At 39.7% G+C, this 1,153,433-nt stretch overlaps 16 protein-coding genes and 5 long non-coding RNA genes across 54 annotated transcripts; 8 read left to right on the top strand and 13 right to left on the bottom strand.

The window, feature by feature from the left end:
• The first annotated feature begins 76,457 nt into the window (after positions 1-76,457).
• Positions 76,458-101,773, top strand: LOC148183872 (uncharacterized). Its single transcript, XR_015773142.1, has 3 exons — positions 76,458-76,526; positions 99,759-99,880; positions 100,530-101,773. It is a non-coding gene; the product is annotated as an uncharacterized LOC148183872 (long non-coding RNA).
• Positions 101,774-314,340: 212,567 nt separating this feature from the next.
• On the bottom strand, positions 314,341-365,258 carry LOC106628050 (uncharacterized). Its single transcript, XR_001331269.2, has 4 exons — positions 365,165-365,258; positions 341,209-341,455; positions 336,411-336,457; positions 314,341-315,701 (listed from the first exon to the last, which is right to left on the bottom strand). It is a non-coding gene; the product is annotated as an uncharacterized LOC106628050 (long non-coding RNA).
• Positions 346,864-397,721, top strand: SLC39A10 (solute carrier family 39 member 10). Of its 10 annotated transcripts, XM_088058786.1 has the most exons (12): positions 365,891-365,998; positions 366,853-367,007; positions 378,265-379,338; positions 380,342-380,543; positions 384,575-384,744; positions 385,703-385,921; positions 387,258-387,378; positions 388,677-389,045; positions 390,863-390,943; positions 392,530-392,720; positions 394,497-394,665; positions 395,574-397,721. In XM_088058786.1, the coding sequence occupies exons 2-11, from the start codon at positions 366,996-366,998 to the stop codon at positions 394,653-394,655; spliced, it is 2,598 nt and encodes an 865-aa protein (XP_087914912.1). In that variant the 5' UTR covers positions 365,891-365,998; positions 366,853-366,995; the 3' UTR covers positions 394,656-394,665; positions 395,574-397,721. The 10 variants fall into 10 exon arrangements, with proteins under 10 accessions (XP_087914915.1, XP_014104987.2, XP_087914909.1 ...); XM_088058783.1 differs by lacking the exon at positions 365,891-365,998 and adding an exon at positions 365,513-365,618 and having other exon boundaries at positions 394,497-397,721; XM_088058788.1 differs by lacking the exons at positions 365,891-365,998; positions 366,853-367,007 and adding exons at positions 365,588-365,618; positions 366,725-366,817 and having other exon boundaries at positions 394,497-397,721.
• Positions 397,722-403,460: 5,739 nt separating this feature from the next.
• On the top strand, positions 403,461-406,489 carry LOC102111696 (baculoviral IAP repeat-containing protein 5.1-like). Its single transcript, XM_005520031.2, has 4 exons — positions 403,461-403,607; positions 404,247-404,356; positions 404,667-404,781; positions 405,875-406,489. Exons 1-4 carry the CDS (start codon positions 403,470-403,472, stop codon positions 406,061-406,063), a joined length of 552 nt encoding a protein of 183 aa, XP_005520088.1. The 5' UTR covers positions 403,461-403,469; the 3' UTR covers positions 406,064-406,489.
• Positions 406,490-411,392: 4,903 nt separating this feature from the next.
• Positions 411,393-425,210, bottom strand: LOC148183871 (uncharacterized). Its single transcript, XR_015773053.1, has 3 exons — positions 425,092-425,210; positions 413,964-414,175; positions 411,393-411,580 (listed from the first exon to the last, which is right to left on the bottom strand). It is a non-coding gene; the product is annotated as an uncharacterized LOC148183871 (long non-coding RNA).
• Positions 425,211-428,911: 3,701 nt separating this feature from the next.
• Positions 428,912-444,347, bottom strand: STK17B (serine/threonine kinase 17b). Of its 3 annotated transcripts, none has more exons than XM_005519935.3 (8): positions 444,268-444,347; positions 442,094-442,243; positions 438,231-438,443; positions 436,445-436,589; positions 436,050-436,176; positions 435,119-435,167; positions 433,601-433,780; positions 428,912-431,799 (listed from the first exon to the last, which is right to left on the bottom strand). In XM_005519935.3, the coding sequence occupies exons 2-8, from the start codon at positions 442,213-442,215 to the stop codon at positions 431,517-431,519; spliced, it is 1,119 nt and encodes a 372-aa protein (XP_005519992.2). In that variant the 5' UTR covers positions 442,216-442,243; positions 444,268-444,347; the 3' UTR covers positions 428,912-431,516. The 3 variants fall into 3 exon arrangements, with proteins under 3 accessions (XP_005519992.2, XP_087915169.1, XP_014105097.2); XM_088059043.1 differs by having other exon boundaries at positions 442,094-442,240; positions 444,268-444,328; XM_014249622.2 differs by lacking the exon at positions 444,268-444,347 and adding an exon at positions 441,152-441,213 and having other exon boundaries at positions 442,094-442,224.
• Positions 444,348-447,855: 3,508 nt separating this feature from the next.
• On the bottom strand, positions 447,856-596,192 carry HECW2 (HECT, C2 and WW domain containing E3 ubiquitin protein ligase 2). Of its 3 annotated transcripts, XM_088058631.1 has the most exons (29): positions 596,077-596,192; positions 549,873-550,213; positions 524,333-524,440; positions 512,716-512,810; positions 508,719-508,794; positions 506,744-506,913; positions 504,156-504,298; positions 501,219-501,319; positions 499,310-500,647; positions 499,048-499,143; positions 496,514-496,664; positions 496,037-496,140; positions 492,788-492,912; positions 491,991-492,176; positions 487,943-488,077; positions 485,071-485,173; positions 483,986-484,082; positions 480,588-480,671; positions 478,789-478,898; positions 475,198-475,318; positions 473,080-473,193; positions 469,289-469,441; positions 467,146-467,244; positions 465,824-465,953; positions 465,088-465,234; positions 464,577-464,691; positions 463,719-463,804; positions 462,283-462,395; positions 447,856-456,774 (listed from the first exon to the last, which is right to left on the bottom strand). In XM_088058631.1, exons 2-29 carry the CDS (start codon positions 550,162-550,164, stop codon positions 456,663-456,665), a joined length of 4,704 nt encoding a protein of 1,567 aa, XP_087914757.1. In that variant the 5' UTR covers positions 550,165-550,213; positions 596,077-596,192; the 3' UTR covers positions 447,856-456,662. The 3 variants fall into 3 exon arrangements, with proteins under 3 accessions (XP_087914757.1, XP_014104962.1, XP_087914758.1); XM_014249487.2 differs by lacking the exons at positions 549,873-550,213; positions 596,077-596,192 and adding an exon at positions 529,966-530,301; XM_088058632.1 differs by lacking the exons at positions 447,856-456,774; positions 462,283-462,395; positions 463,719-463,804; ... (2 more) ...; positions 465,824-465,953; positions 467,146-467,244 and adding an exon at positions 468,105-468,270.
• A 21,098-nt stretch (positions 596,193-617,290) lies between these two features.
• Positions 617,291-624,569, top strand: LOC148183870 (uncharacterized). Its single transcript, XR_015773154.1, has 3 exons — positions 617,291-617,398; positions 618,249-618,368; positions 624,316-624,569. It is a non-coding gene; the product is annotated as an uncharacterized LOC148183870 (long non-coding RNA).
• On the bottom strand, positions 622,086-637,939 carry GTF3C3 (general transcription factor IIIC subunit 3). Its single transcript, XM_014249191.2, has 19 exons — positions 637,803-637,939; positions 636,760-636,862; positions 635,491-635,684; positions 634,978-635,101; positions 634,281-634,472; positions 633,860-634,025; positions 633,205-633,352; positions 632,093-632,165; positions 631,000-631,086; positions 630,396-630,499; positions 629,625-629,796; positions 628,985-629,187; positions 628,339-628,440; positions 627,306-627,441; positions 626,401-626,638; positions 625,851-626,041; positions 625,063-625,187; positions 623,680-623,832; positions 622,086-622,766 (listed from the first exon to the last, which is right to left on the bottom strand). The coding sequence occupies exons 1-19, from the start codon at positions 637,899-637,901 to the stop codon at positions 622,644-622,646; spliced, it is 2,733 nt and encodes a 910-aa protein (XP_014104666.2). The 5' UTR covers positions 637,902-637,939; the 3' UTR covers positions 622,086-622,643.
• Positions 637,940-638,303: 364 nt separating this feature from the next.
• C8H2orf66 (chromosome 8 C2orf66 homolog) lies at positions 638,304-643,377 on the bottom strand. Its single transcript, XM_005519932.3, has 4 exons — positions 641,295-643,377; positions 640,634-640,776; positions 639,546-639,746; positions 638,304-638,573 (listed from the first exon to the last, which is right to left on the bottom strand). Exons 1-3 carry the CDS (start codon positions 641,341-641,343, stop codon positions 639,564-639,566), a joined length of 375 nt encoding a protein of 124 aa, XP_005519989.2. The 5' UTR covers positions 641,344-643,377; the 3' UTR covers positions 638,304-638,573; positions 639,546-639,563.
• Positions 643,378-643,504: 127 nt separating this feature from the next.
• On the bottom strand, positions 643,505-676,897 carry PGAP1 (post-GPI attachment to proteins inositol deacylase 1). Its single transcript, XM_005520030.3, has 27 exons — positions 676,745-676,897; positions 672,500-672,653; positions 669,693-669,868; positions 668,894-669,065; positions 667,629-667,789; positions 666,009-666,061; positions 665,760-665,826; positions 664,645-664,750; positions 664,129-664,184; positions 663,932-664,015; positions 662,537-662,586; positions 660,947-660,998; positions 660,645-660,722; positions 659,630-659,705; positions 659,275-659,348; positions 659,136-659,187; positions 658,469-658,535; positions 657,486-657,594; positions 657,094-657,132; positions 655,944-656,037; positions 655,201-655,291; positions 654,788-654,985; positions 654,427-654,559; positions 653,987-654,037; positions 652,602-652,825; positions 652,184-652,288; positions 643,505-651,361 (listed from the first exon to the last, which is right to left on the bottom strand). Exons 1-27 carry the CDS (start codon positions 676,895-676,897, stop codon positions 651,223-651,225), a joined length of 2,814 nt encoding a protein of 937 aa, XP_005520087.2. The 3' UTR covers positions 643,505-651,222.
• An 870-nt stretch (positions 676,898-677,767) lies between these two features.
• Positions 677,768-808,772, bottom strand: ANKRD44 (ankyrin repeat domain 44). Of its 7 annotated transcripts, XM_088058727.1 has the most exons (29): positions 808,690-808,772; positions 747,900-747,983; positions 739,531-739,609; positions 733,211-733,281; positions 729,465-729,665; positions 728,474-728,561; positions 726,557-726,699; positions 725,020-725,232; positions 723,992-724,070; positions 720,710-720,824; positions 717,657-717,739; positions 716,270-716,333; positions 713,837-713,905; positions 713,013-713,153; positions 710,883-710,966; positions 709,783-709,894; positions 698,626-698,697; positions 696,986-697,187; positions 693,079-693,157; positions 691,913-692,030; positions 691,012-691,228; positions 690,250-690,337; positions 689,293-689,376; positions 687,906-688,051; positions 686,973-687,055; positions 685,735-685,817; positions 684,561-684,652; positions 684,185-684,256; positions 682,341-682,405 (listed from the first exon to the last, which is right to left on the bottom strand). In XM_088058727.1, the coding sequence occupies exons 1-28, from the start codon at positions 808,714-808,716 to the stop codon at positions 684,219-684,221; spliced, it is 2,955 nt and encodes a 984-aa protein (XP_087914853.1). In that variant the 5' UTR covers positions 808,717-808,772; the 3' UTR covers positions 682,341-682,405; positions 684,185-684,218. The 7 variants fall into 7 exon arrangements, with proteins under 7 accessions (XP_014104925.2, XP_014104927.2, XP_014104926.2 ...); XM_014249450.2 differs by lacking the exon at positions 684,185-684,256 and having other exon boundaries at positions 677,768-682,405; XM_014249452.2 differs by lacking the exons at positions 682,341-682,405; positions 684,185-684,256 and adding an exon at positions 677,768-680,972.
• A 20,159-nt stretch (positions 808,773-828,931) lies between these two features.
• SF3B1 (splicing factor 3b subunit 1) lies at positions 828,932-851,936 on the bottom strand. Of its 3 annotated transcripts, XM_005519929.3 has the most exons (25): positions 851,841-851,936; positions 845,923-846,089; positions 843,888-843,989; positions 843,084-843,198; positions 841,171-841,250; positions 839,832-839,999; positions 839,450-839,684; positions 838,485-838,697; positions 837,965-838,086; positions 837,136-837,333; positions 836,943-837,044; positions 835,437-835,616; positions 834,939-835,025; positions 834,541-834,811; positions 834,101-834,246; positions 833,866-834,012; positions 833,591-833,716; positions 832,968-833,189; positions 832,515-832,697; positions 832,311-832,422; positions 832,097-832,217; positions 831,687-831,818; positions 831,052-831,324; positions 830,354-830,570; positions 828,932-829,408 (listed from the first exon to the last, which is right to left on the bottom strand). In XM_005519929.3, exons 1-25 carry the CDS (start codon positions 851,866-851,868, stop codon positions 829,250-829,252), a joined length of 3,906 nt encoding a protein of 1,301 aa, XP_005519986.1. In that variant the 5' UTR covers positions 851,869-851,936; the 3' UTR covers positions 828,932-829,249. The 3 variants fall into 3 exon arrangements, 2 of the variants coding, with proteins under 2 accessions (XP_005519986.1, XP_087914967.1); XM_088058841.1 differs by lacking the exons at positions 843,888-843,989; positions 845,923-846,089; positions 851,841-851,936 and adding an exon at positions 841,564-841,619 and having other exon boundaries at positions 843,084-843,098; XR_015773084.1 differs by lacking the exons at positions 828,932-829,408; positions 830,354-830,570; positions 831,052-831,324; ... (14 more) ...; positions 838,485-838,697; positions 839,450-839,684 and adding an exon at positions 841,564-841,619 and having other exon boundaries at positions 839,938-839,999.
• A 2,029-nt stretch (positions 851,937-853,965) lies between these two features.
• COQ10B (coenzyme Q10B) lies at positions 853,966-871,608 on the top strand. 2 transcript variants are annotated; one of them, XM_014249316.2, is made up of 6 exons: positions 853,966-854,017; positions 857,682-857,942; positions 862,678-862,824; positions 864,287-864,479; positions 866,590-866,691; positions 869,227-871,608. In XM_014249316.2, the coding sequence occupies exons 2-6, from the start codon at positions 857,938-857,940 to the stop codon at positions 869,392-869,394; spliced, it is 615 nt and encodes a 204-aa protein (XP_014104791.1). In that variant the 5' UTR covers positions 853,966-854,017; positions 857,682-857,937; the 3' UTR covers positions 869,395-871,608. The 2 variants fall into 2 exon arrangements, with proteins under 2 accessions (XP_014104791.1, XP_014104790.1); XM_014249315.2 differs by lacking the exons at positions 853,966-854,017; positions 857,682-857,942 and adding an exon at positions 859,136-859,243.
• HSPD1 (heat shock protein family D (Hsp60) member 1) lies at positions 871,097-880,914 on the bottom strand. Its single transcript, XM_005519928.2, has 12 exons — positions 880,803-880,914; positions 879,843-880,018; positions 876,863-877,115; positions 876,268-876,350; positions 875,586-875,681; positions 875,193-875,286; positions 874,640-874,808; positions 874,291-874,390; positions 873,184-873,429; positions 872,811-872,985; positions 872,034-872,212; positions 871,097-871,944 (listed from the first exon to the last, which is right to left on the bottom strand). The coding sequence occupies exons 2-12, from the start codon at positions 880,014-880,016 to the stop codon at positions 871,792-871,794; spliced, it is 1,722 nt and encodes a 573-aa protein (XP_005519985.1). The 5' UTR covers positions 880,017-880,018; positions 880,803-880,914; the 3' UTR covers positions 871,097-871,791.
• A 293-nt stretch (positions 880,915-881,207) lies between these two features.
• Positions 881,208-885,539, top strand: HSPE1 (heat shock protein family E (Hsp10) member 1). Its single transcript, XM_005519927.3, has 4 exons — positions 881,208-881,403; positions 883,179-883,343; positions 884,546-884,635; positions 885,182-885,539. The coding sequence occupies exons 1-4, from the start codon at positions 881,401-881,403 to the stop codon at positions 885,230-885,232; spliced, it is 309 nt and encodes a 102-aa protein (XP_005519984.1). The 5' UTR covers positions 881,208-881,400; the 3' UTR covers positions 885,233-885,539.
• Positions 885,540-887,184: 1,645 nt separating this feature from the next.
• Positions 887,185-890,273, bottom strand: LOC106628045 (uncharacterized). The gene is made up of 3 exons (XR_001331254.2): positions 889,761-890,273; positions 889,094-889,279; positions 887,185-887,891 (listed from the first exon to the last, which is right to left on the bottom strand). It is a non-coding gene; the product is annotated as an uncharacterized LOC106628045 (long non-coding RNA).
• Positions 890,274-890,339: 66 nt separating this feature from the next.
• Positions 890,340-900,420, top strand: MOB4 (MOB family member 4, phocein). Of its 2 annotated transcripts, none has more exons than XM_005519924.3 (8): positions 890,340-890,448; positions 892,487-892,549; positions 892,996-893,096; positions 894,412-894,454; positions 894,680-894,766; positions 896,300-896,379; positions 897,119-897,230; positions 898,075-900,420. In XM_005519924.3, exons 1-8 carry the CDS (start codon positions 890,389-890,391, stop codon positions 898,204-898,206), a joined length of 678 nt encoding a protein of 225 aa, XP_005519981.1. In that variant the 5' UTR covers positions 890,340-890,388; the 3' UTR covers positions 898,207-900,420. The 2 variants fall into 2 exon arrangements, with proteins under 2 accessions (XP_005519981.1, XP_087914979.1); XM_088058853.1 differs by lacking the exon at positions 890,340-890,448 and adding an exon at positions 892,017-892,274.
• A 415-nt stretch (positions 900,421-900,835) lies between these two features.
• Positions 900,836-931,478, bottom strand: RFTN2 (raftlin family member 2). 4 transcript variants are annotated; one of them, XM_014249643.2, is made up of 10 exons: positions 931,390-931,478; positions 930,796-930,942; positions 925,782-925,965; positions 923,757-923,868; positions 921,487-921,796; positions 918,362-918,562; positions 915,973-916,094; positions 914,752-914,855; positions 909,391-909,469; positions 900,836-905,161 (listed from the first exon to the last, which is right to left on the bottom strand). In XM_014249643.2, the coding sequence occupies exons 2-10, from the start codon at positions 930,932-930,934 to the stop codon at positions 904,892-904,894; spliced, it is 1,521 nt and encodes a 506-aa protein (XP_014105118.1). In that variant the 5' UTR covers positions 930,935-930,942; positions 931,390-931,478; the 3' UTR covers positions 900,836-904,891. The 4 variants fall into 4 exon arrangements, with proteins under 4 accessions (XP_014105118.1, XP_005519979.1, XP_087915365.1 ...); XM_005519922.3 differs by having other exon boundaries at positions 930,796-931,000; positions 931,390-931,474; XM_088059239.1 differs by lacking the exon at positions 931,390-931,478 and adding an exon at positions 931,164-931,246 and having other exon boundaries at positions 930,796-931,000.
• Positions 931,479-939,245: 7,767 nt separating this feature from the next.
• BOLL (boule RNA binding protein) lies at positions 939,246-967,174 on the bottom strand. 7 transcript variants are annotated; one of them, XM_088058927.1, is made up of 12 exons: positions 967,125-967,174; positions 963,534-963,625; positions 958,454-958,597; positions 955,452-955,543; positions 953,236-953,290; positions 951,777-951,855; positions 949,119-949,285; positions 948,536-948,607; positions 947,808-947,855; positions 946,681-946,806; positions 945,178-945,252; positions 939,246-939,978 (listed from the first exon to the last, which is right to left on the bottom strand). In XM_088058927.1, exons 3-12 carry the CDS (start codon positions 958,580-958,582, stop codon positions 939,904-939,906), a joined length of 918 nt encoding a protein of 305 aa, XP_087915053.1. In that variant the 5' UTR covers positions 958,583-958,597; positions 963,534-963,625; positions 967,125-967,174; the 3' UTR covers positions 939,246-939,903. The 7 variants fall into 7 exon arrangements, with proteins under 7 accessions (XP_087915053.1, XP_005519978.3, XP_087915050.1 ...); XM_005519921.3 differs by lacking the exons at positions 963,534-963,625; positions 967,125-967,174 and adding exons at positions 941,809-941,874; positions 960,326-960,462 and having other exon boundaries at positions 958,454-958,594; XM_088058924.1 differs by lacking the exons at positions 963,534-963,625; positions 967,125-967,174 and adding an exon at positions 960,617-961,269.
• A 4,148-nt stretch (positions 967,175-971,322) lies between these two features.
• Positions 971,323-1,150,868, top strand: PLCL1 (phospholipase C like 1 (inactive)). Of its 2 annotated transcripts, none has more exons than XM_005519920.3 (6): positions 971,323-971,845; positions 1,110,813-1,113,284; positions 1,115,455-1,115,658; positions 1,125,271-1,125,346; positions 1,128,453-1,128,562; positions 1,148,941-1,150,868. In XM_005519920.3, exons 1-6 carry the CDS (start codon positions 971,573-971,575, stop codon positions 1,149,121-1,149,123), a joined length of 3,318 nt encoding a protein of 1,105 aa, XP_005519977.2. In that variant the 5' UTR covers positions 971,323-971,572; the 3' UTR covers positions 1,149,124-1,150,868. The 2 variants fall into 2 exon arrangements, with proteins under 2 accessions (XP_005519977.2, XP_087915243.1); XM_088059117.1 differs by lacking the exon at positions 971,323-971,845 and adding an exon at positions 1,055,305-1,055,404.
• Positions 1,150,869-1,153,433: the final 2,565 nt, after the last annotated feature.

Here is a 1,153,433-nt window from a genome sequence, read left to right as displayed (position 1 = left end):
CAAGGCTTCCTGCATGTTTAGAGTAGAATAAAACGGCTTTGTTTTCTTATTTCAGTAAGTGCTCTGGTTCTGGGATGCTCTGGTATGTTCATGCAACCCAGCCTAGGTGGGAAGGGGTTGGTTGGAGGAGCTCTCCAGTGCAAAACCTTGCCTGGCTATCTCCAGGCAGAAAGGTTTGAAGCTGAGCACAATGACCAGAGTAAGATAAATTAAGTGGCCGGGTTCTTCTTAAATATTAAAAGAAGGACAACAGAAAGCAGTTTATTTTTCGTGCTACATGCAGCTCAAAACTTATCACTTAAAGATCTAATGAGGAGAGTGGGGTGAGGAAGGTTTCACCTCTCTGCAGGCAGGTGGAAGATGATTTGATGTGTGGCACGCCAGTCTCCAGACCCCCTGCAGCAAACTGATTGTCTCCTGGCTGCTTGCTGGTTTTCCACCTTGGCACCTTCCTTAGGTTTTCATCTGCTGTGTTGTCAGTGGCAGCCTCCTTCCATGACCTACTGGCAGCAGGGAGGGTAATAACTTTCACAGCCAATAGATCTTTGATCTCATACTGAGAATCCCTTGCACCTCACTTGTTGGTAATGGAAGCCACCAGTTGTCTTCTGAAATGCTCAAACCTTCTTGTACACGCCTGCTATTTCTTGATAAACAGCCAAGTTGTAAATAACACTTTAAGCATTGTTTGCCTTCACTTTTATTGCTTCTGGTGACTTGTATACCCTTCAGCAGATGTGCTAGTCCTGAGTGGGAGTGGAGAGTAATTAAATTTTTGGCTAATGGAAAACCAAAATAAATAAAACACTAGTAAAATTCATTGTATTTTTCACATAATCCAAAGGAATCCAGCAATATAACTGTCTAGGACCTGCCTTAATGTCTAGCTGAAACTGTTTGTGCTGGGTTTTGCATGGAGTTATTATGGCTTAACTACACTCCATAGTCTTTGACATTGCTTGAGAGACAGGAAATAAAAGGGCTCATTAACAATGAAGGCCTTCAGGAAAGCTAAAACTTTGCATGAAATCTATAATACTTCCTTCTGATCCTAAACTAGATGGCAGTTTTTCAGGTTGAGAAATAAACATGAAAAGGTTTATAAGGAAATAGCCTGAAAAGGTAAAGGGTGGGTGGGGAGTGTGAAACTTTGAAACTATACTAAGATTCAGGCGGCACTTTGTTTAGCTTTAGAGATGCAAATGTAGTGAAATCGGGAGTTTAGGAGTAGCTGTTGTTTCTGAACTGGTGTTTTACTTGAGCATTGTTAAATGGATGTTGAGACCTCTTTCTCTCTCGGGGTTTAATGTCTTACCTTGCCTTGCTGATGGAAGGCAGTTAAAAAACCTCATACCTCGAAGGTATAGAGAGCACTGCAAGCAGAAACACCCGCAGAATATCACTTCCAGCCTCATGATTCAGTGGTTTCTCAGTAATGTTTATTCACCCTGTATGTCCTGCACTGCAAGCAGAAGTGCTGTGCTTGGCTCCCAAAGCTGTGCATTCAGCGTAGTCCAGCCAAGACATAGAGCCACTGGGTGTTTTGTTTACCTCTTCTTAATCTCTTCCCTCTTTTCCCTTTAAGGGAAAGCAAGTTAGCTTCTCTCACCCTTATTCACATCTGAATGTTCATACTCACACCTTGTATGAAATCCATTGCTGTTGCAGCTGCAGGGTATCTCTCATTGCTCCCTTTTCCCTCTGTGCAAGCCACCTTTGCTGCTCTCAGATCTTCCCACGTGCATTCCTGTCCTTTATTGTCTATACTTTTACATCACTGCTGGAAGTACTCTCCATAGGAGGAAGCTATTTGTGTGCTTTGGGTCTGGTTTGGAGGTCCCTGCAGCCTGAACTTCAGGTCTGAGCTCAGAGAGGGCTGGGAGGAAAAGTGATGCTCTGGTACAAAAGGCCTGGTAAGTGCAGGAAAGCAAAAGCTAAATGTGTCCTAGGGTGAGCCTGGCATGTACACATCCAACTGGACTTCAGTGAATTCCCAGGGGCTCCAGGAGCACCTGTGGGAGAAATAAATGCCAGCTGACTCCAGGATGAAAGCTGGGAAATACCTATGTGGTGGTACTGGCTATGGTATGTGTTTGAGGGCTGTCCAAAGAACCCTTGAGCCTTTGGTGGTTCTCTAGCACCTGAGCCCTCTGTGACTGTGTGCTACTGTCTGGCACAGAGAGGAGAAGCACACTGGACATCTTGCTACCACTGGAAACACCCAGTAAACCATTCACCAGGGAGATGCAAACCCTGAACCTCCCCTGGAAGCAGCTTTCACTTGGTGCTGTTGCCAGCATTAGAAATGCAAAGGGTCTTTTCTGTGTATTTTATTCAAAGCAGATAGAAATTAACATCACACTTCATTTGGCTCCCAGCAGTTGACAAGAGAAAACACATAGAAATATCAACATATTTATTTTGGAGTATTTTTCAACAGCGAAAATCAAGCACCTGAGGAAAGCAGTGGGTTTGGGCACTGGACACCTTTAGGATGAAAAAGTTACTACATATTCCAAGCTGCAATTTTTGCAGATTTTCAATAAGCATTACACAGGTGAAAAATCTTCAATACCTGTGGGGCTGAAAAAGGCACAATGCAGTTTACTCTTAACTCATAAAGGGGCTACCCTTTTTGGGTGTTGTCACCCAAATTTCTACACTTTAAATTCCCTAATTCTCTTCACAGACAGAAAGGAGGGTTTTCTATCATGTGCTCAGCAATAAAGTACTTGCAGGAATTTCACCAGTCTGTGCTAGTGAAAACCTCACTGGCAATGTATTTGAAGGTGTTTGCTAATGACTTCTGTTAATTGCTACAATAGCTTCAAGTACTAAAAATGGGCACTCATGATTTGCAGCCTGTGAAACTCCATTTCATAAGAAAATGGCATTTCCCTTGTAATGAAGTGAGAGCTCCCTCTCTGAGTATTTTTGCTAGATACAAATAGTACAGTTTGTGGGGTACTCACCATTGTTGAATAAGGGTGTGATACCCTAAAAGATCTGTGCTGCTGCCTGCAGAGACAAAGCTGAGCAGTCTTCTGCTCATCCACTGCTACCAGTTTCCCAGTCTTGCTCATCAGGGAGGAATTCTTCCTTTGATCTTCCTTTTCTGGCTGAGATACATGTTGTTCTTTGCACCCCTTGTCGGGTTCAGCTCCAGCTGTGCCTTGGCCTTCCTCACCTTTACTGACTTTACTCAGTAAAGCCACAAGAGCCTCCTTCCTTCTGAAAAACTTCTGTCACGGAGCTTTGTCCTTTTCATTTTCTCTGCTCCCCCCTGGCAGGTTCTGTTTTCTGAGTGAAATGTATATTACTTCTGATAGCCTCTGTAATAATGGTGATTTCATATGTCCTATGATGTCTTCCAGAGACAAATGGCATTGGCTCTGTGCAAGTCCTTTCACCTCTTTCCTTACTGCATTAGTGTGAATATTGAGGGTGCTGTTTGTGCAGAGTGCACTGTGAATTGATGTGTGTTGTTCCTACCCCCAAGTGCAGAACAAATACTGATTGCAGGTGGCAGGCTGCTGTTGTCTAATTTCACAGTCCCATTTTTCCCTTGCATGACAAATTTCATCTTTGGGTTTTTATAGCTGTTAAGAGGCTTAGGTAATCAAAAGCAATTGTTGAACAAAACTTGTTTGATTCTGATAGAAGATGCTTGGGAAAGTCATCCGTCATCTGTATTTGTATGAAGAGTAATGGCTGTCCTCTGCTGGCTCCGTTCTCCGTGCCACTTTCCTCTAGCCTGAGAAAGTGTTGCCACATCTCGGTTTTCTGAGATACAGCCAACCTCTACCAAACCACATCCTTGGCTAAACCTCCCATCTGCAGGGCAAAAATCACTCAGCTGAGAGAGAACACCTCTGCTTTAAACCTCAGAGTAGATGCTGTCCATTCTGTCAAGTACAGCTTTAGCCATAAAGGTGTGTTTATTGTAGGACAACCAGCAGTAGCCACCAGCAGTGCTTGCTTAAAACCACAGGGATGTTTAAAGTCTTATTTCTCTGTTTTGCTGCCCTCAGTGCTCTGTTACAACATCTCACCACCACCCTCTCGCACATCTGGCAGATAATAGTAACAACCTTAATGCCAAATTGAAATCATGATGCTTCCTTCCTCTCTTGACTGCTTCAACTAAGCTACCATCTCTTAGGCTAAGTAACTTCCTACCTCCAGCCTCTCAGCACACAATGGTGCCTTACCAGCCAATCATTTTAGCACAAAACAATCCTTGCAAATGGGACCCGTAGATTATTTTCGCAGTGAAAATCATTAGCAAGGATAATTAACTAAGACTGTGGTGATGAATAGTGCTGCACTACTGATCAGTGTAATAAAGAACAGAAGCCACTAATTACAGATAGCAAGCCTTGAAGCCAGTGAGAAATTTAATTTAACGTTGCTACACAGACTCCACACAGTCTAATGTAACTTTGCAATTATCATAATACAGTCTTGCCACAGATGATGCTTCTGGGAGCATTCCAGGAACAGGGATGTGTGTCCATCAGAATAAGAGGGTTTGTGATCTGTTGATTACAAAATCTTGAGAGAATGGGTTAAAACTCCTATATCTGAGCAGGTGCTTGGCTTCTGTGGCCCCCAAATGGGTGCAGAGCTTGGATCCATTTCCACGAGCTCCAAAGGTCTCAGTGTCTCTGTGCTGCTTTTGAAACAGCACCCCGATGTTGTCAGAGATGTGAGATGCACACTTTCTATTTAAAGGCATCTAAAAACCTCTGGTTCACTGTGTCAAGCACTCTTTTCACTTGGCATGTGCCACAGTCCAGCACATAGAAATGATAGATCCTGGGCAGTACAAAGTGATGGGGAACCAAGCTCATTGTCCCCAGGTGCAAATAGCAGCAAACTGTGTTTGACACTGGCTGTGAAACTGCCTTCAGCTGCACCCAGGTGCTGTATTTCAGGCCCTGGAAAAGGCTGCACAAATTAAATGTGTGTGTTAGTCACCAAAGCAATGGGCTGCTTCCACAAATGAAGGCAAACCACATCTCCTGTCAGCTCTCCAGCCTTCCTCTCATATGCACTTGAGTAACATACATGGGGAAGGAGGAAACAATGGGGGTTGCTAATTTTGCATCTGTTTGATCATTGGTTTTGAACTCTTTTTTAAGGCCCCTGCACATTATCTTTGATTACAGAATGCAGTGATTATGAATGATTCCCTGAATATGTTCTGTCTTGTGTACAGATTAGCTTTGCTTTAGGAACTGCAGGATTTTGGAGCTACATTAGCTGAGTGGAGGTGGAATAAGCAGGATTTTCAATAGCATAGGTAGTTTTTGACAGGACTATTGATTGCTCTGCTGTAAGGTCCTCTGGTAAGGTAAAAATATCTAAAAGGAGATGGGAAGAATGAGATACAATAATCCTCAAAACACTTGAAGTCTGGGTAAAAAGAGGAGGGTAACAGTGTTCTCCATGTCCAATCTGTAATGGATGAGCATTAATATATTTGTTCCACAGACTGGAGGAAAGCTGTATGTCTGAAAGGCGGTGGGAGAGTTATTTGAATAGCCAAGAGTTCACAAGGCTTTTTGAGGAGCCTTTTAAAATAAGGTAGACAAATGTCTGTCAGCAGTTGTGTGGATTAAAATGCTACTGCCTTGAGGTTAAGGGGGGGACTGTGTGGATTTGAGGCCCCTTGTAGGTCTATAATTATTATATATACAAACCCTGTAGGTCTGTAATTATTGCTCAGATGAGCAATAATCCTTTTAGCACCTGTTATGTAAAGCTCCAGCATGTTTCAGGATTTCTATTTCAATTTCTGCATTCTCTAAGCTTGCTAGAAATAACTATAACCCCGAAGCAGGGTGAAGTTTCTGGAAGCACAGGCTGAAGCAAAACTGGGGTAAATTAGATTAAAAGAAAAACCTGTGAAAGCTTACCCAGCCAAATGGACGTGGGGAGTTGAGCTGAATTCTCGCCAGGTGCTGTGTGACCCTTGTGCTTCTTCTGAGTGCCTCTGTTTGCACTGAACATTTTGATTTTATGCACTCCAATGCAGAGACTTGCAGTTGGGGCTCAGGAGCTGTCTATTACTATGTGGGTTCCTTTCAGAGCTGTGTACAGAGGAGCCAAACCTGTGATAGCCCCTATCTGAGCCTGAGGATCAGATATAAATCCAGGGTCAAGGCAGTGCCTCACCACTTGTGTTTGCTTCCTTATTTAATCCATGTAACAAGTCAACAATCCTGATCAAATGGGTATGGTGAAGGAAACAATGCAGAGTTTGCATAACTTATCCCAGTTCTATGCTTTCAGTAGGATCTCCTTGGGCTGGGAGTGAACACAGCAAAATTCCCACAGTCTTCACCTTTTTGTTAATCTGAAAAACAGCCTGTAGCTGTTTCTACAGGTTCCTGCTCGCACTGACAACTTTTGAAAGGCAGTTTTGGGAGTGAGTCTCTAGGAGAAATAAAAATAAAAGGCTAATAATGATCTCCATCTAAAAACTGATAATTCAGTTAACTCCCAGGGTTCATTTGAATGGGAAAGAATTAGTGTGGCTAGTCAAGAAAAGGTACAGACTGATTAAATATTACCATTGACATCATGTGGTATTAAGGTAATAATACAAATGAGTTTAGCCCTCATTAGAGCCCAAAGAGAGCAAAAGGTTGTGGTTGACTTCTGTAGAGATGTATCATGATCAAAGAGAGAGCTACAATGCAAAAGTAGGTTAGTCCCTCTACTGAATCTCAGAAGTCAGTGTAGGACTTGTACTTTAAACTATCTCTTAGGAGTATTTGCTACTTGTACAGTAAGAGAGCTACAGGTGAAGCTTTGAGAAGTAACATTGCCATAATGATAATAGAGAAGGGATCATGACTCCTATATATAATAATTATAAATATTTATATATATAATATATGTATTATATAAATATTATATAATAATGGTATAAAAATAATAATTGCAGCCTAAAATGCCTCTTTTGTCAATAAAAATTTGTATGAGTTCTACTTTTTCCATATCTGTAGCTATGTGAAGGAGGGAACTGAGATCTCTTTAAATACTCAATTTATCTAGAACAGGTAATTAGGCTCACTCAGCTAAAAATAATCCTCCTTTCAGAAACTTGTTTTGAGATATTTAACATTGCTGGAATGAGCTGGATTAATTGTAGCAAGTTGTCAATCAAGTTGTTTCACTGAAGCAAAAATAACCCATAGACTTCAGTCACTTCTGTTCTTTTTCAATGGAGATTTTAACACCTGTCTTCAAAACCTGAATGATAGTGAAATATGCGGTTTTGGATGAAGAAAACTAGATATTTCTGCCTGTAGAGGAAAAGGGGAGAGAAAGTGTTTGGTGTGGATGATGGCGAAGGCATTGGCCTGGGAACTTCTGAACTCACAGGCAGAAAAGCATCAGAAGTTCTAAATCTGATTGTAGTGGCAGACTTGTGCTATGTAGAAAGGAATGAAAGGTGAGACTTTAAACTGACATCTTCCCTTATGCTTAATAGTATCCATTACCAAATAAAATGCATATCCCAACATAATCCTAGCAGAAGAGCGCAGTTTGTAAGAGAGCTGAGCAGAGATGAAGTTCACCAAAGGTGCATGTTGCAATGACTTTTCTTCTGTATTTATGAAAGAAGAAAATGCCTAAATTTACCTCAAAGCAAAATAGGCTCTGGCTAAATCTTACTTTTCATTATGTCTTAGAGCAATATTTTTAGTAAGGACTGTGTAGGAGACAAAAGTGAGAAAATAAAACATTCAGGTGAATTCTGAGCAATGTCTTATGTGTGGTGTTGTTTTCTTGAACATTTCAATATTTAAGAACTTTTAAAAACAGTGTCTAGAACCTGTTTTTAGCAGGTTCTTCTAATAGCCAAGAGGTTAAATTCCCAAATTATCTCCTTTTTGAAGGAGACAGGACTCTTTCTTTATTAGGAAGAGATGGTTTCTATTCTAGGGCCATATACCTCCATGGTTTGGGAAGGGTGGAAAGGCAACAGATTTCATGGTAACTGATTGGTTATGGCTTTATGGTTATTTCATGGTCCTCTTCCTGGGTATTGATCAAGGTGCATAGCTAAGGAATCATAAGAAATCCTGACAGAGGTGGCAGGAAAAAAAATAAATATGAGACTGCATAGATACATTTTTATGGGGTAAGTCATGACATTTCAACTCGTGTTAGGTTGAAAATTAAAAAATGGGCACAGGAAAAGTGATGTGGTCCACAAAGAGCTCCCAAACCCTGAGACTTCTGCCACCATCAGTAGCTCATACTTTGTGTATGATTTGGCAGATTTGGACGGGAAAACCGAACTTATTTTTGTCTTGCATGAGTGTTTGTCCCCAGCACATGATCAGGAAGCAGAAACATGCAGTCCTTCCTCAACAAACACCCAACAGAGCCACAAGGAAGTACAAGGTAGATGTTACCTTGCTAATACAGATGGATGCAAATAACATAGCCTGGTTTAAAGATAAGTAGGAAAATACATTAATGCAAGACATGGATACTGTGTTTGAATGGACCAATCTGTGTTCACAATACTTTTAGCAGCACCCTTCAACCCCTGAGAGTGGAATGTAGGCAGGCAGCAAGTACAAATAGAATTGTGTGAATCATCTTTATCATCAGAATGTGATTTGAGATAATTCACAGAGAGAGATGTGGAAGAATTCCTGAAGTTCAAATATGAAATAGTTTCAAATAACAGATATCTGTGAAAATGTGTGTTAGATTTTCAGCTATACCTAGCATCTGCTGTTGACTTGAAAAAGCCCCCACAGAGCATAATGAAAAGTATATGAAATAAAGTATTATTTTTCCTTGGTACCTTGTTATTTAACAAAAAGTGTTTCACTAAATTCAGCTGAATAGATAATTGAATTGCTGTATCTCTGGAGAATCCACGTTGAATCAAAGAAAATCTAGATTATGATTTTCTATCTAATTTTCTCTGTTTCCTTGAAAGAACTTTTAGAAGTGGGAAATATTGTGGGGTTTGTGCTCTGGGTTTAAATTGCAATTAGATTCCAGCTGGAGACTGCAAAACACAGCAGAACCCTTACAGGGAGAGTAGTTGCCTTGGCTTCTATTTTGAGACTCCTTAGCAATATCACCTTGTCACAACAGCTGTTCTGAGAGCTGGGATTGGTGTGAATTTCTCCTCCACTGCCTGGCAAGCTTTAAAGTTGTAATACATTTTTTGGTTCATTTTAGGTTCAGGTATCGCTAGGAGCAATCTTCATGTTCGTCAAAAGAACGAGATGCAAAGATTGCAAAGCAGGAATTCAGGAACTTATGCAAACTGCTCTCAGTTGGAAGCCTCAACTGGGACTTTAATGCAAAAGCACCAGGTAAAGAGAAGATCAGTTGCTAAATTTGCCAGAATAAATGTTAAGAGGGACAAAACTGCTGCCAAGTCACTGCTTTTGCAGACTGGGTAAGCTGGCAGAAGGCCTGAGGAAAGGTCTGAGTAAACAAGAAGCAATCCAGTACGTGTATCTTTTCTGTGATTTGTTAATCTGTGATCTCACTTGGCAGCAAAGCCTCCTGAAGCTACCAGGCCTTTAGCTGTGCTCTTGGAAAAATGATATCCTCAGTTACAGAACGGAAAGCCACAGTAAATGGCTGGGCTAAGTAGGTAGAAAAGGTTTCTTTTGAAGCTGAAGTGTCTGGTGTGGTGGATAACAGGGGCATTTGAGATGACTTTTCTAACAATGTTGGCTAAAAAACTCTGCCTCTGCCAGCTGGTCTTTGCTCTCATTTTGTCATTTGGTTGACTTAAGCAGGGAATATTTTGACACAGGGATGGTCCCCAGGCTGCCCTTTCAGGTGGTAATTTTAACCATAACCTTTAGAGGCTTTCCTAATTCCACAGAGGAAAGCTTAAAATCCAACAAAAAATATTTTTAGTGTCCTTTTTGGGAGTAGTCTGCTCAATCACAGAGATCCTTGAGGAGAATGAGTCAAGTGTTGGTGCCATTTTGGGAAACTCTCCTGCCCTCTGCCCCTCAGTGCTGGCTCAGGGTGCAAGAGGTGACAGCAGCTGCCAAGTGCCAAGGATGGCTGTGAACTGCTCAGCTCCTGGGTGAAAGCCATGAGTGAGAGCTCGGGGTGGAGACTTTCCAGGAAAAAAGAAGGTGGTTTGAAAAGACAGCAATCCTAGCTAAAAAAAATGATGATAGAAAACCCACATTTCACTTAGAGATTCCCTTGCTTCTGAAGATGCCTGAATTTCAGGGAGATCTTTCTGAAAACGTAGACAAACATTTCCCTGCTCAGAGTGTAGATGTCTATTGCGAATCCAAGTTTCCTGCCCTGAGCATCCTCCCTAAGGCCTATCACCAGCATCATAACAGGCAGCAGGGCACCTTGGGACTTGTGTGCCATGATTAATTCACTGCAGCCTGCTTGGTTCAGACGAACTCAGTGTGAGTCTAAGAGGAAAGGGAAGATGTTTTCATCCTGGTTGCCAGCCTTGGCATCAATTGCTTTATCCCTGTAAATATTTGCAGATTTGACAGGACAAATCCCCTATGTCCTGGTACCCACATGTCTTTTGTGGCGTTCTCTGAAAGCCATGTCTGAGTATTCCACAAAAACCCTGCTTGGGAAGGAGAGAATGTCATTGCATTACTGATACAGTAAATCCCAGAGTCACCAACTTTATAAGGTAGTTAGGATTTCATTTATTGCTGCCTGACACAGGGGCAAACAGAGAATCAGAAATAGATCTGAGGTGCAGTCTGCATTTGTTTTCACTTTAGACTTTGTAACACCAGCCAAGTCAGTGTAGCCTGTGATTTAAAACAGAAGTTGTGACTGTGCATGTGCTCAAGCCTGGTTCTGGACAACAGCTCAGTAGCATTATTAAGAGAATGTAAATATCCACCATTCATAATGAGCAGAAACTGTTAGGTTTGTTATCATTCACATTTCTGTTGGTATTGCTATAAGAGTAAAGTAGTTTGAACAGGACAACCTGTTTCTGAAAAGTGGGACTGAATAATTGTGGGCAGAGTAAAACCAGATTTGCATCTTTGCTGTTTTGCAAGTTATTTATTTTCAAAGACTTTTTTCCCCCCACAAAGCTATTATTAGGGAGCTAAACTTTTCTAAAGATCTTAGCAGGGATAGCATTGAAAATAATTCTAGTGGGAAACCCTTTGGGGGCTGAAAGAGACCCAGTCAAATAACACTATGGACTGCAAAAAAGCAGGTTCATCATCTCTTTCTGCAGATCTACGAGGATCTCTGGGACTCCTGCATCACTGCACAGGAACAGCTGGTTGTGGTGCAATTTTCCAAGCTGAAATGTGGTTTTCTCCCTGGGGTCAGGCCTGGAGGCAGGTGCCAGAGAGCTCCCCTGGTCACCGGGCTGCTCTGACCGTGGCACCTGCAGCTGCTCTGGTCCTCAGTGCTGGCAGGGATGCAGGCTGGAAAAGGAACGTGCTGCCACAGGTCCCCTCCAGTCCTTCCCTCGATTTTTTCTGCTAAAACCTGGTAATCTGGAAGGTTGGAAGGCAAATGCTTTGAAAAGGCACATCTATGGGCTGTGGTCCCTGCTAGAGCAGCAGGGCCTACGCTGGAAGCACAGGGCAACCGGAAAATGGGGACAAAGAAAATTAAAGCCAGTGCTGGGATCATCTTTCAGTCTGTGGAGCTCACACCTACAGTAAAGAGCTTTGGTACCGAGGGAAGCTGCTCATTTCAAAGCATGAACATAAAGCAGAAAGGAACTTGCATCTCCTGTATTAATATTAGTTAATGTTAGTGCTGGATCTCTGTAGCTTAGTTTGGCAAATCATTTATCTTTTCTCATTAGTGATTAAGTGTATCTGTGCAAATATCTTTCTCTGTAGCTTTTGTGGGATTTTTCTTCCCCTCTGCACCAAAATACTTCAGGTTTTTCTCCCTAGAGAACAAAGAAAATAGATTTTCTGACCATATGGCTGTTGCAAAATGGTTTCCCTGGCAACTGTAACCTACAGAACTTCTTAAAACTTTTTCCCTCTGTGGATATCTTTTTTTTTTTTCCCTTTTTTTACTGGTTTGATTTCAGAATCTTCTCATCTTCTCCAAAATCATTACAGCAGGTGGAACAGAGGTTAACAGTGAAGACCCTGGAGTGTCTTAAAGAGTTGGGATTCATTCGCTCAGATTTGTTCAAGTCCTTTTAGCCCTGCAGATGTTTGGCTCAATTTGTAGGGCATTTAATAAATCCCTCTTGGAGTTAGTGTGGTATTCTTTACATAAACACTACTGAAAGGTGTCCAGTATGGCTTAGGGAAAAAAAAAAATATATCAAAGATAACTTGAAAGATGAAAAGGGAAGCCAATGGGGCTTCATGTAGCCACAAGCATCCTCTGTTTTGCAAGAGGTTGGCCGGGTCCTGCTCTGTTGTGGTACCAGACCTGGGACCATTCTGTGCTCCCCTCCCCACCTGCCCCGAGTGCTCTGTGCTCTCTGCACCTTTGTGGGGGAAAAAAGGCAAGGAAAACAAAAGCAACCCTTTCTCCTCTCCTTGTTAGGCATGGCTCTGCCTCTGCAGCAAACACAGAGCAGCTGCCCTTCCCCTCATCCTGAAGGGCAAAAATATGCAAAGTGTCATTTTCTGTGCACTTGGCCTTTCTTTTGGTTTCAGTGACAAATCAAATATCTGCTCCTAACCCACGTGTAAGAGACCATTTCTCACAATAAATACAACCTAAATTGTCCTAAATACCCGTGTGCACAACGAGCAGCCTCCCTGCTTCCAAACGCTTCCTGTGAACTACAGTTTCCACCTATTTCCCCTGCAGATTTAGAATTCACCATATTTTTTTTCTTTAGGAAGAAGAGGAAAGATGCTTCAGGACTCCTGTCCTAAAGAAGTCAAATTACAAAATCAGATTCTAGATACCTTGGAGAAACAAAAGTAAAGGAGGGTAGTTTGGAAACCACCTGAATTAATCAGTAAGTTGTCAAAAACCCATAAGTAGGTTCATTAAAATATTAATAATGTTTTTCAATTTCCTATTGTCTTTGAGTAAAAAAACAAAGGAAAACAAACAAAAAAATAAATCCAGAAAGCCCTGCTATAAACAAATCCCCCAGGTTCTCATCATTAGCCAGTAAAACACACAGGACAACAGATGCTGGATTTGAATTTTTCCAGGGTAATATATGCATTCAATGTCCCCAAGAAGAAGATTTTAAAGCACATTTTCTGCAGCCAGCTAAATAATTCATCCTCAAACCCTCTGTTTTACATACAGTGTTAGAAGGGAAAACACAAAAGAACGCTGAAATAAATAGTCATGATACGCTACTAAGGTAGGCACAACATTTTAGGAATAACCAAACTCAGTGTTTAAAGGAATTATACAGGGATAGGAATCACTGCTTCAGTGTTTAACCCTTTATATCTTCTGATCAGAGTGCTGCTGGGAACAGCAGAAGATTTACTCTGGGAAACCTCACAAGCTGTCATACGAAGGCATTTAGGGATGGACTTTGTTATATTGTTTGGATATCTGCTCAAGAATTTGGGGAGCCTTTCTCTTTCAGTAAAAGGCTGTTCCTTCTGGAGCCTGGACCAGCTGTGACACTTGTTCTATCCTCTTGGGATGCTATCCATTCACCTCTTCCTTAGATCTCAGCCATCCAGTCTTTTCTGATCCATCTGTGGATCACAATTTTCATCTTTATCCCCATGGACAAGGATACAGAGGTCAGAACCAACTCTGCCTGCTTTACCCTGCTGCTCCCTTGTATAATGTCCCTTCAGGTGCCAGATGCAGTTGTCATCCCACCCTTGAAGGAATCAGCTCACCTGAGCTGATGTAGATTGCTGCTATTCAGTAGGAAGAAACTAACTGGAATATCCCAAGAGCTATAAAGGAGCAGCCACTTGATTTAACTTGAATTATTTACCATGGAAAAATCTAATCTAGGGGTATAGTTTAATATTGGATTGACTTTCAGCCAACACAAGACACCACCTACAGAGACACAAAGAAAAGGATCCTGGCAGCCCATATGTTTTTACAAGATGCACCTCACTGTGCGCTCAAGGAGTTAATTAATTATTCAGGCATCTTCAAACGCAACACCAGGCAACTCTACAGAGCTCACAAGGAGTGAAACTTCTGGGCAAGACTTTGGCAATAATCTGTTGATGACCACTGGGTCAGAGCAGAGCCTTGCTGGAATCCTTGGTGGCCTGAAAATACCCAGTACTGTGGGGACAAGTGAGCAGCTGGCCACCGGAGATGAGCTGAGCGTGGGAAGGGCACTGGCTGTGCTCAGCTCTTCTGCAATTTCTCTCCAGAGAAAGGCAAGAGGAGAGTGACTGACTATCAAGGAGAAAATAGCATTTTGTTCAGAGCATTTTTGTGTTTATAATGTATGTGGCCATGATCTATTGCATTCTTGTGAGATTAGGGTGTTTTTTTAAATCAGGATAACTTGAGAGTAATTACTTGTTTGTCTGTTAATGGGTCCTAGATGAGATTCACAAATAGTAAAATATTTTATGTCAAATAATTTAGGAAGGAAAAAGTAAAATCTAAGCTATTTTCAGGAGCTGTCAGGATTGTTGAATGATGTACTCGACAGAAGTGTTCTAGGAAAATGGGCTGAGGTATTAGTCTGGAAACTTTGCTTGTTTATGGCAAGTTACAAAGGGATTTTTGGAGAAGAGTGTTTATCACCTGTGAAGGTGTTCCTATGAAGAAAGGTCACAAACATGTTGCAACTTAAACCATTTCAAGGGTCTACTTAGACTTGGTTGCTTAGTGCTGGCTGTATAGCACATATTTCTATTATTAATTCAAAATATTTTTTGGAGCAAATACATTTTCAGGTTCTATCAGCAGATTCTCATCTCAGGTACCTGATTGCTGTACAAAACATTTAGGTTTGCTTGTTTTCTTGTATTTGATAAACAATGTCATATTTCCACTTTTTCCATTATTTGTGGGGTCTGACCTGGGTCAGCATTTTGATACCTTGAGAGGCTACCTACAACAGAGGCTAGACAATGTTAAAGGAATTAAGTAGGTATTTGTTAAAAAGGCCTTCAAAGGATACACCTTGGGCAGTACAAGAGCCTGGCCAAGGCTACACCAAAGATGGATGACAGATCACACGTTTCACACTTTTATAAGTTTTGGATAATTTCCATATTGGGGCCAACTGTCCAATTACAGCTTCAGGTTATAAAGTCCCATCCTCCCAGATTGCTCTCCTCAATTTGCTGTTGTTTATACTTTTGGGGCCTGAAGTAACGATGTCCTTGGTTCTTGGGCTGGAAAAGGATTGTTTAACTAAAGTGTGAAGAGAACTTGTGAGCACTTTATATGAAATTCAGAGTTATATAGTTATGCAGTACAGAATCTGGAAAATATGAAAGCTAAAACTTGAGGCATCAGTTTGGCCATGCACAGTTGCTGGTGCCTGTGATATTTGTGTTCTCTGTGAGCCACTGCTTGCCAGGGACTGCCAGTGCAGTGTCCTACACCTGCCTGTGGCATCCCTTGATGAGGCCACTGTGGTTTGCATCCTGAGCACACTCTGAGCCAAAGAACCCAGTGAAGCTTCTTCTTACCACGTGGGCACTGGCAAAAAGCACATCCAGAATTAGTATTGAAATACCCAGCACCAAGGGGCTGAGGGGGTTTGGATGTGTCAGTGCCACATGGCTGAAGCAGCTGCCCTGACTGAATTGAGAGGTCCTTGCAGGTGGTGGCAGGTGTGTAGAGAGGTCCCTGTCCTGCTGACACGAGCCAGGAGACAGATGCAGGACTCATGACAGTGATGCTGCTCACCAGAGTTAGCTGCTGTTACAGAGGTGTGGTTCAGTTTCCACAGACAAAAGTTTTGTCTTGTTCATAACCTGCAAGACAAGACAGGGAAGTCATGAAAGGTGTGGCAGATGTAGGGCAAGATCCTCACATGGCAGCAGCTCTAGTCTCTCTCCTTTTTTTTCATTACCCTGTAAGAACTATTCCTGACATCTCTAACCAGCAGAATTTGTGAGACACCTCAAAAATTGTCACTGAAAGGATTTCAGGTGCTCTTGACACCCCTCTCCATGCAAATTTACTTGCTGCTTTCACAAAAATTCGTATTTTATTATAATGCAAATAACAAACTCCTTCAGATATTCATCTCTTCCCGCTCACACGCTTTCTTTTCAACTCTGTCAATGATTTCTTTTTTTGTCTGTTTTTTTCAATAGAATTTTGATGCTCTGATAAAGAGAATCAAAGGTCTAGTAATGTGTCAGTGCCTGATTATTATGTCAAATTATGATTTTTAAAATCTGTAGTAATGGAACTTTTCTGAAACCCTTAACATATTCTACAGCTGTAAAGACACTGAAGTTACCCAAGTGCTTTTAGCATTTTCTATTTGAAAATAAACATTTTATTGGAAAGATTTGTATACAAGCAAAATACAAGCATGAAAATGTTCCTGTGATAAAGTAGCTGAATATTTAAGAATTCCATTAAGTCTTTAATGGAATTACCTCAAGGAAATATGTCTGAACCTTGACAGGAGCACTGTCAAGGTTTGGATGGCTTGGCAAGGGTAGCACAGAGTTCTGTTGTAGGTCCTACTGGAGGAAAACCCTTTTTATTGTCCTTCCTCTCTATCCATTACAGATTGTATCAAAAAAATCTCACATTTACCACTGTGTTTGGTAAAGGCTTGTATAACATGGGACCTGGGTAATGTGGAAAGAAGTCTTTGCCTGTTAAGGGGTGATTATCTGGGAGCAAATAAAGTGCTCAGATTCAGGCTGAATTAACTGTATCTCCAGGGAGAAGTCATCTTTGAGTTAAGTCACATGCTGGACCTTTTTCAGTTACATCCTTTGTTCTACTTGAAGTACTTTTATTATGGACATTAATCAGGAAATTATGAACACAAGCTTCAGCTTGGAAGAAGAAACAAAACCATCCCAGATAATCTGAGATCTAAAACTTCTGGAGGTAGGTTAAGATGGCATTTCAGCAGACTTGGTCTTCAGGATTGAATAATTTAAAACACAGAATTAAAAAAATAAAAGGTATTTTCTAATGAGTTTCTTCCACCATCATTTTTGTGGAATCAGTCTTCAGCAATATCCATTCCTTTAAGCTTTGTGCTCAGGGATTAAGTCAATATTAAGAATATGGTGACTCTATCAGAGATAAGCTGTTGCATTTAACAGTGATGGTGCAATCAAGCTTTTCCAAAAAATTGTAAGTGGCCCTTGACTAAATGAGGCTTATTCAACTGGATGAAATTTAATTTTTGTGTCAGTTGGCAGGATATTAACAAGCTTGAAGCCTTTTCTAATTCAGCAACTTTTGGCAGAGGAGTGCTGCTGAAAAGAAGGATTAAGGGCTCCAGCCTCTGCATATGGTGCTGAAGGAAAGAGTTTTACCTTGGAGCAGTTCAGCAGCTTGTAAAACTCTCCTTGTAGGAGAGGTCTGCAAGAGAAGCAGGGGGATACTGACCCTCTCTCTGTTGGTCAGCACTGCATTATTTGGGGCAAGCATCCCTACTGCAGAAGAGTTAAAAATGTCCCATAATACTTTAGTTAGTGAAGGAATTTCCCTGGCTGGAGTAACAGAGTGGGGATGTTTGTTCCCTGGGTACATTGCAGGGATCCCACTCCCCACAGGGATTCCCACAGGCTGTCCTGTAACTCTCAGTGACACAAAGTCACCTGTGCAGGGAAAACCTGGGGTCCTGTGGCACATTTAAGTCATTGATTTACTCAAATTGAGATGGAAGCCTCTTACACCAATATCAACCATCTTTTTTTTTTCTACAGGTATTGGTTAAAATAAGTAACACCAGGCTGTGGCAAGTTGTACCACAGCACCAGGTAACTCTCTAATCTTCCATTTTTTATTCATTTTTTATTTTTTTTTTTTGTTACATTAAACACCTGGATTCTAGTATAATTAATATAACAATTCTATTTCTACACTATCCTTTACTTCTACAGAGGTTTGTCATCATAACAATCTAAAACATAATCTGTATATTGAGATTTTGTTCTGTGGTAAGTTTAAAATGTGATTTGAAAACAGGATGAAAAGATGAGAGGTAATACAAGGTGTAATTAAGGAAAGATAAATAATAAGAAAAGGAATGATTTCCCATCTTACCATCCATTTTATTAGCTGCCTGCCTCTTTGTCATTTTGCCACCACAGATGATGTTTTCTCCTTTTCCACTCACTCTCATATTTAAATTGATCAATATTTGTGTTGTGCTTGCTGGCATCATCTTATCATTTGTACATTTGTGTCATTCCCATTTCTGTATATTGATCCTTGCCCTGCTCCAAGAGGCAGCTAGAAGTCGTGGTGCCTGCCAAGGCTGACCTTTAGTGTAATTTAAATATCATTTCTGAGCACTGAAAGCGGGAGGTGTTTTAGTGTTTGCACATTTTGGAGCAGTGCCAGTGTCCCACTGTGGCAGAGGCAGCACGGTGCGGGAGGGATGGAAAAGCTCCTGTGCAGGAAATCAGAGCCACCCCTGCACACCAGCCTTTGCTTTCAGCCTGCAGAAGGTTTTCATTCTGATTGAAAGCTTCCCATGAGAAAGAAACCCAAGGAGCCTGACGAGTCCTGTCAATCCTCCTTGCTGTTTCCTTCTCCACCCTGTGTTCTGCTTTAGACCATTCACTGCTGTGTGGTGGGGTGTTTTTCAATGTGCAATGCAATGCATTAGAAGCTGTGCACAGACTGTGATATTCAGTTTGTGCTATTCTTTTTCCTTCATATTATATGGAAGCCTTCTTCTGATTGTAAAGTTTGTCACACAGTCCTGCTATGTTGGGTCAATTAAATGTTTGTGGTTGCCTTTGTGTTTGGAATACAATTTATCTAAAAATGTAGGTTACACTTAGTTTAATTTCGAACCATTGAGGAAATCATAATCTGTTCTGTGTGATGCATTTTTTTACTCAAAGATTTCTTTGATTCCAGTGTCCCCTGTGTTTTCTCTACTGACAGCATCCAGAAATACCTCCGAAAAATGAAAATAAGTGGGATACGTTCTCTCCCTGTTTTGCTTTTCCAGCAAACATTCACTTAGCCGAGTTAACGGAGAGCTCAGCAGCCACACAAGGCTTGTTTATGTTGTTATGGGCTGTCTGTGTAATCACTTCCAGAGCCAACAGAAACCTAAAGGAAAAAATTGCCAAGCTGCAGCTGGAGGACTGCAAACAATCCGTGGCATTTGGTGAAAGTTTAAATTAACATATGTTATAGCAGACAACAAGCAAACAGCTGGGGAATACGACAGCTGTTATCCATAAATAATGTTACGTTATCAGCACCTATATTTATATGAAATTTTACTGGGTAAAGATGCAAATCAGTATTTCATTACTTAACAACGTGACTGCACTGTGGGAAGAGCTCTGGCTGTCTCCAGTGTCTGCCACGTGCTGCACAATCAGCCTCAGGTCCTCCCAAGCTGCCACCTGAAACCCAAGGTCTGGGCTCTTAAGCAGTGAAGAGTTTCCAGATTTTCAGAAAGGTTTTCTCTCTACTGATGAAAAAGGGCTGAAATTATGTTTTTGTTCTTCAGCGTTTGTGTTGCTGGGCTCCAGGTTGATGTGTGGTTGGTGTTTGTTGTTTTTGGTGTTTGTATTGCCTTCTAAAATTGGGAAGGGGACATCTTTTACTCCTTAGACAGAATATTTTCTAGTTATCAAATCTTTAAAGTTTTGTCCTTCTTTCTCCCTCATACAGAAAGATACAAACTTGGCAACTGTGTTCTAAATATCTGTTAAATATATAACAGGAAACTCACTCCTGACATAATTCTTCTAACCAAGTGGGAAAAGGGGCTTCTCTGTACTTCAGAATTGAATCTCTCTGGTTCACAGTTCATGTTAAAATAATCACAAGCTAGAAGATTTAGGATATGATTATTCAGCTCCTTACAGACCTGTAATAAATGAACTTAACTGTTGATTATGGATGGTTACTGAATATTATCTGGTTTTATAGCCAACATTAATACAAAGGTTTCATATTAATTTCTTCCAAGTTTTCTAGCTAACATCTGTTCACTTAGAAATTCTCCTGGGCAACTATATGAATTATAATTGATATTTTCCAAAAGTGATCAGACCTGTACAAGTAGTTCAGAGAAAACTTCTGTCACATCAGCTGCCCAGCTGGGTATTTTTCAGCAGAGGCGGGAGAAATGTGGCTTATTTACTATCTAAGGAGAATTGACAATCTTGCTTGGGAAAATAATAGTTTCTTTGTAAAACTAGATAGTAATTTATGTATTTTATGTACAAAGGCTCTTATTGGCAGCTGCTTATGCTAAGGAAAATATTCACAGGGAATATGTGGAGTTTAAAAACAAACAGATGAATGAAAAATGGTCTTTTTATCATCAGCACACTTGGCATATTGCTTTTAAATAGCTCTAATACAGATAGAAGATACATTAAGAAAGCTATTTAATTCAGGCACTTTGCCAAGTATAGGCAATGATGTTGTTTACAGTTTATTAATACTGAATAGAGTGAAATTATATTCAATTTTAGTATCTGGAGAAAACATGGCTTACTGAAAGGTCAGACAATTGAAAGGCTGCCCAGATTCTACAAAATGCAGGAGCTGAGGGTGTGATCTGGAGAAGCACAGTAAAAGTATCAGAAGAGAATCAAACCAAAAGGAACCTGATCTGAAAGGTCCATCCTCTCTAATTGCTCTATCGCATTCCTTGCAATGCAAATTATTATATATGCTGACTCTCCCTAAGCTGAGCAGAGGCTATGTGAGAGTAAGTGGAAACTGGAAAAAATAATTGCAACTCCAGGCTGAAAATTGGTGTACCTGACCCAAAACTACTTACAGGCAATTTGCCATGCCTGGCTTTAAGAAAAGTGAGGATCCATTTAAAGCAACCAATTCGCAGCAGCAGCAATGACAGAGATTTGCAAAGCTCTACCAAGTTGCCACAGTTACTGGGGAGGAACAAATTGGGTCATTTGTCATTGAAGAGAGTTGGTTTTTTTTCCTCCTTGTGATATTTCTTTTACCTGCACCCTGTGCTGTGCAAACCTGCTACCGCCCATCCTCACAGTCTTCAAATGTGCCCTGGAAGAGCTGGCAGGTTCAGTGGGTCTGTCTGGGATACAAAACATTCCAAATAAGCCATCACTTCTCCCTTGGTTTTGGTATTAAGTTGTCCTTTGGTGTCCTGGTAGCTAAGAGTGATAAACTCTAGTTAAACAACATCATGTAGTGGCAGAGAAGGCTCCCCAGGCTGCTTTGTCCTAGAGAATGAAAAACAAACAGAAAATCTTTCAACTGGAGGGTTTCTGAGGGAATTGGGAAGTACAAGAAGGTGACACACAACCCACTGTGTTCCTAGCAATCTCCATCTGGGAAAAAAAAAAGGAATTATGTGTGAAGAATGTGAAATTGCAATCAACGCTAACATTTATAAATACACACAGTATTAGTAATGCTAATTTAACCTGTGCCAATACTGTCCATCAAAATATTCTGGATGAAAGATTGAAACTTCCCTGCTCTTATCAGGGAAGGAATCTTTGTAGCCAAAAGATATTCTCATATTAGATATAATTTCTTGAATCAAAGATCACAGATTTAAATTCTTGAGATATCTCTTAGCTTCAACCCACACTGATGCCAAACTCTTCTTGCCTCAGTTATTTTCATGCACACTTTGCAGTAGGAACCTGATGGGAAAATGTCTTTGCTTTCCTCACTCTCAGGACTCATTAATGGCTGCAAAGAGTCTGTTCTGGGGAAAAATGGTATGAAAAATTGCTGTAGGATCACAGGAGCACCCACCAGTAGGCTGGGGAGGTAGTGTTATTTTTTGACTGTGCATCCCAAAAAAAACCCCTAAAATCTTAACAGCCTGACAGTCTCAGTATCACACAAACATTCATAATCCCACGTGTCCTGTGGATACCTGTATAGCCTGAAAACATGAAGAGTCCTTTCCACACACACATCTCTGTGTTTCTGTCCTTCCTTTGATTTCCCTCAGTCTCTGTCCTTCCATGTTCTGATTTTCTGTCTGAGATAATAATTTAAGTGAATTAAAGCCCACATAAAAGGCTCTGTATTTATTTTCAAATGAGAAAAAATGGTGTGCTTGTTTCTGATTTCTACAGCAACAGAAAGGAGGTGTCTTGATGATAATTAACCTGGCTGAGAATGCAAAGTAGCACTTAAATTGTTCCTTCAGCTGTTATGTATAACATATGTGGTCTTCTAGACAGACAAAAAATTGAAGGCACAGTTATAAAAACTGGTCAGCAGCACTGGTTAATAGGAAATAGCCACCAAAAGTGAGGGCTCCTGCCCTGCACCAGAGGGAAAAGAAAGGGTGAAAGAGCAGTAACTGCATATCCAGGACAAATCCTCAGGACAAGATTAGGAATGCAGTCTGGGAAGGTACAAGTTAGTAGGGAATGTGGTTCTGCTGCTCACAGCTTTTGTCTCCCACAGGCAGCAGAATGAGGAGCGTGAAGATTTAGGTAGAATACACTGATGTCTGCTAAGGAAAGCCAGCAATGGGCTGGGAAATTAGAGGCCATCTACAACCATTTAACTTTATTAATCAGAGATGTCAAGCACTGAGGAAAAAATTGTGTACTACAATAATGAGGTTGATGGTGGCTACTGTAACGATTATAAAACTCTTGGAATAATGATAAATATGAACAAATGCTATAACAATTTCCTTCTCTCAAAGTGAGTAACTGTGTGATCAGTGGAATTGTGTTTTAAAGTTTAAGCAAAATAAATAACTGTAAGCCAATATAGCAAATAGGGAACAAAAATTCTTCTTTTACAACGAAAATTTGAGCAGGCCACTGAAAATGACTAATCATGTGAGCTATGGAGTCAAGAGCAAGGTTTTTCTTCCTCTGCTGTGGCCTGTAGATAGTGAAATCCCTGCTCTGAACATTGTTACTTATCACACTAATTCACAGTGTTCAATCCTGCTGCTGTTTTATTCTTTGGTCGGGCCTGTAGATTGTTACAGCATCTAAAAACAGTGTGTGGTTTTTCCACAGCCTTTGAATAAACACTGACAGACACAAGAATCTAAGCAAATTAAGTCTTGATTTCCTTTACCACTCTTTCACAAATCAGAACCTCATGTGGCCTTGGACAGACACTTGGCAAATGTACCCTTGAATTTTGGCTCTCCAGTTTAAGTATTTGTAAACAAGAAGTGCTGCTGTTCACTCACACATGTATTCCAGGGGCAGCATACATCTTGCATTTAATGTGTTATTGAATACATGCGTTCTCATAATTGCTTTTCCACGGGTCTATATCCTGCAAGTAGATATTTAAAAAGAGAAATAATATGATGGCAGATCTCTATCCATAATTAATTTTTTAATGCGTCTATTACCACACACAGTTGGTCTAATGGCACTGATTAAGTAAACAGCTAATTAGAACAATATAGATTTCCAAGAAAACCCCAAACCTGCCAGTCCTTATGCCCCATGGAGAAATGGAAGGAGGTGGCAGCTGCCCACCTGGTACATCACTGAGGATTCCTCACTTACAGCTCTGATACATTTATATTGCCTGAGGATCTTACCCTCAAGATCTGTGCTTTTCCCTTCAGCAAGCTGACAAATTTCCTCATCTTCCATAAATTTTAAGTCAGAAGGGAATGAACTTGGGGAGTAATGAGGAGAAAAGGAGGCCCAAAGACAAGAAAAGATAAGGAGGATTTCCAACAACAAAAACCAAAATATTCTCTATTACCCTGAGAGTGTGCAAAAAATAACCCTGGCAAGATTGATATCTCAGTGGAAAGATGAAGTTTTCCCCATCATCACATTCTCTAGGTTTTTTACTTTTCCAGGGGAGTACTACCACGTTTTCATAGAGGGGATAATTTTGTTCATGTTTTTGCACAGGTAGTGCTTAATGTTTTGACAAGGATAATACCCCATTTTTTCTCATAATTAGGCCTTTCCAGAGATATTAACACATCTTCTCTTTTCCTAGCTTGGCTAATGTTGCTGATGTGACTTTAGATTTGAGAATTCTCTTTGGTTTCTGGTATTCCTTTTCTTAGAGCATGAGGACCATTTAGAGTGTTAATAGAGAAGCAGCAGTAGCACAAGCTGCCATTTTGTGCAGTGGTACAGATTCCAGATCAAGGATTCAGTGTGTAAAGCAAGCTTGCTGCTGGCCTTTGGGATGAATGGCATTAAAGACAAGGTAAAGATATGCCCTGAGTATTATTGCTGCCATCCTGTCTCCCTGTACTCACCTACTGCTCAGTCTGCACACATAAACTTTACACCTCTGTGTTGGTTACTGTAGTAGAGCAGTCTGTCGTACCCACACTCTGTAATACTTCTTTCATAAACTCTGCAAGTGAAACTTTTCATGAAATTCCAGATTTCTGTGAGCTCTTCACCTAGCTGGACAACATTCTCTGAGTTGCTTGTGGTGAGGATCCTCTCACAAGGATTCACAACCACTCTTCCAGTGTGGCTGAAAAACAAAATGCTGTGTGCATGCCATGGAGACTGATGAGTTCTCAGGTTTAGATCCATCTCATCCACTTTCAATTCAAGTCAAAACTTCATCCCTTCTCAAAGTAAATTTGTTTGCAAATTTGTTTGCAGCCCAGGATGACATAGGAGGTTGTGCGAGACTGTGATTTTGCTGATGTAGTTTTCCAAGGCTATTTAGTAGTTTGCCTTTTTGAAAATCAACAGTTGTACCATGGATTTTGGCTTATTTCTATTTTTTTACATAATCCTAAATCTACTCTTTGGTTTGGTAGCAATTTGTTTGTTTAATAACAATTTGTATTGATTATTGAGATTCTCAACTGTGGCGAAAAACAGACCAAAAGAAAAAAAATAACTGGTATTTCCTTCAACAGTAATCATTCACCTCAATGGTCTATTCAGTTTTTCTCATTTCCTCCTCCTCTTTAAGGATGTAATTCCTAGAAGTCAGGCTTTGATACTGGATCTGGTCTTTAAGATTTTGTTCTATACAGTGATTGCTGGACGATTTCCAATGTGTAAGAATTATGTTATTGAAAGATAGAACCAAATGAGTAGAAAATATTATGAAACCTGTGTGGAGTAAATATAAAAAATGTGTAATATGGGTCTGTTTTTTTTATTTGAAGCATGTATGACTATAACACTCTATTTGTTCACAACATAACAAGGTATTATTTTGTTACATTTGATTAGTTATATTCTGGTTGAGTTACAGTTGTGATTTTCTCCTCTGCATATAAAATAATTTTCCTTTAAGCAAAGCCGGTATCAGCATGGAAGAACAGGAATTATTCAAATCATTTTGAAGCACCGAAGCTGACGAGTGTCTCACAGAATGAAAGAAGGTGCAGGTAGAACATGTTTCTCAAGTCTGTTTAATGCCAGCACACACAGATCTGAAATGAGAGGGTGAACTGATTGCCCAGGCAGCTCTGCTGAGCTCCTTTTTCATGGTTATTTTGTGTCCAAGGGCTGCTGCATCTCCGAGCGTGCCATTCTTCCTCAGCATACTTGCATTAACGTGAGGTTTGTTCCCTGGGACAGAAAGGGACCCTGCTTGTGAGGAGAGGCAAAGGAAACACATTGAAGGAGCCTCTGTCCAAGTGTGTCAAGCACTCAGCATATTCTGCTAATAAAACTGAGTTTATCCCACTGTAGGCTGCAGGGCTAATGGGTCATAAACACATGCCAGTGAAATCCCTTTTCGACTGAGCAATCCCTTCAGTGACTCTCCAAATCACAATGTCAGCTAGTCAGATTGTTTGCAGGTGGCACAGAAGTTTTTTCAGCTAGAAATGAAACCTCTGCTCTGTCTTTTTATGTTTGGAATCCTGAATTAAGGTTCTGCTTTCTTAAAAAAAAAAATGTTAGAAATAATCTCACTCATAGCTAAAGGGAAGAAAGATGAAGCCCAGTTTCTTATTGTGGCATTAAATAAATCTTAACTGCTATCCATTCCCCCCAGGTGATTAAATGAGAAGTGGACTGACTGAAATTGCAGGTAATCATAATTTGAACTTCGTTTCCTTTTCTTTGTATTTAAGCATTAACTTTCTCTTTAGCTTTCCTCATCTCTGCTTTCTCTAATTACTGCACCATTAGTATCCATTCTTCTCGGTTTCAAACCCTCTCTTACTAAATTTTTAATGGTATTTCTTTATGAGCACAATTTCCTATGTCTTTCAGAATTATCACCTGAAACTGTTGTCAGTAATTAAGAGATCAAAAGAGCAGTGACCTGCCATGCTGCATGCGATATTGCATGTGCTATGGCAACTGCTGCTGATATTCAGGATGTTTATTAATTTCCAGGATTACTTGTTCTTTCCCAGCCCCTACATTTCCTTATGAAGTCTTAGTCACAAAAGAAAAGTACATAATGTGAGAGACGTGGACCCTAAACTGCTTTGGGTTTTCCTGAAAGATTCTTCTTCCCAAGTGCCTTTTTTTCCTGTGCTATTCTGGAGGGCTTCTCCCTTTCTCCCCAAGTGGGATCTATTCCAGGAGAAGGAATAGATCCCACAAAAAAACCACTAAGGTTTTTTTGCATTTTACTTATGAATAAAAGAGGTTAAAGTGCTTCGATTTGTCCTCTACCATAATAAGAATTACACCAGAAAAATGTTGGCTGCTGGAAGCCAAGATTTGTCTTCTCCAATGGATGTTCTGGAGAGAAGCAAAAATGGAAAAATGAAATGAGCAATATCTGTCTGCATCCAACAGGAGCTACTCACTGACCTGATTTTCAACCAAGACCTCCCCCTGTCCTCTGCATGGTCTGGGAGCACCTGTCCTTGATGAAGAGCAGGTTATGAGTTAGGCTTGGGTACACTTTGATCCAGGTAACAGTTTTACCCCAAAGATGAGAACGGGGGGTTTACATAACTTTGACACTGGCTATTTATTTTTCATAGGAAAGGAACTCAAGAAAGGATTCTGGGCCTATGTTTTAGGTTCAAGCCAAAATGAAAATAAGCTTTGGAATAGACAAATTTTGAACTGAGGCAAATAAGATCAGTTTTAGAAGAGTGACATTCTAGAAAAGGCTCCTGCTAACAAAGGCAGCTCCAGCTGCAGAGAGGTAGCAGGTAAATAATGGGGCAATGTGCCTTCAGGTACTGCATGTGCAGGGGCCTTTATCACTGAAATCACCTTGGTGCTCGTGACTTGGACAGGTGGCATGAGAAATGTGTAGGATAACATTGCCCCTGACCACATCTACTGTGATGAGAGGACGAGGTTCCTGATCAGATTAACAGAAAATGAAAATGCAAGAGGTGGCAGCACATTACATAGAGCCCAACACCAACTGAGGCACCTTGTGACTGCAGCTGTGACAAAGGAGAAATGGCATTTCACTGGTTCATCCTCTGAATGTAATGGACGGGAGATAATGCATGTTTAAATCATTGTTCCTTCCTCTTCCAAAGTGTTCCAAGTAGTTCTCTTCAGCTGTCCTGCCCAGCTGCCAGTGTCAGTCCTCTCCTGTGCTGGGAGGGACCCTGGAAGTGTCCACACTTTCCCATGGAAGAGTTCACATTTAGTGCTTCACTAACACAGCATAACTGGCAAATTTATTAGCAGACAATCTTTCTGCTATCAGGCAGAACCATGGGTTACCTTAATTCCCTGAATGTGTCAAGAATCCAAATTGAGAGCTCTTTCCCCTGACATATTCTGACTACCGGGCTCCCAGAAGTGGATTCCTACATCCTGCACATCACAGTATGGTGCAGAGGCAGGCATTCTTGTGTTTCTTTTAAACACTGACTCACAGGTTTAATTTTAAAGTATTTTAAAATAGAGCTCATAAAGAGATGAACTAATGTACTTTAGTCTGATTATTATTTTAAAGAAAAATTGTTTTGTGAGCAGAACCCATTTTAGAAATCGTTCTTTCCAGGATTTCTACCTTATATTCCCTAATATCTTACTGCCAGTTACAACCAGTTTCCTCTGGTTCTCTCATTATTCCTTGACAATCTCCCTCTTGCAGGAAGCCTATCTCCCTGCAGCATCCCCAGTTCATTTGGCTGGGCAAATTGCTGTGGCTCACTCAGAGCACATGTGTGCTGATTTGCTAGCTCTTATCTCTAAGAATGGGAAAAGATCTTTCCCTCAGCTGAGGCAATAATTTGGATCCCTTTTCAACAGTCAACTGTTTTCATTATATTTGCAGTGGTTTCACACCTCTGAAAGCTATGCCTTTTTAAAAGTGGCCAGGAAGTTCAAGGGTTATTAAGGAAGACAGCCATATGGAGAGACTGCACAGATTTCCCCTTGTCAGGAAACTGGACAAAATAACATGACTATAAATGAATTTTGGGGCAGGGGAGAATTGGTAATGCTAATCTAAAAAAGTTTGTTGTTGTTGTTGTTTGAAGACCAAAACTTTCAGAATTGTGTGTGGATTTATAACTCCTGTAGTGATTCATTATGAGTATAAATGTAGAGTCTTTGAAAGAACTGTCAAAACTAATTTGAGTGAATAACAAGACTTTTTTCACTTTGTATTTCTGAACATTAAGTAATGGCTCTTTGATATCCACAGGAGCATGCATATTGTACTTGCCACTGGTATAGGGGAACATATTTTTAAAAAACTCCTAAAAAATGAGGATTGCTTTTGGAGAAAGGGGTTTTGGCAATATAAATGTATTGATGTAGTACAATGTCTTAAAAACCTGTACCAATGGGTTTTTTATTCCCAATTGTATATCTGGAGTAGAAATATTAATATCAGGGGAAGATATAATATTTCAGTGCTGAGAAATAGGAAACCTTAACCTTTATGACTTTCTGAAAAACAAAGCAGAGTGATTCACAGTTCCAGAGATTAAGGCAGGAAACTGACACTGCTGCTATTTAACCTTCTTCCAGAGCACTTGCTGGATGTAATTTCCAATAGGGAGTGATGGGTGAACCCATACAAGAAGAGCATGACTCAAAATAAATGTTTCCAACCAGATAAAACAACTGGCAGTGCCCCACAATCCCATTAGCTCCAGAGACAGCACTCAAAATCCTTTCAAGAAAAAATGTCTATTGCCACAAAATATTATCAAATGGAATGGATCCCCTTTATTACGTGGAAAAGATGAAGTAACCTTCTGAATATACTGTATTAAACAAAAAAAAGGTTGAAATTTATAGAGTGAAAAATTATGAGCTCGGGTTTTTATAGGATTTGAAAGGTCAGGAGGGTAAGCAGATGGCTAGCTGTAGAATTTATTATGCTTTTAGCAATTGTTTTGATGTTCCAGGTGAAACCTTGCAAGCTTATGAGGCTGTAAAATTCTATGACCCTGCATTAAAGTGAGGATTATGCTCATAATATGCATGTGATTTTAGAGATCAATCTATCACACATTTATTGTCTGCCAAAAACTTACGGGATTCAATGTGATTAATATCTTGAACTACATTTTTTACTATTCTGCATTACTGCATCTTTTTTTTTGTCCATTTTGTATTTTGTTTTTCTTTATGAAAGTAATACAACCAAGCTCATGATAACAAAGTGATACTCTGGCAGTGCTGGCGGCCTCACTTCGAGTGCTGGGGACAGTTTTGGCTGCCACAGTGTAAGAAAGGTATTAAACTACTAGAGAGCATCCAAAGGAGCAGCTTTTCGACAAGGATGAAGAGCCTTGAGGAGAAGCCGTGTGAGGAGCAGCTGAGGTCACTTGGTCTGTTCAGCCTGAAGGAAGCCGAGGGGACACCCCACTGCTGTCACAACTTCCTCGTGAGGGGAAGAGCAGGGGCAGTCACTGATCTCTGCTCTGTAGTGACCAACGACAAGGCCAAGGGGATGGCCTGGAGCTGTGTCAGGGGAGGTTTAGGCTGGATAGCAGGTTCTTCACCCACAGGGTGGCTGGGCACTGGAACAGGCTCCCCAGGGAAGTGGTCCCAGCACCAGGCCTGACAGAACTCAAGAAGCATTTGGGCAAGGCCCTCAGGCACAGGGTGCGACTCCTGGGCATCCTGTGCATGGCCAGGAGCTGGATGCTGAAGATCCTTGTTGATCCCTTCCAACTCGGTGTGTTCTGTTATTCTATTCTTTGGCAGTGATTCAAAGCTTGTTACCTAAGGTGAGTTATCAATAATAACTAGATTTCTGCTCAAATTTTGTTGCTTTTATCTGTATGGTTTCAAATCAGACAGAATCAGTGCCTAAGCACTGCATCTAAAGGGTTGCTATTTAAATAACTCCACCCTGCCAGAATCTTCCACAGGCAGAATCTCCCTGTCCTCAGTTCAGCACCTTTGTGTTGACCAGAGTTGGTGCATAGTTCCTGCACAAAAATGAGCAGTTAACTAATGCTAATTAAAAGCAGCATGTCAGTTTATTGTGCTCAGTAGGAGCAGTCACAAAAGAACGTGAACCTGAATTAATTTTTTATACCTTTTTTTTTTTCGTTTAGACCCCAGGAGGCTTGAGGGGAAAAGCCTATTAAGATAACCCAAATGAAAATTTGAGATGGGCCTAAGAAGCTTCCAGCCCTGTGAAATACTTCCCTAGAGCCTCCCCAGACCTACACAGTAGCTCCTCTGCCTGTCAGATCAGTATGCCACAACTTCTGAAACCCAAAAGCTGTCTCAGGCTCCCGTCAGTCCTGGTGCCAGCAGCCAGCTCTGGGCATGGTCCTGAGAGGTTTGTTGATGCTACTGAGCCCTGAAGGCACTCAGCAGCTCACAGGAGGGATCCATTTCCATGCTGGTTAATCCCTACAGGCCTCATCCAAAGTCTGTTGTGTTCAATGAGGATTTACATTTTGGTTTGATAAGTTTTAGGTTATCAGCTTTAAGTTTAGGTTTGAAAAGCTTTAGCTTGAGCTTTAAGATATGGGACAGAAGCAGATAACGAGGGCAGGATGAAAGGTAGATGAGGTAGAGGAGTGTGAAAATACCTAAAATGTGAGAAGTTCATCTCACACACAGACCAAATTCAGTTGGTTTGTCATGGGCTGCCTTGTAATGCCTTGGGTGCCAAGCTCCACAATTAAAGCAAAGAAAGCTCTGGTTATTGCTGACAGCATTCAAAAATGAATCCATGAACCACAGATAGACCTTCAACAGCTCATTGGAGCTACCCATTTGCTGCAGCAGAAAATGGGAGTTCACACAATCATTGATGCATTTTTTAGTGCTTCCAGTAGCAGAGAAGAAGAAGGATTTTTCTGTGGTTTAAGTATAAAAGAGATAGTTCTTTTAAATGTTTACCAAATGTCAAATGTTTGCTGCCTCTTCTGTTTCAGTGAAACATTTTAAATCCAAATGCATTCTTGAGGCAAAGTTTGTTTTTTTGTTTTTTTGTTTTTTGTTTGATTTGTGCCCTTCCTTGGTCGTTGAGGTGGTGTGGCTATATTAAGATCTGATGACCAGCTTCCAAATTAGCAGAAAATTCACTTTATGCTGGGATCCAGCATACTGTCTGTGAGAAACATTTTCATCAGCCTTCTCCTAACTCCTTTACCCCCTACTGTCACTGTGGCATCAGGATGATGTGGCCAAAGAACAATTACTTGAAAGGAGAAACTGGAGCACATACTGAAAACACCAGTTACCTGGAGGATACAGTAATACTTCTTATAAGCAGTAATGACTTTACTAAAAGTTCTTTAAGCAACCAAATATTGTTAAGAGACATATTTACTATAGGGGTCAATCTCATTACATTTTATTGTAGCTGTGTGGTTTTTTTCTCTGTCCCTCTGGCCCTCCAAAGAGTATAAGGCAGAAAGCAAAAGCTTAAAACTCAGTTTTGGCTCGAGCCAGACTCCTAACATGCCAGATTGGCAACATCTCTAAGAGGGCTTTAAGCTGAGGTAGTCCAGAAGGCTGGAAAGCTCAGTTTCACCACAACACAAGGGGATTCCAAGCATTTTCCACATCTTTGTAGTAAAATTACAAATGGGGTGCTAGGACATGTGTCAGTGTACAAGAGGAAGGCTGACAAGACTGGAAATCAGCAGAAAATAGGCAAGCATAATGCATTGCCACACATCCTTTACCACTCCACCACTACAACGTGCTGTACCAGTCTTTTCTCAGATCATTTGGCTCTCTCCATTGTTCTTTCTTCCAGCTCTTCATTTCATCTGACTGAGAAGAAAAAAAAAAAAATCACACTATCTTTGGCTTTACCAGCTTCAAGAAAAAATGTAGTTTTTCGATAATCTAACTGTGTAAAGCTAACAGATTTTAATTGACCCAGTTATTTCCTTATAAAGCCCAAGAAAAGTTACCAGGTTTTCACGCTACTCAAAGTTCATAAGAAGCATAAAGCTCCCCATCACCATCAGCTAATGGAGTTACTCCTTCAGCTCCAAATTCATCCTTCCAGCTTCAGTGATTCTGTGAATGGGATTATCTTCTAAAAGCTTCTGAGCCAGTTTCCTTCTCCAGCATTCGGAATACCCTCACTTTGCTGGTGCAAGTGAAATGAAGGCTCCCATGACACTCCCATGTCCTTTTCATCCTTACTTATAAGGATAACTTATACCTGATCCCCTCCCCAGCAAAGTACTTTAATATACTAAGAATGCAATGGTTACACTCAATTAAGCCACTGGCTTGGTTCATCCCTCAGTATCTTAGGCTGTGTGTAAGCTGTTACTGAATGCATAAAATATTATTCATTGAATTATTACTGGTCATCTGTTTTAATGTTTTAATGCATTAAAGGGTCTCTTCAGCTTCCAGAGCAGTTGTAGCAGGTTGAAAAAAATCAATGGGCTCTTTCCCATCAGATAGCACAAATCCCTTCCTGATAAATGCAGTTTCTCACAGAATGCCAACAATCTGTAAAGATTCAGGACCACATGAGAAGAAATGAGCTTAGCCACAAGTCTGTGACAGAGATTTGAAAAGACATGTCACAAACTTTTGCTCTGAAATTGTAAATCTCTGAACTGTAGGAGATTCCCCATCACCTATCACTTCTTATTTATTTTTTGTTAGATGGTCCTGACAAGTAGAGAAGCACAAGCATGACTTCATTGTATGACCATGCCAAGCCCTCTGTGAGGTCCCATTATTGAGGGAGTTCATTTCCTACCTACATTAAAAAACCTTTCTAATTGTTCCCTTTAAAATACATGCTAGACAGTCACCAATATAGCTCTCCAAGAGGTCAGCACATACAAATGAGTTTTAGGAAATAAACTCAAAAAAAGGTATCTGTCTGGCCTGTATAACATCTGTATATTCACTGTGCACACCAGACCACACTCGTGTTGCCGGCCGAGTCTCTTCTACTGGTGTGTACTAGGCCCCTCTTTTCCACCCAACTGCTTTTATCTCCAGAACTCTCCAGGCATCTCAGTTCTCATTCCAGATCCCCAGTGGGACAGGAACTGACAGCTGGAAATGTCTGGAGTGGGTTTCAGCTCGGTGGAAATGAAGTGTGAAAGCATGAAACAAGCCCGTGTTGTTGTTCGCGCGAATTGATTCTCTGCATTTGATATGAGGAATATTAGCGACTCGCCCGTTGTTTTTGCAGTGTGTTTTCTATTACAGAGCATTAAGCAGCTGGAAGTTACAAACGCTGTTAACTGGTGAAATCATCTCATGAAACCTAAAATATTGTTAATTCATAATAAGATTTTTAATTCCTAGTAGGAGCACATATAGTCACATTACTATCTCATGCTGTGGCACTTGTTAACAGTTCGTTTTCACTGCCCATTCGGAGTGTATGTAGCTTGTTTATTAGACAAAATCTGGAACATTCCTGATTCCTCTAGAATTAGGTTTTAGTGGGCCCAATTGTGGGATGGCCAAGTACAGATTAGATAAGTTATCTCAGCTTTAACTCCTTGACACCTTTGGCAGTATTACTCAAATCTGAGTAGCAGAAGTGTGTTAGGATCACACCTAAACGGAACTAATAACTCTCCAAGTCATTATGGTTTCTCACTATGCACAGTTTTAGCAGCACATACAAATTTTAAGCTGTCCTGTTTTAGAAGTAACTGAAGAGAAATTTATCTGCTTGCGCACTTATACAGTTCCATCATAAAACCTGATCTGTGTCCCTTAAACTTTGTTATATAATCTTTATGTTGTAAATTAATACCTTGAGCAGGCAGAAGCTCATACTTGCTTTTCAAGAAGGTCTGTTTAGCTCTGTCAGGTCATCATAAACAGACACAAGGCTTTCATTTGTGTTGTTAAGTTTGACTTCATTGAGGGCTCTCTGATTGATAAAAAAACAAACCAGAATTTTTTGGTTTCTCAAGGAATAAACAAAAAGACTGCTTTTTAAAAAAATTGACTGGAATCAGTTTAGTTTCTTAAAATTTGAATTCTTATTTTAATGCTTTATCAAATGTTGTAATAAACAGCTCAAATATTAACATTAATATAGAGTTAATTCTTCTGAAACATTCTTGGAACTTATTTGACACAAGGTACAATACCTGTACTAGACTTTAACCCCACAGACTTTTACCTTGAGTCAGCCCTTGAGCACTGTGTGTGTGCTTTTGTATAGCAATCTGGTTAGAGATATATTGTCAACATTTATATAAAAGTGTTAGTGGAGATAAGGGACATTATTGATGATAAAGTGTTTTTTTTATATTGTTTAGTAAAATTACTTGAGGCTGCCCTTGAAAAGATGCACCTTAGAGCCTTTCTGTGATTCTCTCCTGACAAAAAGGGCCATGATGACAAAACAGGAAAAAAGTTCAAAATATCATTCAAGATTAGAAGATCTATATTAAAATTAGCAACAGTTCTCCTCAAGTAAAGCATGTAATGGCACATCTGGAGAGTGCAAAGGGGTTTCAGAGACTGTCTAATCATATCTTGAACGGTCTGATTGATGCTACTTGCAGACACGATGTCGAGGGCTATGAAAGAAGTAATTGCAGAGTTTCTATTTGTCACAATATTCCTTGATGGGAATTCTGATGTTAGTAATTTGTCACAGTGGTTCATTGTCTTGCCGGATGTCAAACAAAATGGAGATGCCAGGGAGCTGATGATTTGCTTTCAGAATGTCAGTGTGAGGACTGTGGGAGCAGAGCTGTGATGAATACTGGGGTGACTGGGGAAGGGCAGCGTGTGACAGGGCTCTGGCTGTACGGAGTACAAATGGGTGGTTCAGGACATAACTGAGGGGTGCTGGCTGGTTTTTTTTTTTTGTGACTACAACACCCCTATTCAGACTCCTATTATCCCCTGAGATCTCACCTCAAAAGTACTTGAGGATGATGCTCTTTCCAGCTGAACCACACATATTATGAATCTGCTCAATATTAGTTAAGTGGCATCTCTGTCTGGGAGTGTGATTTACAGTCTTGTCATGGTGTTTTCCCCTCAGCTTACAAACTGTGGGGAATGGTGTCTAAGACACTTCACCACAACACTGTATCACTCAAAAAAAAAAAGGTTTTTTTCAGACTGGTGCCTTCCTATGATGGAGTAAAAGTAACATAATCTCTGGTGGCTGTAGAGGGGGCTGACCTTAGTGGTGGGGACCTTCAGGGTGCCCAGGACAAGTCTTCTGTGCCACCAAACCCCCTTACAATTTGTCTCATGCTACCTGGTCTTTCCCTCTGCATTGCCCAGTGAGGGATATACTGGGGATAATGACATTTTTTTTCCTCTCTTTGTCTTTGTATTCCCTATTTTTGTTAAAAACTCTTTAAGCCATGGACAAATTGTTACTGCACAAATATGTATTGCCTATTATAGGCAGAGCTTAACCTTGATGGGAGGGATTTTAATCTTCATGGAGGTAAAGATTAATTTATAAAAATAATAATAAATCATATCTCTTTCTTTGGGTGATGTTCTGTATGGACTTAACACAATGTAATAATATAGAGGTGAATCTATGAACAGACATGGAAGCAAAATCCTGGCATTTCTCAGAAACTGTTCTGTTAGGTTTATTTTATTGTTATTCTTGAACAGATCAAGCATAAATAAATGATAGGAAGAGTCAGTGATCTGCTCTAGAGAAAGACAACTCTGCCTCCTGTCGTATCAGGGCACGGAAAAACAACCTGGGGATTAGACATGTCATTGATGGCAAGTTCCAGGCATAAGCTGCTATAATCACTCCAGGAAAAAAACAAACCAACACAAGTGGACATAAGAGAGAAAGCTGACTGTCAAGACACATCTCAGTGAAGTGCCTATGCAGGCTCAGGGAGTGTAAATAAATAGGCAGAAAGGAAAATAATGCCACGGTAAAAATACACACAGCACAAAAAGTTCTCGCTATAAGTTGAACAGCATTTTGGCCTCTGGCTGGAATAGTTGGAGGCTGCCAAAATTTGGCCAGTGAGTGAGCTAATTGTCAAATAGAAAGGACCACATGAGCAAAGGTGTGATTAAATCACTATTTTGAGCTGATTCAGTTGTTTCTGACCATAAAAATGTAACTAGAGGAAGACTGAGGATCAGGCCTGACATAAATGCTGTTGCTCTCTGGATAAGTTTGGTACAGCATATATAACATAGATCCTTTTGCTCTTAGTGATACCTATTTTTACTCTCAGCAGGTTGCACACGAGTCTGTCACTCCACAGCCCTGGTGCTGTGTCCTGCTGGCTGAGGAGTGGTAGCTGGTGTGCCTTCAGAGCAGCTCTGCCGCAGAGGGGCCGGGGCAGGCGTTCAGAGGGGGCTCCCAGCTCAGTCCCGGGGTGCATCTGCAGGGGGTTTCTCTCAGGAGCACGGCCCTGAGGCAGGTGAAACAGAGTATGTGCCTGCAGCACACGGGCAAGAAGAGAGCACTTGTGGGGAGGTGTGGTACAAAACAAATAGCCAAACCGATTTCCCAGGAGGGCTGAGACCCCTCTGGATCCCAGCCAGGGCCTCCACTCCGCCTCCTCCTCCTCAGGGATGCTCTGCCCGCTGCCTTTCTGAAGCTCACGTGTGAATGTTTCATAAAAATACCAGGGGGCGTGTGGAGGTAGACAGACCTGGAGAGGAGAAAGTGAAGGGAAGATTGATATGTTGTGAAAAAGACAACAAGGATTTTGAGAGAAGCTTCTTCTGAAATAAGAAATGAGATGAAAAAGGAGAGCAGAGAAAGCTAAACAACACTGCAGAGACAAAATAAAAAGATTGAGGTAAAGCCAGAGAAAAACAAGAGAGGCACAGACAGGAGGAAATTTGTGACTCAGGAGTGAGCCATGGTCTGTTACAGGCACATAAAGGCAAGAGCAAATGCTTGAGGGGAAAATACCAAGAGGACAAGAGTGAAAAGGGCATTCTGAGCAAGGGTGTTCTAACTACATAGCAACTATGTTGTTTCATTGCTAAATGGGTCTTATCAGGGTAAATGCTTTCTGTCAAATCCATTTTTGGCCAAATTTGATTAGCTCTTAGAATGTACAGAAATATAAATGGCTGAATGCACCAGAAGAGTGAGGGTGACAGTTTAAAAACATTACGGACTATTTCTTCCTGTTGTTCGTACAGCTTAAAGTACTAACTTCTGAAAAAGACATTAGAAAGCTGAATACTGATATTATGCACTCATTCTACTGTTTTCTATTTCAGGATGTATGGCCAGACTTTTCCATTGGGTAGAAGTATATCTGAGGTCAATGGTTTTTTTGTAAGAGCTCTCTGTAGAACCTTCTCTAGAGACTTTCTTCTTAGAAGAAAGGCACAGGCCCTGCAGGGCTGTGAATGTTCCCCATGGACCTTTGACACTCACTGGGGCTGTGTTCATGCTTAATTGAAAACAAACTTAAATGTCTTAAAAAGAATTTCACTAAGCCAGTGCTTAAAAGGTTTTTTTTTCCTATTTATTTATTAATTTATTTTGAAATCTGAGTCTTCAAGGAGATATGAAATACTTTCATACAACAACAAATACCAATTCTGAGCTTGCCTCCTCCCTCAGAGATAATTAACTCAGAAAGAAAGGTGAAATCTTTTGTGTGTGTGTGTTCATGGTGCAGCTCCTCATTATTCCAGCCTCTCCACATGCCCTGAATTATGTCAGACATCTTTGTCCAAATGCATTTTTGAGTTTCATAATAGGCAGATAGAAGTAGTTAAAGATGTCACTATAATGGATCATTATTTTTTAGTGCTAAGCTCCCAGTAATTTTACATTTTCTGTCTTTCCCACCTGTAATAAGAGGAAAAAAAAGGGGTTGGACTTACCTAGAGGGTGAGGGAAAATTTCATGCCAGGCTGTCACGTACTGCAGCGCCATCTAACCAGACAGTGATAAAACTGAATAGAATTATCTATAAATCACAATAAAGCTTGACACAGTTCACCTCTGCCTTCAAAGCCTTAAGAGCGGTTAGATTTTCCTATTAGAAGCAAACCCAAAATATATTTACCAGAAACATCTGAGGTCTGGGAGATATAGGAATGTGTCATCAGAGGGCTTTCTGTTGGAATCCAAGAAAATCATCTATCTCTGATTCTTACCGTACAACAGCAGAAACAAAAGGAAAACTGGGAGGGGGGTGGTTTTGTGGAGGCTTGGATTTCTAAAGGAGCAGGTTCCCATTCTGGTGGCTGTACAGGACACCATCCCCAGTGGCTCCTGCCCAGAGCAGCCAAGGTGGGGAGCACGGTCTGGGGGTGGAGCTGCTTCCCTTTCTGGAGGTCCTGGGAGGTTCCTCAAGAACTGGGTTGAGAATGGTCACATGGCCAGAAATTGCCCATGGATTTGTGTTTCCAGCAATGAAAGCTAGAGGTTTTAACACCAGGATATGCCTCAGAAACCTGTGCAACTCTTTATCTCTGAGAACATTATCGTTTTTTGGAAGAATTTCCACCTAGTGCATCCTTGGATCGCTGTCTTCCGTGCTCCTCTCCTTTATGCTGGCTTCCTGCTCTCCTCCTGGATGCATCCCTGCTCAAGTACATGGCAAGCAGCCTCTGCTTCTCCCCTGGCCATCTCCTGATGTTGTCCCAGGCCTGGCTGAGGACTGACAGCAGCACTGACCATAAAAAGGGAGAGATCATTGTAGAAGAAGGGGTGGATAATTTTGAAGATCGTTCTGCTGAGCTGCAGTGCAGGAGCTTTTTGCTGTGAAAGCTTTCTTGCCATGAGCAGGGCACAGAAACTGATGGCAGGACAAGCTGATCAGAGCAGGATCTTATGGGATGAAAGCCTGAAAAGAGACAAGTTAAATGTGGGGTAGACTGAGGGAGATTTTTATCAATAGAGGCACCTCTCAGTACCCTGGGGGGTTCATCTGCAGCACTTCTTCTGGAAGTGGAAGGATTTCTTATCAGCAAAGGGCTTCAGCCTGGCAGTGAAAGGTCTAATAGGGAACATAATTTAATTTTTTTGAGTTAAAAATATCAAGCACTTGCCAATTCTTCTCATGGGCAGACAACACAGGAGACCAGTCACAGACTGAATTAGACAGACTGGATTAAAGCATCCCCACAATTAAGAAAAGGTCTGAACAGCCTCCTGTTTGGACCAATGTGGCAAACAATATAGTTGGTGTGAACCATGGTGCATTTTTACATTTTACATACTTTCAGGAGGAGAATAAGAATTTCTGAATAAGCAGAAATACAGTTCAGAAATACAAATATTCAGAATACAAATATCTGAATTTCTGAATATACAGATATTCAGAAATGCAGCTCAGAAATATAGAAATACCATGTTGAATAAAGGAGACTCTTCTTTGTCTGGAGTCCTACAAGCAGAAGGCTGTTGGGTCAAATATCTCAGCAATATACTGAGCATCACAGGGTTTGTACCTCAGGCCAAGACCTTTCTCAGTTTTTATTATCTCTAAATGCTGACATTTCCTTCTTGCCTGATGATGTGCTTCTGTTTGCTAATATATGCTGACTGGTAGTTTGGCCTGTTTGTTAATTATTTTTTCAAAGGTTAAACGTTCTCTAGCCTTAGCATATGATATCCTTGCAAGATTATTTCTCTATTTTCCTTAAGCACAATACCCTATGTTCAAAGAAAGTGTCTCTGTTTGTTTGGTAATTGACCGTATTTCATCTTGAACAGTGATATATTGATTTTCATGTGAAGTGAGCTTTCAGGTTGCCATTTAGAAAGATGAGTTTTGGCAAGGCTCCATTAGACTTCTTTGTATTATTGCTTATCCCTCAGCTGGGAGAGCAGTCAGCCTTATTCCCAAGCACAAGCATCATCTGAATCATCTCATAGAACCCCAATGCCTTTATTCCATTTGCTTTCGGTGCAGCCCAAAGCGTTGTTATTTTGCTGGCCCAGTTAGGTGCTGACTCATGGCAGGTAGTTCACCCAGCATTCCCCATCTCTTTCTTTGGGTTGTTTTTTCCCCCAGAAACCATATCTACAAGCTTTACCATCTGCATTGCAGGCTGCAGAAATATTGCATGTATTGCATTGGGGTCTGTGAGGGACACTGCATCTTTAGAGTCCCTGCTTGCATGGGGAGAACACATTAACTGGCAAACTGTAGCCAGAATAAAAAAAATAAGATAATATATCAGGACAAGATCCCTGCAATGTTTGTGTCAGTTCTGTTCTTACCAGTTCATTAATGAGAAGAATATTTTCTGAAGCTGGTATGGGACAGCAACCAGCAAATAAATTATCATGCAAATGTTCATTTTAAATGACCCTTCCAAATCATAAAGATTCTTCTGATTTCTCTTTAGCATCCATGAAACATATATTGATTTTAGACAGTAACAATGACAATAGATAGTCTATGTCTTACATTAGATTGTGCTCCTACCCTTTAAAAAAAAACCAAAATATTGTGTACAGTTAAAATTTATTGTCCTGGATGAACAGTGGGAGTTTAGGGTGAGTGAGTACTCCTACTAGTGCTTTTTAATATTGCTCTGGAAAAAGTGCATGATTGCTCTCCAGCACACACATAAATTTAGACAGTTTATACTGTCTTACCAGATAAACAAGCAGCTTGACTGTCAAATGACACAGACAATACAAGCAAGACACAGTCTCTTGGAGAAAGTGGTGGGAAAAAGGAAAGCCAAAATTACAGACAATGATCAGGTCACAGACAAGTGTCTGTTCATGGTATGGATTAGTAATTTCACTTAAATGTGGCAGACTGAAAGAGGGGAAAAAAGGGAAAGTTAAGATATGCTGAGTCAATCTTTTGTTTATCCCAATAAAACAATTTCAGCTCCTAATTACTGATGGTATTCAGGCTCCAGATAAATGTCAGATTTAGAAAAGTTCTATAACATGCACTGATTTTTAGATGGAAATGCAATAAAAGGCATTACCAAGAAGAAACAAAAAATAAGTGCTTGTGAAAATAAAGCACTGAAGTAAATTTAGAATTTGTATTAGGAAATGTTTAACAGAGAAAAATATCTAATTCAGAATGGAAGACTCTCCAGAGAGTCAAAGAAAGTATCTCTCAAGTGCAGTGATTTATGCAGGCAAGGGATGTGGCTGGGATGACAGAAACACTGGTTAAAAAAAAAAAAAATCACTCTTCTTAGGCTTGTTCCCTTGGCCAGTGAAGGAGACAGAAAATAAACAGAATATTAAGCAAGACTTCAAGCTCATGTGGGAAAACAAAAGTAACAAGAAAAATCTCTTTACAGAAGGGATGGGCCAAGAAATTTTCCTAGGCAGAAACTGAACAGTTCACCCTTGGCTGAGAGCAAGAATGTCTGTCAGCATGAAGCATTAGCTGGACACTGCCAGCAGTGGGACTCTTTAGTAACAGCAGCGGGAGTCCATAGAAAACGTTTCGGTGAATTCCCAAATATCCTCAGGACTGCGGCCAGCTGAACATGTGATTAAGGCTGACTCATCAATGACTTTGCAAGACACTTGTTCACCAGACACAAATGATCCCTGACACAAACACAGGACTGGAGCAAAATGCTCAGCGTCCCTCACTGTGCCCAAAATGCGTTCCCAGGTTTTGGCATCTTTCCCCCCGCTGAGTGTTAGAAGCCACCGCTTGTTATCGAATGTAGCATTGAATGTGCCATGTATTAAATTGTGCAAATGGTTTTCACATATTTTTTTCTGCCAGTCTCAGACCAGACTGTGCCCAACAAATTCACAGGCTGTCAGAGACACCAGTGAATGGCTGATACACTACTAAGATTACATGAATCTGCTTAAAAAACATGCATGAAGACCGCCTGCAGAAGATGTGAAGGGAAAGAATGTCCTCTCTTAGAAAGGTAACAAAAGTGATGAAAGGTTGTTCCAGAAAAGAAATAGTCAGGAGTGTGAAGATCTAGTGTCAAAAGGAAAATTAAAGGGTGGCAATAGGGGTGGTGGTTTAATAAATAAAAGATTGTGTGGCTTAAAAAGATAAAATAGTCTCATCAGAAGCACACAACAAACTGGTATGAGCTTTAGGAAAATGTTGAACAGTTCAAGTCCAAGACTTTATTCCTGTACATTTTCCAGGGCTTCATGCTGTGAATGGGTAGGATTTGAGGGAGGACTGCCTTTCCTTGTGGCTCAAGGGGTATTTTGAGAAGTATTTTAACAGTACTTTAAGAGTCCAGTGTGCTCCCCATGTAGGCCTGATTTGTGTCACCTACTAAATGCATTTTGCTTTAATAGCACAGTAATTGCTCAATGCTTGGGGCAAGGACTGTCATGGTACTCATAGGTACTGTTACAGAGCAAATAAATCACAGAAATTATGTCTTTGCTCCTTATTCTGTACATTCTAAATATATTTCGCCTCCAGTCCCCAATTTTGGCAGATACTTTCATTATTATTTTAAATTGATCACTTTGGGGATTTGGCAGTGACTTGAAATGGTCAATAACTGTGAATACCTTTTTCATGAAAAATTACATTTTGGAACTTAATTAGCATCATGGTGTGGTACATGTTTAAATTAGCACCTACATTCTCAACAGCTGTGTCTTTTGGAGGTGTTTCTGAAATTGCAAAGAATAACTACAAGGACAGCTAAACTCATTGCTAGGTTTTCAAGCAGGGAAATATATATTGACATGTATGTGAGCTGTATCCTAAACAGAAGATTGCAGTGTAATTTGAAAGGATGCAGAAACTGTAAAAGACCTGTACTTTGCTTGGTTTTTGTCTTTACTTTTCTTAAAATCAGGAGATTAATATTTTGGCTATACCTGCTTGAAAAATGATGGGTAAGGGCAAATACCTGTGGCAGAGCTGCCTGTGCTGTGGTAGCAATTAGGTAATTCCTACCTGGGTTAAAAAAATATTCAACCAAGCAGCTAATTATAGACTAGTTGGTAAATTCTTTTCATTTTGTGTAGTAAAATGTTTAGGCCAGAAAGTGTCTCTGTTCTTTAGCCACCTGGCACAAATCACAACCCTATTTATTGATTAAGTCATACTGGATTCCAGAGCATGATGATAATATAAATATCTATCGGTTTAATTTATACCAACATTGATTTAGACCATGGTAGTAACTTGAATACTGTACAAATTCATTTATGAAGTCAGTAGTGATTTACAGCAATGTGGCAATCTCCACAACCATTAAATGTCCAATTATTTAATATTTATATCCATAACCTAAAATGAAGTCAGTTTTGCATCTTCCAAACTTGTGAAAAAAGGATTTCTCTCACACACAGGCTGTATGAATCAAATATAACCCTGAAAAAAAAACTTTTTGCTGTTGTGGTAATAAAACTCTTCCAAATCCTGGTTCTGCAAGGTAAGTGCTTATACAAGCCTTGCTGCAGAGATAAAAATGGCAATGCTGGAATAATCATTCTTGCTCATTTCCCACCCAATGGATGCAGCAGGATGCTGAAGTGCTGGTTGGAATGCTGCCTCCCCAGTAAGACAAGCTCCTTTTGAAACCTGTGAATCACCTATTAAGATAATTTTGTAAGCTGGTGTCTTGTATAGGTTTCACATTTTTAGGATCATGTTTATATTCTGAGCCCTCTGCAGGATGCAACACTTAGAGTTGGACTAAAGCAGCTTCCAGTCTTTATCTTCCCTATGAAATTGTCTTCCCAAGACAGGTAGAGCTCTGCTCTCTGCCCTTTTCAGTAGGTTTACCAGCTCAAGTCTTTCATTCAAAACATTTTATTCCAGACAGTTTAAGATTCCTCTTAGGGGTGATAGTATTTCCTCCACCTTTTTTTCCTTCTTCAAAGCAAGATTATACATTCTTCAATGGGTTTATATTTATTTCAAGCTCATTCCTTCAAAGACTGAGCTGAGAGCAATCCTTTCTTAGAAATTATAGGCTATCAGCTGCATGGAACAGTAACTTACATGATGCTTCTGTAATCTCTTTTCCTAATCAGTTTTGGAGATGATGGCAGACGGAGCTATTACTGCTATAACTGACTTGGAGGAATAAAGGAAAATGCAGATGTTGTCTTGTTGACAATTTCATGAGCAAGCTGAGTGCAGGCACTGTGAGAGAATGGAAGTGTTACAAACAAAACATTTTTAGAGTTTTGTAATTAAAACATTTCTATGTCCTACTTTTTTGGCCTCTTCTTGAAGGATCTCTTCCCAGTGTTAGAGGATGTCTGGAGCCAGAGGACCCATTCCCTCTGAGCCCTGCAGTCATCAGCAGTGAGGATGGGACTTGACCATGGCCAGCCTTTGCAGACATGAACAAATGCACTAACAAGTGAAGGAGAAACATTTACAGGAACATATGGGGAATAAGATGGGACAGGCTGGCTGCTATCTCCTTCCTCGCAAGTGTTATCATTTGCAGCTGATTTTCTCGTTACAAAGGACCCCAAACCGTGGCAGCAATACCCTCTCTGCTGGGATATTAATATTCTTTCTGCCAGTCACTAGAGAGTGGTATTTAATACATGCCCCTCCAGTTCTACATTAAGGGAAGACAGCAAGATGGAAGGAAATATTTTTTTTTTCATTTTCCTGCGAGCAGATTGTATGGCTGAGGTCACTTTCAGCTACTCATAGTTACATTCAGTAACACTGCCAGCTGATAGCACTTTGCTTGTGAAAAAGAGGTCTAGGAAAACAAGTCTGTTCCTACAAAGTATATTTTAATTTTTGTTGCTGCTGTTATTTTCGGTTTTTCGGTATTTTTGAAGAACTGTATTAATTCCTTGCGAGGAAAAAAAAAATCCTTGAGGAAAAACTGTTTATTCTTTGTAGTTAATTCTTCCCCAGAACTATTGGGTTAGATAATCCATCAACTACAAAAAATTTGCCATCTGCATTCCTGTATCTCTAGATTCTGAGCCCCGTTTTGAATAGACTCATTTGGGGTTTTAGAAAATAATCAACTTCTCAGCAGTTCTTAGAAAAAGTTAATATTTCTTTCTCTTTTTAGTGAATCTGCATTAGATAAGAAATGAGTGATACAAGTCAATAAAGTATCTGCCTCTTCATGTTTGTATGAGGGATATTTGTTTTCAGAATTTTTGCAGAGCAGAGCAAACTGAATGCAAAGTGAAAACGTGGTCTGTCTCATGCTCTGAGCACAAGAAAAGCAATATCCCCTTGCCTTCAAGGAGAAACAAATACACCTCACAACCTGCCTGGTCAAACATGTTCTGACCAGCAAACAAAGAGATTTCCTGCAGTCTGGATTAGCAGAATGTGATTTCAGAAATAATTGGACTCCAGTTCCTTAATTTTTTTAAAATTAAATCTGTATAGTACTTATCCTAAGAATTAATATGTGTAAGTCTCTGATTGGAATACTTTGTGTATTTAAATGTTCTGTTATTAATACTGATCATCATAACAGCATCACTTTCTCACTCTGACTTCTGGAAACCATGAAAAAGCATTTTTAATGCTGAAATGTGTAGAGCGTGTGCCCAATATATTACCTTAAGATACACTAACCATCAGAAGGAGAGAGCAGAATTGTTTATGTGTTTTGAGTTATCTTATAGGCTAAATGAGGATGAATACATATGGTACAATAGGATTGGTTGGGTATTTTATATAAGGTGTGTGCTAATATGTTCGATTGAAGCATTCCTAGGACAGAAAGGAAATGGTGAGAGGAGAGCATTAGACCTTGTCCAGCAGTGCTTTCATTTCCCAGGGTTTTGAGGTAAAATATCTCTTAAGATGAACTTGGCTAATGTAGTTTGGGACAGAAGAGGCACCTAAATCTATCCCTGGGACTGGAAGTGATGTGGAACTCCAAATCCTGAGTGCTCTCTTGTATGCCAAGGATTTGTATTTAACTACTGCTTTACAAAAGGGTGAAATTAAGATTAAGCCATCCAGCCTGAATTCCATGGCAGCTCCCTTTCAGTCTGCTATTACTGTTTGTTTATAAAAGATAATACCCAAGCACTGATATTAATTTCACACACACACACACACACAAAAAAAAATTAAAAAAAATCAATCAATAAATGAATTGCCCATATTATTGAATACATTTTGTTATAGAAAATGAAAAAAAAGCTGTAGTTACAGCACACATCTCTAAGGCACTGGGATGCTGTATACTCATGTGAATATGATTGAATTTACCATCCTTGTTCAATAACAGCCCATTTCTGATGTTCACAAGCTGACTCCGTTTGTCGTGCTTTGGATGGCTACAGTGAAGTGCAAATCCTGCACCCTTCTGAGTTGTCAGGGATCTTCCCTGGTTGATGTGATTTCATGACACAGATGAAGCAGAAAGTATGGCTTCAGGATATCTGAGATTTCAAGTCAGAGGCTGGTCATTTAATTCCCTTACTTTATGAAATACTCAGAAAAATATTATCTAATAGAAAGACACTACCTTTAAAGTTACTCAAAATAAAATTTATTTTAACATGGTTGTTAAGGACCTAATTATTAAAATTGTTTTTTGTGGTATTAAAAATGTTTAAAAGACTATTTTGGTCAAAGAAATTGATAAGTAAAAAGTAAGTTGCTAGATAAAAGTTTGCAAAAGAAGCAAGAATTAACAAAATATTTGCTATTGACCCAACAATTGTCTGCAAGGATAAGATCCCAAATATGCGTAGGATTTCTGGTGAAATAAATGCTTTCTGCCACTAGAACTGCACAAAGTAAATTTCAACAAACCTTAACAATTTTCTTCTAAATTTAATGAGATCACACTGTTAATACCTATCACTAAAGTAATCCTCACCAAGAAAAGGCTTTGTATCAAAGAGAATGCTCTCCCTGACCTGATTATTTTTTTGTTAATTCTTTTTTTCTTGGCCTATTTAACAATTCCAAACTCAGAGTTTAACAAAGTAAACGTATTTTAAAGGAAAATATTTACAGACACTTTTCAGATTTAGCAATTTTAACCTAAACTAATATGCCTAACTTGACAAGTGCCTGCACTTTATCTGCACCCTCAAACAGATGAGTTCTGCTGTAACTGCTCCCCTTGTCTTTTGTGAAGAAATGAAGAACCTTAAGATCTCTCTTCTGTGGGAATTTAAATTCCTGGAGGAAAACTGACTTTGCTCCACAGTCTTTCTGCTAGCTGCCACACACAAAAAAGACTAATGACTTCTCTTGCTCCATGAAAATCTAACTGTGATACGTTAATGGCCTTCATTAGATGTGTCACCCACCATCCCCTCACGAGCTTATTGTCCTCCCCTCCCACGGAGATGTTTTATCACTCCTCCAAGGATGTGAAGGGAGGCACCATCCTTCAGCAGCAGCAGGGGGATGATGAAATGTCCTGTCATCGCTGGGTCCTGTGCGAGCACCTTAACCGCTGTTCTTCCCAGTTCCCCCAGATCGCTCTGTGTTTTGTGGTAGCTCACAAGAAATGCGTGTCCAAGAGCTTGCTTTCCTTGCTTGAACTATGCTGCATGTTTAAAATTGTAGAATTATTTACATTAGAAGAAACCTGTAAGAGCACTGAGTCCAAGCATTAATCCACCACTAAATCATGTCCCCAAGTGCCACATCCTCTGTCTTTTAAATACCTCCAGGGATGGTGGCTCCACCAGCGGCCTGGGCAGCCCCCTCCCATGTGTGACAGCCCTAGTCCTGCTGGACACACTATTTTTGATAAGCCAGGATGCCACTGGCCTCCTTGGGCCACCAGAGGATAGGCTGGCTCATGTTTAGCCAGCTTTCTCCAGCACCACAGGGTCTTTTTCCACTGGAATGTTTTCCAGCCACTCTGTCCCCGGCCTGTAGCGCTGTGTGGGGTTGTTGTAACCCAGCACTTTGCCTTCTTGAAGCTCATACCATTGTCCTCAGACCATCAATCCAGCCAGTCCAGGTTTCTCAGCAGAGCTTTCTGCCCTGCAGCAGGTCAGTGCTTCCACCCAGCTGGGTGCCTACTGCAAACTGACCGTGCACTCCATTTAGTGCATTACTGGTAAACACAAAGGTACCATTAAGTACCTCAGTCCTTTCCCCTCATCCTTTGTTACTGCTTCCCCCCAGATCCCATAAAGGCTGGAAATCCTCCTTAGACCTCTTTTGTTGCTGGTGTGCTCATAGAGGCATTTCTTTTCCTTTACAGCACCCTGGCCCCTGGCTGGCAGTGTGTTTTGGCCTGGGCAGCTGTGCAGAGCTTGGAGAGTCCATGGCTTTCTGCTGGGCAGATCCCATTGCTCCCTGGTGGAGCTGCCAGGGCTTCAGCACCCACCCTGCTGTGCCATGCCCTGGTTTTACTCCCCAAGGGGCTGCTTCTATTCATGTTGGGGGTTTGGCTGCTATCGCTCCTGGCCCCATCAGCTGCAGGATCCTGCTGGCTCTCTTCTCCTAAGCTTCCCCTAGTTTGGGAATACCCCCCTGTGGGAGCTCTGCCACAGATCATGCTGGCACCAGAGCCGCTCGCCTTAGCAATTAATGCCTAATGAGTTCATTATCCTATTTAACATTTCATAGATAATTTGCAATTACTTAAAAATAAACATGTATATTCAAGGTCTGGCTTCATGGGGAGAAAAAAAAAGTAAGTGTTGAAATATATACATATTGATAGGGTAGGTAATTGCTTAGAACAGGAAAAATCCCTTCCTCTGCTCCCACACATAACCTAAATATATAAATAGGTAGGTAGATACATGCACATATATACAGACACATATATGTACGTATTTTAAATCACTTGACGCCTTTCTTTAAAGGGCAGTACCAAGATAGCTTTTCCTGCTGCAAGGAAATGGTGTATTCAAAAGAGGTCACTCTCACCTGTTTACAGAAACAGTGAGAGCTAACTAGCTGGTTAAGCTGTAGGTGTTTTCACTTGAGTATTTTTGTCATTTTCCCTCACAGGTACATAGGGAAATGCAGAATATAAAAAGTAAAACTGGGATTTATTTGCTCATGTTTTGTTTGAAGAGTCCATTGGAAAGGATGGATCCTGCTTACGGGGAGGGCTGCATTAGAAATGAATTCAAGTATTTCTGAAGTATCTCTAGATCACTTACAAGGCATTGCCTGTGCTTCTCTCCTCGTCCACTGCTGCTTTCATTCCTGGTGTGTTGGTGTTTCTTTTGCTGGCCTCCTCTGCCTCGCGAGCCACAATCTCCACAGCACACGGGACACCCCTGATAACAATGTCTCCTGGTAGATGTCACATGCCAAGCAAAGGGATTTCTATTTAGCATACAGCACCTGAAATGAATATATGTTCTGCCTGCACTTGACAATATCCTTTAGATTACAGTTTCCTGGCTTCTTTAATGTGGTATATTGCTAGACGAGACTTGTGAATCAGAAACTGTTATAAGATATTTGTGTCCAAATCAAAAACAATATTCACCTTAGATGAAATTCCAGTCCCTTACAGAAGCCAAGGAAATTCTGCCTTCGACTTTGCTGTGACCAGAATTTCAATCAGAGTCATTACACAGAAAAACAATTGAATAGCTTTGGTGGTTATCATTTCAGTCAGAATCTCCTGCATTTTTATTAAATTAGTACCCAATAACAATAGCTTCTGAGAGTGTTAGAGGACAAGAGAAGAACAAAGAAGGAAAGGAAAGCTTGAGAGGTAAATACTCTTCTTTGAGAGGCACACGCTTGTCTTTAACAATGGATGGGTACACCCTGTCTGTGGGGACCTCAAGAGGAACAATTAATTAGTCTGCTATAATCTGTATAAAAGCAAAAATTAATGGCAGCCTTGGGGGTTACATATGTCTGGGTAATTTTTGATAGTGAGAATTTATTGGAAATACACTCTGGAACCTGCCCAGGAATAGATTAGCCCATTATAGAGACAGACAAAAGCATCCTTATCCTTCTGGTCTAGCAGTGGATCACAGCTTACAGTCTGTGGAATTCTATTTTTGTGCAGCTGGAATGAAAAAGACCACATGTCTATGGTGAATGGTCATGGCAACACAGAGCAGTAAACCCAGAGAAAGGAATCATATTTGAAAAGCAGTTTTGAATGCTTTGTTCTCAAGGGAGAACAGTATCAAAATTACAGCTTTGTCCTATCGCTTGAGACAGTTCTGCTGGGCTAATGCAGGAAGTGGAGCAAAGTTCACACATCATGAAAAGATATTTAAGGTGTGAGTTTTGAGTATTTGTGGGAGCCAGGAAAAAAAGTATATATTGAACTTGCATGTTGAGTTTGCAATTATAGGCTCAAACACTTAGCAACAGCATAAATCTCTATTTTTACTAAATGAACTCAATAAAGCCACAAAAGAAGGGCATGAGATCAGTCTAGTTTCAGATACAGTACTTCTGGTTTTTTTCATTATTACTTTAACTATTATAAGCTAGGTTAACCTTTATTTATTGTATTTTCTATTTGTATTCATGTTTTTTAAGAAGAAGATGACAAACCCTGCTCTCTGTCATCAGTGTGTTACTAAAAGGAGTTTTGCAGCAGGAAGTAGAACCCAAAGAGCTTTGGTTGAGAGCATCTTGCAAGGCAAAACTCACAAAGCAGGTAAGAACTGGGCTATCCTCATTTTTATCCTTCAACCTTCCCCATAATTCTGTGGAGAGAAGGAAGGGAATTCAGCCCTTGCTTCAGCCCAAGGAAACTCTGAAAGTTTCCTGTCCAAAAAAAACCAGTGAACATTTATCTATCCAAAAAAAGTCATAAGAAAAATAAAAATGCAGAATATCAATCCTTCTAGTAAGTAAGGGAACTTGGGGAGACAATTAGCATTAAGAAGTATTTAAAAACCCCACCACCTTTGTACTTTTCTAAATTACTCAGCTCTCACACTTGTGGCTAATGGTAAGAGAACTGAACAACATCAGAAATTGTGTTTTTCTTCCTAGTTCTGGTTACATTTACAATTGAAATATAGACTTATTTGACAAGACTGAGCTAAAACCTTTCAGGTTTTTGTAATGTATTTGAGTTAGAAATGCAGGCATGTTGTATCATCTTACAGTTAGAGAATAAAATCATGGGAAGAAGAGAACATTTAAACGAGATTTATCCCCTGTGGAGGGCTTTGTATGGAAATTAGAAGATGATCAAATCTCTGAATGGCAATTTAATAGCTAATTTAAAAGCCTCTCTCGCTGAAATTATCAAGAAACCACAAGATACACAGTTATATATTGCACAATGCATATTATGGCATAGGCATACACTAGTGAAAAAAGGACTCAGAAAAAACAGTTTGAGTTTCATATTAATTTAAATATATAAGATTACATAAAATGTCAGGTGCATTTAATCATTTTTAACACAGAAATTAACACAAAAGCAACCCATTGTTCTGGCTTTAGGCAGATTCCACCTAACTCAATACACCACTCTGGGAAGTAATTCCTCATTCAGCACCCTGTCTGCTAAATTCACCTGCGAACAAATGAGTGTTGCACTGCAGACAGAGGCTTGGCAAATTTATCCAATTTGGAACTGAAATTTCTCAACCTTCACCTCCATCTCTTTAATATTGAGGGCTGTGGCTTTAATACCTCTAGTAATCTCAAATGCAGCATGAGCTGAGCCCTAATCACTTAAAAAAGTGTCAGGCCACCTGTAGACCGGCACGAACACTGGTGCCTCACATTCAGGCTCACACTGCCTCTTACCTTTCTTTTGTCTCTACTATTACCTTTAGAAGTTGTTTGGGTTTTTTTTGGTTTTTTTTTTTTTACTTCCTTTAATAATAATGTTCCTTGTGCAGAGAGGTCAAGAAAAATCAGAACTATTACACCGATTGCACCAAGCACAATAGAATTAAGTAGCACCCCATTAAAATCTTGTAGGAAGAGTACATTTCCAGGAGCTCTCTGCTACATTAAAAAAGTAATTTCCTATTATTTATTAAATAATCGCTGGCCATTTCTACACCACTTCCTCTTGGTTTAAAGGTGTGATCATGAAAATGGGGAGGTGTTTTTGATAGCACAGCTTCCAGGGAGAATGGATTTTTTTTTTATGGGTGATGATGCACAGTTTCTCTTTATCTTCTGGTCAGATGGATGAGCCATGAAGGGATTTATCCCTTCACTGAAATTCTCAGAGGGAACCTTAAATTCCTGTGTCATTCTCTCTCCCAACAACTGTCCCTTTCATTTAGGAAGCTATGAAAGATATATTTTCTTTCCCTGCTTAGAGAAAAAAAAAAAAAAAAAAAAAAAAAAAAGGAGGGAAAAACAAACCAAAAAACTACTAAAGACTCAGCTTTATTTCTTTTCCAACTATTTAGTCTAAAACAGACATAGGTTTCCCCACAGGGAAAGCTTCTGACTGATATGTTGAGTCAAGACAGCATCAAACTCTTCCAGCTGTCACAGCATTGCAGAAGTGCAGGTCCATCTGCCAAAAGCCAGGAGGTTACTGTGGCTGCTTCCAAAAAGCGTAGGAGCGACATTTGCTGATTAATTCAGTCCAGAGGCTTCTGAGATGACTTCCTTGAAAATGACTGGCTTACATTTGTGCACTGACCCTCTGCTGTTGGGGGCTGGCAGTGAATGTTCCAGAAATGCCTCGGAGCAGCTGCTGGGTCAGGGACGCGTGGACATCGGCAAGAGCGGCTGGGATTTCTCCCCAGCGGGCAGGAGAGACAGGGATGAGTCTCATTCAGGACAAAAAAAAGCACATTCCACATGAGGCACTGCAGGTCCTAGCCAGCCAGGACCAGAGATGTTTCTTTCAGGATGGCCTGGAAACAATAATCTGTTTAAAACACCTCAGGGCAGCTGTATGACCATTCACAGGAATCTCTTATCCCCTTCAGCAGGAGTCTCAAAAAAAAAACCCAGTACATCAAACCAATCTCTTCTGTATCTTCATACTCTAAGCTAAAATTACTTGGGATCAGAACAATACTCAGAACCAGATTCATCTCCTAGGCTGAACTGGCAAACAGTTAATCACCAATCCTGCCAGGTTTGGATGGAAATTCAGGAATTTACTTAAACAAGAAAAAGGTGTGGAAGTTGTATTTGCTTCCAGAAAAAGGAAATGAATTTTTAATTAAAAAAAAAAAAAAAAGGAAATCGGAATTTTAGTGGCTACAAAAGTAAAAATTCGAAAGAATAGAAGGACTAAAAATAATTTCCCTCTAAATTTCACAAAGCTTTTAAAATTAAAAACAGCATTCAAGCAGCATGCAGTAACTACCTAATTGTGGTGGCCTGTCATTTAGAAACACAGAAGAATAATAAATGTCTGTATTTTCCTCTTAAAAAAACATATATCTCACTGGTTTAGGGGGCAATTTCTCAATTGCAGTTAAAATCTAAAATTATCAGTTTGATCAATGGTCTAGGTAGATGAAAAATCTGGTCGACCCATTAAATAAGAAAGTTAATAAGAAGGGAGAACCATCTCACAGTTCATGAAATAGTACAGCAAAGTACAATTTTTCAAGTCCTAGTAATTATGTTGGCTATCGCACCATTACTGATATAATGTGAAGCTAATAAGCCAAGTAATTAGAATGCACTAGGTCAGAGTTTTCACCTTAATATGTGAAGGGTAAATGAGAACGAGGCATTCTAATATTTAGCATATGGCTAAAACGGTATAAAAGTAATAGAAGTGAAATGTTAACTTTTTAGCTGGAAAATGTTCATCAAGTCGAAAGTTGCTTGTATTGACTTCCACGCTGGGCCTAATGAAGGTCGTTATGGAGATTTAATTGTGTTACAGATGCACCAGAGAGGTCTGACTGAGTTTCTCCTCTCTGAATGGCTTTGCTGCATCCTGCTGCTACTGCCCAGGTTCTCAGTGGCTGGATTGCCTTTCTCACTCACAAGTCACTTACACACTGAACACAGCGCTACAGAAGACTGCCTAACACAAAAAACACAAATTAGGCCACACCTCAGAAAACAGAAACGTGGTACTCCTGAAAAGCATGAGGAACATACTTCCTCTCCTGATGTTTCAGTTCACAACATTGCCAGACCCAATACTTTTATTTTATGTTCAGGTGACTCAGGTGTTTTTGAAAGAAAGCTGAGTACAGACCCCTCAGAGTCCACACAGAAAACAGTGGGATGCTCTTCTGAGCACCAAGGTCATTCGCTCCCAGTAGTTTACAAGCACAAAATGCGTGAGTACCTTTCTCCTCAGCCACAAATACAGGAAACAGTGGGCATGCAGTTTCAAAATATGCTTTGCTTTCAGTTCTCCAGGAAACAGTGTCAAATTCCAAACAAATATGTAAAATGTAGAGATTAAAAAGCACAGGTTAAGAAGGTGGGAAGTGGTCTCGATTTTGTAGTGGTAATTATGCAAGACAACCTATCCTACACCACCACATTTTACGTCGACAGTGCTAAAGGACAAAATTAAGCCATTTATTGCATGTGCTATAGGGCATGATGTTGAGTCATGTTTGACTGTGACACCTTGAGCTGCCAAATGTGATGAAAGAGAAAGTGCCATGTGACGGAGAGTTGAAACCTTTGCTTGACTCTGCTTTGCAGGGAAGCCTCTCTTTTTGATCCCCTTTTGTTGGTATCAAAGGAAAATGTAGATCAGGAAATCAGTCTGCAGCAAATATATGGAAAGGTTCAAGGAGTGAATGAAAGAAGTCAGTGGGAGAAGTCATTTGATGTCTTACGGCAAAGCTGCACAAAAATAATACTGCCAGACAGAAGATTCTGAATTAAGAAAGTTTCTCTTAAGCCTGCACATTGTTTTAGTACAGCCTGTTGTTGTAAGCAATATACAATGCTGGGAATATTAAGGAATGAACATTCCCCTTGAGGGGTAGGTGTGTAAAGTCCTGAAAAATCACTTCAGAAACTGAAAAACAAAATTAAACTGATGGGACAGTGCTTACAGCACACTTGAAAGAGCACACTGAAAATGTAGGTGCTGCCACAGATACAATAAGGGTCTCTGTCTGAGGACTTGGCCCTGATGAGAATGGGAGTGAAAGTTTGTCTTCACCCCATGCCCTTCTTACCAACAACGGGGCATGAAGAGCCAATATAACAATGGGCTTATCCTTGGCAAGGAAACAACTTTAACAAAAGTCCTTCTGGTCTAGTCATAAGAGAAATTATACTCTGGATGGCAATTGGGACGTTTACAGCAAACTAATAATAATAGAAGATTCAAATTGACTGCTTCATCTTGTCCAAGGTACTGGTACAAAATAACTACATCAGTAACTGCAAGGCAAATATTTATACTGAGTATCAAACAATGACAACACTATTCTAACCTTGACAAGTTTCATAGACTGAAATTCTCTTATTCAGATTTTAGGTAAATAAACTACATCAGGCAGAATCTCATGGAAAAGGAATAGGTCCTTGACATCAATCTTTCTCATACTGCTTTTTTACGGCTAATACACAGCGTGCATTTAGGGAATAAAGCCTGACTTCCACAGCCTTTATTACATGGAATTTCTGGAAGCAGGAGTGGCTGCTAGAGGATTTGAGAATACACTGTTTTCCAAACCCCAGAGGAAGACACCTTAAAGAAAAGGTGCAGTGTTATGGCAGCAGCACCAGCATCCTCCCCACTGTTCTGCTCACAGTCTGCCCAAGGGAAGTTTGCTGAGCAGCACTGGCAGCAGACAGGAGGACAGAATAGTGGACACACAGAGATTTGGAGGTTGGGCAATAGTGGTGGAGCCCTGGGTCTTCCACACCAGTGGTCTGCAAGGGGAATGTGCCATGTCCCCCAAAAAAATCCTTGGTGACCTTGTTCAGGAGCCACTTGATCCTTCTTTGCTTCTACTTGTTTAGATCCTGCTAAATAAAATGTCAATGAAGTGCATATAAATGAGCATAAAAGTGACTTATCATTGCCAGACTATGCTCTCAAATTATACTTCCTCGATAATTGCTTGACTGACACAGTTCAGCATATATCTTTCATATCCGTACTAATTAATGAATTGGCACCTCAAGAGATTCAAAAATATGCCTTTTCCTTCCCTGGAAATGATGTGTAAGACTCCAGAGTATTTCCATGTAACATTCCATCTAATATTTATATTTCATTAAAATACACTTTTTACTCTGGTAGCCATCCTTTAACTCCCACAGGTCTTGACAGCGTTCACAAAAGGGCCTGAATAATTCACAGCTCATTTAGGCAGCAATGTCACCGTTGTTGTTTCTCTTGCATGCCCTGTTCACCAGAGCCTGGACTTCTCAGGTCCACTCCTTCCCAGGCACAAGCTTTGCAACTCTTCAGTGAGCAGCGCTTAGCCTGGAAGAAAGAGGTTGTGGGAAACTCAGGGAGGAATTTTCTTTTTTGCTAATTGTTTCAGGAGGTAGCAGAGGGACTTGAGTTTTTGAATGATGGAGATCAACGAGTTTCTCTCTTCCTATTGCTTCTCTAAAGAATTTTGTGATAAGATGCTCAGGCATCCATTTTCTACTCTTTTTTTTTTTTTTTTTCCAATCAGTGAGATGCTTCAAGCTGATAAAGGACTGAAAAGCGTTCAGATTTCATCTATTCATCCCCTCCTTTTCCTCCTGCTAGCCCATGACGCATGTAAGGGAGAAAAGTGATGCAGAATATGATACTGAAGCTAGTTAAAAACTTGCCCTTCTAGCCCAGAGTAAAGTTAATTTTCATCAAATTACAAGTCTCTGTCACAGATGCAGGTGTGAATGTCACCAGAAGACATGCATTGTCAGTTTTTATTTCATCATGCACTGAAATCAGAAGGCAATTATTCATGTTTAATATCTGCACTTTAAATAGCTTTAAAGATGTTGAAGTAAGTGTCCATTTAAATAAAAAAGGGGAAATAAAGTTTAAAATTCCAGCAGGTTTCAGGGGATGAGGGGAAATATCACTTCAATAAAGACCTGCCATAAAATGGAAAAGTAATTTTTTGTTTTAAATCTCTTCAGGTTTTCAGCAGAGCTCACCTCTGCTTGGTTCTTTCACAGAATTATGATCAGTGCCTAAACCACAGTGAAGATTGCTGCCTAAATCAAAGAGATGTGTGTTGTTTTAAAACAGTAAATGATCACCAGTGCCCAGTTTTAATTTCCAAGAAGGAGATGGGCAATTTTTAATTCCACAAAGCAAAAGGACTAAGTAGATCTCCTTTATTTTGTGCTGTGTGAGGAAATGTAATGTTTTTAAAAATTAGAACATTTCAGGTCTCTAATGAAACAAAAATCAGACCTATTAAAATTGTTTTGGGGGTACTTTTATTTTTGGGGGGGATGATGTGTTGGGGGGGTTTTAAGTGAGTCTGACAGGTTTCTTTTCTGAGAGAATGTAGCAGGAATGGAGCTCTAGAGGAGCATGAGCTCACTGCCCTGTGGTTGAAGTCACACTTTTTTGATGCTTCTCTGAACCCCTCAAGACTCCCAAATCAGACCACAAATCTCCTAGGGCAAGCTTTCCTGCAGGAAGTTCATTTTTCAAGTCCTAAGGGAAACTGAGAACAGAAGCTGCAGTAAAGAGTTGTCTGAGGCATTACCAATATTGTTTCTGGGATGTCGTGGTCTCCAGCTCCAGCCAGGGTGTTCTTGCTGTTGGGAGCAGGGACTTGGCCACCCTTTGCAGAGCTGCCACTTTGCTCTGGGACCTGGATCAATGGTCATGGCACTAAACAGGTCAGGATGGAGCTGGCTCCTGCCCTCTTCTGGAAATCACTAAATGTTCCTGCACTAAGAAATGTCAAAACCTTCTACAGTTAATTGAGAAAAGTCCCATTCCTACCACTAATTTTTATTTAAAATGTTATTGCCACAGCTCAGATGAAAGATAGAAGCTTGACATACGCAGGCCGTAAACCCCTGACAGCGGATCGTCAGCCGAGCTTAAACCACGGCTGTCAAAACGACAGGTGAGGAGAGGCTTGAAAAACTTGACCTGTCTTAAGCACATCAGCAAGTGCCACCAGATGCAGATTAATAAATACCCTTTGCTGTAAGCAGATGCAGAGGGGCTGTTCAAGTCGAAGAAGTTGCCATATGGCATAGCCAGTGCACCTGTGGTGCTGCAAGGAATGATGGATCGTGTGCTCTAGCAGTTAAATGGTGTCATCTGTTATGTGCATGGCAGTGAGAGAGACCAGCGTGTAAGCTTGGGAACACATCTCCTCCAGAGGTTTTAAATAATACAGCCAGGTTTGGAAAATCCTGCCAAGGAGCCGAGTCCTGGCTGGCAATGATGCAGAGCTGAGTGGTGGGCTCAGGGCAGTGAGGAGGGGGATCAACGTGGAGCTCCGACGTGTCCCTCCCAGGCTGGGGTGGGACTGGCAGGAGCAGATGGTGCCAATGTCTGTGGTGTGGGTGAAGGACTGCCCATTTCCATCCTGGTGAAATACTCTCTGGAATATTTCAGGGCTGGGGTCAGTTTTGGCCATGCCATATTATTATAAGGGGCCCCAAATTCCATCAGAGAGCTGAAGGACAGAGAAGACTGTCATATCAATTTAGATTCAGCAGGAGAGGGGGGACCTTGCCTCTGCCCGGGCTGATCTCCAGCCCAGAGTGTCAGGTGGGTACCTCAGCTGGAAGATGTGTCTTGGAGTGTGTGTGCTAAATAATCCCACTGCTGAGATTGCTGAGAGGCCTTGATCTATTCCTGCTGGAGAGCTGTTCTTTGGTGCAGGAGTTTCTGGGAGCAGTCCTCACTACCTAACTGGGAAGCTGATCACCAAAAATGAAATTACTGGTTTTAGCTGTGAGATGTCAAAATGCACAAGTCAATTGCTGTGGATCAACAGATAAATGGACACTACTTTAAAAAAAACCCAAAACAAGACACAAACCTGCACTAATGACTGCATTTTAATAGCTCACTACTGTATTTTTGGCTTAGACCACACAAGATATGTGAAACACCCCAGTACCATGTATTCAAATTATGTTTCCTGATAAAAGCACAGATTTTCAGTGATTTTATGCATGCAGAATGCTCTTTCCTGAATAAGCTGTTTTGTAGCATGAGTAAGAGCAAGTAGCAGAATTTGTCTCTGTTTGATTTTCCTTGGCCAGAATACACAAGAGAAACAAATGAAAAACAACACAGAGCAAAAGACCTTTAAAATAGATCCTACTTGGTATGGAGAACATTCACGTGAAATTACAGAGAGGTAGAAACTGAATGAGCAGTGTTGTCAGGTAGAATGATTCCATAATTGAAGAAAAATGTGAGTGAAATCAGTACAAAGTAAAGGTTCAGCAAACAGAGAAAACAGGCAAGAGCATCATAGATGGGTGACAGCAAGCTGAGCCTCAGGGCTTCAGGTGATCTGAGCAGAGGAGAGGGCATGTCCTGAGTGTCAGGAGACATTTCCTGCTCTGGGGTCTGTGCTGCTGAGGGTGTTTATTGAAAGCTGCCAAAGTACAGCACAAAATAAACCCGTGTGAGGAAAGGTTCCTGGGTGACTTTGTACCTCTAAACTCCCAAGAAACAAAACCCAGCCACACTCAGGGAAGCAAACACACGTTTCTGGGGCAGCAAGGCCCTGCCCACTCACAAATGCACTAAGCAGCAGCAGGGAATCATCATGAATCACAAAAAAAGGTACAGCAGACACAAAAAAAAAAAGGTACAGAAGACCCAGTTTCCCACTTATGGGAAGCAGCAACTTCTTTGGAAATGGCTAAGGATATACAAACAAAAAACCCCTAGAGATATGGCTGATCCCACTGGGATGCATTAATCAACAGGGTAGGAAGCCAGGAAAGTTTTGAGAGGGAAAATGGATTTTCCAGCTTCTCTTTGATACATGGGCAGAGGAATAAGTGAACAGGGGCTTTTTGGCAGGTTGTTTCCATGCCTCTGCTCCCCTGCCTGACCTCTGTGGAGGCTGGGGAGTGGGAAGGTTTGTGGATGTGGTTGGAATGATATCAGAGAGGTCAGAGGCCATCCAGGTGTGCACAGCATGTGTGCATATGGAAACACACTGGCATTCCCAGGCCCCAGAGCTCAGCCAGAGGTTGTGTCTTTAGCAGGAATAAATGGGTGACAACAGTGAGCAATTAAAGACTTCACCCTCATTCTCTGTCTCCACAGTTCTGACTTGACAATTGTCTCCATTTTTACATGGTCTGAAGGCTGCTTCTCCGTGGAGATTGCAGACTTTGGACTCTTAGTCACAGCCATTAGAAGATGGATTTGTCTTCCAGTCACTGATAAGAGCAAATACTTCCTTTTAATTGAAAAACACATTGTCAACCGATCATTTTCTAGGCAAACATCAAGAAAAGGGTTGGTACAAGTCACCCTGAGGGCTGTAATTGCCTGAGGCATTTCGTTTGTGTTCTCCTCCCCCTTCTCCAGATTTTCTTCTCTCCTTTTGTGTTGTGGAAGACCCAAAAACACAACAGGGGAAACTGAGCAACCCTTGGTTTTCATGGCAAAGCTACTCAACAGAGGTGCTGTCAAATCACAAAAGGAAAAGTAGGGCATATTCCCCTTCATCTTTTATAGTTATAAGCTGAATTATGAATAAGAATGATCAGTAAAACAATTGTGATTTTTGAATCAGCCCTAACGGTAATAGGATTTATTTTTCTCCTTTCATGTGGGTGAATTTTTATTCTGATAACCTTATAAGCATGAGACTTTAAGCTTGCTCCTGTTTCTTGCTCACTTTGCTGAGGGAGGAGGGGTGCAGAGAGGAGTGGACTGGAGCAGGGGCTTGTGCCAGTCTTCAAAAACACCTTCTCATTTCACAGCAGCTCTTTGAGGCATCCAAAAGATGTCCTGCACAAAGTCAGGATGCAATTAAAACCATGTGAAGCTCTTTTTGTGAGATCTCACCCATCTCAGATTAGACAATAGCTAAAATGTTCACCTGGGAGATTCACACTGAAGTTTCCTTTTAGAAGCAAAATGGGGACTTGAACAGAGTGGGGATGATTCCCAGGAGCCCTGAAAACACCTGAACCATCAATTATCCTTTCTCTTTTCTGATCAGAAACTTTGTTTCATATCCAAGAAAAGCCATCCTTCAAAACTGATGTGTGTGTTCCCAGATGAATTTCTGGTGGTAAAGAATTAATATTTTTGGAAAAACACCCAGTCACTTGTACACATTCTGAATGATGTGGCTGTTTTCTGATCAGGGCAAGCATTTGTCACAAGGGTTTGTGTTTGTGGTGCACAGGCCAACATTCTCTCTTTTTTATCCATTCTCTTACCGATTTTACCTTATTCTGTTTTAGAGTGGAGAAAAAAAAACAACAGAAGAAAGTGGAGATGTGCTAAATTTCTGAATTTTAGATTACTCCAAGTAATGTTTGATCTAAACAGCTATTTTATTTATAATTTATTTATTTTATTTATTTTATTAGTAATAATAATTTACTATTATTACTATTTTGAGTATGCCAGGTAAAGGGGTAATATTTCCAGAATTTTTTTAAACCTTAAGAGATTTTTTCATGGATTATTTCATTCAGAATATTCTGTTTAATTATCAGAAAATTTGAGATGCCTTGAATAGTTACTTCTTTAGCAAATATTAGTTCTTCTCTTCAGCATGGAGATTTAGCCAGTATTCATCCAGACTGTTCTCATCCCTAAGAGTAAGAAATGCACTGTTCATTATTTTATTGGTGCCTAAAAAGCAGTGCTACCTGCATTTAAGAATTAAATACAGATCATTTATTGTTAACTAATAAAAGATAAGTTATTTTAGAAACGGAACTTTAGCGATACATGCCAAATGTCAAAGGATTTGTCTAATATAAGTGTTGAAACTACGCAAGTTAAAATAGTTGGCTTTTTAACAAAATAAGATTTTAGCTACAGGAATCTTAATTTCTTAATACTGACAACTTTGAAACTTTTCCTTGTGGAAACCTTGTGGGAAGATTTTCAGGGAGTGCTGTGTAGTAAAAACAGCAGTGTTTTCAATATCACCCTAAAAGTTCTTTCTCTCTTGGAGAGACCAAACCTCAGTAATCTTTCGTTTTCTCCTCAACTTTCCAAGCTTTACATTGGCAGCCTTTAAAAACTAGTGAGAACCTTCTCCACGTTGCCATTCAGAGATCTGCAGCTCCAGTGCCACCACTCACAGATCGATGTATTCACCAGCGGCACCGGGTTCTTGCAAACCAAAGCAGGAGCAAATACACCCCAAGGGGGAAATATTTTCCAATGGGCATTGCAAACCAGTTGGGAAGGATCCCGTGGCAGTAGCTTTGGTGGCCCATTGCCTACCTCTGGGACACAACTTCACACACACAGTCCCTCCCTGGGTCCCCATTTGGCCTCAGCTGTCACACGCTTGCACATTTTTGCTGGAAGGACAGTAACCAAATGGAATATTTTCTCTACAAACACTGGTAACTGCCAGCTGCCTTTCAGATTTCAACTCTGCAAACTTGCAGGTGCTTACTTGGTGTAGGTGCTGAAACAAAGGGCTGGAAAGAGCACCAGGAGGAAGCAGAAGCACCTCCAAGTGTGCGAGCTTCGGGCAGGCTCTGTTGACAAGCCTCCGGAAAGTCTCACACCTGAGAGGAGCTGCCAAACTCGAGCTGCACCAGCTACTCAAGCTGCTGACACATGTATGTCCTCAAAGTCCTATAATCCCAACCTTGATGAGTCCAGCTTTGGATGAAGATTGTTATGAGGAATTGTAGTAATCAGGTATATAAAATAAGATGTATTGAACAGCAGAGGGGCAGTAGCATGAACATTTGTAAGTGTACACAGAAAGTTGGGGCTTTTAGTGTGACTCAAATAGTTAGGCACCAGGGTCAAGAAACAAATAAGAGCTGAGAACACCAAAACCCACCTAATGGCTTCAGTATTCAAGGCTGAGATTTTTAAGCCACTCTTCTAAGGATCATTAAAGAACAAAAGTGAATTTATTCATGCCATTCTATCTTGCATAGTCTATCACTTTCATATTTAAACAGTGACTTCCATATATGCGTTTGTGTTTACTAGGAAGAGAGGTGACTAGCAAAAACCTGATAGTATTTTTTTATTATTAGGGCTTCTTGAAGTTTAAGATTCTAAATCATATGCAAAAAATATTCAAATAATACTATCAAAGGCTCCGTCTTTCAGAGATTCACTTCATAAATATGCACTTTGATGGAGGAAATGCAGACCCTTTTATGCAGTATGAATGTCATCAAGGAGATATTCTCATGCTAATTATTACAGACAATTCATGGCTGAACAGCTCTCAGATAATGTAAGAAATGGCAGGGGCTTATTTCCACACTCTTCCATTCTTCTCCTAACGTTCCCGTTAACCACTTTTTCACTAGAGATAGTGAAAAAGCACTATCTATATAGCAGAGATGCTATTTCATTTGCAACATGCCATCCCTGGGAAGAGAGAGTTTGTAGTCTGGAAAAAGTTGTTGGGAATGGTGCCAGTGGCCCAGAGCAGGGCCAGAGCAGGGAGGACCTGCCCAGACCCACCCTGGGCTAAAGCCCCACTTCAGCCCAGCCCAGGCTGCTCTGCCCCTCCCCAGCTGCCCTGGGGGAGCTCAGGGCTCCCTGCCAGAGCCCCGTGTGTGCTGCTGCCTTGCGAGGAACAGCTGTGTCCTGTGCCTGCCCTGCACTCAGCCCAGGTGACAACAGAGCCATCCATCTCACCCTGTGATGATCCCACTGTAAGCAGCAGCTGCTGCTGGTAAGAGCACGAAATATCCCTCAGGTTTTGGTATGAGATGGACACAAGGAATGCGTGATGAAATTGGAGCATTTGGTTGTGATGACCCAGCTTATTTTCATGACCTTTCCTACTGGCATCTCTACGCCATTAATGAGATAACATCCCAGCAGCTTGCAGAGAACCTGGGAAAACCATCAGGCCCTTGCTGAAAGCTGAATTTTAAGCTTGTAGCAGTAGTTGTGAGCATATCGGCCTGGAAGAGATGGAGGAAATAAACAAGTGAGGGAAAAACAGCTTAAGGCAGAACAAGTTTAATATGTTTTTTCCTTTTACACTGGAGTGAAGGGGGAGAAGTGTGTGCCAAATTTGAAGCTGACTGCCCACGGCCATTACTTATGTAAGTAAGTTTGGCTTGCCAGCCCAGTGCACAAGGCTGACTGACCTCGGCAGCCATATGTCAGAATTATTCTCCTGCAAATCCAGTGCTCTCTGGCAGTTTCTGCAGTGCTCTGAATGCAGGCAGGCTGGTCAGCTTGCAGAGAACCTACCTACTATTTTTCTCCCTTTCTTTCAAGAAGCAAGGGGAAACTTATTCTGGAGTCTAGGGTTTTTTTAAGACACACAGTATTCCTCCCTTGTTAAAGCAGAGAGGAATCTTTTGGTTTGCTGTCCTGGGCAGTAGTGGAGCTGGGTAGCCTATAGAAAATGATGTGGGAGCCTGTAGAAAATAGGAAAGCAAGTGTTTGAAGTGAAGTGTTTGAAGGTTGTAAAGGGGAAATAACTGAGGCTGACCATCCTGACAAGGCTGTGTTGTTTGCATTTCCTCTAGGTAGGTGCAGACTCTACTGTCTGTGCCATTTTCCTGTCAGTACAGAATCCAGAGAGGACTCAAGGGCGAGAGCTAAAATGTGCATAAGTGTGAACCAGATAATGTCAGGTTTCCAGGTCAGGGAACTTGCACAAAATTAAAAGAGGGGCGAGGGTGGGGAGGAAGTCCCCTTTTATCTGCAGAAGAGCATCTGCAGTAACTGGCAGCTGAAACAGGGATTAATTATAGCAGCACCACATGGAATGATGCTGAGATCTGTCAAGATTTTACCACCGGGTGTGAAGCACAACCAAGCTGGTAGAATCACACTTTTTGGATCAGATCACAGTTGGGTTTCATTTGGGAAACCTGCATCCTAGGACACAGGTGTCTCCCATAGCCCATAAAAATGATCTGTTTTGCTGCACGTGTGCAGAGATAGGAGCCACACAGATGTGCTCCAGATTTTTTTTTTAAGGGGATGAATCACAAATCAGAAAATAAGCAGGGTAACCTAAAAAGCTCAGGTGGAGATTTGTCAGATTGATTTCCAGAGATTCTTACAAGCGACCTTGGAAAGGAGCATGAGACAGCGTTGGGGTGGCTGTGTCCCAGCATGTAGCACGGCAATGCCATGTGAATATTTCCCTCCCAACACCCCGAGGCAGCTGGCTGCCACCTCACCCTGGGCCAGCAGCCTCCTTGGTCAGGGCTTTCAGCTCTTCCTGCAAACAAACCTCATTTTCCCACTCATCCCCTTTAGCCTGAGTGCAGATCACTTTCAGCTAAGTCAGTAGTTGAGTCTGGGTCTAAGGCACTGATACTCAGTAGTACTCTGTTACTGTTTGGGTCTGGGTTATGTTTTGTGCATCCAAATAAAAAGTGAAGTTCATGTGAGTTTTCCCAATCTTGCTCTTTCCATCTGCTGCCAGGGTCCTTGAGGATGGTGTGGCCAAGTCACACAATAGAAAGGCAGGGTAAAAGGGGATTGGGGGTGTGTATATAAAATTTTAAATAGCCTCCCTGTTTAAAGGGAAGGAAAACTTATTGATGTTCAGATTTATGTGATTGCGGGTCTACTCCAGGCATGAACAAGATTTTTTTATTTAAAACAGGTCAATTTAATTTAAATGTGGATAAAATTCTTTCTTTTCAGAAAAGATGTATTTCAACCACCCATCTTTCTACGTCCAGTAGTGGCTCAAGCATCTAATTCTGTAGGGATAAATTTTTAATTTGAAGTGTGATCCTGCTATCATTGCAAGTTCATCTATTCCTTAGGCATCTTGGATGTACTCCTGAGAAGGATCAGACCTGCCTTTTGTAAACTAATCTGGCAGGCTGTTAGTCTGACATACCACTGTTGTGGGTATAGCCAGGATTTTCCAAACACAAGCACCCTATAACCAAAGTGGTACCATCAGTCCTCGCGTCACTTTTAAGCCTTTCAGAAGAAGAAGACCTTTCAGTCTTCTCTGTCATAAGAAAACCTTTCAAACAGACCACTCCTGAGACACAAATTAGACTTACCTGGTTTGCTACTCATACAAATATTCAGGGTTAGGGTTTGATTTCATTTTTTGCTTTCTTCTGCTGGTGGGCTCTGATTTTGCTTTTTCACCCAGCTGTAGTGTAATTTCTAGGAGAAGAAGGCAACACAGGACAGTAAAGGAGAATTTTAGGTCTGTGCCCTTCCATACTCTGATCCTTGTCAACAGGTCCCCAGGGAGAGATTTTCCAGCAGCTCCCTGGAGAAGAAGGAGCTTGCTGAGACCTCCCAGCAGAATTAGGGCTGCAGGGCTTGACCTCGCTATCACAGCAGAAGCAGTTAAGGGAGAGCAAATGTACTTGCTCAAAATCAGAAATAATTCTCTGCATTTGTGTGACAGTCGTAAGGGGGTGCCACATGAGAGGGTGATACAACCTTCTTTTTAAACTAAAACTTTTTAATTTTCCTTTAAAAAAAAAGAACTGTGCTTTTCATTCAGCATTCTATAAGCTTCTACCTCTTTTGTATCTTAATAAAGAAAGCAAAGCTGAGCTGAAGTTTTTAATATATTAAATCAGAAACCTAGACTGGAATGAAAGATAAGAATCCAATAACACCAAAAAGACACACAGAATAGAATCGGTTATAAAAGATTTATGCACCAGGATTAGGAGGTTAAAAAGGCAAAAACTTTAATGTTCACTCATGCAAGAATGTCAAGTCACTGGTCTAAATAAGGAATTTGACAGTAGTAAGATTTTAAAAGTGGGTATTTTCAGGTAGTGCTATCTGCTGTAATAAATAGAGGTCATAAAACTTTGATCTAAGTATATTCCTCGGACATTCGTGGCTAAGGTGGTCACTATCTGAACTTTGAAAATGTGTTTTATAACCTGTTTCAATAAACAGCTATTAATATAAGGCATATTTATATGCCTTGGTAAGGCTTCCTAGGCTTGCTTTTCCTTATCTGTATCTCTGCAGTTCCTCGTGTAATGGCAGACGGTGCCAGTCTTCTGAAGGATTTGCTGCAGGGATAAACCTCATTTACTTTCCACCTAGGGTGAAAAGCATGCAATTGCCCTGAAAATCCGACGAGGGAGGAATTTCTGAGTGCTGATGAAGCACACCTGTCCCTGAGTTACTTGGGATGGAACTTTTCATTCAAGGTAGCACATGGGATACGTCAGGAAAGCAGTTATTTAACTCGCCAGAAAATGAAGTCTTCTCTCTGCTGGCATACTTTTACCTTTATTTTGAACACTGAAGAGCTGAGAAACATCCAGCCTAGCTTTAGATAGGTCAAAAATAGTACCGAGGCTCCTGCCCTTCCAACTAAATCTAGTTGCTGAATCAGAAGGTTGCAGATGAGACTAAAAACCACCCTAGTGCAAGCAGTGCATGACAGGTACATTAGACCACTGCTTAAAATCCCTCGTTACCGTTTCTAAAAATCTAGGGTCAGGCTATAAATCTAAAGGGAACGACTATATAATTTTCACTCAAGCCTCTCGGACAAATGTCTGAAGCTTGGTGGTCTCTTTTCAGAAGAAGGTGGTAGGAAGCAGCCGGAGTTCCGGAGCTGCAGCGGTGCCTTGCATCCTTCCTGACTGCAGCAGTGCACCCTCAGCGGCATCGGGCGCTGCTCAGCCCTGCCCGCTGGCACCGCCTGCCACAGGGACAGCGCAGTGACAGCCACGGGAAAGGGACCAGGGCGACAGCCAAGCACTTCTGGGAGGGAAGCGGCCACGTCTCAACCTTTCTGGTCCGTCTGACAAATTAGCCCTGCGCCTCTTTTGCGTGGGGCCGCAGTGACATCTCACGGCTGCGGGCCAGCACTGCACCGGCCCGGGCCAGCGGGGTCGCCTCCGCCGCGCCCGCCCTCCACATCCTTCCCTTACTCACACCACGGTAATCTTTTGGAAGAGCCTCCCTCAGTCCCAAGAGCTCCCTTCTGAGAGGGGTGACACGGTGCTTGTCACCCCGGGAGCGGTGCAGCATCCCACCCGCATCCCACCCGCATCCCACCCGCATCCCACCCGCATCCCACCCGCATCCCACCCGCATCCCAGCCGCAGCATCCCCGGGTGCCAGGCGCACCCCCCGCCCTGGTCTTTAGCATTTCTCCAGCCCCAAGAGCTGTTTACTGCTCGAACTGCACAGGAGCAGCATTTCTCCTCGCCAGCAGCAGGAGGGAGGCAGGAGGGTGTACAGGAGCCCTGTACTACGGCACTGACAGGGCTCTAACTAAAATGCTCCTCACCGGCACGTACGGAGAGTTAAGAGAAAGAGAGGCAAAAATAGTGATTTCTGTTTGAAAAATGTTCAAAGCTCAAGGTTTTTTACAAAAGCTCGGGAAACTCTTCCGAGAGTACAAGCTGGTTAGTCATTAAATTGGTAGTTTATTTCTTTCTGAGAGAGAAAGAAGAGAGGGGGGAGCGCCCGGGGAACACGTAGGAGTTGAAAGAGCACTCGTGTTATTCACCATGCAGCCAGGAGCAGAAAATAGAGAGGCAATTAGAAGGTCAGAACCAATAATAACCCACTGGAAACCTGCAGAATCTGTAGAGGCTGTGTTTGTTCTCCTGGTATTTTTACTGCAAACCATCATTAAAGCTGTGTGACACCACCACAATTCTCACACCACAATTATTTGCATGCAAATTCGATGTCTTCAATAGGAAGACAGATTATATTTTCGTTAATTTGGCCCACAGTAAATTGTCACAATTTCCTTAAGAAAACACTGCTTTTCATGAGGAAATTATTGAGTGCCAACTGAGGGGTTTTTTTTCAAGAATTTACAGACAAGCAGACAGAATCATGCTTTTATTATTTACTTCCACGGTATAATCAGCTTTTCATTGAAGATGACAGCTTTCAGCCAAGAAAGTCCAATGTATTTTTTTTTTTCCCCTCAGGGAAACAAGGAGGCAAAAAATGTTGAGCCTTTTGGGGGCTGAAGAAAAGCTGTTGGTTTTGCTCTTCCCCCTGTGCATGTGCATGAATGTAGTGAGATGTATGCACCCCAAGCATGCACACAGGGAGCTGTGGCCTCACTGAGGGTGAAACCCTGAGCACTGTTACAAAGCAGGCCTGAAGCAATGACCAGAAAAGACCCTTCAGGATTTGAAATGGAAACACAGAATGGATGGAAGCAGAAGTCTGGGAAGTCTGTGCTTTGCTTTGGTTTGGAGCTGAGGTTTACAGCTCAGGATCATGGTTAAACACATAATTGTGATGAATTGTTCAAGGACAGGTTCCTAAACCAGCCTTTCCTTAAAAATATTGCCCTGCAACAAAATGTGTCACTTTCCAAGAGCTGAAATGATAAAGCTTTTTCTTTCTCTTCCTTTCATGACTTTTCCCATGTGCTCATTATAAAGTGACTTTTCTTGATGCACCTGGGAAGTGAGTGCCCCTTTCACAATGCTTACACCTCACAGCTCTTCTCTACCTGCTCAAAAACCAGAAACCTCTGTTTCTCATGCCTGGACCTTCCATAGGACACCCAAATTTTAAGCCCCTCTGGACTGGGTCCCAAGTTGGAAGCCTCTGGCTTTTTGTCTGAGGCCATGGGAAGTGTTGGTGTCAGTGAGAATCAGCTGCTGGGAGCCTCTGCTTGTTATCTCCCACCTCTCTCCAGATCCTTTGTGTTCTTTTTTATCAAACCAGACAGGAAGGCATCGATCTCACATGTACACTTTAAGTGGAAGATGGAAAAATGTTAATATTTCTTTGTCTTCATGTTTGAAAATGGAACCTTTTAAAGAAATGAGTCTTCACCAAGAAGAGAAATATTTTTCTTAACTGCATAGCAACAAGCTATATCTGCAATTATTTATATCGAGTATGAAATTCCCTCAGTGCTTCATTTATTCAAAGCTATATTTTTACTTGGTTTTGTTTTCACAGATGGCTAAGCTAAGATGCTGTCTTGGGCTTAAATATCTACACAAACTTTGGCAGTCCCCACCAACAAACAAAAATAAATGAAAAAAAAAAAAAAAAGAAAAGCAAAGCAGAAAAATTGCGGTTCAACATGCAAAGCCCTCCAAAGAGCACAGCAATATTTTTAACTAATTTAAAACTGTGATTATCTACTGAGGAATTTAATGTAATTGTGTCATTGCAACATGGTATTAAAACAGCCTCTATGGGAACCACTGGTTGTCAAATGAAAATTATGAGTGGAATTCTTTTATTTCCTTTTTATAACTCCTTCACAAAAGGCACAGGTTTCTAATTTGATTCCAGCACTTGTTCTGAGTATTTTGCTCAAGGAAAGTTTACTAATATTCAGGAAAAGCAAGTTGAGTACTTGCAAACAAAATGTAGATGCTCAACCAACAGTGAGATTCAATTCCAATGTTTCTCTCATCCTCTTCCAGGGTGCAAAGGTGTGGTTTGCTTTTGGTTTTGGTTTTGTTTCTTTTGCTTTCTTTTGCCTAGCTCCAAAAAGGAGTGCCTGTGGGGATGTGCTGCCCTCACACGGGAGTGCTGAGTGTGGGCACATGTTCCCACCTCCATCTTCACCAGGATACGACTGCCTTCATCTGGCCCAAGTTAGAGCCCACTCATTTCTCACTGCATTTGCTCTTTACTATGTTTAAAAGTAACTGCTATTGCCAGGCATTTCCAAATAGTGATTTTGGTTTTGATGTCCCTCTGCATTTGAAGACCATAATTTATTCAACCTTCTTCCTTCCAGAACAAGTATCACCCTCCTGTGTCAACAGCCCTCCCTTGCTTCAGCTGCAATGTTTTCCCCTTCTGCTTTTTTACCCTGTGTGGGGTATTTGGATGTTGGGCACTGCTTCAGCTGCCTACAGACACCCTTTTTCTCAGGCAAACCCAGCTGCCTACCAATGCACAGTGTTGTTTAGGAGCAGTGAATAAATGGGACAGGTTTGCCCCACTCCAGGGACCCACAGAGATTTCAGAGCAGTAGTACAGGGTCATTTACTGTCTCTATAGGGCACCTAGATATGGAGGAGGTGTGTTCCATCACATGAGAGGCTCCTTCTTCATCTGGTCCTGTCACCAGCCTTCATTTTCAATGCAACATATTTGAGCCCTGGAAAATATTCATCTCACTTGACATGAACAAGCAGAGTCTCCTGATGTACCAAGCATGTGACAGACACTTCCTGTGGGGTGTGGGTCACTTTGACTTGTCTGCCTAAAAATGCTGAGAAACCTGCTATTCCCCTCTCTGTCTCAGTTTCCTGGGCAATAATATTGGATTGGAGCTCCTTAGAAATCTGCCAAAGGTGTGAAGATGACTTCTGTGGACCAGGCAGTAGAAAATTACCAATTCAAAGCCATGTTCACCATTTAAAGTAAAAGATTGGGGATGCTTTAACTTCCATGAAGGTCTCACAAATGAGTTTCCATCCTGTCTAACACAACCTCTGTGCCAGTGCTGTAGCACTCATCAGTCAGCACAAGAGTGGCTGCCACAATCAGAAACAATTACTCACTCTATTGCAGCTCCAAACACAGAGAATAATGAATACTTTTCACCAGCTTTCTGCCACTTTATGTTTTCATATCAACCAGTCAATCAGACTGTATAAAACAGCATGTGTCTGTTCATTAGGAGGAGAAAAAGTTGATTGGTACCAGAAGATGACTGCAGAGTGATTTAATTGTAGCCCTTTGGCACATCTGTGTTAGATATATTAGGCACTTAGACACTCCACTCTGACAGCAACAATGGGAATTATATTGGAATAATATGATTTTTTTGAGCTGAACTTACACACACACACACGAACCAAACCCAAACCAACCCTTTTGATCTCTGTGATTAAGTATTCCAGGTAATTTCACATCATCAGTTAGTCTTTCTTCTAAATCAGACTGAAAGTTGTTGACTCCCCTCTGCAGCTCAAGCTAGCTGATCTACAAATAAGGAATACATTCTTACAAAGAGAGTGTTCTATTGATTGGCGAGATGTATTGTCACCATTTCATTACACTTGATCATTATACACTCCTCTCCTGCCAGAATTTGTTATTCATTGCCAAGTTAGAGACCTGCAAAGTTTGCAAAGACATCCCTGCCCAGTCTGTGGCTGGAGGGATGTTGTCTCCTGCCAGAAGCAAGGTACAGATGAGGAAAATTAATGGCAATGAGCCCTTGTTTTACTGCTAAAGCCTTCCATCTGAGAGACACCCTGGAATTTCTGAACTCTTTCTCAGAGCATTTTCACCATACCTGTCTTCTGGGAAGTGTGAAAGGATAGCCATGAGAGGAAAGTTTTCTAGCAAGATAAATCATGGACTGCTGTTTATTAAGGAATTATAGTCAACAGTCACCTATTCAAACAGAAAAGAAAGGCAAATACTGCTGGGCAAGAATGATTCATGATCTTCTTGGTGGCATTTTAGCTATTCAAGTCCCAGAGACAGCCCACCTGGGAAGCAGCTGCAGAGTGGCTGATCTGCAAAGGGCAGAAGCTCAGGGCTCTGCTCTGGAGGTGCCTCAGCCCTGAGCAGTGCAGCTGTGGTACCCCGCAGCTCAGCCTTCAGCCAGCATTGCTTCTTGCCAGGAAGCTTCAGCATGGCCCCTAAATTTGGCTGCTTCCATGCTGCTCCTTTCACCATCCTCTGCACCTTACAGAAGGCTTCTGAATCCCTATGGTCTCTGCTGAAATGCAGCTCTCCTGACAGATGGGGGCATCTCAGTTGTCATTTTAAGGAGAAATCGCACATTCCTCTAACGCCAAAAGTCAAACAAAGATAATATGGCACTTGCTGTATTTTAAAAATATAAATTTATATTCCAGTTTCAGGATTACTGAAACTTCCTGATGAGCATCCACATTTTCCCTTATTAGAAAAGTTCAAAGCCAGACCAAACTGGGGAGCTGGAAACACTCAGCAAAGCGCAGGAGGTTTGTCCAGCCACTCTCTCCCTAAGAACCAGGGGCAGGCCTCGTCCCAGAGCAGAGGGCAGCTCATTCCACCTGCCCAGGTGCTGCATGGAGAGCCCTGCCCCATCCTTGCTGTGGGTCAGGTGCTCACATACTGCAGCATTCTCCTCTGTGAGCAGAGGGCTCAGGGAGCATAAACCCTGGGGGAATATGAAGTGCTACAAGCCTTAGAGCAAGAGAACAGGTATAACGTGACCAAGGCTGCCCTGGGAAGCCAAGTGGCTGCCTGCCACCCCCAGAACAGGCTGTCTGTGAGCATTGAGCCATCCCTGTTAAGGAGCCAGCAAGCTTTCAAATCCTGTCCTAACAATCCCAAAAGTATCATTATGGGAAAAGCATCGCTGAGCCTCTTTTATTGTTTCCGTTTCAAATGTATTCCGCACTAAAATATTTTTGTGGGGCTGGAAATTCTTTTCAGAATCCGCTAATTATTTTTACAATCCACAGTCTGCTCTTACGTTCCTAATTGTGACTATTAATCCTCACTCATCTCCATGTCCTAGATGTGTGCAAGGCAATAAGGCATATTATGCTCAGCAGCACCCTGCCTCTTGACTCATTTGTCAAAAGGATTATTGTACACTCGGTGCTGAATGTGAGGAATTAGCTGCATAAACCTGGCCATTAAAAAGAATGTCTGTGTATTACCTGTGCTGGGCACTGGTATGTAGACAGTAATTCCCTCCTCAAATATGCAAAGGTGTCTCGCTAGTTTCAGTCCGATTCATACATGCTGCAAACAATTTGGAAGTGATTTGAATGCAATTTCTCCTTTGTGTCAAGTCAAATGGTGTTATGATTATAATTAATAAGGACTGGATTTGACTTCAGTCTCTTGACTTGTATTTGATTTCCCAAGGAAATTTTCTAATCCATTTTAAAACATAGTAAGTATAGAACACACTCTGTTGTTTCCAAAATGTGATCAGGTGGCTACCTGCAAACATTAACACCAAAGATCTGACAGATATTTATAAATACCACTTGTCAACACAGCCAGGACGAGACAGCAGCCCTGCTGCTGTGTTCAAAAGCAGGGAAGAGAAGTCAGGCCAGAGTAGGATCTGTTTTCCTTCAGCTGTGCAGGAATTATATGCTTTCCAGTTCATCCTTCTAGAAAAGAAATTCCTCATTTTTGTCTAATGAATGTTGTCCATCCAGGCATCTTTGGACAGCTTTCAGTGAGGGTTGTTTGATGGTGAAATCCATTATTCTCTGCCTTATCTGAATGGCAGCTGGCACTCCCTTACTGCCAGAGACAGCAGCCAAATATTTTCTGCTAGCAAAGTATGAAGAAGTCTACTTGAGCATTCATCTATACCGAAATTTGGCCCATTATTTTCATGGACAGCCTTCAAGCTGCACAAAGGTCTGTTCAGTTCTTGGCTTATGGTTATTCATATTCATCAAACACACTCTACAAGGCGACCACTGGGAGAAAAATGAGAGAGACACTTTCCTGGTTATGTCCTGTTAGTCCCAGCTGTATCACAGCCAGACACAGCCAGGGCCTGTGTGCCTCATCCTTGGTGTGTGGTTGGGGTTCAGAGATTCATCTTTTCCAGTCTCACCACTCCTCTGCTCCACGCTCTTGCACAAATCCAGCATCACCTCCCAGTGCTGGCATTTAACCCCGAGGCTCACTGAGCCGAGCAGGTCAGACTTCCCACCCATTCCTTCACCAGTAGCCTGGTTTCCCCCGGGTTTTCCCTTGGACAGTGTGGCCTTTCATTTCTCCTGCCAAGTTACAGCCTCCTCTGGCAGACAGCAAGGATTCACCTACCCCTGTGCCCTGAGCATGTAGCCTGCTGCTAATCCCACGTTCAGGGCAAACCCAGTCCTTGTTTCAGATCAGGGTGCTTCAGAGGTCACTCTGTTCAACTCATTCCTCTCCCAGTGCTCCTCTCTGGCTGTGTGGGTTCAGGGAACAGTCCCAGCAGGTGAGGACTCCTGCAGGAGGATGTGCAGGATACATCAGTTCTCTTGAAATGCTGTCGTATTTGTAGCACTTGAAGTGATTTGTGTTAGCGTGGCATGTCACGATTCAACTCAGTGGCACCAGTGCAAAACCTCTTCCCAGACTTTGTAGCTGCTTTAATTGCAGAAGGACAAAATCCTTCCCTTCTCCTTTTTCTGGGACCAGCTTTCATAGATGATTACACTTATTCTGCTAGAGCCTGAAGATCCATCAGTCTGAAGATTAGGATATGTCTACAGGCAATTGGGGTGACATGTTCTAAAGAGAAATGCTTAATTAGAAGATTTCTGCAGGAGAGCAGAAAACAACCACTTCCTGCAGTAAATCAAGAGGAGCATGTGTTTTCCCCATCACCTGCTGACACACGGGAGGCCACCCAGACAGGGGCTGTCGTTGTTCTGGCTGACAAAGATGGAATCTGGAATCCAGGCTGGCTTTGCAGAACTGCTTCTCTGCTCTACATCTGCTTTCCTGTCTCACCCAAGCCATTTAGCTGCTTGCTTTCTCTTTCAAAAGGTGGCATTTATTCTAATTCTTTGTTCGCATTCACTCCATTAAGCTTCCACTTTCAATCATCAGCTGCTGAAGCACTTGGCTGTGCCGCTAAGCAAGCCTCTGCATCTGCCTCCTGCTGGAACAGCCTGTGCCCTTATTTATCACTTTGCTGACGCTGGACTGATAAAACTTATCTTCTCTGGAGGCTGCTGCAGGGGAGGGGTCTGTAAAACAAAATGAAATTTTCAGTGTGTAAAGATAGTGCTGTTCCAGGGAAGAGGAAGCGAGGTGGCTCTTGCCTGGCGTGGTGTGTGGCCTTAGCCTGGGGCCAGCACACAAGGGCTGCTGGGGAAAAGCTGCTCAAGTGTGTCAGAAACAGTGCGTTCTGCTCTCTCATATTCATTTATTTTTCATTCCAAAGTTTTCAGCAAGCGTGCCAAGAATGCTGGAGCAGAAGAGCACTTATCTGTGTGGGAAATGGGAAATGCGTTTCTGGAGTGAGGGAAAAGTGCCTTCTGCAAGAAATTGTAACAAGCTAAATACGAAACACACAAAATCCTGTAAAAATTAGATAAAAAAATATTGTTTACTGCTTGTCCCACCCACCAAAAGAAAAAAAAAGGAGAAAAGAGGGAAAAAGTGCTTAACACAGGTGAGCCGGATGTAGACTCTCTTGTGATTTTACTCCCCAAGGTGATGCTTCCTTAGAAAACAGGCAAAGCCCAAACAAGAAATACATGCACCTGTGGGCAAGTCAGTGCTGCTGGTGTGCAGGGAGGAGGGAAACCAGGTGCAAAAGACATATGTGAACAATGAGGACTATAAAAGAGCATCCCACAGCCCACTGAGTGCTGAGAGAAGGAAAGATGGAGATTGTTGGCAGTGTAGGCTGGAATGGAGCTCCCTGACTGAAGAGCTCTTCCTTTTCCTGTGAGTTTTGTATTTATAGCTTAGTAGTGGCCTAAAGATTAAGTGTTTAGAAGTTTAAGTTTTCTTTGTCTGGTTTTTTTTTTTTTCCTGGGTTTGGATAGTCTCATGTCCATGAACCCACTAAATACTGTGTTAATCTTGCTGCCTTTAGAAAAGAATTAAAACCCCACAAAATGCTTTTAAGTGCTGTTTATTAAAGGGCAGCAGTGCTTTCTATCTTCATTTAAGATTTTCTGGGTTAAAGGCTTTAGGAATTCTCTGAATCCAAAGAGTAAATGGTTTTCTAATGTGGGAAGGTACAAAAGTTTTAATTCTCTTGAAATATTTTATGTAGCTTGATGTCCTACAAAATTATTGTGTAGCTTGTCTCAATTATTGTCTTAGAGAGGTTGTAAAACTTAAGGTTAGTGTCATCTCTTCCTTCATTGAAGGAAAAAGTTCTTGGTGTGGACAGTAATTCAGAAATCCTTCTGGAAGCAGGACTTCAGCAAGAGTCCTGGTGTAAAACTGGAGTGCAGAGAGACTTCTCTGTCTTCCCTAACTTTTAATAGCTGAATTCAGTGAAATCTGAAAGTTGAAGATTTACAGACAGATAATTAGGACATACAAAATGAAACAGTTTGAGCTTGTCAAGGGTTTCACAGCTTTTTGTTTAACATACAGCTGCATGGGCTGTTAGAAGCGCAAACATATGGAATCATAATTGAAGAAAAATCCTTTTTCCAGTGCCGATTTGAAGATTTTTGGTCTCGGCTTAAAATGTAAAAGTGGTACACCTGTTCAGAAGGAAAAACAAAAGGCTGCAGACAGAAGACAGGTTATGGCTGATTTTCTCATTATTATTTTTATAAGTGTCACACTCAAATCAAAACAGGAGCAGCATTACAACTTGTTTGTTTTTTTTCCTGTTCACTTTTCACTGTTTGTACTGAAGCAAGCGGATGCTCAGGAAGCAGACGTTAAATTTTTATATAGCCTCTAGGAGAGCTAGGAATTGGTTCCCTCCCTTGTCATGGAGGAGGAAATGTTGTAACTTTGCAACTGATTAAATTGATCAGATTGTATATTAAGCATGAGCAGTGTCAGTTTTTCAAACCCTTCTTGACTGGCCAGTGGTTATCTCAGGTTCTTCACTGTAGGCTAAGTATTAAAGAGGAATAAATACTATTTCATTGAGACCAGCAATTTCTGAAACAAAGCTGAGATTTCTTCATCCTAGTCTTGGCAAGACACAGACTGTCAGACAGATCACAGCTCCCTATTTACGTGACAGAAATAAGTTGCAGAGGGAAGTTTTAGAGTCATTATGCAAATTAGAAGAAACCCAGCGTGTTCCTTCCTGCAACTGCACTTGTTTGTCCCCTTTTCAGGGGTGGGGGAAAGGCTTTAACAATACCAACATGTTCAAGAAACTGCCTATTTATATATTTTTCAAATGTAGCGCAGCAATGTCCCCTTTAGGAGAGAGGATTATGCTTCTTAAAGTCAACATTTTTGTCTTTGCTTTATTTTTAATTTTTATGTAGCTTATGTCTCAATTGTATTTTGAAATATTCCACACCAAGATCTTTTTTCTGAGCTTTTTTCTTTTTTCTGGCTTCCGCTGCAGAAGTGTAAAAATAAATCAAAAGCCAGGATTTGCGGTACTTAGACTGTAATAAGCTTCACTCCTTTCCTCTGTCTCTGTCTTACACTTGCTGTGAAAGTGTTGCTGAGGGATCTAAGTTGTAGGACACTTTCTGTAAGATAAGAGCAAGAGAAGAATTGAAATTGTGAGATAAGAGCTGGATGTTTTGCCAAGTGCATTTTCCCTGTGGAATGGAATAAGTTGGCAAATGAGGACCTTTGGGATGGCCATGCAGAGTTCAGAGAAGCACCGTGGCATCCCAGTGTGCAGTGCCTGCAGTGGGGATGGGGTTTGTGTTGAGTTTCAGATTATTCTACTGGGTATATTTCTTTTGTCTCTCAAAAGTAATGTGACATTTGTGAAATATCTTTTTGTGTCTCTTAAAAGCTTTCGTGGATGTCTTGAGAAATTTGTGTTTAAATGCAATAAGTTTGAGTGTATATGGGTAGCTGAAGATGAAGCAAATAGGAAGCAATTTAATTTGCAATTTCAATTCATGCTGTGGGAAAGCTGGATGTTTATTCCAGCTGATCTGAAAGTGAGAAGCAGCAGTGAAGCCAACAGAACAAAAAAACCATTTTCCACTCTTTGAAGCCTGTTGCTACACCAGGTTTGAATATCCATCTTGTAGTGATGCTTCATGCTTCAAAATATGACAAAGTCCATCACCATTGATTTCGATTTTTTTAGTGAAAAGCTAAAAAATTGACATTTGGTAGGTGGTGGGCCTTTGTAAGCCAAAAAATTCAAGCCAAAAATCACTGCCTGGCTGAAGTATCCTTGGAAAAGCTAGCAATGCTTTCAGCAACAGCACTGGAAAAGTGGATTTGACAACTCTTTTACAATTAGTGAAAAACTAAGAAGATCACAAGAGAAGTCCCTGTGCTTTTTGGAACAGTTATGGGAGGCTTGTATGTAGTTTTGCCATATGGTTTCTTTTGCCTTTCCAAAAAGAGGGAAAAAAAAATAGTACCTTGTTCTGGGAATGAGTCTATTGCAAAGATTTCAAGTGACTGGTCTAAAAATGTAGAACATGCAACTTATAGCTTGAAAAATCAGCAATCTCACAGGTACATCTAAACTCCATTATACTGAAATGGAGTTGGGAATGAAAGTGAATCACAGTAACACCTTTGAGTCAGAAAAATATAAATTACTCTTGCAGGATTAACTTTTTTTTGTAAGGTAAATTAAGTTAACAATAGTTTATTCTTCTCTTCTCTTAATGCTGTTAAGCCTCTTAGACTCTTTTTCTTCTGAAGAAACCAAATGTTTAGTTTTATTAAAGGGGACTTCAAATTCTGTATTCTATCAGTAGGGATATTAGGTTTTGTTATGTTTTGCCAGTTGTTTCATTATGCATTTATACAAGTCACATATTTTAATTTCTGAATATCCTTTATCTGTTCCTGCATGGGAGAGTTTATCTGAAGCTGGGAGGATACAAAGATTTAGCTTTTTGTCGTGAAGAAAAAAAGATGTGTAATTCATTTCAAAGAAAATAAAGCAGTATGAGGAGGATTTTTTTTTTTTTTGCAGGGCATCAGCATGTGGAAGTAATGTTTTTTGCCTTCCTTTTTGTCCTGCAAATAGAGCATTTATGTGACTTGATGCAAAGCGAGTCCATAGTGCTGTGATTATGTGCAGCCAAAGGGGTTTTTGCCTGACACCAGGTTGATGCTCTTAATCCAGTGGGGTCTGAGAGCCATCAAAATTCCTGACTCCCTTCAGTCTGAGTCAGATTGGTGAAATAATGCTAATTAGATGATCTAATGGGTGTCAGCATGAGTGGCAGGGACTGTCACTGCTCAGGTCTGGAGAAGGTGGGCACTGCTGTAGGGAAGCAGGGGATCAGGCACATAATTATCCATTATACCACACACAAGCAGGGAAGACATAAGAACACAAACATCCTGAATATTTTTTCCCTGGCTCTTTATTCCTTTCTACACTGAACATGCCCTGCTGCTTCACCACTTTCCAAGCAAAAAGTGCCGCAGCTGATATTTCAGTGCGGCTGCACAGAGGTACTGGACAGGGTACCCTTTTCTGCTGCGTGATGCTTGTTTATGACTATTCAGACTTGCATTCCTCCAAGCATTCAGCAGTACCTGGGCAAGGGCTGCTCTGAATGCCAGGAAGCTCGTGTGTCTAGCAGATTAGAAAGTAATGTACTGTCTGGCTATGATATATTGACCTGCATTAGAGAAATCCGCAATCTCATGGACAGAGCTTTCATCTCCAGTGTGCAGTCAGCGTGGCATCAGTTCAGGTGCCCTGTAGAAGATGTTATGCCATTAATTCAAAGTGCTTGATGGTGCAGAGATAAGTAGCTGTGCTCTCAGTTGCTTGTGGTGTAAAATCGAAGCAGAGGGTTGGTTTTGTAATGTGGAAGAACATTTGGTGGGTGTGGGGTCTCAGCCACCTGCAGGTGTGCTTTGGACAGTCCTGCACTGGCACTTCCACCTTGTGCTGTGTTCACAGGGATGCTTCCCCTCTGGAATTTACATCCCATTTCAAACCTGACTTGGCACAGATGTGGGACTGATGTTCCTGGAAGTGGCAGAGTGGGGCAGGGAGTGTAAGAAGCTTCCCAGCTCCCATCAGCACTTTCCTTGCAGTGATTCTTCCCCAGAAACACTGTCAGTATTGGAAGTTCCTCAGTGCAGTTCAGGTTTTAATAACATCCCTTGCTAGGCTGTGCTTGCCTTCGCCAAAGTTTTCTCTTCTCTACTAGAGAACTTAAAGGCAATTATGTTATATAGAAACAACAAAGATCATATTTCATAGAGCAGAGGCAGAAAACTCCTACCAAAAAATCAGGCATTTAAAATCACATTAGAAAGACTCCACCAGTCCTTGCTTAGCATCGCTTCTGTCAGTGTGTCTGTCACTGAACCACGCACAGAATGGGCATCCTTCATCTTTTATGTCTTTCAGTGATGGCATTAGCATTTTAATGATTTGCCGTGTTCTCTGTTCAGTCTTAATTTGGTCATTACTGTGCAGTTGGGAGCAAAGCTTTGGAATAAACCCTTTCCCATCTTTTAGGTTTTTTACTGTGCTTGCATTCAGCAGAGAGTTGGGAACAGAAGGCAGCTCTGTTTCTCTTGCTGCCACTCAGGTACCCACTGTTGCCCTTGACATGAGAAACTTGCTCGTGCTCTGACTTGAAGATGGGATGTCAGTGTGTTCAGAGGGACTCAAGGACGAGGGCGTTTGCTCCCCTGGCACGGGGAATGACCACTGTCCTTGCTGCAGAGTTTAGCAGGTACATGTCTGAGCAGGGAGGGCAGAGAGGAAAGACCCTGCTGCACACCAGCTGCTAGGATGCTTTGGGATGCAGCACGGAACCCAGCTCTGTTTTCTGCTCTGCCTTTTAAATCCAAACTTCCCAAAGGTACAGGGATCATTTAACCTGGGAAAAGAATGGAGCGTTCCTGTAAAAGCAATGGTGCGTGTGGCTACCCCAGTAACTCCTCAGGGTGGCTGTAGGATCAAGATTTCTGCTTGGCCAGCCAGGATCATCTCTGCTAGTTCAAGCTGTTATGCAGAACACATGCCTGTCACCTGGCAAGGGACAGAGAATCACCAGCCTTGTTAACAGCAGCTGCAGAGGGAAAACCACAGCGGCTCAGTCTCCACAAATCGTGTGGGACCTTTTTGCAGTTACTGCAACAAACATTGCCAACATCTGCCTCACTTGCACAGCAGATGGGTTCTCCTTTGAGAAAACAATAAGTGGTTTCCAGCTTGATGGAATTCCAGTAGCTAGGAAGGGCACAAGTGCCCCAAAGTGCAGCAGAGATTGATGGACTGAGAGGATGAGTCCTCTGGTCTTAAGAGTTACCCAAAAATTATTACTACACTGAAACAGTTGATGAAAGCAAGATGCCAGGTGAGAGCCCTGAAAGTAATATGCAGCCAGGTAAAAATGGGTGCCTGATGTTGACACTCAGGAGACCTGGAGGAAGGATGTCAAGGAAATGGTTTCAAGTTGTGTGATGTAGATCATAGAAGAGGTACAGGTGATTGTTGGAGAGGGGTGCAAAGTAACACACAGAAATTAGTGATTGCTTTTATGTGTCAGCCAATGCATGCCTTTTATTTTAATTAAAGTAGATTGAAAGCTAATCTATGGAAAATTATCTGCATTGAGAAAGTGAATAAGGGAAATAATATCTTCATGAATCTGAGAGAAATGGGGAAGCCCATCAGCTTGTCTCTATGACATTGTTAAGCCTTTTTCTATTACATTCTTTTGGGTAATAGCTGTTCTTTTTTAGCACAATGGCATTTTCCATCTAATCTGATGATGCTTCAAAGCATTTTTGCATCCCACTTATAATATGAACCACTGCTCTTTCAGCACAGGGTTCACATTTAAGATTAGACTGCTGTGATTTTCACTGCTGCTCTGGTTGAAGGTCATTTACTTTGGGAAATGGAGAGGGTAGTTGCCAAAAGATAATCTTCTTTCATTTTACCTGGCAGTTGGCTGTTGAGTTCAAATTATGGCATTCAAAAACCACTATTACATCCTGTCTATAGTCTACCTTAAAAAAAGGAAAAATAGGTAGCTGAGATGCAATGCAGTGGTTTCTCAGTAAATTTGAATCTCAGCTTTTCTAAAATTTTTGCTCTGCTAATATGATCTTGCAGGGCAGGTCTGATTGAATGCTTGCTTCAAATGCAGTGTCCAATTTGTAACCCCATGTCATGATTATGCAATTTATGATAAGCTGGGTCACATTAAGTCATAGCAATTATGCTTTCTGTTGCTTTTTCTCCCTCAAACCCACAAATTCTCAACATAATTTCAGAATGAAACTATTTTTTTTCCGAGTTCATCTTACTCTGACAAGTGGAATTGTGATTAAAAAACTCAAATCATGAGCCTATCAAGTTAGGCATTGTATAAATTCACCAGAGCTTAGATCCTCTAGTTCAGAGAAGAACAATGTGTTAGGTCATCCTAATTATTTTCATACATTATATTCAAGCACACGTGAACATTCTGTTTATCTTTTAGCAAAATGAAGTCAAGCTCATCATCAGTGGCTACAAACTGTAGCTGAAAATCTTACAAGTGAAAATTTGTTTGAAGATCAGATCACTTTTTGAACAGCCCCATGCTCAGTGCCTCAACCTGATTTCTGTGCAGCAGCATCCAGACCACAGGCAGTGCTGTTACATTTCAGGGTCTGTGTATGTCATGTGTATTTGTTTTACAAGATCACCGCTGCCAGGGGAAGGAAAATGCAACCTCTCCTCCAAAGAAACCTGTCCTTGAAAGAAGTCTGCAATACAGAGTGACATCAGTATCACACACACACACACGCAGTGTGAAGCTGGAAAGGATCGAACACTCCCACTTTGCCATCAGGCATTTCCAAGTGTCCTCTACGCTATCTCTGTTAGTGTATTTTAAGAAAAGCCTGGGAGCATTAAACTGAGCTTAGTGAAAAAGGGCCAACATATGGCCCTCTCTGCGTGGTGCCTGCTCGGAGAGCGACACAAAAGCGGCGCAGAGAGGCGGCGTTCCCCGATTTCCCTGCGTGGATGTGGGGAGCACAGCAGGTGATTTAATTGGAAGGGACAAAAGGCACCCAGGGGCCTCTCTGCCTTGAGGGCAATAAATTCTGGAGGTGCTGAACCTCCCTTTGGGAAGCTGAATAGCAAGTTCCAAAGTGGGTAGAAATTTCCATCCACTGACGAGCGTTTGAGCTTAAGCAGAGGGTAACTGGAAGCTTGGTTCTGTGTTGTTTCATATTAATTTTAGCTGCAAAAGGATATGATGCTCTATCCCAAGGCTTTGTGTTTCCCTAGGCTGCAGGACTAAGGACAGTTGGCTTTTGGCTTGCAAACAGAAAATTCCCTCCTGCTGCTTAGCAGTTAAAAGCCAACAGCAAAAATCCATAGCTTATGATTTGACAGATTTTCTTGTTGCTTTCTAAAGAATCTTTCCTATTGCTTTTTGCTCTGTGAAGGTTTAGGAATAATGTGTGATATACCAATGTGGTAAACAAATCCACATACCCAAGAAAAGGTATTGAAAGGTGGTCTTTAATGAATATGAAGAGCTACTAAATTGCTTTTGCATGTGTGAACCTTGGGGGATGTCATACCTTGTGTTCAGGGTCTCTGCTTAAAAAGTGAAACATTTTGCCTGCTAAGGACATTTGTAGTAAAACTGATTTACCTCCAAGAAGTGGGACATGAAAGACCCTTTCACTTTACCAAATGTGTGCTTACCTTTCCGGGTGGTTGTGGAGACTTTAAGAAACACAACTCTTACCCTATTTTGCACGGTAACAAACATTTATAAACACCCTCTTTTCCTGCTTTTTCCTGAAGAAGCTGAGTTTAGGCTCTTTTGCAAATCTGAAAGAGAAGCTAAAACTACCCACTGGCCTTCTGTCAACCCTCTTCTCTCATGTGTTTCAACTTTGAGAGTGCAGGGTGACTGTAGATGAATTGTTTTCACAAGAGTATTTCCTAAAGCCTTTGCATTCATCTGATTTAAGGACAATGAGTATAGTTCAAAAATGTGGCTTCTAGCCCCGCATTTTCACTTAGGGAATAAACAAAGCAGAGACCTTTGAGATGCATTATGGTTTCGTTTCTTTTTTCCCTCTGCTGGGAAGCCTCTAGCATGGCCTTGCTGGTGCTCCTCCCATGGGACTAGTAATGATTGTTTCAGGAAAAAATGCAGAATAAAACAACCTTGATATACCTGGGTAGAAATAAAAGAAGCTGTCTGAATGTAAAATATTTATATTCATCAGGAAACTGTTTATATGAGTTATTTACCAAATGTGGATAGTTAGAAACAGACTCTGGAGGTTTGGGGAAGAACAAAGAAAATTCCTGACAAGTTGTTGAAGTAAAATTTTGATAACCACTATTTTAATTTAAGTCTAAAAGTAGAAACACAAAGACCCCTCTGAAACAGGATTTCAGCTTTGATTTTTAGCCCTGACAAAAATCAAAGAAATTTTTGAATAAATAAATTCAAGCTCCAGCTGATTTTATTAATCATTTCTCTCAATCTTTCAAAACAAAAAATCATCAATTTGATACACAGCTTGACAAAGTCACCGAAAGGTGATTAGCAGAATTTTATTTATTTAGTCAAGTTGCTCTTAATTGACAATTCACTGCAAGTGTTGCACGATTATTTTGGCAATCCACTGAGCATTCCTCTTCACTGTCTTTGCCGATTATGCAAATTAAATTATTTAAAACTCTAAAGAAACTATGGGGAATTTTTTGTTTGGTTTTATTTGAGTTGAACAGTTGACTGGTGCAAGCTGGAGCTGAGTACTGGAGGGGCTGGGAAACCCTGACGTCCCAAGCCTTGAGCAGATATATTTTGAAGGAGCGTTTTCCAGTAAATGTTGCACATCCTCCAAGGGTGGTACTTGCAGTGTGGTGTCACCTTCAGAGGAAGCAGGAGGATCCTGGAGCTTTCCATGCCTTTCCCTTCTTCCTTTCCATACTGTATGCTCGATAGTATACTTAAAGTAGTATTTCCTGTGAGCTGAAACTTGAAAGCAGTCACCACCAGTAAATGAAATATTTTCTTTTTATCAATATCCATTTTGGAACCAAAATTTATGCCTGAAGAAAAAGCAATTTATCCTGTTTTTTGCATTCTGTATTTCTTCAGGGTCTGAAATGGAAGTCAATATATTATTTTTATTGCAGTGGAAACACAGTAACAGAAATTAAGACCAGAAAAACAACCTGCAAAGTTGTATGCGTACCTTTAGTGGATGGTCTCCAGCAACTGGAGATGAAATTTTTAATGAAATGTTGGTTTGGCTGGAGGAGAGATGCTTCCAGTCTGGTGGTCACAGTGGGGGCAATAGGAGCTTAGTGCCAGCCTGGTAAGTCACCCACTGGGAGCCCCTAAAATGGTCCCAAAAATGTTCAGGGTGGCATGTGGGGCTGTGTGTGAGACCAAGAAGAGGGGAATGTGCTGGAGGTGTGTGAGAGCCTCCACCCCTGCCTGTGTCTGGAAGGAGCAATCAAGGAAGGAAAGTCCTGTAGAGTCCTGGGGGATTTTTCCCCCTCCAGGATGGGCTGGGCACAATTGTGGTGCTGCTGACACCAGGTGACCTGGCTGTCACACCTGGGCACTACAGGGCTGGCTTTGTCAGCAGGAGAACTTTCCTTCACATCTGCTTTTGGATCAAGACCATGCTTGTGAAGGAAATTGTGGGATCGCTCCCTCTTGCCTCAGCCAGGGCTGCACCCCCAGGTGCCTTTTGCGGGGAGCTGGCCCGGGAGCCCTCCTGCAGGAGGGTCCTGAGGCCCTCCCATCCCTGGAGAGCATTCATCCACATCCAAGGTCCAGATAAGCCCCAGAGAAAGGCACAACCACAACATAAATCCCATGTCCACGAGTTGTTTGCCTCCATAAAGCCTTTGCTCCTGCACTACAGCACTTGCAGGGGTAGATATGCCTGTATCTCTTAAGGACAGGAAAAATGGTCATTGCCAGCATATTGTTTGTTGCCTGGCAATTATCTGCATAGTTCTGTGATGAAAGACTACGTTTCCAGCATTGATTCCTTTTATGACCTTGCCAGAAAGCATTTATCCCACTTTAAATTCTGGCTATCAGCTGTACATTGTAATAGTCTTGTAGAACATTGTGTTATTTTTTGTAAGCCACTGGTAAACAGACCTGAGTTCATTACTCTGTGTATCTAAGCAGGTGTTCTACCCTGTTTAAATGCCCATTGAAATTGCCTCTTTACATCTGAATATTTGCATAGGTGTTGCTGGCAATTGTTGCAAATTCAAAGACACTTTTTCCTAAAAGTGCAATCAGCAAGCAAAATTAGAAAAACTTGACACCATAATAAATCAGAGCAACAACAAAATTGTCAAAATCATTTGCAATGACATATTTTGTTGCTGTTCTTGTTTGTTAGATTAGATTTCTGTTAAAGGTAATTGAAGAAAAAAAAATGTTCTGGTTAGAGGGGTAAAATACATTAAAATTAAATTAGCTTCTTGAACTCTGCTTAGGCTTTAAGGTATCATATCAAGGAATGGAAATGCATTGAAGAAGCATGATAGTTATTTTGTGTGGCTGACCATGAAACAGCTGTGGTCCAGCCTCTGTGTCACACCCCAGGCAGAGTTCCTTGGGTGAGGGCTGTGGCTTTTGGGCAAATTGAGAGCATGGGATCCCTTTGCTGCTTTCCACCTCAATTCCAGACCTTCCAGTGTGTCTCTCTCAATCACTTGGTCCCTGAGGAGCAGGAAGAAGCTGCAGGGTGCAGATGGGAACATCCTGGATCTGCCCTAGGCTGCTGGCACCTGCTGTGGGATTCTGCTGGCACTTGAAGTTCAGGCTTTCATTTCATAGGTTTTTCTTTAAAGGAACATAAAACCCAACAGCCTTTCTTCATTTTCATGCCTCTTTCAAACTCTAACTAAATACAAATAGGTGGAAAAATAATTGATCAGAAAACAATTATTGAACAACTACAACAACAGTGATTTTTCAAATGGGAATCTCTGAGCCTACAAAACTCAATTTCTCCACTGGTTTCAAAACATAGTTTCTTTAAAAATATGATTAATAGCTTTTCCTGGCTGAATTTGGAAGTGAAATATACTTTGTTTTATTATTTTTTTACTTAGTTCATATTCTGCTATTAAATATGCCCAACCACCCCTGTTTTTAGGGAATTTTTTAAGTTCTTTTCACTTCTGTCTGTCCTTCCTCACTCCCTTCCTTTTCTCCCTAGAAAAGCTCAGTCATCAAAGCTGAAAGTCTTGTGGAGCTTTTGGGAGTTTTTTTAAGAAAAATAAAAATAAAAAAAAAAACAACAATCAAAACCCAGTCATGGATGGCAGTTCCCTCTGCAACTGGTATGGGGGGAAAAGCAATAACATATTTTTTTAAAGCATCTTTACACATCTATAGAAAAGCACTTAGGATTTTTTCTTTTTTATTGTTTACTAAATCAAAGCAAATGCATCTGAGGCTTATAGTGATGATAGCAAAAATTACAAAGACCTTTCATATGCAAAAAGACATTTTTGTATGACTGAAGACTCAAAATGCATTATGCCAATCTTGTATTCAAAGACCAGCTTTGCAGGGTTTAAGTTCTATTATGTGTTTTTCTGGAGGCTTTTTTGTTTCTTGGGTATTTTCTCTTTTTTCCTTCATCTTCATGAGGTTTGTGTTATTAGTACTTTGTAACATTTTCACTGGGTCTTTCCTTTGAACCCTGCACATGAAATGAATGAAGAATCTGGGTTTTGCTTTATGAATCAGCTTCTCTAATATGTCTTCTGGCTCTGGAAATATCCCCAGAATTCAGAAGGCTATCAAACAAATCTTCATCAGCACTTTAGTGCAGGCTGCATGCTGCAGCACACAGCTTTGATATTTGAAAGATCTTTGTATTTCATTCTTATGCATCTTGAAGGGACATGTTATCTCAGTGCCAGGGGACTTGGAAGAGGAGGGTGAAACACTCACAAGAACTAAAACCACAAAATATTTTTATGATTGAGTACCATGTTTTTATTGACAATTGTTAGCCTCTCCTAGTTCAAGGTTGCTCTGTTTTGCTATTGCTGTGAGGGATATTATCAGTCTGTAGTGATCCATCAGCTGCTCAAGATCAGCTCTGAAATTTTGCTGAAATCTCTCAGTTTCAGGGAGATAACTGCTGTCAGGTTTCCTGGACTCATATCCGTTAACATCCCAAAAAGTCTGACTTTTCTTTGCCCCATCTCCTGGCTGTGCTGTGGGTATGTGCCTGACTATTAGTTACACCAGGTGGTTTCTACAGTCTGGGGTGCAGTCTTGGGCCCCACAACTTCCGTGTCATCACTGTTTCCAGTTTTATTACTCATTTTTCTCCCTTGGTGCCCCATTTTCATTTTTATTGAGTTCAATGGCATTTATTGCGTCCTTGCAACTATGAAACTCCCCTCTCCTGCTTCCTTGCATCTGTGAAAATCCCTTCTCCTACCACCATGGCAATAACACCTGGAGTTAGGTGGGAACTGAGAGGAAAGTATTTATGAAGTCGGCATCAATGTGTGTAGAAATTCTTGCAGAATAATAAGCAAAATATTTAGATTTAATCATGCCCTAAGTGTCAAAAAAAGTGTCTGTTCAAGACCCCAGCTCTCTCTCCTCATGCCTTCACCTGCAGTAGCACATGTGAGCTGGGTGGATCTGCATCCCTGGCAAGTCCAGGGGTTCTGCTCCCTGCTGTGAAACCTGGGCAGGAATGGATGGGCCCTGTGGTACCAAAGCAGACCCTGAAGAGAGTCATTGTTACCAGCAGCCAGCTCTGCCCAAAGGTGAGCAGCACTGCTGAGCAGGACCGTCAGCAGAGGCTCCTGGAGTGCTCCTGAGCTGCTCCTGCACCAAGCCTGGCAGCTGCAGCTCACCTCCTCAGCAGTCAGGTCTGCCCCAGCTCAGCCACATCTCGGGTGTGTGTCCCGTTCTGAGACAGCCTCTGGGCCCAGCACAACAGGCAAACCACAGGAAATTAATGGTTTAGTGTGTCTCAGACCCTTGCAGACTCCCTTTGGCCTAAGGCAGCCAAGAGCTTCTCAGCTACTTCAAATTACCTCGAGCAGAACAGGTTGGCTGGCTCAGAAATAAAAATGTGGTGGGTATAAGTAGCTGGGGGAAGAAACGACTGCAGCCACTACCCTGGGCACGTGTTAGCAAGCATGAGAGCAGCAAATAGCCAGCATGGGGTAAAAGTCACTGATTTTGAAATGAAGCTGATTCAGAAGGTTAAGGCCAGATATCCTCTTGGCACTGCCAAAAACAGGAGCTACCAAAATGGAAATTGAGAAAGATGTGTCCTGGGAACTCTCGAGTTTATAAGTTACAGTTATATTTTAAATTGAGGGCAACAGGGATCAGTCACCTATTTAGAAGTGTTTGTGACTTTTAACTACCAGCAGTTCCTGTGCTAAATGAGAGAGATACAATTACAAGAGCTCATGAAGCAATTTTTTTTTTCTCTGGATGGCATATTTGGATACATACAAATGAGTGGTAGCCTACGGCAGTCAAGCACCTCAGAGTCCTTTTCATAAACAATCCCAAAACTGCCCTGCAAAGCAGTATCTATCTACCTTACTGACAGATTCAGAACAAATTGTGCTGTATGAGATTTAATTTTTTTAATAGGCAAAAAAAAATTAAAATTGCACAGCCATGCAGATGTGCCAGCCACTTGGATTACTGTAATCAAACATGGTGAAGGAGCTCTAAGTGCATTTCAAGTCTATAGCACGTCAGTTCTGTAGCAAGTCTGTTGGAAAATGCATTCAGGAGAGCAAAATGGTGCTGCTGCTAATATTAATAATAATACTTAGCACTTCAATTGCTTCTCATATTTTCAAAGTGCTGTACAAATGCTAATTAATTAGGCTGTGATGCTGAATGCCAAATAGAGAAAAAGTCTTGTGTCGCTGCTTGTAGAACAAGTTATCTTGATTATTGCACTTTTAGTATTTTCCTTGGGAAAGCATAAGCAATGCAAGGAACAAATTGCACAGAGCACAGCAGGCACTGGGTGGGGGACAACTGCTACAAAAATCCAAGGACGTGCTGATCCCAAAGCTGAAACAACCTCTTGTGGCTTTAGTGCTTAAGGAAGGTGTCTTTATGCCAGTATTAGTTTCACTTAAGTGGCAGAAATGGAGCAATATATTTCCCATTCTGCATGAAATCTGAATTTGTTTGGGTTTTATTTCCCCTGATTTCCCCTTAAGTTACCCCTTTTAGAAGCTCTTCATCCTGCCTCAAATGTAAAATATATTTTCAATACCTCACTACTAGAAAGCCCAGAGAACTTTAGCACTGCTTTGAGAGACATCTACACAGCCACCTTACAGTCTGGCCAGTAAACCGAGGCCTTTTGAAACAAGAGTGAGTGGCCAAGACCATTGTCAGGCCAGAGGGACAGGGAGGCTCAGCAGAGGAAGCTGAATCTGCCAAATTCCCTTCTTGGGAGACCTCATGCAGGCTGGAGCAGGATGGTTGTACCCAGAGAGCTGGGCCACAGATTAAAAGATACAGAGGCTTCATTTCCAGCCCTTTGGCAGGGGTTGGTGGTGCTGTTTGCAGTTGGTGTAAAACTATTTCCTGTGCACAAGCTGGTACTTACTGAATGTAACGTGGGTGCTGTGTTTTGTGGCTACAGAAAGCCCAAGGCGACCCTTCTGTCCTTCAGAAGTGTGTCCCACTCTGGCTGCTTGAAGTCTGAAAGGGATGCTGGCAGTGAAGCTGCTTCCCTGAGAGCTGATCTGCTGAAGGCAGAGCTAGCGAGTTTGCCTTTTCCTGAAAGCAATCACTCTGTTTCAGAGAAAATCAAATGGGAATTACGGTACAGTCAGACCCTGCTCTGTGCACTGGTGGCATTAATTTTCTGCCAAGTGGCACGGAGACATGAGTCATCCCCCAGTGAAGGGTGCCCTGCCCTGGCTCAGGGCCCTCTCCTCAGAGAGGCACCCACTGGTGCTGCTGCAGCTTCTCAGACAGTGCTCACCTGTACCTGCCCGTGTCCTCCCTTGGGGACAGTCCTGTGCTGCCAGCCCCTGCCAGAGATGTGCCTCTTAGGAGGGGAGGCAGTGTGGTGTCACTCCTCCTCAGGAGCCAAGGCATGGGAGAGTCAGTCTTTCTTATTTGTTACTTGTTTTATAAATCTCTTCCATGCTTGACAGACTTTGTCAAAAGCTGGTTTGCACATATTTTCCTCAGAAATTGTTTTATTCTGAAGAATGTGAGAGAATTTGTACAAGTGAGCTCCGAGGTAGCGGGGAGAAAAGCAAATCAGGTCCAGCATCTCCTGGGTATCAGCAAGTGCTGAAGCATTCCCTGGAGCCCAAACTGCAGTTCTGTGTGCTTCCTTTGCCAGAACTGCCTTCCCAGGCAAACAGGCTGTGAGATCACCAATAAGGGACATCAGAGGGAAAATTACCCTGGCTTAAGTTAGGCAGCTGCTTCTAAAGATGCTCCACTGACAATTTGTGTGTGTGGAAGAGCATCCTGAGATGGTTGCACAGAATGTGCTTTCCCAGTCTCCCGTACTATATGATCCTTTTTCACCTCCACACCATGGGGAGACTGTGCAAAGGAATCAGGCTCTTTAGGAAAATTCTTTCACATTTGAAAGGGACTTTAAAAACTCTCATAATCAATACAGAGATAGAAATAAAGATAAAATACTAATCCTCCCTTTTCCTCCTCCCCCAAAGTTAATGAAATATTTGTAATTGCTTATGAAAGAAACAGGCTTTTATCCTGAAAATGTCTTGAAACTGCTATACCATGTTGCTGTTTGAAAAAGACAGAAATAGGCTACTGCTTTGGAATCAGCAAGTCAGGAATTTTCTTTGCCTGTGCTGATTTTTATCAGTATATATATTTTTCAAATTTTCACTCTAATTACTGTGATGAAACAGTGGCTAATTTTTGGTCTGCCCATCAGGCCTTGGTTAAACAATTCATCTTTGGTTTGATGAAAGCAGTGTGCCTGGCATCCTATTTTCCAGTTGCCTCTTGAAATTGTCTTGTTTTCTCTATAATACACAGAAATCACTGTTATAATTTTTTGTGTAATTTGCATATGACCATCTCCTTTTCTCTGTTGAAATACAAGTTTAAGGTGCTTTTATGAATTTGTTGATGGTATGTTATGTTGATTATTTCTCACATAATACTTCTCAAAAAATGTATACATTGATGCACTGAGTTTTCCAGACTCCTTTTGAGAGGCAAGAGATTAAGCGGTAAAATTGGTGGAATTAACTTTTTTGTGAACAAATTAGCCAGCCAGTTTATTTCATTTTGTGGCTGCCAAATCATTTTGACTGTGGTTTCTGCCTTGGAATACTTTGCTCATGTGTAATTCCCTAAAATTACTGCCCCCACAGCTCAGACTGCCAGGAATTTGGATGTCTCCTGGTTTATACAGACTAATGTACAGAATGGGATTGCCCAAAGAAGTCTCAGGAATTGTTCTTAGCAGATCATTCAACTGTAGCCAGGGAAATAGGAGAGCAGTGATGCTTGCAATCACTGAATTATCTCAGCAGGAATGTCTCCCCAAGCACTAGAATGTTGAGGAACCCATGCACCAAATGTTCAAAACTAAAAACCAAGGGACACATGTAATGGCACACATTTGGTAGCACTGTTTAATTCCCTTTTTATTTTGAAAATACCATGCTAGCAGATTTTAAACCCGTGGAGTTGAGCACCACAGCCTGCCACAGCCCCCCAGACAGCAGTGGGCTGGGAGGAGTCACAGTTGCTTTCTGCTCCTCACTGCACTCTGCCAGAAAATTCCCTCCATGGCAGGAGGTAAAAATGCTCCCAAATCAAAATCTAATTGAAAAGTTATGAAAGGTATTACAGAACTCCCCAGCTCTATGCAGGGATGGGTGGTTGAGTACTAATCAATTCAGAATTTATTTCTTTTAGGACCAGCACTTACTGGCAAGCAATTATTCTTTATGAGATAGACATCATAATGGATTGTGCTTCCCAAGAACAAAGGCTCAAATTATATCTCCAAGAACAGCAGAGACCAGAACAGGCATCACATTTTCCCAGTGAAGATGGGAATACTTTGATTGTATTGGTGCTGCTGGACCAATTAGGTGAAGCTGCTCATTTGCAATTAGGATTTCTGTTAATGCTCCCAGGCAGTGGCTCCTGTGCCAGAACCATTTATTTACATGCTTGTAATGGACAGCCACGAGATGCCCCTGCCCTCCCAGGAGCATCTCTCATGCTGGTGTTAGGATCTCTTGGTATCACACTTACCAAGTAGATTAGTAGATAAAAAGTAATCCAATTTTTTATTGCTCAGTGCAGAGTGCAGGAGTCTTCTTGTAAATAGGGCTCAGAGTCAACTGTGTTTATTTACTTACTAGCAAAGAGCTGGTCTGGCTTTAATGAATGGTATGGCATCTATATTTTCATGCTGAATTTGCTACAGAATTTGCTTTTCTGTAGCATTTAGGAAAAGGCAAATTAGTGAATGTTGTAGCACAGCATATCCTGTTGCTAAAAATATATGCCTTGATTTACATATTCTTCTATGTATGTATACATAAATACAGATCTACCCAGCAGATACACACACACAGAGTTGGCATTTGATATTCTGATTGGAGCTCAATAGATAAGGGACTACCTTGGGGTCCTCTCTTCTCATCCACCCTCCTCTCATGCCTCTCTGCTTCTCTCTGCCCAGTTACAAGCTGGGTTAACTCCTATTTTAGCTGAATTAAAAGTGTGTTCCTTACTCAACATTTTTAACTCTAACTAACCTAAAAATATTTTCAAATCTTTTGCACCGGAGTTAATATATAAAAATCTTTTTTCTTCCTGGATTCAGTTTTGCACTCACTTACTTGAGGATATAGCCAGTGCATCTGCACTGAAAATGTACAGTGGGAAAAGCAAAACCAAAATCTCCCTCATAAAATATAAATGACTTTTATATCTGAAGAGTAATTATGTAGTGTCATAAGAAGAGCAATAATAATTTCCTGACACTTCTTCCAAGTGACATGGGAAGCATCAGACAGTCTGAATCTGTTCTGAAAAATGCAGGAGGTGTTAATGAAGATTAAAATTGAATTAGTGGACATAGCAATGCAATCATGTCAAACAAAAGCAACAGATATGCTGGATTATAATTGCAAACCCCGGCTTGTTCTCTTGTGTGGAAGCAAAAATAACCTTATTCTCCAGTCCCTTTTCAGTCATTTTTATGAATGTTGCATTTTGTTCCTTTTCCCCACTGTACAAGCCAGGTGTTCCTTTTTTCTGCAAAACAACAATACATCATTTAAGTGAAGTTCATTTTTTGAAGCTCAGCGAGTTGAGGCTTTCTCCATTTCCCTGGCCGTATCCAATCAGCTCCTGGAGGCACTGGCATGTGTCATAAATTTTGCTGCGAATATGGGCCAGCTGAAACATATACCAATTCAGAGATCACATCTCCTCAGCATCCCACTAGGCAGGAAAGGAAATGAAATGTGTTTGCTGTGTTCTGCTGAAGCAAGAGAACGGAGCAGGAGCTGAAAAAAAAAAATCTGACTTCTTAGCAGGAAAGAAAACCTCTTCCAAAAGAAAACCTTGAGAAACATTAACCCCCAGATCACTGCCTGAATTTTTCTCCAAGAGTCTTGAGCAGTGTCTGAGACAGCCCTGCCTCCTGTTTGCAGTGGTTGACCAAGGCTTTCCTTCCTGTTTTACCAGCAGTGTCTGGAAAGCAGGTTGAGAATGAAAGAAAGGCACGAGTAATTGAGTGTTGTGATGAGTAAGAAAGTTTGCTCTCCTCTCCACACAGCAGCACAGACTCGTGTGTATCCCAGACTCGCTCCTCCTCTTGTCTGTTCTCTGTGGTTTCTAGAGCTGCTTGTCATGATCATGGAATGATTTTCTCCCCTTTTTAAGTCTGAACCATTAGTAATTTTCTCAGCAGTCATGCAGGCTGTCAAAGTCACAGGACTTTATCCATGTACTAGCTGCTATGGCAGGATGAATGTCACATTCCTGAATTAAAAAAAAAAAGTAATCCACAGAGGATAACAAAGTGCTTTATCTCACAGGAGGTGTGGCTTTGGTGATCAGTCCTTTGCCTGCTCTAGGATGGCTACATGGCATGCTCAGCCTTGGGGGTGGAATTTCACTCCTGGGAAGTAGGATATGTATCAAATTTGGGTTTTTGGTCATTCAGTGGAAGTCGTTCCTGACCTGTTTGACCTGGGACTATGGGCTGTGGGGTCAACCTGGTGATTGCTGATTTCTGTATTATTCTGTTTTCTCCTGGCATCATTCACTCCTTTTTGAGAAGCAGAGGTCAGGGCAAAGACACTTGTCTGAACGACAGTTTTCTCTTATTCTTGGGGATTAAATGTTCTCCTAAGACTACTCTCTGGTCTGTACTATGGGGGAGCGAGCAGTCTGAACCCTGAATGGTCTGAGCAAATAAAGGCACTACTAAATCCCTTAAAATAACTGTGGGATACAGGGAGTCTGCTCCTTATGTATTTATGTCAAGGAAATTCCATGACTGCAATGAACTTTGTGCAAACAATTGCATGCTCTCATGTAGTATGTAGCAAAAGGGCAGGGAAGCCGGGGGGAGCAGAGCTTAAAAGGATTTAGCTATGCTTGGTCACTCTCTGAATTACTTACTTTTGTTTGCTTCAGGCTTTTTCTCCTAGCTGTGCATCGAGGCTATGTATTGACTTTGCTGAATTATTGAAGGGAGTTGCAAATGATGCATGAAATGAAAAATCCTTCTTCACCCTCTGCACAAACTGCCAACAGACAATTCTGTGCAATCACTGCTGAGCTGCCCCATCATATCTGGTGTACCTAGATATCCACAAGAATTGTTGGAATTAATGATAATGGGAGTTTCTGCTCTTAATGTTTCCCTTACTCCTTTCAAGTCTCAGAGGAAATGTAGCATTCTGCCATGGCAGTTGTCATCACTGAAAGCCCTTGCACCTGCTATAACCTTCTGTTTGTATAACTGGGGCTAGCATTTGCGACCAAGTCAAAGAAAATAGTCATCCTTCTGGTGTACTTGTAGCAATCGGTCCCTTCATCTTCTCTCAGATTTATGGGCTGTGCCTGTTAAGGGAATCTCAGTTTTGAAAAGCTACATTTCCACATAGCTCCAAAAAGTCACAGCAGATGTTGAATTGAGCAGTACACTCAGATGGCAACCAAATCTGGAATTACAAGAGCTTGTCAGCAACTATGTGCTTCTTGTTTAAATGGTGTTAATTTTAGCAAAATGTCCCTTACTCAGAGGCCCCCAACCCAAAATGTTATATTTGCTTGATATAATTTGAAAATCTTCTGAAAATATATGTTATAAGAGTAAGTGATAATGGTAGGGTTTGGAGTTTCATCCTGATTGTGCTGCACAGCTGCTGACACCAGCCTCTTTAGAATTTATGTGCTCATCTAGGTTTTTCAGGAAAATTTAATTTGAGGAAGTTGTGTTTATCAACTTCCTGGCTTACTGTCAACAACATGCTGCTTTCTTTTTAATATGAGGTGCTAATTATGTTTTTCTCAGGCTTCAATATAAATGAAATGTATTTGGCAGTTGTCAACAGCTTTGCAGAGTATGATAACGCCATCACACAAACTTTGAGGTTCTCTGAGTATGGGATTATGCTTCTAAGTTGTGCATCCTGGAATTATATTTCACACAGTGGGACAAGGTCACCTGATCTGCTTTGCAGATGTTTTGGAGAACACAGAAACTGCCAGGAAGTGTCATAGTACTGAACACTAGAAATGCATGTTCTTTGTGAAGGAGCAGCACAACAGAGCTGGTCTTCAGTGAAAATCACACAGCATTAACAGAGCTTGAGTCAAATTAAGCAGGAGTGTAGCTGTTAAACTCCTTCTGCATCCTGACACTGAGATCTAGGAATTCCTAAGAGAAAGCCATTCAGAACTGGCGGGGGGGGGGGCTTCCTCTTTATTTCAAGAACATACAAAGATCTGTGTGCTGCCAATCCCCACACCACAAAAGTTAACCCTTGGTCTGCAGTGGACACAGAAAACTTTCTAGAAGGAGTCTGAGCTCCAGACCCTCTTCTCCCCTGAACCTCCTCTGGGTGCAATGGAGGAGGAGCATGATCCCAGGATCCCTCTTCCCTTTGCCACAGCTCTTGCAGCTGAATGGATCCCACCAGGAGATCCCCTCAGACATGAGCTGCTGAAGTAACTGTTGGAGGCCTTCAGTTAGGGATTATTAAAGAAATATTTAGCCTCTTCAGTTCCCACAACAGAAGAAAGCAATTATAGGACAGAAAGGGAGGAATTGACGAAGGCTTGATGCAGTTTGGATATCAGAAGGATGGGGGCAACCTTTTTTCACAAGCCATCACATTAAGGCCAGAATCTCATTAGCACAGGACAGTCCTGCCACTTCCTTTGATACTGACAGTCTCAATAGTTGTGTTTAGAAGCTAAATAACCTGTGCACTGCTGTGCATGAGAAAGGATGATGAGGTATTGATTGCATTTTAGTCAGAGAGAGGAGAATGAAAAGGATCAGTCTATTTATATTGTCTGTTTACCACCACGGATGGAGCAAGACAGGGGAAAAGGTAGGAAACCTTTGTTTTGATCAGAGGAGGTAATTTCACTGAAGCCTCCATAGCCTTTGCAAACATGCCACTGATATCAAAACTGGAGGATGGCCCAGAAAAGTGATGTCTGAGGATATATTTGGAAATTATTAAATCTATCTGGGGATAAAAGATTGTTAGGGTTTCTTTAATTTTTGCTATCTTTTATATTCTTATAAATCAAATCTTCTTTCAATTATATTGCACTTAAGCTCTTTAACAATAATTCCTCTTGGCTTGTTTTCAGAAAATTCTGAAATGGGAGAGGCTTTTTAACATTTTTGTACATGAAGTTAGATTATTTTTTTTGCAGAATAGGTTTTACACCTTCCATGCTGATATAGCTATAATCTTTTTTTAATCATAATTAAAATGCACTTCCTTGAGGTTTCTGCCTCTTCTTTTTCCTTTAAATATCGCTTTAGAAGAAGTAGTGAAAGCTGCACTTTTCCTCCTGCTGTGCCACCACCCGTATTGCAGGGCTGGTGTGTTTGTCTTCAGCACGGCTGCTTCGTGACTATTCCCTTCCAAAAGTCATGCTGCTTGCATCTCGCTGGCAGAAGCAGCTCTAGGTCCTGTGTGTGATGATGAGAGATCATTTGCAAAGTTCCCCTCCCTTTGGACAGTTTCTTTCACTGATCCACTCTGGCTCATGTGCGCCAGCTGCCCTCCTGGGGATGCACAGGAGTGCAATGCCCCTGGGGACTCCTAAAATGCTAGCCAGGCAACAAGGAGAACATCTTTTTCCTTCCCCCAGGAGCCACTAACCACGCACAGGCATAGGAAATGAACACATATTTCTTCGGACTGCAAGGAAGGAAAGATAATTCAGATCCCTAAAGAGATCTGGGATATGAAAACGTGTCCTTTCTCCCTACCCAAATGAAAGCAAATTGACTTCTCTAGTCAATTTGATTTAGGTCAGCATGCCAAGCACTACAAGGGCTGTTGAGCCCTTAAGGACAGATTCCTCAGAAATGAAGAAAAGTCCACTGTAAATGTTCTTGCTGGTATCCCACAGGCTTGTCTTTCATGATTACATTAGACCATTACATTGACTACTGTAATTTCCATTGCTTCTCCTGTGAGCCCAGTAGCTGATACTTTTCTTCATGCTTTCTCTAAGAGTATATTTATTGTTTATTCAGGTGAATAATATTTTCTATGTTTGAATCAGGGAAAGTCTCTCTCAACCTTTCCTCCCTCACACTGGCTGCACTTGTGTGCAGCTCTTGGTTGTCTTGGTGTCCCAAAACCAGCCCTGAGTCCCAGGCACAGTCCAGGCATGTGGGGTTTGGCTGGTGCCAGCTCTGCAGCTGTGTGGGTGGATGAAAGGAGGTCTCTGGCTGCTCTGGGTACAGCTGCAGTAACCTTCCTGCTGGCACTTTTGTGTCCTTGCTGGTACCTTGCAGGGCAGAAATGGGAAAGCTGCTCTTGAGAGCCCAGTACGAGTCAAAAGGCCATGGGAAACCACTTGCTCAGTGTGTATTTGAAGTCACAGAATACCTGGAACGCCTCTATTCTGCAGGAAAAGGTATTTTGTTAATGAAAACACATGCCTTCATCTATGAAGCCTTGAAAAGAGTATGCTGTGGGTACTTTGCTGCTAGTGATACATTTAAAAAACTTAAACCAGCTCTGAAAGGTAGGAAAGTCTCCAGGGTGCCAAGAGGAAGGAAATTTGGGTTCAGCCAGGGAAGTTTGGGGAATGATCTACAAATACATCAGAATTCACTGACAGTTATTCCAGGTTTTCTCATTGCTAAACTCTGAGCACAGAAATAACAGAGCAAAACAAGGAAAGGGGCCAGCCTGACCCTCAAACCCAAAGTGAAGGCAAAACCAAGTTGGTGGTGACCCTTGCAGACCTTGGGCAGGGCACAGGGGTTCCAGCTCTGACCTTTCCATTTGCTCTGCCCTCTGCCAGGCCGGGCAGTGGCTGCACCACACACCCCAACAGCCTACTCTGAGAGTTTTTCTCTGTTTGAAATTTGCTTGTATGATCTCTATGTGCAGAAAAAAATTGGCACAGCTACATTCAGCCCCTGCAAAAATGTGTGCCTTGTTCATCTCTTTGGTTTTTTTCAATATAATCACTGTAATTTAATTTTATACAATTAAAAAACAAAAAAAAAAAACTAAAAAAACACTCAGACTTTAAATACTGATTTTTTTTTTTCCAGTGAATCAACATCCTGGAGTAGAACACCAATACTTCACTTTTACCACTGTATTTATACGCTTGAAATCACTTGCCAATTCTTTCTGTAAAAATTAATTTAATCTAATTACTTGGAAAATTGTTTATTCATTTTAGTTAATTCAGCCCTTCTTACAGTTTAATTTTTCCCCTTTATTTATGTGTTTCTTAATGTTTCTGCATCCAATTTCATGATTGCTTCAAAGCTATGACTCACATTTATGTCATAAGATATAGAATGGAGAAAAACTTGTAAGCTTCATTTACTTTGACTCAAGATGTTTCTGATTCTCAGTGTCAAAAGTGCAGCAGAACCTGTCGTTTCTGTTTGAGAGATGAGAAGTATTAATAATCCAAATAAAGGAGACCACACTGGAAAATGTGAATTTCAAAACAAAATCAAAATGAAAAGCTGAAACTCAGTCCATGAAAATGAAAGGAAAGAATCCTGAATTTTTTATCAGAACTGTGTTTGGTCTGCATATTTGAATGTATTTGTCATGCCTTATCTACACAAAGAACAAACATAAATCAGGTGATTTTTATTATTTTTTTTCAGATTAAGGCAAGAAACAAGCAAAAAAAAAAGACATAAATGGCTCATTTTTTTCTTTATTACTGTGTAGTTTTTGACTTTTATGGAGTGTCTTCAAAGACTTTACATTTTTTCCAGCATGAGAGAAACATCAGACTCAAATTTTTCACATACAGAAGAACTCTGGTTGAGTCAGAAAAACATTTTCCATCTCTAGCCTTTTTCTTTGTAAAAGAAAACCTCGAATCTCTTCTCCTAAAACTCATCATGAATTTCAATATTTTTTAAGTTACAATAAGGAAAAATCCACGTGCAGTCTAATAGAGGTCAAAGGATGGAAGTTCTGTAGGAATGTTAAAGTGAGAAAACCAATCAGAAAATCGTAGAAAATCCTCTTACAAATGAAAAATTAAGATTTCTATCTCAGATTTGAGGTGGTTTGTGGTTTTTTCAAAAGAATCTCTGTGTGGAAAAAAAAAACCTTCTTCAGTCCCAGTAGTTGGGCTCTGGACTGAGCATTACCCAGCTGTTCCCAAAAGTCCTCACTGCATAAATTTTACTTTGGAGACAAATCTGTCACACAATTTGCTACTGTTCAGATTAAAATGGTTCTACTGAGACGCCCATCTTCTTTTCTGAGAAGTCACTTGGTTTCCTTTCATAAGCATGGTGCTGGGGTTTTGAAGTGGTGATTGTCACTGGATTTTCTGCGAGGTTTTTTGATGAGGAAAGACAAACTACATCAGTTTTGACTTAAGTCTGCTCACTGCTTAAAATAACTTCCTATGCAAACCTTAACTTGTATTAAAAATAGACAAAAGTGGTATGACATCATAATTTTAACCAGAGTTTCTATGACCTGTGTATTTAAAGAGTGATAAATGCTCTTAAATGCAATTGCCTATTTTGCAGAGAATGCTTGCTACAAATTTGTTTTTATTCAGTCAGTAATAAGAGCAAAAGAGGTGGTTTCAGCATTGAGTTAGTTTATTAACTACCCATTTAATTCTGTGTTTTGAAGGCTAAGTGATATTCCAAAAAGCATAAATTGTGATTTTGTATCTGGGCTTTGAAGGAGAGGGGGGAGGGAGAGTAAGTTTTGGCTAATTCTGTTAGTATAACTCTATAAAATAGTTACTCAAATGAAATATTTTCATCAAGAATGGGCCACCTTAGTATTCAGGCTCCAAATTCATATTTGATGCTCTTTGAAGTAAATAATAAAAATTTCCTTTTGGACTAAGTATTTTGTTTTTGCTTGGGAGGGAGGAGGCAGGCTCTGAACAAGTAGAATAAGGAGGAAAACATATATCGAGCACCTGATAAATGTCTCTTGTGTGCACAAATTTCTAGAAAGAGGCTGACTTGCAAGCAAGGAGGTGGTAAATTATTTATGGCACTATGTTTCTGCAGATGCAAAACAGAGATGAATTCTTGTATGAAGGGTGAATGTGGATTATGGGACAGCAGACAGATAGAAAAATCAGTCCATGGGACATATTGACCCTGCCAGAAAGAGATTCCAATCTGATCCATCCAGTTTTGACTTCAAAATGTTCTTATTCTAGCCTGAATTGTCCAGACCTAGTGCAGAATCTGAAGTTTCAGAAGGATGTATTCCACCATTGAGCAGCACTTGTTCACTGAGGAAGATTGGCACTTGAATGTGGTGACAGCTCTTTATAAATTGCAGTGGTGGGTGGCAGAGCACTCCACAGGAAAATTAAGAGTTTTTATTTTTAGGAAGGTGGAATAGCAGTGTGCTAAGAGACAAATCACGAAGCAAACAGAAGTGGGCTGGAAGAATACAGAAGATAAACAAGCTGTGCAGGACAAGTGGATAAAATTAGAAAACTAGAGCAACATTTCTGACTCAGGTGTGAACCCGAAAGTGTGTGATTCCAACTGCTGTTTGTCTATCCAGAACAACTAAGAAAGACTAAATAGATTTGCTAAAGAAAAGAAAAATCAAACTTCTGTCACTGGAAACCCTTTAACTCTCATATGTTTGTGTTTCTGAAGCTTTCTGGCAGTCAGAGCATGACTGGGACTTATGGCTGCCTACTCCACATCTGAACTTTATCAGCATTTCCTTATTAGAGTCTGAGAAATGGCTAGGCACAAGGGGGTGATGGGAGAGGCTGGGTCTCAGGGCACCAAGGCAGCTTTGTGTAGGAAGCCCCACCTCAAAGCAGCAGCTTTCTGTAGGAAAAACCTGCCCCCACAACAAGGTGGTATGCTTAGATGCAGCCAGCCATGCCCCAGAGTGGTTATTTTCCTGTCTCCTTGTCTTTCTATTTTGCAATGGGGGATGGCAAGGTACAAAGATGCCAAAATAGTGTACAGGTGAGTCAGAAATAAAGAACAAAAAAAGGCCTAAAATACCTTCCAGACAACAAGAAGTGTCTGTTTGTCATAAGCATGGCACCAACCAGGCCTCCCTCTCACCCCAGAAGAGTGGCTGTCCTACATTTCTCCCTGATACTGCTCTCTTGTGTCACCTTGGCTTGTCAGGAGCACTCGCCCCGTGGGAGGTTGTGCTCAGGGTAGGAGCTGCAGTCCTCAGTCTTGTGTAAAGATTACTATAATTGTGGTGTCTTTGGGCTGTAAGAGGATCTTTAGCTACCCAGAGTTCTTAAATGTTTATCGTTCTTATTTCAATTGATTTTCTAAGCACCGCCTGCCCTGGAACTGGAGCCTATTGTGCCTCTGAGGAGCTGGATACACAGATTTTCCTCCTGTCACCAGACAAGAGGAAATGTTTGGTCAATGAGAACTGCTGGAGGAAAAGTGACTATGATGTTTTCTTGTTTTGTGAAAGTACTCCTTTTTAATTCTGTCAAAACAGCTTGAATAAGAATGAAGGGATTTTTTTTCCTGCATTTCTCACAGATTCAAAATATCCTCTTCACTGCTGATTCCTCATACCTCTGTAGCTTTGTCATTGCTTCTTACCAGAGCTCTTGCAAGATGTGTAAATCAAAAGTGTATCAGACAGCTTATAAATGCTCTGGGACTTTCTGCATTTTTCCTGGTTTTTTTCCTTTTCCTCTTTCTTTCATTTCACCTTTCAAAATACAGTTCACTGATATGTGCCCATCAATGGCTTCTGTCTTTTATGGAAGACATTATGATTCCAAGGGAAAAAAATTAAAGGATGGTTTTAAAATTTTTCAAAGACAGGGAAAAACACAAGAAACATATAAAAGCATAAAAGTTAGCAGCTTGGGAATGGAAGCTCCAGTCTGAGTTCTTTTGGCTTTGGGGAAAGGTCATTTGGAAAGGATTCCTTAATTGAAAAACCAGTTAAGCAGAGATATGTGTGTTTTCCAGTTCAGGTATTTATATGAGATTTTACTCAAAAAACCTGATGTGCATCTGCTCTCCTCTCCACCCTTACGCTTTCTGATCTGCCTGTGGAAACTGCTGAACTTCACTTGCCATATGAAGAGGAATCTTTGCCTTCCCTAACAAACTAATATCAGTTTGTGAAGAGACTAATTTTTGGCTTCTGTTAGATGACAATATTAAACCTCACTGGAAACTGTTGGCCAGCCAACCTCCTTCTTTCCTTGGATTCATATTGGTCTTGTCTAAAAAGTCAGGAAGATGTCTTCAGAAGACATCACCTTGCCTAATATGTCAGGGAAAATGGAAATTTGGATAAACCTTCCCAGCTTGTCATGGCATCAGAAAAGACAAGCTGAATTGGTCCATAGTAGGTTTTACATTCTAAATAAAGCAGATGAATATATAGAAAGGTTAGAGGTTTGGAGGTATAACCTTGTATAATAATACTACAATTTATTCCCTGAAATAGTTGGTATGGATTTCATTTAAGGGTATTTACTAATTTAAAGACTCCTGAAAAGGGGAAATACCTTTGAAATCAGTGTTTTAATTTTCTGTGTTTTTTTTCTGAGTGCTTTTTATTTAATAAACTACATTTGTAATAACATTAGTGAGTTTAACTTGTAAGCCCAAGTACTTACTTTAGTCAGACAAATAAACTAACCTCCAACCAGAAATAGCCTATTATGTCTGAGAGGATTTTCTCCTGTTAATTGAAAATGAACTGGAACTAAGCTAAATTGCTTGAATGTTTAATATTTCCTTGCTACACTAGGGTTACTAGTGGGTGCAAGAACAGACACATTTCTAAGCAGAAATGACAAGCTATTTAGTTTTTCAGCTCTGGTAAGTGCTGAGAAGGGCAGTGACCTGTAGTACCAGTAAGAGTGTGGGCATTTCCAAGTCTCAGGCATTCCTGCTAAAAGACAGCTTCTCAAAGCTTACATTTGTTTGTAGCCGAGGGAAATGTTGAAGAAACATCTTGCAAGAAAGCTGATTTCCTTCATCACTAATGTAGAGAGAATTTAATCTTCAGAAAATTGAACTGGTTTGCAGGCAGGAAAATATAGAGGTTATTTTAAGGCTCAAGCAGCAGGATAGACTGGATCCCCTGTCCTGAGGGGAAATTGCAGTGCTTGCTGCTCCCTGTGGCATGAAGCCCTTGCTAATCCTCTAGGCATTTGCTCCCCTATCGTCAGGGACATGCAGTATGGTCCTGCAGATAACTTATGTGGGGGCAATTCCTGTAGGAGATTGAAAGGGGGAAATTGCCCTGCATCTCTAGGGATCCTCTCAGCACCGAGAAGGCAGGAGAGGTCTTTCGGAGGAGAAGAGCTGTGTCTGGCAGACGGATGGTGATTAGGCCCTGCTCTCAGGAGCAGAGAGACTGGGAGCTGTGTCCAGCAGGAGCTGCTGGCCAGCTGGAGGAGAGCTGGGGAGAAGCAGATATCTCCATCTCAGTGAGGAAGGACATATACATCCACTGCACACACTGACTAAAATCAACACCCCACTTACACAGAGAAGAGACTGCAGCTCTTTAAACATTCTCTAAAACACACACCAAACACGCCTCCTGGTCTCCTCACTCTTTTCACTGACAGGCAGTTCCTCCTGTCTTGTGGCACTTCTCAGCCCCTTTTTAATATTCCCTTTTCTATCCTTTAGGTACAGGTGCTGTTTTTCTCCACTGCCACAATTAAAATTACCTAGATGGAGGCAGTACAAAGGTGCTCTTTGCTCTCTTGCCCCTCAAAGCACATCAAGAACTGCATCCCCAGCCACTGACATCAATGGGAGCCCTTCCATTCACCTCATGAAGCCTGTGCCAGGCCAAGGAGGAACAGAGATGAGAGAATGCAATTTGGCTGTCACGTTTTCCTTTCATCAAGAGCTTTACACAGACAAGCTCTTTTTAATGTAACTTCTGCTGCTGAGTTGGAGATTTTTGTTCTTGTGAAGTGAATTTCCACTAATAACTACAGAGGTTTTCATGCAGTTCCAGGATGGGTCTGAGAATGGAGCAAAGAACTAGAGTTATGTGGGACATCTGAGGTAATGGATGTTTTTATTACTTTTTTCTTCATTTGGCAGCTGAACTGGAGGGAGAGAAGTAAGAGAGCAGTTTGGAGAACAGCAAATGGCGAAGGAAGGCAATGTTAGCATGGTGATTTAGCTCCAAGCAGCATCTCTGGGCCCTGGCACACAACAATGGGGCTGGAGTGGTGGCAGAGGGCTGAGGGATGGCATTCAGGTGGCAGCTAAAGCACCAGTGTCACTGTGGAGACACAGAAAGCCACAGCACAGGGAAATGGACATCATTTTGGTGATGTGGGTGGGCAGGAGAGAGGATCCAGCTTTCAGTCCCCAGTCTAGGATGGAATGTGTAGAAATGGCTGCGCTCATCACGACCACCTCATTCCAGGCCTTCCTGAGGTGTCAGGAAGGAGGGGATCCTCCTGGCAGAGAGAACTTAGCAGAGCCAGAAACTTTGGGTAAGGCCATAAGTATGGTCTTCTCAAGTGGCCATAGAGTTTTCACTTAGACAATGTAATATTTAAAAAAACATGAATTTCTCTTTAAATATCAAACAATCTTTCAAAATAATGGATTGGTGCCTTTTTCATTGGAAAACCAAACCAAAATGTCATTCAAAGGACATGGCTCTTGAGCCTATCAGCTTTCTAAGGAGGAAATGTACTGAGTGACAGGTAAGATAAAAAATAATTGTCTTCTTCCTTTAACCAGATGTCAGCATGGCAATGGTTGGAAATTCAGGTGAAAAACTCACATTAAGTAAACTTTCTGCCTTCTTCCAGCAGCACCTCAGATATCTTAATATTTGGAGTGTCATCCAGCAGTCAGCTTTATTTGCACAAGGCCACGTCCCTGGGATGCTTGGGATCATGGTCAGCCTGTAACAGCTTAATGCACTGTCAGAGAGGTGTGTGAGTGAGGCTTGTGTGATGGTCAGAGAGCCATCTGCTCCCTAGGATGACCTCCAGAGTCAGTGGGATGGAGAAAGAAGGCAGTGCCCACTTCCCACACACCAGCCAGGCCAAAAGCCAGTGATGAAAGTGGAGGGTTTTTTTTCTTTTTTATGGATGTACAGTCAGGATATTAATCACAAGATAAATGTGGGGGATTTTTACTGAGTATGCCTGACAAAAAACAATATGTAACTCCTTCAGGTTATTGTCTCATTGGAGGTAAGAGTTAATTTACACCATTGAGACATCCACTGATTCTATCAAAGTTCAGGAAATTTCTTTGAAAAATTCTAGAGTCTAAGAGAAAAACAAAAATAAAAAAAATAAGTTAATTTAGACAGAAATTAATAAATTGTATTTAGCCCTTTTTATCTTAACTTGCAAAAATTGCACCTTGCTGTAGGTCTACTCTAAGTTGCATGTTCTGCCTATCAAAAATCCTTGGAAACTGATTGCCTAAATATTGGATGCTGCCCACTGGACAGCAGAGAGTGGTACCAGCCCAGAGACTGTGGAACAGGGCACAGACTGGGGCTGCAGGTTCTTCTGTGCTCTATTGCCCCCACATCGCATGACATTCTGAATGCTTCCACATGGCTATTCAAGTACACCAGAAGCTAATGGAAACACATTTTTATGTTCTTTCTCACATTTTCCATGCCAATAATGGTTGCTTCTCGGTTAAGTTATTGTTGCCAGAGCACCATTTTTTTTTACCTTTAGATTGGAAAACAATAGCAGTATCTGATGGCACCTAAAATTTTAGAACTAATCTTTTTTTCTGGAAGTCAGCGTGGTTTTAAATCTAGTATTTGCAAAGGCTTTTTTTTTTTTTTTTTGTTCTAATACCTGGGTTATTTTAGCTCATAGCCCCAGTTCATAATTGCATCAGTTTCCATTGCTGATAGGCTGAAGATAACGAACCCTCACTTTGGCATACAGGTTGTCACTAAACAAAATATCTGTTTAGCAAACCACCAGAATCTGTGGATGAGAGGAAGCAGATGTATCATTAAGCACTAAATGGGAATAACATTTACAGTAGATGTCATGTTTCATTTTGATAAACTGCAAAAAAACCCATGTGAAAGATGCAGCCCTGTGTATCCACTGCTGAAAGCAGTATTCTGAAAGGTAACATTAAGATACTCTGCTGGGCTGGCAAAGCTAAGATTTATTGGAGAATATGATATATGACCCAAGCATTACCATAAAAGATAATGAAATGTGATCTGATATATGAGCTGGTATCTCATATAAAATGTGCAGAGAAAAGAAACTATAACAAATACAATCTTCACTTTGTGGAAAAGGCACACATGGAGTGCAGGGGCTTGACCAAGACCATCCAAATATCATCAGCTATTTGTGGACTTTGGGAGGCTGTAACCCAACCTTCCTTCATAGACACTGACTGTCCTTGTAGCTGAAGAACATTGTTACTGTCATTTTTCATTGTCTGTAATGATCAAATACATATTAATGTAAATAAGAAGAGACAGTGAAACGTTCTTGAAATGGTTCTGTTGTTGAGGAAAAAATCCTTCTATTTACCTGTCATAGTCCTGTCACCATCTCTTGAGTGACAATTTACTGCTTTTAATGCATCCATCTCTTTCCCTCATTTTGAACATTTTCCCTCCTTTCTCCTTTCCCTCCTTCCAATTTAATCTCATTTCTAATGCCAGTCTGCATAGGATGCTCATCTTCTAAATCACAAGTTAGTTGAAAGGAATACTTGTAAATGACATGCTTCTTGGGGCTGTTCTAATTCCTCTTTCTGCAGTTAGTTTTGTTAAGACTTTTTGCTTCAGATTTCTCCACAATATTTCTCCACAACTATATTTTTCTTTCTTTTTCTGGAGTCCCTTTTCTTCATGGATCCTTCCCCCACCACTTCCTATTATACATTTTCTTCAGGTATTTACACTGTCTCCCTTATTATCCATCTGAAATATGTAATATGTATGAAGCAAGTGCAAATCATACTACATTACCATCATAATTAACAGTAAAGCTCCTTCTGCAGTGGCTGATGATTTGCTGCTGGAAAGGCACAGAAAGACACCACTGAAGTGTGATACAGGGATGGGTTATGGTTTTCCAGTGTCATTTTTTGTGGATTGTCTATCCCATTTGCTACTCCATTGAAATAAGGTGAATACAGGCAAGAGCACTGAGGCTCTTCTGAAACGTTAGAATGATGCTCATTATTAAGACCAGAGCAAATATTTATGATTTGTCATTGCAACTCTGGAAAAAACAAGGATTTATATCAGACGCGCCAAGTACCAGCAAGTTGTTGCTTTACAGATGAGGCCATACTCTCCATCTGCTGAATTGTAGCAGTGCAATGTCAGAAAGCAAAGTGACAGGCATGGAAGCAGGAGACCATATCTTCTCATGTATATCATGTGAGCAAAGGGGACTCCAGGAGGAAAACAAGGGCATTGAAAACTATTGGGAGTGTGAGGGGAAGTGGCAACACAGCCATGTAGTGTGGCAGGTTTCCAGATGGGTCACAACATCTTCCCAACAGGGAGTCAACCTTGAGGAGAACAGGCAGAGGTCAGTGAAACAAGCGTACCACCAACAATTTCCTGGGGTGGTGAGTGTTAGCTGAAGCTGCTGGGATTCACCAACAACCTGCCTGTGGAGCTGAGAGAGATGGACTTGCTGTGCTGATGCTCCTCCCATGCAGCAGAGGCTGAGCAGAGAAGTGGGTGCTGGCTCATTGCTGCCCTGAACTACACCTGCAAGGCAGCCACATCCCCTGACTGCCAACACCTCTATAGGAAAACAGAAAACACTGATTCTTTCCAATGCCTAATGGTCCTAGCTGATAAAAACTGCAGCCAGAGTGACACAGAAGACAGTAGTGAGGACAGGCACGATTGCTATGAATGGTTCATACTTGCAGAATGAGAGATGCTCACTTTTATTCATTATGCCAAAAAATGCTGGGTCCAGTCTGTGAGCCAACCTCCTTCATGCTCTCAATCCCCTCTGAAGCTCACAGCACAATTAATGATAAATGAACAGCCATCAATTTAATTTCAAGAAAGCAATTGGGGCTCAATAGCAGTACAGTGCAAGTGTTAAACAGTTAACTGCACGTGACTAATTATACTCAAAAAATTGGGTGGTTTTGTTCTGCTGACATTTATAAATGGTTAAGCCTTCATTTTCATAGTTTATGATGTCAGATGAATCCCTTGGGAAACTATTTCCTTCTGAATGATGTCTATAATTCTGTGCTGAGTGCAATTTACCAACAATTGTAGAGCTTTAAAGCATACAGTAGGCTCCCTTATTTCTGTATCAAACAACTTGACTTTTAAGATAATTTGTTAACTGCAGGAAAAATATATAAACAATGTAATTTTCTTGTAAACAGTTGCTATGTATGACACGCAGTATAATTGGTAACCTCTGCTGAAAGCATGAACAATGAGAGACACTTGTGAATGTGGGTATACAAAATGAAAAGCACTACCTTAGGCTGCATCTGTACCGGGTCTGCTCAGCTGGAAAAGTAAAACAAGCTAAAAGCCTGCTGCTGAAAAAGGTGTTTTTTGGAAAGGGGGGAAAAAAAAACCCCACATCTTTCCTAAGGCTTGTTCATATTCCTTCTGCAAGGATGTGGCAGAAGCTGGTGAGCTTGTTTGGCACATGTCCCCATCAGGTGGTGATGGCAGCAGTGCTGGGGCTCTACAGTACAGCTATTTGGGACTCTGACCTCTGCTTCCATGGGAAATACGGGTGCAAAACAGCCATTTCTGAATATCAAAATTACTCACTGTGCACTAGAGCTAGTCAGCGCCAGAGCCCTGCCAGTTTCACAGTGACGGAGGGCAACAGAGCTTGGGTCTTTCTTCTCAGGATATCAGCATGGAGAACCCTTAGCTGAGTTCTCAGCAGCTCAGTCTGCTTTTTGTAAACAGAAAGACCTCTCTTGTCTCTGGTGACCAAATGGATAAGGATACAGCCCTATGCATCTTGGTGAAGCTGTTCTCACATTCACGGTGAGGCCTGTACTGCACTGTACGGCAACTCACAAAAGCTTTGGTCAATAAAGAGAAAATATACAATTCACTGAAAGCAACACATTCAAAGAATTTGCTTAGAGATGTGTAGTGATAGAATTCTTCCTTAGCAGGAGTTTGGAAGATAAATCATAGTTTTTAAAAATTGCTGGGTGCCTCATAAGCTGCACCACTACAGCACATTCATTAACTCACTGCAATCATTAGTACTCTGAGGGCTCTGGTTCCTGAATAAGCTGCTGGGAGAGGAGAAAGAGGATTTACTCCTGGAAGCACGTTGTTCTGAGCACATCCTTCCTCTGGCCAGTGAAAAGATTTGTTTTCCTCTCCTATTCACTTTGCTTTCTTGCAGGACTGCCTTTTGTGGAACACCTCCCTGTGCAGGCCCAGAGAGGCCTCTCCTGGGCAATAACCTGGCTGCCAAAAGCCTTCCCCAGCCACATGCCCTCCCTCATTACAGCAGATCCCCTTTGTGGATGTCCTCTTTACTTCTGTTTCTCTGGACTCCAAACCAAATGCTCGGTTTCTCTTGATTCCCAATGGTGGGAACACGCCTTTCACAGAAAAGATCTGTTATCTCTGGTTCCGCCAGCTCTCTGCTTCCGTGCTGCGGTCATCATTCCGAGAGTAAATTATGAATCCTGCCCCTATTCAAATTGTGCTTACAGTATATTTACAGGTGCATGGAACATCTGCAAGCACCTTATCTTTATTTTAAAAGAAAATAAAATTTGATTCCCTCCTCAAACACGGTCTTTTAGGGGAATAAGGTTTTATGTACTCCTTGTGCATAGTAACAGTGTTGCTAGGGGGCCAGTGTTTCTGCAGAATCTCCTTCAGCTGAGGTTTCATCTTAACATTTGTCAGTGTGTTCAGTGAGAATAAAGCACGGCATTGAAAAAGAAAACCAACACACCCCCCCCACACACACATATATTATTCACATCACTTTAAATTTTCTCCAGATTCAAGGGTAATGGTAGCAAGGCCTTTGCTCTCCTCTCAGACATGGTGCACACCAGCTTTGTGGTGAAGTGATGAAATCAGACCACTCTTTTGTCTTAAAAATATGTGCAAATGATGTTTTTGTCTTCATGATCAAGCTTAATTACCAAGTGGAAAATGCTTGTTTAGCATAGAGAGTGGTAATGAAAACGTGATTTTGAATGATAGAATTTGGATTTATTTTCCTTCTGTCAGAGCGGAGATTTTGTAGAAATTGGGGAGCTTTCCTCACAAGTGACCAAGATACACCATGTGGGGTCCCATCTCACCAATCACCACTCCTTGACTATGTGCTCACCTTCAAATGCCCAGGGATCTGTGTAAAAACAAACTTTTATGTATTCAACATACCCAGTCACTACCATCAGGGAGAAACAAGTGATTGCACTGAGTAGTTTAATTTACAAAGTTAAACTAAATCAGAGTTAGTTTCTCTTTTAACCCCTGCAGAAATATTATGACTACTCTTTAAAACTATGAAGGTCTGATCCTCAGGCATGCAAAATGAGCATGGGAATTGGACACTGGTCAGGGCCTGCTATTTACAGCAAGGAAAGGCAAGGGTGGGAAACCTGCATCCTCTCATTGCTTCTTGAAGGCCATGTGATGTTCCTATAGCAGGAGCTTTACCTGTTTAAGCTGAAAAACATCTGTATTATTTTCAGCAAAACCCTGACTGCGTCTCAACAGAGATACGATCTAGTTCAACTAAGGTAATTTTCAAACTACAGTCACAACATTGGATTTACTCTTTTATTTAATTGGTTTAGTAGAAGATAATATGCTGTTGCTCATAAACACATTGTTGTTTTGTTTTTCTTTAAAAATCCATTAACTTCCATGCAGGTCTTTAAATATTTATAAGATTTAAACAATCTTTTAAAACATCCTCAGAGAAGACATTGACTCTTTAGTTAAATAGTTCTTATTTCTCTGGTAGGGGAATTGTTTAAGTATTCAGCCAACTAATTCCCCAATTTAATCACAATATTTTTATACTCACATGTCTATTTTGTGTAAGCAAAGAGAAATACAAGAGAAAAAGTTGTTATATTTATGTGTAAACTACTTCCATGATGGGGATATTATGCAGTGATTCTGGAGCTGACTGTAAATTGAAGATGCTTTTAAATGAACACCTCAGGAACTCATGCCCCTCTAAATATTTATATTGTAAGGAAAGTTTTACCACAAAATATTTCTTATCTTCACCTTTCTTCCTTAGAGCCCTCTGAAGTGTTCAGGCTGTTTGCAGTACGTGTGCTGAAGAATAAGCAAAATCACCCACGAAAGGAACCATGAAGTTTGTAGTGAAAGCCAGAATTAGAGCCAATTCCAGAGATGAGCAATATTCCCACCTTTGTTCACAGCTCATGTGCTGCGAGCATGGTCTACAAAAGCAAAGGTATGCATTGCCAATAATTCACATTTTGTGGAGACTACCTTACACCTGACTTCTTGCAGCTGCAGGAGACACTTCTCCACAGAATATATGTTCTTATCAGAGGTTCCTTGCAAAGCAAAAGTCTGGGAGGGGACTGAGGGAATGGAGGAATGTAGAGGATGTCCAGCTGTCTGTCTCAGATGCTTTTTGTCCCTATGCCTGTATAGCATGGGTGAGTGAACTGAGGCTCGTGGGCTACATTTGTCCTTTAGTTGGCTCCTGGTTGGCTTTATTTGGTTTGTTCTTTTGCAAAATGGTTTTGGTTTCTTTGCCTGTTTGTGCCAACAGCAGAAGTGCTATGTCTCTGAAGACTTAAATTAAATGCCAGGCTTAGGATGTATCCTCAGAACAATTGTTCTTTAGAGCTACGGCAAAGGCAGTCTCCAGGATCCTGCAAGCTCAACAGAGTTTTCCTGCGTGTTTGGCTTGTGTGGAGCTCCTCAGCTGAAACCAATATTTCTTGGGCATATCTTGCTGTGAAGCAAATCTGCCTTTTGCAGTTGAGCCTTGTTTTGCCTGCCCACTGTATTGCCCCTGGCAGCCACGGCAATCAGGCACCAGCAGAAATCTCCTCTCTGGAGGGAAAATAATTAACGAGAAGAAGCAGAACCATCCATGCACATGGCTGCACCCTAAGAAGATGTTCACAAAAGTGATTCATGATAATGTTCTTAAAACAACACAGGCACTCTCTAACAGTAGCCAAAAAAGAGTGTAAGCACAGGATATTTTCCAGCATTAGCCTAACCCTGTGGTGATAGCAATAAACGATGCTCTGTTTTTTTAATCAAGAGACAATATTCTTGCTGGCTGATTGAAGTGTTTTTATTGGAAATAGCTTCCAAAAATGACCTGTCTTGTTAGTACTGTAAATTCTGCAGGCTAAAATCCTTTGATTCTCATTAAATTAACTAATTACTGTCTCACTGGATCGATGGATTTAGGAGCACTGACATAATCTTGCTAGGAAAGGAAAGCTGCCAAATTCCATGACTTTGCTTAAACCTATTACCCTGCTATCTGTGCACTGAAGGAAATTTATCACCATGTAATTAATGGTCTTAGTTGGTTGATTGTCAGATCAGAGGGAGGCAAAGATTTAAGGTTTAAGCTAAGCAAACAAAAAAAGGCACCAGAATAACTGCATATGTAGTTTGCTTATTTAAGGTGTTTTTTTACAAATATTAAAAAATATTTATGGGGACAAAACCAACCAACCCACATAAGGTTCTGCCCAGCACTGGAAGGCAGATGCTGTTCAGGGTGCTCAGCAGCAGCGTTGAGCTGGTGGTAGGCAGCAAAGGCTCCAGGTGGGCTCCAGGAGCTGCTGGGGTGCTTGTGCTGTCTGACTCCCACCAGCTCTGGACAGCAGGGATTTGCACTCTTGGCACCTGTCCCAGGGATGCCTCTGCTTGGCACAGCCAGGCTAATGTCAGGGTGAGGACCCTGTGCACCAGGAGAGGGCCCAGCCAACACTTGGGACCTTCAGCCCCGCAGTTATTGCTTGTGGCACTGTTAAAATTCCACTTACGCATTTTTTTCCCTAGCTTTGCAATGGACTATTTAGGCTCCTGTCCTACATGAGAAGTAAAAAACCAGGATTTTATGGTATTAGCGAGCCAATTAATCTCTAAAACAGTTGATCCATAAGGTAGGAGGACTAAATTTTAGAAAGTTAATGGTGCAAATAGGCAAAGCCCTTTCTCAGCTGCAAGCACTGCATTCTGTCCTACTCCTAGCTTAGCTGTCCAAGTGGGTTTATTATGTTTGCTCAGCTTTAATCTATACATGTTTTAACATACTCTAAGCTGTTTTTAATTTTAAACCAAGAAACCCTGGCAAATCTCTTTCAATATAATTAGAATTTTTCCTTTAGTTTGCTGTTTAGCCATTATTTTCTTATTTCTGCTTTATTTTCTGGTAGATAAATCCTCTTATTCATTTGTTTCAATGAAGCTTGAGTAAAGGTCATTTAAATTGATTCACCTTTCTTATCTCCCTTGCTTTTATTCCATAATCCTGCTTTCCATTGTGTGGAGGAGAATAGCTTTCTTTTCTCTGATTGTTTCTGCTAGAAGAAAAATGGTAAACCTTTATTAAATAAATCTTTGAAAGCTGTGCTCCAAATCCATATTATCACTAGCTTGGGGAAACAAATTATTTCACAAACTAAAGAAAACATACAGCACTTTTAGCAGGTTGCTGTTAGATGGCCTGAGCCTACTGCCTCAAGCCTCCTAAGTGAATGAGGGTAATACTTTGGTATAATTTGCAAAAGCAAAAAGAAAATCTCAGGCAGCCAAATTCAATTGTGGAGCCCCGTGGAGGTGCAGAGCAGCAGGGACCTCAGTGGGGCTGGGTGCTGGGGCACAGAGCCACCCAACCTTTTCCCATTAGTCCCAGACATTTCCATGTCTAGCAGCACTGTCCAGACTCACCAGCTTGTCTCTCAGCTCACAGCTCATCTTCTGGAGCTACACGAGGCTTCAGCTTTGAAGGGAATGTTCCTGTTTTGATTCTTACCCTGAAATGCATACCTCTTCAGGGGATAGAGCAAGTTTAGAGACACGCCGAAAGATATGAAAATAATAATGAGTGAGTATTCAGTATGCCTTGAAAAAACACCTGAGTGCATACTGTTATTTTCTGTTTATAGTCAGTTGACAAAAATGTCTGCAGTCTCCTGCACCATTTTCTGACTCTGTTTCAGAGAGATGTGTTTGGTTTTTTTTCCTGATCAGGTGATGTTCTGTAATGTAGGACAAATCTTATATGAATAAAATGTGGTATTTTCTAATACTGGAATGTTTAAGGAAGCCATACAATTAGGAAAATAAGAACAACCTAAACCAATCTGTTAGCAATATGTTCACATATGTAAGGGTGTATTTTCCCCATTTTAAACAACTAAATCAGAATTGCTTTATATTTTGTTGCCAAGGTTACTGAATTTTGAATAGTCTCTAGAGGGTGGTAGTTTTAACTCCTTGAATGGCATCATTGTTGAATATTAAGAATATTCTGATAAAAGCTATCTGAGCTATGGAAAAATCACTTCTTCCTTCAAAAACACATAAAATTAAGTTGACACAAGGCTGGTAGGTATGCTCCAGATGCAGTTCAGGTAACCCTGCAGTGAGCTGGGCAATGCCCAGGCTGGGTTGGGAGGCCAAGGGCAGGTGTATCAGACACAGTCATTTGGCACAGTCAAGAGCAGGGAAAGTGATTTGGAGAAGAAACAATCTTTCAGATCAGTATCACAGGCAGAATACAGGTAAATGAGGGAAGGAACAGAAACTGTCTCCAGGATAGGTGATAGGGATAGGGAATCTTCAGTGATTTCAAGGTAAAATCTTACCTTGAAATCACTGAAATAGAAGGTGAGGAACCCTGACTGCAGTGCAGAGGCAGCCAACCTCACAGAGCAGATAAAAGCTGACAATAAAGAGAGGAAAAAACATTCAGGACACAGACTTGATCCTCCATTCCAAAATGAGAGATAGATACCAACATGGGGCAGGATTCCTCCAGAAAGCTGCCAGGTCCTAGAAAGGCAGTGAGAACGAGATCTCTACTCACACCCTAGCAGTCCCAGACTGCATATAAGGGACTCACTGCCATTTTGGTTTTTTCCTTTTTTCCAGCCACCTGCAGGAAATGTATTGCAGCATTACATGTTCCCCCTGTTGAGGTACAAATGGGTGAGAATGGGAGGAAATGGCCTCCACCCTCTGTGCTGGGGGATAGAAATGCCCTCCTGTGTCTCTCCTTGTTCTTTGACTCTCACACATTCACTTGAATCTAATGAGTCAAACTAACGCTTTGGCAAAAGAGTTGATAAGGAATTAATATTCAGTTTTGGGTATTGAAATACACTGGTTATACTGTGGTTTACTGCCACCCACTCATCCAAACTACAGCTATATACATTGAAATGTGTTGACATCGATATAAGTAATTTGTAGTAATTTGAATTAAAAGTAATTTGAATTAAATGCTTAAGTGAAATATTAAAAAGTATCCCTGTTTGAAGCATAGAATGCTAGAAACATTTTATCTAGCACATATTAATCTTTAAGTAATCTGCACACGGTTTTACTATCATGAAACTATAAATCACTTGAAAAAATGTTTTGCACTGCACTGAGAGTGCAAATAGAGTGATGTGAGGCAGGCAACTGGAAGGTCGCTGGAGTTTTTGGGTATTTGAGAAGTGTCATTTACAGGAGGGATGCTGTAATTTTGCATTGGTATGCGTTTGCTTTTGGGACCAGTGGACAGGATTGGGGTAACCCCAGTACATGTAGAGTTCCTTCAAGCTCAGGTGGCCTGAGGGAGTCTCCAGGAACTTCCTCTAAAATCTCAGCTCTGCATCTAATTTTTACTCCAAGATCATTTAGCTGCTAGTTTGTCTTACACCAAAAGATTTTTGGTATCATCAAGTTTGTCACCAACATCTGGAGTAGTCGCAGACCACACCTGTAGAAGAACAAACCTGATCCTTGCACTGTTTTTCAGCCCACTCTTCTCTGAAATTTGGTGACCAGGCTCTTTGAATCCATGTCATTCATCCCACTGTCCCCACCTGCCCTGTGCAGCACTCCTCTGGCGATTGAAAAATACAGGTATGCAGCACCTGCCATCGGACTCTCGAGGCAAAATGCCTTTTTAAAATCTCTAAGAAGACAGACACAAATAAGTTTAAAAATTCTTTTCCCCCTGGTAGCACAATAATGTAGGTGAAAACTTTTTTGGTTTCATTAGGTTTCAGAATATTGCTTTCTCCTGACTGCTGAGCTTCTGCGAGTTTGGCTGTTGAGCACTGAGTGCCGCTGCTCTAAACTGGAGCCACACTACTGGGTGCTGCTATAATGACCTTCCTCATGAATATGTATGGCCAGATAAGTGAAGCAGAATAAAAGATTAGAAACTTTTAACACTCAAAACTCTCCAGAGCTTCAGCCCTGGAGATTGGAAAGGTATTCTGCTTCTTCAGGAGCAAGGCACTAAGCAAGCTTGGGGGGAATCTTTGTGGTGCATTGTTGTGGTTTCTTGGCCTCTAACAAAAAAGGTAGAATAGAGGACCCATTTGTAGCTCTGTTAAATATTTTCCATACAAAAAGCAGTAATGTAAAATGCAATAAGAGTTATGTACAAAATTTAAAAAATTAACCATCAAGGAGTCATGGGCTAATTACCAAGAAAAATCTGATGCCAGGATGCATCTGGGTATTAGGAGTTTGAATTCATTTCAAAATAGATCAAATTTAATTCTGCACAAAATGGATAGTATTTGATATAATCATAATGAGCATTATTATATACTGTGCAGTGAGGGAACTCAGCTGAGCTTGCCAAAATTCACTCCTGAAATCACCGCCAACACACAAAAAATAGCTTCCCCCCACAGGCACAATATTGAGGAGTTTTAAAAATACTTCAGGGTGATTTTAGAGTTATGCTTCAAAAGTACCTATTTAAGCTTAGGAAACTATGCCGTGTTACTCATTGCCTGGACCAGGACCATTGACTTTCCAGGATCTCTGATGTTATGACTTTGTGTGGTCATTCAGTGACCATCTGTCACTCATCTTGTTTGGCTCCAAATGCCCTCTGCTCTGTCCATCATTGATTTGATTTAATTTTATTTTTTCCAACAAGAGAGTCATAAAATAAATGTAGCAATTACTGCATTCAGGTCAGGGGGGAAAAAAACCACCTTTTGTCGCTGTAAATTGTTTATGTTGTTCTAAACTGTTGGTTAGAAGCAGCCAACAAAAGGAGAAATAATTTTATAGGTGCCCTTTCACACTGGGATCATTAAATTCAAGTCCACGGTTTCATTATCAGCTTCTATTTTCAGAGAGGTAAAAGTCATCTGCAAAAATTTCCATGTTAAGTTTTAGTACCACAGAGAAGGCTTGACTTTGCTGCCTCAAGTTCCTCGACCTTTCTGAGCTCCATTTGACTGTTTTGTGGTTCTCACAAAACCTACAAATTTCCCCTGAAAACCACATTGTCAGCAAGTCAGCTGCTCTTCTCTCCCTTTCAAGGCTGACTTAATCCCCTGGCATGGCTCACATCCCAGGATTTGGGCTCCCAGACCCATCCAGGGCTCTCTGGTGCAAACCCAGGGAGTGCACCCCAACCCCTGCCCCAGGGTCTGTGGATGGCCCCACACCAGGCTGATCACTAAACAGCCTGTTTGTCATGCTGCTTCTTTCCTGTATTCCAGCCAAATGTGTTAAAAATGGCAGCCCTGAATTTTCATCTACTCTTTTGACTAAAAAATATCTTCAAACACCTTGCAAAACCACCTTGAGCATATGCTTCACTTTTTACATTATCCTGTAAATTTCAGGCATAGTAATGTTTCTGTTCATTAACAGCATAGCTACCTCTTGAATAAATTACATTTAGCATGGGTATTAGCATTTCATCAGTAATCAATAATTCCCTTCATCAAGCTAGTTCTAAATCTGGGAGGAAATTTACCTTTATGCAGTTGCCTTCATCTTAAAGCAATCATACTAAATCCTACCCTGAGGCAAAAAGTCTCAATAAATACCTTAGGTGCAGTGTGTCCTCACCTTGGGGAAATCAGGAACTGACATCTGTCTCAGTGGGATTTTTGAGATGTTGCCCTCAATATTGTGACACCTGAGATCCACAAAACTGAGATTTGTACCTTGCTCTCCTCGCATGTTGAAGAGGGAGGAACCTGTTAATACACAAAGAGATTTGTTCAAGGCCAGGTTGGATGGGGCCCTGAATAACCTGCCCAATTTAAATGTCCTTTAAGATCCCTTCCAACACAGGCAATTCTGGGATTCTATTTTGCAACACTCAGAACCATGTACAGACAACTGGGTTTGGAAAACAACATCTAGGGCACCTATGCAATGCTAACAGCTATCTAATACACAAAATATTTTATTATACCACCTGCTATTATTTTTTTTGGCTTTAGTGTGCTAATGGAAGTAGTAGCTCCAAGCACTTCTAAGCTGCTGTGAAAAAATCCTGACTTCATTTTGGTTTTTTGCAAAGACATTTTCCTAAGATAGAAGGTCTCAGGATAATGCATGCAAAATTTACACTCATCTACAAAAATCCAGCTATTTTTTCCCCTTTAAAGTCCCTTTAAAGAACCATTAGTATTGTTGTGATCCTACTATTTTTTAGAGGAAGCCTGTATTTTCTGGTGATTTTAGATTATCACTTTAAAGATTCCAAAACATCCAATTAGCACCCAAGCTGAACTAGTTCTTCTGAATCCATCACTTCTCTAAGAAAACAGAAGAATGAATTCTTGGCTGATGGGGTTTCAACTTATGTGATGCCATTTTAACATGTATGAAGTCTTACTGTGAGGGTAGTTAGAAGAATCTAAACATGTATCTTGTGTGAAGTATGCTGCTTTTCCTCTACTATTCTTGAACATCATGGTGCTTAACTGTGAAAGTAAGTCTTGGAGGAGATAACCCTATCAGCTGTGGGAATATATGAAAAATAAATGCTCTCTGGCAATGCTTTTTGCAATATCTATGATTTCCCAAACTAGTAGCTTCTGAGTTGATGACTGATCTCTTTGTAAGATTTTGCCATTGCACAGGACCACACAGCATTTGAGGACAAAATGGGACCTGGCCATTTTTTTCCCCAAAAGTCAGTGTGTCTGCCCTAATTAAAGGATTTTCCTCCACCCACCTTGCAGACTGCTCTTTAGACTTGCTCTCTCATATTTTCAGGTACCATCTTCTCACTCCCTTTGGCCAGAGGTACACGTATTTTGCTGGACATTCTTCCTTTCACCAACGGCTTAAAACCCGAGAGATAGTTAACTGTGTTCTACCGGCTGTCACACTGAGAAACAGAACACATCTCACTGCATTTCTCTGACTTTTCCTCATTTTGTTGGAGACAGGACCTTGCTCAGATTATCTGCAATTACCTTTGTGTGCAGTGAGTCAGCAGCTGCAGGATTTCCTTTACTTGTCACCGAAACTCTTGGGCTCCCAGACAGCTCCTACTGAGGCTGCTTGGGTGGTGACTCCCCAGGGGAGGCTGAGAGTTTTTTAAGAAAAATTATACGCACAGGTTTACAACTGTGAAGTAATGTGCTAATGGAGGTCTTTATTGGTTTTCTATTGCACTTTGAAATGTTTTGCTTGAAACCTACTTTCAAAGTGTTTTCTTTTCATTTCTCTCTGCTCTGCCAGCTTTAAAATGTTCTCTCTCAAACTTCTGGGAATTATAGCTTAATGTGGTGTGTTTCTTTTTTTCCCTCGAGTAAAGGTTTGCACTAACAATGCTATTTGCTTTCCAATATTTGAATGTGATGAATCCCTAATTACAGAAATCAGACTAGCACCTTGTCACCAGAGCAAAAGATAAAAACAGCTTTGTGTGAGGCTGCCCTGGTATCTATGCAGTCAAAACCTCATTTTAAGAGAAATGTTGTTCTGTCTACAGTCTTGCACAAGCAGTTCTGGACAGGGAAAGTGGTGGGAAACATTTTAATGTGTCAAATTAATTTGAGCTGCAGCTTTTCACATGAAAAATCTCCACAGCTCCTAAACTACATGGATTTCAAACCACATGTACATTTCCTTGATTGTTTCCTATTAAGATTAATTTCTTGGAAACATAAAGTACAGGCACATATTCTAAGCAAGAATCCTTAATTTGGAAACAGCTTCTGATTGAAAAACAGCAAAATATGTTGATGCTTCCAATCACCACAGAAAAACAATTAATTGCATGGCTAGCAGTTTGAGGCTAGAGTTCTTCCAAGAATTGTTGGAGTTTGCGGGAATAAGAAGCTATTTATAAATGTGAATTTTGTGTGTCAGCTATGTCCTAATAGAAATTTATATTCAAGCAAGCAAGCAATAATCAAGAACACTCCTACACACTGAGACTAAGACAAAATCTAAGAGTATAAACTACTGTGCAGTTGGTTTTTACATCAAAATTATTTTAAGAGTTATTGTTTTTGAAGGTAATTTAGCAAAAAAATAGTTTGGTTGTGGATTTACAGTGTTACATAGAGAATATCATTTCTGCATGCACATTGCTGTAACAACACTTACTTGGAGTCTCAGTACTTGTTGCTTTCACATACTTTGCTTAATGTAGGGTCTTCTAGCTATTTTGCATATTTTGCTACCATTTTCTTTAGTAATCCTATAATATTTTTTTTTCCTTTATTTAAATACCTTGCTAATTCCAGTCCTAGCAGTGAAAGCAAGTTCTAACCCATGGCTTACACAGATGAAGTGTACTCAGGTTCATAATTTGGTATTTATATTTAAAGTATATTCAGTGTACTTGATGCCAATAAGAGTAGTTTGGGGAACACAAAACTAAGTAAATGACAGGTAAAACACTTCACTATCCCATCTTCAATATATGAAATAATCTCTGGGCCTGATTCTGACCTCATTTGTGTTAATTTAATATTAGATAAGCTTAACTGACAGGAGGGGAGTTATTTTCCATTTACTAGAAATTACATGACACCAGAGATTAATTTTTATATATCATGTCTTTACATTTCCTAATACAGGATAATGAAGCTAAGCACCTGCTCACAAAGTGATTGCTCGTTGTGATGACTCCCATGATGTCAAAATGTCACCTGGGAAAAAAAAGTCATTGTTTCCTTTTAATAAGCAAGTTTAGAAAGCAAATGTCTGTTGAAATGTGCCTTTAATCTTTATTATATAAACAGGCATGTGGCATCATGAAAACCAAGCTAGTATCTGCCAGGAGGTGCAGAGCTTACCAGGAATAGCTGCAACGTGGCTGCAGTGACCAGCCCTTTTCCTCTCTCCTTTCCTTCAGGCCTCCCTCGTTCTCATGCAATGAGACAGAATGGAAATGGAGAATGTCAATGCATTCACCACCTTAGGTTGGATAATAAACCCCATGTTCAAGTTTTTTAAAAGCTACCCCCACCAGAGAAGAAGCAGAAGTGAAAATGCAGGCTCCACCTGCTCATCACACCAAGTCTCTAATGGATGCTCTTGGTTTCAAGATCTGTGGATCTTGAAAACCTGATCCTGCTCTTGCTCTGTAAGACTGAAAGGACAAGATAAAAAATCCGGTCTATTCGCAGTATATACTGGTAGTCATATTTTTCCTAACCTTTATGAGCTTTGTAGAGAAAATAACATTTTTAAAATGGAAAACAAGAGAGTTATGTGGGAAATAAGGGAATCAAGAAAAATGGAGTAATAATCTCAGGTTTGGCACGCTACTCAACAGTTCAATATGGGCATGACTTGCCTCATTGTGTAGTTTATATATAGCTTCATTATAAGCAAAAGTACAATTTACTGTAGAATTATTTTCTGGAAAGCCTGTTTTATGCATCATGTACTTTCCTGGCACCTTACAACCATGCTTAACTTGTATAAAATTAACTATATTTATGGGTGGTATCTGAACAAGCCAAACTTGGTTTTTTTTGTTTTGTTTTGTTTTGTTTTGTTTTGTTTTTCTCCAGCTTATTTCCTAAATCAGACACAGTAGCTTAACTCAGAATAAAAGAAACCTGATGAATTTCAGCTTTGGTGAGACATCTGCAGCCAGCCCAGTTTCTCTCTTGTAATAAGATGGATGACCCACAGAAATTTCCTTTGGACTTGAAAGTGAGCCCTATGGCTCAGCTGGGATGTGGCCTATGTCTCAGACTGAAAGGATTTTGTATGAGAGCAGAGGACAAGGACAAATAGCTTTTACTTATAAAAAAGAAAGAGTGGATAATTTCAAAGGTATTTTACCTCCCCTGGAACTACTTTTCTGTATAATGCAAAAGATGAATGATAATAATCAAACAAGTAATGTTATTGTAAGTGGTTAAGGTGGGGAGAGTTTTCTGCTGTGTAGGAAATCAGAAATCTTATCTGTTGTCAAAATCCATGTGCACTTGTCTTGCAGAATTATGCCTTCAGGTGGTAGCTAACCATCCCAGTGCTCAGTAATTACTCTTTGGCTTACTTATCAGAATGATTGTGTTACTGCCAGCATTTGAAGAGTTCTGTGTAAAAGAAGTTCACATGTAGTTCACCTTAGGTCTTCTATGCCATCTACTAGCTGGCACTTCTTCACACCACAGACTCTCTTCTTCAGGACACATATTGCCCTGAAGAATAAATAAATAGGTAATTTTATTTCTTTTTCAGGATAAGTATTTATCCTGAAATAGGAGCTATTTTATCTAAATCAAATAATGAAAAATGTCAATCAATATACAATACAGGGTCCTGGCTCACTAAGATTCACCTGCATTTTCATTTCAGTTCAAGTTAGACATCTTATTCACTAAGTATCCATTTATACTTAAAAAGGAAGACGTGGGTTACACAAAGTTTTCAATTAGAGGCCATTATATACATCTTAGAACAACCATATTTGATTGTTCCTTATGATTGTTATATAATATAATCTTTTAGGGGGTAAAAAGCAACAAAACAAAACTCTGTTTCTCTATTGTGTGATAAAGACATGGCATGGCTGATGAAGGGAAGGCTCCCTGGCTGCCCATGCTCACAGATCACAGCCCCTCACCTGAGATGCTCCCCCCAGCCTCTCCCTGGTGATGGTACCTGCACTCTGAGAGAGCTGCTGGGCTTCAGTTCAGAATAAGAAAAACTGGTAATTCATTACCATGTAATGACCTTCCAGAGTGGGAGCTCATCTCAATAGCATATTAAAGCAACCCATTCAGGTATAACAGAATGGATAGGCCAAACTAGATCAAAAATCCCTGAGCCATACACTATTTACTGCCAATTGAAAGATAAGCTTCACAGGAGAAGCTACTGTATATTTGCCTTCTGGTATAAAACTATTTTTAAATCTCCAAAGATATATTTAAAAATTCATTCAAAGCCACCTGTCACTCTAAGGTCTGTGGGAAGAATGGACTTCTAGCTCAAATCTTCAAACCCTGTGGATAGCGTTAGTTCTCAGTGTAACATTTCAGGATTTCATATATTGAATTTATATACATGTATAGATATATACATATATAAGATATACATATGAGTGTATATATAAAAGAGATTAGATAGATCAATAGATAGATATAGACATTGTCATGGCAAGAGGACTCATTGATAATAAACTTAAGAAAACTGGGGAATATTTCTCAAAGCAATAAGTAAACAATTCTCTAATTATTAGTATGGTTTGCTCATAAATAGACATTAGACATTTTTTGGATATATACCCTGTTCCTATTAGCACCTTTGTAAGGCAGTAGTTAAATTTAGGACCTGCAGCTACAGTCAGAGGTGAGCAATTAGTCAGGGACAAATAGGCATGAATTAATATAACCCAAATATTTGTTAAAAAAGAAAAGCAAAGCATTTGTGCTGTTTCCTGGAACAAGAGAAAGAGCAAATGGCATAATAGTAGTAGTGGCTGTGCTTATTCACTTGCACCCAGCTCTATGCAAACCAACCTTCACCTTAGCTCAGAAAAATGATGTATCTGCAAAACATTGTATAGAACTCTCCTGTGTTCCTTCAGCTGAGCCTGCTGCTGGAGATGAGTAACAGAATTTAAAACCAGCTTTTGCATATCCAATCATTATAAGGAGAACTAGAGAGCATTATTTGAATTTGTTTTTGCCTGAAACAAAACAGAGCTTTCTCTCTCATTATATTTTAAAAAATAATTCCACTGGTCTTGTAAAATGTCTTTAGAATTTAGGCACTAAATGACTGGGTGGCATAAAGAAGAACAGGTTGATTAAATGCAGAAATGTGTAGGAATGAATGTCAAAATCCATATTTGTTACAGCTTATATTTTGGGAGACATCCTGCAATTTGCCCATATTGTGTTTGAATGAATAGTCTTAAGGTATAGCATAAATTTTTGGAATATATAGTAGAAAGCTTTGTTCATACAAATTCCCAGCACTTTTAGGCAACACTGCTATCTACTGGGACACTTGTTCAGACCATACTGAAGCCCTTAGAAATGGCAGGGAATAAAACTGTCCTGGCAGCAAACTTGGCAACAAGTCCAAGACAATGCCTGACCCCACAGAGGGCTGTGTACCAGAACCCCCCCTGGTAAGCTGTGTGAAAAACCAAACCTCACACTTGTAGCCAGCCAACAGCTAAAAAACTGCCTGAAGGCAATGGGAACAAGTACCTGGAAGGAAGGGGATTTCTCCATGTTCTCCCAACAGTGGTGGCACAAGGGTGCAATCAGTGATAAAAGTTGTAAAACTTGTCTGAACTGAGAAACCAATATGCTCATGGTTTTCAAGTGAAATAATTTCAACAGCAGAGCCAGATTCAGTATATCTAGGAGGTAATTCAGTCTTTCTAGGAGGTAATTTTTTCTGCAAGCCCAAGCTTGCTCAAGATACCTGTGGTGTGATTATTTAGTAAAAATCATAGTTACCTGCAGAAGCGAATCCACTGTTATGGAAAGCTGGACATCTTGTCAACATGCCACCAAACAAGTGCTTTCAGAATAATTGTATTCACTTTATAGACAATCATAAAAGTTGGGAGTCTTAAAAGTAGGACCTCTTAAAAAGAATATTGATTAAAATGAAAGCTACAAATTCTGTAAATTAAAAGTATGCTTTAAAGCTCTTTAAACTGCAAACTTAATCTAATTTACAGAGAGGGAGACCTTGTTCCCTTTCATTTGGGACTGGGAAGCAGAGTGGGCTTGAGCTGCAGAACTTGCCCATGCATTTTCAATTACTCTAGTGAGTAAACACTAGTACTAGACTGCCTGTATCAAATCAGCTGCAAAACAGTGGATATAAGAGCTGCATTCTCTTGCCTAGATGATTATACCTGTTAACACAAAAACTTATTTGATGCATATGTGAAGAATTCCAGCAGATGTCTTTTTGATGTCGAGTATGAAAGGGAATACACCTCATTAAATGGCACATCAAAAGGATGAAAATGCAATCATTAATCTATGTTTTATGACATTCTCCTAACAATGTATTGTAGAAATCTATATTGCATCAAATAGCAGAAGGATCCTGAAAAATTCCTTGAGTGGTAGAAGGACTCTTCATACTCTTCATTTTTTCTGTCTTTTAAATTTCCTAGGACCTCCATTTTATACCTGAAGATAGCCACATTCATCCTCTTCTCACTGGTGCAATTTTGAAGTCTGCACAACAGAGGCAAGGTTAGAGGTGTAAAACATAAACACATGTGCTTAAATCCTTCATCTTGGCAATAAATTGCTGCATTTAATCTGTTTGACTCTCTGAGCATACTGAGCTGTTGGTGCAGTGTGCATACCCAGCCAGCCCTAAATTAAAGCAGCCTAATTTCTTCCCTGACTCACCCAACTCCTCCTTCTAATGTACTGAGGAATGTTGCTATGTCTGGTGGCACCACCCCAATGTCAGATTTAAATTGCATTAGATACTCTTTCTAATCAGCAGGGAAATCCATAGCTGGCAAGTAGGGAAGATCTCCATCCTCGCTAGCAAGATGAGAAATGAGCTGCAGCTTTGAGTCAGGGTCTCCAGCCCTGACTTCAGCAAGCAGTGGTGTAGTTGTGGGCAATTTACCTGTAGCACTCAGCTGATCATCTCTGCTTCTTGTGGAAAGAAAAAGGAGTTATCTGAAGCTTGAAGGTTTTTGGAAAAAAACTGGCAAAACAGGAAGAAATTCCCCCCAGGTAAAACCGACTCAGGCACTTAAAACTCTGAGTTAATAGAATGCTGGACCCCTCACCTGCTTTCCTTGCTCCATCTTTGTGCCAGGTCCAGATGACACACTGGAGGACCTCACTCCTCTGTGCCAACCTGCTGTATCTGCCCACAGATATCCAACCTCCTTCGCAACATCTGGGCATTGCCTGGAGAACATCAGCTTATGTGGGGTTTGTTTTTGAAGAAAGCAGGTTCATTCATTGAGGGGTTGCTCTTAAAAGTACGAAAATAGGATATCAACTTCCTGTGGTTCAATACACTAGAGCAAATAAAACTTCCCTCAATGTTTTGTTGACAAGTTTTCTGGCGAGGATTTTCACTTAAACAGAAGTTGGAAACAAATATTGCAGGAAGTTCACAGAAGATTCCTCCTTCTTTAACCTGTAAATGAGAATATTAAGACTGGAAGTATGCTTCCACAGAATAATATTTATCCAATAACAGTAATGTTACCTATTTATGCTATTAAAACCAATCAATATAGTCGTAAGTAAACATGTAGATGTTCATTAGACTAGAGAAGATACTCTTCTGAAAATATTTTCTTTCTAGCTACTGAAAGCAAATACAAAAGCTGGAAAACCAATCTTAAATATGTGCTGACATAGGAGAATTAAGAGAATTTAAGGTTTCAACCTGCAGGATTTGTCAAAGCAAATTTTGTCATTTAGAAATGCTCCTGTATTACCTACTTACAGGGACATACATCATTCAGTCATGAAACAAAAGTGATGTCATATGATTTAACAGGATAATTAGCTATCCATATATCCATTATCAGATGCCAAGAAAAATCATGCAATATTTCTGAGATACCTGTCATAGTTGAAAACTTTCAAAGAAAAATGTTAGTAATTCTGAATGAAGGATAAATTCAACATTTCTCTAGTCTTTACATGAGCTTTTGAAGAAGCAAAACACAGTTTTCTATGTAATATATGCTTTTGATAGCAATCATTTACATACACTTACTACAGACTCAAAAAGTATTCGGCAAAGAGGGATTGTGATGTTTGAAACATCTGCTCTATGTTTGTAGAGGGAAACCAAATGACCAGAGAGCATCAAGGTCTTTCCAGCCCCATGTGGGCTCCTCCTGGTAAGCCTGGGGTTGCTTGACACTGAACTGTCCCCAAGACACAGAGATTCCTTTCCCTCACGCTTTCAAGGATTTACTACCCAGCAGGTAACTATAATCCTGCCTTCTGTATTGAATTTGACACCAACTTGAGCCCTGAGCTGTGTTTAAACCTGCAGCTGGCTGCAGACACCCACAGAGCAGTGAGGTGTCTGGAGATGAGAGGAAAGACAGCACTGCCAAGGATCCAGAGGCTTTTGTGATTAAAAAAGGCAAAATAAAGATAAGGGAGATCCTTAAATTGATGGACTTTTGTGGGAAATGAAATCCCATGGCAACAACTTGAGAATACACGTCAAGATCTATCAGGGGTTGATCTCCTGGTCAAACGTTTTGGTCCGGGACAAACTATTTTTGGAACCTCAAAGTATTAATTGTATTAATTGTCTGTGGCATAAATAACACAAGTGGGTTTTGTTTCCTTGCTAGGCTGGCAATGAGAGGTGACTTCCTGCCTGCTGTTTTTAATCTGACAGGGCACAGGCAGAGGTGTCTGTCCCAGCACTGTCCTCAGGTGTGCTTCACACACAAGCATCCCAGGAAGCTTTCTCTAGCAGTCAAGTCAGAAGAGCACCAGCACCTTGGTTTCTGTCAGGGCAATGGACATGGGCTCAGGTCTTAGCAGTTTCCCAAACAAGCCTCAGTTGGACATGGGCTCAGGTCTTAGCAGTTTCCCACACAAGTCTCAGTGCTCTGTGAAACAGACCCTCACTCCTCATGCAGAAAAATGAGGAATTAAACCCTGGTGCATGTACATGTAATGGCAATTTTGCTTATTAAACTCAAGCTGAATTCATCCTACACTGCCTTAGTAGAGCAGCTGATGTTAAATCATGTGTGCAGAGTTGCAGTAGCACCTGTATGAACCCACTGCAGTGTCTGTGAGCCACTGCTCCCTTCACTATCACGGCAAATGTGAGCTACCAATTGCCAGGTGCCTTGAGCCATGTCCAGCCCTTGCAGCTTGCTCAGCTGCAAACCCCCCTACTACTGTTTATTTGCATTCAAAAGCCATGCACATCCAATTAGGCATTAAAACATGATTTGACTCAACTAAGACCTGTTTGAAAGCCTAAGAGGAGTGAGAAGGAGGTTCTTTCCAGTAGCACTTCACAGGCAGGGAAGGATAAGCTTCAATATCCTCTGCCTAGGCTTCACAAAGGTGAGATTTTGTCTGCCTTCACCACAAACTGCTCCCAACCTTTATCTCTCCCCCTAGCAGCAAATAGCACAAACAGTAATAGAGCTGTCAACAAACCAGCTGAATTGAAACAGAATTTTTCTGAGTCACTTCTTAAACAATGGTAATTAAAGAGAAAAGAGTACTTCAAAGTTTGTACTCAGACTTTTCAGCTTTCAGCTACGAAAACATCTCTGAACATCCCCCTTTTCTCTCGGGTTTTTCTCCCTTTACTCTGAAGGTCAAAGGTTTAATTTGTATGCTCGTCGCTCTCTTTCACTTTCCAACATATCCCTAATTGAAATTTGACACATATACCCATTAGCAGAATTTATTCTTTTTCCATGCTTCATTAACAATGCTCTTTGCTATATTACAACGCTAATGCTCATCATAAAATGCTCTCCTATGCAATGTGGCTTACAATGGATGGTGATTGACGGTATCACAGGTAGCATGGAATCTAGAAGGTATAACTTTAGGTGCTGAAATTGCAAGCTGTGGCAGAAATCTCAACAGCTACGGATGGATCCTGACTTTCCAAGGTCTGTTAGAGGGTGTAAAATGTCAATAACTTCTCTGATGCTGCAGCATAAGCCCAGCTAAAGCAGAATCCATCCACACCTATGTTCTCTGAACCCGAGTCTGCCACGATGAACTTCTGGCTGAACTAGATCATAATCTACATTATTCACCTGAAATGCTGAATATAATTTTCACTACTAAATTGTCTACAATTGGGTCTTGTAACTAGAGAAGGAAACCCAAAACTATAAATGTAAATGAGCTTTTCATTTAAAACTGCAATTTCCTTCCTGATGTACTGTACCTCTTGTCCATGAAGTTCTGTCTTTTTTGGAAAATGACATTTTCCTATGGTGTATAAGTTTCATTGGGTTGTCATGGAAACTGGCTCTCTTTTTCTTTCTTTCTTACTCTCTGTCTCCAAGCCTTTCACCTTGAGAGCAAAATGGTTGTCATTTAGAGCGCATAATTTTGCAGGTTAAACTTTCTATGATCACTCAGATAGTGATGAAATACCATCCCAGAGCTCAGGGAGAGGGGAAGGGGGAAGATGCTCATGTATTTCTAAAGAGGATAGTCAAATTCTTCAGTGTCTTTTACCTCTATCTTCGCAGCAGGGACAAAGGGTGTGGGTGCAACACGCGGAGTGCGAGCCAGGTTCCGTGCTTTGGGCTTTACACAGTGTGGCAAACAGGCGCTGGCTTCTCCTGCCCAGCTCCAATGGGCTGGGCTACAGCTGCTCCAGGGCTTGCTGGCCCTCAGCAAACCCACACATCCTGCCAGGAGCCAGCCTGGCCCTGGACACATGGGAACTTGTCCTGCCACAGTGACTCTGAGGGCTGAGTACAACACGAGAGCAGGGAGCGCACAAAGAGCCTCAGAGAGCAGAGAAATGCCTTTGTAGCGCAGGAAACCAGGTTCAGTTTCATTTAATGGTGGCTGAGGTGAAAGCAAACTCTTGTAAGGCAAGGAGAGAGCATCGCCTCAGGAAACAAAACATTGTTTGGAATGCTTGTCTGCGTATTTAGTGCAGCCAAAGGAGCACACCAGAAAAAATGGTGGCTGGAGAGGCACAGGGCTTGTTCTTTTGTTCAGATCTTTAGAGCTTTCCTCCTTGCCTGAGACTGCAGGGCTCATGTGTCACAAGCTGTATCCTGCAAGGAAAATATCCATAAGCCAAAACACCAGCACTGAGTGGAAGCTCTTTCAGTGGCTGCACTCAAGGGATGAGGAGCTTGTGACAGTGTGCACACCCATGGGTGCCTTGCCGTGGCCACGTGACATAGCTGCATCAGCAAGTCCAGAATATGATGCCCTAAACTCAGGACCCAAAGCCATTCTCAGTCTGCCATCCATTTAGGTAGATTCTTCACCCATATAATCTGAAATGTATGAAAGAAACATTAGTCTATATAGGAAGTGTCTTAAGAGAAACTGGAAAGCAGCAGCACAAACAAAAGACCTGCTGCTTTTTATGGCCAACCTGAAAAGATAAAAAATGGCAATCCTCACTGAGCTTTTAGCCAGAGGAGGCTGAGATGATCTTGGGTAAATTTTGGATAATCATCTGAATCTCTGAAATGTTGCCAGCATTATCTGAGGTTTACCAACCACTTGCTTTGACCCCTGCAAACCACTTAGCTAATGTGTTTAAATGCTTGAGGAATGATTAGTCAGGTGGAGTCATTTTAGTAGTACATATTTAGCAGGGAGAAAAATGGATGCTAAAAAGGAGGTTATTTAGCAGATGAGTGCTTGAAAGCTAAAAGTAGTAGAAAAAAAAAGGTTCACTGGATGTTTTCTGTTTTCTTTTTTGCACTACCAATTTCACCTATGGGCACCTTATATTCTGTGTTAGAATATTCAGGCCAATAGAAGAGTTTTTTCAGCTTTTAATAAATAACACTGCTGTTGATGTATGATGTGAAAAGAAGGGGTTTGAAAAAAGCTTTGCAGGAGCACAATGCAGTTTTACCTGAAGCAGCACTTGATAGGTTTTCCAGCTGTTTCCTACAGATGTTATACATATGCTTAAAGGTCAGTGTTCTTTTGAGAGCATCCATAGCCCCACTTAAATTTAGATAACAAACATCTCATGCCAAGAAAAAGTGCTTTAAATAAATAACATTACAAAAAAAAAATGTCTAATCGGCAGATGAGGAATAAAATCATACCTCTGAAGGAAAGCCTGACTAATATTTTGACTGCTCTCTCAGATTTAGAATGCTGGGACAGGTTCCATGGGAAAAGACCTTGGAGATGGCACATTAGGAGCAGGAGAAGCTGCACTGCCACATGGCTCTTGCTTCTCCAGCCAACCTGACAAAGGTTTTAACTGATAAAATTACCTAAGTGTGTTACCCTGCCAAGGCTGAATGCCTGGCCCCATGCAGCCTGCTCCAAGAAAACAATCAGCCTTGTAGGCTACCATGAAATGGGAAAATAGTCACACTCCCAGAAGAATAATGAGACTTTGAGACATCAAATTTTAAGATTGCTATGATGTTTGGGGGAGGTGGGGAGGGAAGGGAGTGGAGAGGAGAGGAAGAAAACAAATCAGATTGGGTTGATTGTTGAATTTCTGAGAAACCTAGAATGCAAAAGGTGCTCAATTCAGTGCTGGTTCTTTTAAGAGCCAGGGAGGAGAGATACAGCATAGTCTGGCTCTAACATGCTGTCTGCTCTGAGAATTGCTACAGATGATTACAAATAGAGTTATAGGTTTCACTGAGGGATTTTTCTTGAATTATGAAATTTGTCCTCTAATTGATAGTGGTATCTTTTAAAACACAACAAATAGTTCTTTAGGTTGGCCTCCAAATGACCCCCAAGAAAATTGGTGAGGAAGGTTATAATTTTAGTAGTCCCAGACTAATCACTGAAAACTAAATTGTAACTCAGAGGAATTTACCTTGGTGTGTTTGGTCTTCACATTCTGGTGCAGCCTATGTGAATCTCCATTGTTAAACTAAATGCAATTTTCCACAAACCTCTGTGTCTGCCTGTGATCTCTGATCCAGTCACCTACAGACCTGCTCAGGAACAGCTTGTACAATGACACAACTGAGCAAGTTATGGTACTTTCATAATAGCCCCTTACCCACCTGGCAGTTTATGTGAGGTTTCATCAACGTATTTACTTCAGGTATTTATTCAAATACTAGGAGTACATTAGCAAGCTGTTGCAGTACTTAAAGGTATCTATCAGCTGCATATAATGAACTGCACATAATTGCCATTTCTTTCTTTATGGTGTTTTATTACAAGAAAGTAGCACAAATTGTCCTGAGTTCTGTTGCAGAATACAAATTCTTCTCAATATCCTGGTGAGTTAGTCAGAAATGTTTTACAATTCCAGTCTCTTGGTGCGCCCATTAAACATTTTTGGGAATGTTTTTCTTCCCTAACGAAGATATCTAGTTCTCTTTAATGGCTTCTGCTCTTTAGATTAAGTACATTCATTTTTCTGCCCAAATTTGTCCACATATGCACAGACTTGTCTAACCATCATATCTAGGTTATGCTTATAGCCAGCTTTCTACAGCCTCAGGGTGACTTTGGGTTTGTCCTTTCATCTTTCCCTCCCTCACTCAGAGACTCAGGTTGTCCAGGCTTCTTGTCACTCATGAGGTGTCACTCTACTGTATTTACAATACAGCTTTCCTTCCTGGGTGTGTTGGTACAGAAAAATGAGACCATCCTCTTTGTTAAGATTCCTCAAAACTAGAAGTTTATCAATGAAGTAACACTGCTGCATATTGCTCCAAGGGGGGCTAATTGACAAGAATTCCACATTTGAATTCTGGTGCTCCCTCAAACGAGGCTGTGTTGCTTTGTTCTGCCTTTCAAAATAACAACAGGAAGCCACAAGCAAGCTCTCCAAATGAACAAGCTGCATCTGTGTACTGGTGGAGTTTTCTGCAGTTTCTCTGTCTGAGGCAGCCATGCAAGATGTAACCAAGAGTATGTATTCTATCATCATCTAAAACCAGGTAGGGCAATGTTCTTTATCTCTTCCATGACCCATCCCTCATAATTCCAGGGGGATCTCTTCTGTTAATGGGTCATTGAGTCTCAATGCATGGCTGATAAAATTATAGCATCCCATTGTGAGATGCTCCACCCAGGGGGAGGAGCCAAGCATTCCCACCTGGATATAATCTGAGATTTGGAACACCACAGTCAGCCTTTGTCCACTGGATTTCCAGAGGAAGACTGAACCCAACTACACCACCACTAAATCTTCTGAAGAAAATTACACCCTGCTACAAAATCACTACTTCAACAGAACCACATCTATCACTCCAGGACTGCAGCCACCATTTAATCTGTCTGCTACCAGCGCCCTGACCAACAGGGTGTCATGTTGTATTCTGACTCTGTCAGTGGTTTTTGTACTACATTTTTATTTTAATTTTCCTATTAAGTTATAGGTTTGTTTTATTAATTTATTTGTACATACTAGTAAAGAACTGTTATTCCTACTCCCCTATCTTTGCCTGAGAGCCCCTTAATTTCAAAATTATAGTAATTCAGAAGAAGGGAGTTTACATTTCCCATTTCAAAGGAAGCTCCTGCCTTCCTTAGCAAACACCTATCTTTTCAAACCAAAACACCCCCTTTCACTGAGTTGAAGGATGAGGACATGAGGAGTGGTGGGTGTATCCTACCAGCCCAGAGAGATCACTCATGTTCCTGATCTGTTGCTGCCCCAGCAGGGCTCCAACTTTTGATAAAAGTGAATGGAAAGCCGTTTCACACAATTACTATGAGCTGAAAAAAAAGGGATCTTAGACTGGGAGTGAAGTGATAAAATGTCTGAACCTTCTAGCAGTCATAAAGAAAAGCAGCTAAATGCAGTCAGCCAAGAGAAGATAGGAAAAAGGACACTGAATGTCATGCAAGTGTCTGTAGTTTTGCAATGTATCTCACATGGAGAAGCATTCTTTCAGGTTTTAAGACAAGATAATTTAGGGAAATGCTGTAAAGTTTCATATTAACTTTTGACTTTAAAATACGTATTCAAGGAACAGGGAATATTCACTGGACAGAGGAAATTTTCATAGCTATTTCTGGCTCATCATTTCTCAGAGAAATCCAGCAAAAAAGGAACCTTGACTGAGTTTGTGGACACTGGTGTTCTAGTGCAGTACCTGCTACCAGCTCTTTGGTACCCTGAAGCAAACTGGAGCATCAGTCTGCCTGAAGAATGAACATGGGGTGCTGGGGTAGTAGAGCTCCCTTTGTTTTCTGCATCGATCCTGAACTTGCATCAGGTGAAAGGCAATTGAGTAGGCCATTCCTTCAGGCTGCCTGCAGACCATATCAATCAGCCTCGTTCACATGAAGCACAGTAAATATTGTGATAACTGCCAAAGTCACTGCACTGATTTCTGCTGTTCTTCCATACCGAGCCGCAGCACCGCAAGATGAAAGGATAAATGAATGGAGACATTAGCTCTGCTTGAGCTATCAACCCCATGTACATGGTGATTAAATTTTCAATGAGAAAGCACTGTCCATTTGCAAAATTACCTAGACTTGTATTTTAAAAATGCACTCTAGTCACACAGCTGTAATTCTTGGTGGCTTTCCCTTCAAAAGCACCTCTCTGTGGGCATGGTGAGCTAATAAACCATAAAACAAAGGTTTAATTACAAGGGGAAAAAAAAAGTTGGCTATGATTGTGAGGCTTATATAACCAATGTGTTCATTTTGGTGTTGTCCACATGCTATTGATCCTACTACTCTCTCCACCTTAATTCAGTTGTGTTTGTAGAGTTAGGCAGTGGTGCCCAGGCCATTGAGTTTATCTTCACTCCAAATCAAACTGAAATATGTTCCCAGTTTTGGTCACTGTAAATTGATGCTGGAGGCTCCCCTCCTCCTGTGAATACACAAATATTTGACCCATACTGTGATTATGACTCCCTGCATTTGTAGAGAATCTGTAGAGAAAATGGAACATACCCGTTGCAATTCCATAAACAGTAAATGTTCGTTTTTAAAATGCTTTTGGAAGAGTTTTTAGAATGTTTTTGGAAGTGTTCTGTTTACTGCATTCAAAAACATTTTGAATATGGCAAGAAGTGAGTATCTTGGCAAGAGTATTTCCAAGCCTCAAAGTTCTTGCTAAATATTCAGTGCAAGGATAAAACAATGACTGAAATTGTCATTATTTGATTACCTCTAGCTCCATTTTTAGGGTTACACAGCAGTTTAGCAGAAGTGCTCCCCTTCTCCTAACAAACAGTTAAGACATTTGCTTGGGGTATAGGCAAGGCAACTTTGGGACTTGTCTGAGGATGAGGCAAGGCACAAAAGCTAAGCCACAGCAGCAGGGAGCTGACAAGCCGGGACTGTACATGCTTAAAGTTAGACTTATTAAAACAAAAAGGTAAGCTCCTTTCCCATGGCTTGTACTGCACAGACAGAGCCCTGTGTGTGCCAGTGTACCCTAATCTCCTCCAGCAGAAGGAAGCAGGTCAGCAGAACAAGTGGCCCCAGAGCAGTGTGCAGCCTCCACAGCTGGAATTCCTCACGTGACGCCTGCAGACTGCTTGAGCTTTAGGCACAGGGAAGACAGGCTCTCACCACAGTGTAAAGAAAGCTGGATCTGAGATACTCCCCAACAAAATTCCAAGCAACTATGACTACTGCTCACAAAACAACTTGTTCTATCTTTTTTCACCACCCATAGTCCATAGCTGTGGGTATTGAAATGTATGGGCATAGTTATGGAAATATTTATTTGGTCTTCATCTCCAGTGAAGTAACAAATATCTGAATTTCATTACACTCCTGCTTTTAATACTCAAATAAAATCACATACATAGCTTAGAATAGACAAGGAGAAAGCCAGTGGATATTCTTGTATTGAAGATATCACAGCTGAGAAACACAGGCAGGCACAGGAGTGAAAATTTGGAGTGATGACATGAAAACAGGAAATAATATGGAAGTGCAAACTAGTAGACAGAGGAAAAACAGATTGTTCAATGGCTAAAAGCCAGCTAAGGCGTGATAATTTGAGTGGGAAAGGAGACTTTGATGATCTCATAATTAAAAAGAGAAATAATTTTTTATATGGCAAAAACTGATAAGAAAAGGGGAAAAGGAATTTTCAGCATTCTATTTAGACTTTTGTTGCAACTTTATATATATATATAAAATCCTCCTCTTCTAACTTCTTGTAGGGTAATTATGGTAACTAAAGATCCCTATCTCTGATAGCCTTGAGATAAGGAAAACAATCATATTTAGTTGGGTCTATCTTCTATTAAGCAAATAGCCCAGAAGAAATGTTGGTGCTTTCCAGATGGCCCCTCCCACTGAAGGCAGAATATTAAATATATTAGTGACTTTCATTATGCTGAAAGAGTTCATGGTTGCTGTCAAACATAAGTCTTCACATGGAACCAGAGTTCCCTGAGGCTGATGAGCACACTGGTTGCCTGTCAGTCATGCTAAAATAAAAAAGGCAACTCTGCTCCTAGAACTGCTATGACATGTATCTCCTTAAACTAGAGGAGATACTCGCCAAGGTATGAGACCTTTGCAGACATTGACTCAGGTTTCAGAATGTTGGGTGCACCCAATCACACGAGGAGAGCAGGGTCCATTTTTCTTCTCTGAGCTAGTTTCTGATGCAGGGGGCTGACAATCACACTTGTGAAAGGTGCAGCTGGGAGGTTCTCCCTGTGTGCAGTACTGGGAAGTGGCACACACCCCTTTAGGCTGGTGATGAGTGGGCTGCAGTAAAGCACCAGCCAGGCCCTGAAGGCTGCATGGAAGAGGGAGACATGGTTACAACTGCACTATTGATGTACTCCTGACAGAGACGATCTAAAATGCTTTGAAAACAGGGAGACATAAAGGAAGGATATGTCTAAAATAATAATGAGAAGAAATATAAAATGTGGGAATAGCAGAAGTGTGTGAGCAGAGAAAACAAGTGGAATCATCAGAGTAAAAGGAGACCAACCAGAACTTTTCTTTGGAAGCTGTCCAATCTGGATATCTTTGTACCATGCAATAATAAAGTGGAGTCCAGTTGCTTAATTATCTCTTATGATCTGGATGTAAACCATTCCTAATCCTTTCCTATTTGACCTGGCACTTTTATTTCTTATGTTTAAGCAGGAAATACACCAGATTTTCACTATTATATTATTATTATTATTATTATTATTATTATTACTACCAAGACTTCAAACTCCTTGGCAATGAAAGACAAATATTTGCCACCACCCAGAAAGGCTTCCATACCTTGCAGAATTAGTCCCTCTGTTAATTGTTAAGAGGCAGAAGGTTGCAGAAGTTAACTACTAATGCTTTCTCAGTCTGTTTAATCAGGAAAGGGTCATACTACAGCTGAAATAAGATGTCTTTCTCATTAAGGCAATAAAGTTCAGACCCAGATTAAACTATTGATCCAGGCACAGATTTGTCACAGAGGGCAAATCAATTAAAATTTCTGTTACCCACCAGTAAATGAGATAATTATTTGTTCTCCAGACCTTTTTGTATTTGCCAATTAACCCATGTTTATTTAGCCTACAAGTTCTTGAGGAGAATGCCTGCACTTAGCCTGAGCACATCTATGATGTTGGGGCCTTCGTGCCATTCAAGATTGAACCATAGTTAATGCTTTTAGAATGTGCCAGACAGCAGCACAATATTCAAGCAAAATTAATGTTCTCAGCTATTCCTCATTATATTTATAAGAGCCAAAGAACAGAAATCAGGCTAATTATGGGGCAAAGCAAATCAGAAATAAAGGTAATATTTTACTGATGACTCATGTCAGTGCTCTAGATTATAACTGTAACTATAATGGGCACATGAAAAGAACAGAAACCAATTAATTTTTAATCTGTTTCCTGTTAAATTGTTAAACTATTTCATAAAACCAGATTTCACTATTGAATTAGACCAGGAAAAGGATAATGACAAGATAAAACAAATACACAGTCTCTAATTTGAGTTCAATAATCTGACATCATCTCAGTAGTGAAAACATGGAAGAGTTTTTAAAAAGGATGTCACAAAACTACTGAGTTTAATACAGAGGGCAAAATCTTTCACTGCAGATCCGGGTTCTGTGTCAAAGCTACAAGAAGGTAAATTCTCCTAATCAAAGGTATAAAAAATTGACCTAATTAATTTTATAATTAACCTTGATAATTGAAAGGAAAAAGGGTCACCTTCACTGAGTTTGTTCAGTGTTTAGTTTCAGACTATAAGCAAACTCATTCCTGGTAATAAGGGTACTACTCCCAAATGTTGATGTAATAAAGTAGAAATTAATTAGCACATGCAAATGAAGACTAATTTTATTATAATGTATCATAGTTCCAAATGCATTATTCCAAAACATACAGCTATTTCAATATCAATTTTGGAAAATTCTGTGTCTTAGTCACGTACAAGAAGTAGACTTGTATAAGAAAGCCTAAATAAAGAAATTTCTAATAAGATTAGTATTTACTTGGAAAGTGTTTCATACAAAATTAGGGGTGTCCTATTTTTATTTGCCAAAGCTGGGAATCATTGTAACTCAAAACACAATATATAGTATGCTTTGGCTTTCCTGAAAGGTGGGGAGCAGCTTCTGCTTTCGTGTTAAAACCAGCTGGAATAGGAGAAGCTGGCACTTTACCTGTTTAAATCCTTCTTAAGCCACAAAGGCGGTAGCTTATTTACTTTATCAGCAAAATTGCTCACAACATTCCCTCTGTGTCACTCACCTGGGTAAAGTTCTCTCAGTTAGTGACACCCTGGGAGTTGGAAGTTCAGTTTTATTCTTAAGATTGCATAATACTATTTTGACTTCCCACAATAACGAGTTTCACACAAAGACCTCAAAGTCTCTGAGCAACCTTTAATGTAGATAAATACAATTGCATATATAGAGTGGAAGCTCAGAGGGATTTGCTCAACACACTGGGAAAACTTGCCTGTGATCACTTAAAATTTATTTTATCATTACGCTGGCCAGCTGCAGTAGTGCACCTTTACAGGCTCTATAAACCAGGGAGGTTTTACTATTTCCTGAGTCTGTAACTGAACATATTCTATGTATTTTTTTTCCTTCACACCCTGCATACCAATTACAATACCCACACAGAATTCATTACATTTTCTTTAATTCTCCAGTACAAGGGATCACAGAGAAAAGCTGTATCAAATCTGGTAGTATTGTGTCAAGGACCTGTGCAATTTTCTTGGTTAGACTGCTCAGGGAATTATCTTGGCTTGTGCTATAGAAATTTAGAATTATCCTCTAGCTTTTTCAAAAATACTTTAAAATTATCTAGCTACAGCCAACAGCTGGTTCCCAATGTGACTGTCAGTTTCAATGAAGAATCTCTTGAACACCCTGCAGAACCCATTTCTGGTATCACTACATCCAGCTTTACTGAAGCAAGTGCAATAGTTTTAAGATATATGTCTGTTCATCACTGAAGGCTCATGGAACAAGAAAAAAGAAAGTGCAGTGCATTTCACCTCGTGCACAACAGCAATACCTATCCTATCTATGAAGAACCTGGAGACCTGCTCCTTATATCAATTTATAGTCTATTTTAGCTCTTCCTCTGTTACCTTTGAAAGAAAAGAAACTAAAACTCATGATTATCTGTAACAGTGAGAGACTTCACAAGTCACAAACCCCATCCTTTGAAAACTGAATGTCCCGTTCCTTCCAATGACTCCTTCCCAAAACACTTGGCAAATTCATTCCCTCCAGGCACCATCTGATGGGCAGCCCAGGATCCGGGAGCAGAGCACAGGCTCCTGGTCCTGCCAGCTGTCCAGCAGCTGTCTGCAGCCTGTGTCTGCTCCAGGACTGGCACAATGACCCTGACTTACCTTGCTGCCAGAGGAATAAGTCGCAGGGAGTAAAATTCCCATTAGCAAGACCCAAAAGAAGCAGAAGCATAGAAGGGTTTAATGCTGTTTTACTTCATTTCTGCCAGAGTTTCACTCCTTTTGCATGATCCTGATTTTACTCTCTAGTTTAGCAAGGAGCTGGTGTGGCCAGCTGTGCTCTGTTGTCTTTAACAGGGACTTGTGATGGCAAGAGGGATTACCTGTGAGGGATCCAATCTCTTCAGCACTCATCTGACAGGTTGCTGCAGAACTGGTATGACTTCTGAGTTCAAAATCACGCTGAGCAATGGATTAAGATAAAGTAACAGAAATTATTTGACTGCGCTCATTAATTAACAGCTGGAAATTACTGAGGAAGCAGAATAATGAAAATAGGAAGCTGGTTCTTTTATTTATCATACAGGAGTGAGAAGTAAATGTTTTAACTCTATACAGAAGCATAATATGGTGATCTATAAAAAGACAAGGGAAACAGAAAGGCAGAATGCAGCCTGTTCAAAAAACAGCTTTGTATGAAAGACTAAAATTTGAATATTTCCAAAGATTTATTTTTTTTATTTTCTGGGATAGCATGTAGGCTTCTCATCAACTTCCCCAAGATTAATTTTCAAATAAATTAAAACATTCCTGATGGAAAACCCAATTTTGATGAACAAAAATTTTCCAAAGTGACTTGAAAACACCAGCAAAAGAGGGTGTACAGCATCCAGACTCTTGTACTCAAAACATGTAAGGTTTTTTAACCTCTCTGTTTATGTTATGCATTCATTTCAGAAAATTACTATGAGCTTGAGAAATCCTTAGAAATTTATTATTCTTTGGTCCAAGTCAGCATTTGTTTTTCTGAGTTTGAATTATATATGTACCTCATTTTAAAGAATTCAGAAAGTCAAGAAAATGCAAGAACGTGCTTGAAGAATGGCCAAAAATAAATACCAAGGATGGGAACCACTGATCAACTTACTCTTATATTTAGCAGTTCAGTTGAATACAGTGGTCTTTAGATTTAAGGCATTAAAAATATATTTACCAACTCCTGCCAGATTTTTATAAAATATTTTTTCATCCGGGACCGGCTGTGTATCTCACTAAAGAGGAACAGCAGATTTGCTTTCAATAGCACAGATGTATGGAAATGGAAAGCTGGAATAGGTGCACTGTGTTATGAATGGGGTTGCTCTTCTTTACCACAAATCCCACCCATGAAGGAAAGGGTAAAAGCTCTTCAATAAATCTGCTATCTGGGACTTGCTGTATTCCAGAAGACAGTGCCACTGTATGTGACTGGGACTGGCTTGTACAACCCATTTACAAGTTAAAATCTTCTGCCAGACTTGTTGCTTCCTTTAGAACTCGGTCTGCAGGATTGCAGTGTCAATTGTGATTGCAATTGTGTCAACACAATTTATGAGCTGGCATTGAAATGATATAAATATACATTCATTTATTACTATCTCTTAATTACTTAACAAAAATCTCCAGGACATTTGAAAACATTTTCTTTTAATAAAAATAACTTTTTAAGAGTAGGAAAAAGGAAAACTGGAGGATGCAATGGGAGATGAATGGGGGAACATGACAACTTTTAGAAAATGTTTACATCAAGAATACATTTTTAATTGAAGAAACATGACTCATCTGTAGCAGATATATCTGCACAAATATTGATACATTTTTATCTATATATCACAGGAATTGCCGTGAGTCAAAATCATATAAATCATCATTTATAGAAAACCCTAGAAGGAATTACTTCCTGTTATTTAAAATTCATCTCAAGAGCAAAGAAATGCCATAAGAAATTTGCCCAAGATTTTCTCTTCAGTACATATGCAAATATCCATACACTCATTTTTCTCCCTTTGCTTGACATTTGCTTTGCTCACATCCATGATATGGCCCTTTCTTCTCTGTTGGAGAGGGAGGACATGAAGCCAAACAAGTTAACAGTTTATGTTCCTAGTCTGTAGTTCTTGCACATTTTTCCATTTATGATCAGTGTTTATATTTACATGGGAAGGAAATGGCCTGTCCAGTTCAGCACAGTACTAATAATCCTAAATCTTTCAAAATTATTGTTTTGGCTACTCTCTTCCTTTTGGACAAGCAGAGGGAACACAAGCTCTGGGTATGAGTCTCCTTATGCAGAGTTTGGGCTTCTACTGCTAAACAATCATGTCCCTAGCTGAGAACCAACCAGAAAAGTCCTGGGAAATTAAAATTCTCATCATTAGAAGGCAGCCTTACACCCAAGAGTCTAAAGAGAGCTCTAGCTTGTTATTGTCTCCCCCAACATCAGCTTTCACTCCAGAGAGTTACTCAGTGCAAGAAGGCAGCCAACAGAATAGCAAAGTGTTATTAAAGGGTCCAGGCAGTAAAGAGGAAATTCTTCCCCAGATCTATCTCATATAATTTTGCACACACTCAGAAGCACCACACTCTCCCCACAAATCCCTTCAAGTGGCTCGCAGTCCTCATAACATGCTGGTTAGGAGAGGCAGACTTTCCAATACTTGATGAATTGGTATTTAAAACACCAATTTTAACACCTGCAAAGGTGTTTAGAGCAAAATTTGGATTTCTATTTTAAGATAAATGCAATTTTATGACACAATAAAAGGCAGCAGTAATGTCTTCAGAAGCAGTACACGTGGATAAGTATTCAGGATTTAAATGAGATTGCATGCTTATGCAACTTAACTACAAAACTGCTATGGAAGTACAGTCTACATAGATCATGTGGTTTTGCCCTTCTTCTATCTGCACCTTGTATAAAATTAATCTGATGGCAGTGCCATTGGCAGTGGCTGGATTCCTTACTAAGGGAAGGGGGAGCATCTTTCTTTGCATGCAGCCACACACACCCATCCAACCCAGCACACCACCTCAGCACTGGGCACACTATCCCTCCAAAGCAGCACATTCATGGAGGGCTTCAAAAGGGGGACAAAATTCCCACCATGCTCCCCTGTCCCCTCTTTCACAGCACATTCAGGCAGAAGTCCCTGGTTAAAAGCATGCTCTTGGCATACGTGTAAAAGTCCTCCCGAGAATTGTGATTATTGGTTCACAGTTCAAGAGGAAAGGGAGAGCAGCTGAAGGGAAATAGGAGATATATTGTGGATCGAAGCTGCATCAGACACAGCTCACTGCAGGAGGCTGGAGGCTATGCCAAAGCACCAGCAACAGAACAGAGAATTTTCTAGTGTGAGCTGTAGCAAAATACTCTTAAAAAAAAAAAAAATCAGACCTGAAAGTGAATGGGCAGGAAACTGATGTAAAAACCTGATTCACTAAGGACATGGGCTCAGAAGCAGCCCTTTGGTTTATATTTTCACCACTTACTGCGCACAAAGAGCGGGGAACATACCAACATAATAACTGATAACAGAGCTCATAAAAAGGAATCCAGGAGCTGTATGTTTTGAAGGAATTGCTTTAGAAAAATGGAGGTGCTGACCAAAAAGCTTACAGCTGCCAATGTGCCTTTTTCACTTGCAGGTTGGTCTCTCCAATGCCAGCAGATGAAAGGATATTCAGTTCATGCTCTGAGCAGCATTTTCATTTCCCTTGGGTCTTGTGGAGCTCCTGCTATTGACTGACTCATTCTGCAGCCATGCCCCCACATCTTTTGGCATCCCAGACACCTACAGGTCAGTGGATTATGGAATATTCTTTGATGCAAGTTGTTTGTTTTCTATCATACACCAGCCTTTTTTCTAAATGGTGGGGATTGCAGCATTCCTTACATCCCCTTTAGGGTCTGTGAAATGGAGTACCACAAAGAGTGGTACTATAGGCAAGGACTAAAATGTGACTCAGTAGCAGCTACTGCAGCCATCCCATAGTATTCTGCATCAGCACTTTACCAAAATTCCCTGGTATCTTTGGTGTGATAGAGCAGTGAACTCCATGGTGTTTCAGAGACATTTTAGGACATTTGGCCAGGCAAGGTAGACCTTCACTGTGTCAGTATTGTATGGCCTGGTTCTTAGTACTGGGGAGAGCCATAGAGGTGCTATTTTCCCCTTTGGTAACACTTTTCTTTCTGAGACCCTGTCAGAGTTACCTGGAAATACAGTTGTACATTACCAAAAAACATGCCATCACTCCTTTTTTTCCCCTTTGATACAGAAAAGGAAACTCATTAACATTTCACAAAGAAGTTACATGGCTCTGAGTTTCAGTGTTTAGTTGTCACATTACAAAAGCTAGGATTTGTGAATCAAGAGCTCAAAGACTGATAAATGGTCAACTGGAAATTAGCTTTTTTTGATAGAAGAAGCTGGTGCCAAACTTTTGAGCTTCCTTATCCTTAGAATGAGTGCTACCTCAGTTGCTAACTTATTTGCAACCTTTATCATCATACTAGGCAGATCAAGATAGCCTGAACTCTGTAGAACTTAAAATCCAAATATCACACTTCTGCCTGTCTCTGTTTCCTTTGAGTCTGAAGCCATCGGCGTTTGAGATAATTTTTCATGGCAGAGCCAAAGTGAAGCATCAGAGCTGGCCTTTGCAGGAGAACAGAACAGATCTGACTACAGCCAGTGGAGGCTGGCAGAAGTGCTAAGGAGGGACCATCACAGCTCACAGCGTCTGCTGGGATGGATAAAGCAAACCCACTTGCATGAAAACCTGGAGAGCGAGGAAGGGAGGGAGGGAGACATAAGAAAAGGATTAAAAACTAAGCAGAAGTATATTTATACATATAAGAATAAGCTGGCATGTGCAATGCACATATGAAAGCTAACAATACTGAATTTAAACATTTTGTTAAAAGCTTTGGGGAGGTCAGCTCAGGTCACAGAGCAGAGATATTGTGAGCACAGAATAGAGTAGAAAAGCTCGTAGGAAAGGGAAATGAGACAGCCAAGTAAAAAGAGGGCATTTAACTTTTTGGGGTAGGAATTCTTAAAAGAGATGGATAAGATAAGAAAACTAATGCAACCTGACTTCTTCATTTCTTATTAATGTGGAGCAAAAAGTGTAATGAGAATATGTGAGAGATTACAACATATTGCAGGGGCACCTAGGAGAGAGAGAAAATCCCTGAATCACTCGCCAAGTAGATAAGGAAGCTTTGATATAAAAATAGCAATGACTATCAGCTACAGATGCTTAGTACCTTTGTTCCTCTACCAAAGAAAAGCCCGTCAAGTGAGAGCTGATATTTCCAGTTTCATGTCTGATAACAGATCTACCTCAAAAGGAGACCTCAGGCACTGGGGCACAGCTCACTGTTCAGGATTTTTCCAGCGCTCCCAGCCTTCATTTTAATGCCCTACACTTTAATAGCTGCAGAATCAAATAAAAGCCTATCAAATGGGAAGTTAAAAAAAGAAACTCAGGACAAAAATTCTGGTTTTGGCAATGCTCTTCAGCAGTGGCCATATGCCAAAAGGAGTAATCCCTAGGATGCCGTGCTGGGGTGGCAGTGCTTGGCAGGAGCAGAGGGCAGAGCAGGACTGCTCTGTTTCTGACAGCCTGGGACACCCAGGGCTCCATCCCAGCTCACAGAGAAACCCAGGAAAGACCAAGAGAGAAACTGCCAGCAGACAGAAGAGAAAAGCTCTTGGAGGTTTTTGCAGTAACAGCAATCTCCTCTGGACTGTCCCAGGGGCGCTGATCTGACCTCCAACTTCCCACATCTTTAGTGGTGCCAGCCTGGCCCCTCCAGGAATCTCCATGGCTGGCCAAGAGGAGGAGGGAGCACAGGGTGCTCCAGCAGCCGTGGGATGCCTCTGACCTCTCTGGCAGCCCACGCTGCAGAATCCAACTGTCCCCATGGTGCTGTCATGTCAAAACGAGAGGGAATCGTCTGGAACTGCTCCTGCAGCCGTGTTACCCTGGAAAAAGCCAACAACAAGCTTCTGCTGGGTTCAACACAACGGTGCTGAGCCTTGAGATCATGAGTGAAATGGCATTAGCATTTCCATGAGGCGTTTTCAGAACTTTCACTTTAATAAAACAACATCATCCCCAGAGCACAAGACAACAATTTTCAAGCCAAAGAGAATTAATGAGGCTGAGTAATGTTTGCATCTTGCAATATCCTAAATCCTGTGAGCAGATATGTTTATGTTCAGCAACCTGAATACTACAGAAAACATTAATTTTTACCATATCACATCAGCTGAGCTTGAGTTAAAGACTAAAAGTTGCTTTATTATAACTAATATTACAGCTGGAAAAGAACTTTAGTTTCATGTTCCCAATTTCTTCATTTTTGTGCACTTTTAAACACATATGCATGTGCCAGCATATTTCACAGGCCTTTTGATGTTTTATTATCTCTGTATGTGGGCGGTTTGTTTCCAGCTATAGCTTGAAGTGCAAATTTCCCTCTCAGTTTTCCTATGTGAAGGTTAAAAATACAATCATGAAATATCTGCCACATGTTTTCTTTCCTGGGTTTCCAAAGCAGAAATCTGAAACAAGGTACTTCTCTTCAAATATTTGCATTATTTAAAAATGCAATATAAATATAAATATTTTTAAAATACTCCAACAAATAAATAAATAACAATCAGCTGTTAAATAAACCTAAAGAGATCCAAGGCTCACTGTCCCTATTTATTTCTCCATATCCCTGAAGAATTAACTGTAATGCCTGCCCTGATAAAAATCCCCTGGGAGCAACAAGCATAGCAGCAAAAGGAATCACAACGGGTTGGAGATTAACTCAGCATCTGCTGTTTGCAGCCCACTGTGTGCTTCTGGGGCTTTGCATCTTATTGTAACTCATGTGGAAATGAGGAGATGGATCCCAAACAGAGCTTTGCTTTCAAAATCAGACTTAAAATCATCTATTTCTTAAATGAGCACTTCCCTCTGACAAACTGAAAATGAATATGGAAGTGTTAGCTGTGAGTTATTTTTCATTTTTTATCCAGTGTTCTTGCAAAGCAGGACAGCATCTTCCCAAATCTGTTGGTCCATTGGTCAATGGCACCAGCAAAACACTATGAACTGGCTCCTGGGAATCTTGCTGTCTAGAGGAGCAGGCAGCAGGTTAAGTATTTTGCTCTCTATGTCTGAAAGCAGGAGTGTTTTCTATGGAAATTGATGTTTAAAAGTAATTGCAGCACCCTCAAGCTTTAAGTGCTGCCACAGATTAGAAAGGGCCAAAGGGTGCTGGCTGACTTTTGAGATTAACACTTTTTTCAAAAGACAAAAAGTTGCATAAGGGTCTTCCCAGCAAGCAGGTCTGAGCAGGGCGGCGCTGCCCCTGGGCCAGCTGGGCTGAGCCAGCCTGCAGCAGCCTGGCAAAAACACTGCAGAGCAGCAGGGAGCGGTCACTTCTGCCTGGCAAAGGGCAGCAGGGACAAAAGTGGGGTTTGCTCAGACTGATTTTCTTCCTTTAGCAACCTTGAGGTGCTTTGTGCCCTTTATTACTGCAGTAGCCTTGTGAAGGACTTGTGCCTCTCATTGAAACAGTCAGACATTGAGAGAAAATAACTAAAAGGTCGATTTTTAATTCTCAATTTCTTTGACTTCAAGACTATCAAAGTGATCCTTTTTAAGTTTCATGAGAACAGATGGAAATGTGATTTTCAGGTTGTGGATGCTTCTTTTAATGATGCCAGCAGAAGAGAGCTGAAGCAGCAGCTGCAAAGGTGTGGTTCTGAGTGACCCAGCACTACTGACAAGCTGTTTCTTTTCCAGGAGGTGGCTGCTCTGCTGCTGCCAAGCATAAGCAAAATAGGTGCAGTACTGGTGATGAGGTGGGGTTTCTTAAATCCATGCTGGTCAATGATAATAGGATTCTTAATCCACCAAATGCTATGGCGACAGAAGTGAATTCAGTCTGAAGATTGGTCTTTCCTCTACACTTCTGGATTCATTTTGCTTTGTTAATATTCTTAACACTTTCCCCACAGACAGATTTTATTTTCCAGTTTTGTGGCTGCCTTTCCTTTCCTTTCCTGTGACTTTCAGTACCCTTTAGCCACGGGTCTGGAGCTAATTTATTGACACCTTCTTCCTCTCTCCCTTCTCTACCCTCTCTTTCAGCATGGTGTGAACTGTGCATTTTCCAACTAGGCCTAGAACTGTAAGAGTGTGTCTTTTCATTTGTGGGAGAGATGAAATATTAAAACAAACATTTCCCTGCTTCACTCTCAGTAAGAGCTTAAAGGAGCTATTACAGGGATTATTTTTCCTCTCCTTACTGGAAAACAAAGATAAAAATGTAGCTTTCAAGTAGGTCATTTAATCTTGGAACATTTAATTGTGAGGTTGCCAGCCATGATTTGATTTCTCATCTTCTATTATTCCAAGGTTACAAACCTTCCAATTCATTTATATTTATAAACAATGTTCCCACTATATTACATGCATGGATTATTAGGAACACCTCCCAGTAGAGTACTGTCAACTTTTTGTACATAATTAATTAGAAGCCTCAAAGCTGCCTTTTATCAAACTTTCACAGAGGTTTAGCATATCAGAAATCTCAAAATGAAAGAACTCTGTTTAGACCAAAGGACTATCCAGCTTACCCAAGTAAGGAAATACTTCGTATTTCATGGGATTTAAAAAAATTAAAAATAATTAAAACCAAAGTGTAAGTCACCTAGGGAAGAATGTGGTTGCAGTGATAACAGAATTATATTTCACAGAAAAGGGAACCAAACCCTGGCTCCAATTAACTGTCCAGTTCAGATAAAATGAGTCAAAGGAGAAAACAGCCTGACCAAAACGATGATCCTACCTTCGAATGAATTGAGATGGGAGTAAAAATTGACCCTTAACAGTTAAACTGCTTATAAATCATCCACAAGGTGGGAAAAGACAACAAATGAAGCACTCTGCCTGTTTGCATGGCTCCTAATTTTTACAGTAGTTCCTCAGAAGCAAATTGAGCCTTTCAGCTTCAAATTAACTTGCAAAACTTTGGCTGGGAGGCCAGGTCAATCTCACACAGGCCCCGTGCACATGGGAGCCCACACATTATCATCCTAATTTCATACTTGCCACATGCAGCATGTGTGAGTAGGTCTGGGATAGCTCTGCAGCACCAGGGGTGAGCTGGCTGAAAGGAGAAATCTCCTTTTTCTTTGCATGCCCAGTTCCTTGCCATCCTAGCACATTCTGGATCACTAACTGCGAGCTCCCTGCCAGGGGAAGTGCCATGGTGAACATGATTTATAGGCAGCAAACATCCCTTTGATTCGGACCATCACCGACATGTAAAAATGAAACACAAATTTCTCAAATTTCTCAAGAGCATATTCTAATGTTTGGCATTTTACTGGGAGTTTTGGGGCTGGACTTGTCGCCTGTAAGAGCAATTACTTTGCATAAATTTTGCTATGAAAGTTAAAATGTTTGTGGAACTTGACAACTTATTCCTCTTCTTTCCCTTACCACATATTACCCTGGGAACCAAGGTGGCAGTGCAACAGGGGGTTACTGCTCATGATTTCACAAGCTGGGTCCTTTCACAGAGCTGGATTATCTGGAATACAACCAATGGTTACATTCCTGCCATTCACTCTGATGGCCAGGAGATAACACAAGCTCTGTGTGTGAGACAAGCAAATCCTTGAGCCACACTGCCACCCCTTATAATTTTTAACAGCAGACTGGAACCGTTTCCCAGGATCAACAACTTTCTGCTTTTCAAATGTTATTTAAAGCAGCTTGGCAGCAAGGCTAGGAGCTGTATTTTCCTTCTTCTGTTAGGTCACTGCTGGTGCAGCAGCACTTTAACTGAACAGACAGCTTTTCCCCAGAGAAAGTCGTATATTTAGTGTCCCAAATGGTAGGTTAGATGTCAGATTTAATTTGAAACCTGAGATGTTGTAATTCCAGAGAAACTGTTGGCAAAATGTTTGTGTTTAAACAAGACATTGGTTAAACTGAGTTCTCTCATTCTTCTTGGTATTATTTAATGAGTAGTGATTGACATTAACCTAAAAAAAAAAAAATAAATTAAAAAGTCAAAGACTAGCAGGCTGCAGAGAAAGTTCCCTGTGGTACTAAAAGACAGTAAAATTCAAAGATCCTGTCGATAGAATCTTTATTCTTATCTGTCCTCTTAACACTGCCCACGGTACCATTACACTGCCTACAACAAAGAAAATTTCCTCTTCCCAGGGACTGAAACTGGAATTTTGACTTAATAAGATAGGAATGCAAATAACACACCTTGCAGTGTTCTGAATGAGTAATTTACTAGGTGAACTTTGAACACAGTGATGCATCTCTTAGCGCACTTATCCAAAAATGTCTCTGCATCTCTTCTACACGCAAAAGCCTAAATCCACATGACTGTTCTAACAGGAATATCTTGGCCAGCTCAGGCTCTTATCCTTGTTTTACTTCAGTGCACCAGCTCGCCATATTTTACACATTCCCATTATACACTTCCATAACTAGGGTCCTCATCCTAGGCCTCACCTATATTCAGTGGAGATCAGTAATTGAGTCTAGAACACAGGCTAAAATCCTTTATCTGTAGTCTTCCATCAAAGCAGTGAAAATTTTCTATCTGTGTAAGTAGCAGAAGTAACTAGAAAAGGCTTGGACCTTGCCAACTTTCTTAGTAATTTTTATAAAACATTGAGATTGTCTGAACTGCAGTAAAAAAATAAAGCACTGATTGCTATTTCAAGGCTTGTAGTTTAAAGCAGAGGACATTTGCTGTCCGTCTTTGTCCTCTGTAATGACTTGCAGAAATTCTGTAAACCCACTTTCTTAAAGAAAAAAAAAAAAAAATCATTGCCATTAGTGTCTTTTGGGACACCTCCTATAAATAGTTAAAATTGCCCTGCTTTACTCAGTTTAATTATTTATTTGGAGAATAATTACTTTAGATGTCAGTTCCATTATCATGGAAGTTGTAAATGATCCTGAAACCGAAACAAATACTCTCTTTTTGAGATCAGTAATCTTAGCATTATAGACACTATTTTAATTATTGTTTCATTGCAGAACCTATATAGAATATGAATGAATGTGACTCTCAGACTGTCCTAAGATTTATTTTAGAAGAGTTAACAAAACCTGCAGATAACAAGAGATAAAGCATTTCCCGTTGCAGATGCTTGTCTGTGTCTGTCAAAGTCTTGTATAAAATAATATATCCCTCAGCACCAGTGGAATAGGTAAAAGAAATAGCATTAATGAGCAGTCAGCATAAAATGTGAATATATTATGATAAAATATTTTTATTGAGGCTAGAGTCAATGAGTTTGAATTACTTTTTTTCCATCAAAACCTAATCCTTTCCTATATATGTGTGCAAAGTACATGCCTACCAAAACCAATAATGAAAATGCTTCTATTAATTAAAGGTAAACTTATTTATTAAATTTATTATATACTCAATTGATTTCCTAAGAGTTTGCACACATCTACCCAGTTCTGTGAAACATCAACCTTGCCCACCTCCCAGAAGGACACCAAAGTTTTCACTGAACATGTCATTGCTGTTAAAGACTTTGACAACATTCATCTCCTGTCAGGGAACAGGAGAAAATGTGGACTGGGTCAGCCCCAGGATCTCTCCAAGCCAGCAGCCAGTCTCCAGCGGCAGCTGAAGGCAGATGGCCAGGGGAGAAAATTAAGACCATGGCACAAAGTCTGACACTTGCCCTCGCAGTCCCTCAGCTGCCAATCACCCACAGCCCAGGGACTGCTGGAGCTGGGTGGGCTGTCCTTGCTCTTAATCACAAACCCTGCACATCCCACAATGTGCTGTCTTCCCCTCCCAGCAAGCCGAGGAAACATTTCAGGTCTTTCAGCCCAAGACATTCCATGTAGACCCATCTTCTCCAGCCTCTCCGCAGAGGAGTTGGCAGTAATTGTATTCTGTCCAGGCAGATTTTCCAGTTGTGACTATTTAACCACTGCAGTCTTCATTTCCAATTCTGTGCCACCCTTCCTTGTCACATCCCCCTCCATACACAGCATATTTGCACTCATGAATTTATGCTTTGTTATTGTGTTGTCTGGTTTTGTATTTTGGTGCTCATGAACTCGGAGTGGCTCTTTATTCCTGGAATACTAACTCAGAACTGCTGAATTGAAAGTGTCCAGGCATAAAACTGGTTTGTTCCATAGGCTTAAAGCAGGTGTATATACATATGGTATATAAATACCATAATGCAGGTATTTACCTTTACCCAGAAAATCAACATTGTCACTGTCTCAATATTATTCCTCAAAAGATGCTTCCATAACACAGAGAGTAAGAAGGATACTTTTAGGTACAAACTAAGGAGTTTATTTTGTTACTCAGCAAAGAGCCTACTATCTGCCCTCACTTATGTAAGGTTCACTTCCACACCTACCCTGAGTATCTTTAGCTCAGTTTGGCAGATTAAAACATTTAAGGCCAGGTTTTGTGATATTTCTGTCAGATGCCAACTTTCTAATTTCTGAACATATAAAGTGTTGTTTTTTCAACCATCTTTCAAGACTTACTATATTGGATTTGAAATCTTGTCTACTAATTTACTATATGCCATTTTTCTTTGATTGCAACCACAATACCATCTGTGCTGAGATTTGTTACATGAGGTTTTAGCTTTGGATATCAACTATTTCTATAAAATATCACTTAAATTACATTAGTCACTTTGGACAAAAAGATAAACTAAACAAACAGTTACATCTAATTTTCTGTGCCTTTTTTCCCCTTTAGCTTTATGGTATTTTGAGAAGCACCAGATTTACTTGATGAACAGTTGCCTGCTTAATGATAAAAGATAAAAATTCTGGGAAAATAAATACAGGGGAAAAATAAATCTCTCTGCTCACCATCATAATCCCAAATGAAGGGAAATATCCTGAAGCTTGGACTAGTGACTAACACTCAGCTCTCCATCTGTCTGTGAGGGTGGTGTGAGCCACAGGACAACGACTGATGAGGGTCCCATCCCATTCTGCAAGCTGCTCTGGGGGGCAGGCCCAGATCCCAGCCAGGAGAAACTCCTGGTGCAGGGATGAGAACAAAGTTACGCACACAGCTGAGCCGAGGGGGAGAATTGGGGAGGTAGCTCAGGGTCTTTTCAGGCAGGAATACAAATTACAGAGGCCAAATACAAGCCTTTTCCTTAAATCAAGTTAGAGATTGTCTTTTCTCTCTGCTGCCAACCTAAATGTTCAAAAATCATAAATCAGGACACCAAGCATGACAAGTCTGACTTCAAAAATCAGGAACTTAAAAGTACTGACCATCTTTGACCCTGAACACTATCACAATAAGGTTTCTGAAGCCCTCAGGAGCATCAGCACTACATGTCTGAACTCCTATGGCTGCAACAGCTACAGATTTCATTGGAATTCATCTGGGGCTTTTTCCACACATATTATTGGACATATCCACAAAGAGAGCCTTTAATATCACACAATGCCTTGCCACCAGACTCCCAGGGACCCCAGTGACATTAGACAGCCATTCTAGGGTCTGTGGGCTTCTTCGACCTTCACTGGCTATGAAATTAGCCAAGGAACACTTCCCCCTCTCCTCCTCCCAAAAGCATCTCCATGAACTCCCTGTTAAGATTTACTCAGGGTTGGATATTGCCTGTATGTAAAATGAGAGTTCCATGTGCGTACTCACAATCTGATTAATCTCATTTAAGCATGGATAGCTACTAGGAAGGGAGCTCCAACCTGCCAAGTCCTGGCCCATGTGCAGAGCAGACATTGTGACTGCAGAGGAAGCTGGGCCGGGGAAGTGGTCTGGTTGAAAAAGTGACCTGACGAAAAATTACCAGATCATTTACAGCACTGGCTCCGTGAGGTGGATCCCTGTACCATCCTTCAGCTATTAAAGCCAGCACAAAGGAGAGCTCAGGGACACAGGGACATCCCTTTAGTCTGCACTTAGACGCAGTTAAATTGCAGTTGTGGAGACAAACATAAATTCCCTGAGGTCATTTGACAGTCCTGCAAGTTTTGCTGCTGTGGTTAGAGCTCAAGCTGTTTTTAAAGAGACCACAAACATGGGATGGGGAAATATGGATATTATACCTTTTTCTTTCATGTTTTTTTCAGTTAGATCTTCAGATTACCAAACCTTCAGGGCAGGGCAGGGGCAGGGCCCACCCATCTTCCTGCCTCTTCAGAAAGAGCCTTACGTGGCTTTTCAAACAAACACTCTGGGTAATATGAAAAACAGAAGGAGAGGATGGTGTTGCTGTCATCTCTCGCAGAGGTCCAAATAAATTTGCTCCTCTTATCATAGTGAATAACTGCATTTTTCACAAATGGGGGCTAGAAATGGCCCTTTTTAACTCATGGACAATTATACACAATGAATCTAAAACCACACCTATTAGCAGTCGTAAAGGATCCTTCCTGACTAAATCAGCTTAATCTCACTGTCCCCTGACAGAAAGTTTGTGTAGCCTGCAGGTCACCCTGCATGCTGGTTCTTCTTTCTCCCTGAGTACATGCACTTTAGACCACTGATATGAACTTTACAGGATTCCAGATTTTAGGGCATACCACTAAAAGTATAGAGTAAAGTAAAAGTAAGGATTTGGGAAGTAAAAGAACAAGCCTTGCTGTTAAGCAGTTGAAATTCACCTGTTAATTCTCAAAAATCACAAACAGTTGCCTTGAAAAGGTAGAGTCCCAAACAAAGCACACTCTGTGGACCAGCTTTTACTAAATGCCAGGAAAACAATGATGTAATTTTAAGCAACATGGTGCACATAGTGAAACAAAACCTAACTTTAAAGTGTTTTGGGGTTGTTTTTTCTTGAAATCTAACAGAAGATATCTTGACAGAGTTTTAGTGAGAAGGCCTCAGTCTTGGGTTTTCTCAGCACGTTGTTTTAAGCCACTAAGTATGAATGAAAGGAAATTGCAGCCTCAGCTGGGTCCCCCTTGGTCATCCCAAAGTGCCCCAGGCAGAGCCAGAGCAAGGTGTCCTCACAGCCATTGTGCACCATGGCCTGTCCACAAGTGCATCACCTTTCCTTTAGGCAAATACCTGGATCTGTACTTCATGACCAAAGCAAATCAGCAGAGGTCTCAGTCACCAAGCCTGTGTTAGTTACTTTTTGCTACACACCTTACATAAATGAAGATTAAAACTTCTTATGGAGCCTCGAAGCTTAGGCCTTCATATCAGAGCAACACAAGGTCATACTTTGAAAAATAATTCAATAATTTAAGATTAATTCAATGGTTAGAATTATCTTAGTAAACGTTTTTCTTGAGAAATCTCTCCAAGTGGCATCTACTCACGAAAGCAGCACAATGTAACCACATCTTTATTACTGCTACTACTGAGCAGCTTGGCTTGCCCCGTGCTTTTATTTTATAGTAGCTTTGATTACACTTTTCTCGATAAAGTCTGCATCTGACAGCATGGAACACATTTATCTCAAATATGGAAAGAAGTAACAGTAATAGGATCTCCTGCTTGTATGTGAGAGAGTGAATGAGAGCATAACAAATTCACCTACGCCATTATCTCTCTGAACAAAGCCAGAATTTCAGCTGCAGTGACCTTGTGGTCACAAAGATCACAAATCTCAACACAGAAGATGTGGAAAGAAAAAGGCTTTAGTTAGACAGGTGTACATTGTTACAATACATCCTGCAGTTGTTATATATCCAAAACTAGCTCTCTTAAGACAGAAATCAGGCTTCCCCTTATGTTGGTCAATAGTTTACAAAATACAGCTGACAATAATTTACATTTTTGTTCAATAGCAGTAAGGGAAATATCTCTCCATTTGAAGACCTAGAAGCCAGGAAGAAAATAAAGTGCTAAAAATACAGACATTACAAACTTGCCCAGATGAAGTTGGCACAGCCCTGCACAACATACAAGAGAAGTCTTTTTTTAAGGGAGTGGCAGCTGAAGTCCAACAGAATTTAGTAATATTAACAGTAATGTTGTGGCAAACTTGATTGTAAGAAAAATCAAGATTCTAACACATTTAGAAAAATATGCTTTGTGAACTAAACTAATAGAAAAGTTTCTATATAACAAATTAGTAATACATCCAATTTTATTTGCTTTTGTCATTATAAACCAAGTTATACTCTGTCTGGACTGAGCTGTGTGAGACCTAAAAGAGATCCCTGTGTTGCAGGGATTCCAAAGCTCCAAAAGAGATCACAACCACATTTAGGTTCTTTCCAGTCTGTAAAGGCACAGATACATCCCCATAGTTTTGAACCTCACAGCTCAGACCTCCAGCTCATGGAATACCATGTAGTCATCAACACTACCAGAACTAAAAGTATATAGCTCTGCTCTGAGCACCAGTGTAGACCTGTGCTGCTCTTCACATCCAACTTTTTATGCCACCTTGTTAAGGACTATGTGAGTACATAATGTAATTTAGAAGAGCTTTCCTGTTCATAAAGCTATGGCATCTCTTGAGGAGATAATATTCGTTCTGGGGATCAACAGGCACTATAACTGAAATTAAAGATGACTTTTTCATCTAAAAAATCCTTCTTAAGCCTCATTGACTTAGTGTCCTATACAAAATCTAGAGTTTGGAGCAGAAACAGAGAACACAGAGCCATGGTGCTGCTGACAGGAAAGACAGTTATTGGAGGGTTTTATCCAATTTGATCCTACTCACAGTATATATATCTCAATTTCACACCATGTTTTAATAAAAGTAAGCTTTTATGAATATCCACTACTACTTACTGTAATAGATCCTAGGACTGAGAAACCTTCATGCTAAGAAGTAGGACCTAGGTGTTAAAATAATTCTCATTAAGCAACATAAAATTCAGGGAAACATATTTCAAGGCCCACTGAGTGAAAAGAACTAGAACACAGTATCAGCAGCTAGGAATTTATTAATTTCCCTTAGGTAACAATAGCCACTTTCATGAACAGGTTACAAAGAACATAATTCCGCAGATCAGGCAGATGTGTAGCCTCCATGTCATTTGGCCACTTAAGCATCAGAAGTGCCATGAACAGTGTAAAAACTGATACCAAAGTGGGAAGGCATCAGTCATCTTCATGCTGTGCCCTGCCCCTCCCAGGAATTTTGATGTTGGCTATTTTGAATGGTAAGTTTTTCGAGAGCCTCCACATCCCACTGCTGTGTTTCATTTCCCTGAGGACATTAGGAAAGACCAAAACACAGGACTTCTTACTAAACTTGCCTTTATGCAACCTCATATTTCAAAGAAATAATAAACAATGACAAAAGCTCTATTATAAGAATAAGAAAAGTATCTCAGGAAGTCTTTTTCCTTTGCAAGGGTAATAAATAAAATATTTTAGGTATGCTATCCAGACCACGATCCCATACTATGCTGAAAGGAAGGAAAGAAGCATGAAAGGTAGAATAGTGTTTTTATTACATTTTAACTCTTTCAAATAGTTTAACTGTTTAACTTTTTTGGGTTTGTTTTTTTTTTGTTTTGTTTTGGGTTTGGGGGTTTTTTTTGTGATATGGTCTACAGTCCAAATCTCATAAATCAGAATATAATTATATAGTACAGGAATCATCACTACAAACCTAGCCAAGAAGACAGGTTTTTTTCAGGGATTATTTCTCAGCAAAGGATCAAAATCCCAAACCCATTAAATTAGGGGGAAATTCATTGTGTGAAAGTGAGGAGGACTGGATTTTTCTGGCCCATACAATACTGCAAACATGACCACAACCACTGAGTGCCTGCCTTGGGATGAAAAAAGATATTGAGTTTACAAAAGCTACCTATCTCCTTGCAAAAGCAAATACCACAAAGGCTGCTCCACTCCACTATTCACTGTTGAATGTTTTAATTCATGTGGGCTCTGGCTCTCTGTTGTCACTCCTTCACACATGTGCTTAATTTGACATACAGAGCCAAAGATTAGTTCCACTGAAGTCCTGTGATTTGCTTAGCAGTAGGATGAGAAAACTCCCTCTGGCTTCAAGTGTGAAAGATCAGACACTGAAGGATCAAACTTTATAGCAAGTAGGGTCAAGCAGCAAGCTCCCAGTCCACAATATGAGCACTGGTTTTTATTATCTATCGCTGCTCTGCTCTGAAGGACTCTTTCCAGCGTGACAGTTCCTCGTTTTTTCTGAATGGCTGTTATCAGATCACAGCTTTACACTGAAGCTGTTTATAAATGTTCCTTATGACATTGCCTTTTTCTTTTTTTTTTTTTTTTTTTTTTTTATCAAGCCATTTTTCCACCATGAAACAGGACATTTATTGTTCATATATAAGAGGCAATGAACCTGCAAAAGCAGGGTTCATAAAACCTGGAAACGTCCTCAACAAGCAGAATGAATAACTGTGATGGACACTCATAAATCACTCCATATCATTCTTCATAATTCCTGAAGTTTCATTAATTCCTAGAGGAAGACATAAATCTTATGTGCATCTTAAGGAGCCAGCAGGCTGGCTTGCTCTCCAGGCATAAAATAAATATGATGCTCTCCTCCTTACCGAGGAGATGCAGATTTTGCATGTGTGCACAGCAGGAAATCGATGTCACTCAAAATGTGGGGAAATCCTGGGCAGCCCTACAGGCATCGCTTTGTTTTCAGAATGTGCAAATGTTCCATCCTAATCCTGCCCCCACTGAACTCAGTGAACCCTTTTTCCTATAAGGCTCTGGCAGAACTATGTGTATAAAGCCTTTAATCCACCTCTGCTTTTGAACAATCAGGGTAAGGGTGCAGATTTGATTTCCAGAACTGAGAGGCCACCAGTGCCTGGGCCAGTGCTGCAGATATCCTCTTGGAGAGGTCCTGAGCAGCTACACAGGATCTGGCTAACATCTAACAGCTTGAAGGATCACAGAGATCACATAACAGCTAGCAGAATCCATCAAAAAAGGACAGCAAAAAAATCTTTACTTTTAAAGCAGGCAAGCTGATATAAACAGAAAAAGGAACCTTTGCAGACAAGCCTGGTGCTATGCAAATTCCTCCCTGAAAATGCTAAAGCAAGTTTGACATCCTGTGGCCAGAGTCAGCATGGGAACAACTCACCTTTTCAAACCCTGGGCTTGATCACTCAGGAGATTATCCTGCTCCTGAGGGCATATATTTTTGTCTGAGGTGGGTATGACAGTCTTGTGAGTGAGTGTGCTGGAGGAAAGAATACAAATGTGTGCACTAAATATTTCTGTCGGGGATGACTAGGGGCTGAAAGAGAGCAATATCACTTGAAAGCCCACAGGACATCAGAGGGTAAACACAGGATGGGTCCCAGAAAGTCTGGGTGACTCCTCTGCTTGAGGTTATCCCCTGCCCTCAAAGAGGTATACAGATATAAATGGGGGACCAGAGACTGGGGAAAGAAAACCAAAAGAAAGAAGATAAGATAGAATGAGTATTTATATACTCTTGTTTTCCAGAGCAAACAAAATTCATAAAAGATATCCAAAGTATAGTATATGCTCAACCATGACAAGCTTTTCAGGTTACACAAACAGCCTTTGAATCAGGCTAAAAAGTGGTTATGTAGGTAAAATAACCCATTTCCTTGTAATCTTCAAAATATTCACCCACTGTGAGCTGCTTTCTAGTGCCTATGCTGGGGGCAGATATAAATCTCCTACCATTTTTGCATGGCAGTGAGTTTGATTTTACAAAGCATTTTTATTTTTCAGCAACCATAATTTTAACATTTTAAAAGCACTGTATTCTATTCTCCCCTAGAATATGCAGAAGGCAGCTAAAAATGAGAGATAAATTCCAATAGTGAGGACACAAGGCAATGAAGCCCTTTGAGGACTGGACTACTTCATCATGTAAGTGGGTCTTGTGGGGTTTTTTATTTGTTTGTTTGTTTGTTTGTTTGCCTGTTGTGTTTTTTTCCAGTTGATTTCAGAATATCATGGGTCTGTTCACCTTGTCCTTATCACTCTCTATGACTTCCTGAAAGGTGGGTCTCAGTCTCCTCTCTCAGGACTAGCAACAGGACAAGAGGAAATGACCTCAAGCTCTGTTAGAGGAGGTTCAGGCTGGACATCAGGAAGAATTCCTTCACTGAAAGGGTGGTCAGGGATTAAAATGGGCTGACAGGGAGCTGGTGGAATCATCCCTGGAAGTGTTCAAGGAACACTTGGTGCTTTGTGGCACTTGGTGCTGTGGTTTAGTTGACAAGCTGGTGTTTGGTCAAGGGTTGGACAGGACAAACTTGGAGGTCTTTTCTCTAACCCTAATGATTCCATACTGATGTTCAGCCCAAAGCAAATTCCTAACTGGAAGTTTTAACTGTCAGAATAAAAAGTCATTAAGGATAGGAAAGAACCTGGTCAACTCTATTCCAGGTCAGCATAAAATAGGCTTTAACTCTTCACAAGGAAGACAGAAGAACAGCACAACTCTTTGTGTTTAGTTTACTCATTGAAAAATACATTCAATAAGGCATTAATCTACACAAAAACATCTAATATATGCTAACTAAAGACAGAGAGATACTCCAGATGTAACAACACTCTTGTGAAAACGTCTGCTTCTTCGTAAGGTTTTTCACTTATTTAATTTTTTTAATAATTTTTAATAATTTCATATTAGAAAATTATTATGTGCACATCCTTACCATTGTCCCTACAGTTGAAAATATAGACTAGGGTAATCAGTGGAGACAGGTGAGTCTTGTTCTACCCAGCAATGCTCAGTCACTGCTACTCCAGCTTGTGCAATGATGAATTATTTTTGACCCTCTGTAGTTAAAGTAGAGTTTCAGCTGTGCAGTTGGAAATCAGACCACTGTCAGAGCCTGGGTTTCTTTATCAGGTGTGCAAACACACAGGCACACTCTTTACTTTGCAAAGGTAGTTGGTGGCAATTACAATCAGAGAGGGGTTTGCTGTGCCCCTCCAAATTTGTGAGCTGTTATTCATCAATACTTGCACCAGGAAACATTAGATTATTCTGCAAGATGCTGAAAGTTCCTGTTGATTGAAATTATTTAAGGGTGCCAAATCAAGGCTTTTCTCTCTGCTGTACCACACCTGTTCAATTTCTCTTTCATTGTTATCATAACTGCAACAAAATAAGCACATCATGTACAAAAGGCCCCATTAACACTTTCAAAGATGAGAATTTGGTTTGCAAACTACCTTGATTTGTGGAGTAAAAATCTCAAGGGTACTTATATGTAACTTTCAAACAGAACCTTAGAACCACCTTAGACAGCTGAAGGGCAGCTTAGAACCAAAATTTTGTGCAGGAATGCAGGCAAAATTTTAGGTAAACCAAGATCTTTAAGAAGCAGCCTTGCATCAAATACACGTTGTTCAAATATGCAACCATAAAAGCCACATTTTCTAAAAGGTCACAGTCCTATTGCATGCCATTGTCATTCCTTCTCTCATGACATTCACATTCCCTCTGAAGTCTTGCCCCTCCAGCCTTCCATGCTGAGCATGTCTCTGCCAGACATTGGCGCTACCTTTGCCACCGAGCACACGCACTGGCTGGTGCCTTTCTCATCCGACGCCTTTCCCCACGACAAAAAATCCATGGGCAGCAGCTGCTGGACAAGCCAGCTAGCAAAACTGGATGTGAGGGAAGTGGGGTGGACTGAGGGGTCTGTTTTGGAGGGCAGTACTCTTGTAGCTCTAGTGGTTATGGTTTAAGTATCTTCTGCAGGAGTACAAAGACCTTTTACGGCATAATCCAGCCTGTGTCCATTTTGAGAGGCTTGGCTTTATCTATGCATGGAGCTATGCTTGTTTATGGATGTTTAGCTTGTGAGAGACTGCTTCTGCTCCCTGGCTGGGTGACTGAAGTTTTATAATGAGACTGGTGATCACATGCAGCATAAATAACAAAGACTTCTCCAGATGCATACTGAGGCCTGCATGCATTTATGCAATCAAAGCAAAGCATTGAGGGGGAAAAAAATCAATAAAAGCTTAAGAACAGTGAAAAACCTGGGCTCCAAATAAACAGAACCATTGCAGTACTAATAGATATTTTCCAGGAGGTCGAATCTTGCTATTATATCATACCCAAAATAGGAATTGTTCCAGGAATTGTTCCATGTGCTGACATCTGGTTGTAACAGCATGACCTCTGATACCATGCAGTACATAACCTCAGTGCAGGCTCGGAAGAAATTAGGAACATGACTCCACAGAAAACAGGACTAATATTCATTGGCTTATAGAATGGGAGTGAAGGGTGATTTAAATGCAAAATATCAGCAGTGAAATCTTGGTGTATTTAGAGCTGGCCTATTTAGCTATTTAACTGACAGCTGGTGATTAATGTAGATATAAAACTTTGAAATGTCTTTCTCTTGGAATACAAAGTTGATAGTGGTTTATGTTTCAGTTTTTTTGGTTGCTTTCTCAAATGAATTTCTAGAAGCTGAAGACCATGAATGGGAATGCTGAAATACAGCAGTTTTAAAAGCTTTCAGAATAGTCATGATAAGTAGTTTTAGACTTTAATTGAATCAATAGTAATAGTGAGGAACAATTGTTTTGATTTGTTATTCACCATATTTTGGACAACTTCTGTAACTGAATGATGGATTTGAGTGCATTTTTAAAAGTTAATTACCTGTTATCTCCATGATGCCACATGTTATACATTTTATTTTATTTTATTTTATTTTATTTTATTTTATTTTATTTTATTTTATTTTATTTTATTTTATTTTATTTTATTTTATTTTATTTTATTTTATTTTATTTTATTTTATTTATTTTTTTATTTTATTTTTATTTTTCCAGCATCTACTACAGTTTTCTAATTGAACCACTGGGTCTCTTATTCAAATCACTATTTTTAATTATTGAAACATAGAAAATCAAGTATGATGCTTCAGCAATAAATTAGCATCACATTAGAGGGAAATAATCTGAACATGTTCACTGAGATGTTGTTAGCTGATGATTTACTAACATGACTTCAATCTGAACAATTATGGCTGTTGAAATAACCAGTCCAGGTTTTCCAGCAGTTTGCAGGCAAGTTCAACAATAAACAAAGAAAGGTGACCAAACAGTCTAAGATGAGAATTGGTCTCCTTTCAGGATCCAGCCCAATGCTCATTTAGGCAAGAGGGCACTTCATTTGTACTTCCACAGGCAATGGATCAGGGCCTTACTGAGAGATTTAAAGGAGGGAGAAGCCATCCTTTTCTTGGTCATTGAAAGAACTTCCAGTGGAGAACAATGAGGATGATGGCATTGTTTAAATCTGTGACAAGTTATAGGATACACTGAAAATAAAGCAAAAATACTCAACTTGCGTGCATGCTTCTGAACCTTGCCCAAAAAAGCCAGCATCAGGGCTAATCTCCCCACTGATAAACAGGCAGAACCAGGTTGCTGACTGGCACACAACTTTTAGGGCAGGCTACCTGCACAGCTTTCAAAATACTGACCATTCTTTTCTAGAAAGATTAAGGGGATATAAAAGAATTAGGAGATGGGCAGACAGGCTTTGACCTCAGCAGAGCAGACACCAGCTCAGCTGGAATAAAAGGGGGAAACGGGCCAGGGTCTTTCAGTGTTGCAGGTACTAACAAGCACAAGCTCCTGCTGCTGCTGGGTACCAGCAATGAGGGCTTACACACAACACTGCACAGAGTCAAGACCTTTATCTACTTGCTAAGATAAAACCCTTGAAAAGCATTTGCTGTGTGTGATAACACAATTCAAGTTCATGTGCTCTCTCATATGACAGCCAAACTCTCAGAAAGATGATACATCAGAGCATAATATACAGGGACATCCACTGAAAATGAGGCCTCATGAAATATGCAGGTCTTTGCTGTGTGCTCTGTTCTCCATGCCATCTATTCCCTCTCCTAAGAAACTGCTCTGCTTCTGTTTGTGGGGATGTGAAATGCAGATATCCTGTTTAGCACAGAGCCACTCCACCTTAGCAGGATATCATGGGTGGCAGCTGAGAGCTGTGCCAGGACAATCCCCTGATCTGCCAGGACCCTGATGCAGCTGCAGGCTTGGTAGGTCAACACTTTTGCAGCCACTGTGAGATGGAAGTTTTAACCTGTTCCAACTCAAATGCTGATGTTTTCTCCCCACTCTTTTCAATCATAAACAATTATCTATGAAAAAACAAATTAGGTATGAGATTTCTCTCACCCTTCTGCAGTGCTTTGAAATTCCTTCTGCATTGTCTTTTGGTTTTCTGCTCCATCTTCTGCTCTTCCAACTGCTGCTTGGCAACACAGATTGCTGTGCAAAATATGAGCTCCTGAAGATTGCTCACTTCAATAAAATTTTAACCAGAGGCAAGAATGCAAAGTAATTGAAATGCAGTGTTTCAATAGCATAATTGTGGGTTTGGTTTGATTTTTCCATTGTGAGTGAAGGATTCTGTCTCATTAAAACAACACGGCTTCTGCCCAAGTGGACCAAGCCATGCATGTGCAAGAACATGCAAGATGAAAGCCTTGCTATTCTGGGGACTGCTGTGACATCTCCATTGCAAAAGGACACAATTCAGTGTTTGCCTTGCACACTGGCTCCTAAATCCCATCCAGTGCCCTGCATGATGTTAACTCACACTGTTTAATGCTAAGCATAGGGGTGTAGAGGACTTTAGTTACGAGCTAAAAGTCAGGATACATGAACTGTCCCCTGCAATACTCCTGGCAATTTAATTTGGCCTAGGGAAATTTTTGTCACCATTAGAGAAAACAAAATGTGTTGGTTTCAAAGAGTCTTCACTACTCCTTCTGTGATGCAAGGTTTTTCCCTTTGCATGATCAGCTTCTTTTTTTCCCCTAAGAAATCAGTTTTTCATTCCATCTAATGAATTACTTTCCAGAAAAAAAGCTGGTTTTCCACTTCTTTTCATTATATAATTTGCCTTTCAGATAGAGCTGGCATTAAAAAATAACCAGGCTTCATATGGGATAAAATAGCCGAGATGTTTTTTTCTTAGATTTTTACATTTTTTCTCCACATATTCTTGTATATTCAACACATTCCTCATTTTGTTTTTTTACAGACTTTATTTTCCACATTCTCAAATTATCTTATGTCTTCCTTCTGATGTTTTTATATTGTTGCCCTGAGCTCTACAATACAGTGTATGCTAACAGGACCCCAAGAAGGTGAACTGTACTTTCCAGGTTGGAGTTATGAGAGGGTTTCTAGCAGTCTCTCTCCCTCTCTTGCCTCTCTCTCTCTTTTTATTAATCTTTGATAACCCTCTTTTTGATCTGCCCACTACACCCTTCTAATTTACGGATGCTTTTAAACCTCAGGAATGGTATTACTTCATTTGATTCATGGAAGACCATGAGCAGTTCAAATTAACCTTTTGCTTCCTTGGGGAAAAAAAAAAATTTACTTTGGGGATTTGGTTCACCTGTTGAGAAAGAAGCTGTCTCTTCTTATTTACTGAGATTGCCTCAGCACCACGAGGATGACTCATGCATACCCTGAAGGGTTTAGGTGGCACCATAAATTCACTGCTGGGCACCATGGACCCTGTCCAGAGCAAACTGAGGTCAAAAAAATCATTCCCGTTGACTCCAGTGCCAAACCTACAGTACACTGAGTGCACTTTGTTCCCATGGGAATTAATCGAAGATGGTGTTTGGTGTATCAAAGAACCATCAAAAGGTGGCACCTTATTGGTTTGGCTACAGAAAAACAACAGCATAAAGTGACATCATCGAAGATGATGACAATTGTATCCCCTGACTTTTCCGTATCTGTTTACCATCATTTTTTTCAAAAAGCTGCCCAGAAAGAGATGAGATCCGTGTCTAAAATATGTGTTAGCCCTGCTTTTCTACCAGCCCAGTGAGCAGGAACAAAATTTACTGCAGTAAAATGAGTAAAAGGATAACTCCCTAAAGGAAAAAGGCACAGAGACCTCTTGAAAGGAAAAGTTACCCAGGATGGCAGGTAAAGGTCTACAGATTGATCTGTTTGTCACTCACTTCTAAGAGTGCAATGGACTACTTTGTTGAGGTCTGCAGAAAAGAGCTAAGGAGAGAATTCACACAAATATCACTGAAAAGCTGAAAGAGTTTGACCATGAGCAAAACCAATATGGTGATTTCATTTCCTGATACATATATCAAAATTGGTATCAGCCTGTGAGCTCTCAAGCACTGGATGTGCTTGCTGTGTTTGAGAAACAGCTAAATCAGAGGTTTTTCATCCCTGTCTCTGTCTGTCTTACCATAGTGCTGACAAAATAAAACAAGGCAAGGGGTGAAAGAGCAAACACTGAATTTTGTTTCTGCTTTTCTAAGCATTTTACAACAGGAACATGGCAATTAGAAAATGAACCCAGAAACTGGGTTAGTATTAGCTTAACACTATTTCTTTCTTCATGAGTTTCTCCTCTGCTCCCTTTAGCATTCAGAGACAAATCTGATTCTTTAAATCTGGTCCAGAGCGCTGGCCTAATTGCTTGACTGCAAACTATTTTACATAGCTTGATTGTATTGTTCAAAAACTATCTCTGTGCATACCATTTCACAAGCCTGCAAAAAAAAGCCACAGACCTATGAGGGCAACAGCACTTTGTAAGGGTTTAATACAATGCCACATTGTGTGCACCCAGCAGGGCAGATCAGGGCCGTAGCAGAAGCTCTTTCTTTTACAGCTTTTCCACTCAGACCATCCATTTTCTGCTTCCCATAGCATAGGTTGCCACTACATTAAAAAAAATATGAAAGCATGAGAAGTATCAGGATGAATGTTGTCTTTTCATCTTCACAGAAGCTGCTTCCTGGCATTAAATTTGAGTGCTATCCCCTGCATGGCTTACCCTACTGGATTGCTGTAGCCTACCTGCCTCTGCCTCTTAATGAATCAGGACTCAATAAATCCTGGCTCTGTCCATTGTACTTCTTCACTTGTAGCTAATGATAATACACAGGGAACACCTTCACCTGGGGCTTGTTGTGCCAAGGCACAGTGCAGATGAGTAGTTCATCCAAGACTATATAAGATATTTGGGTTATCTCTATTTTCTTGCTCCTGATCCCCCAGGGTGTGGGTGTTTTGCAGCAGGGGGTGTTAAGGTTGAAGCAATGAAGCCTCTGAGGCTTTGTGGAGGACAACTCAATGCTATTTATTAGAGCTGGAGCAATTAACATAGAAAATCTTGTGTCCTTCTAGACAGTAGGAGCCACGAGCAGTTAAACACCCATGGGGCCTCTGCTGTGTGTGCAGCACACCTTGTCCCTAAAAGAGATTCTACCCTTTGTCATTCAACTTCTTGTGTGACTTCCCTCCACAAAAACGACTCTATTCATCCCTTCCAGTGTCAAACAGCAAGGGTGCTCTCATGACAGCTCCTTGCTGCACTCCTGGCTAAAGGCAAGGCCATGGAGGTGAGGCAGGGTGGAACAGAGCAGGACCTGCCACAGACTCCTCTGCTCTCTGAGTTGGGAGTGTTCATCCTGTGGCTGAGAGGTTTGTGCAGCACAGACCTGAGGGTCACACTGGGTGTGCAGCACAGCAGAGCACAGCAATACTGGCAATCCACAGACTGGAACTGCATTGGCTCTTTCACGTTCAGAGCTGTCTGGGACACAGATCCAGGCCTCTTCCTCCCTTGCTTCCTTCTGCTTTGCTTATCTGCAGAAGCCACATGCCCTCATAAATCAGTCTGCACGAGTTCTTCAGGAAATGACTCAAGTTGCCAAAGGAACTGAAGATACAGCAGCAACCAGTGACACCAAAAGCCACACCTGGACCTGCACTAGCAGCAAAACGTGCAAGATTTATAGACATGACTGAGCCAATGCAGAAAACACAGCTGAAGTCATCAGCCCAGAGTGAAGCAAACTTACTGTGCTGTGACACTGGTGGAAGATTTTTCTTCAAGGTCAAATGATCCCAGAGGTTCCAGAGTTTTTAAAAGAAGATGTCTGTAACATAAATGTACAGTCCTAGTTTTATGCTGCTCTTTATCTCCCTACCAGCCCAGTGAGAATAACTAGTGTGTTGAGACATATGAATGGATTATACACAGCCTTAAACTGCCAAACACTCGACTGCAATGAAAAGCATAAAATTTCAGCATGGTGTAGAATGGATGTAAGAAGAAAAAGGAAAAGGAGGGGAAAGAACAAGGTGTAAGGATGGCTCATTCTCTTCTGCAAAATTTGAGTGACTATGGAAGAAGTGTGTTCTACTGTCACCTTTGCTACTTACATTACCTCTTTAGGTTTAATGTGTATCCCAGCCAGCAAAATCAAGCTCAAGGCCAGTGCAGTTAAAGAAGTGGAGCAGAGTTGAGATGGCCTCCATATTCACAGTCAGATACATTAAAGAAGATGTACAGGTGTTCATTTATTCCTAGCAAAAGTGGAACGCACCAGATGTCTGGTATAAAAGTATTTAGTTGTGGCTGACCTCCCTTACAAAATGCTACACAGCTATGGTTTATGGGGTAGCTGTGGTTCAGCCTTGTGAGTCATGACTTTGTTCATTTTTGATGAACTGCTGTCTTTTCAAAAATTATTTCAGGAAATGGAAGAACACTGTCTCTCTTACAATCCGAAAGCAGACAATAGTGGCAGTCACATGTAGTCTTATTTTACAGTAAATAGACCAGAAAATAGGAAATAATAATATGAATACTGCCATGTGCACGCATAGAAAATTTCTCTTTCTCAAAATTGTGCAACATTACTAGAGGAATCAAGGCCAGAATCATACAAATCCTCAAAATGTCCAGTAATTTAATATTACCACTTTCCTAGAACAGTGTGACATTATATACAGGTGTCCCAGCAGGAGAGAGAAAGCGGCGAGACAAGTAAGCTGCTGGTGAGCAGAACTGCCTTTATCATCCACTTAAATGACATTTAGCAATGAACAAGTCAAATTGCCTCTGTTTGACTTCACTGGCAGTGTGCAAACACAAGCACAAGCTGAACAAGAAATGGACTCTGTTGCAGTATTTACGGCACTTAGCACAAGCTGCTTTGCATGAGCACTTATTAATTGCCTGCAAAATCAGGGGAATATGTTCTGTGTGTGTCAGCTCAGCATATATTGTACATAATTGCACATTTGAGCCACACAGTTGTTTATGTCACTTTGTAATCACACTAATAATTACCAAACAACCAAGTAATTCAATGAACAGTAAATGTAACATTTAATTACTTTATTAATTTCCACATAACGCGGAAGAAGGAAAATGACCGGCTCAATCTATAACTTCATTGTGCTCACAAACCTTATCTTTATGCAGATATATGGGAGAAATTATCAAAACACAACACAGGAGATGCACAAACATAACTCAGCATTTCTTGATGTTTTTCATGTTGGCATCCCTCCTGCATGGAGCTTTGAAAATTTATCCTATAATGTCAGGCAACTTCAAGGCATCCTAAACTTCGAAAATTAAAAGAAAAAAAAAAAATCTGTACTGAGATACAAATCCCACCTTCTGTCAGGAACTTACTGATTAAAAAACTCTTTATAGGTTAAGCCAACCATTACATTTTTATGTTGCTATATATTTCACAACATAAAAAATAAAATATTTTCTCCATAAAACCTTTCAAAACCGTAAATACTAGCACACTCCACAGCTCCAGACGAAGTTGCAATTTATTATTTATCTGTTTTTATATTCTGCTACGGTATCTTTTCCTTTTATAAGCCTGGCAAGTTTCCCACAGAAGTTTCTTCGTCAGCAGTTATTTTAAACTATGGCCCTTCATACTCCATGCTGCTCTTATGCTGAACCAGTCCTCAAGAGCTAAGTAGTTTTCAGCAGCAGCATGTCTTGGTTTGGGGAGACACAACAAACTCACTGCAGTTAATGAGCATTAAGCTCTTTAAAATTCAGGTGCATCATTCTGAACCACACCTGAATTCGTGCTGAGCGTGACGTTTTCACAAGCTTTTCCTCATTCACACTGCATTTGGTAAATATGCACAGGACCAAGCTCCAGCTTTCAGGGGCAGATTTTGCCAGACAGTTGCACCCACTCTCAGAGGAGAGCATCTCTACCTGGAGTCTCTCTCATCTAGAACAGGAGCCAAGGAATGGACTATGACTTTTCAAATGCAGAAGTACATTTGAAATCTCTGTAGCATGGAAACACAGAAGCAGCCCCTAATGTCCTTAAGGCTGTTCCTGCAAGGAAGTTCCCCTGGAGGTACCTGAGCCCTGCCAGAACACACAGTTTTTTCTGGTGAGTGACAGCTGCCCATCTCCAATCACCACATCATGTGTTTGACTGTCAGTGACAATGGCAAAAGGCCCATCCAGCTCGCACAGACAATGGGCTGGGATGGTCAAAGGAGTCAACCAAACTCTCCTTTGTCCTGGCCTGCAAGGATCAGGAAAGAACTGATTTCTTGTGCTTTCTGGAAATTGCACAAATGTAATCTTTTACTGGGGTTGCTATTTAATAAGAGGGCAAACAGGAAGGAGTTAACACCTCCTAAACTACAGCCTAGACCTACTGTGAGAATGACACACCCCAGATCAGAGCTGAGGCCCAACTCTGCCCACACCAGAAAAGTTACCACAGATAAGCCTAGAAGCTATCTCCTCTCAAAATAGAATTAATATAAATAGAATTAATATAAAAAAGGCTTTAGAGTAAAATGCTTTGATTTGTCCTTGATGCTTAATACTCATATCTTTTAGCTCATCTACTTTATTTATTATACTTTCACCTTATCCTTCACATTTACTCTGGCACTCAGAAATTCTTAGTTCAGAGGATATAGTGCAATGCAAAGGGGTATGAACATAAAAAGTGCATTACAGAAAAATGTAAATGCTCAGCTTTTTCTTGATATTTAATACTCATGCCTCTCAATTCATCCAGTGTATTTGTTAGACCTCCATCTTATCCCTCACCATTGCTTTGACAGTGAAAACTTCTTGTTCATCAAGAGGTATAATCTTGTGCTGAGTATTGAATACCATTCATGCTGGAATTGCTTAACTTACCATGGGGCTTGGAGCTGGAGAAACTGCTTCTGAGGGAAGAATCAGGATTTTGTGCTGTTACCAGCAACCATTCAGCTGACTTTAGGTTTTAAGAGCTAATTTTCAAGGTTCTTTGGTAACGTATGTAAAGATACTTTATTACTGATCTAAAACCAAAGCTGAAACAAAAATCCCACTAATTTCCTGAAAGAGAGAACAAGAAGGGTCCCTAGGACTGAGACAGTTAATAATAAGTACTGCTACTCCTATGAAAAAGAAAAAGTAATGAAAAGATAATAACTTGAGTAAGACAGGGTGTTGAAATGTTGATAGAAATCTAACTTACATAATACAAAGACAAATGCAAAGGATTAAAATACCATATAATTTTGAAACCATTACAATATGCCTGAGTGATTCGTTATTAGGGAGCCTCAAAAAAGCATGTAATTTCATCTCCCACAAAAGCTGTAATCTCTCTGCTGGGTGTGTTAAAAATGGCATTTCAACCTCCCCTGTGAAAGTCTTTGATTTTGTGAGTTTCTGTCAGGCTGGTCTCATTACTTTAATGCATTTTGTGTATATCGTAATAACATAAATGTTTTAATGCATTTCTTCTCAGATCAATCTGGACAGTTATCTTTAAATCAGTCTTGTGTAACGTTAGGTAAAGAAGTTATAATTGGATCAAGGGGAACTATTGGTAATGAAGAAGCATTAAACTTTATTTTGTTCATTTCCCTGCAGAAGAACTTGTAGTAATAGACTTCTGAAAACTACTCCTAGTTATATTTTTTAGTTCTTGACTTTTAGAAAACACTTATGTGAGATAAATGAATTTGGAAATGAACATGAAGTGCAAGCTATAATGCATATCTCACTCACAAATCACTTGCAAACCATTTTTATAAAATGCAATTAGCCATGTACAATGATGGCAAGAGACATACTTTTGAACAACTGGAAGCCATTATACTCAACCTGTCAAGAAATAGCCTCCAGAGAGCATGGAACTGCAGAAGAGAAACCTCACTGCTCTTTAAAAACTGAGGCTGATTTCCTAGAATTATTAGAATGAGGAATTTTGTTTGACAGGTGGCATTACCACCCTTTGTACAAAATTTCTAACTCAATATGAAGGGCTTGAATCTAGGTAGAAAGGTAAAACTCCGTGAGGTCTTGGGAAGCCTCAAACCTGCAAATTTTTGTCATCAAAGCCTGGTCCCCTCCACTGAGGTAGTAAAAATATGCCACTGAGTACCAGAGCACAGTGTTGCAAGCATGACTTGGGTCCTGAAAACAACTCATCCAGCACAGTGGCCATGTCACCAGCAAGCCATTAGCGCTGTTTGGGAGCAAATATCACCCTTCCAAGGGTCTCTCCAATTCATATATACTCTTATATATAAAGGTGATGATGACCTAGCAATATTTAACCTTCTATTTTGAGCATATAATTGAAGGTATAATAATAAATTACTGAATATAAGAAGGATATCTGGAAGCACCATTATAACCACTCACATGCCATTATACTGCCATGTGAAAACTCTACTTCTGTAAGCCTACCATCATTCTAATGAAATAAATAGCTTATTCATTAGAGAAGAATAAAAGCTTGGAGCTTTTAGACTTCAGCTGGGCATAATTTACTGATAGCAGCAAAAAAAAAACCAGAAAAGGTCAAATTTTCTACTTAAGCAGAACCATCAGGCAATTAGTGGTGCATCAAACAATAGCACCACCATTGTCTCCAGAAACAGAAGGGTTTACAAGTTTATATGTATTAGCTAACACCCTTAAATTGGGTTGAAGATGTGTGAAAACAGAGTTAGGGGTTTGACCCTTGGTCATTTCAGAAGCTCCTTATTCCAATGGCCACCACCTGCAGGGCTGTAATGAACTACTATCCAAGCTGAATATTCAAATCCGAATTTAGACCCCTGAATGCTCGATGCTCACCCACACCAAGTTCCTTTTTGTGTTTTTTTGCCAATCATTTATGTAACCCCTTGAGTGCACCCTGAAAGGTTCTTGGATAAATGCTGATCAATGACCATGAAAGGACTTTAAAAGAGATAACATTATCACTGTCTCAGAGCTGGCAGAGAAAGCCAACACACACCAAGGCCAGTGTTCAACCTGATCTAACCACAGTAATTAGATACTTCAGCTGTGAGCTGAATGCCTGTAACCTCCTGCCCAGTAAGGACAAGTTTAGCCTTTGGCTTAACCTCTGGCTAAAATCCATCTGAAAACTGTCATTTAATTCCATAGATTCATATTTCCTATCCTTAGGGATATGCCGTCTAATTTACAGGAAGTATCACTTGCTGAATCTCTGTAGTTCTGACTTTAGGAGTTTTCTCATGTTGCCAAAGAAGTCTTTCTTTGCCTGGGGGCTGGCAATAGGTTATCAAACAAGAGTCCTTTTGGATCCACTATTTGGCTCTGATGACTTGGCTGTCTACACCATTTATCAGAACAAGGAACTGGGTTTACCTTCACTTGAAAATTGGTTTATCCAAGAGAAAATTCATACCATGGGTGCAAATGGACTCCTGCCCAGTTCTGTTGCATTAAATGTACCAATCCTAATTGGGAAAAATCATTATGTGATACCTGTGAAGCCAAAGAAGAAGAAAACTACCAGAAACCATAATTCAATATCAATGAGAAAAAATCAAGAAAAAAATTTTAGTCTGTTTGGGGCATTTATTGTGGTTGTAAAATAAAAGATATCAGGCTTGCAATGGCAGCCTTCAGACTCAGCTGAAGGAGCCCAATGTTTAAAATGCCAGGATAGTCTAGGAGATGCACAAGTACAGGCAGATGCACAGGGAATCAAGTACCTTTAATGCACAACTTAAGCAACTGAGCTGGTCAGCAGAAAATTGTTTTAAAGACTAGATAAAAGATTTTTTAAAATGTTAAAAAGAGGGGGAAAAAGAAGGGGGCTGGAATACACAGTCTGCTTCTTATCTCTTTCTTTAAGACAAGAGTGTCAGGTAAAAACTAGAAATTGTCTGGGTCAGATGTGCAAAGGTGTCTGGTCAGCTGGGATGGAGGGAGCAGCTGTGTGTGTGGTGCTCAGAGCTGGGTAGGAGAGACTGACCCACCCAAATCTGCTGGAGTCAGCACCTGATCTGCTGGGGGCCTTTCAAAGCACCTTTCCCAAATTACCACATATTGATGCATCTGGCCACTTCTTGACTCGGAACTGCCTAAAACTTTCGAAAATGGATGCCAGCTCCTAAAACATTAACGTCCTTGAGTGAGCAAAGTTTTACTTTCCTTTGTGTTGCTGAACACAAAAACTGGATTTGCCTTTGTAGTGTGGCTACTACATCCATAGGTTCTCTTCCCAAAATCAAGCTAAAATTACTTCTGGACAGAAATCTTTTTCTTCTTGTTGTATCTTATACTTAGCCAAGATTATGACTCCTTTATATATGTGCTTTTATTTGTACAGCTGCTGGCATAGCAGGGAATCTGTAGCCACTGCTGGTTTGTTGGTACATTTTCATGTACATTGTACCAATTTCATGTTCATGTAACAATCCACAGGGGAGAAGATAATGGTTTTGGAGTTACATCACTTCTCTCTTCCATTTCTAATATGAATTGAAGTGAATTCATTGGAGAGAAACTGGGCTCAGAGCAATAAGTTATGGATCAGCAGAGCCAAGGGCCTAAAAGAAGCAGATCAAACTGGGGAGAGTAGCCCATACAGAAGTTTTTATTTTCTTTTCTAAGCTAGAGCATTTCCTGGATGTCCCTAGATCGTAGAGATGCTGGAGGTGAAGAGGAAGAGAAGGAAGAATTTTGCAGAACCCTTAAACCATCCATGAAACTATGGTCTTAATTTTGCTGAGTGTTTAAAAGGAAAAGATGTGATTGAACATGGAAGGAGGAAACATCACAGATTCTTTGTGTGCACTTCCACAAGAAAGTGGATACATGTATAGGTGAGATAATTTATTTTTAATGTTTACATCAATTAATAAAAAGAGCACTCTGGATCCTACCAGCTTGCTAGGCAAAACATTTTTCCTTTTGCCATGGATTAAACTGTAGCTTTACACACCTAGGGAATTTTTTCATTTTGCTGTATTTCACAAATAGTTTAAGAGTAAGCACGCATTACTATCCTTGTAGAATAAAGATTGTAATTACAAGAAATTTAAAGAGTCCTACTTGACCTTTAAAAAGTGCATGCTTAACAGACATAATTATGACTGCAGACACATCAAAAATTCTACACCTTGCAGGTATTTATGAAAACTGTGATGACACCAAAAACCTTTTATTTCTTCCTGTTCTAAATTGGGACAATGCCTAAGAGTGTGTGTGGGCATCGCAAGATAGGAACACTTTGCCTGGTTTCTTTTGAGCTGTCAATGTATCCTGCTACTAAAACATAAGCAACTAAGATTATCAGTATGTAAGGCAGCTGTTAGTGCTAGTTAAAAGAGAAAGGTGAGAGCTTGGACAGATTTTTCTAACTTTCTTAGCCAACAAACCTTCCTGCAGGGAAAGTGGGGGGAAAAACCCCTGTGTCAATTCCCTGAGCATAAGTTCATTCAGTCCATGCTATTCCTTTTCCATATGAGCAAATCACCAACACTGACTCCTGGGACAGTCGTGGGCCTTGGCAAAGTCCAATCCCTGTCCAACTGCAATGTTCAAACTTTGGGACACAGAACTGCACCAAGCAGTGGGTGTGTATTTTCAGTCTTCTCAGCAATACAGAAGACTCTTTCTTCATACATTAAAATGCTGACGTTGGCATAAATCCAGGATGAAAATTGAAGCACAAAAAGGAGATGTTTCATAAAGCTATAAGTGATTGAAAACAGGGAATTACAATGCTAACTACTTTTCGATGTTAATTATAGAAGCTGCTACCAGGCACATTCTATATATACCCACCCTCTTTTCTAGAAGTAACAAGAGCACTTTCTGTGATCCTGTTATCACACTGAAACAGGAATTTGCCTCATTTTGCATTGTTAACTGTATTTTGATACAGAAATTTTTCTCACATAGGGAGCATTTACAATTCAACAGACCAGAAGAGGCTTTTTCTCTTCATGACTGCATAACATATCTGTATTGTAAATATATCAGTGTTTTATTTTTTTGACCACCTCTTGACAGCCAAAACTGGAACTAGTTATCTTTTTTGTACCACTTACACAAAATACACCAAAACTTGGGAAGCTGCACACATTTAAACTAATATTTTTTCTGACTTTGGGGACATTGCTTGAGAGCAATTTTCTATTTTGATATAAAGAGGAAACTGCATTCTACATAAGCACAAGGACCCAGCAGCAGAGCAAGAATACCAGCACACAGAGGTGGTACCTGTGTTGGTGTCAGACCAAAGGCAGGACTCTGAACTATCTAGATTGAGTTTTCCTCTTTTTCTTTGCAGCCTTGGGCAGCTGGTTCAAGCAGAATCAGAACATTCAACTCAGGATGAGTGAATCCCTGCTAGGATCACATCCAGGTGTGCTGTGGTATCAAGGGTGTGAGGGCAGCCCATGGCCTTCACAATACAACATTTTTCATAATTCTAGGAGCCCAAATGGCCAGTTCATTCCATGAATTTCAAAATCAGGAAAATAATAATTTCTACGCTCTTGTTTTGTATTTCCAAACAGTTGGAGTATTAACATGGAAGAGTAATTTAGGAAAATGAAATTTTGATGGTATGCTGGTAAGTTCAATTTAAAAAGTATGAAAAAGAAATATTAAGCTTACAGCAGGACTACACTCTCTAATCTTTAGCAAGACAGTCTGAGGTAAGTTATTTAACAGCTATCTTATTTAGACTCTTAATGAAAGCTCTATAGTCTGCTTGTTGAGTATATTCTCATTTTTCCACCTTCCTTCATATAATCCATTCAGTGTGATATATGTTGGCTGTAAATATCTTAATGTCTTGCTACCAATGGTAAAACTTACATAAGGGTGATTGATCAAAAACTGATAACCATTTCAGCCTGATGACATGTTCTTTTCCATCCCCCTATCATAAAAATCTTATATTTACTTTCCTTAAAACAGTAAGTGTGGTGGCTCCCATTGAGTTGGAGAACCCTATTTGAAGAAGTCATGATTAAATATGTGAACCCTTCTCATATTGCACTCTAAAAATGTCAAGAGATATTTCTGATCAGACATAATTGGTCTTTCACATATTTCCTATGTCAAACATTTATAACTAGCATAAAGCTCTTTTGGAGACTATTTCTGCCAGAATTAATATCACACTTTTGAAGCACCATAGCATAAAAACAAGATCTGTTTTTTACTGTATATTCTAATCTTACATAGCACAGAGGGGGAAAAAAATCACTTTAAATTGCTGTGATTTAATGAAAAGGTATTGACACATACACAAAAAGTAAAAGTCAGCATGAATTATGTTCTTAAGCCTCTTTATAGCTTTTTAAAGTTTTATTCTCAACATGTAACTGTTTTACTGGAAAAATGTTAATAGCAACATGCTCTGAGAAACCTGCAGCTCTGGGATGTTGGACATAATCTCCCTGATGGGTATCAAAAATCTGGCTAGAGATCAAAGCGTGCATATACTTTAAGTTTAAATATCAGTTAAAAACAAGGTTAATTGTTGTATCAGGCTTCTCATGAGGTGGGAGGTTAACCAGAATTGAACTAATTTTATTTCATGAAGGGTTCAATTTTAAGGGATTTATTAGAATGTGGTTCTCAGGATACATATGAGAACAGTTTTCTGGTTCGACTTCCATTGCAGGTGATGGTTTCTCAGCTTCAAAATTCACTGCTTTGAACAAAGCAATGACTTTTTTCTTCACAGGAATGATTAAATGTGACCTAAAATTATTAGAACCCCCAAACTGTGGCATTTTTGAAATGTCAGTGAAAGAATACACACACTGTATCATTGAGAACTTCCATGTTGTTTCCTTCTCCCCTTTCTAACTACTATGCTTTTACATAAAGAATTTTGTGGTTTCCATTTCCAAAGGCAGATAGTAGGGATGCACCTGTTCGTGTTTCCAAAATTTTACTTTTTGAGCATTTCCATATACTCATAAAACTGAGAAGATGATAGAGTTAAAGTTACTGTGTACTACTAGAATAATCCCCAAAACCTATTTTAAATCAATGTCTGTTCTGATTTCTCCCTAATCAGATATTTTTTTTTTCCTTTAACTTTAGGCTGTAGATCCATGAAGAAAAACATTAGCAATTGCTCCCTGGGGTTAATACAATGCTTCAAAGATGGAGCATTTAATTCCCATAAGTAGAGAGATGATTTAAAGAAATCCTGTAAATGATGAGCTGAAAAGAAAGAAGCATTTAACAGTGCAGAAATAACAGGTTTCATTGTTCTAGCACCAAGAAATTGTGCTGTGCAGTCTGGAGCTCCATCTCCTGGTGCTTGTCAAAGAATTAAAATAATTTCCAAACGTCCCTAAACCAAACAGCGGCACCTCAGTGCACCTCAGGAAAATTGTGAGGTCCCTCACCTCACAGCAAACCCAGATTTAGGTTTGTAAACCCTGTGGCCACAGAAACACAGATTTGAAAATGCTTTTCCAGGCAACTCCCGACCCACAGGAGCGGTTCACCAGCTCCTTCACTGTGGGCTGTGATTAAATAGAGTTATCCTGCATTCAGTGAAAATCAGGGAGTTTGTGCACATCACCTCATTCACAAGTTTTGGGGTGTGGAGACTGCAACTGTGCTGAGCACTGTGCAAAACAATAAAATTTAAGCAGTCTGAGGTATTTCTTTAGTTCTTCATTTGTGAGATGCTGAAGGAACTGTCATTTGAGGATCAGAGTTTTCTCTAGTGAATTAATATCTGAATTTCTCAGTTAAACTTCTTACTTAACATCCATTTTAAAATATATATAGATAGATATATAAATATGTATCATTGTATAATTCTACATACCAGTTTTACCAAAGTTGTCAAAATATGATTGCTACTTTATAAAATATCATGTGGCATAGAGAAACACCATACAGGTGAGCCAAATATACAATAAACAAGTGAATGTTGTACAGGAGGGAACAGATGGGTCAAGGTTAGGATGTCAGTTGGAACAATGTCACAAGTGGAGGTTAAGTTAATTAATTTTTTCTTTGCATCACCCACAAAAGCATCCTTAATAGGAAAAACACTTCTAACAATTCATTTCAGGAATATTTCTGAATAGGAAAATTGACATTATTATGAGTATTGCTTATTTTATTGGACCCTTCCTCTGTCATCTAGCTGGTAAATGTACCCATTCTTGTTATAGTTGTATTAATTTTTCCTCATGAATAGATTCAGAAGTGAATATCTCATCATTTCATAAGAAGGATCATTATGTAAGTCACTTAGGATGTTTTCATTTCTATTTAAGTATTTACAAGTAAATAAGCTATTTTATTCAGCCATCAAAAAATACGGTAACTAAAATACGTTGCTGCTGCTGTATGGTAGCTGGATCATTAATTTAATATAATGGCTTCATTTTAGAGACAGGCTTTTTATCAGCAAGCTTAGTCAATCCAATAGTAAAGGTCACAACTCATCTGTTTTTGTTTTATTGCTTCACCATTTGCCAGCTTACAGGACTACATGGAAAGCTAAATCTGTTCAAGAGAAGACTCTCATGAGAGAAAAAGAACCTACCATGTGGGGTGGAGGTTTCCTTGGGAATTAGTGGTAGCTGTGAGCTGTCTTTAGCTCGAGTACCTGTCACGTGCACTGCTGACCACGCGCACATTGCCCTCCACATTTCATTTGCTGTGACAAATTATTGAATTCCAGTAATTCTGCTTTGTTGTCCCAGTGCAGAAAAGATATTAACATTACCAATTTGTGCCAGTTTACTCTAGATTTATCCCACTGTAAGAACAGACATTAACCTGTAATTTGGTGTAGCTGAACCCAGCTGCTCAGTACAGTAAGGTGCATCCATTTCTCTTTCAGAAACTACTCTTAAATTTCATTGACTTAATAACACATATGTTAAACATAGAGAGTAAAGAATAAACATGAAGGGGAATATGAGGGGGAAATAATAAAACCATGAACAAATATTATTAAAAAGCTTTTGAAATATTTCTTTAGAGTGGGAGTAGCATGCACTTGTATCTGCTCAAGTTTAATCAGATGTAGTCTTGATCCTAAAAAGACAGAAAAGAAGTGGTTTGGGATTATGAATTGCCTTTCTTGTGCATCATTATACAGCAAATTCCCTAATACACGTCCATCCTCCCACATGGAGCAGAAAATACTAGAAATCACTGACACCATGTATGTGTCAATTCTCTAAGAAACCATCATTGTTACCCAAATTATTGCAGATTCTTGTAACAAGGCACATGCTGATGCCTTAAGTTTTAGATTTCATATTTTCATATACTGCCTTAGTGTGTAACTCTGAACTTCATATAAAGTGAAAGCAAGCTCTCTTCACAGGGTAATTAGACAAAATAATTCCTTTTCCAGACTGAGAACCAAGGACACTGTTACAGCTTCAGGCCCAAAAAGTATAAACAGCAAATTGAGGAGAGCAATCTGGGAGGATGGGACTTTATAACCTGAAGCTGTATTTGGACAATTGACCCCAATATGGAAATGGACCAAAACTTATAGAAGTGTGAAAACTCATGACCCATTGTCCATCTTGTATCTGTCTTGGATCCGTCTTGGGCAGAGCCCCAGCCAGGCTCCTGTACTGCCCAGGGTGTATCCTTGGAAAGCCTTTTAATAAACACCTGCTTTAGTCCTCTAACTCTGTCCAGCCTCTGTTCCAGGTCACCTCTTTAGGCATCAATGCCTGATCAATAGCAAGCTTTTATTAGTTCCCTTACCAACCTTTCAACATATTAGACATGACTGATAGTGTAACTTAAAACTTCTCAGGAGCAATGCAGAAATCATTCAAAGCATGTGTTTGAGTGGGAAAATCCACGTAGCTGTGCTTTTCTGTTCTTTTCTTGCAGCAGTCTGACAATACTTTAATGAACTCTGGCCTTAAGCTCAGACTCCCAAGGCACACCAAAACATAATACTTCTTGAGGCTGAGCTTGCAATTCCACCCTAATATTTCTGGAGGCTTTTGTCTCTGTGACTTTGCATGCATCAAATTTAGCCCAAGTACTCACAGATGCAGGTGACAGAGCAGGATGGTTGATCTCTATCAGGTTAGTTACACAACCTGCAATGATTTTCTCATGTGAGGGTATAATTACAATTTAAGATTATTTTTGTAAATTAATTATTGCACAGCCTGTATTATTTTGCCTGTTGGTGCAGCTATGAGAGAAATACAAAAGGTTTCAGATTTCCACCTGAGATTTCCTACAGGAATGCAATGAGCTGGACCTGAAGGTAATTAGGCCTGCATCCTAAAAATGAGAGGAGAGGGCTGGCTCTCTGTTCTTATTGAAGGAGGGTCTGCTGGTGCAGCTAGGGCTGTGTGTGCCTGGCTCCCATCAAGGGTGTGCTGATTCCTACAGTGGTAGCTCGTGCTTATTTTAAAATAACCTTGTGCTTCAGAATACTAGAGCCAAAGCCCTTCTAGGTGTTTTTGGTCCTGGAACCTTTCTGCAGTGAAAACACCAAACTGAGCAGTCCTGAATGACACAATCATTTTGCTAAACTTTCTCTAGGATGGACAAAAAAGCTTTTCATAATACAGGATCTCCTAAGTGTGTTCCTTATCCTCTTCATGTTTACTTCCCATATCAATGAAGATTTCCAGCTATACATCATGAGCAGTTTCAATAGCCTGTTCTCATTTTCTGTCACATAATTGATGTGAAATACACAAAATATTGACTGATATCTAATGCCAGGTCAATGTTTTCACTAATAAGTGACTTATCATTACCTTCCCAGTAGCCAGAATCTTACCTTCCTTACTATCCTTGTGATGTTCTTCAGCTTAAACCACACAATCTCATGAGATGGATCAGTTTCATTAGTAAGACACAGAGAAATTAGGTCTGTCATTTGCCCTAAGTCCACAGAACAGTTGTTCTGCCCAAAGAAAGGCAGTGACATGTTTTGCTACTACTGCCCTTGGTGAATCAATTGTGTACTCCATTAATTATATTTCAATGCTTTTAATTAATCATTCATTGAAACTGCTTTAAATCTATATGGTATTGAGTAAGACTCAATTCATATATCAGTACATTCACTGATGCTAAAAACCCTCCAACCTTTCTTTCTTTTAGGTTCAAACTTCCAATGTCAGACTTGGGGAGAACCTAGAATTTCTACTAAGTATGCAGTTCACCTGCAGACAACAAAACAAGTTTGTGTTGTGGATTTTCTTCTAGTTCCTGTTAAATTGGCCTTTTGAAGACTAAGAGCTTGTGAGCTTTGCATGTTAAAGGCCAAATTCCTGTTATAGTGAAACTGATTTTTTAAAGGCTTGAGGGAGTTTGAAGGTAAATTGAAAAGGAGCGCCATGGAGTCCTTGTGCAAGTCATTCACCTTGTAGAGCTCTAGGCTGAGGGAGCTCAAATGCCACTCTACTTAACAAGCTCAAAACCAACTCATTTGAATAACAAGCACAAACTCCACTTGGGATCCACACCGAGGCATTTGTGCATTGTGCAGCCTGAACTCCCAAACAACATTATTTAAAAAAAAAAAAAAGAGTAATTCCTTTTTTATAGTGGTAATTCAGGGATCAAGTCTCAAAAGCATTTGAACATTTCAAGGACTATTGCTATACTAAATTGTTCTTAACTACAAGTATTAAACTTTAAAAGGAACAGAATACTGTTTTCAAATTCAAATTATTAGCTTCATGTCTCACAAGGATAATAAATCTATGCATATTCTTGTCACTTTAGCAGAAAGTACAATATTTGTGCTTTAAACCTGGAAAGTTAATTCTTGCTAACGAGTGATGGAGAAGATGTCTTGTTGGCTCAGAAAAGATACACAAGAACAAAACCTAAAACTCCTATATCAAATACTGACCTAGTAAAAATATTTTGCAGAGTTAATACTCAAATTTCATGGACAAAAGATACAACATGAATTGTTAACAAAAAGATATCACATCTTGCCAGTGAAGTCCTTTGGTTCAGATCTTTGCTAACTGGAATGCCCCTCCAAGTGCTGCTATATATTTGTTCTATTATTATAATTTTCTCAAGTCCTTTAAAATGTTGTAGTTAAATTTCAGTGGAAATGTTTGCAGCTGGTTTGGACATCTCTTCATATTTCAAAAGTTTATCATTACTAAAAACCAAGGTATTTTCAACAATGTGAAAGAATATATGCCAATGTTCACAGAATTTTGCACTTTGGACAAAAAAAAAATTTTTCATAAGACCATTTTACCTCCTGTTAGAAATTCAGGTATTTCACCTGATCACCATCAATTTTGAATATTTTTAGTTCACAGAAAAAAGCAAGATGCTAATTTTTTCTTCTTTAAAATGAAGAAAAATACATACTTTAGAATGTATCCTGTGGCCTCTAAGATGACAAATTTTACAAATGTCTCTCTTTTAAGTCGAGTTCATAATTTTGTTTGTTTTAGCAGAGTTTTTGTTGATTCAAAAATGATTTTAAAATCTGTTTTTAGATCTGAATGGTATTCTTACTCAAAAATTAGATCATATTCAAGAAACAAAAACTGAGCAAGATCCCCAGGGATATCTTAGTTCCTATGATGACTTTTAGAGCAGTTATGTCAAATTGAAATTTCATTAAGTTAGAACTAGGCACCTCCTTTTTAGCTGTTATACAATGATGAATGGTGCAAGAAATAAATGCAGATGTAGTGCAGATGACTTAAGGCAGAAGCAATAGGTAAGAACTGAAATGTCTGTTTTCAAACTCAGCTTCAGCACAGTGTAATTTTTTCTTATTAGTTTTTCAAACTAGTTTTGAGACAAGTCCTACAATTCATATACTGTTAAAGCTCCCAATCAGGCAATGGGAACTCTGCCCACTTCCAGGAGCACAAGCTGCAGCACTTGGCCCTAAGAATTTAATATAGCTGTAATGACTCATTATTGAATGTTTAGTTTAATAACAACTGCTTATTAAGTGTATTAATCTCAGCTGATGAAAGCAAAATTATTTAGTGAAAAGCTGTTTTTCTTTACATTAGTGTGCAATTATTTAACTGAAAGTTTCAAAGAGATACATCTAATTGCAGTGCTGCTTTAAAAGTATTTAAGCATCAGTTATTAAAATATCATTTGAAATACGCTTATAGACCTCCTGTAGGGTTGTTAAAAAGCAAAATTCTGGTTTCAGATTATTTATTAATATACTTACCAATTTCTTACAAAATCTGCTTAATGTACAGGATTGAACTGTTTTCTGTAAAACAGAACAAGATGCAATAATTTTTGTATGTGCAGAATGTATATGTCTATGCTCAGGCTGAGATTACTGACTGAAAATCAAAATTAGTGATGCACATTTTCAAATTAAGACTCTCTTTGCTGAATTAGCATTTATGCAGAAAGCATCTATTAATACTAGAAGAAGTCAGCCAGTCAGTTCTCTGTAATTAAATAAAGACATTTATATGTAGAAAAATTACTTCTGCTTGCCATTTAGCATCTTCAAATATTTGTCCTCAAACTACACCTACTTGCCTATAAGAAAGTATCAAAATTATCTTGAGTGTTTACTTGTGTTTTAGTCACTGGGTTTTTTTTAGGGATACTTGTTCCTCCACCACGTGTTTCCAGCAGTTTATGGATGACATATAAGCAGTGCTCAGGAATCCCTGCCAAGCTCTGTACACCTGGCAAGTATGAAAAGAGCCCAGAAGGTATCTTTGGTGAGTAATGTAGCATGTCAAAAGCCTACTAAAACTCTGGTTGGTCAAAGACACATTAAGATATTTGGATAAAAGGAGGCAGAGCCCTGAACAGGCATATGGATGAGAAGAGGCAGGTACTTTTCCAGCAGCTTTATCCTGCAAAGAAAGGGTGATGTGATAGAGGTGCTCCTTTGCTGAAGCTGTGCAGGGACTGTAGGAGACTGACAGTTCCCAGCCTCTGAAAAAATTCTCAGCCCTATGCCTTAGACACATAATGACTGTCCTTGCTGAACTGTTGAAGTACAGCTTTTCAGTCTTTCACGCATCAAGACATTGACTGTGCCATTCTGTGCCATGCAGGTTCAGCCAGGCCTTCCCTAGGCTGGAAAGTTCTGACCCCAGGGATTCTCCGTGCTCCGGCCATGGCTGTGCCTTGTGCAGGTGTCTGCAGGGCTACTGTGCTGGAGCTGCTGTGGTGGGAGGGCATCCTGAGCTTGACATCTTTTATACCTTCAGGAAGAGGAATTTACCTGCTCTGATGCCCCTTCCTGCAAACCCACTCTTCAACTCCTCCACACCCACCCAGAGGATTCATGGTCACGTGGTCAAATGGGCCTTCCTTCCTTCCTTCCTTCCTTCCTTCCTTCCTTCCTTCCTTCCTTCCTTCCTTCCTTCCTTCCTTCCTTCCTTCCTTCCTTCCTTCCTTCCTTCCGCCACTTCCGCCACTTCCGCCACTTCCTTCCGCCACTTCCTTCCGCCACTTCCTTCCGCCACTTCCTTCCTTCCGCCACTTCCTTCCTTCCGCCACTTCCTTCCTTCCTTCCTTCCGCCACTTCCTTCCTTCCGCCACTTCCTTCCTTCCTTCCTTCCGCCACTTCCTTCCTTCCTTCCTTCCTTCCTTCCTTCCTTCCGCCACTTCCTTCCTTCCGCCACTTCCTTCCTTCCGCCACTTCCTTCCTTCCGCCACTTCCTTCCACCACTTCCTTCCGCCACTTCCTTCCTTCCGCCAATTCCTTCCTTCCTTCCGCCAATTCCTTCCTCCGCCACTTCCTTCCTTCCTTCCCGCCTTCCCGCCTTCCCTCCTGCCTTCCTGCCTTTCTCTCCCCGCCCCCCCCCCCCACATTGGTACTAATGTTATCATTCTTTCTGACTCACACAGTAATCCTGTCACTTTTTATCCTTCTCCACCTTCAGCTCCTTATTTCTCCTGGGGAGATCCCTGTCCTCCTTGCTCAGGGCTCAGGTTGTGTACCTGTGTGCCTCCAAGGTCAGTTGATACCCTGCTTGCTCCAAATGCCGACAGGAAAGTTGCAGACAAGGAGGGAGTGCAGGATGGCTGCAGGATGGTTGGAGTACTTTGAGTTAATTAGCAATAAAGCTTCCTGGACTGCTCAGCCTGGGGACAGGCCATCGGCTTGATTTTTAAGATCTCTTGTCATGCTGTCAGCTTTGTGTAAGTAATGACTAAACTGCAGAAGCTCTGAGATTGTTCACAAACTGTCTCCTTGATTCACTTTGCTCCATCCTCCATTTTTGCAGCCATTTGTTTTTCCCTGCTGTAAGGAGGAATGTAGATTGCATTTTGTCCTGTGTTTGTATTGCTCCACCAGAATCTGGGCATCAGGCTCTGACAAGTATCAGAGTTTATTAGTTGGGCTGTGGGCTGCTCCTTCTGAAGAGAAAAGCAATGATGTGTCACAGCATTCATCTTTTACTTTACCTGGATCAGCATCTCTGGAGCAAGACCCCCTCCAGTGACAGGTGAAATTCTCAACTACACACACATGACATTTTGGACTTAGTTTCCCCAAGTAGAATAGTCACAATACAAACACACAAAGTATTAAATAACACATGTGAAAATTTCAGTGTTAATTTTCCAGTCAAATAATAGCGGAGCAGAAATGCCGATCCTTTTCTGTGCAGGAGAACTAATACAAAAGTGGTGACCAGTGCAGGAGGCTCTAAAATTCATTGTGGCCCAAAGGCTTTCATGGCTTTAGCACAGGCATTCTGGATTCCAAGACATTATCATATCAATTTAAAAGTAAACCTCCTTAGCTTGTGATATAATTGTAGATTTATTGGATTTCCAAACCTACAGCTGTATCACTAGGCCTGGAGAAGGTTTCTTTGAATAAAAAAGCACAGAATACACAAAACAAAGCAAAACAAAAAAAAAAAAAAAAAAACAAACAACCAAAAACAAACCACAGAATGAAGTTTTTAGTAAAATCATTATAACACTTGCTTTCCCAGTAAATAATTGCTAGCCTTCTGCTCAAGGTTGTCAGGGGAAGAGCAGTTGATGTTAAGGCAGCTCCGTGGCAGGTGTGCTTGGGAGCCAGCTGTCAGATTAGAACCACAGTTGCATTCTATTTTCTTCCTCCCAAAAGTATCTAGATACACGAATGCTGTACTTCAAAAGTTACCAGATGCTGGTTTGCAAGAGATGTGTCAAACATAGCCCGTAGCAGAGCGCAAATTCAGAATTACGGGGGTGTGAATTCCACACTTGCTTTGCCAAAGAGGCCTTTCTGATTCCTCTCCTTTTGTCTCCTGGTTCTGCCTTCGGCACAAAAGGACTCAGAGGGTCCTTTCTTCTCTCTCAGAGACAGAGAGATCCTTCCTCACCTGGGAATGGTGAGAGTCTTCCAGTCCCCTATAAAAATCCTAGCCTAAGCCGAGCGCTGGTGCCTCCCAGGACCCCTGCAGCAGGATGGAAGGGGCTCTCAGAGGTGATGATGGGCAGCCCCTCCACGGGAGGAGCAGGGCAGCAGCAGGAGCCCTGGTCCCTGCTGTGAGACCTAAGCAGGCCTAGTACAGCTATCAGAGTCTCTGCATGGCAACCCAGCAGGGGAATGGCAACAGCTCTTCAACCCTCCACAGGACATTAGAGATGAGTACTAAAAAATACTAGGAAATCACGCAGGAGTACTTAAATATGACTTGATCATTAACATAGTAATTACATCAGTGCTGCTCCTGCCTGATGCCATAATTTAAGAGGTCTCAGCATTTTCATTATAATCAGTAGCAGTTATTTCCTGTGGTTCATTGCCCATAAAATGTTAACCATAGGGGAAAAAAAAGGAGACAGAGACTTTGCCATGATGGCAATTAACATCCACTGTGGTGCTTGTACCTCCCTGAGCTACAAATCACTCTGGTGGGTGCTTCATCAGGCTTCAGGGAGCCACACAAGGCACTTCTTTTCCTAAAAGTTTTAATGGAGGCTTTTAACTAAGATTTTTAATGCAACCTGTTCTAAGGAAGTAGGATGCCTTTCAAGTAGGCCTATGTCTATTTTTCTTTTTCTCTACGTTTCACCAGTATTTTAAAGACAAAGTTCTGTATTTAGTGGGCTATGTGGGATATGCAGTAATGCTTCTACAATAACGTAGACTCAGCTACTGTGCAGAATGCATTTCTTAAGAGGCTATAATTTCTGACCTAAGCATATAGAAAGTGAACTATCAAGCTCTAGTGCCATCAAAATGAAACTTCAAAAAAAGTTATCACATATGAATTTATCTAACAAGCTCTCACACATTTTGCAAATGGGAATGTAAATGATGGTTCCTATATACCAACCAGATTGCCTGATTAATTAATGCATTACAAGGGAAAAAAGTTTTATGTTTAAAGCAAGACTGGGTGACTACCTCAGTGCATTAGTTTTTATGGTTTTGATCTGATCTGGGCAAAGAATTACATTCAATCAACTTGAACTGTTTGTATTGATCTTCATAGAAGATTGGGGGGAAAAGATATATTGTCTCACTATAAACTTTTTCCTGGTTTTATTTGCTTTACAAGAGAGCAATATTTTTCCGTGCACAGATTGAGTGCAATGGCTCCATAAAACTGCCCAGGAGGCTTCTACAGCACCATTAGAAGTGCCTTGTCTCTGCTCAGAAGCTGCTGAGAAATACTGTTGTGGAAATGGGGTCCCCTGGAATATTATTCCTAGAGCTGCCATGATGAACAAGCACTTTAAATTCACTTGAAATAATTCTGGGATGTGGTGACTAACATAGGAGTGTAGTGAATTCTCCCCTAAAACATGCCTTGCTACATGTATGACTGCTTTAGAAATTAAATGTCTTGGAAAATCACTTGAGATGAGAGAATTAACATTAGGATTATAATTCTTTGGTTTCAATTTCGTTACATACTGGGGGTATTTTTTCCCCTTTTTTTCCCTTTTTTTTCTGTCTTTCTTTCTTTCTGGGCTCCGGTTTTCCACAACCATATTGTGGTTGCCTTGAATTCATCTGTTAAGTGAAATTACCCTCCAATCACTGAAAGGAGCTGTTGGACTCAACACAGATACGTGCTGTGGCACACAAGGAGATCATTTGGGAGGAAACTGTGACTTAGGCTACAGTTCCTCCTGCTCTCCCTGCACTCACACAAGCTCAGAAAGAGGTGGGATGCAAAGTGTATTCTCTCACCCAATCTCAGGATGAAGCTGGCCCAGACTACCTTAGCAGATTGGGTTCCTTTGCCCTGCTTTGAAGAGGGTTTCAGTGGCTAGAGAAGACCATGTTAGTGAGAGATAGGCCAAGCATCTATAGCATGGAGCTAAATCTGTCACACTCTCCACAGAAAGCCCAAGCAGTGAGAATTCACAGACCATTTATGCAACGCTCCTTGCATAAGAGCAGAGGTGAACCTTCCCGAGAGTGAAGGAATCTCCCCTCAAATTAATCCATGCCATCGAACTGCTGTAACTGAGAAGGCTGTTTGTTCCCAGCTGTTTAACTTTGCCACATTTTGTACCACCTGCAATGACATTTCATTACTGTGGAGTGACAGCAGCAGAACCGCCATGCAGCTATCAGCAGGAAAGGAAATTAGTGATGTTATGATTAACAAAATAGCTTTGACTTAGCCAATGCTGAGAGGACAGGCTCCAAAGGAATCAAATACTGCAAGTATCAGGAATGAACTATCAGCACCACCCTGTGGTTCCCTTTCTCTCTTTCCTCCTGGTATAGGTCAAAAGGGAAAGGATGAGGCCAGGCAAACTCAAAAGGAAGAACTTCTGGATTTTGGCCTCTCCTGTTTCATGTGGCTGATACTAAAAACTTACCCTTCTGCCCTTATGACATGAAAGAAGACCAAAAAGATATTCAGAAAAGACGGGTGGTTTTGTGGGATTGGAGGGGATGATAAATGTGTTCATAATGCCAAGGCTGTGGGTTTGATCACGGAATGGGCCATTCACTTAAGACTTGGACTCCATGGTCTCTGTGGGTCCATTCCAGCTCAGAATATTCTGGTATTCTATAACATCCTCATCTGCAGCCAACATTCTTCCCAGAGTTCTTCATGTCTGCAGCTCTTTAAATTGTTCCCACAGGGCACTGCAGTCTGATGGAAAGCTTACGGAAACAACTGAAATTTAATCATGGTTCTGTCATAGCTTTTACAGGTTTCCGTGTTCTTATAATCTCTGATTCAGATAATTAACTGAAAAATGGATGTAAGTGTGGAAGAAAACCTCTCCTGTGAAATTCAACATATGCACCAAGTCCTGTCAAAATTAGAGTGGTTTGGTTGTGCAAAGCAATACACAAATTCTCTCCTTATTTTAGCAGAGTCTTCATTAAGGTATCAAATTAAGAAAAGAATTATACTAGTTGAATATCCTTATAGTGTAATTTTCACTGCTGATGGAATTTCACCTAAATTAATGGACTCATATGAAAACAATAAATGCCATTCAAGATGATATTTATGAGGCATCAACAGATGTAAGGCTATCTGTGCCTCCCCCTATACAGTTGATTAGTTAAAACAATCAACAAAATACAGACTGAGCTTCCATACTGGACATTTTTGTTTATAAAGAGGAAAAGTCCCTGTATATATTGGCCACTAAAGTAAATTCAAATGTTCTTTCATTAACAAGTCTTTCAAGGATTTGACTTATTTCTGTATGACATTCTGTTGATTTTGGAAAACATCAAGATGAAATTTATCACCGAAGTGTGTGTTACCACTTTACTAGTTTAATATGAGAGTACTGAAGGGATTCAGGACACCATGTGGAAATGCAACTACCACTTTCCCTTGATTACAAGATGCTGACTGATATTTGAGTCTTGTTTTTACAGCAAACCGGTTATGTATATCAAAACCAGTAATGTCCTTCTTATTTTATTTACACATTCTAAGCTCTATATTGCTTCCTTCAAACTACTGCAGATCTTGAAAAGGTTTATTTTAGAGTTGCTTATGCCCAAATCCCAGTAAGGAGGATGGTGCCCTTTGATGAGCTACACACTGGATGGGAGCCCCAGGTTCAGTTTCGGGGTTTGTTCTGAAAGCTCCCACTCCCTTACCAGATTTGAAGGACTCAGGTATTGCCACACTCCAGGGACAGAATGAAATCTGAATCTTTTGAATCTTCTCCTGCCACTGGACCAAACGTATTAGTGGAGTACTTTGACTCCAGCAGCTGCAGGTGCTTGCACTTTCAGAGAGAGATTATTTCCTTCACAGAAAGCAAGAGTTTATTGAGCACTCCTGAATTAAGCTGGAAGTCCAGCCCAAGCTTGGTGCTGCTGAGGGGTGCTAAGGAAACACCAGGCTCTGTAAAGTGGCTGGGCTCTCCTTCCAGCTGGCTGGCACCGGTGCCAGGGAATGCTCAGCAGGCAGGAAAGCAGCACAATTCCATTCAGCCTGTACTCAGGGCCACCCTGTACCCCCAAGAGGCAAAGAGCACTGACAGTGCCTGTCCATGTGTGGTTCAGAATCACTTCATTCCTTTAGATAAACAGAGATTTAAAGGAATTACCTATTCCTCAACATAACTAAGCGAAGCCTACCATACTCTCTGCTTTCCAGAGACATGACAGCAGGTTTCCCTAAATCAGAAACACAGAAGTATGTGCAGTGTCATAATGGTAACTTCCTCTGTTATCCATCCGTCTGAGACTCAGAGACCTATTTCCCATTTAGTGAGAAAAAGCAAAGAACCAATGCTTCACTTTGTTCTCCCCTTCTCACCTAATTTTCTTTTAAATTTCATTTTCAAGCCTTTCTGCATTGCCGAGAAGTGTGTGTCAACAGACCAGAATTAAAAAGGTGACAAACTGTGAAGAATTAAAACTTCTAATTTAACAGATGAGCAACTGCAAATAACAAAATCTCAGACAAACACAATTTTAATGAAAGGTGACATGCTGGAGACAGAAGTTTTTCCCCTCTCTCTTCATCATGTAACAGCAAATTAGTTTAGGAACCCATACAATAATGCTGTGAATGCAATAACAAATTCATATCCTGTGCTGTTAGTTTTGTTTGCTTGTTTGCTTTCTGAAACCATATATGACACTTCTTTCGTAATAGTATATTTTCTTCATACTAAATGTGTCAACATTTGTTCATGTCTGGACTCGCTCTCATTCTTATTACAATCAGGTACAGCTCGTATTCTTCACCTCCTCAGTGGAGCTTTACATTTCAGCTGCTGAGGGATGAGGGGAAGGCTGGCACTGCAGCATCCTTTCTGGAGTTTTCTAGCACCTTGTGATGTAGAAAAGTGATGGAATACATGTTTCCCACTTGTTTCTAATGAAATTTTCCACTGTGATAAACACCAGAAGGAAAAGTAAACATGGATATAGAGGAACATACTGAACAACACTCCTTTACTGCTTTTAGGAGGGCTATATCCAGCCCAATCATTAACATGAGTGAGTTCCCTGAAATCAAGCCAAATCCATAACCAATGTAAAGTAACAAACTTTTGTAGAACTTATCGAGTACCGCACTGATTTATGTCAATTTGGGATTTTGGCCCAGTCAAATGCATTCTACCTATCTAACAGATGAATGCAGTACTCTGAGTACACCCAGCAGTGGTTTGAAAAGCCAGCAGAGTGTTAAAAACTCCTTTTAACTAAATATCACTGCTTCCTTTACTCCAAGGGTGTAATTAGATCAAGGGGTTTTATAGGCAGTTCACCTAGTGTTGGTGAGCATCACTCAGCTGCCTCCCTGAGGATCACACTGGAGTAAGTTTTCAGATGTATGCAATTAACCTCAAGTAAGCACAAAGAGAGGCTGAATAACTTCAAATGACTTCTTAACAAAGTAGTGTTTGCTCCACAGCAGGTGGTCACCACGTGTAGTCTTAGGAAGGGCCTAACTTAGAATGCATTCTCATATTCAAGGTCACTGAAACAGCTCTTTTTACTGTGCTTGAAAGAATAAAGAATATCAAGGATTTTCTCAAATTATTATTATTATGTGAACCAAATAACAAAATTTTTTATCCAGATTCCATGAATGAGTTTTCCAGCCCAGTGCCTGGGAGTCTTCCCCCAAGAGTTCAAAACATGTGTGGTATAAATTCCCCTAGATAGCAGAGTACTCTAATTATTGCCTTTCCTCTACTCATGTACTTAAAAATAACTCTCTCCTTTATTTCCATACCCGTGGCAGGTGCCACAGTAAATCAACCAGTGGGAATCTCTCCTATGCACCTCTGCCTTACTGGGTATTAATGAGGTTTTCCATTTGACTTCCATTAGGGAATGATTTCAAGAATTCAGCATATGGGACTTGCTGTTTAAACTGTTTACAAGTGACACTTTGGCTCTGGAAATGTAAAGTATATATGACAATGGGGGCTGTTTCCCCATGTAACCCGTCTGTGATTAATTGTGTATTTTATGCAATCATCCGAATTTAAAGCAAAATCTACAACTTACATTTTTCTTTCTTGAGGCATAAAATATGTTACAGAATAAACCAGCTGCATCTTTTTTGACTGCAGCAAAATTTCATCATGTTAGTCTGTTTTATGCATGTTTGGGGAAAAAGGACCTTAGCAGTTAACAACATCATAGAATAAATAATGGAACTGGGGGGTCATTTTGCTTATATTATACCTGACAATTGAAATTCCAGAAAGCATTAGTGAGCAAATATTGGAAATTATCAGAAGTAAAAGCTTAGAGGGGTCCAATGTAAAAAAAGGAAAATTATCCCTTACAGCTTCACATTAAGTCAAATGGCAGCCATTCTTTTTATATCACAGTTGAACTAAGCACGAATATTTCTCACAGCAGCGGGAGCCAGTGGTCTGGACTGTTACCTCATTGTGCTGACTTGGTACAAACACAAATCAGAGAGAGAAACACTTTCTCTAATAATTACATAAAAGAGAATTAATGATTTGGAGGAGAACATGAGAACTCCACAGTCCTATTTTAATCAGCAAGATAGGCAGCTGTCTTTGCACCCAGGGAAAATTAATGTCAGGACCTTTCTTTAAGAAATTAACTATGACACTGGCTTTGTCAGAAAGAAGAAAAGGATAGATATCCCACTTGTTGCAGCTTCTTTCTGTTGCACAATATATTAAATAAACCTGAGTATTAATTCAACTAGGACAAAATGTAATGAAGAAATTATGTATAAATTAATACATTCATTTAAATTTAAATTTAGCAAAAAAGATACTATGATGCAGAACCATCTGTACTGTGCCATATGTCAGGTAGAAGGACAAATAAAAATCAAGTAAGATCATTAATAATCTTTCTGGGAATAGTTAAATATTTTCAGCATATTAGATTAGAGAGATCATTACATTTTTTAAACAGGTACATACTGTTGCCATTATTTATGTGTGAGACACAGACTTAATGGGGAATATGTCACATTATTAACTTAAATAATATTTCAGTATTTTATTAAACCTTCCCTATTATTTAGAAAATTTATAAGCCTGAGGACAAGCTATCCAATTTCCTAGCTCTCTTAACTTTGACCTAAAGGAGAGTTAGGAGCTCAAGTGCAATTTAGGATATGGAATTCTTGTAGATGATGTTTCTCAACTCAAAAATTCGAAAGGTAAAGGGAGAAGGAAGGTTGTGAGTCATATAAGCCATGAGGATTTCTCTGTGTTGGTTCTGTGGACTCACAGAAAGCTTGGAAGCAAGCAAGATCTTGCTGTACAAAACCTTCCTTAAAATCAGGTCTGTTCACTATAACTAAAAATAGAAAGTGCCCTCATTTTGATAAAGAAATCCTCAGAGAACCTGAACAAGGCAGTCAGGCTGCACAAGTTCCCAAAAAGTGTTTTGGGAAGAAACCGTGAAAAATGGTTTACAAGCACCTGCAGAAGGTAAGATAGAATCACCAATGAGACCTTTTCCAGCCCAGGCCCTTGCCTGCCTCAACAAGGCTCTAAAAAGCAGTGTAAAATACCCAGTGAGGAAAAACTTTGTTTTAAATTTTCTGCATTGTCGTTAATATGAGGTTTCCATTGATTACTTTACTTCCTAACTGATACATCTTAATGTACTGGAGACTTTCCCAACAATTTACTCTTAATCACAATTATTCTTTTATAAAAGAACTGTTCCTGTTTTGTTCATGCACATTCAGCATTACTAGTTTCTTGCCTCTCAATTAAACCATGTTTCTATATTTTAGTTTTCATCTTAAGTAAATCCCTCCAACTATAATAATGACTCTATGGCTCATCTTTGATCTTCATTTAATTTGCCCAGACATTTATCTCCAATGAAGATATCCCTACATCTAAAAAGCCACAGAATAGAACCTTATTTTTTTTGGCTCCATGACATAATGACTCTGCATGCCTCCCTAACTTTGCACTGCTAAGCTGCAATATCATGTCTAATTTCTGATCTGTTATCTCCCTGAACATTGGTAGTGCTGTGCTGTCCTAGATCTCTCCCTCCTACTGAATTTCTTTTCTGTTAATTTCCTCTAGATATATTTTAATTTTCAATAGCTCTAAGGCTTCTAAGGCTTGCCTGTTATTTTTGGTCTATACTTTAAGCTCTTTTTAATTTGGTTTGGTTCTCTGATATTTGCAACTCGTCAAAAGTTAATGTCATCTATGGATTTCATTAATTTTATCCTTTTGTCATTAAGTTTATTTTCCTGCTCTTTTTAAAAGTATAAAAAAATGACACAAGTGTCCTCTAAGATGAAATTAAATACAAGAAGCATTCCTGTGGCAGCCTGTACACCGCTGCTTTATCATTCAGGGATTCATCCTTCTTCAGGATTCTAATGTAAATTGCATGTCTGCACACAAAGCAATTGCTGTGGGGACACATTTTCAGATCCATGAAGAATTAATGTAATTCATATTATACCCATCACACTCTCCCCAGTGCCTAATGCTGTTATATGTTTGCAAGGACAGCACTGGAGTTGGAGCAGCAATCCTCTGTGAACCCAAATCACTTCTTGTTTATGTCTCTAGATCATCAAGGGCTTCCATCACTATCCTATAGAAATTCACTGTGGAATGGCTAATTCATGGTGACATTCAGAGCTGGCTGTGAGATCAGAACCAGAGTCAGATGCTCTGAAGACAAAGACAGCAGCAAGTTTAGCCACAGAAAAATGGGTATTGGCTGTTGAGCACATCACAGGATCAATCCTGCAAACATCTGCACCTGGGACATAGAGAGACAGCAAAACTCTGAAAGCTGAGTGGGGCATTTGGAATATCCCCACCTGATGAAATTGTCAAAAGAGCAAATTGCTTTCTAGTAGATTTTCAGAGCAGTCCTAGAACCTACTTCCCCTGTCTTTTTAGCCAGGTTGATAAGGCCACAAAAATTAGTGGTTAAAACCAGCTGACAAAACATAAGCCCAGAAGGGAGTTTTCAGCTCTGGAACATCAGATGTTGGACTAGCATCCATTTCCCATCTCCTCCAGGTATAAGAGACGAGGGGAGTTACAAATACAGAAGTTGCCCAGGAACTGGTAAGTACTGATCAGCACGGTGAGCTCAGCACCCCAGCCTGAGGCTCCAGCTCTCAGCCTTGCAGCAGCGTCCCAGTTCCCATGTGCAGTCACACTTTGGGGGCTCTTGGTTCTTCCCACCCACCTGGATCCTGCTGGGAGAGAGGAGCTGCTGTCCTTGGCAAGAGCTGTGGGACAAGGTCTCAGTTTCTGAAACAAGAATCAGGATAGAGCTGTGGAAGTGAAGACATCCTGCTTATTACATTCCTGGATATTTCATGCAGTCCTGCGAATAGAGATATTTTAGAATTTAAAGTGTGAGTCTCAAAGATTCACTCCATCTATGTAGTTTCTCCCTAGTGTTTACTTTATCTAGCTTGGAAAAGCAATTTTGTGTTTTCCCTCTGAATGTGTATACCTGTGTATGTGTGTGTATATATAAAAAATGCACATATTTATAAAATACATATATACTACTTCCCTTAGTTTCAAAATGTCATTCCCTGTGGCCTTACCTCTATTACACACATCATTCATTAGATTATGAAAACCATTAATGTCAGGCAGCAGAACCAAAGGAATTCACTAAGGGAGCACCATTAGCATATCAAGTAGCTATTTCTCAGCTAAATATTCCTGACAGCCCTCATTACATATGATGGATGGGCTTTATAAGAGGTAGTATTTCCAGAAGAAAATAAAATCTCAGCATTCTACCACATGTGGCCCAATAACTAGATATCATTTTGTGACTGTCTGTTTGCATTTCTTTCCTTTTTCTTTTTTCTTTCAGAATGAAAGAGTTGCAAAACTCACAAATGGATTAACCACATAATTCAAAATTCATTAAAAATTGTGAGCCTAATTTAGCCTGGTTTCTGAATTCTGCACGTGCTTTAGTCATGGGATCAAACACCGTGTGTCATCCTAGCTGGATTGCCAGCAGCGTGTCAGAAATAAAAATATACATAACTGAAAAAGCAAGTAAGGCTGGCTTTTAAAAGACCTTGTAACGCCAAAACTTTTTATGAGTTGAAAGCCAACGTTTCCTGAGGTAAGAAATGCAATTTCAAAAGAAAAAAATTACTGTAGCCATGTCTTCAGGTGACAAAGAATTGTTCTTTCAGCTCCTCATGAGGGATGGGCACAAGGAGCCACAAAGAGGAGCAGCGGGCACACACGTGGCACCTGACAACGCCCTGGTGGGGAAATGCAGACCCAGAACTTCTTTAACAGGGCACAGGAAATAGTTTCAAATTTTCTGCTGTGCACTTTTCTGTAAGTGTCACTAGTGGAGTGTACCTGTACCAACAACAGATTTACCCCCTGCACCTCTTGTGGTTCTCTCACACGCTGATTTAAGTTTGGGGTTTTTTTTTCTAAATACGGCAATACAATTTGTCTAGCATGATTTATTATCAATACTGCTAAAATTTCATGGTTCTCTGACCCTCTAAATCTGAAGTGATTTGGCTTCAATGAGGCAGAGCACTCCTTTGCAAACTAAATTATAAAACAGCAGGGTATTAATTTTATTATTATTCAGAAATGAGCTTTATTGCACAATCAGGAAATTGACTGGACACCTACTGCACAATGATCTCCAACACCACATGCTGATGAGGCAGGAGGATATTTTCAGCCAGTTTCTTTTCCCAAATTTCCCTTCTTCCTGTTCAGTTGTTAGCTCCCACTTGTTAACCTGTTGCAGGTTTTTTTCCCCACTTTTATTTAGAGGAAGAGTTTCACCAGTAAGGGAAAGAGGTTCATTACACAAGTAATTTAAAAACAGACAGAGAAGCCATTCCTTAGGAAATTGCTAAAATCACTCAAATAACATTTTTTTAACTCCCCAAGAAGCTTTCTTCCTACCAGGTCCCTTCCAATTCAGCATATTCTGAGACTCTGTGATCCTGTATAATTCTTTAGCATTTGAATGCATGAGTTCTGAGGTGTTAATAACACTCTTGTGGTACTTCCAACCAATCCAGAAAGAGACAGGAGGTTTTATAAATGTCTCAGCATTTTAAGAACTACTTTCGTGGGGTTTTTTGGTGTTCAAACTCTATGAAGTGTGCTTTTTTTCTTAATGTGTGATACTTCAGAAATGCAGAGTGCTCATCTCTTGAAAATGAGTTCTCTAAAACAAATTAAATTTGCCACAAAGATATTAAAGGGCCCAAAATAAATTCTCACCTTTGCCAACTCTGTCTGATGCAATTATAACCAATTATAAAACCATTGGAAACCAGTTAGTTAGCATTTTCAACACTGTAGGAGGACTCCTGGCCAAGATGTGTTTTGAGATATCTTAGATTTTAATGGAGTTGTAATGAAATATAATGACAGTAATACTTCCTGCCTATGAAAGCCTTGAAATGCTTACCATTACCTTTCTCACACAATTAATTTCTACATGATATTAACACAATGCTGGTATTTATTATACAAAAATAAAACTGTAAGGGCATATTCTCAAGACATAGTCCTCAATAGTCCTCAGACTATTTCACATTTATTCTAGTATCAACAGTTACATTTAAATGAAAATGAGCAATTACTCATAGAATGTCAATGCAAGAAAATCAGCCCTGCCATGTGTACTTTCTCAAATGTTAGTTTAAATATTCAGTTCTCATCAACAGTGTGAACAATAAATCACAGCACACTTCATGGATGATGCAAACTGTCAAGAGTAAATGTATTCATTGTTTCAGCTTCAATAAATATCTCTATGTCTTATTAATATATAATAATATATTAATTCTCATAACTCTCACTGCCCAGACAATTTTTTAAGCAGGAGTTTATATACAAAGATATGATCTATCCTGAGAATTTCGAGTTGAGAATTCATTCAATAAAGCTAAAACCTTAGTGTTCCCTAGCTAGGTGTTACTTCAGAAGACATTCCACTGAACTTTAGGAGTCAATAGATCTGGGACAGAAGGTGCATAAGATACACCAGAACAGCCATTGGCCTAGTTCCTCCACTGGAAGGACTTTCAAGCGCTCTTCTTTGTGGTATTTCATTTATCACTTCATTTCCCTATCTGCAAAAGAGGGACCCTAATGCTGTCTTCTTTTGAAAAATGTTGTCAGGATTACATGCAAGAAAAATATTAAAGTCAAATCCAGAAATAGTTATAGATTAGTAGATAGATTCACTTCTGCAAATCTTGAAGAGCAGAAGAATAGCAGTTGTTCTGTATTATTAGAAAGAAAAAAAAAGAGAGATCTGACTTGTTTCTTCTCCTTATAAGTTTCTGTATATCTTTCCACAAGGAGTGGCTGATGATTCAGCCATCACCATGCTTCTGGACCTCAGTCTTGACAAATGTCATTCACCCTGCATTTCATTCACAAGAATGTCAGAAAATATTTGGACATTTTTAATATATAGGCATTTCTGCAGCACATCTCCAGATTGTAGACAGAGAAATGTACAATACCATTGAGTTAGGCCTGGGAGTATAAAATGGCTTACAGAATATTTTCAGTGTGGTTTACAAATATTCTCAGGTTGTAGTGTATTGTTTTAAAATTAACACATTAATAAGATGCAATAACTGCAGGGTCCTTGATTTCACAGGGTGTAAGTCAGCAGGCAGAACACTTTACTTCCATCTTGGGCTGCTTCCTCTCCCAGACCTCTGCACACACACAGGAGCAGTGGATGTCAGCAGGAGCCTCAGTGGGGCACTCCCTTTTGCCTTTATTGAAGACAGGCTGGAAGCAGGGCAGTGCTTGCAGGTCCCCTGGGCCCCTCCATCTCCCCACTGCACCGACAGCCAGTGGGCTCTGCAGACACACAGCAGCATCCTAGAAAATGTTTGATGGCAGTGCTGCCGGTGGTACTTTACATGGATTTACACCTGCACAATGAATAAAAACAAGAGCAGTTCAGGTATAAGTGGCACGTTTGCACATTAAAGCAGCAGGAGCCTGTTGATGAGCAGACTACCTTCAAGCCAGCCCTGATCATTGTGGTGCTTGCAGTGAAGATCTTCAGGAGATGCTGTTGCCTACTCTCTCTGACTTTTACCGCCCCCCTGCCATTTAATCCCAACTGAATCCTTCCCCACCCGTAGGACTGACTGCTTCGTGCTCCCAGAGACACACAGCTGGAGCAGAGCTCAGGTCAACAGACCAACCCAATCAGCATTTCACTGAAATTTCACTAGCGTGTAGTGCAGGAAAAAGGAAAAGAAGCAGATATCAAATGCCTTATTCTTAACTTCATCTGCATTTGGGAAAACATGCAGTGCAGCTCCAGAACACGTAATTTTCTTCAAAAATAGTGTAGGTCATTGTCTGGGTCAGAATTGTTCTCAGCTTATTCCAATGTCTCTTTTACAGGTGAGAGTGTACCTGGCAATGTCAGGCTGTGACATCTTGGCATGGTATCTGCTTTGTGGGTGGATATGTAAAACAGGAGTCTCTGCTGTGAGTTCTCCACTGTTGAGAAAATGGCTAACAATTTTCTGTACAACATTTCTGTGTTGCTTTCTCTCTCTCAAGTTTTTAAAAAGCAGGCATGTATTAGGGCCCTCCGAAGCCTTGAGTTTTAGGAGATTCCTATTTCTTGGTGAAGTTTTTCACAATGGCAGTTAGGAGGAAAAGTAAAGAGCAGCATAAGGGTACTTCTAAGAAGAAAGTAAAGGAGGTAAGAGATAAATGCAAAGGAGGGAATGGGGGAATGATAAAAAACCTGGAAAACAGAGAAAGAGTGCCAAATCCTGGTAGGGATTCATAAGGAAAAGTTGGAAACTTATATGGAGGAGAAGAATGTAAAGGAAAATACTATAAACCATGGCAGGGGGTGGAGGTGGGCAGGGAGAAAAACAAAAAATGGAAAAAGTATATGAGAAGGGATAAGCAAAATAGTAGTAAAGGTTTCTTCAAGGCTGGCTTCTGTAAATGAGGAAAGGGAACAAGATACTGAGAGAGTGATTGTGCACAGATTGAAGAAGGGTCTGGGAAGCAGGGATATGGTGCTGCCTTCAGCAAATGCACAGCACTCTAATCCTAAGCAGACACTGCCCAGAGCCTTTACACTTGTCTGAAGTAAAGCTTCAGGCCAGATGATGGAGAGAAACCAGTGCAGGTACCAATTATGTACGATCTTCTTTTAACTGTAAATGACAATGCACAGAGTTGATCCCCTGTACAGCACCTGAGACTGCAGATGTAGAAATCTGGTAGCCTGCCTCACCAATTGAACACTGAGATTATTTCATCATTTCTTTACCAGTGATTTTTAGGCAATTATCCTTCTATTTCTAAACCCTTCATTTGCCTGATTACCGTAAATTTCCCACAGCACCTTCCATAATAATCTAGGATAAACAGAAGCACCAGCAAGTGTAAATTATGGAAGAGAAACAGAACTGGAATTATATAATAACATCCTTTCCCCCTACAGAAAGCCAAAAGGAAAATTAATCTTTTGTTGTGTGCATCTGGGAACTTTAATAATATGGTAAAAATAAAAAAATATTTTTACATAAGTCCAACTTTTAATTCATTAAGTAATACAGCAATACCATATTGCATAGGGAACACTGTGTTTAAAAACAAAAGCCAAAGCTAACAACATTTAAACCAGAAATTTTAAAATAGTACCAAAATCCTCTAATTCTCTGCGATGTTTCTCTAGCTATAAAGGGGCTTTTTCCACTAAATATAGTAGGTCTTTTCCAGTTCCTCCTCCCTTTCTCTAACCCTCTCCTCTCCCAAATGGGAGTGGAGAGATATGAAAACTGAGCATAAAAAAAATAAATGTCTGTATGCAGAGATGTGCTCTTATCAGAGCTGACATAAGGAAATGAACTGTCATTTTCATCCTAAAAAGAAGTAGGAAGTATAGGAGGCTCCTACCTCAAGTTTACAAAAAAGTATTCAGCTGACCATATCATAACATTGAGAATGGCTGAATTTAATTGTTAGGAAAATTTGCCTTTTTTCTTCCCCCTTTACTCCTTCCTTCCTAGTAACCGTGAATCCACCATTATCATGACTTGCACGTAAGTCTGAAGATGAATTAAAAAGCATGGCATGATTACCAAGCACATCCATTCCACCAAAACACATATTTCAAATTTAGGATTCTGCCTGGGAGAGAAATAGGTATCTATCAATGGCTGTGAATTTGAGCAAGAGTAGCTGACTAAAGACTCAGGTGAAGAAGTGCAGAGAAATATCTTGTGGATCACAATGATTAATTGCTCTGTGTTTATAGACTTCCAATACATTAAAATTATTTGCTTCCCTGTATGTGCAAGTAAAGACTGTTCACTATTTGCCTTTGAGAGAAAGGGCTGGAATAAAAAAAAAAAAGGAAGACAGACTGGTACTAATTTAGAAATACTGGACAAGTAAATGGGCCTCCTTTTTTTTCCCAAATAATACTTCCATGCAGGGATATATGTTGGTGCAGTTTGCCCTTTGCAAATGCTATATTTTTCTCTACATGCAATTACCCTCTTCCATACACACTTCAGTGAGTAATGGCAAGCATAAAGCCAGCAGGTTGCATGACACACCATGCTTCTACTGCTCTGAAACTGCAACAAACCCACAAGGCCACTTTTAAAATCCTGTAAACTCCTTGAAGTCAACTTATATCGATTTCTTTGCTATGCACCAAAGATGCCTTATACGACAAACAGAATATCCAAGTTTTTCTCACTGTACCAGCCAAAGTCACATGAAATTTAAAGAGTAAAAATTCAAAAATCAACTTCTTTTTTAGCAGTCCAGGGCAGTTATGATTTGGATAAATTAACAAGAAATCTTGTCTTCTCTCATTCTATAAAACCATTCAAGCAAAAATGAGCTATTTACCAGTCAGATGGGTCAAATTCTATATCCGCTCCAGTGAAAAGATATTACTCTAAATCATCTTTTGGTTCTATAGAAAACATAAAATACATTTAAAAATACAAATTTATAAAATTTCTGTTATTGATGTACAAGTGGTAAACATGCCATTTATATTGCCTTATTGTAAATTTTTCATTATTCAACACATTGAATAGCAAAATAAACTGCAGGTTGATTTTCTACATGGTTCATGACTGTTTGCTGCCATGGTTTTCCTTTTGAAAGGCATTCATCTCTAGAGACATGCTCCATTCAATTACACATCACAGTTTTCTCAAGGCATGAGATACTTCCTTATTGTACAAAATGTGAGAGCTGAACTGTTCCCCTTTCTTTGAAGCTGATTCAGAATATATTTCCCAACATCTAATGTTGGAAGTAGTATCCAAAATTACAATTTAGCTATTTAAATGACAGAATGAATGCCAAATTCCCAAGGCTCAGCCTAAATCAACTTGTTCATTTTATTTTTTTTTGGTCCTCAGAACTGGGGAGCAAATAACACAACTTAATCTATTATTTTTTATGAAATATTGTGCCTGAGGAAACTTTTGAAAACATGGGGTATTCAAATGTTTGCTGCATGGAAATGTGGTAGATACCATAGAGGCACTTGCCACAAGAGATGAATCTAATTTGTCCCTCAGTGGCTGGATTTTCTCTGGAAGAGGTACAGAGAAAATATCCAAGCTAATTAAGCAGACATCCAATATTATTAAGCTTTGTCTTACAAGGCACAGAGAAGAGCAGCCTGATTTTAGCACTGCACAGCAACTGGGAAAGAGAGGAGCTCTGCCTCAATCCCTTCCCTGCTCAGCCGTGTCTGACGGGCTCTGGGGCTGGCTGCTCATGGCAACTCTCATTAAACGGGTCAGTTGGGCACCCTTTAGAGAATTACCCATCTCACATAAATACTCTGGAGGGATAGGAATCTCACAGTGTGCTCTGGTGTTTTCTGTCTGGGTTGAGTCTGGTCCATACTACAAAATCACTTTCATAACTACATTTGTTTTGACAGCCTGAGGAAAGACAAGGGACTGAAAAAAATGAGGTGGAATTGTCTTATGGTGATTCCTGTAGGTCAAGATAGAGAGGCAGGGGAAAATGTTCTTTCCTCCTAACCTGCTCACATGCATATATATCAATTCATTTTCCACAGCCAATGCATTTAATTAAGGAAGAAGTTATGTGTGGGGAAAAAAAAACCCAAAAAACCAACTCAAACTGGAAATAGAGAAAGGAAGCAAGACCTTTTCTCCAGTGTGGAAAAAGGACAAAATTTACCTACACACAGGTCCTCATAGTTGCACAGAATCACAAGTATGAAAAATGACAAGGGAAAGTCATTGGGTGGTGGAATGGGCCACTACCATTCATTGTTTTTTTAGGGCCTGGTTTCAATTTGTATAAAATTTCCTTTCATAGGACTGTTTTATTAAGATAACACAGTAAAAGTCAAACATATTAAGTTAATGGAAATAATTTTATTACATTTTGTTAGATTTTTCCATTAACAGTATTGACTTTTAGTGGCTTTGTTAATTAGATATTAATGGGAACATAAAAAAATTAGTGACAGAGTGACAAGTTTAAGGTCAGGAGGCTTAGGGACCTGACAGCTAAGAGTAAAACCAGTTCTCAGACTGGGTTGGGAAAACACTTCATTGTGTCTGTGGAGAGAAAGTTAAAAAATGCTCTTGTGGGTTCCATTCCCATCTTCATTTAAACTTCGATATTCAAATGCATTTCTTTCATGTTGGATTTGCTACTGAAAACACAGGCTTGAGACATAACCCCATCTTGTGTGTTTTTTTTTTTTAAATTGAATTCTGATGAAAACTGAAAATCACAACTAGTTTCTTAACTGTTCCCTGTCAGCATCAAAGACTTTTTCAGTTTCAGCAGAAGTCGCTGTGCTTTCCTTCAGCAATACTGCCAGTGATGTTGAGCTTCCCTCAGAAAAACTCTTGGAAGTTCATATAACAATGTGAGAACTGTTTTAGATAAAGAGCAGCAACACACCTGCCCACCTTTCTTGCTGGTCTCTTCCAGGTTCTACATATCTTTCCCAATGCAATATTGAAAATAAATGAAATTTTCCTGCTGTTGCTGCAGCTGCAGTTTCTTGCAAGGAACCTTGTCTTCGGCACCCAACCAACAAATCCAGTTTGGCAAAGTCTATTAAAAAAACTTACAGCCTCCCTAGATAGGCATGAACATTATCAGAAACACAGCTTTTAGGACATAGGGCACTATGAGATTTCTGCACCAATATGTTTAGTGCTTTTCCTTTTAATATTAGCATACAGATATTTGAAGTTCACTTATGCATAAGCATAAATCTGAAGTAGCAGGCAGGATTATTCCTCACCTTAATGTGCAAATGAAGCCTGACAGACTCCTCTTTAATTACTGATGTTCTTCAAGTCAAGAAGTGCCTAAAGCACTGTATCTGAATTTGGCCTGCAGGAATTCAGGTAGGTGTCTCATGGTTTGATCTTTTTTGGACACAACTATTTCTAAATGCATTAACAATTTCTTTATTCCATACACGTTCTGCCAAGTCTTACTTTTAAAGTTATGAGAATTATGTACTTCTTACTATGAAGCCTAACTCTTTTGAGTTACGTTGTGAAATTGTCCAGAATATTGTTTTTGAACTTGATCAAGTAGTTGTTCATTGTTTTCATCAACTCACTTCAGCAATCTTTTTTGTTTGGCATCATAAAGCATTTTTCATAGCTTTCAGGGCCATTTTTGTACTTCTTTTTCACTCTTTCTCCTATTTTTTAAAAATATATGAGCCTGAAGTTTTGATCACAACCAAGGGGCTGACTCACCAGTGCCATATGAGACCAATCTTTCCAAATTATTGGCATGTTTTGCTTTACATTTCCATGTAGCATAAACCAGAATGCCACTCAGAGGGGTATGCTGAGTTCTTCTGTAGACCAAGTCATCCTGACTGCTCCTTTTTGATACCTGGACGAGCAGATCACGTGTCCTGCTGTTCCTATGAATATCCAGGCTGATAAGGTTTCACAATAAAGGGAGAAGAACCTGTTCTTTAATTTATGTTCATGTAGTTTCAGTGAAAGTACCATGGATGAAATACATCTCATTAATAAGGATATAACTAATTTTTTTTTAGATAAAAGATGATGAGGGAAGGAGAGAGAAAAATTTAGTCACCATCCATGACTTTACTGTCTTAAGTGCTGAGGAAAAAAAAGACACATTCCATTGTTGTTTTCTGCCTCCTGATTTGTTAACTTGAATTAATTTTATTTGCTCTTGAGAAGATTTTCCACAGCTGTCTCTTTTTGCACTTGATCTTCCTGCTTGATAGAGTCCCATCACAGGCAGACCCAGCACACATGCTGCTCAGCTGCTGTGTGTGTCCTTCAGTCCTCTTTAATTGGTACACAGTTTGCACTCTTTACAGGGATTCCACAAGGACAAAATTTGTGCAGGCAAAATGCCAGGGCAATCTTCACTGGAAAGCCAGATGTTCCATTTCATCAGTCGGAGGGCTGGTGTGGTCCTGCCGGGGGAGAGCAGGAGGGATCTGTGCCTCTTTCTCAAATCAGACACAGAGTTAGTTCACCACTAAGTTAACTGCCTCAGATTTTTGAAGTGAATTCTTTTTTTCACCATTCATTCAGAAATAATTTGAAAGCAAAACAAGCAAAGCACATCAAAATAATTGCAATCCTGAGTAAAAAAAAACAACTCCACTGAGGCTTTGAACACTTTATAAATTGCTTCTCAGTTAAGACATTCTTGAAAGACACATGCAGCAAAATGCTGTCATCTGAATTTAAAAAAAAAAGTATGATGATTGTGCTTGTTAATTGTGTTTGTTTTCTTATGACTAATTTATTAAGGACAATTGAGAAAGCTAAAGCGTTTGAACTGATTTTCCATTTGTTTGGCTATTAAAGTTCCTCTGTGAAATGTATGTTTACTTAAAGTATCTCCAGCTACCCATTTACAATGCATTTGTTAAATTAGTTAAGAGACTTTGATTGGGCATGGGGGATTTGTTGTGCTATTCCCCTTTCTGTTTACTAAAAATACATGAGAACAGTGAGCAATTTATTTATAACCTTGTTATATTAGGCCATTACCAACATCAGATTTTTTTCCATAACGTATTTTTCATTTGCATTGACAGAATTCAAGTCATGTTTGCTTTTTTTCTGTTTTCATTAGAGCAGCCTGAAAACTGTTTCAAGTTAAATATGGTGGAACCACATATTTTATTTGGAACAGCATTCATAATAATTGGAACAGCAATCATAGATGTGGACCCCCAAAAAAGCAACAATATTGAATCAGCATAAGACAATGCTTTCTTTTGCATCCCATTAAGGTAAATGGTTTAAGCAGTTAACTATATTTGAGATTAAAAATGCACTGTACTTTATTGGTATTATCATGAAATAGGCATGTCCTTATTTTGATCCGATCCTAGCCATTGCACACCAATTAAAACACAGCAAACCAATAAAACTCCAGTGGCAACGCTTTGGTTCCAGTGCTCCTCTGAGACGAGGGTGTCTGCACACCTCTTCAGACAGGCCATTCAGAGCCAGGATCAAATCTCTTCTAAAGCTGTCTCACTGCTAGAACCATGTCCAGGCAGACCTCTGTGCTCACCCACTGGGGAAACTCACTGGCCTGCCACGCCAAGGAAAGTGGTTCATTCCCAGGAACAAGCACGTAATTAAATGTTTCAGCTTTCCAGAACTAATTTTTTCTGTCTTGTTAAATGCAGTTGCTTTAACAGAATTTTCACTCCAGCTGACACAGATCTGTTGTTGATGGGATGAGTAAGTTAACAGCTGTAAATGTTAACAAGTTATTTAAGCTGTTTTAGAAGTAAGACTGCTTTTATGGTAGGGGAAATCAACACCATACTCTGTATGCCAAATGTTTTTACTGAACATAATGTTCTTTGAACTTGATTTGTTTTCCATAGCCCGAAGAACAGTGTTCTGTTGTTATAAAAAAAAATTGCAGTAATTTTTCAAAGGACTGTGTAGTCCTGGAACACGAGGCTAGTCCTGAACTGGTGTGAATTAGCATAAATGTCCATTTCAATTGAGCTATTCCACTTTACACTAGCGGACTTCCCAGACAAATATGTATTGTTTAATGGAAAAGAAAACCCTTAAGAAAAACAAAATACTTCAGAGGGGAACATAAAAGGGAGTATGATCATCATAGACACACTCCTGTCATCCTCCAAAATGCATACAACGTAAAGTTTCTTCCTCTTTTCCTGCAAATTATTCTAATCTGCAGTAATTATTATATGTCACAAAACTTCAGATTGTGCATCACTTCATCTAATTTAAATGTGGGGGTTAATCTACCTTTTTAGCCACCTTAACATCAGAAACTTCTCTTTGAACCTTCCCTTAGTTCTACTTTTTGATTAGAGCTATCCTTGGTTGGTTGTGGAATGCCAAACCCTACCTCTTATTCTAAGAGCCTAAAATTAATGACAGTTTGTGTGAAGAACCCAGGACTTCTTGTAAGACCACAAATCCTTTGTGCTGCACTAGGAGCTGGTTTGATTTTTAAAACACATTCAGAATAGTTTTACTTAGGTTAACACTTTTATTTTTTAAGAGTGCTCCAAGAACATGGAAATAAAAGTGAAAAAACTTAATGAGTCCTTTTGGGGTTTATGACTGCAATCAAAAGCTTAGAAAGAATAGAGGCAATAAACCAATTGATGGTACTGTACATCCTGGCATAAGCAGCACAGGGGAGGGTATTTGCCTGACTTTGATGGAAAATTACTGCTAAATCTTATGTTCAAGAACTAGAAATAAAAGTTAATACACTTATATGATTTTTCTTAATAGACTATATATATATTCAAAAATGTATAATAGCAGTAGGAAAACATGGAGACAGTTTTAGTGAAGATGTTGTTTGAATCGCTGAGTTGATTTTTATGTTGTTTACTTACATGTTATTTCACATAGCTTAAAGCAAATGTAGTTTTAAATCCTGGGCAAGATAAACACTGGTTAGAAATTTGGGGGGAAAAAAAAACAAGTAAAAATGACAAATATTTCACAGAGCTTATCAGGAAGTGTCAAGAGCAACATTCTTGGTGAACAAAGAGTTTAGCAGCCAGCAGCTAATATTCTCACAATGCCATCTTGACAAATTTAGCACTCCAAATCCTGAGAGCCCAGATTTATACCCATCTGGCGATACTGAGAGACAAACACTCATCTATCAGATGTGCTGCAGAGCTCACGTTCCCATGCAGAGAGCAACAGCCATCCTGTTTTCATCTCGAGCTATCTCCAAGCATTGCGCGTTTCCTGATTTCCTTGTCCTGAGCATTGTGCTCTGCCTCAACAGGGGAGACACATCCAGCCACCTGAAGCTGCTGGAGAGCACTCACAGAAATCCCATAGGAAATGTGGGGAAGAGAGCTCATGCCAACAATATTGAAAGATGCCTACAAAGGACATGAGAGTGCATTTGCTTTTGTGGCACGAGTGAACAAATGCAGCTTATAAGCAGAGAGCAAGCAGAGATGACAGACACCTGTAGGCTGGCTAGCACAACTTCAAGGGATGAATCTAGGATTACATTTGAGTTACAGGATGTTTCTTGCACAGGAAATGTATTTGCAGTTATGGAGATAAATGCTTCTTTTCTAATGTAACCAGTGTTGGTTCCAGTCTTTCCCAGGTTCATAATTTCTGTACTAAATGCAATGGCAGAAGGTCAAAAAACAGATAGGATCTGAGCTGCTCATTTTCTTCCTGTAGTGGAAAAGCAGGGCAGCAGAACACTCCCCGAGCAGGTGACTTCTTCTTGACTAAAACTGATCTTAGCAGAAATTAGTAGTGTATCAGAATTCCCACTTTATTTATCCAAGAAATGGGAATAATGCCCTCCACATAGATTTGGGTGTTTACTGATCAGATCCTTGACAAGAAGTTGTCTTTCTTTAACGCTTCCAAAGTGCCTAAAATGAATGGCCTATTTTCATATAAGAATTACTCCTTATATTTCTCATGTTGTTCACAGGAGATCTGTGCCATTTAAGAGCCATTTTTATCATAACAAGAAAGCCCTGTACTGAAAAGAAAAAATATCATTTGCCATTGTATTAATTTCTTCAAATAAAAATGCTCCTTTTTCAGTGTAACTAGAACTCAGGCTCATCTCAGGCTCTCAGGAAGTTTTCCTGAAAAGGACACAGAGCTACAAACAATTCATCCACCAGACTACACAAAGAGCCACCAAGCCCAGTTAAATGAAGTCCGGTTACTTTCTGCAAAGGTTGATCTAAACTTTTGGTCCCTGGAATGGCAGGAATGAGGAAGAAAATAAGAAAAAAGTAAAGAAGGAAGAAAAGAAAAGATTGAGGCACACAGAGAATATACATGAGAGGTACTACTGTACAGATGTCTAACTTAACAAAAATGCTCTATGTATTACGAAGGGAAGAAGTGAACAGAACAGCCAGTAATAATTACCCAGAAAGAATATTAATAAAATAACAATAACAGCAACAAGAATGTTATAGTCTCAGTGTTGATTTTGGCAGCCTTCACAATATAAATTGCATTGTTTCAAGCGGCATCCTTTCCCAAAATTCAATATCACCCTAGAACAGGCCTTGTGTAATACTGCCATGTTATGAAGTGGAAACATGCATTCCTTTATACATTCATTTGACTTCTATTATACACATATACCTGCATTTAGAGGAGCAGTTCAGTCATGTATAAGAATATGTAGTTAAAGAACTCAAGCCATACTTATCTAAGCATGAGTAGCTAGGTTTTCAGAGGAACTCAGGCTATAATCTCCTTTTTATTTCAACATGAGCTAAACAGAAATGTCATATTTAAGTTTTTTGTTTTACATACAGGACTTCAGTCATTAACTTCCTCCCTCAAACAAAACAACATATACCATGCATATACAATATATATGCCTTCATATCTCTCTATCAGTCTCTATTTCACAGACTCACACTTTCAAATAATGAGGTCTTATGAGCCCTTTTGGACACACAAATGATTGAAAATATGGAACACCAAATTCTCATGTTAATGACACCTCTAAAGGGAACAGCAGGAATTGGAAAATAAAACTAGACCAAATGCTCAACCTAACAACTCCCTGGTGAGGTATGGCTGTCTAGGAGAGTATAATAATGAGATCAAATACAAATTGCAATATGAAAAGTGAAGATTCAATATGCAATATGAATAATACAAAATTACATTAGCAAAGTGACATTTTCTATTAGTAGAATATCCTACAGTATATGAATCCACCTACTTTATGCAACATACCCAGGCTCTTTTATATTTCCTGGATTTATCTTATGGTAGTAATTTTCATGTGAACCAGAGCACTTCAGAGGCAGTAAAAAGCCATATTAGCAGAATACCAAACATCCACCTTCATTCCTTCTCTTCAGAGCTGGCTGCAGAGTGTGGCTGCACAGACACTCTCCATGCAGAGCCCACACAGGCCCAGACCTCCCTTGAGCAACACCACATTTAAGTAACCAATACAGGGGAGAAGCAGCAGTTGAGAAGGAAATTCAACCATCATCTTATTGCAGCTGACAGCAACTCTTTCTTGGCAAAGCAAACATGCACAGGCTACAGCTGCTGATGAATAACATAATGATGATTCACTTAAATAAATTTAATCCCTGTGGTATGCAGATACCTTTTTTATTTGATATGCCATCCTCCAAAGTCCCCTAAAACCATATTGTAAGGAAGAAATATAATTCTATTTTCTTCTGATACATCAGGAAGTAAAACTAAGGATTCATCATGTGTTTTTTGCTTCTGAAATGAAGGCCAAAGAACATGGCTGTAGCAAACCTTAAATCAGCAACAACACTTGACAGGATGGGGTGTCTCTGGCCTTTATGGGTACCAAGTCTCCTCCTGCTTCTGTCTAGAGACATTCTGTGCAGCACAGCGCTGGCAGGCTTTGGCTGCACTATTTGCTCTCATTTGTATTTCTGTATTGGATTTGGCACAGTAGGGAACAGTCCTGAGCAATTTATTTTCTCCAGCCATGCTATTCAGCTCCTCTCACCCCTGGGGACTGAGAGGAAATCTTTGACATGTAGACAGCTCCCTGTGTATAAAAAAATAATACCCAATGTCAGCTAGAAATCAGTAGTTGGCCAGCTGCAATAAACACAGTGAAGTAAGAGAGGAGGCAAAAGAAAGATATTTGAGATGAATTTGCATCCAGGGAGAGTAGATGAGACAAGTGGCTGCCGACCAACACACCTGAGCATGCAATAGGGACTGAGAGTTTGCCACGTTGGTATTTATATCTTAGGTGGGATTTCCTGCTGAGATGACCAAAGCTGTACTTTAATTGCCATTAGATGGAGTAAATTATTCTAGTCAAATAAAAATGTCACTGATGAAAGTTGCTGTTGCTGACATGCTGATTGTTTTCAGCACTGACACGTGCCAACACCAGCTTTAATGAAGTCATTTGGTTGTTTCTCAAAGAAATGTTGCTCGAAATGATACATCATTCCAAAGCTACCAAGCACCACAAACAAGAATCCTTTCTGGAAGAAAAATATTCACCCTTGTAAAGAAGGCAGAAAAAGACCAAGACATTTCATTTCCAAATATTTACTTTGGCCAAATGATTACACTCAAACAGCAACAGAAGACATCATAATCATCATTCAAAACTTTGCATCTATTCCATAATGCTGTGCTCAAGCACTAAATTCCCCATGGACATGAAAATAAAAAATATATAGCTGGGCATAAAATTGTGGATTTTCTCTCCACCATAAATGATATTCACCATCTTTTTAATAACAAGGGCTTTTAGGGAAAAAAAAAAAAAAAAAAAAAAGAGAAATTATTATATTAAGCTATATAGTTCAGTACAGGAATAGCTAACAGGTAAAATTTCCTACATAAGAATTTATTATAAGGAACTGAACAGTAAATCTGGAGGGCTTGAACCTGCAGGCATCCCAGTAATTTCAAGTTTTGCATTTGAGAAACAACACTGCCTTCATTATTTTCTACTTCAGTGATTCTGAGCAGGAAGAATTTTAGGTCAGCAGTGAGTCTGAGTTACTGCTGATAACTCAACAAATAAAATTCTGCCCTATACTTCATTCTAGGGAAAATAAGGGAGCACAGGGCAAGGAAATTACCTATCTTTTTAGACAGGTAGGAGACAAGAATCTGTTAGCCATTGAATTTGAATTTTGAAATTACTTTTGAAAACACAGTAATGGACTTTCCACATTGAGCTTGAGACATGCAAGACAGCATCAGAGACCTGGCCATTTTTGCCTCTGTTGGTCCGTGGCATGTGAACCTCATATTCAGATAAATTAACAGGTATATTTGGGAGATCTGGTATAAGAATTAACTAAATGGTGATAAGAAATTGCTTTAACTCTGCTAAATATGGCAGTGACTTAGAAGAGGAAGAATTTATTTTCCTGTGGTGGTGAGAAGAAAAAATTTAACTATTTGTTGCTTTTGTCCCATAAGTTCAGTACATTCATATATGTGACTGGTTTTACAATATATTAAAAATAAACATCTATAATAAAACATTCCTGAATTTAAATTATACTGCTCTAATTGTGCAGTCTCAGAACAACTGTAGGTGGAGTTAAAAGTCTCCTCTTACTGCTCAGTCCTCTAGTCTGAGAAAATAGTTTGTTGTTCTCTGGGGAATACTAATATATGTGAATTAACACATGCTCAAAAACATTATTTTAATCCATCCTTAGCCCTGGTGGCACCTGTCAGCTTTTCAATTGTCCACATCCCAGTGAAATCACAAGGATTTAGGCACACTCATCTCTGCATGTCATTCAGCATGGATAAGCATAAAAACTAGGGACCCAACCATGAAGAAATCAGGACTCACACTGTAGTAAATTGCCTTGTAAGTTTTATTGGCATTTATACTTCCATTTCTTTCTTTTACTGTCTCTCACCACATTTTTTTTTTCTTATATATAAAGTACAGAGATTTATCTTTTTTGACTGAGTTTACCTAAGTGCTGTTGTTTGACTGTACAGGAGATAAACAAAACTGTAAGGAAAAGCCATTACTTTTCAAGTGCTTCTTCCTTTAAAAACATCCAAGGTGTTCAATATGTTAATTAAATTTTAATTAGCCATTTCCTTTGTGCTAAGAAAATGCCTATTTTATTGCTAGAACAAGCAACTTAGGACTGCATGGCATTATCTTTAGAAAGCAGGCTATTAGTTCTTCTTTACAGGAGAAAATTTCTGTGAAAGGCACTTTCACATTAGGAGAGGAAAGTTATGCTGAAGTGTTTAGAACTGCAGAATGTACCTCGAACTGGAACAGGCCAAATAAAGGCTTTGATGTTTTAATGTGTGTTCCTGCTACTCGGTGTTCTGTGTTGCCAGACAAAACAAACACTTAAGAGGAGAATCTCTGCACTTTTAGTCAGGGTGAAATTCCAGCCCCATCAAATCAGCAGGTAGAACTGAGTTTTCTGCGGTCAGGATTACACCCAAGGTATTTGTCCAGCCTTTCTTCTTAACTCTTCATGTTGCAGTCTTTTTAAATCAGACTCAGAAGAGACCTCAACAGAAATCAAGTTTTGGCTGCCACAGTCAGAAAGTCTGAAATTGAACAGAGGTAATCCTCATCTCCTTCCCTAAGCCTATCATGTCCAGCCATTAAAGATGGTTAAAGAGATCTGTTCCTCAGTTTCTCCTGGACATGAATTAGAGTTCACACTTCACCTTTTAGAACACATTCCTCAATCAGCTTGGGTGTACATCAGTCCTTGTGCTAATATCCACTCAGTGATGCTGAAGGTCTCTTCCAGCCTAGTCATTCTGTGTGATTCTGCAATCTGCCATAGGAATCATTCCCCTCCCCTCTGACCACATCACTTGACCTGCTGTGCTTCTTTCCACTACATCTGGAAAGAACATGGCTGTGCAGAGCTTTCCCAAACCTGTATGAAGTTAGCATGCTACAACCCTACCTGCATCTTGTCCCATTTTCTAGTCCTCTCCATGCTTTTAGACACAATTTGCTTTAAAATGTGTCTGAATTTGCCATCATGCTAAATTTACATTAAAACACCCGCTGCTGGTGAAATCACTTTTAATTCAGACATGATAATGTTTGTTGCCATATTTGCAGTGAATAATGGGGTTTATAAACCCAGCTGAGGCTGAGGTAAAGCCTCCATTCAGCACAAAGGTTATTCCTACTTCACTTATGATCTCTGCCCATCTGCACAGCAGAAAGATGTCAGTTCCCTCAATTTTCTTCTAGGTGAAGCCACATCGCCAGTCATATATTAAACATTTGAGGTGATTAACTGTATTTGATTGTATTTGATTTGATTTAAAATTAAGTGTTTTGAAAGGTTTACTTTTGAATTCCCATCCACCAAAAGCAGAAGATTGCATAATTCTGTATTTATAGTGCATAAGAAAAGAATTACTTCAACAGAAGCAAGGTTCCTGTCTCAAACCTTGCATCCTTATCACATTAAATAAAAATAAATTTGTGCTTTATGGTAGTATTGCAAGAAAACCAGACAGAAAACCAGACTCCACAGCTCTCTAACAGCTAAAATACAGTATTACAATGAGATTAATTTTACCAAAAAAAAAAAGTGAGATCATTTGATTATTGAAATAAGATGGTAGAAATTTTCAAAGTTGGGATAATTGAACGTACTTTATTAGAATGTCTTAAAAGGACATGGCCAAGTGAAAAGGCATATTTCTAGTTTTGTAAAGTGAAATAATTCCATGAACCACTGGAAAAAATTGATTTTTGTGTCTTTTGCTACAGAAGTGTAGTAAAAGCTAAAAGACTAAAAAGGCCTATTATTTCATCCAACACATAGCAATATTTTCACAAAAGCTTTGTTGAAGAAAATTTTAATCAGCTCATGGGATAACATTTTCAATGTTTCTCATATCAAATATTTTGCAGTCTGCTAAATTTTAGTGTAAGGAATTTTTCTTTTCCTAAGTCTATCTACCCTCTTTCATCCAACCATTTTGAATCTTTTAAAAATGAAATCCTGAGAATTTTGTTACTGACTTCAAAGTATCTGTGTATCTGTGTTTTCCCATTTAAGTTTTGGGGACTTTTTAGTTTTTTCATTTATAGCTGTTTATAGCTATTGTGCAACCCCATTAAAAAGCATTACAGAGCTTCCCAGGTTTGAGACTATTTATACAGACAAAGAACTTCTCTGTCAATACCTTCTTCCCATTGCTGTCTGCAGGGCTATAAAGTCAAAATGTACATATTCATTCCCATTTTCAGCCCATTCTCCCCCTTACTTGCTGACATATAAAAAGTCAATCTCTCTCTTACCAACATCAGGATTCATCTCTCCCCTGTGGTTATAAAACCCATGACATCTCTCAGACACACAGAACCACGCAGAAGGTGCTTTGGTGCACACGTAGACACATCTGCTGGAAATATGCCAGGAATTAGCAACTTTAAATGGTGTTTTGAGGTCCTTGTCTGAAAAGTTTGACTGAAGTACAAAGTGCCATTATTTTTCCATGAACACAATTCAAAGCAATAGTACAAGAACAGGCACAACAAATTATCTGAAGAGAAGGCAGAGGAGGAACAGGAATTCTTCTTCCTAAAATACTGTTATGCTTTCTGGCTCACACTGAACACCTGACCAAATAATGTCAAATCTGTTCTCCATTCATCATCTGTTTGAGAAAGGAGTGAATGGCTGAAAAAATCCTAACCTGGTCTCTAAACCTCTGATCTATGGACAGAGGTAGAACATTTTTTTTCTGATTGTTTCCAATATCATCTGCATTTCCCATATTTCTGGCACCATTACTCACTTCTGGCTTCCATTCTATACATCACTGAAGAAGTATCTTTAAAAAAGAGAAGAAACAGCAGCAAGCTGGGAAAGCAGAAGCAATCAGTCAAATCTGTTTGGGGTCTCCTACAATGTAAAAACAATTATTGTTCAACTTACCACAGCCAAAACCTGATGCATGTTTATCTAGATTCTGCCTCTCTGATGCCTTGCTTGAGTGTTGTTTTAATGCATTTTCATGGTTGGCTGATCATTTTCATAATTTCCTTCAAATGTGCGCTGATGTGTCATTAATTAATATTAATGACAAGTTGTCATATAAGTGCAAAGACTATGGGAGCCTATACATGCTTCATTAAGCTAATATAGCTTAAGAAATTAACTGGACTTCCAAACATGTTGGCTATTGACTCCAGCAAGAGTGAGTACTTAACACTCAACTAACTTAGTGTCAAGTATACCTTAAAGATGGAGTAAAATGAATTTTGAAAAATCTTTCACATTCCTAATGAGAATTTTTAATGTATCTGTTAGCGCTGAATCTTCTGTAAGTGTTCAAATTTCTAGATATAGGAATACACATAGAGCTGTTCCTCCCAAGAATCTACCCTATATGTATTAAACTCAAAGGCTGCTATGTCTCTATTGCGGAAACACTGAGATTACAGTCCCAAAATACATGCCTTTGGTATCTCCAATTTAATTGCAAGATGTTTTGGAGATATCTTTGAACAGGGTATAGAGCTCATGTTGGCCATTGTGTAAGATAGAAGTTGTCTGGTGCCATGAAGGCCTAGAATTAGCCTTGTTTTCTGTTGCTAGAGTAGATAGTTAATTGTGAGTAGAGACATATGGTTTGAATCTGCACATTTGAGTTTGCAAAGGAGAACAGCATGTAGTTAAAAAGTTAGATTTTATATGTGATTTCCAATGTAATTTTTTGCTTGGAAATTACATTTTGTCAGGGACCTCAGCATATGGAGATGGCAATAGAGGATTCCATTCTGGAAGGAGCCCCCTAAAATATCAAGTCAGTCTCAGCTATTATATTTAACCATGATCATAAACCAATCAAGCTTAATACCTTAGGTTTATTACAAAGCTTTATTAGAAAGCTATTCTCACATCTGATCCCTCTGAAGATTAGAATCATGCTTTTAATATATTCATATTATTAATATATTCCAATTCATGGCCATTTGCTCCTGTATAGTCAGTCTTTGGCTAATGCACCAATTCCATTTACCTGGTGTTTATCCACCGCTGTAGTTAGAAACAATTCTCCAGTCAGTTCTCACTTGACTGTATTTTTAAAATGTGTGTATTTTAGTCTTCTTTATCCTGATCATAGGAAAGTGTGAACATTTAAAATAGATGGAAAATAGATGAAATAAAAGGAGAATTTCAGTGGGTTTGCTTTTTCTTTTAATTTAAACCACTCAGTTATCAGTTAATGCTAAACTTCCTGTTTGCTCAGACTAAATCAGCCCTTCTGAGCAAACTGTGTTTCCCGTTGTGCTGACCTTTTCAGATGAGAGGACTGACTGAAAAACTGATAAAGCCACTTCATCGTCTTTAGGTGTGTAGGCAAAGCAAAATAAAAGCTATAGGAAGGACCTGATGATATTGATGGAGAAGTCACACTTCTGCCCAAACTGGATATCCTATGTAGCTGTGAATTCTACTATTCAAACTAGAGTCTTGGATTAGCATCACATAACTATAACTATAGCATCACATAACACAATATATAATGACACTGGATTTTTCCTTCTACAGTGGACAACTAGCAGCACTAAAATTATAGCATGGTGGCACCTCAGAGGGAAGTAGCTGAACTAAAAGCTTCTGAAAACTGTGCTGCTAATGGCATCAGAAGAACCTAGGTCAAGTGATACTATGAAGGCATCATTTTTCCAGGAACTGACAAGATTTTCTGGCTGGGTATATCAAACCATGTTCCACAATGGCAGATGGAAAGGAAATTACTCTTGCATAGGCTTGAGAAACTTTCTTTAGCCAGCTTTATCTCTTGCCAACGTCTGGCAAGTTCAGCTGGATGGCAGCTGCAGGCTGACTGCCCAGGCCCTGTTTAGCAAGGCAACAGAGGCCTTTTCTTGATTTAATCAGCACTTGAATGTCACTCGGCTTCAGAATGCAGAATATTCATAAGAACTCAGTCCTGCTGTGTTAATCAGAGACTCTCGTTGTTGAATTAACATGCATTGTCTGAATAAGTACTTTCTCCCAGTGACTTTGACTTTTCCAGGATAAGCAGTTCAGTAAACTGTAACGGAAGTGCTGCAGATATCTGTAAGATAATATATGCAGGATGGTGTGATAATAGAGATGAAATAAACAGTCACTACAGTCGATCTCCCAGAAGGATGCAGCACCACAGACACCTTCAGCAGGAACATCAAAAGTCAGTCAGCCAAGCTGAAAATTAACTACAAGCAAGTACAGACTTCAGTGTCATGGAAAACACAGACAGCATGCTACAGAGTGATGCTTTAAAACACAGGATTAAAATGTCCTTGAAAGCTATGAATTGCTTTGGTTCTTTCCATAAATTTAGGCTAATAAAATGATGGCACCTAATAAAAATATTTGGAATATAAGAATGCACTTTGTTTTCTGTTATTCTACACATTTCTAGGAGTAAAGATGCTTTGGGGGAAAGGAGGAGAAGGATTTTTCCACAAACATAATCAGGATTCTTCTGGCACATATTAACTCTCTTCACATTTTCTCAAGATGTGGTCAACAAAGAGGGCAGTAAATGGCATTTTAGTTTTGCTAGCTTTGCCAGCTTCAACTTAGAGATTTTAGCTCTGATCTAATGACACTTAGGAAGATAAGAACTAACCTTTATGAGACTTCTATCATTCCAGAGAATTTCTTGGTGCAAGAGGAACCTCATGGAGCTCAAATGGTCAGTGAACATGTGAAATACCAAGTTTTAAAGTGGAGTTTGCAGAGCTGTCATGCTGGTTTGACTTCAGCCATAACTCTGAATAACAGGAAAACAGAACTTTGCATGGAAGCTGCTTTTCTGACCTTTGGCAGAATACACTAGTAAGGCACTTTCCCTTAACTTTGGCTCTCCCTCCTGGTCATTCTATTTTTTTTCTGTTCTCTCATTATTCCTATGCTTTGTATATTTATTTTTTTTAACAATAATTATTTAAATTGCTTAGCATTTTTAAAAACATTAAAGTAAGAGTTAATATCTTAGGTGTAGGGAAAGGATTCCAGCTCCAACATTAAGCTGAATTGGTTATCTTGTCATTTGATTCATGATATAGGAAGAGCTGTAAAACACTTGCACCAAAATCAGGGTTTATTTGGATTTTTGTCACTGATTATAGATGCAGATCAAGCAGGTAAAAGTTTTGTAAGAAATATAAAACACTGAAGATTATAAATATTAACAGCACCCAAACTATTTCCAAGATGCTATTACATAAGTCAGAGGATATTGTTGATAATTTATGTAATGAGACTCTAAATATAAGATCTCTGTTTTGTGCCTTAAGCAATACAATACTTTTCATATTTCTTTTGCTGTATTTTGGACACCGCTTCCTTTGTTGTTAGCATTGTTTTGGAGCAAAAATACACCTAAAAAGCAAAAGGAGTCCTGGTACCATGATTAAGATTCTGAGACATATCAGTGTGAACTTCTTCTTGAAAAGGAGATTTAAGGTATGGGATCCCACAGAAGGTGCCAGCAATGCTTTCCCTAAAAATCTATTGCACAAGGCATAATGGTGTCTCATGCTACATTTATGTCTCAGGTTAGGCACAAATCTTGTTACTTTCTTAGCCTGACTAATATATTTTACTTTGTTGAGGCTCTGTGATACTCTGAATCTCTGAAAATTAATCCAAAATAGTGTTACGTTCTGCTTGTATACTGGACAAGAAGACTTTGCCTGAGATTTGCAACTACACGAACAAAATTTGCAATGTGAAGTGTAAAAATATGTGAGAAGAATACAATATAAATTCACAAGGAGATAGGAAGTGAAAGGTTTTTGCTACTGGTGACAAGAAAAGAAACAACATGTTGGACATGAATGTAAGCAAATGTTTTAAGGTAAGCACGTTTCTAGGGAGAGCCTAGTGTTCCCATCAGGCTTTACAGATTGATTCATTTCAATCCAGTTGAACAACAATCCCTCATACTTTGGTTTGAATTCACACATTTACCTCATATTTACTCATTTGAAAATGCTGATTCTAACACAAAGCCCTGGAATTGTATTTCTAAGAGATTCAAAGCAGACAAGAAAAAGAAAAAAAATCAGATTTTAGATATATTTTAATGTGTTCAGGATTTCCTTAAAGGATTATTGTCAGCTTTATTCCTCATTATGCCTGTTTGTTTGGCAACCATGAGCAAAGACATTGTGTAGTCAATCCTGCTTTTTTTCCATTTGGACTTATTCATACTCTTATCAAATGGACTGGTTGCCTTTATAGCAAAATAAGACTATATAAAATAGTCTCTAATGTTTTACTTCAGAGATCTAATATGTAAATAGGGTGTGAAATTAAGCTCCTTTGATTATAAGAAATATAGCAAGTCTTGGCTTTCTTGCATATCCTTAACTGAAATGAAGCTGAGACAATCAAAGGAAGAAATTTCAGCTTTAGCAGGATATGTTGATGAGATCAGATTTTTTAGTGTTTTTGGACCACAACTATTTAGTGTTTTATCAACTGTGATGAACATCAGAATTAATGTCTTGTCATTCATGGTGATATCTGAATTTTTATTTCAAGTGATGTTGACAATTCACAGAAATGTAGAGCTTTAGCACACAGATCATCTCATTAACTTAAAGGTGGATGTTCACTTGCTTAAGCTGTCACACACTGAGTCCTTGGGTGGAAAAAATAAGATAATATTTTACTTTAAGAAAGATCAGGAAAAAAAACACTTCTCAAAACCTCAAAATCAAGAAGTACAAAAGATTCTTAAAGTAATATTAAAAATATTTGTTATAGGAGCTTAAACCAAAATTTACTGATGCTATTCAGATATATTTAAATTTACTTCAGAGTGATATTGAATCAAGCCCATATTGCTAAGCTATGTAAAAAATTTCCTTACCTATTAACTGATTCATAACTTAATTGCAACTTTGTTAATTCCTTTGCTGTTAGATAGTTTTTCCTGAGTTATACCAGTTGATCAACATCCCATAGCATTACTGTTTTGTTCTGTGTGTTCTAGTTAGGTGTAAGTACATGAAAAATCATCCATAGCTTAAAACCACAGACATTACAAAGGTTATCATAACTTTTATGAGCAGTAGAATCCACAGATCGTGCTTTGCCTTCTCTTAAAGAAAAACTGGGTTTAAGCTCTTCTGATGAAATTGTTTAGCACTCTTGAATCACCTTTTCTCACCATCCTTTGCTACAGTACCACCACTTGTGCAGCTGGTGCTATTGAATTTGAGTTATTCTTCAGTCATACTAGCAACTGGATAAGTTAAATGAAATCAATATTCTTCTCCTTACAGATGAAATTAATTTAGTAATTCATAACAGTTGTAGACATTCTTTTCTTTGTCCAGTTCTATACTACAATCCATCAAAGTATTCTGCTTGGCATTTGAATTAATGTAACTTAATTTGGAAGCAACAACTCCTTCTGTTATAATGAAATCTTTCAGTCTTTGATTTCAAGTCTATTCCATAGTCTGAGCATTTTTACCCACTACCAGTGAACTTTGCTTTAGATATCAAAATAGAGCATAAAAACCATACATCCTAACAGTGTGCCTCTTGTAGTTCTAAAGTCTAAATGAGTTCTTTTGATTACTTTTTAAGAAAAACTGTCTTCAGTTAATTAGAATTCAAGTTTATGCAAAATATTTTCATACCATTTTGTTTGTACTGAATGAAAACACAAGGGCTTTTTTCTGGCTGAAAAGATGACAGCAGGAGCAAATTAATGAGCCCCAAAAAGAGAACATTTGTACAGCTGGAGTCTGAATGTTAGCAAGCTGCTTGTTTTTGATTGACACTGCAACAGTCATGGTGGTGGAAGGTGATCAATAATACTCCCTCTGTGACAATGTAAATAATATCATCCAAGAGTGATTGCCAAGCAAAAATATTCAGACTCAGCTCAATTTGTGTAAGCATCCAAGACCCCAGATCTTTCTTCTAAGTGCCTTACCCTTTGGTGTCTCCAAATTTCATTCAAAAATAGGTTGATCAGTGCCTTGTTTTGAGCTTTCAGGATTGCTCTGGTATATGGTAAGCAGGAAGCACAATAATAAATAACAGTTTTTAGAATCAACAGCTATTAAGCTTTTAAAATATAAACTTTGGAAAAGGAGTTTTTCTCCCTCTGTTTACTTTGAGTTAGATCATTCTTCACATCAGTTTCAACCTGTTGTGTATTTAATACACAGAGCAGCCACTGTTGTTTTTCATGCTGATATATGCAGCAATGTACATAAACCAGATTATTCAAAAATTTTACAGGCTGTGTCTACATGATCTTAATTCAACTCCAATGGAGACAGACTTCCTTAGAAATAAGGAAAATAGAGCCCCATCCTAATACAGGGGGCAAAGGTTTGCCAAAACTGTGTTTTTTCTAACCCATGCAGGAGTACTCCTGGAGTGAGAGGCTTCAAAAAGCAAAGGAAAAAATATGAGCACATGTAAGGTAACTTGAAGATAAGACAGGCATACTTAGAAAGATGGATGTATCAAAAGGGCAGAAGATAAGTAAGATTATGAAGGTATGAAGACTACAGATATAGACTATGTAAGCAATGTTTTTTCGTGTTTTTCCCAGGTAGTAGGAGTGCTTTGCCCACAGCTGAAGCAGTAAGATTCAATAGTTTGGAGAAGTAGAGGTTTTTTTTCATTTTTATTGTGCTTTTGGAGTATTTAATGCCTCACTAGACCTAAAAAACCCTAGGGTCCCATGCTCATTTCAATTCAATTAAGATATACAGGCCGTGCAAAATATATATCGATAGGGAGCCACATTTTCAGAAATAACTGCTTATCTGTGCACTTTTTAGCTCATTATAACAGGCGCATGCAATCCAACTTTAAATAAAGGCTGTTGGTGGACTAAATTACAACACAGTATCAAGAGACTTCATGAACTAGATATATTCCATTTTATTAAGCTTTCATTATATATACTATGAGTCAGCAAAATATTCAGGCCCTGCTAACCAGAGTCCTGGTGCTTTAAATCTTGAAGGCAAATCTTTTTTGCCAAGAGCATCCTGTAAATGAATGGTAGGTTTAGGCCCACTCCCTGTTAAAAAAGACTTGACAGAGTGTCTGTCTCATTGACATTTTGAATCTCCTTGCAGAAAGCTGCCAAACGCCCAGGGAGACAGCAGCATCCTTGCTGCCATGCTGTAGGCATCGTCTTTCCGTGACAGTACCTTTGCATGCAAATACACCAACTCCCTAAAGCTTTATTTTCAAGATGAAAAAGTGCTTTTTTAAAGTTCTGAAAGAGTGAACAAGTTATTTCTCCTGTTAGATTACTAACTCAAGTTTGAGGTGAAAAAGTGTTTTTTTCCCAAAGACCTTCCACAGTGAAGTAATGATGCTGTGCCTCTTTCCCTGCATATGGCCTCACTGTCTAAGGGACTGTCGCTCAACATGCAGTGGCTGGTTTATGTTATAAACATGCTGGTGTAGCCAAAAAGTGAAAAAAATCCTCCAACTCTGTTTATACCTGTGGGAACTCAGTACTTTTTTAGATTTCTACCTCTGTCGAGATGCTTGAAATTAGCCCAGATTGGCGAGGTGCAGGGAGGCCTGCCAGGGAATGACAGCACATCTCCTCAGGCAAACACACACCAGTAGTGTCTGATGTGGGTTTTAGTCTTTTTCCCCACTGGATCTTCTCCAGCCATGAGCCGGCCAGTCATCAACATTCCAAACAGCCCTCAGCACGCGAGGTCAGGGAGATCTGACACCCTCGTGCCAAAATGGAGTAAACCCCCCCAGGCCCTCAGCCGGGCGGTCAGAGTGAGCAGGGTGGCATTTTGGGGGGCAGCATTAAACCCTCAGCAGGCAGGGGGTGGGTAAGCCTTGTCTGGGGTTTTTGGGGAGCCCCTGGAGCAGCAGGGAGAGTGGGGCCTGCCCAGAGGAGCAGCCATGCGAGCCCCCTCACGTGAGGGGGAGGGCGTGAGGGGCCTGCAGGGAAAGGGGCGCAGAGGTTTAGGTGGGAAAAAAAGCCTTGATAAAAAGGGTGAAAAAGGTAGACTGAGGGGAAACAACATTTTCAGAGGGTGCTGCGAGGCTGGCTTGTGTCACTGTCCAGCTGGTGGAAGCATCTACACCTCCAATGACAGGAGCCCAGCACGAAAAAGGGAGAGCGCTGGAGGCACTGGCAGGGACCTGCTGCCACTGGTGAGTTCCCTGTTTTGTTGTTTTTTTCCCCCAGAATGCATAACATAATAAACATGACAAAAATATAGCTCCAGAGGCTCTTCAGACATTTCCAAGACTCAGTTTACTTGTTGCAAATGCATCAAAAATGCTGAAGGTGAAATGCAATTTCTTTAGAGGAAAGCAAAAAAGGAGGGAATGATTCAAGGTTGGTGTAATCCCTACAAAGCCTGAGCAAGGGACTGCCTGATGTTGTTGCTTTTTTAAAGGCTTTTTTTGGAAACACAATGGCAGAGATGACAGTGGAGACCATACTTGGCTCCAATTCCTAAAATGGCTCAATTTTTGCTAATATTTCTGTTTCTACTTGTACGTGTTAATATCCCAGTAATGAAGGATTCAAGATACCCCCATTATAAATAATTATAGGATTTGGTTCACCTTTGAAGTCAATAGGAAAACTGCAGTCAATTCCTCACAGTACTTGATTGTATTGCAAAGTGTATGGAAAAAATTACTTTTCAAATGGCACTTGTCTGCAAGGTGTAGTGAAAGGTGACCTGAAACCTTCATTCTCAAGATATAGTAATTTATTTAATTTAACTATAAGAGAAAATAATTAAGAAGCTTACCCTGTTTTTCTGGTTTGCTTTCTGGAATTTTCAGCATCTCTTTTATAACATGAGTTGGTACAAGCATTTAAATATTACAATTAACTCTGGCCTTAGAGTGATATGTGACAACATCAGAAAAATAACACTCAGGGTATCGACTGCTGTTGTAATATGTAAGCAAAGTATTGAACATACGTACATACAACACTAACAAATCTATATTAATTACCAGCAAAGTATTAAGATCTTTGCCACAAAAAATCTTTTGGTATACTGTGGTCAGTGATAAGGCATTGTAATCACTTTCTTCCTCACTAAGAGTTTTGTATATTAATGAAATAGCAATTGCTTAAATAGAAGAAAAAATGCATGCAGAACAGGCACTTCTTGCTTCTAAATGCACTCACCTGGTGTTTCTTAGCTTTATTAAGAAGTTGGCTGTAGTCACAGTTCACATATTTCTCAAAGAAATAATCATATCATCTGTTTCTTATGTAATATATAAAAATCAATTGAATACATAATCTAGTAAAAATGTTCTGTGGGTTAATTGATTAATTGATTTATTATAATTCTGAATTGTTAAAATGAAATATAACTCCTGGAACAAAGGTTAAGTGTTATTTTTAACCACTTAATGTCATTCAGATGACTTTTGAAAAGGACATTGATGCTGAAGAATGTACAATTCCAGAAACCTGCAAATATGGATTGTAAGTAGACAGGCTAAAATTTATAACAATCGCTGAGTTTTCTGATAACTGTGGTCAGATACAGACGTAGTAGGATGTGATATATGAATAAAGTAAGGGTGCCTTCTGTCCTGCTGGACTTGGAAGAGTTCCCTCTACTCCTACTCTCTGCTGAGAGTACTGCAACCTTTGAGTTTGTCTATCAGAGCCAGGTTTGAAGGCTGTGATGCCAATAAGTGGTTGGCCCACAGATGTGCAAAATGCAATCCATTGTCTCCAGCAACCAGAGGTTTTGAGATGGTCTTTGTTCATTCTTACTTCTTCCAGACAGAGCTGGAAGAAATCTCAGTCACTGCAGTTCAGAACCCTTGTTTCTCTGACACCTAATTGGTATCTGTCCACCTGAATACAGCAAGCCCTGAATTTCAGTACCTGAGAGCCTAAGGTGTATAATCCTGCTCTTGGACAGGATTGCTAAGAGCAATCACCTCGTTATGTCAGTGTGAGGTGTCCCTGGCCTCACCTAGAGATACCTACACTGAGGAAAATAGTGGGCAATTTTTCTCAGTGGTGGTTAGTTCTTGTTTTAGCCCTAAAATGCAAAGAGGGGGAGAGGATGAGGATCTGATTGGGTTTGTGTCTCCTGTTTGCATACATATCCTTAATTGTGCCTGGGAATCTGACTTAGTTGCTGCAACTTTCTGCACCATTTTAATGCAAGTGAATTTGGCATAGAAAGTTGGGAAAAAAACATACGGGAGTTATATGGGAAAATTAGGGAAGATAAAGTTAGTGGGTATTAAATTTAACAGGCAAAATTACCAAATGCTAAAAAAGAAAACCAAATATTAACCAGAATATCCAACTCAGAATCTCTGATTTTTGTCTTCAGCTTTTAATCAGTAACAGAAGGGAATAAGTCCATATGTTGTTTTTGCAGGCCACCTTTAAAGGTGATTTATAGTTTATGATGCTACAGTAATTTCTTGAGAGATATGGAGCAAAGAGAGAGCCACTGAGCCTGTCAAGACAGTTGAAAGCTTGATGATGGTGGCATCAAATTAAAGACAAGCACCTTTTATCTCAGGCAGTCCTAGGGGAAAAAGAAAGGAGCGGTTTTTTATCTAAAGCAGTAAAAAGTGTGGAAGTGGGTGTCATATAACTTTTTCATTATCCTGTCACACTTGGAAATTCTGTATTGCAGGACCTCAAAGTTAAAACAAATTTATTGCAGTGTACCAGTCCTTTAAAGTATCTGAGGTTTTTTTTTATTTTTTGCCAATTTTCCTATCCAGACTTCAGATTTCGTATTAATCATTTCCCATCTCACTCTTGAGATGAAATTTAATTTTGCAAGGGGTTGCTAAGCTGAATTCAGATCAATGGAAGAGACAGCTTTCCTTCTTGGTTGCAAATCCAAAATGAGAAGATCAAAAGCTGTTTATTCTCTGCTAATTTCAGTGTCACTTTTCATGAGAGGATATTCTCTATTCCCAAAACTAGTTTTTTGTGTGATAAATAGTTTCTGTGGCATTTTTTTATCATGACAAAAATACTTTTGTTAATTTTTGGTGCTCTACCAAAAGTGAAAAAGCGGTTTCTGCTTAGGCCTAGAAGACAATGTCTCTCTTACATGCATCCACACATTTGTGCGTGTTTTTAAAATCAGAGCAGTAAGATCTTCCTACCTTCTTTACATAGCTAAATATTTGTGATTGCATGAAATTGATTCCCTAATGTATAAATCCATGCTCATTTAATGATTGCAATGTGTAAGTTACTGCATGCATGCAGAGTAAATTAAAAAAAAAACAAACAAAAACAAGCAAGCAAAAAAAAACTTAACAAAATACCCATCCAAAGAAAAACCCACAACTCAAATAAAGAGACCCACTACACACACAACAAATGCCACAAAACCCAAGAAAAACAAACCACTTAAAAAGGCATCATGAAGGGCATTCAGACTCATGGTAATGATTTGTGACGGGCAGCTAAAAGTAATGCATATAGATGATTATTTCTGTAGGGTGTTTGGAATTTGAAGGATTTTCATTAAAACAAAAAGGATTGTATTTCTTTTCTACTTATACATTCAGTATTCAAGCAAGAAAAACAGATTCCTAATGCCCAAGGGGAACTAATACCTGTCCAAGAAGTAATTAGATTTCTAATTAATTTATAGTTATATTAATTATTAAGTCACTTAAGTCATAAAGTTTTTGGGATCTGGACAGAACTGAAGTTTACCTTTGTTTACACATCAGAAGAAAATGACCTTTTCCTATATGGGAAGAAGAGTTAGATTTGAACAGCCTTGGCAGTCAAAGACCAGAAATTCTATCTATTTGTCCTTGTTATTCTAAATCTGCTGTTGTAGTTCCACTTATGTGAATGGGAATGATTTATTGAATTACCCATTTGTGATCAAAAGCAAGATTCTGTCATTCAGATGATCATAGCAGAAGAAATATAGGAGAGGATGGAATCTTTGAAGATAGAATAGTTCTGTTCCTAGCTAGTGGATAACTCTTTCAAACAGGGTCACAGCAAACACAAAAGGTTTTGTGTAGCTGTGTTAAGGAATACACCATGTCTTTCACAACCTGCTCCCTTTTGCTGCCTTTATCTGTGATCAAAATGGAGACTCATTAGGGATTTGAAAGTGCATGACTAGAATAGAAGTAGGTTAGAAAATACAAAAATACTTCTGCACTTCAGAAGCATGCAATGCTGCAGAAGGAAAACAGAGTGCCCCAGCTGTAACTATTAATGCTGATACAAACACTTTATTCCCTTCCCACTTCTGCTGTGTACACGTGCATAGCAATTACTCTGGCTCTAGGAACCCATTTTGCAAGGATCTCTTGTCACAGCAGGTGCCATCCTAATGCCAAAGCAGAAACCCTGAACTCTATTCCAAACCACTAATTTCTTCTATGGACTTATTGTTTGGTTTTACATTACCTTAAGAGCTTTTGTGTACATCAGAGGCTGGTACCTCACAGGCAGTTCAACAACCTCAGCTTGTTATGTTGAGAATTGGATAAGGGTTTATGAACCTGACGTGTAAATGCCAACAAGTTGGGTTTGTGGTCTCACTTCTTTTTTTCCTGCGAGATTCCAGTGTCATGGACAAGTGCAGCTGTGAGCCTTGAAACCTATGTTCCCACCAAAAAAAAAGCGAGTACCTTGTTTCTCACTTCACTAGTTTCTCAGCCACGCATAGCACTCTATACATCAGTCTCTTTCTAGTGTCTGCTTGCTTATTACTGGTGGTGTTCACTGTTTCTCTGCTGGGTTTCTCCTTCTTGAACCATTTGATCAGTCACGTCACTGTCCCTGTGACAGTCTGGTCTAGTCTGTATGTGTATGTAACCATGATTGAACAGAAGTGAATAGCTTTGGTATTTTTTCTCTTTTTTCTCCTGCTCCAGGTAAGAGAACATATAAAGGCTACCTTCCATTCTTTTGTCTGCAATGTTACATACAATATGAAATATAGAGCAGGTAATCTACATGGTTTAGTTTACCCCTTCTTCAACAGCAGTAGTGTCTCCTTACTTCAGGAAAAAGAGAATGCCAAAAGGCCTGTGATAATAGGCAAGATAGGTGGAGAAGAAAATAAAAAGTCAATCATATAGCAATGATGGTGAGCCAAGGCAGAACAGCAACTCATTCCAACAGATGCAAAGAATTTAAGATGGCAAATCGTCAAGCCCTGGGGTTTGGGTGTACAGACCAATATTTCTTGTAAGACTATTATACTTTCTAGTATGAGTACCCTGTCTGTTTAAGGTTTTCCTGCCTGTAAAATATCTGTTTCCTTAAAAAACAGCAGGTATAGCCTTCCCACAAAGTAGCAGTAGAAAGAGTCATTCCTGAGTTATTTGGGAAGGAGCAAGAGAACCACAATTACTTAGGAAAAATACTTGCTGGGACCTTACAAGCCATACTTCAATCCACAGTGGACTTGAAAGGGTACTGCAGAATAAACATCCAGGAATGGATTTATAATGGAAGCTTTGACAGGCTTAAAAGCAAAGCAGTACACAGGTGCCATATAATTAAGACTGGTGACCTTTCAAAGAAAAGGTTTGCCAACATGTAAATAAACTGCCATTGTGCAGCTCACCTCATTAAACAGGAAAGTTTGGAAAGTGACTGGAAAACTGGCATCAATCGATGCCACCTTAGACATCAGTTAGAAGAGACAGCTGCCTGCTGAGGATGAACAGAGTGTATGCACTATTAAAAACAGGGGCTTTGTTCTCAGATTCATGCCAGAGGTAATTGAACCCTTCAATTTATAGCCTGTTCACAGTTGTCAGGTTCTTTAATATATTTCTTAGTCATATCCCACCTGCCCCAGCTTGGGTGTGCATAATGCAGTAGGTCATGTGGATAGAAATATTCCAGTGAGTGAGTTGAGCTTCAGACAGTCTGGCTTCATGTGCCAGCATGAATCTGTACACATGTTCCCTCTCTTTTTTTTTTTCTCCTAACTTTACATTTCAGTTTGTCAGTGTAGTTGTGCCCTCTTTTGACTCATTCATGGTCTACTGCAGCCAGTTAAAGCTGGGGGATTTTGGTGTGTTTTCTGGTGGTTGGTTTTTGGGGTTTTTTTGTTTGGTTTTGGGTTTTTTTATTACAGCATGAATGTTATTTCAGGCACTTTCACAGAAGCTGGGTAAAATTGCTAAATGGCCTCGGCTGCTTGGACTGTCAGGGACATTGTCACAGCTGAATTCTTGCATCATCACAGGCTGAAACAGCAATGCTGTTTTCAGAGTGGTGAAAAAAACAGCATGGAGTTCGGAGTATCTCATTCTAGAGGTTTATTTTGCATGTTTTCCCTGCATGCAAGCTCTTCTGTGGGCCAGTATGATCCTGGGCTTTCTGCAGGGAAGGTGGCCAGGTTGTTTCAGGCTTCACCTCATGTTACTGGGGGTTTGGGAATTTTTTTTTTATGAGGTGGATTTTTTTCCAAACCATCTATGATGTGTCTGTCTTGAGAGGGAATATTTTTCTTTTTTAATCAGGGATAATGATTTGGACTTGCCAGACTCTGGTTTTAAGGCAGATTTAAAATTTAAATAAGCTTAAAAAGCAACTGAGTTAAAGTGGTAAAAAATCTTATATAATTGCTCTCAATTTTTTTAACTTATCTTGTTCTGCCTTAACTTCAGATTCTAAACCTTAACTGTTTCTATGCTGGAAAATAGAGAAGTAAAATTTTGTCACTTAAACAGTGGCATCTAGAAAAAAAGTAGATTTTTTCCCCAGTAATCTGATATTACTATCTCTTAATCTTGAACTATTTCCAGAAAAACATGATGCAAATCAGTTGGAACTGCAAACTAAGGACTGCAGGTTTTGAAGCAGCAGGATTTTTTGGTATTTTTTTCCCTCTGGCAGTATGTATTTCTCAGTGTGGCACAGCTTGCTAGTGTTTGCAGACTGGTGCTGGGTTTCTTTAGCAAAACTGAACATGCAGGTGCAGTCCTAATGAAAATGAATCTATAAATCGAGCTGTATTTTTTGAAATGACTGTTTAATACCTGGTGGGTGGGTATGTGTATTCATAGTGATTTGAGAGAAGCTTGAAGCTGCAAAGCTTATGGCAGTTGTAATTTTGACCACTAAAGAAGCAAGGCATGGGTTCTGAAATTTTCACCCACTTAATCCCTTTTTTAACACCTCACAGATTGCTTGTTTATCAAACTGGCTGCTTTGATAAACCCTCTTATCTCAGATCAAGAGCACAGTATCTATCAACTTCAATTTATTCAATTCTAAGAATAAGAGTCTATCAGTTTCATTCTCCAGATCCTCACAATACTTTAATTTTGGAATACTGGGCCACATTTAGTAGCTACTTTCTTCTTAAACATGATATCCTGGAGCTGTGGGTTGACAGCTGGCTGACTATGAGCCAGCAGTGTGCCCAGGTAGCCAAGAAAGCCAACAGCATCCTGGCTTGTACCACAGAGAGTGTGGCCAGCAGTACTACAGCAGTAATCATGAGGCCACACTTGGAAATTACTGCGTATTTTTGGGCTCCTCACTAAAAGAAAGATACTGAGATACTGGAGCGTGTCCAAAGGCGGGGAATTAAGCTGGTGAAAACGTTGGAGCACTTCTCCTCTTAGAAGAAGTGGCTGAGGGAGTTTATCCTGGAAAAAAAATGAGACTGAGGGAAGACCTTATTACTCTCTGCAAAACAGGAGGCTGTAGGTGTGGGTCTCTTCTCCAGAGCAACAAGAGACAGGATGGCAAGAAATTGCCTCAGGCTGTCCCAGGGGAGAACACGTTGCCCAGGCAAGTGGTGGAGTCACCACCCCTGGAGGTCTGTTGAAGGCATGTTGATGTGACCCTAAGGGCTTTTGATCTTAGCTTTGTTTCTCAGCTTTTGATTGGTGGTTGAGGCTTTGGGGGGTTTTGGTCTGTTGCAGATGCCTAATATGTCTTTTCTACACAATCCCAGGAAAATGCTGTCACTCAAATTAAAGGAGGAGAAAGGTCCTACCAGCCCAGATTCAGACTTAATGTTGCAAGAACTCATTTAATACAGAAAATGGATTGTCTTCCAGCTGTAAAACAAAACTACAGGGATGTGTAGGTGTTGAAGAGAAGATAAAATCAAGGTGAGGTTTAATTTCTGGTTAGAAACTTTGGAGTTAGCTGGAATAATGACAACTTTATTAACGCATTCTGGGAATTTGTTGTGATGGCACTGTAGAAGAAACTTGCACTTACCTTGTTTTCCTGTCTTGAAAGTTCTGTGAACCTCTAATGCTTCAGCTGAAATATTAAGTTTCTGGAGCTCTCTGGTTTAACTAGTTCTAATGCTTTCAAATAAGCTTGTGGGGAGACTACTGAAATAAATGTAGTTGCTTCTCTTTCTCATAAGCTTTTTCCTTTGGTAATTTTGCTTGCCTCTTTCACATGAAATCTGAATATCTTAGAGACTATTCATTAATCCATATTTTGGAAATATATAGTGACCTTGTACATATAGGTGTGGGTAGGTAAGGGATGAGTGTAATCATCCATCATCATACCTAATACTGGACAAAGTAGAAAGAGCTAAATACAGAATTGGCAAAGAGGTTAAGCAGTGATCATGATGTCATACCTCCCAGAGCTGCTTTTCAAGCAGAAGGATGGTATGGAATATTGCTATTGCTGTATATTGGAATATGTGTATTGGAATATGCTATTTCAAGCAGTATATTCTCTGTGAAAAGAATTAAAGGTATAAACGTTAACCTCTTCCTGACCCTGAGGGGCCCATTCATCATTCATCCATGAAAATCTGACAGTTTTTTATTCAACCTTTGGAGTCCACTGTTTCTGCTTGGAGCCTGGATGAAGATGTGCTCTTCTTCCAAGAACTTCTCACGAGCAGTGGAATCCACAGGTGTGCTCTCTTGCCTGCTGCTTATCTCTGGGAGTATTGCTCCAGTATTTCTTCCATTGAAATCTGGGGACCTTTGAGTTCACTGTTAATGTTTGAAATTGAGCATTACTTACCCTTCTAGTTCTTACTGCAAACAACACCAGGTATGTCCTACTAGATTATAACAATGATCCTCCGATCTCCAGTGCTGGCAGTACATCTTTAATTAGGGAAAGCACAGAAATATCAGTTGTCTATTCTATTGTCTATTCTACCTGTCCAGCATCCTGAATGGCTGTATTCAGGATTTTCCTCTTTTCTGTTTCTGGGCATGTGTAACAAATTTAGAAAAAACCCAGTTTTAATATGAGTGGTGGGAACAAACCTTTTGTCTGTTCAGGCTTCAATATGCAATTTCTGAGGTGCTCCTAATGCCACAGTGGTCTCTCTCCCTGAACCAAGTTACTAAGATGGCACTCTTCTGACTACAGTATTCTTTAGAAATTTTTTTCTCTTTACAATACTTTAACCCTTTCATTCATTTCAAGGAATTAAGATTTGAATTTATGTCACAAAGGGTTAATCCATTCTCCACAGTGAAGTGCAAAAATTTCAGAAATAATGTAATCTGTTCTGCTGCCATCCATATAAAATACTGTTTACACTCCAGGCCTATTGCTTCAGGAAATTATTGATAGGAACATCTGCTCCTTTACAAGTAATGTAGAAAAGTCCTTCCTCTCTGACCAGGAGCACTTTTCAGCCACCTTTACTTTATCACCATGATACAGAAACATGCAAGGTTGGATTTCAGACTTTAAATAATAATAAAAAATGTGTAGCAAAGAAACTCTCTAAAACTTCACTCAGGAACTTTTGTAAAGCTCTGAGCCATCTTCTTGTGCTCCAAAGGATTTGTTCAAAACAAAACGAAATTTGGAGCATAAGATATACAGTACAATCAGAATCCAACTTCAAATGTACCTCATTGCTACTAAGTTAAACACTATAATTACAATTATAACTCTGCAGTGCTTTATGCATAAATTATTTAAATTAAACTACATAGATTATTCAAATTTTATCTCCAAGAAACACTTCCAAAAGCCTGCTAACACGCACATTGCAACTCACTGCTAACATGAAAAACTCTTAAAGGCTTGATTCTTTTTTTAAATATTTTTGGAACTAGACTCTGTGCAGCGCCTTGACTTATTTCAAGCTGAATGAGTCTTGGGGTAAATGGATTTGGTGCCGGGTAGTGCATTTTCAGATCCACCTTCAAGCTCAGTTGAGCAAAAGACTAAGCTGGTGCCATTCAGTCTTTCCTTTCCTGATAACAAACTAGTATTCTGTGAGGGGTTTAATGCAAAGCAAAAGCCTTTGCAGCAAAAGGAAGGAACTCACACGTTTTACCTTATAGGAGCAGCTCTGGCTGGGGTAGTTACTTGACATGATATTGACAAGAATTCACTTGGGACAATCCTAACATAAGAATATCTTTTCACATGAAAATATTAATGAGAAAAGGTTCTACCAGGGTAAACCTGGAGGATATCCCTTGTTTTGAGCATTTCTCATGGGTGGCTAGGAAAAGAAACTTCATCAGTTCATTCCTCTTATAACAGTGTCTTCAGAGTCCTGCAGACAAACAGGCCAAAATACCTGTAGAAAACCATAACATTTTTGTCTTTTCAGTGCTACTAAAATAAAATTTGGTTCTGGGAGCAAATTCAGTAAAGGTTTTTACCCTTCTTTCCGTCAGTGCCTTTTTCCACTGAAATCGCCTAAATAATGCTTAATATTATGAATATTCTCAAGCCTGTCACTGGCTGCAGACCATACTAAAATGAATCACTGAGTTGTAGTATACAAGCAACTGATTTGAAATTTACAGAAGACTGTTTTAATCCTCTTATTCTTGGACATCATAATTTTGTATTCCTCAATCTCACTGAAGATTTTCATTTAGTAGAGTTCTGTTTCCTGAAAAATCAGTGGAAAGTGGAGTTAAGCCAACACAGAATGTCTGAAAATCTCCTGCTTGAAGTTTTTTTATTCATATTAGAGTGTCAATTTACTGCTGCAGAAATGGTAATGAAGAAGGGTATGCTTTTTTGTGTCATCATTTCTGAACAAATAACTAACAGGATTTTGCAGATGGTTATTTGGAGGAGAAATTAGTATTTCTATGACACTTAGATACCTAATGAGAAAGAAAAATCGACCAGTTCCACATTGCTGGAATTGTGGAGGATGACAACTGAAAATCTAAAATTCCTCCTGGGCTTTGTATTTCTTAAATTAAAAATGAAAGGAAAAGCTTTCAACTTTGTATGCTTCATCAAAAACAGAGTATTAATTCAGTTATGCACATATAGTAACTCACTGAAAATGACACATGGTTTGAGGGTCTATATAAAGTTAAAGAAATTTTCCTGATTTTTTTTGTGTAGGTTAAGCAAATGTTTAGTCTTTGCATGATCAAGTAAGCAGGACTTTAAGGGGCAATCTTTCTGAAAGCAAGGGGACAGAGAGTCGTTAACCTTATGAAACAGCTGCTGAAGATCAACAGCAAGATACTCCTTTATTCCTGCAATCATGGAAGTCAAGATTCTTCCATATGATATTTCCTGCTGCTAAGGTGTTAATACCTCTTTCAGATACAGTGTTTGTAGCAACATGTGATTTAGATCTTCACTTGTACTTTCATCTTTTCAATTCTGGAAAGCACCACAACAGTAGCGTGGGTTTTTTAATGGTTTGGGGTGAATTTTTTTAATCACCCCACCCAGATCTGTGTGTTTGGCACTCATAGGAAAAGTTTAACCTCAATACCCATTTTAGCTCTGTTTTTGGGATGAGGAGTCTCTCTGAAATGCAAAGGTAATTTGTATATCAAATCAGTGGATGTTTGTATACCTAATTTAGTGGATAAACAGAAATGTTCAGTTATTTCCTAATATGAGTTCTAAGAAAAACAATAAGCATATTTTCTCTCCCCCCTCTTAGTTTCTTAAATGTATACATTTCTCTATTTACTTCTTTAACACTGTTTTGCAGTTAAAAATACTTAAATCAGAAATAAGCTTTAATGTTGCATGCAAATTCTAAACTCATCAGCTTAAGTTGTATAATGAAATCATGTGCAGGCACAGTGTGACATGCTAAGGATGGTGTTATTTCAAACCCCTGTGGTTTATAGCCCACAATTCTGTGATAATTTTTTCAAAAATCCTTTAAAGATTCCCTGTGTTATCACTGAAATTACTTCCATGTTATCTTTAATTATTCTGACAGAAATGTGGATTGTAAGTTTAATGAATTGTTAAACTGGCTTCAATAAACTGTGTGCTTCAAAGGCCTGATTCTGTACTCTTTATACAGAACTGAAGACAAGTATATCCTGTTCAGTAGCATAGCTCTCACCACGCAGTGGTAGCAGGACATCAGCCTCTTGTTGCAGAGCTGAGAAAAGGCTGCTTTAATTTAATGCTGCTTTTTTGTATGCATAGCAGTGCAGAGTTTTTGTCTAGTACTGTAGCTGTACAGTTGTTAAAAATAATCTTGTGGTGAAACTTGTGCTTAAATAGAATACGTTCACAGCAGAGGTTGCTTACTGTCCTAACATAAACCAAATCTTCATGCACAACAAAAATAACATTTACTTAATAAGAAAAACTAGGGCAATTTTCAAAACTATTTAAAGTTGATCAAATCCAGATTAACTTTAAATCTTATTGATTTCTTCTCTCAATAAATGTGCATTTATTCATGCTCATTTGTAGCATGAATTGTTTGTAAATGCAGATATTTATAAATACTTCTTTCAGAAAAGAAGCCATTTGCCTGAACAGTCACTTCTGTTTACCATTATTGTTGGTTACTGTTACCTGCCTGATAAAGTCCCACACATGCACCATGAAAGGCTTTTGGAGAGGTTTTCAGCTGCTTTAATATGTTTCTTTACTATCAGAGAGTCAATCAGCCAAAATGTAAAATACAAGAGCTTACAGATATCCCAACAGCCTTTTCTACACTGATAGTGGTTGTAAAAAGCATCTTTCAAGGAACTCGGAACTGCTTTGTCTGAACAAGTTGTTTTCTCTATCATTCCTCCTATTTTGCAGAAGCAGCCAGGCTTTTAACTATTTTTTCTGAATGTGCTTTTTTGCTAAAAGCATTTCCCATCTGCTGACTTTTATTTTATCACCATATTCTACTTTCCCATTTAATATTATGATTGGTCGTGAAGGATGGAACGCTTCCTTAAAGTGTCTTTTGAAGGATTTTAGGTTTTATACTGATGAAGTAAATATTTAAAAGATAAAAAACAGAGTTTATTGGAAAGAATTATTATACACAAGCATTTCATTCTAGGAGAACAAGGATATTATGGGTCAAATATCACTGAAGAGCCCAAAAGCCTGTTCAAAGGAGAGAGATGCCTACTTCCAATAAATAAGCCTTTTTTTTTTTTTTTTTCACTAGGTCATTCTCCTGTATTAGGAGGAGAATATATAGGGGAAAAAATACTAATAAGTTGCATGTAGAAGTGCATATTTTAGTGAGAGTTTTAACTTGTTATGGCCATATACTGTTAATTTTACTTCCAGCCACATTAGTAAACCATAATTTACTCCAATTTATGAATGCATGTCTCCTTTTTTATTTTCAGTCATCAAGCTTCAGGGAAGCTGTTGTTAAAGGAAGCCTGAATTTCAGTTTCACTGTATGACTTGGTTTCTGAATGATAGGTTTTATTACTGGCTTATGCTAATGCCCTGCAGGTTGAAATCTTTATGGCTGCAATTACATCAGCAGCCTGGGAGCTGTCAGGGAGTAGATGTTCATCTGATAAAACTGTAGAGCCTGGTAGCTTCTCTGGACACAAGTTTCCTGGAATTTACCCAAAGATAAAAGAAGGAATAAAGTTATTACAAAGTAATGACAGTAGGAAGTACATGAGTCAGGAGAGGCGGGTGGAGGAGGACTGTTAAGATCTTAGATATGTCCCAGAATAAGCATGAAAGAAAAAGCATGATGCCATCTCCACCACCCCCTTGTGTTTGCTATCTGAAGTAAAATAATTAGAGGTCTTGAGATCTTGGGTAAAGTTGATGTGTTGGTTTGCTTTCCAGTACTGCTAAGTCACTGTAACACAGAACTCATGAAGCTGCATCTCTAAAAGGAGTATATTATGAGTTCATTGATATATTTTAGGAATCTGTTGCTTCTGAAGTACTGAAGCTATTAGGCTGAACTTTCTCACTCAGTACCAGAGAAAAGCAAAAGGATTGAGAAATGGTGATTGCAGCCTCCAAAGACAGCAAAGCTGAAATTTTACTGTATTATATACAACAGTAGGATTTCAGCCTAATGTTCCCATTTCTTCTTTTAAAAGCAATTATAGACACTTGAGCCTGAGTCTCTGTTGCCCTGTGTATTCGCGCAGTCCTCAGTGCTGAAAATTGGGGTGCTTATGCATTAGACTGCACTGTCCATAACAGGATAAGATGCATGTCAAAGGCAAGTGTGACTCAGTACATACTGCTCATCTTAAATAATTCATATTGCAGAATTGCAGACTATCCCAAGTTGGAAGGGACCCATGAGGATCAAATAGTTCAACACTGTTCCTCACTGGGCTAAGTAATGTTATTGGATGGAATTCTGTAATTATTCCTGGTCATGTCTCAGAGGTTTCACTATTATATGTCCTTTAAGACTATTTTTTCTGTTCTATTTCCCCCAAAGATTTCCTCTTAAGTGTGCCCAAAATAATGATAAAAATCAAAGGCTTTTTCTTCCTTCAAACTCTCTCTCCAAGGCTGTGATGCAGCTGCTCCTGTTTAATGTCAGTGATCTGGATAAGGGAATCAAGCACTCACTCTATCAGTTTGCAGATGACATCAAGTTGGGCAGCAGTGTTGATCTGCTGGAGTCCAAAAGGCTCTGCAGAGGGATCTGGACAATCTGGATCAGCAGCTGAGGCCAACAGCATTCAAGGTAAAGGGGCAGGCCCTGCCCTTGGATCACAACAACCCCATGCAGCACTACAGGCTTGGTGAGAGCAGCTGGAAAGCTGTCCAGAGGAAAGAGACCTGGGGCTGCTGTTCAGCAATCAGCTGGACATGAGCCAGCATGTAACCAGGTGGCCAGGAGGCCAATGGCAGCTGGCCTGTATCAGGAACAGTGAGGCCAGCAGGACCAGGACAGTGACTGTGCCCCTGTGCTGGGCACTGGTGAGGCCACACCTCGAGTGCTGTGTCCAGTTCGAGCCCCCTCACTATAAAAAAGACATTGAGGTGCTGGAGCTTGTCCAGAGAAGGGCACGGAGCTGGTGAAGGGCCTGGAGAAGCCTGAACTGCTCCCATGAGGAGCAGCTGAGGGAGCTGGGGGCCTTTGGCCCAAAGAAAAGGAGGCTCAAAGTATTGCTCAAAGGAGGTTCAAAATATTGCTGCACTTATTCAACTGCCTTAAAAAGGAGGTTGTAGTGAGGAGGGTGTCAGTCTTTTCTCCCAGTTAACAAGTGATAGGATGAGAAGAAATGGCCTCAAGTTGCCTCTGGGGAGGCTTTGATCCATCTTAGGAAGAGTTTATCTAAATTTTGGTCATGGTTGCCCAAGGAATTGATTGAGTCACCGTTCCTGGAGACATTTTGAAGAATGTAGCTGTGGCACTTGGTTTAGTGGTGGACTTGATGTTCTTTTAGGTCTATCACAACTTTAATGATTCTATGATTCTAAGAACTATCAATGTTCTGAAGGGATAAGCTGTTTTTTGTGCATTCATCACTGATTTTTGTCCAATCTTAACATATAAGAAAATATAGTTTACATCTGTGATCTCATTATGTTTAGATGAGGAGGTGGAAAGAGCACTGAAATTAACCTATGGTTTGAAAATATAACAAATATATTCTGTTTGTACTCATTTACATCATGGTGAGAATCAGACTCTTGAAACTGTCTTAAACTCTATAGTACAATTTCTTTCAGAATTTTTTCACAATTTAAATCTAGCATGGCTTATAAATTAAGAAATGGATTAACTGTGACTGATTAAGGAGATAAATAGCATTCAGATTTGGTAGTTAATTCAGAGATTGTCATCACCTGTCCCAGCTTGTGTTCATCAGTAAGTCTCAAAAGCTTATCTGGTCTGTAATGTACATTCACCTTGCAGAAATCTTCCTTCTGATTTTATATTCAAATAAATCTTCTAGTTCACAACTAATTATTAAAACAACACATTTCAATTTTTTTAATGTTGTTTCAAGTTTCCTTGTTGCTGTTTTCACAGCAGAGACACCAGCAGCCCTCCTACCTGCACAGCATTCTATTAACTATGAACTGTGCAGGTTGTAAGAGTTTTCCAGATCATTCCACCAATTAAAGCAAACAAGCTATAACATTTAAAACTTGTGAGAAAACGAGTGTGTTTTGATTATTTTATTATGAACATCTTTTTTTATTGCTATGAAGTAAGCGAGTTTATCTGAGACTAGGAGTCTGTTAATTCAGACATGTGAGGTGTCCTATTTGTCTAAGTCAGATTGCTTTGGAAAGGTACCAGGAACATCTGCAGCTATTTCAAGTTCTAGTTTTTCCCTTTCAGCATCACTGGATCAGTCCTGCAAAAAGGACATATATATTCCAGCCATAGCCCATGGAACCGAAGAAGGGTTCCTCAAAGCTGAGAGGATCTCCTCCACCTGTGGGAGGAGCAATTCTGAAAGAGACTGGAAGAAAATTTGTGCCTTGAGCACAAAATAGTGAAAAAATTCATTCAATCCCTTTGGTAGTCATTTTTTTTCAGTCCAAAATAGGCTGTTACATGGAAGGATGGGAGAAAGCTGCAGGGCACCTAGGCTTTGACTGAGAAAGAGTCTATTTCAAGTCTCAGTATTCCAACTGGACTTCAGAGGACTCTTGTCTATACTTGCATTTTTAAGAGCATATGTAGAAGTTTAATGTCCAATATGCTAGAGAATGAGTAGTGTCAGTCCCATTTCCTGACATCCGTTCATGTAACATTAGCATCGTTTTTTTCTCTTTGTGCTTCTAATATTCTGACTAACCTATAATATTCTAATATTTATTTGTGTCTACACCACCTGCATTAAATTAAATTTGTAAATTAGAAATAGCACACTTGTTACAGCTTCAACTTTCTTATCCTCAGTAGCAATTGGTAACTGTGTTATGTTCAGGCAAAAGAGTAAAATTGAAAAAGGACTTGTAAGCATTTTTCAAATTACTTCAGGTAAATAGTAAGCAACTTTCCCCTACTGCTGTTATACAGTGATAGCTCTCTTTAATTTTCCAGTGCTAAATTAATTTACAGTTGCTTCAGACCTCAGTAATTTGTTCACGGTAAATGCACATCTGGGAGAGTTCTGGGGATCTGGAATGAAGAAATAAAAAATGCAGTGCTCATTTATTATAAAATTGGATTTCTTAGCTTAACTCTGTCCTTATGGCTGCACATAGATGGAAATACACAGAAACATGAAAAATATAATGAGAGAAGACTGGCTAGTTTTGGTCAGGATTTTCAGAAACCTCTGGGAGTGGAATGCCTACTTCCTATTAAATTTCCATTAAGTTATTGGGAATACATCCCTTTTAGGAGGATCTTAGTCATCCTTAGTAATCCTTGTGTTAATAGTCTCCCTAAAATTACACCGATGTTTGGAGGTTTTTTTATGGGAAAAAAAATGTGATACGAAGTTTATATTTGTACCATAAGACAGACGAAATCATAGTGATCCTCATTGGCTTTACTGGGCTTTGGAACAGACCTTTTCAAATAAGATTGAGGATTTTTATATGGAAGTAGAATATGATGCACTAGAGGAATATCAGCAACACATTTCTGATTTTTGTCTAGCTAAAATAAAATATCTTAAAAGATATGTGCTATAGCCTTCCTTGGATCCAAAGCTTTTGTTGCCTTTCCTCTCTCTTACTGGATTTGTAACTCAAGGGTTTGAAGTTAATGCCTAGATTATAATGAATGTAGTCCTGAATATGATGGTAATATGACCGAGAAAGAAATGTACCTGTGCAATTTAAAGATCATAACCTCTCATATCATTTCTGTGGCAGGAAAAAGGGTGTTTTGCCTGGAGTGGTTTCTTGTTTGCCCTTCCAGTATACTTTCTTGATATTATGGTTTCCTATATCCCTATTTTCTTGCAGAATCCTATTTCATATTAATAAAAAACAACAAAGAGTTCCTTAAAACTCTACTGAAGAGAGTGTATTTCACCCTAAGATGAATCTGGAAAGCTTGGTAGCATGTGTTTCCTCAAAGGCAAAAATGCAAATATAGCCATCAAGGTGTTACTCTTGTTTCTCTCCCTTCCACATTGACTTTCCTAGAGCCAGCACTTATTCCTGTTCCATCAGTACTGCAAACCAGAGATAAGACTTCCTCCTTCTAGTGCACAGTGGAGAGTTTTTAATTAGGTTTTTTTTTCCAGGTTGCTGTGCCTGACAGATCCAGCATGCTTCTGTTACTGGGATTGGGTAGAGCATGATCTTTTAAAGCTTCCCAGTGAATAGAATTCCTTGGGCAAGCTGGAATCATCATCCTGATTTCCAACTATTTTTTTTCCCCAGTGATACCTCAATGACACAATAGCTTCATGCTATCCTTAAAATCTCTTGATTTTCAGGTTGAAACACTAAAAAGCCTTTCACCATATAATTTAAAGCAGCCCTAGGTCTAAGTGTGCCCTATGAAGGATTCCTTGCAGGATGCCTGTAGTTGTGTGCTTTTGTCAGTAAAAACATGTGGACTCTAACTTGTACATAATTTAGTATGTTTTGGAAATTTCTTCAGGTTCTTACTATATATGTATTATTTCAGTTGCAGGTAATTCTGGGAACTGGCTGCAACTGAAGGTGCTTAAAAAATTTCTTGAGAGGTTTTATAGCTGCTTGAGAAGGAGGGTTTCCCTCTTATTATTTATTTCTGATTATCTGTGTTTAAAATTAGTTTCTGTTACTGGATTTTTTTTATTTTTTGGGTTTGGCATGTTTGTTGGCTCATTTGTTGCTGTGTGATACCATTGTGCTTTTCCACTAACCAGGCATGTAAGTCTGCATCTTGCCTGTGTCTGACATTGATTCCTTAATTGATGAGGAAATAAGCCATTTACATATCTCTCCCTGCAAGTCAGTGAGGAAGAGTCTTCCAACAGGAGAGAATTACTTCAGCTGGAGCTGGTAGGGTGCAGACCTTTAAACCTGAGAACATGGATGAAAGCTGAGGAAGTGGATAAATAATTATTGTAGAGAAAAAGTAAATTCCTTCCTATTCCCTCCTGTGGAAGACATATTTTTAAGATTCTCATATGAACTCATAGATAAAGCTTCTTGTTCCATTTTTTATTAATCAGGATTTTGCATAGATCTCATGTGATTCCAGGGACTGATTGTGAGGTGGTAACCCTTAGCAACCTGTCTTTTGCCTTGGATCACCAAATAATTACCCCAGTGGATGTAGCAGGTGCTCTCCATAATAGCTGCAGAGGAGCAGAGAATACTACAGTAATATGCATTTATCTAAACTGGAAACTCACTTAAGGAGAAGACTTCTAGTTTTTGCTGTACAACCTGGTGTTTTTATGCTCTGCAGCTCAGAAAGTGTATTTTAGAGTAAGTAGTGTAGAAAAAAGAATCCCAAGAAATCAATTAGAGGAGAAGACAGGAATCACAATAAAACTCAGAACTTTGTGGTTAAGATATCAGTGAGGGAAATGCTTATGTGTAAAATATTTGGGTTTTAATAACTAAATATAAATGCTCATTTGTGGTTCAGAGAGAACTTGGTTTGGAGGGTTGTTTTTTTCCAGAAGACAGTTGTTCTGTTTCAGAGTTTCAGATTGACCTGACAGTGGAAGGAAGGGAAAGCAAACAGTCTTGGATTCTGAGTAAGGGATTTTGAAGTCTCTCCATGCTTAATAATGAATCTGGTCTTTTTCACTGGCAGTCATAGAGAACTCCACAAAATAGGTGTGGGAGTAGAGTAACTTCTGTCTGAATATCAAGCCCTCACGAGGCTGAAGAAAATAATGAGGAAAGAGCTGAAGGATGTACATGAACTTCATGGTTATTCTAAAGCAGAATGACTAATGACTCGTTCTTTTCCTTCTCTGACTCTTTCCTGCTTCAAAGCAGACACATGAAACATCACTTGAGACACTCCTTTGCAGGATGCAGGCTAAAAGGAACATCCTTTATTGTACAGTCTCATTGGAGCCTGAAGGCAAAGAAATTTCATCCTACCCACTCTTCTGCAGGAAAACGGGGCTCTAGGGCAATCCTGAGATAGGTTTTGGGTGTCTTTTGTTCTTTTGGAGTGTCATTTTTCATCTTCAGTTGAAAAAACCCTTAGCAATTGAAATGGACAACAGCAAAACAAAGCGTAGGCCCAGAGATGTGAAGATCATGGATCTATTTATCATCTAGGTTTCTAGGCAGGATTATTTAATTTACCATTTCTGGTTTCAAAGCCTTCTTCCATAAAGAGGCTTCTGCACAATTAATGGGTTACCAACCCTAAAAAGCCTAATGTGGAAAGAGCTTGTCCCTTAATCTAATTAATGACAGTCACTTGGACTCAGCAGTAGCCTTGGAATCCTCCCATTGTGTTCACATGCATGTCTGCCCTTCAAGTTGGTCAGATTTGAGAAATGTCACTCTATAGGACAAGATAAACATCTAAAATAATAAGATGGGTGAAGAAAGCTTAGATTTTTTTCAGCCTAAATATTGGATAAACAGTTTTCCTCTAAATTCAAGCATTTCATTAAAGACAGAATTAACTTGTATGCCTAGTCCAGCTCTGTTAAACCTATATTTCTGTACTGGCTTTATGCTGTGGGCTTAGAGTCAGAATGTTTGCACTTTACAGGTCAACCCCTTGAAAAAAATTCTCTTTTGCAATTCTCAGTGGGTACCTGCTACTGATTCCTTTACTGTAGGGAAAAAAGTTTACTTCTGTGAGAACTGAGTGTTCAGCATCTCTGTGGAGAAGGCCTGTAATCTACTTTTAGCAAATTAAAATCTAATACAGTTTGTCTGTATTTCATTTATGCCTCAGGACAAATTAATGGTAAAAAAAGCCTTTGAAATGAAAATGGTGAGCCCTCAAATTAACCTAGTTGTAGTGTTTTTATTTCAAGTTTCATTTGGGAATTGAAGGTGACTGTTAAATTGCTGGTAGGTAAAACATCACTGACAATTTGCTTGCATTTTTCTGCAAATAGATTTTCAGTTAGAAAAGTACAGTGGGATTTGGAAAAAGAAATTATGAAAATAACTAGCTGGTCTTTTCCTTAAAGTTTTGTTTTTCTCTTCAAAACTTTAACTTCTGTTAACAAAGTTATTACAGTCGTAAAAATTGATATTGAGAATAGTCATTAATTACTTTATTTATAGCCATATAGATGGGAGTCAGGCCATGTTAAGCTTCCTGTGCAGTTTGCTGTTCAGAGGTGTCAGTCTTTGTACTGCAAGATGGCTACAACTTGAAATGAAATTAATTTTCATGTGCAAAACACAAGCAGCAAGGTCCAACAGAAGGAGGGACAGCAAGTGTGTTTGTAGCTTGATCAGCCTCTGAGGGTGAGGACATCCTCCAGGACACTTAAAAAGTTTTGTCAGCCTAGAAGAATCTGATGGAGGGCAAAAGTTCCAGCAGATTGTGTTGGAAATAGATCATTTCTCTCTGCAGAATGCCCTCTCACAATAAAGTCCTCTTGCCTTCAGGATCGTTACCTGACAGGCTATGCAGGACACCAGAGCCCACCAGGAGCATTTCCAGCCTCTCAGCCACAAGGACATCATTTCCAGATATGTGCAGAGTGGGGATCTCAGCAGATGTGACCACCTGTATTCCTCCTGATAAGAAATAGCTAGCAGTAATAAAAAAAAAAATAAAAAATAAAGGTTTTCCTTCTAGACTCATCATCACATTTTCAGGGTTAACAGAGAAATGTTCTTTTCAGCAGTAGCCAGTATTTATTCTTTGTGTCACTGCAGTTGGGAAATGGGGGCGTGTCCAGGTTGTATTTTATCTTCCACATGTTGGCCAGACTTCTGTAGGCTAAGCAAGGCATTGCTGTATGTGATGTCTGATAGCAGAAGTGCTGAATGCAGAGGGGTGGTATTTAAATACTTTATAATCAACTTTTGAAGGAGCTAAACAAAACAGATTTTTAATACAGAAAAATTATCAAGAAAACATTCCCATTTTTTGTCAGAACTTATTACAGTTTATATCCTTGAAAATTTCTCAGCTAGGAAGCAGAAAAGTGCCTCTGCCACAACTCATTCCCATCTAAAAATATATATTTATATATATGTACACATATTGTAGTTTATTTAAAATACATGTGTTGCTCTACTCTCCACACAAAGCTTTCCTGCAGGTTTTGGAGTTAAGGTTAACTTTTCTTTTTTTAATACAACATTTAATCTAACTCTTCTACAGCTTCTGAGGTCACTGTCATTTCTTTTCACCAATTAAATCTGACTGCTTCAGTGTATAAGGAACAAATGTGAAAACTTACTGACAGCCACAGTAGCAATTTCATTCATGGCATATAAGCCCAGAGGGTGAGTGTCAGGAAGCCAGCAATCTGTTAAATGCTTTATCCATGTTATGCACAATATATTTCTTATTAGTTATGTTTTTCATGTTCAGATTTAAGAGAGTCCATTATTTTGTGAAGTCTAATTTGACTTTCTACATAGAAATGTGCTGGTTGAATAGACACTTTTCTGTCTTGTCTTGGATTGTTACGAGGGTTGTTAGTCCATTTGCTTCAGGGCAAAAAAATCACCTCAGAGATCAGAAAGCAGTTGCTTTCTATGGTGAAGCAATACTCAGGGTAATAGTTGGTGTAATAAAAGGGATTAATTTTCCAGTGCTTTGTACTGGGATTAGCCATGGGTAGGTTTCTGCAGTCTGCATCAATCTTGCTTGTGGCAGAAGAGAAAGGAGTGACTTTTATGTAAGAGCTTTCCTCCAAAGCCTGTGGTATTAACCACCACCAGGATTAAGAAGTGGACTATTGGGCAAATCCAGTCCAACATTCCTGATTCTGCAACAAATAGCTGCAGTTAAAGGAATCCTATAGGCCTGATCTAGTCTTGCATATTACACAGACTTCTACCTGCTCAAGGTGTTGCAGGGTGATGCCTCTGTACACTGGCGTGAGTCACTTTGGGTGGTGGAAGGTACTGCAAATGAAAGTGCCATGTCTTTTGGTAAGGACTACCCTGGAGAAGCAGACTGCAAGGCATGGGTATCTATTGGATCCACTGAATGGATCATTTCTGACCTTCAGAATATGAATGAGTGAAAAATGGGTAGGAAGTGTTATCAGGTCCCCCATGCATAAAACATCTTGGCCCTTTCTCTGCACCGATGAATGACAAAATCGTGTACGGAGCCAAAAAAAGCATGTTTACTGCTTTGTCTTTTAATATATTACAGTTACACTATTTTGGTTGTACCTTTAGCCACTTTTCATGGGAGGGGGTTTATTTGTAATTTTATCCCAACACTTTTTTACTCACTCTTGAAGGTTTAACAGCTTATATGCAAGTACACATTAAAGAAAGATGTCTTTCAAGTTTTACATACTTGGGTCTGGATGGAAGATTTTTACTAGTTTGGTCTTATATATGGGTGTGAATAGTGAGTGTTTGTCACCTACATAATGAACTATAATTGACAGAGCTGGAAGATCAAATCTCTTGACCAGAGTAGGAAAAAATCCTCATTTTCAGAGTGGATAATAGTCCCCCACAGGAGAAGTTGGCTATGACAGTTCATAAGGCTTTTTCACCTAAAATTTACTTGGTATACAACAGTAAGGCTCTGTCTTCCTGCTTCCTGTGCTGAGCTGGAGAAACTTTCCTTTTTTTATAGCTTTACCATTATTGGGGCAGGGGCAGGTTTTTTTCTTTGTATGGTAATTAACACAAGAAAATTTTGGGATGTTCATAAATAAACTTACAGAATTTTTGAATGGTTATAAATAAAGACCATCTACTGGCCCTTGTGGAGGGGGCCCATGAAACAGGACAGCCAAGCTCAATGTCTTGTAGACACAGCCTAGACAACACAGGCTTGCCTTGCTTTTACTCCCCCAGCTTGGAAAGCTCCTTGCACACAATCTAATGCACCCTGCTTTGAGACACAAGCTGCTGTTTAGAGCTCATTCATTAGCACGCAAGCAGAAAGGAATGAAATGACCTTTCTGTGGCCTAATTCTCCAGCTTCAGCTCAACAAGAGCCAGTGAAGTACCATGCAATTAATAAGAGTGCAGAAAGAAGGAAAGGTCTCATTTTATGGTCAGAGAGATCAATTTTACAGAAAGGGACTCAGTGTAATTTTAGGAGCAGTCAGTATGCATTCTATAGCACAGGTACTTAATTGAGCTATTCCTTATGTTTTTCCAGTATGCTAAGAGAAGAATACATTTAATAATCTTTTCTTTCGCATTATATTTCTGTGTGGTTAGTCATCAAATCTGAAGCTACATCTAGGCCTAATTGGACTTTCACAGGTCCTTTAGGCAGCCATTCCTTGAATGGTCCATGTTGGGTTTTTAATTTTTGTTGAACAATAGTTTAAATGAAGCATGTGGTTTGGTGGAAAGGCAGGTTCAAAGTAGAAAACAGCTGTAGTGTCCTTATGTTTACTGCCCAATAGTGTGCTGAGCTGGTATTGCTCTATACCTATAATATACAAATATTTAGTACTTCCATATTATATACCTATATGAGAACATGAAAATGTTTTCATTTCAGGGTTTTGTCTTCATATTAATGCTCTCTCTGCTCCCACTCACAAGGAAAGAAAATAAAATGGGCCATTAACATTGAGTTGACAGATAGAATCTGTTTAGCTCAGTTTCCTTTTATGAACAAGAATATGCCAAAAGAAGTAAACATCCAAGGACATGTTGATGGGATTGGGCCATGCAGCATCAATGTGTGTCCTTAATTTCCTCTTTTCATTTTAATGGAGTTTTAGGCAACGAGCATGCAGGAGGGAGCCCTGAAGCCTTGGCTGCTCTCATTAGTAGCTGGAGAGAAAGGCAAAGGAAGAAGCAGAACAGCAGGGTTGCACCTGCAAGCAATGAGAAAACAATTATTTGAGATAGCTCCTTTTTATTCTGACCAGCATAATGGGACAGCAGTTCTGGTATCAGAAGGTGTAGTTATTTTTGTGAGCACTTTCAATCCTAAATATTTTGTGGTCCACCAGGAGGAGCTACCATGAAAATCATGCATAGGCTTTTAAACTTGTGCCAGCAAAATTTCATTGTTACAAATGTTCACTGAAGTAAATTCAAAGGGGTGAAAGCATGGTTGGAGTAAAACCACTTAAAAGTTAAAATATATTTATTGGTAATATATTGGATGACTCATCTGTCTCTGTTGGCAGTACCTCAGCCTCATAATACCTATGGAAACCTACAATATAAGAAACAAATCCCTCCAGCATCACCATTTTCATTTGCAGTTCTGTAATTATAAAATCTGTTCTAGCAAAGCAGAGAGGATTTGCAAATGCAGTCAGCCCTGACCCAGCCCAGCCTTTATCTGCACATGTGGGTCTCTGAGCAGTTCTGGAGTTCTACTGCCACCAGCTACAGAGAACTGAACCTCCAATAATGCAGCTTTGTAGGCCCATAAGACAGCTCCAGAGACAGCCTTTCACTTCAGTAGCATAATAAATACTTTTAAAACAGTTTTTTATGTTTATATATACCAATAGCATGTAACAGAAAATACGGCAGACTGATGTCTTCACAGAATTTCAATTAATTCTGAGTTTTTTTAAATTAAACTCTTCATAAACTTGGTGTTTAGTCCAGAGGCTCCCCAGAATAACTTTCAGATGGAGGCTGGTCAAAGCAGTGACAAACTGGAGTCAGGGGTCAGTAGCCTGTGTGAATGCTTTACGTCAAAAGAGACAGGGGCAGGGGAATGGATGTATTTTTGTGTCTGTAATGAATGCATATGCATGCACACACTGTTAGTGCGGGTCAGGGTTTAATCAAGAGTGTTACTTTACTGAAATAATTTATAGCTATCTGGACACAGACTGTTTGGGAGATCAGCCACAACCACAACCAAAATGCTGGTGGCATTTGCAGCTCATCCTGTGCTATTAAGGTATCTCTGAATGTGCCCACATCTTGGGTGCTCACATGCTCAGCATTAAACTGTTGCCACATCTGGAGAAGGGAATATGACTCTTGAAAGCAACTAAGAGGTGTTTAGGAAATGCACATTATTTCCCTTCTGCTGCAGGAACTGAAGGTGTCAGCAGGGTAGCTGATGCTGCCTCCTTTTTCTCTCTAGAGCATGATAGTCTTGTAGTATTTGTGCTCTGTATTAAAATTTTTATTAATATAGACTGATGGGAAGTAACTTCTAATTTATATACTATAAGAGGTTTTGGTTTTCTAAACTACTTTTCATTCATTTACTGCCTGAATTTTATGTCCTCTGATCTGTTTAAAGTTACTGTTGCAATTAGGAGGAGTAAGATGAAAACTAATAATAATCATTTTTTCACTTTATGGTTTCCATTATATTTACATTCCAGCAATTATCTGTCATCATTCTAAACATGCTTGCTGTGTAACCAGGCACTTTATCACATTATTATTCCTCTTCCACCTGTACAGATCTGCACACACAGAGCAATCAGCAGGCTCCATTAACCTGCAACACAATCTCTGATATATTTTTTGGATGCACATACTTTGTCTTCCCTCTGCTCCCAACCACTACGTTTTGACTTCTTGCATAGTCACAAACGCAATTCTCCCTGTGCTTGTTTTGTTGTGCTGCACTGAGGAAGGACAGTTCAGTGTTAACAGTCCTGATGCAGCAGATGAAGCAGATGAAGCACGTAAGTGTTCTGAGGAAAAAAAAAAAAGAAAAAAAGGAAAAAACAAACCACTTAAAATTATTTTAAAAGGAACATGAGTCTGTCACCCGCTTTCATATGTTTTACAAAAAGCAATTCAATAATCTGCCCAAAATCATCTAGATTTCATTCATTCTGGTTTAGCAGCTATATTATTGCTGATAGCAATTGGAAATTCATATGTCTGAAAAGCAAGTATCTAAGCTTTTACTTAGAGACGTAATATGCGATAATATTTTGAAAAATGAACGAGGCATGCCTGAATGGTTAAAAAGTGTGCATTTACGTAAAAGTGTTCAGCAAGCTGAGTATTATGTGGGAAATGCCAGCATTCTAAACTTGCTAATGTCATGAGACATTTTGATATAGCAATGTATCATGGAATAATGTTTCATTAAAAGACACATTTGGAAACATTAGACAAAGTACAATTATGCAAAATTAAATATTTTACAATGTAGTTCCAACACAAATATTAATCTCAGTACTTAAAGGCATAAATGGAAATCACAGGTGAAGACAAAGCTGCCTATACCACAATCCACAGCTGGTTCCTCTTATGTTTCCATATTGCACATTATGTCAAGAAAACAATAGAGAGAGATTTTTTGAAATGCAGTGCTGTTTAAAGTGTCCTGTCTTGAATTTACTTTAATTCCATGAAAATGTATGGCACCTCGTTATTGAAACACAGTATTCTTTCCTCTTTATACTATTAGTACTTCTCTTTTTTGCATTTTCTGTGCTCTGGAGAAAATATTGCTGTCATACTGGCATTTGCCTTTCATCTCATTGCTTTTCAATGGCTTTCAGGTCTCTAAGTGGTGTCCAATTTATTTGTATTCCAGTGCCACTTCTGTGAAGCATACCTTTCTGTCAGCTCAGTGCAAGCTTCAGGTGGCTTGTATTTGGAAGCTGAGGTATAAACAAATTGACAATATCAAGTGCAGCCTATCCTCTCACAGGCAATTTCCACCCGTTTACTCTAGAGCATTCTTCCTCCAATTCATTCAGCAGAACCATTTACTTTCATCTGAGTAGGACTGGGATCTGTATGCCAAAGATACTGAATGCAATGACTCCCTTCACTGTATTTTTTAATCTCTTTTCTTCCAATATTTAAGTTTTCTTTGGCATTTAAAATGGTTCTTCTGCAGCATCTTGCTGATGAGTTTTTAACTGCCATACCAGGGTCTAAATTTGCCTTCAAGTGAGCTCTTAAAGATGCTAAATTTGAGCTAGCACATAAAAGAGTTTATTTTCATACTTGCTTTCCTTTTTTCTACCTATCTCAGCTTCTACTGCCTTTATAAATTACTCTTGATCAAAATAGTCAGCAGTAATTTGTCATTTTTAGTGCCTTCACCACTTTTGTGATGTCAACAGCTTTTGATGTGCATGGCTTTGTATGTCTGTCACAGCAGAGCCACATGTGTGTTTGCAGAATCCAAATATTCTGCATATTCTCATCAAGAAGCCTATTTTTTGTTTTTAACATACACATAGGAATAGGAGTGGTTTAGAGGTAACATTAATTACAACCAAAAAAAACAAGACAGGAGAAGTTCATGGTCTTCTGTCTTACAGGGATTTATTTCTCTGTGGGGTGTGTTTTGAAATATTTGAGGCTTTAATGGCAGCCACAATGGAGCACCATACCACTATTACTGCTTTTCAAAAAGTATATAGTTAATTATTAATGTAATGTTTAAACAATAGTCAAATGGCCCTCTTGGCTCTAAAGTCTACTGCTGTTTACACTGTAAATTTGCAAATATGCAAGCTTTCTACTTTCATAGTAATTCATTGCCAAAAATAACAGAATCTGGATCATTTGGTCAAGATCTTAAGTCATAATTTAAAAAAATATATTTCAGATTTAGAAGAATTAAAAAATAAGAAAGAATATTAAAATATGTTCTATATATTGGGATTTATGTCTGATTTGCTTTAATATCTACAGATTTTTTTAGAGGGGTGCAACTAAGTCCCATACATCTAATCTTTCCTGGATATTTGAAGACCTGTTAAGCCACAATGTGAACCAATTTTATCTCATTATTGTTTTAGTAAATCCTCCAAAATTCCTGACACTGAAGAACCTGACACAGTACAAACAAGCATTGCCTATTATCACTTCTGGATTGTAATAAAGGATTTTTGTTTTGAAGGGTTAGTTTTGTTTGAATGTAAATTTTAATTGATACGTTTTCTTTTGTGCTATTTTTCCCCAAAAGCTGCTAGTCTTAAGTATCACTCAAGGAAAAAAACCTCACCTATAATCTTCTCTGAAAGTGAGCCTTTGCTCCATAAGTGGTTATGCAAAGCCAGTCAATGAACATCTGAGAAAACAAAATGTTTATTAATCAGGGAAACCATAACTTGGACATATATATGGGGAAGACAGAGACATTATGCAGGTGCCAACGTACCAAACATACCATTAGTCTGCCTAACTCAACAAAGAATAAAAAAAAAAATAGATGCCAGAGCACTGCAGTCTTCAGTGAGGCTGCATTTGCCTTGGGAATTCTTTTTGGGATGCCTGGGACCCCTGGTATCTTGGCCAGATTGTACTTCACTTTATCCCTGTATCTTCTGCAACTGGACCTCTGAAGTATTCCAAGTCTTTGTATGTCTTGCTGCATAAAGAAAATCCTACTTTTCAACAAAACAATACATGGGAGTGACTTCTCTTGGGAGATACAGTCTTGTTTTGATTGGATGCCAAGCTCGTGCAGCTCAGGGGTTGCCCAGATTTTGTTCATCACTTAGTCTTATCCAAAACTACTGAAGGAGAGAAAATATAATGAAATGGATCCCCGCATTGTAGCACAATCTCAATCTGGCTTGGAAAGCACAAAGCTATGAAGTCAGGCAGTAGATAAAGTGTTGACAAAGTTCATAACATTCTCCAAGGCATGGTGACATCAGCTGTCTTTCAGCTTTTGGTGACTTTCAGCAGATACTGATGATCTTTGTTTTGATACAAACAAAAGTAAACAAAGATGCTGGCTGACAGAAAGAGAAGAGAGAGTGGAATAAAAAACACCAATGGAATAAGAGCTTTGTCAGTAACTTAGAGGAAGCCAAACCAAGCAATATCATCTTCATTAATAATCATGAGAGATTTCCAGGCTATTTATCTTCCTCAGCTTTACTGATAATACCATAAAATGACTCCTGAGGATTTTTTTTTACGAAAATAACATAAAATTCATTCTTCTTCCCTATTTCGTAATGCCTTTTTTTTTTTTTTTTTTAATTGCACTCATGGTAATGGTTAGGAGCACAAAGATATCAAGAGAGCATGTCATGCCTCTAGCAGGCACTTGAGCAGATTTATGATGGCAGCAAGCTTCCACTTTCCCTGGTCACCTTTCATAGATTTACATGATGGCTTAACAAGAATGAACAATGAGCTGTTTGTCAGCTGGGAGAGATAACCTCTGAATGCTTAGTTTTTGCTTTAAAGTATATGCAGAACAGTTTACTGTATATATGTAGAGTGAAGGACAGGCAGTCTGAAAAGACTAAAGATCAGAAAAACTAGGAAATTTGAAGAAGTTGTAACTGCAACTCACCTCAGAAATCTGTAAATGTTTGGTGAGGGGTGGAATGATCGTGGGGTGGTTGCATTAATGCAACTTTGGCTCCACTGACATTGAAGTGAGTACAAAAAGAGAAGATACTTTTGTTAAGAGCTAGCTCCTGATTACTTTTATATCCAACTGGCATGAGGCAAAATTACAGCATTCTGGTCTAGAACACTGCTCTTATATTTCTGAAAGGACAGAGGTCCAGGCTGGCTGCACACTTTTCAGTGAGCTACAGGACTTTAAGCTTGTGAAGCTTGTGAAGGTCCACTTGAGTTCAGTAGCAAGTTAGGTTGTCTGTACAGACATACACAAATGTAAAAATTAAGGCATTATTCTTTCATAATAATCAATTTCATGAAAAAAGTGACAGTTCTTGAACTTGTCAGAAGGCTTTTGTAGAAATTGGAATATATGTTCTATTGCAGTTCAAAGAACCTGAAATTCTTACTTACTACTACTTCTTGACTTAGATACTAGATGAAATTAATAAGATGTGAAAGATACATGGACTGAAGGGAATTTAAAGTGAAGGAAGGGAAACCTTTTAAGTAAGCACATGAATAGATGGGGTTGTATTAATATGACTGAAAATTTTTGGATGCTCTTTTTTGGTACCCTGCAGATGGGGTTAGACTCAAATTCCCCTCGTATTATCTGATCTTCTATACCACTGCACAACCTATTTCTCACTTGAGTAAGGCTTTACCCTCCCAAAAGACTTGAGTTGTATAACATCCTGAAAATTGGAGGGGTCTAGAGATTGAAAAGTTTTGCATTTGTTCAAGTCTCCCTTAGGCACTCTATCTATTGCATGTTCAGAATAAGCAATACATAAAATACAGAAACTTAGCTGATGCTTTTCTTCATGAGCTACTGGGCAATTACTCTTCATGCACAGTAGGTACACTATGGCCACAGTTAAACAAGATTTTGGTGGGCAACCAGTGCTCGCACAAGTAGGTTCTGTGCTTTGGCTCCTGTCAATGAGCCAGACAAGAAATCCAGAACTCACAATTCCTTACCCAGAATCTGTAAATGACTGACAGTATTCTCCAAGATTATAACTGTTACCTCTACAGAAACTGAGGTTTATTCTTTACTCCTTGCATAAATCTTGCAAGTTTTCAAACAAAAATTAAGACATAAACAAGACCCAGATCTGCATCACTCGGCACATACTAACAAAGTCAGTCAGAACCAGTTTTTTTCTGTGAAAAAGGATTCATTTGATGTCTCTTTGTGCATTTTTACTGTGAGTGCAGTGTTTAATATGTTATGACCAAATGCTGAAGAACCTTGCTTATTTTTTCCCTGAGCAGACTTCTCACTGATTTTAACAATAGTAGTTTCTCAGAACTTGGCCCTAAGTCTAGACACATACCTATTATTAGAACAGATTGCCTATAGTCTGTCTGGCTCTAAATGTACTCCCTCTGTTGTTCTGTCTCAGCCTCATCACAGCTTACAGGATTGGGGGGAATTTGTTTTGTTTTTACATCCAGATCTGACCACTGCATAATGGCTTTAAGCCCTGAAGCTTTAGGAAAATTTTAATTGGGAGATTTTTCTTCTTATTGCTAATTTATCCCCTAGAGTCTTATTAGGGTGGCTTTGTTGCTTCTGCTTGTAAACAACATCCTTGGAGCTGAGCTGGGCTGAGTCTGTTCCATTTAACCTCCAACCCTTCAAGTGTGGCACTGGGCTGTTACTGCAATAAACGAGGCTGCCATTCAAAAACCCCGGGTTTGGTTGAACTTAAAAGATCATTTTGCCACATTTAATGCAGAGGCTTTTTCAGATATAAATTGTTACCTACTGGGAAAATACATCGTGCAAGAGTCTCGAGGCTCCTTATTATCTTTTCCTCTCAGACGCATTTAGCAGTACCAGTCTTTGGTCATAAAGAGATGGCATTGCAAGAAGCATGTTGCCTATTAAAATTCCATTATGCAGGTATGAAACCAAATTCTCTTAAAGTGTAGAGGTTGTGCTGTCTCCTACATTGCCCAGAATCCAGACTTTGAATCTGAAGGAGTTTGAATCTTGGGGAGATCATAACCTCCACCCCACCTCTCTTCTGCAAAGAACCCTCCAGTTCCCATAACTTCCCTTGTTCTTCTGACAGGAATAAATTTCATGTTCAGAAAAGAAAGGTTAGATTTGTTTTCCATTAGAAGTCTGCAAAGAGGAGACATTCATGCCAGGCCCTGTGCTGGCATGTGTGAGGCATCCAACAGAGCAGAGAAGCATCAGTGTTGCCTTATCAGATGCCTGGTCACTTGCATTGATTCAATGACATTACTTCACAATTGAGCTTAACTGGGTTTAGGGGACATGACCCTGGGGAGCTGAACTTGAGCTCCATCTTGACAGATGAAGTGTTTCACAGAGACATCAGCAGGTCTGCCCTGTGTTAGTTTGTAAATGTGCCCAAAGTGAGTGGGAAGTTGTGCTGCTGTCCAGACCACTTATTAGGATGAGTGTACCAAAGCAGCAGGTCAGCTGTTCCTACTCTGCCAGGAAAAACAAGGATTTATTCCTTTCTTGACCAAAGAATATTTTCCTCTGTGAAAGGCACATTCAGCTAAGGAGTATATAAGAAAAAAAAGATCCTCTGTCTTCAATCCTGTATCCTCTTCTAAAATACAGGTGGCATGCTGATAGTTTTGTAAAGAGTGAGGAAAAATGTTATTGTTTTCCTTATTCATTTCTGTGAAGTTCTGTTATATAACCCAGCAGCAAATGCAATCATTTGCATTGGTTTTTTTTGAAGAAAGTTCCACTGGGCAGAAGTGAGGCTGCATGAGAAATGCAGCCATTGGTATGCAGAGCATGCTGCTGTGTTAGTGCCTTATTATGGCATCACAGTTGCTTAAAAACGTGTGAAGCTGAAGAGAACGCATATCTCACTGAAAATATATTTTCCCTTGCCTAGATGAAAATTTACCAAAAAAATTTAAGAAAAAAACATGTCCTAAGAAGGAATATCATGTTGTAACTTGTTCAAAAAGACAAGCTCATAATTAAGTGCTCACTGTATCCAAGATGTTTACATGCATACGCCTTTGCCACATTTCTCCCCAAAGAACGTTCACTTGTTTTCTCTCTAAAGCTGGGGTAGAACAGAACTGCATGGATTCACAAATTGCACCTGACCTACTAAAACTCACACACAACCTTAGTACTGTGCTGTGATTAATGTTGTAGGGCTGTGCTTGTAGCCTCCTTTATGGAACTTTGTATGCTGCCCTGTGCCAAACACTACATCTTTAAAATAGCATTGTATGCATCCCACTTTAGCTTGTGACAAGTCTGTTTCTCATGACAACAAATTTATTTTCAGGCTGAGGTGACTTGCATTGGATCCTGGTGGCCTGTTGTGGCATTATTACTTATTACTTTGTTTAGACACAAGAAAACATTTGCAAAGCTGGATAAAACAAAAATAAGTAAAATAATGTGGCAGTTAAGGTCAGACTTTCTGGAGACCCCATGTAATTGTAGAAATGCTTTCAGCTTTTGACTAAAGCAAAAGATAACAAAACAATATGTTCTAAATTATTCTCAGAATTCCTAAAACCTTTTGCCAAAATAAATTTTAAAAAAAAGTCCCAAAACATCTTTTGTAGTTGAAGGAATCTTCCTGCTTTGTCAAAGGAAGTGGAAATAACACCACAGAGAGTGCAAATAACACAGAGAAAGTTCAGAGATGTACAAATAACTGTAACATGAATGTGATAGAATCCTGTTTTGAAGAAAGAAGGTGAGCTGGTGCTGTAATACTTTTTGCTCTTACAGCATCTTCGAAGACTTTCAGTGAATTTTACAAATTACACCTTTGATTATACACAGAGAAACATTTTCTTTCATCCTTGGGGATGACTAGCAGATGCTAACCTCTCCCAGGATCTGACATAGTAACCTTATTATCAGTAACTTTGAGAATACTTTTCTCATCTGAACTTCTATCAGTAGCTAACAGACTGGCACTTCACACTAAGACACAAGAGTCTCACCCTTATTTTTGCCATCCCAAGCTCATCTTCATGTTCCCTCTACTATTATATACTATATATACTATTATATACTCACATAAAAACAGATTGCAGGCATGGAGACTCAGAAAAGTTTCTGAAAGTTTTAAATGTTTGTTTCTTGAGTCCATACAGCCCAAGAAGGTCTCTTATGATCTCTTAGAGATCATGAGCTGGTTTGCAGGTGGAGTCTCAGAGTAGTGTTTATAGAAGGGGGATATTTATCCATCTATTCAAAAGGAAAATTGGTTGAGCAGCTGTAAAACTTGCAGCACTTTGCAGAGGTGGTCTCAGTATGCACCATGCCCATACACCTACTACTAAGAGTTCATGAAAACTCTGACCCTGCAAATGTGTCATCTGAGAAATAAGAAAATAGCCAAGACTAGCCACGCATTTTCTACCTAAAGTGATTGGTCAATTCTTTTGGTGCTAGAGTCTGCTTTTGTAAATGTATAAGAGTACAGTTCAAAGTTTCATATCTATCTGGCTTTGGACTCCTGCTGGAAATTGTTCAGAGAGCATACAGAGCACTGTGCTGATAATAATGGTAAATTTAGGAAGCATTATAGAAAATGAAAGCCTCGTGATTTTGCATATCCCATAAAACTTTTAATTTTGCTGTAGAATTATTTTTTTCTTTAAAATTATTTAGAAATTAAAATCCTTCACAGGGCTTTGAAAGCAGTAAACTTAATGAATTAACTTCAACACATACATGAAATATTGTCATCCACTTTTAAAAACTAGAAATCAGTAGTCGTCTTCATCTAGCAGATCTTGCAGCAATAATTAATTAATGGAAAAGCAAACATTTAAGACTAATCTTAATATTTTTTCAATCTGATTAATTTCTTATGGGTGTTAAAAACTTCCCATTGACATTAACATGTAAATGTTTCTTTCATTCCTGCAAAGACTGTTGCTAATATATAAGTGGAAAAGTAAGAGAACAGTAAGTTCATACAGTAAGTATGAACAGCAAAAACCAAGAGAAGAAAATCCCATTCACAAATAGCTCAGACACTTTGTTTGGGACATTTGTTGTGCAGTTACAAGTGGCTGTTTGTAAATATTTCTTGATAGCTCCCTTTAAAAAAAAAAGAAAAAGAAAATGTCTAATGGGGTGAGTAAAATTGAAAACTTAAATGAAAAATGCATGGAAGAATAGAGCACATGTATCAATTTGTATAGATCATAGCTGATTCTGGCCTCAGTAGAAGCAAGAATTTAACTGGGAGGCAAAACTCCAAACATTTACTACCCAAATTCAGTAGGAATTGCCCTGATGGGAGAAAATTTTACCTACTGTACAGTGTGAATGTCAATTCAATCCAAAATTAATAATTTACATGTTTTACTGATCACCTAATATTTCATTTCACCTCTGCAGACTAGGAGCTATTTTAGGGAAGTGCTGAGATTTCATATCCTCAGTGGGGCCTTTCCATTTTCTCATTCATAGACCATGAGTGAACAGACAGCTTTTATCTATTGTGACATCTTCTGGTTACCTGAGCACTGGTTTCCTGTTGAACACTTTAACATTTCACTGGCAGGGTGGGAGGGTAAGAGCATGGCAAAGAGCAGCGTCTTCTTTGTTCTAGTATTGGAGAGCACATTTATTTCATAGTATTTGGACTGTCTTGGGTTTCTATGTGTCTCAGTTCTTTTGAGACGCGAATTTCCTTTGGCCACACCACTGAACTGATGTTTCAATCAAAGCCAAGGAGCTACAGAAATGTGGTAAATCCCCTGCCTCTGCTCTTTGCACCAGCAGTGTTCTCCTGGGGGTATTATCACTCATTAGCAGTTTTGGGTTGCAGGTGTAGCACTGTGTTGTTTCCTGCAAGTCATTTTATTCCTGTCAGGGAAGATCAGAAAGGTGGACTCATGATTCCTCATGGCTTCTGAACAAGAAGGAGAAAAGGCACATTTGGGTTTTTGCCATGAACAGCTGGTACATTTTTGACATTCAGAATTCTTTGTAACCAAGAGAGTTCTAAAAAAATCTAACAAGAGTTTGATCTAAGATAGCCTAAAAGTAATCACTGGCACATGTTGCCAACATATCAAGTACCTGAAATCACAGCCTAAGATTTCTTTCACGTGGAGGTTTGATTAATACTTTGGGCTTCTGGTTCTTCTACAAAATATTACAAATGTTCCTATTAGGCTAATTAATTTTAAAATGACAGAGAAGACAAATTAATCATCTGTTCTCAGATTTTATGTAAATACAAATTGGACTTTCATAATTGATTCCCTTAGAAACTACAGTATATATTTTGAGGGTTTTCCCGTCCAATTTTACATTATTTGCAGTTGGGGTATTTTTTCCTTTGAATTGGAAATGGATCTGTTGTTAAAATGATACATTTTAACATTTACAGTTTTTATACACTTTTATTTCATGGAAAATATTTAAATTTTGCCGTTCGACAAATAAATTTACATTCCCTTTATTTTTTATTTCTATTATCCACTTTTAGTTGTAGGTCAAAGTTACTGCTAGAACTGTTTTGTTAAAAAATGTGGTTTATATTCACTGATTCAGCTACCTGTAGGCTTCTTTCCAGGTGTTATTTTTTTTTTCTTTACTGCTTTTCTGAGATTTGTAACCTTGATTTATAATGATTACCATCAGCTCTCATTCATATGTGATTTGATTCCGGTAGGAAAGGACTGACTGAAAATAGTTTTACTCTTTTCCTTCTAAATTCTATTTTCTTGTGTTTAAAGGTCAATCAATTCCCTGTGGATTGAGAGCTGTATTTTTTTGAGTATTATACTATAGTGTCGGTGTATACACTGTCTTAATGTTCTCATTGCTTCAAGTGCATTTATGACACTGGATATCAACACCTGTTAGACCCCCAAGAGAACCTTCGTAATATTCACAATTTCACAGGCTCATTTTCTCTCCAGGCTGGAGACTGCTCCTTCCTGATGAACCTTTGTTATTTAAAATACCCTGTAGAGTGCTGGAATGGAGATTTCATCATTTGTTCTATGTGATTTCTCTACTTTTTTGGACTCTGCTTCACTACAAGAAAGACAAAGTCATTCAAAGTCAGGGCAACCACCTAATATTTGATTTTCCCTTCATTTGATTTACCAGTAATTAGAAATTATTAGTCCTGAAGAAGGATATCTCAGCATCCCGATTCTGGGTATTGTGACTGATGATGCCTTTCCTTCTAATGAGCAGATTACAATGTCTTGCATCTACTGAATAATTACAGTGTATTTTCTTTATCTATTAAGTTGGTTTTGTCCTTCTTTTCACTTTTTAATATAATCGTCCATGTTTTTCCCCTGCTCCTGTGTTCATTTTGATATTTAACTCCAAGAGCCAGCAAAGTCCTCAATGCCCTTTCTGATTAGGTGATATTTAAAGACACTGGATATGTTTTCCTGGGACAAAACTGTAAAAAAGCTTATTTCATAGAATTTTCAAAACTGTCATAAATACATGGTTCTCTTAATTACAAAACAGGTAATGTAGGGAGTACATTAACACAAAATATTCTCTAATCGCTAAAACTGAAAAATATTATTTCTGGAAATTTGTTGATTGGCTTTTCCATAATTTGAGCAAAACCACAAAAGAACTAGAATTCCATTTATGCACTGAGATGAAGCAAATGAAAAAAAATTCCAGTCTCCCTTTGTTGATATGTTGCATTGTATTTTGCAGGATCTAAGAAAGATTCCAGATATTATCACTTACCATGCCTTTGATTTCAGTTCTGATAGATATGTAATCTTCAGTGCCCTAGGAAATGTATCTTCTTCTGAGAATCGTAGGTACCTTGATCTTCAGACTGGAGCATCAGGAGTTGTCAGTTTCACAGAGTCTGAACTAAAATGCAATCAAATTTCTTCAGGGACAACATTATAACAAAAAAGACAAAAATATGGCCCTGTAACCCAGAGTTTTGAAACCAATTAATGTGAGGAAAAGTCTCAGAAAACAAAAAACTCATTCACTGAAATTGCAATGAGTCAGGGTCTCAAGAGGCAAAGGATTAGAATTCCAATATTTGAAAGTGAAACAATATTCTGTTGTAAAACACAGAATGGAGTTAAAGTAAGGACACATACAAGAACTTTCTTAAAATATTTCTTGAGGAGCACTTTAAAAAACAGTAATACTCAGATTGTTATCAACCCAGTTGTGTATATTTGTTGCAATTTCTAGTTGAGGTGAATGTACATCTGGGATTAAACATGCAGAGTTGAAATAGACTTGAGGCCACTGTACACTTGATTTCCAAAACTTATTTTGTGTATATAGAGATATACATGTATTTATTATAAGTAGTCATGACCTTCATGAATAATTAAAAACATGCTTTCAACATTTTATACCTTACAATAAAAACCTAGTTCTATAAGCCTTTCTTTCTAAGGAACAGTTCTTCATACAAGTAACTGCCTAATTAGTAGGATATTAAGGGTTTAAGACTGGACTCAAGCTGATTTCTCAGTTGCATATCAGGAAATTGCTTCACATCACAGAATGGATTACGAGGACAACTCAGTACAGCATCAGCTATGTAGTAATATAAGTTGCTTTAGAGTAATAAAAGCAATACTGTTTTGGCCCTGGACAATGAATTGCAGGATCCCCAAGGCTGTACCAATTAATGACAATATTCCACTTTCAGAAATGGGGAAAATGAGGTACAGATAGGGGAGTCACTTTTCCAAGATCCAGCAGCAGCAAAGTGGCAGGGATGATAATAAAATTACTCTAGAAAAAGGCAGTTGTGCATCTTTCAGAAGTTGCATACCCACCAAATCCAGGTGACTGTCCTGTATAAAGCCTGGCTGTCGTTCAGGCCCTGGGATCAGAGAGCAGATATGTGGCACAACAGTGCAACTTTAATACAGCTTCTTTGAAAACATGGAATCAAGTGATTCCACTTCAGAGGACCTTGTTTGCATGGACCAATACTTACAAGATAGTAATCCTTACCAACTTGATTTAACTTTGTTAAATAGTGTTATATCAGCAACAATTAAAACTAGAACTTGAAACCTAGCAGAGAGTGTGGGGCAAGCATGGGTTTTAACACAAGTGTTCCAATGGTTTGACACTCTGTAGACATGATGAATTTAACTTCATTGCCCTTTCAGGTCAGAAGGACATGTGCATAAAATAAGGATCTCAGTTATGAAAAGTAGTGCTGTAAGTGGCTTTAAAGGAAAAAAGTGTTCAATTATTTTCTTTCTTTTTTCTTTTAATCTTACCTTTGGCTGGAAACTATGGGCTGTATAAGAGTAGAGAACATGTTTCACTTCAAACAACTGTCTGCTCCAAGTAGACTGGAGGCATGTTAATAGCTTGGTAATTTCAGTATTTTCAATTTCTGAGCAATATGAAAATCAGGTGAAGTGGATCTTAAACCTCTCTTTATCAGTTTTCTCCTTTTTATCCTACACATGACACACTCAAGCATAACAACATATGTAGAACTGCACTTACAATGTCCAATGAGTTCTGGCAATGTATTGAATATGGGAAGATTTTTGGGCTGTAGCTTCACCTGCTTAGTTACAGTCAACTAACCAGTCTGAACCCTGAGCTGTGATTATTATAAGTTTTCCGATTTTTGTAGATTATGGAAAAAAATAACTTTGCAATGTGCTTTTAATGCTGTACTGATAAATTAAAGGAGGAATAATCTCATGCTTCTATTGAACATAATTAATGGGTACACCAGTCTGAATTTTAAAATGCATTAGTGCAGAGTTGTTCATGATGTACCTTATGTAGCATAGAATCCAGGTTAGAGTCAATTTATTTTTTTCTGATGGCTCATCCATGGTCCATTAAAACTGCTCTCAAAGGTAAAAATGACATGATGTCTGCTAAAAATAACAGCCTCGATATCAAACATGCAAGATGGAACCTGAGTCTCAAAGGGGAAAGAACACATTTTCATGGGCATATGCTTGAGTCAGCAGCTAATGTATCAAAAGATTCCCCCATGTCTAACCTAAAATGTTGCTGTTACTGATTAGGTCAGCGTTTTGACCTGGTGACAAGAAAGCAAGTTTTTAAGTCTCAGACAAACTGACATTTACCGTTGGGAAGGAGGCAAAATGACCCATGAAGTTTCCATCTGCTGATAGAATAAACATCTGTAGTACTCCTGACTGGCATGAGCTCAGTAGCAGTGGAGTGATCTCTGGCCTCCTCACTTATATGGCCATTGAATAGCAATGGTTTCAGATGGAAATTACCTCTGAGACTCCTCAAAAGACTGGATTCTGCCCATTGAAAGTACCAGAAAAAATACAGCTCAAGCATGCACAAAGTTTAAAGTCTTACATGAAGGGTGAATATGCAAAATGAAATATTCACAAAAATACGTGCTGGATAGCCACAGGTAACCAAACCATGAAGGCTCTTTGGCAGATAAATCTCTGTGATGGTTCAGAGGCCAGAGAGGCTTCAAACAGGAAATCACAAGTCCTGTGTGCATTCATGCTTGTGAATATATTTTTATATCTCTATTATAATAGCTCTTTTAATATATTAAAGAAATATACAAATAAACTTCTATCAAATATCTGAGCTCTTTATTGTCCAAGGATAAGTTTCGTTATACTGTAAATAATAGACATTGCTCCACTCTACTGAAACTTGTGATTTTTTCCCAGAACAGCTTGGAAGAGAAATTATTTAACATTCCAAAATAAGGAAGCAAATGTTCAAAGAGGTGGAAAGCTCTTGTGATTTAAAAGGAAAGTTGTCTACCTCAGAAACAGCTAAACTGTTTTGTTTAGAAAAACTGCTTTTTGTATAAATGAAAGAAACTATGCCTGATTCATAAGCCACAGTATTTAGACTACCTACCCACTGATTTTATGTCCAGAAAAAGAGCAGGAGACTTGCACTCAACAATGACAGGAATCTTCTGAAATGGTTGAATCATTTGAAAGCTACATTCTTTTCTGGTCTACATGTAAAAAGCAAAGTTAATGACAATCAATTCAACTAGGCAATTCCTGATTACTATATTCATTCTTTAATTTTTAATGTCACTTCTGCACATTCACCTTGCTATTCAAACTGCAACATACACTTCTAGAATTACAGTCTGCTAGGAACATTAATAAGACAGTATCTGAATAAGTCTTATAGTCTGATTTCTAAAATACTTCTATGCAAATTTCATAATTGATGTGGTTCCAGTTCTTAGTCCTAAAAAATGTCATTAAGTTAGCTGCCAATGTCTAACCCTCAAATGATATGTAAATTTTAAGTTGAGTACTGAAATAATTTAAAAAAAAAAAATTGGGTTTCCAAGGTTATTCAAGTCTAAAGACTAATAAAAATATAAAGTAATTGCATACCACATATGCTTTATTTTATAATTATTATAATTTTAAAAGGATGGAAACTATTGAAGTAATTCCATTTCAATATTGGTTTATCTTCCTGCTTTTAATCTTTAAAAAAACATTCCTGATTTCCCATGCTAATCTATTAGAATCTATTTATTAGTCACAATTGCAAACCCAAAAGTTAACATTCCAAAGGCTAATGGCACCAAACATGTTTATGAGTGTAATATCTACAGAAGACTTTGTCTAGAATTCTTACTGTATTCATTTGGAAGTGGACCTTTATTTTCCCCCAGTAATATGCAATTTAGGAGATTCAGTTATAGAAGATTAGAAAATTAATTGTGAAACAATTTTTTAGGAAAGCTGACATCTTCGAGTGATGTCTGAAATGCTTGTAAAGCTTCTTTGTAGCACTTGAAAGGTTACCAAGTTACTGTTGAATTTCTAAACCGAATTCATGGCTCTAAACTGGTCTTGCACTCAGTGAAGGTGCAAGCCTGGTACTACTCCTCCAGGATCCCTTGATACACCTTGACCCAAAACCAAGGTAGATTCCTGTACTGTTCACAGTGGTGCAGAATCTGTGTAATGAATTAATTCCTAGTTGAGGCTCTACAGAGCTTTATCTGTATCAAAAACATTTCCTTTTTTTTTTTTTTTCCTGCATTTTACAACACTGAAAAATCTTTCCCAATTCCTCCTGCTCTGTGTAAACCAAACTATCTAATAGTGCTGTCCACCATCAGAGGAGAATGGTTGTCTTAAAAACTGCTGCTATTTTTCTGGTGAAAATTTTTTTATCATCATTACACCACATGAGAACCCAAGGGAAATAAAAAAACCTGTACTCATCATCTTCCATAGGAAGCTCATTTACATAACCAGCTTGATGATCTAAACAAGTTGAATGCACATTCAAATCAATTAGACAGACAATCCCAGCTGCTCCCAGTCCCACTGTTCCCAGTTGTAAATTGAAAGGATAACATGGATTCCCTTCCATGGCCACGTCTCTTGTGTTTTATTTTCGCAGGCTCTGTATCACATAACAAATACTGTATGAACACCTCAGTACATTTGCTAAGTTGATGCATGGTTGTCCTATAAAATATTGTATATGCTGATTTAAAACCTTTGCAGTATGGCATCCTCTGTCAAAGTTTGTTCAAATAGTTCATTAGACTGAACTTTTGATTGTACCATTAGTAGCAGAAAATGCCATAGTTCAGATAATAGAATGGTTTTGAACTTGTAGTTCACTGCAGGATCTGAGCTATAAAATGCCCTTTCCATCAATCCCCAGCTTTTTTTAGCACATTTTCTAGGCGAAGCTAATCTTTTTATGTACAGATCTCTGTTGTCACTCCTCTATAACTATTTGAGTGCCAGGAGTCTCATTACAGCAAACTCATGAAATAAACACAGTTAATGATAATGTCAAAATTTTCAACAAGCAGACTTTTCAATCACTAAAATTTATTTGATTTGCATTCATGATGAAAATGGAGATTTATTTGGGATTATTCTGCTTTATTGGGTGGACTTCTATGGTTCACAAAATAATTGAATAAAAAATTAAGTTATTTAATCTTAAATTATATAATTAAATTTTATAATTAAATTATATCTAACCCAAAGAATTTAGAGATTGAGACTGAGTGCACACAGGGAAGATTGATGAGATGGATTATCAGGTTAGTGGACACTAAGCTTTAAGGCTTCTTTTTCCTCAAGTAATGTTGGATGTTCAATGCTGTGGTCAACTACAGCTTTGTAGAAGCAGCTGTGTGCATCTTTCTTCCCTGCCTCGTTCTTCAGTCCAGTGAAGGCAAAGGTCATTTTGTCATTCAGTGCAGGACTAAGCAGAACAGCTTAATATTAAATTGCTGATGGGCTATGAAATGTATGCATTTGGCCAAGGACTAACTATTTGTTTCCCTGCAAAGTTATGAAATTAATAAATTTCACTTGAAGCAAGTTAGAACTTCATAAAGGATGTACTTTGACTTCATACTTGTGATATACCGTGTTGTTAGACCCTAGTAATTGCTAAAGCCAAGAAATTGAAACCTAGTGAGAAGAGGTATATGATTTTCTGATGTGGACTGTACTTCCCTATGAATCAGAGATGATTTTATTTTGCTTTAAAAGCATTTCCTTCTATAAAATTAGGAATTGTGAACCACCCTTCTGACCATCTATGCCTTGGCTCAATGAGGTTTTAAAGTATGGTGATGGATGAATGTATGTGACCATCTTAATCTTAAGGAATTCTTCTCCTTCTGTGAAGTAGGAAGGCTTTCCAGTTACTGTGCTCCTAGTAAATTAGAGTCAACAAAGAAAGCATTTTCAATCACCAATTGACTTATTAAAATGTTTATTCCTAGAGTTTATGCAAGAAGCACTTGCTTTCTGTACTTCAGGATATATTTGCCATGCTAATCTCTTCTAAAAAGTCAATTTGGTATGAAAATAAGAAACAAAATATAAATTGAACTTTTAATTAGAGCATCTTAGAGAGCAATATGTCACTTTCATTCCAGGCTCTGAGTGGATTGTATGAAGAAACCAACAGAAAAATAATTTTAACTCAGATCTAGTGTTAGTGTTTGCTTAGCTTGCAGGCAGTTGGGTGTTACTTATATCAGAGCAAGCATTATTTGCATATGATGTAAAGTGCATATGTATTACAACTTTTATTTATCTTCTACCATGCTGTATTTTCAGGTGTTAGGCATCTATACTTAGCAGTCACTGAAAGTGTGTTGAAAGTGTGACCTAACTCTTGTGTTCTCAGCTCTTCAAATTTTAGTATACATTAATACAGGCTTTGTCCTTACAAGTGTCTTGCAAATAAATATTACTAAGGATGTGCTTGTGGTTTGTTAATCTGCAGGCAGAGCAGATAGTTTCTGGTTCTTGGTTGACTTTGACCATCACTGTGATTGTAGCTTTTGTGAGCATGTCTATAGAGATCTCAGACTGTCATCTTTGACTTCTTGAGACTCAAAATTTGGTGAGGCCATAGTGCCTCATGCATCCCTCGCAGAAGAAGCACCAGCAAACCCTGCTCCACACTAATGACTTAGTTCCACACTCCTGTCTTTCTACTGCCCCTTCCCAAAGCTGTTCATGTCACTGAGCACCAAACAAGAGCAGGACTCTTGTCTGGTTGAAAGACAGCTGGAAAGGAAAGGGCATTTTTCTTCAGGAACATTAATTTCCAGTTTAAGTCATTGTTTTGCTGACAGCAAAATTCAGGGGTTAACTATGCAGGCCAGTTTGAGCAGCACTAGGGCTGAATATGAAAGCACAACCCACCACTGTAGAGTCACCTCCAACTCAAGATAAAGGAAAGATAAAGGAAAATAACTGAAACTATCCCTGGCATAACTGCAGGTATTGCAGCTCAAACTCAAACATGAAATACCATGTCACAAGTCAATGCAGTTGGAAGGTACCTCAACACATGATACTTCAGGTCTTATCCCAAACAGAAAAGAGCTGCCCTAAAAGATCATAAGCAACAGCCTCGTGATGCATCCCTGGAGGATATTATTTCAATCCTGCAGAGGACTTTGCATGCTGTTAGTAATGCAGGAAACTACGGAAGGGAAAATACATTGCAGTTGCATGTTTTCCTAGTACAGTACTATTCCCCAGCAAGTGTGTTGTCCTGGAGGCACAGCCCACTCTCATAACTTCCCAAACATCATGCCCACCAGGGTGATAAGTTAATGACCAGACTCTCTCTGTCTCGACTGAGATGCATTCATTAATTTTAACATTATACTTCGCAGGTCATGGAGCGGCACATTTTGCTGAGCTGAGCAGAATAATGACTGAGATATTATTTATACTCTTCTTTGTATGTACTGTTAGTGAAGATGAATACATTCCTAATTTAGTTGAATTTGTCATAGATCCGGGCACCTGTCTCTCTAGATGAGCTCCTCCACATCTCAGCTGTGGATATTTTGAAGTACTTTGGCAACTGAGCTACAACTTCACTTGTTGAACAACACACTTCAGCTGCGAAGTTATTTACAAACTTTACTGATCAAGCTGCATATTCTTGGGCTGAATTTCTTACAGGCAGCACTTTGCAGATGGAATTGAATTCTTTACTAATCATAAGCAATGAATTAAGTTATTTGATTAGCAGTAATTTGCATTATTTGCTGATTATGTTCTCAAATTCCCACCGTTAAGAGCCGTGTTGTGCTGCTAGAGCTGGTTAATCACTTACTACACTGTACTTCAGAGAGAAGGGCATTTTGGTTGTAGATAAAGAGATCTTTGTCTTCAAATACTTCTAAAATCACTTCTCCCATGTCAGGGAAGATACAATTTTTTTAAAAAAAGGTTACAGGTGAGAGCACGTTTTCCTATGAAGGCAGGTTTTTGTTAGTTCCTTATTCCACCATTTTTTAAATTTCTCATTATTTGTTATGGTTTTGGAGGTACTGCTTCCATGGCCATTGCATGGGATGGTGCAGAGCTTTATTCACCAGTGGTGAGTTAGGAGGGGACCACAGTGTACTCTGCACACCTCACTGGGCCAAACTGCCTTTTTTATCTTCTTCTGTGTATATCTAAGCATATCATGGAGTAATTCCTCTGTAGATAAGTAAAATCCATGCAGGAAACAGTGTACAACCTGGTCATCATAAAAATCTACCTGTACTCTCTGCTATCTATCTCTTCTCGACAGCTTTTGCAAGTACTTTTTACAAAACATCTCCAAAATACCTGGCAGTCTCTGTTCTAGGCAATTAAGTCTGACAGAGCTGTGCATTATTATTTCATTAACAGAAGGAAAAATTAGTTCACTGGTAAATAATCTGAAGAGTTAAACCACTCCTGGCCCCTGAATTACATCCAGATAAGGAAATTAATTTTGCATATTTGGTTTTTACAGCACACAGTATAAAAAGACTGAGGTTAAGGACCGCAAAGGATGAAAATAAGCCTTTTACTTCATCAAAGATATAAAATACAACTGGACTCTGGATTACAAGGGATATGACTTAGTCGATTGCATAAAGATCCAGTGGTTAATTTTTTTCTTATTTGGCTAGAATTTATTGGAATTTTAATAAGGATAGAAATTGAATTATTATTTTCAATTCCATGTTGGACAGTTTATCTCTAAATTTAGTTTTGGTTCCAAATTTGGGGTTTATGCAACACATATCAGGGACTGCTAAAACCTACGGTTTAATTTCTCAGTTTCAAAAACTGTGGTTAGCATCAGAAATAGAATGAGAGCTTTCTGAAATCTTCACCAAAAGTAGGCATGAAAAATGTAATGCAAATTCAAAGGCCTAACTCTGTCTAAAGTTGCAATTGTTTTCCAATTTATATCACTTTAGATTTTTGTACTTTAAATTTTATGTGGCCTTTTAGAACATTATCTTTTGGTGCCTTGAGATCATTCTGAAAGTCCTTGTAGCTGGTTTACTAGTCTGTAGTTCTCCAAATCCCCTAAAAACTGTCTTGAAATCTTGGTATTACATCAGCCACCTCTATTTTTCTGGCACCAAGGTACTTATAAGCAAAAGATTACATATCACCACATGATAGTAATTTCATACCTGACTGCCTCTAGAACATCTTACTGAATATCATTTGGTCTTGGGGATTTGCTGATTATTCATTTTACCAATCTGTTTTTAATTCTATTCTACTGATACTTGGATTTGAGATGGTCTTTCTGACATGTCCATCATAAAGAACATTTGTGGTATAGCTTAACTGAATTCATTTTCAAGAAGTGTAGGAGAAAAAATTTGGACATCTTTTTTACTGTAAACATGTATTGGCCCTACAGACTCTCTGGCATGTTTGAAAGAAGACAGTTTTAGAATTTATGCTGTTAGCAAGTTCATCACGGATGTTGGTCTTCCAGTTTTATATCTATCTTCCCCGTATTTGTGTAGAAATAGAATTTTGTTTCTTTAAATCTAAACATCATCTTCCAAATTATAGCATTGATTTCACTTTTCAACTATACCAACCTAGTTTTCTTTCTAAAACCATTTGGTAATTAACGTGCACTTTCTCCTAGTCTGTAAACTTTTAATCATTGTAACCAATTTCATCCACCTACAGACAGACTACACCTTTTAAGTTTACATAATAAAAAGAAAGTTTCTTTCTTATGATAAACTGATAAATGTAAAGATTTTTATGTAGCTCTCACTTGGAAACAGAAAACAGATAGATCAAGTCTCTTTGCTCTCTTTGGTGTGATCTGCCAAATATATTGAATGCAGATACATTATACTTCTCTTTTTGTGCATCACTTAAATTAAATTTTCTTTACAACATTCCTCCTCAATTTTTTTTCTTCAGTTTTGTTTCTTTCACTCAGTCCTTGATTTTCCAACAAGAGGCCTCTGGGGCTGGCTTGGGCTTTCTGCCCTTCAGGATCCCTTGACTCTCCCATACTGTTTCTGGTTACTTGTCAGTACAGATTCTACTTTCAAACACAGAACACAGGGGATCCCAAGGCTCAGAAATATGGGAACAGGCTTTAGTTCTGTGAATTTGAGTGATTTTTATGTAAAGTTACATTTTTCAGATAGTACAACTCTTCCATTTAGCTTCAGTAGGTTTTGTGTCTGATTCTTTCAAATTCACTCAATCAAATCATAGTAACTAATCCAGTTATTCCCTCAGTCTTGATAATACTTTGTCTGAGAGTTTTAAATGCCTCCTGAAATCTGCCATAATGGTAAAAACTTAATGAAAACAAAAAAGTATGTCCTATAAAAATATATTCTTTTCTTTGTATGGTGTAAAAACATCGAATTTGAATGTGAAGGTGTCTCTGCAGTTTTGCATCTGAAGCATAGCTGCTATAGATGGTTACTTCATTCTGGTAACATAATTGGTCTGCTGGCATTACACTCACATTACTTCAAGGGATGGAAATGAATTTATAAAATGCTGTGTAAAGCCTGAAATGGCCACCTTTAAGTTTAATCTTCCCCTTAATGCTGTAGAGTCTATAAAATATGCATCAATTCAAGTTTTTAATAGCTTTTATTAATCCATCTTTCCTTTGTAAAGGAGGCAGTATCTAATATATATGGTCCCTCTCTTTATGCTTTCAACCTCATGATAAATCTAATTATCTCACCTTGTTTTAGAGTTACTTTTAGCAATGTTTGGTTGTCTGGAGCATGCAAAGCTATAAATATCTCCTGCTCTGCTGATATCCTTAGACCCAGGCAGTCAATACACAAGGTATATGGTATAGGTGTACCCTAGATCAACTGACTGATTATTAATGCCTTTCCACAGAAGCAGAAGGAAAATGGCTCATAAAACTTTAACATATTGGTGAAGGAATCATTTGTGTGATGTACACCAATGAATATGTTTGTATTGACTATGTACTTTTCCTTTAAGTATGGGCTTTCAGTAATATCCTTCAATTTGCTGCTTTCTTAATGAACCTTCTATTTTATATGGGAAAATAATGCAATAAAAGAAATTACAAGTAGAACAAGGTTATCGCTGACTTCAAGTATTCAATTAAAAAATAATATTAAAAACTAATCATGGGATATTGCTTCAACACCTAGAAGTATAATAACTGCAGTCATGCTCAATAATTGTCATAAAATACATTAAAAACCCAGAGTATGGCTGGGACCAAAGAGAAGAAATAAAAATTTCTCCTCTTTGTACTACATGGATGTTTGTAGGCTTTCAGTAGCCAGGAGGGAAGGCTCCTACTTGTTTTTGTAGGTCTTGTGGATTTGTGGATTTTTATCTGGACCAAAGTATTTTCACTCAGCCCCTCTATCCTGGGTTTTCATAGTGATAGCTGGGCAGAAGAGTTGCAAGACTTTGCTTTCACTCACATTTTTAAATACTCTTGAAGTGTATCAAATTCTTACATTTGTCCTGTAATTTCATCATTATAAATTATTATAAAAACCTCTCTTGAGAATAACTGATTAATATTTTTAACTGAATATGTAATATTACTACAAACTGATTGCCATTCACCAAATACTTGTCTAGATTCCATAAAAGGCAAAATATTTAGACTTTGATGGGATTCTGTACCTTTTGATTCACCAAAATCCAGCTGAATCAACAATGTTGATTCTCTTTGTTTTCTAGGAAGAAAGGAATAGGCAACCCACAGAAAAAAATGAGGGGAGGGCGACAGAAAGCTCAGTGATTACAGGCATCTATAGATGAAAGCAGAATTTGTACCAATGAGATTAAAAACTGATTGGAGATAAGGGAAATGGAGGACAACAGAGGAGGTTATCCTAAACTTGCCCACTCCTGTGCCCGTGGCCCTTTTTCACCCCAGCCTGGGTGCCAGTGCAAGCTGCCCTCTGCAGAGACAGTGTCAGAGCTGAAATGCAGTCCCTGCATGAGCACCTGGAGCTCCACTTTGCCATGTGGGCATGAGCAGCGCCGCTATCTTTGCCCAGGACCTGTGCATCATTAGCTGAGCCACATTTGCAGAGAGCAAAGTAACAGCAGGCACTGCTGCAGGGGCTTCTGAGGGATGATGGCCTTACTCATGAATTCCAGTACTAAACCAGAAAACTTTGCGGCTCTGTGGAACTGATGAAGGGCTGAAAGAACTCTGTGATGGGAAGACCAGTAGATGGTGGTATTTCATCAGGCTCAGCTGGTGGGTTATGGGCTGTGTCACGAATCTTGGGAACAATACCAGGTTTGTAACAGAGTAGCCAGAAATGGGCAATCAAGAGATGACTCTACCTCTTAGTAGCCTTCATAAGGTTCCCTGTCTTGCTGCACCTGATTTAACCCGTTTAGATATGTTTACTGGTGTTCTCTTCATTCAGATACATTCTGAGTGAATTAAAACATTGGCTTGATGCATCAATATGGTGATGGGCTTGTCAATGAGCTGAAAAGACTAATGCTTTGTGTTAGCAAGTTCTGGTAGTTGTTACCTTTGCTGTGAAACACCGTTTCCCATCATTTACCTTTTCTGGCAGAGCCCTGAGTCGCTGTTTGGCAGTTCTGAAACTAATGTCATTATGCTTCAGGCCAGCTTTCTGTAACATTACATTGCAGTACATCCAGAAGTAAGGTGAGAACATGAAACTAGGCAGTGTTAAGGCATCTTAACTAGGAAGAAGTTAAGATAGAAACTAGGCATCTTAAGATCAGTACAGTCCAGCAGCTCCATGCTTTGTAGGTACCAGGGAGCAACTTTTATCCTTGAGTCCAGAAATGTGAGTTCTTTATTGCAGCTCTCAATCGATTTTACCCCAGTTCATTGTCAGAATAAGAAATATGAAATCTGAAATGTGAAAATCCAAACAGCAGTCTAAGGTACTCAATGAAGAGAGGAAGGATGTGTTATTGTAGCCTGCTATTCAGTGGGCTTCAATTAATTTCTTTGCTAATCCAAAGAATGCTTCTGTAACACTGAACAAATCAATTTTGCCTGCAAACCCCCTTTGCTAAATTAGCATGAAACTTTAAGCTCACCCGAGAAAATCTGAAGTAGGTTAACTTAGATATTATTCAGAAGGACTGGTAGCAAGAAAGGAGAATTCACAAGCTATTGCAGGAAATTGAGAGTAGAGGTACTACTGAGGGAGGTAGTGCCTACTAAGCAGGGGATGGGGATGGCAGGTCCTTTCCTGCACCACGTCTCACTGAGTGAGGTACCAGCCATGCAGGTCTGAGTCACTGGAATCATATTTGCCTTTCTGCTGCTAGTACCAGGGAAAATGACAACCTGTGGTGCCAGAATCACCCTATGGAAGGAAGATGGAATTGAGCATTAAACAAGATGTGGGATGGAAACAGAAGAGAGGAGAGGTAAGCTGCTTTCATGTAATACCTTCTGCAGTAGAAAACAAGAATGAGTAGGAAGATCTTACATTAAAAAAAAAAAAATTGATACAATTTCCAAATATCCAACACAGGAGTATTGCCAGGAAACAGGAAGCCAGCAGAGAAGACCTTTACTGATTTATTATTACCGTTTTTTCTTGTTACCACTCAAGTATTTGAAATCCCAGAGCATGCTGTTCCTAAATTCTCATTAATAAGCTTATAAATATGAGTATGTTGTTTCATAAATACTTTTTCTAAATTCTCTTTGGACAATAAATATGAAAGTCAACTAAGTGGAAACTAGCAGAATTAAGAAGCTGTAATGTAATAGCATTGTCTGTCTCCTGAGGTACCATTTTTCAGGCTTTCCTCCATTATTCTCTCTCCATCCCACTGGCAAAGCCAAGTATGTACTGTCAGCGACACTTCTGCTAAGAAATAAAGTTGTCTCGCTCCCAGTAACTGCCAGTGGTGCTAATGGCAGCCAAATGTTATTGCTTACATAAAGCTGGGAAAAACGTATTCATCGTGGGTCTGAATGCGCTGTAAGGCAACACCCTGTGCAAGGGCTGGATGTGATGACTGGGGGGCTGGCATTATTTTCTGTGATGCCTGTTTCCATGAAATAGAGTGATGTTTGCACTTGCCAGCATTAGTATGATCTATTCAGTTTACTTTAGTAGTGAGGCCTACAGGAGAGAAGTCAAATACCAGTTTAGCTTCTAAGGCATCTATTTTAAAAAGTTTTAAATTGATGGTTTGCAGGTTGATCATGTAAGAAGTCCAGCCCTGCAACTGAGGCAGGATATTCACTCACCATAGTTATTCATAGTTACTCACTAACCATAGCTACCAAAACAAGGGTTTGGTGACATTTTTCAAAGTTCATTTCCATTGACAACAGTGCACAAAGATAGCAACTGTGGGACACTTCTATTTGCAATCCATGTTAAGAACTAGAGAGGAGCTGATAGCAAATCAAACAGTTGGATTTAACAGATGAAGCTTTTGCAGATGACAGGGACTATGGATAGTCTAATTCAGACAACAAGTTGTGAAACATGTCTCCACCATGCAACCTCTACTGAATAGTTAGGTCAGTCTGTTTGAATCTCTGGACACCTGAATTTTCTTTCCAAAATACAGCTAGAGAAATCGTGCCCAGTCTGTCACTTTTCTTTATTACAGCTGTGTTTCCTGCTGGCATAGGCGGTGCAGAGCTGACTCGAGCACGAGTTAAGAGTGACACCAAGTGGTTAAGCATTGTATTTCGAGGCGATTTTTTCGAAGTATCCTTCTGGTTTATCTTTGATTCTGAACACCACTCTTGGGCTTTTTCTTCTAAACAGTCCTGATTATATCATCGAATTTTTTTTTCTTTAAATAAACAGACACAGGCTCTCACTTGTTTTATAAGCAAACATCATCCTCAAATTTATGCTCCAATTCTTTCTGTCCATATAATACAATTTGCATAAAACTTCTTTCCTCCAGAATAAGGCAATTTCTGGGTTTTAATGAGATATGTGTTGAGAAACATGTGGAACTGAATAGGAAAGCAGCAACTGCACTATAATTATTTGACTGTAGAACAGTAAAAAAAATGAGCAGCAAAATGTGCTCCTGGGTAAGGAATCTTCAGGGCAGTCATGCTAGAATAATGCACATTTCTTTTTCCTACACTTCCTTTTAAATGGTAGATACCTAGTGGCAAGCTGTTCCCCTGTTTTCTTCCTCAGCAGAGCTCTGTGAAGGACAGGTGTGAGGTAGCCTACTTACAACCCCACTGAGAAAACCAAAATTGACAGAACTCTTGAATTAGAGCCTACTGCCAGAAAGCTCTTTAAATGACAGCCTCGTTCATATAATCAGCAAAATAACAGCTCTTATGAGAGTGGTCCCCTTCCTTATCAATCAAACAGTGATTCTTGGTAGCTTTGTGAGCAGACATTTTTCTGGAATTACGTAATCATTGTTCTTCCAGAAAGAGACCATCTGCTAGCCTGAGGTATTCCTTTTAGTGGCAAGTAGGCAGACTAAGTCAAAGCAGATTTTCTTACCAAATAACCTGATTATTCTAGCCAAAGCTTACAGTGCCCAGAAGTCCAGTACTTTCATTTCTGTGGGCAAAAACACAAAGGAAAGGGAATCAGTGTTAAAGAGTATTTGGGCAAATGGCAGACAGAAAAAAGCCTGTAGCCTGTAGCCTGGAAGAGAAGCCCAACAAAACGAGCACAGTGATATTGCAGAATGAACATTCCTTTGAATAGGACTCTTTGGAAAGTCTCTAAGTTAATGGCCAGTCCTGCTACCCATGTGGAAAATGTAGTTTTGGAGTTGCTTGCGTTAAAAATTATGGCAAAGACAATTAAGAGGTCTGTGGATAAAAAATAATTACTTAGGTCAATCTGCCATGCTTTCAAAAAATGTAATAATTAAATAGCAGGCATTTAAAAAATTAAAAAAAGAAAAAAAGAACAAAAAAACCCCACAACTGCAGACATAAAATTGTTCCCATAAGTGAATTTTGGCATCAATAGTAAGCTCTCTGCTGTTCATGTAAGACAAGTGTTTTTGTGCCACTGAGTTGGAAGGTGACAATGTTTTTAGATGGTGCCCTTGTGATCTCAGTAATTATCACATCCCTTGCCGGGGTAACAAACTAGCAGAGTAAAATACAGTTTGCTGGTAGAGTTGTGAGAATTCAAGTAATCCAACTGCTGCTTGACGTGTCAGGATGGAGTGAGAAAGAACCACAAGGGATCCCACTGTGTTTTGTGGAAATGTAAGAGCAGGATCACCATACAGGGACTATAGCCACTTTACACTGTCTCCTGCTGATGTTGTAGCTTATTTCAAAATTTTTACACAATTTTTGAGTTTCAGTAAATTCTGTGTTTGGGTCATGCTATAATATTTTTGTTTCTTACCAATCAGAATCTGCTAATAGTGAGCTCTTAAATTTTGCAGTTAAAAAAATAACATTTCTCATTCCATGTATGTGTTTTATACAGAAATTGTGAAGCTCTTCATTAATTCCTTTGTGTGCCTATTAATTGGCCTTGCTTTGGCAACCTCTTCTTCATGTGTTCCATTTTTCCACTTAATGGCTCAAAAACTGTTATCTTTGTGTGATATCACTAGCAGTCAAATTTTGTAAGACACAAAATTAAGTTTGTTGGTAACAGTTGCTTTCATGATTTTTTTTCCCCAGTTATAAATGTAACTGGGTTTGTACATGGGAGTTTTAAACACTTTTGAGTTTCAAATGACAAGTAAAAATTCTGGGTGCAAGGTATTTGCCTCACGGGACTGGTTTAGGTGTGAAGTGCCACTAAAAGCCAATACCCAGCCTTTTCTGGCCATGCCTCTCAGTGCTCACCAGTCAGGGATGTGGCAGCTGTTTTAGTGCCAGAATTGGCAATTTCCCTAGAAATCTCTCATTATGAATTGAAAGTTACCTAATAAGAAAAACCGCAAAAAGAACTGCTTATGCCATAAAAGGAATTCCATATGGCTTCACATTTCCCACATTAAAAATCATTTTGCTACTCTTCATTCATGCTTTAGCAAGTTGAGAGTCATGTTACCATCTTCTTTTGCAAAAGGGCATCAGTGATAACATAGAGAATAAACAAAATGAAAAAAAAGAAAAAAAATATTGCTATCGATCAGTGACAAACTAGGATGGTGCCACATGTTTCATTTGAAACCTGTATCTCACACCAGAGGCAAAAATGGGAGATTCTATCAGCACTGTTCGGAGAGGATGCTGTTTGTGTCCATTTGCAATAGCTTTGGATAAATTTTATTATTAATCAGCCAAGTTATTCACTGGTTCATGCCTGCAAATATCAAGAAAGTTCCAAGACCCCAAGTAGTAGTCATTGGAAGATAAATACTCAATTTATCTTGGGGTGATGTAAGCATAGAGCAGTATAAAAATAGCATTTTTCCAAGATGAAGATCCAGGAGAGACAGTGTACTTGTGTTTGGCTTGTTCTAACATAGATTGAAGTCCTACAGGGAAAAAAAAATCACCTTCACTCTCAAGATCCAGGCAGGTTTTGTGACATATGAGGCACCATATGGGATATTGCTGAATCGTGGGACTCAGTTTAGCTCTTGCTAAAGCTGTTTTATCTAAGAGATATTTTGAATTGTTTTCATACAGTTTGCAGGAGTTAATAAAATATCATATGAAACAGTCTCTGAATCCATCAAAAGCATTTTTAATCTCTACTGACAGAAAAAAAAAGGCTGAGAGCTGTTTAATATTTACTGGCCTCCCTTGAGGTGCCAATCAAATTAGCTATAACAAAGTGACCATGAAATGTTGCAATATTATCAGGAACACTTTAGAATTGTCACTTTTTTTTTTTTTTTTTTAATGAAATTCAAATATGTATTTTTGGTGAGCTCTCTGTTGACCCCAGCAAAATGGATAATGATGCATGACAATTCTAGAAATTTTTCTGCCTGGTACTAGAGTAGTAAAGCACCAGACTTTCAAGGAACACTCAGAAAATATTTTATACCATTTGTGCTTTCAAAAGACATGGGTAGGACCAATTTTTATAACAAGAATTAAGAGTTGATATGGTCAATATTAGCTGAAGGTAAGTAAGGTGAATTCTTGGCTTTTCTACTTTCAAGGACCCTCTCTAGGTGCTATTTATATAGTATTGATACAGCTTTTTTCTGAGTCTGAGTATATCCTCGTATTCTTTGTTCTCTTTATTTTAAATCATTTGTTGAGGTTTTCAAAGTCTTCTACAGGTTTTTCTGTTAACAACTCATGACCATAATCCTAAGAGATTTTTGTCACAGTACAAAAGATAAACAATCCATCATTTCTGTACCAATACAATACACTCACCCCTGTCCCAGGATAAGTAAACTCTTACAGTTTCCATAGAAATTCTGCCTCTACTATTTAGAAGAACTTCAAGGGAAATGTCTTAAGAAACCCAAAAGCAGCAGAGCACAGAGTAATCTGCTGGCAAATGCATATCATCATTACATAAAATAAAATCTAAATTTGTATCTCTTAATAATGTGGATATATGATAGGAGATTAAATTCTCTGTTAGGAATTCTCATCTAGTAAAGGTGCAGCTGCCAAAGTGTTTTCTTTAAGAATGCCCTGGGTACTTCAGCTGCTTTTCCCATGTTGCATTCACCTCCTCAGGTGTGGGTTTAAGCTTCTATCAGCCCTTATTATTGCGCATTATTAAATGACAAGTCATAAATGATTATTCATTATATTTCAATGAGGTAATGATGCATGAGGTCTTAGGAAATCATTCAATAAAATCATCATGCTGTGTATGTTAACTTTAGAGTAATACCCTATTCACACAGGGAAGAAAGGAAAAGGAACAGTCATTAATGAAGGACTGAAAATTAAAAATATGAACTCCTTTTTCTGTCAGAATTATCTTGCCTTGTATAACACACCAGAAGAACCTAAGCCTTTCCTCTTCTAGGTATTCTACTTCTTTACCACACTAAAAAGTACAACTAATCAACAATCTTGCCCTTTTTATAAGTGGCTTCTGTGTGTTTTCTCCTGCTTCTTAGGTTCTTACACTTTTCAAGACTTGAAAATCAGTGGTACCACAGTGGACTACATTTACTCAAATTTCTTGGAGGAAAGATTAAATTGTTTCTGCAGATTATAACTTTTAAAGAAAATGAGTTTGCCAAATTTTATTTCACCATTTTCCCATCTACCAATTAAGTTATTTTACTCTTTTTTACTTCTGCTTCTATCTTCCAGGACACCCAACAAAGATTTCATTTGCATTTTTTAATAAAAAGAGATCACTTTGGTGATTGGTATAAAGAGAAAATTGAAAGAACAGGCATTTTGATAATTCTGCTATCTCAGAATAGAAGAACCAGTCTTGTACTTTTCTCATGGTTATGCCCCATTAAGGAAAATCATTGTTCAGTGTACTCTGAACCCTTGTGTAAATTTTAGTGGAAATGTAAATGGAAATATTCTGGAAAACCTTGAATCTAGTGAATAATATTCTCAGCATTGAAACTGTTCTATATATTCATAAATTAATTAAATTATAATTTATATTAATTTTACCAAACTTGCTCAAATATGGACTATCAATTCTCCTATTTGATTTTTGATATTTTAGACAATAAATCCCTTATACTTCTTTCAAATGGTGTAGATTGGACTAAAATAGCATCAAGTTTATTGCTTTATGTTAAATGTTATATGACTATTTCAACTGAAAATGCATAATAAAATTTGCAGTAATAGTGTTGTCTTTGTGGTTGAAAAATATTCTGCATTCTGATACATTTTAATGAATATTTTGAAAACCTCAGAGACTAATTTAGATTTTTCTCTGACATTTTGTAAGTACTTCATTAGAGTTATATTTCCTTCAGCATTGGCAGGCATTCTTAAAACTGAGTTAATGAATAAACATTGCAACAGTCCCTGTAAACATCCATACATTCAGTAACAACCAGAAGACAAGGCTAGTTCAGGAAAGCTGCTCTGAGGAGAGATTAGGGGCAAACAATGCTGATTTCAGATCTCAGAACTAAGAACAAAATCAGTGAGTGTTTACTGCACAACAATAACAACAACACAAAGATCAGCAGGATCCTTTCAGCGAGCAGGAGAGACAACAGGACACCAAACTTGAGGACTTCTAAGCCATGATATTCAAGACAATATCAACCTTCTTTTTTTTCCCGCCCCAATATTTATACTAAAGCAGTGATCAGAAAAATCTAAATTTGTATTGCTGTCAGACTCTCTGCTGCAGCTTCCTTTTGGAATCATGGACACAGAGCATGTCCTGTGGCACACAAAAACAGCAAGAAGTTTTCCTCAGCAGTTGCAGAGGTCACTAGGCCTGCTAATGTTGTGATTTTGGAAGTGCATGCTTCTAAAGGATGAATTGGAAGATCACAGACTGTCAGGCACTGCACACTGGATAAAATTAGACAGTAAGGTGCTCAAGCAGTAGTAGAAAAGCAAATCAAAGATGTGATGCAATAAGGAAATATTAATATGAGTTGCAGATGACTTTTTTTTGGAGGCAGAGACAGAAACAGCAGTGAAGAAGGATGGCTTTTAGGCAACTTTATTTCAAATCTTAAAAAGCAGCTGTGGGATTTTACTCTTCACAAGACTAGTGCTTCCATCCCTCTTTTTGCTTCCTCTTCCATCTTGCTGGGGTTAAGAAAGGCAAAAAGTTAAAAATTTAAGATGGTTTTGATTTTTGAAAGTGTACCTGTTATTACAATCGCACTTAAGTAGATAACACTTCTGGGTTTTTATTTGTATTTAGTCAGTATTTTGTATTCAGTGAAGTAAAGCATTTTCAGGATCTTCATAGCAGTGTCTTGGGTTTAATATTGAGGAGAGAGATAATTTTATGTAATGTCAGAGATTACTTTAGGGTCAAGGTAGTAGCCTTGCACTTCGTTTTTACCAATTTCACTTTGGTTTATTGAATTTTTCTTGAGATCTATGCATTTTTGTGTTTTGTTGCAACTTTATGTGCAAGAGAAACACCAAGATTATATAGTGAGGGTTCCCTTGGCATTGACCCACCTAGTTCCTAGCACAGCTTCTGTAGTCTGCACATGGGGTCTTGCTGAAAAGACTTAACTGCTTTTTCCCAGTTTCCAGTAGCGGTGGATGATCACCTTCTTACTCAAGCTCATAGGAAGAGTTAGGATTTCAACTCTAAGCTGGAATTTTTCTACACTGTCACTAATTTGTGTAAAAACATATTTTATATTGAAGATGAAATAGGTATTTAAGATTAATCATTTTGATGGTTCTTACAAAAGAACAGTAGTGATTTTTAATCCAGTTCAGAGTCTGAGGTGAGAATAAAGCATTTTAAGTTCTAGAATAAGAGTTAACAAGGGTTATGTCCTCAAATGCTGTTCCCTCCTGAGGATTATCTCCTTAGATTCCTTGCCTGCTTAGTTCTTCAGTGACAGGCTACTGTTACTGTTTTTCTGTTTCAAATTGCTTCCAATCCAGCCAAAATCCCCATTGCCATTGCAGGGAGTATGTAAACATTTACTGTCATTTATTGTCTATGCAAGTTTTGTGTTCAAAATAAACCTTTTCCTAAACTTCCCATAATCACGGGCCCCAATGACTAATCAGGCATTTTTAACCTCATTTATTGTTATTTTTTACAGTAGCTACTATATTATATTCATTCCTTCCAGAGGAAGTAAATCCATCTCTTATATACAGAATCTGCTTTCAGCAACTGCAGTTTGTTGCTTTTCTGACCGATGTTAGTACCACGTCAGAGAAGCTTGACACTGCTTTCTAAAAACAGCTCAAAAAAGCCAGCAGTGCTATTTAAAATGGGGGTGGTTCCTAGTTTACAAGGGTTTTGGCTAGAAACTGAAGAAAACCTGTCATGGAAGGTGTTCTGAACAAGATTGTGTTTGAATGTCTTCATGGTTTGGGACTGCCCACATTAGGTCTGGGAATTTAATATGCCAGTGGCTGTTGTGTCAGGAATGAACCATGATGGACTCCAGGGCACTGTGGTGTAATGGGATATGAATTTTCTATCCTATGTGAAACGTGCTGATGGAGAAAAGGATTTTTGATTTCATAGATACAAAATATTTCATGATCTTTGCCAGAACACAAAATGTTATTTTGTCAACCAAAATAAGTGTTACATTTCAAAAAGTTTGTTCTAAAAATTTTGGTTTTTAATGACCTCCTGTAAAAAGAAAATGCTATTTTGAACAAATCTGTATTCAAAATGGAAACATTTATTGTAAAATTCCCTCCTTTAACTGAAATTATTTGCCAAATTTTTAAATACTTTCAGCTTCCTGAAACGATAATGAATGACAAATTTCCTGCTCAACAAATAAAAGATTTTGCCCATCTCTTTGCCAAATACTTTGAAGCTCAGCAGAAAATACAGATAATTGCACTTCCTGCAAGTTCATCTTTAGAATTAATTAGGTAGTAAAGATTGGCATAAGTCCCAAACCTGAATTAAGGCAGCTTGGGGTTTTTAGCATATTTCAGTACCATGACAGAGAGACCTCCAGGCTTTCCGTATTTTTTCTGTTGTCCATAACTAAGGTCTAGAGATACCATCTACTTTTTCTGTTAACATGAGATCCTCATGTAATCACGTCACTGGCTTTGAAAGCTTGGGTATGTTGTGCTTTCCTCCTGATACGGCTCTGACAATTGCCAAGATAAGTTATCCAAATGAATTTTTGTGCAACTGTCTGGTATGGTTACTTACATTCTACACAGGAGCAGCCACATGAAACGTGAGTGCAATCAGATCAGCTTCTTTCACTCCCCATCTGTGTGAGATATGGAAGGTTTATGGTGATTGGGTGCTCTACAGAAAGCTGATCTTCCTATTTGAGCATACTCATGCAGAGAAATTGGAAGTGGAAATCAAACTGAAAGGATGGGCCTTGACCAGGGGGAGGTTTTTAAAAGTAGAGTTCAGAACTCTTCAAAAGATAGTTTTTCATTCCCTTGGGTTGGTGGTTGACAGAAGAGAGCACAGGGAATAATTCCTGTCTCTGGGCTTTAGCACTTGGTTAGCCAGCTGCAGCAGCACGGTTGGGTTTTCCGTAACAAAGGGCAAGCACATATTTTTGATCTGGCTTTTGTTAACACTGTGAAAAATCCAAAAGCTGAGGTTCCCATGGGGAAATGCCACAAGTGGGAGTCCTGTGAACCACAGTCAGAACAAAATAGTTCTTGCCTTCATGTAAGAATGGCTGCTCTTAGAAACTTCAGATTCAAGTTTAGGGAATATGGAGAAATTTCAATTCATAACTACTGCATGTCACAGTAATTATATTTAAAAGAAAGCTTTTTCAACACATCCATCCCACTGGATATCCCTTTCAGTGTTCCATTTCCAATAAAGGAGGAAGTATTGACATGATAAAAAAGACCTTCCTTTATTACAGGGACACTCAGAAATATGAACTAGTCTGAAAGTTCCAAAGGCAGTGGCTGAAAGCACATGTGGATCTAATGTGTGCTTTAAACCAGACACATCCATCCAACCACGCTTATGTACACAGAATGTACACTTCTCCTTTTGCCTGCATCGATGAGAAACACCAACTCCAGCCTTTGTTTCAGTGGCTGCTCTCCAGCTGAAGCAGAAATCCTGTGGGAAGGGCTCTGTGCAGATTTCAACCCTGTAAGGTGGCAAACTGTAGTTTCCAAACAGTTTTGAAAGTTTACCGCTACAGGTTTTAACGAGACCTTACAGAAGCCAGAGCCACGAGTGCATTTGGTTCACTCATTCTTTGGACTGTGCCTGTTACACCACTAATCTTCCCCTTCCCATGTGCCCTTGATGAGAGAGAGAAATGCTCATGTTGCATCCTGCTGCCTTTCAAAAATGAGAGGGAGCTGTTTAGAAAAGTGGGATCACAGCAAGGGAGGACTTGTTTTAATTTAAAAATGAGGTGCAGGTCAAATATTAATTTCTAAAGCACAGCCATTAACTACTGTACTAAATGGACATTAGGAAAAAGGACAAGTGTTTACTCTGTAAAAGACTGCTAATTTATAAGATACAATTAATTGCTTTTAACTTTCTGGCAAGCTGAAGAAAATAGCTCTCTCCAAAACTGGTGATGTTTCTTCCTTTTCCATGAAGATATGCAAGAGAATTGTAACCTGCAGGCAGTGTTACCATGCGAGATGTGTTATCTCTGTAGCAGGATGCAATATTGCTGATAAAGTGAAATTTCCCCAAGACAGTTCTGATCTGTAAAGAGATTTAAAAAATGGTCAGGACATGAATAAGTAGCTAGGTGTATCAAAGCTGGAGTAATGGAAAAGCCTAGAGTGTTCTAAATGTACAAAGAGCATTTCTTTTTTCTCTTGTTGAAAAGTAAACTATAGAACTGAGTAATTACATCAGTGTACTAGATATTGTTCATAAAAGCTCCTGAAAAATTAAACATATCGTACTAGTTAAGTATTCTTCCATTAGACAAATTTATCAGGAGAGTAGTGGAAGTATTTTTTTTCTCAACAGCACATTAGATTTTATTTATTAAGACACATCTATACTAAAGACCAAGTCTGTTTTAAGCATTTCAGATGAGCTTTAGTAATGGACTTGCTGACTTTTTTTCCCAAGCCATTTCAGGAGGCCTGTCTTTCTCCCAGGAAAAGTCATTACTTCCTTCTAAAATCCACAGAAATTATGCTGTCGGTACAAAAACCAGGTGGCCTGAACAATCCTGGATGCATGTAAGGTTCCCCAAGACCTCTCATATCTTTCCACAGTTAATCATCAGAGGGAGTTTGTTAATACGCCCTTGGGCATCTATAGGTGCTGATTTTATTCCCTAAATAAATGGGATCAAAGCAATATTTTTTAAGAAAAACACACCCAAAAAATTAAAATCACTACCGATATATTTAGCCACTTTACATGCATCCTTGCTTCATGAATAATCTCTGTTATCCAATATCACCAGTGCTATTCTGTCCCCAGAGCTGTGCTCTTTTGAGGAGGCTGCTGTGAATTTCTAAAATGCTATTTGGCACATATCGACTTCATTGATGTCTGGCTGATGCCTTCCCATGCAAAGAAATATACCATGAATGGGATTTGTTCTGCTCTAGTGTTAAGAAAAGCAGACAGAGCTTAGATGATTCATGGTTCATTCTCTTTCTTCATTTGACTGCACTAGTAAACCACCAGTATAAAATATATATAAACTGTAACCATAATGTTCTCTGCAAATCTTTAAGCTCTCCTCTAAGGACATACTTCTGTGTATCCTAAATTGTGGTTTTAAGTAGCTAAATCAGCCTGTCAGCCAGACACAAAACAACTATCCCAAATTTCAACACTGAGTTTGATACCTTAGAGACAAGACCACCGCCTGAGACTTTACAAAAGGTTAGTGAGAAATAAAGGCCAGTATTCCACTGAGAAAGGTTACAAGATGGGCAGAAACAACAGGGAAGCATTTTACTTACGTGAGAGGCAACACAGAGATGATGATTTTAAAGAGAACTCACAGCTAAGGTACTAAGAGGGGTGAACCTTTCTTTATTTGTGAATTTACCCTCTTAGAAGAAGCTGGGTATTTTAAAACATATTTCCCAGTAGTCTAGATGTGAAAAAATATAATCAGGAAAAGAGTGGAATATTAGAAGCCAGACTAAATAAATCTGAAGTGATTTTATAACAAAGGATTCTGAATTAGTCTCTAAAATATCTAAGTTGCAGAAGAATCATAAAATAAAATTTTAAAACAGTTCAATGTAAATGCTTCTGATAGCATTCTTAATCACACAGCTGCACTATTTAAAAACAGTTCTTAAGAAACTGGGGTGTTTTTTACATGATTGGAATATTCATAAATAGAGTGAGTAGCACAACTAAATCTTTTCTAAATGAGATCCTTATAGATTTACAATGGATGTCTCTCTCAATGGAAGTTGCCATGGTTACAGCACAATTCTTCACGGAGCACACTTTCATCACAAATTGTTACACATTTATATAGTTTGGCACATTTTTCCAACTTCTTTTTAAATGAGAGCTACAAGGATGGCCTTGAAGGAAAATTCTATATTTGTGCCTGGGCACAGTGATGGTTGCTGTACTCAGAATCATCAGATAATTCAGACTGGGGTGGGCCTCAGGAGGTCTCTAATCACACCTGCTGTTCAAAGCAGAGTCAGCTTTCAGATAGGACCAGGTTACCTGGGGAAAACTTCAAGGCTAGAAACAGCACAGCTTTTCCTGGGCCACAGACTTGCGTGCAAGAGATGCTCCTTGGAAAACCCTTCCTCCTTCCTTCCTGTGGCTGGAGTAGAAAGCACTTTTGTACAATCTGTCTTACAAGAAAGACCTCATTGACTTATCCTCAGTCAGCTTTGTACTCCAGGCCTGCAATGAACCTCCCTTCTCATGTTCCTGCTCAGTGTGAGGTATAAACAGCTTGCAATGGTCCCCTTGCCTGGAGTGGTGCTCAAAGGTAATTTCAAAAGTATCCTTGTGTAAAGACAAATGTTTGCTGAGTGCTCAGTTGTCCTGCTGAGGAACTGTTATCAAAACAAGTTTTTTCTTTATTACTCTGCTGCATTTTATTGCTCTGGCTGCATCAGAGTGTGCCATAGTTACTGAACAGTGATAGCTCCTGTACAGTCTCATGTCACAGAGTGCCTGGAGGTCAGAGGTCATCTTGCTTTTCAACATGGGTACTGAATGATTTGTCAATGTTTGAAGTAAAATTCCACTTCTGAACACCCATCTATCTGGTGTTATTAAACAGCCTACACAGTTGTCAGTGTTTGGACAAGCCATTTTTAATAGGTTCATGTTAAAGTCCTGAGGATTAGTTTGGATGAAGGCTTCATGCTATAATTTGAGGTTTAAATAGTAAATTTTCCATAATTCTACTTTATGATTCCAAGGAGAAATTAAAAACAAGGTAGAAAAAAAGGAAAAGGTTTTTTCCTATCTTTGTTTAGGAATCATTAAGCTGACAACTCTTACATGGTATTTTCATTAACTGATTGCAAAACTGTGGGAAGATATTTTGTTTGACTTTGTCAATTCCACCACCACCTAGCCACAAGCAATGGAGCTGCTCAATAAGTTTTCATGATGCCTAACTGCAATGAAGGTAGCCAGAGAACAGGCTGTTGGGTTGTTTTTTTGAAACATGGAAAGTGTAATCCATTAATGGCCTGGCAGATCAGCTGGACCATTCTATTATATGGGCCAGTGCCCACCAAATGAACCAAATCTAGTAGGTGATGACCTATTTTCATTCAATAATCTAAAAATGTCTACAAGAAAAGTATGAGAAAAGTATTTGCAAAGGAAAAATGAAGTCACTAGCCACTCTTTTTCCTCCAGAACTAGCACTCTGGCGCTGTAGAGGGTAGAGAGTGGCAAGATTTATTGGAGTGGAAGAGTATTCTTATCAAAGAGTAATATAAGGTTATTGCATTTACAAATTATCTGATGATCTGCCAGTTGTTCAGTGCCATCTTGCTGGAAGCAAGCCACTAATGCTCTTCTTCATTCACCCTCCCATGATATCTTTAATTCCTGTAATGGATTTCTCCATTTGTATAGGCTCAGACATAGTTGAATTGAATATATCTTCTGAAACAACTCTGCAACTCTGAGAAAGAGGAAGGACAATTTTTTTTCACCAGTTTGATACATTTTTAAATAAACCAGCCTTTTTAATGACTCTGCCTGTGATTCTCATGTGACTAATTTGGCTCAAGGCTTCTTGGCATAGTTTAGGAGACAAGGCACAATCTTTTTTTCTTTTCTTTCCCTTACTGGTCCCTGGTGAGTAACACAAGTTAGAAAAACCTGCACAAAGTGTGGACTCTCCTCTGAATCTCAAGTAAGTTCTCAGCATACGATTATTGATGGTTTAATTGCAAGTACATCTCAGAGGCAAGGCAATATAAGTTTCCAAACATACTGACATGTAATAGGAATCAGGCCCAAGTGCTATGTCTACTACTAAATATCCCTACTGAAATTTCTGTCTATTTATAAATATGTCTACATCCAAACACTTGAGCATTTAATGCAAACTTATCTCATATAACTGCTATGAGTAACTCTGATCTTAGGAAAGCCCTTAGAATCCATCTTGTCTCAGTTTGTCTTTTGTTCCTCTTTAGGGTTTATTTAAATAATTTTTGAAACATCACAAACTAAGGCTTCTTATCACTAACCCCAACTCCAGCAAAACTCTTCACTGTATGAAGCCCTTTACTGTGTTGTTATCTGTGTGTCTGCACAGCATGCACAGCTCTTTCCTCATGTGCATCCAAAAAGAAACATTGACTTTGTTGTTTGCTATGAGGGGTTTTCAAAATATGCTCTGGTCAGCTGTGCAAATGATCATTTCAAAATAAAACTCTAAGCTTATTTAATGATCTCTTTGTTAAAACTACTGTTAATTTGCTCTGGTTCCTCTACATTAAGGTCTTTCAGAATCTTCTAGTAGGGCAGAGGTATTTTACTGGAGTTATTTTCTTTATCATTCAGCAATTGAAAAATCTAATCACTACTAAAAATCTTCTGGGCTTTTATTAAGTTAGGTCTGATTTATGTAATTTGCCATAAAGTTCATTAAAGACTTCATTAATTTTTCACCAATCTATAACAGTATTATCACTGCTGTTTTTATTAGCTGAGATAAAATTAACTAGGTTTGACTTTTTAAATTTGGGGGCAAGTCATTTACCTGCCCTATCACCACTTTCATAATAATTACATTTTGCTTTGTCAGATGTGAAATGATTCTCTTCTTATCCATCAGTTCCAGTGATTAGGATCCCATATTTCAGACCAATTGCTTGTACCGACACTTTGATCTCAGCAGTTTATGTTCTCGTTACCTGACTGAATCTTTGGTCTTTCCCTTTTCCAAAAGAATCATTGGGTTTGAGATTTCTAATGCTAAAAAGATGTGGAAAATTCCTATCGCTCTGCAGCTTAACCATGAACCCTGAAGGGATTGATGTCAACCTGGATTTCACTTGTATTTGTCCATCTGCCTTTCCTAAACCTCAGTGGTCCTTCTTTGGAACAAGAAAATATGAAAAACCTGCAGAGGTATGTTTCATGTCAGCCACGTCCCAGGGTGTTTTGTGAAACAGGACTTTTTGACTATCTTCTGCCCTCTGATAAAATTTTTCCACTCCCCCATGCACCCTCACCTGTGTTTTACCAACACCCATTTGCACTTGACTTCAACTGTTAGCCAGTGATTTCCATGAAGACTGTCATTCCAGCACTTGTTGGAATGCTGGACCCATTAATGGCCTGGCAGACCGTTCTGTTATACGGGCCAGTACCTACCAAATGAACCAAATCTAGTAGGTGATGGCCTATTTTCATTCAATAATCTAAAAATATCTACAAAAAAAGTATGAGAAAAGTATTTTCAAAGGAAAAATTAAGCAACTAGCCACTATTTTGCCTCTAGAACTAGCACTGAATAGTAATTTCCTCTAAAATATATGAATACCAATTGGAGAAGAACCATGATCTTGCAAGAGAAACCCTGCTTTATTCAGAATTACTGCTATATATTTCAGATTCCCTTCCTTGGCCACTTTCCCTTTATACTTTTACTTGATAGAGTAAAATAACTGTGTGAAAGGTATCAGCGGCACTTGCATGATTACCCTGAGCCTTGTGCCACCACAATATTTGGAGTCCTTTGTGCCAAAGGAATGTTTCAATGGACAGAGCAGAGCAAAGCGCTCAGTAGGCACAGGGAATGTTTGAGACATTCAAGTGAACTGTCACAGACACAGCGACCTGACAAATATGTGTGTTCCCTCTAACACCTCAGGTTCAGTGGCCTTAATCCCTACCGTTGTGAGGATTTTGAAGGACTCCTCCATTTGAAGGACTTCTGGGATGCCCAGGTGACTGGTTCACATAGTGATTTTTAAGCTGTGTCACTTGTATGTTTTTACTAAAGAGCAGGCACACAGAGAGGCTATGAAGGAGCCTCTGCACGCATTTTAAACTCTGCTTTGAAGCAGGAATGTGTTCTGACATTTATCTGAGGGTTTATTCAGAGATATATCCCTTAAAATTTATTTATTAGCAAAAGAGTGAAAGCATCTCAATTACCCATACTTCTGACTTTTCCCTCTCAAAAGTTGAGAAAAACCATGAACAGTTTATTTGTAACTCTCATGATTGTTACAAATAGTGCTCTCCTGCACATTTTGGATCCAAGGACTTGGAAAAGTCTGTGTCAGAATGGGAAAGAGAATCACCATCTTCTAATCCCAGTCTCTGGAGATCCTATGCTCCAAAATGCAAACTCTTCTAGTAGCTATTCATAATTCCCCACAGATGAAAGTTAAATTAGACTTCATTTAACATCTAAATTAAAATATCTTGTTCTATTTAGGGTTCTTTGTTAATCTTTTTAAAGCTATTGTTCCAATTTTCAGGTTTTCTGTAAATTAGCAGTATTTCCTCATCAGATTTCTCCTAAGAGGAAAACCCTGTGTCTGCACCAAGCAACATTAACTCCAAAAGGAACAGGAGCTTGATCACATAGAATTCACAGCTTTGATGACAAAGATTTAACCTTCTGATAGTGTTCATGTCAGATGAATTAACCAGCCTGCAAGGAAATTGCAGAACTGGGATTTTTTATTGTATAATTGAAAGTTTGAATTCATAAAGACCAAAAGAAAATATACAGAAAGAAAACTAAACAAATTACTTCTGTTTTCTTGGAAGTGGTATTTTATTTTCTGTTGTTTCATGACTTTTTATAACTCAAAGGTAAAACAATAACATTATTGAGATGAATTCTTAATGTCAAAGAATGAAAGGATCTGTCACTCTGCAATAAAAAATAAGCAATTTTAGCTTTGCAATGGAAAGGTAATTAAATTCTTCTCACAAAAATACAGTTTTAAGAATAGTTTTTTGCAATGCCCTTTGAGCCTGCTGGAAGTTCAAGGACTGAACACCTCTAAAATAAGAAATTAAAAGCTTTGTAATATCCACCATCTTTTGGGGCAGGGAATCTCAAGAGCATGAAGAGCTAGAGAGAGCTGCTTGTGCTTTGTGTTAGTTTGCAAAGACATTCCCAAAGCTCAGGACATACCAGAAATCCAAGGTGGGGAGGAAACACTCCCAGCAATTGAGCTGTGGCAGTGCTGCTTTCTGTGTTCTTTCTGATTTCTTGCAGCTCTGCATCCTTTCAGCCACTGTGCATCTGCAGCTGATCTTTTCTGATGGCCCTAACAGGGCATGCTGCTGACCAGATGCAGGTGATGCTCCTTAAACCATCCAGCCCTTTCTGATGCCCTTAACTGTATGCCTGTGACTCCTACTGCTGCTTCTCCAAACGCCTCTCAACCTCCAAGGTAGCCGCAACCCAGAATTCTCCTCACAGATTCTTCTGTCACTGGGCTCCTGCCATCCGGACCAGAGAGATCTGTTGCTCTTTGCTACTCCCAACCACCCCATCAGTGCTATCTTAATCCACTTCTTCCATCTGTTATTCTCTACTTGAAAAGTCCTCAGCCCACTCTTTGCCTTCAAAGAGACACTCCTCAGTATCACTGCTGTGGAAAATAGAGGCATGCACAGGCTCAATCTGCACTTGTCAGCAAACTCCAGCTTGGTTATCTCTCTTCTTAGTTTCCTTTTCTTCAAGTGGATATTATGCAGGTGGAGATTTGGGAGTGACCTGAGAAAGTCTGTTGGAGACTTTTCTATGTCCTCTGTTAATCTCTTTTTCCAACCTTACACTCGTCTTCCACACACAATGACAATCCACAAAATTGCTTGCTCATTTCAGTCAGGAACACCCACATACAGACAAGAAGTCCTTTAGGGAATATCAAAGATGTACAGATTATTTTGAGACACAATATATGAAGTGTGGTCTGTATTGGGAGCAGCTGTATGTCATTCACTCCAGCTGCTGGCTTAAGAGTAAGGTTCTTTTTCCAGTAAACACTTCATCCTCATGAAATTTTTGCTTGGTGTTCTTCAGTAGCCTTATGAATATTTTAAAGTGTCTTCTACCAGCAGTACTCTGCTTCCATATAATCTCCCCTATGATAAATTCTCTATTTGGTAACTATCTTGCTCCGAACAACCATGCACTCTGTAATTTAGATAAAAACAGCAAGAGAGAACAGATCTGGCCTGTGCACGTGTAGGTATTCCTCTATGCTTTCTATATTGCCTATGTTCTGAACATGTTTTGTGCTGGGTTGTAAGAGCAGGATAGCACAGGACTTCCTGTGGTGTGAATTTTGTAAGAGTTAGCTACTCCCTGGTGAATGTCAATGCGTGACAATATTATAGATATTCCATTAAGCAAAGGAGTTGTATGATGGCTTTTTACTTTCCACCAGAACTCTGTCTCACTCAGCTACAGTCAATTCTCATTGTCTATTAACAGTAGTTGTCTCTAACATGTCTTATCAGACCTTCTTTCATTGGGGAATCTTATAAGCTGGTTACACTATACAGCAACCAAAAGAGTAGATTCTCACAGGAATCTTCTCAACCATCAAAGAGAAATATTTTCTCTAGGAGATACTTACCAAATACACAAATCAAGGCACAGCAGTATGTATAATGCTTTTCCAACAACATGAAAAGCAAAAATTATATGGTATTGAAGCTGTTACTCTTAAACTAATTTTTTCCAGATGAATCTCTGAGAATTTTTATGCATTACTTTAAAGGTAATAAATTACATCATGTTGTCATTAGACTAATTTTTAACATAGAAACAAGATATTTGAGAATTAAAATCATTAAAAAATTGGTGAAGCCTCCATTTGAATTGAATTTCAACACAGTCACACATTCATTGTCTGACCCATAGAGGTGGTTATTTTATTATTGTTTGTGTTCTATGTATTTCTGCTATTCGATGCACTTTGTGTACATTTAGACCCATTTTTTAGCTGTGAAAGCACACAATTTCATTTAACCTGTAGGTAGGAAAGAAACACCTTTTTTTCCAGTTCTATGTAGAAACAGCAGCATTAAAATCTTTTTTTTAAATAGGGTGAAAGATAGAGGGAGCCTTCAGGCTGGCAGTAGAGGTGGTTTTGTATTTAATGTTAATTTTAATTAAAACATCTGTCAGCTGTAGCTTGCAAGTGAAACACCTGTAACTTGTCACTAATCCTGGACTGGTCATTAATTCTCTTAGGTTTTGATTAACCTGCTCCCTATTTACCATACATATATATGGATATACATATTCATTGCTTATAATTCAGAAATAAATAATTAGGAATCCTTAGTCATTAAAACAAACATTTTGTTAGTGTTTTCTTACTCATTATTTCAGTCCACGATATAAAAATGTGGTTAAAATGCTAGAACTAGCATTTTAAAACAGTTTCATGTTTTGATTTTTTTTTCCAGTGGGGGATTTTTAGTCTTTCTGTAAAATGTTAAATCTGGGAGGCAGGCAGAAGGTTTTGTTGCTCTGACTTAGTGTCTGGAGAGGCAGTTAGTGATGCCAGCTCAATGCATCCCTTTCCACTGTGAGTGGCAGAAACAAAATGTTCCAATTTCTGCACTGTGTTCATTCGGCAGTCAGATAAGGGCTCTGATAGAGAGGGGCTGCTCCCCAGGCCCTGGTCAGTCAGTAAAACCCTCAGGCTCTGATGATTTCAGGTTACTAATTCATGACACAGATACTGAGGGAATGCAGCTGGGAAAGATCAGAGGTGGGAAAAACATCCCTGCCACGCTTTGGAGGACAAACAGGATATGGAGCCCTGATCTTTGTTTGGAAGGAACAGCAAAACTTATTTCCATAGATGGGATAATAATGGAGGAGTGGCCAGCTGGCCTTAAGGAAGTCTAATGAGGAACTGGCAAAGCACTGGGACTACAGACTGGGAGATAACTGGGAGTAGGGGATAAGTGGGAATCAAGCCTTCTTTCTCTGAGTTCATTTAAATACAGGGTAAAAATAGGATAGAGTCATTTAAATGCATCTTGTGACAGACATTTTAATCCCAAGCATTATTTGTTGAACAGCAAGTAGAAGAGTATCTGAGATTTCTGAATGTGTGACAGAAATAAAAAACCTCGAGAAAATATAAAAATAAGTGATATTTTGTAATTCTGATTCACTAATATTTTGAACTTGGTGCTGTGATCCCTAAGTGGATCCTTAACATTTCCTGAGTAAACCAATGATAAATTCTATGGACAGAACTCAAGATTACAAGTTTCTTTTTAAGCTAGTGAACCGATGCAACTTTCAAATATTTTGGGAAGTATGTTTCATATAGACATAGATCTAAGTTTATGCACATCCTTTAGTCCTAAAATATTTATGCCATGAAGAAACTCATCTGAGAAAAAAGTCATCAAAATCTGATACATTCAAATTACAGCTTCTCAACCGAGTGTTATTTCTGTAAAGAACTACACCAAAACTCAGGCCTAAACATATCTAGTCTTAGTTTAGACCCAGATCCAAATTTCACATTCCTATTCATAGTATATTCTATCCTTAGTGGATGGATGATATATTAAAGTAAATATTAATCACATACAGTACCCAGTGCTGTTGATTTTGAGAGCCTTTCTTTAGATTTGAATTAAGAAGCTCAATTTTGAAATTCTGTCCTGTGGTCAAACTGCTTCTCTGAGCAATTGTGCTGAAATAATCAATCCATATTCCATTTTTTGAGTTATAAATAATGGCTTTCAAAAGTAATTTTTCCTCAAAAATTATGTAAATCCTTGTACGGTAAATCCAAATCAACTGGAATTTGGTTATATTTGCTTCTCAAATATCTCTTCTTTGTTCTTTGCAGCTAAAATATGAAATACTTATATTTTCTAGTCTGACAGAATAATCTGGATTTTGTGTCCCATAAGAAGGAACCTGTTTCCAGCACAGGAACCTGTCTCTGACCATGCAAACAGGAAGATGTGCAATGCTCACCTCAAGTTACCAGTTCAGCTCGAGGCAGTGGGAGCTGGAATGTCACAGTAGCTGCAAACTCATCTGCTCCCATTTCCAGCCTGCCTCTCCTGCCAGCCTGGCTTCTCTGTCCCTGGTCCTTGTTCGGATCTCATCCAAGCTCATGACCAGTTCCATGCTCCTGCAGGACCCTGAGACCAGAGCACTTCTGCTCCCTTCCGCATTGGCTTTGTTGTTTGTCTCTTGGCTCATTGTAGCCCTGGACATCGCACACTGAAGCAGGATCACATCATTTATTTAGAGATGATGTGGCCCTGCAGGTCGCTGCCCCTCAGCACCAGTGCAAGACTCGCTCACAGAAAATAGAGCCAAGCTGCTCCAGCCCTTTGCTGAAGGTCAAACCAGCACTTATCCTGGAAATATCCTGGAAAAGTCCTTGGTTCAGTCATAGGAAGTACAGCTCAGGATTGGAAATACGGTTCCTTGACATTCAGCTGTTGGAAAGCACTGTGGAATTATGCCAGAAAGCTATGAAAAGAAATAGTAGGTTTCTCTTGTTAAAGCAGGTTATAAAATGTAGAGATTATTCCAGCTATACAGCAGTGCCTGGATTTAAATTAAACGACAAGCTGCATATATTTCTTAAACTCATTACAATTATTTAACAACATTTGTGCTCTGGTTGGATAAATCATGGAAAGCAATGCTCTGTCACAAAGGTACTCCATTATTAACATTGAATAACTGCTTTACTAAGCACCTCTTGCTACTCCCGATAACAGAAGTAGCTGCTTACTCTCCATTATAAAATTATCAGGCTCTAATCCTTTTATAGACTATAATCTAGCTTTCGGCCTTTCCCCATTCATAGCTATGACTTCAATTGAGTTTACTTAGGAAGTGAATTATGCAGTTGTCAGTAACAAAACTGACAGCCTCATTTTTCTACTTCTCAAACAGCTAGCCATGCAAATAGACATAGTATCTGGCAGGATCTTGCTATTTGTCAGCTCCACATTTTATCTTCATTGTTTGTCTAAAATACCTTCTCTCTCTAAAATAATTTACAGGTTCCTTGACTTCCTGAAAGCTGTGAGACTAAAAATGCTGTCAATGTGGTGTCCAACCACAGTAACTGATCAGATTGTTGTATTAGTCTATTTTTTTTTTAAAAAAAAGGAAATTTATTACCTAAAGTAATTTATCCAGAGTCTAATAGAGCTGCTGTTCCACCCAGGAAAGTGGCGTACACCAATGAGAAGACAAGTACTCCTCCCTTTGAAGCAATGCTGGACCTGAAAATGGCAATAGAAAACATGATTTTGTCACTGCCTCAGGTTGAAATAATGCAGAGCTAAAAGGTAGTTCCTGGTCTCAAAGAAGTTTCAAAAGAAATAGTAAGAGGGAACTTTTGTTGTTCTACAAAGAGGAGAACTGGGAAAATTCAACCTACAGTCCAGCACAGGCTAGCAGAGATTGCTGTGTTTTGTCTGTTCTGGATGGACAGAGAGCTGCACCACAGAGGGATGTGTTCAAAAAGCAGCCATTACAAGAAATTAGGGGGATATTTAAAAAAAATTAAGATCAGACATGGCATAAGTCACCTTTCAGATGCAGATACCCCAGTGCATCATCAATGGCATTCTCCAGAACTAAGCATGATCCCACAGTGAAGAAAATCTTTAACAATTCAGAAGGTGACAGACAGGCACAATGTGACACACAGAATGAGAGGAAGTAGAGGTGATCAGTTTTCCATGTTCTCTCTGAACAAGGTTGCACTCCTGCAGATATGTTTGTCACTATGAAAGGCATTGCTCTTCTTCAGAGTGGAAAGATGTTTTAATTTTCCAGCATTACCATTTTGGCTTGGTACTACCCAGGTTAAATCACTTGTGTGCCCCAGATGAAAGTTTACAAATAAAGCCCAATGAAAGCAGGAGTAGGCCCACATTTCCTAGAAAATGCATATATAATAGACAGGAAATCAGTCTCTGATGTCTTCAAATCCTGAAGTGCTCTCTGTTGCTCCCTGTGTTGCAGTAAAGCTGAGGAGGGAGGATGAGAAGTGCTCAAAGTGGCTGTGTATCACTGGTGCTGGGATGGGAACGTTGTTCCTGAACAGGGGAGCAGCCAAGGTTTCAGTACCAGCCCTCAGAGCACTTCATGCACTAAGACCAAATAGAGAGTTTGACCCTCATGCTCATGAAAGACAAAAACTTCCTGTCAGTGAAAACTTACTTATTGCACTACAGGCTCTGCTCAGCAAAATCATGTTTCAGCTTGCATCAGCTTCCAGCAGATGTTTATATTTTTTTTACTTGTATGTTTTGCAAAAAAACAAAGACAATATTAGTTCTGGTACTTACTTTCCTGAACAGCACTACAATGCCATTAAATAAACCTGTTTTCACCAGCCCTTTATCTTCTCTGAAATTAGTTTCACAATGTTTGATAACTGAGTTTAAAAGCACTTCCAGAAATACAGTATAACAGAAAACCTTCATATAATCTCCTGATTTTTTTGTGTGACACTCACATTCTTAACACTCACCAGAATAGCAATAACCTCTGTTTTTCAGGGCACTTCTAGTCTAAAACGAGAAATCTCAGCTGCTGAAGAGTTTTAGAAACATTTTATTTTCTTAAAACTATTAGAAACAACACATTTAAAAGAGCTAGTATTTTCTTATATTTTGTGTGTGTGTATGTCTGAGTGCTAGTGGCAGTTTATCTGGCTAGCCATGAATGGTAATTAATCACACCAGTATGCTCATCACCATGTCACCTGCTTTCCCCTCTAATTCCAAGCAGCTTTCCCAAGCAAGGAAAATTTACAAATATAAAAATCCCAGAAATTTCAAAGCATAATTGCTCCAGACACTGATTTTTCCAAATCGACTTATTCCTATGACTGTAAATAATAGTAATAGATATAGTGCCATTGAAGTATATTATTTCCTAAATAAAGGTCAGTATATTCTGAAATATTATTTCTGAAATATTATTTCAGAATCAGTACATGAACTGCTGATTTAATGAGTCAGAGAGTAGAAAAATATTGTGGTTCATTTTACTCAAACAATGCCTCAGCTCATAATTAACATGCATTTGATTTAGACAGCTAAATAGGATTGCCTTCATTATGGCTAAAAACAGAATGCAGGCACATACAAAACCAGAAAAAAAGTAAAAGTTTGTTACTTAGGGTATCCCTTGTTTTTTCTTCATGCCACTGAACTATGCAGGCATCCAATATCACTCAAGTGTGACTATTTAATAGCATTGAATATCAGTAACTTAGGAGAATCAGAAAAATATGACCTTTAGGGATATAGAAAATTTGCATAAACCAATAGTTTGTACAAGATTTTTTTGTGTTACAGAACACCACCAAGCAGCAAATCTGGGTATGTTTTTATTATGTAACGATCAACATTAAAAAATTCCATTATCAGAGCTAATAGTTTTGTGGTGGCTAAGTCATGATCAGAATATGCTGTCTTTGTTGTCTGTATTAATGTCATCTTTTCATTTGCTGATAAGACTAAAACCTTCTTTTATTATGAGATTAGACAGATTTGACTTGGAAGATAAACACACACAGATACATATGACATTGTTGAAGGTGCTTTTTCCTCCTCCAGTTTAAAATGTGTTTTTCCCCAGTAAATTGCCTGTGGTATATATGTTTTTGTTTAAAGCATGTCCCTGCTTTTCTTCTCAGAGGCAAAATTGCTGGGCTTTTTATTTTAATTTCCTTTTGGATAAAACTTTAATCTATATCTCCTAGAGGCACAAGAAGCTCTGAAGTGGGATTACTGGTAAAAACTCTTTTGGAATTACCTTCTTTCCAGAATAAAATTAAAGTTTGAGGATTTTATATGAGAGGAGGCACCCTGCTGCAGCATATCTTCCTCTTGCTGCTTTACACCAGCATGTCAAAATAATATTCCTTTAAATTTGTTTACTATATATATAGACTTTCAAGACACACAAAAAGTCAACATAATTTTAAACTCAGTTTTTCAGTGAGAACAAATACTGCATCATTTTTATTTTGATGTGTCTTGTATCCAACACTATTCACCAGCAGATGAACCACAGACCTTTGTAAGCCAGAGGAAAAAATAAATAGCTCAAATCTTTCATCTTTGATCAGAAACCACTGAGAAATCCAGGTGTTGCCCCCAGCCCTTCACAAAGGAGGTCCAGAGAGATTCAGTTCTTTTCCTTTCTCTAAATCACTTGCATGAAGCTGTTTGTTGGAAATGATGCTCTGTAAATGGCAACAGTGCAGGGGCAACAAAGCACAAGGATAGAGTATAATTTCAAAATGCTACTGGCAAATTGAAATTTATTAGAACCCCTTTGAAGAATATGACTGAATGTGAAAAGAAAAAGAAAGCTGGTGGTAGAAAATTAACATAAACTCAGTTAAGTCACTATACCAGAGGCAGTGGCCTCTGTTCACATAAGAAATATGCTCTCTGGAGGTTTTTGCTACATCTTAATATCCTTAGTGGTGGCTGCTAAAATGTCACCTTCTCCCTGCAGCACCAGAAAACTGTCCGTTCTTATCAGACTCTAATTTGGCACCAGCAATGAACACACACGACTTTTAGGCTTGATTATTGCAATCCATTAGAGCCAGGAATGAAGCCATCTGCCTTGAGACAGATCCAGTTGTATCCACTCACTGGCTCAGCAGACAGAGCTGCCAGTTCCCTGCATCAACTTTGCCCCTATTCCCTGCCCTGGATCCCTGCAGAATCCACAGTCCAATTCCAGGCTCTCATCTTCCCAGTGTGAGTGGGCTCCCTAATCAGAGCTATCCCTGAGGCTGGCACTGACTGGCGCCCGTGCTGGCACCAGCTGCTGGGCACTGGGAAGGAGCTGACCACTCCCTCACAGATGGGCTCTCTCCAGCAGTTTTCCAAGCCAGCTCCTGGACTCTTTGTCTACTCAAATCACCCACTGAAATGAGGGTGATTTGCATGCACTCAGGATGATCAGATTCCCAACATCTCTCTTCTGGAGAATAATATTTAGTTAATTAAGATGCTGAAATAGAATTGAGGCCTTCATAGTTATTATCTAAATTATTATTATATGTCAATACTTTTATCTGAAAAGAGTGTCTTATGATATTTGGGTTCTTAAAAGACTGTGAAAGTGTAGCTTGCCACTGTTACTATACAAACACAGATGCTGTGATCAGAGACTCCTTAGATTGAACTCCTGACAATGGACTAAAAGTCTGATAATAGCTAAAGGCAGATGTCCAGGCAAGAACATTGAAACCAGGTAGGAATACAGGGACTATTTCTGTGATATTTTTTCCCAGTTTGCTTTTCCTTAGGAACTTCCTGAAGGGATTGTCCCTACTTTTGCACTTAGTAGGCTTTTCTTATATACAATTATTTTAGACTAAATGGTTGTGAACAAGTAGCCATTCTCCTTGCCCAGCAAACACAGGAGGAGAATAGGTGTAAGCATGGGCCTACATTAGTATTGTAAAACTAACACTGAAGGGTCTCCTGGTCTGCAGCAAGCCAAACAGATCAAAACTGCAATTTATTTTCTTCATGCTGTAGTCTCAGACAGGTTAGCTTTCTTAAGGAGTGGGAGCTCTCTGACAATTCTCTAATTCCTTCTTAGGAAAGGACAGCAGCGAACTTCTTGATCCTGGTTACACACACAGTTCAGCCAGGCTGATGCCAGAGCAAGAGTCAGGTAAGCATTGGGTACAGACACTCCAAACCCCAATTTTTTAGTAACTAAGCAAGCATTTCCATCATAGTTCTATTACTGTTTTTTATATTACCCATACACAAATATCATCACTCAATGTGTTGCTTAAAGCAGGAATGCAGCACAGCTGCACTGGATCACGCCAAAGGTACTTTGCCTTCCACCTGTGATGCCAAGGGAAGAATGTAGGAATAGGCAGTTTATGTATACGTACAACTACTATTTCCCAGCATGCAGTCATCTGCACTCCTGGGGCATTTTGAGATTTTTGTTTTGGCAAACATTTCCCACTTTTAGAGTTCTCTGTTTTGAGATGAAGGCACAAGAAGGTTGCTTCATTCCATTTGCCTTTCTGACTGTCACCGAGCAACAAGCTGTCTTTTTCACACAACTGTCACAACACCAAGATTTCTGAGTCATGATGTTCAGCTTGGAACTCATCATTCCATGCATGATTGCTGTGCATCGTTTATTTAATTAATTTCTATTCAATTTCACCTGCCATTTTATTCTCCCAGTTGCTCCATCTTGTAAGTTTTCTGCAATTCTGGTTGTGGTTTTGCAAACTACGCATCTCAGGACAGATAGGAAGTATGTATGGAAAGAGAAAATAGGGGGAGAAAGCCACAGTAGAAATGCAATACAATGAAAACATGTGTTTAATTTCATTAAATAAATGGAGATCATGCAAAAACACCAAAAAAACAAAAACAAAACCAAAAAAAACCCAAAAAAAACCCCCACAAAACCAACAACAGATTCTGATTTATTGATGAACACAGAAGACAATTTATGTAGCATTACAAGAGGAGTAAGTGCAAATCCCTGTTTGGCTCAACTTCTTTTGTAAGAAATAGCACTAATAGTTAAGCAAGAATCTGGTAAGAAACACCATATTCTGATCAAATTATATAAAGAAACACTGGAAATTTGGTGAATGTCCTGTCCCATTTTACCCACTCCACAGCTACTGAGCTTTAGATTGTTTATCCCCAAGCCTTTGGAAATTCTTCTATTTCTAATTTTTATACCGGTTGTAGAAGAAATAAGCTTTAATATTTTAAACTCAGCCTTTTTATTATTGCAAACAATTGTAGAAAACAAGCAAAGTGTATAAAATGGGATCTTTAGAAAAGATATTACTGAATTTTTACAGGTAGAAGCACACTGTAAATAACTCCTTGGAACTGCAGCCATTAAAGGGAACTCCCTATCACAAAGCTTGAACAGAGTTCCAGGAATATTGCCTGCTTTTCACTGTACAATTGGCATTTCTTGGAGCAAAGATTTTGAATCAGTAATCAAGTAGAAATACTACTGTGACCCAAACCTCCTCAGCTACTTAAATGTAAGTACAGATGCTCAAGTGAAACATGAGCTATCTCTCTTCTTCAGCAGGACAGGAATTATCATACACAAGTAGGTTAAAAGCCTCTTTGGTGTTTGGCCCAATTCTAGGAATTGCTGGGCCAGATCTAGTGCAGCATCCTGGCAAAGTCTTGTGCAGTTTATTCCCAAACCATCCTGTACTGAGGCAGTAATAACACAAGGCTAGGTTAGGCTTCAGCTTGAAGGATAAGACTGCAGCTGTGGAACAACAGCTGTTTCATCAATATCTTCCTCAGTGGCTGATACTAAAGGGAAAAGGGTGTGTGATGCTGAATGCAGAGACATCACTTGAAAAGAAAGCTGAAAAGGTACCAAGTGTTACCTTGAGCCACTAGAGAAAATCAAAATGCATTTTAAAACATGCACACTTACCTGGTCAGCAGGATTTCCTGCTGAATGCTCTCTAGAGATGCCTGGCCACACAAATCCCTGCTTCATTGTAATACCTGAGGTAATTCATTAGGATTGCCACCTATGTTGTTAATCTGAAAGCAGTGTTTCTTTAAATCCATAAAATAAATCAATAACCAGAAGGCTTTTCAAGGCTAGAATATGATGTAGTTGTAAAGCAAACAGAGCAGCAGCATGAATGACAGCTTTACTAAAACATTAGGCTTCACCTAAGGCCAAAATCATGTGTAAGTGAAATAAAATTGCCACTAATGATCTTGGTCATTAATATTTAATTATGCATTTCATTATGTAAAGTTATTATTGTAAAGGATTTTATTAGTAACAATTAGAGTGCCTCACTTCTAATTTATATGCACCTGTTCTTAATTACTATGGTATTGAAATCAATACTGAAAAATGCTTAGATACTTCTTATTCAAGTATCTGTGCTGTATATAACTAGGATTACAATGCCTTCCATGTTATTAGCTGACAATCAAGTTAACATCTGCTAAAATATGTTCTTTTTCTTCTAAAATTAGGTCAAATCATACTGTCTGTAAAATCCAAGTTCCTTAGCAAAGGCAAAGTTATCAGAATGTGTATGTAATTGATATTTGTAAGCCATTTAAAAATAATCTTTTTTAGTTTCTGTTGTTTTTAACTTCTTCATTCAAGAGTGTGTGTCACTATTATATACCACAGCTACACATAGTATACATAACGTAACTGCTAAGTCAGCTTTCTCAGCATGCGTTACCATGAGCTATCCTGACAGAAAGAGCTGCTGAGGATAATAACTCTGTGCCAACAGGAGGATTGCAAACCCCAGATGTTTCATCTGAGGTGACACTCTAGAAGCCCATCATCAATTCACTTCTCACACATACTGGTTCAGCTTCCAAATCAATTCTTGCAATTTTTCATACATAGCTAGACATTCCAAATGGAAAGCCCAGTTTCTAAAATATTGAAATGTGTAATGGTGTTTTCTCATGCAATTAATGAAAGTGTTTCTTGATATGTATCAGTAAATATACTTAACAAGCAATCCTTCAACAAGTAAACAATACCTCAGCAAAGTTATCACTGAGGTTTTAGAGCTGAGACCTAAAATTCTCAGACACAGCAAGAAGCACAGGAGTAGAAGGAGCACTCTCCCAGTTTCTCTCTTTCCTCTGGCATTTTGGTTTTGAAACCCTACAGCCCACTGAGATTTCAAACACATTGTTATTTAAAGCCATTAAAGCTAAAAACAGTTTGTGGTAAATGGAACCCCAAGCACACTGGACACCTGTAGGAGGCCTGGTGTGGCTTTTTAGATTGTATCTGGTTCCTCAGCTGCCTGGCATGCTCCAGGCAAAACCTGGACTAATGTGTCCTCCCAGGTACCAGACTTTCATTCAACCTTAGGTGTACTTGAGTCAGATCAACCACAGCGCCTTTCTTTTCCTCTCTTGGAAATCCTGGCCATCCTCCCACTTATTCGAGCTGCAGCAGTATCAGAACAGCTCTAAGTGATGAATGGTCTTTAAACCACCTAAATCTGATCAGATTCATGTGGTCACTTGTGCTCTAAGCCAAAGCATTTTGACATATGCTCTCTTGCACCTGTCCTATAATTCACAGTATGCTCTACCACTCTAAAAGGAAAAACAGGGAAAGTGAGGAAATATCATTGCACCAATGTGGCTGCAGGAAATAGTTTACACAGCCTTTTTAGCACTTACAGGACCCATGATACAGTAATACACAGAATTAACAGAATCAACCTATTTTTCACAGGAACAAAAACAATAGTCTATTACCTGTTATGACTTACAGGTATGGCATGTCTATAATAAACCATAGTATCTTTTTTACATGAGAATGGACATCTCCAGCACATTCTCTTACCCAAAGATTTTCTTCCATGCCTTAAACAATTGCTGGCATTTCAAGACCATGCTAAAAATTTTGCCTGTGAGATTCACAGGGTGATAGAGGGCAAAACTGTCTTCACAGGATGAGTTTAGCAGGAGGAAACTTCAAAGAAAAGCTGACTGATGTGGCAAATACATGAAAAGCACAAGAACAAAGCAATACTCGCAATTGTGGGGAAGTTAGGATTTTGATCTGAATACTTCAGACTTAAGTAAACACCAACAAACCAAATTAGCACACAGACAAACAACAGCTAAGGCTTGCTTCTAGTGCAAATTAAAGGCTCTTTAGCTTTTTTTTTCGAAATATGACTTATAGATGCTCCATTTGCAAGCCATATCTTAATTGCATTACTCTGATGTTCTGGCTTTAATGCATATTTTTAAACATGAAGCTGACAACCCAATGGCATTCCTGTAAAATGTGTATTTAAATTATTGTTTTGCATTCATTTCTTTAATTATTTTATTTAAAATAGACATTCAAATGAACAGTCCTGAAAGATCACTTTGTTCAGAGGGACAATATCAACACTGCAGAAATATCTGCAATATAATTACATTATCAATGTATTTTAAATTTTGCAGGCAATTGCAATTTATCTTCACAGAAAAATAGTCTAGATAAAAATAATTGTCAGATATTATCAGAGAATCTACTTAAGTATCTTGCTCAAATGTGGTAAATGTTTGTTTAGGGCTTGGTTTAGTGCTTGTGAAAGACTAAGGAAGCGAAGCAAGTAAGATCCTTGCACTGGATAAGCACTCCAGCTTCACCAGAGACTGGTTGTTTCTATTTCTGGAACTTTTCTGCATAAACTGCAACTTATATTGGATGTGTAGCTCTTTTGTGACATACACAAATTACGTATCCTTCTCCCTTTCCCTTTGTACAGAATCCCAGCTTTGTGATGCAGGTCAAGGCTTTTGTCTGGTTTGGGATCAATCACTGAGACTCTTTTGCTATAAAGTGATTGGAATTATTCATTAATCTTCCAAACCAATAATCTTATCTTTCATGAAGTAAAATTGATTTCCTTATATGAGCTTGAGAAGAAGTGGGATGTGCACCTTTCTTGATTTATAGCTCAGGATGGACAGTAATGGAGAAGCCTTGAAAGCAGTAGCTTTTGGGACCCCAGAAATGACAGCCTGGTGCAACAGCCTGATATTTACTCGTGGGTGGGCTGCATAATGCACTAGATAGCACTGTGAAAAGAGGATATTTAAATTTGAAGAGAATAAATCCTTCTGGGGCACTAGCTTTTCTACAGATATGCTTTATTCATTCTCTTTTGGAGAGCTTCATGACAGTTTATAGTGCACAACAAATCTCTTTGGTTGCAAGAGGGGTAGATTTATTCTACCATGTTTGAATCGCCTGGGAGAAATAGAAGCAACTTTGACTTGAATTACTGAGTAATCTATAGCTTCTTTTTCAAGGACCAGCAGACCCAGGAATACCTATTTTCTGGCCAGATGGTAGCAACGAGCATTGGAAATCTGATTAATATCCTGTGGTGGTTTTTACCAGCTCCCTGGTTACTGGCCTTTCAAACATTCCAGACCTTTTAAGAGTCTTCTGTTCATAATATTAATACAGTTGTCCTTCATATCCCTTTGAGCACCTACAAAAAGGGGTCAAATCATGGTTCTCCTCTTTGATTTCACTGAACATCTGTGACATGTTCCTATCTAGAAGCTAACATTCCAGGGGCTATATTGTTTCCCATTCCTTTTCAATGTAGTCTGGGAATGACTATGCAGTCCTACACAGCTACAAACACAGATTCTTGAATCAAAGCCTGAAAAAGAGGGTCTGTATTACTTTGGATTTAGTCTAGACTTTAGCCTTTTATCCACAATCTACACAATCTACTTTGCAGTAAAAATGCAAATCATTTAAGCCTAGAGTATAATTAGAGTTCCAGACCTAGATACCAGTTCCCTGTGGCTGCTCTTTGACTAATTTCTTATTTTGTCCATTTTTCTTTACACTGAGAAGATACTAAAAGTACTGCATTAATGTGCTGCAGACAGAAAAGAAACAGAGATAAAGCAGCTTCTTATACCACAGTTATTCCATGGTCTGCAAAATAATTGCCTTGAAAGCCATTTTTCTTACTGTTTACTAGTACATTCAGAACTGTCTGCATTAATAACAAGGCTTTGCACCTCAATATTACTATAGTAGGGCATAATCTCTGCTACAGTAAAGTTTACCAGTCACTGTTTGTGCAAAGATCCTTTTTGCAGCTTCAACCCACGTGGTTAGTTAGAAGAAGCCTTAGGGAGTGTAAATGTATGTCTATTGCACCAATAAATAGAGCAGGGAGTATGTGCCACTAATGAAAAGTATCAAACCCTCAAAAGACCAAAAACTTAACACAGACTTTTGATGGCTCTAAATTCTATTTCTCATTTAAATTACGTTGTCCTTTATCCCTTAAAAACACTTGTGATTACAGTGAGATAAACATTTCACAGAGGTCTTACCCAGCAGGTGGTGTCACAGGCTATACCCAGCAGGTGGTGTCACAGGCTATGAGTGTTTCCAGCAGCTGGAATAAATGCCTGAAATACAAGTCAGACGCTGGAAAACGAAAAGCTTCAGAAGTGGGTTCTAACACCACTTGGAATCACAGCTCTGGGATCTCTGACCCACAGACATTGCAATTTAGGATCTCCTGACACATGGTTCTTCTGTAATTTCTGGTAGCATCAGCAGGACTTGGCTAAGCATGCAAGGAAGGAGTCTGAAATAAACACCCTTCGTGCTCAGCACAGCTGGAATATGAAGTTCACCTCAAGTAAAGGGAAATCAATGTATGCAAAGAACAAAGGGCATACAACACACAATATAAGATAGTATTATCCCAACCCACAAAGCTGTACACAGCTTACTGTCAACAAATGCTCAGAGAAACAAGAGCAATGGAGTAAAATCCCTCTTATCACAGCTGTTTGGAAAGAAAAGCAACTGGAGACAACTGCACTGCACCAGGGAGAAATCTCAATCTCCTACAAAATGGCTGACAACTGAGTTGTCTTAGACTAGGGCACAGGAGGAGAACCATAAATGGATTAAACTTTTTACAGTCCGTATTTACCTATTTCTTTGATAATTGTTATTTATCTTAATCTTCTTATTATCATGAAATCTTCTATGTTTAGTTTTAAAAGTTATAAGCTGGTGGCGTGCTAGATGGAGTTGGAAGGATTTGTTAAAACCCCAGTAAATGAAGAAGACCTGAACAGCATGAGGTTATAATCAGTAGTGCCTTTTTCTGGATTATGTTTTATTTTCATTTATCACATTCTTAACTGACTTCTAAATCGTGGTAGGACTGGCTGCAGACTTGGTCCCTGCAGGACACACAGGGTACACAGTGCATGAGGCATGAACTCATTCAGCTCTGCAGATAGAAGAAGGCTGAAACAACTGTGCCATCCAAAAGGCATTGCCCAAATTCCTCTTGGGGGAGAACTGCATGGCTAATGAACCACACTAAGATTCAGAGTGCTAACTGTTTACTTTGCTTAAAAGCTTCAAAAAATCATGACTTGGTGATCAGTTCTGCAGGATGAGTGAGAAGGGTGCTTTTGGCAGTATTTCTGAACAAAAGAACAGATCAGTTGAGAAAATACAACTTTGGTACCTCTCAATTGCTTTGTCAGCCTAATGAAATCAAGATAAAATGAAGTAATAAGTATCATTTCTATGGAGCTAAAGTGGAAGGCCTTTGTTGTCCAAATGCCAGCCTTGAAAGTGAAGGGAAATCCAACTAAGAATGCAAGGTAAATTTCTGCACAGAAAAAAATCAATGAGCTATGGCAGTTGTCTGAAAACTTTATTAGTTCAATGAATCACATTTATATAGACACTAATAATTATAATGTAAATAAGGCAGTCAGAGTAAAGTAAAATAGCCCATCATATAATACTCAGTATGTTAATGTTATTACCACAGTGTTACAATTACTGAAGTTTAATAGAGAAATATAAGACGCACACAGAAAGTAATTGAGATAAAAGAGCACAGTAAATTGGTATAGTACTGCAGAGAGTGATGAGCCACACTTATTAATTTCAGCAATTACAAACCTACAGAGCAAGTTCTACTTCTCTTATATCAATGAAAGATTGTGTTAAGGTAAATAGTCCACACTCCTAATGGAATTCCCCTACTTCATAAAACTGGAAGGTTTGTTAAACATCCCACCTGATTTTCTGCAATGCTGTGCTGCTTGTACTTGAGTGTTTCTTCTGCAGCATTATTTGCAGAGCAGGAAATTCCTTGAAGTGCTGTAGAATGTCTCTGCACTTTGAAGTGTCTGTCATGAGTGTGGCAGACATGCCATCAGCCTGCCTCAAAGCTAAGGACCTCCACAGTTTTTTACAATAAATAAACCAGTTCTTTTTTTGTGTTCCCCTTATTCTAAAAATACCTCTCCTTTTTCATCCCTGAAGTTAGCTCATGTGCTCCTGCCCTTTTGAGTAGCTTCTTCAAAGGGAGGTAAAAAAATTGACTGGCTGTCAAAACAGCATTAAAAAAAGAAGAAAAGAGAAAGAAACAAAAAGGAGAAAATAATCCAGTAAGATACAATAGTGTTCAAACTTCTACATGGCAAGGAGAAAAGGTAGGGCAGAGGTTTTGCATAACCAAAATAATTTTTATTATAAAGAATAAGTCAAATCCAGAGAAATACTAAAATTCTAATAAGAAATTCAGACTGGTGGCACCTTGGCATGCTTTACATCAAACATTTCCTGCAGAATTTCCATTGGAGAGGGACAGGGAAAGGCTCTGTGTCTATGGAACAGAGGATTACCTGATCCAGTTGGCTATGGAAGTCAGCTGGATGAGATTTTATGATTAATCAGAAAATGCACAAAATTAAGTGTTATATGGTAGGATATCAAGCAAAAACCTTGCTGAGCTCCTCCTTGCTGAGCTCACACATCCTGGGAGCTCTCCTATTTGTACAGGTGTCTACGACTTGTCTAACAGCCCCATAAAAACTCTCTGACCCTATTACACTACTGGTTTGTGATTAGTTACCTGGTCCTAAAATAGTATGAAAAACTAGGGTGACCTAATTTTCCACACAGTCACAACATCCAGCAATTAATTCTTCTTTTCCCAAAACAATATTTCCTCCTGATAGTTGCACAGGTGTTCCTTCTGCAGCTTCTTTTTCACGCCATCTTCCTTAACCCCAGAAGACTGCAGAGAATTCTCAACCTGACTGTTCCACAGAGCAGCAAAAACTCTGAAAATAAAGCATAAGATTTAGTGTCTCAGCTGGAGGCCAAGGGAAAAAATAAATATGCAGATGATTTAAACTGAGATGCTTCAGTGCTTTTGATGAATGAAATTGTGCTGTGAATGAAATGCTTTCAAAGAGAGAAGGAAACCATTTTTTAAATGTTTGCAAGTTCAATTTAGTAATTAATACTTTGCATAGATATTACTAAGGGAACAGTTAAAGCTGGGTAAGGCCAAAAATACCTGTTCTGAATTTGAATTTTCACAAGCAATTGGAAGGACAATTAAAAAGGATTATGTGCAAGTGATAACAGCCTGAAAATTCATTAAAGTAGAACCTCAAAATCTTTTGATTCTCAGAAACTCTTCAGTATTGCATTTAATGACTTTTGCAGCATTCTTAGGATTTACAGTTTGAAACCTTTAGATTCTGAGAAAGATCAAAGTCTTGTGCCTGTTTAACAGTATCACCTATGAGTCTGAATAGGAGGAAAAAATATGTAAAGCTGGGAGAGGGAATTACTGCTGGGACATATGCATGCATTTTCCTGCCGCTGTAGGAATGTACGGATTATCAGTCTGGGTCACTTTGTCTCTGGAAGAAATTCAAGAATTCACCTAGACACCTTGTTTTTCCAGCTGCTTTTCTTCAAAGGTATCCAAGTGAGCTCTGCCAGCATAAATCTTTCCATGAAAGAGCAGCATCTGCATCCTGGCCCATAATACTCACAGACTTTTACAGGCTGCTTTCTGGGAGATGAGGCACCCTGTCTGACGAGGTGAAGGAGCAGTGTCGGATGTTGTATGGCTCCTCTAAAAATTGTATACAGGATGAGATATTTCAGGAGCACCAGAAGAACTTCTTGCTCTTATGAGAGGTGTCTTTATGTTTCTCTGTGTCAGCTTAACTAGAATGTGATAGCACAAGCTGCTACTGAGAAAGCCAGATCTGTCACATGAAAAACTATAAAGCACTACTTCAAATGTATGCTTATATCTCTTTTGATATAGACCAGTTCCTAGGATTTAATAGAGTAAAATAAAAAGTTGAAATATACTTCATACTAAAGCAGAGTCAAAATAAAAAAAGGCATTCAAGTTTCTTAAATGAGCTATTTCAAGCTTGAGAGCATTTTCCGAATTGCATTTCACATACTGAAAATCCAAATTTTTTCACACTGGTTCATATCTAAAAGGGATGCAGAAACCTTGAAATGTTTCATATAATGGAAATCCCATTCCCCCACTAGTAATACTTTTCTCTTTTATTCTTCCCCTTGCCCCACCCCACCCCAAAAGAACCAAAAACAATAAAAGGAATCCATTACGTTGGTCATTGAGGTATTCATATAAAAAATTAAAAGGAATCTCAGCTTTTTATAATATAATTATGTATTAATTCCCTTTAAAGTCTGATCCAGTATCTGCTGACTTCAAAGAACAGACCTTTTTGGATGAGACTAGTCACTGAAGAGCTTGGATGATATTAGTCACTGAAATGCAGATTCTGTGTTACCAGACTCTCTGCCTATATTATGAATCTTAGGTGAAGATACGATTATTAGCTCGAGCCCACAACAAGCTTTACAAATTACCACATTATAATGAAGTAACAGTGGTACATTAAGTGTTCAAATCTCTTCAAAATTCTCTCTCTGCTATTATGAATTATATATAAAAATACTGCTAGTTCATAATCAGGCTGCAAAATTTCTACAAAAAAGAGCATTTCTCTTTTGAGGAACCTTACCCTAAGTTAAAAAAAAAAAAAAAAACACAACAAAAATCTGTCTACCCATAAAATTAACTCATCAAACCTTCAGATTTAAAAGAAAATTTCATAAATGCAGAAACTTATAATGTTTGCATAGCTCTGACAAGAAATTTCCTGTAATGTATTGCCAGTTTTATCAGTATTATGTTAAATGATTCCTTCCTGCATTTGCTTCATTGAGTCCTAATAACATTTGTCTTTCTTTCTGAATTGAAATTATGTTAGCATGACAAACACTAGAAGAGAAATCTGCTAGGAATTATTTATGAGGAACTTGGCAGAGCAGCTTTTAACAATATCTAACCCTGGAACTTTAGCCATGATCTTCATTAACCAGAGAAACATTCCCAATTACTAAAAAAGATGAACTTCAAGTGTCAAATTTTACCTAAAAGCATGAAAAACAGAAGAAAACAAACACCAAAACTAAAGAAAAGCCGAGCAGAAAAGGAGAGAGGAAATCTATAGGGGAGAAAAACACAAGTTTCGAAACCCAAATAATTCTTGAAGGCCAAATTCAGGACAAAACCCCCAGATGTGACGTGACAGGCTGTTCCCCAGAGGTCACAGCAGGGACAGTGCTGCTGGTCAGCTGGGTGCCAGCTCAGGAGGCACTCAGTGCCCAGGGATTCTGTCCTGATGGGCAGCTCCAGCGCCCTGTGGAGCACAGGCTCCGAACTCCCTGATGATGCCTGATGATCCCCTACTGGCCTGTGCTTCCCTGAGGATGTTGGACAGGATGTGCATGGCTGCAATTCCCAAGCGGGCCCTCTCCCTCTCCTTTTGGAGGAGGCTCAGAACAGATGAGGCCAGGGCTGTGTTTCCTTGCCTGTGACAGATTTGCACAGTATCATAAGCTTGCTGTGCTTGGTTGTTTTCCTTCTATCAAAAGAAAGATGTTGCAAAACTGTTTAGAGTACAAATGAATCCATACCCCATATGTTGCTATTTATATTTATATCCACTTAGGACACCCAGCAGACCTGGTTATGGAGCAGGTCCTTGTTTCCAGTTCCTCCTCTGCTCATAAACATTTAAGTGCGAACAACTGGATATCGCCACATCGGCACTTAAATTGCTCATTGTAATTTCACATCAGCTTCTATTCCATATCAATTTTCTAGGCAGCATGTTATAGTATCTGCTCATGTTTTTTGTGCAGACTGTGTAGGAAGAAGCTTAATCTAAAACATCTGCGGCAAGATGAGATGATCACATAAACATTATTTCTTGCAGAGGTTTCTGTCCATAAACTGCAATGAAGTATGTTTCCACAGCATCAGCACAATCCCACCTTTGCATTTACCTTTTATCATCAAAATGGAGAACAAAGGAAAATAAAACACAAGAGAAAAGTCAAATTCCCAGGCACATAAGCACTATATTCAGACAGAAAGTGACAAAGCTCTGAAAATTATGTGCCTAATCTGAAACCTGTTCAATAAACTACATTAATTATCACTGCTGAGTATCTGTTTATGTGCCTAAATTCCCAGTAAGCCATATGGAAAATTACTTTCTAACGTGGAATCGCCAGAGCTTTTTGATAGTGAAAGCTCCACACACAAACTAAACTGTTGCAGAGTAAGTCAATAATCAGTGAGCTGCAATTTTCAGAGCCTAATGGATTCAATAGACACCTAAGGGATATTTCAGCTTCAGCAGCAGCATTGTGCTCCATCACATTACCCTGCAATAGAAATGACCCACAACACAGTCTCTTAAAAGAGGGTATAAATTATCCTCGTACTTGAGATTTACCCTTGAAGGTCTTTATCCATACCCAAGCAATTTCTCTCAATCCTGCCCTTCAGGCACTTTACCAAAAGATAGGAAAGGTGCTTGGTATCAGGCATGTTCCAGCTCTGAAGGTACCTACATGCAGTTTCATCTGCACATAAAATACAGTTCGGAAGCAGCTTGCCATCAGCACACAAATAGCTTTTGTCAGCAAACATGTTAATTACCAAAATTTGTGTTCCAAGACTTTTCATGCTAGTTCCTTAAAAAAAAAAACTAAGTACATTAGCTGTTTTCTCATTACATCATTTTGAATATGAGAATGAATGCAAGTTCCAACAGCAGTTTCAGGCACTAGAGAAGGGCATATTATAGATTCACCTAATAGCTGAAAAATTTCACAAACAAAAGAATCCTTTTTACACAAGAAAGTGCTCTGAATGGAATATCTGCTTAACACTTAATGCATGTCCCTGGAAGTCAGTGGAGCGTTTGGATCCCCTCTTAGCTTGTAAGATTTTATAAATAAAAATCTAGTAAGTTCCTGGGTTTTGTAGCCTCCTATTTGATCCTTTCAGTCCTTAGTGTTCTTCACCATCCTCATTGTAACATAAGCAGAAGAGTTATATATTTGTATTTCTAAATGCAGATGATTGTTTTTCCCTTTATTATGATCCACCAAGCTGAAGTAATATTCAATAAATAAATTACTCTTAACTCCAACTGAAGTATGATATTGTAAGTCAGAATACCAGAGTCTGGTATAAATTCAAATGTGGCAAAAGTTGAATGCCTAGTGACAAACAATCCATTGGCTTCTATAATTTTAAGAAATATAAATTAGTTTTTGGGGGGAAATATCGTAATTCCAAGAAGACAATAGGAAGTAAACTACTCTGGCTTCTGCAGCTGAAGTAGCAAAAGGAATAAGAGCAACAGGAAGTAAACTTGGGAGAAGAAGGCTCATTTTCAAACCTCAAAACCTAGTTCTATGTCTCAAAGTAAACTGAGGACACAGTGCTGTCACCCTCTCATGAATTCCCTTCTTCCAACTTCAGGAAGCCTGGGGGTTAAATAATGATAAAAATCCATGGATGATGGGAATGCCTTTGTTCCAGGTGGTTATGCAGGAGGAGGAACACCACCCTGTGATATTGGGCTCAGTCTCAGCTCAGTGTGATCAACACTCCTGTGCTGGGTGCCCAGGCAGAGCCTCCCTGGCAAGGAGAGGTTCCTGCACACACAGGCACCAACACGTCAGATCAGCACAGGCATAATCACTGCCTCTGCACTGGGGGGAGAAGAAACTGTGAGAACAAAACTTGAGGCCAAAAACTGCCTAGAGCCTAAACACTGGCAATGATTTCACTTTTCTATTTAGGATAGAAAGGAAGGTAGGAAGTCCTAATATGTTCAGGGAAGGAACAAAGTCCTTAAGGCTCATTGGTGAAGTCTCTGTATTGAATAGTACTAATTTAACACAAGGGTAGTAAGTGGAATGATGGCATCTCTTCAAATGAATTCATTAATTAAAAGGTATTTTACATTTTTAAGGGAACATTTTTGTTGGTTATAAAGAAATTAAGAAAACCAAAAACCTCTGAGTAAGACATTGTAATTGGATTCACAGGTTATCACTGAATGCTTGTGTTAAATGAGGAGAATAACAGCTACTACAAAGGTTGTGAGCCTAAACCAAAAACTGTAGCAAGTCAGTCTTAGTTTAGCTCTTGGCAACTCTTCTGAGGACATGTTGACTGATCTCTGCCCACATGAAAGAAGAACCTATACTTAGTGCCTTCAATAAATTGAAGCTTTGGATATTCCAAGAAGGTACAGAGAATATGGGAGAAATGTAGATTCTTAAAAAATGCCAGGTATTTCCTTTTGCACTGGTATTTTCCTTTTACACTGTGCTCCACAGAGTGAATGCTGGATGAGATGCATACTGTATATGGAAGACAGACTACAAGAGCTCTTCTGACCTTAAAATGGAGATATAACTTAACTACATTTTACAGGACTAGGAGTACAGGCATCTGGACAAAACAAGTTTTGTGAGAGTATTCTTTTGCATTATAGTTGTGTGTTTAATAAGACTTCATGCTTACTCTTACTCTAAATTACTATCTATATCAAAGTACCAGGCTCTTTCTCATCTGCTTCTTGTTCCTTTTTACTTCATAGTTCTCTTCCTCCATATTCTTTTCTCCAATTGCTTGTCCTTTCCCACTGTAGTATCTCCAGTGACGTTCTTGCAGTCTTTACTTGCATATCACAGTTCATTTTGTTTCCTGTTTCTTTTCACCATCGCCATAAAATAGATACCAGTAATGTGGCATTTTGCTGCTCTGCCTGCACTACTAAACTTATTTTATAGCTGAGAGAATGGCACAGGTAATAAATAATTTGCTGGTTTACTTGTGCACCTTTAAAGTTTGTCATTAAACCAGAAAAGAGATCTCCTGCCTTACTGAATAAAGCCCTAATTTGAATGATTTTTTTTCTCTTTTACAAAATTGAAAGGGTATTACAATTGTAAATATAGCATACTCTTGCAGAAATAAACATACCACTTCCTCAGTGAGAGATCTGAGGAACAGTTTTGGGAGGCATTTCTCTCATTCCCCATCACCAGGTAGAGCTGTCAGATTCTATGCCATGGTTCAAGTTAGTCAGTGAGCACGCTGGCACCGCTGCCCCTAAATGGAAGTTCTTTTACAAAACTACACTCCTAAATACACCCCAACCTTTTTCATACAACAGTTGAGTTTAATTTCTGTGGTTTTCTTGTCTGCATTAATTTTTCATGCCATGCCCCAAATTAGACATCGACCTGGCTTCCAGTGCACTCTCTACAGAGGATGCAGAAGACACAGAAGTGTCTCACAGAACTCACAGATCACGCTGTGATTTATTAAGAAATAATGAAGAAACTGATTTGCATTAGTTTCAAAGCTTTGAATTGAGCCCTTTGAGAATGGATGTAATTGGATTGCATGATATTATAAGCTAGAAGATTTAAAGAAGAATTCTTTAACTCTGGGTTATATTACAAAATATGCTGAAGATATTTATTAAAAAAAAAATAAATCAAGCAGCCATTCCTCCATTTGTGAAGGCAAGAAGAGCAAGTTAACCACTTTACAAAGCTGAACTATGACACCCCTAGGCAGCTTCATCATTTATTTTGTGAATTAAACAATTGTTTATATATGTGACATATCACTACAAGTTTAAAATCATGTTTATTAATTGTACAGCAATTCAAAGTAGAACCACTGACTGAAAATATGGAGGCCCTAATCAAACCAAATTGGTGCTAAAGTAACTTTATCAAGAAATCATCAGTGGGAAAAGGAAATTATCTGAATTATTTATACCACCACATTTTACCAGTTAATCAAATAATAATTAATTTTTTTTATCTGAAACTTTTATTGGTGAGAATTTAAGTGTGTGGGTATTGTTTCACAGCAGTCACAGGTTTTATAGTGCACAAGGAATTGTCATGACTTTAAGCTTTCATGGAATCTAACTTTTCACTTGAGCCAGAACAGGGTCTATTTTTTTTTTTAATACCTCTATGAAATCACAAAAAGAAAGTAATTTTATTTTGTAAATGAGCATTTATTCCTCTTAAAGCAAATGGTTGAGGCTACACCTTGTTCATTACCACAATTACTGACCTAGCCAGAATTAAATGAACTCTGCATTTCAACTAATATTCTGTAAACAGCAATGAATAAGGGCACCTAAACAGCAACTTAAATGCATCCATTTTGGTGGAATGAGTATTATAAAAGGAAGACTTCATATTAGAAATAATTTCCTGTCCAACTCAGCATCTTTGTATTATCTCCTGCACTTATTTACTTTTCATATCATTACCACCGTGGCTTTGCCAGATCTTTTTTTTAAATGATAACATCAGTTTCTCTCAGCCAAGAATCTTACTTGACATAATTGCTTCTCATATCAGAACTTTTTGGAAATTAACGTCGATTTGGCACATTCCTGAGGTGATGCTGAGGACGTTCTAGACATCCAGAACTAAAAATACACTTCAAGAAGAGGCACTGGTAAGCAGTTCCACCACCAAATGAAGGTTCCTAATTCAGCTGGTGACACTGGCCAACACTAAGTCAGCAAATCCATCCAGGGGACTTCTGAATTCAATAGAGATAGTCAGGTTCTGTTAAACTGGAGGCTGGGAATGCTAAGGGTTTCTGCAATAAAAGATGGGGAAGGTTCAGCAAGCATTTAGAAGCCCTCAGAAACAACACCTACTGAATAAAAATATTATTATATTACAGTATTGATATTATGGGACACCAGGGGGACGTGCACAGATTCATTTTCATGTTCCCTGAACCCACATAGTTCCTCTATAATCGTGGCCAAATGCATCCTGTAGGCAAGCCTGAGTATCTGTTGCTGAAACCTACTTGTTTCAGCACAGTTTGAGGGACACACTGCTTATTGTATAGCCCATATATTCTGTTTTATAACATCCACTGGCCAGAATCAGGAAATCAAAACATCCCTTCCTGCATTTGCCGCAGGGCAGCTGCAGTTCAGGCTGCTGTTGTACCAATGTGTAGTTAAGGTCGTGAAAAACAGCTGCTCTGCATTAGTATCAAGGCAGGCTCCTGTTTGGGCACTGTAATCAATGAAAATGCATCCTGGGTAGTTCTGAAAATAGCCATGGATGTGTGGGAGTACAGAGACATTAAAACCACCCTTCTTAAATTGATGTGCAAATTAGCTAAGATAAATTCAATCAAAACCTGACCTAGAGATTCTCTCTGGGAAGACTTTGCCTATGAATACATTTCATGTTTAGGTCTGCTGAATCCACTACAGAAATTGCAAAACTTGATTTTGGGAATTTATCATGTGGTCCAAACTTCCTTACAGCTCAGTTGTTGATTCTATAAAGTTATTCAAATACTTTAGGAAGCCCAGAGGTAAAAGTTAATGTTCTTAGGCTTTCTATAAACATTAACAGAGACTGGGGACAGTTACAGGACATGGTTCAGTTGTGATTCTCAAAATTTTATTTAGATGGCACAGTTCAATACTTAGGAAAGACAGAGGCCTTATGTTATCCCTGAACTTTCAGAGATACCACTCAAAATACAGTAGCACAGGCCTAGAGCCTTTTATAACCAACTGGCTTATGTTGCTTTTGCACAGGTAGAATCCTGACCTGGCCCCATCAATCCTGGCATCTTCCTGAAATTCTTCTGGAGTTGGTGATCTGAAGAGTCCTGAAACATTGCAACATCTTGAGAGTGGTTTGCAGCAGGAACCCCCAGGAACACAGTCTCACAGAGAACCTGGTAGGGAATTTCCAGAGGCCACAAATGATCCTTACTCCCTCAACTAACAAAAATTAAGATCTAACCAACTTAGCCACAGAGCAGGTCTGCTGTTCATAATTCAAGGAGCAGGAAAATGCTCCACTGACAGCACTTATGACCTTTGGAAAGACAAATGTCTATTGGTCCCAGACCTTCTCTGGTTTATTATATAACAGATTCATTGACAGATTGCTCTGGAAATTTGGTGCTTGGAAAACCAGGGCTCTTGTTTTGGAGAAACCTTTGGGGTATGACAGTGACAATGCTTTTGTAAGCCTCTCATCTCATTTTATCCAGCATTAAGAAAGGGTCTAATATATTTCATGGCACTGTGTGGCATAATTGCCTGTGCCTTTTTTTTTCCTCTGATTCTTTCAAAATGAAAAATGTTTCTCCCATACATCCTCACAGGCTGTGTGCATCATTAATGACCATCCAGGCCACAGCTGCATATTTATTTCCATGCATGGTTTCACCCTGTCTCTCTGAAGTCTTTGCTTTCTAAAGTCATTCAGTCTTCTCTTGAAAATGTGAACAAGGGACCAGGTGATTTGTTCCCAAAAATAATCACATTCTGCAAGAAGTCTCCATGCTGGTTTTTTTATACATGACTCTTACCTCTAAGGACAGAAGTACTTTTTAAATCCAAGTGTTAAAGCAAGTCAAAGACAGGAAGGTGAATCAACCACGTACTCACATTAGGATGAGATAACTCAATGCTTTCATACTGCAGGATAGCTATTTCATTATCTTTTGCTTGCAAAGGGAAGCAGCAGTTCTGATTAAACACTATTTTATCTGTGCTCTTTGTAAGCATAACTCAGTGAAGATGATGGTATGATACGGCTGAGTTTTGAAGGCTTGTGTTTAAAAGCCATATATCTTTAAGGCTTGTACCTTACGTCGATTCTCTCCTAATTAAGAACACCTGTAGAGGCCTGACCAGACCCTGTGGTTTGCAGCAAAACTGCCGAAGGGCTCTGAAAAGGCAGAAACTTTGTGTTGTCTTTTAACCTAAATTATAACAGGGTTCAAGCCTGTGCCAAGCAGAGTAAAATTATATAATTTATGAGCTATGAGGGCAGCTCTGGGCCCCTCTGAGGTGATTTTTATCAGTGCAGTAGCATAAACAGTTCTCCTTTACTTGAACATTGGGAACAGGGAGCAGTGGAAGGCCTGCTGTATAAAGGGGATCCAGGCTGTGCCAGGACCTCTGTAGCCCAGGACAGCCAGGTAAGTGTGTTTGCACTGCTCTGCTCTTGGAGCAAAGGCTGAGGAAAAGGTGTGCAGTGTGCTGAGACTGAGCATGGGCTGTGTTCTGTGGAGCTGCAGGAGCTGCACTCCATGGCCAATGATTTGCTTTTTGCTTGTAGAATTTTAAGCTTGTTACAGAGAATCTACTTTAATTCATTGTGTTTAGTTCATTGCTCAGTTGTGCCAAACCTCACCAGCGGTGTAATAGAACTACCCACAGCATTACAAACTGCGCTGGGCTGTAATGATGGGTTTGGGCCCTTGCTCTCTCTGGGTTTTGAAGTCGTATTCCTATGAACAAGCAGATGTTACTTAAGGACTGGTCCTTGAGTCAAGTGGAAAACTATTAGATATAAGCAGAACATGTAAAGAATTTCTTTTTTTGTTATGTATTAATAATGTAATTATGTATAAAACATAAAAGTTAGTTTGTAACTCAAAATGACAGTATAGAATGGAAGTCAATCTATTAATTTTTTTCTGTCAGGGTTTGAGGGGCTATAGCAAACTTAGATAATGAGATATCACTGCAGTTTCATGTTCTTTTCAGCAAATAGTACACACTAAGCTAAAAATTACAGTTCACTGGAAACAGAACTAAGGCAATGTCCAGCTGACCCACCTTCAGAAACAACACACATGCTCTAGGGACTTCTGGCTTCTGGCTTTTGTTTGTGTCTCAGAACATTTGGGTTTTGTGGTGTGGAGGGGGGTGGGGTGTGTTGTTTGGTTTAAACTGACATTTTGAGTCTAATCTTTAGAGGAAAAGGGACACCTTGAAAGTCTTAGTGCTATGTTTCCTTATTGCATCTCCAGCAAGAATAAAGCCTTTGTTGGTATTGGTTCCTGATGATTAAAACAGCTACAATTGTTGGTGACTTAATTTTTTTTTAAAAAAAAAAAAACCCTCTTTGAAGTTGCTCTAATTTTTATTTTCTCTGTAATGTTACATGCAGAGTGCTGCAGAAGGAGAGCTGGGGAAGCAAGTTTCAGTCTCAGCTTGCCAGCTGCAGCAGAAGGGGACTTGTTATTGAAAAGTTTTTTCTTGATGAAAAGCTAGAGCTCTGCCCTCATTAAACGTTGTCAGCTGGCACAGCTCTCCTGTGCTGCCCAGTTATGCCCCATAACGCTGGGATAAGAAGCACTTCTTGCTAAAAGATTAAGAGGGACACTTTTAGAAATGTTTTACAACGTTATGTAAGAACTGATTCTGGCTGAGTAGGTTGTCCTTGGACTTGAAAGAACCAGGGTCACAGTTCCAGCCTGAACATGAGCTCAGTGCTCTCATCTTGAAGTTGTTCTAAATTTTAAGCCATTACGGTCTATGACTAACTCTGTGGTTTAGATTGGCACAGTCTCAAAGGAAGGTATTTCCCTGCATCTGAAAAAAAAGTGGACACAGCCAATGGCCTTTTAAAGCATACTGCAAGAAAACTGCAACAGCTTGAGGCATCATGTGTAGGTTGTTTAATTTCTTCAGCATAATTATCCTTTTAATAGGTACGTGCTAGTATCATAATCCTCCTTACAGGATTCCACTAGAAGACTAAATGCTTGGCTAGTTCAGGCCAATGATTTCTATGGATTCGTACTGTTCTTTTTGCAAATTTAATGTCATGGGTTTTTTCTGTAAACAGAAGATCAAGGTCAGATTTCACTTGTATGACTGAGCAGCAAAAAAAAGTTAGTAATTTCTGATTAAAAAATCTGCATTATATGAAGTATTTTATGTGATGCTGATAGCATTGCTCATAGTGTGATTGAATAATACTATATATTTATACAAACAATGTCTTCAAAATCTACATTATAGACAGAGCCCAGAAGTTTGTGTGTAGGGATTTTGTATAGGTTCTTTGTATAGGTTGCTTTGTATAGGTCTTCATTAACCAGGCAAATCTGCTGGTCAGTTCCCAAGGTTGGTGTGGCTCAGGAATATTTCCTACTCATCCAGTTGTCTATTGTCTGCCTAGACACTGCCTATTTCAGGATTACTGGTATTTTATTCACATCATTTTTGCCCAATGGTTGTGGTGGTCCTAGTGTTGAGAAATCTATAAAGGTCTCTAAATAACTTCTACCCAGCTTATTTTCTGTATTATTTGCATTTAAGACTCAGTGGTGCTCAGAGAATTGAGTTGGAGCTGATCCTAACTCAGATCACTATCTACTGATCTCTACCAAGCTGTTCTGAGGATTTTACACTTCAACAAAGCCTCTTTAAAAGGCTCTTTGTGCCTAAAGTCAGATCACTGTGTGGAGCAGTTCTTGTCGTGGGACTGGACACTGGAAGCCAGCTAAAATCGTTCACTTCCTTCAAAAGCTTCTGTTGGGTGTCCTCTGTCTTGACTTGGTGCTGGGGACACTGTGTGTATCTTATTGTTGTGATGACTCTCCAGATCAAACAGAATTAGCAGCTCATCAAACTGAGCAAACAAGCTCTGAAAGCCTATAGGAGACCCGCCCCCCCACCAGGATATGTGCTATGGAGAAACATGCATTCCGTAATGTGAACAGGCTGCACTCAAATGAGAAGATAATGTCTGTCTCAGGTAAGTGCCGTGTGCTGCTGAGGACAGAGATAAGCCCACTCTGGAGCAAAGCAGTGCACGGTGAGGCAGCTGCTGAAAGGCTGCTGGGAGCAGACATCAGGCATGTATCTTCACACAAGCAAGATCCATGCAAGCAAAAGTAGTGCCATGACCTAAAAGGCCAAGAAGTTGTGCTGAAAATAGATGGTCTGTGAATCATCAGTCTGAACCAGCCTACACTCTGAGGCAGGAAGGGCAGCGGGAAACCTGAGAGCTGGGTGCTTTGCACTTTGTCTATAAGGCCTTCAGGAGAGGGGATAACTTTCTGTGATGATGGAAGATCACTCAGTAATAATCACACAGGAAGATTAACAATCCGTTTGAACGCTTCCAGTTGTTGTCCAGCCACATTCCGGTGGGTTCTAGTGGCGTAACAGGTGGGAACAGTACAGCAGGGAGTTTGGGGAGATCCATGATGAAAGGTCTGTTTTACTAAAAGAGAAGCACAGCAAAAATTGTAATCCTTATCTTCACTAACATCACCACCAGCTGCACTCTAGAAAACACCTGGAAAAGGAAAATTACTCACCCTATAACTTCTGGTGGACTTGGCAGCATTAGGTTTGTGGCTGAATTCAATCTTAAATGTCTTTTCCAACCTAAGTGATTCTAGAAGATGATCTGGATACTTCTATAAAGATGTTATTCTTATCTAGCCATGCAACTGTCCACAATCACAGTAGCTAAGAGTCTGGAACATCAGGAAATGGCAGCATGGTTACCAGAGAAGGCTCAGTGCATCTTCTGTTGGATTTTTGTACCCTGTTTAATCCTTAAAAAATAAGATTAATTACAGCAGTGGTTTCTAGCTAAGAGAATTTCTTGGATGGCAGAAGGAAAAGCAGCATTAGGAAGGTGCATGAAATCAGGACAGGCTGCTAGAACAGAGCAATGTCTGCTGCTGATGCTGCTGCTCACTGAGCCTCTGTAAGGCAAAATAAAATCTGTAAAATATCAGTGGATGAGTGGGATTACATATGTTCCTAGCCTCAAAAGCTGAGGAAAGAAGGCAGAAAATATTTGGGGTTATGGAGGGAGGCAACCCTGTTTTGTACAGGAATGTCATGTTTGAAAAACAAGCCAAAAATGGGTGTTATTAGGTGTGGAATACACAGCACCAGGAGGCATAGTTTCATATAGCTTTGCACAGCTTTGGGTTTTCTTCAAAAGAAAACAATAGATAGCTGTCTCCTGGGTAACAGGAGAAGGGAGAATGGTGCCACAAGGGCTAAAAATAATCGAATCTAAAGTATGAATTCTGGCTGGGCCCCTTAAATTCTCAGTAAGTCAGAAATAAAGTACAGCTTAGGTGACGATCTTGTTTAGGGAACCGGGTTTGCTCTCAGAACTGACTTCAAATGCAGCTGGGTGATCGCACTGAAAGGCCTAGGAAAACTGAGAAAAGATAATTGTATTCTCTGTAATACTTTTCTGTATTATTTTCTTACTCTTTCTGTCATACTCAAGACAAACATTTAAATTTTGAAAAAATTCTACAGATTTTTTTTCCCCTCCTTTACTTGGGCACTTCTTATATAAAGCTGCTAGAACCCTTTCTCTTTATCAAAGTAGAAGTTTAACCCTGCAAACTTTCTTTACTCACTTTCCCTTTCAGCATAAAATTCCATATGTATGATGTAGCTAGTGTGTTTTATGGGCTCAGAGCCCCACCATGCTAATAACTTTAATCTCTCAAACTCTTTGGAACTGCCTTTGGAACACTGGTCTGTGTTCCTTGGATGTTTCCATTGGTGAACGTTGCTTTTTCACACTCAGCTTCAGCACAGTTCAGCTGGAGCTGCTGTAGATTTTTACCCATTTTGCAGCAGAAATACCAGTATGCTTCACTAAATGTTAGTATGGTTTATTATTTCTTTTTAATCTGTGCTTCTTTGGGGGCTACTTGGCATTAATATATCGCTTGAAAAAGAGTATTAGTGACTCAAATATTGTTGCCAGGTTTCTGTGGTTTACTTTTACCCATACCAAGCATTATGCAATTAATCTCAAGGTCTTATGTATGGCAAAACAAAACAACCTCTCAGATGTGGCTTACATTTGTTTGAGAAAAACTTTCATTGGAAATGAGGAATTTGAAAGAAAGAACACAACAGTTATAAACAGTAACTATAGTGTAAGAAGAGGCTAAACTTAGCATTTGTAAGACTTCTACCTGTGTTCTGAGTATTCTCAAGCACAGGTAAAGCATTTGAGAAGTGAAACACAAGATCTCATACAACTTGTCTACTGTCCTTACATGTGTGTTTTTATAACATCTTTCTGAGAACTTTTTTTTTTTCCATTAAGATACTTTTCTCCATTTGAGAACATTTGATAGACATGCCTCAGGTGAAGAGTTGTCTTTGAAACTGGTGCCAGGTATTGTACAGATGAACTGCCTCCAGTGAATGCTAACAGGGGCTCTGCAGCCTATGGCCATCCACACTAAAAGTGTCCCTTCAGTGGATATAGAAAGCCACAGAGCATCTGCAGAGCTGGGAACATTTGATGGGCCATAGCAGTGTGCAGAGCTAAAGCACTGGAATGCTGGGGGTTTTTGTCATGCTGCAAAATGGAACAAACTCACTGGAAAACAATAGAGAAAGAAAACAAGATCATTTGTTGTTGTCATGAGGTTTTTTTTTTTAGCTCTGCGCCATCTAAATATGTTGTGTATTTATAATTATGTAAGCCAGAATAAACCAGCTACAGAAAAATGTCCAAAATTTTGGATTACTGATTTGCATACCTGGGCCAGGTATCATACCTTACCATGTCTTGGGCTTCCTCCCTTTCTTTGGTGAAATCCCCAAACTTTGCCTGAGACCATGCTGACAGATGAAGTGTGAGTTCTGCAGATCTTCCTGAACCAAATCACATCAACCTCAAGTGGGTTTTTCTAATAGGTCAAGATGACCAAGTGCCCTGTCGAAATGCAGATAGATTGGTCAATGACCAGTGCAAAAAGCCAAGGCTGGGTGGCCACACTGGCAGCTCTGGAAAAGTTTTCCTCTCTGCTTGATGCCATTCCTTACTGAAAACCAGGATGAACTCTGTGTAACAACACACAGAACAACAGATCACCAAATTACTTGAAGCAAACAAAGGTTTTGGTGGTACAGGTTGCTTTAAAAATATACTTGTGCCTTCAATGCAAGTACAGTTCTCACATACCCTCTTTCCATCTGTCTAGGGACATATTCTAAACTCATAAGAGATTGAATCATTACTCTTTTAGGGGATCAGGTTTCTCTCTGAGAAATTTGTGGGAATTAAGACAGAAAATGCTTGAACAATACCCTTGTTATTACTGGAACATTTCTTAACTGTGATAGTTCAGAGAAATCTTAGCAGAGTGTTATCAGAAGTGTAAAATGAGTCCAGGTAAAACAGCTTTTGCAGAGAAGGTACCAAATGTTTTTGGATTTCCTGTCATGGCGCATGCTTTCAAATTTTGTAGGGGAAATCAAAGAGACTGGGAGGAAAGAACCACCAGCCAAATACTTCTGGTGTTTATAACAGGTGTACAGAAGGTATATAATTTGCTGCAGCCTTTGCAAGCTTCATTAGTATACAAAGACAATGACCTAAAATAAGCAATGTTTTTAGAATTATATTGCCTCATTTTTCAAAGCTTTGGTGAGGTTGAGCACTTTTAACCAATTTGGCAGGAGAGCTTTTAAATTTAGTAAGTTCCCTGAAGTTTTATGAGCCATTGTATGGGCAGGGAAGAGAGTTCCTAGAGTGAGTGCTGGAGAAGTCGCCTGTGGATATGTTTGATGTTGCCCAGGCTGATCCTGATGAGGTTTGAGAAAAGCTGCAGGGGCTTCTCCCAAGAAGCACACTGTGCCACAAGAAACATGGGAAAGTAGAGTAGGAGTAGCTAAGGATGTGAGTCTGAGGGCAAGAATATGACTTCTCTCCTTCCAACAAGATTGTTCTATGCTGCTAATGAAGCAATCTTTAAACCAGCTTTTTGCAACAGCTCACTAAAGAGCTGTTCTCCTCTCCTAACTACTATTTAACAAAGTGGAAATCTCAATTTTCTTCTTCTGTATGAAGCAATGGACCTGTCTTTCTGTCTGCACCACAGCTTTCTTCTTTAATACACATCACCCAAAGCTCATCTGTGTGCTTCCTTAAAACCCCTTGCCTACCTTCATGTTACCTATTATCATAATCTCACTTATTTGAAATGGTTGGTCTCTGTAGTTAAATCTTATCTTTATCCCCTTAGGGATCTTATCTGTCCTACACTTGTGGCCCCACTTCCTCTTCTGTGAGCCCCTGGAGTGCTTTATGTCTTTCCATGGAACTGTTTACAAGCTGCTTTTGAGGGCACAGCTGTCACTATAAGACTAAAATTGAATCCAAAATCAACTAAATATAGCTGTTCCACAGGGAACCATCTTTACTGATAAGGCCAATAAATTACAGGAAAAAATAGAGATCTAGAACATAAGTCCTGTACAGCCAAAACCTGAACAATGGCTAAAAAAAAAGAAAAGGTTCAATACAGCCAGGGAAAAAATCCAACAGTGTGGCAAACAAAGCAGTGCTGTTCAGGCAGATTTGCCTTTCCTCATATCTAGGTGAGATGCAGCCTTGGCTTTTCCCTGCAGGAAGGCAGGGTTACTGCTGTGTGCACACTGAGGGTCACAAGGAAGTCAAGGCTAGAGTGAATAATATGCCACACCAAATTCACCACTAGCTGTGCCAATAATGGGCATACAACAAAGGAATCGCACAACTCCTCTCCTTAATTCTTGATTTAACACTGAGATCCTGTGATGAAGTAAACTCTACAGTTTCCCCCTTGTTTAATGGAATTTGATAGGGGGCATGAGAACAGTAAATGAAGAGCCAGCTTTATTTCTATAGCTGCCATTTTCAAACAGTATGGAAATTACAGCGCTGCAATGATTTCGGTGAGTTGTGGAAAGCCAAAGATCAGAAAAGGGATCGTAATAAAGGTTCCAGATAAGCACAACAAGATACAACTTAGCATGAAGCCAACAATTCAAATACTGACTTGGGATAAGAAAAATTGAATTACTATGTTTAACTTTAAAAGTAGGCACTTATTTGCATATTGTTAATATTAGTGTGAGATTTAGAAGATGAAAACCCATTGTGCTGTCCTCTCTTTGTTAACCTGCAGAGTGAGAAGGATGCTGGGGTTGAAAGGTAGATATTATTTTGCATTCATCTTGATGATGTAGAGGTCACACACATATCTTTAAGTCATTAACATCAGGGAAATAAGATTTTACACCAAAAAAAGAGAAAAAAATCAAAATACTAGCAGGGGAGCTTACAGACTCATTTCATACACAGTTTTGCATGGGACCTAGCAAGTACAAATGTTGTTCCCAAAATTAGAAGTCAAGTACCTTGACTTTCATCTCACTTGATTCCTCTTCAAAATACTTTCTGACCTTCTGTTTTAAAAATCTTTTTCCTCCTCTTCCTGAATGACAGAATGTTATATAATCATTAGGGTTGGAAAGAACCTTTAAGATCATCAAGTCCAACTATCATAGAAAAATAATATTCCAGAATTTAGGGAAAATGACAGGCTGCTCCCACATTCAGTGCCTGCCCTGATCCAAAATTAGATCCACTGGGAATGTCCATCTTTTCCACTTTCTAATTTGAAGACCTGTCAATAGAGTCAATAAGTGCAAGGAGCTCTAAGGAAGCTAGGCACAATCAGGAAGTGTAAACCTATACCACAGTCAGATACTTAGATGCTGGGGCTGGAGGTCCAAATAGCATTTATGAGCTTCTATCAAAAGCTTTTAACTTGGCCAAACTTGGATGGATTTTATTTTTTCTCTTGAAATAGCACAGGATTCCTCCTTGACATGTGCTCCTCCCATTCTCTCATTTTGTTTTATACATAAGGTCTGCTCTGTGAGACACAGAAAATTGTTACCATAATTCTTGGTAAATAGCTAGAATTAGCAGAGCTTTAAACACATACTCACACTCATAAAAAAAAATCCAAACTCAGCCATGCACTGGGCATGGAATATTTAAGCCCAAATGATAAACAATTATGTGCCTTATGAGAAAGGAGTGATGAACAAGCAGATTAATACATTTTAATATTGCAAGCTTTGGCATTAACCATTTCAGATTATGCTTTATCTCTTGTGTTCACTTATCTGTTATGAGACTGGTTAAGTGGGAAAGGCAAATGACATTTTATTCTAGGAGGGTTTACACCTTAATATCTGAAATGCAGGATGCTTTTGAAGAGTGTTTAGTACATACTGGCAAACAGTATAAAACACCATCTGTTTCTCTGTAACTTCATATCAAATATTATTAATATTGTGAAATAGTAATAATAAGGGTTTTTTCCTTCATTTTGGTTCATCATCATTAATAAAATGTATGTAGGTCAAACTAGATTTTCATTGACAATTGCATAACCTTACAGACTTGCTAGTGGCTAAAAATAAGTAATTATTCTCCCACACTTTGTTGGGTTTTTTTGGTTTTTTTTTTTTTAATGAAGACCTAGGAAAAAGCAAGTTTTCAGCATATTCTTGGCTGGACTTTTAGAGATGAAAAGATAAAACCAGCAAGAACTCCTGTATTAGTAAAGGAAGCTATTAATCTACTAAGCCACAGAATTTATCAAATGAATGAGCTGAATATGAAGGTGAAAGAAAGATGGGTATTTCAGATAGTCTGAAATGTGGTATTGCTATTGATTGGTGCTGCTGGAAACGGCTGCACCAAATGGTGCAAAGGCAGTGGAGATGGTGAATAATTAGACATTGCTAAGGTATAATTTCTTTGTTTTAGAAGCGATAGCACAGAGGCAAAGGGTAGGAATGAGCTGAAAGTACTTTACTGGGTATATATTTCTGTGTAGGTTAATCAAGAATTGTTCTTCCTAATAAAGTCTCTGGAGGTAATCTTGCTGATCTGCACAACACTCTGTGCATAGTAACAGTGAGACTCAAGAGGGCCAATGCACCCTGTGCCGCTTTCAAGCCTCCAGGTTTTTGTGTTACTCAGAGAACATGGCTTCTTATATAGCCTGGCCAATCAAGAGATTACAGAAACTCTCCCCATTACTGTTTAGGAAGTGAATTTTCTGCAGAAATGAAAACAGGATGTAAACTAGCACATGTTCTGCAGCACAAAATGTGCTTCCCCTGAAGATCCCCGGTGGGAGTGTACACAGCTTTGGGCCAGAGGGAAGCCTGATAGATGGAGTAGTTAGTTCCCCTTTCTCTTCCCAGTTTCTCTGTAGGAGGGCAAAGCTTTGAGGAGTTATCTGTCATGGTAGATGCAGTGGGGAGGAAAGGAGATGTGGAAAAGGTGTTTATTGTAAGAACTGAGTGAACATACATATTATCTCTAGCAGTACAGCATCCCATTTCCTCTATTCAAATATTTATTAACATTACAACAGAGCCACAGATGTTCAGTTTAATGTTTGTGTAAGGAAATTAGAAGGCTGGAGTCAATAATCTTCCAATTCACAAGTTTTAGGGAAACAAGGATAGTGGAGAATGAAGACAACATTAGGCTAGTACAAAAGAGAGTATGAAAGTGCACACAAGCAACATTCCAGGAATCTCATGCAGAGCAAGAAATTACCTTGAAGTTCTTGGGGCTCTTTCTATTCCACTGAAGTAATTGAAACAGACATGGAGAAGTATCTGACCTCCTTGACCTACAGGTGGCTTGAACCTTGCTATTACTTCAGCTAGTGGGGATCTACTGACATGAAGTTCATGAGAGGTGCGGTAACATGGTCATGGTTCAGAAAGAAAAGAGATTTCTGCAACAAGGAAGGGAATTGAGATCTTCAGGGGTGGCACTGATGGTCAAGGGAAGGACAAAGAGCAAAACCCAACAGAAAAAGTAGAGAGCACATGTGTAAGTGACCTGATGAAGGTAAAAGCAGGATTCTAGGTTCACATTAGTCTACATAAGTAAACAAGCAGTGAAAGAAAACTTACCAGTGCTCCACTGAAGAAGCAAAAGTCTTAAACAGAGCCTGAAACAACTACAAAAAATGGAACAGTTAAAAGTGATGGGTTGGTGTGTGTGAAATCTTGAATTGTTCCTTCATTTTCCACCCTCATCAGTCAGATTCCATTCCTTCTGGTTTTGCTTGGACTCTCTCCCCTTCCCAATAGAATTCCTCTGTGGTCACAAATGATTAGTAAAGTTTCCTTAGTATCAATTCTCTCATGATATGGTCTTCTTTAGATATTGCAGCTGAGAAATGATAACGTGGTAGGATATCATATGTGTTTCTTGTCATTGTTTGGGGTTTTTTATGGGCTTGGGTTTTTAGGGTTTTCTTTTTAATACAAGGCACATGCAGATTATAATATCTCACATTAGTTCTGCTTGTTCCAAACCAAAATATTCAGTACTAGATAGTGGCCTGAACACTGATGCATACAACTGCTTTTGATTCAGTGTCAGTGTAACCGAGAAGAACAAACTCCTCTTCAGAGATGTATATTTACATCATTAGCATCTAGACAAGCCAGCTGAGATCAGCTCACTCTTTCTCTAAATATATGCTCTATACACAGCAAGACCATAAAACGTTTGCAATATGAAGATTAAAGACAATCAGCCCTTAATTAACAGTGTGTTAGGGAGCAGGCTGCAAGTTGAAAATCTGAAATACAAGAAAGTCTTTATTCACAGAGACTGAACTGTGGTTTCAGCACACAGTAAAATTACAGTCTTTTACAAATAGCTGTCTGCCAAATGAGTCACAGTAATACCTACATTGACACTCTTTATCTGGCTGTGTAGTCAGGTAATGCAGCTTAGACAGAATCTGTGTGAAAAAAACAACATAATGTGTCCTGGAAGAAATCTGCTTCCATGTAGAAACACTGATAGCATCAAGGAAACTGAATTGACAAATCATTTTATTGACTCTTCAATGTAAAACTCAAATGAGAACAGAAAGTCTTAGAGCATTAGGGAAACAAATTCTGGTGTTTTCTCTACTGAAACATGGGACTTATTTTGGCAGCACCTCAAGCACAGGCTCTGAAGCTTCCTGAGATACAATATGAATTTTGGGATCAGAAGATGTGTACAGGGAGAACTGAAAGTCATCTTCTAAGCTGAAAACTCCTAAGTAGGTGAAGTTCATTTCACTGGCCAGTGAACAAGGCACACACCATTTTACACTCCACGTTACAAATTTCAGGCCTTTAGAGAAGTGGAGCGTGCAAGGGACTGGGTGGTGAAAATCCAATATGTTTAGCTGGGGAACAGGTGGGCAGAAGCTTGAGTCCAGTCTTTGAAGACTGCCATGCCTGCTTATTTTATGCAGATAAATAATCTTGTTTACTTCACTGAGTACCTGATATGTTAAACTCTGTAAATCTGTGTGTGCAAGTAAAATGCCTTCTGCTGATCCTGCAGGGACTGTCTGCCCCGGTTGTAGAGCAAAGCTGCCTGCAAGCTTGTGTCACTGCCTTTAATCCTCTGTGTGTATATGCATTGCTATGTGACAGCATTGCATCCCTGTGAGCATTCCAAAGCATTTATCCACTTCTGAGTTATTGCTGACCTAATGGTAAGCACAGAGAAATGTGGGGAAATGAGCTGCTGATCTACAGGTTATAGGATTTAACAAATGGGAATTTTCACAGTCAAGTTGCAATAAATATTGTGGGTCTTCAGCAACTGCAGATTGATCTCACTCTGGTGTGAAACCTAGCTGTAATGTATTTTAAAATATCATGAGGTACTATCAGCAGTAATTCTTGCTAAAGTTGCACTGGAAGAGGTGAATAAAGTTTAGTAATTGGGCCTTTACTCAAAATATAAACATATGATTTAACAGATTGCTGGAACAGATTATATACATAAATAAACCTGGATTGTGTTACTTCTTTAGAATGTTAGCTGAGGTTAACAAATGCTGCATGAAGGAAAAGAAATTGCCTGGGATTTCACTGTCAGCAGTTTAAAATGCATTCACTGCTAATCTCGTGACAAGCCTACAACCAAGCCCAGCTGGACCTGGGGTTCTCGATTGTGCTGGCATTGTGATTGTTTGAAACTGAATTCCAGACCCATCTCCCTGCTGCTGCCATGCCATAAAAGGACAATTTTTATATCAAACTTATAAAGCATTTGTCATCCTCTAGATTTTAAAGAATTTTAGCAAGTGACATGTGAGTTTAGAATGTCAGGAAAGAAATAAACTTTAAAAATGCCTTCTAGCTTTTTGACTCCAAAGGACTTGAAGCAAGGAAACAACAACAATCACATCCTGTTTTGTCACTTATTCATGTGCCAGTGACCACTACCATTCCTTCAGCCTTTCTGTCCATAATCCCAGCTGTTCTCATCATTAATTAACCCAAATATGCTGGCTCTATTTAGAACCTCTGTAGCTATAATTCAGCTCTTAATACCGATAATTAATCATACCTTCTTGAAATTCATCTCTCCACTGGAAATCGCACTGGTAACCAGACCTTGCTTTTCCCTTTTGCTTTTGTCTTTTTCTGTATCTATTATATTTAAATTGTTTTAACTTTTTTTACAAGTATAAATACTCTATGGATATAGGCTGAAAAGTAAAAGTAAGAGGCAGGCAGAAAAATTTAATTCAAGGAACTGAATTTTCAAACTAACTGAGTGGGGATTGGAAAGGTTTTGTGGGGTTTTTGTTGTTCTAAGTACTAAAATGCTCCATAATATTTGGTTCATTTCTCTGTTTCACAGATAATGTTTTATCAAGAAAAGTTAAGAGATCAAATAGTTTACAAAAGTTTAATGACCAACTGTGTTTAGAATTGCTCATTATCTGTACAGCAAAGTGGGAAACTCAGAAGGGCTAGTTTTTAAATTAACTACCTGAACCATGTGATCTAGCAAAGCCTCCAAAAAATGAAAAGTATGTTTAATCTGGTAATGACTTTTTTGATCTTTTACTACCAAAGCAACATAATTAGTTGGGTTTTCTGAAAAGTTTCTCTCTGAAATCCACTTAACTTTACTCTCAATAACATGCAAAAATTCTCCCTTAGACCTCTACAGCAAAAATTTAAGGCTGAGATTTTTAAGTTCAGTAAAGCCCAGGTGCCCAATGCCTACTAGTTGCAACAAATGGACTTTCCCAAAAGGCCAAGCCCAACGTGTTGTTTTCCAGTACTTTGAATTAAAGACACATTTTGAATTTACTGTGGTTGTAACTGCAATGACAGGAAGCTGTGATGTTTACAACAGAACTCAATAATTTATTTTCAGCATTGAATTTTCCTGACACCTTGATATTCCTCTTCTCCCCCACCCCTCATCTGCTTTAGCTCTTGAAAAGAGCCAGAAGGATCAATGCAGAGAGTGGCACCTTCAGCCTTTGGCCCATCTCCCTGCAACTGAGGTTATTTTATATATATATATATATATATATAAAATATGGCAGGGGGCAGCTTTCCATATGCAACATCAGAATATCTCCTGTTGTACCACACTTCTATCCAGGCCTGCCAAGGGCTGGGGTTTTTGGGTTGGGATGTGGTTTTTGTACTTAGCTTGGGGGCCAGGGCGTGTTATTGGTACTGCAGAGAATGGATAACCATGGTTAGTCAGTGTTTGAACACCTCAGTCATATCATTAACTCACATCATTAACTTACTTTCCTAGATGGTGTGGGGCAAAGGTTTCCTTTGTACTCTTAATCCAGTGCCTGTTTTGGAGTTACTGTGTGATGCTGGTGCTGTGATATTGATGTCTTTTACACCATAACTTATTCTGCCATTCCTAGTTATTCTATGGTGGAGTTTTTTGGGGTTGGTTTCCTTGGTTTTTTTTATCTTAGTGGAGCTGGCTTGCTCTCAGCTTCATTTATGGCCTGTAATTAGCTGTAGGTTTTCAGTAGCTTTATATGGACCTATAGTTAGCTTGGAGTCTTAGCATCATAATTCAAAGTATTCTATCCTTAGCTCTCCTAATAGCTTCTCATAAATGAGTTCATATATGTGTCACTTAATAATTATACATAATATATATTGAGAAAACCTGGCAATATAGCCACTCAGCTTCTCCTAGACTCTCCATTGAAAATAGTTTTATTCTTTGCAATTTTGGGGGAGTGGTCTGGAGGTTTTGAGTTGGGTTTTTGGTTTCGGTTGTGTTTCAGTTTTGCTTATTTGGATTTTTTTAATGATCCTGCTAATCTGTTGTTGTTAAATCCAGATGATGCTGGTACATGTGACAACCACTGAATGTTAGTGAAGTTATATCTGTGCTCTTACTTTACTTCAGTTCAGCATCACTATGAGCTGGTAATTTTCCCACTTGCAATCACTGCTGCAGAGAGTTAATGCAATATTTCCATATTTTCAATACTCCACTTGGATCCAACTCACAGGTACTTTCAACACTGGTGGAAATTGCTGCCCAGTTCTAATCTGAATGCTTACCTTCAGCACATCATTTGGGGCAACTGTTTTGAATGGTAAAGCTTCCTGCATCAAAAGAAATCATGTGCATGTTTGTGTGTGGCCCTCACTTCTTTGCTGTCTAGAAAACACATCCATGTGCCATATTACATCAGTTTTTATGTTTAAACAGTCCCCATAAAACTCTCACCTAACAATGGTCATGAGCTGCAGAGCTCCAATCCATAGCTAAGATCAGCATATCTCATAGCTGAAGAGTTATTCAGACTTTGTTTGGTCCCATCTCAGAAAAGTCCATGCTAAGGGAAATTTTCCACCTTTTTTCTGCTGCCACTCTCCCAGAGCATTTACAATGTTTGCTTACCTTGGGAGTCAGGAGGGAAGCAGTCTTTCCAGCCAAGCTGCTGTCTTAGCCTTTAATCAGTTGTTGGGAGGAGCCATAGTTAAAACTCTAACTTTTTTCCTAGATTGATGACTTCCTGGCTTTCCTTCATTCTTTGTTTCTTGCTTACAATCCAAAACACGTGCTTTTGGATCCACTGAAAAGTAGAGGGCTTTGGCGGCCTATGCAGCAAAGACTAAGGACACTTCAGCAGACTTCAACTTAGGAGCTAAAGAGAACAGCAAAGGCTAATCAGAAGACTGCTTTTATCAAAATTTTTCTAGTCTGTAGTGGTGAAAGACTAAAACATATAATCTGATCAACAACTTTAAAAGCCTAATGGATTATCTTTCTTTGAAGCTTTTTCCAAAACAGTCCTTTCCAAAGGCACAGGATAACTTTAGAAACTGCAGACAAACTTCCTAGAGCTCCATCTAATCTGCAGCAGTGCTAGTACTTACTCTATCTTCTTTCTGTTTTGGGCTAGAAGCGGCATTTCTGCAGAACACTCAGCATAATTTTCTATGCTCCACCAAGGCACTTTTACTGCCTCTGAAACTACCCTCTGGGACCAGGTCACTGCTTTAGCATGACAGGCAAGACCTTCTTATTGGCAGATATTTGGCTTAACATAAGAAAATACATATTCCATCAGATAACGGTGATAATCATAAACTTGGGGAAATAGCTGAGGGGGGATAATAAAAGGTTTCTAAGTAAGTGGAAGAAAATGTCTTTTCCACTGAAAGATATATACTTTTTACCAGAAATTACCTAACTCTTCCCAGTCTTTAACCAGAGTAGCCACAACCCAAATCCATTGCCTGCACCATTGTCTCCGTCCCTAAATCCAGGCACAACCAAAGGCAATGAGGAACAGCTACTATGATCAGTCCTACAGAGCCACATTTTCTCAGCTGCTCTGCCTTCTGCTCCAGTACTGCCCTCAGGATCTCTGCACTATGTTCCAGTACATAACGTAGATAGGTAGAAAATCATCACACTGCCTCAACCTAAAGGGGAGGCTTTTCCAATTTAGGATCATTGACTGGTTTTTGTCCCAAATGTTTGTTTCCCTTGTCCCTTTTTCCCCAACTCAAAAGTTGGAAACATTGTCAGGAATACATTCCTTCAGAAAAGGACAAGATAAGGCCCTTATCTGTAAATCTGTAATCTGTAAATATACAGTGCCACTAAATCTAGTGACCTCCATAAACTCATGAACACATGCAGCTCACAAGGATGCTTTTTAATTCAGCTGATTAAAGGGCACGTAAACAGACACATAATGCTTAAACTGTGTGTACACATGGGTGTAGATTTTAAGGATGGAAGAGAACCTAAAAAATTCTTAAATTATACAAGTATTTTAACCAGGTTTTACAAACTACTTTCACTTTGGACTTGGGCCCAGTGTAACCATATTATGATTTCTTGGCATGAAACTACAGCTCTGATGGTCTAATTCTTCTGTAAATGACTAACACTTTACCAAAAACTTTTGTTTAAGCACAGAAGAATGGGTGACCTTCAAACAAATCATTTTTCAGTACCTGAGAACCTGGCTAGGAACAGCATAGGAAGCACATGGAACTGGGCATTGTACCACGAACACCATCCCTTCCTTTTATCCTGCTCCTCATTCCATCCTCAGCCCCTCTCTGATTGGTGTCACTGCAGGGAAGTATCTCCACCTTATTCTTTGTGAGAACAAAGGGCTTCGCTACGTGTTTGCAAGCCAGTTTACTTCTTTCAGCTTTTCAAAGTGGTTCACCAGGTGGTGCTTTTCTTGCCAAAAGGGACTCTAAACTCGGCTCTTGGGTTCCTGTTGACTTCCAGACTCACTGGGAACTGGATGATGCTGGATGCCCTCAGAGTTCTGAGTAACGCAAAAAGATGCATCCTTGGTTACTAAATATTTGTTATCTACTATCACCCTTTAGCTGCTCATTGGTAGAATAGATAAGTAATAGGCAAATGCTTAGGGGAATGCCAAACAGGAAAACAAACATTTCCACATTTATGTGAGTTGTTTCCTTGCTCACAAAAGCCTAGGTTTCAAATACTCTGTTAGCATGGAGTTTTGCTATTAATGCTGGTGCTTTCTGAATATGAGTCAAATAGGCTTTGCACTATAGTGGGAAAGTGTGTCGGTCTGGAGAGGGAGGCAAATATATTGGAATTAACACCTACACAATTCAGAAAACATATTTCCTCCAAACCATCAATAGCCTTGCACATTGGCAGCTTCTCTGTCAAAAAGTTGACTGTTACAGGGACAGCTACTGACTGCCAGTCAGCTCAAATCTATCATGAGCTGCTGGATGAGACGAGGTGGCATTCTCCACTCCCTGAGAATCTGCTGAAGCTCCAGATTTCAGTGTAGTGCTGCTTCTGCTGGGCATCAGCACTCTGCTTTGACTCCTCCATATGCAATGAGTTCCTCAGTTACCTTCCTTCAATGCTAATTAGCCAAATTCATATGCAGTGCTGCTGAATGAAGCAGCTCCAGGTACAGGCTCTGTGGAGATGACTTCGCCCTCAGAAAATAGTCCAGATTTCAATCAGACTGTGTGAGTTAGAGCAACTGTGTGGCTTAGGTGGCCATTGATAGTGACCTTGGTGGGAGACTGTCCTAACAGCTTGGGATCTTGCTCAATGTTACTTCACCTGTTGGGCATCCACATGAAAAAAACAGGGAATACTTACACAATTGTGTGATCCTTCAACACCAGGCTACCTGGCTGTGAAATGCAGAGGATAGCAAAAGCTGCACTTAGATAATAAGTATATTAACTATTAAATGCATCCCCTGCAGCATGATGTTCTTTCCAATAAAACAGGCAGCAACAAAACCAGATTGCTCTGGATAGGGAGTGTTCAACATCCCAAACTGGATTTTGGCAGGATGAACATCACAAATAGCAACAGGCCCCCTCTTGTAAAAAAAAAAAAAAAAAAAGAAAAGAAAAGGCATTAAATTGTTAATGCCACTATATAATCAGAGCTTTGATCTTGATTCCAAGAAAAGAAACCTCAAGCCAGTAGTTGAAATCACTACAGCCAACACAGGCGTTGGTTTAATAAATGCACTGAATAAGCCTCATGGTGCTGTCTGGTGCTAGCTCTCCCACTCTTCTTGGCCTAAGCCTACCTACTCTAATTGACAAGATCTAAAAGCCTTGGACTTCATTGATCATCAAAGACCCTCAGGGTTTTTAAATGCATTCTAAAAACAGATGAGAACCTTCCATTCTCCAAGAAAGGATGTCCCATGGCAGACCCTAGCCATCACTCCCCTTGCTTCCCAAGCAAATCTGAAATGATTACAACAAAATTTGCTTTGGTATCAATTTCCCAAATGGATGGCTCTGTTTGGAGCTCTCATTCTTTCACTGACATGTTACATGTCAAATCCTAAATGTTCCAAATCTTACTTTTATGAAAACAAATTAATTTTCTTGCTATTTCTTGTGTGAGAGCATGTAGAAACTTGTCTAAGCATCCTTCAGACAGTTAAGAAATGGCTTCCAGGACTATACTTTTAGGGTATGTGGGGTTCTGTTAAACAGCCTTTACACCACTCAGCGGCAAGGGCAACTGAGTGACAACAATGAAGGGAAAGACTCAACAAGTCGAGGAATTGAAATGACTGGGATTACAGCAAAAGTTAAGTACTGCATGTCTTCAGTATTCAGGCCTTAAGTAACAGCTTTGCTTTTGCTGTAAATGATTCCTTGCATAGGTTCTGCTCTTCTTTTTGAGCTTCTGGTTTGTGGTGTATTTCAGAAAAAGGGTTCTATCAAAGGAGACCTAAAAAAGTATAAAATCAGGCCACTGCTTATGTTTATTATGTGAGAGGCAATTTGGGCATTTCTTTGCTGTAATCCACCCTCATTACATAGTGATATTTTCCCAAATTACTTTGGCTGCTTTAGGTGTCTATTTTTATGTTCCCTGCACTCACATCTGTTTCTTTCTTATCAGCAAATATCTATTCATTGGTCCTATCTAACTATTTTACATCTATCTGAGTTAAAATGTGTGTCACTCATTAACTCAGGGTTTGTACATAAATTAGTCTCCTGTATCTCCTGTAGCAGTCTTATTATTTCTGCTTATTGAATCACCTAAAAATAAAATTATTTTTCATTTATAGCAGATATCTGAATTTGTATCCCTTAACTATTTCTCAGCTCAATCAGTCAATTTTTGCAATTAGACTGTGTTTGAAGTCCTGTGAGTTTGACAGAGTGCTTGTAGTCAGAACATTCTGTTTCCAAACTTGATGGGTCTGGGGAGTTTCCTGTCTGGAGTTTGTTTGTTTGTTTGTTTGTTTGTTTGTTCTTTGTGCAAGAAGGTTTCTGACTATTTTGTCAGAACTTTGAGAATTATTTAGATAGAAAACTCACAGGTCTACAAGCCTGGATTGTATTACCCTTAACTCTGTAATGAAAATCCAGCATCTAGAAGACAGTTTGTATTTAAATATGATTTTTTAGTATGCTACTTGTTGTTGTTTCCTGTTCTAGAAATGTAGTTGAGAGATAATCTTTAAGCAGTTTTGCTAGCTGCTCTGTAATGATGATTTCTCAGAGTACTAAAATATTCCCTATGTATGTATATTCACACTGTTTTTTCACACAATTTAAAAATCTTTCCACACATAATAAAATTTTCTGTAATAAAATAAGATGTTCATGGCAAAGCATTATATTATACAGAGAATGCACAATTGCAAAAATGAAAGGTAACCTTGATCATCTAAATTAGGTCTTGAAAATTAATGCTGATCTGCAGTCTTTGCCCAGGAGAAATGTAATAAGTCTTCACAAATGGTTGCATCAGATTTCTAGCATTTTATCTAAGTAAGTATGTAACTCTACCCCAATTGAATTATTAAATACTTAGCACTCAAATATGGGCTTGCAATGGGGAGCATTTAATTTGTTTCAGTTACCTGTACAAATAATTCTAATCTACAGATCAGTTGCCCTGGTTTGAATAATGTACATATTTAACACAGCAAAATGCATGTGTCTAAACTTGGCTTGCAGTGTTGAAGCAGCTTATTTAGACAGACAGATATTTGATGGATATTTAGTATCTCAGGTGTGTTTATTACACTAATTCTATTACATTTATAATACTAATTCTATTTAGTTAAATGTGCAGTTTTTTCCAGCAGATACACAAAGAATATTAGTATCATGTCTGAGAAAACTACCTGTAATTAGTTCCTGTGAAAACTGACGTAAAAGTAACAGGAAAGAAATTAACTCTCATAATTCTTTGATAGTTGATGTTCTATTGTCTGATGCAAGAAAAAAAAAAGGAAATAATTTAGTACTACCATAATCTTATTTCTGTAGCGTAGAAATTGCCTCACAATTACATAACCATGTCCTTTGCACATTTTGGTGCCCTTTGTTTGTATATCATCTCAGGGGAATCCACTAAGCCACTACTGGCAGCCAGAGGCAGGAATTTTACGTAGTTTTCATTATAAGCTTTTTCCCAAAAGTGCCCTGTTTCATGGTCAGTTCCTGGTAGCAGTATCATGTAAACATCCTCCACATGTTTTAGACCTCCTTCTCCATAAAATGTTGTCCCAGTAGTCTTCTGTGGCACTGTTGTGGATGGAGAGGCTTAGGGAACGCTTTACATTTATTAGAGTAAAATCTCTAGTCTCTTTTCCCTCCCTGTGAAGACAGAGTCCAGTCATCTCCAAGACAGGCAGTAAGTATAGTGGGATATCTTATTTCTTTCTGTTACCCTTGCTGAGCAGACAGAATGTTACCAGACAATGACATGGTGAAACATAATAAACTACTACAGAATTCTTAAGGAAGCTGCAGATGCAGAATGAGTATTTGAGTTTGCTCCAAAATCCTTAACTGTAACGATGTAGGTGTAAACCCAAGGATTAAAAACTGGCTTACTTTATAAATCAGCTTGTTCTGTCCCACAGAATGTGAACTATCAGGGACAGCAAAGAGAGAGAAGTAATCTTTCAGTTGTAATCCTTCAGTTTGTAAAGAGAAGCAATAAATATAGAAATATAGGCTCATACTTTTAGATTAAAATTTGTTGTGGGCATAAAATACTCTTCCAGGAAATTGGTTCATGAGTGGGAAACATGCTATCAGATCTAATAATGATATATGGGACCATCTGTTGTATTAATTCAAAAGTGCTGTAAGTTTTGCAACATCTTCACTTGGGAGGATTGGGTGTTAAAGCTCTAAGCAGAGCTTTATGAAGTGAAAGCATGTCGAACACTAAATGCACTTAGCAGCTGGATGAACAGCACAAGGCTGGCTCCCAATATGTGCCATTTACTTTGCAAATAGGGAGCTTGATAAGTAAAGGCCTGCTGGATGGTTGCAAAAACAAAAAAAAGAAAAGAGTAGGCATGTATGGAGTAAGAGAAGAATATAGCTGGATCAGCTGGATTGTGTTTGAGCAGTAATGAATGAGAGAAATACGCTGTGTGTGTTCATCACCAGCCTTTAATGACACACAATGACTGTTTTCCCATCATTCATGTATAGAGCATTAATGGCATGTGCTTAGAAGCAGCTCCAAGAGAAACAAACAAATTACATCACTTCCTCTTGAACTGTTCTCTAGAATTGGTTTAGAAATTAAACAGGTTAGCAGTAATGTGAAAGTGGTAGAGCAGAAGGTTTACATAGTTGTCCAAAGGGATTAATCAAACACCTGCATTTAAAAAGGATTATTATAAATTGGTTACATTCTAATGAGGCAATGGATGTTTTAAGTGTGGATTTTTAAGTGTGCATAAAAGTAATATTTTTTTCTTCTTTTTTTTTTTTTTTTTGTTAGATTAAGAAATGTGTTATATAATTAAAAATTTAATTTGCCAGTGATGCATCATCTGTAGCTAAAATCAAGCAAAAGTAAGGGCTGCCACCTCAACTCAGATACCAAATCTAGGGCTGGCAATATCATAGTGTCCCACAAAAGCAATTTTTGGAGGGAAAGGGTTCAGGGAGAAGAATTGACAGTCTTCACAAATGCACTTCTACAAAATGCAGTGCTTGATTTCTTGTAAGGTCTGATCTTGGATAAACTGCAGGTAAGCTGAGTTACACAATTAAATCAGACTGGCAGGTTGCATACGCACATTAAGTATCAGCTTGCATGACAAGCTGTGTGAAAACAGCATCAGACTGGGTCTTGAATTGCTTGAAAAGAAAGGGTGTTTTACCTCACAGCAGGTTTAAATTTTAGTTGGGCCTCTGGAGCACCATTAGCATAATCTGATTACTGTCTAGGCAGGTGAGGTTGCTCCTGGATAGGCCTAAAGGGAATGAACGTTTTGAAAGCATAAAGGAGTGCTCAGTGGAAGGGGAGAATTCTTGAATATTACAAAATAATCAATGCTGATAAATCTTAAGGAGTGTCTTGCCTGTTCAGATTTCTTAAGTTTTTAAGTACTGCTTAACTTTTCACTCTATCAAACTTGTTCTTATATCCTATCTATATTCTAATATATATCATATTGCCCTTATGATTTCTTACTTGGTCCAAGAGACATATTTGAGGAAGGTGTGGGGATGTGGTATTGGTGGGGGGGAGAGGGGTGCTATGTAGGGTTGGTTGGTTTGGTGTTTTTTTAGTATTTCTGATTATTATCTTCTCTCATATCATCTGGGGTATTCTCATTATTCCCTCTAGCTAATTCTATTGAGATTCCATTTTGACACTAATATCTCATTCTAGATTAAAGAAGTACTGGCTATTAAATTCTTTCAAAGTAAAGCCATGAGTTGTACTCCTTCCTTCTAAAGGAAATTATGACTTACTGGCAAAGAGCCAGGGTGAAACTGACTGTCAAAAACTCTATATTGTGTTTCCAGTCGTGCATCCCTCCTGCTGTTAACTTACTGGGATTTTCTTGTGTTTCTAATTTCAAGCTCCAAGCTTAGGAATTGCAATGTTTGTCTTAATTCTTGCAAGCATAGATTAATTATTTGCATTCATTTACAAGCCTTGTTCCTCAGACCAGTAGAAATTATATTGCTAATTAATTATGTCTAACTGAAACACTAAGTGGGCTTTTAAGCCCATATGGAAAAAACTACTAAAAAACCAAAGACAGTATATTTTTTGAATACCAGATCTATTAAATGGCTTCTAGATTTTACATTTCTCATCATTGGTTTTAAGTCACTTTTAGTTCCTCTGCATAGGGTTTGAGTAGCATCAGGAATGACAGTGTGCCATTCTTTTTTTTATGTCACAATTTATAATACAGTTAATGTTAAATTGAAATGTCAAGTTAATGCTCAGAACATGATCCTTTAGACATCACTGAAAGAGAGCTCTATAAGAATATTTTTCCTTTATGTTCCTATCAGTTAAGGCTCAGTTTTCCATTCTGATTAAGGTGAAAAGACAACATCTCTGAGGTTTTATGCAGGTTGAAGGGCCTGTCTGCTCAAACCTATGACTTTGCAAGGGGACCCCTTTCCATGTACATCATAAATGTGACACATATAGAACTTCCTGCATGTAAGCGGCAGGAAAATATCACAGATTCCCAGATAAAAGCCAATCCTGCAAGAAAACCCTCGTACAACTACATGAATCCGCAATAACTGCACGTGAGGAGTCTGAAGGCTTTCACTGAGAATCGGACCAATATCCCAAAGCATTCATTCTCTCAAAAAAACCTTCTTTCTAGGACCTGAAGACTCCTGGGGAGCATAAAAGTATCACTGGCCAGATCATCTCACACCTGTAGATATTCATGGGGATCTCCATGTATGTCACACTTGAATTTTAAGACTGTTAGAGAGTTTGTGACTGCTGAGGTAATTCTCCATTGCTAAAGGAAGGTCTTAGACTTTTCCCCAGACATGTACCAGTGAGACAAATCTAGATCTGGAATCTTAATCTACTCAAAGTGGGAAGTGGGGCTTATGAATGACAAATAGTTAGAACTCCTTTCCAAGAGCTTCAGGGACAGTATTATACAGCCTGGAAATTGCTGAAACTGAAGTTAAAAAAATCTCTCATAACCTGTGTCCCTTGGAAAATTGGTTAAGTATGTCAGAAGAGATACTTTAATGTTCTCAAACACTTCCTTTCAGGCATTCTTCCAGGCCAGCAATGGCTTTTGAATTTTCCCTAAAATATTACTTCAGTGCATCAGCCATCCACCTTTGCAAAGGCAAAGTGGGAGCAGAAAGCTTTTTGACACTGCCAATTCCTTTGGGCACCTGACTCAAGTGGCACTTATATATTGCAGATTAGTTTCCATTTTCCATTTCAGGTCAAACCTTTTATTTTCTTCTATTAAAGCACTGAACATATAATTACGAGCATTTTCTACCTCTCTAATTTTGTCTGAAACTGATTCTGACCCTTTGATTTTTAATTACCCTGAGATGATCTTGAGCTACATTTTAGAACCCTTTGTGAAGCAGACCCATGCTTCTTAATACATCTAATAGTATTGATACATCTTAATAGTATTTTTCAATTTGAGGACTCCTGCTGTCCAGTCTTCAGCTATATTTGAACTGCATCCCCAAACTGAGGTTTGCAGTCAACACACATTCACACCTCCCACCCCCACTAAGCCTTTGTCTAGAGCAGTACCCCCAATTAATCAGAATTCTAGTTCAGATGTGGAGTAGCTGGTAGAGTTATCCCTTTGATCCTCTCAGGAGAGAATTAAGGGCAAGGTAGTGGCATCTGGTTAGGTACATTAGTTGTTCACTTTGTGCCTTTCTTTTATTCTGACTTTTAAAACTGCACCCATCAGTATAAACAGATGGGGCTCAAAAGAGCAATTAGATTAGCCGAATTTCAAAACTCATAGCTATTTATAACTGTATCTGTCTTGCTTTGGCCAAGAAAAATCATTATTATAATTCCATCTGCATAAAAGATGCTTACCACCTCCTCAACAATTTGTTCACTGTTATCTCTATTGGTATGCACCCCCATACCCTTCTGCAATTTCTTATCACTGGTTGCTGACTCTGAGGAAAATAGCAAAAGGCAGGACTGACAGGACTAATGGGGGAGTTAAATTAGCCCACTTTCACACTTCACCTCCAGTACCTCTGCACTGAATAAAAGCCTTCAGTAACCAGAAGGGACAATAGAAGAAAAACTATAGCTCAAGAGAAGCAAATCTCTGGCTGACTCCTCAGATGAAGGACTTTGCAGGTGCTCCCTGCAATGCTGTTCTAAGTCCATTTTCTCTCACCGTAGATCTAATACTACTCAATCCATATAGCTTTGGCATAATTATTGGCTTAACCTTAAACTGTCCTCTCTCACAGAAAAAAGAAAGCACCTAGCCTCTGCACAGATGAGGTGTCAACTCTCCACATCGAAGCACAACTCCTGTTACTGCAAGGAGAAACCTCATGCAGATAGTGGAATTAAGCTGGTCTAAAAATACATCCAGCATCTTCTCTTTAACAGAGAATGACAGATCACTGCTGGGATTAAAAATGCAGCTTTACTGCCTGAAAGGGTTTTTCTTGTTCCTGTATTTCATTCTGTGTCCAAAAATTTGCCCGGAAACCTCTTAAGCTTAGAGTTGATTGTACGAATAAATGTTCTGAATAAGGAAATAGAAGAAAATATCATCATTAATTTTATCTAACATGAGGAATCCTAAAACAAACCAGTTACTCCCACAACAGATATCACACTCTGGAAAGAACATGGTAATTTATGCTTGACAATTTAAAGCACAATGTGTGTATTTTTCAGATTTATACCAGGTAAATCATGAGCCTGACATTTATTTTCAATTTATCCTTAAAATCATCTGGTAGAGCCCCAACCTTCTAATAAAAAACAATCTGATCATAAGAGAAGTATCAATCAGTGGAGACAGAGTCTATGAACAGGCTGAGTGCTGTGTACCTAATTAGGTTTAGCTATCTGCACTCTGAACATATCCTCCCCTGCTTCAGCTACAAACCCATCCTCAGGGCACAGCTAGTTTTCTATTCCCACTGTGCTGCTTTAATCTAGTAAACTTCCACCTCTGACCTCAATAAATATTTTATTTTCTTAATAGCAAGATGCTTGCTTCATTCCTCTGCAAGACCCCTGATTCCATCTTTGCATTGAACGGTTTTAGATTTGGGTGGATCTGTGAAAATAGATACACAGATAGATAGAGAGAGAGAGATACATGTGAACATATGATATATGTAGGATTATATCATCTGGACATAAGCAAAAGAAGGTAAAGCAAAGCGGCAATGCAGCAAGGCAGACAGTATGTAATTTCTGGAATAGTAATGCTGCAGACTTTTCTGCAACAGCTTCTGGCAGTTGGAAGCAATCAAACACAAACACCTCGCTGCTTACAACAAAATCAGACATTTTCTGTGATGGCTTCAAGAAACTAAAAACCAAAACAATTTTCATGAAGGAATGAGAGGGAAGGGAAGCTTTCCTCCTCTGCAAAGATTTCTATGTGAAAGCAAGCAAGCCATGACTTAATGATAGCTGAGTATTGCTGCTTCATTGTAGATGATAGGTTATCTTTCATATTTTTCTCCGCTATTTTCACCCCAAAAAAAATCTCTATTGAAACTGAACCTTGAGAACTAAAACTAAAGTTGAAGTTTATTTCAGAGCTGACTGAAGTGAGCATATTTATTTTCATAGATTTTGTATCAGCTTCTTGGTATACTACATTTCTCATCCACCCATGTAGTATTTGAGATAATATTTCTCTGCATACCAGAGGCTCCTAAATGTTCCTGTCAATTAGAACACCGTCATCTTGGTCCATACTGAATTGAATGTGTATGAAACCTTTCTTTAAAAGAAGCAGATTTGTTATGTTGTTATAGCGGTTGTTATGGTGTCGCATACCTGGCAGAAATCAAAGTGTTGTTTTGGTTTGGTTTTTTTTTAATGTGTATGCAGTGTACCTAAAGAAATAACATGGCTTTCAAATGCTCAGATTCTAGCATCTAGGATTTTTCTGGAAATGGCAGAATTTGCTAAATATCTAAATGCTTAGCAGTCTCACAGCCAAAAACATTCATCATCCCCCTTCTCCTACCCCACCACTCACACACACCAGTCTGATGTCACGGCATGTTCTACCTTCCAAAACAAATTTGGTGTATGGTCACAACCACATTTTTCAGTAATGACTGCGACATGCAAAGGACATGATTCAGCAGGAGTAAAGCACGTGCCTTGCTACTAGCACATTTACATTCCTATTGATTTGAAAGGAGCTACTAAGCAACTGACTGAAGTAAATACTTGCCTGTGTAAAGCCAGCAAAATGCTTTAAACTCTAGAATCAGAGCCTGATAAAGGGTAAGTAGCATATTCCTTTATAAACTTGATCGTTTTCAGGGAAAAAAATTAAACCAAGTGGACTTCCTTTGTGCTCATTAGGTGACTAAGGAAAATGGTTGTTTCAGGCTAATAGAAACCTTTAGAAATCTTTTTTCCACGTTCTCTTGGAACTTCACCAGCCATAAGCACAATGGGAGGCGGAGGGAGGAAAGTCTTACATCCCATTGTCTCCACAGGACTCCCTGTTCCCTACTGAATACCAGTGTCAATTTTTTCCGAGAAGCTTTGTCTTTCTGCCAAAGATAATGTGCATGTCTGGAGTGTGTGGGTAAAGATTAAAACCTTGTCACTCACATATGGCTCGCTTGCTTTTTAGGTATTTCAGTAATCATTCTAAATCTTGACCTCAAACATCTCAACAAAGTAGTAGAGCTATTTGATGTATACCATCAAAATGGTGTACATCACTTTTTATATATACTTTTTTTAAAAATCAGTGTGGAAATAAATTCTCTAAAAAAGCTCTGTTACTTTTTTATTTTTTTTATGAGACGCTTCTGGTGTGGTTTTGCTCCTCCTAGAACGTGGCAAAGTGATACTAAAGGAAAAAAATTTCTGCCTCCTTTCTGAACTTAACAACATGATTTTTTCCGAAAACAGAAGAGAGTTCAAGACCATAAAAATATTATTGCTAAATTTTAATCCCCTGAAAATAAGGTCAGGCTAAAGCAAACAAAGTCCATGGAGGAGAAGTTGTTTTTATTAAGGCATTAACTTCAGTGGTGCTGTGAAAGTCTGCTCCAGATAAGGTTCACTATGCAAAAGTCAAATGGGAAAGTGTTCTCAAGCTGTCTCTTCCTGCACAGTTATTGAAGGATAAAATTTAATTCTGGGAAGATTACTCCTCAGCAGTATCACAGCACCAAATGCACATATATAGCATTTCTTCTGTGTCACCAGGGCTTGGCTGCCTGAGAAAGACACTGTGAGACAGCAGTCAGTGGTGAGGGACTTCAAGGGCCTGCAGTGAGAAGAGTAACTGGGCAGTGAGGAGTAATAGTTACCTGAAGCCTCATATTTGAGCCCTTATCAGCAACAGATTTTTCTTATTCATCCCTCTGTACTGTTAGTGTCCAGTTATGATTCCACCTTGGCTAGTGCTGCCACAGAGGAACCATCAGCACTAGTTTAGGAACTGTGTTTCCTGTCCTTCAAAAAACCTTCAAGCAACCTTGGCCTTGTTGAACCTCATGAGGTTCACATGGGCCAAGCTCTCCAGCCTGTCCAGGTCCCTCTGGATGGCATTCCTTCCCTCCAACGTGTCAAGCACACCACACAGTCGGTGTTGTTGGCAAATTTGCTGAGGGTACACCCAATCTCACTGTCTGTGTCACTGATGTTAAAAAGTGCCGATCCCAACATCAGCCCCTGAGGAACATCACTCATCTCTGGTCTCCACCTGGACGTTGAGCTGTTGACACTGAGTGTGAGCATCTAACCAATCCATTACCCACCAAGTATCCATCTGCCAAATCCACGTCTTCCCACTTTGGAGACAAGGATGTCATGAGGGACACCGTCAAGCACTTTGCACGGCTCCGGGCAGATGATGCCGGTTGCTCTACCCTTACCCATCACCAACTGCAACCCTATCTCAGCCACCACACTCATCAGGCATGACTTGCCCTTAGTAATGCCCTCAGGCTGTCATTGCTCTTCTCCTTATTTTCCATATGCTTTAGCATAGTTCCCAGGAGAATCTGCTCCATGATCTTGCCAGGCACTCAGGTGAGACTGACTGACCAGTAGATTCTGTTCTTTTGAGGAACGCACTGTCAGAAAAGTGCCTGGAAATACTGCCTCCAGAAGAAACAGAACTGCTGGCTTCATTTCCTACACCTGGAAGCCAGAATGTCCCTCTGGGGCCTCTGCCCAGGTGAGACTGTACACTTACATCATGTTAGGAAAAAGAGGGTCCGTTGCTTTTGCAGATTCTTGAAAATACAAACTGCCTTATAAAGACTGAATCATCTCATGGTTAGTGGTAGTACAAGGCTGATGGTTGGACTGGATGATCTCAATGGCCTCTTCCAGCCTTGACAATTCTATGATTCTATCATCTCTGAAAAGCTTTCTGTGGCAATTTTCACTGTATCTGTCACACTTCAGGAAAGCAGATGTTCTGAGGACATGAGAGCAGAGCTGTGTGTTGTCTTTAGAGGACATTATAACCTATAATCCAAGATAGCTGGGTGACTTCACTGGGGGTTCCAGCCAAAGGGCTAAACACGAGCCCTAAAAGTTCTGGGATATGTCAGGAAGTCCACAACAGTTATGGTGCAATGAATCAACAGAGATATCTGGGGGGAAATCCCATCTGCCTCTGCCAAACTACTGAAGTCCCGTTCTCTCCTCCTCACTCAGCTTTCTCAATGATTGCTGACCAGCTTATATTAAAATGAAGAGTGACTCTGTTCTTTGGCCTCAAGAGATCACCAATTCTTGAAACGAATGTGGTTTCTGTGCTGTTTTGCAGTACAACACAAGTGGCATTAAAAAACTGAAAGCTTTGCAATATTGATCCATCCCACCCTCCACTAAAAAAATCCCTTTTTTCAATGTTTCAGGTTACAATTAAACTAGCAGCAATAACATCTGAAAAACTGTCTATTGCTGCTTGGCTGTTCACAATTTGGGGTTTGTACACTGCAAACCTCTCAGTGCTCAACAGTCACAGGTTTTGTGCAGCAATTTGAAGTGTCCTCTTGGGAAAACAGCAGCTCCGGTTTTATAACTAGAGCACTACCATAATATTGTTTTTACTAGCTCAAGGTTCAATTTCAATACAATAATAAATAACAAAACCTTCTTCAAACAGCTCCTTAAAAATACAGTAGTTTAAAAAAGAAACTGCATAGACAGCAACTCTTCCTGTTTAGGGAAATGACTAAAGGCCATGCAGTCTCTCCCTCCTGTAAATGAGGAAGAGGAGAAAGAGAGAAATGACAAGAATCAGACACTGCTGTCCTGAATGATGGAGCTGGCACTCAACATCGTGTAAGTGGCCTGATCTGATCTGTAATGTGTGCATGCTGCTCTCAAGAAGGGGATACCTGCAGGACTTTCAGGCATTGGCAGCTCGTTTTCTGGTTCAGTTTTTAGAAGATGCATAGCCAGTCTTTTTTTTGTCTAATTAGTGATAGCTGTGATGCTGTTAATATCTTCTGAGATAATGGGGACAAAATTTGGATACTTCTCTGAGGGTAAGAAGAGCACATTACCTTAAAACCAACGTCCCTTGGAAAAACAGAAACAAATTCTTGTCATTCTTATGCTATTAATTTGACACATCCCATAGTATAAATGTTATCCCAGAATCACACTGTCCAAACTCAGTATTTTTCTGTCATCTGAGATAAACTCAAGTAAAACTCTGTGAGCTGGTTTTGGGTTGAGAATTCCACAGAATCTGGCAGTGAGCCAGCCCAATTCAGGTACATGTGAGCTGAAGACCCCAAAAGCAGTCTCTTTTCAAGTACCTGGCTTAACTAAAATATTCTCATTTCAAGCTTCCTTGCAAATCATTTGTAAGTATTGATTTAGTTTTAGCTTCTTTTTATCTTGAAGAAACAATGCCTTGAAGCTCCAGTGTAGCAATTCTTTCTTTCCATTATGTGTATTGATTTGCCAAAGGATACTATGTTGTGCTTTGGAGACTTATTCTCAGAATTTTAGTAAACTGGAAATCAGTTTATATCAAACAGGTTATAGGCTTTCAAATTTCAGATTGCACTTGCAATTAATCCAGTGGATTTCTCTCATACATTGAACCATTAATAAAAAAAATTTGAAAATGTAAATGAAATTATGTTTGCCCAGCTGCAAAGATTTGTACTAAACTACCTGCAAAAAACAGAGAAAGGTGATTTTCTGAAGTAAATACTGGTTCAAAGAAAGGTTCTGATTTTATGAAGTCTTTTTAGGTACTGGGTGTAGGTACTGGTGTAAGTGGCCTGACAGCCAAAAGCTGCTGTGAGTTCAGTGAGAGCCACCACTCACTCACTTTAATGGATGAACAGGGTGAAGCACCTTCATTGGTAATTTTTTTTCTTCTGAGAAATAACTAACAAACCTCAGCAGGAGAGCAAAACTCTTTGGAAATCATACAGATACACTCTTCCTTCTTGTTTAAAGGAAGCCACCGGTTGGAAACATTTCCATGAACAGACACAGTTGCTGAGAGATGGCACCACAATTAAATGAAAAAATAAATATTAAGTTCTCTCACGAGTCCTTTATTTTGCTTCTATCTGTCCAAAAGGCAGTAGAATTTGGGGATTTTTTTTCAATTAATTTTTAGCCTTGAATTACATCACTACATGCTTGTGGTACATTTTGGTATACATTCAATAATGTAAATCTGTTATAATAGATAACAATACAATATAAATATATAGTATAATACAATATCATATTATAGAACAAACTGCATTTTCTGTTCAACATTTTATTTTGAACGTTCTTGGGATGCTCTCCTTAACCATGAAAAGGCATGTACTCACATTTTTCTTGGAGGAATGCACAATCATTTAATTGGAACTACTACAGATGATCATTAAGAGTTTACTCTTTGTGTATATGGCAATGATTTTTTTATTTGTATTTATGTAGAGAGGGATAAGAAATATAAGGCAGGGTTATATGAGAGGAGTGGGAAGTCACTAACAGTGTGAATGGAATCAAGCATTTTCAAATGCAACTTTTTCTTTCTTTTTTCCTTTTCAATTTCAGTGTTGACAATACAACACTGGCACTGAGTTTTGTCTCAGAGGGATTTTCTTTCCATGAACTTGTGAGTTTATTTTCTTGGATAACATCCATGTATGGACAGACTGGATGTCGCTCAGCATAGTCCAGCCCAATCATTGCATAAATGCTTTATTTTCTCTCTGCTTGCTTATTGGCATTGTCACCCTGGAGTCTTCCTCAGGGCTCTCAATCCTCTAACACATGGCAAATCCATCACCTGATGGCTCAGCAAAGACATCTGTCACAAGCAGTCTCCTTAGTCCCATGCTTGAGAAAATGCTTCAAAACTTCTCTTCCTTTCAAAGCAGTAACAGGAAGTATTCATCACTGTGACAGTCTATCCTGCTGTTGCTGTGCTTGCTCTCAGAGGAGTTACTACTGGTTTACAGAAGGAGGTATCAAGTGAGGTTGCTAAGCCATGCAGATCAGAAATAGTTATGTAACAGGCCTCTCCATTTCTCTGTTCTCTTCCCAGTTCTACTGTGCAATATCCCCATGGTCTGTCTCTCCCAGTAATTCCACAGATACTCATCTCTGGTTTTTACACTTCTTGTAATTTAGACCATATTTAGGTGTCCCCGTGATTCATCTTGTTGTGTATCAGATAACTACTCACTTTTTCACAGCTCTTCATGCTTAAATTCACACTCCTTCCTGAGTCATTAAAACAAAAAATTATCATCAACTCTGCAAAGGATCTTGGGGGAGCGAGATGGAAAATAAAGCTACAACACCTAAATGTACTGCCAAATAGTTGTACTTAAAGGTTTGGAAACTGGGGTGTTTCCTAATGTCATTCACACTCTTCCTGCTGGCTCCTTATTTAGTTTCTCTAGAAATCATGAAATACAGGTGTAAAAATTACAAATGTAGATATTGGGGGAAAACAGTCTAACTTTAGGTGCCTACCAGCATTTCAAATCAAAGGTCATGTAGTTTTAATAGTGCCCTAAAGGCCAACATCCTACTGCTCCCTTCAGTTCCCAGTTATGAATTAGCAGGCATGGAAGGATAAACACAGCTGACTGTAAGTTATTTCTTTCCCTAAACTATGGGCCAGTCTTTAATAATTTTGATTTTGAGAGCCTTTCTCTTGATTTTAGATTTTGTTACCAGTACAGTTTATTTAAAAAAAAGCAAATAAAACACCCATTTCATAATTTGCTTTATTTCTGCAAACAGTATCTTTATTTTCCCTGCTAGTGCATGTTCTTGTCCCACATGTTCTCTGTAGATGTCTCTGAGGTTTTGGATCTACGCTAAAGATGAGATGAGGCTGTACGGCTTCCCTGTCCACTGCCAAAATTTCACAGATGAGCAATATCCCTGAGGTACCCCAAACAGGCAGCCAGCAGCTTAAGGATGCTTGGCTTCCTGATTCTTCCTGCTAATGGCAGAATTGCGTGAGTTCAAAATTTGTCATTTCCACTTCCAATTGTAACAGAGGTGAAAGAAATGGGGAACTTCACCCCAGCTGCCTACTAAAATCCAGCTTTAGAAGAGCTATGCTTCCATTACTCAGCTAAGTCTAGGTCATATATAAAAAAATGCCAATTCACCAAATCAGTTGTTAAAATTTGACAGGGACTGATAATAAAAAGATGCTGACCTTTGTTATTTTAATCTCCTCATTGATTTCTTCAAATAATGTCAGGGCCAGTCTCATTATTATTTTTCCACTGTGTTTGAGAAGAGGGTGTAAAACAAATTCCTCAGCTTGTAAAGAGATTACATTAAAGCCAATATTTTCTCTTTGGTCAGGTGGGTCAGTTTGGGAATCAGTTGCTTGCTTTTGTAAGTGAAAGCCTTTAGAGGAATTTCTACCCCACCCAGCCAGCTAGCACAGCTTTGTTTAATGTTTCAAACCCTGCCTGGTTCCAACAGATAATATCCATATTTATTGATACAGAGGTCTTGTGTGAACATGACCAGAAGTTCTTTGTGCTCTGCAATCTCACCCCACTCATGCTGCAGGAAGCAGCTGACTGGCCTTTCCCGCCCACCACATCCTTTGGAAGGAAGATGCTATCTCCCTGCAACCACTGCCTACAGACAAGGTGCCACAAGCAAACAGGTGCTTTCTGCAGGCAGGCAGGAAGGGAGAAAAATAAATAAACCTGAGTCTGCACGGCAGGAAGAAGGCTGTGACACACTTTCTAATAGCTTCCACGTTGAATTTTATCCCAGACCTGTAACCAGCAAATCCTGCCTGTTTCAGATCCAATGAAAGGGCTTTTGACTGCTTTAGAGAGCAGGACTAGACAGTTATGTTTAAAGCAAATAATAGGAAAACAAAGGGAGAGTCATTTAATAAAGTCAAGTTTGCCGGCAAGTCTTCCTGTGGATAAGTATACCAGTGTTTGCTAGCTTTGCAAAATTAGCCAAAGGTCATATTGTTTCCCAAATTGCAGAGAAACCTTTGAGTGCACCAAAGACTTCAGCTGCTGCTGCAGCATAACACCCTTCTGCTTATGTCCTTTAGTGTTTATGCAACCTTATGTCTACAGCCAATGAAGAAGGATTTATATTTTTTCTAAAAATGTCAGCCCATGTTTAAAAACAAAACATAAAAGCCCAGCCCTTCCCCACAAAGAGACCAATTCAAAATCTTTTAAAACAAAGACCTTTAAAACCTGTATCTTGTTTTGGCATGTTAAAAATAATAAATAAAAAAATTCCTAGATTTCTGTTTGAACTGACTTCCCATCGGTACTTACACTGATACCATATTTAAAATTATGCAGATGGTATCATTGATTTTGATACTTTTGCTTCAAAACCTACACAAATGTTTGGATACTGTCTGAACAGAAAGGTATCTACATGTTGTAAGAGAAAAAGGGTAAGAATGGTTTCTAGAAACAAAACAAAAAAGCTCAGATGGATTTCCCTTTTCTTCCCCATCTTACAACTAAAGTAACTTTCAAATTGTACTTACTAGTTCATGCAAAACTAGCCAGATCTACTTTGATTTACCACTGGAATTCACAGAGTTGAAACCAACCAGAGCTAATTAAAGAAACCTGCCAAGCAAGGCTTAAGGGAGAGCACCCAGTTTGGCAGGAAGGAGAATAAAAAGCATATATAGTCTCTACTAAAAGTACCATTTTTATACATATACGGCTGTGGAATTAAATAAACTTGGGCTTTAAATTCACTGCAAACAAACCAAGTAGTCCTGAGGAAGTGAAACCCCCCAGAGGACATCACTTCCTACTTCCAAGCACAAGCTTTAATCACAGAATCACTACCTGCTTGTTTAAGTTCCCCCTGATGCTTCCACACTTCCCTTCTGTCCTTGCCATAAGCAAAGTCTCTGCTGCTTCAGCACCAATCTCAGTGCCTGGGGACGAGCACAGCTCGAATTGCCAAGCTGTGAAAGTACAAGTCAATCTATAAAACACAACTAACCAGAGATGGTTAGACAGAAAATACATCAGTAAATTCAGAGCAGAAGGGACAGCTGTCAGTAGGTCATATTTAAGACACAGAGTAGGAAATTATGATTTCTGTATGATTCCCTGGTATTCCACTTCAGAGCTCTTGTCAGTGGACTTGTGAGCAAGCTTCCTGTAGCAAAGCTCTTCCACTCCTGAGGAACTGGGCAAAATCCTGCTTGGCAAGTCTGCATTGACAACAGCTGTGCCCTGTTAGCCATTCTCAAGGTTAATTCTAATACTGAACTTCTCAAGCAAACTGAGCCATACTTGTTGGTCATTGTCATAGAAGAAACGGCATTTCTGACTTTGTTTCAGGCTCCCAGAATGAATGAAAGGCAGGGACAGAAACAGAGCAGCAAAGAAAGTATGTGTGTAACATGTGCCACAAACCATGCTATGTTAGCATTCAGAGTGCCTTAAATTCTGATTAAATCTTGGACAAGACGATTTAAAAGAAAAGGAGGAAGCTGATGTTTCAAGCCATTACCTTGGCTTTTTCATGAGACATCAATATTTCAAAAGCAACAAAATAAAGTTGGGCTCTTCAACCAAAAAAAGCTGAATTTTCCAGAGGGGTACAAAACTTCATTTTGACACCAAGTAGTGACGTTTTTCTCCCACTTATATAACAAGATTTGTGTACACCTTCAACTACCAGCTTTCTAAATTAATGTCTCCCAGTCAAAATATTTTTCAGTACTACTGTTCCAATTATCCAAGGAATACTCACAAGACTTACTTCTGTTTACAGTCAGAGGCACTATCAGGATGTAAGAGTTAAATCTGTGCGCCGAATTACTGAGAAGCTTTGGGTTTTGTTGGGGTTTTTGTTTTTTGGGGTTTTTTTTAATAATTTGCCTAAAAAAATTACTTATTTTTTTATACACATACATGTCAACCTTCTACCCCCTCATCTGCAACTGGGTTGTTGCAAGGGGGGGGACAGGAAATCAGCGTGTGAGATCTGTATATATATTCCCTTATTCCACCCAAAATATGAGCGTGTGCTCTGCAGTGCTACTTAGCAAGGAAGTGCCCTGTGAGAGAAGTGGGGAAAAAAAAGCAAACCAGTTCTGTTCTAGAAGTATGGTAACATATTCTTGTTGAAGCTTGAAAAGTCAGTCTGGGGTTGTTGCATACATTTGTGTTTTCTCAAGCTCTCAGCACTCTTGCAGTGCTGGCTGCCCTGCTCTGCTGTTCCACCTTCCCTGCAGCACAGAAAGTTGGGAAACACACTCCTGAGCTTTTCTTCATGGTAAATGCCTGATCTAATAATTTTTGGTTTGGGTTTCTGAACCTATGTTATAGAAAGTCCAACTTTCTTTTCCTCAAATACCGATGTGCAGTTCTTGCACTAAAATGTGTGGTTAAAACTGGTGAGAAGAAGCCTAAATGCAAGATACAGAGTAAAACTACGGGGGAAATATTCTAGATATTCTACAAGCAGGCTTTTCAATGCATCAGGAGAAAGCCATGAGCATGCTGACGGGGAACGTTCTAACTCAAACTACAAATGCGACTCATTTGTTAGCAGGAAATGTTAGCAGAGTGCTGGCAGGCCTGCTAATGGCCCCTTCTGGATTTAAAATGAACAGATACATATTAGAGTGGGTAACAGCTGAAAGGGAGGAGAACCCACTAACAGAGATCTATTTATTGGTACACCTTGGCTGGGTGAGTTTCTGGAAAGTCAATGTGTAGCATCAGTATTTTGCTTTATTAGAGTTCTTGATTTCTTTTAAGGAGATTTTGCATTACTTGAATTTTACTCCAAAAAGCTAACAAACCCCATATGCTCTATTTATTGCTGAGTACAACTCCCTCTGAATAAACTCTCATGGAAACAGAAAATTAAAGGGTTTTTTTTTTCCACTCAATAGATCTATTTCTAGAGCAAACAGCAATACAAATCAGTCACGTCTAGTGATCAACAGTGGCATTGTTATAAATGCCTAATAACCAACATCATAATCAGATCTGTGCTTTATTTGCTGTGCTAAAATTCTGAGAGGTAGGAGACCTGCTTCAAGGTAAAAGTCATTCAAATCAATATACAAAATGATCTGAAGCAACAGTTTGGTATACTACCTCATAACCACTGTTTAACAGTCCCTAAAACTTGATGTGAGATACTGACTTTGGACTAGCATGGTTTATATTCTAGTGATGGATTTGGTCAGACATACAGCAAAAAAAATAAGAGAGATTGTGTTATTTTTTCCCCCAAAAATAAATACTGAAGAGAGAAAAAGACATTGGAGGAGATATGAAATTATAAATTCTGTCACTGAGATGTGAACCTCATGGGTAAACAACAGAATAATCAGAAAAGTTCTGAAAAGATTTAGCATCACATACCAAAAAATTGGTGTACTGTAATGCACACAGCTGATGTGATCTTAGGTCATTTGAGAGGTCTGTGTGTCTTTGTCTGTTACAGTACCTGCATTAGAATGAACATTTACTGTATCTAGAAAAGTTTACTCTGGTTTTCTCTTGCACCATGACTTCAGTTTAATGCTTATGTGGTTTTTGGACTCTTACAGGTAACAACTGTCTTTTGGTTGCTAAACAGAAGTAATCCTTTACACATCACCAAGCAAAAAAAAAAAAAATCATGTAACTTTGGGAGGCTTTTGGGGTGGATAACCATGCGATATGCCCTGGACTTCAAACAGGACTAGAACAGGGTAAGATAGGACTCTGTCTCTGCCAGGCCAGACTTAAGGAAGGCAGTGCTGGTGTGAATCATCTGGTTTAACAAAGGAACGTTTCTAGAAATAATTACATTAGTTCCAATTCAGTAATATAAAAAAAACAAACGTGTGCATCCTTAACAAATACAGGGAAGGTCGGTTTACTTCTAGATACATAGACTTCTAGATTGAAGCCTGCAATGGAAACACTTGTTGTTTTTGGAAGAAAATGTGGAAATTGTATGCAAATTTCTCCAAGAGAAAAATGAAACAGCCTAAAACTGAACTGAAACGTTCCTGTAGCTGCGCTTCAGCCTTTGAACGTTGCTTTCTATAAATAACTATTCCAAAACACGCAGGTCTATTTTAAAATATGGTTTGTTGTGAAAGACTCCACTATGTTGTATGTCTTACGTTATAAACCAAAATGCCCCCTGATCCCCGGTGTTGAGCTAGCGAGGGTTTTGATTTACCGAAGGTTTGCTTCGGTTTGGTTTGGGGGCTTTATTTAGCTCTGTAGTTGTTGTCTAGGAATGAAATGTGTGGTGTGGTGACGAGGGGCTCCACCTCGGCATGGGGAGACGTTCATTGCCTGAGCAGGCTTTGGCGGCATGAGCAAGCCTGGCAGGAGTTTCTGGAGTTAAATAAGCGGGGGTTAGTGCCCACCTCGGCCTCGAAGGTACCTCGACAGGAAGGTACGAAACGCCCCGTTGTTGCTGACGGACCCTCTCCCCAGGCGGCTGCAGAGGCGACAGCTCGGCCCCGGCTCCCCCCGAGCCGCCCAGGCCGGGCTCCCTGGACCGGGGCCGGGCCGGCGGCCCCGCCCCCCGGGCCCCGCGGGCCCCCCCCCGGCGCTGCCCGGGCCCCGCGGCCACTGCCGGGCCGTGCGCGGAGCCGCCGCAGCGAGGGGCGGGCGGGCAGGGCCGCTACGCCACTTTCGTAGCGCTGGAGGAAATGGCTGCGCATTGGGCAGCGCGGGCTGCGGGGCCGCGTGTGCAGGGCGAGCGCGGCGTAGCCGGGTCTGTGAATAGCGCCGGCGGAGCGGCAGGAGGAGGAGGAGGAGGCGCCGCGGCGGTTTGGTACCGAGCGGAGAGGGAGATGCACACGGCACTCGAGTGAGGTAGCTATAAAACCCCATTTGTTTACATGCCCTCCCCCACAGCCGCCCGGCGCCGCGGAGCGGGTGGCGGCCGGCCCGGGCCGGGCCGGGGCGGGGGGGCGGCGGTGCGGCGGGGGGGGCGAGGAGGCGCGGCGGGGACCGAGGGGCGGCAGCCGGCAGCGGCCCGCCCGCGATGCGGGGCGGCGAGAGGGGCGCGCGGCGGCGCGGCCGCCTCATCACGTGGCGGCGGGGCGCGGGGCCGCGGGGTGGGCGCGGGGCCGGGGGGCGGGGGGGCCGCGCCCGCGCTGTCCCCGAGGCGGCGGAACACGAGGCGCCGCCGCGGCCCTGGCGCATCCCCCCACCCCCTTTCTTCCTCTGCTCGGGAGGCGACCATGCGGCAGGTAAATCCTCCCCGCCCCCGCGCCCGGAACGGGGGCCCGGGACGTGGCGGCGGGGCCGCGGCTGCCTGGGCTGCTCGGGCGGAGAGAGAAAGGGGGGCGGCAGGGCGCGGCGGGGTCGGGGGGCGGCGGGCCCCCTTGGCCGGGCGGGTTCGAGCCGCGCGGAGCTGCCCAGTGCTCGCTCTCCCGCTTCCCTCTGGCAGCCTTCCTGCTGGGAGTGCGGCTCGGGGCGCGCCCCGGCCCTGCCGAGCTCTCTCGCTCGCTCTCCGTGCGGCCACGTGGAGGCCGCGGGTGCGGGGGAAGGTGCCGGCCATGCCCGCCCGGCATGGGCGCTGCGGGGCGGGAGCGGCCTGCGGGATCCGCCAAGGACCCCCGCAGGACTTGGCGGTATTTGGGGGACAGTACCGGGGCGGTGGATGATGAACAAGCCACGCGATTAAATCTTGCAGGGTTTACGGTTGGGACTTAGCGTTAACAGCTGCGGAAAAATCAGCCGGGCTGTAACCTGAACGTAACCTTAAATAAGGGTAAGGGCGGAAGGGTCAGGAGGCTTTATGGCTGTGCTGTACAGACAGAGAAATGATGAGCGAAGAACGTTGATTTTCTGTTCTCAACCATCTCCGCTGTTCATGCTGCATCCTTTGGAAATATACTTAACGTTGAAACTGCGGAATAAAATTGCTCTTTAAAATCTCTGTTTATCTTTGTCGTTTTTGGGCCTCTCTGTAGAAGTGTTCATGCCGGCTAGCTGTTAAACCTCTGAGCAAGAGTTGACCGAGTAGAAATACCTGGGGTTTCTAGCACTCCTAACACCGTGTGTCTGTAAGTAGCAATCATGATGTGTTTTTTTTATTAAGGTAGGATCTTGTACCGTAACACCAAGGGAACCTGTGATAACCTCGAGCCTGACACAGAACTGAGAAATGCACACTGGAAGACCTGGTTAGTTTTCAGACGAGCGGAAGGAGTTGTCATCTAGTTAACAAAAGTAATTCCTGGCATGTTCCAGCGGGTATGTCCTTATATCGCTTTGAGTAGTAGTAACTGACACAGTGACATAAAAATAGAAAACTTCCTATATTAAAAAGGTATATGATTTTTTTTAAAATTTGACATGAACAGAGAATGCACTCTGATTTCCTTTGCTGAATAACACACTTTGCTTCAGATGTGCAGGGAAATAGGAATTTGGTCTGAGGCACGCTTTGCAACTCCAAAGTGAGAGACTAATGGTTACTCTATAGGTTAGTAGTCTGGCATGGTAATGTAAGACAGTAACTGCAAAAACCTCTGTGGTCCCCAAGAACATTGAGCAGTGTCACTATACTTGACCAGCTAAATTCTTGTGCTAGATTAATGGTTAAAGTTGGGTTAGTGGTTGTGTGTAACTGCAGCATTTTTATTTTAAACTGCCTCATAAGTCGTACTTCAGAGAAAAGTATGCAGCCATGCAGTCTATTTCTAAAGGAGAAGAGAGCCTAGATAGATAGACAGACTGAATTAATTGTGTGTATTAGATGAGATTAATGGTGGCAGTTCCATATGGGCATGACATTAGTGTCCATGGGTGGGTGTAGAGAGGTTAGACACTGTTACCTATCTGGAATTGGCAATATGACTGGAGATTCTGGCTACTTAAAAAAAGTTCTCCAAAACTATGGGCTTTGTTTCGATTAATATTTGTATAGGTCTTTGTGCTTGCCAGGTTGGCTTTCATAAAACCCAGGTATTAAGTTTGCAGCATATATCCACATAAAACATGCAATTACAGCAGAGTTATGGTTTAAAGTTACTCAGATGTGCTCATAGGCTTTGTCTTAATAGATGTTTTTCCCATTGTAAGAAAACAATTTAATTAAATTGGATCATCCAGGTAATTCAGACACGTCCTAGAAAGTGTACTTGTTGTGAAAAAGCACATGCTGACCATCATTACTTTGACTTGCACAAGTGAGATAAATATGTACATATGGCAAAATTAATACATCCAACATGGCATAGGTTTTCTTCCTGTTCTTCTCTAAGTAAGTCAAGCAACTGTAATTTACTCTTTCTATTCATAATGCATTTTCTGCAAAGCAATGGCTGATTCAAGTCTGAAAAGACTTTTTAAGTAGTGCCCAGATCACATGGACTTCAAGCTTGTATATAGTCCAAAAGGAAGTATGTTTAGACTTGTTTGCCTTGGCTGTCCAATTTCAATGTTGTTTGATCATGATTGTGCCTATTGTAAAGACTTATTCCTGTCTCTGTCACAGTTTTTACAGAAGTGGAAGTTTGTTTTGAATGTGTGATGGGCACTTGATAAATCAGTGATAAAGTAAATCAATTTGAGAACATTCACAAGAACATTTACGTGTTTTCATCAGATGGAATTGCTGATTAAAATTACATGAGCTACTTAAAAGCCAAACTACGTGAAAGTTTTTCTCTAAGTTACTATTTGGTCCTTTACTGTGGTGAAACTTGGTGGAAGGATGGTGGCATCTGTACAAACTGTTGGACAGTAGGAGGGATGGACAGACACAACTACATGTGTCAGCAAGGAAAATGATACCAGAATGGGAAAATCTCACTGTTTTCTTCTCAGTTCAATGAGCAATGATCTTGGAACACTTGGTATTTCATAGCATTTTTTAGGATGTTTTCAGAATTGTCAAATGTATCTTGACTTTTTGTAACACATTTTAAAATGCCAGTAGACGTTTCAGAGAAGGAAGGTTTAATGGCAGTTTTGTTCCTTGGGCAGGCATGCTTTTCACAGGTTTGAGCTTTAGGTGCAGGGTGAGTTCTGTGAATACTGAGAATTTATGCCTTTTGGGAGGCAATTTCTATTCTAATGTGAAGAAAATCTATATAACTTCCTGGTTTACTGTGGGAGTCCAACTTAATTTAGATAGCAATTATTTAAAACAATTTTATCATCTGCAAAGTATTATCTTTGGGGGAAGTTATCTTAAATGAAACGAGTAATTTTATCTTGCTGATAAAGGCCTGAAGTAACACTTAATGCAGAAAGAATTAAGACTTCTCTTACATCATACTTTAATTACAGCTGAGATATTACTTGAAATACGCCTAATAAGGTCTGGTAAGGAAATGTGTACCAATTAGGCAAAGCTAATAAAACCATTTTTTTTCTAATTTTCAAAAACTGATTGAAATGCTGGAAACCATGTCCTGCCACGGTGTAACCTCCTAAAGGAGAGAAAGGTATGTGCTGCGTCAGTACCCCTATTCATAGTATTTTAGTGCTATTGAATCAGTGCCATTGCTCCAGGCTTTATGGATGTAATAAAAATCTGAGGAGTAAAGAAGTTAAAAAATACTTGTTTGAAGTCACTTTCGTTATCTGTTGTGATAGTGCAAAGTCTATACAGGTTTTAATATCCAGAAAGCTGGAAAGCAGCATGAAATACTTGGAAGATGATGGTTTGCTGGTGTCAGTCTCAAAAGCTACTGAGAAGGGGATGTTGGAATTACTTGTAGGGTGTTGTTCCCATGCTGGGGGACATGATTCATTAGACTGGAAATGTTCTCCTATCACATTGTGCTGCCTCATCTCTCTTTCCATTTCCTGGCTGCTTTTCCCATTGCTGCAGAGAAGGAGTGACTCAGCTGTTGTCCTTTCTCTCTCAGTGACCCAGGAGCTTCATTCTCATCTGGCTGTCACCTTCTCTGTAGCCTCATGAAGTTTGTCAGAGAAACATCTCCTCTTTTTGTTCTGTGTTGACATCACAAGTCAGTATCAAACAAAGTAACCTGTCTGTACAAAATATGGAATATTAACAGAGGACTTAAAACTCTAGAGAGTTTCTCTGGACTGTTAGGAGATACAGAAAATTGCATCAGTGTTCAATTTGGTGCTTAAGTGATAAGCACAGTTCTGAATGAGTGTGAATAGGTCTGAATAATACCTTAAGTGGTAAAGGCACAGTTCTGAAGTCACTGAGGTAGCTAAACCAATCTAGATTTGGGAGAAAGTCTTTGTAATATTGGAAGTTGATATATAACTGATTATGTCTGAAAGTCATCAGTCTGCATCATGGTTGGTTAGGTAAGATAAAATGCATATGTGAAATAAAATGCTCTTCACATTAAGAATGTACAAAAGAAATATTACGCAGAATTTGCATGAAATTGTAAATACAGTAAACAGAGACTTTGTGCAATGTTTCTGCACGTAGGTTATAAATGCTTTAGAAATGGTTACCAGTCACAGGTCCTAGTAAGGACCACTATAATCCAACAGGAATTCCAGGCAGGTGTTGTCATACAATTTATATAAAGATGCAGATCACTAGATTACCTGACTTGCACCACATGCATAAAGAGCTCTTTAGGGTGTTGTTTATTAATGATTTTATAAGTTTTGGTCCATCTGCATATTTGGGTTAATTTTCCAGTTGCATCTTAGATTATGAAGTCTGTTCCTTTTTTTTCTCTCTTCAGTCCACCGTTGTTTATGCTTTTGGGCCTGAAACTTGTAATGATTTTTCTTGCTATCAAACTAGAAGAGGAATTGTTTTGTCTACCTACTCTGTGAAGAGAGCTCACTAACACTTAGTATGAAGCTCAAAACTACACCTAGACAACACAGAATCCAAAAAATATGAAAGCTAAAACTTAAAGCGTCAATATTAACAGGGTCCACTTGCTCCCAGACCATACATTCAGTAAATAAATACACAGTAGCTGCAGCAGGATGTATATACAAAATTTTGCTTTTCATTGTAGTATGCCCATAACTAGTTATTTTTTTGTTGAGTTGCTGTCTTTGTAGTCCAAATAAGAGACTGAGTTTTTAAAAGTGTGTAGTCTAAATTTGTGCATCTGTGTCTTACAGAGCGTGATACACACAGAAGTTCATTTTTGGTGGCTTTAGGCAAAAATTCTTATGCTGGCTTTTGCTAGCTATGTATGTTCAGTAGTAGGGAGAGGCATGTGAGGGGTTAATGCTGACTCATAAAAGAACAGGTGAAAATGAGATGTTTTAATAACAATGCAGCAAGTATAGCAAATTACTATTGTTTCCCTTGTATCAAGCTTTGTGATTCAAATTAATTGCAGTAAACAGTTACTGAGTTACTGAGTGATGTAAAATGCTTTCCCAGTCTTTGAAGATGATACTTTGCCTTGTATTTCTTGAGTTCTTAAAACAGGAATAAAGTTGATAAAGGCAAATTGCCACTTATTTGTGGAAAATCCTGAGAGTTTCTATAAATAAAGTAATTTACTGAAATTTTCTCCATTACTGTAGCTTAATTGTTAACAGTAAATCAGCAAAGGATTAATTATATCTGATAAACAAAATATTCTCAGTGTGAAACACCTGGAGGAGTACATTGTTCTACACATAAAAGGAATGTATATCAACAATGGGAAAACCCCACATTTTTTGCTGAATTCTGCCCATATCCTATGAAAAATGTCGTACAGGAGTTCCTTGTATTCAATCAAGCAGTGATTGAATAATAGTGAAATACCAAAATGATGCCTCACTTGCTTTGCAGTTTTTTATTCTGGACATGCACTTGTGGTTTGCTTCACCTTTACTTCCCTTGACACTAAGCAATGCCAGACCCTTAACATTTCTGCCTCACATGGTACCAGTAATACGGTGCTTCCTTGCCCCTCTTCTGTCTCTGATCTTGCACCGAGTAATACTGGGTATTAAATAACTACGTTCTCATTATCACATTAAACTTGTGTCTCTTCCAAGTTAATGCCTTGCTCAGAAAGGTTTATAGTTCGTGGTGAGTGATGTTTGAAGCCATTTGTATGAGTTTGAATGGTTGCCTCTATCATCACACAAAGCTGTAATGAGTAGCCAGGTAGATCTTTCAGAATTATCTTGGTTAAAATAAGTGATGGCTGGAAAATGGTGTGGATTCTGATGAGGTCTCACCTGGAATGTGGTGAAAATGACACTAATTCTTTCAGCTGGACATTTTCTTGGTGGATTTGCCTGTTGAAATATGTACAACTATTTTATGTCCTGTCAGACTGGTTAAATGTTACTTCTGAATCTGCCAAGACATCTTCACAAACTCCTTTGTCCCCCACAATTACTGAACAGAGACAAGTTTGGGAGCTCACTAATTCAGGATGTCACTGGTTCCAGTAGCTGCGTGCTGTCTAAGAGTAGAAGTTCTGGTTTGTTCTTGACTAAGTTTGCTAAGAAGAATTTGAGCACCTTATAAAAATCTGTGATGTTGGTTCATGAACTCAATCTCTTATTTAAAAATGCAGATTTGATTCAGTGGTGTATCATTTGAAACCTCTTCATTCTAGGAATGGCCTTCACAATCAGGCAGTAATTTGGCATAGCACATGTGAGAGAAGTATGCTTTAGTTTCATGTTTAAGTGGACTTCCGTAATTGACAGCTTTTCTAAATTTATTTTCCTGTTTTTTCAAGTGAGAGAAGTCATTGGCTTAGCAGTAGGCATGCATAATTCCTTTTTGGATTGTAGCAGTGATGGAGAGAGGTTTATTATAATGGTGTAGGTATTAAACACTTGTCAAAGAAATGCCTTTAATGCCTTCTGACATACCATAAATACTACAGTGTGTAGTGCAAGGATGAATAGTGGTGTAAGTTGTAAGAACAATAAAAGTACTGCAGCTGGTTTTAACACATTATTAGAAATACTGTTATATTCTGTTTTGAGGAGAAAGTTGGAGAAATTATTCTCAAATGGCTTTCAGTCGGAAATAAGCTTTAATGTTATTTGAGTGCATTGTGAGGTGGCCAGTTGTTTTATTTGTGCTCTGTCAAAATATTCTGTTAGACAGCAGATCAACCAGATCAGTTCCTGGTGTTCCCACCTAAAGCTGGGTGGCTCTTTTTTTGTGTGGACTGTGGTGTTTGTGCAGCTGCACAGTGAGCCAGATAGGAAAAGTAACCTGTCATGAAAATAATATTTTTTTTTTTTTTTCCTTTTTCTGGGCTGATTCTGATTTTTCAGCACAATCTAGTTGTACAGCTGCTGTGAACAGATCAGCAAACAAATGTGCTGGCATCCAAAAACGATTCTGTGGGAATGGGAATGAGAGTGAAGCAGTGGGGGAGGGCAGCACTGCTGCTTTAAGTGCAACACCATCTGAAAATATTTGTTGAACTTCAGCCTTGATGCTAACCAAAACAATTTGCTTGCTTTCAGAAGAAAAATGAAATATTAAAATGCAGCTGTAACTGGTCCATCTTTTCAAATATTTCAATATTACAAGCACTGGTTGGTATCTTAATAGGATCTAATTGAATAGTATATTCAATACACAATATTGGCACAAAAGCTAAAACACTTTTATAAATTCTGTGCATTGATAGGTGTTTCATGGACTACATCCAATTTATATATGAAAGACTGCAAATTAATTACTAGTGAGCAGAACTAGTACTTACTGAACTTCCAGGTATTCTGAAGTTTTTATATTCTTTTGAGCTCTGAGAAGGATCCTGTGTTCAGCAATTTCTTACAAATAACTGACCCTTTGAAGAAGGCTGTCCAGATTTTTATGTTCAGAATAAATGTTCTTTGTGGATACCTGAGCCAGTAGATTACTACTGTATTAGTTCAAGATCATTTTGTTATGCTTGGGACTTGGCTTTTCAAATACTTCACAGTTCAGATTTTAAGTATTCATGGTGTGTTCAGTTATGCATAAATGCTTTCTGTACTCTTTAAGTCTTATCTGGTATTAACTTAGCAAATAGGGTTTGGATCAATTAGTTAATGGTCTGTTCTTACAAAGTGCCCCTCCTACTGGGCTACAGGTTTTCAAATGAATGAGTTTTACTGAAATCCACAAACCTGTTTGACTGAAATTGAAGAAGGAAGAAAATACAGGAGATGGGTGAGAACTAAAGTTAGAAATGGTTAATTTTAACTTTATTGATCTGTAGCATGCTTTCCTGTTTTCATTAGCAGAGGCTAATGTCAGCTTATGACTGATTAAAACAGGTTGTTTTTATTTAGTTAAAATGGGTTTATGGCTTTCTTAAAATGTCTTTCAGTGACAACAGTATATTAATTTCACGTTTCTTTTTTAAAAAAATCGTTTATCTTAAATATGTGTGCTGGATTAATAATGGCTTTTTATTCTAGTATTTGTTTAAAAAGTGAAATTTTAAAAATGTAGAGTAGGTTCATTTGGATTTTCAGATTCTGGCTTTGATTTTGAACCAACTATTTGTGTGAAGTATTGCACAGTTCAGGGTGGGGGGGGAAGCTGCATATATCTCTCCTGCATGTACATTGGAGCCAATACCTGCAATGCAGAAAAGAAGTTAAATTTTAGGAATTGTAAGAAAAACTTACATGTCTTTATGTAGTCAGTAATTTATTTCAAGAAATATTTCTCTTTTTAAGAAATTGGCATTTCTCATAGAGCTGTTACTCTGAGAAGTTCTTAATAGACATGAATTACAACAAGTGCTGAACTTGTACAGCCTCACAGCAAGAATGCCTTCGTTTGGTAAGAATATTGCTTTGTCCTTATTTTCAGCACCCCTTGTCTCTCTGGGCTCTCTTGCCTTAGCTGCAGCACGTGTTTGGTGTGGAGCTTATAGCTGTCCATGAAATCATGCTAAGGCACTTTACTCTCTGTGGCATCCAAGCTGAGTAACTTAGAGGAGTCAAAGATGTTTTTCATAGATGAGCAGAACATTCTTCAGAGAAAAACTAGGATAAGAAAGTTGAACAACAAGGGAGTGAAACTGAAATTACTTGGGAAGGAGCATGTGAAGAGAAGAAATCAGTGCATTTGTATTACAAATATTTCAGGTTATTAAAATTGCTGGGAGTAGACAAGAAAAAGGGTTAGGGGGAAGAAAGTTGGGCATTTAAAATATTCTAGTCAGCATTGTACACTGAAAAAATGCTGTACTATGTGGGCTGCAACTGCTGGAATAACAGATGTGGCTTTCATTTGAGTTTGAATTTTCTATGACCACATTATTTGAATCCAAGTTTGTTGTTTTAAGTGCAGCCAAAGTCTTGAACTAGTTTTCTAGTCTCAGTGAAACAGTTGGTAAACAAAGATGTCCCCACAATCATGTTCATATTCCCGGCTTTAAAGCATAAAGTGCTATATAAGAACAGTTGAAATAGTAAGCACTGTGGATAAATTTCAGAAATCCAAGGGAAGTGGAATGAAAAAAAGGTTTTAAAAAGAAACAAAGCCAAACCCAGCTCTGATCACAGGTGCCTTTGCTTAAGTAGCTGAAACACCTTAGGCAGACAGTGTTTTGCAGAGAGATGTGCTGGGTTTCCCATGCAGAGAAGGCAAATGCTCTTGCAGTGCCCAGGTGCTTTCACCTGCAGCCTGTGTGTAATTCAATCAGTTCTCCATTTGCTGGGAATGATCTCTTGCACTGCTGTATGGGGAGGGGATGAGGTGCCTTTCTGAAATGCCCTCTGGTGGGACACGCTTCTGCAAATGTACACGTTCTAATTTTGGAGCTTGGCTTGGGGTGGGCTTGTCCCGCTGCCTGAGGTGTCGGGAAGGACTCTGTTCTTGTTGCAGCTCAGGGAAGTGCAGCAGGTGCTGGCGTTTCAGCTGTGCCCTTTATGGGTGCTGCAGTTCATTACTGACCCATGGCTTGGAGTTGTTGTCACTCCTGTCTGCCTGGGATGGCATTCCTGCCCCTCAGGAGCCGAGGAGGGGAGGCAGTAGGGTGAGTGAACAGAATTAGGCAAAGGCTGACAGCAGTAATAGGCAGAATCTTTTTCAACTTTGGTGTAGCCTTGTCCTCAGGCTGCCCTTGCATATTCTCTTGAGGGGATTTGAGAGTCTTAATGTTCCTATAATGAGATCAACTATATACAATTTTGTGCCACTGAAGTGTATAGAACTTGGACTTCCAACTTTCCAGTGTTATACACGTATGAGTACTGCCTGACAGGTTAAACTTGACAGCTATTTCCAGTTGCCTAGAGAATAATGAAGCTCATTTTAAAAGAAAAGAATTAATTCTTTCTGGTTGTTCTTTTGGAAACTTTTTATTATTGGCACATTTGGTTTTTAAGTATCTGTTCTGTAACAAGATTTGCTATACAGAATATTTTACAATAGAAGATCAGAAATAGTGTGCTAGGGTTATTACTGTTTTAACTGAAAACAGACAAGTAATTGATGAAACCAGTAACTGGTTTGATACTGCTCAGCTCCTGTTTTTCAGCAATGAATTGCTGTCATAGGTTACAAGCTATTTTTCTACTAGGGCATAGAGAAAAGGTACCATTCAAACCTAAACTCCACAATTAGGGATGCATGACTAAAGTTTCCAAGTAATGTATTAGTAGTATTGTATGAGACAGTCACATGGAAAAGATCATGAGGTTGTGAAAAGGATTATGAGCATGCTTTGGTCATGAATTTCCTGGTAGAGATATTTCAGTCTGGATCATGCTTGTTTAAATGAGAATAATTTAACTTTTCTTGTTCTGATTGTATTACCATTATGTGGCAACGGGGGAGAAAAGGTGTCTTATCTACAAAAGTACTGTTACTTAATATATATATGTATATTAATATATGAAAATAATATTTCAGTAAGTTTGGGGGATGAACTTACACTGAGCTACTTGAAAAAGTTTTATCACAGCCCTGAAATCAGTAACTGGAATGTAGGGGGTTGAACTGGAGATAAACTGTAGTTATTCCAGACTAATGATTGAACAGTTGCTTATAAAAATAAACCACTAATGTACAAGTAGCCATTGACCTATCTGAAATCCATGGAATCAATTTTGATGCAGATGCCTCCATTTGACAGATACTCATTCTTCTGGGCTTATATTTTTAAGCGGGACAGCATTGCAAAAGAGAATTTTGTTTTTTTAAAATTTTTTTTAAGTTTTTGAGGTTCCAGTGAAAAATTAATTTTCATATTCTGGATTTGTAGAGGTTAACAGGAGAAAGGTTTTTCCCCAATCTTCTGTGTTGACACACTTATTTGCCATAAAAAGTCTTTGGAAGGCAGTTCTTTTCTCTGCCAACCTGTTACTAGTATTGGAGCTTCCAATAGATTTTGAGTGTGTTTGCAGTAATGTGGTTACAAGTGTTTAATCACAAAAGAGCAGGCTGGTATTTTGGGAAAGTAATATGGACTTCAAATGTTCTGTGGTTTGCTGCAGAGCACTCTCCTGGCTGGTTTTACAAAGCACATTTTAGTGAGCAGCTGTGGGGGACTTGGGAAGGACAACCCAATTTCTCCTGTCTCAATGTGAGTCAGTGGCACTTTAGGATGTGCTGGCAGGTCAGCCTGTCTGTAGGGCCAGCAGCACTTGGGTCACAGTGCACATCAGGAACTAAAACCACCGTTAAGAGCTTAAAGCACAGCTGGCCTCTTGCCCGTCCCCTTACATCCTTGAATTTGCTGCAGTGTAAAATGGTGAACTGTTTTCAATTCTGAACACAAGATGAGCTTTGGCAGTGTCTCCTCCATAACCTGGTGTTGAATTGTAAGTTTTTTACATGTAAGGCTAAATTAAAATCCACATTGTCTCAGTAATATAATTTCTAAAAATCAGCACTGACTGCTTTCAGTTTGACAGTTGTCAGCATTAACAGTATTTTTTGAGTTGCATAGGCAGGTGTTTTCCATATAACCCTGCTTAAAAATGGATGTCCATGTAGATCACCAACATAAGTGAAAAGAACTAAAAATATGAACATTCAAGCAATTCATTGAAGTCGGTTAATGACAACTTACCAATGTAAAAGTAATGGGCAATTTCAAAATAGGGAATTGTTCAGTGTATGTTCAGTGGAGGCACTTTAGCAGCAAAAAAGAGAACAAATGGTGTGCGGGTTTTCAGCTGTATTACCTGCCTGTCACCCATGTGAACAGGAAAATACAGCATAGTTATTTTAAAATAATTTTCATTCTTTTGTAGCTTGTGTTTTAGCAAGATTTTCAATATTATAGGTTATCATAAGTATAGATCTCTCTGAAAATGTGTACAAAAATATTCTGATATGACTGACCATAAATGTTGTTAATCTTTTTTACCATTGCCTTCTGTAAATATGGTTTGTAAAACCACATCTCTCAAATACACAGAATCTTTTTTACTGTTGGGTAAGAAAAGTACATTAATATGATTTCTGCAGTAAAAGTACTGCAATTGCTATTTTACTGCCAGTATCTAAAAAGTTGTGTGAGTGATTCAGTTGGCATAAGTACCGAACTGATATGCCAAATAAATTGACATTGGGATTGCTTTTGCAGCTAAGTGCTTCCTTTTGTGTTTCTTGTAGGAAACAGAGATGAAGGTACACATGCACACAAAATTTTGCATCATTTGTTTGCTGACATTTATTTTTCATCAGTGCAATCATTGCCATGGAGATGGACATAACAATGGTCCCAAAAAGGATCGTGTACACGACCATAATGACTATCAGATCTCGAATGAATCATACTTCCAGAATGGAGGAACAGAATCTATGCCCAGTAAATTTTCAACGTTGGAAGCAGAAAATGAACAAAAATACTATATTGAAAAGATTTTTGATCGCTACGGTGAAAATGGAAGATTATCCTTTCTTGGCCTGGAAAAACTGTTAATAAGCCTTGGTTTGGGAGAGGTAAAAGTAGTGATGATAAATCATGATGATATTGGCCATGATCATGTTTCTCACTTGTATGCTTTGGAAGTACAGGAGGGAAAGCATTTTCATCCTCATAACCATGCTCACAGCCACTCAGATTCAGAAAACCAGACCACAGTTGGTGTGTCTGCAAAGAGAAATCACAGATGTGACGCTGAGAGAGACACGGTGGTGCCCTCGGTGAAGGAGGATGGCAAACACGTTCATAACCAAAGCCGCCGTCACCACCACCACCACCACTCGCGCCCGCACCGGCACGAGCACAACGGCACGCGCCACTCGCGCAACGATTCCGTCAGTCACGGTGACCACGCGGAGCAGAGCCACGAGCCTTCCACAGAGACAAACACCACGCAGGATCAGCCAGAACGGAAACAGCGGAAACAGAAGAAGAAGCAGAAGAAAATCAGCGAGACGTCGGGCGACACTACGTGGGATTATGCCCCGGAGCACGATCCCGGTGACCAGTACGAGCACAATCGGGTTCACAAACACGACCACGTCCATGACGCCTCTCACTTGCACGTGCACCACCACGACCACAGCGGTGAGCGCTCTGCCAGCCACGGGCACCAGGATGGCACTGTGGGCAGTGCCGCCGGACACCGCCACACCAGCAAGCGAGAGGCCTCGCACAAGCAGATCAGCGTGAGGAAACACGCTCTTCCTGCAGCACGTGGTCACAAGGATCATAGCGAAGACGAGCACAAGCATGAAGAGGTGAGTATGAAATGGAGAGCTGGTAAGTTGACTTTCAGTGCTGTCACATCATAATTGAAGGTGCATACCCACAAGTAATGAGGATCGTGGTTGGGACCATAGTGCAATACAGGTAAGCAGAGTGACAGTACTAGAGGTCACTGCCACAGTTCTGAGCTGATGAGTTGACATTTCTGTGTGCCCATCACTTTTCCAGAGACCTATTGTCATGCTTATTTATCTGTATGCAGTCGATCCATAAAGCTTTCTGAGATACCCTGTTTACAGGTGAGGTTCTTCCCTTCCCAATATTCTGGAATAATGCCACCACGCACTCCTTATTTGGACTTCTTTCTGAATCTGAGGTCATTAACATTTTTGAAAACTGCACAGACACACTTTCCTAAAATACCTGCATCTTTTCTGGACACTTCTGATATCTTTGTCCTAAGAGATTAAGAAGCAATTGCAGGTGTAGCTTCAGTAGCACTGTGCTCAGTGGAAGCTCTTTTATCCTTCAGCATCCATTATTTCTGTCAGCACTATAAATCCCTTCCTCTTACAGTTAACTACAGATCCAGGACCTTATCATAATTTTAAACTGGAAGGATGGAGAGAGTGCTGAGTTCAAGGTTTTAAACTGTATTAAAAGGAAACTCAAAACACAGAAGGTTGGTAGGTAAACAGAAGTGTTGAAAAACCTATTTTGGATTTACAGTTTTCCACTCTTCACCTGTTGCTTTTTCTTCATTGCTTGTACTATGTAAAGAATACGGAGACTGCTTTTCATTGACATTTATCAGAAGTTATGTAGGTGTTGGGAGACTTGAGTTTGTGATGCAGATATTTTTACTGTTTCTTTCTTTCATAAACCACTTAGATCAGTTTAAAATATGTTTCAGCGCTGGTGGAACGTTTGGTCCAATGTTTCTGCTTTGTTTGTGTTCTCAGATAATACCCTGCATTTTCCATAAGTGAAAATAGATGCTTTTATATTTGATTTGTTTGTACAATTTGCTTGCAGTGCTTAAATGCCACACAGCTGCTACGGTACTATGGTTTGGAAGCCAGCTCTCTAATATCTCCTGAGCTCTTCGTGTACATGTGCCCTGCTTTGCTCTACCAGATTGAGAGAAGGCTTTGTATTGTACATTATGATGACCTGGAAGATTTTACAAGAAATAAAAATGCATCAATTGAGAATAAAGATAAAACAGGTGCATCAGGTAGGTGTCTTTTTTTCTTAGTGGGACTGAGCTGGTCCATATGTTTGTCTCAAAGTTGGAAAGTTGCAGTGTTACTTTGGCACTAAATTTCTTAATAAATTTGACCTGGACCTATTAATTCAGGAATAGAGAACAATACTTCCATCACAGTTCATTCACTGGAAAATAAGATTTTAGGTCTTACTATTTTTATGTTTTAGCAGTGATAGAGGTCTGCAGAATTGACATGCCAAATTTTTGATGAACTTAAAAAAATAGACTTAAGCAAGTACTAGAGCATTTTAATTCCCATTTCTGACACTTCCCTTTTCTTACTATTTCTCTCTAAGCACATGAGAAGTGTTCCATCAAAATCCTCTGTTTCCAGTTTTGATTTTTTTTTTGTGTGTGTGCCTTGAATATAACTGAGTAAACTTCCTCCCATCACCATAGTTTTAAGTTAAAATATCTTTACTACCGTTAAAGCAGTTATTTTAAAGCTAGAATCCATTGTTGTAATTTCATAACTGAAATCACTTTTTAAATATGTTTGCCACTGCTATCTTTCATAAATTGTAATGGAACTGTTGATGTTTAGTTGCATTAAAATACAAAAATCTAAAAAATCTTGGTTATAATGTCTGTATTTTGAAAATAAAAGTATTGGTAATGTGAATATGGATTAGGACATAGGTGCATATTAGCATCATTAGAAATAAAGCTTGAAATAACTGCATTCTCATAGATGTTAATAACTGTTGGGAAGAATGCATTGCGGCTAATCTTTCTTAACAATTGCAGTCATTAGAATAATTGACTTATAGATAAATCTCCTCTAGTGACACATCTGCTGTCTTTTTAGCTGTTCAGAGATTGCTGTAAAGCAGATACAGTGGGTGTTTTGTACAACAGCAATTGCTTTGTGGTGTGGTCTCAGTGCAGGAAGAGCTGACCCCTGCCTTATTACCAAGAGCATTGCTAGAGCAGCTGTAAGCATTTTCTGCCAATTAAAATGTTGAAACCCTATACAAAACTGTCATGTTGCACTTGCTTTGAACCAGTTTAATTAGGAAGCTTCTACAGATGAGTGCTTCTTTTTAAAAGATTGCACTTTATTTCTCTGTAATGAGAAAGGGAGTTCATTAATAACTCAGCTTGAAGACCTTTAACTTTTTAAGAGACTTAATTTGCAAAATTAGTGAAGCTTATTGTGAACATTTAACATGTTTTATGGCATCTGATACCTTGAGTATAAATAACACCTTTGCCAGTTAGTTGTAAAAATTTGGGTTCTAACTCATTGATTTGGCTTTCAAACAGTAACCTGCAGAACAGGTCAGCTTGATTAGATTATGATAAATCATTCTTCATAACAATTTCCTGTATTCTCTTGTATTAATTACAGCAAGATTTCAGTTGATGTACTAATAATTGTTCCTTCTTATGTAAGGAAGTGAATCAAAAAATATCAAATCCTAACTGGAATATGGGGATTGTGGGAGGTGTAGGGCAAATGTCAGTCACAGAGTAACTTAATCTGTAGGTTGTAGGACTGTACTGAAATGAAAGCATGTGCCCACCTGAGCTAATACAAACATTTTTAGATAGAAGTATTCACCAAAATTAGGAGGATGCAGTGACTTTTAAACATCAGCTTTCTGTGGTTTACTTTAATTTTAGTTGAAGCTTTCAAACAATCTTAACAGGCCAGTGTTGCTTCTGTTCATTGATACCAAGCCTGTGAGGTTTCCATTACCTCTGCTACTGTGGTTTTCTAAAGAAAAATAATTTCATTTACAGCCAAAAACTTATGAAGCCATGTTGGGTTTTCTTCCTGTAATTCACAGGTAGTTCTCTTACATCTTCTAATGGAGGATTCTCAAGGGCTTCCCCATAGAACTGAGCTTTCACAGTGTACCTGCTGGAAGAGGGGGCTTTGTCATCACTGGGGCCCCTAAACAGCTGAAAAGGAAAGGCACACCCTGCTATGAATGAAGCCAATAGAAGTCACACAAGTAAACAGGGAATGTTTTGTTAAAAGACGGAGATCACTTAGAGCTGTTGATTAGAAGTGCCTCAGATCAGGCACAAGTTGTAATTCTGCCTGTGCAGATGCCAGTGCTCCCTGGAGCTCAATCCGAGAGAGGCGCAGATTCCATATTCTAATCTCATGTGCCTTATCTTAATCATGATGCCGTGTTTAGGTCCTGTATCATCCATAGGAGTATTCCAACCCCTCAGAGGTGTATCTGCCAAACCTCCTGTGATAGGTGAAACTTTAGCCTTTCCATTTTTCTCCATGTAAGGCCGTTGATCATCTAACCTGGCACTTAACACCGGAGTGTCCAGCCTGGGGGCAGTGTCCTGCCCAGTGGCTGTGTCATTTTTATCTGGGCTGCTTGTGCCTGCGTGCTTGGTTGGGCATTGAGGGACAGCTCCACATATGCTGGATTTTCAGCAGAACCTGTCAGTCCAGGGTACGTGGCTAAAGCGCTCTGGGGATCAGTCAAGGCCGTGGCAGTATTTTAGTCATCGGGGTCCTGCCTCAACTTCAGACCTACTTTTGTATTCCTGTTTTCCAACCCCAGTTTTTCAGTTCCTCATCTGACTGCATTCTTTGCCTTATCACCAGTTTCCTTTTGCTCTGGTCTCAGTACTCACGTCTGTCAGTGCACGCCTCATACTGTCTAAAGCTTTTTCCAGTCATCTTCTCCCAGTGGATGTGGTCTTGCACCCCTTGCATTTCAGTTGGATTGTTTGCTTTTATGCAATGTTGTGGAATGACAGCCACAGACTTCGTAAGAATAGATATCCCAAAATAAAATTTAAAGCAGCAGATGTTGTGAGCTTTGGTGTTGAACCAGATGGAGCCTACAGCAGCCACACTTCAGTTGGCAAAGTCGTCTAAATCTGCTCCACTGTGGGTTTGGCACAGACAGAGTTCTTGGGGTGTTTCACCTTGATGTTGACACTGAGCAGCTACAACATATTTGTTCCTCTTTTCTTCTCCTCTCACCTATACTTTGCCCCATTTCCCAAGATGTTTTCTCCTACTTGTGGACCCTCACAGATGCAAGGAAAGTCACATTGTGCTCTGAAATGTGGAAATGTTAGTGATTCTGAGTCAGGAGTTGTAAGTTACATTAAAGTTGGCAAATTGTGGTAGACATTTTTGATTAAAAGCTGAGCTAGGAAAAACCCTGTGGAAGAAAATCAAAGCCTTTGTGCTAAAACTCAAAATATTTTATTACAGTGAGATGCTGACTGAAAGAGCTCTGTCTCTTTGTTTATAGGATCTGTTTCTTCTGTAATTCCTTCTTTCCCATGTCATGTAGAAATTTTCACATCTTCCCTCATTAACAGGAATATGTTGGGTGTACCACATCCCATTATCACTTCTTCTTCTAATGGCAACAGTAGAGATTCTCAGAAAAAATAAATGTTGCTGTTTGGTGGTAGCAAGTTGCTTTCAGCTTTTTGAGCTCTTATGGTAGCATTTGATTTTAGAGTTCCTCTGCCAGAGGTTGAGTCTTCTCATGAATAAGTGTATGTTTCAAAGCACAAGGTGAAATAAATAGTGCTAAACTAAACATGTGACTCCAAATGGGGAGAAATACAGAATCCAGAAAAATTTTGCATCAGAACCATATTAAAAGCAATTGTTACATACACAATAGTGCTTGTAGAGCCCTAGTAAGTTAAGTAGCAGAGATGGTTTTGTTCCAGTATGGAACCTTTTGCTTTTTGTTTCATGAAGGGCTACAAAGCTAAGCCTGGAACTAACAGGAAGAATTGCTGGGCTCTTTTTAGCTAATTGTCTTCTGATGTCTCAATATATTATACTGTGCTGTGAATAAACCTGTGTATTTTTGGTTTTGCTGTGGACTTCAGTACTGCCTTTATATTTTTCAACAGCTTTTGAATGAACAATCACACATCTTAGGTTAAACGAAAGTCACCTTCTTAAGAGATAGTTGAAAGTCATTAATCAGCCTTAAAAAGCTTTCCAGGTGTTGTTCTGATAACCTTTCTGTGTTCATTTCTTCCCACAGCCTGGTTTTGTGGTATCATCTCTATCACCGTCATTAGCCTGCTTTCCTTGCTAGGTGTGATCTTGGTTCCCATCATTAACCAATGGTGCTTCAAATTTCTTCTAACTTTCTTGGTAGCTCTGGCTGTAGGAACAATGAGTGGAGATGCACTGCTCCATCTCTTGCCACATGTAAGTATGGTTTCCTTACCTTTTATTCTTAATTGTAAATAAGTCCAGAATTTTCAAGGAATTGTTTGATAGTGTCAATAAAGAAATGTTCTGACACACCTTTAGATTGACTTGACTGTGAGGGACACCAGCACTGTTGGAGACTTTCTGCTGACAGAAAGGAAGGAAATGTGTTTTTCTAAAAAAAAAAGGAGGGGAAAAGTAGTTATGTATTCATTGTTGAACTGATGTCACAGTATTGTAAAACACTCATGAGCCCAACAAGAGTATTTTAAAATTAGCAGTATTGCTGTCTGTTGTTTACTGATAGTTGTGTATCAGTACCACCTAAAAGTATTTCCTGGGGATTAACCTGCCTGGTTACTAGATTTGAGGGAGAAATTAACCTCTAATGTACTGAATCAAGCAATTGCCCAGGGAAGGTAAGCAGCTTTTAATTCATGACGGTGTACTGTAATTCTTGAAAGGGGAAATGTTTTCTAAACGTTTGTTGCCTCAGTTGTTTAGCACAAATACTAATGTTTACATATTCTTTGTGTAAATGTGTAATTCTAATACACATTTTTGGTCATGGTTTTAGGATTTTTTTAAGTTCATATTTCAGATCAGAATTTAGGCTGTAATTGACTGTAATAGTTAAAAAGATCATAAGGCTTGGTTGCTCATGAGAGGGTAAGAATGGTAATTCCTTGTGACATTTCTGAGTGTTAGTCTCATCTTCAGCATCGTGAGAGAAAAGCTGAAGCTACATTATCTACCCCCTCAAAAAAAAAAAATCACAGAGGAATTTTTTTTACTGATTAGGGTAATGAATAGTCTATTGAAAAACTTACATGGCAAAATATATTAGTGTGAAGAAAAACCAAGAAACAGTGGGGGTTCATGTTATTTTTTCTGGCCCAGTGCCATTTCAGTGTCCTGGTTGCCCCAGTGGTGTCACTGTTGTCTCTCCCGCCAGTCCCACGGAGGCCACAACCACAGCCACCACCATGGCCAAGGCCACGTGCACGAGCACAGGCGCTCCCACCGGCACAGCCACGCGCACACGGCGCACGCTGAGGGCTTTCTGGAGGAAAACGATCCCGTGCTCAAAGGGCTCTTGGCCCTTGGAGGCATTTATGTTCTCTTCATCATTGAGCATTGTATAAGAATGTACAAACATTACAATAAACAAAAGGTAGGTATTGAAATGGTTTGCTGTTTAAAAATATGTTACCTAAAGCTACCTTGTGAGTGCTGAGGAATTGTGTTTGCTCTGTGCTGCTGCTGCTGCTCTGTTTTCTGTCTGATGATATGTGAGGGATCCATTTCCTAAAGAAGTTACTTTTCTCAACAAGGTAACTTGGGGAAAACGGTGTAGGAATCTGATGGGGGAAGGTGCAGCTTTCTGGCCGCTACATTTGGACACAGTTCTAAGTAAGAGTTTGCAGCTCTTCCTCTAAACCTCCCTGGCTTTTTTTTTTTTTCAAAAGCAGGAGAAAGCATTGTAATATGTAAGAAAGGTCTGGTCATAGACCCAGCAACTGTCAGACAGTTGACAAGAAATTTAGCAGTATGCTTTTACCATGCAGTACATACAATGCCAGTGTAACAGAAGTATCCAGGTTTTCCACAGCAGAAAAATGTTAAAATTTTCACACATCCTGCTTTATGTAAATTGCCAGTCAAATTTTAATTTGTTTCTCAAAAAATTACTGGATTTTTAGTGTTGGGGCATTCTGTATTTATGATAGGGGTATAAAAGGAGAAGCGGATACCCTGGGGAGTGTGAGTGTGCATGGAAATTCAGTTTTAGCCTTTGCCTTTGTCATTCAACTTCGAGGAGAAAATTATTTTGATAAAACTCCAACTTGCTTCTCCCAAAATGACTGTGAAAACTTTTCAGCTTCTCTGTTTTCATGTTAGACTTGCTGTTTGAGATGGACATGCAGGCAGCAAAAGATTTTCTGTATTGGAGGAGGCATTTCTCAGATCTTCTCATAAAAGGACAAAAACTGTTAAATTGGGCATGTCTTCTTTGAGATTAATTAAATAATTAAATCTCCTAGGCTGCTTTTGCAAACCTTTGGTGTCTGCTGTATGAGCTATAGAAAAGCTTGCTGCTTTCTTAAAGGGAAATTCAAGGAAGTTATAGGAATGAAAACAAAAAAACAAAGTTGAACAAATTAGAGGAGCTGTTCTTGCTGCATGCTTGCTTTCTTGAACAAGTCTAATAGCTGCACAGAAGTATTCCTGGGCTGTGAGAGTAATCCTCGTCAGAATATCCCCTCTTACTAAAATGAAATATATCTCTGTGTATGTGTTTGGGAGTGAGATTCCATGGTAAGTAGCTATCCCACTGGGATAGGGATTGTTGCTGAGCTTTATAAAGATCAATATTCTGAAGTAACATATCTCTGTCATACATGTTAAGAGAGAAGAGATTTAGAAGAGATTTTTGGACAGCATTTCAGTTCCTGTTATTTCCATCAGTGCCCTTTTATAAACCAGAAGTTACCTCTTTTCTGTTGCAGAGTAAGCAGAAATGGTGCAAAAAAAACCAGACTGAAGAATCGCCAATTGGAAGGAAACTTTCTGATCACAAATTAAATAACAGACCAGATGCTGACTGGCTTCAGCTGAAACCCCTTGCAGGTAGGCAGTTGCTGTCAGAATTCTCTCTGATTGGGAGATCCAGAGTAGGAGCAGTTTACTGGGGCACGGTGTGCAGCATGTAACCTCTTGTACAGGTTTGCTGCTATTATGCAAATCGTTGTTAATAAAACTTAATAGGCTTTTCCCTATTAAATCTTACTTTTATTTTGTTTTCCTTAGATCTTAGGGCACTCTGAACATTTCCTAATATGCCATAGAGATGGTTCTCAGACTTCTGAAGCAGTTGTGTTTTGGGTGGCTGTGGGTCTTCAGGAATTTGTTTATTTGTTTGTTTGTTTGTTTGTTTTCAGGGTGTGTTTTGGTTTAGCTGACTAGCTCAGCCCTGGCAAAAATTAGATCAAAAATGAACACCCACACAATGAATGGGGATATCTGTTCCACTTTGAAGATTCCAGCATCTGACCAGTTACAGATAAACAAAATCTGTTTCTTTCCATAAATACAACCAAGTATCCTGAATATTCCTCAAGTATCCCAAACAACTTTTGCACACTGTTCTATCATGACAGCCCGTGAATCCTCATGCTGTGTGTACCCAGAAGAAATTCTCTATCCCCCTTCTCACAGGGGGAGAGAAGGGCAAGGGCTTTGCTGCATAACCTTCCAGTTCTGTTGCCTGCGTGGCTGCAGAATTAATTTGTTGATGAAAAACCTATACAAATTTGTATTTGTACAAATTAGGTTTATTTCATTTGATTTGTAGAAGGGAGTGTTAGGGCTGCAGCCTTCTCCACTCAAACAGTCTCAGATGGGATTTGGGGCACTGACATACATCATGGCAAGTCTTTCAGCAGTGCAGGGGTTGGAACATACATTTGAAGTGTCCACGTGACAGTGAAGGCTGAGCTGTGACCTGTATGGGCATGTGCAGGCAGAGCCAGATAGGGTTCCTGAGCCATTCAGATCCCATCTGCAGCTCTAAGACATTATCATCATTCTGGCAACTCTTCTTTGCCAGTCTTGAACCATAAACTTTGTCAGTAGCAAAATTACAGGCTCGAGCGTAGGCTGGGTTAAAACTGGCTTTGAGTGCTATGGATGCAGTGCTGCTGCCTTGTGGTGGAGACTTTTATATGTTGTACATGCAAATTTGTGACAGAATGTCTCAGTGACAGACTTAGTTTTTGGATTGAATGCTGACAAGAATGTTACTAGACTGGGATATGTTACAGTACTTGTTTTGCTTTCCCAGAGCAGTTAACCCTTAGTTCAGGGGTGCAGTGGTTGCTGCTTAAACAGGAATTTACTCACTGTCTCTGCCAACTGGTTCAATGCAGGAGCAGACGACTCGGTTTTGTCTGAAGATCGACTGAATGAAACTGAACTCACTGACTTGGATGGGCAGCTGGAGCCCCCTGCCAAAAACTACCTGTCTGTAGAAGAGGAGAACAACCTGCACCACTCTCACAACGATGTCTCCCACGCCGCCCAAGAGCACGAGCTGCACGATTCCGAGTATGACAGCCATGGCGAAGATAAAATGATAGCTAGAAAACACAGTCACCACTGGCATCACAAACATTCCCATCATTCCCATGGCCACTGTCATTCTGGAAAAGACCTGAAAGATACTGGGATAGCTAATATTGCTTGGATGGTAATTATGGGAGATGGCATTCACAACTTTAGTGATGGCTTAGCAATCGGTAAGCAAAAGCACTGAGTATTTCTCAACAGTTTCTCCTTACCTTTAGTAACTCTGCTAGTATTTGACTTATCAGTGATCACAGGTAAGGCTTCCAGTTAGCACCTGTGGTTACTGCCATTGTTCAGTCTCCTGCAGAGCAGATATTAAAAGGCTGCCAATTGTATGTTTCCCTTTTGTTAATATTTATGCTATTTCCACCAAAATTATTGTATCAGTAGCAGTGACAGTCACAATCTCTGCCAAGGAGAGGTTGGTACAGACAAACCTTGGGATTTATGGAGCACAGTAACCTACGTTTCTTGTTTGGGTCTCAGTTGCCTTAGAATTATAAATAAATGCCTTTCAGTCTTATTTAGAATGATATTTACTGACAATAATAGTAATACTATTTTTATTATTGTTAATAATACATAGAATTACACAGTACTTGCAAATAAAAATATACTGTGAGTCAGGTTACAGAAATAATATTTTAATATAGGATAATGTAATTTTTGTTTAAGCAAAGTATTATTTTGGCTCATGGTCAGTATAGATTTATTTCTGCTAAGTACAGAAGAAATTGAAGTACCAAACAGATTTTATTAGATTTATTAAATCAACTTGGAGTCACACAATGCTCTAAATGTGATTTGAATTGTAAAGTGTATTAATTTGGATATACAAATCAGTATGATGGTGAGAGGACTGAAGTGTATGCTTTTGATTTTTGCTAAGGTAGCTGCTTAAGAGTAAGAGCACTCAGGGTTCTGAACTAATGGCAGAAGGGACACACCCATGTTGAAGGATGGGGGATAAGCATTTGCTGGGGTCACTAATTGACAGTGAAATCTGCTGCAGTTTCTCCACTTTCTTATGACAACTTCTAAAGAAACCCAAACTCTTTAAAAATTAACTTGTTGCTTCATTTTCACATTAAACAGGTAAGACATTTAGACAGTGGCTTCTAAGGCCAAAAACAATTGCCACACCTTCTGTTGAGAACTTCAGAGTATTGAAACTCCATTTCTAAATGTTCCTGGGTCAAGCCCAAACAGCTGAATTTGTGGTAAAATGTAGATTTTAGAAAAGCATGCTCATCTTTTTAATATATCAAGCTATGAGGAATCCAGAGGAAAGTTAAATTTCCCCTCTGTCTTCAGATTGTGTCTTCTCTTTCTGCTTTATACTGCCTGTTTTGACTGCTTACTGCAGGCTCTTTGTGCTTTTCTCTGCTACAGTACAGAAATTTAATACCAGTTTTCTCATCTCAGAATTATTTAAGGTATGAACTTAAAGTTGATTGAATTCAATTAGCTTATGCAAAAGTACTGAAATATATTTATGGCAATGTTTTTATCCTTATTATTTTCCAGGTCTGGCTTACTAATATTGCTGATATGTACTCTAAAAATAAGTAGAAAGGAGTTAGAGAGGTTATGGGTTAAATATTAGTTTGGATTTCCAAGTTGGAAAGGAGAGAGCCAGACTCTTAATCATGTGCATTCCTAGCTGCCCTCATGTAATTCAAAGTTCCTAAAAGTGTAAAAGTGGTACTATTTATTAGCTGGTTGTGTTTGTGTCTCATTTTTGGCCCAGCTGCGTTGTCCTCTCCAGGGTTTGTCTTTCAGATAAATGAGTAATAAAGCCTGCAGTGGTAATGCACATCCAGGGTGCTTCCAGTATTTCCCATTTATGTGCAGATGGGACACAGACATACTGAAAAAAATCAGTGTGCATTCTAACAGAAGGGTGTCAGCTCTGCAAAGTCAATTGATTTTCTGACCTGAAAATAGTGAAAACATTTTAATTTTTTTTCTTTTTTTTTTTTTCTAGGAGCAGCTTTTAGTGCTGGACTGACAGGGGGAATTAGTACATCTATAGCAGTATTTTGTCACGAGCTTCCCCATGAATTAGGTAACTAAGTGTAGAAACTCTGTGCTCCATCTGTGCAAAATACTTATCAAAAAGCTGTTGTAATCATGTGATAAGCACAATGCAGTGCAGAAGTTGCAGAGGTGACCAGAAATTCAGAGGGTGAGAGAGAAATACCACTTCAGAGTAGGTACTGCTACAGGATTATATTGGTAGTGTCTAGTTACAGCACTTTGTGAAGCTTTTTGAGCATGTTTTAAAAATGTTCTTAGGAGCATACATTTTACACAGCTCTGCATTTTAGAGAGTTTCACACTACTCTGTGTGGCATTGTTGTACACAGACTTAAGTCACATAAGTAAACACAGGTTTACATAAGTAAAATTCCATGTGGGGATCTTCAGAAGAGGCTTTGTTCCAATTGTGACCAAGTTCAGCAGGTGTAGCCATTTATGGTAAAGGCTGCAGGCACTGTTGCCAGTGCCATCGATTCTTCTCCCTAATTGAAGCATTTCTTCTGGAGGTAGCTAACCGTGATGAAACCTGTTTCCATATTGCATGAAAATTAACTGGACCCTGAGAGTTTAAAAAGAAGAGACAGAGAGAGGAGGAATCTTCTGTTGAGGGAAAGCATTTTATATAGGCAGCTCCTGAGCTTATAGGTAAATCATGGGCACAGGTGAGAAATAATAGAGCAGATGTTTGTGGTTTGACACGTGTGCTATACAGTCATTAGTGAGGTGAAGCTGCTGCAGTACATAAAGGATTGCAATGTATACAGGGCTTAGAACTTGACAGCATAGCATGATGAAATTAACCTTGTATAAGGGGTGAGTAGCTTATACCTATTTTTTTATTTTTTTAAAATTCTCATGTTTTGATTCTAATTTTTGATTCTAGATTAGGCAAATAATTTCAAGCATGTATTACATAAGAATATTACATTAATTGCCCTTACGTCTGTACACCATCTTACACTTCTCACGATCACAAGAATTCAGTTTCAATGGAGTAACACTGTTAGAGCTGATTACAAGACTGAAGTCTAGATTTTTGTAGAATATCTACTTTTAGCACCTAATTTAGCAGAGCTGTCCTGAACTCAGAATAAAACACATTAACCTGGCATGTCTTCAACCGGAAAACTGATTCAGCGTGGATGGGAGTTCTTTGTGAATGTACCTCTTCCTAGTGCTCAAATTCAAATTCATTGTCAGCTTCTGTGGGGACAAATGCCTCATTTTTATCTTCCTGGATTTGCATAATGAGATGTGTATAGCTAAGAGGAATTTTCACAGGTATTGATCCAAACTAAGCCTCTGGTTTTATGTGCCATGAAGAACCTCTGAAATAATGGTGTGTGTGCCACACAGGCATATTCTCTGTGGGAAGAGCAGCCCTGGACTCTTCCATTCACCCTTCACAGTTAATCACTGCTACCTTTCTGACAGTCAGCATGATGAACAGGCACCTTTAAATCATATTTTAATCAAGGGATCGCTGTGCATAAGTACAGTTCTTGCTGTGGCTCGCTCTGCCTCTAGGCCCCTGCAGCAGCACTCTCTGGTGAGGTGGCTTTCTCTGGTTGCTGGAGCAGCGCTGATGCCGAGCCCTGTTGTCCCCCACAGGTGACTTTGCGGTGCTGCTGAAGGCAGGGATGACGGTGAAGCAGGCCATCGTGTACAACCTGCTGTCAGCCATGATGGCCTACATCGGCATGCTCATCGGCACAGCCGTGGGGCAGTACGCCAACAACATCACCCTCTGGATCTTCGCCGTCACCGCCGGCATGTTCCTCTACGTGGCCCTGGTCGACATGGTACGGCTGACTGGGGTTTTGGGGCCTGCTGGGAGGGAAACCTGGCACTTCTCTGGGTGCTGCACTTCAGTCTGCTGTTCAGGTTTATTCTTCACTGAGATTTCATCGTCATATATTCAGTTCTGGAAAGTTTAGTCTAAACTTTTACTATGAGCAGCTGGTAATCCAGAGCTGTTGTGGTGAGTAGCTTTTGAAAAAAGTACCTGGTGTAAAAATGCTGCTGCTTCAAGAGCACACAGGTGTGTTATCCTTAGTGTGTGTACTGTATAGATCAGACCCTTCAGGCAGCAGTACTGCTGTGTACACGTTCCCAACCCATATTCAGTCCTGATTTCTCTCCTTTAAGCTTCTTCAGAGCTTCATTTAAATAAGGTAATTTTCTCACTTCTTGTCTTTCCTGGCCCAAAGGTGATGAGATTATTTTTCACTTTTGGGGTTCTTTGTAATTCTCTCCACTTCATTACAGAGACTTTAATTTGTAAATACACTGTTGTTATAAAGTCACTCTAATCTATTAATAGGTGAATAAGTCCTTTTCAGGGCCTGCTAAATTGTTAAATAGAGTGTCTGACTTAAGATAAGGTTCAGGTGGGACTATTGTCTGATTATCTCAGGCCTAAGGAGAAGTAAACAAAGCTGGAGAGAAGGGAGCTCTGCAGATCTGCTGAGAATGAGCTCTGGCTGGTCCCAGCAGGGGCCAGCCTCCAGACAGGAGCACCAGGCACGACTCAAAGGAAGAGAGAGACTGGGATGGGACTAATTAGCATTGGAAGTGAGGGAGTCATTTAACCAGCAGAGTAAGAGAACTGCATAGCCAATGAGCATCGAGCCTTTGTCTGCTGAAATGTGTAAATGGTGAGAACTTTGGAGTGACCTCAGGACACCCACCCTGGGGAAGCCAGGGTGAAGAGGACCAGGGGGACACAGCTGGATCCATGGGTGGTGACTATCTTCTGCTTCATCTTTGTCTCACACTCCTTCTTTCTCCTCTCCCTCCTCTCTCTTTCGTTTTTCTTTCTTTCTCTGCCTCATGTTTGCTGTTAAATAAAATCCTGACTCTTGACTTTAGCATACGGTCTCACACCTTAATTCAGGCAGAAGCATCTCTCAGTAACCAGATCTTAACATTTACCTCCTGCTTGCTTGAATTAATTTCCTTGTAAATATTTTACTTCTGTTCTATGTGGATGGCTTTGTAAAACACAGAACTTACTTTTGCATTTCCAAGAGCACTACAATTAGTTGATTTTGACAGTACTCTGACTTTTCCTCATAGGTGACCAATATCGATAATGTCCAGGACTTTCATAAGTTCTTACATCTGCACATAAAATTTCTCTTGAATTGTTTGTAGCTATCATTCCCATATTCTAGAGGGATGTGTATGTGAATATGTGTTAGCTTCTCACATGACAAATGAATGCCTAAGTTAATCAAAGTCATATGTTTATTTGAGCATGACTTGAATTCTTTTAAAATTAGCAGAACTCGAAGAATATTGGGCTGTGCCCTGTCTTGAGGAACTTAATGCTCAATTACATGGATGATTGGGTGAAAGTTCAAGGAAAGGCATTTTTAGTTTGTTTCGTAAATACATCATGTGATCATGTTTTTATTGAATGTAGTTGTTCAGTAGAGTTTAAGCTGTCTCTTAGTATATTGGTTTTATATCTGAACCCTGGTGTGTTTATCCTTGACAATACCATGTTGTAAACTTGTCCATGTATAAATGGAGTAGACGTGAAATAACTTCCTTAATTATTTTGTATCTTTTAGCTTCCAGAAATGCTTCATGGAGATGGAGATAATGAAGAGCATGGTTATTGTCCTGTGGGGCAGTTTATTCTTCAGAACCTAGGCCTGCTTCTTGGATTTGCCATCATGCTGGTGATTGCCCTCTATGAAGACAAAATTGTGCTTGACATCCAGTTTTGACCTGATGCTGGTAATCACTGTGGTTCCAATCTGTTGCTGTCTGGTTTTGAGTCTGCACTGTGTGGCAGTGTGCACACTGCTCAGAGGACACGTGGTGCTTGCACTGCTTACACAAGGACAGGAGATTCCTTTCTGCCTAGAGTAGCTTCTGCTTTTCTATAATCCCATCAGATGACCCAACACAACTCCTAAACTCGAGTAAGCGACGTTTAGGAAACCCTAAATCTGAGAAATAAGGGCCAAGGTGCTGTATAGAGAGCACTGATTGCTTAAGGAAGAAAAAATATGGGGAAATATCTTTTCATTTGGGAAGATACCATTCTATTAGTGCACTTGGACAGAATCCAGAAGATGTTACAGCTGAAACTCACACCTGTGCAAGGAACCCAGGGAAACTTCTAGTGCCACATGAGTCTCGAGTAGCGCATAGCTGTCTCTTATGTATATGCATATATATTATGTATAGATCTATATAGATATAGGCAGAGGTGCACACATATACATGTGTGTGTGCTCCTCTGTATATATATATATATTTATCCTTTGCTGATTTTTCTGCCTAGTGGTGACTTGAAGTATTCAATCTTACAGCAGGACATGACTGGAAACCACTGTGCTGGCTTAAATTTTTAAAAAGAAACCCCAAGCCTAAATACTGGTTAAATTCTTCCAAGCTGTGTTAAGCTGCACTCCATCATTGCCAAGCTCCTGTGTAAGAAGGCAGGCTGTTGCCATGTACTCTGCAAAGTGTAACTTCTGTCGAGGGTCAGTTTGATGATGTTTTTCCCCAGCTGAGATTTATTTGATGTTTGTTCCTTGATATTAGTAGGAAAACGCCAAATGCAGTAGAATTAGTGTTAGCTTGGGGAAAATCCCTGTCCTTGGAGTTATTGAGCTGTTTCTGGTTCTTTCTTACAGACGCTAAACATGTATTGTGTGCCACTTGCAGCATAAACTACTGAAGAATTGTGGCTGTGAATTTGTGCAAACACTTTTAACAAGAGAATCCATGTGGGAATTTCTCCATTTTTTTAAATGATTATTTTGGACTGTTTTCTTCTCTTCATGTTAAACCAAGGTGCAAGATGCTAGTTCCTGAAGCTGGACACAAGGGTTAAATTATGATCTGTGTATGTTGTACTGGTAGGGTATTTACGATACTGTAACAGCGCATCAAATCTGTTCCTACAATGCCTTGATAGCAGACATTGTGACACCAGCCATTTCTGGCAGTAAAGAATATGTAAGAAGATTTCTACTTCCAGTATAAAGGAGTTCATTTCTATGATATTTTTTTACAATTTTGGTATTTAAATTAGATTATTAAAAAGCAGATGTGGTAGAACCATGGTATGTGTCATTTAGAAGAATAGACTGAAAATTTGGGCCTTAACTTGCTGGGACCAGCTGTCCTAGATCAGATTGTGCTGACAGGCATTTATTGCCAGACATGAGTTAGTTCTTCTTGTACCCATCTCCTTAAAAAAAATAAATTGTGAGTTTGTGGGGAGTGCAAGTTGATTCTGTAGTACCAGTCCTAAGCATGGTAGTAGCCTTTTTTTAAAACATCCAGTTTGTCTCTCTTCTGTGTATGCCAGGTAAAAGCTGTACTTTGACTATGTGCCGTAAGTTCTAAAGTCCCGGTCTGCTTGGTGCCAGTGTAGCTGCTAAAAACACTAATCCTAACGCCTTTAATGAGAGCCAGTGGGTATCTGCATTCCATTTCAAGTTCCTGTGTTTCCTGTGGCCCTTTACTTCAGAAGCTTCATTGGTCAGTTTAGCTTTTACTGAGAGCAGCTCATGTATTTTAAAGGTATCAGTTGGTTGCCAGTATTTCTTCCTAATGCAGTATCAGGAAACAGTATTAAGGGTCCATTTCAAAGAAGGGTGCAGTTTCTTCAGTGAAGAAGCCAAAAGCCCAGAGTTCAGACACACAGCCATTTGATGTTCTGAACTCAGGTTTTCTTTTTTCCTCTTTAAACATGTTTGCTGTAGAACCCTAATTAGCAAACACAATGTTGTTAGCTTCAGATTGCTTAATTTCTGCAGCGTAAAACTCCTGGGTGATGTTTTTACATAGTACCCATGTTAGGTCAATGAGACAAAACTTCCTGGATACCTTCTGAGGATCTGAGTTCAAACAATCTGTTTCTTTTGTATTAAGTCAGTTGGTTTAAGTTTTTTCTTTTTTGTTAATTCTGAAACATAAGGGGGTCATTATGCAGCTGAACTGATGTTTCGTCAAATAATTTCTAAGGTTTATTTCTCTTCATTCTCTTCAAATGAAGATTTCTGTATTTCCAGTAGTATATTTACTGTTGTATTAGTTGGAATGTGGTTATAGCACAATACACTGCCTCTGTAGGAAAATAGTTAACTTCCTTCCAAGACCATCTTCAGACAAGGGAAAAACATGGTCGTTGAAGGTAGGTACTATATTTTTCATGGAATATAGATTGTTTACTTTTATCTTCTAGTATTTATTGCAAATGTAACAGAGCAGTGTAGCAGCTGTGACTTCTCTGTGTTTCCACCAGTATTGAATTCCAGATGATTCTAATGTACACTTTTGAGTCATGTTACAGACAATCTGAATTCCACTACATTTCTACTTGGCTTCAACATTCCATTTTGCTTGAATCCAGAGTCTCATTTAACTTGTATTTGTTGGAGGGCGTAAATGTTACTTGTATATTACAATGCTGTCACTGTGTGACATCCCATGTGAATTCTGATGTAAATCACATTGCACTCAATCCGCTGTGATTATGCTTAGAAAATGTTGTAGTTGCTAGATGCAGTGTGATTATTTTTTCTTTTTTTATTTTTTTCTTTCCTCTCCCCATTAACAATTGAGTCTATGGTTTAAAATGTGATAATGGTCCAATAAGATAACTTGCTGAGCTATTGTTTTTTTTTGTTATAACTAAATCATTTTTTAAAAATTTTATAAAGCTGGAAACTATCAAATGCTGTTTTGTTCATTGTCAACAGTGTTGTGTTCATTTTATGTATGTTCCTTATACATAAGGAGCCTTCAGAAAATAAAAAAAAATTATTCAAGGAGCAGATATTTTTGTTGAGTTTTTTAAGGGTTGATTAATTTTGTGTTTTAGTATTCCTTTCAGTTCAGCAGACATCAAGCTCTTAAAAGAAATTCTGACGGGGTTGTTTAACAATTGAAAACCAACATAAATGCTCTGTCCAGCTGAAGATGTTACAAACTTCTAGGTTGTCAGGTAGGAGCAGCACTGAAGACAAGAAGAGTGGATTGGGCAATTCTATGGAAAGTTACTGTGATCTTCTGCCTGATCCTGTAGTCATTGGACTGCTCAGGGAAAGGGTTCATAGCCTCTTCTGGAGAGAGCTGCCCACCCTAGGAAATTCTCACTCCTATGCTTCAGAAACATGATCTGCCCAGAGCACTTCTGAGTTTTACTAACTGTAAAACCAACCTCACTATTCTTTTTTCACATTCTGTGGCATTGCTGCAAGTGTTTTCTCTAAAGCAGCAGAATTCCCTCTATTACTGCAGTAAAAGTTACTAGCTTAGACCTAACAAAATCCAGTTGCCTACAGATGTCTTTTTTTCTTTCTTCTGAACCATGGTAGCACTAGACTGTACCTGGCTTACAAACTGGACTAGAACTGGTCAGGGAGTTGAAAATTGTTAAAAGCTGGAGGAAGTAGGAGATACATAAACTGACTACAGTCACAGAACATTTCCTTCAAGAAGACAGAAAAAATAAAAACCTGAAAGAAAGCCTTGAAATACTCTTAAGTGGAAAAGTAATTTCACCAGAGTGGAGATACATCTCCATTGAAGTACAGTAAAAACTCAGGAGGGAATGTGAACATACAAACATGGACATCCAGTAGAAGGTTAGGGTAAGGTGGTGTGTGGCTTTGTGTAAGAATGCTGTCAAATAGCAGTTGTGTTCCTGACTGATCCTTGGTACTAACAGCATTTTCAGTCATGCCAAAGACCTCTGGGAAAGGATTCTGTGCAAGTGTCTTTGTATATTCAGTACAGCTTTGGTATGGAGAAAGGGTGGGGGAAAAATAATACCTCTAGACTGAAAAGAAGATGCAGAAGCAGCCAAGTAGCTCACAAGAGGCCACAAGCTGTACTTCAAAACCACTACAGGCTTTCCTAGAGTGATGAATAAAGTGTGTAAACTAAGATATAAAAGATATAATTTTTGAAAAAATCTGGGAGCTGACAAAAATTCCGTTAAAATTAGATACCAAGTGCAAGGGGCTGTGGCCCCCCACCAAGCCCACAGCCTGCCAAGTGCCTGAAGGTGTTTTGCTGTGACTGACACAACTCCTGTGTGATAAATTAAGCTGATTATTGTGGCCTTTCTGCCTCTAGAAGATATAATGGATAATTTCTCGTATGCCTATTTTAAAATGCCTTTAACTTCACTAGGTTGTGTTTCTCACTTACTGTCCCCCGAGTGCTGACTCACACAGAGCAGAGTCAATTTAATGACAGTAATTGGGTGGTGTTTACATAACGTCCCTTTCTCAGAAGTCACTGAAACAAGGCCTGATAGAAGGTGAGATTAAGCCACCAAAGCAGTGACTGAGTAAACACTGAGACACATCAGTTTCAGTAAAGATACATCTATTAAAAAAAAAAATAAAAATAGCTCTTGGTAGTTCTGTTGTTCTGAAATACTTACATCTCCCTGAGGAGAGGCAAAATAAACACCGCTTGGATCAAGTATATAATTGACATTTGTAACTATTTCTGAGAAAAATAACATCTTCAGAACACTTACAGAGCCAATCCCAGTTCTCAGTGCCTCTGGCACCATAACTGCATTCCCCAGTGGCAGTGAGGAGCATCAGCTGGCAGTTCCTGCAGGAAAACAGGACAGTGATCTGAGCTGCAGCCCAGCACTTCCCTGGGCAGCCCTATCAGTATCACTGTAATTCACTTGGAAGGCAGCCAGAATTCTCACTGGAAAGTTTAAAAGCTGTTAATTACTTCTGCTAGTTCATGCTTGAACCATTTCATCTCCAGCCCTTCAAATACTTTTTAATAATCATCCCACAAGCCAGCCAGACATTGCTGCTTTTGAAGAATAATAGCACCAAAAATTTCCATAGTACTGCAGCTGAAACTCCCTGGATACAAGTTTATGGAAAAATTTCTACCAAATTATCTCTTACTTCTTTGGCATCTTTCTAAAATAAAAGTATGCTATCACAAGGCCATAGCTGTCCTCATCATTTTTTTTATTTCTTTATATTTTTAGAAAATAAAGCTTGCTTAAATTCTTGTGGTTGGGAGAAGCTGGACTCCTCCGAGGTGCATAAGAAGAAAAAAAAGAGTGATAGCAGAAAATTATTTGCAAGAAGGCAAGAATGGGTGATGTACTGAGACCTGGAATGAAGCAAAACAGTCAAAAAAAGTACCAAGAAATGTTTGCTACATCCAAATCATTATCCTTTAGGACAAAAACAGGTTCACTCCCTGCCAGGAACTGTATTTGTTATTTGTTCAGAACCTTTAGTCATGTAATAGGAAGACATCCCCCTCACAGGCCCCCCCACTCTCTTTCAGGAAAGAAACACCTCCGTGGAGTTGCTTGAATCTCTTGCCTGTTAATAAATCATGTTGTTGCTTGAATTTTCACATTAACCACATTAATAACCAAAATCACTCCAGGCTGACAGTGATAGTAGCACCCCTGTTCCTGCCCATCCATAACTTGAACAGACTTTGGCCTTGGTGGGCTGCTTAGGAAGCTGGAACAAGAAAAATAGTAAAAAACAGTAGAGCTGGCAAACTCCTGAGAGGCTTCTATGGGAAACAGCTCCTCAGCTGGATCCTGGCTGGATGCACCCTGCAGCAGCCCAGGGGCTGGCCTTGTCCCTGACACTGAGCAAATCCCGGGCAGCCCTCAGGGGTGGCAGTAGGATGCTTTACACCCTGCAGGAACTGCTCAGAGCTGAGCCTCTCAGAGCCCAGCTTCCACCTGCTAGCTTTGTGAGTCAAGGGAAACCTTCTCTTGACAAACCAAGGCCTTCACCGGGAGGTCTTTAAATGGTCATGAGCATCAGCTCCAAACAGTCCCTTGAAACCTCAAAGCAATTTTATTTTTTAAAGTTATTTGTGTACATCTAATTAATATACATTACATACAACTGTATGTATGAGACCATGCACATACACATTTAAGACCTCTGTATCATAAAATATTGTTCATACAATCCTTACCAAGTTCAATTTCTGGCCTTTACACAAAGACATCAGGTAGAAATGTTTGATTTGGTTTTTAACTGAGACCTTTTGGCTAAATATATAAACTCATTTAGATAATCTACATTAATTATAGAAAAATAATGCAAAATAATGTAAAATGTGATTGCAAACACATATCAAATTATTAAAACAGGATAAGTTTTCTCAGTCTTAACTTTTTTTTAAAAAGAACACCAGAAAAAGAGCTGTATTATTAAGGCCATAGCAACAAGTTTCAATTGATGAAATATGAGACAAGCAATAAAATAAAAAATCCATTTACTCCACTATTGGCAGTAATTGAAACTACTTTCCTTGCAGTGGAAGACAACTATTTCATTTCTGAGGCTTTCTCCCCCCAGATCATAGATACACATTCATCAAAGTCTGCTTTAACTGATTTACAAAGTTGCAACATTACTCACAGGTTTTCTGCACTTACTGTAAAATTCAGGATCAGATAGTGGATATCAGATATTTAATATACTGTATAGTTTAAAATACAGTTTTCTTTCATGTCATGCCATCTCTTATGTATCTTCCAGTGAAAAGCTCCAACCACCAATCCATTTAATCTGGACCTATGAAATTCTGACAGTTTCAGAACACTTCTGCAAACAGTATTCTCCTGAAGGATGTAGACAACCTACTATAAAATGCAGGATACATTTGCAGCTTGGTGGCTGGAGACTTGAAATGGACCTGTCATTCTCTACAGCACAGAATTCTGACAGAATTACAGGCAAGAAATGCAGGAAATACAGCTTAGAATGTGCTATTACATGTATAATCTTACTTTCCAGTATTCTAGCAGTACTTTTCTACATTAGAACTGATTTGGGCTGTTGGGAATTTTTTGTTTGTTTTAAGTGCCATAAATACAGTCAAAGGAAAAAAACAAATAAAAATCCGTATTTCAATTCTGATGTATAAATGTCACCCAGGACTCCAAGGTCCCATATTACTGTGGTGTTTTTTGATTAAATAATGTGTTACACAATAATGCGTGTTTGAAAAATACACCATTTTCAGATAAGACTGCTTACAAGAAACATTTAAACTATTATGGTATTGTTCCATTTTTGCATTGTCCATTTTTGCATTTTCCATTCCATTTGAAATGGCACAAACTAAGTAGTTAAATAGATCATGACATCACAAGTTGATAAAATATGCCAAAATATTTAACCTACAGTTTCTTTTAAACAACAGACAAATTATTAATACCTGAAAGCAATCCATTTACATGAATTAGTGCCTTCTATTAAAGAGAAGCATGACATCAATTTTACCACATTTTTGGGCAGTTAAAAACCAGTTTTGGGTTTAGTTTGGCATTTCAACTTTTAAATATACAAAGTTCCTTGCTTCATACAAATACACTCACACATGCACACACACATACACAAACATCAACTACAGTAAAAAAGAGATTAAAATACCTGATCATCAACTAACTTAAGAAGGGCTGCCATGAAGTCAGCACCAGGAGAAACTATAAATATCAGTGCTTGGAGGGCCCAGTACATGAATGATCATTTCCTACACCTTGGTATTATCTGGAAAAAGAAAAGAAAAAAAAGGAATTAAAGAGTCCTATTTTCATGTAATACTTGTTACTCTAAATATCTGAATATAAATTTCAAGGACAGTATTCCTGCACATAAAAATAGACACCAGTACAGTCCCAGAGGAATCAGTGATGTAGCATTTGTAAATCTAAGCAAAAACAATTCTCTAAGAGCTGACATTGGAAATCCTGTACAAATGTTCTTTAATCTCATTTCTGTCACCACATCTGGACAGAATAATGTACTGGATTATTTTCTGCACTTACTCCATCTGTATTTCAGAGAAAATTTAAATTTTCAAGTGTCACAATGCAACATCTTTCAGAAGTGTTAAGATCTTGGCTTAGAAAGCTGTTGCATGCAGCAGTCTTGAGGACACTGATGTTTAAACTTCTACTGAATTTAACTGGATTCTGTACCAAAATAAGAGACAGTTTATAAAGTGACAGCTTGATGCTTTGATACTGTTAACCCTTATAAATATACACCTTTAAAATAATATACATCATCTGACCATGCTCTATAATATTTTAAAATAGAATAGAAATATTATAATATTATAAAATAACCACCTCCTCTTTAAAGAAGCGCAAAGACAATCCTAAGAATTCATCTCTGAACACGAAATTCAGGAAACACTGAAGGATTCAAATAGCAATGTTAATTCAACCCCTTTGGCTGCACTCAGGACAGCATTTTTTAAAACTTTACATGCAAAGTTTCCATACTTGTAACTAGAATTTTTAACACACAGTTTCTGACATTTCAACTGTAAAATCTGTAATTACTATAGGTGTTTAAAAAATATATGACCTAAGACACAAGGGGAAGAGATTCCAGTAGCTATTTCCCTTGGTTGTCCTGCTCATAGACTCACCTTTAGGCCCTCCCCTGCTCTGCAGGTGCAATTGTGTCACCAATTAGCAAAGGCCTTAAATGGGAGAACAGGAGGGAGGCTCTACCCTATACTGACTGCAGGCTTCCCTGATGGAGACCCTCCTGCAAGAGCTTAGCTCAGCTTCCAAGCTCTTAACTGATTTTAAGGAGATGTATGAATATGAGAGGCGTTTAAAAACCTTCACCAAGTGGCCCTTCCAGGAGAACTGCAAGTGCACTCCAGAGAATGTAAGTCTGAAAATGGTTATTTTGCCTCTGCCTTAATTTGTATGTACTATGACTGAATGTGAAGTCATTGTTAAGTATATTCAGGTTTAAGAGAAGTCCACTAAGCCTGAAGATGAAAAGTTAAATATTCAGCTTTCCTCTGTTCCCTGCTCAGAAATCCTGTAGTGGGATTTACTGGTTATTCTGTGTTAGTCCTCTAGTCTGCCTACAGATTTTAATAGTTACTGGTCTTATTCCATTTTTTTGTTTTTATTTCTGTCATTTAAAAATTAATTTATTGTATTACATATTCTTTCTAATTGCAAATTTCTATTCATGACAAAGCAGCCTACATTAAATAAGTACATCTCCAACAGGAGGGATAAAGTAGTGGGTAAACTAGTAGGCTAAAGATCAGTACTTCAAATTCAGAAATGGAAATTATTTGAATTAAAAATCCACCTGACTTCTACCTTGGCACACACAAGATACCGCTAGCCTGAATCTCAGAGGAGTCATACTGTGCAAGAATTACCTGAGAAGGTGTTTGGTTACTGAAACAAAATTAATCTTTGGTGTCCTGACTGGACATCATAAAGTGGCAGGAAACATGAGTAGTGTGTGGGATAAGGCTCTAAACTTCTAAACTGTCCCCTGCAGATGGCAAAGGCTGGCTTCATCCATTGTCCAGGTGAAAATGAACCAGATGTGGCAAAATGTTTCTTTTGCTTGTTAGAACTGGCGGACTGGGAACCAAATGATGACCCATGGTAAGCACAGATGTAACAATGCTCTTGAAGTACCTCTCGAAATTTCTTTAGTAATTTTACAATGAGTCCCTTCTGTTTTCTACAACAACAGTTCACAAAACTGGTAGTCTATCTTGCCCACTTGTCGTAAAATTGTTCAACTAGTTTTATCTGAGATCCACTAAAATCTATTTCATATTTTCTGTATGATACTGATTCTGCTGATAGACAGCGCAAGTGCTGAAGAGACCTCCTGCACAGACCTCTTCATCTCCTGAAGTGAAACTTCCATGGGTTTAAGATCTGTTCTGATTCTGGGTTTATATTGCAGGGAGGAGCACACCAAACGTCACACCTGTGACTTTTTATCCCTTCCCAAGCACTTTGATGAGCTGACAATGGAGGAGTACTACATGCTGGAGATGACTCGACTGAGGACCTTCATTGTAAGTGCTAACCACGTAATCTGAAATTCAAAGCTAGAATATAAACAAGAACTTCTCTCACTAAGACTTCCAAACATCAACCAGGAATGATTGTCTAAGGCTAGAACATGACTTATTCTGAAGTAATGATTTATGTATATTATTGGCTAAGAAGTCTGCACCTAGGCACTTCTCAGTGTAGTTTGGCTGGCTTCTGAATACAAACCTGTTTCCTTCAGAAGTGTTTTTCCAACAACTCATTACAGCAGAAATATATATATATGGTGCAATAATCAATGCAGAAAACTCAACATGAGCAGCGCTATCATTCTCAGGAGGGATGAACAATGTACATGAAAAGACAAAATTTGACCAGGTCATTGCTTCACATGTCCAGTTTTACATATTAATCTGCCTAATTAAACTTTAAAGGCCATTTCAAATATTTTACTCTTCCCCAGTTCTGGGACTTCATGCCATAGTATGGACATGTAAAAGAGCACACAACTGAGCTGCTCTGTTGATCAAGATCAGCTGATATGAGCCCTAATCCTATGTGATAGTAAGAATCAAGTGAACTAAGTTCCCTGATGAGGCACAGTAAAAGGTTCTGCATATTACTTGTTGGTGGGTTTGCACAAATAAGATCTTTGCCTTGCTAATAATGTTCTGTATCAAATATATACCTGATGACTGTCAAGGATAAGCATTTAAGATCACTGTGCAACAGATTAAAGTACCAAAAAATAGGATCACGTGGCACAGTGATATCTTAGAAGGTGGACTAAGAGTGAGGTCATGGTGTTAGCTAACTTGAACTGTGAACGATTTTAGAGCAATGTTTCACAGTACAAAAGGGGTCTTGGCCATAATATGATTTTATTTCTAAGTCCAGTATATAAAAAATCAGAAGCAGCAGCTTCAGGTGGGAACACTCAGCCCCAAGGATACCGTCACCGATAGCTGGGAGGGCTGTGAGCCAGGCTGAGCAGGGTACGATCGCTATCGTGGAGCGCTGATACCCTAACGCAACCTGAGCGGGGGGTTGGAATTTGGCTGAGCTACAAAATTAAACTGCTCAGCTAAAAGGCTCAATCTCTTGCTTTGATTCAAGTGCAAAGTTGGCAGGTGCACAATAAACTCTTTTCAAGAAGAAGTCGCGGCAACGAGGCAGAGGCTCGTGGATTACTTTGGCTCCAAACCCCAGCTCCCGGCACCGCCGCCTCCCGGGGATGAGGCAGCAGCCCAGCAGCCGGGAGGCTCAGCTGCTGGCCAAAAGGAGCCCAGGACGAGTGGGCTGTGAAGTCTGACTCTAAAAGTCTCTTAATTTGGTGCAAACATTCCTCGCTTTGCCTGCTTGCAAATCTCAAGCTGAACAGGTGTGTGAGGGAGTGTTTGTAGAGAATTGCTCTCAGCCTCCCTGCATCAGAGGAGGGAGTAGATAGGTATGGCCTGACTTTCACGGTATGCTTTTTTGCTATGGCTGGGTGGGCATCTAAGAGTAGTCCCACTACCCTGCCACTGTATGAAAAATATTTAAGCAAATATTTTTATTCTATTTTTTGCCAGCTGGCTCTTTTTTGGAATAAAGATTCACAACTGTGAGTGCTTTCTGTGCTCTCTGTTAAAACCTTACACCTAGGCAGGCTCAAATCAGAACAGCTCTGCTTCAAAACACTTTCCAGCAAACAAAATGGGCCTGTGCAACAATTGCTTTAAGCACCTGCATTATCTACACTCCTGCTTACCACTAAGTTGTCTTTCTAGATCAGACAAGATTGACACATATAATGACATCCAGCACAAATAGCAGGTGTACTGAATAAGGGTAGACACAAGGTATGTAAGACAGTCACAAGGAAGAGCGCTGGGGCTTTTGGTGTGCAACTGAAACAACTAAAGCTAAAGCCCTACTAGTCTGTTTTTAAAAGTTTTTCATTACATTTCAAACTCACTGGAGTTCTTTTAAAATGTTACTAATTCCTATTTTCCTTTATGGAAGACTGTTGTAGAATAAAAATGCATACTTGCAAATATTTTTGGTTTCTAAGATGCAGACAGACCTTTCTCAATACTTTGTCAGGTCTTAGTCAGTGAATGAACAGCAGGCTTTTCCCCTGACTTGTCTTTCCACTCTGCAGTAAAATCCTCATGCTGGGGATTCTAGAAACATGTATTTCAACATTCTTTGAAGCATTTATGAATTCCCTATCTTGACAGTAAGTTATCCCTTAACTTGACACATCAATCCATGAAGAAATTTTTATTAAGTTACAGAAGTGAGATTGACATACTTAAAGCTTTTTTAAAAAAACCCTTTAACTGTTACTCTAAGAAGCTTCTTGTATAGCACAGCATTACTGTCTTAGAAAGATTTAGAGTAATTTTTAAGTTCAAGTTCTTTTCTTGAAAGTGAAGAAATTATGTGGGGGGGAAAGCGGGCATCCATTTTAGCTCCCTTTTTCTATTCTAATGCCAGTCTTGAATGTTAAAATGATAACATGTCATCAATGACAATCACACTACAGTATTGCTAGGTAACTATGAGTTAGGCAGCAGCTGAATGCAGAAAGTGATGGCAGAAAAACAAGAATGAGAAAATTAAAGCCAAGCAAAGCACTAGAGAGCTTGGTTTGTGAAGGGCCTGTGCCCAATCCAGCTGTTATGTTGCTACTGCAGCAGTTGGTGTGGGGTGTTAACTTTGTATTAGCCTGACCACAGACTATTTGTGAGTATTAGAGCTACATGCGTGATAAAAGATGCTTTCACCCAACAAGTAAAAGGTGCAGCAACTCTTTTCATCAGGACAGTGGCAGATATTGCCATTCCTTTTGATCTGCCAGGCAAGGGTCAGTAATCCTCTTGGCTTTGGTGTTACTGTTTGAGAGTCTTCAGCAGTAAACAGATGATAGAGAGTCTATAGATCTCATTTTACTGAACACTGCTTACTTGAAGGACTTTCTCTTGTTTGGATGTGTGAATGCACACAGCTGTCTCACACCTCTTGGATCTTCACTGCTGAAAATCAGCACCTTGTGCTTATTTTAGCTATAGACTAAAAAAAGCTTTAATCCCAGTATGTATAATGAAGTAGTCCCCTCCCTCAGTCTCTTTTTCCAATGTCCTCATTTCTCTGTTCATTTTTCAGGCGACAATTTCCCAAAGAACTAAAGTCCTCAACTTGATATATTCACAACAGGTGAATACATCCTAGTATTCACCTACAACTTAGTGCAGGCAGCCCAAGCCAAACAGTGCTATGTGAATTATTAATTCACAGAATTTTCTGTGGGGCTGCCTACCTCTGCCTTCACTGGGTAAAATCATCCAAAGGGGCTTACACCAAACATTCCCTGGGGATGATTGCTGTACTTCAGGCTGGCAGCTGGGATTCGGGTTTTGTGTCTTCATATTTTTGCTGACAGGAAGGTTTGGAATCAAAGTGAGGCAATTTTACTTATTGCTTACTTTAATTTAGGCACACAGGGATACAGGGGATGTTCTGAGATGTAAAATAGTAAGACTTAAAGTCAAAGAGCTAGATTTATAGAGGAGGGACTGCCTTGGTGGTAAAGGTTACCTCAAAGGTAAATTCAAATATGATCTCAAAATATTAAGCTCTGACTAAAATGATTACTAGCAATATCTTTAACAGTTCTGCTAAACTTAGGCTGCCCAGACTGTTCCCTGTCCTACATATAGTAAAAAGATGTAGCTTCTGCATGTGAGGTGACTATTGCATTGAGGCCTGTAAATATTTTTATTAAAAAGGTGACCAATGAGCATCAGGAGATCCAGACTGCAAAAGGTGATGAAAGCAATTAAATAAATTCTTGACTGGGTGAAAGAATGTCAGTATTGCAAGGTGAAGTATTAGATGTGAGAAATGTCAACACTTATAAGGTGATACCAGTCACTCAGCAGTGTAAAAAAAAGTTGGCAGGGGAGGAGGAATGAACAAATGTCAGGAATTCTTCCCAGGTTTTAGCCAAGAAGTTGCACATTTATCTTCGAACTGCTCACCTTAATTGATTTTCCAGCAAGATAATGCATAGAAACATTATTGTAATAGGGAAAAAAAGAAATAGCAATATTCATAAAGCAATTAAATATATAAATTAAACTGATTATTACATTTTGCTAAGAAGTATCTTATCATGGTTCTAAGTATAACTTGGAGTGAGGGCTTCAATAGTATTTATTTGATTCAAAGCAAGGGGGAAAAACAAATCTATTTTCCTTAACTATGAGAACACTGGGTAGTCAGTGCTTTCATTTTTTAGCTAATTGTGCCCCCTCCAGGTCCTTCTGTAATTTACACTTTCATTAGTCAACCTTCCAGCATTGCCAAACTGAATGCACTTTTCCAGTGTTGTAATAAACTGAGGGTCAGTGAGTTTGATTATATGCAAATTATTGGCTTTTTCTATGTTCTTTATTCATTTGTTTGTTTGATAGCTCCCTAAGGAGCCATCATCAGAGGCCATCTTCTTGCATTACTGAAGGGGAAAATACAAACTTCCAAAACTGCAATATAAGCTCTTCAAATGTTTACCTCAAAGTGTTTCTTAAGGCACTTTATTCCCTTTTGTCATTACAGCAAAAACACATCTGTATGCAATCATAGCAGGCACATACTCAGTACAATCCTTGATGAATTTAAGAAGAGATAGATGAATCTTAAAGTTCTTTGTTTACAAAAACCAATTTTCCTCTTTGAAAGAATGTATTTAGAATAAGAGTTCTTACTTACTAGAAAATTTAATCACATTTAGTTTTATATTTAATTCAAAATAATAATATCTCTCTGAAATTTTGAACAGCTTTAATACAGTTACGTGCATTAGCATTTTCAAGTGAAAACAAAGGGAATTTTCCACTAATGAAAATGGATATTGTGGAAGAAAGCACAAATTTAAGAGAGGAAGTTTTGCTGGAGGAATGTACCACCTGAATATCTGTCAGATGAGGCAGTAGCATCAGCAGTGGTAGAAAGAGAATCTCACAGCACATAGCAGTGATCAGCAGTAGGTCAAAAATGTACTGGAAGAACTGCTAAGCTCCCTAATTTCTACGTGGCTCAGTCATGTCTGAGGGCTCAAAGGGAGACCCAAGGGAGATGGAGCCAGGTTACCTTTTCAACATAAGAGGATTCCAGCAATTGCAGACTGTAAACTGAACACAGGAAACCTGCACATTAAGCGGAGTCTGGACCAGAAATATTTATGTAATTTGTTCGTAATAATTTTGCTAGTTCTTATTTTAAAACAGGAATTTAGCATTTGGGTAAAACTCAGCTAAAAACTGCATTATATCTTTCCCTACCTCAAAGTGTCAGTCACATATTATTTTCAGCATATCCCACTTCAGGCTCTTTGAATAATTAAAGAATAGTTCTCTAATACCAGCCAAACACATAGAGCTTTCATCATCTATAAAATCCTTCTTCATTGATGGGAATGCATAAGCAGGCACTGTGTATGTTTGCAAATTCTCCTTGGATTGCTTGCAAATTCTACTTTTTAAAAAATTTGTTGTTACAAAAAGCCTGAGTTGAATTTTATATGGTTCCTGTGGTCCTAATATCCAGCCATAAACTCATAACTACTGGCATAATATGTACCATCAGTTTGAGGTAGATTCTATCTCACCTTTCAGAATTAAAAGCTATCATTATTTAGTTTTAAAAAGCTAATATCTTTCCATTAGTTCAAAAAGAACTTTGATCAAAGCTGTGTAAAAGTGAAATGGAGGATGAAGTGTACAAGTGTTGAATTCATTAACATTTGTCAACTGTTTAGCCTGAGTGATTGAATTATTAATACAGTAATTACTTGAAAAAAATTACATATACAATCAGAATCCCAGCATACATCCTCTAATTTCAACAAGTAGTTTTGCTTCCAGAAGTACAATCAATGCCCTGGATCTGTAGTATTTCTAGTGTCAATGTAAGTGCATTGAAGGAGAAGGGGAAAGAGGAACAATATCCAAATTCTATCTTCAAATGACAGACATTGATTTTCTCATTTCTTAATTTTTAGTAATTTTCATTAACCTGGACATGATTTTCAAAATAAGTAGATTTCAAGTTCTTCAGCTGAATTCAGTGGCAGGTTTTGGTGTTCAAAAACATTCAAAGTTAGGTTAATCTTGATACCCAAAGGTTCTTACAGATAAAAATTATCTGCCATATCAATCTTTTTCTGTATTCTGAATTTCTGTTTATTTCACTAAGTTATAGGTACAAATCACAGAATCAAAGAATGGCCTGGACTGGAAAGGACCTTAAAGATCACCCCGTTCTAAGGTCTTGCCATGGGCCCCAGATCGCTCAGAGCCCCATCCAACCCGACCTTGGACACTTCCAGGCATGCGGCATCTGCTGTTCTGGATCTACTGTTGCTTTAGAGAAGAAAATTAACCAAGGGAATCCATGTTTTACACAGTAAAAAGTACCCTACAGTAGAGGAAATAAAGAATATTCCACAGGACTTTTTATAAAGAAAACTCAAAAGCCTACAGCAACACAGTTTCAGTTCCACTTATTTTACTAAAATGTAATTTAAAAAAATATTTATATTAGAAAAATTAATGAAATTTAGATTATTAAAAAAACAGGGGGACAAAATCACTGTACATATCACTTGCCTCTAGCTGGATGTAAAGGCTGCTAGGTAAGCTGCAATGCCTGATGGAAGGAGTGTATTCCAGTCGAGCTGATGTCCTGCATTCCCAGCTCCAAAGCAGTCTCATGACAGCGAGTTTTCTCACCCTCAAGGCCACCATTAAATTGTTCTGCCCGTTGCAGATTTTTATGCTGCATAAGTCAATGTCAGAATAGAAAAAATTCCTGATTATATTACAAGATCATTTTAGAGACATTTTACAAACATTTAAAACATTCACAGGTTATTTTCCTACACAAATGTTTTCTTAAGTAATTTCAACAAATAGAAAGAAAACACCTTATTCTAATGGAAATTTTTAAAGAACAAAAACTACTATCAGGACCAGCACACCAAAGTCTATTCAGTTACATTTTCACTCAAATAAAGGAAGATCAGTATAAAATGTGTAATTTGAAATAGATCTGTGTGAGATACAGGAAATATTAACAAGTGAAGGAAATAATCTACAAGAACAAAAACCCCTTAAAGAGATCACTATCTCATAAAAGTAGGTACATTCTTTTCTGCAAAAAAGGCTCCTTATAAATCCATAATTGGCATTTATGTTGTCAGTTTCTAACTAAGCCATCTTTCCAGGCATGTTTATAACCTATCAAAAAATAGGCTTTAGCAGGAATTCAACCCTTCTTTTTTAGAATGCTTAACTATCTAGTACAGACACATTTCAGACATGGGATATTTGGAAGATGATGCAATTCTTGCTGCAGGTCCCATCCTCTCTGTCCTGGTAACCATAGCAGCTGGTTTACACCACAGGAACAAACTGCTTGTGTAGTTTTGCCCTCCCCTCTACTTCCAAACCATACCAGAGTGCACAAGAAACACACAGAGAGCTGACTTTAACTACAGACAAGACTTAAAGAGTCCATTTCAAATTCATTTTCTATTTTTCTGAAAGAAGCTCAAGATGATATACCATAATTCTTTAAAAAATCATCTTCTAAATGTTGCCTATTTTTTGCCCGTATAATCAGCAACAGGATTTACCCAAAACAGACTTAAAACTGCATTAGCACAGAAGGCAGAAATAAACTTGAAATTTTTTAATGTACTAATTTGTAAGTTAAGAGTTTAATCTGAACTCTTGGTAAAATCATTGGAAGTTTATCTCCTCACAAGAAAGCAGATATGAGTGGGGATGTAGGAGAGGCATGCCACAAATAAGCAGCCTGCCATGACTCAGCTTTCAAGGGCCACATTGACCTAAGTGCCCAGAGCAGATTTACTGCTCCATCGTCAGCTCCAGATGTTCCAAATTCAAAACAGCATCCAAAAAAAAACCACACTTCTTCAATGCATCAAAGGCAATGCATGCCAAAAAATACCCTGTGGGCTTGATGGGACTACCAGAAACCTCCAAGGACATTTCAAGAACGCCCCAGTTTTGTGCAACGCTCTCAGAGGATGTTAACTTTGTTGCTGCTATCTGAAGAGAATGTTGCTTCCATGCCTTCTAGAAAAACCCACAGCTGAAAATCAGGCTCTACACCTTATCAGGTATCTTACATGATTTGATCTGTATTATTGTTTTTTTGCATAAGTATCCCACCAGCAATTTCACTTCTCTTTTGGTGTTAAATTACACTGATAGACTGATCTCTTTAGTGAAATTTAACTATTTTTTTAATACATACTTATATATCATAAAACTCCAACGTTGGTTGTGACCCATTTAAAGAAAAACAAAAAGAACACAGTATTTTTTGGCTCAATGCTGTTAGAAACAACTGCATGGCTGCCGATGCAGCCCAAATAAAGAAAACATTACCAATTAATAAATAATAAAGTATCAAAAAAACCCTACTGGTTTTAAAACTAAACATTACCTAAAATAAGATCCTACTAAGAGTACTGCAGAGTAAAACTGTCATGTCCAGCTATTGAAGTAGTTAATAGACTTTATAAAAGATAAACAGCAATCATGACCAATAATTGTAGTTATGGTTAATGCACAACCCCTACATTTTTTTAAAAATTATTTTATATTTCACAGAAAATGTCTCTTGTATTACAGGTGATCTTGTCCTGATTAATGTAAAACATTGTATCCTACCACTATCCAGTAAAAGAATTAATATTTTTCCAGTAAGTATTGTCAATATTATTTTATTTGTGCGTAAGTAAAGTACATATTACATTATTTAATTAACTTAATTAATTACTTATTACATTTAGTAAGTAAATTAAAATCTTTAACTGAAATTGTCATCCCTATAACATTCTTTTTCCTGCAGTATCACAAAACAAAAGAACAGTCTGTAACATTCCCTGCAAATTCAGCAAATGCACTGAGACTCAGCAGAGATGAAGCAAGTAATTTTAATTAAAAACTGTTTACGTCTGGCTACCAGCCATTCTAGTTAGCAATCCATAAAATGATTGTTCCAGGTATTATCTTATCAGCAGAAATACTCACTGTAGTGTAACCATTCCCTGTGTGAGCAAGCAAGCAGAAATTGAAAAACTGTGAACAGAAATTACCTTCTAATAGGATTGAGAGGTATCACTCACCTCCCAGTAGCACCTAAGCTGACTTAACCATTCAAAGTCACTCTCTTCTTTGCCTTTTTTGTTTACTAGAGATGAAAGAACATCCTCAGCATGAACATCAAGCTCAACAAGTGCTCCTAGAGTCACTCGATTCTGCTTAGACAGCTTTCCTCACACCAAGGTGACAATGTCCTCAGTCTGTCTATTATCCTGGCCCAGAAATCCCCTGGTGCCTGCAAAAAATTTAAAAGTTAGGAATTTGAATGTCTGGTCTTAAGCATGATTATGTTTGCTTGTATTTCTTATGTATTTCTTATTTTTTACTATATTACTTTTATATCTCTCTATTAAATTGTTTCTTCTCACTATGATACCAGTACAATGTCTTTCATTCACCAGTAGCTCAACAGGGGTTTGAGATGCTTTTTTTTTTTTACAAACCCAAATATAAAACATCAATGGCACATACCTGCAAACAAAATAGCATACATAACTTAATTCCTGCAACACAGGAAATACCCATGTCCTTTTAATGTTTCATTTTATTCTGTCCAATACTACCTATGATATAATTATATATCCAATACATAATTATGAAAAACATCTGAACAATTTACTTAAAAGACCATTTAAAGGTAGATTAAAAAAAAAGTTTATCCACAGCAATAATTCTTGTGTACTGGCCCCTGCAATTCTTGTGTACTATGTCCCACTGTATTAACTGAAGATCAGTTTAAAGATGCAAAAATTTACCTACAGTCTCTGTAACATATAAACTGATAAGGATAAACAAAAATTCTTTCTTCAACAGCTAATCCACCTCCAGTGCATAAAAAGTTATTATTTATACCTTCCTAGCAATAGAAAACATAAAGGAAATTGAGTACAGCAACCAGGTACAACCTTTACACAATAGTTTTCCGTGATAAAAAAACCAACCAAACAACACCTTTAAGAGCTTTTTCCTCACAAGATTTCTTGTCCTGTTCTCTGCACTGTAGGGATGTTTCTCTGGGACTGAACTAGCATTTAAGTTTTCATTTTTGTTCTTGTTTTGGCTGACTTTGCACTGCATTCACTGCACACTGTCAAGTCTGTGTATGGGGACCCAAACCCAGTTCCTCTCCTTATAGCAGAGGTTATAATACTTAACAAGGTCCCTATTAAATACTTCCATACCAAGTAAGGTCTTTAGCCTTTGAAAAAACCTCAAGAAGTTCCTAATTGGATAAAAAAATGAATCTGTGGAAAAACAGATGTTTTTTCTCTAAGTATTCATTAAGTCCCTTGAGAATTATTTCCAGAAATTCATTGCACTTCCTCAGTTTTTCCAGCCTCTTGTCTGTTGCTACTACTGTCAGCACATGTCTGTTCTGGAAAAGAAATTATTCCAGATAAAAATATTATTGCCTTTTCAAGTGAATCACCACACAGCACTGCAGGAAGTATTAATCAAAATGAATCTCTGTATCACATTCTGCTTTACTCAAAAACATTGTCAGGTTTACAATTTACTGACCTTGCTCATTGCCAGAGTTCACAGGAGAAGTAGTTAGGCAGCTTGTATGAAATTACTCAAAACATGAGAACTATTATTTCTGAAAATAATTTCAAAACAGGGTCAACTGATCAACTCCCATCGTTCTCTTGGAGCAACATCAATTCACACCGGCTATTCAGCTGCATCGTGTGATTGAGCAACATGAGCAATTCAAACATTTTGATGGATTTTTTAAAGTGTACTTTTATGACAACAACAAAGGCATACATTTTAACCAGTAATCAGTATCAGAATTCAATGCAAGGAATAATCCTTCTTTCCATATAATATATATAAATATATACACAAGATATAAGTATTAATTTGGCAAAGCTGTACACAGGCAACACTGACACTTCAGTACCAACACTAACTAGCAATGTGATCTAAAAAAAGTTATTCCCTGATCCTGAGACATTTCCTAACTAAATACATTTTAAAAATTTTGTTCTCAAAACAAAATTCTACTTGTTTCAAGAAGACAAGAAATTGTATTTTTATTTCTTTTCACAACAGCACCTGAACAACACCTGTCAAGACACATTGTTGAATAAATACTGGGTTTCCTGTATTTGTACACGGTACAGATGACAAAATATACATCAAGACATAGAGTGCTTTCCAAATTCTTTCTAGTGCTTTCCAAATTGATCTCTCAAATTAAATTAATGTAAATTATTAGAAAAGCTACTGCGTAAGATGAAAGTTATCTCAGCTAATACAAATGCAAAAAAGGTTTTGAAAAGGCTCTTTAAAGAATGCAGTTGTCTGAACATCAGGTTCTGACATTTAACTTGCCTTATGACCCATTTATAGCCTAATCATCATTACAGCTTTTAATCTTGCTCACCAGGTATGGGGCTGGGGAGCAAAGACACACTGAAATGTAGGAAATTATGCAGATTTACAGTGAAGAAATCGAACCAAACAAATGTTTCTACTCAGTTCCAGTATGGGCTTGAATTGAAACCACGACTGAATTTATTCTAGTTCAGTTCCATGCCAGGACATCGTGAACTGATCCAAACTCCTCACGTTGCAATACAAAATGTTCTGTCAGGGCAAAGTCCTGGCAAGGAAGAGGGGACTGACGAATCCCAATCCCCTGCTGCACTTCCCAAAGCCTGGGACACAGGTTCTGCCAAGGCATCTCCTCTGACACCTAAACCAGTGTGCCCAGAACCTCAGTGGTGATGGAACGGCCAGAGGTGAGATGGAAAAAGAGGTAACCAGAAATCCCAGCAGACTCGGAGGTCCCTCTGCTGTGCCCAGTGCCTGCCCCTAAACACACACAGCCAGGAGCACACATCCAGGATGAAAACAAAACACACAACTGTATCCATCATAAGAAACTCCAGAGATTTACAGGAAAATTTCAGCCTGATCAGTACTCACAAGAACTGCTGACAGTGACAACAACAACGGACACCAGAGGACAAAGATGTGCTCATCTTTGAGCACAGAGTTTTGTCAGAGCCCATCACATCCCGTGTCAGGGAAGGCCCTGAGGGAGGCAGAACAACCTCACAGAGCATCAGCTGGGGCCACTAGTGGGACAAGGACACCTGAGGACAGACGCTGCGCTGCTGCGCACAGGCAGGGGTGAAAAACGCATCCCGAGAACAAACTCCTCACTGGGACCCAAGGCAGATTGGACACACAACTCCTTCTCAGCTTCAGTTTGGAGAATTAATAGTAAATTCCAAGTTCCATATCAGCCCAAAGCTCTGAATGTTTGATGCACATTTGCAATATGCACTCAGTTTTGCTTTAATCCCCTGCTGGTGTTACACAAATCCCTCCTACCTAGTGCCAAACCAAGAGCTGTGTGCTGATCTAAGGGATCGTGATGGGGTGCAGCTCCCTAATGCAATAATCACAGCCTTCCTTTGTGCAGGAAACACATTCACCTCATGCCTCCTGCCTCTCACATCACAGCCAACCGCAGCCAGCTGCAGAAACTTCACCTACACATAGACAACTGAGATGTCAGCATGCCAGCACAGCTCATAACTGGGTTTATAAAACAGTTTTTAATGCACACAATTGTATAACTACACATTGTCAAGAGAAAAGTGGGTTTTGTTCCCTTTCTTAGTATATTTATCAACAGCAAATAGAATAATTGCAGCTGGTAAAGCAAATCAAAGCGGTGCTGCCAGTTTCATAAATGGGATTCTTTCTGCTTGTTTTTTTCTTTCATATGAGAAAAAGCTAGGGAAAAAATAATTTATGCTTCAACATAGTTTCCTATTTACAACCAAGGTATGAAATAAAAAAGGGAATGGCATCATTCCCAGTCATTCAAAACATCAGTGTAATTTATTTTGTCAGTGACACTGCCAGTGTCAACTGCAGGGGAAAAAAGTATCAAGAGAAGCACATAAATTAAGTGTAAAAAATAGTCTGAGTAGCTTGTTAAAAGACCATCAGTAATCTAGTTTCTAAATATAACTTTTAATATATCACAGATCGCAGTCTGAGATTTTTTTTTTTTTACATTTGGGGTTTTTCTTGCCTTTTTTCTCTCTTCTGTTTTGTTCTCTGGGAAGACAGAAAAACTTCTGTCATCAAGATTTTCTTAAAACTCATGGGAAGTGGAAATTAAACCACCAAGTAATTTAAACCTCATCAACACATTTGCTTAAATTAGATATTTATAATGAAGGAAGAATGTATGATTATTCAAATTTGCAATGAAAAACTAAGCCAACAAAGCAATTTTATTACACAATGTCATACAAATGCAAAAAACAAATCAGCCTGAAGAGACTCAAATTAGCTTTATGCTTTAAGAAGCGCCATTCATACAGTCTGGAGAAGAGCAGCCTTTTAAGCCATGAACCTCAGACATTGCATTTGTGGAAGGATAGTGCCACCTTTTGGAAACTGATGCCTGCTTGTTTAGCCAAAATCAACCTGACACTGTTGAACTTCTATTCTGGCATTTACACGCTCCTGCACAAAACATTATATATTTTTTTTCCCCTGCCAGTGATAGCACATAGTACATTCCAAAAAAATACTTTGTAATTGAGTAGCACTGAATATCTGAATTAGATGATTTTATCAAAATGGATCATTCAGAACACAATATTCAGAAATACCCAGCGAACTTCTCAATTTCTTGCCTTTTTTTGGATAGTTTAGTGAGCCCACTTACAAATACATTAAAAATGCAACATCCTACTAGAAACTCCTTGATATTAGCGAAGATCTTCAGAATGCAGACAGGTTTTTGAATCCTTATTAGAATAATATAATAGGATTACCAGAATCACAAGGTAGCTGGTAATTCCCTGAGGATCAGAATCTGCAGAGCATGCATGAGAGGAGTTTTGGAGAGCTGGACTTGCTCAGTTTGGTGAAGTGGAAATTAAGGTGGAATTTAACTGTAGCCAGTAACAGGTACAAATCTTTGATTGGGAGATTCAGCTTGGACAGCAGGAAAAAATTATTCCCTAGGAGCCCTGAAGCCTCTGAAGGTAATCTGCAAGAAATCTGTGTTCGTGGAGATTTCTGAATTTAAATACACAAAGCTGTAGCTGACTTGATGCAGTGGTGCCAAAAGTTTCTGCTTTTTGAAAGGAGCCAGATTAACTGAACTCCAGAGGCTCCTCCCAACCAATGTTTCTCTGATGCTGTCTGAACCAGTGATTTTTTAAAGAACCGAAGTAAGGAAGCCAAGATGAAACAGAAAATAGATAATCAGAAGCAATTTTATTGGTACATACTAGAAATTCACTCTATACTCAAGACAGCAGTATGTACCTGAAGAACTGATTTCATCAAGTCTTTTAGTCAAGTATCGAATTACGCACTTTCCTTCAGGCATCTGAGCCATGATGTCAGAACTGAAAATTGGCTCCAAATAAAGCCAAGTAGCCTGAACCTTCAGCCTTTCATCCAGAATCTCCTGTATGAAAAACAGCTTTCCTTTGCATTCCCAGTAGAGGGACATTAATCAGATGCATTAACTGGTGCTTTCAGCAAAGCATTTTCAGTAGACTGCTGAGACCTTTAGGGCAGTTTGCATATTCAGCAGCAGGTGCAACAGGTGGAAGCTTTAAGATTTCAGCTGATTTCACCTTATATGATTTCCTGCAATAACAAATGCCACGTTATTTTCTGCAACTGGATCATTTGAAAAGCTGGTGGCAGGAGTTCCCAAACAAAGTGAATCCAAGAAACAAACAGTACCAGGGAATAAATGCAGAACATGTTTTAGCATGTATTTGTGGACTAATTCACTTCAACAAAATATGGAATCTGGCTTCTGACAAACACCCAAGCCCAGACCACTATTTCATTTGCTAGGACAGGTTGAGATCGCAGAAGACAGGAAAGCAACCTAAACTACTGAACCAAAACTAAGCAGGCCTTGTTCTGCATACAGGACAACAAAAAGACATGTGGTTTTAATTAAAAGATTTCAAGTAGTAAATAGCCCAATACTTAAGTCATATTTTATTTCTGACTTCAAATTCCTAGTGTGGATGTGGAACACATTACTGTACCCACTATGGGTACACATTAATATAATTCAATAGTTATCCAGTCTTTCCTTTAAAAGCAAAAACTTCAAGACCTTTTAGTCTATCATTTTTTCTAAGTATTCTCACTTTTTTTGCATCATTTAAAAATTATTTACCACGACCATTTGACACTTCTTACTTCACTTCTTACACAGATGTGATGATAGCAGTTGTCTATTCCTAATTTACTGACATAAACAATTTGCAAAAAATGTATAAAAAAGATGCTATTTATAACCCTATAACAAATACCTATATTCTTCTTTCCCATATAGAAACATACTACTCACATACTACTTGGTAGCAGAGATGGAATTATTACCATAAGTGCATTCTGTTAAAATAGAAATTGTATATTTGTACAGTAAAGTCATTTGTTATACAAATATACAATTCATTCAACATCACCTGAACCATAGCAGTAATTGTCTCAACAGCACACCCATACATGGTGGCTGCACCAAGTCCTGTCAAATTAAATATGTGAAAACTTAATTAACTTCTTCCTTTATTCACTGCCACAGGTTCTAAACAACAGACCATTGTTGGTACCCAACATGAACCATTTCCTCTAAACAAAGTCCCTCTCTCATCTTCTAGCTTCTGGGACCTCAGCTCTGGTGACCTCGCTTCTACCAAGAGCTAGAGGAAAATGAAGTTTCCAAGAGGAAGGTTAGTTAATTTGCTTAAACCAAAATGAAGACAAGGAATCTGGAATTATCTTTGGCATCAATCCAGAATTCTCCATGCATTGTTAGGTTACTAAGAGAACAACCATTGTGTAATTGCCTGAATCTCAAAGACTGAAGCAACTGTCTTGTGTAATTAAAGTAATACCTTGCATTATCACAGTCAGTCATCAAAACACTCTGAAAGCTGAAATGATGAAATTACCACGGCAAGCTTACTCTTTTTAAATAGGCTAACCCAACTATTTTACATTAACGGGGAAGGAGCTTCTATACTATGGTATTGTAGCAATTACAGAATAAATACTTATTGGAACGCACATGTAGGGATATGTACATATGTATTCATGTTTACTGAATATGTAATGAAATCTGAAATAGCATTTCTGCAAGTCTGTGGGAGTTTTGAGGTATCCATGCTAGCTAGATATTTATAGCCAAGCTTTCTAGGAAAGGCTTCTAGGTTTTCAAAATATGGCTATGTTTTAAGGGCAATTTAAGAAGTATTTCATTGAGAAAAGAGACAAAACCAGCTCAAAGATGGAAGTACAGAGTTTTGAACACTATGCTTAATGTTAGAATTTAATTTTCTGCTTTGGAAAAAAACTATAGATCTTTCACCACATCCCCGAAATTTATCTTTAGTTTCATCTCCTTTCCATAAGCCCTAACATTTTTAATTGTTGAAGACCTAAATAATTCAGTAGCTTTATATTTTAAGTAGAAAGTTTAGACAATATTCTCTTAGTCTCCAACCTTTCCATCTCTACCTTCAGATATATTTTTGCTGGTAAAACGAAGGTATTTATACAATACATCTGCTGCCTTAAGTACCAGAGTTACTGTTAAAAGTATTTAGGAACATCTCCAATGCATTAGCACTCCCACATCATTAATTAAGAGTAAAAATCAGCTTGAAGGGATTAAATAGTATGTGGCTGACAAGGGACAAAAGCTTTATCCCTTTAAAACAAGATTAATTCACTGCTTAAAGAGGATAAACAAAAGCATTTGAAGTCTCCATGCTTTAGATTAAGCAGAAGAGATTTCTTGTTTGGTTACAATAGCTGGTGATGTATTAGAGAAAATAACCTATTTCTCTTTCATAATGTTTCACGAAGGGAAATCCTCTCAACAGTCTGAATTTTGACAATGTGGTCTGGATACCATCTACAGATGGCAAAATATGGGTTCCTGTTTTGCTATAGTCAATAACTCAACTTCATTCCATTTGGAATTCCTTTTCATTAAAGTTTTCTCAATTGAATACTCTTTGCCAGCTGTTTCACTGACAGGCTCAAAACTTTTCTAGGAATGGTTCAAAATGCAAGTTAATGTATGACAAATCATTTAAGTCTTCAGAAGAATACAGTGGTAAACCCACAACTTTGGACATCTTTCCCAGCATCTTTCTTGCAAACCAGGACTGTGAATCACCTGGATTAGAGGAACGTGTCATCTCAATTCTCCTACTTTGAATTTAACTTGCCTTGTTACTGCTAATGCATGTGGAGAAATGTGGAAGGCTTTGACAAGTTTATACAGCCCATGCCAGTAGTTTTCTACATCACTTCTACTTCATCTGGGTTCACTTCTCCATCCAGTCTATTTTCCATTGTATTTCACAATCACATCATTGAGATGCCATATCAGCTCAGGATCATATAGGAACAAATTACCACGCTCAGTAAACTTGCAGTTTAAATCTCAGAAGAGGTTTCATACCAGTATAATATTACACACTACCCATGATGAAATGCAATTTGTTCATTTCCCAGCACAAAATTATACCATAAAACATATGCATCTTAGAGACACCATATTCTCAGAGGGAAAACATTTTATTTCTTCCTTGAAAAAATTGCTGCAACTACACCTGATATTAAACTTCACTGTGGCAAAAGTTCAAATCACTCAGACACAAATTCAGCTGAACACTGAGGCACCCACCTGTATTCCCAACATTTAACACCAGGCACATGCATCAGAACTTAGCTGAAGAGCAAGTGACTAAAGACAAGTTACATTTCAAGGGTGAACGTAAGTGCTTTGCTGAACTCAAACATAAATACATCAAAGAAACAGCAGGGGGTTGATTACTGAAGTGATACTTGTGAAGAGAGGAGATGGGATTTTACAGTTCCCAAGCTGCAAACTCTACATCTGCTAAATTTTAAATGATCATTCAACAAAGGTTGTAAAGGCAAAATGGCTTCATACAACTTGCCAGTGAGTGCTTTTTAAAGTTTTCTTGTGAAGAAGTAAATGTATATTCAAGTTCTCTACACCTCAGGTTTCAGGTCTTTGATTAATTTAGTGTATTGGGAATGGATATCGAGTCTTACACAGCTAATTCAATTGCTTGAATTTAATTCAGGAAAACCAAGAGATATTCATTGACTACACTGCCTGCTCAGAAGCCTGCAGAATATGCAATTTAATTCTCCTGGCATGTTACCCACACTACAGAAATTACTTATGTAATGTTATCTGCTGCTTACACTGGCTAGAGGGGCTTAGAAATGAGCCCCAAGCCATCATACACAAACACAGTGCTTTCTGGAAAACAGCTTTGAGATGTCCAGGTAATGCCCATATCACTAAATAAATACCTGTATTGCTCTCTAAATACCTACATGGCTATCCAACCACACTGCTTGGTACCATACTCCTCTACATATGTGACCTCCAAACTTTCTTGACCACATGTCCTTACCAGCATGAAAGTTTTGAGCACACTCCCATAATATATGTATATTTATTTACAGGTTGTACACACAAGCTACTATGTGCACATATAACATACATAACATTATCTATATAATAATGTACATATTATAATTTATATTATAAATTATATATATAAAATATACCATACATAAAAGTTAGACATTAAAACCAGAATAAAGACAAAATTAACAATATTATAATTAATTTTTATTAACTTCATTAACTTTTTATTAACTCATATCAATAATCTTTTTCTTTTACTAATAGTACTACTATTACTACTATTTTAAGTGAGAACAATTGTGTGATCGAATATGCCTTATTAATCTTGGTTCAATACTTTGAGATTCAAAGGTCTAAGTTCAGTTTATTTCAACACTGTTTTAATGGCTGTCATAGCTGAAAAATAAAGTTTGATGACAGATTCAAATGGAAGAACTGCATCATTGGCTGGGCTTAGTAAATCATGATCCTACTCACAATTTTTGCAAAGATTTTTGTTTAAATTCATATTGTTTATTTTCACCTTCCCTGGTGTCACTTTATTGCTCTTGCAAACTGCCTGCAAGGTCATGCATTTTTGAATTTTTAAAAAGTCACATAAAAATTTTTTGAAAGAGATTGCACAGAGCCTTGTCCAGCAGAGACTTGAAGCTCTCCAAGGCCACTGCCTCCGCAGGCAAACTTCTCCCCTGCTTTATCATTCACTGCAAAGAATGTCATCCCTATGCCAGGTAGGAATTCCTCTCTCTTCGAACTGAGGGCACTGCCCCTCCTGCTGCTGCAGCAAAGCACCGAGAGGAATCTGGCATCATTTTCTCTGTAGACTGTAACTACATCCCCACACCACATTATCTTCCCAACACACACAGTTCCCCCAAGACTCTTTTCACAGCCCCATAACCAGCCCGTAGTGATCTGATGGACTCGAGTTTATCAGCAGCTTTACAGCTGACGTGGGTAAGATCACCTGAATCAATCAGGTGACTCTGAACTTTGAACATGCTCTTTGTTCTCCACGTCTTTCATAATGAAACTGAAATATAAAGCTCGAGTGACCTTGATTTCGGTAAGCACTGCCTAGCAACAACGAAAACATCAGCCTGTTATCAATGTAATTGTCAAACTGAGTCCAAAACATAGCATTGTGCCAGCTACTGAGAAGAAAGTGAACTCTAGTCCTGCTGAAACCAAGACAATGGCATAATATTTTGTACTTTGCACCAAGCTAAAGACTTGGTACGCAAATTAATTTCTGTGTTTTCTAAAGGGGTGCCCGTAGGAGAGAGTCACTCTCTCTGGAAACATGGCACGAACAGCAGCCCAAACCAAAAGCATCTGTTTAAATTTGCACTGCTAAACCAATTAAAGGAGATCTGGGCAGCTTTAAGGAGGACTGTGTTGCTTGTAAACCCCTGTTTTGCAGAGTTCGCAGCACGGACAGCGCGGTTTGATTGTTGGGTGCCAGTGCCCTGCGCTTCAGGGGGACCGGGCGCCGCGGCCTCTGCGCCCCTCAGGCCCCGCTCACACCGAGTGAGGGCTGGCCTGGCAGCGGTAAAATCCGGCATGGCAGAAGGTTAACTCATAAAAGGGAGTTAAGTTGAAATAAATAAATATATAGATAAATAACTAAGCAAACCCCAAACCAAACGCACCTTTCAGCTCAGAAAGCCCGCTCCGGCAGCCCGGCGCCCCTCAGCCGCCGCCCCGAGGCCCCGCGCTCGGCGGCTGCCGGGGCTCCACAGCGGGACACGGCACAGAGCAGCACCACAGAGCGGCTTCCCGGCTTCCACCCCTCATCCCAGCCAGGAAACCTGCGGGAGCCTAATCCCGGCCGCGGTGCTGAGCACCTCACACCTGAGGGGATGAATTAAACTTCCACAAAGTATCTGCAGCTGTGCCAGGCCGGAGCTCAGCTACACCGCGAGCCTGCCGGCAGAAAAAGCTGCTGTGCCTGCCAGTTTCAAATAAGGATGGTGATGCTGGCTTTGAGCAGTGTGTGCCATTCTCTGCTGCCTAGGCAGGTGTCCCCCTTACCTTTATAAATAACCCACTTGTATCAATAAGTGAGTGCAGGTGCTCGTCTTTAGGCAAAGCAGGGGGGCAGGTGCGTCTGCTAAACGTGCAAAGGAGCTCAGCTGTGTCAGCAAAATGATTCCTGCTAAAATAGAATGGCCTTGGGTGGCTGACCCACCACAGCAACCAAAGGTTTTCCAGGTGCCTCATTACACATCAGCCCATCTTGTCCACAATGTCTTAGGATTTAAACAACCTGCCCCTACGCTCCTGGAAAATTACAGAATACAAGAAAATATAAAGAAAAATCTCACTCAGTTTCATTGGTAGTCAGTGGGTGTTACCTTCATGAATCCAATGCCAATCTAAATCAACTACTGGCACAGTTGGGATGATTTCTAACACTGCTGTGGCCAGGTTTGGATTTCTATGAGATATGAAATAGCTTTTGCCATGTTGAATACTTTGTGAATTTCAAATGAGGTTTCTATATATTTTCACAGAAATATATAAAAGGTAGCACTACATTTTACAGAGTGAACATGCTGAAAAAAATCCCTATAAATAAGCTCCAATTCAGGCCTGTAACCAATCTTGTGAAGTGCAACACAGAACATTATGAGTCTAGATAGGAAGTTTTAAACATAAAAGCCCCTTTATTAGAATAGCACAGGCAAAGAACCACTAGGGTATTTCTGCTTTGTCCAGCTGCAGAAAGCTCAACATCACCTGGAATTCCCAGCACATTTTCTAAATCCAAGCCAGCACCAAAGCCTGGTTTTGATTTTGAAGTGAGAAATACCCTCATACTCAACATATCATGGGGAGATTGAAGCAAGCTCTACTCTGTACTGGCTATGATATGGACCAGTCCAGCTGGAAACCATGCAAAGGGAGCTCCTTGCTATTTCAACTATCAGAACTACACCTACAGCAAGTAGTGGCACACTCAGCACACACTGCCAGCTGCTGCTGGGCATGGGAGCCCTTTTGCTAGAATGTGACATTTTGGGGTTTATTGTCTGATTAGGAAACTGGAAATAGCTTACCTGCTTGTACTCATCAGAGTAAGAAAGAGACAGATTGCTAATATGAGAAACATTATAAAGAAAAGCCTTATACATGTAGCATTTTTTGTTATCAAAAGTTCTTCTAAAAAACAAGAATAATACCTACCTTGATGTTCATTCACTACATGGGCTACCAGATAAGAACTTTTATATCACAATTGCTGCACCTGCTTTTAATTATTAAAAAGTTTCTTTATACTTTCATAGCACATTACTCACTGGTAGAGGACTTGCCAATTCAGCCCTGTAATATTACCAGTAAATTTGGTAGACTTTCTACACTCTGATTCATTCTGTATCTTGCTCATTTCTGCAATGCTGAGTGGACCAAGCAGTATTTTCAAGCCTGTCAACTGCCAGGTTCTTAATGCCCAGGATGAGTAGTATCTGAAACAAACACAGTAATTGCACACTTGTGTTCTGCCCCAATTTTACAAAACATTTTTTCAAACTCAACTTGCCTCACTTGGCAAGAGTACAAGCACTGCTGTCCTGGTAAGAAGAGGGTCATTTATCATCATATAATGGTTTGGGTTGGGAGGGACCTTACAGACCATCCAGTTCCAGCCCTCTGCCATGGGCAGGGACACCTTCCATTAGATCAGGTTGCTCAGAGCTCCATCCAACCTGGCCTTGAACACTTCTAGGGATGAAGCATCCACAGCTTTTTTGAGCAACCTGTTCCAGTGCCTCATGACCCCCACTGTCAATAATTTCTTCCCATTATCTAACCTAACTCTACTCTCAGTTTAAAGCCACTGTGATGCATTTCTCAAAGATGTCTCCTTCCTCAGGACTTTTGAAAAGGCAGAAATTTCAAATTGTCTCAAGCCACCACTAAACAGAATAGTTTGTTTTCTTGATGTGTTAAAAAAAATAGGCATCATTCCTAATAGGAGCTCTCACTGCAATAATATAAATATTCAGATAATTTCTGAACTTAACACTGCAACACCAAAGCAACCACATGAATACACTGTTTCTTTCATGAAAAAGAAAGCCCATTTGTGCATTTCAAACAATGGAAAAGCTTTGTCAATGAAACTGGCCTTTGGAAGAAACATACATAACTTAACACCAGGAGTTAACCCCCTGTTTTGAGCACAACTCCCTTTCTAAAGAACACTTGGTTTGGGTTTTGCTGGTTTTTATTTCAGTCATCTACTTGAAAATGAAACAAATGTACCATTGGTGCCCTAGGAAGTTAATATGTATAACAAAGACTCTATTTAAGTTGTCTTACAGGGCCATTCAGAAAGAACACTAGAATTTAACATAAAAAGTATCAGCTCCTTCTGCAAGAGCAAAATATAACTAGATCATTACAAATAGAAACACTAACATTTTCTACATAAACCCCAGACACATGGAAAACAGCTCCGGGAAGTGAGCTGCTAAGCTCATGATTCACTGGTTGTAGTCAGCATGGATTCAGCAAGGGGAAGTCAGACTTTAGCAACCCTCTGCACTGAAATGACTGCCAGGATCTGAAGGGAGAGCAGCAGATGCTGCCTGCCGAGACCTCTGCGAGGGCTGTGACACTCCCCCAAAAGATCCTGGTTAATGATGATGGGCAGAGCATGCCCTCAGCAAGGCTGCAGGTGACACAAAACTGGGAGTGGCTGATACACTTGTGGGTCTTGCTGCCATCCATAGGGATCTCTGCAGGCTGGGGATATGAGTTGTAGAGGAACAGTCCCATACACTGATACATACACAGTGATAACACCCTGGGGCCATCTAGATGGAATAACCCCTTTGCAGAGAAGGCTCTGGGATCCTGGAGTTGAACAGGAGCCAGCAGTGTGCCCCAGACCAGGTTGATGGCAGGGGCAGCACCAGCAGGATGACAGAGGTGATCCTTCCCATTACTTATAGGAGCAGTGCCCAGTTCTGGGCACCCCAGCATCCAGTGTGAGACACACAGACATAACTGGCAGTCCAACTAAAAGCCACAAAGGCATTCAGGGACTGCAGCACCTCTCTTACGAGGACAGGATGAGGCAGCAGGAACTGTTTAGCCAGAAGAAAGCTCAGGGAGACTCTTATGAACACTTATCATCATCTGAAGTGGGGGTGCAAAGATGGAGCCAGGCTCTTGTCAGTGATGCCCAGTGACAGGACAAGAGGGAGTGGGCACACACTGGAACCCACAAGGTTCCATCTGAGCACAAGAACATACTTTTACTGTGAGGCTGACTGAGAACTGCAGCAGGTGGCCCAGGGAGAGAGTGTCCTTCCTTGGAGATCCAAAACCATCTGGACATTTTTCTGGCCAACAAGACCTAGACAGGATGGCTGGAGCAGGGGGCTTGGACAACATGACTTCCAGAGGTCCCTCTCAACCTCAACCAGCCTCTGAGTCTGTGAATAAACAAATACACGGAAGTTTTGGAAAAATGGCAAATTTATTTTTTTTTAAATATAAAAAGATCATGGACTGCATAGAAGTATGACTTCAGTCTTCTGAAAATGTTACTCAGCATTCATTCACACTTGGAAAGTCCCAGTAATATGGCAGGACACAAAACAGACTAACAGTTGCCTACAATGTATGCATTTGCATTCAATTTGAGTTAATCTGCATAACAATATTTTAAAATAAATCAAATGCACTTATCCAAACAAAGTCTGATTCAAAGTAGATTTTAAGTATATAAAAAATACAAATAAAGTCTTCAAAACTTTAATTCTTTGGATAAAACAATTTTTCAATTATTTAAAGATAAGTTACCTCTATAGTAGTAAGAAATGTAAACATCAGATACCGTGATAAAAATCATAAGGAATAACAGCTTTGTCATAAAGTGCTGGAATAAGCTATCAGTTTTATTTTCCAGATGCTAAAAAATAATTGTAATTTCAATTCAGGAATATTTTGAAGAATTTTAAATTATAACAATTTTTTAAAACATTCTTCTTTACCTTTATCTACACAGCTTTTTGGCATTTTCTTCTTTATCTCAAGTAAACTTTAACTTCTACATATATATCAAAAAAATCTGTGGTTTTAACTTACCCAGTTCAAACTGGAATCCATGATGGTGGAAAAAAATCAAAAGGTCAGGTAAGACTCAGCTGGGAAAAGCCAGGGACTTTGAAAAGTAAGGGTGTAAAGTACCTGAGCACAATCCAACAGCTGCCTCCTCCTGCAAAGTAATTCTGTAATTATATATACAATCAGTACCACTGAAAAAAGCTCCATGAGAATTCATACACAGGGGAGACTGTGTGGTTCCCTCACACCCAGCTATCAGGGCTTTGTCTCTGCTGAACAAACCCATTACTTCATTTCACATGAAATTAAGGCTTGGAGAACTATTCCTACTGACAAACACAAGCTGAAAAGTTTTACATGCCTTACACCTCTGCTTTCCACTTGTCCACATAAGCATTCCCCCAAACCAAGATATCAATCCTGAATCACCCCATGTGTAACGGTGACACCTTATATTGGAATCTGTTTGGGAAAAACCTGCTCTTTCCTTGTGTGAAGAAAGATAAAACATAACCTTTTACCACCTATCAGGTTCACCTCTCAATCATATTCCAAAATGCCAATCTGCCTGACTACTGAAAAATCCACAGGCACACTTGAAAAGGATTATCAGATTGTGGTATTTTATTACAGAAAACAAATCCAATTTAAAGACAATTAAATTTAAGCTTTGAAAAGTGGAAAATCCCAAAATATTTCAAAGTGGCATTTGCTTTCAAAATATCTACGTGAGTTTTAATAAATTCACTGCCCAAAAGGCTCCCAGCGTCTGATATGATTAAGGGGCTTATTTTATGAATATTAGTTTCAGGCTGTTAAGGCACAACTGGCATTTGCTCTAAGACAAAACTTGACACAGGCATTATTACCTTAGAGCCAGAAACAAGTGGAAGTGGAAGGCACAGAACTTTAAAAAAATACCACTAACCAAACCAATTTTAAAGGCTTAAAACATTATTAGGTAGTTTGTCTTTAAATACTAACACACTGCAGTCCATTTCTCAGAGCAGGCATGAAGCTGAGTAATTATGGGCAACACTAATTGACAGCAAGATGCACTTCTACATTAGAGGGGCACAGAGAAAAGTTGTTCATTGCAGTTTCACTGGCAAAAATGGTTATTTTCAGTTTACTCAGTTTCACTCCTTTTAGGCTTTGTGTTTTGGGGCTTGTTTGTGTGGGGTTTTTGAGGGGGGATTGTTTTGGGTTTTTTTTTTTTAACATAAGGAAAAATCAGTACAGATAGATTATACTATTTCAAAAGTTTGATAAAAACAAACCACCAAGTTCAAATATTCACATCAGCATAGGAACCTCATCTTCAAACGTAATTTATGGTAAGAAGCCAAGATCCACAAGCACTGACAATACACCTGTTTTCTATACCAAGTGTTGCAGAGATGCAACACAGCGTAACCACATAGAATATGCATGATAATGCCCAAGTAGACCAGATCTATAAGGTAGAACTACTAGTGATGCTAGAGGGAAAACAGGTTTCCAAATGGCCCCAACAGATGTACCATAGTTCCAAAACATACCAAATTTAGCCTCTATTTAAAGTGGTGAGAACGGTAGCAAGCAACTCCAATAAACCAGCAAGATTCAGCCTCCCTTCTTCCCTTCCCAATTTCTTACTAAGGGTAGTCCTAAAAGCATGCATGTGTTCAACTACTGTTTGGCAAAGACTACATTTAAACTCACTTGCAGGTTTCAGTTTGTTTGCTCTAGCATCATCTTTTGACTAGAACTTGAAAAGTGCAAAAATATTTAATTATATCTTCTTAAAAAAAATAATTCATTTTATTGGCACAACTCCAATTCCTCAGGAGTTAAATCCACTGCCAGCAATGGATAGAAAAGGAGGCACCAGTATAAAAGAATCAAAGTGCATTTCCAGTTTGCCAATGCTGCATGAATTGGCAAGCCAGAACCTTTCTTTCACCACTGGAACAGACTATGCTGAATGCATTTCATGAAAAGTCTGTATCACACATCAACACACAAAGTCTGTCACGAAGTCTTGGGGATACTGCAAAGAATCATCAAAGCGGAAGCGTTTGGAGAGCGTACTGCTGTCCTCTGGAATGTTCTCCTTGTCCTCCTTGTCGCTGCAGCTACCACTGCAGCTGGATTTTACACTCCGCTCTTCTGAGCACTTTGTGGTGTGTCCTGGCAGCTGAGAGGAGCAGCAAGTTTCTTCAGGGCTGCACAGGAGTGTGAGCTCTCCTTGCTGCAACCACAAATGGGAGAGACAGTCCGCTGCAGTGGGCCTGTCCCTTCGGAAGGAGAAAGGGAAAGGTGCTAAAGTTAATTTCACCAGTACTAAAAATCTAAAATAGCTCTGATTCTAAAAATCCCAAGCAAAATTGACACTGAAGAGTCAATATTGGTGTGTTTTCACTCCTACCTCAGCTGCTACAAGTATTGGGTACATGCACCTAAATTTAGTTGATGGATTACCCTAAAGCTGGTAAGCTTTCATCAGAACAAGGAATAAAATTCCTGGGAATGTTTTCAACACAGTCCCTTGGAATGTTTTCAACATGGTACACATAAATGGGCACTTGTTTTTGCTTTTCAAGTCATATGTTTTATACAGACCATAAATAGTGAGCCTCATGAATTATTCAGTCATTATGCTTTCAAGGATAGCCAAATTAACAGGATGTCATCAACTCTGACATTTTCTATTGTTTTACTCTTGCAATTCATCTAGCATAAACCCTTCAAATTGTAGATCCTACCAAATAAATCAGACTTAGAAAATTGCTCCTCTGGATAACCTAGTACAGTGCTACTGCAAGTTTTAATTGTGTTCTGCATTGTTAACTTCCACAGAACTTGGCAGAAAACTGGCTCCAAGGCAATAGAGCCCACTACTTGTCCTTAACTCTGCCAGAACATGGGAATATTTTTCACTCAGAAAAGTGTAACTTTACAGAGTTAAACTCTGTTTAAGAGTTTTCCTCTTAAAATTCAAGGAGGTGTAGTCATCAAGAGTCGGAATGGGGAGAAAAAAAAAAGGCAGCTTATTGAGGATATAATGAAGATTCTCTAGATGCCCAGGAGAAAGTGAGTAGTAATGGTGACAGAATGTCAAATACCCCACAGGTACACACTAAGAGTTATCAATGCAGGTTCTTCATCATTGATTCCTTTTTTCTAGGTGCTCCACAAATATGAAACATAAGATTCCCTCATGATACTGGTGTTTTGTGAATCATTTCAGATCCTGACAAACCATGTATGTGAGATGTTAAGACAGGAAGGACTCTTCAGACATGCTTTATAGGGAGGCCTCAGAGCAGCCACTTCCCAGGAATCACCTCCTATCCAAGAGCCTCTCTCAGCCAGGCAGGCTCACTTCTGCCTGCTGGAGGTTCTCTGAAGCTGACAAGGATTACTGTCTCACCTCACTGGTGGCAATATCTAGCACTGCAATCAATAATACCTGACCAGCTCACTTCTCAAAGTCCAGCTGCTTTGCAAGGTCTTGATTAGAGTCTGAACTGAAGAATGCAGAGTTAAGGGAGTGTGCCTTACAAACAAAAAAAAATTTCACTTTGGATTGAGAACATTTTTAGAAGACTGAACAAGGCAAAGCACTGCCAAGTATAAATATATAATAAGAGATGTATTTAAGTAAAAAGATAAAGGTAAATCAGGAAACAAGAAAGCACTGCAAAGAGCACTGCCTTTCCAAACTACAATAATTATAGAAAAGAATGTGATTTTTCCAGAGTATGCTTTAATAAAATCTTAAAACATCTGTCATCTGAATGAAAACATAAATAAACTCAAACTAAAAAAACTCAAAGAACAAGCCTGACTAACAATAATGTTATCTGTAAAAATAATAAAAATAATATCTGACAATTTTAGCCAGCCGTTGAATGCAAGATTCACACTTTATGGAAAAGCATGAACCTGCACTTTTAAATATCCAGTTGAAAATACCAATGCATTGTGAAATATCCAGCTGATCTTATCAGTGACATTAAGCACATAAACTAACATTCACCTTTTCTAGGTGCTCCACAAATTTAGGGTTCTTGCCAGGAGGAGTTTGCTACTTACTCTGGATTTTTTATGAGAAGTTTTTGAATGAAGTCTTTTGCAGGCTGTGAAACTGATGAAAATGTTTCTTCTGAATAATCCACGTTAACTTGAGATATATTAAGGTAAGTTTCTTGAACATCAGCTCCCACAAACGGAGATTCTTGTGTCAACAGCATGTATGAGATGACACCGATGTTCCTGAGATAAGAACACAATGTATAAACCTACTAGAGACCAAAATATATAAACCTACTAGAGAACTTAAGCAATACATCTTGCATATGTTTACTGTGCTACAGATCAAACTTCCTGACATATCCCACACTCAGAATTATAGCAAACATGCTACACCTCAATTTTATGTGATTCAAGCATGACTGCACATACACACACAAGGAAAGGTATGTGTGTATACATCTCAATGAAAGGATTGTTGAAAATTGTTTAATTTCAATATACCCTTTTCTTCCTACTGAGATTGTTAGGAAAAGGAAATACCACTTTTACACAGCCCACTCTTGGGCAGTTCTGGGTAACAGAGCTGCAAAAAAGACATTCTAATCTGCATGCAAATAAAACCCATCCTTCACTGTAATTCTGGATGACAGAGCAAAGACTTTTAATCAACCTCTGTGTACATTTGACACCTGAGTTGTGTTACAATCTCTTCTAGATGAGATGTTTCTCCCAAGAACATGAGCACCACATCATGCAATCTATTATAAATCTTAAGATGGTTTCTTGATGCATAATAAAAACATATCTGTGGTCTATCTGATAGATCAAAATTTAGCACTCGTTGCAGTGTGGAAATATGCAGCTGCTGGGTTTGTCATTGTGAGCAGAGTGTCAATAGGGTTTTTTTATGTTTTCCCACAATAGCAGGCAAATAACACATGATTAAAAAAACATTAATGAACAGATTTAGTTACTATTATGAGTTGAGGATTTCAAAGGAGCAATTAGCAACTTTCAACAGTGAATTTTAATTAAGATGCTGGAGTTCATGTTTTAAAGGAAATATTTCAAAGCTAGTCTTTAATATAGTTCATAAAATTAAAAAGCCACAAAAAGTTGTGGGTCAGTTCAAGGTACCTGTCATTTTTTATGATTCATTCTGCAGATATTTCTCTAAAAATAAAAAGTAGGAAGTTTACATCCTTCTTTTCATTTGTATAAAAAATATTTAACGATGTAGAAGTGGGGAGGGAAGTATCCTAGAGTAGCTAATACCTGAAGCATGTCATCCAGGAGTAAGTAATACCTAAAGTATGTTATCCAGCCACTGTTATTATTCCCTCAGAACAAACACCTATTCTCTACAGGCTCAGAAGCCACCTGCATTCCCCACTAAGTGTGCAACAGACCCATAAACTCCTGCAAGCCCCGAGTTATATCCTGAGGGCTGCTTCTCCTCCCCTCCTTCCCTCCCTCTTTCAGCCAGCCCACCAACAGAAGAGGATTCTTGGAAGCCAGATGAAATTGAATCAGGCCCTTAGATTGTTAAGGGGTCAGTAAAATGAAGATAAAACCTACCACATGTCTGTAGCTGTGGTAATGGGATCATAGTTCAGGATTTCTGGAGCTAAGGAGATGGAAAGAAGAAAAATGCTTTAATAAATATGTTATTCAAATGGCCTTGAATCATACACTACATTTCTGGCATTCTTTTGCCAACCATTATTGAGATACTCAACATGTAGTTTCAATAATTACGTTTATTATTTCCAAGCCATAAGGGTGGCAAACAAGTTGTTTCCGTTTGCCTAGACATGGATGTTTATTTGGTTCACACCAAAGTGGCTGTACACAGCCTGAAGTTTATCCAGGTTCCAAAATGGGTTCCAATCAGATGCATGCACGTCAATTTTTCTCCTAAGAGGTTTTGAATTATACAGCTTTTTAAGGGGAAGGTATAAACCCTTCAGCATGTTAAAACTGCAAAACAAGATGACCAAGCCAATTTTAAGATCAGTGGCTGTTAGCATAGGCTAGGTAGCAAGTTACTCACTGCAGAATGAAGTGCTCTTAACATTGAGTGTTGGCAAATCATGAAGGAAACTTGTCCCTCGGAGAAGGGCAAGTGTTAACAGCAATCTTTCCCTTTCCAAGGAGTATTTTAATCTCATTAAATCATCATATTGAATAACATTGAAGATGTTACATTAATTCAAAGAACATTTTTTTTTGTGCATGCTAATGTTGTATTTCAATTCTAATTGGAACAATTTAATAGCCTGTATCCCAGCAAATACTATGGTATAAAATCAAGAGATGCACTTATTGATAGAATTTGGGATTTTTTGGTGCAAATATTTGTTGACTGCTCTTAAAAAAGAACAGTTCAAAACATGTTGTCTTGTCCTGTGACCTTCTTTATCAGATATTAAGCTGCTAAGTGTGCTATGTGAACTGTTCCTGTTTCCTCAAAAGCCCACACAGATGTTGTGAAGTAGCCCTCCCCTACCGAGATACTCTGTTGTTCCCATGATCTGCCGCAGTTCATTGGAATTCTCAAGCTTCCGGGACATCCCAAAATCTACAATTTTTACATCACCAAGAGGATTGAGACTGCTCAGCAAAATATTTTGAGGCTAGAATAGAAAATATTGCATTTGTAATTAATAAAATACAATCTGAAAAAAAGCCTAATGTACTAAATAACATTTCATCTTCTATTTTGCAATCATTATTGCTAAATATTTATTATACTTTAAAAATATTTAATCTCTATCCTTTTAATCTCATTTTAATATAATTTAATCTCCTTTTTTGTCATCTTTTTATGTATTTACCAAATGACTTCAATGAGTATAATAAACTGAAAATAAAATGCTAACACAAAGCCTGCTGCAGCCTCACCTTTAAATCAAGATGAACAATATTGTTTTCATGCAAGCAGCAAAGTCCTTCAAGTATTTGCCTGATAAGCCTTACAATATCCCTTTCACCAATTCTGTCATCCAGATCTGGGACACACAAGTCAAATATTTCTCCTCCAGCAGCACTGAAACACATTAAAGAACACCTATGTATTAAGTTTATATTTTGAAGCTTAAGTGAGGAAAAATGTTTTCAATAGCACATATTCATCTAACATATATCTGTAATATCAGAGGGGCCGGGAATATTTTTTTTACACATTTACACTAAAACACTTAATATAAACACTTAGAAAAGGGAAAAAAAAATCTGATTATGATTTTTCTTTCCCTATAGCCTCTAAAAGCAGTTGAGACAGAAAGAAGTTCCTTTGACTGGTACCCTCATAATTCTCTGGTTGGTCCCCTCAAGCAAGTTGGAAGATGCCTTCCAGAAGTTGAGTTCTATCATCACTCCCTAATCAAAGAAGCCTTTCTTTTCAAGTCAAATCTAAAATTTCTTCCATGAGACCAGTTCATAAATAATGCAGAGCAGTGTAAAGCAGCATGGAAATATCTGTGTTCCTGTGGTTTATGAGTTATTCCTACACTTGGCTGCAGTGTCAGCTGTCTCCTTTCAGGCTGGGTTTGAGATCATTACTCAGCCTGCTCTGAGTGCCTGAAGTTTCCCTCAAAGATGAAAGGCTTCCTCAAAACTACAGATCACTGAGGCTAAACTTCATTGCTAACAAAATAAGAGTCTATTAAGAAGTCAGACAACGGACAAAAGGAATGAACACAGCCACAAACCTGCTGAGGTTACGGGAGGTGGCAGTAATGCCCCCCCTAGGTGACTTTATGACAACGTGGACATGAGGGGATGGGCAGAGGACGCCATGAATTTCAGCTCTCACAAGGTTGTCAGCTCCCACAGTATTCCTGTGTTCAAGTTACATTACACCCATATTCGATGGTGGGCACCCAGATGGGCAAAGAGCTGAAAGCTCTGCACTAAAGGATTTGCACAAAAATCCTTAGAACAGCAAATAATATGTTAGGGGTCATCTAGTTCCAGGGGAAAAAGGCTTTTTAACACGGAATCTAGCTAAATGCCTTCAAGTTTTCCAAATGATATATCATGGTGTATGGAGACCACCATTAACAGCACTTCAAATACTTTGTACACAAAACTTAAAGCTTAGAAAAAATTCATTTCACAGGCTGTATTTTTCTTCCTTACATTCCACACAAAAAATTTACACATAAAACAAATATGATAGATAATTCAAATTCAATTCCCAAATTAAACTAATTTTTTCAGGGCTAATAACATTTGGGGACATGTGTAAAAAATATGGGAATCTTTTAGGAAACTGCTCCAAAAGTCAGTTTTAAAATAACAAAACTACTAAATTCAGGAGTTCAAAACAAACAAACTGTAAGTCTTCAGTCACCAAAAGTGCTAACTTGAAGTTCACAGGCATGGATATGCTCAACCTCTTTGAAATATGTGTACTTGGTATCAGTGACTTTTTTTTTTTGGTGATTTAAGTTGCATCAAAGCACTCAGGACCTTCTATGGTATTCCAAGAACATTTCCAGTCACCTTGCCTGAAACATTCTTAAAGGAAAAAAATATAAAGTATACTATAATGAAAGATTAGCATAATGTTTACAGGGTACTGTTGCAATTCTTCTGGACATTCAGGCAATTCATGCAAAAAAATTAATACATTGAAAGATTTTTTTTCCTACAGACATGGAATATGTGATGAAGATATACTTACTATTCCAACACTAAGATGATTTCATTTGCTGTTTCATAGACCTCATGGAGATTAACTATGCGAGGATTGGATTTCATTAACTCAAGGACAGCAATTTCATGCAGAATCTCTGCTCTGCAGTCTTGACCTCGTCTTCTTTTCTTTAAGAATTTAGCTGCATACTCTTGGCCTGTGGATTTAGCTACACATTTTCTAACCACAGCACATCTTCCTCTACAAAATAAAATGGAAAGCATTGAGATGCAGGAAATCACAAGTGTATAAATTAATATCAGAAATAAGAAGACAGAAAATAATTGGAAACAAACAAAAAAATGTATTGGGAAATGCCATGCTTGGCCTGCTCTTGCACTGTTTCCTGAACATTCACTTGCAGGCACTGTAGAAGGATACTAAGCTAGATGAAGCTCTGGTGCAACCCAGTAAAATTCCCTTTACACAGCCTAGCTAAACATTAAATCAGAGTATCAAGTTACAGGGACATTCTCATTGTCAGGTCACAGAATAATTCAGTTGGAAAGGATTTCTGGAGGTCTCTAAAAACCTCCTGCTTAAAGCAGGGCCAGCCATGAGGTCTTACCAGGCTGCCCAGAGGTCTGTTCAGGTTGGCAAGATATTAGAATACCCTCAACCTCATTACAACACCTACAGGACAACAACAAAGCAAACCCCTGTGAAATGTAGAGAATGAACAGGGAAAACAAAGCACATTTAAATGTATGGGTGGGGCAGGAGGTTTTCAGTGAAAAAAAAAAAAATAAAATGTAGTCATAAAGAGAATTTCCTTCCACAAACCATGTACTACTGCTACAAAAATCCTAGGTATCTGCAAAATGTTTCAAAACATCTTAATAGGAAAGCACCCACTAGTTAGCATTCTCTTCCTCAATTACAGTTAGACAAAGTGCGCTGCTTTATTTCCTAGCCAGCTGTTTAGGTATGGAAACAAAACCATATTTTGGCAAAGAAATGTTTTTAGAAGAAAACCACATACTGTAGTTAAAACATCAAGCTGATCTTTTAAAAAATTCGGAGGAAAAAATGCACTTTTTTTAAAGCCAAGTTATAAACTCCTGAAAAAAACAATTTCATAACCACTAATATGGCATTCCCAGAAATGCCTGGTTGCATACATGCAATGTGTTCTCAAATGGTACAAGAAGCCTTATTTACAAAAAAACAACTTGAAAGGCTGCAATAAACTGTGAGTAAAGTTCTAAAAACAGTATCAAGCTATGTACAAAGTGCACAATCTACATTTATCTCTTCAAAAAAACCTTGTCTATTTTTTGTTACCACAGCATACTAAGAACAAACACAATGAAACAGGTCAGAACGAGCTGTGCTCTTTAACTAACTCTTTAGCTATCTGAGCTCTGCTCTTTAAACTAAATTAGCTTCTTTAGTAGAAAACACCACATTGCCTTGCAGGCTTTCCTTTTTTTCTGGTGCAAAAATCCCAGTGCTGAAAAGGAACATTACTTGAAAAAAAAAAAAAAAGTGTATTTTTTGAAAAAAATCTAGATTTCAGTATTTAATCAAAACGGGGATGAGCACCTCATGCAAAAAATCAATTTTCATTTGCAAATAATTGTACAAAAGTGCCTAAAATTATTAAATAGTTGAAGATGACTTTGAATCATAGTGCTATAACTTAAAAATAAATTCAACAAAACAGGCCTTCTGTCATCATTTCTTTCAACATCAATTAGTTGTAGATTTTCTCGATCCTCTTTTGAAAAGCAGTAAACTTTAGAAGTGAAAGTTATTTAGTCTGATACATACACACTCTTCACCTTAGCAACTACCTGTAAGCCTGAAACGGCCACGTCCTTTCCCAATTGTTAACCCAGCTCATTACTGCAGAGCATTTGAAGTTACTGAGCTCAATTTCATAATGTACCCAAGCTGAAAACACTCTCCCCTCCAGCTCACATTCTCTTTTTAGCATCACGTCAACCCTGCTAGCCACGAAAGTGTCTCTGAAGTTAACAAAGGGGAACCACTTTAGTTTCATGAGAACTGCAAGATCTTCCCCAGCAGTTTTGGCACATCTTCCTTGCGGCTGCTCTGCGTTTAACAACTTTGAAGGGTCAGTGATATCTCCAGATTTGAGATGTAAGAATTTCCTTCCACTCATTTATTAGCAGTGTTCCAATTAAGGCAAAAATTATGGCAAAAATTAAGACAATAAAGTGTTTTAGAGCTGTGGAAATTGCTCCAGAAACACAAGAAAGTCAGCTCGGAAGTGCTGCACTGACGCAAGTGGAGCAGTTCCCACTCCTTGCCTGTCTAACCATCCCCCTTCACAACCCAGCTCTGCAAGAAAAACTGATTTCAGGATGTTTTCATATCTCAGCTCAGAAACCACAGAAATTTAACTACTTCAAAAGAAGCCAAGCCACGCACACATCAGGGACAGAAGTACTTAAGCCACTAAACAGAACCTAACCTGCCAGCTTCATGAGTCAGTGTCTTAAATACCAAAGGACCCAACAGATAAGGGTGTGGGAGAAAGAAATGGGGCTTGGGAAGCTTAAGCAGAGAACAAGAGAACTATTTACTACATAATCTCAAGAGGAAAAAGAAAATTGCAAGTGAAAATTAAAGCATACTGAATCATTGAGAGAGATTACGAAGAAAAGAGGGATTTTATATCACTTAAAAAGCATTTATACACTTAAAAACATGAAAAAATACACAAGCAGTTAGTCCAGGAGAAATCACAAATATGTTTGTAAAACAGAGCTCTGCTTCTGTTTTCTTTGCATTTTGGCACTTATTTTGTTATGCCTGGTTTTGCATGCACAGAAAAAATTAAAAACTCTGTTCTGGAATTCACACAAAATCTACACTTTTGTTTGCTTTCGACATCATCTCACAAGTATGTAGAGTCTGAAAATCCAGCGTTGGAACAATACCTGAGTTCTAGAGGGTGCTGCATATAAACTGCTTCTGTAGAGCTTAGAATTCAAAAGCAGAGCTGACAAAAGTTAAGAAAAGAAGAAAAGTTATGGGCTGTAATCTGCACTTCTATAAAAATGTACCAGACAAAGCATATGCTAGAAAAAAAAAGGCTGAAGAGCTCACAAACCACATGCAGAAGAGCATATCTGCTAACAAAACGAGCTGTGGGGCAAAGGATCCTTATGCAGCAAGGCACAGCTGTGAGACTGACCCGGCCCACTTCTTCAGGAAGCTGGGAAACACGATCACAGCATCATGTTTGCATGGTTTCACACCCAATTCAAGGAGTATTTTCAAGGCATGAATTAACCCAGTGAGCTCAATACACATATTCACCTGTATGCCTGAAACAGTATCATAAATACCAAGAGTTTGGGTGTTTTGATATTTTATTTCCTATTTTACTGTTACAAACTAGAGCAAGGGAAGCAGGCTGCAAAACTGCTCTGAAACAGCAGCTTGTTTGAAACTCTGTCTAACTGCTTGAGGTTGGAAAAGGGAGAGAAAAGGTCCTTGTTTTCTTCAGAAAACTCACCCAAACACCTGGAACAGCCAACTCAAAATCCTTATTCTTTGTCTTACAGTGTCATCTCTTGTTTAGGCCATGCCCCTGGAATCTATGTGGGCTAGGCAGGGAAACGAAGATAATCCCAAATTTACATGCCTATGAAAACCCTCCAGATCTCTCTGACATGGAAAATGCTGGCAACTTATGCCTCGCTGTCCCTTTTCCTGTTCCCTAAAGAACCCACTGTGAAACAAAGAAGGGGACAGGAAAGGAGAGGTGCATACTTCCTTCTTCATCTCTTACCATAAAGGTTTGCTTCACTTTACAGAGAATTTTCTTGCAGCAGAAATTCCTCTTGCTCAAATAAAATAAATAGGAATAATCTTACCTTCCTAGCTCTTTTGATTCAAGCATATAAAAATTATGGAAGTTTTCTGTCTTGAATGGTGTGTGCAGAGATGTGGCCAACAAGCCAGAAAGGCTTTTATTCTCCAGCTTTCTCCTCGACATTGTCAGGAGCTTTTCTACAAGCCACCTGCTAAAGCAAAACAATTAATAGTTTTGGAAACTCCATAGTAACAGCATGAGAAAGTATACAAATACTACAGATACTACAAATTTAGGGCTATAAAACTATAACAGCCAGAACTTTGTTCAGTAGCAGCCTGAAAACAACACATTTAATCACTAAAAATAAAACCTGAAAGGAATATTAATCAGGACATGCTAATTTAATAATGTAAACACTTGAGATAAGTTGGGGTTTTTTTCTCCCTGGAGCACATCCATAAGATACTAGGGATAAGCTTTAGTTCTAATAAAAATGCTAACAGCTACTTAACTACTAATGAGATGTACCTTTTTTTAATCTTTCTGAAACTCCTCTCTGGATTCTGGCTAACTTCCACACTTTCCTTAAGCTTACACTTTTAACAGATATTCGTTCCTGGGGAAATTTACCAAAACTCTTCCTGTTTGTTAACTGCAGCACGGCAGGAGGACAAAGTGGGGTCCTTTTCCCAGTAGGAATATTCACATTTGTTATTCAGCCCACTCATAGCTCCTCTAAGTTTCCTTTTTGAGGCTGAGCTAATTGTCAGAGAGAAGCATGAATGGACAAGGTCCTCTTTGCAAGTTCAGATCATTTAGAATCAAATGATGTAGTAATCCTGATTAAATTACCTTAATAAACCAGTAAAACAGCACATTATGAAGATACACCCACCCACATAATTTCTACTACAGTGAAAAAAAAAAAAAACCAAAACAACAAAACCAAACCAAATAAAAATACTGGGGTTTGGTATTCACATTTACAGGCCTGAAGCATCTCTTCAGGTGAAATGCAAAAGCAAGTGAGAAAAAGGTTACTGAAGGATACCAGAAGTAGTAATTGATGGCTTCTTTAACTTAAAGAGGTTTACCTTTATTAGTGAAAGGAAAAAAAAAAAAAAAAGGGAAATTACAATTCAGAGACAGCAAACTCACAAAAATACACTTGCAGTTTAAATGGGAGAAATGCACTGTCAGACACTTCTGGGGACACTCAAACTAGTTATGATCCAAATGTAACCCAGTACCCATCCAGCATTGTTCACATTCCCATGTGGGATGGAACATGGATATTCATATTAGAAATATTTTGGATTCAAATCATCATACATAATTTAGCAGGGAAAAGACCCAAACTACACAGTTTAAAAATATCTTCAAAGCATCATCTGATATGCAGGAAATAGCTTCTTTAAGAAATTATGAAAAGGTCACAATACAATCTAATACACAAGTCTTTGACTCACTCTGTAACAAGCAAGCATTCCTCCTCCCACAATTATATGACAGTTTACCATTTAAGAGGACGATTTTGATGTCTGAAATTTTACATGCCTCTCCTTAGGGCTGTACTCACTCGATAACTTTAACCCCTAAACTGTATCTTTCTCCTACTGTACTTCAGCAGAAAACCATTTGTGTTCGATAACTGGCCTCATTAATCGTGAGTTTACTATTATCAGGTTTATTACCATTATCGAGTTTATTACGTAAGCTTTCATTTTACATGGTCGTTCGTACAGAGCAATTATTAAGGAGAGCTTCTGCCTCAGGTTGCCTTGACGTTGCTTTTCTGGTAAAACACCACATCTTCCTTTTTTTAGCTCAGTATAATCAAGAATAGAGAAGAACACATATCCACAGCAGGCAGAAACCCACAGAGAGGCATGGAATCTACTCAGAAGAATGAGGTTCAACTAGCTATGGGGGGAAAAAAAGGCTTCCCACTAAACTAGGGAAGTTTAACCGGGAAAAAAGTCAGCTCCTTTAACCCTTTCTGAAGACGTCGAATCCCCGGGCCGGGCCGGGCCGGGCCGGGAAGATGTCTGGCAGCGGCCGGGCGGGACCCGGCCCCGTACCCACGGGACAGCCTCGGCTCCCCTCACAGGCACCCCCGCGCTGCCGCCGGCGCGACACAGCACCGGGCGGGGAGGCAGCTTCCACCGCACCCAGACAGAGGCTCGGCTCGGCTCGGCTCAGCACCGCAGCCCCCCGGCCGGACACACTCACCGCTGGCCACCGCCCGCCGTCCCTCACAGCGCCGCTCCCGCTCACTCGCCGCCTCTCGGCGTTTGAAAGGCGCAACCCGGGAGGAGCGGCTGCCCCAGCGGAGCGAGCCAGGCCCCGCCCACTCGGCAGAACAGCCAATCCGCTCCCAGCCGCGGCGCCCAGAGGCCCGGCGATTGGCGGGAGCGCCCTCAGCGCGGGCAGCGCCCCCTGCCGGCCGCCCGGCCCCCAGCGGCAGGTGCGGCCCGGCCGTGAGGGAGCGGGGGTGCCGGGGCTCGGGTACTGCGGGGCGGCCGCTCGTGTCCGCACCTCGCGGGGTGTGCGGAGCCGCCGCTTCGGGCCACAAGGCACCGATGGCACGTCCCGATCCCGGAGCTGCGTGCCAGCCGAACCCCACAGCAAAGGCTCCTCGGTGCGTCCGCTGCATCCCCGTGCGCTGAGCAGCGGGGAACGACCGTGGCAGCGGGGCAGGTGTGCGGGCAGGTCCCGGTGCAGGACGCCATCCCGTGCATGTCCCCGGGCTGGGGAGCGGGGGACACGAGCCGCGTCTGCAGCGATTCCGCTCCGTCCTAGTGCGGGACGTGGCGGGGACAGAGCCGCAGCCGCGGGGACAGAGGCTCCGTGCTGGCCCCGCCGCCGCTGTGCGAGTGACGCAGCCGCGAAGGCTCGGCGACCACAGCACCGGCCCAGTGCAGTTAAAAACCCAGCGATAAACCAGTTCTCACCGACAGCTGCCGGGAACAGAGCCGCTTTCAGCGCTTCCGTATAAGTACACGGCTCGCAGGGAGCACGTTTGACAATCTCTTAGTCATGCATGCAAGTAGAAACAGGGTCTTCAGAGCCTCGTGAGAAGCCCACAAAAAAACTCAAAAAACTAAAACAAAAAAAAAACACCCAACAAAGTAAAAAGACTCTAACTTGTGCTTTCAAAGACTGTTTCCGAGGATCCAAAATAGCCTGAAGCATGGTTCAGAAATAAGCTGAAGTTAGAAAGAGTTCTAAAATAGTTGCAATTTGTTTGTCAAATTGATTTCCTCTGAAGCAATCCAACCAGCTAAGAAATTTGCAAACATCCGTTTTATAATAGATTTGTCATGAAGGCAGTAATAGTAATGTAGCATAAGAGTTTAAGAGTTGTATTTAATTTCAGCAGTGCACCATTAGAGTTACTGGGTTAATTCTGTTTGTGCCATGGCACTGCCAGTGAAATGGGTAATTGCTGTGTTTATTACAGTGCCTAAGTCATGCAGTCACAGCAAAGCTTGCATTAAGATGAAAGTACCATAAATGAAGATAAGAAAGCAGAAAGTGTTCTTGAAGAGTCTAGAATATGTCACACCACGTAGCTGGCACACTGAAGTACCTACTAAAAACATGTAAATCCTGCTTGCTTGAAGTTCCATCTGGCTTTTTAGCACTTTGAGCTGTGGATATTTTCGACAAAAGCAGTACAAAATCTACTTTCTCCCACTAAGTTCCACCATCTCTGCAGGGTTCCAGATCATACTGTTTCTTGACTATAACATGATTTCAAATACATCTCTCAAATAAAAATACAACATGTGGACAGGATTGGTTTTGTTGAGAAGTGCTCTTTGTGCAGTATGAAAAGCAGGCAGCATTCCAAACATACCAAATGAGCCACAGAGTAAATTTAAATGATGTCCACAATTAAGATGCTTCAGGTTATTATAGCACATGGTGCCAACAAGAAAATGACAGTGGTTATGTTTGTCTCCTTAGCTGTTTTTGTCTTTATTGATGCTCTGCAGGTTTTGCTCTACTCTCCCTTTAAGTTTTGAAAACCAAGTAAATACCAAAAATGCTTCATGACATGCATGTTATTGTAGTTCTTGGTTATCTGTTTATATAATGCCATAGAAACATGAATGGCACTTGGAGAAGGGTATAATTGACAGGACTCCACCCTGAGGACTTTGGAATTTTACTTAGATACACCACAACTGAGAAGGACAAACAAAGGTGGAGAAGGGGGAATGGGTAGGCTGAAGGTCACAACAGTACAGGATCAAGAACTATTATTATTCCTAATGTATACACCTGGTCTTTGGGATAATTAAAAAATAGCAATTAAAGGTGTTAGCTTCGTAACTCCCATTCTTAGTTACTTCTTCTCTGGCTTACCCTGATTATCTATCCATTACAAAGCTGTCTCTTTTCAGCCTTTAGAAGTTGTCATGGAAAGAACTCTTTCCACTTGATCAGCGACCATTTGGCACAGCAGTGATGCACAGCCCCCGGTGATCAGAGCCACAGGTGTTTTAGGGAGCCAGCCTTGTGGAAAAAGCTCAGCTCCCTCAGGAATGCTGATTTCAGCTCAGGTTTGTCATGGGTTGATGATGTTTGGAGAGAAGACATGGCAGCCTGTCCTCAGCAGGGAACCAAGGTGGGGACAAGCACATAGCATTATGAGCTGCACAGCTGGAAGCTCAGAGTGTCTGAGCCTTCTCCAACTCGTTTTTTATTTAATATAGGTATTTTTAAAAAATCTGATCTCCTCCCCCTATGCTAAAATCTCTGCACCACCTTCTCACACAAGGCAATCCTCAATGCAGTGGGAAATCTCTGGATTCCATTCAGACACTGCTTCCCACAGCTGCATCAGTGTCACCCAGCATGAGCTCCAGGCCAACTCTGTGTCTACACAGAGGGAAAGTGCGTGATTGTGCACTACGTGGCATCAATTATCAGTGACCTGGATGAAAATATGAGTGTGACATCAAGAATGACAACAGAACAGATTCTGAAAGGGCTCCAGTCCCAAAGCCTAGCCTCTTCCCACAGCAGCTCTCTTTCAATGACTCAGGTTAGCTTGCATCACATCTCAAGTAGCAGCAAGAGAATGCTAAATCACCTTCTAGAAAGTCTTTAAAAAATGGAAATATCACTTCACTGTCAGAGTCTCCAAACAGTCTGTGTAACACACAGGAGAAGTGATAAGCTGTCATTCAACTGTTCTCCTTGGGCTGCATCATGGTGGGGAGAACTCTTGCCTAAGAGCTGATTAAAGACCAGTTTCCCTCACTCTGACCAGTATTATCTCTTAGAAAAGCAGAAGGAAATATTTGGTAGGGGCCACTGACTTTTATTAGAGACAAAAAAAAAAAAAAAAAAAAAAGAAAAAGATTTTCCCCCTTTTTCTCTGTGAAAAAGAGAGCTTTCCTGTGTTACAGCCACTGCTGGGAAGTATTTCACTGCCAGCTTTGACGCTCCATTCCAAAGCAGAGGCTCTTCCACGAAGCCTGGATCTCTCCAATGTGTTTGCTGTGATATCCAGTGCTTTGTTTGTCATAGGTGGTTTTTTCTTTCATATGTAGCTCATATTCAAATTATCTTGCATATGGCTCCAGAATCCTTAATTTCCCCACTTTTAAAATCGTGATTTGTAATATACCAGACTCCACAGGCCACCAGGAATCTTAGCAAAGGAGATGTCAGAAAGAGTATCTTGTGGTTTCTCTAGAGGTTTTTAAATGCTGCAAAAGACAGAATGATCTAAAAGTACTCACTTCAAAAAGGATGTTATGGTACATTCAGAGGTACAATAAAAGAGATTATTTACAAAGCAGATTTTGTAAGAAGGTTTATTTTAATTAAGTGATTTTATGATGAAACATGGTCTTAAACAAAATAGAGATCAGTATGAAAATAAAATTATACACAGAAAATTATTTTCCCCAAATGTTTTTCAGTAACAGGGAATACAACACAACAGTCCTGTATTCAAATTATGTAAATCTGTGAGCAGTCAAACATTATAGTACATTCCTTGAAGCCAGGCACAATGACACATATTGTGTGCCCTTGTAACATACTCAACACATTTTCTATCTGTTCTCTCTGCCTCAAAGAAAAAAAAATCATGAAATGTAATGCAGTGTAAATGGGGAAAAGGGGGGGAAACCATCTTAATGCTTGAAGCATGTATTCCCCATTTAGTGTTTTGTGAAAGTCATGTACCAAATTCAGATGAAACTGAAACTGGCTTGTAGAAAGATAGAAAAACTTGAAATTGTATTTGATATACAGTCTTGTGAACACTTAACTGAAAAGTATGGAAAGGATTAAAAAATACACTGTGTTCTACTTAAAGCTTAGAAATAAATATGCACTCCGTATTCTCAGTGCCTGAAATTCTTTAAAAACAAAGAACTTGGTATAAAATTATATCAAGTAATTGTCAAAAATGAGGAAGATGCACCTATAATCCTGTTAGATTCTGGATGCCTGCATCCCCACTACAAAAACTTGTAAAACTACACACTTTCAAACATGCTGAATAACCCCAACTGTAACCTAGCAAGGGCAGGAACATCGACTGACTTGGGGGGTAGCAGTATTCCACACCACATCCCTCATTACCTTCTTTTCCTCTAAAGATCTCCCTTTCTATACTGTACCAGCCCTTACAAGTACAAATGCTCAGTCAATTATTCAAAAAGCAGCCTTGCTGATCAGGATTCATGGATGCCCTCAAGGCTATGCCATTCCCAGGAAAAACAGCGTGCAAAGAAAAAGCATCCTCCAAATCAAATCCTCCAATCAAAATGTGATTGATGTAGTTAGTATTATCATAATTCTCCACCTCCCTGCAATGCTGATAATAAACAACAGTCTCCTGAGTGTTGCAGACTCATTGCAGAAAAATGTCCTGCTGTGTGGAACTATTGAACCAGTATGGTTCAACATGGGAGCTGTCTTCTCATTTAGGACTTCAAGTTTATATAAAACTCCTACCATCTCAGTAACCATGTTGAAGAAGAAAACTCACAAGGAATTCTTATTTTGACTCTCATATTAACTCATTCAATAGTCTTGTCTTTTATGTAAAAAAACAGGTCAACCTTTAGGTACAGAAACCCATCATGAAACCCTCCCATCCTCTTACACAGTATTTTTTGGGATAATGTCATTAGAGTGTGAATGGAATCAAGACTTGCATCAGCTTGGCTAAAGCTAACCTAGGTCATTGAGAATATTCTAATTACCCTAAGTAAGCTTTGGAAATGCCACATCAATCCTTGTCTTTGTGGAAATGCATGGTTCTTATACAAATATAATGTATATCAAGTATATTTAAAAAAACCAAAAAGCTGCATTTTGACATGTCTAAACATGAGATTTGGCCCATCACATTGAAAAGGAAAGTCACCATTGGTTGCGATGATTTAACCTTTTATCAGAAGTTGTATCCCTTGCCAAATACAGGTAGCAATAAATAGTCATTACTTGTACAAATAAAAAAAGGCTTCCAGACACCAGCCTTATTTTATTTAGAAGCCTTAGTTTTCCTGAAAATAGCACAAATAAAAAAACAAACCACCCAGTCCCAATAAACCAAAACAAAAAAGCTAAACCACATAGAAGTAAATTTTCTGACTGTGTACTTAGATTTTCAAAAGCTAATAATCAGTTAAAGCACATCTTGCAGTTGCAGTAACACCAGTGTATTTCAGGATGAACAGTCATTTTTTCCTAGGTGCATTATCACAGCCTAATTTTCAAGCAGGAAGTATCCTGTTTTATATCCCAGGGGTCATCACAGTTCACTGTCCTGCTCCCTGTCCTGGAAGTGATGTTCTTTTTCTGTCCCTACTCTAAGACTTGTCTTCACTCCAGCACTTCTCCGTGGCTGTTATCTTGTGTGCTGTGTGGAACTGCCTTGTCTTATCATTACAGCACCTACAATTACATTCCTTCTTAGAATTATTTATGAGGCTTCAGAGATATATTTTCGTACTCATACAGTAATCTACTTTAAAATTAGTGAGCTCCAACGTCTGACTGCAGTCAGCATGGCAATCAAATATGATGTCTCAGCAAAATCCCCTTTTATTGACCTTATACTGCTGGATGGGCATTTCTAACTATGAAAAATGTAATCCTCGTTTAAAATGAAAGATATTGAATAGTCAATGGAGTGTGTCATGAGCTGCTTGTATTGCAATTAGCAGGCATCACAGATAGAACCAGCTTTTGGGAAGAATCCAGTTCAAGGGCTGCAGGAGAAAGCCTCAAGCTGTGGAAGGCACAGTCCTCACTACAGTAACAAATCTCCTACTGCTGTGATTCCTGGATCAGCGTCCCCTGCCCCACTGCAAAGGCTCTGCACCCACCTGGCCAACAGCCTGGGGCAGCCCATGGGGACCACAAATTCTGGCAATATAAAACATTGCAAGCAAAATCCCCTGCCTCAATTATTTCACAAAACCAAAACTGAAAGACATTTTACCCTTGGATACCTAATCAACTATTTAAAAAAAACCAAACCTTTATGACTATTTTTCTTAAACCACTCAGTCTTGGTATCAGTGTAACAGTGATCCTGTTGACTCTGGACTGAGGGACTGCTTTTGAAAGCAAACCCAAAGCCAGACTCTTACTTACTGATAATACAGCTACAGTCAGTGTAGGTGGTCAGCAATTGTCTCTGGGTGATTGTAGGATTATGTGCAATCAAAAGGGACAGGATGGACGGCTTTGGAAGGCAGCCCAGAATAAGGGAGACCAGAGTCCTGTGGAGTTCTGTAGGTCAATACATTTAAAAGCTAATTGATGTCAGCACAAAAGTATGTTAAATTAGTTGAATAATATACCTCCTGAGTGCTTAACAAAAGCCTCAAAGTAGGCAAGGATTTTTCTAATATGGGCTGAATGAGAATCTCCAATTTCTGAAAACAAGAAACAACTGAAACCCAAAAGATAAAGTTCTGTTATTCTGAAGTTTTTTAACAGGCAAAAGGATTGAGAGCAGCATAGCTCACCTCTCTTTCATATCCATCATAGCTTTGAGAAATTTGTCAGAATTCATCTCTAGTTAAAATTTTAGTATAATTATTCTGCAATGTAATCTGAAAGGAAATGTTCAAATCTTGAATGATTGATTTAGAAAGGAGCTAATCAACGACAGTAGCAACTATTTCACATAGCCCTCAGGAGGTATTTTTAAATGCATTTTGAATACATACAGATACTTCAATGGATTGTAACCATTCCAACAGTCTTTGACCGTCATCCTTTTACCGACAATCAGGAGGAACCTTTCTAAACAGTGGCCAGAAGGTCAGTCATACAACACAGAATTATCAAATACTCATGATTTTACCTTAAAATACCTACAGCATAATATGGCTCTGAGCAAAGCTTATGAAGTAAAGTCCTACAGGGAAAAAAATAGTAAAAATACTGAACGTGTTTAAATAAAAAATATTTCATAGCAATGAACATCCTAAATAGTAGTAGCCTAGTGCCAAAATTCAGTCAGTCTAAAGCTGAACAGAAGCACTATAAAGTTTATGGTCTGTCTGACAGGCAAAGATATGCAAAATATAAACCATCTTTCATTGTGAAAATTCTGTGTTTGGAGGGTCAGCATTGTAATTCTGCATACTGCTAACAAAAGTGGGTTATACTGCCTTTACAGTAAAGTTATTCTTTTCCTCTGCTATTTACCTAACATATATTTAGTTTCCCAGCAAACAAATTCAAATTTAATTTCAAATTCAACCTCCCAAATTCTTTTTTTATTGTAAAATATTTAGGCCAAAGGGTGGACTAGTCCAACAGCAGCCACTGTAGTTGCACTAACAAAATTGTAGAAAATTTTTTAATTAAACTGATGAGCCAGTCAACCCATAGCATTTCTGCAGTTCTGTTTTATAGCACATAATTGAGCCAACATGCAAACAGTTTAAGAAGCCAGCTTTGAGTAATTCTTCTGAAATTTTGCTAGCAGTTCAATTGCTTGCCCAGAGAGAAAAGGATGAGAAGGGGAAATAGCAGTAGATGAAAGCTACACCTGCAATCTTATGACTGGAGATCAACCATCTGCTTAATTCCCATTAGTGCTAACAGGGATATATTAACCCTCCACGTAAAATAAGTGGCAAGAAAAACAACACTATTAGTATAATTTAATGCAAGTAAGTTTCATTCACTGAAAAGAAGTAACTTGCTTTATGCTATGGGAAGTGAACTTCCACTGGCCATTCAAACACAGCTGCTGAAGATTCCCCTGATGTGAACAGGGATTCCCTCAGTCCAGAGACAGTGTGCTTCAAGCAGCTCCATAAACTCTGCTGCTACCACTGCAGAAACGCAGTAAACATCTGCAATTAATACTGCTGAGATTACATTTAACAACGAGATGATACCATTGCAAATGCTTCAAAAGGAATTCTTTCTTAAACTTTTCTTAAATTTTTCTTGAACTTTTTTTTAAATGATTAAAAATACACAAGAAACCACAAACCTCTTCTCTTTCCTATAATTCTAAACTGAGCAAACTACCAGTCCGGTGCTCTGCCAGTCCAGTTCCTAAAGAAGCTTTGTGTGATGTCCTGCCAGGATGCTGCTGCCTAGATTTTAAGTTTCCCCGAAGATTACAGATATCCCCTGCCCCTGTGTGACCCAGGGTTAACTGCTGCCATGTGGAGTTCATGTGGTGCCCATAAGCAGGCCTGTGAATGAACGCAGAAGAGTTCATCCCACATACTCTCTAAGCCATGTTAACACTTTTCATGGTGGAGTCAGTACAAGGATAATGATGTTTAAAAGCAAAAGCAGGCAAATATTTGATGAATACCAAGGGAAAACAACAGGCAGGGAGGGGGTGAGGAAAAAGGTCTGGATTGAAAGGCTTTCCTGTTGTGCCCTGCCAGGTGCTGCTGGCAGTGTGACAGAGGTGGCAGATGGCTGTGCCGTACCTGCTGTGGCCAAAGGCATCGCTCCCCTCACAGCTGCTGGCCTGCAGGCTCTGAATGGGTGACTGTTTGCTACAGCAGGTGCCACACTGCACAACTTCACTGATTCCAAGTTTTTGTGGTGTATTTAGGAGTGTTCTGGCTTTAATGACTGCCAGCAGCACCAGGTGAACAAACACACGTCTGGCTGGATGGGGGAGAGGGGCCCTGGCCCTGGCATGTGCAGGACAGAGGCCACTCTGCTGCCAGCCTGCCCAGGTTGCAGTGACCTGGGAACTGCTTTTTGGCTGGTGATGTGTGGCTCCAATCCCAGCAGAGCAGGAAATATGGGCACCTCACTTAAATTCCTGCAGGGACATTCCCTGCCAGCCTCTGTGTGATGGAGATGGTGCAGGTTAAGTTAGTATGAGTTGCCATTGGCTGAAGGGACTCTTCTACTTTTTTCCTTCCTGAATGCAAAGCTCCTTAGCACCATCTGGAAAAGCTCTGAGGAGGAGATACACAGCTTTGGAAAGGCTCCCCGGCCTTTCTCTGGGAGGATCCTCATCCCTGCTACACTGTGTCTGTCATAAGCAATAGTCATAAGCAATAGCTTCGTGGTTGCCTGCTGCAGTCAGCTGCAGGCCACGGAAACTGGCTTTCCCTTGGGACACGTTTAACAGGAATGGCTTCAAAAACCAAAGGGAGAACATTCCAAGCAGTTACCGGGCGATGTGGGTATCTGACTAGGCTCAGGCTTCCTCTCCTGTACTCCCTCCTTGCTAATCCCTTCAGAGCAGCAGCATCACTTACACCATCACAAAGGGCCAAGTGCTTGAGGCAGCACAGGGAGCTGTACCCAGCTGACACCTCAACCTTCACTCAGCACTTCCCTGGAGTCCCCCAGGGGATGTTGGCAGCAGAGGAGGAAGCAGCAACTTATCCTTAGTCTCTCTTGGCTTTAGTGCTACAAAGGCTCTGGATTGATTTTTTTTTTATATTTATCTATTTTCTAACTGACAGCTGCCCCACTGGTGACCCTGTCACATCTTTACAGAATACCAGATTATCATGGCTGATTTGAATTATTTTTACATGCATAAATACAGAACAAATGGGTGCAGCAGATATATTTAAATAAAAATTGACAAGATGCGTTTATTGTTTTAGTTTTGTACAAAAGCATAACTTAAAAGGCAAACTAGTATAAACTTACTTTGTGCCAAATATTTAAACTTTTCATTCCAAAGAGTATCTGGTTCAAAACTTGTAGATACAGTTTCCACCTGGGAAATCTCTTTTTTAAGACCACAGATAACACAGTATTGTAAAATGAAAATTCTGTAGTCCTTCGACCAATCAGAAGTTGCATTCTACTCCAAGTGCCAGAGTTTTAGCTACTCAGTGAATGGATCCTATGAAACATGAGCCATGCTGGAGTGACCTGCTGAAAAGTCGGTTTGCCTACTGCTCATTCATGTTCTGAAAAGAGATGTGCATTAGCACCTGTGACATGCAATCTTAGCAAAGACTGATAAATACACGTGTAGAAACAGGGCGATGTGTTTGGACTTTTCTTTGCTACTTCATACCAGCCAGAAGCAGCCTAAGAAAACCTAAGTTACTTAAGAGAGTCCCAGATGTCATGCAGAAGCTCAATTATTCTTGAAATAAAAGAATGCTTTCCCCCTGATTTTGCTTTTCCTTTGCACATGTGACATTTCCTCAGCAAGTCTGAAGGGTTTTCTCAGTCACCACCACAGCTGCAGCTGCCTTCTGCCTCAGAGGGTGGACTGGCAGTCTCTGCTGACGACATCTCCAGGGATGCTCGCCTCCGCTGGAAAAAACCTCCCACCATAACAAGCAGGACACCTCCCTCAGATGCCCCTTCAAGAGCCTCCAAAGCGAGAAGGTTACTTCAAAAGCTACTTTTCTCACAGAACAGGGCTTGCTGTGCTGTGGCGCTACAAGAAGGGCCAGCACAGAGCTGGGTTCGTGTTCTTGTCATCCAGTATCCGAGCACAACTCCTGGAATTTTAAAATGTGGTGGATGCAGTGCGTGACAGCAGCTGTGCAAGAAACAGGGCACAGCTGCACAAGTGTTCCACAAGACCATCTGGAGGAAAAGTACCAAAAAAAGAAGCGAGCAAGCCTTGTGTATTTCAGCAAAATTAAGCATAAAGAAATTGGTGTCCATGCAGTGTTTGATATGCCATAAAAACTGCTTCAAATAACATTTGATAAGAAAACTATTTATCAGTGAAAATGCAAGCTTGGACACTATGAACAGTTTACATCTTATAGGTGTTCACTGATACAGGACAGTGGCATTATGACCAGTGGCTCACCTTAAAGAAGTTATTCATGGTTTTCCAAATGAGCTAGTGTTTTACAGTGCTGTACAAATAAAAAGTTGTGGGGAGCATATGAAATACCTGTATTAAACTCCACTGCATTAAGTTATCCAATGCATGAAAAATGACCCGGATGCATTTAAAATAAATGCATATTACAATATCACATATAGTATTATAAAATTATTACTTATGTGCACAGTCTTGATATCTATAGACATGGCACTGTGAAGAAAGCCTGGTTTCTAAGCATTTTTATAGATATTTGATAGTGATGCAATTTGCTATCAGTCAGATCATAATGTCCCTTCAACTTTGGTACATTCAGTGCAAAATATTTTCGGGAGTTTTTTACTCTTATAAAAATAAAAGGCATTTTTTCCCTGGAGAGTGCTTAAAGAATAAACACTAGCAGAATGTCTGTTCAAGCATGGAAAGTGACAAAACAGAAATAACACTTTTGTTTGCTTGTTTCCTGTTTACACTCTAAGAAACATAATATAATGAACCTATAAAAATAAACAGAAGTCACTGTGTTAGGGTTTTTTCCTGATACGCTGTGATAAATTGCTAGTTTCTTCTTAAAATAGTTTCCATGCAGTATAAAGCATAAAATCAGTCTTAATAAGTTATTAAGTTCATTGTAACAGCTCATATTTTGTCATACACACCACTGGCAAATGCATTTCCACAAACCTCCTCAATGCACAAGCCGTTGTTGTTACATCCTTTGTTGCTGACTTTCCTTCCAACTCATTTCTGCCCCAGGAACTTGAGCTCTATGGTGTTCCCCATGCAGGCACTCGTAGTCTTAGGTAAAGCAAGTGTTGGATATGCTGTTATAACATATGGCATAAAGTAATGTATGTACCTTCATGAATTTAAAAAAAAAAAATTATAAAAGTTCAGCTGTATACTTTTTTTGATAATTTACTGGGTAGGTAAGGGGCTGCATAATTTCACATTTTGACTTGAATTTTCTGTTCAACAACTCTGATGAAATCCAGTCCTTGGGTACATGTCAGTTTTGTGTAGCCAGATGGATCACAACATGACATCACATTTCTGGTTTGCTCAGAACATAAACTTAAGAAGTATAGCCATCCCAAAAACCCATGGATTGCAAGACTTGGCTTTCCCTGCACACCAAGCACACACTGTTGAGAATTCTGCCACTACCGCAATGATTTTTAATTGCTTCACAAGCTCCTTCGTGGAACCTCATTATTTGAATTGCACCATGAAACAGTTTTCCTCTAGGAAATCCAATACAAAAGTTCATTCATTCCTTGAGAAGACAGATCCACAAAAGTCCAATGAGCGGGGCACTGTGGTTTGTGTATCACTCAAGTCCAAAAGTACTTGTCTCTTCGACTGCTGTCAACAGTTTTTCATATAACATAGAGAATGATGGGTAAGGGGGAAGGTCCAGACGATTGAAACAAGTGTGAGCCCTGAGGGGAAAAAGAGAGAGGAGGTAAAGAAGTGTATTATTTGAAAAGTTCAAAAGAGAACACACTGACTGGTATGTGCTTGAATAGAGATGGGCTGATAGTATTTTTTTAGAAGACTTTGTTCTGTCAAATGATGTTTTCCAATTGAACAGGTAGTGAGGTTTAATCTACTTTCTTCTCATTAAAATAAGCCAGTAAGAAGCATTTATGGAGGTCTTTAGAAACATACTGACAGTCCAAAAGGCATGGGATAAATTTTATCCATCAAATGTGCACAAAAAAAAAAATTATTTGGCATGGTACAATTCAAACAGTCTGGTCTGAAATCTTGGCTTTAAATGTGTCTTCTGAGATGTAGCCTTTCTTTTCTGTATGGATGATACTTGAATATTGCATTTGTAATGATAAACAAGATACTTCCATACGTCTCAAGATCTACAGGAAACAATCCCACAGTGGTCAAAGACAGATAAATTACATGCTCTTCCTTCTACAATGTCCTTGGCATATGGCTGGTGTTCTTGAGGCATTACTGCTTGTGATGATACTCCCAATGGACATATCTGTCCTAGAGGCCAGTAGCTTTTGGAATTACACAAAACCATGCATGAACCTCTAGCAACCACCCTGCTTTCTTAAGAGGGCGACCATGCAACTTATTTCTCAGTTTCTGAAGTCCATTTACTTCCAGTTTGATGACACATTTGGAACTGCGTCTCAAAACCTCTTCCAGGGAATGAAAAGGGAGATAACAATGGTTTCTCTTCATAGTGGAATCATAGATATCATTGCCTGACCTCAGGGCATGCTAAGGATGGTACTTTCTAAAACACTGTGGTGGATGAGCCTGCTCTAATGAAATCAATAATGTAACTATTAATGTGATGGGTTCTTGAGGATGAAGTGATGCAAAGAGAAACTGGAAGAGGCATCTCTTCTGCTCTAAAGATTTGTAACAAAGCCTCACTTTAGATTGATTTTAGTATTTTGCCAGGTCTCTGTTTACAAATACTTCATTCTTTTGCAATAAAATACATCATTGATATATTTATTTATTTATTTGATTGAAAACCAAACTCCTCCTGCAGTGCCCTGCCCAGTATGATCTGTATTAAGTGTAAATGTGTAACATGTTAATGGAAGCAAGCTCTGTCTTTACAGCAAATGCAACTCCTCATTTAACCTAACCAGTCCCACAATCCAGCTGTCTACCACAGACCTGTACAGACTTCCTTTGAGCCAGGAAGTGCTGCCTTCCATGTGAGCAAATTCATTAACTGCCACTTTAAGTACCTCTCAGCTCCCAGCTATGGGAATGGAACATGGAGTGAAGTGGGTTAATCTCACTTGTTAAAAAACCCAAGAGTCTATTACAAACTGAAACTCATTGAAGCTGAAACACCCACTCAGTTACAGCCTTGTAGTGTCATAAAAATATCAGGCTGAAGATATGTATACACAGCACACAAGGTCACACTATTATTATAAACACAGTCCAAATACCAAATACGCTATCACTTTAAAAAAACACTGCTTTTAGCAGCCTCCTCAAATACAGTAGTACTCTTAGAAGAACGCTGCTGCTACATGCTGTAGTGTAGCAGAGATGGCATTTCTCTACTCTTTGTTCCAGAGGTCTGGCAAAATTTTTCTATCCAGCCATTCTCTCTTAAGGCTCCTGGAGGAAAGCTTTCTTTTTACTCCTCCTTTACCTCTCAAAAAAACCTTATAAAATAATATCTGTGACATAGTTTAAATTATTCCATTTCCTGCAGAGTACTTTAAAAAAATTGAAAATACTCTTTTGAAGACAAAGACCAATTTAAGCCCAGCAGCAAATGGAACTCAGTGATCCCTTGAATTCAGTGCAGAGTGTTGAAGAGTCTTAGGCAATTAAGAGCCTAACCACATGCTTCGGCTCCATGGGGCTGACAGCCACTCATTAGAACTATGGATCATGCTGTGTGGGCTGTAAAACCACAAATTATAAAAGACACAGTATATAATTAGCAAGGGATTCATTATGAACTGGTTTAATAGTAAGCTGGCATGTTGTTTACATTTATTAAGAGAACTGAGTTTTATCTTATTTTGAGGGCAATTTTGAAAATGGAATCACTTACTGTGGAAAACCGAGTAATTAAAAAAGACAAAAGCAAGACCTTTGTCTTCTGAGGCAATGCATGCTTTTCAAACCCCAGCAAACAACTTCCTAAGTCCTTGAGACAAACGTGTTTTTTTCCTTCTGGGTAGTATCTCCCCATTCCAATATTTCAAACCATTTGGCTGCTAACTGTTCATCTTCCTGGGCTCACATCTCATGACAACATAAAAATCCATCTTGGTGCCTAAACTCTAGATTCCCAGATTCCAAATTAAACTCCCCTTCATTTTGATTACCGTAGTAGAAGAGAGTGACAGGCTTAAAATGCAATAGTCAGACATAAATATAATTTTCAAGTGAATCATCACATGCATGAATAAATAATGTACAGCAATGAACCTGGAACCAATTTCTCAGCATGGGAGTGAACTGAAAGAGTAACAGTCCCTCCCCTAGTTCAGTCTGATCTGCAATTCAGTGCAAAAGAAGGAAGTAGTAGTGGCACTGGCATGGCAATAGCTAGCTAGACCTGTAATAATCAATCCTTCCAGGGCATTTTACATGCTACCTAGTGTAAAAGAGGATACAAGCTCAGCAACCTGACATGTGCCTTATAGAAATCTCACTATTTGGATTCAGCAGAACTGATTACACAGCAGTCAGAACAGTGGGAACTAGGCAAACATTTAGTGAAAACTTTTGTGTTTACATTCACAGCTGCTTAGGCCACAGCCACATACCTAAGTGACTATCCTAGCTGCCCTTTGTGTCTCAGACAAGGAAGAAGAGATGGGGATGGGCATTCTTATGTGTTTTCAGCACTGCAGTAGTGTTTTTAGAAACAGAGGAAGAAACAAAGTCCACTGACCTGTTAAATCTGCACTTTTGCCACCCCAGCACCAAGCACTATCAAATTTCACAGGCACTCCTGCTAAGAGGGCACTTTGCAAAGTACAACACTGCCAGGAGTGAGTGATGGGCCTTAACATAAAAGCTTTAGTTATCTGAGAATCAGTAAGAGTTAGAGAGTCCTAGGGCAGCGTTCCCAGCAGATCCAGCGATGTGTTGACACATGCTGGGCTTGTTAGGAAACCTCTCGGAAGTTGCTACTCGGGGTTGTAGTTACTGATGTGTTACCTCCAAGCCAGCAGTACCCTGTGTTTGCACAGGGAGTCTCAGAGGCTGCTGAGACCCAGGCTGAAGCTGCACTGCATCCAAGAATATACATGTGCAAAAATGCAAACAGTGCTTTTGGCTTGGGGCTTAACCCACTTAAGTACAAACATGGAAGATGCTTCATTTTTTATGAGATCAAGGTTCCCCATGTGTGAATACCCAAAACTACTTGCTCATGATGACCGTAGGTGTTTGTCACACACAGTTTTTATTTTAATTCTTACATTTGTATGCTAAAAATGATCCAGAGAGACAAAAATCAAATGTTTCCTAACCAAGGGAAACAAGTGAAATTTCAACGAATTATACAGTTTCTTAAATGTGAGGAGTTGGCATTTCCCCCAAACTTGATGAACAGCCTATGATTGCAAAGATTCTCGACATGTTTCTCCATATTGTACTTTTGGAAGCAGTTTTATTCTGCAGTTTATTGCAACCAGGGTTCTGCATAACCTTTCCAGAGAAAATTCTGAACATCCTGTTCTGGCAGGTCCTGACCGTTTTCCATGCTGCAAGCTCTGCTTGCAAGCACTGGGAATTTCAGCTTCAGAGAATACATGGAAAAAATCATGCAATCTTTTTTCTTACTTAAACTCAAAAAAAAAAAAAAAATCTTGAATTTTGAAGTCAGAAATTATTTTTCTAAAAAGTCACAGCTTTTACTTTTTGAACAAAATCAATGCTAGTCCATAGGCCAATCATAATCAAACTATAAAGGAGACTTATTGGGCTACAAGATATTACTAAGCCCCCAGATGAAACAGAATATTTGAGATGAAACTGATTTTCAGTATTTGGATTCCTTTAATCCTCAGTTGCCTGGCTGTTATTTGTGCTGTAAACAGGAAAGATGGCTCTGTTTAAAGGCCACCACCCGCAGTGCCTGTGGATTTCACAGCACCACTTCTGAGCCCATGACCTTCTCCATGTGGTTCTGATGACAGGAGCCAACCCAAGAGACATTTCTGCCTTTGACCTTGTGCTGGAGGAAAAACCTACAGGTTGCTAGTCAGAGAGACTCTGTGTGTCTCTGACAGCTGCCCTGTGTCTAAGATGAGACTCTGAATGCAAGTTAATCCCGAGGCATCTTGTTTATGAGGAGTGGGTTTATGATTAGGGTTGAGTCTCCTCCATGGATCAGCCCAGCCCAAAGCTGCCTTCAGAGGCTGTACACAGCATACTAAAGCTGAGGTCTGATGAAGCAGAGTTAGGTTGCCCACACTCCACACACTAATAATCTGTCTAACCATCTCTAATCCATTCTAGAGGCTGCAGAATCACAGCTCTTTCACAGGTGAAAGAAAATCTCCCAGCTATCAGTATGATCACAGTAAAGACAAGAACCTGTCATTTTTTCAATGAAGAAACCAAGTGAAGGTGTTTTTTTCATCACATGTTAATATTAGTCTAGTCCTGGTATTGTTACCATGGACCTCTGAAAATAATTATTTTTTCTGCTGTAAAAATTGGAAAGGTTTGGCTTTTGTTTTTTTTTAATCTTTTCATCCTATTCCTCTAAACCTGTCCTACCCAATATAAATTGCAAGGGCTTGTACAACTCAACTCCTGCTTTCATATCTTGGACTCTCACACCATTCCTTTACCTTCTTCACATATTTCAGTTGATCTTGTTCTCTTTGAAATCCTTACCTTCTCTTGTCTCTCTTGCTGCTTCTCAAGTGAAATGACTCCCTCCCAACCTATTCTGCACTCACAACTTGCCTCTTCAGTGTTTGTTAACACTCGACATCAGACCAAACATAAAAATTTTATTACTAAACTATAATATAAAGCCTGTGTCTGATGCAGAAAATATGATAGTAGCTTTCAGTCAGACATTGTCACAAGAGCTATTTCAAGTCATGTTAAGTTTTGCTTCTAACTTGTGAACTGCATGTTCAGTAAGTAAATACTTGCACATTTAATCAAATGTAACAAAGGAAGTCAGAAGTAGCTATCATTCTATGATAATTTTCCATGATAAAAACACTACAATATGTATGTCAGCCACAGTTACACTGCCTTGTCCACCTTAAGGGAACAAAGCTGAGTTCAAACCAAAATGGGTGCATCAGACACTGCGACAACAGGGAAGGAAATTTGCATGTAAGGGAAGGTATATTTGCATATTCAGTGAAAGCTTGTTAATGTTTGTCAAACAGGTGCTCTGTTACCCCAGAGAGTGGCACTGGGAAGCCACCCTGGCATTAGTGCCCCCAGAGCTGTACCTTGGAAGAGCAGTGATCTTCCCCCACTTCTCCACGCAGAAGCGCCTGGGCCCGTTGCTCCCCCGGAGAGAGGCAAAGCCTTCGTAGGGAATGCTGGAGGTGCCTGTGACAAACTGCCAGCACAAACACACGTCAGGACAGGGCCTGCACACATGGGCTGGGGGAGACACTCACAGCAGCACACACTTTTGGAAAAGCATTTGCAAAGCAAGGGAATCCGTGAGGCACAAGCAATAAATGCTACTTTACATGGAGGCTAAGGGCGAACACACCACTTCCTGGCTGGGCTCTGCAAGAGGCAACTTAGCAGATTAATCTCCTCCAGAGATTTTCTGCTGCATAAATACTGTAGAATAACATGCTATCAGTATCCAGTTACTCAGACTTAAGCCTAAGTGAGTTTTTTGCTGCTGTTTCCTGCATTAAAAGGAATTAATACAAAAAGTAATAATGACAGGTGGCTTTGTGTTATGCCTTTCTAGCTATATAGATTTCCACTGTTTTATAAACCACAATTAACTCCTGTAAGAAAAGGACTAAATTCTGAAGGTCAGGTATGCTCACTGACATTTGCTGAAATACTGACGGGTGAGCAGTTTTATTTACAACCTGTCATGATCAGATCAAACATAGCTTTTAACAGATCACAGACTACTAAATTTGCAATGAGCTGGATGTTATAAAACTTTTGACTAGAAGATGTGATAGGAACACATTTCTGTCTCTCCATCAAATGAGATGCTCCACACTGCTTTTTTACAGTTTTTTTTTAAATACTGAAATGTATTCAAAAAAGAGAATTCTTCATAATTCAGCAATCAGATAAAAATTCAGAATTGCTAAAAACAGCAGATTTCATATAAGATTGATAACGTGGTATGCTTTGCAGTGGATAGGATGGATGTAACCTGACCTTAAAAAATTTAACTCAGTAGTAAATGCACATGTATAAATATTCTTCTGTTGAGATATTTTGTCCTCCAGCTGCAGAATGACTGCAACCTGCAGGTTTAGTGAAAATGGAATTGGACTGACTTTAAGGTTTCCCTCATTATTTTATAATTTGAGGCCTTGAACTTCCATCTAAGCTTTTTCCTTCCTAAGCTGTATAAATACTATTAACATTTCTACCTAATGACATAACCAATTACACAGTTTTCCTTTTCTATCTTTAGGAGTCTTAATGTATTTTTAATCAAACAACAGTAAAGGATTATTGACCTCAGCCATTGTAACTTAAATGTAATTTTTAACTTAGAAATCTATAAAAATAGCTGTGAGCTTCTGTCACTTGAATTTATTACATTTAATTTAGCCTCTGACTCAGGCTATTCCCACTAGCAAACATCACCATAATTTACAGGTATCCTAACCAGGATGGGGCTAGTTTAGCATGAAAATTCAATTATTTTTATGCAGATCAGCTGATTTCTTACCTGTAAAAGTCTTAGTCGTTGTTCATTGTTGAACCTTTCCACAGCAGCCCAAAACCACCGAATTACAATGTGATTGTCATGATAACCTGTTAAAACAACAAGAGTCTTTATACTTTTAGGTGTTATGAAAGTGGTTGAGGAAACAATTAGTAAACTTTTCCTAGTGTAACCCGAGTTACAATAATGGCATATTCTTTATCCAATTGCATCAAAAGGCAGGAGGGGAGAGAAAAATATTTCTAAAATGCTTAAAAATCCTAAAGGCAGAGAATTAATATGACATGACAAAAAGAAGTGAGATCCCTTCTGCAAACATTTCTTCCATTAATCAGTCATTAACAGGAACACCAATTCTTGAAATATTCCAATACTGTGGTATTTATCTATCCAAAGCTACAAATGATGCTACAACCATCTGTCTCACAGTATCTCACAGTTCCCAAATCTTCTGTTGTTCTCAAATTATCTCAACTACTAGCCTGCAGCCACCAGGATTTCTTCTGATTTCCTATCAGCTTTGAGTGTGTAAAAAAAAAGAGGAATATCTGACTAAGAATGGTTACCATTTCCATTTCTCTCCCATGTCTGGGAGGTACCCTCCCAGTGTGCAGCTGGTATTTTCTGTGGAGAAGGGTGCTTTGTTGTGATGTCTGGGCAAGAACAGCCAGGGAAGAGCTGCAAAGGGATGCAATGAAGCAAACTAAAATGGACAAATTACCTTCCCCTAACACTAACTTAACCAGAGAAGTTCAAAAGTTACTATAAATGTATCTCCTGGGATGGTTCTCTACTGTCTCGAGAGCTGGGTAGTTCCACAGTCCTCGACACTTTCACTGGACAAGTCAAAATTCAAGTTACCTCCTCTGTACTCTGTATTATTTCTCCAATCACTCAAGTCAATTTCTGCTGTTCCAGCTATAACCAGTTCCAGTTCTCTGGCATCAAATACAGACACCAGTCTTGCATCAACCACCTGTGAAAGGAAATTAAATACATAGCAGCTTTATTCATGTACTGAGTTGTACCTCCCCATAAAGTCTGCTACTGAGGTATTTACCAGGTATCATTTCAGTAATTCAGAATTCAGGTTTTATCTTTTTAAACAAACAAGTCTCAGAGACCCAATGCAGAAAGAGAGCAAGGATGCAGTGTTAATCATATAGTGATGGAGAGTATTGTCCAGCGCAAAGAAGATAACCATACTCTTTACATCAATGACTAAAAAAATTTTTTTTACCCTCCCTTCCTCTTCCAGTATCTGCTAGGACACTTCTGATTATATCTGGGACCCTGTATTTTGGAAATGTATATGAGAAGAAAAATATTTTGGAAAGAGTAAGGAAGTAAATTTAATTTTGGAGCTTTTTACCTCATAGAAACCACGAACTAGACTTTCTGTTTGTTGTACAACTCCTCTCTCAATTCTCCATTTCACCATTCTCTCTATGTATTCTTTCTTGTTCTTTTCAGTGACTGGGATATTGGCACCTCCTGGTTTTAGTTCGCGTTCTGTGATCTTAGAACAAAAAAATGACCAAGTGACAACACAATTATTATAAAGTCAGAAGAAGGAATTGTAATAATTTCAATTTTTAAGTTGAAGTAGTTCCTCAAAATCACTAACCAAGCCTGACTAGCAAACTGAAATATGTGAAGAGAGAGAACATATAAAAAATGCTTTTTTCAAATAGTATTTTAAATTCCATTTAGTCTGAGGAATCTACGTAATTAGTATTAAGAATAAATTGAGAAGAAGTGATTAAAGTTCTGAAGTTTTCTGAGTAATAACTTAACAAAGGTGTTGTAATACCTTTGAATGGCAACTTTGCTGCAATTAAATCCAGGTTAACTACCTCTAGCAAAGCAATCCTTAAAGTCTTGATATTTCAGATACTCTCCAGAAAATCTCCTTAACCAGAAAAACACATTTGACTGGGTACAAATAATAATTCCTCCTTGGATTTCAACATTGGTTTCACCAGCAGAAATTTTTTAAATACAAGTTCAAAGTAGCATATAGGGACACTTTTTCTTCTGTCCAAATAAATGTTTATCTGGCAGCTGAATGCATGAAGGAAATGAAGGAAATTAAGAAACTTGCACACCTGCCCAAAAACTTCTTCATTTACAGTAAATGTGAGATCTAGGATATCATGTATATCATTGTCTTTCATCCACTGCAAACTCTGGTGAAACTCTTCATCCAGATATTCCAGGTCACTCAGGTCACAGAGTCTGACAGAAGAAAGAAGAAGAAAACACATAAATACAGATGATGGCAGCAGCCTGTACTCAGAAAGTAAACTCAGACAAAACAGACTGTGAATGGGAGCCAAGAGAAACATCAATAAAGAGGACAATTTCAAATCTCTGTTTATTTGCCTGGTAACAGCAGTTATTATATAACACAAAGTAACTCTGTAAATACACAAAACTCCAGAATTTAATTTGAAGACACATTGCTTCTTAAGCTTATGGCGAGTCTGCCCCATGTTTCCTGTGAAGCACATTCAGGAATTATGAAAATATGTACATTGAAGAAACAAAGAATTCAAATAATAAAAGAAATTGTAAGGTTTTTTAACAAGCAAGCACTGTTCTTTTTATTTATGTGGCTACACTGCCTCATCTCTCATAATTTGTTGAACTGCTTAAATTTCAAGCTTACCACAGAAGGATCTTTTTACCTTTCCCCATACTTTCCCTTACCTTGTCCTTCTTACTAAAATGATGCTGCTGGCATTTATGTGTTTTTGAAATACATGTGCAGTAGGAATGGATTAATTACTCCCCACTACTCAAACATGCAATGTTTTATAGAAAAAAAAAAAAAATGCTTCCAGACTTCTCATAACCAGCTTCCAAATAAAAAATAAAGCACCTTAAATTCATTGGATCTTAGGTTCCAGACATGCTGAGAAAGCACAGCTCTCATTGTTTCAGCCAGAACAGAAGCAGTAGTTCTGGAAACTAAGTCTGAAGTCTATCAAAGTACAGCTCCTCAAAATGGAGATTGCCAACAATCAGTTTACTTTTGAGAATGGATGGTGCAGTCTAAGTTATGAAGTGATTCATATCCTATCCTGTGAGTCATTACATGACAAATGAATAAGAACTCTATTAATATATCTGGAATAAGCCCACAGCATTTCATTGTACATCTTCAAATCTACGATTTTGCAGAATAAAGCTGGTAACAGGGCTACAACAAAACACAAGGTTCTCATACTGATCACAAACAACATTCTGAGGTTCTGGAAACAAGGAAATTAAAAAAAAAAAATCATGGAATTAAATCAATTTATTGAATTAGAAATAATGGTCTGTCTCCTTTGTCAATAAAGCACCATGAATAATCCAGACACGAAATGGCATCATTGATGGGGAAGGAACCAAACAAAAGAGGAGACTGAACAATTCTACTCACATTCGAAGGAGGGCTTTATAAAAAGGTCTTGTAAAAAAGGCATCCAGCAAATACTGATGTATCAGAGCAAGACCAAGAATTCGACCACTAAACCTGAACCTGGAAGAGAAAGAGTTACAGTCGTGATACTGAAACTATGGTTGGTACACTGCTCAGTCATCAAAACTTGCATGTATTTCCAAACAGTATTATTAAATCAGACAGCTATGTCTAAATTGTGGTATTTTTGTTTATTTCTTGGGTTTCTTTAACATTCTCAGTAAGGGACAGGGAAAAAAAAAGAAAAAAAAAAAAAAAAACAAGTCTGCAGGGTGTGGAAAATCCCTCAGATACCTAAGTTACAACTGCTCAAAAAAGTCAAATCCATATTTAACCCAATCAGCCACTGCCAGAGCAGCCACTTTATAAACACATTATCTCCCAAAATGATATCCACTGCCTATTTTCATTCCACACCCCTATAGGATTAATTTGTTTTCATGTTACAGAGAGGCCAAAGGTTTTTCTACTCTTTCCCAGCCTGACAGCTCATGCTGTCTGTCTTTCCTGCTTACAGTGGCTCCTTGCTCCCTCTTCTGACTGTGGTTAAGGAGGTCTATGTATGTTTTCACAGGGCCAGACAGTTTTTCATGTATTGCAGTGATCTCCAGCCCTATGTCAACAGGATCTGTATCTCCTTCTCTCAGCTCTCTCTTTCTTCCTTTATCTTCACTTTGTTGGGTGTGTAAGGAAGAAGTTTGCCAGGGTTGAGATCAGATGGCAGCACCTTGAAATAGGAGGGTCTTTGCAAACATTCCCATGAGAATCAAGACCCGTTGTGAAAACTCTTCCACAATTCTAGAACTAGATTAAAGTCTAGTGTTTGTTTTCAAAGTAAATGTTTCTTGAACTTTCTTTTTATGTATCATTTACAACATTTTTCTTGGAAAAATTAGGGCTTTATTATACCTGCTTGTACATTGTTTGCAAGATGAGGATGTGACATGCAGAGCCTTCTCCTTTCCATGCAGTAATTGCTTGTCACAGCTTCATTTTCTGAATTCCCCCTGGGGCTGTATAAAACCAGTACTCCCAAAAAGAGATAGGGGTCATGCCTCCTTCATTCCCAAGGTCTCTGGTCAAGCACTGCAGAAGCCAGGGATGAATAAAAGTTTTGGCAGAAGCTGCATAGCACATAAGGGTTTTCTCTCACCTCTCTGCCAGTCTGTTCTGCCTTTCCAATAGAGTCTTGAAGTACTGGAGTTCAACAGGCAGGTTGCTTCAACTAAGCGAGCTGCCAACCAGTTAATTTTCTTTTAATTTGTAAAATTAGTAATGAGATTCCCCTCTGACACTCATTCTTCATAACTGGCTTTCAAAAAATAAGAACTCAGTTCATATCTGTCCTACAGAGATGAGCAGTTGTCTTTCCGCTATTAATGTAATCCAACTACTTACACAGCAGAATTCTCTGTTAATAGTCACAGCATGGCTTTACAGATTTATGGTGATGCCATGGCTTAAATCAACTGAGGGTGATTTAAACTGGCTTATAATTGTGAAAATGTGATTATGCAAAAATCCTCGATAACTATTTTAGAAGCATGGAGAAATGTACAGACTGTTTCCAAGCTGTGTGATCAGCAGTCTTCTCCCTACCCCCAATTAAGGTACCACCACAGATTAACTTCCAATAGGTATGTCGGGGTTTTTCCACTGAGGAGATCTCTGTACTCTTTAGGAAGACTCAAAACTAGACTTAAAACTACATACAGCAATACGTGCCTGAAACCTCCCTTCATCCCCTTAGCTGACAGAAAGTCAGTATGTTGTTATTATTTCTTGCTTTTTTTCTAATACACAAGAGGTTAATACTGCTTTCATGAAATGACTGCTAATGTACAAGAAATGCAGGGAGTTGTGTTGTGAGACAATCCCATGGTACATGTTCCAAATCATAATTTTGCTGACCTTGTGAGAAATAAGATCATTTAAAAACCACAAGAGAAACCAAAATCAGGGAAGTCCAAAGAAATGCAATTATTTTGCTGCTGGTTGAAAAGATCAGATTCTGTGTTACAAGTCTGAGCAGATTTGAGCAGTTGCTCTACAAGTGGGAATAACAGAAAATGTATCTGAAAAACAAAGAGAAAATAATTCTTACCACTCATGGTGATTGTCTACGAAAGCAGACATGGGACTTATTTGTACTGTGTAGGTATCGTTGGCTGAATATTCAAACAAACCATAATATGGATTGAAGAGCTCCCTGGACACCAGGAAAAAAAACTCTCTTGATGGTCCACTGTAGTCCAACCTTTAAAGAAAAAACCTGACATTACTATGAAGAAACTTTTTTTTTTTTATAAATCTACATTCCTTACACTATATTTTGATTAAAATTTCGTATGATTTTAACCAAAACCCTTATCCATGCAGATTGCCTAATGCCAAAGTATGTGGAACTCTCAAGGGACTATTTTAAAATGCAATGGCTTGGAGTACTGGAATGAAGCTCTTCATGTGGGCTGCTCTCAGAAAAAAAGCTTTGGCTCCAGCTGTAATGGCCTCTTTGCCACAGGAATATACCCAAATAACTGGGGATGGCTAGGGTGGGGAGGAGGAAAATCATGAAAAGAGCCAAAATCAGACTTATCTGCATCTGACAAATTAACAATGAAAATAAACAATGGTCATGTTTTGTCTTTACAGACTTGCAACCATAGGACAATTTGAGGGATAATATTTCTGTTTTCCCCAGCAATATAGTCTCAGATTGCTTCAATGATTTATGTTTCTTGGTCTAAATTTTCTTGTCTGTCTTCCAAACTTGAGTGCATTTAAATGTCTTTTGGAGAGTGCACTTCCTTTGTTGGTTTTTTTTTTTATTATTGTTTTCTTCTTTTTTTTCCCTATTTCAAGATTCTAGTACTAATGAATCTAAATAACCCCTTCTTCCTGAATGATAAACAGAGTCATTGCTGACAATGCACTGAGACTGAATTGTGACATTTGCAGGTCACCAGCAAAATAAGTTAGGTATGATGTTAATGCTCTGTTAGAGTTGGAAAACAGAAAACTAGGGGTTTTCCAGTGGGGAATAGAGAGTATTATAACCCTAACAAATAGATAAAAAGATACATCTTTTATAGATCAAAGTTTTAATATTTGACTCAAGTACTAAGACAATGCAAGACAGAAGTACCACTGAGAAGGTCAGCTTTCACAAAGTTCTGCTATGAATGTTTTGGCTCATAAACTTTTACAAAAGACAAGCACAAATGAGAGTTGTTTTTGAGGAGGAAGTTGTCAGGAAAGTAAAGGCTAGGTGCCATTATCAAGCTAAGGACAAACCCTCTTTCCTCAGCTGAATAAAAAACATTTTCCCTTCAGTCACTTGGAAGCATTTCACTTCTGCTAAGCTTCAACAGTGAAGTACTGAAACAGATCCTTACCCTGGCAAGAAGGGGTTGATTACATCAATAAATCAGAGAAAAAAATAATCAAAAGTGGTTTGATACCATGGACAACTGCTGGATCTTAATCTTGGCACAAATACCAGGATGAAGTAAAGGGTCACTTGTAAGACTCTTGCAAACTTCTGAGATAATCAGACACACTATGAAATCCTGAGATAGAAAGGAAACTGTGTATTTGACTATCAGCCATTTCATACAGCTCCCTCTGTATGCAGTTACTGTGAGTCATGTTAAGTAAATCAATCAAGAGAGTCCTGCACTGCCAGTGAGATTTATCCTACAATTAAAGGCTTGGCACAAGGGTGAGAAAACTTCATACAAGAGGTATGCAACCACACAACAGCTGCAACTGTGGGGCATTTGGATATTCAGGACAGTAATATGTTGTTGGCAACATGACTCATGTCTCCTAGGAAGCACCATTAATACTTCAGATTTACCACTTTTAAATGCAAAGCAGCTTCTCCTAGTAGTTCAAAGAACTCAGGAAAAACAAGGAACCATATTCTTTCTATCTGAATTTTTGTAATGTATCACCACATGAATTATGGTGTATAAAAATCATTACATGAGCATCACAATTGATGAGTATAGAAACTGAAGACTTGATGAAGATAAACATTGAGATTTATGACAGAAATCACTTGAACAGCAATAACCATGTCTGAATTGCCTACTCACTATTTTATACACTAATAAATCAATAATTACTAAAATGTTGCATTATGTATGTATTTCCTTACCCATTACTTTATGACTTACATCTCTTTACCAAGATGAAAAGAAATGCAAAAGCAAACTCCTACTTAAACTCTTAAAAAAGGAGAAGCAAATAGGAAACAATTAACTTTCAGTATTCCTCCTCTCCTCCACCCTGACCTGTCTTTCTTCACCTGGCCAAATGAGTAGCTGGATGTGATATATATCCTTGCACCATCTCTTATGAAACAACACTGTTTGCACACATCCTTTCTTCATTAAAAATACAGATGTGTAAATAAAGGACTGACGTCATTTTAATTTGACTTTGCTCTTAATTAACTGATTCTTTTGCATTAAGGCTAGAGTCTCTTGTAAAGCTGGATATAATGGGGACAGAAGGTGTCACCCCCATTTCCAGGTCACTCTTTGTGTTGTTGAGTGATGAAATGCAAAAGTCTGAGGTCTGATGAAAGGAGATGGTATATCTGGATCCATCTCTATCTCATGTATGATTTAAAAATTTCCCTTTCATTTTTAAATCTGATTTGAATCTGTAGCTGTGAAAGTAAAGGCTGGTAGGGGCTGTGTAAAACAGGCCTTGCTCCTGCATCCCCACCCTCCTTTGTCAATACAGCATAATCTCATTGTGTACCAGCCTTGCCATTCCAGTTCTGAGTTTTTCTTCAGACAGCATGGTGATATTATTTATATGAACAAGTCCACACTTGGCTCTCAGCTGTCAACATCCTTTATTTTAAGACTTCACTGCATCTTTAATAAACAGTGAGTGCTTCAGCGTGAACTTTAAACAAACAGCAGGATTTAGAGGTTTTCAATGACATACTAATTTTATCTAATCTTGTAAGAGATGTTTCTATTACAACTTTGCATTTTAAAGACTCACACATTGCATGGCAATAGCACACACTACAGCATTCCAAGAGCTGTGCTGAGGTTTTCTGAATATCATGGAATAAAAGTTTAAATGTATTTACAAATATATTCATGAACTGTTTCAACAACAGACAAGTGGGCTTTAAGAACTGCCAAAGGGGGCACAAATCAAGTGACAAAAGCAGCAAATAGTACATTGTTTCAGTTTCACTAGCAGAGGAAATCTAACCACATCTTGCTTTGCAGAGCTCATCTCACAACCTGTAACACATTAGACTTTCATTAGACATGGACTGAGAGTTCTCCGAACAGGACTTAGAAGTGTGGGGAATATTTGGGTTTTTTTAACAACTGACAACAGCCCAGTTGCTTTTATTTATGTGGAGAGGCACAAGGCCCTTTGATTTCACTGGCCTGGAGAGGCAGTGAGCACCTCCTGTTGCACTGAGGGCTTTCTGCTCCCAGTGCTTCAGACAGGGGCTAAATTAAGGACTAAGCCCATAGCCTACTCCGAAAGGACTCTCCCTCCAACAAATGGCAGCTGTCTTTTGGCAAGCCCTGCAGACACAACAGCACTGAGAGAAAAGAAATATGAATAACTCTAGAAAATTCTTTGGTTTTTAATTTGCTTTCCCAGCAACATTCTGAGACACACACCAACTACTGGGAAAATTCACACAAGCATTCACATTACTTCTGCAAAGGCAGGATATTGCAAAATGCTTAAGAAGCCATCTTGAACAGCTGTAAGTTCTAGGCTTGTGTATGTGGCATTTCCTGACTGCAGTCCTTCCTCTTTTCACTCTAGACAACAAGGCTGGTGAGAGAGGAGATGCAAGACAGAGTTCTCAGACCACAAATACTTTCCTGTTCTACTCACCCTTCTTCCCCAACAAACGTGACATAGAGTTTATTCCTCTGCAGGTCTTTTCTTGAGTAGCCCATGATCTGGTTAAAGGCATCTTCTAGCAAGTGATCTCTCCTGATGATTAATCTGAAGGGCAAAATTATTTTGAAACAGCAATTTGTGAACATGAACCACATTTGGAAACAACCATTAACACTGCAGAATAGTAACAGGGTGATTTCAGAGATACCTGTTTTTGCTGGATAATTTTATCCAGATCAGGAAGCTCCTCTTAGCCTATTTCCTTCAACGGTCTACTTTAGATTTCAATAAAATGTCCCTTGTACAAAGAAGTGTAGTTGTTTGTCTACCTTGGTTCTTCCTTAAATTAAAGTCTCAAGGGGAAAGGTCCTGAAGCTGGCATTTTCATTAAGTCTGAAATCCTTTAGTAAAGCTGGGCCCCTAAAGTGAGTTTTACGGTGAGCAGGAATCTAATCTTTTCCATAAAAATAAATCTCTTAACACAGAAAATGATAAAACCATGGCAAATCACAGTATGGTAAACCCAGAAACACACATCCCTACATTATCCTTGAGTGTATGATGGTACAAAAGGACTACAAGGAATGGCAATTATTGGTAGAAAACCCCCCTGAAACATCACAGGTGAAAATGCAATGGACCTTCTGAAAGAAAAATTGTGAAAATGAGGAAGTGTCATAAAGATATAAAATAAGAGGTGAAAGAATCCTCCTTACTCAAACATTTTATAAAAATGTGTTTAACTAGTTTCCTGAAACTTCACTTGCTTTATATTCAAATACTGCCTTCTGTGTGTGCCTGTCAGACAGCAGCCGCTGCTGCCTGCAGGAAGGCAGCTGAACCCAGCCCTGCTGGCCCTGCAGAGCCCAGTGAGTGCCCTGAGCCATCCTGCCGAGGACATGCAAGGAGAGCAGGTACCTGGACAACAAGAGGACCCAGGCAGCAGTGGAGCTGTGCTGAGCCCTGCTTTGAACAGGTCAGCACTGCTGCCTGGGAAAACAACCCAGAGAAAACTTCCATTCACATGAAAAACTACAGCTTAAAAATCTACAGTGTGCTGGCAAATAGGTCAGGGAAGAAAGGACAGGGAAAAAAGGGTGTAAGAAATGGAACAGATATTACAGGGAGAGAATGTTCCCCACCAGTTATTTGCCCAAGCATTCAGGACAAAGTTTTCACAGACAAGATTTTTACTGTTTATGATTTCATTATATGAAACTGCTCAACCTTTGCCTCTTAAGACTTGTCTAAACAATACCATTTTAATCCCATTTCAGTTTGCAGAACTTGTTACAAGCTCACATGAATGAAGTCTGAGCTTTGCTTAGATTTCTGCAAAATAAGATAAGTGACTGGCTGAAGGAAATTAAAAAAAAAAACCCCAAACCCAAAAACAGATAGAAAACCCCCTTTTTATAACAGAGGAAATTATTAAATCATGTTCTAGTGTCTCATGGCTGCGAGTTTGTTAACTGGCACAAGGCTTGGCAATTTACAAAATTTTGAAAGTATCTTGTGAGGACAATCCTGATACATAACAGCACATAATCACATCATTAGCAAATAAATGAAGGAGGCAAGACCTCACTCAAGCACTCTAGCATTCAGACTGCTAAAATAAAAATATTAGCTTTTTTTTAAGGCAATCCTATGTATTTAGTAACATTTAACATGTGAATCCTCTTTACTAAAAAGGACTGTAGTATCAGGACAGGCAATGATGTACAAAGGACTGGCCTAATTTTTTTTTTAGTGGAAAAAGATATGAGAAAATATAACTGTTTATATCATAGCAGTTGCTATAATGGAAGAATTCAGATGCCTCCTATTCTGCAGGCCTCTTCCCAAAGCTCTTTTTGGCACCATATTGGTAATATTGTCTGTAAAAAAACATAGTTGAAGGGAGCATAGAGGAGCTCAGAACTTGCTGTATCCTCTGCTGTGAATCACATGCTGGCATTAAGTCTTTTATTACAGGTTTTATATTCCCAGAAATGCCTGGGTAACCATAACATCTGCATTCCTTTTAATGGGAAGAAGTTTGCAGATACATGAGGCAAGGCAAGCTGCCTGAAAAGAAATCCAGTTTCATGAGATGCTTCAACATACTTCAATTTCCCTGGGCCTTGTCCGTATCCTTTAGTCTCCAACTTCCTGTAGAAGTTCCTCAGTTTGGCTTCAAAATCTCTTTTGTACGGAGCTGGAGCTCGGGCATTGGCACGTTGAGTACCTGCAGGGAGCAAGGAGCAAAGAGTGAGCCCTAGTGACATGACCTGATGGATGTCCCATCTGCTACTGGAAAGACTCCTTACTAGCAAAAGGTATGCATGGTATGTGCTTGGTTTAGTCACCTTTATAAAGACTAAAAGCTGCATATCTTCAAATCTGCTCTGCATCCAAGACTTTTTGGTTGCTCACTTCCAATAGTACAATCTTTCAAAAGTAAATCTTAAAAGAGTATATCCAGGTCAATGCAAAAGATGGATTACAAGAACAGCACAAGTAACTAGAAAGACTTTTTGTGTTTCAAGCACACTTTATGTCTAACCTTTATAACAGTTCATGCAATAAAGTTCTGTTCTAGTTTTAATATTATCAGGAAAACAGCAACTCAGAAATTAAGTATAAACAGACTAGACTCTGCATTGCCCCTGTTGACTACACCAAGAGGAAGAAGGAAAACATTTGGAAATTCCTTAGCAGAAGCTTTTTCCTGGGGAAGTAACAAGGAAGAGAAATACAGGAAGAATGGAAAGACTACCAAATTTAAGTTTGTAAAACTTCTTATCTGTGGCCGCAGAAACATACATGATCGTCATGTAAATTAATTTAATTTTGAAAAACTGTTTTTGAGAGTCAATTTCTTAAAAGCAAGGAGAGTTGAGAACTGTACACAAAAAAAAAAAAATGGCATACCCTACAATTGCATGTAAAAGTCCAGTATATACAAATTAGGTGTTTGGTCTGATCTATTCTGAAAATGGCCCTTTTTAGGACTTTCACTGCCTCCCTGGATAAATTATTTGCACTGATTCGACTGCAAGGCAGGGTGCCAAGGAGGCAGTTAAACTCCTTCCCTGTGTGGCTGTGTAGACATCCCACACAAAAAATTCGGAGGATGTTTAAAATTTTTCATGCTGTAAAGTATGCATAAGTTGCCAAGTACTTCTTTGGAACTAGAGGTCACCTCTAACGCACTGAAAGCACAAATGAACAGTTTAGCAGCACTTTTATGCAGAGTTCTGTCTTTTAGCTCAGTTCTTCATGCAAGTTTACTTTTGGCTCCCTGCGTGAAAATAAGCCAATACAGAAATGTTGATTGCTGCTGTGGGGGAAGGCATGGGAATGTAAGGCTTCAGGTAATAAAAGAGAGGAGGTGCATCCGTTCAGACTGTGGGCAGAGACAGGGGAAGAAGTGCAGCCACAAAGCCCATGGGTCTGACGGAAAAAGCGACAGCACATCCTGCGGAAGTGGGGCTGGAAGGAGCTGCAGAGTCTATCTCTCCACAGATCAGAGAGCAGTGAGCTCACTAACAACACTGAATGCCATTGAACAGGTCTTTAAAAGACCTGTCTGACCAGAAAGACACTTGGCACTTGTTCCAGGCTTGAAGTGAAGTGTGGGAGAAATAGTAAATATCATGGAATCTGCAGGGCTCCAAAAGGAACACGAAGGACCCCTCTGGAAAAACAGATCATAGTCATTGATTGAGCTCTAGTGGTTTTCCTCTTTGGTGCTCTGAGAGCACCAAGAGCTTCCAAAGGTACACTCAGCTGAAATCTCCCGAAAACTTACAGAAACTCTAAGCAGCTTTTTAACTATTGGCCTTTTCCCTCTCTTGTTTGTTTTGCTTTGGGTCAAAGTATGTACAAAAATGCAGTCACCAGAAAAAGGCAACAAAAGTAAACTTCAATGTTAACAACTGAAGGAAGCTGGATTTTTTTGAAGGGTACCACAAAACATGAATCTGATAACACATTACTTCATGGTTCAGAAATCAGCATAATAATATTCCGTCAGCACATGACAAGTCCTCGCTGCAGATCAGATGCATATGCCAAGAAATTCCTGGGCAATTATAGTGATTACTTCCGCCTTGGGAACAAAAGATGCTAATGGAAGAGCTAAAAACCCCCACTAATGTGATAATCATACTTGATTTTCAAAGAGGTTATATTCTAAAGCAGATATAAAGAGTAGCTTCATGACTGTTCATCTTTCCCAAAAGAGAAAGTGCAAGTGATTGTGACTGATCTGAACAATGGATCCTTAACACCCCACCCCATGCAGTGCAGCACAGCCAGCTTACTTAGCTGCTGAGAAAACACAGAGCCTCCATAGAAACATGGGCTATTTACAATTTCTCATCAAAAAAGTCATTTGTACACCAACACAAATGTGCATGCTTGCAGACTGACAGGGAGATTCAATGGTCTCTCTATATTTTTTTTTGAGCCAGAAGAGAGATTACAGTTTTAGGGAGAATGAGACTAAAACCATCACTGTTCATTCTCTACTATCTGCTGCTACTGTGAGTAAATGAGAATATCACATGTTAAAGACTGAATGTATTTTGAAATAACTTTGTTGGAATGAAGCCATGCCCAGCATGCTTTGGTACGCATACCAGTGATTAAGAAATCTTAACTCTGGAAGCCAAAACTGGTTTTATTTATAAAAGACTGCCAGGTTTGCAATTGGAAGTAAGATGCATACATGCAGATTTCATCGTTCCCTACTTTTCAATAAAGAGAAACAGTTATGTCTAAACCATACACATACTAAAAGTATTAATAAATGTGAATATTGTATTTCACTTCTTTGCAGAATGCCATAAGATCATTAAAGTCTTTAGATAGTTCTTTCAGAGAGATCTCATAGAGGTTCTTTGTCCAGCAGCAGGAAAAGCTACCACATGTTTATGAATGCATTTAATCTGGTTCCATGAAAAAGCAAAGCTTTTTATTATTGTGAACTGGGAAATGCCCATGAAAATCACAGTTCTTTTTCTGATAAAAATTTCTTGTTGTCTAGAACTATCTAGAGTTGCTTACGCCCCAAATGTTCTCTATTTATCTGTACTTTCGTTATCAAATTTGTAGAAATCCCCTTAAGCCACTTCCAATTTTTTTAACTATTATCTTGAGGAAACTAAGCATAGCAACATCTATCAACATGGCCTTCAAAGGGAACTTGTCATACTTGCAATAATTTAGTTCTGATCTGCAACTTAGAATCTGAAATATCAGTTTCATTCCATTCTGAAATGAATATTCAGACAGCTGCAGCATCCTAGGTTTTGAGCTCATGTTAAAGTATAACAAGCTGGCTTTTATACATAAAATTGTCCCTCATTGCCCCACAGCAATTACATTGCCATTTTAGTGTACAGTTATTAGATCCATGCTTTTAATTCTCCAGGCATCAGGATGCTGGCATGAGCAGTCACTTAGTTGTTTCACATCAGTGAGAAACAAGTCTGCATGTTTTTTTACAAGTCAGAACAAAATCACAACCCCTGAAGGTGTAATACACCCAGCAAAGCATCTTGTGAGCCCAAGGCAAAGGTCCAAGTTTGACCAAGTCAAATGCAATTGTACTTGTTGACTTTGCTCAAAAATAGTTCTAGATCTTTGTCTTATCAAGGATAAGAAGTGGTTTCATGGAACCCCTGCAGAAGCTTTGACTGAGCAACTTACCTGGAGAGTTCTGAGGTGAAGACACCGGCGAGCCTCTCGGGGACTGGCAATAACTAGGATGAAGTAAGGCATGTGGAGGCACATATGACATTATTTCCTCCTCAAACAAGCTGGCAAAAAGGAGCAAAGAAGAAAGAACATGTTTATTTGAATAAATGGCAGGTTTCACTTTCTAAGGATAAATCTCTAATTGTGAACCTGCTTTCTTTGGTAGTCACTTACTATTTCCACTGTGCACACTTAGAGTGCTATAAAATATTTTATTTCCATTTCCTCGAGAAGATTTTGAAAGTACTGGAAAGCAGTAACTGCTATTTGGATATTTGTTCTCAACGTTGAAATATAGTTAATCAGCCTTGAAAATTCATGGGTCCCCCTCTTTTTTTTATTTTTTAATGTTCTCATTGCAAAGGGGTCAATAACCTTATTCAGAAACATACTAAGCCTCCAGGATTAAGAATCACATCTGAACTTGTTACGTGCATTGACTGGTAAGCTTGTTAGCATAACATTTTATGTTTAATAACACTCCTGCTGAACCAGGTATCACATCTAGCCTGTTCAAGTTGAGTTACTTCATGCTTCATCTATTATTGATACACAGCTTTCTAGGTGAAAAAACCCCAAACATTTTGCAGCCTTATCACTGCATCTGTGTCTGTGTGTATGTATGCATATATATGAATGGGAAACATGACACAAACTGATGTGATAATATGTAAAAATTATTTTCAAAAACTGAGCTAAAGAAAGAACTGCAAGACAATCTCCTGCAACCCAATGCAATGAAAACAATGTTCAAATAAAAGATGTTTCTTATGAAGTCTGTTCACCAAAAATACAGCTAGACTTTTTTTTTTACATGGATTTTTTTTTTTTAATGGGTCCTTCCTGACCATTCTTCTTACAGTCATGGCCATATGGTATTTTCTTCCAAGTTACACAAAAATCTTCAAAGTTTTTTAAGAAACAATATTTACATTTCAAAAAAGGCCCAAACACAGATTTTAAATGAGATTTTTTTAATAGTTGTAATAACTTGGGAGATTTAGGGACCAGGAGAGATTATCATTATGCAACCTGGCCTCATCATACAACTACTAATGTTAATTCTATTTCACTAGATTCAATTTTAAAGGACCTGTGAATATCTTGATGCACTTTTACAGTGGATGATAGCACACATCAAGATTAAAGGGTTTAATTTTAGCAAAAAATCTGCCTGATTTTTGGAGTTAATAGTTTAAATGAAAACTAGTAAAGAATCAGCTTCCCATTTCCTGAAGTCTGTAAGAATATTGCTTTGACTAAAGGGAACAATGCTTGACAGCACAGTGAAGAGGCAAGAGAGACACTAAGTAATAAAAACACCTCTCAAGCATGTGCCTTTAAAAACAGGCACTTCCTAAAGCACAGAACTGAAGAGATTCATTCTAAAAGTAGCACAAGGCACATGGTTGAATAAAGGTCTGAGCTGTACCACCTTTCTAAGCATCAGGGCTGGATGCAACAGGACAATTAAAGGTGGTCTGGGAAAACCCATATAAATCACAAGCACAGTGCTCTTACACTTGCTTTTCATATTCCATTGTCCTGTGAAAAGTGTGACCTTCAACTACCACCTAGAACTGAATATGATGAAAATAAAACCTGAGCCTTGAGCTGTAGCTCTCCCAGCTGCAAGTCCAAGGAGTGGAGGGGAAATGATTGGGTGACAACATCAGCACATGCTGTTCCCTGAAAGCTCCTCAGCAGCTGCCACAGCATGTTCCACGTGCATGGGCAGCAGCAGCGCCTACCTGAGTAACATGACAAGGTCTGCATCACTGGATAAACGCACGAGCCCAGGTGTTCCCTCTGTCCGGATGAACTGGATCTTCTCCCTGTGTAAGCAAAAAAAGGCTTTCAAAATACCTTTTGCAAATAAGGCATCAAGGTGTACCACAGCACAAAGAAAAAGTAGAGTATATCAGAAACCTCTGGGTTATGCTTTTCCCTACTTTTTTTCCCTGCCATATCAAGTTTATGTGAGCAGTAAAATATTACAATCAAAAAGCTCATTAGTTCTAAGGAAGGATGCTCCTGTTGCCCTCATCTCCTCCATGCTTATGCACTTTGTAGGTAGCACAGGAACTCAAACAGTAAAAGAAAATTTTAAGAAATTAAAAAAAATAAAAGGAAAATCAATCCCTCAAGTTCACACTCAAGTCCCTGCCTCTGAATTCAAAGTAGGAGGCTGAAACTTGTAAGAGAACATTCCTACTGCAAAAGTGAACTCTTTAAAGAGGCACTGTCTCACCTGAGTCTCTGTACAAATGCAAGCCATACATTACAATGCATACTTGTAATTTTAAAGCCAGCATTTTCATACTAAACTGCATTTACAGTATCTTCCAGTAAAAAAAAAACTGTATTATTTCTCCCCTCTATTTCATCTAAGCACTCATTCTTTCTCCTAGACCCAGTCTGCTCACTGTTGTGGAATCTGTGCATCCTAAGTTCTGAGCATGGTAACACACAGAATTTTAGGATCTGTACTGAATGTAATTCCTTGGATTCCTATTCTTTTTCTCTGCAGAGCCTTTCCCTGCATTCTGAAACACAAGCATATCCTTCATATTTTTTTTTTGTCAGTATGATAGTACAGTAGAGATAAATTCTAATTTAGCTTTACACTTCTGGAGGAAAAGAAAACAAGAACCAAACCTATGTAGTAAAACCTGTCCCAAATCTAAAGGAGAAAACCCCCTAACAAACAGAAAAGTAAAGACCTCTGTGTAAGAACAGCAGCATTAGCTCAGCTCAGAGGTCTGTCTACCTCAGGTCCTGTTACCAACAGTGACAAGAAGGTCCAAAACAGTCCGTGCAATTGGCAGGGCAGGGACATCTGGGCACTTCCAGAGCCCACTTCACTTTGTATCAGTGCCTAAATGGCAAGGCTGAAGGAAATAAATGGTGGATTACAAGATACATCTTAGCATTTGGTTGGCAGCAACACCAGAAACCAGAAGGGCATTATCTGTGTTAACTAATATACGCAGCATTCCACATGAATGCAATCCATGACTTCCTGGGTTACCAGCAAGAGTTGTGATTTCAGTGACAGTTTTTTAATATATATGCCTTTTACCTTCCATTAAGATATAAATGATATTTAATGTATAACAGATGCCTTTGCCTGAAGCCTTCCACATTATTTAGCAGCCTCTCAGTTTTACCTGCACTGGCTTGGAAGAAGATTTAATCTTGGCAACATGCCTAAAAAATATATATTAAATATAATGTTCTCACTCCACCATGAAACTTCTGAACAGCAATTTTCTACATGTAGTATAGTTTTATTTTATATATTAATAGAATCTCAACTTCTTATCTCTTCTTACACAAAGAATTAATACTGAAGGATTTCAGGTTAATTTATCAAGGTCCATTAATTTATCAAGTGTACAGCAATGTCCATGTCTCACAATGTGTCGAACAGAAATGGATTCCAATAATTTGCTAAATCAGGGTCTTAAAAGACTAACCAAGAAAAATAAAACTGACATCTTTATAAAAATGAAAATGTTACTGATGCATCATCTTTAGAAGAATATAAGAGAGGTATAATGGAAGGTAATTTACCTTAACTTCAAACACTAAAATTAGAAAGGAACCATTCAGCTTAACAGAATGGCTTTTCTGACCAATCCCATTCAATGTAAAATAAAACTATGTTCATTAAAATCCCCAGTCATTCTGCTGACGCAAGTCAGATAAGGCATAAATCAGTCTCCTTCCAAAGTAAATGTGCAGAAGGACATATAATCTCAAGCAAATGAGGAGGTACTGAAAACTCGTATCTTTTATCCTCTGATCTTCCATTTTTAATCTGAAACCCATCTTTTCTTTAGAAAGTCTCAGTTTGTGGGAAATTATGAATCTGTAATCAGGAAGCAAGGTCCTACCAGAAGCAGAATCGGGGAATACCAACAAGTCTTGTGAGCAGTTTGAACTCTAATTTGTTAAAAAACCCCAAAACACACATGAAGAAAATTACACCGATTGCTATCACACTAAAGGAAATCAAGCACCCTGTGAAAAAGAATATGAAGCAATAAAACTACAAGCAACCAGAAATTGTTTGTATACTATTCCCCAGCAGATTTCAAACCAAGCCTAGTGGGACAAACTTGCCTATAGTGATATGGGTACAAATGTTTCAACATGCTGAGAACTGTGGATTTCTGCTGTATTTTCTAGAGAGCTTGTATTCTGCTAGTACATTGTTTCAGTTTTGGCAGCCAGGATTTCTTTAGAAGGTAAACCACACCTTTAACACAGAAGTCACATCACAAAACTTTTTACGCTACACATGGGGAAACTGCAAAACAGGGCAGCTTGTCGAATTTTGGGAACTTGCAGGACACAGAGGAAAAGGGATCAATAAGTAACACAAAACAGAAAAAGAATGAGTACCAGTGCTGGCTGCCATGCCAGGTTGGGTAGGCCTCTGGAACACAGCACTGAACAGGAGAGACTGCCAACAATCAAAGCAGCATTTTTTAAATTTAGTTTCCAAGGGAGAATAGATACATTCGTTTCAGTTCTGGTCACTACTATCCAAGTTGCTGGTTCCATTTCCAAGTCTAAACATAGGAGGGAGTTATAACAACCACACAACAAAGATCATCCTTCCTCAGATGTTGCACTGTGCAAAAATCTGTAGATATCCCATTTTGTAAATTTTGGGGAGACATCAAAAATTCTGATTGATACAAGATTACCTCCAGACGTCATAGGGTCAGGACAGCCTTTCTGTAAATGTGCTTTGTGAAGATAAGGACAAACCAAAATGCCATTCTGCCTCATGCTCCCAGCTGTACACATACCAAATGAATGGGCACATTTGCTGTGCCATCCAGCTGTCTTGGCACATTAGGAAGAAATCAGCAAATCTCTTATGCCAGTTGTTCCAAACATTTTCTCATAGGTACCTTTATTTGATAATAAAACATTACCTCTCTTCTCCTCAACCTTGTTACAGGCCGTTACACAGAAATACAGTAAACAACTATTTCCCACAGCTCTATGAATATGTTTGAATGCACCAGAAGTCTATAATCTGTTATGTTCCACTGTTAATTAATGAAAATAGCTAACAGTAAATAGCATTTTTTACTGAAATAGGAATAGAAAACTTCACTAGTTTTCTTACCTGAGTGAATGATTCCTGGTAAGATCTGGTTGACGCTCTTGTAGAATTTCAAAGATATTGGGCTGCCGCAAAAATGCAACTATCTTGTCATTGTAAGCTGAAAACATTAACAAAAATATCATGCTGAAACAAGGAGATCCCAAAACAAAGGATGCCATTCCTTATGAGTCTTCAACAATAATGACACACTTCACAGTTTTAAGGTTAGAAGTATTGTGCTAATACTTTTGTATGTAAGGCTACCAATTCTATTGTTTTTTAAGGAACACACTTCTTGATTATGAACCAAATCTCATTGTGACATATCCTTTCCACTGCTAGAAACTATAATTCTGTTAGCAATTTCTATTATATTTCAGCATTCACAGTCTTAGCTAAGGCCAAACCAGAATATTTATTGTTAGAATAAAATTGCAGGGACCTTGGTTTTCACTGCACTGAAATCTATTCTCAAACATTAAGCAGCCATTGGAAGCACCCTCAAATCCTCATTAATGGCTGAGCCTGTGAAGCATGCACACCATGTCCATGGCAAGGGGCAGGATTTAAATGGGCAGAGGTTTTCAAGTAAACATACAACAGTACAAAGAGCCAGTTACAGTTAATCGGATTAATTTATCTTGATTTAGCACAATGAGACAGCTGCTAGATGTAATAAGCTACATTCTGTATGTGGTGGCACAGAAGTCAGTAACTCTGTGTGTATGTAACTGAGAACAGAAGTTAAGATAATGACTAATTCCAAGCTGATTAACACTTTCTGTAATCCTGCCAAAATAGATGCTCAGAAGTTGTGAAAAAAAAAAAAAAATTAAAAATCACTGGGAATACATGGAGTCCCATTAGGACCCAATCTGACTCCCTGGCTTCAGTTCATCCTGTGAGCTAGGGAGGTAAAATACATCAGTAATTCGGTTCTGCATGCTTCCAGCTCTGAAAGTTCCAACTGAACAGTGGGGAAATGCTGATGGACAGGAGGATCATAACCAGTGGCGACTTTTAGCCATCCCAAGCAAATGGAAACCCCAGCAGTGCACAGCACCATGACCCCCACAGAGATGGAGAACTCCCCAGTGCTGACATACCCACTGGTACCACATCCTGGTACTGAGCTCTGCTGACTGTGTTAAAGGTGCTGGATGGTCTTGGCAAAACTGGGGGTCCTGAATGACGGGAGTCCTCTCCGACCTGAAAATGTGCAAGTAACCACAGTGAGTGTCTCTGTGCCAGCACATGCACTCAGAAACAGAAAAGTGAGAATTTACATGGCTTAAAACCAAGCACACACATCAAGGCTTTCCTTGATCACTATCCCCAGTAATCACTGCAGCAGCAAGTAGCTGTGCTGTTAGGACACACATACTGTACTGGGCCCTTTAATAGGAAGAACCAAAACTGATGCAAAACTTACTGCTATTTTTAAACAGTCCCATTCTGAAAAGAGATCAAAAAAATTAAAGCTGGGACACCTCTCTTAATTTTGTGATTTAATTTTGTCTTTTGTAATTCATGGACATCTTTATACGAAACATTCTGGAAACAAAATTCTGCGCTTTCATTAGCACCTCTATTACCTCCGTGCATGAATGGAGTTTCCCTAAATTTGAAGTGGAAGCAAGTTTGTGGCTGAAGCCTCAAAGGAGAATAAAGAAATGAATTCACATTCAGGCAAGGCAATAAAGTCCAAAATTGGTAAAAACATGTCTCCTAGAATAATTCAGAACCACTGTTCTGTTTTTCTTGTATTCACCTTATGGGCTTAAAAAAAATTGCATGTGAATAATTTTTAGGGTAGAACCACAATATAAAATTGTTCTTAAAGGCATTTGTTATGTCAGGGCAACTGCTGCTGTTTACTGCATGATGAGGTTTCAGATATTTCTCGGTATTCAGTATTTTATCTCTGTAAAACATTTGAAAAACCTCTTTTTCATCCTGCTGGACCCTCTTTGTTTACTTCTCCATTTATATGCCTACATGTAATGGTTAGCATTTAAACTGCACTCCCAAGCTTCAAAGATCTCTAAAACATCTAACTGCAAAAGATCAAATAATTATAAAATGTTGCTTTAAAATTCAATCTCTGAAATCACAAAGCAGCAAAAGTCCCAAGATATCTCCCAAGACCTTTCTGCTCTCTCATAATATTCTTTCAGAAAAATGAAGAATCATTTCCTGTTAGGCAATGTGCTGGAAAAGGAATGCCATTATTATTAGTCCCAGCTTCACACTGCAGTTCGGCTTTAGCTAAAAAGGCATTCCTTACACTGGTTCATGTTTGCTTTAGAGCATCCCTCTGTAAGAACTGGGTCAGTGACTTCAAAACATCAAAGTTCATGGCAAGTTAATGCCAAAGAAAGTATTTTTCTTTTAATTAAGTACTCATCTGTTGCAGTAATGTACAGTTCCTTTCTGCAATAGCTTAAAAATAGGGAAAAAATGCAAATATGCAATACATAAGTCCTAAAGTGCAGAGGAAAAACTGGTGTTCAGGTTCATACAAATGACAAAAGAACATAATTGTATCATTAATCCTAGAGTGGCAACACTGTATTGAACTGCTATGCTTGAGATTCCTATCTGGAATTACACCTCAATTCAATTTACAACTGTAACAATATCAAGGAAACACTTCTCAAATTGCTTGAAGAAAAATGGTTCAAGCAATTTCATGTATCTAGATGAGTGGGAAATTTTGACAGGTAAGCAGCACTATGTTTATGCAGTATATATTATCATTTCTTGTCAGATGAACTATACTTATTTTGCAGCATTGACAACTTCAGCAGCATGGTTGTCACAAATACCTGTTTTAAGTGCAGAGCTACTGGATGCTGCTTAAAGAGAGATAATTTGAGTGCATATTGGGCAAAGTCAGGAAGAAAAAATTACTTCTGCTCTGCTACAAATCAGTCACAACAGAAGCACTTTCTTTACCCTGTTCAAGATCTAAATAGCTATATGAAGGCACTTCTAACTTTCTTGTCTTATACATAACATCAGCAAATTGATGGAAAATGCTATTTAAAACCATTTGCAAAATATACCTGACACTGGAGGGGGGCTGACTAAACCATGTTCACACAGGATGTGACAAGATATGCAGCCAGTGCTGTAGCACTCGCTGCAGCTCAGTGGAAGCCCTGTTAGAGAAGTGGCAGACACTAAGATTAATTTTTGCTCTGAAACAGAGGTCTGGCAGACCTTCATCTGCCACAAGACTGAGCTAAGAAAAGGATAAATCAGAGCATTTCTCCTGCTATTCTGAATTGTGTTATCTTCAATTCCTGGCATGGAATAACTGTCTCCTGAAAAGACAACCACAGTATAGAGGCTTTTAAATAAAGTACAACTGAAGTCCAAGTCACTACACATACAACAGTATAAGGAAGTGACAACAACAATATGGGGACAGCCAGTGAAAACAGTGCACAACAACATAACAACAAGATAGTGGTTTCCATGTATTTCTGATCAGGAAGTAGAGATGAAATACGTATTCAAAGCCATGTAAGACTGATAAAGCTGTATGTGGTATGGTTTTCTCATACTTCATGAGAAAGTTGCAGAATTAGATGTATAGTCACACATGTATCTTTTCCCCCCTCTCATTTTGCACACTTAGACATGAACAGATTCAGCAGACACCATGCTGGACAATACATATTTTGTCAGTGGAAGACTGGATACAGGTACCAGTAATCAGTAATCAGATGCTCTCCTGTGGTTAAGTGTGGTTACTGCGAATTCCAAATAAAAAAACCTCATATTTGTTATTTTCCCTCTGAATTCATGCACGTTAAAAGCAACAACAGCTAGCAGAAAAAAAGATAAATCCTTATAGCTGACTGCTGCACTGTTACAGAAGAATCATGCTTCTCCCCACATGGAATGATGTGAAAGAGGCTGGTGTTAACCAGGTGCTGCTCCCGAGGAGGAGGCCCAGACCCCACTCACCTCCCCAGCACTGTGGCTGCGCTGCCGGGTCAGGTGCTGCCGATGGACCAGAGCACTGGTGGGCCTGCTGCTCTGCAGGGGCAGCCGTGGATCGATGAATGTCGTGGTGCGTGAGTTGTGGTCGACAAAGAAAGCCTGCAGAAGGACAGGGAAGACAGAATTCATCAGCAATACTTTTTTATATTAATTATGTCTGAGGTTACCGCCTGTTGGGGATCTAGGTTTCATTTGATCAGGTGGGGCTGTGGGAAATCTGTTACTGTGGCTTGCATTTCCCCTCTGCCGAAGGAGGATAACACTTTTCTATCCCACTAAAGGGATTAATTGGTTAATGCCTTATTTTGTTCGTGTCTATACTTTGAAATTGTCATCTGACAAGCATCAGAAGTGGAAAGCTTTATTATGACTGTCAAGAAAAGAAAACTTGAATATTTAATAAAAGTAATCCTGGTGTATTCTCCTTTTCATCCCCTTATAAGCATCTAAAAAGGTGTCATTAAGTGGCAAACCCATTACCTTTTGTGAAGTATTTATCATATAATTATGAACACAATTGGCTGTATATATGTCAAGTGTATGCTTGCATCCAGTGATGAACTATGATTACAGACCAAGAGGCATTTTTGCCATATTCCCGCTACAACTGTTCTAAGTTCACTGACCTTTTTTTCTAAAAACTGAAACAAAATGCAAAAAACACCCTAAAGCACCACTCCAAACAAAAAAAAAATAGTCTCTGAAAACCAAAAAGAAAGGTCAGCCAAGAACACAAAGACAATGGCAACAAAAAAATTTAAATCAGGCAATTGATGTGAACAACCACATACTGGCCAGTCAACCATTTGCTGAAAACAAGGTCACAGGAACATGAATCTTGGAAAACTGAAACCTCCTACAATTCTACCCAGTTTGAACCAAGCAGGTTTCTAAGCCTTGAAATTCAAACTTTTTGCAGCACCAGTGTTGCACTTGGAAACCAGCACTGTTCTATTTCAACACACTCCACGTTTTCTGTCACAATACTGGAAACATGTGGAAGTGGCAAAAAAAATTGTTTTGAACAGGAGAATTACAGGAAAGTGACATCTGGTTCAAGGAATCAAAGAATCTGGACTAGCAGAGAGGTGGTCAGGGGCTGCGGGAGCCATTTCTGTTTTTGGCTACCAGTGAGGGACTTCAACCACAGTTCCACAAACAATATATTCCTGTGGTGTCAGCAACAGAAATATTCTCATCTTTCCCCCTTCTGACCACTGGTTTCATCCCCTGTGTGCCCTTCCTGCCTTGTGCTGGCACAAGTGTTTGTGTAGCCATGCAGTGAACCCATCAGGGGAGTTGGTCCAGGCTAAAATTACTCTCTGTTTGTCCCTCTCCCTGCTGGGTCCTGTAACCTCAGCTCACCACAGATGAGAGGAGAGCAGAACAACTCTTCTGGCAGCACCACCAATTTCTAATATTCATGGAATCATTGTTTCAGACTGCTTGGGAAAACCAGACCAGAGCAAATACAATTCTTCTGACTGCTGTGAAGGTAGGTAGACAAACCTATTTATGTGTGTCATGCTATACATGCCACTATGGACTGCAGTGGGAGAAAATTCATACTTCCATTTCCCAAGGAAGGAGAAGCATATGGAGAGACACCACAGTTGCAGAACACTATTTCATTAAGTCAACAACATATTGTTAAATCCCTTATTAAAAAACATCCTGATTCAGTATAGGAGGTAGTACTACCTGGAGCTGCACCACTCAGTTCTGAGTTAATGCAGCACTCCAGAATTGCATGCAGCACTCCACAGCATTCTATTTAAATAAAAACTCCGTTTAGTCACGAAGATAAAGACAATCATAACTTATTAAATATGTACAGTTGCAGGCCAGCTACTAATAGCCTACTTTAAAACAAAGCATAAATTAGCACACTTTGAAGCCTTGGTGAAGATAACCATTGGAGCTTCAATGTTTTGGGCTAATCTGGACACTGGCACATAGCTCAAAATACAGTGTGGTTCACAATCTCCTTCCAAAAAATTCCTCTCATAACTCCTGCCTAGCTATAATCCATAAATCTACAATGCTTGAAGAGACTGACATAGAATAGGTAGTGCCAAAACTATATTTAGCCCATTAAACATGATTAGTTGCCCTAGTTATTCTTCCAGTTAAAATCTGTGAAGCTTGCTAAAACACCTTTCCTGCCTATCGAAGACTTCAGTAGTCAATTACTATGATTTCTTTAACTGTAGAGAGAAAACCCAAAAATGTCCTCTAATAACTTCCTATATATTTGTCCATCTTGCAGAGATCTAAGTAAAAAGCACAAAGACTTGCATCTGGCTTTAAAATATGTACATGTGCTTACACACACTGCACAAATGCACGTATCTGTACAATGTCTGTGTGTATGCACATGGACACAGCAAGGCAGAACCTCAAAGCTCAGCTCAGGTACTATAAAGCCTATATAATGCTTCCTGCTACCACATTTTTCCAATGCCTTTCTGCCTCCCTGTGGTGGGTGACTGATGAAGGATCATCAGTAATGCTCATGAGAAATGACACTGTAGTCACACCAGACCCTTTAGGGAGGACTGCACTGTATTATCTCCTGTTGGGGATACACAGAGGAGTCAAAGAAGAGTGGGCAGCAGGGTTCTGCTGTGCAGCTCTGGAGGGAGTTCAGATGTCAGCAGTCCCCAGTTGACCTTGGAAGACAGCCCACAAAAAGGACAGGCAAGCAGCACCACACTGCCAAGGGGGAGTGAAGACACCACCACTCAGCATTGCACCAGGGCCTGAACCATTGCTGTGCATCATGAGCAAGAGCACCAAGCTTTCACTGTGATATATGAAAAAAATAGAGGATAAACCTCTTCTCAGCAGGCAAGAGCAGTTAAACAAAGGAAATATAATTATTTATTGAGTTATGGCTAAGTTCAACTTGCTTCGATTTAGGTTTATGCTTTAATAAAGGCAGGTCCAGCTTCAGTTTGGTGTCGCCAAGCACTGGTCTTGCCATGTGCTGGCCATGGTCTCTCTTGAGTGCTGAATAGGCTTTTCTACTGGCCACAAGTGGCACTTGTGACACAGACAATTAAACGTAACGAAAATGAGCAATACTAAGACTAATTCAAAGTGAAGAAATCCCAGTAGGAATTTATTCAGTGCTTCCTCTTCTTGATTAATACTGTGGTAGCACTGCTGTCACAAAATACCACCCCAGAAATCCAAAGGTCTAATTCTCTCTATGGAGCACATATTAAAGAAAATTGAAAATTGCCCTATTCTTCAGGAGAAAACTGGCCTCTGAAGAACTGAACAGCACAAGAATGACTTAAAAAATAAAACAGTGAGGCAAAGAACAACATTAAAAGAAAACAGTGAGGCAAAGAACAACATTAGTAGAATTGCACATTCCTAGTTGTGTGTCTAATGAAAAAACGAGGTGCTTTTCAGAGTTAAAAAAATCTAGGAAACAACCCTCAAACAGTTTTACCCTTCAGTTTAGAACTGTCTAATCTTTCCAAGCATCAAGATCATTATTTATATGGACTCTCACAGCTAACCATATTGAGAGCGATAAATGTAAGAACCAAGAAGCTAAATATGCCAGTAATCCTAATGAACTGATAAGCCTTATCACTTCTTCACATGCTAATCACAGTCTGTTTTTAACCATTCTGGTTTTTTACAAAAAAGTATCATGTTCTATATACTGAGGATGCACTAGCTCAAAGTTACATTAAAACTTGCATCACAACTATGAAAGTGGTATCAAAATTTTTTAGGAAATCAAAAACTGACACCTATTTAAAAAAGCCAGTGAGACCTGCAACTATTTAAGATCTCTAATACCTCCTAAGGAAACCCACTCTGTACCATCTCTTCCTCATCATCTCCATAACATCTCTTTCCTTCTAAGCAATACACAACCACCAGAGTGGTCCTCCCCAGAGCTATCCCTGACCATCTGTTTTACCTCAAGTACATCCATTTCAACTCAGAAACTGATGAACACAAGGCCTTCTTAGCACTGTAGAGTTACCTTGCCCTGATGGTCATGTTTCATCTCCCAACCCCTTGGCAGCTCCAGCTGTTTGTTGGCAAACATGTTGAGGAAGCCCACCAGATCCCGGTTGTGCTGGTAGCGCTCAAAGTGGTGGGTGTCCCGCCGGACTTTGGTGATCATGTGCTTCAGACACGTGTTATTTGTAAACATGCGGTAGGCACTCTGAAAAACACACAACAGCAAAGGCTTTTCAAAGAGAAAACTGCTCTGACCACAAAAGACAACCCTGTTCATTGTAAGTGGATCTGCTGAAGAAAAGTTACTTATTCCATTGCTTCTCCTTACACCATAAATCCCATTACACAAAGAAACACTGGGGGGGAACTAATGCAAAAAGAAGCACTGGAGAACAGGCAGAAAAGGAAAATATATACATTAAGATGGATTTTTGTTCAGTGTTACCTCTAATACACTTTGATATAAACCAGGCAATCTGAGGGAAACAAATACTGCCATTAAGCAGGAAGGTATTTCTCAGAATTGTGTCTCACCCTGTGCAAGGCACAGTAAGAAAGCTATTACTTCCACAAACAAATAATTTTGTATTATAAGAATGATGAAGAATCGAGTGGAAAATAAAAATTGCTATCATGCAGAGCTAGGATGGCTCTGATAGCCTAATAATTTGAGGGGATAATGATGAGTGAATCTAGCCTCCCTATGTACTACCAATATCTCATCATCAAACACTGAGCAGTATATTTGCACACAAAGCAACTGCATTTATAAGCACATATTTATGAAAGCCTTTGAGCTGTAGTCATCGTACTCACAGGGTTAGAATGCAGCACTGTAAAGAACTCTGGGCTGATAAGGAATTTCACAGGGGGAGACTGGAGCAATAAAGTAAGTCTGGATCTGGAGGTAGAGTGAGGCAGCACATTCTCTCTTCGAAAATCTAAGAGCAAAGTAAATGACAAAGGCTTCCAGCAGTTATTACCAAAGTATCCCTCCAAACAACTAGATTGATGTGAATCACACAAGCAAGGAAAGCATTAAGTACACAACTATTTCAGATTTACTGAGGACAGTCCATATATAAGCATACCCAAATTTCTTCTAACATAACACTGAAGTTTCTGAAAATATTACCATTTTAGTTTATTAATATTTACTTGTGGTTTTTGTAAACAATAAGTAAAATAAAATCACATTAAATTGTTTGGGTTACCAAGTTTGTGCCTGTATATAAAATGCAAGAAAGTCCCCTGGGCATGTCTGCACTGCTACACTGTAGCTGTATGCAGGTAAGTTATTTTTAAATGTTAACTAATGGATATAAAAGTCATTGTACACTTATAAATGTTTCATTCCTTCTTAAACAATAAATCTGCCATTACCACAGCCCCAGTCTTGATACAGTATTGAAGAAGCTTATGTAAGTAAGAATCAGGTTGCCAAGGAAGTACCTTTCACATTTCAACTTCCAATAAACATTTGTGTCTTCTCCTAGCAACTACAGAAGAAGTGCCCTGATTTTTCTTCAGTACCAGGAAGGAAATGAAAATATACTGAGTGGTGTTTGCTACAATGTCAAAACTGTTGCCTCCAATTCTCTTTGAAGATATTTGGAAGCATATTTTTAATGTAAATGAAAAACTGCAATTTCATATTTGGTCTTCAGTGATATTACACTAAAATGTGTGCTGCCACCTACATTTCAGTTTCTTTCTTTTTTAAACGTTGCAGTATGTGCACACTTCTCCATCAAATGAATATTAATCATGTAGACCACAGCTATCACAGATATAAAAGATCATAACTCATAAGCAGAGCAAGGAGAAAGGCAGTGAATGAGACTCTAAGCTGAGGGAAAAGTAAGAAGAAATAACAAATGAACAGGAAAATAATAAAGGTAAAATTCTAAGTATGCATAGGTAAATATGGAAAAAAGGGAATGGAGAAAATAAACACATTAGAGGAAACCAGGAAGTGAGAGGGTAATTGGTAAAATAAATGAAGAGGATTTTTAGAAACACTAATTGAAGAATAGACCTCAAGCTGTCCCACATTGAGCATGTCATTGAATGGGGTGAAGGCAGAGTGGCACAAAGGCTCCTGAAGCTGTGCCTGAATACTTGGGCTGGGAATGTTTTGCAGACACAGACACACACTGAAGTTTTACATGAACTCTGTACTGGTGCAAAACTTGGGTGTACATCAAAGTTTTACAGGTAATTCTCACACCCTGGAAGATGCTGTGACATGCAGCAGGTAAGTCCTCTGTCACAGTCTGGGCAATCTGGAAATCAGAATGGGTCACCAGGTGGGTTTTTATCACAGTTCGAGGCTTATGAATTTGGTTTATGAAAGTTTATTCAGCTGAATTTGCTGGTTAGGGTTTGGCCTAAATTTGCTCACAGCTGATTTGTGTACAGCACAAACCATCTGGCTGCACATGCACAAAGAAAAGGAAACAGCCACAACAGAATTGAAGACTACAAGTAATAAAAGGGAATACCTGGGTAAATCTCAAGTTCTGCAATGACTTGAAACTCGAAAAAGGGTGACACTGCTTGCATATCTCATTAATTTAGGAGAGACTTTTATAAGAATACATCAAGAGCATCTAGAGACAAAGCCAAAGCACATGGCACCACACAGCTGGGACTGGATGAATAATAAACTTTATAAATGTGTTAGTAAATTTTTAGTAGGAAGATAACCAAGGAGAGAACTGCTTAGTGAAAAGAAAAAAATAATGCTTTCACTCAAAAAAACGGTCTTTCTTCCTATGTTCATTCCAAAGGTTAACTGTCTATCAGAAGAATGAAAAAAGGGAGGTGAGAGAGAACAGGTTAAACATGCAAATTAAAGGTTTCCAAAGCCTTTAGGTCAGGTGACAAGCACTCTAACAGTTAGGAAACAAGATGGAACAATTGCTGAGACACCGGTGACTCTGTCAGAGGTCTGAAGGAGTTCACAGAAGGAATGGGCTAAATGCTGTTAGAGTCCACCAAGATGTTTTACTAAGATCTCTCTGGGTCTGGTCCTACTCATTATTTTTACTAATGACTGGATAGGGAAGACATAACTTGCTCCAATTAGGAGATTCTGCAGTACTTGGACAGCAGGATGGACAAGATTCAAAACCACAGAGGCACATTAGAAAAGTACAAAGATCTGTGTGCAGGTAGGGATAATCAACTCACAAAGACCAGATGAAAACAGGTATTTGTGCCAAAGTTCTGCACACAAGGATCAGAACCTGATTTTAGTAGACCAAAGACTGAACACTGGTCAGTGCCAAACTTTTAAAAAAAAAAACCAAAAAACAAAACAAAACAAACCTTCTGCAGGAATGTGCAAGGAGTGTTTTATGTAAGACATTTCCACAACCTCTTCAGTACAGAAGAGTCATAGTTTTATTTGATTTTCTGAAATATTCCTCAGAAGCTGGAGACCAACTCAAGACAATTCTTAGTAGGCCAAAAAACTAATCTGAGACCTAAATCCAGAAGTCACAAGGAAAGACTAGGAAGCAATGGATTTAAGAGTATGTTACAAGTACACATTATGTATATGTTAAGTATATGTTACATGTTACATCTTTATAAGAAGAATGATGAGTAGACTGTCTAAAAAGTCAAAGAATGCCCCTCAAGTGGAGAATATAAGAACTCTTGAGACAGCATTTGGCAAGTATGGCCTAGGAACAGCTCTATCTACAGAGATAAAGCTCTTTCTAAGTTCTACATTCTACTATTTCAAACTGCATAAGCAAAGTCAAGATATTTGTAAGCCACACCACACAATTTTATATTTTTTCACTGCAAATGTCCTGCTTTCTAAACCAGTCTGGTACTGACAGAAAAGTCCTCTGAATCTCACAATCTTCTCTTCAGCATATTGAGGAGGCTGAGTCATAACTTTCAAAACTACACAGCAATGAAAATAAATGGCTTTACTTTCACACAGACTTTCAGAGGAAGAAATTAGGGTTTGCCTTATGTACTCTCACTAAATCCTCTATGAGATGAGCTCCCTTCTTGGGAGAAGGGGAAAAAATTTATTTTTTTAACCTGAATTAGAATGATGAAATTCAGCTTCCTCTGCAGCTCCATCCATGGCATTTGTGTGCTCTTCAGGCCTGTCATTTGTCATTGTTCTTCGGATGCTCTGGTACCTAGGGTTGGAAAACTGGACTTTATATATAGTATATGGTAACTATGACCCAATTCTGGCTCCGAGGGAGCCTGCCCATATTTTCTGCCATGTAGGTTAATATATATTGACCTCTGATTTCTGCATTAATAGCCTTTTGAGTTTCTGACAACCATTATCAGATGTATTATTTTTGGTCACATAGCTTAAGATCAAAGGTGGAATGCAGAAGTCCTGGAAGCTCACATGCAAACCAAAAGCAACTGCCACATAAAAATAACCATGTAAGGCCAGCTGTGGGAGCAGCTGTGGCCTTGTCTCCTCGCTCAGTCTTGCAATGGTGAATGCAGCTTTGCAAGCACACCAAACACACAAGCACCAAGGGTAATTCGTACCGGCGATTCAGCTGTTCCATCTGCTGGATGGAATTTGACCTCTGGAGAATCTGTGGGGCTGGGGGAGCTGTGGGTCGCTGCCATGTTGTTGTCCTGTTCACGTGGTCCACGTAAAAAATCCGTCCATGGCTGTCAATTCGAGCCTCCCAGTCTAAGGAGCAATAAAATACTGTAAACTATGGAGGAGGGCCTGGGGTTTATTCACTGATTTGTATGATCTCTGTCACTTTTAAAACCCCATCTATTGCTTCAAGTCTCTATAATAATAATTACTACTTCAACATAGACATATACATATGTATATAAAAAATACACATCTATACAGAAACAGACATGCCCGATTCTTAGACACTTGCAACTACAGAAATCAGGCAAACCATTTAGCACATCAATTGAAACAGTCTTTGAGAGCTCAGAAGGTGTCTAGACGAGACTATCTATATTGCAAGTCTAAGTGAAAGTAGTATCTGCTGATAAAATAAAAACACTTAAGTTTTTAAACCAGCGTTTGTAAACAAAACAAAACACTCAAGTATTCCTGGAAGAACGGAATTGCTCACTGGGGGAAAACCAAACAACAAAAATAAAAAAAAAAACCCTCAAACTGTTTACATTTGTGAACTCATTATCCTGCTTAATTGTCAAGCCCTAAACCACTGTATATGTATGTTATATATATATCCCAGTAAGCTGGGATTTTTCTTGTCATGTTTATGCCAAATTCTGACACAGTCATCATTTCTGTAACATGCTCTTGGTAGAAGGAAACCATTCTTGCTGCATTTAATTTTAAATACACAAGCTTAAACACTTGGGCGATGGCTTCCAAAGTAAAGTATTTGCATCAGCATTGTGATGGACAAGGCTGTCTTCTGCTATGTTTCTATAGAAGGCTATATTTCATCAAATCACTGTTAGTCAAATGTGTTACAAATAGCTTGCTGAATTGCAAAATTTTCATTCATTGAAATTTCATGATCACACTTTCTTAATTTTTCCCCAGGAGTGTAGGAACTGGAGCATACTGCTGCACATTATAGGCAAAAATAAAAGATAAACGTTTAAATTTTCTTGTTCTTTAACTTGACCTAACACAAGACTGAAAGAAATACACATATTTTTCATACCTACTTTCAAATTCTGGTGAAACAATGAATTTAATATAGCCCAAATTAAAAAGAAATTACAGTTCACAGCTCAAAATCATATTCTTAATATTTTCCCTAATTTTTAAGTATTAAAATATTAAACCTGTCACACATCCAAAAGCAGAGCTTTGGAGAAAAAACCTGAATCTAGGCAATGATTCTACTGACTTTATTCACATTAGCAAATGATTTATTTACATAGAGTATTGTATTGGGCTTTGACTGTAAAAGGGTGATGTGTACATGCATCATGCCACACATGAATGTGCAGAAACCCAGCAAATGTCAGAAATGTTAAAACACTACACAGCCAAAGCTTTTTCCACTAACATTTCAGCAGTTTTTCCAAGTAGTTACTGTAGTGTATAGTTTCCTTCTGCAACCACAGAACTGGACAAGCTACCTCTGCGCATTTCTGAAATATGTGTCTCCCAGACACAGTTTTTTAAAAAGTAAAACTGGTAGAATAGGGTGACAGTTAATTAACTCTAAGATCTGCACACAGGATTAATCTGATTGTAACAGAACCAGTAGGGAGCACAACCATATCATCATCCTGGCTTTCCACACACAGTTATATTTGTGTTCTGCTATCAGGCTCCTTCCAGTTACTTGCCCCAATTACAGAGTAAACACAGACCCATATCATACTGGGAAATAGGGATCTGTTCATTTTACACTAAATATCTTAATTCCTGGCTCTTTGCCACAGACTTCAGTGGGTCTGAACTTACTTTTTTTTTTTTGCCTATTTGGTTAAAAGCAATGTTTGCCTATCAGCTCTGTACCCTTTTTTGGGGTGGGGGGGGCTTGGTCCTTTCTTTGAATACCTAATACTGAATAGATTTTCATTTCTCAAAGTTTAAGCAAGTGAATCTGTTCAATAAATAAGAGCAATGTATTTTTCATAAGAATTAGAGAAATTACAATTCATTTGTTCGTTAAGGGTCTTCTAAGGCTTTATGTCCAGGTTTATTTAACATAAAATCATCCCTCTGCCTCAAAAAATGCAAGGAAAGCACAGACCTTGAAGCTAATATCCAGATATGACAGATGTTGTATATTCCTTTGTAAATCATTACCACACAAGAAGTATTCAGAGATTTTAGAGTGCTTGACAGTGCCTCGCAGTGCCTCACAAGCACCATCACCTCATCTCCCTGTGCAGTGCACACAGGAAAGGCAGCACGGTCTCTGCATGAATGACAAGTCTGTGTGCACCAGGTGTAATTATCACAACAACACCGGACTCAACCATCATCACTCCTCACTTCCAACTTCTCAGCTGCTCATTTTCAGCTCTCACATTCAAAAAGGAAATGTAATGAACTTTCAGTAATGAGACACTGGCATCTTATCCCCCAGTTAAAGCATGGAGAAGCTCACTTGGTGGCAGAGCCTCATCCACTCTCTGGTACCGGCTAACGTCCTGACGCACCGAAGGCAGGGACCTCAAGGGCTGATGGCCATTAGCAGGAGAACCTGGAGTCAAAACACACACAAATTATTTTTTTCAGTCAGTGTAGGGAAGTCCTAGAGTTGCCTCTAAACTGAGCAAGAAATTTCAAATCTTGAAATCAAGAAATTAACGCTCTTTGTTTTCAGATACAGCAAGGTCACTCCAGAAAGTGCCTCCTGCAGTTGTTACCTCCAGTAGCTCCTTCAAGCTGCGCTGTGGCACCCTCACAAGCTGCCTGTGCTCCTTCAATTTCTTCATCCTGAGACTGGCTCTGGGCAGCTGCTGCCTGCAGGCTTCTTCTTCTTTGCCAGATTTCTTCTGCTTCCTCTTGGTCTTGCAGCTCACCTGCCTCAGCGTCCTGTGCCTCCTCCTGAGGTAACTGCACGGCCGGCAGAGAACCAGCAGCACTCGCAGAGTCCTGTGCTTCAGTACCCAGCTCCACCGCCGCTGCCTCAGGGGCACAGGCTCCCTCCTCTTCCTCCTGGGAAGAAAAGGCTGGAGTCTCGGGAAACCTGGCGCTCTCGCAGGAGGAGCAGCGCACTTCCACTGAGGAGCGCCGCACCGTCGCGCTCTCGTTGCAGGAGCTGTCGGCCCCCTCAGCGTCGCTCTCCCCCTCGGGCCGGGTGCTGGCCTCGCTGACGCTCTCGGTGCGAGCCGGGTCGCTCTGCTCCGTCTCTGACGACAGCTGCGAAGGCTCCGAGCCTTGGTCAGTGGACTCCGTCTCGCTGACGCCCCGTCTGCTCCCACCTGCAGCTTCAGCAGCTCCCGTGTCTGCACTGCCAGGAGGCTGCTCCGCCTCTGGAGGGACAGAGGACTCGCTGCCAGCCTGCTCTGCTGGGGCTTCAGCCTGAGAACCCTGCAGGCTTTCGCCTCCTTCCTCTGGAGGGGGAAGCTCCGGGAGAGAATCTTGCTGGTCATCAGTTGATGTCAAAGGAGCATCAGAGGATGAAACCCTTTCACTCTCTGCAGGTCCTGGCATTACCTGATCTGAGGAGGAACTTACTTCATTTCTTTCGACATTTCTGGTAGCACCATTGAGCATTACTAAACCACCATCATCTTCCAAAGCAGATGGAAAACCCAGGTCTTGATGCAGCTCGTGCTCCTCTTCATCCGAGTCAATGTGAAGCATAGCATTAAGTCTTGTGTCAGTAGGGAAGCTACTCCTCAGTTTTGGGGAGGCTCCTCGTGGACGGTCACCACAGGCAGATGTCCCTGGTCTGGGATGGTTGTTGTGTTCTATTGCATCGAGATAGTCATTTAGGGAGTCCTGGCGACCTCTGGGAGGGGATGATCTTGAAGCACCAGAGGTCAGCTCATCCTGGTCTGTCTCCAGAGTCCTACTAGTCCTTAAAGAGTGTCTCAGGATTGTGTCTCCAGAAGATTCCTCAAAGACTGGGCCATTAGAACACACCGTGGATGTATCGTGATGTCCTGCTGGCATGTCCTCATCATCAGAGGGGCTCCCCAAGTCTCCATTTACAGAGTTGGTTCCTAGCAAAGTGCCAACTGTTTCTGGTGAAGCGTCTGCAGAGACAGAAAGACTGAACATGAAACACAGAGCAGCAGCAATACATGGTTCGTTCTACTTGAATTATATAAAAATACACATCCTTGAAGATACTTGCTTACTTCAATCAAAAAACTAAGGGAAGAAACTTTAATCAAAATAACGGAGGCATCTACCGTGTTGGAACAGCAGTTACAGAATTTTCTCCATATAAGTCTGTACTGTTTTGTAGGCTATAGAAAAACTAAGAGGAGTGCAGTATGACTTTAGAGGATTCCCATTTTGCTTTCAAAGGACAGAGCAGTGCCAAGCATAAAATGAGAATCATAGGCAGATTTGTTTAGAATCTATCCAAGAAAATAAAAAACTATATGCTAAGTGTTGGTGGTTTGGGAACTGCCATCTCCAAGGCAGCATCTGCCATACCTAAATTTTGAATCCTAATAGAAAAAAATCTGTAGTAGGGGGACCATACATGAATGAGAAACTATTTTATGTCGTCAACAACAGAAAAGCCTAGACCCAGAAATACTTAGAAACTCTCTCCATACAACTATCTGGAGATCCAGATGATTGACAAATTCTCACCTTCGTGAACAGAAGATGTGATTTCCACTTTGAATTGGAGATACCCACTAACATGATCAGCTGGAAGCCTTCTGCCAAGATTATAGCTGAGAACCTGGTCTCTGCAAAATCAAAAATACTGGGTTTTAAAAATTTTTGCAGGTTTCACGTTTTCAGCATGTAATTTATATTATGGTCTTAAAATTTGCCACATACTTCGGTTTGTATGGAAAAGCACAAGCACCAACAATGGTGTAAAATACCTTTAGTTAACAGACAAAGCAGCTTAAAACACTATGTTTGATCAATTCCAAATACAGATTGTGCCCCACAAATTCTTATACATCACTAAACATCTTAAGTTCAAAAGACATCAAACTGCAAAGATCCCTCTCTCCTAACCGCCTCTTTCCCCAATACAAGTGTTTAATAATTAAAAAAACCTTTCTGCCCCCTTGTGGTTTTTACTATGTACAAAAGTCACAAATAGTTACTTCATCATTTTTCACTTCAACAAAGCACTTCTACATTCTGATTTAGAAAAGCTATTAATGCTTGGATTTATCTTTAAATACGTTCTTAAGAGTTACTGAATTCAGTGGGGCTCAGACTAGGTTAGACACTTGTATCAGCTTGAGACTTTGGATCAGATTCCAGGCTGTATGTTTTAATTTAGGCACAGCCCCAGCTCCCCTCAGCACAGCTGGGACAGCTGAAGGAAAAAGAGAGAGCTACTGAAGACCTCCACAGGAAATAATTGTTATTTATGCAAATAGCATTATACTGCTACAAACATCTCTCCTTTTTACTGGGAGCATTCATAAAATAAAATAAACCAAATGCAGTTATTAGTGAAATAAGATGCAGCAGTTTGCATAAACTTTTAGGAAAAAAAAAGCCCTGAGTGGACAAGCAGCCTCCCCTCTCCATGCTGCTCTGTATCCCACAGGATACCAAATCTCTGCAGTAGTGTCTCCAGGACCTGTCACAGATTCTTCACTCTGTACTCCAAGTACAATTCATCAGTTAGATATCTGAGGTTTCCAGTTTTTACGTAAGTTTTATATTACTCCAGGCCATTCAAGAATAGAGAAAGCCATGTCATGAATAATGCCTTCTCTGTATTCAGCCAAATCAATTGTAGATGATTCTCATCTCATTTATCATGTTTTCCAGGAAATTAAAAGCCACTGGCCATTTCATTACACAAACTTGTGAGCTCTGACTACAGCTAAAAATGGGGCAGAATTTATCTGAAATTGGCTGGTTCTGAATTTCACCTTTTTGTTCCTTAATAAGCATCCTTGACATCACTAAAACAATGGTGTTGTACTTGCTTGACCAAAAAAAAAAAAAAAAAAAAAAAGCAAGAGCATTAGCAGTTAATTGTGTATTTGGTAGATTTTTACTTCACATCTACATTAACCACTACTTTACCGTGCAAAACCTTTGGTGAAATATTGTCTGTCTTTACACAAAAACTGAAAATGGACAGGTGTATTACAGATGAAGAGGCAAAACAGATTTAATGTTAGTTCTAACAACAATATGGCAAACCAACCAAATATCCATATTCTTAATACTCATTTCTTACACTGCCTCTTCTTTTCTGACAATATTTTATATATTAAATATATAGAATTGAAATATGGAGAAGAAAACAGGAAGCATCTTCCAGATTAACGGTTTGAAAAAACAGAGGTGAGAACTGATGAACACAGCAAACGCAATTTCCAGAAATCACAGCACCAGGGATCCCAGAGCAGAAAAACATTTTGGTGCTTAGCAAGGAAATAAACACCCTGCTCTAGGTTTTGAAACTAGCCTGTATCATGGTGCTATTTTTGAGTGTATAGGAGTGTGCAAATTTATTAGAAAAAGCTGCTTGTTCAACCAAACACAATTTGTTGAAACACAAGGTGAGGCACTTCTTGGAAAAGTTGTATCGTGTATATACCTGCACTGATCTTGGATACCGCTACAAAGCAAATGGACAGGCTTTTTAAAAAAATGTTTTTTAACAAATTCTGTGTCAGAAGGTATTACCAAAATTTTAAGCTACTCTACAATTTTATTCTTCCTTTACTTACCAATGCAGACACCACTTTGAAAATGTAAAGCTGAAAATTGTTTTCAAATTGAGTTTGATTTTCTCCCCTTATGCAACTTGTTACTTTGAGGGGAATATCTGTGAAAAAGGAGGCCAGTTTGTATAAGTGTGATGACACTGCCATTCCCTTCAGCTTTAAAGAAGAAAATACACATTAAAATTCACCATAATTCCTCATGGGCCTAATTCAGTGGCTTTTTTAAGTCAATGGAGACACATTAACTAGCAAACTTTGAGGTCAGGCCTTAACAAAAGGCATGTGCAACAGGTGAATTCTGACTGAGATATTTACTTCCATCAGTGAGCTATTCATAACGACAGGCAATTTAAATTGTGTAGTACTAGAAGCACTCTGAAAAATAAGGAGTCACAGCCTTGCAGGACTGTGGGACAATTCACTGAAGGGATATTATATCTCTGATTATTGAACTGACAATTAAAAAGACTTCAGCTATTCAAGAAGTCAGTCAGTTATACCTGCTTCTTCTAAGAGATTTGCACACAACCATGAAGTAGTGTGATAATGCCTTGCTTCTTGACTAGCTAGCCAGAGGGTAATGTTTCTTGTGAAAAACATTTTTCTCATGTAAAGAAATTAAGCTGAAAAAAAGATAGACACACATCAACACAAACATGGGTATATGTATTCAGGACCAGGCTAGAAACATTGCCATTTTCCAGTCAGGCAATAAAGCCATTAAAATTACAATATATTTCTGCGTACAGATGTAGCAAAAAATTTGCTCGTCTGAACCAATAAGCCAGAAAGGCTGCTCTTTGCTCTCAGTATCCTAGATGCTGAGTCTTCCTGCTGAACACAAGTTAGCATTAAGAATGTATTCATTTACCCAATTGCATGTCTCTCCAACAGTCTCTGAACAGGTATGGTTAACTTCCCGAGGAAGCGCTTGATGATGGGACGACTCTTGGCAAATTTGTCTTTAACCTCAATTTCCAGGACATCTGTTAGAAGTGCAACAAAAGAATATTTCTGGAAGGAAAGAACATATTTGACACCATATCAATACACCTTTATTCAGAAAGAATGTACTTAATTACTACTAATGTGCAGTGAACTCTAAAAGTAATGACTGATGACAGCAGTTTCCACATGGCAAAATATGTCAACGTCGTTTATTAATGAATTTTTGCATATGTAACTAGCTTTTTGCTGTTCCCCATTCTCTTTCACTGTTCCTTGAAAAGAATCCTCAGTAAGAAATTGCACCAGATAAAAGCACTTTCAGGGTCTAGTTTGCAGAGTCAGAAAGCAAAATGCTATGTATCCTACTGCTTGCTTCTACTTGCATAGGGGAAAGCAAAAAGAGAAGGAATCCTTGCTGCACTCTGACAGGTCAGTGCAGGAGGAAGGAAGGAAGGGTCTCACTCCAGGCTGTGCTCAGAAGAATTTCCCTCCCAATACCATGCTTTGCATTCATGTTTCGTATGCATGACAGGAAGTCAAAAGGGCAATGTGTATTCAGGAGCAGCATTATTAGAGGAGGAGAATTTTCTATGGAGTTTTGCCCCAACATTGACACATCTCAGCGAACTCCAAGAGAGCCTTTCCCACACTTGGGGCCTTTTAACAATATGGTGCTAATTTACAGAAGATTTCTTGATGTCTGGTAAAATCATTCTTCCAACTTTCCCTACATGGGAACATTAACACAGTTACTCTCTACAGCTTTCATTTTCATGCATTTTGAGTACTTCATCTCTTAGATCTCTTAGATCAGAAGTGGTACAGGGCAAATGTTAAGCAAACATGTTGGCAGATACACACACACATACATACAGCGTGATGACAAATTCCCTTAGGAAAACAAGCTTAGGAATCCAAAATTTGTATTTGTCATCTAGATTTTAAGATATTCCAAATAAACAAGCAAAGTATGGCATAACCTACTCAGAAAAAACAAGGTCATCTGGTTATACTTTTACCATCTGCCACCTTTAAGACGTCTGAGCAAACCACAACCTGTGCACAATGCCTAATACACATGTGATTAGGTAGCCAAAGATATATTGAACAATGAACAATAGGAGAACCAGCTCTTCAGTTCAGCTGTAGGCATCACATAAACATCTTCAAAAAAACCAATTAAACTGGGTCAGGAATAAAATCCCTTCTTCATGCTGGGCAACTGTCACAACTGGGTTCCTCTGATAAACAGAACTTTAAAACTTGCCACTCTCAGTTTGCTATAATATTGCAAATTACTTTGCAGAAAGTATTAGATGTAGAACAGGATCAATTCTGCACCACTAGGACAGAATATGTAATGGGATCATAACTGCTGTTGTCAGATCATTGCTACAGGGAAGATCCAGCAGCTAAAGCAAGCTGATACAATGTGTGCACCAGTGAACATTATCCCTTTCTAATAAGCTTCAAAGCCAAGGAGAACTGGAGGAGAAAAAAAAAAAAGGGGGGGGGGGGGAAGAGTAGATTTTCTTTCTATCCACTGGATAGATGGATAGACAGACAGAAAACTGGAGAATCAGTTTAGAGATCAAAACTTCAATTTTTTAAAAAATTTTAAGACTGTTCACATCTACAGTCTTTCCCACAACCCACCACCCCAGGGCAGTGCTAATACTGACCCTGCCCAGTTGTGCTTTACTGCTTGTTTGCTTTATGATTTGTGGAAACATTTCCCAAAGCCTACTCAGTTTTCATCTTCCTAAAGAACACATTAACATTCACCATAGTACAGGCTTGCCAGTCCTGAAAGGGATATGGATTTGTGTCAGCAGTTTCACTTTACCACATAAATATTTACCTTCAGAAACCCAGACATGGCTCTCCTGAATTCAATGACAGTTGTGGGACTCAGTTCCTTCCATGGGATCTGCACAGCTTACCCAATACAAACACGTTTGGCAAATTGGCTTCTGCTAGATTACCTGTTTTCCCTCTTTGCTGAGTGGTGCTCTAACACCTTCCTGGGTTTTCCTTCCTGCTTAGTGTAACTTGTTCCCCCTCAGCCTGACAAAACTGAAAATTTGTCACCTGCTACACACCATAAAAATACCATTTCTAAATGAACAGTTGTTGCAATAACTGGGCATAAATGTTCATGTAGTGTAACTTCTCTTTAAAAAGAGTCTTCTCACAACACACAATCCAACCTTAATTAATTTATTTTTGCAATTTCAAGGAATCTACAGGGTGGTTAAGTGAGTTCAGCCTTTTTTTAGCACAGAAGGGAATGAAAACCTGCCAACAGCTTAAATACCCAGCTTTAATATGCAGATGAAAACTGTTTCTATCCACCAACAAGGCTCCTAAAATTACTAAAATTTCTGTGTCACTTTAAATAACTAGCTACAAAATAAGCTCACGGCTTTCAGAGGACTAATGCATGAGGAGAAAATGCAAGCCTGGTACACTGCATCAGCAGGCAGACAGTTCTCAAAAGGGATACATTACCTCTCTGTGCCAAACAGGATTAGTTGTGTTACTGATGATAGTCGACCTTCTTTCCTGGCCATGGTGAGCAAACGTAGGAAATGTACTTTTCTTGCCTGGCTGAATAGACATCTTTAGATAAGGATCAGGATTGAAGAACATGCCTTTTTTAAGTCCAGCTGCTCTAATATCTATAAAGCAAAACAAGAAGGAAGGAAAAAGGAACTGAGCAAATTAAAGCTAGTTCACAAAGTAGCATATTCCTAAAATATTACCCAGGAAATCATTTCACCACAGATTACTAAATAAAGCAACTTAAAAGTACTCACACATTAACTGGATCCAGTGTACAGCAGGAAATCAAGTGTTTTCCCAAAAGAATATAAGGAAGAAAGGTATCAACATCCTCATTTATATTTGAGCCTCCAGTTATTTGTAAAACAAAAAGCATAAACTTGTAGCTAACCTACAAATGCTTTTCTCAGTAAGGTATTTATGGTATTTCCACTCAAAGAAAGAAAAGAAACCCCAACAGAAACATCCCAAAATGAATCACAGTACTTGTTTTGTTTCTGGATGAGAAGAGAAGATAAAAACACTATATGGGAGGTAATGCAGTGAACAGACACTTTCCAGAAGTTCAGTCTTTGATAAATGTAACTTCCCAAGTCTGCTCTGGACTATGATGCGATTTTCTCACAACAGAGCAGATAATCCATCTCACATAAAAGGAGGCAATGTTTTCTGAAAAGGCTTTTTTCTTCCTAGAGAAACCTCAGTACTGCAGCCCTCGCAACTTAGAATAATAAATAATAACTTCCTCAGGAGAGTACTGTCATTACTAAGGACTTCAACAATAGTGCAAGCTTCAGCAACAACAAAAATAAAGAGGTACTTTTTTATATATTATTAGATTCTAAACTTAACTGTGACATATTTCTTTGCTTCTCTGTAGGTTTGCTGAAGCATAAGACTTGTGTATTTTCCATTAAGTACCTCAGTATGCTGCATGCAGCAATGCAACTGGCACATATCATTTATACATGCAGGCAGAATTCACTGCTCTAAAATTAAATGCCATGCCTGTGGATTTGGTAAAAAAAAGAATCCTACACCATATTCAGAATTAAGCCACACAGTAGAAACATGATGAAATAAAACATCATGTGCAAATGAACAACCTAAAAACATTACAGGACATATGTCACATGTCACATATATCGGTCAATACACCTTTCAAAATGATTTCATGGGACTCCTCAGGCAGAATCACAACTGTATATTAAACAAAACAGGTTTTTCAGATTCACAAAGCAATTACTTGTGCAGTCCACTATGTGAGTCTGTACAACCTATCAGCTCTATCTCAGGTAACTGCTGAAAGGCCACTTCAAAAAGCAGTGGAATTTTTCTCCTCTACCTCTACAATCTCTACACATTTTTATTGTAAACTCTTCAAGATTCAGAAGCGAATTTCATCTGCCTTTGCTCAAGCTGAACACACTTCTGTCTCACACAAGATTTCCCTGGAAAAAAGTGGTAATCAAAACAAGTGAAGCTGGTAGACTGCACCCCTACAGCTATTTCACTGTAGTGACAGCTTAGCTCTGTCACAAGTGATTTTTTTTTTCCCTTTATAAACCACCATTTGCAGCTATTGCTTTTTTCAAAGTGATGGAGCCAGACTGCATTTTAGTTAGAAGTTGTTTTCCACTCTTCAATCTGAGAGGAACTGTCCCTTGTGCAAAGTGGAAATTTCCCTAAATTTTTCATTCTGGGATATATCAAATCCATTTCTTTCACTCCTGGAGATCCATGATTCTGGCTAGTTTTCAACAAACAGAAGTACTAAAGAAATGACATCTTTCAAGCCACTAGAGTGTGCTCCTACAGAGGCTAATGAAGAAAAGCATTCCATCTTTGATGTTATTTAGAACAGCAACTTACATTTTTTTTAACAATAATTTGTAAAACACAGAGAAGTGTTGTTTTTTACCTGATAGGGTAAAGCTGACCAACTTCCTAGAGTGCTGAGCTCCAGAAGCACCTTCATCTGTGCCTTCTACTCCCATCTGAAAAGGAGAAAAAAAAAAGAACTATACCACAGAAATTTTCATCTGCTTTGGACATGCCTGAGGATGAAAATACAATTTTAAGGTACTGTGCTCAGAAAGGTCTGACCAAATACTGCCTATTACCACAGACAGTCTCAGCCACAGCATTAGTTTACAGCAAAATATCTATTATTTATGTCACACAGTGCTAATACACCAGTAGCCCAAATCTTCCAAATAGAACATGTATACGGTAATACACATGCAGACAATATTAATCAGAGAAAACCTGTATCTTTTACGGCTTTCCCTTTTGTAAAATAACAAACAACAGTATGGATTTGTAATACACATCAAAGCACTCAGCTGTCCAGTGACAGCATATGTAACTTTTGTCACTTTCCACAAATAGATAATTTAGTGTGCAACAAAAAAAAGCAAAGAGATCAAAGAGAGACTAAGAAAGCTTTCAGCTCTATTAACAAAAGCTCCTTTTAAACAGAAAAGCACATCAGACATCTAAATATAAATGTGATGTTCTAAAAGCTTATGCTTCACAGATTTCGAGGTTTGGTTTCTACTGAAATCCCTCATTAGGTAAAGCACTACTTCAGAATAAAATGTTTCTCATGTATGAATGTCTGTCTCTTTCAACTAGCAGAAGGATTTGTCTCTAGAGACAGAGGAGATGTGCATCCAGCCGAATAATCTATCACAGACACATCAATGGAGAGATCTTTGAAGACAAATGGTTACCTCGGCAGGCACTGCTCTCACTCCCAGGCAGGAGAGGTGACACAGAAAAAAACTTGAGGCAAATACAGGACTGAGGATTAATACCAGTGATAGAACAGGGTCTGATGCATTGAAAGATGCAAATAAGCTGAATAAAAATGGGCACACCTGTGTGCATAGATGGACTGAGGCAGCCCTGAGCAGCTGAGCAGTGGTTTGAAGTCACCAGATGGATAAATGACTCTGGAGCCACAGGGAAGCCGCTTTGCATTCATCGAACACACAATTATTCCTTTTTATACTGCTTTAAGCTACTTAATAATATAATTTCAAATATTTCCCACAATGATCAGCAAGCACATTGGAATCTCATTTGCATTAGCAAATGTGTGGATTTCTCCAAAGTGATGAAGAAACAGCCATGGTGTTGGGGCCTGACATCCCTGTGGGCCTCAGCGATCTTGTGAGAGGACACACCATGCCAGCAAGCACTGCCACTCATCGGCCAGTCCATTCCCTTCCCTCACTGCTGGCTCCAGGGGCACTTCCCACCTCTCAGGGAAAGATGTGCCTTGCCAGAGTGCTCAGAACTATCCCTTTTCCACCCAGCATGACTTTATTATGCCAATGATTTTATATGGATGCATAAGCAGTGACAGGTGGTAGCAAAATTATGAAGGCATCAAAAGCAATGGGTTAATTCCAGCTGGATCAGTGTCCCCTTGTCTACAGACAGATACCATAGAAGCAGTGAGGGGTGCATCCCATGATAGTGGTGCTGTTCAGGCAAGGCCATAGGAATGCTGTGTATTCCAGTTTCCTCTTTTGGGCTTATTTCAGCACACACTGTTTTCCTTGTTAAAAATGTTACTTTGAATAAACAAAAAGGCCTTCCCCATGCTATACCTATTTTTCTGCTACAAGTCAGACTCCATTCAAATAATAAAATTTTTATTGCTAATCATAACCTCATGTAATGTAAATAGAATTTGCCCACAGTTCATCTATAGCAACATGAATGGTGGCAGTGTTCCCTAGCACTTCCATAACATTTCTATATAACCTCTTCCTGTTCCATTATGATCTGAACAGCAGTTTCAATCCTTCTGCGCCAAGTGAAAAATTTCATCCCAGTACACACACACACACACACAAGTGTTGCTGCACAAAGGCCATGTCATCTGGTGTAACACAGTGTTTATGAATGCTCCATCAGGCCTTCTATTTCCCCTAAGACAAAGTAACACAATAGAATGTTAGCTGCTTATCCAAAAATATGATGGACTGAACTACCTGGTGTGATACACCATCAGTATGAGAAAATCCAGTAAGCAAGGAATTTTACTGCATCATAAAAAAGGCGAGTGAGCACACCATGATTTTCTTACCATTTCCTCAAACAGCATTTCTCTAGGAACAGACAGAACCAGTACCAAGAGAACCCAGTGATCTCTACTGCACAGTGCTTAAGCTCAACACCAAAGCCATGGAAATGCAGTGAGGTTTGAATGTTTAACAATAGGTTTACTTACACATAACTAAGCCAGTATGACATTTTTAGGAAGTATCATCTGAACTGTCATACAACATTCTCATCAGGAAAACTAACAGCTCACTATTTCTGAAAGTCTGCACTGCACAAACACAAACAAAAATGTTTATGTAAAATTACCCTTTCCAGCAGGTGTGTGAATTCTGAACAATACCCAGGACTCTGCATTACCTTTCAAAGGAAAGAAATTTAAACAGTGAAAGCTGATATAAGCCTTCAAGAATTACCATGACTCTGAAAGACAGATCTCCAGGTAGCTACCAAATCATTAAATGCATACTTAGACGACAGAAGTTCATATGTCCTTTTGACCAATGAATCTCAAAATTACTGGTGGATAAGATGATAAGGTCAAGAAAATACAAAAGTTAACTGCTTTCTCCAATCAGTACAATCACTCTGCTTCTCAGTAATGCTATAGTGCAGCATGCAACACATTCCAAGGGTTACCTTGAGATGCATTTTTTCCTCTTGCTCAAAATCAGACTACCTTTCTGCCTTTAGTTTATAAATTGACATTAAAGACAGCAGCTGTCAGGCTCATTAACTATGACACATTTTCTCCTGTAAAGTATCGAGTCTGTATGCATCTGTGAAACTGTTACTCACAGTGAGATCTGACAAAGATCTGAAAATTAAATGATGCTATCACCTAGGTTTGTAATTCTACGAGAACACCCCCACACAGTTGGTATATTAAGATATAAAGCCTAGTATAGCACATTTAGTGTCAGATAACCATTGCATGCACTTGTATATAATACACAACACTGAAAAAGCACAAGTTCAGAATAAAAGCCATTCAGTCTGAGTAACCTCTGCTTTACTGCATCTTCAATGCTGCAGTTGTCAGGACGCCACCCTGACAGCTGTGATCTTAAATATTTGGCAGCTAACATCAACTAATCAAATGCACTGTGAAACTTGCTGAAGCTTAGCTGAAAAGCTAACTCGTTAGATAAATTATCTGCAGCAAAAGCACCGTGGTACAAGTTTGGTAGCCTTTTCTGCCCCTTCTTTAACAACTATTCCACTACTACTTAAACAACTAAAAAAACTCCTCTAAAACTTAAACAAGTCTCATAACACAAACACAGTAAGACAATACTTCCCCATAATCAGGGAATTACTAAATTTCAATGGTATATGAACACTCAAAGAATTCAGCAATTTTTGCAAGAGTCCAGTTTCACTTATATTAACAATTGCTATCTCTGCAACAGTTTCATACTGAATATTAGGAAATATTTAAGAAATAGGAAGAAACAGAGACTCTGGACATGGTTTCAGTTATATATATAATCATTGGGAAAAATTTCTATTATGGTGTTAAATTACAGAAGACTGTAAGCAGCAAAAAACTGAACACAAGCAAAGTCAAATTGTCAGCATAAAAGATTTCAGTTAAGTCCAGTGACTTTTTACTGTTATTTAATTATGAGCAATACAAAACCATGGAAAGTACTTCCCAGTTTTTATAGTTTTTGTAATGCAGCACATTTTTTTAAAAAATAATTGCTGTCAATAGTAAAAGTAGGAGACATATTGACAGGGTGGTCTGACAGTTAATGCTGTCATCAGTACTATCATTTTATGAAACCTATCAATAAATCATCTTCTACAAATACAATTAACAAATAGACTAAACTCACCATCACAGCAGGGTTTTTCACAGTGATACATGGAGTAGTAGCTCGCAGGGCTCCACTAACACCATGGTAGTATTTAAAACAGATCTTTATTTCAGCTGGAAAGAAAACAAAAACCACATTAAACACTTCATGACTGACCCTAGGCAAAAGAGACACAACAAAAGGATCCAGCATTCAGTGACCTATCTTCAGAAATACTCAAAGAGGAAATTAAAAATAGAGCTGCTGGTTATATCCTCATTGCGTGTTGCGTCTGCTACTGCTACTTAAAAGACAAAAATGATAACTTACCTAATTCTGCAACTTATATTTCTGCTACTATATCATCAGCCCTGGAAAAGGCATACTGGGACATTTGGACATTTGCCACTAGGATGGTTCTGTAGGACTTCGGAAGAACATGACACATACCTGAAGGAAGCTGGAATCATTTTATATATCAGAAAACAGGAAAGGTAAACGTTGCACCATGTTTCTGGTCCCACTGATTAAAGTTTTGTTTGCTAAACTGCATTTACTGCAAACAAAAGAGTATTATGTTTAACTGACCGCCCCTGTAGTTCCTCTGCATTCTTCCAAACAAGCCGAACAGCTATAATTATGGCTGCCCTGGATCCTGTGGGATTTTCCCTATCTGGAACAATGTATGTTTTCCTTCTCCATTGGGATAACTTTTCTGTGTAAGGCTGATGAGGGTTTTACCTCTGGGTACAGAGATGGCCACAGGCAGACAGCAATGGCCAAAGGCAGGCAGGAATTACAGCAGTCAGTTCAGACAGAGGATGTGTATGAAAGTCTTGGCAGTTCAATTCCTCTGCTTGGTTTAACAATATGGCAGTAGTCAGTGAAGTACAAAACTGCAGAGTTTTGTATAAGATTTTGAAACATGATTCCTTGAGGGTTGAGGTATTTCATCACTGCAAGATAAAATACCCACTTATCCCTACTCAGAAACCCACCCTGCAAGCCTGCTCAGCCAAAAAGGATTATTTATTTTTAAATTTGCTGCACCTACAGATCAACATTCATTTACTATCTTCCTCCAGAGAAGACACCTCAGAACAACCCTTCAAAGGAAAGTATCTGGCTGACAGTGCCTCCAGGGAATCAGGAGGTGGAGAAGCTGCTGAGCCCACTGCCTCCTCCTCACAGATGAGTTCACACACACAGACAAAACATGTTCTATTTACCACAAGCTTTAAAGCAAAATTCAAAATGCAGACAGGATTTTTAATCACCTACAAAGGTTTATCAGACCTAGAAGTTATCAGGCAGGACTATGGGTTAGTTTCCTCCTGAAATGAGCAGTTCTGCTTACATACCAACAATACTTGCATCCAGGACAAAAAAAAATTTCTAGCTCACACAAAATCAGAGGCTCAGCACTTGCAAAATCTGGGAGGATTTATACCAAGTACTGGACTTTCCACATTGTAAAATGCACATACTGAGTAACAAGAACTCAAGTCTGAGCATCTCTTATTCACACTGAGAACATATTATGCCTACATGAGGGCATGGTTAAGACAATGTATTATTCCACTAAGACTTACCATTTCCAACTATATTGCTTACTTCTATTTACTTTCATCGCAATCAAAGCTCAATTTTTTGGATAGTTTCTGGAGCTGCTGTTTATCCAGCCTGTTGTGACTATCTTACCTCAGCTCATCACTTTTCAGCAGAATCCAGCAATGGAAAAGTTACCAGCTGCTTATCCACAGACAATCCATAATGTGATGGTGGACAAATACTCTCACTACACTGACAGGTGCATTGATCTAAAGGCTGAAATGCAATACTACAAGTTTTTCAGCCTCGTACTTGTTTTTCTCAATGATTCCCATGAGCATACAGTACTTTCCAATACCTGCATAAGGCTGGTCATAGAACAATGCGTGATTCAAGAAATGGATCAAGGACAATCCCTTGCATGCACACTAAATTAAAAAAAAACAAACAATCAAACAAACAAAAGACCAAACTTCAGAACTTACTGCTAGAAATAATTAGAAAAAGCAGAGCACTTTAAAACATAACATGAAGACTTTTTCTCCCACTTGCCAGCAGAAGCAGCACTGATTCAGTTTGGGCTTTATACAGCACTTCATTCACACATGCATTTAGAGAAACGGCAGATCTGCTGTTAGCACTGTGTCAGTGGGATTAATACAAGAGAAGCTGTGTTTGAAATTCAGCACAAAATTGAAAAATGGGCTACCTGCCATATGCACACAGATGTCAAAATGAACATGGATTTACAAGACTGGATCTTATACACAGCAACAATACAAACACTTCATAGTAAAAGAGATAGCAAAGTGTTTTTTTTTTCTTGGCTAACAAAGCTAGAAACTGCAGTTAATGTTAACAGATGAAGGAATCTCAGAGGAGCCCTGTAAGTTCAAATCCATCCAGCTGAGGATGTAGATTTTTGACATGTCTTGTGCTGTGCTATCAGGAAAAAACCTTGATTAGAAGAGGTTTTTCTTGATTCTTGACTGATTGATTCCTGACCTCTAGATATATTGAAAACAAGTATCTATGGCTGTTCCTGATAGCTACAGGTGGTGTGCTGAGATGTGTTCTAAGGCCCCACAAACACAGACTTCTTCAGCAGCAGTAAGCTCAATTATCCGCTAACAGGACTTCAATATTTTGAGAAATGAGTTCCATACTACGTTAACACACACATTTACTCTGAACTATTCCATACTCTAAATGCACATTAGCATGTGTCACCTACAGAGTTTTCCCAGTTTCTTTCATTTCTCCTGCCACCTTGCTTTTATGTGTTGCCTTCAGGGGGAAACTGGCACATCTTTTATTTCTTTCCTACTTATTCTTCCTCAACAGGTTAATGAGATTCCTTTGCACGGGATCCCTAGTGAAAATGTTAAGAACAGTAAATGCAGCAAAGGAAAAACATCTGTACCTGACCACTGGACCATTTTCTGTATCATTAATGAAAATGAGATGTTTTAGAACACAAAAGAATTTTCATTCAAGGGAAAAATTAATGTATTTTTGCTACTACGCGTGCCCTCTTATAACTGACACTCCTCCAGACATCATACGACCACAATAAATTCCTTCTTTATTTAAAAATAAACAAAAAATTAAATTGGGGGTTCTATGATTCTTTCAAAGTTATCACATGGCCATATAAAAAGTTAAATACATATACATGCACGCTAATTAATCAGAAAACACTGTGAAACCATAATCCCCTTCTTTAAAAGCTAATAGCCGTTACCATTTTATAATCATAGTCTTATAGCTCAGGTCCATTACACAAAAATGTTGGAATCAGTAAAGGTTTCTGGGACTCAAACATTGACATTTGAATTTCAAAAGAACACCTGCATGAAATAATAGTGCTCTTACCTCTATGGATCATATACTTTTGCCTCTTCAATAATAAAGGGATCAGCTTACACTAAGTAACAGCTTGAGTTGAAAACATCACTAATTCCCCAAAGTTCCTCACTAACTACTTTTTTACTGCCTTTAATACTTTACCTTTGCCCATCAGAAGAATGCTTTATGAAAGAAAGATACTAAGAGTATTTAAACATGTAAGCATAATCCTAGGAGAATGTATTCTTTTCACGAGACTGACAATGCAGGAAGGTAGGTGTGTTTGCCATAAGAACAGCTTGCTTCAGACAGACCCCAGTCAAACAAAACACCAATATTAGAGGTGGGATCATCTCCATTGAGAAGGGATTAACAGACATCTCCAAAAGTCAAATCCGAGCTGGGTTACAACAGTCTATGGAGCAAAACAGTGCTCCCAGTTCACTGTATGGAACCTGCACAGCAGCTGAAACTTCCTGGCCACTGCAGCTGAGTGCCCAGAAGGTACTTGGGCTGAATCCATGGCTCTCTGCAGACAGAAACATATGTCCTCCAACATTCACCAAGGAAAAAGCTGACAGCACAGTAACTCATTGGAAAAATATGAGAGCATGTTCTGCAAAACGTATTTAAGAAAACGAGAACAAATGAAGTCACTCGCATTCATGCTTTACAAAGCTATAAAGGGAGATGCAATCCATGCAAAAGCAACTGTGTTAAATCCTACTTTTTTCCCATCTGAACCTGACAGACAACTGCAGAAATTTAGCAGTGCTCTGCATGTCCTGCCAGTTGAACTTTTCCGTAGCATGACAGTTCAGTGAACTCCACATTTCTATTTGGACATTTAGCATTCTCTTCTCTGCATCGCTTTCAGCATGTGCATTTTTGATTATTTCCTACTGGACAGTAGCAAACACAGCAGCAGAATGCAAGGGCCAAAGCTGGCAGCCCTCAGGTACTTGTCATCTCTCTCAGCAGGTGTATAACAGAATTTATTTTACAGGAACATTAGGCAAACCACCTACAAAGCGACTTACTGAAAGCATTTTAGCTAAAGTAGGATCAATAACAAAAAATGCTTATGTCCCAGTGGTCTTTCCATCTAACCTGCTTCAAAGGGAACATGGACAAATGCTTGTTCAGGTAACAGAGCCACCCTATCCCTGCCAGCCCCACTCACTTTGCTGTCGTTAGAGATTTTTATTTATAGTCATGAGCACTGACTATTATGCTCCAGTTTGGCAAAGCATTTAATTATAATCTAACCTTTAAAACAAAACACTGGAGTATTATGTGCTTAAGGAAGTCAACAAAGCCTGCCACAAAAGTAAAAACTACAAGTCTTGATCCTGTTGCAGTTATTTGTGATACTCAAAAATAGCTGTTAAGAGACAACATAAAAAGCCAGCAGAAAAATAATAGAAGTATTTCTAACTCAGTGACTATGTCTATAAATAGAGTAGGGACAATAACCATGAGTCCCCAGACAGACCACTGAAAGGGCGCTGGTTACAGGGCACTGCACAGATGAATGTTCCAGGCTCAGAACAATTCCATGTGAGAAAACCATGACCTTTACAGAATTTAACTGGTAAAATTTTAAATGGCAAAAATATAAAGATTGGGTACAAGTAATGATTTACGAACATTCATTAACATTGACCGTTATGGTCAAAACCATTACAAAAAACTAATGTTCATAACTCTAGTTACAAGCAGCCCTTAAAAACTCAAAGTATATAAAGTTCAATTACTAAATTGGTAGTTCTTTTCCTTCGATATCTAAAAAAGAAAAAAGAGAGTTGGGAATCTGCTTTGCTAGCTACTAAGCACAGCAATTTCAGTCTTAATATACTATTTTTGCAGAAGTTATAATTTCATGGAAATAGGGACTGAATACCAAGAACACCACATAAAACCTCACTTTTAACATGATACCAGTGCAAATGTGAACACACACATTAACATGTCTTCTGAATATACCTCACAGTCTACTCATGTTCTTAACTCACAGGGGATGAAAGGATCAAGAGCAGCCCTGCTGAAAGGAGCTGGGCATGCTGGTGGAGGAGAGGCTGGACAGGACCCAGCAATGGCAATCACAGCCCAAAAAGCCAAACATGTCCCAGGCTGCATCCAAACCCCCGTGGGCAGCAGGGCAAGGCAGGGGATTCTGCCCCTCTGCTCTGCTTTGAGATCCCACCTGGAACCCTGCACACAGCTCTGGGGGCCCCAGCACAGGAGGGACAGGGACTTGGTGGAGTGACTGCAGAGGAGGCCACCAAGAGATCAGAGAAATGGAGAACCTCACCTATGAAGACAGGCTGAGAGAGTTGGGTTTTCTCAGCCTGGAGAAGAAAAAGCTCTGAGAAGAACTCACTGCAGCCTTTCAATACTTGAAGGGAGCTTATCAAAAAGATGGGGACAAATTTTTTACCAGGGACAGTGGGTGATGGTTTTATACTAAAATAGGATAGATTCAGACTAGACATAGAGACGAAACTTTACACAGTGAGGGTGGTGAAATGCTGGCACAGGCTGCCCAGAGAGGTAGTAAGTGCCTCACCTCTGGAAGTACTCAAGATCAGGTTGGATAGGGATCTGAGCAACCTGACCCATCAAAGATGGCCCTGCTCATTGCAGGGGGGTTGGACTACAGACCTTTGAAGGTCCCTTCCAACCGAAACTATTCTGTGATTCTATGCCACAAACGAGATTTTAGTTCAAAACACACTGCATCTGTGCAGTCACTGCATCCAAGTATCGCAGTGTGGCACCAGAAGTAATTTAACCACAAACATCCCAGGGGGAACTTGGAAATTATTGATGTGACAAGACTGGCAGTCTCTGGATGAACCTCAACAGCTGCCACTATGGATTATTGCTCACAACATAAAGCCATAGCACTGGCAAAGAAAATACATGCAAATCAATATATTTCTATTCTACTGACAGCAAAGACTGTGACATCAAATGGTACAAAAAACAAAGACAGGTAAAGTAGGTGAAGGTGCTTCTTGTGGACACTGTAATTAACACTCATGGGACCAAGACTATAACTTATAAATACAAGGCCAATACAAACTCAAAGCAGGCTCTCAGCTTAAGCCCTTACTAATAAACCAGGCAGGACTATGGTAGAGGATCAAGAGTGGCACAGGATCATCCACAGTGCTGAACAGTGACCACCCCACTCTTTTACCTATTAGAATATGTACAGCTTTTAACTTCTGGGCACATTGCATATGGAAGTGCATAAGCACCAGTTACCTCTTGCACAGCAGTGACTGTCCTATGGTGAATCTCCCTGCCATGGCATCTCCATCATGACCAGTCCTTCCCCATACTGCAGAAAACTGACTTAGAAGCTGAAGATTAGAAATGAGCAGCAGCTTTCAGGCTTTTTCTTACATGTTTTTTCTATCACCAGACTTCCTATGGATCATTTCATGCCACCTTTCTGCTGTCTCTGTTCTCCATAAGGAATCCTATCACCATCCACTCTGTTTCCAGCACAATGATCCAAAGGGAGCCCCTTCCATCCCAAGCTCACAGACTGCTATACCCAGAGAAACACTTGCCATCTGAAATAATTTCTGGGGCAACTGAAACCTCTTTTGCACCAGAGAGTAAAGGCCTCGATGTACTTAGGGACCTGAACAGCCTGATGCCACACTAAATACCAGATGACCACACCTGTGTGGCACTTTCCCACTACTGCCGCCGGTTAGGATATTACTCCTTGAACCTGTTTCCTTTTACAGGAGGATGAAAACTTTAGAGCTGAGTTTAGCAATCCTTCTGTAGTTTACACAGCAAAAAAATATTGAGGGAGCCATGTAGTGAGTCATTGTTTTCCTTCAGTCACATTTTAGCAAGCCTCAGAGCAGGATGTTTGAAAGCCACCTCTGCTATGTGAGGAAACAGTGTATAAGGCATATCGATCCTCAAACTCACCTTCTTGAATGTCTAAAATGACTGAGTTCTCTTTCATGCCTACAAAGCGCTTTTGCTCCTTCCCCAGGGAAAAGCAAGAGGAACACCTGCCTTTGTACTGGCTGGCTCTGCAGTTCAGAGCCACTCACATTGTCTCGAGGTGACATCTTAAGGACATTGGCTGTTGGTGATGGTGAGCTGGACTTTTCCTTTTTCCTCTGCATAGTATTTCCTCCCTTCCCTTCCTCAGCCACTCCTCTCAGAGGCTGCTTGTTTTTCTGGAATACATTAAGTTCATTTCTCTTTACTTCACCATTGATGCCTTTGATTCTCCCTTCCAGGCCAGAGCCTACAGAATTTTTGTGCTGATTTTTGTCCAAGAGAAATAGAGTTTCCTTTGATCATCCTTGTTTTGCTAATTTTGGATGCTTTGAGGGGAATTAACGTCTCTTTTTAGTATGAAGAGGAGACTCTCCCCTCTGTTCTTTCTGCAGGTTGCTTGATCTGAATAGAGCAGATGGCAAACTATGCCTTTACATGTTACTTTCTTGGAAAAATATGAGATACTGAATCCCTAGGAAGGGATTTTTAAGAGGAACAAATTAGTGATCCTAACACTGAGTTACAAGACTGCAGATACACAGTAATGAGAAATTCAGAAAAATGTTTATCCAAGCCTACACCTTGAAACATAAGCCTAAATTTGAGAGACTTTGGTGAATAAATTTACAATTATTTACAATTATGGTCATGGAAAAATAGCTTCCCAAATTAAGGCATAAGATGTTTTTCTTAAAACACAAATCTTTCTTTTTGCAGGAGTCTAAGGCATAACCCAGCTGACTCCCACTGATTAACATTAATGCAATTAAAATGGAAATACTCCTTCTGCATGAGATTTGTTTGCATATGGCTCGTTAGCAATGCCATAATTCTCTGCACTTCACCCCTCCCAGAGATGTTACTGGTGAACAGATACAGAATGTCCCTAGGCTCTGACACTGCCAGGGAAAACCCACATCCAGTCTTTGGTGTAAGTGCATGCTGACAGAGCACAACTCATTATCCAGCATTAGTAACTTGCATTCCTTTTCCTCACAAAAAGACATGACAACTTTAGGCCAGTTTTGAGTGTAAATCCTAAAGGATTATTGTAGTTCCTTAGCATAACTCTGTTAATGAGCATCATCAGTTCTCATTGCCAGAGCAAGTTCAATGCTTCTCAGGCTTGCAGAAAACATTTCCTTCCTCTCCTTGAGTACAGGTGGAACAGGAAACTTGCAATCATGCAGGTATCACAGTATATAGCAGGGAACCTGCAATTATGTAGGTTTCACAGTATACAGGTGGCAATTAAGTACTGTCCCCCTCTACTTGGTACTGGTGAGGAATATTGTGTCTAGTTTTGGGTACCTAGGCCCAAGAGCATGGAGAAAATGGAGAGTGAAGAGCAGAGGGCTACAAAGGTGTTTCAGATGGATAGAATATGACATATGAGAATGGCTAAAGGAGCTGGCCCTATTTTGTCTGGTGAAGAGGAGGTTAAGGCAGGAAAAATGTTGCTATCTCTACTGTTTCCAGTTCTATTGGAGTTTTTAAAAAGGGCAATGGCCCAAATTTAAGCTACAGCCATTCATATTGGATTTCACAGAAATCTTTTTAGCGGGAACAATATTGCAGCACTAGAACAACCTACAGCATCCACAAAATCTTTGTCCTTGAAAGTTTTCAATAAAAACCACACTTGAGCAGGTCAAGTGCTGGTCCCAGTTGTGAGCAGATCAGATACAATGAGTATTCCTATGCTGTGGCTAGTCTCTAACTGACTTTAGATAGATCCATTTACAAATTTTGTTCATGCTTGTCCCCCAGCGTTTCCTCCCCTTTATGGATCTGCTGCTTTAGAAATTCAGGGACACTGCTAATGATCTGCTGAATGTCATTACTGTGAGAAGTAAATAAGATAAACCCAACACACCGCAACCTGTATCTCATCTATTCTGCCTCTCAGCAAAGATATTTCTAAACCTATGAAATCTACAACTGGAGAGCTCTTTCCCAAATTTGGAAAACAATGATGGAATAAAGCATCAGCATTACCTTAAATTTAACCATCAGGCACATGTTTACTGATAATGTTAGACTCTTCATTTGTCTCTCCCTCTTGCTATGACACGCATCACATGCAGTGCTATAGTGAGAGACAAATCCTATCTGCACCTTAACAGCAGAAGGAGGTTAACAGGCGAGCTAAGTTTGGATGTGTGGCTGGCACAGGCTGGGCAGTGACAGGTCTGCAGGGCGTGGTAAGAAACCTGACAGCACCGCTCTTCCCACACCCGCCTGGCGCCACACCACAGTGACACCGCAGTTGTACCTGAAGGGCGCAGCCACCTGCTGTGTTTGCTCCTGCTGTGATTTTGTGAGCTGAGGAATAGAAAAGTAAAAGAAAAGAGAAGCTGCCTGTAGTTGCATCAGTGCTGCTTCACCACCTGTAAGCTTCAGGGAAAAGCCTTGCTGAGCAAACATGGTCATGGATCTGTGGAGACCTCTCATTTAAAAAGCGGAATCAGAAATTCAGTAAAGTGTTTCAGTGCAGTTTTTGGCCTTACTCAAAACTCAAGTGTCACTGGTGACATATTTATCTACCATACTATGTGCTATAGCAACATATGTTCATAAACATTCCTTTTTGCAGTTCTCAGCTGCTGCACAATTGCTTGTCTCTTGTTCATTGTATGGCAGCAGAGCTGTTTGATAGTGAAGCTCACCATGACCGAAGAACACACATCCTGCACTTCCTTTCAGCTGACTGCGATGTGGAGTAAATTGCAAAGCGCTAAGTCAGCTGCAGCTGATTTTAAGTCCAAATTAGCTCTTGAAGCATTAGTTTGGGTTACTCAGCTGAACTGGAAGTACTATTCAACAGTCTAATCTCAATACACTGTGGAGCAACACATAACCAGCTAGAAGAGACAAACATCCTTGAAGTCAAACTGCCCATACCGGCAACAACACTGATGGAGTTGGTGTACAAGACAGGTAAGGCAATGAACTTTACTAACAGACATTTTAATCTGCTTTGATATACCAGTCTTTGGCACCAGGGAAGTTAATTATCTTCATTATTTTCTTGAGCATTGTCTTCAGTTTGGTAATTGTAATGGGATGAACTTCTGAAATGGAATTTAATTTTATCTTATTTAGGTAGTTTTATATTTTTTTTGAGAAGTGTGTTGTGTAACACATAGGGCAACTTGGCAAAATTCAGTGATGAGTTCTAGAAATAGGAAGCTTTAATATCTATTTTTAGTACAGGGTATACAACACCTCTTGAAATACATGTATTACTGTTCTATCAGTTAATTGGAACAAAATTGCTGCCAAGACCTACAGTAAGCAGCACTGCAGTGCTTTATTTCACTACAGTGAAGTGAAGAGTGGGAGTATTTTTATTTTATTTTTTTTTTAAACTTATGAAAGAATATTCGTTACTGTGAGGCTAAACAGGTGGTAAAGCAACTCAGAGCTCTTCTGGAACAGATTGCCACTTTGATGCTTGGCACATCAGAGTTCCCAGCAAGCTCTGATACAATATCCTACGATCAGTTTCTTTAGGGATCATATGCTTCATATGGTAGGATAGCACAGTTTCATCAAAAAGCAAAAAATGAAAACAACAAAGAAAAAACCCAGCCCACAGCAGAGTAGCTCAGCTTCCTATAAATCCTGGTTGTCTGAGGGAGTGGTGGGTGTAGCTCTTCTACTTGAAGCTTGACTACCAACAGTCGTTACACAGTTCAACTGAAGGCTTTTTATTTCAGTCACATAAAGACTCTCAGTATTTCCAAACTTCCCAGCGGATTTTCCAGTGCAACAAATCTTCAGCTGAGAAATTCTGATGCAACTGAACAGGACATTGGCACTTCCTAGAGACAAACCCAACCTTCCCGCTAACAAACATCAGCAAGAAGTATCAGCTTTTCCTTCACACACACTTACCATTAATATTTGTCCAGCTGAAATTTGGAACTTCAGTGGGGACTTCATCTTTCAAATGTGTATATACTACATCACACCACACAAGGCAACTCGTTCCTCCCTTAAAGTGAAATGTGCTAAGAACATCACTAGAATACAAACATACATCTAAGCTCAACTCCATTTTTATCATGTCCAGCAAATGCACTGGAAAATGCTCCCCCGTAAGAGCAATACAATCAATTCCCTTGATTTACCAGAGGGACTGATGAAATGGGTATCAAATGCCACCCTGTGGACCTGCCTTGGAATATGCACTGCATAAATAGGTACTCACATTCCATAAAGTAGGGGCCAGGTTCAATTCGCCACACAATTTGTCCTTTTTGCGTGCCAGTCACTCCCCGATTCTTGGAATCCCAGAAATTGGCTGGAGAGTTCTCATCTAAAGGAGGAAAGACAAAAAATAACCTCAGCAAAGTTTTCTTGGCTTTCTGTTTCAAGAGGCCCAGATACAAAAAATTACTTGTATTACATTAAAAAAAATAAAAATATATTGAATTAACTGGCAAAAGATAAATAGCTTCTCTTGTACACTTGATAGATCAATTTATGCAGAGTGAGCAGACAGACACACAGCCAAAGTAAATATAAGTCTTCCTGTAAGAGGTGACCTGCCAAGCTACAGTATTAAATTCCAAAACTTCTCTAATCCAACAGAGAGGCTATTGGGAGTGTACAGCTGATTGAAACTGCATCACAGAGTTACCACACCATGTTATGCACTGGTCCTGCTCTGCGATGTGAAAATCTAGCATTCATTCCCTAGCCAGGAAATGCAGAATTGTAACTAAGCGTATCCAGTCAGAGGCCCAAAGTGCAGAACTGTCAGTAAACCAGAGCTAGAAAGGAGAGATTCAGAAAAATACATTCAGAGAAAACATTCAAAGCAAAATAGCATCTGCAGAGCAGCTTAGCAATATCAGTATTATCCCTCCTCAAATTAAGAACTTTGTCTTAACAAACACAGGTCTTAGGGCCTTTTTAGGTTCCAGCCTGTACTCGGACACCCAGAACACCATATGAATGAAAGAAAACCAGGGCAAGAAGCTGTTTGAAAGGGCACAAAGGTTACTTCTGATGACATGGACAAAGCTGACATAAATCCAACTTAACTCTTTTGTACAGAAAGTTCTTAGGAAGTATGCATTGTGACATTTTACCAGTGCATTTTAGCAGCTGTTTCTTAACTAGACTAGACAAGAACTACACCTATGACGTCAAATACAACATCCTAATTCTTTCCAGTGATACTGCATATTCTTTAATCTTTTTAAAAAAGATCCTCTTGTATTATATACATTTGAGTGCATTCTACAAATCTAAAAAGACTTCACTAAGAACCTAGGCTACTGTGACTTTGTTCATGAAACTCATTCCTTTGGTAGGAACTCCCACATAAGATTACAGAACTGTCACCTACATTTGAGATATCCATGTACTATTTATGAAAGAATAATAAACAATGCAGCTTTCTTAGTTTTATCTTAAAAATACGAACTCCCACTACAGATTCTCTTTCTCCTTTCATTCTGACAGCTCATCTCAGTGCTCATGCAGTAATCCCACTAAATTATGATTAGTGCAATCTGTACATCTCATCCCACCAAACCAACATGGAGCATTAAGAGGCACATGCTGCATTTCTGCAGTTGTTCAGGTGAACTTACACACTTTAAACCTAGAAAAGCTTTGGAGAATCAAGAAGGCCATGGCAAGCTACTTACATTTTTATGCCTCCAGCCATGGGTGACTTCGAGAATTTTTACAAAGCTGAAGTCTCAACACCTCAATACTATGACAAGTCCATGACAGTTTCATAATTATCTCAATGACAAGGAGAAGGGACAGGACAGTTCTCCTAACACTTGTGATCCTCAAGCTTGTAATGCCTTCAGGCTTAACTTATCGTGCAGAATCAACATGATTGGACACAAACTGCATGCACCAGAAAATCTTAAACTGCACTTACTTATTCTTCATTAGAGTAAAAAACTTTCACAGTAAACAAAGCTGTATCTCTCCCACATTTTGCTGGGGTTTTTTTTTCAAAGCTGTATGAAGAGGAGCACTGAATGTGTACAGCCTGTAAATCATCACGGGCCTTATAAAAAAATCTCTGTGTGGTTTGCAATGACATACTAACCAAAAGAATACACTGTTGATGAATTTATTTATTTTTTAATTGTGCCTTCCTATCCCAAGGCCCCCTATTTTTTTCCAGACAGAACACTGGGAAGCCATGAGATTCAGCTTAACTTCCAGCAGCACTACACTAGTGACTGCTCACCATATCAATGTGGTTATCTAAAACATTACTACTGAAAGTAAGCAGATTCTTTAAAAATTCCAGTTATCTGAAACACAGTTTTAAACTATTCAGCATTCTCATTTCATCTAGGTAAATGAGGTTGTATTCCTGACAGTAAACATCTCACCTAACATGCTCTAGTTCCAAATTTCTGTATTTAGTCAATTGGAGAAGAGTCTGTTCGTGATCTTAAGCAGAAGGATGGATATTTGGTATATTATAACAATATGCATGATGTTTTTTATTCTTATCTTGTTCAACAAATGAGCCTGAAGCAATGAAATATGCATTTACTGGTGAGATTTCCAACAATAAGGCACAAGCAACTCTTGTTTTTTAAATCAGTCACAAAGCAAAGTCAATGGGAATTTTTACAGGGATATTAGTGAGCTTCAGAAAAGGTTCTCATGAACTGAGTCTCAAATTCCGAGTTGGTAGTTACAAGAATTCAGAAAACTTTCTTTCAGTTTATTTAATAAAATCCCACATTTACGGAAGTGCCTGGGTTTCCAGCTCTTCCATGAAGGAACGGACTCCTTTGCAGCAGTGAAGACTAAATCATTGATACTCTGCCCACAGGCACGCTGCCACTGCAACAGAAGGTGGTGGAGACAGAGGGATGGAAAATGCTAACAGACCACTGCCTGTCAGCAATCAACTCAAATTACAGAATTTATTTTGGTCAGCTTTGACTTTCTTCTGAAACAGATGGATTTTATTCTACTTTTATGACGTTACTGACATAGGGGGAAAATAACATTACTAATGCATATGGAAAAAATAACTTCAAATATCGGTTCATGGATTTTAAAAAGGAAAACTGAACAGGAAAAAATGCATGGAATGAAAACAAGTACAGAATAATGATGATAAAAATATTGGCCAAAAAAATGAAGGTGTTTAAGAGCACAAAGAGCAACATCAGAATTATCACTCCCTCATTTCTTCTCTTCCCCCAAACATACATGCACACTCTCTCTCTCCCTCTCTCTCTCCATAAATATATATTCCATAGGGAACTTCGATTCTAAGCAGTTCTATTCTCCTTTTAGCACATAATTGTTGCTGTTTGTGAAACTGGCGGCTGTTCCAGAATCTGGGCCAAAGAGTAGATATAAATATCCCTTCCCAGAACATAAAATATGCAACAAAATACTGTCTTACTGCATCAGTATCTTGTCCAGTGAGGCTACACTTCTGAAAGAAATAAAACAATGCAAGATGCACAATTTCTATCTTCAGTAATTCTTAGACAAAAAGTACTACAGAACAGAACTCAGAGCTGCAGCCCCTGTACAAATCAGAGTATATTAGATAATGTTCTACAGCAAAAAGTGGGTAATAATAAATATATCGCTTCACTCTGAGTAAAACTCCTTGAAAACACTGTAAAGCAAAAACTTTCTGAGTAACAATGTTTTCTTTATTTAGCTACTAAACAATCAGCCAAACTTGACATTAAGAAAAGTTGCACTGGCACACTGTTGGCTCTTCCTCAAGTTGTCCACCAGGACCTCCAGGCCTTCTTCTGCATAGCTGATATGCAGACAGTCCACCCCCAGCCTGCCCCAATGTCAGGGGTTACTGCTGTTTTCCCATTTCTCCTGCCTGTCTGGCTGCACAATCATGTTTTATCATCTACTCCCAGCTTTGCACAAGGATATTACGGAGTGTTGGAAGCTGTGCTAAGCCAGTGTCTGACATCAGGGGTCAGGAGGCTTCTTAGGAGCTCACATTTTGTTCTTTGTCTTACATCTTTCATTATTTCTGTCAGGAAAAAAGGATAAGCTACCTGAGATCCATCACCTCACAAAGTCATCTTGCATAAATTAAAGCAACAAATAAGTAAATAAGATACCATCCTTTATAAGATGGAGAAAGAGGAACTGCTAGCGATTAATTATGTGAAAGAAGCTTTACAGTCCCAGTGCACAGACCAGTCACAGGCACACCAACACTCATCTTCTGGTCCCAGTTTCTGTCCTCAGTAGTGTCAGGTTTTGTGATAAAAGGGCTGCTTCCATCAACGCAAATGATTTTTATTTTTCAAAATATCAAAACATTATAGAAAGCACAAATCCCTGGTGTGGAAACATCACTGATTAAATTTTTTTTCCTGTGCAATAAGCAACGGTCACTATAACAATCTAAGAGGTTCACACTTCTACATCCTAATCTCTTTAACACTTTCATAAAGATGCTCATACCAGAGCAAAGGTGATGTTAATAGATTCTGGCTGTCAGCCTTAATTATATACAACTTAACAATTCTCATCTTTCACTACCATATATGGGTACACTAATTCACAGCTCTTGAAAAATCCATGCAGCTTAGCTCAGAAAAGATCAATCACGTTGGTAACATCATTGTATCCCTGCAAAATTCTCTTATCCTCCTTTGGGATTTACATCCCAATCTCCAATTTTTCATCCCTTTCTGGAAGATGCTTTACACAAAATCTTTCAAAGTGTTTCTATTTTTCAGTTTCAATTTAAAATTTTAAATTAAGTTCATATTGTCAAAATGCTGACTTCTTTCACATTTTAGGCCAATGTCAATAAATTTTGGGCACTGAAGATGATGTGTGCAATGCATTCAGTTATTAAGAGGAATATTGGTACTAAGCTTTTAAAGCATCACTCTCACTCATTTCTCTTGGCAGGTGTTCTCTTACAGTGAGGATCAGCAGTGCTGGAAGGCTGGAGAATAGCAGGGCTACAATCTGGTTTTGTCTGAGGCTGAGATCTGTGGATTTGCCATCGGTTCCTCTCATAAACATCCTACCAAGAAGGGTCACTCCCCTACCTATTTTACTCCATCATGTCATTTAGTCTTTAAAAGAAACAGGCTTGTGGTTAATCAGCATTGGAGAATATTTCTGAACTTGAGCCAGCCATCAGGAAATCTCTAGGATGGCATTTCCAATGTAAAACAAAACATTAATTTACATGCATTTACATGCATTGCTTCCAAAGACCTCAATCTCAATGCCAGCAACTACATTCTGCTTTTCAGTGTGAGCACAGACATCCAAGTAGTAAAACAGACTGTCACCAAAATGTAAGACTAACAAGAACATTCCAAAAAATACGTACAGTGGATTTTAGGCAAATGACTGGGAAAGTCTGCAACCCTAACTTTTGTGTAATATTTTCACTTTGGTAACCTCTAATTTAGTTCTAGAAACAAAAATCCATGGGTGATCAGTAAATAAGTAGCACAGTGTTTACTGATCTAATGAACTAAATATTTCTTCCTTATACCCAAAATATGCTTAAAAGCAACTGGAAACTGTATCAGGACAATTCTAAGGAGAAGATATATTTTATCACCTGAGACCTCCCTTCTTTTCTAGAAAGTCAGTAAGTAAACAGGTTCAAGGGTTTCTACTGCAAGCAATCACTATAATAAATCACATTATGTCAATCCATTTAAAATACACCAGGCATCAGTTAGTACCATATAACACTAAGCCAGAGCTTATTTCTCTGATTTTCAGAATTGCCCATCTCAGCCTGTGAACACATGTCTTTCTCATGAAAGACAGCACCATTGCTGAAATTAACGATCAACACTTAGTTGTACCTTCTAGCCTTACCTGGCCATTCCAGAGGATGCCTGTGGATCCTAAACTGCATTCCTCCATCAGAGCCCAATTAACAGAAGAATAAAAACCAGTAATGTTTTACAGGACGGATATTGAAAACAGCATCCTCGTTCCCAATCACAACCAGTGTTTTCTACAGAAGTTGCCTTCTGGACCCAGCCCGTGCAGCTCAAGTTTGGAGGCTTTAGCTCTGTGTTAGCACTGTTGCATAATCTCAGCTCCACAAGACACGTCTGTCCTCCCCCTTCCTCCTGTCATTTGAAGGAAAGGCTTTTAGAAGGATGTTCTCAAACTCCGCGGCAGTTTCGAGCGGTTACACACCATCGTCTGCCTCTTCTCCTCTATTCAAGGGTTTCTCTGGGTTTGAGCAGCCCGTGCTAGAACACATAAGGTATTACGTCCTTCAAGCTCTGCTATTTGCAGCCACTCCCCTCCGAAGGGTACAGGATGCCGAAGCCCCATCCTCCCTCCACTTCCTTCCTTGCCTTGTCCATGGGAGGATTCCTCAGCATGGCCACAGCCCTGCAGCATGGGCAGGCTGATGTAAACAGGAGGATCCTTAAATCCTAGAAATGACGGCAAGGCAGCCACAGCAACAAGCACAGCGGGAGCTCACTGGAAGTGCTGGCTTTTGTTTACACAGTATTTTGCTCTCCCACATGACTTCCCCACAAATCCAGTTATTTCAGGGAAGAGGGGAGTGCTCCATGATGTTTGGCTGGGATGAAGCTGCCTTAAACTCAGGATAACTCTGCACAGGGCACTCCTGGGCACCAGGACAAGCAGGTAGCAGAGAGCTTCCATTACTACCTCTCCTCTTTCAGGGTGGTAAATGCCACCTCAGGGCAGGAGCTTGTACAAGTCTCTATTCCTCAGATGCTCTGACCCCTCAACAGCTTCCTGGTAGAACTACAACTGCAGCTGACCTAAAATTCCTTCAGCCTGTGGCAAGGACCCAAACCATGCCAAACCAAGCCCAGCACCTCAAGAACAAAAAGGGTTCCTAAAGGAATCTGCAATCTGGTCCATAGTCTGAGATCAAATCTTTCACAGCACACATTTCATTAAACTGCACACTTGTGGAGCTGCAGACTCAGGCTCTCAGCAAATTTTGGTTTTCCTACTAATACTCAGATTTAAAAAAAAAAAAATTAAAAAAAAATTAAAAAAAATAAAAAAACACATTCCACCTCTTACAGGAGTATCTGTTCTTATTCAGCTTGAAGGTTTTTCAAAAACGCTTCCAGTCCAAGGAATTAAGATGGATTCTTTGCTAACGAAGAGATAAAAGCTAATGTACTGCTTTGTGCTTGCATGAGCACCTCTAGGAATTGTATCTTCAAAGGACAGAAGGTGAAAGAACATCAGAACTGGAATATTGTAAGAGAAATGTAATACACTATTGCATACTAAATGGCTGGAAACATTTCTCCCTGAATATCAACAGAGCAACCCCAAAAAAAAGTTAAGAAGAAAATTCTTGGACAGTCTCTAAAGCTCCCTAAGCAGCTGCAAGATCTTACTATCACAGTTCTCTTTACTCTTCAGAACACTTTGGAAAAAACTTGTGAAGTAACAGAAATACAAGGCACAAGTTTTCAACTGAGATAAAAAGCAAGAGCAGAAAAGAGGCAGAAAAAGGTACTAGAGATGCTCTTACAGCCTCACACAGTAGCAAATTCCAGCCTGGACACAGATTTCAGCCTTCTGGTGTCACAGTCCTGCTATATTAGCGGCAAAGGATCATTTTCATCTATAATCATGACCCATGGTCAGAAAAGCAAAGAGGCATTTATTCCTCACTGCACAGTGGCAGTTTTTCCTATTGCACAACCAAATTTAAGGTTCATGTACTTCTACTGATTGCCCCTGAGCTGTGGGCAAGAAGCAGAAAGACTCCACTTGCATTTCCCCGTGTGCCCCCTGTGACGTACATTAACGTGTTGCTGACTTTTATTGCACTCTATTGCTTTACACAGCAAGAGGCATTATTAATTTTTCTAGTTGTGACTGACAGAATGGAATCATCGTCATCTCTAACACTTTGCTCCTACTTCAGCTGCAGAAGCAGAGCATAGAAACCATACCATACAACCCCATCCAAACACTAAACCATGAAACCTTTTTGCTACTGAAACTTAATAGAGTGGGGAAATCCTTGCTCTCATTTTCATACACAGCTTATATTCTGACACTGGCCATTTCCTTCTTTTTCAAGAATTATACATATAATATATACATTTTGATTCCTTCTTTATGTAGAGTAACACTTCAGCATGGGAATCAGAGCATCTCTGTATGCTCTCACACAACATGGTATTTCAGGGCACAGCAGTAGCTCAAAGGATTAGTTAAATAGAATGCAGGACACGAAGATTCTGAAAAAAAATACAAGTCATTTTTTCAGACATATGACAGTACAATGGCAGGAATGAAGTGGAATTCCATTTCTCTGTGTTCAAAGTAAAGCATCATTGAAATTCAAAGTATTCAAAGACAAAAATAAGTCGTTTCGCCCATCTTACTGGCAGAAATTCAAAAGCGTAATGAGAGGAAGGAAATGACCTCAAGCTTAACCTCTTTCCTGAAAATCTTACTAATCCTTCTTCATAAACGATGTGCACTTCATTCCCATCTACAGTTCAGGTTTCACACATGTGCCAGTCCCACGGCACAAGTGCCTTGTGCATCATGAGTCACCTTCCAGCTGACCAGTTCACCTGGAAACCACATCCTGCACAGCACACAGACACAATGCTCGGCTGCTCCTGCACTGCACTGCTAATGACTGGCTACTATAAGAAATACATAAATGTTAGACCAAAAATTAGGCTAGATAATGACACTGAATAAATTCTGATAGATGGCACTGCACACCCTTAGCCATAAAGACTATTAGAAGCTGAATGATATTGCAGATGACTCCCAACATCTTTGCAAAATGCTAATAAATCACCTACCATTTAATTCTCAAGGTCCAGTTAGCTCTGTGTGAGGGAGAATGGGGGGTGCTTCTATCTCTTCCTGAAAGAAGCAGCACACAGCTGAGGCAAAAGCTGTGCCACCTGTCCTGTCAACTCACAGTCATCTCAGCTGCTGGTGATTCGGGCTAAGTGGTGTCTGCAGAAGATGGAGACTGCTAAAAGCAGTGGCCACCAGCAGGGAAGAGTTTGGAAATTCAGATTTAGGCCACTAGTGGCTACCCAAGTTGGACTAGTCCAAATATCTAAGGTACTACAATAACTTAGCAGGCTATTGCACTATAAAGAGGAGAGAAGACAAGGACAGCAAAGATGCAAGCAATATATTAAGGAAAAGAGAAGCCTCTCTCCTGTAGCATCATTTCCTTTTTTTAAAGCACTTCACTGCATCTCACATCTTGTTAAAACTTAGATAAACTCATCTTCACAACCATAATTCCTTCTCAATATGCTCCTCACTCTTATATCCTGCTCCCTACCATGTCCCTAAACACATCCTGACACTCCCACATTCTTGTATCCTCAAGGTGTTTAACGGTAACAAGTCTGAGAGGAAAAAAACCTAAAACCAACCTCTACAACAACAAACCCTGTGTGCACCAATATCCTAAAATCCTGTTATTCTGGGACAGAATTGTTAAGAATATCTAGAAACACAAGGAATTTTTTCCTAATTAACATTAAAATTGCGGGGGTAAATGCTGTCAGAGCTAAACTAAAAAAGAAAAAAAAAAATCTGTGTCTAATCTTTTCTCAGCCATATTAAATCTGCCAGTCTAAGTTTATTGTGGAATGTTTTTCATCATTTTCCTCCTCAGCCACAGCCTTATATGGTGTCAGATAAGCACTTGTTTGCTGGCAGCACACGAGCTGCTGAGCTTGCTTTTGCTGCATGCAGAAGAGGATTGCAGCTTCCAAGGATAAAGGGTATGCACTTTTATCTGTGACCACATTCCCACCACAAATCTTTGCCAGAAAAATTCGGAAATATAACAAAGTATTCCTGCTGGGGAAGATGTGATACCAGCAAAGCCACGCTCTTGTCTACACAGCCTAACCTGTCCCCGGGAAATTCTGTTGGTAAATAAACACTACCAACAAAAGCACAATTTTGCTACTAGCACAGCTGCACTTCCACAGAGGGCTTTCTCTGCTGTGGTTGTCTTCATACACATCGCATGTAATCCTACAGGCAGCAGAAAAAGTGAGGGGTCATTTATTCTATAGCTTTCATGCTGGTTTATTTATTAACCAGCAAGCATCTGGTCCTGTACACAGACACCCAGTGCTGAAAGGTCCCAGAGAAACAGGCAGTTTTGCTTGGTGTTTGTTTTTTTCTGGTCAAACATTTCTCAAGTGGAAACAGTAGAAACCACTTCAGGAAAGGCCATAGGGTTATGGCCATCCCTCTTCCCTCCTTCTCAGCCTCAAAACATACTTGGAGCAATTCCTGCTCTGCAATCAGAACATTATTCCTATTCAGACTGCTGCTGCTCTCTGGCAACAGTCACATTTTCATCTTCTCAGAGTAGGAATATTCAGGAGAGGTGAAATTTGGACAACACTGAGTGGCCTGTAATAGTCAGTAGATTATAATGAATGATGTAATGATCTCTTCTGGGTTTAATTTCAGTAGAATATGGGCTCATTTGAGAGCCATTATTAGCTCATAAAATAACCTAAAGTGCAATTTCTTCCACATGTAGACATTCTGTATATGACTTATACCTCAAGAAGAGGCTTTTCTTGTGGAGCTGTCAGCAAACGCAATTGCCATAACTTAGAGGACTTAAAATAGAATGGATGACTGTGTTCTATTTTTACTTTTTTGTTGTTGTTTGCAAATCTAAAGACTAAACACCATTTTGAAGTGTTATGAAATGTACATCTGCCCTTTACACACCACTCCAATGCACAAGTAGGAAAAGCACAACAGGCTAGAAGAGATTTCAAAATCATATGCAGATTATTTTAAATCTGTATTTTGAAACTGTTGCCAAGTGTTACTTGTTCTGTTTATATTTATAAAATTTTAGAATCAGATATGAAACAAGTACTTGGCAACTGTGTATTACTGAAACATTCAGCTTGAGTACTCACCTTTATTTCCAAACAGCCTTTAGCAAAATGCCCCATGTTGGCTACCCATGAAACAGCGTAAAATTCATTACAAGCATACTTGCTGTTATTGACCTGTAGATTTGCACAGAACATTGTCTAGTTTCCTGTTTTCCTTTTTTGCTCATCCTTCTGCTCCCCTTCCCTTTTTCGCAGAAGACACTACCCTGTTTTATACAGAGTTTACAGTAGCAATGGTACATTACTATCTGAAACTCAGCCAGTGGTAAGATGGGTTCCCTGTAGCTAAGGGAGGTATCAAACCTGCTACTACTTACCTAATCAACTACAAAACTTCTTGCCCTAATTATCAGGAGCCATTCCATGTCTAATTATTAGCAACCATCCTGTTTCCCCTGCCCTACAACTTAATAATGATACATGAGTACTTTATAAATTCACATAAATTTTGCAACCACTTTTTGACAAGTATCATGCTTATTTACCCTTTTCATCCTATGGTCCTAAAAGTGAGGTGATGATAAATTGTAAGCATCTATAATTTAGGTTACGCAGCCTTTAGGTTAATAAATTTATTAATTCAAAAAACTCTTCTGACAGATGATCCTCAAAATTGGTGAAAAGCCAGAACTAGTTACTCATCACATCAGTAATTTGAAAACCTCATTCTTACTTACTTAAGTGACACAAAACCCTCCATTTCTGCAATTATCTTCCAGAAAAAGTGACCTGAATTCACTGGTGCATTGTCCACCTGATATGCTCTTTTCCTATTCATATTATAAGAGACCTATTACTGGCAGAAATATTTACATTTTACAAATGCTAGAAAATATTGATACAGCTCAAAGGATGAGCTCAGTCACTTCAGATCAGCCACTTACCTATGTCCAACATCTTGACCAACAAGACCTTCCAGGTACTTCAGAGATACAGACAAACACCAACCAACCATAAGGAGCTATACCCCAAAAGTAACTTTTTCATCTTTACCTATCAAAATAAAGGAAGCCATCAGCACAAGAGCAGTGTTATTCAGCAAGGGCTCACACTTCTAACCCTCCAATCATTTCACAACTTCCAATGAAAGAGCCGCAGGCCCAAATAATTCATTAGGTATTTATAATAATTCTGAATAAACTGCAGAAAAAAATCTTTAATGCATATATGCAATCAAAAGGCTAAATTCAGTAAATATATTTCCTAGAACAGAATGAAAACATGCAACTCAGATGAAAGCACAAGAGATTAAAGGTACGTATTTCTTCTCAAATCCCTGAAAAGGCATAAAGTATCCTAATGAGCTGAAATCTCATTTGTGGGAAGCTTTCAGCTGTGTGATGAGAAGGAGGCACTCCCTTGCCAGATGGCTTGTTCTGCTCATGGCCATGAAGGAGAATGACTGTAACCACGAATGCGAATTAAGTGTTTTAACTGCCCACATATGTACACCCTCCAGCAGTTCTAACAAGTAGCTTTTGCCAGTGGAAGTTTCTACCAGAATTACTGAAAGTTTTATGCAATACATATTTAAAAAAAAAAAAAAAAAAAAGCATTAGCAAGGGTGTTCTACTCTGAGTACAAACCATTTTGAATTACAGAGCCAGTATCACACAAAAATGCTGACCTAGCCTCCGCACACAGTGATCCACCAGCTGCTTTTATGGCCAGCTAGTTGGATGTTCTCATTTTGCATTTGATACTATGTCCCACCTTCAGCATTCCCCACAGTTCTCTTTCCTTTCCTGGAATGAACCAGCAAAGAGCAAAGTATGTGTCAAACACACTTTCCAAGAGTCCTGTGGAAGTTCATTCGACCCTCAATCACTTTTGCATTTTCAGCCCTTGTTTTACTTAGTGTTTACTTAGACTTATTTCTTTTCTTGGTGTGTGAGTGTGTGAAAATGCTATTTATTGCTAGGAATGAGGGCTAAAACAAGAAGCAGTACACCCACAGAACAGATCAGATACGCAGAAAAAAGTTTTCCTACAGACAACAGCTGACATCTAGGAATCCAGGAGGTTAGTTTGGGTTCTGCACTCTCAAATGGTTGCTGGTTTGAACCCTGGACCTATTATGATGGCACAGATATCCCTGCATTTTCAGCAATGTGGCATCCTTCAACACTGGGTGGAGAGCACTGACTCATCACTGAAAGAAAAGGACAGCCTTTTGATTCCTCAGCTTCACTTTTGATTGCACTTGATTATTGTTTACGGTTTCTGACATTGATCAAAATTCTTCTTAGCCTGTTCCAACCTTTTGACAGTAAAAGTATCAGCTAGCATTTCATTTTCAGTGTTCTAGTCCATTCCCAAAAATATATTTTTTAGGGAAAAAACCTTTGCCAGATTCAAGTGATTACTCACTGTCTCTTAGAAATTCTTCTAGTTTCTGAAACTTGTCAAAAAACATTCTATTCTGTGTCTCTGCAGCACACATCTCTTCAGGATCTTGTGGGATTTTAATATTCCCTTAGCAGCTGTTGTTTTTAAGTTTATCTTCAATATTATGAGTTGTTTAAGCAGGAATGCAAACTAGTCTATTGTCATTTGACAGTAATAGGTTCCTTAGGGAATTTATTAGAAAGCCAGGGAGCTTCCTGGTTTGGAATATAGAAAAGTATTTATATTTTGACAATATCCTTTTGTCATGCTTCAATGTTTCAGTAATTTAACCCAAATGCAAAAGTGACCAAAAAAAAGAATCAATGGTCCAAGAATCTGATTTCATTATAAAGCCCAATAAACCTATACAAAGCAAACATCTTTTCTAAGCATTTCCTACTAATGTTGCACCTGAAATAGAATACTCTAAATGTTTCCAAAAACATGTATTTTTTCCAGTGAGCATAGCCAGAACTATTCAATGTGGTAGTGTAAATCCAAGAAGTGGGCAAGCAATATACAAAAATGACAAAAAATATATCTATGGGTTTAAAAGTATATAAAACTGCAAACAAAAAATCCATTCAGATTGGTTATATCCCACCTAACTAGCCACAGGTTTGTACAGTGAGCTGTAAACTTTGCTAATATTTGTGAACCAAGTCCCTTCCCTGGAGCATAAATTTCAGCCAAGCTGTGGTTTTTGCATTTTTGCATAATTTTATATTGTGTGTCACTGATTAGTTGCAAACACAGACTGTCCCATTTGGGGATCTGGCACTAGCACGCTGACATTGCAGAATTTAACAGCACAATTAGGGAAACACTGTAGTCACCAGAACAGGTTCTTTGGATGAGCATATGACTGAAGTCTGACCCAGTTCACTTAACAGAAGCACATAATGTTTTCCTCAGTCCAGTCCACCAAACAGTATAGCGTGCTTATACACTGAATTAATCTTTAAGCAGACACAGGATAATCCAGAAATAGATCAGGAGCACAGCACATTCCAAATCTGCACATGCACTTTCAAAGATGCTATTTTTGCAAGGTATACAGATGGAAGGAATATAATGTGTTCACTGCTGTCTCAGTGCCTGCATTCTTGCACTCTCCCTGACCTGATCCAAGTTCCCTTGGACTGAAGCCTGGGGCTTGTTTGACAGACATTCGTAAGTTTTTTATTGGTTCTTTGCTGAGACCACCAAACCTATTTTGTCACAATGAGGCAGGAGTTTGTCCTGATGTTTTTAGCCACCTATTTTTGCTGATTCTCTCTATCACACTTGGGATATACTATCCCCTATGCTCAAGTTGGAGCTGCAACTAAGTAAGTACACTGACCTGCAAGTCAATCTTGTGTCAAACATTGTTTTTCTTTCTTGCATTCCTGCCAAATCAATCAATAATTTCTTCAAAAGGGATGTTTCTATTGATGCAATGCTTTTGCTTGTTTTTTAATAAACCATAACTATTCTGTCCTTTTGCCTGCAGGCACTGCTACTTCACTCCTAAAGGTTGTATTAAAAACCTCACAGATCACGGTACCAAACTACCATGGCCAACACTTATGCTCTAAACAAGAGAAATGTAGGAACTTAATTGTTCACAACCACAAGTTACAGGCAGCAATCACTGACAATAACTATAAAACCAGAGACAGAGCCCTACACCTTATTCTATCTCCTTCCACTGCAGTTGGATTTGTATTTCATAGGTGCTTTTATGCAACTCTCACTGGTTTTAGACACTTTACAACCAACAGGGTCAACTCCTTTGTGATGTTCCAGGCTTTCTTCTCTCCATTGTGGTGTGCATGTATTCAGATTTCCCTTGAGTGCCTGACAGTGCACGTCACCTGTCTGGAGATGCACGTCGCCTCTGTTTAGAGATGTAGTATTCACTGCCTGCATCAGGGACTTTCTGTGTAATGCATCAAAGCAGGGCAAGCTGGCTTATTACTTGCTGCCTCAGAGCTCAAAGTTTAGATCCAGACATCAAACTTCCTAAATATTAAGGGCCATCTGGTTTTACTTTTAGTTAGGCTCATCAGAGAGAAAATCCCAGATCATGGTGTTTGGTGCTGGCTTTCTCATTTCTGTCCCTGAGTTGCTGAGTAATCCTTGGGAAGCAAAGAAAATCCCGAATCCTGTGCCTACCTACTGTATAAGACAGATATGTTACTAAAACAGTGTCCTCTTACTTATTTTTAATCTAACTATATAAGACTGCAGTCAGTTGCCAGCGAAGTGACTCAGCAAAGCCCCAAACAAGGAAACTCCCTGCTGAGACTCCTGCAACCCAAAGGGAATGTGGCACTTCCTCACAGAACAACCTCACCTGCTTTGGGCATCTGCAGGACACTCAGGACACCCACAGCAAGGGCTCCTGGAACCAGAATGCAAATTGCTTGTGAGTAATAAAATAACGACCAAAGCACTTTGCCCATGCAGCCTTCATATTTCAGTGATGTTTTACGAAAGCTTTGTAGTCCTCAACTTAGCACCTTTACATTACTCCTATTCATTTACAGTTAAGTTCAACAACATCCTTAATCTTGCATTAGAGAGCCTGCCCATCACCTCCCTGTCTGCACCTCTCACACCTGTCAGTCTAGAAGCACACCCCACATTCCTAACAGGAAAGCTCAGGTGCTCACTAGGGATATTTGTCTCCCAAGTCCTTCTGGAAGGTGGAGCACACAACAGATTTTCAGAGACTATCTGTTAATTAGTATCCACAGAACTATCAAGGGCGTCTGTGATGTCAAACTCAGTATCCTCTATTCAGAAAGCAATTTATTTCAGGAGGTTGACTCATTTCCTTAAAGCTTTTTGAGCTATCTGTTGTGACTGAAAAAAAATTCAGAAAATTTAGAAGTACTCAAGGAAATGAGCCAACACATCCTGGAAGAAATTCATCCAATATACACACACAATAAGATAAGTCAGTCTTAGATTTCTAAAGAAACGAGCAGGAAGAAGTTCTAAAAGAACCTGAAATATTTTCTGTGAAACATAATGTTTGTTTCCCACCATCGTAACTCTCCTTACACCCACTTTAAAAGCAACATGCTATGGCTAATCAGGAAGTGGTTTTCCTAAGTTTGTTTTCTCCCTACAAAGACGAAAACCCTTCCCTGAAACAGTTTAATGGATCTCCCCTATACTTAAATTAAGAACACTGCTGCCTGTGTGCCTCATGAGAGCTTTCAGACCCTGGTGCTTACCCCTAAAGGTACAGAGTCCATGGTCAAACCATATATGCAAGAGAGCCTTTTCAGCGAGATGAGTAACACACCACTGAATTACCTCATCACAGACTCATTATGTTCAGGGGTTTCCAGCAATGTATCAATGTCTCAAGGCACTAGTAAATGTTCTTGTGTATCAAACAAGCCACCTCAAAGTAACTGGTAGAGTTCATGCTCCAGCTAAACAGAAGACAATTTTCCTTCGGCAATTTAAATGGAGTTTTATGACGAAGTCTTGATTTACTACATTTAACTGCGGAGCAGTCCTAAGCAAAAAGACATTATCTAAAAAATAGCATCTTATAACCTATTCTTTATCACATGACATGCAGTATATAGATGGAGAAGAGGGGGAAAAGGAGAAGATCACTCATGAGTTTTGCAATCTATTTCAGCTGAAGACAATTTAGAATTTCCAAGATAAGTTAACTTCTGAGTAATGCACTGATGGCACAAATAGAGTTTTCAAGTAATAACCATTAAAACTGCTAACTTGTCTTAAGCACCATTCTGTCACATTCAGAGTAATAGGAATGTGTGCTTGTTCCCCCATATACATTGCCAGATCATTTTTCTCACATTTAAGCTTTAGTAGTTTTGTAGTGAGATAGATGATTACTTCACAGGTAAGATTTACCTCTTCAACAAAAAGGATGCCAATATACTTATTTCTCATCTCAAATATTTAAGCTGATGTCACGAAGATAAGAGAAATGAAGCCAAACTCTTCTTATGGTAAGTACTAAATAGCTCTGCAGATTAAACTGGATGAGACCAAAGCCAGAAGAAATACAAAGGTCATTTTGCAGTTCTTTAGAAGCAGCATCATTTTAACCAGGGCCAAAAAGCATCATCAGAAGTCAAGAAATGAGATAACGATTTTGCTTTTTTAACTTTTTAGCATAAAATCTCCAAAATAAAAACCACTCTCTTGCATAGTGTTAACATGCAACAGCAAAAAATAACACAAAACCGTAGACTAATAAAGGAAAGGAAGTTTTATTAACTTGTGTAATTATGTTGAAAGCACTTATATATAATATTTCCATTACTTCTTCTCCATTTCCAGGAGAGTATTTTTTAAAAGCTTTAATTCCCTGGAACTCCTCAGGCAACAAAGGGAACCTAGAATTGAATGCAACTAGAAACAAAGGCTCACCAACTCAGCTACTCCCAGCAACACAAGTAAACCCAGATATAACTAATTGCAAACAGTGCAATGAGACTCGCACTCCTTTTACACCAGCCTACAAATCACATCCCATCACAGCCTCTCTGCTGGGGCCACTTGCACATTGCAGCTGAGCAGGTCCAGTGGCAAATGACTGCCTGCAGTGTCCCTCCCACTGCTGGTTCCACACTCCTGCAGGTAACTCCTGCTGCTGTCTCTCAGCCCCTCCAAGATGCTAAACCGGCCCAGAGCTGTTTGTATTCTTACGAGAGTAAATGTTCTGCCAGTTTAGCGCTGCTCAGCCAGCGGGCAGCAAACAGCAGCACCGAGCACAGTTATATTCATGACTCTGAAACACAATCTGTATTTCACTGCCTGAATAGGAGAGGAAGAGTACACTCAGGTCAAGGTGCTGGAATAAGGACTGCTTCCCAAACCCCAAACCTATCGTGATCGACTCAGATTAATGAATGCACAACATAAGCCACAGCTCCTCGCATCCCCTGGGGCAGTAGCACTGATGTCAGGTGGGATGGCTGGGATTTCACTTCTGAACATATAGCAGGGGTATGTTTGGTTTGGGGGTTTTCAAAAGGAACTGGACAATGCACTTTTCACCCCATTGCTCAAATTTACAAGTTTAATAATACATCACAAAAGTGTTGTTGCCTGCACATTAAGTACCACGTCATCAGTAACTCCTAAAAATCTTATTCATCGTTGACTTTGGTAGATTGTTGCATCCTTATTCAGTATCTGGGAAGCAACTGCCTGTCTAGAAGTCTACTAAAATTGAGAGATGCATCTATGTTGAAAAATTTGTCAAACTGAATCTTCCCCCAGCCTGCAGGCTACCATCTGCTGAACTATGTCATGCATGAAACTCTAGATACAAATTAAACTACAGTGAACATAGAAATATTTTTTTTCTTTTCTTAATGAGGTCATTACTGGATATTTATCTTGGTGGCAACCAAATGTGCCCACTACTGCAATGTAATGTTTTTATACACATATTTCTTTTTATAAAGTCAAACCCATTAAGGCTTAACTAGCTTCATAAACAAGAAAATGCTTCCACTTTCTAAGGCAAAGATAAAACATTGATTAAGGTCCTGATTTTGCAAGGCATAGAATGCATTCAGTTCTTAGTCTTCTTCACGGATGACACCTATTAGGTCCAAGATTTCAGTATTCACCTTTTGAAAATTATCCTCAAGTGTGACCTAAGTCACATGAAGTACATTTTTGACCATCAGATAAAGTTTAGATTCTCTAGGAAGGATGCATTTAATAGAGCATCAGAGCTCATACCGTATCTGAATAGGTGTCTTTTTCCTCTTTGCCCGGCTACAGTACATGCAGAATGATTACCTTACCTTTATGGACACTGTAGGTTCATTTTTTGCATTACCATACATTGGGAGATAAGGGATTAATTTATTCCCAAGGTTAGAGCAGGAACAACAAGGGCAATGAACCTACTAATTTTTATGAACTTTCAAGGACTACTGACACATCAGTGATCAGTGACTTCAACAGGACGCAAAACTAAACAGTTTGACACTAACTCTGAATGACTGCTGCACAAAGGAGGCAAATCTCATGAACAGAGTTTGAGCAGACCTTGAAACAAAGCTCAGAAGCAGAGGATTTGCTGGCCTGAAAACTGGCTGCCCATTACAGCGAGTGTGATGGAGTCCTGGCTGCTGCTGTGCACACAGACAGGACACACTGCCAGCGCAGACGTGCCCAGGTCCTGCTGTGCCCGCAGGGTGAGCGCCAGCGAAGCACAGTCAGTGTAACTGCACAGCTCCAGCATCTTCACCCCAAACCAGAACCTCCCTCATGCCAAAATGGCAAATCATACAAGGGATAGGGTACTACTCTGGCCCAGCTGAAAACTTTTCCATACCAGAAAAGTTTCAGATCTGGCCATTCTCTGTCCTTCAAATAGCATAAATTGCAAGATAAATCTTGATATGCTTTGCTAGGAAAGGAGGCCTACCAAAATCAGTACTGGCACCTTCATTAACCTCCTCCAGTTATAATTTAAGAACCTGTGTATCCAATACCAGAATATATTACAAGATTATATTAAACATATCTGCCAATGAAGGGTTAGCCTCAGAGTCCTGGTATGTGATTCCCTCTATGTTTGTGTGTCATCTTTTCATGTCCCAGTGGCTTTACCCACCCAAGTCACAAGCTTAACATACGCTTTTTAACACTCAGCTTGTAACACTTCTCCATTAACTATTTCTCCATTAACTGAGAAACTGATAAATCCATGCAGACACAGGAGCCAAGAACTTCATTAAAAATGTACAGGAAGAATTCTAACACTATGCATAATGAAAAAGCAATCCATAATCTATTTCTCACATGAAAAATAAAAAATCAATAGATGAATTTATGCAATTCTTTTTTCAATTTGGTTATCACTGGCTTGGAACAACTTTTTCCAAATTATTTTAAAAACACTGTATGGTATGTTGATTTCATGATAGAAAACAGCACTAGAAATGTCTTTAAAAGAAATTTAAAACAAATCTCCTTCAAACAAATTAAAATACAAGCTGACACAAGGCAGTTTTACGGTAAAAGGGAATACTACAAATCCAGAGGTCTACATGGTTCTTTATTATCCCATGTTTGTATTTTCCATCTTTCCATCTGCTAGAACAGTCACCTCAAAAAGGCAGGATGGTGAGAACACCACTTTCTATCCAAAGGACTATAAATGTTGTCGTGCCAAAAACTCTTGCAGTGGAAAGATACTGACAACGCAGCTGAAAATGTCCTCCCCACAGCTACATTTGTCTAGTTTTCAGGTCAGGGCTATCTCAAAAACTGAAAAAACCCACAATTAACTGGAAAGTTTGGATGTTCTGGCAGGACATTTTCCTGTCACAGCTTGAATTTATGTATCACCCCACAAGATCCTAGATTTTGGGGGTTTTAGCAGGGAATTAATTATTTTCCTCTTAAAACAAATAAAATGTATATATTTTAATGCAACAAGTATCTTTTCAGGCATCTGCTGCCTGCAATGAAAAATACATAGAGAAAACACTTTCTATCCACATCTTCTAATTTTTTGCAGTAAAGAAATGGTATTACACTGTCCATACACTGATTTTTGAATGAAGTTCATCAGCTCACAACTGAAGAGGAGAAAGTACCAAATTCCATGCTGGTGAAAAAGGAGCTTTGTATGTGGGTCAGGACTTAGGAAGAACTGAAAGTACCTGGAGGGAAAGCTTCTGAAGATCCCTGGTTTATTATACCTTTTTTTTTAGACCACTGAAGCCTCATCACATTTTAGGATACAGCTGTTATATTAGACTGCCTCCACTTTTCATTATCCCACTCAAGAGGTGGCCTTTCCCAAATATTACTACATCACCAGCAAAAGAAATCAAAGCAGTTTTTTCCACTCACCATGGCTGATGACAAACAGCACAATGCCAGCATCCTGGAAGTCAAAGCCACTGACTCTCATAGAGCCAGCTGGGTAAAGACTCTTCCACACAGAAACTCAGGCCTGTTTGAAGACTTTAGCAGCAGCCAGAATGAGGAGTAACCACAAATTTATAATTTTATGCCTGTCGCTCTATTAGGAACGGCTGGGAGAACGACACAGACTCTCTAAGGAGTCAGTTAGGAGAATATCTCGTAGTTTATTAGTTCAACTTTGTTTTATAGACTGATACGTGGAAAGTACAGAAAGGAAACTCTCATTGGTCAGTAAATCACTACATTACCATCACTGGTCAGTGGTGCACACCACCCCCTGACTTTCTCCTGCAAAGAAAACAAGAGACAGACAACATCACCTGCAAGGGCTGTTTTCTGTCTTTGAAAATTGTTTTGAATACTCCCATGAATTTCTCAGGCTAGCTTCTCAGGCAGGACTGAGAGCTATGTGGCCTGTAATTTCTACAGGCTCTTTGTTTCAGAGTTAGACACAGAGTCCACATATGCCTAGCAAGTAGTCAACAGACATGAACAGTACTGCTCATGTTTTAAAGTACAGACAAGGAAAGAAGAGAAAAGGAAGGGGGGGTGGAAATCAAGTGAATAATCAGAATTTTCTGAAAGAGAATGAAGATACTACTTTGTATGTTTTCTATAATGCAATCCAAATAAATCTTCTAGGAATAAAGTATTTTAACATTTTATAATCTCTCTAATGTGAGCCTCTATTTTAGGTGTACTAAAGGCAGTTTATGCAAAAGCTTTTTTCTTTTTAATCCTGTCTGACCTGAAAAGAAGAGGCTGCAAACTCCATTACCCTAGGAAGCTTAGTATAAACCCAGAGCCTGTCTAAATTGCCCTACATAACTTCACATCAGGGGTGGAGGTTTTCGTTTCTTTCTATTTTTGTTTGGTTTTATAATGCTATTTTGGATCCATGGTGTAGGTATGTATAACAAAAAGCCAAGCAGCCTCTGTAAAGCAGCCAATAGAAACAAATACAATGACCTTTGACACCCAGCATTTCAAATGTGCTAAGGATCTCTAGAATGAGGGCAAGCATCTCATAAATAGGACTCTGTAAATTAGGACAAAGATAGGCCAACCTGGGCAATTTGGCCATGGGAGAGAATCTATTTTAACCAGAAATAGGGTTCACTCCTCTCTGCTGACTTTTTATTCCTTATTTTGTACTTCCTGTTTTCTTTTAATATGAGACTTCATGACAACCCATAACACTTATCAAGATGCAACTTCCCTCAGCACTCCATGAGCAGTGGAGAGTCCACCTGTTCATCTTTATGAGCAGCTCTCACTTTCCAAGGAAGTCCTGGAAGCCTGTTGCTACAATAACACAGTAGCAAGAAAACTGGGATCTCATAGTTACTTCAAACTGAATATCCATTTATCTTCTTTGATTCCATCTGGGGGCAATATTTGGCACAGCTTTACTCACTACAAGATTCCAAGACCTTGACCACTCTTGCCATAGCAAGATGCAGATCCTTCACAGAGGAAATAAAAAACAACCTTCAACATACTAAATATTGCTTTTAACAAAAATAATTTCTAAAACAGGCATACACACAAAGCAAATGCCGGGTTGCTACTGAACAGGAAAACCTTATGGGTCTAAGAGGATGTCTGTTAAATTCTGTAGTCTTTTACAACTTCAAAAGATAGTGGTTTTCAGTCTAAATCCTAATTAAAAATCAAGAAATTTTGAGAAGAGGATTTCTTCCTTCCTTCTCCTTAGGACAGGAAGAAGACTGAAAATGTACCTCTACTTCTCAAAGTAAGCACAGGCCCAGTATCTCTACTGAAAAGCCCCCTCTTGAAATTTCATCATGCCTTGTCACTCTCAAGTGACAATCCTCATTACCAGTTCTGAAGAAAAAATGACAACCCCATTCTAGGCAGAACTTAAAGCTGAATCCAAAATGATAAACCTGCATTTCAGATTTGACAATTCCACGTTTCACTGTGACACTGCCCAATTCACCCAAAGAGAGTAAAAAACATTCCTGCCTTGCACGCAGCCTCAGTGGGACACCCCTCTGTGCTTTCACAGCTGTGCTATCTGCACTCCCACACATCTCGCCTCTGCAGACAGAAAGCTGCTTTAACAAAACTTGATGGACAAGACTGTTCCAGAAGTGCCGCTGACACTTTTAAAAGTTCAGCCAGTACAAATCCAGAAATAGCCAGGAAAAAGGATGTTTGCCTTCAGAGAATACACCGTGTCCCTCACATACACTTTTCTTCTGGTAATCCTTAGGAATACACCGGGGAAAAAAAAACATGCATACAAAGTAGATCCTCAGCAAGAAAACAGGCCTTGTTTTAACATGCACATTGATGAAACTGAAGAAGATACAAGTATGCTACAAGTGAGCAAACTCACATATAAATCTAAAAACGTTGTTTACAATACAAAATTCTAGCAAAACTGAGCATGAATTTAGCTATGTAGAATCTTTCAGTAAGGTTCGACTCCTTGCATTTAAAAATGGAAGACCAAAAGTTTCTGTACAGGAGTATCCTGTGAATTAACGTCTCATAAAACACAGTCTTTTCTACAAAATATGTGTTCATTTATGACTTCTTTAATTTTGTTGAATAAAATAACCAGAAGTCCCCCCCAAAAAAAATATTGATATGCACTTAAAAAAATAAAAAAATCAGTCCTTCAGAATAAGATGATTCTGTGTTTGTTCCCTTGGGCTTTTCTCATTTTAAAAGGCAACATTTCTTTTCTTAACCATTTAGCAGGCCAAACACTTCACTGAAGTTGTACTGTACTAGGGAAAGCTCCATCTACTATTCCTTAGTGAAAGCCAATCAATCACCTGCAAAGCACAAACAGGAGAGGCAGTGACTCTGCTGACAGCCTTGTGACCAGTCCATGTCTGCATGAATGCATGCAGTGGTTTCTGGTCAGCCTCTTCTAAAGAAACCTCTGTTAAGAGCTTTAGTGGGATTCCTATTGAGCCACTGCAATTCTAACCGAGCAATAAAACCACACTAAGAAGCACAGAACAGCCTTCTCTTTATAGACAACTAATGAGAACATGCTAATTGAGTAAATTAATGAATGAAGAGGCAAGACAGTTTCCAGTGTTCCATTTTCAATTCCTTTTATAATAGATGTATTCCAGAAAACTTAACTTGAGCTGAAAATGTACCTGGATTGCTTCAGATCTTTGCCAAATCTCTGTACAAATGCCTGAGCTCAGAAAAATGCTCATTTTAGAATATTTGTCTTCTCTTTACAGAATCAACAACCACTTTTTCCCCTCAAAACTCTGATCCCGATGGCATGACAGTTAAACCACAGGACTGTGCTTTTGGGTTTTAAAATAAGAGCAAAATATTTGCCTTTTTCTGCCTCTAGCTCCTCAAAAAATGGAGCTTTACTAGAAGACATGGGGGAATACTGGTGGTACAGCAGCAAGCTGGCAGAGCGCCCCAGTGCTGCCTCGTGTTAGTGACCACACAGAATTCCCAGGGCCTGTGCCTGAGGGGGGACTTAAATGAAATAATTTTCATTTTAAACAAAGACCAGGATGGAAAACCTCAAGCAAGTGCATTAAATTTTAATAATATGCTTGAGAATGAAGCTTTTATTCTTAAAAATATTCACCAGCTAGCATGCCTCTCCTGAGAAAATAAGAAGCGTCCTCAGCTTCCAAAGGAATAAGAGGAAAGTGGAGGTACTTCACAACAATTGCTATACAGGACTGAAAATGCTGGATTACACCTGTAGAATTTAACTTACCTTAACTGTGGCTATAAAAGGTATGCAAATGAAAAGGATTTTTTAACACTTGAAAGAGTGGATCAAAAAACTTACATCAAAGATAGACAGGCATGCTATCAGACCGAGTATGTCCTTACCTCTGTTGTTAAAAAACGTGCGATTTCATCATTCAGAATGATGAAATCAATCTGAATCAATCCTCTTTCCAGCTCCCTCCTATGAAATAGCCTGAACAGCACAAAAAAAACCCACACAGAAGAATCTCTGGAGAGGACTTCCTTCTACGAGAATTCCTCGTAAACAGAAATTCTCACTCCTTCAGAATTGATGCTATTTCAGTTCTACAAAATCAAAGTCTTATACAAATGATAATGTAGCTTTTCACAACTGATAATAGGTTACTTGTCCAAGATAATGTATAAGCATTGGACTGCAAGCACATCAAGTTAAATGATGAGTATGGTACTTCAAATTTTCCAGTCTGTAAGCCAGCCACCAGCAAAGGTGGAAACAGGAAACTATATGCATATTTGTTGTTTAAGAATAATGCATTTCATCTCCTAGCAGGTCACCGAGGGACCAGATCTACATTAATTAGAATCATGCTTTTACATAGCTCACTGTAGAGAAAAGCGAAGAGGAATCCAAGGCAACTGTCTGCAGTTGGACCTCAGCTTTATCTATAGATTAATTCTGCACTATACCAGAACACATAACAGAAAAGGAAATATGAAGTGGCAAAATAGTAAGAAACACACAGAAATACTGAACACAGTTCGACTTACCTATGTGATAAAGTCCTATCCAGTCAGTTGGATCTACTTCTTCCTTAATATCCCAGAAAATGATGAGGTTCTGAGACTGTCCCAAGGTGTATTCGTACATGCTGGCTGTCAAACTAGACCTGCTATCTGAGGTGACTAAATCAGTGTCACTGTTGGCACGCTGCAAGTTCATGTTCTCAGGCATGGTGCCCTGAGAGGCCAGGCTCTGCAGGTTCTCGGGGCTCAAGGTGTACCGGAGCTGCGGGTTGCGACGGCGCACGAAGAGCAGGTGTTCTCTGGCTGAGCTGGCCATCTCTTCTCCACTTCTGTCAATTCACGTAAAAAAGTTGTTGTTCAGAGATCTATCACAAAGAAGGAAAAAAGAAAGTTTTAAGTGAGACAGGAGGTGACTCAGTCAGTTATTAAATGGAGAAGTATTAGCTCAAAAATGTTCCCACAGAAGCCTGAAACAGACTGAGTACAGTCTTTTTCTTCATTGCTCTACCACTGCAAAGAACTGAGCATTTAAAAAACCTATGATTCACTTACAACAAAATTCAGAGTTAGCCATACACCACGAAATAACATTTATAAGCCAGAAAACAGCAGGAAGCAAATCATTCAGAATAATCTATGAAACAAAAACAGCCACAGCAACAAAGCTAATTTAACTCTGGCCTTAAGAGTGAAGTAGCCTTACGAGAAAAGACATAATGAACTCATACCATAAAAATCATAGCAGTACATGATGTTTATGGTAGTTTCAGCAATACTCTCTATGCACTGTTTGATCAGCACAAGTGTTGAGGAGAATAGTAAGGTTGGACATATTTCAGTAGAAATATTGTATCCCACATTTATGCTACTATAAAATCATCTTGTAAGGATTTTACCTTATAAAGTACAAAGCATAGCTTCCAAGCTCCTCTACACCATACAAAAACATGTCAAACCATTGACTGAGGTAGTTTAGACTACAGATATATCCAATTAGTCGATTCATCTGTGCAGTCAAACTTTTTGTTGTCCATTTCTACCCATTAGAAAAGAGAGGCCTTAGGAATTCAAGGCAATTTTTTCAGCAAAGGAGCTGTCATTGACTGATTTCGTCCAGCCCTGACGAAACTTCCCTGAAGCGTCTTCCCTGAAAGGGCCATGCCAATATCATCACATCATACATTCAGAAACAGAACTTGCATTTCATTATCCATAGCTTCTAAGTTACTGTCATTTGAAAATAAGCCCTCACATTACTCACAACTTGCAATAAATCATAACTTATCTTCAATTTTATTTTCAGTAATATTTCAGTGTATGGACAGACTCTTCAGGCATACCAAAAAGAATGGGAGATGTTTTGAAACATTAAGAACAAACGAAGGGGAAAAATAAAGTTCAACTTATCCAGCTGTGTGCAGCATATCATACCCTGTATGTGATTCAGCATCAAATAATGCAGAAAAGGAAGGAAACAAAAATTCAGTTCAATAATTCTATACATACAGAAGCAACAGAGAGACGACCACATTTACTTCACAAAGTACATGATGAAGTCTTTCCTTACATGAGGAATATTTTGGCTGCAAACACATTTTACTTCTGGTGCTGGATGTCAGCAGGGTTCACTACCTCCTCTCTGCCATGTTCCCACACACTCTGACATCAGGGTAGGTGACAAAAGGGAAACTTTGGTCAAATGGGCTTTTTTAAATGAGAATCAGGGAAGTTAGTATCTTGTTTCTCTAGGCAAAGCTTTATTCACTAGATCTGAAAATCCTAGAGTGTTTTGAGACCAGAAAAGTTGGTAAGAAACAGCCACCACCTTCCCTACAAGCCAGTGAAACACACAGGGATCAGCCTTGTGAGTGGCAGCACACACTACAGTTAAGTGTTAAATGTCACACTGACAGAGTTCTACCCCCAAGTCAGGAGGTCCCCATTTGCTCCTGAGGCTGTCCACCACAACAAGCAGTTCATGCTCCACAGGAACTACGTGAAACCTCAGCGCCAGGAGATCGGGCAGTTTTAATGTCACAGTGTGACAGAACTATTAAATTTCTTTTCTTCTGTCCCACAGCCATAGATTTGTGTGTTTTTGAACTACTGTATGTGGTGGTTTTATGGCAGTAGAATCTCTGCAAAATAAGTGTCATGCAGGAGGACTACAGGTTAAAGACAAAGTTTTAATAGAAGGGAAGAAGAAATTTCCTTCTGCTGCAGAGCCTTACGCTGTACCCGGGGCAGCACTGGCATTTGTTGGAACATATTGAAAATTTATACGTGGCAGATGGACAAACTCATCTATGGTTAAGGACACATGAGAATTAACTTATACTAGCCAGGACTATGCCACAGTTTGAGAGATGAAAATAACCGGAGAAAAACATTAACTCATTTGCAACAGTCCGTTTTCTTAAGTCCTAATGCCTACCACTCTGGTGAAACACATTCATTTCTGAAAGTAAAGTAAACCACAAATCTAAACACTGGATAACTTGTTCCATCCTAGTCATAATTCCAAGTGTGAACTAAACAAACCACATAAAGCAACTGAAAACAACTTGCAGCCAACAAGTTAAACTCACATGTAAATGAGCTCCTGTTGCATGTTAAAGAAAAAAAAAAACCTCCAAGCATTCAGGACTCATAAGCTTTTACAGCATCTTCTAAATGATTAAAAGAGGTCGTAAAGGGACCCTCAAAGGGGCCCTTATGTCAGATAGTACTCTGCTATGTAGTATCTCACAATGAGATTAATTAAGGATATTTGTGAAGAGAGAAATACAATACTCAAATTGTAAAGGGGAAAAGATGATTGCCATAAAACCCAAGCCATAAGAAGTGACAAAAGGGCAAGAAGAGCCACTACTTCAATTATTTGTAACCCAGAAAAGAGATGAGAAACTTACACAGTGTCTTCCTGCCTACAAAAGAAATTAGTTCATTGGGTTAACAATTCCTGATGTCTGTCACTAATAACTAACAGAACATTAACACATACATCCTACCATAGCCTGAAAATAAGAATTATCCTCCCACCTTCAGTTCCTGCTAAGCACCACTGAGCATTTGCACCCAGACATGCTGTAAAGACAATGCCCAGGATTAGCTGTGTGCACCTGCCCTGCCATGAAGGTTGAGCTCATCAGGCTGAATGCGATCAGAGCAGTGCTATCGGTCAGTATCACACCAAGCTGGCCAGGCATATCGTTTCATGAAGGCAAACTGAAATGCTCAACCTAAAAGCATAGGAAAATACAGGCATTAAGGGAATCAGCAGATACTAACGTTAGCAAACTATTTCAGTTGAAAAGTGAAACCTGTATCAAAGCTGCTTATCGGTATCACAGCATTTTCTTCAGTACTTGACAAGCTTATAGAGAACTAGAACTGATTTCCTCTTAATCTCTAAGTGGCCCAAGTTCAGGATTATTTCTATCTAAATATACTCCCCAATTACTAACCAGAGGGACTAGAACTGGGAAACAGTTCCATTTAATACACAAAATACAGATAGGAAAAATCCTCTTTCCCAACCTTCTTCACTAAAGGAGGTTGACAAGAAACATCAGGCCGTTTCACACAGCCAAATATTCAACAACTTAAAAAAACACATGAATGGATTTCCAAGAGTTCCAGCATAAGAATAACCAAAAAATCCTACCCCACCACGCAAAAGAAAGCAGAGTTCACATGCTGCCCTGTTTATCTTACTCCTACCAGTGATTCATTTCTTGTTTATGTAGTGCTCTTTGATGCGGCTGACGGGTGCTGCTCCCGGCCTCCTCCCAGAGCGCTGAGAGTGAAGCAGCTCGGCAGGGCCGGCCCCGGGGCCCCTGCCTGTGCTCGGAGCGGGGGCTCGGGGCGCTGCCGGGGATGCGCTCATTAACCCCGTCATTAGCAGCGGGCACTACTCTCGCCGCCCCGCAGAGCCCAGGCTCCCTGCCCTCGGCAGCGCTCCGCACACGGCTGGCTCTGCTGCTGCGGGACACACGGGCAGGACAAACTGCACAACTGACACCCTAATGTCCCCCATCCACGGGACCACCGAATCGCTTAGGTTGAAGAAGACCTTTACCAACATCCAGCCCAACAATTAACCTAACGCAGGTTTGTAAAAAGTTTTGGATTCAGAATTCCAACACAGGTTCACTGCTGTCAATGTCTGACAACTCCTTTCCCGTAGAAATTTTCCCTAATATTCAATTATGCTTCCCAGGGCAGCTTGAGGCCGCTTCCCCTGGTCTTTTTGCCTGTCACCTGGGAGAAGAGACTGACACCCGACTACTTTTAGGAACTTGCAGAGAGCCATAAGGTTCCCCCTGAACCTCTTCTATTCCAGGCTAAACACCCCCAAGCTCCCTCAGCTGCTCCTCACAGGACCCTCACCAGCTCTCCTGTTCTCCTTTGGACACATTCACATCATGCTTGGTGTAATTCTCAAATGCCTCTCCCATGATGAGATAAGCAATCCCCATAATTATACAGGCTGAGGAACACATTAAGAATATAAAAAACAGAAAGCATGCTGGTTTTCCAATTATACCCTGTGTGACACTGCTTTGTTCATTTATAAATGATTTATAAATTTATAAATGATTTATAAATGCTACAATAAAAGGTTCAAACTGACCATCAGTCTGAACTTAAAGTGGCTGAGAAAATGTTTCTTGAATAAATTCAGAATTTGGAGATCCTTCTCTGCACAGGCCTCAAAAATAGCATATTTTCTGCAATAAGGCAGGACTCTCCAGTCCCTATACTGGCTTCAAACCTGCTAGAAACTCTGGCAAAAGCAGAATAGTCAGAATTCACTGTCGGCTGCAAAACCTGCCTATGCACCCGGGTGATGGTTAACCATAATCCACTCGTATGCTTCACCACTCTGCACTCACCCTGCTTCAGCACTAAAGAGCCTTTCTCCCCTCTAGGGCTGCAGTGCACCTCTGCCAGCAGGACAGATGGGCCTCTCCCAATAAAACCCACCGGCTACTTACTCAGCACGATCATCAGGAGCTGATTTGGCTTGAGACAAAGGGATTGACTGGATAGATCTTTAACTCAATAGTTTCCTTTCAGGCCTGTATTTCACTATTTCAGATAGCAGATTTGGTCTAAGAAAAATGAAATAAAAACATTCACAACAAAATAATAAAATCAGATAAAGCTGGCATGAGGCATCCTTTTCTCTGCCGACAAAAATGAGAGAAAAGCTTCATCCTTCTGCCCAGATGTCCTTTTCTTGTTACTCCTCCTGGAATATTTCCAAGAATTTCTACTCATCAAGTTTTCTGCAATCCACATAATGGAATTTCTCTCAGAAGGTATTTCACTGATTAATAGGATTTTTCCTCCATTAGCTAACATTCTGTCAGATCCAAGTTAAGCTAACACATTTGGATGCTTCCTATTCAATCACCAAGATAAAGATGAATATAAAAGCTGTCACAGTATCTCTTCAATAGCCAAGAAAAATCAGGTCTTTGGGATGTCTATTTTTCTCTACTGATTAACAAGGAGAAGGTAATAAAGCCTTTTCACTTACATGACCATGGCTATACCCTAAGTCTTTAGGATTTAGTTCATTAATTAACAAACTTGTATCACGTAGTGGAAATTTAATTTTGTTCCAGTAGATCATAAAATACAGTATTTCAAAAATGTAACTATCATCATATTATATAACTGCAGTTCTGAGCATCAACAGCAGGCAGAAAGTTATGAGATCCTTCAGCTAAAATACAGACCTAACTGTTCAATATTGCTACCTAGAATGCCTGAATGCTCATTAAGTCTGCGTGTTTTAAATTACTAGTTATGCAGGTAGATGATACAAACAAGTCCAGAGATGGCAGGGAGCCAAAAAGTGATCATTCCAAACCTAGAGAGTTTGTGATCTGATGAAAATCAAAAGAGCGATGTCAAACTGGAAAAATCAAATCATTACACTTCTGACACCATTTCTCTTTTTAATTACAAGGATACTCAGGATATATCAGAAAGATTAAAAGGGAAAAAAGTCTCTCTTTTTTCACCCCGGTTCTGTTTTACACCTTTGACAATTAATTTTTATTCACTATTTTTCCCTGAACAGCCAGTTCTGGATATTACTTTTATCTGGAGAGCTCTTGAAAGATACTAAAAATGATTGAAAGCTACCATCATAGCTGACACAGGATTTAGATACAGCTGAAATGCTTAAATGTTCTTTAATATCTCTCTTTTTTAATGGATTAAAATTAAAAGTTGCTTTAATTCAGCTTTAAATTAACTGAATAGCAACTGTCTTGAAATATAAATTGTTCTTTCTGGAAACACAGAGACAAGTCAAATTCAGAAAAATTATTTTTCTGCTGATCTGCTTACTTCCTCCTTCAACCAAGCCCCCCAGTCTTTCATAATAGAACAATTACTGGATACTCTTAGAAGCAGCCTGAAGCAATGATGATGAAAGAACTTAATAAATTTCACAGGTTCCAGAAACAAACCTATATGTGAACAATCTTTTAACCAGATTTCCTTTTTAATCAAGGAAATTGTCAATGGTCAACTTAAGCATTTTGAAAGACACAGCACTTTGTAGACCTTCTCCGCAAGAGAAATGTTTTGACTTCCATTCAAAGTATCCCCACTGGTGTGCAAGACTACATGACGTGCCTGATGTTGTGCTGGCTGTGCCAGATAGCTGGCCTCCTTAGGGGAAGAGGTCCTCCAAAAAATCATTCAGAGGGCCAAAACCACTCTCTGTCTTGATCTGTGGAAGAAGCTGCAGTTACTCGAGACTGAATGAAAAAGGATAGAATTTTGCTGGGATGTCCTTTTGCCTTGTTGCCCTGCTCTGAGCCATGCGGGAAGTAAACTGTGCTGAGAAAACTCTGCCTTCAGTCTGCTAACTCATCCTCTGAAATCACTGCTGGGAAATCACAACTCGCAAATTCTGGAAAGTGGACTCAGATGTTTTAAGGTAAAGCTAAAAATTACCGCACTGCAATTTGACAAGGATGTTGCTGTTGAGGAGAGGGAGGAAAAAAGGAAAGAACGTGCGCATGCATCTCCAGTCTGCTTTGGACTCAAACCTGGTGACTCAGCTCAGATGTTAAACATCAGCTCAGATTTCAAAACCACCATATAATTTAGACTGGCTGAAAATCTACCCTAAGGGAAAAAAACATATAGTTCAGCATAAACATACACTTTAAGAAAACAGTCCATTCATTATTTGGCCAGAGAATGGTTCAGTTAATTCAGAGTGTAAGAGAATATGTATTTTCAATAGATTTTCATACAGTTCATTCATAAGGTGAGTCCTATACACTTTTGTATCTACCTGGAAACAAATGTCACTCTCATATGACCTTAGCTGCTTGAGTAAGGCTTCCATCTTCTACCCAACAGCAACTTCCTTACACCAGACAGAAGTTCCTGCTCAACCCTTTTATCAAAGCCAGCAGTCTGAAGAGCTGTGCATATTTCTGACAGGTCCACACACCCTGCCCAGTAGCCCACCAGGCACTGGGCTTTCGGTACAACTTACTGCATTAATTACCAGGCAAAAGCTTCAGCACGGAGCAAGCTGGTATACATCACACTGGCCACTGGTCAAAAGAATTAAAGTCATAAATATGTTCCCAGAGACCAGTGCATACATCCACACACATATGCATAGCCCAGCACCGTACAGTTATACCAGTTTTAGAGGGTACTTACTGGTGTCCTTTGTTGTCGAGGAAGACAAATGTCCCATGTCCCCACAATACTGTCCCCACAGCTAAGGTGGAGTAAGAAGCTCTGAAACACTTCAAGTTAACTCAGCCACATGAACTGTGGAGTTGAACACTGAGAGCCTGGATAACCTGTCTGGAATTGTATGGAAGAGATTACAGAGCGTTCATCTAATCCCTTCTGCTGCAGCTGCCAGGCTGTGAGATCCATCTGGCCTGCAGATGTATCTTAGTATTGCTCTGCAGACATACAGGAGGATGTCCATTGCCTAAAACTCATTCCCGTCTTTCACCAAAGTAGCAATATAAGAACAGCACATAAATTTAAATTAAACATACCAGATAGGCTTCTATCCTCTAGGCTACTCACATAAGAAACAAAACCTGACTGGAAATTGGTTGTGAAATTGCCCTACAATTTCACAACCAACAGGCCATGTTCCATATGCATGATATCCCCTCCATAACCTCCTCCTGGTGTGGCAATTACTTTAACCAAGTTCATTTATTTCAGTAATCTTACCTGTAGCAGCACTCGTCAGAGTGGAGTTCACAACTGGGGCAGAGACTCAAGGTACAGCCATGCAGCCATTAAACCCTGCATATTGTGAACTCTGGCCTTGGATAATTTAAGATACAATGGTACTCTACAGAAAACTTCAAAAGCAGAATCTCCACTGCCAGGCTTTGATCCTGAGTGTCTATGATGCAGTTATATCTACTGCTAGTTGCTGTTGATTGGTTGTATTCAAAAATTTCCCTTCAAGTACTGATGCAGCTGCTCTCAGTTTAGACTTCTGATGCCAGGTCACATAATCCATCTAAAACACAGCCCCCTTCAAATGTCTATACTAGAAAGACAGACTGTAATCTTTATGAGAAGCTACTTTGTCACAGTATGGGGAAATTAGAATTCAATTATTCTGTGAATAAACTATAATATATGCTCATACTTACATTTGTGAAAGCCTACAGGAGCCTATAAATGACCAAAAAAGAAAAAAAGGGGAATCCATTCAACTCTCCTGAAATCCCTCCTGTCTTTAGGACTTCCAGAACATCAGCAGCAACAGCCCAATTATAAATAAATATAAATAAATATAAGAATTATCCAATTATAAGTTTTCTCCCAAGGCTTTTTCACAAGGGAAAGTAAAGACCAAAACACAGAACTTCTGCAGAAAAAGGAAAACTTAGCATTTGCCTGTTCAGGAAAGGAAATAAACACAGTACCAGAAGAAAGCATACAATGCTAAAAAGCTTGACAAACAGAAAAGATGTATTCTTTTGAAAAAAATAAAGGAAATCTGCCAGGCCAAAAAAGGCACAATTCAAAAAGCCATTTATAAAATAATATACTTGACAGACGTAGGACAATTATTTACTGCTTACTATGAGAATAGTTCTGCATTTTCATTCCAAGACTCTGCAACTGGTACCCAAGCAGAAACTATTCAATGAGTGTCACATCCAGGAATGACAGCTGTATTTTAGTGATACTCAACAGATCCTGATTTAAGCATTTATTTGGCAGCTTTCAAAACATGGTATATGTATAGTTAGATATGCAATAAGCATTTATATAAATTAATTTTCGTTCAATTTTTAACTGGAAGTCCATTCTATGCTGATGGAAATCCTCGGAATATACAATGAATATGAATAAACATTCATTCTTCCATCCATGCAAGCCCAAATCCAATACAGTCATTCCCATTTTCAAGCCTGTTTGAGCTCAATTTTCTACCAGATAGAACTGATTTCACCCACTGAAATGGTAACAAACCACCACAGACCAGGTAAATCTCTCACACTGAGAGATTCCTACGTTACCAGGGAACACGGGAATACTGTTTCTCTCCAAGCAGCACACACTTCAGTTCATGATACTATATTCAGTTTTGTCACAAAGGGGTATTATCAACTTCAAAAAAAGGCTTTTCTTTGTGCAGAACATGTATCAACTGACTGCAAATTCAAGAATTCTGTAACTGAAACATGTTGGTAGACTAAAAGTAGAATAGAAAAGAGTGCCCACCAGGCCAGAGCAAAGCAATTTCCCCAATTCTCCATTTTTTTCAAGTTCCAACCTGGTAAAACTGACCATAATGTGGGCAGGAAGATGTTTTAAAAAGACTCAATTGGTCTCCTTACAAAACAAAGAAAAATTAAAAACAAAACCAACCCAAAGCTTTGTGTACCTAAATCTTATAAATAAACTGTAGATACAATCAGTAGATGAGGAAAACAGGAAACAATTCTTTTTAAGAACTGACAAATTTTGCTGGAGTGAATTTAACTGTCCGTGTGTATAAATGTGAATTTCCATCCTTCTGCCCCTTTTACCCTTTTGATATTTCAATTTAGATCATTTTGCCAGTTATAATCGTCCCCCCACAAAGCCTGCATTTCCATAAAGATTTGAGGAGACTCTCTAGCTGAATTAAAACATGAGAACATTCCTGCTTGTCTATAATTTAATGAAACTTTTTGGATTAATGAAGCTCTACAAAACAAACATCGACTAAAGGCATCCCTGACACTATGAAGAGAAGAACTGATGGTCATGCCAGCTCAAAGGCAATGGCTTTTGCGTGCTGACTGTCCCAAGTATGTCCTTAAGGAAGAGGTGCCATTACCAAAAACATGTCATAAAACACGTCATTATTATTATGTTTCTCATATTCTTTTTGAGTTTAACTTAAGGTATCCAGTGTATTAATTTAGAAATATTGCAGAGAATCAAATAGCTATGAATGCAATCTTTGCAGAAACTACAGAGACTGAAAGCCCTAAAGATTTCCTCCTCCAGAAAACATCTGCTCTATCTTCTTTAAATCATTTCCTTATAATCCACAGAAAAAGAGCACTTTTTTGTTTGTCTGTGTTAAACACATATGCTGATCTTCAGACTAAATAAATCCAGGCAGAAAGCAGGCAGGGCTCTATAGGAAAGTGTAGATACCACCCTCTCTACTTATAGGATAAATCAGTTTAATATTCAAAACACTTCAGCTCTAAACCAAACCAGTTCTGTTGCTTAACAGCAACAGTTTTGTCTTTTAAAAACCACAAAATAGCACCGTACAAACACTTCCAAGTCTAATAACTTGTTTTAAAGAAGAAGATTGCAGTCTTACGTCCTATTTCAGATTTTCCTCCAAAATATATTTTAGGTCAGAACTTCATGCTTGGAACACTGTCAGAACTCTTATGCACCAACTGCTTTACTATTTTTTTTGAAAAAAAATAATTTTAAGGAGAAATAATTTAACTGAAAAAATTTAACTGAAATAATTTTAAGGAGACATTTTAGCTGAATAATTCAAGAAACAGAGCACTTTTATCATTTCGGTAAAAAGAAGTCAGATTGGTAAGTAGTTACTGTGCCCTGGATAAATTCTCTTCCACAACTGTGAGTCAGATTACTTAATTTATACCAACAGGTTATTAAGAGAAGATGCCTGCATTTGTTGAGCTGCAGCAACACTTCAGTAGGACATTTAGACATATTCTATGCCATACAAATTCCTTCCTCAAAGTTAAACCGCTGCAGGGCAATCACTGAAGTGGTCAGAGGCGAGAAGCTCCGAGGAAACACAGGGAACAGCCTCAGAGCCAGAGATACATGCTAAATCTCAACTAGAAAGGAAGAGGGAGACAGACTGGAAAAACTTCCCCTATTTAACAGTTTGTTGATTTACAGTTTACAATCTGTAGCCACTCAAGAGAAGAGAGCACCAGTTAAGAGTCCTAAGGAGCACCACTTTGACAACCAAGATACTCCTGGGGTAACCGGCACATGCGATCACCACCTCCAAATGCATCCCAGTGCAGACTTGGCTGTGTCTGGTCTGTGCTCTTGAGATGAGGAAATTGTGCTAGAGCACAGACGACTGAGGAGTTAGAGATACCAAAGTTATCACCAGCCATGCCTCCCCTCCTTGCGAGTACACCTTACAATTACAATTACTTAGTTCAGTGAGTACATGCTGTAATTTTTTTCTCCTTACAGGGTTACCGCTGCATTTGCTGCTTTCCTCGGTTTCTGCAGTAAATGAAGCAGAAATCTTTCAGAAGCTACATGAACAATTAGTGAAAAGACAACAATACAAAGTGGGCTATATAAAGATGAGGCTTATTATGAATTAATACTTTAACTATTAAATATGCATGAGTTTTTAATAAGCAGGGCTAAAAATAGAGCTGTGTATCACAGGATTTTTCCAGGCTGAAAAATTTTCATTCATCTTCATCCTGCAAAGAAATGGACCATTGTTGAAAGGATTCTCACTGCACATATTTACACTGCTATCACTGGCCCTAAATTCATCAGTCCACAAAAACCCCAGCCCCTGGGATCTTGGCATAAAGGATTCTGAAGAGTTCCACCCTCAGCCATTTGCAGGAATGTGCAGCAAAGTCTGCTCATCCATCTCCCAAGAGGCACAGGTCTCTTGCAGCCCAGTCCCCATCTGCAATTTGTGTGTTTAGAAAGAATCCATTAGTAAGAGGACTCCTGCACCGGATAACAAACAGCAACCAGCAGCAGATGTATCCACTAGACTTACCAAAAAACCCTGAAGTAACTACTTAAATCTATCTTTTCATCTTAATATTTCATTTTCAGAATAAAATTACTTTGGCCCCCCACCAAGAAAGGAAATCTAAAATTGAGCCAAATGAGTCAAATTTTCTGATTGTATTTTCACATTCATTTTTAACATCAAGTCACGTTACAGATACAACGGAACAAAGGATTTTAATAAAGACTGCACTAGTTCTGGTGGAGGCTATACACATTCAGGAACACACCACAATTCTATATAAATCCACCCCAGGGCGTAGGTGCTACAGCCCCAGGAAACGGAAGAAGATTGAAATCAGTGTTTATAAATACAGCCAAGAAATCCCAGCACACATACCACCAAATATATAAACAGAAGTTCAGACAATCTCATCTGGAGGCCTAAATTTCCTACACTTATTACGTTGGGGATATCTACTTTTTTTTTTTTTTTAACATGTTGCGTTGTGCCTTTATGTTTTTAAAGTGACCTGGGTGTATTTAAACCAAAGGACTTGTTTTGATTGAGCTAGGAGTTGCTAATTGCTGTGTGACAAAATGAAACAGATATCATAGCACACTGCATTCTTTAAAATTAATTGTTTGATTTTAAATGTAATCTGTTTTTCAATGTGCAACTATAAAATGTAATTTAATCCACATCAGACATACTCTTAATTAAAAAGCAAAACCAAACACCAGCACAGCACCACTACGGCAGAGGTAACTTCAAGCTTTTTATGGATGAAGTTTTAAATCATATGCCTATTACCATTTTAATATTTTTGCGGGAGGAACAGTAAAACAGGTGCAATAACATGATAGTGATTTTTCAGTGAAATGTCCTTGGCTGGCTCTATATGAAGACACTTTAGGATTTGAGCTTTGCATAGACATACAGCTACTTAAAACTGATAATTCAGAGTAAAATTCACATGATTTATCTGAAACCCGGAATATTATAAATAAAGTATATTTCTTCCCCCCTTCTTCACATTCAGCCTAGTAAACACTCAAGATTTATCTTTGCTTTTCTTATGATGCATTATACTCATAATGATCAGAAACACCTATTTTTTCCAGATTTTTCAGAAACAATCAGTCTTTTACCACAGAACCAAAAAGAAAAAGAAATCAACATGTTCTGTTATTTTTGGTGTCCTTACTATGCACAAATGCATTTTGGCTTCAAACACACTGTCCTCCCTCCCCTACCACCCAGGATCCAGTTGCTCAGTATTGCTTGTGCAAATCTCCTGGCTTAAGGTTCAAAAAGAAAGACTGAAAATGGCTATATGCAACATGATCAAAACCCAATAACATAAAATAAAATTTTGGGAAAATAATTATTTATGGGGGGAAAAAAGCTAAAAAATCCCAAACTACACTGATTGGTTAGTTTTTACCTTATTAATGGAAATGTCCCTGCATTATCCTGCATTTGGAAGTTGACTTCACAGGGTGACCTTCCCTAAAAACAAGATGCAATGCAGTTTTCTGGTTAGATAATGTCACTGCCTCTGTGTCAGCCCTTCAGTTGTGCCAAATTACCGCCGCCAACCTCTGTTGTAGGTTATTACTAAGCAGAATTAAAGAGAAGTCACTCAAAACAAATACCCACATACTGACTGGATTTGATAGTTTGCCAAAATCACGTCATTATTTGAAAATATATGAATGAAGTCTCCTATCAACACTGCTGGGGAGCTGGTGGATTTCCATGTAGTTTGAGATTGCTTTAATTTTTTTTAAATTGTTTGCCTAATAAATTATATGACCAAACAATTGCAGACAAATTACTGTTTATTACCACTAAATTGTTTTATCCCTGTGATGCAAGTCCAGTAGATGAGTAATAAAAAAATACCAGGTTTAGGCAACCACCGTCAGGTTTCATAACAGCAGTTTTAAGCTGTTTTCCCTGAAATGCAGCAGCAGACTAATTAAGCAGAGGATGTTGTTGTACTTCACTAACAATCTGACACCTCTACCACACTGCAATGCAAACACAAACCTCAGATTAACACACAAACGGGTCTTAGGGCTGCCAACACCAAAAATTAATGGAGCGTGCTGGAACTGTAAAAGAATACCAGTTTTTAGAGAAAGCAGTGGTACAATAGAAAAACACATTTCAAAATACGGCTGAACCCCAAAGGTGAACCCTTCAGAAAAATCAAACACCATAAAAAGAAGCACTTAACTACTCTTGCTAATTGGTCACAACACAGGTCTGCTGTTGAAGGGCAGCAGTTTTATAGGCACTGAGAAAGCAGACCACTCATTCTTTCCAAAGGCTTCACTGGAATACCCCCAATACACATCAGTGGTGCCAACTGCAGTTGGAAAAGCAGCAACTGCTGAAAACAGCTCAGCAGGCCTCTACTACTAATGTAACATGGCCTGTATTAGTTAACTTCAAATTAATAGGCATCCTCCACATGGCAAAAGTGTTTAATCCAAGTGTCCTAATATTGAGCCACTAGTTTGTCATCTCCCACTAGTACTGACTGTAGGAAACAAAGCAGAGTATTTTTAAGCGCTTAACACAATTACTTTAATTCCATTTCTCCTTGATCACAGAGGACTACGTGTACCAGTGTTGCTGACATCCCATCAGATGCAGAATCTTGTCTAAAACAAAAAAAAGAGCTTCAATTATAGAACATGCTATTCTCAAACTTACTTTCTAGAGTTTCTTTTAAGTAAAGAAAAAATTGTTTTACAACTGTATCCAACCTAACGGAGAGATAGAAGTGGCTCCCCACTGCACCTGACCAGAAGTCATGACCAACTCTGAGCAGATATACATGATATCCACTCATGCCAACAGCTTTCCATGAAAATAACTTCTTAAACCTATTAATTTGCTTCTTGGCATTTTCTACATAATTACCACCAAAAGTTCTGGGTTAACAACCCCCATCTGTACTGCAGTGGATTGCCAGTATAAATCTGGATCATCACTGTAATTGTGTGTCTTCCTGAATACCCTACTTCAGAGCTTCAGCTCCTGAAGCAAATGGCAATAGAAGACCTAGCAAAGGTCACCTAGAGTGTATAGCATGTTTATGGCATTTAAGGGTTAAAATTTGCCAACTGATACTTCTGGTGCAAGGGGAAACCCTAAGAAAACACTCCAAACTTCACTGGAGACTGACAAATATTTATTTTAGAATAAGCACAAAGGACTGGCACACACAACAATAAGCAGTTTCAAAACTGAAGGACTGCACAACCACACAAGATGAAATACTAAAATTTATTTTCTCTGCCATGAACCCTAGTGATGTAGCAAACCTCTCAGGTCCTGAAATACATCCAGGAGCAGCCAGAGGCTGCACGTGCCTGGGTATGTCAAGATGAGATGTACTCAGTTTGGAATTGTCTTCATCTCTCCCAGAGCACTGCCCGTCAAGGCAAGGGGAGATGCTGCTGATCTGCTGGAGTTCAGCTCTGCCCAGCGGATGCTCAGGGAGCAGCGGCTACACAAAAGCAAATCGATGGGCTGTTAAAAAGTGCTAATAGCACACTTGGTGATTGGACAGACTATTCTGCAGGGGGAGAGACATGGTAATTAAAAGATTAGAAAATACTGCCACAGATCCATCTGGGAACTTCCACGAGGGTCAGAAAATTAAACAGTTCCCATGTCATGCCACCAGCCTTTCAGAGTTAATCAGAACCTGCAATTCTTACACTTCACTCTCCTGAGAGTCCCAATTCTTCCCTTGTGTGCACAGGGAATGTAGGGTGTCTCCAGACCCCAGGGACTGAGAGGTACTGGGATTTTATGCTCTAACCACATCCTTGGAAAAGTGTTATGCACTATCTGAACTGGTATCCAGTTATGATGGATACACTAAGAAATGTCTGATAGGGTTCCTTGTTGATTTGTTCCTGTTTATTTATCAGGCATGCCTACTGGAAACTTAAGCCTCAGGGGCAGTACCTTCTGCTACCTACAGGGTACTGGGAGGATTTAATCAAGTATGCATGATATAACAGGCACTGAAATTCCTGGAGATTACAGAATGCTGCAGAGGGTGTCACAGGGTGTCATATAGCCAGGCAACAGAAATAAAGTGATTTAAGCATATGAGACCAGAAAAGCAACTAGTGAAAAATACATGACTCCTTAACGCTAAAAAGTACAATTTTGGATATTGTCTATATTTAGTGAGCAATAACCAAACAGATCTAAATATAACATGGGCTTTTATAGTTGTCTTACAATCTACATACAGAGGAAACTTCTCTGTGCTAAGGCACAAATATGTCTTCCAGTTATATTTGGTGGAGCACATCCTAAAATGCAACTTATCATTATCCAGAAAGTGTGGCCAGTGAAACATCATTCCTAAAGTTCCAACCGCAGCCAGAGGATGTTTCCCCCCAACATCTACCAGGTCAGCTCAAGCACACACACAAGCATCTGCTGACCAGGTAAAGGCAAGCTCAATACCTGCTGAAGCTAACAGGACTTTCTCTGTCCCTCCTGAGTGCTTGGGAGCAGCAGCAGATGGCAAGGCTTATTCAGCACCAGGCTAAAGCCTAACATGCATAGTGCCTGAGGTCTTTCAAATAAAGGAGCGTTTCTCATGGCAAAAAGCTCTAACAAAACTGTGATCTCGCTTTGTTTTAATCATCAAATAAAACAAGCGCAGAAATAAATAAAACAAGCGCAGAAATATATTTCATGTAGCAAATATGATTTTACTCACTTCAAATTCTCAACGTGAAGATGTCATTTCCTATAAGCATCCTGAACTCTAAGGTTGTAACATACATGAGAGCCATAACTAAGGCCATCATTTCTTCTTACCTAGAATTCATAATGATTCCATTATTAATCCACAGTTGGAGTTCAGTTATGACTAAACTCTTCCATTATTAATAGATTGACAGTGGAATATTCAGCTTAACACAATCAACTTTCTCATGGGCATTAAACAGTTGCTCTGTGGGTGTTTTTGGAGCTTTTTTGGGGGGTTGGTTTTTGGGTTTTTTTTTTGTGGATTGGTTGGTGGGGTTTTTTTAAGCATTATGATTTCCAATTAGTCAAAACCACGGTGTAGACACCCTGCATTTCACAACATGCCATTCTTTTTGCTAAAGATGAAACTAGAAGTAGGTGAGATTCTGGAAATACAAGAGCTATTTTACATCTAACATCAACCTCACATAATCATAGTTGCATTTTGTTCTTAAGAGAATTTAAGTACACATAATGCGGGTTTTTCTAGGGATTAGAAAAGGCAGAGTGAATAGGAATGAACTAGTCAGAGGGGTCTGAATACGCACAGTGAAGTTTCTTAAATAAGGAGACTCCCAGGCCTAAATCTCTGGTCCTAATGTTTTTCTGTGAAATATGTAAGAAAACCACAGAAACAACTGTTACTTTAAAGCATATTTTTCATTACTTCTAGATTTGGTGCTCTTCCTCCTCCATGAGCTTCAAGGTTCCTTATCAGAATTTGTCGCCTTCATCTTAACTGTCCGTGGAATACCTTTTGAAGTATGATACACCAAGAAAATGGTTTAAACCTTCCTGACACATTCAACTGAGAATTTCTATATAAAGCTCTCCTCAATTCTCTTTCACAGTATCCCTGACACCTTCTCTAGTTGGCACCTAGGAGATGTTAGCACTGTATTGCTATGAACTATCTGAATATTTTAAATTACTTTCAAAATATTTATGAAAAAAGACTGAAGAATATTTTCAGAATTTGTACTGTTGATTTTGTTTCCAATTACTTATTTTTAATATATGTGCCACTAGAAATTAGGATTTGAAAAAAACAAATGACAGAACATTATGAACAAGCTACACTGCCAGGAACAGTTTTCCAGAGCCATGTTTTATTTGAGAGAACTGTCACCCTTCAATAAACAGCGGATTTTATTAGCATGTTGTTTGTTAATTTGTACAATTTGTGTGTAATCAATGAATTAAACTGATAGAACTACCTTGAAATGCATAATTACTTATTTAGAGAAGCAGATAACTCCTAATGATTTACTCAATACAGTACATTTACAAAAGGAGTCTTTGAAATTAAAAATTAATAAGCTATTAATAGGATGAGACAGCTTGTGACTCATTGTCTAACAAAGGAAACATGTCAGGGAACAAAAAAAAAAAAAAGAAAAAGAAAAAAATCACTAGACTCCAAGTATGACTTTTTAAAGCTATATGCACAAGCAAGTTATTCGAGTTATAAACATAACAAGGTGACGTGTTCTCCAAGGAGGCAAAAATCAACAAAAAGAAGCAAATATGCCAACCTGGAAAACACAACCAACATGTTTTATTTACCATAGCCAGCACAGTAAGCACCAGCTGTGTCAGAAGATAAGTCATGTCCTAAAAACCAAAGGAAAAGGGGAGAAGCCTTCTTGCACATGATAACTAAAAATATCTCTTCACTAAAACTTTTGAAATGCTTTTTTACTACCAGTTTTTCTGTTTTCCTGAATTTTTTACCCTCAGGGCAGATTTCTCTTGATCTAATCCCACATCTGCAAGCCAGAAACAGTAACAGAAGAAAATGTATGTTTTGATTGCCAAGGTGTAGTTTGAAAAAAAAAAACGCAAATCTTGCTGCCTGCCCATACTCTCACCATTCTCTTTTGACTCACGGAAAATATTAGTCTGTGCCCTGCAGGATGTAGAGCATAATAGTTTGAAACTAAATATTTGATTAGAGAGACTGAAGTTTATTTCAGCAATGACTCTCTAAGATAACAACAATACCAAAATTCTTTTTAAATTAAATACTTAAACTGGACTGCTCTCAAATATTGTAGTGCTTTTGATAAAACCCAATTTATTTATCAGGAGAAACCCAGTCTTTTTACAATAGTTTCTTATCTAACAATCATCTTTCTTGTCCAGCCGTTCATTTGAGAAAAGCTTAAACTAAAGGGGCTTCTGTTGGTCAAGGACCTGGTTCTAGCCTGACCACATCAGTATTTTACCCAAACTCTTAATCTCACACTGCATTTATGAATTTTAGAGTTTACAGCTATAGGCACTAAACACACTCACAATCTGGCATGCTTTCAGCATTCCCTTGATCTCCTTCTCTTGCTAAAGGCAACAGTCTCAACTCTTTATATCCACTTTTTAGCAACAGCATTTTGCCATGCCTCTAATTACCAAAATTCATTGCAGTGATCAAGTGCATGTACCTAAGGCCCTTTGATGCACTATAAAGTGAATGTCTGAGGGTAATCACACAACTCTTCCAGCACTCAATATAGATAATCTGAATACAGTGAAATAAGTGAAAGGAAGACTTGTTTTATCATATGTCAGTCTTTTGCATATATGATCTCCTCCCATGCAAAGAAAAGTATCCCGTCTTGTTTCTCCAAAAGAATTCACTCTCAGAAAGTTATTTGTGATGTTTCTGATAAACCAGTACAGTGCCAGCAAAGTTGGCCAAAAATAATGGAAGACTAGTCCAAATTGCCTAATTTGGAAAGACTGCCAAACTCCCCACAGTAAATGGCTGACATTCTCTCTTTTTGTGTCAAAATATTTATCAGCTTTTCCCCAACAATAGCTACACTGACTTTATTAAAGCAGTAGTCAGTATTTGTAGTGCACTGTATTGCTTCATATGCAATGTGTCATTCTGAACCAATCCGTGTTTTTGGAGTAACACAAATAAAAAAGATTAGTACAATATATTACCAAAAAACCAAACACTATGGGGAATATCAGCCATCTCTGCCTCTGCCACCCAGCCTGTCTTTGCCTTCCTTTCCTCTGCTTCACTCTCTGGCAGATTGTTTTCTGTCACCAGACCTGGGACAGAGAGCCCTTCTCACTCTCAGGGCCCTAGCACAGCTTTCAGCCATCTCCCCAGAGGGGCTGAGCATCCTTCTGCTTTCCTTTACCCCTCCATCAAAGCCACCCCCTGCCATGTCTCTGCCACCCTTCTGAGAAAGAGACACAAAAAACCAGAAAATTATGCAGACACGGTCTTATCAAGGAGCAAATTAATTGATTTGACTTCAGATAAACTACTACTTAGAAAGAAATATTTTTTTATAACCTCCTCAAAATATTAATTGTGAATTGCCACAGAATTTTTCAATGTAATCAAAATACTGCTATATTGTAGCTGGAGTTTAAGAAGACTCCTTTCTACTCTTGGCAAATGCACAATGTAATGAACTTGATGACTAAAATCTAAGAGAACAACTGAACCTAATCAGTAAAAAATCAACAGTAATTTAATTTTATCCTGCATCAAGATATTTGTGGGTGGTAGGAGAGAAGCACTATGTACAGCAGTCATTTGGCTCCTGTCTCAATTGTTGGGGCGTTTTTGCCTTAGTCCCTTCCTTACTAATGAATCTGACTTTATGGAAACATTAGTCTCCTAAATGTATTTAAAGAGGGCAGGAGAAAGAGGAAGGCATTAAAACACTAAGAATTAATTAATTCATCACCGATCAAAACTGGAAATCAGAACTTTCATCAAGTGTTTTCAACACAGTTGATCTTTTCTTAAGGTCTCTTACAGCATCACCCATTGTTGGGTCAGTACATACATGTATTGCCTTTGAACAGAACACAAACACAGTATGGTAACACCTTCAATTAGTCCTTTTTTGATAAACATTTTAGAATAACAATTACAGTATCTTCTTTAATGCACACCATATTGTTTGCATCCCTGTGTATTACTGCAATGGCAAGCTGTCTAAAAAAACTGCCTTCAAAGAGCTAAACTCAATAACTATCTTTTTTTTTTACATCATTGTACAGTTAAGACCAAAACATTGCATAAGCTGTCAAATCTAGACTAAATTGCCACTATTGCCACAGTTCAATAAAAGCTGTTTATGCTCACACTAGTCAGTTAAATCATGCTGGATTGCAGTGGATATATGCTGTCTATAACTGGAGTGAATTCCACATAGGGATGTCTCTCAGGTCATAGAGAGACACTGAAATAGTCCCAAATACACAAGGAAATTTGTATTCACAACAGGTTAGTAGACTCATGAATAAAATGAAGTGGTATTTTACATTTTTAAAAAATTTATACAAGCTTCCAGCACAAGTATGTAAGTCATGAGTAGCAAACAAACCAAAGAATAAAAGTTTGAAGCTACTTTCACAAAGCTTTCTGGAGGATTTCAGGAGGTTTCAGATAGGACACGGCATGGATAGGAAATCCCAGGGGTGTTTAAACTCCATAAAAAGATATAATCGTATTTCCTTCCAAGAAGCTTTCCTTGTGAGATGCTTTGCTAATTCCTTTCATAGCCCACTACTTCACTGTATGAACCCTCACTTCTTCCTCCTTCTGCCCTGGGGCTGCGGGATTCTTTCCCTTCCCCTAAGCTGGGCTGCTGAACAGTGCTGCACCAGGGCATTCAGGAGGCAACGCTCTCCTCGTCACACTCACACTTCTGAAAGGTATTTCTTGAGCACGGGAAAAACAATAGCGTGACACTGAAGCTGTTTTAAGCATGGCTTTGTAATGCAATGAGTACAAAGCCGGCCTTACTCAACACTCTGCTCTTAACTTGCATCCTTCTGCTGCTGTGGAGAGTAAATCATTCATAAGTTCTGCACTAGGGAACTGGCAGTGAATTATTGGCTACGTTGTGCTCTGATACATCATAGCCATGTGAGCATAACTGTTATGAAAATATTCATGTTTTCTACTTAAATACTAAACACTGATTCAATAGTCCTAAAAAACGTATCCCCTGTAACCAAGGCAAGGGGAGCTGCCATGCAGCTCCATTCTGCTGTGTCTGGATTTGGGATTTTCAGTTTCTGTTGTAAAATGGAAAGGATGTGTGTGCATACACATACACATATTTATACAGACGCTTATACAAATGGAAGTTGTGGGGGTTTTTTTTAATATCAAACTCAAAAGCTCAACTAAATAAAAAATTAAGATGCTCTATTTACAGTGGAGATCCTTGCTTTAACAAGGCTCACCTACCAACATTACATGGATCCACGTCTACTAATGTACTTACAATGTTTAATTGTACAATCCTTACACGGCACTTAAAAAAACCACATGGCATGTGTTCAAACTGAGTTGGACACAGGTACAGACTCCTAGATATTATATATAAATTAAACTCACTAGTGCCAGGATGAAGGAAGAAGCTTGTAACAGCTAATTTGTTAGAATTAAGCTTCCAAAAATATTTAATAGTGCTCAGGAGAATTGGTCATATAACTTAATGTCATTTATGCCAAGGTTTAGGTTCCTAAATGCAATTGTGGAGAACAAATAATTTCTGCCTTTTGAGGAGGGATTTGCCTTCACACTAAATTGTCAGTACACTCATCAAATTCGATATATCATGTCTATTTTTTCCTAGGATTAAATGGAAAACCATTTTCAGTGAATGACATACATAAATACTTTTGGTAGCTGCTAATTAACTCTTCTAGTGTTATTTTTCTGGAAGTTTTACAGGCATAGTGGAAATTATATTAAAACTCTCATTAACACTCCACATTTTTGTAGGACACAGCGCAACTTTTACCACATGCTAATAATTATTTTGAGGCAGACCCCATGAGAAGACATTGCAACATCTATCTGATGTATTTATGAAGCCTGAAGCATTAATATTCCAGAGTTACTTAAAGATTAGACATGTACCATCAGTGAGTCACTGCAGTATCTGCATTCACTGGTATTTATAACAATGGCAATGCACAAGAACCCCACATGGAAACAGATGGACAGATCATCATTATGGAAGGAAAAAGATCCTCAAAATTGCAGACATCCCTTGTATATGTATTGTTAAAGAAAAATATGATACAGTAAAATAATCATGTTTCCGTGCAAGTAAAAAACATGCTGGAATGAGATGTCTAAATAAAATGTTCCAATTCAAAAAGCAAAAGTGAAGAACACTGCTGACAAGATGAACTGGTAACAATAGTTACAGGCTAGTACTTCTGCAATATAGTAACAACCCTTTATCTTAATAGCATTATTTTATTTAATAATGCTACATTTTATAACTCATTCCCTTCATTTTCTGTAGTATTTTCTCTTTAGGCTTCTTTTACTGGTACTTTACTAAGTCCTCTAGGAACATGAAACACTACTATCGCTATTCTGATTGTTTTCCTCCATATATTAAAAATAAAAACCTATAAAGAAAAAACATTATATTCACCAAGATTACATATATCAACCCAGTAAGATTCATAATTTAAAATCGGATCCATATCACCTGTGGAATATTCACAATTACTAATGATCAATGGAGAAAACTGGAATCTTTGAGAGTGCTAAGTATGTATAACATGCAGTAACTTCCCATTCACTTTGAAAATTATAATCATATATATTTATTTGTAAGAACGTGTCTTGGCTACATTTTAAGAGTATACTTGAGGCTGGCATAAACCAAGATTAGCTTAACTGATTTTCCAAGGAGCTGTGCCAGTTACTACATGATAGCATGTGCTACTTCACCTTTTACCTCTGTGTGAATAACTTTCTCTAGTGCCTGGATGCACCATAATTTACTGCATGTCAGAATTCATCACTAGAACTGCTCAGCATGAAGTCCACAAACAGTAGGGGTCACAAAGAAGCTGTCAGGCTTTGTTTGAGAAATGACCCCTGCTTTTCATTCACATTCTTTCTACAATATCCCAGCACTCTCAAACAAGTGGAAACTTCACTAATGGCATCCTAAACTGTCTAGACTAGAAGGGACAAAAAAAAGCAGATGATATACACACTACACAAGTGGATGATACATTTTCAGCACTGGTTAAATTCATCAATCTTAGAAATGCTGGGGTGTTTTGATTTTTTAATAGCGTAATCTTTTTATTTTTCCATGATTGCAAAAGTGAACTTGTTTATATGGAACTGCCATAGTGGACTTTGCTCTTTGCATGTCTCACACTTCACTTGCTATAGCCAAAAATGTAGCCTAAAAATGTAGGAAAGAATCCAAGCCTCAAGTTTTAATTTCTATTCTGATGTCAAATCTATGCCAAAATTTCACAGAATTGTAGAATGTGCTGGATTGGAAGACACGCATCGAGTCCAACTCCTGGCCCTGCCCAGCACCATCCCCAAGAATCCCACCATGTACCTGAGTGTTGTCCAAACACTCCCTGAACTCTGCCGGGCTTAGGGCTGTGACCACTTCCCTGGAAGAATTTGCTATCCCACACCCATCCTGCAAGTGGCACAAACATCACAGAAGTAAATAAGCTTTCACTTAGCCCAGAGTCAAAAAAACCATGGAAGAGATCCCTTACTTTGAAATTCGTTATGGTAAAAGAGGTATGAGAATTTTTAAATTTAGAAAAACCCAACCACGTTCTTCTACCTTTAGCAGGTAGAAGGAAAAACTTGGATACCCCGGATGTTTTGGAAGCTTGGGAAGAAACAGTCTGCACTACAAAAAAAAAATCTCTTATCAAACAGTTGTTATTGACTGGACATCCTTAAGCGTTATCTTTGGATTATCTTGGATTTCATCACATAAGGCTTCATTCAGATTGGCCTATCCAACTTCAATGGATTTGAGGAAAAAAAAATACCCTTTTGCCCAGGGAATATTCATGTGTTAAGATACTAAGAACTATCCCCAGGCAGGAATCAAATAAGGTCCTCTGTCTCACAGAGTGAAAATCAATTCCTGCCCTGAAGAATATAAACAAAAAAATAATTAAACAGATAAACTAATATCAAAATAAAAAGCATTTGGCAGGTCAGCAGCACAGAAAAATCTCAAAATAATATTCAATTTGCTAGAGACTGTATTTTAGAAAGCATTGGGCTCCCTACAAGTCAGTGGGAACTGCTATATTGATTCAGGGTAGGACTTGCCATCTTTTCCCCACAGCTCTGCCAGAGCAGAGTCCTGTGCGTGCCTGAAGAATGGCACTAACTATTCTGCAGTCACCCGACAGTTAAAAAGGCAAATGAAAGGCCAACTTAGCATCGTGCAAACTTTACCACTGTGCCAGGCCTTTTTAAACCCTGAGCTGTTCAGCAGCTCCCCTAGTGTTCAGAAAGCTTACAAAAGGCCAAGAGCATCTTAAAAGCTGAAAAAATATGCTTGTTTTTATAAAAACTTTAGAAGTTATTACTTGTAGAATTCATCCATATCCTCTTTCTCCCTCCTACCTTCTACCCTTCTATTTCTCCAGACTTATGACCTATCCTCTTATTTTCTTGTCTTTTCTCCTTTTAACAAAATATTATTATACATCAGAGTCTGAAGTACTGTTTCCTTATTTAATACATTGGCCATGCAATACTAAACGCCAGTTGTGCAGCCCAGTTTTACATAAAAGTGGATGTGTGAAGATTCACAAATAAAGCCACTCTGGAGACACAGGTGCTAGGCTAGGCACAGATACTGCAAAACCCAGCCTCTGTTGCCTTTTCTAAGTTTTATTTGTGGAAAGCTGCTTTTTCTGCATCCTTACTAGAATCACAGCACAATCCCGGTTAAGAAGGACTTGAAGACACAATTGTTGTGGTTAGGCAGGATGGAACTCATTCCCAAGAAGGACACAGGCATACATTTTGAATATTTTAATTCTGTAGCTTCTTTGTTTAAGGATTAATAATAACTCTTAAAAGCTTATCCAGTGTTAGAGGAACACAGTCTTACACTAAGCAGCATGCATGCTACTATAAGCACTATACAAACAGCGTTGCACAAAAGAAACACCTCATGCTAGCAAACTAGGAGTATTTATGGTGATCCTGCCCCACAAACTGCAGTGGGGCAGGATCTGTGTGGCATAGTGAAGCGTTTACACCAGCAGTGAAAGAAAAAAAGTATGCACAGACCTCCAGAAAAACAAAGCATGGGCTTAATATTCCACTGCTTGGAACAGAGAACAAAACTTTAATGGGAAATGATTCAGGAATAATCCACGTATAGAAAGAAAGTACCCAAATTCAGATGCATATCACTACACCTAAAATTTAAACTGGAAAGCAAGTAGAGAGTGGTAGACAATATTAGTGAGAAAATCTGGATTTAGATAGAGAATTCTCAACTCCACAAACAAGTATGAAGACAAGCTGAGAGAACTGGGGATCTTCAGTCTGGAAAAGGCTCTGGGGAGGCCTTCCAGTCCCAGGGGCCCACAAGAGAGCTGGACACAGGTGACTAGTGACCAGGGCAGGGGCCTTAAGCCAAAGGAGGACAGATTTAGCTTAGATATAGGGAAGAAATTCCTTAGTGTGAGGATGGTGCAGTGCTGGAACATGTTGCCCAGGGTGGCTGTGAACTCCCCATCCCTGGATGTATTTACAGCCAGGGAGGAGCAGCGATGAGCAACCTGGCCTAGTGGAAGCAGTCCCTGCAAGTGGCAATTGGGCCTTCCAATCCAGACCATTCTATGACTCTGTGATTTTAAATCCTCAGGACAAAGGGTATCCTTCTAGGTCAAGCTCTAAATCACTTTATGTTGCATAGGCTCTGAAGTGGCACAAGGTTATCTATTATCCATTAGCCTCAACAAATGATGACGTAAAATGCTGAGAAATCAGAGCAATGCTACAGAATTTCAGACATCTACAAAATCAAGACCCACCATCAAATAAAAATTAACATAACATGCAGTGAGGGTTAATATAGACTTTCATTCAATGATGGGAAGCACACAGAAAATCCAGAGATCCTGACAGAAACAATTATCTGGTATCTCAGTGATAAAGAAGCAGAACTCATCTTTGCTGATGCATTAGAAGCCACATCACAGGCAGCAGCAAAAGCCAAACCCAACACAAGAACATCTTTGATTGATTCGCTGTCTGATCTTGTTACTGTGAAACTCGCACAAATTTACTACAGACTGCAATCAGGAGCACACAGTTAAATGTGATTCCTCACCTACAGGGGATAAAAAAAAAAAAAAAAAAAGAAAAATCACAGAGAAAAAGAAACACTACATAGTTTTGGTTTTTATCTGCCATTTTCAGGCCAAAAAGACCTTTAGTTAAGCCATGTCAATAATCATTAATCTCAGGTTCAGAATCACCAATAGGACCAATTGTGCAGTAAAACCAGTTTTAGTGGGAGTTTTAAAAGAGATGGGTCACCTTCCCTCAGTTTGATACAACTGTATTTTCTTGCACCATAGCTCATCATGGTTTTAGTTTATCTTTACAATGATACTGAACATATTAGTCTGTTATCTCCCAACATACTAATTTGAAGAAGAAATTAAGTCAATTGCCAAATCCTCCAGCACACACTTTTTATCAGACTAATGAATTATCCAAAACTTCTGTCAAATCTTAGACACAGGTCCTGAGTTTCTCCAAACAAGAAAAGAAACCTGACAAACTAGGATGATTCCAGAAGAAAGTAAAGGGAACTCTGACACATTGATTAAACAGTTCATTAACCAAAGTTACCCTTTTTCTCTTAACCTTTAAAATCACTTAATTTCTAATCCAAGTTAAAAGTTTCTGAAGCTTAACTCTGAGTTAAATTTCACGTTCACCTGCATTTCATTGTAATGCTTACATAGTTTGATTCAGAATTCCTTCTAGACCAAAGCTTTAAGTTTATCAAATAACACACACTCAGTCTTTATTATATAATCTTCTCTTTGCAATGTGTCTGTGGTATTACCATCAACCTGAAAGCCAATTTGCATTTCACTGAAAACAAAACAATAGGAGACAAAGGTGACTTTCTCCGAGCTGGATTAGCTTTTACAGTACTTTGAAGCATGTCCATTTCTCCTACTGATATACCAGTAAAAAGAGAGAACATTCGCAAGACTTAGAAACACTGAAGACTCCCACTCAACAAAAAAATGGCTTTCAGCTAACAAAGCTTCATTGAGCTACATGTGCATCAAATTTCCCAATACCTTTGGGATTTCCTAAAAACATGGAGCTTCTAATATTGTGTAGTATGTACAAACACAGTACCAACATAAAATACTAAGTTAATGCTATTAACAATGTTTGCTTCTAGTGCTCTACTCCCCACTCTGAGGCAAAGACATCCATCCAACCGTTTGCCTCCACCCAGTGATACGGGTTCTCATGGAGCAAGGGAGAAGCCTGGCACCTCCCTGGCCTGTCTTCCCAACACACTCACCTTCCACTCCCTAACAGCTCTACACCAAACACATGCATACTTAGGGACTGGAACTAAAATTAGCTTAGGGCATATTTAATTAATTAGCAAGTTCCTAATTTCAACAGTGCCACATTGCCATACTATTCACACCACAAAACCACACAGAAAAAAAAAAAAAAAGAGGCTTTTTCTTCCTTTCAATGTTCTGCAACATGTTTTTTGTTTTCTTAGGGTGACACAGTTGAAAACAAGACACCCAACATGAGTGAAAGCAGCATGAATTTATTTAAAACTTTGAGCATCGGTGAGACTCAAACCCTTTGTTCAGTTCTAGGCCCCTCGCTACGGAAGGGCATTGAGAAGGTGGAGCATGTCCAAAGAAGGGCATTGGAGCTGGTGAAGAGCACAGATCTGATAAGGAGTGGCTGACGGAGTTTATCCTGGAGAAAAGAAGATTCGGGGGGACCTTACTTCTCTTTACAACTACCTGAAAGGAGATTGTAGTCAGGTAGGTGTCAGTCTCTTCTCCCAATTAACAAGGAACAGACAAGAGGAAATGCTCCCAAGGTGCACCAGGTGAGGTTTAGATTGGATATTAGGAAAAAATCCTTCACCAAAAGAGCTGTCAAACATTGAAACCCTCTGCCCAGGGAAATGGTCACCATCCCTGAAGGTATTCAGAGGATGTATAGAACCGGTACATTGGGACACAGTGTAGCAGTGGGGTTGGCAGTGCTGGGTTAATGGATGGACTTAAGAATCATAAAGGTATTTTCCAACCTAAATGACTGCAGGGTAACAGCCTCAAATGGTGTGCTATTAACTCCTTAGGCCAAGGAAAAACAGGTATCTGAGTGGCCTGTGTTATACGGACATCCTCACCAATATCACCCAACTGCCAAAATCCAGCTTCTATTCAAAGAAAAAACACAGAAAAATTCAAACTTATGAGATCCTAGTTAGGCACTTAATTTCCAAATGAGAAAACTTTGTTTCCACTCATTCTTTAGCCTTTACCGTCTTGCTTCAAGGTATCATCAGCCAAGATGATTTTTCAAATTAAAAAAAGGCTACACCAGTGGGATCAGAGCTAATAATTAATGGAAGAAGCTAAAAGGACACAAAAGGAAAGATGGTAGAATGAAAGACAAGGAAAACAGAGGAATGCAGTAAATAAATTTTAAAATATGGTGAAAAGACAAATGACACCTGAAGACTGTACAAAGTCCATTCAGAGGTCCTGAAGATGCAGCAACTGCCAAAGAATTGGCTCTAATGACAGAATTCAATCCAACCATTCTGCCTCTCTACATGACAGGCTGGAGAATGCACCCATCAAATACACAGCTCCTGGGGAGGTGAGATTCAGTACCACCTCCTAACAAGGCCAAAGTTTCAATCTGCACTCAGAAGGAAAATGCAGTATACCCACTCTTCCTGACTAGACAAGACACCTGAGATTCTTCCAGTACCAATGGAAGACCAAATCCTGCATTTCCTCTGTCCCTTGAACTGTCATGTGTGCAGCAAAGACACCCAGACACAATTACTGGGTTACATGCCCTCCCCCAGCACTTCTGAAAAGGGTATTTTGCCAGAAAGCATGTGCACACCTCCTGATTCACTCTGAGGCTGAGCCAAAAGACAGAGAACAGGCCACAACTGTCCAAATTGTTCATACAGCATATTTTCTGGCACAGCTGCAGAGCACACAGAGAGTGGGCTGCAGGCTGGATGAATGGTTTTGGTAGTAGCAACCTTCAATCACTATTTTTCTAGAGCTATTCTTAGTACTTCCTCTGCTACCTTACAAAACCCTAAATTTAGAGGATTACAACAGACTACAGCACTTTTTGTGCAAGCAGACTTTGTGTATCCATATTGCATGTAATGGAAATTTGCACAAAAGTGGCCCCAAAATTAGAGCTTAAATCAACACTGGTTACAGATGTACAGGGGAAGTCAATACTGTTGTAGGGAAAAAAGGTATTTAAACCTTTTTATACACTGGACAATTCTTCTGTTTTTCTTAACAAAAAATGTGGATTAATATCCTAAGTACTAATTCCAAGAAGCGCCATTCCCAGTGTCTCAGCCAAGCTGTAAGTTTGTCTTAACACTTTCCTGTTTTATGGTCTTTACTTCAAAGGCAATCATGGAAAATTGCAAAGCAGTGCTTGGCTAAGATCCACGCTGGCATCACCACCACCCACACCAGGCACCGTTTCACGTGGAGGACTTCAAGGGCTTGGGAAAGGACCTAAAGGTCTTCTTGATTTTCTCAATGTTTCTGTCTCTGCAGTGGGATATGTTTCATAGATATAATCTTATTTGTTTCACATCATATGCTCTTATCATTATATGCTATTTATTTTCCTCTCCCATCTACTTTTTCCATTTTTGAAGTCTCAGGGAGCCCTGCCCAAGTCAGCTAAATGAAGAGAAGACTAATGGGTCATTTGATTACCAGAAATAAGCATTTACTCCCTGAGAAGCAGATCTGGTAGCAAGACCTTTTCAAACTTGCTGATAGTAATGCAATAGGATCCAGCAGCTAACAATTAAAGCTGCATCAACTCAACCTTGAAACAGTCTGCAATTTCCTAGCAGTAACTGCAGCTGAACCTTGGAACTGTTTACTGGGAAAATCAGAGGGCGAATCCCTGTCACATGATGTGTTCATAAAGAGAAAGCTTCAGTTTATCTCTTGAAGAACTTATATAAAGGTTGTGAAGTGAACAGCATTTCTTTCTGGAGTCTCCATTCCTTGATCTACAAACTTGTTTCTTCACTTGTTCTTGTGAATCACATGAAGAAAGTGGACCCTTTTAATACCCAAATCATGTTTCTTAGACAAAAGTTCCCAGATGATCTGCAGAACACTTTAAACAAACAGGTATCCACTTGACTGGTGATGTTCACATCTAGTGTAGGAACAGATCATTTCATCCAGTTAGACTGTTCAATCTTTGGTTTGCATTTCAGCTTATGTTTTGGCTAGGGAGCAGGGAGTGGAATAAAGGATTATTTTGCTTTTCTCTGCTACACAGACTGTCTGAGGATAAGAAGAGCTAGGCCCTAAGCATTACTGACCACACTTCTGCTGCTGGTTTCTAAGCACACAGCTGCTCACTCTAATGCCCCTGTGATCAGTATTGTACCTGCCTGGCACCAAGCTGACACTGACTTACTGACTTGCAGCACCTCAGGCTAAAGCCCCAGTAATCCTATTAAACCCCAAACACTATATAAATCACAAAGAAGATCATCCACCTGCATTTCATGTAAGGCCCATCACACAAGGCATGAGTCAGTCAAAAACTGCACATTGTAAATAAAGGCTAACCTGGAAAAAAATTAGCATTTTAATACACAGGCATCTACAGCAATCAAAAAGAAAATAACAAAAATATTCTGAGCAATAACACACTTAAATTTCTCTGTGTTTGTTTTCAAAAGTAATTTCAAAGATGGAAAGCTCTAGTATTCATTTCATCCACACTCATATTTCTCCATTTCAAAAGCAAATTCTGTCCTTTTTTTATTTAAAACCTTTTCTCCAGGGGGAAAAAAAATCCTTACAAGAACCTGCTTTTAAAAGATAATCTAGGGATTCTGTTTTGTAAAAATAGAGCTGATTTTCAAAAGAGGAAGGAGCCTGACTTAAATTTCTCAACATCTGCAACTGCAGCTCTCCCCCAGGCATCTGATTAAGCATCTATGGAAATAAGTAGGCACTTCAGCATTCTGCCAAACTGGACTGAAAAGTATGCTTCAATGCTTTGATGATTTGGGATTTCACCTTCAAAACAGTTCAGGTCTTAAATACACTCCATTATAAAACACAGGTTCATTGCTTAGTGTTCAATTTTGGCCAACAATTCTTTGGCAACATTTTCAAGACAAGAACAACACCTTCCTTCCTTCTGACCTGAGTTTCCCATAACACCCCGATTTTCAGTCCCACATTTCTACCACAGAAGTAGCCACCTTTTGAAGGGTGATAAACACACTTTCTAATAAATATTATAATGCAGAATTCCAGTCCTGCACTAAGCCTCTGCCTGTAAGCTCCATATGAAAATGAGGAAAAAGTCTGAGTGCAAAAATTAGCCCTGCAATACCATCTCAGTGTCTGACATGAAATTTAATTTTTGCTTTTCAGTTCCTCTCACATGTCTAAAGATCAATTATAACAGACATATTAAACTTACATAAATTCCTTTATACAATTTCTTGTTCTGAAAACTATAATTAGCATAAATTTATATATATATAAAATACAAATGTTTGTCTGATAGTTCTTAGGGTGTTCCCTGAAAAAAAAGACAACCACAATCATCCTGACTTGGAGCCAACAATATTACTTTAACTTGGGTTCTGCAACAGATAATCTTGAGAAGTTAAAATAAGAAATGAACTTTCCAAAAACAATTATGGTTTATACTGTGCACACACTACAGAAGCAAGACAAAAACATGCATTACAACCACATTCCAGATGAACTCCAACATTCTTTTTCCATACTCCTACTAAGACTAAATGCCTTGGACACCAGTTAGGTATTAAGGTCCAAATTTGCCTTGTTCAGTCATAGCCAGTGATACAAACTTTGTTTCCCACCAAATTACTAGAAGCATACTGTGACTGCTTGGTTTGTTTATAAGAAGAAACAAAGCAAGATTTTTTCTGAGAAAATAATTTGCAATACAAAAAAAATTCACCCACACCTACAACAAATTTTTGCATGTCACAAAAGTATTGTAAAGTGAACAGTCTTCAGTAACATGCAAAACAGCAAAATCATCCCTACTTATTTTTCCTTCCAAGCATAGTAGCTGTTTTATTTTCTTCCTCTTAGTCAAATCCTCTCTTCCTCCTCCCCACCCCAAGTTTTATCTCACAATTTTCTTTATTCTGAAACACTTCATGAAACAATTATAGTAAGTTATGTAAAGTATTTTAAAGACCTCTACTAAAGAATCCAGAAGCATTTTAACAAGCTTGGCATTTTGGTCAAAAAACGAACAACGTTTACTGAGTCACAATTGAGTGCATTTAACTGTTTAAAAACTTTGTGGAAAAAACCTCAAGTGTTCATGTTAGTTCATCTAAAACTCAGCACAATGTGAGTTTACCTGTACCTTAACCGTGCTGTAGGTCATGATGAGTCACTGTTCTCTGGAAGAGCAGCCAGAGCACCACCTGCAACTTGTCAGGAGGCTGAAATGTGATTAAGTTATCCAAAGCTTTCCTCTAGCAGGAAATGTCCTCCCTTCCACAGAATTACTGCATGGATGCACTGACATAAAACAGTATTTCCAAAGCCAAGTATCATTTCACCTCCATGCTGAAAGCAAAGCATAGACAGAATAAAAGGTTCTCACAGCAAATTGGGTTTGTTTTTAAAGGTAGCTTTGGGGAACCAAGAGTTACACTATTTCTAGTCAAATTCTGCCTCTTCTTTTTCCCCTGAGTTCTTTCTCTGGCTTTTGTAATAAGGACTGGCCTTGAACACAGCCATTAGGAAAAGTTTAATACATTCCTGTAGCCCTAGGGAGAGTAGGGGCCACTGCATGCTAATAGAAAAAACATCGTGGTGTCTGCTGCATGTGAGCTGTTACGCATCTTCCTTGGAATTTTTCAAAACATCAGGCTATTTAATTATCCTCACAAAGCTGCACGGAGAAGAACAAGGTAAAAGTCATGCAACTGGAAATACAATAATTCAATGTTCCGACTTTAAGAGTTTCAAGATGCTTATCTCAGAGGCTCCTTTTGAACCTGAAAAGATGACAAACCTTCCATCCACTGACCCAAACAATTGCAGTTTCCACTTCCTAACTAGTAAACAATTAGTCAGCTTACACTCCAGGCTTCTAACGAAAACAAATGAAAATGTACAGATTTGTTAAGGCTGGCAACAAATTAATCCTGCTAAAATTGCTCTTCCTTTCAATAAGCCTGATACTTTCCTGTGCTATTCTTTAATCTTCGTGATCCAATCCATTTTATTAAACTACATTTTCAAAATTCTCTTCTTCCCATTCCCTCTACTTTTCTATCTCCTAGTGCAAAGCTATTAATTGGCAACCAAGTATAACTGCAGAGCAACCCAGTGTTAAGCACCAGGCTATTCCAAGTGTCTACAATGAAACTGTGATTTTGCAGAAGCGGTTCATCTCCCTTGAAACTGCTTGTTTGCCTCCACACATTCCCAAAAGAAAGGCTGTTCTAAATTTACTAACTGATCTTCTTGGTATGAGTTATGTACCCAGTATGTTACTCTGCCACTCCTTTGCTGCTCTTTAAGCATTACCCAATGCTAAATTCCCATCAAGTACAACAGCAAGTCAAGAGAACGGCCCACCATTCTGTGCCTCAAATGAGACCAGAGCCCAAGTGCAACATATGAACCTGGGCACTCCAGAGGAACAGAGAACACTGATACAAGTTAATGACTGGAAATCTTTGTACAGCTGCTTTTTAAATTATCTGCTGTGAGCAGCTGCTTCCAGCAAAAATATTCAACAGGAAAGGCAAAAGCATCAAAATGCAGAATTTGAGACATGAACACATTTCAGTAAGATCAGTTATGACAGTGAAGTTAGACTGTGCAGAGTTTCTAAGTGCTGATGCTAATCATGATATTCTAACAGCAAAAGGGAATACAGAAAGTTTCTGGACATCTTAAGTGCCAGAGGAATTATTTTGTCCAGAAATTTAAACAAATTAGTTTGTGTCAAAGAGGTCAAAGGGAAGATGCAAGTATTACTGTCCTAAACGAAACCAATAAGTGTTTTCATTACTCAGGTACCTCAGTTGCTGCTCGTTAGTGGTGCTTCTATTTCTGCAACACTAATGTCTGCCTAAAGTACATATAAATCATGTACATTTACTTATTACTCACACTCCTGGCTTCTGATAAAATTACTTATCAAAACCTAATAAAGCATCGTGGACGATTCTAGACTCATGCTTAATATTACCATATGCAGAAAACATTTAAAAATTTTTACAAATGTGTTCTCAGCTCAGAAATGGCTCTAACAATTTCATGATTTTGCTAAAAAAATCTTAACTAAAATTAGTATTCTGTGTGTGGGCATACCACTATATTTTTAATTTTTTGAAGCGACTAAAAAAAGTCCTGGTACTAACCTTAATCTTTTATGGCTAAGTTCTATAAAAAAACAGTAAAACTCACTCCAACTGCTAAAAAAAGCCATAAGCATAGCTGAAGCAAATGAGTTTGCAGATTGATCCTGATCAGTCCTTGCTCCATTTTCTTGTTTTGGAAAGCATCATCCCACTCTTCCATCAAGGAAGAGGGGTAAAAAATCTCAAGTGAATATTCCTCCTCATTGCCAATGCACAGAAGCTGCTGGAGGTGAAAGCAAAAGCTCCCATGTGCCACCCTTTCCTGACACACAGGAGAAAATCTGACATCAAGGACTTTCAGTCTCTCAGATGCAGTATCTTTAAAAAACGTTACCGCACCAGCAGAGTTCAGCAGCTGATAAAAAAGGTGACCCAAGGCATCTGCTACAGACCAGGAAAAAGGGAGACAGAGCTGAATTCTAATCACGTCCTCTGTTTTGTAAATACAGCCCTCATTTAAGTTCACATTTTGACAGTCCCATGGCTGGCCAGGATGGCTGACTTCAGAGGTGACCCCAACAACTACAATATTTCTTTCTAATGAACGTGTTTTTTTCTATTACTCTATGCAAGGGTAATCAAAACTCCACTCTCCAGGCTCCCATCCTTACTAAACCAAAAAGGACAAGAAAAGGATAACAAAAACCATGAGTATGAATGTGCATGCAGAGAACTGCAGAAATCCAAAATTACTGGAGGTCTGAGGAGGGACGAGAATGACAAGATAATTGCAGAGATGCCTGAAGACAAAACAGAGAGAGAGAGTGGTAGAGGAAGGAAATCAGAAGAGAAAGCACTTTGGGACATACAAGATGATAAGATAGGAAAACTTCAAAGAAAGTAATCAAAAGAATAATTTTAAGATAATGGATACATGACATTTCAGAACACATAGTCTTAAAACACTAATTGTTCCTGTTCTGTGCTTAAATTGATTAGAGTTCTGTGGTTTTCCAATTAAAATACCTCCTTAAACACACACCAGCAATAATTAGGAGGAAAAGAATTTCAAAATTTAGTATTACATAAAATCACTTGGACTCTTACAGTTAGGAAGTTGAATTTAAAATAATCTGTTCCATAATGGTCGAACTATCATTCAAAAATTAGAGGGTAAGCTAGGCTTAACTCTTTATAGAACACTATTTCTAGCAAGGTATGATACTTAGGAAGCTTGATTTTGGGTGGATCCATTACATTCCTATCCTAAGTTTCAACAGACAGGAAGATGTATGTTGGGTGTTTTATGCCACCCCCAAGACCAATATTACAGTATTTATAAATCAAAAGCAATAGTGAAGTCCTAAACAGGTTTCATGGAGGCTGCAACATTTAAGGAAGCACTGCTTATTTTACCGTGTTCTTTTTGAAAGTGAGATAAATTTGGGGGTGGGGACTAGATGGTCTTTAAGTTCCATTCCAGCCCCTCAACATTCTGTGATTCTATGATAAGGGCAGCAAGAGGAAGTTTTTCACATTGAGACATCACTTGTCATGAAAGGGCTTACTCAAAACTCAAAATCTGGAAGCATTTGCAGGAGTTCAGATTTCACTAATGTGATCTGGTAGACTGTTCCACAGCTGAATCCTTACAACCAAGGGCATTTTATCCCCAGTTCTTTGAGCATTAATCCTGGGCTTTGCTAACTGCATTATGCCAGATCTACACACCCGTGGGACAGTTCACAGTCCAACTCAACCTTTCCACTATAAAAGCCTAGAGAAAAAAAAATTTCTGCGAAGTCCAGGAGGAACAGTGCTATAAACACTTCTAGCTCTTTATTCATTGGGACTTTTCCATGTACGAATAATGCATAAAAACTTCAATCAATTGAGAATTTAAAATTCAATTCCTTCTAACTGTAAAATAGGTGATACTCTGTTCAACTCAGATTTCTAGCCATGCTATTTATTACAAACTATCAATAAGTGAAATACCACCTGCAGGTGAAAATATGGCTATAGCACCTAATTACATGTTGGAACATTCATGCTCTAAGAGATCACACATGGACTGTTTCTAATTTCAGGTGAGTAATGACAAGAACTAAACTTTTAAGTAAAGACCTACAAAAATATTACTACATCTATTTATATTTTAGTGAGATAAAATGTCTTCACTCAAATCTATCTAACATTTTACAAAGATCAGAGAGCATATGCAGTAACATAAATATCCAATGAGTAACTTACAAAGTAGAATATTTGTAGGAGAAAACTTTCTCCCCATATACAGGAAATGTGAATGTATCATGCAATACTTCTGCTGGTTTTCTGCAGAAAACCACATTTCACCACATTTTTCAACCAGTTGCTTAGTACATTGCACAGAATGAGGGAAAACTGATCAGATACACCAGTCAAAGCAGATTACATCCTGTTAATCCACTCAACAATTTAAAATGTACTTGGCCTGATCTAAGAAGTGTAAGTCACAGTAGGCCAATTAAGCATTATATCCATCTAGATTAGCTGGAACCAGGCATACAAGCATCTCCTTTTTCAGTAAATCTCAGCAAGTCTGAAAACAGTGAGAAAAACAATGACAATATTATTATACACAAAACCACTTTCCCTTATTCAAATAATCCATCACAGAACTCAGTTAAGAAGATTCATTTTTTATCCACAGGATGCAAAACTTCCCTTTAATATGTTCTCCCTTAAAAGACAACTCCTAGCCTTCAGCAATCCACACCAGTCTTAGGTTGTCAGTCTGAAAGTAAAAGATTTCATTACTGGTTTCCCAAGAGGTAACAAATGAGATTTACATTCCAAACGTATTTTGGATAGAGGAGGATCAAAAGGACAAGCCATCCTCAGCAGCAGGAAGACACAAAAGCAGCCTCTGCTGTGATACTCCACGGATCCTAATTGTCCTGGCCCTGCTGCTGTCCAGACTGCAGGGGCAGGGAGAGACAACTTGCTCTGTACTAACAAGGAATGATTCCAATATTGATTTTTCATGGGGTTACTTAAATGAATAAACATTAATCAATTTATTTTAGGGTTGCAAATTATGATCAAAATAATTATTTGACAAATAAAGTTTGCTTGCAGCTGACTTACAGCCACAAGTCATGAAGCATATCCTGTAGAAAGCTAAATTCTTTGCTCTTTCAATCCTGCTTTTTCTTTTCTAAATGACACATAACCAGGTAAGACACCAGGTCAACACACAACATTTCATATGTGGTTAATCAATGCGTATTTCAGATAACAAAGTCTTTAATATACAGATAGCCTAAACTTATTCTTACACATTAAAAAAGGGATGTCATTAATTTAAAAATCACATTAATTTGTCAGAAAAATGTCCACTTATGAGAGCAAAAAGTATCCCTGAAATCACACTCAAAAAAGATTTAATGAGAACTATTTCTGATTTTTTCCAGACCAAGTAACTGAGAGTTCATCAATGCTTGTGCTTCGCTCCTCTACCACAATCTCCCATTTGTTTGGGTGAATTTTTATCAAAGTACAAGAAAGAGAAGCTCTCCCACGGTGACAATAACAACACAAACCTTGGAAAGAAGACACAGTGACATGCACAAGACCTGAGACTTACATTTTCTTCCATGAACAGATTCAAAGTGTACTAACTTAAACCCAAAACCCAGCAGTATATGAAAAAAAAAAAAGCTTCTTTCAAGCAAATCCATGGCAGTTCTCCCATTAAAAGAGAAATTAAACAGATGCATTAGTCCTCCTCATATTGACTTCATATACCCTTTATACAGCTGACAATTGAAGTTTATGGCAAGAGGTGTTGAACACACTTCTTTTATTTATAGTATTTCAAACTCTTTAAAAACCAAGATAAGCATAAGCAAGGTTTAAAAACCTCCCGACTTCATGTTCTTAAAGCCTTGGCAATTAATTGTTGCACTTAGTGATTTACCCTATCAAGATGGAGCAAGCATATCTTCAGCTCAACATAAATCAAAACCAGACTTATTTGTAGTCTATCTAAGCCAAAGCCTTTTACCTGTTGACTTACCTTAAGTAGAAACCCCATACTTAAATCTATGCCATTGTACGCAGTCAGTATCAACATCAGTATAAAGAGGAAATGAAACAACATAAAAAGCAAAGATTTTTTCCAAAACAGTGAGGCAGTTTTTAAAAGACACATCATCTCACTGGAAATGAGTATTCTGAAAACTACCAGGCAAAATTGAACCAAATACCCAATAAAGTAAACAAAAAACACCCAATCAAAATCAACTAATGAAAATAAGGATAACATTTTAAACTGGTGATTAGTCCACCACTTAGAACATGAAGTCTGACAATTTGACTTTGTTTACCTATTTAATATAAAGGTATCCATAAATCCACTCTATAAAAAGCTGCCTTCCATAATTTGCAATATTTACAGTATGTTTTATACAATGCCTCAAAAGATTTAAAAACCCCTAAAACCTCTCTCTCAAGAAAGAAAAAGCCTACATCTTTGGTATCAAGAACAAAAAATAGATCTACACTGTTCAGTGCAACTAAATATATGACACTGAAACTAAGGCAAGAGGTGGGAAAAATCAAGAGGTCTGTGGAACATTAAGGAGTGTGAGAATTTACATCTGCTCAGCAGCAGCACCAGGGTTTTTGCAGTGGCTCTCTACACTAACCTACAGCTCCATAATGAAAAATATCAGCTTGTCAACAGCCCAACATAAGACATATTACCCAAGCTCAGAGCAAGTTGACAGCACACACTCAAGTTAATGGGACTTGTTTATAAAAGTTTAGTTAGGTCAAAGTTGTATTTTGTTCAAAGTTATTTCACTCAAAGGAAGTCAAAACACATTTTAGGAAATGAAACAGAGAAGTGATGTCATATCTACACACGCAGAGATTATTAGGTGAACATTTGACACTAAAACACCACGTAAGGCAATCACAAACTGTTGATAATTAGCTACACACACTTAAAAGATCCTAACAGCATTTTGGGAAGGTCTGGGAATTGCTCAACATGGCATTATTCAAAACATAATAAGATGGCTATTATATGAAACAATGTCTGTGTGTGTGTGTATGTATATATATTTATGTTTTTATACAGACACACAGACATGAAACAACAATATGCACCAATCTTCCTTAAGGGTTGTTTTCTCCTAAGTGACAGTGGCCTCCTGTTTTTGTCTAGATAAAGAGCATTCAATTGGAGCTTTTTCTAATCCACACACATGCAGCAGCATCTCTGTGGCTACATCTGTACCTGCATGAGAACAGGCCAGATGCTGAAGCCATGCAGGAGAGCACACACTAAATGCCCTTGTCCCACATTTCTCACGGAACAGGCCTGTCTTGTCCCTAATCCATGTTGGGACAGACCATAGCCCATGGCTGTCCCTTAGCAGTGCTCCATCAGAGCTGCTGACACTGGCTCAAGGCAGGCCAGGGAGCCTCTGACACCTGGACAGTGCCACAACCCTATGAGAGCACTCAGGTTCAGCAGGTACAGCCCCAGCCTTTCCTTACCTTCCTCAGGGGAAGTTCTGCAAGACTCAGAGAGCACATTAGTTGTATTTTTCTTATTTTCCTTCACAATATAAATACTTATATGATATTAATATGATATTTATGTTGGTGAAGACAATGTAGACATTTTTATTAGAGCAATGAAGCAAGAAACATAAAATGTGGGTTTATGTAGTTATGGCTACATTTTAGAGATGATACATTTACATCTCTACTCCTTGTTTCTAGTAGGAGAAATCTCTTTTATCAAACTACCAGCTCAAAACAGATTCAAATCAGTAAACATGCAGGAGAATAATAAGATCAACCAAGCAGACTGGCCTTTTAAAAATTCCTCTTAAATAAAGAAAACAGACCATTGAACAAGTACTTCTGAAGCTGGAATGCTGTACCCCAGCACTATGAAGCTCACATGCTCTTGTGAGAGTGAGGTTAAGGAATCACTCAAAGACTGACCTTTCTGACAGTCAAGATCCAAAGGGCGTTGCTGGTTTTACAATTTTTTTAACATTATTTTGCTCAGCTTGTAGTATCCAATGCCCTTGATATGAGGCACCAAGTGAATTACCATTTTTGAGCATTTTTTTCAGCAGGATCCTTACAGACCACACTGCTTCCCATCAGTCTATGGCTGATCCACTCCACTCACCATGAGGTGCTGCAGCTTCAGCTGTCGCATTTATTCCTGGAAAACTCTTTTTTCCTACTGTGGCTACTCTATCTGACAAGGATCAGTCAATGTTTTCATTTTTAAAGATGCTGCTGGTCATGCCTTGAAGAAAATGAAATTTACTGCTGTATGCTTTGGGTTCATCTAATTACAATACTACCCTTCAGGGAATTTTTAAACTAATGACATTGGATTTGTCAAGCACAAAAACTTTTAATCTGATTTTTCAAGTGGATCCTAGCCAATGGATCCTGGCCACCACAGCACTTAACAAAACACATTTGACTGTCCTCCATGCAATAAGTGGGCTTCTTATCAAAATGTTAATTTTTGTTACCTAATATCTTTCTCTGGTGGTCAAGATAAGGCATATAGGGATATTGACAATGCTATTAAAGTTTTTATGACTGGAAGTCATAAAATCAAATTATGTGTGTGTATATACAGCTTCACAAATGAAAGGAGGCACAGACTTCAAGAAATCTGAACCAAAACACTGTATGAAAAACTCCTCCATTTGTCTGCCAATCTTATGATGCAGCATTAAAAAACACCAGCTCAACAATAGTTACTTTATTATTGCAACATCCTAGTCTTTATTTTCAACATTCTTTTCATTTTCATGTTCATTAATAACATGAACAAAGCCCCAAACAATTATTATGTCACAATGACTCCTTAACCCCCTCTCCAAAAGGAAACAATTCAGATGACCCATCAATCATCCACTTTTGGGTATCTCCTTAGTTCTAAAGTACAAATAATGCACCACTTGTGCTGTTAGGTTTGGTTTGACTGCACTAGTTGAGTCTTTTGGTCAAATAATGATGGACTCACACTTCAATTCTAAATTCATTTCCACTATTACTGTTTCACAGACAGAAGCTGCAACTGTGCCATGTAGAAACATTGGTAACTACATATCAAAGAAAAGATCCTCTTTCAAATCTCTCTTTCTTTCAAACATAATTATTGTTTATTTTTTTCAAAACTGCCTACTTTATGACTAATTTATTAAACAAATTATGAAATACAAGTATTATTGTTCATTAAGCAACTGCTATTAGCATTCTAGTCCTCCCCAATCAAAGAAAAATACAGTTGTAACACAAAACTGTGCAAATGTAACAAAACTCAAAATAATGGCACAAGCCAATGGCTACATCCAAACCAGACTTAGCCTGGGACACTTGTCATTTTCTCCCCAGTACTACCAGGTATCCTGAGAAGAACAGCTCTCCAAGGGAACATGGAGTGAAATGAAGGCTGTGACTTACCATTTGCTTCAAAAGCTAAACGTGTTCATCCTGTCAGCAGAACTTGGAAACCTAACACCAACTTTATTATCAAACCAAGTTACAGGATTCCTATGTGCTGGAAGGGATAACAAACACATCCACTTGTAATGAGAGTGACCAACTCCAACAAACAGTCAGGGCTTGCACTTCCAATGAAAATTCACAATCCAACCACAGCCATTTAACACAACTATGCAGAAGTGAGCATGCAACTGCTCCACAACTTCCTTCAATTTTAAGAAAAGACACGTTTCAAGCACTGATGTCTGTGTTTCTGTAAAAATATAAAACCAAAAAGCGCTACTTGAACTCTTCTGCAAGTACTACAGTATTTTAGCATCAGATCCTACTTCCCACAAAGATGTGTCCTTGTAACACACATCCATGCTACACAAAGCTGTATCACTGTTTTCTATCCTACTGCTAGAGATGGATTTTCAGCCTTTTCCTCACTGATATTCCAACTGACCACAAACAAGTTGTTATGGAGGCACATCACATACACCCTGCATAGTGATATATAATAAATGATACATAAACTAAGCAGTTTACTCCAATTTCAATGGAAATTACAAGGAACTTCTCTCAGATACTAAACTCAGATATCAAAATAATGGATCATATCACTCTCAATTGCCAAAGGGCCCCGATATGATTAGAGAAACACCTCACATAATGCCAAGTAGCTTCAAAGCACCAAAACATACGCTCCCAAGGTTACAGGAGTATGTCTCCTTTCCTGATAGGTAAGAGAACTTCTACATGAAACAGTCAATTCTGTTCCATCTGTTGGCAATGAAATTAATACACTTGCTTCTGGTGGTAGCTACACTCCAGCCTCTCCCCCTCTGATTAGCAAGGGACAATGTGAAGACAAAGGTTATGGCCGTGCCATGCATAATGACAGCAGGATCAAACAAAATTAGGCTCAGCCAGTCAGAGCACTCCATGCTTTGAAAGGCAGTGTTTTGGATATAGTCTCAAAGAAAGGATTTTGAATGTGCTGCTACATTTGAAGCACATTATTTACATCTCGTTTTTAATAATTCAGTAACATTACCTGAACAGGTGTTCATTAGCCAATGGAGAAAATGCAAAATCCTAAGCATTCTGCCACTGACTGAAGGAGTTTTTGAACAAAATGCTGAGTTAGATTAAAAAGAAAAAAAAAGGAAGAGGAATTAGACATAATTATTCAAGAATTTAATCTGTAGATTGAGTCTCATACATAGAAATCCCCCTTATTTTACAGCATACTGAATCTTTGCAGTTTAAAGCATGTTGGCACATAAAGGAAAAAGTTAATTTATTTTCCATTAGGCATTACTACTTAATCTTATAAAGGGGGAAAACACAAAATTCATTCAATTTCTTCTCAGGAAGTCTGACAAAACAGTATATTGTTTCTGGCTAGCAGCCACTGTACTATCATACAGTTTCTTAAAGGTGCAACACTGTGCATTCTTCCAGGTTTGAAAAAACACTGGAAGTGTAAAACAAACAGAAATGCCCATTAGCTAAATTCACTCTAAAAAACAAATAGCAAGAAAACAATAGGTCTTTAAGGAAGACAGAGGGTCCTTGCAGAGGCTGGCAAATGCTTGAAGCCAAACTAAATCCATAATGCTAACAAACCATGGCTCTGCCCTGGCATCACCAGAAGGCTGTTTTTATAAAGACAGATGGACAGAAAGGAGGCTTTTCATCTACAATTCTGTCAAGTTAAACTACTACCAAGCAGAAGTTTAAAAGTGGTTTCCAGTCAATCATATGAGCTCCATGGAATCTCAGAGCCCCTTTTAAGGTGTCTCTTTTAAAGACAGAAATATAGATACACACATGTGGATTAGACTCGACATCCACTGTGGTAGCTCCAGCTGACACAAAAGCAACCACCACATTTTTGGAAATTTAGAGCCTGAATAGCAGTGTTGATTGACAGGAACCATTAGGCTTGTTCCTTTCATATGCTAATAATGACATCATGCCTTATGGCCTGATGCTGCAACCACATATTATCATCTTATAAAGACATTTTTTCCAAAGAAGTCCAATACGTGAGCAAACAGCTCACCTGCCTATAGGAGGAAGGTTTTTTAATTTGTCCATGACACAGATTTCCTTCTGTACCTTAGTGCTGTGCATAACTACTACTGAAATATTTATAAAGGTTTGACTTACTTTTTTTGAAAAAGTAAGAAAATAATATAATTGTTGGGGCAGAAAAAAAAATCTACAAATCTACAAATTTTGGAGCATATAGGAAGCAGCCCAGGACATCAACAAAGTGAAGCAAGGTAAGGCCCCGATGGTATTTCGGGTACAGGAGTGATTCAGGGCCGAATCTATCGCAAATATTCTAATGCAATGTAGTGTAGTGCAAAGACTCTGTCACACAGCACCCCAGAAAAGGGAGGGGAAAAAATAATTATAAATACTCTCTCCGTGTTCCTGACATATATACAGGAACAAAATAAGCGATAATAAATTATGTAACTCTATTACTGACTACATATACCACACTCTCATTTATTTTGGCATCATACAAGCCAAAAGAGAATTTCATTTTTCTCAAACACCCTGGTTTGTAGTGATGTGCACTGAAAAGGTTAAGAGAAAAAAACAAAAATGTACTAAAAGAACAAAATCTCCACATCAACAAACAATCCACAGAACAGTGAGGACACGATTATAAACCTATTTTTCCCACACACATACTGTCATTGTGCTGTATTTCGTGCATACAAGAATAGAAACACATATGAAGTCCCCCTGTTTCGAAAACAACACGCTTGAAAACTGCGGTGATCCTTCTTCCCCACCACGGACAGTGCTATATAGAATCTGGAGAACAGCCTTATACATAAATAAATACACTAAACGGCGAAGGGGGACAGCCCGGAGGAAATAAACGCGGCACACAAAGTGCTGAACGCCTTCCCCGGGCAGGAAACCAGTTATAATTTAATGGCCCAAAACCGATTTAAATTAAGCCGAGCGGAACCCTGCGAGGCTCCGCGGTAGCGCGGCGCCCGAGCCTCCGGCATGATGGGGCCACCGCGGCGGGCGCTGGGGCGAGGAGCGGAGTCCCGGGGGTGCCGCACCTGCCGCGGCCCCGCCGCCGCCCGCGGAGAGCCCCGCGGAGAGCCCCGCGCCGGCCCCGCCGCGTCCCCAGCCCCGCGGGCGGCTCCCGCGGGCACCGGCGCCCACTCACCTGGCCGAGGCGCGCACTGCGGCTCCGCGCCCGCGGCGGGCTCCGGGCGAGGGCGGCTCCCGCTGCCGCTGCGGAGCCGGGCGGCGGCCGGAGTCACCCCGTCCTTGCGGCACGCGGCTCCCGCCGGTGGCGGCAGCCCCTCCGCGCCCACGGCGGGGCGAGCGCCTCCCGCGCAGGGGCGCCCGCGCCGCCCTCCGCCCCCGCGCCGTCTCAGCGCCGGGGCCGCGCCCCCCGCCCCTCCGCCAGCCCCCGCCTCCGCACCGGCATCTTCCCCGCGATCGGGCACGGCCGTGGGTGGGGGCGGCAGGGCCGGGGCCGAGGCCGCAGCCCCGCGGGCCTGGGCGGCGCCGGGGCCGGGCAGCCGGTAACAAAGCCGCCCGCAAGGCAGGGGGATGCGGCCGCCCAGGCCCCGGGTGCAGCGCCCAGCGCGTCGCAGGGGACCCCGGCCCGCACCCAGATCTGCTCGGCGAGCCCCGGTCCGCAACCCCGAGAATGAGCGAACGGGGCGGGCGGCTGAGCAGCGATCCCCGTGCGGAGCGAGGGAAATGCTCCTGCGGCTGCTACATTGTTACCGCTATTGACGAGCAAGCGCCACTGAGGTGGTGCTTTGAAACGCCGGGGTGTTTTTTTTTTTTTTAAGTCACACACAGTTATCTGCACTGACGGCTATCGGTGTCATCAGCCGTGAGTATGAGCCAGCCTTCCACATCCCCTCAGTGCCAATTACCCGTCTGTTTCGCAGCAGTCAGAGCCGACAGCTCTACATTCCCTACTTTTTCGGCAATTTCACTTCTGCTTTGTCCATCACAATGAATTCAAGATTGTTTTCATAGGAAAATGTGGTTTCAAAAAAAAACACAAATGAAATGAAAACTTAAAATACATGAATATGTACAAAACACGTAGTAATCTAGAGATGTGAAACGCTGCAGAATCACAGCCCAACAAAAACACGGTAATGTCAGTAACAGGAGAAAATGGACATATTCTTACACTATCAAGGCTATGGTTATTATTATGAGACAACACTTTATGCTTTGTTCTCTATATCATATTAAGATAAAATATTCCCACAACCACGGAGCACATCAGTCATCACTACTTTGTATTCCACATCTGTTTTCTAATATATATAAATAAAACAATATATGGGAAACTACATGGGTTTCTGTACTCTTTCTACACAGTTTCTGCAGAATATATATAGATGGCAACTATATTAAATTAATGCATGTCAAAATAAAAAGTAAATATAGTGGATTCTCAAAGCCCTGGGCTCCAAATCCTTTCTGTACTGAAGCCCATGGCACTGTGGGCTTGGGCTTCAACAGAAGGAGGGAATTTGCTCTTCAGCCCTTCTGTACTAGAGGAACTGCTCCAGATACAAGTGTATGCGGCTGGATTCCAAAGTAGGTCAAGCTATAAAAGTCATTGACACTCTTCCACCTACCTGAAGCTTTAAAACTTTGGTTTGTTTCTTTTCTGTGGCTTGCACACCTTTTGGCACATTGGCCCAAAGTAGTTTAAACATGCTTAATGTGCAGATGATCAGCGTGCAGCTGGTTATTCTTACACAAATTTTCCCTGATTCCTTATACTGAGGAGTATACAGCTGTGATGTGTAATTGCAATAACTGACTGGACTTACATTAAAGGATCAGATTTGGATGATCATATATAGGTTAGTGTTTATTTGGACATTGTAGACACATCTCCCTTTTCAACAGTACCTTGGTTTGGCTCCAGGAATGTAACACTTATTTTACTTTCTGAAACAAGATGAAAATAGAAAAAAAAAAAAAAAGAGCAGTGACAAGAGTTTCATAACTTTTATGATTATTTGTGCTTTGTTTTTGGTTATCATGACATTTTTTTGATGTTAAGATGAGAAACCCAGAAGATGAAAACCTTTAGCTAATGAATTATTCTCAGTGGATTTGCAAACTGTTAAAGCCCTTTGACTGTATAACAAGAGTGAAGACTTTCTGTAACTTAAAACTTCTCATCTGTCAAATTAAAAAGTACATAAATCCAATGCATTGGATTTTCATGTTTATCTCCCTGGAAATGGATACTGAAAATTTTCTTGTCCACTAAGCAAAAACATTAATTCATATGAATCCTCTTGACTTCCCCCAAACATAAATGGTGGCGATCACAATAGTAAAATCCAATGTATTTGTAGAAATTCGGCACTACCTCTTTTCAGTGCTTACAAACCTGTTGATTTCTATGCATGCTTTCCTGACATAGTCACATCATATGAGATGCTACATGAACAGTTCTTTATTAACAGCTTCCACATCTTTGGTGTGAGTTAGGATTCTTTCCCGTTTTCCTCAGATGTAACTCTGGCTACACCTGAATAGAGCGGGGTGCACACCAGAAAATAAACACATTCCATGGAGGAATTGCTACTTCAGTCTTCGTGGGTGCCCACACACTGCACTAGCAAGCAAGAGGATAACTTCTGAGAGCCATGCACTGAGGCAATGGGTAGTTTACCCTCAACAGACTCAAAAAAACATGGAAAATGAGCCTGCTTTTCTGCAGCAGATAGACGTCTTTTCTCCTCTTTCCAACTCTACTGCTCTCATCCAGCCCTCCCTGATCCTTCTTATCTCTCCTTTGCCAAAAAGTTCATGTGAAAAAAATCAGAAACTCCTACTGCCTTCTCTAACATTCTGTAACAGAGATGGGCAGTACACAACATGTGGCAATACCTTTCCAGGCTGACAAATGTCTTTTCAAAATTAAGTTGCAATGCATTTGAGGCAAAGCCACTATTGGGTGAAAGTTGGAAAAATTATAATTGCTCTCACCTGGAGATTAGGACATAAAAATAGCTGGAGTAGTACTAGAATACAAAAGCTTCCAAAAATGTTTTGTTATGTTCTTGGTAAAAATTTTACTGGAGAAAAAACTACTTTTGTTCATCTTCAAAAATTAGTTAGAAAAATGCAAAATGCTATTGACTGTAGAAATCTTTTACTCTAAAGATAAATTAGACATCCAAAATTTCTAATTAATGTCCTTTAAATCCTGTATAAGACAAGAAGCTATTACATACTGGCATAAGGATGCACCCCTTCCAACATTTTCAGCTGCTCTAACTTTAGACATTGGTTACTTAACAAAAGAGGACATATAATTAATATAATTCATAAGACACTAATATTAAAAATAAATATACATTTTGTTTGGCACTCTTAATTACTTTCCGTACAAATACTAAGGAGACAAGTACAGAAAAAGCAGAACACAACTTTTTGGCAAACCATGTATAAAGAAAATAAAATAGTATTCCAGTATTTCCCATCTGCTTTCTTTTTCATTTTGTTATCATTTAGAAGAAACAAAAAGGACTTAATGAATCATTACTGAAGGTCAACACTTACCACCATGGGATCAGCAGCAGGCTATGAAGAACATGCCCTTTGAGGGGGTAACATCCCTATACCGCAGCAAGAAGTGCTAAAAGACAAGGAACACTTTTCTATACTACACAAAGATTTCATATTTCCTCAGCTAGCCAACTCTTTACAGGGCAATGGGCTAAACAGAAAGTCCATAATAATTTCTTTGCCACAGCTATTAAAAATCCAGACATGAAAAGGCTCAAAGGATCAACCAGAAGAACATTCATGTGAGATGGAAATATAATCTTTCACAAGATTTCTCGATAGATTACTGTTCAGCAGGTGAAAGTATTAATTGAAAGAATCACCCTAGGTGCCAAAATCTGCAGGACATATTCCCTGACCCGTCCCACCTCTTTTGTGCTGCACAAAAGACTTAATGAGAGTGAAAACCATCTGCAGCTCCCCAGCAGGTTTTTTGTAATATAAAAGCGTTCCTGAGTGACTGTGAAGTTGTCCAGCCCATGAGAGGCCACACACCCCTACAATCTGATCAGAGTGAGGAGAAAGCACAGCAAGGGAAAGCATTCCTGGGGTTTGCTGCTCCCATCACCTGCAGCTGGTGCACGGGCCCTCGGGAGCCGTTGCCATCTGGTACTATCGGTGCCAGGGCAGGCATTTGTCCAGCCAGAGACTCGAGGGGCTCCACAGGAGTTCTCCGCTCCTCTGGAGTATAGGGAAGGAACCCTCTGCACCAGGCCATCAGGGCTAATCTGGTTAGAGCTCAAATCTGCAGTCCCCATTCTGGCAAAACTCCCATGGGTATCTTTGAGCATTTACTTGAGTTGATCTTCTGGTCTTGGACTTACAGGAGTATTAATATAGAGAGCAAAGAAACACTTGGCTGAGTTTTGTTTCAAAAACATTTAAACCATTAATGAGAAGTATATTAATGTCCAATAGTAAAGCAATCTCCTACCAATAGCAATTTATGAAATTATTGAAATAGTTCCTGAGTACAGAAATGAAATCTGTGCAGCTCCTAATGCTTCCAAATAGTTACTGAAATGTGCATAAAGCTCACTGAAATGGAGTTGAAGTCATGATGATAAAACCAATTGTCAGTTTCTGTTGGTACTTACAGAGATTTAATTTTGAACCATACCCTAAGGCAAATAATATAGGATTAGACCCATAGACACTGCATAAAAAAATAATACTGAAATGTCACTTGTAAAACACACTTTCATGATCTCGCTATTTGACTTATAAATGTGCCAGTCAGACCTGCAGAGATAGCCTGCAGGAGGGTCTGGTGAGGTAATAAGAATGGATCATGCTTTTGTAAAATCATGAAGCTTCCATAACTGATGAAAATAACTGCCTTGGTTTTTTTTTACAATATTTTTGCAGAAGCAAGTAAATGGAGTCTGTGGGGAAACAGTCCAACATCATGAGACAAATGACATAAAGATTGTGAAGGCATCAAGACATTAGTGAGGCTGAAAAGAGGATCACAAATCTGTATCAGAACCCCAGAGAATTTAAAGATCTGCACTGACAGTAGTAGAACAATTCTTTGTTTTACCCAGTGAAGGGAGAGCAGAAAAGGCTCAAGGAGGTGGAGCAAAACTGCCACATCACTAATATCACTAGGACTAATATCACTAGAACTCAAATCTCAGAATATTTATCTAGTGCCCCCTTCATGTTTGTTGCACCTCTGGACAATGGTTATTTGAATTACACATTTAGTCAATAATTTTAGTAAATAATTTTTAAGTTATCTCTTTCGGAATCTTATTGCTTACCACACTAGCAACACTTAACATGTAAATGCACTCGGGAAGCAAATACAGCAGATAGTAAGTGAGCAAGCTACCCTGCCCCTGAATTTTCTTTAAATGATTTGAAGGAAGCAGTAACTTCTTTGGCAACTAAGCAGCAGGTTGCCCTAGTGACATTAATTCCTTCTGCATCCTACATAGGATTGAATGTGGAATTAGCAGAGCTTGAAAATACCCCTCCATCTCAGGCAGAAATAATTTTCTTCTCACTGTAAATGGAAGCTTCTCTTGAGGAGACGCTTGAGCTTCGATGCTCTTTATCAGACAGGGTAACATGAACATACATTTCACTAACAGCCATGATCAGCAATGGAAACTCAACTTAGGAACTGAGAGAGAACTGTCAAACCCTTGAGCCACATTCATCCTGCCACAAAGAAATAAACATTAATGCCTGAAAAATAAAGCCACTCTGAAAGCCCAAGGAATCAACAAAGAAGCTTCTTGCCTGTGCCTAATCCAGCTAAACCTTCTTATAGTCTCATTGAAAATAGACACTTGACATGATTTCCATCCACAATAGCTTTCTTACACATTCTATCTTTTTCCATTTAAGAAAGGACTATAAGTTTATATTCAAGAATCCAGAGAGTTATCTAAAGTACAGATACTGAAACTATTATTTTGGCTAAGAGTTCAATTCAGAATGGTGAGACTTAATAGGACTTTCTTTACCTTCTCAAACACTTTTCACAAATCAAGAGAGAGAAGATATTAATTTAGGGAGTGCAAAATATACAATGATGGTGACTTTAAATCCAGTGTTTAGCCAGATTTCTGTGTAGAAGTGTCACCATACCACACCCAGCACATTTACAAAGATAATTACAAAATCGTAACAACCACACATATAATCTCACTCCCTGCTCAGGCTCAAAGTGAAAGGAAGATCTTGTATTTTTATATTTTTATCTTGTTCTTACTGCAAGGTGTTATACAACTTCAATGTTAGCTTCCACCTGGCATTTTTGATTTGGTATCACATGGAAAAACAGCAGTGGTAAACCATCAGTTCACAATAATGGCAGCATTCATACCACAAAAATATATATCTAAGTTATTCTATTTATTTAATGAAGTGTAAGCTACCTGACCACCTTAAAATGTGAACAATACCTAAAAATAAGGGCTCCAAACTAAAGCCACAGTGACACAGATTAACATGCCACAAAATCTGAGCAACCTTGCCTAGTGGAAGGTGTCCCTGTCCCTGTCAGGGGGTCAGAACTGGATGATCTCTAAAGTCATTTCCAACCCAGACCATTCTAATATCCTATGAAAATACTTTAGATTAACCAAGAACCGAAATTCAAATACAAACTGAACTCCTTAACTGAAAATGGACAAATTTGAATGTGCACATCAAGTTAAGCCACACATCAACGAGCAAAACCATTGCATGAAATCACATTGAAATTCACAAATTGCTCAGGAGTATGATGACAGAGAAGAATTGACAGTAGCAAAGGACATTAGAGGAAGTAACGATATCTGAACTTCACACTGAAAAACAACAAATATGTATTTGAGTTCACAGAGTATATAAACACAGAGTATAAGAAATAAGGCCCAAATAAGAACCCCAGAGTGATGAACAGTGCAGGCAACTGCAGGGCTTCGTGCCCAAATCTCTGTCTGGCTGTATTAGCTGTAGAAAGAGAAGAGGTGTACACTGCTCAATACTTCTGACTGTGAACTCTTGTTCATGTCATCTCCATACTGGAAACTAAACATGAAATCCTCCAGATGCTTTGGAAGAACAGACCCAAGAACAGCATCCTTGAAACATTACAACCTCAAAGGATAGGAAAAAAATAGGTAGAATAAGACTGGTCTGAAGTATGTATACAGAAGTTCTCTAAAAACTTTAGCATGGAGAAAACACATTTTTACAAGCATTTACAGTTTTAGATGTTCTGATAAGCAGATGACATACTGCTTAGGATATCTGGAGAGTAGTTGGAACACATCAAAGTCACTCTTATCCTGGCATAGTTGGATCAGGAATACCTGTCAGTTTTCAGCTAAGCTCACATCACTCTATTAGGAAACCACTTAAATTCCATGCATGGTTTTGGGCTGGGATGTGATTTCAGAGCAGGAATCACATGGCAATTGTTCCAGGAGTACGGAAACCACATAGAAGTGTTCCTCTCACTGAGGAATGTGGGTTTGTTTTTATAGCAACATTACTAAGTTGAGGTAGGCAGCACAAATGTTCTACACATTGTGTCTTTGTCTACTTTGCTTTATATAAAAACTGAAATGTTTTCTGTCTTCCTTATTCTGTGGTACAATTCAGAGAACAAAGAATTTTGCCATGTCAACACCCTGCTGCTGGTTTTGATTGATAGATATAAGCCTTAGTTTTGTGTTTTACTACAACAGTTGTTTTACAAGGCAACTTTTGAGACCTTTGCTTATACTCTATTTTACAAACTTCCTTTATTAAAAAGACTCAGTTTCTAATCCCTGAAGCAAATACTAAACGGTGCATTATGAAATTTGGGTTTACGTGTTGAGAGGCTGGAGTATGGACATAACACCCCACCTGTGTACTACACTGAGATACCCAGACTTCCAGAGTGAGGGTTTGCCTGCGGATGGACTGACAGCATCACACAATTGCAGCCTGTAAGAGCTGTTCTCCACTGCCTGCTATCTTGTATGAAACACCAGCTCCCAGATCTAATGAAGTCTGAGTGTGTGGTACAGATCATAAATACAGATGTTTAAAGCATGACTCCAGAGAGTGCTTTCAGTAGTATTCTATGAAGAACAATCCTGCAGCTACAGAGTACAGTCTATACATGCAAAAATATATCTCACTCTAAGGGCTCTGGTTCAGGAGACAAAGATGCCATTAATTAATAGCAGAGACTGAAGACTTTTGATCATGTGAGTTAGGCTATTACATAACCAGATTACTGCAAGGTGAGTATTCTGCAAGGTGAGTATTTGCACCTGCCTTTTATTGGTGAATAGGAAAAAGGCTCTAAATTCTGCAAGGTCTGTTCTAATTAGATTTGAATAGCATACTTAATTCTAAATTAGTGCATCTCGATGAGCATGAGTGGAATTAATTTCCTAGCAAAAAGCTGAATGTATCAGGAAAAAAAAAAAAGGCAATAAGGTTACTTAGCTTAGCCTTGATGGCTAATTAGGGTACTTTACTGTACTATTGTCAAAGCTAACTGAATAACTTCAGTGGAGCTCTAGAATATCTCACTGCAGAAAACATAATCTGCACATAATATTCCTATGAATAACAAATGCTATTTAGACATCAAGCTATTGCTTTCACTCAAAGTTGTGACAGACATTACTTCCCCAAAAGTAAGTATGACATAATGAGAAAAACAAAATACTCCAGGCAATAACTACTTAAAAACCATCATGATTACAACTTGGTGTATTTTGGAGAACACGATTACTGTGCATTTGTTAAACTTCTTAATTTACCTTAAAGTGTACATGATTTGGAGAAGCTTGCTAAAGCTTGTATTCATTCAATATTAGGACTATTTTTTTCTCAGAAGTGGCAAGTTGACACATGAATAGAAGGTGGCAGAAAAATAAACACTGTGTCTCCCACAGCAAACACACTAATGTAAAGCTTAAAAATTAAGCAGCAGCAGCACATTTTTCCTCAGACCTTTGAGCTGGACCATATGGTTGACGCTCAATTAAGCAAAGATTTATCAGTCTCCAATTGGAATGTGTCCAGATCTCGCTATTTTCTCAAATCTTTGAACCAGAGGACCAGAACTGAAGAATTTTATTGACTTACACACACTATACCCCACACTTTTAAACCTTTGAATGAAATGAGGAAAATTTAAAGTATTTTTTTAGGGGTATGCCTTTTTAGATTTTAGAATTAAAATGTAACAGTGCTATAAAAGCTACAAAACAGCAGCTTGATGTTACAGCTTTAGCCAAGTCAACATCTTACCACTATCAAAAAGGTGAGGTCCAAATCCCTACCAGCTCTCCTCAGGCAGTCCCATCTCTTACTTTACATCTGCTTCAGCAGCCACCAAACTGCATGGCAAAGAATATTCTGTTCACTGAAATGACAGAATACCCACACAGTAAAAGCATGCATGGTTTCTTTCTAAGTTAGCAAAAGGAATGGGTTCACTGAGCAATCCAAGTGGCACAAGATCCCAAGTGACAGACAAGATCCCATGTTTGGAAACAGACAGCAAGGAGAAAGGAATGAGACAGTGTCTGTTTGAGAGCACAGTGCTGTTATTTTGACTTCAAATCTGAATATTAACTCTTTGCTGCTTCCTGGACTCTTGGTTTCTTCTTTCAGTTGTCTGCTCTGTAATACATTTTCGTCACACCCAAGTGCAGCACTAAATTCCTGAGCAATAGATAAGCCCATGACTTCAAGTCTTCAAGTCTAAGAGTGGATTGAGAAATGAGAACTTTCAAATTAACCCAGTCAGAATTTTATCTAAGTGAGTATTGGAACGAATATTAAGATCTGGAACATAAAAGGTCGTAGCTGCATAGAAAAAGATGCAACTTTTTCATTCAAGACTGTATATTTCATTCATTTCATAATGGGCTAAAACACAAATACAATATTAGACAGAATTAGGTCACTATTTTTTCCCCACCAGTTTATTGGAGGCCATAGAAATGTCACAAGAAACTTGTTTACAGTAAAAATCCTAATACAAAATTTGGCAATAATGAAGTCAGTCAAACATAAAGCTGTTAAGCTGAATTTTAAAAGCTTAATTTTAAATTCCATTTAAAATGAAACTCTGTGGTTAAATTCTGTTTTTATAGATAGATGGTAGGGTTTTTAATTTGCTTATTTTTTATAAATGTACTTGAGTGCATCTATTCAATTCACCGAAAAAAAACCCTGCAAACATAATTTGCAGTATTCTAATCCACAAGGCTTAATTCCTTTGCAATTGCCATTTCAATGTAGCATCTGATTCCAGTGTCACTATTGCTACAAAGGGATTAACCTTTCCCTACTGATTTTTTATGATGGGAGAAAAAAATGTAATTGAAGGGTTCAATTTTTGAAGTTTTGAAGGTTTTTGTTTATTTGTTTTTCCTTTTCATAAGTGTGACCTCATCGTTGCAATTTTTCATAAAGGTTGTAATATCCTTCTGATGTAATAATGCTATAAGATATTTCTGTAGTCCTGCTTTTTGCAGAATGGTTTAGATTGGAAGGGACATTAAAGATCATCTCATTCCAACCCCCTGCCATAAGCAGGGACACCTTTCACTAGACTAGGGTACTCAGAGCCTCATTCAACCTGGCCCTGAATATTTCCAGGGATGAGACAGCCACAGCTTCTCTGGGGAATGTGTTCCAGTGCCTCACCACCCTCACGGGAAAGACCCTTCCCCTAATATCTAATCTAAACCTACACTCTATCCATTTGAAGCTATTCCCCCTTGTCCTGTCACTACATGCTCTTGCAAAGTCTTTCTCCATGTTTCTGTTAGGCTCCCTTCAGGTACAGGGGGGCTGTAATTGGGTCACCCATGAAACCTCATGGAATAATAACTAACTTCTAATATAGTGAGTATAATGGTGGGATGAAGAAGTATAATGGTGGGATGAAGGACAGTACTTAAAACTAACTTCCACTGTAAATTTAGCAGCAACACTATAGAAAAAAAGTATATTTACAGGTGTTCACAAAGATTACAGAACCATACTGGTGCATTGCACATCATGGCTGTTCTACTTTCATCACTTTTCCTGTGTGATCCCCCAGACTCTTTGATCAGGGAAGATGCTCTTTCTTGATTTGACAGATTAATGTAAACTTTATTACCTTAACAGAGAGACTCAATAAAACTTGCCTTCTATTCTGGCATAGAGTTTTTATCATAATTATTTTACACCTATGGTTCAATAAAGAAGCTTCAATTACTTGGGCAAAACACTGCCTTGCTACACTGGTAAAACTGTAGGAGATGGACAGGATTCCTAGCTGTGTATATCCAGGGACAAATGAAGAGATAAGTGATTATCTAGAGTTACTCACAAAGGAGCACCTTAGCTGGAACCCAAAAATTCAGCTAGATTCTCAGCTAGAACACTGTGTTCTTTCTTCAGTCTGTTTGTACTGTGTACTTTTAGATCTTCCCTTTTTGTTGTTGTTATTTGGAAAGGATTGGAAGGAATAGAGTTCATCTAGAATATTTTTTCCAAACCCTTTTTAATACCCAAGGACCAGATAGTGCTTCAGGAAGAAAAATCTATGAAAATGTTGGACTCTTTTTCTGGGTAGGAAGGCATGTGATAAATATTTAGCATTTAAGCAACTGAAGTTTATGAATTTAAATGTTACCATATGTATAATTTTCATTTAAACATCCATTAAAAATTATAATAATAATATGGTCTAATTCCTGACTTAGCCTAACTCACATAAAAATGTATTTGCATAAAGTTTGTTTTGCTTTTTGTAACTGCAATTCTTTACAGGTGATGGGGACACCGTATCTTCTTTAGGATATCCCCATGGTCTGTGGGTTGTGAATTTACTCATATAGGTCTAGTCCATCCTTCTGCCCTAAGGCAGAATGAAATATGACAGAACCACTTCTGAGGTATTTTACACAGGACATCAGAGCACATTGTCGGAATTCTGTTTTTGGCCACAAATTCAATAAAAATTAGTGATTACCTTGAAAATGCAGTAAGATTGCAGCATATTATACACTTTTGGTGTACACAGTTATGAGTTCTGATTACAAAATATTATGGACAAAAAAATCTGTCCTTAGAAACTCAGCAAGTGCTACAGACCAGTAAGAGCCAATGTTTCATTCAGCCCAATTTTCCTCTGACTCAGTAATTTTGACCGTACAGGTAAGAATCTGTGCTTATTGTGTCCTGCACCTTGCCAGTTAGTGAAAGATGTCCCAACACTCTGATAGGTTTTTGAATGGTCTGACACTGCCCTGTTGAATTCAATTGTGCATTCTGTCCAGAGCTACACAAACCTTTGTAGGTATCAGGAAAAGCCCTTTACAAAGACTCCAGTGCTACTGTACATATCTGTCTTTTTTAAAAAAGTCAGGAGAAAAACATCAAATTCCATGTGGTGTCAGCACCTGACAAAGGTAAATGTTAGCAGAAGAGTTTTAATGTTCTCTCTAAATAAGTTCTGTTTATTCATCAATACTCTTTGTTATGAGCTGGAACCAGGACACTGTCTGCAGTTTGACGTAGAGAGTTAAGAACATAAAATCTGTCAGCACACAAGGAAACAAGGTCAGGAGAGAGAATAGTGTTTTATAAAGCAGTATTTAGGGCAATTGCATTTTAATATAATTAAGTAATGTGCCACTGGAAGTAAAGCAAACGCTGCATTGTTTGTAAATGCAGTTAAGCCTTTTAATCAGAACATCACTTTTTCAACAAAAAAACTTTGTTCAACAATAAAAATGGCAGCCAATGGATAAAAATAAAACAATTAATAATAGAGTATTGCTTTGAAAGGTTGACTTTAGGATGTTCAAAATAATAAGCATTATTATTTGTATTTTATATATTTTGCTGAATGTATTAAGTTTTGAATATAAATCAAACTCTGCTACTCAGTATAACTCAACATGTCAGCTGCATTAATACCTGTAACTGCTGGAAATTGTTTTAAGAGATACCAGACAGGATTGTCTGTGTGGAACTGGTATTTTGCATTGCACTCCAGTGTGCTCCATTAGACCCCAGCCTAAAATGGATGCTAACAATGGAGGTCATGCTCCTCCTGGTTTTCCCTGCTACTGGCATAAATCCAGGCTCAAATCCCCAGCCCTGTGGCTCAGTCCCCACAGGTCCACTATAAATTTGAAGTAGACAAATGACCCTTTCCCTCCCACTGACGAATTAATTCTGTACAAAGTGGAGCCAAGAATTTGAGGTGAAAAAAGGCAAGCTGTAATCTCCTTTTGTGCATACATCTGTTTTTACAGCAGATCAGTCTGCAACTCCCAGGAAAGGAGCCATGCAGCAGACCTTGGTTATTCGCACAAAAACAGCACAGCACTTCAAAGAGTGCAAAATGCAGGTTTAGTATATAACAAGGAAAAATCCCTCCGAAAATTACACGCTGACTTTTGATTTTATGCAAAAAAGAATATGTTCCTCTTAAGGGCTGCATAAACAAAGCCTGAACTCAAATATAAAACATTAATTAAAATTTAATGTATCCCGTGTGATGCCTTTGTTTTTTCTGCATCTCTGGTTTAAATCTGAGGCTGGTTATCTTACTGACTAATAGGGCTCTCCAGCTTTGCCAGTCACTTGTTCTGAAGTAGAAATCGTTCTTCCAGTAAACACAGCAGTCATTTACCTCGACTATCACGTCAGTGTCTTACCCTTAGAGACTCTTCCCTTCAAAATTAGGCCAGCAGATACATTAAGCTTATGTGTCACTGGCATTAAGGCAAGAGGCAAACCCTCACTCAAAATGTAATTCTGTAAATGTAAATCCTTCAATAGGATTTACAGCTCTCAATGTTTTAATTTAAAAATAGAAAAAATATTACTAGGAGCATTGTTATCTGTTTAACAATTGGAACTTGTGATATTACTACTCTGACTGGAGATTTTCAGCTAGGTAGGCATAACATGTAGAAAGTCATAATGGAAAACAGTAAAAGATATATATTTTTCAGCACTCTTGCAATGTTTTTTCTTAAATTAAAAATCAACAAAGCCGCTGCCAGCTCCTAAAGCGTGAGAAAAGACAGAACTCTACAAAGAACAGATCTTTCCCTTCATTCTCACAAAATGTATTCAATTGTTTCACAATGTTGAATTACATAGATGTAACGAAGTAATGTTATTGTTTGTAGGAGCACTACTGACAATCTGTTTGAAATGGATTCAAACACCCAGCAGAATTCACTCTGCTCTTCTTACATGAAATACTGTTTCTCAGCAGGAGTGCAGGTCACTGTTCTATAATCTAAGGGCACCAAATGTTGTGGTATGATTTCATTTGTTTTCAGTGAAAGAGCTGCAAATATCAACAACTGAAATTATGACAAACATTTCTGTCACTGCAGGACTGTCATGTTTGACTACTTCAGATTTCATTTAAACTTGTAATGTATCTTTAAATCTGTTGAAATTTATGCATTAACTTGTCAGGTACAATGACACTTCGATGACATTTTAATTCTGCATTCTTTAGTTCAGTGCCTGAAAAGAAGATATTTGACTCAGAAAGGTAAAAAGGAAAGAATGCTTAGTGCCACATTAGGTTTTTAATCCTAGAGCCCTGAAGCAATGGAGCTCATTTGATAAACTGGTATGAACTAATTAAGGTAGAAGCTGGTCCCACTCTCACATCTTGGAGTGAAAATTGTCCTTATTTCTTGTGCTTCTGATTTCTAAGTACTGTACACAAGTTAGAAATGCACTTGCTTAAGTAAACCTGAGTGCCATAGACACATTTTTATTGAAAGCAACAGGACTTTTAGATACTCCTAAAGGAGTAGATGCCACCTCATATTCTGTAGACTTCTCAGAGAAGAGTTGGACAGCAAACTGAGACATTTTCAAGATGTTGATTGTCCCTTCATCAAGTGCTTTACTGCCTGTTTCTTATTTCCAAAAGTGAGAGTTCTGATTCAAAATCAATATATCACTTAAATTGCCATCTTATCTGACCCTTCTTCAGGTAGAAATAGAATACAGAAAAAATGCCAATTTGTGTGTATGTGTTCCACACTTCTCTTATTTGCATTTACACACTGGAAATATTATCTATTGGAATATTCACTACAATGAAGTTTGAGAAGAAGGTTATTTATTCTGCTCACAAAATTGTGCAGAAAATACTCACATGCTTGATATTTTAGAGAATATGAGTGTTCAGAGCCAGAATATTGTATAGGATGTATACAACATATTACCTGTTTAATTACTGAAATTTAATTATTGAAAGGAAAACAAAAGCAGGAGAGACATCAGTCTCATTTTTGCAATATTTTAACTAGAGACTCTTATGTGCCTACAGAGTACAGACAGAATACAGCTGCAGGACTTGTATTTACATTTCAAATGTGTCTGACAGTGTTCTGAGCTACAGTTACTGGGGTTTACTGTGAAAATAAACTACATGTGAGAATCAATCAGATTAGTATTTATACACAGCCAAAGTTCAAGACTTCTTTTGTTTAAAGCTTTCAGTCCTGGCTCAGAAACACACAAAAAACCCCCAAGTCTTCTAGGAGAAATCAACAGGACAGAAAAGTACTGAGTAATTCAATAAGTGTTATTAGTTAAATAACAACTTAGGTAGAAATTTATTACTCTATTTTCTGCATGTATATGCATACACACACCTATACAGACAGAACCATGTCCTTTCATGTTTCTTATTAAAGGCCTAAATCTTCATGCAAAATCAGGGTTTAGTTTATTTGGTCTTAGTGTCTATGTCCTTAAACTCATAATTCTCAGTGTAATGCTTGCCATTTTAAAGATGCTAAAGTTATTATGAAAAAATCTCAGACAGGAAAACAGAAGAAATTAATCATACCTGTCTGAATTCTGTTTTCATAAAACTGATCTTAATAACAAGAAAGTTATTCAAGAGGAATAAAATCATATAACACGTTCATTTTCCACATGATATGTGGAACCCTATGCCCTAAAAATTGTACAGAATCTTTAAAATACACTAAAAATAACCTAGTTATAAAACAACCCTTAAAATACCCCTAAAAATAATAAAAAACCCCCTTAAAATTCCTAAAAATACCATAATAGTCCTAAAAAACTCTAAAGATATCCTAAAAACCCCTAAAAATTCCTTTAAAAGGCCTAGCCTTCAAAACATCCTAAAAACCCTAAAAAACCCTTAAAACACCGTAAAAATACCCTAGTTGAAAAAAGCCCTTAAAACATCCCAAAAAATTTTAAAAAACCCCATAAAAAGTCCTAAAAATACCCTTAATAGTCCTTAAAAAGCGCTAAAAATACCTTAAACTCCTTAAAATGCCCTAGGACCCTAAAAATTCTCTATAAAGGATGCCAGCTCTGAGAAAAGTAAGCATAGAGAGATAAAAACAAAACATTGTTCTTTCCATGGTACACTAAATAAAGATTTTCTATTATTCTCAGAAAAAAAAGAGGAAAAGTACATTGTATAGAACACTTACAATGTTATATTACTATGTAAAATATCTAATAATATACTTAGTGTAAAACTCCAAAGCAGCTAAGAACCCTAATCCAGGGATGATCTTTCCATGACACTCTACTCAGAAGCTGGTCTGCAGCTTTCCCAAAGATCTGATATCTTGCTACAGAGAACAGGCAGATGCAAACAAACTGGGCAGTACAAAGTGCAGACTTACTGCCAATAAACCATCACAGTGGTAGAAATATATTGACAGCCTGAATTCTCATCAACTTTTGCAGATGTGACAACGTAGAAGAGTTTTAAGGACAGATCAAAGAACAGTTCTTTTGGCATATTTATGTTGCTACCCATCTCAGTGTGCAAGTGATGAGAATTAATTAAAAACCCACAAATGTGCTTTCACAAGAATTAAATTAAAGTGTGTTGGAGTCCAGTAACATGGGCCAAGCAAAATCAGAAGTCAGTATCTCATTAATGATAAAACAGAGCAGATAGGATAAATAAAAAACACAAAGGGTTCTGAAGAGAAAACTTTCAGTTCACAATTTCCAAAACTTGCATCTGATGCAATTTTAAAAAAGCATTTTGGAAGAATGGGATAAACTAATTGAAGCAATGCTCAGAGAAGGCAGAGTTACAGCAGTGACAGAATAGTTGAGGCTCTTAATCCTACAAAGTACCTCCCTTTGTAGAATGCTAACCTTGATGGACAAACTGATCCAATTTAGCAGATTTAATTTATCCCACCTCTCAATTCAAACTTGCAAGTTCCACCTACTGCTGCAGCATTCTTTCATGCCACCCAAGGAATCCAAAATAGAGATATTTGTAATAGAGTTTGCTCTCTGACTTACATTCACACCAAAGTGTTCTGCATAAGCAAGTAACTGAGTGAGATGAAAAGGATTCTAAAGACAAGCACTGACACAATGCTGGCAGCTCAGCTCCACCTTGAACAAAGACTTCAGCTCTACCTCAAAACAGCTGAAGGAATTCAAAGAAGATCAATGCAAGGAAAGTATTTTACCTGAGCTGGAATAAAACTTTGTTAACTAGTGACAGTTGTAGCACTTAATTATCTCCAAACACATGGCAAATCTAAGCAGAAATTATAAGATGTCAGAATAGAAAAAAAAGCTATAGCTAAAGGAAATGTCATTACAAGAAAGGAAAAGGTAAAAGTGTCTTTAAGCAGTGAGCTCTACTGGAACAGTGAAATACTTCCCAGGAAAAGCCCAATTCCCTGAAAAATTTGAAATCAGACTAAAAAGCTAATTGGAGACAATACCAAAAAAACCCCAAACCTGGAGCCATAATGTTGCAGCAATAATAAAAACATTATATTAATTGTCTGATTTTTTACATATAATTTACATGAAAGCTTTACTGAGATACGAGCTGCTGGACACATCACACAAAGCACAGGTGTAAGAAACAAAAGTACACTTGTGTTCTTAACTACAGTGGAAACATTCTTCCATCCCATTTTAGCTTGCAACTTTGTACATGATTCCACCAGGCATACATGCGGCAAAGCATAGAGGAAATTATACTGATTTGAAGAAAAAAGTAGATGAGCTGTCATCATAACACACCTGCCCACCCTATCTTCTGGTGCCATATAAACAACACTAAAAATAAAAATATTATTTTTAGGTTATTTTGACTACTTCTGTGAAACTGTTGGACAGGATATTTGGAGCAGAAAAAAACATCTAATTGTTTAACTTCAACTTTCAACACTCATTCCTTTGATCACAGTCATCTTAAAAGTTTCCCATGGAAAACATGCTACAGACATTTTGATGTACATGTTTTACTACTTTTTTATACAAAGTAACTCTTATCAGACTATACACCAACTTCTGAAAGTAAAATTACAAATGGGAACAAAAAGCTCAAATCTAGCAGTTTTTCTAGTGCACACAAAATTAAGTATAGTACTCGATCTGTTTGTTTCAAAATTTATCAAGTGCTGTTAGAATTAGCAATCTTTCTGACAAATCGTGTTACCCTATCGCAGCTCATGAAAGGATCTCTGAAATATAGTTTCTATTTGACCCACATATCAGTGGCTCTTTTATGTTCTCACCTCTCACCTCACACACTATTCTCTTGCATAAACCAGGCCTCCCTACATGGCCATTATATTAAAATCCTCTCATTAATGACCTAATACAACACCAACAATTATTGAGAAACTGAACAATAAAAACAACGCTATTTTTGCATCCCTTCCTTAGGTGAGGAACCTAAGAGTTACTTCATTTATCATTTTAATCTCCTTTCTCCCAAGTGATTTTTATATTCCCTCACATCCTACATTTCTTCACAAGCCTCCTAGCAACATCCCCCAGGCAAAGGCTTTCTGGAGCAAATTCTCAAGTGGAGCAATGACATCCTTACATCAGCTGAGGATCTTTTTATTACATACATAGCACTGATCAAATGCAGTGCTGCCCTGTCTGCAGCCACCCTCTGCTCAGAAAAGGTCCAACTCTTCCTTCAATAAACAGTCATGCCAAAAGATCCTTAAATCAAAGTAATTACATTCATCAGTGAAGTGCAAAAATTTCAGCATTAATGGAGAGCCACCAGCTGCAGTTGCACAAATTCTAAAATGCAGAGTCACCATATTTAGAGGTCCTAATAAATATCGTTCCTCTCTGCTGCCATCTACAGACAGATCTCAAGTTTTTTTAGAAATCTATTTTTCCAGATATACATATATATGTTTAATAACAGCATCTCAACATGCCCTACAAAACAGTTCACCCCAAACATATACTATATCAATAGTATTACCTCAACATATTAGAAGCTTCAGGAAAAGCTGAGCCCAAGTGATGGGTGCCTGAACTGTACTTTGATGGTGTTCACACTGCATGCTGATCCTGAGCAAAATCCTCAGCTGGGAATTAGTGGCTCATGGTCCCTGTCCAATGCATGGGAGGAGTTGAGTCACAGATAGATGTCCCTCAGAAGCCATATGAGCTGCCAAAAGTGAAAAGGAAATTCTAAATCTCTAGGATAGCCAGCTTAAACACATTTGCTTGAGAGCCCAGAACATCTAATGCTTAATGTTTGTAGCATTACTACTTGATGCCTACTTCAGACAGAAGACGTCCCAGTTTCATCACAGCTGTATGTTCTAACCCAAAGGCTACAAAATCAGTTTCCCTCTCTGCATAAAAAAGAAATCCAGTACCAAAAGGGGTACAAATTTAAAAGCCCCACAGCTCAGATGCACAGTGGAGACAGAGTAACACAGTACAGTTGCTGAACTGTGTATCTGTATTAAACTACTGCAAGCCATATGGCTGCAAAAATAAAACACTGTGCTTGCTTAGGGCCCGAACCGAACATAGAATGGATTGGTTTGGAAGACACATTAAACATCATCTCATTCCAATCCCCTGCCATGGGCAGGGACACCTCCCACTGGACCAGGTTGTTCAAAGCCTCATCCAGCCTGGCCTTGAACACTTCCAGGGATGGGGCATCCACTGCTTCTCTGGGCAACCTGTTCCAGTGCCGCATCCCTCACCTCACTGAAGTTTTCTTCTTAGTATTTAATCTAAACTTACTGCTTTCCAGCTTCCAGCTATTGCCTCTTGCATATCATTTGATACGCAATAAATTAATTACGTGTGAAAATAACCCTTAGCCTGAAGGTCAGAAGGCTCCTGTGGCACAGCTCACCGGGGAAGTGCGAGCCTTCACACGCCGCAAGCCGGAGTTAGAACCCCTCAGTGTTCTGCTCTGAAGAGAGGCACGGCGAGCGCCATCTAAGCAGCGGACAGAGGAGAATTTACATTTTCATGAATTTACACATTTACACAGCCCTGCCAAGGGACTCGGGGCCAGCCCAGGTCCCCCCTCAGCAGCACCGGGGAGCCCCGGCCCCGCAGGGCGCGGCAGCCCCGAGGGGCTCCCTCATGAGGCGCCGTGGGCTGGGCGGGCCCGGCCCCCGGAGGGGATGCAGCGGGCCGGGGACGATACAGAGCATCGTCAGCCCGTCCAGGGCGGGGATTATCCCACCCTACTCTGTGTGTGGCCTCACTGTGACTGCCGTGTCCATTGTTGGGCTCCACAACATATAAAGACGCATTTAGCTGTTAGAGAGCATCCAAAGGAGCGGCTTTCGGACGAGGATGGTGAAGAGCCTTAAGGAGAAGCCGTGTGAGGAGCAGCTGAGGTCACTTGGTCTGTTCAGCCTGAAGGAAGCCGAGGGGACACCCCACTGCTGTCACAACTTCCTCGTGAGGGGAAGAGCAGGGGCAGTCACTGATCTCTGCTCTGTAGTGACCAACGACAAGGCCAAGGGGATGGCCTGGAGCTGTGTCAGGGGAGGTTTAGGCTGGATAGCAGGTTCTTCACCCACAGGGTGGCTGGGCACTGGAACAAGCTCCCCAGGGAAGTGGTCCCAGCACCAAGCCTGAAAGAACTCAAGAACTCCCTGTTCTGGGGCACAGGGTGTGATTCTTGGGGTGTCCTGTGCAAGGCTAAGAGTTGGATTCGATGATCCCTGTGGTTCCTCTCCAACTGAGAACATTCCCTGATTATGTGAGGGGGAAGCCCTCTGAGGGGGAAGCAGGAGCAATGCTCTGTAGTGGCCACCATGGGCTGTGCCTCAGCCATAGCTGCTGCAGGCCCCTGAGGAACACACACAGAGTAGATCAGTCTTTCCTCCTTTTCAGCTTCAATCATTTCAGAGAGTCACAGCTGGAAGGGACTTCTGGAGATCATCTAGTCCAATCCCTCCCTCCGCCCCTTCTCCAGCCAAGGCAGGATCACCTGGAGCACGTTACACAAGATTTCCCACTCAGTCATTAGCCCTGTGCAGGCCAGGGTAGCAGGTGTGGGAGAAAATACACGGTGGATGAGCTGCGAAACATTGGTGAACCACACGTGCTGTTCTGGCTACAGACAGAAAAGGAACTGAATCCAAAGAATGCAGGTAGTAAAAGAGCGGGTTTATCACTTCCCTCTTCATTTGCACTTGGCACTTCATTTCCATTTTAACTTGTTCCCATTCCATTATTTCTCGCTAGTCTAAGTCACTTAGATCAGGATATTTGAAAAGCTCCAGAAAAGCTGAGTAAAAGCTTAGTAATACTATGCTACCAATGCTTTTACCATTTAGTTTTTACAGTGCTGGGAGTGATAACCACTTTCATACACTGGAGATCTTAAGAAACGCTTGGCTGCTAATAAGGTCCTAAAATCATACTGCGAAAACAAATTAGTTGAAACATCTTTTGAATGTGTGTCATTTGATAATCAAAGTCTAATTTCTACAGTAGTTAGTCTGTAACATATTGATATATTTTTTCTGCTTGACACAGAACTCTTTTGTCATATTCCTTAAGATAAAGAGTAAATCAATAGAGCATTCAGAATATTAAAAATGTCATGCTTTATTTGGTATTCTTTGCTAAGTTATTTTAATTCTGTCCATGCCTTCTTATTCTTCTACTTATTTTTTGCTCCTCTGTTCCCTGTTGTCAAAGGTTTCTTTCATCTCTCCATTTCTGTTGGCTGTGCTTCTAGGACAGTGGCCTTCTTGTGGCCATCTGGACAATTGTACTAATTTGAGCAGCTGATCCTAAAAATAAGCTGGTGTTGGAGGAATTTATGCCATTTGGACATTTTGCTTTTTAAAATCTGTTTTAGTGTTTCATATAATTGAAAATTTATACCTGAAGCAATTTATATACCAAGAACTTGTTGTTGTTGTTGTTGCTTTTTGCTTTGTTTTCCTACAAGGTGGTGACTTCTGTTCCTTTTCCCCCCTGTGTGCCCAGCAGCAGGTGCAGCTGATTCTGGCAGAGCTGTCCATCAGCAACAATAAACTGACCTGTGACCAAGTACCTCCCAGTATCCTATTTTGCACCTCAAAGGAGAAACTTGGCTTTTATTAATCTAAGGTAAGGTTGTTTAACATGAGCTCTTTGGGACATCATCTAGATCTTGGAGCACTTATTTCTTTTCTTTACTTATTTGTGTACCGACAAACATGTGGCAAGAGAGTTTTGTCTCAAAATTATCTTGAGTTCTGCTCATGCTGCCTTCAGGAGTCAAGATATATCTCTAGGATTTGGGATAATTAATTTGTTTAATGTGTGAAAATAGCAGAATGGCTAAGAGCCACCAGGGGGCATTGAAACAAAATAGACAGATCAAAATTGGACACATACAAAACTTTATTTAAAAAATTACTGATTAATAAGGAGAGAGGCGCACTGTGCTGGTAATGAAAAACAAGCAGGAAGTAAAGCTGTACTTCATAGTGACCTATGTCATAGAATTTGGGACAATGGTGGAAAGACTTCCAGCTTTCTTCAGACAGCACAAAATGTGTAGTGATATTATAAGAGAGCAAGAAAGCTGCACTTATGCAATAGTCCTGATGGTAGTGACAGTAGGATGTGACCAAGACATTGTACTTAGATAAAAACTAAATTAATTGTTATCTTGGAATTATTCCTATGGTAAGATAAATTAGAAGTGATTCCTGTTTCGTCTGCTATGAGACTCAGAGAAAACAGTTGCTCTGGGTAAAGAGACATTGTCACTTCCCTTCTGTGTTCCCCTTTAAACAATGCCGTTTTGTTTCTGCACTAAAAGCAAGCTAAGCTGTTTTGTCACTTCTTTAAGACTGAAGTACAAAAGCTGGATAACAAGATATTAATTGAGCATATGCACCAAGTAAACCTTTCAATCTCAGCTATAATCCTCTGGTGAAGAGTGAGGTGCACAGGTGGCCTTTCAACTAAGTGGCATTTATCATGCTCTAAAAGAGAAAATGTTTTAATTTTTTTTCTATAAATCACTTCAATTTAGTGGGGTTTGTAGAAAGAGCTTTTGTGACCCATAGCCTGTTGTTTTTATCAGGCTCAAAATATCTCTTATCCAACCAAACAGGAGTGTGGTAGCCAAGTAAATTGCCCCCCTATGCTGCTGTTATGTCACTGTGTGTGACATCATGCAAAACCACCACCACACCCCCTGCCCCCAGAATCATTTGTCCTTGCATCACTTCATCCTTGCACTGCTGTTTCACAATATCCAAACTATAATAGCTTGCATGGATTACTGTAGTAGGTTGGTGTGAAAATCTAAGGGATTAGATATTAATAGAGTATGAACCAGCATGAAGTAAAGTTTAAAAAAAGTAATAAAGGTGCCCCAGCCTCAGGTCCTACATGCTGCTTTATCAGTCCAAGTACTGCTCCATGATTAGAAAGAGATCCCAATAGCAAAAGAGTATTTCTATAGCACTTGTCAGGTAAAGTTAGTCTGCCCTCATTTTCTCAGGAGTTTGTGGCACTCAGCATCTGTTTTCCCCCTTTCCTATGCCTCTATATTTTATGCTGTGTTGGAGACCCATGTTGATTTCACCACCCCTCTAAGAGAGAGGCAACTCTTTTTCACAGCAGAGCAAGAGACCATCACAGAGCTCCTACTCCTATGTACAGGAGAAAAACATGAAGGGTGCGCTGTTCCTGCCCCTCACATGTGGAACACAGCATATGATCACTGTTCTCTGCAGTTCTAATTACACCACCTTACCTAGATCACAACTGGCCTAGAAGCAGCAACTCACCAGTGGTTCACATCTAAGTTTGACAGCCTGCAGCTACAAGTTCTGAAAAACATTGACCCAAGAAGAGAGCAGCTCCCAAAAGGAGGCAAAAAAAGCAAGGACATTCATTTCAAAGAGGGCAGCACAGAAAAATTACCTGAGTGGTATTTTGAAGGCTGTTATAAGTCAGGATTTCAGTTTGCTAGACTTCCTTCTGTTCCTTACACTTGGGGGTGGAGAGCAGACCTCCTGTTCAGGTTGAGTTTATTTCCTCCCCTTTTGCCAAAGGACATACTGAAGCAGCAAAGAATATTACAGGTACAGGAGAGTTTTAAGGGACTGTTCTGTACTTAGAAAAGGTGTTTCGTACACACTTCATGCCTGGTTGACATTCATTAAGCAAACAATGATCTGAAAGCTAACAGCTAATCTTTTTTCTTCTGCATTCAGCTCCATGTTAGTGGTTTATCTTCCCTTGTGCACACCCTCTACAGACACCCTTCTGAAAACCGTGCTTACCTTCTTTGGGTAGATTCCTCAGCCTTCTCCATAATTAGTTCTTGTACAGCCATGTAATTAACTTTTTAGAGATGCCAGTATTAAACTGCTAAAACTTCTTATTCAGCAATAACAAAGATTTCTCAAAGAGCTTTGTAAAATAGTGCATCTTTTCCCAGGAGGAAAAGCAAGGAGCCTCTCACCCTCATACCTCCCTGGACACAGAGGGCAAAGAGCAGGCCTCCAGCTCACCGCTGGAGAGGCCCACGTGAGCTGTGCAGGAAATGAGCTCATCTGACTGGTGATTCCCAGATCTGGGAGAGCATCACCTGCTGCCAGGAGACTCCCTGCTAGCACCCAGGTGTGGCAGAATCTGGCTCTTTACTTGATCTGACAGATACATGTGAATTGCTGAGGCCAGCTGCCAGGGCACCCATCTATAGAGAACCCCTAGAGATTAAAAGAATTCTTGTTTAAACCCTAACAGATGATTTGAATTAACTCAGGCCTCTCAAGTTGTCTTCTTGACTGAGGTTCTTTGCATTGTGAGGCTGATAGTAATTTTACTATTTGTAACAAAACAATTATTCTTTATTTGTAATTTGTTGATAGGCTACATGTTTGCTTTTATTCCTTCTCTTTCACCAGCTTTGGACTGAGACCAGGCAAAGACTAGTTTGCAGAGGGTTCAGGTGAATTACTGAAGACAGAGTCATGTGCCTGTGGCTGGATTCTGACGTGACTGGGGCAGGGAGGAACTGGTAGGACTGGTTGCTTATAATGGGAGATGATAACTGGGTCATGAGAGAACATAAGCTTTGGGCTATTTCAGGAGCATAGAAGGAATTCATGAGGTGTGTGATGTTACACCACACATCACCTTACCTTTGAAAGAATTAGTGGAATTTGTTCAACTTGTCCTACTGTGGAACAACAGACTGGGGAAAGGGTGGTTAGAGCAGGAGACTTATGTCATGATATGCTGCAGATGATTACAGCATGGACAGCTTTCAAGACCAAAGATCAGCTCAACAGCTCAACTTCATTATGGCCTGTTCTTCCGTGTACATATTGTCAGTACAACCTGGCTTCAGGACAGGTGGTGTTGCACTCTGATCAGCTTCAGCAGAGCTGCTCACCACCTCCTCTGCGACCCATGGCACTACTGTTCCTGTGAGACTTATACATGTCATTTGTGATACTTGTTTAGTATAGTAGGGAGAAAAGTCTTGCATGCCTCTGAAGCCTAGGGATAGCTCAAGGAGACTCTGGAATTGTCTCCTTCTGCTCCTCCAGAAATTTGGCCCTAAACTGTAATTTATATGGTAGGACTCCAGACTAATGCAAGAGCCTCTCTCCCTTGAGGCCAGTGGCTGCTCTGAGCACAAAGGGGTAGCCTCAGCAAACCTAAATACACTTGAGCCTCATTACATTGTGCTGCTTAAAATTAGATGTGTGCCTATGGCTTTAGGTTTGTCCTGTTCAGTAGGATATATGTTAGCTGAGAATAAGTAAAACATCATTAATCATTAACATCATTTTTATTATCAAGTTCAGAGAAAGAAAAAAGTTACAATGATTTAAATAAAAAAAGATCAATCCCCTTCAAATACAAAACTGCTAGGAATATGAACTCCTAGAAAACTCTGAATATTTTAAAGATCTTGAAATACTGAATTCTTCATCCTCTAGGATGGTTCCACATTATTGTAACTGAATGCTGCACATTAAAATACCCTCAACACCAGTGAATATGGCTTCTTCAGCAACTTCAGCGGTAATTAGTTGGAATACTGTACACTATACATTTTCTCCCCACCAAAAGCCCTCAGCTTTCACTGTTTGATTCCATATACAAGACTGAATATATTTAGAGTGTACCAAAGGAGAAGAGCTAAGAGCAGCCACTCGTGGGCACATCAGGGGAGTGTTCAGGACGACCAGTTCTCACCCACACGTGATACAGTGCAAATGGCAGAAGAAGTCCGCAAAGCCACAACACAGCACCAGCCACGTCTCTGACCCTCTGCAGAAAAGTTGTACTTAAAACCAGCTTCCCCAGCACTGCATAATGCAAAGGTCAATCCAAAGGGGTTCAATTCCACCTGCACAAACCTCATCACACAACTGCATAGGTATACAACATCTTCTGAGCCATTCTGGTATTCCCACTGCTCTGGTAAATGAGTGACAAGTTAAAGGCAGTATCTCTTCTCAAGTCTGTTTGATCCGTTTCTATTCCCTGTAAAAATAATGATTAAAAAAAGTTATCAGTGTGCAAAAACAGTATAAAACTGAAACATGAGTAGCCATTACAGTGGAATTAAATTACATATTCAGGGCCAATAAAGGCTTTCAGCTGTATGGAAACAGAAAAAGTATTCCTTGTGCTCTCTCTCGTTAAGTAGTTGCCACATCATGTCGTTAATCACCAAAGTTATAAAATTTCAGACTCCAAACATTAGCTGTAAGTTAAACAGACAGCTTATAAACCAGCAAAGTACTACCTTAATTTGTCTTTGTATGCTAAGTATTTGTTTCTCCAACCAGAATGTGAATACTGCCAGCATCTCTAACAGGGTCACAAGACTGCTGCTCTGAACTCTCAGGGCTGACTAACACCCACTAAACACTTACTTTACCAACACTGCCCATTTTCTAAACACACTTGCAATGTTTCTACCTAACAATTCCACAGACCAGACTTGTAAATGTATGGCATGTCAATTAGGATCCAATACAGATCAATTAGAATTAAAATATGGCTCAGATGCAATTAGGCATTTCTAATACTGATCCATCTTGCTCCAGCATGCTGTTTTATAGCACGGGTGAGTATACAGAACTTCCAGTCATAATTCATTGCAAGTAATATACAGAAAGGTCAGCTACTTAATCAGGAAAAGTTGTTTGCAATCTTTTTTGCTGCTGCTTCAGCCTAATTTATACATCTTTGAACTTAACACATGTTAAGTTCATGTGTTATACATTATCAGGTGACAATCAGATTTGGGCTTCCAATGACAAGGAATTAAAATAGAGATTAAAGGAGATGCAACTACAGAGATTTTATGTACCTATTTTAACTATGACTAAGGAATGCTTCACATTTTCCTGACTTTATTCTCTGTCCATAACTTGCAAAGTTATAGTACCTCTAAGGTGAGGGGTGGAAGTTCAAGTGCTCTTTGGTAATAGTGGATTGCCAGGTGCAGCAATCCCAGCTGGTGCAGGCCACGGCCTAGGTTGTAGAAGGACTCCTGGCATGGTCCACGCAGATCCAAGTAGCGGTGAAGGAAGGAGAATCCCTGTAAGAGAAATCAAGCACACAACTTTTTACTCCCCTCCTGTGCATTTCATTTTGTTAGCATTTTGATGTGTGATGATTGTGCTGTAAACAGAGAACCTTCTTTCTAGGGACTATGCTAGTCATCAGAGAAGGTACTTCCTTCAATATGAGGAATTAGTTCAGACACAAGCAGCTAATGATCATAATTTAGGTCACTGTGGTTGAATTACTAATTAACTATCATAGCAGCATGAAATGATGTAAAAATCACCGAGTATAGTAAGCAGGAAATGAGAAGAGAGAGAGCAGGGAACTGCATTGCCAGAGGGTAACATAAATAGGACATTATTCAAGAATGTTATAAAAGCAAAACAGGGCAGTCCCTGTAAAAAAGGCAGGTTGGTTACAGAAAAGAAGTGGATAAAAATATTAAAATTAGGACAACATTTGCAAGTTCAAAATGTCTTAAAGTTGGACACTCATAACTGGTTTTGTGTTCCAGTACTTGGTGACCTGTAGCTTTTGTCAAGATTAGAGGAAGCTACAGTCTTCCAGCAATTTCAGAAATATGAAGAGCTCAGGATCCTCACCATATTGCGATGACTGAGCTCAGCAGCTACAGGAACTAAAAGGTACTTCAAGTTAATGAAAATACTTGGTGTAAAGTAGAGGAAATTACTTTCAAGATTCTATTTGGGACTACTAAGTCCATGGTTTGTAACTGGATCTCGCAGATTAAAAGAAAAACGCAAATAAGGAAGCTGATAATTTGAAGGTAGCTAAACTGGAGCTTACAAGATCTACAAATAGATCTTGGACAGAGGCAGCTAAAAGGGGGAAAGGAAGATGGAGAAATCACACTTTCCAGGCCTGTAAAATTTGATTCAAGAACGCAGTTTATGAGACGTATCTACGAAGGGCACGTGGCAGATTCCACTCTACAGCAATGCAGGCCCAAAAAAATTTGAAAGAAAATTCAGATTACAACCACCAAGAAATTAGTAATATTTTCACAAACAGCTGGCAGCTATTACCATCAAGGTGAGTAACAAGCTACCTTTACCCATAAGGAGAGGAAATTAAGACGGTGTAACTACAGTTCAAAAGCACATTCATCTGCACTCATGTTTTGCCACTTCCCGCTTTAGAAATGCCATCTTAATTATGAAAAATTATTTAAACAGAGTGTGTTGCAGCCATAACCATCTGCAAGACACAAAGCCAGGAAACAACAATCACACTGCCTCACCTGTACTAGAAGAGCATGCCTTTTCAGCACATATTTCTGAGAGGCCATGTGGATGAAAGTCAGGCCAATACAAAGACTGTACAAAGGCTCATCTGGGTTTGCACGGAAGGCTTGCACATACTGACCTAAAAGCAAATAAATGACGATAAATTAAATAAATAAATAAAGAAAGAAAGAAAGAAAGAAAGATGTTGGTTGTAAAAAGCATTCCTTAAGAAGGTAAGGGCAAGAAAGAAAATATTTGAAGTAGAAGCGTGAACTACAAAAATGAACAGTTTAATACACATACATCAAAATACACAGGAAAAAACAGGGAAGAAAATTGTGTATTTTCAGCATCCACTGGATTCTGAAGGAAGAATGCAGATTGTGATGAAAAAATGTAAGCAGAAAACAATCAGACACAGAAAGCAAACACAGTCCTTGCTGGGATTTAAATGTGACATTTGGAAGACTTGACTGAAAGCAGCAGGTTTACTTCAAAGGCCTGCTTAAAACATGCAACCAGCTGTATTTGCTGTTTAAATTGGGCTGGTTGTCATTATTATCATCATTAGCCCCCAATTATCTTTGCAAGTTAGTTATATTTGCAATGTGTGCTAATCTTGAAACATTCCAGCTTAATTTTTATTAGTAAAACCCTTCAGCAATGCTCTGATTTGTGTACAGAATAATTAAAGCACCAGACTAGCATTGTGAACCTATAATTTTCTGATGAAAAAAATCTTTCTCTTTTTATAAACTTTCACTTGTTCTATTTGTTGATATTAGAATATGAAAGATATTACCAAGAGCATGCTTGAAACTGCCAGACACGAAGGCATTGTGCCCATTGAGGACACACAGCACGTGATTGTCAGGATTTTTCAGCATCAGGCGGAGACAAAAGCGATGGTGACGGACATCCTGAGACTGCATAGTGACTTGGTTGAAAATGTTCCACAGCTGGGGCTTATTGACATTTTCCATGACCATGATTCTACAGAATGAGAAGTGTGAAAAAAATTAGTAAATGCTATGTATTATAAGATATACTGTATCTTCAATAAAATCTCAGCAGTTCAGGGATAACAAAGAACAGAAACTCAAAGAGAAGGTCAGTGACTGAGGCAGAGAGTGAAAAACAGAACCAATGGTTCTAGCAAATCAACCAACCTATTGCACTGTGCATTTATGGAATCTGAGGCTATTGGAAAGCTCCTTCAGTTTCAGTAGCTATCTCTCATTTAGCCAAGGCTGGAAAACATTGGTCTGCCTACTTAGCATCATCAGAAGAGTGAGTACAGCCTCAGTGGAGGCAATTACAGCACAGACTGCTCTGCCTTCTCTGCAGCCCACCTGATATAGTTGTAAGCTTTCCTGAAGTTCTTGTCCAGAATCGCGGCAGAGAGCCCAAAGTACTCCAGCTCCTTGCGCTTTTGTCTATCCTCGTAGAATGAGTAATATTCCAGTGAGGAATCCACAAGGAGCTCTGCCTCCTTGTACCGGGAGAGGTCACACAAGGCATATACAGCCTTCAGGAGGAGGTTCCACCAGTCATCTTTTGTCAGAACGCTTGTGAGACCAGCAAAAATTGCTAGAAATATTGGAGCCAGAAAGTTGAGAAAAATTAGAACAAGAAAGATAAATTTTTACAAAATAAGTGCCTACATCCCTCTGATCTTTCCAAAGACTGTTGTCTTTGAGTTGCAGCACTAACAGCTAATATGAAGTATTTACTTTTTCGTATTTTAAGGGCAGTTCATAAAACACCAGCAAAAAACACTCACAAAGTGGAAGCAAAGGGCAAGAAATACACCCAGTTCAAGCTGTAAAGATACTACATGAATGCAATAAAGTTCCTCTCCCTAATTTATCCAGTAGTGCTTAAGAACATGTAGTCTGGCTCAACCAAGCCTGGGCCAGCTAAAAAAAAAATCACACCATTTCTACAATGTATTTGTATTACATTCTAGATTTGCCTGTATGATACTTCCCCTAAGGAGAATGTTGGCCCATAAGATCTCTAGAGGCCCTTCTCAATCTGAATTATTCTGTAATCTTACTATTTTTCTCTGAATTGAGACTGTTCCCTTAAGACACATTATCTTCAGTTTTGCTGCCTTCTTTGCCCTAGAAATAAAGCAATGTTAACATGGACTGCATGGATTTAGCATGCAAAATAGGAGCATTTTTATCATTTTTCAGAACTATGGAGTTCACCTTGTTGCTTTGTTTTTAATAAACAATCTGTGATTTGTTACCTTTTGCATCGCAATTTGCTGTCTCTTGGTCATCATTGTCAGAAATTTTATCCCTCGACACCTTAATAAGATAGAGGTGTCTCTCTCCAGATTTGGAACTAGATATCAAACACACCTGAGCTCTGCTCATTGCTACCTAGAAACAAATTTAAGGGCAGCATTTCAGATTATGATATAACATCCTATGACAAAGGCAGCTTTATGGCCAATCCATCTTGCTCACGTTGCATCCCAAAACAGTCTGCGACACCACCATACAGCAAGGTCATCAGAGAGAACATTCCCAACAGGAATATCATCTCTGCATGGTCTCGTGCTCCAGCGCAAACTGGGCTAAGCAAAAGCAAGATACAAACTCTTCAAGCCACTTAAAAAGACTTCTCTTGGGATTGGAACATCCCTGGGTATATTGAAATCATGACTCTTTGCATAGAGGTATAAGAAGAACAATGCCTTTCTCTATCAATTTCAGAAGTTTGTGGATAGTCAGCTCTTCAACCAGTATAATACAATAGCCAAGGTGCTGAGCAGGAGGGTGAAATGGAGGTCTAAATATTTCCTTAACTCATGCCTATTTATAAATAAATAAAAATCAATTAACACAAAATTGCCACTACTGTATTTACTGGCTAAACAAATTCTTATTTTGTCCTTTCATCACAAGAAAATAATAAAGAAATTAAAAAGAAAATTGTTGAAATAGAAGCCAGTATCAACACCTCAAAAAAGCTCTGCACTGAGTGTTAAAAAGCCAAGAAGCAGCTTTAGAATTCAGTGGGTTTTAAGCACACTGAGAACAGCGAGTTGAAGTCACTGTATCAATAATTATACACACAAACACACAAACAGCTCTCTGTTCTGAACACTACAAGCAGGAACACCAATATTGCAGGTTACCTGCAAGATTACCATCTAACAAAATTATGAAACCACTTTATAAAAGCCTACTAGCTTTCCTCCTGAGTTCATTCATTGTTTGTCTTGACCGAAGTCACAGCTGTCCAATTTCTTACAGCTGGAGAGACTGGCTTACCTTCAGGAGCATGGCCAACATTGTGAGCAGCGTGTCAATGTAACCGTACATTTTGCCTTGGGAATACAACAGCGTGGAGCGATGCAGGAGTAGCTTTAATTCCTGGACAAGGGTGAACATTATTACTCAACCTCCTGCACAGAGTCAAGTTTATAAAACAAACAATTTTGACTCGGTACAGTACTAATAGGATTGTAAAAGCTTCCAGAAAGCTGTAAGAATCTGCAGCAGCAGGTAAGCTCTTCCTAAATTACTCTCAGGAGTTACTGCTCCAAATTCTCCAATTTCAGAGAAATCTGGCATGACTCCTGCCTATGGTGACACTGCTTCTAAAGAGGGCATTCAGAACCTCTGCTTAAAATCAACAGAGGCCAAACTACATAGTTTACATGTAGCAACTGCTGATCAACTTGATGTAGAGTCGTGACTGGCTCTCAGTGGCCAAAAGCTTGTGCATTGCACAGAAGTTATCAGGTGGGACTGGGGCAATGCAGAGAGAATGGAGAACGGTCGTCAGGGAGAAAGTCAGGAGCACTTGTCCCTGATGCTGTAATGGTAAGCCTGAATCCCTGGTCCTATGCAGACATCTTCAACTACTTTGGCAGAATAACACATCCTAAATGGAAGCAAAGAGCACTTTACCCACCTGCTGCGCAGCGTTAGCATCCTGAGCCAGTGTATCTGGGTCATACATTGGTTCCAAAGCCTCCAGAGCTTTCTCAGGCCGGCCCAGCTGCTGCTGAAGTGTAGAAAGTGAGATTCTTGCATCAAGATGCAATGGAGCAAGACCAACAACTTTTTCATAGCTCTCTGCAGCACGCTCCATGTGTCCCAAAGCCTTCAAGCACTCTAAAAATACCATAAGCAACAGGAGACACTTAAGTGGCAGAAAAAGAAGGTTTCAAAATTTGCAAATAAAGTGACATACCTTCTTAGTAAAATCACCCCAAACATGTATTTTCAAGTGAAAATATTCAGATATATATGCACTGATGAATCCACAGCTTCACTTCAAACATCAGCAGCTGACACAGGATGAAATGTAGAATAGATGCTGCTTCACTTACATGAACATAAAGTACTTTAAGCTGATGTAAATTTCAGTGTATATGAAGAATAAAAAAATGCTCGACAGAGCTCGTCATGATAAACTTCATTCCACAAATACCAATTCTCATTCAACCAGTCAATCTAAAATTCCTGTCATCTTGGATAAAGGTCCCTGGAAAAGCTCAGCTTCATATTGTCATCTCTCAGTCCCCCATGTTAAGCAGTCCTCTTCTCACCTGCGTGCCGAAGCCACACAGCAGCCAGGTTGTATCGTTCTGAACAGACAAGGGAACTCAGGAGAGGCAGCGCTGAGTTGTATTCTCCAACATCCAGAAAAGCCTCTGCGACATCCAAATACAAGTCACCCACATATTCTACATTTTGTTCCACCAGAGTAGTCAAAAGAGGCTTTAAGGAAAACCACACAAGCAAAAACAATCAATGAGAACATTTCTTTAAGGCATGCTTATTGAAAGCTTACATTTTTATCCTATGGTTTTTATTCTATTTGCATTCTGAACTATAGTTCCTTTATTTAAATGTTAGTTTAGAAGTGAAAAATTAAATATCTGAAATTCAGAATTCCTGAAGAAGCCACATATTTCTATTCTAGATGCTTCACACATCCAGTGGGTTAAAGTGTCCACCAGTGAGGCGTGTCCTTTATGAAAGAACAGCCTTCAGATTTAGTATGGCTTTAAAACAAAGTGAAAATGTATTCCCTAGTGTTCAACAACTTTTCAATATGGTCCTGGGCCTGTCACAGGCTGAGACTTACTGTGCTTTAGTAATGCTTACACTGCATAATTCTAACACTGAGTAATTTCTAAGAGCAAAGATATTATTTCTGATTTATAGGCCTGTGAGCTTTCTCTCTTGGAGTGGAAGAGAAGCAAAAAGAATCTCCACAGCTCCCTCAACCACCTCAGTCTATGAAAACAGGAACCATTACTTGCTTTTGCAATTTGTTAGAACATTCCCCTCCTTGTGAGTTGGTTTCCACTTACACTGACTGGCTCCAGGATGTTCAAGTGAATCAAGCACACCATCAACTTGACCGTGATGTCTATGGGAACACCCTCAGGTATGCAGCAGCTGACTTTCTCCACAGCTGTGACAAGATAAAGAATTTCCTTCTGAACACAGAGAGAAAGGTTTAAGAAGCACTTATCAAGCACCACATCGCCTCCAGGCCATGCTCAGAAACTGAGAAAACATTCTTATCAGCTCTAGCAAGTGTTTGTCTGTCCTTCTCTTCCTCCTCCTCTATCTTTTCCAAGAGCTGGAGCAACGTCTTCCTACTGTCTCTGAGACTAATAATTCCACGTGAGGTGAAGTGCTGTCAGTCTGCATCAACTTCAACATCTGCAATACCCAGTGCAAGGGTAACTACTCCCCTACTGATATAATTTTTACAAGATGAAAACTGGATGGCTGGGTTAGAAGGAAGTTCTGAGTATGGGAAAGAAGAAAAGTACAGAAGAATCCTTTTCTGGACGAAGCCCTGTTTCTGTGCCTAGGAATCTCCAGCTGCTACATGATTGCAAACTGGTTCCTAATCATATGGTCAGTTCACAGACTTGTCGGAAATTAAAAAAATAAATTACTTACCTGGAGCACTGGATTCAGCAACTGGGTGACTCTGATTGTCAGTCACTGCCTCCTGGCTTTCCTGAGTTTCTACTACTGCACCTGTATCTTTTTTAAAAGATTATCAGATTAACCAGTAGGACCAGCTAAGCCAACACTTACTTGACTTTGAATCCATAATTGATTGGCAGCTTAGTCTGAAAAGTGAACTGCGTTTCTCTTGTTTTAGTTTGGTCTTTTTTTGTGTTATATTGTTTTGTTTTTTAAGGACAGCAGAGCAGGAAGCAGTTATAAAAGTTATAAAGCAAAATAGGGTGGAGAACCAAGGTCTATTTTAGAAGCTTTCTCTCAAAAAGTGGCACACAGGGGATAACTTGGAAACATTGTGTTCTAATTCCTAGACTCATTATAGTTTTGTTTCTTATAAATTACCTGCTTAAAGTCTCCATCAGGACAGTTCATAAATCAACTGTATTTTTCACCTGGTCAATCAGAGCAAAAAGCCAACAGAAGTATATTACGGCTATATTGGGCTTGGGTCAGACTGCTGAAACCACCACTTTAATCACAAAACAGACTATCTGCTTATGGGTGCTGTGTCCACTCTACAGCCTAAATAAACATTTCCAGATGAAATGACTTTGATAAAGCACGTTTCTCAAAGACAACCTACTTCATTAAATTACAAGCTAGTATGCCTATATTCCAGTAAGATGGTTAATAACAGATGCAGGACGTATAAAGAAAATTACTCTTAGGTCAAAGGCTGATATTCTTGAGTAAAGTTGCCATTTTTTTTAGAAGCTATTTAGCTGGTAGAAATAGCTGGTATGATGTAAACACACAGAGGAATGTTTAGAACTTTAAAAAGCCTCCAGTTGCCTGGAGAGCAGTCCTTGTCTTCAATGAGTCAGCAGGGCTATGGGGACACCAGAGTAACTTCTTACAGCAGGCTGAGGTCATGCCGTGTAACTCACTAAGAGCACCCACAGATTTGAATGGAGAAAAGGCTCTCAACAATGCAGCAAAATATATCCAGGAGTTGAAAAGGTAAAGGAAAGATGTCATATCACATAAACAGCAGGGTCACAGTAACCACTTGACAGCTACTTACCCTTTTTCTCCTCAGCTGCACTTTTTTCTGTTATGTTTTTTTCAAGTACAATTCCTGTATAATCTGTAATAACCTAAAACAGAAAAGTAACTTGGATAATTTCAATGATTTAAAGCCTAAATGGAGCAACCAGCCAATGTGACATTTTTAGACATCACAAAAGTTATCAGAGGAAAAGCTGCATTCATCTACCCAAGCAGAACCTTTGAAAAGAAACAGGGAAACGGCTCTGTGACTACAGTTCTGCTATATTGATAAATCCAGTAGCTAAACACTGCGTACATAAAATTGACTGATTGATGTTTAAGGAGGGAAGAAGTACAAAAAAGGATCAGAATTGTTTGCAGGCTCATGATCCTGTGCTCTGACAGAGAGCTGAATAAAATCTAAATAAATGAAGAAAAAAAGCCCTAAGTAATTTAATATCAACAAATAAGAATTTTTACAAGAAGAAGTTCCAGCTTACAGTGTCTTTTCAATCTATTTTTGAAAGTATGACAATGGCCAAATATCAACATCTTCCCTCTCAAAGCCAGACCAAATCAATTTGGAAATATGCCTCAAAAGTGAGAGTTAACAAATCTGGACCAGGTAAGCAATATTCTCTAATTCCTGATGCCTTAGAGTTAAGATGTATTGTCTTTCTGGAATGTATGCTTAGTGCTTAATGCATAAATTATTAGTTGTAACACAAGTCTCCCAGATAAATCACAACAATTTGCATTTGAGCCATCAGAGCATTCAGTGTAATGGTTTTAACCTTCCACTCGGAGAATAACCTCTGCTGGTATTACTCACAAAACCAGCCTGAAGATCTTCCCTGGCCGCTAAGATTATAGTCACTGCAGAGAAGGAGAGGAAGGATCCCAAAATTTCAAACCTCAAACAACATACAAATCTATCAGCCCTCAATTAATTCAATCCAACCATTAATTTAAATGCTAATTACTACAGAACTAATAGCAAGCAGTCTGTTTCTGCTGACCTCTATCTTTACAAAAGCAGGACCTCATTTTAGCACTGCAGGAACATAAACTATGAACATAAACCACCCATTCTGGCTGGCAAAGATGTGCTGAGACTGACACCCAAATACACTGAACTGTTCGTACCGCCAGAGCTTTGTCGTACTGCTTGGAGGAGATATACAGCTCAGCTGCAATGTTAACATCCTCCATGGACACAAGGTTCTGGTTCTTGGTAAAGGCCTCTTCCACTATCTCAATAGCAGAGGTCACATCATTGGCTTCGTAGTAACTCCTATAAAATACAGACATGAGATACCAGGTAATTCACATAGCTGATCATATGTAGTTTGAATCGAAGCAAAAGGATTTTCGTATTTCTCTTATTTTTGCTTATTAGCAAAGGTTTTCATTAGCAAGTAGATGTTATGAAAGACAATGAGAAAGGAAGTATTTTTCCTTTCCTTACAACTGTTGAAAACTTTTACGTACTTCAAATAATTAACAATTTTTTTCTCCCCTCTTAGTCAGGACATTACTGGAGTTTTCATCACAGTCTCCCACATTAACCTGCTTTCAGAAACCCCCACTAATAATAGTGTTATAATACATATCCTTGCATTTTTTGCTACATTTCCCAAACATGATGATCAAAAGACCTTAAAACCGTTTTGAAACAGGCGAGGAACAGCTTTCAACAAGTAGCTCACAAGGTAGTAAAAACTGCTGTGGGACATCTGCACACTTAAACCACAAAGCTCCTGTTGCAAAGCAAATCCCAGTGTTTGCAAACCCAGCTCACTTGGCCACGTCTCGGGCCAGCTGCATGAAGCGCTCCCCCTCGGAGGGACCCAGGAGGTTCAGGATGCGCCGGTAGCCATCCATGGCCATCTTGTGCTCCCCCAGCTGCTCGTACAGGCTGGATCTTACCCCCAGGTAGCGCACGTTGGTCGGGTCATACTTCAGAGCTACAGGAACAAGCAACAGCATAGGAGGAGTTCAGGAAAAGGCAATAGTGGGCTTCACATTCATTCCCTTGATTCGTGTTAGTGGACATGCACAAGGCATTTGCAAGGACATCCCATATTAAAGATTCATTAATTCAGAAAGAGGTATCAGAATCCCAGCACCCCGAAGCAAACTAAACTAGAAATAAGAAGAAAAAATGATTGCCATGAGCACCTAGCATTAATTTTAAATTATTAAAATGTTTGCTACGCTACCTTTTGTGTAGCAGAAAATAGCCTGTTTAATATTGTCCTGCTCCAGTGACATTTCTGCCAGTCTAACCCACTCCTCGGTATTGCTGGGATTTAAGTGAGCTGCAATCAGTCCAAACTGTAGTGACTTCTCCATATCACCCTGGTCTTCATAGACCATGGCAAGAGTGGAAAATGGCTCGTGAGCAAAAGGAGCTGTGAAAAGACAAAATGAATGAGTAAGATTTATTGTTTAAAATCCAGGCTGGAAACTAATAATTTTCCTTTCTCAAAGAACAGGTATCAGAATTCTATGAAACATCCACATGTGCTATTTAAATTCAGGAAAAAACTTGCACAAAGTTTCTGATTCCTTTCTGTAAATTACTAAACAGCCTGACTGAATCAAACAACAACTATTTATAGTATTATTCTACACTGCAAGTCATGCTGGTTATACCTTTCATCTTACAAAGACAATAAAAGCAAACTGCAAAGCTAAGCCAAGGCCCGTGCCTCTGCCGAACTGGGGTGCTTGTTTCTTTCTATATTCTATATATATTTCTATATTCACTACATATTCTTAATTCTCCTCCTTATACCCTGACTTTGCTTGTACCATTCATTTTCATCTTCAGTGAAGCTACACTGAACCCTCCTCCTGCACATGGAAATCTCAACCCCATCCTTAAAGCCCAGAGGTTTTCCCATTCTCCCATACCTTGTCGAATGATTTCCATGCACATCAGAATGGCCTCCTCACGCTCTCCTCGAGCAAATCTGATGTTGGCCTCTCCCATCAGACCCCTCAAGGCACGGGGAAGCTTGCTGCGAGGTCTTTTCTCCTAAATGGAAAAGGGATGCTATTTCTGCCCAAAGTTGAGTTGTGCCCAAATTCAGGAGACACCCTGCTGTGTTTAACACCACCTAACACCAAGCTGTTTAAGTATTAGCAATATTAAATGACCAACCAAAAGACTTGCTAATATTCATAGTTTTCTGACACTGGCAAAATTGATTTAATGACTTCTGAAATCTTTCAAACAGTGAAACTGTAAACTACAGTGCTTTTATACCAAAGACAGTGTAACAAACACCAGCATAAGCAGGATTATGCTACATGGAACAATTTTCAGGCAAATTTCTCAGTAAGCAGCTAAAAGTCACACAAAGTGGCATTTATGTACTATGGCCAAGGGACACGTGGAAGTTACATGAAAGTTTAAATACTTGCTTTCATCATTTTCTTGGTCTCTCGATTAAGAACCATCTCCAAAACAAAAACATCTCCTGCTGTCAGCTGCTCAGTAGTTTCTTCTTCCTCCTCTTCTTCTTCCTCCTCTTCTTCATCCTCCTCCTCTTCATTTTCCCCAAGCATGGACGCAAAGACCCGATGAACAGATTTACTGACCCCATCTGCTGTTTCTTCTGGTTGAGAAAGAAGTAAAATAGGTCTATGATATAATGAAGAGGAAATGCTGCTTCTCTGGACAAGGGCAGAGAAAACAGCAGCCCACTTGAAGCAGCTACTCTGTAAGAGTGCTGCTTGCAGAAATGCAGAAAAACTATTAACAGCCTCTTTGGTTTTAAAGCTCTGCATTATTCATCACCAATGCTTGGTACAGCCCAGCCTGTAACATCTTTTGGATATCTGAAATGAAAGCAGGAAGGAACACAGAGAATGAAGCCACAGTTTAATCAACATTTTTCTCAGTCCAGAAGAATATTAAGCAATTTTCAAGCACTGAGCTGGCCCACTGCAATAAGCTTTTCAGCTGAAGAGGCTGTAAGTGAGCAGAGGATTCTACTACACAACAATCCAGCAACCAATTTTCAGTAGTAATTGAAAACAAGATCTTGTAACCATTTCACCCATGACAACAAGTACCTTTTAACTTGTGTTAAAAAAATCCAGATTATTTGCATTTCTCTGGAAAAAGAACAGAATTTTTAAAAATAGGTAAGAAAATGATGCTAAGTACTCTGAATCAATATGCTTAAGGCATATATTTTTAAAAAAAATTCCCATTTTTTATTTACAACTTCTCATTATGAAGTGAACCCAGGGTTATAACTGACCACAGATCTATATACAAAACTCCAAATATGTAGGGTTCGAAGGTTTGAGGTGAAGGATTGGACGCCTGAAGATTTGATTTAAAAATAACCAAAGTATCAGGCAGAGACTGAAAAAGAAATTGATCATGTATTGCCTATATTGGAGAGGAACTTGGGGATCACACTTGGGATTATGGTTATTTTTTTAGACTTGGATAAGTTTGGTTATTTTTATTCTGACTTGGATATTGAGCATCTAAACACAAGACTGTTCCTACCCTACCCCCATCTGAAAAAAAGCATAATTGTTAATTTCTCTTTTATTTCAGTCCCTGCAGAGACCAGGAGGAGAAAAATGGAGCCAGTATTTTATGAAGTCAGTTATCAAAAGGTAAATGTTTCCCGTGCCTTTTTAAATACGAATGATTATGTTAAAAACACCTACCATCAGTTTCATCCTGACTTTGGGATTTCCCAGATGCTTTTCTGGATGAAGATGGGGCCTCTACATCTCCCTCATTTTCCTCAGCAGACGCATTTTCACCATCCTACACATACCAAAAAAATAAATTATTACCTCTATAAGTATTACCCATTTTTATTTCCCTCATTTATTTACAGTTTCCACTTGGCTTTCACTGGCAGTGCAAAGGCTGGAAACAGGTGGGATAAGCACTGCATTTTTAAGTGACTAAAACCTAGCATTACTTGCTTTCAAGATATTTATGTTCTTATCAATGTGGGTGACTCAGATGGTGACTGTTCACACTTCTTTTGACTGAAGAGACCAGTCCATTGCTTATTTAGTATTACAGTGAGGTGGGATGACATGGTTGACTGTATTAAAAAAAAATCCTATGTGACAGACAAATCCTTCCAGAAGCCTGTCAGTAACAAAATAGCACTCATTAATCCGGTAAGAAAGCTGCCCTGGGATAATACTTCTTCCACAACAGCCGAGTTCTGCTGAATTTGCTCTCTGAAGACCAAGAAATGCAGAAATTCAGTAGCACCTTGACAGAAGTACAGCAAAGTTAAAAAGAACTGCAACACTCCGACATCATACCTGTTTTCTTTTAATCACACCGCTTATTGTGTCGGACACAAAACTGTGTCTCCCCATATTTACTGCTGCCGAGAAGTCGGACGAGGAGCCGCACTGGCTCTCTCCCTTAGCTCTCAGATGCTGGTGGGGGAGCTGTGGCAGCATGATCTGGATGAGTTCATCCCAAACCAAGCACCCACAGCCGCGGGGCCGGCGCCTCCGCCCGCAGCGCCGCGTTCTGCGCTCCCCGCACACAGCGCCGCGCCGCCGCCGCCTCAGCGGGACCCTCTGCTGATCTCTACACAGAAACTCGCAACTACGTAACCGCAGAAGCAGAGAGCGTGAGTCCCTCCACACACACCGAGCAGCGGCCCGTGCCCTGCCAGGCGCTGTCGTGAGGGTGGCGGCCCGCGCCGTGGGGCGGCCAAGCGGGGCAGACTCACCTTCTCGCGGCTCTTGCGCTCCTCGCGGCGCTGCTCGAACTCCTCGAAGGAGATCTTCCCCTCCAGGTACTCGATCAGCTCCGGGCTGAAGCCCGACATGGCCCCGGCGCGGCGCGGGGGAACGCTGTGAGGGAGGCACCGCGTCCGTCCTGCTCTGGCGCCGCCGCAGCCCGCGCCCGGCCGCGCGAGTTCCGGGCGTGGCGGCCGCGCTCGGCGCTGAGGGCAGGCGGGACGGGAGGGACAGCGGGCAGCGGCGGGGCCACAGCGGCTTTACTGCCTCGGCACCTTCGCCACGGACGGGTTCGTAACTCCACACACCGAGGGATGGTGCACTTCTGACCAGGGCAGGGTCAGCAATGGGCGTGCGGGGCTGGCGTGAGGCACAAGCAGCCAGAGCGCCACCAAGAAAGGTGGTGTACCAAGAGAGGATCGGAACTTGTCACAGAACACCTTGGGACATCGCGTTCTTATAAAGTGAAAGGGAACGTTTATTTACCGGCTTTGAACAAAGACACTTGGCAGTACTTAAATGCACGCGGTTGCACTCCTCATTTATTCACACTTAAGCACAATTCTGCTCACAAACTGCAGTAGCCAAAGAGCACGCATTTGTCAACAGACAGAATAATGCCCATTACAGCAGGACACCCGATTCCACTGGCAGAAACGGTGACAGTGAAGAAAATTTTGAGTTGTCAGGTAACAAAAGATCAAAACAGTATAATTTTGCTGTGAAGTTTTCCACTTGGTATGGAGTTCTTAAGTTAACACCTGAAAAAGACAAAAAAAATATACAAATATGTAAGAGAAATACAGAAGTAGCCATATGCAACCAATGTGTGATCCAGACCAAGTCATTGAAAACACTGGCTGGACCTCTGTTCCCACAAAACCGTTCTGAACACTGAAAATAACTACCACGACCATCCTGAATTATGCAGGACAAAGAACTTCCACCAGCCATTTTCTCACTGCTGCTCTGACTTATAGTAGAGCAGCCTTTCTGAATTCACTTTTCATTTATTTTTCATGCACAAAATACACATGCTGTGGTGCTTCTTTGTTTTCCTGGCATAAAAACGCAGCAAAAAGAGAATTTAGTATTAAAATTTGACTGCAGTCTTTATTATGGTTCATGATAATAAGAATAATAAAGCTTTGATTTTGATTACAAAGGGAGAAGGGGTTAAGCAAGGTGAGAACAGGAAAGAGATGGAAATCCTAAATTAAGTATTAATTACAACTTAAGCACTTTAAGATACTGCATAAATCACCAAAATGCTTTGAAATTCTTAACTATTTGTAAATCAGAAGAAAACTATTTACTGTAAATTTAAAAGACAATGTATGCTTTGTTAGTGCAGTAACTTATATCTAAATCGATTTTCTTAATTTGCACATGTCACAAGAAACCTTGATCTCAATTTATAATCTTTTTGCAATTCCTTACATAGAACTCAGATCCCTTATTTATTATCTGTACGTTTTCAGTATTCTCCTCTACATGAAGGGAGAAAAAAACCCAAAAAATCATGGTCTATATAGGTCTACACAAGCACCATGTGTTATTTTATCTAAGTAGCAATTACCTCATAAGCCTCTGCCTCAAGAATTTTAAAACCCACTTCAGGTAAGGGTAAAGGTACTACACTTTTAATTCCTTCTGGGAAAGAAGTTGCTTTTATACTTCAGTCAGAATCTTGTTACATGTACCAAGTTAGAGAACAAGGCATCCCCTTTTACCTTCATCAGCAGAATCTTTCAGCCTTCAAAATAGTTCTGAAAAGATTTTTTCCTTTCTTCATAATCTGCAAATGCAGAAGCAATAGGATCTGAGTAGAACATGACAGGCCCTGGTCCTTCACTGTTCACAGGGAAAGTAGCTGGGAACTTTCTGAGATCGAGACCCCTGCCCAAGAAGTAAGCCTGGAGCGTTCTGAAAAACTGAACATATTGAGGATATGAAAACAAATTGAGCATGACTGATGGAGATTAATTATTTCTACTGACACAAATTAGATGTAATATTTGTTCCTCTGTGGGGTGAAATCCTCTATTCTGATAGAGTGTAGGCAACCTAATTCAGACAGGCCCATTCCATCCACAGCTTGTACATCTTAAGTGAAGTCAGAAGACCAGCAACTATTTCCTGCTCATTTATGCTCCCCCACTGAATCACAGGGGCTGTTAACAGGCACAGCCAAACCCCTGCTGAGAGCAAATGGGACAGTTCTGTAAACATTTCTGTGAGAGTCAGCAATGGGCAATTGATTTGAACTGTCCCCTTACAGTCACTTGAAAGGAGAAATTAAAGCTTCCTAAAACACTGAGGAAAAATTACGGTAAACCTGATTCTTTTCCTTCACAAATTTTTTTTTAAGACTGTGGAAATGTTCTCTGAGTGGTATTTTTGTAGCTGTCAGATGCAAACTTATTTGTACTTCCATTAGCTGAAACAACATGCAACCATGATACATAACACATTTGACACCAGAGAATGTCAGAGAACACATTTGAAAGAAACACAGTAATCATTCCTCTTCTGTTTCATAAAACAAGTGGCTGTATAATCAAAGTAATTTTTTTAAAATGAAAGCTACTAGATGGAGATATAAGGAAGTTTTATGCACTACTGTGCTCTGAGAATGTCTCTTCAGTTAAGGGGTACATCTTGACTGAGAAATGGTTATTGACTATACACAGTGCACAGCTCCTAGACATTACGTCTAATGGGCCCCTCTTGCCTTTAAATTTAGATGATAAGGAGTCTCTTCATGGAGAACAAAAAAACACACAGAACTTCAGCTCTCTGTCTTGAAACATTTCCTTACCAGGTCTCTGTTTCTGGGGTTATCAAGAGGCTTCCATTTCTCTTCTGGATGGAAAGGAGCACCCTTTGCCAATCCTCTCACAGCCAATACTACATACAGACCCAGGAGCAGCACTTTCCACATGCTGGAGATGAACAGACTGTCTGTAAGAAGGACAAACAGACATACACCTTAACTCCTACAGAGCTGTCACTGGGAACACACAAATTGTGTGAATCCAAGGAAAGTCTGCCCACTGCAGATTACATCCATGTGCTATTAACTCTTTCTTTTCATAGTACTAATGTACTTGGAAGAAAAAAATATTCTAAACAAATGTTTCCCATACCAAAGCTATTTCTAGACACTGGACTCTCTTCTGAGGGACCAGTAGAGCACTCAACACAAAACATTACATTTGTAAGTTTACATTTATTACATACAGCCATTTTCAGTGGCTAACACAGCACCACAACTCTGTGTGCCACAAAGAGAATGCAAAAATATGGCTCAAGATCCAGAGAGCTCACTTTTTAAAACTGCATTAAATTTTACTACATATAATAGTAAGTGCAACGGTATTTAATACAGCCTGGTCTAACATAGTAGAGATCCATTTCACAACTTGTTTCAGGGGGAGAAAAGCAATTGTCCCTCTCACATTCTTTAAAATAGAGCTTACCAGGGAATTTGGCTTTGGCTTGCCCCTTCTTGGTTGGTCTCCTCGTCATCTGTGAACAAGCTGATCTCTGCACTTATATTGCTAGTAGACTGTAGGTGGGTGTCAATGACGTTAGCAGGAGTTCAAAAATACAGTAATGATTCTGTTTCCATCCATGACATAAAGACCCTTGAGAATTTCATCCTTGATGCTCTTCAGACCTGTTGCTATTGAACAGTGCAGTACAAATTCCTCCCAAGCTGTATTGCAGAAAATTGGTAGTAGGCATATAGGAAGTTTAAAAAAATTCCCAGGAGAAATAGCACAGCTTTATCAAAATATTATTTTCAGTTAAAAGTAACTAGAATGGTGACTAATGATTTTCAAGGAAATGAGATATGGATCACTTTCTTGATGCTGGAAAAAAAGATGGAAAAGTAAGGTCTGCTTCAATATTCAAAATTACAGCATTTTAATGGAAGCATTGTTTTCCTACCCTGATTTTATCAGCAGTTAATATCCTTCTGTCACACTAGAAACTAAGGCAAAGGCTGCAAGGAGGACTCTGCTAATTTACCTTGGCCTTAGTACATAGCATTCTTCATACCAAAGCTGCTCATATTTTTTGTTTATTGTTTCACTGCACTCTTCTCTCAGCTACATAGATGATAAATGATTTAGTATCACATCAAATATATCTCTAAATAGACATATTAAAATGAAAAATATTTGACCATCACCTTACTCCGTAGTATAGATGTTTATATCTGACTAGAAACTTTACATTTTTCTTTGGTTTAAATTTTGAAAGCAAAATAAAAATGTACCACCACCCTTCCAGGAAGATGAAGTTTTGGACATCCAAACATCATTAGCAACACAGTAAACAAAATCTTAGCAGTGTTATTTTCATGACTACAATAGCGTATAAAAATTCAAGACAATTTATCCCGCTTATTATTCTGGATATTTGGATTTTAAAAAAAAAATCATACACACAAAAAAGAAAATCCATCAAGCCCCATCAACATGACACTCAACTTCCATATAGGGTACTCATCAAGAACAGAGCAGTAGCACCAGAATAACTTGAAAAAGGCAGGTCCCAGCATAAGGGAACTGTCTTTGTTGATCTTCTAGGTAGATACTTATTTCAGCTAGAAGTAGAAAACTGCTCCTGTAGATAAAATGACAGAAAGGGGAAAAGGCAAGATTTAGAGTTTAGGATTAGATTTTAGTTCCTTCTTTAGCTTTGGAAAGAGAATTTAAAATAAAGCCAGAAAAGCCAGTTTTCTTCTACCTCTTTTCTTCCTCCTTGAATAATTTATTCCTTTGATTTCTTTACAAAGAACTGGGGATACGCAGCATATTCAGCTAGTAAAACATCCCAAAGTCATCTTCAAATATGAAACAAGCTTTATACTGGAGGAACTCAGGCAATTTGGATGACTGATGAAGCATGCAGATATTCAAGAGATTTAATTAGCATATATTTTCTCCGAGCTGTCTAAAAAAAAATATCCTTACACACTTGTATTGTTGCTTCCTGAGCTAAAGCTCTGAGAAACTGTTGGAGCTAAAAAGTCTGTTTAGACCTAGTGCTCATTTTAATGTGTGGGTTGGTCTTTTTTTAGTGATTTCAATTCTTTCCTTCAGAGAAAGTCAAATATAAGCAGAACACATTCATATTAAAATACTATTAGTATACTTACACTGACTGAATTAAATTGCATTCTCGTTTTTGAGGACAGTAGCTAAGTTTAACAAATGCTGTCAAAGCCATATGTCAGGATGCTGCCTTTTTAATGCATCCACATTTAAGCATCAGGTTTTCTTGACAAACATCTTGAATAAATCTAGTATTTTCAAAGTGTCTATACTAATTATATAACCTTTCTGGCACAGTAAGCGATGTTCATGTATGTTTGAATTAAATTGCCATGAAGATGAAAATACTCATAGCATTGCTTGCTCAGTTCCATGCAATTCACCTCTACATGGAAAAATTTAAAATGCACTAGTTTAGCTAACAATGGGTTTTATACATATAATACTCTATATAAACTGTATTATTCAGCAAACACTTTGAATTTTATTGCATTTCCCATTCATGAAGACTAAAGGTGTTGGAGTTAAGGTACTGAGCCAAGCTTCATCCTGTACTGTCTTTATTGCATTCTACTTGAGGTGTGAAAGAAGCACCTGTTAAAGCACTGCTCCAACCACAAAGCTTTTGTTTACCACTTTTATTTTCTGTTTAGAATCCCAAGTATTACAAGTCAGAAGGAAAAGCACCAAACTGCTCTACATGAGTACCTGAGCCAAGACTAAAGGCAAACGTCGCTCACAACACTCATCAGCATGTTTGTACAACAGCAGTACAGGTAACAACACTCCACAGGGCAGCACTGGGCAGTGGCACTTTTTGTGAATTACAACCATTTGCAGCAATGCAAGCACGTTGGAATATCATACAAAAATATACAGAAGTGTTTCTTTAGCAAGAGATTTGCTATACAATGTACTTCAAGTCATGCACACTTAAGTAAAAAAAAAAACAAAACCAAAACAAACAAATAAAAAAAATGAAGTATACACTGTAGCCAGGGAAACCACTAAACAAAGTAAGAACATCCCAAAGTAGCTCCCAATCAAGTTGTCCTCAACTACAACAAAAAAAACACCTAAATTCAGTTTTTAAAGACTAAGGTTTCATCTTTCAGCAATTACAACATTATTTGAAAGTATGTCTTCAAGGTTTTCTCAGCATCTCACAAGACAGAGACTTTGCCAAAGTTTATGATATATGGCATGGTCTGTAAGAACTCAGTTATAAACGTTTTTATAAGCACAGTAATTTGCTATAGCATTTTTCAAATATTTGTAGATAAGACCCTGCCAACATCTCTAAAAACCTGTAAATATTAAGAGTAAGTTCCATATACAACATCAGATTTATGGTAGCTACATAAGAACTGAAAATAGAGGAAGAGTTAAAAACTTCTAAGACAGATTGCTTGAGAAGTGATAGGATTTTTCCCAAAATTACATGTCTTCTTCAAAGTTTTGAGTCCTTTTACAACCAACAAATCCTTCCCTCCCCACTAATCCCCACCCAAACCAGGTGTTTTGGCCAACATTATTCTGTCTTTGTGCTTGAAAAAACAATTAAAAGGTCAGTGGGAAATCAAGTTACAGAGTTTTTCTCGAATTATCATCATACATAAAGGCCTTGACGGTAGTTCTACCTCCTTAGTGGTTGCAATACTAGAATATTCCAGTGGCTAGAAAATCACCAATGGCTAGGATTGCTGAAACACCATCACAAAATAAAAAGTGAGGTGAATGGAATGAGCTTTAGAACTCCTAAGCCAGCAGATATTAGGAAGCAGCAGGGAAGACACAAAGATAGCGTGTTCTGGGTTGTGCCACAGCAGCAGCAGCCCTGTGGCACCCAGACTGAAGATGGTGCTCAGTGAAAGGAAGTTTTTTGTAACTTTGCTGATTGTTGCTTCAAACCAGCTCTGTGACCAGCTGATGTGCAGTCACTTGTGTGCACGTCTAAATACCCACAGTACAAGAAGCTCTGAGATGGCATCACTTTCCAAGGTTCAGTGCTATGTGGTGCTAATATGGGAGCGGGGGGAAGTCAGAATTTGGGAAGGTTTGTTCAAAACACACAAAGAATCTTCTAGAGACAAGGAAAGCCGGTGGTGGCTTTTTCTGAGCTCTTTGTATTAAAATATATACGTAAGAAATCCTTCTACTATATTAAAACAAGATTTTAAGATCTTAAGTATTTCTAGTTTTCTTTAATGAATTAGGAAAAAAAGGGTTGTTGTTTTTTCTCCAAAGTAGTTTTTCCTTCCACTTTCCAAAAAGCAGAATCTACATGTGAATTTTCAGGGATTTCTGTATTAATATTTTCCCTAAAAAGTAAAATTTAGTATTCAAAACTTCTGGAGCCTTAACACAAACAATCAACCCCACCCCTGTCTAGTTCTCTTCTCACAGTGGTGAAGATTTTGCTATTCAATGGCTTAAATACAGTATTTTGCTTAAACTGCAATTAAGAGGATCTTTTTTCTTAGTTTTTGAGGACTAAAGATCAAAATGTTTAAAAATAATTTGACACACAGACTTCAAAGCTGAGACAGGTATCTGCAACTAGTTTTCCTTCCTTATTTTTCTTTTGGTCACAACAGAAAGGCTTGGAAAATTCAGGTCAGCTGAAGTTTTCTGACTTTGGCTGGTGTGATTCTAAACAAAAACTATGTCTTGGTTTCTCAAGTGTATAATGGGGTCAAAAGACTTTTTAAAGCCTTTTTCCAAATCAAGTTTCAGTATGGTCCACACAAATATTTTTGGTCAACTTCAAAAATCAAATATAAGGCTATGGAAGTCCACAGGCTACAGTTAGAGTGTATTCATTTACTGGTTTAAGGCACAGTATATACATATATATTTTTTTTCTCTAGAAAGCTACAACTTTAAAGTCACAGTGAGGAATTTCACATTTCAGTTTTGGTCTGGCACTCTAATTATATGTGTCCTGTCTACTACCTGTAGACTTCTGTGAAGTATTCCAGCTGTCAAGATGCTGCAGTCTCAAATCCTGTTTCCAAGCTCAGAGTGAAGTAGGTGGAAAATACTGAAGCCTGAATTGATCCCAAAATAGTGCAATTAGCCTTTTGTAAAAATAAACATCCACACACTTGCACATTTGATACTTGGGTATACCCTGAAATTATTTAAGTTGGAGGAGTCTTGGCTGTTTTTTCAACAAACAGAACGAGTCTACAGGACACAGCTGCTGCACTTCCTCCCAGGTCAGTCACAGTTCCCCCTGCTCTGAGAACATCCTGCTTGGCACTACAGAGCAGGAACACTGCAAACCAAAGACAGCTGCAATGATGTGCCACAAATAAATATTCTGATGTTCACCACTTCTGGTTTTTAGGATGTTTTTAGTTTAACTCAGCTCTGACACCACACATTCCTACAGAATCCAGAGCACAACCTGCCAATAACTGTAGAGGCCATGCTTACAAGGTTTGTTTATGACAGCATGAGTAGCAAAATCTACATTTAAGAATGCAGAAAGAAACCTTAAGAAAATTAAAGTAAAAATATCACAGCTCAGGTTTTCATCCTACAAGGCAATAAGCACATATTTGAGGCAGTTATGTGCTTGGACTCATGAAAAAATCTGCTGAGCATATTTGCTTAAGTAAGAGCTATGGAATTTTCTCTCTAAATGCTTAAAATTCATTTTTAAAAGCATCAGTGTCTACTAATAAGACAAAGTGTATGCTTTTTACTTGAGTCTGAGGATAAATAAACTGATTAAAAGTTTTGAACACATTCTTCCATAAATAAAAATATACATCAGAAGGTATAGTCTTTGCTAAAGGTTTTCAAATTTTTAATGACTTTATGGATTCTAGTATTCTGATTTAAAGTTCTGGCTCTAAAACAAACACAAAAATGGCACTTTAAAAAACAGATTAGTTTTGAATTGTCCTTCACTGTCACACATTTTCTAGAGGCTATACAACAGAAGTATGTAGCTTTGGTGATAAGAATATGTCTCCCCTAAAGGAACAGTGATGAAAATTTTATATTTTACAGTACAGTGCTAAATGCTTACAAAAGCTAGACTGGTTATCTCCCAGAAAAAAGAAAGAGATGCAAAAAAGTCAAAGCTGTAAATTAAGTGAGAAACATCTGCCATGAAAACGTTAAATGGAAAATAAGCATTAAGAATTCAGTCCACTTTACAACAATTTTCTAGTAGCTTAGTGACTTAGAACAGCAGCATAATTCTGTACAGACTCTACAACCACTTCCAAAAACATTTTCATAGCTCAGAATATTAAAGGTAAGTAAATAGCTGGTTTTATTGCAGTGTAAATCCAACAAAGGTCTAAACACACTCAACTCTGTCTTGAAATAAACTTGATTCAAATGAAAGTTTCTCAAATGTTTAGATTTATTAATGGCTACATAATGGACTTTATTCTGTGCCGTCAGATCTATCAGATTTATCAGATTTCCAAAAAACACCAAGTGAGTTCATCACTTGTTACTGGAAACACATGGAAAATGAGATGTATCAAACACTGACATATGGAATGCTTCTGAGGTTAAATGTCAATACATTTTATTTTACTAATCACTGACTTTAAAGTTAGCCCAATTAGGTTATAGATGAAAAATTCACTTAGACATACCAGCAGTCTCTATGCTTTCTCCAACGTATTACTAATGTACTGCTTAGGGTTTTGTCATTATTCATCTATTTGTTTTGAAACATAGCAAATTAATATTAAGGAGTCATTTGCTACATTACTTAGCTCACTCAAAATCAAAATTAGGGCAGAACTCTGAATGTCAGAAATAATATTAACTTAAATTCCAGTTACTGCAGGTTTCTTGGAAATAAAACATACAAAGAAACCTCCCACCAAAACCCCCCAAACCAATTCTCTTTCAATGGGATGCTGCAATGTGACCCACTGCAACCAACTTTTAAATCACAACTAAAAGGATTAGCTTTGGACAATATTAATTCTCTCAGTTCCAAGGTACATTTGGTAATTCCAGTGAAGATAAGAGTTTTTACTTATCTGACACATGGAGACTTTCTATGAAGCGTTAGCTACATGTGTCATTGGAGCACGATGAGACTGTGAGGAACACGTTTGATGACATCAAGCAGAAAAGATTATAGACTTCAAGAGTAATTTCAAGGCATAAAGCTATCACTAGAAGATTTTCATTAAATCCCTCCCTGTCAAAGAAAGATTCTGCTGTACCAAAAGTTAGTGGCATTTAGTATTTTAAGTTCTTACCCTGTTTCTTCATTTTGTTTCTGATAGCTTATTAAAAAAATAATTTATTAGAGTCACATAAATAGTTCTTATTTTGAATGCATCCTGAGGTCTAAACCCTTAAAATTTGTGCCTTGATCTCCTCCCACATAGTCTAGCTAATCTAAACTTTGAAGAATAAAGTGGAATTTTAATGTAATTAAAGGTAGTAAGAGACATTATAATGTACTTGCCAAAAGCTGTTTTATAAATACAGCCCACTCATAATAAAGGATATTTCAGTAATATTTACATCTCCTTATATATGCAATTAACCGTATATATATATATATATATATATATATAGGGTTATCCTATGTTTCTGCTGAAAGGATAACTGTGAACAGTGGCAGAACTACAGATTCACCCAACAGAAGCTTCTTGTCCAACAAACAATCATTGTATTTCACCTGAAAAACAATCTCAGACTGTTACAAAATCTAGTCCTTTTCAGAATGACAAGTAGGATAATTCATTGTCTCTTAGAATGAGATGAATTCTTTTTCTAATCCTATTACCATCCATTGACTATATGGTAAATCTAATTGGGATTAGACTCCTAATCTGCCAAACAGCTGAAGTTGTCCAGTCCACGATCACTGCACAATCTGAACACACATCCCTGATGACAGTTTAAATCTATTAAATGGCACACAGTGCATTTAAATTCAAAACAGGAGTAAGACTTCCCCTCCTTTCCCCAGTAAAGGTAAACCATCTCTGAGAAAAGGGAGTGTTGAGGGAGATGTGAAAAACTCTTGTCAGCTGAGATCCCAGACGCAGGACTATACCTATTCCTACCTCCAACTTGAAAATCAGGCAGGAATATACACAAGATACTGGAACCCACTTTATGAAGAGTGCTAACAATCAACAATAGAACTCCAGCTAAAAAAAATCATTAAATAAAAAAAATAAAAAATAAAAATTGGTGTTATCCTATGCTTCTGTAATTCAGTAGGTTTCACTTTATGGCCTATTTGGAAAGTGATCGAAGATACTAAATATTGAATCTATTTAATTTCCAATAGTTCCAACAAACTAATTCCTGCAGAAAGAAACTGTTAAGGTGGCAAAACAAAACCAGAAGTAAAACGGAGTAGTAAGCGAAACAGACCATGAAAGTCAAGGAAAACTATCTTCCACAGAAATCAGACCCTGCACATTTCACAGCCCTTTGCCAGCCCTAATGCAGTTCTGCCACAATCTTTCATTCACAGCCATTTACAAGTACAATTCTAGTCTTCTATGTCTGAACAGCAATTTCTAGTTAAACCAATAGGTACATTTAGCTACAAGTATATTATGTCACACAAATTATCTTATATACATACACTGTAGCATACATTTGATTAGAAAATATCAAGATATAATCTATTCAAATAACGTTTCTGATTCACAAACACTATATATAATCTAACCTTCTTTTCTAAAAAGGTTAAGACTAGAATACCAGCACATAGATTACTGATAACAGTGACAGTGATTTGGCTAACTACAATACCCTTACTCAGTTACAGCACTTTTAATGACTTACTAATAACTTGAACTGCTGACTTGGATATAAGCAAACAAAACACACATGGCTTTCTTCACGTTTGTCCTTCATTTTGGAAAGTCACTGTGAATTGAATCTTTCCAGCCAGCTCAAGGGAATTGACCCTAACAACATGTTAGAAATAACTGAGGCACTTTAGGCAAGATTATTAGGATATGATGGAACTAATGGGTCAGGCTGGCTGTACTATCAAGAGTATACTTGATTGACTGTGAGCAGCAGATTTCCTCTTGGTATTCCTATAAGATGATTGAGCTGGTCTAGTATTTCCAGATGAAGGTAACAGGTATCTCAGACAGAGCAGAGACAGCTAACACAGAAGCAAGTAGTAAAGCTCATCTCTACACAGAATCAATATATCATTTAAACCTAAGGACTGCTGAGATTTCTTCTGTTGGCAAAACACATGCCCAGGGGACAGAATTCCTTACACATAGCTATTGTAGGCTTTATTATAAATGGCAGTCACTGTAGCATCTAGGCACTAAGATAAAATTTGTATACAGAGCTAATAATTATGGTCAGTATTTCCCACTATTACTGCATTTGTCCACATGCAGAAGTTAGCACTTTATGGCAGGACAGGAGTTTGCAGGGTTGTAACTATTCCATATTCATTTTATGTATTGGAATTTATTAGGAAATGGTTGATTCTCTGTTTACAACAATAAAAAAGCATGCCTTGTCTACTTAGACTGCAGCAACTGCACTGTTTACTCACACCATATCTCAATGTTTTCTAGCTTCTACATATGGACAAAGTCCAAGGATTAATTTCAAAATTCCAGAGAAAACTGACAATGTTTTAAAACAACATTACAGCAAACTGTTTATGAATCTGCTGGTATCCTTCCTGAATAGAAAGCTACATAGAATAGTGTTGTTTTCTCACTCTCACAAAAAGTAAAATGTGTAAGACTTGCAATAATCTCACAAATGTTCAACTCACACTGTTTGAACAAACGATTTGATAGAAATAACAGTTCTATATAAGCAGTACATTCTAGTTTGTCTAGACACAAATATGGCAGCTTTTGAATATAACATAAAATAATTCAAAGTATACTTGGCTGTGTGGTTTTTGTGATAGTCACAGTGTGCTTGAAATGTATTGAGTTTTAACCAGCATTTTAGACCTGCAAGAGATGCAAGTTCCGAACACAGACACTGCATGGCCCAGTGAGTAGAAAAGGTCTGTTTTCACAAAGCAGTATAGTGAAATACCAAAGTGTCTACAAGGCAGAGTATTGAGATGTTGCACTGATATGAGTCATGTGCTTATACACAGTTAAATCACTCCATTTTCAGAAACACGAAATAAACACCAGGAAAAGTTTTCTAAGCAACATGAATAAAACCATTATTTTTTTGTGAAGTATTCACAGTTCTGTCCTCTTTCCCACATAATGTAAACTACTGATCATATTAATTTAGGCATTTCTGTGTTGCAATTTTTCCCATCTCCAGTGTTAAGTTTCTAGGGTGCATTGTCCTATATATGTCCTATACAGAATGAACATTACACAAAACAGCACAGCACATGTAGAAGAAGAGAGAAGGTTACAAAGTGTGGGACTCTATATAAATGCATTCGTCCAAAGGCCAGCATTGCAACAGACAAAGGGAGTGGAACTTTGGCTGCAATCTTCAAGAGTTTACTGTAAGAATACAAAGAAAAAAAATTATCATTTTCTAGCCAGATATGCAGAAAGTATGCAAAAGTTTCATTTCCCTTTGCAAAATAATTTATATTTCAAGGCTTTTTTAACCTTTAAAACTGAAAAACTAGGTCTAATAGGCCATAAAAACTGATGCATAAGCAAGAGAAATTATTCAAAGAGGTTAATGTCCTTAAAAATACTATATTAATTTGAAAATTTGTTCTCCATAACATAGGAAGACTTAATGGTTTAGATCACTTGAGATAAGAGGCACTGGTCAAGAGGATAAATTACATTAATTATTATTGACTGTCATTCACAAGGCATTGATTAATTTATATTTCAACAAAAAATATTCTGTCAGCTAAACCAAGTTCTCAGAATTTCTCAATCCACTAAAGAACACATTATATTTCTACTCCCATAAGGGAAGCTACAAGAACATAACTATAATCCTTCAGAATTCCCTTTTCTTTGTAACTGTCTGACAATAATTGCTCAATGTATTTGGATTCTGTGACATTTGAAAGGATTCAATGAATCCTGAGTTAAAAAGTCACATTTCAAGAAGCTGTTATGCAGCCAATTGCTTAGATAGCACATACTTCATTTATTTCCATGTGGCAAATACAGGGGATATTTTCCTCTCAGCTGAGCTAGGGGTACTTTGCACACACTTTAACTCATCTTTTAGACTTAACCATATGAGTTCATGAATCTCTATAGAGGCTGAACAATTACAGCATAAATTAAGTTTAACACACAAATGGCAATTCACGAAGAAGCAGGAAAGCAAAACTAGAGCTTGGGCTACAGTACCTTGATTTCACTTCAGAAGTACTTGAATTCATCAGAATTTCTAAAATGCATATGAGGATAACAGCTGTGGATCTACAGGGATCAGGATCAAGTCTAATACTGTACCTGCAAAGAAATGATTTTAGAAGATATCACTTCTAAACTAGGCTGCCAAATAATATCCATGAGCTGATGACAAAAAATACACATGAAATCTATATGGCATCCCAGCCTGATTTTATATCCTTTCTGAAACATTACTTTCTTCAACATATCACTGATTCACTTAACACCTATTTACACCACAGTATAAACCAGACAGGATAGAGAAAACAATAATAATCAACATAACTAATAATGTAAAGAATAAAAAAAATTTTTATTATCTTCAAAGGTTCTTGTAACTTTCTTCCACCTTAGTGTCAATTTAAGGATTTACCTGAGATTTTTTAACCAATAAATTAAAGATGGCAAGTTGAGCAGCACAATCCACGTGAATAAATTAAGGATTGTAATGTGCATCTTAAGACTGTTAACAGCTTCAGCAAGTGTTTTACAGTTGGAAGGAGACTGCGTTGCTTCTGGAATGCTGTCCACCGAACTCTGGGCTTTGACTGTGTGTGTACTGGAGTTCTGCGAAGTTTCTTTTAAGTGGCCTGAATCCTGGAAATGAAAGGCAGAAGTCACAAAAATATACACAGGCTTGTAAGAAGCCATGCTGGGGAAAGAGGAGGGGAAAAATATCCTAATAGCATCACACCAGCTGTGATTTAGGAAGAAAGTCTGCAATTTATGTCTCAAAAAAGCCATCAAAAGCAAAGTTCAATAGTTCGATTTTAAAGTATCTAAATTTAACCAGAAATTTCTCATACACTTATAGTTCATATGTCTATGGAAGAAAAGAATGGAGAGTGTAGATGCCCTGACACCAATGAATTGAAGAGGTGGTCCTGGAAAGGGGAAGAACGAAATAAAAGGAATAATAAAGCATAAGGGTGAAAATCAGAGATGACCATTCACAGGAAAGATACAGGAAGTAATGCAGCTGGGAGTAAAATATCACCTGTAGGAATAAATAGCAAAGATAAAGAAATGAGTTAGCAGATACTAACTTCCAACGACAGAAAAATATCCCACAAATGAAACATAAACTTATATAGAGATGAAAGGAGAGAATTTTCAACTAAACACATGAAAAAAAACACCCAAAGAAAACTTTCAACAACTTTTTCTGTCAGACTGCTTTGTTCTATGTTCGCAAAAAAGAGCAGGTAGTTATCATGTGCTGTTATCCACACCTGCTTCCATCTTTGATCCTATACCTTAAAGTAACCCAGAAAATAAAGTTCACACTGCTTGAAATCAAACACTTCTTCACTGTGTTTTGAAGAGCTCCCTATTTACTGCAGTCTCAGTCCATATTCATCCAATACATCCTATTTGTCACCTCTGGACCAAAAATCCTTAAAGTCCACATGCTGCCTATCTAGAACAAACAGTTTTACCTGCACTATAGATTATTACCAGATTTTTTTTTTTAAAGATAAGCCATGCATAATCAAATACCAAATTTTAGACAAATTCTGTGTGTATTCAGAGACAAGAGTTTTCTTCTTAGATGACAAGTTCACACTGCAGAAACTTCAAACAGCAGTCATGTGTGATGGAGTAGGCTCTCATGGCCTGGCTGCTCTTTCACATCATAGATGCAGCAAGTGAACTACAGCTGCCCAGCCACTGCAGCACAACCTAAGAGTAGCAAGGCAGAAGTTTGCCAGACAATTTTTGGCCACAGCTTGGAACAGAAGCAGGAAACAGACTCACCCTGTTGTGTATGTTTTGCTCTGCTCTTACAGTCACATGCAGTTTTACAACCTGTAAGACAAGCAGTTGCTTGTTTAGTAAGGATTCTTCACACAAAAGCTGTAGTATAGGAAAAGAAACTGAGAACTCCTTACTCTTCAAGTCTTTGTTTTTATAATATTGCCTAGCTACAAGTTAAAATTTTCAATTATCTGCATTGTTGTAGTGGGCACATGGGACCACACATTGCTTTCTAAGAAGCATTAACAAAAGAAGAAAAATTATACAAATTACAGGATTATGACACTGATAAATTAGAAATACCTATTTCAAGTATGAGAATAATAACATTTATGCATGAAAAAGGGCAATTTGGATTTTTGCTTTTAACCTGGGGTTAATTCAAAGCACCTGAAATTTTCAATTCAGTTACAAATACAAAATGTTTAGCCTTTCAGTACCTTGAACAAGTATTGAAGATAAATAATGAGTACAGCAAATGCACCACAAGTGCTCCAGCTAACCAAAGCAAGAGATATCATCCCACAGAGCCTTCTAGGTGTAATCAACTTATCTTTTTGAAGTTCAGTAGGTCTAAAAAAAAAAAAAAAGCCATAAACAAAACTCCTGTTGTACTTCTTCCCAGACATGAATTTCTGCTTCCTTTCAAACACAGATATCTAAAATCATGTATAAATTCACTCTGCCCAGAATTCAGTCTTGCCCAAGCATTAACACAGAAGCAAAAAAACAAAAAAAACCCAACTGTCAGGGTCAAAGTCATCTAGAAGAGCATAATTATATAGCATCACATTGCTTTACCTAATCAGAATTAACCATAATGAAGAGAAGAGTCTCAGAGATGTAGAGAAAAATATTCCACTCCAGTAGGCAATGCCTGTCCCAAAAAGAAATAGAATCAGGGACACAAGGGGGAACCATGCATCCTGACTACTCAGTACAGCAGCATCCACCTCTGGTAGTGACAGTGATTCCCATATCTCTCTAAACCAGTTAAACCTGCCAAAAACATGAAAGCAGTATTATTTATCACTTCCAATTGCTCTTAACAGTTAGATATCTATCAACCATTCTTTCTATTACAGTCTTTCAAGCAAAATAACAGTCAGGTGTTTACAGTGACTACAGATAAAATAATATTCCTCCCTGGCAACAGTTTTACTGAAACTTCTGTTTTGGGAACTGCTTTAAACAAATAAATGATGCAAACTCACCCCTGCAGAAACACAACAATGCTTATAAGAGGTTCTACTTTGTAGGGCTTTGCTGTCCTAACTAGTTCGAGGGAGAAGTCTGAACACTGGCCTAGAATCAAGAAAGGAGAGCATCTGTAGTTACTGTCATGTCACAAACTTTAATAAAGATCATCCAGAACAAAATATAAATTCAGACAAGGGTGAGTTGACTTGAAAAAAAAAAAAAATAACCGTATCTTGTAAGAGTGCTGCAAGGCTGCACACTTCACCACCAAGGCCCTTCTCCACTGGGTCCCCCACATGAAGGTAATAGGGCACATGAGCTTCTAGAGACATTGTGGAGTTTGTTACAAACACCCCCTGAATTCTAATAAAAATGCCTTTTGTCTGAAGATGTGGCTCAAAGCTGTTATGGAAATCTCACCTTCCTGCAAGAAATAGTGTTTTTTGCACGTCAACAATGTATTTAAACTTTTACATATATTTTTAAGTAGACTTCTAGTAATTCTTAACTACTGTGCAACACCAATATTTCACAGAGGAGGGACAGCAATTTAAAATAATAAGGAAATATTTCTCTACAACACAACCTTGAAGAACTACCTGAGAAAAAATGAAGAGTGCAGATCCAAGTATTTCCATAAGCTGAATGATGTTTAGCTTTAAAAATTCACATCTAGTCTTTCATCAGTAAATTTGACAAGCAATTTCTCTAAAAACACTTGTGACAGATAAAAATATGCAGATTTTTAGAAAGCTACCTGTTGATCTCAATGTGCTCAGTTGTCCTCCATAAGTAAGAAGAATATTAGAAACAATACAGACTGGAAAAGCACCAGCATGGAACCTTACTATCTGAAAGATAAGGATAAAGGGATGATTTCATTTCTATCTATAAAAATGTATTTTAAAAACACATGCACAAATATTATCATGAAGTCAGAATGATAATGAGATTAGAAAATCCTTCTTAAAAAGATCCAGTTTATAATTTTAACACATATTTGATAATCTCCAATAGCACTTAATGTTATAGATGGAGAAGGCTAGAATCTTTCGTAAGCAGCTAATGAAACAGGTTTGGATAAATGATCAAATTAGAAACAAATGGGGTTTTTTTCCAGTCAAGACAAGTATTAAAAAAATCAAGTATCACATTTCAGTAAAGTAAGTTTAAAACAATTTAAAGGCCACTTTCCAAGCAAAATCTGAATATAGTTATATATGCTTTCAGGCAAAGAACTTTTGGAAGCAATTATATGCATGAATTAATTGGCTTCCACTCTCCCAAGTCAAAATTAATATACCAGTAGCCTATAAATTCTTGTAAAATAACAACAAAATGAAAAATCTTTGCTCTAAATGCATACATTCACGTAGAGAACCTTGCCAGTTTTATTCCAGCACTACACTTAGGTGCTTGCAAATTAATTACTCTTTAGATCCAGAGAACTGCAGATGGCCAGTCTATTTTTACTGATCCCCATGTCGAAATGTATTCTTCATTGATAACCAAAGAAGATTTGTTGAAAAGGAGCATATGGACCTACTTAGACTTTTTCCCCCAATTTAATTGATGCCAAATGTATTTTAGAGTTTTAACACCACTGACTCATCAGGCAAGAAAGTTAAAGTGACCTACAGATACTGAGCTCACCACAAAGCCACATGCTCCACATTTAGAGCAGCTCTTTAGAGCTAGAGAGCTTTTCTGCTCCTCTAAGGACTGGGGCCTGACATTCATCCAGCAGGGATCCTTGCCAAGGGACACGGCTGCAAAATGATTACTGAATAGTGCTCCTCTTGGCATAAAGAAGGAATCTGAACTGCCACAGTAAGGAAGGGAGGAAGCAAAAAATTCTATAGATGCTTCTGACATATAAAAACCAATTTAGTATTAGGTTTTCTTACCTGTCCAAGAACCTGTAGAAGTGATGTCTTCAGAATTACCTTGGGGAAAAAAAAATTGTTTCATACAACAGTAAGCATAAGTACAAAATACTTTAATTTTTAAGATGCAAACTTAAGTTTCAGAACACAGCAATCTCACAACAAAAATGTACAACACCTTACCACTGATAATTAAAATCAAATGCTTTAAAGTCTTAGAGTCCAACTTTCAGTACTAACCCAGCTGTTGCAAAATACTTGTAACACACACTACATGTCAAAAAGGCCAAACCACCCACCTTTAGATTTGCTTAGTATTTATTTAGATTAATTAACTACGTTTTAAAAGACTGAATTATGCAAAAATTATCCTGCAATGCAAACTAGCTATAAAATAAAACCATTTTACTCACTTCATACTGACAGTCTGGGGAAGAGTAGATGTTTAACTCTGGCAGGCTGCTGTCATTGGGAGGCTGAGCAATGTGAAGTCTGGCAGAAATCTCAGTAAGAGATGGAACTCTGAAACAGCAACTTACATGGTCACTGCTGTCCTTATAACCAAGCAGAAAAACCAAACATGTCTCAGTCTTCAACAAGTGCACACAAAGCAGATCTACCACACCAGGTGTCACCACAAGCTGTAAGCAAAATGGTGTAAGGAACTAGTTTATCCTGTCACAAAGAACTATGTAATATCCTCAATTCCCTCTCCTCTGAATATTGAGGGACACGGCACTAAGGAAAGTAGATGGGTTCAGTGAACACACTGCCTCACAGAGCATGCAAATATGCTGAGTGCCAGAAATGGGAAGAACAGATCCTCAAGAATACAATTCAGTTTCCTGCAAGTATTATGCTGTTGAAAAACACAGGGGGTTGGAAATTGTGAGGTGTCCTTAAGACTTCTAAAATAAATTAGAAATACAGTTTTCCTACCATCTAAAATACAGTCAGGTTGTTCAACTTCCTAAGCGACAAATATATTTCAAACCGTATCATTTGATTTTGTCAGGACTATGCTGCTGAAGCGAACACAGGGCTGCTGTTGTAATCCAAGCCTTGGCTTCCAGGAGGAAGCCAGCATACAGAGCAGCCACTGTTTCCCACTCATGAGGGGGTCAATGATCATCCTGAGAATTTCAGACCAGCATATCTGACTTCCTTTTCAAGAAAATTAGTGAGGATCAGTAAGCAAACAATTAGTAGGCATTCTTACTCTAGGAAAAGTCAAAACGACTTTGTCGCCAAGGGCAGAAAGGTAAATGAGGAAAAGATGCAGAAGTCAAACACTTAAGTCTGAAGAAACTGTCTCACATCAGAAATATTAGCACAACAGGATGCAAATATTCTTTAAAAAACATATCAATAAGTTATTAAATGTTAAAGTTCTTACTTTGCTACAGTTATTGAGTCTTCATAAGACCAGGGGATATGAAGTCTGTAAACACTAGGTTTCCTTTCTGAAATGGAACAGCATTAAAAAAATATAAACTTAATTAAGAACTGACATTGCAGTGCAGATCAGAGAACTTAGCAGCAAACAAAAAATGACATTTTTAAAATCAGGCTGTTACAGGAAAAAACAGTGAGACATCAGTGTTTAAAGGATGAATAGTTATGAGAAGAGTTTTGCTTTTTGACATGAAACAAAACCTCAGTCTAATAAAGTCCATCACTTTCCTTTTTTTGGAACAGGGTCCTTTAGCAACCCATCCTGTTTAAGCTTATGTAGCTCAACATTCAAATTTGAGTCCCATTATCAACAAATAAAAATCCTGGCCAAATATGCTTTTCTCAAGTAACACTTTCAATATAAGGCAGAATCCTGATGGAAATTCAACTTCCCTTTGCTGGGAAGTAAGAAAAACAAACACTTAAGGACTAATTCCTCATTTTCATTGATGCATCCTTCTTAAAGTGGGAAATGAGAGATATTAACAGACACATTTGAACAGATTATAACAGGATGGCCTAAACTCCACTGCATGAGAAGACTTTAGTTTCTACAAACTTGCAACCATTTGTTTTATAAATTTGTACTTTAGAAGACTTCTGTTTACCTCTGAGTGACTGGCAATGGCTGTCTATATAAATTTTGAAAGCTTGATATATCTAGAACACAAAAAAATAGCAGTCACTCACTTTTCTCCAGACAAACAGTTGGTCACATTACCTTAAAAACTTAAGTAGCATTCTTACTTGGTTGAAGTGTTGGAGCTGGACATTGTAAAGCAATCCAGTTGAATTTAATAGAATTTTGTTTGAAGAAAGCCCTATAAAGGATGTCATATTTTCACTAATTAGATAAAATTTTCTGAGAACTCAGATATTTTCTCTACATTTTCAGATTCTTTTCCAGGGGAATTACACACTTTCATATCTATTAGTCTAAACCCCCATATTTCTTATTTCTTTGTCACTAACAAAAGCTGTGTTAGCTTTAGTGAAAACAACCCCCAAAAACCTCCTGACCTGACTTTTTTGGCAAATATACTATCCAAAGGTTAGTTGCATTAGTTTTTCTTTCTTTCCAAAAGCAATATGCTATACTTACCAAAGGAAAAAAGATGTGTTACAGGGAGCTGTACTGTTCTGGAATCCTCTTTGAAGAATTCACAGCCCAAAGTATACTGCAATTGAGGATATTAAAAACAGATCTGAACCAAGCACAAGACTAGAAAACCTTTGTATTTGCAAATTACATTTCCCAAGTGATCTCTATCTTTGCTTACCCTGAACATCATGCATTACTAATTTCACTGCAAGATGCCTCTGTCACAACTATCTGAAGACACACTCAGAGAAGAACATCACGCTCACTTGTGCTGTGAATAATTTCTTGGATCATGGATTATTATACCGGAGACTCAGAGACTGCATTTGTGTCACAGAAAGCAATGTCAGATCTGATTAGACTGGAAATTCCAATTCAGTATTCTGCCATTTCCAGGACTAACTGGAAATGGCAGATCCAGATGGATCTACAGAAAGGTCTGCCAGATCCAGATGGGTAACACACTAAGCTTTCAAATGTCCCTCTTACTGGGATCCTGAGAGCTCTTGATGCAAAGATATTTGTGAGATTCAAACTGTTGAACTCTGCAGAACTCAGTCTGTTGCATCTTCTGAGGTTTAAGAACTTGCAGAGCTATCTGATCTATGCTTCCCAGGATCCAGGTGTGGTGCCTTCAATTATCTATATTTTCTGCTAACCTGGGTAAGAGAAATGACTGTTCAAAGGTATGAACATTCAGGAAAACAACCAGAGTATTAAGAGAAACAAGGAAGATTACCACTGGAATCTTCAAGAACTCTAAGAACTGATTTGAGAACTGTGGCTTTGTATGTATTTCAAGTGCTATTCAAGCCTTGTTGTTTGGTATTTTATCAAAGAGTTTCTGAGCTTACAGAAGCTAACAAAAGCTACTTTCAAACCACACCACAGTGTGGGTCTACGGTTTCCCAAAGAAACTTAGCACATGTTTAATATACTTCCTTTTCTTCCTGTCATAGCACCTCGACGTTACGAGTACACTAAGCAAGCAACTTCTGAATGTCGTATTTTTTACCTTATTGCCAACTGCAGGTGGCACCTGAATGACAATGTGGGACAAAGAAGGATAGTCCACAAGTTTCAGCATTACAACCTTAAAATGGGAGGAAAAAAGAAAAGGAAGGAAAGAAAGAAGAAAAGTCATTACTGAACATACTCCTTAGCTTGCCCCTTGCCAGTTCCAGTTGTACCCTCTTGTACCCTCTTCCCGTGGAATACAGCCTGTTCCAATGCTCCTAACAGAACAGCTCCTTCCCCTATGATTTGCAACCACCCCCTGAAGCACCTCTCCCTCTTACAAGTCAGGTACACACTAACCTTGGTGGTTGGAAGTAACTCAGCTCTCCAGGATAAATCAGCAGCTTCCAGGCTGTAAAAATTAATGCACATTACAGGATGAACATATTCATTATGCAGGCCCAGCATTATGGCAGTGGATTAACATACCAGCTTCTCTCTCTCTCTCTGAATTAACATTTTAAATTGAGAAAAGGGTGTGCTGCCACTACAGTAATTTATCAAACTACAAATTTCAGATAGTGCAAATTTTGTTTGTGCAAAACCAAACCAAGCAAAGGCTGCAACCCTCTCATACAGAAAACCTGAAGCACGTATTAGCAGGCAACTTCAGACACAAAAATGTAAACTTTTCATGAGCTAAAATTGCACTAGCATTGAATTATCATGTGGTTTTATTAGCATCTGTTAAACATCAAAAGCATAATTTTTCCTATGGAAATACTTAAAATATACCATATAAATAAAATATTCTGTTAGCTGTTAAAAGAGTTTGCAGCAGTTCTAGAATGTGTTCACACACTGAACTGCAACACATCTGTTCAGTCACTTCAAGTTTTGATTTTTTGAACACCAGAATACTGCTGCTTCTCTAAATAGTATTCATGACCTCAGGACACAGTCCACAGCAAACCCACTATTATTAGATGAGGTTTAAGTAGCAGTGCTGAACTGGGCTAACATACACTTCATGCTGATCCAAGTTATACAAAGGAGTAACAGCCAACTTCTTGGATCAGGAAAAAGAAATTGTGACATGTGGCTATCTGCTGGAGGCAAGACTCTGGCTGTACACCTCAGTGATCCCAGAACAGACAGGTACTTTGCTAGTTCAATTTTGCCTGAAAGCTTTCCCTAATTTGAAGAGTAGATTGAATTTACTTTGAGTTTATTTTAAAAATGTAAGCTAAGACAATGTTTTAAATCCATTTTGTAATGACTGTCGTAACAAATAACCACTAAACCACCCACCCTTCTAAATATTTTTATGACAGTAGCAATTTTGAAATAAGAAAAAAAGATACTTTAATCCACTCCTGTGGCTCTGTGTAACATTTGACATCTTTTGTCACAGGATTCCAAAGAAATAGAATGACAGAGTGTTTTGGGTTGAAAAGGACATTAAAAACCATCTAGTTCCAAAAGCTCTGCCATGGGCAGGAACACCCTCTACTAGACCAGGTTACTCAGGACCCCATCCAACCTGGCTTGGAACATCTCCAGGGATGGGACATCCACAGCCTTCGTGGGGGAGCTGCTCCAATGCCTCACCACCCTCACAGTGAACAACTTCTCACTAATACCCAATCTAAACCTGCCCTGTCAGTTTAAAGCCACTACCCCTTGTTCTGTCACCTCATGCTCTCGTGAAAGGTCCCTTTCCAGCTCTTGCTATGGAGGTCAAAAATATAGCTCCATGAAGGAGAATATCACCTATTTTAAGAAAAGCTATTCTTTCCTGTTTTCCTGGTGATATAGAAAGCATGAATTATTTACAATAACAATTTTACTTCCCAATCCCTTCCTACCAAGGATAATTTATACACTTTAAATTCAAACACAGTCTCACAAAACCCATCTGAATAAAGAACTGGAACTATTCATACTCACCACATTGATGAATTAGTGTTCATGCAGCCATAAATCCAGCTACTTGTGTCCTGTAAAGTCAATACCATAAAATACTACATTACCTATGTGTGATTGCATTGATAAATATATTAAAAATGCAGGGGTTAAAATGATGATAATTAAAGGACTAATATCATAATCTTGCAATTATAATTGTAAGGACAGAAAGGTGAAGCTTTAGAGGGAATGGTGGGGGTTTCTAGGAACGATTTGAAATAGCTTCCATTTGCCACCCTTTGTATGAATAAATGCAAGGTTAAGCAAACAAGCTTTCATAATTTCTCTTTAAAAAATATCCACCTTACACATCATGTTTAATCTCTTCTAACTAAAAGAAACATCTCAAGGTTCTCTTTTAAGCAGTAGAGGAATACTTTAGATATTTAATGTCCTACTGCTCCGTCCCTTGAGTATTTAAGTGTTCTGATAGCACCATGATGCAGCTCTCAGAGATTTGTTTTGTACCTCCCTCCTCCTCTCAAGCTGTACTAGGCATGTGTTTCAGACATTATAACACGAGCAAAAGTTAATCTAACAAAGCACAGCCAAGATCACAAGATACACGTAAGCACTGACTGTGCCACTGAGAAGGACAATTAGAAAAGCACCAAGCACAGACAATTGCTCACAATGGTGGTGTGAATGCCATCTTTGGCAAGGAGAGGAGGGGCAACAGGGACAGGCAGGATGAAACAGGAAAGCATCTCAATTTTCTTGCCACTAATGTAAAATACATGGTTCTGAAAAGCATATTTATCCAGCTTTAATTTGCCAAGTGATTAATTTCATTCTTGTATATAAAAACAACAACAACAGCAAAAAAAACTTGGCTGAATGTATGTGTCTCAAGATAAAAGTAAAAGAAATGCACATTATGGTGCTTCCTCTCCATAGGAGACAACTGGAGTGGTGCTGTCTCCTCATCTGTCTTCCATTCACTTTCCCTGCATAGTGAAAGATCTCTGTAGCCTTTCAGGCTCACTTAAATTTTATTATGGGAAAGCAAACCTATAAACAGCTTTCCTAAATTAGAAGTATGGCAAAAACACAGCAGTACTAAAAACAATTTCTTCCTTCAAAACCATCAATACAGAACTGCACTAAATTAAAGGACCCAGTAATGCAGAGCTAAATTGAAGAGTTGGAAAGAAAACATTTGAGGTTCAGGTGGCACTGAAGATTTCAGATCTTGAATTCTAAGTGTGACACACTAAAGCAGGTAGTACCTCTGACATGCATTAGGCTGTGATTGTAAATGGATGGCAGCAATTTCAACAGCTGCTCATTAACTGTCTTAGAACTGCAGCAAATGGAAGTTAAAAAAACCCACATCTTTATAAACCAGTTCCAGACATTAAAGAAGTATTTTCTCACCAACATACTATTTTCACAGTAAACATGACTGTATGACTTTCTGTGGCTTTCAAGAGGAAATGAGAAATATTTTCCATCAGAATCCTTAAAAAAAAAAAAGATCATTAGTAAAAAATCACCACAAACCCCCCAACAAAGCAACCAAAACAAAAATAAAAATACAAACATAAGAACACAATGGGAGAAAAAATACTTACATTGTAAACTGAATAAGTCCATTTTGAGCCTTTGACTGTAATCCACATGAAAGCTCCTAAAAATAAGTATTTTAGTATGCTGCACTACAAGAATGATTGTCCTTACATCCAAAATCTTGTTTTTTACTGATCACCAAGGTCTTATCTGCTATCTCAACATGGATGTAAACTTTATGTGATTTAATCAACAGAGGATTGCTACTGCTTACAATTACATGCAACAGTTATCATCAGTTACACAGGAAACAATAAAGCCCTAGGATCCTGTTACTAATTACTAATGGCAAAATAAAAACCCCATGGATCTTGAAACAAAATAAAGGCAACAAAACAAATAAACCAAAAAATTATTTGTGTAATTATAGGGTGACTGATTAATGATGAGGCAACATTAGAAACAGTCCCAGTCTTTGTTCCTGTCTGAAGGACAGAAGGGTATTTTGAAACTTAGTGAAAAGATTTACCATTAACAAAGGAGTATCACTGAATCCTATTTGAAAGAAAACTGCTGCACACCTGTGAGGTTTGTAAAAGCTTCAGGATTTTCCTCAAACATCTTCGCAGGGTGTCTCACAAAGTGGTGATTCAGTACAGACATTCTCTTCTTTGGGTCCTCAGTTATCTAAAACAAGAGCGCATCATCAATTTTTTCCCAAAGTGTGTGACTTAAGATCATCTCATGATCACAGCTAGCAATACAGTTTTGTGGGTGGAAGGCAGGAAAGATTGTTAGAAGTCATTGAGCCCCTTTCTGTCCTGATTCCAATACTCTGCAGTGCCATCAATAAGCAATCACTGCAATACAGAAAATCTACATATTATAAAGCACAGCCAAAACTTTCGGGAGCTTTACATTCTCACCTACCAATAACACCAGGAAACCATTCTATTAAACTTTACTTATACACACGGGTGCATTCCTCCTGAGAGGACACTTAGGCCAGAGCTTAAGAAAAATTCTCACATTTAGGCTAATCTAAGTTCACATATCCAGCTGTATAGCTACACTGGGCTGCACCTTTGTTTGGGGTTTTGCTTTTTCCAAATAAACCTTCCAGGCCTAATCTTCATCTATTCCACTTTCCAAAACTGTGGCCATTACAACTTATTTCTGGAAAGTTTTACCCTCTAGCACAGTCAGTGCTGCAGAACAACTGTACTCCTCTTTTTGTCTCTCTAAATTACACATTGAAGTATACATGAAAAACTAAAGGAGTCTTTCCCAACTAGCTTCAGAAGGAACGCCTGAAATCCTTCCTCTTCTGTGTCTTGCACTCTGCTCTTATGTACACATTGAAAGGTCAAATTCACAGCTACACATCTAACAAAATTTGTTTATCCTGGTACAAGGTCAACTGAACCTGCTGCTTTATGGAAGAAATGTTCAGCCCACAACTCAGCTATATAGCATCAAGCAGTCAATAATGAAAACTGAACTAACATCTTGTTATTTCTGACTCTTTGGTCAAACACCACAAAGGGATTTTTCAGTGATTGGTACAAAATGGATGCGATTTTCTCAGCATGACTTAGAATAAGCAAAAAAAAGTTTTCTGTATAACAGGGAAATATTTATCCTGGTTAAACATTCTGAGATGGGAGAAGAAAGTGTGATGGGTAAATATACAGACCTGCCTTGTGTTTTCATCTATGAGATCAAAGAAAGCTCTAATGGTAGCCAGGATCAGTTCTTTGCACCTAGAAGGCAGAATAAGTAAAATTAAATCTATAAAGGAAAGATCCAGGGTGATAAAACTGGTCAGAAGAGACTTCACCATAATACTAAACTGAAGTTAAATTATGGTAGAAAGTGATAACTTTTAAAGTAGAGAAGAGAGCTATGCACGGTCAGTCAATTAACCTTTGTTCCATTATCTTACCACACTATGGAGAGATGGTCAGTTGAGGCCCAAGCTCTAGGCACAGCTGAGCTCTGTTTAGGTGAAGAAAAAGGTTAAGCTTTTGTTAGTACTCAACATTCTAAAATTATATGGAAACCTTTCCCCTCCTTATTTAAACGTATTTGCACAATTATTATAAAAATCAGCCTTTATCTTAAGAGTTTCAGGGCTTAGGGTACAACAGAATGACTTCTTCAGTCACCAATCTTGTAAGCTTTGATGCATGTGACAAGATGAAAATTATAAAACAAAATTACCAAATTATCTATGTTAGATAGCAGAGACCAATGGTGAAAGAGCAGAAAATGGGAGTGGAGGAAACTTACCAAAAATTTCTTCAAAGACTGCTTCTATGACTAATCTTACTATTTTAATAACTGATCCTGGCACATGACAATAGAAGCATACCAACAAAAGCTGCCGTTGAGAAACCAAGGGCGCCCCCAACAGAGAGAACCATCAGAACACCACAAAGAAAAAACTGGACAGTCTGAAGCTATTACTTGGCTTTAAATGGATTTCATATATCACATTTTAGGGACTAACAAGATCAAAAAAAATCTCCACAAATGGAACTCATCAACCTATTGCTCAATGTGAATCAAATAAGCTATGAACTATTAATGCATCTCTCATGGGAAGGAAAAAAACCAAACTGAACAGCAACAACCACAATACAACCTCCAAAATTAAACAACTAAAACCAGAAAGAACTGGTACCACTGCTCTCATGCAAAATTCTGGTCACCAACACTCAAGAGAAATGAAAGTAGAGCAGATGCAGAGAAGGGTTACTAGGACAAAGGGAATGCAGAGTTAATCCTCTTAGCCTAGCAGGATCTGAGCTGAGCTTATTTATAGACAGCTTTCTGTACAACACACAGGGAAGTAAACACCAAGGGAATGACAGCTATTTCATGTAACATTTTAAGCAGATGTCAGAAGAAAGGCATTAAAAAACTGGCTTCTGCAGTAAATGGAAGTTGGAAATTACAAATTTTCCCCAGTCCTATGAGGGTTTTCCAGCTTCTCCATGTAGGGAACAAGTTGATGCAGAGGGGATGGAACAACAAACCTAAATACTTTCTGATGACCCTTAATTAATTTTGGAAGGACAGATGCCTCAAAAAGCAGAAAATTTGACTTGATGATCCTCTACATCCTTTCTATTCTTAAATTCTTTTAAAAACAACAAATACAAAAAGAATACGCCATGCCAGGGCTCTCTTTTATAAAAGAACACTCTACCTCTATAGTACATACTCTCCTTTCTCCCTATACACATCTCTTGCAAAAACACGGGGAAATAAAACTTGAGTTCTGGAACAGAAGAAGTGCAAGCAGGTAGTAAGAAGAAACAGTACCAAGTGATAGATAATTCCAATCAGTGCCACACATACTCCTCTAGTGGAGGCTCACTTAGACTACATCAACTATTTATGATTTTATAACCAAACAGTATCCATTTAGTGTTTTAACATGCAGTATTTTCATATTTATTTACACTACGCTGCCCATATAGACACTGATACATGCATTACACAAATAACTATCTAACACAGTCCCATGCAAAACCAAAAAAACAGTTTTCTTTTTTACCACAACAGATAAGGCACTGTCATGTTGACTCAATCTTGGTAGAAAAGCCAGTCCTGAACGAACTTGGTAATCTCTGAATCCTCCCGCCACAGAAAGGGTAGTTAAATTTCTTAAATCTTGGGCCTTTAGAATCCAATGATTGTTTACAGCTGTATAAAAATCTATAAAATACATTAAAATCAATCAAAATTTTCCCATAAGCCTATTTGATACACAAAAAAGAGCTATATAAACATTAACTAAAAGTTTCTGTTAGCCCCCCTGGAGATATTTGAGCTCTGATTATCTCTTGATTCATGTAATAGAGGAAAATGATTGTTTTAACATGAAGAGGTAGCGGTTAGGAAAGACAGATACATTTTCTGTATCAGCTGAGCAGATATATTGTTAGAGCAGCAATCCATAGGTTTATTTGAAAAACAGATACACATTTACTTGAAGTCCAGAAACAGTCAGTAAGGAAGATGCATTGCACTGAAATCAACTGTAGGATAGAGAATTAATACAAGCACAATAAATCAAATCCAGCAGCTAAAGATAATCCATTCCTCTTGGGTGTCACAGAGAATAATGAGAATTAATGTCTGTTCTCTTTCCTTCACCAATTCCCTCAGTATCTACATGTAGCAGCACAATTATCACTAAACACATATTTAATCAGTATAGTTTAATCAAATCTAGCTGCTCAGGAAGTGTTTACTACACGTGTAATGATTATACTTTATTTTTATGCCACAGTTATTTAGGTGAGGGAAAATATGATCTTTCTTTGTAAAAATTTAAAATATGTAAATACATCTATATTTATATTCTCACCTCTACAACGTTTGGGTTAAAAATATTACATTTGATAATATTGAAAAATATTACATTTAACACCTTCTACGGAACTAACACTGTCTCATTCGACAAAGATAAAAGTCTTTACAGAGGTCAAGTTTTAAAAAAGGAGAAAAAAAAGAAAGAAAATACGTCATTCACTGGAAAGCTTACAAATTTAGTAACGTGCCCTGCAACTTATTAAATTACAAATTATTAAGAGCTCCAGGCCTCACACAGAAACTCAAGTCCACATAATCCATTTTATATGACACTTGACTTTCTCTGAGTATCCTGGCACCCTCAACTACCTGAGTAACAAAGTAACAGATTCATTACAGTAAATAAAGCAGCACATTTTGCTGTTGATTTGCAAGAATCTCCCCACTAAAGCTTGAGAGGCTCAATAAAGAAATACAATGTGATTAGACAACTGCAATACTCACCAGTAAGATATTTGTCTAAAGGCATTACAGGTGCAACGTGAGGTGTGGCTTGTGTAATGAGCAGGTTTATAAGTTCAGGCTTAAAATTCTTCAGAGTGAGCAATGCTCTTGCAACAAGACCACCCATGGAATGCCCAACTATTGCTACACTGCTCGGTGCAAATTCTCGATCCTTCAGCAAAGAGCAATCAGACACATCAGAAACAGATCTGACATTGAACTGTTCTTATTAGCTGTAGATTTTATCCCCCCCAAATTAGCTTATGGTCTTTCAAGGACAACATTAATTAGCATCAACTTAACAAGCTTACAAACTGAATAAAAATTTACTTGCTATCTCATGAAAATGTGCTTAATATGAAGTATCCAGCTCAAAAGGAAACATTGTGTAGCTAGCTTGTGTAAGCTTAAGTATATTAAGCTTATTTTAATTTCTGAGACTTTTAGGACAGAGGACATCAAAGAACTTTCCCAGAGAAAACTGGCTGTAAGGCAATGCTACATGAATATTTTAATAAGCTACAGACATTTATGTCTCTACTAGAAAAAGGCATCCATTGTGCATGGACTTATTTAGAAATACAACACAGAACCTCACCAAAGCTTTGGGGTTGTCACAAGTACTAAAAATCTCTTAAAGAAAAGCAATTCTCTATTGCATTATTGTCACCTTCAAATATCTACACACATTTTAAAGTCTCCCTCCCCTACTCATCACTCTTCAGTTTTGCAGCAGGAAAGGCAGCCAGAATTCCATTCCCAAATGGAAGTACATTACTCAGCACGTGTCACTACTTACCCTGTACAACTTCAGAATTACTTTTATGCACTCATGCACAAACTTGGTCTGTCGTTGCAGGCTACCACCATACAATGCAACCAACTCCTCATTAAAGTTAACACTGAAGAAATTAAAATGATACTTGAAGTCAACATCTTCTGCTTTTCTAAGTGCAACAGAGCCAAGAGAACGTACTAGGAAAAGAAACCACATCAATTAGAACAGTCCAACAGCCACTTAGTACCATTTTAGCAGAAAAACACATAAATACATAATCAATTCAGAAACAAGTACATTAAATCCATTGTTGACCTCAAGCCATTTATAAAAGACATTCAAAACCAAACCATCTCTTTTCAGCTTACTGCTGACTAGAGAGGTATTTTATGTCAAGAACAAATTTTTACAAGCATCAAGGATTGTTCCACCTTAGGGCTGCTTTTCTTATCTCCCTTGCACCTTCTTATTACCACCAGGACAAGAAGGCATTCTTGATTTCAACTGTAGAGGCATTCCTACTGCTATGCTTTCCTAAAACTCCTTCAAAGGCCATCAACTCCAAGACAACATTCCCAAATACCACTAAGATAAGTATGGAGGACTGCAAAACCAAACCCTAAAGGACACTTGTCCATCTAAAACCTTGAGTGAGAAAATGTTCACTTTCCAAGGTCTTGCCTCTGACCTGTCTTCCATGTCTAACCCTGGCCACTATCTAATACAGCCTTTAGTGTCCAGAATTGTCCCCAAGTTTCCACAGAGACAATGCAGGATGGGAACAATACCAACTGCAAATAAGAAGGCACAGTAGCAGAAGAAGAAAATAAAAGAGAAAGTTCCAAAAGTGCCTATATAAAATAACAAATGATGGTCATAAAGGTCTGCCCAAATCTGGCACATAGGAGCAAGATTCTCCTAGACTACAACAGGTTGAGAGAACTGCAGAACCCTCCGTCTCAGATCATCTTTTACTCAAAGTCTGAATTTTGTGCTTTTTACAAATTTCATTTTAGTGCCCATGAAAGATGACAAATTACCATCACTTTCAAAAGTGCCTGCAACACATCAAAAACCCCTGAAGGTGGGTTGTGAGTGAACCTCTTCTTTCAAGTGAAAGGACAAGAGGATGTTCCCAAGTTGCACTAGGGAACATTTATATTGAATCTTAGGAAATGTTTTTTCCCAAAAAGTGTGGCTGGACATTGGAACTTGCTGCACAAGGCAGTGGTGGAGTTGCCATCCCTGGAGGCATTTAAAACCCCTGTAGATGTGGCATTCAGGGACATGGCTTAGTGGTGGGCTTGGCAGTGCTGGGTAAATGCTTGCATTCCATGATGTTAAAGGTCCTTTCCAACCTAAATGGTTCTATGAAAATAACAAGGCCAGCAAAGGCAGCAGCAGCACTTGCCTTCATTGCTCAGCAAATATGAATATATTTTAAACAACTAAGAAAACTACAATAGCAACACCTCTGTTCATCTAGGCATCAGAATACAACCATGTTATCTCCCAATAAATTCTGAAGAAAGTATGAATTAATTCCAATTAATTTTAAGAAAAGTTTTGCAAAATGCACAGACGTATTGCCAGTCTCCCTAAATCCACTCCAAAAAGAACATTACTAAAATATGTATTGCTCCTATAGCATGTGGTACTTCTACTCACCTAGTTTGTTTGTTCTTCAGAAATTTCCTTTTGATTCCTAAAATGCCCTGAGAGTACCATTCTATTTCCTGCATAGTGATGTACTGCCGTGTGTTTATAGAGACAGCATTAATTCACAGATTTGCAATATTTGATGCATAATCACAAAAGTCCATATGGCACCTCTCATAATCATTATGTTAGTAATCTTCTTTTGATGCTATTGTGCCTGGAAGACTGTATGGTTTTCTGAAAGTACTTATTGGTAAAATATTTTACACTGTTATAAGCTAAGCAACTATGTTCTCAAAAAATCCCAGCTCTCTAAAGGTTCTCTGAAATCGGGAAATTTAATAATCAAGTTTAGTGCTAATATAAGGAAAAATTATCACAGTAAGACATGAGGGTTCAGACTGTGCCAGTTTTCCCCACACAGACACATCCATTTTCTAACACCATGAGAGTGTTATTTACTGTTTCAAAGCACATTTTAGGGAACAAAAATAACAGTCTGACAAACCCAGACTGGAAGGAATAGCAGGTACCAAAGTAAACACTGAAACACAAAACTTCACATACCATTAGCTTTGGTATTCAGAATGAAAAAATAAAAATGCTTTAAAAATATTACTGCTCTTCATCTGGATTCTAGAAACGTAAGAGGGAAAACAAAGAGGCTATATGTAAAGTAAAGATGATGTTAAGGGAAAAACACCCCTAAATAAAGATGTGGGGAATAATGAAACTAGAGGGCAAGCTTAGATGATGCTGCTTTCTATAGCATGTAATTCCTTTACATCACAGATGACAGATGGTTCAGTTTCTCCTAATCAAATTCAGGTCATGCTTTATTTGGCATTAACTGCACTAAACATTGTTCAAATCAAAACCAACTAGATGTTTGCAATCAAAAGTACAGCAAGGGTGCAGTGCTGCCAGAGGACAGCATAAACTGTAATATTTCTGGCTTTCAAAAGGCTTGCTCCAGAGAAATATTATAGCTTAACCATTTGACTGATTTCAAACAATAACCATGTATCTTGACTGTTTGAAATTAAACAGACATTTAATATGATCAACTGTTATGGCTCTGTCTGGTATTATTTCAAACAGAAAACTACCTAATGCACAAATGTGAGAGCTTTTTCTGTAACAAAGCTATAACTCAGCAACACACTTACCTTGTTTATAACTGCCAGCATTCCCGGGAAGAAAGAGAACTGGAATTCCTGTCAATAGGAGATTTTTGTTTTCTTCAGCATAGTTCCCTTCCCCATAGAGATACAGCTCATATGCTGGGTATCGTCTGGCTGTTTTCTTGGGTAATTTTATTTTCTATTGCAAAAGTTAAAAAGAAAACAAAGACCTTGTTTACAGTGCTACAAACAGGAAAATGCTGCAGCTATCCAGCCATTTAAACGATCTGGCTTATGTGGTTTTATTTTTATGGTTGTAAATTACAGTCTAAAGAATAAAGATTGAAAAACTGGGTTTGGCTTTAAAAAAAGCTTATCAAAAATGGAATATCAAGCAAACTGTCTAAGTAAGTATTACTGGGCAAAATGACTGGCTGCAGTTACTCTAAACAGTGATTACTTACAACCAGCTTTGAAACAAACTTCAAATGAATGCAATTATATATCTATCAAAGCTGTACATTCATAAGTAAATTCATCCTTATAATGGGGGGGGGAGGGAAGAGGGAAAAAAAAAAAAAAAGGCATATCAAAACCCCACCAATTCTCCCAGAAGAGGAGAAGCTGAGACCAGAAACTGGGGCATGTGAATGACGCTATTTCCCTATTCCTGAGGCACGGGAATGGTTCTGGAATCCCCTCCAATGCAACGGATCTCAGAACAAGGATCGGACAAGCTGAACCTGGAGAGCAGTGTGGTGTGGGTGACAGATGACACCTGTTACCTCAGGGTAAACTGCAGAGGCCGTGGGAACTCGCTTAGCTGATTTTTACAGAGACATCACCTGCAGTGGCAGTTTGAACAACAGCAGCAACCACTTCAACACAGCTCAGCAGATAAAGCAAACCCTTGGTACTTTGGGGCTGTTTCTGTTTCATTTTCAGAGCTGGGTCTGTGGTCTGACAAAACCACCTGGTTCTGCAACAACCCAAGCTCTAACATACATGTCAGCTGTTCCTTGAAAGAAGGCTGTATTTCTTATGCTAAAGACAAAAACAAGTAACCCCCTAACCTAGCACACGTCTGATTCACAGGATTAGGATTCCCAAAGAGAAAAGAACAAGATCTCTTTGATCCCAATAGCTACGTGAGGATTAATCTTACACCTGTAAGTCAATCTCTTAGAGTCACATGGCACTGTCTTAATTAAATGTGTTCTTGTTTACTACTATTTCAGTTTAACACCTGCATAGAGGCTGATTGGTTTATAACTCTGAGGTTCTAAGATACAGATTTTTAAAATTTTATTATAAAATTTGATGAGTGCAAATACACTCGTTCCAATGTTTGATTATGTTACAACAATTGAGAGAAAAATAAGATAATACAAAAATAAATGTATTTATGGTGTAATTTACATTCTAAGGAAATGCTTTTACAGAATCAGGTCAAGACTAAACTCAGTTTTGTATCAGGAATCTCCTGTAAAGTCTCTCTTAATTGCTTTCCTGAAATAGAAGTATCTTTCATTCAAACAATTTACTGTTTTCTCTCAGCTGCATCTACCACAGAGATTCTGTGGTATCTACCACAGATTTAATTCTGTGCCCACACACTGCTTCCCTATCTCTCCTCAACTAATGACTGTTTTCCTTCCCCCTTGGCCTCCAAAATTTTTGGTATGTTGGTTATTTCCAAACTATTTTCAAGATGTTTTATATATATATATATAAAATATCTCTATCCTATGAGATATATCTATGTGTGTGTATTATTTACAGTATTTTCATTATCTTGATTCATTAACACAAAAGAGAGTGTGAGGTATTATGTCTTCAGATTGTCCTTTGGTCTTTTCCCTTCCTTCATCATCCTGCCCTTCTAGCTCCACTGACTTCACTGTCCCATTCTCATTCTTTTCTGCTGCTCCTCTTGCAAAGGCTTTCAAAATCATGTGAAAAATCCTTCAGCAGTTCCCATTACTAAACTAAGAGTGCCATCAAGATGTGCTTATATCACTTCCTGACAGATCAAATCAACTGTTCATCCACAGAAACTTCCTGGTTCATTGTCTTTTACCTAAAACTTTTATGGAATGTAAAAATTAACATGCTGTTCTTCCTTGGGGCAATGTCAAACACAAAAACTCACACAACCCATGAGAATTGTACTGTCAAAATATGGGGGATTTTTTGTAATTCACAGTATTTAAATATTATAACAAAATGGCAACGTATAACTCCAAAGGAAAAGAGACATTCATGTTACATGACAGCGGGTTTAAACTGTGAACTCCCAAGATAATGCTTATGTAATAAGTTGTAGCAAGCTACAGCAACTTTTTAAAATGTCAGTGCAGGCTTCATTTTTCACCCTGGTTCCATAAGAAATTAGGTTTTTGTGAACAAGTCCTCATTACTAACATCTGAATCTCTTGCCGAGTACAGCTGAACAGGACAAAGGCAGGTTAAATTCAAACACTGCAGTTCTAAAACTCATGCAAAAGAAGATGATCAATTACTAGGCTGACTGTGAGCTAACCCACACTGATAGATGCAGAAGACATCACACCTCTTGTTTAATTGCTCAGTTATTTGTTCTGTAATGTGACACCAATCCGGAAGCAAGGACAGGTACCTCCCACCTGAAACTCCCAACCTGCAATTTCCTAGTGAAGGCAGCTCTACACAGACACCTCCAACAATAAAAAGCTACTTATAAAGCACAATACCTTAGCAAACCCAAACAAATTCCCAATTGGCCCCCCAGTGCAAAGTACCGTTTTCTGCACGGTAAAAGTGATTACTCAGGAAACAGAAATACCAGAGGGCAATGCAGCCAGCTGTGACTTGCATCTTCTGCACCCAACTACTGCTCACCTCTAAGCCTTGCATCCCGCCTAAAGATGTTTGGGAGTTTAAGCCCTTACATAATGAGTAAATACAAAAGATGTGGTGGCAGACAAGAGTTTCAGGCACCCGCCAATAACATCACACAGATCTTGCCAGTAACTTCCAGTTGGTTGGCTTAACATTGAAGCTGAAGCAGGTTTTGGCTGCCAGGAGATCCGAAAACTTGCTGCATAGTACTTAAGTATTTATAACAGCTTAAATGAATTTGTTCCACAGCACTGAATAAACAATCCCTGTAGCCATACCAAGGTCCTCTTTTGTAGGCTAAGATGGCTATATCAAGGTTAGCAAATGAAGGTTAATAGATCCAAAACTTAACTTTCTGTTTCATTATGAATTTAGACACTTAAGTGTTGCTTTTAGATCTTCTTTACTGTGCAAGCCAGCTTTCAACCTACCTCTGAACTGTGTTATTTAGAATAACTACTATTTTTTCCAACATAGATTAGATCTCAGATAATGAAAAATTAATGTTCAGAAATCAACCAGTTATAAAAGGAAATGCTGTAGTAAGAACTACTATCAAAAAGAGAAATTGTTTTCTAAGAACTGCATGGTGCAGCGTTAGCAGGAAACTTACAAATATGCATTTACATCCTTCCACTACTAATCCAGAATAGTGTGTGGAAAAAAACGGTTCCAGGAGCAGTCCCCTCTCTCAAACTGATCCCAGGTTTTCAAAGAGACTTCTACAAGGCTCTGTTAGCAAAACAAGAGGGACCTCAAGACAAATTTACAAACTCTACCGTGTACATTGTAGGACATGCCACCTCCAAGTGCTTATCGAGAGGACTTTGCACCACTGTTCACGACCTCGGGAAGAACACTAATAGTCAAAGCTCAGTTATGCGCTTTTTGGACACACTGGTTACTTCACACTCCGCAGTCACGGAAAGGGCTATGAAGTGCAAGGCTCGGCCTCCTGAGCACGGGCAGTGCTGGGAGTGCTGTCAGAGGAGCTGGCCCAGCCTTTTCCTCGGCCAACACCTGCGTGAGCTCCTGCGTTTCACAGAGCTACAGGCAACCCCAGGCACCGGCAGCTTCGATCGCGGGCAGGTTTTGCACCGCTGGCAGCGCGGAACGCCCCGCTGGGTTATAGGTGGGCGGCTCTTCGACCGCTCTCTCCCCGAGGGGCACCGTCACAAGAAGCGGGCACGGCAGCGCGTCCTGCCAGCCCCGGCCCCGCTCACGCCCCAGCTGCCCGTGCCCCATGCACCGCTCTCGGCTCCCGCCCGGCGGCGAACCCCGAGTTAGGGGCTGTTCTCCTCCTGGGGGAGCTGCGCCTCAGGCTCCCGTCTCCGGGCTCCGGCCGCGGCGGGGCGGGCGGCAACGCCCCGGGGGCGGCAGGTCCCACCTGTTACACCCCGCCGCACTCACCAGGTACTCGGGGTACTCGTACATGTAGGTCATGCTGCACCGGTTCTCCTCGTAGAGGAACATTACGTCCCGCACGCCCAGCAGCACCAGGGCCGCCAGCGCCCCGTAGAAGAGCGCTGCCAGCGCGGGCAGCCGGCGGCCCGCCCGCCCCATGGCGCCCCGCGGGGCGGGGGGCTGCTCCCCCCGGGCTCCCCGCGCACACGGGCACGGCGGGGCGGGGCGGGAGCGCCGCCGCCCGGGAGGCGGAGCGGGAGGGCGGCCGAGCCGACGCCTCAACCTGGCCGCCGCCGGCGCCAGGGGGTGGCCGCCATGTTGGGGAGGTCGGGCGGCCGCTGGGCCGAGGGGCCCGCCCGCCATGTCGCGGCTCGCGGGGGAGGCGTGTCCGCCATGATGGGGAGGGCGCTGCACGGGGCCGTGAGGGAGCGCGGCCGCTCGGCCCCGCAGCGCTCCGGGGGCTCGGGATCCGGTCCAAGCCCGCCGGAGCCAGCCGGGCCGCGCAGCTGGCCGAAAACAAACCCACACACCCCGCTGGGGACGGACCCTGCACTGGGGGGAGCGGCTCACTGATAAACATGCGTAAAGCTGCAGACACTCACCACCTAATGCGCTGGTGGGCATTTGTTTTCGGGGTTTTGTGGGTTTTTTCTTTTCCTTTTCGTGGATTTTGTTTGTTTGCTTTAATTCGGGTACTTTTAACACCTTACCATGGATATCTTTAAGTTTTCGGCTGCATTTTTGTCCCTGTGGGATTGCTGCCCCAGCCCGCTGCAGGGCACGCCCAGCAGAGCGGGTGGTGCTCGCCAGGGGAAACAGTGAAATAATTAATGACTGAGCAAAACCAAAATTTACTTGGCGGTTTATTTTGCTCCCCCACTTTCCCCGAATCTAAATAGTAAACAAAATCAGCTTTCCAGGGCAAGGGGTATTTACACATGAGGGAACTACGAAATAGTTGCATTTTCATTTCCACTGCTAAATACCTACGCCTCCCCGGCTCCCCCAAAAGAAACAAAATTTACTCAGTTTTCCATTGTATTTGTACCATTTTTATTTGTAAAAATAACCATCTGAATGCACCGCAATAGTAGTTTACAGTTAGGGCTCTTTATTACATTAATACAGCATTCAGTAGTTTAAAAAGTTACTAAACTGTGCTTGAGAAGATTCAGGTTGAATTCCAAGTCATTCAATGAATTAAGTTTTTTTTCCTCATTTCATACGTGACATTTACCCAAGTTCTTAAACTTCAATTTACAAAAGCAAACAATACCGACAAAACCCCACTGAAACCATCAAACAATGTTTTTATATCGTTTATTACAAATGTTATGCAAAATATAACACTGGCACCAGATGCGTATCACCATGGTTTGTAAAGATATATTGCACATGCTAAAGCATAAAATATAAGACAAAACCTACAAAACATAAGATATTGGCTTTAATATGTAGATCACTGCATAAGAAATGCATAAAATTACATTTTATACACACACTCAAGATTGTCACTAGTTTAAAACGCCCTTTCCTATAACACTGACCTAAGTTTACTTTTGTGTAATAAGAAAGCATTTTCAGCACTGCAAAAATTATACATTATTCCTATAGAAATTTAGCATATTAATTTTCATTTCAATGCAGGTAGAACATATGAAAAGAAGAAACACTTTATACATTCAAAAAAGGTCTGAAATGAAAATTTACTGGTAATATATTGCTTTTGTAACACTCAAATGAAAAAAAAAAGAGACAAGTTTCACAAAACATTTCCATTATACACAAATATAAAAAGGCACTCTAATAGTTCTTACATGACTAAGAATAAAAATCACAATTTTTTTTTTTTTTTAATCATCCTCAAATACATAACCAAGTTTCTCAACAGTACAATGGATAAACAATTCATTTCATGTGTTTGTTCTAATTCAATAACCTGGCAGTTGTTGACTGCATAAAAGTACCAAACACATTATGGTGCCCTTTTAATAGCGATGAACAGAAATCCCCTGAGCTATTTCACAGCAATTTCAGGCAGTCCGGAGGTTGTGACTCAGTATTTATGAGAGAGGCTTGGGAGCCCATCCTGCTCTGGATTCCACCTGCAGCTGTGGTTAAAATACAGGATGAAACGATCCTGCCAATACACCTGGGCAGGGAGCTGCCCCTCCCCTAGTGCCCTCTGCTGGGTGCAGACACAGAAGTTGTCCACGTACTGTAAGCTGCAGGATCCAGGGTTAAGTGCAACAATTCTGTATGATTACTCTTGTAAGAAGTCCACAGAAAGGCAAGGAGATTATTTACAAGAGTAACATTACTCCCATGCTTAAAATACCTGCCCTAAACTACACGTTTATTTCTACATGTGATAAATTACAGATTAATGTGCTAGCATACAAAAAAAAAGGGATTCTGGTAACTCACATGAGATGTGGGACAGGGCAACACTGAGCACTCCTGAGCGTCTCGCTCGTGGCACTTTTCCTCCTAAATCCAGCACCCTCAAAACAGGACCTGTGCAGTGCCCTGGAGGTGCAAGCACAGCTTGCGTTCCCGTGCTTTTTGGAATGCTGCATCCTGACAGCATCGTAGGGTTTCATGGGTAAAGGTAAGATTTGGTTCCTGGAAGGATCAGCGTGACTCAGAAATAAATCACCTCTGCTTCTGGGATGCGCGAAGAGGCAGCAGTTGTTGCACTACACAATTACCAGTGTTACGAGGTATCGCAATTAGAAAAAATTTTGGTAACTGTATGGTAGCAGGCAAAAGTACTGAAACTTTTTAAATGACAAGAAAAAATAAACTTTTTATAAAGAAGGCTGGTTTTCTCTTAATGAAGCACTGTCATGTAGGATAGCGTAATTTTCTGTATTTCAGGGTGAGACTTATAACTAATCCTGCCAAGGAGCCTGCCTACATTTCTGCTTAAAATAAGATTAAAATGCTGATTCTGCTGTTAGACAGGTGGCAGCTATTTCCCATATGTTTGTTTTCAATGCCATCCTTCCACATAAAAAAAACCCAAAATTTGGGATTACTATTCATTTTGGAACAGGCACCACTGAAAATTTTAACAATTGATCTCTCTTATTTTCAGTGCTTTAAGTAAGGTGGTTATTGCTATTCTGCAAGTTTTAAAAGCAAAAATGCAGAGAAAAATCAATTAGAATTTTATTTCACACTATTTCTGAGGAGAAAACAAAGGTTTCAGGTTCTCTGACATTCTACTGTAGAAACTACAGAGCTGAGAGAAAAGAGGGTTTTTTTTGTTGTAAACTTTTGAAAATTGTAATGGTCAAGGAAAAAATAATTTTAGTAAGGCAAAATAAACTTAATATATAAATATTTTTTCCTAATTAAAGAACTGAAATCTGCCAATAGATTTTCAACAATTCAGCAGAACGGGGCTAACAACTGCAACTAAAATTCAACTCCTTCCTTTTCCTTTACCCTGCTGAAAGCGAGCACTGGGGAAGCTCATCTCACCCTCCCAGAACAGAACACAGGCCTGAGACAAGCTGAGTGTGAATGACAGGGACAGGAACACCTGACTCCATGCTCTGCCACAGCTGCATGGGTTTTCTCACCTGTTTGGCAAGGGGCTGGATCTCTTTCTTAAGCTCCTAAACAAAGGAAGGTGTTTTGCTTTCTGCTTTTTCCCAACACAGCCAGTGGACCATTGCATTCCGTACAAGATGGGCACTCTCCCAGAGTGCATCCACCTTTCCTTTTGCTACTCAGGCTCTCGGTCTTGCCAGATTCACATTTCATTATGCATGAATACTAACTAGGAGAACAAGCCATAGTTATTTTTCCTGGGCATTTGTTTCATTTCAAATAAATAGAAACACATTTACATTAAAAGTATATGAACATATTCTTAAGTCTGGGGAAAAAAACCCACCTGTGGTCAACACATCATCAGTTAAAAATGTCAACTTGAAACCTGTGTCATAAAATGTAAAATTCAGCCAAGACTACTCAAACTATTACCTCAAAAGTGTATATTTTTATCATTTAGAAAAAACTACTTCATTATGTCACTCACATTTGAAGAAAAAAATAAAAGTAGCAAAGTCTTCAATTTAATTACTGAAGCATTTTGGTCCTCTTGGTACGGCTGGTTAGTTCATGATAGTTTTTGTTTGTTTTTTGTTTTTGTTTACAAAGTCTCATTCTTCCTTTTGTACATCTGTTGCAGAGGAGGGTCGGGGTCCATTTGACCTAGAAACTTTGGCAGAAGGAGTAAACATATTCACAAAGTTGACACTGCTTTAAGAGCTGGTGACAAAAGGCTTTTTAGCATCTATCTCTGGTCCCCTGCACAGTACTGTTGTGTTTCTGGTGTTTGGTATTTCAACTTTTGGTGTTATGCTTTCATTGCTTTACCTTTGCTCTGTTAATCAAAACACTGGCAAAAGTATTTTAAAATTCAATACTGTTTACAGTAAAAATAAGTTATTTAACCATAGAAAAGGAAAAAAGTGCCATTTAAATTGGCAAATCATTATAAACTTCTACATACACCTTTGTCTACACCTGATTTCTCCCCCTCTCCCTTTTTTTTTTCCTGGTATTGGATTCATGATTAATGGCTCAGATGACAGAAACATGCCATGACCCTAATTCTGTAGTGCAAATAAACCATACACATTTGTGCTGAATTGAAAAACAATAAGGGCCAAGTGATTAGCATTTTACAGAAGTGATGTTCATGGGAAAATATGGTGAGATGAGCAGAATTTGGCCTTAAGAATTAACAACTACATTTTTCTAATTGTGTACTGCAACTAAGAACTGTAAAAAGTGCCTTCTGTATGTTTAAGTGCTTAATATAGGCAGAATGTAAAATGTTTTATTTCCTGTAGAAAATAATACAGGCATTTTTAAGATTACAACTTGACCTTTGGTTCGTGTAAAAAAAGTATCTAATTAACAGAGCCCCTGGAAGCAGGAAACAGACAAATGTAGGAAAGGGGTGATGCTCAAATCTGTGAAGGCTATGCTGGAAATAGGATTGTGTACTAAAGGTGCAGCTAAAACATGAAAGAACTCTTTATGAACAGTTCCCTGTTTATTTGTGCTGTCAAAAAGAAAAAAGGCATTTTCTCTTTTTCTTCTTAAAATAAGAGGTAGAGACTTTCCACAGGGGCACTTTGGGCCTGAAGAAAACATAAGGAAACTGAAAAGCTGCAGAACTCTAGTAGGAATATGTTCCAGTAAATCCCTCTAATTTTGTTATTTAAAGGCTTGATTCTCATCAACACTACAAATCTTCAATACCGACTTGTCAAGAATAATAGTTCAGAATATAACTGTGGGATTTAAGCTGTTTAAAAAGACAAAAATTAAAGCTGAAATGAAATAATAACAAAAAAGTTTTTCTAATACCAATGAGTCAAAATGTTTCAGAATCTGAATCATTTTCATTGTACCCATCCTCTGTCCCTATGTTATTACTCAAGGGCTTATTGTAAGAGTTAATGCCACCCATAGCGGAGCCATCGCAGAGATGTGTCCTGCCCAAATTGTCTTTTTTAAAACAAGTGAAGTTGAAAGCCGTCACTGAACTGGAGGGAGAAAAAGGCATCATGGTAGCCAAAATGAGTGCCAGGCAGTCAGCCACGTCTTTGTTAGGAGCACAAGCCAGGGCTGGCGTATGACCTGGGCACAAATGCAGACAAGGCAATGGTTAGTACTGAGGGCACCCGGGGCACCCAGCATTCCTCAGGTACATCTCTAGGGACACCGTGGGGACACGGATGGGGTTACACATGCCAGGCCACGGGCGTGTTACTCACTCACACGGGACATGCTGGGAGAGACACTGGGGGCACCGCAGTCACCGGGACCACAACAAGCACTGCTCGTGTGAGACCAGGCAGCAAACACTGCACCAGTTCAAAGCACTCGCTAAACACACTTCTACAGCACAGACAGCATGGCCGATACAGAACAGGGAGTACAGCAACAGGGACAGAAACTGGCATCGCTTTCTGCATGTATGAACGAGTCTCATTCTGAGAACAACAACTTTCATTTTAATTAGTTTAAAACATTTTTGATTCGATAAGCAAACGATTTTAAAGACTGATCAGTTGAATATCTACTCAACTTGGCAAGCAGTTTATTTAGGAATTAAATTATAAAAGAATTAGACCACTGCAGGGGGTACATGATTAGCAGGTGTAACTGAGTACATGGATGTTTAGTTACCCAAATGTACATTGTGTTAGAAGAATAACAGCTGTATTCAGCAAGCATGGCATACACTTCAAATACAGAGCTGATATGACTCCAATGTCAGTCAAAGGAAGGACTGAGGAGCTATTGGAAGCTTGTCTTCACTGCAGTTTAACTTGGCTCCAGTCCAAGCACTGTCCCTAAAGCAGCTCTTCATGTACACGAGCCCTGGAAGCCAGTGTGCTCATTACACTTACTGTCTGTACATTTTACAGGCTGCTGTGCAGAACTCCAGCATTTCCAAACAAATCCTCCTTTCATGCTAAGAGCTGAAAAATTATTTTGCAGGTGGTTAAATCTTCAGTGCTGCAGCAATAATAATGCAAGGCAGTGGCTACTTCTGGTACCTACTGCCTTGAGGAAGCCAAGATCTGCAGCACAGATGAATTTGGTGGGCAAAAAGAGAATACAGTTTTGTTGCAAAATACCCACATTTAAGCACTGATTGCAGTCAGTGCATTTCCTCTTCCATGTCAGTTCCATGTGTTCAAGTGTTAATATTCTCTAGATCTGTAAGTACACTGAGATTCTACTTTTAACATCTTGAACATCTCTCTTTTAAACTGTGCATGCTGTTCCTAGAAAAACTAAATTTATATAAAATTTAAACTTAATTGTCATTTGTTACATACAAATTAGCTGGACCTGTATGTACTATTTTAAGGATAAAATCTGTGGTTAGAAGCTAGTCTGGTTCATTTTGCTGTCCCCTATTTCTAAGTGAGGTTAGGGTCAGATAACTTCTGGGGAACTCATTTGGCAAGTACAGCTAAGTAGCATTTGGCTTACAGCAAATACCACTCAGTTATTTTCATCCATAGATTGCAAATTTCTTGCAATGATAGGTGAGTAGTTACTTCATTTATTGTTACTTTACAGATATGGAAAGATGAAGGTACCAAATTGTTACATTAATGCCATGGAGTTAGTATTGTAAGAAAGACCAACTTGTTTCAGGAAGATATTTTTGAAAACTATAATTGTAGAATCACATCCCTCTATGGTTCCTCATAATTTTTAGGGGAGGACTTCGTTGAAGTCTGAAACAAAATTATTTAATTTAGTAACCAATTATGTATTTTATGAGACAACAGTAATTTAATTGCATCTTGGATTAGGTCAGGTAATTGGCAAGCACAAGGTTTGATCTCAGAATGAGCTGGGACACACTCAAACGTATGTTGATGGTTTTCTTCCTACCCATTAAAACATGCGCTGATTGAATGCAAAATCCTTAATTCTTCTGCAAGGCGTCAGAATTATCCGGTGCCACTTGCATGTTTAGGAAATTCAAGTTACCACTGCACTCAGGCATTAAAAAAGACTAGCTGTTGACAGTACATGCAAAATGAACAGTAAAAGGGACCACTGTGATGTTTAAAGTAGATTTTTATACTAACAAAAGAGCATCTTAATTTTTTTTTTAAATACGTACTCACACAACTCATTGTCTGTTCTTGGAAGGATAAAAGCATCAGTGAAGCCTATCATCACCTTTTAAGTCTATTGCTTCGGTCTGTTGTAAAATTACCTGTTGGGTCCTACTGAAGACTGTCAAAGTATATAATTTACTTACCATTTTCATCTACTGCCAGGACACAGGCCCCTTTGGCCAGCAACTCTTCAACCACCATCTTTAGGCCATTTCGTGCAGCAATGTGAAGAGGTCTACAAAAACATAATTAAATTCAACTTCAGTTTACAACAGATTTTCTAAACAAAGTAAGGCAACACTTAAACATACCCAGCATCTGAAAGAGAATGGTTTCCTTCCTTGGATCATTAGAATTATATCCTAGACACTAGATTTTATTGCAGCCTTTGAAATAATTGTCATGTTTCACATCTATAAAACAAGATTTTTTTTTGTGCAAGCACACAAAGACTGCTTAATACTTTCCAGTCTAAAGACCTTCTTTGAAAGTTTCTCATTTTTGCACTGTTTGCAGCACACAATCGATGTTTAAAAGGAAAAGGAATCCAAGACTGAAGAAACACCTGTGTTCTATCCTTAATTCTAGCTGTTCAATATCATTGTATTGCCTTTTTATCCTTGAACACTCAATTGCTAATCTCTGTTAGTGAAGAGCAGCTGGAAATTAAAAATAGCCACTGGTTTGCTCCTTTCCTGGCCCAACACCCAATTCTCCAGTTTGGGGACAGCTAGCAGGACAGGAAAAAAAACATTTTCATATTGGAAGAGGGGAAAAAAGGACTAAGATGAAATGAATTCTTCTGCAAGCTCTAGGTGATCTGCCACCTCACCTGAACTCTCCTATGGTGGGATTCTCCCATGCCAACAAACGGTTGCAGCTGATAACATATGCTATGGACAGAAGCTGCACATAAAATATCGGCTAAAAAAAACACCTTCTGAGAACTAAATGTAGCACCTAAAGTCTAAGTAAGTCTAAATAAATTATTTAAATTTAAGGTGAAGCTCAAAAAGCTAGAAAATGCCAGAGGTATACTTATACATTCATATGGTTAATAGACATTTTGATGTAGTCTTCAAATAAATTACCTCATATAATTTTTCCAGCAGATCATGCATAAAAATGGCATCAATAGAATCAAAATTCAAAGTAAGAATGCAATACAATTTGGGTCTTTTTCAAGGGAAAGCATTCCAAAAAAATCAGAAATTAACTTTACTATTCTATGAAGTAATCTGAGCCATGAATTTGAAATGGTAAACTGGAATATGCTGGTAAATCGACCGAACTGGAGAGGATCAGGCTAATACTTACGTCTGCAATGCATTATTTTTTGCATTAATAAGGCTCTGTTCTTGGATCTTGTCAAGTATTAACAAGGCACATTTTTCATGACCCTGTAGTCAGGGAAAAAAACCCAAAAGTGTTAATTTGATGAGGAGTTTGAAATTGAGGCAAAAGTAATGTTACATAATAAAAATGAAATTTAGTAACTCAACTTGAAATACAAAACACGCTGCTCAGTAAGACTGTGTATGTAGAAGGTGAACTAAGCAAGTCTTAAAATACCATTTGTGAGCCACCATTGCTGGGATGTTTTAGCACATTTAGAAATGTAGACATTCACCTGTCTTTCAACCCTGCATTCATTAAATACGAATTCACTTCCTCAGCTTTCAGAGAATGCTGTGTTTTCTCTTCAGTGAGAGTTCAGTGGATGATTTATCAGAACTCCACAGTGACAGAGAATGCTTTCATCTCAGAAACGAATGCCACGCTTTGTGGGTCTTTAAATGCCTTTCTGTATTATTAATAAACTACTACAAAACCTCTTCAGTGTCAGAGAGCTTGCACAATGGAACTTAGGGAATAATCCAGATCCGGGCCTTATTTCTGATCCTGTTGCAGCACAGCAAGTTGCAGATGCTGAGCCTACAGTCCTGGCAGGTGAACAGCTGCCTGAAGGACCTTGAGAATTCAGCTCATGTGTCTGAAGAAACTGGAGTAATATGATCACACTGGAATCCAATCTGTGGATAGGAGCAAAAGAAAAGGCCCGGGAGAGGGAATCCTATGGGCATTTTTTCTTGCAGAAATAGCAGTAAAAATTTGAATTAAGAGGAAGAAGGGTTAGGAAGAGACACCATCACCCATCTAATCAATACTTCTGGTTTCACTCCTGCTTCATAAAGGGAAAATTTTGGGCTTCTTTCACAGGAATTGGATATTAATAAAAAATTATTTTATTTTTCTTTGTTACTGAACCTGTTAAACTGTTTTACAGTGAGATTATCTGGTAAAACTTTAAAGGGTTTCCTTTACTTCTCTTAGTGTCACTAACTTAAATTTCAGCTGTCATAAGAGCCATCCCTATTTCTCAATGTACAGTACTTTAAAACAGACTGGAGAAAAAGCTTGGAACAACTTTCCCTTCCTCACCATAGCCTTGACCACCGCATTTCCACAGCAGAAGAAAAACTTGGGAGCATAATCACACACATATGTTCATACAGACTGATGAGAATAAAAACACAGAGAGGTCTTCAACTTACTTTACTGCTAGCCAAGTGCAAAGATGTATTCAACTCCTTGTCTTTTAATGTCAGGTCAGCCTTGGCAATGTTCACCAAAAAGTCTTGAGGTACAGAGTAGAAATCAATCCAAATGAACAATCCCAATGGGCAGATGAACATATCAAAAGAGAGGATAAAATGACTGTTTCAATATACATGTGCACAGATGCTAATCAATTAAGTCTTTATATGATGTAAGCCTTATAATAATGAAATTAGTGAATGAGAACAGACTAATCTTGTGCAGTTAATCAGCGAGCAAATGCAGAGCTAGCAGCTAATTTGTGGTGCTCCAAACTGTCAAACAAATATAGATCTTAATTTATTTATGAACTTCCCTACTTGCAGATCAGCAATTTTTGCCTGAATCACCTCCACCTGAGAACAACTGTAAATCCCACTTTGAGAGGACTAAGGGGATATAAAGAACTGGAGGGGGGCAGCCTGTGCTGTTGAAGTTGGAGGAAAAGGGAATTCTGCAAAGTCCATAAGATCTCCAGTCTGTGAGCCTGTGGCACGCAGTGTAGCCTGGAAAAAGCAGCTGCTGATAGCTGCCTTTTCAAGAATGGGGCTTCCTATAAGGCAGGGCAGGAAAAGGTTACATAATCTTTTTCACACATGCAGCTTTACTGCTCCTCAAAATCAAGGAAATAAACAGGAGAACAGAATTACTTCTGCCCTCATGCTCTTTACAGTGTGCTCTTGGGAGGAAGTAAGACTCAAATTTGTCATTGCAAATGTTCACTAAGACTGCAGAGAAGAAGAAGAAGAAGAAGTATTTTTTAACGGATGAAAAGCTATCTCCTTCCAGAAGGGTACTATCCACATAACCTATTTCCCCTGCTCGGTTTTCCCAGGATGGCAGGGGTTAGCCCCGTGGGGCAGAAGTGCAGGGTCGGAGGCTGCACTCACCGACGGCGCCCAGGTGCCCGCTGTGCGCTGCCATCATGAGCGGCGTTCTGCCCGCGCGGTCGGCGGCGTTCACCTGCGCGCTGTGGCTCAGCAGCAGCTGCAGGCACTCCACGTGGTCGGCGAAGGCTGCGGCGTGCAGGGGCGTCCTGGGGGAGCGACACCCACACAGCTTGTGCTAAAGAAGGGCAATATCCCGACTTCCCCAAAAACCTCAAAGTGCAAGACATTTTATTTTTCTTCCCATCAAATTTGAGTTGTCACCATAAGAAGGTTGTGGTAGCAGCAGCTGGAGTAAGTTAAACAATATTTCCAGTCTCCAAAGGTGGGTATGATAGTATGGAGATATGATACTGTGAAGAATCTTGTATTAGCAGCCTGTTTATTTTAACAGAGCATATGGTATAACACAAAAAACAGTAAAATCCCTCATCCTTATTAATCTGATTTTAGCTTTTTTTCAGCAAGCCTCAGTTGGGAAGAATTATCAGAAAAAAAAGAGATCTGTTATTTAAAACAAATTAAAATATTTTGAATTGTAGTCAGAGATACTGCAGCAACAAGCCACAAGTAACTGCAGTACTATAAATGGCAGAAGGAATTCAATCCCCTTTGAAGGTTATCAGTTTCTACAAGACATAGACACTGGAATTCATCCGCTGTGGCTCTCTGGCATTTTGGGTCTGAAGGGTGACTACTAGACATGAAAGATACTTGGTACACAGCCCAGCTCAGTGCTGCTCCTGTTTTGCTTATCAGCAAAGGTGAGGTGCTCTTACCCCCCTCACAAAATTCAGTAATCACTGCTACTGAGGGTATAAAATTTGTTTTAATCAAAGGAAACAATGAGCGTTCAGTTTTCAGAATTTCAGCAATTTTAATTAAATATATACATATATGGTGAGGGGATTCTCAATGTGACAAATGAAGGATTGGCCTGAATGCCCATCTCTTGCTGTAATAGTTTTATTTTGCTGCATAGATATTCTCAGCTGTGTGCCCTAAGAATGCCAACAACATGAAAACCATTAATGAAATACTTTTCCGTGTGTACATAGCATCACTCCATTTAGCAAAGATAAATGTGTTTCAACATTTAAGAAAGAAAACAGGTCCAGGGAAACAGCCTATAGCCATAGCTGTTCTAAACAAACAAAATACTATTTCTATTATATTTTTTCATATATACGCTGACATTGAATACTTCATATTCTTGCTTTAAGTGAGACATCACTTAGCTGTGCTGCAGTGTAAACTGCTGTCTGAAAGAGTCAGCATGACATGTCTTAGCCCAACCATAACAGATAAGGATTAGTGCGAGAGGTTCAGAAAGAACTATGAAAAATACTGAATGGAGTCATGAAATACAATTTGTTCAAGGAACTTTTACCTTCCTTTGTCGTCTTCACAATTGACAATGCTGGCGTCGATGGCTCCGATGAGTAGTGATGCACAGTTTTCATGATCATTGATTCTGCCGAAGAAAATACATTTTTGAAAAGGTCATGGCTACATATTTTTCCACTTTCCAATATTGGTTTACTTTACTTCCTATTAATATTTCTTAGTGGTTATTTCTAAGTTACCCTAATATGCCTTTGTCTTAATGCTTTTAGTCACACTTCTGCATATTCATCATCTCTCCATTTAACCAAACTGCATCTACGATGGATTTCAATCTCTAAGCTGATCAGCTAAGCTGATCCTTAATTCATTATGCACAAAGGTAATTTCAAAGTCCAGAACAAAGCTAGGATTAAAACCTTAATATCTTAAAATCCTTACTCTAGATGTCAAACACACTTGGGCTGGGAAAGCACTCAGTCATAGACACTTACATGAAGAGAGCTTTATTCTAATGTTTAAAGTATTGAAACCGTTGAAAATCTCTTCCAAGTCACACATTTAGCACTTTGACTTGATGGATGTGTTCAATTAGTACTTTTTCTGGGTTTTGCTAATTTGTCTCATTTCTTTAGGAAAATAAACAATATTTAGTAACAGTAATGGACACAAAGTATAGCTGACACACTTTCACATTGGATTAGAAGCTATTTTCATCTTAAATTTGCAAACATGTTTAAATTGCACACATTTTAGTGAGCTTGAGAATTGCATACTGGTTTAAAATAATATGAATACTGACATGTTTTTCAAAGCTGTTTTTAAAAATTCTGATTTAAAATAATATGTTTCAGCCACAAGGAATTGTATTTCAAGTGATCAGCTTTAAAATCATTTGCTCATGCAAATAATTTCCAAAACAGCTTGCTTTATTCTCATACTGCTACTTTCTCCAGACATATCCTAAAGCAACATGCAGTTGTTACTGGAGATTTCTACTTACACAGCACAGTGCAGTGGAGAGAAGCTATTACCATAGAACTTGTGGAAAAGTTTTTGTTCCAAGAGTACCTCTATGCAGTTTTCATGCCCTGTGAGAGAGCAGATATTTCACAGTATTGCACAAAGCAGATAGTTGACTTAAGTCATATTAGCCTTATACAGGTTGGAATTTCACACTTTTAAGTTCAAAGTTGAACATGATGTATATATGAGCTCTTATATGATAAATCAGAGAATTTTTAAATTTTATGGCAGCATCAAGAGAGATACGGGCTGATTTTAGCATTTATTGAGAAAAAAGGAAAGAAAAAAAGCTCTTTTTAATGTGATGTCACGTATGTTGCATTACATCCAAAGCTTAAATGTCAATTCTGAGAAGCTTTATCCTTATATTAAGCAACGAGTTCAGATTATCCCGTTTAGAATAATCAGTTCAGTTCAGAACATCCATCTATTCACATGTTCTCTTGCACCAAGAGCTCAAAGGAGTGTTCCTGGTCTCACAGAAATAAATTTCAGCATGCACATGAATAAAACCAGAATTTCATCCTGGCTTCTTGTGATTTGGAGCAAACGAGCCGCAGAGTCCCTGGGAGGTGGTGCTGGAATTTCCCAGGCCTCTGAACTGAAGGGTGCACATAGCAAATGCTAACTGCAGACAGCAAACAGGGATAATTTGCCTCTTCATTTCCAGCTCCTCCACCACGTTTCCCCACAGCTGAGGCCACCCTTCACCCAGGCAGTAGCTCCAGGAGAGCCTTACCATTGTAACAAGCCCAGTGCAGGGGTGTGTAGCCCTGGTTGTCCTTCAGGCTGCAGTCCTCCTCGGAAAGTGCCACCTGCAGTAACTCGCTCAGCCACGTGGCGTGACCCCGAGCTGCTGCAAAGTGCAGAGGTGTCCTGCCTCTGGCATCTTTACACAAAATAGAGACTTCTTTCTCTAACAGCATCTGAACACATTCTTCATGGCCTGTCATGATCTGGTAACAAAGAAATGAGTAAAGAGATTGACATAACACAGATTCTTGCCCTGGAAATATGGAATGTGATTGATGCCTGTGAATGTGAAATGGTGTGGATGGGATTCAGCAAGCAGAGATGAGAGCCCCTTTGCTCACCTGCTGAACTGCTCACTGCAGTTATCATAGAGTTGTGTATAAATATCTACCCTTGCACCAGTTCCGCATTGGGTAAGAAGCTAGATTTAGCTAGGAAAGTCTAGCTTAGTCAAGCTGGACTAGAAAAGATTAGATCTGTCTCAAGTTTCACCGCCTCTAGGAAAAACTTACAGAACTTACTACTTACTTAGCATTCCAAGAAAAATGAATGTAACTACTGGCCAGTTCTTTCAAAGAAATTATTTTCAAAATTTTTAAGTTGCTCAGTTACAAGAATAATGATTGCTATTATAAAGTGTCTAGAGATAAAACCAATCAAAAAAAAAAAGTGGTCTAATCATTATTTTGGCTAATTAATTAATGCAAATGTGAAATAAAAGCAAAGCATCACTAAGAGCAGATCTATCTTGCTTTGTGTCTCACTGATTATGCTTGGTCATGTTTCCAATCATTTACAGTGTTCTCTAGATTTAAATATCCCTGTACTAATAGGTGAATTGTAGTCACAGCAAAACAAATAATAAAGGATTATAAAAATTAAGTCACCCCTCGATGTAAAGCTGTGCATCCCAGGAGATCAGCTGCATCTACAGATGCTTCTTTTTCAAGTAATAAAGAAACAGCATCAATGTGCCCATATGCCACTGCAAGCATTAGTGGAGTTCTAGGGAAAAAAAAAAAGCAGAGCAGTGATAGCTATAAAATGGCATTTGTCCCTGCTGACTTACATAGAGAAATCAGGAAGCCCTGCATTTCTTGCCACTCCTACCCATGAACCTGGTCCTTTTCCCCGTATTTATACATGACACCCAAGTGAAGACCTTTTGTATGAAATTATTAAGACATTTAACAACCAACTGCCATGACTGAAATAGTAACAAACCCACTTGTAAGCAGTTTACAGAGCAACACCTTTCAAGACAATGTGCTCTCTTAATAACCTACAATTACTATCACCTCCAGTTTTACAGTACCAAGTCTTGTGAATGCATGTCCCTGCTAGTTACCAAGATGACAATGACCCTAAGTATTTATTTTGCAAATGCTGCACAGTTGCTTAAAGGGGATGAAGGAACATGAGGAAATATTCAAGCTGAAATTTGGACTAACATATCTTTCATTTGTTTCTGAAAGAGATCTATTCTCCATCTATTTTTAGGCAGACTAATACCATTTAAAAAATGCAGACATTATACGTACAACATTATACATTCCAGACACCCCAAATGAGTTTCTTAAACCATTCGCATTTTCACTTTAAAAATATGTCTTATTCTCCCTCTATTACTGCCATTTAACAAGCAGTAAAATTTTTGTAGGAACATCTCATATGCATGTGCCACCTCAAATAAACACTGTGTGCTACTGCACCAGTCTAATGTACCAAATAAACCCTAGAATAGCAATGTTTTAGAAGGAAAAAGAATCTATAGAAACATCTCAGGAGCTTGTTAATTTTTTATTTAATCTGGCCCTCCACATCTATAAAAGATTGTTTAAAGTATGAAGCAGAGGCTAAGATTAATGGTTAGTCCTTTCCACATGGCTTACATCAACTGAATGTGTACTTTGTAATCTCTGCCAAACTCTGTGAGCAGAAGTGCAGGAAATACAGTATTTCAAATAAGTACTTTTTTTGTGAGAAATATGAGATGCTATTTGAATTACAGAGCTGGAAAAAAAAAAAAAAAAAGCCCACAAAGAAAACTTACTGTCCTTTGGCGTCTGTCACATCAGGGTTGTCTGCAACTTCCAGCAACAACCGTAAACAAGGCGTATGGCCATTAATGACTATAAAGGAAAAAAATTATGTTTAATTTCAGATACTTTTCCACTGGAATGCTTAGGGATAAGAAATATCCTTATAAACAAGGAAAATACTCCACCATATAAGAGATCCATATTCCCTCAATTTTCATTTAACTTGTGCCAGTGAAATGGTGAGCTGTTTTTTCCTTGACCTCACAAAGATGAGGATTAGTTCTCTTAGATAGAAAAATCCCAAATGAGTAAAACAGAAGTTGTGATATTCACTACTGAGATTTCTACTAAAGCAGACAGCATTTCAAAATTCCCCAGACTGAGCAGGCAAGCAAGGCTTTCTGCACTCAGGGCTGGAACACAGTAGGAAGTACATTGTCAAGGCTCCTTCATGTTATGTGTGCTGCACAAGTGAGTACTTCAGTGCTGCAATGAAAAAAAAAATCTGCAAAGAATGACCAACAATACAAATGTCATATTCATAAACTCACATAACACCTGAGACTAAAATCACCTTTGAGTTTATCCATTTTATCAAAAATGAAACTTAACAAAAACATTTGTGTTTGGAGTTTTGGTTTGGATTTGGAGGGCGGGGGGGAGGGTGCGTATTTTGTGTGGTTTTTGGGTTTTGTTGTTTTGGGTTTTGTTGTTTTGGGTTTTGTTTTGGGTTTTTTTATGTAACCCATTGCTGCTAGGAAACAGCTCTGAGTTACTACATTCTGTAGGGCCTGACACTGAACCCCATCTGTGTGTCAGCTGGCTTTGAGGCTTCAGACTTTCATAGGATGAAGAGACAGATATTTTCTTATTTGAAAAACAATTCCTGTGCTCAGTAGATATATGTTGTGTTCTAATTACAGCTAGTCATGCATTCACACTGCCTACACCCTGTGGGCTGAGGCAAAACCCTTGGACACCACCTATGTCACATCATGCTGGCAGAGAAACCAGTGCACATCATCACATTTAAATTACGTATCCAAAAATAATCTTAATTGATTTACCCAGAAAAATAAAAGGCATTTTTAGTTATTTACCACTAAGTAATGACATACACATAAGATGTAAATGTTTCTGCAGGGCTGATGATTCACTGGCTTCAGGGGGGGAAATAGAGGTCTGTTCTTTGCTCCAGCAGGAGAAACAAAAGTCATAAAAACATAAAGACATGTTCACAAAGATGTGTGAAAATGATTTTGGTAAACGAGTTTTAGAACAGATACTCCCAGAAACACTTAGGAGCTGACCCAGTGATTGCTAAACGTTACAGGCCCTGCAGGGAATGTTAGTTTTGCCAACAGATCCACAGCACTAACACTAGGGGAACATTTGCAACGGATTCCCCAGGGTAGCCGGAGGAGAGGCTGGTGGTAATAAAATTACATGGAGAATGTATGGTTTAGGAGAAGGAAATTCTCCATGTTATGAGGTCAGAGGAAGTCTATTGCTTTCTGGGGACAGACAGAAAAAAGAAACACTTCATTAAGTGAGTTCTATACTCAAGTCACAAATCCCTTTACTGACACAAATGTGCAGAATCTTGTAATCCACCGCTTGAGGCCTCCTGAGCTCTGTGTTCAGCAATTGTGCCAGTGTAATTAGGAGGAATGAGGGCAAACAAGTTTAAGGGGATGGGTGCACACTGCCTTCTTTGTTTCCTCCCAGGACACAATGCTGCATGTGCAAGTGCTCACTTTTGTGCGTGCAAATGCACACTAGCACTCAAAGGAATAACTCAGCAAGAATTCTGTTTGATTTCTCAAAATGCGCCTCTTGAGCAGCTGAGGGATGAGGAGCAGCTGCCAGCCGAGTTCCCAGCAGGTGGCACCACCCCTTGCTGAACACTGCTCACCGGAGCGCTTCCTTACAGAGCGGCACATTGCAAGGGGATCTCTGGAGCTGGTGGTGGCAGAAGCTTTACTCCAGAGATCATTTCATCAGAACTCTACAGAGCTCTTGAGTGGAAAGTTCTAAACGTTGTCTTAACGGATATTTACCCCAAGTGCACTTAACTCACATTTGACAGCTTTCAAATTCATGACAGTGGTGAATTTCCTTTACTGAGGAGCTCAAATACTCAACCCATCTGTGCATTGCTTTCCCTTCTGCTCAAGGTACATGTTCTCTTTTGTGTCTCATTCCTGAGTGTAGGATTTTCTTGTTGTTTTTCCTGGTTGGGCTTTTTGTATATGTGTTTTTTTGTTTGTTTTTAACACATATCAAACTAATTTTGCTTCACTGCAAATTTAAAGAATAATTTATTTGCATGCCTGGGAATGTTTTTTAGTCTGAGAAGCAAAAAGCATCATGGACCAGAAAAATCTGCAATGAATCTTCCTACTGGTTTCACGTGGAAGGCACTCATTACTACATTGATGGAGGTGATGAAAAAGCAAATTAAAAGGGGGCAAGGTGGGGGAACACAATTTGAATCTATATGACTGTAAGAAAGGTGTGTATTAAAATAACATCTCCTATTCAACAGATTTACCCAATTTACTCAACAGATTTATTCAACAGATTCGTATCTTAAGTCAGAGCTGCTAACAAAAATATGGCTTTGTTACCATTCACTTTTCTCAGTGCTGAAGAACCTTTACAGTTCAGTTGTGACAACTAGAAACTTATGTCACTATAACCACATTTTTAAATAAGTGCAAAACTTTGCTATAGTGATGGTGTACCAGACAAAGTCACACCTTGTTCACATCAAATCCCAAGATATGTTAGAAGTAACTACAGGGAAAGTTCTTGAACAACACAGCTCAGTTTTGTGGTAGCACTAATATTGATTTAAATTAATTAAACCATCAGTATTTACCACGGGGAGAAATGTGCTGAGTTCTGATGCAAAGTTTAAGCAGACAGAAAGCATTTTTAGTATGCAGTGTGGATCAAATGCAAGCATTTCCTTCAGTACTGCAGACAAAATTGATAAGTCTATTTGACCTCATGTTTCTAGGTTGCACTTACATAATCACACACAGGGAATAAACTGATACTACAGAATATATATGCATTTTAGCAAGATTAAAAGATAAGCAGAAAGACAATTAAGTCTGGTCCTGAATTAATTATCTACGTGGTATTAATTTTCCTTCCCACTAGAGGCCACTGCTACCCTGTACCGAGCCCCTCCTGGAGCAGCAGAGGAGACACATTCCCTTTGGCGCCTCTGCGTATTTACCTGACAGGTGCATGTCAAATAATAACCTTCAAATAAATGACAAAGTCTACATTTCTCAGCTAATTTTGCATGTTACATAATTAACACCTCACACAGGAGGAAATGAGCAGGCTGCCAGCAAGTGCAAGTTCACAGGCTGCCTCAGGAGGAGGAGGAAGCCTGAAAGGGGGGAGAATTTCTGTGGTGTTGCCACTGCAAATGGCTGCAAGTTCTGAACACCAGAATAATTTCATTGCCAATCAGAGCCCACATCTATTTTTCAACCTTTCTTCCAAAGGAGAAGCAGTGAGGCAAGTGTTCCCTCCTCCCCTGATTATTCGGCTGAAGAACCAGCAAGAGGTGTCATGAGGGAAACATCACACCTCCTGAAGAGCAGGCAACAGAGAGAAGCAAGCAGGTAAAGAGCAAAGCAGTAGTGGTGTTGCAAAAATATGGGATTCTGTATGAGGGAGGACTGAACCGCAAGGATAGAGGAAAAAAAGATGAATGAAAGGGAAGAAAAAGTGTTTAAATGTGCAACATCAGCAAACAAGTATCACTCCTCAGGACATGTGAGAATTTTCTTCCCTTTAGAAGAAATGTGCATAGCAGCAGCAGCAGGTAAATGAAGGTACCTGCTTAGGTGTGGGAGGCTTTATACCACAAGGGCAGCATAAGATCACACTCACCTGAGGCATGGAGGGGGGTCCTTTTGGTGACATTGTCCTTTACGGTGACAGAAGCACCTTGGCTGATGAGAGCTTCCACACATTCTGCATGTCCTCTAAATGCAGCCAAGTCCAAAGCAGTGCGTCCCTTCTCATCCCTAATATCCAGATCTACCAGAGATTGGAGAAGTACCTCCAGAGCTTGATGATGACCATTATAGGCCTAGAATTATGAAATGTGTCACGTAAAGAACACAACTCCTGTCTTTCAAAGACCTTTCCCATAAACAGTGAATAAAATCCATTCCTTTCAATGTCTCCTAAACACAACAGAAACCAGTTTTCTTGATTCCTTATTACTCTCTTCAACCTGAAAGAATTTTTCCAAATTACATGGTACCCAAGAAATAAAAAAACCCTAGTGTTTAGGAAAATAAATTATGATTCTTGATTTGCTCTAACCTTCTAGTACAACTTAAAATGAGGAAAATTCAGGCAATAACTTGCCAAGCCAGCACAGGTGAATCAGCAATGAATTTTTCACATGCTACAGTATCTGACAGGGAAACATTTGCTTCAAAACCTAGATTCACTAGAGAGATCCATGAATTATCACCTAACTGGTGCTGAATTCAACACATGTGCGGGTCTCCAACTAAACAAATGCTATTCTCAAACCAGATTTTTGTGCAAATACAAACACAAACTTGACCTGTTGTTTACAGTTGATGCTTCACGAAGAATTCATGCCAGCAGGATCATTTGGTAGAACAACTACAGTGGGGACACAGATGCATTTCCAGACCACAGCCACACCGGGGCCAACAGCACAAACACAGGCATTGCAAAAACCCAGTGGACAGTGCAAGAAATTGGAAATGTTTTGTTCAGTTTAGTAGAGCCTCCCCTCCTCTCCTCATTGACGTACTCAGAGCATCCTTTTTATTTACACACAGTTGTATAGTTAGTATTAGCAGAGTTGAAGCTGTGAACTCTCTATGCCTGAAGACACTCAAAATGTGCTTGTGCACAGCCCTGAAAAAATCTGCTCTAGCTGATCCTGCTTTTACTACAGAGGTGGGACTCAATCTCCAGAGGTCCGTGTCAACCTCAGCCATTTTGTGATTCTGACAAAGGAAACTGGGAATAGCAATCTTGAGCTCTTGGGACAGGGGAGCAATTGTTATCTCTGAGGCCACCTCTGCTGGATCCTGTGTGATTGATATACCAGTCTCCGTAGCATTCTCTGCTGCACTTTAAATGCTTCCCCACACCTTGCTGTGTACCAAACAGTTTTTTTGCACTGCACCTCTCCACCAGAACATAAGAGAATCTCAATCCATTATCAAAGATCCTAGGCTCAAGCTTTGGCCTCATATCTTTAAACTAGTTCTAAATACAAGTATGAATTTCCATTTAATTTCACCTTAGTGTCTGCGTCATCTTCTTACCCAAGTGTTAGAGTCAGAAAGAGCCAAGAGCTTCAACTGCCTAAAACTTAATTAATGATTCCAGCCCAGAACCTGGCTTTGTTACATCTAGGCCTACATCCCTCCCTGCCTTTTTCAGAACAAGCCTACAGTTAAACTTGCTTCAAAGGCAGAGATTAAGGATCTACTCTAGGAGATGCTGCTCAAATGTTTTACACATCTCATACTTACAGCTAAATGCAAAGGACTTTTTGTAGCTGCAGAATCAGATTCCTCAAACATATTGTTTGTTTTTTCCAGAAGCTGGGAAGAAAAAAAATAAAGTCTTAGGACATTTTAACATGAGACAGGTTAAACTTTCATGGACTATAAATCTATAAATCAGCAAAGTTGTATTTTGGCCACAGTAACTATTGAAGGATTGCATAGTATTTTCAAGTTTTTCTGTAGAGGGTAAAGCCATAAAACCAGTTAAAAGGCTTGTAATGAACATCCTTACCCTGATTAATTAGTTTCCATAAGATCCTGGAGCCTGCTTGGGTGAGAAAGGAGCCCTTAAAACAATGGATTTGTGGAATAGAGCCCTCAGTAAATTTACATTGGAGAAAGTTCAGTTTCATGATTACACAGCATATGCAAGCCATGTCTGATACAGTGTTTTGGGTAATTCTCACACATAATTAGCACTGGGAATAATTATAACTGAGCTATGAATCATTGATAAATTATAAAATTGACTGAAAGAACAATCTGCTCCTACAATGACCGTCTTCCAAAATGCAACATGTCCCTGAACTCTCACAAGCGTCCAGTAATTCTAGTAACAAAGTTGTATAATTATCTTTATTTTATGGCTTAAAACCAAGGACATTTTGATCCCTCTAGAAGGAGGAGCTATGGAAAAGCACCACTCCACAACAGGACAGGAACCCTGACAATTTATCCAGCTGAGGTGGCAAAGAAAATCATACACAGTGTTGACAACGCTTTTGACAGTTCAACATCTGTTGAGTGGCACTGCTCATGTGCACGGCCTTTTGCTTAATAATTACGCAGTTAGCCTCCAAAAGCCTTTTGGGACTGGAAATTAGCATTTTACAGAAAATCATCAATGGGGGACTGTATAAAAGAAAGAAAAGCATGACAGTCAACTAAAACCGACTTGTAATGTTTCTAAGGCCACGAGTAAATTTTTCAGTCTTTTTCAAGGTTTTTTGTTTGCTTGGTTGTCTGGTTTGTTTTGGTTTTTTTTAATAGTAAAGAATTAATTAAAAGATGGAAAAAGAAAAAAGGAAGTAAGTTTGTTTTAATAATCTGGACAATTTTAGGCTATGCCAACATGGAAAAATCTCCAAAGAGACCATGAAAGGCTACAGGAGGGCTTGCCTGTGCTGCGAGATGATGGCATATTCCTAAACACTGATGTAGGCCTGAACTTCTGGTGTAACAACTTAGTCTGCAATAGACCTGTATCAATGATAAATTGATCCAAAAATCAAACTGGAATACGAATTAGTCTTAACAATGCATAAGGTGTTACAAATCTCTTATTCAACAAGGATGCTATTCTGAATCCTATGGAAAAGCTAGAAAATTAAGCAGTAATTTAATTTCCTTGTGTATTTTGTGCCTAGCAATATGTCAAGACTATGTGTTGATAAAGATACCAGTCATTAGCAAGTAGATGTGTGTATTAACAGGTAATGCAAATTTTGACACTTCCTTACAGCTAAGGGGAAGAAAAAACATCAAGCCTCCCACCAAGTTTCTTGGTAGGTTTGGGGTAGAGTTAAGAAACGCATTTGGTGTTGCCATGTGGAACCACCTCCAGTTAAAATACTGTTCTTCTCTTATATAAGAGAGCTGTGAACAGGATGAAGCAGTAGCCAGCTCTGAGTACACAAATGCATCTGATTTTCTCCAGTGAGTAAACAAGCTAAAAAAATCCCACCAAACAAACCCAAGCACTAAGCCTGTTCTCTTGCCTACCTGGTACTGGCCTTCAGTCTGTGTCCATGAGGCCAGCACAGCAGACTAATTTAATCATTTTTAATTACATTTATCATCACATGTTGAAATTCCAGGATCAAAATCATAACAAGTAAATATTTCCCTTCACCTGTCAGAAGGCTCCAAAAGTCTCCTGGAACAAGGCACATAATTGCCTTTCGAATAGATGAAAAAAAAAAACACACAGAAAATTGACAAAATTAAGGCTCTAAAGGCACAAATTGTGGGATTGGAGAGCCCCTCACAAAAGGCATCTCCATGGCTTAGAGTCAAAGCAGCTTAGGCTGGTGCAGACAAGGCTTAATGAGCTTATTAGTCATAAGGCTGAATATCTCCATCATAAAGTCAAGTGCAAACATGAATTTGATGGCAAACCTGGCAGCTCTCAGAAACAGAGCTATACGCTGCAAGAGGAGAAATTATAAAGGAGAACAAGAAGAGGAAAATAAAAGACACAGCACTAATAATTTTTTAGCATTCCTTGTCAAGCATCGTGTTCTAACAATTAAGTCACTTGAATGATAAACATAATGTACAAAGAGATAAAAAATACTAAGTCACCAAGAAATTCTCCAGTTTTACCAGTGTTTCTATGGTTCTATGGATGCATTTATAGTAAATTACATATACTTGCTATAATAACACATAGAACAGTGTGTCCCTGGGGGACTCTATTTCCATTATACTTGGAAGAAGCTATGCATAGTTGCATCTCTTTTTAAAAAGGTAAATTTATCATTCCGAATCATTTGTCCTGGCAGCCATGGAAGCTTAAATTCCACAGAGCTCACAGAGCAATCTCAGCGTGTCTGCTGTGCTGCAATCCATACCTGCCTGTGAAGCTGCATTTCACCAAAGACAGACAAATAAGCATTAATTAACAACAGTTTACAGTTGCTGGTGGCTGACTGGAGAATGTCCCAGCTTACTGCATTTCTTATTTTTTGAGACTTTAGAAGTTTGCCTTGTAGCAGACTGCATCTCTCTGTATCGACTGCCGCAGATTTTAGGTGGGTGTCAGAACTGTGCAAAGACCCTGCATGTGAAACTGAGGGGCACTCTTCCCTGTGGGCAGGTCAGAACCTTTCTAAAGGCAAGGGGACCCTTCTTCTCTGCCTCTTGAGAATTCCCAGCATGACCCTTTCACTTCCCATGACAGCACCGTTTAACACTGTAAGTATTAAATTAATACTGTAAGTATTAAATAATTATTTTATGAAGTCTTCAGACTCAGAAACAGGAACGTGAATGCTTTGGAAGATGCACACTAAGATAAAACATCAATTATTCAGTTCTAGTCTAACAAACTAACAGCACTACAATATTGCTATTATAAACTTTTCCCCAGTTCAGCATGAAGATGAATAACTTACAGTTTTCACCATTTCATTTGTGCAGTAAGGGTATTTAGAGGCATAAGAGGATTTACTGCTTGATTTCATTCTGTGGTTATAATAAATGACTATATAGCAGGATACAGTGTGGGTTCCCCCCTTCATTTTTGGGGCATTCAGATATGCCAGTTAATGAGTGAGGATACTTCCTGTGATTGTCCTCATAGACTATAATATATTCTAAAATTCTAAAATTCAGCTCTGGTTAAAAAAAAAAAAAAGGAAAAAAAAGGAAAAAAAAAGCAAAAAAAAAGCAAAAAAAAAGCAGCTTCATGGAGCATGTCAGTAATCTAAAATTTAAGCAGAAAAAGAGATAATACTTTCATCATGCATAAAAGGTTTATGCTATGCTTTTCAAAGCAAAAGTCAAAAGAAACTTCAGACCATAGACAGTGAAACGATGGGCACTATCTCAAACCCTAGAAAAAACAGCATGTGTGATCCTGTCCAAGCCATCATGCACAGGCACCTCCAGGCACAGCCATTTCAGTGCACTCCCAATAGTTATGTTCCAGGTTTGTGCTGCCTGGCACTGAAGTTAAAGGGACTTTTCTTTGAGAGTTTTTCTGTTTTATCAAGGCAGCTTTGACATTCCAACACACACACTGCCAGTACTGCTGGTGAACCCCTGCAGTTTGGTACTACTCACGCTAACTGTAAAATGGCAAAGCATTAGGTTGGCTGTGTATATTCTAAAAATGGCCTTTACTTTGAAAAGTTATTCATCTAACAGTGTTCAGAAATGTCCACACACATGAAGAGCTGATCAAAAGGTAACAAAGTCAAAAGGAATAGTTGGACACTGCTCTTACGCAACAATTATGCAGCGGTGCTGCTGATCACTTACAAGGTCATTCAGAAGTGGCAATTAGTCATGATTTTTAATGTCACTTTCAGAACTGAATACAAATATATGAGCTAGGTGTCACTTTGCATCTCATATTTCCTGATAAATTGCAACAGATAATCGTCTCTGCTCCGGGAAAACATGCCACCAGCAGCTTCTTTTAAATAAAGGCTTTTCCAGCAATTAGCCAGCACAAGATTGAAAACCCTCATCTGTTGTTTCTGATGATATAGAAAACAGCAGTAAAATGAACCTCTGAACTACTTTATCTCAATCAGGGAAGCACATTTTAAAATCTCAGAATTATTCCTGATTGATGAAAAATTCAAAGGTGAAGTGGCACAAACGTGTCCTCGGGGGAACAAGTAATCCTGTAAGCTCTCTCCATATTTATGATCAAATTATTTTAATTTGACCAGGTTAAAACCAATACCCCTCTTAACCTAGTGCTGAAGCTTTCCTAAGATCAGGCTTTAAAAATCTGATTCATCAATACTGCCATCAGTTTCGCTCACATGCACAGATAGGGGTGAAGTTAAATTAACTTAAGCAAGAAGTATTTTCACAAGAGGCTGGCTGAGCCTGAAGAGATACGTTAGTGCCTCTGTGCAGCTCCTCCAGTACAAAGTTTAAGTATCCAATACCCACCAGAACAGTCACCACCATGCAAACAGGACACTTACCTGGCATATAAGAGAACAATGTTCAGATCTTTAAACGTATCTAAATCTGAAACTCAAGCAGGCCTCCATGCCCCAGGCTGTTCTCAGCTGGGGCACTGATCTGTCGGAGCTCTTCCACTCCATACAAAATCATTTCATGTTAAACCATAGGAGTGCCATACTCAGTGGGTCATAGACACAGGTGATTGTCACCCAGTGGGTATTTAAACAATGCAGAACAGCTCCAAATGAGAGTGAGGGATCACCCCCAGTACCAGCCTGAATAATATGTTGGTTACTCCTAGGGATGTAGAAGTCCAATTCCTTTGTCAGTCAGAGCAGAGGTTTGAACCTGTGACTTTCACACTCAAATCACACATATCATGTTTCTTTCTGGCCAAAAATTCTACCTCAGAGGTTCTGTAAAACCCCATGCTTTTGCTTTAAACTTTGCTCTTAACCAAAGAAACTTTTGCAAATCATACAGGTATGGAAAAGGTACAGGAAAGCTTATATGTAGAGAAATTATTATCCTTAGAAGTTTCCTCTTTAGATAGAAAACTTGAGGACTGGTGAAATACAGTGACAGTCAATTTTTAAAATGTCCATTTCAGTGTTATTTTTGCTACTCTCCTCTCATTTGAGCCTCTACTCTGAAACACACGCAAATACTTTTTATATTCAAGCCCACCTGAAGCCACATAATTTACATTTCTTCTCCAAAACACTTTAAAATTGGCCACAAACTTCCAGAGAACAGACAAGTGTGGTTCCATTTCACATTACCAAATGCAAAGTTACTTTAACATCCAGGGAAGTGTCATGCCAGCCAGGTACGTGCACTGGACTCACAGCTCCTAAGACTGACTGAGGAGAAGCAACAGCCTTGAGCAAAGCTGGAGCCTGCAAGCAGCAGGGAGAAGGAATTCCAATGGAAGCAGAAGCAGCACACATGCAGTTGCTTCAAGTACATGGCATGCTGGTTATGAGCTGCGATTCTTCTTCCTCAGGCTTCACCAGAGTGATTACAAGGATTTGCAAAATACTAAAAAGTTTAAATAAAAATACACAACATGCAATCACTTTTCATTTACTCACTATATCCAATGGAGTTTTGCTTCCAATCTAATTAAAAATGTCAATTAGAATTAGAATAATTAAAGACAGAAACACTCAAGTGTAATTGTAATCTGAAAATGTTTCTTGGTTTATTTTTCCTGAACAGTAACTGGATTGCACGCAGTGCCTAAACAGAATCACAGACCTGACCCCGTGTGCCCCATCCCTACACTGTGCACACCCAGAGGAAATACTCCTGGAGCAATGGCACCACAGCCACTGCGGAGAGATATTGGTTACCTTACTTCATCAGGAAGGAAGGAAGAGAGGAGAATAATGAGAATGTTTAACATCAACCTCATCAATTGACAAAACAGAGATCAACAGATACGTAACACACACACACACAGACACACACATACACACTCTGGGATGCTTTGCTTAATGAAGTGAGATTGCTTTGTAAATCTACAAATACCCATAAACCAATGACAGTTTCTGTTTGAAAGTCTGCTCATGCAGGCAAGCATCTTGCCTTGGATAAATAAACCTGACTGCACCCCTAAAATCCCAGTGACAACAGCTCTTTCTGAGAGCCTACTACTCTAATGCAATATACCATGATCAAATGTCTTTTTCTTTGGATTCAGTAGATTTGAGGGAGCCAGATATTCTTCACACATAACATTTAAACACCACACACACAGATGCACAGAAAGGTATTTAAGACAACAGCAGAAGTCCGTGATCCCTTTCCTAACTGAAGGAAAAATTACTCCTGAAGCTCTGCAGTGGCCTTGCTGTTCTCTGTCAGAAGAAAGCAGATATAAGTGTCTTGCTTCTCCACCCCAGGAAAATGAAAATACAGACTAAAAAAGACAAGAGAGACAGAAAATAAACCCCAGAGATGCTAAGCAATACTTTATCCTACAAGGCAAAGTGCCAGCAGAGTGCCAGGGCAAACGGTAAATTCCTGCCCTCATTGATTTCCTCAGCAGTATTAGCTTATTAGAAAACATTTTTAGAATCCAAATTATCTAGTTTCCAAAGCATAAAATCTAAGCCAAACTGCACTTCTATAAACTAACTTATATCAGTGTACCTAGCATATCTGGGCTCCTACTGATTATTTAAACAGAAATAGTGGGTACACAATGCACAAATGCTGACATCAAAACCCAAACAATTAAATCAGTCGACCATGATTTGGGGGATTCTGCAACTGACAGACAAATTAGATGTCTTAAAGTTATTTTTGAGCATTAAGCTCCCAGGTTCTTCTTCTCTTTAGAACCACTTAAGTTAATGACTTTGTGCTTCTCTGCTCCATGTGGGAAAAGCTCTCAAAGACACAGGTACAAAGTAATTGATCACACAAGACACTGCTGCCTCAGCCTCACACAAAATGCTCCCTTTAAGAAAGAGAGTGTTAGTTGTGGAGACAGGCAATTATGAAGGAGAAAACCTAGGTTGTATCCCCCAGATAAAGAGATCTGAGTCAGAAGCAGGCCTAGGGGCTGCCACTGGACAAGCATCCAAGCCAGTTCCCCATGTGGAAAAAAGATCTTTAACACCTATCTCATCCACTGCTGGGATTCACTCATCAGTAATTACCAGTGTCCTGCTCTCAGATGGATGAATGAACACATTTGTGTTGATAGGAAACAGGTAATTAGCAGCAGCCACATCCAAGATTTATAGAGTCTGTGATTTCAATTTCTCCACAGGTTAAGGAATCAAGTGTTTGAAGGCATGGCTTATCTGCCTTGCAGTGCACAGCTGCTCTGATCAAAGGTATTCCCCAGCCTCTCCATTCCCAGAGTGGCCTTGTGCTGACCAGACACCTTCCTCTGCCCCTGCTCCCCAGCACACACAAAGGGATTTGCCTTTTCTTCTGGGCATAGCTTTTGGTTAAACCATTCTCTCCTCCCATCCTCAAATGATTTAGCCCCTGTAACAATTCGATTTCTATCAGTCAAAGAGGGAATTACATTTGCTGATGGACTAAAGAGAAGAGCAGATTAAAAGAAAAAGTATCCATCAATTCTTAAAGTCAGAGAATAGATTTCACTAGAGAAGACAGGCATTTAATTCTGTTTGGCCTAGCATTGCACAGAAACCTATTTTTATCAGCACAAAGTGCTTGACTGTGTCTCCAGATAGAACTTTAATGTGAAATTACAATTTAAATTCCCCTCTTTTCACACCAATAAAGATCTTGTGATAAGAGATCATTTCAATGTGAAAAATCCACAATATTTTTCTTTTTTTCAGAGGAGTTTGGTGATGTGATCAGCTCTAGAATACCAGGTAGCAGTCATGACTGGTATCACTGACTACCAACAGCAAAGCCAGCCCCAGCCTAAACAAACCTGAGGTTATCTCTAGGAGCAGGAAGGCAGGTGGGAGTTTCAGTGGCTTGCAAGCACACATACCCACCATTCAGCCTTCATCCCTCCAGATGGAGAAACAACTCAGGAATCGGCTTCCACTCTTCTATATTTAGCAACATCACATCATTCACTGCAGGGCAGCTACCCCCCTAATATTGCAGACAGCCTAAAGGTCCTCCAGGAAAAAAGCTTTGCTTGTTGAGCTCTGTGGTTAAACACACAAAACATAAATTTTGTTTGGGTCAAATATATGACCTTTTTGTTCTTAATCCTTATTTCTCCTAATACCTCCCCACAAAGAAATGTAGCTAAGTTGCAGCCAAGCTATTGGGCTTACAGTAAACACAAAAGTCAAAGAATGAAAATATGTTTCCATAGATAAACCAGCCTTTCCCTAAACTGCATTCAAACATGTAAATATTTTATAATGCTGAGAAACTGGTGCTTAAAGCACAAGCCAAATTGCCCAGTGAAAGAAACCCTACTAAGAAAAAGAAACTACATGTAGAAAAAGATACTACATCTTTTTCTTAGGACTTACTTTTTAAAGTGAATGTTTATTTAGAAATAAGCTCTTTTAGATAGCTGCTAAAAAAAAAAAACCAACCGGGGGGGAAGGCAAATAAAAAAATAATCTTACAAAATCTTTTATAAACTTGACATATTCTGGAATACCAAAATAATTCCCAATCATTTTGCTGAAGTTTAGTGTTGTGCATGTAGAGAAATACTAGTTATTATTATTATTCATAGAAAAACAAGATTATTATTGCACCCACCTTGACTTAGTTTTGACCAGAATTAAAGGTCCATATTTCATATGAACTCTTTCCTCTAACAAATTTTAGACCCATAAAGAGCTGTCTTGTTCCAGGCAAGATAATTCCTAGATATTTTTATGTATCAGCTACCAATAATAAACAAAAAATATTTACCCAGGGGATAAAATAGTAAAAGAACAGCTCATATGGCACTGAAAAAGAATGATTTGTTTACATAATCCCACCTGACTTTGCTTTCAGTCCTTTTGCCATCCTGAATCCCAGCATTGCAAAGAAATCAGTGTAATGGTGGTGCCTGTATCAGCTAGTTAGAGCTATCAAATGTAAAGTTGTTAAACTCCGAATTCGGTAAGTCATGACAAAAAAACTGAGTCAGCTTCTTCTGACAGTGGGTGCAAGGATGACAGATCCTGGTCCTACTGTTGGACAAGCACAAAGGCTTTCTACACCTTTAGCCTTTGTATTCCAGAGAGAAAAAGGCATGCCTGCTACCCTCCAAACACCAATGGAAAAATTCTGCTCCTCTCAAAACTTTCAGGCTGGCACCCTAGCGCACACCAGTGGTCCTGTGCACGCTGAGGGCTAAGATTCATGAAGGCAGAACAGAACACAGAACAGCTGTGTGACTCTAACTCTGTAAATGATGCTTGGCTTGCAGCTATAGTCACAAATACAGGAAGACTGAGAGGGAAAAACATGGAGTTTTTCTTTCCAGGTATAGAACACTCGCTGCACAGCTGTCTCAGGCCCACAGTTTGCATTTCACCCCTCCAGATTAAAAGAAAACCCAACACCTCTGACATGCACTGCATTCCCAGCTCTTCCTTTTGTCTGCCCAGCCTGAGCAATGCCAGGATTTGACAGCAGGTCATTGCCTGCAATTGCAATGTGCGGAAAATGTGCCCAGCAACAAGTACAGGGAAAGAGAGGGGACCTTGCTCTGTGTCCAATCCATGCCTCACAGCACACAGGGACTGCAGAAGGAGAATTCCCAGTGAAGATGCTCCCCCTCCATCCCCACAGGCAGAGTCACCTGAGATCAGTGCTAGGAGAAGGCAAGGCCAAACTCACTGCCAGGAGCAACAAAGGAGCAGTGCTATTTTAAGTGTCCAAAATATACATGCTTGCAGGTGGGAGCTAAAAAGGCTTAACACCCCACCTGAAATTCTGCCCCAGGCCTGCCCTGGCAGAGTTACTGCCCCAGCTTTCCAAGCTGCTGGAACCAGCTGCAGGCCAGCTGCAGCATTTTCCTGTTGTGGCCCATGTGGTGTGAAAGCAGCAAGTGCAGAGCTCCTTCTCAATAACTAAATACTTGACTCTTCAACACAGAAAGAAAGAACCAAATAACATATAACACTAAACAGCACACAGTGTTCTCACTAAAGCATGGATATCTATACAATTTTCCAATTGAAGCTTGTTTCCTGGAAGCAATTAAAGGCAATTTATATGCAAATATAACATATATATTATAGTATGTATAGTATCTATAATGTATATAGTAATACTACATATATATTATCTATATAAAAATTTTGTATCACCCTGTATATCAAGCAGTTAACACTCACCTTTATGACACTTTAACAGGTCACATATGTCTATAAGCCCATTCTATACATCTCCCAAATCCAGTAACTGGCTAAAAATTCTTGGTTTCTTAGAAGCTGCGATTACTAATCAGTCAGACCCAGAATATTAAAAAAGGAATAACCAAAAAAAACCCAAAAAATTCGCAGCAGCTTTGCATATAAGGTTGGTCTTGTTTATGGTGATTGATCAATGTTGCTATTGTTTCACCAGGGACAAAAAGAAACTGCAGGTGTGAAGCAAAAGTTATTCACTCCCTCAGTATGCAAGTCAGATAAAGTGCCAGGTGGGTCAGGCACATTCACTGTCATTTAACAGGAACTGTCCCTTCTCCTGGCACTTAGGCATACACTGGCAATATTTTGATCAGGCTTAAAATTAATCAAATTAAAATAATTTGTGTATACATAAACTCCATTCAAAGACAACCCTTAAGCACCAGGCTGTTGAACAAGGACTTGATTATCAAGATGAAGATATTTTTAAGATATGTCTGGGTGCAAATATTTGAGTTTACTGCCCCATGTTGCAGGTTTTCACAGATTTCTTATTATCCAAAGAACTCCAATAGTAGCCATGAGGGGAGTTCATTAATCTGGTACATGCACATTCAATGTCAGCAGACAGAGACTTCCCGAAGCGAGCACTCACCAGCTCCAAGCACTGCCGGTGCCCGTAGGCAGCAGCGTAATGCACAGTGTTGTACCCCTCCTTGTCCTGGATGGATGGGTTGGCATCGTTCTGGAGAAGGAACTCGAGACACCTGGGGACAATTCACTGGGGTAAATGTGGGCTCACAATATTTTAACAGGCTCATCCCTCGTTGCTACTGGAAGCGGCACTGAAAACTGGCAGTGAATCCTGTATTTTGAGCAGCACCTCAAATCACTTTTCACCAATAGCTCCTCACATTCACCATGTTTTTGAACAGAAAATCCCCAACCGTCTTTGAAAATCAACTTCATGAAGAAGACCTTGAACCGAACTCTTGTGGCTACTCTAGATTAAAAAATTGATTTTCTGTTACAAAGCCTGAAAGATTCTGTACACGTGATATAAACAGCCTAGAACTGCTACTTCTCACATAAAAACTCAGATATCAAACCATCAGCCTCCAAACATGCACTAGGGCAGGCTGGAGAAAAAAGATTTAACTGAGTTACATGAATATATTCTCTTCTTCGTTAGCTTTTTTTTTTTTTTCAATCATGCTTTTCAAAAGATTTTTTTTGCTCTTTCTAGCTCTTGCCACTTTCTCTTATACCATCAAGACACCATCATTTTCTTATTAGTACTTTCTTGCCTAGCCTGTAATCTGGAGTGAATGCAAGGCCATTATATGACAAAGGGGATTTTTAAAAAAAATCATTAAGCAGATAGATGAAAATGTTAATCCAAGTGAATGCATTGAGAAAGCCATTGGCTACTTCTTTTTACAACGTACAGACTATGCTGTGCATGACACTAAAGACACTGCGTGATACTAAAGCACATGATATTAAAGAATTACACAATTACTAAAGCTGTACATTTTCCATTAAGAAATGGCAACAAGAACAGCAACAGAAATATCAGGGAATACGTGCACAGAGAAGAGCGTGGAGCTTTTTTCTTTAGGTTAGCCTTCACTGGAGCCAAGCATTGTTTTTAGGAGAGCAAAGAACAAGCAAGAGCAGAGTGTGAGGCTGCAAGCCAAAGCTGTGGCATTCTCCAGGAATGAAGTCTAACTGCTTTTGTGACACCAAACTTACAATGCAGCTTCTTTTTCCTTCATCTCAGTGGCTCTTTCAAGTTCTTCAGCATTTTCATGGGAGTTACCTAAAATATTCTTTCTTCTTAGCACAGAGGACAGAAAAATGCAACTTATTCTCAAAATACCACACCGATGATTTTGATGCAGTCTGATACCCACCCCCAATCTCCTTTTCAAGGAGCTGACTTCCTCCAGCCAGCAATGAGGATTGTACAAGGTAACTTGTGCACTGCATGGGTCTGCAGGCAGTAAGTGTTGAAAACTACGGAGACAACCATAGTCTGGTAGTTTATTGTCCCACAGGTCAATACCAGAAGAAAAAAAATATTTTAAATTCTGGTTTCTATCAAATACAGTTTGACCATCGCTTTCTAGGATTCTTCTGTTTCAACCACAGCAAGGTTGTGCACTTTTTTCCTTTTCAGAGAGTAACTCAGGACTACTTCACCTTGCTTCCTCCTGCAGTAAGCTGCTAGTTCTTCTCTAGCATTTAGGATTTAGCGCAACTTTAATCACTTTATCTCAAATCTGCATTAGCTGACTTGCCTCACTTTCTGCCAAATATCTTGGCAACACTGTGTGATCTCTAGGTCAGGTTCTTCTCCCTGCTCATTAACTACCCACATCTACAGTTAATGATGAATATTCTTTGGAATGAGATTGCCTGACCTTGGAAGGTTTTTGACATTCAGCAGGGAAAAAAAACCAAAACTGCTGACCTATAAAATCCTGGTCTGCAAATAGCATTTCATCTATGTAATAGGGCTTCTTCCAGAACATCTCAAACTGAAAAATTTAATGAGAAGACACCATCACCACATCAGAATCAATTTAGGTTTGGATTGTGAGGACAAATAAAAGCCATATACTTCTTCCAAAGTTCAGGGTGTGACTAAAATGAGGTGTTTTTTTTTTCAAATGAGGGATAAAAGTAGATATATCCTGGAGTTAACCAAGAGCTTGTTTAAATGCAGGAACTTCACCTACCAAGAACCAAAAACTAAAAAACACATACTGAATCATCATTCTCAACCCCGCCAAGTAACACCTCACCCTGGTAAGACAGAATTAGAAACAGCCAGTGGTGAAAGCCTTCCTACAAGCCTACACTGATTTTCATGCCAAGCACATATTTCTGATGACCCTGCCTACTTCTTCCCAGCCCTGTTCAGGTTTGAGGGTGATGGGGAAGACATTTTTTATATCAGTATTATCACAGCAAGTGATTAAGTTCTCAAGGCTTTGATGTGGCATTCAGAACTCTGCCATAAAGTTAAACCAAACTTCCCCTGCCATGGCTGTGAGGTAGTGTTCTGCTGGGAGAGATGTGGCTGTACTTTCACCAGACCTCACTACACAAGAAACCAAAAACTAGATCCTTAATTTCTAGAGACACTGTGAGACAGAAAGGCATAGGATGACATAAAACACATAGAGGTTGCTAACAGTTTTAAGAGACAACTAACAGGATAATTGAGTCTGGTTTATACAGTATAAGGAAGAGATTGCCGGAATGTTCAACTATCTGGGAATTAACCACAGTCAGTAACCACAGCATTTCTAAGTTTTGCCCCTTTCTCACAAGAACAACACTGACAAAGGCTACTCCTCAGACCTCTCTCTAAAAAGGCACCCTGTATGAACAGGGTTTTTATCTGCTCTGACAGTAGAGTAAGACTGATGGTTAGATCTATCCCACATTTCCCACAAATCTGTCAAAATGTCCAAATGTCTGTCACTGCAGTCCACCTCAGAAAACCTCCCCTTCTCCTGTCTCTTGCTCTATTCCTTCTGATGGACTTGCAGAGCAAATGCAGAAAATTCTCTGAGCTTAATCTTGTGAGGAAACCACACAGAGGAAAACAGAAGACACAACACTGTGAAAATAGTTCTGTAGGACTGCAAAACTGAGCGTTCCTTCAGAGGTAAACCATAGAGCTGCAATGCCACATCATCTGGGGGTTTGGCTTCCAGTCAGAGCAACTCACTGTGGAGCTATGCATACATCTAAGAGAAATTCCTCTGCTAGTGGGATCATTTTTTTGGCTCAAATGACACAGCATCATGAAGAGACTAGATACTGATTTAGCAAAACACTCAAGGCAGGAATTCCTCAGAGCTCTCTTACTTTCGGTCCATGTCAGAAGCAGCAGCATAGTGCAAAGGGGTGCGTCCCCAGTCATCTGTTTCATTAATATTGGCTCCTGTTGTCACCAGAGTCTCAATGCAGTGGAAATGACAATTTGCAGCTGCATAGTGCAAAGGTGTCCTGGAACATAAGTGGAATTTGTTACCTCGTATTCCAACATGTACTGAGGAAGATAAAGATAAATCTTAATTGCTTCATTCCTACAGATTTCCAGCGCTTTAATTTATGGAAAGTCAACAAAATATTGTGTCAATAGGAAGTTCTGGTGCTGCTACAAAGCTTAATAGGTTACAGAGCACCAATCTGTGTCTTGCAAACAGCCAAATGCCTGTGAGAGCCTCTGCTGTGGCTCTGCAGACACGCTACTTCTCCCAGCTGGGAGGCAGGGGAAAGCACAGTGTCCAGCACAGCATCTTGTTTAGTTGGCATAGCAACACCCATAGCAACGCTGCCTGTGGGGAGAAAACCCTCTAGGAAGCACATCCAATAGCAGCTGTCCTGCCATCATAACCCAGGTGAGGTCTTGGGCACAGCAACACAAGAATTTCAGCCATAAGGAAAAAAAGAAAAGCTGTGATATTTTTAAAACAGGAAACTCAAGAGGATGGGATGGCTTTAATATATTTAATGAAGCCTGCACCTGGCTGGCTGGCATGTAACTGCAGCAGCAAGGGTTCTGCAGAGAAGGCCAAACTACCTGATTTTGCTGCCATTTTTCATAGAACATGTGATTTCCAGTCTGAGGTGGCATTTCTTCTTTGCCTGATAGATTCTTTTTTAAAAGAGCTTTGTAATTTACCTACCTTCCACATTTGTCCTTCTTATTAAAATCTGCTCCACTGCTTTGCAAGAGTTTTATACATTCTACATTACTGGAAAGAGAAGTAAAGAAAACAAAACATGAATAAAATAGAAGCTTACACCCGCATTGCCCTCTGTCCCCCAAAAGGAAAAAGTTAGTCTAGTTACTTTGGTATTATTTCCTGTGCAAAAACAGGGTACAGCTAACTGTAACATGAAGTTCAATCAAACAGAAAATGAAGCTCTAAAAATAAACTGTTTTCTTTTTTTTTTTTTCACTAGAAGACCTCAGACTTCTCTTCTGCAGAAGGAAAAAAAATATTACTTTTCTAAAGAGAGCACCATAAATATGATCAGTGTTTTTGGAGATTTTCAGTGGCAGCTGTACTGTAGTGCTTCCCATTCTGACCTGGTATTTTATAAAGGAACTTAAAAGGAAAGTTGTTGCTAGCTTATAAAATGCCAGTCTAATAATGAAGAGGTGACATTTAACGAAATCCACCCCCATTCACCAAAGCATTCAACAGTAAGCACTTTGCTCAAATCCTGTTTGTTTAATGAAATATAATCACAAGAGTCACCTTTAGGTTTATTCTGATGCAATTTGTTGACTACTGATAGATTTAAGCCCATCTCCAAGTGCTTTGTTAAAAAAGGGGTGTGGCTGTTATAGAGATTGTCACATCAACACTGCATTAATGGAACTGGAGGAGAATTTACCACATCCTGACGTTTCTTCATCTTGTTTAAAGCCAGGTAATTTTTAATAGAAAACAAACCAGCTGCATTCTGACAAATTTTGTCATTCAAGCAAATAAATGTAGGACTCCAAGTCAGAAAATGACAGAAAGAAACGCAGCACTTTCCAAGAGCACTTGTCATTCACAGGGGCAACAAATCACCTGTGCTCACAATCAAATGAGCAGACCTTTGAAATTCTTTTCCTAGCACCCATGCAACTCCCATTAATGTCATGGCAGTAACAGGCCTGTATCAGGAAATGAGCTGATGGCTTTTGTAGATCTCCAGCTACAGAAAAAAAAAAGGGAACTGGATGCAATAATGCAATATTTTGGAGTCGATCCCAACTCTAAATTTCTGTTGCATAAAATAACTACAGAACACTCACCACAATGCACTAAAAATAAAAACACTTGTTAGTGATGACAATCACAGTAAACAACTGAAAAAATATGGTTTATTTTCATGAGTCACTTTTGCTTCTTATTGAAGCCTCTCCTTTTCTTTAGGATTTCCAAGATGTTCTTATTATCCTTCTGGGGTGCAGCCTTATCAAAGAGGTGACATCTGAACTATATTAAAATGATCTCCATCCAAGCAACTGTCATACCTCTTATATTAATGTGAGAAAAATATCAAGATGAATAATACCAATAATAAAAACAATATTTGGATCAATTTTATTAGGGTTTGGGATTTTTTCCCCCCCAAGAACAAAAACTTTGTGATACAGATTTTGGTCTACTGAGAAGAAAAAGCAACTTCCAGAATGACTGCCAAATATTTGCTGTGGATGAGCATTTCTGCTTGCTATAACCACAGAGAATCCAAGGGCTGCAGCCAAGGCTCTGTTTCAGTTGTTTTCTGAGCCATAAAGTACTCAAACAGGAGAGTCAAAACTCAGTGCTTGCCAAATGTTGTGTCCTTTTGCTAGATTAACTTCACAGCACTTCATTGACAATTATATTGAACTATTTAAAATAACTGGATGCTACATTTACACCTTAAATTGAAGCATTTCAATTTTCACTTAGATTTCTTTTTCTGCCCCCCCACCACTTTTCAGGAATGCATCACCCTGAGAGAGGGGCAGCCTTCTCACTTTCTAATTTGGAGGATGAAGGTTTGGTTTTGGTTGGTTTTTTGTTGTGGGTTTGGTTTGTTGGTTTTTCTTTTAGAAACTTACACTTGCACCTGAAAAACAGGAGAGATGAGCTACATTTGGACTCCAAGGCTGCAATGTGACAGGCACTGCTGCACAGATGCATTTCTGGACAAGGACACGGTCCAGAGATGGAGGCTGGGAATAACTCCCCTGCCAGCAGCATCCCAGGAGCTCCAGCTCCTGCTCCTCATTGGATATTCCCTAGGGGCTGGTGTTTTCCTGGATGCTGCTGGCCCTTGGTGACTGTTGTGGCCCTCAGGGAGGCCTGGGCAAGAGCAGCACCCCTCTGAAAGCTGCAACAGCCTTCTCAGGGGCATGGAAAGGAAGAGTTTATCCCTTTGCCATACTTCTAAATCAACCCAGCTCACCCTACACAAGGGCAGCGGCAAAAGAGAACCTAAAGTGCCTCTCATTATGGCATTGGACTGCCTTGCACAGCAATAAACTCCTCTGTGGATGGCACAGCCAAGCTGGCTGGCCCCAAATGTGCCCCAAGATGCCTTGGAGCAGCCCCAGAGCAGGTACTCACCCTCCGGCAGCAGCCGCGTGCAGGCACGTTCTTCCGAAGCTGTCGGGGGTGTCTATGTCAAAGCCTGCAGACAGCACGTGCTCATTACTAAACAAGGACACTATGCTATACTTTTGTCCTAGTTAAACCACAAGAAACATCGCAGAGACAGAAAAATCAGTTAGTTGGGGGAAAAACAGAACACAAGCAGCTACAGTCAGAGAGAGGTTGTCACGGGAACGGCGAGCAGCTGCTCCGCTTTGGCAGCTCTATAAAAAGAGCCACGAAGTTGATGAGCGTCTATTTCCGCATCCAGCTCCTCCACATCCCTGTCTGCAGCCATGTGACAGGCATTGAGGAGGAGAGACTCACCAAGAGGACTGCGACAGCAGGACAGGAAGACAGAAAACATGGAGACATGAGGATGAGCTGCAGTCAGCCTAAACATGAATTGGGGCTGTTTTCATTGCGTGTGGTTGTCACATTGGAAAGGGGCTTCCAGCAGGGGGTGGGGATCAAGATGCTCGTCAAGATTCACAAGGCCAGAGGTAACAGCCTGACAGTGCTAACTCTGGTCACCCAGAGTGTTTTCCTATCTAGTGCCAAAGCCAGAGCACACCAAGTCTTTGTATAATAGGGTATGTAGTTCCACTTTTCATATTTCTTTTATAGACCACAGAACTCAAGGGGAAAAGTAGTTGTAGGACATTTTACATGTTAAGTAATGAAGGAGTTTTCTAGAAAACTCATATGATCTGGGTCAGGATTTTTTAACTCATAGCTCTCTTGCCTGGAAAAAGCAGAATTTGGGATTTGGCCACTGATTATTGACTCTCTCAGAATGGTTCATAAGCAAGCTCTGGTTTCTTCCACTTTGGGCTCTGGTGAGGATCCCAAGCCTGTTCTCTTGACACTACGCTTCCACTCATTTTCCCTCTCATGCCCCCAGCCAGTTTGGCCAGCCTAACTCCTTAACTACAGATTCAGAAACACACTTTAGCTTCATGTAAAATACATCATCATCATCAGTGAGATGTAAATTACTGTGCCGGTGCAGACCCCAAGGAGATAATTTCAGAATTACTCCTTTGGTGGGCAGAGGGGAAAATGCCCAAAACAAAACAGGATCTCACATTCCTGCTGTTTGGAAAGGGTTCCTAAATTTCCCTCCCTCCCCTGGTGAATTAGTCTAAATTCTCTGAACCTGACAGGAATAAAGAGCTTTGGGCATGAACAACATGGGAAGTACCAGCATGGCTTTGGGAAGGCCTTGCATGCTCAGGTACACCGCCCCACACAGCACAGGAAGCTTTTCATTAGAATAATTCACACCAAAGAGTAGAAAGGGGCTGCAAGGAGCAGAGACAAACACTGTTTGAGTTCCAGGGACAGTGGGGGTTTTACTCACCCGATGACAACAATTTCCTGCAGCAGTCTGAGTGGGCATTCAGTGCTGCTAAGTGTAAAGGGAACATGTTATGGATCCCACACCTGAAAGGGACAACAGCCTCGTGAGAAAATGCAGGTTACATACACACACAGCTCATCAAAAGCTCCTTCCAGAAAGGCAACATTTTCTCATGCTTTTCTAGGAAGAGTCTTTCTTGCTGCCTGCCATTATTTTTATCTATATTTCCTTAACAGCCTTCTTGAGAGTTAAAAATATTCTGATGCAGCAAAATCTTGGCATTATGCTTTGAACAGAATGTGGCAGGATGGTTTGCAAAAATTCCAGGCAAAGCCAAGGTAAGTGAGGAAGTAAGAGAGCAGATACTGCTTGGAGTCAATTACCCAGTGAGCCACAAATTTCTGCACCAGCAACACACATATGGCAACTGCCATTCTGAGGGAGACGTAAATGCCAAAATCTTCTCTATATTATTTTTAAATACCTTTTTTTTTTTCGCAGATGACTCTTCACACTTTCCTTTAGGCTGCCATGTCACAGCTTTCTTCCACAGCCTAAGAACTAATAATCTAATTTTCCTGTTTGCTCCAGCTACTCTCCTCACCTCCCCTTTCACTTTTTCCTCCCTTTAACACATGACTCTCTTTTCAATCACACAATAAACTTTCAGAGCAGACATGATGGATGAGAAAATAAAGGTAGCCATTAGATTGAGCCTATCTAAATTTAGTCTAAATCCATATCAGGCAAACATGTAGTTTTCAAACAAGCTGAGCACTCAGCAACTTTAATTAATATCAGAAAATCATGCCAGTTCAGTCCCTAGGCATGCCACTGCTTACTGTCTTAGAATAATTTTGGGTCTGGACATCTTGGTGTCTTTCACTCAGCATTATTTTGTGTAAAGCATCTTGTTATTCTAGAAATATTATCCTACTGGCAGTTCTCGAAGTGTACATAAACACAGAGCCTCTGAAACCTAGCTTGACAAGATTATCATCTACTGCCTGCTCCAGCAGATTTTTTTTTTAAAATTACAAACTCCAGAACAACAGCAGATGGATTCATATCAGTCCTTCATTTCTGCAAGACAATTGATAGATGGGAGAGTATGATCACCTCATGGAAGAGGATTTCAGATACAGACCCAAAGACAAAGGTCTTTCTACAACATAGATCATAATTACTTAGGAAGCTTAAGACAATAATTAATGTGGATGTTTATACATATATCTTGCTCTCTCCAAGATTTTATACATAAATGTATTTAACTAATTTGGGTTTGTTTTCAAAAAAATTATTATTTCCAGAATCCACCGGCCTGTTCATTCTTTCTCTTCTTCACATTAAAAGTGTCCTCTTTGCTGCTTCACTACACTGACTTGTGCTGCTGTACAGATTTGAATTTTGCTATTAGCAGCATCTATATCTTAGAGTAAATCTATTAAGAGATGATCTAACAGCCTGTTCTTTGAAGAAAACATTGAAAGCTCCACCAAGCTCCTGCATCTTTACAAACAAGTTGCATTTTCTAGCCATTTCTTTAAGGTAACATTGGACGTTCTGTTTTGCTGTGCTTCTCCCCACACCCATTTCCCTCTGTCTCCTCCTCCACCCAGTTATCTGATGAAATATTATTCATCTTTTTGGTCAAGATTTCCATCCAGCAGATGTTTTGTCTGGTTTCCACCAAAATCCACTATCTGCACATTTGCTAGCCAGTGTCCCACTTCTACAGTGCTGTTCACACTGGTTCCTCTCATCACTTGCACACTTTCCCTCCCAGTGCATTGCCTCAAAGACTGGCTGAGCTGTCTGCTCATGCTGGGAACAGTGCTGCAGATTTTTCTTTCCTAAACCTGTTTGGGGAGCTCACCCAGAGTTAATGCAGCACATATTGAAAGCACATTTAGCACAGGCAGTAGCATCATTTCCATCTGCCTGGTGTCTCTGAGCCAACTTCTTATTTCATTTATTTCTGCTGCTGGAAAAAGTATTTTATTTGATCAATGTTCCAGTCACCCAACTGTGAAATAGAAATTTCTAACCGGATAACCCTGATTCCAAGAGTGGAGTGGGCTATCCCAGTGGATCTCATTTTCCCTTAAAACCTCAACAGACAGCAACTGACTGTACTGGAGAGAGAGGAAAAACCTACACCTCTATTAAGACACCAAGATCTTCATGCTGACTGTAGTAATAAAATCCAGTGACATCAGCTGAAGCCTGTGGAATTGCATTACCCGTGCCAATTGAAGATCTGTTCCACCTTCTGAGTTTGTAAGGTGTGAGTTGCACTCAGCAAAGGAGAATGGGAAAATCTGTCACATGCATCAACACCATCAAGCAAATAAACAAAATACTGAGAGCAGCAATTAACTCCCAAATTCAAACCAGTCATTTGCATTTGAAAGCAGAGCTTCCTAACTAGGTAAATCAAGAGATGATGGCAGGTTCTATGGAGAAGACAAATTATATTTTGGAGACATGTGGAGGTAACTGCCAAAAGCTTACATTAATGAAATCAGATGCTGCTCTGAAACACCTGGTATGGATAACCCTCATGGCACTGTGTTACCCTGATCTCATACCCCTGTGTTTATGCCCAGGCTTGCTATTTCCTTTTGACAGACCGTAGGAACCTGATCATAACTAAACAATATTCAAGTACTCTCTCTGTATATACGCACACACACACATATATATATGTATATACAATACTACTTCATGTACATTAACAACTGATAATAGTTAACTACTACTACTATTTCATGTACATTAACACCACTGTCCCACATCAATGCTTCAGGGAAAAGAAGCAGTACTAATACAACTTGTAATCATGCAAGTGGGCACAACAGGAATTTAGCAGAGTTTGCTGCCCCTCCACACTTCTCAGTTCATATTTTAGTCTCCTGTTACCCAATGAAGTACAGTTCAATTATGCTTGTCAGTTTTAACCTTCCCACTTCAGAAGGCGAGGAGCAGCTGTGTTTCCAGATATTGGACAATAAGATTTGATCCTTACAAGCAGCTCCACTTCAGGCACCTACTTGGCAGTATCGGCTCCGCTGGTTATGAGGGTGTTGATCAAAAGCTCGTGTCCGTATCTTGCAGCCACGTGCAGAGGGGTGTTACCATCCTTATCAACACAGTCGATTTCCCCTCCTGCAGAAGAGATTTTCATACAGTTTGACACCAAAAAATTCAGTATGAACCAGGGACCACAAGTGCTACTTGTCTCTAGCAACAGCACCATGAGCAGCCCAGAGCTGCTCTCTCAGCCACAGAGACACTGAATTTCCCAGAGCAAGGACCAGCACACAACAGGCTCTCAGCTGTCAGCCATGCTCTGGCAGCAGCACTTGCACCTCCCTCTCCACGTGCAGTGGTGGGGAAGAGTGGTAGGAATGGGATGACGTAAAAGGGTCAAGTACATGATTTGGATTTGCTGCCTATCTAAAGGTATAAATGGGTGCCCTGAAATAAATACAAAATAACCTGCTGAAACTGTACCCTCATTTGTAAAGGCATTGCCACTCAACCTTATCTGTACAACAATGTTAAATAGAGTTCACTCTGGAGGCCATCAGGAACACACTGCAAACAAACGTGTTGTGTGTGCTTTTTGTCTTAACAGAGAACAACCAAACAGTGCTTGTGTAGAACTTTTCCTTTTGCAATTTAAACCTGGCATCTTGTGTTCTAATCACGTAAGCAGGAAAAATGGATTATTTCTTTAGATGGGTTACAGATAAGTCCTTGTTTTCTTTTTGGACCAAGAACTATAACTTTTTCAGTCTCTCCTTGCCAGTCAGGTTTACTGCACTCCAACTATTCTCTCCTTCCCCCAGTCCTCTCCAGCTGGCCTGCATCCTTGTGGAAGCACAAGCAAAAACCAGTACTACAGCTGACATCTCCCAGTGTCGAGCTGAGCAAACAGGATTAATTCATGCCTGCTGGCCACACTCCTATCTGTGCACTCCTGGGCACTGCACAGCACCATGTACATCCATGATACATTTCTTTAAGCACCAAAACACTGCTGACTTGTGGTCAACAGCCTTCCGATCCTCTACAAGCCCCAGACCTCTTCCTGAGGGATTGCCACCTACCTGGCTGTTGCCATTCTGAACTTGTCCAGCTGATACTCCTGCTTCTCTGTGTGATTTTGATTTTGCTTTGCTTGCATTCCAACTTCTGTCTCCAGTTCTACAGGATCATTTTTTACTCTGACTCCACCTTCTGCCAAACTGTCTCTCCCAACCACATTTTTTTTCTCAAAATGTTAAAAGCACATTTTCTATTCCACTATCCAAGCTTTTAATGAAAATATTGGATAGTTCCAGACCCAGAAGGGAAATTGAAAACTCCCTCACTACACCTTCCATTTCAACAACAATTCATTTATTACTAATCTCTGAGTGTAGTTTTACAACCAGTTATGCACCAGCACTGCAGTATTTTAATACTCTGCTGGTTTGCTGTGAGAATACTTCCTGAAAGCATGTAAAATGTCTTGCTAACATCAGGATATGGTAATATTTACTGCATATGCGCTATTCACAGGTGATAACAGGGCTTAATTGCAACAGGAAGAGTTCTAGTAAAGCACTAGACACCACGCCCTGAGAAGCTATGGATTCCCCATTCCTGGAAGTGTTTAAGGCCAGTCTGGATGAGGCTCTGAGAAACCTGATCCAGTGCAAGGCATGCCCTCCCCATGGCAGATAGGTTACAACCAGATGATATTTAAGGTTCTCTTCCAACCTTTGTAATTTCTAATTTTTTAATGGTAAACAAAGGTCAGTGAAATGCTTAAACAAGTTCCCTGGGGCAGAGCATTCAGCAGTGGAGGTCTCCACAAACAGAAACTCAGAAACAGAGGTCTATGCTGTGTTCACAAAGCCTATTAAACTGCTGTAGAAGAGAACTTCTTTCCAGCTTTTTTTACTCTTGATAAAGCTATGCAAGATATTGCCCACTGACCTATGTGACATCCCCCAGCATTTATTTTTCCTCATTTTTAAAGAAAGGCACCACACTTGCAGTTTTCCCAATTTTAAGGTAATCCATTTTTCCTCTACAGGTTGCTAGAAACAACCAGAAACTGAGACATCGTTAGCCAGCTCATTAAGTACTGCAGAATAAAACTCCATTGCTTTAAATCCTTGACATTTCTCTTTTCCCCAAGACCCCGTGGCAATGAGGCACAAAGTCAATTGCGATGAGATCTGTGTACAATACTAAAATTAGAGGGGCAGAAAACAAAGAAAGAAAGAAGTGAAACCCAAGTAAGTGGAAGAGTAGAAAGACGTGAAGGACAGATGAAGAACTGCCAGTCCTTTCACACACAAATCCAACAGCGAACAGACAATGGCTCTAAGCCTGAACGTATTAGACTAAACAACTGAAAACTGCAGTAAAGCACAGTTTCTTGCATTTTGTCCCAACTCCCTATTATTGTTTCTATTTTATTTATCCCAGGAGAAAGATAACAACAATTTGCATGATGACCTGAAAGAAGCATGATCTACTGGAGACCTCCATTTTAAAACACAGTCTTGCTTAAATGTGTCATTACATTTAAAGCACAATTGTTCAACCAACTCCAACATTCCACACTTCAGTTCCAAGTTTGGGATTTTGGAAAACAAAAAAAAAACCCAACCAATGAACAAAGTCCAGACCATCCCGTCTCAGGTAGCCGGCCAAACTGGGAAGCTTAAGTAAAGAATCAGTAATAGCAGCCTCTATCATTCAGAAACAGGCCTCTGCCAGATTTCCAACAAGAATAATTGCTACATTCTATAGTATTCTTGGACAAAAAAGATGCCTGAAAAATGACTGATAATCAGGAATCCTGGCTATGCCAGAACAAACAAGGTAGTAGTACTGCTCCTACCTCCTGAGTACATATTCAACACTTCATGAAGACAGTGGTAAGAGATGAGCTAAGAGAGGTGAGAAGACCACAGCTGCTGAGTGCAGAGCAGAAAAAATGGTTTGAGTTCTAAGAACACCAGGGCTCCCAAAGGAGGACAACTAGAAAATTGTGCATCCTTCTCAGCAGAAAAAAATACCTAAATACATCTCTGAACTCTTGTTTTCAGGTTAAGAATCTGAATAGATCATCTGGACCACTGTCAGATGGAAGATTATGAAATTTTGTTAACAACCAAAATCTCAGGTTGTGATGACATCATGGAACGAGACCTGTCAGTTCAGCTCAAAGCCAGAAGTTCATGGAGCTGCCCTCTGGGTCAGAACTGAAAACTGCAACAGTGGATGTGCCTGATCACTTGGAGAGCCACTCCAGAGGCACAGAAACTCACCGTTCTGGATGAGGGTCTGCGACCGTGTGAACCTCCCATGGACAGCTGTCATGTGCAGGGGGCTCTTTCCATCCTTACTCTGACAGGAATGAAACAGAACAGCCATTTAGCATGTGAAGGCTAAGCAAAAGCACAATGCAAAAGCAAAGGTACAATGAGTACAGAGCAATGTTTTGGGGTTTAGAGAAAGAAACTGAGACCAGGAAAGATGAGCAATGAGAAAATAGCATGGAAGTGGTATCAACCTCTACTCACATCACTTCATGTTTATTTGCATGGGGTTTCACCTTCATTGGCAAGCACAATCCCTAATTTCTTAATAATTCTGAGTTTAAATACTGCACTGACTACTCTACTACACTGATCTTAAGGGACTTGCCAGAGGTGTTAAATGCTGGAAGTTAAATGCCAGTTTCACAGATGGGAAACTGAAACACACAGAATTTTAACTAAAGTAGTCAAAACCTTGTATGAACTCAGAAGACCTCAAGTCTTCTGACGCTTATACCAGTACCCTCCATCGAGTAAGAGCAAGTTCCTTTCAGCTTCATCAAGATGTGTAAGTTGTGCATTCAAGAATATTCAGATATCCTAAGCAGAGTTAGACTTTGTAAGCTGGGGCTCTGAAGCAGGTAACAAGCTACCCTGGAAAGGGAACTTTCTGAAATCAGGTTTAATTATATCCATACTATACAGGAAAGAAAAATATCAGAAAGGAATAGTTCTTTGACTTAGTACCATTCCCTGAAATAACATTTTGACAGAGTTCTTGGGACTATATTTTGGTACTTTTTCATGCCTTCATGAAAGTGGCTGGCCTAGAGTTTAGAGTTCTGATTGTATATATAAAGGCACTGAGAGCTACTCTGCTGGGATGTAATCTCACCCAAACAGTTTCATAATCAACATTCTCAGCATCACTCCAATTCCATCAAGGATTTAAAGCCATGCTGTACTTGTTATAGTTTCCTCCTGAGATATGCAAAATAGGATAAAGTAAAACTGTAAAGCTGGTATTTAAGTTTTACCTGAATATTAACATCTGCCCCATTATTCACTAGTAGTTCGAGACACAGTGCTCCATGAGTGGAGGCAGCAGCAAAATGCAAGGGGGTGAATCCATTGTTATTAGGCTGATTTACATTAGCACCATAGTCAATCAGCTCGTTAACAACAGAATCCTGACCATTGTAACAGGCAATGTGAAGTGCAGTATTTCCATAGATGTTCATCTCATCAATCTAAAATGAGACAAGGAGACATAGTTAAAATTACAGACATCAGCTTAGCATTTTACGTAATGCATCACACACTGCAAATGGAAATAGCTGGAGGCCTGAACTGTCATAGGGCATAGTTCTCACCAGCACATCTCATCGACAAATTATACTGCCAGACAGCTTCACTTGGAATGCTTTACCTTTCCTATTATTAAGTTTTTTATCCTACTAACAATTTCTAAAGCCAATGTAATGACGATAATGATGGCGAAAGTCCTAACAAGCTGGAAAGCTTTTCCATGTAAGTGGAAAAGCAGGATGAATAAAAAGCTCACCATCTTTATATTTAAAAATATTACAACAGTGGGTAATGTGTTTTTGTGAACAGAACCAGGCATAAGAGCTGTTTCCACAGTTTTATTTTGGATAGGGAAAGAAGGTATCTGAGTGAAAGCAACCTGAAAGTGCACAGATATTTACACTTCAATAAGTAACCACTATCAGTAGCTCAGTATTATAAAGATGTAATTAAGATTATGTTACTTGATGACCAACTTAGTATTCAACTGCTGTTCTGTAAAACAGGACAAGACAGATTGTACAAAAGACTCGGGAATGGCATGAACAGCCTTCCATGAAATATAGGCATCTCAAAGATCATATCCCCAGTGGTGGAGAATGTGGAACTTAAAGGGATTTATTAGCATACCACTGTTAATAACAGGAAACAGCTATTCCCCTTCACAGCCAACAGCCTATGAACATGAACTTCTGACAATTTTCTGTCAGGTCAAGTCAGCTGAAAATGCCATGGTAAAAGCAATGGCTTTATTTGACATCTCTGATTAATTGTCTGATTAGGCTCCTGGTCATCTCACAACTGCTTTGAGGAGCTGACAATAACAAGAAGTCTGTGCCCTGAAAAAAAGCTATTTTCCAGAGTGAAAACAATCTATCTGCTACAGAGGATATATAGGTCTGCAGATTGAAACAGCCTGAACTGCTGTTTAGTAAGGTATGCAGTCTATGTGTTGAGAACAATCACTCATCGTATCAAAGGAAATGTTGACCCAAGGAAAATTTCATTACTCCCATCTTCTTCTGCAGGAAAGGGATATATGTCCTGATTCCTTCAGCAAGGTGGCCTCAAATTTACTGTCCATAAGAGACTTTCTTTAATACAGAATGTGTCCCGACTCTTGAACCAATAAACCACATCAAGAATAAGGTGGTCTGGAAAATGGGACCGCTTTTCTTTCAAGGTCACTGTCTTTAGCAGCATCCATAAGAAAGAAGAAAAGACTATCTCTAAATAGAGAGAAATAAAGTGCATATTACCACGTACCTCCACCCCCAGGTTAAGGAGTTGTTTCACAATGTTAATCTGCCCATTGGAGGCAGCTGCATGAAGTGGGGTGTAACCCTTCTTGTCTTTACAAGTCACTTCTGCACCATGATTAATCAGTAAGGCAACAACTTCCAGGTGACCTTCAAAAGATAAAAGAGTGTTATCAATAATGAGTAGACCATCCTACAGCATCACTTCTCACAGATTACTGCTTTCTTGCTAACACACTGCCCTTTCACTGCTGTTTCAATGTGCTCCCACAGTTTTACGAAGGAAGAAAAAGCATTTTCATGAATGTTTCTAATCCTAGCTCCAGGCCTTGTGAAGAAATCCATGCATTCACCTTCTCCAAATGTGTCAGATTTCTCTTTATTGAACTGATTTTCCACTTGCCGAAATAACAAAACCACACCTCTTTTCCATTCATTTCTCTCAAGCTAACAGAGTGTTTTATTCTCCCTCATACAGAGGACAGTGATACAGTGAGCAGAGGAGCATGGCAATGCAAGCCTCCCAAAACAGCATCCTATTGATGTCACCTGCAAACACAGCTGCTAACACTTCTTGGGTTTCCTTAGAGATAAAAAAGAACCTTAATAAATGATAAAATTAAGAGGAAAAGTCTTACTGCTTCATGCTGAGACAGAACTGTCTTAGAATTAAACATTTATTATGTCTAACACCATACAAAGTTGTGCTCCATCTGAGTTGCACAGCACTTTCATGACAGGGGCAGCTCTGGTCATGTGCAGGAACTAGGAAGCCATATGTACAAAGTCCATAGATAATTAGTGCCCAAAAAACATTAAATATTCCAGAAACTCTGTGAGGTTTACAGCTCTCATCTCGTTATCTAACTTCTATCTAATTGCACTACAGACTCCATTGCTAATTCAGGCCTTAGATGTTATCTAAATACTTTCAAAAGTACATCATGAATTTCTGAAAACATTTGAGTGGAACAGAGGCATGGAATTGCACAGCACAATGTAACAGCCTTTCAAATCTAGAGAGTGAAGTTCAAAGCTCGTTAGTTCAAAAGCCACATCACAGTTGTTGGCAAGAGCCTTTCCATCTGTGTCTGTGTATATCAAAAAACCACACAATATGCTTTTCTCACAGTTGGAAATCTCCATTATCTCATTTCTAAATGTGCCAGGATTAAAATCAAGATTTCTGAGAGGTCAAATGAAGGAGCTCCTGGCTGAGGGCACACAACTTGTCACAATTTGTCACCTGAAATATACAGCCCAGCCAACAAAAGCTCTTGAACAAGCATGACCATTATTACAGGCAATCTTGTATTTTTAAGTTATAATGTCCCACTGTAGGAAATTTGCCTTTAACTTGAAAGGAGTGACAAGGCAAACTGTTTCAATTAAGCAGTATTTGGTAACACAAATTATTTTTTGAACAGACATTTGGTTGCTCTCGTCCACTCTGGAATAAAAGGTGACAATCTGCTCCTAAGAGGAAGTGCCTATTGTGCATTTCCTAAGAATATCACAGCCTACCTACTTATAAACTTCAATTAACAGCAAAATTTATGATCACAGTTACCTGCATTTCATTGAAAGTACTTTTGAGCAAAAAACTGAAACAAATACAACCTGGATTTTTTTTTTCTAGCACAAATATAGTTCAGGCTTGACTTAGAGTCAGGATAAAAAGCCCAAAATGGAAAAGCAACACAAAAAGCCCACAATTAACGGTCTTAGAAAGGAAATCACAGCCAAGATCTCCCTAGCTGTAAACCCATAAATGGACAGTGTTTATTTAGATCAGCTGAACCCTTCCCTCCTCAGGGTAATTACAACACTCTCTTTCCATGGCCAGGTCTGTTCTCGTCCATTTTAAGACATGCTATCCATTTGTGAACAGGAAATTAAAAAGGAGCAGCAGCCCAAGCCTTACCCATGTACGCTGCCCAGTGAAGAGCTCTTCTGTCCTTTTTGTCAAAAGCATTGATGTTTGCCCCCTTGGCTAAGAGCAAGTTCACCATCTAGAAGTAACAACAGCAGGTTAAACCAACCCTCCAGATCACACTCTCAAAGGTTTATAACAAATCAATCTTGCAATAAAGCTGGGATCACAAGATGCTGCATTTGAATGATATTCTCTATCAAAAATATTTAGATTATGAGAGCTGGACACAGGCATTACTATCTCTTTCCTACAGTCCAGTGTTTTAAAGGCCAAACACCATCACCATTTTATAGGAGCTACCATTTCTCTTTCTTCTTTTAATTACAGCTCATCAACTTTAATTGACAGACACTTACTATTCCAGTCTAAGAGTTTTTCCTCCATATCTCGATCTTCAAGTGTGCAATTGGAAAATGGGGGCCCTTTAACCCAGATCTAAGGACTAGCAAAACCGAGGAGGCAAAAGCCTAGTAGCTTTATTTACGTTAGCTTTCATACAGTTAAATAATAATACTTGAAAGGTTTGCCTTTCTATAAGTAGGGAAAAACAGAAGCATATTTTCTAGAAGACCAATTAGAAAAGCAGTGACTGGATCTCTGCTTCATAGCTGCACGTTTCTTCAGTGTGAAATGAATCCACTGGTCTTCCCTTCTTTCCATTCTGTCACTCTTATTTTCACAGGCAGTCCAGCTCTAAAGAAGTAAGGAGACCCTGGAGCTGCTGGAAGCGGTGGCACAGCCAGCTCTCCAGGAGTGCCTGCACACCTCCCTCTTAGCCTGGCTCTAAACAGATTCCTTCCAGCCACTGCTGTGTTTCTGCAGGCAGGGAACCCGTCCCATAGTATGGGAAGCAGCCGAGTGACAGGACCTGGGGCTCAGGGACCTGGGGCTCAGTCTAGACCCAGCCAGAGCAGGTGAAGAGTAGTAAATGAGACAACAGCTCAGGCAAGCAGCGCAGAGCGAGGCTCGCAGCGCTCACCTCGACGTGGCCATTGAGGGCGGCGTGGTGCAGAGCCGTGCGCCCACCGCGGTCGGACACGTTGACGCTGCTCAGCAGGGGGATGAGGATCTCCGCACACTTCACAGCCTTGTTGGCGGCTGCCACGTGCAGCGGCGTCTGCCAGTTCTTGTCCCGGGCATTGACATCGGCCGAGTGCTTGATGAGCACCTGCACGGCTTCCTGCAACGGCAGCGCAGCCACAGCCATCAGCACGGCCCTGCTCCTGACAGCTCCGGCTGCTACCCGGCTGTGTCATGCACGGCACGGGGACACGGAGAACAACATCCCTCCGAACCACCTGCCAGGCTCCTGGAATGGCACTGGCCTTTCAAATGGCCCAGCACACATCGCTCTGCTGGCACTGAGAGCAGCGGCCTCGCAGCCAGAACTTGCCAGGTGGATTTGAGGATGTCCTAGGCTGCCTGTGCACAGAGCCTGTTTGGCTGATTAACCGGCAGTGCCTCACAGCTGTGCTTTCAGTGAAGAAATGAATTCCCTTGAGGCTTTACTGCCATCACTGATGGGCTCAGCCTTGGCCAGCAGCAGGACACTCCAGGAGCTGCCTGGTGCTGGCTCCGTCAGACATGAAGAAGCTTCTGGCAGTTTCTCACAGAAGATGCCCCCACTACCAGACCCTTGCCACACAACCCCAACACACACTGCTACAGGAATCATCTACAAGATGAAAAGCACGTCAAAATAACAGTAAATTGCTGCACCTTTTATTTATAAACAGGAAAAAGGAAAAAATAAAGAAGAACGTGTGAAAACAAAATTTTAGCTTTGCGAAAACATGAGAACGCTGGTGTCCCCAGCTTAGCATTAGCATTCCTTTCCTCCCCAAGGCCTAAGCGTGGGCCAAGGGTCTTGACTGCAATATCCATTCTGTCAGCCTGAGACCAAACAACATCTTTTAAGGTTAATTTTGTTTGTTAAAAGTAAATATTTCCCAGTGAGAAAATGTACTGTTCTCTCTTGAGAGTCCCTCTCTTGCTGGAGAATTCACAATCAGTTCATTTCTGCATCTACTCATGCATCTGCCATTAAGCAAGTCAGATAAAAACCACAAATTCTTCTCAAAATTGCATTTAGTTTCCTCTTCCTTTTTCCCCCCCCCACAAACAAAATACAGACAAAATACTGGGACACAGTAGCATTCAAGCAGCCTTGTCTGATAAATAGAACTCACATCTGGTATGTAGGAGAGCCATAGTCCTACATAGTACCTTATTCTCTTTCCATAAACTGCAAAGTTTTCTGTTAAGCCCAGCCAAAATTTTATTAAGAATAACAAATGCACACAGTGTGTTTACATAGTACTTTTATATCTAGAATGGCCCAGGAGAGTGCCTGCAGTCTGTATCAACATTACATATACATACTGGGAGTTTTACATCTTTGTCCTCAACTGATCTCAGCAGTTTCATTTTCTACAGCAGTCTCACAAGCTATCCTCTAACAGATTTGTTCAGTACGTGACACTGCATCTCCTACAGCACCAATGATGATCTATGACTGCTGATGTCTCAATAGGGTTTTGTTTTTTAAATTACAGGCCTGCTATTTTAAGAGTCATTTAAATGTAATTCACTGGAGACCTGCCCAGCTGGGACATGAAGTCAGCAGGAAAATTCATGCACTCTTAGTGAAAGAAAGAAAAAGTTAAAGGATAATTTTTAGAAGTAAATAATAAGGACTGAATACCTGACGCTAAAAATACTCAAATTTTAAAATAAAAACATTGACACCTTTTTGTTTATATCTGCAGTCTACTGTTCTTTCTGATTTGGGATCAAAAGTTAAAATCCTTATGGAAAAGTTTTAATTCTATTGTTTTTGAGAGCATGAGCTTTACCCTTTTATTATAGTTTCTCCATATGCATGCAGTGCCCAGCTATAGTGTAAGCCTCTGCAGTCAGTCTCTCTAGCTATCCCAAGCTATCACAGTGAAATGTCATAACTTTTTCAAACTGTTTAGGGCTGGAAGGTGATATATCCATTAACAATCCTACACAGACACCCTAAGGGATGCTGATTTGTAAATAAACATTTAAATCCCTAAAGCCCCTGAAAAATCATCAAGACATAAGTAAAGAAGTGTCCAATATTTCAATCAACATATAAAAGGATTCAAGGAAATAACTTCTGAATCCTTTGAAATCTTCATAGTAAAAGATTGATTAAAAAACTTAACATTTTTTGGTGATCATTCTAAAAACAACTGTGCTTCCAAAACTACACAGAGTCCTACTGGTCAACTCCTGGACCACTAATTCATCTTCTATCAATGGGAACTTTGAATTCACCTACTGCTATCTATTACTATCGCCATCAAAGCTGCACATCTGTTCACTTGCATAGGAAGGTAAAAAGCAGCACTAAAAGAGCCTCAAAAATAATAAATCCTGTTTCCAAATTGTTACCAAAAGTAGCAATTATAGTATAAATCATGAAGAAAAAATGCCAGGAGGAGAAAGTTTAATGTGTTTATGAAATACACCATGAAAAGGGTTTAAAGGCTGGTGCCTCCCCCCGCTGCCTCACTAATGCACCTGGGTGCTCACTGAGAGGTACCAGAATTGCCAGCACACTTTCTTATTGTGCTTCAGTTGACAAGGAGTTAAAGATGAGACACAGCACCACAGAAAGACATACATTTTCTGTTAGGACTGTCAATGATGATAAAAATCATGTACTCTGACACATCCAAACCCAGAAACCAAGCACACTGCAATTCCCGCATCAGAAAGACTGTGGCTATTTTTTAATGTTTAAGCCTGATCTTTGTTTTCCAACATGGCTTTTTGTATTTTGCCTCATTACAGCATTCACAGTCTCTCAGATATTCCTTTCAGAGGGTTTCAGGGGATGCCAGCAGCTGGAAAGCTCAGCCAGAAGCCAAACAATGCCCAAGTTCAGAAGCGAGCCCAGGATTCCTGCCTCCAGGCTTGGCAAGCGCTGGACTGTTACGGAGGTGATTCGAGTCCATCAGGCTCTGGAAGACAGCCACCCTCTGTCTCCTTTACAACCCCTCCCCTCATCCCCAGCAGCCAATTCGGTCTGCAGTTGGGCTCACTGTTAATGAAGTATTGGAAAGGCAAAAGTAGACAGGGAGGTCCCCCATGGAAAGCCAAGAATACTGGTGCAGTTGAAAGGAGTAATCCCCGAGCTGCATTCCCAGTAGTTATTGCCGCTCCTTTTTAAGGAAGCAATGGAAGAGGTACAACATGATGGCTGAGGATTTCTATTTGTCAAGCAGAAGAAATATGGGCAAACCCTTCTGCATGAATCAAATGCATTAACAGAAAACCTAAGGGATGCCTTGAAATGTAATTAACCAAAACAAATTATGTGGTAATGCATGTTGGATCACATCCACATCCACTCCCTTCTGGCACACACACAGCATGCACACACCCACAGGATGGGATTTATTCCTCTTTTTTCACTACCTGAAGGTGATGTGGGCACTGTAGACCACATCCCATGTCAGTTCTGCTCACTACTCCCTGTGACTTGCTATGGCAATGTGGAAATCAAGCACATGAAGGCTCAAGAGCAGCTACAGCTAACTTGTAAACACTGGCCTCCAGCCACAGTACCCTGCATGCAGGAAATGCCTTCCCTCTTTGCATGCCCATGCCCACCTACCACGGCTCTCCAGGGTTTGCTTTACCCCAACATGTTGATTATGTGTAAAAGCAGGGTAATCAAATCTTACTCACTTCACTTCTTGAGGCAACTGCTCGATGGAGCGGAGTCAGCCACATATTGTCCTTGGCATTGACACGAGCGCCTGCAAACGAACAGCAGAGGTTACATGCATGCCTTGGGTGTGACACTGAGAGCCTTGCCCAGCTGTTTCCCAGTAACCAGAGCTGAGCACTTGGTACTCTCAGTGCTCCCCAGGACTCTCCTGGCACCACGTTCACCTTGAAAATACATTTCCAGATGTCAGATAGATAAAGTGGGATTGGGAAAGAAAGGAACCGGATAGATAGGACTATTATTAGGAGTTGCTTTGTTTACAGGACACACAAGAAGCAAGATTTGTTGGAAGGAATTACGTACGTATGCATGTACACGTTTGTCTATGCAGATGCATTTTTTTAGATCAACTGACACAGCTGGGGGGAACAAAAGCACCCTTTGCCCAAAGCACTCTGCCATCTGCAGACATGATGAAGGGAACTAGCCTGAGCATCTCTTGTTTCCAGCTCCGTCAGGCAGACCATCAAGAAATAACCACTTCCCTGCTCTGCAAATCCTGCCGGGGTCAAGGAAACAGGATCAGGAAATGCTCAGGCTGGAGACAAACTGGGCATTTACTGCATCAGGCTCTGTGGGTGTTCCTGGGCAAACAACAGAAGAGCAGGGATGAAGAAGACCACTCATCTACCTCCAGTGCAGTTCAGTGCTAACAGGTGCTCTGACAAGGGCAGCTGGGCAAGAAGATGAATTTGGGCTGGCTTGCCAGAGAAAAGGATAAAGGAAGAATATTTGACAGCTACAGTGGTTCTGGCTGACTGCAGATCCCAAAACTGTTTTTTTTAAAGGTATCCTATACATTTGTGCAATCAAAAAGATATTTTTGCAAGAAATACTAAAGCTATCCACTGATATAATACCTCAGGAAGGAAATCTAGTGATAAGGACTAGAGAAACTAATTTTTTAAAAGGCTTAACCTGAAAATATTGTACCTCACAGGTTTGCAGGTAGCAGTATTAGTCTGAGATGGGTAGCAAATGCAGTAAAAAAAAGGAGAGAAGCACAGGTGTCATGAGCACAGCCTGGGTGAGCTTCTAAACCTCATGAACAAAGGAATGCTTAAGCTTAATTTTGCACCCTGACTTAAGTGCATTCAAAAGGCTGTAATTAATAAATCCCACTCTCTGAATCACCAGTACTTTCTGAGAGCTGATTCTCAGGAATATTAAGATGCTTGCCTGTGAATCACAGTGGTTATTGGGAATTGTGTTAGATAATCAAAGAAGAAACAAGTTCTTGCATATTTCCACAAGTCAGGATGCAGTTTTTTGGCTGCAAGGAAAACAAGGCCACTTTCATAACTACTGCAACAATTCGAGGCAATCCTCCAAACTTACTTCAGAACCTGGTACCTGGTGGTACAACCTGCCCTCTGGAAAAACCCGCTTTGGAAAAGACACAGTTTCAAAGAGTTTTCTAATTAATCTGTCTAAGCAAGGAAGATTTTACTGTCTTCTGTCTTTGTGAGAAGGCCATTACAGTTGACACATAAGCATCCTGCCCTTTGTCTGCACTGTGTGAGGCTCCAGAGACCAATAAAACAGTAACTTGCTCCACCACCAAGAAGCCAACAGGGCTTCAAGGCACCTTCTTCCATTATCCTGATTTGGGCTGGTAGGTGTCTTGGAGATGGAAACTGCTTATATTAATTCCTAGTGATTGACAGTAAAAACTGTCAAAAGTAAAAACTTTTTGGGTTTAGAAATTGGTTTTGTATTTGCCTTGGGGTTTTGCCTTATCTTCTTAACTAAGGTTTCTTTTATTTTATCTCTACCCATTCACTAACTCCTACAAGCAGACGGTTACAAATAAGAAAGGCTAATATATAGAGTAGCAAAGCATGACCAACATTATTCCTCAGTATTTAACAACTCCAACAGCATTGGTGAGTACAAAGATGATGAGAAAGCCAAGAGAAGTATCTCCATCAGTAGCTATTCGTGCCCTTCACTGATCCACTTACCCTTTGAGAAACTGAAATAGTTACTAAGAAAGCAACTGAAGAAAATAGTAAAAGGAAAACAAGACCAGTGTAAATAAAATAATACACCATGCTATCAGCCTTTTCATTCTCAGCTGTTTTCCACATCCCTTTACCTCTTTGTGTCTCTCTATGTGAAACAGTGAAATTGCTCTTAGGTTCTAATGCAGTTTAATATGTTTGTGGTTTCTGTTTTTCAGAAGCTACACAACACAGCTATTGCCTGTTATAGAACCTGCTCCTGTACATTTACTGAGATGCACATCTTCTGAAGAGATGTTTCAAAATATTTCCTCTTGTACTGCCATTTCTATCACCAAAATTCAGCTTCTAGGTTTGCAGCTGTTCTTTGCAGGCAATGGTTAACGACAATGAAAAAACTTCACCAGCACTGATGCACTCATTTGGGGACAGGATATACCTGTCATTTTAAGGATGATTGAACAGGTGCACTGGGAGAGCAATGCTCATGTTTTCAAAGGTGTCCTCTACACTCCAGGAACTTGGGGGCCCATCTTGTGACAGCCCTGAGGACAACCCTTTGAAAGCAGAGTAACACAGAAATCCATATTTAAAGACTAAGTGCTCTAGAACATGCTAATACATCTAAAATAGGCTGTGTACAAACCCCAGAAGCTTAAATTTTCAAGATCATCGCACAGCACATCCTCAAAGTCAACCAGAAATTCAGTGTCCTGCTCTATAGTCTGGACCAAGTACCTTAAGCACGTTTCAGTGCACTTCCTACAAGACTCCATGAATTAATCTGTGTGTCTATAAGAACAAAGTGGGCTGAAAAACACTCAAATTGGTGTAAATGATGTCATTCATACCACAAGCTTCCTTTAAAATATACATTGCTTTAAAGATTTCACTTAAAATCCTTTCAGATTGCCACAGCACCCAGCCATCCTATAAAATACCTGTTTAAAAAAAGAAGTTCTTCAGAGTAAAGCCTTTTCTCAGCCTCACCTTCTCCACCATCTCTTCCTGAGCTTGACAGAAAGGCTTAGCTGTAGGGATTTTCTTTGTGAGGCTGAAGTAGACGACGTAAGATATAATGTTACAGATAAAATCAGCGGAGAGGAAACTTTCTGTATTCTATTTCTCTTTAATATGGCTGTTTTGTAATCTTTGCCATTTTTCACTTTCAAATTTTTCTGCCAGAAGAGGAAATAAATCTGAAACTGCCTCTGTTCTTTTGAGATCTGAAATAAACAACTTGATGCTGGCTTTCAGGAATAAGGATAACATCTGTTTATCATAACCGAAGTACAGTTTTCCATCCAGCACATCTGCCAAATCCACATCTCTAGATTCCACCATCTAAATCTCCAATATTAGGGATAGTCAATGGAGGGAGAAAACTGTACTCTTTAACGTATTAATGTCTTTATTTACGTGCACCTTTCCAGCTTCTCCTATAAGACACAGCAACAGGCCCACCAAAATGTAAGGACAGCCTCTTGACAAGAAGCCCAGAGCCTTCTGAAAGAGTAAAGCAAGGTAATACTGCCAAGATGGCAAATACCTTGATGGGGAACAAGGGTAAGGGACTCAGCTCAAACATGATGCCCTCAGGCAGCAGCTCAAAGCCCAGGATAGGGAGAGGCACCACCACAAAGGGGAATGCAGCTTGTATTTGCCCAGACAACTGTTCTTGCACATCCACAACTGTGGCATCACACAGAAATTGCTTCTGTGAGATGGCTACCTTGCTCCTCCTCCTTTCTGACAGAAATGAGATGAAGAAGTACTCAAAGCTTCCTGCTTTCATGTAGCCTGGAAAAATAAAACCACACAACACCCTTCCCCAGTTTGAACCATGTGATTATGGATCAGACCTCAGAGCTGGTGTAAACCTATCTGGCTCTGACATTTAATGGGCCAGGGCGACTCACACCAGCTGAGGGATCTGGCATTGCCTCTCCTGTATCAGTTCCAAACAGACTCCAATTCAGTGGCTACCTAGAAAGCCATTCCTGGTCTGTCTCCAACAACCTGGGCAGAAATTTCATTCATTAGACATTACATTTATTTGTGCCACCACCAGTTTATGAACCACAAATCTCAGAAGCTGCATATTTAATTTAATTTCTTTCCTGAGCACTGTACAAAATGAAATGTGTTGATACTCCTCCCACTTTCTACTCATGCTGAGAATATTGCTTAATACCAACAGCAAGTGTTTGTGTGCTTTCTCTCTGTGAAAACACCATATCATTTTAAGTCAGACGACAAAGTTTTTCTGCTTATGTAACTAAATGTTATGTTCAGATTAATATTTTATGATACAGTTTTACTACTACCATTTGCTGACTGAAGAGTTGAAGCAAAGGAAGATGCTGCACTTGTCCTTGTAGCCTAGTTCATGGAGAGATCACAGTCACAAAGGGGTGTTTATAACAAGTCATAAACCTGCTCCTCCAAGCCTCAGAAACCTCCAAACCTGCTCTTGGATACAAGTACTCATGCTCATCATGAGTAATGATACTTCAGATATTAAAGAACAATGAATAAGTAGAATATAAAACACAAAATTAATTTTGACTCATGCTGAGCTAATTGGGAAAGACCCACACAGTTCCTGCAGAGTGAACCCCAGCACAGTCCCACTGACACAAAGTTCAATTTTTAAGAGCCCATATTATACATTTTTCACATTCATTTGGATATATATATAAAAACTCCCCAAGATGCATCACCCATATTTTATGCTGTCGATCAGACAAACCCTATCACCCATGGATGACATTCTGGCACTGAGGTGCTGGAACTAAGTGTCCCAGAAGAACTCTAGAAAGCCTTCTTCCCTCATCAGAAGCATTCACTGGGACATTTTTAGATGCTCTTTGGGAAAAATGAATGAAACCATTTCACCTTTCCCTTTATGAGGATATTGCCTGTGCTGTTGCTTGCCAAACTTGAAAAAATATGTTGCTCCTGCAATCTCCTCACACACAATGGAACAGCAGTATGTAACAAACAACACACACTGCAAGAACACATTCACAGACTAAATTTATTAAATCCTGCCTCCCAAGGAAGAAAATCCTGCTTGCATTTAGCACATGAAAAACCCACCCAAGCATAACCTGTCAGCAGAGCACTGTTATTTTCAACCATTCTGCTGCCATCAGGGATAGAGCAGAAAGATCTCATGTATGATGTATGTCCAGCTAGTTACCCTCACTAAGCAATTAAGCAATCCAGAATTCCCCCAAAATGAACAGAGGAAACACATAGCTGCAGCAAACTGAGTTCTCATTTTCTTCCTTCTCCAGGTCTGGCTAGACTGGCAAGCCAAAGAAATATGATCGTGTGGTCTGCATGTACCCATCAACAGCCTGATCTGACTTTGAAATGTGGTGCTTCAAGCAGGAGGCTGGATCAGGTCATCTCTAGAAATACCTTCCAGCTTGAATTATTCTAGGACTCAAGGCTGGAAATCAGAAGGTGCCTTGTAATCAAAGGGCTGAGAATTCTGAAATAACTAAAAAAAAATAAAAAAATATGGAATTCATTTGAAGAAGCAGTTCAAAAATTTGTGAAACCAACTGCATAGCAAGGTTGCTTCCAAGAAGTTAGAAGTTTGTACCATAAGGTTCCTTTCAGCCCCACATTTTTAAATCCCCATAAGCTTTACTCTTATAGTTCTCCAGTTTAGAAAAACACTGCCTTTGAAATCTGCAAGCACATTCTGGAGTTTTCCATGAACTATGCTCTCTTCTTGAGAGATAACTGCTTTATGCTTTGTTCTGACATATTCTGATCATGTTTTCTGTCACTACAACTGTTGGAAAACATTTTTTTTTCATTTCTTTCGTTTAGATATTTCCTACTACACAGTTTCTAATATCCAAATAAACTTCCTGACTCTTAGAAACATGTTTCTAATGCAAATAGCACTTACAATTCATTTAAGCTAAGTTACAAATTTTTTTTGCTATTATTCCATAATTTTTGCTTAACAGGAATTCTTGGATTGTACTCCAGGATATGAAGCCACATTTCAAATATGTACATGAGCAAGTTTCTGAATCACAAATGCTGTCAGTTTGAAGGCTTTATAAGTTGTTAAAGGCTAGTTACTTTGTTTGTTAATTCTGCTCATTTTCTGATTGCATCACCAAATTTAAATATAATTTCTAAGCTTGCAAGAAATGCAACCAGCTCTGTTAAACTCAGAAATAAACAATGCTCAAAACTCCCTCATATATGCTTTGCTGAGTATTCCTTGTAGCTTTAAAATTAGCTGATTTACCAGTTAATAGCAGTGAGGGACTATACCTTACCTGACAAAATGAGAAGCTCAATGATGTCTGCATCCCCCAGGAATGATGCAACATGAAGAGGGGTTCTTTTCTCGGCATCCTACAAAACCACAGATTGTCCAGTTATGAAACATGCTCAGTAAGTGCAAGCATTGGTGTTAAAAGAGCAAAGGATTTGTATATATTTATTTTGCTGTGTGCATTTCTGTTTATAATTAGAAATGCAATCTCAGACAGTGAAAAAACAAAATTCAAGACCTCAACAACACATTTCCTCCCAATAATCCTCTGTATTTTTTCACTCATTTCCACCAGACCTTGTCAAGACATTGCCTTTACTCTGATATCCTGTTACAGGTAGATGAAATCAAAGTTAAAATGAGCTAAGACAGCATCTTTAGTTCTCTTTCAGAAACATTTTCCACTCTTAGGTATCATAATTGTAATCCAGATGCTTCTGGATATCAGACTTTGTAATGCAGTTTGCATCAACAGTACAACACCAGAGTCCTCAAAAGGATAACTCAGGAGAATTATTTGGAACCACACGCAAGGTCAAGTTGCAAACCCTCCTTGGTCTGCAAAGGTTCTTGTACACCATAGCCTGGATATCTACAGCAGCCCAAGATGGGCAGGTACACCTTGACTGACCTTTAAACATAAATAAAATATTACCAGTCAAATCTGTCTTTAAACTTAGAAGAATTGCTAAGATATATATATATATATATAAACTTCTGAAGTTATATATATATAAAACTTCAGAAATACATCCAGGATTTTTTTTATTTCTGTAATTTTCCAAATTAAGGAGTCCATTTTAAGGATTTTTTAAATTTTTTTTCAAGGGATATAAATACAGTATTCACAAAAGCCTTTATTTTATTGCTTTATTCAGCTGATTTCAAAGCATGAGCCTTTAAAAGAAACTGCTAAATATTACAATATGGGCAACAACAATCATAAGGACTGCTAATACTGCTCCTTGTGCTATTTGATCCCTGTTTCCAATCCTAAATATATTTTGTGCTGATTTCTGAACCACAAAAATAAGTTCTAAGAGACCTTATCAATCAAACTTATTGCAACCTACTAGCACTAAATATTTTAAATTGGTAACAAATTCAACACTTCCTGCAAACAACACCAACAGAGAAACCCTAACAATATTTACACTCTGTCCCTGAAAAAGATCCCTGAGCCTGTAATGAAAAATATCACTTTCAACGTGCCCAAGTGGTCATTAACCATGAGCTATTTTGGAATATCTTCAAAGCATGCTATAAATGTATAAATCTGTGTAGCAGAACCATTTGTCACGGGAATGTTGAAAATTGTTTTCCAGCACTGAGAAACACAGAGCCACTCATCACCAGAACAATTCATGTTTAATTTTTGTGTTTGTATGGCTTTTTTAAACATACATAATGTATGCAGTCCTCAAATTCTGCTGCATTGGGTTTTGATCTTATATATTGGACATGCACATAAAACACTCAGAACCCTGATTGTCACAGGTCAGAAGGGAAGATCTCTTCCAGGCTTTCATTTTCTCACATGGTAGGCAAATTAAAAAAATATTAAGAAGTGTCCATACAGCAGTGTTCACTCAGGAACAATGAGTTCCTCTCATATGCTTCATTCCTAACACCACAGAACAGCTTTTACAGGCTACACAAGTGTAGGTGAGATCTTCCATGGTTTTCATATTCCCTGTCCTAAGGCTACCCATAGCAAAAAATACACTGACTGATCAAACATATATATAATAATAGAACCAGTTTTATTTCTTTCTTAGTTTGTTGATACTAATGCATGAAGTTGTCTTTATTATAACTTGTACTTGTAATAGCCATTGTACCTGTCAGTGCAACACAGCCAAGTTTGGCAAGAGCAGAGCAGTTTGAAGTTGAATGCTAATGCAACAAGACCAAGCAATTTTCTGTATCTTGGAATAAGGTTACCGGGTGCTTTGTTAATTATAAGCAATTTTCTGTACTAAACTGTAAATCTGATGCAAATTTGATAACTGAGGGACGAAAGGATATGAAACAGAAAATTTTACTCTTCTGTCACAGGAATAACTAATTCTGTAATCTTTCTAAGCTTTCAGTTTTTAAAATACATACAATGTCCTATCATATTGAATGTGAATCAAGTTTTCAGAGAAAGATGGGTTAGTCACAAAACTGAATTTAAGCTTTATTTCTCCAAGAGGAAAAAAACTCTAAAATTTCTCCATTTATCACAACAAGGCACAAATCAGCATTCATTTGCACACAGAGCCCTACAGGCAACATTTTCAGGAGTCTGGCAGGGAGAAATCCACACACTCCACCCGCAGCCGAGCGTGCGGTTGAGCAACTGGAGGAGGAGCATCCTTGAGTTCCTGTTGAGACTGTGCACAGCACTGATAGCAGAACAGATGAACTGAGGCTGTCCCACCACAGCCATCGTGTCCCCCTCAGAGCCGTGAGTCCTCACAGCCACACCTCCTCACCCGCTGGTGTGGCACCCAGCCCACACCCCAACACTCATGCGGCTCCAGACATCCTCATCCTGTGCTGCTGGAAACAGGAGCACAAAAGTAAATCAGTAATGAGCTAAAAACTGGAGGCTACACACAGAGAGAGGGATAAAACTTGGCGTTTCAAGGAAAGGCTTGGCAGAACCCCAAACCTCAACATGCATTATCAAGGCAAGGAAAGCAAGCGGGGGGAAGAGATGATAACAGGATTACAAGGAGCATTAAGAGAAATAAACAGACCTGCTTCAAGTGCAGTTCTCAGAACAACAGAAGGTCAGCAAGAGACTGTAGATAAGGTATAAACAATGGCTAGAAAATCATGCTGAGATGAGATAAACTCTCTTTCCAGTACCTGAGGGGGGCCGACAAGAGAGCTGGAGAGGGACTTTTCACAAGGGAGTGTAGTGATAGGACAAGGGGAAATGTCTTCAAGCTGAAAGAGGGCAAGTTTAGATTAGATACTGAGAGAAATTCTTTACTGTGAAGGTGGTGAGGTAGACACAGACTGCCCAGAGAAGCAGTGGATGCCCCATCCCTGGAAGTGTTCAGGGCCAGGTTGGATGGAGCTTTGAGCAACGTGGTCTCGTGAAAGGTGAAAGGTGTCCCTTGTGGCAGGAGTTTGGAACAAGATGATCTTAAGGGCCACTTTCAAACCAGAGCATGCTGTGATTCTAGGAAAACTGTGTTAGTAGCCTATATTAGTTCACGGAAAAGATGATGCTGCAGGCTAACATTATCTGTACACTTCTTTTCTTTTTTTTTTTAAATACAGATAAAAGAAACTAAGAATCTAACAGCCAGGCAATCAGGAACAGAAGGCCTCAGCAAGAAAAACACTCAACACATGCTTAAACTATTCAAGTGATCACAGGGGCACTGATAAGGCCCTCACAGGCTTAAAGTTAGACTAGTCCTTAAGTGCTTTATTGGATCAGAGCCTGAGGTACATGAAGATTAGCAGTAACAGTGAGCTGAATGAATCATATCAGCACACATAAAATAATCAGGCACATTAAGGAAAGGGCCTACATTTTCTCCTCAACACAGCCTACATGTCAAAGGAGATAATGGATTTGAATTTTGATATCAACTGCAACTGCTGAGATCAGGTGATGCTTAGTACTGAGTTATTTACTATCAAAATGTAAGTGCAACTGCTGCAGAAAATAAATGTATGTATCTTTTCTTTGTCACCAAACTGACTGAGCTGCTAACAGGAATAGTTGGAGTTTACAGAAGGAGTTAAATCCACCACAGAAACATAGTTACTGAAACCTTTGGGTCCCATCACCTTCAAAATGTGCCTGGGAGACAGAATAAAGCATATGAATGGCTATAACTTCCACTGATCAGGTCTAACTAAATAATGACAGAAACAAACCTCCTGTTCATTCACTCCCTTTACAGCTGTTACATCTGAGTACACCTCATTTAAATAGCAGAACCATTAAAAAAATGTCAGATACAAGCTGACTTCAGAACAATTAAATATTGGGAACTGTTAGGAACTATGGAAGAGGCTAAAAGCATATGAGAACCTACTTCTTGAGCTATTTACAACTGTTCAGAGCCAAAAGCTGGTGGTGTACCAAGAAAATCTCTGCTGCTTCAAGGATTTCCTCCTCCTCATACATTCCATTACAGCCTGTAATTCACAGAGTAAATCGAAATGTTTGACTGTGAGCACTACAGGTGAAGGTGGGAGTCAAGCTGTGTAACTTATGCTTTGTGCTCTTTCTTCTGCATGTAATAGAAATTCCCATCTGAAAATGCAGATCCTTGTTCCAGCACCTCTCGTCCCACAGTCTTCTGAGCTTAGTCTCAGAAGGAAAGATTTTTCTGGACTGAGTCTTAAACTGCCATGTGCTCATGAAGCAGAAGAGGCAAGTACTTCGATCTAGAGCAAGAAAAATTAACTTCTTTCTCCCCTGTCATCTACCAATTGCCTTCCATAAGGCTGACAGTGACTTTTATGCTAGAGAAGCATAACTTTAAAAATTAATTACTAATTCCAGATTGAGACCATAGAAACTGTAATCCTAAAGAATGGAAATATTTTGATGCTTACGGGTATTCACTGTATGACTCAAAAGATAGACTTAAACAACTCCTCCATTTTTATAAATACAATATTGACTTTGGATAGGGGGTGTTAAGGCATGGGAGCACATGGGATGGGAAGGATGAGAAAAGATTTAGAAAATTCAAGCATTTTCAGGCTGATATTGCTACCTTTGAAGACAGTTACAGCCAAACCCTGCTATGGGATTTTAATGGTCTATACATCCTTAACTGCCTCAAACTGATGAGATGAGTCACCAGCACAGATATATATAACATAGTAACCATTACTACACTACCATGCTGCTGCAACACGACCCAGAATATTTCAGACTCTCAATCTCTCGAGCAAAATCATCTTCACAGTGCAAAAATTTTCTTTATAAAATATTTTAAAAAAATATTCTAAGCCAAAAAAAAAAAAATTCTCTAAACAGAAGTCATACTAGTTGCCTTGCATTGCAGGCATCAGTGTAATTTTATATTCAATTTCGCTACGTAATGGAGAATTGTTGATAATTTCTGTAGAAAAAAAAAATCTTCATCACTTCCCACTTAAAACAGCATATTAAACAGCACTACCAGAGGCTAAGTGCCCACTTCAGCTACCCCAAACATGCAATGCCTTTCAGACTCACAACCCTAAATATGTGTCTATTTGTACCCTCAAGCACTCATAGCACCTCCAAAAGCATGCTTGGCAATAGTACAGAAATATATAGAACTTGTGTTCATGTGGGAAGACCTGGATGAAGCCTGAATCCTCCTGACAAAGGCAGTCTTGTAAATCTATGCCTTTCCAAGCGGGGTAGTGAGGAAAAAAGTAATGAACTGCACACATACATGTGTCTCCATAATGATTTCCTTTCTGCCCTCCTTATCTCATAATAAACCACCCCTAAATACATGGTACTGCATGTATGGCCCTGCAATCTCTGCTGGTGCTGCTGCCTGTTCCTCTGCAGACATTCTGCAGCTACAAACAGGGTTCTGTCCAAGAGAAAACACAGCATTAGGGGATAAGAAATAAAACCAGAGAGAACGAAATGAATTACAAACAACACATTAGTTATGGGGAAGAATACTAGAAGGTTTTTTGACTTTTTTTTGCTTTGGATATTTTGAAGGGAAACTGAACTGGAAGAACAAGATGAAAATGGAAATTTCACAGGAAGGATTTTGGTTTATAACACTGCACACAACAAGGAACTTTGGACTTTGCAGATGTAAGGTGCTGTACAGCATGTGTATTATGAACCTCAAACAAGAAGGGGTAACAACTGGATCCAGATTAGTTCTGGGGGTCATTCTCTCCCTCTCTTCCCTAAGTAAAAACAACACCCCAAAATATCCCCATGTACATACACATAGCATGATCACCCTGCTGCTTCTGAATGTAGCAAACGGCAAGTGTGGAAGATGTCTACCTGCAACTAATCTGGCAGTCTGGATTGTCCAAGTGACACCACAAATATCCTGGGAAACAGGCTGCTGAATGCTGACCACATTTCCCATGGACACAGTGTGTATTCAGTTCCCAGGGGGACAGAATTGCTCATTGCCAGCTAAATACAACAGGGTCCATGCCCTCAGGGTGCATAAGCGCCATCATGTGCCCCCAAAGCACAGGTAGGGGCTGGAGAGGTCAAAGTGATGATTACAGTGGCAGAATGAACTAAAACCACATTTGTAATCCCAACAGATTTCACTTTGTTGCAAAACAGAAGTCAGTTACAGCAGTATCCAGAATGTGGTCATTTCCATCAACAAACAAGTCCTTGGCTCAGTAAGTTACTAATTATTTTACCAGACCAAAAAAAATAAGTAATCTTCTAAACTTCTGATTTCCTCCAAACTCTTTCCTAAGATTAATTTTCTCTTGGGAAGTCTGCACATGCATTCCTAATTTTGTGCTGTTTCTCCATGCACTTTTCTTCTGTCTTCCAAATACTTCTCTTGATGGAGATTTAAAAAATCCCGATTTTTTAAACTTCAGAACTTCCCAAAGCTTGCTGCAAAAACAGATTTTTACTTTGTATCCCTGTCCTACCTATATTTGAGCTACTCCAGTGTTAACACAGCCAACCAAAATGATCAACAAAGGACAACTCTCTGCCAAACACTGTCAGAGCTTCCTCTCACGTGAACAACCAAAAGCTAACATGGAAGTAATTAAAAACACCCTTAAAATAGAAACAGAAGCATGCAATGCAAACTGCCAGCTCGCAGCACAATGAGGGGGAAATCTTTTCATCTTTCTTCAGTGATATTTTAAGCAATTGACACTTCCCTGCAGTCACTATTTAGAACACAACCTTCAGAGTTTGTGTTGACCAGCATCTTTCTAATTACTTCAAAAAACAGCTCTGAGTTTTGCTCCTGACGAGCCAAAGCATTCTTGGGTAGATTTTGAGTATTGTAAGCAGTATTCTGGGAAAAAACCATTCAATGTCTTTTTCTATTAAGTATTATGGGACTCATCTGCAAAACACGTATTCTTCGTCTAATCTTACACCTGACAGCTGAGAGCATCTCCTTAGCAACCATCACTAACACACAAGCAGCCAAAGGATAGAAAAACATTGGAGAAACCCACAATAACCTCATACAGGAAATGCTATTTTGAAAATCCAGTGTGAAATACAGAGGAAATTTTGGGACTATGGTATTCATATACCTTGCTGAGGTTTTGTTTAGCTGGGTTTGTTTTTGTTTGGTTTTTTTTAATATTAAGATCATCAGCAAAAACAAAGGAGAAAACTCAAGGATGATTCTTTAAAGAACTGCTTTTAGGAACTTGCAGGAAAACAATCAGGTACTGATAATCACAGGGAAAGCTTAACATCAAGGTTTGAGTAAGATTTAAAACAGTGCCATGTCTTTCCTTCTACTGGACAGCAAACAGGGTGGAGTCCTAGTCAACCAGATCTCTAGGATCACATCTCTAGTTCCTTCTGGCAGCTCTGAACCAGACAGCTGGACACACTACCTGCAAAATCTGAAGTGCCAGGACCATACTAGACCAACTGCTGGAGCTGGCAATGAATAAACTGGTGGTTTTACATCACAGAAAGACATGAAGAAAGGGAAGGTTGATTCAAAAGTCCAAGAAACACCTGGAAATTATCATTCTGTTTCTGCTTTATATTCTCACCACTTTGAGAGGCCACAGGTTGTAGACAGGACTGGCAGGACTTGTTTCTGGAAGTATGGTTATAAGTTAAATTCAAAGAGGGGGGGAAAAAACCCACCCCAATTTCTGCAAAAAAGACTAAGTTGATTTGGAGATTTTTTTTTTCATTGCCAAAGCACTCAACTACTACTTGTTTACAGCTGCTTACCATTCTGGCTAGAATAATCCAATCTGCAAAACAGTAATTCCTTTGTGGGCAAATTGTGGCCAAGATTCTGCTTCCTTACTCTCACTGCTGAGAATTATAGTGAAGCTTTAGTTCAAGCAGAGTCAAATGCATAACAGCTCCTGATCTGCAAAGACTCTTCATAAAAGAAAACCCTACAGAGAGTAAAAATATGCAATTTTCAGCTGTTTTCATTCATTTTCTCAGTAAGAGAAGAAACAATGTCCCTGACTGACCTGCACATTTGGACTAATTACATACACTTAGAAAATTTGAAGTCATCTGTTAGAGACAATTACATTGACTCCTGCTTAGGATACCACTGAAAAATCTCTTACTTCCCAATCATTTCCATTCTGTTATGTTTTAATTACTGAGGACATTTTTAATACTGTCATTGCCACAGTCCACAAGCATGGTGCACAACATGCCAAGTCACATACCAGGGCGTTGACATCCTCAGTTTTGTAGATCAACATCCGTATCTCTTCTGGATCACCGCTGAAAATCGCCTGGACCAGTGGTGGCTGGAATAAGAAAACAGAAGCAGAAGCATTACAGGTTTGTTTATTTTCAATTTAAACTGAGAGCATTTTACTCCTGCTAACAGTTGCTAAAGCTGCCCAGAGACATGGTGTGACCCCAGAACCCAGTCACCAGGAGTATCTCATCAGTAAGAGCTATCAGTTTGCTTGAGGATAAACTGAAATCATGAGCATGTTTGTGCCTATAATGAGCGTGTGTGTGCACAAACAGGGACCCCCATTAGAACGGCAACTTTTGTCAACAACATGCAATTAGCCCAGATGTTCTATGCAAGGGGAAGACTAATTACATCAGATAGTGCTGCCTGCTTGCTCTTGGCACAGATTAATGGTCGTGCAATACACATTTAGAAACAGAACATTATGCAGATAATGAGTTTCTGGGCAATCACTAAACAACTTGCATTTTTTTACTGAATAACTACACAATGAGCGCAGTTAATTTTAACCACCCAAGAAGCGAAATAATTATCTTATTGTCTCAAGCCTGTTATTATGCTATTATGAATCAGAATGCAGAAATAAATAACCAGGCCCACAGGAGAAACAATGTGCCATACTTGCTCCCCTCCAATGCTGGCGTCACCGCCGGCCAGCGGGAGGGAGCTCTGTGTGCACTCATCGCTCCAATACCCAGCCAGAGCTGGTGACTTCAGTCCTTCCAACCACCTTGGCAGCAAATATCAGTTAGTAAGCAAGCTGGCAGCACACTGAACTAAAAGAAGATAAACCATGCTGCTGGAGACTCGGGAAGAGAGGGGGACAATTCACAAAGATCTCCATCCCATGAAGCACATGGTTGAAACAGGCCCCACTTTCACCAGCACTCTCCTGAAGGCAGTGTGTGCCCCACAAGTCTCACTCCTGGTTGCCTCATGGTCCTACTGGCAAAAAGGAGTCTGTGGTGCCATGCAATCACCAGAGTCTAAAATAATCCTGTAAAATGGCAGCATGCAAAACTACTTCAGCACGTAAAACCACAACAGTTCTTGAAATTCTACAGAATATAACTGTCTTGTAAACAGGCTATCTCAAAATTCACAAAACAGGCTAAAAGAACAAATAAAATACCATTTCTTCCCTATCTTTTCTTATTCAAATGTGGAAAATACATTTCTAAGTTAATGGTGTCTATTTTAAGACATTAATCCCTTATGTCCTTGAGAAACATTCATACTGGAATTTAATTCTTACCACTCCTCCAAAAGTGAAGAGCTAAAGCATTTTCTTTCATCACAATTGTCTATGTCTTATATATTGTACTGGATGTTTGAAAAAGAAAGGAAAAACAATTGCATTTCACTTGAACTATTTAGCATGCTCCTTTCCCAGCCATGTCACAACGGGCAGACAATATCCCCAAACAGAGAATGCAAACACCAGACCCAAGTCTGTTCCCTTCGCTCCTGAAACTAACAGCTATGAAGAATCCATGAATGTTTATGAAATTATGACGCTCACATCAAAATATTTGCATTTCCTGTGCATTTATCATAATACTTACATGAAAAGAAAAAAAAAAAATAAGAGGAGATAACTCCACAAATTCAAACTGAATGGCAACACAATCCAGTTGCCAAGAAACAAATATTCCCAGCATCTTAAAATTATTCCTTGAACCCATTTGTAGGTATGCTCAGCACCTAATGACAAGTATCAGCCAGACTATGGTCACATTTCTGATGAGACCTCAGACAGAGGTAAGAGAAAAAACCTCAAAATTAAAATCTGTTAGATAAAAAAGCAAAAACCAAACAAATAAACAAACAACAAAAAACCCCACCCCAAAAACCAAGTTTAAGTGCTGTTACAGGCAACATTTTTCTTTTAAAAAATGAGGGAGTAAAGTACTGTGCATCATTCCATTAAAAAAAAAGGAAGATCTACAATAAGGCGCTTTGACCCCTCTTCTTTCTGCCAGAAATCTAAATCAGACACTTGGTTTTACAGGAAATATTTGACCTTTCTAATTAGCATCAGCTACTTTACACAGAAAGCAGACTGAGAATAACATTGTATTCTTCAGACCTGTAACACACAGAAGATCCTCATCTCAATTTTTGTTCACTATACCATGGTCACATCCACCTACAGTTCCTTAGATCAAACCCCAGTGCTTACCATACCTCTGAAGCAGGTTATAACTCCCATCACTGATACACATAACCTTTGCTGACAGGAGAAAGTTGCCATATACCCGTTTCAAAGGCCTCATCCTTCAGACCTTTTTCCCCTCTAAGATTTAATTTTTATAAATTAATTACGATAAAATCTATCTGTGCTAGTTGTAGCAGCAAGAGACAGAGATAATGGAGAATTATCAGAGCCTGCAAACTGGAAAGAGGAGATAAAACCAGTACAGGTTAATAACCATCTTGAGTTACTGCTGTGCAGCCTGCTCCAGCTGGCCATTTCTCTAACTCACTATGTCATTATTTTACTTTATTTTCAAAAGTATTTGTTTTGAAATGAGAATATACTGTTGCTGAGGCAATTTTATCACATATTGAGACCTGTTTCTGTGTAAAAAGTGTGGTCAAGTATAATGACCTGTCCAGGAAATGCATGTCAGAACTATGCTGCAGCATTACTGCTCAATTTGAGGTCAGAGCTGAGAAGATGCATCTGCATCCATCAGCACAATGGAAAAAGTATTGCTCCATGCAGCAGCTGAAAGGGATGGAATGGGGCTTGTGCAGTTACATACACATTGATGATGGATGCCCAATGACCCAAACAGATTGCTGTTTTGATCTTCAATGATAACCATATTCATGGATCAATGACTTCAAACAACTTTTTTTTTAATTTTAGTTCCTGCAGGGTAGATAATGATCCTTCCTAATTATCAAAGAATAGTATATTTTTGGAAATAATTTCTAAAACTTGTGACGTAATTAATGGGTTATTTCCTTAACAGAAATATTTTGCTTTAAAAGTTTTCAAATTCAGAAGTTGTTAAACTCTTAAAATAAAGGGAGAAAAAAGCACAAGCACAGATTATATATAACTATTATTAGAATTATCAAGGGTGCAAGGTTTTGGAATGATGAACAACTGTTTCATCAGCTCAGCTCCCTGTAGCTTCCAATTTCTTAAAGGGAATTTAAGCAGGGAGTGTTCACATTTTTTTCTGAAAATAAATTCCAGCAGCTAACAAAAACCTTTCCATGTTACTTTTTCTACATAGTTACTATGATAAGTATGAAACTTAACAAACAAGTTTTTATTAGAGGGTTCTTTACTTTGTGCTATAACAAGCATTTTAGTAAAAATAAAACTGTGTCTGCAGACACCTTCCAGTGTTGCAACATACTCCTATCCCTTCTGAACACGGGGAAATCATAAGCTGGACTTCAACCCACCAGGTAAAATTAACTTGTTGATCTGAAGGCACAATGATTTTTTCAGAAACAGAATTTAAACCCACATGGAAGAATGTCCTGTGGCTCAGCTGGATCCCACAGAGCAAACAAGCCATTCCAAGGGAAAAAGTCCATGTCTTGGTTTGAAATGACAGGTGTATGCTAAGGAAGGCAGGAGCCTCCCTTGAAATGGAAAATGTAAAATCCCCTCCCTCTGAATTATTATAATTTTGAAATTAAGGGGCTGTCAAGCAAAGATATGGGAGTTGGAATAACAGTTCTTTACTAGTATGCATAAATAATTTTTAAAAAACCAAACAAACTACAACTTAATAGAAAAATTAGAATAAAATGCAGTAGTACAAAAACCACTGACAGAGTCAGAATATAACCTGCCACCCTGTTGGTCAGGGTGTCGGTAGCAGTATGATTAAATGTTGGCTTCAGTCCTGGAGTGACAGACGTGGTTCTGTTGAAGCAATGATCCTGTAGAAGGGTGTAGCTTTCCTCTGAAGGTCCAGTGGTAGTATAGTTGTGTCCGGTCTCCCTTGGGGAATCCACTGGAGAAAGGCTGACTGTGGTGTTCCAAATCTCAGATTATATCCATGTGGGAATGCTTGGCTCCTCCCCCTGGGTGGAGCATCTCACAATAGGATGATGGATTTTATCAGCCATGCATTGAGACTCAATGACCCATTAACAGAAGAGATCCCCCTGGAATTATGAGGGATGGGTCATGGAAGAGATAAAGAACACTGCCCCACCTGGTTTTAACAGATAAGAGGATGTACTCTTGGTTACATCCTGCATTGCCACCTAAAACAGTCCAACACTGGCAAATTCTCTTCCATAGGTCTGACTATTACCAAGGGGCATTGGCAGGTCTCTGACTCCAGAGGAGATGAAGCGTTTAAGTGGAGTGTCTCAAGTATCATTTTAATTACTATGTCCAAAGCAGGTGCTGAACCTCCTAGCAAACCACTTAGTATTTTTGTTAAGTAGTTAGTAACTGTGACATACTGAACATTTTGCCTTGGTTTCAGATATCCTGCCTCACTAACCAAGACTTATTTAAGCCAGATTTTTGTTTGACAGGAGGTAGAGGCAGATAGGGAAAGGATGATCGAGTCACATGCCCATTTGATCTCATAGCCTACCATTTGTTCCTGCAAGTGAAAAGAAGCTTGTATGTCAAAAGTATTTTGATCCTTTATTAGTTCTAATGGCATTATATCAAGTTCCAGGACTCAACACTTGGATATATCCATGTATTCATGTAACTAGCAATGCAATGAAGCAAGACACAGAATAATTTCAAAGTAGTATTAATTCTGACAGTGTTTTGCCAAACACCTCTCTTTTTCTGAAGGCACTCCCACTAATAAAGATTACAAGGTTGTCTGCTATGTCACATCACATACATCTATTTCCTTCCACTGGCCAAACTGAAATGAGGCTACCCCTCATCCTAATTTTAGTTTAGGACATTCTCTCTCTGTACATATAGCACATGAATGAATATCTGAAATGCTGTTTTAACTTAGAAGTCTGTATTAATGAACAGCCATTAACTGGATTTCTCAATACTTAGAGTGCATTTCCCTAATGCTTAATATTTATGCAGTTCCATATACAGAATTATTATGTACAGAATTATTAATTAAAAATTACTCAATACTGATAATTTTTAACTGGCTTTGTGGTCTATTTCCCTTGCATCAGGAGTTAGCCTTTTATTGTGTTTCAGGTAAATACAAAAAAAAGTTTGCTCTTAATTTGTTAATTCAAAGGATGCAATCCTGTAGTAGAAATTTCTATTACACATTTCTTACAGCAAAGTACTTTCACAGACCTGGTATTTGGAGAAGAATGCCCTTGGGTGGCTGCTAAGAGGTGTGACATGGCAATTACAGATTTTTACTAAGTGACTCTTAAGGAATATTTGGTCCAAGCTACTGAAAAGCCAGTGGAGAGAATCAAATCTGTAAATTGGTGTACTGGTTCCCTGGAAGCACTGTGACAAACTAACATCATTGTTAATTGAGCAAATGTGCTTAGGACATTTATACTGAGCAGATCAATAAATACCCTGTATGCTGCAACATTTCAAACACGGCAGAAAAAGCAAAATTCAAGTCATTTAATTCTATCTTATTATGCCCTGCCATTTATTGGAGACTAGCCCAGTGATTTAAGTATTGCACATCAATCCTCTGCAGCAAGGACAGCATGCATGCCTACACATTGCTATTTATTTCAATCTGTTCCACTGTGTTTGAAGGACCAGCAAACTTACATGACACACAGAGGTATTCAAAAAAACACAAGTCAACACTCCCAAAACTAAAAATGAACCTCTGCCTGACACAGGCACTTTCAAGCTGAGAGATCTTTGTGTTGTTTTTAGGCCAGCATTTAAAGGATGCAACTGTGCTCTGACACTTTCCCTGGACCAATGGCTTTCTAACTTGCTGCCATGCTGTGCTCTAAGTTGCTTAGAGACATGTAACGGGCATTTAAGTTTTATTGCAAGAAGTGCTGGGTTTTCCTGTAATGGCCCCCATTTCTATCCATGTCATTTGTAACAGCTTCTCCAAAACCTCAGGCTGTGTTTGTCCTTCAGACAGCAAAAAGGACTTCACATCAATGGCACAGGGCACACAGGAGCAGGAGAATTGATCACTGCTTCATTTGCTGTTATGCTCTCCTGAGAATAGGTAAAAAATTATATATAAACTCCAAATAGAACATATGTTTAGCTTCAAAAGCAACTTTTACCTAACTTTTTTTAAGAAAAAAGAGCTGGAGGGGAGGTGTCTGTATTTACCTGCACAACACAAGCCTGCAGCTGAAATGCTTTCATCAAATGAAATGCTTTCATCAAATGATGAATGGCAACTTCATCAAAACACCAAGACGTGCTCAGTGACCACATGGAAAATATCCCAGTGCATGTGGCTCCCAGTATGGTCTAACCCTAAGAGACATGTACTGAATGGCACCCAGGGCATCAGGAGAGGATGTCTGCAAGGACTGTCAGGTGGTACAAACAATGCTCAGTGTGCTTGGTGCTTTTCTCCCTCTCAGGAAGGCAGAAGTGGTTCCTAAGTAACTGTTCATAAATGTCTGAATAATTCATGCAATGCTAACATGGTCATAGGTAGTTGCACATAGGCAAACACTCAGCCTTTCCCACAGTGGCTTCCCAAACAAAGACTTTAACATTTCCAGAAATATTTGGTGCAGAATTAGTTGGAATGCAGTGACTCTAACACAATCAGGAGATACTGCATTGCTGGTAACATTACGAAAACCTGAGATTAATCACTAGTGTATGTCGCTAACTACATGGCAATCATAAACAGCTATAGGAACAGAGCAGCTCCAGCCTTACTCTGCTGGACAGCCAGGCAGCTGCCGCAGACTGCAAAGCCTCAGGGCAGCATGGCCCAGGGGAGGGAGGACCTGCATCCCACCCCTCTAGCTGAATTCAGCTGGGTGCCTGCTATCCAGTTTAGACCAGGTTCAGAGGCTGGAATTACAGCCTACCAAAACACCCTTCTGCATCTTCTGGATGGGGAAAAATCAATCCTCAGCTTAAGGTGAATAAGTATATTTTCCAAAACTCCATGTTCCCTAATGATGTGCAATAGCTGTAGTGGAGGAAGGAAAAACCATGATCACTGGAAAAGGCTTGAAGTAGTATCTGTAGAACTGTCTGAAATAAGATTGTCTGATGATAAGCTGACAAACACCTTCCGTTAGGGATCTTGTTTTGAGCACTGCTTACATTAGGTTTGGAAAAGAACAACCTGAACTGCTTAGAACATGGTTCAACCCTGAAAAGGGAGCAGGGCAGTCACAACACATCCTGCACCACCTTCTTTTAAATTATTTCCCTTCCAATACAGCTAAGCCTTCGCAAAAACAAACTGGGCTTAGGATTGGAAATCCAGGCTGTGCTCCCACAGGCTTTTGGCTCTCTGTTCCCACTCAGCAAGGCCCTGATGGCTTTTGCTTATACCCCACCCACAAAACTCCTTGTCTCCGGCCAGAAAGAGAAGACAATAGGTCTGATTCTATAATTAAACATAATCACAAATAATAATTTAGTAAGCGATGTGCAAACCAGACTGTACTTCACTGCACTTCTCCAGAAGCACACATCTTGTGAAGTAACAAGAATAAACCACCTAAACCCCTGCCTCACCACCACCACCTGCACCTTGGTCCTTTCTGTGCTCAGCCCTTTCCCCTCTCCTATTTGCCTTCTCCAAGAGATTTAAACCTTGCTCTCTCTCTCTCTCTGCTCCCCCATTTCCATGCTGCTGGAGCAGAGGAGCTGGAGTTCTTGGGTGATGCACACTTAAACACTTTTAATTGTAAATACAGACTATCAAATAAACACTTGTATTCTGAGCAAGTGAGAAAGAAAGAAAGAAAACAACATATTGAGACAGCTGAAACTTTAACACAGCATTCATTTAGTCTAGCTTCCACGATACTTAAAAAGGAAAATAGTCAGGATTGACCTCGCTTGTGCAATGCTGGACCCAGCCCGGTATTTCTGTTCGCACAATTTGTGATATGCCATTCTAGACAGAGCAAAACAAGCCTCTGGAAGATCTATTTCTGGTGTTAGCTTGGCTCTGGATTTTGGCTGCCTCCCATTTTTCATTAGGAAGCGTATCAACTGCCCCAAGAATTGCTTATGTTTCCAGGTGAAGTGAAGGTTACATCCTGCCATTCCTGGAATCCTGAAATTCCTCTACACACTGAAAGAGTTGCAAGTTGCCTATGTTTCATTGAACTTATCCATTAAAGGCACCAAAATAACTCTTGGCCTGTTAAATTTAGATCACTTCTAAAAAGGAAAAGAGCTCAGACTGTTTAATTCAGCTTGCCCAGTGTCCTGTCCTTCATTCTTATTACTGGAGGCTGTCCACCAGTCTTCATTTAAGTGCTAGGGTTTGGTTTTAGTTTTGGCATTTGGGATTGGGGGCTGGTGGGTTTTTTTTAAGTGCCCCCAGATCAGATCAGAAAATTAGTAAATACTGTCCTGAAATAATGGTAATCAAGTGGAGACAGAGACTCAGCATGATGCAGACCAGTTAAAATAAGAAAGCTTTTTTAAAGGAGATAAAAATAAACATAGTAGCATAACATTTGTTATATTCACCAGCATTTGTTACCCATTTTAAGAGAAGAAAATCTGTCACAGACGGCATAATAATTGTTGGAATACCTACAAAGATTGAGGACAATTGATCTAATAGTACCCTGAATTCTCCTTGTCCTCCTGAATTTGTTTGTTCAAAGCTTCTTGAGATTTTGATTTGATCTAAACTGTGTGTTGTGTAATATCTCACAACAGACATATCAGTAACACCATTAAATAACAGTCATGCGATTGTAATGACAGTACCAAAAAAAAGATCCAAGTCCTTTTATACGTTTCCAGCAGCATGTGCTGCACTACTTACCCATTTGAGCAATTCTTGTCATATCTATATTTTGTTTCCCAGAGCTTTTGTCTTTTTTTTTTCCCCTCCCCCATAATCCATCAATCATTTAGTCAGAAGCAGGGAAGAAGTCCTGGCACCAAGGCAGTGTTTCTGAACAAGAGCAGAGTAAAATCTCTGGGGGCATAAATTCCAGCTGGTGTAACTCAGCTGAAGCCAACTCCCAAGTGAGAGGCCATGTGCCATGTTGCACCACCTTCTTTCCAAAGGGCCCTGCATGCTGTCCCCACCAGAAGTACAGCTGAGAGGTGGCTGAGGCAGCGTGAAGTTATGAACCTCAAGAGAAAAGAAACCACCGGCAGCAGAACAGAGCAACAGCAACCCCAGTGACACGTCTGCTCCTCGCTAAAGATTTCAGAATAAAGCAGTTAGGGGAGAAACTCACTTGAAAAACATCAACCCTGTCAAAAGCTTCATTTCTTGCTCAGTTGTCTTCAAACACATTTCAAGCAATTTATTTTTAACCAATTGTTTAGGTGTTAAATTCCACGAGGGAGAAAAAAAAGACAATTAAAACCAAATCTGTGTGGAGGAGAGAATGCTCTGAGGCCTGAAGGGGTGCATGCAGCTGCTCAACTTAACCTGAGACATCTCCTCTGTTCAGTGGCCTCACATCCTCTGGAGACCACTGATATCCTGCTCTCACCCAACTCTACCAGCAGCAATGGCAATCAAGTAGAAAAAGGAAAAAAGAAACGGAAATGCTGCAAGTTTATCTTCCTTCAGTTTATAACTTATGAAACCATGACTTACCCCTCTTCCTTGCCAAGGCAAACGTGTGCAAGGGCTGCTACACACACTGCAGCTGGCTCAAAAAAACCTTTCCATACTCCTCTTGCAGTGCAGCAGCACAGCAAGACCTGCCTTTCATCTGGCAGCCTGGACACTCAGCAGGACAAAGTAATAGTCCAGTCCATCTGTAATTAAGTGCTCTATCTGATATATGCAGCACACATTGATACTCATCACACACGCTAATAAAAACCCTTTCATTTTTAGAAAATTAGTCCTGATTTAGAGAACTATAAAGAACTATCTGATCCTGTAACATCTTACTTGGTAAGACCAGGACTTCCGCTGGCTAACGGGGTCTGTTTTATATTACTGTACATACAAAGGAGGCAGCTATGAAACAGAGAGTGACATAATAAATTTGCGGTAACTTTGGAGTACAAGAGACTACACAAGGACGTTGGAGGGCAAGATCAGAATTTATAATCACCTTGACAAATTATACAAACAGTCGGGCTGGAGGAAGAGTAGGACACTGTTCAGTATGGAAGAGAACACAGCCTGCCTGTTAGTGAGAAATCCAGGGCTGTTACACAGCAGTTCTGCATAAGAAAGAATTTGGGACTGCTGTTTACTAACTGAATGTAACTGAACAACGTTCTGAAAGAGGAAGAGACTTAAAATAGGATTTGCAACTTGCAAAGCACACAGTAGTCCTTCCACACTGCTCAATACTGCATAGGCTGGCTGGAGTGAGACATTTAGTTTAGGGCACCACTTGACTTGGAGACCAAAACGGACCTCTAAAACATGATTTACAGGGAAAATCTAAACAAATTGGAGCCGGTCACAATACACAGAACACAATTTAAAGGAGACATGAGAACTATTTGCAATACATGAAAGGTTGTTATTAAAAGAAATCATCTGTGTTCCACATCCAAGACATACAGACCTTGAATGGCTGCACAAAAGGAGTATCCATCTCTGCTCCATTAAGGGCAACACAAACCAGGACACTGGTTACCAATTTGGCTGAGTTACAAACTGTGAACTACAGAAGACTGTATTTCAAAAATAGATCTAGTCCAACAATCACTGCAAGTCAAAGGTGTTCCTTTCTGCAGGCTTCAGTAGGCTGAACATACGAGGATTGAACATATGAAAGCAAAGGAGGCCAAACAAAATACATGCCACACTTATGTGAAGATAAAGGTTAATGCAAAAAGGGTAAGCTACAGCAGAAATCAATAAAAATACATATTTCCAAAAGTTCAAAGGGAGTCTAGTGTCTTTGGGTAGAAGTACACTAACACATGGCAGCAGAATTTAAGGTCCCATCTCATTCACTCATCAAAGGTAATTTCAGCTGTGGGGTTTATTTCACATGAGCTGATGCACAGAGTTTCTGTTAAGGACAGATACATTTTGCAATCACAATCTCATGTGTTCCTGAACCTCATCTTCCTCTTAACCGTGACCTGCAACACTTCCAAGGTCCTGCTGAGTATCTAAACCAAGCCTCAGACAACAGCAAATCTCCAGGATCATGAAAACAACATTAGGGAGAGAGAAGACATTTTAGGAACTTGAGCAAAACCTGAACTATCTGATTTCTTTGGTCTTACTACTGTATTTCAAGTGGATTTTGCTCAGGTTCCCTGTGCGTTGCACGTCACACACACAGCCTCACCACTGCCTGTCTCCTACGCACTGCAGTGCAGCTCATTCCTCTGGTCAGCAACTGCCACTCCCACAGCCACCCCCCTGCCAGCCCCAGAAAAACTCAGAAAATCTCCCAACTCACCTTCTCCCACACAGACAGAGTCAAATACACTTTAAAAGACATTAAAGACTAATGTTGACATTTCTTGATTTCTCTTAGAGATTGTGGAGCTCACAGTGCTCTTGAAGAGTACCACAGTAGGTTATTATTGCTTTCATAAAATACTAAAATCCTTTGCAGATTTTAGTCACTGATATTTGCTTTCTGCATAGCTGATATAAAATTGAGATTAAAAATGTTTAACTACTGCAGCTGATGACAGGGTTATTTCCATTAATAGCAGAGTAACTATGTGTGAACATGAAGATCAACTTCATAACACCACTTCATCTCTTTCTTTACATTAGGCATGCTACAGTTGGCATGGAGCTGTGCTCAACAACCAAAGCAGATGTTTTACCTCTATCTTGAATCTGGAATAGATTTAGCAAAGTTAGCTTGATTCAACATATCCTGATAATATCCTCGTTCTCAACCTCAACCAAATTATTGAAGCTGACAGGGGAAAAAAAAATTTAAAAAAATTAAAAAACAAAAATATCAAGCTTTGCTGATGAGTGCTATGTCAGACAGCCAGGCCAAAGAAATTAAATGGAAATTTAAAAAGGTTTCATAATTGTCTTCACTTCAGAAAACAATTCAGTATCTTCAGAAAATGAGCCATCTTACTGTGACAAATCCCAAAGTGTCAAAATTACTTTGTACAGACACAAATTAAACAGAAAGATGAGCTGAAAACTTATAATGAGCTATTACACTCTTTCTCCCAACAAGTTACTATTGAAAGTTATTAATAGCTTTGTCTGAATACCCTCTGAAAAGCCTGCAAAATGTCTCTGAGACCACCATCACAGTTTAGAGAGTCAGTGTGAGCCTTCCCTTCATCACACTTGATCCCATGCATCAGACACATCTCTGTATCTGCACAAAGCTGACTTTGCATGTGCAGCAGCAGCCAGGAGGGTAAGTGTGTGCACTCTCATCGGCTGAGGAAGTGGGATGCAAATCTTCCTCACTCCATTTCTTCTCAAATACTTTCCAGTCAGGGACACCATCTCTTGCTGAAAGCCATCAGCATTGAGAAGGAAGGCAAGACAAGGGCTCAGCATCCCAGCTCCCAGCACTAACTGATTTTGTACATGCAACTGTCTCTCCATGCTTACTTCCAGTTCCTGTCATACAAACCAAGCGGTGAGGTTAGCAGTCAGACACAGCCCAGCTGTGTTAGAGACCTTGTCTCTGTCCATGTCACATCTAGACACACTGATCCCTCTGGTCTGGGATAACCATCACCCAAATGTGGCTTCCTTTTCCAGAGAAAGAGGCTCAGCCTAGGGGAGCTCAGACATAGAGGGTCCTGGCAAAGTCCAGGCAAGCCCCCCTCACTCCTCAGCAGTCTCATTAGAGCCTCTTTGAGGCAAAGGAGGGCAATGAATCATCCAGTGAACAAGAGGGAACACAAGAGTGGGACAGAGGGCAGTCCACTTCAGACAGCCCTCTGCAAAACCAAGTGCCCAGAAATACCAGAGAAGGGAAAAAAAACCCGCTTTTTACAAATGCCTTTTTAAGCCCAAAGAGTAGCTGCCATCAGTAATCCTAACCCCATTTTTAATTTTGCTAGAAAGGTCATAGCTTATTAAGGCTGAAAATTAATTAGACTTGCATAGCTTAACACTTCAGCTTCTCATTTATTTTCTGTGAACTATTCCACTTCAGTAGTGAAAAAGTTACTATTCTGTGTTGTTGTCGTGCACTGTGAGTCTAATACCAAAAGAAATACTTGCAAAAAAGAGCACCCAGGTTTACTAAAAAATAATCAGTTGGGGCTTTTTTGAAACAGTTTTTATATTAAATCTCTATCTTGAGTGCCTAAACACAGCCACTCAGTTCTTTCATGAATATTCATGTATTAGTCTTGTCAAATTTAGCCCAATAAATATGCACCCTTACTACAAAACAACCCTTAATCAGCTAACACATGTAACTGCTGCTTGTCAGGACTGGGGCAATGTGCTTAACACTCATTTTTGTCTGTGCTGTTAAGCAGGGCATTATTCACTACCTCTCTAATGGCAACAGCAGAAAGAGCTGGTGACAGCTTGATCAACCACCTAATGAGATCCGGAAAGCTGAATTACAGTAACCTAGCTAAATGATCAAGCCAAAACAAACCAGAGGATTTCCTAATCCAGTCTGGCTTCACCGTTCTTCTGCGATTCCTTGGCCACCCACTTTGGCCACACCACTGTGGATGCCTGTGGTATTTGAACACTTCCTTCTGACAGGGAGCTCTTCAAGTTGTGTTGCCCATCAGGGAGGAGGATGTTTGAGGAAGAGCTCAGGGAACTTGTCTATACTGCCACTAGATATCCCAGATGGCCTCTTGGAAACGGGGATGTCTTTCTGGAATTGTGCTACTGGATATGAACCCCACACATGAACTCAAGAAGAAACAGGTGTAGACTTTACAGTTTTCATTCTAAATCCCATGTACATTACAAAACAGAGCCTGCAGAACTAAATTAGTAACCATCTCAAATAATTTTCATAGATTTTTACAAGTGACTCAAGTAGTGCAGGAGAAGCTGAGAGCATCTAAGCTAAGCCCAGGCTTAGCCCTTCACTTAACCTTTTGCAAGGAACTGGTCTGGTAAACCACTGTTCCATTTTGCTGCATGGTTTAACCACTCTCAGGCTACCCTGTCCCTCTGATCTGCTAAACAAAGCAAATCTCAGTGTCTCACAGCCTCCTCCTCTTAGTCTTTCAGAAGCTCTCGCCTGTTTTTCACAGTGACAATCCTAATTCAAGACCTGTAAGTTTCCTTCTCTGCTGTCTCATTTCACTGGTGGGTGCAGCTCACTCCAACACTTCAGAAAAAAATATAGAAAAGCACAGTCTTGCTGTGTCACAGACCTTGGATTTTATAGAACAGATACACAAAATGCATTTAAAGGCCACCTAATACTGTTCACATCTAAGTTGAGGGCAGAAACTTTCAAACTAAGCTAAGAGACTGACAGCAATGCTTGGAGCTTTTAAAAATCCCAAACATGAAGGTGCGTGATCTTTCCAAGGGATGGAAAAGTTTTCAAAGGGGTGGGAAAGGTTGTGCCATCTCACCATTTGAAGTCACCATGATCGCAAGGAGTTAAAAAAAAAAAACAAAAAAACAAAACCTGAAGAAGGAAACTAAATAAAGGAAGCAGGTTGTTCCCAAAAGACTGCTGTACTGCTTTCACTGAGAGTTTTGGGGAAGTTCAGGAAGTGCTTGCAGCCACTTTTTGTAGGGTCCAAAATCCCTCCCCCTGTGGGATCAGAGGGGTAGATGATAGTTTTTCTAAGTTACCTGCAACCTCTCATAAGCCAGCTGAAACTACACCATAAATGCAGTTTGGCCTGCCCAAAGGGAATTCAGTCTCAGTGCACTGAGCTAAAATCATGGTTGGCAGGGAGCTTTAAGCCATGGGGGAAATGGTGATGTTAACAAAAAAGGTGGATATACCTTTCTCCATCCCAGTCATATGCCTATACAGATTATTTCAGGTTCTTTAAACACAGGCAGAATCTTGAAGAAGCAACCAGAGAGTGGGGAGAGAAAAGCAGCAAATTCTTTCTGGTGAGGACAAGCCATTGCTGGCACCTGCCCTCCTGCTTCAGATCAACCAGCTCTGTGGTCTGGACTTCAGATGTCACTGGACCAAAACTGGAACTACACTAATCCTGCCCCTCCCGGCTTCAACAAGAAGTTACCTACACACTTGGAGTAATGCAACCTGGGTTTTCAGCAGTCTCATTTATAATCTAATTCTGACTTCTACCTTGTAAACTGCATATCTTGTAAAATTCAGAAGGTGAAATCCATACAGGCATAAGCAGCAGACAAAACACAGGAAATTTCTCATCCCTATTCATGCCATAGTACTATGTAGACCAGGGGGGCAGACTGCAAGTGTCTGATGTATTCTAATTCTAGTTCCTGAACTAGAATTCTCACTGCTGAAACTGTTTGGATCCTAAAAGCATTTCAATTAATTTTATTTGTGTCTCTACAAAAAAAAAAAAAAAAATTAAAAAAAAAGAAAATAAAGCATCTCCGAGTCATATGAAATATTTGAACAGAATTCTGCAAACCAAGAACAAGACATTTCTAATTTAGGTCATCTTATGAAGACATTAGTGTCACCATGCTAAATTTCTACTCTCCTGAGACAGAGCTGCCACTAGTTAACTCACTGCACTGACACAGATTCTGAGAAAAGCCCCAGGAAATATTTTAGGCTGACTTCGGCGAAGAAAGAAAAACATAAATCACATATTTAAATGGCTGCACCCAGCCCCACCAGCCTGCTCAGTTTCAGATAATGGAACCACACAACACAGCTTGCTCTTGCAGGAAGTAAGAACTGATAACATGCCAGCCTTTCTGCAGATTTTCACTGGAGTGAGAAGCTAAGTCCAGCTTTCATTCAGCTTTCTGTATTAAGAGAGCATAAGTTGGCCACAGCGCACTCAGAGTTTGCGACTCAGTGTTTAACAGAGATAAGAGGGGAAGTAAATCATGGGAGGACATCACTCACCGTCCTCCAGCCACACTCCACTTGGGCTGAATATGGGCAGTTACCTTCAATCCCAAGCCAAAACATCTTTTGTTGTGCAAATCCTATGTTTTTTCATCTCCACAAACTGCTGTGCCTTTCTTATTGGCCAGGTTTCTCTTTCACTCCCAGCAATTAATTCAGAATCATAGAATAATAGAATGGTTTAGATTGGAAGGGACCTGAAAGATCATCTTGTTCCAATGCCCCTGCCATGGACAGGGACACCTTTCACTAGACCAGGTTGCTCAGAGCAACACCCGACCTGGCCCTGAACAGGGGATGGGGCATCCACAGCTTCTCTGAGCAACTTATGCCAATGCCTCACCACCCTCATAATGAAGAATTACTTTAGTGGATGTCAGACTCCTTTCTGCTAAGCTTCCTGAAGGCTAGGACAGCACAGGAGGGGAAGAGGCCAAGGAAGATATGATTCTGTGGGAAAGAATCAATGTTACTAAAGATTAGTCACTAACAGACATAAGAGGAATAAATACTGTGTTCTCCCTCATTTGCTACAAGCATGAGTGCTCATACCTGTCCAAACACATGAGCTCCTTGAGCCATGTCCTCTGCAGCTTCCCTCCTGGCTACAATCTCAGATACACAGGCTCCACCTTTCCAGAGCAACGTCACTTGAAAAAGACTTGTCCTTTGCATATGATACAGCAGCTTTAACTAGAAAAATGAAGGACATACTGGCTCACTGCAACAAGTTCGGGTTTTTTCATTATGAAGAATTATATTTGGACAAAAGTAAAATAGTCAGGTTTAGGGCTACTGAAAACCAAGTCCTGAAGCGCAGAGTGGAAGGAAATCTCACCATGTGTGCAGACTGAACTCGGACTTGTCCTGCCGGGTGAATGTGTACCCATTAATTGTTATTTGTGCCAGCAGTACCAATGCACTGTGGCTCAGGACTGACAGTGAGATGCTCTCCTGCTATTACCATGAAACATGACTCAGTTTCCATGCCTTTGTGAAGAGCTGTCACAAACCTCAGCTTAAAAAGAAAATAATTCACAGCCTGTCGTGAAGGTGAAGCAGTTTTCCTAGAAAAAGAACAATTCCCAGTGCTGTGCCCACAAGCCTCAACTGGAAATTCAAGAACAACATAATGAAGAGGAGATTAGGAAATTTATATATTAAAGATCACACAGTTTTAAAACATAAACAAACTCTTGGAGCTGTCAAGGACAGACTTACAAAAACAATGGTATCCAGTGCCCAGAATGATCACTTCAAACCACTCCACAGTGATTTTAAAACTGTGCTTCTAAAAAGTCAAGAATTACACCCTGAATTACAGTCTTCAAGTAACGCCGGTAGCTTGTCGTATGATGGCGATGTCTCTGCACACCTCTTCTTGGAGGTTATTTTAGAGTCTCTAATTTGTGCTATTTTCTAAAGAAGTTTAAGAAAATTTGGTAAGAAATTTCATTCTCAGAGTCAGAAAGCCAGTCCTCACATTCATTTCTCACAAATACTGCTTTCTCAAATATCCTAACATGTTCAAAATGTAATTAAGATGTTCTGGAGACATGAACAAATGCCAAATACGTCTGTATGATGAGGGGAAAAGCCCCCACTGAACAAGCTGGAGGTTCCTGAAGCCTATAAGGGGTAATTTTGCTGGTTTACAGCAGATTGGAATTGTATTACCTAAAGTCGATTAAAGCTGACAGGCAAGTGAAATGCTGCATTTACAAATTTCCACTAAGGTGACACTGACAACTACAACGAAATCCATAAATCAGAAGAAACAAGCAGATTCATGCTTCTGCTGTTTTGTTCTGCCAAAGCCATTGCAGGTGTCTCAGACCATGTTTTACATGCAATATGTGCTACGGCAGCTGAGCAGAGTGTTAGGAAGTACTTCCCCCCAGGCTGTCCATCCCCAGGACTTGGCTCATCGAGGCACAGACACATCTTGCTCTTACTTATCTCCACTGCTCATTTTGAAAGGTGACAAAAGTCATACGTGTGCTGGTAAATGTGTGTGCCGATGGCTTCAAACTAAATAAAGCACTCACTGCCCTTTGTGGGTAAGCTAGGCAGGCAGCAGAAAACTGTCAGGACTGCACATGGCAAAAAAAAAAGTACATCTACAAAGAATGGCGAATTTGCAGGTGCTCTAAACACATCTAACACCAAAAATGACCCATGAATTGTTTCTTCCAGGCACAGACCTTCCAGCCGGAGCTACTGAGTAGGTTTGAATACTCGCTGCATACTGAAGATCTCCCATGTAATAGTTCAGCATCTCAGCAGATGCCTGAACTCACCTGAACTGCCACATCTCCCTTTTCCAAACCGGGGCTCAGAGCCACCACACTTTGCAGCTGGAGGAAAAAAACATCTTTTCATCCCTCAGAGTCCTTCATAATGGTGGATCCCAGCTTCACAGACCAAGAAACAAGCACAGAGAAGCATGTAAAAAGTTGTTATAGGACTCATTCTCCTTTCAGGTTGTGGTAGTTTGGCCTCTGTAGAAGAAGGGTTAACTCATCTCTTTAAAGAACTATAATTAGTACAACAGGAAAGTAAATTTTGTCTTCCTGATTCAGGGACAGTGAGTGCCAAGAAGTCTGAACACACATGAAGAGAGGGCAGATATGCACAGCTTCCAAAAGCAAGTCTGCTCTGACACCTGAATTTATATGAGGGACACAAACTGATTTGTCTTTAGTAATTTTGTTTATAAAGTATAATCCTTTACTGGTTTTTGTTTGCTTTGTTTTTAAAATCTGTCTAGGAAAACCAAACTATGCCATACCCGACTCTTCTGCATCAGTGCTGCTTGAATTTTAAATGCAGATGATTCATTCTTTTTCCTTTTTCAAAGGCCAAGGAACTCTAGTATTACACAATTACAATAAGTGCATTCTAAATAAGACCTTCAAAAATTAGCAGTTACTCTATTTGATATATACAGCTTGCTTTGTAGATCTGGTTGACTAAAACATTAAAATGCAGTACTGGATGAGTTTTACAATGCTTTTCCTTTTTTTTTTAATGTAAATTTAATTTCATTTATCAGTTCAGCTTCAAGTCAGGAGTTCAATATTTAGTTCCTATATTTAATTACATTTCCTTTTCATTACAGCCTTTTCCAGATAAATGTTTAATCAGTGTGTTCACTGTAATATAAAAATTACTGGAGTGAAAAGAATGAAGAGGTAATGTTCTCATCCTTATACACAACATCATATGTTAAATTCTAGAAGGTTGATTTAAAAAGGGCAATGATGTCACTGAATGAAGAACTCGATAATAAGGCCTCAAGGAGAAAATGAGCTAAATAGTAGTAAAAATGAACAACCAGAAGAATAAACCACCATACCTTTTAGAGAGTATCAGGGAGCCATTCAATCTTTAATAAGATGCAATAAAAGCAAAATCATAAACTGAAGTTCAGTGCATGCCAATTTCACCCATAGGATACCAGTGACTAACTAAATGTGCTGGGCTTGGAGGTGGAATCATCAGTCCACATAACAGCAGTATCAGAAACATTACCTGGTCCCATAACCTGTGCACCAGATCAGAGACTACAAAGACTACTAGTCTTTATTATTTCAGCTCCAAAACTACAATTCTTCATCACCCCAAACTCTTTTGTTCCATTAGAGAGCAAGGAAGGACTAAAACTTGTTTTTGACAATGCTTGTGTGCAAGCTGAATGATAACCATTGTTCCTGCTGTCATCACTGCTACCCATCTTTCACTTTGCCTTTGCCCAGTGAGTAACTTGCTTTTCCATAATTATTCTAAATAAAATTTGCTATGGACCAAACATCTTGGTTACTAGAAAAGAGGCAATTTTACTGTAAAACCTGCTGCATAAAAATTATATCTTTCCTATGTATTTCCAGGTGGTAATTGCTGGCTATGGCTGTGTAACATATATATTCTCTCCCCTTGTTTTGTATGGTTTGGAGTTCTGCTTTTTGCACCTCTTTTTCTTTGCCTTAGTCACTGGTGAGGCCATTTCTTCCTGCAGAAATTACTCATCTTTAATGGGCACCATCAGTCTTCTGTAACTGCCTTTGCTTATGGCGAGCAGACCAAACTTCTAACACTTCTTTTTTCTAGGCCTTGTAGAGACATGTTGTTCATCAAACCCTATCTACAGAGGAAGTTTCTTTTTAAACTAGGCAGGAGGTAGCTGCTTTGCTTCATAAAGCACGAGTTATTGCTCAGATTTTTCACCTTTTTATTTTCCATTTACTGTCAAATAGTTTTTGGACATTTAAACTTGATGCAGCCATATAAATCCTCTGAAAATATACAATAACTGCATTTTTAGACAAGGCTCCTCTAGGAAATGCTGCAAGTTTCTGTTATCCTTCAGCATCCTCCATTTACTAGCCTAAAGAATGCAGAGCTTCAATTCTTTCTACCTTGTCTTCTGTGCTCTCCAGAAATTAAAGCACAGAGCCTTACTGCCCTAAAGTGGGAGCCGTCAGGTCACAGTCATACAGACTGAGGCTGTTATGAAAGTTCAGTCACCTTAACTTTCATGGACTTGAAAAGATAAGGACTGAAACCTCCAAATAGGAACTGCCTCTGTTATGGAGATTTGAACTGCCAAAGTGTTTTGGCTTTTTTTTTTTTCCAGGTCAAAAACTCACTCTGTCTTAGGGCTCTGGCAATAGTGGGGGAAAGCAGTGACAAGTCTGAGGTGCTGATGTCCCCAAGTACCCACCCCACCTCTCCAGCAGCAGAGACACCAGAACAAGGCACATGCCACATCTGCAGCACAGCAAAGCTGTCCTGGGAGAAGGGACATCCCACTTCCCCCAAACCTGCTCTGTAGCCACCAGCTACCCTACAGACTCCTCTGTCACTCATAAAGATTACAGAAAACAATTCTGGGGAGCTGAATCCTACTCTTCTAGAGGCAGTGAGTATTTTTCTGCTGGTTTGAGTCTCAGCAGCTCCATGAGCAGCCCAGCACATGTTAGCAGTTGTGTGCAGGATGAGGTAGGAATGCAGGGCAAGAAGCAAGCAAGGGCCCAGGCCCATCCCTTCCAGGCAGCCAGCACATCAGTGCACTGCTCATGTGAACCCTTATTGGCACCTCAGTCGGGCTGTGCCAGCAGGGACAAGCTTTTGCTACAGCAACAACAGCACTGGCAAGCCATCCCTTCTGCTCTCACTGGTCTTGGGGCAAAATCCACCCGAAAAAATGTTTAAGGCAAGCCATGGACCTGTAGCTGAAAGGGAGGAATTTCTTTCACTACAAGCAAATCTGCCAGAACTTGTCCATCAGAGCCCTTACATGGGCAAAAAAAAATTCCTCTCTTGCAAGGGTTCAACCCAGTAAAAATGAGTGTTGAGAAAAACTGAAGAACATAGAGTACTTCAACTGCCTCGTGCTGGATTGCTGTTAATGCTTTCAAAATCAATGCTGACAACTTTGCACTGAGAGCGTAGCTTTGAAAAAGGGGAAACACTCTGGCCAGAAACCTAAAATATTTTCAAGGACTAAGATCCAACAGAAAGCAGGTTTAAGAACTCTGCTTTCTTTAAAAAAAAAACAAAACACTTAAACAACAACATTTTGTTTCTTTGATTGCTTAAAAAAGCCCTGCCATATATGGATTCAAATTATACACAGATTTCTTGTAAAGATAACCTCAAGTACCTGGAGGAATTAAAGCCCTAAGGATGACTGCTGACCTAGTTCAGGGCTGCTTGGGACAACTTTGGGACAATGTTTCTTTTCTGTGATTATCCCATTTTCTTCCACGTCAGCAGCCCCCTCAACTTCTCTTGAGATCTGCAAAAAGGTTCAAGGGAAAGAGGTTGGGAGAAAGATATGCAAGCAGGAAAAAAAAGAAAGCAACCATAAAAAAAGAACAAGCAGTAGTAGTACCTGCAAAGGACACACATCTCATGAAAGTACAAGCCCCAGCCCACTGAACTTCAGTCTCACCAGGCTTTAACCCCAAATATAAAATATCCAGCATATATGGCATGAAAGGCATCAAAAAGCCCTGAGTAGCAGTTAGCATTCTCTTCTCCATACAGGCATAAAGTCAGGACAAAATAAAGCACATGAAGCACCTTTTTGTAAGTAGTGAAAATTAATTTTCATAAAGTGACTAGGAAGGCACAAGACAGATGTTACAGGACACTGAGCTCTTCTGTCAGAACATCCAGTTTGCATCCAGCTAATATAAATGACAGACAAATGTATCACATGAGGGTTACCCAGTGACCTGGATCAGTATCCATATTCCTAAAAAGAACATCTCTTCACAGATAATTCAAACCAAAACAGAGCTTAATTTATTAGAAAAGCAAAACATGGAAAATGAGAAACAACCATGGTACTGTCTGCATGCTTGTGACCAATATAAACCATATCTAGATGCAAGCATTAGGTGACTTTACAGCCCAAGACCACACAGTTAGCATTGGTCCCAAGCACTAATATAATTTTCAAGAAATGACAATTACTGCTACACACCAGTGCAATTCTCTTAGGTGGTAGCTAAATTTAGCCAGATTTCTCCAATATGAAATAGCTAAATAAATAAAACAACAGAGAAGAGAGCAGTAGAATAGGAAAAAGTAAGTTTTTATCTACAGAAAAGGTGGATCTTATTTACTTATCTCTTACAAACACTCCAAGAATATGCTCTGCTGAGCATTAAAATGCTGTAAGGCACTGAAGACAATAATCTCTTATGTATGAACTATTCAGCTGAGGGAGAAAGAAAATTAGTTTTGCTGATGTGACTGCATAAACTAAAATATCCTAGTAAAGACTAGGCGGAATTGAAGAATTTAAAATGGTTTTGTTGGAGTTTACTTTTGATTTTAGTCTGTGCAATTCACTCTACAAACTAAAATACAGCTGCACTAAATGTGGAAGGTCAAAAAAGGAAGTTTAAAATCAGAAAACCTCCACATGCCTTGAGCTAACATGTTAACAGAAATTTCTCATGGAACCAGGATATAACATAAATATTGTAATTCAGATGTTGATATATGCATATATGGATATGCACTGTGTATGTACAACCCATTCCATAGAATCATCCCAGCCTAGACAGCTGAGCTAAAGACAATAATGGAGTAGGATTAATCTACAGGGAAAAATCTTCACTTTTACCTTTACAGAAAAGTATCATTCCTCTTCAAAAATTTATGCTTCACAGCCCAGAACTGTGATTTACTGCTAAGCCAAGAACAACGCTTGTTACTCACCAGCCCCTCAGGTCTTTAATGTTTTATTTGGATGCTTTTCAGAGCTGGAGGAAAACCCCTGGTATAACTGGTAAAAAAACCAACTGAGACAAAGGAGCTGTGCCCAGGAATGCCAGCAAACTGCAAGGGTGCCAGAAGATATGCAACATCAATACAGAGATCTCTGCTGTTCAGTCTCACACACTTCCCCAGCGCGTTTGTACTATTTGCATATGCTGGGTATGTCAGGCATCCATTCCCTTGAGTCTCCCTCAGGTAATCCACCTCTGCAGACAGCTCAGACTGCAACAACTTCTTCCTAACTTGCTGAGGACATGCATGTCAGACACTGAAGTTTCTCTGCAAATTACCCTTGTGAGTACCCAAGCTGAACAAGATTTCAGATCTGAACCAACAGCAAATTCTGCCCCCGAAAGCATTGTGACAATAAACCCATCAGCTCCTGGGCCTCAGGCTGCACGTGTTGGCTGACTGAGGAAGATCAGATGCAAAGCCACTGCTGACAGAGCTGTGACTCACAGCGCTCACCTCTCACTCACAGCTGTGACAGTCCTGATATAAACATCATAGGACCAGAAAGAGCAAGAAATCCTAGCTCATCACACAAAATAAAAGAGAACAGATATAGAGAACTTATTTTTTTAGATTTTAGATTTTTTTAGATTAGCACAAGACTGCCATGTGTCTGTGATGCTAATTACTCTATTTCAAGAACCCTCCAGAGTAATGGACAGAAGGGAGACAGGAGAGAGACAGAGAGTAACTAAGGATTTATTATTATTATTTTTAACCAAAAGAGCGCTCAGTTGCAGGTCTGAGCCTCTCCAGGGCAGCTGGGGCTCCTTAGCAGGGAAGAGGCCCCAGCTCCAGAGCAGCACGGGCAGAAGCAGCGTGGCTCTGCCGGGCAGTGAGTCTCTGGGCCAGCCCATGGAGCGGGAACTGGAACCTGGCACGTGGCCTGCGCTGCCTTCCACTACAGCTATTATAGTGCATCACTGGCAAAGCTCCTGCAGCCATGGAAAGACAGGAGGAAAATTAACTCAGGTTTAATAAACACTGTAGGATAAACACGATTTCAGATAGACACCAAATATAAATACCCATTTTTTTCTTAAAGACACAGTTAACTTTGAGGCAACAACATTCAGATGTTAAAGCTGTGAGGTCTCCCACAGCTTCTCCTTATGTCTAAGAGGTCTGATGAGGAGGTGTTTTTCCTCCCCTGTTTCAAACACAGGATCAGATGACACTAGAACAAAATGAAAATAGGGGTAGGTGTATTACTGAAGGCAGGTATCTGTTACAGCCCAGCCAGCGAGTATCCTTTGCACCAGATAACCTTTCAGTCAAGATAAGCAGCATAACCAGGGCAAGCGTGTTTCTAGGGTCAGGATACAACTAGAAACCCAAACAGGGAGTTTGGAAAACATCACCCCTCTGTAAGAGTGCTGCCGAGAGCACCCAGCAATACGATGGGCCTCAGCTGTACAAGTCAGAAGGATAAACACATTTCCAAGTTGCATGGATGATGAACAATTTCTAGTGCTTTTTCTTGCTTGGAGCCTTGCTATTTTGGCATTGCAAAATACTCACAAAGACTCTCAGACAGAAAAAAAACCTAATAAATATAACCAGAAGAAAAAAGCCTATCAGGACATCTAATTGTCACATAATCTTTAGAGAATAAGAGACAGTCTCTTCCAAACAGTTAGCAAGAAATTATGAAAATGCAGGATCTGAAGAAACAGCAAGGTAAACCTCAGCTTACAAGTTTGGCCCACATGCTAGATTTCATTAATATGTTATAGGAAAAGATATTCTGAGCCTTAAATCATGTCTCAAAATCATCACAGATTTAATCTTTTGTGCAACACCATCAGGATTCTCCACTCATACAAGTGCCCTCTCAGAAAACAGTAAGGTTAATTCCTTGATTTTGACAGTTTGGCAGTAGAAAATTCCTGCTAAAAATTACACTTGCTGTAACAGACAGTTTGTGCTGCTACAGCCCAAAGTTTCTCCCCAGCATGTTGTTGGCAAGGTAACAAAAATGCATCCACTACTCAGTTTAATGCTTCCTTTAGAGTGGCAGGATGAACTGCAGAAGGTGACATCTCAGAAGGCTTCAATGAAGCAAGTATCAAAGAAAGCAGCCAAACACACAAAAAACTAACATAAACCATATCAAAGGACGGATAGCAGTGCAAAGGGACAACCCATCCACTCTGCTCCAAAGCCCTGTTTTGATGGGTGCAGATAAGATCTAGCAATCTATTTCACAGAACAGCTTGGGTTGGAAGAGACTGCTAAAGGTTTCTAGTACAACCCTCCTGCAGGGACATCCTCAACTACATCAGGTTGCTCAGAGCCCTGTCCAGTCTAACCTTGAATATTACCAGGGATCAGGTGTGTACCACCTTTCCAAGCAACCTGTGAGAGTGTTTTACCACCCCGATTACAAAAAAACCTTCTTCCTTATACCTAATCCAAACTGACCCTCTTCCAGTTTAAAACCATTACCGTCTGTCCTATCACATCAGGCCCCAAAGGGCCCTCTGGAGGGGAACTGCAGTGCAAGAGGCTGACATCCAAATAAGTCTCATTTAAAGTAAGCCTAAACTCTGGAGACAAGGAGGGAATAAATCATCTGAGTAACTTCAGGCTAAAGATAAATGCCAGGACATTTCACAGGATTAGACAGTCAAAATATATACAAATATTAAAAAAAAAAAAAAAAAAAGAAAAAGGCATGAATTCTCCGTGAGACGGAACAACAAGAGATAAAGGAGGCCACAGGAAATACTGGTCTTGCTTCCAAACATCATGGACATAAGGCTGCGGCAGAATGGAACCAAAACATCCTCACACTCCCTGAATTCTGTATTAAGCAAAGCCCTAAGATGAAGACATTGCAGAGAGGAACCATGTGAACAGCAAGGAGACCAGTTCTATAGTATCTGCTGACAAAATCACACCTACAGGACCTATTTACCTTGAGCTGGTGAACGAATCAGTAACAGACACAAACCATGGGTCTCCCTGCAACAGCCAAATTAACACCAAAAATTATGAATATCCTCCAGTGAATTTCCACTCTGCACTTGCTTCCAAATTACTTTACAGCACACACATTTCAGCACAGAGCAGTAAAAAGACAAGAGGGCTCTGTCTCAGCTTACATTCCTATTAATACATGACAAGTCTGAAGATTCCAAATTCCTTTCAGGTGTTCATCCATGAATCTACCCGCCTGCATTCCTACAAAAATATCCACGAACATCCAGAACATTAGGCTGGCATTTGAACACTCCCATAAACACTGTGTCAAAATGAAAGCTTTTGCCTTGTTAGCTTTGGTCAAAATTATGTTAGCAGAGCATCTCACTGTTTGAACTGAAACTGAATCCAGGACACTACCATTACCAAAGCAAGCACATCAGCTTTTCATATTCACAGATGCACAAAAATCATTACAGGTATAAGGAACAGAAAACCATTTTTTTAAAAAGAAAGGTAACAAGATAAGATTGATCAGATCAGTGAAGGAAACTCACCAACCCATACAGCAACACTTGTATTTGTTATCTGTCACAGTTATCAGGCACCTTGACAATTGCTCTTTGCCATTAAGCAGCAAGACAGTGTTTCATGAAGGGAAAATGCTGACAGTGAGGAGATCTTGCTGGGTGATAAATAAGTAAGCTGTGGCTGATGTGGCTGAGGCAGAGGTTCTCCAAGGGCACAGTGCTCAGCAAAACCACCTAGCATTCCAATCTAGAGTGCAGCCTTGCTGTTTCCCTGCCCTGAGACCCTTTCTGTCACATGTGCTTCCCCAAGTCCACATTCATTTTTCTCTTCCCACATCTTCCTGAAAGGAGAACCTAATCCTGTATTGGCAGAGACAGGCTGTTATTATTATCTACAGGAAAAACAAAAGATACTCATCTTATCTGAGGCTCAGTGTAAACAATGGGTAAGGAGAAGGGAAGCAGAGACCACACCACAGCACTGCCAATCTCTGCAGCCCTTACAAATGCAATAGGTCTGAGAGCCTTGTCCCCTTTCTGCAGGCAGGGAAGCACAGAGGTGAAGGTGGGACACTGTCCCAGGAAGGGCGAAGGCAGAGCCCACCATCCACAGCAAGATCTGCAGGCAGCACTGCCAGTGCAACCCAGCTTATCTCCAGCAGTGCTTCTGAGGCATGGAGATCAGCATCTGGATGAATCATGGCTTCCTCCATGTAAAAAGGAGAAAAAAACCTATTTCCAATTCCACAGGTGAGCAGTAAACTGCCACACAACACTCAGATGATTTCAGCTACAGGGGTGCTGTGTAGGCAGATACAGCCCAGCCCAGATCCAAGTTGTTTCCTCAGACGTGGCCAAGAGCAGCAGTGCTGTCAGGGATGTTTACAGCACCCTCAGGGACTTACATTAGGACACAGGCACTTGCCACGCAGGCAAACAGAGCAAGAGCCACCTGCCACCCTGCGTGTCCCACAACACACACGCCTCTCTTGGGAATTAAGAGTGTGTCCTGCTGGGATCAGCTTTTGTGGTGCTTTGTATTTGGATGCCAGCTGGCATGGTAACAGCCTAATTCACGATACAACAACCTGTCCGTATTTGTTTGTCTGTTTTCCCTAAAAAAGAAAGAAAAATCTATTGCTTTCTCTACAAAATAAAACGAAAAATAAAAATCAGGCAAACTATGTTTACACAGACTTTTGTGCAGGAACAACTAGATAGGACATTTTTTCAAAAGGGAGACAAAATCATTGACCCTTGCTTGACAACTGTTTCACTTATTTAATTCTAAAAAAATCAAAAACACAACAAAAGTTCTTGTTGATTCTGAGGTGATGGAGAAAGGACTTAGAGGACAACAGAAATCTTTTGTGCCACTGGGAAGAGCAATATGTTAGTGTCAGGTTAGAATTCAATCAACAAATGGGAAATATGGGTCTACAGAAGTTCAATTGCTCAGTAAGCTTTTGAAGAAAACATTCAAGTTACAAAAAACATCCATTTTCAAAGTGAAGGCTCCATCACTTCATTATGCTGGAAAACAGTGTTAGGAAAGACATAGTCATTTCTACATGTTTCTCCACCACTTCTTGCTTGAGAGCACGGAATCACTTTTCACAGGCAGCCATTTCAGTCCTGAAACAAAAATTAGATGTGCTGTAGCCAGGACTTTTATTTTCTTCTGAAGATCTTCAAGTTGCTTCCTTCCAGTGCAGCTTGGCTGGCATAAAAGGAAGGATATGCTGCAACATAGTCACATCTACTTGCAGTTATTTGTTTGCTTCAATATATTAGCAAAACATCTTGGGTGGAGGAAGGAGGTGACAAATCATCTAAAGGGTGGCAAGAGGAAGATGAGAATTTCCATCACAAACTACCTGTTAGGTAGTCCCATACCAAAAACATCATGATGCTATACTAGGATGTGAGAAAAGAAAGCTAACTGTGTGTGTGTGTCAAATTGCAAGAGCAACATTCACATTATTTTAGGGCAGGCTCACATCCAAAATCCATATGAACACCATCAAATCCCTAAAAGTGACCCTTGTATGTCAGTCCAGCTTGAAGAGAACTTTAGATCAGAGCTTTCTTCAGACATTGGAAGAATCCTTAACAAATATTTTCACACACCATCATCTTTCTTACTTTCAATCCCAGCTATAGAAATGGACCAGAAAAAGGTACAAAAAGTAATTTTTCAAGTATTTTTTTTACTCTGGTAGATGCCCTATTAAAAACCCTCATCGTTGTAAGAAGGTCTAGAACAAATACATGATTTGACTCGTATATTAGATAACCATAAAATATTTAAGGATGAGAGACACCAACATTCATCAAGAGACTTAAAACAAGAGAATCAAGTCAGGCAGTCTGCTTTACAGAGGCCACCATTTGCTGTCTGGATCTCTAACCTACTTCAGACACGTGAAAAGATATCCTTCATTTTTCCAGATGAAAGAGTTTTTTGATAGAAGTTAACAACCACTATTCAGGAAAAACCATTTTGAGCATATAGATTATGTTACACACCAAGTAACCTATACTTGAAATCTTGTTAAACCAATTTTATAATAAATTGAGGCCTACCACTACATCACCTGATCACATACATTTGTTCTTTTTTCCTTCAGAAACCAAAATCATAGGAGAATTTCAGCCTCTGTCTCTCTTTTAGTGTTCATGCATTTAAAATTTCATTGAGTAATGCCAGGGTAGATTCCAGTTCAGCAGACAGTTACTGGGGAATGTAAAAAACACATTCACAAATTCCCTCAGCAGATCCAGGACGTCAATCAAATGTAGGTCTCCACTAACAAAGACAAAACAAAGCAAAAAAGTAGCAAATTAAGCTATGCTTAACTTGATTATATGTAGCAAAAAAGCATGGGTATTTCCTCTACCAAAAATATCAGGCATTCTGATAAATGGCAAGCAATGGCAACTAGCCAAAAAATGCATCATAAACAGCAAGAGCATTTTTCACTACCAAAAGACAACAGTGAAATGAATTGGACTCTGGGAACCCAGCTGGGAAGAGACTTTTACAGAAGCACATTCATGGATTTTTAAGTTTATAATTTCCAACATGTACATATGAAAAGGTTAATGTTCTTCTGTTTCTTCCCTTCAGAGGTCATGAAGCAGGCAAAAATAAAGCACTCTTTGATACTATCACAGCCTATGAGGAGAGGCTATTTGACAGTATGAAGCTGTCTGGAGAAAGAATAATTTTCTTTAAAGCAACTCTCAAAGTATTCCATGAAGTCTTCACATAATAAACATCTATTTTGTGTTTTTCAAGATAAAATCTGAGGGGAAAAAATCATTGCTTCAAAGTTTGTAAGTCCTTGAATTCCTGTCTTAAATAATAAGCATTAATCAATGTTCCAAGTTAAACAAAAAAAAAAACATTTTAAGAAAACACAGATCTGTAGCCTTTGCAGATGAATGTGCTTGGGTTTGTGTTTGGGTCTTCTTCCTCTCCCCACATACACAAGAGCTTTTACATCCCAGCCGTAATTTTAAGTATCTAAAACAGCATCTTGTTGTCTTGCAACAAGTTCTGGGAAAAAATGTAAAAGTTTCAATATAATTAGAAATGATGTGTCAAGATATAACCACGTTTACCACATTTCCCATAAAACTGAAGCTTTTCTGTAGCAAAATCTCATGCTATGTAGAGTTTCCACCAGTTCCTGCTCCGAGCTCTGTCTGCAGACTCTCTCGATGACATCTCATGCTCATTCCTATCTATCCCTACTGCACAGCAGGGAAATCAAGGACCCAAAGGACAACTGCATGTCACAGGAGGACTGTGAAGAGCTGAACTGTGAGACTGCTATCCATTCCATGGTAGAGCCCAAACTTTTCACTGCATTTCACTGAGACACCACCGTGAGAACAGAGAGCATCCGACTCCCCTGCAAGTAACGGGGTGTGATCTGACAGGGACAGTGTGCTGCACACTGCACAGAGCACTGCCCCCACCACAGAACAAGCCCAGCCTGAGAAGGAATGCCCAGACAATCATGCCAGGCTGCCAGGTCTGCTGAGCTCCCACCATGTCACAACTGAATGGCCCAGGGCTCACGGCCATCCGAAGGTCATGGTCTCAGTTTCAGCTCTCCCAAATCACATCAGAAAACACAGGAGAGCAAAACAAAGACCAGAATACTTTCCCTCTCCAAAAGGCAGGCAGAAACCAAAATATGGCACAGGTTTGGGTTTCATCCCTTGCTTATTGAAAGAAATTCCTCCCCACAGCCCTTTTCCTTCACCTCTATTCTTGGGCAGCTTCATTTAGTTGATGCCTGGGAACTGCGCTTCATTCAGCACCTCAAAATCTGCTTGCTCGGATTGCTCCTTCAGGCACTGGGAAACTTTTTGACTAATAAGCACTTGCCTATTTAAGCTGAAGCTGGAAATACTTATAAAATGAATTACATATCTAATACCTTGCTGGCTGAGCTGGTTTTCATTAACTTCTGGAAGAAATGCTTGGTAGCAGCTTGGTGTTTTTACCTGTTCCTGCACAGGCTGTGCAGCTCTGCTTGGAGAGCAGGGGAGGATTATCCACAGCCCTGGGCACCCGCAGAGGCCACCTCTGGCCACCAGTGACCTTCACAGCACAGGAGAGATGGAGCGTCGGCTCCACGGCCTGGGGAGAGCAGTGGAGTGTTCACCATGACAACCAGCATGAGGAGGTTTTATCTGATGAAAGATTAATGCCATTGCAAATGTAGTGGCCATTTATTTACCCCTGTGTCTTTACTCACTAGCACTTTAAAGAGAAATAGGAATCAGGAGGGGAGGGCAGAAGAGAAGAAAGGAAGGGATGGAGAAGTCAGAGCTCAGGTCTGTTTGCAGGAAAAGGAAAAAAACACAACTCTGTTCTGGTGAAAGAAGAAAGTTAGAGGAGTTATTTGAACTTGTGTGTGCATTCATCTCCACACAAGCAAGGACCCCCAAAAATTCCCTAGGCAATACAAGTCTACAAATTGCATGTGTGCTTTGAAGCAAGCACTGAGTTTATAAGGCAGACAGAAAACATCTTCAAAGTCTCAAATGAAAGGCTTGAGTTTTCCAGAGTTAAAGGAAAGTAAACATGCATGAAGAAGTCAACTTTTTTCTGGAAGTCATGCCTTTTCCCTTCTGCAACTAAAAAAAGGATCAATATTTTAAAAATATGAATAAATGCTCACATAAGGCCTATAATACTACAATCACAACAGCAATGACCACATTAATGGAGCTGGCATTTAAACAAGAATGGGCAGAACTCGTTTGTCATTTTCTTGTATTTAAACCAAGCAGCTGCGAGGGCAACATCTCAGCTTAAAATACTGAAATAAAACAGTATCAAACTAGTCATTAACAACAAAGTAGCCTCAAGAATGACAACATTAGGCAATTACAACAAAGAAGATTAAACTGCAAAATTTGGAGTTGCATTATTTATTAGTTTGGGAGATTTTAATTATTATTATAATTAATTTCAGCTTTGGCTAGTTATTTTGAAGGCATTTGGAATTAGCCAATTCTACTGAATCTTGCTGAGAGTTCATTGTCAATTGAACTCATATAGGAAGGAAACAATGAAGTATCTGTTTCTGAAGGAAGTATGTTAACCTCGAACATCCAGAGTATGACCCTCCTCCTCCTGGCACAATGAAGGAGGATCAAAAAACTGGACAGGGCTTCTGAAGAGCAACAGTTAACACAGCAGAGCACAGAGCAGTTGTACAAACGCTGTATCCCACCTCGGCACTCCCATACACTTTCCATGTCTGCTGTGCTGCTCTCGCCTCACCACAGACAGATCCTCTGCCCACACAGAGCCAATTATGAGTTTCTTAGTCACTAAGAAATTATCCCAAGCAGAATTTACCCTGTAACTTTCTGCTGGGGTGGACGACTCAGCTTCTCTTTCAACATGGACAGAGGCAGACAGTTTTGAAAACTGCCAGCAATTACTGGGATCCTTTCACTGTGTTTCCTTAGGTCAAGAAATTTGTTGTATCTAAAGTCAAAACTTTACCAATAACACATGCAACATTTTAAACATGTACATATATTTTATATACACACATATGTATGTTATATATACCACAAACATATTTCCAAAAATATCTCCAAAGCTAAATTTCAGGCCTTAATCTAACTCAAACAATTGGAGCATATGAGAAAACTTTAGTGGATGGGAAGATCATACACCATCTGTGTTTCTTCAGCATCCTTGTACCTTTCTCACGGTTTCAGAACTTGACACCTACTAGGAGTGGAAGAAGGGATTAGAAGTGGATCCAATGCCATCAGATGCTTCTTAGGCTCTTTAATCCATGTGGGCTTTTGCAGGAAAGAGCAGGGGCAGTTTGCTGGGGACAGGCTATTTGGGGTTTCTTCTGCCAAGCCTCTTCTGGGACTTGGTGTCACACAACAAAGGGCAAGGATGGCTGAAAGGAGAGTCTGAGGTATAAAGCACTGTCATGTCCTGAGTGGTAGAAAAAGGCAATTGAACCAGAAAACTGTGTGTTTCTGATGAGAGAATGGTGATTCTGTTAAAATAAGCAAACTGTGTATACCATACCTATGGCATTGTTTAAGCTTTATTAACACTCTCTGGTATTCAAGTTTGATCAGTCAATAGGTGAAATACATTTCAGCTGAGTATCTTATCCTTCTGATACTTAAACTGCAAAGACAACTGGAAAAGACAGCTGCAGTCAACTATTACAAACAAATACCTTATTGTAAAATAAAAATCACATACAACCTTTTCCTGTGTAAAAAGTATGGTTTTGCAGCAAGTATTCGAAGCAACAGATTTTGTTCTGCCATAACATCTGGCACTGGATTAGGGATCCCATCATTCTGCATGGCTACTGCATCACAACAGAGCAAGGACAGTATAGTACAGGGTATATATACAGTATTCAAGGTAAAATTACATATTATAGTTTCACTACATCATTGGCACAACATATCATGACCATGCCAGAAAAACTAGCTTGGGCTGTGCCAGAGTGTGTCAGTGGTGCTGTTGAACAGGCAGGGAGGAGCAGCTCTGTGGGTGCTTTGGGCACTCAGGCTCCCTCCTCAGTCACAGAGCAGCCAGTTCTGTACCAGACACTCCCAGCCCTCACTGGTTACAGGGCAAGATCCACAGACTGGTCCTTAGGGCTACCCTCCCCTCAGGGCAGACTCAGGTTTTATGTGCCTCTTTAAAGATGTCAAGGCTCCCTGACCAATATTCTTTCTGCAGACACACAGCATCAAACTCTCCTGAGGCTGATGCAGGGAAATCCAAACACTAGCAAAATTCACTGCATTTCCATCAATCTCCTGCCAAGGTGGTTTTTGGGGATTTTTTTTCTGAGAATAGCAGCTGAACCACTGTGAAAACCAGGTACCATGCAAAGCCACTGAAATGCAACTTCTGTTAATGTGTGTTCCTGGAAACCCAAAGGCACTTTTTACAATTATTCTTAAACAAGCATAGCAGCATAACTAACTCGTTTTATATCCTGTGCTGTTTAAACCTAAGGCTATTGGTAAAGGCCAAATTGCTACATCAGGAAAAAATTACAGAAGACACAGAACTTTTGATATCTATGCACCTGCTAAACTTCAATGACAAGTCAAGCCTTGCTTATGCACATATAAAGATTTCAGAGAATGGCATGACTAACATGAATGAATACCTTCATTGGGATGCACCAGGAGAAAAAGAGGAACTGTGCTATTTTGTCTGGGATAGCTTTAATAACCAGCTTGCTCTGAAAAGCAGTGACAGAAATGCAAACCACCTGGTTTGGCTGGATGCCTGCTTTGCAGGGCACTTGACTCCAGGACTTCCTGAGCTCCCTGCCATACTGGATCTCCAACAGCCTGGGTGAGTAACAACCCAGTAGCACCGACAGGCAGCACCAGGGTTACAAACAACTTCCTCTGCTGAGACATCTCCTGCTGTAATTACAGCCGAGGTGAGCAGCAAGGGCAGGGCATACCAGCACCGTGCATTCAGCACCACTTACCCTGTGTGAATCCATTAGCTATCCCAGACCAATCCTGCTCCTCTACCTTTCCTCTCAAGTAACCCCAAAAGTCTCTAGCACAAGGCCAAGCAAAGGAAAAAAAAATATTGGGAAGTAACAAACTGAGGTTTCTGGTTTACCTATGGGTTTCTTGCTCATCCTTCAAGAACAGAAACCAGCAGAGCTTCCAGCCACACCAGCCAGGCAGCTTAACAACAGCAACCTCCAAACAATCAAGGTAAAAATTAACAGCTTTAATGTCTGCAGCAGACCCTGCCCAAGCTTTTGGTCAGCAGCCTCCACCTTCTTCCATCGAGGCTCATCATCTCCTCTCTGCATCATCACCTCTCACTGCTCCCAAGCTTCCACACTGTAGATTAGCTGCTTGTACTGGTTGTGCTCTTGCTTGGCTCAAAAAGGACCAGACAAATAGGTGTGTGCAGAAGTGCATCAGTAAAGCATCATATAAACAGGTAGAGAGAACAACATAGAGGTTTCCCCACAGCCTACAGTGCAGCTACATAATAAACAAAGGGTGTAAAGGTAGCAGAACTTCAACCACCAACCCCACAATCCCACTGAAGGCAGTGGCCATGCAGGCTTGAAGTCCATCCAGGTACAGAAGGGACAGCCTTCTTTGGAGCCAGCTGGAGTCACTTTCCCCAGGTAGAAGCTATCTGCAGACATGCAAACTGCTTTAGAAAGTTAAAATACATTTGTAGCTTCAATTTAGCCTTAATGTCTCTTTTTAAAAGCTACTGAAAGCTGGTCAGGGATTTTTTTTTTTGGTATAGTGTTTTGGTGCTGGGGTTTTTTTTAATCTCTATGCCTCATGCAAATGAACCTACAAGCACACTCAGTATAAACAATAATTGGGCAGTATCACTGTTGTTTCATGAGCCCTAATAAATCTGGAGGAGAGACTCACAAAGACAGTATCTCTCTTACTTCTGAAGGGTTCACCAGGTCAGTAACTTTCACTATTCCCCATGCTAGAGAGAGAACATGATTTTACCAAATTTATTTGGGAGAAAGAAGGAGGAAGCAGCTTTAATTACATAATTGTTAGACTGTAGCATGGAACAGATTGACCTGCCAGACCTTCAATTATCCAACTAGCTCTGCCAAGTTTAGAACTAGGTATCTTCCAGTTTTTCTTGTGAAAGTCACGATTTTCTCCCATACTATTATAATCCCTTTTTTTAATACAGTGATATAATCAGAGCTCCATGCTCTTGCACAAATATAGTCTATTTTGTTCAAGCAAGATCTTGAAATATGATTGAAGTTCTAGGGGTGGGTGCAGACAATTTGTTTTGATAATGTTTCCTGTTTATAACAATCCTAAATTTCACTGCATAGAGGAATGAGATCATCATTAAGGCATGGAAGGAGGGAAGCAGGATGTTTATAGCATCCAACTCATTTTACCTGAGCTTAGAGACTTCATCGCTTGAAAAATTCAATCTGAAAGAGCACACAGAAAATGCAGACAGGACTGAAATGCCTCTGCACAGATTAAAAGCATCACTCATTTTCCAAACTTCATCTTGTAAGCATCATCTGAACATGCTATAGAACAAGGAAAAGAGAAAGTTGAGAAGTTTTAGGAGGGAGAACTCACACTTTGAACACATTTGAAATTTGTTACAAGCTAAAGAAGTAGTTTCAATAATTTATCTCAACAGAAAACAACTGGAGTATTTGAAAGCTATGCTACACCATCACAATTCTATAACAATGCCTGAAACCTAAACTGATCTCCGTCCACAATCCAGAAGACAGAGGTTAGCTTCTACCTGCCAAAACTAATCACATTCTCAGAGATCAGTCACATCAAAGGTGGGATCTCACAATACTTCAGAACAGGGAAGACAGAGGACACAACAAAAAAAAGCTCAACACTTGAACATTTTGTGTTTGTGACTCCCATCTGATTGATAGGAGACAGCAGGAGACAGTAAAAGTAGTTTTCAATTCAACTGGAACAATAATGAGTGGGGTGAAGCTGAGTCTCACTCACTTTCACCAACTTAATGTCAAATCCAGGCCAATGCTTCTCCTGCCAGATATTAGCCCACATTATATCATTCAGTTCTTTCATTATTAATGAGGCACAGCAAAAGAAATCATGGCACAAACACTGCTAGGCTGCCTTATCTTTGGGGCCCTGACTACTGCCCACATGGTTTGTTTCCCTTTGTATGGAAAATTTCCAAAACCTACCCACATAAGCTATCTTGTAAGAAAGCACAGAAGTCAACCCTGCTCCTCAAACACAATCCCTTTCTGTCTTCCCAACACTGTTTGCTTTGAACAACACATTTGAGAATAAACGTCTGCAGCTCTTAACCTCACACATTGTTATTTCAGCAAGGTCTGTTCCACTCCTGAGCTTCTTGGGCTGCTGGTGGAAATGTCCCACTGACTAGAAATAACAGGGTGGTTCCACTCAAGAGAGGGCAGGGAGAATTGGTGGCAGTGGGTAGGGAAGCAGGGCCTCGACCCATTCCTGGTCAGCAGTTTAGTGATGAACACCAAGTCAGTCTAAGACTTTCCACTGCATTCTTCTGGGGCCTAAAGAAAGCAGTAAAACCTTCGCAATGTCACGTTTTAGGGAAGAAGCAAAGGCTTTACCAACAGGCACAAAAGCAATAGGAGCTAGTGAGACAGCTCATGTAAGAGTTAAGACGTTGTAATATTGTTTTCCAAATCAGAAATACAATACAACCTTTGAAAGAAGGCAAGCTTAAGCTTCTATTCATATTTTGATGTGTGACAACTTGCTCACCCTATTGTTCTCTGTAGAAAATTTCCAGTCTCTGTATCTATTTTACCTTTTGTTGCACTAGTCCTGGCATTACTCCAGATGTATTTTGACATACATAGTGTCATATTAAACACTGCATTTTGAAAGCAGCTTCAAACTCTTTTCCATTCGCAGCAGAAGCACATTACGCTTGAGAGCTGTACCTCTTAAACTGGATCACTTAGGAAAGAGTTTACTGTCAGCTTACCAATATTTCATGTAAGTGCATATGCTGTTTACAATACTCTTCATTCTTAAAGATAACATTAGCTGTCACATGAGGCACTCATATGCTATATTTCAGTTTTGTACAGAGTACTACAAAACATAAAAATATTACTGCTCAGTATACGCACAAATCGGCTTACAGTTCTTTTAAAACTAGCTTGCTAAAAGTACCCAACCTAAACATGTACTTTTCACTTCAATAATGTGGAAGTCAGTAGACAGGAATTTTCACTGTTCCTGCTGAACACTGGGCTTCTCATTCTCCTTCTGAATAAGTACCTGTCCATCTAGAAAAATAGGCAGCTGTCACTTTATCATCTTTATTTGTACATCTAGGCAACCAGGACAGAATGTCTTGCAGTATGTCAGCTTAACACATAACAAAGGTCATTTCCAGCTGAACAAAGGCAACCAAAACCCTCTACCATATTGTATTCCCCAAGTTTGTCACAGAAAATTAGGTAATGCTAATACACCAGGAATAGCCACAAAGATCTGATTTCATGGACCACTGATCCCTCAATACTAGAAATTATGGTGGTATATAAAATTCTATTTATATGAAATTGTCTGTCACAGTGCAGAATACCTCAATTACAGAATGTCCTTGCTATTAAGGGCAGCAAACTGATACGCAGCTTACATGTAATTGAAGACAGCAGATTCATTTAAACTTGCAGCTAACATAATGAGCGTGACATGAAGAAATTGTTAATTACAAAATCAGTAAAGCACTCCTTAGTGTCTAAAATAATACAGTTAACAAATAACTAGTTGGCAGCTATAGTGTGTTCTCCCCTTTCTTATAATGTTTAGACTTAACTAATTTCATCTTCACATTACCAGAGCATTCTTGCAGGTACAAACCTTTCTGGGAGGAAAAGAAATGCCTAAACTTAGTCACTAATAACAAATTAAACTGAATCTTATTATCATATACAAAAAGGAACATTTCCTAGATTTGAACCAGGTATAGAGAACAGAAAGGACAGTATATGTCAGTTCCAGTCCTGTCCTTCAGGAAGAACTGGCATTGTTCGCGACAGCTGTCAAATATATTGGTACCAAGAATAAAGCTATTCACAGGGATTTTATAGGCATATAAGTTATTCAAAACATGGTTGGGTGCAAAAAGACAACTGTGTAACAGTTGAAAATATCATTGAAGAGATCAGGAGAGAAAGCAAGAATCAAGAAGTACTTAGCCAGAAACTAACAGCGCTGCCATTCCCACAAAAGGTTAGACGGAAAATAAGGATATTTCACACGCGTGGTAAATGTTATTTACCAAAGGAACACCCTTTTCTCCCAAATGCCCAATGCATGGAGTCACCAGGAGGATAACGAATGCAGCAAAGCTCATCACATTAAAGTAAGAGGTGCCAGACAATTCCTGAACCTGTGCCATGTGATACACCCCCATGATTTTCCATTCCATTCCTTCCAGCAACATCCTGAAAACCACTCTGGTTGGAGGCTGTTTCAGCAGCCACAAAAAAAAGACAGACTCAACCACAAGTGAAAGATTGTGTTCAGAGTTTATTTTTTCCTTCTGGCAAGGGTAAAAGCTGGTGCAAATGGCCCAGCAGGAGCTGTTCAACACAGCAGTGGAGGACACCTTGATCACAGCCATGGCACCAGCGTGGAAATACCTGGTGCACAGGGAGCAACACACCTGTGCCTTGGGAAGGAGAGGCAGCCCATCGGGATGTAGGCACAGGGCAATGCAGTATGGCTGTACGTGTGAGTGTTGTGCCAAGCCTGCCTCTGGCAGGGTGCCTACAGAAGGTACCAAACACCTCTAGAGGAGGGGCATCTCCTGAACATCTCACAGCACAGCAGCCACCACAGCAGGGTCACAGCTGAGGATGGTCAAAGGGCTGAGCCAGTGTTGCAGCCAGGACAAGAGCTCGGGGTACTTAGCCACCCCATGACTGTCACCATGTGCCCACTTAGGGGTGGAGGCCAATCACAGCCACCACACTGAAGTACCTGAGCAGCACATCCCAGGAGGAGCTAGCTGAAAAGCAGAGCAATGTTTTATGTGCCTCTACAGCACCACTCAGCTCATCTCTGTATCTGTTCTCAGTATTACCCACCAAGCAAAAACTTAACTGATGCCTATCCCAAAAGGCACCCTGGTCTTTTCAGGGGGTGAACTCCAAATGCCAATCCTTCACCAAATCTTCTCCACCCTCCCCAAGATGTCTCAAGGCCAGCTGCCAGCACCATGGTTCCTCCTCCAGTATGCCTTGCTAACATAAGGAAATGACCAGGCCTTAAGTTAAAAGCAAAACCAAGATCTGTCTGCGCTGTCACCATGCAGGCTCAAGTCACATTTGATTTCAACAGTCTATTTCCGCAATCACAGCATTAACACCTAAATTAAAGACAAAGTTAGAAATAAGGGGTGATCTTCTGAAATTCTAAATACAATCTGTGTTAAATTACTCATCTGGACTAATACTTCTGTATTAAACCTCCAAGAGATGCTCCACCAGCACAGTGATTCCAGCCCAAGGAGCTCATGCCAACAGACACATATGAAACGCAAACAAGGCTGTCTCTTGAGCATTCCCAGGATCAGGAGCCAACATCCAAGGAGGAAATGCTAGTCTGCTCAAGGTAATGGCAACATGCCCATAAATTTTGGTGGAGTCAAGCTTTTATGTCTGCACATCTAAAAGGTAGTTCCTGAATGGCAATAATATTTGGCATTATAGTTACAGACAACTAACATCAACCCAGTAAGTTGTGCTGGGAGTTAAAAATGCCAGGAAGGTTTCATTAAGGTATTTTGTGAGAGGTTAATTGTAAAAAGCAAGTGACAGTCAGAGAAGTCATTTAACAACCAGAGAAGAGATATTTCTATCTATCCCATAAGCAAACAGCTATATTTTAAGTCAGTTCTGCAGGGCTGCTGTCTCTGCCAGCAGAAGATAAATGCATTTCTTCTGTTTGCTGCACATTTCTTCTGAACCTGCACATACTGTACAAACAGATTGTAGAGCAACAACACATATGCAGGGAATTAATACCAGGCCTGCAAAACAGATGGCCCCACAAGCCCTAGACAGCCCTCCAAGCCATTACTTTGTCCTGCCATGTCATCTTCACCTTGAGAGGTGAAACAGGAATCAAAGAAAATGAGCAATGAATGTCTTTCAGAAGATCAATATTCCCCATTACTTGTTCTTCCAGACAAAAAGGAGCCTCTGCATGCTCTGATAGTGTGCCAGGCCAGCTGGTCTCTGAAATCACAGAATGGCACATGTTGGGGCACAGGTTATTCCATGGAGCAGTTCAGACCAAGCTCTGAACCAAGAAGCAGTCCAGGATGCAGCACCACTGCTCGGGTGGGCACAGCCTGGGCCGAGGGGCTGGCAGCAAGGAACCCAAGCTGCTCTGCAAGACATTTCCTTTGCTGGCTGTCAGGGTCACAATCAAGCTTAAATTTACATACAAGTGTCCAAAGGTTGCAAGAGATACTGTGCGAACTAAAATATTGTCACTTTTTCAACACAGCCTTCAGGAGGAAAATAATTGTGATTAAAAGGAGAGGGAAGACAGGCATCAGAAATAAAACAGATAGGACCAATTAAAGTGAAATCACGCAGCTGTAAGGCATCTTGCTGGAGCAGCTATGTTGGAGCATCACTCAGTTTTGGGAGTTCCTTTGGCAGGCAATGCTTGAGCCAGCAGAGGGAACTGATCCTCACTTCCCTGGCTCCTACAGACTAGGAAGCAGGAGCCCTGGCTGGTTTGGGACAGCCAGTTTCAGATAATCCAGGCCTTCTATGCACAGAAATTTCTGCAATGATACAACAAAACTCACAGGCCTATCACTATTTTAGTCCTAACTTCTTTTATTACAGCACTCAGGGACTGAATTTTTAATTTATACCTGTATATTAAACACATTCCTGAACATTCAATAACACCTTTTAGAGACAGGATATGTCTTTATTGCTGTTTTAAGCCACACACCCAAATAAACACTTTTTAATAAAATAGCCAACATTTTTAGAAACCAAGTCGCAGCTATAAATGTAGGTGCCTTCTAATAGCATGACAGAGTGCTTCACACACAGATTTTAGCACCAGATACTTCAAAGCCAGACAGAATATAAAACACAAGGCACAGTATTTTATGGCCCTGTGATAGAGAATGACTTTCAATGAGGAATTTCTGTGCTGAAACAGTTTCAAACAGGAAACAGAGGAAACTATCTGGAAGTTTCACTGTTCACAAAGTACTTGGGTGTAAAATCATCCCTGGCACATGTGCAGTCACACAAAGCATTCCTCACTCGATAAGAAATACCTGGCTCAGACCTTCCAGCCGGGTGCTGGCTTTGGGACACACATTGAGCTGATCCCCCTGGCCACAGCAGCTTGCCCACAGGCCACCTGCAGAGGCCCCCTCTCTCTACAGAAACCCTGCAAGGCAGCAATGGTGCCAAGAGCATCAGCCAAGCAAAATCACAGCTGGCAGAAAATAAAGCAAAAAATAGCTCCAGAAGACAAGAATACAGCAGGAGAAAGAATCAAAGAAAGTAAACAGATGAAAATAATTATAGGACAGCTTCAGAGACAGTCTTTGGGTGGTTTAAAAGGAAGCAAGACAAAGTTCATTCAGGAAGCTCAAAAGCAAAGGCAGACAAAGGGTCTCAGCTACTCTGATAACAAGGAGAGAAATGTCACAGGGGATCAACACACTGAATTTAATAACCATTTGGAGCCAGGATGAGGTGGGAAAGATGGTGTTAAGCTTTTTATGAAAGCTTCAAGCATTGGCAACACAAAGACAATAACTCCAAACAGTGAATACTGACTTAACAAGCTCTGGAGGAATACAGTGAGAGAGGAAGAAACAGCACCATTCCTATTTGAGCAGTGGGTTGACCTCAGCCATGCATTCCCAGAAATGCAAACGCTGGTGTCACTGGTTGCAATGGAAGCTTGCAGGGTGGTCAGGGCCTCCTTGAACATTAGAGAAGTGTGGCTGCTTGTGTGCAAACCTACACCTTTACAAAAGCAGACAGGACATTCGGTCTACATTCATGGGTCGAATGAAGAGCAATGACGAAGACTCCATGTTGGAACAGCAGAGTCACTGAAAAGACAATTCCTAACATTTGCTCAGGGCAATGCTGTGAACATGATGCCTGTATTGTTTCTTCCCATTGGAAACACAGCAGTGCAACATTCTTGTTCTCTACCCACCAGGAGATCCCTCTGTTTGGAACAAGCACCTGCAGTGGTTTCATTAGGAACTGACTGGAGTGGGAAAGAGATCAACAAGCTCAAATGCTTTCAAGAATGCATTAAATCTATCTGTGAGACCCAGCCAACCCACTGAGGTAAAGGTAATGTTTACAATGTGGTTTGAGAGCATGGAGTTCAAAAAGAACTGGCATCAGCCACAGAAGAGCTCCTACATTATCACAAAGGCTACTCAAATCACAAAATTACCTGTCCCAGGTATTTGAGGCACGCGGAAGTCACATTCCCTACTGTTCTCCTCATCTAACTTGTCCTTTGTTTTCAAGATTAGATTTCATTCTCTTCACCTTGAAGGCCTCTCAAGCAATGACAGTATACGTTCTACAATCACAAGAAACAGGTAAATGTACTCTGAAATCTGCTGTGTATAGGTATCAGTTCTCTTAACTCTCCTAAATCACTGTTCCTTTCAGATGGAATTTATTATAAAGTTAGAAAAGAGCCAAATATATCAAACCTTTAAATTCCATACAAGCAGCAGAAATTCTGGTTTGTCTAGCTGCAGCCAGATGAATAAAATATTCAAAATTCCAAATATGTAAGAAATACTGTAAGAGGTTAACTCCTTCATCTGGCAAGCCATTAAGCAAAAGAGTCTTTTCCAAGGAGGAAATCTGATGACACCCATGTCACACCCTAATATTGAAACTTCCATTCAATGGTCCTTCAGCTATACCAACAGAATCAAAATGCTCACAACAGACAGCCCTTTTAGACCTCTTAAGAAGAAACATTCTCATCAGGAAACATCACCTTATCTCCCTTCCATTCATTCATCTGTCTTGTAACATGAGGGAAATATTTACACTGGAATGCAAGAAAACAACTTCAGTGCACCATTTAAGGATTAAAAATGCTTCTGAAGAGTCAGTATCTACAAGTCATTGCTACCTTATAATGCTGGGTAAATTCAGACACTGTCAAATTCCTTACATATTTTAGAGTACATTTATTTTCCCTCAGTTTTACGGCTTTCATTAAAGTAGACAATAGTATATTTTCCCCTTTGCATGCTGAAACTGGAATTGCTTGCCTTGGCAACAAAATCCTGTAATTTTTATCCATGCCAAAAGTCTCTTTTCTTCCTGTACTATTGACTAAGTTTGCTGCAGCCATGGCAAAAGCTTGATCAGAAAGCTGCATCACTGGTAGAAATTAAAGAGCTCCCTTCTGAGGGTCTGCAAAGAAGAGTCAAGAGAAAGGAGTGGTGAAGTTAAAAAGGGTTCTTTTATCAGCTTCCCAGTTCAGGAACAGTTGAAAATTGCCCAGGTGTCAGCCTCTATCATCACACTCCTATGAGGAACAAGCCTAGCATTTACTGTTCCCTATTATTCCCCTTGTGGCTGGAGCAGCTCGCAGAAGTCCGGGGCCTTCATAGGGTAGTTCCTGCTGATGGTGTGCAAGTTTGAAAAAATGTGCACCAAGTCCCATTTCCTTGGACAGAGAAGAAAAATCAACAGCAGAGACTTCACTTCTCAGAAATCCCATGATTCTAAGAATCTACAGAAATTCTGTCATGCCAGAGACTTCTGGGAAAAAGCCATTTTAGGACTTTTTAACACTATAACCTTCCTCCTATTATCAAGAAGGCTGGATGGCTTTAAATACATGGAAGTTCAACTGCTGCTGAAATTTGGGGAACCAGGCTGCACCTCACCATACTTAGAGCTCTTAAAAAAATCAACTATATCAAACAGTATTTCCATTTTGGTAGTTCCAAAATCTGAAATAATTCCAGCCTTCCCCTCCTCTCTGAATCTCTGTAAGAAAAAAGGAAAGATACAGGCCCTCCATTAGGACTAACATTTGTTTCCCTGCCTTTCTGTGATTTTATTTTTTTAATTACCTTAACATCAATCAGATATCTATAAATCTGTCCAACAACTTGCTTTGTATACTTCACAATGCTAGCATTACACTAATTCCCTGGCTTCTCACTTCCCCCCTTTTAAAATAGGCACAATATTTGCTTGTCTCCTGTCTTGTATCTTCCCCATCCTTCACATACTCAAAAATAATCTAAAATTTCACACTGCTACTATGGCTGTTTTACATTTCAATCTTTCAGCCTTTTCTGATTGCATCCATTACTTGCATACCTTCTACATCCCATAACCAACCAATCTTCAGTATCATTTATCATCTTAAACTTACATTTAACATATTCATAAAATCATTTGCATTTTGTTGTAAGAGAAAAAGTATGGGCTGTTTATAAGGCCAAAACAAATGGAGAAGAATCTCTTCATGAAATCATCAGAAATGATGAATGACAAATGACATATGATACTTAAAACTATTGAAAACTAATGATTCTTGCTTGTACTACCCCCAGCTCAGGTTTTTTGATGGTGTCAGCAGAAAATGATCCTAGAACTTCTGAATGATTCTAGTTCTTCTGAAGCTAAGAATGAAGGGGACGATAAAACTTCAGCAGAGATCCAAGGGATTTCTACCAGCACACCCAAGGGAAGGACTGCTGCAAAGGGAGCTTTAACTGCTACCTTTCATCTCACTTCACAGCACTAAAGACAGTCTGACAGCTGGCAGAAAAAGGAAAAGAGAGACTGTGCTGGAAACATAAAAGGGGGTAAAGCCAAGGAGTAAAGTCCAGTACTTGGACTCTGTGACACCAGCTAGGCACAGGGGAAAGCACAGACCATCTTCCATCACACTCTGAAAACACGAGAGGTGTGAGGAAGGGAAAATTGTGCTAATATACAAGCAACAGAGAAAGGGCTTCTCAAAACATGGAATATCATGCATGGCTCTAAAGAAAACCATGGCTGAAAGCAACTCAGAAATAAAAAAAATAATAAAAAAAAAAAGTTAAGGATCTATACATGTACTATGTAGTGCGTATCTTAAAACGTGTGTGTGGGACCATGGGCAACAGCACTCAAATGGAAGAGCTGTCATTAATACCAGCTTAGTACAGTATTGCCCATTCACTGGATTGACTCCCCTGCGGCTCGTGAAGAACCAGGCCCAAGGCTGAATTTGAGAAAGTGTTACATACCTAAGTGAAGCAGCCTCTCTGAATGTGCTGGAGCTCAGGATGAGCTGCCAGAGTCAGCAAGAGCAACACCAGCCGCTCAAGAAGGGAGCTGGATGGGAGGGCGGAAAAGTAGTAATACCAGGCTGTAATCACCAGCTACACTTTGGGGTTAATAAGAAGAGGTATCAGTCAACTTCTGTTTCCCAGAGTGGGTAGTAAAAAAGCAGAAAAAAAAAAAAAAAAAGAATGGTTGGTTTTCTATCATTGTCTTCCTTTGTATCAAATATAGAAGCTGTGTGGCTGCAGCAGAAAAATCACAACTGAATAAGAGAGATTAGCTGAACCTTCACTTTCCTCTGCCTTGAGATCTAAAGTGAAAATCTCTTCCTCTCTCCTTCCCTTCCCCACTCTCAGGCCCCTATAATTAGTTGCATCATTTTAAATGGTTAAAAGCATTCCATTATACTTTCAGGTTTTGCTCATCTATTTTTGGCTGTATTTGGTTGCCATATCTTGGGGTAGTGTACTAAGCCACTCTTGTATTAGATATTTGCTAAACAGGCTCTAAAAGCCCAGGTGGCTGAGAGAGGAAAGCAGATGAAGGATTACACTTAATTGCACTTACTTAAAAAATAAAGGAAAAGAAAGCACACTGTTCGTGCTATACGTCTTAGTTAAATTAACTTCAAGAATGAAAACAGGGCATATGAACTCAGGAGGTTTCACATTCCAGCAGCAAGAAGAGTTGCTTTCTCTCACTCTCCAAAATGGCTCTTAGTGAGCACTGCTCTCATCAAGCTTAAAGCATTCCCATGGGTCAGACTTTTGAATCCTTCCATGACAGTCCACAGTCACCCCAGATATGAAAGTAGTTCGAGGGACAGCAAAAATCCAGATGATGTACAAGGTAATAAAAATGTAAATAAAAGTACATATATAAATAAAATATACATAAAGATGTACAATGCCAGGTTAGAAATCCATTCTTCACGTTAATATGCACACTGAGCCAACAAAAGGATGGCCACTCCAAAAGGCCAAGACAGTTTCATACTTCTGAGTATCACATAATCAGGAAAATGACAACATCTGTTTGGAGTGTGGAGGGGTGAGAGGTACAGAGATGGAATGCTTGTCTCTCTGAAGATGTGCTGCATCTTGTCCATTTTCCCATTTTTGGACTACGTTAGAGATTACTAAAGAAATACACAAGAAAAAAAACCAGTCCTGTATAAAGAATAAACTAGAGCTGATGAGTATAACTCCTAGTTATCACACTGATTCCTGATTTCTTGTTAGTCTTATAGGATTAACCTGATCTAAACCATTGATGCCAGAGCACTTTCCATGACCAGTACTGCAGCACTCATCCAAAGGCTTCCACCTTCTACGTGGAGGTGACAGAAAGAGTAAGTTACACAGTGACCCATGTAAGGTCTGCCAGAGAGTCAGAGACATGGAAGAAAATGACCTGTGGGACCAGTGTTCAGTCACCTGGAAGAAGAGTTGCTCCCTCTTCAGCATCAATTTTGAGGAAAATTTCTATGTAAACAAAGCAGGTATCAGACAAATCAAACATTTTCAGCCTGTAGCACTGCAGAGATTCAGATCATTCTCCACAGCACTTCCTAAGTAAGCAGCACAGTTAATTAACTCTGTGTTGATTAATGGTGCTCTCTCACATCAAGAATTTATGGAGTCTGTTATTATATACAAGGTCATAATTGCCAAACAGACACAGCTAAATACCATTCCTTGCAGTCTACCCCTTAAGCATCATAATGTAAAATTAATTGGTACTTGTTTGTTAATTAATATGAAATATTTTAAACCATGCAACATAAAACTTACCACTGCTCTTTTCTAAACAGACATGAATGAACAAAACTATTTGAATACCTTGTGAAGAACATCCTCTTTGGAATCAGGGTGGGATGGGGGTGTCTTTGTTCTTTGTAGTGGGCTTTTCTGTGCTCAGGCATTTACCAAAAGTGCTTGCCCTACTTGAATAACTATTCAGCAATTATTCTAGTTCCATGGTGCACTAAGACCAGCAAACTACGCTCTTATGCAAGAATATGAGCGCCCACACCAAAACATCTCTTCAGAATAGTTATTTCGGAGTAGCTGTTTCAGTAAATTTCCACACACAACTGAAATCAGCTCATAGCAAAGGATCCAACTGCGCCTCAGCAACAAAGATCCAAAAGACACTTGAACTCTGTTGTCCCTTCTGGGATCTTTAAATCCAGGGTTAGCCACTATTTAGGGAAAGCAGCCTAACAAAGCAGACCCCCACTGTGAAAGAAAGAAGCCCAGAGAGGTTGGATCCCTAATCCTCAGGATGGGGAAGCAAATGCTTTGCACAGACCTGGCCCCTCCCCAGAAGTAGGACCTGGGCAATCACTGCCAATAAAGCTACTCTGGCTTTACCCAACCTGTGGCAGTTCTCCCACATCTCAAGGCAAGTCAGCACCCAGGACTGCCTGGTGGTAGGGCAAGAAACCAGAGACAATTCTGGCTCTTTCCCAAGCCTGGCTCTGCCACACAAGTAAGGAGAGCACAAGGAAACAGACCCCAACCAGTCAAAGCCCCTTCTACTTATATTTCTGCAGGCAGTTTTACTACCCCCTAAAGGCTTGCTGGTAATACAAAGCTTATTTTCAACCACATTTGTTTCCCAAAAAGGGGGCATGGGCAATATAAAGTAGGTCTGACTGGTTTTTCAGCTTGGTTAAGGCAGACCTCAGAAGAGATGGCTTTTACGTTGATTCTGCTTGTCGTGCTATGAACACCAGGGCTCAGCACAACTCTGTGGGGCAATACAACATGCATGAATTTATGCAATAAGGCACAAGCAAGCAAGCTCTCCTCTGGCTGAGCAATCTGTTTATCCCTCTTTAGAGAGAATTACATTACTGGTGAAACATCTACTGTGGCTTAAAAATATTACTGCAAATGTTCAAGGTTCAATTAACATATCAGCTGAACACTTTGTTAAGAGCAGGCAAAACTCTGGAGTGTTGTCTCCAAGCCTACTGCTTGAAAGCAAACAACATCAACAGAAGCAGCATCAGGAATAAAACAAATGCAACACTATGGCTGGAACCGTACCCACAGAGGTAAAGCAGTTATTTTCACTGCACTTATTTTTTATTTTTTTTTTTAATTAATGTTACAATATCCCAGCAAGTAGCAGTGCAATTCAGTCCAGCAGACTCTGAGCAGCTCAATAATCTCACAGGAAAAGAAAATGCATAGAGAAATTTTGTTACTACTGTGGGTCAGAGCCTTCCCTATTTGCTTGGTCCTAGATAAGCAGCTGTACACAGGGCCTAGGAGAAAACTTGCTCTGTGCTAAAGCTTTTTGAAGGCTTCAAGCACTGAATTACACCTGCTTGTCCACTTCCCTTTAACTTTTGTCCCTACCACAGAGCCGACTGAAGAATTCCCCAGACAACTGTCTGAAAGTGTGTAGGTCTTTAAAGGGTTGGAGACCATGTGTCTGTACAAAGTCATCCCTCAGGAGCCACACAAGGGTTTTCAGACAGTTGTTTGGAGCTGTCTTCGGCCAGCCCCACGGGAACAAGAAGTGCTGAAGATCATGTGCCTCCTCTGTGGTTTGCCGTCATTTGTCTCTCCTTTTCCAGACAGCTCTCTGGTGAATCACAAACCTACCTTGGAGGGCACAAAGCATGCATAAAAACCGATTAAAGATATGCAAACTCTACCTAGGAACAGGAACCAGGAGATCCCAAATGCAATCCCTGATTGATGCGAAAGCTGTGCTTATGCCTGCAGGAAGAGGATAAACCCAAGGCCTCTGTAACCAGCTACCCCAGGTAACTGCACCTGCCAAGCCACAGCATGTAGGTGCTCCTGGGCAGTGTGATCTCCCCACCAACAGTGGGGACATCCTCTGAGAACCCAGGTCTGGATAATTCACTCTTGGAACTACACAGCTGGTTTAGCTAGTCTTACCCTTCTCCGTGGAGGAGGGAAAATCTGTTTGGCTTCATTTGCTCCCGTTTGCAGAAAAGAAATAACAGTACTCTGGGAAGCAGGGCTGATGCACAAATTTACCAGTCTTCTTGAAAATGCTTCTGAAAGGAGGAACTTCTAATTAGAAACTAGATTATACATCTATAAATGTTTACCTGTAATATGCAGAGCTTAGTGAGAAGACATGGGTGGGGTTTCTGAATGGGTTTTAAACACCTGCTGTGTATTCAAGTGGATTACCTGTGTCAGAATTAAGTTTAAATGTATTGATCCCTACTTAAGGGGGTATCTAAATTACTCAAACATGGTATGGCAATCAGACAGCACTATGTTAAACTACAAACATTTCTGCTGAAGGAATGTGTTGTATGCTGACGAGTTTGTAGTGTGCTAGCTGTGACAGTTGTTTAATGGTGTTTTCAACAGCTAGACTCAATGACCTCAAGGGTATTTTCCTTCCTAAATGATTTTATGATTCTAAGACTGCTGAATTTGAGCCAGACAAGAAATAGACCTTGTGTGAAATATACCCAAAGGGCACCATCTAATCCACTGACAGAAATTTTTCAGATTTGAGAGGCTAATCTCCATTTATCTGAATGACCCAGCTTCACAGTGTGCTCCATGGCAGAGTAAGGCAGACCTGGATTATTAGGACATTTAGGCTAAACAAGCAGTATTGATGCATAACAGGCTGATCTCACTTTTACCATTTGTGCTGCCAAGACACAATGCTAAGCTTATGACACAGGATTAGTGACCAAAGACAGCCACCCACAGCAATCAGTCAGAATAAGTCTTTACCTACCAGGTGACCTAGAAACCATTTCCTAACAGAGCACTTGCTCTTAAGCAGCAGCAGCAGCGCTGATTTTACAGTTTACAGAACAAGTATCTAAAAATCCCAACATGTTCATTGAATTTAACACTGTACTATGACAACGCATGCCACCATTCATTTCTCACCTTGCAACATCATGAGATTGGCATCAGCCCACATGGTAAACAGTATTAAAACAACCTGCAGGAAGGAAGGGCATCACTGTGAATCAGCTACTGAAAGAGGTAAATCAGGATTTGGCTCTTGCTCTGTCACCCTTTGCAGCCTGACACAAGTCACAGAGTTTCTCTGCAGCGCAACTCTCCAGCTGTGAAAAGGGTAACATGCACCTTCTCTTGGCAGTGCCATCAGGCAGCAGCACAGCTACACAAAGCCTGCCTTCTCCTCTGCCTCCTCCTATCATCCCTCCTGCTCTCTGCCTCAGCTGCCCAGGGCAACTCTTCTTCCACCACCCTCTCTCTGAACTCTAAAGCCACCTTGGCAGCTTCTTAAAAAAAAAAATCTCAGATTTGTGTCCAGCAAAGGTTATTGGAGCCACAAACTCCACCTGCAGAAAACCTTGGGCCACATCTCCTAAAGAGGAGCAGGATTATGCATACAGCTAAAGGATCAAGCCTTGTTTACATTAAAAGAAAAAAAAAATTCCTCATACTAGGCTTGATTCATGCCAAGCAGGGTGCAACAAGATCACTCACCTAAGCCTGCTCCTCTCAAACAGAGGCAATGGCTGCAGAACCTGGCACACCACATTTACTTCATTGGTAGAACACTTTGGAAATGTTCCTGGAGCCAATGACTAAACAAGTCCCTCTCTTGCTTTTAAATTGGTGATAAGTGCTGCATGTTGCATTGGCAAGCACATTAAAACAGCTGGAAGCATAAAGACAATATGGGTTTTTTCAGGGCCTTGTTCCTTAATTTTTTACCCTGTGCATGCTAAAAAACTAAAGACTACACTAAGCAAATTAGTGTTTTACCAGATAACACTGGGATTCTAGCTTCAAGATGCCAGGCTCCTTGCTGGCATCAGCTCCCATGGCAAGAGGGCTGGCTCCAGCAGTGACACCAGCCCAGCCTGGTGACATCAGACAGCTTGGTGTGCCCATCTACTGCTGCTAGCAAGGCCCAACAGCACAAGCACAGCTTTGTTGTGCTGCCTTATTGCAGAGAAGACAAAAGAAGTAACCTTAATTACAAAAACACCTAGAGAGGCAAGAATAAAAACACTAGTGAAAAGGACATGATGCCCACCTTTATCTCTTAGAAGTATGGGAAAAATTAACTTTATATATAGAAGCACAGCAAGGCAGGTGTTACTATAAATACAAAGCAGCTTCCCCATATTTCTGCAAAGCTGGTCTAGATTTGATATAGCCAAAAGCAAAACTTCATTCAAGGATGATTTCAGAAGGCAATCTGTGGCCCTTTCACCTTGGAAAAGCAAGGAGCCTATCATGTTAAAATGATGCTGTGATAAAATGGGTTATGTTCTCCATCTGAATGGTATTACCTACATTATTAATGACAAAGTGCATATAAAAGCTCATTAATGTTCACACTCATTTCCTTCCCCAGAAATTATTTGATCATATTTAGAAAGCTAAAGCTTGTGCACCTAATGGTGCAGCTGACTGATGCTTTCTATTCAGATGGTACAGTACAGATACAATATTTGATTTTTACATCTCTACTCTTAAATTTCCGTAAGTTACATGCTCTTTACTTCTGGCAATACTTCACTTACACAGACATGTAGTTAGAGGTATGCAACCAAGTAGACACCAAACAGCTATTTTGCTAAAGCTTTTGCATGGACAAAAGACATTTGTTCAAGCAACAAGTCTATAAAATTACAAAGGCTGCAAGATTGGGAAAAAAACAGGCAATATAATGAAATCCAAAAAACCTGCCAGAATAAAAATCCTAAGGCTTAAACAGAAAATTATCTCTCACTAGAGATTATTTGCAAACCTTGTGTCATTAAGGATATCAAGGCACTTGAAGCAATCCTACGCATATATAATTCAATAACACAAGGGTTTTCCATAAGAAATCAATTCCTTTATGGAAAGGAGCTGAAGCATTAGCTCAGTAAATAGATGCCATCAGGTCCGTCAGTTAAGACCACATGCAGGAGTTAACTACTCTGGTTTTGCCCACTTCCTCACAAAGATGCAGTAGCGTGCAGCTGTAAGGGGGAAGCAGGGCTTTGTGAGGACATTCTCCCCAAGTACTCTTTTAAAACAACAGAGCAAGCTTTGACAAATAATTCCAGCACAAAAATGCATGTCCGTATATAAAAACCAGCTCGTAACTCAAAGAACAAACATCAAGCAGACAAGCCTGCTAAGGCCAGGAGGTTCAGCACTGCATGGAAGAAATTAATTCAACAGCCTCCATTTTTGGTTGTGCATCTGCAGACAGGAAAGATTTTTCTTCCCCCAAAAGCAAAACACATGCAAATATCTGTCATCAAAAAGCACACACTCTTTCAGAATGTCACGATTACCTAGCCGCAACTAAATGCTGTAATTTGTTGACCAACTCCTTACAAACTTCCAAGAATGACCTCAAACCCTTGGTTGAAACTGCGAAATAATTTCTCCCCTTTAAATGTAATTTTGTAATGCTTTGATTCCCACCCATCACCAGGCTGAAGGGTTCCAACATGCTGCTACATGTTTCTAGTGCAACAAAGACAAAAAGGCTGAAGCCACAGACAGCAGTTGTGGGAACTTGCCAGCCCAAGCCTTCCAGCTAACAAAAAAAGTGACAAATGACAGAAATGTACTTCTGGAAACAAAACAAAACAAAAAGCTAATTTAAATACAGGAACAGCCAAAAAAAAAAAAAAAACCACACTAAAGGGTTAAAATACAGAGGTAGTCTATCAACAAGTTTAGCTAACCTGTATGTTCTGCAGCATACACAAGCAGTATGTGAAGTAGGGCATTCATGAAAAGCAGGAATAAAAAGCAGAGGAAATGGTCAATGCTATCAGAATACTTTGAAATATTTGCCTAACACCTACAATATTTGGCTCCTGCAGGCATCTGTTGACACCAAGTTAGTATAAGTACATGTACTAGTACCACTGAAAGGAAACAATTCTGGACAGAGATTAAAAAAAGCCTAAAAACATAATATGCTAGATGAAGCATTAGTTATTAGTTATTTTGAAGACATAATTAATTCTAACAGTAGCTCCTAAAGAGTAAGCTGCTCATTCCACAGGCAAAGATCTGTTAATGGTGGGGGCATCTTCAGGAAGAGGAGAAGGCACTTGGCCTGGCTCCTCCCTGAACAGACCGCAAAGCCAGCACAGGGAAACCATTCCCATCACCAAGACATCCCAGCCTCTGTCTCTCTTGACAACCAACAAGCAGGACCAGCTACACACAGACCTCTAGAAACAATGCTTGAAAGTTTTCTTGGCTCCCAGGGCTTTGTTCCCCAGCCCAGTGTGTGCCTGTCAGCGCTGTGTGGTGCTGCTGACGGAGCGGCACCAACCTGAAATGGTGCCCAGGGGAGGCACGGCACACGCAGCCCAGTGACAGGCCAGCTCCAGCTTGGGCACTGCTGCTCCCAGGTCACAGAAAACATCTGTCCACCCCCGAGCAAGGATCCTGATAAAAACAGCACCTTCCTGGAACCAAGCCATTACACAAGCACCCAAGCTGGGAGCAATGTTTATTTCTCTACTAAATGTAGCCATGACAACAACATCCTCATTTAAGAGATGATCAGGAGGTGGTCATGAGGCACTTGTCAGGCATGGATAAAATACCACACCTCAAGAGAGTACAGGAGGGTAAGTTCTGCTGGATGCCATCTGCAATTCAAGAAAACTAACACTCTACCATGAGAGGCACACCCCCCCTCAAAACAGCAGAACAGACAGGCATCTAGGCACAATCACTCCAAACCTTCCCAGCATTACCAAAGAGCAAGCCTCTGGAGGATTTCTCTGCTAAAGAAATCTCTAAGACATACTTGAGTACCCTCTGCCACACCAGAAATTCTCCTGACTTAAGAGCTTCTTTTTTACCTTGAAACAAGTTACAAAATTATCAGGAAGTGAAACACTGCAGAAGCCATGACCAAATGAAAAAAAAAAAAAAGTATCAGGCCTGTGTCTTGCTCAATTTGATGACCCAATGCCACCTCCTTTGAACAGGACCATAACTGGAGGCATTTAGAAGGAGTGTAGGGACATAGTTCAGTGGTAGTCTATACCAAATGGCAGCAACCATCACTCCCACGGCTCTGAACAAGGTCCAAGGCCAGGAATTCTGACACATCCCAGTTTTTTCAAATTTTTTTTATTTTTAAAAGCATAGAGCCATGTCTCACAGTATGCATGATACCTAGGAACATCATGGCTCTAGAAAGACAGTGGCAGCCACAGTACAGTTATTTAGGTCCAACCACATTTTTGTATCACACAAAATAATAGAGACACGCTCCTGTGGGTAAATTCCTCCTCCTTCCTTCCCCACAATTACCTTAGTTTTGTGGCTGAGTATTTTGTACTAAAATGGATTATCTCTTTCTGGCTGTGAGCCCTTTCAAAACCACTAGTAAGACTGCAAATTAATATACACACCTTAATATTATCTAGTCATAATATGAGAAGGGGAGAAATCATGGCATCTCATGCTACACCGAATTAACTCGTGGGCTGCCTATGGCCATGGGGCACAGGTTCATTACTCCTATTTTATACAGTAGATTCAGGGGCATTTTCTCAGATGCTTTTACATGTCAGAGAGAAAGAATACACAGAAAAACATTATTGTCAACTGAATGATTCTGAAATAAGTTAGACACACCATCACTTGGAAATGTAATTGGTTTTGTTAGGAGACTATTTGTTACTGTTGTATTCATTTTGGTTTTAAGGGTGCTCGGACAAGTCCAGCCTTTGCCCAGCAGATTTTTATGATCTTTGACATCTGTTTAAAATTATTTAAACATCTGTTTAATGCTGTTTCTCTGTGACCATAATAAAAAAGATCCTGATGGTCAGCAAAGAACTGTCAAACACAGGAAAACATTTGGGAAAGGGAGAGAAATGGTCCTTTCAGCTCTAGTCACACTGCATTACCCTCAGCAATCAAGGACAACAGGCAAAATACCAGGAGACAGGATGAGGGCTTGCAGTTAATAGCAGCCTAAGTACATGCACTACCATTTGTCTGGGCTCCATTACCCTTACACATGCATATGCATGCTTGTGAGGGCAGCCTGTAAGTAATTCTGTTGTTTTGTACATACAGGGCCTGGGCTGGTGACACTGAAGTCACAGTAAACCATGACCCCCCCCTCCCCAGGTGCACTGGCCCAAGGCTAGCTAGAGCCTGTGTTTGTCTCAGATTTACAGCAAGCTTCTCACTGAATCTGGCAGTGTGGGCATGAAACCACCAAGCACAACATCTCCTAAAAGCAGCTACACAGGCTGCACTTCCTAGGTAACTTCCTGTTTTATTTTTGTTTATAGAAAACCTTCTCAGTGTCTTTCAAAGACAGAACGATATGTTACCTCTGCAAACATGCACAACTATAACCAACAGCATGCAGTGGAGAGCTTGCATCAGCCTATGACAGGCATCAACGCATGTCCCACGCACACCCCGCTCCAACGGGCACAATGGGCACATTTGTGCCAAGGAGGTGAAGGCAGAGCTGACATCCCAAATCAAACAGCCATGCACAGAGTGACTTCGTTGGCTTTAAACAGAAAGAAGATGACAGAGTTAGCTAAAGAGACAACCAGCAGGCCTGGGGGCAGAGCTGGCAACTCTGCAAGAAAGGCCCCAACTGGCAAGACAAAACTGAAAATGAGATGGAGACACTACAGAAACTTCAGGTTCTTCCAAAATAATTTTCCAAAAGCTGAATTACAGAAATTTACATATAGAATTATTTTAAGATATTTTACGCTCTCACACAGTGCTGACAGGAGCAATTGTTTGCCACCCAGAACCAGCAGTGGAAATCCTGAAGAGGAAAAGCACACTAGATAGGATATCTACCAGGCTCTCTGGAAAAGTTTCCAAGTGGCAAACAAACAGTTCTCAAGAAATCAGATTACCTGGAGCAAGTATGAGGAATAAGCTGGGCAAAGAGCTGCAGACAGCAGGGAGGGAGAGTGGCAGCAGGAAGAACCCTACATCTGCTGATTACTCAAAGGATAAGAGAGGTGGGTCCAGGCAGCAACTGCTGCTCAAAAAGCAGCCACAAAAGTCACAAGCAGATCAATACCTTCACCCTCTGAGAGTGCCATTCACACCTGAAAGCCTCTGGTCCCTCATTTGTTGGAGCACTTGTCTTCTGCTCTTTCTGAACTCTAGCTTAATTGCAACAGCTAGAGGCTTTTATCATAAACAACTGTACCCTCACACAATATAAAATACTAAAGCTTATTGAAATGGAGAAGGCACAGCCAATGACTTGGATAGGGAACAGTACAGCAATAACTCTTAGAATTGAAAAGAAAAAGTTTTTCAGTCCTTAAAACAACTTGCATGCTTGCTGTAATTAACATTCACCGCAAAGATGGTAAAAAAAGGCCCAGATAAATGTGATGGTTTAGAGGAAGTTTTGCAATATTTGTATATGACAACAAAAATATTTAGATTATCAGAATGTTTTCAAATTCATAGACACCAGCATGAACAATGATTATAATCCTATGAATTAGTTTAAAAGTTTTATTAATTATTTGAACTTGTTTTTTGCTTAACATTTAGTCATTCAAAATTGACTAGCTACATGTTTGAAAGTATTTAATCTAGAAACGAACAATGGTAGAATACACTTCCTGTGGTTAAACCACTTACAGGTTTCTCTTGGCTCAACTGATGAGCTAATAATTGCCATCACTGGAAGCAAATTCAAGTAACCTACATTAATGCTAAACTCTTAAACTAAGCTCTCCTGCCTAACAAGTGAATGCCGCTAAAAGAGCTGATAATCTCTTTTAAGGGTAGCAGTACTTTAGCACCTTTCAGCTGTATCAAAAAAGTAGCAACTGTCTGTCTTCAAAGCCTGCATGAGAAGCAGTGTGATTAATTTCTCATCTGTCTAAATACTACCTGTGCTGTTAGATACACTTGGTAAGAAAAGCCAGGCATGGAGGCAAGGAGGAAACAGATCACTTAAGAGAAAGGCATGTTTAAACTCCCAGCAGGAAGGTTCTCTAGTCGTCTCCTACATGATGCTCTCCTCACTGGTCAAAGAATTCCAGAAGTTCCAGAAGGAAGCATGTGCTACAGAAATCCCAATAACAGGCAGGGAGCTCTTGGTTTCAGAGTCAACCTTCCCTGAGCGTCACAACTCAGACCTGAAGCACCTCACACTCGGTGCACAAAGATCAGCCGACACTCACTCAAGGCAGCTCAGGTCCTGACTGCTGCAGGGACACGTGGAGTGTCCCACAAACTCCAAATCTCACTGCAGAACATTGTGAGCTGTGGCCTTTGGTGTTTAAGAAAAAGGAAACCATTTCCTGAACCGCTGCAAGTTATCACTGTCACAGTTGCCCCAATCTTCAAGAGCAGGAAGAAATGCAGAAGGAGCCTGCTCACACAACCCCAGAGAGCCTGAATACATGCAGGAGATGTTAAAGGAATGCAAATCCTCCCAGATACATCATTCTCTGGCACAGATTCACCTCTGTTTTGACTGAGTCTATCTCTAACCACACGAGGCTGCTGCTACTGTGTCTCTCTCTGCTCAAGGTGGGCCAGCCTGGGGACAGCACTCCTCCAATCTGATGCAGAGGAGAAGAGCTTGCCCTGATGCACACAGGGCTGCCGCGGTGCAGCCCCGGTGCCTTGGTGACGCTGCTCAGGTTGCAGGTGGGAATGGCTCCACAAGCGGCAGCTCCAAGCACACAGAAACAGGCACACAAAAACTTCTGCTCTCCGTTTAAGAGGAAGCACCACGGCCAGCCTTTTGAGTGTCTTCCCCTCCTCCACTCTCTCAGAAGTGAAAGAAAAAGATCTGTTGAAGAAAATTAAGGAAATGAAAATGTACCCATCCAGTAGGATGGGTACAGGTACCAACATATCCCTCTATAAAGAACAGGAAACCTATGTCCACAAAGAAAGATTATCAGCCTGTCTTATCATGTCACAGGCCACAGCTTGACCAGGAACAATGAAGAGCATTCACCAAAATGTTGAGTGTTCTGAAAGTAGGCACACTGCAGGGGTGTCACAGCAGCTCTGAGGAACTTCCGGCCTCTGCTTTGAGGGTTCTTAGAGAAGACAAAAAGGGAGAACCCTAAGACAACAGCCTATCATTTTCCTACAGCATTACAGAATTCATCAAGGCTGATCTACTTGACTTAAATCTATTTTGGCTTCCACTGCTGCTGCTGAAGCAAAATTCTCACTGTAAGATGTCAGTAAAGGTTTAAAAATGCTAAAGGCAGTAAATTCAAGGGCTTCACTAAACATGTAAAAAGCAGTGAAATGGTACAATTTTGGTCCTTTGTAACACATGTATTTTTAATATTAATGCTTGCTGTCTGGATTTTTAACACACAGCTCCTACCTGAATCTCCTTATTTATGAGACTCGGTCTGTGCACCATGGGGTAGTGAAGCCTCATGGTGTGAAACATTTCTTGGCCAGTCATAAGCATCAGATCTAAAGATGAAGATATTCAAGGGACATGTCAGGAGGCAGCCCATAAATACTGCCTCCTGTTACACAGGAAAATGCATTATAGTCTGGTCCCACAGTATTGCTTTCACTTTAGAAGTGGCTTTATGATTTGCTGCTTTCAAAACTCTTTTCAATGTGCTATGTGGCAGCTTTGTGCATGTGGAAGATTTTTTTGGAAAAGCATAAATAGACTGCGAGCAAGGCTTGTGATCTCCAAGTACGGGTATTCAGAGAGGGGCTGGCTGCAGGCAGTGCTTCTGAACCCCACAGGAAGGGTCTGAGGCTTGCAGGACACCCACGCTGCAGATCACAGGCGGACCACGCTGAATTAAAAATAGCAGATTAAAGCATGCAAAGTGTGTAACAGTTGGTAGAGTATATGGATAAATCAGGATGTGGGAGTCATAATATCAATTTACTAAATATTTATAAATGCTTCTAGCTACCAGTCTTAAGCAGTACTTTAATGCTGATTACAGCTGTCTGCCCACTGCTAAATTTAACACGATCCAAGTGTTAATACTACGGGTTTTCCTGATAGCCTGTGAAGAACGGCAACAGCTTATCCGAAGAGACACTTCCTAAGTAAAAAGCAAAAATTATTTCTGCGTATGGCACGGCGATGAAACGATGGAGAAAACCAAAGGAACGATAGGCAGAGCCGAGAGGCCTTTCGAAACGAGCCGACATCCAGCTCCATCCCACCCCGCCGACGGGAGATGTCAGGGTTTCACCGGGGACCGCGGGGCGGCAGCTCGGCGGGGACGGGCGAGCGCCCGCGCTCGATGCCGGCTGCGCCTTCGCGACCCCGGCGAGCTGCGCCCTGCCCGGCCCCGAGCCCCTGGTCCGCCGCACACAATGTCCGCCGGGAAGCGAAGAGAAGCGCATCGGCGGCGGCTCTGGTCGGGGGGCAGCGGGGAGCCGGCACCACACGGCGCCCCCTGCGAAGGGGTTTCCACGGCCGTCCCCGGCAGGGGGAAGGGCCTCCCCCGGCCGCCCGCACCGCCGCGGAGGTTGCGGCTGCGGCTGAGCCCGTCGCCCGCTCCCGCCCACCCCGCGGCGCCCACCTGGTCGGCGAGCTTGAGCACGGCCATCCTCCGCCGCGGCTCCCGTGCACATGCAGCTCCCGCGACGGGCGGCGAGCGCGCCCCGCGACCGGCGCTGCTGCGGCAGCGGCTCCGCTTCGCGGCGGGGCGGGGGGCGCCTCGCCTGGTCCGGCCCCGGGAGCAGGGGTGGGCGGGCCGCCGCGCACGGCCGCGCCGCCCCCGCCGCCTGCCGCCGCCGCCTTTGTTCGCGCCGGCGGCCGCTGCCGGAGCGGAGCGGAGCGAGGGCCGCCCGGGGCTCTCGGCGCCCCCGCCCCGCCGGGCAGCGCGGGGGGCGGTGCCGCCGGGCCGGGCGGGACCCGCACGGACCCGCCCCGCGTCCCGGCCGGGGTCCCGGGCACCTGCTGCACCCTCAACGGGAGCGGCCGCGGCCCCTCAGAGGCACGGCGCTGCCCCTCGGGCCCGGGCAGCCTTTCCCCGCCGCAGGGGCTGCCCCGAGGCCGCCGCGCCGGCTTCACCCCTGAGGGCCGAGCTCTGAGGGCTCGCGCTTGTTCCCACCGCACTGAGGGAAAGCGGCGAACGTGCTATCCCAAGCCCGGGTAGAAGCCGAACCCTAACCTCTCCCTTCTTTCCATGTATGCGTGCAAATTCATTTGTCAAATCCCAGCAGACAGACACAACTATTTGCCAGGAGTCTTTTGGGGGTTATTTTACCTCTTTTTGTAGTAGCTATCTTGAAAAATCCAGTAACTCCTGACAGTGCAGGTCTCTTCCTACTCAATATATTATTTCATTTTTCAAAAACTAACATACTAGAAAGTAAGTACAGTTTAATAAGCAAACAAAGTAGCCTCAGAGTCCCTGCCTCACGCTGTAGAGGAAAATGAACATCATCCACTGTTCCCGTTGAGCTGACCCGTGGGAAACTTCAGTTCCACCCTCAGAGCTGGCTGTCAGTGTGACTCGAGCACCAGTGCACAGCCAAGCATGCAAGGCCAGGGGCTGGCAAGGGGGGAAGAGAAAAAGAAGAAAAAAAAGCATGAATGGTAAATTTACATTCTCTCTTACCCCTCAGAGTTGACAAGCTAAATCCCTGAAGCATGTGATTTGATTAAAATCATCGGCACAATGCTCAGCAACAGGAGCTCCACACATGCTGAAGGTAATGAGGATAATTAGTTTTTTTTCCGAGGACATATAACTGAAGAGCAAAGGACTGAAGATTCCCTCTTCCCCTCCTACAAGTCACACAAAGGCCAGGTATTTTCCCACAAGTTAGATTCTGCAGTAAGAAACTCCCATACACTGCAACACATCCAATATGACAGTGATTTATGGCTTTCTAACCCTTAAGTACAGAATGAGGTGACTGTCAGTAATTAAAAAAAAGGGAAGTGTCTTCTATGGAAGAAAACCAATCCAGCAAGGAAGGAGATGTTTGTTTTGGGCTTTTGAGACATCATTATAAGTGGGGATTAAAAATATCACAGAATTTACAATACATTTTGACTCCAACTATTTTTTAGGGGTCTTAATGGTAAAATAGTGTTAATATAATCAATCTTTAAAGGAAAAAAACAAAAAACAAACAAACAAACAAAAAAAAAACCCACAAAAACAGACAATCCAGTACTTTCTGTGTCCCACCAATTCAGGCCAGAAATTCTGCTTTGACAGTCCACTCCCAGACTCTGCTGAAAAACATGCTTACCACACGGAGGTTAGAAATAAGCAGAAATAAGCTCCCAGCTGAGACCAAGCGAAAAAAAAAAAATGAAGAGGGAAAAATGGAGGGAACTGTCAGTGTCATAAGGAAAGGTCTGTTTTGCTATAAAGGCCTATTTCAAATAACCTTGCATTCACTAAGCCTTCTCACTGCAGTTAAACTTGGTGGATACACAAGGAAAATGATTTTTCAGATTTGTTCTTTCCTCCACTCACTTTCTGATCCTAAAATCTGGCACAAATCCTTGTACCTCCTTTGGGACCTCTGACACTCTCCTGTCAGGGAGATAAACCGTCTCAATGGAAATCTGCTGATGCAGTAGGAGCCCAGCTGCTTGGGAGTTAATAACTGGGCTAGATACAAGCTAGTGCTCATAGAGGTGATGGGTCATGACAGTGTTGCAGTATTTTTCTCAAGTTTTTTGTTCCCAACCAGTAGTCTTATGCCAGCTCTTCTTTCCCAGGCCCCACAGGATGGTGTCTAGGAGGACCAACCACCTACAGTGCCACTCCTTGGAAAGGCCCCCAGGGACATGCAGAGCTGCAGAAAGTGTTCACATCCCATATTAACCAGACAGCTCTCCGTTTACAGAGGTCTTTATGATTTTATTTACACTTTCCTTTTAAAGGGTCATTTGCATGAACTGCCAAGAGTAGTCACATTGTTACAGTCATTACCCACATAGTAAAGGAGTCCAAGATTTCTCTAAAAATACAATGTCCTCTCCTCTTCACAAAATAGCACAAACAATTATGTTCCAGTCATGCACAACCAACAAAAGCTTTTCTGAGCTATTTTACTTAACAACTTCTTAGCCCAGGCTGGTACAAAACTAATTCCATGGCACATTTTCATGTGAAATGATGCCATATGCTCAGCTGCCCTTTTTTTGAAAAAGAGACACAAAGCCATTAGCTAACTTTTCAAATAATGGTCATACCTGCAACTCTCAAACCTGTTCACTTTCCATATTGAGACATCAACAAGGACCATCAAAATAGGTGTGCAACATCCTTAATGAGAATACATTTGAGCTTTGCAGATACTGTCATCTTGGATTAAACCTGTATTTGGAAAGGAAAAAGCCCTAGGGTTACCATGGGCCTCTGAGAGGGAAGTGGAAAGAAACCCTCTAAGGACAGTGGATGCATTTGCTCCTTGCTGACTCATATCCAATCCTAAGAGGACTCTGTGCATCCAGTTGAAATCTTCTGTGAAACACAGACCCTTACTGCATATTTTAAAAAGCAAAATAGGAACATGGAAGTTTGAACTTTAGCACTTAAACAATTTTTGTCCAACAGAAAGGAAGAACAGAACTGACCCAAATAGGTTGCAGCTGCCCACACTTATTGATCTTCTGGCCACAGCACATGTATGTTCTGTAGCGTACAGGCCCAGTATCAGGGATGTCTGCCCTTTTTTCTCTACCTTTTCATTTCGCCCCCAGAAAAACCAAAGTTCCTCCAGTTCCATCTAAACTGGATTGCTTAGCCATTTGCTATCAGCAGTCATACACAAGACACTTCTTCACTTAGATTTTTTGTCAGAAAAGCCTCTTAGCATTCTTATACTCACTTGGGCTCAACAAAACTCTCTAGATCACACTTAGATCTAGGCGTGTGACTTCAACAGAACTTCATCATCATAATCATAAACAATCAGCCTTTGGTTAAGATCTCACATGTCATTTTAATATGGGTTAATAGTGCAAGTATTTGTTTGGGTATTGGCTTAGGACTTGAGAGACTCACCATTAATTCTCTCTCATGCCATGGCATTCTTGCATAGTGCTTGTTCCTCATGCTGCTTGGCTTGCTGCCTGTAGAAGGAAATTCTCCCATTTTGTGAGGAACACCCTCTAACATGCCTTAAATCTCAAGGCATCAGCTGGGGAAGGATTTCAGGTAAAGGCCACTGGCTACTGCTCTGAACATTACTCTGCCACCGCAGACTGAGTGTTAAGAGTTATGCACTTCCCATGTGGTATCAGGGAAGAAATCGATCTCATTGAAATAAATCCATTTTACTGTATATACATGCTGTAGTGAGATGGGACATGGGTGGAAATGGGTGAACAGCCTACACAAAAGAGCAAGTTCAGGAGTTCTTCCTGCACCCTGTTCCTCCTGCAGCAATACAAACATGTCTGCAAATTATTTGCTGAATCCCTACAAATCCTCCTGCATCTCAAACAGACAGATCTCTGCAGTAGTCCGATGTTTCTGTAGCCTAACAGGATGTGGTCACTTTAAGGCAGCCAAAAGTCTGCACTGCCACCCTCCTCCCTGCTCCTGCTCTGCCTGCACTGTTGAGCAGCAGAGGCAGGGGAAGGGTTCTGCTCTGTTTCTCACTCCAAAGTCAGGTCTGCTGCTGTATTTAAGCATGATGATCACTCACAGATGGAGGGTGCAATTGTTCGTAGACATATGTTTGGCTCCTGCCTCACGAAGAAAACTAAGTACATACAATCAGCATATTCCTCAGCAGTGTTTGTTTGCCATTGCTGAGCACAGATGGATGACAGAACTGATACCAGAAGACGTATTTGTTATCACTAACTGTTCTAATAATGCCAGATACCTGGCATGCCTTTGTTCTCTACCTGTTGCCTATCCTCTAACAGCAGCATGTGAACATCTTGCTGCACATTTTTCCCCCTTACAGATCAGTGGGAGTCAGATTAGAGTGATGTATAAGCATCATTATGAGTGTCTGCTGCAGGGGAAACAAGCACAAACACACAGAGCTGTGAGAATTTGAAATGGAAGGGCAGACTGGCCACAGCAGGAGACTGGCAAGCAGAACACCAGAGACAGTAACTAATCATTGCTATCACCATCTCCCCTCCTGCACTGCTCCAGCACACAGGGTGCCTGCAGGGTGGGAAGGGGGTGGTCATCTCAGATGTTTCAAGCTGCCTGTCATTGCCCTCTCCAAGTTTTCCTTCCGTTTTAGTATGATTCTTTTTCACAAGGTGGAATTTATTTTATTATTTTTTTCCCAAGGGTCATACTTCTTATCCCATTAAGCATAGTTTTCCTCCTTGACCTACTTGTTTAATATTTACATGGGACAGGGAGCAAGGTAGGGACAGTGTGAAATGAAACCAAATGTATCAATCCACTAATAAGGGCAGAGACGGGCAAAGAGGAGACCTTGGAAGCACCTCCACTTGTCCAGACACAGGTCTCCTCTCATTTCAAATACTTCTTGATTATACTTCTGCAGCCATGTAGTTAATGCACAGCGATGCTTAGACATGATACAATAAGAAGCTGTGAATTTTAAAGCTGGAATTATAATTATTACAGCCTTCTGCTGTGTTAATCAAAAAGGAATAAACACTCCCTCATATATGAAGGTGTCCTTACAGTTGGTCTGAACTAGCACCTCTCTTGCATGTAATTAGTCCATGTAATTAGTACTAGGTATTGAAAAAGGAGAGGAATTAAGGCAGATGACAACTAGACAGGCCAAACAGGGTCAACTCCTTTCTGGTTATGGCAGTCTAGAAATGCATCTCTGCATTTCTAAAAAAGAAAGATTTCACTGACAGTAGAAAGCATTAGCCTCACTTCAGTTCTTAAAGCAACGTGTTAGTGGCCTGCCTGTGAAAACACATACCCATCTTTACCATTCCTGACAAGAGACTGCAACAAAATTTTCAGCAATTTGTCACATAAACCAGTGCTCAGTCTAGAAACCAGGTTAAGTCTACTGTTTTGTATCACATAAAAAGGGCCAGAGAGAGCTGTGTTACTTTGCTGTTTGGGGTTTTGACTTTTATCTCCTGTTCTTCTTCCCTGGGAAACACCAAGTTTCTGAATCTGCTTGAAGCTTTCCAACAGAAAAAAAGACCCAAAAACATAAAAAATTTAACCAACAAAAAACCCCAACACATTAGACACTTCACCACACTATGGAGCTGCAGGCTTGGCTGTGGAGTCTAGACTCCACCACAACAGACACTGTGCCAACTCATACTGAAGTACTAAAAAAAAAAAAAGAAAAGGAAAAAGAAGGATGAGCAAAACCAGATTACCAAGAGTACCAAGAGGGAAGCTCAGTATTCAAATTTTCTGTTTTCAGCCCTATTCCACTTATGGGTATATAAAATATCTTTCATCTTCTCTGTCATTAATCTTTTAGGAGAAACATGAAGAGAAATTTTCCACTGACTTACGTTTTGAAATATTCCTGACCTTTAAAGAATTCAGCAAATGGTCTCCAGGGGGTAGGATTCCTGTTACATTGAAACATCCCCTGTACCCCCTGAGTGAAACATCAGGTGATAGTGTAAATTGTATTCATCTAATTAGTCACACTCACTAAAAAGATATAATTTAGAGTTCAAACGGACACTACACCAACCTCTCTTTACACAGGACTTTACTATATAAAGTATAGCAATTAGTTACTTATAATCCCTAGTTCTGAATTATCTTTTTCATTTGCATCCTCAAGATTCAATTTATTGAACTGTTGCACTAATATAAATTACCATTTTTTAATCTCAGTTGCATCAGGAAATCATCATTATTTTAATATAGGAAGATTTCACATCCTTGGTCTTTTCACTTCACAGTACCTGCATAATCTTCATTTCTGTCTAGTATTAGGGTAGCCAATGGGACATCAATGGATGCATGCCAGCGGTGCTGAAATCTGTCAGCTGAAACAGATTAATTCTGGAAAGAAACCATTGGGTCAGTTGTCCAAGGTTGGAGTCTTGAAAGTGAAGAACATTGCACAAACAAAATTTGGAATCTATATTCATCCCTTCTCAATGTGCAGAGAGGAAGAAAGGGTCTATACCTGAGCAGGGTGAGTCCAACACCAGTTCTTACAACCCAGGTTAGATTTGGGAATGTTCTGATAGCAAATTCCTTCCCCAAACTCAACTATACTTTTCACAAGGCCCAAAAGCAAGCAAAAGATTTATTTTTTCATGTCACACAAAGAATGAAAAGCGATTCCTGAAGTTGCATTTAATTAGAAGGAGTGTGGAAGCACACAGTGACCGATATGCAGCTGCCACCAAGGATGGTACAGCACTGTTTGTGGTAGTTCATGTTTCCCTCTGATATTAAGGTTTAGCTCATAATCCAAAGGGAGGGGCTTTTTCCCTTGCATTAGAGAAATTACATGGCTCAGAGCTCTGTAGGGAGAACAGTGTGACAGAGGGTATCAGTAACGTTATTTTTGGAGGAATGCTGGAACTCTGGAATAAGTTCAGATCTGCAAGTTAATAGAAACAAATCAGTCCAACAGCCTGTAATCCACATTGCTTTATGGTTAGATATAAAACATGCTTTGCACTACAGCAAATTCCCTTACAACAAGGAAACACTAGATTAGAACCTCGCAGAATGAAGGTCTGTGAAGGAAACCAATTTAAATATCTCAACACACTAAAATATAGATGAGAATTTATGATTTCTTTCCAGGAGAACAAAGGGTACATATACTATAGTACAGGCTTACCTCAAGCTAATTGCATCTTCCCAAGCCATGCTAAAACTGATATACATCCAAATTCTTCCTAGAAGATAAATCAAACACAGCTATTATATACACTTCTGCTGTAGCAATACTTGGAAACAGAAGGGAACTAATATTCAAGGTCACAGGCCACAGCCTAGAAGCTTGTCTGCAAGCTGAAGAGGATGATGGGGCTCAGCTCCATGTGTGTACAAAAGGCAGAAAGCCAGCAAACAGCCAGCACGGCTCTGAAAATAAGCAGAAACACCAAACTCTTTGGGGCACAGAACCAATGGGAGGGGCGGACTTGGAAAGTTTTGCATTGAGAAACATAACTATCTATACTCTCCTGCACGTTTAAAACAAGATAATGTGCCATAGCTGATACACAGAGGTTTCTTGCTGTTCTATCAGAAAATACTTCTGCCAACTCCAAATTTCATCCTGCTACTCATGCAAATGAAGAAAATAGTATTTTGCTTGTAATCTTTCTAGTGCCTGGTCCAACTGCAGTTTGTATTCCAATACTTGGACAACTTTATCAGCTGCTGCACAGGCTGAGGAGGACAAAGGTCTTCCCTGAAGAGCACAAACCTTTGGAACATGAGGAATGAAAGAAATCCAGCAGCACAGTTAACTTAGTTTAGTTTTACTAAATTTTACCTTACATGCTTTGTAACTGCTATAAGGACTTGCATTTACAGGTTGTTCATTCTGAAGTGGGTGATGGTGGTTCTTCAGATTATACATTTTGAGATGTTTTATTCCTTATGCTCACTACTTCTTTGGTAAAAGCTAGGATTTGACTTTTCACAATGGTTTATACTGTAAGCTTGAGGGAGGAAAAAATCCATTTTTCTTTCTGTGCTTCAGTTAAAGAAGGAAATAAGTCACAGGAGCCATGAAAGGACTTTGATCCAGAACTAGAGAATGTAAATGCTTTACAGATGCCAAATAAGGATGTTTCCAAAGAAAAAGAAAACAAAGAATTCTCTACCCCAACTCCTTTTCATTTCCAAACAAGGTAATGGAAGAATTTTGTAAGGTTTTGATGGAAACTCCATTTCTCCAAGAGGTTGTTCTGTTTTTAATAATCACATACATTCATCAGAATAAACAACTGATTGTTTTGACAGGGGCTTATTGTGTTCCTGTGAGGGAAAAAAATAATTTCTTTAAATCACGAGCGTCTCTTAAAGCCGTTACAGCAACTGGAGAGAAATGGTAGAGAGGCAGGAATCCATCCTTAACTGCAATGACATTGATGACATTCTAATGACTGCCTGATGGCCAGGCTGCCTGCACAATACATCCTAGGGAAGGGCCCAGCATGCACTGACACTGGTGGAGCCCTTGGAGAAAGTGCCATGGATAGGAACATCCTGTGGTTGACCAGTTTTATTTCTACTGGATTTTTGGATAGCGCATAATCTTGCTCTGGCTTGCAAACATCAATATCAGTTCATCTTGCCCATTCTTTATGAAAATCCTGCCTCTGTGGGCAAGAACTGCTGAGAGTCTTCAATAAAAGAAATATCCAACAGACTGAAATATGAAGCATTTCCAACTAAATCCTACCTTGCCTCTAAGAAATGAGGATTCCACATTTTATTTATTTAAGTTGAAACAAGGTATCAGAGAGGAAAGTCATGACTGCAAGACCGAGTACCTGTGTTGCAGTCTATTCAATCTCCTTTTAAATGAATTTGTCTTTCACTGTAGAAGACTTTTGGAGCTCACACAATGTGAATATCTGCTCTATGTTTCTAAAAAACAATGTGAACTACTCTTTATGTATGCAGAGTACAATAGCTAAAGTTCCTCTGGCATTGTGTATTCTTATATATGTGTTTTGCACAGTATTTTGACTTAGCAGTGGATAGAGTAAATAATGCTCAGCACACGTGCCTGACCCCCAGATAAAAATCTATATATTCAACCCATACAGATGGGCCCTGCACTTGCACAAAGCCTGAAGCACATTTGTAAAATTCTGCATGAGTGCAGATGTCTTCCTTGATCCTCCTGCAAGATCAGAAGGTTGGGTCAATGGCTGTGCTCCAGATAATGTCAGTATTAACATATCCAGACATAGCCAAGGATACAGCTACAAGAATAAAACAGGTCAGAAATGAGCTTCTAAGCTTATGGTACAGCTGCCTTACTCCCCCTCTAATTCCTTAAATCCCAGAGCACAGTGAGAATGAAAAAACACCTTGCTGGTAGAAAAACAGTGCCATAAAGCAGCCAGTGTTCATATATGGGAGATAAATGTTGGAGTTCAAAAATGTCAAACCCATGTGTCTCGGGAATGGCAAGGTGAGAGGTCATGCTGTTCTTTCTCAAAGCAAAACTATGTGAGTGTATCAGAATATAGCTTTTTTGATTTATACTTCACATTAAGAACAAATTTATGCTTGTATACTAGTACTAATGATTTAATAACGCATTAACATCTTAACTCTGCTGTCCAACCACGGCAGAATTAGTGACTACTTACAATAAATAATGTTACAAATCATACTGCTATCACACAGCACTTCCTGGCAGGTTTTGCAGTTCCTTTACCACAGGAAGCATGTTTCAGTAGAGTATTTCAGTGATTCCATGACTTTTTCTGTTGACTACGCAGGAAACTAATTTTCCAAACAGTATGTTATGGACTCAAACCCACTGACGTGAAAGAGAGGAGGAGAACCCAGTCAGAGAGGCAGGAAAAGCCATGTCTGTATTACTGGGATGCTCCCCACTAAACAGCAACATCTTGAACCAGTACGCCAAGTAGGGCAGACTGGTTTAATCACCATGGTCTGCAATTCAGTGAGAGACTCCTTCCTAAGTCTCCCACGTCACACCCCTGATTTGCCAGCAGCTTAAGATAGCTGACAGCAGGCTGTACTCTTCCTTTCCAGCATCAGGACAGATGGCCTCAGCTCACTCCAGCAACTCAGTTTAGCTGCTATGAAAAAAGAAACACTAAGATGCATTTTTATCTCAGCAATGAGACACAGCCAAGCCCTGGAAAGGGAACCTGCCTCCTGAAGGACAGAAAACACTGTTCTGTCACAGTGAATAGCACCAGCAGGACTCTCAGAAGGCCTTCTACAGGCAGGCTGCTCGGAAGAATTCACACCCTAAGCATGCTTTGCAATAATTTACCCCTGGTGTAAGATATAAGCAAATAAGTGGTTAAATTTTCAACAGCTACTGAACTGCAGTATTTCTTAGTGTTCCTGAATGTGAAAGAAATAAAACAGATTAATCTGCATCAGTATCTCTAGAAAGAAGAGGAAGGGATTGCAAGCATGGCTGGCACAGCTTTCCTGACTGTGCACAGCCCAGGTGCTCAAGCCTAGGGAGCAGTGTGGCCTCAAGGGACTCTCAAGGTTTACAGGGGATTTACCAGCTCAATCGTGGCTTGCAGATCTCCTGGTCTCCTCAGAGGTCAGATCCTAACAGTCATCCTGCAGGCCCTAAAACCAGCTCTAGACCATAGTTTCCAAAGGATAAATGCCTTCTTTCCACATAAACATCCAAGTAGAAACTGGGGCTAAAGGGTCAACTTTCAGTGATGTACCACCATTGGAATAAAACAGAAAACCACCCATCAGTACAAAGTACCAATAACCAATGTGTAAACAATATACAAGAAAACAGCAGATAAAATTAATCATTCACATGCTAAGTAAATTTTTCCCCTCAGAACAAGGTAACAAGTATCCTCCGATTTACTGAAAGACCCCCTTGACTCCTCTCAAGATGGTTTCACAGAACTGGTGCTGTGACAATTTCTACAATGAAGACACAGCAAATACTGCAGCAGAGCAGGAAGTCCCAGTATCCACGACCGTGCTTTAATCACTGTGCATTGCTCTTTCTTTACACCCACACTTGCCTGATTTTAAGCACATAAGTCAAACTTTTGACAACACACAAGGGGTACAAGACAGTTACACATTTTAACTTAACTTTAAATTAAAAGAACAAAACAAAACTATTTGCATGTTAAGACCCTTGTTCTACATAACACTGGGCCAAGACCTTAAATCTCCATCCTCAAGAAATATATTCCAGGGTAAAAAAGAAAGTGCTTGAGCTAAGCATAGTGGTAGCTGGTACTTGATTACGATAGCTCGACTTTTACTTTGGCTTTAAGCCATATAAAATGGATGGGATGTAACAAGAAAAGGATCCAATTAAAGAAGAAAATTGTATGAGTAAAATAATATAAAAATTCAACAGATGAAACATGTTTAAAATTAAAATTTAAAGTTAAAAGTAATTGCTCATCAGCTAAGGTGTTAAGAGAGGAACTGCGCAGGAACTGAGGATTACTACTTTTATCAACCGGAAGAGCTCATATTCCTGAAATAGGAAAGAATAAATAAAAGGATAGCTTGTGATTACAGAGATTATTTACAATGGTAACAGAAGTATTACAGTCAGATGCATGTTAATTCCTATGGGAGGAAAAATTACAATCCCCAGCAGCAAAACTCCAGAGGCAGGTAACAAGGCAGCATCAAGAACTTGAAAGGCAGCAAGAACAGAAGCAAAACCTTTAACAGATGTGCGAGGAAGTTCTTTGATACCTGAACTGCACAGGAAGTCTCAAAACATCTCCCAGACGGCAGAATCTGTATCACACAGGCATCCTGCAGTGGCAGCAAGGACCCAGACGGGAGGCCTCTGACAATAGAGAATTCTTTATAGGCCTCACTTGGAAAGTGATTAAAAATAACCCAATGAAAATGGATGCAATTCAAGCAACTAGTGATAGACACTAAAATGCAAATGTGGTGCTTGTTGGTCTTGGTGCTTTGGTTTTCCCTTTTTTTAAAATCACTGCATATCCTATACTACATGAAAAATTAATGTGGTACATGGCATTACACCAGCATGAAGAATGCAGAGCTGGCAGCTGACATGCTGCCATGAACAGCAGACTTGCTTTTCTAACACCAACAGAATAATCCAAGTATGAAAACACAGTAACTCCAAGAAGTTTGTACTGCAGATCTGTCTCCAGTGACTAAAATGCCCTAGAGCTGCCTCAACACAGAGAACTATTGAAAGAAACTGTAACTGGCCATAAGAGAAAAAGCAACCTGCACCCAGAAGCATAGATGTGGTTTTTTACTTGCACATAGGCATGTAAATACATCTTAACATGGGAAGACAGATCACCTGGGAAGTTATTCTCCCATCATCAGACAGTGACTCAGAGAGATCTTAATATATATAAGCTATATGAATGCTTATGCAATTACTAACTGTAATTTCTACAAATAGTAAGCAGATGTTATGCATGACAGCATTTGGTAATAAAACATCTCTGTTTCTGTAAACTCTGTAGAAGTGTCCCCACAAAATCTTACATACAACACAACAAAATCAGAAAAACAGGGTGGTGATGACTAGCAAAAAAGCACTTTGGACTAGGACAGACTTGCTTAGCAAATCAAGAAGCCCACTTGCTTCTTCAGTAGAATACCAAAGTCAGCAAAAACCTTGGAAAAGTAAGGTCGAGTTTAATGTATGAACCTTGGCCTGTTGCTGTCCCATGCCTATCATACTCTCTGTGGAGGTGGCAGAAAATTTCAAACATCATCCTGAAACATAGAATAACTTCAGCCAAGGGAAAAAAGTTTTAGAAACACACTACATGAGTAAGATAACCTGACTTGGCATCTACTAGTTGAAAAACTACCTTAGCACTAACAAATTGTAGGATGTATTTAACAAAGAGTTAGTTCACACAGGCAGAATCACCTACATCAGCAGGCACCTCTAGCCTTAGTTTAGATACTAAGCAGGAAGCCCAGTTTCTAGAATGACAAAGTTGCAAGAGAAGCTTCTCAGCAGCCACCTGGGAGTCCTCCATGAGTCACATGTGAGTGAGTCTCTTGGCACAGAAAAGCAGGTGACAAAGGGGCTGGTGCTGCAGATCCAGCAATGGAAAAGTAACTTTACACCTGTGTTCCCATGCACTGCTCCAGCATCACCCAGGCAAACAGCAAAGGTAATCCAGCCTCCTCTAGCAGGAGGCTACAGCTGCACTAGTCGCACTAGAGTTTGGAGTTCTAATGGAAATCACAACTTTGCTGCTGCATGGGTAGCAAAACAACCCTACAGCCTCCTGCAAGGAAGTCATGTTCACCATTTTCAAGAGAAAAAAGCTGATTTGCAAAGTGTGCTGTCACCAGTTTTCTAAGCTTTAAATGAAGCCTGTACCTGAAAAAAACTGCACTTGTATTAAATAATGACTTTTATTAAATTACTATTAAATCATTGCACTTTGTGGATGCCTTACGCTATGTTACCATGGTTATATCTTTCACAATAAATGTAATACTGAAGAGGAGGTAATAAAAAACAATTGAGCTTTTTTTTTAAAATATCACGTGTTTGTGATCTTTATTAAGGTACTGACACAAACTGGAGAGGGACTTTTAAGCTGCAGAAGGACGTTTTACAAGGGCATGGAGTGATAGGACAACAGGGAATGGCTTTTAACTGAAAGAGGGCACCTATGAAGGTGATGAAGCACTGGAACAGGTTTCCCAGAGTTGTGGATGCCCCCGCTTCTGGAAGTGTTCAAGGTTGGATGGAGCTCTGAGAAACCCAGCCCCCTTCCCCATGGCAGGGGGACTAGATAATCTTTACAGTCCCTTCCAACACAAACCACTCTATGAGTACCCTGTAACTGGTAATGGTATTACAGCAATAGAAACAATATCATTTGTACACAGTTATACAAATACAGTTATATAGTTATATATGTATAATATAACAATGCAAACATTGAATGTTTAATATATATTGAAGTGAGCAAAAAATTACCTGCACTCACTGAATATTATGTACATTCTGATCTTGTCAAAATGAACTTAGAACCTAATGCTACAGAAATTTCTAGCTCTATCTCAGAGGGGTTTTTAAGTCTAATCTACACATCATTGTGCTAATTCTGTGGAAATATAAGATACATGTACAAACATCTGCAAACTAACGTAAAGTATAATTAAATTATTTTGTATATATTTAACTTACTTTTATTGAGTGAGGAAAAAGCCTTTTCTGAAGGTCATTCCTTTGGTCTTAAAAATTGAAACTCAAGCCACCTGGTTTTCATTTCCTGCCATATTCCTTCTGTCTCAGCTGCATACTGTGCTAAAAACAAAGGCTCCATTCTTTAATTGTGAATATCAGATGCCTTTAACCTTCACTCTGTTGTTAGTGCCTTGGAATGTGAAAAAGTTAATATACAATATCCTCTTTTATTATGTAAAATAATAAATGGCCAATTGCATTCTTTTTATCAGCTGGGCTCAAGACCTGCAGATCTTTGGAGACTTTTTAAAGAGTTCAACAGAGACAAAAACATACAGCTTTCAAAGCAAAATCACTATTTGAACACAGTTCTGTTCTACTGTTTTGGATGACAGGCAGGGATTGAAGGTCACCGTTTCTAAAGTTACCCAAGAAAAGTCTAGAAATAAGTCACCTTAGACCCTGTCACCCTATGGTGGTGAACAGCTGTCACATCTGGTCTCAATCAACAGCTAGGAACCAACAGCGAAGGGCGAGCCTATTCCCAGGCTTGAAACAGGGATGGTTTTAACAGAAACCACTGCTTCAGAGCAGCAGGACCAGTGAAAGATGGCATTCTTCAGCAAGAAACACAAGCCCTCAGAGGAAATGGGGCACAAGGGGAACAACTTCTACAGCTCATTGAAGAATTTTATTTGCCAGCTCAGTACAGAAGATGGTTGCTAATAAAACAAAGAAATATTTGTCTATCAAGGTAACCAAAGTGTCTCCTACCTCTGAAAGAAACAGATTTCGAGTGAAGAAACGAATGTGTGTAGACTCTGGAGATGATTTTTAAAACAAACAAGCAAGCAAACAAAATCTCTTTCCATCAAGAAAGCAAGCTTTCATAAAACCCAAAACTCTAATTATGACCACCAGTAATTGATAGTCACACTAAGTAAGTGACAGTAATTGCTTTGAGATCAATCTGATACAATCCTGGGATAAACAGATCAGGTCTGTTACCGCTGAAGATCAATAGATCACGCGAACACAGGTTGAGGTGTGGTGCAAGAAAGAGCAGAGTTTATTTTTCCTCTCAGGATTTATAGGCTTCCTACCACGGCCAGGGATTGGATGGTCAGGATAACACTTTCTCACTGCACTGGCCAAGAGAGGTGCCCATTACAAGAGGTGTAACAGAAAGAATGCACACATATCTATGTTTATAGTTACTCTCCTGGGAAAGTCCTTAGAAAACTATGTTAGCAAGCTCAGAAGCTGAGTTTTCAGGGCGACACAGGTCCATTAATTTACTCCCTCCTCATTTATTCAGAATTCATAAAACATTTGCTCATGTTTAGCCTGCAAATAGAACAGCTTATTCATAACTTCCAGAACATTTTGGCCTGGGGATCACGTTAGGAGTGAAGAAGCAGCATTCCTTACTCAGTGGCATGCTGGATCCCTTACCCAGGCTTCTGGGCAGCCTTTACCAGCAGGTAAATAGTTTCTGGGGCTACAGCAGGGAAGGGAGTGAAGAGAAGGCTGCACTTCAAACCACACAGATCAGAGGAACCACTGGAGGCCAAGGGGAGCAGAAATCTTCCCATTACTACTGGTGAGATTCAAGACAGCATATGACATCACACTGATGTACACATTTATACTTTGGATCAGAGTCTCTCACATTCACCTCTTCCATTTTTATTAAACTGACAAAGAGTGAGATTTTGCAGTTGGTTCACAGATGTACATTAAGTAACAGGAAATCACTTTACTTGCACATCAACACTTCCCACATTTAGTGAAGAAGCAAAATTTGAAAGCTCTTTCCCATCCCACCGCAGTCCATTAGTAATGAGAATATTCATTACAGCAGCTTAAACTGAGAGAAAATATGTTCCTTAGCTTGGAGAAAAATATGTAGAATTATCAGTGTGATGCAACACTGGCTGAAATTTGATTTCACAATAGTCATTGCACCAAAAGGCTTAAGAAAGTGGTCTTAAGAGACAAACTTGGAAAAAGTAACAGAAAAGAGAACTTGTGCCATGTAATAATCTATGGGCATCTCATGGCTATAAAATTGACAAGGTAAAACACTCTGGTTTAGTGTGCCTATGAAGCCAGTAAACAGAATGTATGCCACAGTTGATAACAAACATTCCTAACGATTCCTAGTATTTATTGTTATTATCATTCTGTTTATTACAACAATACCAAGCTCCAAGCTCTTTTGTAACATGTCAGAAGCTACTTCAAAATCAACCATTTTTCAGATAGCGGAATTACTCCATTGACAAGAACAAAATGTTGGGAGTCTGGCTGAAAACTGAGGACTCTTACATGCAATTTTACTTTAAAATTATCACATTCATACTTGACTGCATAATTCTTTGAAATTCTGTCCAAAAAAAGTCTCAAAAGTTTATTCTGGGCATCAAAATTCTGTTCTTGTGAAAACAACTGCCATTCTCAGGATCTCTGAAAAAAGGTGAATTAAACTTGACCTCATGTCTGTAACAACAACCAGCATAATATTTACAGGGTTACTTGAAAGCCTTTACTTATGAATCTGAACTTGGTAACTCGGCCTCAAGCAGCAGCTCAGGGCTGGAAGCTCTGCTGTACTTGGAAATAAGCTTTGCAGTGTTCCCTCTGGAGGTACACAGACATCACAGAAAACATAGCACTTCAGTAACTTGGCATCCCATTTCCTTGTCTGGACAGAACACTGTGACAAATTCAATCTGACTCCTAGAATGACTCCACTACAAGATCAAGAAGCTGAATGTAAAAAGCCACTGAACAGGCTCCATCTCCACTTTGCTTGGCAGAGCCCCTGTAGCTCAAGCTGGGCAAGAAAGACCAGACTATATTTGCACACTGTACACCCTAATATTTTCCAAAACAATTAAAATTTGGCAGCTATGTTCTTCCAGACATCCTGGACCTGACCCAGCCTAAGCAGCAGAATCAGAGTGGGACTTTTCCAGCAGTGACTGACTCTTCACACATCCAGAACTGCTGCAGCTGCAAGGGCAACCAGGAGGGCAGGTGGATTTCTCTTCAGTGCTCTCACTATCACCACACCAAGAAATGCAAGGTAAAAGGAAAGGGTTAAGAGTGCAGCTTACAGGGCAGCAAATGAGGTGAGAGATGAAGGTTGAAGAGATCCATGGATAAATGAGGTACAAGCAAAATGGGTACAACTGAATCAGAACAGTGGCAGTGAAGGAGGCGTATGTGCGTGAAATTAGATCAGAAGACACAGAATAAAAGGCAACTAAAACCAAATGTAAAATTGAGGAAACTTTAGATCCTTATCTTCAGCTGCTCTCAGAAAGAAGCTTGGACAAACCAAAAAAATTATCCCAAACTTCTAAGATTAGCGTACCTTAAGGAAAAGTCCTAGCCTTGGCTAATTTTAGCTCCACCAGTTCAAGCTGTAAAGGGGCATGGCATCCTTTGATAGAGAAGTTTAGACTGTAAGGAAATGTAGGTATATATAAGTGCTGCATCCTTTTTTCCATTAAAAAGGACAAATTAAAAAAATCAGATGCAATCAGAACCCACATTAAGTGGTAAAATATAATATTCTAAACTAGGAAGAGCCCAAAGAAGTATGGCTTACATTCTCCTAATTCACTGCCCCTATCCAAATGCATAATTGTAATTAATTTTTAAAAATAGATTAAAGTAAAATAGCACATACCTTTTTTTTTCCTTATAGGTGCCTCCACCTCTTTCTGCATACTGGATGAGCCTGTTCAGGAGAATCAACTGTCAGTGAAGCTTTTGTCCATAGAGCTTCTTTTGCAATTCACTGATAAACCTAGGAGCTCTGTAAATCCAGAAAGGGGGTTGGAGGACAACTGGAAAGGAACTTGATTCCCTTTAAAAGAAAATCTAATTAAAGAAGTTGAGGGATTGTCTGGACATGCAGATTTTATGCTCATTACTTGTATTTATCAAATATCACGCTAATTCTGTGACTAGGTTAACTTCCCAGTTGCTAAGTCATGGCATGTCTCTCATTTTATAAACAAGCAGCATAACAGCAGATGTTTTGTTCATTTAGCCTATTTTTCTGCATTAATGGCACAATTCCACTAAAGGAGTTTAAACAGTAGTGATCCAAATCCTTCCATTAATTTAAACTCCTTGGTCTTTGCTGTCCAGAACTAGATGTCTGCAGCCACCACCTCAAAGTAAAACTTTCCCATTAATGACTTCAGTTTATACTGGAAAGGAAAGATGCTAGTCTACAGGTGGACAGATTTAATATCTAGGTAGTTATTTATTTCCCCCAAATTTCCTCCTTTATCTTCCTGTGCTGAATAAAACTCAGTGCGGTTGCTAAACAACAAAAGCAAAATCCTTTACGAGCTGCTGTAGGCTCCCAGAAAATCCCATCAATCTATGATCCAGAGATGGCCTCTTTAGGTAAGAGTTCCACAGATCCACAGCCTCTACAAGGATAAAAATGCTTCCTGATGACTCTGCATATGAAGAACTGCACTTAGATACTGCCACTTCAAACCTGTTTTCATACCAGATACTTGGGATAGCGAAAAAACCCAAACATGATCACAGTTTTATGTATAATTCTATTTCATCAAAGTTCTCCTTCCCCTTTGTCTTCCTCAACAAGGGAAACACTGCATCTTCCTCAAAAATATTGATGCAAGTATTTCTGAGATTTAAAAGTGATAAGCTTCAAAAATACAAAAATGAGAACAAAATGAAGTTACTTCCCTCTACTTTGAGAAAATTTTTACTATTTTACTTATTTCTAAGAATAACAAGTTTGCTGAAGCGTATCTAGAAGTCAGGAGCCATCATCCATTCCTACCTGTTTTAGAGCTCTTTTTTGGCTCATCTCTCAAAACTCAGTGCTTTTTTTCAGCCCTCCTCCCTCTCTACTGGCACTTGCTTGGTTCTGTCTTGCAGAACTTCTGAGGCAATGAAGATGGCAGGCTATCTGTAATACAAACAATACTACTCAGTGACAAAGCACTAGAAACAGACTAGAATGCACCTTATTCTCAGAGGAAACAGTTCAGCAATACAGACTTCAAGAAGTTGCAGTTGTTTTTTACTTAAGTTTTAGGATACAATACACTGTTGAAAAAAGCCACTTTCCCCCTTTCCTAACAAATTAGTAACTTTATTAACAAAAGGGTCCCAAGTTGCTTTTGTGCCAACCCAACCCCCTAACAAAAAATTAGACCTGAAAGCTAGTGAAACTTTCATATATGCTGAACAGCTGAAGACTCTCACATTTATGTAAAACAGCAGAGAAGTCAGGTAACACCACTGCTCTGAACTTTGTAAGATGGAAATTAATGACTCGAGTCAAGGACTCACAGAACAAGGTGTCTGATAGCCAGCTACTGCCTCCCATTATCTTACAAACATGGTATAATATGCTACCAAATACTACCAAAATCATTTATCCTTGGGGTTTAGGTGGCTGATAGCAAGATCTTTTTCTTTGTAGTACACACAAAAAAGGCAAAAAGCAAGTAAGAAAACAAAATGCTTTTCTTAGAAACTGCCTCACCTAAGGTGCTGGGGACTTAACTTTCCTACCTCTTTAATGGAATTATAGCACAGCCTATCATTACCTAGCTTTTTTAAAATAATGTAATCAATATGCATAATTCTCACAACTGATTTTACAAATGCAACTTACAATAAAACTGGTAACTTCTGAAAACTTAACAAGCTATGTCCACCAGGATACTGCATGTGAAGCTGTAACAACAAGCAATTAACTATTATTTTTCCATTAAAATAAACTGATACTACTACAATCATCACCCAGGTTACAGCTACATTATTGCATGACAAAGATACACACATTAACTACAGTTGGTACATTTTTCTTATTTATTCAAAAGCTAGTGGATGACAAAAAGGGTTAAAATGTTTTATACCACCTATTCATTACACAAATACTTAATTCAAAGGGACTTATTTTACAAGCCCCTCTGTCCAAAAACCACACACAAATTAGTTTTTATACACAAATGTTTATTTCTCAAATAAACTTCCCCTTTAAACACAAGGAATGAAATCTAAATCTTCATAAAGATGGAACGAAAATCCCTCCAGTACATTGTAATCACTGTTTTGTTGGTCACTACTGGCTTTAACTGTTTAACATCAAAAAACAAGGACATATTTAAAAAATCATGCTACTGGATACCTAGCTCTGCCTCTGACCAGCTCTACACTGATCTCCAAAATTTTTAAATTTTACATCATGAAATCTGAAGCATTTAACTGAACAACAGCTGTGCATTAAACACGAACAACTGAACAAGAAGATTATAAGATGTAATCAAGTTCGTAACGAATATAGGTGTTCTTCTCATCATTATAGATTCTTGGATAATGTGCTATCAGAGCATCCTGTGATCCGATGTAGATTGAATTATAGATCTTCCAATAAACATCTCTGACTTTTCTGGCAGGGTGAAACAAACCCTAGAAAACAGAACAGATCAAAATGTAATAAAAGCTTGAAGCTCCAATGTATTTTGATTGAATTTAATGAAACACTGCAAAAGAAGCACTTAATAAATGGGCAGGATACACAAGCTGTAGCAAAAACCAGTTCTACATAATAACAATATACAAACAGCACTTGCAAGAATGTACACTGCAAGAGACTTTCACCTTCCTACTGATGCCAGTATCTTCACGTTGAGGTCCCCACACTGCAAAAGTGTGACATTTCCTATCTGCAAATTATTACTAGAACACTATCACACCTTCTCTACACTGACCTGCATTACTTTAATCTTTGCTCCCCACCCGTTAGGCGAGTTTTAATTCCACAGCCAACACAGCCACTGTCATATGCAATTACATGGGAAAGGAGCCTTCAGATTTTACCACCCCACATTTACAGAAGCTGAACTGCCTAGTGTTGAGCTAGCAGAATCAAGTCTAATCAAAGCACTGTTTTATAGTGCTGCACTCCTCTAAACATCTGTTTTTCTTGGCTAACGATAAATCATGACTTAATCCTATCCTCTCATTTATTTATCTCACTGATGACTTGTCATAACCCCTCCCACAGCTAACTTATTCCCCAGCCACATCCCCATTAGTTCACATCCTCAAAATTTGTGACATGCTTCCAATTTAGAAATCAAAGTGCCAGGCTCATTTAGTCAACTGATACTCTAACTTACCTGCTCTTTCTACACAAGTTCTGTGATGTAATCAGCTATCTCCCTATACTAAACCCTCTGTTTACTGCTTATTTCCACTACTTAAGTCCTTGGCACAGAATACCCTGTTTAAATAACACAACATTGGAGACAAAATGCCTGGTTTTCCTTTGCTGGAAACCATTTTCAGTTGGCTTTTGTGTCTCCTGGAAAGAAGCCCTGCCTGACAACTGCTGCACACACAAGGTCATACCTGTAAACAATACTGTAACATCCTGCAGGGCCCAATAGCAACTCTGAGGCCCTCCAGAGCCCCCATAACTGCCTGGATGACGTGAGGAGAGGTTTCAAACACATTGGGCCACACGTAATTTAACAAGTGATTAAGAGAATCTTCACAGCCGAACCCATAAACACCAAGGGACATGTGCTGCACCACAGCACTGGCTGTTTGTCTGTGTACAAGATCCCTGCAAAGAGAATAATGTGTATTAATAAGTCAAACTTAGAAGCAACATGACTGGACAAGCATAGGGTTTCTTTTCAGTAACACTTTTCTTGAAAGCACTAATAACACTTTTAAGCCATACTTACTGACAGCAAGAGGCAGAGTATCAAGAATCAGTCAAGTGAAAAAATATGGGAGTTTTCTGAAAAATTACTGCACTCCAATTCCAAAGATGTACCAACAATAGAAATTATCAAAAGCAGTTTTAATGGAAGAAGTCTCAACTCACTGAAGATGCTTTTATAATTTGATTCTTCAGAGTTATTAGTAAAATTGAAGCACATATAATCCAAATTGTCTGCAAATAATGGCTTCCAAATTATGCTGCTCACTTAAAGCCTTTAGCAAACAAGGACAATATGCTTATTTGCTATCATTAACCATCAGGTATATACTTAAAAATATGACCATGGGTAACTGTACCACAGAAGAAGTGCACTCACCTGTCCATTAAAGCATCTTCAAGCAATGGTGTAACAGCATAAATGTAATCTTTTCCCATCTCTCCAATGTATTCAAACAGGAAAGAAAGAGATTTTAACACACCATTCTGGACATTTAGTTCTGGAACTCTGTATTCATTCATGAGTGCAGGCAGCACTGTGAAAGGTGAGCATGTTTCAGCCACAATAGCAATTGCTACTGTAGTACATACTCTGTTCTGTCTTTCCTGTACTTTCAAGTTGTTTAGCAGTGTGGCCAATACATCGTGAGGTCTGGAAGAGACAACATGGGCATCCAAGTCAAGAGAGTCAGTGAGGATTTAGATAAAATTAGTTAAGCTTCAAACAAGTGGCAGAGAAACATGGTTTAGCCCTCATAAAAAGTTTAGAGAACTGGGAAACAAACTGAACACTAAATATGAAACACTAAACTCCAGAACAACTAAAGGATTTCTTTCAGAAGTGCAACATCCTATGTTAATGAAGAATATGTGATTGTATTCTTCAAAATGAGTAAAACTATGTCTGCACATATAAAATGTAGAGAAGTGTGAATATTTCACATCAGAAAACTAGCAATCATCACTATGTTTGGTAAATGTGTGCAGAAGCAGATAAGCGTTATATCAACTTACCCAATAGCTTTTGCAATATAACCAAAAGTGTTTACTGTGGCTCTTCTGATAGCTTTCTTGTGAGCTTTTAATAATTCAAGCAGTTCAAAGCAGATCCTCATCCATTCTCTTGCAGAAACATACTCTGCACCTCTGAAAGAGAATCAAGTGAGTTACGTGTTCAGGGATATGAGAAGTTTTTACATAAAGCCACAAACCGTAGCATCTGTTCATTTGCTACCCACAGAGGTAACAGCTTAAGCATTTCCTTTATTAGGTAATTCAACAGTGTGTCTGCTAAACATCTCAAGTTTTATGCACAACTTCAGAAATATCAAGAGATATGACAATAAATACCCAAACATCAAACTTGAGCTTTTGCTACAATTGCCCACAAAGAAGGTTAGATATTTTATCATTACTCAGCTTACCTGTCTGCAATACGCCCAACAAGATCAATACAATTTTCCTGTACTTTCTCATGTCTGTTCTTCAAAATAGGTGTTAGCCGTGGCAGAAGGTCTTTGATTGGTGGCGTCATCTTATGCATACCTATTGAATTCAAAGAGGCACATTTAGTTTTATAGTTTGTTTTTTTTTTTTATTTTTCTCTAGAACAGCTAAGTAATCAATACAAAAACATACCTATAACATTCACAATTGCCTTAAGCGCTCCGAGTATGCTGCCCAGTACTTCAGGATATTCTTCACCCAGGTACTCATACAAAACAACACCTAAGTGTCCCATCAGTTTTTCCTACAACCAAGTAAAAGGAGTTAGAAGGCAATTTTCCCCTCCCCTCTCATTACTATGACCTACTAGAGCAAATCTGGAAGAGAAGTCCATACCTCTTGACAAGTCTTCATGACAACTGCAGTACGAGAGATCAGGTCAGCGGCCTGCTGCCTGACTTTGGCTGATTTGTTGTTCAAACGCCACAAAACTGTACCACAGATCTGTGGCAAGTAGGGTTTCACTCTTTTGCCTAGAGCATTAACCACTGTGCCAAAACCATTCAGCATCACAGAATCCTGAGGGTACAAACAATAAAGGAAAATCAGACAAACAGCAACACTGCATTTTACCTAAACTAGTCATAATCTAAAATTGCTTTTAAAATGCTAACATTCCAGAGACTGCTTCTGGATTTCATTGAATATGAATGATTTCATTCACTCATAGAGCACTGACATCAAAAAAGGGATTCTAAAAATCTAACTTAGAAGAACACATTTCTGTATAACTAACAGTGAGATGGCTTACAATTGCAGTGAACCAAATACTCCAACACTTGGCCGTACCTCTGTTGTCTGTTCCTGAAAGGCGTACAAAATACCATCAATGAGCTGCTCTTCCAGTTTATGATCGATGTCTGCTGCCCCCAGATTTCCCATTATCTTCTCAATTGTTTCCATGACCATTTTTCTGTACTGCTCAGCCTCATCTTTCAGATCATCCACAATCCTAGAAATAATTTCTGCTGCTCCAACTTTATTTGCCAGCTCCACAGTTGTATCAACCAACTGAAATACAGAAATGTTAAATAAGCAAGCATTAAAATTATGCTTAAAAGTAGTTAAAAGCTACCTTCTACATCTTGAAAATAATTTCCCTAGTCTGAATAAACATGTTAAGCTCACTATAAAAAACTAGTTCTACCTTTAGAAATCATTCAGTGTTTTTAAGAATATAAATGGGGTGAACCACCCCACCTTGCAACTGATGAAGACATTCACAGATGTAAAATGTCATGATAACCTCCTAAGAATCCAAAAATCTTCTTAGCTACACAACTTCTAAATTGCTAGTACGAACAAAAATCAAGTTTCAGGACAGAGACAAAAATAAGTACCTAGCTGAAATAACCACTCTAATTCTCTTCTGCTGTAAGTAATTTCCCAGCTAAAAAAACACAAAAAAATACCTGTCTGTAATTTCTTCTGTCCAGTGCCATTCTGTGCTGCCAGAAATGTTTGAAGAAGGGTGGCAAGATTTCTGTTTTAATGTAATTTGCTTCAACACCGTCTGTACCACAACATTGCTTTACCACCTGACAGGAAAAAAAAATTCAACAACTCTAACTTGGTGCAGGGAGTGGGGTAGGTGATTTGGGGTGGGTTTTTTTTGCTTTTGTTTGGCTTGGATTCTTTTTTTTGCATACATATTCCGTATCAATACTAAACTATCATTCTGACGTACCTTCAACACAATTTTTTTCATCTCTTCATCAGGAGACTGGAACTCTCTGATAAGAATCAGCATGACTTCTCTAGTGTAGTAGTTTGCATACTCAGCATCCATGAGTGGAATCAGGTAACCAATAGCCTTCAAAAATGCAGCCAAACCCTATTTAAATGCAAAAATATGTCTCTAATAAGTTACAGCAGGTACACACCCATTTCAGCTCAAAATAAAGAAAGAATTTTAGATTTACCTTTCCTCTGTGCTGACGAATACCCTTCCACAAGGGCTTCAGGACAGAATCAAATGACTCAATACCATAGGGAGTGGCCGCCTCAGCCAAAGCAGCAATGGCCAAAGCACTGATGGTGCGAACTTTCTGCTGCTCATCCACCAGCCCTGAAAGAGAGCAGGGTTTAGTACCACTTCTTGTATATGTGTCTTAAGTTCAAAACAGCAAAATAGCAACAATAGCAAAATAGCAAAAACAGAAGAGCAGTGTAAAAACTTATTTTCAGGAATACCAAACCACTATTAGCCCTTTTTCATCTTTCAGAGTCAGCTGAAATGTTTCTTGGTGTCATAGCAACAACAAAACCAGGACCTTACTGTCACTGTGCCTTACTGAGGTATGAAAAATTTCCCAGATATAAAGTTGGCAAAAAAGTCTTTGTCTGGGAAAGCAGAACTTACCATGCTCAATAATTTCAACCAAGCTCCTGAGATGAGGCAGGATAGCACAACCCATAAGAATAGCAATCTGCTGTACAATCTTGATGCCAGTGTGTCTGGCCTGCCAGGATTTTTTACTTTTACAGACAGCTTTTAGGAAGGGCAACAGAGAAGGAATGCCCAGAGCAGATGCAACAACGGCAAAGGCTCGAGCTGTTGTATTTCTGACATACTCATCCATGTTATCAATATCAGGTCGCATGGTGGAGATCATTGTTGCCAAACCCGCAGCCTGCAGGACAAAACACAAAACATACCAATTGGATTTATAAAAAGCACAGTTAATTGTTCTGCCATGCCTATAAACATGCAGGTATATGTAAGCTAACTCAGTGATTTAATGAAGGATGGAGTTTTACCTTAGCCAAGTTGGAAATAATTTCTCTGCCTTCCACTCTAGCATAGTAGTCTTCATCAATCAGCAGTGGCTCAATAACGACAAGGATCTGAAAAAGATAAATTAATACTTCCTTTTACTAATACTTTCTATAGTATTTCTAGTCCTATTAGAGTCTATGAAACAGAGACAATTCCATTAATTCAAGCTTAAAGCCTTAAAATGATCAGAAAAAAATTATATATCTATAACATTGTTTTTTATAGCTCTTAAGGATGTGGTCTTGAGATACTACCTGTATCAGCTAAGGTCCTTCCCACCTCCAAATATGCATATGTCATATTTACATCATGCCTCAATATTGCAAAGCCTACACTCCAACCACACTATAAAAACTTTAAAGTTTGGTTTAAGAAATATGAAAGCCAAATATGTTTAAAAAAATTAACATCATCCTCTTCTGATACAGATAAAATGCAGAAAGAGAAAATCAGAGATGAAATAGCAAACTGCAACAGACCTTGTGTACGTATGGTCGGACCAAGTCATCCAATTTGTAAAGAATTCTGTCAATGACTTTGACAAGCAAGTGACGCTCCTGATCTTCGAGTGTTGGTGACATCAGCAGAGGCAGAATCTGATTGAACAGCGGCCCTGCTCCAAATTCCCGAGCTTTATCTGTAATTTGCCGCAACGCAGCCTGAACAAAACCAGAAAACCTGCCAGTTAAACTAAGGAAAAAACACTGAGCAATCATAAAACAGGTACTAACCACATTAAAATGTAATTGACTACATCCACTAGCTTCCAAATACTTGCCCTAACCTCCACAGAACTATTTCAAGCAATTTTATGCTGATCTGTTAAAACACAAAAGTGTGATGACAAATACTGTGTTGTTAGTGCCCAGGTGTTCAGTTTTCAAGAGAAGCATACTTCTGAGCTAATACTGGCTCCATTTGGAAAATAGCTTAACAGCCCTTGTTTGCATCCAGGCAGCTTGGTGCTTGGTCAGTTTAGAGCATTTGCAGAAAAGACTGCTATTATGCTTAAGGTCAAAACTTAAATAAGAGCTACACGAGGTAGCTAACTTAAGTCTAAGAAGCAAAATCCAGAAAGTTACAAAGCCGTATTTGATGTATTTGATGAAAAATGTGATTTGAAGCAAAACACACTACAAATGCAGCTTCTCGTAATTGTAAAAAAAAAGAAAAAAAAAAATTATACAAGCCCCACACTATTCAGTGACTGACACTACTGTCAAAAGAGCAACCATACTAAATTATACTGAATAACAAAAAAGCCACACAGATATAGAAGACGAAGAAAAAATGCAGTAAACAGGGTGTGCTGTTTTGGCTGGAATTGAGTTGATTTTTCTTTACAGCCACTGGTATGGGGCTGTGTTCTGGCTTTGGGCTGGAAACAGTGCTGATAACAAAGGGACATTTAGTTACTGCAAAGCAGGGCTTACACAGAGTAAGGCCTTTTCTCCCTCTCACACCACCACTAAGAAGGCTGATTGACACAAGAAATTGGGAGAGGACACAGCCAGGACAGCTGGCCCTAGATGCCCAAAGGGATGCTCTACATCATAAGGCACCATGCTTAGCATACAAGCCAGGGAGAAAGCTGGACAAGGGTCACTGCTAGGGGACTGCTTGGGCATCACTTGGTTGATGGTGAACAACTGTTTTCCATCCGCATCACTTGTTTTCTAGGGGTTTATTTCTCTCTTTTTTTCTTTTTTTTTTAATTTTCCTTTACTATTATTCATTCTTCTTATCTCAGTGCATCAGTTTTCTCACTTTTGCTCTTCTGATTCTCTCCTTCACACTAATAAGGGAAGGGGGACAGAAACAAGCAGCTGTGTGGGGCTTAATTACCAGTTGGGTTTAAACCACAATAGACAGCAAATCTTAGATTACCTTCGAGAGAAACCCATGGACAACTGAAGCAAAAGCTGAAACAAACATTAGTTTTTGAAAAATGAGATTACATAAACATACCTCACAATTCATCTTACCTTTCGCATGGGAGGTGTGCCATTCTTTATTTTCAGAAGCAATTTCATTATTTTTCTTTCCTTCTGTTCCTCAGGACTCAGAGTCGATTCATCAACATCAACCTACAAGTAATTCCAGACAAATAAATTGGCATTACTACACAATCGAAAGAAAGCAGGGAAGTTAAATCAGCATGAGTGAAATCTCCATTACCAGAAGCTTGTCAAAGTACTGGATATCATCTGGTTTCAGGAATGGCAGGTTGCCAGATGGCTGGTCATTAACACTCTTCATAGTGCGGTCCTCTGTCTGCATGTGGAATCCTGTCATACCCCCCAGAGGCGTTGGAGTCGCTGTGAGCTTCCGAGCAGGAGTACGAATGGGCACGTAACCAGCTGGGGGTGGGAGAACCTAAAGAAGGAAGAACAAAATTCATTTTAATTGCAACAGATATAAAAAGAAGAAGTCATCAAATACAAAACACTGCTTGAAGTTGTAGCTTTCACTTTATTTATTTGGGGATTTGTGGGTTATTGCATACAACAGACCCCATGTTCTCAGCAATACAATCTCACCCTGCAAGCTTGTATTTGCACTTATCCTGTGCATTTCAGAAGAAAGCTCACTCCCACTGCTCAGTGCTTGGATAATAAACAGTGAAGTCTCCAAGGATTAAAGAAGCACTTCAGTAGCTGAATTAACATAGTGTATGTGCTGTCTCACTATTTGTGGCCCTCTTCCATGTTTGTCGACATCTGGACTTACCATTTCTATCAGTCCATTCAGAGTACATTTCTAGTCTTGACAGGCATTTCCAGCACTGAGAAGCACAGTAGTGATTTGCCTGTGAAATCACCTTTAGACCCACCCCCCCTTTCTAAGGGATTTATAATAAATCACTAAGAAAGTCAAACAAGTGTGTACAATCAATAATCAATACTTAATGTGAAACATTCTACTTCTGGAGAAAAAGAAAATCAGTAATCCCTGGTAGGAAAAAAATTTAATTATGATCTGCTATATTTTAATCCAGATGAATTACCTTATATCCTTCAGGAAACATAGCATCCAATTCCTCATCAGAAAGTGGTCTGTTTCTTTCATCGATTTCCCTCTCCCAGCGCCAAGCCTGCAGCTGTTCAGGAGTCATGCTCATGATGTGACCTATATTCAAATTAAAAAAAAAATATTTTAACAAATCCTTTTGTATGCAGAAGCAGATGATTTGTTTACTTAACTTTGAAATGCTCTCTTGAGTTAAAGTTTCCATAGCACCCCAACTCTGTAGCCAAGTAAGATATCAAACTTTTACAGAGCCTTTTATCAATTTTCTTAAGCAACTAAACTGAACAGCAACAGACATGTAACCTTAGTCTCAATTCCTCTCCAGAAATGAGTTGCTGTGGACATTGCCACAAAAATAGTAAACTGAGCATATACTGACTGCTCTCATACAGGCAGGAGAGAATACTGGGCAGAAGCTTGTTTCAAAGGACAATACAAAAGGAACTGTTTCATTCCCACAATACAAAGTGAAGCCTTAGACAAGGGACTGAGCTTACCTGGGGTAGGGGTTGCCATGTTCATAGCTGGGGTACCGATGGGTGTTTTGCCAGGTGTCAGAACAGGAGTGCTGCCGCCCATCTGGCTGGCAGGTGTTTCATCCCAGCGTGACTTCCTTTTGCTCGCTCCTGGGGTTGGTGTCTCACCAATGGAGTCACCACCTCTATCTGTACGAGGTGTCTCAGCCCAGCCGCTGCCATGGCCCGGAGTATCTAAGGAAAAACAAACCAAATTTGCTCATAAAGCTGAACACTATATACTCCAATTATACTATCAATATTCAAATCCATTTTCAGTATCAAATTAACAAACAGTAGGCAAAAAGTAAAGACTACTTTTGTGAATACTGAAAAAACACAGGCATTACACTAAAAATATCCAACAGAGGACTTTCTTTTATGAAAAAGGTGTCATCTTTCTGAACCTTAGCATAAAAAGATAAGATTCTAAAAAAAAAAGAACTACTCAGATATTCTAGGAATTGAACAAAGTACTCCATGTACTCCCTTGATAAAAGCATTAGGTAACGAGTGTTTCACTGCTCTGTCAAATTCAAATTAGGCAGGTGAGATGCTTCTCAAATTTGTTTTAGCAACAACCTCTTAAAAAAACCCCAAAAAATTAAAAGCCAACACATACAAACATATTATGAAAAGTAATTCTACATGTGCTTCTTTACTTTGTCCTTTATACATTAAAATCCCAACTGCAGCAGCCATCAGATATGACAAAACCGTGGTTCAATTTTTGAGCCGAGATACTTTCATGGATGCCACTACTCAGGCACAGGCAGAACCCAGTGCTGGGAACTCAGACAAGAATAACTCCCCACATCAACCACTAGATGTCAGAATATAATTACTTCTTGCCTGGCTTCTGAACTCACTGTTTAGTGAAGGCGAATAAACCCAGTACAAGTAACCATTCAAAACTTATTATGCACCTCCCAGTTTGCCACAAATACCTCTTTCTGTTTTGGGAGTTTCATCCCATCGATTTTTCCGTGCACTGGAAGTGGCACCTCCATGGCCCGGTGTTGCGTGACCAGGTGTGTCCCGGCCGGGCGTTGCAGCTCCTGCTGGTGTGTGACTGGGAGTTGGATCCCAGATTTTTGAGCCTGGGGTGGCACCTGGAGTTTCACTACCCTTTGCACGGCCTGGTGTTTCATCCCATCGCAGAGATGGGGTGTGTCCAGGAGTCTACACAAGACAAAACCAAAAGTATCAGTATCTCATCCTATACAATAAAAGATTGCTAGTTGTTCTTAAATAAGAAACTTCTGACACTCAGGAGGATTAGCACTGATAATGTCTTCTGTAGACATCTGAAGAACACTAGGTCATTACCTCTGCTTGATCCCAGCTGGACAATTTTTTAGGTGTAGCACCAGGAGTCTGATCAGCTGTCTGATCCCAACGCCGTTTGCGTTTTGAAGGTGGCTGAGAAGCGGCTCCATTGACGACTTTGAGCTCTCCAGCTTTAGCTTTTTCAGCTAGTTGTTGCCTAATTTCCCTCTGTTCAAGAGCACAAGAAGAAAAACATAAGAACTCTTCAAATTATACCTTTAAAAGAGTTTTTTTTTATACCTCTTTATGGTTTTTTTGAGGTTTTGCTCAAATAACCTGCAATTAGCTACCACTTTAATTTCAAGGCCACACTTTTTACAAATTCCTCTATACTGATAGAACAGCTCTGTTTGAGGGACTGTTTTAAAATTAATTTTTCAATAAAAGCCATTCTTACAGCAAGTGCAAATGCACAAAGATTTTTTAAAGCTATCAGTTTGTGTCACTCCTGCACTTATGCCTTAAGACCATTACCCATCTGTTTCAATTAAGTACCACCTCAGTAAATTACAGGTGGATGATTCAGAAAGTATGTTCACAAGAGCTACATCCCATGATATAAAAAAAGCCCTGAAATTCCTGTTTTAAATCGTGAGATGATACTGCTAAAACAGCACACTAACAGAGACTGTTTTACATTTATCAATGAATCCATAAGCAGTAAGACTGCTAAAATTATGAACTAATTCCTCTCTTAGGATAAGACAAATCAATGTTAGAAGTCATTGGAACTACAAGGTCTTGCTCCAATTAGCAATATGGTACTGTAGGTATTACACAAGAAATCTGTTTATATTACCAATATCTTTTTAACTATTAAAATAAATTTGAAAGCATGTTTTTGGGTTTTTTCCTTTTTGGTTTTTTATTAATCTTTAAAACCAAATGCCAATCTTATACCCAATCTTAGTACTGCAACATCTGTTGTAAGTACTTTAGCAAAAGCGTTTTAAAACCTCCCTGGCCTTCCTATACATAGAGCTCACAAAAACAAACATCTCTCAAACTGAGTAATTCTCAGTTACTGTTAGATTTTGTCTCTCCTCCTCTGAAAGAAAATAAACAAGAGAAAGTCTAAGTTCTACCAAAAAAATCCAGATTAAAATATATTGAGACTATTTTTCCCTGCGCTGCTTAACTATTACATAGAACAGATGTTTTTTAGAACTTTCATCTAAGTTCTACTGACTTTCAATATATGAAGAACACGATTTTTCAAAGAAAGGGGCTTTTAAGTCAAGACTAAGTCAAGAGAATTTATGTTCCCACTTTATTAACATGCTTTCAAAGGCTGTAATGTGAAACTCAGTCCAAGTGGAAAACCCTCCCCTCCACACACCTCTTCTTTTGTTAAATGCTGTTCACGCATAACATCCATGTATGTTCTGGCATTCATTTTAGGGTCTGGAGTCTTCCCTCCTGCAGAAGAGAACAGCAACAGGAATGGAGCACAATGAGTACAGGATAAGCAGAAACTATGGACTTCTACTGTCCTGCTCTAGTATTATATTATTCCATGATCATTTAATTTTACTTTTTGATCGAAAATTTTTTAAATTACATGTATCTTACGTTTATTCAGTTTGCTGATCAATTTAACCTGTTTGAACACAAACATAACTACTGCAGTTTCAAACAAATATTTTAAAGCCGATAAAAATGATAAAATGACAACACAGTTAAGAGTCTTCAGAAGTGATGGGTTCCTGGGTTGCTAATCCGGAATACGTACACTTTCGTGCCTTTGTCTCCATCAGCAGTTCTGACTTCAAGCAGCAGAATAGAAGCCTAGAAAATTATCTCTTTACCATTAGTAACACTTTGGAAAGATATTTATAATCAAAACATTACCTTGTGTAAGCTGTTAAATCCTACTTGTTATCTGACTATAAATAACTATTGCATACCTAAGTAATGTTTAAATTCTTTTATCATAAAGACCCATTTATAAGTTTGACAAATCTGGACATGTCTCACAGACCTTCTAGTGTCATATTGTAACAGGGCTTCATTAAAAATAAAAATAAAACAAAATAAAAAACCCCAAAATACTGTTTAATGACACTTTCCCCCTCTTCTCTTCTTAAGGGACACTTGTGATTGGGAGCTGAATGCAATACAGTACATACACCACCACAACAATACTCACAGGTAATGGGTTTTGTACACCATATGTTGTTTTATGCTCTGTATCTTGCATTAATTGGAATTTTAAATACTTTAAAAGAAGCCCAACTTTATAGAAATGAGACTTGTCAAGAAAACACTTTTCTTTAAGAAAAATGTGCAGATTTGCTATACAAGTGGTATAGCTATTATACTTTAGGGAAAAAAATAAACTTCTTTAACATTTCTATGCTGAAGATCACTGCCCAATTGGCTGTGTCTTTCTGACACTAGCTTTGATAGGACTTTCCTTTGGAATACTTTTTCACCATAATCTACACAGGATGTGTTGAACTGCACCCTTAAGAATGCAGACAGGACTGGCATATAGCAGTACTGCTGTAGGAAAGAAATTAAGGACAGTTAGTATGGGCCTGTGAATTCTGACAATACATGTTTATATCAATTACAATTAAGCAAGTAAAATAATTAATATCCCTATTAATTCATGCAGGCTGAAATTCTCATTTGCAAAACCTGCAAAATAGCTACTAATTTTAAGCCAACAGGCACCTCATTGCCACACGTGAAACTCACTCACCTGAAGAAAATTTCAGACCCACTAACACCCCTTCTCCTGACTTGCATTCTAAAATTATCAGAACAGACTTGAACTATTAATAGTATCAAAGTCTTATAAATGCTTTTGCTTCTTTTAGCTATACCACCTAAAATTTACATAGGATGGTAAGAATTAGGTGCTCTATAGCATTTCAAAAGCAGTAACCCTGTAAATCTATAACTTGGAATGAAATCTATCAAGGTACTGAATGAATCTGAGCACTCAATACACAAGTTGTTCAAAGTACAACGCACAACCCAAAACGAAATGAAAAGAGAAACCTTTAACCCTTTGTGTTTCTATGGCAATGGCTCATTGACAATTTTCTTGTCCTTCTACCTGGAAAGAAAACTCGTATTATAAAAGATGAAGAATATGGCATCTAAATTTTCAACCAAATCTCTATGAAAAGGGGATGTTTAAAATAAAACTAAGTTTATAAGCATGCCAACAGAAATCAAAGGGCTAAAGACAATTAAAGACAAAAATTTCTTAAAGGGTATAGAAAAGCCAAAATAAATTACCATCTGCAAAAGGATCAAGACGCTCAGGGGAAATTATCATCATCCGCCTGTGCTTTTTGTACTCATCTTCCCGATCTGCAATCTTTTGAGGACGGTGCTCTGCAAAAGGATCATACTAAAAACCAAGAAAGCCCATTAGTCACAGATTCATGAAGACTAATATAAAAAGTGTATGGTAGTGTATTCATTTTCTGTATTATTAAAAAGACTTACATTATTTTTTGCCTCGACTATGCAGGAAATGTCAAAACACTATACTAACTTAAATTTTACTTCTGTAACTAGAATTTCAGTTTTTTAAACAAAGAACTTCTTATGAAATAACTTCTGATAAAAATTTGACATTTTAAGAGTTTCTTCACTTGTTCACCAAAGCATTTCATGCTGTGTCAACCTTTCCCCTTCTTTTTGCAGGGTGACTTAATGCTACTTCTTGTGCTTTTAAATTTTACAGAAAAATACTCCAGGAATATAAAACTAACATGATTACATTTTTCTTAAAAGACAAGAAGTATAAAGGATATTAAGTTTTCCAGTTATTTTAATTTAATGAAATATCTGATTTCAATTTTTTAAAATTTTCGTAGTTTAGTTTCTGTATTCATGTTGGCTTTACATGCACAAGTGCCAATCTTTATCACCCTGTGTAATTCCAAGCTAAAGCATTAACAAGTTTATTGCAACATTTAAAAAACACAGCTCTTTACATACATCTTATATTTCCAGAAAACAAAACCTGTTATTAACACTTCTTTTCCTCAATGCTTACAAGAGTATTTTATTGTGCCTTCAATTAAGACGTACCTGTTCAGTAGATTGTGGTATGTCATTAAGCAATGCCACTGGAGCATGGTATCCTGGCTTCTTCTGGCCAAGCAAACTTGTGGAAGGGTAGTCATCATCATCCTGTCAGTAAAGACATGGTGAATTTGTCATGCTGGTATTATATTTAGATAAAGCAACATCAAATTAACATGCTGTGGTCATTGAAAAGATGAAAATGTACACGTAGAATAGGTAATTCAAAATTTTAGCAAGCTTTCTCATATAGCTTTTCTTACTATTCCCAAACTGGCCAGTCAGATAAACCTGCTCATATCAGTAAGAAGGCTCAAGTTTCTTCAATATGCTACATTTAATCAAGTATGCTATCTAATTAGACAAAAAGTCTGTATTTCATATTAGTGCTACTGTTACAGTTCCCTAGTTGGCCTATGGATATCTCTGTACCAGTTCTCAAACTGTTTTTCTTACAAGTCAGATATATATATACATATATATATGGAACAAGACTTAATAACCCTATAAAAAAACTTCAGAAACAGTGAAAACTTCAGGGATCGATTCATGTTAGTTTAGTTATACTTAATCATAATGGCAAAAACAAGCACTTGCTTTAGCTATTTCTTCATGTCAGTAGTCAATTTCTACTACATTATTTACAGCAACCCAAAAGAAAAAGTGCTCATAAAATAATTAGACTTTGCCTGTGAGCCTCAGAGTAATGGAAATTTTTAATAATGCATTCTTAAAAGTTTGTAGATGACACAAGTAGGTCACTAAGAAAAACACCTCATGTATCAACTAGTACTAAACTAAACAATCTTTCTCATTCTTAGAAACAGAATTCTCTCAGTGTAAGATGTAGTTGCCTATGTACTTATGATAAGGCCCATAGACCTGACTGTTCCTGCAAGTGATAATATGGTCCAATGTTTAACATTAAAAATTAACATAAGGTAATCTTACAAGCAGGATACTTAAGGAGAACACAACACAGTGAAAAAGCCAATTCTTAAAAATGCTCTGAAATTTGAACCTGAAAAATTAAAGTTTGCTGTTTGTAAAGTTTTATTACATTTTTTACCATCATTTGTAATCCTGGCACAATAACAGAACAAAGTTAATTATTCCAGTCAAGGCTAACATTAAGTACCAGGCCAAAACTTTTTGCCTTCTGCTTGAGCCTGCAAGGCTCTCCCAGCAAAATTCATTAAGTATAAGCTAGAATTGCAGCCCTGACAAGAACAAATTGGGGGAAGCCAGTGGAGGAGAGGCTGGACAGGACCCAGCAATGGCACTCATAGCCCAGAAAGCCAAACATGTCCCAGGCTGCATCCAAACCCCCGTGGGCAGCAGGGCAAGGCAGGAGATTCTGCCCCTCTGCTTTGAGATACCACCTGGAACCCTGCACACAGCTCTGGGGGCCCCAGCACAGGAGGGACAGGGACCTGGTGGAGTGACTGCAGAGGAGGCCACCAAGAGATTAGAGAAATGGAGAACCTCTCCTTTGAGGGAAGGCTGAGAGAATTGGTTTGTTCAGTCTGGAAAAGAGAAGGCTCCAAGGTGACCTAATTGCAGTCTACCTGAAGGGAACCTATAAGAGAGCTGGAGAGGGACTTTTTACACAGGCATGTAGTGACAGGACAAGGGGAAATGGCTTCTAACTGGAGGAGAGTAGGTTTAGATTGGATATTAAGAAGATAAGTCTTTTCTGTGAGGGTGGTGAAGCTCTGGCACAGGTTGCTCAGAGAAGCTGTAGATGCCCCATCCCCGGAAGTGTTCAGGGCCAGGTTGGACGGTGCTTGGAGCAACGTGGTCTAGTGAAAGGTGTTCCCTGCCCATGGAAAGAGGGCTGGAAAAAAATGATCTTCAAGGCCCCATCCAACCCAATTCATTTCATGATTATGTGCTTCCCAGATAATATATACTTGGTGCACTACGGCTTTAATGAAAATTGGTTTTACTTCAAGCAACTGCTATTAAAAATTACTCAAAATCAATTCTGAAATAATTACATTGCATGCCCTAAACAAACAAAATATATACAATCACTTACATCTTCCAATTCAGTTGCTGCAATAGAAGTGACATATCCAGCAAATCTGCTGTCACTGCCACCATAAATTTCTTGATCATAATATCCTGTGGAATCAAGGCCTACTCCTTGTGCTTCATCAAGAGCAGGCTTTTTTCCTTGAATTTCTCGAATTTGTGCTTCGATATCTAGGGTAAAGACATACACAAAAGTCTTGTTACACATACATACAAAATGTAGTAGTCATGTTACTGTGTACAGCAAACAGAGGTTTTTGCCCAACCTGAAAGATTATTATAAAAGAAATAAACATATATGACATACAAAACTACAAAATCATAATTCATAAGCTGGTATTCATTAACAGCTTTTCCTCACATCTTAATATTATCCAGCACAGAGTACTTTAATTGTATGGCTTAAAACAAACTATTTAACTCACTGTTGCCATATCTCATCTTCCGACAGAGGTAGCAGAAAAGGTTATTTACACCACAGCAGCATTTCTCAACACTACACTAACAAAACCCTTCCACAACAAATGTAATCCTCTGATTTAAAAAAGCCTTTCACTATGTTATCACCAACTTTGCTAATTTAAACAACTCTGTTGAAAACAATTACTGCACAGGTTCTCAAAACTGAGATTTAATAAAACAACACAGTATTGTGCTTTCTAATATATTGCAAAGCTATACTATCTTTAAAAAAGTAAATAAAAATCCCAACTCTAATATGTCACTGGGTAACAAGTTAATAAAAAAAACCCCAAAACTTAGGACCAGTTTCTTTTCACTCAAATGTTAAAGGAGAAGCTCAAATGTTATTTACTCATCACTATTCCTGCCTGCACCACCGTATTTGAAGACTACTATTCTTCTGATAACAAAACACCCTTCAAATGGGACAAATGGAAGCTTTGTCATTCTTGTACTATATCAGGATCTGACTCTAATCAACTCTGGTGGCCATCTTTGACCTTAGAAATTTGGTACTTTCAGAAAGAACATTAATTTCTTAATCCAAAAAACAAGGAACAAAATTAAACCATGCCTTCCTCCCATCTGTTGTAATGCAACACAAAAATAAATTCCAGTAATCCAACTATCTTTAACAAATGTAACTGTATGCATATTGAGACACAGCTGTGCAAAAATGATTATTGTTTTCATGTGAATTCTGAGTTAATAGATATGGAAACACAATAACCACACAATGTAAATTTCACTAGATCAAACAATTACTTCAATGGCCAAGAAAACCCCCAAGAGTTGCATTTCATAGCTGCAGGAATACAAAGGATCATGCTTGAGAGAAAGAATTGGATTACATGGTCTCAAAAGACCCTTTCAAGACCAATTATTCTGGGATTCACCCTCTCCTACCTGAAGTGGTATTGCTCGCCACAAACTTATAGGAAACTTGTCAATTTACAAAAAAAGCTACAGGAAATTTTGCTCACAAATAATCTTGAATCCTGAATATTCAATAATTGTTTACTACTGTTGCTCACTTCTCTTTCAGGACGAATAAATTTGACATGTTCTTACCAACAGGCTATCTTATAAAAGACACTACAATGTTATACAACACTTGCTAGGAAACCTGACAAAAATTAAAATAAGAATACTTTTTTAAAAAGCTAGGATTACTACTAATGCAAATTATTGGATCAGAATTGTTTAGTTTAAAAGTTTAAAATGTCAACACTGCAAACTTCAAGCCTTAACGTCACAGCTGGGTCCTTTTCTTATCACTTAGACTGCCACCAACCAAAAAAACCCCAACAAACAACAACAACCACAAACCCACTGTAAAACAAATTATGCCTCCTGTACAAAGGCATGTTCCCTAGAAAGGCAACTCACTCGAGTTTTACCTGACAAATCTTTGCCATATAGCTACGAGTAAGAACAGCGGGACTAAGTGTTCACTTAGCCAGAAATACTGATTTCATGTGAAGCAATGTAAACCTTGCAGCAAATCAGCAATTCCTGCACTGGTCGAGTGAGGAAAACCAGCAGAAATGTGTTTCTAAACTCATCAAGAATCCCACAGACAGAAGATATACCCTAAAGGCTGCTAAGGAGAACCTTGCTCCAGCCACTTGAGGGCTTCCATTGAACTTCTGCAGCTTTCTAGAGCAGAATAACTTCAGTCACCTCTGTGTTACAGAGACTCGTGATGCCTTAAGCTCATGAGAAGCTGAAAGCTCACAAAAGCCTTATACTGCTGGCCATGAGCACCTCCTGAATCCTGCCTGTGGGTACATCCTGCTCCCTCTAAAATCCTGCACAGCCAAGGGGATTTCTATGAGTCCAAAAATTGGAACACATTGTTCCCCAATGTGTTAGTTCCTCAAGAAGCAACAGAAAGAAACCACTGCCAAATTAGGGATCTTTCTCTTGCACTTACAGTGTCCTCTTAAGGTATTCCACTTCTGTGGAATCGTCCTATGGGATGGCTATGGAGCCAATGCAACTCAAGTACCTTCTCCACATATTTTTTAGTTATTTCTGTTTCTCCCAGAGAGTGGATGAAGCTGCTGAAGATTCCTTTTGCAGTCTGGTGCATTGCAGTACTGGGGGTGGAACAGAATACCTGGAGCTTCCATCTCTACCAAGGGTAACACCACCAGCACCGAGTGGGTGATATGAGAGTACAACCCCACTGCTTCCCTTATTTCCAAAGAGCAGTTAGTGGAACAACAAACACACCGCCTCTTTAGTGGCACACTAAGGCCTGACTGAACATCCATAGCTGTAACCAACTTCAACATAAAAAAAAGCCTATGGATCTTGCCTACAGGATCATCATGCCTGATGGTGATGGTAATCACCTGTTCACTGAATCAACCTGACCAGCTGATACAGCTCGAACACATAACACACCAACAAGTCCCCTGCACTGAAGGACAGGCCACAGAGATTTGCTCGTGCCTCCCACCTCAACTATCCCCAACAGAGTTAAGTGAAACAACTGGGTGATTTCTGCAGTAAAAGTGTCAATACAAAATTATTTTCCTATTGGTAGTTCTCACCAACTATCATACGAAGGCCTGGTCCTCTAATATTATTTTTAAAACGGCTACATTTCATGAACAGGGTAGAGGTCTCATTCATATTGGCCTTCTCCTTTAAATTACAGGGACTACATGTGTTGGCAAGGTAAGGAGCATTCTGATTTTCCTACAGCAAAACCAGCTGTAGAGCTAACCAGAGTAATCTATACCAGAAAACAAAATCTATATATGCTCAACAAACTTTACTGATAGCCACCCTAATTTTTAACTAATGCCACACAGCCCCCAGGTGCCAGTTTAAATGAAGCACTCTAGAAAGAACACCCCACAAAACTCCTTGAACCACGAGGCCTGTAGCCACAGGTAGCCTGTGTTTGGAAAGCATCACATATTTAGCTGGAAAATGCTATTTTGACATTCAAGACGTGCCAGTTAGCTTCCTTCAGCTTCCTTGAAAACTTAACTTCCTTGAAAAAGTTCACACCATATTTAACAAAGCTCTTTAATAAAAAGCAAATTAAGAAAGATTAATCACAAAGCAAAGCACTTGTTTAATGGCTTAGTTAAGCAGGACATACTGGAAACTTCACTCACAGAAAAACAGTAAAGGGAGTGGGATATAAGGGGAAAAAAAAGAGGAATAATATTCTACTGATCATTTCTGTTCTGTATTTTACTCTATTATTTATATATTTTGGTATTTTAGCAGAAGTAACTTGAACATGCAGTTGATTTGAAACATATAAATGCTGAATATTATTAAAGTTGACACAAATGAATTTGAAGTCTCTAAACATCTATCTCACAGACAGGCTTTCTCTAATACGTGCTCTGTTAATACACATTTAGTTCTACTCTAAACGTTAAAACATGAAAGAAGACTCTGTGTGAGAGAGGTATTTTAGAGAGTAAACAAGTGCTATGTTTTCGTGTCTTATCATATTTTCACACACTTAGCTTGCTCTTGTGTGGCTTTATTTTTAGCTGTTTTAGCACTCTTACACGTTAGAACTATTATGTTTGAAGATCTCTGCTCTTCTCTGAGCAAGAAAAAAAAATTAAATTAAAAATGACCTTCAACAGCACTGAAAGTTCATGCATTTGTTGAGGCTTTATAAGACACCACATGAGGCTTTACTTTTCAGCCTCGAACACAGAGTTCCTCTTTAACTATGTAACTGCCACAACCTCCAACTGTTCTGATGCCTCTTTCAAGCTGTGCCTTGATCACATCAATCAATAAGTATTTAACAAATAGTACGGATATATTAAAAATATTTTAAGATTATTTAGTAACAAACAACTATATTTGAAAGATTAGTGAGGATCTGAAAAAAGACAGAACTTGGAAGCAAAATAATCAAGCTGCTCAGCTAATGCTTCCATGCTGGGAAAGATCTTTATTTGATCATACCCTGTAATACATATTTTTTATTTAACTACCCTCCCCCTTAAAACTTGTTCTGATACAACACTAATCAAAACACATGCAACGGGAAGCATGTCAATGTTTTCACTGAAGTCAATGTATCATCATTTGCTCCAATAAATAAGCAATTCTAGCTCAAAAATTAAAAAACAAACAACCAAACCTCAACAATTCTACTATTTTATGACAAAAATCTCTTTAGGTAGTAGGAGAGGCAGAGCACTGTGATGTCTAATACTCACTTGGGTACTATCTCACACAACCCTTATGTATGTCACAGCTTATAAACAAAGGACAAGACAATTTCTGTAATTATACCAAAGTACCCTAAACTTAAAAAAAAAAATATCAAATTAAGACTTTAAAGGAAGTAAGGACAAAAGTTTAAGCTTTTTTCATCCCTAAAATCAGATTAGGTCTGTAAAGACTACATTAACCCCACTTCCACGGAAGATGATTGCTTTCCACTTGAAAAGCTTTTTCAGTGCAAAACTGAAAATAAAAAAATTAAATAAAATTAAATAAACCAAGAAAAAATCCTAAAAGACAATGAGTACCTGGGCGCCCTGCCTACCTCACAGTGCACACCCACCACCCAGAGATAGCTGTCGATTAGTGAATTTTGCATAAAAATTAAGACGAAATACAGCAGATCACCTATCGTACACAGTAACACAAGTGAAAATCCCCAAAGCAGAAACATAGAATCACTGTAATTCTACAAATTATTCTCCGGCGCCTGAAAATACTTAAGCGCAGGGCAAGCCGCAGTCAATGCCCACAAAGAGAGCTTTGATTCACACTGAAAAGAGCTGGAAGCAGCAGCGCACACAAGCACACGGCATCTTCGAGAAGAACACACACCGCCTGGGAAAGCCCTCAGCCGCTAAATCGCTCACAGAGCCGCTTTCCCACGTCAACACCCGGCCGGCAGGAAGCGTGTGTAAAATGGCAGCTCAAATGCTCCAGACCTCACGATCTTTCCCCTCCTTCGGGGCACTTTTCTCAGCAAACAACATCAGCACGGGCCGCGCCGGCTTCCAGAGGGCAACACCCGTTCTCCTGCCCTCTCCGCCTCCTGCCTGCCGAGGCCAAAGGGCTCGGCAAAGGAATAGGAGCGCGTTGTTGGCATTTCTGATGCGAAACTCGCACCAGCACCGCGGGGTTTTCACAGCGCACCGGCTGAGGCTCGATGGGCGGAAGGAGGCCAGGGGCGGGGAGCTGAGACCGAGCTCCCCAGCACAGGCCTGGCCGCCGCTCCATCCCACGCCAACATAGCGAGAGCTCCCCCTCATGCCCGTCCCCCGCCCGGCCCGGGCACGGTGCTGACGAGCGCAGCCGCCATTACACATAGGCCCGGCCCGCCCGGCCCACGCCCGACGAGCCGCGCCCGACGCTGCTCGGAACCGAGGAGAAACAAAAGCAACGGGCGATGTCCAAACGCGGCCCCAGCGGGCGCGAACACAGAGCCATCCGGGCTATTTTTACCTTCGTGGGTCTTGGCGATCTTCGCCATTTTGTGCAGCGCCAACAACGCCGAGGCGGAACTGGCGCGGCCCCGCCGCTTCCGCCACACGGGGCCGCCAGAGCCAGCAGGGCGCAGGCGCGGCCGCCGTCCCGTGGGCCAAGAGCCAGGCCCCGCCCACCGCCTGATGGACGGCGCGCCCAGCCAATGGCCGTGCGGGGACCTGAGAGGCACGCGCTGAGCCCAGCCCGCTGTGAGGGAACTTCCGGTGAGGGCGGCGGGCAATGGAAGCGCCGAATATGGGAGCGATTCCTGAAAACTTCATTCCCACAGACACTGAGGGCTGGCCCCACTGGAATTTGAGTGCCCAGCTCTGTTTGCCAAACTGTTTGGCCTTTGGTGTTTCATCTGGTCAGGTTAACTGGACCAGTGCCAACAGGCGGGCCGCTAGATATCAGAATTAAACAGATATCATTTTATTGCTCCAAGATGGGGGAGGGTTAACCGGATTCCCACCCTTCAGGCGGATCAAGTCTGAATATTTTAGTAAAGGCTCGGAAGAACCCTTTTGCAGCAATGCTTAAAAAATTGGCAGGTGACATGAAACTGGCCAAAACCACTGGCAGGTGGAAAAAGGAATTGAGAACCATCTTATATTGATTCATACATGAAATAATCTAAGATCACGGAGGTAAGCTTTAACAACAAAAAGCAAAAGTTTCTACATATTGGAATTTTAAGTCACTATATGAATTTAAAGTGGCAAAAATAGTCAGAAATCGATGACATAGTGTTACAAATTACTATAATATTTGCTTTCACATTTATGTATTAGTTTTTAGATGTTGTTATTGATCATAAGTATTTGGATATGGTACAATTTGTAACTCCTTTTAGCTGCATCTTAGTATAACACAATCTTAGTTTTGCACCATGTAGATTATAGAAATAGTCATGTGATGAATATATCTATGTATGCACCATATAGCTTGTAGAAATAGTGGTGTGATGATGTTTATATCCCAGGCCTTAGCAAAACACCAAATGTTAAAATGCTCCTGTGTAACTAAGGGAATGGTGTAAGGTGATTATGTTGTTTCCCCCATATCCAACCAACCTTTCCAAGTGATAACAGTGACACAAACCAGAGCAAGGGAGAAGGATTTGTTAACTCCTTATCAGGGAGTGTGAAACAACAGGATGGAAACACAAGAAGAAATAAAATATGTTGACCTAACCCACAGGATGTCCTGCAGATAAATCAGTGTAAAAACCAAACAAGAGTTCCTGAAATATCAAAAAGCTCACAAAAACGTTTGAATAAAGTGTGAAACACATGAATATGCATGTACCTCAGTAATGTAACAGTATCTAGAAAACACTGTCTCAATCTACCCTTGTGTTCTTTGGCCAATAGCCAGAAACACCAGCACTGGACATTGTCCCTTTTATTCCCTTATTAAACTTCGAAAAATTCTAGAGAGTGAAGTTTGTTTTTCACAATAGGACAAGCAAACCAAAGCTATATGACTGTCTGTAGCAATATGCTGCTGCAGTGGAATTAAGTCTTACTCCAGGCCATTAAAAACCGTGTTGCATATGAAACCTGGAAAGCAATCATTTTACTTAGCTCACTCAAAGCCACTTGAAGGCGTTCAGTAGAGACTTGGGCAAACTCAATATAGTCTACAAGAGAGGAGGAACAATCAGATGATTATGAACATGACCTAGGTGGGGATGTAAACAAATTGTTTATCTGTTCTGCAGTAACTGACCTCACACCACTTCCACATTTCATCTGGGAATTACTTACTTTTTTCCCCAGTTCTGTTGATGTGATATATACACATTTCAGCATCACTGTCTATTGTATACCTAATAATTGAATAGGATTGATTCTGTCCATATGCAAAGCCCTGGGAACCCTCCCTTGCAGTCAAGTGTTGTGAACAAGCTAGTTTTCTATTGTCTCACCTTTTAGGAGTAGTGAAACACCAAGGCTGGTTGGTTATGCAACCTAAGTACAAAGTCCATGATTGCTTAATGATACAGCACATCAGTGATATTTCGTAACACAGTGTAATATGTAAACTTCCACAGTTTATTTACTATCATGCACTTTTATTGTACACCTGCTAAGTCCCTTATCTCCTCAGAAGCCTTTGCAACAAGTGAAGTCAACTTGAGAACTTTTCATCAGGTAAAGTGCATAAACTATTTCCAAAAAAGGTGATAAATGCATGATGGCAAAACTCATGTTGATTCTTCACTAATCACTTCCCTTATTAAGGTTGTTCACATTATGGCATTTTGAGGGTTGTCTTAAAGAAAATAATGTGGAGCTCATGTTTTTTTGTTAATATGTGTATTTGATTGACCAACTGATCTTAAGATCTGTCAGTCTTTGATTGTGTTGATTGGTTTGCAGGAGTTTGCTGAACAGTTCTGCTTTTAATAATTTACTAACTACATGTACTTAAATATTAAGAGTGACTGTCACTTGAAGGTGCAGAAAATCGTCTTTATTCTCAGTATTATTAAACTCACATTCTGTATTTCTGGAAAGATGTACTGGCACATGCTCCTAGGCTACGAAAGGAGATATTTACCAAGCTGCCCAGGGACATGTGACAGTAAGGTTGAGGCAAACTAATTCCCTACTGCAAGAATTTAATGAATGTAACTATTTTAAGGAAATGTCACATGCTCAGATTCACTACAAAGATCAATTTGCAGTAACTTTCTCTCATTTCTTTAGCCTAACTCCCAACTTATGTTAAGCAGAACAGTTGCAATACTACATTTCTTCTGTTATTAAACAGACCTGAGCTAGGCATGAGGTCTCAAGGAACGCTTTAAAGTCATCATTTTGGAATGTGCCATGTCACACATAAAAGGGAGTTATGTGTTGTGAGTGCTAACAGGAATTGTGCTGTGATGAAACAATGAAAAAACTGCCTTTTGCTTGTGTCTCTTCCCTGCTTTTCCACCAAATTATGCATGCTGCCCCAGGTTCTTTATGTCTGCCTGTCAAATCCCTGAATATGTACTTTTTCCTCCTGAACATTAACTCCAAACACACAGCTTCCACAGGAGACAGACAGGGCTGTTACTTGGTGGTTTACCAGCCCTACTGAGCTCCCATCCCTTTCCCACACATACAAGTGCACACAGAGTTCACAGAGATTCCTGTATGGATTTGAAACAGATTGGATTTGAGAGCCCACAAGCTTTGCAGATCTGGAATCATACTTAAGTAACAGACCTTCGAGGTCCCGCTTTACGTAAGATTCAGGTCCAGTTTCACGGGCAACTTAAGTTGTCACTAGCTGGCACTGCTGCTGAAAGAAGTATCCAGACTCTTTGCCTGTCCTTGATTGACCCCATCTATTGTGCCAGCAGAAGTTTCTGGCACTGGTTCATTCAAAGAAGGCAGGCTTTTGACTACACCTTCGTGCTGCTTCTTCCAAAAATAACTTTTTATTTGTGTTCATTTTTTCCCCCACCCAATGCTATAAAGAGCTGTACAATGAGCTGACATTATGCAAAAAGCTACAAACCTGGTCTAAACTCTTAGTCCTTCATTCTGGCACATGAAGCTACGCCCCAGATCTGTGCTTAGCTTCATGTGCCAGGGACAGTTCACTGACATTCATGTGTCTATTAAAGATAAGGGCAGAAATTCTTAAAACAAAGAGAGGAAATGTTTTACCGCAGCAGCTACGTTTCAACTCTCTGTAGAAACATCTCAAGCTATATGAGCAAGAAAAAAATAACACAAAATTAAATATTTTCCAGTCCCATTTTGCTTCTGATGTCCAGAAGAAATAATGTAGAAAGGATCCTTTTTGTCACTGGAAAGCCAGTGAGTTAAAAAACACACTTTGGAAGATAAGCTTTTTGGAAGACTTCAAATGAGGGCTGCTTTGTGTCCTGCAGGATGTCGTCTTGGGTTGCAATGCAAGGTGTAACCAAGAGTATGTATTCTATTACCATCTGTTAAAACCAGGTGGGGCAATGTTCTTTATCTCTTCCATGACCCATCCCTCATAATTCCATGACAATATATTCTGTTAGTGAGCCAGCTATTAAAACCAGGTGGAGCAGTGTTCTTCATCCCTTCCATGACCCATCCTCCCTGAAGAGGAATCTCTTCTGATAATGGGCCATTGAGTCTCGCTGCATGACTGATAAAATTACAGCCGCCCAAATGCTCCACCCAGGGGGAGGAGCCAAGCATTCCTACCTGGATATAATCTGAAATTCAGAACACTATCAGTCATCCTTTCTCCACTGGATTCCCAGAAAACAGGACCCATCTACATCACCACTGGACCTTCAGAGAAAAACGACACCCTTCTACAAGATTATTCAACAGAATAGTCATCTGTCAGATGATTCAACAGAACCACATCTATCACTCCAGGACTGCAGCCACCTTTTAATCGGACTGCTACCAACACACTGACCAACAGGGTGTCAGGTTGTATTCTGACTCTGTCAGTGTTGGTTTGTTGTTTTGGTTTTTTTTGTACTACTGCATTTTTATTTTAATTTTCCTAGTAAAGGACTGTTATTTCTACTCCCATATCTTTGCCTGAGAGCCCCTTAATTTCAAAATTATAATAATTTGAAAAAAAAGGGGAAGTTTATATTTTTCCATTTTAATAAAAGTTCCTGCCTTCCTTAGCAGACACCTATCTTTTCAAACCAAAACAGATGTGCATAACCTGAACACAAACCACCCCTTGCTTTTGTGTCACTGTTGGTAAGGATGGGCTGAGGAACATAAATTAAAGAGGTGATGGTGCTTTCATCTGTGCTTCCACAGTCTTGTGGGCTCCCCTGAGGGAGTCTGAGGGTGTTTTTGTAGATTTTCTGCCATGAGGAACCAGGTTTCAGGCCCTGTGTCCCAGCTAGCACAATCCCCAGGGCTGGCAGGGGCAGGGTGGCTGGGTAAGGGCTGCTGCAGACATGGGCCTCCCCAAGCAGCAATCCTCCCCCAGCCTGCCCGAGCTGAGCACGGGATCTGCATGGTTTAGTGCAGATCATGTTCTTCCTGAGCAGTTAAATAAATACAGACAGTACTATTTTAGGAGTAGAACCCAGTAAGAACAGAGCAGCTGGTTTTCAAAACTAGCTGTGAGCAAATAGGCAATAAGATTTAAGCCATTTTTGGATTTTTTTGGTCCACCAAAACCTTATGAAGATCTATCAAATTTCATCCTTTACACAACATGTTTACAGCTAAATACTTCAATTATTACTAACACCAAGTTCACTGGTCCTATATGAAATATAAGAAAATTTATGTGATTTTATATCTTGGTTAATCATCCATGCCTGTAGATCATTTTTCCCAGCCTAAATGTATAATTGTGAGATATTCTGAGATCTTTTATAGTAAGTATTGTTCAAAACTCATTATAAACAGGACCACAATGGCTATAGTTTTGCTTTCCTCATCATATCTCTGGCTGCCTAAGGAACATACTGAACCAGCTGCTCTTTTCACCCATCTGTAGGAATAGAGCTGAATAAAAAATAGGCTTTTTTTACACAGGGGTATGCTCGCCTTGTTGAAGATTGACTCTTTGCCCTGTATAAAAATTTTAAGGACACTGAAAGGTGTCCTTAAAATTCTTAATTGTTTTTAATAGTATAAACCTCATAATTAGAATTTAAACCTAGCCTGCTAATGATGGTAGTGTTATTAAAAATAGCATTTAGAAAAAAACCCAACTTGTGTAGTTCTACAGTACATATCTTTCTAGTGTATCAGGAATGTCTTGTATCCCTCTTGTCTTAAGGATTAATTTGGGCCTCTCTTCCTGTCAGTCAGTAAATGTAACTCTCTCTTCCAGCAACAGGTATCCAGCAAGGTTGAAGGAGTTTAATCCTGAGCCTACCAAGAGAAAACAAAAAAGGCAAAAAAAAAAGCTCAAAGTGCCTTAGACATCCATCACCTTGGACTTTTCGACGCCTGACTTCAATTATTCTGAACACTGAAAGTCATTGGTCTTTGTAAGAGATAATTCCTGATCCACAGAGCTGACTAGAATGACAGACAAAGAATCCAGCAAATAACAGCAGCACTTGTGGTAGTTGGAAAAGACACAGATGAGGTTAGTAATAAGGGTTAGAGGAGAGGAGGACACCATAGGATGGGGTTTTGTTTCTATTTCTAGCTTTGCAGTTTGTTTTTCACCTGCACTGGAGAACATGGGTTTTACTGATTTCTGTTTTTCATCAAGTTAATAGAGACTTGCTGCAGGACAGCTTATCTGAAAAACACCATACCCTGAGGTGATAAAGTAAAAGCTGCCCCATTTAGTCTCTGTCATCCAAATTGGTGGTGTGCTTATTTAATGATTAGTGGTTTTGCTAGTGGCAAGGATGCTGGGATAATTAAAAGGGTCAGCTTTCTCAAGAGGATGTTGTTGTAGGTTTATATAATTGAACTGTTATTTTTGTCCAGAAATCTTCTCACTTCTTTATGCATTCAGCATTCAACAGCTTTAACTAAAATTGCTTTGTTTACGTTGAGTATAAAATTCTAGTTGTGGTTAAATGGGTGTTGAAGGGACATTGCTGGCAATGTATGCAGGCTGGCTTTCTAGTGCATACAGCCCAGACACAAGTCAAGTTCAGGATGTGAAAATACCAGTCTTAGTTCAAGATTCCCAGTCAAGACTATTCGTGGTACTGAAAAAAAAAAAATAACAGAACAGAACGAAAGCCAACCCAAACTATTTTATGGAAATATGGAAATAGATTTTGCAGTCTTACTTTTTAACAATTTATGTGTGACACGTATTACACAAAATATGAAAGGTGATGAGTTATATTTGAACAGTAGGTCTCCTACCGCAGAGTAATTGTAAAACACGCTTTCCCTTAGAGAGCCTGTATTTGAAAGGTGGATTACGAGAAAGCGTTAACTAATGACTTTGTTTCAAGTTGAGGTCAAAGGTGCTCTGTGATTACAGCCAGGTCTGTTACGCTGCTGCTGACTGTAACCCTGAGCACAGGCGGGATGAGCAGCAGGGACTCCTCCCGCTGATCCCCCGGGTCAGGCGCTCTGCCGGGGATGGACACGGGGACGGGACACACACGGGGGCGGGACATACACAACACGGGGACGGGACAGACGCGGCACGGGGACAGACACGGGGACGGAGCCGCTCCCGCCGCTCGGTGGGGGCGCCTCCCGTTCTCAAGCCCAATTATGGCCGCGCGCGGGCCTCGCGCGCAGCCGGGCCAATCAGGCGGGGCGCCGCGGCCGCGCGCGCTGTCCCGTGACCGCGCGCCCCCGCAGGCAGGGCGGGCCGCCCCCGCGGCGCCACAGGCGCCACAGCAGCGCGGGCGGGATGGCGCGGAGCGGCGCGGCGCTCGGCAGGGCGCTGGCCGGAGGGGCCGCCGCCAGGTACGCGGGGCGAGGCGCGGTGACCGCGGGCGTGACAGAGAGGGGCCGGTTTCCTGGTTAGAAACTCGCCTTCTCTTTGCCCGAGACAGTGGCAGAGTTGTGAGCGATCCGTCAAAGGAATTAAAAGCTGAGGAAACGGCCGGATGTTTTCCCTTCAGATAATGCGACACGTTCTTTCTTACCTAAGCACGTGTAACAGTGGCTGCAACAGCTCGAGAAAAACAATGTGCTTTGGGGAAGAGTTAACCTTGGAACTGAAAGAAAAAAGAGCAAGCAGATGAGAGTGCGATTCCAAAAGCTTAGTGTAAAAGGTTCACCTGTTACCAGTGTTAGGGCAGTGCTGCTGTGTTTCTTTATCAAACTCTCATCCTCATAAATACTGTCAGAAAGTATTCATGATGTCAAATTTCATGCAATCATTTGGCAAAACTGCTTACTGTGCAGTGGTATAATGTAACACTGGACCACATTTTTTACTGTAAATCCTTTGTGGTATAATCTTAGGGTTGTGTTTGCAATATTAAATTCATTCAGTCCTGGTAAACAAAATTGCTGTTTTAAAGAGTAATTTATTTGAGTCTCCAGGGCAAAATCGATTGCTGGAAGGGTGTTTGGTATAAGGAAACCCATTAAGTAACTGTTTGCAAACTAAAAATGTTTCTAGTGGAAGCTGTAAGGATCTTGGCTGCTGGCTTTAAGCAAGCACAAGCTGGATCAAACTCAGTGCTGTGTAACTCGTAGCCTTGGAGCTGGGAACACTTCACTCCTGCAATTGTCCCTGGAGTGCACTCTGTACCTGCTGCCAGCTCGGCAGAACCTCACTAAGTAGCAGGCTTCAAGGGCTCAGGTGGTAAAGTAGTCTCATGTGCTTATTCAGGCTGAGATGCTAATGAGGACACATGCTGGTACACTCGTTTTTTTGGGATACGAACATCTGTTGGCAAAGAATTTGAATGGGATCAACTTGTGTCTCACAGAACATAAAATCAGATGTCACTATCCTGATGAAAGTATCAGTTTGGGTACAGTAAACACATTTGCCCTGGCATGCTCCTGGCACTAATTTCACCCTTTACACCCTTCACCTCTTAACTGAGGAGTTAAGAGAGACATTTTTTCAAAAAAGTTAATCTTCAGCCTTAGGAAAATGTGTGGTTATTAAAAAAAAAATTTAAAAAAAATCACTGAATATGGATCACTTACACATGCGTGTCATACACCAGAAATGCTTCCTTTTCAAGTCATGGGAGTTGGCTGTGCTGTGAGCAGTCCTCAAGTGCTCAGGGAGAAAGCAGTGAGTGGCAGGAGTGAGTGATGCCAGAAAGAGCAGTGTGAGTGGAGATGGTTCTGTCACCGACAGAGTGATAGTAATGTAAATACACAGGTAAATGTAATAAATACAGAGGTGGCAGATGTGTTTGAATTCTAGAATGGACTTGGTTTATCTTCAGTGGCCCAAGTCAAGTTCAGAAAAACACATGACAGTCCATGGAAACCAGGGGATTTCTTAGAGGTCTGCTTTCCTGAACTGGGATCCAGCCCAGCACATTCTCACAGCATCTGTTCTTCAGATAAAATTGAGAGAGGGATGAAGTCTCACCATACTTGTTAGCATTATAACCTCTTAACCCTGCCTTCCTTGAATGGCACTGTAATTGTAAAAAGGACATTGTCTTTTGGCAGCTGAGAGATTATTTGTAGGAATTGTTTTTCAGCCCTGTGGCTGAAACAAGTTCAGATAAAACTGCATGAAACAATAGACTGGCATGGCATTACAGTAAAAAACAAACCAAGAGACAAACCCTGGTGACTGGTTTGGACTGTGTCCTGTACATAGCCCCAGATAATGGTATTTAAATCAGCTGTGCAGAATGAGGTCTGCTCCAAACATTTGACCATCTTCTGTGAATCTGGTTGGGGCAGCTACAATGTTACTGGCACCCTTCCAGCATTCCTGTCAAAGTTTTGCCTTAACAGTCTTGTATGGTCTGTCTGGAAAAAAACAGACTTTGTCCACATCCCTTGAGATACTGTTACAAGCATTTGCAGAGTTGTCTAAAGGCTTTTAACATGGACTTATCCTTTCTTAATTTTGACACAATACTTCTGTCCCATTTTAGTTTCTTTTCAGCCACAGTGATTCCAATGTGTTTTCAGGAATCATACTTCAATCCCAGTTGCATAGTTCTTTTTTAAAGTCTGTAAAAATTGCTTCTAACTAGCTGCTAATGATGGTTATTTTCCTCTAAATTCAATACCAGTTTATTATTTACCCAATTCCTAATACAGTGACCATATAAGCTGATGTGCTCAGTCATGGGTAACTACTGGTATTTCATTAGAATTATAAATTACATTGATTTTTAAAGAATATATTGGCAATTTTAATTTAATTTAAAATTGGTAGCTAATTTGTTGATTGATTTGGTACTTGCTAAAAAAAAAAAAAAGGCATCTTCCTGTTCATTGTGTTTAAAAGAACCAACAAAACAACCAAACCCCAAAGAAGCCTAGTTCTAGGTAGGAGGGGTTGGTTCCATTTTTAACCACATGAATCCAGAAGTATAGTCCTGATTGTATCATTAGAGGAAGATCAGTAAAAGACCTGATCAGTAAAAGACCTCTTTAGCTTATGTTTGTAGAGTCACTGAGGGCAAAGAGCAGCATTTTACTTTCCTGGTGCCAAAATTCAGAGCTTCTGAGGCAGCATTTTGCCTCTTGACTGGCCGGATCTGAGCAAAATCAGTAATTTAGTAGAATTGTTAAACACAATGAATATTCGTTAGATTCTAATGTAGATCTTCACAGAGAACACCGAGGTGCAATCTTAGAATTACTAGTACTTTTAAAAGTAATTTGTTAAGTTTTACTTATTAAAACACTGTGTCCAAGGTTCTGGTGATATTTTCTGAAGGAAATGTTGAAAGCTGGGTAATCAAAGCACCTTCTGAAAGGACTTTCAAAATGAAATTGTCCTTTTAAGAGAAGGGTGGCAGCAGAGGGGTTATAGTAGAGTTCAGCTTTCTATCCCCAAGTGAAACCTTCTCTATTTTGTATATTCCAAAAGGGTAAAGTATTGCAAACTATGCCTTGTTACTATTAAGAAAGCCTGTCCTGCAGACTAATTGCATGTGAGACTTGAACATGAACTCAAGCTGCCATGCAGCCAGTGGTTAATGAGGCCCTTTGTATTTCACTCTGCCAGTTACTTCTGCTTCCATGACTGGGGACTATTTTTAGTTTCTCTTAGGAGAAAAAAAAAAAAAAGGTGCCCCTTTTGGTTTTGACAGTTTGTATATTGTTACAAGCCTTTATTTTTCCATCTGGCTGACATTTTCTATAATGTTATACAAGAGACTGTTTGTCTTACCTGAATGCATTGTTACTTATTTTGTTAATATGAAACACATCTAAAAGCATTTTCCCTGTTTCAGGCACTTGGCTTCTTGTGGTATTCTGATGACCAGAACTTCTCCTTTGCAAGTACCTGTAACGGGTCATACTTTTTCAAGATATTTCTTCAATGTTGCGACACCACTAATAAATAAAAGAAAAGAATATTCTGAAAGAAGAATTATAGGGTTGGTATAAAACTGTGGAGAATTTAAATGCTTATTGATTTTGTATTTGCTGTAACTAATCCAAAACACTAGTAGTTCAAAAGACTGAGTATCCCTGAAGATACATGTCCTTAAGACTCTGGGAACCTAGAAAGGAGTTTTGACTTTCAGAATTTGTTAAGATCAGGTTTACCAGTCTGAAATTGAGCATAAAAAAGTAGGAACCCAAAGCCCTTAGCCATAGCAGGAAACAGCAGAAATAACTGTTCTATTCCATGACAAAACAAAAAAAAACCCTGAAATGGAGTAATACACTAACAATTTCATCTACTAAAATGTGAATAAATCAACAAGTGTGAAAACTGTTCCGTTTTCTCCCAAAGACATGCTAATATTTGCACTTACATTATATTATACTTCTCAAGATTTTTTTCTTTCTCTAAAAGAAGAAAAATAATTAGTTCTGTGATGAAGAAACTTCACACAGAAAAAGATTTTGAAACCTTGTTTTAGAGCTAGTGGGAAAATCCCAGTTCATTTAATGATATGGGGATCTTCTCCCAGTCTCTGGTTCACAACAGTATGAACTGTTTATTAGCAATATTTTTTTCACTATATTTAAGATTCCTTTTTGTGATAGTTCTTGAACTGCAACAGATCTTGTCTAATCACTTAAAAAGGGCCTTTGTCCAATAGTCCTCACACTGCTGAGTACTGTTGAACATATGCTTCATTCTAAAGGAAATTAAGCACATGCTTAATCCCATCTGTTTCGGAGTCAGAATGAAAAATTAAAAACCATAGCTATGATAGCTATGTAATACTTTGCCATGTTACAGCAGAATCTGCTGAAATGTTACCTTTTTTCATCTGATTTTAATAGCCTGCCTGAGCAAGGGTGTTGGACAAAATGGGGTCCAGAAGTCCCTTCCAACATCAGCCATTCTGTGATGCCAGAAGGTTTTTCCATTGCATCTGCTTTTTCATTAAGCTTTTTGTTTGGGCTAAAATAAGGAAGGTAGCACTCCTCTGTTTAAACCTTATGAAATATAGTACTTGAGTTTTGGTACACCTTGTCTTGGGAGCCATGAAGTGTGAAATTTTTTTAAATTTTTTTAAATTTTTTTTTTTTGTGAAATGGCCAAGATCTGCCTAAATGAAGACACAGCTGTGCCGGAAAAAATGTTTCCATTTGAAGTGTATGCATGTCTACCTGGTATTGCAGAACGTAGCAGGCACTAGGTTCATTATTCATTAACATTACTGCTGGAAGGTGTGTGATATTTTTCTTCTTTTTGCAAAAGCAATTGCAAGTGTATTGCTTTTCTTTCCTCTTAATTGGCAAAGCTGCATTTTCAGTTTCCAAAATCAGTGGTAGTGATTATGTCTACCATTCAACTGCCTGTGCCATGTTTACCATCTTTGAAACTGAATTTGAAGTTAAAATACCTTGTAACTGTAATGTTCATGTGTCCATTTCCAGGTATTCCATGCATGAAATGTATGAAGTTGTTGCTGTTGTGGAGAATTACAAACTCTTTGTTCCTTGGTGTAAAAAGTCAGACGTACTCTCGAAGCGCTCTGGGTACTGCAAAGCACAGCTAGAAATAGGATTTCCTCCTGTAGTAGAGAGATACACATCAATTGTAACCCTAGTGAGACCACATTTAGTTAAGGTAATTGCATTTTTTTTTTCTCCTAACCATAATTTTCCTTAACTTTTTGTTGAAAATTGAATATTCCAGGAACATCTTGCTTCAAATTCAATGCTGGAAGTTCTTTGTACAGCTCAAATCTTATGTTGCATTTCCTTAAAGACTTCAGATAAACTGGAGAGAATTTGAATGTGTTTTAAAACATAACCTGTCACATGAGGGGGGAGAGGGATTCACTTTTTAATTTGCCTTTATTGGCAAAGCTGGAAGCCATTAAATGATGATATTAACATTTTTGCTTGATTTTTTTTTTTTTTAATTTTTGTCCAAGCCTCTCTGAATGCAAAATAAGTACTCAGTTAAAAGTTATCTGACAACTCTAGCCTCTGATGCCTTAATGAACTTGCTTTCTGTCATTACTTTTCCTCTCACAATTTTAACTAGTTAATATGAAAAGCCTAAGAAAACTGACTAAGCTTCAGTATGATGTGCTCAAGAGATTGTTATTCAATATATTGATGAGAAGACAGAAGTGTGGATTTAGAGTCAAATTTTTACCATTAATTTGTTCAGAAGAGAAGCAATTATATTTCCCTTTTCAGCTTTTCAAGAGCAATAATGAAGAGAAAAGTAGAAAAGTGTCAAGGAAAACATTTTAAATGATGCCTGAATCTTCTATTTGTTTGCCTTATATTTTCAAATTTGTTTTGATAAAGAATGGCTTTAAGAAAAGATTCCTTATAGCAAAACTGCCTCTCCCTTGGCAGATCCTGATTGGTTTGGAATAACTAGTAGAAACTGTAGTAGTTGATTGCTGTTCAAGATAATTGTTTGAAAATCCTATTTCACTATTTCCTAGGCTTCCTAATAAGAGACACTTAACAGAAAATGAGTTTCTGAAGTACAGGGAAGATGTAAATTGGAAAAGGAATATGCAAAATGCCTTTATTCAATATCCTTATTGATTCTGGAAAGAAAAAAGATTTTTCTCCCTTTTTTAAAAAGCCTTGAACAGCTGTAATGGAAAATCTGTGATTTACATGCTGAGAGCTTTCCTTTTCTACTGTTCCTTGAGAAGACAGGCTTTTTTCTTTCACACAGCTATCAGATTGGCTTACCAACTCTTTTTCCCTCTTAATTCACTCAAAAGAAGCATTCTTGTCTCAGGAAAAAAACCCACAAAAGTGGTGAGAAAAGCCATTTCTTCAGATTCCTTCCCTGAGACTCTTCTCTGCTGCAACTACTTTTCCTAAGCATTTACATTGCATCCTCAGAACTGCAGGAATATTTCTAGGGAACTGATTGTGTGCTTGGACTATTTCGCTGTTCTCTCAACTCCAGGCAAAGGAACCTTGTGTGGCGCTCAGGCACAAAATGGGAATGGGTTTGTTGCTTAAAGTTTTCCCAATTTTAGGGCTTAAAGAATGGAAAAATCAGATTGGTAACAGCAGTTTTTGCTGATGGGGAAAGCTACTTTAGTTAAAATTTGCTACTTTAAGACTGGGAGAAAGGGGGACACCGTGACAGTTTTCCCATTTTTCCTACTCTTTTGACAGCAGTAGGGAAAAGCAGGCCCAGCTCTTTGTATCTAATCTTCCCTCTACTCCTTCCCTTTCTGATGTAGAAGTAGCAAGATCATGCATTATCTCATTCCTGGAAAGAGAAATGTAGATGTTTTTGTGCTGGTGATTAGTCTTTGAGATGAGTCACCTTACCATAGCTTTCCAACCCAAGCAACACCTATTCCCTGGGGGCAGTCTGTTGGAGCAGAGCTCCTTGGGGTAACAAGAAGAACTTGTAAAAAAAAGAGCCAAAAAAAGTTACAGACATTTTCTCTACAAATTCCAAGCCAGTTGAGGTTACGTATTTGGAAGTTCTATGCATCATGCCACAGATCTGTTTTATGACACTCAACACACAATTTTTTCCTCTGCCTTGGAAGGACTTCAGTTATTTTTCCATAATTGACAACTGTGCATACAGGATCTCATGCTGGCTATGCTGTAAGAACAGTTTGAACTATGCCATGAACATGCCTATTTAACAAAATGCAAACACAAGCTTCAGTGATACCTGTTTGTCACATTTGTAAAAGTCTAATTGTAGCTTGATTTTTGAAACCTTTTTTCAGGCATCATGCACAGATGGAAAACTTTTTAATCACTTGGAAACAGTGTGGCGTTTGAGCCCTGGTATCCCTGGTTATCCAAGGACGTGTACATTGGATTTTTCAGTAAGTATGGTAATTACAACTACCACATGCTAGGAGCAGCACATAGGAACACTTCAACTGAGAGGGCTGTTTTAAATGCCTGTACTATTTCTTTAAGCACATATACACAGAAAACAAGTTAGCTTTAGTCAATTCTGTCCAAAACATATTTTGTAAACTTTACTGCTGGAAACCACTTCAATATCCTTCAGAGACAGCAGCCTTCTCTGAGGTGTCCATGTATCATGAAACAGTCTAGGACAGGCACCTCACACCCTACAGTTCTAAACACACTGAATTTTTTAGACAATCAAATGCAGAAGAAATGCTAAATATACTTTGCTATTTTCTTTAATTACTCTACAACCTAAATGCTCTTGGTACCAGAAAGTGTTCTGCCATCTGTCCTGTTTGGGCTGCAGTTTGGTCAGTTTAATTTCCTGTCTTCCAGTTTTACTCTTTCATGTATTTTAAGCCTTCTCTAATACAAGTCTAACAGATTTTTGCTGTTGCTAATCTGTGATGGGATATCACTGCAGCCCAAAACTATTGCTCTTTACATCCAGTACCTGATTTAGCCTGATCTCATTCCCAGAAAAGCTGTTTCCATTCGAGTTACTGCTTTTCCATGTTGTCTGTTTTGTCTGCCATCACATTTACACATCACGAAGTGTAGGTGTTGCATTGAGCAATAGGCTGCAAAGGTAACAGGCTGCAAAAGTACACAGCGATGGGCTAATCCTGCTGCCATCTGCTGGAATACTCTGCTTTGAAAATTATCTTCAGTAAATAGAAAAAAGCTTTTGTAGTATTTTTTAACTAGCACATTAACCTTCTTGGGTTATCAACTTTCAGCTTATCACTGTATTGTACTTTATACAGTCCAACAGCAAAAATTAATCTACAGACACTCAAAGAAGCACATTTTTTTAAGGTTTCCATGTTACATGCTCATGTTATTTGTATTCCTTTAGGCAAGTAAGTGTCAGTTCTTTCTATGAACATATATAAGCTATCTTTTAACCCAAGCCATAAATCAGTTAAAAAACTTGAATTAAACAACTATTTATACCCTACAATCTAAGTACAGGCTCTGAGAAAACAGCACCACACCTCCACAAGCCAAAGCCACATTTTGACTTTTCAAGTCAAGAACTTCTGTTAAAGGGAATCAAGACTGAACTGGATATGGACATTTTCATTTTCTTCAGGGAACACTATCAACACACCTTACTGCTTACCCTCTTTTGAAGCAGCAGAAGTCCGTGCAGCTGGCTGAGCTTAACCCCTGCCAGTTTCTGCCCTGCTGCTCCTTGCCTCTGGACACTTGAAGGCAGGGATGATAAGCATTTCACAACAAACTCCTCAAAACAGGCTGTGCAATTACAGATAGCCAAGAGAAAACTTTGATTTCAAGAATGCTTGTTTGCTTTACAAAATGTTATTTGAATTTTGGTCTATGCTGGTTCCCACAAGCTGCTCTATCCTGTTGTGCCAGCCTGATTTCATGAGACATCCACATACAGCAGGGAACTTTCCTACTTTGGCTTCAGCTCTGAAATGATTTGGTTCACAGACTGAAGCACACCACCATTTTTACCGCCTGCAAATTTCATTAATGTATACTGTACCTCAAGACTGACATAACTGCTGAACATGATGGCAAACTCATTATCCCCACTCTGCAGAAATCTGCATGCCCTAAATGACAGCTCTCAGACTTGCAAGAGGCACATTAATTTTACTGATGCTTGAGGTTAAGCAAATGTAAATTAAGCTACACTTGGCTTATGGGCCAAACAATTTAATTACTTCTGTGCTACTGCTTTCCAGTTAGTATGCATTGCTCATAAGGAATTGAGGATAATTGATAGAGATTGACTGTATTTGCTCCTTGTGTCATTAAATCTGCTGATTTTTCAGGAATGACAAAAATTAGTTAATTCACAATCCATTTCATTGACTGCTGGTGTCAGGTCAGGAGTGGGAGATGTTCAGGTGGGAGATGTGACACACAAACCAAATCTAGTTTTAGTCATTAAACTGCTTGTTTGAATCTACCATAACTACTGCCACCAACAAGGAAAGACTGATTTAAAATATTGGCATTTAATAGGTAACTATTTCAAGCCGCTTTTAAGTCTCTTGGACATGCTCCAGCTTATGTGTTAGTCTGCTGTCTTGCCATGCAAGGTTTTCTTCAGACTTTTGTCCCCCAAGTGCATTCTGTGCACAAAATAAGTTACTGTTTGTCAGTAGTTTTTCATTACCCCAAACCTCCTTTCTAATGAATTACTTATTAAAGAAAAGACAGTTTAGGTAAATGTAAATGACTGCTTCAGAGAACTGAATGAGAGGAAAAGCCATGGGGTACAGCCCTCAGACCAAGGAACATGGGTTTCCTTGTCAGCCACATTCACCTATTCCTCAGTTTTAACTGTTCTACAGCTTACCTGCAGCCTTCACTGGAGATTCTTTAATAGACTTGTCTATTTGTATCGGCATTTTAAAACAGTATATATAGGAAAAATAATTCTCTTTTACTTTCTTAAACAGATTTCTTTTGAATTTCGTTCACTTCTACACTCAAAACTTGCTACACTGTTTTTTGATGAAGTTGTAAAACAGATGGTTGCTGCCTTTGAAAGAAGAGCATCCAAACTCCACGGGCCAGAAACCAGCATCCCTCGGGAGCTGATGCTGCATGAAGTTCATCAGACATAAAGGGAAACTGTAACAACCTTCCCTATAAACTTGTTTGTACACTTCACTTGTACAAAGTGCCGTGCTCCTCCTTTGGGGCATCTATTCCTTACCTGAGCTGTGGGTGTGATCTTACACTGTGCCAAACACACCTGTTCAGCCAGACAGATACAGAACATTCAAAAGCTGCAATCCAGTGCAGCTTAAAGCCTTATCAGTAACAGACACCTGGCAGCTGCTGTAAGCCAGGCTATCTCAGGCTGCCGTTTAACGCCAAACGGCTCCTGCAATCACAGTCCAAGCTCTGCCTTAGCCAAGCTCCTGGGGTTTTTCAGCACTGTAACATATTAACTCAGCTTTGTGGGAACCTAACTTCACAGCATCAACTCAGCCAGCTCTGCCTAAGCAGAGGCCAACTGACACACTGGCTTCCCAGAGAGTGGCAGTTTAGCAACCATTGAGGAGTGGTGCTTTAATCCAAATGAGTGGAAAAGGTTAGTCAGGGATCTCCAGGTAGTCTTGGAGTGACCATCAACTGCTCTAGAACTCCCCTCGTTTTCAGAGCTGAAACACATAAGTAATCTGAGTGCAGCAGTCTCAGCTATAGCCAGTGGTTCCCAGTGGAGCTGTCCAGAATTTGTAGTAAATTTGGCAGACTGAACTTGCTCCTTGCCACTCCGTCCCTGTTACACATTGTACTTTAGTTACTTCCATCTCACTAATGCAAACAGAACACTTTAAAACAAGTTACCTCTGAGAGCCAGGTACCAGTGCTGTCTCCCCTAGAAGCAGGGAACAAGACACTCTGCTTCCTGCAGACAAGCACAGCCAAGGCCACCTGTCATTATAAATTATACAAGAGAGCAATAAACCTTCATGCTTTGAGGTTTTTCAGTACCATATTCCCAACTGTGATAATGCCATCCTGATTAGATACACGTTCAGTACTTCTATTCTTTAAATATTCTCTTCTCTGAAGAAACCAAGAGAATAGGTTTGAACAGTCTAAATTTTCACTTTATGCTGCCTTGCATTACCAAATTTCCTTACTGAAAGTAGGTGAAGTGTCAGGCCAAGTGCTGAAGCTGGTGCTTTCTCTGCAGCATAAGTAATCCATATGGTTACTACAGGACAGCATATTAAATAAGATAGAAAGGTATATTTCAAAATAAACACAGCCCTGAAAACAGTTTCAGACCATTTTACTTAAAATTAGAATGTCACAAATCCCATCTGTGTAAGTATAGTTCTTATTAAGGGCAGGAAGCTGGGGAAAGCAACAGCTGGATTAAAGTAATTTTTATATTACTGAGAAGTTGTAAAGCAATTTTGATTGTTGAGGAAATCAGAAATAAACATACACAAGTTTGGGAACACCATTGTTTCGCAGGCTGGAAAGCAGAAAAGACTACACAATGTTAGTGGCTCTGTCAGGTCAAAGAACACAGAAAGGAGTAGAACAACATTTCTAGTGCAAAGTAACTAAATCCTGCACCCCTGACCAGAAAGGAAGAAGAATAGAAGGCTCAAGATGAGGAGGTAACCACATACTATGCCTGAGCAAAGGAACTATTTAAAAACCCCAGAACCCTTTCTTAGCAAAGATTTACCTGTCTGATACCCTCAGGGCACTTCCCTTCCCCCAGGACTGTGAAAGGTACACTGGGCCTGTTCCAGCACGTGAAACAATCAGACAGGGAAAAATAAAGTCAGGGCACGTGCCTTGTTTTCAGAGCATTGTTTAATATTTCAAAGAACTGTAGTGCAGTTCAGCTTAGATATTTCTTACCAAAATTAAAGCACTTGCATTTCTGAGAAACATTCTAGACAAAGGAATGTTTCTCGGAGTGAAATGCCCTGTCATTTTTTCAAGCATAAGTGTCAATTTCTACTAACTCTTAGAAGCAGCAGCAGGCTGTCCAGTCTATCCCGTAACTATGGCTTTGTGTGCAGATGAAGGAGGTGATACATTTTGTAACTTTTGAGCAGTTTATTACATAAAGGTCACATAACTCTATTTGCCTACTTTGTACACAATTGTCTAGTCTCACGCACAGTGGCTTCCAAGTTCTTCCTAGTACTGGCAAGCACCAAGAAATTCTGAAATAGAACATCAAGTGCCTTAATTAAGTTCAAATTGGGAGCTTGGTAGATGGATCTTGCACCCAGTTATCAGGAATGTACAAATGTCTTTATTCAAAAAATACAAAATAAATTATCTGTAGGCATGGACAATGACTGTAAACAATTACACGTGTGTTAAATGAAATCCGGTAACTGATGGTTACAGTGATTCTTTTCAACACCAGCCTCACTTCAGTCACTATCCATCCTCTCACACTGATAGCTCAAGTTTTAGAAGTCAGAACTGTCAGTCTTTTCAACAGCACAGCTCATGATGCATCCCTGCCCCAGGAATTAGAACATGCCACCTCCCATTCCTCCACCCATTCCACCCATTCCTCCCATTGCCGGCTCCTTCTCTTCTTTAGGAACTTCAGTCACCACTGCTTCTGCTGTTGATAGGAGAGATGCAACACCTGCAGCGTCCATCAGAGCAGTTCTCACAACCTAAAAATAGGCAAGAATCAACTTAAAACCTGCTGACTATCGCAGGAGGTGGGAGGAAGCAAAGCTGAGAATTAAGACTTTTAGGTTACCTTCGTTGGGTCTATGATTCCTTTTTCTACCATGTTTACAAAGTCCCCAAGCATTGCATCGTAGCCAACTTCTGATGGGCTCTGCAGGATTTTTTCAACTATCAATGATCCTTCAACACCAGCATTCTTTGCAATAGTCATTGCTGGGATTCTCAGTGTTCTCTTGATTATTTCAATGCCTGCAAAAAACAGGATAGTTGGAACTCCATGTACCAACACCCACTCCCACTGCCAAGGAATGCTCTTGTGCTGGAGATCAATACAAAGAGAAAACCCTCCAAGCAAGAACATAAGCTATTTTTATAAGCTCCAGGAGGGAAGGTTCTCTGCTACTTGACACTTGCCAACAAATGAAATCTCTGCAGGATATTTATGCACATTTTGGTTTTACTTCTACAAAAAGTAGTAAGGAGTATTATTATGTAACATGACACAAAGCCTTTTTCCATTTGATTCACACAGTCTCTTGAGCATTATTAGATTTTGTCTGTCTGTAATGACTTTTAACAGCCAGCTCTCAACCTGAAGTGTTGCCACTTTCTGCTGGGATACTGCTGCTTTACTGCTACTGGGTCTTGACAGTTCAGTCAGCGATACTGTGAAAAAGCTCCTTCCCACTCAAAAGCAGAGACCACCACACCAAAGAAATGTGAAGTTTCTGAGAACAATGAACTAAAAACTCACTGAAAGCAATCTGCATTTCATCTGATAAAGCCTCAGGACAGGAGAAAGCCAGCTTGCATCACTCCCACACACATCTTCAAGTAATTTACTTACCGATTTTCTGATCCTCGTTGGCTGGAGTTAAGGCATCTAAGGCTGGGATGCAGCGCAGCAGTGCACAGCCACCACCTGGGACGATGCCTTCCTCCACGGCCGCACGGGTGGCGTTCAGGGCATCGGTGACCCTGTCCTTCTTCTCGTTCACCTCAACATCACTGGTGCCACCCACCTGCGAGCAGCAAGCCACACGTCAAGGTCCGCACCAGGAGCCCAGCTGGGACAGCACTGCTGCCACCAAACTAAGCAGCCAATGCCTAATAAGTGCCAGAAATCCATCCCACCCTCTCCCATACTGGCAGTCTTCTTCTGTACCTCAGCACTCAAGAAGCCTAAGCCTTAGTTCATCATTTCATCAAGTTCTTAATACCTTCAATACTGCTACTCCATCAGAGAGTTTGGCCAATCGCTCATTCAGTTTCTCTTTTTCATATTCACTGGTGGTAACCTCTAGCTGCTCGATTATTTCTTGAATGCGTTTTTCAATCTGAGTCTTTTCACCCTTCCCCTTAAGGAGCATGGTGTCATCTTTTGTCACAATGACCTCTCCAACTTTACCAAAGTCATGCGGCTGAATATCTTCCACATTTAGGTTCAAACCCTCTTCTCCGAACACCTGGAAGAAATTATGTGAAAAGCTGGAATTGACAGGTTCCCCACACATCAAACATAGGTGTTTTCTATCTACAAGTACACAAACACAGCAGGCTAATGGTGCAAAATAACCACTTTACTGCAGTTCCACCATCTGGGTGAAGAACTTCTTCCCAATATCCAACCTAAACCTCCCCTGACACAGTTTCATGGTGTTTCCTTAGGTCCTGTCACTGATCATCTTGCATTTTGGTAAGTTACAGATACTGACACATCACTGACTTTGGAACAGTTTACTGGTTTGTTACTTTGCGCTGCCATTACCTTAAACATGAAGTTTTATTTCATGTTCATGGGCCTCCTCTGGGTCCCAATATCATGCTATGATTTTCAAGGGCATATTAAAAAAAGGGGAGCATAAAGGGACATTAAGCAGTACATCAACTATATGCAAAGTTTAGTAGTAAGAAAATTCACTCAGTCCATTCCAAACATTTTAAATAACTATATTTTCCACATCCGAGTTCAGGCAATTTTGAAACAGTCAGTTTTATAAAGGCAACAATTGCCTTGGAGTTCCTCTTTTCCCCTAAAAACCTGTTGAACCTAAATTCTGCAAGGAAATCTTGTGTGACTTCAGTCAGTTACAAGGACACATCACTTATGGTTGGCCAGGATTGTATTACACAGCAGTTATCAGTGTCTGCATTTCAAAATAACAGCAATATTCAAACATCAGTTAGCGTTACATTTTTGAAAAAACAGAACACAGCTTGCAGCCCAGCAAATACAAGCCAAGGACCTAAAAATGCACAGTGTTTTTCTCCTTAAAAAGCACTAACATTCCTTGGAGCAAAAAGCCACTTCAAACATTGTTACTTACAGCACCACCAGTAGCAATCGCCATGTCCTTAAGTTGGTTTTTCCTGTTGTCACCAAAACCCGGTGCTTTTACAGCAACAACCTGAAGGCCAACCTTCAATCTAACGAGAAAAATTCAGAAAACGAATCTAATTACTAAGCCAAATTATTACAGTGCAGCTGTAACAGCCAAGCAAACAAAGAAACCATCACAAACTGATGCTTTTTTTCTCAAAAGGGCAGTTAGGACACTAGTAAAGTTCTGTCCAAGTTGATACAAAGCATGGTGATGCTAGAAGCTGCTGTTTCTTTGGCACAGAAAGAGAACTAACAGCTTTACACCATGGAAAAAAACAGATTTTAAGCCTCACCTGTTCAAGACAAGAGTGCTGAGGGCCTCTCCATCAACATCTTCTGCAATGATGACCAAGGGTTTGCGGTTGGCATTGGCAATTTCAAGAGCTGGAACTATGGACTGTACACTAGATATTTTCTTTTCACTGATTAAAACATAAGCATCCTGGAATTCACATTTCTGCCCTGCAGAAACAACATGCATTATCTGAACAATTCCATTACAAAAACATATCAAGCATTCTTTTACCTTAAGCAGCTGCTCTGGAGCAATGGCTGCACTTTCTAAATGCATTTAAAAACAAAAAGACAACTTGTTTTCCTCAAGACTTCACTCTCAATTCTACATTGTTCTGCTGTGTTGCAAGGCTAGCCTGATGTTCACAGGAACTCTTTGCATAGAAAAAGAAGCCCCAAAACTCCAAGCTTTTACCAAGTTTTCTGATGGGGAAGGATTCCTTGCTCTATTTGCTGTGGTGCACAGCATAAGGGACTGTAAAGCCTTTAACAGGGGCCATTATTTCACACAGTCTGCTGCGAAGTGTTTGATGTGGCTTATTGTTAACTCACCTTTAGTTGTGTTAATAAAATATGGAGAGATGTAGCCTCTGTCAAATTTCATACCCTCAATGATTTCCAGTTCATCATTTAGAGTTTTTCCATCCTGTTTAGATGCAAGAAAGTATGCATTAAAATCTTCCCTATTTACTACCAAAAGCACAAGTACAGTTTTAGTATATAATGCACAACAGATTGAAAGGCTCTGCATCCCACATCAGTTGCACATCCTTCTCTCCAAAACAAGGAATAAAAGAGGGAACAGTGATCCAACTGAACTAAAGGAGCTGGGGAGGAAATTATGGAATGTGAGCTACAGCAGCAGCATCACACATGATAAAAAAAGCCAGCCCTAACAGGAGAAGAGACAGTGACTTGGCACTTTGTGTGTTGGCCAGTTCTTACCTTGACAGTGATCACACCCTTTCGTCCAACTTTTTTCATTGCATCAGAGATTATATTGCCAATTTCCTGATCTCCATTTGCTGATATTGTGGCAACCTGAAAGAGTAAGACAATTAATCTTACTTCCCAATGCAAGATGTCTCCTCACAATAAAAAAAAAATCAGAATAACCATTTACAATGCTCACATTTTTGACAAAGCAGAGCAGCTGACTGCAGCACACTCACAGCAGGAGCCAGGAACTCTGTTAGAAGGGCTCAGACTCTCAGGCAGCTGTAGCACAGAGCCTGATTCCCTGCACTGGGCTCACACCCAGGCCATCTCCAGTCACAGGGACAATAACCCAGGACCACCAATACACCTGACTGAACCTGATCTGCCACACCTCAGTACTCTGCCATCACTTCCATTCACAACAGAGCTTTGCTCCCATCAGTTCTTCCCAAGTACACACATTTATGTTTTAAGACCACACTTTGGAATGAAACTTGAAGACAAAGACATCTCTCCACTTCTGAACTAGCTTTTAGCAGTGCAATTGAAGACGGTTTTTGATGTACAAAGAGAAGTACTCAGTATCAGAGGCACACAACCTAACTTCATTAAACCTGACCTCACAAAACTTTTTCTGAGTAACAGCTGCCTAAATTTGGGTTACATTTTATTGTGTGTTTTTTCTTACCTGTGCAATTTCTTCTGGAGTTGTAACAGGTTTTGACAGTTTCTTCAGTTCAGCTGTGATGGCATCCACTGCCAGCATCACCCCTGAAGATGAACAGAGCACTTGTGAGTGAACAAAACAAGACAGAGAGCACAGAAAACACAAACCAAGCACTCACCACAACAAAAAGGTTTCCTTTCAAACAGAAGTCCACACTGCAAAAATGGATTGTTTGCGTGTTCAAAACCAAATAGTTCTTGTTCCATACTGTCATTTTTATATGTAGTGATAGATGTTTTGAAATTGGAGCGAAATACTCTCACAATCTAAATTTGCCACAGATTTGTTTATATGGCTATTGTATTAATTAAATGCAGAAATGGCTGTAACTAGAGTTCATTTCCAACACAGAAAATAAGTTGACTGCATGTAGAATAGTACAATGATTAGAATAGCTAACAGTTGTCCAGAGTCCACAGTATAAGAAAAACAATTGTATTCTCTAAACATCGCTTCATATAACCCTTTATAGTGGCTGTTCAAACAGAAAATGAGTCAAATTTAGGGTAAGCAAAATAAAAGACAGATCAAATATTGAAAACAACAGAAAAGTTACCCCTCCTGATTTCTACTGGATTGGCTCCTTTGCTGATCTTCTCAAAGCCTTCCTTGGCAATAGCACGTGCGAGGACTGTTGCAGTAGTGGTACCATCTCCTGCTTCTTCATTGGTATTGTTGGCAACATCTTGAACTAACTTGGCTCCAATGTTTTTGTATTTGTCTTTCAAGTCAATTGCCTTTGCTACTGTCACACCATCTTTTGTCACTTTGGGACTTCCCCAGCTTTGTTCAATTATAACTGTTCTACCCTAGAGGGACAAACAACAAATTTTAAATCCAAGCCAACCCACAGCATGTTACTCTCAAGAGCTCAACTGAAAATTTTGAACAGCCACAGCTGAACACCTTACACAGGGCATTCTCCAAAACCAGAAAAATGGCTCAAAGGCTTTATGCTTTTATAGAATGAGGCTCCATTCTTCAGCCATAATGCTAAATACTAGTCTGCAATTAAGTAAGATTACCTTACAGAAAAAACTCAAAGAGCTGAATTTCCAAAATTTCTATTGGATCACAATAAACATTCTTTATGAATGAAAAACAAGTAATACAAAGCTCAATTCGTTGCATGTGCTGGAAGGAAAAAAAGCAGACTTGCAAACCTCATTAGTGATTAGCAAAGAGAACTGAGAGTACATCACATTTGTGTGCATGTGTTACAATAATTTCTCAAACACTGCAAGTTACCAAGCTTTTCTCATCTTAGTTGGCACTTGGATCCAACTGAAAAGCTGGACTATTCTATCCAACAGACACAGCTAACATGGGAAACTGAACTATACAGGGACCACATGGCAAAAGCACCTGCACAAGGACATTGCTTGTTCACAGATGAGTTCAGTAGCCAATACCTGCTCCAAACAATCATGTTCCAGTTTGAGCTGGAGGTAGCAGAAACAAAAGGAGCCACCTCTGGTCTACTACTGCCCTGAAACTCCTCTACTACCCTGACAGCTGGAGCTGCTGCAAGAGGGGAGAGCAACTGCCCCAGCTCAGCACGGCCTCCCAGGCAGAGCTGCACAAGCCCCCTGACCTGGTCTGTCAGGTGCTGCTGGGAGCTGACCCTGCTGCCTCCTGCCAGAGCTCTCCCAGCCCAGGGTGGGGATCATGAGCCAGGTGAGGATTCCCGTGCAGCTCCCAGCGCTGTGGTGCCCTGTGCCCCTCCCCTGCTCCGAGCCCACACATCTGCCTCAGTGACTGAACCAGCTCTGGCTGCCTGCCAGGCATGAGGCCACGCTGCTCCTGAAGCACAACCACCCCAGCAGCTACAAGGAAAGGTTCTGCTTCAGTTACTCAGCCTGAACCTGGGGAAGAGCTTACAGAAACTTACCTCTGTGCTATGGAGCAGTAATGCCAAAATAACACACTCCCCAAATTAATTTTATTTGACCTACGTTTCTAAATATAGAAGTGATTAAAAAATAAGAAAACTCCTCTCTGGAGGACCATGCTACCAGTACGTTTTTCATGTAACATTTCCCAATTTGCTTCATTTTTTTTGTATTTTGATAAGATCTTATTCCAAATGTTTGGTTTGCAGCTCTGAGAAGAGGAGCACGAGAAAACCTACAGATAACAAATCACATGAAAAGGCTTGCTCTCAGCAAAAACACCTGTCTGTGTTCCTGAATAAGGGAACAAACACCACCAGTATCTGCACAGGTGTTTAGAATGGTCCTGCATATTGAGAATCTGAGCTCCCACACAAATCGTTTCTGTTCAATATGCTGGAGCAGTACCAAAAGATTCTGTGAGACTGCAAACTAGGTTCCTTAAAATGTAGAACAGTGCCAAATGAAGTTTCCTTACCAGAGTGATGTTTCTTAAAAATACCAGAAACAGAATCAGGCACTGCAGTACAACCAATCCATTTTTACAAATACATGGAGAACAGCAGAACAAACAAAAATCCCCTAAGGTTACATGAAGTTGCATCAGCAACTGCCCTTTAGCCAGTGGATTAGAACTATGCTTCGGCATTCACAAAGTAGCCTGATCAAAAAAAACACAGGAGTTAAATTAACCAACTACACTTAAACTTTGTTCCTTTATGGAAGTAGCCAAAGCTTCCTGACAGAATCGTTCCTTAATCTTCATCTGCCCAGCTTTATGGCATTTTTGTCTTTGAATAAAGCTGATGGAACACTAAAAATGTGCAGGAACTGTATTAAATAATGTTACAGAGGCCAAGCAGCCCTTAGAAGAACTATCATGCACATGCTATTACAGGGAACGGATATTCACATGAGCCCCAAGAAAATCAGTGTCTCTTCCTCAAAAAAGAGGAATCTCATTTCAAGCACATTGCATGACTAGGCAGAATATCATAGCTGGTTTTCCCAGAGACCCAAATCTCCCTTACAGGACAGAATATAGGGTAACACAAAAGAATGCCACCACCATGAAATTTCACTTAGGCTGGTAACGTTCACCAGCCAATTGAAAACTCAACATTATAATTTGGACAGTTTTTAAAGCTTGTTACTATTAAATGGTAAACTAATACAAAATTGTAACTTGTAAAAAAAATTAACAAACCAAACAAACACCATTAAAAAAAAAAACCAAAAAAAAAAAAAAAACCCAACCAGGCCACCCACATGCTAATTAACCTACCCCGCCATGACACACACAGTTACATTATCTACTGCACTGTTACAGGTTATCAACTGAGCTGGTAACACATCATGCACATCCCCTTAACCTTCAAAATGTTTTGACGAACATATTGTACCTTTCACAGGAATCCCAGTAATTTTACTTTGTTACTACGAAAAGCACATGCACTATCCGACTTTTGGTGGCAAACATCAGACCGCAGCTGCTTGCAGGAGCCTGTCCAAGCCCCTACCCCTTCGTGTTGCAGTTCTGCAAATACAACCGTGCAGCTTCACCGAGAGAAACCCAACGACCGTTCTCTGTTACAGTATTTTCAGCCAGGTCTGTGCTAACATAAAGGCCAAATCTTTCATTACCTTTGGCCCCATGGTGACAGCTACAGCATCTGCTAAGAGATCTACTCCTTGTAGCATCAGAGCTCTCGCGTCTGCTCCGAACTTCACATCTTTTGCATAGGCTCGTGTTAGATGGGGGGCGAGGGCTCTGGACACTGGTCTTATCTGACGGAGTACTGTAGATAAACGGAGCATGTCTAAAATATTAACAGAAATGTAGAGAAAAACAAAAGCATTATGGCTTTGCACAACTAGCTACTTCTACAGGAAAAGAAGGGGGACAGATTTAGGAAGTAAAGCAGGCACGATGAATCTTTAATTTTGCGACTGGCTGAAATCAAGACAAACAAGCAACTCCAAGTACCGGGGCCGGCTATCTCCGATCCTCACGCCGAGACCCGCGCGGCAGCAGCTCCTCCCTGCGCGGCCTCCAGCACCTCCGAGCTCCTCCCGCTGAGCGTGCCCCGGAGCGGGGCAGGGCACGGCGAGGGCACCGCGGAGCGCCTGCGGCTCCATGTGCTCAGCGCGGGGGCCGCGCCCGCCCGCGCCTGCAGCAGCGGGGCCGTGACGAGGGGAGTCCGGTAAGGCTCCCAAACCCCCCCTACGCCATCAAGGGCGGAGAGAAGAGACAAGGCCGCGGCCACCACCCCGGGCCCGCCGCAGCCCACACGGCGGGCAGGGCCCCGCGGCCACATGGCCGCTGCAGCAGGACACGCGCAGCAAGGTCAGCACCGCCCGCCCCCCGCCGCCGCCCGCCCGCCCCGCCGCGCCGCCACCACCCCGCAGGAAGGTGCGGGCCCCGCTCCCGCCACCCGGGCGCAACGCCCCCATCACGGCCGCCCCCCGCTCCCGCCGCTCGGGCCCAGCCGCTCCCGGCGAGCGGCCCCGCGCTAACCGCGGCCACAGGACTAGGGCGGCCGTGCCCTCCCCAGGCCAGGCAGAGCGGCGCGGATCCGGCGCCGCGGCCGCGTTCCCGCTCACCTGCGGCAGCGCGGGAGCAGCACCGCGGCTCTGCGGACTCGCGGGGCACGTCTGGCGCGGCGGCGGCGGGCGGTGCTCGGCACTCACCGCCTCGGCCCCGCCCCCGCGCCGCCGCCGGCCCATGTGCGGCTCCGGCCGCCCGGCCCCGGAACCAGCATGGCGTCCGCGCCCGCCCACAGCCCGCCTGCCGCGCTGGGCCGCGGGCAGGAATGGCGCATGCGCAGAGGGCAGCAGCATGAACTATTCATATTCCGGGGCCCGCCGATTCCAGAACCTTCTGGAACGCTCATGCTCGCCGCGGGTCAGGGGTAAGCTGACCTCACTTCCGTGCGGGACCCGGCCCGGGGCGCCGCGGCCGCTGTGCGGCGGGTCTGCGGTGCCGCCAGGGCACAGCCGCTCCCGGGCCCGGGCTGGGGCCGCAGCGGTCGGATAAAAACGGGGGCGCCAACGACCCTGGGGCCGGGGCCAAGGAGGGGGAAGGGGTCGGTTCCGCTCCGCCCCGGGGCGGGGCGCCGGTCGCGCATGCGCACGCCGTGACCTTCCTCACCTGTGTGCTGGCGGCGGCGCGGTCACTCGGTGGGGGCGGGGCGGGAGCATCATGGTGAGTGCCGGGGCCGCCGCCGCGCCTTCTCCCCGTCGCTCCCGCGGGCCCGGGCCTGGGCCGCCCCGCCCAGCGAGTCCGGCGCCGCGGGGACGGACACGCCGCAGGGCCTGGCGGCGCCCCTACTCCTCCCCACGGGCGGGTCCCCGAGCAGGCGCGTGCTCCGTCCCTGCCGTGCCCGCGGGCAGCGCTGGGTCCCGGGAGAGACGGGGGAAGGCGGAGACGGGGGGCTGGCAGCACCGCAAGGTCACGCAGTCCGTGGGGCAGAAGCGACTCCCCCGGCAGGCGCGGGGGCTGCGGGCCGGGACGTGGCGGGAGGTTTTGCAGGGGCTGCCGCTTTTGGCTGCCCAGACACTCGAGCTCAGAGTTCCTCCCCGCCGCAGCAACGGGAGCAGCGCCGTGGCAGCAGCGCTGCAGGGCAGGGCCGCACAGGCCACGGCGGGTATCTGCGGAGGTAGAAAAGAAAGCTGTGCCACGTTCTGGAGTGCTCCTTCTATAAGTTTTGTAAATTTTTTTATAGAGAAGAAGGAGAGTTTGATTGAGTTGCCCTTGTTCTTGCAGTGATGCTTGATTTTTATGATAATAATAATGTAAATAGTGTAAAATGTTCATGATCATAAGTTTGGCAGCTTTTTTTCTAATAAACGTAGAATAGCTCTTAAAAAAGGGAGTAAGCGGTATTATCTTCACAGGATGAAAATGTACGCAACTGGCAGCCTTTTCCCTTGAGTATCTCTCATCCCTGTGCTGCTGACAGCAGTTGAACACAGCATCTTCCATGTGCTGCCTTTTGTTCGTGCTCTGCTTGTGACTTTGCATTCTGCCACTTCTCCAGTGTGTGCGGATATCAATGAGTGCCAGCAAAGGGCACACGGATGCCAGGCCCTTCTAGCTCTTTCTCTGAGTGTGGGCTCTGTGTACCTGTCCAGTGGAGCACTATCTCCATGTGACTTGGCAAGTTGCCATATCTTTGCTTCTAAATCAAAGCAAGTTCCTGCTTCCTGACCCCTGCGTGTTGGGATACATGCACATGCTTGCATTTGTCTGGCCATGGGGATTAGACTGCTGGTTCTGAAATGCAGACAGACAGCAGTAAATAGCTGCAAAAAAAAAAACCAAAACCAAATGTGAGGGAAAAACCCAACAATTTAACAAAATCCCTCACCTTGACTCTGCTTAAGCAGAAGCAGATACCAAAGCAGCTGAACTAGAGGGGTGCCTACTTTCTTATTTTTAGAGGCTTGACCTAAACTTTAAATCTTTTCTGAATCTATTTGTGGAAGTTGATATAAGTAACAGCACTGTGGCTCAGGCTGCAGATTCTCAGCAATTTTTTTTGTGAAAGGGTAATGCTTGAAAGCACCTGAGAAAGACTGACAATGGATTTGTGCTTCTTTAATGTAAACCTCTTCACAAGTACAAATGCAGCTGTCCCAGGGTGAACTGGAGAAATACAGTTCATATAATCAATAATTATGCTGACCAAGCTATAGCAACCAAGGGCTTGGTGTTAAAAAAGCCTAGAGGCCTTTCCAGACAGAGGAGTCTGCTCTATCTGTGGGTGGTTTATTGCCCAGCATCTGCCTGTGCCTTCAGGAGTTTCTGATGCAATCAGAGGTGGTATTTGCTGCTATTAAATAAGTGTTTAGCAGTTGTCTTATGCTATTCATCTCTCTCAAAAGAGAAATCCTTGTGTGTCAGGATTTTTAAAACTCCTTTTAATTGCAGTTTTGTTGTAATGGCTCTCTTGTTACAATGTACAATTACTTCCACAGGCAGGAAAAGCATTTAGGAAATTCCTTCCCCTCTTTGATCGTGTCCTGGTTGAGCGATGTGCGGCTGAGACAGTAACCAAAGGAGGAATCATGATACCAGAAAAGTCCCAAGGGAAGGTACTGCAAGCAACAGTAGTAGCAGTTGGATCTGGAGCCAGAGGAAAGGTAATTACCCTGAAACTTTTCACTTGGGTAGACCCAGTAATGGTGTGGTGGTAGTTGGGATATTTTCATTAGAGTGGGATGGTTGTAGTGCAAAAGTGGCAATAGCTCACAAAAATGGATGACTGTGATGGCTGAAATTGCAAATGGGGATTCAAAAAGCAGGTAAAAATCTCAAGTTGTCCTGAAATGAATTCCAGCATTCCTTTCATCTTTTGTGAAATGGAGTGGGGTTTCTTTTGTTTGCTGTTTGTTTGCTTGTTCAATGGTGAAGGTTTTTTTTTGGGAAGTGTTGGTTGTTGTTTGTTTATTTTAAAATAATATAGACAGTGTTTTGTGTGATACCTTGTTTCTTGTCTTCTCAGCCAAAGCCTTGAGGGACCAACAGACTTCTTTGTTAAGATTGTTACATGCCCAAATGTCTGTGACTTGTGAGCAGGGTGGAACCCCAGAATGTGGTATTGGCTGTCTTGTGCTGTGCAAATTATCATTGTCCAGGAGGATTAGGCTTATTGGACTAAAAAAGAAGTGTTGCGTAACTGCTTGTTAATTTTGCACATTGGATATGTGTATGGAAGTAAAAGAAGACAGTTCACAAAAATGCTGGTGCCTGGGGGCTTCCACATCAGAAGGGCTGGTTCCCCACCAGAGCAGGGTTCAATCAGTCACAACACTGAAAACAGGTTAAATTTCAACTTGGGCACCTTGCCTTGGCCTTTCTTTACCATGAGTCTCTCTATACGTCCCAGGCTGGTTTATGTCAGGATCTGATTTTTAAAGGTGCATGTTGTGAAAGGGTGATAATATTTGGCTAATGTGTTAATGTTTTATTTATAATACAAAAATTCATTAAGTTTTACCAGGTGTTTCTACACAAGTGATTTGATGGCAAGAGTGATGAGTTGATCAAAGTTACAGAAATCGGAAGGTGCTTTTTTAACTGGCACTTCAACAAATTATCCTTGGCTATAGAATATGGAAATGGACTTTGTCCCTTGATTTTAAAAGAAGGTTTCATGTTCTTTAAATGAAGTCCTGTTCAGTGCGTCAAGTGAAGACCTCATACTTATATTTACAATCAAAACTAAATGCACAGTTGTGATTTCCTGAGTATTTCTGTACATGGATGGATAGTTGTTGTTAGGAGGAATTCTATTACATCTGTTTATATAATGGAAAAGTAAGGACTTTTTTTCTTTTTTCAGAATGGTGAGATTCAGCCAGTGAGTGTAAAAGTTGGTGAAAAGGTTTTGCTCCCAGAATATGGTGGTACTAAGATCGTACTAGAAGATAAGGTAGGTTTCCCAACTTTGTGAGTACAAATCAGAATGGTTCCTGAAACGCCAGTGGTAAATACTGTGGTTGCTTCATGGTGTTGGCACCATTCAAGAAAGGGAGCAGCTGGATCCAGCCACCTTCTGGTAGCTGTACTATTGCTACTTCTGCTCCTCCACAGAAGGAAGTAACCACGGGAACCTCTGACCTGACCTTTGCTGGGTGGGCAAGATGTTCCATATGTCAAGCACATATTAGAGGGAATCCAAAAAGGCTTAGAAATTCCTGGGGCCATCCTTGCTTTTGGCAGGGAAAGCCTGCAGAATTGTTTTCTAACAGTTCTTGCACTTACCAATGCTAGAAGTAGTAACTTGATAGCTCTCCAAAGAGTATCTTGGGAAGAAAAATAGTTTTTTCAAGACCAGCTCTACGTGTTGATTTCTTGGTTAGCTCACTTTTGATTTTGTGCTTAATGACTGCAGTAATGCTTACTCAGAACAAGACAGTATTTGCAAAACAAGAAAAAAGACTTACATGGCAGAAGCTAATGTTCCTTTTCTTTGCAGGACTACTACTTGTTTAGAGACGGTGACATTCTTGGGAAATACGTGGACTAAACCTGTTGCAGTATCAGTCATCCATTCCAGTAAAATGCTGAAATTTTTTCTTTCATCATGTAAATAATGTCCTTTATTTTATAATAAACAGGCATCGAGTCTTTGAAATAACTTGTGATCTCAGTGTAACGATGGAACACAAATAAAACTATGTACAGTCAGAAATCAGTTGCTCTTGCTTGAGTTCCATTGAACAGTGAAATTTGGATGACCACCAACCAGCCTTAATTATTCCAAACAACATCACTTTATATCCTTATCTCTGTATTGAGATTGTAAAGGTCTTTACAATAAAGTTAAAAAGCTATTCTGCTTCTGTCTCAGTTTCTGCTGTTGCTCAGTGAAACTGAGTCTCACTTGTGTGCTTGCTGAAACATTCAATGGTAGTAATATGTTATTGTCCCCAAGTTTGTATGAAATGAGCTTAAAATGGTTACCAGACAGGTGCAGTCTTGCTGAGGACTTTTATCCAGCTCCCTTGCACATTGGACTCCTGAGATAGCACAGGTTCTTTTAACTTCTGTCTGAAGACCCTGAAACACTGGAAGGTTAATGCACACAAACCACCCTGCCACAAACAGCCTGTCCCCCAGCAGTTGGAAGAAGCTTGATATTAGTTGTGTCTGTGCTGGAACAAAATCATCCAGTTCCCAGATGAAGCAGATAAGAATTAATGGTTGTTCTCCCTTATTGCTCACTGAATTTTGCCAATAGAAAATAAAAAAACTTCCCCTCAGCAGTTAATCGGGGGGGCTGATGTTGATCTTAAATGAAGTTTCTTTACTGATTACTACACTATCACACCCAGATCTTGGGCTTTCCCTTAAGCATATAATTCCCTTTGATAAATTGTATTTCATTTATCCTTAACACACCATTCTTAAATAGTGAGACATTGACTTAGGTGATGCTGAAGCAATAAAATTTGCATATTTCTGGCCACCTTCTCTCACCTCAAAAAGAATTTGGGGTTGTACGTGCAGAAGCATCCAGATCTGCACCGCTCCTGAGGAGGCTTTCAAAGCTGGGGTGCACAGAGGCGTCTAATGCAGCCTAAGAACAAACAGTTCCATAAAGTGCTTTTGGGGTAGTGGTAGTGAAATCAGTCCGTACGTGACTTACTACTGCTGAGACTTCAGTGGCTGGAATTAAACTGCCCTTCTTTCCCCTCCCATTCATACTGATAAAAACTCAGCACTGCCAGATACATTATAACCCTTAGTCCAGAGGTAACAGTAAACTGTAACAAAATATTTTTCAGGACTGCATTCAGCTGCTGCAGTGTGGGACTTGAGCTCTGACAGTTTGAAGGACAATTATTTTCTGCCAACAGAAAGTCCCTCCCATCAGGGACAGAGGTGAGCTGGAGCTGCGTTTTTCCCTGGATGCTGTTGATCACCCAGCTATTCCAGCAGGAGCTGCATTTTCCAGGCTTGGCTTCAGTGTCTTTTGCTCCCCTTGGCAGTGGGATGGTTGCTCTTGGCTGGTTCCCTCTGCTTGCTCTGGAGCTGAAGGCAAACCAGACATTTCTCTGGGGGTTAAATTTGCACTGAACCATGGACAGACAGGGAAGATGGTAAAGTAATAAAAATGCACTTTTTAGTATAAAAGGCCTACTTCTTGAAATCTGCTCTATTGCAGTTTTACTTTAGTAGTTACAGCACTGCACTTTCAAGCTGGAACTTAAGATAATCATGCCCCAAGGACCTTGCAGGACAATTGATTGTGCAATGAAACAAATTCCCTGGGAAGCATTATCTTCCACTGCAGCCAGCATGCCTTTATCTCCCAGGATAAGGCAGGCAGTCTGCTGCAGTCACATACCAAAGAGGGGAAGGTATTTCAAATATTTACAAACTGCTCAGAGACACTATACCCCATCTCAAAATGCAGTAGAAATTAACTGCCAACAGAAAAATGTTTAGGCCTAAAATTTCAATATTTCTCTCCATAATGTCTCCAAAAGACATGGACTGCATAGGATCACTCTGAGCCCACACCACACAACCTGGCTGCCCTCAGCTCCACATTCAGCCCACACTTTCAGCCCTGCACGTTTTCAGCAGCTTAGTACAATGCCTATTAAAATATTTATCATGGCTGTATCTACTACGGTTTACATAAGTGATAAAAAACAGAAGTCACGCTTCATGGGAATAAGTAATTTATGGATGTGGGGGGAAAATAGCGTTCCTAGGCCTAATCAAATGGAGGACACGCTGGAACATCTGCTGGATTGACAGGAACATTCTATCCTTGCACCACAAGGCTCTCACTGCAAACAAGGACAAGGCAACTGCCACACATCCGAGGTGATCCATCTGCTGTTACTGCCTCTCAGGCCCTGACTGTGTGCCAAATCCCGTATCCCTCGGGTTCTTCAGGGAAGGACAGACAATCACAAACCCTCTTTCTTTGCTGTGCCCCTCCCGTAGGAAATTAGGCTTCTTTCCACTGTTTTCTAGATGGGTTCAAAACTTCAGTTTTGGTGTAGATGTTGCATATTTCAGTCTTTCTTCAGCCTGTGTGAATCACAAGGAGACCAGGTGGACTCCAGCTTTTGCGACTTTCTTTTCTTAACACATCAGAATAGTTTCCATTATCAGCAGCTGTAGTGTTTTCAGAGAGCTTTTCTCACCCTGGTTACGTTATCCTGCCACTGTAAGAAAAGGATGGAACATTTATATGTGAATAAAGAAGAAAGGACAGCCAGGTCTCTAACAGCACATGAATGGTTGATAAAATTTTGGCCAAATATTCAATGACTGAAGGCCATAAAATAGTGAAGACCAGCTGAAACCCAAAAACTAAAATTACTGTTGTTCAGATTTTGTTCAAAAACAGCTTGAAATTTAATGAAGTAAAAATAAGCATCTTCCAGGAATACAGGGTCAATTACCAAGGGGCAACACAAGATACCCCACAGAATTCAAGATCTTAATAAAAGAGGCAGATTTCTCTCCTTTTTTCTGCAAGTGCATGCATGAACCATCTTCAGATAGAACTAATAGACATTTATTTCTCTGAGAGGTATTTCCTCAAAGTCAGATATGTTTCCATGTTAAAAGCAAGATGGCCATGAAATGAAAGTCAGGGACAAATGGAAATGTCATGTCCACAATTTTTCAGTGCTTTAAGGTTAAACCTTGAATATGGTGATAGAAAAAGAAAAAAAAACACAACAAAATCCCCCAGCAAAAACAAACAAAAATATCGCAAACAAGCTGCTGAATTTTGAAGGACCCAAGCAATTAGAACAGCTAGTGTTTTGAAACTAGCTAATAATAACTAGCTAATAATAATATCAACCTCATTAAAAAAAAAATAATGTTGGAATACAGCTGGTCTAAAGAGGTAATAGGACATTTCTACTCCTCATCCCAACGCACCAATTTCCCACAGCATTTTAGACCTTCTGATGGTTTCTTACACAAGCTGGGTTTTGCCATGTGACCCGAAGAGCTGACATCCCTGGGGCAGGAATGCTGGCCAGGAGTAAAAAAGTAACTACTGCAAACCGAACTCAGGTGGCCGAAGCCAGGAATGCCGAGCTCCGTGTTACAGTGTAACGTGAGAGGAGCTGCTCTGGCGGCTGTGGAAACTGCGGGTTAGCTGGGGCAGGCCTGACCCCGTCACCCATTTCTGCTCCCTCTAACCCGGCCCCCCGAGCAAGGCAGGGTCCTCCTGCTCACGGCCTTGCCCAAGCTAAGTCAGGTTTCAAAGGGCACTGCTCTTTCTGGCGGGAAAGCCTAATTAGGGATTTTTCAGTGTTTTAGATCTAGAAATGTTTCACAAACTGTAACTTTCACTGCGTAGAAGGAAGGGGTTTTAACGTGTTATTTACAGCAAAATAGTATTCACCCTGAAATGTGCTGGGAGTCGGGACAGCACCAGGTAGCAGCCTTGTCCATTTTGCAGGAAACACCACACAACTGGAAGCATTTATTCCTTGTTGGTATGAGGGAGGTGTCTCATTGGTACCTCGCTGCTTCATCGTTCTTGCACAGAGACAGAAGCAATTCACACCTCCTTATTCTGTACTCACTTCTGTCATGAGAAATGGAACAGCTTTGAAATAGTTTTCTTCTCACTTATCCTACAGAAATGGTATGAGTCACTTTGGTCTTCCCAAAGGTTTACTTGCTTGTAAGGGAGATGTATTTATCAGCCAGCTATGAGGTAACAGTGTCTTTTTTCTGTTTTCTTCCCAAATAGAGTCAACACCCCACACAGTAAATTTTGAAACCTAAGCTAACTCTGTTTGCCATTAGCCCAGCAGTTTGTGCCCTCTGCATACCAAGCTCACAGGTGTCTCAGTCCTGCCTTTGGAGACAGGCTTCCTCCCTACTTTTAAATTATTTTGCTGCAAAGAACCGTTGCTGGGGTGGGTTCTTTACTCATTATTTTGAGAGTTAACTATAAATCTTGAATACAAAACTGATGTTTTTTAAAATCCATACTGTTACGGTTTGTGCAGTACAGAACATCAGGGACTCGGTTGTACAGAGACAGGTTAGCGAGGACTAACCTTGCGTGAGCGCACGCACAGCCAGGGGATGGCGGGGGGATGCTGATGAAACAGGATGAAATGCGAAGGATGGATTTCCTCAACAACCACTCAGGCCCTCAATCCCCGTGCGAGGCTTCGCCTCACAAACCGGGTCACTCACTGCGACACCGGCCCCGCCGCGCAGCAGCGAGCGGCCGCCCCCGGACTCGCCACTCCCGGCTCTGCGTGTGGGGAGTGACAGCGCTGTCCCTCAGGAACGCAAAGCTCTGCTACGCTAGAGGGACCCGCAAGTGACCACAGGGCACCGCCCCGCAGGGAAGAGCCCGTGGCCTCCAGCGCCGCTCGGAGAACGGCTCGTAGGCGCTACCCTGCGGCCGGGCTGAGGCAGGCGGGAAGGGGCAGGAAATGGGAAGGAAATTGGAGCGGGGCAAGGAATGGGGAGGCCTCGCCGCCTCCTTCCCTCACGGTCGCCCCCGCGCGCCGCCTCCCGCCTTCTCTCGCGAGAACCTGTTCCCGTCCCCGCCTCGCGCGCCGGCTGTTCTGGGCGCTCCGCCCCTCCCTCCGCAGGCCGGCCTCCGCCCCGCGGCTGTTCCCGCCCCGCCCCGCCCCGCGCGGCCCCGCGGCACATCCGGGCGCCGCGGTCGCTATGGTCATGGCGGAGGGCACGGCCGTGCTCCGGCGGAACCGCCCGGGCACCAAGGCCCAGGTGAGTCGCCGCCGTCGCCGCCCCCGCCGCCGCTCCTCCCGCGGCCTCCGGGCGAGCGGGTACGGGCAGCGCCGCCGCCGGGGCCCAGCGGCCAGCGGGGCGGCGCCGAGGGCCGCGCCGAGGGCCGCGCCGGGCCTCCCGGGGCTGGGGCGGGCGGCGGCGGCGGCCCCGCTGCGGGGATCGCTTTGTTCCCGCGGCCGGGCGCGGGGCAGCGGGCGAGACCCGGTGGCCGCGGGAGAGCGGGCCGGGGGCGGCGGGGGGTCCTTCCCCGCGGGATCGGCGGAAAGGCCGCTGCGGCAGCGGCCCCGCGGCGGGGGGAGCGCCGGGCCCCGCCAGGGCTTCCCGGCTGCGGGTTGGGAGCGGCGCTCGCGTCGGACCCGCTTGGCCGAGGGAGGGGCCGCGTCCCGCAGCGCGGGGCCTCGGCCGGGCCCGAGAACACCTGTGACAGCCGGGCATGAGCGCTGCGCAGGTTGGTGCAGGCAGGGCGGCTCCCCGGTACTGTCAGGCGTTGCTGCTGCTGTGGAAACACCGATAGCGCGTTCCGGGAGCGAGCTCATGGCCCCGCACATGGCTCAGGGTGGGAGCTCGGCACCTTCCGGGCGGCCGCACCTGCCTGCCCATCCAAGAGGGAAGTCATCTTTCCCTTACGTAACTGCAAGCACGAAAATGCTGCTGTCACATCGCTTCTCTTAATCAAAATTGAATTAATTTGTTTCTGGAGTTCCACGGTCAGCTGGAAAAGGCGTGCTTCAATCACGGAAACGGCATTTTTTTAGATTATTTCAGAGAGGTGATCTGTCAGACCTTTATGTGAGACTTTCCCCTCTGCTTTTGTGAGGAGAACTTATGGTGGGAAAGGAGCAGTGTATGACACGTGTCTCCTCCTGTTCTTTGTCATTGCATAGTGGTAAAATTATTACACAATCCTGTAAATCAGGTCATTCTATGCATGTTTAATATGTGAAGGAGATGGAATGTTGTGTGCCTTTGATAAATATGGAGTATTCTGAAAAACAGCTGGACATAGACCTGGGTTTGGTCAAATATTATGAAGGCCACGTAGATTGAAGAGTTTTGTTTATAATTATGGTGATTTCTCTCCATAGAGATGTTTTTCTATTGTGTGTGGCTGTATTTAATGTTTTATTTTGGATGGCACCGGTATAGCTATTCAGTTTGCAAATACAATTGGGTAATAATATTTCAACAGTGGATATGCACTTGAGGTATTTTTTCCAGAGCTGACTTACTCTCTCAGGAATAGATTGCTGAGCATTGCAGTTGGGATATTTTCATTGAATCACTGCACCTACTGGGATCAGCAAGCTGATGTGCAGCATCTTTGCATGATATGAGGGAGTAGCACCAAATTTTAGATGTGAAAAATGCACAGTAAGAAAATGCCTATGGTTGGGATGATCGTGAGTGCAGCACATGTGGATTGCTGCAGAACACAGGTGCAGCTGGATCTGAGGTGAAACTTCAGGAAGGCTTTATCATTAACAAGGTTGGTAAGCATCCAGATGAATTAATTAAGGCATAATGACCTTACCAGAGGTAAGGTGGGGATGTGGTACCAGGTTGGCCAGCACAGTGTTGCGTGATCTCAAGTCAGAGATGTTTTTCTTGCTGTGTCACCACTGGGAGTATTAGTTTCATAACCAGTGTATGCTGCAGCTCTCTACAGACCTCTTCTTCCCCACTGCTACCTGGTCTAACACCTGCAGTGGGTGCTGCATGCTGTATTTAATGTAAAAAATGCGGGCTCTGGGTGTTACAGCAGGGTGTGTTCGCGTGCCAAGTCATGCAGAGCTTTTCATTTCAAGGTATGGCTGCTATTGCAGTGCTGGGAGTGTAAACCCCATCTCACCCTCTTCCTGCCAGGACTCTGTGCTTCTTCTGTTCAGATGCAGCTTCCTGGAATTGTATCAACTCCATCTATTTTCCTGCATGCTCAGGCTTATTGTAGGCTGTGCGCCTTTCTTCCTCCCCCTTTGGTTTTGTTACATTGCATTAAAGTTTCTTTTTTTCAAAACAGGATTTCTACAACTGGCCTGATGAATCCTTTGAAGAAATGGATAGTACATTAGCTGTCCAGCAGGTATTCTTACTTACATGAAATGTTGTTAATGAGTGCAGTTTCCCAGGTTTTGTTTTCTGGTATATAAAATGGAACAGGGCTTGATATTTATCTGCTTAGGGTGCTGCTGTGCAGCAGTGAATTTCCTAAGCACCTATGTATATGAACAAATTAATAGTTAATTTTGTTTGTAGAAACAACATCAATTCCCATATCTGGTTTAAACAAATCGGATTTAAGAAAGTGGTGGGGGTTTCTCATTCTTTTACCTGTTTTAATTGAAGAAAGGCATTTTTCAGATCTGGCATTTTTAATACCAATTTCCTTACTCTGCCCATCTACTTTTGAACTTTTTAGTCTGTCAATCATTTAAGTAAAAATGAAACCCCTCCAAGATGCAATGTCCTAAGTATACTGTCTTACTGTAATTACAACAAGATTTAGTTTTATTTCTACTCACCCCCCAGTATATTCAACAAAACATAAGGGCAGATTGTTCCAACATTGATAAGATCCTTGAACCACCTGAAGGCCAGGATGAAGGTGTATGGAAGTATGAACACTTAAGGTAAAAATCAACCTTTTGTCAACATTCTGTCTTGATTCTAAATTTTGCTCATTGATGCTGGTAGTGAATCTACTTTAATGTGACACATCAAAACTAACTTAAATGAAACTTGATTTTTCCACTGTTAAATATTGGTTTTATTTTTTTAATTCCATGTTATTTCTAAAGATTTATAAAGTGCTCTGATCTTAATGTTTTTTTAAAGAAAATATTTGTACCTCACTTCTTGAATATGAAGATACAGTCATGAATTTCTGTAACACTTTCTCATAGTATTGGCAGCTCTTCATCTCCACTAAAGAGTAATGTGATTTCTGGATGTTCACAGTGCTTTTTCTGAAACTTGCAGGCAAATAGGCAGGGACAGCAAGAGTACCTGAGTATTACAGTAATTTTTCTGCCTGTATGGAAACAAACCTTTTTGTCCATTTTATTTTTTTTTTCTTTTTTAATTTTAGTACAATAAATACATTCAGCCTTGGAAGGTTGTGCCTTAAAGTATTTTTCATTTGTAGTGTCGTTATTAGTACATACGTAGTAATCCCTTTGTCCTGATTTTTATTTTTTATTTTTCTTAAAAGCATCTCTTCTCACTTTATTGAGTACAGTCTGAAATAAGAACAGTTCTAAGCTCCTCCTACCTTCAGACACCTTGGGTTTTTGCCTCACATTTTCTTTCCTCTGGTCTGCAATAATTCCAATAGACAACAGGGAATCCTCAAGAAAGGAAAAAGTATCTACGTACAGTTGCAAAGTCATATTTTAAGAATTTCTCCTGTCCTTTCATATAACTCCCAAGAAATTTTAGATTCGTAAAAGTGACTTATCACTATGACTTGTGAGTTTTGGAAAATTTATTTAGATTTTCTTGTAGGACGGAGGGCTGAATTATGTAAAGTTCAAGAATACACTGTCAGATGCATTCCAGTGAAAGCAGTATTCCAGAGGTCTCACTCTGTTAATGAGCTGAGATGGGACTTTGATTTGAAGTACATCTTAGAAGGATGGAACAATCCAGCAACATGAGCTTAACACACTCTAAAATTAATTTTCTTGACTTCTTTTAATTTTTTTTAATCTTTATTTGTGAAATAGCGCTTTCTTTCATAACAAAGTTGGTATCTTAAAACACTTCCACTAAATGATATATTAAACTCAGCCTCTGCTGCCACTGAAGAATTAAAATATAAATTGTTTAGCTGAGTAAAGAAAAATCTGGTATGAAGATCAGAATGTCTAACCTATTTTTTATGAGATACTTGCAGTGGGGAAGCAAATAGCTGATTTTGATGCTGCTGTGTTCAATTTCTTTTAGACAATTCTGCCTTGAGCTCAATGGACTAGCTGTCAAGCTTCAGGTAATTATTTTCTTGAGACTTATACAGGGAGGAGACTTTTGTGTAGATTGCAGAGTATTCTTCTAAATATATAAACACAGGGCTAAGCAGTGGTTGGAGGTTTTGTAAGATTTTAAAGGCTTATGGCAAATAAATCTTTTGGGGGATGAACAGGGCAAGGAATTTGAAATGATCAGCTCCTTTTGCTGCTGTGTTTTTTTCTTAACTAAACAATTGCTTTAACAGAGTGAATGTCACCCTGACACATGTACTCAGATGACAGCAACTGAACAGTGGATTTTTCTTTGTGCAGCTCATAAAACTCCCAAAGAGGTATGGATATATTTTGGAAAACTGACTCCAGTATTGCAGGAATTTTTTTCCACAGTTCATATGTTCATGGGGAGCCTGTTAGAGGTGGCTTCTTAGTCAAGTTGAGAGCTTATGTGGGTTAAGAATATCACTTGAGCTACTCTTCTTTGCTGCTCTGTAGTGTTTTACAGAGGAACAGGATGAGGTAAAAGGAACTGCTTTTTTACCTCAGGTATTAGCAGCTTTGCAGTATTTTCTCTCTGGGTTGGTGTTGAGCCTGCCTGAAACTCAGTGGAGAAAAGCTCTTTGTTTAACTGATAGAAGAGTCCATGCTGAGAATAGGCTGTCATCTTCAAATGTTGGCCTTGGTCCACAGTGTAAGCCTGACACTCCAAATGTGACTGCATGTGCTCATTCTTAGGGCAGTTAATCCAAAAAGGTGGTAGAGTCATAAAAATGCTTCTAGTCAAGTGTGTTTACCAGCATGGCATTAGCCTGTCTTCCTCCTTGTCCAGCTAGTTTAAACTTTGTTCAGCTACTCTATTGACCCACTTGATACTTTTTTTTTGCTTTCAGAAAGTCTTTGTTGCTTTTGGTTATGATGGTATTGCAGTTTGTCATATTAATCTTTGTATTTCACCTTCCAGAATAAGGTATTGGTTTTTTTTAACCTTATCTTTTCTGTCCTGTAAGATTTTTTTTTTCTTGTTTTGTTCTGCCTTTACTTTCCTGAGATACTTTGATTTAACCAACTTCCCACTCCCTCCTTTAACCCCTATCCCTGCTCAGCATCTTGGCATGTTTGGTAGTGTTGTCCTCTGCTAGACTGGAGAACTTCAGGCTTCTTTTTATCTTTGAGCATGTGGCATTCATCTCTTGTTTTCTGTGGCAGTAGCTACCAGCTCATGGTCAGATAGGGGTGATGGAACCCTGAACTGCTGAGAGAAATGTACGGCTGACAAGTCTTTTTCCTGAAATTGGTGGATGGACAATGGACAGACATTCCTTCTCTGTCTGCCTCAGTTCACCTTTACTTTCTTCCTTTAGGTGTACTTGATTGCAGAGCCAGGGATGGCTTATTACACACTTAGTTACATGTATGAGTTTAGTTTTCTTTGCCAAAGTAAAAAACACTGATAGATTAAGGTGCAGGTTTGGTTTCAGAGCCTGTAAAAGAGCAAGTCTGGCAACTTGACTGTGTGGGAAATAAAGGAGTTGTGAGGTAACAATCATCTTTGCTTTTAGTGTACTCGTAGCATGTATTTTTGTTGAGCTTTGCTCAAGGAGAGGCATAAATTTCACTCTTCATGTGCATAATGGCATTGCCATAGTAACTTTTTTTCTTGAAATAATTTACATGGGCTGTGAAGTGGAGAAAAGAAGTTACTCACTTAAGGAGGAAATGTAGTTAGACCTTTAGACAAGCTACATGAAACTTCTGGGAATAAAAATGATGAGTGAAGTTCCAAGCATCAGGAAATATAATAAAATGTTTGTTTTTAAATAAGTTCTGACAATGTGATGCGTGTGCTCACTCATTGTCTGTTTCTGTAGTGTCCTGCTATAGACTACACCAGGCACACACTTGATGGAGCTGCATGTCTTCTGAATAGCAATAAATATTTCCCCAGCAGGTAAAAATATTTTCTCTTGGGAAGAGGGAGGAGGTTGGAGCTTAAGACAGTGACAAAGCCCAGGGAGAGGTGTAATGCATTTTTCATGGACTACTATTCGTACTATTAAAGATCTCTTGGGAGGCCTATTGCCACTTGAAAGCCAAGGAAGAATTCTGGCTTATTCATGTAGTTTGCCATTTATTTGAGCTAAGGGATGCCTTTTAGATAAAAACTGTATAAGCAATATCTGTTAGTGGTACAGGGCCTCCACTGGAGTAGTGCCCACTGAAACAGGAGGAATGCCTTTGGACAGATGCTGTACCTTAAAGGCCTTCAACAGACAGCACAAACATCCTACAGAAGCCAACACCAACCTACTGTGGGACATGGCAATCACAGAAGACAAGAGACAGGCTACTGAATGGGCAGGTCACATCAGAGAAAACTCCCTGCAGAAGTCAAAATTGTGCTTCTCTATGAATTCAGTATAAACAAGGAGGTGCAACTGGAAGTTTTTTTCTTTGCCATAAACCCTAGAAACCAGAAATCCAGCCTTTACCAGAATAATTAATATGATTACTACAGGCAGAACTTTTTTTGTAGTTAGAGTACAATTTGTAAATATGGAGCTTGCATCAAGTCTAAATTTCATATGCAATTACACAGAATAGTTTTAGAAATCAAAATTTATGTCAACACATCGCAGTAGTCATTTCATTAGAGCAGTTACGTGTAACCTTTCTCCTGCTGCTTACAGGGTTAGCATAAAGGAATCATCTGTAGCCAAATTAGGATCAGTGTGCCGAAGGATTTACAGAATATTTTCACACGCTTATTTTCATCACCGGCAGATATTTGATGAATATGAAGTAAGTAGTTTGAAATTACATGTTGAAAGCAGGGCGTTTACTGAAGTTACAGCTGTGATGGAGTTGTATAAAATGTTTTAGTCCTATTAGAAGATAAAGAACTGAAAAGCTGTTATACTTACATACACACATAAAAATTCATTTATGTGATGAGTGTACTCAGTTATGGTTTCCCTTAATTTAGATAAAAATCCAGAATTTGATTTTTTTTTTTTTACAGACAGCTAAAATTCATCTTTAAGAATCCTGAATGTATTCCAAGCTCTGAGTGCAGTTAGTATTGTTTACATCTGTGTATTTCTTGTTGGCATGTCAAACAGCAGTTAAGTAATTATAATTGTGTAACTGTAAAGGATCAGAGTAATTGAGGGCAACTTGTGCATCACCAGTAACCTTTTTTTTTTGGATGGGAAAGTAGAAATTAATAGATAGAAAGGAGATAAGAGGTACAGCTAAATATAAAAAGAAACCTCTGCCAAATCCCACTTAAGGTTTCTGGAACAGCTATCAAGTGATTGTACCCTGTTGTGTTGGAAATAGACAAGAATATATTTATATATTTAGAAGTATGGTTCTGAAATTCCTCCTATACACACTAACTGCTGTTAAATTGAGCTGTGACTGAAGCCTCAATTTCAGTAGGTTTCTTAGTATTTGGAGTAACTATAAGCAACCAGTGAAGACACAAAATAAGCAGTATAAATTTACTACTTAAGCATGCCTAGACCTGTAAATCTAACGAGACAATTATGTAGAAGCAGGCTTTCTGTTGAGCATGTTCCTCACAATGGTTTAAAATAATCCTTCTGTGCATATTGTTTTTTCCCCTTCTTTTCACCTCCAGAATGAAACTTTCTTGTGTCACCGCTTCACTAAGTTTGTGATGAAGTATAACCTGATGTCCAAGGATAACCTGATTGTACCAATTTTGGAAGAAGAAGTGCAAAATTCAGTGTCAGGGGAAAGTGAGGCATAATGGGAAGAGCAGTACAGAATCCTGTACTGAATATAAACAAAACATTAATTATGTACTGTATATATCACTTTAGACACTTCAATCACGTATCCTCATAGCTTTGTTTAGTATACTTTTTGTATGCTGTGTGCATTGCCTTTTAATATGGGAAATACTTCTAAGTTATTCATAAGCTGTATATTCATCAATGTGGCACTCATGGTTTTTAAATAAAACTAGTAGTATTTGTTTATAATGCCTGTTAATAAAAGAATTTACAGTTCTCTAAAAATGCTGCTAAACAATCATTGAATCACAATCCTGAAGATGTGTCTGATTGGGTGGGGAAAAAGTGAGATTACAATTTCACAGCAAGCCATTTTGTAATGCAGTAGCTATATTAAATTTTAGTTCAAAGATTATCACCTTAAATATATAAATCTGCAGGAAGCTTCTTGCAATGTAGCTTATTCCTAATTTACCTTTTATTTTTTTTAAATGGCTTTTGAAGATTTACTTCTGGATGTGCATATTGCTGTATGTGTATATCCAAATACTAACAGGATCTATAGTATTAACCAAAAGGATAATTTCACTATGGTATTGAACATATATATTCTTGATATATATCTAACACACTTTCTGGACTTCCTTTGTCAGCAGTGGAGGTTTGTGTACAGCAGGGCACAGGTGCTGTCCTGTTAAGGCAGACTTCTGTTGTTCTCCAGCCCACAACCTCTCTAAAGAATACCTGTGCATATTTATGGCAATTGCTTACAGATTATACCTCAGCTGTTCATGTTACACTACATAACACACTGGCACAGTCTCTGCTTGTATTCCTAGTCAAAACATGCTAAGTACCTGAAATATCAGAGCCGCTTCTTTGCAAGAGTTAATTATGTTTTCAACATAGATTTGTTTCTCTTCATTTACCTTAACCACATTGACAGGAAGATTTGGATTCATGCTTCTGGTTCCCTATCAGGTGTCTATTACAAGTCGTGTTTGCAGATTTGCAATAACTGACAATTTCCATGAGTGCTGCTTAATTGTGTTTTGTCTAGAAGGATAGAATTAAATGTTTTAGAGAATATAAGAGAAATACCGCTAAGTGTACATGAATGCAGGGTCTAAAAGCAGTAGCAGTGTTCTGGAGTGAATTTTGCTTTGCTGTTTATGGAGTTAGCTTGTTTCTCTGAGGTTGACAGGAGCCCTCTTTATTTCTTTCAGCAGGTCAGAATGGGCTAGCTCAGCTAGTTTCAGTAATTTACACTTTATTTTCTACATTATATTTACATGGAAACAAGGGAGTCCACATTTTTACTGTGTTTTTTCATAATATACTAAACATGCCTTAAATTCTACTTTTCTTCATATGAATCAAGCACACCTCAAGCAACTGTTGCCACCTGGATGTAAAGGGAATATAAACAATGAGAAAATTGAGAGACTAAGCTTAAAGTACTGCAACAGCTGTGTTCTTCAGCAGCTTCTTGTCTCATGTTTATCATTGTATTTAACTGTCAGCAGGGTAATTGCATGAGATGTTGTCAGAGTGAAGTAGCTTTAGTTACTGTCTATACACTTAGCTGTAACTTGCCTTGTATAGACCAGGTTACTTGATTTTGATAGATACCTTGGAGTTTGTACTGCAGGTAGGATATTTTCTGGAGATAGTAAAATGTATTTAGCTCGTTGCTGTCTGTTCTAGGACCATCCATGGTGTGGCTCCTTTGTACAGTCACTCTGCACATGTATATTGGCCGTGGTGACTAGGACAGGCAAAAACATGGGACTGGTGTTGCTAATTACATTTCCTCTACAAAATTGAAGAAAATTATGTGGTGCTCAGGACTGCATTAAAATTTTAAACCTCTTCCTTTTATGCTTTAAGAGTTTAACTTCAAAACAAAACTCTGGAAGTTTGAATCCTGTTTATTCTCATTCAGATTTGCACTGTAAAGTTGACTTGCTATACTAAGTTGATTTTATATAAGGCCTAAGTGAGACACTGCTTGTATTTTCCCTTGCTATTGTTTACATGAGTACTGTGTACACACATGTGCCTGGATGGTACCATAAAACTTCAGTTAGACTAAGCAAACCATTGATTTGTCTAATAAATATTAAGAGGTTTAATTGAGACTTTACATCTTAGGGAAATTGAGACTGTCTTTGAATTATATTGTAAAAAAAGGATAAAATTAAACTGTTTCTTTATCCATACCACTATATTTTGACAAGTTATTATCTTTTTTCATGTTGTCTGAGAACACAACTGTTCCCAAGAGACCCTTGGGTGCTCCCCCATCTCTGCTACAAGATGTGCTCAAGTCTTATTTCTCTGCTTCAGAAAGAAGAAAGACAATACTCATTAGGAACTTACAAGTCAGACCTCAAATTTATACACCCCTCAAATCAGAACATGCTGATTCCACAGTTAAAATATGGGAGGTCTGCAAGAGGTCCTCTAGATACAGAATAAGCACATTTATGACTGCATTTCACAGACACAAAGGCTGTAAGAAAGACTCAATGTCAAATTACTTCTTCCTTCGTCACTGGGGTTTTTCCTCACCCTTGGCTTAGCACATCTTCCGGCACACGAGCTATGGTGTTGAGCCACAGGGAACTGCCAAGACAGCAATCTCCATTTTTTGCCTTCAAAAGATGAATATACTAAGAACAGGGAAAATCTAATGAGCTTTTACCAAATGGCATTATCTCTATCAGGCTTTGCTGTTCAGACAAGACTGCAAAAAGATAATTTTAGCTAAACACAAAGTATACATTGATCTAACCCAGTTAATGTCAAAGCAAGACAAACATCATAACCTGCTAACAGATTTGGTGAATACTTCTAATGGTGAGAGCCTTTCTATATGAACTATAGAAAAGATCTGAACCTACACAAAAGGAAAGTATTTTGCAGACCAGAAACAAGTGAAGCAGCCATTTATTACAGTTAACCAGGTATGTAAATAAACTGTTCTGACAGTTATAAGCCAAGTACAAAATATTTAAATGTGGACAGTTTCTTCCTGTTTGTAAACATTAGAAAACTATTTCCTCTCCAAACAATTTAAGCATCAGAAAGTATAAACAGTCTTTTGCAGAAGTTCATGAACACTATTGGCTGCCTTCTTTCTAATAACTGCAGAGCATTTCTGTTGTCACAATTAGGAAAGGGGTTTCCCTACTACATTTCAAACACACAGGCTCCTGGCTGATATGTCTTGGTTATTGACTACAAAAAGTGTACTTACAATTTTTTTCAGAGAATTCTTCTGATTTACTAAGCTGCTTTACTTATTGGACAGTGCTGGTCACCACACCAGTAAAGGCAAACCTTAATGCTCTGGTTTCTGCCAGACAGGTGATGAGGATCTGAAATTAAATCTATACCCAAAATGCATCCTCCCTTTTTCACTCATCCAAGATAGAGTTGTCTTTCAGAAATTTTTTACTACAAGGAAAAAACCAAAAGATATTCCATAATTTGTTTCAGAAGCATTTTCAGTTTTTTCAGTTTCAGCATCCAAGCCTTAGGAAGATGAGTGGTCAAGTGCATGAAGTCAGATAATTCTTGCATTGTCTTCACACAGGCTGAGCAACCAACTTGCCCTGACTGCCAAAAGCAAACAATTCAGATGAATAGTTCTGCAGCACAGCCAACTTTGATACTATTGAGACAAATGACATTAAAAAACCCAGCTGTCCTTAACAATCCAGGAATTGCTGAGTATGTTCAGAGAAAACAATTTAGCACAGTTACACTGCATTGAAAAGACAGAAAGAAATTCAGAGGTTTGCAGCATTGTCAACACCTGTGAGATTCATGAAGGACTAAAGAACAGTTAAAACTGAGGGTTACTGAAAAAGAATATGACTTTATTTCATTTTTTAAAAAGCCTTTCTTACTAAAAGTGATGATATTCCAGTGTACCTATGGATATGCAGGACATACTTAATTTCCACCCTAGTTCCAGAACAGTCTCTCTTGTGCACATCCCATTAACTGTAAGGAGAATATTTCTTTTAAGAGATACTATTTTATTTGAATTATAGGCACTTTCAGCAGTTCATATGGAAAGATCTCAGTTAAAAGTTATGTAATTATTATCCAATGAATGCATTCCAGAAAGAGAAACTGCATTAAATTTACTACTTTATACTTTGTAACTTACTTAAATACAGCTCAGTTTTTGTTTAGGATTCACTAATGTTAACTATCTTAAGCAAGGATCTTGCTTTGTAAAAGGTTATTTCTTTGATATCCTTTAAAACCTCTAACTTGAAATATTCAGAACTGGAATTTTGGACCAATTTTTGCCCATTTTACAGATTTGACTTGTATGGAACATGACCAGTGGTTAAAATTAAACATACACAAGTTTTGGAGAACTCAAAAAAAAAAAAATTACTTCTAGAAGTAGAGCAACATATTCCAGGTTACAAGAGCCCAGATGTTACTCCATTTTTAATATGCTAGAGTTAGCTGGCTTTCTGCCAGAGATCACTGTAACTTGTATTTTCATATTTCTTCCCCATCTGTGTCCCATGGACGAGACCCCTGCTGCCTGTGACCATGACCAGTGCTCCCCGAGAAGTGCCACAAGAGGAAGCAGCACTTGGGGCAGGCTCTGCAGTGACAGCCAGCCCAGCACTCTCCCTGGCAGCAGAGACTGTCCTCCCCACAGCACCTCCAGGCAGAGAATGGACACAAGGCTCATGCCCCACATCCCTGACCTCAGGATGCTGCTGGGAAAGCTGGGAGAAGAGCCTTTGCCAGAAGGGGTTTCTTACTGTACCTCCTATTGAAGGTCCTCCCATCACTTCCCACAGCATCCACTGTGAAATAGAAAGTTGAAGCTAAATCTCCAGAGCTGTAGATTTTTTTGGAAGAAAAGCCCCCAACCTGCTACAAACAGTTAAGAGTTGCTCTTCCAAATAAAAAAAAAACAAGTCTATCAGTAAGAATTTCGTAAGTAAATCAGGAAGCAGCTTCAAAGCATTATTATTTCAAGCTCCTCCTATGCTAATTATTTCAGTAGAATGGCTTTTCCCCCTTCCCCCGCCCTGTAAAATTAAACTTTTTTCCTGTATTAATTAGTTTTACTTACTGAAATAAGCAGCTACTGCCCATGTTCCTTCTGCACAGCTCTGAGACTGCAGCAGAACCTCCACTATCCTGGCCATCTCCTGGGGTGCTTATTTGGAGTTAATTGTTGGTGTTCCCGTCACTGCATTAAATCTGCCCACTGCATTTAGTGCCAGCATCTACCACTGTGGATTAGGCAGAGTCCCACAGCAGCTGGTGGGATGCCATCCATGGGGAATGGGGTGTTGTAGGTAAATGATTAATGACATCTATGTTTGCAGCACAGCACACAAAGACAGGTATCAAAATCCCTGGGTGATGTGTGTGCTGCACTGCAAACATGTTATGAATGCATTTGGTCAGTTGTGTTCTAACTTATTTTGACTGAATTATTTTGCACTAGTTTAAATATGATGAGCATTTATAATTTTTTTTCTTTATTTTAGAACTAAATTAAAAATGCACATTGTAGTTATAATCACATTTACCTTCTGTGGATGCATTTTTATTTGGCTTCTCTGTAGAACAGTTTCCAGACAGCAGCACAAAAGCAATTGCCATTTGCTTCTCTCCCCACAAAACCTTGCCAGCATTAACCTCCCTTAATGCAAGCAGCTCTTCCCCATAGCAAGGATGGAAGCACAGCAACTTGATTCTTTCCTCTGAACATCAAGTCTGGTATTTAATACAGCTCAATACACTTTATCCAGTGTGAGATACATTTAGCTGAGACATTTTTATATATACATCCATCTAATACTGCCTATGAAGTTTAGCCTACATCCTCCTCCTATGCATTAGCAGCATCACTGTGCACAATGCTTCCTAGGGGACTTCTCAAACTACCTGTTTGCAGACTGCAAGTTATCTTTCAAGGGATGAGCAGGTTTTAATTTCCACTCATAAGAATATTATGAACACATCATTATAATACAAGCTATAAGCTCCTGGCTTACATGTACAAGGAACCCTGTGAAAACTGCATAGGTGAAGTTGTATTCTAGGAGCAAGTTACCTACCTACAGCCTCCTGAGTTTTTCTGTCAATACCAAGTCTGAATGCAGCTTAAAGTATTAACACTCTAGTGTAAGACTTGACATTTCTCTAGGCTTTTGAACTTACACAAGGTAAATAAAGTGAAAATTACATTAAAACTTAACAACAGCCAGACAGTTCATTTTTCCACACCAATATTTACAACATCCTTAAAAACCCCGAACAACAAAACAACCAAACAAACCCAAAAACATTCCTCCAGCTTGTGGAAAATTCTAAACATCCTCATTCCTTTCTCTCTCACACAATTCAAACTGTCACTGTTTTGCAGCTTTTGCTTCCTTGCTTGTCAAAAGCATTAACAAGTTAGCAGAGCACCCAAGTCATGTAATTATACTACTAAAGACAGACAGAAAAACAAATTATTTTGCAGTAGTATTATTACTACAGTAGGATTAACACAACATGGGAAATCACAAAAATACAAAAGGACTTTGGGAAGAGTCATAGGATTATACCAATGCATTTAAAGTAGTGTAATTTTTTTTTAAAAAAATCCATTTGTGTGATTTATGTACATGTCCATTTGATGCAGTTACTTACTTATCACATACACGTGACCTGAGTGACTCCATCTTCCTGGTCAAATTGTCCATCATCCAGTTCCCTTAATACTCCATCACTGCTACTGAATCCTGGAAAGCCTCCATAATGGGAGGATCCCTCCTTGATCCAACATTGTTTAGAAGGAGATAGGTGAAACTCATCAGGTGGTTGCCCAGTTTCTACAGGGCAAGAAGTAGCTGTGTCTGATCCAACACTTCTGCTGGACACTCTGCCTTTTTCTTCCCCAGTCACTTGTCTTAATGATTTCCTCTGAAAAACGAGAGGATGTTGAAATGTTAGCTTACTTAGGGGAAAACCAATCCAGCCAAACACTTTGCTATGACTCATGGAGAGATTTAGTGTAGCTGCATTTTTACACCGAGTGCAATTCTCAATAAATGTGCCATTATCTGAGGAGGCAATTACAATTCCCATGGTAAATCTATGCAGATAGAAGTCAGTGGCTGCTCTATACAGACATTTGAAATGGGATCTTCAGAGTCCTTGCACAGGAGGAGCTCAGTCTAAATACAGTCTGACATTAGTATTGGGACTGCCTGACGTCCCTCCTGTTGAAGTGATGATTGCCGACATCAAAAAAGAAAAGTAAGCAGATTGTGATTTCTGTAAACAATGGACCTATCAGACTATGCTAAGGGTTCTCTGGGGCACAACAATAAATAAAAGGTTTATCTCAGTTCAGCATCAGGAGCAACCTGAGTTACTGAGATCTGTGGTGATGCACATGTGATGTCACCTCCAGAGACAATGTCAGGGCATTGAGCCACACAGAGGAGCAGGGTCAGCACAGCAGGAGTGCCCTGAGCCACCTCCCTGGAGGCCCTGCTCTCAGCACCAGCACACCTACACCAGGAGATGTTTGCCAGGGGACACAGCCCTGCCCACAGAAGGAGCCCATGTAGCTAAGAGGGAATCCAGCCTCAGCACAGAGCTGCATTTCAGTGCATGAAAGACACAGTGCAGACACTTAAAAAACAAGCCCTCCACAAACTTTACTATGTTTTGGTAAATTTGTGTCCCTCTTCTGTACATTGCTAAGCTTTGTCTCAAATTCCTTTGAAACAGTAAAAAAAATGGCCCAAGTGGCTAAAGGAAACATATTCAGGAGAGCTGTTACTGAGGACACTGGGAAATTACACAAGGGGAAACGACATTGCCTCAGGAGAAACAGAAGGAAATAAGTTTTGCCTGGATGCCACAGTAAGAGGATGGAAAAGTCTCGTTAAGGGAACTAAAGAAAAGGAGAGAAAGAAAAACCAATCAAGCACTGCATGGTTCAATCTTGCAACTCATCCTCTGAACACTTTCTTAGAAAAGCAAAAGGTATGTGACAAAGTCCACTGAGACTGTACAGCCCATGTAACCCAAGAAGCTTTTGTATTATCACATAAATCATAAACCAGGCCATAACACACTAACCCACAAATATACAGGAAGGCAGAGAGATGAGCTATGAGGATATAACATACTCCATCATCCTCAGAGAAGAGACCTTGTGAGATTAAGAGACCAAGTAATGGAGGGTTCCCTTCAATTCTTACTGAAGCAAAACTTGCTTTAGAAATGGCAATGCTAAATTCAATAAAAACAATAAATAAAATTATTCTGAGTACAGAAAGCACCCTATATCCTGTGCAATTTTCCAGAATGGAAGTCACAGAGGTCCAACAGCTGGACATACCTAAGCAGCACAGCTGCTTCCACAGCCAGACCCTGCTGCACTGGGGGGAACTGGAAAGTGATGTGACCAGGACTTGATAGCTAAGTGATGAGAAGGCCTGGATGAGGCTGCTTTCTTATTTCAGTAGTGACAGAGCCCTGTTGGCAGCATTTTTTTTAAAGTATCTGAGTTGCAAACATGCTCAGTGTACACTTAAATAATCCTAAATTGTGATGCAGTCTTTTTTCTAACTTAAACTTTAGGTACCTGAATTATTTCTGTGTTTCAAAAATACCCTAAACTGTGAACTTGAATTTTTTTTAACACCAGTTTTCATGTAATACAAATATCAGCGCACAGATATACAGTACAAATGAAAAGATGCCATGACCAACAATATACAAAGAATTAAATGTTTTTATAAAAATGTTTGCAACAGTTTGATAAAGTTGTACAGCTGTGTCATCAGTGTCCATGGGACATTTTAAACAGAAGTTACAAAAAACAAAAAAACTCTACAAAAACAAACCCACCAAAATAAAAAACCTTAACTCCCCCTCCAAACATCGAAGTTTCTAGTGCAAAAGAGAATGCTTTCAAATTTCAATAGCTTGTTTTACACCTAAAATCTAGGTACTCAATGTACCTAGAGCTAGCAAACATTTTGGTAAAAAAAGCAGTAAAAGTATTTTTTTTTTTTTTTAAATAATTAAAATTATGGGGAAAACCAACATAATTGGCAAAACAGAAGGAAAATGTAACTCTGCCAAATGTTTCAGCTTCAGCCCCAGTTACCTATTTTTCCCAAGTAAATTACCTCAGCATACTGAAATTTCCTGGTAGAGAAGCAAACATTCAGTGGTACTGAAAAAGCACATTTTGTTCAGAATTCAAATAGAAATCCCAATATAAATGGCTGTAAATCAGCTATTTCTTGTTTACTTTGAGTATGTTTAATGCTTAAGTCAAATGTCAAATGTTTTCCATTCCAAGAAAATAAAACAACTACAAAACACATTTTATTTGTATAACCCAAGGCTGCTCATCACCCCACAAGAGGGTGGAAGAATTTAAAAAGTGCTTCCTAGTTTTAATTTACGCCGTGTCTCAAAGATTCATGAGTTCCCCAGACTGAATGTTTTTACAGAACTGGTTTGTATTACATCTCTTGGCAGAATCCAACTTGTGACATACAGTTATGCTGCCTTTTAAGAGACATATAGTTAGAAGTAACTTTATGCCTTACCAAGGGAAAAATATCAGAAGTTCATGCCCTTATTATATCAGGAAAAGCATTATTTTATGACTGACATGATATTGCTTTATGTATTTACCATGTTGCTATCAAAAGTAGTGGTCCAAATCATACTTTCAGAAATGCATTGGGAAAAAAAGTAAAGGCTACACAGTCAGGCATGTGAGAGAAGTCAGAAAGTTTTAAAGACAAAAGCTGGAGATGCTTTTGACACAGAGGGAAAAATTTCCTCTGATTTAAAAGAGGATATGAATGGAGAGGGGTTAAGACACGGGGAAAGCAGACTGCACAGAACACTGAAGAGCCAAAAACCAAAAGCTCCAATGAAGAAATTAATCATAGCATACAAGAGCTATCTGGGAATTGAGATGGCGGCAGAGACAAAAACAATAAAACAGAACATGAACTGTGCATGTTGAAGGCAAGTTCTTCCAGGCATGGAAGTACTAATTATCAGGGGACACAGTGAGAAGGAAGTTAGGCTGTAGATAAGCAGAAGCCTGGAGAAGAACAAAATAAGGAAGAGTATATTTTAGAAACACTAAACAAAGGAAAACACAGATGATGGCAACAGTCTGAAAAGACAGTAGAAAACACAGAGAAAGATAAAACACAAATGCAAGAAATTTAGAGACTTATAGAAGTATTCATACAAATAGAGAAAGAAGCAGCTAGGTATCACTGCCATATAATTATATGCCATGAATGGGTTTGTAAAGTTCCTGCTCCTCTGCTAGACATGAGTGAAAACATTTATCATTTTTTCTAGCTGCTTAAGATTATCACAGGAAAGACATGTTGAATAAAGGAAGGCTGACCAGACACTGAAAACCAGAAAGAACCAAAAATGGAAACCCATCACAGTATGTCAAAAGACCAGGCAAAGAAAAGCCAACCAGGAGTTCACCCCTCTCTGGGCACAGCAGGATTTACTGCAGTACTGTGCAGGTGCAGTAACTGTTGTGACACTGGACTTTGAGCAGAATGTGGAGACTGTCAGTCACTTAATCCTCAAAGCACTTGATACAACCACTGCTGTGGGAGCTCCACTCAAAAGAGACAAGGACTTGTTGAGGTTCAGCTGCAGGAATTTCAAAGCTTCTATCTCTGTCACACATTTTCGTGCAACAACAGCCCTTCCCCCTGGTAACCTGCAGATTACAGCAGCACATCTTAATACTCCTTTCTTCTAAAAATATGGAAGTCGATGTTTTGAAGGTCAAAATGGTTTTCTGTTTCACATACAAGAGATGCAGGATTTTGATCAGAACTTTTAAGACTTCCTAAAGACTTCCAAGGAAACACAGCATAGCCAACCTCATTCACCTGAGACACAGTAATTCCTTAGCACAAAACAGGTTTTCAGCATGCTTATGCTTTTCCCCATGATTTAAAAAATAACAGCTGAGGAAAAAAATAATGTGATCCAGCTGCAAATACATCCACAAACTTGAAGTTGTCAGAGGGGAAACCCTGTTCCGCTACTTTCTCCCCCTGCTAATTCTGAAGTCCAGTTTGTTTCTGTATCTTACCATTACGTGAAGTACTAAATATGTTACTCACCTCTGGTGTCTGGACAGCAGAACTCCACATAACAGGTCTCTGAAGAAAAATTACTTGCTTTGTGGCCAGATTTCCTTCACTAAAAATTAAAGAAAATAGTTTCCATGTTTTAAAGGCAATAATTCTCACTAACATATTCAAAGTCAACTTTAAGGGGTGGTGTAAGGCCATGAATGAGGACAGACTACAGAGTATTATCTAGTTTATTTATTCCCCAACAGTTCTATAATGATATTTTAAAAAAATAGATACATAGAACTGGGTTAAGGTGATGCACATGAAAATATGGACAGACCAGTAACTTGTATTACCATGACTGGAGTTATCTAACATGTGTGCACTTGAAAGTTGAAATATCAGACCTCCCACTTTTAATCCACATTTATGTCTGAGGCAAACCTTCACAAGTCTTTTTGTTCAACTTAATCTTCACTGTTAAATATGCAGCAACATATTACTACCAATTAATATCACAACAACCAGGCCCAGTCTTAATAGATCCATAGCTTCAGCAAATCTCTCAATACTTTGTGGTGTGAAACTTGGAAATTAACATTCTTTACTCCTAAATAAAAGCTGTAAAGTGTCAGCTAACTGACACAGCAGGATAAGCTTGCTGCCTTATTACCTATGGATAGAGGGCTTCAGCTCAGTTTTAATAAGGTTTACATCAAGAATGAGATGAATGGCATCAGGTATTTTGTACGAGGGAGGTACCCACACAGGCAGGACAAGAGAATATTTTCGCAAGAAAAATAAAGAAGGGGAAAAAAAAGAGCAAATTCAGTCCTGGAACTTTTACACATGCTAATATCCTTGTGGTAGACAAAGCAAAGGTGTTAGGTTTTTTTCCAAAAGGGAATACTAGAAACACCAAAGAGATGGGAATTAATTTGAAGTATTTATGTTTCTACCTATTCTATCAATCATAAAACTGTGTTATTATACATAACATTACAGAAAGAACTACTAAAATAATGTAAGCTTTTACATCAGTGGGGATATGTCACAAGGTTAAACACCACAGACATGAAGTTAACGTAACTGATGCATGTTTCACAACTGAAAATTATTTTGTATTTAAAATCAGGGACTTGCTCCAAGAAAAGCCAGGGATTAAAATGGTTCCTATGAGCTCATAAGAGCTAACAGCCTGCCCTAGTAAACTTCTGGAAGTAAGCTCTGAGAAAGTACACAAACCAGCACTATTCTCTGCATAGACAGCCACTCAGATCAATAGTTAGTGATGGATTTACGATTGTGTTTGGCCCCTCACAACCTTCCTTTTAGTGTCGCTGTACTCAGGTCATGGCATATCTTTGCATGTCTTCCCTGGATGAGAACAGAAAACTAAAACTCCAGCTTGTGGGAAAAACAAAAATGCAGGAGAACAAATTCATTCATTTCCTTAAGCCTAACAAGGCTTCCTGTTCCAAGAGTCCCTACCTCACTCTTTGCATTCATTGAGAGAAAGAGTGTTTAGATTTTATGTCATTACAAGGAAATCTGCAATCCTGCAACCTTATTCCACTTGGCTAGGTATTTCTCTGTGCCTCAGTTATGTCTCTTTTGATCAACTGAAAAATCTTCCAAGCAACAAGGCTGAGCACAGTCCCTGGCATGGGGAAGAGCCTAAGGCTTATTTTGTAACAGTGTCTGCATTCCTTCAGAGAAAAGGAAAAAACCCAAACATTAAGCTAGAGCTTGTACAAATTCTACTAGAACAGAAAAAGGACATGATGGTGAGTAGACAAGAAGTAAATTAACAAATTTCTAAGTCTGACCTTATTAAAATGCCGCACACGACAAAGCTGCTATGAGCTTAATTCACAAAGAACTCAATGACAGTGGGATTTCCACAGAATTTAAATGAGAAAAAGTGCTTAGAGCAAGGGAAGCTCCATAGTTTCCCCTCTCATTTCTACATTCCCTCTTTGCCTCATAAGTCAGGGCATTTGAAAACATAGATTAAGTAGTGAGCCAGGATAAATTAATAACCATGAAGTCAGTGTTTTTGCACTGCATTGCCCACAGTCTGTCCTGCCCATTTTCAGGGACTACAGTAACCAGTGAAGGGAAATAAAGGTCACTGCAGAGTAAGGCTGCTGAAGCCTTTTTCCTGTCTCTTCTTTTAAGAGTGATGAAGAGCAACAGAGACTCTTTTGTTGAAACACCAGCAATTTGTTTGTCTGCTTATGCTGTATGGGCAAAAACTGCATCCTCTTACATTTGTATATTTAAGTCCTCTAAAACAACCATGAAGCTACAAGCTCAGCAGTACTGCCAATGGCTCTGGCTTTTACAGATCCATTTTTTAATACATGAATATTTGATATATAAAGCAATTAGAATAGATGTTCAACAAGATTTTCTGAAAATGAACAAAGGGAATAAGATAAATTACTTTAACGTATTCAGTTTTGGTGGGGTTTTTTTGCAGCTTTTGTTGTTGTTGGTTTTGTTTGCTTGTTTAATTTCTCAAAACTCTGCACTCCTTTGGAACTGGATAGCATCTAGACTTTCAGTTTTGAGACAGACATCAGCCACTAAGTGTCCTGGCTAAAAGGAGCCAGGGCATTTTTCAACAAAAACTTTAAAAAGCCTAAAAATAATTCTGATTTTCAACCACAAACATGTATGGACTTCTACAAACTCATGGCAATACCATACTAAAAACTGCAGTAGCACTAATTTACAAGCAAAGTATTTTTTAGACCCTCACAAATGATCTGAGATGAGGGAAAGTTTTGCAATAAATTAGGAGAAAAGACGACAGAATAGAGGAGAGTACAGAACTAGTAAAAATGGGGATAATAGATAAAATTTTATTTAAATACTATGCAAAAATTCTATTCTAAAAATAAACATGAAAACATCGTTTTGTCAGATCATCTCAAACTGTCGCTTATTTTGGTTTTTTCAGTGTTTCTGAAGCCTCTTAATATTCAGGCTGGGTTTTGAGGTCAGAGTTTCAAGTCTGGGGAAAAAAAAAACAGCTGTTGAGCAGCATAAAGTATCCATCTTTATTAAGACTTTTGCATTCCTAGGATAACCCTCCACCACCACAGTAATGGCATCTTTCACAGCAGACACACAGTAACCATCCAGGAATTTCTTCTCTTTAAATACCAACATCAATGCCTAAAAATAGTACTTATCAATCACTACTCAGCCTATCAGAACAGCAAGACATTAATTTTCTGATTCTCATGAATTCTCAATCCCTAATTAGGAATTCTTGTCCATAAGTTGCTTTTTTCTTTTTTTAAAGCAAACTGAATTGCTGTATATGAGATATACTACAGGCACACAAAACATGATTCATCCTATTTCTTCCAAGAGTAGCTCACAAGCTACAATGGGATAACAAGCATTAGACAATTCATACAGACTTCTACTCAAGCACTTGGGCCAGAAAACAAATGTTTTTTATTAGGCTGAGTTACTCTAGTGTTGATACAAAATGAATCCAGTTTCAGATTTGGCCAGTATACAGCCCCCTTAGCATGAGCACTACTATTAACGCTCTGCTTGTTTCACATCTGGGACACAGCACTGTTTGCGACCTAAATATCTTCCTGGTATATCCTCACTGATTCAAGGAAGCAGCTTCAGCTTAATCACTCTGTTCATGCTTCCTACATCACTGCATCCTATTTTATTTTTTCTTACAGCACTTTTCCTCTTTTAGTTGGCCCTGCCTTTGCTTTGTGAACTTTGAGGTACAAACCAGCACCATTTGATGTGCTGCAAGCCCAGACTGACACCCCCAGCGTGTCACTCAGCAGCTGCTCAGTACATTCCTGACCCTGCTGTCCAAACCCTGTGGGGATGGGTTCAGTTACATGGCTTGTGGGACACAAAAGGTTCCAAGTCAAATATTCCCTCATCCTATGACTCAGAACACATATTACTACTAAAATCTTCCCCCATTCTTCACCGGCATTCTTCAAAGATTGTACTCAGATTCGAAGACTTACTCTCAAGCGCTACGATTTGGCCAAAATTTCAGCTGTTTATGAGAACCAGGCCCAGTAGTTCATATACCCTAAAAGTCACCATGTTCAAAGCTAATACACTTAGATTACAAAATTATTGAAGAAATTAAAGGATATCCATTTGATTTATATTCTGGAAACTGCTTCTTCTTCCAGAAGAAACCAGAACTGAGACCCTCAAAAAAAAATAAGCAACAGAACAGGCCATATTTTACCACAACTTCTTTCAGCTTTGCATTTAACCAATTGGTTAAAATCAACTATTAGAAAAAACACTGCCAAAAAAACCCAACACCTATTTCCTGATCACAAAAGCCTCCTTCTTACACAGGGTGAGTTGATTTAATTATGTCAAATCACTTGACCAGAACTTCACTTTCTTGCAGCTGTTTTCTAAGAATCTTTCATTCACATCTTTTTCATGCTATCTTAATTTAAGACAGTGAGGTCTGGGATCCAAAGATTACTTGACTTATCCACTCTTTCCACAGTTGTTAATGAGTCCTAAGCCCTGCCTCAGTACATTTGTTTATTTTTTAAGCTTGGCAATCTTAATCTAATGGGTGGAGAACTTTAAAAAAAAAAAAAATTATGAAAAAAGAGGGGCATTAAGAATGCTTGGTCTAGTGCTTCATTTGCCACTTTTTAGCTGTGATTAAAGCCACAGTACCCTTTTTTGGGGGGAGGGGGGTGTTTATTTAAAAAAAAGAAAAAAAAAAAAGAAAAAAAAAGGAAAAGAAAGCCTGGAACATTATGAGGAATCCAGGCCTGCAATTTAGCTCTTCTTATGTAGAAAGGAGTCCTATTAATGCTCTAACTAAACATTACAGCTAGAGAACTGAAATCCAGGAGTCTGGTACTATATTTCAGGTGAATCATAGATTAATGTGTAATTATTTTCTAATACATGTGAACCATGTATTAGAAAAGAGGAAACAGCCCAATAACTTGCTGGATTAGCACATTCTCCGCCCTAATTTGCAACCAATACTCCATGACTGTCTTATGACAACATATCATAGTCTAAATCAGTCATTCACCAAAGTCCTGAACTAGTGAAACATTTCAAGACTTGTTTCCAGTTGAAGCATGAGTAACCCCATTGCTGTGGACTGGGTATGTGATAAAAAGTTTCCTAAATAAAATCTTTCCTGTTTAGATTTACACAATGTATTTTAAATTTAGAATTAGACTCACTGAAATCAATGAGCAGATGCGGCAAAGCACTCCATGAAAATGCTACTTATAGCTCAAGCTTTACATACATTTAACATCATCAGCATTTTTCTTCCTTTTACATTTAAGTATTACTTGATAATTCTCAGACATGCACACCAAAAATCAATAATCAATAGCTGGGTACCTGTCATGTCGTACAATTGGTGTAGGGAGGACACAGGTCAGGAGCCATCCAAACTCAGCCAGCGTGTGCAGTAAAGGTCCATAATCTGTTTTAATTTCACATCCCTACATTAATAATTATAAAAAGTAGTAAAGAGACTCTGTACAGGTTTTATTTGCATTTCTACACAATTCCAACACCTCCCCCTCTCACTTTTAATGATATAATCCTTTGACATGACATCGAGCTGTTGTATGATGGAGATTCATTATTTCAAACTGAAAACAACTTGAAAAGTTCAAGACTACAAAATCCATGGAAAACAGAATTTATTAACATTAGGTACGAGCCCTGACTCATCGAGACATAATTCAAAGCACATCTCACTCATGAAACTTGTCACTTTGCTAAATCAGCTCCGAAAACTTTTTAAGCACCCATAATTAGGTGTCTCAATTGACATCTTTACACTTTTTACTCCACATGTGAAAAATAAGTGTCTCACTTAGCTACACACAAACCCATTTTGGTGGGATTTTTGGTGGTGCTTTTTTTAAAATATACAAGTTTTTAGTTTGATGTTGATTCTTTTTCACGTTGGTAAAAGTATTTATCATTGGATATTTCAAAAGTAAGACCTTAATCCAACAACTGCTTTCAGATGTCATTCATACCAATAATCCTAAATGACCAGAATATTTCTAAAGAGTAGTTTAAGTAATTTTATTGGTGTAACCTACTACAGCAGTAGATGTATATTTATTAGGAAACCCAAGTTTGTCATATTTAGCAGAAAGATTTTCATAAAAATACGTATCTGAAAACATACTGAATTAATTCACTATCAATTTTCTTTTATTGTTTTTCTAGTTCTAGCTATCTTCTCCCCGTTTTAAAAAATACTTCACACTATCAATGTGGCCTGTGCTTGCTGAAATGACACCTGAATTGGTCTGAAACACACACAAAAAAACCCCAAGACATTTTCTTTGGTAGAATTTGTGGGCATGAACATTTACAAATGTCAAGCCAGAACTGCTCTGGCATATTCCTTTTATATACAGTTACTAATGCCCACAAATCTGATTTAATTTTTATAATTTGGGTCTTTAGTTAAGCCTATGCAGGTGACTTCAGGAAGCCATCCCAAAAGTTTATGGAACACTAGAACCAGCAGCCTAAAGGAAAAAACAAAGAAAAATACAAGTAGGAAATAGCACTGCTAAATCATCATCTATTTACCTCAATGACTGTCCATTGTTCAACAACTATTGCATCATTTCCTTTCCTGTTAGAACCTGGAACTCCAGCACCTTCTTCTTCATAGATAAATAGTCCTTCTAAAGATTTGGGCAAATAATCCCCTGTGGACATAAACATAAACATTAAATTTTAGGTTAATAGATTACCATGATGTACACAGGTTTCTTTCTCACTGAACAGTCCTCTAAAATAAAATTAAATTACTCAGCAAACTCAAATTTGTGGTTATTTGTGGAGCGTTCAAGTCAACTTACTGTTAAAATCCCTTTTTTCTATAAAAATCGAACAATGAACTACCTTCTCAAAAGCATTAACCCCTTCCATACTCCACTATGAATTCCAGTTTCCTGTATTCAATGTATGTATTGCAGAGGATGGGCACAACCCTTTTTTTTCTCAACTTCAATACTGTTCTCCTGACAAGACGTTGCTTTTGGTGTGGTGGGAGAGAGCACAAAAAAGAGTGAACCATGAAGTGTAAAGCTCAACTACAGCTACTTAAATACACAAATGGCCACAGGAAGAGCCTGAAACAAGTAATTGTAGGAGAATTCCTGATGGGAAGGAAGTTTCAGAGCACAACTCCCTGACTCACATCTCAAAGCCTGGTAGCATCTGTTTGGCCCGAACTAAAGCTGTGCATCAAATATTGTTCATTTTCTGGTTTTGCTTCTCCTAACAACCTTTGGGAAGCCTTTTGTGGAGATTTACCTTGATAAATGACTAACAAATTAAATTGGTACAGCAAAATTATGTAATCCTCAGAATATCAGCATTAAATCCCCTCCAATACTGGATGAGGTATGTTATTGCCTGGGTATGAAAGACAGGGAGCTACTCATGCAGAGAAGAGCAGACAGCTCTCTCTGTGGGGAATGGGAAGACTGTAAAACTGTTGTTGGACAACAGCTGCAAAGATTAATTTCAACAGCTGCCAAAACCACCCTTCAGTGAACTGTAACAGATCTCCAGAGGGTTCTTTTCCACTTCTAAAAAATCTCTACATTGAAAACTACAAGTCTGAATTTTCACCTCTTCACCAAAGGAAATTTGGTTCTTCCACGAAAAGGAATAGTTTCAGAGTAGGAAAGGTGACTGCTACAGACTGTGGCATTAGACTGTTCATGTGCACAAAACATGCAGTTTGAGAGGGACTAGCTGCCAAATTCCATCAGAAGTAAATCTATGGTGATGAGCTTATGTGCCTCTGAGTCACTAGGTTTAGTGAAGAGCTACAGAAACACAGTGATTCACACTCAAAACCATGGAGAGCAATGAAAACTGGAGAGCTGTCATTAGTGTCAGGCTTTTGTTTTTGAAAAATCATAATTTAACTTGCAAAGATCTTATGTTTTGCAGGTTTTTTAAAATTTAAGACCTTCAATAATCCAAGCCTTGCAAAAGGATTGATGAGTGCATACTGTTTTAAATCAAAATTATCAGAAAAAGCATAAGGCATAGTAAATATAACAGCTACTCAAACTGACAGTAATTTTATCCTCATATAATTAATGTAAAAAGCAGATGAAATGACTTCTGAAAGCCACTTTAATATGTAATTAATTATCTCTTGCACTTATTAATCATCCTGAGCATTGCAAGAAACTGTTTAAGGTCCCAGAAACCTTTTCAACAAACATTTGACAAGACTTTTCTCCACTGCAACCCTATCTTTTGCTTGCTTACATTGCAATAATTAATTCTAAAGGAACATCAATAATTTGCAACTTAGTACAAACAAGCAAGTTTGTACTAAGAGAGGTACAATTCAACCAAAGCATCACCTTAGTGAAGTATAAAGTGTAGGTTAGCTATCAAACAACATTTCTTGTTTGAATTTATTAATCATGTCAGTTTGTCTTGGGCTGTACCCCTGGGTACATTTTCTTCACTTTTTTTTTCAAGTAATTGTACAACAGTAGCTACCTGCTATTTTTTTTTGCACACTTTTAACTTCTGGCTTTCAGACAAATCCAGTTCAAATGGAAATAAATCTCTCAATTACATATTTTACCAGAGTTTGAGTTCTAAACACTTTTCATCCCATTGTCTTTACCTTGAAAAAGCACAAACCAAAACAGAAGCACTAGTACAAAACGTTTATTTTGTTACAAAGCTACTCTAGTTTGCTGCTTTGGAAATTGTCAATCTGATAAAACAAAGCAAAAATTTCAATTACTTAGACTATTATAAATTTTTAGAATCTGATACCTAAAATGGAGTAATTTATTTTCTGGACAGTTACAGATCTATCTGGACATGTTTACATAAATATCCTCCCATTAAGAAGCAAAATATGATTTTTTTCAAGTTAGGTAGCTCTATGTAAACAAGAAAAAGCTTCATGATATCCTGGGACAGTACTCACCTTTAGAAGTTTCCCAGTGTACAAAAGAATCAACTAAGGCCAATCCTTGTTTATAATAAAATGTAGTTAATTCTAGCCAGTCTGCTTCCAGTGTACTAACAACTGGCCCCTTTCTTGTTACTTTCATAGACAAAACACCTTCATGGTAGGTCCAGCAGGTAGAATCATCATCAAAAACATTGAAGACTGTATAGAGCTTATCTAAGGAGAGAAAAAGGAATAATGAACCTCAAATATAGTGCTCCAAAATTAGCAATATTACCGCTCTCCTACTTTAATATAATTTTCTAATTCTAAGCAACAGTTTTAGTAACTGTTTCTTAATGTGGCTCTGCTTAAGATCTAAACATACTCAGGACAAGGTGTGAGGGGAGGTACACTTTGGGATACGAGGAAAATGTGAACTTATTACAGGTGGGCTTTCACTGAATTCTTAAGTAGTTGGGGTTTGCATAAAGAAAACATACAAAGACTAAGAAAAAACAGTGAAAATAGTCTTCATTTCTGCCACTTGTGGAACTTCTGGCTACAAATATTTGCAATTATAAAAACAAAAGTAAATTTTCTAAGCTTGCAAATTTAAGAAATGCCTTGTACTGACTTCTACCCATTATTTTCTGAAGTTAAGTACCAGTGTAATTAGTTGCTTACTGGGATTTTCCCATAGTAATTGATGATCAGTGGAAGTTAAGGATAGAAAACCAACATATCCTCAAATAGTTTTTCTTTCTAGGTATTAATACAGTGCTGTAACAAAAGCGGTCACAAGCAAGCACTCATTAAAAACTAACATATCCATAGCATTTTAGAAAATCACTGGTACAAGTTATGAAGTCCTAACCATGTGTGTTCTACAAATACACTTGTGTGTCACTGGTGTAGAGAAGTAACACAAAGCAGTTGCCCAGAAATGTTCTCAGACTGCCTAATACTGCTGGGCACCCTAAATCAGTGCAAACCAACCTCTAAACATTGAAGTTTTCACATTGTCAAAACAAAGTAATTTACTTAGATGACCCCAGTTAAGACGTCAATCTCTCTCTAAGCTCCAGAAACAGAGAAATTTCCAAAATAGGATTTGTACTCTAAGTAATCTGAATCAATATCTGGAAGAACCCCTCGCTGCTTTGAGAAGTGTTACTATCACCCACTGCAGGTGATATGAGGTGCCTAGAATAAGGAAAATTCAGAACAAAATGTTGAACTTTCAGGAAGGGATGACTCCTTTTATACAATTTTATCACTTTCACAGGTGCTCACATCAGAATAGATGTGTTTATCCTGACAAACCTTAGTTTCTATTCCCATATATTGAAGTGAGATCCCTTATTTTTCTGGAAAAAAATTGTTTCCCAATACAACTATTCAATTCCTCACATCTAACAGAAATTTACCTCTGCAAGCAATGTACCATAGTCAAAATTCAATAGAATAGTTCAAAAAGCAACATAACAGTAAAAATCCATATTTATAATCCCCAAATCTATAACTTGGACACAGTTTTGCCTCTTCTGAGCAAAGGTAAATGGAAGTGGCACACTGGCATAGCAGTATATACCTACACACATGTAACACTGCCTTGGAAAATTAACATCAGTATTTTTCAAAATGATGGTTACATAAAAAATAGAGCAAGAAAGGTGGTTAAGTTTCCAGAAGTTTTATCTTATCAATTCCAGTGATTTTCTATTTGACTAGTGTAGAGAAGCCTGGCATATCCTTGCCAAAGCTTTTTGAAGTTTCCTAAGAACACTGCATGCAGGGACTGCACTGGCTGCTGATCTATCTGGTCACACCAGCTTGCACAAACAATGCTCCTGAACAGAACCAAGAGTTTTCCCACTTCCTTAAAGGACTTCTATTCTGCTATATATAGCAAACCCACTACTTCCAAGCTGTAAGAAAAGAGTTAAGTTTTAACAGATTATGCTATAAAGGCTCACTTGTAGAAAGACTGCTTTTACTCAAGTGTTAAAAATAAGAGGGCCATTGATTATCTCTGTGCTTAGAGTCATTATTCTCACAGTCTACAAACTGGAGAGGCTGCTTTAACAGGAAAGTGAAAACGTTGCTTTTGAGAGCAATTAAAACATGTCTGGCTCATCAAGGAATGCAGCCTGACATGAAAGTTTCATGTTGCCTGCTTTCCACACAATACTGTCTTGCATTAGTTCTCTTACTTAGATTTCTTTTTCCTTTCTTTCTTCTCCTCTTAGCAGCCAGAAAGCCTTAGAGTTTCAGTACCAGAAGTCAATGTTTCAGGCCATTTTCTACACAGACTACATCAAGCACCTCATTCTTCTACAACTGAGCTGTCTATCGTGGCACCAGCATTTTTTCAATTATGCTTTTCCTTCCTATACTTTTAATGCTTACTTTTCTCTAAGAAATTAATTTTGTAACAATTATTGTCTTCAATTTCATGGTCAATGCATTAATTTCAGCGATCTCTTTCAGGACACTTCTTGAAGGCACATTAACCAGAAAGAATCCATTATGAACGGATTTATTTGCTGTACGTTATGTGAGTTGCCTGGAAGCATGTAAAATTATGACTCTAGCTGGAAGGGGCTCTCTTTGTTGTCAGCTTTGAAACTGGAATCACAACATATACCTGGAAATCATTACATGTTTATAATTTCATAATGAGTAAAATTACGTGTGTATTGCAGAAAATATTTTGTAACAATTGCATCCTTCCAAAATGAAGGATTTTTACTGTTACATGCTTATAATACACACATCAAGCAGAAAACCTTTCTGTTTGTACCACATTTCAAGCCACAATTACACCATGGGCAATTTTGGGGGGTTTATTTGTGGTTTTCTTTTTTTCTTTAAGTTGCAAAGTAGAATTCCAACAGTACATCTATAATAGTCTACAGGAAAACTGAAATATCATTTAAATATATTACCACAGCTCACATGCATAAAGCAGAAGGTAAGTATTCCTTCAGCTTCTTTTACTGGCAACTCTTTTATAAATATGTATGCATTTACATACACATGTGTAGAAGCATCTTCCAAAACCAGTATTTGATACAACAGAAAATGCTGTTCTTCTATTTTTTCCAACACCTCAATAAAATACCTTATTTCTGCAACAAACAAGCAACATTTATTACCATCTCTTCGTGATTTAGAATGGCTGATTTCTTTTCCAAACTGGAAATCTGAATCCTCTAACAGTCTGCTTTCTCCATGCACTTCCTCCTCTATCCCACTCTCAGATGAGTGACCGCTCAATGTCCCTTCATTCCAGTTTTTATAGCTTTCATCAAAATTTTCTCTTCTGTGTTCCCTATTTCTTCTGCCCAGTGTTGAGTCCAGCTCTGCACCTCCATCTGTGCTTGTTCCATTACAGGCTTTAGGCTGAGAAAAATGTTGTGTTACAAATCCCACAAACTTCTTTCCTCTTCTAGCAGCCTCATTAACCTGCAATACAACATAAACTTAGCTGCAAAGTCATTTCAGAATTGCACACACTTTTTTCTTCTTTGAAACTTGTACATACATAAACCTCTTTACTAAACAGCTGAGAACAAAGGCATAACACTGTATTACAGAGGGGTGACTTGTCTTTGATGCTGCCCCTGCTTTGAAGTAAATGCAACTTTTCCAGCATATCTTTGGAGTCAGTCCAAGAAAGGTGGCCAACACTGATACTGATTTCAGAGTACACAAAATCCATCATTTAGAACAAACCCAAAGTATTTTATTTAATGTGTTGTATTGATAAGCAGTATAGTAGAGCAATAAATAGTATTTCTCTAAATATGTGATGCCAGTCATACTAAAAATACTGACCTCCAATACTACAGAAGTATCTCTGTCATAAGCCATAAGTCATCACCTTGGAGGTAATTACATTCCCTTGGAGGCTACTCAGCTTTGTTATTACTGAGGACAGTGGAAGAGCAGAGAAAGGAGGGAGTTAAAAGCAAATGAAATCCTCTTATTTCAGCCAGTGGTGTCTTCTCTGCACTGAAGTCTAAATACACAACTGTAACATCTGTGCCACCTGTGGGATGTGTCTGTTCTTGGAGGTGTTTTTTTTCCTGGTTTATGGAATGCTGGCATTTAGGAAGGTAAACCCACTGATATCTTGTACTACAAGCTCCCCTGTGAAGTAAAGTCTTCACAGGTAAATACAGGAACTTCAGCTCAGAAGGACATCACATGGGAAGTACTGGATTAAGTGAGCACAGAGGAGGAAGGATTCACCTTACTCATATAAACTATTAATCCCCAGAGTGAGTAAAAATCAAACAACTGATGGCACTGCAATCCCTTTTTAGTATCGTGATCATGACACTTCAGTCTATCTACTGACATTAATTATGTACAGCAATGATATAATATGCCAATCACTGTGGTTATATATACAGAACTGCTGCTTCAAGGACAACCAAACTGTTGTTTAAAATTTAACAAGCAACAGAGAAAAACAGACAATATGATAATCTTCTGCCGAAACACCACAAAGTCTTATTGTTTCAGATCTTGAAAAAATGTACTAAAATTTGACTAGATTATTTGTTTTAATTATTATTTAATTAATGGTTTATTATTAATTAATTTAATGGTTTTAAAACTGAGGGCATTTAAAAATCAAGTTATTCTCACACACTACTTCTCTAACAGATATGCTTCCAAGACTCCATCACTGCTCATTTCAAGTGTGTTTTTCCTTTAAATCTTTGTCTGGTACACTACACCACCAACATGGGACAGGTATACATATTACAAATGCATAATGTAATCACATTTTAAATTTGAAACACCTGACAAAGTCAAAATAAGCCATTTAGAAGATATAAACAACTCTTGAAATTTCAAAGATCATTAAAGATCTCCAATACACTTTTTCTTCTACTACCCTCCTTGGCAACTAAAGTCAAAAGATATCACTAACTCTTGTAATAGCAATAGCTTCCTGTTTCAGCAAGTCTTCAATTTTGCAGAGGAAGTTAAACACAAAAAGAACCAGAACTATAACTTGCATTCCAGTAGAAGTTTACTGTAATTGTACGTTTTCAAAAGCTGTGCCAAGTAAATATTTGTTATAGTTCCTATACATGTTGTATTTTTTGTTAAAGAATGAAAAATCATTTCTTAGGTACTTAACTCAGAAAAACATAAAACTTCACATATCATGAAAGTATTTTATAAAGAGTGACTGAGCTTGGGCCTGATTCTGCTTTCAGTGAAGACTTCCAAAGCTTTACAGGGATACTCAGTCTTACATTACAAAAAGCAACTCTTTTCTCACTTAGAGAAAAGTTTTATAGCTTCTATAAAATAAACACAAAACTAAAACCACAACCACTAAATGTAGCTTACATGTATGACAGAAACAAAAATCTGAAGAGAAGTTAGAAAAAACTTCCATTACCTTCTCTAGCAGTTCTTTCACTACTTCATTTGTCAGTGTTTCATACGTTAAAGGACATTCCTCAATCACCAGCCTGGGGTGCCTTTGTCCTCTGGGTGCTGCGTGCTTCTGGCTAGAACACAGAAAGAAAGCAGTCTTTGTCAGGCGTTTGCTGCCAACTTGAGCAAATGCTTGCATATAGAATTCTTTTCTTTTGGAATAGTTATGAATGAAATCCTGACAATGCTTCTTCATACTTTTTAGAACTCAGTGGGTTTTGGTGTTTTGTTCTGTTTCTTACACAAAGTGGCAGGTACTGTGTGTTTCAATGCCAGGATAAGAATATTAATATTTAGCAGGAATTTCATCTGAAGACCATGCAGAGAGATATTTTGGAAATTGAGCTTTACTGACAAACAGCTCTGCCTTTGTAATAAATAAAGGCAAAAATCTCTGACAATGCAAAACACACAAATTTAAACTATAAATTTAGTAAGCACAAAGCAGGCTCAGTCTTGTAGAAAACACACCATGAATAGAAATGGTACTTTTACACTGTTAACATCCTGCTGCTTAGTTTTTGTAACTAAAGCAGAGCTGCAGCTGTTAAATGAAACAGTATAGGCAAATACTAGGAATACAATGCAAAAAAAACCTACTGAGGGTTAAATAATGTTTAAACCTCTCATATTTAAGATGACAAACTCTAAGTTCCACTTAAAGTTACAGAATAGTATTAATGTTTCATCTAAAGCCAGTTGTTATTAGTTAGACAAGATTTAGTGTATGCCAGCGATATAATGGGATTTTATTTGATGCTTCCTTTGTATAATCATTTCATTTAGAAAATAAAATCAATTAGACACATCTAAATATAATAGTTTACTTGCCAAACAGTAATTGGAAGTAGTTGTATTTGCCTACACCAAAACCAGCCTCGGTACATATGGCACCTGGGAAGGAAATTGGAACCTATGCCAGTTTCACACGTAGGCTAGAGACCTCATCCTTCACCCATTCAAGGGCCAACAAAACAAAAACTTCCAAAGGATGCCACATCTACAGGGATAAGGCAAATTATGGGAGCTGCGTGCTGGCAATGCCAGCTCTTGGAAGCCTCAGCTCCAGGGCAAGCATTTTGCTTTCTTACTCAACCTTTTCCCCACAGGAACAGCATTCACCTTGTTTGCAGATGAATTTATAAAGTTCAGTTGTATGAGCAGCAAATACTCTGAACAATGTTTGTTTAATCAAAGGGTTTGAGAATTTCTCTCAAATGAATGTTTTACAAAAGCATTACTGGAGTGGCAGCAAGGCAGCTTCCAATTGACATCCTCTCAGCCCTCAAATAAAGGCAAGAACCTTTTTGCATCACATAAGGTCTCAGGAGAGAAGGGGAAGCTTGACAGCTTTTAATGCTGCAAGAAATCCACTTTTCTAGTTATTCAAAATAAGAACCAGGGGTTATCTTCTTTGCATTCAAAGGAACTAATGAATGGTAACATTGCTTTGTATGTATTCTTTAGGATCACGTGGTGATTACAATGCAATAAAAACAAGAACAATAAGCAAGACTATGGATCTGGAACATAAACAAGCTCTTGCCTTCCCCTCAATGTCAAAAGCAAGCTTTTGTATGAACTCTGATTCAGAATGATTTCCTTCTTAATAAGGAAAAAGCCCAAACTATCCCTGTCAAATTAATTCACAAACCATGTAATTTTTCTCTAGGAAATGAGAAAAGTTTTGAAAACCAAGAAAAAACACAAGATAGTTTAAAGCAGCTTATTACTCTCCTAGTATTTTGGTTAATCTTTTATTTGCTGCAAGTTCTAAGACAGATGATATCACACTTCAGATTTTTGTCAGGATATTTACTAATGCAAAGGAAACATTAGCTTATTGTGTGCTTAGCATTAATTAAAAGCATTACTAACTGGCTAATCTGAGGTGCTCATTTCAAATGGATAAGTTACGGATGTTGAGCAGTCCACTTAAAAATGGCTTCAGTAAAGGATCAGTGTATTCAAGTTGTTCCACTGTTACCTTAGTTTTAATCGTGAGAGTACCACTCGATACATGTGACTTGCAGGGAAATTCCTTCTCCGTCCAATTGGCAGCATAATGGGATGTACAGCTCCTACAACATAGCCTTTGCTGTAAAATTCTTCCACCCGAGGTGCTATATCCAACACAGAGCTGATCTTGATAACTTCTGGATTTGAGGAAGCTAAAAAGCATTGAAAGCAGAAGAGAAGCACATGATACTGTGTACGTCTATAAACATTTTGGGTGAGTTCCTTTTACATAAACCACACAAAATTTATCCCAAGGCTTTTAATAAAAAACTACTGTTCTATTTATACAAGAAAAAGCAGATTCATGGATGATTCAACACTATTCAACTACTTCAAGCATCTATTTTTACAGCTTAATATGATCTATTTTTAAAATACTTGGCAATGTTTTCTGTTTCATCAAGGTCTGCCAAGCTGATTTAAAAGCCGTGTTAGCATGTAAACACATAATAGGGCTGAACTTAACAAAACAACTATTTTGTCTAGCCAAAGCCTTAAACATACTGATGCAGTATCCCTCAACTCTAGTTCTGAGGTAAATTCCCATGTAACAGATCTAAGCCTACGACAATTGATTTGTTTCCATTAATTTTTAAATTTTTTTCCCCTTAGAAGTGATCTGTGGAGTATCAGTAGACACTTTGACAGTCCCAGTTCCTTTCTTCAACAGACTTATGTATCACCTAAATAAGCTTGTGCTCTCACTGATTTCTGACAAGCGTCCCTCTCAGCATGTGCAAGCATTTTATATCAATAGGCATCACCTGGATAAAGTGTTAGGGAAAACGATAGAGATAAAGGGAAAACTTCTTGGAGAACCCTTTCTGAATGGTCCACAGCTTTCGGAGAAAGGGAAGATTCTACACTGGTTACAGATGACATACTCTGCTCCAGTCAGTCTGATGGGTCAGTAACTCCTGTTTCTCTCAAGTACAGCTGAAACTCTAGATGCTCTCAGAAAGCAGGAAATCAACACTCATACACAAACAGCAGCAGAAGAGTACACCAGCACAGATTTGCCAAAGCTTTCATCCTTTGCACTTAGGAGCTCTGATGACAAAACTGCTTAGCTGGAAATCTGCTGGTCTATTGGTGACCCCTGCTCCAAGCAGTCTACTTGTCTGGATTCTGACGAGTTCCTCTTTGTAGGACTTTCTATGCATTAAGACCAGTGGACCATCTGCATTAAAGAATGCCTTAATCAAAACTAAGTGACCTCGCAACACTTTTTTCAAGATATAAACAACTTTAACATGCTGCCTTGAACATTCCCTTTCAAACAATACAACTGAAATTAATTAAATACACTAACTCTCCTTTGATTCTGTAATTTAAAAAATGTATAAAATAAAACAAATACCATCACAAATCTCTCATCACTTTGTTAATTTTTTTATTCCTACCTTTTCCTGACTATCTGCATTATAATCCAGGTTGGTAGTAGTAAGGAATTTAAGGACCTAAGACCCAGCAAGTCACTAAGTTTCTCTCTTCTACTGTTTTAAACTATCATAAACCAGAGACATGACTCCTTAGTTTGCAAGAATATTTTATCATAATAAACTGAACTAGAACTCTGCTGATTCACAAGTAGTGTTCTGTAAAACCTGTGCTTTCCCACTATAAAATGAGGATAATATTAACATACTTACACTTATGGAGAGCTTTAAAAAAAAACCACAAAAAACCCACAAGCCATCAGAAACTAGTATTTTACAATACTCAAATGCTTTTTAATACCAATTTCTACTAATGGAACAACAGAATGGTGGCCTACTTTCTTATCATTGTAAAAACCTTAACAGAAAAGCAATCAAGAGGAACCAGAATAATTTATAACGTGGGAAACACACTACCAAAAATTATCACCAACATACATGTTGAACTGTCAGTCATAAGGACATGGCTGTTGCACTTTATTTTTAAGCAGACAGTGTATCACAGCTCCCCTTTTGTAAATAGAAGGTATTTTGTCATCAGCAGTACCTCCATCCCATGATTCCACTCACTGCAAATCCAAGAGACGCATGTATTGAGAAGTAACTACTCCATAGCCCACAGACCAAAAAAGAAGGAATGATGCAATATGATCATCACTTCCCTGATTTTATAAATGTCTTAAACCCTTTTTCTTAAAAATAATTTCCTTCCTGATGTGGTCTCAACATGCAGCCAAACTATTGTAGCAATAACAATTCCAGCTAACTTTCTAGCTGCATAGTAAGCCTCAGATGCAGGATACTGAAGATGGTGACAAAACAGATATTTCATACTTATTCATAGTGGTATTCAGAGTGACAAGAGCTTGACAGCATGGCATCTTAGTAGGCTGCATCAGTATTTCTTCTTTTCCCTAATAGAAATGTAATAGATAAAGCATAGGCATTCTGCTTAGTAGAAATACATAAACTATCTCTATTTTCTGGTTAAAAAAATCTGATTTCAAAAAATAGCAGCTGTTTGTGTGATTTGGATGTCTCATGACTGAGACCTTGGAATTTACAGTCACTGACCAACATCTAAAATTACACTTCAGAATCCACTGCTCCCTCTTCTTTGTACTATTCTGTTCTACCAAAATAAGATTGGCTTTAATTTTCTTGTTTAGGATTCCCCTGATGGAAATCATCCTCCATAGAATTCAAAGCTAATTTTCACAGTAGGGATAGGAGCATTTTGGGGACCAGGAAGGGAGAAGCCAAGGTTCAGTGCACAGCTAATAACTAGTTAGGATGCACAGGGACTCCAGCCAGTAAATTCAGACTAGAGCATGGTTGACCTAATCTGCATCATGGCCTGGGAGAAGATCAAGGACTGCTGAAAGTTTCCCCAGCAAGCTCATTTTGACTTCACATTGCACATACCTGATAAAGCACAGAATAAGGCATATTGAATTGAAGTAACACATCTATGCTTGCTATACTTTTATCTTGATGCATGAAATGGTTTACTGTAAGATCTTAAAATACTATTAAGTGCAGATTTTCTCTATTTGGTGCAAGATCCAGTGGAAAGAAATCACTTGGGAACACAGAAACATTCTATGCAGAGGCAGACTTTGCTCTGGAAGTAGGCAAGGCAGAATGAGTGCCATAAATACACAACTTGACAGCAGAGCAAAAACTTTGGTCTGAAGTGATAAAGGGCTCTCAGTTTCATTTAGCCAAAGGTATTCAAATAGCAACAAGTATATGAGCAAGCTGACTGAAGTAGAAGGAAAAAAGAAAAAAAACTCAATCTATTCTCCACAGTACTTGAGCCAAGTCTCCCATTTCAGTAACACTCAGAATTGAAAAATGCCTCCAAGACAGCATATATACACACCATGGTTTATTTCTGTATTCATCTTAGCTCTAAAAAACAGAGACCTAAAAAAAATTATTTTAAGGTTATAGACACACACAGCTAGAACCATTCAACAGAAAGATACCTGTGTTTACAAATCCCTTTAGTTCAAGTGAGAAACCTAAAAAAGAGTGAGGCAACTATCTGAAACTGATCTCAGTTATTTAACATTTATTAAATGTTAAATAGCAATCCTGATTATCAGACAAAACAAGAGAAAATTAATCTTTACTACTGTACTGCTAGGTTATAAAAACAGAGGATACACCTTTAATTGCACTTGTTTGATGGGCTTTTACTTAAAAAGTCACAGCCACCTTTAAAACAAATAATTTACACAACACTACTGGAAACTGTAACTTGAAAACACAGCAAAACTATCTGGAACAGAGGCCATTTAAGAACACTGAATGCTCTTCAGTTTCCAAAAAAATTATTCTTTCTGTATCACTAGATTAGTAGGTAATCCATGTATGCACTAGGCAGCCTAGCTTTATTTCCAACATCTTACCACTACTTACTCAACAGTTTTGTTCAAAAGGCAGAAGCTAGTGAGAAACTTTTTGTGTAAATAAACAGAACACAATTAGTTTTCCAGTACTATAACCTAGCAGAATATATCTTCTATTAGTATCCTGCAGCTTTTAAAGACTCTTGTATTTTAAATAAAAATATTACAACAGTTAAAACTAATCAGAAGCCAAGTTTTGTTTATGAAAAAGCTCCTGTAATTGCAGTAAGACCTGCACTTACACTTACTTGCATTCAACCCTTCTAGTAACAGCATTTACTTCAAATCCTTGTTATTAAGCATTTCCAGTAGACTGGGTTGTTACAAAATGCAAGTTACTATAAAGTGACTGTAAAACTGAGCTGTCTGTTCTCTGAGGGCAGCCATCTGGGCTTGTTTATGTTTTCAACTTTGTGGAACAGGGACTTGCTCTGTTAGAGATGGGACACCCTCGGGAAGGAAGTATCCCACAGAGCACTGTCTGCCTCTAGCTATGCATACAGATTTTGTTTCATTTCAGTCACAATTTCAAAAGACTATTCAACAACTACAAGCAAAGCATTTGGAAAAAAAAAGTAAGACGAAACTCAGACTCTTACAGAAACATCTACCAAGAGACTGTGGTGGGCGTAAGAGGGGAAGTTACTCCTGATACACAACTAAGGAACAGACTTACTTCTGCATAAAGTAACAAGGACAATGACAGCCTGTTTTTGGAAGTTGAGTGCATTTAAAAAATTGTTATTCAATTAAGGCTCAGGCAGAGTGCATTTTCTGAACCGTCACAGTGAATTCAGACAACCATTATTCAAAGCAAGTATGGATGGCAGTATCTGACTCACAGGAAACTAGGAAAAATCTCTTAACAGTTTTTAGCCAGCTTCCTTAACGAGGACAGTTGTGTAATTTGGAGGGTTTAGTTGTTAAAAATACTTCAGCAGTTTCCATTGTAATTTTATACAAGTAAGAACCTTCGTCATGATTTGTGTTTCAAAATAAAAGTCTTACATTTTGGCTAGCTTTTATAAAAGTGCCTAACATTTACTGTAAGTCAAACAAGACAAAACTAAGTTAAATCCTGTTTCTTCTAAATTCAAAACAGTAAAGATACAGCATAAAAAAATACCTTCTAAAGAAAAATCCAGCAATACATATTCATAAGCAGAATCCGTCTTTGTCTCAACTTGTGGTCTTTTCAGTGTAGAGAAGATTTTTCCAGGGCTGCTATCATCTGGGTCTTCCAGCTTTCTCAGTCCGCACCCCATGGCAAGATCTGCAAATGATTAAGTCGCAGGAAAAGGTGGGGGGAGCAGCAAGATCTGTCGCTCTTACTACAGGGAAAGAAAAGGAACCAAATAATTCCCCTTGATTTTTTTCTATTAGCTGTAAATCCAAACAGAGAAAAAGTCTGGTTCCCACACCAAAAAGCAAAGGTACTTTCCATTCATTTTTAATATAGAAGCAGTAAGTTTGTGATGATTTCAAGCTACACACTTGTTTAAGAGTAGGCTTGATTTCGCAGCAACATTAGAGCAGCTCCAAACTAGCAGAGATTTTCCATGCCACGTCAATTTACAGCCAGCCCCTATCAGTGCTCTCTTGCAGAGGACACCAATAGTGCTTTGTTTGTCCTTCTAGACTGACCGAGTAAGGGGGGGCGAGGAGGGGGGGGGAAGAAGAACTGAAAAAGAAAGTTAGAAACTTGTCTGTCATTACTTACCTCCAGAAGTTCCCAACTGCAGTAGAAAGTCAGACAGGAAAAAAGCAAGTTAGTCAGAATGAAAGAATGAGAAAAGAGCCTCAACATGGTTGGAGACGAAAATCACTTCCAGAAAGGAAGTCAGCTTCAAGAGGAAATTGCTTCTGGCATCTCAAAGGGTAGAAAGGCAAATGAAAAGCTGTTTAGTCCTTATTTTAGATTTCAGAGTTGGCTCCTATTTCCTTTCTACAGAGACTTTCTTCCAGAGGAAAAAAAAAACCAACATATGAACACAGTGTAACAATGTAAAAATATGTAGTAATTTCTTACCCAGAAAAAACAGTAAGAATCTTCATCATGAAAATTAACTCAGGTAACTGGTGTTGCAAAACACCAAAAAAATTACACTGAAATATTCCTCATTTCATATGGGAAAGACTTTTTCAACACTATATATGAATAAAGTTATAAAATTTTGTTTTCCATTACTCCTGGGTATTAAACAAACAGAATCCTTTGCTCCTCTGTTAAACTCACTTTAGCTGGTAAAGCCACAGACCTTCAACACTGCTTTCTATGTGAACTTTTCTTTAGGGCCTAAAAATGCACTATAATTTTAAGGGCTCTCATTACTCTTCTATTAACCATTCCAAGTCACTTGTAACTTTATTACACCTGATGCAGAGTGCAAAAATGCATGGGGGAAAAAAAAGGAACACAGTGCTATTTTCTATGGCCCTGCTACTCCCAGGATTAACTGTCAGAAATTTGCCTTTTTATTTTTAGACTGCACCTAAAGAAATTAAGAGTTGACTAGAAAAAAACCTAAGATTCATAATACCATTATAGATTGTATGAACTTCACATTTAAATTCAAAAGGCTTTTCTGCTTTTTTCATTGAAATGCATATACCTTATTAAAAAAACTTATATTTTCTATAAAAAATAATACCAAATTAGGCATGGACTATTCAGGGGTTTCTGTTCTATTGCAAGCAAAGTGATCTGCTTTTTTATTTAAGTAACCTACCAGGAATGATAAATCTACAAACCCTTTGAATTACAGACTGAAGTCACATTATTCTGGAACAAATTTAAAAATTCTAGTGTAGAGCCTAGAAATTAAGTTGTTAATATTGCAGTCTTTAAAACAAGCTCCCAGGTGCTGAAACAGAAAGGAAATCCTCAAGTGTTGTCTTCCCGATTAAAACCTAGGAAAACATATCAAATATGCAAAATTCTTCATCTTCCTACAAGTCTTCTCACACAGAAATTGCTCCCAAACCCTACTTCTTTTTTTCAGTAGACTGTCCCTGAACTGTTGCCATATCAGCCATACATGTAAACTGTTCACTCAACCTTGAGAATCCTGCTGCTTCATTCTACACACCCCTTAAGATTCTTTGTAACTGCTTGTATGAAGCCATGGCATGAGTAAGGATAGCTGCAAGTAAAGGAACTTCTTGCACCACTAGTCCAGTTGTCAGCAGGCTGCTCTTTCATTTTTATTTAACTTAAAATAGCTACATTTTTAGTGAGGCCATTTTGAACACATATTTTGAAGTCTTCATGACAAGGCTTACACAATATTACATCCCTCTCACCAAGATAGGATTTTCCATAGTATAAACAAACTCTTACAACACCACAAAGAATCACAGTTACAGATAAAAGCAATGGTCCATATTTTGTGCAATCCTAGATAAGTAGAAGTTGTTAAATGCTTCCAAGTTGGAAGTCAGTCAACAGCTGCCATTGCAGACTTGCTCAAGTCACTAATGAAACCAAAGGTTGCACAGACCAAAATAAAGAAAACAAAACAGAATCAGCAAGAATGAGCAGCATCCCCCACAGGAGTTCAAAACTGCATCAAAACACTTGAATGACTCAGGAGAGACACAGGACCACAAGATTTTTAAGATTCGAGAGCTGCTTTAAGAGCTGCAATTTCCTGTTGCAAAGTGGATACAAACTACAAAACAATCTACTCCCAGTGACCCGAAATTCAAAGGCTCTGGGAACTCGTATGAGAGGAGTAAATCCCTAAAACTACACCGTGATTCACCAGCATGTTGTATTTACAGCACCCCCCTCTGAAAAGGGCATGTGAGTCCTTCACTGAAGCTTGATATAATTTTTAGACTTTAAAATAGGCAAAGACAGCCAAACAAAGGACTAATGAGCCCAAAGGAACTTGGCCTCCATGGAAAGCTTTAAGGATCCCCCAACACTTCCTATTCTGATTAGATAGAAAAATGATACAAAGACAGCAAGAGTAGCACATCAATAGGAATGTGTGTCCTGTGCTGGATTACTGACTGTCTGTTGGCAACACAGGATGAGAAGCAGCAGCTTTAACCAGACTGTGAGACAAATAAGCCTTGCTGTCTACACACATCTCAGGGTTGTTCCTCCACTTGCTCATTCCGTGTTTTCTTCCCTCTTGTCTGGGGGAGGTTTGAAAACTTTTGTGTGGGAGGCATTTTTGCAATTGTAGATTGCAATGTACAATTACAAAAATTGTAATGTAATTAACATTACAATGTTAATTGTAACATTAACATTGTTACATTGTTAATGTAACAATGTAAGCCTTGTTACATTACTAGGCTTACTGAACAAAAAGATACCACCCCATGCCTAAAACTGTACTCTGGAAATAGATGTCCCCCATTTTTGACTCTGTGCTTAACTGCAATCAATATGACAGCCAGGGCAGGCTCTGTCTATGGCCTTGGTGCCAAACAAGTGGTACTGGCATCCCTTTTTTATGAAATCTCTCTTGTTATTATTGTAAGGACAACCCTTCTTGAGGTCTGGAACATCTGTGACAAATCCATCTGAATACAAAGCCTATTTACAGGAATAAAACTATTTACTCCTCCAAAACCCAATATGATCTGCATAAACCATTTAATAATACATTTTAAACATTTCCTCCCTCATTATCTTAGGAGATAAAGAATGGAGGATGGTACCTGATCAGAGTTTCCTCTTGATTAAAATCATGAAATATAAGGAAAATTACAAAAACATTGCATGTACACAAAAGATGTTCCTTGTCTGTATGAACAATATCTAAACCAAAACTCAGGGGAGATCCTAAATGACTGAATCTGCAGTTCAGTCAGCTTAACCAGCATCCACACCAAATGTTATCTTAGAGACAACCCTGTCTCTTTCTGGTTAGGACACTGGCTAGTGAGTTAAAAGCAACAGAAATCATACTGCTTTAATACTACATTAACTTGAAAAATAAGCAAAAGAAGCAGTATTATAATTTTATACTTCAAAATATAAAGCACAGACTTTGATAGAATTTGATAGAATTTTAGGTGTATCACAGCCATGACAAAACTCCTGCTCACTCCCATGATTTAGAACTGGATTAAGATTCCAAAAGAACATCTCCCTTTTTCCAGCCTGTTAGGCCACCACTGGGACAAAACCATTAGTCTGGGCAGCTTGTATCAGTGAATTTATTCCAGGTAAGCTCATCACTGAAAAGTTGTGAGTGAATAGCCTTCTCACAGATGTACTGTAATCAGTAAAGATCCATTCCTATTCTCAAGGTTGATATAGTGAGCATCAGAAATACAAATACCTTAAACCTCTACCAATTACCTAAAGTATTATTATTATAACTATTAAGAAAGACTTCACTGGGACCAAAACTGACTCAATGAAAAAGAAAAGGGTAACTCCCTCTGACAAAATCAAAATGCAAAATATTTGGACCAAGCATTTTCTATTCAGGCTGGAATGTTTGCAGGCTTATAAAGGATATACTGAAAATAAATTACAGAAATCAGAATTATTATTTGCTATAGATCAGTCATCACTGACAAAATGTAAACAGAGGACACAGACATTAATAAGATACAAGACAGCGTATTACAAATACAAGATTAATTTGTCAGATTTTTTTGGAACCCAAGGGTAGCTGAGGTAGTTGAGGACTCAGAAATAAAACATTTAAAACCCCCTAAATATTAAAAACCTCAAATTGCAACAATTTTGAACTTCAGTTCCTCTTTGGATCCTTTTTTCAGGCTTACTTCCTTTGTTTTATGACTTAAAACAAATGTAAAGTTTTTGCTTGGGAGAGGATAATGACAGAAAACGCAAAAGGTTCCATCAGAAGAATTCTGCAACTCAGTTGTCAAATATTTTTCACACCCCAATTCCCTGACATTTCTTTCTTTTTTCTCAAGAATGACTTAATTTAGAGATGCTAACAGCATGGTTCCATTCTAAAGGCTCTGAGGTTTGGAAATTTGATTTTTTTTTTCCCTTCAGCCTAAATTTTCTTCCTTTGAAGGATGAGTTTTGTGAATGTGACAGTAACAGTCTTGTTAAACATGTTAATTTGAGCAGAAAAGCCAGCTTTTCTGCTGTAAGTTTTAACTTAATGTTCTAAAAATAATGAACAGAGATGACAACAATAGTTTGCTTTTGCAGTCATTAAAACATAGTTTAATGATCAAAGTTTCATTTTTTCCTGTTTATCTAAATCCATATTAAAACTTAGATATTACAATAAACATAAGTTACAATCCAAACAGTAAATATAGACCAGTTGGAATTAAACCTGTAGCTACCAACTCAGAACTTTACTAGAAATCCAAAACTACAGAAGTTTGTTTATTATTGCTGTATTACAAGCAGTTTCAATATCAAAAAATTTTAATTTCTAAAATTGTCAACAGTTCTCGAAAATGAGATCTGCAAATTTATTCAACTTTTCTCTCTGTGCATCCACAGTGTCTCACTTACCATGGCAGCACCAAGTGTATCATCTGTATCTCTTTAACACAGAATCAAACACTATAGCCATATGTTAGCCACCAACTAAACCCATGGATTCTAGAAGGAAACTGGGTGGTCTAGATCTGGATTTTTTGTATAACAGCTATATAAGGATTAGTGTGCAGGATTGCACAGATGGCACTGTATTCTGGATCCTTAAAATAAGGATTTAAGTTGAGTATTTTTTAATTCAATAGGAAATGTAGGAAGTTAGCAGGTGAACTGAACCTACTGTAGTACTTCAACATTACAAAGGCACAAACCTATTTTACAAAAAAAAAACCAATGTATTTTGCAGCCATACAACTTTTCACATTTTATAACTATGTTAAACAGAGAAAAACATTTCAAGAGAGCCATGTGTTCCGCTAGTTTCTACTCAGTTACTACTAGAATGCAGTTTACTCAATGACTTATTAGCTCTTATGGAAAATCAGTTTCAGAATATAAAGAATTGCAAATTTAAAACAAAAACTGTAAACAGTTTTTCAGGGATAATAAATGGACTTCTGATGCATAAGATCTGAAGTAGCAGGAACCAAAAATGCTAGTGAACTAGCAAATTCTACATTTTACAAAAAAAACAACAACCAGAAATGTAAAAATACATGAGAGACAACATCAGTAGCTTTCTGCTTGTCTAAGGCTTTTATCTGGTGTTAATCAAATAGAGAATGCTAGAACTAACCTATTGCAATGAAATGTATGATTAAGCAGACAGCAGTAGCTAAAAACAGTGTACAGCTAGCTCAGTAGGAACAAGAAGATATCAACCAGTTCTAAATTCTAAGGACTGGAAGCCAGAAAATTAACGTAGTTTGCTAATATGGGAATGTGGCAGCCAATGCATTAAGAGGATTGTCTATCAGTTACTGCATGTCCTCAGGGCACATGGGGATACATTCCCTCCAAGCATGAGTGTGGAGCCTCAATTATCAGTGGGAAACTGCAGAAGGCCAAAGAGAACATGACCCTTTCTCCAACCCCCATAATCCTCATCTCTAGATCTGCAGTTAACTAAATTACTTGTTTAACAGCATTGGAATCTCCACATTCTGGAAAGCTGAACTGTAAGAATAAGACAGTGCAGTGTAAAGGAACAAGAAGTCATGAACTCTAGAACATGAAAACAGACAACTGTAGGCACTAAGGAAATGCAGTTCTTCGTCAGCACATACTTAATTCAACTAGCCCATATTTAATTCAACTACAGGGATTCACAAAGGTGAGTCAGTTATGTCTCAACGGTGCCTACAGAGAGATTCAACTCCTGAAAGGTTGGTTCAGTCACTGCTGTCTGATGTTATGCCATCACTCTTGGCAAGCATTCTGAAGAAAGATGAGCTACACTATAAATGAAAAGGCCTCAGTATTTCAACAGTGACTGCCAGTTCCTGGAGAAAAAACAATATTCAGAGCTACTTGGTTTCTTCCCGGTCTCTCAAATCAAAACAAAGCTTTGTTAAGACCTGAAGACACAATCCTAACTAACAGTACCTCCAGACTGATGTTACACACCCCACAGGGGAACACTGCAGGGATAGTTAAGTGCCTGACACTGAATATTCTTACAAACAAGTTCACATGCAAGGAAAAAGACAGTGAGTGATCTGTGAAGCAAAGGCCATGGGATCAACTCATTATCAACAATCTAACATCTGCACCAATTAAGAGAAAATAAACTACATTTTGTGAGTGTCTGGAGTAGAGCCACAATCTGATGACATGTGACTGCACAGTATTCATACACTTTCAAGCAATTAGTTCAAGAGACCTCCCTCTAAACACTCTTCTTTTAAGTTAGTACTCACTATAAAATTTACTTCTTGAATTTCTGAAGCATTATCAAAAACAGGGAAGCCACATTTGGAAAACTAAGTGCAGATTCCAAAAATAAGGGCTTGGGACAAAATCTCCAGAATCCTGGGTCAAATGTGTGTTTCCTGACACAAGAAGTAAGGCTCTACCAGAACACTATCTTTCTTTGGTACCTTCAGAGATAAAACTTCATTAAAAAATATTTACTATGTAAAAATTCTTCCATGGAATTGAACTATGGCTTTGATGAGCCAATCTTTTTATGATATATTTGTATTGATGAGCTCTAAAATGTGAAAATTAAACAAAACTGGACAGAGGTATTTAGTGGCACAGACTTGCTCAGAAAGATGAGAACCTAAAACAAATGAATATTTCCCCCTTCATAAACAGGCTGAGCTCAACATGTCTCCAAAAAATTGTATACTTCTTTTGGTACTTACTGGTAAAACAATAAACTACAGCTGCTATAGCAATAAATTGTTAAAAAGTGAAGCTATTAAAATTATATTTATGTAGATTTTTCTACCTAGTAGAAGGTGCAAAGTCACTTGAGGAAACTTGCAAACAAAACCTAGCACATGGCATCTCCCTTCCTAACAATTTCATTACAGCATAAAACCATAACCGGACTCCAACTCTCTTCCTGGACAACACATAAAGCACTATTGAACACTAGAAAAATCTTTAAAGAGATTTACATATCATACATGGAATATTCACTGACTACAATGTCCACCTGGCAAGATCTCTGAATGATTAGAAGGTAAAAGGCACCAACAAAACAAATCCACACAGAAAGAAAACCCCCAAATTACTACAAAACAAAATTGAACAGCTCAAGGATATTTTAGATATAAAAAATAAGATTTCAGTGCGAAAGAAGCAATAACCCATACCATGAACTCCTGTTAATAGAGAGGCTGCATTTTCAACCTTAGGGGAATCTGACTTTTGTAATGAATAGAAGGAACCCTAGGAGGTGAGGGGAGAAACAAAAACCAAAAAACAAACAACCCACCACTACCAAAAAACAAAATTATTTTCCTGAATCAAGGAAAAAAATAGTATTTCATCTCAATTTCTGTTACTGCCTTATTTTCATACAGACAACAGAAAATGTCAAAGAAGCGAAGAGAAATTTTCAATGTTTTTTCTAATTCAAGTAGTCAATTCTTACCTTTTTCTATAGCTAAAAATGTACTATAAAACCAAATGCATATGAGAGAAAAATATTAGGATGAGAACAATTCATTATTAAACTAGGGGTCCAAATTTTATTTTAAAAAGTTATAACTGCAAACACTAAAATGACACACAAGTACAACACCTTATAAAAGCAGAGAATACTGACAGCAAGAAGAATTAAGCTAGACAAATTGTTTTGGAATGGAAATGAATTTCACATACATTTAAATAACCAGATTTTATCCACAGTACAAAAATGCTGTATGTGGCAAAATGGCTTCAACTTTGTAACTAACATATCTTTAAAGTTTATGTAGCCCAGAAGTTAAAGGTGACATTATCTCTTTAGTAGAAGTATGCTGGCTTTCAGTCTGGGTTAGTAACTGGAATACACACAGCAGGCTATGTTTCAGAAATCACCTTTTTGTCCTGTAACAGGATTTCTATCAAGAAAAGAAATCCAGGGATAAAATTATTATTTCACGTGGTTTTACCTGACCAAACTATAAAATTCCATGTTATTGCTTGACAAAAAGTGGTGGTATTTTAACTGGGAACCTATAGGGAAATGTCAGAAGTTAGGAAGAACATACCCTCCCCTGTGAAAGGTATTTTAGCAAAATGCACAGCTAAAAACCCAGTGTTTTACAGCATCTGTAGAAGGTAGTGTAAAATTTTATCTTCCATTCTGTAATCTTTTCTAGGATGAAATTGACGACTTCATGCATACTGAGGTTTCAGACTCACAGATGAATGATGCAGAACATTTCTTCTCACAGAATGCGACCTCAATTCCTAAAGAGAGGGAAAAATGCTGTGTTGTTTCTTCCATTCCAAAGTTGTCCCATTACTGCATTAATAATGCTTCAATGAATAGTTACAGTCCACTATTGCATAAGCTGGACAGACTTGGTTCAAGAAGGAAAAACAGATTTTCATTATGCACCTAGGTCATGAAGCCCACAGTGGCAGGAAATACCTTCCTTTATTTACAAGCATGGAATCTTAGAATGAGTTCAGAATTCTTTTACTAAAGAAAATAACCAAATTTTGTTCATTGATCATATAGTCTTATGAAGGTATGTCAAGTTATTAAAGCAATTGCATCCTCTTTATAATTGGCTGGGGAAAATTTCTTTTTATGAAGTGTACAGTGAAAAACTGCTTTTTTTTTTACTTTAGCATTCTCTGTAATGTAGATTAGAGCAGTGCTTTACTATGGGTACTTACAAGAATGTTTACATTAAATTTTTAGTAGCTGATACATAAAACCTGAACTAAACAACTGAAAGTTGTTTTATTTTTAAACTGAGAGTCAATGGACTGTGCTTACATAATTTGTCAGTGGATGCCACTAGCTGCTGACAAATTATGCTGATGGCAAGATGCAGAAAACACAGCTACCATTTTAGGTAATAGCACAAACAAATTTTAGAATATTTGTACTATTCTGTTTCTTCTTCCAAAGATCAAATTCTCTTACAGTCCCCCTATTTCAGCTGCTCTACATCCCAAACGTGCATTGGCCATCTCTTTTACTCTTTACTTAACTATGATAGACTCAAACTGTCCTTTTTTTCTAACCTTATTTCTTACCCCAGGCCTTTTCAGCACTAACTTCTTTTTTATTTCATTAAATGTAAACTTTTTGCCCTCCTTCTGCCTCTGATAGTTTCCTAATACAACCAGCTGCAGTATATACAGGATATCCAACCCACTATAATCTCAAGATATCAGTCTCTTTCCATCATCTACTAACTCCCCATCATGTTTTACACTGCTTTTCAAAACTTCCAAGGTTCCATGCTCTTTAGTTTTCATATCAGCTTTACAGGATTTCAACCCCAATATATTTCTCTTTTTCTTTTGATTAACTTCTATTAGTATAGATAGGATACAAACACATTCTTCTTTGTCTACTGAGAAAATTATCCCCAGTTTTACACTGGTAGACTTCTAATGTTTGTTTAAAAGCCACAGCTGGGGATAAATCATACAGGCACATATGCAGATGAGAAGTCACATCTTAACATACAGCAAGGCCCTGCTAAAATCAGTGAGCTGTTTGAAGGCTATCAAGTAAGAAATTGACTCTAATTTTAAGACATTGAAAACACATATTCTTCCCTAGGTGGCTCTTTTCATCAAAATCTTAGTTTTTTAAAAAATGTAAGCAACAATAAGAGGCAGCATTTTCACAGTAAAAGCATGCTTGAGCACCTGCCAGAGTATAGCCCTATAAACACAAGCTACTGTAAATTGCACAAAATAGGGAAAAAAAAGCAAAGAAGTTGTCAAAAGGGAATTAAAAGAGTTTTCAGAAACAAACAAACAAACAAAAAATCATACATTGGAAGTATTGAAAATTTCATTCTTGTTGAAGGAAAACAATCCAAACCTACATAAAATTCAGGTAGTTAAACTAAAATGATGATGGAGCTTACATATACATTACCATCCCAGGAATGAACGACACTGATTATATAGTTTGTTTTATGAAGAGCATTATTAGTAAGTGTCAAACTGCAGGAAGCAGGTAAGTGATTCTGCAGACTGTGTTAGATCTGAGCATGTTTCATTATTCACTAATTCATAAATAGCAAGCATTGCAATGTAACAACTGACCCAAATTCCACAACTGGCAGCTGCTAGCTGTTATGTTGATGATGGATCTCAGCCACACAGGAAGGACTGGACGCACACACAAAAAAAATAAAAAATAAAAAAAATTTAATCAGTAAAGCTGGACTATAGTGGCCCAAATGCTTTAACAGTGAACATTCCATAGGATCATCAAGTAAAGATAAATCAAAAGAACAAAACCCACTGAACTGAAATAACAGCAAACTAACAGAAAAGAGAGAAGTTTGTAAAGAGAACACAGAATGTAACAATGAGAAAACGCATGCACCCCCCTGTACCTTCCCACGTTAATACTAAATTAGCAAGTGGAGTTTTCAAACAGCCATTTTAGAGGCAACAGACCTAGCTGCAGCTGGTGGTAAGTCTCTTGTCAATCATATAACCAGAAGTTTAGATTCATGTTTCTTAGACTAACATATCTATAAACAAAAGGCTTAGTCTCTTTCAATTTCACTTACCTATAAAGAAAATATGCAGCAATATTTTTTGTTGTTTTAGATGGAATATCAGACAATAACATGCTGTACAAGTACAAAATAACTAAACTTTTCCCCAAATGATTACACCAGAACTCTCATAAAAGACAATTTACGTCAATCTACTTGCATGTGTATCTACACAAACATTTACAAACACCTATTTATACATACTATGCACACTGAACATAAATCTTTCCTGATTACTCTTAACTGCAGAGAAAGACAGTGTGCTATGTTCAGTTAAATTTACAGAATACTCACAACCCAAAGTAATGCATCATTATGATCTGAATGCAAACATCCAGGCACTACAGGACAAATGACACTTTATTGTCTGGTACTGTTGATGCCACCCAAAAACACTGCTTGACACAAACTATGGGAAAAACAGTAACTGTGACAGAGTAGAGCCATGCCTATCCCCCAAAGGGGACACTGCAGCTCAAAAAGGTAGATAATAAGGAAAAAAAAAAAGCTAAAAGCATGAAGTAAAACAACCTTGACCCACCCACTCTGTCTACGTGCCAGAACCTTTTACACCTTGCTCACTCTCTGTAGACTGCAATTGTGTGCATAGGTCCTCGGTCCTCAGGGGTCTCCCTCATATACACATAAAATAAACAGCAAACATTTACCAGGCCAATGCCTCAGAACTTAAGATAACTACTTAGCAAAACCAAAATTTAATTCACAGATATTTGTCCTGGTCCTGAAATAAAATTCCAATCCTCTCTCAAGTTTCCACTGTTACTATAGCCCAGGTAACTTTTACTACCAGACACTATTTAACATATCCCTTTGGAAGCATCCAAACACTAATCTCCATATTAGGAGATTATATAGGATCTGAAACATACAGTAGAGATGAGAAATCTTCTCACTTCCTAAAAAAAAAAATGTGTCACCTGGCGGCCTTTGAGAACGAATGTTCAACTTATCCATTTGTATAAATGTAAATAGCTGAAGTCACTTCCACATGCTCACAGAGGACATTCTATTAATTGCCAAAAGAATTAAGCTTAAAGTAAATATATTCAACCTCATTAGCAAACACATGATCACAGGGAGAGGATTAGCATTTTTGATTCAAACTTGATCTTAAATACCAAATTTGGATCTCAAAATAATTTACAGTTGGAAGTTGGAGAATGTTGTCTTTTAATTTTCATTTAGCACTATTAAAAACTTTGTACTAAAAAATAGCATTTTGTTGATCTAACTCAATAGCTAATAGTGGTTCTACTGATGGTAGAACAGAGAGAATGATGTGCTGTGAGCTGCGTTTGAAATCTGTAAGAAGTCTTTGACTATCAAAGAGATCTGGATACCAGCTGTAGCATCCTACTCTCACCACCTGACTTACAGCTCCTCGGACAAAGCCCAGGAATTGCACTGGGAATACACAGTGCAGTGGAGGCAATTAGTAGATTTCCTCCAAGGTATAGTCATTACTTCAGGCACCTGCTTTCTCTTACGTGGCCACTACTTGGCAGTTTTCAAGCAGCAGATATATTTGTTGGGGTATTTTAAGAAGACTACAGTCACCAGGCAGTCGCCTTGTGCAGCTGGGGAGCAGGTGCTAATACCACAGCCATTTGCCTAACACATAGCAGAGTGCTGACAACATTTGCCTTTTTCAATCATTGATGAGAGCTCAGCCACACTGACAGACACAATACAAGCTGATCATATCCATTACCTGGGAAACATTCAAACTCCAATTCGGTGTGTGAAAAGGTAGTGTGAAAATTTAAAAGGGAGAGCTATATTTTAGAACTACTAATTAATAGTAAATGAAGCTAACTAAATAAATAAAACCCAAAGAGCATTCAGCATCAAGCTGTAACAAATAAAATTATCAGAATTCAGTAAGCCTTTGGAAAGGTTTCAGTATCTGTGAATCTAGTTGAGACCTGAACAGAGCAGGGTTTCAATTCTAGATAACAAGGCTTCTGAGAAAACAGGAAAGGATGAACAAGAAATACAGGGCACTTCATGCCAAGAAAACACTTGGGTTACACCTCCCTCTGCTGGAAAGAACTAGTTCATGCTGTTTTACAATAGTCTGGAAAAATACTAAGAAAATTAAAATAAATTTAAAATGTGTGGATAAGAGAGCTTATAACATGGCTTTTATTCACTTATGTTTAGTCTTCCACTTGCAGCTGAGTAGCACCTTTCACAGAAGAGTAAATGCTGTAATATCAAGTGTAATTACTGACAACTTCAGATCTCTGTCATTAGGGAAATCAGTCTTGACATTATTTCATGTATGGTATGAACAGCCTCATTAATTTAGGCAAGAGTACTTTAAACTGGGAGCCAAAAAAAATCCAACAACTTGCATCAGGTGACACAGAATAATATTCATATGGCCTTCCTAAATCAGAACCACACAGGACAATACCCAGAGGTGACTGACTGGGACAGTTTTTCATTCTCTGTGTTTCAAAATCTCACGTCTCCACAACATGAGGTGCTTTATATTAAAGCCGAAATAATGAATGTAATGTAAAGACCCAGAGAAAGAAACAAAGACTTGTAACCACCACTTCAAAGATCTGAATGAGGTTCACCATTTTCTCCCCAAGTGGTTCTTATTTGTGGTTTACTTTGTAGCTCACTCTTAACTAGTCATGTTTTCACTTCTTAGTTTCCCCCAATAGTTCCAAAATAACATCTTTGTGGTTCTGTAACAAAATTTCAAGATAAGAAAAATCTGTTTCTCTCCCAACATTTCCCACTTCCTTATTTCCCAATTCATTAATTAAAGACTTTTTCATCCATTCACTCTTGTCTTAGTGCCACTGCTTCAAGAAAGGAGACAGCAATACTGCCATGTTTGCTATAACTATCTTAGTTTGATACTCACAGCTGCAGGCATGGCTATGTGACTCTGGACATAGGGCTGGTGATGTAGTGCTTGAACTCCATGATCAGAATACAGCTGGTATTAAAAAAAACCCCACAAATTATTAGCACAAAAGCTTGTTTCACAATGTTTTTAACCCTTTCATATGAATTTAGAATCTGTAAAAAATTTTTGATGTTTATCTGAATTACTGACTTTTTTAAAAACATTATTTCAATATTTAAATCTATGTTTTCCCCACCGACTGATAAAGTTAAGTAAACTTAATTTAGCTTAAATCAGTTTTACTGATTAAAATCACTGATTTTACTGATTTAAATCACTGATTTAAAACTTGACAGAAGTAGCAGCTTCTCTATTACAAATCCATTTCACTCAGCTCTAATGGGAACAGTGTTTAAATGTGTAGATTAGTACATTGAAAATTTAATTCCCAGCAGTAGCAGGCTTATAAAATATTTACATACAAGTAATACAGATTATTCTTGGAATTTTACACCATTCTTCTGAAATTTGACATACTGCTTCCCTTAACATGAATGAATTTCCTATCTGTAAACTGAGAGCACATAATATCCAAATATTTCTTAAATAATTTCATCTATTTTCTTAGTGCTCATAGATTTCACATCTCTGTACAGCTTTATATCAAAACCATGAAATAGTAAAGGTAAAATAGTACTGTTAATAAGATTATGACTACAAAGTAAATACCAAGATTTATGCACTTTGAAAAAGGAAGAAAAACCCCCATAACCCAAGCCTTGTATCATTCAGTATCTTTGCAGGGAAATTGAATTACTTCAGCATGTCAGAATTCTCCCCTTCAGATGTCTGAAATACCAGTTTTACTAGTATTAGATGTCCTACTTGAGCATCTATTTTGGCCTATTCATGAGGAATGACTATTTGAGAAGTACCAATTAATACCAAATTGAAAATGTGTGTAATTCAGTTTTTCTGTAGCTATTTACTATCATCTTTAATAACCGATTATGAAGAGACCAGTTGAATGATGAAGTATTTTTTGCTTACAGTTTTTTGACTCTGTATCAGTAACATTTCTGATGATTAATTGATTTTTAAGTACAATAAAGCACTCTTAATTACCTCAGATCATCAGAATATTTAGAAACAAGCTTCTACTCATGGAAGAATTATTTCAATAAACTATTGTGGTTCAGGGATATTAAACCCAAATTCCAAAGAATGGACTGCATTTTACTTAAACATTACTTGCAAACAAGACCAATTGACAAGTCCTTATATTGCTGTCTGAAATACATTTCTGACTCTCAAAAATATTTCAGAATCAAAGCATTCTCCTAGACAGGAAGAGAAATTCTAACTTGAGGACACCTGAAATTATTTAACATCAACATAACTACCGGAGCAGTTGACCTAACTGCTCTAACATCCAGTGCTTAAAATAAAAGATTGTATTTTCCAATCACAAGTAAGCATTTAAATTTTCAGTACACTTTTTCACATTTTTAAAAATACCTCAGGAACTGCAGCTTCCATTAGGAGAGGTGGAGATATACATCCACCCTCCTGGTTAATTCCTATTGGCTGATAGAAGACTTCAGATGGTTGCAGATACAGGAGTGGAGGTGAAGAGGTAGGAGACTGAAATAAACCACATTATTCTAATAAATTTTATGATTTAAGCGGGATAAAGAGCTTATTTTACAGTCTTCTTCGCTGCATATAAATGAAAGATAAAGCTTTAAAATAAAGTGTTAAATTAATCTTTAATAACCTAAAGAAACTGAGAGGGAAATAGAAAGGTCAGGTAGTAGAATAAAAAAGTCCTTCAATTTTATGTGGTTTTTAGATTTTATTACATTTTAGAGAGCACTGCAAAATCCTAAAACTCATAAAATTCAGACTTAAGATTACAGAAACATACTACAGTTAAATTTTCCCTTGTTACACTGTTACACTAGCAAAACAAGTTTTTTGTTTTAAAATATTTAGAGTACCTCTGTAATTCAGCACCCTGATCTCAAAGCAGTGGATTGATCTATTAGAGTGGAACAGACTATAACTGGACAAGGCTGGCTGCTATTGAAGTAACGAGGCTGCAGTGTAACAGCTCAAGCTTAAGGGACTTGGTCCTCCTTACAGGTTCAAACATTGAGCTCCTCAAGTGTCTAGATTTCCATATTAAGCTGCTCTTTTACAAAACAGATAATCTGTCCCCCGAGAATGAATAAGTTAACAGTATCTTTTTCTACTTCAGGGGCCTGGGTTAAATTTCACCCTGTGTGCGTCCACATGTTTCTGCTAACTCTCTACTCCTATGAAATATCAGTTACTATCAGTTAATTGGTAAGTTAAAACCCATTTCTTTAATCAGGCAAAATGTGGCAGTTTTAACTTGCTTATGAAGAATTTGTTAGGTAATTTGATACAAAATGTTTTGCTAAAGGGAAGGGGAGGGGAAGATGTTTTCCTTACATCAGATTTATATTTAATGTTTCAACAGATGCTATTTTATGCCTTCCATTATAGCAGTAAATGTTGTAAATACATTGCTAAAATACAGCAATTAATACTAATTCCAACCAAACTATGAACTAGGTGAAAAATAATGGTAAAATGCTGCAAATATGAACTGTATTTACCTGTGGAACAGACCACTGCCACTGACTTGAAAGACACTGCGTTGGTGCCTAAAATTGAATAAGACGATGTCACTAATGTGGTGAAGAACAAATACACATAGAACACTATTATTCTCAAATCTGTAATTAATTCTCAACTAAAAAGAGGAAACACGACTTTCATTAAGCCCCAAATTATTCAGGAACGTGGTTTTGTCTATTTCCACTCAGGCTCCAACTTGACCATTTCATAAACTTCAAAAATACTTAAGTCAGATTCTCAACAGACATGATCAGAGCACAAGAATCAATGAACCCAAGCCTGACCACTAAAAAATGCTGTAGCTTTAAGGGAAAAGTCTTTTACAATGAGAAGAGTCAAGTAAAGGAAGAGGCTCTCCAGAAACGTGTGGAATCTTCATCATTAGAGCTACTTAAAACTCAAATGGAGACAAGTACCCATGAAACCTGATCTAACCAGCCCTACTCTGAGCAGGAGTTTGGCTTAGCTGATAAGCCAGTTGTCCTGCAACAGAAAAGTGTAATTTATTAAACTTTCATGTAGTTACATAGGCAAAATAAACTGTATTCTAGTGAGTAAGTCTTCAATGAAGTTAAAATGTTTCACACTATTATTATGAACTGTCTTTTTATTTCCCAAGAATAAACAGACCTGGGACAGTGCTGCAAATAGTACTGCATGGCTGGAGGATTACTCATGGTCTGAAAATCAATTTTCAAACAAATACCTGATAGTGGTATGTAGGAGACTGATAAACAGGTGGAGCAACCATCACAGGTGAACTGGAAACAGATCGAGACTTCAAAAGAAAAGAAGTTACAAATCTTAATGCAGTGATTTTGTAAACCATCACTCCTATTACACACAGCTCTGGAGTTATAATGCTGAACCACCCCCTCCCTTTTGAAAATGATTCACTAAACTTTGATGTACACTTAACGTGCTTCAAATCCAGTGTCTCTAATGGCTTACGTCAAACAAAAATCCCTGGCATATTCACTTACACCCTTCTAGAAAGCACTAGGCCATCACTACCTCGATATAGTAAAAGTTATTCCTGGGGGAAGGCCCAGACTGAATATGAACTATCCTGTTCAACAAGTCATACCAAAGGAAAAGTCCTCTGTAGAAGCAAAATAAAATGAAGTGTTACTTAAAAACAAACAAACAAAACAACACAAAACCAGCCCAGTATAAGGAAGCCATCTAAACATCTAGCATAGCTGAAGAAACTGAAGCAGAAGGGACTTGAAAACACTGCAGTTATCCTGCTCCATAGAAAAGCATAAATAGCAAAATAAATTCCTTACTGGCCATGGCTGCTGAACAGGAGAAACCTCAGATGTATGAAAATAAGCCACTCCATTGTGGTAAACATATGGATATCCACTGGAAGTGGTCAAGTACATTGTACCAGCTTCTGGTGATACAGCAGTAGTTGCATACATTGTACCAGTTTGTGGTGTCACAGCAGAACCTGGAATATATATTTTAAAAGTTATTTACAAGTAACTTTTCTTAGATGTGTACACCATGAAAAAAAGACAAGATAATTTTTGATCTTCACAGAAAGAAAACATTCAAAGGAAAGAACATGGAGCAGCGTGTCTAATGCCATCTCAATTCCCTCTCAAACACAATGATGAAAGCAAATGGCTACAGGATGTCTCCAGAGCTAGAAGGGAAAGGCTGCAGAAGATGACATCCATATAAATAATTAAACACAATACATAATATGAGGAGATATCTGGAGAGAAAAAAAAAAGGGAAAATTAATTCTGTAACTGAAGCTGAATAGTAGTAACAAAATAGTAACATAGTAGAGAAAAAATCAGGAAGAACACAATATAAACAATATCACCAAGTAAGTTTTAGTTTTTCATCTTGCCTTGCAAAGACAAAAGCCATCAAGAAGTGCCATTTTATGAACAGAGAGAACACTGCAGAGATCACCAGAGTGCTCAGTGGAACATCAAAAAGGGTTTCACAGACATTCAAGAGCTTTCATTGATAGTAAGAGTTTGACTAATTCCTAGAAAAGGAAGACATCTGGAAACAACATAGCTGAAGTATTACGCATAGACAGGCTAAGATGTTTGCTGGGATGCTGCTAAGCATAGTTTAGGAAACTAAAGGCTGTCTTAGATCCAGTAAGAAATCTAGAATAGCACTTACTGGTACCTCAGATGAGATCAACACGATCCCATGGCCAACAATCCTATCCACTAGCTACCAGGTACATTGCAAAAACTTTCTGCCAGTGTTGAATTAATCTCTGGCAAAGAAAAACTAAATCCTTTCCATCAAATGCAGAAAATTCACAGACGAAAAAATACATTTTGATGCTGAGGAAAGTCAAACCAAGTGTCTCTCCCAGTTACATTCAAAGCTCTTATCACAAATGATCCTATGATGACAGAAGAGCTAAAAATCATTTTGCTTTACAGTACGAAAGACAAGCACTATATGTGTGGGCCATAGAGGACAGCAGTATATTGTCCAGCTCTTTAATTCTGCGAAATATAACGGAGCCACAGCTCTACAGTGACACTGTAAGTCCAGGTGTTCTGGCTTGATGAACCCTGATGATGATTGATGAGATGAGCTGAAGGAGGTGACTGAGCTTCCTGGTGACTGAGGTACACTGAGCATGAGAGCAGAGACACTGAAACCAGGCCCTAGGATGTGTCTGAATGCCAGTATGATCTTGTATCACAGCTCTATCCCAGGCATGAGAGACAACCAGTAGTTGAACAGGTCCACAAATAAAGATCTCAAAAGAATGAAGCAGCTTTCTTCAAAAAGTTGTTTTTTCAAGATATTTGGTTTACCCCTCTGTTGCCTCATGTCTCAATTAAAACACAGGGATGTGCCCCTTTTCTATCAATATACACATTATAAGAGTCAGAGGAAGGAAGCCCCACAAGTCAGACAACCTAACTAAGAAAGTGTAAGTCAAAGATGGAAAGTAAAATGAGGCACAGCAAGAAAATGGCATGCAATCTCTTGATGATGCCTGAGCAAAGATCGTACTGAATAATTTGTAGAGCGAAGAAACCACACAGTTAGAACAAGTATTCCAATTCCCCATGGCAAATAATAACCCATATATTTACACACAAGGGAAAAGGGCATACTTAGGCAGGCACACAGACGGGAAGAGGCAAACCTGTCCTGCATCAAGTGTGTCTGCACCAACAGCATTATTGTACACATGAACTACTTCTAACAGAGCATGACAAACTAAAGAAAGCTTCAGAACTAAACCAACATTCTTCTGTATTCCGGCCTCAGAACGAAGATGAGCAAAAGGATGGGTTTTTCTTAACTCTTCCAAAAGGTACCATATGACAAATAATGCAGCAAAGTCCTGAAGTACACTTCATTGTCTGCTGCACTTGAAATCTGTTTTACACCTCTGACATGCAGCCCTTAGTGAAGACAACTGACAGATCTCATCTTAAAAGTTGGTGATTTATAGCCTATATTTTCATAGTATCCATTCAATATCTTAGAACAAACAGGTCAAGAAGAGAGTGGGGACTGCAACCACCCATTCCTTATGGTTTCTACCAAAGAAAGCAAGACACAACAATCCAGATTTTAGTTACAGAAATAAATCAATGAATAACAATGCAACTAACCAGCAAAGCCTGCTTTATCCTGTAGAACCTGTGAGGACACACTAAATTAGATTTAAGGTTCTGCCAGACAACTTGCATTTCCATTCAGTTTGTTCCTAGATAGTTAACTATCTCTAATAAAGTAAAAGAAACAATATATTGAGAGATAAAAGAACCAAGAGACCATAAATCTATTTATTTCAACACTTCCACTCACATGCATTTACTTCCACTGCAAACCATTCTGAGCACATGCCACACACACCATTAGTGCAGACCAGGTACATCTTGGTTAAAAACTTTTATCGATATTGACAATACACAAGTGCAAGTAAAAATACATACGAGCATTAGGACTTCGCACTTGCTTTCTTATTGCTGGTCCAATATTCAATTTCTTATCCTTATAGTTGAGTTTTTTAGCCTAGAATTGAAGAAAGAAGACATTATTTTCTACACTGATCTACATGTCTGAGAAGTGAAAAATAACTTAGTAGCTTAGATACACTAGCACTGAGAGCAGGTACGCTGAAACCAGACCCTCTGATATGTGTCTGGAACCTGATGAAAGTCCTCAAGGTCTGTTTTTAATACTAACACATAGTCAGTAGACAAAATAAAAGGAAGTTCTGGAGACATTACTCAAAATAGGACCAAAAAAAAAAAATTTAAAAAAAAAAAATCAGAGGAAGATCAGAGTTTCACACAAAAAAATTCAAGAGTATAAAACAAAACCCCATTAATTTCATATATAAATTGAAGCCTAGAAACAGCTTAAGATGGAGAAAGACCTAGATACTATATGAGCTTCAGATGAATATGAGATAGTAGAAATGTGCAAAGATGAGAAAGGTGATAGAATTGTAGGACATCCAAATTAAAGAACTTAGAGCAGGCAAAGTAAGAGTTCAGTAAGACTTCACATGGAGCAGCCTTTCAGTTACAGAAGGGGGAAAATGGTACAAAATGGTATCATTTACAAAATGGTACTCAATATTGGTGTTTAGCCCAGAGAAATAAAGTGATTTTTAAAAAGCAGGGCAAGAGAGCCAGCTGACTCATGAAGTTGCTGCTTGTGTATTTTTTAGCTCCACTTACTTCAAAGGTCTGGAATTTCCAACATTTTAACCAGCATTCTAATTGTGAGAAGGCAATTTGCCAAGTCTCAGATGCTATTTACTTGTTTTTTTTTCCCTGCACCTTCATACCCTCACACGAATGACTAACTCCTGACTGACAGATGTCTCCAATACATCCCAACCAAAATACAACAGCACAAATTAAACAAAACCAAATGAACTGAAGAGCTGACCATGTCTCAAAGGAGGCTCTACAAGGAGTGTCAAGACAGTAACATAGCTAAGAGAAGCAAAAATGAAATGACTTGAGCTTCATCACTCCAGGCTTCAAGGGAACCCAATTGTTTCTAAAAAGCATTAAATCAGGTCTGACAAACAAAGATGACAATAAATGATAGCAGTCACCTTACTAATTTTCACACAAAAATCTTGACAGCAGTGGAATGTGAAGGATAAATTTTTCCTAACTCTACATGTACTGTAGACTAAGAAAATAATGACCAACGTCAAAGTAAAAAACAGCACTATGAACTAGAACTCCCTTCCTTAGCTCCAGAGTATCTCCGTATAAATCTTACCTTAGATCTCTTTAAACCATTTTATTAACTATCAGACCAAACTGAACTTCAAATGCAATTTGGCAAACACAGGACAAGATTACTCAGGCCTAGTACAAAATGAACAAATTCATTAAAGAGACAAACACAATGGGGACTATCACTTACATCTTGTAAAATCTTCTGTGCCTCTTCTTGGGTTTCAAATGTAACAAAGCCATACCTAAACAGAAATGACAGAAGCTAAGCCTCTAGAGTTTGTAATTACAAACACAGCACATAATTACTTTATGTACAGTACAAGTAACATTACAAGGTAAATTAATGGGTAAAAAAAAACCCCTAAAGATTGAATTAACAACTGTACTCCTAGCATCTTCCTTATTACATTCAATTATGTGGCAATATACCACCATGAATGACCATGGTGATCTTGCTACTCAGCCTATGTCTTAAATTCCTTCATTGCTATTAAACAAAGATTTTGATTTAAACCTTTCACTTGTGGTGACCAAAGATGAAACACTTGGGATTTTTTTTTAAAGTTAATATTACACTGTAATTCATACTACAGCCCCCACCTACTTCAGCAACAACTGTAAATGCTCCACACTGCCACAAGCACAATCCACTATTTTAAACTGAGTTCTCAGAAAAAACAGTGATGCAGCCATTATTTGTGAATTCTCTCATAATTCTTAACGGGATTAGCATTAAAAAGAGTTCTGCGGAGATCAAGGATGAAGCAATTTTCATACTTTGTGACACATTGTGTCTTTTACCGTACCTCTTCTAACTGCTGTAATAAATCAAACAGGCTTTCCAGTCAGAACTCTTGCTTTTCCAAATCCCCTCAATTCATTCCCAGAGCAATCTTGGCGGCACTGCCAGTTCAAAGGAATTATCTGAATGTATACAACACATACATAAGAAAACCCAAGAACCTTCTTCCCCACTCCATTAAACCTGAGTTCCTAAATTTCAAGTATTACTGAAATCTTTGAAATGTGAAATGTGTATTTCTGTACACGTGATTTGTTAGGGTCATGTTTCATTTCTCAGGGTCAGATTACAGAATGTACGAGCCTCTGCCCCTCCTGCCAGCAGATCAGATTTTGCAATAAAAGGTTATCATTCTTTGTGAGCATTTGTATACTAATTTAAATACAGAGGTTCAGTAAATCTGACCAGCTGTACTTTCAAATTAATGGGCTTTTCTTGTATTGTCTTCTCTAAACAAACCTGGAAACATTTCCAAGTTCAAAGACGACAAAGTATTTTCCTGCTTGGGACTTCACCTACACAGACTTTTCATTTTGTAGATTGGACAATAAACTAATAGATGTAATCACAAACTTGTAAGTTTTTAAAATCATTCCTGAAGTAGAAGCAATGAAGCCTGCTTGGAGTTCAACAGAAATCCTAACAGCATGGAAAGTAATTATTATCCAACATATATGCTGTGAGATGTATGCTGGCAATCACAACTGCATAATTATTATGGGTTATAGGGACGCACACACACTGCAGTTCTCAGATATTTCTTTGAATTTACTAAAAGAGCAAGAGGCTTGGTGACAGATCTGGGACCAAGTCTCTGATGTCATGCAAGGGCACTCTCTGTGCTAAGAGCTGCAGCTCAGCACATAACTTGCTGGCACATGTTAAGCTCTGACAGCATTAAAACTGTCCTTACTGCTCAGGAGAGAACTTTAGAGGTGAACTCTCATGCACATTCCTTCTTGCTTCAGCCCTCTCTCCCCTCTTCTCTGGCAGTGGAATTCGGTACCTTATTTACAGCACCATCCTTTGGGTTACAGCAACAATTTTACTATGCAATCTTAATCTTTCTCCATGTTTGTTGTTATTTCTGCTACTGGTGACTTCCAGTCTCCATTTTATGTAATCGTGATTTAGTATCAGACTTGTCCCCTATGCTGCTGTTCCAAAAATCTTCACACAAAAATCTGTTACTGCTATTTACTCCAGCACAATCAGGTGTATCTCAGCTCTTCCTCAACTTTAGGCTCCTTTCCACACTGGCTTTCAGTAATAGGAATAAATATATTTAATAACTAAATAAACTTGATAGGATAATCTACTTAAGTAATAGTCACTACGAAAACCTGAAGAAATGGAAACTATTGATTTTGTCCTAGCTGCACACAGCTTCATCTTATAACAATATGACTAATAAAGTTTTAGTTATGCAAATTGGAGACATTTATATAAAGATATTAAAGGACAAGAACAGATTTTTGCATACACAGAATAATAAAACATCAATAATAAAATATTATGAGCTATAAAAATCAATCTAATTTATTATGGTTAGCTTTCTGTTGTTTTCAATTTTCACAATACACTTCTTCTACTATACCAACCCCTTTGATACTCCAGCTCTGTCATTTATTATCTTCACTTCTGTCACACTGCCATACTGAGCAAAAAACTTCTTCAGGTCATTTTCATTAGTCTAGTATAGTAAATCAAGAGGGGAAAAAAAAAGGAAAAGTTGGTTTGCATGGTTATTCAATTAATTAGCTCAATGTTTACCACAGGACTACTAATGGACATACTTTGGATGAAGTTTGCTACAAATTATAACCCTGCATATCAAGACAGAAGAATGAGCAAGTATGAGCCTCAGGGCCCATTTAACTCATTAATTATTAAGCAATAATTCTAGAAACTTCTCATTAGCAGATTTATGTAACAACTATCCTTTTACAGTTAAGATCACTGAAGCAGGTGTACTAGATCTGAATTTTAATTCCTGTTAATTACATGCTAGAGCGGTTTACAGTATGAAAAATCACCACCATACTTTCAACTGCAATATAGCAGAGCATACAGATATACACAGGTCGCATAAACAAAAAAAAACAAACCCTAAACCGCAGAGATTTAGTGGTCAAATCCATTGCATATACTGGGATCCTTCTTTCTGAAGTGGTATTAACATATGAGTCTGCAAATAGGTACAGGTGCACTATAGGAACTCCCCACTGTAAGTAAGAAAATGTTATTTCAATGGAGAAATTAGAATGGTCTAAGCCAACTTGTAAGGATCTGCCCCCTTCCAAGCATGCAGGGAATAAAATAACTTGCTAATATAAAGGCTCACCTAAGCTTTGTGAACACTCCTCTGTCTTCTAACAATCTTTTTTTACAATGTAAGTATATATCACACATGATGCTGTAAGCACCTCGTTTGAATTTTAAGTTTTGTTCTATGTAGCCCTTAGTTAATGCTACACCTAACACTGTGAGAAGCATGGTTATATGTGCATGCATCATTCATCTATACTTTTCCTTAATTTAAAGTATATCAAGTACTGTTTTACTTCTAAGTGAATGACTTTGATTATTTGTATACAATTTAGGGAATCCTCTCCAGCACATGAAAGGTTCATGTACCTCATCCAAGTCTGAAATTGATTGGTGCTCTAAGTATTACCCAAGGACATAAGGGCTTGCTACACGAGTCTATGAATTGGGAAAGAAAAAGGTTTATGTGCAGAGCAGTGCATTCTGTTCTAAGCAGTGCAATGCTGTTCTAAGATCACAGTGAAATCTGCAAGCATCTGTGCAAACATGGTATTTAGAAACTTATGAGAAACACATTCAGGACCTGCCTTTTCCTGCTTATGATAAGACAAAGGCACTTGTCAGACTCTTTTAAGGAAGGTAAAGGCTTATCATTAGCCTATGCCAATGACACATGGCCTGCACCACTAAAGAAAGAGCTCTTCAGACCAAGATGAAAATGTTCCCAACTGTAATTTCCCCTACTGAATTGCTTCTCTAAATTTGAGAGAGGCGTTTCCTCTCACAAACAGGAATCACTGCCATGGTGATAGACAAAATGGCAAAATCTTAAAAGAGCTTGTTAGAAAGCAAGTAAATTTTTGTTAATTGTCTCCCTTTTTCAGAAGAATAATGTCAATAGCTTTTGCATCACCCCAAGTGACTTAAATGAGACCTTTGGCTTAAAAAAAGTACCCCAAAAAACCCCATACTTTTTGCCATGAGATTGCCAATAGAAACCAATTCAAGACTGACACATAAACCCAATAAGGATTAGATCAGAAATTTAAGGTTGTATTTCATATAAAGAACAATACCAAATGGAAGAGCAACTAAAATGGCTATAGTTTTCATCCCTTCTATTTCCTCTCCCCTCCACAAAAAATTTCATCCTCTTTATGATTACAAACATGCTTAAACCACTGTTGAAAATACAATTTAATAATAAATTTTGAAGTATCAGCAACTGAACCAAGTCAAGAGACCCTTTAAAATGAATGGCAAGTATGATAATTAATAAAAATATTGATGTTAGACAGAAAAGTATTTTAACTTTTGAAACTGCAGAGAAGGCAGAAGAGAGCAAGAGAGGTTTTTATACAGCTTCAGTAATTTGCTTACTGTTGGTGCAAAAATCTACTGTGCCACTTTAATATTAAAGTCCAAATGTACTGAAGGTCTTGTACATCTTAAAACATGAACACCTCTATTTGAATTATCTCAGCCAAATAAACTAGAAGATTCTGGAATTTCTTGCATTTGTTATGCAAAACAGTCTGCGTGAACTGACAATTCTTGCTCCTCTTCAAATGAGTCACTACTCACAAGGTCTCAGACTAGGAGGATTAAGGCAGGAAAGATACTCTTGGTGGGAAGAAAGCAACAGCTAAGCAGACCAAGCACGTTTTGCAAAAGTCAATGGCTTAATTCATTATCTAAAGAGGGAAGAGAGAAAAAACCTTAACCTTGTCACAAACGTTAAAATCAACTGAACAAGGTGAGAGTGGCCAAATGTTCACTGCTATTTAAAGATTTTAGGGAATACACAAAGGCACAAGCATTCTATGAATTAAGATCCATACTGTAAAATACCCAGAGAAGCTTACATACTTCTTTTAAAAACAAACTTGCCTTTAAGAAAATTACTATGGCAAGGAATACACACACCTTTGTGTGAACCAGAAGTGTTAGAGGAACAAAAGCCACTGAGGGTTGCTCCACCGGCCATATGAAACATTGTGACAGTTTATTAAATTACACTAAATGGTATACATAAACAAAACCTTCCACATGCTTTTCTGCCATCAGCTTTGCTGATGGCAAAAACTATCTTCTTTGAAAAAAGAAAACTCTAAATAAAAGGTGTGTCTAAAGCTTCTAGCAGCTAGGTGTAGAGCCAACTTTGTAGGACAGTTATGCAAATCAAGGCTTAAAGCATTATTCTCTTCTGTAGGTTTGGCTATTGAAGTGGATTTACCAACTAAACAAATACACATGATTGTGTCTTTCTTTTTTCCTCTGTTGATTTCTATATGGCTACAAACTATAATTTAGCATCAAAAAGAGGGAAGAATACCTTAAAATCAATTCCTCCAACAAAGACACGATTTGGAGTAACTGTTCCAAACCTTGGAGAACCGATCAGATTATTTAACCTCACCGGTGACACAGTGTTGGGACATGAAGGTAAAGATTCTGTTTGCATCTGATCAGTGGCCTGCTGATTGAAAGAAAACATTTTCAAAATCTTACACATTATTTGTCAGTAAATGAAACAATTCTCAACAGACAATGCATACAGAATTTTTTGGAAGGCACAGCAGATACTGAACATTAACCATGTATTTTTTATTCAGAATGTAGCTCACTGTCTAAACACAAGCTTGATCTTAATTCAGTAACTTGGTGAATACACCATGGTCTGAAGTCCAATGTTAAACACTCTTCCAAACTGGACACCAATCTTGGTTCAACTGCAAAGAACCCAGCTGCATAAATTTCATGTTATGAATCCTATTACACAAAGTATCTTCTATCTACTAGACCTTATTTTAAACCTATATAGAATGGATGTTTTAAACTCAAGCTGTGCTCGCACATCTACACAACTCTATTCTCTGCAACAGTCTCTGGTTCATTTTCCAAGTGTCAAGCACCTATAATTCCACCACATGAATCAACATGTTCCATACACCATGAGAACAGGTATTTAAGACTGGTATTTTAATTCAACACCCTCTTGGCCTACAAACATGGCACACTGCAGTCTGAACAGAAATTCCCTCTGCAGAAGACCAACCAGATTGTTCTTGCAACAGTAAAAGAACACAATGGGATATCATGGAAACCACTATTTGGTGAAGCCTGCCTTTTCTAACTTCCAGCATGCTTACACTTGTGAACCATGAAACTATTTTATTGCAAACTCTTTTCAAAACAAAATAATAGTGTCTTACAAAGTCAACCCTAACTGTGAAGATAATAGCTGGAAAGCAGCCACATAGCATTGTCACTAACTTCTCCAATAGGATTATCTGATACTTCTTGAGCTATCTAAGAGTTACTGCTACTAATTCTAGTAATGGGTTAATGCTATTATTATGGATATCTTAAAGACAATAAATCCAGCTTAGTTCACACAATTTTTAGAGAAGATACAAGTCCTTTCCAAATGTACTAAAACACACACACTTGGGGCAGAAGAGGCTGTTAACTGTTTAAGAGAACCTAGTACACATCTCTCCTACTGGGAGTACTACCCTAGAGTAATGACCTGAACAAACCCTACCTCTAGTAAGCAAGGAACCAACACAGTCACTACAGCCCCCAAGAGAACTCATTTTTGCAGCAAAAAACTCCTGAGGGACAAAACCAGTTACATTCTGCATCTCTCACACAGAAGACAACACTCCAACTTTACAATCATCTGACAATTGTATTCAGTAAGAAGACTTCTGGATTCAACTGTAACAATTAACAGGTGACAGCACAGCCAAAATGTAGTCCTTATCTCAAAGAGCCCAAATTGCATTTTCTCCGTAAACACTTTAAGAGGCAATATATTTAAAAAAGCCACAAATGCAAAAGCCCCAGTGGAAGAAATAAGGAATTAAACACACCACTTATGAACTCACAACACTAAATACAGTAAATCCCAGTGAGTTTTAAGTGTTACATGTTAAAATCTGTACCATGATAACCACCTCTTTATCATCACTGTGGCAATAAGAAAACAGTATTTAAAAACCCAAATATGTGCCATCTGCACATCATTTGCCTAAATATTTATTTCTACTGTTTTGCAAACTTACTTTCTATCAATTTCCCTAAAAATTATGGACATATAAATTCATCAATATTTTAACGGGTTACTTAGTGCATCTGGCAACTGCTCATTAGAGAATCGCTATTTTCATTTTTACACTGAACACAGCCACGGTCAGACAACCTGACTCCACGATCGCCTGGTGATTAAGCGCATTTAGCTCCCTAAACACCTCTACTTTCCACAGTCCGTGTGCTGTAAGGTCCGAGCCAGGCCCCGTTGCCCCGGCACCGTGTCCCGCACACCCGGGGCCGCCAGCGGCTTCTCCACAGCCTGAGGCCGCCACAGACAAAATGGCGGCCCCGCGCGGGCGGGCGCGAGCCGGGGCGCCCCGGCGGGACGGCCCCGCTGCCCGCCCGCCCTGCCGCCCTCCGGGGTGGCTGCCCGGCCCCGCGGCCCCACCGGGCTCCTCACCGCGCCCTCGGGACCCATCGGTCCTCGCAGCCGCCTCGTTCCCGGCACGTTCCCGGCACGCGTCTCGCTCCTCAGCTCCGCCTCGCGCCCAGCTGACGCGCGCCAGCTGGGAGGGGCCTGCAACGGGCGGGGGAGCCTCAACCTGGCGGCGGGGCTGAACGCACGGGTCAGTGCGACGGCGCGGCCCTCCCTCGACCCCAGCGGCCCGCTGCGTTCCTTTCCCCCACACAGCTCAGCCCGCCTTCCCCGGAGAAATCACCCCTTTTGGAAATCTCTCTCCCCGCAGCCCCTGAGTACTTTCACTAAATCGCTGCGGCGGGGCGGCCGGGAGCGCTTCTGACCCGGCGCGTCCTCGCCTCAAGGCCCTGGGGCCGCCGGTCCACCCGCGCCTCCCGGAGCGGGCAGCTCGCGGCCGCTGCAGTGCCCGGAGCCCCGGCCCCTTGTGCCGAAGACCCAGCGGGTGTCGGGCGGCCCCGGCTGCTTTGCGCTCCCCCGGGGTACCGCGGGTACCGTGACACCAGCAGCCTCCGCGCAACAATAGCGGGTGGTCCTGGCTGGCTCCCCAGTGTAGTAGCTCTGAGGAGCGTGCTGGTACCACCCTTCGGAACCGTGCTTTGAAGCTCTGAGTCAGCCCAGGAACCTCCCTCCAGCAATTTCCCCATCACCTGGGGAGGCAGGAGGCAAATCCCAGCTGGGTTTTTATCTTCCCAACTAGGGCGTGAAACAGGGAGGAAAACAGGGTCACGCATTTCATCTGGCTTCTGTGGGAGAAATACGAAAATGCCCAGGGAGTCATTTACCTGTGGCACCAGGCTATACTTGATGTGGGTCAAAACATAGTTCAGACTTAACAGCTATCAATGTGAAGTAAAAGTCCTTCTTTCAACTCAAAGACTCTTCCTAAGATTGCCAAAAGACCCTTGAGTAGGCAGACTAGCTTGAGAACAGCAGTGGGTCCTAGATGAGTTTAGAGATAAAATTTGGGGTCTGCTGGAGAGAGCTAGAAAAGAATACCTTGATGTATTCTCCCCAAAATACTCCAACTCAAAATATTCTTTTTCCCGCCCTTACTGAACTGGAGGAGAAGCACCAATAGTAATGCTTGTGTCAAGTGTACTTCTGTGGTCGTTTACTGAACAACACTACGACCTGCTCTCTTGTTCCATAATTTCATCCTGTCTGCAAAAGCATTTTGCCCTTAGAATATCTCTGGTATTAAACAGGTCTAGAAAAAAGAGTGATTCAAATGCCAAACTCATAATCAATGCAGGCATGAAGGTACAGTCTGACAAAAATCCTTGACTGATGACAGCAGGAGCTGGTATGCAGCAAGTGTGTGCTGAGAGAACCATGCCAGTGGGAAAACTGTTTTTCAAAGTGATCAAACATGTACAGTCTAAGTCACTGCAGCTCAATAGTCAGGATCAGTGCTATCATTACTCTCATGGTTTGCGTTTTTTTGGTGCTTTAAAATAAAGACTTCAAGGAAGAGTATGTTGACAATGTCTACATTATATTTTAGTTGAATTCAAATATTTGTATTTTGCTTTATGCAAATTATACCCATCCCACCTAACCAAACAGCGCTTCACCTCATCTAACTTTCCCTTGAGGCACAGCACAGAGCTGCAGTCCTTGTGGGACCCTAGACTGCTCCTTAATTTTTTGCCGTTACTTCAACACCTATCAGCTTCTGCAACGTTACTCTTATCACAGAGAATAAAAAACCAAATCCTAGAAAAGTCTCTAGTAATTCTGTGCCTGTAATATGTGACAATATAATGCTTAACTCTTACTATTGGTTTTTGGGTTTTTTACCTGAGGAAACTGTATAAAAGTACAGGCAATTTTAGCAGAGCTGATAGGATTTTTCCGAAGTATTTATTTTGTGAGATTACAGAACTCTGCTGAATTGCATTCACTGACTTTTATGAATATTTATCAGACAGCAACAAAGCTTATCCTGAGAACAGCACTACATTTTAATGATGTGAAAGGCAGAATAGCCCAAGCCTTTCATGTGCTTCATATCTTGATTTGGTGAATTTAAAGTGAGAACAGCTGAAAGAGTAAACAAACTCTCAGAGACATGAAAGTCTATTTTATATAGTTTTAATTGTTGTACCTTCTACATTATACCTCCTCCTTCCTATGAAACCTAAATCTGGGACATTTACATTTAAAATAAGATTGCTGTGACAAAAATGGGACTTTCCCAATAAATAAGAATGATTTAGCTATTTTTTACTGTGATGATTTAAAACCTGAAAATTCAACACACCTATAAATGTACCAAGGTTATGAGTAGAGGTAAAAAATACTGCCATGCATACAAGATTTGAATACAACAAAGGCTGCTGGGCTGCCCTGGTATTACATGTCTGCTTCATTAAGGGAATTGTTTCCTGGCTGAGGGAGCCACTCTCAAAGGAAGTCAGGAGTGTGACTGTTTTTCCTGATTCCACATGTCAGCAATATATACAGCATGAAATGCTGCTCTCTCCCACGAATTAAAAGGCAGTGCTGGACAGTAAAATGTCAGTAAAAGACAAGATTCTGACCATGCTGGTTCCTGTAGGCTTTTGCCTTTTGTCCTTTTTTAGCATCAGATAAAGTCAGAGGTTAAGTGAGGAAAAATAAACTGAAGAAAAACCAAGAGAGAAAAATAGGGAGAAAAAATGAATTGGGAGGAGGAAAAGAATTCTCCAGGCAGAAAAAGACAAGTATGATTTTATGAGTAATACATGGGCCTTAAAACAAATTGCTATTTCACTGATTCACTGACCTTGAAAAGACATGCTACCTTTTTTTCTTCTATTATTTTTATCTGTGGAAAAGAATGCTAGTTTTCCCACCAGCCTGTTCATATCCTTTCATAGAAATATATGCATTGATATATCCTTGTCAGAAAGTGTACCTGATGAAAGATTACTTCCTGCTCTGAAGTTCATAAAAATGTCTCTTAGGATGTTACTAGAAGATTGGCTTCCGTCTCTGTTGCACACACAACTGTATTGAAAGAAAAAACAAAAATCTCTATCTCACAAAGATGTACACACTAATTTCTCTTATGAGCTTGTGAATGTATTCTCTACACTCTGAGCCCAAACTGAAAAACCTAAGAGCCCTTAGGTATTCAAGGACTTGGGGAAGACCTCTTGAGGGTGTTAACAATGCTTAGAAGCACTGATGGTGGTCACCTAAAAAGTTCCTCAGTGTTGAGTTATGGTCAATGCTATGTGAAAAATGCAGAAGGAAGTGACTAATTTCTGGTAAGTTTTCCCTTTATTCAAATGGGTGTATTTCTCTTATATGACATTTCCATATTGCAGACCCTTTTCCCACAACATTCCCTTTCTTGGGTTGGGTACTTCTCTATGAGCTGTGACTTCTCACTCCAGTTTCCACTGTTCTCTCTAACCTTTGTCTCTAGCTCCTACTTTGTTTCCAGTTGCCCTAACAACACTCCTGCTCACCTCCTCTTGTCTCTGTCCCCCTTATTTCAAAACAATTATTAGATACATAGGAAAAACAAGAACTCAAAGGATTGATTTTTAAAATGGATTGCTAATCTTTCCCTACTTAACACTGAATTTGAAGAGGTTTTTCCATATTAATGTTTCAGTTAGAATCCAGCTTTATGAAATTACTTATCTTGCCTATGTGAGTGATTACAGGATTTTTATGCTTTGTTTCTCTTTTATTTTGCTCAATTTGCAATTCACTCTTTTTCCTGCACTTTGTAGCATACAGTCTCAGAGCATCTCTGAGCTCTGAAATGTTTTTTACCTTTTGCTTTCCATTCAGATCAAGGGGGTTTAAGTATTTGGACAAATAGGTAATTTAAATTCAATTTGTTTTATTTGTAGTGGCTCATAGGAAATAATCCAGTGTAAATTTTGGCCTACACTATGGACCCTGGGATTTACAAAACAAGAGACATCACTCTTCCATTCTTCATTAGATTTTTTTCCTGTCCTCCCTGAAATCACAAACCTTTGAAAAGTGCAATGTTCAAGTATGGCTCACTGAGTATAATAAAATGCTCATAAAACATTCTTGGCATCTTTGAACATCGAACTTGCGGAGTATATATGAGTAAAGGTCTGCTGCCTTTTGACATCTGCATAGCCTGAAGAGTTTATACACCTGAATCTCCCAAATCTTGCTACCAAGTCTGACTGTAGCATGTAAGATGAGATAAAAAGAGGGTAACTGGTTAGAATTACAGGATTATTCCAAACCACAAAGTAAACAGGCGACTTTCTAAGTTTGCTCAACATATTTTATTATTGATTAGTCTGTAAATTTCTGTATTTCGGAATAAAACACTCCTGGACTTGTGTTTGCAGAATGCTTCAGATTTGCTAATCCTGCTGTAAGGCACAGTGGGAGTTAGGATAGGGTATAGATTTTAAACAACAGATGATAATAACCCCACTCAGAGAAGACACAGAAAAACAGTGGTTAACAATTCTTCCAATTTATGCATGTTATACTCCCACAGTGGCAAATTTCAGGAAAATATGCTTACTTAGATTAGTCATTAGGCACTTTTTTCCACATTGTTCTAACCTGACATTAAGGAACATGAGCTTTTGCAATAAAAGATTAAATATACTTCATCCCTGATGGAAAATATTTTTAATCTTCTTTAAATCCTGTTCAATTAATACCAGAGGAATTTAAGTTATTTTGAGGATTACATTGTGTTTATAATCAGATTGCTTTTTTTTTTTTTTAGGTTATTTTTTCTAATGAATTGAGAAAGAAGGGCCAAATTTACACACAAGAAAAAGAACCAAACATAAATGTTTTTAGTAGTTTTCAAATTCATGTAACCCTGTGCTTAGAAGTGGTATCAAGGACTAGACCAGCTTGCATATAATTTTATTTTCAGTTTAAAAAGGAAAACTTTACAGGGTATCTGTTCTCTGCATATACTAACACTGTAAGTCAGTGTAGAAGCTGTCAGAAATATTGCTGGGAAACACTGTCTTGCCTTTTTTTTTCCCAGGAAACCAGCTTTCTTTGAAATGAGGCAAATGTGGGTATAGCTCTTTCCACTCTTTCTTTGTGAGGCCAGTCAGGCACAGGGGATCTAAAGACAGCAATGTAATTTTAACACTTACTTGCTCTGGGTGCATCTGGTTTAGCATTTTTGTTTGGATCAAGGGGCAGTTTTGAAGCAAATCTCCTGATCATCCTAACTTACCTACTTGGTACACATCACAGAGTAGTTTTTGAGTGCAAACTGGCCTCTCAGTTGAAACCATGAGCTATTGTTCTCTTCTCCAATGTGCAGCTTTTCTATCCATGGGAATGGACCTGTACCTCCACTAGAAGTGCCAATGGAATGGATTTCCGGGTCTCATCACCAATACTCTCCCCATATAGACCTACTCCTATTGGGTTATTTGATACTTTCCCTCATGTCCTTGTCAGGACTCCTCAAAAAGAATTTAAATTAATTCTTTTCTCCTGGTGGTTAGGCTACTGCATAGCACCTCAGTGGACCAGGAGGCTCATTATTAATTTAGGTCCAAAACTAGTTAAGCAATGCAAAAATCTTTCAGAGAGCACGTTAGGAGGAAGGTTGTATGTCTGATTAACAGGCAGAAGAATAGCCTAACTTCCATTCTTGGTGTACCAACCAGATTTTTTCCAAACTCTTTAACTACAAAGTAGACACGAATATTTGACTCCTGCTGATGTTGGTAGCAATATCCTTCTGAGGTGGCCAGATTAGAGACTGTAAGAGTAGCTTTGTAGCTTTTGAACTAGAATACTTTCCATCCTCAGTAAGAATTTCTGGCTAATAGGTATCATTTAAAACTAATGCTGCTTCCCCAGCAACTGTGCAGTTCATTATAAGCCAAATGATCCCAAAAAATTGCAGGTAAGTGTGTGGGAGCCATGGTGCCATGGACCTTTCTAACACTGAATATAACCATTGAGCTAGCAAGGAACACAGTACACTTGAACCTGTTCCTAAGTAATTACCAAAGAATGGAGGAAATTAAATACATCTATTGGATCATATTCTTCAGTAGTTAACTCTAACATACTCTAACAGTAGTTAACAAGTTCACATAGCCTGAAAGTTAGCAACAACTACAATTAAATTTCTATGTATGTGTCACAGCTGAAGAAATACTAAAAGCAATGATCAGAGGAGTTAAAAAGAGCTCTGTGAAAGACAAACATTGGTAAATGTTCTCATTAAGTGGAATTACCACCTACCTTAAACAAGAGTCATTATTATTATTATTATTAGACTTGAATAAGAATTCATATTTAAGACTCCTTTAAATCCTCAAAACAATTGCTGTTATAATGTATATGACATGCCTTCCCTCCCTAAAAACTAAGCAACTAGCAACTAAACATGGGCAACTTGAGAAAGCTTCACCGGTTGAACAAATGAATAAATTCTGTTTTACCTAGATTGTAGCATGAATTCTGGAATTATCTCAGGCTGCCCATTAAAAACCTCATTTTCAGTTACCTGTTAACTTCTTGAACTTCAATCACTTTGGCCAAAATTCTGAAGATGAGTGTACTTACGATGTGAATCTTCTTGTAAGTGGAATGAATTCTTGGCAAACGTCTACCTTTGAAAATCAGATTGGAAAAAAAAGAAGTTCAGTTATTTACAAAACTAAATAACACATTTTACCATTCTCCATTAAAAAAATTCTAATGTTACTTTCTTCTTTATACCTGGTGCCATATTTGGTGGAAGAATCACTTTGATATCAGGAAATTGACAAAATTGTTGCTACCTGATGTGACTGTTTATAGAATCTCTCTCAGATTTTATCCCCCTTTTCATTCGAGGTTTTACCTAACCTGGGCTTCACTCAGGCTTGGGCCTGTGTCTATATAGTAAATGGAGACTGTGAAATAGGATTAAATAGAATCTAATTTGAGGTCCTGATTTTACCATTTCTCACACTTAATTAGCATATCTATTTAGGGAAGACAATACTCCTAAGATAAAGGATTATTCCTCAGAACTAGGAATATGTAGGAATTGTTTATAACCACAGCATTGTAATTATTAAAAACACTGGATTTGCCTGAAAGTATCAGCAGACAGTGAAAAGAATTCATCCATGACTTCAGTTGAACACAAATATCATTAAGATAGAGGCATATCGCAAAAGTCCCTATTGTTAAGTTAGAGCAGACACATTTACACTACCTAGAAAATACAAAATGATGCGTAAGTATATTGAAACTTTTTCAAAGATGTAGGAGGCAAGAAAAAACAAGAATTAATAAAAAAAAGAAGGCATTGAATCAATGTGTGTGTGTAAATATCTTTAAAAAATCAAAATTGAAAGCATATGCAGTATATTTTAAAATCAAGATTTAACTACATTTTCTTTACACTGATTTGAACTTGTTTTTTTTTTTTCCCAGCCTAAAATCTTCATTATAGTTTTAAAGGCAAAACATGACTTGGGGTTGCTTTGCCAAAATATGAGTGAAACTTAGCAAAAAGTATGTATTGGCATAAATAAATTATATAATTATTTTTTTATTGGTTTATAATATCAGGTTCATGACATACCAATGCAGACACAATAACCACTAAGACTTAAAAAAATTACTTCTTTAAGAAGTACCTAGCAAAACATATTCTCATCAATAGTTTTGCCTTAGTCTCATCAATGCTAAAATTAGTTATGATTTGCTATCTGCGTGAATGCATACTTGAAAAAATTAAAACTTTTTTCCCCATTGCGTTCCTTGCCTTGTGAATTAGATGTTCATCACACAGGAAAATACGTCAATTTTCACACTTCATCAGCTCTGTTCAATTGGTACAGGAGAACCACTTTTGGCTCCCAGCAGAACACTTAATTTTAAGAGCTTCCCAAAATGCAATGTCTAGGTGCAAGTACTGGCTTATGTAAGCTATGCTTCAGCACAGCTCGAAGACAACTGTATTTTCAGCTGGTTTATGATACAAACTACGCCCACTGAGGAACAATCATTTGCCTTAATGATGGAGATGGAGTAAGATGAGTGTAAAAAAAAAATCCACATTAAAATAGATATCGCAGGCACTTGCTGACTTGTGTTCAGACAAACACAGAGATGTTTTTATCTATCATACCTTTCTTAGTTTGAGTGAACTCCTCGACTTCTCAAAAATATGTTCCTATCTGAAGGAGGTGTAGACAACACAGCAGTGTCTTTCCACAGGGGACTGCATCAGACCTTCTTGAAACTGAACACAGAACCTGTTATATGCACTTATCACAGCCAATCTTGCTTTTTTTAATACTTTCTAGGCAAGCACTTTTACTGTAAAGCTTCCTTTTGTCAACTCTTTTTTATTAGACATTAGGAAGTATCAAAACAAATTGCTCTTTTCCCTCTCCACAAAGAAAAGCATATAGATGCCTCAGAAGCATCTAGAGATGCACAGTCAGAAAGACAACCTTTTATTCTCTTCTAGAGAAGAACTTAACTAAACCCTCACTTAGCTGTACCATACATAATTCTAAAACCTCTGCATCTTGTGGACAAACAGACCAAAAATACAATTTGTTCAGTGTTCCCTGTAGGTTTGATGTTCATGAAATTTAAAATTTATAGATTCCCTATAGACCTTTTCCAATTAAAGACTTCAGGTGTCAAAGGTTGTAACATAAGGACAGAATTAGAAAGTTTTAAACCTTTGATGTCAGAAGACGATTCATTTAACAATAAATCTCTCTCTAATATTAAATGTGCAAAACATATCCTAGAAAGGATAAAGTTCTTAAATATGTTATATGCATCTGTCTTTGCAATATGCTGCAGAGTTTCTGGCAGATATAGACTTCAGCTACGACAGCACTGTGTTGTTCCCAAATAATTAAACCACTGATTAAACTTCGTATGATTTCACAAAATACAAGAAAGATCCTGAACATATTTCTACATGGAGCAATAATTCCCTCTATTAAAAGACTGCATGGTAATTTTCTTCTCTGTTGTCTTTAAATTAGTCTTCTTATGTAAGCCTGTGTGGCAGTATGGGGATATGTGGCAAGTTTTTTTTGTTGGTTTGGGGTTTTCTCCCGCCTCTTTGTTGCAGTGACTTTGTATGATGCTCTCTCTCTTGTACAGTGCAGGCTGGGGTTAAGCCCTTCATTCCCTTACAGTCTCTTCTCTCCAGTACTGTTTAACATACACATTCCTTCAAGGTGAATATTTTCTATCTGCTTTTAGCGTTACTAATTTTGTGACATTTTTCACCGAAATGAAGCAAAATAGTTGTGTTATACATGTATTTTGACATTTTTTGCATAAAATTTAGAAGGAAGTTAATGAAAAAAAGCTCAGTGGTATCTAGATCTGTCCCTCACTTAGCATTTCTTTGTGTTGGATATGATAAATGCCTCAATACCCTTGACAGAAGCTCTAGACCTTTTGAAACATGGAATTCTACATTTATATATTGATTATGTGTATACATATATAAACTTCACATCCTTTAAGTAGCAATTATGACCTGTAGCCAGGCATTTGCTAGTAGCTAACAACTGGTTAAGGTAAGGAAGTTCTCTCTTATTTTCTTCCTTAATAAGTGACTGCCAACACTTTCCAAACACATTAATTAGGGAATAATAATCAGAAACCAGGGAGAAATTAATATTCCCACAGACTCTTTCTGCCTCTGAAGCCGCTAACTGTAATTTTGAATAGTCTTAGATCCCCAGTGACTACCAGCTTGCCCAGCCCTACCCGTCCTATTTTCCATCTCACTGTATAATCTCTTTCCTGGGCTTTCACCCTTGCTGCACTCCCCTTCACCCCACCTTTCCCGAGGTCTCCACGTGGATAATCTCATTATAACTAAATACCCGCTGAGGAATTGCAAGGGACAGCACCACGCTCGCACGAAGTCTTCCAAATGACTCCCGCCCTTCCCGGGCGGCTCCTGATCCCCGCTGGAGCCCCGCGCCGGCACCGAGCGGGGCCCGGCCGCGCCGCCAGGGGGCGGTGTCGGCCCTGCCAGCGCCCGCCGGGCCGGGGCTGTGAGGGCAGGGCGGGAGCGGGACCGCCCCGGGCCGGCGGCCGACAGCGGAGCGAGCGGCGCAGCCCCAGCCCCACACGACCTGCTTCGCTTTCGGCTCGGTTTTAAGAGGCGGAGGAATCCCACCGTGAGTCTTCGCCGTCTTTTGCGAGCTCTCCCTTACGCCTCGCACCCACTCTGCTGGCCCGCCGTCAGGAAACTTAAGGTTGCTACCCCTTACACCCGCAGCCCCCACGGCCGGCCCTGGCAGCGTATCTGTTCCTACCACGGTGATCCGCTTGAGGGCTACGCGGGCTGCAGGGGTTTTAACCTGTCACCTCTTCCGCACGCTGCTTTTACCCTGGCACAGAGGCAGCCCACACCTGCCGAAAACGCGCGGGGAAGCATTCCGCTGCTGCCCCGGCACACGAAAGCTCTCGACAGGCAGAACGATCCCCCACAGGCCCGCCTGGCCAAGGTCTTGGCGGAGGCAACCAGGTGTTACAAGTACTCCTACACCGCCCCAGCCGCCCCCCGCGCACCGCCCCGACCGCTCGTCCAGGAGTCCCGCGGGCACGCCCCTCCGCAAGGCCATTGGCTGCTGCTGCGCCGCCGGGGGGCGGCCGCGCCGCCGATTGGCCGAGCTCGCCGTCCGTCAGCGCCGCCCGTCAACACAAGCCCGGCTCCTGTCACAACAGCGCGGGGCTGTGGCTGCACTTCCTGCGCGTTCTCCGCGTCCCTCGCCCCGCTCCTCTAGCACCGCGGGGCCCTGCGTGGTACCTTCCGCCCCGGGGGCGGACATGGCTCCTCCGGGGAAAGTTGGTGCTGTCGCCGCCGTGCCGTGAGAGGAGCGCCGCGGGACACCGTCCGTTCCTCCGTCCGTGTGACTCCCCTGCCTTCCCAGCGCCCCGGAGAAGTTGACACTGCTCAGCGGGGCGATGGCAGAGGCTGCCGGCAGCAGAGAGCAGCCGGCGGCGGGCCGTGCTCCTCCCGACGCCGCTTACCGTGCCGAAGAGGAGCCCGAGGCGGCATCGCTGGATGCTCCGGCGGTAGCCGGGGGCAGGAGGCGGGAGCGCCGCAGCGGCGTTTCGGCCGTGGGTACCGCGGAGCGCTTCCCCGGCGGCAGCCTGGGGCCAGCGGCAGCGCCCGACCCCGACGCCTGCCTGCTGGAGGCGGCCAAGGCCACCCCGCGGAGGAGCAGCATCATCAAGGTAAGGGCGTGCCGCGCCACTGGGAAGTTTGCGCGGGTCCCGCCGCCGTGTTACCCAGGCTGAGGCCGCCCTCCGCTGCTCCCCTGCCCGTGGGAGGAGGCCGCGGTGGGCAGAGGGGTGGTGGGAGCCCGCCGGGGTAGGGCTGCGCACACCCTCCGCGCAGGTGAAGCGGCCGCTCCACCGTGCAGCGCTGCTGTCCTGACTGCAGCGAGCAAGGACGGGGGGGGGCACGGCGTTGCCTCGCCGGAGCCCCCGGGGCCGGGTGCGTGCCCGGGCCGAGGGGCTCTCCGGGATCCGGGATGGGGTGCTGCTCCCGCCGCCGCTGAGAAGGATCGGGGTCCCCTCCGCGCTCCTGCGTGGCCCATGGGGCAGCTTCCCGCCGAGTTGTAAAGTTTTTGTGTAGCAGCTCATATCTTGTTCTTATTTAATATTTATGAAGTACCTGGAAGCAGAATAAATAGCTTCTACAGCGGTGGCTTTCTTAGTTCTTGAGCAGTAAAATATGCAGTGTCACAAATTAACAGAAGGTGTGTTTGGAGACTGACTGTAGTATAGGTTGTTGCGGAGCAGCACCGGGTGTTTAGCACTTGTAATGTGAAATTAACAGGTCGGGCGTGATCTTAAAGCCTCCGCCTTTGTTGTAGTCTGCTAAAGGAAAATGGCTTTATGATTATGTTAATTCTTCTTTTTTCCGGTTTCATTTTTTTAAAATAAACTCTGTGGTTTTGAATTAAACGGCATCTCCTTCCAAGTAGGTAGGCTTAATCGCCAGTTTCCGGGGAACCGATGAATGAAGTCTCCTGGGCGAACTTAATTTAGCATATGGTCACACGTGATCACTCTTGTTAGTGATTTGCACTTGGAAGGCATCGGGAGAACAGCGGAAAATAAGACTTCTCATCTGTAAATGTGTGAAGGCACTGGGTAGAGCTCTGCCTCAATTGCGGAAGCCCAGGACGCATGCTTAGCTCTTGCAGCTTAGTATGCCTATTCAAAAAGAGAACAAATACGCGAAATACTTATTTTTTTCAATTTAAAGCTTTCAGTGTTCAGAGGAGACCGAGGTAGTTAAATGCAAAAGAGCCTTGTGGGTTCTTTGCAAGTTTCACATTGAAATATTAACTCATTAAGTCCAGCAAAGTGTTAAGGGTGGTTTTAGTTTTCTAAGGACATCCACTAAATGTGATGGGAATGCTTCCAGTCTGAAGTTGCATAAACTATAAATGCTTTTTCTAAATCAGGACCAAAGTTCTGTAACTGTATTAGTATGGAGATGATATTTTTCTTTTAGAATAGTGTGAAGGTTTCAAAAATTGAAAATATGCAATCTTGAATTTCAGTTAAAAAATGCGTAATTAATTCTGCAGACTCTACCAGTTCCATGTAGTAGATATGTTTTTTTATGTCATAAGTCGTGTATAATTGTTAATGACTGAGTAGCATTTTCACTACAGGTCGATAGCTTGATATTGATGATTTAGCACATCAGATAATGATTAGCACATAATGATAATGATCACTCCTCTAACTGGAGGAAGTTTCTTGAAACATATCCAAGGATGGTGTCTAGAAGGAAAAAGATTTCTGGCAGAGGTAAGAAAGTATTAATATTCTTATACAAGGAGCTGGTAAAGTCTCATCTGAAATACTGAGTAAGCTCAGTTTCCTGTGCTTAGGAATGATTCATTAGGAATGCTTAGGAATGATTTCAAACTGGAGCAGATGCATAGAAGGATAACTAGGATGGGCTGATAAAGTCTCTGGATTGAGTACCGTATGAGGGGAATTATAGTTTTCTTGGACAAAAGCAAAGGATTCCTATGCATAGATCCAATCTGGAAACTAGAAGTTTATTCCAGGGCCTGTAAGGGTTTGGAATGGTTTTATGATAGGAGTGGAATGAAAAGTACCATTGTTAATCATAAATTTAATTTTTAAATAGATGGATTAAATTAGTTAACTTGGCTGTGTCTGATAACAGGTGTCTGAACTTGAGGGTTCACAAGCTGTGCATCTCTAAGGCACAGTGTCGGGACCCCATTCAGAGCATTGCATTTCTTTTCCCACAAGGCTGTGTCAGTGGTGTATAAAAGTGTTTTAAATCACAGTTTTCCTTTGGCTTTATACTAGGAAATGCTATTAACTTGGGGTACAAATTAAACAATGTATTTGCCTGCATTTTCAGGAATTTCTAATGTCCTAGGATATATTCATCAGGTGTTAAATGCAAATTTTATTTGGAATTAAGATAATACCCTCCAACTTTACTTTTTTTTTATTTTTCAGGACTTCAACATGTAGGATTTCTGCTCAAGCATTGTATGTTTTACAGGGAAATTAATTTTCTAATGATTTATTTTATTTATTTTACTCCAAAAAGTCCATATATTCATATAAAACTATAGTCAAAATAGTATTCTATTGCTTCCTCTAAGCTGATCTTATCTGCTGAAAAATGTGACTTAAGAAAGCAAAGGAAGTTGCACAGCAAGGACAAGCACTTACTCTGCAGGAGTTGAACAGAACACCCTTGCTCTGTTTTCCCATTTCTCTCCCAGCTATTTAGATGGGTACTTTAAACATGAGTGGTCTTGCTCAATTAAGCAAAAAGTTAAAATTCTGTAAATTTTGATGGTCAAAGTACACTTCTAACAGCATTTTTTCCCCAACTATCTTCTGGAGCTCTGTAAGTCTCAAGGTTAGCATCTGAGAGTTCAATTCCGGTGGAAGCCAGACTTGGTTACATTGGAGTGTTCTGGCACCCACAGTATAATTGTGAAGTACAAAGACTGAACATGGACTTGCTTTGAAAATCTTTCCTGTAACGAATTCCACTTGTCATATATTGCGAGTAAAATATAAACCCTTCTAAATAATCTTCAGTGTGTTTCATGTGCTCTATATTTGGCTTCAGTAACAAGCAAACTCATTTATAGAAAAAGAACGAAGTGTAGACAGAGTATTTTTATTCCTACTTTGCTGATGTTCACAGCTTTGTAGATTGAAGTGAATTTAAGAAAAGATTAATGAGAAATAGTTGTAGCCGTTCTTGTGCATTAGATTGTTTCACTAATGTGCATTAGTTGGGTTTTTTTTAGATTTTGGTTTTGTGGGATTTTTTTTGGTTTTTTTTCCTAGTGCAAGGAAGAGGTAAATGGTCTTACTACAGAACTGGAACAAGCAAGGGGGATTGCCATAAGGAACCTGAAATCAGTAGACAAGAATGCTTGGAGATAAAACTAGAGAAATGCCAAGAGATCATAGAACTTGACCTGTTTTCTAGGAGGCCTAGAGATGGACTACATGTCTATGCATTGACTAAATTATTTGCCAAGTGTTTCCTTCTTTTTATTTTTATTTTTTTTTGCTTGTGAATAATCCAGGGCCAGTTGTTCACAAATAAAATAATAATTGCAACCACTTTTAGGCCAGGAGAGCAGAAGACTGGATTTCTGCGTTATTTACATGCGATGCTTTGCAAGCCTTCCTGTGTGGGGGGCTCTAAACAGAGTTAATGGATGTTGTTTTCCTTCTGGCGTGTTCCTTCTGCCATTGCCATGTATGAGTACTTTAATAAATGAGTAGGAAGGCTGTGTAATTTCTTATGTAATGCTACTGAAATACTTCGTAACTTTCTACCAAAATACTTCTCTGTCAATTCTTATCAAGCTTCCCTCTCTGCTTTGTTTGCATGCAAGACAAACTTTTGGGATCATGTGTTTTTCTTCCAGGATATTTGTTTAAGATACTGTAGCAGATAACGCAGCAGACTGTGCCCATGAAATGAACTTGAAGTAGCAGCTGCAGATTATTTAATTCAAGAGACTAACTTCAGTCACAGTAGAGCTGAGACCTTTTACTCAAGTTCTTCCAATGGCCATTTGCCTGCTTCAAGCAGAGGTTTTTTTTTTTTCTTTAAAGGCCAGTTGAGTTGTCCTTGCTTATAATACACTACTAGCCTAAGAACTGCAAGTTTCAGAGTTTTGCAATTGAATTAATCAGTGGAAGTGTATCAAGACAGCCAGTTGTCTTATTTCAAGACTTGTATTTTTGCTGGTGACATTTTTAGCTTTAAAAAAACAAACCTGCAATAAAAGCAATGAGTCTTAGTTTCTTTCAGTTAGTGTTTTGATATGTGGTGACAGAATTTAAGTGTTTTAAATACAGACCACATCTGTCTATGCAATGTAACTATTTAAGACTTTGTTTTCAGAAGAAGGGTTTTTCAGGACTGGAATGACTCTCCAGTAGCTTTTATGTAGCTTTTTGTTGTGTAAGGTTGCATTTAGACACCTGCTGCTTAAGAATCTAAAACTGACTATGTAAGATTTGTTAAAGGTGATTAACTACTTGATAGTTCATTGGTGATTTTATCACTATTGCATTCTTTGACATATATGTACCAGAGGAATAAAGGAGAATATTTAAGTTGAGGTTACATTAAATAATGTGGTAGAGCCTAAAAGGGTATTTAGAAAAGCAAGAATGACATGTCTAGCCATGCGAAGATTGCCTCAAAATGGGAAATCCATCAGATGGATCTGGAAAAAGGTAATTGGAGGGTGATATTTTTATGTATGTAAATTCACAAACATTGTGAGGAAACAGGGAACTGATATTTGCTCTCTTTCATAGAATGTGAAGTCAGGGAACAAACCAGTGATAGTTCTTTAGGAGCAGGTGTAAATTAAATGACAGTATTTCCTGAGGGAGCATTTGAGTAAATCATGTACTTTACAGCCCCAGAAATCTGTGCAGTCAGACATGTAAATGGGTTTAAGCAGGTTTGAAATGACAAATTGGCGAAGAGAGCTTCGCAATGCACCAAAAGCATCTGGCTTAGAAAGTTCCTAAACTACAAGTGCTTGAACTCTGGGAAGCCACAGCAAAGAATCGATCACTTTGTACTTCCTTGCTTCTTATGTGCATGTCCTTACCTCCCCAGGCACATACTTGTCTTGGGATGCCAGCCTAGGTTGATCTTCATGTAATCCAGTATCTGTTTGTTAAAAAAACTTAAAGGACTTGTTAAGAGATCCAGGGAACTGGTTTCCATTATTGCTAGTATAAAATTTCCTTAGAAATTAAAGAATCTTCTTTGTAAATTTAGTTATTTAGAATTAGTGTTTGCCAGCTTTACAGAAGAGAAGCAATTTGAAGATATTTTTTGGATTGCTGTGGCATAGCTGTTTATATTTTCATAACACTGCAACTGTATTCCATACACCACTGTTTTTTCTTAAGCGTATATTCAGGACAATTTTGGACAGAACAAATACTGGTTGTAGACCAGTCAAATGAATTATATGTCAGTGTCAAATGACTTATATCCAACAGTTAGTATCAGTGAAGATGGACAGTTTTTCTTTGAAAAAAAAGAAAAAAACTTTCTTTTCTTTTTCTTTGTTGCATTTATCACTGAGATACATTCTCATGGGGGGCAGTAGGCATTTCAGAATGGGCTTTAACCTCCATCGCTTTCCTCTTTGTTCTTAAAGCAACATCAGTAGGTCCAATATGGCTGTATCTAAGTTGGTAACACTGTAGTGAGAAAGATTTATGTCTTGTGGATTTTTTTTGTCCAGCTATCAATAATAATTATCATAGCAATGGAGATCAATCTATATAAAATGATTCAGGTGCAAAATTTGGGCATTCGGGTCTTAATGAAGCTGTCTTAAAGGCTCATCTGGCTAAAAGTCTCCTAAAAGTCAATGGGTCCCTTTACACTGTCTTGTCTGAACTTTACTACTTGAAAAATTTTAAACAAACCCAGTCAACCTACATCCAGGCCTTATTGCTTCCTTTGAAGTTTATAGTGAGCTTTCTGCTAACTACTCTAGAGTTGGTAGCCCATGTTTCTTGTTCTTTGGTTCCACTTGTCACATAATGTAACACATGACCAGTGATTTCAGCAAACATGTGGGTACAGATGGATAAAGTATTGTATTTGGCATGTCTTTCCATACCAGTTCATAATAGTCAAGGTGATTTGAGTGTCTTGCACTGAAATTACTGAAAGGTGACCTTTCTGTAGGATAACAGCACATCCAGTGGTCTGCAAACACAAGTTCTGGCAGGTCTTTTCAGGAAGTTGTTTGCTAGGTTATCTAGGTAAGAGGTAGGAGCTGTTAAGATCAGGAATAAGAGATGAAGTTGGTGATACTGGTTGATTTGTTTTTAAATTAGGTGCTTAAAGACTTTTCTGCAGAAGTACGTAAATAATGATTAAAAATAATATTCTGATGAAGTAATGGGGCTGGTGGACAGGGCAGTAGCAGAGGAGGAGAGCTTTCTATTGCTTTCCAAATATGTAGCTGTCAATAAAACTGAATTTTCCTATCTGTGTGGAGATGCAAATCCTGTTTGTCATGCTAATATTTTATTCATTTTGGAGTTCCACTGAGATCATTGCCATCTGTAACAAAAATGTTTTAATTAAGTTAATGGTATATTTTTTTTTTCTGTTCTTCCCTACAGTAGATGTGAAAATGCAGGCAGTTACTGTAGAACCAATAATACATTTGCTGTGGTGAAACGTTTAGCTGGTCATTCTTGTAAACTTAATCAACATAATTGATTGGTAGGTGTAATTTCTGGTAATACTGGGTGATTTTTATAAGGTATGAGGAAGGATGATTACTTTTAATAACACGTGTTCTATTTTTTTATCTAATGTGACTTGGAGGTTTTGACATGCATGACAGTTCAGTAACTACTCAGACTTGATTAAAAAAATAAGTGCTTCACATGGCTGGGTACCTTTACTAAATACTAACAAGTTCTGAAGACTCAAAAAGATCTTTGTATGTGTAAGTTTGGAAATGTACTTACAATCAAAGCCTTGTTCTTAAATCTTTCTGCATCATAAATATTCTGGGATTTGAAGCCTACTTATGCAGAATCCTGCTTTCTGGAAGAGTCTTATGTCTGAAGTTTGCAGTTTTAAGTGATTATTAACCCTCTTCCTGAAATGTGTTCAGTTTTCTGAGATTATTGTAATGCTGTCATTTAGTCGTGGTTCACTGTTTAATGTGTATTTATGAAGTTGAAAGTCTCTGATCATTAAGACTTTTTACCGGCCCTAACTGAAATTAACTGGAAGCAAACTGAGGTAAAATATTCCTTCTCTTCCAGAGCCACTTATATCAATGAAATTAGCCGTGGGATTATTGTTTGAGGCAGCATGCATCAGGTAATGTTATTGTGGCATGCCTATTTAGAGGTGTATCACAGTCTAAAAGGTAACTGATACCAATGTATTACTGTACCAAGGGGATTCAGTCTAAAAGGTAACTGACACCAACATATTACTGTACCAAGGGGATTTTAAAAAATATATTCTAGCTGTAAATGTAAACTGTGAAGATTTGATTCTCTTCCTGAGTAGCCTGCTCAGGGGAGTACTGACATACCGTGTCTTAGATAACCCCAGCTGAAACAGTTAGAGGAAACATTCATTTGAGTCATACTGAATTTTCCCAAGGCTCTCCATCCTGCTGGATCATGGCTGACCTTCAGGTTGACCTATGTTATGCTGCTTTGGTACTTCTTGAAGGGGTAAAAGGAGCATGTGTTTGCTGCCCAGTTCCTTGTTCAGAGATTTGTTCAAAGTGGAAATGTTTGAATATTTCAAAGTTGTCATGTCATACATTGATTTGTGTGGGTGTAAATGGCTATAGAAGAAGCAGAGTGGTTGGTAATTAGGACTCAAATCATCGTTGTTCACTGGATGCATGTTTTGGTAACTGGGATACAACTTCTGAATGGGCAATAAGAATCTCAGTTGGAAATTTATTCATTATGAAGCTGGCTGCTCAATTGCATACCTTTTGACTAAGTCTAGAATCAGGTGGAGTGCAGTGCTCATTTATTATTTTATGGACCCAAAGTCTGTTAAGCTGAAGTTGAATGGTGACTCTCACAGAGTGCTTTGGACCTAATCACCTGTATTGTATTATAGGTGGACACAGTATGTTTTTAATTGATTCAATAAGTTTGATGGATTAAAAATTTGTTTTGAGTGTAGGCTATGAAATTTTTTTATGCTATTTCACGCTTTCAGATAGTCTGGAGGATAAATGCAACAAAAAAGGGAGTTTCTTAAGTAAAATGCAGGCTGCACTTGTGGTATGAGATGCCTGCTGCTCATGGAAATGTGTCAATATCCATTTTGCTTTTGTGTGTACTGGTTGACTTTTCTCTATTTTGTGTTGATGCATCTCCTAGAGAGTGTCTGCTTAAAAGCCAAACCAGAAGAGCAAGCAGCCAGACAAACACTTCTGCCAGGAGTATTGATGAAGAAGATTGCATGAATTTAAGAAATTCTGTTATATCGGATCCTACTCCAGTCAATGCATTTTGAGGAGTAGGTGTGCTTTGGAGGCTGCCTGAGAATGACAGCTACACCATGCTTTTGAGAAAAAGGCAGGAAGTAAGTAGCAATAGGAGTTAAAACTCCTTGATCAGGAATCAGATGCTGGTGCTTGAGTATACCAGGGAAGCCACAGGACAGAGCAGGGTGAGAGCATGTCTAGAAGCTCAAGTGAAATTCAGAAAATTGGATTATATGTACTCAGAATGCTGCTGAGAGCGGAGGCTGTCATGGGGAGCAGGCAAGGCTGAAATAAAACCAGGGGGCCTGTCTGGGAGGTTGGGCACTGGGGTCGAGAGTCAGCCAAGAATGCACAAGCAGGACAGGGGTGAGGTGAAGGACCAGGACTTGGGGAAGAATTTTGAGCACAGCCATGGGGATCTTGTGGCAGTGCTCAAAATCTGCAGATGCAGCGCTGAGCTTCCCTGGAGGGAAAGTCACACAGGACAGAAAAACAAGTTTGTTGCCTGAGCTGGGTTGCTCTAGTTTTGTGGCCTTTTGGGCATGTACTGTGCTAGAGGTGTGTAGGTGTTTAAGGGGACTGGAAGCTGAATTATGTCGGGTTTGGGGATGGAGGGGGGAACCTGGAAAAGGGCACAAGGTGCCTGCCAGGAGGCTGGAGGTTTTTTTTTTTTTGGCCACAAATGTGCAGCTCTGGTTGAGAGAACAAGAGGAGGATGATTGAGGGCTGCCTTGGTCCTGCTCTTGTCAGCTTGGTGGTGATTCCTTGCGTCTCTCTCTTCTAAAGTGAAGATTGCTGCCTGTTTGAGCATCACCTATTAAGTGTTCCATATCCCTGTAGGTAGCATTTAGGCACATTTACTATTGTATGCTAATATTGCAGTGATGTTTTAGTTTTGTTTATGTTGTTGGGATGATTTTTTGAGGAAATAGATGGTCTTGGTGTATTCTCTCAGTTGTAGCCTATTTGCATAGAAGAACAAAAAGCATCATTTTTACCAAATGTTAAATTTTCTCTTAGGACACAAAATACATTATGGGCAACACTTATGAGTTGTACATATGAGTTGTATGTAGATGAGTTCTGGGTTCTCGCATTTTTCTGTAAGCTGTAGTTTTGCTTGGAAGACCCCTGTGAATTTTTTTGTTGTTGTTGTTATTCTTTTAATTTGACTTTACAACAACTTCCATGAATATCTGGTTAGAAGTTGCATTTGCTCACCTACAGGGTCTGCTGAACACTTGAGCAAGAGCTATCAGGAAAAAGCACTGTGAATGGAGTACTGTAAGATCCTTCCTCTTTTTCCAAATGAGATTATGTAGGAGGTTATTACATGAATTTAGCAAATGTAATAGTTTAATAAAAGTACTGTGTTCCACTGGTGTATGACACACCTCCAGGCTACCTCATGTAAATACTGTAATAAAAAATTCTCTGAGCACTGGCTAAAAAATAGATGTTGGAATTCATGAAACATAAGAAGAAAGACTTTCTGCAAACATTTTGTGTTCAGTGGTAGATGGAGCCCAGTCCCCCAGACTGCCTGGAAAGCTGCACAGCCTTCATTGAGGATGGAGCTTTCATCTGCTGGAGCCGGCCTTGCTCTGTGGGTGACACCCAAGCCTTGGCACAGGAGTGAGGACAGTCTCGTTCTGGGATGTACACATGGATGTGTCCTGAAGAAAGGCTTGTCTTCTAGTGTTATGTATAATTGGTTGTATTTGTGTGTGGTTTGGAAATGCAAGTCATGGTATTCACATAGCTTGTGAATTTCTTGCTCGGTGTTGTGATTCACAGTGGCAGTTACTCCCTAAAGCAATGCAGATTTTCAGTATAAACATAGTTTCTGCAGTCTGAAATCAGTGGCAATTTTCCCATTGCCATCAATGGAGGAGGGATTGGATTGAACACAAATACCCAATCACTAAACCCTGCTATTTTACCTCATAGTTTTCTTTTTCAGACTCTTAAAATATGGTTAATTATGTAACACATTATAATAACTTAGAGCTAGGCAAGGTTTATTTGGCAAAACTGTATGACTTTAAATATCAGCACTAATACTGCTGAAAAATGAATTTTGGAGGATTATTTCTAGATAAGTTCTTATTGGAAGCACAAAAAAGAATAAGTTGTTACTAGAACTGAGAAAAAATTAGAGATAACTTGCAGCAAATACATTTGTTTATTGTTTGCTTGGCAGTGCTGCTGTGGCATCACAGTATGTGGCAGTGATGCTGTGGCATCAGTGCTGCTGAATGCAGATTTACAATTTGGTTCATATTTAATACTTCTTTTTGCTACATCTTTATGGATGAAAGGGAGGGTACTCTCATACATAATAGTGAGATACAGTGCTCTGATGGACAGGGCTAGTGCTTAGAAGTGAGTGATTTCAATGGACTGATTCAAATCTCTGTTTGATCTTGAGATCAAATTGGAGCTTATTTGTGGACTTCAGAACATTCTCCTGGTTGCCAGAGAGGATTATTCCCTGCAGCAACACCTTCCATCTTGGAAGACTTTTCTTTTTTTTCTTTTTTTAACCATTATAGCTACTTAAATTATTCTACATCCCCATGCTGAGCATAGATTACATAGACCAGTCCAAGGCCAATGGTATCTTTCTGCCGAAGAAGCTGGGTTGCAGTAGGAGATGGGGGGAGGATAAGTAAATTGTTTGACTTGGGAGAGTGAAATGTGAGTTAAGCATCGTGCTTTGCCTAGGCTCAGCAGCTCTGCTGGGAGGGGCATGGGTGTGGGGAGAAGGGAAAGCTGAAGTGATAGGAAAAAAAGTTGATTTAATGAGATGAGGTTAACATCCTCATTTGCATTGATCAGCGTAAAAACTGTAAGGATGTCCCATGAGCTGTGAAGTGCTGACATACAAGCACTTGTGATAAAATCTGACTTTGCCCAAAGAGCTCACCTTTCTGAGGACTAATGGCCAGTATCATGTTGAGATGTGACCTGGGACTGGATGGATGATCCCATTTACCAAGAAGAGATGACACTGAGAGGAACAGGCAGCATGTTAAACAGGGCAGTACAGAGCAGAGTGCCGAGATGTTGGGAAGCTGCACCTTGTACCTGCTTGTGGCAGTGCCTGTGATGTCTGGGGAGGAAAGCAATTTCGTTCCTTTTGAAAATATCAGGACTTAAATCCTTATGAAGACTTAAATTACAGATAAAAAACCCTGGAGCTTAAGAGCACACTCTTACCCTGTATAGCAGTACCTTGCCTTCCAAGTATGGAGGACAACGCATTTTTTATAGCTTACTTAAGAAAATTGGCATAAAGCTGTTGCCTGGCTTCCACATAGCCCTACTCTGCAGAGGAAACTATCTCACTTCAGACAAGCTTTTAACTTCTCCAATGATACACAGCTCTCGGCTTGAATAAACAGCTAGCTATATCCTACTGCAAGTGCATTTGGCATAGTTTTTAGAAATTTGAGGATTTGAAAGGAACAGTGTGGGCACAGTGTTCTGTTCACCAGGAGAAGATGGATCAGCTTTCTAACGTAAGAAGGTTGCAGCATTTTCTGCCTTGGCCGCCTCCAGCAGCTTTGAACAGTTGTGAGGCAAAAGATATGACCATGCTGAAATCCACCATTGGTAGGATATAGTCTCGTACTTTATACTTCGTTTGAAATACCATTTAGTTTGTTTTATTTATCTGTACGCCTACTCAAGGATGGCAGAATGTCTCTAGCTTGTGTTGTGGCATATTGCAGCCAGGAGCACATATTGCACAATTCTCCAAATACTACTCAAGGAAAACACTGAAGTGCTTGTGTCTGGATATCTGTATGTTCTAAAGAACATAGTTCCCATTTGCTCAGTTTATTATCTTCCCCTTAATCTCTAGATATAATACTTTGGTATATACTTTGCATGATAATAGAAATTCACAGAACGTGTTAAATTGACTTTTTATGCACTAAATTTTGCACTATTACGTAATTTTAGTAGTGGGAAATTATAGTGTTTTTTCCTTGCATGAATCCAAGAACTGAATTTGGCAGTTACTGGAAGATACAGCCTCTTTTCAAAAGGAGGATAAGGCTAATTCAGTATTGCAGCAGAACTATATGAATAAGAAGGTAAATTATGGTTTACACTGCTAAATAACTTGCATATATTGTAAATACTTCTTTCCATCTCCTGCTCTTTCTGGTATACTATAAATACAAGTCGGAATGGTATATTTGAAGGTTTTTTTAAAAAAAATGTGTTCGGACAAGTCTCAAGTTTTGAACTGATCGTCATCAGGAGGGAGCTAAAACTAAAGCTGGTACTGGAGTGCCTATATAGTGATTTGCATTAGGTCTTAATTGAAACAGTTTTCTGTGTGGACAAAGGCAATGGGTGCGTTTCTTCTAAGATGGAGATGAAAATAAGAATGAGAACAACCAGAGACTGTAGAAGAATAAACATGGCATCCATAGACCAGTGTGTGTGCTGCAAAACTGGTGTGCTTACCTGCAGCCTGAGCTGGTTTGTGCAAAAAAGCTGCTGTAGGAGGAAGAGAGGTGCAGACTGACTTGTGCTGCTTTAGCAGACTGAGATACTGAGCACTCCTCCTGCCAACAGAATTGCTTTAACAGAGGGGTTGCAGGCCAGAGGTTCTGTGTGTTCTTCAGGATTCCAAATCCAAAGTAGGATTTGATCTGTACGGTGTTTAGGTAGAAAATACTAATTGGGAGCCTCTGGTAAAGAGCTTGGTATCCCAAATGAATGTTATCTTTGTGAGTGCTGAAAAATGGGAGTTAGAAATTAATGCCATCTTTCAGGGTAGAGCCAATGAATGCCCCCCAGTGGAAAAATAGCAGTTACTTGTGGTTTGGGCAGGGCAAATTGTTCTTTGATCTTCCTGGCTGTGTATGGAAAAGGTCAGCTGTACAGCTGAATTAATGAAATAGTTTGTGTGCTGTTTTTTTCTTGTTTGTGTTTGTCTTGGGTTGGGTTTTTTTTTTGTGGCTGGTTGTCATGTCTACCTGGATTTTACTGGTTGTTAAAAATGCATTTTCTCTTAATGAACTTTGTATGTTTCTAATTAGGAATTGATATCTGAATCCATGGGGAGCATTTGGGTATAACCTTGTATTGCCCCTTTGGGTTTATTATGCTGCAGTAAAGTAATTAATGGATGAATGCAAATATGAAGTTAAATTATATGAAAGAGTAATGTTGTAGAAAAGATGTAAACATGCTGCACGTTTGTGTAACTCGATATTTATTATCAGTTGCTTCTCAGGTGACTTGGCCACTCGTTAATCTCTACACCAGATTTCCTCCCTCTTTCATGTTTTTGAAAATACAGTGAATTTTGTTTTTCATTTGGTTTGGTGCCGGTTTGTTTTGGTTGGTTGTGGGGTTTATTCTTTTGGTGGTTTGGTTTTTGTTTTTTTTTAGTTTAACATTTTAGCTTTTACTGTTTTACTACTGCATAGATGATATATGCTTTGGTTGCTCTATAAATGATTTTGCTATATCGGGAAGGTTTTTGGGGTAGCTGTCATTCTCAGTTGTATGGGTAGTGGCAGTTCCATTGCAATTAAAATTTTAAATCCCTTTTGAAAAGGGGTGGAGAAGCTAACTTCAGGAGCATTCAAGACTCAAGACATCAGGGAGGTATTCAGCATCCTTCCGGAAAGACCTGAGATGGCTGGACTCATAACAGCTGTTAAATGAGCTTCTAATGGTGTCAGATGAGCCACTAAGAACCAAAGAATGTCAGGCTTCTCTCTTCTCTGTGATGATTTACCGCTCAATAGCAGTAAAATAATCCAGGCAATGCACCAGGGAGAATTACTGCTTTTCTCAAGTGGTTCTTTAACTTTTAAGATAAGCTTCATGGTGTTTCCAGTGGTAATAATGATTAATGCTTCCTTTGCTGTTGACTGCTCTAGGGTTTGTTTCTCGGTAGTTTATATACTAAACGAGAAGTTTAGCACTGTCTCTCCCAGCAGGTCACTTCCAGCCATGCCTAACTGCTTAATTAATGGAGTCATTACGGTAATGGATTCGTAGTTGGTTTTACAAATCTGTCTGAGTGCCTCCTTCCCTGAGGACACTACTGTACTTTGTTCTGAGAGGTGTGAAAAGCAAGAAGAAAAGTTTAACTGCCAAATAACTACACTATGTACAAATAACACAGTATAACTGTATACAAATAACTGCAGGAGCATTCAGAGGCTTCATTCAGCTCAAGAAATAATTCCACGCTCCTGCTCACTTTGAAGTATGCTCTGTCTTGTGAAATGGTTGCTTTTAGGGGAAGGACTGTTTGGCCGAAAGAGAAAGCAGAGCTTGCAGGACCTTTCCCATGTAATCCTGTATAAATAATCTCCTGCAGAAATTGTTGCTTGTATTAATTACGTATTAATGTATGCATAGAGCCAAAACACAGGGATATTCAGGATGGTGTTGGAGTATCTATTACTGGCAAAATACAGGGAGATAGAGGATGGTATGGAAGTATATTCATACATATGGAAATACATTCATAGCGACAACAAAGACTGTGATGGACCTACAAGATCCTTCCCTTTGACTGGGGCAGAGAAAGCAGGGAAATGTCCCATTAATCCAGTTACAATTTCTCCTGTAATTTCTTTTCTGTAAGCAAGAGTAATTTGTGTGAAAGCTTCATCCTGGTTAGCTGTATTTTGTCCATCCTGTGAAGCCAGTGCCTGGTGCTGGAAGTCAGGAGCTCTGCATGTCTGAATGTGTCTGGCAGCCTGGGGGAATAGGCTGAATGTGTAGAGCAGGGGAGCAGTGCAGAATGCTTGCTGTAGGACCTAATGTGGTTTAAGTATTTCTAGCCTTTGCCAGAGACTGCTAGCCATTTTTAAATAGCTACTTTACCTTATTTTATGGCTAAATACCTTTGCTCTTTCCTGTTGTTTTGGTTTTTTTTTTCTAATCTTATCTTGCCACTTAAAAATAGAACACTTTATTTTACTGCAGAGCAGTTGGTCATCAGTTAATGGTGAAGATCATTAATTACATTGTCTAGTTAAAAACTGTACATCAGCAATATTTTTTCCATGTGATCATGGTATTTGCCATATATGTTGAATTTAAATGAATTCTGCTTTGAAACAATTTGCAATGTGATCACTCTTTTCCAAATGGCTGGGAAAGCCACAGCGATGGTGCTCAACCTGTGAATATTTGCTCAGATTCTTATTTTTGCCTCCACTCACTCTCTACCATAACCACGTTACTGTCAACTCAAAATCTGCTCCTTTATCTTGGTCTGTGGCCTTGCCTATACTGGGAAACGAGAGATAATTTGACTAAAGGTGTAAAAACTACACATAGAAGTCCAGATTATCAGGAAAAAAAAATTTAGTCCACTGTCACTATGATTCCCTGCTAAGTGTGGGCTCAACTCAGAGACATATTTTGACTTGATACATTTATCTAGTCACTCTTGTATCTGTGCTGTCCCTGAGCAGATCAAAGCTAAGTATTGACCCAGTTCTTTCAGTGTGTTTGGAGTTCTGCCCAAGATCACCTTGCAGCACCTTTGCAACAGTAGGGTTTGCCAAGACTTGCCAGGAGTGTGTTGTGCTGTGGTGCCAGCCCGGAACTACTAAGAGTGACAATATCATGTTATCAGCAGACTTGTTCAATCCCAGTAAGTTCTGGGTTTGGGTTTTTTTTTCATGTTTTTAAAAACTTTTGCTATATTTAACAAAAGCGTGGTGCTGTGATTATTACTCTTTTTGTTGGAGACCCTTGCAGTGTCCTAAGACTACAGAATATGGAATAAGCTAGATAATTTTTGTTTGAAAACTAACTTTGGATCATGTAGGAGTTACTGTGTTTATTTCTTTGACCTCCATAGTAGTCTTGAAAGCTTTACTGTTTTTGTTGCTATGATAACATAGTGGTGAGTCTTTAGTTCATGTGTGTAACTATGGTTTCTGAGATGAAAACCCCATCCTTCATGTGTGTTCAAGATTAGTGGTAAGAGAAAAGAAAGGCAGACACTCTCTAAGGATGCTATGCAGCACAATAAAAGGTTGTTTGTTTTTTTAATTAAGCTTCTTCCCCAAAAGCAGTGTGTCTACAATGCCGATTAAAAAGAATATGCTGGAGAGATGAATGAGAAAGCACAGCAAAGAGGTTATTTGATTCAAAATGAGAGTAGTCCTTGTGATCACTCTGTAGAAGGATGGAAGTTTTAAACCACTGTATGAGAACAGAAATTAAATTAATTTCTTCTTGATTGGGCTTTGAGGATGTCAGGTACATAATTTGTGTTTGTTTTCAGTGAGGTTAAAGGGGACACAATATCTCTTATGCTGGGCTGTTTGGCTGCAGCCCCAGCCTGCACAGCCAGTCTCCGTGCTGACCACAGCTGTACAAGTGTGGAAATCACCATTCCCTTTGGAACAGCTTTTACTGAAGTAGACACCATTGTCTCAAATATGGCAAATGCTGCTTTGTGTGACAAGTTGTTAGGTACTCTTCCTGCAGCAGTTGGCTTTAAATCTTAGTATGCTTTTGTCATGTTCCCTTTCTGCAAGTGGTTCTTCCTTTTTGCATAGAAGGGTGGAGGTTGTGTACATTACTCTCCCAAGCAACATGAAAAGCTGAAGATTTTTGGAGGCTGGTCCTAATTAGTATTCAGCATTCACCTTTTGTTGGAATGTGTCCTGAAACTATTTAGGCTTCATATTTTTCCAGACTGATGGAGTCTCTTTAGCCCTGAAATTTTTATTTTCAGTGCAGTAATGACATTCTCTTGGCTTCATTGTTCTCTACCATTTTTCTGAATTTTTCAATTGCTCAAGGTAATTTTACCTTGGTATTTGATCGTTCTCTTGGAGTCTGTATGTTCTCACCAGATTGGATACTTCCCCTTTGGACTTGTCCTCATCTCTTGTAGCTGTTGTGGCAGTGTGTGGTAATTCAGGCAGGTCATAAACAATTCTTGACAGAGGCCTTGCTATAAACTTAATTTCTTGGCTATTTGGGAATCCTTGATTGCCAGTTCCTAACATCAAGACCTCCTGCTGCAGTGTCAGATCAGAACTGTCTGATATTTCATTCTTTCTTGCTCTGTCCTGTAGCATAGTCTCAAAGATGAATTCAGTTGTCATCCTACATGGCCTTTGGAATTTGTCAGCACTGTTAAAACTCCATTATTTTGGAAAGAAGCCCACAAATGTTATATTCTATGGCTCCTAGAAATTATAAGTTTTTACTATGAAGAAAAATACTACATTGAAAATGTTTTCAGAATGAAATTATTCATACTTCAGTGGATGAAGAAAATAACTGAAGGATGCAAGTAGTATTATGCTACCATAACCAGTTTAATAGGAAATAATGGCAAGAGCTACAGGGATGGAACAGAGTAATGAGTTACTTTAATCATGTGTTTGAGAAGGGAAAAAATACTCTCAACCTGCACTTTTTGGGGGGGGAAATAAACTTTCCTAAGTCATTTATTTTGGATACAAACTGAAAGGGATTTCAGAATGATTGCTTCTGTAGCCAATCAAAACTAGAGGCTACTGTTATGAGAAGTCAGAAGTTATTATTTTGACTTAATATCTGTGTAGTTCTGCTTTATTTTTCAAATATGTCTTGCTTTATAAGGTTACAACCACGCAAACAGAAATCTGTCTACAAAATATCTATTTCTGCGGCTTTTGCCAAATATTTTGACTTGTGTTTCTGTAGGAAAGGTAGATTGCATTCTCAAAACTCTTTAGACTTTCAGGGTGTTGAAACCTCCTTCTCCCACAAGAGAGACCTACCAAGAGAAACATGCTTGGTGTTAAACACCAAATAGCTGTTATTCTGGATACTGCACATTATGTATTGGACATATATATATATATAATCAGAATATACAGATTCTGAACTGGTAACCTGTTAATTTTTCAAAGATTTTTTTATCCATGAGAAGGTTTGCTCAATGGAAAAACCTTTATTTTAGTGGGTTGTAAAATCTAAATTAAGATCTCATTGAAAAATCAGCTCATTAAAAGATGTAATTGTAAAATATATGAAGAGCACTGGGAAGAATCTGCATTACTGCAGCCATTTCTAGAAGGTATAGCTTAGTGTGGGTACTAGTGACAATTGAAAATGCTGCAGTCGAGTCTGGTATAATTTCTTCCTGATGCTTGTCATTCTGAATGTTTTTGCATTATAAAAGCTCTAATTTTTTTTCCAAAGATGGAGAAATATCAGCTAAAACAACCCCCTCCACAGAAAAGCTGCTCCAGCTCTATTCTAGTAATGATACATAACTAGTAAAAATACAAATAGAGTTCTCAGTTTTCTTCCTTTGAAGAAGCAAATGGTGGAGGTATGAGCTTTAGAGCATATAAAAAAATGTTTTAACTGTTACTTTGAGTGACAGTGGTGTATCTATGGTGTTTCTTATGAAAACATGCTATTCATAACTAACTTCCTATTACTAATTTTTGTCATCAGAATGTTATTTAAGGCCATGAAATTCTCAGGTCCTATCTGCAATTTCTGGTAACCGATATTTTGTTTTTTGTATTTTATTTTTTTTTTTACATGGACATTACAACTCTTCAGGTAATCTGTAGGATGTATTTTCTGGGGGGAGTGTTTTCTTGTTTCTAATTACCATACTTGGTTTGTGTAAAAAATACTTGCATGTTTTTCAATAAGCAAGATGCTTTTTGAAAAATATTCTAAGCAGTATTTCCTTGCCAAGCTCCTGTTGCTAATGCTTTTGAACTTGCTGACTGGGAGATGGATGCTGTGGAGTTTGTAACTTCTGGCAGAGTCCCTGCAGCTCCCTGTTTGGGCAGGGAGACTGTCTAGGGAGCTCTGGTGCTCTCCCTCCTGCAGTTGGGATAGTCAGCCCTGCTCAGTCGGAGGGGATGTGTTAGGGAGTTGGAGGTGTGTGAGGAGCAGCCTCAGGCTCTCACAGGTAGGGAATTGTAAGCAAAGAAGGCTGCAGAGGCTGAGGATGTTGCTGTGCAGCTGAGGGGATATGGGACAAGGCATATAGAACATTATTCTGCCTCTAATTTTCAGAGGATGTTTGTTCAGAAGTGTAATTTCTTATCTTTCTCGTGTTAATTTATTTTGCAGTGGCTTATAATGACCATCACAACTGCCTGGCTTTCTCCTCACTGGAGTCGCTAAGTTTGGCCGTGCCACAGAGTTCATGTACTGAAGTGTACTTTTGCTCACTGTTACTCCAGATGCTTTGTTTTATGATAGCTATTTTCTGATGGTCCAAGCCTTGTAATAGTTGAATCTGTAAATATTTTTATTTCATCTTTGTTAAGCAATATTACTGCAGAGCATGTTATGACAGTCCTTCAGTTCCAAATAAAGGAAGCTAACATGCTGTTTTGGGCCCTAAACCAGGACACAAGCTTTCCTTTTTTAATCTGGGAGCTACAAAACTTTGGATGTTGAATGTAGTTCCTGCCTTAAAGCAGCATGGTAAACCAATGCGCTGACTAACATGACCATTGAATTAACAGAATGTGATGGTGTAGAACAAACACCCTCCCTTGGGTTAGTTTACTGGTAATTTTTTTCTCCTGTAGAAACTACTGGCTCAAAATAGGTGTAGATGCAATTTAATTTAGATGTAATGTAGCTCTTACACAGTTATGATTTGGGCAAAACAGATTTTAGCTTATTATTTCATAGTGAGATATTTCAAAGATCCAATTAACTGAAAGCATGAAGAAAGTGGTTTTTTTTCTTGGTTTCTTATAATTATAAATGGAAACTGATTGTCTACTTTTTTTTAGTTCTGTTTTTAGAGAGGTTGATGAGGCCAGCTTTTCTTGTGCTGGGTGGGACCTTCCTTTAAATACTGTCTTGGTGATTCTTCCAAGGCCTAGAAGGGTTTCCAAGCTGATGGATGAATTATTATTTCATCTTCCTGTCTTCATTTTTTTTCAATTTTGTTGTGAAAGTAGGAAGCAGAGAACTGCGGGCTTGGATATAAATGAAATTCTTGAGGCTTTTTATGGACTTTTTTTGTACTAATACGTTCTTATTTAGCAAAACCTTGGGTTTTGGCCGTTAATCCTAGGACGGTCTTCAAATGATTATTTAGGCTTTATGAGTGTTTTTATGAAATGTTTCTGTATGTTGATCAAGATGAATTAGAGATTGTTTAAAGGATATGGTTTTCTGGCATCAATGAGAGATAATTGCTGCTGTGCTGAAGCAACCTCAGGAAGCCTTGCTGCTTAAACTGCTGCATGTAGTCATTGTAGCATGCTTCTGATTGACTTCTGGTGTCCTCAGCAGCCTCTCGGTAATGATGAAGCTGACAGCTTTACAAATGTGTGAAACAAAATAGTCTAGAGTAGCAAAGTACTCATTGCTTTAGCAGATGACTGTAGGACCTGCTGTAGCAGCAGTGTCTAGCCTTGGAAAGGAAACTAAGATTGGGCTATTAAATTGTGTTACTCTTCTGTAAGTTTCTATAGGAGTAAGTTTAAAAGATAAACTTGGACTAGTCAAACCTTTTAGGGGAGAGAACTATGTTAGAAAAAAAAGAGATGATAAAATTATCCTAAATGATACTGCTGTGCTGAAGAAGTTGGTACTGCATAGGTTAAGAATTTGTCACACAGAGATAGGTGTAGAAGAAAACATGGTCACTGAGACAGAGGTGTTAGTCTAAATACTAAAGTAACAAGTGTTTTTATTCCTACCCCAGCAATTCATGTAATGTAAACAGAAGCTTAGTATGTTCTGCTGCAGAGTGATACAGTATGGACTAGAGTACTTGGAGAAATGAGAGGCTTATCTTTTGGATTATTCATTTTAATAATGGCAATGGACTTGTAAAGCACCACTTTTATATGCCTGGCTCTGTTCTTTGCCCTCTGTGGCAGCCAGATGACCTCCCACTGAATTTGTGATGTAAATCACTACAAAAGTAGACTAAGCCAGATCCTGCCTTTTTTAATCCACTGCATACTTGTGGATGGGACTTCATAGATAATAATGGAAGCATTTTTTAAAATATGACTGAGACAGGGCATTGAAACAATTTCCCACATGCACATTAAATATCAACTTTGCTTACATCTCAAGTGTCTTTGGGCAGTTTTACTGACAATTGTAATGTTGGATTAGAAGCATCTGGTAAGTCTGTGGCTCACCAATGATGGTTAATGTTAAAAGAAGAACCTTCTCAGTATCCTGCTGAATGTCTGAAGTAGATATATCTTTGCAGTCTTCACACTCAACATTTGAATACAGATATCATTCTTGAGTGCTGCATTTGTTGTTCATTTGTGCAACAATCCTGGTTTGGATATGTCATCTTTGTAAAATCTTGTGTCACTGTTTCTAGAAGCAGGTAAAATCAGCTCTGATGTTTGCCATGAGCAACAGATAAATCTGTGAATTCAGTTAAATTGCTTTGTTGCTGATCCATAAGGGTGTTCCTTGTGATCTAAAGCCTTTGTGTATATAGGCAAGAAGTAAAAGGACCCCCAGCGTTTTGTGCAGTTCCTTTCAGAAGTAGGAAGAAAGCAGAGATGGAGTAAGTTTTCCTACCTTTCATTATATATTTCTTTACTTGTTAGTTAGAATTCTAACTTGTGAGAACCTGCTTTTTATGTTCTCCCTCTGCTTCTGTCAGTACAGGTGGTGCACAGATGAGAACAGTCTGCTTACTGCTTCATCCTGAAGTGTCTGGGAACTGTCTTTATCTACCTACGAGATCAAAGGAGTTCATTGACTGCCACGCCAGCCATACTCGATTTTTGCAGGGATACAGATGCAGTGGGTTTGTTTCCTTTGCTGTAGGCAGATAGTTATGGTTTTCAGATGTAGGACAGGACTGCAGCAGGCACCCTTGAATACAGTGCTGTCTGGTCTTGTGGGAAGCCTGCTGAGGTGGGCATGAGGCTGGCAGGGGCACAGTTTGGCAAACTCCCCTGCTGTGGTCATTTCTTCTTTGGGATCTGCATGTTACAATGAAGCTATTTTGAGAATAGTATTTTCATTAATTCTTTTGCATTTACAGGACATCCCAAAGGTTGAATAACTGGAGTTATGGAATGTGGCTATTCCAACATAGTGCTGTGCTTTAATGAGGAGTCAGAAGGATATTGTTATAATAGAGGCTGCAATTGTGAGTAAGAACCAACAGAAACCCCTTTAATTACACTGTCGGCAGTCTGCTACTGTTGTTGGATGAATGCTCAGTGCAGACTGCATAGTGAAGGAAAGATGGTAGGGGGTTGCTTCTCATTTATCTTCAGATTCATCCAGCCAAAAAACCTTTTACCATTTTTTAGGTCTGGAAGTAAATGTGGCTGCAGTGGATTTCATAGAAAGGCCTTTTCTGTCATTATGATTTTGCACAATGTTTCCTTTACATGTGTATGTACAGACTGTTTCATTGAAAAGCATGGTAAGAGTTTGGAAATCAAAATTTATAGTACAAATTAAATACATTTTGGGAAGCCGACACTTAAAATGGAAATGGTGGAGGAAAATGAACATATTGAACCACCCACTTGACTGCTTAGTCATTCTGTTTCTTGACACACTCAGCTTCTGCTGGGTTTGCTACAGCACAAAGATGACAAGAGATGATTCTTCACTTCCTTGTCTCTTGCATTGCTGTTCATGCTTGATCTGAATATTGTTACATGATCTTGTTTATCTTGGAAGGCTGCAGGGAAGAGAAGACATCAGAGATGGACTCTGCTTTGTTTCCTGGTTGAGAGTAGGTGTCAGCTGTATAATATAAGTGACTAAGGAGTTCATTAACTCTTTGGCTATTTTACAATAATTTTTTTAACAGAAACAGATTCCAGAGAGCAAAGACAAATGTTCCATGGCCTGATTCTTACAAGCTTTCTACAAGTGATTGCCTCATCTCTGCCTTCTTGGGAGAACCCAACTTCCCACAACAGCATCGTATGTTTTTCACTACATATGCTTTAAACTACAAGTTGAGGTGAGCTCAACTGGTACATGACTTCCCATCTAATAGAACATGACACACAAAAATCTCTGTCAAATAGTCCTAGACTAAGGTCACAAAGCAAGGCATTCAGAGTGTAGGTGCTTGTGTGCAATAATGCCTTAGATACTTTCTCCTAACCTTTCTCCAGATGTTTGCAAGGCAACTTATTTTTCCTAGCTTTCCTGCTGAATTACTTTGGTATTTTAATTTTTATTTTTTTGTTCTTTAAAGGCAAGTACCTGATAGGGAAAATTTAAGCTCAGAGTTGAAAGCTGGCAAACATAAAAGCAACTAAAAAGGGCAAACACCTGCTAGTGAGCAAAATTATCAATAGGTAGTTTCATTGGCTTGGCCTTCACTGTGAATGGCTTCTGAACATACGGTTCAAAGAGAGCTAAAAATATTTTCTCAGCACTGTTTAGTCAGAGTTTACCTAACAGCAGTCTAATCTGCTGAAAAGCTCTTGAAGATTTTTCAAAAAAAATTTGAAGATCACAAGAAAGTCGGCATTAGTTTTGCTTTTTCAGTTTGTTCACAGCCTGTGTAGGTCACACTGATGATACCCTCGGATTCTCACTTACACGAGTAATGGATTTGCAGTAACACTGTAAAGCTTTTATGGGGTGTAAAGAAGGTAAAATAAAAAGCATCTACACTCGAATGCAAAAAGCCCCTCCCATCTTCTCGGCAGTAGGGGAGTATTTGTGGCTCCATTCGATTCTATTGTTTCTGAAAAATTCTGTTTCCTACTGAAGCTTTCGGGTGAGCAGGACTGTAATTTTGCTTACATGCACACAAATCTTTGCTATTTGATTCCTATTCTCTAGGCAGCAAACTGCAGACAAATGGCAACTGTGAAAAATTCAAAGCAAGCATTCTGCTGAGCTGGTAAAGTCATAGTCTTCCAGCCCTTTTCTGGGAACCATGGCTCTGTCACCAGTGTACTGTGGCTTACTGGATCAAAGGAGTGTAGTCCCTCAAAGGTTGGCCATCGCTGGGCTAAGCTGGGCAGCTCTGGTGGTGCAGGGTATCGGGAATCAGATGGTGTGTAAGGCGAAGCTCAGTTCTTTGTCCGCAGCAGAGCAGTTCATGCTGTACATGTGCCTGTCTTCCCCTTAAGGAGAAACAACTGTAGAGCTGTTTCTTTTTAATTGTTTGTGAGGGAGAAAAAATGGCATGTACAATACCTTGTCATTAGCCCCTCAGCACACTCCAGGGGTAGCGTGTTTTCACAAGCATGTATTGTTTAGGTGAATTAGAGGTATTATTCATTCTTACAGAATTTTTCATTGTCTGTGGTAAAGATAATTAACTCAGAGATAATGCATCTTCTTAGTGCTAATGCCTTGTTACAAATATAAGCAATTTGATTAAGAAGTGAAGGATAATGCATTTACTTCTTCCCAAAGCACTAATGGTTTGGTTACACGCCCCCTGACAACTAGTCAATATTTCTTCACATAGATGTACTTAGTTTGTTGCACTTTGGTGAAACTGTTAACAGCCTCTTCTGGGTGCATTTGTCTCGGTGTTTCAGCTGAGAGGAAGAGAGCGTGCCCTTGAATCGAGCCCCCGATTGTTCCTGAGCCTTGGATCTCCCTGCAGAGGGCTTTGGGGGAGAGCATGGCTCTGTGGAGAACAGGGACGTGAGGATGCTGTGCTTCCTATGGAGTGTCCAGCCTGGGACCAGGTTAGAGCTAGTCCCAACAAAGCCCTTGATGTGTGTGTGTGAGGGGGAAATGGGAGGGGGGACAGTGCAAGGCTACAGTGCCAACAGTTTTACACTTCCACTTGGGCCATGCTGCTTTGCTGATGGACAGACAGCCTGTGTTTGCATGTTGAAAGGGTTTGAAAGATGGGCAGAACCAAGACAGAATCGTGCTGTATAATACATACAGCAAAATCTTCAAATGATGTTTGTGGTAGGGTTTTGATTATGTGTGCATGATTATTTGCTAGAGGCTGTTTTTATTTTTCAGTATAGATACTCCGTAACAATCACTAGTGTTTAAAAAATTAAATCTCACTTCTCGCTCACCATGAAAATCTGAGGCACTTCTTATGGAGTGCTGCTGGACAGCCCATTTTTCAAACTGAGTCTTTTAAATGTAATTTCTTCTTCTGTTATGTTCAAGTTTTATGAAGAAACCTAAGTTATACCAAGTTTAAAATAGTGTTAGTTAATAGATTTGCTTGCTCACTTTGGCTTAATACAATTAATTAAACAGTTATTAAACTGCTAACATAGAAGACAAAATTATCCTGGAGTGCAGTATTGCTTGAGATCTCGGACAAGCCATACACATGAAGTTAAGGATACCTTGGGGACTAGTGCTTGTCAGGGTGTGGCTGTTGTGTGTTAGAGTCTTGAAAAGAAGCAACAGAAGGAAAGCCAAAATACCAGTCAGTAGGGAAAGGGTAATCAAATGCTCAACTTTTCTGGTCTGTGTTTTGATCCCTGGGTCCTGGACAGTCACCAAGGTCTCAATTTGAGCAACTGGGTGAGCTGAACTTGACAAGTTCTTGCACATCAAATGTTTGATCTTGTTTACTGTTCTCACTGCTGGGTCTCTGGGGGAATAGGTGCCCTGTCCTCCTCTGCTGAGGTATAACAGGATTTTGCATGGTCAGTTGTGACAATGTTGGGCTGTCTTGCTGGAAATAAGGCTGGGCAGCTGGGTACACCAAAACATGCTGAGTCAGCACTTCAGCTGTCCATCCTGCTCCTGAGCTATGCCCTGCCAGGCAGCTGGGAGCACTGAGAGCTTCCTCTGCTGTAGCCTGTATCTCTGCCTGCCTCATGGAGCCCTGAAAACAGAAAGAGGAATAGGGTACAAGAGTGTTGTCGTTCATGGCTCAGTGTCCCTTTTCTCCTTACTTTTTCTTTTCTTATAATGAGGAAAAACCAATCTATTCTTCTGCTGATTTTTTTCTTATGATGCCTTGTTGTAGTCCCACCTCCACTATCCTGCTTTGTGTCTTTGGGCTGTTTCTTGAGAAGTGGCTAGTTAACTGATGAGGAGATTCATTTAATGGCTGCAATAACCTATTTTGTGATCTCTGAAGAATAAAACTTTAATTTCAGTGTCAGGAAACTGTTAACTGTTAAGGTCCTGCAGGTACCTTGAGTCAACTTGCCAAAGAGAGCAAAGAGATGGATGGTGGAGTGAGCAAAACTGTCCCAAAATTAATGAAGAGAACTTGGTTTTGATGTGTGTAAGGGAAGGAGATAGCTCACTGCTATGATGCAGATATCAGTTGTCTATTACATACGTGTATTTGCTCCGTAATGATTCTATCACATTAGAATTGAAATAAAAATTTCTTATAGTGGGTTAAACAGTAATGTGGCATAAAGGCTCTTTTTCTCTTGAGTTATTTGTATTGTGCACATGGCAAGTAAGCTATTCAGTCAAGTCCTTTTGGAGTATCCTTGATGGAAAAAGCCTTTAAAAGACCTTTGAAGTAATACTTTGATTATTCTTAGCCTGTTTTACAACTTTCTTATCCTTTAAAAAGTACTGGGATAGAAACAAAATCGTATATAGCAATGTATTTTCGGAGGTTTCTTTCCTAATGCTAGGCAAAAAACAAACAAAGAGGCAAGACTAATCTATCTCAAATCTAAGTCATTGTCTTTGATTTTTGTAGGTTTTCTTGCAATCACTCTCTCACTTGATAATATTTTTCTCTGCCTGCAAACTGTGAAAAATACATATGCAGCAAAGGAAATTGATTAATGCTCCTCAGGGGAATAGTTCTGGCTTTTAATAAAGTGTTGTCAAATGTAGAATGTAAACAAACTGAAAATTTAGTATTTCTAGCTGCTTAATCATGTTTTGATAGTAACATTGGAAGAAAAACTATATAATAGCAAGTGAGAGTTTTCCCCAAAGAGGCAGGAGTTTAAAGCCAATACAACATTGTCTCCTATCAGTGCTGAACTGGCATCCTGTCTTTTATTTTCTTACTCTTACAGCCTCCACCTTAAACTTGGAGGCAGTATGGTCTGGGAGAATTTACTCAGGAAGTGGGGCTGCTTTCCCCTCTGGACAGCAGAGTTCAACTCTTCCTGCCTGACATAGTGCTTTCTTTTGTATGACAAGAGTGTCCTCATGTCTCCATAAGGCTTCGGTTGTGGTTAGTAGGCTGGGCATAGAGCAGGGATCCAGAATGCTGTTTAGGCAGACTATAGGGAATTTTCTTCCCTTTTATTTTTCTTTCTTTTCTTCTCTTTTTGGTGGTTTCCTTTTTCAGTGTAGGAAGAGACAGTTATCGTGAAGAGAGGCGGAGATATTTGCTCCTTACAGCCATGGGGAGTTGTAGCTACCACAAGTCTGTGCAAATGTGTTCCTCTGCCCTTGATGCTTGGCTCTGCCAGCTTTTGGGACTTGGTGAGAGCACCACATATGCCATGTTTTGGTTCTGGAACCCTTCTTGGCTGTGGAGACTGTAGTATTGGTATTTTGTTTGTACTCTGGCAGAAGGAGTTTATACATCAAAGTATAGCCTCCAAAACCAAGTGCAGTAACTTGCTAAATGTTTATTGTGTCTCTGCTCAGGATAATCTGAGGTAAGACCATAGTTTAAACCCAGCTGAAGATCATAGAAAGCATCTTCAGCTTTGTGTTTGTTAAATCAATTCTGTTCCTTTACAATTCTAGTGGTTGTTTTTTTTTCCTTTCATTGAGAGCAGCAAATATGGCAAAGTACTTGACCAAATGACTGGTATTTGTGGATGTACCTTGGAGCCACCAAGGCTTGGGAAGCTTAGGCAGCTGTGAGATCATGGCTTCTTCTGTACTCTGCCTACCTGGCTGGGTACCTCAGGCTGCATGTTACTGTCAGCACAAAGATTCACCTTGGAGTGGTTATTGTCTGTTTGGGCTGTTGGAAGCATCACAGCTTTTGCAGGTGCGGGATGAAGACACAGAACAGACTTCTGGGGTGCCCACTGTGTGAACCTGTACAGTCATAGTCAACCTGTTTACTAAAGTAGCTCTTAATATCAAGTATCTTCTAAAGAAGCATCATCTGTGGCTATCACACATTGATATTCCTAAGTAAAAAAGCAATCACTGGATACCTTATCAGCTGCTGTTTGTTTCTCCAATTTAACTTGAATCATGATGGACAGAAAAAGCTTTTTGGGTTTTGTTTTGTACTTTTTTCTTTTCATCTTGAGTAAGGAAAACAGCATTTGTAAACACTTTTTCTTTCTTATCTTGGCTTTTAATGAAACAAATCATGTGGTACTGTCACTTCTGCAGTCCCTGCAGTCCTTCATCCTGTGCATACAAAGGACCATATTCAAACCTGTACTGTGCTGTAAATTGCTGCAGAGGCAGTCAGCAGGCACTGACCCAGACGGTTCCTGGTGGTGAGGGAGATGAATGGAAAACTGAGAATCCTGTTGTGGTTGTGTTGTTTGCCTGTTGAAATTGGATGGACTGTTTGAATACTGCATGCTTCCTGATTTCTACCCTCCCTCCCCTTCCCCCAGGATTTAAAATATTTAACTTGCTAAAAGACTTAGGTTTGAAATCCCCTAAGTGGGAAAGTGCTGATTGTAGGCAAGTTCAAGTGTAAAATTGGTTGTAAGTACTTGTGGGGGAAGAGTGCAATGGAGCCGAACAGTACACTGAAAATGAGAGTACTCTAAATCAAAACACGTTTGTTAATTAATGTTCATTGCTGGTTTCTGAGAGCACAGCTAGTAAACACATAATCCAAAGTCCATTTAAGTCAATCAGCAAAATCTTACTGGAATTAATTTGGCCTGGATTTTTAATTAATTCCTTCTTCCTAGATACTTTACCTTATATTTCTGTTATAAGGTGTAGATCTTTTTTCCTTGGATGTTTCATGAACATGATTATATAGTGGTTTTGTGTGACTCAGGCAAACCAGATAAATATCTTAACTATTAATTAATATGAAAATCTATAATTTAACAATTTTGATTCTCAGGAAGGAGCAGATAAATACGGATTATTTTATTTGCATTTATAGGTATTTAAAATAAGTATTAAAAAAGAGGAATTAAAAGCAGTATTTAGGGAAAGCCTAAAGTAAGTTAATATTGCTGCGTATGGTTTGCTTTTGCTTCGTCAGAATTGCTAGATGCTCAGATTAATGTAATTTTTTTCTAAGCTTGTTCTGACCTCTTTGTACAGATGAGGGTTAATCCACTGAAAAATTGCTCTGTTCTGCATTGTGTGCTGTTAAATCTTGCAGAACGGGTTTGGTTGTTGATCATATTCCATCATTCTTGTAGTGGTGTGTAGGTCTGATGCTGTGCCCCGACATCAGACCATAGGGTATCGAGGCATTTTTCTGTTTACCCGGAGCTGTGCTGGTACTGCTGTCTTGCAGTGCTGGAAGCTTGCGCCAGAGCTGTTTGTTTCTTTCCAGCTCTCCACAAATGCACTCTCTCTGGCTCTTCTCCTGCTTGTTTTGGAAGAACATGCTGGATATTTCTCCCCTCGCTACTTCCACATAATTTCTGTTTGCTTTGTGAGGGCCAGGGAAGAAGTGCTGCTCCTTGATCCAGCCTGTGAGCAGGCCCTCTCTTTGGCCTCTGGGGTCCTTCAGGGTTGCTCTGTATTTGGAGCCAGCTGGGCTGTAGCTCCTGTTTGCTGGGGGAGGCAGTTCTCAGCCTTGTGAGGGCTTGGACATGGGGCATTTTGCCATGTGTGGTGTTTCTCTTTAAAACTCACCTAAATAATTAAGCAGGGTTGTGTTTTCTTTTATCTCCCATAAACAAGCAGCTTTTCCTACATCAAAAGATCATCAGTGTGGTGGTGAAGTCAGCTCTCGGAAGGGAGAATATGGCAGATGATTGCCTGGGTGGTCATGCTGTGGCTTATCAGACGTATATACGTGTTTTAGTGCTCTGCTTTGTGGTGGTTACATTGGCTGCAGAGAAATGTTTTCTCCGAGACTCCTATTTAACCAGTACACAGGAGTGGCTCTTTACCTAATGATCATCTCTTACTTGATTTTGTCATTGTTGTGTGCTTACCCCTGTCTGTATTTCCTACGTGCTGCTAAAGTGATGCTTTCAGGATAGGATTATTAACTAACTCATGAGCTTTCCTTTGGTTCTCATTAGTATAGTAGATTAGTGTTGCGCAGGCAATAATTACTTGTGCATACAAACTGAGGGCATATCTTTAATTTTATAAGCATAGTAACTGAGACATGGAAGAAAGAGCATTACTTAGAAGCTGATTTAAAAGACTTGTTTTGAAGAGTTCTTAGTATTATATAGCTGCAAGAATTGATCAGAGAGGGGGTCATCTTGTTTTTCTGACACATGAAGACAAGGAAGAAGAGCTGGGCTTTTTCCCCCTCTAATGTCCTTCTTGTAAATTGCAGATCTGTCTGGTTTGAAATTCAGCTGGTGAAAGATAACACTTAATTTGCACAAGGTGGGGAGTGTTAAGTAACCTTAGGAGTAATCAGGCCCATCAACAATTAAGTCTCTGTTTTATCAGGAAGATGCCTGCTCTTTCCCTGCTGTTTCTGCTCCGAGCTAGTGATGTTCTGCACGCTCATTTGTGGTAGTGGCAGATGGTTGCTAACTCCTCCATACCAGCCATAATCCTTGCAGCACTGAAGTCTAACAGGTGGCATCAGGAGGCTGCCCCCTTTTCCTCCTCTGCATGTTGTTTGCTGGAGCTGCCAGGACTTTCTGAATGCATTACACCAAGCAAGGCTGGCTAACCCATGCTGTGGGAGCGTGTGCCCAGCTTTTGGGCAGCCTTGGGAGTCCCTGCATATGATGTGGGATGGCACCATGGCCTGGTGTTCCTGTGAAGTGAATTGCATTGCAGGAGAAATCCACTTGCATCTTATTCCATGGGATATGGTACTAACTTCTCAGTTTAATCAACCAATCAGCATTTTTACATTGTTTTCCTGGAACCCAAGGTAAAATGGTAATAATATTTGGCTGTGTGATTTTTCCTTATGAAGTTATTTGTTTTGCTTTTTCTTTTAAAAGAGCCTAGGGACTCAGTGGAGGTGTGTGTCTCAGTCCAACTTTGTGTCTGTGACATTGTGAAAATGGATGTTTGCATATTAATATAAAGCAGTTAAATGGGGACCAGTTACATTTATAGTTGGTTTAATTTTCTCATTTTTTGATGCCAGAAGAATGTAAAGGGCTTTTGTGCAAGGACAGTGATGGCCAGAGTGATCTAGCTCATCTGGTTGTGAATGCTTTCTGACTACAATATAATACGTGTCCAGTGCAGAAACATAAATCATAGTTCACAGTGAATCATGTTGTGAAAGCAAGTGCAAATGGTACTGGTTTATTAGCATGTGTCCTTGGGAGTAAATTGAGATGTGTACTGCAGTAATACAAAGAATATGGGGTGTTGGGGGGTGTTTTTATGTATGTGTTAATTTTTCATGTAGACTGGGCAGGTATGGGAGACTGTTCACAGAGCAAAGGAATTAGGTGTGCGTGTTTTGTTTCATCGCTTTCCTTGCTTTATATGCTTGAGTGTCAAGATTTCACAGCACCCATGCCTGTGTAACAGTGCTGGATGTGTACTTAGCATATATTTATTCAGTACCAATTTTTGTAACTCATTGACATTTATTCTTTCTATTCCTTTGTAAGCTCCCTGCTGGTTGCAGCATGGTGTAACTTCTCTTAGCAGGCAGGATTGAAACCGTTGAGTCAAACCACTCATTTGCATGAACCCATCTCCTCTTGCTGATCGCAGGACACATAAATATGGAACAAAATGAACCAAAACACATAAATAGACTCCTGCAGTTACTGATGTTAATAGTAATTTAATTTTTTTTTATTCTAACTCCCCATTCCACCTGCCCAATTATCAGGGTTACAGTTCGCTCATGGCCCCAGTTCAAGAAAGCACTTCAATATTAATCTTAAGGATATTGTTATTCAAGACAAGCCTTTTAATATTTTCCTGGTGTTAAACCCTGTAAGAGCTGGATTTAATCCCTTGTTTGAATTTCAGGTTGTCCTTTTCTATTCTGAATATGGATGCTTTTTAAATCGAAGCCTGATGGGGTAGCTGTGTAAGGGAAGAATACTTCTTTAGGCCTCATTTGGTATTTTGTTTCATAAAGAGGGAAAAAATAACGCTTACCAAGGAAGCTATTTTTCCCCATTTCTCAGTTTCATTTTTTATTACTTATTGTGTTGTTGGTAAGGATACCCAGAGATGTCAGCAGTACAATTGGTGGTTCTAGTGTGAAAACAAAGCACACACAGAAGAGTGCTTTGTCCTCCACCCAGGCAATCCCTTCTGAAATGCTGTGCCCTGGGAAGGGCAGGGAGGCAGCAGGGCTGGCTGGATGGGCATAACAGGGAGCCAGGTACCAGGAGCTGCTGCCCTGTGCCTGCCGTGCACCCAGCCAGTCCTTCCTTCCTTCTGCCAAGCTCCTCGGGGCTGCTCTTCCTTCAAGAGGAAGGCTGCTGTAGGCCAAAATGACCTTGTTTCCCACTGCCTTTACATCTGCTCTGCCCTGCTGGTGTTCAAGTCACTAGATGTTCTGACTGTTTTTCTGATTTAAATCAAAACCCCCTGTGAGTGCAGTAGAGACCCTTGTTTTCCAGTGTGGCTTGAGCTGTAATTGTTTTTAAAATGTCCTCTACTCGTATATGGAAGGATGTTCAGTCGTACCAACTGGTTCTTAAAGAACTGTGTGTTAATTAGGTGGGTCAACAGTTTGTCCTGTTGCTGGGGGTTCTGGTGTTGTTTTTGAAATAAAGATAGAAATATTTGCAGTAATTGTTCTCTTAAGTTACTTTTTGTGCAGTAGAGATGCAGACTGTTCTGGTTTTGGTTTTTTTTTTTTTTTAGTAAGGAATAATGCACCTCAAGCTTTTAGTGTTTTGTGTGCTCAATCAGGTGATCCAGAAAGCATGTAGCTGTGCCATTTATTACCCTCATTCATTGCTCTATTATCCCTATTCTTTGCGGTTAGGGTTTGTAGGTGTTGCATGTGGGTAGGTGATTGCTCTGCAGTTGCATTTTGATTAATGTGCTTATCTGGCTGGAGTGATTTTGCTTCCTTGTTTTTGCACTGCTTCTGTTCTATATTAGACTAGAACCCAAATCACAAAAGATACACGGTGTAGTGCAAAAGTTTGAAATTCCTGAGACTGCTGTGTCATGTTTTCAGTGTGGGAAAGCAGTGAGGATGGGCAGTGTGTTTTGCCCTACTGCTGTCACCCACCCAGGCATGCTGTGTGTGCACAAGGAAACTGTCTTTGTGTAATTTAGAGCACCCTTATGTTTAGTATTTTTTTTTTTCTCAGAAGAAGGGGCAAAAAAGGAAAGGAAGGGTGCTGAGAGGGTGTTCGAGAAGCAGGGGAATGGAGGCAAACTGACAAAGGATTTGTTTTGTTAATGTACTGAGAAGTTCAACTAGATTAGCACATAGAACTTTCAGAGAACTTGGTCTCTTACTGTAGACATTTGTCTTCTGAAATACTGAGGTGTTCAGCTGGAAGGGAAAAACAATGTGACAGAGGAGATTCGGAGAGAGATCTGAGGACTAGGGTAAAAAGGGAGAATCCCGGAAAATAGGTGCTGCTGTCCAAAAAAAGAAGAAACTACCTAGAAAAGGGTATGCAGGAAGATACATAGCAAGAGAGACAGTCTGGAGGGATGGAGCTAACAGGAGAAAGCTGCAGAGTGAGGGCTCTTGGTGGTTTGGAATATAGAAGAAGGAAAGCACTGCAGAATTAAGAAGTTTGATTCACAGGTTTTTGCCTCATGTCCCTTTAAGTTACACAAGTCTTGCAAAATGGAAATCCAGAGGCAAATTGACTCATAAGGAGGAGCATCAATGAATGCACATCGCATTCTGTAAACAATTTTCTCTTCAGAGGGACAAATGCAAGATGCATTTGGTTACAATCTTAGGAGAAGACAGTTGTCAGTGAAGACCTTAATAATGCCTCACTAGTGTAATAGGAAAAATGTGTTCATCATCTAGGGAGTCAGTGCCTAATGATTAATAGCAACATCAATGTGTGTATATATAAAAGAAGTTCATTGCTATATTAGAATTTACTGGCTGAGGAGAAAATTGGTTGCTTCCTGTTAAATATCAAGTTATTGCTACTTTAGTCAGAGTTGTATTTGTAAGTAGGCAGCACTGTTTACTTGTAAAATCAGCATGACTTTAATTTTGTGAAATGCATTTATGGCAGTTTCTCAAAGCTAGATAAATAGAGCTGAAAGAGAACCTGGAATTTTTTGTGTTGTCTCCTTCAATTATCTGTAAGTGAATTCAGTTTGTATTCATGTTTTTCTTAGCCTTATCATGGCTTGATGAAAATGAGCATGCAGAAAGTTCGGGAAGATAAAAAACTGCTTTTAAGTCACATTTCCAAGTGTTTTGTTGATCTATAGTGAAAGACAGACAAACACTGATCTGTGTTTTGCTGGCGCCTGGAATAGCACACTAGTTTCTTTCATGTAACTAAACTCTGGACTTGCTACTTCTTTATTTTATTTGAATGTGCAACACAAAATGAATGAAGTTGTTGTACATGTTTTGAGCTGATATTCTAAAGTTATCATTTCAATTATCAAAATTAGGTTGCTCTCCAAGGGACTCCATGAGTTTTTATTTAAATGTAATTACTTAAGCAACACAGCTCTATGCAAGACAAGGAAGTACCTTGATGAATACAATATGATGTTTTGATGTTTGTTAGCTTCTCAGAATACACTCTGATTGCCAAAGAAGTGTCTCCAGGCATGTCTTCGTGGTTTAGCTTGGAAGGGCAGGATTTATATTACGGCCACTCTGAAAACTGGACAGACAAGTCACTTTTTTGTTGTTTAGGTTTAAGAGTTTGGGTGAGATTTAGCCATCTAGGACTTGAGTGTTAGGATGGGTTTGAGACTGCAGAGGAAGCTGCTGTACATAGAGAGACCGTTTTTGGTTGTAGCTACTTTTCTGAGGTGTGTAAGACATCCTGGCACTTGCTGGCATTGCTCCCCCTTGCTGGAAGCTGCAAGCCCCATGGTAGCAGTGCTGGTGGAGCGGGACTGTTGATTTATTTTTCTCTAGATTTCTTGTATGTAGTTTTTGTATCTGTCATGTTTCTTCCTGAATGGCTTCCCAGAGAAGGCTTTTGGGCTCAGTAAGTGCTGGTGCCTGGGATGCACAACACACAGGCTTTATCATGGGCTCTTCTCTTCCAAGTTCAGGTGACCTTGAGTGAGTTATTTAATATCTTCATGCTTTTGTTTCCTCTCCTACTCTTTGCCCTTTTTTTTTCTTATTTGAGATGGTATCTTTTACTGAGCAGAATGGAAAGCTTGTTAGATGGGTCATCCAAGTATTATTGTAATCTAAATGAAAAAGAGGGATTTTTTTTCCTCTCTAGTTGAATGACTTTGACCATGAAAAGTGCTAACATTGTGTTTGTGCTGTTACTTTACTACTGATTCTTCTTGTTCAGCTTTTCTCTTTATTTTGGATCAGAAAAAGATCTACTTTATCCAAATGCCTGATGCTTCCAGTTGTTGGTCAAAATGTCAGGATGGAGGAAAAAAAGAAGCAGTTCAAAGGTTATTTTTACTGAAATAAAGGGAAACTGAATTTTTAATTTTGGGTCATATGCAATGTTTTTGATGCGTCAAAATAATTGATTCTGATGTACGTGAAGCTAATTATGTTGACATTTTCAAACGTGTGTTGGTTTCCCCTTGCAAGGGAAAGTGAAGTTTGCAAATCAGAGCCAGAAGTTACCTTCCCCCTTTCTGCAAGCTTGAACTAAGGGCAGCGTGCAGGGTTTTCATTCCTTCTGGAGGGGCTGTGGAGCCAATTCCCAGCATTCCAATGGCAGGCCATGAACAGCCACCATCCTTTAGCAGGTTCAGAATGGGAATGGAAACAGGGATTTCCACGACTTTTCATATAGGATGAGAGTAGTGCAAACAGGATCATAGATCCTTCACAGCTGGGGTGGGACCAGGGTTGACAGTAAGTGAACAGTGGCTTGCAAATCTAACATTTATTTGTTAGTGGGCAGGCATTTATTACAAGAGCTTGAAAATTTAATGTGGAAATACTTATAGTTTATTCTGGAACTGCTGGAAGAAACTGTTAAGAGGTATTTTTTCTTGGTGTACTGTTTTGCTGAATCTGAAACAAATAAGCCCAGCATTTTCAAAACATTTTTTCTTTTGTTGTGGCAAAAGTGTTTGGGAAAATCCACCCTGTTATTTCAGTTACTCTGAAGTGCAGATTTTGACAAAGTGAACTGTCTAAAACAAAAGCTGAAAAATATTGTCTGGTTCTCATTTTATAGAGAAATTCCAATTGTATTTTCTACTGGCTATGCATTTTGTAAATTAATTCAGTGGTTACATGAATTAAAAATAAGACCGTCTTTTAGCATAAAACTGTGATAATGTAAGAAAACCTTTTCATTTCCATTGACTTTCCCTGTTTGTGGTACACGCAGCACAATAGTCACAGAACAGTAACAGTGAACTGATTATCATTCACAAAATAGCTGAGACTGAGGAGTTAGAAATATGGACTAGGAATGACATTTATAGTGTTGGCTGTGAAATACTCATGGAAATCTACTTCTCCATAAATATTAATTTGACATTGGTTTAGGATTTAATAAGTGGAATGACTCAAGATGATAAAGATGCTTTATTACATCTAGATAGCCTTAGGAAATATTTGTCTGCCATTAAAAAAAGTTACGAAACAAATATGAAAAGATTTTAAGTTATGAAAAGTAAAAGAGGATTGAATATAAAGGTAATTGGTATTTAGAGCATAAAAAGCAGAGTCACATATTTCTTTTTAATTTGCATAAATGGAGTCAAAGCCTATTCTGAATGACAAGGGAATAAGTCTTTATTTCTTTCCATATTTGTCACATGTTTTAAAGGCACCTGTGCTCTGAGTTTAAGAATGCCCATGTGCATAAGGACAGGCTTTGTTCCACTGTAGCACATGTAAAAATGCTTTAACTGAGAAACCAAAATAACTTGGAGGTGACCTTTTGCTTCAAGACCTGACTGCTTTAAAGACAAGTTAGGAATCGGAATCCTTTAGGTTGGAAAAGATTTTCAAGATTATTGAGTCCAGCCATTAACCCAACACTGCCAAGTCTACCGTTAAACCATGTCCATAAGTGCCACATCTATATATTTTAAATACCTTGGGGAGTGGCAATGCACCCCCTTCCTTGGGTAGCCTGTTCCAGTGCTTGACAGCCCTTTTGGTGAAGATATGTTTCATAATATCCAATATAAAACTCCTCTGATACACAACTTGGCCTATCACTTGTTACTTGACAGAAGAGAACTTTCCTCTTTAAGTGGACCTGCAGACTTTCTGAAGTGAGTTTGTTGCAAATGGAACATTCCCAGAGAGAGGAATGCTTCCAGAACTGTTCTTCATTCTTTGTCTCCTTCTGTTGATTTTTCGTGCCACGTTATTTCATGGCATCCTGTGGGTCATAGGTTTGTTGTCATTGTGATGATACTCATCTTTGTAAAATAATAAAACTTAATTTTTTGACAGCAGGAAAAGAAAATAGATCAAATTGTTGATAGCTAGTCCTTCTTGGCAGGAAACTTGTACACAAGATAAGTCCTCAAATATAAACTAGACTCTTATCTTAGGGAGATTTTGGGTTTTTGATATAAAAAGGTTAAAACTGTATCAAGCTGTTGTTAACTTTTCTATTCTACAGCCATGAGTACTTTTTTTAAGGCACATGGTACTACGTGTCCTTTAAAAAGAAAAGAAAGAAAAAAAAAAACCCAAGTCAACCCAAACCCCTAAAAATACTAAAAAGTTAAAATGTTCCTGCAGTGTTCCTCAGTGTAGCTATTTTGGTTTGATGTTTTAATTATAGCCCAAAGGCCTCCACATCCCTTTAAACCTGGTATTTATATAAAGCAGATAATTGTATTTTATTCTTGAGAGCTTGTAGTCCAAGAGAGCAGACAAAGCAGATGTTTGAAGCAAGCATGGGGACTGGGGTCACTTCAGCTGAACCTGCACACTCAGTACTGCCAGTACTGGCTTGTACCATAACCTCTTAGTAGGGCAAGGTGCAGTTGATCCTGTTGCTGTAGATAAATGATTTGAACTTGTTTTCATATGAGGAGCTTGTTTGTTGTAGAGGCAGACAAAGCTTGGGTCCGGCAGGACATCGGTTTGTCTGAAAATTCATTGCTTGCTTATTGTGCTTTCATCGTATAGATTTTATTTTTTATTTCTGGACTTCAGTCCCTGGGGTTCAATTTCTTCTTGCTGGGCCAAAGACATTTACAAAAAGATTTTGTTGCTAGTCCCAACTAAAATAGCTCAACCTTGTGAGAATGTGGAAGCGAGGTAACAGCTGCAAGATCGCTCCATGAGAAAAATCCTTCCAGCTATCCAAGGACAAGTCTAGTATGATGGGAATGCCTGGAGGGGTATTCTACAAAGACAGTCCTTTTTAGCTTGTGAATTTTTAATAATTTTTGATATCTGATGCATAACAGTTGGACAAAGTTGGTTTTCTTCAAAACCCTAGGAAGCGTTCCTCTAAAAAGGTAAGAAATGCAATGATAGGAGCTTCACTGTGAAACTGCAGTTAAAGGCAAACCATTTATGTACTACTGAAGGCAGCTAGTGAGCTAGTTCTGAGCATTCTCCTTATTTAGTTTACTTTGAATAAAACTAATGTGACTCATCTACACAGCATCACCTTGCAGGGAAACACACCTTTGTTGCCAGTGAAGGACAGTGATCAGTTCCTCTACTGAAGAGCCCAGTATGATGTACTGCAACACCCAGGTTGTTGCAGTTCTGGGTGCTGTTGCCCCTTCACCCCTGAGGATGATATTTTTTGTTACCAGTGTGGGAGAAGGGCTTAAGATGGTTTCCATTTGATTATGAAATTTAATGATGTTTTCATTTAGGAGAGGAAGAAAGAGTTTTAGAACTAGCTTAGTTGTGTTTTGAGGAAAAAAATGAGCCTGACACATGCTCCTCTCAGCTGTGAAACATAGTTGGCTGGTCCCCTGTTCATATCCTGGCAGTGAGAGCTAGTGATCTCTGAAAACACTAAGGAACAAAAGTTACTGCAGGATCAGAAATCCCAGCAATGCCTACTTTGGTTCTTGACTTCTTGTTCCAAAAAAGAACTTTGTAGAAATGTGAGAAGAGTCTGCTCCAGCAAGCCATTTGTTGCATTTCGTTATTGCGTGCTTTGAATGAATGCTGAACTTGATGTAATTTTGTTTAGCATATTAGTTTTTTTTTCTGGTTTTGCTCCCACTTCTACCTCCTCTGAAATCTGGATGCAATATATTTGAATATAGCTGTTTAGAAAACTTATTTCTCTCAGAACACCATCTTAGCACGAAAATGGAAGCCAGGTAGAGGTAAATGTGAATAAACTATAGTGCAACAGGTAGGTAGTTCCTATTTTGGACAGGGTATAAAAAAAGCCATAACTGCTTGTTCTTTTGGTTTAATTCACTGTTAAATGATTTCATGATCCACTTACGGTATGCATGACTGAATTATTTAAGAGAGGAAAACCCTAGGGACAGTGTAGCTCAGAAGTGAGTCTTTTATCTCCAGGTTGAAAGTTCAACCAATTTGTAAGGTTGTTTTAGCATTTGGTGAACTGGAAAGCCAATGCTGTAGTTTGGCTAAGGTTTAGACTTACAGCAGGGCTCTCAGGCATCCAGGTGACGGCTGAGGGTGGCTGGGGCACTGAACACTTTGCTCCTCTTTCTGTTTGGGGTGTATTGAATTGGAAATGAGACTGGGATGGTATTTTGAACAAGCTGTGTGACTTGGCTGTCAGTTCAGAGCGCAGTGGCTGGAGGAGAGAGGCTCTGTTGTGACAAACACCAATCCTTGTTTTGATAAAGTATGAAAATAATACTTTAAATATAACTGAAAGTAGCTTTTACCTTCCCAGTTACACTGCTCTACTTTTCAGTCTGCAGGTTAATTTTAGGATTTATAAAGTATTTTTCAAGTAAAGTCTAAATATGAAATCTTCTAAGGGGCTCCTTCTTCAAGTAGATCGGCAGAGTATGATGTTCATAGGTGATGCTTTTAGCTTTTCCCCAGACAAAGCTTTTTTTTCTGTATGTGTGGTGGTCCCACTCATATTTGGGTTTTTTGATACCAATTTATTTATTAATCTTTGTGGAAGCAAAGAGTATACTTAGAGGTGGCAGAAAATCACTGTTAGTATTAATCTTCAGATTAATAGTCAAAACAGTGGGGAGAGCCATTTGAAATAAACACTTATTTTCCTTCAAATTATGATGAGATAAAGCAGTATCAAGCCATGGAGAAGACTACAGTATTCAGACCTTAAACAGTGGTCAAGGAAAGTCTTTGGTGTTTCTCAGAATGTTTTGCCATCTGATAGATTTTAATCTAGGTCTCTCAAGTACAAGAGCCATCAAAAATTTGGTGATACTTCTGATTACAGGGTTCAGTATCTTTTTTTTTTCCCCCCCTTGCAAAGGATCTCCTTCAAAATAAAACTTAATTCAAGTAATGCTGGGACACCAGTCCAGTCGTGTCCTGTACCACTTCACTACCAGTTTGACATGTAGAAATGAATTAACTTCTTCAGATTTTATAGCCGATACAACACATGCATGCTTGCTTTGTGAATCCATTCATGCATGCTTTGTGAATGTGATGCTCTGGGTGTTAATGAGTATATTATTGTTTATCTTGTTGAAACCAGGCATGCTAGGATTTACTGTTGGAGAACTGATTTAAAAGTAATACCCCCAAAATCAGTAATTTTGTTGAAAAAACCTAAACCAAATGAACAAAAAAACCCCAAAAAACAAAACAAAAAACCCAAATGCATTATACTTGTATTTATATTAAATTTTAAAAATGTGAAGTGCCAGATTGATAGAAAGTGTTCATTCTTTATGTTCTGCTTTTACACAAAAAGGGCAAGACAGACTAAAACATTCACTGAACTCTTAAAACCCAACTAAACACCCCAAAGTTTCAAACAAAAACCCCAAAAAATTTCCAGAGGCTTCTGCTGTGGAGACCAGAGAAAAGGAAAGTAGTTGGTAACACTTTAAGAAGACCCCTATCTTGAACATGAAATGAAAATGTTAGCCTTATATCTTGTGCTTTTTTTAAACCAGGTTAGTTGAAAGATGTGGCTTGAGCCATACACACAGTTTGTAGGCTTGGATGCTTTAGAATTGCGTGTACCTATTGAAATAACTGAGAATGAAGAAGTCAGGGATTTACACAGATCAAGAGGCCTGTTAAGTAGAAAAGCTCTATGGCTTTTTGTGTTGTAGAGAAGAAAAATTGTAGTGTTGAGATAAAAGGAGTTTACCTACTACTGGTTTTGCAGTGAAGGGTTTATTGACTTTTCACAGACATCAAATAAGTGTTCGTTTGCTTTTTAATTTATTGCCATGCTGATGAGCTTCTGGAGGGGCCTCTGTCTCAGTGCAGAGCCCAGGCAAAGCTGTCCAAGTGCTAGTCTCAGTCAGCAGCCCCACACAGACTGGCACAGAGCCTGGTTATTCTAAGTACAGAAATGGGCTTGGCCATCAGCATCCCTTGGATAAGTCTGCTTTAGCAAAAAATCATGTTAGGAAGGTATTTCTGAGAATTCCTTTGCCCATTTGGATGAAGCAGTTTAGAGGCAAAGGCAGTCAAGTCTACTTTGCTTGATGATAGCCCTAAATTGCAGCTAAAGCTCTATGGCCCCATGAGCTGCCCCTTCAGGAGAAGGTACACGCCCTGCTGATGCTGTCCCAGGACTATGAAATACCATGAAGCACGGCTAGGAGAGGACCTTAGAACAGAAGTTTTGCAAGCAATATTATTGTTGTGCTTTATCTGCCAACTTGTCATGTGTGAGACCAGCCCTGCTGGTTCTGGGAGAAGATAAAACTGAGACATTTCTGAGAAATGTGTGTGCACTCACTTGTGTATACAGAGACCTGCATCAAATGGTTTTTCCATTTTTGGTGATGGAGTTTCTGCCAGACCATTTGGCACACGTTTAATCGGGGATTAAAAGAGAAAGGAAATGTCCTTGTAAAAACTTCAGCAGTTAGGAAACACTTTGAAGTTCCATTGCTGTTGCTTTCTTCTTTGATCTCCAGATGTACCAGTCATTTTTATTCCCACGTGCTTATTAATTGCTTTTATATTTAATGTTTTAAGGGAGAAGACTGTTTTACCTTTAATCAGCAGTGAAAGTGCTGTAGTCCCATCAGTTTGCTCCAGAGGAATAGAACTTACTTAGGAAATATGATAGCAAGTTTTAGATTTTTTCCTAGAGAATACTGGCACTGTAGTTGTCACTTGTCATAGTGAATCCACAGCTTGCATCCAGTTCCTTCTTCAAGGTTTTAACCTTGAGATTGTTCATTACAGTACCTCATTATAAAGCATTACAATTTGTATTTACTTTTTCAATGACAGGGACTTCCCCACAGTGAGAAAACTATGGAAATATCCAAAATTCTCACGTTTGGTTAAAAAAAAAGTGGGGGAGGCAGATGTTATTAATGCCTTCTGCTACAGTGATTTGTGTCCTGGATCTGTCACACTTGCAGTGTAATTCTGAAGTATTTGCAATGTAAAAGGGTTTATACAAGCTTAGCACAAAGCTAAGACTTTATTAACAGTTGTAGAAACCAAAACAGAAGGGAGGGAAATGGAGGTGCAATTCTACCCAGTAAAATTTTGGTTTGTTAAAAAAGAAGTGTTTGGGTTATTAAAAAAAACATTGTTTTTTGAGGCTCCTCCCACTGTGTCACCAAGACTACTGACTTAAATACAATTACACAACGCCCTTCACTCTATTTGGAACAACTTCGGAGTGACTGTGGACTTGCACTAACAATTGTGTAGAGATTTCAAATAGTTCATGCTTTCAGATCTCACAGTTTGAGGGCTACGACCTTATTTTTCTAACTAAAACTTGCAATTATGAGAGTGGGAAGGTGCTGGAACAGGTTGCCCAGAGAAGTTGTGGATGCTCTATCCCTGGAAGTTTTTAAGGCCAAGTTGGATGGGGCTTTAAGCGACCTGATCTAGTGGGAGGTGTCTGTCTGTGGCAGGGAGGTTGGGATTAGATAATTTTTCAGGTCTCTTTCAGACCAAACCTTTCTTGTGACTCTATGATTAATTTTTTACATCATCACATCACTTAACGAGCTGTGCTTAGATCTGGTCTTCCTACTCTGAATTTATAGTTCTTTGAGGTGACTTCTTTCCCTTTTGGAATAAAAGGGCAATAGTTTAAGAATATTTCTGTAACATTTTTCATGCAAGCAATGCAGTTCACTTTGTGGTGCTTGAAAGCCAATAAATAGTCCTGGCTTTTCTTTGCAACGGCAGCATGCAGCAGTTGGGGCTGTTTGCCCTGAATTATAACACAAACTGCGGGACTTGATAAGAAGACACTGTGTGGGAGCAAGATAAAATTGTATCCTTGGGATTATGCTAAAAATACATGTGTGAAAATGATGTTTTCATGGCACAGTTTGATTTAACCTGTCCTTGAAGATACCACTCCTCTTATAGCCTGGTACCGTTTTATCTGGCTTCACAGATGACATATGGGGAAAATAAAGCACAGTGATAATGGCCAGTGTCCTGTGTATCTGAAGCTTTGCAAGCAGGAGTTGCACACTGTTTATAACCTCAGGCACTGCATGATTTTTGTACTTATCCCTGTTTGTCAGACCACAATTCCCACTGAGCCTCAGAGCGTGTTCAAACTCCTCTCTTAGCAGCAATAGAGGAAATGTCTGTTTTTCAGAGCATGTTGTTGGAGCATTGCCTCTGTACCTGTGTTCTGTAAACTGTGTTCAGTTGGCTCAAAGTTGAGCTAATGTTATGCAAACAAATAGGTACAGGAACACTCCAAAATAAACATAGCTTTTGTTTTGCACTAAAAAGAAAAAGCTAATTAGAATATTTGCTGCTTGGAGATTGATGTATAAAAATCAGTACAAAGTAAGAAAAGTTTAACTCCTCATTGTAAATCATGTTGTTTACTCTTGTGTAATCACCATTATACTCAGAGTCCTATGTATCTTAAGTCTTTCCTAGGGTCTGGGGCATGTGTGAATTTTCTTATAAAGACTAAGCTGTCACCTAGGATCCATTTAGTCTGGGAGATGGAGCAGAAACCTGCATGTCTCATTCTGGCTTTACATCTCTGGAACATCTCATATAGACAAATGACATTGTGTTTTCTAGTTGTTAAAAATGGATAGTCTCACCTTCTAGGGCAAGCTAGACTACTAGCTAGACTTCTAGGGCTAGCTGACTCCTCAAGTCAGCTCATAGAATCATAGAATATGCTGAAACAGAAGGGACCAATTCTTAAAGGATTTTTAAACAATCTTACTATATCCTTTCACTTCATTTTTTGTTTGCCCTTCCTGTAAGGGAAGCTCTGTTTCTGTTTAAATACTTTTGCTGGTAGGAAAGAGTAGGATTTGCTTGTGTCTCTTTTCCAGTTTGATTTTGATTTGCTCTCTATTCCTATTCATTCTCCTTCTTTCTCTGCCTTACCCACAAAACAGTCAGTCTGCTATGAAACAAAAATTAAAGATTATGAAGATTAGAATGCAGCAATTATTCAAAGCCTTTCTACAAGAGCTATAATAAAAATTGAAATCCTTTATGTAACGTGCTGTATCCACTGAAGTTATTCTTTTAAATAAGAAAACAGGCTTTTACTGTCAGCATTGTTGTGCTTGGTGAGATGCTGTCAATTTGGATGAATCCAAAGGGGTCAGGTCTGTGATGAGCACCCCTAGGGCTATAAAACTCATGAGCACTATATAGAACATGTTTCTAAATGTTGTCCCAGAGTGAGTAGGGCACATATTCATTAGCTGGAAATGGATCATGCCTTTAAATTTTCTCATTGCTGAGCTATTTTATTTTGTCCTAAGCAGTGAGCAAGAAGTGCTAGAGCAGGGTCTGGTGGAAAGCAGGAGTGAATTGGCTGAAATTACTGTGAGGAGCAAGTGCTTGTTTAGCTTGGTTGTTTAAAAGCATTGTAAATGTTTCTCAGGAGAGAAACAGTCAAACACTATCTATTTAGGATAAAGCAAGTCTTCCTGGCTTCACCACCTCTAAAGCAGCCTGGGCTGCAACTTGTGTGATGGCAGTAGCACCATGGGGCAAAAAGGGATCTGAGGGGTTGGCAGTGATTAGAGCTGAGCAGGGCAGGGAGTTGGAGCCTGCCAGCTGATTTCAGCCTGTGTCTATGGGTGCAGACACCCAGTTCATGGACTTTTATGGGATTTGTTGAGAGAAAAGCAAGGTTTTTTTGTCAGACTTACACTTCAGACTGCCACTGGAAAAAATACAGGAGCCTAGATGTTAAAAGAAGTTTGAAAACCATTGTTTATGCATAGCTGTTTCACTATCACAATCCAAAAATCATCCTATTCTGCTTCCATGAGACGTTCATCTGTGGGAGAGAAGTGAATATAACATTTGTGCTGCTCTCTCCTGCTTATCATCTGAGTAAATCTCTTCTGAGGTTTTAGTGGGGCAAAGGCCAAGATGCAATCAGGTTTTGCTTAAAGGAATAAGGGATCAGTCTGACTCAGCATTTTTGTTTCTAATGATGTGCTTGCACTCTGGCCTCTTCAGGCACCTGGTTTATGCTCTAAGCAGTGTGATAGCTTGTACTTAGACTTAATCTCTGTGCTGTTTAATTTAGCATTCAGGATATTTTTTAAGACCTGTGTCAAGCATTAACTTGTTCCACAGGCTGAGAATGACTGGATTGTGGATGTGGTTGTAGCTGCTGATATGGTTTTTGTTTCCCTGTGGGACAGGAGAGGTCATTCAAATGCTGCAGTAAATGTTGAAAAACCTGAAGCTTGGTTCCTGATAGATTTCCCACTCCCACATTACATGCCCTTTGAGATTCCAGTTTTGCTAGGAGTCATGATTATTTGCCAGCTACTTTTAGAACTCTCTTGATCCTCGTGAGACAGATTCTGGCACAGCTCGTCACACTGGAGGTAGCTCCTGGCTTCTTGTGTTGGTAGGTGCAAATTATCCAGTAGTATCTATCTTAAGTGAGCAGTATTCCTGAGAAGCAGCTTGTTTGTATGGAATCCTACTTCATGTTTTTGGAATACTCTCTTGTCATCCTGAGTAACATTACTGAATCTCAAGGCAAAGTTGAATTTTCTTTAGTGCCTTCTCTGCATAGTACCAAAGAGCTGAAGGCATCTATAGCTGACAGGCAGTTTTGTCTTTTGATTTTGGAGTGCTTTTTTTCAGGAATGGGGAAGTGAGAAGCAGAACCTTTTCAGAGAAGGATGAAAATTCAATTAGTTGAGGTGGTTAGTTTATAGTACAGCTTGCAGCTTTTACTTCCTACTTATTTGTTTGACCTCCTCATCATCTTGCCAGTTTGGTTGCAGTCTTGATTTTGCAGTTTCAAAATACAATGAAATGTATTGTGTTATCCCACACAATGTTTACTTGGTTATAATAACAGTTTGTCATCGATTCTAAATTCCCCATTGTAACATAAAATGCAATAATGTCTGCAGAAGAATTAATCATGTGAAGGAGGAGGCAAAACCAAAAGCCATGGAACACCCAGTAGGCCAAATCAATTTGTGGTCTGTTTTTTATTTGCTAATTTTTTCTGGGTTTATTTCCTCTTTCCATTATTACTGTCTCCTTGTGGTTTGACAGAAGATGCTAGGATGGGAAGGATCCAACTTTGATCGAGGTCTATCAGCTGCCTCTAAATTGTTGCAAGGCAGTTGTAAATATAGCATGGCCAGCACTTGTGGTATATTTTATACAAACTGAGTATCCACCATCTCTTTGTTAGTTTTAGTGGTTTTTGGAAGTTTGCCTCATTTTCTGGCACTGCTGATTTAGTTTCAAAGGCTGTACTGAATCCCTTTTTTGTTTAAAAATATCTTAAGGGGTTAAAATATTAATGTATTATAATTCTGTTATACATCTTCTGAATAAATCTTCTGTGACACAGGTTTGTTCAGGTTTACCTACAGAAGCAATCAAAAAAAACCACATTTCTTTCTAAGGGCTGTTGTAGTTTAGTTCAATCACAGTATGTAGCAATTTGGCATTTCACTGAATTGTATGCAATCATGTAGGCACAACTCTATCTCTTGTGTGTATTTTCTGCAGCCCTCTGGATTTCTTCTGCTTAGAAAATCTGCCTCACTGTTCATTTGCAGTTGCAAATAGCTCCATTGCAATAGCACCCAGAGGTGCTTCAATAGAGCAAATACAACTTATTAAAAGGTGACCATAAATTAGTAGGCCTTCAGAGTAGATTTAGTGGTTTGGCTGTATTCCGACTGAAATTAAAATCATAGGATTGCCATTAAGTTTATTTAAAAAGTACGCTGTGGAGATAAGAAAAAAAACCAACAAAACAAAACCCAAAAAAAACCCATAAAATGTAACCCCATAAAAAGTAATAACTGCTGTTACTAAAATATAGATGTTTTACATCCTACATTGGGAAGTAATTTTTGCCAAAAACAGAAGTGCTAGAGGCTTCCACCAATACATTAGGGACTTCCCTAATATTGATTTTTACAGGAAGATACTCAACTACTGCAGTAAAGAGGAGGAAAAGTAATGCCAGTTACACTGTGTGACACATGGGTTGCTAATTATTTAGAGCATGCTGGGAGGGAGGTTGGGATTTCTGGCTATGCTGAAAGAAGTGAGGAAGAGTGATGGTGGCAGACACAAGATTAGTGTCCAGGAAGCGATACTGAACAAAGGCTGTGGAGATTGCTGTGCCTTAGCAGGAAGTAGATGTGGGCTCTCTCCTCGAAGGTCTGAGAAGCACTGTGTGTGGAGCAGCAGTGAATTCCAGGCATCAAATTTTCTTCCCTGGTGCTCACTTGCACTGGCGGAGCTACGGAGTGATGGGTGCTGAGTGTGGGCAGAGATTCTCAACACCGGTAAATGAGGAAGTCTGGAAAAGCACAGCAAAATGACTGTGGGGGATTTAATGACTTTTGGGTAACGGTGTTGTGAAGAATTCATCTGCTTGCACTTGCGCAGGGCTCTCTGTAGTAATACAAGAGCATCATGGTGAGGGCAGAGGAATCCCAGTTGTTGGAATACTACTGTTCCTTGGTAAATCATACAGATGCCACTGAGGAGTGTTACTGTTGTACAGGACTTGTGCAAAAGTCAGTCAGTCTGGACTCAGGATGGCCTGATGGGGGAATAACAAGAGAAATGTTTTGAGTGGATAATAACTGTCAGCCTTCAAATTTGATGGTTGGTCTGTGTTGGAAGGAAGTACAGACATCTGCAGTGGGAGAGAGCTGTTGTGTACTTTGTCCAGGTCCTCAGTTTGGCTGAGGTTTCCACAGTCCCAGGCAAGTATGGAGACCTGGCTTCCAGGCTGGTACAAGACAGCTTGCAGATCATAGCCTATTGACAGGAATTGCAAGTGCACTTAAAGGTGGGCAAAATAGCAAAATATGACAGCTTGAGACATGAGGAATGTGAATAAGACACAATGAAATTCAAGCCTTGTCCATAATCAAGTGTATTGTGTGGTTCTCTACAGAAGAAAGCTGAAGCAGAGATTTCAATGGGGCAAGACATTTGACATGCAACAGTGGTGAAGGAGACTTGGGTCAAAGTTAAATGAGAGCCTGCTTGTAAACTTACAGGCCTGGTTTATAAAGCTGTGGTATCTGCATTTAAAACACTGTTTTATTTCTATGCTTTTTCAGTGTCAGAATGACACAGATTAACTGGAAGGAGTTTAGATAAGAAAGCAATAAATAATTAAAATGTTGTAGGAGAGTCTGAAGAATGAAGCAAGTGCAGATTGGCAAAGTTTGGCAAAGTGTAGACTGTGGAAAGCTATAAATCTACACCCATTTGAGTGTAATAGCAAGAAAGGGAGTGTAGCATTGCTGCTGCGTATGTGTGAGCACATTGTTCTGGCCAGTGGCTGTGATAGAACTTTGTAAGCCTGGCTCTGCAGGGCTCTGCCTGAAGAAATCAAACTGCAGGAGCAGGGCCTGCATGAAGCCAAAGTGCAAACAGTCATGAAGGCAACAAACAAGATGCAAAGCTCAGGGAATAACAGCTGCTAGAGACTGAAATGAGAGTAATTCTACTGTTTAAAATGGTTTAGCTTTAGAATTAGGCTAGAGGAGCATGATCATATACCAAATATAGAGATGAATCACATGGAGGAGATGAGGATTAAAAATCCCCCAAAAGCAGAAACTGGGAAATGCAGGAGATTAGACTTTAGCTTTTTATTCTTTTGCATGAAGACATTAGCAGGTACGACTTATGGTGCTATATAAAATATTACTTGGTGTTGTTTTAATGTTTCAGAGTTTTCTTGTGGGGTTTTTTTGTTTGATTGATTTTGTTTTGTTTTTATTTACAAGCTGGAAAATGGACAGGGTTAGATTGGATATACAGAGCTGCAATTTCATTACTGAACTGAGCTGTGCTCTCATAGATTGAATGGGCTTTTCCTTAGGAAAGTAATTAAGGAAAGAAACAGACTTGATAAAATACCACAGTGATTTCAATTTTTTTTTTTTTTTTAAGTTTTATGTTGCAGTGTATCTTGATTTAAATTAGCAGTATAAGTAATCTTGATGATAAAACTCCTGCTGTGGAGACTGTGAGTCTTGAGGCTGTCCAAGAGGTTTCCTCTGTTCTGCACAGTTTGCCACTGGTAAGGTTTTATTTGTTTCCTAACAAAACAATGAAATTAAGAAATCCAACTCGAGAGCAAACAAGCTTTTCTGCTGGCTCCAAAGACTGTGTTGGCTGCTGATGTTTATTTAGGATACGGCCAAGGGCTTCTGGTGCTGCATTTGGGGAATCCTGCAGGGCTCTGCCTGCATCCACCCAGTGGTTCCCTGAGACTGCCTGCCTTTCATGGAGCTGGATTACAGCCACATCATAAATCCTTCCTGAAGGCACAGAGCTGGCAGAGCCCCTAACACTGTACCCACATGGCAAAGGCACCTGCAGCTTCAGGAGGAGAAAGAGGAGGAAGCAAGATCTCCATGATCTTCAGATAACCTGTGGTTTATGGTACACAAGGCTCTTTCTGATTGTCTGATTATACAGAGAAACTAAATCAGTGCAGTAGTCTTTGGTCTGGTAATGCTGTACAGGGCTTGAGTAATGCTGCCTCACATGGAGACTCCTGTGATCTGCTCCCCAGAACGATATTTGAAGCTCTGAGAAGTCATCTCTTCCCTTGCAGTCGAGGTCAAGACAATGAGTGGCTTGGCTTGAAGAAGTCTTTTAGGAAAGCTGGAATGGCGCTGATGAAAGCAGAGCCTGAAGTGTTTTCATATCAAAAGCAGTGACTCTTGGCTAAGCTACTCTACAAGATAAGATTGAATCAAAGCCATTCCATATTTGGAGCAAACTCCAACACCTGTCTGTCTGCCACAGCCCCTGCACTGTTGTCATCTGTAAAGAATAAAGGGAAATGGGGAAAAACACATTTTGGGAAAGCAGAGAGAAGCCCTGTATCAATCTGAACACCCATACTGGGTCTTCAGCTGCACAGTCTGAGATTCTGTATGCACTGGCTGTCAGATTTATGTAGAGATGAGACCTTATATGGTATATTTACCAGTTCAACTAAATGAAGTGCAATCTACTGCTGCCTGGACTTTCCTGGATATTTGGCTGAGGAAAGAAGGGAGCAGAATTACTGACTTTGATCAAACATCTGTTCCATTGCTGTGGTTGTGAAGGAGATGCTGGTTCTATGCTTGTGGGAAACCTGACCTATGCCTAAAATTTATGGTGCCTCAAGACCCACCCTCTTTGAAAGGCTTCCCAGCGATTGTCATGATCTAAAATGCCCCCTCCTCAGATCATAAAAGTGGGGCTGGCTTGAGAACTCTACACTGATTTAAATGCCATTAGCTACTGAGGACAGCCGGCTGTGGTTTGGATCTGGAGAATGTTTTGTGGGGAACCACCTGTAGGTAACCTGTGAATTGTTCTGCGTCTCTGATTAATATAGTGAAGGGAAGGGCACTTTGAGGATATTGGGATGGAGCTGCTGTCAGTCTCATGCATCTCCAGTCTGCTTGTGGAAACACTGGCAAAATCTTAAGAATGTGGCATTTGCTGCCAGTATCTCATGATTCACAACAGAGCCAATACTTCTGAGTTGGGCTGGATTAGGTCCTTATAAACCAGCAGAAGTCTTGGATGTAGCATGTCATTGTAGTCCATAAAGTTCACTGGGGTATTACTTATCCTTTATGCATAGAGGAGAACTCAGTTGGCCTTTTTGGCAAGTTGCTTGTTTTTCTGACCTCGAGATCTAACACTTTGGTTTCTTTATTTTGAACTAACAGTTGCAGTCATGGTGATGTACACAGAGATTCAACAACTAGTAGCTTGCAGAACTGCATATCATTTGTGCTGATAAAAGATGAATTATTAATGGCTCAGGTTAAAGGAGTTCACATTGTAGTTACCATTGGTTTGAGTTGGGTTCCCCCCTCCCCCCTGGTTCGTTATTTTTAAGGTAAGTAGGATATGTGTGCTATACAGGAGGTATTCGTGTTGCTTGCTCATAAATTTCCCTCACATTCCTCAAAAATGGAGCAGTTAGATGACCTCAGGATGTTGTTTTACCCTGAAAGACACTGTTGAGACTTCCACTGTATGTTGCTACTTGGCAATCTCTGACTTGTTTAGTGGGTGTAAAAACTTCATACTGATGAAACTGCCGACAATAAATTCAAGAACTGGAACGTTTTTGTTTGCTGCAGCTTCCCCTGTTAGGATCAGCTTTGTTCAATTTGGTTTGGTGCATATTGCCAAGGGGAAATCTAGGGATGCTGGAGTGTGTGAAGTGTGTGTTTTGAGGGTTCTGGAAAGCTTAGGTATTTATAACAGATGTATGTATTTTAGAACACAAAAAAATTAGTGTGCTTTTCATTTAAATGTTTTGTTTAGTGAAACCAAAATAGAAAAGGAAGATAATGTTGGCAGAGACCAGAAGTAAATAGGATTGTATCACATCAAAATTACACCAAATCGGGATAGGCTGCCGAAACAAATATTTATAATGGAAAGAACGCAAACTTGTGCCTGTTGGAACAGGCTGTGTTCAGGCCTTTTTTGGGACTTGCAAGGTGATTGAAGGGAAGGAGGACGAAATGGTTTATGTACTCTGTTTCGCAGTTGCTTATACTGTTTTTAGACAGCGCAGGAAAAAGACCCTTCAATGCCAAAGCTTAGGAATTTTACCCAAAGAAAATCCCACAGGCACAGATAGTCATGCCTTGATCCAATAAACTAAGCGTGTCCATAGTTTAAATGTTGTTGTAATGTGTTTTAAAATTACGCGTATGTTGAGGGAATCTGCTGGACTTGGGGATTGGTGCCAACCCAGGAGATTATTTGAATGCAGCCACATGGAGTGTAGCCCACCCACCACTCTGCATTTGTACAGGAGGAACCATGGTCCAAATGTTCGCATTTGAGGGTAGAGAACTCCCAAACGGCGATCAGGTTTTCCATGGCATTTGCAGGATCCAAGTACATTGTACTCTGTCAGAGTTTTTACTGTGACTAAATGCTCTGGAGCTCTTGGAAGCAGCCAAGACGACTCCAACATTTGCTTAAGGATTAGCCCTTCCCATCCTTCAGCTCAGACTGTTAGCATTAAAAATCACCAAAAAATCTCTTCCTTGCAGTGCCAGATTAGAAAGGATAATTTATTAGCAGTATTTCTTTATAAAAGGATAATTTATTAGCACCTTTTTTAAAAAAAGGGAATTTGTTAGTTCATATTTTGGATTTTTCAGCTTGTTGCTGAGATGTTTATTATGATGTAGGTTTGCTTTAGTTAGTGGTATCAAGTCAAAGCTCAGTGGCGTGAAGGCATGAGCAGTTACCTCATATATTTATTGTTTTGAAAATGCCAAGCAGAAATGATAGCTGTTTAACTTTGTGAGCAATTTTTTATTTTCCTCTTTCTGAAGCAATAAAGTAGTTGTAGGAATTTGCAGGGATACATCTGATTTTCTGTGAGTCCCATTAGAAGAGAGAGGTTACTAGATAACTTTCTTTTATGCAGGTGGGTTGTCTCTTATGATGGGAAGAACTTTTTTGAATACAATAGTCATGGAGTTATTAGGCTACTGGTAATGAATACTGATGCATTATTAAAAGAAACTCAAGTGTCACTTTCTCAGTGCACATACAATTAGTTAACTGAGAGCCATTGCTTGAGTTACTTACTGCTGAAAATGTAATAAAGATGCTCATTAGCACTGATGAGCCTTTAAAAAGATTTGAGTGACTAAAATTAATGCCTCTGGGATGGTTTGCAGAGGCTCTCATCTTTGGTTAAGCTTTGAGAACAGCTGTGTAGGGGGTAGTAAAGCTGTTCCAAGCATTAGAGCTTTCAGTGTAGTTAGGTGGCTCCTTCCACAAGATGGATATGAAAAACAAAGTTATTATTGAAAAAGAAATATGACTTCAGTCCCATAAAGGATTGGTGCTAAGTAAATAGTTACTACGGCTGAAAACTCACTCAGCTGATAGAGAGTAAACTCAGCAAACAAATGTCCCCTTTCATTCAAGGCATTGCTATGGTTAGATGTTACTTTGTCAATACCATCATTAAAATCAACCCCTGTATTGGAGGAATCCCATCTTTGTAAGAAAAGGCTTAATTTTTTAGCCTGTTTGCAACTCCAAGCAAGCTGTGGCGGAGTGATGGAGTAGCTGCTTCAAAGTGGAAACAAATGCAGCTGAACCTATTTAAGAGCTGCAGTTGTGCAGGGGAGCTGCAGCCTAGGAGTGCCAGCTCCTGACACTGCTGCTTGTCCTCTGGGTGCCCCTTGCTCCCTCAGCAGAGAAAATCCAGTTGGGCTGCTTTCAGCATAGAAGAGGATGTGTTAACCAGTTTTTTCACTCACAAAGTTAGCATGAAAGAGGGTAATGCATGGCAATGAAATGTTTTTTTCTAAACTGCATAGGTGAGAGTGTTTGACAGTTTCTATTGCAATTTGCTCTGGCACACTTTCAAATGTTAGGGTATGCCAATAGAAAAAAAAATTAACAGCGCTGAGGCTTTAAATCAGGTTGCAACTTCCATGTTTAAATAAGTCACTTAAATGGTTTGCTTTTATGTAAACACTGGTGTGAAAAGGAAACCCCCTTGCACCCTCCTGTTTAATACCGCTCTTGACTATAGAAGAAAATCCTAGACATACACAGCACATTTGCCACATAGCTTAAAAATGGTGCTAGAGTATGTCTGTTTTGTTGATGGCACAGTTCCTTTATGTGGCAACTTAAGCAGTATGAAAGAAAGAAAGGTGCACTCACTACCCAGAAGATTGTGGGAATGGGGAACAGCAACAACTTTACAAATCAAAAAAGTATACGATGGGAACAAGTCGTCTTTGTAGCATTCTGATTCTCTAAGCTAAACACAGCCTTTCTCATCATGTTCAATATCGTTTGGTAGATACTTCTTTCATAAACTTGTCTGATCACTTTTTTGAACCCTTTTGTGCTCAGGGATCTATATCCAGTTATAGAAAAGCAATTGGAGAGAAGAGCTCTTTCCCCTCCTTTCCAGGTGACTTGTGACCAACAGGAGGCAGTCACAAGATGTAACACCAGCGACTGGAAACCGTCAACGCTGGGATGGTGTTTTGACAGGAATGGGTGGAAAATGCAAACCTACAGAAAGGAAGGAGGTAATGCTTAGATCCATCTGAGATGTGACCTCAGAAATACTTGGCTTGTGTTTTTCCTTTGGAAAGGAGAATTTTTCTAGGCTGCTTGGATAAAAGGTGGAATGTTATCTTATTCGTATTTCCAAGGGTATGTCTACTCTTAAAAATCAAGGATAGTGGGTCAGATTTTAGGAAAAATATTTTTTTTCCTCCCCTCTACCAGTGTAACCCAAAAGTGATGGGGGAGTTTCTACTAGAAAGTGATGGTGCTTAAGTTTAGCTTTCTTGAACTTCCTCTAAAAAGACCTAAGTTATAAAAGCGATTTTCAGAAACTTACAAGAATATTTAAAACCAGCATATACTGAATGAACTTCACGCTGAAGTGCAGAACTACTGTGATGCTACCTAATATGCAAAGAGCTCATCAAATTTTGAGATGTTCATAGCTGTCTTGTTCATAGAATATTCCCTATGAACTCCTAGCTATGCACACCTGATTGTTAGAAAGTCTTTTTTTGCACATTTTGGGATAATTTTAAGCACCTAAGCAACTCCATCCAGGTAGTTATATTTGTTGAAGTTTATACAAGCTGTGCTGTTGCTCTTGATAGATGGTGAATCCTGTACAGAGCTTAAGTTTACCAGTGGGTTCAAGTCCTTCTGTGGCTGCTGTCCCCACCGTCCCAGCTTTGCCTGGTGGTGCTTGCAGGGGAGTTGCAGAGTGTTGGGTGGGGTGGAAGGTATCCTCTCTCTGCCAGGCAGAGATGTACCTGTGCACCAGAACCCCCAGCACACTGCTACCCTGGCCTGGAGATGAAGCTCTGATGGCTGGGCTGTATTCCCTGGATTTGGCAGAGTTAGCAAGCCTTCCTCTCTCTAAAGCCCCATTCTTTTTAGTGAGCCCTCTGGGAGATGAGGAGTAAAAAGAACAACGAGATTTCATGAATGACTAAGAGACATGCTGTTGGTGCTATTGCTTGTTGGACTTAAAAGCAAATTAATAAGTACAATAGCAATGCTGATATGATCACCAAATGTTTTCTACTCAGTTTATCTGACAAATGCAGTTTGAAGTGTTTGTCTAGTTATTCTTTCTAAGCAGTTACTTATGGTGCACCACATAGTGCCATAATAAAGGCAAACTCAGTCTTTGTTTCTGCTTTATTGAAGCTACCAGACTGTGAGAGCTTATCAAAGCTGTGGGTGCAGAGAAGTGTCTGCTGACTCCATTTAGATGAATCCTAGCATGGAAAGTTCTGAGGAGCAAGGCCCCTGAGTTGTATTTTGGGGTCTTCTCCTTCCCTTAATTCTGCTTTACCGCAGATCATCACTTTGCGTCCTTTTCAGACTGTTGTCTCCTCTTCCTGCATTGCAGCTATCTGTGACCTTTGTGGGAGGCCCATCACAGAAACTGGCATACCATGATAAAGCAAACACAACCCCATAATTTAGAGTGGGACCACGAATTTAGCACTTTACCGTGTGAGCAATCTGACTTGAGTCTCTCTCTTTGTTGGGCATCCCCTGTAGATTTAGTCAGTGAGAGCCTCTAAACTAGCAAAGTTTGTTGGTTAATGCAACAGCGATCCCTGAAATTGTGCTACAAGCACCAAACCATGGCTCTTTTTGAGGTTCTCTAAGCATGTACAAGTCATTGGCTATTCTTGCTCAGGACCTTATTTTGCTCTCCTTTGAGTGTGCATTACATAAAACATAGGGAAAGATGCTTACCTGAGTAGTGATTTTCTGAACAGTGTTTGAATTGAAATGCCCTGAAGGCAAAATGATAAAGTTTGAGGAAGAAAATCCGGGTCATCATATGTGTGCTGAATGCATTGCTATAGCAGATTTGGCAGGGACTTGTATGGTGCACTAGACACTGTAATCACAAACTATTCATCCAGTGCTGTTTCTGTATTTAAAATAAGAAAAAAGAATACTATTGTAGTGCCATAAATAACTTCTAGATCTTCTTGGCTTTTCATACAGTTAACCTTTTTTTGTAAATTTTGTATTCATGTTGATGGTATTTAAAGGTGTGTTTGAAACTTTGAGGTCCTTGCAGATACTTGTGGATTTTTTCCTCAGTGCTCCCAATGATTTTGATTAATGTGTGAGACTGCAATTAAATACTTACACGAGTGCTTGGCAGAGGAGAGCTTGGCTTAGAGGACAAGTACAAATATTAGCTCGATTTTATTTTTAAAGGCTTTCAGGATCATTTCTTCTTCAGGTCTCACACGTGTTAAAAATGGAATGTAGTCACTGAAAAAAGAACTATAGTTTCTTCTAGCTACAAAAAATGAGGCAAGGGTTTTGGCTGCTCTGCCTTTACCCCACAGATTTTACTTGTAGACTCTTATTTATTCACTTGATATATGGTATTTCATTTCAGTGACACTGTTTAAAAATGTGAGTTCTTGTTTATGGCATATTTCATTCTGACAGGAGTTTACAGAGACTTCTCTAGGTATTGGTTAGAAAATATTAACATGTATAGGTGCAATAGCTTTTGTCAGCAGTTCCTTGCTCCACTGGGTGTTATGCATTGCTCTAATTGTTCCTTGTAGAATTGCATGCTCTGCTGTATCAGAAAGCACAGTGCATTTCTGGGGGCTGTCAGTTGGTGACTGTTTCCCTCACAATAGGCTTTTTCCTCATCTTCCTTTTGCCATATTATGTCAGGCTGTGTTGAGAGGGCTGAAGTGGCCCTTTTTTTTCCTTACCTCCTGTGAAGATTACCCTGTCCCCTCTGGTGCACTAACAACTAATGACAAGCCCTGATGCTGACTGAAGCAACGTGATCCCCAGACTGCAGTGCCAGCTGCTTTGGAGTTGGGAAAAGATCCAAATGCTCAGAACAGCCTGTTTTGCAGCAACAGCACTAATATTGGATTATTTTGGGGTCTGTGTGTGAGGGAAGCTCTACTGTGTTACTTGATTAATTGTAGATGTCTAGAGATAAGAGGCAAAACACATCCATTCCCATGTCTTGTGTTTGTCAACAGTCTTCAGATAATGGCACTTCCATAAAATCAAATTTTTCACAGTTTTTAATTGTGAGCATTCAGAGTTTTCAACTCCCTAGCCCCTGAAGAGATGATTCTACCTGACATACAGTGTCCTGGGAGATGCAGGGGGAAGGAGATTCCTTGCTCAAGAAATAGCTTTTTTCTGTCAGCACCGTTTCCATGCTTGTTTTTGTTCGCTCTGGAAGCATTTGGCTTGCCAGAAGCCACTGACTGACTTGAGGGAAGAACATGCCGTGTCTCTTCTGTGAGAGACTTACCTGTAATCAGGATCTGGAAGATCTAGTTACATCTTTATTTCTGGAGTAAGAACCACTCAGCAGGGTTTTCAGGTGGCAAGGTGATGACAAATTATTCTTTTTTACCTTGTGCTGACTCAAGTCACGCTTACCATACCAAACAGCAACAGTGAAGAGCACGGAGAGGGAGGCTTTACATCATTGCTTTGTCTTGTGCACTGAACTGGGTGTGAATTCACCTTTGGTTGTCCAAAAGGTTCTCTAAAAATGTGACCAAATGTGCCCTTTTTTGTTGGGGTGGGGTGGGTAGTGGAGTGGTGATGGGAGTGGGTAGCTGTGTAGCTCCATATGTGTTGGATAACTGTGACATGATGATGTGGATTATTAGTGAAAAAAAGATCACAGGTATACAAGTGGAGATTTCTGAATTCCATGTGGATGTGGTTTCATGGTTTGTGTACCCCTGAAACTCCTGGCTTTTCTATTTTTCCAAGAGTTGACATCATTTTAAAACTCCCCTTACTGCCAAGTGAAACAGTGGAGACTAACGAAAGGATTGCATAATGCCATTGAGAATGTGCTGAAAAATACTCAGAAGACATGCCAAAAAATAAGCAGTCCATTGTGACTAACTCTTGGACCCAAGAGCATTGGTTATTTAAAAAAAAAAGCCAAAACAATAAAACAAAACAAAAACCAACCCCATAGGATTTTCCTTTGAATTATTAAAAAGTAAACACAAAAGAATATGAAAACTAAACAAGTAAAAGATTAGGGGCCTTTTGATAGCTCTACAACTTGGGCAACCTACAGGAGTATGGAATAATTAGAAAAGTGATGGTTGTAGTTCTGCTGAGAAGAGTATATACAACCTTAGACTTAAATCTATTTAAAAGCAAACATGATTACCATGGGATTGATTTTGAAGTGGAGAAGAGGTTGTATCTAGCTCATATTCACCTAGCTGAACTGCAAACACACTTTTTCAAGAGCTTCTGTTTGCTACCAGAACCTGCATGCTTCTGTGGAGATGAATTTAGTTTGTGTATATAAGCTTGTGTTTGGAAGGGCAGCCAGCGGCACTGAACGCTTCTGGAGCGAGTCAGAAGGGCAGAACCTGGAAGCACCCGGTTGGTGAAGAATGAGCTTTGCTCTGCCACCTCGCAGCACTTTTTGAGTGGACAGCAGTACTGCCTCAGCCTTGCATTTGTCCAAGTGGGTTTTATCTTCTAGCAGAGCTGTGGGAAAGTTTAAAGGAGATCACAAAGTGTTTAAATGGATCAGGAAAGAGCAGATCCTTGTTAACTGCTTTGTCTGCTTCATCCACTCCATGCGGCAGAAGCTGGGGAGTAGCTGCTCTTGCAGCTCGTAATTGCAGGTGACTTCTGGTTCTCTGCTCTGGAGGAACCAAGCTGCTGCCAGCTCTGCTGAGGCACAGTAAAGGAAAAAGAGGTTGCAGAGGGCAAGGAGTGGCCTAGAGGCCAAAAAGTCGGAAGAGATTAAAGTGTGGGGGAAAAAAAAAAAAAAGAAAAAACCCACTAACTTAAGCTGCTGGTCATGTGGTCGTTGCATGTGGCCGCACGCTTATTTGGAGTGATGTTTGATGTTGGGACAGGCATTTACAACAGCAGATTAAAAGATATTTTTTGGGGGGTTTGCCTCAGTAGTTGCACTTATCCCTCAGGGCAAAGGCGTATGTGTTTGGTTTGGTTCCTTCCTTTTAAATGCTGTTCTTGCTCCCTTGTCAGTAAGCTTGCCTGACAAGTTAAACAGATAGTAGGTGGAATGAATTTACGGATGGTTTACTGAGCATCTAAAAAGAGTAACTAGTCATGAGATCATTAGTAATTATACTGGCTTTGCTGAAATAATTCCTTTCCAAGTAACTGCTACCAGGCATAAATTGTTAGATGGAATCTTGTGATTCATATAAGTGTGTATTAGAAAAAGTTAATATTCTAGGGAAAATATGGGAAGAGCTGTATTTATGTGGAAGTTGCAACATTTCACGTGATCCCGTTGGCTGAATAGTATAAGAAATGTAGTTTTCACAGTTTTAGAAGAAAATTACCCTCACAGATGCTGTACATTAGCTCAGAGAAAGCAACCTGATCAATAGGGCTACAGGAGAGGATTGAGGAGATAGTTAAGGCATGTGATTCTTTTTAGCAGTGGTAATGCATTTGTTCATCCTGTTCTAGTATGATTAATCCAAAACAGTATGTTGACAAATGAAACATACAGCACAGCTAATGTGGGAATTTTAGTTGGAGTAAAGTTGTATAGCTCCATTGGCTTTTACTGGGAAGATGCCAACTTTCTGCACTGGAGTATGTGGCCAATAATTTCAGAAAAAAAAGTAGAGCTCCTTAAAGATGACTATTTTATGAAGAAAATATGTATTCTGTACTGATTTTGGTCTTGAAAGCTTCTACAAAATACCCATGGAAAGCAGTCCAGCTATTTGTTGAAATATTTCAGCTACTAGTTCAAATAACTTTTGTTTGAAATTACATTATCATTTACTTAAACTGATAAATGAGTCTTGGCAAGAGGAAGCATTCAGGGCTGAGCTCAGACACATGCAAATGGTTCTTGTTTTCAACAGAGCTACAACTGACAAGGAAAGAATGGACTGCTGCTTCCTGTGGTTTACACAAAGTATTACTGACATTGAACAGTCTTTATCCACCTTGTTAGTTAGGAAAAATAAAAATTTGATTAAAATATCATACTAACGTGACACTCAGAATGAGACACAATTAGTGCTAAAGTTGTCGATTTTGTGACATTACTCCTTAGGAACTGTCCTTAGCAGTGTTCCTAATTTCCCTATTGGCTTAATGTTCTTTTTTATATGAGCACTTTTAACCCTCTAAACAAGGCTACTTTTCCTTTAAATATGTGAAAAAAATAACAGTCATTATCATCAGAAGGATTTATGTGCACAGAGAGAACAGAATTTGTAGAGTGTAAAAGTTTACATTTTAGTGTCTTTAAAAAAAAAAAATCCCCAGTGCAGTGGAATATGATAAAAGTTTTCACTGTCTCCAGATACAGCTACACTGTGAACTGATCTCAGAAAAACTCTAGGGAAAAACTTATCTGTATCAGAAAACCCCCTCTTGCCCACAGTGTATGAGTCTGTTTTTAAAGGATGCCCACTGTTGGGAAGAAGTCTCTGGACTATTTCACTGGTGTTTTTACAGAAATTTGGGCTAGCTGTGGAAAAATACCTACAAAAGTCATTAGCTGCCACAGGAGCCAGCAGCAGCTCAGGGTGTTGCCCTGCATGGAGACACAGAGATGTGGTGGGGGAAGCAGGGCTAGGGTCATTGCTTCTGTCTTGAGGGTCTGGTGGAGATAGCTCCCATCCTTCACCCTGCAGGCACCTTCTATGGGTCCCCACTGGGGCTGAAGGGCAGTCCTGGAAGTGGGGCATGGCCTAGCAATGGCTTAGCATAGATAGCTCGAGTGAGCTTTATTTATAATAACCTGCATTTCCCCACTTCTTTACACATGCCAAGGTCAGTTTTGTCCCTTAAATGGAGGGAACTTCAAAGCAGCTGTTAACAGGCCCTTAAATGATCTATAATCTGTAATGCTAACAGACTAGGGAACACCTCCTTTCAGAAATCTGAAAACAAAATTGCTTTATGCTGCCAAATTACAAAAATAAGTATAATATAAATTTAATAAGTATAATATAAAGTTAATATACACAAGCAGATCAGCTGTGTAAACCCACAGCCTTCTTTTCTGGGTGAAAAAAGGAAGAGGTGCCCCAAAAAAGGAGCATCTTGGGACAAATGAAATCAACAGATCTCAAAGTCACAAAATTATGTATAGCTGTGTAGAAAATGAGACAGTTTTTTGGCTCTGATCTAGGAAGGGAAGTCTGGAGAAGATCAAGGAGCAATAAGCAACATCAGGTTATAAAGGACAAATTCTGCCAGGCAGATTTGATCAAAACTTTAGATCAAATTACACAAGTAGGTGATGAAGTACTTGCTCTATCTAGGAAAGGATGAAACTGCTTTTTAATGAAGGGATTAGTGTTGCAGAAGCTTCTTGCTGAGCTGTGGGATGAAGAGGGCAGCCCAGGGAAAGACTGGGGAACTGCAGTATGTGGTACTGGCAGGAGTATCCAGGGATCAGGTTTTGCCTAAGGGCTCAGATGAGGAGAACAAAAGCAGGTTTTTCACTGAGGCTGTCAGACTTATAGACTTGGGTCTTCTTCCCAGCCTGAGTCGCTGGTGCTGTGTGCAGTGAGTGTCCTGACCCGGGCTGAGGGTGATTTCATAAAATGGCATGTGCTGTTTAACACTGTTCCTCTGTAAAGGCAGAAGTGAACTGCAGAGGTTGAACTCGACAGTGGAATTTATTTGCTCATGCTGCTTGGCAAGTCAGAGAAATAATGTAAATGGAGAAAATTTCTGGAAGCTTAAAGACATACTCAAGAAATAAAATAAGGGTTAGAGTAGAAAAATGTAAGTTGGCACATTTTTTGGGAAATAATTAAAAATGCAGATACTCTGTGAAAGTAGACCTTGGAAAACAGTAAGTGCTGGAAAGGACCTGTGAAAAATGAGGTTCTATGCATTTATAACTGACCTGAGGTTGATCATGGGAAGGAACAGCAGCAGGAGCTTAGTGTGCAGTAGAATAGACATGCCAGCATCTCTGCCATATTGCTTACAGGACTCTGGGTGACCCTCCTGTGAGCCAGACACCTTTTCCAAAATTAGCAAGGAGGAATGATTTTAAAATAAGGATTTTGTATATTTCAGAGTGTTTTTTAAAAGGAGTGAGCTGTTGGAAAAAAAATGTCAACTGGCTCTGTTAGAAGCACTTTTTAAAAAATGAAAAGTTTTGGTTTGGTTTTCTAAGTGATAGTGTCTAGGTTGCAGAATCAAAATGTCAGGAATGGTAGAGCTTATGTGCTGAAACTAGGCAGACTTGGGCAGCTGGAAATATAGATGTCTTAAGGCAACTCTCTTCGATACTGTAGCTGGTGCACACCAGTCAAACTTTAGCATGGTCAAGTAAGTAGATTTGAGGAGCTGTGTGGTTAAGGTCTTTAAAGTTCGGATGCTGACCCATTAGCAAATGAAGTACAGAGCACTTTCTAGGTTTTTATTTTTAAACTAGATCATGTTTCATTTAGAGAGATGTATGGTTTATAGAGTTCAAATGCCTGAGGAGAGAAGGGTCACAGCTAGGTTAAAAGTAAATACTTGTGGTTTTGCTCCCAAATTGCATACTGTATGCTTAGTGGTTAACAGGCATTAAAATAAAAGCTTGAAGAAGTTAAAAACATCAGAAGTTTCTGCTTGAAAGACATTTGTTACTTAAGAGCTGTAGCATTCTAATTAGCAGACTTGCCCTTCACAGAGAAGAATATATCCAAAGGGCATGGCTGCAATCCAGCCGTAATTGTGAACGCTTCTTAAATCCTGCAATCACAACTGTTGCCACTGGAAAGCAATGAATGTATTCACTGTTCAAGGAAGGACTATTTTTGTGGACCCAGGCCTTTAATGACCACCTCACTTTGTAAGTAACCTTACTACCCAGTGCTAGGCAGCAAGCCTTTCCAAGGATCAGGTGCTTAGCGGCAGGAGGCAGGGGCGGTGCTGATCTCCCAGCATCTCTGTGCAGAAAACGCTGCTCTTTCTGCTTCAGTCTCCTCAAGTCTCATTCAGCTTATGAAGCAGGTTGTGTCCCTGGAGAGTGGCTAATACCTGTACTTCTTTCATAATTTTTATAGTGTTTGGGGAAACTTCCTTCTCAACATGCTGGTATGATTGGTTCAAGTTTGAAGTTGGTACTGATGAGGGCTTCTGTTCAGCAGCCTAAAATCAAATATTTGCACCAGTAACTGCCTGGTGCTCTGCTGAGAGAGTGCAAGGGGTCTTCCTCACAGAGTCAGCTCTTCCTAAGCACCCTCATTTGGGAATAGAGAGGGATAATCTTTCCCCATTTCTTTCTCACAGGAAACAATCTGTCCCTTCCCCATGATCTGTTTTTGGAAAAAGAATGGTTCAGCCCAAGCAGGATAATATCTCTGCATTTTCTTGAATTGTTGCTTAGAACTATTTCATCATGCTCTGACAGCTTTTATGAGTGAGTACGCAGTCTGAGAGCGTTTTTAGGGAAATGCTATGCAAACATTCAAGTCAAGGTATAAAACATCTTCAGGCTACATTTTTAGACACAGCAATGAGAAGAAGTCTTTTTTTCTTTTTTGGGGAGGTAGAGCAGACTAGAAAAAACAGAACAGGAAAGTCTGTTACCAGTATGAGTATGACCATATGAGTATGATATTGTCAGTTTGGTTTTTTAAACTTAGCTAGCTCTGCAATACAGCAGGGTGAGGGTTGTTACACTCTGAGGGAGGCATTTTGATTGCTTTTCCTTTGTACTTGCTGGTGCAAAGAAGGAAGGTGTCCTAAACTATTGAAGGACAGTTTTGCTAACCAGTGTGCTGATGCTGGAAATACATTGCGGTTTTACTCCTGGCAGCAAAGTCATGGAAACTCGTAACTGTGGAACTAGACCTACTACTGGAAGTAGTACTGAAGTACAGCTACTACTTCAGCATGTTCCAGTCTTGGAGAAAAGGATTTGTGAAAATCCAGCTAAGGGGCATCCAGAGGTCTCCTTTGATACTTTTATATTTGGTAGGAGCAGGTGTTGTAGTGATGCTTCTGTAGCTGTTAGAGCCCTGCAACTCCCCCAGTTTCATACCCCCAGAGTTTAGATTCCTTGTGTCTGCCAAGGGCTTTGCCTTGACGTTATTGGTGGACCCTTGTACCCCTAGGTTATATGATTAGAAGGGGATAAATACAGGCAAAGCATTTCAGATTGGTGCTTGTGCTCAAGTTTTGTAAGGCTCTTGCACAAAGAAGGTAATGAAGGACTTAGTAAGTACTACATGGAAAACATTTATTACACTGGAGGGAGACTGACAATTCCCATAAGCATAGGAATAAATCCTACCCAAGGTAACTGAATGACTAAAACTCCTACTGGGAAGGCCTGTAGGAGCTTCTCAAAACATAGAGGAAACACATCGGGTTATTATAATGAAATAAAAAATAAAATCCCCATTCTTCTCTCCTACTCTAAAATCTCATCAGTGTACTATAAGAAAACATGTTTTACAAGTGATTCTTTTGAGACAAATGTTTTATACCTATTGTCTAGGGCTGACGTCCTAGATGACATGAAAGGGAGAAAGAGAAATTCCATCTATTGACTGTGCAGCATTTTATCAGACTTATTGGAACTAAATTCACATCTGTGCCTTTCTGTCAGGGTCAGTAATAGTTTCTCCTAAGTATTTTTTTTGAGACGACTTGGTTTTTCCAGCAATGTAAGTAACCTTGAGCCAATGTACAGTTTGAACAAGATCATGAGGCAGTTGCATTTTTTAAAAGACATGTTTGTAAGAAGTTAAAAACCTAAATTTTTGAATGAGCAAATCTTACCGTCTTTTCTTTGCTTCTGTACTGAGAGATTATTCCCAGAGCACCTTGTGCATTGTGATGCTTTTTAAAATAGACTTTGTTAAAGCTGGTAAACCAGAAATGTCACTTAAGAGTCGTATTATGAGCTAGAGATACCTCTAATTGGAGCACCATGTCCCATGCTTATGTTGGAAATAGGATACAGCTCCCTTGTGGAGTACTAGAAAAAACAACCTCAGATTGTGTTGTGCATGGATTTCCCTGAGCTTGAATTTGGCAGCCTTAACAAAAGGCAACTACTGGTTTTGATCCCTTACAAAATATCTCCGTAGTTTGAGCAGTGGTGGTTAGTGTTTAGTCCTTGGCATATCTCTCCATGTTTCACTCACTGCCTCCTTTTAAAACTCTTCCTTTTTAATATCTTTGGTGCATTTTCTTCATGTTCCTTTTCCCAGTTTTGAGGAAGTTCTGGATCCTCCTTGAGGAGCAGGTACTTCTGATGAACTTGAGGAAAAAAGAATCACTGCAGTCACAATACTGCTCCCCAGCTCCAGGCAGAGCTGGCTGCTGCGTTTGCTCATTAGAGCGAGGATGCAAACAGCAGCAGATGCCTGTTGGTGATAATTAGATAAAAGAGTACTGCAAATGCTACACTGAGAGGGGAGGTGCTTCCCAGACAGGTTGGAGAGGGATCATTCCTATTCTGAAGGACTGCTATTAGACTTCCCATAGCCCAGCTTTTCTGACTGTTGTGCTAATTATCTCCTGTGTCCTAGTTTCTTTCTCCTTCTGGCTCTTACGTGTCCCTCATTTTCCTGTTGTCATGACACATGACTCTACTGGTTGTTAGTTGGTTATGGTTAATCTGCACCCCTGTGTAGGGACAATCATTTGGCAACACTGGTCTCTTTCTGCCTTGAATTTTGCAGTGTGGCCCCAGCTGCCTGGGGACATAGAGCAGCAAGTGACCTCTATTGCAGCTTGGGTTTTGGTTGCTGTGTTTCAGGGAAGTTCAGTGTTGAGTTTGTCAGCTGGCTCTGGCTTTTGAGACAGGTTGTCTTCTCCTGTGCTAGGAAGAGGTGGAAGGTTGCTGCACAGAGCAGTGTGGGGTAGGAGACAGGGAGGAAAGGTTCTTGGTTAAGAAAGATGAGCTGCCTTATGATAGCTGCTGTGTTGAGCTCAGTACATCCTTACATCCTCAGCCACATAAGTCATTCTTCATGCAGAGGGGCTGTGGGCAAAGGAACCTGGAAAGAGGATGGGTGTGATGACATCTTCCTTTTTCAGGCCAGCGCTCTGACTGACCCTGTAGCCTTAAAATAGGTAGTTATAAGTGGCAGGAAGACAATTAGAGCAAGACTGCAGGAAAGGGATGCCACAGACACTGGGGAGCATCAAAAGCATCCTCTTGTGCTTTATCCAAATTGACACTTATTCTGTTGGCAAGTTTAAAGCCTGCTGCATTCCCATCTCAGTATGAGATGTGAATAGTTTGCATTGAATATGTGGGGTTTTTTTAACATAAACTAAAGTAAGTGCTCTGTTGTGTTTTAATATTCACAGTTCTTTGAAAACTGAATATGGTGCAAGCTCCTCTTTATGTTTAGTGGCAGTGTACAAAGTTCACTCCAGCCTGCTGCCTTTGTGTTTTCTAGTGACTTTGTGAGGTCCTTAGCTGTGAAGTGGACTTTATCAGCAGCTGTGTGTGATTGCAGTGCTTCAGTCCAGGTGGGGCAAACTCTCCTAAAATGCATTTTTGTGTTGTGTTCAATCTATGCTTTACCTCTTGTGGCCTGGCTGTACAGATTGGCAATTCCACATCTACAGGGACACACAATCTTCTGTTTCAGCTTGCCTGTTCAAAATGCCTGTTCAGGATGCAAGCGCTCCCTTCCCTCCATGCTGTAGCAGGGTGTGCCCAGCCCACCCAGCTCACCTGAGACTGTACTGGTATAGGCCAGGAGCCAGTGTCACCCTGCTGGAAAGTGCAGCTTAGTTGAGGGTGTGAACAGCACTTCAGAGAAGAACATGTGAACTCTGAGCACTGAGAGGATAGTTCAGCCTCAGTTTTAACTTTTACAAAGGCAGGGATAAACAGAAATGAGAGTCTGCGCAAAGATCCTGTTACCTACCTTTCTGTCTATTTGGGTTATTGTCATGGGCTCCTCATCTCACAGCATGGGCAGGGCTTCCTGATGGAGGCTTTTATGCTCTTTATTTTCATTCAGGTGTTGTGCTTGCAGGAGGTGATCTGGATCTGGGGGACTGTGGCTCCCCTCTAGGCTTCCAACCCAGCTGTGAGTTTTTCAGAACCAAAACCCCCCCTTGGGAATTTAATCCTTACTTTGACTGAGAAGATATTTTTGGTTAATTGGGAGGGCTTTTTTTTCTTTGAAGAATAATGAGGTCCCTTGCATGTGTCTGTATGAGGTAAGACTTTTCCTAGACAGTTCAGTAGAGTCCATAGAGATTTTAGCCAAGCAGAAAGAAGAGCCCTCCTTAGCAAATGCAGCAGAATGGCAATAACTTTCTTTCCAGGCTAAATAGTGACCCATTCTCAGAGCATATAGTTTTTGTGTTATAAATCCTATGACTTCTGTAAACACTTAAGTTGCTAATATTTTAGGCAGTTATGTAACTGAGCTATATGAAGGCAGCTTGCTTTGGACTCTTATCTGAGGGAAAGAAGTACAAATCATTATGTTGTGAGCCAGAGCTCTCAGAAGACCAGTTACATCTTTCAAAGAGACTGATCTAGAAACACTGTTAGGTAATTGATTACTCTGATGTATTTGATGTAAAGTTAAGTAAATAAAGATAAGTAGGATGGTGTATAATTTTACAGTGATGGTAATAAACCAGTCCTGGGGATTTTTTCTGTGATGAATGCCACACTTAGTTTGCAGCACCCTCTCATTATATTCTTGCATTTCACAATAAGCTGTAAGTGCTAGTTTTAAGAGAAGACTTGGATCTTCCCACAAATTGGCTTAAGGGAATGTTTTAATGCATCTGTGCCTGTATCCCTGACTGTCTCTTCTGATCCTGTAACTCAAAAGCAGATGACAGCTGCAGATAAAACGTATGACATGGCTCATGACTCGCATAGGAATTGAAGAGGAACCTCTGAGAAATGTGTTCCCTTTGCAGAGAGAAACATCAGCATGTACAGTTGAGTTAATGAGCTTCCTAAGTCTGCAGGTCAGACCTGACATTAACCAAAGTGACTTGGAATAATTTTGATCAGATGGCTTAAAAGGTCATACATAAATTGAATTTTGAGGTTGCAGATGACTTTCTAATGGATTACAGGCTTTTATCATGAAAGCATCAGGTACAATTGGTTTATACTTATGAGGGGCTCTGACTAAGACTGATTAGGTGAAATTGGAAAAAAAAAAAGGAAAGCCAAGTTGAATTTCTCTTAGGGTTCATGGGGCTTAATTTTTTCTTAGACACTGAGACCCTTTCAGTTTGGGGATTATCTCCCAAGTAAAGTAATCACATTCCATTTAGGGGCATCTGAAATGAAACTGGATGAAGTACTGGAAGAAAATGCTGTCAAGAGCAATTGAGCACTAGTAGTAAAATGGATTGAATAACCTCAGACTGTTTGAAAAGGCCATGTTTACCGTGTCAGCAGAGAGCAGACTGCAAAATCTGGCGTATTGTAATTACTTTGCTCCTGGTGTACAAAAATACTGCAGTGCCTCAGATATGCCCTGATAAAAGCTACTATTACTGTGCTGTATTTTGTCCCTTGTACCTCATACTAAATACAGGGAGATAATTTGCACCCTGAATTTTTTACCTTCTGGCTACCTTGGGACTGAACTATTTCATCCAGCTGTACTGCTGATAAGGATACAGTGGCTTGTTTTCTTGCCTCAGAAAGCAAGACTCCCTTTTGCATGATACCCATTTTATGAGGATATGCATGAAACTTTTCCTTTCTTGCCACTATTAAAAGTAAAAAAAAAAAAAGTGCTGATGAATGCAGTATCAGTGTAGTAAAGGACATGAAGTAAAATGCTGTGGAAGGTTTGCAAAATCTGGTTAACAGTCATAAATATTTTACACAGTGTTAATCCCACAGGTGCTGATGGCTGGTTTACTGCCCACGTCTTTGAAACTGGGTGTTTGGAAGGACTTGCTGTGATGTATTTGCAGGCAGTTGTTTTACAGAAGTTCTTTCATGGGAATGTGGCTGCTCTTGAGGACCCAGTCAATGTATTCTCACCAACCAGGGAATGAAAGTAGCACCAACTGGGGTTGAAGATCTGTGTTCTTGAAAGTCAAACCTGAGTCTGGTTTCATTTGAAGCTGATAAAAGTTTTTTTTCAGATTCGAAGGTTGACAGTCCTTGTTCAGTAGCCGTATTGAGCCTGTAGGTCCTTCAGGGTTGGCAGGCTACATAAAAGCACAGATGTTCATTCAGTGTTTAGTCTGCAAGTGCTGAAATAATTGTACAACCTATGAACTTCATGTAATTATTCAAATAAGTTTTTTTTAAATTTACTATTTACTGTTCCTGAACCCTTTAGGTCTCAATTAAAATGATTTTATAATTGGTTTGCACTACTAGGTAATGATGAGAAGTGGGGATAGCCATATTTCAATCTAGAGGATATTTGAGTAATGTTAATTTAGGAGCAAACAATTTGTCATCTCACTTTTTAGAACAGAAGAGCTAATTCATGTTCAATTGACAGCAATTTTCATTTATAATGGTAGGTCATGCTGAAGAGTGTGTGGCAGTATGACTCAAGTTTTTTAAAATGGCATCCATATGGTTGGCTTGTTTTGAAAAGCAGTTTGAAAAATATGGGCCAAAACATAAAGGTCTGCTGTTCCTTTTTCCATCTTAGTATAAAGAGGATATCACTTGTTTGAATGCCTTAAGTTAATTGTTGTTTGAAATCAGAAGTGCAAAAGGTTGCATGTTGTTTAGATGTTGTAGTTTTAGGGGGTTTTTTGTTTATTTCTTATGAGTGGTACTGAGAAGGATGAGCCAAACATAGAAAGCAGGCTGTTTCTGTAGAGGCTGAAGATGTCTGCTGAGCCATTGAACCTAGAGATTAATTAAGGGGTAGTAAGCAAATGTTCTAGGGAGAGCTGTCCATGGGGAGTACTTGTAGGTCTGGCTGGTGGATACTTATTAAAAGACTTAAGGATAATAAAACATGGTAAAAGAGATGACTAATTAGGAAGAGGATACAATGAAACTGAAAAAAAATTGCGATGATAAAAGGAAATATCTTCCTAGTAAGCTATTTAAAATCAATAGATACCTGGTTTTGACTCAGTAAACCACTGCTACCACTGAACTAAAGATCTGCAAAGCTGTCTGGGTCACAGACTGAGATGGTTGGGAATCTTTGGGTGAACATCTTTAGAAGACAAATAACCTTTTGTTTGAGTAGATGTTCATGGGAGAAAATTTCCATCTGTTACAAAGTATGGGGAATGTTCCTCCCCCCTTCTCTGTGATTATTTTTAAAAGATGAAATCTTGGCCTGTTTATGTTCTTTTATATTTTCTGGAAGCCTCCCAGGTCTTGGGAGTGCCAGCCCCGTCTTCCCAGGGCACAGTGAAGGTCTGGACCCTTGGCATGCTGTAATGTCAAGTATGGGTCTTATCAAACTAACTGCTTTGGGCTTTAATTTTAGAGTTGAAATGTGGAACTGTCTAGCACATTTTTGTTGCATGTAACTCTTAAAAGTAGGATTTAAAATTTGTTTTCAATTTCCTGTTAAAAAAAAAGGAGATTGCAACAGATAAAAAGAATACAGTGGTGCCAGATGCCAGAACCTTGCTATAGGCAAAAATGTTTGCTGCTCTGACTTTCATGTGCAGGATTCATTTATCACATCAGTGGAAGGGCTGGAGTCAGGTCGTCTTGTGGAATCCTTGAGACATTCATCTTTCTGCAGGATGTACAAGTCATATCAAATGCTTCTGGATTGCAAGTCCCATAATAATTGATCATAACCTGCAAATGGCATGAAACTCCAAATGTCTTTTTGAGCTGACAAGCAGGGAGGGAAGAAACAGGGGAGAGTGGCAAACAAAGGTTGAAGAGTGTCAGTGAGCACAAGCCACAGGTGAGTGCAGGTGACTCCCCTGTTGGGCTTCATGCCTACTTCATGTCTTTTAGGGATGGATCACAATAGAGCATATGGAGAGCTGGTTGCCCTTCTTAGGCTGCAGTGCTGCCCATCTCCTGCTGCAGGAGTGTCCTATGGGAAAGAGCACAGAAACAGCAGTGATTTAATGGCATGGTTATAAAGATTGACAGGGAGACTTTGTCACCTCTGAGTTGCCTCTCTCACACACTTTAGTTTGTCTGTTCATTGCCCTATGTTAGTTGGGCAAGATCCACAGTCTGTTAGACGGGACTGTGTGGCAGTTGAAATCTGTGTTTATTACACAGAACAGCTGAAACAGACTGATAAGGTATGGGCTAACTCCAATAAAGCCTGCAACTTAATTTGATGACAGTGAGAAGTGAAAAACAATTTCACTTTAATTTTAAACTAAAGAAACACATATTTCTGGTTTTTGAATAATATAAAACAGTTCTCAGATTTTCTGTGGCTTTAAATACTAAAATGAAGATGTGTTCAGTGGAAGCTTTCACAAATGTGACACAATGTGGAAACTTGGAATAATTTATGTGTATAACAAGACTGTTTTGTTTTATGTGGAAAAAATACTGCTTCTACAGTGGCAGTTTATATTCCTGCAAGACTGAAGAGTCACAGTTTTGCTTGCAAGTGGAAGCAGGGGCTTAAATGCCTGGACCAGCTTATTTATACTACTCTTACATTTAATTTATTTGTAATACCACATGTAGTGATTTAGGCACAGTGTAGAGCTATCAAGCACTTAATTAAGAATGTGGAGTCTAATCTATTAAGAGTTCCAATAAGGCGTCCTTGATATTTATGGTGTATCCATACGTAATGAGCAGAGAGGGATGAGAAAATCCTTGTTTGATCACTGGGCAGTTCAGTTATTTTCCATCCTGCAGTGAGGCTCCACATCATCAGTGCGTGTCTGTCTTCCAAGCCTAGATTTGTCAGGGAGAATGGGAGTTGTTCCTCCACCCCATTCCTCCCTGCAAAACAGACAGGGATCAGATTCCTTTTATACCTCTGCCTCTCTCACAGCTGGGCTGGGGAGCTGAAGCAAATGGTTGCTGGAGGGCTGGATGACTTTTCTATCTGGAAGGGTGAGGGACAGGTTAATGCCAGTGTTATTCCTTAAAAGGAGAGATGTGCTTCTGCAAGCAAAATCTGCCTTGTGCTGTCCTGAGGTAGTGCAAGCAGGCTGTCTCCTGTAGTGCATTTGCTAAGATTTTAAAGGATGCTATTTCCCTTGCAAAATACAATTATCCAGAAAAACTGATATGAGGAAGAGGGACCCAAACTGCCTTTGCAGGAATGACTCATTGACCCTTATAAAGCTTAATGTTCTGTGCTGTCTCTCAACGACTGGATTTAGTATTAACTGATAGAGAAGATGGTCTCCAATTTACTGTGTTTCACCAAAACTGAGGCAGAAAGTGGAGCTGATTTACAGTGGCGAGTTGTGCAGAGAAATCTTGTGCTCTATATAAAACAATGCTCTGTGTGCAGAGAAGATTCAAGGCCATGGTCTAACCCCTCTAAACAAAGCAATGGTCTAAACATCTGTTAGGATGGTTAAGAGCCAAATGTGATGGAAACATTTTGAAGCTGGAAGTTGTGTGCTGGAGGTTTACATCAGGCTATGGAAAAAGAAAATCTCTCTCAAAACAAGTGTTACTTTCTCCTTCAATTCCAAAGTGCTATCTGCTGAAGACACTGCCACCAGCAAAAGTGCTGTTCTCTCAAATAACTGTTTCCCTTTAATGTTAGAGCATCTCCTTGCTGTTTGGTTTTTCTGGTTTTTTTTCCCTCTAGCTGTGCAATGGATTGCACAGATGGCCTAGCATAAGGAAGAAGGAAAATAAGGATGATGCTTTTTGATGGATTTATTTGTATACAAGTCCCAATGGACCTAAGTATTAAACAGCTTCTGTTTTTTAAAGTTGGCATGAGTATACAGATGACTGGGCACACATCACTAAAGCTGGATTTTTTTAAAAATTTTTTTTTTAAGTAGATAAAGTGGATTTTAGTCTTAGAGTGGATTTTTAGTAGAAGCTTGTAAATGACTGGACTTGAGTTTCTGAAAAGCATAACATAGTGGGGGAGAAGGACAAATGGTGATTGAAAGGAAACTATTTTAGAAGAAACCTTGAAGCTGTTGTTTGGACTAGCAGATACAAATTGCCTCTACCTATTAGTTTTTACATGAAGATATGTTTAAACAGATGCTATAAAGTATAATTAAGTATAAAACCTGCTTGTCTGTCTTGTGAGACAGCAATGGAAGTTGATGTGCCAGAATCCTGTTGGTCAATACCTGCTGAAAAGCTGTTTTCCACTAATCCTCTATTAAAAGCTTTGGCTGCCTGCTAAATGTCAGAAGGAATGGACTGGTCAGAAAGAGGTTAAAGAGCTCACCTCTGTAATAACATATGTTATTGCACTCTGAATTTTCATTGCTTTTTTCTTTCCATTGGTGGCAACTGCTCAGTTATCCCCAGGAGAGAGGGAGGTATCTCCAGCTGCTTACAGCTCCTTTCAAAATGCAATCACTGTTTATATGCAAAGGAGTCTTAACTGAAAACTCAGCTGAAAGCAGGATGTTTGCATGCAATGCATTGAAGATCAGAACCTTTAAATGTAAAGGGCTAGTCAATATTTTTGGCATTGTTAGGGTTGATGAATAACCCCTGCTGATGAGTAGCAGTGCTTAGGATGCTGTGGAATTACAGCTCTAGGGAGAAATGGCATGTGTTAGCCAAGTGTGAACACCCTGGGATTGCACCCTAGGCATTTCAACTTCCTCTTTCAGCTACTGGAGAGGAGGAGGAAATGATCCCTTTTTCTTCTGCTCTTACTCATTGACCTTGGAGACTCCATCCATAGTTATTGTGTATTCGAGTTATTTCTGGCTCATTGTACAGTTACATAAATGCTTGTGCTGGAAGAGTGGAGGGGGTGGGAATATTCTGCTAGAGAGCTGAAGGGAAAGCAGAGATACTTTGCTTCTTCCCCTCCTGACACTGACAGCAGTGCTGATTTCAGTGGGAGTGAGTTTAGAGTCCCAGGGTTTGGTAGAACGTGCTACTCTTCCTGCTCTTCCTACATTTTATTTTTCATGTGTCTGCCCTCAGCTGCTGCTCTGTGTTCTCACAACTTGATGTGGTTTGTGTTTATTTTTGTGTTTCTGGTCCCCCTGCAGTGTTGCTGGATCCTGCTGGGTTGAATTGTAGACATTCCACTTTTACTCTATGGACAGGGTGATAGCAGTGCTTGGAGGTACCAGAGATACCAGCAGTTTCTGGAGGAATCCCTGCATTTGATATCAATTTAAAACTGCGTGTCATTTACCCACCCAAGATTATTAACTCACAGATTGCAGGCAGAGTTTAAATTCTGCAGGAATGAAAAAAAGAATGTGGCTTGCCAAAGGAAACTTCCCAGGCATAGGTAATTGAGAAAGTGGCTTTTGTTTGGTTGGTTTTCTTTTCATGCCGAAGGAATGCTTCTATTCAAGGGGAGCTTTCTTGAACACTTCTTTCTTTGTAGTGCACTTTTTCAGTGTGAGATATATTTGCAGTTTAACAGCAAACTGTTGCTTGGCAGTGACAGTTACAGTAATTTAAATCACCTGTCAATAACTATATTGATTGTCCTTGTATTTCTGGGCATCTTCATGAACTGACACATGAAAGCATGATCCAGTGGTGCCTAAAGATAGAAGATAATTTCTTTAGAACTGCAAATACTGATAACCTCTAGAGATGTGCTTGCTTATTGTCAAGTTGTTCTGTCCATGTATGAGCATGTAGGCAACTGGTTTCTTGATAGCAACTACAGTATTCTCTCATTCTCCTGGTTCAAGGCAAGTATACAGAGGAAGCTGGAAACAGTGGTGGAGAGATGTTTTGCCTTCCAGTTGCAGAAAAAATGGTCTGATTTGGAGCAGGGGGAGTGAAAAGGCATTATGAAAAAATCAGTAGGCAGTACAGTATGTGTGGGAAATTAAGTTTTTTGAGTGCAGAAGGGTAAGTTTTAAATGCTGATGACTCCCAGATGAAATGGAATTGGTCCCACAGCTTTGCAAATGGATCAGCATCTTTGGATATCAAGGCAAAGAGTTTGGTCAGGCCTTTAAGAAATGGGGAATAAGCAGCTTATTTACTGGGACTGAAGGTGGGGTGTGCAAGAGACACAACAAAAAAACCAAACAAACTCAGTTCTGGGAATGAACCACGTGGGTTCAGTGCCTGTGAGAATGAAGGTGGCTTTTGTGGTCGCCCTAATAACAAAATGTTAAACCTTGCAGGCCATTAAAGGATGGAAATAGTCGTAAAGGATGTGCTAGCTTTTATTTACAAAGTACATTGTATTCAAGCTTTAAAAGATGCTGATAAAAGTGAATCATATGTGGAAAATATATTTATCTGTAACCAAATCTTCTTTTTATTATATCTGTTTCCACACGTGCATCTCGCTTACTGATAAGTGGGATCTCTTTGAACGTATACATGATGCCATTTAAAATCACAGCAACAAAAGATTTAACAAAAATAATATTGAAGGTGTGATTTGCTACATACCGTTTTGTCTCAGTAACTACTTCTTTCAAGTTTAAAAGGGTAGGGCCTTATATGTATGGCCAAATCTTGGGTAGTAATTAGCTTATTATCAGATGGGTAACTTGCCTGGGGACCTGAGACAGTAAACTGCCATAATTGCCTTGTGACATGGAGATGGCTGCTTGTTTTTACACAGACATACCATTGGTGTTGTTGAAGATAGAGTACTATTGCATTTCCAAAGAGAGAACAGTAGAAAGAGTACAGAAATCAGGCAGTATGAGGCTTTACCAACAGATAAAAAATATGCTCAGGTCAAAGAGTTGGAGCTCTAAATACTGTTTCTTTTCATTCACTACCAGGGTGACAGTGCAGGGTGGTGGCGGCAAAAATGCAGAATTGCAGGGATGCGTTTGCATTTCTTGCAAGCAGCTGAAGTGAGTGGGGCTGCAAAGCTGCAGTCTGAGGTCATTACGTTTTACTGAGAGATGCCAAGAAGAGCTCCGGTGCAAAGGACTATGAAACGATTAAAATTCTCACATGGTGGTTAATATGCTTCTTATCAGTATCCTTATTTGAGATTCATGACTGTACATCTCAGAAGGCTGCATTGTGATTAAACCCACTGCAGTGGTTTTCTCTTCAGCATCAAACAGGTGGAGGTAAAAAGGCATGAAAGGATAGCTGGCTGAAAAACGTAGCTGGCAAAGGGACAAGATGACAGTTGAAGAGTCAAACTCTTGGTTGACCTAAGCAGGCACAGAATTAGATTGTAGTTCTGGAAAAAGTCAAGTAGATTGTTAGCATGGCTGAGTGCCAGAATTTCTTTCCTCTGTGTTTCAAAAACCATGGTGAAGTTGGAAACATGAGTGAAATGTTAAGACCTGTTAATAAAATCTCATTCTCTCAGCCACTATGTTGCTGGTATTTCCCTTCTGGAATCAGAATGAATGGGTGATTGGTTATTAATATGTAATGAGATCTTATGGGAACAATAGCATTGCAAGCAAAGGAAAAAGAATTTAGAGAAGAGAATCATTCATGTGATAGTTAGGCTTGCCATGCTGGCATGTTAGTGCTAGTAGGGCATGGTCCTGAAGGCTTGTGCCAGTGTTTTAAAAGCTAGAAACAGCAGGATGCTTGAACCATGAAAGCAGGCGCCCTCCTGACACTATGCTGTATCAAGTCTCTTGTTCCACTTCCCTGCCTTTTACCATGTTTTCCTCTATCCACTGAAAACTGCTGGAGGCAGAGGTCATGCCTTTTATTTGTCTATAAAGTGATGCTACTTGTGAGGAACATACTTTGTTGGTTGCTAGAGGAACAAGAGCATCGGTAATAGACCTTTGCATATAAAATTCTCTAAGTCTCTATAGCATTTTTCCCCATCTGTGTGGGAGCCTGTAACTCCTGGATTTCTAAAAACTGAAAGTGTACGCTAGAGAAAGACAAAGCTCTGTGCTGCTGACTGTCCACTGTCTGGGCTGGATGGGCATTCAGTCTGACCCATTCATTGCCCCGGTGCTGTGTCCCATGGACAGAGCTTGTGTTCCTCCTGGCAAGGGAAATGCCAGAAAACCTCCTCCCTCCATGGCATTTCCCTTTTTCAGTGACTACGGAGTGTTCAGTGCGAGCTTTGTATACTGTACGTTTTTTTTAAACAGCTTCATGACTTGGGCTTAATCACCAAAGAATTTTGAGGTTGGTCATTTCTGATGGAGCTCACCCTTACTGTAGCAGCATGCACTTTACACTCCAGTGCACAAATAGCCACATATTGTGGCTTTGTGTATTGGAAGATGGAGAATGAATATATTTTTAATACAGTTTAACACAATGTTTTCCAAGTTTTTTTTACCCAAGGACTGTATCGTGATGGAACATAAACCTATTGTTCCCAGACTTAAAATGATACTGTCTCTTATTAGCTAGCTATTAGGCATAGGTTATAAACTGGATAGGATTATTTTTTATTTGGCCAGTCTTGCTCAGATAATTTTGCCATAAAGATTTTCTGGTGGTGTTTCAGCAGCAGCATCTGGGCTAGGTTGTGTTAAATTACTTTCCCAAACAACTTCTGTTGATCCATCATGGACACAAATAAACAGCTAATATGTACCTGGGAGGATATGCTCATGGTGTTCTTAATTGCTTCTTGTAATAGGTTGCTGCAATACTAATGTGATATCTAATTCTTCCAGCACCTTTGTGGGCGTCTGCCCCATTCCCTGTCTGTAAGGCGGCATTTGCCTTGCATGGCTGAACCACTTCATGTGAAAGAAAGGGCACTGGAAGATGAGCAGAGCTGCAGTAGACAGGTGCTTTAAATCCATGCCCAAAAAAAGGGTATACAACAGGTACAAATGCTCATTAAAAAGTTATTATTTTGATATGGTTCTTAGATTCCAACTTCTCTGCCCTTCATCTTTTGATGAGTTACTTTTCAAGTTTGTGTGAACTTCGAGGGTAATTTCTGCTTCTAAGATCAAAAGGCTTTTCACAGGTGAAACTATGATGGATTTCAGGTATTTTAGAAAAGCTTTATGGAAAGGAATTTCAAGAAAAGGATCATAAATATAACTGAGCAAAACAAATACAAAGGTGGTAGGCTGGCACTTCAGTGCTGAAATGTCTCACACCCAAACCAGCTGATGAACATATTAAAGAATAAAAATGCACAATGTATACTCAGAAGGAGAGGAAATACGGATTCACAGCTGTGTAATGAGGACCGCTTTTTGTAAACAGAGTAGCATGAGGGCATAGATTCTAATTAAGCATACAAATTGAATTTGCAAGGATTTCTGAGCAGGGAAGACATCTAAAAGCAGGGTTGATTTTTCTGGGATAAGAGGATAGCATGAATGATTTGCCTTTACTGCTTATCAAGACCCCTCTAGGAGCTTAGATTTAGTAGTGTTCAGTGTTTTTTAGAATCAGGAAGGGAAAGTGCCAGGGGCAAAGTGACAGACTCTTCGTCCTTTCAGAAATGGCAGATCTGTCCACCTGGCTTGAGAGTTAAAATAGGAAAAATTAAAAATGAGTTCTAAAAAAAACTGTTTAAACTTTTTCAGATTTAAATGAAACATTTATGACTTAGTTGGGGATTGACCTTTTAGCTCTCTCACCCTGATCAGTGCTTTGCTAGACTGTTAAAGGATTTTTTTTCTCAGCTGAGAGTTACCTGCATGAAGCTGTAATTGTGGGTTTTAACTAGGGTGAGGTTTGCTGACACACCTCCCCCACGGGTTAAAGAAATCACAGCATTTTATAACTTTCCGGAGGCCAGCAGCAGCTGAAAGAGTCTGAGCCACAGAGATCTGTCACTGTCGTTATCTTTCTGCTCACAGAGCTGTGAGAGAGGGCTATTAATCATCCTTCCTACGGCCTGGGAGCGTGTAGAAGTGCACAGAGAGTTGACATCATTTCTGAACAGTCAACTCGGCAGGATCCCTTGGTCGCTGCCTGCTTTAGGTCTGAAATACTGACAGATTGATCAAAGTCTCTGTGAGGACCCCTTTTTCCATCTGGGCTGGTGTCAGAGCTGCCACCTTATCTCCTCTGGAGAAGGCAACAATTGGTTTCTTGCTGAATCCCTCCGGGAGCAGTTAGTGTGGCATGACAGCTGGTTTTGGCAGGAGGGACTAGAGGGTGTTTTGGTTTCTTGTAGGTGTGGGTACTGAGGCAGTGGTGGTGAGAAAAGAACAGAAGCCCCTTCCTGTATCTTGAAGGAACTGCTGAGGTAGGATGGGAGCTGGTGCTGGCAGGTGAATGCACCAGTTTATCTTCAACATAACTTCTGGTGCTCTGAGTACTTTCAGGCTGCAGTTAGTTTGCTTAGGTTAAGTTTTGAAAACATGAGTGAGGTTTTGTGTTTCTTGCTAATTATTCTGTGGCTTTAGGATCCATGTTGAATTGAGAAGAAGAGTGGTGCTAAACTTTGCTGTGAAGTCAGCTACAATTAGTCGTTTGTGTCTTTATTACATTAGTATTATTGTTATGGTTTTGGAAAAACCCTTTATTACAATTACATCCGCAGACAAAAGGTAGATTTACTATTTCCCATACAGTACAACTTCATATTTGCAAACATTGCTCCTTCCTTCCTTCTTCCTACATTTCCCTGTAGAAATTTCTAAGTAGCTCTCCCGTAGCCCTAGGCTGAAATCTTACCTTCACCAACATCAGTGGGGAATCTGCCACTGGCTCCAATGGGATCCTGTTTTGGGAGTAATCTTTGCCCGAGTGAATGCTGCAGGACTTGGTCCAGCAAGAGCTAGTGCTCTCTTGTCAGCAGCACAACCCCTCCCCTACCTAATTTCCATGATAACTTGGAGACAGCATGGCTTTTAATTTTTTTTTCCTTCCCTATTAAATCTAGCCATGATGGATGCCTAGTAGAAGCTGAACATTACTTCTGCAAAACAATCTCTGCAGAAACTGCAGAATTTAATGGCTTTACGTTCCCCAAACAGGTTGTGTGTGCAACAGGCAGTGCTGCCAGCCCAAAAGTTGTTGATGTTCTGCTTTCTGTGGATATAAATTCCAGTTCTCTTCACTCTTCCCAGTTAAAAGCTTCACTTCGGATAAAGGAGCAGCTGACCAAAAAGGGCAGTTGTCGTCAACGGTTTTACTAATAATGACAGCTCTGGTATCACTGTCACTTCGCATGATTTCCAGCTCAGTGACTTTACACACTTCCACTCAATAAGAATTGTTATACCTGGGTAGTCAGCAAAACATTGATTATCTCCTCTACTTTATTTTTTCATTTATAATCTAGGAAATGAGTGAAGTTATGTCACTTCCCTGCACCAAAGCAGAATTCATAACGCATATTTTCACCTGCCGTATTGTTCAGGCTTCTTCCAGTCTCTAGTCACACACTGCTGTTTCCCTTATTTAAGCCATCTCTTTGATGTATCTTAAAAAGATACCATAATTTAGGTAAAATATAATTCAGGAACACCTACAATAACTATTTTCATCAGTACTGACACCAACTGAAGAAATTCAATAAAGCAGTAACAAGATTAGCATTTGCAACACTGTAAGGGAATTTCAGTCCTTCAGATGGTTCATGTGCTCACAGTTTGCCTGCTAAATTTATTAGGAAAATGTCAATCACTGTTGCTTGTCGAATTCAAACAGACAATTAAAATCAAATCTTCTACACCAGCCCCAGAAAACTGCTCAAATTTATAATTTGTACAGAAGGCTGGAAATTTTAATTATTATGACAAAGACTTTCCCAAGCTGAGCATGACATGTCATTCCAGTACCTCTGGCCATTTTATAGTCATTCCCATTTTTAAACACTGTAACTCTTTCTATGGCCTCCAACACACTTGAATTTTAAGAAGCCAGATGCAACAGTCAGATTTGCCAGTAGCTTATCTTACCTCTGAGAAGCAGACATCACTTGGACACCATAAATTTCAAAATCCACAACCCTCTTTAAAAACAACCCCAAAACATACACACTGTAGGAGAGCAGAGTATTTTCAGGAAGATACCATACCCCTCCAGCTTTATAAAACAAACTTGCAAATGTAAGAGCTGAGCCACTCTGTGGAAGAGCACTCACAATCAAAGAGAAGTTTAGAAAGAAGTATCAATTCACATTGCGCTGTGTTAATGTGATCCCCCAATCCTAGACTAGTTTAATAGGAGAAGAAATGCTACTGCATACTTCCTAGAATAAAAGGACCTTCCAAAGCTTCCTTTTCAAAAATTCTGACTGCCAGTTACTGTTTTGGAGACTAATTATGGGCAAAAATATATGAATGCTTTTCTGGAATTAAGGGGCAGGCGCTGCAGAAAGGCACTGGGTGCTGTGTGCACAGGGGCGAATACCTAACACCTTCCACTACAGAAAGCCTAAGCCTCTTTGAGAAAGCACCTGCCCATAGCTCTCTTCCCCCTGTTACTTCATGCTGACCTTCAAGAGCAGCTGGATGAACAGATGTTCATTTCCTGTCAGCGCCTCAGCAGTGGCAGAGGAGTATAAAGGGTCCTGCTGGAGTTGACTCTGCCCAGTAGACTCTGCAACAGCAAAATCCAGCATCCTGTTAGAAATGTTAGAAGAAAATGTTCTTCTGCCTTGGCTGTGACAAGAGCAGACACTCCTTTGGTTCTTTTATCTCACCTAAGACAAAAATTGAAGCATGTCTACCAAAAATCATGTGAAAGAAGATTTGCAAGCAAGAGATTAGAATAGATTGCTTCATGGAAGATGCAAAGTAATCCAATTTACCTCTCTGCAGTCACGATCCAATCTGCTGTACTAGCACACGTACACACCCACCTTCCCTGCTCTGCAGTTGCTGTACAGACCAATTTGAATATACAAAAGAGCCCATATGCCTGGGCATAAACCTTTGGCACTATATTTGCTCTCTGTATGAACATGTGAACTTTCAACTCTGCAGCTGGAATCAGCCAGAAAGTCTCTGGTTTCACACATTTTGTCAAGATAAGTTGTGATAATCTTCCTGCGTTTTCAGCCAGCACTTGCATATCCCTTCACAATGAAGGTGCCAAAAGGCATGGCTCAGAGCCAGAGGAAAAACTGCCATCATTCTTAGCAGTTTTCACATTCAGTGCATAGATTCTGTTACATTATAAAAAAGGTGCCAAAGGCTCTATAGAGACAAAGTCTTATTCTGTACTGTGCTGTATATCATGCTGTAAGACTGGAATGCTGAAAGGCCATTTCACATATTTACATTGTAAAGCAGACCAAGGTCTTGAATCTTACAAACCCACTTTGTGGGAGAGAAAGAAAACCGTTGTTCTGGCCACCTCAAGTGAGACAAACGTTGTCCCTCCCTGTTGGAAAATGGCATGAGAATGCATAGGCAGGTGCATGGGCAGGTTTCACTGCAGCTTAGCTCAAGTAGGGTTTCTCATCATCTGTGGGTTTCAGAAGAACTTCCTGAGCACACTGAGGAAGCGTGGGTGCTGCAGTTGAGCTCACCATAAAGCAGAGAATTCCCCAAGCTGAGAAAAGAAGACTGGAACTCCCAGCTTATCAGGTTGGTAAGACATTTTTGAAACACTTGCCAAAACCGTGTGTTTCTAGTATTTTGAGCTTAATTGGTTTGCCGCAAATCAACGTGAATTTTTCAAAGAAACTGGGAAAGGAGACTAGTTATCACTGAAGGAGAGTTTCTGAAGGACATAAAAGGTTAGGGGAAGGTCCAACTTTTCTGTTTCTGAAACCTTCCAACACTATGGATATTGAATACCTTAGATGTTAAAGAAAGGGCCTTCGAAGTAAACATTGGTACCTGGTGAATATAAGACACCATGTACACATAAATATCATATCTGCATAAACCGAACACAAGCCATTGTGCAATAATGCTAAAAAAATCTGCTGTGTTTAAAAAACCCAGGATGACTAATACATTTAATACTGGTGTAAAAGCAGTCCACAGAATTGCACTTAAAACACATTCATTAAGGCTCCAGGATGTTTTTCGAGCTTTCATAAAAGCAAAATAAATGGATGCTGCTAAAACAATAGGGTGATTTGATTTTTGTAATAATAGCTAAAAAGCTTTGTAAAACACAAGAGCAAGCAGCAATGAGGCTGGGAACTAGAGAGCTCAGGCTGTCTTTTACGCTCAATTAAATAGTTCATCATGTCATGTGTTCACTTTTTAATCACTTTAAACCAATACAGCAATATGATAAGTAATAACAGTGTTTTTATGAGAAAACTTCTGTTGTATCTTCAGTTGCCAGGAATGAGAACTGTTTATGAAAAGGTAGTTCATAGCAAAAGTTTATGTGAAATGTAGGGCTTCATGCATATCAGGCTGTATGAACAACAATTCATGAATCATGAATTCACGAAACATGAATCTGCTGAAGTTTAATTGTAGTTCCTCATAGTTCTGGGACTTTTAATCTATAGTTTGTAAATCTTATATTACATTTGCTACTCTTTCATAGAAGCTTGTATCTTTTCAGGTCTTCTAAAACTGATGAAATCCTATTTATAATGTGCAGTGAACAATGAGATTGGTATAGTTTAAGAATTGGGACTTCATTATGGGCTCTGTTGCTTTCCCATTAAATAGGTGAAAGAAAACCCAGAAGAAAATTAATCATATAATTTGCATGACTTTCATGCAATCTTCTCCTAATCCTAAGCTTTACTCCAGCTATCTCTGTTCAGTGCACAGCTCAAACCCAGCATAAGGTCTGTGCACAAGCAAATGCACTAGTGCCAGCAACACCTCAAACCCGACCCTGCAATCCATAAAAATTGCTCCAAAAACACAAACTTCACTTCACTTCTTTTATGACATATTTTCTCTTTATTTGAATCTTTTTTTCTGTATAGGTGCCACCAGCTTCAATTCATTCCACATGTGCTTTGCTTATACTCCTGGGTTTATTTGTATTAATTGCAGCACATTTATTGCCCTGCTGAAGCTCTTATAAAGCTACTGTTTTGTGCAGGCTAATGGGCTGGAATAACTTCCCAGTGCTCTTGCTTTGCCTTTAGTTTAGTTTATTTCAAGTGCAGCTTTTCTCTGGAAAAGATCTCTGTCCAAATGACATGGTAGCATACCAGGACTGTGTCCTTGCTGCCAGCTGGACTCAAGTACACTGTACAGACAGGTCACCTGCAACCTCTGCAGAATTCTCAGTCAGATCAGCCTCATGTAATTAATTTGATGGAAGTAATTCTCTGCACAACTTTTTTTCTGTCCTGTGTAGGGATAAAAAATTGTGTTATGTGACTTCCCTTGAGTAGCCGCAGTCTGAATTGCTGTGTCCGTTTTTAGGTCTGATAACGTGGGGAGTTAATTTTCTGGAGATATTTGGCACCTTGCACTGTTGGCTTCTTTGGCTCATGTCCTGTAACAGTCAGGATTTTTTTACCTCTTGCACAGGACAAACTGTATATTTTGGCTGTTTACCTTTAGGGATAGAGCCACCACTTCTGCAGATCCCTTTAGGTCATCTGACAGCTTGTTTATACAGCTGGGACCACAAAGAGCAGTGGATTGCATTCAGAAGGATGGCAGAATGAAAACAGATACTCCCAAAGGCTAAAGTCTGTTTTTCTTTGCTGAAAGAAAGGGGCAGTTTTCTGTGTTTCATGACACCAGGTTATTCTTTGGAGTCATGTTCCTAATGTTTGTTCTCACTTACCCCACAGGGCTCAGCAGTCACCCCATGCACAAGTTGATAAAGACCCATATCAGTCCTTTTTTTTCTATAGGCGTCCTGTTCCCTTGTCAGTGCCATGCACATCACACAGCTCCAGGTAAAACTGACTGAACACTTGGTTTTCATGGGAATATGATTAGGCCCAGATGATTTAAATCTTTGTTCAAGACTCATACAGCAGAACTCGGGTATCTGGACTACTGCCATCCTTCTGAGTATGATCTCTGAAATGAGAAAGGATATTATCATGCATATATTTTTGTAAATTGGCATCTTGGTGTATAGTTTAATTTAGTTTTGTTTTTTTTTAATCCAGAAAAAAACAAACATCCCAGTAAATTCAAATGCATGGGAATTAGTGGGTGATGCTGAAGGAGACTGGTACACCTCCAGAGGAGGTGATGAAGTGAAGGTGGTCAGCTCCACAGGGTCAGGCTGTAACTGAACTGTAAACAGAACACATTGCTTGTGTCAGTAGGAATTTCTTTGAAGTATTGTGAGAGGGTTTTACTTATGGAAATGAAATACTCTTCTAAAAACTTGCTAAAAAACTATTTGATTCAGAGCCTCTCTCAGTTGCTGAATACAGTGACGTAGAACTCTGCCTGGATGGCTTTGATTTTCTTTTAACTTTTTGTTTAGAAGGGTTATTGTGCACTGTTAAATTCTTCAGGATTTTTCCCTTATGGGAAGACTGCAGATTTTGATCCAGCCTTCATTAAACGGATGCGTGTTAGTTCACGGCTTGGAACTGCTTTTGAATTTTTATAGAAATAAAAGGATCTAAACAGCATGCAACTGAAATTAAAAGCCATGGAAGGACAATCTCACCCAGCATATTTTCCTGAACATATTTGGAAAACAGTGAGACAGGATCTGTGAATTTATAAATATGAAGCAATACAAAAAGAACCGTGAACTTTCAATCAAAGAGGCATGTAATTAAATTTCTCCCTGCTCCATAATTTTCTATTGTATCCTTGTTACCTTTTTTGTCATATCTATTTGCAACTTCACAAATCCAAAATATCTTAATTTGAATAAAACAAAAGCCTATTCATGCTTGTACTATTCATGTGGTTTAATTGGTTTACAAAATACAAATGTTCTTTGAAAGAAACTGATTTGATTTCAAGAGGCTGGTAGCTGTCCATCATATGTGGTCCTTCTGCTCACAAAAGCCAAAGGAACAGAACTAGACATAAATGGTTTTGCTTCAGCTTGCTTTGTTTTTGCTCCTTTTGGGCTGTGCTCTCCCTGTTGCTCAGTGAATTCAGTAGGAAAACATTAGGGTAGTAGCTTATTGCACAAACAAAAATTGTTTTCCATGTATGAAGTTCAAATGGAGAACTGAAAATACTTTTCAAATGCTCTACTTTCCAGTTCTAGGCAATATCAGCAAATATCAGACTGCAAAATTCATTATTGCCCTTGGAACACCTGGGCAGACACTACTATTATGTGGTAGTGGTAATAGTGGTGCATACCAATATTAGTTGGGGTTAGAAAGAGATTCCAGATTCCAGAAAGATATTCTTTCTCTCAGTCTCTGCTCCCAGATGAGCAGTTCCTTCTTGGGGTATGCAGAAAAGAGAGGGAAGGGATGCAGCCCCGCAAGCTTTCCCATCAACCTTCTTGCAGTAGCTGTCCAGTAGCAATAAGGCAGTACAGCACAGGCTGAACACCTCAGTGTGCAGTGCAGGATGTCTGGTATAATTCAATACAAAAGAAGGAGTTAATGTAGGAAACTGTCAACTCATTAAATTGATCCGTGTGTATATCTGGAGAATTAGCTATTTTGCAGGAAGAATTTTATGGTAACACTAGTTAGTAGTTAATTTAATTTTTTTTATATGTTCCCTAATGCAACCATGCAGGGACCATCAGCTGAACAGTATTCATGTTGTCTTTGGGGTCCGTCTGCAAGTGGGGGAATATATGCAGGGTATTTGAGAGAGGCTGCCTGCCACTGAGGCATCTTCAGTCATGTCAACCCCTCATCTCCGTGCCTTCATGAGACCATACCCAGCATGTACAGGCTAAACTCTGAAAGGGAAACACACAGAGCTGTCAGTCAAGTCTCTCTGGCTGTCAATATAGTTTGTGTAAGCACAGACCAAAGGGCACAAGAAGATGCATAACTGACAAAGTAAATCAAATCATGGTTGACAACAGGTTGCAGATGCAGGAGAGAACTGACAATGGATGGGCAATGGAATTATAAAGCAGAGGGAAGTCTCTGAAGGATATGGAGATCATAAAAACGGAAAATACTGGTTACTGGCAGCAATAATCTAAACCCACACTGTGTTACCTCAATGGGAAAGTATTTGCATGTTAAAAGAGAGCTTTATGCGCAGTCTAATGTGGTGGTAATAGGAAAAAAGAAAAATCTGTTTGCACTGTCATTTGTTGCTCTGCAACTCCCTGAGTTCTGAGGCTGCTTTAAAGAAAATATTAACTGTACTGAACTGCAGATTAATTAGTCAAGCTAATGAATAATTCAACTCTTGAATTTGCCCAAACCATCTCTTTTCAGTTTATCTGCTTTGCTAATGGGGAAAGAGAAGACCAGCTTCTTGTTGCAATTTTTTAAAAGAAAAAGCCTTGGTTTATCCTCTGCTGAAATGAACTGGATCAGGAGTTCACAGTAACAGATTTAGCAACCTGCTGAATAGGCAGCTGTTAACCATGGAGTGCTTTTGTTGTACGGGGGATTCATTAACTGAGTGTTGTTTCAGGTGTTTATCTCTTGACTTTCACGGATAAAAAATGGTGTAACAGCAGTTATTTTTTACTTTTTATTTTCCATGTGAAGCAGCTTGCTTCACTTTTTCTGTACAAAGCAGAAATCAGCCTGGAATATGTGATCAGTATAGATTATAGAAGTATTTTACAGTGGAGGAAGTAGAGTCTCTTACATGATGTGTACTGATAGTAAGAGTTGATGACATCCAGTCATTTTTATGAGTGTCCTAAGTCCTGTGTCTGCCATGGAAAAATTGGAAGGGAACAGGTTTGTGCCCAACCCAATGTTCCTGAGAAGCCTCTGCATTTTGCAGCTGCTGTCACCTTCTGGTAATCTCTGAGCCCCTTTGTGTCCCTTCTTCCTTTATACACCGCTAACTCGCAGGAGTGGCAGGGCCCTGTGCTTCTGCCCCCCGACCTTGGGACAGGTGCCTCCTCCTGACTCCAGCACACTGCAGTGGCTGCTGAAGAAAGGGCTCCAGCAGGGTTGTTTTCTTGTGCTTCTGAGTGAGGCTGCTGGGCCTTTTTGGAGAAGTGGGCCAACTTAGTAGGGAAAAAGTCAGGTTTTGCTCAAATACTGTGACTGCTGAACATGAGCCAATACCAGATCTAGGACTTCGTTCAGCCACGGAGGCTTTGATGACCAGAACCCCTGGTGGTACTTTGGGTAAAATTACTTTATGAGAGAGGTCATGAGTACAATTAGTGATTCATTTAATCAAGAAGTGCTGTCCCTATCTTGTCTGCTGAATGAGACACTTCAGTGCCCACTGTGTGGCTGGAGCCAGCTGCTGCACAAGTTTGTGCTACAAAGTCATAGAGCAGTAGAGATGGCTGGCACACACTGAATGACTTGAGTTTATGTATTGATCTGAAAAGCTGGTAACCAGCCTGAGTTCATTGGTAACTTGGTGAGCACTGCCTTTCTGAGCAGGAGGAAAGGGAATTATGGTGGTGGGAGTGGGATGCTGAAAAGCTGTGTCTTTCTGCCTCTTCTCTGAATGTGGCACATACAGAACAGTGCTCTGCAGAGCGGAGTATAGTAGGCTTTGCCCATGTGAATTTGATTTGACCACTGCTGATGAAACATGGATAATAATTGTTACTGCTCACACTTTTAAAGCAAGACTATTCAGAGCCAGCTTTCAGACATCTTCTAAAAGCTCTTTTGTGGTGTAGGCAGATTTGCAGGGACATAATATATTCCTGTTCCCTAAAGGTTTTCCTCCACCTGCTTAGGTATAGTCCTCTGATGTTATACAGTTGCTATGGAAATGAATGACATCACTGTCTGGGGAACATGGCTTCATATGAGAAATCAATAAAGTAGAGCAAATGAATTGTCAGGCAGCTATGTTGCCTCTCTGTCTTACTAATACAGAAAAAAAAAAAAAGACACGGATGAGAAAGTGATAAATAATATTTTTTTCCCAAGGAAGTATGTGTTTTCTGAGCCAAATGTCTAGTCAGTTTTTAGACTTCAGCAGAGCTACTGGTAATCCCCTTAAAGATGTATAGGGAATTCCAGTCAGTGAGTTGATAATTTCCCACTAGCAGCATCATATCTTGTGTATTCCAGATATTTCTATTTCATTTTCTGTTTTTGGTACCAGCTGGACAGTAGAATGCCATAAAAGGAGCTGGGAGAGATGCAGTCAACTGATTGCAGAGATAATTGGAACTCCTGCAACTCCTCTCATTAGGTGCCTGGGCCACTGCCTGCAGGCTGAGGCAGCATGGGCAGGGTGTGCACCGAGGCCAGCTGCCTGCGGAGAGCTGGGTGCCACCGCTGCTCCCCTTGTCCAGGGAATTCCATACAGCCCTGCTGAACCCGGCAGCTGGAGGTATGTGACACTTGGAAGCCCCAGTAGAGCCCAGCCCACTTCTTGTGGTGATTTTACACATAAAGTATCTCGTCCTAGGAATGAAAGGGTTTTTCCCTGTTCCTCCAGGGGTTATTATGGGTTGATTGCTGAAGACATATGGGTGTAGGTAAAAGATGCTGCTGCTGTTGTTGCAGCATCTTTCAAGTAGTGTCAGTGCAATAGTCCCCAGGGAGAACACAATCAAATTAGGGTCCTAATGTAAATTGTGTGTCCTAAATAGCTCTTTCTGACACAGTTCATCAGTTAAGGAAATTAAATTGAAAATGCTTTAACTACCAGAAAAAAGGGCTCTAGAGTAAGTGTTAACTTCCATACTTGAAAGAAAACTCTGAATGGTTTAAAAACCTAGATAAGGTGTATTTTGTGTGTCACGTATGAAGACAGCTATTATTATCAGAAATAAAGCAGCTAATACTTTGCAGATTACAACATTTTTTATTGCACAGACACTGGTCCTTACTAGTCAGTGTGTGATGGATAGTCTTAAAAGGATTAGCAACAGATTCACTCCTTCACAGAAAGGCTGAGCATGAGACTGTACTATTTAGTGGATTTGCTGTCACTTTGTGAGGAATTAGCCCGCTCTCTTCGTGACTGGAGCACACTTGAATCGTGGGATAATTTCTGGATGAATCAGTCATGCAAGAAAAGGGCTCTCAGAGGTGAAATATATATGTTGTATGGACCCATATAGGCAGTAGTGGGTTGTTTTACAATAGTACTTTAAAGAAAAAGTAGTCTTTGACTTAAAATATTCATAGAAAGGAGTCCAGCACTGACAGGATGTGTTATTACAGCTGAGATGTCAATGTAGGACTGCTATGGTTAATGGGTGAATGGAGGAGTTCAGCACTTTATACTGCATGGTTAATCTTTGCTCCTAAGCATTCTGTTTATCACTTACCAGTTGTTACTGCTTCCTTTGCATTTATACAGTGTCATCCAAGCACGCCCATTGCAGCAGCCTGAGCTGCCTGTAGGAAGATGTTGTACATGTGTAGCTTTAAACTGAGTTATTAAAAGAATTGCCTTGTGTTACTTCTATGTATGAAGTAATGTATGTGTGCAAGGCACAGTGGCAGGGGGGTTTGGTGTAAAACCTGGCTTTTGTAGCAGCCTTCAAGACACTGCAGATTTGCCAGCTGGTGTGATTTGGCTCACCTTAGTTTCCCTTTTTCAGTAACTTTCCACTCTGTCCCAGCACAGCACAGTGATGACTAATTCACTAATCCCCAAACTGGTATCAGAAACCCCACACAAGAGGGTTGAGTTTGTAGCATTTCCCTATTTTAAGCACTGGGGAGAAAAACATTGGGAAAAATTTATCTGTGTGAAGCAGGCACTGAAATGTGATAGAAACATTTTGGTAAGAAAAAGGTCTTACGCTTTATTATCTTCCCTTCAACTGCATATGATAGAAGGAAATTGTTTTCTTTAACATCTTTCTGTTTAAACTACTTGTAGTTTAAAACTTTGGGGTGCGAGCTCCCCAAAGTATCAGCAGCAACCTTCAGGGACATGGCACATAGTTCTTGGCAGAGGTCAGTCCTGTCTGCTTTGCACACATAGTTCTATTGAAGTTGATAAAACTATTTGTGTGGCCAAGGCAAGCAAGATTTGGCTCTCTTGGGGGATAGCTTTTAATAGCAGATGTTCACTAAGAAGCCCTGATCTTGTTACCCTGAAATGTCCTTCATAATAAAGAAGAGAACTGAAATAGAGGAAAGGTCTCTAGGAGAAGAATAGTTCAAAGTGAATGTTTTTCAGGAAATATCACTTTTTTATGAGGGTTTTTCCTATAGAATCCAGCTAGTCAAGATGAAGAGTACTCATGCAAATACAGCCAGTGAGTTCACAGAAGCTGCCTAAATACATAAACAGGCAAAGTTTTGCTTATTAAATAGCGACTGTTTTTTAGCTTTACTTTAGTACGTGAGGGAGTTTGTGTGCCTCTCCAAGTCAGGGGAAGGAAAATAATAGAGAGGATGGAAAGGGTAGTAGTAGAAGGGAAGTAGTACAAGGCACAGATTTAGTCAATAATAACAGTAGGGGCAGCCTGCTTGCCATCTTGGAAATGACAGATAGAAATATCCTTAAGTTTGTTCTGCAACTTTTCAAATTTATTGTAGACTCGTTGCTATTTTGGAGCATGGAAGAGGGACTGAAAGTTCTCTGGAGCCAGAAAGGAGTCTTGATGTTTGCATAATGGAAAAGATGGGTCTGGAATATGATACATTATTTCCTATTCATTCCCATTCCTCTGTAGAACTAGCAAATGTCTGTTGCCCCTTATAGTGGCCTTTAAAATTTGTTTATACCACAAATAACCATTAAAGGCATCAGGCAGAAACATCTGTGAGCGTAGACTGCAGTAGCTGGTGCAGCCATACCCAAGGGGAGCAGGCATAATTATAATAGTTGACCAGACAGCTCTCACTTAGCAGGGCAAGGTCTCCTGTGACACAGGGCACATTAGTCCCCTGCCCACGGTGGGTCAGCTCTGCTCCATGGGACCCTAGCCAAGCACCTGGCAAGCCAGCAGGAAGAGACCACAGCTATGGGAGACATCATCAAAGTGCAGTGGCTCAGTGTCCTTTATCAAGCTCCCGGATAATGCATGCAAATACTGCATGCAAACAACACATGCTGGAAGGTTAAAGCTCTCTGATGCAGGGAGCAGCCTGCTGATGTGGTGGCAAGAGGAAGTGATGCGTGGAAGCAACGCTAGTTAAATGTCATATTGGAAAGATTAGGTACCAAGTGTTTGGGTTAAAATACTGGTGCTGTGTAAAACAGAAAACATGAGTCTTGCACTAATTTCTGGAAACATTATAATTTGCTTATATTCTGGTTGTTGCTGGAAGCCCCAGTCAGCAAACTGCATTATGCTATGTGTGTTCATGAAGTACTTCAAAGCAGTCCCTTCCTTAATGAGCACTGGGTTTGTCTCCTTCCAAATCCATATGTGAGAAGCCACAATTGCCTGTTCATTTATGTGTTCTGTTCACTGTGCCTACACAAGAAGATAATGTGCCAGTTCACAAGTGGCTGTATCTTGAGGTAGTGTTTATAAAAATCACATATTGAAAACTATTTTGTCTGCTGTATATTTAAGTCAATGCAAGATGAAGGTGGGAATTTGTTATAAGCCATTCAGTCTCAGGAGAGAATGGGCTAAATGTCACTTTCCAGAGAGCTAATTACTGTGTAAGGGAAGGTGCTTAGTGTAAGCATCAGCCAGGCTGAAGGTCAGGGTGTCTACTCTTGTGCTGTGGAGGTGCATGGAAAGGGATTCTGTATGGGAGCAGAGGTGACAAGGCAGTGTCTGCTCAGGTGTTTTGAAATCCTTCAGTGCTGAGAAGTAATGTCCAGGAGAGTTTTGGAGGCTGGTTCCAGCAGTCTCTGAAACAATATTGATTCTCAACAAATCTGTAAAAACTTGGAAGATTCCAAAGGCCTGTGGGACTCTTAGGCTCTTTTGGTATTGAAAAAGGGCTGAAAAGCATAACCCTTGAGCACAGGTCAGGTTGGCTTAGTATTAGCTACAGGCTGAAAGGGGCCTGCTTGTTTGGGACTCCGTATTAATTTAATACTCCGAAGTATTAAAGGCTAAAAATACAATTCCTGCTTAGTATGGTTTAACCACTGGTAGATTTGTCAACTCTTTTTTTTCTTTTGATAGGGTTATATACTTTCATGATAAAAAACCAGCCTTTATGTAATATGCTTGTGTTGCCCTGAAAACTCAGCTTCTGGTTTTTTCTTTCTCTAAATCATTTGAACCACTCCTATTCATGTATCTTTTTGATTAAAAGCAAAATCCAGATACCTCACATCATATTGAATTAACCTGCTAGGTGGATTTAAAACTTAATATTTTTGAAATTAATTTAGCATGTACATATGAACAGTGAGACCTGTTCGTGCTTTCCCACAGCTATTGTTGACAGTGTTGACAGGTTTTGTTGGTAGAGTTTGCACATGGAAGTGCAAGCTAGTAGAGAGGAAATTGGCTTACAGAATGATGTAAATCAATTTTGCTTTCATTCAACCAAAAATAAGGTAATACAGCAAGGAGCTAAGAGCCCCACTTAACAAAAATAAGGTAAGAAATTACGTATTTGTTAAATGGTAATATTAACCAACCCAGTTTTAGCTATCATAACCAAGCCTAGCTTGAGCTATTATAAAAAATCTGCTCTGAGCAATCTAGCAAGTGAAGCCTGAAGTGCAACCTGAAATGCAGGGAGAGAGGTGATGAGTTTGAAAAGGGATCACATCACTACCACAGAGAAATGAAATAGTGTAGAGAACCATGAAAGTCAATTCTAATGTTCAGATGGCTCGATTTTGTATTCCCTTGTCAGAGCAGCCACTGAATTGCCAAGGGTACAGCAGTGCAGGCAGTGGGGTCTCACTGTGGGCAGAAGTAAATGGTTGGCAGTGCAGTAGTGGCTGACAAGGTCAGGATTGCTTCACAACCCCACCATGGCTCCAAAGGCATGCTGACTAATATGTACATGTTTTGTGAAGAAAATAGATCTGTGGGAGTGCAGAATTGTTGTCATACTGTTACTTAGCTCAACAGATTCAGTGCCCATGGGTTGAATGGCTTCTTTTCGTGTACAAACTCTAGGGAAGGTGTTTAAAAAAGAATTTTTCTTTTAAATGGCCATTTCTGAGATCCTGATAGCTGTACTAAGCTTTTTGGAAGGAGCAGCATCCTTTTGTGCCAGCTTTAATTCAACCTTTCCCCTCTTCCCCCATTTTCTGCCTCTCTTATGAGGGATTTTCGGCTTGCTGCCCTGGAACAAAATGGTCACAACTGTCTTGGATGTTTTCTTTCTTTTTTTTTTTTTTTAATCTGCTCGCCTCATTTGCTGGGGATGTTTGTGAAGGGGCCGTGTCAGCATCTGCTTCAAAACAGCTCTGTGTGCCAGTCAGCAGGGCAGTGGGGAAACATTTGGTGAAGTCCTCCATCCCGTCTGCCGGCTTTCACAGCTGGATGCCACCAGCAACAGCAATGGGGCTTCATCATGCTTAACACTGCAAAGCCCTGCATGCTGCTGGGCTGCCGTGGATGCAGCTGCAGCTCAGTGGGAGCCTCAGTGGCAAATTAAATTTTCCATTCCTGGACTCAGTATAGACATAAAAATTAAAATAAAAAAAAAAGAAAAAAAGCAAAATAAAAGAAGGATAATTTTACTCTCTTGTGACACCTTTATTGGGCATCAAAGTGCTGAGACGTGTAAATGCTCTGAGTGCACACTGTTTGCAGGAATGAAGCTTTAGTCAATACCCTCCTATGAAATCATTAAAAGGAACAAGCAAGGCTGTCAGGGGTGTGTCTTAATTAATTGAGCTGGAACTTTAGATTGGTAGAGAATGTGGCTGGCAGGTGCTGGTGGATGCCGATTGCCTTTAGCTATTAGTAATAACCCCAAGGCATTTGCTAAACATTGCTTTGAGAAATGTTAAATGAGCTGTCAGCTCTCACCATGCTTTAAAATCTACTGAAGCAGTGACTCAGTGAGCAGAGCTGCTCATCTCAGGTTGGACTAGTCCAAATGGTACTGGAAGGGCAGTGTGAGGTGACAGGAATGGTCCCAGGTATGGGTTGTCTTCTAAATGACTACAGACTTTCAAGGTGAAGGTTCTTCATCCCAGAAAAATACTACAGAAAGGAGATAGTCTCTGCAAACTTGGAGCAGTAAGAATAAAACAGACTGGAAACAAATGCTTATTTTTGCTCATAATAGAGTGAAGATACCTTGAGTGAAACTGTCAGGTGGCACTTTCAGGCTCAAAGAGCATACTTTTTTTTATACAAGAAATATCTAAGCTTAGTCATGTCTGACTTAGATACTAAGTCAGATGTATTTTGATGGGAATATTAAAAGCAGAGCTGGTTTCAAAAAAGCAAAATCATAATGAAAAAAATTGTTTGGGAGTTATTAGAAATGTCAGTGCTGTCCTGGGAGGTCTCTTAGTCACAGATACTTAAAATTTATCCAGTGGACCTGTACTAGAAAAGTGTCACCACCTAATGCTCTCCTCTAAGTCTCCCATGTTCACAACTGTCAAAGAAGGCATAGCAGGTTCCTGGTTCACCTATTTCAGCCATTGTGTTGTGATCATTCAGAGATTTCTGAGTGCTTGAGAGGTTGGGTAGGACTTCTTTTTCTTTGGTATTGACTTTTCATTCCTGGATATGCATTGTCATTAGAGAAGGACATAGCCTATTTACTTGTGTAGGCCTACATGGATATAAAAAATGAAATTTATCCTCAGTAAGCATCCTGCCCTCAGGAGAAAGCAAGCATTCTTCTCTCTGCTGAGCCCTCCCGTTGACTTTAGTAAGATGATCATCATGACTAATGACTTACAAGCAAACTAGGTGATGCACAAATACTGGAGGTTGAAGAGGATGCCTGTAAACAAAACACATTTATGTTTTTGTCTTACTGGCTGGGCTAGTACAAATGTTTTGGTCACTACAGGTGGCCTTAGAAAAGGCCCTGGTCTAGGAGGTGAACATTTGACCATTCAAGGAAGAAAACAGTGTGACACTAGAGAAAGTTGGTATGGTGGTTTTTTTTTTAATATTAACTTTTTGTTGCTGTTGTTCTGGCTGCGTACTCTGAGAGGAATATTTTCTCCCCTGTTGTGGAGCTGTATTAGTTTTTCAACAAAAGGCACAAGGGGCCTGACAAGGCACAGATAAAATCATACTGAGCTGTGCTTCCTGGAATGTGGCACATCAAACAGGCCTTTGTTGGGTGGTTAAAGAGCCTGTTTCGTTTAGATGCTATTGAGACAGAACACATTGTTTTCACAGACCCTGGGAATTATGCCCATAAAATGCGTTCAGCAGTTACATTTATGAGCTCAATTCAGCACTGCTACGGTGTTGTCTGGGGACCTTTAAAAACCAGACATGAAAGCAGAGCAGTAATGCTCGCGTTGGATCTCATCTGTTGTTACTGCGCTGTCTCGTGGTGCAGCACATCCAGTGTGCGGAGGGTGGGGGGATCCGAGAACCCCCTTTGCCCCTTGCTGCCCATGGGAGCAGCTCGTGCTCTGTCTGGCAGCTTGGCTGGGGGCTTCTGCGGCCCAGTGTGTGCTCGTCACCCATCCAGGAGAGAGGCTGCTGTGGTGGAGAAGGGTTGAGGCTGTGGCTTCCTGAACAGGGCATATTGTGAGGCACCAGCCAAGACTGCAGCCCCCTGTTTGGGCTGGTTCTTCAGGCACAGTGCCCGAGACCTGCGGCTAAAGACAGCAGGTCCTTCCAAAAGCTGCCAGCCTGGCAGGGCTCAGCACTGCAGCCTCCAAGGCTTCTCTTGAGCTGGCTGTGTGTCTTGCTGGGTGGATGGTGGCTGACCTGACCAACAGGGCCAGTTCTTGGGCAAAAGAGAGGAGGAAAAAGAACAAGCTTTTGTATAGTTCAGAGTGGACTTTTTCTTCATGGAGAGTATTTTCCATATAAATTCTCCTTGTCTTCCCTACTTTCTTACCTAGCCTTTGGTGGGCTGTGGTTGAGGGTACCAATTATACAATATGTCTATATAAATTTTCTAACAATATCTATTATATTATTATGTAATAGTTGTCTAGCATGATGTAAGTACTGTATAATGTTACACTAACTCTGTGTAATAGTGTCTTTCCCCCTGCACTTTCTCTACTGGTTCTGCTGAAATGAGGGCCAGAGCGCAGAGTGCTGTAAAGAATTGCTTTTATAGTCCTCACTGCTAATCCCTAAAAAATGACAACAGCAATATTTGGCACTTTTAGAGAAGGGCTGTCTAATCTATAGGTAAATACTGACAGGGTGTTTTGTGAGTATTAACATGTAGGAAGATAACTTAAATACAGATGAACAATTTTTGAAACTTCTAGAGAAATTCTGTGCACTTTGGGGGGTAAAGGGTCCCCTGATACTCCTTCAGGGATGTTACTGACTCTTAGGTACAGGTATGCACCATCCATATTTACATATATTTTAGCACACACCTGGATCAGTTTCCTGCATCACTGTGTGTGGTTTTAGGATTGTACTGCTGACACAAGAGAGTGAACGTGTGGAAATGTTTGGTTTGGGGTTTAGAATGTGCTCTGCAGGAGGAGTTTGGGTTTGGACACAATTTAAGCCACACTTGAAATTGTACCTTCTGCCTCTACAGTGAGACCACTTCTGTCAGGTACCACCAGTTGTTCAGAGCCTGGGAAGAGTCTAGAACAGCTTTGGAGTTCAGAGCACCACAGAGCACCTGCCTTGCTCCCAGGTTAAGAGTGAAATAGAAAAGTGGCAGTATGTGCTGATGTATTTCTTTGTGATTTTGTGATTTTGACTACGTGAGTCTGGTTATATAAGATATAGATGTACAAACCCAAGCCGTACTGATTTGCTGTATTGCAGCTGTTGGTGGCATGTGATTATTTTAGTTTTAGTTTGGATATTTTTTGAGTGTCAAAACTGTCTAAAGAAAAAGAAGTTCAGCTGGAATGGAACTATACTTTCCAAGAAAGAAATAGTTGTCTTGCTCCTGCCATAGCTTTCTCCATTACCTGAACTGGTACAATCTATTCTACTTGTTTTGAGTTGTATACCGTATTATCTTCAGCCAGCACTGTTTATGGTGCCACTACCCAGATCTATTTCCCTACTGTACCTAAAATGTAGGTTTTCCTTACCTCTCTGTGTCTGTACAGTCTGCCCACGTGATTTGACTAAAGCTCATGTCTTCCTGCTTATGTTATGTTTCTTTCTTGGGACTGTTTTTGGGTTTGTGAGGATTTTTTTCCTTTGTGTGGTTTTTTTGTTTGTTGTTTTGTTTGTGTGTTTATTTTGTTTTTGGTTTTTTTTTTCCTTAGTTGATTTAGCATAAAACCTTAGGGTTTCAAATCTGTACAGCCAGTTCTTTTAGCAGCATACCCTCTTGGGCAGGGTGAGTGCTCTTTGCTCTGGAGTTGCAACACCTGGAGATGTGCTGTGTCATGGTGTGGATTTTCTACAAGGTATTGGCTGTAAAAGGCTGCAGCCTGGAAAGGGAATGTCTTCTTGTGAACACTGAGGATTTAGTGTCAGTGCTCCAGCAAAAAGCAGAGAGCACTCTAAATGCCACACTCTGGACCACAAGTCATATGTGTCATATGGTAGAGAGATTCAGCCTCTGTGCTCTGGAACAGACACTTGAGAAGGAAAGGAGTTGGCCAGGATGTGAGGATGAGTGTTGGATCCATGTGATGTTTTGCATCGTTCACTCTGAGCTCTCCAGCATGACCTGCACTTCTGGCTGGCTCTTCTGAGTCATGGCAGGAAGGGATCTCCTGGAGAGAGGGTGAGTGCTGCTTCATGAAAATCAGGCCCCCCCAAAAGGGTGTGGCAGAGAGGCTATCTTGAAATAAAAGGCCCAAACTTGCCCATCACTTTTGAAGTTAAGGAATTTAATCAGCTTATATTAATTTGGACCCACTTCTTAAAATGTTTAAAGATGTGTATAAATATATTGTTATGAGAAGCCTTAAAGCTAAGATAAAACTAGGCACAATGTTTGTAGTGCTAATTGGTGAATGATAGCCTGGAACGGCTGGGCCTTGTCACCTGGGGATAGCTTAATTCTAGTTTTACAGCGGAGTCCTCTTCCTTTCCTGCTGGTCAACTTACTTTCTTCAGATATTAAGAGAAAAATAATTCTTTCCTGCAACTGCGAAATGGATGGATGGATGAACTTTGTTGCATAGAAATCTGTAAAACGACCAGCTCCAAAATAGTCTGAGATTTTCCAGTCTCTTCTCTACCTGTGGCTACTACCAGTGCTTTTGTCTGTCTGCTTGTTTTGAGCTGGGAAGTAAAAGGTTGTTTAGTAAGATGGGGTCTTTTGATCTATAGCAAATAACTATTAGGGAAAAGGAGCGATGAAGTCTATAAAATTCCTGAATTAAAACAGTGTCAGAGTATATTTACCACCAAAGCTGTACTGGATTAAACAGATTAAAAATTCAGGTTAGTAACTTGCTTTCCAGAGGACCTTGCTTGCAGAATTCTTGCTTGTTCATGGTTTTTGTTTCAGTACTGTACTCAGATTTAGTGTTGTTTCAAGTGTGTAATTTTAGATTTTCTCAGCTGTTTGTGGTGTCCTTTCAGCTAACAGAAACAAAATGAATCATCTTTATTTTAGCAATGCTTTCTGTATCTTAGCTAATGAGATTTCCAGGTAGATAATTCTTGGATTAGTTACCAGTGTTTGCAAACCCCCGACCTGGACTCAGTACTTGAGAAGGTGATGAGAGCAAAGTGGAAAAACAATGTACTGAAAGGTAGATTAAACAGTTCAGTGTGTTTTGCAACACTTGCATAAAATGGTCTGGAAAAACGTTGTCACTGCCCAGCAAAGCATCCTTTCCAGGGAAGGAAGGCCTGTGTAACTGGAGCTCACCACCTCTGCAGTTAGGCAATATGGTACTTTTGTTTCTTACATACTTTCACTCTTCCTTTCAGAAGAAATCTCACTTTTTTGTATTTTTAACCATATATTGTTTTGTTGATTCCTGTTGCTTTAATACTTTACTGTCTGCTATGATAGTAATGATAGTACAATCATTAATCTGGTGGCTTTGGATAAACAAATCCACCTGTCTCTGGCTCAGCTGATGTAGGATGTAGGAGATGTTAATCATGTTTCTCAGTGCTGAGATGTAGCTTACTTGAAAGTGCTCTCTTGGTGGGATCACCACAAGTTTGCTGTCACCTGTGAATGGAACGTGGACATTTGGAGCAGGATGAGACACCAGCCTATGCACAGAACCTCCCAGGTTGGTTGGAGGAAAGTAAGAGGTGCACCGCATTCTGATTTGTTTTGCTAGAGGATTTGGAATTGCCTAAGTAGATGATGACGCCTGGTGCTTGCATGCAAGAGACTTTTTTAATTAAAATAAGAATCCATTAGCATAGGGATGCCAGGAGAAAGCAAAGTTATTTTTAAAGCTTCCTTTTATACAGAAACTATTTTTGAAATGCTAATGGTGGTGTGTTTGCCTTGTGCTGCTGTATCATAAGTGAAATTTGCAAATGCTTAAATGCTATCCTATTTTGACGCTTGGCAACGTCCGCTCAAATTCTGCTGACATGTTTTTACAGCTTGTTACTACACGCACTAAAGCTCCAGCCTGGAGAAACGCTTTGCATCATGAATGCCCAGGTATTCAGTGTATGCCGTGTCTCTTCAGAGCTCAGCAGAAGGGTTCAGTGGTCACTGATGGAAGGTGTCTGTGGTCTGCAGTTGGGAGTTTTAGCAGATGATCATTGGACTTTGCCCAATGTGGTGTTTTTTGTGGTGTTTGTTCAGAGAGCAATTAAAAGGCCTTAGGTTGTATTTTAGCCTGGAAGAAGACTTTTATAAAGATGTACTGATTATTTGAAGAGGTTTTTAGGCTTTGCTGATTGTGGGCAGAGGTAGAGAAACACAGTGAACCAGAACCACCTAAGTCCCTGGGGACTTACACATGCCTTGCAGTAGGTTTTTCTGCGCAGTGGTGACTTCTGCCCTAGGGCATAAGAAGTCCTCAAAAGGGCTTTTTTTTTTTTTGCTTGTTATAGTGTCTTTCTTGGAGAGTCTTCTCCTGGCAAAACCAGGAAGTTTTTGGCCTCTATGGAGCTGAGCAAACAGATTTTCTCCCCCTTTACTCTGTAAGTCAGAGGCTGTTTCTGGGGAAGCACTAACTTTTAGGAGTGCAAGCAGCCCACTGAATCTCAAAATGCTGAGTGCACAAGTAGTTTATTGAGTTAGAATTTAAATAGCCCTGACTTGGAAACCAAGGTACATTGACTCTTATCTGTAGTTGCTGCAGTCTGCTGATTCTGAATTTGCACAGCTGAGGCTTCCATTTGAATGGCAAGAAAATTGTGAGACCTTTCAGCATCCTATCAGCCTCTGAATGCTGGCACAAGAATATGTCTTTTCTTTTGAACTGCCCTGGTAATTTCTTGACGTTACAGCCAGCATTTAAGACTTTCTCATCGTGAAGATGTACAGACAGATGTGTCATGAGGTACTTCATGTTCTCTCAGCTCTCACATCCTTCTCCTGTACTGAGGAGATGAAGTTTTGGGAAGAGGATAAGGAGAAGTGTAGCTAAAAATAAAGATAATTGGATGATAACAGTAAGGCTCTCTCTGGTTCAGTCTCACTTTGCAGTTCAGAGTTACCCAAAGGAGGAATCTGGCCTAATATGGCCAGTATCAATGGGAAGCTTTCCCTTGAGGTCAGAGGCCTTGGGGACCAATTTTGCCATGCATATTGATCACGAATTGGAAAGGACTTCCAATGAACAGAGATATATACCTGGGCTACAGTTCCACATTTACTGACAACTCGAATATCTGCCATCTTTGGCCGTTATTGGGCTGTGCCAGTTCATTCAATAACAGTAATTTAGTAAAGCCTGTGTATGGAGCTGAGGAATGACATGGTGATGGGAAACCTGAGTGGCTTTTGAAGAACCCTCTTTGCATGGCTCAGCTGACTGAGCAGTGCTGTAGTTATGGGGCTTTTATTGTATAGACCACTTGGGCTGTCTTCATACCCTTTAAGGAGTAGCTGGTGAATGCATCTTGTATCTGCCCCAGGGATCTGGGCTGCAAGGTGTTTGTATCCCATCCATGGGTCTTTCCAGCTCCCCTTTCACTGGTAGCAGCTTAAAACCTGTTTTCCTGGGCATGTTCTTTTTGGATATAAGCAATTGCTGAGCATTTTGCAGACATGAAAACCTCAAGCAGGTGAGGTGAATGGTCAGAGCATTCATTATTTGAGATTGACAAGGACCCACAGGAGATTCTGTATGTTAAGCTGTGGTCCCTTCTGTGAAATCCTGCAAGTGACAGGCTGTGTAACTGTAGGCCAATGGATGTGGGAAAGGCAGAGGAGTACTGAGAGACATGGATAGAAGAACAAAGAGAATTAAGTGCTTGTTGGTGTCTATCTCCTAATGATCTAGTGTAGGATCTAAGGAAAAGGGTGGTACAAATCATGTGATGAGGAGGAAAGGAAGATAAAAAAAACCTATTAAGCTTTTGTTGTAATGATAGTGCTCTGTGGAAAATGAAGTTTCTTATCTTCTTACTTAGTTAAAATATGTAATTGTTCAAAATTCACACCACCACTGGAAGGTGAGTCATAAGATAATTGCAGCTGATCTGCAGGATAGCTAACACTTTAATAGAAAAAAAGGATCCTGACATCCTTTAAAACTGCTGCTTTCAAAATACTGAAGTGTACAACATGTACAGTCTGGCTGGCTTTCCACATGTAATAAGGAATACATACTTCTCATATAAACATGTGTGGACCATCAAAAGGCAGCTGTCCTTTGGCACTACAACTCCCCATGAGAGCTCCCTGCTGTGAACAGGAGCAGTGCTGTTCTCCCAAAGAGCAAGGGCCAAGGAGCAGCAAAAAAAAAAAAAGGCAGCAATTTCACTTGTGTCTGCTTGTTCTGAGAAGCTTTTACTGCTCTCATGCTAAAATAGAAAAAGCTTCCTCTTCTACTGAGCACAGTAGCATCTGCCTGCTGCAGGCAGACAGTGTCAGTGTCCAAATTACTGTGAATGTTCATTTGTTGGGCTGGAAGAATAACTAAAAATGTTCTTAATGTAAATATGGAGTAATGTTCGTGGGCGATCAGGAGAGTGGCAGGACAGCTTGGGATGACAGTTTGAAAAATGTGGCTTGGGGTGGGGGGGGTGTGGTACTGAAGTTCTGGAGCCAAGCTCTGTTTGTAATAAACTGCAAAGTGGAAAGCTCAGGAAAAGATGGATGTGAAGGATTTAGCATCAGGACACTTTGTCAGTGATGAATGGAACTTGGCTACTTTTGCTGCTTGGCAGTTTTACCTCTGCACGGTGCCTGTTACCCTCTGGGCTATCCATAATCACACTGGCTGTGGCTGTTTGGATCCACAGCACAAACCAAGACACAGAGCAAACAATTCTGGTGTCCTGCTGGTGGCTCAGCTTTTTAATCAAGTACATTTCATATCCACTATGACAAAGAAGCAGACATTTTCAGGTTTTTAAAAATAACTTTAAAAGGATGGATTTGGAGGTACAACATCCTTTGGACTGTTATAAATTACTGTTATTATCTTGGATGAAATGAATTTTGGAGTTCAACTTCATCCCCCTGAAGGACACCATTTATTTGTTGTTATCCTGAGGCTTCCTTCAGTTTTTAGCCTGGTGTCAGTCCTAATGCAAATAAGGGGAGCTGCAGTGGCTTCATTGCAGATGGACAAGCCTCCAGGCTGGGCTCTTGGGAGGGTGCAGGCTCACTGTGCCACAGGACCAGCTTTCCCTTGTTTCTGGAAGGGGAGGGACAGCTGACTGGGAGCTGACTGGGAGGCTTAGGGTGGAGCAGCAAGGAGTCTGACAGGACCAACCATCAGCAGGAGCCAGAACAGCATTATCTGCCAGAATTCTATTTTTCTGAGGGATAGTCCTGTGCTTCATGTCCCTGCTTGCTCCTGGGGGCTTTCCTGAGTTTCTTTATTCTCATTTAGGAGTTGGATTTTGATGATCCTCATGGATCCTTTGTAACTCAGGATATCCTATGATTTAGTCTTTGCTAGTCATGACCCTTATGTACAGATGAAGCCTGATTTTGCCATCGCTTCTTGACAAACTTGCAGGTCAAAAAAGAATCATTCTTTGATTGAAACTTCTGGCCTTGGTTACCCACAGAGGTCGCATGTGCAAGAGCAGCCGGATTTTGCACTCCCGCCTGAGTTAGGAGTGACGCAGTGGGTTTAAAGGCACACATCTGTGGAAACAGCTGTATTTATGATAGAAAACTTCCTCCTTGCCGGCTCCTCCCAGCAGAGCTCTCCACAGTCCTGCCAGCCTTTTGTGGAAGAGGAGTGGCAGCTGCCGGCAGGCTGCCAGGCAGACTCCCTGTGCTGCTTCCAGAGGCTGTGTGGGGATGCTCCTGCTGCCCCTGGGGAACAGGAAGGTGGCTGGGAACCAAATCGGTCAGTGATGATTTTTCCTGGTATGTGTCAGAGCAAGTCTCCCTGAAAGTTTGGGGCTGCATGATTTCAAAACTTTGCAGTTCTTTCAGACTAAACTGTGCATAATAAGGAAAACCAGAGGAGAAAAACTGCATGCCATGCTGCCTTGCAAGATGGTTCATTAGTCATGCCTCCTTTAAGAAAGCACCTGGAATTGGAGAGATCAGGCAGCCACATCTTCCAAAATACCTCACCCTCAGCTGGGAGGCCAAAACAATCAGGATTTCATTGTCCCTGCCATACACCTGAGTTCTGTCCAGATGGTGCACATAGACAGCTGGTGTCCTGGGCATTACAGTCCTTTAGGATAACTTTGTCTTGCACACATGTCCTATGTCTCTCCTATTTGCCTGGGAGTTACATTTTTGCATTCTCCTTATTTGAAATATATAATGACTGATTTAAACAGCACATCACATAATTAGCTCTGAAGGCTTAATTTAATTCCACTGCTGCAAGTATGGGAAACTGCCTTGCCCTTGCTTAATGTAACAGGTAAAATACAATGTATTAAACTCAGCATGGTAAAATAGATGTCTTTGTCTTAAAGCAGGTCTATATGAATGTTCCTCAGAGCTTGCTTTGCTGTCACTTGCAGTTTATACCATACTGGTTATAACAGATTTTTTACTAGAAAAGTTTCTGTACAAAAAGAATAGCAGATTGAAGTTCCAATTAGGGCTTGGTGGTTCCAGTTTCACTGCCTGTAGTGGTTTGCATGGCAATAACTGCATTCACAGATGTTGAAGTTTATGTTCCATAAATTACAAAGAAGCATCGTACAGTATATTGAGTGTTTTGTTCAAGAGTGGGTGTTGGCATAGTGTGAATGCATGCTGTGTCTGCCTGAGGGACTGGTGTGGTGTGGTGGAGCCCAAATGTGATGCTATAGGCTCTACTGATACAGTAAGGAGCAGCTTAGCAATATTTTCTTTCCATCACCCTGGTGAATAGCTTCCTGTAGCATCATTTGTTTTGGGATGAAGGTGTTGCTGTTCAGTGATATGAGATGTTAAGAAAACACTCAAGTGTTTTATTTCTAAGTTGATTAAAAACGTGCAGGAGAGAATAGTCCCTTCTGGGTTTCGCAGTTCCAGAAATAACTGTGATTGAAATCTGCATGACTTGCCTGTTGGCTTAGAGGTTTAGCTGGTTCAAGCAATTGAGACCAATAAAAATGGTGCCAGGCTGTAAGTCTTGTCTGAGTTTGATAGCTGAATTTGATGCTTTTCAGACATGGTGGCACACATCTCCTTTCTGTGCTCTTTCACGAGGTAGTGATTCACTCAAGCTTTTTCAAGCCAGGTTGATTCATCTTTGCTCCTAAATATCTGGACATGATAGGTCCTCTTGACTGTTCTACCAGCTTAGTGGTGCCAGATTTTAATTTGCTCCCAGTTAAGCTAGAAGCCTTCAGTGAGAAGAGGATCCTGTTCTGTATAGCTTTGCACTTCAGTGGAATAAGTACAATGTTCAGGCACTTGCAGACCATACACTCATCCCATCACTTTTCTTTGGGAATATACAATATGCTGGCTGTTTTATTCAGGGCCAGAGTGACTGAAATAGCATTTACTGTATTTACAAAGGAGCTCTGCTGTCTTTGTCAGCAATAACAAGTTACCATTAACTGCTCTAGGCAGCAATTTTCTCATTAGGTGTTTTAATGATCAGAATTTCTTCTGATTTTCATCTTTCTTGTGGCAAACACAGCTCCTAGATCTACAGGAACCATGGCTTCCAGAGGAAGTCTTGGTTCTGAATGTAGGCTGCATTAATTAGTGTCGGAATTACAATACCAAACTCACCAGTTCAGCTGAATACCATGTGGATAAAGGGAAAAGGTCTTTATGTCTAAAGCTTTTTTTTTTTTTTCTCCCCCCCAAAAAAGAGAGCTTATGCAGCAAAGAGTTGCAATAGGGATTTTTGGTTAACAGAGTAATTAAGCTGTTAGAACAGACTGGGCAGCAGCTTTGCTTCCATGCTGGAAAACATAGTGTTGCTTCACTGTGCCTATGGAAGAGGTCTTTTGGGGATGTGATTTGGGTCATAGGAAAGATGCCTTCCTGTTGATATTTTCATAAGTTGAGCTCCTTAGCTGTCGCTGATGTATATTTGTTTTTAAATCTTCCTTCTTTTCCAAATTCAGTTTTTTCTCATCTTCCATATTGATGGTGAAAACAAAAGAGAAAATTTTGTGGGACAAATTAATGGAAATACTGTAAATTTTGACCTTCAAAAAAACAAACAAACAAAACCCCTGCTGTTTTCCAACCCCTTGATATTTTCCACGTCTCTGATACTGGCAGAGATGTCAGGCTTCCCCAAGTGACAGCCTCAGATGGAGCTATGGGGGGAACCTCCACAGCATTGTTCCTTTACCTGCAGGTTACTTTTTGGTAACCTGGAGATTCTTGTGTGTTTTAATGCAGTTAGTGGCTGGTTGTCCTTTTCCCTTGCTCGCTCTCCTTTTACAGCAGCCCTTCAGTGGCTTTCTGGTGTCACTGTGGCTCTCCTTCCAGTCTTCCAATTCTGCCTTCACTTCTCTCCCTGCTGCTTCTTCACCTCCCTCCCTCCACTGCAGGCCCTGGGTTGCTGCTGGGATGGATGTGGGGGAGTGGAGCTGCAGTGTTAGGTACCTCATGTGCTAGAGCAGGAAATGGAATATCAGCCAGTGGAACCTGTTGAGACTTTATGTTTTAAACTTCATCCAGTGTGTATGGAAAAATGCCCAAGAGAGTGCCCTGAAAGTTATTTTCTTCAACCTGTACACAATATCTGTTAATCTGTTTTTTCAGGTAAAACTTTAGCTATATTGTTTTGCCCTGAAAGTAATTTATAGTCTGTGCCAGTTAGTCCCAGTACAGTCTCCATTTGTGGCCTGATGTTTCAGCACTGCTCCCTGTGCTGCACCACACAATGGGATTAGTGATGTTTAATTATTTCAGTTCTCCCAACTGAAACACATGTACTCTTTCTTAATCTTTGTTTAAACACCTCCGTGCCTAATACACCATACACTCCTTATCAGACAGATTCTTTCAGTTACTCTTAATCCAACTCAAGTGCTTTTGTACACTGCAATTTCACGTAATTTCTACAGGAGATGAACAGTTTGCCCTTATTACTTGTCAGCTGGGTAAACTGAAAAGATAGATCACATCGACTCCCTGAGCTCCACTGAGGGCTTTCCTTTCCTTTGGTATTGCATCCAGCTTGTTGTGGTTTGTAGGCACATGTGTGGCCTTTTTGCTGCTGCTGTCTGTGAATGTGAAGCACAGCAGCTATTCATTTTCAGAGGATTTCTAGGTTAGGTTCAATTTTCAGTCACATACTCAGTGTATCTGAACTAGCATATTTGTTGGCTGTTCTCAAAGGTTTGGTTCAGGTGTTTTTCAAGACGCTCAAAATTCTTTTCAACCTTTAAGATATCTGTGCTCTGCTTTTAGCCTGAGAGAAAACAATTTTCACAGCTTGGGCTATGTAGCTATCAGTTTTGGTATCAGAGAGACTTGGGGGTTGCTATACTGTGAGGGATGACTCCCACTATTTCAAGATCATGACAGGGAAAATTTAGGAATTTTTGCAGAAAGGAGCAAAGACATATTAGTAGTCTTTCCTCTGGCAAAAATTAGAAACCAGTCTGCTGGCATTTCAGAAATGTCAGCTTCATGTTCCAACCAGAACACTTTTCTTCCCCCTTTTGCATATACTGAAAATCAGATATTTAACCTCAAATAAAATTTGGAAGAACTTGTTTATTCTAGCATCAGTCACCGTGTTATCTCAGATAAGGCTTATAAATTGGAAGAAATGTTTTATGCTGGAGTGTGATAATTCCAGGTTCGTGGGTGGATTGGGCCATGGCATGCACAAATTTTGAATCGTTCTGTAGTCTTAGGTATGTGAGCAGATTCTGAAGTCAAATCTAATCTTGGCTGAAACAAGCAATTTTTTAAAACAAATTCTCAAGTGTCGTGTGAGTTTGGTAAACCACTTTAAAAGGAGTCTTAGAATGTGAAAATTTGAATAAGTGACCTGATTTTTTTTTAAGGCTTCAGGTATTTGCAGCACCAGCTGTAGTCTGTGGTTTTAATATGGGGATATAACATGGACTAAGATGCATGGCTTTGGCTTTCCAAATATGAAAATATCTACATTAGCTTTTCCCCCTGCATTTGTACAAAACCAAAGCAAAACTGAACTAATCCTGTTGTGTTGTTTGGGGTTGTTATCTTTATCCCCAAAGCTGCAATGTTCTGTGTAATGAACTACCAACTTACCTACGTATGAGTTCTGCAGAAGAGTTAGGTGAGTCTTTGTGGCCAACACTATAGCTTTTCTTGAAACATGGGGTTTATTCCTTCTTCTTTTTAAATGGATGGGGTTTAGAGTTTATTTTCTTCTCAGAAGGTAATGTGAATGAGCACGGCAGAAAAAGCTTCTTCAAGTTGTTTTCTTTTCCTGTGCCTGTGAGTTAATGTTTCAGAAGCTGCCTACTAACAGACTGTTTTCTCCTCATCTGCTGAAGGAAGAAGTTGTAGCTGTCCTGGAGGTCCCATCCATAGGAGGGTGTGACTGGCAGGACATTGGACGGTGTTCCTGAAGACACCTTTTGCTCAGAGCTGCACTTCCCTCGTGTTCATTCTGTGTGCTGCATGTCCATGTTTGCCTGCACCCATCCTTGGCAGCTGGTGCTTATGCCCATTTGTCTATATTTCATAGCAAATGCGTGGCTCATTTTGCACAAATCTTTCCTATCTATCCGTTAGCCTTCCAGGATGTTCCTAAGGATCCAAACTAGAAAAAAAGACTATGCAAAATGAGTAGCATTTGGCTAATAACACCTCCGTGCAAGATTTTACACCAAGCACTTTTTCCTGAAAATAGTATATTTGGCAAGCAGTGGAATTCCTGGAAAGAAATACTAATGATGTACTGAGCAGGGGAAGGCTCTGTGTGTGCTTGTGATTTGGAAAAGTGAGAACAGTCTGTCTAAATCTTCAATTCCTGGGAAATTAAAAACATTTTAATGCTTCACAACTTGAGCTCAAGCAGAATTTAAGTAGGGGAATGTGTCTCAGAGTCAGAAATGGTGGGAAGGAATAAGAGAGCAAGAGAGCTGAATCTGAGAAGTGTAGCTGTGAGCAAGCGGTGGCATGAAGAGTAGGTGCCAACCCTGTTAGCACAAAGAAAAGCTTTTGTCTCACACTTCTACAGACATGTCCTGAAAGGCAGTTGCCATGAACAGAAGGAACCTGGAGCACTAATAGCATGTAGAGAGACTGTTCTGACACAGAGAAAGCACTTTTGGTGGTTGTTGTTTGCTGTAAAAACTAAAAGAGTGGGAGAACATGTCAAAGGAGTAGGGAGGACACAGCCCAAACTAAGTTCAGCTGAAGTGTTCTCCTCCAGTTAAGGAGGCTAGTGGGGCAAGATCACTTTAATCACTGAACATCGGGAAAATGGTCCTATGGATTGATAGTAGTATGGTGACATCTTGCAGTGTAGATGTTGGCAAGAATTAAATAAAATAATTCTAATAGTGTATGTTACTTGGATGGAAAAGGTTCCAGTTGATGTGGTATTCCTGTTGTCTGCCATATGGGTTTGGAGTGGCTGGACATGAACATGGTGGAAGATTCAGGTGTCTGGGTGACCTTTTACCTTCATCCTGCTGAGCCAGCATCAGAAGAGGAAGGGGAGCAGCAGCAGCCTGCTGAGCAGAAGCCCCCAGGGTCAGGACATGGTGCTTCCCTGATGAGAGAGTTGGAGAAGGGGTCACTTTCCATGCAGCTGAGGAGCAGTGTGAGCGAGCTGAGCTCTGGAGGGAACTTCAGTTTCTTCTCTTTCTGGCTCCTAAGGTTGCTTTGACCTGAAGGCTGAAGATACACATAGGAGAGGAAAATGTGATCCTAAGATCCCTTGAATCTTTATTTTCCGTGAGATATTGAGGAAGGGTCAGAGGTTCTGGGAAGAAATGTCCGGTATTTTGATCAGCAAATAAAATACAATTTATTTGTGGGCTTTTGTTTCACTTCCTGTTTTTGAGATTGCTAGGGGATTTGCAGTAAGGAGATGGATATTCCAGCTCAGCTTGTGACTTGAGACCTTTGATGCTGGAGGTATACTCTGTTTACGGAACTGCAGTTGACCTTCTTTAAATAAGCTAAAACCACTAGAAATGTATTTCTGGCTTGCAGGGTTCAGAATGTCCCATCTAGAACATGCATTCACTTGAATAGCCTAACAGTCACAGTAACTGCCGTTGTTTTTCAGCTTTCAGTGGTAGACATGTTCTTTTTAGAAGAGCTCTTGAGGGAAGCTGGACCTACAGAACCTGCTGTTGCAACAAAAAACACAACCAAAGAATCAGCAAAGCAGTACTTGCAAAGTTGATGCATCACACTTGAATGTTCCAGTGTTGAAGTGGTTGGGGGCAAGTGTTAGATTTGCATCCACCCTGTGCAGGTGTCCGGGACCTGCCGTTCTCAGCTGTGGGCTGAAACCATCCTTCTCACAAGGCTGTGGTGGCCTTTTCCAAGAAAATGCAGTGGGCTGGACACAGTCCGGAGCATCTGTGTGAAGAAGAAGCGGCTTGTGGTCCTACAAACCAAAGCAGACCCTTGAGCATGGTGGGGAATGGCCCATGGGAAGCTGCAGGGTCACAGTGGGGTGCAGGTGGCTCCTGTCTGGCAGCGGGTGCTGCTGGCTGTAGGAGAAATACATGGGGCAGTGTTCCTGCCATGAGTCCTGGTTCACTGAGTGCCCTCAGACTTTCCTTTCCCCAGTCCCGGGTGGAGCTTGAGGTAACACGCTGGTGTTTGATGTTGGAGCCTTGGTTTTTTCTCTTTCAGGGAACTCCTACTAATGAAATTTGTCAGCGGAGTCTTCCTACTTTGTACCCTTTTCTTCAACAGCCTATGTCAGAACCTTGTTTGTGGTCAAGAAAACTTCCTGTTTTGCTTGATGTCTTGCCGAGTCTCATGTTCCCTCGCAATGGCAGACGTGCATAAAACTGTCCAATTTGGAAAGTGTTCAGAAAGTGAACTTTAGGCTTCTGTAACTGGCTGAAATGATCTCTTTAGCAGATTACTATGAAATGCAAGTTCATTGAGTGTCCCATCCCTTAAGTGTTTCTAGATGAAAAAATAAATTTTTACTGAGTTGTAGAAACATCAGTGTGTAACCCAACCAGAATTATTTGTTAGAGGAATGAGTGATGGATTTTATTTTGTTAGAGGTAAAACACAATTCTGATTAAATTTGACTGTCTTTGGCTTTCCGAAGCTGGTGCTGCCCTTGTGCCTTGGTTTTGTTTTTTTTGTTGTTGTTTGTTTGTTTTGGGTTTTTTTAGTCAAACTCCTGAGAGATAAGTGTGAGAAGAGTAATTCTCTCTCAGCTTTGAAAAAAAGGACTTGAATATATATTTTTAGCTGACTTTTTCCACTTAAAAATATTTTTGTTGTACTCCAGTGTGTTGAAGTCATCAGACCTATGCAGATTTGCACCAGCTTGGAGACAGAACATTTTCTTGATGCATTTTTCATTTCAAACTCTTAAAAGTAATTTTTTAATAGAAAGAAACCTTTCATTTCAAGGTATGTGCAAAAACTTTTTCTGGACATTTAAATAAGCTGAAGTCACATGGAATTTCTTTCCTTGTGACAGTTTACTTTCCACATTTTGGAGAAAAATGTGCTGCCTTCAGATGACCAATCTCTTTTTACTCCTGTTAAATTCTGTGTAGAGGTGTGAATATATATAATTAGAGACTTGGGGACAGGCTGTGAAATAGAAAATGAGAGAGCAAGACTTCTCCATTTCTGAAATCATCTCAGTGTAATCCACTAATTAAAGTGACCTTCTTGTACCCAGGATATTGTGTGGCCGTGAGAGCACTGCAGTATCTCCAGACAAACCTGGGGCAGAGGGAGCTTAGGCAAAGCTTTTGTCTCTCACAGGAGTGGAGCCCTGAAAGATGCACCATTTGGGAGATTCTATGGCTGGTTTCAATGAGTCTGAAGATTATAAAATATATTCAAAATGCCATGGCTCTTTCCAGAAGGTGCAGCTGAATTAAGTGCATGCCAGAAGACCATGGTGTTAGGCAGAGCTTAGTGTAAAGCAGACCATTATTATTGTGGGTTGAGGCCAAAAATATTGGCACACCTGTGCAGCTCAGCAGGAGCTACTTCTTATAAAAGTATGTTTGTCTGCAAATTGTGGTGATCTCAATTTCAAAACAGCAGCAATATGCTTAACAGGCTAAGTAAAATGTGAATAGTCACTTGACAACTGAGAAAGGCTCTTTTGTCTTTTTATTTGTTCACATAGGCTCCTGTTGAAAGCTGATGCTTTCTGTTATACACAATTTTGAAATAGCTTTTAATATATCTGACCTTAAACCTCAAATGTTGTACTTAACTGTCAATTAATAGAAGCCTGAATCAGATTGAGAGATTAAAGTTTCTATACAGGGAGCAAAGTTCAGTTTTACTGTCTGTGAAGAACTTAGAGTAAATACAAGCCCAGGTGTAAGAATGTTGAGGCACTGTGCCGGGTGTGGTAAGCAGCAGTTACAGTAGAGATGCTGCAGGTAGGTGAATGTAGATTCTTCAGCTTGCTCTTCTCTTGAGGCTCCTGGTGCGGTAACAGAAACCTCAGTCTCTGCTGATGGGGGCAGGGGTTCTTGGGGACTATCCAGGAGATATTTTCAGTGCATTAGAGGTATTAACATGTCAGTCAGCTTGGAAGAACAAACCAAATGCTTTTGAAGAGCGTTCTGTAACACTATTTTTCAGTAGTACACTGCATTTTCTGAGAAATGTAACTAACAACCACAAAATTTTGATTTATTAAGCAGTCAGTAACCTAGGGTTTTGGTGTTTGTCCTGCTGTAATAGGTGTTAGGCACATGGAGGTGAAAGTATGTGTATGTTCCTGTGTAGACCTTCATCTTTTAAAAATATTTCTGCAGGTCCATACCTGAGACTTGGTCAGTGAATTCCCTTCACATAGCCAAGTGCTTTTTGTTGATACAGACTTCAGTTTGGGCGGTGCTCTGCAAATTTTATGGAAAAGAATAGCTCATATGGACTTGATGTACACTCATTAATTGCTTTTTTCTCTTTTATCCCTTCTGATGGAGAGGTTTAAGAGATTTTGAGCCTTGGGGAAGCTAGATTTTCCCTTTCTGGAAATGCTGATATGATAGATGACCATCCCCAGAGTTTGTGGGTAGGTCATGGCTGTCCTTGAAGGAAAGCAGTATTGCTTTGGCAGAATATCCATGTGTTGTTTTCATACCTTAGCTGTGTATTTTGGTTTCCTTGTTGCATTATTGGAGTTTTTAACAAGGCATGTCACTAATGCTTGTCTTGTGATCTCTCATCAGTTGAAGCCACATTTGCAAGGAGCAGAGTACATCTCAGTCTGATGGACCACCCCAGACCAGTCAGTCCGGATGGACTTTCTAAAGGCCACAGAAATGATTATTTAGTTGTGTGACAACTAAATGCTTTTAAAATTATTTTTGTAATGACTTATTTATATTTGGATTGCAGCTTATGTGGGTCTGTGTTGCTGCCACAGCAGCAAGCACACTCATCCCATAGGAATGGTCCACTGCTGGGAGAGTAAGTGGTGAGGAGGAACACAGGGCCTCCTCCCCGGCTGTGCCACTCTCTCTTCTGGTGTGTCTTTCCTCTGTCCTCCCACCTGTGTACCCTGGTGTCTCCACTGAGTGGAGGAAGGCAGATATTAGTCTGGAGGGAAAATCATTCTGCCAGAGTGGGCAAATAGTAGGAAACTGTCTCATTGACTATGAAGCTTTAATCTTTTTTTATGAGCTACCTGGAGTGCAGAGCCCTTTATTTGACCCACCATCAGAGCTGGCAGGGGCACAGCAGGATCTCTGCTAGTTTGAGCTGAAGGATTTACTGGCTTTTGCCAGCTGCCTTCCCCTTGGCAAATCTCCCTGCGAGCAGAACCGAGGGCAGGGTGTCTCGGTGTGTGCAGCTGGATGCAGCCCCCGGGAAGGCCAGCAGCAGCTGTTCCCCGAGTGCTGCGCTGTGCCGGGGCTGGGCTCCTGCTTCCCCTTCTGCTCTTGGAAAGGCCCGTGCACTCCACGGCAGATGGGTGGGAGCTGTGCCCGTGTTTCCCGAAGGTTCAATTCCACAGGCCCTTGTGTGGGCCATGGGCTTCCCCTCACTGCACACTGGCAGTGTGCCTGGTGAAACTGCTTTCCACGTGGGCTGCATTTAATTTGTATAAAAGGAAACGGTGCATCCTTGTTTACCTTTCACCTTCCTGTGTCCTGCAATTGCTCCCTCATCCCTGTAGAGCTGCAGCATGATGAGCTAGCAAAGACCTTCCTTCCCTTCCCTAGCCTCACTGCATCCATAGGCTCCCTTCTCCTTCCCTTGTCTCCTTCAGGCAGGGAAAGAGGCTTGGATCTCCTTCCTTGAAATATTCACCTTGTTGACCTTGACCCTGACCACCTATTTACAGTGTGAGCCTAAGCTGTGCTGTTTGACCTCCCTGTGTGGCTGTGGGAAAACTTTGTCTACCTGAGAGACTGACTGTGGGCACGCTCACTTGGTTTTAGTCTATAATGTAACAGGTGCGTGAGAAGATTTAAATGCAAAGTCAACAGCAGGCTAATGATCATAGCCAGATTAACGATTTTAAACCCCTAGTTTTCATATCTTGGAAATGAATATAAAAATTTCCATTTACAAAGGAGATTTTGAACAATGTAGTACAAGTGTTAAATTTAGCATGAATTGGGGGAGAATGGGGAGAGTGCTGCATATGGTCATGTTAAACACAGGAGCCGTGACTGAGACAGGCCACTGTGTTCCCACAGCACTGAGCACGGAGAGGGATTAATGGGAAAACGCACCCTTGAAATCCTGATGGGTTTGTTACTCTTTCCATAGAAACCTTGAACTTTTTGTTTAAAGTAAGCTGCTCACATCAGTGGGAAGCTTAACAGCACTTGAAACGGCTCCCCACCCACTTTCCATTTTTGTCAAGGGTGAAGAATGCAGATTAATGGAGACTAATAAAGTCAGTTCATTTAATGCTAGTCTTGAGTCCATTTTGCAATTAAATATACTTTAATTTTTCACAAACTCTTTTCCACTTCAATTTTAAAACTACTCTTTTATAACATGGGAAATGTCTTAAACCCACCACCACACAGAACACATGTAGTAATATAGAGAAGAACATCACTGCTCTTGTTAGGTTTTATCTCAAACAATATAATTTATTTTTAATTGCTCTGTGTAATTCTCTTTATTGTTAACTCAGTATTTATTTTTAATTATTATTAGCACGCTTATTCTGTTTTAATAGCCTGACTGATGAGCCAGTGTATTTTCTGAGTGTCTTAAATTTCCTTCTAAGATTTTTTTTTTAGAAATTAGAATAATGCAAGCAATGTTAACAGTCAATCCTTTAGGCCACCTGTTGCCTCTTTTTTTCACACACCTTCCAGTGCTGTGCAACATGCCATTGCAACAACTGGTTGCTGCCATCAACTGTTTACTAACCACTAATTGTAGCACTCAACAATGGAAAAGAAAATGTTGTGAGCATACTGTGTTGGTATTCTTAAGGGTAACTAGCTAGTTTTATTTCCTACTACTCTTGTAGTTGCATGTTAGCTAACTTGCACCCCAGTGTGTTCTGCTGAAGGTTGTTTACATCACCCATGCTGAGGTCTTGTCAGGCTGTGGTTGTTATTTTTTGATGACAGGCCTATAAATTAATTTTGAATTGGATAGTTCTGGGAGACAAAACTCCCACATGTAAAAAATGGTCCATAAACGGATGAAACTTTGTGTTTGAACACCAACCATTGTTTGTGACTATGTTTTTAATAAAAATATTTTTTGATTTAAGAAGAAAAGACAGAATAGCATTGAGCTTCATACTGCTCAAAGGGAGCCAAGTTTCAGCATAGGTGAATTACTTGGGGCACTGGAGGTTCATGACCTAAGTAAGCAAAATCTCTCAAATAATCCTAAAATCATCTGGGCTGGCAGTGCATAGCTGGAAGGGGTATTGCAGTCTTGGTATCTCAAGAGCACATCTGTGCTAACCAAGTCATTGGGTTTTGCTGTGTCTCTCTCTTTCATCTTTCTTAATATATTTATAGAAGAGAAGTACTTCCAGACACATCTTCCTACGAAGAAGATTTGTGAGAAACATTATGTGCTTTCAAATAAGGAATAAAATGTACTTGCTGATCAATTTTCTGTCCTCATTAAGTCTCTCAGAGGTGAGTTCAAGGGAAGAAATAAAGATGGGAAGAGTTTGGAAATGAAGTCTATTTACAATGAAAAAAGATAACTCAAGAATACTGAAAAAAGGCTCACAACTCGGTGGTTGGAGAGATGGAGAACAGACTCAATTATCCTAATGTTGTGCAGCTGCACTACCACATGTATTGTTTTCACTTTACTATCAGATATTTAATGCATGTCGGTAGCCAATGTTCTCTTTTTGTTTGTTCTAAATATTTCCTATGTGTAATGCAGTAAAAGATGTTGTTCTCAATTGTTAGAACAGAACAATTTGGTAAAGAAACACTCATCAGTGTTTGCATACACTAAATATTTAATGACAGAGACAGACTAATCATAGAAAGTTTATTCCTGTAATAAGGGAAAGGTAAAAAAAAAGACAAGCAAACTCATACCTCGAATCTGGAATTTCAGTTTAAGGAAAAACATCTGATCATAGTGATCCACTTCTACTAATTAGTTGTGTGCACTGTTAGACCAAATTTGCATACAATCTGCAAGGTGAATCATTGCCTCCTGTTCCTGGATTCGTGAATGAGATTATTTCTGTGTTGTGTTCTTGGAAATTCCAAAGGTGCACCAAAGAGCATCTTTCTAGCTTCTACCAATCAGGAATGTGTCTATAGCCAGCAAGGTCCCAGAGGCTCAGATCTAAATCTCTAAAATTTGGTTTTCCACTATGTAGGCTATGTTGGTGGGGGGAGAAGGGGCAAGATGAGTTTTTAGGGTCTTGAAGGGAAGTTAAACCAAATTGTTTCCTGTCTGAGGTGAGGCTCTTATCTTGGATTTGAGCTCATGGTGAGACAGGCAAAGTAGTGTTAATGCACAGCTATGTATTACCAGTATTTTCTGTTTATCTGCCAGATGAAACAATGCTGATGAAGTTTAATGAACAAAGTAAGTGATCATGCATTATCTTGTGATGTAGTCCTTACAAGAAAGAGAAGTATATGAATCTAAAGTCTGCATAAATGAGGGGAGATGAGGAAAAGCACACAGATAATTCTGATGGTTTTCCACAATATTGCATTATTTGCTATTTTATTCTTCTTATTTTATTTATTATTTTATTCTTCTTATTTTATTTATAATTTTATTCTTCTTATCCTGGTAAAATTTTGAGGTGCAAACTTCATTAAAACAATCCTTCTTCCATCACCAGTTTCTTATATTTGCTGGTGTTTCAGAAGACATGTGAGCTAATAATAGTTGAATATAGGGAAGACCAGTTTGCCTTCTCCCCATATATTATATTTTGACATACATAGCATGCATTCATTCCAATCTTTCCTCTTGCTTCCAGTTTTCATAGTGAGAGAGAAAGGGCTAAACATGTGAGGGGGGGAAAAGAAGAAGATGGATAAACATCCTTTATAAAGTTTGCTGTTGAGGAGGATAAAATGAGGATTCAACATAGGAGGCCTCAATTAGGCACACACTAGTGAACTTGCAGTTTAGCTAAAAGCTAAACTGAACTGAAGCTGGTTGTGTACACCAGGAGGGGGTACCTTCAGTGTGAAGAGACTTCTCAGGGAGGAGACTTGTCAGGTTTTGCACCAACCCTAGGAGCAGGACGTAAGGACCACGCTTTGCTTTCCACCTGCTCTGCTGAGTGTGCACAGGCATTTGGAGTCACATTAAGGTTTCACATGACCCCGAGATTGTCTCAATCACATAAGGGATGAGAACAAGTCCTGACACCTCCAGGACCCAGGGGAAGATTTAAGAAATTGCACTGTCATTTTCCTTGCTCTTTATCAAGCTCGGGTCTCCCTAATCTTGACAACGGCCACTTGAAATACACGTTACGCGTTAGGCCTGTTCAGTGACAATACTTTGTCAGTCAGCACCAGGAAGGTAAGGGACAATTGGATCTATCTTCAGTCTCTACATGCAGTGGAAGTCTATACCTTCCCTTTTCTTTCTTGTCTCAGTAGGCTGTGGAGGGAGATCAGTGTCAGTATCAAGGAGGAGGGGGACTTTGAGGAAGATAAGAGTGGGAAGGTGAATGCCATCTTGTGACTAGCTCCTTGCTGCATGTACTTCAGAGTCAGCAGTTTGGTGCGTGAGATATTTGCATGCAACTTACACTTTGGAATATGCATGTTAGAAGCCATTTGCATTGGGAAGACAATTATAGGTCAAACATATTCCATATTTTTCCATATGCTTTATTGTGAATATGTACAGAGTGATGTTGCTTTTATATAGACTGCTTTTTGACTACAGTAAGTGTTTCAATGTTGTTGGAGCTTAAGAATTAAGTAGTTTGAAAGAGGGTTTAAAATCAGAGATAGCTGAAGCTATTTTTAACATGTAGGTTGTGATTTGGCTCTCTGCAGTCTTTGTCTTCTCTTTATCTATTGTAGTGTGGCTGATAAAGAGCTGTTGTCGCATACTGTGCGTTCTTTGTCTCAGCCGTGAGGATGCTGGCTTCCTCCCTTTTATTTCAGGAGGTCATTAGTGCTGATGAGGTTAGAGATTTATAACTTCAGGTCCAAGTCATTATTCCTAATTTAATCAATGCATTTGAAAATGTTTCCTCTAATAAAATTGTAATGACTTTACATGACTTGTCATGCTTATCAAAAATGTGGTTTAAACATTTTTGTGTTTTGAGACACTGAGCTTCTGGAGAAGAGTAGATATTAGTACATCATTGCTGGCTGGGCCAATTTCCTGCCTCTCTGTCTCTGCTGTAAATCAGAATAACCTAGTCAGTGTAATCACAGTGATATACAGCCAGCAGGGCACTGGAGTCAGGCCGTCGCAAACAGCATAAAACCCTGGGAGAGATCCCTTGCGTGAGCATGATTGCTTCTCTGCCGCCACCTTCATCATTCAGCTGGTTGCTTTGCCTCCCTATGAAAGAGACTATCAGTGGGCTCATGATAAAGGAAGAAACAACCATCTATAATGCAGAGGCTTGACTGGAGAAATGGCTTTTATGTTGCAAGGGGAATGAGATAAATAACCTCCCACAGTTACGAAGGTAAGGGAAAAGCAGCAGCGTTACAGCAGAGCTGGATGCTTGTTAATTGGCTTTTGAAGAAAATTCATCCAAATGTTTGGTTTTCAGGAATGCTCCTGGAATGTGCTAGGACTACTATTTAACTCAAATTACCTGTCTCTTAAACAGTGTGCTGTGTGCATTTGGGTTCAGGCAGGTGAGGAAGGAACAGGGGACATGAATTTACTGTATGCCAGGTGGATGAGTCCCCTGTTTGAACACACAACTGCTGCTGCTCTGTGTGCTGGTCCCTTAGGTCAGTTGCTGTGGGATGGAGCTGGAATGGAGATCACATGGGTGATTTTGATCTTGCAGGTGAACTGATGCAAAGGGGGAGGATTTGACTGTGTCTAAGGTCAAATGAATGGTCTGTGGGCGGGCTGACAAGTTTATTAGCTCTTGGCATTCATTGCTTAGTGTCCAAAAAGCAGGGCGGTGGAGTTGTAGGGGTGGGTGCAGTTGTGATGGAGGGGCTGCTGTCAGGCAGTGCAATGCACTGGCAGTGGAGTGCTGTCAGCTCACTGGGATTCCTTTCATGGACTTTGGGGGTGGTACTGCTTCTCACTGCTTCTGGAGAGGAAAAGCCTCCCTGTAGGGCTTAGGGTATAAATGACAAGTGCTTCCACCTCTACCCTAAGCCACTTGCTCCTTCTCAGGCAAGAGTCTAAAAGCAGTGTGTGGGTAAGAGGACCAAGAGAGGTTTTTGCCTGCGTGTTTTAGCAGCGTAGTGGCTGCGGGTACGGCAGCGTAACTGGCAAATCACAGTAGGCAGATGGCAGGTCTCGCACTAGGAGGGGATGTGTAAGCGACCAAAGATAGGTTTTAACAGCCTTTTTCAAAGCCAGAAGTTTGTCGCTGTATAAGCTCTCAGTCTAAACAGCCCTGTGAAATTTCAAGCCTCAAGTCTACTAGTAGTTTATTAAACAGTTTTGGCAACTGAAATGGATGCTGTGAGTCACCATGTGCATGCCTGAGTGTGGGGTGCCTTGCATGTCTCAGGCATTTGCTGCCTTTGTGCTGGCTGATGGGTTTACCCAGCTGGCCAACCTGCCTCAGGTCTGCAAAGGACGAGCAGAAGGAAAACCAGCCCTTGGAACAGTCATGCACAAAATGCTTGTTGTTGTTGCCAAGTTAGGGCAGAGCCACTGCTGGTAAAGCGGTGGCATGTTGAGTGTCTCTGGCTGCCCCTGGTGCGTCTCTACCTTTGGGCATGCACTGGAAGCACGTGCCTCTGCTGCCACGGGAGGGATGGCTCAGTTTGACCTTTAATCATATGGATGAGAACGGCTGGTTGCCTTCTGCATCCCCAGACTGCTGTGCTGGGCTGCATGGGGGTGTGCTGGTACACTGCAGTCAGCTGAAAAGATCAGGCTGGCTTTTCTGCCATTCTGACCTCTATTATTTCTTTTTTTCAGACTGGTCTGTTTTAACAGCAAGACTCAGTTAAGGAGAAGAGCATTTCCTGTACAAATTGCCCTGTGCAATATGTAATGTAATTCAGCTCTGTGCAAGTGTCATATTTTCTTTGAATATCAGTGCTGGCACTGCCCATTAGTAATATTAATTTTCTTTTTTCAGCTCTTTTAATATTGCAGAGAAATAATTTTCAGCTCCCTGATAGAGGTAGAGTGATGTTAGATACCTCAGCAGCAAGGATGATGACAGTCAGATTACCACAAAATTAGCCTCAAACCATTAGCAGCTTGAGCAGCGGATCATCAAATCAGCAACCCAAAACCAGCTCTAGTGATTAAACTACCCTCCTTTTATTGACGTCAATAGTGCAACTCTCAGTAACATTTGTTGAGAAGGAAATGTGCTTCCAGGAGAACCAAGGTTTTCTTTTTCAGATGCTTTTTTAATGAGGAAAGCTGAACTGAGCAAGGTGTCAAAAGCTCTAACTTGTCAGCTTCTGAAGTGTGCTGCTGCTGCCTGACAGCCACTTCTACATTGGGCCCCTGTTCATTACTTCTGTCCTTCGTTTGTAATTTTTTCACCCTCTTTGTGTATTGCTATTCTTACTGGTCTTTTTCCCTTTTTTTGTTTGACTTGAACTCTGTGACTCATTACTTAATTTTGTTTATGTTCCCACTCCCCTTAAAGGCTCCCCAATCACTGTAAAGAGTACACTGTAAGCAACATTTCGTTGTCTCTTATTTATTTCATAGCTAGAAAATTAAATTAAGTCATGGAATGGGCTTTGTTTGTGGAATCAGAGAAAGTGCTTCAGCAAATGACCAGCAGCATCAGTAGAGCCTGGTTGTGTGTGGTGCTGGGCCCAAAACATGTGTGAGCTTAGAAATTCAGGCTGAAGCTGGTGACTAGTTTGAGGAGAGCAAAGTTTATTACTTGGACTTCTTTGAACCAAACAGATGAACCTCTGGAAACATCAGAAACCATATCTTTGGAGAGTAGAGCTGCAGGTCTCACTTCATGACAGTGATCCTGTGGATCTTGGATGCAGGTTGAACAGTCATTAAAATCGTGAGTTTGAAGTTAGGAGTAGGTCCAAAATGGACTTTGGGGGAGCACTCCCTGGGAGCTATTGATAGGTGAATGCTGGTGTATCAAACCATTTGAAGTGATTCACAGTGGGAAGAAATGGGGTTAGGTTTCACTAGAGTAGTGGCTCTGGAAAATGGGTGTTGCATGCACGGCTCCCCTGTCACCACTTCTCCCCATGTGAATGTTTATGGAGAGTTGGAAGGCGGTGTTCAGCCACTGCATTTGAGTCCCACCCAAATGCTGGGGGAAGCTGAGGCCGATGAGCACACACTGTGTGTTTGTGTGTGGTGCTGGGGGAGTTCAAGGCTTCTCTTTTGCTAAGGGGCCATTTTTTACCTGGTGAGTGAAAAAGCTGTTGGGAGTTTCCTGAGTCATATATTATTACTGCTATACTGCATTTAGGACCTATTTGCTTTTGTTTTCCTGCTGTTTGACTAATAGAGTTCAGCTGGGCAGTCACTGATCCTGCTGGCATGTTTACTGGCAGTGAAAGGTGAGTTAAGAAAGAAAATAGACCCCTGAAACTTAATTCAGTGGTGCCAGTCCCTGCTATTGGCTGAGCAGACTATTGCTGGAAACTCTTGCTCTTAGGTGTTTCTTCTTATTGTTTTCTTTTCTTTGCATTAGGGAGAAGATAAATCTGTTCAACAGTATATGTGCATCACCACTGGCATATTAATTTTCAGTTAAAAGATTTTAATTAAAATCCAAGATAATTTGGTATGAAAAATGAGATTGAATTGGTATTATACATACAGACTGAACTAATGTCAGTTCATGTATCAGTTTCAGAACAGCTCTGTCTGATTAATCCAGGCAGTAGCAATGTTTGCTGGAAGGGGCTCTAGTTTCTCTTTTTGTATAATTCTGCTATTATTCTACCAAGATAATTATAGAGAGAGAAACTTTATGCTGGTTTTCCCAGTTTCTCCCTGATGGAGTTCTTCCCTTGTTCTGCTTCTCTGTGTCCTTCTGGATGCTGTGTAATCATCCCTGCAAGACATGATTGCCCTCTAGGCTTCAAGGAGAGATTTGTGTGGAGAAAATCTTTGCTCTTGCAACGCCTCAGAACATACCAAGTGTTTTTATTATTATTTGCAGGTTGCATTTAGAAAGGTGTTGGTGGAATCCCTTCATGGCTCTGTCTTAGCTGTGTGTCAATGTGTGATGTGTTATTACACAGCTGCACGCTGGTGATTGCGTGTGCCTGTGTGCTCATGTGTCAAGCCAAAGGACTTAGCACAGCTTTACTCTCAATTCCTTGTGCTAGTCACAAATGGAGTATAAACATGTCCAGGATGTGTATTTAAAATACATCTATTTGCCAAACATTGTCTGTTTGCAAAGGCTTAAATAGAAAACACAAGATGATTTTCCAGGCCTTAAGTACCTTTTTCCCCTGTAAACACCTGCATCTAATCAATTTAAGAAACTTTTTCTGTCTCTGAAAATTCTGATTTAGCTGTGGGCAGCATGTTATTTTCTTGGTGAGGCTGTGCATATGGACTGCTTCGGAACCTGGTTTTGGGTTTGTGCAGGAACAGCTCTATGCAAGGTCTGCTGAAATTAACATTTTTTCATGTCATCACTGTAAAAGTCTATAAAAAGTAAATGGCAGAGGTAGTGGGGCACTTTTGTGTATATTTTCTGATATTACATGAATAAGAGCTCTCAAATGCAAGAAGGAAAACAATTAAAATGAAATCTTTAAAAAACCAGTATATGGTATTATCCAAATTGAGCCATTTATTAGACCCTAAATATTGGGAAACTTACGGTGAAAGTGGTATAGTTTAGGTTAAGAGGCTTCAAGTCCATGTCTCCTACCTGCCCTCAGATTGTTTATGGTCAGAAATGAAAAGGGTTGTTTTTCAGGTATGTAGTCTGACTTTTTTCTGGAAGATATTCCAAGCAATCATATTAAAAAAAACACTCGGGAGTGATGTGTGGTGTCTTTTCTGCACTCGCAAAGAAACATTTTATTTTACCAAGACAGCTGTTTGACTTATTTCTGCTGCATGCTGCTACATTCCTACCATGAAGATATGATTCACAAAACCATGTAGGTTTGATACAGAGCTCAAGCAGTTTCTGAAAACAGAGGGGTGGCTCAGTATTACAACATGTCAGCAGCATTCACAGCCTGTCTGCCTTCTGTTTCCTGCATGATTGTGGGTGCCTCAGAGATTAGAAAGCACTAAAATACCCCTTAAGTTCACTGAATACAGTAGATCTGTGTTTAAACGCTTCGTTGACTCAGCAAGAGCTGGGGATGTATCATCAGATGAGTGCAATGATGATGCAAAACATAGTAATGGAACTCGCGCTTATGTAGATATTACTCTGGAGTCAGATCTGTAGCTTCAGTGGCTGATACCAGTAAGTACCTCTCATTCTGTGTATAATATATGGGACATCTGTACTTGAGTTTTTCTGAAATAGGATGCAAGGAAACCCTGCTTCATATGTAGTCTTGTATATTTGCCTATGAGATTTCAGAATTCGATTTCAAGCCCTGTGTTTTCAGGCAGCAGAGGAGGATGCTCCAAGCTTAGCATAAAGAATGAGTGTGTCACCAAAAGTAAACTCTAAACTGTGCAAGGTAACAGCCCAGCTCAGCTGTTACCTTGTAATACTGTACAAGTGTTCTACCCTTAAGTTCTTCACAGGTTTAGTTACATCACTTATCCCGCTTCTGATAGCCATGCTGACCCTGAAATCAAAGGATACTTTCAGACCCCTTCAAAATTTGTCCTTTGTAATTTAGTATTTTGTGTGCTTTCTGGATGGTGCAGTTTCCGTAGTTTCATACACTTTCCCAGTGTTGCACATGAGTATATTCTGGGGCATGTTGTTATTGATGGGAGAAAACAGTTTTCTCTGAGAGTTTAGGAAGGAACCACAGATTGAGGTTGTGTTATGCCAGCTTTACAACCAAAATCTGTCTTGGTGTGATGGTGCACAGTGCAGTGCTTGTTGAATTACCATATTACACATGGAACTCTGAAACCAGTGTTTGAGTTTTAAAATACCAGCAAATGGTTGCAGGGTAGAGCATTCATTTTTCATGAGGGCAGTAATGCTATTTCAGTTTGCTGAGCTACAAGAGTGTGCTTTGATCAACAGAGCAATTTAGCAATTATAGAGTATTTGATGTGCCTCAATTTACCTAGTAGCTGAGGAATTCAATGAAAGGTAATGTGTCATTTTTGCCTTTGGAAAATGAGTTAGAAATGTATTGTTTCCCAAAGTACATAATTAAAAAACACATTTGCCACTTTACTGCATACAAGGAGTTGAATATTTTTCTCTTACTAATGATCCCAGATGAAAACACCCAATGGGGAAGAAAAAGGAATTGATTTGGCTTATGTATAGGCATAAGGAGGAACATATTTTTAATAAGCTTCATTATTGATTCAAGGTGAGAAAAGAGCAGAGACAAAACCCACTGAAATTAATAGGGTATGGAGTTTAGTGTCTGTGGTAGTTTAAAAAGATGTAATTTTTGTTAATCTGTGTTATCTGTAAAATACCTGGTACTTTTACAGTGTTTTGTACTCATCTTCTGACTCCAAACATGCCTTAAAATAGTATATCCAGAAAATATGGTACAGTTAAGAATGGGATTTCCACAAATCTTATACATTGCTCCTGTGGGCTAGGTTCTGCAGTCATTAAATTGAGCTAAGTAAAGAACATTTTCCTTCTGTGAACTAAGGGAATTCAGTGTGACTGGGATCAATGTGAGCATTAGTGCATTCATATTTTACTGCAGCCTCTGCTGCTGAACTACAAGACAGAAGCATGTGCAGCTTACCATATCCAAGGACATTGTCTAGACTGTTTTCTATCTTTTCTATATTTTTGCTTTAGGATGCATGATGATAGTGTTAGAAACTGCACTGCAAACAATGCATGCTGTATGCAGCAAGTAGAGCTGTTCTGCAATTACATAAGGTAGCTCAGATGAAAGGGCCTCTGTGTTCTGTGTCTGAGAGAGGAGACTTAATTAAGACAGACAAATTCTCCTGGGTATAACAAAGCAGTTCTCTGGTTACAGCCCTGATTAGACTGTAGTTCTTCTAAATGCATTACCAAAGTCTTCATTATTATAATTAAACAGATGTAAAATATGTTGGCTCTTCATTGCATAAAGCTTTGCTTTAGGGTTAAGACGAGAAAATTCATCAAGAGCTTTGAAATGGAAAGCTGACAAGCAAAGCAAATTATTTCTGTAATTTTCTATAATTTTTGAATTTTTGTCCTTTTTAGTCTTCTATTTAAAGTCAGACACTTTAAAAAAAAATAATCTTAAGCGGTGTATTTACAGCAATATTATTTTTCCTTAGGCAACCAAAAACTAGTGTCATGTGTAAAAATGGAGCTCAGACAGTGGCTTCTCCCAGCACGCTGGGTTTGGAGCAGTCCAGCCTGAGAATGGGTGTGTGCTCCCCTGAGTCTGGGGCACTCACTGCTGCTGGCTTCTGCCAGGGTGCTTTCCTGCTTACCTTTGGCCTCTTCTTTCCAAGAGCTAGCAATGCCTGCAGCCAAGGTGAATAAAGGGGAAAAGTGTTCAGGAGCATTTGTTGTTCATACATCCAACCAAAGGAACTGATGAAAAATAACAAGAAAGAAGAAAGGAGGGAGTTAATATTTCAAGAAGAAACCAACTTTTTCTCAACATTTGTCTTTTCACTGTATCCCTTTATGTAGAAAACACACCATTAAATTTAAAATCTGTTTCCCTGGTGGGAGGAATTACCTTTAAAAGTCTCGAAAAGATAGAGCACTGTGGTTTAAAAAGGAGTTGAGGAGCTGTTGGACGAACAAATCCACAGTCGTGCCTATTGTAATCTAAATAGAATATTAACAAATAAACAGTGTGAATGTGGGGACTAAATGCGTATAACAGTTTGTAAGTTTAAAGCTTAAAATGAGCAACAGGTGATTTTTGTCCATACAAAAGTGGTTCCCAGTGCTCACTAATGTCACTGTTCTGCTACCACTTGTTCACGCTTGCAAAACTAAATGTGGCCAGTATTTATTGGTCCTTAGCACCCTCTCAGATTGTTCTGGGCAGAGCTGTTGGTGTTAATGACAACTGTGCTAATGACAACTGTGCAAGATGAGGGAAGCTTGTGGTTTAGCAATGGGGCCTGTGTCATTCTGTCCTCGAGAAAGCAAATACCAAATTTGGACCTCTTAACACAAAAAGCTCCCCCAAACCCCTGGCCCAGCTGCTCCTGTCCCCACTGCTAGACCTCCTTTTCTGCCATGTGTCCTCCCCAGGTGAGAGGTTGGATGAAGACCCTGGCAGAAGCTGCCTTTTCTCCCAAGGTTTGAGATTTGTGTGTCAGAAACGTTTTTGAGTCTTGTGGAAACCACGAGACAAATCCAGAGCAGATAGTATTTCCTCAGGATCTTCCTGGGCTTCTGAGCTGAACTAGAAGCCAGGAGGTTCCCACTCTTCCGGCTGCAAATCTAACATTTTTCTTCTTGCTCAGCATTTTCTAAATGTTGCAAATGTCCGAAACTATTGGAGATTTGAGCTGTTACTTTCTCCACATAAGTGCTAAGTTATGTTGCAGCTGAAGTGTAGTTATACTGTGGTTAGAGTTCAAATTTTTTCTGAAACCCCTATAGCCACTAAATCATAACATTTAAATATTAACTGGATGGAGGCAATTACACCAGGTGGGTGATATACTGTAAAAATGCATGTATAAAACCCAAGGATTTGTAATACCCAGGCATGCACATAGTTTAATTCTAAGATAAAAGATTTATTATTATTTAGCAAATATATATTTATATGACCAGGATAAAACTACATTATAATTACATTCCTTTACTCGTTAAAAAAAAACCAAAAACAAAACCCAGTGAGCAACTGGGCTTTTTTCTCCCTAAGATATGGGCTCTGGGAAATAGGAGAATTTTGCCCTTCAAGGTGGATAATTTTGAAGGAATGCGATTAAAAGCTGTAGCACATCTCCATAGCAAATCAATTATTCTTTAAATAAATTGGATGTTTATGATGCTGCAGTTTGCAGTTTATCAAGGTGCTTGTAACCTGCCTAATTTACTGCTTATTTTGATGAGTAATAAAAACAGTCTGTGTCCGCATTGGTAAAAATTTGGAATATGCCTACTGATGGGAGTCACATAATAAGATTTAATGAGGCTAGCACAGCTGTTTCTTGAATACTTCTTTCCTTTCTACTAATGGAGAAATCTGTGTTTTGCTTGTAAGGGAGATGCTTAATTTGTCATACCGTTGCTAAGGGCACCACTGAAATCATGGTTTCACTTGTATGTTGTTCTCAGCCCTGCCAACTCCTTTAGCAGTGAAAATGAGGGCCTTTAGATAGCACAAAGCAAAATTTCACCCCTTTATCATAGGTCAAATAAAACACTGCCCTGTCTTGCCCATATACTTCATATTCTGCTTTATGTATTTTATCTCAACCTATTTAATAATTCAATTATGACTGACAATTGGAATTTAAAAAAAAATCCTGTTAAACTAGTTTCATTACCTAATTTTATTGATTTTTGTAACTTCATTGCTAATTTTAGGTATAGGGGCTGATCTGAATTGGCGTAAATGTGATTAATGAAGAAATAATTTAAGTTGATTAAAAAGGGTTTAAAATAATGTGATTAGCCCCTTGAGATTTGTGTGGCTTATTGGATTACACATTTTATTCCTGGAGGACTGCTGTAAGATTCAGAATGAAATTAAATTGGTCACCCTATTTTGGGCCCCCAGTGTTTGGTAATCTCTAGTGCCGTGATACCAGACCAGAAGGCACAGTCCCATTCAACCATTTTTTTGGGAGAAAACATAGGATTTAATTTTAGAGTTAATACCTAAATAATCAGGCCAAAAAATAGCACTGAAGTCTCATCTGCTCTCCATTAAATAGGGCTTAAATGAAATAGTTTTTCATCTCATGAGACATCGTTTTGGAAGGAGTCAGGTACTGATGAAAAAAATGCTGAAGATCTCCAGCTATCCTTGGGAGATTGAGACCATTGTGAGTTTTGCTTTTCTTGTTTAAAGTCTTGGTTTGATTTTGAATGTGTTTATTTCCAGGATTTAAAAGAATGTACCACCAGATAGAACTGATCTTCAGATAATCTTTATATAATCATCTTCATAATCAATGATCCCTGTGGATCCCTTCCAGCTCAGAATATTCTGTAATCAAAAATCTGTGACGTTAATCCACATTTTGATTTTCTAGGGGAAATTTTTACAGAAATATAATTTGAAAGACTTCTTAAAATACTTTAAGGATTTAATTAAGCTACTCAATTGAAAGCATTACATTTTGAATAGAAGTGCCCAGATACCCCTTAAATAGGGCATGGGGTGTCTGTTAAGTTTTTCCTTATAGTAATGCACATTTTTATTAATACTAATATAATAATTATTAATACAGACAATATGTGTATTAAACTAAAAGAATTTGTAATCCCTTACTTGAATGTGTTTTCCAAAATCTTCCTGATTCTTGTGGTACTTGTGAACTTTCTAATTTTCAAGGTAATTTCTAAACGGAGAGCATCGCATGATGCACAAATACAATGATATTAGAAACTTTTATCCTGAGTAGATACTATGTTTATACAACCAAGTATATTGTTTTGTGTGTGATCTTTTTGTTACGTTCTGTGCTGATCATCTGCGATGACAAAGTTGGCTTTTTTTACCCAAAATTATTCTCTTGCATCAGAGTCCTGTAAATAAGTGTTGGCCCTTGTGTTTTTAGAATTATGACCTTGTATTTTGCTCCTTATTTGGAAAATACTTAATTTTTTATGTATTGCCTGTCAAGCAGTCTTTTGACTGCTGACTCACATTCTGTTATTCATCACTGTTGAAACTTGGCTTTTTATCATCTCCAGACTCCATGTGTATTGATTTTGTGCTTTCTTCCAGGTCACTCTAAAAATGCTAAATAGCACTGGACTAAAGAATGGGTCCCTGCAGGATCCCATTTGAAGCATTTCTTCATGATAAGTGTTTCCCATTTACTATTGCATTTGAAAGTTATAATTTATCTTGTGTTTGGTCCATTTAATGTCTTCTGAGTTTATTTTTATTGCTGTATCTTCTTAATCAAAATGTTATTTAGTACCAAGTCAAATACATGGCAGAAACCATAATACATTAGAGTCTATTACAATGACTTCATGAGTATCAACCAAATTTTTAATATCATAAAAGCATAAATATCAGGTTAGTCTGACAAGCTCTGTTTTCCATAATGTTGGAAATAGGTAATGCTAATCATCTTTTTAGTATTAATCAAATCTTGTTTTAGCTTTTCCATGATTTTGGCTGTAAAAATTACCCACTCATAGAGCAGTGCCAATCAAGTATTTGTTGGTGTAATGAAGAGGAGACCAGTTGGGCATGTTTTTCCTTAGCCAGGTCTTTCTAAACTTATTTGGCTTTTCCTCCTGAGTTGCTACTGGCATTCTTTTTTTCTCTTAATTTTTATCTCAGATGCATTCAAAGGATGTTCCAATAACATCCTTTAAGGATGTAACAGAAAGAGGATTTTTACTCTGGAGTTCTCCTGGGAATGCTGCAGCCGAGTTCCCCTTTTTCCAGACCTTTCTGCTACTACTTCTGCTTGAAGACAGAAAGTGTCTTTCCGTCTTTCTCAGATTTATATTCCCTGCAAGATGAGTTCAATCCATGTCCAAGGTGCCTTTGCAGGCTAAGAAGTATTAGAGCCTGTGAGCAACCCAAGCACTTGAAGATAACAGAATATTTGGGAGTGGTAGTGGTTGGAGATATTACATCCAATGAGCTAGGTAAGTCCCTGACAAACTACAAGCCTCCTTCCAGCTGGTAGTAGATCTGGCACTTGGGGTGTCCTTAGTGAAGGGTCTTTTTCCTCAGGGAGAATGGACGGTATCCATGAAAAACCTTTATCAGGTGGTGTCTTCTGTAGGCTTATATGGAGACATTGTGTCTATGTATTGGTGTCATACAGGAATCTGTTTCTCACTGTAGATGTTGCTTAATGCATAAAGGGATAGCTACTTGAAATTGTGGAAAACAGTTGGATGAAACTCTAACAACAATGGCAGAAAGCTCTGTGAAGTGGTAGCCTCATTATAGCCTCTCATGTTCTTGTGTTCTTGGAAGCTTTTCAACCTTGGCTTCATGGCCCTACTTATAAAAAGAAGGGAAAAGTAGTAACTTCAGCATGGTATCATGCCAGAAAAGAAACCCTTCTTGCATTGTGTGCTTTTCATTTCCAAAAAGCATTTCCAGATGGAGTCTTTATGTGCTGCTGATTTTTTCTTTTGCTCTGATTTGTCATTTAGACAGCAAAGGTAAATCTTCTTCAAGGTAAAATTGAATAAATTTGGTAGTCGTTTAAAAAAGAAAATGAAAAAAGCAAGTGCACAACAAAGCATTTTTTAAGCAGCAAATCATTTTGGTTCAGGTTTCCTGAAGATCTGCTCCAGGCATTCTTTTGTATCTCCTTCCAGCCTTACACAATAGTACTGGAAAGAGTTCTTTAGTAATGGAGCAAAAGAGGAAATCAGACAAGCCATTATAGTCTTGCCTCCTCTTGAGCTTCTCCAGTGGAGATTCTTCAGCATCCCAGAATAGTTAAGCTATTGTCTTCATTCAGTCTTCCTGCCCTTGCAGTACCCATTTTGCAGGGTGACTTTCATGAGAAGCTGACCATAGTTATTATTATAGGTCTTGGTGACAGTCCAGTGCCCATAACCAGTGCTGTGGCAATCGTGGGGAGTTGAGGAAAGCCTGCTGTAAATACAGATATTACTCACTGTTCCTCAGGACACTCTTCTTTCCTGTGTCTGAGCTCCCTTAGTCCTTGCTCTCTGTGAATTATGGTAGTGCTGAGGCTTCTGCACGGAGCTTGTGCTTGAGTTAAGCTGCTGGTTAGTGACAACTTGCTGGCTTTGCAGATGTGCCAGTGGGACTGTTTTGGTATTTGGAGAATTGTTGGACACTGTATTCTGAAGCTGTTTCTCATGTATGTGTCCATGTTGTATTTTTGGTCGGTCTTAAGTTTTCTGCTTACTCCATTATGTGTATAGCTCAGCTTTTAACAGCACTTGTGTTAAATTTTGGATCTGGTCTTTGTTCTCCATGTGCACAAAAATCCCTGAATTAGTAGGAATTTTGCCTTGAAGAGGCTACCCAAGGTTGATCTCACAGCAGTAACGTCTGCTCTTGCCATCTTCTGAGCTGTGTGTTAGCCCAAGTTTGACTGGCAGCATCCCCACAGCTGCCCACATCAGTAAGGTGTTTTGGCTGTTCAGCCCCTGTGCAGAGGTGCCTGCGTCATGCCGTGAGCTGTAAGTCTGGATGAACTTTGTAAGGCAACCTTTTCTTTGTTGACATGTGAGTTGTCACAGTGGGTATCTATCTGATACTTAGATCCTACAGGTCTTGCCAAGAAAGATTAGAGGGAGTTCAGCTCCTTAATTTGGTGTGATAGCAGGAGCTATGAGAAAAGTTGATAAAATCTGTAGAATGGGCAGTACAAGGATACTCTCTGAGGATGGCCAGAACATGGCTGAGATTTACATAAGAAAGCTTTGTGTGCTAATGATGAGCCCTGGCTTCCAGTGATCATTGGTACCTGTTCTAATCATGTGCTGGTACTGTGTGTTCAAGCCTTGATACAAATCTGATCAAGTGGGTTGAGCCTCACACGTGTATGAGTTCCAGTTGCAGCCCTGACCCAGGCTTTGACTTTGTGTTTTTTTGGATGGTTTATATAAATCTTCCCTGCTCTGGCTTACTTCATTATAGAAAAATTACGCTCTCATTTTGCAACCTTCTACACAGTGCTTTGAGTGCCATTAGTGACTCACTGACTTCTTTACTTTTTGTTTAAAGGTATATTTTCCCACTGCTATTATAGTAAAGCCTTAAGATTTTCAGAGACTGGGATTCTGTCTTTGTGTAACTGAAATACCCAGAAGCATCCCCCAAAAAATTATCCAGAAGAGCTAACTAATTTCTCTTAGAAAACAAAAAAATCAGGTGATCAGCTGGCCATTTAACTGGATCATGTAGAGTTTCCAGAGCAGAGAGCTTTTAGGACTGTTTATTACAATCTATTTGTGAGGACAGACTATTACTGATAACTTAGTACGAGGTTCAGGAGAAATATCAAAGATTAGAATCAAACTGGTGAAAATGCAAATTGTTTTTTTGAGAAATAGTTCTTAATCATACTTAAAGAGTTTATTGTCATGATTATTACTGAATTTCACATCCTTTCACAGGAGCTCTGCAGGTCTTTACGGGTTTTTGGTTTCTTTGGGTAGGTGATGGTTTTTTGCTTTTATCCTCTTCATCAGAATCCTGGAAGACTGTCAGTGCTTTAGAGAGCCTTCAGGTAACTTAATTTCAGAAAAATAATAATTCATGAACTTGACCTTTGTGTGCAGGTTTGCTATCTACTCTTATTACTGCCCTGGTTCCTAACTTTAGATGAGCAATTTATGGCCTGTAGTTTTGACAAAGAGGGTGGGATGAGGTGGAGAGTGTGTTTACTCTTTTTTTTTTTAATCCCACTTATTTATTTCTGTTAGCTCTTTGATTTAAACAGCAGAAGTTTGAGCAGTCAAAGGTCAGGGTGAATGGGGTGGAGTTTTCCCACAACTGCTGATGGCATAGTGATCCTACTGTTTATGTATCCAGTCTCTCTGACGAGGATGATGTGTTCAACAGGAGAGCTTCTCCTATTTTGGGAGTGTGCTTAGACTGGTGTTCTGAATCCCTCCTTTAGAAACATTTAGAAAATGCTAGCGTGCAGTCAGGCCAGCACACAGATATGCCTCCTTGTTCCTTAATGATTTCAGAGCAGTGGTGCATATGCTGAAATCTAAGTGCATATGGATGTGGTCTTGTACTTGAGGTCTTGAGGTATTCTATGTAAGTGATATTATGCAGGCTCAGGAGCAGGAGGGAGATGGAGTCATCCTATTAGATCACCTTTCAGGGGATAATCAAACAACTGAAGGAAACCCTAGTTGTGAGTCACTTTGAAAAAAGTGTCTTGCCTTGGAAACACAAGGTTTCCCATGTAAGTGGGCATTTCCTTTTTGTACTTTCACATTGCATGCAAACTGATCGTGTTTTTTTCTAGGAAGAGTGCTTTGTGAAGAGCTTGGGTGTCTCAGGTAGGAAAGATCTTGGAGTGGAAAATCTACGAGTTAGTTCCTCATTTTCACATTGATATAGATTTCTCTTTTTTAGCAAATATCATCCTTTTTTTTTTTTCCATCTTTCACGGCCACTATAAATTCAGTTCCATTGGTACAGGTGACTGAGGGTAAAGGGCAGTCCTAGGCCAGTTACTGTCCTGTTATCTAGGCAAGGCATCTTGGAGAAAGATAGTCTTTCCAGCTCCAAGATTCAGGGCTGCATCTCATTGTGCTTTCTGATTGCTTTGGTTAATGAAGAGGAACAAGTGCTCTTGTGTGGGTGAACACTGAGGAGAAGTTTTTTGATAACTTGCAATGGGAATCTTCTTGGCAGGTAGCACAAGAGAGCAGGTTTCTTATTTATCCATGTAAGATGTTGGCAGCTTTTAGTTTGCCAGGTGACCGTACTTGTTACTGTATTCAGTAAAATGGAGCAGCAGTTTAGCCACTGGAGACACTGCAGCACAGTATTCTTGGCTGGATTTCTTGTTTTAGAAGATGAATCTGTTGAAATTTGATTAAGGTAGAGATTTAAAGAAAGCAATAGCTGCTCTAAAATTAGAACACAAAGTCTGGAGTCTCAGCTGAACAAACATAAGATCAGTGGGGAGACACAGGGTATCCAAATTGTCCTCTGCAGGCATTGATGTGAGTGGGGCTCAGTGGTGGGAGGACACTTCTTGAAGAAAATACTCCTTTGCTCCCTACAGTGGTTGCTGAGGATCTGGGGGTGTGTGGCCTGGCTAAACCATGGTGTCAGGATCCAGAATTGCTTATTCAAGCATTAGGAGTGTGGTAATGCAAAGGCAAGTGCCTGGGCTGTCGGGCTGAGAAGACAACATTGGAGCTTACAGAAACACCTTTTGACTTTTTGCAAGACTGGAATAATTAGCTTCGTGATTATTATGAAAACTTTCACATTATAGCTAAGGTAACAACTCTCACTTTGAAAGGTTGAGTATGGAGCTCCTAGTCTGGAGAGACCAAGAGGGGAAAAGCCGATGCAGTAATAAGCTCAGTTAGCAATTGCAATTTTGTAGGCTTTGTGTGTATTATACATTAGATGGAGGACATTGTTAGTACCAGTTAAAGTAATCCCATCAGTGTCAATATTACGTAAATCTTGTTAATTGTAGGCAATTAGTTTGTGGATTAGGCTTGAATTCTCTTCAGTTGATTGAAAGATAGGGGGGAAGTTCTACTCTGACATGAAGTAACGTTGTACAATTCTGATGTTCCTTACATACCTCTAAGTACAAAACCAGAAGTATCCATCAAAAATAGAAGCAGGTAAAGATGACACCGAGGATAATCTAATCACCACCAAAATCCCTGAGGGGTTAAGACTGAGTGTTAAAAGGAAACTTTTGTTGTTTGTCCATGAGGTCAATTTTCTTCCCACATGAATACCTGAAAAATGGCTGATTAATTCCCTGACTTACTTTGATCAAAAGACACGGGCATCTTGGAACTAAAAATAAATATCTATATTTTATTTCAGAAAATAAAGTATTTCCATAACATTTGTGCCTCCCTAGTTAAGACAAAATGTCAGACCTGTAGATAAATCAGATAGGCTGCTCTGATGAAATTTCCAGGTCTGGCCCTGAGGAACCTCTGTCAAGGAATGAATCACTGCAGATTCCAAGGCCATTAATACACCTAACTATATGAGAAAAATAATCCTAATTAATCATCAATCTTAAATCTAAATTTTGCTCCTGTAAACATAAGGAAATAAAAAAGAAGAGGCTCTTCTAAAACCCATGGAGTAATCTGCTACATTTATTTGTATTCATTAGCATCTTCTGCTTGAAGATTTTCATAGGCAAAGCTGTGTATTAAAACACAGTATGTTAATGCAGGAACAGAATATTTTAGCATAAAACTGTAATTAAGAAAGTAGCTGACCTGAGGCACTTGCTTTGTTGACTTTCTTCCTGTTTCTTTGAGACCCATTCTCATAATAAGTACTAAATAAATGGCAAGAATAATTATTCTTGTCAGTGGAAACCTCTGTACTAGTTTAATGAGAAATCTTTGTCATAAGAAGTTTAGAGGTCTTAATTTTGTTCTTCCCAGTAGATCCCATGCCTTTAAATTCAGTAGTTAGGGGCCTGGGGCTTTGGAAATATTTTGGATGTTATTAAATGAAGTGAGTGGATGACAACAGCAATTTTGTAGAAACATTCATACTGAATAATTTGCTAAAAGCATCTATGCAGACATGCAAATGAAGAGTGGAGATGCTTAGGAGCACCAAAACTGATGCTCTGTGGCTTGAGGAGCTACACAAGGTCCTGTTCAGACAGTGCAGAGCATCAAAGCACATAGATGGGTGGATGGAGGGCCCTGCTAGAGCAGGGCTTATAGGTAGGATTTGCAGAGGAGTATGACCCAGTTGGGGTCTGAATGACACAGCAGATGAAGTGCAGCTGAGAGGAACCAGCTGCTGGGCTAGGGAAGGGAGGTCCAGGCTGCACAGGGTTTAGGAGCTGGGGTTTTGGTGTCTCAGAGCAGATCCCCAGAGGCTGTTGGGGAAGCTGGTGCCTGGTGCACATCTGATGTCTGGGCCTGAGGCAGCAGGGTGGAAGGCTGAGTGCTTAGACACAACATTTCCTTGCCTTGGGGCTCCTTTTCCATTCAAATTTCAGGCAGCTGAGGTCCCTTCAAGAACAGAAGGCAGAAAACTAAGGAAGTATTGCTAGTGGCTAGGGAAATAGGAGGGAAAGCAATTTTAACAAGTCTTTCACAATTAATTGCAGTCTTGAGTGATGTTTTAAAAATATTTTTGGTAGCTGTTGGATAGTTTACATACTAATGGGGTAGATGGAAATCATGCAGAGAAAAGAATGATTTATACTTTATAATTATTGTGAGATGTTTTGAATGGATAATATGCAGGGAAAGGTTCAAATTTAGTTGCTGCACTAACATTACAGACAGCTTTGCAGGGAGCTGGGTTTACATCCAGCAGCAAGAAGTAGTTGATACTGAAAAGTCAATCACATGTCTGGCTGAGTATTTTCTCAAGAGGAGTTAGAATAGATATCCTAAAGAAAAAGGCTTTGGATTTCTTGTCTGGCTGTCCATTTTCCTGCAGTGCTTTGTAGTTGTTGTACACAGAAATGACCAGAATAACTACTTTTCCAATCAAGTGGGGACACAAGAGTGTGATATATCTGCTTTGAAACTGGACACAACGTATACAACTGGATACTGCCTCCTCACAGTTGTAGCAAGTTGCTGAGATCTGGAAGACAGTTTAATAGCTGCAAATGTCACTCATGCAAACTTGCCATTTCTAATGGCCATAGTCGATCAAGTTGCTTTATAGCCCAGTAGGAATCTGAATCATGGGAAGAAATAAGAACGTTGTGTTTCCAAGTTCAGAAGAACATTAATTATCTTTACATAAATGTACCTTTTTGATAATTTTTGCACTTGTGGAATGGCCAAAAAAAGCGTGCTAATTTTTTTAAATGTGATTATTCCACAGGATCCTTCAAACCAAAAATGTGGAAGAAAGAAGACAGTGTCCTTCAGCAGCATGCCATCAGAGAAGAAAATAAGCAGTGCCAGCGACTGTATCAGCTTTATGCAGGCTGGGTGTGAATTGAAGAAAGTTCGTCCAAATTCTCGGATTTATAACCGCTTTTTTACTCTGGATCCTGACCTGCAGGCTCTTCGTTGGGAGCCTTCCAAGAAGGATCTGGACAAAGCCAAGCTTGATATTTCTGCTATAAAAGAAATCAGACTTGGGAAGAACACAGAAACATTCAGGAATAATGGACTTGCAGATCAGATTTCTGAGGACTGTGCGCTGTCAGTCATTCATGGTGAGAACTATGAGTCCCTTGACTTGGTTGCCAATTCAGCTGATGTGGCCAATATTTGGGTATCGGGATTAAGGTACTTAGTTTCTCGTAGCAAACAACCCCTGGACTTGATGGAAAACAGCCATAATACCCCACGGTTTGCCTGGTTAAAAACTGTATTTGAAGCAGCAGATGTTGATGGCAATGGCATAATGTTAGAAGATACAGCTGTGGAGCTAATAAAGCAGCTTAACCCCACCTTAAAGGAATCAAAGATTAGATTAAAATTTAAAGAAATTCAGAAGAGCAAGGAGAAACTGACAACACGAGTAACAAAAGAAGAGTTTTGTGAAGCGTTCAGTGAACTTTGCACAAGACCTGAAGTGTATTTCTTACTTGTGCAGATCTCCAAGAACAAAGAGTACCTGGATGCCAATGACCTCATGCTGTTTTTAGAGGCTGAGCAAGGAGTGACCCACATAACAGAAGAAATGTGTCTAGATATTATTCGCAGGTATGAGCTTTCTGAAGAAGGACGATTGAAAGGTTTTCTTGCGATTGATGGATTTACTCAATACTTACTGTCCTCAGAATGTGATATTTTTGACCCAGAGCACAAAAAAGTAGTCCAAGACATGACACAGCCTTTGTCACATTACTACATCAATGCATCCCACAATACGTATCTAATAGAAGACCAGCTCAGGGGCCCGGCTGATATCAATGGTTATGTCAGAGCTTTAAAGATGAGCTGCCGGAGTATTGAACTGGACGTCTGTGACGGCCCAGATAACGAACCCATTATTTGTAACCGCAACAACGTGACATCGCCACTTGCCTTTCGAAATGTCATCGAAGTAATAAACAAACTGGCCTTCTTTGCCTCAGAATACCCTCTCATTCTGTGCTTGGGGAACCACTGCTCTGTACAGCAGCAGAAGGTGGTGGTGCAACACATGAAAAGAATCTTTGGAAACAAACTGTACACAGAGGCACCTTTATCCTCAGAAGCCTACCTCCCATCACCTGAGAAACTGAAAATGAAGATCATTGTGAAGGGGAAGAAACTGCCCTGTGACCAGGATGTATCAGAAGGAGAGGTCACAGATGAAGATGAAGAGGCTGAAATATCCCGAAGACTGTCAGAGGACTTCTCAAGGGAACCAAAGCTGGTTTGGCTTTGCAGGGAGTTGTCTGACTTGGTGTCCCTATGCAAATCTATCCAGTACAAAGACTTTGAGACCTCCATGAAATCTCAGAATTACTGGGAAATGTGCTCCTTCAGTGAGGCAGAAGCCAGTCGGATTGCAAATGAATACCCTGAAGATTTTGTTAACTACAACAAAAAGTTTCTGTCCAGGGTGTACCCGAGTGCTATGAGGATAGACTCCAGTAACTTAAATCCTCAAGATTTTTGGAACTGTGGTTGCCAGATAGTGGCAATGAACTATCAGACCCCGGGGCCCATGATGGACCTACACACTGGTTGGTTTCTACAGAACGGGGGATGCGGGTACGTTCTTAGGCCTTCAGTGATGCGTGACGAAGTGTCTTACTTCAGCGCAAATACCAAGGGTATTGTTCCAGGGGTCTCCCCCCAGGTCCTTCATGTCAAAATTATCAGTGGTCAGAATTTTCCAAAGCCCAAGGGTGCTTGTGCAAAAGGGGATGTCATAGACCCCTATGTCTGCATAGAAATACATGGGATTCCTGCGGACTGCACCGAACAAAGAACTAAAACTGTGCAGCAAAACAGTGATAACCCCATTTTTGATGAAAGCTTTGAGTTCCAGATCAATCTACCGGAACTGGCCATGATCCGCTTTGTTGTTTTAGATGATGACTACATTGGGGATGAGTTCATAGGACAGTACACCATCCCACTGGAGTGCTTACAGCCCGGATACAGGCACATCCCACTGCGCTCTTTTGTTGGGGATATCATGGAACACGTAACCCTCTTTGTTCACATTGCAATAACCAACCGAAGTGGAGGCGGGAAGGCACAAAAGCGCAGCCTCTCAGTGAGGATAGGGAAGAAAGCAAGGGAGTACACCATGCTGAGGAACACTGGTCTCAAGACTATCGATGACATCTTCAAGCTGGCAGTGCATCCATTGCGAGAGGCTACTGACATGAGAGAAAATATGCAGGTAGGAAACTTCCATTGCGTGCGTTGGTGTGTCCTGAACGTGGAAGTGAAAGTCCTGGTGTGAGCTGCCGCTAGGGCAGCCTTGCTGAAGCTGGTGAAACTCCAGACCCACAGCTTTTGCCAACCTTTAAATGGACATTGGCAGGCTGATAGTCACAGGTGCTAATTAACAAGCAAATGTAGCAGTAGGCAGAAATGTTTTAAAAATCAGTATGCCCTCTCCAAACATGTTTTACTGGTTGATTTTTCTTCCTGAGAAAGCAGAATTGAGAGTACATTTGTGTCTTTTGGTTGTAAGTACTGTATTTCCTCATTGGTTCTAGAAAATATCAGCAAGGTTTTGGTTTGCTAACTGAGTAAGGGTTATGCTCTGAATTTTCTTTGGTTGAGTATAAGAAGCAGTCAGTGGATGTGTCATTAAGGTCTTGTGTACACCAAAGAAACCCACTGTGCAAAGAGCAGCATGTTTTCCCAAGTGTGTGCTGCCACTGTTTGCCCCAGGGCTGCAGATGTTCAACATAGGCACTGAATGCCACTTGGATTGCACTTTCCTCTCTGCTGAATAGCTGTTTTGTCTTGGCTGGTTGCGGCCTGGCACAGACACCAATGCCACATCTTGGCTCAGAGGGTCTCCTGGCAGTCTGTCCCTGCACCCGTGCTGCTGCATGCAGCAGAGCCTGCTGTGGCCAGCAGCATCAGGGCCCGGGTGCACAGCATTGTGACAAGTGCTTGGGTTAGATCTTGGTGGTTGGCAGGGTGTGAAGCGGCACCAAAACCAAACAAGAACGTCCCCAGCGCTCTCTTCTGTGGTGGGAGCAACTGGAGGTTGATTAAAGGACAGCTCAACTCAGAGCTTCAGGCACTGCCTAGAAACAAAACTGAGTAGCATTAAACAATGAGGGTTTTCTTAATAAATAGCTGGAATCAGCTGTAGCTATCTCCTTGGTAAAGATACAGAAACAGTTCATTTTTGTCTCTCAAAAACAGGAGAAAAACGCGCAGCACTTCACTGACCCCACTCTTCTGGATGGAGTCTAAAGTAAATGAAATGTTGACAGCTGGAAAAGTTTACCAAATGACATAAGCTTTAAATCACTCTCAAAGGAATAGTCTCAGCATATTTTTAAGAATGGGAAACTCTTCCCAGCCTTTCCTTTCCTTCATGCCTTGGAACTAACTAGTTTGAACTGCTGACTCCACCTTCTGTCTAGGTCAGGCACTATATATGAACCACATAAATGAAAATACTCTGAATTTGACTCGGGAACAGTATTAATGTGCCTTCCTAGCAAAAGGTCAGTAAAAGATCACATTCTGGGGAATGCTGTGTAAAGACACAGTTTTGGATTTAACTGCATGCGCTCATATTTAATTAATGAGAAAAAAACTTAGCCAGGTGTTGTCTGATTATTGTTTTTTTTACAGCAAGTTGTGGGAGGAACATTTGCAAGGTATGGGTTGTTATAATACTCTTCCTTGGGTTTTGTGCATCTTGGTCACGCCTTGTACAACTCAGGAAGCTAAATGATGGGTGCATGTCAGCTGTATGTCCTCTGACCTGATAAATAAATCCTGGCATGTCAGTTTGGTTTGACCTGTATATCCAGTATTGATTTTCTTACATGTGACCTATGAAGGGGAAAGAGTGTTTGTATTTCTTTATGATGTGATAATGTAAGGCTGAAAACAAAGTGAGTTTTGCCTGCTTGCCTTTCCCATGGGAAATTCAAGGTCTGTCAAACTTGTTCTTGGAAGATGATAATGATGGGAGAACAAAGTGATTAGAGCATCAAAAGCGACCGGAGTCTAAGCAGTTGGGAAGAGAAATAGCATTTTAAGCTGATGGTTTAATATGCTGGGGACCAGAACTTGTCCCTATTAGGGCTGGAATTGCAATACAAAGTAGCTGGAGAGCTAGCAGTTGGGATGCCTGAGCCTGGGAGAAGGCTGGAGCTGGCAGTAGGCTTCGGGACAGAGAATGGGACTAGCAGGGAATTCCTGTGGGAGATGGAATCCTGTGGTCCATGGAGGGCCTGGGGATGGTGAACAGCAGGATAACACTGCCTCCCATCAGAGGGGAGAAGAAGAAAGAGCTGTCAAGGCAATGGCAGGCAGGGGGGACTGAGTGGTGAGTGGCCACACGTGCTGAGGTGTTTGTGTCGCTTCCCCAGAACGCCATGGTGTCGGTGAAGGAGCTGTGCGGGCTGCCGCCCATCGCCAGCCTCAAGCAGTGCATCCTGACCCTGTCCTCGCGCCTCGTGAGCAGCGACAACACGCCCTCGGTGGCCCTCTGCATGAAGGACACCTTTCCTTACCTGGAGCCTCTGGGGACCGTGCCCGATGTGCAGAAAAAGGTGCTGGCAGCATATGACCTGGTAAGCACTTCACACTGCTACCTCTGCCTTTCCCCGCTGTTGGGAGTGGGACAGGCTGTGCCCACTGGCTTTCACACGCCCAAATGTTCCAGTTAAATAAACAAGGCTCTTCAAATGACTTGGGCTCTGCAAAGTTGCCCTTGAAAATTACCACAATGCCACACTGGGCTTTTTGTTGTTGTTTCCTTTTTTAAACATGGTCGTGGCTAGCGCAGGTTGACATTTGAAGAGGACTTTATTTGCAAAACTAGTGGCAATTCAGTCTGGCACTGTTAGTCCTTGTCCTTGGGAAGCAGCAAGATTTGTGTGCTGCCCTTTGCTGGCCTCCCCGCAGCAGAGCACAAGGACAGTAGGTAGGGAGCTGCGGCATGGGAGTTCCCAGGCAATGCTGAGCTCTCCCTGTCCCTATGCTTTGCAGCAGCACTGTTAAACACTGCCCCTGTCAGATGAAATGTTGCTCTTGGGGCAGGCATGGCAGAGTTGATAGAGAAGGTTAAAATGCCCACCTTCTTCTTCTGGGGAAGGAGAGGTCAGTGTGGTACTGGAATGCTTACACAAATGTAGAGACATGAACTGGAATCGTTCCAGATGAGTGCTGCTGCTCATTGTATGACATATGTCACTGCTGTGGGTGACTGAGCAGCAGCTGTGCATGGCTTCCAGCAGCAGAAGTTGCTGTCACACAGCAGAAGTTGCTGTCACACTGTGCCTCTTGCGCCGTGGGGGTGCCCCGCTGCTTCCCGACTTTTTTGGCGGTCTGCAGCAACTGATAGCAGGATGCACAGTTCTGCCAAGCCTGACTTAAACACTGCACTGTGGCAGCCAGACTGAATCACAACTCATGTTCAGAGGACAGCAGGTTTTTTCGCAACTTGAGTTCATAAGGAATAAAATGGTGAACAATCTGGGAGTATGCAATTGCTTCCAGAGACCCTGATGTGTTGCAAAGGGTGATCGCAGCTTTGACCAACTGTACAATGTGCCAAATGCCCACCTCCTTCCCATCTCAATTTTGCCTTTATAACACACTTTTCAGGGGAAAATCAGCTTGTAGGGTGGGGGAAGTCACTGATGTTGATTAAAACAGGAATACTAAAAGTACTCTGAAATAACCCCCGAGTTCCTTCCAGAATAGTTTCTATTACTTGGAAGTGATTAAATTATGGTAATACAATGCCAGCTGTAACAATACCAGAACAAGGATTTGCAAATCCAGTTGATTGCCTTATTTTAGATGGAACCTTTCTGGGGTAGATTTGTTACATGGTCCCATGTCTTTCTGAAGGAGCAAATAGCACATAAATAAGAGATTTTTCTGTCTTTGGAGGCCTGCTTAATGGAGTTTTACCAAAATGAATGTGTCATCTCTTATCTTTGTAATTATATACTGAAGAGTACACATGGGACTTTTCAAGGCCTCCTTGTACTTTGGAAACAGTTTTTCAATTTAAATAGGTGAAAGGCCTCTTTTGGATGTAGGCAGAAACACTTGTATAACTGTTTTAAATAATGGTTGTTCTCACATTTGTCTCCAGTGGGGGAAGATGTAACTTGAATGTCAAGAGAGCGTGTAAATGGTTTAAAATCAGAGAGACAGAGAAAGGAGTTGTGCCTTGCCTACATAAGGATTGACTTGAGATATAGTTCTGTTAAGAAGAACATGATACTATTTTTTTTTTTACCCACTTTGGCTGTGAATGCCTCTTACTTTGCTAAAACTATTCGCCTCTGAAAAAAAAAGCTGGATTTAATAAGTGGTTTTGCTGTATTTTGGATGTTTGCCTTTTGAGACAATGCCAGCAGCAGAATATTGAAATCTCTTTCACCTTTTCAATGTTTGAATAAATGAACTGTCTCTATTAATCTTGATACTTGAAAATCACAGTATGGGAAGGGATTTGCATTTTGAACGTTGACAAGGGGATTCTTGCTGTATAATGACTTCATATAATCCAGGGTATATTTATTTTAGATACTTTTTTTTTGTGCAAATGAGAGCACAAGGAGATGTTGGAAAGCAATATAAAATATTTTAGCTTATTTATTGATTTTAATTCAAGATATACTACAGTTCAGCCTTTTATATTGTTGATAAATATAATGGCTTCAAGGAACTGGATCCACAATGCTTGCTGCATGCGTCTTTACTTCAAAGCACTTTTCGAATTAAAAGGCCTAAGAGCATTTTTAAATGCATAAAATTAAATCTGTTTATATTTGCTTGTCTCTTGTATGAACAGGCTCTAATTCTTAATTCCTTTTACAGTAAAATGGAAAAAATGTTTGACCCTAAATCTCATAGTGGGACTGCAGCTCTGCCTCACTCACTGGGCCCCACAGCACAGGGAACTTGAGTGCTGGGCAAACACTTCCTCACCACTTCTGAAAACACAACATGTGCCGCATTCTTTAAAAAGCCTGTTTGAAAATAATTTCTGATAAAAACAGCCCTAGTGTGTTAGAATTTTTCCCCTTACAGAAAATTGCCAGTGGAATATACCTTTTTATTTTACCATGGCAAGTAGTAAAATAGACTCTGCCTGTGTGCTTAATGGGGCATAAACAGGGCTGAGGGTCCAGGGAAATGGAGGTGTGAATGCTCAGAAACCTGCCACAATGATCTGGAAAACAATTAACTGTCTGTTCCCTCCTGCTCAGCCTTTGTCAGCTGTGAGATAGACAAAGACCCATTTGTGCAGTATGTTTTATTTCCTGGGAAATTAATTTTACTATTGTGCACTGTGTTAAATATCTTCTTTTGAGAGAGACCTTATTAGAATAAAATTTAATGTGCTTTGTCTAAGGAACCGGAACAATTTATTAGGACTGCGTTTCTCATTTTATGGTGGCATTGCAGCGGTTTAGTGGAGCTGCACTGTTGGCCACGTCTCATAGGAAGAGGCTTCATTGAAAATACTGGGTTGTACCGGAGTTTCTGCAGAGGAGAGCAGGGAATAGGATTTGCCAAAATCAAGAAAATGAGGTGGACTATTGGCAATACACAGACGTTTTTTGAAAAGTGTGTCAATGATCAGAAACACAGTGTAGAATGGCTAATTTCAGTTTACAGCTTTAGTTGATTCCATACATAGAGCATGATGAATGGATTCTGATCATGCTGTCATTGCTTCCCACACACCTCCTAGGATAGTGTACCCTGTCACTTTCGGAGTTGCTCTTCAGAGCTTTCCTTTCCTATGAGTTAGGGCTCTCACTCTGCCTCTCTACCTGTGTGCTCCCCCTTGTCAGTGGTTGCTCAGGTGGGCAGCACATGCAGTGTGCCTCACAACCTGTCAAATTAATGCTGGTGTTCTTTGATCACACCTAAAAAAAGGAGTTACTCCATATGAAGAGAGGGAATGGGGCCCAGCTGGACTTGACAGATGGTTGAATTATTCATTGCAAACAGTAATCCTGTGAAGTTAGGATTTTTTTTTTTTTTTTTTTGGTTGAGAATTGTTTGGAAACAGATTGTGATTACTGTGTCTGCACGATATATTCATGTGGTGGCGCAAGCATGCATGAACTCAGGGACACTTGTGCACTTTGCACTTCAGCTATTGGTTAAACATTATTTTCCTCCAAGGTCAAATGACTGAATAATTTGAAAATCTAAAGCAATAAACAAGTGATAATAAATGTTCTTGTTTTTACCCAATCTCCTGGTTCGTGTGCATACAGAAATTTTTCTAAGAAATATGAGAAGTCCAAGTTATCTATGTCTTTTCAAATTGTAAGTAAAAAGAAGTGTAAAAAGGATTGAAGAATGAAGCTATTTGTTATATAAACTCACGTTGGCATAAATGTTTTTCTCTGTATACAGGCCTGATCTTGCTATGTTGAAGCAGACATGGAAGGACAGGGTGGCTGCAGGTACTGCTGAGAGATGGCAGGGTAGTTAAGAACATCTTGGCTAACATGGAGGTAGATTGGGGATTTTTGAGAAGAGAAGAAGCATCTGTGAGGTTGCTGGGAAATAAGTAGAGCTGTTTAATGGCAGTGGTTTTGTTGACATGGCCCATGCGTGCCAGCAGAGGTCTGCTGAAGTGTGTGTGAGGTGAGCTTCTCTTTGTCTGGTGTTCTTTCATGTGCAGTCTTTCTGGGCTTGTCTTGGTGCAGGCATGACTACATTACCAAGAATCAAGTCCTTTTCCCCAGTTATTATGTAAATGCAAAATGACTAAGTAGATTTTTGTGAGCTTTTTCACTGATATTCATACCTCAGCTGGGATCAAGTCATCCCCAGAGGAACATTTTTCACAATTCTCTAAGCAGCTGAAGACAAGGGATATTGCAGAGCATCCTCTGCCAAAGAAGTGTCATAATGCACTGACGTCAAACACAGTCCAGCCCATGGACATTGTCTTGCATTTGTATTTGTTTTAAATAATTTTCCATCCAAAATTGGACATAGGCTGGGAAAGTCAGTTTATTTTTCCACTTCTTATTAATGAAAGTCCCGTTTCTTTCTCTGCTTCTTACAGTTCTCTCACCCACTGCTCTCAAAGTTTCTTGCTCTGTTTGTCTATGTCCATTAGTCACTTCTAGAACAGCAACAGAAAAAGAGTCAAATCAGAACTTCCCTTAGAGAAGGAAGTTCCAGTTGGGTACTTCAGGCTGTTTTAGCATAAGCATATAGAAAACTGACCTCTTTCTCTCTCTTCTTCTTCCATTACTCCTGTTGTTCTGTAGAGGACTGATCTTCACAGATCACATTCTGCCACAATGATTCCATATTCTCCCAGAAATATTTCTAACTGAAAACGTGAAGTTGCAATTTAAGGTGAATTTTATGCAGTTTCTTCTCCAGTTTGTGCCAGTAAGGTATTTCAGATGTTTCCAACTCATGTAACCATCCTTGATAGCTGTTTCTGATGCTGGGCTGTTGCAGGAAAAGACTCGGATACTGAATTCCGGCCTGAGCTATACTGGGACAGAGACAAGGTGAGGGATAGAATGGTGGCCACAGCATTCCTTCCTATGTCCTGGCACTGCATGCCCATCTTCCTTTTCTTGCAAAACTTGCTGACACACAATTGATGGCCTGGTTATTTCTTGTCCCAGGTGTGTACAAGAAATACTCAATGCTAAAGGGAATTCTCTTCAAATTTTCATGAGCTCAGTTTGCTCTTCAGTTGTGTTTTTGAATTGGCTTGTTTTTGTAACCTCATATTTTTGACTGATGATGGGTTTGGATTGTTTTTGAGGTTTTTTTTGTGGTTTTGTTTTTGTAACCGGGCAAAACTCTTCATTGTCAATGAAAGGCAGAGAAGATTGGGATAATGTCCATGAGGAGACACTTAAGAGCAAGCTTCCTTTTAGCCTGATGTTCAATCAGTTTCTGTTCTAAACTTTGGAATATTTGTGAGAGATTTCCTTGAATTGTCCCTTTTTTCTCGTTTATCTTTCCAGCGGGAGCAGTACTTTAATTTGCCACCAAGAGCTTTTCCTCTCTTCTTTTTGTCTTTTTTTTTTTTGTGAGACTGCCGTGTTAATTTCCTCTCTCCTTTTCAGTTTATAGAATAATTCACAATGAAAAGAAGAAATTGGTCTTTAGCACAAGAGTTCATTAAAGTAAAAAGAACATTCTTTTGTTCAGTTTGTACTGATCCTGTGATTAAACTGCCCTTAGTACAGGCAAATAAATAGCACTGTTAATTTCATGTGAGTAATATGATGCCATCAGTATTAAGATATTTTAAATTTCACTTAAAATTTATTTAGTTTAACAGAAGCGACAGAGTAAAGCATTGTTCTTTGTGTGAAGCACTGGGATTTTAAATTTGATATTCCATGCTATTCTTAGACACTAAAGTGAGACAGGTCAGTTGCGTTTTCAACCCTTGGTCTGTTTTACTTTCTGGGTCTCATATACTGGGTAAGGAGAGAACTCCTGGGTTTGGGCCACCTCCTGCTTCCTGTGCTTTCTTTTTTGAGAATCCACCATGATTGTTGCAGAGAGCTTTAGGTGGATTGATAAGAATCAAGTTTATACTTCTTCTCTATACTGGAATTGGGTTTCGTGTGCTTTCATTCTTGTTTTTGTCCAGTTTCCCCCTCACTCCTCCACTTATGTTAAACACATCAGTCGGTAACGTTTATCGCTTTCTTTCTGACATGGGAAATGCAAGTTGTCCCAAGAAATCCTTCCAGCTTCAGCAGCTGGTAAAAATTTCCTCCCTCTGAGTGGACCCAGATACCAACATCCATCCTCTAAAGGTTGCTTTTCAGTAAATGTCACTTGGACCTTAATCCCTTGCAGCTCAGCATTGAGGAGTTAACACACTCTGGCAGAACACGGGAGTCCTGGGGGAGCGGGACATCTCCTGCTCTGCGGGAGTCACTCACGGAAGCAAGCTGCCCTTTGGGAGCTGACATTGAACAGCATCCTGATGGGCTCCAGCCAGATGGCTGGGACTATACAGCTGCCTCAGGAGGGCTGCTCAGTGTGGATCTGAGCGGAGGAAAGGTGCATGGAAAATTGTGATGCAAACATCAGAAAGCTCAGTCTTCACTTTTGAGATAGGCTGGTGGGTTTTGATATATTACTTACAAAAGTGGGCTTGAAAATCTCAGGCTGTGCTGTGATTTATGGGTTTACCTTCCCAGCAGAAAATCTCACAGCCTTCCACATTGTGTTTTTAGGGATTCTGGTCCTTGTCACTTCTAGAAGTAGGTGACATCCTCGAGCAGGGTTTCAGATGTGATGGCAGCTGGAAAAGCAGGGAATGATTCAGACTGGGAAATCATGGTCTCATTTCAAAACTAGTGACAAAAAAGAAAAAGTGTATCTAAATACCATGACCCTATGCTGTAACTTTATTCCCGGGTAGCAGTTACTTGCCTGTTGTACTTGTCTGTTTGAATCAGTCTCTTCCCAGTGAACACCCAGGCTTTGTCCTTGCCCCATCCTGTTGTTGCCATCTTTTACAGCAGCATAGGAAGCAGGACCTCGTGCCCTCTGAAACTGCACATGCAGCTCTTGTTGGGGGCAGAGTCTGGCCTGTCATGTAGGGTCCTGCACACTGTGTTATCAGAGGTGATAAAGGTGCCATAGGCCAGCTAAAATCGTATCTCATAACTGGCTTGGGTCCCATTATTTCTGTCTAGTGCATTATTTCCTAGAAGAACATGTGAGGGAGCATGCCAGGTGATGAACTGAGGTTGTCCCTTAACCTCAGTCACTGAGCTGAGGAACTCTGAAACCGCTCTCAGGATTTGTCATGGAACAAAAGCTGCTTATTTTTGTCAAGATTACTGCTGAGCAAGAAGATGGGAACAGGTTAAATTCTGCTAGATGATCTGGTTTTAATTGTTTGTTCTTGCTGAGCTGAGAGCAGTGAGACTTTGATGTCAGCATCAAAGGAATGGAGGGTTGCTCTACCTGCTCTGCAGTAAGGGAAAATTGACATCCTAGTGCTAGTTTGCTCTTAAAAAATGGATGCAATACCTTCATGTCTGAGAATCTTTAAACAGACATACCAGAAACTCCTGGGAGTGGGTCCAGTAGTTGCATGATTCTCAAGCCTGTTTTTTTTTGTGCGTGGTGGGATAATTTCCTGTGGCTGTATAAATACATCTGTGTATGTATGTGTATATATAAACCTCCCAAGTCATGTTCTGCTTGAGGGATCTGAGCACAGGAGGGTCTGACACATTGGATGTCCTGGACCAGTTTAGCTGCAGCTGACCTCACGGGGCAAACCTTGCTGCTGGGTAGGAAGTGTGGGCACAGACGCAGTGGGGACCCAAGCCCAGGGTGCTGGTTACATGTGGTGCAGGAGCCACAGAGATGCTGGAATCACCTGGCTGGGCTGGCAGTGCAGGCACTGCCTGATGGGCCCCAGCTCTGCATGTGCACGTTTGGCCTCTGGCTGCCTCTTCAGTGACTTGCAGGATTTTTGGGACTGTCTTCGCTGCTTAGAGCAACCTTCAGCATTTGTAGTTGTCAGCGGAATGGCTCCTTCAGCACAAAGGATAATGTGCTGTGGTACAGAAAAGCCAGAGACTGGGTGTGTCTAGATGACAAGTGAAAATATCAAAGAGGAAAAGAATCAATGTGATGCATGAACGAGTAAGTAATAAGAATGAAAGGCAAAGGACACTATCAAAAGTAATTTAAATCTCAGGCATATCCACTAGGTATGTTCTGTTAAAAAACAATTTTCCACTTTCTAGGTATGTCAGGCTTTTTTCACTCTGCCTGTGAAGCTGATAATGGATTTTGTTTTCCATGTGTTGTTCTTTATATCAAAAGAAAGGCCTAAGTATTTTTATTAAATACAGCCTTAGTATATTTAATTAGAAATAAAAATGGGATGAGGAGCAAAATTTGGATCTAAATTCCTCCAGAATTTAGAAGTTTGAGTGTGACAAGTGGAAGCGTCTCTCATTCCTTCTGTCTAATTAAAACAGTATAAGATGTGCTAATTTGCAAGTGTTAATTTATTACTGTTATGCTGCCTTCCACTAGAATCATCGAAACCTACTACTTGGGTTTTCATATTTAGCGTACTTGAAAGTAGGGAGGCTTTTAGCAGTTGCAGTGCTTTGGCAAAGCTTTCAGGTGGTGACTTCTGTACTTTCAGGGTGTAGCATTAGGCAGTCACTCTTCAGTTTCCTTCATTTCTAACTGGCACTGCTTTGGTGCTATTTGATTGAGGTTTGTGGTGAACATCCCGGGACAGTGAGGTTATTGTCAGGCACAGTTTGTTATACAGCATGTTCTTGCCTTCCCTAACAGAGGTATATACCACCTTTTGCAATTTCACAAAAGAGAACAATGGAACAATATTCTTTCTTGCCTGGGCTTCTGAGAGGTTTTGGAGGTTAGTTATTAGCAAAGGAGAATAGTATTTGTATGTGGGGAGGCTCAGGAACCTGTCAGGTAATGGACCCTTTGTTTGCTGTTAATGGGCTATTATAGGAAGATGTCTAAGGGAGGTCTCTTGAAACTTGTGAGTAGGCTTGTTGAAACTACTGCTTTTGGTTTGGTTGGTTTTAGGTGGATTGTTTGGTTTGGTTTGTATTTTTATGTTGTTGTATTTTCTAGTAAACTTCAACAGAAATAATTAAGATAGGATTTGGATTTTAATTTCTCAGAGGAGAAATTCAAGAACTACTATAAGTGTCTGAGCTGTTGTATAGAGTAAAATCCAGGTTTAAATACCTCTGGAAATTAGCTCTATTCATCACTTGATAACATTTTTAATAACCACCTATGCTGAGGACTAACTTCTTTTAATAAAACAACAGTTAGAAAGGTCTTTGCTGAACATAGAATGAAGTTTGTCTGCTAAATCTGTTTTCTTCTTAAATCACTTGTGTTTCCTTCATATTGGTTGCATTGGTGTCTCACAGTTGTAAAGCAGCTGTTCATTAACTTTTGGAACAAAACATTTTTAGAGCAACGGATACTTAGCTTGATACAGATCTGGGAGCCCCCCACAGAAAGGAAGGAAGGAAGGGTCCAGTTTTTATCATATTGCTCTCAGGGCAAACCTCCTCTCTAGTTTCTACCTATGTACTTTCTGTGTGTTAGATATTGCAGGAAACCCTTGGAATGCTAATATTTTCTTCTTTTTTTTTTTTTTTTTTTTTTTTTTTTTTCAGATGATTCAAGAGAGCAGGGTTCTTATTGAGACCGCAGACACCACTCACGACAAGATTGTTCAGTGCCAGAAAGCAGGTAATCCATCTATACTGAGCAGTTCTGGGTGGAAGATGGGAAATAACGTGCCATAATTACTTAGAGTTTGCGACTAATGTAGCATTTTTTCACCTGGATGTAAGTGAGCATTCCGGTCTTTCTCTGGCATGCTCTACCCTCCTGAAGGCTCATCTTCCAGTAGAAATGCAGGTGTGGGATCAGACAAAAATCCTCAGCTTTCACCTTAGAAGTTGTTTCTCCATCTGCTCTACAGCTCTGAACTGTCTGACAGCATTTAAATTAGTCAAATGAACCAAAAAGGCATTAAAAAGAGGGGGGTGAGAAGGTATGGTGCCTTTACAGAGTGCATTCTCTAATTCAGTTGTTCCTTTGAACACAGAGCAGGCATGAGGTTTCTATACCCACAGGACCACAACAATTATAAATATTATTGTTTCTGATAGGCATTTTTGGATTTGGCAAGTGATGCAGGCTACAGCCATTTGCTTCTATTAAATGTGAATAATGAATGAAACTGCTGTTTTGTAAATACTTCAGTTCATCTTTTTAATTAGGAGACACTGGAAGCCTTTTCAAAAGTAGCATTTAACTGATTCCATGTGGTACAAGATTCCATGTGTCTCTTCTCTTTGGCCATGTTGTCATTGTGGTAGCAGAGGGATGAGAGGCAAATGGCCATGTCTGGCTGCAGGTTGTGGGGCCTCATCGTTGTGAGATGCCTTGGGTTCTCTGTATCTGCATAAGCAGCACAAAATTCCTCTGCCCGAGGCCTTCATCGTGTGCAGAGGGTTTAGGAAAGGAACGTAACAATGAAGTGCATCACCAGGAGGGTGTCCAGAAGGTCTAATTTAAGAACAGTACTTTGCACTAAACTATGCAGACTCTCAGCAGCATCAGCCACCTTTCTTCCCAGCTTGGTCTGTGCAGAGAGAAGAATCCACAGCATTTGCTTGGGCACTGGAGTCTGTGTGCAGGAGATGTGTATGGGAAATACCATGCAGTATCATGCCACCACACTGATGTCCAGAGTTTCATGCGGTTCCCTTCTCCTTCCTTCCCCCTGGAAAAAGAGAAATTTTTCAAGCATGTTCAGTTTGCTGCTGCATCCTCTTGTATTTTCATTTTTGTTTGCTTTATTAGCCTTAAAATTTCTGATTGTAGAAGGAAACTCAATCAGAAGAGAAATGAAGCGCTTGCTTCTCTGAAGCCATGGGATTTAGAGAGAGGAAAGAACTGAGAGGTATCCCTCCCTGTGGTCATTTGCCAATTGGTTTGTTGCAAATGTTACCCAGGCAAATTTTTATGTAACACTTTTAATGTGGCAAGATGAAGCACTCAGAATTAAGAGGTGTCAGAGGTACAATTGCCTGGGACATTGTCCTTTACCTCACCCCAGTGCTGCTTCCTTTGAACACGTGTTCCACCAGACCTCTGCTTCATAGCCTGTTTCCGTGCAGGTTCCAGATGCCTCAGGGTCCTGCTGGCTCTCCCAGACTTGTTCTTGTGTGACTGGTTTTGTTGTTTTTTTTAAAAATGGGCAGACTGAGCCTGATGCACAGAGGTCAGCAGCAGCTTGGAGGACTGACCCCGCTAAATGCTTTCACTGGTGTTGCTACCTGCAGCTTAACAAATGCTTGTGGCTCCCTCTTTCTGGAGCAGTGCTGTATCCAAGTTGCAGATGGAGAAGTGAGGGAAAAATAACTAAAAGGATGCTGCATGAAGGCAGGGCTGTCCATGTAGAGCTGAGATCCATTAGCCTTCCAATTTTTTTCCAGGACAAAACAAGTAATTTGAAGATATTATTTTCCTAATTGAAGTGAAATGATTTGTGAGTCAGTTAGGATGAAACACACCTGCAAGGAAATCTTGCTTTGGGTGCAGTTATTTAGACAGTTTTCCAAAGGATGTACTGCAGGAACTCCGTTAGCCTTGACAAGCAAAGCCTGTGAGTGGGTGAAGTTTTGGAATATAAAGAGTAGAGAGAGAAATCTTGCATTGTGTGGGGTTGAATACCTCAGTGTTATTGAGCTCCTGGAGCTGGTGCACAGGAAGGAAAACCAATTTTAATCTTCCAGGAGTGCTTTGGGCGAGCTGTGCTGAGTACAAGCCTGCCTTGGACTGTCCTTCAGCAGCCTGCCAAGTAGCCTCTGCACCTGCACTGCACACATGTTCTCTCCATTGGCATTTCTTTGATGTCATTTCAATGAAGCTCCAATTTGTGAGTGACATTTACCCTAAAGTGTTAAGGGAGGGAGAGCTATGAAGCAACTGGAGATGGAGCTTGGTTTGTTCAACCAGGATAGGCTTCAGATGCTTTGGAGTTACTTAGTGCCAGTTTGGCCTTTGTAAGGTACAAGTTAAGGGAGCACAAGCAGCTCTTTTGCATTTTGTCTTTCAATCCACACGAGACTCAGAGAAATGTGTACAATGTGCAGATCTTGTGAAACTGATGGGCTAATTGGTGTACCAATTTTTAATCTGCTCCCAGATTTCCTGAATTTTTGTATCCAGCAACAGATTTGCAGACGTTTGCCACAGAAACTAGCAATGAAATGCAACAGGGCTGTGGTTGGAAGTCTGTTCTTTATGCTGCAGGAGTCACAGTCCTGTGATTAGAATTATGTGCTTCTGATGTAATTTATCATTGTGGAGTACAAGGGCTTTTCTGTATGGCTGATTAAGATTAATGAGGAGATGTGCATTGGAGCCTGCATTTACTGTGCTGAACAGGTATCTTCCACACGTGTCAGACAGACTTCCAAGGTGCAAAGTCACCAACTCAAGGAGAGTGACAAGCCATTGCCTTTTGTCGCAGTACTGGCAGCAGGTGCAGGCTGCAGGCAGAAGTGCTGGAGGAGTGTCTGTGCGGGGACCAGTGCCTGTGTGGAACCCCAGCACTGGCAAGTAGAGCCACAAACCAAGTGGAAGCACAGCCCCAACACTGTACATAGCACCTTTATTCTGGAAAATGTTTTCCCAGGATGGAGTCATAAAAAAGAAAAGGAAGTGGGGAAAGCACAGAGGAGGTTGTAGGAAGTCCCACCTTCAAGACTGAAAATGCTCACTCAACATTTTTATAGGGAAAATCAATTGTGCATTGAGTGATATGGCAATCTGTTTTTAGGAATGGAATTCCATGAAGAGCTCCATAACCTTGGGACAAAAGAAGGTTTGAAAGGAAGAAAATTAAGCAAAGCAATTGAGAGTTTTGCATGGAATATTACAGTGCTGAAGGTAAGCACAGAAGGTACCACTTCCTGTCTCATATTAACTTTATAAGTAAACCTTTGCTCTTCTAGCTCCGTTTGTACATCTTACTAATTCCGAAGAAACATGTCGTTCTTTTTTAATGGGATGTATCAATTACCCCTGCTTACTGATATTTCTCAAATATATCAATTACACCTCTGATTTGCAAGCTGTGAAGGGAATTTATCTAAGCCTTGAACAGAAGAGGAAAGATGGGTGGGTTGTGGTTTGTATGATTAGGGACGTAGGTTTGGTTGTCTGTTCTGCCTCTTGTACCTTGAAAGTGACCTGTTTGAGGTCACTGTGTCTCAAATACTTGTTTTGTAAAATGAGAACTGGAGCATCTCTTTGGGAAGGGACGGGGGGCAAGAGGGGCTGTCAAGAAAACACATGAGGGATATTATAGATCCTGCAGGACTATGTTTCTAAAGTGGAGTGCTGTCCAAACAGCTAAAAGGGGATTTTCAGCCCTTCATGGTGGCTGTCTGGGGACATACCACAGGGTGAAGTTGTTACTCACTGGCCTCTAGCCGCTGGCTTAGCATCAACCAACCACAAATTTTCATGGTAGCCGTGTGACTGAGCCAGGGTGAAAACAGCTAGGGACAACCAGGGATAGGAAGAGGAGAGGATTTGGTGGAGTCGCAGCAGAAGACAAGGAGAGGGTCTGAGCCAAGCAATCAAGTTGTTAGCATTCAACTCTCACCTTTCACAGCCTCGTTTCCCACCTTGCTCTGATAGGTCACACTTCCCTACGCTCTGTCCCAGCTGCTCCCTTGCTCCAGCTCCCAGGTTGCCCGGTCTGGCAACATCTCCCTGTGACCTCAAAGTGCTTTTCCCTTTCTGAAATCCCAGAGCAAGCCAGTTAATGAAAGGGAATTTTTACTAAGTTCTTCATCAAATACACCCCTAAATGTAGCATGCAACAACATTGGGACAGGTACGTGTCAGCATTGTGGTGCTGGAAAGAGCACTTAACGTGTCTTGAGCAGGAGAAGGAAAGGGAGTTGGGATCAGAGAGGCTGAATGGCAGAAGTGTGTGGCAGAGGCCATTGGTGGTAAAAAAGGGTTAGAGAAGACCTGGGACACCTGTGGTTTCCTGCATACCTCGATTCACCACGAGAGAGCGGAAAAGTGAGGAATGGAGTCAGTGTCAGCTCAGTTAATTGGACCTCTGATGAGGAGAAAAGTCAACTAGTTCAAACTTAGATACTTAAATAGATAACCAGTTCCACACAGAGCAACTGAGGTTAGTAGCCAGAGTCCCATCCAAAAGCACACTAGGCAGTTCTGAACATTAATCTGAATACCTTTAGCTGTGTTGGGTAAAATAAATGTGTAATGATCAGTCACTCTAAATGTTTTGATTTTTTAGATGTTAGTCAAATATGAAGTTTGCACATCTGAGGGTGTCCCATGATTAATGAACATACAAGTAGGGGATCAAAGGAACATTTTCCCTGGAAAATAATTGCTGCCTAGCACATAATGTCAACATACTGGCGAACTTCTAAAAAATCTAGTCAAGGTCAAGGAATAATTTACTTCTTTCATTTGTAAGCCACAACTTATTTTCTACCTTTCTTACACAATAAAATATTAACGGAGCTTGTGACAATTATCCATGAAATGCACATGAAACATCTTTTCATTCTGACTGAAGTCCAACTCAGGAATGACATTAGAAAACTGGGAATGAAGTTGTGCCTCGGCTGTGTGATATGAAATCATCACTAACTGTTCTAATTTGTCATCTTTTTTTTTTTTTTCCCCCTTAAAAATACTGTCTTTCAGTGACCCTGACCCTAACAAACCTCCAGTGCTCTCCTCTTCAGTGCTGAGTCCTCTCAGTGCTGGTGAGAGCTGCTCAGGAGGATTTGGTGGGAAGAGGCTGACAGCCCCGCCCCATTCAAGCCATAGGTGTCTTCCCTGTGTCCAGTGGCAGGGTGGACACTGCAAATTTATTTCACTAGATGTTGTTACAGTGTTGTAAGAAAAGGACAAAAATATCCCATAACATCTTACAAATGCATCAGTTGCTTTACAATGAGGTGAGGTGAGTGAATAGCTGATGAGAGAAAGCCTCTTTGTGTGTTCAGGGTTGTTGGAGGCAATTACATCATGCGGCAGGAGTCAGTTTGTGAGAGATGCCCGAGAGCAATAGCAGGTATTATGTTGTTCTTGTGCTGTGAAATGATTAATAGTCTTTTCCTAGGCTAGTGAAGCCAAGACATATTTAATTAATGTGTTTCTTTATAAAAACTCATTGCAGTAGGTAAGCTTTGAATAAAAGCTTAATAAGAAATTGCTAGTGGCAAAATCATTAAATAGCTGCAGAGTGCAAGATTAAAGATTAAAGTATTTTATAAAAATCCTAACTGTGGACATTCTTCATGTTTAAAAATGCCCTGGGGTATTTTTAAGAGGTGAGTCAAAATAGTATGTAATTTTCTTCCTTAGTTTATATAAACTTAATTACATATTAGAAGTACCCACTATAAGGACAAACTGTTTGCCAGAAGGTAAAAATGTCACTAAGAACATGGATGTTATAACTTGGTGACTGTCTAACAAGTCAGCTTTGACCTCAATATTTATGAAATGTCACACCTTCCTCTTTGGTTCCATGTTGTGTAGAACACAGTCAAGTTCACAGAGAATAATACTGAGAGGCATAACTTAAGTACACTGAACAGAAGAATCATGCTCTTACAGCAAGATTACAGGAATGGCTATGATCCCAAATTTAATGTCACTTCCATTTTTATTTCCATGCAGCACCAGCCCTGTGTCTTTGTTTTCCTCTCTGTACTTAATTAAGTGCCAGTAGAATGCAAAGGTAGCAAAAGAAATTATGTGTTAACCCCCTCACAGGGAGCATGGTGTTAGGAACCCTTCATTTCACCCTACGAGGCACGCAAGGCTGCTCAGCTCAGCTGAGTCAATTGTTCTCGTGTGACCTTCCCTTGTCACAGAAGGTCATGATTCATTTTCATGAGATATTTCTTGTTTTTAAAGCAGGTGACTCCACCTTTCCCAGAGCAGAGGCTTTTATGTAGTTTTGTGGCCTCATGCTTGTCTCTCTCCAGATGCTGGAGCTTCTCCTGCCAGGCTGGCGAGGCCACCTCTGCTCTGGTTCCTGTGGCTGCTTTTGCAGTGAGCTCCTTCTGCCTGCGCTGGGAGAGAGAGGAGCACCAAAGCCTGGAAGGCAGAAGCTGAGAAGCCTCCTTGGGGCAGTTCTGACCTGGAGCTGATGAGTCCTGAGAGCTGGGACATAGCCCCTGCCCTCAGTGCTGCTGTAGAACACTGGGTGGTTTTCAGGTCAGGTGCGCTTGCATGTGGGTGATGTCTTGCAGAGCCAGCTCGGGTCTGCTCCTGGCCTTCTCGGCTCAGGACAGAGCCAGCTGCCACCTCTCCCGGGGCTCTTCAGCCCACTGCATCTGCCTCTCCCATGGGATCTTGTACACCAAGTATTTTGCAGTAACTGAGGAGCTCTTAGCATCTGTCACACTGATTCAGTGACTGCTATATGAATTTTTGAGAGTGTTTGAGGGAAAAAAAAAGTTGTAGCCTGCAAACCTACTCTCCTTGCTGGGGAAAAACTGTCACAGACTTCCAGGAGGTGTTTACTTGAGCAAAGAAGTTGGGATCTGCTTGAGTCCCAAGAACCCGGCAAGTAAGTGAAACAAAGTTTGAGTATATTGACTGTGATTCAGATTTGTTGCTCTCATGTGGACATGCTTTGACAGTCTGCAGACAGATTTTTCTGGACTGTTTGTGCTTTGGTGGGTCAGCACATGTGAAGTCTAGAAGCAATACCAAGAGGTACTTGTATGTTGATGGCAAATTTCCGGAGAGTTAATATTGCCAACATGCTGGCTTATTTATAGACAAAATATGGGAAATGAAGATAAAAGTGGTATTTACTGTTTTGTTCTTCTGCTGAAGGGAAAAACACTTAAATGTTTGAATCTAGTCTGTTCTGAAATGCACATGGATTTTTAAATCTTTTTTTGCTGCCCACGATAAGATTTTACCTCTGCTCCCCTTAGTCTGTCTGTTCTGTCTTACTAGGACTCCAACTATTAATGCATGCCACAAGACATCAAGTGGTTACATTTTCAGGGATCATTTCAGCTCTCATCCATGAGTGTATCTGTTAATTATCCTGCATTTAAATTAATGCTGATTAACTATATCAAGAGGAATTTGCTGAATGCAGAAGGCATACAATTATTAAATTGCTAATGCAGTTCTCTCTTTGTGGGAGGCATCCACAATTTTATGATGGGGTTGTGATCAGTGGGCATAATATTAGCTCTGGTGTAAATGATTTTATGCAGCAAAACTGTGCAGAAATAGCACTTCTGCAGGGTGATGTCCACAAATGACCTCTTTCTTCACCATAGTCATTTGTGACAATCAGCCTCCAGTTGCTTGGGAAACCTGCAGCATCCAGACCCCTCACTTGAGTGGCAGAGCCCCAAATGCACATTTTGAGGCTACTTGCAGAGATGGAAGCAAGATTTCTGACAGATGTACATACAGACTACCTGCCCTCACCTAAACTGAGATAAATTTATCATCACTATAAGGTATCAGTTTTCTTTATGAAGAAAAACTACTTGTCAGACTATGATTGATATTCTAAAGCACCTTAAACACAGAGTTTCTGATGATCTTTGGAAGAACTAGGTCCATTCCCAACCTTAATTTAAGGATTATTGTAGTGCACTATGGAGGTGTTTTTGAATGGATACTGTACAGTATCATAAAATCTTGACTCATTTATATGAGTCTTTTCATATCAGTCCTTTCTCCTGCAGTTAGAAGCATGCAAGAGGCATGGCTTTGTTCCTTGGCGTGCTGCAGAGTGGACAACAGAGTACCACAACAGAATCTTAGGAATCTTATTTGTAGTTAAGCACAATGATAACAATATATTCTGCCACATATTATATAATTGTTGCTAAAGGATTTGCATGACAATTTACACTATCTAGATCTCAAGTGAGAGTATGATGGATTCATGAGTCCCCACAAAGCTGCTGTATTCTATGTACTATGTATTTTATTCACTGTGTCAGGCTTTCCTCTGACCCCCAAAAATTCCTGATACCATATCTTCCCTCCTCTTCCCAGCCTACCACTGTGGACATGAGCACATTGGTGTTCAATTTGTGAAACTTCAAAACTAGATGGAATATAAGTCATAGTGTGAAATTCACAGAAAGAAATTCTTGTGATTTGCTGTCATCTCCTGACAGTGATAGTCCAGTAAGAGCAGTAGGCAGAAGTGGCTTGTGTGGCTTGGAGTGTTCATGCCTGCCTTTAAGTGCTGGGCTTACTGTGTTGTTCTGTATCAACTCACCTGTGGCTACTCATACCCAGATCTAGATAAATGTGTTTTACCCCAAAAGCTTTTTTCCCAGAGAGACTAAATGTCTTTCCTGTTCTCTAGTTCTCACATTGTTTGCATTTGCTTTGCTAATACAGTTCAAACTTTCGAACTAAGAGCAGGTTTTAAACCTCTTCAGTCTGTGTGCCCTGGCTACTTCTGAAGGATCTGCTGCCTTGTGTCAAGATGTGCTGAGCTACAGTGGAGATTGTCTGAGCCAGTCAGTCTGTGATAGAGTGGCAGATTTTACAAATGTGTGAGGAAATGCAGAGCTGTTCTAATGATTCACACAGTGACTAGATCAGCTTGGTCTCTTACACATGAACTGAAGGACAAAAAGGAGAAACTTAATAAAAAATAGTTGTCTTTCTGAGAGTGCTAGAGACAAGGTGACAGGGGCCATCAAGGTCAACATCCATTTAGTCCTAAATACCAACCTGCTTACTTTGAAGCAGTTAATTTAAAAGTAGAAGGAAAGATGAGAGAGGAGGTAGATTTAGGTTTTTCTTTATTGAATCTGAGAGTCTGGAGGAGCCACATGGGAGCACAGCTTGTTCCCAGACCCTTTGTGTACTCTGTATGCAGTGGTGAGCACAGTGGAGGCTCCCAGCTTCGGGGCTGGTTCCAGGGTAAAGGCTGTGCTCCTGGCTCTCAGGACATGCTCCAGGGCTCTTCTGTATGTGGAGGTGTTGCGAGATTTTTCTGGGATAGGGGATTTAGAGTCCTTTGAATGATCTTGAGTTACAAAACAAGGTGGTGTTAGTGTTGTGCTTCACATGCCAAGCTGTTTTGATTAGTGTATTTTGTAAACCAAGGAAACCAAACCATGTGAGTATTAGACAGGATAGGCAGATCTTTCTTGTACCTAGCAGAGTGCTGTTCTCTACTCATTTGGTTGATGAAGGCCTCTTCCATAAATGGTGAATGCACTGGTTTTTGTTTGTTTTGCCCAAGCCCAAAGGCAGGAACTAGAGCTCTTTAACAGACAGTCTCTGTAGATTTCATCAGTTGTATCTGGTGGTGGAAGCTTCTCAAGTTGCTTCACCATTGTGTATTAGGGTAAAAGGAGTGTAATCCAAGTCCATCAGGAGTACTAGTTAATCAGCTGGAAAATCCTGTTATTCTTGGCCCTCAGCCATGCTGCCAGAGCATTGCTTCAGGGAGGATGTAGTGAGAGGTCTCAACAAGTACAGCATAACCTCTCTGGGTACCTGGCTGTTCCCTGTGAGTTTTTGAAGCCCTAATGGTGTTTCTGACAAGGTCTCTGTTTTCTTGGCCAAGGAAAATTCTGAGACACAAGTTGGATTTAGAACAAGCTAAATATTTGCGTGTGTTTAAAATACACATGAAGGCCACCCAGGCAATCTTAAGTCTTCAAGTACCAACTGCTGGCAATAGCAGGGACTAAGCAGAGAGTAAAGATTACCAGGGTTCACAGATCTTGATGATCTCCTTCATGATCCTGTGAGTTTCTGAAGGGCATGAAGTCCCAGGATAGCCTGACACAGAAAAGAAACTTTGTCCCCTGTTAATCATTTATTGCTGGGGTTTTGTTGAATAGTGTCACAGCAGGAGTGTTTCACTCACTGGTTTCACTGACTGGCAAGGAATGATTGTCCAGACATTCAGATCAGGCAGAGTCTGTGTTTGTCTGTCCAGGCACAGGGACCCACATGGGCTCGGGGGTCACTGTGCCTGGTACCCCTTGTGCCAGGGCCATGCAGCAGCGTGGGCTTTGAGCCCAGCCAAGGGCTTGGCACACTGAGGTGCTGTGCATAGAAAACCACTTCTAGTATCACTTCACAAGTGGAGGCTTGTCAAGATGTTTGAAGGGCCAAACAGATGCCCATCTCTCTCTCTTGTGTAGGCTGGCACCTCAGTGAAGCCCTCTGCTTGGTTGTCTGTCCTAACTCCATTACCTCTCTGTGCCTCATGTCATCTCAGTCTTTACTGTTTCTTCTCCTCAGCCTCAAATCCCATTCTCTCTGCATTGTCCCAGTTGTATCATCTAAATCATGCTAGTGTGGGGAGCAAACCACTTGTGACCCCTCACCTTGATTTAGACTAAGCTCTGCATGGCTCCAATGTTGTCCTTCAAGATGCAGTTCCTGTGAGTTATTCCTCCATATTTTGTGCCACCTTTGCCCGGGGGTGGCTGCTTGTGACCTGGCACTGCTGTGCTTGTGCCTTTGGGGCAGACCCATCACAGCCTGAGCCCCATCTGTGCTGCTCACATCGCTCTTCTCTACCAGCCTGGCAGGGATTTTGTCACAAGGGTGTAAATGCTAACTTCTCCTGAGGGGGTGTGTCATTCCATCCAAAGACTCTGCAACTGGAAAGTAATTAATAATGTTCAGGTGGAATACAAAGAGAGTTTGTTCTCTGAAAGCTGTTTTGGGCAGCAACAAGATTATCACCTAAGAGGTTATTTGAAAAATCAGCACGTAGGGTTACAAGTTTCTTGAAGATCCTCATCTTTTGAGGAAAAGCAGTTACTCCTGCATATATGTGCTTGGGCAGAACTGCAGAGCTGTGTTGGAAAGTTGGCACTATTAAGGGGAGGCAGCGGGAAGAGGAGGGATGGCGTGAAGGAAACGTGGATAGATATAAGTGGTACCCCAAGGCAAGAAGGCTTGCTTGGGTATAAAAACTGGGTCAGTTCTTACTGACCGCTCTCAGGAAGAGACAGTGCAGGCAGAAACTGCAGGTGGCATAGGAACTTGGGCAACTTCTGCCACCACACCCTCCCTCCCCTGCAGCGATGACATTTTTATCTGAGACATGGATATCAAAAGGCTGCTGTACTTGCAGCGGAGTTAATTAACACAACCTGGAAGACATGGAAATTGGGAATCTAGTTTGTGCCAATCTGACAGCGTGACCTTGTTCAGAGGAATGAAGGCTGTAATGGAAGTACGAGTTTCTGCAGAAATTCACACATTTCTTGATTCTGTCTGTCAATGGCTGTACTAATAAAGAACAAGAGAAAAGGACCAGCTCCCTCTGTCAGGTGTTCTGGATTGCAGCGTAACCCAAGCCAAGCTGCCAGCCCTGCCCACATGGCTCAGGCAGAGAGGCAGTGCTGTGGTGCTGGGAGCCTTTGCTCCCTTGGGTGGCACTGGGTGAGTGGCCCACACTACCTTGCCTGGATGTTTGTTCATGCCACTGAAGGCCTCAGGGAGCAGAGGGCTCCGCTTCTAAGGCATCCATGGTGGGTTTCTGTGAGGGAGCCTCCACCCACAGCTACTTCCTGAATTTGTTGAGTGTCAGGGAGAGACCAGGGCGTTGATTTGCACATGGCAAGAACATTAAGAGAGAATTGCTTGTATATTACTTTTTACCAGCATTTGCTTATTGTTAAATCTGTGCTGTGCCATTCCCTGGGAGCGGTAGCTGGTACTCACCTGAAACAGTTGTGTTTGAATGGTGTGTGGTAAGATGTTTAACATCTTAAAAATTACTCCTGTGGTGTATTTGGAGCTCCTTACAGCTCCTGTCAGCAGATCACATACAGTGTCCCAGAGCTTACAAATGATGACAAGCTGACTGCCCCTTTTGTTGTGTGAATTATGTGCCAGCATATACAAAACCTGTTCCCTGTGGGGGAACGGGTATCTAATTTAAGATAGTTCCTCAGGGGAGCTCAGGAGGCGATGAAAGCTGCTGGTTGAATTGGAACTTCCTCCTCTGCAAGTTGCTAGGATGGTGCTTGGACTTTCCCTGGCACAGTCAGTGCCCTCAGTGAAATCCAGGCATATATTTTATAATGGAGCAGTACCTGGCCCTTGTGCTTGGTCGAAGCTGGGGGCTGGCATGTCTGTGTGAATGCCAAGTCCTCACCTTCTCCCTCCCAAGCATTGATAGAAATCCTCTCTCCCTGTGTCAGAATGTGCATAATGCAATTGTTAGCTGAGACCTTTGACTTCTGTAACTTGTGTGAGTATATGAGTCATGGGAGCCGAACTCTGAATCCAGCAGGGAGTGATTTGCTGGCACGACCTTCCCTGTTTCATTGTGCCAGTCTAGATTCCATTACTGCCTCCTGACACTGAAAAGTGTTCATCCACACCACTGCATATTCTGAGGGTTGTGGTTAAAGTAAAATGCTCTTTAACTCAATGGTGGTATTGATTCATTTTTGTTGTCTGGAGCCACTAGCAGTAGAAGGCTGTTGAGTAAAGACTTCTGTGTTTACATGTGTGATTATTGGAAATATGGGTCTGCAGGGAGGGCTGGAACAGTGAAAAGCCACAAACTGCATTAAGTGAAAGTTGTGGGTGTTCAGGAAGACCAGGCATGTGCTCTGCAGTTTTTCTGCCCTGGATCTTATGGCAGACCCCATAAACCCTAAATGTGGCAGGCATTTCAAAAACCTTGGACAGGAGCTAGGGAAATCAGAGGCCCAAGTACTTGTGGGTGGAAGTAAGCTTTACTGTAGGAACAATGGATTGGGAAACTGCAGTCTTGTATTTTTAACAGCTGCAGTCTTCTTTTACCTGGGTCATACGAATTCAAGTGTCAGGTGATGAAATCTGCAGGAGATAAAGGACGCTTTCTTACAGGTCATTTCCTCAGGTACAGGTGGGATCCAGTTGTGGAGAAAAGTGGAGACAAAACCAGTGATTCATGTGCTGAGGCAGCTGCTATTTATTTTTAGATCACAAAAAGAAAAAGATGGCATTTCTGACGTCAGATAGGCTATTACATGAGAGCAGTCGGACTTAGAGGAGTAAGTTAAAAACGCCTATTTAGTAGCTCTTTTCTCCAGTACCTTCTGTGTTACAGATAAGACTTAGGTCTGGTATTTGCAGGAAGAGCCTGACTGCTAGGCTGTGATTGCTCTGAATAGTAATAATAGAGGTGATAATTGCAGTTAAGTTCTCTCTCTGTTCCCTGGGTTCCCACTCCATCGGGTGGTGACCTAGGGATGCTGGTGTATGTAGCAGTGGGGAGGAGCTGAGCCACACGTAGGCACAGAAAAGCACTCCAAAAAGTGTTTTTACCTTTTCAGGCATTGGTGGTGGTGGTAGTTGGACAGCCCGAGCGGCCCGGTTTAGCAGTCTGGGATAAATGGGCTGAGACTGGAGGCTGCCAGCAGCAGCATGACAGTTTCCTTCAGAGGGTAGCTCAGTGCTGTGATGCTGGGTAGTCTAAACTCATCTTCTCCAACCCTCCCCAGTAAATGTGGAGGTATTACTGCAGCCATCTGTAATAATGGCATAAAAATTGAGTTCAGTTTGGCTGAAAAACCTTGTATTTTCTGTGGGATAGTATTGTAATGGGTTTTAAATTATGCTTGCTCAGATTCCCCCACTGACATTTTGGGGCAATGAATTTGTAAATGAACACTACCCCTATCCTGCACCACTAATTTTTGTGCTTGGCTCGCTCAGTTTGCTGTGTATTTCCATTCCCGTCCTTCTAAAAAACAGAAAAAGAGATTTCTCACTTCCACCCAGGCCTGTTTCTGGCCCCTGCTGATTTTCTCCTCCCCTCTCAGTTGCTTCCTTTCAGTAGCTCTCTGCCTGCTGGGTCAGTCAGTGTTCTGCTTACAAAAATAACCCTATCCGCTCCTGCTTGTACTTGATTTCACATCTGCACTGGGAAGGCAGGGCTGGGATTCTCCCAGGAGAAACAATCCCTGTTAGCATGTGAGCCCCGTGGCTGTGCCCACAGGAGCCTCTCTGACCACTGGCTGGCAGAGCATGAACAGACAGAGTGGCTCAGCTCTGCTTTTACTGAGCTTGCTGTCCAGTCCCACCAGCAAAACCTGCCTTTGGCTGCAGGGCACCAGAATGCACAGGGCTGATCCCTGGACAGGGGCGAGGAGAATCAGAGCATTTGCTCAGGGATCCTATAAAAACCTGTTCTCTCCTATTAGTTAGATAGCGGTTTGTGCTATTTTTTCCTTTTGGCACTTAACCCTTTGTGTGATTTGGAGGCTTTGGTCTCAGCTTAAAGCTTTCTGCTTCAGCATGAAGTTGTTTGTGGCCTGTGCTGCTTGTGAACATGTTAGAAACTGGCTGCCCACAGCTCCCAGCATGAAGGGAGGGGGGTGTCATGTCCCGCCTGGGGGAGTGGGAATAGGGAGCTTGGATGGCTTCTGCAGATTCCCATGGTGCAGTCAGCTGGTGGTGTTGGCCAGCAGCCACTGCAGCAGCAGGATTTGCAAACCACATATTTGCTAAGGCACTAGTGCTTGTGGCAGGCAGAAAGGAGCAGAGCCTTAGGAGCTGCATGTGGGAGCAATGCTGAGCGTGGTCTGTCCACAAACACTCTGCTCTGACTGGCACAATTTGATTTCACCCTGATTAGATTATTTCAGTTAGAGTTAAGCACAGCTGTAGGTATTTTTTTAGCTGGTGTATCTTCAGCACTTGAAAGGAGAGCAGTGACTGTGTGACATTGCTGCAATGCTCCCTCCCTCCAGAAACACCCAAACCAGCACATGTACGTGTTGTCTTCAGTCAAAGCAGAGTCAGCTCAGAGCTGGCCACTAAACCCTTTCCAGGTTCTGATGAACTTAAGGGACATTTTGCTGGCTGCACTGCGATGAAAGGCATGATTTTGATGTTAACTGTGTACTTGCAGCCTGTGGATCTGAGAGCCAGCACAGAGGGCACTAAGGGAGCAAGGGGTGCCAGCCGAATGTTTTGCTTGGGGGCTGCCTTTCACAGGTCTTTCATTAGGTGCAAAACATCTCTTTTCCTGCAGCTGGTCCTTTTACTCAGAAAAATCAAATGCAAAAAAAATTGTGTGCTTTCTGCCTCATGTTTCTTCCCCTTGTTTTCTTTTCCTGGGGCTCTAGACCTTACTGAAGTTACCAGTTAGTGCTGGTACTGGTACATGTGAGAAATTGGGTTTTGTGATGAAAAGAGAACTAAAACATGAGTGCCTGGACATACAGCTTCAATTTTCATTTCATGGCTGTGTATCAAAAATAAACAGTGCCCAAATTTCTTCAGAGATGTGGGGTTTTCGTAGTATTACTTGTGCACTCCTGGGCTTCCAGCCAATCCTGTGATTTTAAACTTATCACCAGAAAAAAAAAGGTTCCTAGCATGGAGGGGTTGACAGCAAGAGTCCATACATTTGTGGCTGTGCTTGTGAACTGTCTGATGTAGTGCCTGAGAGACACACAGGCAGCTGAACTGCTCAGCACATGGCTAACATCAAATTAATGGCATTATTTCTGAAAGCAGATTCCTGCTGCAGCACAGTTACAGTCAATGCTCACATTCATTGCTTTTGACAGCCTGATATAACATAATATAATTCAAATGCCCATGTGAGATGGAAGCGTAGGCATTTATTTAAAAAATAAAAATAAAAGCCCACTCTTTTTATACATAAAATTACTTCTCAAAGGAATAAATTAGTAGCCATACAGTGCAATTGACTTGCAAGAGCCCCTGGATGTCAGTGAAAAGCTCTTTTTAAAGATCAATAGGGAAGGCTGTAGCATGAGTGCTTTTACTACTTAGGTGTTCAAACAAATGCTTGGTGTTAATTCCTTGTCAGGCTTTGATTGAGGGTTTGGTGGGGCACTCAGCTGAGTTTGAGAGCAAGCTAGCCATGTATGTCCTTCACCTTTGTCTTGTTAGGCAAATCCTGTAAGAGAATTTCAAATACAGACCCTCCTTCCTAAGTTGCCATGGCTGCACAAAGCAGTGATATCCTCGTGCTGGCAAGGCCAGCAGCCAGAATCAGAGGGTTTTCTAACTGTTTGCTTCTTTGGTAATTGCCTGACTGTTCTCATTGAGGTTGTCCTCGTTTGTTCATTTCTACCTCCCAGGCTGCTCTCAGGGTTGTGTTTGGCTGTGTCACATAATTTGGGAATATGAAAGTGGTGGACCAGCAGTTTTGTAATAACCGGGCAGCCTTGCCCAGTGTGGTGGAGTGGTGGCTGTCTCTTGGTATCCAGCACAACCATTTAGATTTTAACTGCACCCTCCCAACAGCTGGAAAAGAAGGCAAGAAATGGTGTGGGCATTTATAATAGGGAGTGCCATACCAGCAGAGATAGGACAGTGTTCCCTCTTCCCAACCATTTATGTCATGTCACGTGCTCTGGGATTGACTGCTTGGCTGCTCAATGAACTGTCACCAGCCTCCTAGAAAACTAACCAGGCTCATGCAGATCAGCTCTGTAAATCCCTTCAAGTCATCCTCTCCAATGCAGACCTTCGGGGTGGGATGCAAATGGCAAATTAAATCAGTGTAAAAGTTTTGGGTTTTGTGTGGGATGGCCTAATATTGAACAACTGTCAGATTGGTCTAGTTCGGGAGTTTAAATAAAAGTAATTAAAATCAGAGAGAAGTGGTTTTCAGGTAATGTGAATGTTGTTTTTAACACACCACATTTACATGGTTAACATCAGGCTCCATCCCTGGGTCTGGCTACCCACCTGCAGTCACGTATCCACTGGGTGTGCACAGCGCATGGTGTGTAATGCCATTTGAGCCACAAGTGAGGTGAACATTTGGTCTGAGTTACAACTTGGGGCCATTCTAATTTCTGCTTACTTTGTTCATTGATAATTTATTCACTCAGTCTATTTATTATAATGTATTTACTAATTTTTATTAACTTTCTCTGTGTCCCTTTGCTATGGTATCTGAACCCCTAGAGAGATTTGTGTCTCAGAGAGGACCAGGCTGATCCACTGGAACAAGCCATTCATGGCTGAATGGGCTTTGTGCAGGTGCCATAATCCAGATTCCTGCCCACTTTCCCTTGAATTACTAAGAGACCTGCTTTGATATGGGACCAGATTGTTTTGGAGTTGCCTTGTGAATTTTCCCAGCCACCTGGAGTAATGCTGGTGTTGTCCTCTTGTCCCTTACAACTGGATGCACTGAAGAAGATACTGTGCTTTGTAAATGGTATTTGCAGAGATGATTGCTCCTTAGCTCTTGTCCCAGCAGTTGTCCTTAGGTTAGGTGCTGCTGCCAGGAGGCTGCTGACTGGGATGCATCACCCTAGGGCTGAGTGTCTTGGAAAGGAAGTGAGTGCCCTCAAGGCCTTGAGTGCTTCTTGCAGGTGTGGTTTTGGTTTTGAGACTCATGCAAGTATCAGGTGCAAACAGGATTTCTTTTTCCCTGAGTAAGGAGTTGGGACATACAGAGCAGTCAGGGCTGGTTATGTACTTCCCAGTGCTTTTCCTGGAAAAAGGAGCTTGGGTTTCTACTTGCTCAGCCCCCAGTGCAGCGAGAGACAGGCAGGAAAGCCTGGAGCCAGCATCCATGTGGCTGATTCTTGAAGTAAATGGAGAGAAGATGACATGAGGAATAATTTGGGTTAGATACAGAATTTGTAAGAGACTGTTCTGTTAACTATCCAGCTTTTCTCCTCTTTGTCATCATCCTCAGCCTTGTTCTCCTAGGCATTCTAGCTGCTGGCTACAGTGCATTGAGCAGATCAGCCCTAGAGCTCTGGTCTTGTTGCTTGACACAACCTTCAATCATTTCATTTGGTTTTTCTATCAAAACTGCACACAATGATCTGTTTCGCAGTAGTTATGCTTTGCTGCTCTTGCTTACAGAGATTTAGCACTTTATGTATAATGGTGACTGCTTTTCCCTAGCTGGATGTTTTCTTTTCCATACATCTCAGATCTGTTCTCTATGTGATATAATTGATTCTCAGTTGTTTCCTTGCAAATTTTTGCTAGACCCTACTTTGGGAAATGGGAGAGAAGGTCTCTGGCTGTCAGTAACATGCTGATATACCAGAAGGAGATGCTCAGTTTGATATCTGAAATCACCAGCACACCCTGCAAAATGTGATGACTCAGGCCCCAGCGAGCACTCGGTCGAATCGCCTGATTTACTCAATGTCAAAGTTATTGTTGGTTCAGCCAGCTAGAAACAAGCTCTTGCATTTGGTTTACAATGGGTAAGTGAGAAGCTGTGCCCCTTAAATGATACACCAGTAGTACAAGGAATGCCATTTAAGTGCCATCTTTTATATTTGTGGCCTTTTTATTTTGCTGGCAGGAAGTGAATTTCTGCTGTGCAAGGGTTTAAAGATAAACTGACAAATAACATTTGGACCCTGCTTTTCCTGTGGTGTAATCATTTTTGTAATCCTTTATTTTTCAGTGTGTGAGGAGTGATTATAGCCTTGTGTCTAATCTTTGTGTACAGTAATTTTTCATGCCAACATGTGCATTATGATCTCTGTCACAGACAATAAAGCAAAACTGTTGACAAGCTATCTGCAATAATAATGAAAAGGGTGGGTTTTTACAGTCTGCATTGATTCAGCAACACTGTGTTTTTGGAGTTGTCTGTTCTGAAATGTGAATGTATCATAATCAAATTCAAATCAATTGTCCCCACATTTAACTTTGAAGGAGGCGTGGAAAAATATCTGCTTTTTGTAATAAGTTTAACATAACAGTCTAATCTTTTCATTAATGATTTCCTACCCAAGATTACATTTTCAAAGCCATGTGCGATCATTTAATTGTGTGCCTCCTTATTAATATTAAACACAATTAGTCCTACTTTGAAAATGCAGCCCTTGCAATAAATGCTGCCTACATGCAGAGTATCCCAATGTGAGAGCAGCTCTCCAGCATTTGGAGTCCCTTGGCACAGATTTTCAGTGCTGTTACCATGCCTGTGTTGCCTCTGAAATGTGGAGTGGCGCGGTGCTTGTGGCTGTTTTATTTGACTGTGTCTGGCTTTTTCAACCACCCGCTGGCATCCACTGGCAGCCTCTGGAGATTTTACTTTGTGATTAAATAGTAATGAGAGAGCTTGATTCCTTGAGAATAAGTTAAAAAATAACAATAATATCACGAGCATGATGTGGGATGGTGTTAAGACCTCCGTTATTTGTTTGTATTTACTCAGCCCTTGAGGATTGGCAAGAAAAGCTCCCATAATGTGCTATCAGAGAATGTGTCTGCTCAGGAGATAAGCAACTGTCTGCTTTAGCAAGCAGCAGATTAGAAAATGGCTTTCACAGCTACTGCTTCAGCCTCCCTGGAAACACGGCCAGTTTGGAACGCCAGGAAAGCCCCATTGCTCAGCATGGGATTTTCTGGTTTACCCGGAGCAGTGCAAGGTGCTCGTGTGGGGCACCAGTCACTGCAGCTCCCTCCTGCTGGGCCTTCAGGGTCCTCCTGCAGCCCCTGGTGCTGGCGTGGGAGCTGCCAACACAGAGGCTGAGGGTGCTGCCAGTGCCATGACTGGGGTCCCCAGGGCTGGGGATGCCACCACCTGGCCTGTGTGTTGCAGGGTGTTTCCTAGAAAGCATAGAAATAGTAATTATTAGTGTACATGCCCATATATTTATATTTAGGTGGAAATATACATGCAGTGTATATAAAAGAAATAATATTGTGACGTTGAAAACAAAATGGTGCCATTCACCTAACCCAGCTTTCATTTCCCCAGCCCCAGAGCGGGTTGCTGTTGGATATAGGGCTGTCATCATGACTCATAAAAACTTTGGTATTTTATATGGAAAAAAACAACTGAACCTACAATTATATGGAATTTCTCCCATTTACAGCCATTGCCAGTGTCTGTCTAGAGCTAGTTGTGCTTCTTAATGCCTTTCATGGCTAGTCACGGGAACCGAACAATATTTAAAACCATGTCAGATTATGGGTTTTCTAAGCAGTATTAACCTGTCAAGGTAAAGGCTTATAATCTTGCAGTTGCTTGACAAGCTGCATTATTTGTCCTGTAATGTTAATTTGTGCTGAGGCTCTGCAGTTCAATGTAGTTAGGTGTATGAAACCTGACTTTTAATGTTCCCTAAGGCTAAATGAAAATGGACCCCTTGATAAGTTTTTGTTAGAACACTTGATGGGTCTCTTCTGGCTTAATTCACTGTCCTGCCAAATGCTGAGTTCAGACTTTCTCACGAGTATTTATTTTCAGAAAGGCTGATGATACCAGCAGCAGAAGGGAGATAGATGGATAGATGCTGAAGTGGACTCTCATGGTCTCCCCTTGTCTGAAAGAGAGATGCTTTGTTTGTAAGGGCAAGCAGGATGATTCTGTGCACAGAGATGATCACAATGGCTGGTTTGTGAAGGTTGTTTCAATGCAATCATGCTTGTAAAGTTTACTCTAGATTCTATCCAGTATTTAGTTTGTTAAGGTGTTGACACAATTTTACCGACATTCTTCTTAAGTGGATTATGCTCACAGCCAGTTTTTCAAAGCAAACAGATGGCTTTTCAAACGGAGCATGCACACAGATTTTTTTTTAATGGTGTCTCTAGAATTATGACAGCTCTGTCAGAGAGGGCTAGTTTGTCGTTAATTTTCTCATGACAGATGATTCAAAATAATGTTTGCTTTTTCGTCTTGCTCAAATGAACCAGCTGTTTAAAAATAAAAAACACAAGGAGGCTAAAACATAAATCAGTTGGTCTGTACATGAATGGAATTGCACTATTTTGGTAAGTCCACTTCTGCTTTTAGATCACTGTAAAATAAGAATGTCTTTAAAATATTAGAAGTATGCTCAGGAGGCACGTGTTTCTTCTTGGAACCTGAAGACATGTTGTGCATCGCCTCAGACAAAATCTGTAATCTGAATTGCCTGGTTACTCAAATGTGAAATCAGAATATGTATATGGGAGAGCGGGTGGCTTGGCACTTTCACATGGAATGTGAAGTCTCTTGGCTTCTGGGGGCTTTGGATGTGAGTCTTGGAAGGGCAGAGTCAGGCTGCCATGCTCCAAGTGGTGCATCTAATCCCAAATAGTTTCTGTCCATGTGTGTCTCAGTCCCTGGACAAACACACGGTTTGTGGGCCGCCCTGAGAAACATTTCCAAGCTTTGCCCTCACCCTGGAGAAGGGTTGCTTCTTGCACGATGAGGATTTTTCTGTTCTTGCACATGAGCACACAGTGCCAGGTTGGCTTGGAGAAGTTAAGGTTGCAAAGCATGGTCACACTGATTTTTCCCTGTTTGATGGTGAAGTCTTCAGTGTCGTTGGTCCTGTGTGCATAAGAAATAGCAGCTGGGGTATTTCATCCTAAAGCCAAACTATTTAAAACTGCCTTTGTGCAGTTTGAAGGGAAGGAATATGTATGGAGGAGATACACCCTTTCTGATAACATTATCATGTCATTAATGATACATATTTTGCTTATGTAGCAGTCGCTACTACAGCACTGTCGCTATTCCTGTGCCATTTGCAGAAAGGTAGGGACACCAAGGTGGGCTCGGTGCTCCAGGCAGCTCTGGGGCTCTTGAATTCCTGCCTGCTATCTTTAACCATAAACAAAACCTCTGACATAAAAGCAAGCTCATAGCTACAAGAAATATCCGCTGCATAAATTGTTCTTGTTTTGTTTTTTTACACCGCGCCTGCTGACTGGATCCCAAGCTCTTTGTCTGTGAATTCCCATAACTGTCATGCTGCCGAGACACAAATCCCTTCTAAAGAGCTTCATAGCAAATAGCACAGAGCTGCTCATGCAGTCCCAGTGCTTTTTGTTATTCTCACACTGAGTTGTATTCCCAGCATCTGGATGGTGATTTGCATCGTTCAGCAGGGACAAATTCATGACACCCGGAGATGAGGCAATCACATTCTCAGGCACAGGCTGCCGTCTCTGGATGACGTGGTGACCCACGTGGTGTTTACCAGTGCTGCAGCCCTGCAAGCCACCATTGTTTCTTGGTTGTGAACATTGTGTACAGGGGTTCAGGCCCTGTGAGTCCAGTGCCAGGCACTGGCAAAAAGGGAACTGTGCTCATCAGTGTAGGATAAATGCTTCCTCTTAGCTCTGGGAAAAGGGAGAGCAGAGATGCTTCCACTGCTGGAAGGTGTCACACTGTGACTCATCCAACACATCTGATTTGTTTTGAGAACCCAAGGAGGGACAAGTGATCAGTCCCCTCCAGTGAGCCCCATGTCCTGCTTTTGTACCCTCTGAGGCCCATCAGAGTACCTGTGATTTGCAGGAGGTCGGGTTTGCTGGCAGACACCTGAATGTGACATTTCAGTTAGTGGAGGTATTCCTTATGAGTGTAACCAGCTGCAGCATGTGCTGTATTTCAAGCTGTACTTGGGGTGACATTAGGAGAAGAGGAGCTCAGGTTCTTACTAATACGGAATTTTAGCAATCAGATGCATCTCCTGGGTTTTATTTATTTGTATCCTGTAGCTCCAGAATCTTGTTGCTTCATGGCACTTGAGATATCAATGTTGCATAAATATTCATTTTGGCATTTATGAACCCCAACTCCTTAATACAAATTTCATGTAACACATTTTTCCTGATTGTTACAAATTGGATTGACATCCTGTTAGTCACCTCATGTTTACATGCTCTCAGAAGATACAGAAGCAGCATGTTGTTCATGAAGTCTCATTCCTATTTGCCTTGCCAAAGGTGCCAAACAAAACGGTTCAGAAGAATTCACTGGAGTGCTGTGGGATGATGTGTTTCATATGGGCACAGCTTGGCCTGCTCTGCTCAAGGAGGGCCCAAGGCTGGGTATCAAATCCAGGTGCAGGGAGGGGTGGCTTATCAGGGTCTCTCAGCTCCTAAGGGCCCCCCCCCGGCTGGGAACACACAGCCATTGCCATGTGGGATCTGATGGCAGGGAGCAGGGAGGGAACAGTGGCATGGGGAGAGGGGTGCCATGTGCCATCACTGCCTTGGCCTTGGCAGGACCTTGCTGTTGACTGTGGAAGAAATGCCTTCTCCCACTGCCTCCTTCAATTCAGGCCAAAATTATCTCCCAAGGGTGGTGACATTGAAGTCATGAAGCTTGTCCCACCCTGTGCAGTGCTGGCTGCTGCCTTCCTCACTGTGCTGGCACCAAGCTGCAGGAGGGGCTTTAGTCCCATTTCCAGGGGGCAGAGATGATTTGAGACGGGACCTGGGACGTGTAGGGACACGAGAGCAGTATTGCTGCTTTTGGCCCTGAGCTATGTGTGCAATCCCTGACTCTGTCCTGCATGTCTGTGCATCCCCAGGGCCAAGGAGATCTCCTGAAGAACGCCAAGAACGAAGCCCTGGAGAACATGAAGCAGATCCAGCTGGCGTGCCTGTCGTGCGGACTGAGCAAAACTGGGAGCGGGCAGGCGGATGCCAAGGCAAAACGGTGCCTGGAGGCAATACAGGAGAAGGATACTGGAGATGAGAATGGGAGGCTGTGAGGGGCGGCAGAGCTGTTGCATTTGTCACAGATTTCAATAACTCTAAAACTATTTTTTTAAAGCATTTAAAAATTCACACAGGAGTGCCCTCTATAGGGTGTGATAGTATTAAAGTCCTCACAATGTCAGTATTTTAATGCAGTTAATTTATCCAAGTTAAACTCTGGTAGTGAGATTTCTAATGAAGCCAAGCTGTCTGTATGCAAGTGCGCGTGTGTGCGCACGTGCAAATCCTGTAGACACCCTTTCATGCATTACATTAGCCATTTGCTAATTTATTCCTTTGTCATCTTTGAATAGGCCTGTTCATTCTGAAGATCAAAACAAATTGAGAGCACTTCTATCAGTTTTGGGCTTTATTTTACTCTCCAGCTTTTATCATTTTACTTACAGGTTACATTACTGTTATGCTGTTTAAACAAACAAACAAAACACAACAAATATCACTGACAGCTGTTCTTGTGAGGACAAAACTGGTGGTTTGCTGCAGACCCTGAAGGTGATTTTTAATGAAACAATTACAACCAAGTAAACAGGATATTAAATGGTCAGAGTTGCTAAGTAGATTATCAGTAGATTTGAGGTGTATTTTTTGCTGAATTTAGCAAACTGCTCTTCAGGGTACACCCAGACAACACATACTAACATAAGAACTAGCTAATTTAGTTTATTCCAGAAAAACACTGCTACCTTGTAGATCTGCAAGACAGCTACAGTCTTTGCTGATAGGCATTAACCTGAGTAGTAATGATCATAGCTAGTCAGCCCTGTAATTATGGGGAGAGCTGTGAATACCCTTTGGTGGTCATGAACTCTGAAGGTGACCTTCAGGCTGTTCTGAAACACCCAGTGGTGCCACTATTAAAAGGAAGATTCTCCAGATTTCACAAAATGTGAGCTTTAGTACAAGATATGTGAGAGGTCAGACTTTGCTTGCCACCTTCTGCATAGATGTTGGAGTCAGCTGGATGAAGCAAGCAGGCTCTGGCCTTATGTTTTTGTGGTTAAAATCATGCTGTGCTAGAGATGTGAAATCTTCAGGGTTGAAGATCTGCTGCAGGTGTAGTGTAGAGAAATAGCTTGGGGAAAAAACAGGGTGCCAGAGTTTTTGTGCAGCAGCTACAAATATCCTAACGCATGTCATGTGTTTGGGGTGGTTCTGAGAACTGTCTGCCTCTTTCTGCCACTGTGGAAAGGAGACAGAGAATGTCCTGAAGCAGTGCATCCTCATCCCTCCCGGTGTCTGGCCCACATGTGCTCACAACATTCATTTCAATCGTTTAAGTACTGTGCTTGAGTGGAGTATTTGTGTTACCTTTAACAGGACTAAGTGTTTCATGGTTATAAAAAAGACTATATTTATTTAAAGCATTGCTTTTATTTTTAAAAGCTACTTTTTAAATTAATTTGATTAACAAATATGCTAATTTTCTGAACTTAACAAAAAGTAATTGCTGAAAGTTTGATTGTTGGAAAAATCTTATATAGCTATTGTGTTAAGTTATTTTTGACTTCTTAATAACACTATTATGTTCATGTTGCACATTACTGAGAGAGTAAAGCTATGAAACAACTTTGACCCATGATTTTGCAGTGATTTAACACATGATCCTGGATAAAGTTGGGTTAGAATGGGTAAGCTTCTTGAGAGAATGTCCTGCTCTAACAGCAGCTGTGTTATTGCAAAGATTGTAACTTAAGTGCCTTAAATACCATTTCAGTAAAATTTGCCACACTTGTTCAGATCCATCCCTAAACATTCTGTTTATCTCTCAATTAGATTATGAGTGTGCATTCAGACTTCACTGAGGTCTGGAGAAGTGTTTTTCATGTTTCAGGCAAGGCATAAAGCCCACAAAAATGGTGTCAGTGTGCATGTTCAAGTTTTGCCCTCTTGGATTATGTTTGTACAAAAACAACACTTGGCCTTAAGTACTTACAGTTAGGGATGATGGAAACCATAACCCCAGCACCATCAGCCTTTGGAAAGATCCCTCTCAGAAGGGAGAGGTTGCTTCAGGAAGGGTGGGTGGCTTACCTCTTGGTGCTTCATTTAAGTCTAGAAATATCTTGATTTTCTCAGTCAAAAAGCCTGTCCTAATGTCTGTACAGGAACTGCTGGCAAAATACCTTCTCTGATGTTAGGAACAAACAAACATGAAGTTACAGAGAGAAGGGCTTTCTTTCTGTGCTCTGTGTACAGGGGGTACTGCACAGCTCTCACTGGATGCACCCAAAGTGGCTGGATGGAAATCCCATAGCATGCACACACACCTTTCATGCCATGATTAGCATTCATGTCATGTCCTATGCCAAGGTCATGTATTCTGCGCCAAAATACAGGAATAGAGAGTTTGGGGCACCCTGGACTGCCCCAGTCAGTTGGGACAATTTGTGGTGCTAGCACCCAGAACCCTGCATCTGAAGCAGCTCCACCCTTCCTCCTGCACCAAGAGAGAGGCTGGCAGCAAAAGCTAATCCGGCCTTCCTCTGAGCTCCTTTGAAGTCAATGGGAGTGGAAGTGAATGATAAAGTGGCAGCTGGTGTCATAAAAGTTCAGCCTTGAGGGAGAGCACATGGAAAAATCATATCCAGCATCAGCAACAAACACACACAGGACTGAGTGCCTGGCCTTTTTGGAAAGTGTTTCATGGCATGCCTGGCTTCTTGCAGGGGCACAGCCTCCTTCTCTGGGCCCTCTGCTGGTACAATTTGCATCATATCCTACGTGAATGGGTGGATATTATCTGTATCACTTCTATGGAAGTTATGTCAGGAAGGTGTTACAGGCATTTGTAGTTGTTTACAGCGTAGTTGAACAGCTAGAAATTGGAGAAGTTCTCAGGGACTGGTGTGGGGAGCTGTCTGCCCTAAGGGAGCACAGGAGTACCGGGGTTCTCTCTGCCTTCATCTTTACAGTATTTGTTTTCTCTCTGTCATTCTCTCAACTGTAAGATAAGACTGATGTTTTCCTTCCCAGGCACAGATTAATTACACATTCCTGGAAAACCTTTGAGTTTGCTCTTGCTCTCAGGAGAACAACCAGGCACTGTAGCACCAGTGTCTGCCAAATCCTTCCACTGCTGGTGAGCACAGGTGAGGCAGCACGAGTGGAAATCGACACTCCCAAGGGCCTCGGTTCCTCCAGGGATGTCTATTCCATGTGCTTGTGTCTCACTCCTACCAAAGTGCACTTTTGGTCAAGGGTGGCAAAGGGGCAACCACCTCAAAGGTGTTGAATTCCTGCAGGTTTCCCAAGCAAGGATGGGACAGGCAGCTCAGAGAGGCCCCACCAGCACTTTCCATGGGGCACAGGACTACAGTGTGACCTGTACCTGTGAGGGGGACACTGGGGGCCATGAGAAAAAGATGGATGCAGAGGTTTCACTTGGATTTTGCTGCTTATGTACATGCATGAAGGAATCCAGCCATGAGGCATGGGAAGAGGCTGAATTAGTCCAGCTCTTCACAGACCAGATTAGTCTTATATCAGCAGGATTAGTTTTTACCAAATTTCATGAGCTGGCATGACCAGCAGGACTTGACCCCTTTCCCCTCCCTTTCCTGAACTTGGCATGACTTAAAGCATCATGCTGTTCTGCTGCTTTCTATATCCTTTTTCATGTATTTAGTTCCCTGTTTTTAAAGGAATAGTGCAGCTCCCCAGTGCAAAGAAGGTGAAAGTTTTGTTCCTCTTTCTGAGCTTCATCTCCCAAAATAGATTATCAGATAATTGCATGCATAGAGAGCTCTTTCCTGTGTGATATTCCATCTCTCTGTTCAGACTAAAACATTAGGTCATAGCCTTCTTGGCATCAGTCCCAGTCCTACAGGGCAACAGCAGCCTCGGGCAGGGGACTAACCTCAGGAAGCTTCAGAAGAAAAAGGTGAGGGGGTCACAGGAGCAGGATCTTCAGGCTCCACCACTTACTGTGGGGCTGGGCATGGTGGCCCTGGCTCATACCTCAGCAGTAGTAGGTGAAACACACCTCCAATAAAACCAAGCTTTGGTTCTTTTTGGCCCCTCTCACTGCCCAGGTAAGTGTGAAAATCCATTGGTTTCCATAACATTGTACCAGTGAAGCGGTCTCCAAATTGCCACACCAAGCAAAAGGCAGCTGGGGAGTACTGGTGGGATGCATTTAATGGGTCCAAAGTGCGAGTGCTCTTTGAGACTGTTCTGGCACAGTCCTGGCAGGTTGCCTTTGCAACAGTCTCAGGCAGAGCAGTCTTGCATTTGCTTTCCACAGCAAGTCCCTGAAAAAATGTTTTCTTTTTGAAATCATCTTGAGGGCTTTGTGAGTTCAGTA

The sequence above is a fragment of the Pseudopodoces humilis genome, chromosome 8 (genome assembly GCF_049639895.1).
Source record: "Pseudopodoces humilis isolate 2021_Gansu_Grassland_sample_001 chromosome 8, ASM4963989v1, whole genome shotgun sequence".
NCBI classification, from domain to species: domain Eukaryota; kingdom Metazoa; phylum Chordata; class Aves; order Passeriformes; family Paridae; genus Pseudopodoces; species Pseudopodoces humilis.
The sequence above is the reverse complement of the archived record's forward strand: the minus strand, read 5'-3'. Positions and strand labels throughout refer to the sequence as shown.

Coding starts and splice junctions, on each gene's coding strand:
- BOLL (XM_088058923.1), bottom strand. CDS start 960,358: ATGCGCTTAATCACCAGGCGATCGTGGAGTCAG. Junction 949,286..951,776: donor AGTGCGAAGTCCTAATGCTC/GTATGTATTTTT, acceptor TATATATTCCAG/GTTCTGCTGTGACACCACAA. Junction 945,253..946,680: donor TGGAAGCTGCAGTTCCTGAG/GTATTTTTAAAA, acceptor TTTTAATACCAG/CTGTATTCTGATCATGGAGT.
- ANKRD44 (XM_014249450.2), bottom strand. CDS start 808,716: ATGGCCGTGCTCAAGCTCGCCGACCAG. Junction 724,071..725,019: donor GGGCAGATGTTAATATTCAG/GTAAAACTTAAA, acceptor CATTCCTGTCAG/AGTAAGGATGGAAAGAGCCC. Junction 684,653..685,734: donor AAAAATAATGCATTGCAGAC/GTAAGTATTAGC, acceptor ATGTTTTTGTAG/ACCTCTTCACATTGCTGCAC.
- MOB4 (XM_005519924.3), top strand. CDS start 890,389: ATGGTCATGGCGGAGGGCACGGCCGTGCTCCGGCGGAACCGCCCGGGC. Junction 892,550..892,995: donor GTACATTAGCTGTCCAGCAG/GTATTCTTACTT, acceptor CTCACCCCCCAG/TATATTCAACAAAACATAAG. Junction 893,097..894,411: donor TGGAAGTATGAACACTTAAG/GTAAAAATCAAC, acceptor AATTTCTTTTAG/ACAATTCTGCCTTGAGCTCA.
- STK17B (XM_005519935.3), bottom strand. CDS start 442,215: ATGTCGAGGAGAAAGCTGGAGAATAAAAGCCTTTCTGGCTTGTTGGCC. Junction 433,781..435,118: donor ACCACAGCTACAGACATGTG/GTAGGTTTTATC, acceptor TTCTTATCTCAG/GAACATCGGTGTCATCTCAT. Junction 431,800..433,600: donor CTTCTCATAAAAAATCCAGA/GTAAGTAGCAAA, acceptor CTCCTTCCGAAG/GGACAGGCCCACTGCAGCGG.
- HSPE1 (XM_005519927.3), top strand. Junction 883,344..884,545: donor GATCTGGAGCCAGAGGAAAG/GTAATTACCCTG, acceptor TTCTTTTTTCAG/AATGGTGAGATTCAGCCAGT. Junction 884,636..885,181: donor AGATCGTACTAGAAGATAAG/GTAGGTTTCCCA, acceptor TTTTCTTTGCAG/GACTACTACTTGTTTAGAGA.
- HECW2 (XM_088058631.1), bottom strand. CDS start 550,164: ATGGCCAGCTCAGCCAGAGAACACCTGCTCTTCGTGCGCCGTCGCAAC. Junction 492,913..496,036: donor ATTTCATCATTCTAATTCAG/GTTAAAAAAATA, acceptor CTTTGCTCTTAG/ATTTTCGAAGAGAGAATGTG. Junction 456,775..462,282: donor AAGATCACTGCTCTTCCAAG/GTACAGCTCTGG, acceptor TTTTCCCCTCAG/GGCTCACACTTGTTTCAATC.
- SF3B1 (XM_005519929.3), bottom strand. CDS start 851,868: ATGGCGAAGATCGCCAAGACCCACGAAG. Junction 843,199..843,887: donor TACCACAATCTACTGAACAG/GTACGTCTTAAT, acceptor CTTGGTTTTTAG/TATGATCCTTTTGCAGAGCA. Junction 834,247..834,540: donor GGTTGAAATTATTGAGCATG/GTAAGTTCTGCT, acceptor GCTCTCTTTCAG/GGCTGGTGGATGAGCAGCAG.
- SLC39A10 (XM_088058783.1), top strand. Junction 387,379..388,676: donor TCAGCTGAAACCCCTTGCAG/GTAGGCAGTTGC, acceptor GGTTCAATGCAG/GAGCAGACGACTCGGTTTTG. Junction 389,046..390,862: donor TAGTGATGGCTTAGCAATCG/GTAAGCAAAAGC, acceptor TTTTTTTTCTAG/GAGCAGCTTTTAGTGCTGGA.
- GTF3C3 (XM_014249191.2), bottom strand. CDS start 637,901: ATGTCGGGCTTCAGCCCGGAGCTGATCGAGTACCTGGAGGGGAAGATC. Junction 634,026..634,280: donor TATTTTCTGCTACACAAAAG/GTAGCGTAGCAA, acceptor TTGTTCCTGTAG/CTCTGAAGTATGACCCGACC. Junction 628,441..628,984: donor ATGCTAACGCTGCGCAGCAG/GTGGGTAAAGTG, acceptor ACCCTTGTCCAG/GAATTAAAGCTACTCCTGCA.
- C8H2orf66 (XM_005519932.3), bottom strand. CDS start 641,343: ATGACGAGGAGACCAACCAAGAAGGGGCAAGCCAAAGCCAAATTCCCT. Junction 640,777..641,294: donor AGCCAAAGCCAAATTCCCTG/GTAAGCTCTATT, acceptor TCCTTCTTACAG/ACAGTCTGTTCATCTCCAGC. Junction 639,747..640,633: donor ACCCCAGAAACAGAGACCTG/GTAAGGAAATGT, acceptor CAATATGTTCAG/TTTTTCAGAACGCTCCAGGC.
- RFTN2 (XM_014249643.2), bottom strand. CDS start 930,934: ATGGGGTGCGGACTGAGAAAGCTGGAAGACCCAGATGATAGCAGCCCT. Junction 925,966..930,795: donor GCTGGATTTTTCTTTAGAAG/GTATTTTTTTAT, acceptor AATGCTTTTTAG/CTTCCTCAAATCCAGAAGTT. Junction 916,095..918,361: donor ACACTGGGAAACTTCTAAAG/GTGAGTACTGTC, acceptor TTATGTCCACAG/GGGATTATTTGCCCAAATCT.
- LOC102111696 (XM_005520031.2), top strand. CDS start 403,470: ATGGAGACCCTCCTGCAAGAGCTTAGCTCAGCTTCCAAGCTCTTAACT. Junction 404,357..404,666: donor GAACCAAATGATGACCCATG/GTAAGCACAGAT, acceptor TTTATATTGCAG/GGAGGAGCACACCAAACGTC. Junction 404,782..405,874: donor CTCGACTGAGGACCTTCATT/GTAAGTGCTAAC, acceptor CTTTGATTCAAG/TGCAAAGTTGGCAGGTGCAC.
- HSPD1 (XM_005519928.2), bottom strand. CDS start 880,016: ATGCTCCGTTTATCTACAGTACTCCGTCAGATAAGACCAGTGTCCAGA. Junction 876,351..876,862: donor TCCAGTAGAAATCAGGAGGG/GTAACTTTTCTG, acceptor GTTCATCTTCAG/GGGTGATGCTGGCAGTGGAT. Junction 875,682..876,267: donor CTCCAGAAGAAATTGCACAG/GTAAGAAAAAAC, acceptor TTACTCTTTCAG/GTTGCCACAATATCAGCAAA.
- PGAP1 (XM_005520030.3), bottom strand. CDS start 676,897: ATGGGGCGGGCGGGCCGCCGGCTGCCCGCGCTGGCAGCGCTCTTCTAC. Junction 664,185..664,644: donor AGCTTTTACAAACCTCACAG/GTGTGCAGCAGT, acceptor ACTTATTTTTAG/GAGCTTTCATGTGGATTACA. Junction 652,289..652,601: donor TATTGGTTAAAAAATCTCAG/GTAAATCCTTAA, acceptor ATTTCTTTGCAG/GTACAGTATTAGACTTGATC.
- COQ10B (XM_014249315.2), top strand. CDS start 859,188: ATGGCGCGGAGCGGCGCGGCGCTCGGCAGGGCGCTGGCCGGAGGGGCC. Junction 862,825..864,286: donor TCTGAAAGAAGAATTATAGG/GTTGGTATAAAA, acceptor GTCCATTTCCAG/GTATTCCATGCATGAAATGT. Junction 866,692..869,226: donor CGTGTACATTGGATTTTTCA/GTAAGTATGGTA, acceptor TTTCTTAAACAG/ATTTCTTTTGAATTTCGTTC.
- PLCL1 (XM_005519920.3), top strand. CDS start 971,573: ATGGCAGAGGCTGCCGGCAGCAGAGAGCAGCCGGCGGCGGGCCGTGCT. Junction 1,113,285..1,115,454: donor ACATGAGAGAAAATATGCAG/GTAGGAAACTTC, acceptor TCGCTTCCCCAG/AACGCCATGGTGTCGGTGAA. Junction 1,125,347..1,128,452: donor TGTTCAGTGCCAGAAAGCAG/GTAATCCATCTA, acceptor ATCTGTTTTTAG/GAATGGAATTCCATGAAGAG.